At 44.5% G+C, this 1,102,141-nt stretch overlaps 18 protein-coding genes and 3 long non-coding RNA genes across 45 annotated transcripts; 11 read left to right on the forward strand and 10 right to left on the reverse strand.

Moving 5' to 3' along the window:
- The first annotated feature begins 18,657 nt into the window (after nt 1-18,657).
- TANC2 (tetratricopeptide repeat, ankyrin repeat and coiled-coil containing 2) lies at nt 18,658-217,731 on the forward strand. Its single transcript, XM_079949186.1, has 28 exons — nt 18,658-18,759; nt 44,784-44,935; nt 45,206-45,305; nt 88,675-88,746; nt 94,006-94,188; nt 128,128-128,238; nt 151,192-151,340; nt 160,120-160,309; nt 166,057-166,320; nt 172,475-172,600; nt 173,586-173,867; nt 175,210-175,343; nt 176,376-176,607; nt 176,729-176,895; nt 178,837-179,444; nt 183,062-183,170; nt 184,998-185,120; nt 187,012-187,248; nt 188,909-189,094; nt 190,962-191,055; nt 194,952-195,085; nt 197,770-197,893; nt 198,625-198,800; nt 201,504-201,636; nt 203,057-203,148; nt 206,050-206,196; nt 207,764-207,864; nt 209,440-217,731. The coding sequence occupies exons 3-28, from the start codon at nt 45,239-45,241 to the stop codon at nt 211,382-211,384; spliced, it is 6,186 nt and encodes a 2,061-aa protein (XP_079805312.1). The 5' UTR covers nt 18,658-18,759; nt 44,784-44,935; nt 45,206-45,238; the 3' UTR covers nt 211,385-217,731.
- A 48,551-nt stretch (nt 217,732-266,282) lies between these two features.
- Nucleotides 266,283-340,710, forward strand: ACE (angiotensin I converting enzyme). Its single transcript, XM_079949279.1, has 25 exons — nt 266,283-266,551; nt 291,133-291,300; nt 297,940-298,033; nt 298,994-299,137; nt 301,107-301,298; nt 303,804-303,901; nt 304,758-304,930; nt 306,063-306,286; nt 308,377-308,521; nt 312,043-312,141; nt 313,486-313,608; nt 314,715-314,926; nt 321,437-321,573; nt 323,082-323,240; nt 324,146-324,233; nt 326,688-326,831; nt 327,643-327,834; nt 330,624-330,721; nt 332,528-332,700; nt 333,692-333,915; nt 334,778-334,922; nt 336,174-336,272; nt 337,223-337,345; nt 339,123-339,310; nt 339,620-340,710. The coding sequence occupies exons 1-25, from the start codon at nt 266,315-266,317 to the stop codon at nt 339,805-339,807; spliced, it is 3,867 nt and encodes a 1,288-aa protein (XP_079805405.1). The 5' UTR covers nt 266,283-266,314; the 3' UTR covers nt 339,808-340,710.
- Nucleotides 340,711-352,247: 11,537 nt separating this feature from the next.
- KCNH6 (potassium voltage-gated channel subfamily H member 6) lies at nt 352,248-478,399 on the forward strand. Of its 5 annotated transcripts, none has more exons than XM_079949292.1 (16): nt 352,248-352,856; nt 373,224-373,454; nt 411,116-411,271; nt 421,108-421,217; nt 430,450-430,762; nt 432,463-432,671; nt 452,506-452,931; nt 456,502-456,901; nt 458,036-458,235; nt 465,876-466,128; nt 467,749-467,942; nt 468,863-468,962; nt 470,104-470,391; nt 472,773-472,953; nt 475,680-475,869; nt 477,388-478,399. In XM_079949292.1, exons 1-16 carry the CDS (start codon nt 352,781-352,783, stop codon nt 477,670-477,672), a joined length of 3,612 nt encoding a protein of 1,203 aa, XP_079805418.1. In that variant the 5' UTR covers nt 352,248-352,780; the 3' UTR covers nt 477,673-478,399. The 5 variants fall into 5 exon arrangements, with proteins under 5 accessions (XP_079805418.1, XP_079805422.1, XP_079805420.1 ...); XM_079949294.1 differs by lacking the exon at nt 352,248-352,856 and adding an exon at nt 372,432-372,615; XM_079949293.1 differs by lacking the exon at nt 352,248-352,856 and adding an exon at nt 372,447-372,483.
- Nucleotides 477,721-481,493, reverse strand: LOC307201195. The gene is made up of 2 exons (XR_013832636.1): nt 481,094-481,493; nt 477,721-479,067 (listed from the first exon to the last, which is right to left on the reverse strand). It is a non-coding gene; the product is annotated as an uncharacterized lncRNA (long non-coding RNA).
- A 66-nt stretch (nt 481,494-481,559) lies between these two features.
- Nucleotides 481,560-491,078, forward strand: DCAF7 (DDB1 and CUL4 associated factor 7). The gene is made up of 7 exons (XM_079949882.1): nt 481,560-481,825; nt 483,827-483,985; nt 485,168-485,279; nt 488,101-488,219; nt 488,672-488,881; nt 489,682-489,799; nt 490,643-491,078. Exons 1-7 carry the CDS (start codon nt 481,688-481,690, stop codon nt 490,813-490,815), a joined length of 1,029 nt encoding a protein of 342 aa, XP_079806008.1. The 5' UTR covers nt 481,560-481,687; the 3' UTR covers nt 490,816-491,078.
- Nucleotides 491,079-494,768: 3,690 nt separating this feature from the next.
- On the forward strand, nt 494,769-538,254 carry MAP3K3 (mitogen-activated protein kinase kinase kinase 3). Its single transcript, XM_079949572.1, has 17 exons — nt 494,769-495,200; nt 508,417-508,538; nt 510,111-510,185; nt 511,471-511,511; nt 514,689-514,788; nt 516,069-516,182; nt 516,560-516,680; nt 520,763-520,896; nt 521,200-521,273; nt 528,808-528,875; nt 529,554-529,646; nt 530,116-530,307; nt 530,902-531,050; nt 531,669-531,800; nt 531,924-532,053; nt 532,224-532,401; nt 533,597-538,254. The coding sequence occupies exons 1-17, from the start codon at nt 495,197-495,199 to the stop codon at nt 533,823-533,825; spliced, it is 1,956 nt and encodes a 651-aa protein (XP_079805698.1). The 5' UTR covers nt 494,769-495,196; the 3' UTR covers nt 533,826-538,254.
- Nucleotides 538,255-538,831: 577 nt separating this feature from the next.
- On the reverse strand, nt 538,832-557,017 carry LIMD2 (LIM domain containing 2). Of its 4 annotated transcripts, none has more exons than XM_079950174.1 (5): nt 556,994-557,017; nt 545,852-545,989; nt 543,202-543,246; nt 541,187-541,326; nt 538,832-540,190 (listed from the first exon to the last, which is right to left on the reverse strand). In XM_079950174.1, exons 2-5 carry the CDS (start codon nt 545,891-545,893, stop codon nt 540,031-540,033), a joined length of 387 nt encoding a protein of 128 aa, XP_079806300.1. In that variant the 5' UTR covers nt 545,894-545,989; nt 556,994-557,017; the 3' UTR covers nt 538,832-540,030. The 4 variants fall into 4 exon arrangements, with proteins under 4 accessions (XP_079806300.1, XP_079806299.1, XP_079806298.1 ...); XM_079950173.1 differs by lacking the exon at nt 556,994-557,017 and adding an exon at nt 556,233-556,346; XM_079950172.1 differs by lacking the exon at nt 556,994-557,017 and adding an exon at nt 546,527-547,019.
- Nucleotides 557,018-565,788: 8,771 nt separating this feature from the next.
- LOC307200893 (E3 ubiquitin-protein ligase RNF113A-like) lies at nt 565,789-574,113 on the forward strand. Its single transcript, XM_079949940.1, has 10 exons — nt 565,789-565,947; nt 566,804-566,880; nt 566,966-567,070; nt 567,843-567,950; nt 568,389-568,498; nt 569,644-569,750; nt 569,901-569,990; nt 571,692-571,785; nt 572,523-572,629; nt 573,964-574,113. Exons 1-10 carry the CDS (start codon nt 565,848-565,850, stop codon nt 574,095-574,097), a joined length of 1,032 nt encoding a protein of 343 aa, XP_079806066.1. The 5' UTR covers nt 565,789-565,847; the 3' UTR covers nt 574,098-574,113.
- Nucleotides 574,114-574,725: 612 nt separating this feature from the next.
- On the reverse strand, nt 574,726-597,422 carry STRADA (STE20 related adaptor alpha). Of its 7 annotated transcripts, none has more exons than XM_079949715.1 (13): nt 597,230-597,422; nt 595,442-595,505; nt 593,144-593,201; nt 590,287-590,315; nt 587,253-587,355; nt 585,160-585,281; nt 581,729-581,837; nt 580,915-581,038; nt 580,138-580,309; nt 579,095-579,199; nt 578,714-578,955; nt 577,803-577,845; nt 574,726-576,145 (listed from the first exon to the last, which is right to left on the reverse strand). In XM_079949715.1, the coding sequence occupies exons 2-13, from the start codon at nt 595,451-595,453 to the stop codon at nt 575,993-575,995; spliced, it is 1,272 nt and encodes a 423-aa protein (XP_079805841.1). In that variant the 5' UTR covers nt 595,454-595,505; nt 597,230-597,422; the 3' UTR covers nt 574,726-575,992. The 7 variants fall into 7 exon arrangements, with proteins under 7 accessions (XP_079805841.1, XP_079805840.1, XP_079805842.1 ...); XM_079949714.1 differs by having other exon boundaries at nt 595,418-595,505; XM_079949716.1 differs by lacking the exon at nt 597,230-597,422 and adding an exon at nt 597,008-597,031 and having other exon boundaries at nt 595,418-595,505.
- Nucleotides 597,423-599,472: 2,050 nt separating this feature from the next.
- On the reverse strand, nt 599,473-643,237 carry POLR1A (RNA polymerase I subunit A). The gene is made up of 34 exons (XM_079949249.1): nt 643,114-643,237; nt 641,190-641,394; nt 640,347-640,496; nt 640,170-640,277; nt 637,684-637,769; nt 637,441-637,547; nt 635,640-635,726; nt 634,010-634,112; nt 633,732-633,894; nt 633,443-633,622; nt 631,356-631,478; nt 629,721-629,948; nt 628,286-628,540; nt 626,289-626,480; nt 624,888-625,037; nt 624,138-624,321; nt 619,378-619,460; nt 619,123-619,281; nt 617,621-617,719; nt 616,773-616,925; nt 616,482-616,564; nt 615,380-615,545; nt 614,957-615,178; nt 613,700-613,914; nt 611,971-612,138; nt 611,388-611,523; nt 609,622-609,779; nt 609,003-609,138; nt 607,115-607,231; nt 605,059-605,319; nt 603,811-604,011; nt 602,289-602,406; nt 601,568-601,732; nt 599,473-599,791 (listed from the first exon to the last, which is right to left on the reverse strand). The coding sequence occupies exons 1-34, from the start codon at nt 643,188-643,190 to the stop codon at nt 599,691-599,693; spliced, it is 5,139 nt and encodes a 1,712-aa protein (XP_079805375.1). The 5' UTR covers nt 643,191-643,237; the 3' UTR covers nt 599,473-599,690.
- Nucleotides 643,238-643,286: 49 nt separating this feature from the next.
- Nucleotides 643,287-671,301, forward strand: PTCD3 (pentatricopeptide repeat domain 3). Its single transcript, XM_079949552.1, has 24 exons — nt 643,287-643,480; nt 645,743-645,792; nt 646,124-646,163; nt 647,369-647,414; nt 649,434-649,502; nt 651,090-651,194; nt 652,112-652,235; nt 653,396-653,511; nt 655,037-655,104; nt 655,998-656,085; nt 656,208-656,268; nt 658,958-659,040; nt 659,284-659,428; nt 659,974-660,024; nt 660,853-660,942; nt 662,908-662,936; nt 664,673-664,779; nt 665,673-665,751; nt 665,845-665,935; nt 666,744-666,829; nt 667,551-667,699; nt 668,978-669,019; nt 670,563-670,721; nt 670,943-671,301. Exons 1-24 carry the CDS (start codon nt 643,302-643,304, stop codon nt 670,995-670,997), a joined length of 2,112 nt encoding a protein of 703 aa, XP_079805678.1. The 5' UTR covers nt 643,287-643,301; the 3' UTR covers nt 670,998-671,301.
- Nucleotides 671,302-673,062: 1,761 nt separating this feature from the next.
- IMMT (inner membrane mitochondrial protein) lies at nt 673,063-699,518 on the reverse strand. Its single transcript, XM_079949532.1, has 14 exons — nt 699,364-699,518; nt 695,484-695,557; nt 694,576-694,762; nt 693,377-693,500; nt 691,712-691,843; nt 690,234-690,320; nt 688,551-688,687; nt 687,851-687,954; nt 687,404-687,539; nt 682,071-682,200; nt 679,127-679,350; nt 678,031-678,162; nt 676,424-676,553; nt 673,063-674,044 (listed from the first exon to the last, which is right to left on the reverse strand). The coding sequence occupies exons 1-14, from the start codon at nt 699,403-699,405 to the stop codon at nt 673,437-673,439; spliced, it is 2,247 nt and encodes a 748-aa protein (XP_079805658.1). The 5' UTR covers nt 699,406-699,518; the 3' UTR covers nt 673,063-673,436.
- A 2,488-nt stretch (nt 699,519-702,006) lies between these two features.
- On the forward strand, nt 702,007-707,654 carry MRPL35 (mitochondrial ribosomal protein L35). Its single transcript, XM_079950151.1, has 4 exons — nt 702,007-702,134; nt 704,356-704,539; nt 706,948-707,092; nt 707,314-707,654. Exons 1-4 carry the CDS (start codon nt 702,098-702,100, stop codon nt 707,500-707,502), a joined length of 555 nt encoding a protein of 184 aa, XP_079806277.1. The 5' UTR covers nt 702,007-702,097; the 3' UTR covers nt 707,503-707,654.
- A 1,577-nt stretch (nt 707,655-709,231) lies between these two features.
- On the reverse strand, nt 709,232-778,367 carry REEP1 (receptor accessory protein 1). 3 transcript variants are annotated; one of them, XM_079949968.1, is made up of 10 exons: nt 778,141-778,367; nt 746,802-746,874; nt 744,481-744,557; nt 738,364-738,484; nt 736,305-736,418; nt 733,622-733,672; nt 731,221-731,410; nt 727,179-727,214; nt 720,890-721,041; nt 709,232-712,621 (listed from the first exon to the last, which is right to left on the reverse strand). In XM_079949968.1, the coding sequence occupies exons 1-10, from the start codon at nt 778,170-778,172 to the stop codon at nt 712,550-712,552; spliced, it is 918 nt and encodes a 305-aa protein (XP_079806094.1). In that variant the 5' UTR covers nt 778,173-778,367; the 3' UTR covers nt 709,232-712,549. The 3 variants fall into 3 exon arrangements, with proteins under 3 accessions (XP_079806094.1, XP_079806095.1, XP_079806096.1); XM_079949969.1 differs by lacking the exon at nt 727,179-727,214; XM_079949970.1 differs by lacking the exon at nt 733,622-733,672 and having other exon boundaries at nt 778,141-778,363.
- Nucleotides 778,368-785,331: 6,964 nt separating this feature from the next.
- On the reverse strand, nt 785,332-817,598 carry LOC307200726 (charged multivesicular body protein 3). Of its 4 annotated transcripts, XM_079949561.1 has the most exons (8): nt 817,242-817,406; nt 816,421-816,699; nt 810,793-810,932; nt 793,689-793,749; nt 791,009-791,188; nt 788,166-788,287; nt 786,906-787,020; nt 785,332-785,729 (listed from the first exon to the last, which is right to left on the reverse strand). In XM_079949561.1, exons 2-8 carry the CDS (start codon nt 816,644-816,646, stop codon nt 785,587-785,589), a joined length of 987 nt encoding a protein of 328 aa, XP_079805687.1. In that variant the 5' UTR covers nt 816,647-816,699; nt 817,242-817,406; the 3' UTR covers nt 785,332-785,586. The 4 variants fall into 4 exon arrangements, with proteins under 4 accessions (XP_079805687.1, XP_079805686.1, XP_079805685.1 ...); XM_079949560.1 differs by lacking the exons at nt 810,793-810,932; nt 816,421-816,699; nt 817,242-817,406 and adding an exon at nt 797,118-797,274; XM_079949559.1 differs by lacking the exons at nt 785,332-785,729; nt 786,906-787,020; nt 788,166-788,287; ... (1 more) ...; nt 793,689-793,749; nt 817,242-817,406 and adding exons at nt 799,543-801,577; nt 802,384-802,499; nt 817,561-817,598.
- Nucleotides 817,599-821,768: 4,170 nt separating this feature from the next.
- Nucleotides 821,769-852,746, forward strand: RMND5A (required for meiotic nuclear division 5 homolog A). The gene is made up of 9 exons (XM_079949741.1): nt 821,769-821,952; nt 832,532-832,674; nt 839,753-839,887; nt 840,082-840,182; nt 843,408-843,574; nt 844,968-845,133; nt 848,948-849,050; nt 850,003-850,157; nt 851,954-852,746. The coding sequence occupies exons 1-9, from the start codon at nt 821,811-821,813 to the stop codon at nt 852,015-852,017; spliced, it is 1,176 nt and encodes a 391-aa protein (XP_079805867.1). The 5' UTR covers nt 821,769-821,810; the 3' UTR covers nt 852,018-852,746.
- Nucleotides 852,747-860,345: 7,599 nt separating this feature from the next.
- On the reverse strand, nt 860,346-877,966 carry CD8A (CD8 subunit alpha). Its single transcript, XM_079950093.1, has 6 exons — nt 877,603-877,966; nt 875,277-875,624; nt 871,582-871,665; nt 864,583-864,693; nt 861,268-861,304; nt 860,346-860,571 (listed from the first exon to the last, which is right to left on the reverse strand). The coding sequence occupies exons 1-6, from the start codon at nt 877,646-877,648 to the stop codon at nt 860,520-860,522; spliced, it is 678 nt and encodes a 225-aa protein (XP_079806219.1). The 5' UTR covers nt 877,649-877,966; the 3' UTR covers nt 860,346-860,519.
- An 18,736-nt stretch (nt 877,967-896,702) lies between these two features.
- LOC307201059 lies at nt 896,703-908,936 on the forward strand. The gene is made up of 5 exons (XR_013832498.1): nt 896,703-896,923; nt 898,722-898,919; nt 906,633-906,769; nt 908,109-908,474; nt 908,897-908,936. It is a non-coding gene; the product is annotated as an uncharacterized lncRNA (long non-coding RNA).
- Nucleotides 903,785-906,741, reverse strand: LOC307201121. Its single transcript, XR_013832560.1, has 3 exons — nt 906,622-906,741; nt 905,615-906,534; nt 903,785-905,072 (listed from the first exon to the last, which is right to left on the reverse strand). It is a non-coding gene; the product is annotated as an uncharacterized lncRNA (long non-coding RNA).
- A 6,750-nt stretch (nt 908,937-915,686) lies between the features above and the next one.
- On the forward strand, nt 915,687-965,824 carry LOC307200602 (transcription initiation factor TFIID subunit 1). Of its 6 annotated transcripts, none has more exons than XM_079949188.1 (40): nt 915,687-915,893; nt 917,324-917,441; nt 918,590-918,706; nt 919,662-919,784; nt 920,687-920,928; nt 922,560-922,778; nt 923,637-923,846; nt 924,612-924,807; nt 926,487-926,603; nt 928,622-928,789; nt 929,556-929,683; nt 929,779-929,886; nt 931,161-931,334; nt 931,706-931,879; nt 931,969-932,073; nt 933,892-934,092; nt 934,935-935,076; nt 935,394-935,524; nt 938,661-938,741; nt 938,893-939,042; nt 939,893-940,015; nt 940,096-940,271; nt 941,400-941,641; nt 942,846-943,059; nt 943,658-943,823; nt 945,066-945,277; nt 946,624-946,732; nt 946,978-947,076; nt 947,575-947,752; nt 949,606-949,673; nt 949,915-950,037; nt 951,234-951,326; nt 952,353-952,437; nt 954,645-954,712; nt 954,805-954,921; nt 957,637-957,762; nt 958,918-959,016; nt 959,282-959,429; nt 963,987-964,164; nt 965,422-965,824. In XM_079949188.1, exons 1-40 carry the CDS (start codon nt 915,765-915,767, stop codon nt 965,639-965,641), a joined length of 5,877 nt encoding a protein of 1,958 aa, XP_079805314.1. In that variant the 5' UTR covers nt 915,687-915,764; the 3' UTR covers nt 965,642-965,824. The 6 variants fall into 6 exon arrangements, with proteins under 6 accessions (XP_079805314.1, XP_079805316.1, XP_079805315.1 ...); XM_079949190.1 differs by having other exon boundaries at nt 939,896-940,015; XM_079949189.1 differs by having other exon boundaries at nt 923,637-923,843.
- A 1,525-nt stretch (nt 965,825-967,349) lies between these two features.
- Nucleotides 967,350-995,621, reverse strand: LOC307200760 (zinc finger matrin-type protein 1-like). Of its 2 annotated transcripts, none has more exons than XM_079949655.1 (7): nt 995,480-995,621; nt 981,686-981,792; nt 977,817-977,921; nt 976,574-976,742; nt 974,577-974,843; nt 970,366-970,465; nt 967,350-969,219 (listed from the first exon to the last, which is right to left on the reverse strand). In XM_079949655.1, the coding sequence occupies exons 1-7, from the start codon at nt 995,604-995,606 to the stop codon at nt 968,400-968,402; spliced, it is 1,695 nt and encodes a 564-aa protein (XP_079805781.1). In that variant the 5' UTR covers nt 995,607-995,621; the 3' UTR covers nt 967,350-968,399. The 2 variants fall into 2 exon arrangements, with proteins under 2 accessions (XP_079805781.1, XP_079805782.1); XM_079949656.1 differs by lacking the exon at nt 995,480-995,621 and adding an exon at nt 994,492-994,510.
- Between the last annotated feature and the right edge of the window lie 106,520 nt (nt 995,622-1,102,141).

Genomic DNA, 1,102,141 nt, shown 5'->3' on the forward strand with positions numbered 1-1,102,141 from the left:
TCCCAGACCGTCCGCAGGCCGGATTTAGAAAGCGATTGGGCCAGATCCAGCCCCCGGGCCTTAGTTTGCCTACCCATGGATTAGTTGGTAGTTGTTGCTCTGGGCTGTTTTTGTGCAACCCTGTTTATTGCTGGAACAGGTAGCAGAACGTGGAACCTGTGCAGATTTCATGAGTCTGAATGGTTTCCCCCTAGCCCTGTGTGACTTGTGAGCCGGGCGTTTTATCTTCTTCTTTTTGTGAAAAATAGGTTTTGGCTGGGAAAAAGTTAATAACATTTCAAATAATGTACTGATCTCATTGCTCCTATGTGTATCTTGTCTAACATATGCCCCTGCATAATAATCAATTAATTATTTCATTATTGCAGGCGTTTCGGTTCTAAAACATTGTTCTTGGGTATCTCTGACACATCCCACTGTTTTTTGCAACAATTTTATTTATAAAAGGGATGCGCTGGCCTGTTCTCTCTGTTTTTGCACCATCCCTATCCAAAGTGTTTGTTCTCACTTATTCAGTCTCACCATTTGAATTCCTATAGAATCATTGCTTTTTGAACCAATTTGAATCATGATTTGTTTTTCCGATCTACACAAGGTGAATATCTGCCATTCACATATGGAGCACAGCATAACTTTATGAAGACATTATGAAATGTTGTCATACGGTGTATGGCATATTCAAATACCTTAAGAATATGTGTTTGGGTGCCTTGATACGTTTGTGGAATTTAGAAGTTCCTCAGCTTGCTGTGTGAGAGAGCAGCAATTGCAGTCTTTTTTATTTCTTCTTTTTTGTAGGTTTTGTTGTAGAACGCCTTGAGCCATCTGATTGCGAGTTTACAAATGCCTGAAATGTTAAGTTGTGGGTGAACATATCAGACGACACAGCAATTCTTCAAACAGCTCTTGTTTATTCACAGGCCAGGACAGAACTGAACTGAAGGGCTCAGTCAGCCTGCTTATATAGACCTCCAGTACAAAGTTACTGTAGCAACTTTATAAAACTATCCAATCACTGAACGTCACTTTCGATCCTTCATTTGCATACAAACTATCCAATCACTGAACGTCACTTTCGATCCTTCATTTGCATAACTATCTCCAGTATCCCCCTGCTGGCCCAGGGTGAGAACTTCAGTACATAACATGAAACAAAAGCAAAATTAAAGGAAGTAATAAACTGTTGCTTCTAGAAGACAAGCAGAAAGTTGAAGGTCATTAGGATTCAGATAGAATAGTAGGTAATATGGATATGCAGTTCCCCAAAATGGAATGTGCACAGCTAGTTCAGCAACCCACTCTTAGCTGGGTGTCCCAGGACACAGACAGGCCAAGCATTTGAAACTTAGCCTTCATTTGGTTCTGCAGTTGTCTTTGTCATCTGTGCAGGCGCAAGGGGGACTGAAACCTGCTGCCTGTGCTGCGGTAATGTGTCAGATCCCTGAGACCACTTTGGAGCATGGATGGGGAATCTGTGATCGTCCATCTCCTATTACCCCTCACCACTGGCCATGCTGGCTGGTACTCATAGTGGGAGTTAGGAGTCCAACAATATCAGGTTTGCTACCCCTCCATTAGGGGTTGTTTAGTCGTGTCCGACTCTTCATGACCCCATGGACCAGAGCACGCCAGGCACTCCTGTCTTCCACTGCCTCCCGCAGTTCGGTCAAACTCATGCTGGTAGCTTCGAGAACACTGTCCCACCATCTTGTCCTCTGTCGTCCCCTTCTCCTTGTGCCCTCCATCTTTCCCAACATCAGGGTCTTTTCCAGGGAGTCTTCTCTTCTCATGAGGTGGCCAAAGTATTGGAGCCTCAGCTTCAGGATCTGTCCTTCCAGTGAGCACTCAGGGCTGATTTCCTTAAGAATGGATAGGTTTGATCTTCTTGCAGTCCATGGGACTCTCAAGAGTCTCCTCCAGCACCGTAATTCAAAAGCATCAATTCTTCGGTGATCAGCCTTCTTTATGGTCCAGCTCTCACTTCCATACATCACTACTGGGAAAGCCATAGCTTTAACTATACAGACCTTTGTCAGCAAGGTTATGTCTCTGCTTTTTAAGATGCTGTCTAGGCTTGTCATCGCTTTTCTCCCAAGAAGCAGGCGACTGTTAATTTCGTGACTGCTGTCACCATCTGCAGTTAGGGGTACCATGGAAAAAACTGAGGAGCCATGCTGCTTTAGACCAAACAAACATCTAGTTCAACAGCTGTTCTCTCACAGTGTCAAATGAAATGCACCTATGATAAGGTTACCAGATGTCCCCGTTTCCCGGGATTTACAAATCAGTCCCCATACAAAATCCATTGAAGTTGAAAAGTATCACTGGTTTCATTGAAAAAAATCTGGTAACCTTAACCTATGAAGTTCACATGCAGAGCATGAATGGGATAGCTCCCACCCCCTCTGCTGCCATGTACTCTGGCAACACTCTGAAGATGGACAAACGCAGTGCTTTTTGTCTGTGTCTATTTTTGCTCCTCACCAGCCTCACATCTCATCTTATTACAGGGTTCATATGAAACCCTCTTTCTCTTTCAAAACCCGCCATCGGCAGCCTGTAATTTAAGCAACGAGAGACCAGGACTTCTCGTCCCTTTCTTTAAACTTTACATCTACTGTGATGGGGAATTTCCGTCCCTTGTAATCAGTTACTTTGACAGAGGCTTTCAATAAGCCCCCAGCCACAGAGTAGAAATAGGCTTGTCCGTTTACCAGAACAGATAAAGTCAATGCCAGACAAGGGAAATACTGGTAATTCCCCCCCTGAAAGAATATATGATTTGGGGCAACATTTTTATTTTATTTTTAAAGGGGGAACTACCTCTGGAATTCCGTTGTCAAATTCCACATACATGCACATTTTTTAAGTTAGTGAAGTAGCAAAAGACTGATAACACGATCCCCATGCATGTTTTCTAGGTAGAAAGATAGTTTTGTTGTGTTCAATTAAGTTTATTCCCCCAAGCAAGTGTGCCTGAGACGAAAATCCTATGCATTTTACTAGGAAGCAACTCTCATTGCGTTCCATGGATCTTACTTCTAGGTAAGGGGCGTGATCCTGGACAGCATTTGCGTGAGACTAACTTGGGGGGTTTATTTTTGAGTAAGCATCCTTCTGATCATGCTGACGTTGTAAACCAGGAATATCTTGCCTCCGAGTCCCCATTAAGCAATAATACTGGGATATCAACCTACTCTGTTTAAACAGTTGCTGAGACTGGGTTAGTTTCTAGTTATGCATCTCTCGGGATTCTCCCTGAGGGGGGCTAAATATGCAAGTGGGTCATTCAGTTCTGGTTTTTACATGTATGTGTGTGATTGAAGAAGAGAAGAAGAAGAGTTTGGATTTGATATCCCGCTTTATCACTACCCGAAGAAGTCTCAAAGTGGCTAATGTTCTCCTTTCCCTTCTTCCCCCACAACAAACACTCTGTGAGGTGAGTGGGGCTGAGAGACTTTAGAGAAGTGTGACTGGCCCAAGTTCACCCAGCAGCTGCATGTGGAGGAGCGGGGAAGCGAACCCGGTTCACCAGATTACGAGTCCACTGCTCTTAAGCACTACACCACACTGGGAAAGCATGCTACCCATCGCACCTCAATATAGAGGGATATAATCTTGGGTAGACTTGGGATTCCAATCACTGAGTGGGACTGAGAGACTTCAGAGAAGTGTGACTAGCCCAAGGTCACCCAGCAGCTGCATGTGGAGGAGCGGAGACGTGAACCCGGTTCCCCAGATTACGAGTCCACCGCTCTTAACCACTACATCACACTGGCTCTAACATGTTAGGTTCCTAACATTCCAGGTTTTTTAATATATTTCTGCATGCCACCCCAATCTCTGAGTGCTGCAAGACTCCTGGGATTCCAGGCATTTATTCAGGGCCCGGTTTCCTTGGAACAAGGGACAGCAAACATCTCATATGTGCTGTGTAGAGATCCCCAAGGGAACAACTAATCCGAACCAGGTTGTTAAAATTTGGAAAGCCCTCAGCATGTAGGAACTGGTGGAATTAAACATGATTTTCTCATTTGGGTTGCCGGAAACGAAATAAAGAGGTTGCAGTCAGGTGAGTAAAAAACAGAAGCAAAGGAGGAGGGGGGATAGTGGGCAACCACCAAAATGTCACCACACATGACAAATCTCTCACCCACCCCCCAAAAAAACACCAAAGAGCTTTCACGTCAACAGTGTCATGGGTGTATATCACATGTTATTCTTCCTTGTTTAATTTTCCTGGGAATCTGTAAATCCACATTAAATAAATAAAATATAAGGACTCGCATTTTGATGATGACGACATTATGTGGACAAAAAACCAGCAAATTCCACCAGGAGCAGCAATGATTCCACCATAAGCTTCTACCTGGAAGGACCCTAAATGCCATGCAGGAATCTTGGGCAACAAAGTTTGGGACTAGAAGAGTTTGGATTTGGATTTGATATTCCGCTTTATCAATACCCGAAGGAGTCTCAAAGTGGCTAACATTCTCCTTTCCCTTCCTCGCCCACAACAAACACTCTGTGAGGTGAGTGGGGCTGAGAGATTTCAAAGAAGTGTGACTAGCCCAAGGTCACCCAGCAGCTGCATGTGGAGGAGCGGAGACGCGAACCCGGTTCCCCAGATTACGAGTCTATCGCTCTTAACCACTACACCACACTGGCTCTCGCTTGAAACCTGGTATTCTTTTTCAAGCAAAAGGCCACCTTTCAAGTTTCTTTGAATGGGCAGAGACCACAGAAGTTTCCTGAGTTCCCTCATGTTTGCAAATTTCTTATGGTGGCTGTTGTTGTTCAGATTCCCATCTTAGACTTGGATTTTATTGGTACTGTCTAGAATCTTATGATGAATCATGTGAAACTGAAGTTGTTGTGGTGTCTCAGGGATCCAGGGTGGAGTTGTAGAAGCACACGCTCCTTGTCTTGGAGAATGTGAAAATACTTCATTTGAACAGCCACCAGGACTCATCACTTTGGGCTAATGAGAAATGTATTGCAAAAAATCTAAACAAGCCCCCCAATATACTTTACGAACTAAGGAAGATAAAATCTCTCTTAATAAGTAGGGTTGTGTATGAATTTATTCTGGATCGATTGTATAACAAAATTATTTATGGAGATCGGAGTTTCGAGGCATTTAAATTTTGTTTTAAAAAAGGGGTTAAAATATGAGAATATACACTCTTAAATCCTGGTCGTTCCCAATGTGTTTGTGTCAGGAAGCTTTTAGTTCTTGGTGGCAGAAAAAAAGCTTTACATTCACCCAACTTTACTAGAGAGTGTATAAATTTGGGGAAATAACTTTAAAAATCGCAATACATAAGGAGAAACAAAAATTTGCATATTCAACAAAATTGTATATAAAAATGTATATATTAGGCAAAATCTGAACCAAATGCTGGTGAATTTTCATGATGACCTTTAAAAAATAATAAATGCAAACTGATACGGAAATTTGGAGAACAGAACTTAAGATTGAAAAAGTGAGAAATTAGAATTGACAAGTTTGCCTATCCCCATGTTCACCCTATTCTAAGAAAAGAGGGAACACAGTAATATTTTCCACTAGTTTTTCAGTTAATATACTACTTATAATATTACATTACAGTATTGGCAATTAAATTTCTCATTTTAATTCTTCTGGAGATTACATCAATTTAGTTCACTTAGAAATAAATTAATTAATATGTATTTTGTTTCATTTGAATGATTAGTTGAGTTGTTGATCATTTGCTATATTGGGGAAATGAATGAATTTGTATTTATGAATAAATAAATGTCTATCTGTTGGGATGTGGGTGGCGCTGTGGTCTAAACCACAGAGCCTAGAGCTTGCCGATCAGAAGGTCGGCGGTTTGAATCCCCGTGACGGGGTGAGCTCCCGTTGTTCAGTCCCAGCTCCTGCCCACCTAGCAGTTCGAAAGCACGTCAAGTGCAAGTAGATAAATAGGTACCGCTTCGGCGGGAAGGTAAACGGCATTTCCGTGCGCTGCTCTGGTTCGCCAGAAGCGGCTTAGTCATGCTGGCCACATGACCCGGAAGCTGTACGCCGGCTCCCTCAGCCTATAGAGCGAGATGAGCGCCGCAACCCCAGAGTCGTCTGCGACTGGACCTAATGGTCAGGGGTACCTTTAACTAAATGTCTGTCTAATACCTTTTGGAATGAATTGCTTGGGTTGTTGATCAATGGGCACCCTGAGGAAATAAATATTTATTTATTTTGCTGTCTCCTTTGATTTTAGCACATTTGCAAATTTATTTTAAAGTGTTACTCAGTTCATAATAGGGGTTTTTTTGTCATTATGTTTTTCTTAATTAACAGAGTCTAAAACTACAATTAGCATGTGGGCATCTGCAAAAAGAAGAAAAAGAAGAAGTTGTTGTTAGACGGGGTCCTCAAAGGTTCACATTAGGGTAAAATGTTCATAAAAATGCATAAACGAGTGCAAAATAGCATACAAAGTACATTATAGAGGGGGTGATTGCTTTTCAAAAATGAGTATATTATTCAAAATCGCATTCAGTGAAGTGTTTATTGGGATAAATTCACTCTAAAATCCTGCTGAATTTTCATGAGGACTTGTTTCTTGAAAATTCACAAAATGATGAGGAAATGTGGAAAACTGAACCTAAAAATTGGGGGGAAAAGCCTATCCCTGCTTCCAGATCACCTGTTCATCGAGCCTTTATCCTTATGTGCTTGCACAAAGTTTGCAGGGAGAATATACGATGCCAATTGTAGTATTGAGTTTTCATCCTGATTTGTTTCATGGGAGATTATATGATGTCGCATCAAGCAATTGTTATCCCACATTTTCCATTGCATTTTCCTGCCCCTTTCATTACCTCAAAAGGGCTGGTGGTTTGTTTTTTTTCCTGGGGGGGGGGGATCCACTTTAATTGTGTCATCTGAACTTGTTCAGTCCCACCTGTGATATAGTGACAATCCGGAAGCAGCCCAAATGTAAATGTATATATTTATCCTAGCCTACGCTGTGAGTTAAACCACAGAGCCTAGGACTTGCCGATCAGAAGGTTGGCAGTTCGAATCCCTGCGACGGGGTGAGCTCCCGTTGCTCGGTCCCTGCTTCTGCCCACCTAGCAGTTTGAAAGCACGTCAAAGTGCAAGTAGATAAACAGGTACCACTCTGGAGGGAAGGTAAACGGCGTTTCTGTGAGCTGCTCTGGTTCGCCAGAAGCGGCTTAGTCATGCTGGCCACATGACCCGGAAGCTGTACGCCGGCTCCCTCAGCCAATAAAGCGAGATGAGCGCCGCAATCCCAGAGTCGTCCGCGACTGGACCTAATGGTCAGGGGTCCCTTTACCTTTACCTTTACTAGTTTGACAGGTGAATGCAGTTGAGTTGGAAAATATAAATACATTTGAGCTTTGTTGTTTTCTATTTGCCTCTTTGCTTTAGGTCTTTAGGTAGTTTTGGCATTGGAGAAAACTTACCTCTGGAAATAGGTTAGCTAGAAACACCGCCCCACCTCCAATTAATAACATTTCTGGATAAATTAAAACACTGGATAATTGCAGCCTGATGCAAAAGCTTAGCTTCTTAGTATGCCTGGAATTGTTTGTCACTTAGTTTATCACCACTAACTTGCACAATTTGGGGGCAGGAATGAAACCTACCATATGCCAGCTATGATGCTTGGGGAGTGTGGTTTTTTTAAAAAAATAAATAAATAAATAAATAGAAAAACGGGGAGAAATATATTCTTTAGCAGTGCCTCAAAACTTGGGCTCCATTGCTTATGTATGATCACCATGGCAACCAGGAGACTAGAACAAGGGGAAATGCCTTTTATGGCCTATTTCCGTATTGAGCATGGCCAGAAAGGCTGCCTGCAGAATCCACGGTTTCTTAGCAACCTGTTCCTTATGCTGCAGTCGCTAGGATACACTGTCCATTGCAAAGCGAGGTGGGGTTTTGGTTTTTTTGTTGGTCCCCCCCCCCCCCAATTTTAGCAGAGGCTGACATCATGATCATATGTTCCATTCTGCTTACTTTTGTTTCCCCCCTCTCCCTCCCCCCTTTTTTGCTATGAATAATTAGTATGAGAAAAAGCTGTAGAAAAAAACTGCTGTTCCTCCTTTGTCATTGCTGCTGCTGCTACTCCCCCCCCACACAGCCATGATTATTTAATGCATTAGAGAAAGGACAACAAAGGAACTCAGATTTCGTCTTTGAAAATAAATGTTCTCTTTCAATGTGATGCTTATCAGGTAGATTCTCCCCCTTGTTGGTAGTTGGCACTATGTAAACGTGTGTGTGTGTGTGTGTGTGTGTGTGTGTGTGTAAATGACATAGCCCCCTAGTTTTGTGATTATGTAGCGGGTGGTGCTGTGGTCTAAACCGCTGAGCCTCTTGGGCTTGCTGATCAGAAGGTTGGTGGTTCGAATCCCTGTGGTGGGGTGAGCTCCCGTTGCTCTGTCCCAGCTCCTGCCAACCTAGCAGTTCGAAAGCACATCAAAGTACAAGTATATAAATAGGTACCACTCCAGTGGGAAGGTAAACGGCGTTTCCGTGTGCTTCTCTGGTTCGCCAGAAGCGGCCACATGACCCGGAAGCTGTCTGTGGACAAACACTGGCTCCCTCGGCATATAGAGCGAGATGAGCGCGCAACCCCAGAGTCGTCTGCGACTGGACCTAACAGTCAGGGGTACTTTTACCTTTACCTTTAGCCTTGTATATACAGTGATACCTCGGGTTACATATGCTTCAGGTTACATACACTTCACGTTACAGACTCCGCTAACCCTAAGAACTTTGCTTCAGGATGAGAACAGAAATCATGCGGCGGTGGCACAGCAACAGTGGGAGGCGCCATTAGCTAAAGCGATGCTTCAGGTTAAGTTCAAGTTAGTTTTATTGCGGCAAAAGCCAGCGACACAGAACACCACAAGATCAAACAAAAGGAAATCAACAACAACATAAAAAAAAAAATACACAAGGGAACTTCGCAGTGTGCGATTCAACAAAAGAGATTTACGCTTCCTGATTGCTAAAGTGCAAAATTTGGCCACCTCATATGATATTGAGCTTGAGGAATCTTCCAGAATGTATTTTCGTAGAATTTCGGGGGAGGGTTCCAAATAATGTTGTAGGGGTATAAATTTTGATAAAAGCGGCAAAATAGGTTGAACTCGTTCATCACTATAAAATTCGCAAAATAGAAGGATGTGAGTGACAGATTCTACCTTATTAGACATACAGGGGCAGAGACGCGCATGCATTGGTACCCGCGTAAATTTGCCGTACAGCACTGCTGAGGGCATTGTCTCAAAGCGGGCTCTGGAGAAAGCCCATCCATAAGCTTCGTTAGTGATGTTAGTTAAGTAAGGGGCAGCTGCAAAATTAGGCCAAGCTTTTAAACATCTATACGTCTCCGGGAGTAGGGCGTCTTCTTGTTGTAATTCGACATCGTAAAGTCTCTGAGTGATAATTACTTTTGCCTTGTTCAGAGTTCCAATAAGAAGATTTTCAGGGTTTAGGCCAGTTTGTTTGATCTTGTTAGTTATTTGCATAAGCCAAGGAGGATAGGGAACTGCGGCCAGGAAGTAAGGTAACAGTCCCTTGGGATTGTAATGGATTTTCAGCCACTCTGGGCAGTCCTGCCTCTTGCCTTAAGACCCTAGCTTCAGGTTAAGAACAGATTCAGGTTAAGAACGGACCTCCGGAACAAATTAAGTACGTAACCAGAGATACCACTGTACTTAGAGCAATCTTCCTATGTTGTTGTTGTTGTTTAGTCGTTTAGTCGTGTCCGACTCTTCGTGACCCCATGGACCAGAGAACGCCAGGCACTCCTGTCCTCCACTGCCCCCTGCAGCTTGGTCAGACTCATGCTGGTAACCTCGAAAACACTATCCAACCATCTCGTCCTCTGTCGCCCCCTTCTCCTTGTGCCCTCCATCTTTCCCAACATCAGGGTCTTCTCCAGGGAGTCTTCTCTTCTCATGAGGTGGCCAAAGTACTGGAGCCTCAGCTTCACAATCTGTCCTTCCAGTGAGCACTCAGGGCTGATTTCCTTCAGAATGGAGAGGTTTGATCTTCTTGCAGTCCATGGGACTCTCAAGAGTCTCCTCCAGCACCTTCCTATAGTGCTATCCAATATACTATTGAATACAGCATACATATTAAGGGTCCACCGTTATATGCAATATGCTAGCTGGGAGAAAACATTTTAGGATATCGTATAAGACCTGCTGTGCTGCCAGATCCTCCCATTCGCCTCCACCCGTGGAACTATGCTGGTTCAACCCAAGAGGTGTGCAACTCCATTTGAGTGTATCTTAATCGCCAACACAAATTGACCAGTGTTAGCAGAAACAAGGGTGAGAGCAGGGAAGGAACAGATATATTCAAAATCCTAAATTCCCCTTGTCTCTGAAGAGCCCACATCGTTGTATACAATATTATTATTATTATTATTATTATTATTATTATTATTATTATTACTACTACTACTATTATTATGATGATGATGATGATGATGTTGGTGGAAGTCAAAAAGGTACCACTGAACTCAGTAGAGGGCACAAACCAGCCTCCCCAACTCCTGCAACGAAACCCAGCTTACCACAACAAGGACATGATTCAGGCTACATCTGTGAACATTGACGGCACACCAACCCTGGAATCTAGCTCCCCGACAAGAAGCCCACAATTCAGGGGACAGACTTTGTGGCATGGGCCCATATATCTCTGACCACATGTTCAGATACGGAGCACACACAAAAGAGACCTTTTAGTGGTGGGAACCATGTGGAAATGTCACTTTGCAGGAAAGGAGAGCTCTTTGCACAAACAGCTCGGCCCCAGAACACACGCACAAAGAGCACATCCATCCTCAGAACCCCATAGGTACTTTGGCCTCTGATTGTCCTTCACACGTGCACTGCATGCACCATGAGAACACACTCCGCCACTGCGTTTATGGCTACTATGACTAAGCCACTCCTCCATGAACTTTGTCTAACCCCAAAATGGTTGCCATCAGTCAGTGGCGTAGCGTGGGCCGGGCGCACCGGGCGCAACATCTGGGGGTTAGGGTTAGGGGGCGCAAATCCACGGGTTAGGGAGCGCAAATTACTTGCCTTGCCCCGGGTGCTGACAACCCACGCTATGCCACTGCCATCAGTGCTCCCCCCCCCCCCCCCCCCGCCGGGAGTACTCAAGGGGAGCTGCAGGCGATACATTCATCTGCTGCCTCTCTGGATCCTGTGGCCCAAGGCGGTTGCCTCATTTTGCCTCATGGATGGGCCGGCCCTGACTCAAGTCGTATCTATATTTCTTTCTCCCTTTCTTCCTCACAAACACCTGTCATACATCCATGTCTAGACCAAGTGTTGCTTCTTTCTCTCCCTGATCAGAACTTAATGGTAAAGCAAGTTTGCATGCAGAAGGCCTGTGGTTTGGTCACCTTCAAGTTAAAAGAGCTGGATAGTAGATGAAAGGAAGCACCTCTTCCTGAGGCCCCAAGAGAGCCACGGACAGTCTGCAGTAATACCAATCTAGAAATAGTCGGATGTGTCACAGCTGTTTCCTACGTACCGAAGACCAGTGCAAAGATACAGAACAGCAATATCTTCCACTCAAACAGTTGTTCAGTTACACAATTACAACTCACTGTCTTCAAAATTTAATTTCTTGCTGGTGGTCATCAGTGGAATGGTGAGAGCTTCTGTTTTATTTTTAAATCCTTTCCCCACTCAAAGCAAGTAGAATCCACATCAGGAGGATTTTGGTTCAATAAGGCTGTCTGAATGCCTGCCTGCCTGCCTCAAGATTTTTAATTTGGTGCTCTATGGATGTTTTGTCTAAGTTTTAGCAGACCCTCTAAGTGTCCCTATTTTCTAGGGACAGTCCCTGATTCACAGAAGCCATCCTGGTTTCTTATTTGATCCTGGAATGTCCCTCTTTTCTTTAGGATGCCCTTATTTTCATCAGAGAAATGTTGGAGGGTATGGAATAAGGACGTACCCGGGGATTTTTTTCAGCCAGAACTCAACAGGAACTTGGTTCCTGCACCCCTCAGGTGGGTGCCATTGCCATTCTAAGAGGAGGTGTTCATGGTGAGTTCTGGCACCTCTTTTTCTAGAAAAAAAAAATAGCATGGGACATCTATATTTTCATCAGAGAAATGTTGGAGAGTATGTTTTAGTTGGGCCATACGTCATAGCTCACTTCGGACACATTGCTCTCTACTTTGCTTCCATAGTGTGGAGACACAAATGCAGAAGATTCCCAATTGATAACCTGACATATTTTCATTAAACTTCCCAGTGTTAGAAGGCTTCAGATGTTTCTTGAGCACCTTTGCTATTTTATCACACACCTGGGGAATGCAGTGCGCAGCACGCACTGGTGGAAGGCAGAGCATGATGGCTTCATTCCTCTTTGATGATGTTCCAGTATCAGTGGCAGAACACTTGCACTACTAGTATCTTCCACCATGACAGTGAATGTTCATCTGCACCTCAGGTAATATAAAAGCAGTAACAGGAAAATAGGGACGTTGATGCAGATTACACTTTCCATATTCTCATTATATGACATTTCTCTGACCATTATTACACCTGTCTCTTCAAGATGAGTAGCCTTGGGTTCTGCCCTTCACAAGATACCTGGGCACTGTTAACAAATTAATACCTGTCAAGTGTACATTAGGCTGGTGCTGTAATGATTATTCAGTAACACATCCGAGCAACAGGTTCTGTATCATATCTTCTGTGCTGCATGCCAGTGTGTGCTGTTAGTTTAACTTGTAAATCAGTAATAATGTCTGTTAAGTGTCTCAATGTCTTCATTATCTAAACCACTCATTTGTCAACATGATCTTGTATTATAGCATGTGATGGTCAAGGGATAAACTGTGGGAATGTACAGGGAGGCAGGAGAGGATATATTGTTTAATAATACCCTTCCTAACTTGCGTTAGCAAGTCCCTTTACTTAGCAGAGTGCATTCTCCCTTTTAACACACAGCAGTTAGCTTGTTGCAAGCTTGTTTAAGCTTCTCATTTTAGGATTCCTGGTAATCCCCCTTTCTCCCCCTTAAAAAGAATAGACACAACACAATCTTGTGTAAAGTATTATAAAAGAAGTTTACTCACACATTCAGTTCACAAATGGATCCCTGAAGGCAGACTTACCGTATTTTTCGACCTATAGGACGTACTTTTCCCCCTCCAAAAATGAAGGGGAAATGTGTGTGTGTCCTATGGAGCGAATGCAGGCTTTCGCTGAAGCCTGGCGAGCAAGAGGGGTCGGTGCGCACCGACCCCTCTCGCTCTCCAGGCTTCAGGAAGCTCTCCGCTAGCCATGGGAGAGCTGCGCGAAGTTGCGCAGCTGTCCCACGGCTAGCAGGGAGCTTGCCTGCACCCAGAAGCTTGGGGCGCGCTGAGCTCAGCATGCCCCAGGCTTCCGGCTTCGCACAGCTCTCCCACGGCTTGCGGATAGCAGCCTGTTCTGGGGGCGGGGGAAGCTCGGGCTTCCCCCGCCCCAGCCCTGCACCTGGGGGAAAAATAATTCCCCCCCTTTATTTCCCCCCAAAAAACTAGGTGCGTCCTATGGGGCAAAAAATACGGTATGTTACAAAGTATATACATGTGGAACTACCCCATATGGGAGTTAGTCCCAGTGACTGCAGGCAGTCACTTGCTGCTCACTCATAGAAAGCAAGACGGAGAAGAGGAGAGTGTGGTGCCTGCCTTGCCCCTTTTGATACCTGGGCAGGTAAGGTCACACCCACCTCTAGTCACATGCAGAGGAAGTTTGCCCCGGGCCCGGAGGAAACAGGAAGTTTTTTACTGACTGGAGCAAACATCCCCTTTCATGCCCACTCTAGGAATGTTATATTTGACTGCTATCTGTCACATCCCACATAAACCAGGGAACTGCACTGAACATGCTGATATTTAATATTATTCTATATTGTTTTAATGAATGTTGAATGTTATTTTATTTGTATATTGTATACTGTATTATGCATATTGTCTTATTTATATGATGTTAGCCGCTCTGAGCCTGGCTTTGGCTGGGGAGAGCGGGATACAAATAAAATTTATTATTATTATTATTATTATTATTATTATTATTATTATTTATTAATGATGATAACTTGTGAATTTGTGAATGTTCAGCTACACTCCTTTTAAGGCTTGCGTTGCCATTACAACAGCCATATTACCAATGGTGTTCCTATAGGCATAATTCATACATAACAATGTTCAGGAGGTTCACCAGATTACGAGACTACCGCTCTTAACCACTACACCACACTGGCTCTCATGACATGATGGATGACAGGGGGTAGCAGCCCCTCCTCCCATTTTTCTCCTTCTTTCTGATTGATCCATCCTGTCTCTCTGTTAAGAGGAGTACAGATAAGGAAAGGAGTTTGACTGGGCTGAGATCTCAGCCTATCAATAGTTTATTTTCGCTTAATTTATTAATTGGCTTATTTACGTTATCTCAGGTAGACTATTTATTTTCTTTTTTTAAGTTATCACTTCCCTGCTATGCTAGTCCACTGATTATACTGAACAATGGCTTCATCTAATGGAACTTTGCTCCCCAATTAAATAGAAGAGAGCAACGCAATCTTTCTGAAGGAGACACAGTAACTTTCAAAGTCCCAACCTGAGTAAAAACTCACCTGTTTTGTCTTCTGAAGGGAAATTCTGACACGTAAATCCAAATTGCCTAACATATTTGCTCTTGTGGCAATTTTTTTGATGTCTCAGCGAGTAGGGAATCTATTTACCTACCACAGACACATTAGAATTTTATGAAATTGTGCCAGGGTCCAATTAAATTATTTGTTCTTACAGGTGTACTACAAGGAGACACAAACTAACTGTTTGGGATGCTTCTTAACTAATATTACTACTTTTCTTGGTGGAGGCTCAATATCCTGTCTCGTAGATCAGTTGCTTCCTCATCACACTTTAATCGCACTGCGACACGTGCAACCAGGCAGCATAAAAGTCTGAGTTTCTTTCAATGCAATCTAACTTTACCTTAAGTTTACTATGCTTTTTAAAAGCCATTTCCCCCTCCCCATCACAACACAGTGGGATCCATTCAGAATGGCTATTTTGGGGAGACTGATGCATGATCAACCCTGGAATCCCAGATGCTGTTGACAGATCTGTGTTATTTCATGAGCTTATCACATGTTGGATCTCTGAGGGCGGTATAGTTCCATGTTTGGAGCTCAACATGACTTGTACGTATACTAAAACAGCATTGTGCTGCAAAGATTAATTCTAGCATTTGAATGCAAGTGTGGAACAAGCAGGTGGCATCATCATCATCATCACCACCACCATCATCATTATTATTATTTTCAATAACCAGAGTTAAACATACACCATCCAAAATAACACCATTCAGATTTCAAGGGCAAATTTCCTTCTGTCATTGTTGTCATCCAGATGGCGACCTATAAAAACTTAAATTCAGCACGGCAAAAGAATTCAGTAAGATCTGTCAATAGTAAAAAAAAAAGTAGTGTTTAATTCTTGGTGGTATATGGGACAATATTTCAAGGCAGGCTGTGTACAGCATGAGACACTACAGAATGTGTTGCTTCCTGCATGCAGTTTACACAGGGAGTGTCCCGCTTTGCTTAACCAAACAATGTAATTATATAGACTGCACTGTCCTATTCCCCCCCCCCCTTCAGGCCTTGGCTTCTGTTGCAGGCAAGAAATAAAGATGTGTATCTACAATCTGCTGCAGTCTTTTAAAGGCGTGTGGGCACTGCTGGTGAAGAAAAATTATGTGCTATTTTGACATTGTTTTCGTTTTAGTGTAATATACTAGACTAGGTTCATGCTATATATCAGTAGCAAACTTGGTTCTCCAAGGAAGCTTGGGCATAGCTGGTGGGCAGAGGGGCAGCTGCCCCCCTAAATCAAGTAAATAAATAAAAATACTTAACTAAAAGTAGAAATAATCAGAATATTCAAAACTGATTGCTAAGGTCACTTGGTCATGTTTTGGGCATTCTAGCGCAACTGAGGGGGATGTGGGTGGCACTGTGAGTTAAACCACAGAGCCTAGGACTTGCCGATCAGAAGGTCGGTGGTTTGAATCCCCGCAACGGGGTGAGCTCCCGTTGCTCGGTCCCTGCCAACCTAGCAGTTTGAAAGCATGTCAGAGTGCAAGTAGATAAATAGGTACCGCTTTGGAGGGAAGGTAAACGGCGTTTCCGTGCGCTGCTCTGGTTCGCCAGAAACGGCTTAGTCGTTCTGGCCACATGACCCAGAAGCTGTACGCCGGCTCCCCCGGCCAATAAAGCGAGATGAGCGCCACAACCCCAGAGTTGGTCACGACTGGACCTAATGGTCAGGGGTCCCTTTACCTTTACCTAGCGCAACTGAGCAACAGGCTTCTGCAAACAGACCAATCATGTCAGTAACTTCCTAGTATTCAAATGACTGATGATTTTGACAGATTTTTCCTCAGCGTTTGGGGTCAAAAGGAAGTAATTTAAAGCAACTGTTGAGACATTTCATTCTGAATCTGTTGGACAGACCCAGACAGAGGATGGCATGTAAATGTCCTGTCCCCCATAACATAAATCCTAGCTACGCCCATGCAAGGATGGATCCTTATGTAAAAACAAAAAGCCATCACAGCACCATCAGTGCACAAAAGTATTGACAGATTTGGGTGAACACAAATATTTAGGGTGCGCACGCGGGGGGGCAGGGAGCCTAAGAGGGAGAATATTTCCTAAAAGCTCAATGAAGACTGAGCATCCTCAGTGCCCGCAGAATGATGGCTAAATGCTGTAGGATAGAAAGCAAAAACCAGGGATGTAAGAAAGGGAGTGGAATGAAGTATCTTGGAAAAGGACACTGTTGTCCGGCTAGAACCCTGAAAAGGACACACCACACCGCAACCTTCTGTTCAAGTTGTACTTACTAAATGTCATTGGTGTTACCATAGTTATTGAATTAGGTAGAAACAAATGGAATGACCAAAAGCCAATAAGGTGCCAGTTTTAATGGTCTAGTTAATAGCACCTATTGTCGTTCCAGCTTGGGAGTTGAAGCACTGAACTGAGAGGGTTATGCACAGATGTGCCCTTAGAAGTGCATGCAACAAAACTGTATTTCCTTGTTCAGAATCTGCTTAAAACAATGGCTTGTGGTAAGTTGTGCTATCTCTAATTGCCTATTTTCATCACATTTGAATTTATCCTTAGGTGAGGTAAGTGTTTCAGGGCCGTTGTTGTTGTTGTTGTTGTTGTTGTTATTATTATTATTATAAGTGCCCCTTGCCACTGTCCCCAAGTCCTATTGTGTTCAATGGGGCTTACTTCAAGGTAGATCAGCACAGAAGTTAATAACTGTAGTTTTAATTATTTTTGCAAGTCAGTCAATCATTTCTATTGTATACAGTGGTACCTCGGGTTACATATGCTTCAGGTTACATACGGTTCAGGCTAGACTCCGCTAACCCAGAAATAGTGCTTCAGGTTAAGAACTTTGCTTCAGGATGAGAACAGAAATTGTGCTCCGGCGACACAGCGGCAGCAGGAGGCCCCATTAGCTAAAGTGGTGCTTCAGGTTAAGAACAGTTTCAGGTTAAGAACGGACCTCCGGAACGAATTAAGTACTTAACCCGAGGTACCACTGTATAGCCAAAGGCCTTTACAATGGACGGCAGAGAATAAAAGGAAACTTCCATCTAAAATCACACACGTAACCTGTAGCACCCACCTGACCACCCAGAGGTGTACCTGAAACTCTTGGCAACGAGCTGTATCAGTGCCCCCCCCCTGAAAAAAATCACTTTACTGCAATAGCCACATTAGAGATTAGGACATTTCATGTCCCCCAAGTACTTGAAATGTCCCGAATGACGACAAGATGGGGAGTGAGGGTGCAGCGTAAGGAGTAAGGGTTTGATCTTGCCCCATGACAGCAGAGGCGCATCAATACACACACACATACGTCACCGAGGGGCTATTTTTCCGCTCCTGGGGGGGGGGAGGGAGAGAGACTTGGTATCCCCAACCCCCAGGTACGCCTCTTTACCCACCCACCCACTCCCCTATTCATGGCAATGCTTCCTTCCCGCTTCCTTTAGGGAGCATCCCCGGGTCGTGAAGACCCACCCAGCTCTATTTCGAGAGATGGAGACCCTCACTCCTGAAGGGTCAGGGGCGTGCCTTGAAACGTGCAAGGGAGGCGGCGGCGGCGGCTCGCAGACCGGGAAGGGAAGGAAGCCGAGCGGCCACCCCCCCCCCCGCCGCCCGTCCCGCGCGCACCCGCGCCGGCCAGCCCAGGGAGGCGCTTCCTTAACCCCACCCACCACCTGTGCGCTGGCAATCAGCTGCGGCTCCTGCTGTTGCTGTTGCTGCCGCCGCCCCTCCTTCCTCCTTTTCCCCCCGAGGGGGAAAAAACGGAGAGAGTGCGCGCGCACACCAGCCGCCCCTCGCCGCCCGGCCCTGGCAGGCGCGTGGCGCGTGTGCGCGGCAGGCGCATGCGCGCGCGCGGGGGGGGGGGAAGGATAGCCCTGAAGAAGAATAAGGCTCAGGAGAAGCGCGAGGCGGTACCGCCGCCGCCGCCGACCCCCCCCTCCCCTTTTCTATATCCCAAACCCCGCCGCCGTCGCGCGCGCGCGCGCGCGTGTGTGTGTGGAAGAGGGTGGCGCGCGTGCGCGCACTCCCTCCTCCTCCTCCTCCTCCTCACTATCTCGTCATTCGCTTCTCCCTTGATTGGTGAGGTGTGTGTGGTGTTGTGAGGGGGGGGGGGGGAGGGAGAAGGAACCAAAACAAAAGCGGCCGCGCTGACTGACTTGACTGACTGAGGAGGCGGGCGTTGTGAGGGGGGGGGGTCGTCCAGCCGCCATCCCCCTCCACGGCCCCCCCGTCAGCAGCAGCAGCAGCATCGCCTCCCCGCCCCCCTCCTCGCCGCTCCTCCTCCTCCTCCTCGTCGCTTTCGGGATGTGGTGAGGGAGGCAGGGAAGGCTCCCCGCTCCCTCCGCCTCGCAGCCCCTCCCTCACACACCCCCCCCTCACCCCAGAAAAAAAAAAAAAAGAAACCCTCCGGGGCAAGAGGAAGGGAGAAGGAGGTGGAGTTGCCGCGCCCCGGAGGCAGCCGGACGCCCCCACCCCCCGCCCCACTCACACGCCCCCCACCCCGACGGCCCTCAGGAGGTGAGTGTGGGATTGGCGAGAGGGAAAAAAGCGGGGTGGGGGGGTGGGGAGCAGGGTGGGCGCTGGATGGGTGTAACCCAGGCGGGGGAAAGTGGGATTCTGTCACCGTCTCCCCCTCCCCCTCCTCCTCCTCCTCCTCCTCCTCCCAGCTGGCCCTATCGCTCCACAGCCTCGATGTGGAAGGAGGGGATAGGTCGCCCGCGCCGTCTGAAGGAGTGGTTGCGTGACAGCGAGCTCCGTGCACACGCGGGACGTGCGGGCGCGGATGCTGGCTGGGCATCGCTTTTTATGTAGGTACCTTCCCTCCCGGGCGGGCGCACCTTCGCGCTCCGGCCCGACACGCATCCGCGTCCGGCTGCCATTAGCGATGCTCCTGCTTACACGCGTAAAGTTATAGGTGGTATGTTAATAATAATTAATAGTAATCATAATCATCATACCTTGCTCGTTTGGCCGGCCGGGTTTAGTCGTGGCAGGGTCGCATGAGGTGAAAAGCACACGCTCTGAACGTACAGCAGCGGGTCTTAATTCTTAGATCGGGGGAGAAAATGGGGTGGCGTTTGGACTGGGAGGAGGAGGATGTTGCTGTTTGGGAGCATGTTTTGCGAAGAGGAGGATATCCTGGGCTGCTGATATCCTTTCTCTCCTTCGCCTCCCCGCCATCCCAGTTTGCCATGGTCTGAGGTCATCTGGTCTTGCACGGTGTATGTGTTTGTGTGTTTTGGAAGTATGTTATTACAGGAGATGGGGGGGGGGGCATGAATCATCTCAGTGACTCAAAAGGGGAAGGGGTTGTGGTATCTTATGGGGCAGTGGAATTTGCTGACAAACATTAATCTAATGGGGCAGGAGTTTGTGGTACCTTCCTTTTTGTTTTGGGTGACAGATGCGAATGTGGGAGCTGTCGGGAGGCGAACATCTTCCTTCAGTCTGCATATGTAAGAGTTGGGTCACATCAGCCTGGGTGTGGGTGTGTGTTCAGAGTGGGGGTGATGCCTGCACTGCATCATTACTATGGGTTGTGTATAGATTAGGGGCAGGGAGCAGAAAAATCCCATGATGTACCAATGTAGGCATGAAGCCCTTTGAACAACGATGTCAGCCATGTATAGAGAACAGAGGGTATATTGACATGAAGAACATGAGAAATCTTTCCACCATGGGCTGGAAGGTAGAGACATTGAGTCCATATGGGTATTGTAGGGTGAATGGGCATTATAGCCTGGTGATATTGAATTGGCAGTCTGTTGTCGAACTGGAGAGGTCGGTCTCTTTAGGACTTGTTGATATCAGGGTGACAAAAGGTGCTTGTTATACAACATTCATACTCATAAACCTGGATGCGGTATAGCGATTACAGTGGTCCCAGTTGGTGTGTGGAGGGCGGGAAAGTCTGTTTTCAGTATTACTGATGAGGTAGCAATTATATTGGGGAAACTAGTAATTACTTTAAGAAATCTGAATTCAAAACTTGGTGGCCAGTATTTGTATTGGAGTCAAATTATTCACACACAATAACTGAAAGTAGAGACCAGTCTAATATTATTACCTGTTTCAGTCGGAGTAGCACTAAAACTGTGTTAATAGACGTAATATGATATATTGGCTTGTTATGGTTGAAGTGAAGAGTTGCTGTTTAACATTTATTTACTAAAAGTGCTACTATGGATGTATTTACTATTTAACTTTACAAGAATCATGGTCAACTACTCTTCCTCAAACAGTGTGACCTATATACAAAAATGAGGACGGATCCCTTTTTTTAGAAGTAAATTCCACTGAAATGATGCCTAGCTTTGATAGCTTCAGCAATTTCCTCCTTGATTTTATTTTTGTTTGTCTTATTATCAACTTTACATTTTTCTTTTTTCACTTGGAAAATACTTACTCCCCCCCCCCACTAAGGAGTTAGACAGTTGGGAATAAGCCCCATTGAATTCCGTGGGACTTGCTTCTGAGTAAAGATGCACACCCTTTTGGGCCTGTTTGCCTTTCCTGATGGTCTGTGGCACTGAGCCTCCATGATAGTGATTGCTTAATTCTCCAAACTTCAAGAAGGGTTTCTCCCCCTTGTACTGTGTGCCATCTAAAGCTTTAAACAAATAACACAATCGTCTAATTTTGATAGATGCCACTATTTGAAACTGTTTGGGAGCTCTACTGTCCCTTGGGGGAAATGCTGAGAATTTATCTATTTTCTATTAATATGATGCTGGTGCCTAGGAGTTTGAAACATTACTTCCAATTCTGCTTTGGTGGGCTGCACTAGAAAATCTTGTGATGTAGAATTTGTCACTTATTGGGCTATCATTTGTGGCAGGAGTTAGGGAAATAAAGTATAATTCCTTACTTTCATATCATTTTTTAAAAATTTAACTTGCATGTCCTTAAAACTGTTGGAATATAAAGGCCTATTAGAAGGAAATGTATTGGACACCATTCTTATTTACTTTCCCCAGAATTTAATTCTACCTTATGTTTAGCTTGATTTCACTGTCTTGAGAAAGGTGAAGAAAAGTTTAGGTTCTAGTCATACAACTGGCCAATTTTGTGCTAGCCAGCCACTGAATTACTTTCATGTCTGTTCCTGTTGGGATACCAATTTTATGTTGGTGGATCCTTGGGTAATGATATAATTTTAGGACTGCGAGCCTTATTTAACAGTGTTGTTGTTACAAAAACCAGAAGAACCTTTAACTCAATTTTCCCATAGCACTGTGCTATAGGAAATGTCTGAGGTGGTTTGTGAAAAATTGTTTGCTATGCCTTACAGAACATGTACAGAAACATCTCACTGGTTTTCTTTGGTTTGCTGTTTGTCAAATAGTGATTTTTGAAACTTCAGATTTTCGGTACACTTGTTTGGGTGCAAAGGCAACCATTAGAAAAGTTTGGTCTTGAGAGTTTTTTTTAATAGTCTGCTTCTATATAAGCTTTCATTTTGTAAATGGCGCAGTCCTACCCAATTGCATCTTTGTAGAATGTATTGCTAAGGTTTAGAAATTTTAGAAATTAAGCTTTTACATATGAGTAGCTTTTATATCTTACTGCAATATTGGACTACAGAATGTGCATATGCTTCTATTCTGAATGTGAATATTTAGTTCAATGGTACTATTCATGTTGTGTGTCTTGACATATTTAAGGCTTTAGTTCTTCACAGGGAAGGCTTTGTATGAGGACTAATGGGTGGGGAAATTAATCTGTTAGAGTAGTATGCCTTTCAGATTAGCACAAAAAAGAAGGAAAGCAGATGAATCACGCTTGTTGACATTTCATTTCACTTGTTCTCAGTATTTGCCATTTATTCATGCTAAAAACGCATTTTGGAATATCAAAATATGATTTTGCATAGACAACTAGAATTAAAGCAAAAACATCAATATTAAGGTCCAATATTATGTTTTAAGTTTTTGTGAAACATGAAAAGAAGATTTCATAGAAAATGACAACAGGATAAATATACCTTTAAAAAGATCTGACACAGACACCAAAGTTCATATCTATACACGTCCGTTTGAAAGTAAGTCCCATGGAATTCACTGAGGCTTTCTAACAGTCAGATAGAGGGGTTGAAACCTTCCTTTTCTTTGTTGTTCTTTACAGCATTAGGTTTTGACTTTACTCATTTTTCTTCATATGTGAAGTAGGACAATTACTCCTCTTGGATGTCTGTCCCATCCTGTCTTAGAATAATAGGGTGAGTTACTGTTTATTTGGTTAAGGATGAAGGATTCTGATTTGTACTACATTTGGACAAATTTGCAGTATCCAAGGCCTGCCTTCATTCTGTTTGCGTCTTGTGGAGGCATAATTCTCCCAGTTTGCCTAGCACTTGGGAGCAGCCCATGGGACTGCAACCTCCCTCCAGTCCCTGGAGTGTGAATTCCTGTCACAACTTAATTATAATTAAGCATCACATTGGCAGAGATGTACACCATGGTCAGGACTATTCAGCGTTCCAACTTAATGAAGATTTCAAACTGCGGTTTGAACCCAGCTCCAAATTATGGTTAAGGAAAAGCCCTAATTAGGCAGGTGGTGGAAATTTGCACTCCAGAAGGAGGGATTGGGAAGGGAGTGAAAGATCCATTCCTGAGCTAACTGGGAGTGTTACACCTGCATTTATTAAACATATTCATCAAAATGTATTACCCTCACTTTCCATTAAAAAGTCTCAAGGAAGTTTTAAAAAGTTATGAGAGCAGTAAAAGAGTGAAGCAGTAAACAAAAATTCAGATAAAGACTTGAATGCAATTAACAATTCAGCAGATTAAAGTTTAACCATTTTGTGCCAATTGCTCACTGAGATCTTGAGTAGACCCCTTTGCATGTTGTGGCCTCCCCCAAAATACATTTAGTTGGGATTAGAGCTAGGGTGGGGAACCTGATTGTGGCCTTCCAGATGTTGCTGGACAACAGTCACCCATGAACATTGACTCTGCTGGCTGGAGCTGATGAGAGCAATACAGTGGTACCTCGGTTTTCGAACGTCTCTGTTGATGTACATTTCTGTTCCCGAACACTGTAAACCCTGAAGTAAATGCTTCAGTTTTTAAACATGCCTTGAAGTCGAACCTGCCACATGGCTTCCGCTGAGTGCAAGATCCTGAGGCCTAGCTGTCGGCTTTTGAGTTTTCGGTTTTCGAACGTTTCAGAACCTGAATGGTCTTCTAGAACAGATTGCGTTCGAAAACCGAGGCTACAGATTTCCCACCCCTGGACTGGAGAGCGCTTTTGCAGTGGCTGCCCATGGTTCTGGAACCCCCTCCCATGTGAGGTCTGCTTTACTGCCATGTTGATCACCTTTAAAGGTAAAGGTACCCCTGCCCGTACGGGCCAGTTGTGTCTGACTCTAGGGTTGTGCGCCCATCTCACTTAAGAGGCCGTGGGCCAGCGCTGTCCGGAGACACTTCCGGGTCACGTGGCCAGCGTGACGAAGCTGCTCTGGCGAGCCGGCACCAGCGCAGCACACGGAAACGCCGTTTACCTTCCCGCAAGGAAGCGGTACCTATTTATCTACTTGCGCTTAGGGGTGCTTTCGTGATCATCTTTACTTTTTAGTTACAGATAGGTAGCCGTGTTGGTCTGCCATAGTCAAAACAAAATAAAAAAATTCCTTCCAGTAGCACCTTAAAGACCAACTAAGTTAGTTCTTGGTATGAGCTTTCGTGTGCATGCACACTGAAGAAGTATCTTCAGTATCTGAAGAAGTGTGCATGCACACGAAAGCTCATACCAAGAACTAACTTAGTTGGTCTTTAAGGTGCTACTGGAAGGAATTTTTTTATTTTGTTTTTACTTTTTAGGAAAGCTTTTGATCCTTAAGTCAGAGGCGGATTTAGGTGCAGAGCCTTGGGAGCACCACAGGGGGTATCACAACTATGATGTAGAATGAAAGGTAAGAGGCATGGGGCATCAAATTTTGGCATTGTACAAGGCGTCGTTGAAATTTGAGGCCTCAAGGTCTGCTACTGCTTAAGTATATGGAGTTCAGGACAGATAAAAGAAAGTATTTCTTAACACGGTGCATAGTTAAACTATGGAATCTCTTCCCCCAGGAGGCAGTGATTACCACCAACTTGGATGATTTTAAAAGAGGATTCAACAAATTAAAGGAGGGGAGAGCTATTAATGGCTACTAGTCACAATGGCTAAGTGCTGCCACCATGGTTAGAGGCAGCAGTGTTTTTTAAATGCCATTTGCCGAGGGCCACAGGTGTAGAGAATACTCATGTGCTTAAATCCTGCTTCCTGGCTTCCCGCATGCATCTGGTTGGCTGCTGTGAGAATAGGATGCTGGACTAGATGGGCCATTAGCAGCAGCAGGCTCCTCTTATGTTCTTATGTTCTAATTCTACCATATGTTGTTTTAGTAGAAATGGTTTTAGTGGATGTTTTCTATTTCTCCTTTTATATTCTCAGCATTGTTTTTTTACACTTGTATTATAATGCTTTCAGGGACGCGGGTGGCGCTGTGGGTTAAACCACAGAGCCTAGGACTTGCCGATTAGAAGGTCAGCGGTTCAAATCCCCGCCACGGGGTGAGCTCCCGTTGCTCAGTCCCTGCTCCTGCCAACCTAGCACTTCGAAAGCACGTCAAAGTGCAAGTACAGTGGTACCTCGGGTTACATATGCTTCAGGTTACAGACTCTGCTAACCCAGAAATAGTACCTCGGGTTAAGAACTTTGCTTCAGCATGAGAACAGAAATCGTGCTCTGGTGGCGCGGCAGCAGCAGGAGGCCCCATTAGCTAAAGTGGTGCTTCAGGTAAATAACAGTTTCAGGTTAAGAACTGACCGCTGGAACGAATTAAGTACTTAACCCGAGGTACCGCTGTAGATAAATAGGTACCGCTCTGGCGGGAAGGTAAATGGCGTTTACATGACCCAGAAACTGTACGCCGGCTCCCTCGGCCAATAAAGCAAGATGAGCACCACAACCCCAGAGTCGGCTGAATGGTCAGGGGTCCCTTTACCTTTTCCTTTATAATGCTTTAGTTTCTCTGTGTTAACCACCTTAGACTTTGCTTGAGGAAAGGAAGGGCAGAATGTTATTTTTCATTCTTGTTTATTGAGAATGTTTCAATTAAAAATTAAATAGAAAGTGAAAGTGAATGATTAAAATGTTATAAATAAAAAGCTGATGGAGCAAAAAGGGTTTTATACTGAGTTGGAAGGCTGGCAAAGAAAGAACAATACAGGCGTCACTAGGAAATCTTAGGTGGGGCAATCAAAACAACACTTTTCTGTGTTTTAACCAAAGGCAACTCAAATGTTGGTGGAATGCAAAGGAGTGTGTCTCCAGAAGATTATAATCAGCTGGCAGACCTAAAGGTATCGTATTCCCAACTTGTTCAGGGCATTTTGAATTGGAACCAAAAGCAGACCAACAGCCACGGAAATTGGTGTAATAAGAGGCTCTGGTCAACAGATTGGCCACGACATTCTGGACTTCTGAAACTTCCAAATACTTTTAAAAACGTAAGAGGAACTTGCGTCAGGCTGGCAGACCATCTGTTCCAGCATATTGTTCTCACAGTGGCCAACCAGATGCCCACGGGAAACCTGCAAACAGAACCTGAGCACAAGACACTCTCCCCTCCTGCAGTTTCCAGCAACTGGTATTTTCAAAGGTGGAGCACATTGCAATAATACACTTGCAATGTAGCCAAGCCATGGGTTTCTCTAGTAAAATCAGATTTTTTCCAGGAGCAGATACAGCTCATCTACCAGCAAAAAAGGGCAATTTCCAGTGAAAGATACATGGAGAGGGAACCTAAGCAATTTCAATTAGCAGGGCATTGTGACATAGCCACAGCAAAGGCACTATCTCTTTTCTTCACTTGCCAAATCTCCTGAAATGGTATCCAGAACAAGGTTTTTGACATTAATCTTAATTCCTAGGCAGGCTTCTCAAAGAGAGAGGTCTCTAAGGTAACCTGGTCCTAAGCTGTTTAGGGCTTTAAAAAGTATAACCAACACTGCTTGTGCAGCTGTTTTTAAAAATGTTTGAGCAAAACTTTCCATCCCATAACTGGATTTAAAGATGTATTGTAATGTGTCTAGATAATCCATATAATCCTGGAAAATTTGGAGTTGAAACATCTCCCTATGCTTGAGCACGTTGCCCCAAAATAGAATATTAGGTACAGTCAAACCTTGGTTCTTGAACAACTCTGTTTTTGAAAGTTTCAGCTCCCGAACGCCCGAAAACCAGGAAGTAAACGCTCCGGTTTTCGAACGTTTTTTGGAACCTGAACGTCCAATGCGGCTTCTGCTTGAGTGCAAGAAGGTCTTGCAACCAATTGGAAGCCGTGCCCTGGTTATCGAGCGTTTCAGAACCTGAACGGTCTTCCGGAACAGATTATGTTCGGCAACCAAGTTTTGACTGTACTTACTATAAAACCTATCTTAACCCTGATGCTAAGTCTCAACACTGCTTCTTTAAGGCTGGATGGAAAACTCCTTTTCGTTCCTCTTACCAACTTGGCCAGATTAACTATGACTGCTTTTATCAGGAGGCAGAGCAGGAAGAACACATAGATGGTTGGCCTTTCTGCTCCAAGAATCCTGTATACATCCTTAGGTCTGCGCAGGTACTTTGTCCTGCTTACTAGTACTATTGACCAATGGCCTTCTCCAGTTAACTGAAAAGAAATAAAATAAAAAAAATTCCTTCCAGTAGCACCTTAAAGACCAACTAAGTTAGTTCTTGGTATGAGCTTTCGTGTGCATGCACACTTCTTCAGATACACATCTGTAACTGAAAAGAAATAACTTTGGTACTGAGTGAGGAGGGAAAGGCCTGACAAGTCAGCAGTGTTGAATACTTCTTATAAAGGAACATGTTTTTAGAAGACTATGGTGATAATATGGAATAATAATAACAACTTTGCGTATTTCCAGGAGCCTTTTTTGTATTCAGATTTTCTTTCCTAAATTGAAATTGTTCACATTATCCATCAGTTGTGAATAACTGAGATGACTAACTTCTATGTCAGTGACTGCAGGAAAATGTGACTTTATATGGTATATTGGAAAGTTCTGCCTTTCTTTCACATGGCATAGAACATGGGTTGGGAACTTCTGGCCTATGGGTCAAATCTGGCCCACTAGGCTAGGTTCCTAATTTGATTCACAAGTCACAGCACTTTTCCTCCAGCCTTGTCCACCTGTCATTTGCCTGATGTGTCATTGCATTAGTTATTAACATTAGATATGGAACAGGTAAAGCTGTGGATGCAAAGGAACAATTGGGAGCCTTATAGGGCTCTCCCTTCTGTTCATTTGCATTTGCAATTTGCATTGGTGCTGTTTAAATTTGATGCTAAATGCAAAGTTTGCTGCATTTGGCCTGGATTGCATCCATTTGGAAGTTTGAGCAGATCCAACCAAGCAACACAGCTTGCATTCTGCACCAAATTTAAATAGCAGTGAATACAAGCCATGCTTCAAAGGAACAGTTTGTCAGGAAGGCTCCCAGTTCAGTCGTGTTTCACACTGAATAAAAACTGCACTGCTTTGGGCTTGATCTAATTGGAAGGTCCATAGCCCTGTTAAACTGTTAAACATGTGGAGGGTTAATCAGAATTGTATCCAGCCTGCTGTCCGAAGGTGGTTCTTCACTGTGGCATGAAAATAACTTTGGTTGGTTTTGAGATCCCACAGTTCTGTATTTATTTATATTTATAGGTATATGTATCATATATTTTTATTTTTTTATTTATATCCCACATAATTGTTTTGCAAAGAGCAACAGCGTCTCTTGTGCTGGAGATCCATTTTAAACAGCAATTCTTCTTAGCTTAGGATCTTGGTTTGCTTAAAGAAACAATGTAGTTTTGAGACTCATCCATTTTCAGATAATTTAAGGTAAGGCTTTCAAGCTGTCACAGGTTTCTCTCAGTGGCGTAGCGTGGGTTGTCAGCACCCGGGGCAAGGCAAGTAATTTGCGCCCCCTAACCCGTGGATTTGCGCCCCCTAACCCGTGGATTTGCGCCCCCTAACCCCCAGATGTTGCGCCCGGTGCGGCCAGGCCCCCCTGCACCCCCACGCTACGCCACTGGTTTCTCTGAAAGCAAAAGCAATTTTTTCATCATGCATCCTTTAATAGATGTAATAATTTCATCTAGTTACATGTTTACTGTCCTTAATTAAGCTAATCCACATAGTAGTAGCATAAAATAAGAAACTATGATATCTAGATATATATCTATGCTTTTAATTTTATTAGCTTTCTAAGAAACATGATATAAGCATAAGCATAACAATTGGTTTCCCCCCTCCCCCAGAAGACCAATACAGTAAATTTTCCCATAAATCTATTTGCATAGTTGGTCGGTGCCAGTCATTTCAATACTTTATAAAGTGATGCCATATTTTAGCAAAATCATCTGTATCAGTTGCATCATGGCGTGTACTCTTAGTTTCTCAGATAAAGCAATTGTCCATACTTCCTGTGATACGGTGATCTCTTTATTTAAAATATTATTTCACCCTTTTGGTGAGAATAGCCTCCAAAGCCTCTAAGGAATTCCAGCGGTGTGACCATGAATACTTATGGGTATTTTAGCTGGAGAAGATGACCCTGTTGTGGATGGATGCTTCCATACAACCTTGACGGAATAACATAGGAGAAACTTGTTAGAAAATCTAAAAAAGGAATGAATATTCTAAAGGCATGGAGGGGGTCTGGAGGAGTGTTACGTTTAGTTGTCCAGTTATATTTTGTTATACATCTATGAAAACAAATAAAATTACTTTTAAAAAAGTAAACACAATTTTAAAACAAATGAAGATACTAAATAAAGATTAAAAACCATAAAGCAATGAAACCAGATCGGTAGCAGCACATTAAGTATTATTATAAGCATAGGTAAACAGCATGGAATTGACAGTATATCTGAAAAATAGTGAAGATGGCAATAATTGAGCTTTCCTGGGTAGAATTCTTGAAGACAGGATGCCTTTGAAAAGACTCTTCCACCTGCCTAGCCTCAGGACTCGGCTACATTGGCAAAGAAAAAGTGCTTTATATGCGTTGTTTATGTATTATAACACTGTGATACCAGATGGCAGTGTAGAGTTCCATTTTTCCCAACCTGATTTCTCATACAAAGTTTACAACGCATTTAATGAGTACCCAGAGAAAGGCCTCAGAAGAAGATCTTAATTGCTGGGTAGACTCTTGCTTTACACTGCACCTGAACTGAAAAGCATCTTGACTGAATTCGGAGAAAGTGTAAATCTTAAAGACAGAGAAACAATTTTAACTTATAATTAAGAGTCCATGTACCTGTAATATTCTGCATGGTTCAGTTTGCAATGCCAGCTATAGCATAGACTCTGTACCCTGGGCAAGAGTCAGTAAGTACATTATAATTATTGAATGAGGCTTGGTCATGGACTTGGGGTTAAATTTCTTGAGTTTATAAATCTGTGGTCTATACAAATATATTAAAGTATTGACTAGTGTGTCTGTGAATATTTGTGTGTTGTATTGTGGCTTGACTGGTGGATCTGGCAAGCTACTTGCTCAGAAGAAATTGTTACTATTCTGCATTCTAACTGCAAGGATGTCATCTTGGTTAATATTTACGTATTTATTTTATTTATTCCACAATATTTAGAGATTTTAATAAATCTCTAAGCATTTTAATATTTGTCCACCCTCCTTTACTCTCTTCCACCTGATTTCTACATTGGAGATTGCATATAAATTATGTGGGGAATGACAAGTGATTTCTGATAAAGAAATCCGATGCAGGGAAGGAAATAAGAGTGAATAGATAAGAATACGTAACTGACAGTCGAATACATAATTTGACAGTTTTGGCTATCCTCCCTCAAGAATTTTTCTGTCTACTTCAACAGTCACTGTTTAAGGGAGTACCCAAAACTAATTTTGTTATAAAAATATGGGTGTAGCATTAATTTTCATAAGGGTGCCCTGTTAATTCTTTAATATTCTGCTGAGTCTGCCTTCTCCATTCCGCATCAACATCCCTTTCTAACCTTGATGTAGTATATTCCTGTGACCTACTTCCTTTCCACTTATTAACATTCTTGCTTATCATTGGCCCTTAAAACTGGACTTAAATTAATAGAAACAACAGAGCTCACACCTGAGTAATTGTTTCTGGTTGACAGAAGATTGCTTTACTCTGTTTACATTTAGAAATTCCTGTGTACCTCAGTGGAATGGAAGGCTTTTTCAGAAAATCAAGGAAAACCATTTTTTTTATTACTTTGGGTCCAATAAAAATAAAAACATAATGAAAAATTAAAATAAAAAACACATCCATTTAAACTAAGATTCACAACTTTATTACTTTATCTGCAATGGAGTAGATGGTTAATTAACCTACTTCCTTTTTCTTCCTATGTTCATCACCTGCTGCTTAGGTGTGAACCAAAAATACTGTCTGCATTGTTTAGGTCACCCTATCTTGGCACAAAACATCAATTCAGTGCTAAAATTGAACCTTGCGCCTCTCTGCCAGCATCCCTGAAAGGTGTGTCTAGGAGACCATTGACAGCAGCACCAGTCTGCAAGCCTGTGAGCTTGGGGTCAATGAGTCCCAAGGTTTGTTCCCTTTCCATGGTGTCTTGGTGACACGTGAGAAATCATTCCTTCTTTCAAGAAAAGTTGAATTTCATTGTCACTATAGAAATCAGTCAGTAAGTGCTTGATGCCAGGGATGGAGAATGAAAATCTCCAGTGATGTGTCTCTCCCCCCCCCCCCAAAAAAAATTCTGAATTAGAAAATGTCCCAGAAAATTAGTTTAACTTACAACAAGAATGGAAAGAAACCATAAAATAGGCAAAAGCATTAAAGCCATAAATAGTACTAAAAGTATTCATCCGCCAGCAGTCAGTAACAAGGAAATGTAATTTAGCATGCTTATATTACTTTTATTTAGTAGTACTCCAGGGCATATTTTTGAAAATCCAATTTCTAAATAAATTGTGTCCAAGTCCCCTAAACCTTTACATATGCACTCTTGTACGTACTGTAATTTCTATTCTGATTTGAGATGCCATATCATTTATCCTCTTCTGTCTATTTTGCCAGGGCACCCAAATGAAAGATTTGTAATCCCTTGTTTATTGGATGAAGTCTTGTATCACTGGACAGGTGGCTAATGTTTTCAAAATTGCTATACCCATAAGAGGTCAAATGATGGACTGTATTACAGGGACTGCATTAATTGTGTTCTGTATCTAAACTGGATCAGGTCTTATTACTGTAATTAAGGTATTGATTGATTACTTGTATTTAGTAAACAAAACTAAAAACATTGAAATAGCCAGGCTTGCCTAGTTTTTATTTGTAATTGGCATTCATTTGTTGTTGCTAATGAATTTAGGAAACAGATCTTTTGTGTGCAGAAAAATAAAGCAGTGAAGTTTTTTTTAAAAAAACAACTTCCTCTTCACATCACTGACTGTAGCTCTTCCCCTGTCCAAAAAACAAGGGTAAGGACACATTCATTCTGATAGTCTAGTTGTACCTTAACCTCAACTGAAGCTCATAAAGTTTCTGTATGTTGTGTTAAGATACTGTAAAAAGGTAAAGGGTAAAAGGACCCCTGACCGTTAGGTCCAGTCATGGCCGACTTTGGGTTGCGGCACTCATCTCACTTTCTTGGCTGAGGGAGCCGGTGTACAGCTTCCAGGTCATGTGGCCAGCATGACTAAGCCGCTTCTGGCGAACCAGAGCAGCGCACGGAAACACCATTTACCTTCCCGCCAGAGCGGTACCTATTTATCTACTTGCACTTTGACATGCTTTCGAACTGCTAGGTTGGCAGGAGCAGGGACCGAGCAACAGGAGCTCACCCCGTCGCAGGGATTCGAACTGCCGACCTTCTGATCAGCAAGTCCTAGGCTCTGTGGTTAAACCCACAGCGCCACCTGCGTCCCTAAGATACTGTACTTGACCAAAATTGGGTGAATGCTGCAATCCAGTTGACCCAGTTGCAGTCAACCTGCTTGTGATGAATGTTCTCCTGGTCTTTGGCATAGCCTGCCACTCTGATCTTGACTTCATGCTCCTTATTCACTCTCCCTTCCCATTTTTTCCCCTTTTGTTGCTGCAGGCAGGGAGTAGCCCTCTTTCCAAAAGAATATTGTGCAACTCTATTAGAGTAAGCATAGTCATTGCCCACCCATCTGTGGGTTATCCCTGGTTCTTGCAGGATGAAGGCATAATGACCTTGATTCTAGCAGGTTCAAGATCCTGTTTCTAGCAAGTTGATGATATGGCCACACCCAGCCATACTTGTTTATATGCCCTACAAGGAAGGCCAAGCTGCTGGCTTAGGGCCTAGAACACCCCCATCCTGCCCTTTAATGTGATATTGAGAAGAAAGACACAGCATCTATACCTACTGGGGGTTGGTAGGACCCTTATTATCCACTTAAATCAGGGGAGTCAAAACTCCCAAGTCCTCTCCATCTCCCAGATATGTGGAATTAACCTATTTGCACTAGTGCTGTCTTGTAATAATTATTTTTTTGTCTTCATTGGATGACCTAGCTGTTCATTGTTTGCTCATTCACAATCCTGTTAGAAAGTGACTTAAGTTTCTTTCATATTTCCTTCCTTGTATTGGCCTCTGGTTGCCTAGATCAAGCTCTGCTCTATAGGTTGACGTCTGTTTCCCTTTCCTGCTCCAACAGCAGTTGGATTATTATTATTTTTTCCACTCCTTGTCCTCAAATGAAATTAGTTCAGTGTTGGATGAATGCTGTTTCCTGGAGAGCCTTTCTTGGTGGCATGCCTACTGCTGCCATTGATGCCCACTGTCATGAAATACAGTAGGCTGGGTCTCTCCATCGCATGTGTGTCAGAGAGAGGGGGGGGGGTTGGGGGAGTTATTTAGGTATTTCCCCCCCCCCCTTTTTTGGCATAGCCTGCCATGCTGGTGTATGCACCTGCAGGCTTCACTTGTACTACGTGGTCTAAGGGGAAGAGAGAAAAATCATGTTTTTACTGTATGCAGTTTCCTTTAAGGCAGTGTTTCCCAACCTTGTGCCTCCAGCTGTTTTTGAACTACAACTCCCATCATCCCTGACTAGCAAGACCAGTGGCAAGGGATGATGGGAATTGTAGTCCAAAAACAGCTGGAGATACAAGGTTGAGAAACACTGCTTTAAGGTACTGGGGCAGGGCCGGCAGCAGCCCAGTCAATTCACTTTCCCTGGACTGGGAAGAACCAAATATATTCTGGTCCAGTCTAACTTCCTCAATAGCACCCCTTCATCATTAAACAGTTTCCTCTTTGTAGGACTTCTCAGCCATTGCTGTCCTGCTGTGACGGAGGGGAGTCCTGAGCACTCTCCAGTCTTTCCACCACTGCCCTGCCAAACTTCTTTTCAGTCATGCTGGACTGCAAAGCCTGCCAGTGCCAGACAAGCAGCAAAAACAGTGTGATCTTGTTTCTGATACTTCACCTAGAACAGGGTGGCGGATGGACACTGTAAAGCAGTCCTCAAGTATCACCAGCCTTTTGGTGGCTCATCACAGCACTCTTGCCACTGTCAGCTTGATCTGCCTCTGCCTCTCATACCTTTCCAAGGAGTGGAGGTAAAGACGCTGCTCCTTCCACATAGAATTCAGCATTTTTATTTTAAAATGAAAAATTGAAGGGGAAATGTGTGTGCATCCTATGGGGCGAATGCAGGCTTTCGCACCGACCCCTCTCGCTCTCCAGGCTTCAGGAAGCTATCCGCAAGCCTTGGGAGCCCGCGGGAGTTCCCGCCGGTCTCCCAAGGCTTGTGGAGAGCTGCCTGCATCCCGAAGCGCAGGGCGCGCTGAGTAGCGCGCCCCGGGCTTCGGGCAGATATCCGCAAACCTGGGGAGACCGGTGCGACTTCCCGCCGGGCTCCCTAGGCTTGCGGATAGCAGCCTGTTCTGGGGGCTTGGGCTTCCCTCGCCTTCCTGGGGGGAAAATTTTTTTTTCTTTATTCCCCCCCCCAAAAAAAAACTAGGTGCGCCCTATGGGCCGGTGCACCCTATGGGGCAAAAAATACGGTATTTCCTTGGTTTTTGCACAAGTTGTTTCAGACATGCTTCTTGATTAATATTTGCATTCATAGTATGATTACTTTTATGCACTGTTGATTTTTTTCAGCTGTGCTATTCATGTAGTGATGATATATTTCCTCTTCCCTTTAAGTTGCATTCACATAATTGGTGCCATGTTGTTTATCTCCTAAACTATGTTACCTATTTCTGCAGGCTACAACGATATAGCTATGTAAGCAGTCTGAAAGGTGGTATTATTGTCATGGTAAAGGTGCCAATTTGTAGTAGCTTCAAAGTGGGTAAATTCGTAATTGCCATACTAGTTGAAATGATGCCTCAGTGTGTGACAGTGGCCACACCCCAGGAATGGCTTTGACTGGCCAGCTAAACCAGGCAAAGGTAGCTGATTGGTCTCAAACCCTCAGTGAGATAGAGACTTCCCCTGCATGTGAAGGCAGGCTCCAGCGAATTGAGAGGATGAGACCAATAGCAGGTCCAACAGTTAAAAAGTGGTTTCTACACGATCTGTAGAGGGAAGTGAGGGGCAAATGGATGGCTGCCGAATGCTTGAAGCAGGGTTTTGAGCTGCAAGGCCAACTCTAAGGCAAGTTTCTGCTCTATAACCAACCCTTAGCATTTGTTTTTATCCTCGCTTCCATTTTATTTCTTAACTCCTTTTAGTGCTTCGTTTTGTTGTTTTAATTTACTATTTTATCTCATTGTTTTATTATTCTAACTCCCCTAAACTGTGAGGCTGCATGAAACTGGGCTGGGCTGAGCACTCTGCTAGGCAGTGCCAAACGCAAGGCCGAGCCAAATCAATCAACCTGGCAAGGCATCCCATCTTGAAGAAGGAAAACTTAATTCCTAAACCCGCTGCCTTTCGGGTTATCTTTGGGAGAAGAAAAGGCTAAGGAGTAAACTCTACACAAATCCGGAGTGGAGTCCCTAAGGCAGTTGGATGGCATCTTGTATGCCTCCTTCCAGCGACTCCTGCAGCCAAGTTGGTGCCAAATGTATTGCTCTGCTTTCCTTTGGACCACATTAGTGAGGTTGAGAGCAGGATCTTGTCATCTGGGCAGCCCAGGACCTTCATAGACAGTGCCAAGGCTTGTGCCCTAGGAGGGTTGCTTCAGTACTGCTAACATAGCTGTTTGACTTCACCTCTGGAGGCACACTCTATTGTCCCTTGAGACAGACTGATGCCAACAACAACAGCAGCCTTTTAAACAGCTTAGCTTGGATCACTTATACCCTATCCCGAAAAGTGTTTACCCATGATGTAGTTATCAAAACTGACGGGGAAAATAAACTCTATTGATTTATGTTAAGTCCAGACAGAATAGATTTCCTGTGTTCTAGATTAAATTGTCAGTTGACTTGTAGTATAGATAATATTTTTTCTTTGGGGCCTTGGGTTGCTTTGACATGCTGAAATACTGCTTGGATTTCTTCTGGGAAAACACTGAGATGACTCAAGTCCACAAGCTAACCACGGTTTGTCGTCATGTCGGGTATGCAGATTAGTATGGCTTTCAAACCAGGATCTGAAACCCGGCAAAGCACGCACTCACACTAAGGGCACACTTTTAATGTTGCCTAACAAAATGCCTTCATTTTAAGATACAGTAGCTTTAGTATACTAGTAAATACGTATTACATTTATGCAATTTTAGAAGAGATTATCACTGTGAATCTTACGAAGTTAATATAGATTCTGAAACGGGTTGGAGAGAAAATACTGTAGATTATTTGCCAGGAAGCAGCACATTATATCTATTTCTCATTTGAGTTGGCTCTGCTGTCCCCTTTGCCATCTTGTCTTATAAAGAATAAATTTGCATGTTCGGTGGTAATGAGAATATGTCCATTGGATAGAATCCTTGGGATTTTATTATTTATTTATTTTCCTCAATAAAAATGATAGAAAACCTTAGCCTGGTAAATGGATGGTATGAGTGTGTCCCAATGGTTTTTATTTTAATCTTGCACTGATACAGGACTGGATTTAAGCCTATTACTCAGATATGCTTCTGAAACTTTTTGATGTAACTTATTGGAATATCCAGGGACGCGGGTGGCACTGTGGGTAAAAGCCTCAGCGCCTAGGGCTTGCCGATCGAAAGGTCGGTGGTTCGAATCCCTGCGGTGGGGTGCGCTCCCACTGCTCGGTCCCAGCGCCTGCCAACCTAGCAGTTCGAAAGCACCCCTGGGTGCAAGTAGATAAATAGGGACCGCTTACTAGCGGGAAGGTAAATGGCGTTCCGTGTGCTGCGCTGGCTCACCAGATGCAGCTTTGTCACGCTGGCCACGTGACCCGGAAGTGTCTCCGGACAGCGCTGGCCCCCGGCCTCTTGAGTGAGATGGGCGCACAACCCCAGAGTCTGTCAAGACTGGCCCGTACAGGCAGGGGTACCTTTACCTTTACCTTTATTGGAATATCCAGTTGTGATTCTGGTGCAACAAACTGAACACCAGCTTCTACAGTTCATATCTATTCAGTGTAAACGCATCTCAGAAGTAGGTAAAACTGATACTAGATTTAGATTTATCCATTGTTGTAACTTCAGGTCTTGTCTAGTTGAAGGTTGGAGGATGGATGACTGTTCTATGGAAGGATCATACTGCACAATGATATCATTCACATGCTGGAGTGTGTGAAAGGGTTTGGAAAAGCTCTCCAGGGTCCAGGTGGGTTGGTCATCCTGTTCACTATTGCCCTCCTCTTCCATGCTGGAACTTGATCTCACCAGTTCCTCCAGGTCTTCCAGACTCAAGGCCTGTTGCCCCTCAATAAGTTCCTCTTCCTCCTCCTGGATGAAGCCATTGCGACTAACTTCCCTCACCATCTTCATAATGTTCTCAGCCTCATTGGCAATGCCCGGAAATCCCTTGAAGTCGTGAATGCATTCCTTCCACAGTTTGTGCCAGCATATTTTAGGTTAGGACTTGATTGCATCCACTGCCTGCTTGATGTAGGTGACACAGTCGGCAGTGTTGAAGGACTTCCAGAATGCCATGAGGTTGAGATGTAGATCAGCATCCATCATATTGATCAGCGAGGCATAGGTGAGCCTGGTGTAATGGGACTTGAAGCAGTGAATCAGCCCTTGATCCAAAGGTTGGATGAGTGAGGTTGAATTGGAGGGGAGAAAGGCAACAGTGATATCGTCGTGTGCAAATGGCAGCTCCTGCGGGTGACCAGGAGCATTGTCCACCATCAGCAGCACTCGAGCCTTTTCTCCTGCAGGTAACACCTCACCTCCAGAATGAAGCCCATGTGGAACCAGTCTAGAAAGCTTGCAGGCCTTCTTGTTGGCCTGCCAGAAGATAGGCAGCAGATTCTTGTTCTTGCCTTTGAGGACATGGCTTTTTTTAAGCTGTACACCATGTTCAGCTTGATTGAGTGCCTAGCCACATTGCCTTCTCTGCTTTGTCAATATAGTCTTCTCAAGCATCTTCTTCCAGGACAGGCCTGTCTCCTCTGCTCTGAAGACCTGCTCTGGAAGGTATCCTTTCTCCTGCAGCAGCCTCTTCAGTAGGCTCCTGGTCTGTGGATGCAGCTTCACCTGCTGCCTGTACAGTACTTGCCCAGTTAAGTGAAAAAGCAGCTAAATGGAGCCAGACTGGTTGGTACCTGGGAATAATCTGCACCAGGATGGACCTAAAAGAGAACATGACAAAACACTATTTATAATCTAATAAAAGTAAAGGTAAAGGTACCCCTGCCCGTACGGGCCAGTCGTGTCCGACTCTGGGGTTGCGTGCTCATCTCACTCTAGAGGCCGTGAGCCGGCGCCGTCCGAAGACACTTCTGGGTCACGTGGCCAGCGTAACGAAGCTGCAGCTGGCGAGCCAGCACCAGCGTAGCACACGGCCAGCGTAACGAAGCTGCAGCTGGCGAGCCAGCACCAGCGCAGCACACGGAAACGGCGTTTACCTTCCTGCTATAAAGCGGTCCCTATTTATCTACTTGCACTTAAGAGTGCTTTCGAACTGCTAGGTGGGCAGGAGCTGGGACAGAACGATGGGAGCTCACCCCATCGCGGGGATTCGAATCTAATAGTCTATTATAATCTAATAGCTCTCAACTAAAAGTACCAGCCCATCCTGAATAACCACACTTCCCTCTCTCACAGGCCTTGAGTGTTAGGTCTGTACTTGCTTACAGACAGTGCCCAGCCTAAAACAGGCATTTGCTATCAGCAACAGGCCATATATCAAGAGAGAAACACAGAAGCCAGCCTTGCAGCAGGCGGAGATACCAACTTTATCCCTGTATCTTGCAGGCAACACTATTACAGGGCTTAATAATGTCAGCCACATCAGTGGTTTCTGTGTGTGCTCATCTACTTGCCATCATCTCCCAGCAGTGCCTTTCTGCATTCTATAATGCAATCCAATTTCTATGCAAAATAAGAAGTAGACTTCAGCCTAACATTAGAAATAGCAATATGCAGAAACCAACCATTTCATTATACCTGAACACTGATTTTAAGGTGGTCATCCTTGAACAAAGGAACTTCAGAGGTAAACCCTAGTCTGAATTATAATTTATTGGGGAATTAATTTTTGTCACTTGCAGCTTGAATTGAGATTAAGGTTTGTTTGGTTTTTTTTTTTTTTTAATTCTACATGTGCTTGTTTATTAGCTTACCAATGCCAGGATGTTTGTGTTCTCAGCAACAGTGCTGTGGCAATTGGTCATTGCTTTTAGATAACTGTTGCTGTCTGTTACGTTTGCATTTCATTTCCCTCTTACCTCACTCTCTTACATTCCACCTCCCCCGGTCATTACCTGGCAATTTAGGAATACAATTCAAGCATCTGATAAATAATTATTTTAATTTCTATACTACCTTTCTTCTGAAGCTCACATGGTGGTTTACAGTATATTACACAAAAATACACATCATAATAACAAACCAAAACAATGTCTCCTACTGTTTAAAAGGTCATAGATTGTTTAATTAGCCAAAGGCCTGGGAGAAGAGAAATGTTTTTACCTGGCACCTCCCTGGGGAGAGCATTCTGGCTCTGTCATGGAGGGGGCACATGAAGAAGGGCCTCATACGATGATCTCAGGGTCCAGGTTGGTTTATATGGGGAGAGGCAGTTCATGAGGTATTGCGTTCCTGAGCTGAAAGGGACTGTAGTCCACAAATGCTTATTTCATAACATTTTTTTCTTTTTTTTTTAAAGAAATATTTATTAAAGTTTTCAAAGATAAAACAAAAAGGAAAAAAAAACAGAAATACAAAAATACAGAAATAAAAACAATTTAAAAACACATAAAGTTTCCGTTCACTTATTTTCTTTTAACTTATTTTCCCGACCTCCTCACACCTCCCTTTCTTATATTCCAATTCAGATTATTTGTTCAGCAAATCCTCCACTAATTCTTTTAATTATTTCAAAACCTTATATTCCATATCTCTTAAACATTACAGCTGAAAACCACTTAATTTCTCTCCAACATCATTCTAACATTCCTTAATTTTACAATATTTCTGCAAATAGTCTTTAAACTTTTTCCAGTCTTCTTCCGCCGCCTCTTTTCCCTGGTCTCTGATTCTGCCGGTCATTTCTGCCAGTCCCATATAGTCGATCATCTTCATCTGCCATTCTTCCAGAGTGGATAGATCTTGTGTCTTCCAACATAACATTTTTTCTTAGTCTTTAAAATGCCACAGGATTCATTGAGTCTTCTTTTTAAGCCTGACTTGCATGAATCCAGGAAAATCTAATATAAAATAATGCTTGATTTACCACTCCTTTTTAAAGTACCAGGAAGCAATATTCACAATAGCTGTTAAAAGCTTATTCAGCATAGCCGGAGAAGATTTCACAAACCAGATTGGACAGGGATTGAGTGAACAAGTGTGGAGCCTCAGAATTCCAAGAAATGTGTCCACGTATTTGTGCAACAACAGTTGCACCCCTTCTTAGTACTGCATGAACTATGATATATTATTGGAAGCAGGTATAAGTGGTTTAAGCTGCAAAATGTTTAGCAAATTGGTCACAGTGACAGTACTTCCCAGGAGTGGGTACATGTGATAACAGTTTACACACACACACACACACACACACACACACACACACAAATTGACCAATGCTGAACAGAAAGTGGTGGCAGAGTATTGCTATTTTTGCTGTCATCACTGCCACATTGTAGGCTCTGTGAGAATATACCAGATTTTCTGAATTTCTATGAATTCTGGTAATTTTAAGATCTTCAATAAATTTATCACATAGTTTTCATAAATAGGATAACAAAACACACCTACTTTTTCTCCACAAATGCACAAATCTTATTCCGACGAATTTTCCTGTAATTTCTATCTATAAATGTCAAGGGCATTTCTTAGAAGGGCAGTCTGATTCCCCCCCCCCCTTTAAAGATGGAAAAGCATGAATACCTTTGCTGACAGTGATCCATTTTGTAGTAACATTAGAAAGCTCTATTTTATATTCTTTTCAAGTCTAGATCAGGTGCAAAAATCTTCCCTTTACTTGTTTTTTTGACCTTCTACTTAGAAGATGATATTATCTGGTCTTGTGACAAATTATATTCTAGCATTAGCTTCTCACACACCAGTGTCTAATATAGTGTATCTGTTTGTTTTAAAGCACACTTTGAATTATATTGTAAGCATAGATGATTCCACAGATTCTACCAGAAGAGTCGGTTATCACCTTACTTCCATAAAATTTTGAGAAGAGCCTATATTGCTTGAGGTGCAGTGAATCTGCTTATATATTATTTTTTTGAAGACTTTAACTGAACCAAAGGCCCAAACTTTTGAATCTGATATATTATGACCTGTTTCATCATACATTTATGGTATTCCAAAATACCATGACTCTGGATTCTAATTGAGAAAGTGATTCCTGTTGACAATGCAGCCTACATTTTTACAATATTTTCAGTTCTACTTGTGACATTGAGATTAGGGACATACCATGTGTACACGTGACAACTGATTAACATATGTCTGAAAGGTCCGTGATCACACATGTGCACACAGTGCCAAACCTGTAAGTAGAAGAAGAAGAAGAAGAAGAGTTTGGATTTGATATCCCGCCTTTCACTCCCTTTAAGGAGTCTCAAAGCGGCTAACAATCTCCTTTCCCTTCCTCCCCCACAACAAACACTCTGTGAGGTGAGCGGGGCTGAGAGACTTCAAAGAAGTGTGACTGGCCCAAGGTCACCCAGCAGCTGCATGTGGAGGAGCGGAGACGCGAACCCGGTTCCCCAGATTACGAGACTACCGCTCTTAACCACTACACCACACTAATGTCACTAAACACGTCACTAAAAAGGGTGGAATGGGGGCCGGGTCGGGGTAGAATGGGCTCATACGTGCTCTGCTGATGGGCGCGGGGGGGGGATGGAACCCCTGCACAAAATGGTCGTTGATTGTATACTTAAGATCAAAGTGTGTGTGTGTGTGTGTGTGTGTGTGTGTGTGTATGTAAAGGTAAAGGAACCTCTGACCATTAGGTCCAGTCGTGGCTGACTCTGGGGTTGCGGCGCTCATCTTGCTTTATTGGCCGAGGGAGCCGGCGTACAGCTTCCGGTTCATGTGGCCAGCATGACTAAGCCACTTCTGGCGAACCAGAGCAGTACACGGAAACGCCGTTTACCTTCCCGCCGGGAAGTATTTATCTACTTGCACTTTAACGTGCTTTCAAATTGCTAGCTTGGCAGGAGCAGGGACCAAGCAACAGGAGCTCACCCCATCGCAGGGATTCGAACTGCCAACCTTCTGATTGGCAAGCCCAAGAGGCTCAGTGGTTTAACCCACAGCGCCACCCGCGTTGTGTGTGTGTGTGTGTGTGTGTGTGTGTGTGTGTATATATAGAATGAATATGTGACATATGTAAAGAAACTCGTAGAAACATTTACATTCACATCAAAAGTAAACAAGTAGGGGTGGGGTGGGGACATTCATAATGGAAAGAAACAACGTGGTTTATGAAAGTTGATGTTCCAAAATATTTTAAGTAAAGACTACCCTTTGATGAATGCACACCAAATAGGTTTATCAATCTCTTAATTTCGATAAAAGTGCAGTATCCCATATTCTCCCATACAAATCAGACTTCAGTGGGGCCACTCTTTCCAGTTTGTAGCTATGCATGTTTTTGAAGCCATGAGTAAGTTTACAACTTCTTCAAGATCAATATCATTGATTGAAGCTTGAAAATGTAGTGGCTAAACTTTTTGGGGCGAGGGCAGCATTGGCACATGGACAGCTTATTTGGGGCTGCATGTCAAATGTATGTGTCAAAAGTGTAAAAGTGGGCATTTACCGTATTTTTCGCTCTATTGGACGCAGTTTTCCCCCTCCAAAAATTGAGGGGAAATGTGTGTGCGTCCTATGTAGCGAATGCAAGCTTGTGCCATAGCCGCGCGCAACCCCTCCGGCAAGGAGAAGCTGCACGGGGCTATGGCTTCTTTAGCCCCACGCAGCCTCTCCCGGTAGGGAGAGATTGCACGGGGCTAAAGAGGAAGTCAAAACAGCAAGCAGGATCCATCCCACTCGCTGCCTTGGCTTGTGCCTCAGCCGCGCGCAACTCCTCCGGCAGGGAAAGATTGTGCGTAGCGCTGCTCTTTGGGGCTTGGGGGGAAAAATATTTTTTTTCTTGATTCCCCCCCCCCCCCTAAAAACTGGGTGCGCCCTATGGTCCGGTGCGCCCTATGGTGCGAAAAATACGGTACTTTTTTTTTTAAAAGGAAAACTATAACGAGGGGGTGGGTCTTGGAGGGTCATAACAACCTCTTGGCATCACAATTGCAGCAGGGGGAATGGTCAGTAAAAGAATTACTATTGTTTTTTTAAAATAAAAAATGGGTTTACAAAAAAACCTTCTTTGTGGGGTTAGGGTTAGGTTAAGTTAAAAAGTAATAATTAAAAAAGAAGGAAAATGGAGAGGAGCCTATCGCCCCCAACAATCTTTTGGTTTTTCGACATCACAAAGAAACACAATAACAGTAATTTCCTATATTTATTTTTAAAACGGCAGGATTTTTTTGAGTGTGTGTATATTATGTGGCAAAACAGAAACATAACATAACAAAAATTATGCAGAGAGGGATGGATGCTACTTATGGGTTACTCAACCCTGCCTGGATGGGATGAATATCTAGGGGGTTTTTTTTGGGGGGGGGGAATTCACAAGGTAAATGGCAGAGGGGAAAAGGTAACACAGACACTGTGGTCTCAGTTTGAACACTCAAGGCTATCTGAAGAAGTGTGCATGCACACGAAAGCTCATACCAAGTACTAACTTAGTTGGTCTTTAAGGTGCTACTGGAAGGAATTTTTTTATTTTGTTTTGACTATGGCAGACCAACACGGCTATCTATCTGTAACCAGATATTGGAACATTAAACTTTTCTTATATTGACTTGGTTTATGATTAGGTCTGTGGGTACTCTGTTGTTCCAGTTTTTGGCATTCTGTACGTATATGCTTGCTTTGCAAAGTTTATTTTTTCTTGCTATGGAGAGGAGTAAGGACTTAAGCAGGACACCAAATGTGTATTCCCGGCAAGTCTTATTAAGCAAACCCTCTGAGTTTTGCCTAAGTTTTGCCTCTGTGTAACAGTTGTTGGAAATCACAGGTGAAAAGACTGCTGTTGCCCTTAAGTCTTACCTGTGGGATTCTCATAGGCATCTGTTTTCCACTATGAAAACAATGGACTAGATGGGTCCTGATCTAGTTGGGCTCTTCTTATGTTCTTCTGTGATATTGCCTCCATGGTTTTAAACTTACCTTAACATCTAAAAGAGCTGGAAGAATTAAAGGTGAATCCTGCACATGTTCAACATTATTTGAGTTTTCTGAGTTTGTACACAGCCCTAGGTGCAATCTTGTAGAAATCTTTGTACAGTTCAGTATCCTTGGCAAATACTAATAAATAAAGTTGATAATGGGAGGCATTCAAGGTCTGTGTAAATAAATTCACCCTCCAAGTATCCTGAGCCTGTTCCACTAATACAACTTGGTGGATCTTTCATACCTGGTCTGTTTCTTATTTATGTAGGTTTGGTGCTCTCAACTGCCTTTACAAGACATGGCCTCTCTGCAATAAAATTCTGGATTCCACATTGTTACCAACATGGGGGCTACTTTGCAAAGTTTACCCCATTTGCAGAACCCAATCATGGCAGCATTTTGCCCCAAACTATTAAACAGGTGAGGCAGAACAGAATCCTGAAATATGTGCTGACCATGGTTAGTCTCTGGAAGAGAAGAAAAATTACAATAGAAGATTAGCACTTTATTTCATTTACGGGTTTAAGATCTTTTTTTCTGAATGCTTAGTTTCCTACAAAGAGCCAATTCAGATGTTACATTATTAATACAAATAGCAGTTGCAGAGACACAATAAATCTTTACGTTGTTCCTTGCTGCTAATGACCAAAAATTAGTTAATGGATGCCTTTTATTTTTATATTTATACAGCTTTGGGGGCGAGCTGATTAGACCAGAACAGCCATGTTTCGGAACAGTCTCAAGATGCTTCTTACGGGTGGGAAATCAAACCGCAAAAACAGATCCAGTGGTAAGTGAAGGAAGGAGTATTTGAATGCAGCACAATCATCCCAGCCCAGCAAATCATAGAATCATAGAATCATAGAGTTGGAAGAGACCACAAGGGCCATCGAGTCCAACCCCCTGCCAAGCAGGAAACACCATCAGAGCACTCCTGACATATGGTTGTCAAGCCTCTGCAAATGAAATTTGCATGTAGAAACTGGCTGCAAGGTGATGTAGAATATTGCCATGCCAGTAATATAGTGATCCCATTCCTTATTCCGTATCTTTATTGAGACTCAACTAGTGGATAGACTGCTCCCCGCATTGCTAAGATCCCAGACGACTCGAGTTGATGCTGATGATGCTCCTGAGACTTCAGTTATTTTGTCACCCCTTAATATAATGATAACAGTATAACTTTCAAGCCAGTTTCATGCCTGATGAGCTGAATAATACTGAATGAGAAGGGAAGAGGAAATGATTCTGATGATTCATGTGATTGCTGGGCAACCAGAAAAACTTCCTCTATATCTTCTAGATTGTAATCCAGTAAGGCCACATTAAAAATTCATATTTAAATGGGTGTGGCTTCAGGCCTGTGTACCAGCAGTGGGGATCCTCTGGGCCACAAATCTAAATAGGCTTGGCAGGGGTCTTAATTTGTGCCATGTGACATGTTTACTGCAAACCATGCCCACCTGTAGCACACCTGACAACATACGTGACATCAGCTGTGGGGCAAGCAAAGATGCAAAGGAACAATGGAGAGTCTTACAGTGCTCCTTGGCAAGTGGATCTTGCATTCACCACATTTAAAATTTGGTTTCAAATTCAAATCCTGCTGGGATTGGTTGTACTCTGGAGCTCCTAACTGGAGATCCTGAATACAACCAGTTCCTCTGAAAATCAGAATTTGCACTCAGTTCCAAACTTTTTGCAGTGATCTTCATTTGCAGCTGGTTTTAGTTCAAAGTGGACTGAAAAGAAAGAATTGGGAATTATTATTATTTTTTGAAGTTGGGTCTGTCCTGAAATCATGGTTATGTCAGGCTATTGGTGGGTGGCCCCATCCTTCCGTCATAATGACCCATGGTGGTTGGGGGGAACTTGCAACACGCTTATTTAGAAGTTGGACACATTGAACTCAGTATGATTTGATTTTGAGTAAATATGCATAGGACTGGGCTGCAAATGAACTAAACATTTTGTGAATGAGAGCCATTGTGCTTTGAGTTTCAAATGTTTCTGCTATAATATACAATGTTACTTTTGATCTGAATAAAAATGTTTGTTTTGTCATATAGTGCACAAAAGATGAATTATCCACAGACTTCTTTGCAGGATAATTTCTTTTCAATTCTGGCAAGACTTGATGACTTTATTTTACAAAGTGGCAATATGCCTAATGTACAGTGTTTTATTTATTTGCTGTCCAAGTTGTGTACTGGAGTTTCTGGAAAAAATGTTACTGTGATTTCCCCCCTGCTACATAAAAGTCTTTGATGGGGTTGCAGAACTGCCACTGAGTGCAAACCTTGAATCATATGAATTGCACACTTGGATTTGATATTTAGAAGTCAGATGAACTATGTTCATTATGCAGAGTAAGCTTGAAAATAGGAAGCCACTCTATGTTGGATATTTTATAGACAAAACATAGTTTTAAAAAAACCTTGTACCTAACCTGCTGGCTGTGTTTTGCATATCATGGTAAGCCATGACTAATGGCTTACCATGAACACACAGATGGCTCTAACGTCACTCCTTCCTGCTGGTGAGTGGGAGCAACAAACTACTATCATTGGCTTAGCCTTATGTCTAAACTAGGGATCATGGCTTGTTTCACTTAAGCAAATCATGATCAATTTTATTTATTTTTCAAGTTCGGTATAATGCCTTTCAGCTATAGTGAAAGGTATTGTAGCTTCTTTCATTTGGGTTTTATTTGTTTTGATTTTTACAATGAAGACATTGACTTTTATCAAATTACAATTCTTTGCGGTGTTTTCCCAAACTAAGCAGCTAGCACCAGCAGTCAGGATAAGTGGAAGTATGCTGAAGATGTCAGTATTTGGTGATGTGGTCCCGTAATTCTGGCTGACTATTATTTCAGCTTTCTCATTTTTCATCACCCTAGTGGAGTTGTTTTCAGCTTTTTCACTCACAACTTCTTGTTACTTCTTTTAGATTCCATGTTATAGTAACAAATACCATAACAAAAGAAAAAAACAGAAATTGGTGTGTGTCTGCATGTGTGTGATTATATAGATATCAAAAGTTTTATACTTTTACTCAAAAAAAGCACTGCTTTACTATGAAGTATTGGGTTTTTAACTTGCAAGATGAATGTGAAGTGATGAACTCCCAATTATTCTTAAACACAACACTAGGACTATTACAGTTGTACCTTGGTTCCTGAATGGAATCCATTCCAGAAGTCCGTTCAAATTCTGAAAACATTTGAAAACCAAAGCATGGCTTCTGATTGTCTACAGGAGTTTCCTGCACTCAATCAGAAGCTGCAAAAGCAGCGTCGAACGTTTGGGTTCCAAAGAATATTCACAAACTGGAACGCTCACTTCCAGGTTTGTGGTGTTCGGGAGCCAAAACGTTTGAGTCGCAAGGCGTTCAACAACCAAGGTATGACTGTATAGTGTTTAAGGTTAATGCTATCCATCTAATGAAGTAAGGTAAAGGTAAAGGGACCCCTGACTGTTAAGTCCAGTCGTGAATGACTCAGGGGTTGCAGCGCTCATCTTGCTTTACTGTCTGAGGGAGCTGCCATTTGTCCACAGACAGCTTCTGGGTCATGTGACCAGCATGACTAAGCCACTTCTGGCGAACCTGAGCAGCGCATGGAAACACTGCTTACCTTCCTGCCAGAGCGGTACCTATTTATCTACTTGCACTTTGACGTGCTTTCGAACTGCTAGGTTGGCAGAAGCAGGGACCGAACAATGGGAGCTCACCCCATTGTGGGGAACCGCCAACCTTCTGATCGGCAAGCCCTAGGCTTTGTGGTTTAGACTACAGCGCCACCTGCATCCCTGAAGCAGGGGCTTGCAAATGAAAGCTCATGTCAGAAAAGGTTTGCTTGTATTTAAGTGCCAAGGAGTCTTTGATGTGTTTTCTATGATAGACTAATTATCTGCAATTTAAATACAGATCAGGTTTCAGGCAGTATTTAAATTAAGTGGTGCATCAAAGTCAGTGCAGTGAATACTTGTGTAAAACCAGCTTGCGGGGACATCTTGTCTTCTGTGTGTTTCCCTGGTGAGAACTTGTGGAAAGAGTATGAGGCATGGGTTGAGATTCCCTCTCAGTCAAAAGTTGAGCAGGTAGTTTTGGGCGATTTTCGCCTGTAAAGTGAAATAATAGTGACATACCATGCAGGACAGTTGTATCCTTTTCCACGACCTTTGCTTCTCCAACTCTACTACCATCAGACACCCTGTGATATGATGGTCTTTCAGCTTGCTGCCCCTCTTTCTTGCTGCCCCTCTTTACCTGGAAAATGCACAACTCTGATCTGTAATTGGTGCTCCGTTCTCTCCCTTCCTGCCCCTTCAAATCCTTATTTCAACCCAACATTTTATTTGGAAGCCTTTGGTTTAATCTCTTCATCCGCAACCCCATCTATAACCAAACTTAAATATTTGAAGCTATATTTACTCTGATTCAGTTTCCCCCCACTTTGTCTCCTCACTGCCTTCCTTCTGTTATTGTTTCCCAGTGTTGCTTACCAGCAGGGATCTCTTTTTTTGCTGATAGAAATCTTTAATGTACCATAATTTTTAATTATTTACTACCATCAGTGCACACACACACACACAGTAACAAGATGACAGATCCCTACCCCAAGAAGCTTACGAGGTCATGCAGGGCTTTGATGATTAAGGTAAGGAGTTTGTCCTAAATCCAGGCTTGGACGGGAACCCAATGTAGAGCAGTGAATTAGGTGAATGAATTTGGTGGTGGAGTTCTGGATAGTGGTGAATAATGGAAGAGAAATTGGGTGGCAGATGGAGAGTTGGGGATGGGTTGATTTTTTGTTTGATTGATTGTTTGAAGTAGGGAACAATGGAATGCTTTAATAGAGGAGAGGAGGAGCCAGAGGATGATGATAGGACTTCAGCAGCTAGGAGTCTGGAGGGGATAAGATCAAGGGAGCGTTTGGGTGGGGTTAGATGAGGACTAGTCAACTTGTCAAATAATAACACAGAAGACCCACAAAGGTGGGTCTGCCTTCCCAAATATGGAGTGAAGATTCTGAGGATCTTAGTGGAGAATGGGAGAGGCAGTTGGGAGAGGAGAACTATTGCCTTTCATTTCTTCCATTTCTAACTGTAACAACTTTAGTCCACTTGGTAATTGTTTTTTAATTTTTAAATATTCAATAAACTTTTTATAAACAACAACAACATCAACAACAACAGATAGTCAACAATACCTGGTACCCTTAAATGCTTCCTTTGATTTTAGCTGCTATCTTTGCAAACCTCAGAACACTCCAAGGAGGCTTTGGAAGGCACAGTGTATAGAACGATTTCTGCCATTCCCCAGAGGAAGAAGAGACGTCTGGTGGTGGTAGGTAACTCGCTATTGAGGGAGACAGAGGCAGTAGTGTGTGGAGGAAACAGGATGTCCCAGGAGGTGTGCTGACTTCCAGGTGTAAAGATTCACAATGTGACAGAGAAGTTGCCAAGTCTTATAAAGTCCACTGACCACAACCCCTTCCTTCTGATTCATATGGGTACAAACAATACGGCCACACACCGCTTTCAATGTGTAGCTTGGGACTATGAGATTCTGGGCAGGAAGCTGAAGAACCTTGGGGCACAGATGGTCTTTTCATCACTCCTTCCTGTTGAAGGTTGTGGCCCAGGAAGAAAGGATAATACTGCAGGTAAACCACTAGCTGCACAGGTGATGTCATCAGGAAGGGTTTGGCTTCTTGGATCGTGGTATCTACTTTCTTGAGGAAGGACTTCTGGCAAGAGATGGGCTGCACTTCACAGTTGTTGGCAATAGTGTGTTTGCTAAGAGTCTTGCGAACCTGATCAAGAGAGCTTTAAACTAGACCAGGGGTTGTCAACCTGGTTCCTACTGGCCATTAGTGGGTGTTTCAGGATTCTAGGTGGGCGGTAGAGGGTTCTACGGCACAAGCTGAATCCTCCTTCCATTAAGCACTGGTGGGTGGTGAGGAAATTTTACCATCAAGAAAGATGCATTAGTGGGTGGTAGGTATAAAAAGGTTGACTACCCCTGAACTAGAGGGATACAACATTACAGACGATAGAAGAACATCTGGTACTGTGGATAATAGATTCATTACTGCACAGGTAACTGAGGCGGAGCTCCAGAAACCTGCTAAAGGGCAAGAAACTTCAAGAAGGAAGCAGCTGGAGAGAATGACTAATGGTTTCATTTGTCTCTACACAAATGCACAGAATATGGGAAACAAGCAGAACGAATTGGAGCTTTTAATGCAGGATGGGCATGTATGACCTGGTAGGCATTACTGAAACCTGGTGGAATGAGACTATGGAAGGCAGAGTAGAATGCAGGAATTCAAGCATGATGGGAGGAGGAGAAGCATTACAGTGGTACCTTGGGTTAAGTACTTAATTCGTTCCGCAGGTCCGTACTTAACCTGAAACTGTTCTTAACCTGAAGCACCACTTTAGCTAATGGGGCCTCCTGCTGCTGCCGCGCCACCGGAGCACAATTTCTGTTCTCATCCTGAAGCAAAGTTCTTAACCTGAAGCAATATTTCTGGGTTAGCAGAGTCTATAACCTGAAGCGTATGTAACCTGAAGTGTATGTAACCCGAGGTACCACTGTATATGTAAAGGATGTGTGCATTTGTGAAGAAATCCATAACCTGGCAGATTTAGAGTATATGGGTAACATTTTGTAGGGGAGAAAAACCAACATCAGTCTTATGTGGATGCCTGCTTATAGACCGTTAAGCCAGATTGAAGACTTGGATGATGTCTTCCTAGAGCAGATTACCAAACATTCAAAAAGGAGAGATTTAGTAGTCATGGGAGACTTCAGCTTCCCCAGTATGTATTGGAAATCAAACCCTTCCAAGAATGCAAGGTCCAACAAATTCCTCCGTAATCTTGCTGACAGTTTCATTTCCCAGAAGCTGGAAGAAGCAACAAGGGTATTATCTATTGTGAACCTGGTCCTCACCAACAGAGAGGGACTCATTGACTAAGTGAAAGTACTGGGAAATTTGGGAGGAAGTGATCATGTTCTCCTGGGTTTCATGATACAGAGGCAAGGGAAAGTTGAGTGCAATCAGACATGCATTTTGGATTTAAGAAGTCCAGTTTCCAAAACCTTGGATGAGATCCCATGGTCAGAAATACTCAAAGAGAAGGGAATCCAAAATGGATGGGAGCTTCTTAAGGATGAAATATTGAAGGCCCAAATGCAGATGATTCCAACAAGAAAGAAAAGTGGGATGCACCTAAGGAAACTGGCGTGGCTGCATAAGGAGCTTATAGATGAGCTGAGATTTAAGAAAGGCATGTACGTATAAGAAATGGAAGAAAGAGGAAATCACAAAGGAGGCGTATACCTGTGTTGTGAACATTTGCAGGGTAAAAGCAAGAGAGATTATAAATTATAAAAAATAGTTTATTTGGCTATGTTTGAAGCAAGAGAAAGAACAAGCAAGTGATAGGTCCTCTGTGTGGAGAAGATGGGGAATTGCTATTCGGTGACAGAGAGAAGGCGGAACTGCTCAACACCTACTTTGCCCCTGTCTTCTCCCCAAAGGAAAGCAATGCCCAACCTGGTGATAACATAATAAATGATGTAATGAGGGAGCTGCAGCCCAAGATAGATAAGGGCTTAATGAGCTGCACACAAGGGTACTAAAGGAGCTTGCGGATGTAATCTCAGAGTCTCTGTCTATAATCTTTGAGAATTATTGGAGAACAGGGGAGATCCCGGCAGTCTGGAAGTGGGCAAATGTTGTCTCCATCTTCAAAACTGTCAGCTGATCTCTGAATGACTGCCGCAGGATGTTGGCTATTGGGGAGGGCTCCTGGAATATTAAGACAAATTCCACTTCTTGTGGCACTCCTTTCTTTTTAGTGTAAAACTGTAGTTATCCATGAGTGCTGTCAGAGCCTTAGTGATGGAATGAGATATATATCAAGCAACCTCTGCGTAAGAGTGATTTGGTTGTTTTGAATCTACCACTTTGAATGTCCCTGCATAGTGTAAACACCATATAATTGTAAATTTGTATAATATATCACATTTGTACTTATTATCCCCTACCCAGACTGGATCAATAGCTCTCTATATATAGGTAAATTAAATATGTTATTTCTTGTGACTGTGTGGTTCAAATTTTCCAAAGTTTGAAAGGTCAAATAAGCATTTTTATTTATTAAATAAATAAATAAATAAATAAATAACAAATTTATTAAATTTCTATCCTACCCTTCCTTCCAAAGCAGTCCAGGCCACTTGTTAAGCCCTTTTTGGTATACCAGTGAAACGTAACTGCTGCGTTCGCTATTGCTCTGGTAAAGTTATAGTACCAAATTATGTATTGTCGGTGAGGAACCAGTAGAGGGAGTACAAACATGTTCATTCTACTCTTGCACTAACTTGGTTATTGAGTTATTTGTTGCCCTTCTGTTTGCATGCATCTTTCCTGGTCAGTCTAAAGGTTCTTGACCCTTTATCTCACTTGTTCGATATATATTCTGAGCCTGGATAAAAATGTGGCCATTCCATTCTCTTTTGCACAAAAGCTTATAAGGAATGACGTTGCGGCAAGCACCATACCACTTGAACTCTTTATTTCTCCAGAAGACTAGAACATGATGCAGAAAGGATCATGTCACCATTTTAGTAGCCTCTTATAAATGAAAAGTCAGTAAAAGCATTACCAAAATAGTTTTGGAGGTTTTGGGCTTTTTCTAGCGCACTGGAGCGATTTCACATTTCTACTAGGGCTTTTAGGATGCCAATACTGCATTGCAAAGTGATTTTGAAGTTCCATGTGGATTTGAAAGCTTCTTGTGGGGCGCTGTGAGGGCTGGGGGAGATAAAAAGCCTCTTCAGGCTGTTGGCACCAGTTTTCTATGTCTTTCAATTCTTGCCTGTGCTTGCTGTTGCGGATTTTGTTGTTGTTATTATTATTTTTTTACAACACAGGATTAGTTTGGAAACAACATGGTTACATTTTGAGTAAATATTTTGGAAATTGAATTATCTCAGAGGAAGAACTGATGGTTAAATGTCTTTTTTGGAACATACTGGCTGGCTTTATTTAAAAGCAGCTATAAAGGGAAATTGGTCTGTTTCTCCTTGAACACTAGCTTAATAAAACTTACTAGGTGTAAAGCACTCCCGAGTTGCATCTACCGGTATATTCAAACAGATAAGGTTTTCTTCTCATGGAAGGGCTGTTTCTGACGTGGCAGAAGAGCATTATGCAGAAAATAATTAATTGTACTTTTCTTTTTGCAAGCTCTTGCACAAGGCTTTTCACAAGCAATTGTTCAAATACTTTTCAAAAAAAATTTTTTTTTATAGAAAGCCAGTAATCTCCCTCCCTCCTACCTAAATTAAACCATTCAAAAGCCTTACAAATTTGGGGCCCACAAGAAACCATATTCTGGAGTCCGTACGTTGTAATTCATGGCCAAAGTGCCTATGCGTCTAACTTTCTAGGGTAGCACCACAGTCATCCTTTAATTCTTATTTGTTGCAACCACAACATCTACTGTGTATTGAATCTAGAGTAATTGTTTCTTTAAAATAAAATACTAGTTATACAGTAAAATAAAAAATAAAATATTTTAAAGCTCTCTCAAGGCAAGTTACATAAAAAGGAAAAGTTAAAATTGCAGTTAAAACATACCAAAGCCAGCTTCTCAGCACAGAAGGGTTATTACTTTGTAAAACAGAGTGTGCAACATAAAAGCAACTAGCGGAAATGTAAGGCATAATTGAAACTTGGCAACGTCTGTGATTATGCTCTCTGTTCTATCCTAGTTCCTGCTGTACGGAAGCTACTCTGCTTGATAGGACTGTTGCCCCTCCTGTTTAGTCCCATGCAGAGGACAACTAGCATGTCAGTTGTTGAGGCATATTCATATTCAAGGTATTCTTGCAGAATATGGTACATATTTCTGACTATTATTTACATAAGGGGGGAACCCCTTTTGCTGAGTCACTGCACAGTGGTACCTCTGATTACGTACTTAATTCGTTTTGGAGGTCCATTCTTAACCTGAAACTGTTCTTAACCTGAAGACCACTTTAGCTTAATGGGGCCTCCTGCTGCTGCCGCGCCGCCGGAGCACAATTTCTGTTCTCAACCTGAAGCAAAGTTCTTAACCCGAGGTACTATTTCTGGGTTAGCAGAGTCTGTAACCTGAAGCGTATGTAACCCGAGGTAGCGCTGTATATGGATTATAGTTAACAAAATCCCACTCAGTTGCCACAATTAAGTTAGTCGTGTTGATTAACTTCAGTGGCTCTACTCTGAGTAGGACTAGTGTTGAATACTGCCCTTTGTGTGCAGAAGATCTAGCAGCAGTCTGTTGAATGAGTATTAAAAGGATAACTAAACATGGCCTGGTAGAGTTCAGTGCATCAAACCATAGAGACCAACTACCAGTAAGATTAAGCATAATTGTTAAAGCTAATATTCCAGCTTGATTACAGCTATCAATTGCAGGAGCACTGCTGGTCATTCCCTGATATATTGAGGCTCATTTGAAAACAATAAACTGAGCCTTTAGTATCATCAACTCAGTATTGTGGAATATTCTGCCATCAGATATTCAGCAGGTGCCTGCTAAAAACTTCTTTCTTCCATTCATTAAGAATGCCTCTCAACATAATGGTTAGCTGTTTTCTGATTTTTATATGGTTATTACCGTGTGGTTTTGCTATCATTGTTGTAAACCACTGTGATATTTTTCATAAATAGTGGTATGTATATACATATTTTTTAAAACATAGATAAAAATGATGATCTAACATAATATTTTGGCATATTGAACATCATGCCAAACTACTGTTCCATGCAGAACATATAGTGGGGATCGTGCAGTTGTACTCACATTTTGCTTCCAGCATTCCCACAGGCATTTGGTTGGCCACTGTGAGAACAGAATGCCGGACTAGATTGACTGAATTGGCTCCAGGATTGTCTTAGGACCAATAAATTAAAAAAGAGGGTTATTGAGAGAGCACAAACTATAAAATCTGAGGTATGTGAGAGTCTAAAGTATGTAAGGAAACAGCTGGCGTTTTAAAACTGAAATTCCCAAAGAGGAAACAAAAGTTTGATTTTTGACAACAAGAAATGCAGTGGTACCTCTGGTTACAGATGCTTCAGGTTACAGACTCCGCTAACCCAGAAATAGTACCTTGGGTTAAGAACTTTGCTTCAGGATGAGAACAGATATTGTGTGGCGGCAGCGTGGCGGCGGCAGAAGGCCCCATTAGCTAAAGTGGTACCTCGGGTTAAGAACAGTTTCAGGTTAAGAACGGACCTCTGGAGCGAATTAAGTTCTTAACCCGAGGTTGCCACTGTATAAACCTCCTAAACTTTTATCTAGGTTTTTGGCTTATCAGCAAAGGAAGAAATTGGTTCTTCCCATCTAAGCAACAGCAACCATGCAAGGACAGCAAAGCAAATGTCAGGGACTTGCATTTGGTGGGAGGCACCAGCTGAGGAACCCCCTAGGGGAGCCCCCCAAGATGAGGAGGGCTCAGAGCCTGGGGAGTGGTGGTGGGATACTGAGGACAGGTCAGAGGTTGAAGGGGGAGGAATGGTTGGATACTGAAGAAGCAACAGGCTTTAGTGAATAAGAAGAACAGTGTGCAGAAAGCAGTTCAGACTTGTCTGAGGGTGAGGAGGAGAAGTGGCCAGAGGCTGCAGAGGCATCCCAGGAGCTTGCCTTTCCTATTGTGCTAAGTTCTCCATCTCCCTTGTCTCCCAGTAGACGGAGAGCTTTGTTGCAGAACGAAGAGCACAGCTTCCTCCCTGGCGTAGCTTAAGGCAGCTTGAGAAATGTCCAGCTGAGGAGGAGGAGACTTAAAAAGGAGTAGAGGGAGGATTATCATCATTATTCCTGTTCAGGTCCCGCAGTTTTTTGAGTACCTGAGAGCTAACGACAAGCTTGCTTAAATGGGCTTCCCATAGCAGAATACTCTGAATGTATAAAGAAAATCCCTTGGAGTGCCAGAGTATTTTTGTGTAATTTGTCGGTGGGGAGAACCTTTCACATTTTTAATGGAGTATGAAATGCAAATAGAACTGTAAGCTAAACATATTTTCCCATTATTATTATTATTATTATTATTAAAATTCAGAAGGAAATCCAACCATGAGAAATTAGTGTAGTTATTTTACACTAAGAATAGGTATGTCATAGTCAGAACAGCAAAATGCATTGTTTAGCAGCTTTCTAAAAGCACTCTAAATTTAGTGGCCCTAGGTAATGATTTACTTGGTAATTTTTAGCTAGGAATTAATCCTTCTGTACTGTATGTAACTATAGCAAGTATAATCTAGACTGATGTGTTTGTTTTGTGTTTAGTGTTCTGCATAATCCTTTTTTGTTGTTGTATGCGTGCATGATCTCATTTTCTAGATTCATGTTTAATATAAAGCTAAATGGTTAACAGAACATATACCCATCCTCCCCTGGCACGGAAATTGTGTGATACCTAGTATAACCCCCACAATCAAAGATGATTGGCTTGGCTGAAAAGAAGTGTAATGCAACTGATGGGGGAAAATCTCCTGCCTCTCAATTCATTTCTGGAATGGTATGTTAAATTTGCCATTTTATTAATTTTCATTCAAACAACAAACAAATTTAAATTCATTGGAAAATGGTCTGTGATTTGGAAAATGGATGTGAGTCTACTGTGAACATAAAGGATACAACTCTTTATTTGCATTGCTTGGGAATAACAAATTTCAATATTATATCCAGACATAATTCTTTTCATCTTAGTTGTAAAAATTATTTGTAATACTTTATTTTTATTTTTTCTTACTTGCTATATTGATGTATCTATTTTCTGCTTTAATGAAAAAAGAAAGAAAAAGAAAACATTGACTCAGTGTGTGGTAGCTGCAAAAATGACAAATTTCCTGATAGTGTTTATTAGGAAAGGAAAGGAAAGGAAAATAAAACTGCCAGTATTGTAGAGCCTGCATCAGAGATGTAGTATGGCCACATTATAATACAGGCATACCTCGGAGATATTGCAGGTTCGGTTCCAGACCACCACAATAGAGCAAGTACAGTGGTACCTCCGGTTATGAACTTAATTCGTTCTGGAGGTCTGTTCTTAACCCTAAACCATTCTTAATCTGAGGTGCATCATGGGGCCTCCCGCCGCTGCGCCACTTCCGCTCGCATCCTGGGGCAAAGTTCGCTACCAGGAGCACCTATGTCCAGGTTGGCGGAGCTCGTTACCTGAAGTGTTAGTAAGGAGGACGGTATGTAACCCAAGGTTCCACTGTAGTACAATCATGTGAGTCACACTGGCTGCAGGAGTGGGAGGGGAGAAACCTGGCTCCAGCCCTAGCTAGCTCCACTCCTGTGGCCAGAAGAGGGGTGGTGATGGCGGGGTGCTTCCTTCTCCTGGAAGCGGCCGGGCTGCCTGCAGCTGCACCTGCGTCCTTGTAAGGAGCAACGTTTGTGAACCGCAAGAAAAGCAAAGTACATAAAAATCAGGCATGTCTGTACTGTGGACGGTTCTGGTTGTCATATTTCAAAAACAATATTGGAGAACTGGGAATGCTGCAGAAGAAAGCACGAAAATGATCATGGGGCTAGAGCATCTTCTGTTTGAAGTAAGACCACAATGGTAGGCTTTTTTTTTAGTTAGAACACTTTAGACAACTAAAGACAAGGGTAGAGGTGTAGAATACTGTGCATGGTGTAGAGAAAGAGGATGGTGAAGTTACCCCTCTCATAATAAAAAAGGTTTAAAAAAAATACTAAATAATGCTAAAACACAGGCCAGCTAATGAAATTACTTCGTAGGAGATTTAGAATGGACAAAAGACAGTACACTCACATGTTTTTTGGATTTAATTGCCACAAGACCATTAACCTAGATTACGTAAAATGGGTTATGCAAATTGATGGCTTGCAATTCTCTCACTGGCTACTGGTCATAATGGGTGTGTGGAGCCTCCAAGTTTACATTTGGAGAGGTGAGGAAGCAGTGTGGGAAGAATATTGCTTTCATGCCTTACTTATAGGCAACCACCATGGGGAACAGGATGCTGCAGCAGGTAGACCAGAGGTGGGAAATTACTAGCAGTGCCCAGTGCGCCCTAATTAGGCATGTAGCCCTGGACCCTTGTCAGCCCCTCAACGTGCCACACTTCTCCTCTCATGAGCCACTGAGTGCCTCCCCCAATATGTGTGGCTGCTCTGCCCCTCTGGTAGACTTTTGAGCTGTTCACCTTTGCATAGTTCATAAGGTTGTATGTCTCTTTCAGAATGTGCCAGTGGATATCTCAGACTAATGATTAACTAAATGCAGTCTGCAACTCAACTTTTTCAAGGTTTTGAACTGTTGGCCGAACTCTGTTCAGCTTGAAGATTTGCATTCAAACTGTGAAATGTACTTATTCATTGGTCACTAATTAAATGTTAGAGGCAGTTGCTGTACCACATCATTATTTAGAGATAGAAAAATGAGAATTACTAAATGGCTAGTGCATATTGCAAAGTAGCTGTTCTGTTTGTGGAGTGTGAAACCATGCAGTGTGAATGTGACTAATATGTGCTTGTAAGCAATCCCACCTACTTCCCACCCTGTCGCTAATCCCCCTCCCTTTACACCTTGCCCCAACCCAGGCATAGGCAAACTCGCCCCCCCCCCCAGATGTTTTGAGACTACAATTCTCATCATCCCTGACACTGGTCCTGTTAGCTAGGGATCATGGGAGTTGTAGGCCAAAAACATCTGGAGGGCTGAGTTTGCCTATGCCTGCCCCAACCTCTCCTCCCTTGCAGCTTGCCCAACGCCCTCCCTCTTCCCCTCACAGTCAACCCAACCCCTTCCACCATAGCTTCCACAGCTGCTCCTCCCAGCTCGCCCAAATAACTTCATCATATTTCACCCAACTCCTCCATATGCCCTCACAGCTCCCTCAGCCCCCCATCCTTCATTTCCCCTATCGTTATCACTACTGGCTGTGGGGAAGAGAATGAAGGGGAGACTATATCAATGACTGCTAGCCATAATGGCTAGACTTCATCTCTCATTTGTCTTAATATTTTAAGGTCATCCAAGCTGATGACCATAACTACATAGATTGAAAGTAGATTCCATAGTTTCACTATGTGCTGTGTGAAAAAAACAAATTCCAATATTTGGCTTCATTTGTCCTGGATTCTAGTAACAAAAGAGAGGGAGAAAAACTTCTGCCTGTCTACTTTCTCTGCACCATTTATAATATTATACACTTCTATCATGTCTCTCCCACTCTCATTTTAGAAAAACTCCACCTATTTTTACCTTTCCGCTTCTATCATGTCTCCCCAACTCACATTTTAGAAAAACTGCACCTGTTTTAACCTTTCCACATAGGGGAGTTGCTGCAGCCTTCTGATCATTTTGGGTTGCCCTTTTCTGAACCTTTTTCCAGAAGAAGAAATTAGATTTATCTGGCATGACCCAACTCATCTGTAAAGGTTTTAGGTTGCAATTCTATGCATACTTAACTGAGAATTAGTTTCATGGACTGCTGTGGGACATGCATAAACACACATGATTGCACAGCTGGAAACACAGACTTAATGTGGATTTGGCTTTTGGTACTGCAGGATTAGTGATAATATGACAATCTAGTGATCTGTACAAAAAAAACAAAAAACCCCCCACCTGACCACTATCATGCTTCCTGAAGTTAGTTAGGCTTCAACTATGTTTCTTTTAAGCACACAAACTGAATTAGCATTAGCAGTCTAAATTTAAGTATGCTCTACTGAGTGAAAAGCCAGCTTTTTTTATTTTTCTGCCACTGTTGCATCAATAATTCTGACATTTAATTAAATTATTTGATTTCTCCCTCTGCACTTTTCTGACTCATACTTAAGTATACATGACTCATCTGATCATATAACAAATCCTAAATGTATTCTGTAATCTTCACGGTTTATTCTCATACTGATCACCGGTGTGCCAGTGTTGTTATAATTAAAGGTAGGGGAAAGATATAAAGCCTTATATGTGCTACTGCTGCACTGGTGACTTAAATTTATATTCATGGAAGGTTTGTGAGCTCTGTTAAACAGCCTCTTAAGAACCCTTCTTTCCTGTACCTCCACTGATAAAGTCATTTCAAGATTTTCAGTTAAATTCTGCTGTTCAGAGATTTAGTGGATATGTTGAGGTGTGAAGTATAACATGAACTATTAGGTGCCTTAGAACCACTTCTGGCTGCAGTTTCATTGTAGAGATCTCTATTTTATTCACATTAGGAGTAAATAATATTAGGCAGGAACCCTTGCTATACAGTACTGTACTAGATGCCTGCTTAAACCTTTTTCTTATAGCAAGCCATATAACTTAGTTATGTATATCTGCTTTTAAAGTCTGTTGATTTTATCTGTATATTGCTGATAATTATTTTATATCAAAACCTAAAGAAAAGAGCAATCCCAAGTACCTTTTAAAATGCTAGTGAGAGGGGCTGTTAACCAGAATTGAGTTGCCAGGAGCCATGATGTCTTAGACTATACTCATCAAAACTGATGTTCAAAACTAGAGGATACTTTCTCTTGTTTGCCGTTCTAGCCGAGGTGCATTCCAACACCAAGGTAGGACAAGGGTGTGTTTATGTCCAATATTACCACTGTAAACCTCATCAAGTTCAGATGGTGGCGTTAAGATGGTGCTATGGTGAAGGAAGAGCCTAAGTATTTTTCCACTACTCATAAGTCACCTGTGCTTCACAGATTGCTGTTTTATAATCCATCTCTGGTGCGTCCACAATAGGAAGTTCTGATTGCCTTGTCTCTTGAAGGCTTATAGTAGAGCTGGGCAGAGAGTACAGAAAAACTAAAATAATAGAAGCAACGGAGGGTTGTCTTTTGGCATAAAGGCTTGAACAACTGGAATTTCTAGATTAAAGGGGAGAATGATGGGAAGGGCAATTATACAAATTTATAACCTGCTTAGAAGTTTATCAAGTAAGCAGTGTACAAGTTTTGTTAAGTAAAATACTTCAAAGAACAGTGGAGAGTGTAAAACCAACTAGTATTAATCCTTACAGGTTGTAATGGTGAAGTCAGCAACAGATGGAGTGCATTGCTTCCAATATGTTCTCACTGTTCGATATGCTATGCTCATTTGGCTCTCATTTTTAAAAAGCTGGAAACCAGAAGTTCCCCTCCTCAGAGGCAGATTTTTTTTACTTGCTCTCTAGTGGGATTGACAGCCATTCTTCTGTTTAGGTGCTAGTGATAAAGGCAAAAGCTATGGAGTATGTTGCTTCTGTAAGTTCCCAAAGCGCCAGACACTAAGCTTGGGCATTGTTCAGTCTTGAAAAGAGGGAAACTTGAAGTATCCTCCCCCCATGCAACAGATTTTCAGCCTGGCATGTTTCCTTCAAGAATCTGAGCTGCCGTTTCCGGCATGTGGTAGTGGTGCAGGCAGCAGCTAATGCAGGCTCCCTCAACCTCAGCCCTCCAGATGCTTTGAGACTACAGTTCCCATCATCCCTGACCACTGGTCCTGCTAGCTAGGGATCATGGGAGTTGTAGGCCAAAAACACCTGGAGGGCCGAGGTTGAGGAAGCCTGAGCTAATGTAACATACTTCTGCAGCATTCTCCCTGTCCTGCATGCTGTGCTCAACTGAATCCCCGCGACGGGGTGAGCTCCTGTTGCTCGGTCCCTGCTCCTGCCAACCTAGCAGTTTGAAAGCATGTCAAAGTGCAAGTAGATAAATAGGTACTGCTCCGGCGGGAAGGTAAACGGCGTTCCTGTGCGCTGCTCTGGTTCGCCAGAAGCGGCGTAGTCATGCTGGCCACATGACCCGGAAGCTGTACACTGGCTCCCTCGGCCAATAAAGCGAGATGAGCGCCGCAACCCCAGAGTCGGCCACGACTGGACCTAATGGTCAGGGGTCCCTTTACCTTTTTATATTTGTAATGCCCAATAAAGGTTTAGTTAAGTAAGTAAGTAAGTGAGAGCATCTGGAGAACATTCCTAATAAATTTTTGAGAAATGGTTCAGGAGTAAAAAAAATATGACTCTTACTATTTCTAAATGGACATATAACTTGTCTGTTTTCTTTGAGAAGAGAAATGTGTTTGGTAGTATCTTGTGACTAACTTTTCTGAACATAGTTATTGTAAAAAAGCATAAGCTGCGGTTGGCAACAGCCTACTTAATCATATGTAGTATTGGAAGTGGAGACAGCAACATGATACAGTGGTGCCTCCCAAGACGAAAAGAATCTGTTCCACGATTCTCTTCGTCTAGCGGTTTTTTCATCTTGCGAAGCAAGCCCATTGACGGCTTAGCGGATTAGCGCTATTAGCGGCTTAGCGGCTTTTAGCGGCTTAGCGGATAAGTAGATAAGCAGCTTAGCGGCTTAGAAAAAGGGGGGGAAAGGAAAAAAAAGTTGGAAAAACTCTCAAGACATTTCGTCTTGGGAAGCAAGCCCATAGGGAAATTCGTTTTGCGAAGCGCCTCCAAAACGGAAAACCCTTTCGTCTAGCGGGTTTTTCGTCTTGTGAGGCATTCGTCTTGCGGGGCACCACTGTAATGGGATAGATGAAAGACTTTCAGCCTTTCCACCTAGCCTAGTGCTGTGATGTGGATGCAAGTTGTCCCATTGTGAATCATTTGGTAAGCAGGGAAGGGGTGCTAACCTGCGTCTCAGTTGATGTGCACGAATCACTGAGGGTTTTTTTGGGGGGGGGCTTTATGACCTGCATGTGCATATGAGTGTGGGTTAGCCACACCCCTGTGGACCCTGGAGGGTTGTTCAGTAAATGAAAGTGGCCCTTAGACTAAAAGAAATTAGCTGCCCCTCCCGCTCCATGTGTCTACATGATTTGCTGTTCCTCAGAGCTAACTGTTAAGTCCTGTCACACTTTCTCCAGGGAGATTAAAATGATCATTTACTGGTTTCTTAGTGTTGCTCTTTGTACCTGATTTGTGATCATTCAGTCTTTGCCTTAAGGACCATTTAATCTTTGCTCATGGACACATGAAGCATGAAATTAAGTTTACTATATCCTGAGATGTGTAGGTGTAAGGACCATTAATGTGATGGATTTACATATCTACTCGGTTTACATATGGTTGATATTTGCAAGATTTTGTTCATAAACTAGAGAAGATGTGTTTGTCGATGGTAAGTAGTATTCAGGTTATGTGAGCGTTTGTCTGTATGCCAGCAGTGGTGTGCCTCCTGTGGTTTCTTTGAGAACAGGATCATTCCAGAAAATAGGTTGTAGTTTCCTTATGAAGCATTTTAAGACACCCAGCAGTGAGCTGCAGGTAATAATCAACAGGAGGTCTGTCTTTTCGCTTGTGGTGCTTTTATGTTGAAGTAGTTGTCTTCTGAGTATTGAACTGGTCATTGAAATCTGGAGATGTTTAAGAAAGCTTATTTCAAAAGGTTCAGCTGGTTGTCACAACTCGATAGATATGAACAAATGTGGTTGTAGTGTAAGGCTTGGTTGTGTTGTGTGGCGTGTATAAAACAGAACTTACTGTAAAGGCATAGGCCAATGTGTAATGCTCACTTGGCTTCTGATATAAGCAGACTTGAAGCCCCACATACCCCGTTCATCAAATTGTGGTAACAAGGAAATTAATGTTCAAGGTGGAGTAGATAATGCTCAGATTGATGGTGAGATGGAAAGAACTGAAGGTAGGACGGAACATCTTAGGTGACACTTCAAAGTAGGTCCATATTAGTCATGGTTGGTTTATTTATATACCACATTTCCCACAGATTTGTGCCAAAAGTGGTTAATTAGACAAATGTCGTTGATTTAGTTAAGGTATAATAGTGGGGCTGCATAGCAGCTAGCTGGGAATCTTTCTAAATCTGCCATTAAAAAAAGATTAGTGTATTGAGGGGGCATACGTGTACCTATTGCAGTAACTTGCAATAGGTATAATAATGAAGGTATAATTTATCATGCATTTAAAGCAGTATGTATCTTCTGAATTTTGTGGACTTGCAGAACGCCTGTAGACCAGGTGGGTCATTATATTTTATAGTAGTTTCCTGTGCTGTTATTATAAGCGGTTGATACTGTTAACACTTTTTGTCTTTGGATAGACTTCTGTGTCATCTCTATAGAACCTTTGCTTCTTCACACTATTGCATATCAGTAATAATCACTGTGATCCATAAAATATAATCTGCATGTGGAAATCAGCCTTCTTCATGCGTACTTGGTGTACTGGATGTATTAAAAACAGGCATGTGGTGGTATATGCGCATGTATTTTGGGTGGATGGATGTAAATACATTAGACCAGGCTTCCTCAACCTCGGCCCTCCAGATGTTTTTGGCCTACAACTCCCAGGATCCCTAGCTAGCAGGACCAGTGGTCAGGGATGATGGGAATTGTAGTCTCAAAACATCTGGAGGGCCAAGGTTGAGGAAGCCTGCATTAGACACTGGTAGTGCACCCATAGCTATGTGCCATTCTATAGAAATATATTTGTGTGCATACTTGTATGCAAGTTTGTGTACTAGGAATTTTGCTTCTTGTAAACAGACTTCTTTTGCTTCTGCAACTCTCCTATGAAAAAACATATTGCTTATATACCATTGTAGAAGTAAAAAAAAATCAGTTTTTTTTATCCCTTTAAGCTTACTAAATTTCAGCTTATCAAAGAGAACTAGCAATAGTTCTTTTTGAACCAGTTTGAAATTTTGAAAACCGCTAGCCTGTGTAATTTCTAATCTACAGGGAAATGAGAACTGCCTAATTTAATACTATGCAAATGAAGTTTCACAGAGTTACTTACCACAGTCAACTGAAATATTATGTGATTAAAAATGCGTGGGAGGAAAATGGGACTTAATTTTTTTTAATTTAAACCTTGCTTTAGAAGAGAACATCGGATTTTCAAAACTGAAGCTAAATGGGTGTAGGTCTGATTACTGCTTTAGAAGTGAGACTGCCTAGAAATTCCATGTGGACTGCCTTAACTTCCATGGAAGAAGGGCAAAATATAAATGGATTTAAAAGAAAAAGAAAAAGAGAGAAGATATTTTAGCATTCTTTTTCTTTTCTTTTTTCAATTGCATGGAAAGGTTGTGTTTGTTTATAACCTGGCCTTGATTGGCACTGATAACATGGTGGGCTACAATAGTAATTATAAACAACAATTAGCAAAGAAGAAAAATTTAAAACTTCAGAAAAGAGACAACCAAATAGAAGAGGACTTAAAAAGTCACTGATTAAAGACCTAAAACAGTTGGGTAAATGGGTATTGTTTTCACTTGGCGCTGAAATGAGAACATTGTTGCCTCCTGGCATACCTGTAAAGGGGAGGGGGCATTCTAGAAATGAGGCAATATTGACAGTGTTAAGTCCAGTGAGAATATTAGTGACTTTATCCACAAAAAGTGCCTCACAGAGTTGTTGCATCAGGCTTCTTATGGTTATACCACCTCCCTATGCAGGCCTGGAGGTGTTACGCTATTTGGCAGAACTTTGGTGGACTTGAGATGCAATGCTGTCAAAAAAGTGAGCTTGATTTGCTGCAATCTCTGCCGCAAAGTAGGCACAATAAAAAACCCTTGTATTTGATCATCGTTAATCTGAGACTTGTGCCATTTGTGTTCTAGCTGTCATCGTGCTTGCTTTATAGGCCTGCAGTTGCCCAGAAAACCAGAGAGCCAGTCAGGCTCCACCCTACAGGAGAGAATGATTGGGAGTGATAAAGTCAGTAGCCCTTTGAAATGATCAGATGGAACATTCAGACTAAGGCTTTCACAGGCATAACAACCTTGCCAGTTGGAAACTCCTTTATAGCATTCAGGAATCCATGGGATTACATCAGGAATAATCTTGGGTCCCTTTTGTAGGTGTGCTCTGTTCCCTCCCCATATCTTACTGTTAGAAAGTTCTTCCTGATTCTTAGTTGGAATCTCCTTTCTTGCAACTTGATGCCATTGGTTATCGCATCTCCTCTCAGTCTCCTCTTTTCCAGGCTAAACACACCCAACTCCCTCAACTGTTCTTCATCAGGCTTGGTTTCTAGACTCTTGATCATCTTGGTCGTCCTCCTCTGTACACGTTCCAGCAGAATAGAGTGGTACTATTACTTCTCTTGATCATACCCAACTCCCTCAACTGTTCCTCATCAGGCTTGGTTTCTAGACCCTTGATCATCTTGGTCGCCCTCCTCTGCACACGTTCCAGCAGAATAGAGTGGTACTATTACTTCTCCTGATCGGGATGCTATACCTCTGTTGATGCAGCCTAGAATAGCATTAGCTTTTTTGCTGCTGCGTCACACTGTTGACTCTTGTTAAGCTTGTGGTCTACTTAGATGTCTAGATCCTTTTCACATGTACTACTGACAAGGCAGGTGTTCCCCCCAAACCCCACTCATATTTATGCATCTGGTTCATCTTGCCAAAATGTAGAACCTTGCATTTATCCCTATTGAAATTCATTTTGTTAGTTTGGGCCCAGTTCTCCAATCTAGTAAGGTCACTTTAAATCCCAATTCTGCGGCATTGCGTACCCCTCCCAGTTTGGTGTCACCTGCAAATTTGATGAACAACTTAGCTTCATCAATCATCACTGCTCACCCCTAACTCCAAACCATTTATGAACAAGATAAACATTATAGGTGACTTAGGAAACCCAGTCAGATGGGCAGGATATAAATAATAAAATTATTATTATTTATTATTATTAGGTTCAACATAGATCTTTGGGGTGCTTCACTTTCCTTGTTCCTCCATTGTGAGAACTGGCCATTTATTCCTGCTCTCTGCTGCTTTTACCATTTCCTGATCCATAAGAGGATCTGTCCCCTGATTTCATTGTAAGCAAATGGTTCAACAATACTTCCATCTGATTATCATTTAAGCACTCCCAGTTAAGTCCAGTAGAATGGGTGAAATCACCCACTATTAACTATATTCTGCTGCTTATGTCCTTTCCATCATGCTGCTGATATAGTGGGCATATCAGGGTGGAGAACCTGAGGCGTAATGCAGACCTCCAGGTCTCTCTAGCTGGCCGCTGGGACTCTGTCTAGGCCACACCTCTTCCCCAAGTCATATCTCTCACTGGCTCCTCTCAGCACCCTCAAGTGCTTTTTCTTGTAACTTGAATCCATTGGTTCAAGTCCTACCGTCCAGAGCAGCAGAAAAATGAGCTTCCTCCATCTTCCGTGTGACAGCCCTTGAGATATTTGAAGATGCTTATCATATCTCCTCTCAGTCTCCTCTTTTCCAGGCTAAACATACCCAGCTTCCTCAACCGTCCCTCATAAGGCCATGGACACCACCTCAGTATCCATCTGTAGGGCACCCATAGGCTGTGGACACTATTCTTTTGCGAGAGGGTTGCAGTTCCCTCCCTCACATAAAAGTCCAAGCTCTCAGTCCATTGTTATCTTTACTCATCAGCCCTTGGTCTTAACCTGGATTGAGCTGGAGTTTCTTTGGCCTCTAGACAGCTGAACTTGAGACACCTGTTTATATTGATCTCACAGCTAACTTGATTTGATGACAAGGAGATACAGATATATGTTACCAGCTTACTAAAGACACCAGCATCCAAAAAACCAGATGACCTCTCCCAGGTGCTTTGCTGTCTGGTCCTTGGAACTCTGCTCAGGCCACACCCCTCATTGGCCCTGCTCTGCATCCCTCCCCCTTCAACTGGTTTTACCTAACTGGATTGTGTCCTTTCACTGTGATACTACCTTTTGCTTGTCTGGAAGAAGGATGGAGACTGGTGTGTGTGTGACCACATCCACTTTTGCCACATTCATCAGTGGTATGGGCTGTTTGTGAGGTTGCCTGTGAAGGCATCAGACTGGAAACGGCTTCCTACTCTTACCTTACAGACTACTGTCATACTACCAATTCCCAGATATAAAAGGCCTCCCTCACACTAAGGGCCTAACCACATTCATCTCGGACTTTGGCACATTCAGTTGTATAGACTCTAGGTGTAGTAATTTGAGAAAAGACCGATAGTAACTAACAAAGCATGAGGACCCTTATGCTCTCCTGCTCTTGCCACCTTTGAAGTTGCCCTTGCTGGCAATGACTCACTCCGCTCACAATAGGTTACAGAGGAGAATACCCTTGCACCCTGGAAATAGCTGCCAACAAGCCAGGCACCTGTTGTCCTTCATAGGGATGGAGCTTCCTCCTTTGATGTATGTTGGTTCCAGCATGGTCCACCTCCTTTCTAGCGGTAAGCAAATAGACTTGGGGTAGTAGCAGTCATTATGGATGTTAAGTGCCTCTTCCTAGTTCTCAGCTTTTCCAGCTGCTGCTCTTCTGCAGCTTTTCTTTCGATAGATGGATTTTTAATTGAATTTGTAAGTTGGCTTGGGACCATGATATGAAGAAAAATGGGATAGAAATTGAATGAGTGGATGAATGAAATGAAAGTAAGAACAAATGCCTTAACTACCTGATGACCAAAATAGAAGAGCTATCCTGATCTTTCATTTCCCTCTGTTCTTTCAGTGTCCTCTTCTGAAATCACACTTCGGTTAGCTATGATTGGGATTTATTGCACGTCTGATTGCAGCTTTTGAGTCTTCAGGTTGAGGGGAAAAGCAGAATTGCTTCTGTAGTGGACTCTATGTTTTCTGTCCTTGCAAGAACAAATTATGGAAAATCTTGGTAGGAGAGCGAGCACATTTTGTAACTTCAACCATTTTACTGTACCAAGCATTTTGCTAGATAACCTCCCACCACCATACGGTTTTATAGCTTTCACAGATGGTTTTGAACAGTATTATGAAAGATCTTGTGCCAGATTTTAAGAATATCACCCCTGTAGTCTAGGTTTTTTTTTTGTTTGTTTTTTTACGCTTCTTGGTTAAAATTGCTTTTTGAGCATTCAGCAACCTATAAAATGAATGTAACCTGTAACATTTCTGAACAGTTTAGGTTGAGTTTGTTCTTTGTTATTATTGGAGAGTTTTGGATTCAAATCCTACCTCATCCACAAAAGCACACAGGCTGATTTTGTGCCAAACACTATATTTCAGTATATGGTTGTAAGGATAAAATGGAAGAGACCATGCCTAAGGCCCTTGGATGAAAGGGTTGTTATAATTTTATTTTGCCGTTTCTGTAAGAAACTCGGGCTGGTACACATTATCTTTTCCCATTGTATCCTCACAACAAACCTGCAATGTAGCTAAGAGATAGTGACCGACATCTTTCAACTTTTGTGACCTGGGCTGGCATGTTAACACAGGTTGTCTCAGTCTAAAAGTACCTACTACTACTCCATGGCTGTCAAAAATTGTAATGCCTTGGGCCAAAACCTACTAGAAACTGAGAATTGTAGATTTGGAAGGGACCTAAGGGTCATATAGTCCAACCTTCTGTGATGCAGGAATCAGAAGGGCACTGATAATGAGAAGCAACAGGATTAATTCCTTCATGATTCCGGTCATAAGTGAATGACTACCGTTGGCCCCAATGAGGGGGGAAAAAGTGTTGCGACTGAGGCATTGTTCATTTGTATGCAAAATCTATACCTATCAAGCTGTGGGGATTCCATTTATGCATTATATACGTATTCTATTTTCAGAATACCTTGGGATGAATTGTATTATTTTGCAAGTGTCCTTGAAGTATGGGGAGTTCCTCTGCCATCCATCCAGGCATTTTAAACACTGAAGCTGTGTATTTTAAAAACTAAAGCTTTTTAAAAAATGGTCAAAACAAAATAAAAAAATTCCTTCCAGTAGCACCTTAAAGACCAACTAAGTAAGACTTAGCTGGTCTTTAAGGTGCTACTGGAAGGAATTTTTTTATTTTGTTTTGACTATGGCAGACCAACACGGCTACCTATCTGTAACTTAAAAAATGGTGTCATTGTAATGCAAAAAGCTTAGAAGCGTGTGCCTTTAAAGTAACTTAATGCGGTAAGGTAAAATATTCATAATCCATATGCATACACAGCTATAATTGTCTGGCCTTCGCTATTGGTTTAGATGTCAGGACATCCATTGCCCTGATGCTGCTTGATATGCATCCTGTCTCCTTAAGTTGAGATTTTGCCGTGAGCATCCTAAGGGGGGTGCTGATTTACCGTGACGCAATGGGTTAATGAAGAATGAAAGTAGAGCACAGACATTCTACTGAGAAGACGTAACAGCTTGCCTGCAGCTGTAGGGCTCTACGTAGGCACCTGTGGGTCTCAGTGTGTTTAATGCACAGACTGCAGTATGAGGCTAGCACTGACATTTGCTGACTCCAGTATACTCCTTTGCCTGCTGTTCTGCCAGCTTCTGCACCATCCAGAAGACAGGCAAAATGGTGCAGTGTGTGAGAGGCTTCCTTAAGAAACAATAACCTTCAGTATGATGCAGAGGTAGGTTTGCAATGCCGTTTAGCTTCACAGAGAGGGGGAGAACAAGAGGAATTGCTTTAGCAAAAGCATTCTGATTATACTAACCTATTTAATCCTTATTTTAGTTACAAGTATTTAAATATTGCAAATAAAAAATAACATTTGCATGCCAATAGAAATAAAATTGACCATATTACTTACATGCATTATGCAGTATATACTGGTTTTCCTTGTTTTTAAGAAATATATTTATTCTTATACCAAGCTGTATTCTTTAGCTAACATTACAGCAAGCTTCTTTTAGTCACAAATTATTTTCAAGTGAGGGAGGCAGAAGAAAAGAATAAAGTTTTATTTTATAATAGAGTGGAGGATTCTCAGTTGAGATGGCAGAGGAGGAAAACACGCAGTGGAAAATGAATGCTACACTTGCCACTTTATCTTTTATTAATGAATGCAATACCCTGTTAGGTTTGAATTGCAAATGGTCAGCATTAAAAATAGTTCCTTTGTCTGACTGTTGATCAGATTGATCCTGTTGGAGACAGGGAGGGATATAAAAGAACCACAAAGAACCCGAGAAAACAAACATATAAGAACAGTTGGCTTTGCTTTATATTTTTTTGCTCAGAACATTGTATGTCCAAGGTAGCTTTAAGGTTATTAGACTGATATGAAGATACAACAACCGTACAAACATTTTAATAAAACCTGACACAGAATGATACCTCATTGCGACATATTATTTGTTAGGTTTTAAAGATGGATTTTATGTTTCTTTTTGAGCAACCTACTTTGGCATGACTCAAGCTTTGGTTGCTGGATGCTAGTGATTAAGGAGCATGATAAGAAGGTTAAATTAACTGGCCACACCTGGGCATTTGGGGGCATTTAAAACTCTGATATTGTAAGTTTATAATTAAGTTACTCCCACAGAAAGTAGGAGTGAGAAACGTTTTAAGCAGTGCTGTGTTAACTGAAGGGAAAAGGGATAGTACAGATTGCTGTCCTTTGGTTAAAGCAGTTAGAAAACCTTTGCTTAAAGAATTGCTTCTGTCAGTGTACCTCAAGATAAAAACCTCTCATATACATAGAAATGGTGTGGTGCTATGGATTATGATTGTGTGCAAATTACCCAACATGATGATTGCGTTCATGGAATAAAATGGTTACACAGGAGAAGAATGGAAATTTAATGGAAATGTAGTTTTATGCAGTTTTGTATGTTAAGAAGTACAGGCCTGAATGTCACCCATACTGAATACTGGTACTATTTCATTTTCATCCTCTTATTTTGAGGAATGGAAGGCTTTCCCCTTAGGTTTCAGTTGCATGTTGCTGCTGACCGGGTAGTCACTGGTGTGTTTCAATTGTAATCATGTTATTACTTGAAAGCAGCAAATTATTTGCCAGAGTTACATATGCTTGCTCTACCTACTAAGGCTTAACCATGTGATAACTTCTGGACATCTTAATGTCTCTAGAATGTTATATAATGCTGATGGAGTGATTGCAGATGAAATGGAGTAATATGATTGGTTCTGTAATAGGATACAGTAACAGTGGGAAGTGTTATACCTTTCTGATTCAACCTCACCTTCAGCATGCTGGTGAGAAACAATCATTTCTGTTAATTTTTAAAGTAAAAAATAAAGATGAATTGCAGTGAGAGCTGTCTTGAGCTGTTTCCTTTAGAGTGCAGCACGTTTTGTCTGGATCAAGAGGTACTCTGTTCTTTATTGTGTAGTGAATATTCATATATTATGCTATGCTCTTTGAGTTGCTTTCTGTTAGACAAATGTATTTTGACATACAGGCACTTTACAGTTTGCAGGAGGAGGTGTGGGCAATTGCTTAAAAATGGGATGTAAAATTTTACGTTCGTGACAGATTAGCTGAATAAAATCGTGGGCCGTTAGCTTCGAAATTGTTTTAATTTAACTTTAAAAAGGTGTAATTTTGGAGATCATTGACACGCCTTGTAATTGGCATTCCTACAGCAGGCTATTGCAGTCCAAGCAGGTGGAGAATAAGCAGTCTTCCTTCGACTGCTTATTAGGTCAGAATAATGTATGCTGGCCTTGATATATTTATTACTTATTGCAAGCTGATGCAGTGAAACACACTTCTTGCTTTGTTAAATGTATGACCATTTCCTTTTAACCTAAAATTATTTAAAAGGCTAATTGTACTCTGAAGCGTCTTCTTGCAAAAGGTACATGTTCTGAGATAGTAGAATTTAAGCCTTGTTTTTGCTTGTGTTTCAGAGGCTGCAGAATGTAGATGGCTGTGCAGATAAGAGTTGCAGATAAAATGGGATGTAGCAGTGTTAGAAGCAAAATACAATCTGTTATGTAAAATATTTGTTGCTATGTATTGTTTTAGCACTTACATTTCGTGATCATCTGGTATGCTAATAGAGAGGTAGAATAGAGACATCTGCTTGTTAGTCTTTCATGCTCAAAACAAAATGGCTGGTGACTCCCGTTGCTGCAAACTGCAGATGAAAAACTGGCTGCAATTAAAATATATTTCCAGTGAAAGGGGAAAGCACAATGATTTTGACTCAATGTTTGGTGCCAGTTGTTTGCAGAGAAGAAGAGTAAAACAGTAGCTTCTTATTAGAGCAAATTTGCAAGCAAATAGCCTGGGCTGTGATTTCTAAACAAAGTTTTAAATGCGAGATTACATGCCAGATGAATATTTTTAGTTCCGCTTTTGTATGTGATTATTATCTTTTTTAGAGCAACTAATGTTTCCATTTATTTAAAATAAAATATCATTTAATTGCTGCATGTGAAGTGCCTCAAATAAAAGTAAATGAAGTTCAAGTTTCTGAATTCGTAGGCTTAAAAATATATCTTAGGAGGGGAAAAGGCTTTTCATGTGTGTACTCAAAGCATCTTTAGGGGAGCAGCTGTTATGGGTTTAAATGTAGGAAAGTGATGTTACAGAAGATAATTCTCAACTTTCTGGGATACAAGGAATTGTCCTTCTAGCCCTTTTTTTCTAAAGTGACAATTCCAGACATGACTTTTCAATTTCCAGCTGGCTGTTAATTGAATATATAGATCCACTCCTACAGTGGAAGTCACTTGTCTGCTCTGACCCAAGCAAATGCAGTCTCTGTGTGGAAATGATTTGGTCATGCCACACCCAGCAGCCTCTTAAGGCATACATAACTGTGTGGCAGTCTATGCACACACGAACACCATTTATTTCTGGCCACAGCAATATGCGCAGAAGCTTCTGGTGCCCCAGGACTGTCATTCTCAAGATGTAGCATATTTTGACAGTGGGCTAAAGAGATTCCCCGCCCCCGCCCCCAATAGTTATTCTCCTGATGGCTATCAGAAATGTATTGATGATCCAATTGAATTTACATAGCATCAAAGAGCTTCATCATCACATATGTGACTATAGAATCAAAGAATAGTAGAGTTGGAAGGGATCATGAGAGGCCATAACGCAGTGGTAGAGCACACTGCATGCCGAAGGTCACACATTTTATTCCTGGTATCTCCAATGAAAAGGACTGCAGATAAGAGACTTGGGAAAGACCACAGGCAGCTAGTTTTGACTGAAACCGCTCTGAATAGGAGGTGGAGACCAGCTTGTACCCATTTTTCACCCCAGAACAAATATATTTTGATATAGTGCTTACCACGTTTAGTCAAATTTGATTGATTGCTTGATTGGTTGGTTAGTTGGTTGGTTGATTGATTTTTTTTTACAGCCACCCATCAAGAACTATTTCCTGAGCAGCTTACAACAAAACCATATTAAAATACAACATATAACAATTAAATGCAACAGTAACCAGTAACGGACAGAAAAAAACCCTAACCCCCTCTAAAAAAAACAACCTTAAACACAAACAACATAAAACAATTTGTAGTTTGGATTTTAAAAACACAATTGAAAAGCCTGGGTGAATGAAAATGTCTTAATCTTGGTGCAGAAAAGACTAGGAGGCTGAAAAGCAGGGTAAAAATGTAACAAAAAAATAGCTAGACTGCAGGGTGAAGTATGGTCAGAAGCGGCAGGGTACAGGAAGTTGAAGCAAATCCCAGAAACCCTTGGAATTAGTGTGTCCCAGGATACTTTGCACCGTTTTAGAGGACTCTGGACACATTTGAACTTTTCACAGGGCAATGGCTTCAGCCACAACTTGGGTGTACTTCCTTCCAGCATATCTTGTGTGTCCCCTGTTCTCGCTTGTTGTTGTTTAGTCGTGTCCGACTCTTCCCATGGACCAGAGCACGCCAGGCACGCCTGTCTTCCACTGCCTCCCGCAGCTTGGTCAAACTCATGTTCGTAGCTTGTGGGAACACTGTCCAACCACCTCGTCCTCTATCCAGCCACTGGGGAATGGGGGCTGAGATTTGCCACCAGGATTCAACTGCCAGCCCTAGAATAAACAGTACTGGACTGGCTAGACCCAGTAGTCTTAACAATAATAAGACAATTGATGTTCAGAATAATAAAAAAGACAGAACATTGGGGGGGGGGGTACATGCTTATTTATTTGCAGATCTAAATTCAGCAAAGTGGATAATGTGCAGGATAATGTGGTTCCAGTTCGTGTTTTTTTCATATGGGCCTTGCATGCAGAGGGCCCCAGTTCCCTGTCATTTCCAGTTAAAAGGTTTCAGATAGCAGAGCTAAGAAACATCTCTTCCTCTGACTCTGGGAGAGAGCCCTTCCAGTCAGAGTAGACAATCCCTGGCTGGCTAGAATATTGCTCTGACATTATCACGCAGCTTCAAATTATACTGCAAGTGATACTGAATTAGCTATTCCAGGTGGCTGTCTTTCTAAAGAGGAAGAGGTCCCCTCTTCTCATCTCATCTCTTTCATGAGATGCTTTGAACTGTTCTGTAAATGTGCTGTTAAAGTTACTGCTGTTATTACTGTGTAGTTAATACAATTAACTCTGTGATGGCTATAGGTGACTTTTTCTCATCAAGCTCCTGTCATATTAGCTTGTTTACATAATCTGCTTTTCTAGACAATGGAATGGGAATCCACTGAGCAAGGAGCTTATATGAAATCACTGGAATTGTTTACCTTTAAGCATGGTTACCTTCAAACAGCTGACTCCCCTGCCATATCTCAAAAACAATATTTAACTCCCCAGCGTCTCAAAAGCAGTGTGCCTTGCAGCTTCAGAGCTGCTGTTTTGGGCAAAGCATGTCTAAGGCTGCAATCCTATGCACACTAAACGGTGACTAAGCTGAAATGAATACAAAAAACCCCCACCTTCTGAGTTAACGTGCATAGGATTGTGCTGTAAAACACACTTTTGACTATTTGGCAAGTGAAAAAAGATTTTGAGAAGTTCATTTGCAAAACCATTAAGATAAACAGAAGCAGGGAAGCAGCTGGGCCATGAGATAGCAGGTGGGAAAATAAACATTGCAGAGAGCCCAAATAAAATATTATTTCTGTTCATTGAAGCTAACAGGAGCTTTCCCTTCTTGCAAACAGCAGGTGGGTCAGCCAGGTCTGGGACTGCAAAAGGAGTCAGAAGGCTAAACCTCCTCTAGCCTGATGTTGGGGTCCCAATCAGGACTGGAGTCCTGCATGGGCTATTTGTGAAAGCAAAACCCTGCACTAACAGGCAAACCACATGGTTAATGTAACAGGTAGTTTGCCCCTTAGATGACAGGGATAGACTATTGTTTTACTTGTTCAGCTTATTATGGATAACTTGCAGTTTGTGCAGCTTAAGGATGGTATTTTGAGCTTCCCTGGGTGGACCTGTGCTCAGAAAGGCAGTAAATAAATAATTTTACATTGAAGGATGGCGGCTAACTACGTGTACCCTTTACCTCGTTCTTTCTGGTTAATTAAAGCTGCCAGAACTAGCTCCCATACATAGGGTGGAATTCAGTGTTGCACCATTACAAATGTCTTGCCTGTGCAAACATTTTAGCTTGACAGACAGAACAATCTCACCCTCCTCACATTCTCTGTTCTGGGTTTTCTCCTGATACCCTCCTTGAACCATGGGGGAAGGGCAGAAGGGGAGAGGGGGGAAGCTCCTCTGCACAAGTGAAAGTCCTTGTTCATGGCTTCAGCTGAGGAGGCTTCCTTAGGTGAATCCCACTCTTAGACATTGGAGGTAGCCAATCTTCTGCTCAGTTGGTGCCTCTGCATCTCATCTCCGGGTGTTTCTAGATGAAACTAATTATTTTAGACCTTTTATGATCTGAGTTCTAACTTCGTTTGGAGATAGAAAATGACTTCCAGAGAATCCCTGCAGCAGCACCCCAGCACAACCCTAGTGACTTGCACTGAGAGATGGACTGAGAACATGCCAACATATTGATTCTTGTACACTTCTCAGCAGCTTTTGATACCATCAACCACAGTATCTTTCTAGGTCACCTTGTCAGGGTGGGAATTGCTTTATATTGTTTTCTGTACACATTGCACATACTGGACACACCTCTCGCCACTGAAATTGGGCTTGAAAGAACATTTTGTCAAGCCTAATGCCTGGGGGCAGCAGGAAGAATGAGTGTGCATATGCAATGGTTGTCATGTTTCCGTGCATGTGTGTATGGTGCCTACAACAATTTCTCTGGTTTGCAAATGTGCTCATGGGCCCCAAAAGATTGGTGACCCATTTATGGAAGGAGGTTCCCAGAAGGTTGTGCTTTTCTGTGGTTGTCTCTGTCTTGTACCTCATACTGATTCACATCGACATGAAATTTTGGCAGATGTCATCCAGAGGTTAGTCTGAATAGTTATGAGCATATTTTCCTCATCATTGTAGGGAAGTGCTGAAAATTCTGAACTAGCGCTTGGAAGCAGTTCTGGTGTGGATGAGGGCAAACAAACAAACTTATTTCAGAAAATCAGAGATATAGTGTTGATGGTAGACTTCACTGGTCTGGTTGGAAGTGTCTGGTTTGTTTTCTGGCTCAAATTAAAGTACTAGAAATGGCATTGAAAGCTCTAAAAAGCCTAGGATCGTGTATTCATCCATTTGAATCTTAAGATAGGCATCAGAGGTCCTGCCATTTTCCCTTACTGATAGCTGTAAAATGAGGACAGGACTTTTTTTGGTAGTGACACTATAGCTGAGCACTTTCCAGGAAAATCTGATAGCCTTTCTCTTTTTTCCATTTTTAGATGGCAATTATGAATGCTTTTCTTCATTTTTTGCTGCTTTTTAATGCTGCTGCATGCTTTTAACTTACATGATTTTTATATTGCATTGCTTTTCTAGTAATGATACCGCTTCAAAAAATAAATATGAAAAACATTGTGTAAATAATTGAAATAAATTGTATTCCAACTTTGTTTTCTAAGTGGCAATGAGAGGTCAGGAAAGGTCAATATATGGGTTTTAAGTAATAGTTAGGGTTTTTCCAGATGCTTTAAGTATGATTATAGAAGAGAGAGATTATTTTCTTACTGTTATCAGGCTTCTAAACTATCCCAAAAAGTCAAACATGTTGGCAAAAGATTCCTGCATTACAGGGGGTTGAACTTCCCTTCCAACTCTATAATTCTATGATTCTGTGTTGCAGAAAATGCTGAAGAGAACATTTGTGCTCATGTCATGCAAACCAGGCACCCATTAACCTTATAGCATTACAGTTTGCAATATTCATTTTTATTTTTAAAAAAATCTGTCCCACCCTTCTAATGCATACATATTGTTTAGTGTGGTTTGTACAGATTATTTTCTGTTTTGGACACGGTTGCAGTCCCCCTGAAGTGTTTGGTTGGTAGTCTGAGGGTGCTCCTTGATCTTTTTTTGTCACTTGATCACTGGGGGTATAAGTACAGTGGTGCCTCGCAAGACGAAATTAATCCGTTCCGTGAGGCTCTTCGTATAGCGGTTTTTTCGTCTTGCGAAGCAAGCCCATTGACAGCTTAGTGGATTAGCGCTATTAGCGGTTTAGCGGCTTTTAGCGATCAGCTGTTAAGCGGCTTATCAGCGGATCAGCTGATAAGCGGCTTAGCGGCTTAGGAAAAGGGGGGAAAGGGGGAAAAAACTGCAGGAACTCGCAAGACATTTTCGTCTTGCAAAGCAAGCCCATAGGGAAATTCTTTTTTCGAAGCGCCTCCAAAACGGAAAACCCTTTCGTCTAGCGGGTTTTCCGTCTTGCGAGGCGTTCGTCTTGCGGGGCACCATTGTAGCCTCCATACAGACTTCTGCATTTTCACTTGCCACATTCATGATGCCCAATGTGCTGCTACTGCTCTCTGGTGAGCATGGTAGGCAACCAACCTCCCACTCATGTTTGAGTTTGCAGAGGCAGGTGGGGATCATACTAGCAGATCCCCGGTTTGTGGCAGTTTCTGCCTCCCTCTCTAGCTGCAAGGTTAGGAGGAAGGGTGGGGGTTGCTCGGGTGATTATAGAAGAGACACCTGCTGCACCGTCTCTCCAAACAGCCAAGCCAGTGAGGGACAATGGTACTTCCTTAGCTGTTTGGAGGAGAGACATCCAACTGTTCTGGAGGGAAGCATCCAGCCAGCATACCTTACTGCTCTAAGTGGCCAACCTGCCCTGCAGGACTCAAACCACCAAGCTGCTTGGGAAGGCTGGACACAAGAGTGTAGTTCCTGCTCCTAGGGGCCTTTACATGTGAGCTGTGCAGAGGGGAAAGGCACAGCATGGGGAGAAAAGAGAGTGGAAAATTATTTCAAAAGGGGCAGCAAAGGAGTTGAAAGTGGGGCAGCAAAGGAGAAAGGCTAGGGGAAGCAGCAGAGGAGCTGGAGAGAGATGCCATGAAGAAGAGAAAGAAATGATGGAGGGAAAGTGGATGGGCGAGAGAGCATAGAAGTCGACAAGAACCCGGCACAGGAATCCTTTTTAACTGAACAAATTGACGAATTAGAGAAGGAGAAAGTTGCTGTTGTTGAGTACAAAGCAAAACAAGGGGGAACCTTAACCCTAAAGAGGCAAATGGAGGATTACAACTTGAGTCCTTATATGACTGTAATTAGGAGAAGCCAGTTTTTGAAGATGGGTGCCTGGCCTGACCTGGAAAAGGAAAGGTGGAGAGATCCCCTTATGCAGGGATCAAATGAATTTTGGAATATGAATTTGAGCCAGGAGGAGATTGGAGCTTTTGGGGCCTTTGGACTTGGAAGAATTGTGAAACAAGATTCGGGATACTTCATGGGCCCTAGCTTTAACTATGGAAATCTGGCAGATCTGTCAAGAAGGAATATAAGCATTGTTGGGTTGGAGCTCCTGCTTTTTAGCACCAAAGATTATCAAGAAGACCGGCAAAAGGGAAGTGAAGAAGAGTTAAGAGCCTCGGATATAAGATCTCCAGGTTGATGGACGCTGGGAGATTGATGGAACTGACGGCAGGGGCCGAGACTGGGGAGGAGAGACGGTGGAAGGAAATTGGGAATTTAAAGTGTATATATGGAGATTTCAAAAAAAAAAAAAATTAATGAGAGATGGAAAAATCGTGGAATGAGTTTTTTATGACCCTAGGGGAAATGTTTTAAGAGATTAAGTTTAAATTTATTAGTTTTAAGGAGAAATAAGATTAAGCAAAGTAAAAATGAATGATTAATTGGTAAAATAAGAGAATGTTAAATTATAGTATATAAAGATAAATTATTAGGATAAAAACAAAGGTGAAGGATTTGCTGAAATATCTAACTGAACTAGAATACAAAGAGGGGAGGTGTGAGGAGGTCAAGGAAATAAGCTAAAGAAAGAAAGTTATGTAAAGGTTTGATTTGTTCCTTTTTTTTGACTGTATGCATCTTTTTTTTCTTTTTTGTCTGTTTTTTTTTAATTTTTTCCCCTCTTTGATGGGACTTGTTTTTATGTATTGTTATGCTTTCTTTTTTTGGTCTAACTGGGTGTTTTTTCTGCTGTTATTTTTCTTTTTTTATTATTCATGTAACCTTTAAAACTTCTATAAAAATTTATTTTAAAAAAGAGAGAGAGAGAGAGCAGAAAGAAGAGTGGTCTCTCCTAGACTGAAAAGACCTGCGACAGACACTGCTATTCAATTAGCAACAGCTGATGGACTTTGTTTATTTATTTATTCCTCCAATCCACTGTTGCCAAGTAACCAGGAGTGATTTGTGTTGAGTCACTGTGGAGTGTGTTAATTGTTCATTAATTGTTAACAGTTTTTATTCTTATGAGATAAAGAAAGACTGTTATAATTCATTAGACACTTAGAGTGATTGCCAATCTGCCCCTCCTTATCTTCATTACAGAACCCTAAGGCATTAGAGGAGAAATCTGGTGACCACAATTTTTGACTTGGGCAAAAAGTGTAGGCCTTTGCCTCCGTTGAACAGAGTTCCTCTTACCAGCTTAGGCTTGCAGTTGGAATACCAGCCTATCTAGACAGCAGGAGCATGTCCTCAGTTATTCATTATCCAGTAACCAGCAGATTTGGACTACTATAATGCATTATACATGGGGCTTCCATTGCTGATGGTAGCTTACTGGGACTGGGTGTTATGTATGTTCATATGATATTGGTGCTCCATCCATTGCACAGGCTCCTGGTCTATTTCCATACTCAATCCAAAGTGCCAGTTTGAGCTTTAAAGCCCATCACAATTTGAGATCAGGGTACTTTAAGAATCTCTTCTCTTCATATGCATCTGTCCAGACTGTTAGGATCTTCATCTGCCTTCTGTTTCCAGCTGTCCTCCTTAATTAAAGTGTAGTGGGTGGCTTCTGGTGAACATGCCTTTTCTGTAGTGGGGCCCTGATGATAGAACGATCTTTCAAGCAAAGCTCACCTGGTTCCCGGGGATCTTCACTTTGTCGCAAGTGGCTGATAGTCAAAATGCAAAATGCGCCTGGTCTCTGGGGAATTTCAAACACTGTTTCGGGCTATGATTCTACACTGTGGAAAGAGCATGCAAGTTTTAGATGGAAAAAGTGGGGGGAAACAACTATAAAACCCGTAAAGCACAGCTGAGGAATACCAAAGCCTTGTAATAAATAATTAGCTCAGTTTTGGTAAGCTATGGTATGGAATTCTTAAGCACAAACAAGTAACAAATACGTTTCAACATCTAAAGATTTCTTCCTCTCAGCACTGAGCAATTGAAGCCACTTAGAACTAAAATGGGACGACATACCATCAGCTCCTGAAGAGACCATCAATGGCCAGAGATAACTACAGTGGTACCTCAGGTTAAGAACTTAACTCGTTCTGGAGGTCCGTTCTTAACCTGAAACTGTTCTTAACCTGAGGTACCACTTTAGCTGGTGGGGCCTCCTGCGGCTGCCATGCCGCCACACGATTTCTGTTCTCATCCTGAAGCGAAGTTCTTAACCTGAGGTACTATTTCTGGGTTAGCAGAGTCTGTAACATGAAGCATATGTGTCAGGGACTTAGCGGGAGCGCAGGGAGGAGAGGAGATGGAGAGCGAGGGGGAGCAATCCGAGGGCAGCGTAGAAGATGACAGCAGCCCGAGAAATTCCATGAGCCTCTCCAGCGAATCGGAAGATTCACAGAAGGGGGTGCCGATGGGCAGGGCAAGGGGCGACCCAAGGGGGACACCCCAGAAGCAAAGGGCCAGCGGGGACTCCCAGAGCAGCAGTTGGAAATCAGGACCAGCTTCCCCACCAGAGCGTAGTGGGGGGGAGGAGTCCCAGGTGTCAGAGCCCACATATGCACCACCAGCGAGAGAAGAGGAGTCAGGGGTGGCCACGCCTCCATCGGAGAGCGAGGGAACGGTCAAGAGGAAAGTTGCAGGCTGGGCGCGCGCGCCAAGTTCAAATGTACAGGCGAGCGGCACAGAAGGTAGCCCGGATAGGGAACCAGGTCCTAAAGCCCGCCGGAAGGAGGGGGAAGAATCATCAGGGTCAGCGTCAGAGGAGTCCAGGAAGGATGGAACCCTAGCAGGCAGGAGGGCCCAGAGGAGAAAGGAACTTAGGAAGAGGTGGAGCAAAGCGAGAGTCTTAAACTGGTGTGGAAGGGGCGGAGACTCAGACGGGACTTCGCCGGTCTAAGGTCGAGACGTAGAGCTGCGCGCTGCGGCTTTAAAATGGAAACTGAACCTCAATATAGACTTTTGTACATAACTACAGCCTAGCATTGGTCCTCTGTGAGCTGGGACCTGGAGGCAGCTCTGACAATATGTAACCTGAAGCTTCTGTAACCCGAGGTACCACTGTATCGGACACACTTTTCCTCACTTGACCTGAGAATGCTTAAGAAAGACCTGTGTGCCCTGAGGGAATGTGGAAGCTAAGGAAGCCCAGGCCAGGGAGCTTGTGCCACCAGTTCCCGAGCAGACCATTAGTTGGCCTGAGAGGACTCTGTTGCTCTATATTTTATAAAATTTATTTGTCTTAGTATTTTAAGACTAAACTGTGGGAGGCAGTGGAAGACAGGAGTGCCTGGCAGGCTCTGGTCCATGGGGTCATGAAGTGTCAGACACAACTAAATTGTATTTAAATTGCAGATAATTAGTCTATCATAGAAAACACATCAAAGATTCCTTGGCACTTAAATACAAGCAAACCTCTTCTGACATGAGCTTTCATTTGCAAGCCCCTACTTCAGGGACGCGGGTGACACTGTGGTCTAAACAACAGAGCCTAGGGCTTGCTGATCAGAAGGTCGGCGGTTCGAATCCCTGCGACAGGGTGAGCTCCCGTTGTTCGGTCTCTGCTCCTGCCAACCTAGCAGTTCGAAAGCATGTCAAAATGCAAGTAGATAAATAGGTACCGCTCCGGTGGGAAGGTAAATGGCATTCCCGTGCGCTGCTCTGGTTTGCCAGAAGCGGCTTAGTCATGGTGGCCACATGACCCGGAAGCTGTACACCGGCTCCCTTGGCCAATAAAGCAAGATGAGCAGTGCAACCCCAGAGTCGTCCACGACTGGAACTAACGGTTGGGGTCCCTTTACCTTTACCTATGCAGTTTTTTATGGTTCTGACACTGAGATTAATCTTTTGTTGTCATCAGCTGCAGAAGTATATGGGTAGGGAAGTTAAGTTGCTTCCTTAAAACTGAGATAATGGGTTGGTTGTGTTTTCCCTGGGACAGGATTTTGGAAGATGTGGCTGCATCATGCCTGTTAATACGTAAATAATATCGAACTCAGTAAAACTACTACTCATTTCCTCTTTATTCTCTATGTGAATAACTCTTAATCTATTTGTTAAAGTAGTGATACCCATAAAGCTGCTTCTGGCTTAATTTTGTTCTTCTTTCCTTAAGAGCCAAATGAGAAATGGCATTACACCATCTTCACTTAGGTGTGGGACACAGGGGTGCCCTCTCACCCTGAGGACTGTGGGTGCCTGCTACCGCTAGGTGGACATGTGACATCACATGCGTACGCATGTACATAATAAATTAAAACAATTCTATAAAAAGATAGTTAAAAAGACTCTTCTTTAAAAACCTAAAAACTCCCTTAAAAGAATCAAGTCTTCAAAAAAGTTATATGATCTAAGAAATTCTTTAAAAAGAATTAAAAAATTATAATGTAGCACCTTAGAGACCAATTGAGTAGTTTTAGGTATAAGCTTTCATGTGCCTGAACCCCACATTTATATTATAGTGGGTGCCCGAGCACCCACGGCACCCTGCAGTTAGCTCCTTTGGTGGGAGAGATAAGAAATGCCGGGAGCTCTAGAAGGAATTGTGAGACTGAAGTCCCTAATGTAAGGTGTGAGTTGGAAGGGCACCAGATCCATAGCCTGGAGACTGGGTATTACTGTTTTGGTGGGAAGCTCCACTCCCCCATTTCTCCAGCAGGTAGGAGAGCACCACCCTTCCACCAGCAAGGTGAACACAGCCAGAGATTCTTTGCAAACCGATTTCCTTCCAACAACAGGAACAGGCTGAGTTGTCCCAGTTCCTAGAGTTACCCAGATGTGGTTCATCTTTGTTTAATGCAGTTCCATGTTGCAGTGTAGTTCTCATCCATGCTGAAGGAACCTTGCCACAACTATATGCTTGCATTTTACAGATTACTGCTTTGACAGAAAATAAAATAAAATAAAATATATGCAGTAGAAAAGCATCTAAAAGATAGAAACACAATTTCTGTAGCGATTATATAAAAAATACCCAGTATCAAATGAGTGAACTGTTCATTATATTACTATCATGCCCACCTTTCAAGAAACATGAGCATAGGAGGAAGGGAAGCATAATAATAATAATAATAATAATAATAATAATAATAATAATAATAATAATAATAATTTATACCCCGCCCATTTGGCTGGGTTTCCCCAGCCACTCTAGGCAGCTTCCAACAAAATATTAAAAATACATTAAAACATCAGTCATTAAAAACTTCCCTAAACAGGGCTGCTTTCAGATGTTTTCTAAATGTCAGATAGTTGTATATTTCTTTGACATCTGATGGGAGGGCGTTCCACAGGGTGGGCGCCACTACCGAGAAGGCCCTTTGCCTTCAGAGGGAGTGACTATACTTTAGATACTATAAGATCAGAGAAAGCCAAAGGAACTCAGGAATTCAGCATATGTGACTGTAGCAAAGCAGTTGGCTGATAGCTTTTATGATAGCTTAGCTGATTGTGATATTGGACAAACAGCAAGGCAATTGGACACCAGCTCCATGACACACCAGATACGCTTCATATTAGATAAATTTTCAGACTCCTTGGATTATTCATTTCCCGTGGAGGCATTTGCTTCCAAGAGCATAATTGTTAAGGGCTATGGAGAATTTCTGTCATTTGGAGTTTGGATGTGGCATTCTCTAATCCACTGTTTGTACATGCTGTTTGACCTTAGTTTTCCCTTGAGTAATACTTGTCACAAATGAATCATTGACTCATACAACCTGTGCTGAATTTGATTTGATCAGTCTTGTACGTAAGAACTCCTTGCAAGCAAGTGCATGGAATTAATTCTGTGCAGGCAAGTGAGCTGGCTGCCATAGGAAGGAGAGATTTCTCAGTCCCTTCTCTGCTAGCCCACCAGGTAGAAAGCTTTTTTTATTTTTGCTAGTCTTCTAAGAGCTCTTTAAAAAAAACAGGCTAGTAACTTTTCCAGCTTGATATATAAGACTCAATTAGACATGCCACTGTACTAATCTCCATTCTATTATGTGCTGTACCAATAATACCTAGAGAAGTCAGGGAGCAAGGAAGACTTTGACCAGCCAGAGGGAGGAACTGGACAGTGATGGCGCTGGAGGCAGAGGGGAAGGGCACAATCCTGTCACAGAGAGCTAGGCGCCATCTTCATTGGGGCATCAGATGAGTGTGGATGGGTGTGTGCTGCAGATCCGTAGGGAAAGAGAATCTCGTGAACTCGCTCATCTTTAAAAACTTGGCAAGAGGTGTGTGCCAACTATTGGGACATCTTTGTAGCTTTTGTTCAGTTATGACTTCTGGACCTTGTGATGGCTGCTGAGGTTGTACTGCTATGAGCCTGAATGAATATCTCTTCCTTATTCTCAAATAATAGCTGCTCTCATGGCTTTGGACGGGAGCACGACAGTGGAGAACCTCAGGCCTGGAGACCACATATGGTCCTCCAGACCTCTCTATGTGTCCCTTGGGACTCTCATGAGGTGACACCCACTCTGGGGCCATACCTGTCACCAGCCCTGCTTTGCATTCTTTTTGAGCGCTTCATGCTTGCCTCAATGGAGAGTAGAGTGGATTGTGAGTGTGTGAACAAACTAGGCTAATACACAAAGGTAAAAATTTACATTTACTCCTCCCTATTTTTTCTCTGGCCCCGCCTACCAGTTAGCATTTATCCCCTTATTGGCTGCCTGGAAGGGACTGTGGTGTTGAGCTGAAAAAGATTCTTTACCCCAGCTGTCGCAAAATCCCAAAAATCCTAGAGAGACATCAGCAAAACAAATAAGGACTGCCAACCTATTAAATGGTTTTTTGTGTTACTCATATCATATGCCTTTTAAATAATAGATTTTTGATTAATTGATGGTGAAATACATTTATGGGAGTCTTTCTGAAGTATGTGTAAGTGATTTTGCAATTTAATACGCAAACTGCCTTCTCCTAAATTTGTTCAGAGGTCCCACCTTATCCAATGAAACTCACCTAAGTGTGACTAGGATTGCAGCCCAAACTACCATTTGGTATTGATTGTCTTTAATTCCCTATTTTTGTAATATATCCAGGTTAAAGCGGTGTTTGAAACTCCCATTGTTCTAGGCGCATTTTGCGACTGGGAGTTTCATTAGCGTGAGCAGTTGCTGAGCCTAGGATTTCAGATTGAAACTGCAGTGTGGAAGGAAAGGAGGACCTTTTTCTGCCTCCCCACATCCAGCTACTCTCTGAAGACTATAAAAGAGACCCTCTTAAGAATATTTTGGGGTGGGTGCATAGGGGAAAGACTAGACCCATGTGGAAAATGAACATAATATTTTAGCTGCAGTTCATTCATTTTCAGCTTTGTATTCTTGTTATGAAAAAGTGCTCCTATACATTCTGTTGTTGCGCCCATAACCTAGGTTTAAGGTGCCATATAGCTCCTTGCTTTCATATCTCTGTTTCTAACACTGCATCAACGTAGCATTGACAAATAAAGAAGCATGAGCTAAAACTGCTTCCCAGCAATAAGTCTATCGAACAAACTGATTTAAGTTTTGTATTTTATCTTCTTTATTGATCTCCATTTGATGTTCGACTTGACATTAACGTGATTTTCAGAATTTTAAATCTTTACAGTGGTACCTCGGGTTAAGAACTTAATTTGTTCCAGAGTCTGTTCTTAACCTGAGGTACCATTTTAGCGGTGCCGCGCGATTTCTGTTCTCATCCTGAAGCGAAGTTCTTAACCTGAGGTACTATTTCTGGGTTAGCGGAGTCTGTAACCTGAAGCATCTGTAACCCGAGGTACCACTGTACTCCTGTAGACACCTTCTAGACTTGAATGGTGGCAGCAAAGATATTTGGGGAAAGTTTCCAAGGAGAATCTGAGGCCTAACTTTCTTTGTGGAAGTTATTTAGCATTGGAAGTCTCACTCTTAAGTGTGTGTGTGTTTGTGACTATTGCTTGGGTAGGCCTAGATTTTTAAGGCTATGTGGTAGTGAATATAACATTTGGCATGTAATGCTTCAAATGTGTAGCCTGTCCTGCTACTACTCTCTAGTATTGTCTGCCTCCTTCGCTCTTTCATTTGTAATTAAATTTATAGTTCATATAGTTAATATAAGCTTCAGCTAGCTGTTAATGGCTTTACTTCAATGCACATTCTAGTTTAAATACGCCACGCATTCTGGTATATATGTATTGACATGTTTATCTATTGTAACTAATCTGGTAATTTGATCAATGAGAATGACGTGTGGTTAATTGCATAAGATTTCCGTGTCCCCATTTATCCACAAAGGTTTGTTTGCATGTTAGTTTCTGCTGCTGCAACTTTTTTTTCTGAACAGCCGCACAATATAAGAAACACTTGTGTATTATGATTGTTTGGATAATAAATTCAGTGTCAAGGAATATTTCATAGAATAAGCAGCTGGTTTTCAACTACCGGTTTTATTTTTAATATTATCAACTACCGGTATTTCTTTTGATCAGTTTATCTAAATGGTTTAGATCTCTCTTGTAAAATTAAATGATGGGCATTGTGATTTTGTTCAGATATTTGTGGAGGCATTGAAAGACTCTTAAAGTAGATTTTGGGGGCCTTTGGTTCAGGGACTAATGACAAGAACCAAAGAGATTTTGCTCTTGGGTTGCTTTCTTCCCCTTGCAACCAAAAGAAAACCAGCTGGTCTCCTAGCCTGATAGTGATGCTACTGGAAGAGAAGCTGCGTCTGCCAGATCTATCTGCCTTGCTGATTTACTTGTGCTGTTTTGGTTCTCCTGCAGATGGAGGAAGCGAGGAACCATCAGACCGAAGGCAGGCAAGCATAGACTACTGTCAGAGCCATTCTGGGCAAGGTAAGTAAACCATGGATTTCCAGATATTACATATGCCTTGCAGAGCCCATTTGTGATATTATATTTTAATGTATTTCAGTCTGCAGCGATGCACAATCTTTTTAGAAACGCCAAACATTTAAGGATGAAGATAGACTCCTGTGAATAGTTCTATGTATGTACTTCCGTTAAATGTGATTTAGACAAAACAATGTTCTCTTTCCTTGAATTAGTAGCCCCCACTTCTCCTTTTGTAGTGGGCTTTGTTGAGTATACTGTATTGGGAATAGTGAATACAAATATCCATAGCTGTTGGATAATGGGGTTTGATAATGCAGCAGCAGCTTTCTTCAGAGAAAATACCACATCAGAATGCAGTTGGGCTGCTTCAAGAAATCAGTGGAAACATATTCTGAGCACTAACCTGCTTGCTCCACTAAATCAGATCTGTGCCAGCTGTTTGCATACTTCCTCTTTTGCTCCACCTGCAAAAAAATTCCACATTTATTTATTTTGAAGCATTTAAAATCCACTTGATAGTTTTAAGTTCTCTAAGCAGTAGACACTTTAATATTTCTAGGAAGTAATTACTCAAAATATGAAAGATGAACCTTCGTCTCATATCTTGAACAGAAATCTAATTAAATACCTGATAGAAAGTTATCTAATTTTCTGTCAGTAACTTATTAGCTACACAGATTGTGGAATGTCTGTATTACAAGTAAGTTAGCAGACTGTGACATTGGAGATTACTTCATTTTTATTGTAGGTCTTCACTGTTCCAATCCAGAATATGACCACTTGGTCATTCTTGTGGCCCTACTTTGGGAAGAAGGGCAGGATAATAAATTTAATAAATACATTATAACAGTATTAGTGCTAATGCCTCTCTAAGGCGAGATAAGCCAATGGGTTGTACCCAGCAATGTCAGTTTGGTTTGTGCAGAAAATCTCATTGCACAAGGTGACGCTGTAGTGAAACAAGTTCAATGTTAACTCTCTTTAGTTTAGCTGTGCAGTGGTACCTCGGGTTACATACTCTTCAGGTTACATACACTTCAGATTACAGACTCTGCTAACCTCGGGTTAAGAACTTTGCTTCAGGATAAGAACAGAAATTGTGCAGTGGCGGTGCAGCAGCAGCAGGAGGCCCCATTAGCTAAAGTGGTGCTTCAGGTTAAGAACAGTTTCAGGTTAAGTACGGACCTCCAGAACGAATTAAGTTCTTAACCCGAGGTACCACTGTATGTTGGATAGATAGAGCCCATGCCTGTCTCTTGGGGTTTTTTTGTTTTTTGTTTTGTTTTTTACAATTGCTAATAAGTTCTCTAATCTAAATAGTTCTCTAAAATATATACAGGAGGCAATCTCCTCGTTATTGTTTGCATGGCTAAATAAACAGAGTATGGCTTTCCTTGGAGGAGAAGTAAAGAATGGAGAATGAGAGAAGTGGATGAGCAATTGAATCTGCAACACTTAAAAGGAAGGACTTGGAAATATATTTTATTTATTTATATAGGGATTTATATCCTGCCTTTCTAATGCACACAACTTACTCAGGGTGGCTTTCTGTAGTTGAAACCATAAACTCATAATAAAATAACAATATACAAAACCAGGCAATGTGAGATAAGATAGGGACATAATAAATAAAAATAAACATAATTGAATAAAACATTATCTATACTGTAAGGCAAAACCTGCTGGGATAAAAATGAAGAGTCTTCCAGCTGTTGGAAGATGGCAAGAGGCCAGTTCAGCCTCATGGCGCAAAGAGTTCTGCAGTTTCGGCATAGCTACTAAGGAGGCGCTTTCTCTAGTTCCTGTCAATTGTGCTTCCGCCATGAGTGAAACAAAGAAGAAGTCAGTCTGTGTGTGTGTCTGTCTGTTTGTTTAATTTGTATACCACCCTATACCTGCAGGTCTCATGGCGGTTCACAGGATAAAATCAGAATATAAAACCACAAAATAAAAAATAAAAATAAAAACAGAAACAACCCAATACCTCCCCCCAAACACATTTTAGGGAAGTTTTTAATGTTTGATGTTTATTGTATTTTTAATATTGGAAGCTGCCCAGAGTGGCTGGGGAAACCCAGCCAGATGGGCATGGTATAAATTATTATTATTATTAATTATTATTAAAAGGGCATAGGATGTCAGTCAACTAAAGGCCTGGTTATAGAGGAGCGTTTTTGCCTGGCGCCTAAAAGTGTATAATGAAGGTGCCAGGCAAACCTCCCTGGGGAGAGCATTCCACAGACAGGCAGCCACCGCAGAAAAGGCCCATTCTCGTGTTGCCACCTTCCAGAACTCTCGAGGAGGGGACACACGAAGAAGGGTCTTGGAAGATGATCTCAGGGTCCAGGTAGGTTGATATGGAAAGATCTGTGGATGTGGACAGGATGAGATGGGAGAAATGGCCTCTAATGTATCCTTGATTCAAGCTGTTTAGGTCTCTAAAGTAATCACCAACACTTTGCATTGCGCCAAGAAACAGGTTGGCAATCAGTGCAGTTGCTGCAGGAGAGGCATGGCTGTCCACTTACATTCTTGTTGATGCATTCTGGACCAAGTGATGTGTCTGAATACTCTTCAAAGATAGGCTCATCTAGAGTGCATTGTGATAATCCAGTCTGTATATAATTAATGCACGTGTTGGCATGGCCAGGTATGATCTCTGCAGGAATGGGTGCAGTTAGTGGCTCAGCCTAAGCCAGGTATAAGCACTCCTGACTGCAGCTGCCACCTGAACACACAGATCCAGGAGCATCCCCAAACTGAACCTGGTTCTTAAGAGAAGTATTACCCCATACAAAGAACATTTAACCCCAGTTTCAGATTTTGTCCCTCCTGACCCAGAGCCTTGTCTGGATTACGTTTCAATTTATTAGCAGTTTTCCTGATTAAGCTTTTTACTGGTTTCACAAGTTAACCTTATTCCCTGTCCCAGTGGGTTGCTATTTGAACCTTGACTGGGGGATCCAGTTGGTGCATTGACCAGAATTTGGCATGGTATGCCCTGGCCTTAATTGGATGAATTCAGATGCTCAGTATTTCTTACTAATTTGTATCTGTGCCCAGAAGGCATTCATTTGAGGGATTGGGCACTGTTTCAGTTCTTCTGATCAAGACAATCCAGATAAATGACCTACTGTGTGATGTGCTAGTCAGTGCTAAACCCACATTGGCGATGTACCGTATTTTTTGCCCTATAGGGTGCACCGGCCCTTAGGACGCACTTATTTTTTTGGGGGGGAAATAAAGGGGAAAAAATTATTTCCTTCCCCGAGCCCCAAAAAGCAAAGAAGCCATGACAGCGAGCGGGATGGATCCTGCTCGCTGTCCTGGCTTCGTTTTTAGCCTCGGGGCTGGGGGTCCGGGAGTGAAGGCGAGGTTGCGCAACCTCGCCATCACTCTTGGAGCTTGCGGGGCTGGGGGCGGGGGAAGCCGGAGCTTCCCCCGACTCCAGCCCCCAAAACGGGTCCGAGAGCGATGGCGAAGCTGCGCGCAGCTTCGCTATCGCTCCCGAAGCTTGCCGGGCTGGGGGGATAGCTTCCTGAAGCCTGGAGAGCGAGAGGGGTCGGTGCACACCGACCCCTCTTGCTCTCCAGGCTTCAGCGAAAGCCTGCATTCGCCCCATAGGATGCACACACATTTCCCCTTCATTTTTGGAGGGGAAAAATCGAAAGGTCGGCGGTTCGAATCCCTGCGGCGGGGTGCGCTCCCGCTGCTCGGTCCCAGCGCCTGCCAACCTAGCAGTTCGAAAGCACCTCCGGGTGCAAGTAGATAAATAGGGACCGCTTACCAGCGGGAAGGTAAACGGCGTTTCCGTGTGCTGCGCTGGCTCTGGCTCTGGCTCTGGCCAGAGCAGCGATGTCACGTTGGCCACGTGACCCGGAAGTGTCTCCGGACAGCGCTGGCCCCTGGCCTCTTGAGTGAGATGGGCGCACAACCCCAGAGTCTGTCAAGACTGGCCCGTACGGGCAGGGGTACCTTTACCTTTACCTTTACCTTTATAGGGCGAAAAATACGGTAATTTATAAAACTGGCTCCCCAGGCTGAGAACAGGGATGTCCTGAAGGAAAACTGGCTTCTTTTTTATCATAGAGTCCACCTGAGAGCACAAGGCTTTCACTATGGAAATGTAAAGCTTTTCCAGTTTTTGATAGTTTTAGGACATTTCCCCACCTTGTCAAGGACCACCTTTCCTCAGAGGTTATATTTTGGGAGCCACATTAGGGTGAGTAGAGCCAGAGACAAAACTAGAATCATAGGACTGTAGAGTTGGAAGAAACCCCAAAGGACATCTAGTCCAGCCCCCTGCAATGCAGGAATCTCAGCTAAAGCATCCATGACAGATGGCCATCCAACCTCTGCTTAAGAACTTCCAAGGAAGGAGAGTTCAAAACCTCCCAAGGGAGACCGTTCCACTGTTGACCAGCTCTTACTGTCAGAAAGTTCTTCCTAATGTTTAGTTGGAATCTCCTTTCTTGTAACTTGAATCCATTGGTTCAAGTCCTACCCTCCAGAGCAGGAGAAAACAAGCTTGCTCCCTCTTCCATGTCACAGGCATTGAGATATGATTTATGTGGAGATTGTTCAGTTTGGTTGTGTACTTTTGGATGTTTTATTTATTATGATTATTTTTGTTAAGTTTATAATTATGTAATTCCCCCCCCCCCCCATGTTGTAAACCAGTACAGTGGTACCTCGGGTTAAGTACTTAATTCGTTCCAGAGATCCGTTCTTAACCTGAAACTGTTCTTAACCTGAGGCACCACTTTAGCTAATGGGGCCTCCCGCTGCCGCCACGCCGCCAGAGCACGATTTCTGTTCTCATCCTGAAGCAACGTTCTTAACCTGAAGCACTGTTTCTGGGTTAGCGAAGTCTGTAACCTGAAGCGTATGTAACCTGAAGTGTATGTAACCCGAGGTACCACCGTATAGTGGTACCTTTGGTTACGAACTTAATTCGTTCCGGAGGTCCGTTCTTAAGCTGAAACCATTCTTATCCTTTTGCTAATGGGGCCTCCTGCTGTGCGCGCACTTCTGGCGCACAAATTTCCATTCACATCCTAGGGCAAAGTTCACAACCAGGAGCAACTGCTTCCGGGTTAGTGGAGCTCGTAACCTGAAGCGTTCGTAACCAGAAGCATTCGCAACCAGAGGTACCACTGTAATGGAAAGGTGGCATACAAATTTAAGGCTTTATGTATGTATTTTAAACAAGGAGGCAATACTTGGTTAATGATCTTTTATTTGTTATATTTCTCTCAGGTGGCAGCTCCACAGAGAACGACTGTGCTTTTGAACCAGAGTATGCTATCCCAACACTCCCAGTGCCTGAAGGTATGCAGCACATTCGGATTATGGAAGGCATGTCCCGCTCTCTCCCATCCTCCCCATTACTAACACATCAGTCTATCAGTGTTCGGCTCCAGCCCATGAAGAAATTAACTGGTAAGGAACTTACACGAGTTGAGTGAGTTTGAAATGTTGAATAGAGGTTGTTTCCACCATCCCACCGAAAACTTCCATGCAGTTTCTTTCCACAAAGCTCCACTGATAATCCCTCTTGTCTGAAATGGTACAAGTTGAGCAAGTTTGGGCTGCATGCAATATTCATGTTAGAAGTTTTCTACAAACAAAACAAATCATATTAAGTACCTTGCAATATTTATAAAAAGTGGGATAGAAATCGACCTTTTCTTTCTCTGTCCACAGAAGTCTCATGTTCTAGTGTGATCAAAAAAGAGAACACGGATGCCGTTGAGCTCCCATTGAGTTTTCTGGGATAAGTAAATGGCCTATAATCTGGGACATACTTGAGGGTTCAGAAGTTGCTTCTCTCCCCAGGCCCTGGGACTTCCTGGTTCAGATATAGGGCATAGCCCCTTACAAGCCAGCTGTGTCCCTGGTTACAAGTCCTTTTCTCTCTCTCATATAAGCAAGCAGTTGTCATTCCTTTCTGTGATGGAACATAAGGAACTGCAGTTGCAGACAACATGGCTATGGGGCGCAAAACTGTATGCCCTGGCCCTCTGAAGTGGGTATGGCACTTCTCTGCACTCCTGGCTTGTATGAACAAAACAAAATAAGAGCCGAGTTTCTGAGGTGGAAATTTCCCACCCTTTATATAATTTCAGTTAAAGGTAAAGGGACCCCTGACCATTAGGTCCAGTCATGGCCGACTCTGGGGTTGCAGCGCTCATCTCGCTTTATTGGCCGAGGGAGCCAGCGTACAGCTTCCGGGTCATGTGGCCAGCATGACTAAGCCGCTTCTGGCAAACCAGAGCAGTGCATGGAAACGCCGTTTACCTTCCCGCTGGAGCGGTACCTATTTATCTACTTGCACTTTGATGTACTTTCGAACTGCAAGTTGGCAGGAGCAGGGACCGAGCAGCGGGAGCTCACCCCGTTGCGCGGATTCGAACCGCCGACCTTCTGATTGGGAAGCCCTAGGCTCTGTGGTTTAACCCACAGCGCCACCCATGTCCCAGATATACTCAGACTTCACTCAAAAATATAACTCTTTATGTTCTGCTCAGGGCCTGAACCTGAGGTTATATTTGTAGGGAACAGAGGCAAAGGCCAGGTTTGGGAAAGCAGACATGGTCTCATATTTTGCTTCATCTAAAGCAGAGGTGTGGAACATGTGGCCCTCAAGATTTTACTGGACCCTTAGCTCTTTTCAGCCCCAATGAGCACAGCCAGTGGTCAGGGATGATGAGAGCTGTAGTCCAACAGCATCTAGGGGGCCATAGCTCCCCACTTCTGATCTAAGATAATGGCGTCAGTGATGCTGGACAGGAAGTAAGGGCTAGAACTCTCAATTCCTTCCTCAGCTCTACTAGTCATACCTGACAGGGCTTGAATTAGTTGTTAATCAGGGCTGTCATGCAATAAAAGAAAACTTAATTGATTCATTGTTTGAGCTTTAGTTGATTAATCAATTTGCATAAATATGTATATTAATAATGCAGTACTTCTGAAAAAAGCTATCTTTTTAAAGATGATGCACTTATCTTACAGCAGACACCATGAGAGATGCTTCTGCTGCCACATCAGCTACAATATTTGTTAGTAGTTAAATTGATTATTATTTTTTAACCAAAGACACTAAAGTGCAAACAATATAAAAACCATCACAATTCTCATATACTTTATCTTAAATAATGGCAAGTATTTCTTTCTTCACATTTTCATGTGGTTTGGCCTTTTTTTGCAACCGATCTGAGCCAATATTTCAACAATGACAATTGATTAGTTTTTAAACTCACTTGTATTTCTTTATTTCACATTATTTATATACCACTTGATAGTTTAAAAATAACAATCTCAAAGTGGCTTACAAAAAGAATAAAGCAATATAAAATAGCTTCCCAACCATCTCTACATGTGAATAAGAAGCAGCAGTTTATTGTTTCCTTTGTTCTTCCCACCTGGATCCAGAATGGAAAGATGCCACAGTAACCATTAAATCTTTGACACCAGTTTGGCTACCCAACCTTTCATTTTTCTACTCTACCAGCCTATGCATTGTTTTGGCTGAGTCAAATAAAAATGCTTTACTTAATTGCATTTCTGGAAGAATATACATGGCCGTCAGATTATCTGCCAGAGCAGATTATCTATTAGTGTGTTCTGCACTTGATGTGTTTTTGAAACAAAAAGTTATCCGAAGGTGGCAATCAGGATCCTAAAAACTTGTTTAAAAACCCACCACTATTTAAAATGTTAAAAACTAGAAGAGTAGCACATATCATTTCAGACCAATGATTCAAAGAAAACAGTGAAATGTTATCACACATTGAAGCATAAAGCAAGAATGATGTAACCTTGGGTTACAGACGCTTCAGATAGTGTTTTTTCAGGTTGCGGACTGCTGAAACCCGGAAGTACTGGAACGGGTTACTTCCGGGTTTCGGCAGTCGCACATGCACAGAAGCGCTAAATCGCGTTTTGCGTATGTGCAGAAGCGCCGAATCGCAACCCGCGTGTGCACAGACGCGCTGCTGCAGGTTGCGAGCTCTGCGGGTTGCAAACGTGCATCCTGAACGGATCACGTTCGCAAACTGAGTGTCCACTGTAATAGTGTTATTATTCCTGCTGTTCAGCCAGTGATTTCATAGTTATTTACAAATGTCAGTGATAAGGCAGTCACTTTCTTTTGGCTTACATGATGTGACACAAAGGGAAAAGGGGTTGGGAGAGTGGAGGAGGGGAAAGCAGAGGTAGCTCCAAAAGTTGCTGGTTTTTCAGCAGAGTGGATGGAGAGGCGATGCAGTCCCATCTCTCTCTCTCTCTCTCTCCCTCTCTCCCTCTCTCCCTCTCTCCCTCTCCTATACCCTAATGGAATAGCTATTGTACATGACAGTTAAGGGAGGAGCCTGATGGAGCTTGTTTTACAGCAGAGGCTGCCATTCAAAGAATAATTCAAATTCCAGCCCTTCATTTTTAAACAAAGGTGGATTGTAGTAAAAAGGTCTCTAAAACAATGAGGGAGACAAATTGAAATGGAGTTCCACAGTGACAAGGCCACGACTGAAAAAGCCCTGTTTATTATACCTGACAATATGTCCAATATGGTGGACGTATGAACATGGTCACTTGGTGATCTTAATGCCTGGGCATATTTAGGCTCAGGAAACTGTATAGGGTAGCTTCCTCCAGCCTAATGGCCTCCATATATTTTTGATAGCTCTCATCACTCCTGATGAGGCTAGTTTAGGGCATTAAAAAGGTCAAAAGCATTTAGTAGGCTCTGAAAACCCAACGTTCACAAGCGTCCATCAGCTGCATTCTGTACCAGAAGCTGCTGAACTGTCTTTAAAGGCAATTCTATGTAATGTACATCACCATAGTTTAATCGGGACATAACCAGGGTATGAGTAATTGAGATAAAGTACACCATTTCCAAACAGGGTCTTGGACTGGTGTTCCACCCAAAGATGGTAAATGACACTGCAGATGCTGCCTGTGCCTCCCCAGATGGCACTGAGTCCAGGAGGACCTCCAATCTGCAAAACTGAATGGTTCAGAGAGAGTGGAATCCAATCCAGAACCAGTTGCAGACCTCCATCTGCATAGGCTGATCTTTCCTCCCACAGTATCACTGTCTTTTTAGAGTGGAGTTTCAGCAATTTAGCCCTCATCTATCCCAAAACTACCTCCAGATATCTGTTAGTAGGTGGAAATGAGAGGTAGAATTTAATGTTATCAGCATTATTCCAAAACTCCAGATGACTTCCTTTCCCACCAGTGGCTTCATGTAAAAAGCCTGGGGACAAGATGGCGCTCTGAGGCACCCTAAGGTACCATGAGGTAGAACAGAAGTCCTCTTGCGCCAACATCTGGATTCATCTTGCAAGGAAGAACCAGATCCACCACAGCATTCTGCTTCCCAGATTCACTCCAGCTAGATGAGCTAGAAATAGACCATGGTTGAGGCACCTAGGGAGAACCATCAGGACTGCACTCCTCCCATTATCCACCAGTTCACCCAATGCTGCTGTTAGGATATTCCTTCAATCTTCTATTTTCCTGAACTTTCTTAAAAGAGACCAAATCTGTTCTTCCTCTGTAAAAGACCTGGGATGAGAATTATCCCAGTTGAGGCTTTTGGAATGTTGGAGTGTGGAATTGACACAACAGGATATATTTGACAACATTCTTCTTAATTCAGATTTCTCAGGTGTCCTACACTGCATGAGTATCTCTGCAGTTTCAGGAAGTGTACTTAGGCTGGTAATTTTTTAATGATCTTTTTGTAGTTGTAGAAATAAATTAATATTTATAGAAAAAAAGATACTACTACTAAGAAGAGAAGAAATGGGAAAACACCCCCCCCCTTAATCTGACTATAATTGAAATATAATTGAAATGTTGTACCTTTTGTGCTTCTCTGGATTCAGTAATCCTATCTAGCACATTGTAGCTTTTACTTAATTAAAATAAATGGAATTAGTTTATTTTATTTAGTAAATTATAAAGTACTTAAGCCTCATATTGACACTTTCCATTGGAGGTTTTCCCATCATGGTAAGACCATGTCAGACTAGAATTGGTGTAGAATTGCAAATCTTTTGGCTATCAAACAATAAACAAAGGTGTAAATTCATGCAGCCATTTCGATCCAATTTAGCTATTGTGATAGAAATGTTATGATTAATCCTCTCATAAAATGTTGTTTGTTGTTTTTGGAATTAATTTTTTAATCCTGGTGTGGCCTGAAATTAATCAAAATGTGAATTTATAATCCCTACATGTCCTACTTGTCAGATTGGTAACATAACCTTTCTGACACCCCCTCTGTCTGAAAAATAGTTTCGTCACTTGTGGCAACAATTGTCTAGGATAGAAACTTTATTGGCCAATTTATAACCTACTTGGAGAGCTAATCTGGAGTTGTTAGATCACAGGAACCTGGGTCACATCTCGTTCACTGTGGGACCTTGAGCCAGTTACTAGTCCTGTCTTTCCTACAATAAGTGACTATTTTGAGAATCAAATGGGATAACTTATTACAGGCACCCCTGAGTTCCTTAGAGGAAGGTAAGGATACAAATTTGATAATACGAATAAAATATATTTGGTCACCGAATTAACTGTGCCCCTATGGAGAAGTTGTGAATCCAGGTTGCTGTGTTTGACAGAAAAATAAGGCAGGCCTACATGGTGCTTAGATTTTTAATGTTTCCATTTCTGTATTTTGTAACATATCCATAGACAAATTAATGGAGGATATGGCTATCAAGAGCTACAAGTCATGGTGGCCATATTAGCGTCAGTACTGTAGCCAACTGCAGTACGCTTCTGAATGCCTGTTACTGGGGATCATGGATGGGAAAGTGCTACTGCTTGTGGACTTCCTATATCTGGTTGGCCTCTGTGCAAAGAGAACTTTGGTCTGATCCAGCAGGGCTCTTCTTAATATTATTTTTAGGTATTCATAATATTCATACGCTGCTTTTCAGCCAAGTTTGGCATCTAAGCTTGCTTCCAAGACCCACACAAAGATACAATATAAGTAGGATTATGTTCATGTGTGGGGAGGACATTCTGGTACCCTGATAATTGGTAATCCTGTTGGATTCTACACTCTTATTTCAAGAATTAGGGAGCAGAAGAAGCTGCAGATGGACTCAGGGTTGTCTGATGGTTAAGGTGCCAACACAGAGAACTAGCCCATCTGAGAATACTGTACTTAATAGGCCAGAGGGTTAGCAGGCTGTCTTTGCAGGTTGAGCCAGGATGTAATAACGGAGGACAGGTTGGGTACATTTCTCTTCTTCACAGGCAAGATAAACCCATAATGCTATCTTGAATAAAAGGACTGTAGGGTGTCTTAGCTATCCCTGCCGAACCTGGAATGCAGCCAATTCCTTTGCCAAGCAACTCAGAGCCTTCAGAGAATTGTTGGGGGTGGAAACGGAGAGAGGCATAAAACACAAAAATAGTCTGCTGTGGGTGGAGTAATGCTCGATGAACATATAAGGTGTGTGGTTTTATGAAGAAACTGTGAAAGAGACTGCATCATGGCCCAAAGGCACAGGAATAAACCTGTAATTCTTAGCTACTTATCTTCACTTGCATGGTGCAAGAAACTCTTCTATCTTTCCTTCAAGATGTGTTTGTAAGGGTAACATACCATAGACAAATGGTTTGGAAAAATGCAGAATGGTTTGAGAGTCTGATGAGAAAGAGCAATATTGGGGAAAACAGCATTGCTATTGTCACAATTATTTTACAAGTATAGTGATACCTTGGACTCATAATGAAAGAAAATAGTGCAATGTGATTTTGTAGATCAAATGTGAGACTGATATTTTGGAAAGTCAAAAAACATCAAACATCATTTCCAAACACATAATATAGCCAGTTTCTTACCATTGTCTGGTTTGAGCATCTTGCCTATGTTGAGGTTTTGTGGCTCTTGAATGTTGGAGACCTAAAGAAGGTTGCAGGGATATAAGATACCAGCCACTCTAAAACAAACATGGGAGCAAGGAGCTGTCCTACCTTTAAAACAGAAATGTGTATTTTATTAATTCCATTTGGGAGTTTTAATCTGGTGCGTCTGTAATAGTAGGGATAGAGAAACAATATATTGTTGGACTATAGCTCCCATAATTCCTGGAGACTACAGGTTCCCTCAGCCATGATATAAACACACACACAAAAAAATAACTCTATACACACACACACACACACACACACCAAGAATGATATGTTAGAATATTGATGCTATACCTGCTCTACTTGCTATCCTGGCTGTCGCATTCTGTACTACTTAAAGTTTCTGAATTGTCTTCCGAGACAGCTCCTCTTTAAGCTCCTAGCTTGTGTAAAGGTGTATTTAGTTGTAAAGCAACATGTTCTGATTGGTATGGTAACCAGTTAAGGTGTGTACTTGCTTTGGAAATACAGTGGTACCTCGGGTTAAGTACTTAATTCGTTCCGGAGGTCCATTCTTAACCTGAAACTGTTCTTAACCTGAAGCACCACTTTAGCTAATGGGGCCTCCTGCTGCCACCGCGCCACTGGAGCATGATTTCTGTTCTCATCCTGAAGCAAAATTCTTAACCCGAGGTAATATTTCTGGGTTAGTGGAGTCTGTAACCTGAAGCGTATGTAACCCGAGGTACCACTGTATATGAATTTCAAATTGGACAATTTGAGTTAAATTACTTTCAGTTTGTCTTCCCCCTCACATCTGGTGGTTGTGACCTAATGTTTGGAGTAAGCGTTGCTACTCCCCTCCCCTGGCTCCTGCTGAAGAGCCCCAAGGATGGCCGTAGCCTCTGTCACCTCCAGATACACCAAGCAGCTGCTGTGGAGTCATGGGCTATGCAGAGAGCCAGCACAGAACTACAGGGGAGTTTGTGAGGAGGAGACAGAGCAGAGCAGCAGTGGCAGGCTGAAAAGGGAGTTCCAATGAGCTGGAAGGGAGGTGAGGAGATGGCAAGCAGAGGACAAGCAGGTTCCTGTGAGTGGAGGAGTGCAGGAGCCAGATCAAAATCTTGAGTGAGGAGGAAGGCAAAGGAGGAGAGTGGAATGTAGAGGAGAATGGGCAGCTGGAAGAAAGAGACACGGAGGAAGAGGGCAGGACAGGTGGCATTGAGCCAGAGATGCCAGAGGAAGAGGAGAGAGATCAGGTAAGTGGAGGGGGTAAAGAGGATTATTGGTGGAGTGGGGAGTAGCCTCTTGCAGGAGAGAAAATGAATCCCAGGACCAACCTGTGAAAGGGCCAACTGTGAGAAAGCAAGGGATAGTATGGGGCAAAGCAATGTGGTGATGGGAATCCCTTTTGGAGGTGGTCCTCAGCCCTGTTGAGAGGATTGAGGAGAAGCACATCAAAACTTTTCAGAAAAGGTGCTGCAGGCAGAAGCAGGACTTCTCCCCCCCCCCCATTATGAAATAGACGTCAGTGGGCCCCCCCTCCTTTCCCAAGCTGCTTCTTCTTGCCAATCACATTTGGATTAGTATATTTTTATGTTAACAGAAACGGTCAAACTCTCATACTAGTGTCGCATGTGTTGTTTTTTACTGGCATGAGGTTGAGGAGTGGCTGTTTGTGATGCCGCTGTTGCCCAAACACACCATAGTGATTTAAATTAATCATTTAAATCAACCATTTAAATCGTTTGGGTTTCAAGCAACTCATCCTGATCAATTACTAGGATCATTATGTCTTGCCGGTTTCTGATCCCAGCTGTTGCCTTTCGTGTGCGTAAGATCCACTCTGTGCTTGCCATCATTGTAGCAGAGTAGGAACCCAGCAATGGCTCTTGAAGAGGCTTGCAGCTGACACCTGGGGTGGGTTATCCCAGGATTGGAGTTGAGTCTCCAGCCAACCCTCTGACATGCTGAGCTGCTATTAGTCCTGTTTTCTGTTCCAAACATATGATTGATAGAATCCTAATTCTCAGCCAAACGTTTTTCTCCCTTTTCCTTGCCTAACCACTGCAAGAGGAGCCTTTGTGTTATTTCAGTGTTACTGCTGCTACTGCAGTATTCCCAGTGCAAACAGTTTTTCTTTTTGAGGTGATTATGCATGTGACAATTTGTTGTGACTGAAAATGAAGGCTGCACAGACATGCAATAGAGAGAAGGTAAGTGTTAAAGGGTTTATTGCTTTTTAATATAAACCATTCCCGGAATCCATGTCACAGTTCCTTACATGGTAGTGCTTTTTTTCCTGTAAGTTGCCATGACAACAGCAGCACTGCACCATTCATCAGCTCTGGACTGGGTTGCATTGCTAGCCTTCGTGTTACTCCTGAATGTTAAGGAGCATATCAGTGAATCATTCACTTGGTATACTGCGCCATTACCTTCATGTCCCTTCTGTAATTTACTCCGACAAGGGGTAGGACAAATTAAAGTGCGCCATAGAGAGATTCCGTATGAAAATACTTAATTTAACCCCCAGGGAGCTGCAGTGTCTACTACTTGTGTGGTAGTCTAGAGAAGAAGGGTTGTTTTGTGCTAAAGGACTTAATAGCGAGAGAAGCTTAGCATTTATGTCAGCTCTCCTGAAATTGACCTTGAATTGGCTTTCCTTGCTCACCCAGAAAATGCAAGCACTGTAGGGAGGTTGGCTTTTGGGATCAAACCTCACAAGACACGTAACATCACACTGATGCTGTCAGCAGTGATATGGATCTAGCGGCAAACAAACCAAGAGGGTGGATTGCTGGCAACATTGCCTGTGAAAGAGCAGGTTTTTTGTCTTACTGGCAGAAAGATTGCATTCTATCGACTAATGGGGAGGAAGAACTGAACCCTGTAAGTATATGGGGAGGGAAATTTGCATCTTGCATGTACTCTAGCTGAATCTTTTTATTAATATTTTCAGGCCTGCTTCAAACATTAAAAAAAAAATATCATTGCAGCAAAAGGGTTTTTGTCTCTTGAAAACTCTTGTCACAGAAACCATCAAGAGGCTGCTGTTGTGAATCAGAGGTGTTGTTCTGAGATTTCTGATTGCTTGCTTACAGCTCTTATATAATGTATTTAGTATTGCCTTTTAAAATAAGATGTTCGCTTTTACATTGAACTAGTGAAAATCTATGTTATAGAAATATTATTTTCTTTACCTTAATAGAGTATTGCTAGTTGCATTATTTTCTTGCTTTAAGCTGTTGAAGATCCTATTACTTGGAACATGGTATCTAATAGATTGCTGCTGCATTCAAAGATGTTTTTCAGTTCATGTTTTAATATATGGCTGGATTATGAAACCTGCGTCTCCCAAGAGATTTTCACCACCCACAAAGGAAAAAATAGACTTGCCACTTGCAGAAGTTGTTTATGTACTAATAAGCTACTCCAATGTCAAGAAATGCAGCCAAGGTTATGTGTTCTAGATTTTATTGCTAGAAACAGTAAATGATTTCATTTAGCATAACTGTTTACAAATTTTGAGTGCAGTGCAAAACACGAGTAGCAATTTTTGCATTTTCAAACCAATGTATTTAGGTTTTTTTTTTAAAAAAAAATATTTTGTTGAATTGGAATCTTCCTTGTTTGTGAACTAGACAGATAAAAGTATGTATTGAATTTTCAGAAAAAAATTATGAAAATACATAATGTTCCCCTTCTGAGGCTATTCTGGTATATTTGCTTGGAATAATATTTAAATGTGTAAAGTAGCTTGAGAGATAGGTCAGGTCAAGTGAATATAAATTTTATAACTTGTTTAAAGATGGGGGAACCTTGGACTTTAGCCTTAAAACTTAACTATAGAACTAAGCAAAAGCTGTTTGGCTTGCTGCTCATTTGAGCTCGTTAGGTTTGCAGCTTTAAGCCAACTGACATGGAGAGAGAGTCCCTTGAAATCAGTATGGCATTTTCTTATACGTACATTGCTGGAGTGAATTAATTTTATTTCTTGTCTTCACATTAAATAATTTTTCCTCTTTGGGATGTTATGTAAACGTTTTGCCCTTCAAAATTAAGACGGTACCTCTGTGAATTACTAATGATAGAAGTGCAACTTGAGTTGAAGGAATTTGGAATATAACCTCAGTTCAAAATGCAGTGCAACTCCAGTGCAAGGTGAACCGAAATTGTGTCAAATTTGGGCCTAGGCTCATACTGGAGTTCACTCAGAATCATCACCACTCCTGCTAACCAGAAGTAGACATACCTGGCTATGGGGTGGGGGCAGCAGCAGCAGCAAAACCTCTCCTCCTGGCATAGTATGAAAGTGGAAGGCTTGGAAAACTTTTATATATGAGATACTGCTTCCTTCCCTGCCCTTTGGCTCTTTGGCAAGCAGCTCATCCAGACGTCTGCTTTACCTCCAGACCTGGGCAGGTAATCTCCATCACCAATTGATGTATAAAGGTAAAGGGACCCCTGACCATTAGGTCCAGTCGTGGCCGACTCTGAGGTTGTGGCGCTCATCTCGCTTTATTGGCTGAGGGAGCCGGCGTACAGCTTCTGGGTCATGTGGCCAGCATGACTAAGCTGCTTCTGGCGAACCAGAGCAGCGCACAGAAACGGTGTTTACCTTCCCGCCGGAGCGGTACCTATTTATCTACTTGCACTTTGACGTGCTTTCGAACTGCTAGGTTGGCAGGAGCAGGGACCAAACAACGGGAGTTCACCCCGTCGCGGGGATTCGAACCTCCGTCCTTCTGATCTGCAAGTCCTAGGCTCTGTGGTTTAACCCACAGCACCACCCGCGTCCCGCACAATTGATGTATACATTGTGATGTAAATGAGCACCACAATGGCACTACAATGGTAAATGAGGTAGCCACAAAATTGATGGAACAGTGAGGAAATTTTACTGCACAACTGCCGTGTCTATCCAGATGGCCAGTTATTTGGCATGCACATCAGCCTTCTCTGAGGAAAAACTCGTCTTGTTCCTGAACCACCTGCCTCAAGGGAAGGAAGCATTTCAACTTGTGAAACAAGTAAATGCAAAAATCCGTGTCACCGACTGTTGGTCCAAAATGATTGCCAGAGTTGTGTGTCTCCATGGACACTTGTGGCTACTTTCCTAGTCCCAGATACTGGCAGTTTGGTCTCATATCAAGGACCTTCCATTTGATGACAAAGATTGTTTTGTGACAAGTCTGATGGAGTAAGTCCAGAAATATAAGTCAACAGCACTGTCAGTGTGTCTCTTACAAAATTCCAGTAATTCTCTTAAATCCCACTTCTAGTTTCATGGTCTCTGCCCGATGCCAGAGTCTAAAGTCACTTAACAAACCCCCTCATTGCATTGGGCTAACAACTTTGGGTCTTGGAGGTGTATCTGTTCTGGTCTGTTTAGTAATTCTCCTCATCTTGTAGCATCTGAAAGTCTACCACATTTGTTATGGCATAAGCTTTGTGGACTGGAGTTCACTTTTATCAGATGCATATAGCAGTGTCCTCAGTTGGCCATGTGTATACACGGTTGTAGAGGGGGGCGGAAATGTAAATGTTGAAGTTACATGACAATGAAATGTCGAAAAGCAGGTTCCCAGCAATCCAGTTAGAGCTAAACGGGATGCAAAATAAGCACAGTGATCATCCGTTGCATATCATGCTAGTACTGGGCTGAAGTATTTGCCCCAGACTTTTTTCAACATTTTTGAGTGGTGAAATCTCAGAACTTTCAGGTTGAGGTTTGGGCAAATAAGGTAGGTTCCCACCTGAGGGTTCTCCCTTCTTCTTCTCCACCCCCCTTCTTCTGTCTTTCTCTCTCAATAAAGGAAAAAATCCTTATGGTTGCTTCTGATAAATACTAGACTGTCAGCAGCCCTGTAGCATTCCCTTCTAATATGGGACAAAATTCCCCTATGGGGATGATGCTGTATCACTCTTTTGGGGGAAAGGTGGCTGCCACCTGTGGGTCCTGGTGCAGACAGAAATATGCAATAGGTTTCTGGATGAGGCATATAACCTGTTTTTCAGACTTGGCCATGCTGCTGATTATTGATTTTGTAAGAAAGGAATAGACAAGTAAAATGCCTAGCACATGCATGTCAAAAGTAAAGTTCACTCTGTTGTATGTGACAAATCAGCCATGACTTTCAGCCCATCAAGGCTTGATAAGCCCAATTTGATATACTTGTGCTAGACAATTTTAAGAGGGTTGTGTATTTTTACAATATATGTTGAGGACATTGAATGTATCATGTGAGGACTGAGCTTAATTTATATATTATTACAGTTATATCCCACTTTTCCTCCAAGGAGTACATGGTGGTGGATATACTTCACCACCACTCAGTTTCTTGTGATGTAGATGAGGCTAAGAGACAGTGACTGGCTCAAGGTCAGGTCACCCACGGAGCTTCATGATTGCGTGAGGATTTGAATCCTTATCTCCCAGGCCCTGGTTCAATACTTTAACCACTACACTCACACTTCACAGGCCTCATTTAGCCAAATTTATTTAGGAAGAGTTTCTGCTTGGCTCTTTTTATGTATGCTCTGATCCATATGATCTCTACCTCTTGTAAACAAATATTATTATTCTCTCCCCCCCCCCCCCGCAGTAGAAGTGATTTTTATTTACAACACTGGCAAGAAAGCATTCTAGCAAGTTCTGCAACGCAGTGGGAATCCCTGTATCTTTCAGTAGAGTCATAGCTGGTTATGTAAGGCAGGAAGCAATTTGCTCTTGTGTACAAAATTAAAGCACACACACCCCTTGCTTTTCTGTATTGGAGAAACAAAAAAGAAAACAATATTTTTAAGGGATCTGCTTTAACTAGCTTGGCAGGCTTTGTCAATGGTGCATATTTTATTTGTTTTATGTAAATACTCTTTCCCAACTTGTTCTTCTGATGGCTTCAAAGTATTAGTTCCTTAAGAAAAAAGGTCAAGGCAGGCCACTTACATGGGAGAGCACAATATTCGGTGGTGTGCCATAACCCATGTGCTGGATTATTACTTTCTTCAGTAAGTGCAGCTACAGCAGCAGCATCATGTCTTGACCATGAAGGGGACAAGAGGGAGAGAAAAATATCAGCAGACCTAGATGTATGGAACCTACTAATGGCAGCAGTTAGGTGAGATGGTAGGATAGGCTGCAGGTCAGAGGATCAGGGTTGCAGGACCTCCAAAAGCTCTGAGGTTGACAACTTTGTCTAATGAATGTCAGAGTTAGACAGAACTTTGTTGGTATAAGATCTGAATTCCAAGTCAGGCTCTGCTTTCTTGGGTGAGTGAAGAATGCATCCTTACTCTTGTACCCCTGTGGTACTAGTGACACCTTGGTAGATCTTCTGGCATCTCTGTTAAATGGAGATAAGTGTTAGGACAGTCATTCTGGTTGTCTGTCCAGGTAGACAGTGATAGTGGATCCAAGTTTTGTGCCCATATGCATTTTACTGATCCTGCACTGTTCCGTTTTATAGTGGGCACTCTGTACTGGTTCAGGGTGGCTGTGAAGCTACTCTGTGGTGGCCTTGTAGTGGTCAGTACTGAAGCCTTTTGTAGACCCAGACAAAATACTTTCCTCTCCCCTGCAGGATACAAGAGAGGGAAGTGAATAAAAGACTCCAGTAATTGCCATTTTTGTTATAATTGAGTTTTATAATGGAAAACCAAGACGAGCTTTTAAAAGCAGAAAAACATGATATTCTTAAACAATGATTTTGACTACAGTATTTTGCATTGGGCTGTGCTTACAAATATTAAGTATCCAATGATCCATTTCCGATTTCCCCCCAAAGGGGTGAATATATGAGTTTGTCCATGCATGCATGTTCCAGAAATTGTATTTACTGGGTGTGTAACCTAAGAATCACTGGCCTATAAGAAAACAGAAACCAAGAGAGAAGACTTCTTTAAATAGAATTGATCAGCTAGAGGGTCTTGTGGTTAGGTACTGTGAATATATATATATATATAGAGAGAGAGAGGTTGAATCTCATAACTTTAGAGTTAATTTCAACATTTACTTGGTTTCTTTGAATAAATATAGCATGCAGTGGCAGGTTTATTTTCAGCTTGAGTCTTTTAATGGAGTAACTTGCGAAAGCTGTCCATACGCCTGACTTCTGTCTTGTGATATTCCACGTTAGCTGCATATTTTTAGAATCATTTTAGGCTGTAATTTCTGTAGGAGTGAAAGTGTCTCCTCCTTTTGTTCCTACAGAAACAAGAGTACTTTTAATAGCAGGCATGGTGAGTTATGGAACGATTGTGTTTTGTTTAATGCAGTTCCTTTGCAGTAGTCTCTCAGAGTCAAGAAGAATTCTAAGAATATATAGTATAATTTAGCTATGGTCAGTATCTTAAGCTTTGATACATTTGTATTATAGACCTTGACGTATAGATGTTATAGAACAGGATGTGTAGTTTTGTGATACAAATGAGTCAGTGTTTGAGTAGTCCTGGCAGATTCAAAGATTTCTGAGGTTTTAAAAAACATAATGAGCTTGGATGTCATTTGGATTTTATTTTGTGTTTTTCCCGTCAGGCTTTCAGATAATGCCACTTCAATCCCCGAGGGTTACCAAATATATAAAATGAAAGCTGGGATTCTACCAAAGAATTCATTTGTTACATAAATGTGCTTTGTACATATGTAAATGTGCCTCCAGATATGTTAACCAACCCTCATCTCACCAAAAATTCAGAAAAACAGAGGCAGTAAATACCCCAAGTCAAACAAATGCAGTGTTCTGTCTCTTTCCTTGGGAGGTAGAATGGTTCCCTAAACATAGTTTTGTCATGTTGGCATTCAGAACGCAAGTGATATTTTTCAGCATTTAACAGTGTTGTGTAAGTTGGTCCTTAGGGTGGATTGTTAGAAAACTGAGCACACTACAATAGACATGGGTCATTGTGCTGTCTTGGAGATGATATTTTCGGTAGAACATAGTCCTGTTCTTCTATAGCTTAGACCATAGTATTGCTCGATGCTTATGCCCTAAGTAAGGCCTGTCTGTGCCTCTATCTCTCCTTTCCAGAAAATTCAAGGACAGACTTGTTCTCTGTCCAGGATATCCCTTGCAAATAAACCACCAGGACCTGTGGAGGGGCAAATTCTAAGCACCGAAGGTGGAAAGGTTGTATCTGATCCAGTGGAGTTGCATGTCCTCCTGAACATCAAGATGTTGATCTAATTACCATGATAGAATGACCGTGAATCCTCACCCTCCTTGCTGGTGGAAGAATAGGGGACATTAAAACTTCTACTGTTATCATGGAGATCCTAGCTTTCAATATTTGTACTTCAGTTTGTAGGGCTACTTGCTGTACCTGCAGTGTCTGGAGTGTCTGCACCATGCCTGGACCTGCCAAGTCACCCGAAGAGTTATTTGTCTTATTTATGCTCAGGACCAGTTTGCTGCAGCCTGGCAAACTGTCAGAGCTAAACCATATGTAAGTGTCAAATGGGAATCAGTAGCAGGGAACCAGAGTAGTCACTGTGAATTTTTGTCCCCATGAATTTGTCAAAAACCTGTTTGAAAAGCCATCTAGGTAGGATCCTTAATCACAGTCTTTGTAAACCCCACAGTATGCCATACTCAGGGGTATAGAGCATACAGTGGTACCTCGGGTTGAGTACTTAATTCGTTCCAGAGGTCCGTTCTTAACCTGAAACTGTTCTTAACCTGAAGCACCACTTTAGCTAATGGGGTCTCCCGCTGCTGCCGCACCGCCGGAGCACGATTTCTGTTCTCATCCTGAAGCAAAGTTCTTAACCTGAAGCACTATTTCTGGGTTAGCGGAGTCTGTAACCTGAAGCGTATGTAACCTGAAGCGTATGTAACCTGAGGTACCACTGTATAGAGGTTCCATTGAGATACACTAGCTAGTAATCACCAAGAGACCAAATCAGTGGTCCTGGACAGATTGTCAGAGATACACATTTTCTGAAATGGAGATTCCATTAAGTCACCTAAACCATCACTCACTAGAAGCTTGTCAAAGACTGTTCATTCCCGTTTTACAGTATCTTGGAGGCTGGGACAAAGAACCAGTTATCAGCTGAAAGCCATCATCTATATTCCTATCAGAGCCAGCTTAAATGTACTACAAAGACCTACTAAGATTACTGTATTATGCATCAGATGAAGTGTTTTTTGGTCCACAAAAAAACACACCCAAAAGCCTGTGCTGCAATTATTCTGTTAAATGTACTGCAAGACTCTATGCTGTGTTTGTTACAACAGACTTAACAAGAGTTACGCAACATTACATACCCCTGGAATGTATATTGTATGTACGATTAGCAAAAGTTCTTGTTGACTGGGAGATTTTGTGGATTTATTTTGCAAGACTGTCACATATGAATGAACAGTTCTTGGGTATTTATTATTGGGTGTTTATTTCTTCTTTATGCCATAATGTGAAAGTGCAGCTTTTAGCTGAAACTGAAGTATTAAGTGAATTGATTTCTTCAGGGCAGAATACATAAAATGGGTAGGTGTAAGCCGCCCAGAGTGGCTTGGGAAACCCAGCCAGAACGATGGGCTATAAATAATAAAATTACTATTACTATTACTATTACTATTACTATTACTATTACTACTGTGTGTTTCCTTATCTCTGGTGCCTGGTGAACAGCAGTATATCCCCACAAATGAAAAGTAAAACCATGTATAATTAGAATTTTCTAATGGTACACAAAAATGCAGAAATTAAAAGTAGAATCCCAGATATTTGATTTTTGTGTTCATATTTTATAAGCTTAGCCTGGAGTTTATTAGACTACTTCTAGGACTAAAATCATTTGTGAAAAATAGGCAGTTCTCTATTTAAAAGAGCCTAGCCTTTCAATAGTCAAGTTGCTACTTCCTCTAATAGTGGGTGACTTACCATGGAGTTAACATACATACATGCAATAAACATTAAATAAGGTATGTTTAGAATAATTTAAAATTGGAAGTCATTTGAAAAATCTTAACTAGCCAAAGAAACCATCACATGGTGCAGCTAAGCATTCCAGTCTACAAAACTTTTATAATTATCTCTATCTTTTTTGCTTAGCAAAGTGTGTGACATTCAGGAATACATTGACAATCATAAAGTTGAAAATACTCTAAACGGCCCTTAAGTTGTGCAAAATGAACACAAGTACACACCCTTTAAATCCCATAGAGCAAATGGTTCCCATAAGAGTGTCACTGTCTCCACTTTCCAGAAACAGGTGAATACATTTTTGTTCTAACAGGCTTTTCCGGCTGGATAAATGGGTTTTTGCCATGAGTGGCTGTACTGTACTGTATTTTGTATTGTTTTAGTTCTCTTCTAGATGTGTCAGCTTTTTGTGTTTTTAACTTGTTTTGCTGTTTATGTTGTACATCACCCTGAGATGATAGTGCAGAAGGCGATAAATAAATTGATGATGATGATGAAGTTGATGATGATAATAACAGCGTGTGTATATAAAAAAATAACCTGTTCCCCACCCACTGGATCATACCAAAGCTCATATGGTCCAGAATCCTATTCTGACCATGGCCAATCAGATGCCTATGGGAAGTGCTCAGGCGGGACATGAGTGCAACATCACTTTCCTGCTAGTGTTCGCCTTCTACTTGTATCCAGAGGAATGCCCACCTCCCAGTACAGGAAGTGCGCACACAGTCATTGTGACTAGTAGTCATTAATAGACTTATTCTTCATAAGTTTGTCTAAAGGTGAAGGGACCCCTGACCACTAGGTCCAGTTGTGACCGACTCTGGGGTTGTGGCGCTCATCTCACTTTATTGGCCGAGGGAGCCGGCGTACAACTTCTGGGTCATGTGGCCAGCATGACTAAGCCACTTCTGGCGAACCAGAGCGCACGGAAACGCCGTTTACCTTCCTGCCAGAGTGGTACCTGTTTATCTTCTTGCACTTTGACGTGCTTTCGAACTGCTAGGTTGGCAGGAGAGGGACTGAGCAACGGGAGCTCACCCCGTCACGGGGATTCAAACCACCGACCTTCTGATCTGCAAGTCCTAGACTCTGTGGTTTAACCCACAGCGCCACCCGCATTTTTCTAATCCCCCCTTTAAAACCATCACAGTGGTGGCCACCATGACACTGTGCAGTTATGAATTACATAGTTATTAATTACTACTTTTCCGTAGTTCAAAGTAGTACTTGTGTGTGTCTGTCCTTCAGCTTCATTGGATGAATCAAGGTGGCTTTTAGATTGAGTCTAAGCATTTTTGAGTCCCCTAATTTGTTTTCAGGCCCGAGCATCCTTCAATAATTTTGTGTTGTTTTTTTCAGCTTAGATTTTGTACTACGGCAGCCACCACTATTGTTTCATAATTGTGATTTTTAGATGCAATAGAATAAGGCTCATTAAGGCTCGCGGAATAAGCAGGTCTAGAACCTGAGCTATGTTTGGAGTGGTCTTGCTATTTAGAAATGGATCGCTACATGTCTTGAACTATTTGAATCAATAGCACTGCAGCACTTAAAACATTTTAACACCAAAGGCCGCTCATTACAGTATTAGATAGTAACTGGTTAGTGTCCAGCATGTGAGTCAGCTTCTGGCAAGAGAATTCATTATTTAAGTGGAGGGGGGCAGGAACACTTAGCTTAATCTGCAATGGCTGGATGTTTGCTTTATTTAAAATCAATAAAAATTATCCTGCTGTGGTCAGCAATAAAAAGCCTTGTGGTGAAACTTGAGGAGGAGTACAGGATAGTGGGGCAGATTTGCTGCCCCACATCCAAGCAGCCTGCCAGAAAGTCTCATTACCATTGCTATCACTGTCCCCATACCCTTCTTTCACCTTTAGTACAACTAGAGAGCCAGATTTGGCTCAGAGGCCACTCAGTTATTGAGCCTTACACAATGCGGAAACCTTATACTGCAGAAAAGTCAGAAGCAAATATTAGACTGCATGGATACACTGTTGCCCAGCTCCTGTTCAATTCAGCAAATAGGAGAATATTCGCAGAACGTTTTCCCCTGAATGCCTTAATTTGTCCATTTCAGTCACCAGTGCAGATGTAAAGCTGGGGATCCCTTAATCGTGGGATTGCTCACTCCCTCCTCACTCTAGTGTCTGTAAAAATGGTAATATTCTAGTAGACGTTTTTGATAAACTGACTTTTGAAACTGACTTTTACTCTAGGCTGCTGCTTTTAATATTTCGGTGTAACGTTGTTTTCATAATTTTGATTGCATTGTTGATATTTTGATATGGTTTGTAAGGTATATTGTTATAGAAAGAGAGGATGGAATGCCACAGCAATGCCCCCCCCCCCACGAAAAGCAACCTCAAACACATGATAGCTCTCAATTCTATTGTCAGCTGTAGAATTCCATGCAGAGTGAGAAGGTTGAAATCTCATATGTATATTGTGGATTTCAATACTTCTTCTGTTGATATTTGAGGCTTTTCACGTACCTCAGGTATGTGTGTTGTAGATTAGACCATCAAGCTACAAAGCTCTTTTAAAAAATAAATAAAAATACCATAATTAAGCCTATTTCTTTTGAGAGCTGACATGCTATTTTTCAATTGTACTTTATTAATAATGTTTCTAAAAAAGAAGTCTAAATAAATATTTCCTAATTAAATACCAGCTCAATCATAAATGGCATGTCACAACAAAATAATGTAAATAGAAAATGCAATTATATTATTAGCAAGCTAAATGGATTTAAGTATGGAGTAAATCACATAGAATCAAGAGATTAAACTACTTCAGCAACAAAAGCATTAAAATGTGTTTTTGTTCTTGCTTCTTGCATTAGGAATGGTTCCGAAAGTGATCTGCTATTCAGCCAAAAAGGGATGGGTGGATGGAATAATGCAAGCAGTGCCAAGAAATGTTCACTGTTATCGTATTGAGTAAAAGTGCATCCTTCTTGCAGACCTCAGCTTCTTGCTTTTTGCTACACTGCAGGCCTAGATCCTCTCCCGGGCCGTTGTCCTTGATTCTGCCTTGCTCTTGCGTCTTGCCTAGCTGCTCATTCCTGGCTTATCCTGTGGCCTCTGGACTGCTGCCCACGGCCCAGACTGGTCGCTTTTTGCCTTAGCCTGGTGCCCTTTGTTTATTATTAGGCCACAGCAACTATGCTGATTGGAGTGGATGGAAATTGTAGTCAGACAACATTTGGAGGGCGCAAGATAGGCAAAGTAGGGACGCGGGTGGCGCTGTGGGTTAAACCACAGAGCCTAGGACTTGCCGATCAGAAGGTCGGTGGTTCGAATCCCCGCGACGGGGTGAGCTCCCGTTGCTCTGTCCCTGCTCCTGCCAACCTAGCAGTTCGAAAGCACGTCAAAGTGCAAGTAGATAAATAGGTACCGCTCCGGTGGGAAGGTAAACAGCGTCTCCGTGCGCTGCTCTGGTTCGCCAGAAACGGCTTAGTCATGCTCGCCACATGACCCGGAAGCTGTACGCCGGCTCCCTCGGCCAATAAAGCGAGATAAGCGCCACAACCCCAGAGTCGGCCACGACTGGACCTAATGGTCAGGGGTCCCTTTACCTTTACCTTAGATTGGCAAAGGCTGCTTCGCCTCTTATAGCATTGACTCTCTCCTGAGGAAGGACAGAATCCCAACCCAACGGCTAGGAAAGTGCAACTGTTTTGAGGTGGAGGAAGGCCCACCAATCCCATGTTAGTTGAATGGGGTCTCTTTAATTCAAAGCATGGACTCTGTGTCTGAGCTACAGCTCTGTTTTACTAACAAGCTGGGCTTACCCAGTTTCCACAGTGCAAAGCCTAGTTCTCATCTTGCTGATGCTTTTCCTCATGGGAACATGGCTGGACCCTCCCTTAGTGTCATCACTGAGCAAGGCTTTGAGGAAGTATAAGCAAAGGACAAGAAGTATCCCAGCTTTGCTAGTCTCCGTTATACTTTTGTTGGATTTCTGGTAGTGATTGTAATGGATGCATTTTTCAGTGCGGCTTGTCATACCAGAAGGGATTTTTAAAACCATCAACTGTTAACTTTCTCACACTGTCCTATTTAGCCATAATTGGTTGCTGTTAACATATGTTCTCTCACATTTGTACACCATAATGAGGCTTTTTGAGGTTATGGTTTAGGAATGATATTTATAATGATTTATAAAAAAAAGTGCATTTTTAAAAAGGATATTGGTGCTGATATAATGCAAAATGTAAAGGTAAAGGTAAAGGTACCCCTGCCCGTACGGGCCAGTCTTGACAGACTCTGGGGTTGTGCGCCCATCTCACTCAAGAGGCCAGGGGCCAGCGCTGTCCGGAGACACTTCCGGGTCACGTGGCCAGCGTGACATCGCTGCTCTGGCGAGCCAGAGCCGCACATGGAAACGCCGTTTACCTTCCCGCTGGTAAGCGGTCCCTATTTATCTACTTGCACCCGGAGGTGCTTTTGAACTGGTAGGTTGGCCGGCGCTGGGACCGAGCAGCGGGAGCGCACCCCGCCGCAGGGATTCGAACCGCCGACCTTTCGATCGGCAAGTCCTAGGCGCTGAGGCTTTAACCCACAGCGCCACCTGCGTCCCTAATGCAAAATGAAAGCCCACTAATTCTAAGTGAGAGATGCTTCCCATCATTGCTTTTGGGAAGCAAGGTCTCCGAAGTTGTTTCTGTGTATTCTTACTCTATGAAGAATTCTCATTTAGTTGCTTATGGTTATCCTAATGACTTTTACCGACAAGTTTTTGAGAAAAGGAGATAACTATCACCATAACAAATCTCAGAAGCCTGTTGCCTGCAACTCTTGTGTACATAGCTTGTGCAAGGTCTTGCAAATTCAGATGTAGAATACAATATAAAAAGATGAAAGTGTTATTTATGCATTTCTTGTGGACCCCTGATTCCGGTTAAAAAGGACCTGGATTCTAAGAGAGGTCATGCTGGATCATGGGTGGAAATAGATGGGAGCCTCATAAACAGTTTGTGTTGTGCCATTGGGTGGGGGTGGGGTGGGGTTGGAGTTTCCTGTTCAAAAGAAAAAAAGAAAAGAAAAAGCACACAGAAACACACAGATATCCATTGGGCCCACCCAAGGTTTTCAGAAGCCCAGCCATAGTAAAATCATATTGAAAACCTGTTGGGATTTGCCTAATTTTGCACTTTAAAGGAGTCACATTATGCAAATATTTTCATGGGGATTTGTTGCAAAAGGGAAAGTGAGGTAAGAAAAATGTGATCCCCACATATGCTTTGGAAAAGTTTCCAGTCAAAATTAGAATCCATGCTTCATAAAGAAAGGGACATTTTTAGCAACTTTCAGGTGGGGATGGCAGAAATCCATTAATTTTAATTGGTGTCTCTGTGTGTATGTGAATCTTGTTTTCAGTTGAGGTAGCACAAGGCCACCAGCTTCACTGCTCTTTCAAGTGCTGGTGGAATCGCAGTTAAATCAGCCCTGCAAGATTCCTTTTTGCTGCAGAATGGCTCAATCGAATTGACACTGCATTGTGACATTCCTTTGTTGCTGGATGCCCAACTGACATCCATGGTATAAAGTCCCTTTCACTATAAAGTGTACCGGCTAGAACCTCTCCACCCCACCTCCTCCTGACTCCTGGATAGGCCTGCATTATCCATGCTCTGATAATCTCCAAACTGTATGCGGTTCTAAAGGTTATGTCCAGAGCTGTATTTCTTGAACAATCTGTGGGTGAAATTCTTTGTCTGATTGTGGCAGTCGTTTCAGCAGGGTTTACACAGCTTTCTGCTGCTTCCATGGTCTAGAACCAGATAGAGGCATGTGTTATTGCTAGATGCCATCTGCCATTTACTGAAAACGTTTTCTGGAGAGAGCTTATGAAGGCCGTTACCTGCATTGAGTCTAAAAAGAGGGCAGGTAATACATTGAAATAAAACAAATGGTAGAAATAACAACAACAACAACAAAGCCTATCCTCCTCCAGGAGGGGAGGGGTTGTGAGCGGGAGACAATTCCCATGTCATGCAGGGGGCGCTCCGCCCCCTGCTTCAACTCCAGGGCTGCCGCATCACGCCCCTCCCCGGTTGGGCACCCAATAGGGAAGCTCGGCGGGGGCGGGGCTTGCCGCTCAAACGCGGCCGTCTCAGCCATCCCAGCCATTGCACACACATTTTCTTTGAGTCACCCACCCTCCATTCCCTTTAGATTAGCTGTCCCTGAGACTTTGCTATGGACCTCTGGTTGGTCGCCCTGTTTAACCAGGGGGCCTGGTAGGAGTTTTTTTCCAATTGGCTAAATTGGCCCGGCCTCTTGGTTTTTTCGCCTACCTCGTAGCAACCGTCACAACTTTCGTGGTATTTGGCGGTTAGGCATTGGAATGTGTTGTTGGTGTTTCAGGGGGGCAAGGTGTGGCCATCACCTTTCCCAACAATTTTGGGTATTCCGCTAAAGGAATCCGGCGGTCGTGGATCCTGTCCGATGCCTGTGTGGCGGGGGGCCATGGCACGACCCTCGGTGACATCAGGAGAGAGCCTATAGTTGTATTAGCATCAACAGGCTCCCCCTACTGGTGGTTAACCCCTCCTCCGTGGTCCAGTGCCTAAGCCAATACCTTCTCACATGCTGTAATCAAGAAAGTTGTGGCCTTTTCCTTACCCATTAACCTTATATACTGTGTCCACGTGTCTTCATTCCCCAAGTGGGGATCGGGTCCTCAAATCACAACACTTTATTATTTATACCCCGCCCATCTGGCTGAGTTTCTCCAGCCACTCTGGGCGGCTCCCAACAAAACACTAAAATACAATGACCTATTAAACATTAAAAGCTTCCCTAAACAGGGCTGCCTTCAGATGTCTTCTAAAAGTTTGGATCGTTATTTTTCTCTTTGACATCTGGTGGGAGGGTGTTCCACAGGGCGGGTGCCACTACCGAGAAGGCCCTCTGCCTGGTTCCCTGTAACATGGCTTCTCGCAGCGAGGGAACCGCCAGAAGGCCCTCGGCGCTGGACCTCAGTGACCGGCAGAACGATGGAGGTGGAGACGCTCCTTCAGATATACTGGACCGAGGCTGTTTAGGGCTTTAAAGGTCAGCACCAACACTTTGAATTGTGCTCAGAAACGTACTGGGAGCCGGTACATGGCGAAAGGAAAGAATTGGCTGTGCCAAGCAATGCTTTTGTGTTTTCTCCTCTTCCTCTCCCTCCTACCACACAGCATTGTATCGGCTCTCAGGCTGGACAAGAAATTGCAGAAATGCACAGGCCACCCCAGAAACATGTTTTCTGTAGGTGAAGGACAGGTTGGTTGAATTGTATTTCCCAGTACCTGTATGGGAGACCTCTTGGAAATCACATGTATGCCATCTTGGCCTTCATGGTGTAAAGAAGGTGGAACATAAATGTAAGATGATGGATAAATAGTTCAGCACGGGCAAAGAAACTCTCCACTGCAGTACCATGCTGCTGTTCCCTACCTGCATCTGCTGTCTCAATAACTGGTACCAGTGTTTGAAACTCCAATTGTTCTAGGCTCATTTTGCAACAGGAAATTTCATTAGCACAAGCTGTTTCTGAGTTCTGTGTGCACCTAAGATTTCAGATTAAAACTGCACAGTGGAAGGAAAAGAGGACCTTTTTCTGCCTCCCCACTTCTAGCTACTCTCTGAAGACTGGAGAAGAGACCCTCTTAAGAATATTAGGGGGGTGGGCAGGGAAAGGACTAGACCATGTGAAAAATGAACATAATATTTTAGCTGCAGTTCATTTATTCTCAGCTTTGTATTCTTATTATAAAAAGCACACCTGAACATTCCGTTGTTGCACCCATAACTTAGGTTTAAGGTGCCATTTCATATCCCAGTTTCTAACACTGACTGGTACATGGAGCGACATTGATAAGAGCAGTGTGCAAGCAGTGCTAGAAACTCAAGAATATAAACTAATTGCCAAATGGCACCTTAAACCTAGGTTGTGGTTGCCACAACAGAATGTCTAGGCGACATTCCCCGCCCCCTCCGTGGGGGTGGTTGTTCATTTCATTTCTAAACCGCTTTATATTTTAAAGAAAAAAAATATCTCTGTTTACAGCACATTAAAACATCAAAGAAAACAATCCAGAATAAAACAAATTCAAGTTTCAAGGAAAATATTTTAGATCCTTCTCTAAGTGACGTTTTACCTTCCCCATATTTAGCTACTTAATTTATATAGTTGCCCCATAGCAGATGTAGTTTTGGAAGCCAGTGTGGTTTGAAGTCAATTGATTCTCCCCCCCCCCCACTTTCTTTTTTTGTTTTCTCCTCCTGTGATGAGGCTGGATTTTAATGTTTTAATGTTGTATTTTAATCTTGTTTTTAAGTTGTATTCATTCAACTTGTTTTTATTATTGGTTGTTAGCCGCCCTGAGCCCGGCCTTGGCTGGGGAGAGCGGGGTATAAATAAAATTATTATTATTATTATTATTATTATTAGGGGTTAGCTTGTCAGACTAGGACCTGGGAGGCCAGCGTTCAAATCCCCACTGGGTGATGAAGCTCGCTGGGTGACCTTGGGCCAGTCACAGCCTCTTGACCTACCTGACAGAGTTGCTGTAGGGATCAACTGAAGAGGGGGGTAAACTATGTACTCCTTGGAGAAAAAGATTGGATTTAAATGCAACAAATAAGCCCTCCTGCTTACCTCTTTAAGAAGGCTGGAGGGGCCAGCCAGGTGGAGATGTCAGTCGCAGACCTAGCATCCAGAGGTCTCCACTGAACCTGTGCCAATGGACCCGTATCTGGCTAATTTCTAATACTCTGTACAAGTAACTGTTAAAGCTGATGCTTCTCAGTGCTTTGAAGTGGGACCTGCCTGTAAAGTTACTCACTCTTTCAGAACCTGCTTCTAAACTTGTCTATGTTTCAAGTAATGCTCTGTCCAGTGAAATAGAAAAAAACCCTTGGAAAGGAGGAAACCCCTTGTTGTGCAACTGGGCGTTCCCTTTTGATGGTCTTGTACCATATTGAAATAAGGTCAGCAAACGTTTTCAGCAGGGGGGCGGTCTACTGTCCCTTAGAGCTTGTGGGGGGCTGGTCTATATTTTTGGTGAAAAAATGAACGAATTCCCCACAAATAACCCAGAGATGCATTTTAAATAAAAGCACACATTCTACTCATGTAAAAGCACCAGGCAGGTCCCACAAATAACCCAGAGATGCATTTTAAATAAAAGCACACATTCTACTCATGTAAAACCACCAGGCAGGTCCCACAAATAACCCAGAGATGCATTTTAAATAAAAGCACACATTCTACTAATGTAGAAACACGCTGATTCCCAGACCGTCCGCGGCCAGATTTAGAAGGTGATTGGGCCGGATCCGACCCCCGGGCCTTAGTTTGCCTACCCATGGTATACGCTGACACAAGAAAGGGCATTCTTTGTATAGATGGCCTGACTCTGCAAAGCCCTTCCTTTCCAAATCTAAATGATGCTATCTCTTATGAATTTTGGCACCAACTTAAAGACTTGCTTATTTACCTCCTAGGCCTTTGAGTGATTCATTGGTCTCTGCTGCGGTGAAGCTTATTTTATTGTGCTGTTATTTTATATTTTCAGCCTGTTAATGTGTTAATTGGTGCTTTATTTATTGTTGGCAGTTATATTGTTGGCAATTATTTTATTACCAATCAGTTATAATGCACTCTGGGATCTTGAAGAGTAGAATAAAAATATGTTAAATAAACAAGGAAATAAACTTACCCAGGAACATGTCAGGATGCAAAGTTTTAGAAGCACAAAGTTTGAGAAGCTGTATGACAGACCTCTTTACTTAATGATGAAAACTATATTTATTTATAACACTCTTCTTTACCATAAAGCCTATGGTTTATTTTATTTTTAAAATAATCCCTGAGGTGAATGAGGGCAAAAGAGTGAAAAACTAAATTTGGGGGTGAAGATGAGGTAGTCACAAATATGTATCAAGGATATTTGGACACTTTTAATAAAATATTGAAATGCATTCATTTAAACAAGATGCTAAAAATGCTTTTATTGTACCCAAAGATGTAAAATGGGAATAGAGGAGTGCAAAGCAATGTTGGAAAAACGCCCTTAGTTTGTGTTGCTTAATTTAGCCATTCTTCTGCCTAGTGACTAAAGTGAATCATGCAAGGTTTAGCTGTATCATTTGTGAAGCAGTTCTGAATTCAAGAAATATGAACATTTGGTGTGTTTCTACTACTTATAAAATTATAGTCATATTCTTAAAAACAGTTGTGATTCTGTGATCCTTAAATAGTTTGTAAACCTAACTCTTGGCTATAAAGTCAATTAGCAGCAAACTACTAGCTTGAACTGCAAGGGACCAAATACCAAAAATAATTAGAAATAGATTTAAAAGCAAATGTGAGGAAAATAACCCAGCGCAAACTGGAAACTTCTTCTCCTTTCTTTGATGCATTTTCTAATTCAAACTAATAGTTTATATGTTAAAAATATTTGTAAGATTGTTTGCATTTCTAATTAAATGCTAAAGGTTGTATTTCAGCCAGCAGAAAAAGAGCCTTTGAAATCGGTAGTTAGGCAGTATTTTTAATTAATGCAGCAGATTTCTGCCATCCCACTCCCTCTTCTAAACAGATACCTACCTCAGTTTATTTTTAAAATAAAACTTATTTGGCTAATAGAAGTGTTTAGCTCTGAGTTATATATCTTGCCATATTTTGGATTTTCTCACTAGGAATTAAGAGCAATGTGGCATCTGCTTGTGATAGATTCCAAGACTGGAGCAGATCATTCCATAGGCAGTTGAAAAAGGAAATAAATCACCCATTCTTAAGACCTTTAATGAAGGAACATACATACCAACATGTGATTTAATCATGAATTTTGATTTAAAATAATGAAACCCTAGTGAACTTGGGGGGGGGGGGACCTGAATCTGCGAAGTAGACTCTTAGCCTATGTAGACTTGTGCTACGAAAGCATAAATTGATCAAGACAATATCTGTGCTTATAGAGTAAAATAATATTTCTGTGCTATCAAGGTGGGACTGGACTTCATAGCTGGCTAGTAGAAACTAATGCTTGCCTACCAAGGCCAGCCATAACTTAATACACCCCTGTCTTTTATATATAAGCCTACTGAGTTCTGTAAGTAAAGAAATTCCCCAGGAGTTTGGATCTTAATCAGGAGGGTAGGTCTGGGATAAAATTTGAATCTCATGTCCTTAATTTTATTTGTCTCTTAATATTAGAGAATTAGCATTTCGTGTTTTCTTTAGCTGGCATTCCACACCATTACATTTAGGTCACATTAATTTAGATTTTTCTTCTTGGGGGGAGTGCAGATTTATTCCCCTGGAACATTGTTCGGTTGCTGAGAGAACTATCCAAAGATCTGTTCTTTTCTGGTTTCAGGTTGTTCAGTATATCAAGAACATTACAGATTTCAGAGTGCTATTTGAATCTACAGGCATTATATTAGGAAGCTTGATTGCCTTACTCCTTGTTGCAGTCAAATATGTAGTCACAAATCAAGGGATCCCTTAATTAGATACCTGCAGATTATTTCCTGCAATGGCGTTTATCTTTTCTGAGTTATATAGATTCTACCACTTGTCATATGCAAGACCTTAGAGGATTAAAACTATTTTTATTTTGTATGCCCTTATGTACAGTGGTGCCCCGCAAGACGAACGCCTCGCAAGATGGAAAACCCGCTAGACAAAAGGGTTTTCCGTTTTGGAGGCGCTTCGCAAAATGAATTTCCCTATGGGCTTGCTTCGCAAGACGAAAATGTCTTGCGAGTTCCTGCGGGGGTTTTCCCCTTCCCCCCCCTTTTCCTAAGCCGCTAAGCCGCTTATCAGCTGATCCGCTGATAAGCCGCTTAACAGCTGATCGCTAAAAGCCGCTAAACCGCTAATAGCGCTAATCCGCTAAGCTGTCAATGGGCTTGCTTCGCAAGACGAAAAAACCGCTATACGAAGAGCCTCACGGAACGGATTAATTTCGTCTTGCGAGGCACCACTATAATGGTTTGTGATGCTGCTACGTTTTCCTTGTTAATGGTGTTCCTTATTGATGATCATTAGTCCTTTATATTCTGACTTCCTGGTACCTCTATTGCTTACCTGTTATGCTCTATTGCTATTTAGCTCTTCTTCTTTTTTTTAAGTATAGGCACTTCCAATATGTAGCAGAATAAGGATCTTATTGTTTTTTGTTTTGTGTAATTATTGTATGACTTATCGAAATAATGTAAAATTAACAAGTTTGTTTTTTTAAAGGAATGTACTTTTAGCCTCACAATAACCCCAGAGTTAGGTTATGCCACAAGAGGATGTCTTTTCCAAAAACCACAGAGAGATTTGCATGGCTGAGCAAGTCCAGCACTCTGTTCTTTACACCATTCTGACTCACATTGTTTAACGTCTGTAATTGGATCTTACAAGTTGATGATGTGTAACTAGCAATTAATGTGCTGCTTCTCTGCAGTGGATACTAGAGTTCCTTTAAAGCTTTGCTGGGGTCACTCAGGGACTTGTTCTTGATGTTAAGATATTCTCTCTCTACACATCTCTGGGTGACATCATAAGTCTCATAGGTTTCAGTATTGCTTATATGCTGATGACACCGATCTCAGCTGTTCTAACACAGAACTCCCCACCACCGTATCTATTGCTGGCTCTCTTTATATTTTATGTAAACTTTATATTTGTGTGCTTGATTGCTTTTCCCAACTCTTCTGTTTTGTCTCATGCTCATGCTGCAATTTTGAACACAGTTGGGCATAAGTTTGGAACGTAAGTCCCACTAAGGGTAAATATGCTTAGCTGGGTGCTGTTATATATTTGGTTCCTGCAGGTTTTGTCTACAGAGCTGCTCACATATTTTTAGTTATATTTGCTATTTTTTTGTTGGTAATAAGTTCCATGCCTGCCCCTTTCATATTCTGTATGCTTTGACACCTTTCTGTGTGTTCTTAGGTCCAGTAACAAGCTTATCCACTGGGATACATGGGTCAAGTCATCTTGACCACCATCGTTGTAGATCCAATAGTTATAATAATTGCTCGGAAGAGTTTCACTGATTTACAGTCTGGGCTACTAAAATGCCACACTTTTTCTAATAATAAGAGGCTAGGACAGGAAACATGAATGTGATGAGTGCCACTCATGTGCTAATAATAATAATAATTATTATTATTATTATTATTATTATTATTATTATTATTATTTATTATTTGTACCTTGCACATCTGGCTGGGTTTCCCCAGCTCATCTGGGTGGCTTCCACAGAGACCAAAAATACACCAAAATGTCACACATTAAAAACTTCCCTGAACAGGGCTGCCTTAAGATGTCTTCTGAATGCCAGGTATTTGTTTATCGCTTTGACATCTGATGGGAGGGTGTTCCACAGGGCGGGCGCCACTACTGAGAAGGCGCTCTGCCTGGTTCCCTGTAGCTTTGCTTCTCGCAATGAGGGAACGGCCAGAAGGCCCTTGGCGCTGGACCTCAGCGACCGGGCAGAACGATGGGGGTGGAGACGCTCCTTCAGGTATACTGGACCGAGGCCGTTTAGGGCTTTAAAGGTCAACAGCAACACTTTGAATTGTGCTTGGAAACATACTGGGAGCCAATGTAGGTCTTTCAAGACCGGTGTTATGTGGTCTCGGCGGCCTCCCCCAGTTACCAGTCTAGCTGCCGCATTCTGGATTAGTTGTAGTTTCCGAGTCACCTTCAAAGGTAGCCCCACGCAGAGCGCATTGCAGTAGTCCAAGTGGGAGATAACGAGAGCATGCACCACTCTGGCGAGACAGTCTGCGGGCAGGTAGGGTCTCAGCCTGCGTACCAGGTGGAGTTGGTAGACAGCTGCCCTGGATACAGAATTGACCTGCGCCTCCATGGACTGCTGGGACTCCAAAATGACTCCCAGGCTGCGCACCTGGTCCTTCAGGGGCACAGTTACCCCTTAAAGATCTTCACTAGCTTCACGTTTGCTTCTAAGCACAAATCAGAGTGTTTGCTTTGACCTGTAAAGGCCTAAACAGCCTAGGACCTGGGTATCTGATGGAACGCATGCTCCTATTTCCCTGTTTTTGTTTTTGTTTATTACTATAAAGAAACACATGGGAATATACATCAGTGTTGAACATACTAATGTGAACATGTTAGCAAAACACCTCTAGAATTTCTTCAAAATAAAGCAAAAACAAACTCTCTTGGCTTAATCATGCAATATTTGATGAAGCATGGCTACTTTTCTCTGAATTTTATCCTTCTTTCTCTTTGTTCTTTCGGTCCAAGATAATATGGTAATTCTGTCATCATTGCATATTCTGACATTTTGTTTAACCGCTCTTTCACAGAAGGTGTTTATGTTATTTCACATACAAAGCCGCTGTTGTCCTATAAAATACTATTTCTTCATGTCATTGATGGACATACCCATCTATAGAAATTAAAACATTATTTTTGATATCCGTATTCTAATTGGTGTAATTCTTTTTGAAAACATGTATAGTTTTTTCATTGCTTGATCAGATGTCAATTTATTAAATTCCTCCAATTGTTGAGGACTCTGTTAAAGGTCCCACCTGCAGAGTTGAAGTACTTTGCTATAACATGGGCATAGCCTTCTCAGTTGGCACCCTGTTTATGGAATTTCCCCAAAAAACTGTCCATCAGGCTCATATTTGACCATCAATTTGGTGTCAAACAGTTCTGTTTATCTAAGCATTTAGTAGCACTTGATTGAACTCTTGTTTTAATCTGGTTCCCTCCCCACTGTGTTCTGCTTTTTTATTTGTTTAAATGTCTTGACTTTTGAGATTTGTCAAGTTGGTTCAAGTTATTGTTTGTAAGCTGTCATAGGGACTGCATGGTCAAAAGGTGGCATAGAAATTATGAACAATGTTTATCACTTCACCCCAAAGTCTCTTAATTAAGTGCTTTGAAACAGTCACACGATTGCTTTGTCACAAGCTCAGCTCAACCTACAGATTTGTCACACCAACTTTTGTCCTGTGATTTGCAGGGCGAATAAGCAGAAGGCATGCTTTTCTCAAATTTAAGTCCTGGTGCCCTTTAGGTCACTCAGAGGAGCATTTTAGGCTATCGCAAACAGAGGTAGGTTAAGATGAGATTACAAACTTCCCCAAGATCTGCCAGTGGGACTCATGGTGGAAGAGGGCTCACATCCTGAGTATTTCAGTCAAACCTAGTACTCTGGCTTCCCTCCCAATCTAGTTTTTCAGGTCTAACAGATGCTTGCTTTATGAAATAATTTGTGTATTATAAAACAATGGAGTAATTTAGTTATGGTTTTATGTACTATCAACATAGTAACTTAGTTATAAATATCTTTAATCTGAATTCAGCAATCAGCACCATTTCTTTCATGGTTGACGTGTTTTAAACAGTAATTATGAAGCTCTAAAAAATTGTTCTAGAAATCTGTTCACTACCCACACAAATGTGTAAGTCAGCCTTTGGGAGACTTGCGTCTTCAACCTGTGATGAAGTGGAATCTGTTTAAATACTTGAGTTACCTTCTTTGGCGTGCAAGTTCACATGATAGGCTGCCTCCCACATTGCTTCCTTGCTTTAATTCAAAGAAGTGAATAATTTAATTCTACTTTTTTTAGGAAACAAATTTTCCCAAAATTTAATCATAGCAAATTAATCTTCACTAAATGTGAAGATTGTTTATTCTTTCTAAATTGAAATTTGCACGTGCTGTTTTTCCTTTGCATAAACTTTCTCCTGGGAAGGTGGTGTCAGGCTAGGTAGGTGCTGGGTTGCTATAAAGATGGTAATTTTTCAGATGCTTGAAAGCTCTTCAACATTGGTTTTAGAACATTTGTTCAGATACTTTTTTTATCCTAGGGTCTTTGGCCAAGTAGGTTGTGTGGGTTTTTGCATGTCCTACAGGAAGAGATTGCTTTCATTTTACACATTAATGTGACTTGGTTATACTGTCTTCTGTTATCTGAAAAAGCTAAAGTCTGTCCAGAACATCAGTCTCGTAAGTCTCATAAGGCCTCCATTCAGTAAGCAGAAATTGATGGTATTATTTGCACAGTTACATATTTGTGTGCCCTTAGGAGATTGTGCGGAAGCTGTAACTGGAAGGAATCTGGTGCATGGCTCTTTTGTTCAAAGTTGCTTATAGAATGGGCAGTGAAATATAGTTCCTTTAGATTACAATGGAGGGTGAATTAGTCCCATCACTTGTGCATGTGCATAATCTGTCCAGGAGACATAACCTTTAGTATGCAATTCTAACCATACTTATATTGGTGTAAACCCCATGGGACAGAGTGGAATTTGCTCCTGAGTAAATATGTGTAGGGTTGTGCCATTAACTGTTTTTATTTCACCTGGAGGTGGTTTCTTCACTTAAGTTTTCTCAAAAGACAGTGTGGAAATTTGCATTTTTAATATGATCCACCTCTTTTCTGAGAAATGTAGAGTTCCCTTTTTTTGGTTTTACAAAAGGGAACATGATCTGGGCCTAACATAGTTTGTTTAGCTAAATGCTTCCATGTGTTATTTACTGTTCACTTTCTCATGACCTTCCTTTGTGTTTCCCTTCTTCTTAAGCTCCTCTAAGGAAGGCAAAATTTGTTGAGAGCCCTCGAATTCCAGAATCTGAGCTTGGCTCACCAACTCTCACTTCTGCACCAAAACTGGACCTTGATGCCTACTGCCCTGGTAAGCATGCATGCAAAGGCCTCACTGCGTTCGAAGAGAGACACCATTTAGACCTTGATAAATAGCTTGCAGGTTTTGTGTGCTTATCAAATCTGGCAGTTTTAAGTTTTGGCAGCTGTTGCTTACAATACTTGATGCTTGAGTTCTTAGGTGTTAAATTAAGGCTTTCCAGAACTGAAATTACTTTACAGCCAGCATTATATCTCTGCTGGCTCATGTCATGGAGAATGTTTGGAAAAGTTACAGCATTCATTTTTCATAGAATCATAGAACTGAAGAGTTGGAAGGGACCCTGAGGATCATCTAGTCCAACCCCCTGCAATGCAGGAATATGCAGCTGGTCCACACAGGGATCGAACCTGCAACCTTGGTGTTATCAGCACCATGGTCTAACCAACTGAGCTATCCATTGTGTTGCTCATTCCCTGTGTGGCCTTGGGTGTTGGAGGTTGCTACAGGGGCTGCTTGGGTGCTTCTGGGTCAGGCTGCTACAGATGTGAAACACTGGTACTGAAAGCAAAGACAAAACAGTTTTATTTGCCTATTTCCCAGCCAGAGGTGGGGGACATGTTGTGCTCCATCTGGGGTAGCTTGTCCACCTTTGGTCCCCACTTTGCACTTTGCTCTCACCTGTGGCTCCTAGAAGCTCTCAGCGTGTGACAGCAAACACACCACAGGAAACGGCTTCAACTGGCTAGCTAAACCAGGTGGGGATAGTCAATGGATCTCAATCCCTTGGTGAGTTTAGGCATTTCCCCTGCATGTGAAGACAGGCTCTGGTGGATTCAGCAGACAAGACCATTAGTGGGTCCAATGGACAAGAAGATAGTTTCTGCATGTTCTGTAGAGAGAAGTGAGTGGCAGATGGAGCTCGTCAACCTGGGAAGATAGCCCATCTAGGAGAAGGAAAACTCTGGTCCTAAACCTCCACTGCCTTGTGGAATATTGTTGGGAGAAGAAAAGGCTAAGGAGTAAACCCCACACAAATCCAGAGTCGAGTTTCTAAGATGATTGGATGACTCCCTGTACGTCTCCTCCCGGCAATTCCTGCCGCCAAGCTGGTGCCAAACGTATTGCTTTCCTTTGGACCAGCGAGGCCAGGAGAGAGTTGTTGTCTGGGCAGCCCAGGAGCGCCATACACACTACTCCAAACATTTTAATCATCTGTGAAAACACTGGATGAATTGACAAGCTGAAACAGAATCCAAACAAGATGAATGTGCTTGTACTCAAACATACTGGTGATCTAGGTGAAATGTTCAACCTGTCTTGGATGGAGTGGCATTTCTGATGAAGCAGGTTTCTGTCTTGCAGTATTCTTCACTGTGTCATTTTTCCTGGATACTCGGGTGAGGGTGGCCATTAGGGTGCCTTTTATCTACTCCAGTAGATATACTGGCTGTGTGTGATCTTTCCTGGAGAAGTTGAATTTGGCTTTAGTCATCGGTCCTTCAGTTGCCTCAAGAATGGACTAGTGACGTTGGCCTGGAAACTTCATTAGTCCAAAGTGTGATAGCCAGACCTTTGTCTGAAACCTACAGGCAGGAAATTATTACTGTCTGTCATATGTCAGTTTGTTAGCATCTTATCCTCTTCTGGGCTCGATTCAAAATGCACATTGAAGCATTGGCTGTAAAACAGTTTAGGACTAATTTATCTTATGGATCAATTCCTCCTATATAGACTTGCTTGGGAATTAAAGTCAACTTCAGAGGCTTTGCTCTTGGTGCTGTTTTAAGATAGCCACAAGTGCCTGTGAAAGGCTGGGCTTTTTATGTGGTCGTGTCATAGCTCTACAGTGCCCCCCCCCACATCAAAATCCATGAGACTCTTTCTCTGTGCCTTTTCCACCAGAAATTGTAGACACTTTTGTTTCTGTTGGCTTTTAAGGTATAACTGCATTGTTTTAACAATTTTATCTTTATTTTATGATACCGTACTATTTTGATACCTATACAGTAGTACAATAGCAGCATAGAATATTACATTCTATTATAACACAAGAGTGCTCCAAAAGTGCGCCCTCCCCCTCACACAGAAAATTTCCCAATGTTTATGTGAGCAGACTGAGGAGTGGATTTGGGCGATGGCCAGTTGCTAGGACACCCTCTGCACGGGCTTTAGAAAGATACCTGCACCTGACCAATCCCCCGTCCCGCTCTCTGCCATGCTTGATGCTCATGGGGCACTGAGGCTGCCACTCAACTACGTTGCTGAGCTATTGGTCCTTTGTTCCAGCCTATCAGCGGGCAGTGCTGAGGAGCTCTGCCCTACACCGCTGCCCCCTTGCCAGATGGTACTGCTGGCAGCACTGGCAACAACATGTTATGAATAGGAGGACAAGCGGGTTATCAGCTGCAGACCAATCAACAGAGTGGGGTTACAGCTCTCCAATCACCTGGACAAAAATAATTGAAGTTTTTATAAGGTTATGAAAAATAAATATTAGGCATCACATTTGGTTGTGTGGGGACCCCAGTGGAGAGATTAAAGCAAAATACTTTACAATTTGACTGAATAAATGATAAAGAAGTGAATAATTAAGTGTATAGATTGACTATATAATCTCCTAGGAGATACAAGTAAGAATACCTATACTGGTTATTTTAATACATTAATAAATATTTTACAGTGTTGCCCAGATATGTGTGGATTTGTATTTTCCTGCATCATATTATACCAGTAAGACACTCTTCAATTCTATAAGCATATCGGTCAATTTGACCATATATACTATGTGCCATACGCCAGTTAACCAGTAATCCAGTGTCAGAGTCCTTAAATTAGAACAAATAGTTGTTCATTCTGCTGTCAATAAATGTTGGATCAGTTCCCTGTCATCTGCTAATTCCAAATCTTTAATGCACCCAAATAATAAAACTAATGGATCTGTTGGTAAATCTGTTATTTCAGTTTCTTATTTACTATCCAAAGATTTGCTGAATATCAGCATTATGTACTTTATACCCTCAGCATGAACTACTTGCTGTTCTGTAAATACAATTAAGATGTAGTACGGTTAAACACCATTGAAATAGAAATTTATAAAAGCTTCCTTTAAAAGTGATACTGACTATACATTTTGAACAAAGCAGATACTTTCTGTCTCAAACATTTGTAGAACTAGATATGACAACTGGAAGCAGGGGTGACTGTAGGTAAGAGTAACCTCATTCTCCCCTCTACATCTAAGCAGGGTTTTGACTGCTAGCCAACTGAATTGCAAAGATATTTCTTTTCCAGCAACAGGTTACGCCCTTTCAGAGATTTCTGGGTGATAATCCCTTTGGACAAGGGAGTGTTGCCTGGAATTTAAAAGGTCATGTTATAGAGCTTATTCGTGCTCTTTTAGACGTACCTTCTGTGGTTTCAAAAGTTCAACTTCAGTTACAACTTCGACAGGAAATAATGGGGTCTAGTTCAGAAAAGTGCAGTGAAGGTTTTGCTACCCATTTTGTAGGGGAGGATAAAAAAGGAGAAAGAAAAACACCTGTATTGGATACAGTATTGGAACCTTTTTAATAACCCATGACTCTAGGGTTGTGCGCTCATCTCACTCTACAGGCCGGGAGCCAGCGCTGTCCGCAGACACTTCCGGGTCACGTGTCCAGCGTGACGACGCTGCTCCGGCGAACCGGCACCAGAGCAGCACACGGAAACGCCGTTTACCTTCCCGCTGTAAAGCGGTCCCTATTTATCTACTTGCACTTAAGGGTGCTTTTGAACTGCTAGGTGGGCAGGAGCTGGGACCGAACGACGGGAGCTCACCCCGCCGCGGGAATTCGAACCTCTGACCATGCGATCAGCAAGTCCTAGGCGCTGAGGTTTTACCCACAGCGCCACCTGCGTCCCCATGGGTTATTACAAGGGTCAAAACTACAAAACTTGGAACTGCTTTCATAAAGGGAAGTCCTGCTACTATTAGACAGGAATAATGTTTACAATAATGGATTTATAAGATGTTTGTTCTCATGTCTTTTCAATAAACAGTCCAGAAGTTTCCCTTTCAAAGCATTAATTCTATCATGCAACAGCAAGCTATGACTGTTTTTTGGAACACATAAAAAAAAAAGCCTGGCTAGCTTTTAATTGAATAACTTTCTAAAGAAATGCCTGAAGTAACTGATATTATAATTTGAAGTCTTGTTTATTCCATTATATTTTATTCCAAGAAGACCCATTTATCCTAAATAGAATCCAATAAGGCAAACATGTATGTACAAAAAGCAGTGGTACCTTGGTTGTCAAACTTAATCTGTTCCGGGAGTCCATTTGACTCCTGGAACCATTCAGAAACCAAGGTGTGGCTTCCGATTGGCTGCAGGAGCTTCCTGCACTCAATCGGAAGCTGCGTTGGATGTTCGGCTTCTGAAAAACGTTCGCAAACCGGAACGCTCGCTTCCAGGTTTGCAGTGTTCGGGAGCCGATTTGTTCGGGAGCCAAACCGTTCAACAACCAAGGTACCACTGTGGTTTTTTAATGTGATAACTTTTAAAGGCCTGCTGGAAATGTTTCTATTTGACCAGGCCTATGCAGGTGACGCAGGTGGCGCTGTGGGTTAAAGCCTCAGCGCCTAGGGCTTGCCGATCGAAAGGTCGGCGGTTCGAATCCCTGCGGCGGGGTGCGCTCCCGCTGCTCGGTCCCAGCGCCTGCCAACCTAGCAGTTCGAAAGCACCTCCGGGTGCAAGTAGATAAATAGGGACCGCTTACCAGCGGGAAGGTAAACGGCGTTTCCGTGTGCGGCTCTGGCTCGCCAGAGCAGCGATGTCACGCTGGCCACGTGACCCGGAAGTGTCTCCGGACAGCGCTGGCCCCTGGCCTCTTAAGTGAGATGGGCGCACAACCCCAGAGTCTGTCAAGACTGGCCCGTACGGGCAGGGGTACCTTTACCTTCTTTTTATGCAGGCAGTGAAGAAAACATCTTTCAACAATAGTTCTTCAATGTCTAATTTTAATTACTTTTATGGTTTTTATTGTATAGCTTTATGTTATTATTGTAAACTGCTTTGATTGTTTTTAATGAAGTAGCAGTATGTAACTATTTTATAAATAAACAAAAAGGAGCACAAAATTTGGCAAAAGAAATGCAAACAGACAATAAGAGATGCTAGAAAAGAGCCATTGCTCAAAATATAAAGAACAACTACAAAACAATTAAATACATTAATAGCAGGAAACCAGCTAGAAAGGCAGTTGGACCTTTGAAAAACAAGGGATCAAAGGTGTGCTAAAGGCAGATAAGGATTTTGCAGAGAAGCTGAATGAATTATTTGAATCTACCTTTTCAGTGAAGCTATAGGGTAGATCCCTGTGCCTGAACCAACTTTCACAGGAAGGAACAAAAGCAACTAGCTGTGACAAGAGACGACATTTTAGGCCTTGTTGGCAAAATAAAAACTGATATATCACAAGGTCCAGATGCCATCCACCTGAGAGTTCTGAAAGAACTCCCGTGAATATTACTCTGTGCGACCTGCTGTAGCTTCTTATTTTATCTACCGATGGATTTCCTCCAGAGTTCAGAAAGGAACTGGGAAGGAGATGTGGTATTCCTCTACTCTTCAAGATAGGAAAGTGGTCAAAGCCATTAGGGAAGTGTCTCATGTGTAGAAGGGTTCTAGAAGACTCTCTGCAGCCGGCCTGGGTATGCATGACTCCTAGGGCTGAACTGTATGGAAACCTATTTGATAAGCATCAGTTACAGGTAACAGCAGTCCTGGTTTTTCCCTTTCTTTTCTTTCTGTCTTCCACCTTATTTTGGAAAGGCACTATGGGCACTACTGTTTGGGGTCAAATAGCTCCCTTAGCTCATTTCCCCCAGACACGAGATAAAGATTTTGTACTTTAGGGCAGGAGATTGCTTTCTTTAAAATAAAACAACAACAACAACACCCCACCCATCTGGCTGGGTTTCCCCAGCCACTCTAGGCAGCTTAGGTAAAGGTAAAGGGACCCCTGACCATTAGGTCCAGTCGTGACTGACTCTGGGGTTGCGGCGCTCATCTCGCTTTATCGGCCAAGGGAGCCGGCGTACAGCTTCCGGGTCATGTGGCCAGCATGACTAAGCTGCTTCTGGCGAACCAGAGCAGCACACCGAAACGCCATTTACCTTCCCGCTGGAGTGGTACCTATTTATCTACTTGCACTTTGACGTGCTTTCGAACTGCTAGGTTGGCAGGAGCAGGGACCAAGTGACGGGAGCTCACCCCATCACAGGGATTCAAACTGCCGACCTTCTGATCGGCAAGTCCTAGGCTCTGTGGTGTAACCCACAGCGCCACCCGTGTCTCTTTACAACATATCTAAAAACATAATAAAAACATCAATCCTTAAAAACTTCCCTAAGCACTGCACATACTTGTCGATATTTGGAACTTGCATCAAAATAATGGCCTGTATTCTCACCTTTTAGCATGAATATGCCTATTCAAGCTTCCAGCCAACCATCCAAGCATTCTTCAGGATTTCCTAACATGCAAAGAGCTCAAAGGGGACATTCCCCTCCATTTCCCCCATTATTCTCCCCCCCCCCTTTTATGCAATCCGTGATCTTTCAGTGGCTACTGAGCATGATCAATCACCATTGATCTCCTTCCCTCCCGCTTAAGTTTTGGAGGAAAAACACCTCTGTGAATCTTGGGCTCCCCCCAGGTATACTAACACTTCTTTCTTATTTCTCTGTGGCCTCATTTTGGTTCCATTTCTGTCAGCACTCACTTCCCGAATTTACTATTACAGTGGTACCTTGGGTTAAGTACTTAATTCGTTCCGGAGGTCTGTACTTAACCTGAAACTGTTCTTAACCTGAAGCACCACTTTAGCTAATGGGGCCTCCTGCTGCTGCTGCGCCACTGGAGCACGATTTCTGTTCTTATCCTGAAGCAAAGTTCTTAACCCAAAGCACTATTTCTGGGTTAGTGGAGGCTGTAACCTGAAGCGTATGTAACCTGAAGCGTATGTAACCCAAGGTACCACTGTATAAGGAGTGATCAGGGCTTTTTTTCAGCCGGAACGCACCAGAACTGAGTTCTGGCCTCTCTTTGGTGCAATCCGGCAGCTCTTTAGGTTGGGGCTGTGTGCCGGCGGGCGGCACAGCACCTGGGACTGCGCGGTGTGCCAATCTGCCGCGGCGATCGTGTTGGTGCGGCAATTGTGGCTGCACAAGGTGGAGGTCGGCAGCAGCATTGCCGAGAGTGGCGGTGGGGGCGAAGAAGAGAAAGTGGGTGCCCCCCTAAGAAAAGCTCAGCAACTTTGGGCGGGTGCTTAGCAATTTCCACCACCTCTTTTTCTAGAAAAATAAAAAGCCCTGGGAGTGATAATGTTATTATTAATTGCTCTATCTAAATTCTGTGAGCTCCTATGACTGCACTCATGCCATAGGCTAGCAGCCTAAACCACCATCACCCTCCCCACCCTAACCCACTGCGAGCTATTTTCAGCCATCTTTCTCTGTGACTGTGGGGAAACTGTGGAGAGGAAACCAGAGGCTGTTCACCTGATATAGGAGCACTTTCAGTGTTCCTAATCTTCTTCCTCTTTGTAAGAGTCCTCCTTGCTCCTGCTTTAGATGGAAGAAATTTAACAGGTGGCTGCTGACTCTGCTCTTATTTACCATCCTCAAAAGGGAAGGTTCCAGCGTTCTCATAGTGTTTAAGTGTTTCTCAGTTGCTGCCCTGCATTGCTGTAGCATGTATTTTGTGCATCTGCAAAGAGATCCCTTTGACTTACAGATCCAGGTACGTAACATGTAGCTTGGTGGTGGGGTCTGCTTTGAGGTTCTGCTTTTGATTCCCTTCTGTTTTGCTCGAAACCCTAGCACAGCAGAATGCAAACGGACGTGGATTTGCATGTCAAAACGTACGTTTTCCTAACTTGCTAGTTTTGATTCTCTGCAGATTTTGATGAAATGTTTGCATCTCAGTGTAGTCTGCAGAAAATGGCATGGTTAGAAAGAAAGGGCCTCCACGACTTAACCTGATATGTTCCTTGACTCTTCTGTTCATCAGTTGACTTCTTCAGTATCTTGAGGGACTGCAGGCTGTTGCAGATGTGAGAATTCCATTAAATCTTTATTTAGCTGCAGCTCGCTGCTTGGCTGCTTCTGAACTTGGACTAGTTGCTTGGCAACCTCATGTAGGCTGTGCACAAAGGGAGCACAATGCAGGCAGACAAGACTTTTATCTGAAGAGTTGGGGAGGATCTATTTTTAGCTGTTTTCTGAAATTTTGACTGCTGAGTTCTCTTATATGCACAGGTATTACATGGAGATTGTATTCTTGTGATGTGGACACTGACATATGCAATACTTTGATAAGTTGTGGTCACACAGAGTTTTCCAGTTTAAAATGGGTTCTGAGAACAAGATCAGAAAAAGAGGCAATGGCAAACGCCTCGGTTTCCCCTAGGAGAAGGCTGACTTCAATTTAGCTGGTGAAAAAAAATGTTGAAAACCAATTGTCGCAGTTTAGCGCAGGCTATGTGTAAGGATGCATTCCTAATCCCCCCTGAGACCTGGAAGGTTAATATTCCTTAAAGAAGTGTTTTGGAATAAGATAAAAATAAATGGCAAAGTCACAAAGCATATGGGAGAGTCATGGAGAGAGCTGTTTATGTGTCAGCAATGCAGTTCCATATTTTAGGATATCTTTCAGGGGAACTTGACTCCCTCCTTCTCCTCTCACCCCTCCCTTCTCTTCAAAAAGGACTGCAGTTCATTGGAGAGAAGGGAGCAAAGAATCTGACTTGCTGGGGAAGTTTGCAGCATGTTTACATACGCGTGTTTGCAGATGATGAAAGAAAAAAATAGAAGAAAATAGGCGCTTTAAGGTTTCTGTTGAGAATACTGGAAGCCAAAACTCACCAGAGGGAATTACTTTGACATAAAAGGTTTGTTTTTCTTGCTTCCCACCACCTCTCTCCACTCCCTGTTGTGGAACATTCCATATGAGGTATGTGCTATTTTCTCCTGTGATGAAATAGGGTTAGTCCTCAGAAACTTCAGGTAGGAGACGGGCAGAGGAACTTCGTGTTGCCGTTCATACTTAACATTTTGAAGTTAAGGCCAAGGTCTCTTGCCTTAAGTGTTCTTCTTCTTCTTACACACTGTAGTTTCTCATTGCACTCCAGAATAGTTAAGTCCTTTGTTGCAGAGGTAATATTTCAATTATTGTAGTGAAAATGTTGACCCTCGTTTCTTAATTTGAAGATTATTGCTGCATGCTGCCTCCCCTCCCAAAAATAGGATTCTTTTCATAGTGCTGTGTTTTCACAATAAATTTGTACTGTTTTATAGAGAGAATTAATGGAAGAAAATGCCAAATAAGCAGATTATGTTTTACTTATAATCTTACATTTTGCCATTGCTTTCATATCATGAAGATTTTATCTGATCAACAGTGGAACATTTCTCTGTATTATATTTGAAGTAGTCCTGAGATTTTCAAAAAAAGGTCTTTGGAAGCCTATTAATTTGACCCTGGACGATATAATGAACCAAAAGGCCCAAAGTGGCTTGAATACTTCAGTTTACAGTGGAACCTCGTGTTACGGACAGGATCCATTCCAGGGGCCCGTCCGTAACATGGACCTGACGCAAGCCGAAATGCATGCGCGTGGCACGATTTAGTGCTTCTGCCCATGCGTGAGCGGCGAAACCTGGAAGTAACACGTTCTGGTACTTCTGGGTTGCCGCGGGACGTAACATGAAAACATGTAACCTGAAGTGGACGCAATGTGAGGTATGACTGTACTTGGGACACCCCCACAAGATCTCAAGGGGAAGCATCTCAGAGCCCAAGCACTGAGAGGGCCTTGCCCGGTAAGCTATAGCCTTAGCCCTCTTATTTGCCTTGCTGTGGTGGGCTCTTGGTTCCAGTATCCCAGAGAGACTACTACAGTGGAACCTCGGGTTACGGCGGGGATCCGTTCCAGAGGCCCTGCTGCAACCCAAAAATGATGCACATCAAAGCCGTGTGTCTGTGCATGCGCGATTTAGCGATTCTGCACATGTGTGAGCGGTGAACCCGGAAGCAACCTGTTCCAGTACTTCCGGGTTTGCCACAGATATTTTCTGAAGCGGACACAAGCGGAGGCGGATGCAGAACAAGGTTTGACTGTAAATGCTTGGTAGAAGATGTTGCCCTTGTGAAATCTCACATCCTATCTAGAGATTTTAGTATGATAGAGTCTTCCCAAAATAGGCAGCAAAATGTGAGAGAAGAGGTGTGTGCACCATTAAATTGCGACAATTTTTTTTTTTTTTTACAATAGCTACATTTCTAAAAAAAATTAACATTGAGTAGAACATGGTTAAAAAGAACCCTGGAATGCCTTCCCACCAAGATCCAGAGAGTGAACACATCTTTTAAGATGGCTGTCTTTTATTAGCTACCTCCCAGCCAGCATTGTTCCTTTTCCTTGGCGGCTGGTGCGATTCTTCAAATGCTGCTGTTAGCATGGTGCAGCCAGTCACCTTACAGAGTTACTTTAAAGAGCTGCAAACTACTTTGGACTCTTTGAGTCTCTAGAAAGGAGTCAAACATAAGATATGGCACAGAGGCAAAAGGATCTTAAGAAATCCTGCAATCTTAGCACAGTGATGCCTCGCAAGACGAAAGGAAGAAGTTATTAAAAGGAAGTGAGACACAAATAGGTATGTGGAGAACTAGGTAGAACATAAGTGTTCTTGAGAACCTAAAAGTTTATTCAGAAATATGAAATGTATTCAGCATGTATGGATTTTTAGCTTAAAGAGAACAGAAAATAAGCGCCAAGGTAACAGATTATTCCATCGCATTGCTTAATTTGCCAAAGAAAGGAACTGGAATGGTTCAAGCATGATTGAGCACCATGCTCTGCTTCGGATGCCTGGCACCAGTTAATTCTATGCTAACCAGAGTATGTTTGCCCATAAATCCCACTAATTTAAGTGGAGCTTATTTGCTAGAGCATCTGCTTAGGATTACAACCCAACACTCTTGAAACAGGCTGAAGTGGCTTAATATTCCTGGACCCCAAATCTTATTCATACCCCAACTTCCACTCAATACAGTAGGACGTAATTCTGAATAACATGCAGAGAATTGAACCGCAAACTGCAACCAATGATAATACAATTATAACTCATGTTACGTTTGCTTCATGATACGTTTTTTCAGGTTGCGTCCTGCAGCGACCCGGAAGTACCGGAAAGGGTTACTTCCGGGTTTCGGCACTCACGCATGTGCAGAAGCACTAAATTGCGCTTTGTGCATGCGCAGAAGCGCCAAATCGCGCCACACACCTGCACAGATACGGCGCTTCAGGTTGTGGGCTTTTCATGTTGCGAACGGGCCTCTGGAATGGATCCTGTATGCAACCAGAGTTACCACTGTACCAGATGACAGTTATACATTATTTTACATTTGAGAATGCAGTGTGTGATATTCTGTGCTATTCCACTGCAGTGAAAATGTCATGTGCCTGCTCTACTACTCACAAAGTCATTCAGTATATGTTTCTGTGGGGCTTTTTTTTTTTTTTGATGGAGCAAAATGATTTGTCTGTTGCACTGACTATTGCTTCTGTGCTGTGTCTATCTGATCTGAACCGCCTGACTGTAAGGAAGCTGTGTGAATGAAGAATGATTACCCTGTAACTTTAAGAACTGGTGTCTGCTTTCTTCCTCCTCCCTCCCCATCCCTTTCCCCTTTTGTGTTTTGTCTTTTAAACTATAAGTCCGAAGGCTGGGGCTGTCTTTATTTTTTATTCATCAGTAGAACCATTCTAGGAGCGTTTTCAATTGAAGATAAGGAAAATGATTTAAGTAAATAATGGATGCACTGATTGACTTAGGCAAGTCAGTCTTGACTAGCAGTAAAATGGGAAAGTAGGGATGAAGGAAGTGGTGTTTGTGAACAGCCATTGATATGGTAGTCGGTGGTTAGCAAAATTTTTTTTGCTATAGATTCACTCAGTCTTAGGCTTGTCCTCTCAGCTTCAGTGTTTCCCACTTGTAAAATGAGACAGATGCTTTTTACAATGACTTTCACATTATTAATTCCACAATAAAAGTACTCTGTGTGTGTGTTAGAGATTTGTGTAGGTTCTCTGTGCAGCCCAAATTAAAAGAGGCATGATTCGGGTGAGGTTTTTGGTTATCCAGGTCAGATCATGCTGTTAACAAGGCATCTCAAGTCAAATAAGGGACTCCTTTAAAGTCCCAAGTTGCGCTGTTGGCTTGGGTTCCCAAAATTTCAACATTTTGCCATTTAAAATAAAGCAGCTGCTGCATCTTTTTAAAAAAGCAAAGCAAAAGCAATCCATTTATTTTTATTTATTCTGTTGCTTTTCTTTCTCTCTCTTTCTCCCCCCAGGATTATGTTAGTTTTGTTCTTAGCTTGCAAACTTTTTAAAAAGCTTAGGGTCATTCTTCAGTTCGTCTCTATTCAGTTGAAGGGCTCTTAATGTGATTTATTTCTGTGCTTTTTATTCTAATCTCTGTTTTCCAACAGAACATGTTTGATTTCGCTTATTTTTCCTTGGGTTTAGGCTAACTTTTCCGTTACCCCACCCCTGCTGCTTCTGCATGTGTGCTGTTCGTTGTCCAACCTATGTACATTTACATTTGTTGTTTTCCTTCCAATTTTAGTTTGCTGACTTAAAGTTTTATCCTGCTCTCTTTGGTTTCAAGGTACCTGTGATTTCATCACATTGAATTACTGTTGTCCAATATTATTAATAACTGATGTTTTCTCCCTTCCGCTCTGTAGGCCTCATACTTTCCCAACACTAAGATAAGCCTGCTTGTCTCTGAAGTAGTGGTGTTAGGGACAGGCAACTCTGTCTTAGTTTCTCATTTTTCCCGTTGTGTTCTACATATTTCCACATCGTTTGCTGGATTGTTTTTTTAAATGTCCTCATGAAAAGTAATCAGCACTTTGATTTCTCACAATGCACACATTTTTACATGCCGTTCTGCCTAATACAGTTGTACCTTGGATCTCAAACGCCTTGACTCCCGAACAAATTGGCTCCCGAACAATCAAAATCCGGAAATGGGTGTTCCGGTTTTCAAATGATTTTTGGAAGCTGAACATCCGAGGGGGCTTCCGCGGCTTCCAGTTGGCTGCAGGAGCTTCCTGCAGCCAATCAGAAGCCATGCTTTGGTTTTCGAACGTTTTGGAAGTTGAACGGACTTCTAGAACGGATTCTGTTTGACTTCCAAGGTACAACTTTATACTCTTTTTTTATTTTTTGGCAAAGCAGTTTCCCCTGGTAGAATTCAAAGCAATTTCCCTAAAACATTTTTTTACTAATGTATGCATTTATATGCACAGTTTACCCCAGTATACACATTTTTTTCATATTACTTGGCTGGAGGAAATGTTGAAAAGTGCAAATTTTGAAGGTTGGCCATGTTTTGGTTCACATATTCTTTCTAAAAGTGTAATATTTACTTCCCTTCCCTTCAACTTCTCCATTGTCACTAAGAATTGCTGCAGTGAAAGATTTTCTCAAAAACAATAGCAGCCCCCTGCCTACATCTCAGACAGTCATGTCAGGGAGGGGAGGATATCTAGCATAACCATTCAGCTACATTGGATTTTCCTCCCCCCCCCCATCTGACAACTTCATGGCTATGGGGGCTCTAGATGAGGGAACTTTGTCTGTTACAGAACTATTAACATATTGGGAGCCAAAACAATTACGTATTCTGGTTATTGTTTTTCAGACTTTTGAAATAAATACTAACTAGGGCACTTAATCTTCCATTTCCCCCAAAGTGCTACCCTAGACTGCAAACGATAGAGAAAATGTATTGGAAGTTAATTCCTAAATGAGATAAATCAAAAGAAAAACTTTGGATTTTACCATTAGCTTAAATAATAAAGAATGTTACATTTAGCCTTGTTGGCCTCTTAGGAGACTTTGCAAGTTGGGAAATTAATGCATTCTCTGGGTTCTATGATGGGGTGGGAGCAGATATATCAGAAAACAGGATACCAATGTGGTTTCAAAATGTTGAGATAAGGGAATTCCTTTTATCAAAATGTGGTGTGCAGTGTATTGTCACTCATTTGCTAATCTGCAGGAAGTGTACAACATATGGTCAACTTTTATCTTTGTATAGCGTAACCACTCAAAGAGCTTCCTTCTCAAGTAGGAATCTGGTAAAAATGCAGCATACTATCTACTACTTTATTGCACTGGCTCTCTGCAATTTCAGGAATACATTACCAAGCTGGACATGTCAGTGGGGGAGAGATTTTTCAGGAACTTTTTCATATGAGAGCATGCCATTCTATATAATGGCAAGTCTGAGGAGATGGGCATAGAGGTTCCCCAGTACTTATTTGACTCATGTTGATGATATCAGCATTTTTCCTTATTTAGCCATCACCTGAAATGGGACCTTCCATCTGTAGGCAAGGCTACCACTTCTTATAGCTACTGCATATATGGCCCCAAAACTCCTTTATGCATATGGGTAAGAGAGCTATGAGGGACGCGGGTGGCGCTGTGGGTTAAACCACAGAGCCTAGGACTTGCCGATCAGAAGGTTGGTGGTTCGAATCCCCGCAATGGGGTGAGCTCCCGTTGTTCGGTCCCTGCTCCTGCCAACCTAGCAGTTTGAAAGCACGTCAAAGTGCAAGTAGATAAATAGGTACTGCTCCGACGGGAAGGTAAACGACGTTTCCGTGCGCTGCTCTGGTTCGCCAGAAGCGGCTTAGTCATGCTGGCCACATGACTTGGAAGCTGCATGCTGGCTCCCTCGGTCAATAAAGCGAGATGAGCGCCACAACCCCAGAGTCGACCACGACTGGACCTAATGGTCAGGGGTCCCTTTACCTTTACCTTTAAGAGAGCTATGAACTTAAGTTGCCATCTTGACCACTGGGAAACATTGCCCCCCTGCCTTGGTCTGTGTTTCCCTTTCAGTGCTGGATGAAAACCTTTTTATTTGTTCACACTTTTTAGTTGTTTTAGTGTCGATATATGATATTATGCTCGCCTGCTGTGTTTCTGTGATTTATTTATTTTTGTAATTGTATTGCTTGGTGATTTATTTTTGGTAGGCCTCTCTGAACGTTTCAGTTGAAGAGTGACCAATAAGTACTTTTAGTAACACAGATATTGTTGACTAGGGCAACAGAGGCGGTTCGAATCCTGAATAAATTTAGGGCAGAATAACCAAACTATTATGGGAATATAAAGTATCCTGAAGTTGCGGACTCAGTTTGCCAGTCAAGCTAATGCTGGGCATCTTCATACTTAAAATGGCTCAAATATTTTGCGCAACGTGTTTATTCAGTAAAGGAATATAATAAATAATAATAATAATAATAATAATAATAATAATAATAATAATTAATAATAATAATTTATTATTTATACCCCGCCCATCTGGCTGGGCCTCCCCAGCCACTCTGGGCGGCTTCCATATTTAGTCCTAATTGTGCTTACAGTGTCCACGCTTGAACCCCGGGTGTGTAAAGTAATAACGAAGACGTGAGTTCATTGCAGCATGGAGGGCAATTTTCCTTCTTACTCATGAACCATAGTCAGCCCACTCATACTTAATATCTAGGGGAGGACATTCCAAATGAGAGTATGGGATATTTCAACGTCTAGTGGAGGCCTAGCACATCTCCTGCGGGAAATTAAGTATCACAGCAAATGAAAGCAAAACAGTAGTTAAAAGCTCAAATTTGGGAAACTGTTAAATGAAATATGAATTGACTTCAGTGTCTTAGCCAAAGGTTTGTGGCTGGAAGACTGCAACTGTTAACTGAGCTGGAAAAAGGAGGAGTATGTGCCTTCCCCAGCTTTAGAAAGGTCTTCCTCGTATTATGGTAATTATGATTTATCATGCTAGGTTTTTTTCTTTAAAATGTTCCAAATTAAGTTTTAATATTTCTATATTTCCTCCTGTAGTAGTGCTTTCGTGATCTTTTCATTTATTATGCTAAACAAAGATCATTACTCTGTTGTCCCAACAACTGTACAGTGGTACCTCGGGTTACATACGCTTCAGGTTACATACGCTTCAGGTTACAGACTCCGCTAACCCAGAAATAGTGCTTCAGGTTAAGAACTTTGCTTCAGGGTGAGAACAGAAATCGTGCTCCGGCGGCGCAACAGGAGGCCCCATTAGCTAAAGTGGTGCTTCAGGTTAAGAACAGTTTCAGGTTAAGTACGGACCTCCGGAATGAATTAAGTACTTAACCCGAGGTATCACTGTATATGAATAATGTGAGCAACTGTGGACATTCTAGGTTTGCATGATTGCTGACCTTCCACTAAAACTTGCCCCCTCTAATGAAGCCTTGTCCATGTAAAGGCCAAATGAACCAACAGAGCTGGGTGTGAAACGTTGCAAATTATTCTGATGAAAATTACTGATAAGCAAAGTACATAATTTATTGAGCTGGACTTTTATAAGCCGTACCTTCTACAGAGCAGACAAAAGGAGACATTCTGTGTGGGACAGAATTCTTCTGCCAATAGGGAATACAGCTAAAGAAGAGTACTTGTAGAAAATGAAAGAATCTCTTGCACATCCCTTACCCAAATAGGAGATCTTAACTTTTCCCCACACTCCTGTTTTGCTGTGAACTGTTTGAGCACGGATCAGACTTCTTGTAAATCCTTTTTTGCATCTTAACAGAACATAAGTCACTTTCTGGCCATCAGTGAATAGGGGCAACACTGCTGTGTCCTAAATGTTAAGATCGCAGAAAGAAAAGTATATTATTTGTTTGTTTGTTTGTTTGTTTGTTTGTTTGTTTGTTCATTCATTCAAAGGTAAACCGGATGGTATTTTGAATGGATTTTGTTATGTAAGCCCTTTTTCAGAAACCATATATATTAATGCTATGTAGGTATGCATTGTAGTATGAATGAATTGTGTTTTGTATTCTTTGTTTATAGAATATATATAATAATGTTACATTACTAAGCAAATTTAATAAAACAGTTTAAAAACAAAACATGGGGATATTAAAAAAACAACAGCATTCATTCATACCCCACCTTTTTCCCCTGACAGGGACTCATAGTGGCTTACAAATAAAATAGGAATAGCTAAAAATATTTTTTTATTGTTAAAACAATTAAACATTAATAGAAATAATACTGTATTTATGCAAATCTAATGTGCACCTCAATTTTCAAAACCTTGAAACCAAAAAAGTAAATGTGCCATCAAATCTTATGTGCACCCTAATTTTCACAATGTAATTTGGCCAAAAATGGTGTGCATTACATTCAGGTAAATACGGTATATGTCCCCCCCCTCTCTCATACACACACACACACACACACACACACACACACACACAACAAACACGGCATGGCACCAGCCCTCTCATTAAAAGCAGTCAGTTCCCCAATGTCTGTTGAAACAAGAAGATCTTTACCTGCCAGCAGAAGCACAACAAGGAGGGAGCCAGTCTTAACTTTTTATAGGGTGGGAGTTTCAAAGTCTGAGAGCAGCCACAGACAATATGTGTTAATGACCGTAGCCCAGCAATTGCGAGTGGGGATGAGGCAAGTGGGAAGGAGAGCTTCTTTGGGGCAGCATTTGCCCCTCTCTTGAGCTGCCCATGTGAATGAAGTTCATTGAGCTAGTTGCTGGGTGAACTAAAGGTGAATTAAGTTTGTTTTAGGATAGAATTTTAAACGGTTTCTAGTTAATCAATCTTTATGTTCAGTCCCTCCTCACCCCCAGCAGGAGGCCTGAACTTATAGCCTACATTTTTTTTTAAATAAAGAAAAGTAAGTCAATCAGGCATCTTTAAATAATGTTAGAAAGCAAAATGTGGAGGCAATACTCTAAAACTTATTTAGGCAAATATGGAGGCGCTGCTGTTGCTAAGGTTGCTTAGTCACTTAATCACTGTTGCTAAGCAATCCGAAAGAAGCAATGTATTCTTCCTCCTGGGGAGATTCACACTCTTCCAACAAGAGCACTTTGCAGTGAGAAATAAAGGAACAAAGTAAATGATGACTTGTCCTTATCAGATGTGTGGAGGGCAGAAATTAAATAGGGTAATACAATAATTGGGAAAGCCTCACCTTTTCACATTCTGTCAATCACACATTATATTATTTCAGTATAGCAGCTGGTTTACTTTTTTACCCTGTACTTCAGCACAGCAGCCTGTAACATTCTGGATGCTATTTTTGTTGCTGTTGTGGATGAACTGAACTAGCAGTTCACTTTGTAAAGGAAGAGCTTGCTCCTTTTTGGGCAGGATGAACCTGTACTAGAAATAATAGCTGAAAATAGTTGATGTGCTTTGAGTACATTTTGGTTAATAATCCAAAGAAAGCATTATCACAAATGCACCACCTGTTGTTGCATATATATATAGAATGGTTGAGTTAGCTGGAGAAATGGGCAAGAAATCAACGAAATGGAGTTGCTAGAAAAGAATTAAACTCTTGATGAGTAAAAACTTAATTAAAACATACTAGAATGCACTGGAGTCAAATTGAAGAAGCTATAATAACATTATGGAAGAAATACTAAGTTTCAAACCCAAAATATTCTTGTTAAGCATTAACAATATCTGGAGAGAAAGAGGGGGTACTGTTCCCTATAACAGCCAAGCTAATATATGCCAAATATTGGAAGACTCTAGAAATACCTAAATTAAAGGAATTGTATGTAAAGTAATCGAATACATCTGTTTTAAGTCAACTAACAAGGGCACTGTAGAGGAAACAGGAAGCATGTAATTAAAACTTGTTTGAAACAGAATAGAGGGTTGTATTCAGTGTAGCACTAAAGTAAATGTCTTATTAGTGCAAAAACAGATGGGGGGGTGGCATGGAGGGAGGAGAGGGGAAGAAATTACTCTAGTGCCAGAATTTTGTTGCATACCTCCCAGGGTTGCTATCTAGTACAAAGATGGGGTGCAAGGTAAAGTATTCTGCAGTTGGAGCTTTGTATGACACTGGAATCAAAGGTGTGCTAAAGGAAGAAAATTAGATCACAGAGAAGCTGACTACATTGTCTGCATCTGGATTCATCGCAGAAGATGTGGGGCAGGTCCCTGTGCCTGAACAAACTTTTTTGAGAGTTTGAGGAAGTAATGATGCTCTAGGCCTCATTGACATATAAAAAAATGCACAAAGCACTCTTAAGCTCAAATTTGAAATTGCTTATATTCTAACCAAAGTAACTTGTCCCTAAGGTCAGCCTCCATCCCTGAGGATGGGAAAGTGTCCATTGTAACACCAGCTTTTTAAAAAGGAATTGAGAGGGGCTATGGGAACATTAAAGGCCAGTTGACATATGTTATGAGAACACTGGTGAAAACCATTATTGAAGATTAAATTGTCAAGTACATAATAGGGTTGCCATATTCCCAAAAGTGAAAATCTGGACAAAGTTGTTGATATTATATATCTATCATCTATCATCATCTATCATCTATCAATCATCTGTCTTATCTATAATCTATCTATATATCACCCTACTTGCCATACGTCCCGGACATTGTGCTGATTCATCAAATATCCACTGGATATATGGCCGCCCTAATACAGTGGTACCTCGGCCTATATATGCTTCAGGTTACATACACTTCAGGTTACAGACTCCACTAACCCAGAAATATTACCTTGGGTTAAGAACTTTGCTTCAGGATGAGAACAGAAATCACACGCCGGTGGCGCATCGGCAGCAGGAGGGCCCATTAGCTAAAGTGGTGCTTCAGGTTAAGAACAGTTTCAGGTTAAGAACGGACCTCCGGAACGAATTAAGTCCTTAACCCGAGGTACCACTGTATAGATGAACAATCTTGAAGAAGCAGATAAAAAAATACTTTTGCAAGAGTAAGTCTTCACGGATGCTGTGGCACCTATGTGCACTGTAGGTAGTTTGATTCCATTTTTGTTTGACGTGACACATCTTCTTGAGGGAGATCCAGGAGAACATCCAAGCACGTTTCAGTTTTATTAGTGTCCATGTATTGTTTACTCAGTGGGCACCATCCAAATCCTTCCATGAACCCTCTTGAGAGGAGCCAAATGGTTGATGTATGTAACACCTATATTGTTTTAACAAAAAATTCCTTCCAGTAGCACCTTCAGATAGCACCTTCTTCAGATAGGTATCTGAAGAAGTGTGCATGCACACGAAAGCTCATACCTAGAACTAACTTAGTTGGTCTTTAAGGTGCTACTGGAAGGAATTTTTTGTTTTGACTATGGCAGACCAACATGGCTACCTATCTGTAACTGGAACTATATTGTTTTGTTACTTTTAAGCCCTAAACTGTTTGGAGCCAATTTACTTGAAGTAATTGCTGTGCATATAGACCCTAACAGACCCTGTTAGCAGACCCAGCATCAAAATCAGCCAGACCTAGTAGCTAGAAAAGGTTGTGGCCCTCCCACTTGAACTCCCTTCCATGGAGTTGATCTCCCTTCCATGTTGTTGTTGTTGTTGTTTAGTTGTTTAGTCGTGTCCAACTCTTCGTGACCCCATGGACCAGAGCACGCCAGGCACTCCTGTCTTCCACTGCCTCCCGCAGTTTGGTCAAACTCATGCTGGTAGCTTCGAGAACACAATCCAACCATCTTGTCCTCTGTCGTCCGCTTCTCCTTGTGCCCTCCATCTTTCCCAACATCAGGGTCTTTTCCAGGGAGTCTTCTCTTCTCATGAGGTGGCCAAAGTATTGGAGTCTCAGCTTCAGGATCTGCCCTTTCTTTAGTCTCTTTTTAAACAGGCTTTTAAAGACTTTCCTATTTCAGCCTGCTTTCAGTTACTGTTGATCTGGAGTTCTTGTTGCTCTTTCTGGATTGGGAGTGATTGCTGATCTGGACTGGGTTGTTTTCATGTAACTATCTTATTTTAATCTTTTTACATGTGTACTATGTTTTTAAATTGTCTTTGTTTAAGCTGATACTAGTTTTACCTTGCAGAGTCTTTTGCTTGAACTAGCTGGATGTAACTACCTAAATAAATAAATTGCTCTACAGAATTCCATGCAAAGATATACAGAGTTTTAAAAAAGTGCACTTTTTGTTACATTCACCCCTCTTTTGTAACTGCATAATTAGCTGTTTTGGACTTTTCAAAGGAGCACAGGGGAACACAATGGAATGCTTGACTTGACTTGAATACATTGCTATTTCATCCTAGAACTATTAAGGCCTCTTGTGAAATAGTGGCTCAAAATCTGAGCAGGTGTGGTGAAAATTCTTATCTCAGTTTTATTTTGTGTGTATGAAATTGGATGCACAATAAAATGGTCTTCTGCTATGAGTGAATTTCTCCTGAAAACATCTTGAGAGTATGAAAACCCCTTTTGAGGCTCATTTAAAAGACAAGTCACGCTGCATTATTAATATTCCGGTTGTTCGTAAAACGGCACTCTCTGCTTGCACCATATATCATTCCAGGAAACAGCTGCTTCAGCCAACGACTGTTGCTTGTGCTTAGAGCTCTAAGACATTTTCCTTGTGAGTCAAGAAATAGTTTCCCCTCCTCCTGAGTGTAGCTAAGCTGCTGCAGAATCTGGGGCTAGATAGAGAAGATGGTATGTCTATTCAGCACTTACTTGAGAAACTAGAAATGTTCACTCATATGATCTGATCACGCCAAGGCCAAACCTCAGTGGCCCCCTGGAATGGTGCCACTTCTGGACTCATGGCCAGCCCCGACCTGGGCCCCCATTCAGCAGTGATGCTACCTTCATCGGGACCGTCTGGTTCTTCAGCTGTTGTTGCAAGTGCCACCACTACTAATCACTCACCTACCCTCCTCTCCCTGGGCCCAGATGTGTCTCCTTGATGGGCAGGCAGACAGACAGTCATGCTTTGTAGAGCCCTTCTCTGTGTCAAGCCCATCAGCTTGTACCTAACTATGCTTGCCCCTATGCCAGCCCTGGACATCATCATTTATATCATCTATGCTAGATACCATTGAGCGGTTGTTACATGAGATAAACAACAGGATGTGCACAGTCTGCGCCTCTTGCTCATTGTCATATTTTGTACATTGCTGGTGTCTCTTGAGGAAAACCCGTTTGCTTTGCTACAAATATTTGCCTGCTTCACTGAAAACCCTGAGGAAGTTCTGAACTAAGACCTCCAGGAAGATAAAAAAGGAGTGGCCACTGTTTGTGTTAGGATCACGGGGTACAAATATCTGCAGAATGGGGTGAGGTTTGTTTTGTTTGCCTGTGTCACAGTGTAGTGTGATAATACAGTGACAAGACATGCTGCTCTTTGAGCCTTCACCTATCTTAATTCAGAACCATCTCTCAGAACAATCTAGCTAAAAGCAGTTCATCCCCTTGACTGCTGCTTTTATGTTGAACATAAAAAAATGCTATTTATTTGTTTTTTAAATTAACGTAAGCTGCCATGGGCCAGTTTTGATAAGTATATAAAAATTGCACTGTTTAAACATGTAATCCAGGAGCAACTCTCATGAGCATATGTGTGTATAAACATTTCTTGGCTTGAGATTTATGGATGTGTTTCTAAGTTTAAGTTTGTAACACTGAAAACAGTAGCAAGGGCCTACTATAAGAAGAGTTTTCTGTACATACAGACTCAACCAGTTTTGTTCAGAATTGTTCATAGGGGTTATTTATTTGCTTGCTTTGTAATTGTGGACCTGCAAAGTTCTCTCTAGGAAATCGGAATCTTAAGTATTCGGTAACTTTGAAGAACTTTTCTCTTTATCTTTAATTATTTTTAAAAAAGTTTCTGGTCCTTATAACAGGCAGTTGGATTGTTTCTATCCTATAGGTGCAATGAGATAATTTGTTTAGAAGCGAGCAAACACTCTTGGCGGGAGAAAATGGAACTATATATTTGGTATATCATCATAATCTAATTTGAATATTGGGAAGAGATAGTGAGGTGGGAAAGACCTGGGAAACATTGGATAATGATGTTGTGAAGTATAATTTTTACAGTTGACATCCTATCCCCCCCCCCTCTCTGCAGGTGAAGCTGAGCAGGAACTGGGACCCCCTCCATCTGTAGATGAGGCAGCAAACACACTCATGACTCGCCTGGGCTTCCTCCTGGGAGAGAAAGTCACGGAAGTGCAGGCAGGGCAGCAGTACAGTATGGAAGTACAGGAGGACAATCAGGTGGGTTTGTTTTGTGCTGGTTGATAGTGATTTGACTGTGTCTTGTTCCTTGACGTAATGCTTGATTTGCAAAATGAGGGGTTCTGTTAAAAATATAATCCCCGGAAGCCATGGCTCATAATCTAAGATTCATCGGAGATTACTTCATAGGCTCTCTCTTCTCTAGTGGCAGAGGTAGGGGAACCATTTCCCAATGAAATACAAGATGCTGATTTCGAATTGTGCGGCAACCGTAGTACATTGGGACACAGCTGAAGTGGGTGCAAAGCTTGTCCCCTGTGGCCCAACTTGTTCCCGCAAGCTCAGATTAGTGGAGCAGGAGAGCTGAAAATAATGCCACATCTGGCAACCAATGTGCCCCTTTGGTTTCAGAAGTACATTGGTAGGGGAGTCTAAAAAGCTCAGGACACAAATTTTCATGGCCCTCTAGCGGCTATAGTGGTTCGTTTATCAGAAGTAATGTATTTAGTATTAAATCTGTAAGTGTATATGTGATTGTGACCAAATTAAGCTGCCTGGGCCTCCTAGACTGTGGAAATTTGTGCCTTGGGCTTTTTGGTCTGGTCTACCCATGTACTAAGGGGCGCGGGTTGCGCTGTGGGTTAAGCCACAGAGCCTAGGACTTGCCTATCAGAAGGTTGGCAGTTTGAATCCCCACAATGGGGTGAGCTCCCGTTGCTTGGTTCCTTCTCCTGCCAACCTACCAGTTCGAAAGCACATCAGAGTGCAAGTAGATAAATAGGTACCGCTCTGGAGGGAAGGTAAACGGTGTTTCCGTGCACTGCTCTTGTTTGCCAGAAGCGGCTTAGTCATGGTGGCCACATGACCCAGAAGCTGTACGCTGGCTCCCTCAGCCAATAAAGCGAGATGAGCGTCGCAACCCCAGAGTCGGTCACAACTGGACCTAATGGTCAAAGGTCCCTTTACCTTTACTTTACCCATGTACTATCTGAAACCCAAGGGTCACTTTGTTTGCCAGCTGTGATTTTTCCCCCAGCTCTCCTACCCCACTATGAGAGCCAGTGTGGTGTAGTGGTTAAGAGCGGTAGTCTCGTAATCTGGGGAACCGGGTTCGTGTCTCCGCTCCTCCACATGCAGCTGTTGGGTAACCTTGGGCTAGTCACACTTCTTTGAAGTCTCTCAGCCCCACTCACCTCACAGAGTGTTTGTTGTGGGGGAGGAAGGGAAAGGAGAATGTTAGCCGATTTGAGACTCCTGAAGGGAAGTGAAAGGCGGGATATCAAATCCAAACTCTTCTTCTCCTTCTTCTTCCCACTAGAAAAATATTTTTCTATCTGCAGATGGGGGCCTCCCCCATTTACATTTTTAATGGGGGGAGGGGGGATGCTCCCATTTTCAAGCTAGTGATGGCTCTGCTACAGGCAGCAGAGTTCTTGTGGAGCTCCCAGTACCATGATCTACAAACTAATTTTAAAATAGAATGAAAAGAAACCTTTGATTTTTGAATGTTTATTAAATAATCTGAGTTGTACATTCTAATGATGTTAGATAAAACAGGATAACAACTACTTCATTTAATAATTAGTAGCTAGGTTTACATCGAATAACAAAAATTAACAAATATATCCAATCAATATTAAATTACTTAAATTTAAATCAAGTTAACAAGAATCACACACAGTTACTCAGATCATTCCCAAAATAGAACAGAGTTGCTTTGCATCATTCCAATATTGAATAAAAAGGCTTCATTTGTCAATGATATCACTGTGTTGCCTTCCCTCTATAACCTATCAAATTTGTAAGTTTAATTGAGTAAACTGTATCTCATACCCTCAGGCACCCGTTCTCTAAAGACAGTGGATGGATCTTTTTCCATTTATGACTGATAGTCATTCAGGCAGCCGTTAATAAATGAAGTACTATTTCTGTGCCCTCAGTTTAAAACGATGCCCTTGACAAAGCCAAATAAAATTAACAATGCAAATGAAATAATTCCTTCCTTCTGATGGCTCTAGTTAAGGCGCTTGCAAATATCTTAGGATTGCCATATTTCAAGTGGTAAAAATTCAGACACAAAAAGTTTTTGAGCTTTTTTAGGGCAATTGCCTGATAGCCACTCCGCCACCACAGAGCCAAACCCCAGTCACCCGAGCCTGAACCAGAACCGCCTGCGCACAATTATTTTTTATATTGAAAAAAACCCCAAACCCAGGACATTTGCTTTAAAATGTAAAATCCCCCCTGGATGGGCATGTAGGACTCCCAAAAGAGGACATGTCCAGGAATTCCCAGACTTATGGCAACCCTAAAATATCTGCCTGTGGATCAAGCTTTTTCCTCTCCTCACAGTGGCTGCAAATGAGCCCAGCTAGAAGTTTTTCCGCACCAAAGTTTAGGTTGACCTTGCATGGATATCACTATTTCTTATTTCAGCAATGTATATGCTACTTAATCACAACGGTCTCTAAGCAGTGTACAAGAAACTCAGTGCAATAAGAATAAAAATCAGTTAAAATTATAAAACTAGAATTGTTAAAATGCCTTTTGGCATAAAGAAAAAAGTATTCACGGAGCACCAAAAGGTCAACAGGAAAGGGGGCCTGCATGACTTCAGCCAGGAGTTCCTTAATGTTGGGCTCCAGGTTGATATGAGCTGTGCCTGTGAGTCATGGAGCACCATTAACATTGACCCCCAAAGACCTCTGTGATTGGGAAGACCCTCAGAGCAGACTGTTGGTTGCACAGAAATCCACTTCCTCTCCGTTACTCACTCCAGGCTGAGTCGGTATTGAGCAGTATATGAGTGCAAAAGCGGGGCCAATGTTTCTTGCACTCTCAGTACCCTAGCTCTAGATTTGGTAGCTAAAATTCTTCCGTACTGACGGTATTCGTACCCAGTTCAAGTCATGGTACCCGGAGTTCATTCATATTGACAGTACTGCTACCAAACTCAAGCCTTGGGGCATTTCTTGGAAGGGGCATTTCTGATATCTAGCTCAGGCTCCAGTATCTATAGTTCCTTAGTGCTGGCAGAGATTCTGTTTCTGATTCCAGCTGTCAGTACAACAGTTTTTGATACCCAACTCAAACTTTGGTAGATGGCATTTTACCAAGACATTTTTCTGAAGTCCTTTTGCAAGTGGTTTGCTTGCAGACAGACTTCAAATGCGAGCCCCTTTCAAGTTGTCACAGGATGTCATAATGGCACCAAGTGATTGACAGGTAGCGTTGGCCTGCGTGGGGTAGAGTGGGAAGGATCTGGCGTACCATATGGATGCACTTATGCCCTTCAGCTTAAATTGTTTTGAGATTTTAATCGCAAGCTTTTGGGGAGTATATAAACATTCTTATGAATAAATAAAATGCGTTGGGAAGTGGAATTTCATGCAGTCCCACCTTTAAGGTCATTCCATTCCAGCTTGAAAGGTGTCCTCAAGTGACAGCCTCCCAAACTGGGATTGGTTGGTTGGCTGTATTTGAAGGCACAATCCCCATTCACCTCTTTGAGATGCCTTGTAGGTTTGCAAGTGGTAAATGTCTGAACACTTGGCCCATGCAGTCTCTACCTGCAAAGTCACCCTCTAGCTGGCTATTTGGTGGCTCTGCACTGGGTGACGTTTAAGGTGAGAATCACACAGAGCTAGCTGACCTGACTGGAAGAATCCAGGGCCAGAAAGAAGAGGAGTTTCAAGAGGACTGGAGGAAATTCAAGGACTATTTGAATAAATATTGTAATATATATAATAATATATATATTATAATATATTATAATATATATAATATATAAAAATTAGAAATTACTTGAAAGAAAGAAATAGGCCTAGGATTAAATTAAGTTATAATTAAATAAATGGGATTTAGAATGTTAAGAAAAGTGAATAAGATGGACTGTAATTGGAAATTGTTTTAGTTTAATAATGATATTGGAAAGCTGTTACTTTTAATTACAAGGAAACTCAGAAGGGAGGGATTTGAGGAAGTCAGCCAAGATGTTTAAAAGGTCGGATTTGTGAAGAATTAAGTTTGTTGTTATTGTTTATCTGTTTATTCCCCCCCTTCCTTTTTTCTTTTTCTGTTTTTGTGTATCATTTTGCTTTGTGGTTTGTGTTATCACTGTGGAAAATCTAATAAAAAATTATTTTTTAAAAAAAGGAGAATCACACGGGTTGACAACAATCACAATCCCCTCTTATTTTCTGACAGGCAGTTTCTTGTGGGGGCAGCCTGACAGCCAGTGAAGCAGTGTGCCTGGGTAGCGTTGAAGGCAAGGATGTGTACAAACATCCTTTTTCGTTAGTTTATTTTTAATGGGCACTTAATTGAATACATCAAAGCAGAGAGCAGAGACTTCCGTTATAAGTGGTTCCTTGTGTTCAGGGATTAAAAAATAGATTCCATCTTCTTAGAAAAAGCAAATATGCTTCTGGAAGGCAAGGACAAGAAGGTATCTGTGGAGGAATGGTTGCATTCTGTAATAGATTTATATCTCTGAGCTAGTTTTTGCATGAGCAGGTTTCTGATGGGCTTTGAATACTTTCTGTGTATGTAAAGGAAAAATAATACCTGTAAAAGCTGTTTTGTGTGAGTGGTACTTTCGTTAAGGGCAGTGATAAGGCTGTAGTGAGGCATGGGCAAATTGGGGTGGTTTTGTTAAGAATTCCTCTTGTCCCAAATCAGTGAGTGAACGTAATAACTTTGGCCTAGATGCCGTGTGATGCCTTGGAATTATATAGCAACACAACACAAAGGCCCTAACTTCAAATAGCCTGGTAGAAAACTCAGTGAGACTTAAACATGAAAAACAGCACTTAAAATGGGCTGAAGCACTAGAAGGACCTGGTTAATTAATGTCAGATACATAAGATAACATTCATGTTATATTTTGCGGAACTAAAATTTCCTTTGTTTTGCCATTTTGAAATATATTAGCAATTTGGTCCCTATGATGTTCATGGGTTATATGTGCTTGAACAAGAGACTGATAGCTGCTTCGATTTGGGCCTGGTGGAAGAGTTTTCCAGTTGAGATTCCTTCCTCACGCAATGAGCAGTCTGTAGGAGAAGATTATAAAGTATGATGGCGCTCTGAATCAGCTAGCAGGAGGCTGTTATATTAATAGCACTGTTACCCCTTTCCTTCAACCCGCTCAGAGTCTCTTTCCACTCATTGTAGCTTACTGCCACTACACATAGCAGCAAACCTACCTCTGGAACCTGTCTGTCCTGGGATTGATTGCTCAACATAATGAATCATTGTGGGGAAAATTGTTTGGATTACCAACCGTTGTCTTGCTAATCATAGTATCTGGTGTTTGGTTGAGAATCGAGTTATTAATTTGCCCTTAACTTTCAAATCCCATTAAGTAAAGAAAACCACTCTGAGACACAGCAGCTTGCAGACTGTCCCTTTTGCCACTGGGAGTTTCTTACAAAACCAGAACTCCTGAAAAGCCACTTACAATCAATAAAAAAATTAAGAGCCCTGGTGGTTCAGGTGGGTGCTTGGGCTGTTGGCAGTGGTTCTCTTGCCTCCAGTCATTCTGTGTCACTAACAGATTTTGTGTTCTGGTATCTACTGTAAATGCTTGCCTTTCTTTGCTTTATTGTGAAGAGGTGCTCTGCTTCTTGCCACACTTATGTATTTGCTTTCCGAAGAAGTGAGAATTTTCACAAGCAGCAGTAGAATTTCTGCAGCAAATTCTATCGCTTCCCTCACAGATACCCAAGCAAGTGTCCTTCTAAATTAATTCTGGCTATATTTTCATTGCCCTACTTTACAAGAGTCAGTTGCAGACATTTCTCACATCCATAATGCTTAAACAATTTTTTTATATCATTAAAAAAATGATACACCTGATTTAAGATTCATATAACATAAGGGACGTGGGTGGTGCTGTGGTCTAAACCACTGAGCCTCTTGGGCTTGCTGATCAGATGGTTGGCAGTTTGAATCCCCACGACGGGATGAGTTGCTGTTGCTCCATCCCAGCTCCTGGCTAACCTAGCAGTTCGAAGGCACGCCAGTGCAAGTAGATAAATAGGTACCACTGTGGAGGGAGGGTAAACTGCGTTTCTGTGCGCTCTGGCTTCTGTCACGGTGACCGTTGCACCAGAAGCGGTTTAGTCATGTTGGCCACATAACCTGGAAAGCTGTCTATGGACAAACACCGGCTCCCTCAGCCTGAAAGCGAGATGAGCGCCGGAACCCCGTAGTCATCTTTGACTACACACACGTATATTTTGACCACACACACATGACACACATGTATATGAAGAAAACAAATGAAATACCAAAGTATTCCTGATTATTAATAACAGCACTCCCAAAATTGTTGAGTTATGTTTCATTTGGTTCCCAATTTCATTGTTTGTATAATTTTTGTATAGTTACTACCCTGTTTTTCAATGCTATTCTATTTTTCAGTCATAGAAATGTCTTCCGCTTAGTGGCAAGGGTTAATCTGGCCATTGTTATAAAATATAATAGAGCTTCTTATATATTTTCCGCTTTTATATTTGCAGATAATCACACATTCTAGTAGGTTAGGAGCAACACTATTACCGAAAATTTCTTTAACATTTCTGTTAACTGTTTCTGTATATATTGGTGCTCTTTATATTGCCACCACATGTGGTAGAAGTCTGCTGTTATAAGACAAATGTTGGACAGGAAAGGCTTTGAAAGTTTCCCTAGTAAAGAGTTTAACATTCCCAGGGTTTGTTTGCTTGCAATCGACATGTACATCTGGAAGCCTGTGGGAATGGTCTCACAAATACATTAAGCAAGACAAGATCATTGGTGCACTAATGGCTGAGGAGTAGCACACATGCTATTTGATCTGTTTCTCCAATGTTTCAGATTCCTTATGCTTAATCAGGGCTCAGAGCACTGGAGAGCAGTAACAAGTACCAGTACCAATTTTGGTTCTGAGTTGGCATGTGCATTTTGGCAGGAACACTGTCACAGACTGCAATGTGGGTGGCCTATGATGGTTTTTAAAAGTAACTTATTTTAAATGTGCAAAATTAAAGCAGCTGGCTTTTTCAGCACGCTATAAGCTGAGCATACAAACTCTCTTCTTCAATAGAATCAAGATTATTTGTCAAATTAGACATCTTGAAGCCACTCATCTCTGTGCAGGTGAGCTGTACATGGTTTTGCAGACAGTTAAAGTAAAATACCGTATTTTTCGCTCTATAATATGCACCAGACCACAAGACGCACCTAGTTTTTGGAGAAGGAAAACAAGAAGAAAATTTATTCTGAATCTCAGAAGCCAGAACAGCAAGAGGGATCGCTGCGCAGTGAAAGCAGAAATCCCTCTTGCTGTTCTGGCTTCTGGGATAGCTGCGCAGCCTGCATTCGCTCCATAAGACGCACACACATTTCCCCTTACTTTTTAGGAGGGAAAAAGTGAGTCTTATACAGCAAAAAATACGGTAAATCTTCCCTTTTTGATAAAGACCGACCTCATGCGCCTTCAGCTTTGGATTATTCTATTATGTAAAGGAAATACTTTATTGGTTGCTCTTTTTCAAAAAATTGAATTTAGCATGAAAAATGTTCCCTGTGAGAAAAAGGGGAGCTGTTTTGATACATCCTTCTTTATCTGACTACAAAATCATTGTCATATTTCGTGAATGGAAGAAGCACTTACAAAGCAAAATCAGATGCCAAGAGAGCTTCCTGAGCAGAGTCATTGGGGAAAGTGCCAGACTGCAAGTCTTTATTGGATTTCCTGTATATATTGTGCCAGGGATGCTAAAATAGAAGGAAACTCAAATAGTCTTCTCGGCTTTCACAGCTGTCTTGCTTGTGTAGAAAACCATTTTTGCCAATGTTCTGCAAAATGCTACCATTCCGGTACTCGTATCTAGCGCAAATAATGACATTATGCTGGTTAAAATATGTCTTGCTTACTACTGGGGGAAAGCAGAAAATAGAATTATGTGTGCCTTTTCTGTGGCTAGCTCTCAAAATAGCAGGTATGTGGGATACAATCAAAATATAGCATTTTAAATAGGTATTATGTGAGGAGGCTATCAGTCCCAGATACAATGCAACTTTGGGTGTACTTTCAAGTATTACACCAGCAGCCTGTACTAATTTTGCAGGTTTTTGTTGAAAGAATGTGATTTTAGTGTATTCTGCACCAAGAGAAAATGGTAGGACTTAGAATGGCCTGGAAGTGTAAGAGAGGTTACTTTAGAACCATTGTCTTAGCCCAGATGACATTCCAACAGCCAACTACCGTATTTTTCGCTCTATAAGACGCACCTTTCCCCTCCTAAAAAGTAAGGGGAAATGTGTGTGCGTCTTATGGCGTGAATGCAGGCGGGTGGCTCTGCTCAGCACTCCCTTTAAAGAGCTGCGTGGAACGTGTGTGTGGCTCTTGGGGGCTTTTCCCCGAGGAGGGAAAAGGGCTGCCCTTCTCCCTCCTCGGGGAAAAGCCCCCAAGAGCCGCACACACGCTCTGTGCGCTCTTTAAAGGGAGCACGGCTCTTGGGGGAGTCTTCCTCCCGCTGCCCGGGAGAGGCTGCACGCGGCTGTCCCATAAGCCAGGACAGCAAGAGGCTATCCCAGAAGCCAGATCCCTCTTGCTGTTCTGGCTTCTGGGATTCAGAATATTTTTTTCCTTGTTTTCCTCCTCCAAAAACTAGGTGCGTCTTATGGTCTGGTGCATCTTATAGAGCGAAAAATACAGTATATTTGTTGTTATACTATATAGATGCTGAAGTATGAGCCAGAGTTCAGCGTTTGAATTCTATATGAATAGATTGCAACGACTGAATTGTTCCCATTTCCAATTTTGCAGACCTCAGCAGTGTCCCAACGAATAAGTCCTTGTTCCACGCTGACCAGTAGCACTGCTTCACCACCTGCCAGTAGTCCCTGCTCCACCCTCCCTCAAACTAGCACCAAGGATGTTATAGCAAAAGACTGCAGTTATGGAGCTGTCACCAGCCCCACTTCTACTCTTGAGAGCAGAGACAGCGGCATAATAGGTGAGTCATGTTCACGGGCACCAGTAATGCTATGTGTCTTGGAATCATGTTTAATAGAATGTTAGTGACATGAAGAATTGGCATGAAACTGCTGAATTAAAACTTACTGATTCTATTTGCTCAGGCATGAAAAGAAACAATACTTTCCTTTCCTACTACAGGATTAACTCAGTAATGAGAGGATGATTGTATTAATACAAAGTGCTGCTGTTATGAATGGTCACTGTGCTTATTTTGCATACAGCTAAGCGTCAATTTAATAGTTGTAGATTGTACTTTTTGCATTTCATTGCCATTTGATCCCACTATGGACCACTTACACACACCCACACCCACACTCACACACCCACACACATACCCTGAGGATATTATTTCATTCATTGGGTGAAGTGGACTTCGGTCGATTAAAAGCATATGCCATAATAATTCATTATGCAACATTATGCAACAAGACTCTTTGTCATTCTAACCTTTCTTTGGGGTAGAGTATATCCACGGGATGCTCAGTCGATGAGCCCTCCAGTTAACTTGCAGAGCTTGGATCAAGAGAAGCAGTCTCTCAAAATAAATGTATTTCACAGAGTCATGATCAACTGCAGAATCCCTATCACAGTACTGTTTTGTTTCTCCTGTTAGCAACAAAGTGCAAAGCTTCTCCAGGTCCTTGTGCCAAGGTGCAAAGGGGACCTAACTGCTGTTGTCACCTTGGCTCAGAAATTTGCTTCCATCTGCAGTAACCCTGATTCCCAGAGTGTTCAGGAAAATCAGAACTGAGAGAGTAGATATAATCTGTGTTACCTCTCAATAGTACCAGCTAGTGAAGCTATTGATGTGGTACCAGAGAGACTTCCACTGGAGCGCAATCTTATCAACTCAGGGACTGGCAAATGTCTGCCTCTTGGTTATCTGACAGAAATGATCTCAACAGCTTTCTACAACACAGTTTATGAAGTAATGTGGAAGGTGTGTATTTTGTAGTGTTGGAGGAAGAGAGCCATAGCTCTTCTTACTTCTTTCAAGTAGAAGTTAGAATTGCCTTAACTTGTCCTGTCACTCCTCTGTTCCCCTAATCATTAAAATACTTAACCAGCTTTTTAAAAGACATGGGAAAGAGGACAGGTTTATGTGTATCAGTATAGCACTATCTTGTCATATTCAACATTTTCTGTTGCCTTAGTAATAAAAGTTTTAGCTGCCAATTTCTTAGTGTAAGACATTTACCTCTCAGCCCTTACTCTATTCTCTGCAGTAGAAAAGTTATCAAAATAATTCTAATATATACTTCCCCATTATAAATTGTTAGAATTTCTTGTTTGAAACAATGAAAGGCAAAAAGGTTGATACAAGTGTGTCTAGAAAACAGATTAGAGTTACCCTTTTCACGTGTGTGAAAGCCACGTGTGTCCAAAAGTAAATTCTAAAATAGCAAGCAAGTTTGTAGTATATTTGTTTCAAATGAGAAAAAAAAAAGATTTGTGCTCACCCAACACCATTCCTTTGACGAACCACATTTCTTTAACCAGAGGCTGCACTGGAGGAGTCTGTTCTTGCAGAAATATTCACTGCTTGGTTCATTTCCATGAGGATCACGTGAAAATTCTAATCAAATGCTCATTCAGTGTTCTGTTTTGCTTCAGTGGCATCTTGGTAGGTCTGGCTCATAAGTCTCTCCAAATCCGCTGCAACTTCTCTCACAGAGTCCTCCTTGTTCTTTCTTCCTCTTGTCATTCCTGCTCTGGTTTCTGGCCCACTCTGACTGGTGGTTTGATCTAAACCTTTGATCAAAAGCCCTGAAGTCTTCATCTGGGATGAAGTCTTCATCTCTTGCTGGACTTGAGAAGTTGAGCCATTCAGGCTAACTGCCAGTAGTTTCTGTTTCTTTCTGTCATCTCCATTTTCCTGAGCATGGTCTCAATACGAGGCAGATATGCTTCTCAGACTGCCTAGCTTCCACAGGCTTGTGAATTAATCCTACTGTAAGAGATTTGATCCATCCCACCAAGGCCTTTACATGAGGCTTTCACACAAGGTGAAAAAGTTTAAGGGTTTCCCCCTCACCAATGGCTACAACTAAATCTCCTTCAAGCCACTATTAGAATAGGTTGCACTTTCACTAGTCAGCAGCTATTCATATAGCTTTTTGCTCTTGTTTGCATTGGAAGGCCAGAAGGTAGATAAAGCCTGCTTATTTTCAGCATCTGACTGTAGTACTCCAGTCCAAGCTCATTAGATACTCATACATCTTGTGGAATGTCTTAACCAGACTCAGATGGGATCTGTGCAGCTGGGCTTTTAGGTCAGCTTTGATCCCTTTAGCTGCTGAGCAAGCAAGGCTTTCACCTATTCCTGTGCAGCCTTCAGGGTTGCTTTAAGCCATCTTCATCTCCTAGTGGGATACCCTGATTTCTGCTAGAAGTGCTGCGGCAATTTTCTACATATTGGCTAAATCACATCACATCACAGTTTCTCCTGAAAGAAACATTGCTCTACTTCTGATGCTAGGGTTAAGTACTCCATACTTTCTCAAGTATGAGAAATCCAGGGAACTGTACTATGGGATTTAGTTTCCTTTGAATGAAAGTACGCTACATACTTAAGTTGTCACTGAAGTATCTGTTTTATTTACAAGCATAGTAAAAGGAAATAGATTTCAAAAACAGGCAGTAAAACTGGTGACCCAAGGCAGCTCCCCAGTAGAAGCCAGTGCAGTTGAACTCACATCTGCCTGCCTGTCTACCTCCATCTGTGTCCAGATCTGTCTGACCTCAGCATCTCTCTCCCCATCTGCTTCTAGTGTTCATCCTGTCCTTCCTCTAAACTCTGATGGGTGCCTTATTTCAAAGGCATGGAAGGGGAAGTCCCTGGCTACCCATTGGTTTAACAATAGGTTCATTTGTGCTAATCAAGGCAGCCAAACTCATAACAAAGATTACTAATGGAAGCAATAGAAGCCTCAAAGGAAATTTGTTGCAAACTAAGTTTATCGTTCTTACATTTGTCGGTCCATGTTGAGTCTGCATATTATCTCACTTCAATTGCATTTTCTCTCTGCCTCTCTCATAACCCATAAAGCAGAGATTTTCAGCCTGTTTGGATCCACCACTCCCTTGACCAACTACATTCTTTCTGCCTGCCCCCCAGCCCTCACACTTCCTTTCTAAAGCAAAGCTCTGGTAGGGTCCTGGAGTCCTCCTTCCAAAGCATAGTTAGTGCGCTCCCAAATTTGGGAAGTGGTGGGAGGGCTCTAGGACCCTGCCGGAGCCTCTCTTTGGAAAGGGTGGGGCGTGGAGTGTCAAATTGTGCAGCCTGTGGGTTCCATGTCAGAGTACTCTTGCGGCCCACCTGGTATGAAAAGTTGGACTGCCTTTGTTTATAGCTTGCTAAGATAATTTCATACGGTGGTGTATACACTAAAAAGATCTAGAAAAATCTAGTTGACCAGATTTGTGTAGGGTGGGGGAAGTTCCTCTGGTCAAGCTCATAATTGGGCTTAGGTAATTGGTTTGTTTATTCCTTGGCCAGTTGCGAGCCAAACTGGACCTCATCATGCACACTCCACAATGTCTTTGACAGTGCAGTGGGCTCCAATCCCACCTCCATCTGTTCCCCTTCCACCCCACAAACGTCTTCCTCGCTTGCTCTCATTCACCCATGTTTTTCCAAACTCCCTTCCAACGCATGACGGCACCCATGTGCCTGGCTGCTAGATCCAGTGCAGTGGAGGCAATAGCAATAGCAAGCCGCTTCCCACCCTTCACCCCAATCTCCAGCTCTGGTGCCTGCTGCACTGCTATGCAATGTGCTGGATGCAAGCACACAGAGAAGTACAATGTGCTGGGAAGATGGAGAGTCGAGAGAAATGTCTATCACTTATTTCCTCACTCCTTCTTTCAGCCAAGGGACGCAGGTGGCGCTGTGGGTTAAAGCCTCAGCGCCTAGGACTTGCCGATCGAAAGGTCGGCGGTTCGAATCCCTGCGGCGGGGTGCGCTCCCGCTGCTCGGTCCCAGCGCCTGCCAACCTAGCAGTTCGAAAGCACCTCCGGGTGCAAGTAGATAAATAGGGACCGCTTACCAGCGGGAAGGTAAACGGCGTTTCCGTGTGCGGCTCTGGCTCTGGCTCTGGCCAGAGCAGCGATGTCACGCTGGCCACGTGACCCGGAAGTGTCTCCGGACAGCGCTGGCCCCTGGCCTCTTAAGTGAGATGGGCGCACAACCCCAGAGTCTGTCAAGACTGGCCCGTACGGGCAGGGGTACCTTTACCTTTACCTCTTTCAGCCAAAGCAGCAGGAGCAGCCAAGTAAGTGGATGGAAAAGAAAGAGGCTTGGAGGATCATATGCATTGGGGGTGGCAGGGACATAGCTTGAGGGCTGTGAAGTGTAGAATTCTCCTTTGCCTCAGATTGAAATCTAAACAGCAGAGAATAGACTCCAAATTTCATATTTCAGGGCTGGGTGATATAATGCCTGCATACACAGAAGCCCAGAGCCAGTGGCTGGGAGTCAACCAATGAGTCCTGTCAGCGAAATCCCTGTGCAAAGGCTCCTCTTTGCACAATGGGGATTCTCGTTCTTCTCCTGCTTGCCCCCCATAATTGGTTTGGGGGAGTCAGGAGAGTGGGGATCGTTTCATCTGGCAAGCTGAAATGCTTGCCCTGGTGGAACAAATTGCCTTAGTGCAGTGTTGAGTTCCACCCAGTGATAGTGTCCTTTTTGAATGATAGCTAAATTAACCCCGTTGGAGGTAATGTGAGAGAATGACAGAGAAGTGGGAAGTAGCCGTCATCTTGAGTTCACTGTAGCAATGAACAGATTGATGAACAGAACAGCTGAGAAGAAAAGTCAGGGCTCCTGTATATATTATGTTGTAAGAGCAAAACTTCTGCTTAATGATGAACTCCAGCAACTAACAGTTTGGCCTTTGTGACCTTAATGTTTCCTTAAATACCATTTGTGTTGTTATATTTTTCAAACTGCAAATGTATATTTGCATATTCATCTCCCCTGTAATTCCAAAACTTGCATTTATGTGGCAGAATAGTTGCCATATGTCATCTTATATTCTCTTTCTGATTGTCAAGGGAAAATATACATGCTTGCCTAGCCACAGTAGACAAACACTCATGCATAAGAGGAAGGGGCAGGTATCAGCAGACTGAACTTCAAGTTTTGCAGAAAACAAAACAGATAAAACCCGAAAGGTATCAGGAAAGATCCTGGTCTTTTTCATTTAATGGTTTGTTTGTTTTTTTGCAAAATCCAGAGCAAGTACAAATAATTGTCCATATTGCAGGTTGGAAGGGCATATATCTGGGAGAGAGTGGCTTAACTGCAACATTTTGTTGTGCGGACCAATTTGGATTCCATAATCTATGAATGTACAGTTCACTTTTTGGTATCTGAATGCAGTGCAAAATTATCTTAGGGTTGTCAGAATGTTAACTGAGAGACCACACCTAGAAGTTGTGCCTGAAGGTTCTGCAGCACCACCTCCCTGCTCTAGCCTTAACACTGTTGGTCCCATCGCTCACCAGAGATCTAGGCTTGCCCCACAGCAGACAGGAGTGGATAGTATACAGATCAGCAGTGGGGTAGCAGGCCAGAAAGTGCAACGGCTGCATTCATACTCTTATAAGGGTGCTGAAGAAATAGACATGGTTGGACCATGGCAATCCTTTCCTTCATCTGTAGAGTCACACTTGAATTAACTGCCTCCTTTGTTATTCATGTTCTCTGTTTGTTTGTTACAGCAACACTGACAAGCTATTCTGAAAATATGGATCGTGCTAAGTATGGAGGGGAAAGCAGTAAAGAATTAGGATCTGGAGGAAACTTGAAACCTTGGCAGTCTCAAAAATCCAGCATAGACTCTTGTTTATATCGAGTGGATGAAAACATGACGGCCTCTACATACAGTTTGAACAAGATCCCTGAAAGGAACTTAGAGACTGTTTTATCCCAGTCAGTACAATCCATTCCACTCTACCTTATGCCTCGCCCAAACTCCGTAGCAGGTAAGAAATTCTCATTAAGTGCTAAGGTAAATTGTAATTAATGGTGAGCCAGAAACTCGTTACTTACATTTTTATCACCCCTGTAAAAAATTGTGTGAATGCTTCAGGTGTTTAAAATATTATTTCTGAAATAACATCCCACACTAACTTTACATTTCAAGTTATCCAGTGTCTTCTAGTTTTGTGTCCCATGGATCCTGTCTATGTCTACCTCAGTTGTGTCCTTGACCATGAGAAACTTGCTGAAGGATTACACAAAGCAACATCTCCACTCCTAATAGTTTCAGAAGTATTGCACGATGTCACTTGCTCTTTGTTCAATTTAACCCTCGTATTTAATTAAATCACATAAATTTCTAAATGTGCTAATGAGAGATTAATGAAAAGCTGCTAAAGAGTGATGCTGCGTGAACCAAGTAGTGAAATTGGGAGCGGAGGGGAGCCAAAATAAGACTGCACAAGGCCACTACAAACTCTAATATTCTGTCATTTCCCCTACTCCTAGGAACAATTTTAATCCAGTCTGGGTCTGCCTTACTTCCAACTAGTTCTAAGTCAAACATTTCTATTGGGTAGTCGCCAATCCTAAATTGATGAGTGACTCCCTAGAAGAATTTCACATGCAGGCAGCGACCATTTTAGGCGCGTCCATGTTGGGTGATAACGCCGAAACTGGTGCTTCCTCCCTATGAAGCGTTGCCCGGGATTCATCACTCCGGTTCCGTCATGTCCCAAAGACATGAGCACACGACTAGCAGAGTCCAAACAGAAGCTCAGCCTTGAGGAGTAACATCTAAGCCTAATTTATTGCAAATTAAATCAAACGTAGCAGAACAAAGAAAAACATGGCTTCTCTCTCTGCAAAGAGAACTGCAAAAACAATAGCTATACAAGACTCCAATAATCAGTGCTGGAATGTAAACAGACATGTGATATGTAACAATCCCACACATCTGTAGCACAGGAGGAATGGAATTCTCAATAGTCCAATTGATGTATGATTGCTGAGACGTGGGTCCTTTTGGACCCGGAAGAGGTAGAACCGGGGTGGTGGTGCAATGGGGGCAGGGCACACTTATGCGCATTCAGCAGATGCACACGGGAGCCGGGAACAGAACCCACACACAAAATGGTTGGTGCTTGAGTAACAGACCTCAAGTAGTACCCGGAGAACCACAAAAGGTTTATATCAGTGATATTGCAGAAACTAATAGATACTGGTTTGGGACACAGATTTGCTGAGCTTGTATGCTTGGGAGAGATGCCCATCAAATGTTGTTTCCCTCATAATTTGCCTCACCTGAGAAATGAAATTATGCACATGGGTGGGGGACATTTCTGTTGGCTATTTGCAGTATGTTAGCGCTGCAGAGAGCTTGCTGGGGAGACCATGCATTAAAAAGGGACTCAAAAATAACTTAAACAAGGTTTTAATTACAAAAACTCCTTATACACTAAATACATCAACAACAAACCAGACCCAACCACCAACCCAACCCCCAGGGTAATGGGAGAGCTAGGTGCTGCTCCTTATATACTACATGCAAATGCTGACACCCCTTAATCAATGCAACTCAGCAGCACCTGCTATGTTTCACAGCTGTAAAGCTGGGTCTCGTTATCTTGCTCTGGCCCCTTAAAGACATACACATCGGGTGGAACAATGATGAACCTTTACATTTAAAGTAACCATTCAACAATTTCTTCCCAGATGTCTCAGTGCTGGACGCAGAGGCACTGGAGAAAAGTCTTTTGTTTCATTATAAAGGAGAGGTGAAAACATAAGCTAGTGTAGGGGTTCCCAAACTGTGGTCCACGGACTACCAGTGGTCTACAAATTTCATTCAGATGGTCCACAGTGTGTTGATAAAAAGGACAATTAAAGATCATACAGCATCTAAGGTAAAGGTAAAGGGACCCCGACCATTAGGTCCAGTTGTGACCGACTCTGGGGTTGCAGCGCTCATCTTGCTTTATTGGCTGTACAGCTTCCGGGTCATGTGGCCAGCATGACTAAGCCGCTTCTGGTGAACCAGAGCAGCGCATGGAAACGCCGTTTACCTTCCCGCTGGAGTGGTACCTATTTATCTACTTGCACTTGACGTGCTTTCAAACTGCTAGGTTGGCAGGAGCAGGGACCGAGCAACGGGAGCTCACCCCGTCGCGGGGATTCAAACTGCCGACCTTCTGATCGGCAAGTCCTAGGCTCTGTGGTTTAACCCACAGCGCCACCCGCGTCCCTTCATACAGCATCTAGTGCACTACAATTACTAAAACAGGCAGAAAAAACTACTAAATGGTCTGCCAGGACCCTCAGCAATTTTCAAGTGGTCCATGGAGGAAATGTTTGGGAATCACTGAGCTAGGGGAAGTTAGCAAAGCCTGTAATAAAATTATTTGCAAATGCTATTGGTTGCTTGAGTTAGGAAGCTTCCTAGAACTTACTTGGTTAAACAAACCTAAAGGCTGCATAGCTTTTTCCCCCTCGAAGTTTGAGACATCACTAGACTTGCTCACCTTGTCTGTGAGTCTTAAACATCCCCCTTTGGGGCAGGGTGCACTTATTTTGGAGCTGAAATTAATATTCAGGGCTTAGGACAAAAGATAGGTGGGATTTTGAACCAATCTGATATAGTACATTAAAAGTCAATTTAAAATAGCTGGTGACTCATTTCCAAACTGAACTGAGGGAAGTTTGCCCATCCCTAGTTTATATCACAAGGGCTTTATAGAATCATTAAGTACCTTTAATCCTAGTTAAGCTATATTTCCTTCACTCTTGGAAAGTTTTATCACAAGCTCTGCTTCTCTTTTTCTTTTGCAATAACTTGTGATTAAGTGTTACCTGGAAACTAAATCTGACAGCATGACCTGAAGACACATGATCCAGAAGTCTTGCTAGAGTTGAGCAGGCTTGGATATGGTATGATTTCGTGGGGAAAAGTCATGATATCAGTGAAATAAAATGTTTATTTCAGCAGCCCCCCTCCAAACTCCAATGGATCCTAGACCGCAAGGCATTGGCTAATATAAATGGGGGGCGGGCAGTAAAAGGTTTAAGATTGTAGGCTATACAGTGGTGCCTCACAAGACGAAAAGAATCGGTTCCTCGAGTCTCTTCATCTAGCGGTTTTTTCGTCTTGCGAAGCAAGCCCATTGACGGCTTGGCAGATTAGCGCTATTAGCGGCTTATCGTCTTATCGGCTTATTGGATAAGCGGCTTAGCGGCTTAGAAAAAGGGGGGGAGAGGGGGAAAAACCCACAGGAACTCGCAAGACATTTTTGTCTTGCAAAGCAAGCCCATAGGAAATTCGTTTTGCGAAGCACCTCCAAAACGGAAAACTCTTTCGTCTAGCGAGTTTTCCGTCTTGCGAGGCATTCGTCTTGCGGGGCACCACTGTACTGGTATCTAGATCATGATAACTTTCATTTCTCCAGTCTTTGCCACCCTCAGCTGTCTGAAGATCTCCTGCTCCCTTAAACATTTCCAGCCCCCCTTTCCTCTCTTGCTCAACTTCCTCCCAGAGCACCTTACTTCGTTCAATGACCCCCTCAAAATCTACTTTTTTGTGAAGCCTTTGACACAGTAGCCTGGTTTGCATGTAATGCTGAGTTAAACTGGCTTACCTTGAACAAGAAAATTCTGGCCACCTGGCTGATCCCTTCCTCCTCTGCCTCCTTCACTATCAGGAGCTAAGTGATTTGGCTTAGCGTTGTGTCTGAAACGGGGCTTGTGATTTGTCTCACTCCAGACAAGCCATGATCTGTAACGAAGCTCTGTTCATGGCTTGCCATTTGTGGTTTGTTTGGGAGAGACAAGTCCCAAGCCCAGATTTGCTTGTAATGCTAAGCTCCTGGCTTAGCTCTTCGTAGCACAGCAGCAGGGAGAGAGAGGAGCGAAGCAGCTGCCAGTTTCACATTGTGTGATCAAGGCCACTCTCCTAGTTCTTGTGCCTTACTGTACCTAAGCCTAAGTATCTTTAACTGAAGTAGCACATATTCTTTTCCTGTTTTCCCCTGCCTGCGTCCACTTCGCTCTCCTTCCTTTGTTGTCTCCATTGTGTCTAATTATAGATTATATCCCTTTGGCAAAAGGACATTGCCTCTTGTAACTCAGCAAAGCAACATGCACACCAATTATGCTCTATAAATCAGTCATCTTCATTGCCCAAAATAGCCTCATATCTATAGAAATCTTTGACATGCTTCTTAGGACAAAGAGGTCATTTTTCTCTCCTTTGACCATAACTGTTCTCCATATATTCTCCACCTTTCTGCTGAAATAATACTTCAACATTTATTTATTTTTACTGTGGAACTGTTCAAAACAACATTTTAAAAGCATCTAAGCAATTTGTTTATTGTATTTATTCGTTCAATAAAAGCTCAAAAGTATTTTACAAAATGCAAATGCAAGTGACACCTCTTTTGCTTTGTGTGGTTGTATATTATACTTAAAATTACATATACATTCTGTGCAGGTTTTCTTTTTCCTGTTCCACACAATCTGAATGCCTCTCTTGCAGTTCTCTTTTGTGGGCTGAGTAAAAGGAAAATATAGATTGAGTGATTTTTGTGTGCATTGGGCCTTAAGTATTTTGCATTGTTAGTGACTGAAGCCATTCAGCATTCCTTCATTTCAGCTGAGAATATTTACAGTGTACAACATCATTGTTTTCTATGTAAGCCTTCTAAAGAACTAATCAGGCTAAAGGTGCATTACAGTATGCTGCTATATCATTTTATTCTCACAACAGCCCTTTGAAGTTGGCCAGGTGGAGAAATAATTGCTTGCTCCAGGCTGTGGTTTATGGGTGAGAAGCTATTTTTGACCTGTGGTTTCTCTGTAACATATATTTTGGCCTTATGAACAAAGAGCTGCCTCCACCTAGTTATCAGGGTTGAAATGCATCTATTTTCAGGCATTGCATACACCTACCATTAGGTGACATGAAGGCATTTTATAGCCGGATGGAAATATTCATGGCAATGAAGTGTTTGCCTCATCAAACTGCAAAAGGGTCACTGAGAGAGTTGGGAATCTATTTACCGCAAGGTTTCAGGCTCCAATATACTTATAAATAAATCCCAGGAAAGGAAGGTCCAACCCTGTATGAACTCTAGATATAGTACCTGACATGATATATATTCTTTTGGAACTACTCAATCTAGGGCCAAAGAAATAAACAAGTGGCTACTTTTAGGTCATTTTGCTTAGGGAAGTTAACATAATTAATTTAAGGAATCTTTCTCTACAGTCTTTAGAAACCTGCAGGTTTACATTTCTATCTTTTTCTAAATTAATAGATACTAACATTCTAATAGTGGGACGCGGGTGGCGCTGTGGGTAAAACCTCAGTGCCTAGGACTTGCTGATCGTAAGGTCGGCGGTTCGAATCCCCGCGGCGGGGTGAGCTCCCGTCGTTCGGTCCCAGCTCCTGCCCACCTAGCAGTTCGAAAGCACTCCTAAGTGCAAGTAGATAAATAGGTACCACTTTATAGCTGGAAGGTAAACGGTGTTTCCGTGTGCGGCACTGGTGCTGGCTCGCCAGTTGCAGCTTCGTCACACTGGCCACGTCACCCGGAAGTGTCTTCGGACAGCGCCGGCTCCCGGCCTCTTGAGCGAGATGAGCGCGCAACCCTAGAGTCGGTCACAACTGGCCCATACGGGCAGGGGTACCTTTACCTTTAACATTCTAATAAGCATGACCAACATATCTGATGAAGAGTTTTTGTTGACTTTTCTTTGGTCCTGTGTTAAAGAGCATGAATTATTTGCTTTGATCCAATGAGCACAGCTCAGATGCTGTACACCAGGGGTGGAGACCCTCCAACCTGTAGGCCAAATTAAACCTGCCAGGCCCTGGAGGTTGGCCCACCCAACAGTTTTGGGCAAAGCATGCCCACGTTTGTGGGCCTGGCATATATGAAATTCAAACCGCAGGTTAAGGAAGAAGAATCTCCAGCGCACTTTCGGTATGCCTCTGATTCTTCCTTTTGAAGACAAAACACTACACTTTTGAATATGGTGCCTTTTCCCATCACCCTTCAATATGTATTGAATATGTGCTGTATATTTGTGCTGTATATTTACTATAATGTCTTAATACCAATCCCAAAAGTGTGTCTCATCAAGCATTCTATTCATTGGCAGCCACAAGCTCAGCCCATTTAGAAGATCTAGCTTATCTAGATGAACAGAGGCATGCTCCCCTACGAACATCTCTACGGATGCCTCGTCAGAGTATGGCTGGTGCTCGCACACAACAGGACCTAAGAGGTAAGCATTATGTGTGTGCAGCTGTGACATATCCCGGGGTCTTTAGCAGCTACCACCCTAGTACAGATGCCTACTGAAGGTGTCCACATTCTGAGAAGGAGCCTAGTGTAGCCTGGGCTATCTCTGGCTGCACTACAGTAAGTTATCCTGAGCTATCCAAAACATAATTGGAGTTGCTTTAAAGCAAGGTTTCCCAAACTTGAGTCTCCATTTGTTTTTGGACTACAATTCCCATCATTACTGACCTGCTGGCTAGGGATGATGGGAGTTGTAGTCCAAAAAACACACACCAAAAAACAAAACAAATAAAAAACCAGCTGAAGACCCACGTTTGGGAAATCCTACTTTAAAGTAGTAGGATTTAAAAAAAAAAAAATATTTACCGCCCTTTTGGCCACTAAAAGGACAGTATAAATGGTGCTATCCACATACAGTATGAGAGCTTATAAGTACTGGGGGATTCCCCAGCTATGGCAAAAAAGACTCTATATTAAGAAAGATTACTTTATATATTTTTAAAAGAGGCAGGGAGAGAAACCTTTTCAAATGTATGTGGGGTGGTGGGTGGGCCTTTGTATCTGCAATGTCCTTCCATAGTGACAGAATCTTAAAAACAGTTAAAAGCTCCATAACTATTGAAAGACAGATCAGAATATCCAAAATAGAGGAAGGGAAATCCACCCACCCCTGTTTTTATAGTCAGTGTTCAAAAGTGAAGGTGGTATGAGGCCGTTGGGGATCCTCCCCCCCCAAAAAAAAAAAATCCCTTCCCATCGAATTGTATTTCCTTCCGCCTTTTCTGAAATTTTCCAACTTCTCTGCATTTGAACAGAGCAGTGCTGTAGTAGCCAATGATACCTAAATTCAAATGAATCCCTTGAAAAGCTCACCATTGTTCAGGACTAGAAGGTGGCACTCAGCGCTTCCTTAGCCATAACTAATTATAGTTCCTGAATTGTACACGTGTTTTTCCCCCCCTTTGCAGTACGCTTTGCACCTTACAGACCTCCTGACATCTCTCTGAAACCGCTGCTTTTTGAGGTGCCCAGCATCACCACAGAATCTGTATTTGTTGGCCGGGACTGGGTGTTCCAAGAGATAGATGTACAATTGCAGAGTGCTGATGCCAGTGTGAACAGAGGTGTGGTGATCGTTGGAAATATAGGCTTTGGCAAGACAGCAATCATCTCCAGACTGGTTGCGCTGAGCTGCCATGGCACACGGATGAGGCAGATTGCTTCTGACAGCCCCCATGCATCCCCAAAACGTAAGCGAAGAGATGTACTAACTGGATAAATCTGTTGTGTGCTTATATAGGTTACATATTATCTAATGGAGATGTGCTCCTATATCCTGTACACAAGCAGGTTGGGACAGTTCCTTGCATTTGTAGGTGTGAGAAATTATAGGGATTCTGAACTATTCATTTTCCAGTCATATACTATAAGAGCTTGGAATTGCTAGAAATTCAGCTTTTCTTTCCATTGAATCTAGACTTGTCTTTCCACTTACTACAGCTCAGATAAGAGTGCTGGCAGCTATCTGCCTATATACTGAAACATTTGGGTGCCAATCTTTACAATGAGGACAGATACAAAGAGTTCTTAGTGACTTCTCCACAATTAAGACTTCTTCCTCTGGAAATCATACTGTGTTCAAGCCAGAGGATGTTTTGGAAAGCTATTTTTAGTGGCCAGGAATATATGTCAGCTTGGGTTTATTTAATGTACAAAGCTTTGAATAGGTTTGGTAGTACTTATGCATCAAGAGCCTTCAGGGTGACATAAAAAGCCTAATAGAAAAATGCTTTTATTGATGGTGGAGAGGTACTGTGGTAATTTCATTCTGGGGACTGTAGGCTATTCTAGTTTTATATGGTGCCATTTTGGCTGCATTGCCTTAATGTCCAGCTGCCCACTCCTACATTCCTTTATTTGACTCCTGTTTTCCATGACCTGCTGTTTACAAATGTTGGCTTGTGTAAGGGAAATCGAGCTGTCCTTCTAGGGTGCATAATAATAATAATAATTTATTAATTATACCGCGCCCATCTGGCTGGGCCTCCCCAGCCACCCTGGGCAGCCTCCATAGAAACCAAAAATATAGTAAAATATCACACGTTAAAAACTTCCCTGAACAGGGCTGCCTTAAGATGTCTTCTGAATGTCAGGTAGTTGTTTATCGCTTTGACATCTGCTGGAAGGGCGTTCCACAGGGCGGGCACCACTACCGAGAAGGCCCTCTGCCTGGTTCCCTGTAGCTTTGCTTCTCGCAATGAGGGAACCGCCAGAAGGCCCTTGGCACTGTACCTCAGCATCTGGGCAGAACGATGGGGTTGGAGACGCTCCTTCAGGTATACTGGGCTGAGGCCGTTTAGGGCTTTAAAGGTCAGCACCAACACTTTGAATTGTGCTTGGAAACGTACTGGGAGCCAGTGTAGGTCTTTCAAGACCGGTGTTATATGGTCTCCTTCTAGGGTGCATAGATGTGATTTGCTTGCTTCTCAAGACCGGTGTTATATGGTCTCCTTCTAGGGTGCATAGATGTGAATTGTTTGCTTCTCACTCTTTCCAGTCTAAGTCCATCTTTCCGCCTTTTCTCCATTGCAGATGTTGATGCAAACAGAGAGCTCCCCCTCACTCAACCACCTTCTGCTCACTCTTCCATCACAAGTGGAAGCTGCCCTGGAACCCCAGAAATGCGCAGGCGTCAGGAGGAGGCTATGAGGAGGCTTGCTGCCCAGGTATTACTTCCCCACCCAAACTTTTCATTCTGTTTTTCTTTCATATGGATGAAGCAAAGCAAGGGAAAGGAATAGTGTACAGTGGTGCCTCGCAAGACGAAATTAATCCGTTCCGTGAGGCTCTTCGTATAGCGGTTTTTTCGTCCTGCGAAGCAAGCCCATTGACAGCTTAGCGGATTAACGCTATTAGCGGTTTAGTGGCTTTTAGCGATCAGCTGTTAAGCGGCTTATCAGCGGATCAGGTGATAAGCGGCTTAGCGGCTTAGGAAAAGGGGAGAAAAAGGGGGGGGAACCCGCAGGAACTCGCAAGACATTTTCGTCTTGCGAAGCAATCCCATAGGGAAATTCGTTTTGCGAAGCGCCTCCAAAACGGAAAACCCTTTCGTCTAGCGGGTTTTCTGTCTTGCGAGGCGTTCGTCTTGCGGGGCACCACTGTACTTTAAGTCCCGCTACAGATACTTAACAACTATTTATTACACTATAAGGTAAAGGTAAAGGGGCCCCTGACCATTAGGTCCAGTCGTGGCTGTCTCTGGGGTTGTGGCGCTCATCTCGCTTTATTGGCCGAGGGAGCCGGCGCACAGCTTCCGGGTCATGTGGCCAGCATGACTAAGCCGCTTCTGGTGAACCAGAGCAGCGCACGGAAACGCCGTTTACCTTCCCGCTGGAGCGGTACCTATTTATCTGCTTGCACTTTGACGTGCTTTCGAACTGCTAGGTGGGCAGGAGCAGGGACCGAGCAATGGGAGCTCACCGCATCATGGGGATTTGAACTGCCGACCTTCTGATCGGCAAGTCCTAGGCTCTGTGGTTTAACCCACAGCGCCACCTGCGTCCCTTCACAGTTGCTTTAAGGGTGCTTTAAATATATGGTCTAGGTGTGAACCTAGTCACTCTGCCCCTCATGTCAAAGACATTTATGTCAAAGACAGGATCCTCCTTCTTGTTAGAGTGAGGGAAACTAGCAGGCAAATGTGGCTACTTTTTAACGTCTGTCCGCTGAGAAACTGATGTTTGATTCCCCTTTTGCAGGTTGTTGCATACCACTACTGCCAGGCTGATAATGCCTACACCTGCCTTGTGCCAGAATTTGTACACAATGTGGCAGCCTTGCTCTGCCGCTCCCCACAGTTCACTGCCTACAGAGAGCAGCTGTTACGGGAGCCCCATCTACAGAGCATGCTCAGCTTGCGGTCCTGTGTTCAGGATCCCTTAGCTTCATTCCGGAGAGGAGTTCTGGAGCCCTTGGAAAGCCTTCATAAAGGTAGTGAAAAGCATGAGTTTACCTTGATAGCACTACACACGACTGCGACATCATTTTAAAAGCATAAGTTGAACCTTTCTGTCCATATCTTCCTCCCACCTCCCTATTCCCAAACTCTCAGAACGAAAGATCCCCGATGAAGATTTCATCATATTAATTGATGGGTTAAATGAAGCTGAATTTCACAAACCTGACTACGGGGATACAATAGTATCATTCCTCAGCAAAATGATAGGGAAATTTCCATCCTGGCTGAAGCTGATTGTGACAGTCAGAACAAGTCTACAGGTAGGTTGGGAACTAGTTTTTCCACTGTTCTGTATGATAATTGCTTTTCTCTGAATGGGAGCAGACACCTTACGTGGCCTCTGCTGTGATGGGGCTATCTGTTTGGAAGCAGATGATTCATGCACAGTTTGCAAGGCACATGTACTGGTTGGGAGGAAATTTGGGACGCACAAATGTTTATTAACCACTGCAACCTTACGGTATTAAGGTAGCTGTCTTGTTCAATATTACCCTGACAATTTCTAACTAAAAGAGAAGATAGGCAGCCACCTTCATTGTCTACAGCTGCAAATAGAATTAGTTCACTTACTAAAGCTGAATTGTTGACTTCTTAGGAAATGAAAACTGCTACAGTTCAAAGGAAGATGATGTTTCCAACCAGTATTTTAAGAAGGCAAGGCCACAGTTAGGTGCACCCAGCAGGACTTCCGGTCTTTTCACATTGTGCCTCTACATGAACTGCTTTTGAAACTCCTCCAGCTTTCAAGAGTACATTGAATGCAATGGAGAAGATTGATATATTAAAAAGAAGTAAATCCCCCCCCCCTGACATTGTGGTTAATCCTATGATTCTCTGAATTGTTCCCAAGACCAAAACAATAATGGCAGTCAGTCATTTGCAGCTGCTACATTTGGATAATGAAAGTACATCTACCCACCTGCTGGTTTACTGATGAATGGTTTGGCTTCTTTTAAAAAATGACTTTTTCAGCAGCAGCAGATTTTTTTCCCCTCTTCATTTTTTAAAAAGTAGTTTTTAACGAAAGTGCACTTGTCACCTTTGAGGCTAGTAAATTTATAGTGGTGTGAATATTTATAGACAACATAACATGCGTAAATAGGATGGAAAAGGTGATAGAAGAGTTAAAGTACAAAGGAGGATAAAATACCTTCATATGGCTATCAGGGGCATAAAATATTAATAGAACACATTGCTAGAACATCTGCTTGAGTTTTTAAAAAGTGCTGGAGCACTGGACTTGCAAATGGAATGTGTAACTTAGGGGAATACAGTTTTCTCAGTGAGAACCACCTGTAATCTTCAAACTTTGAGAAACAAAAACGTTTATTAGTTGATTCTAACACTGGCTTAGAATAGCTCTGAACACTTGACACCTTTCCTTCCAGCCAAGGTTCTCACATTGTTATGGCAGAAAAACAGGTGAAAGCAAGTGTGGAAGAGTGGAAAACATAAGCACAACCCTATTGCCTTTCACTGTGGTTCCCATACCTTGGACTCCACCCAATGTGTTGCTCCATCTTTACTTTAAAAGTGCTGATTCCAGCCTCGTTCCAAGGAGAAAATCCATTTTTATTTATTATTACTATTTAAATTTATATCCCATCCTTCCTCCCTGAAGGGGATCCTCTTTTCTATCCATTGCTGTGCACATCAAAATCCTGTTCTTTTAAAAAGATGGAAGAGTAGCATTAAAGACATCTACACCTTTGGAGATCATTGCTTCTCTTGGGCTCTTCTGCTGGGGAATCAGACTTCTGGCTTCTGAAAAGAAGACCGATGAACCATGCTGAAAATACAGAATGATAATGATGGCATAACATAGGTGCTCCATAAAAAAGTGAACAAACAAAACACGACAGTTTCACATTAAGCTGCTAGTGTAGAAGCACCCTAGGTAAAGGGCAATGACAGACCAGAAACAAATAGAAACAGCTGATTCCATTGTCCCTTTGCTCTCTTGGTTGTGGTTTTGAAAGGCAGTTTGGAAACTTAGCTTTGTGTTTATTTCAAAGTCAGTTTAACTGTACCACCCAGGTTTAACAAGTGATGTAACCTCATTTGGAGCCAGTATGACAGCATGTTTGGCCTATAACTCATAACTATGTGTGCCAATATTTATACTTCCAGTGGGAGACTGATTGTATTTCTCCCATTTTTAACTTCTCCATTATTTACTTTATTCTTTTTTTTTCTTATAGGAAATAATTAAGTTATTACCCTTCCATAGGATATTCCTGGACAGACTGGAAGAGAATGAAGCTATAGATCAGGATCTCCAAGCCTACATCCTACACCGAATACATAGCAGCTCTGAGATACAGAATAACATCTCTCTTAATGGCAAAATGGACAATACAACCTTTGGCAAACTTAGTTCTCATCTCAAAACCCTGAGTCAAGGATCCTACTTGTACCTTAAGCTCACATTTGATCTAATAGAGAAGGGCTATTTGGTGTTAAAAAGCTCTAGCTATAAGGTAGTCCCCGTCTCCCTTTCGGAGGTGTACCTGCTTCAGTGCAATATGAAGTTTCCAACACAGTCTTCCTTTGACCGGGTGATGCCACTCTTAAACGTGGCTGTGGCATCTCTGCACCCCTTGACCGATGAGCATATTTTCCAGGCCATCAATGCAGGAAGCATTGAAGGTTCCTTGGAATGGGAGGACTTTCAGCAAAGGATGGAGAACCTCTCTATGTTCCTTATCAAGCGCAGAGATATGACCCGAATGTTTGTCCATCCATCTTTTCGAGAGTGGCTGATCTGGAGAGAAGAAGGAGAAAAAACCAAGTTCCTCTGTGACCCTAGGTAAGTAACCCATTACCTTGTGGCAGGAGAAGACAGATATGAGATCACTTCATTTTTCATTAATATGCCTCTGTGTAGTGTTATTGAGATGCGGCTAAAAAAGATGGTCCATTTACAATAGGAAGAGAACCAACCGGGTGTGTGTGTTATTGGGTTGATGTTGTTTTTATTTTGATTATGTGTTTTGTGGTTTTATATTCTGATTTTATTCTGTGAACCGCCCTGAGACCCGCAGGTATAGAGGAGGAGGAGGAGGAGGAGTAACAACAACAACAACAACAACAACAACAACAATTTATTACTTATACCCCACTCATCTGGCTGGGTTTCCCCAGCCACTCTGGGTGGCTTCCAACAAGAGATTAAAAATACATTAAAACATCAGTCATTAAAAACTGATGTCTTCTAACATCAGATAGTTGTTTATTTCTTTGACGTCTCAACTAGGGCAAGGGCCTTTTCAGTACTGGCCCCGACTTAGTGGAACTCTCTGTCACAAGAGACTAGGGCCCCGCGGGACTTGACATCTTTCCGCTGGGCCTGCAAGACATAGCTGTTCCACCTGGCCTTTGGTTTGGACTCAGTCTGACCTTTATATTTCCCTCCCCTTATGGTTTTGATCTATGGGCTACTATTAAAATGAAGCTGCATTTTAAATTGTATTTTAACCTGTATTTTAAATTGGTCCCCCCCCCCAAAAAAAATTATGTTTTTATTGTAATTTTACCGGTGTTAGCTGCCCTGAGCCTGGCTCTGGCCGGGGAGGGCGGGATACAAATAAATTATTATTATTATTAATACTACTACTACTACTGCTACTACTGTTATTGTTATTGTTATTGTTATTATCTGATGGGAGGGCGTGCCACAGGGCGGGTGTCACTACCGAGGAGGCCCTCTGCCTGGTTCCCTGTAACTTTGCTTCTCATAGTGAGGGAACCACCAGAAGGCCCTCGGCACTGGACCTCAGTGTCCGGGCAGAACGATTGAGGTGGAGATGCTCCTTCAGGTATACTGGGCCAAGACCATTTAGGGCTTTAAAGGTCAGCACCAACACTTTGAATTGTGCTTGGAAACATACTGGGAGCCAATGTAGGTCTTTGAAGAGTGGTATCTACATTCAGTAAATAGCAACAACAACACTAAGATAATCATTCTCTGATCACTCTATGTATGGAAGTCTGTGAAGGAGCATCAAAAGGTTGGTGATCTTTGAGGGCATACACCTTTGTGTTTCTTTGGATGCGACTAAGGAAGATAATCACGTGCCAAGATGCTTAGTGATTATTCATTGTATTTATTTTTAGGTCAATACCTCCACATTTAACTTGATGTTAGAATTTACTTTGACTCTGCTTAATAATGATTAAGCCGAGTCAAAGAGTTCAAAGAGTTTTATGTACATTTTGCTGTTGTAATCATTACAGAACAAAAAGGAGAACAGGCTCTGGTATTCGCTCACGCACAACTCTTTATTGTAGCTCAAAACGTTTCAGAATATAAAACTCCTTCAGGAGCTTGAACAAAACTAGAAGGTTCTTAAAATACCCTGTTCTTAAAATCTTGAAAGCTCAAGAACCATCTTGAAAAAATGGTAGAGCCAAATGTTTATTGTCTCGAGATCAGTTGAACGTAAATCTGGAGGGCTTTACAGATGGAAGAAAACTTGTAGGGGGAAGCTAACACTTTGAAAGACAGGAAGAGAATTCAAAATGACCTCCATAGAATGGGAAACTGGGCCAAAATTGGCAAAATGAAATCAACATAGACAAATGCAAAGTTATGCATTTAGCCAAAACAACATAACTAATCGAATGCACAGGTATAAGATGGGGGCCACCTGGCTTGACAGTAGTTGATGTGAAAGGGATCTGGAGAGAGACTGTAGTCAATCGTAAGCCAAATAGGAGTCAGCAGTGAGTTTTCAGCTGCAAAAAAACCCTGAATATGATTTTAGGTTGCATTAATAAAACCATCTTTTGCAGCCTTCCGAAAACTGCTGCCCCTGAACTGGATTCCATGTGTTCTTGGTGACTTCATTCTCTACAGAACCCACTTGCTAATGCAGCAAGGTGTCTACTGAGAAAGAGCAGAAAGGCAATGGAGTGCAAGGCTCTGGGCCAGAGAACTGCATGTCCAAGGGTCAAAACTCCTCAGCGAAGGAACAGAGCTTTGGGGGCGGGTTGGGGGCACAGGGGGTATATAAGGGCTCCATAGGGACTAAGCACTTGTCTGAACAAGTCATCTATGATCTGTCCAGGGTGCTGAAAGTCCTGTCTGTGACTGCCTTTGCTGTCCAGTGGTTCCTGACCTTGAATGGGACATCTGCATGGTTTTTGTGCCTGCATTGACCAGTTTACTGGACAAGCTTCTTCCCAACACTCCCATGGTCTCAGCCACATCTGAAGTGGACATGACTCCTCCGTAGTGAAGTATCTTTAAAGTTCTATCAATAAGATAGATTCATAAGTTTGCTTCCTCTCCCCTTGCAAGAAAAGAAAAATGCTCTGCTTCAACCTCCACCTGCTCTATGACTGCAGAACCAAAGGGAAGCATTCCCTGGCCTTTTACCACCATCGACAACTCCAAGGGCACCTGGGAGGCTGCACCCAGCCTCACTGGAATAACTTTGTGACAAGAATGAGACCAATCTGGCCCCATTCACTGGCTGTTGAAGCAACAGCTGCTGCAATGCTTGCTTTTCTCTTCCATTCCTTTTCCCTTTTGCATCATGTTTGTAAGCCTATATTAAAAGCCTTATGATTATGATTTACAAGGTTTATTGTTATTTAACCATATAATCTCTGATAATCTTAACAGAAATATTAAATTATGAGACTTCTTTGATTTCAGGTAGCCAAAAAGAAGGCATACTGTAAACTGCCCTGTGATCCTCAGATGAAGGGTGGTATAGAAATTTTAATAATAATAATAATATTATAATAATAATAGCCGGTCACTGCAGCTTTAAACGCAAGTCCCAGCCTGGAAGCATGAGTAGTGGTGGTTGATTGATTCTGTCTGCTATCTTAAAAATAGATTCTTGTGGCACTTGCCTTGATTTCATTGGTTGAGCTCTTGAAAGGGGTGAACTAGATGGATTTATAGTGACTAAATTCCCCTTCTTCAATAGGGCACATACAGAAATAAACTGCTACTGCTTCCAGCTCCAGGAAATAGGTATTGCCCACTGCAGTGGGTAAGAATTATTATTATTATTATTATTATTATTATTAGTCTGTTTATATCCTGCTGTTCTCTTAAAAGTACTCACTCAGAATAGAATCCGTCATTAAGTGTAGCTTCCTACAAGAAGGGGTCACCTCAGACTTTGAAAGATCTTTGCTTCTAATATCTTTCCTCTATGTTAGTTCTCCTAGAGAGAGGAATGAGCTACAGTGCTATCTAGTAGTTCAGCAAAGGTTTGATCAAAGCTGATGAACAATTAAGGACAACGGGATCCTGATGTGCATTCGAGTACAACTAACAAGGGTTATCAGGAGGAGGGAGAAAAGGTTTATCTCCTTCATTTCACAATCTGAGTGCTAGCTGTCAAAAGATACATTGGAGTTAGAATTCTAACTTCCACCATGTTTCTTCTTTTCTCTTTTGCCTAGGAGTGGCCATACGTTGCTCGCCTTCTGGTTTTCCCGTCAAGAGGGAAAACTCAACAGACAGCAGACTATTGAGCTGGGCCATCATATTCTCAAAGCACACATCTTTAAGGTAGCAAAAAATTGTGCAGTGATATCTTCACCTTGGATTTGAATGGTGTGGTGCTGGTGTTTTCAGAGTACGTGAAGAATGTTAAGCTTCTGATATCCTCACTAGGACCTAACCTGGTCAGCCACAAATTGTGGTGAAGGCCAAGGCCCTGTCCTCAGGTATCCTTAAAACAGGGGGAATTAGTTATGTGAGGATGCTGCCTCACAACAGCCGTCCATGATTTTCTGCTGCTACCAGACAGCTGATACAGCAGAAGGTGACCAAGTGTGAGCAAGAGGAGGAGAAAGAAAGGTTCTTCATTCAGTTTCATGGACCTCTTCATCCTTTTCTTTCCAGTTTTGGGAGAGAGGAGGGTAAATAAGAAAAAAGCTCTCTCTCTTCCTTAGATCTTAGGGTAAGCAGCTGGCAGGAGGAAGACATTGGTGCCCCCAAAGGGAACTGAATTTGGCCTGGAACTGTTAGTTAGTAACCTCCACCCTCCCTAGATCTGTATCATTATTCCATTCTTCTCATACCAAACATGGCCTATTGATCGGAAATGAATTCCTTTGATCATGAACCCTTTGGCATGAGTAGCTTTAAATCCCTGAACACTAAGGAATGTTTGAGAAGTAATTAATTAGTAGAGGTCTCATTAGCACTCTTGATTTCTGTATGAGAAGTCCTAAGTAGTAATATCAAGTAGAGTATGTTCTACTCTAGTTTAGGATTTTCCATTTTCTGAGTCAAAAGATTGCTCAGTGCTGCAACCAACTTGCTAAGAGCACCTTAGGAACAGTCACTGTTAATTGTAAGCCCCATGTCTTGACATACTGTCCCAAGGAATATGACTTACAGAGTGCAAGTTTTATTTTTGGAGGGGGCTGTAGACAAGAGCTTGGGTGACCTTCCCAAGAAAGGTTCCTGAAAGAATCCTTTGGGGGGAAATGGAGTATTAGATTGCATTGCCTTTTTCAAAAAACATTAGGCTAGTTATGATAATTGATTCTTTCAGAATGTTGCTCCTTGTATCCAAGAGTTCCTACTCATGTGATTTGGTTGGAGTTGTTATTTGAAATGAGGTAGACTTCAGAGCATTTACAAAAGAGCAACTCTTTGGTGCTCTGACGTAACTTGCACTGAGTAGTAGGACTTAATCCTTGGAGTTGCGTCCTCTCCTACACTCCTACTTTCTCTTTAGAATACAATATTCTTGTAAAGTTGACATTGAATCCGACCAAGGAGAAGAGTTGGTAGAAGAAGATTGGAAGAAATTTAAAGTTTATTTACAGAAACATAGTAAAATTAAGGAATGTTAGAAGGATGTTGGAATGAAGTTATGTGGTTTTAGCAGAAATGATATAAAGGATTAAGTAAAAATGGATAGTTAATTGGTGAAAGAAGAGAGTGTAAAATTACAGTATGTTAAGATAAATTATTAGGATAAAAACAAAGATGGAAAGGATTTGCTGAAATACCTAATTGAACTAGAATACAAAAAAGGGAGGTGTGAGGAGGTCAAGGAAACAAGCAAATGAAAAATAGGTTATGGGAAGGTTTGATTTGTTTTTTTTCTTTTTCTTTTTTGTTTTTTTTCTTAATTGTATTTTTCTGGGGTTTTTTTATTTTTCTGCTTGTCTGTATTCATGGTGATGTATTGTCTTGTTTTTTTCTTGCTTAATTTAGTGTTTTCTTTTTGTAATCTTTAAAACTGGAATAAATATTATTTTAAAAAAAGAAGACATTGAATCCTTGCTAATCAATTGGGGTTAAATGAGCCATGTGTTAGTGATGTGTAAAATAAAACCAGTACCTTGAATTATCAAATTTAAAGTGTGTCTTTTGCAGGGACTGAGTAAAAAAGTTGGGGTTTCCTCCTCAATTCTCCAAGGGCTTTGGATTTCCTACAGCTCGGAAGGTCTTTCCATGGCGCTGGCTTCTCTGCGAAATTTGTACACCCCTAACATAAAGGTACGAGAGGGGAATAATTTTTATTGAGACTATGGCAGGCAAGGGAAAGTATTAAGTTTTTCTTCTCTACTCCCTTCTCATGGTGGGGTGGGGCTACAGCTGTTGTTTACATCTTTTATAATGTGCATGTTAATTGATGTAATGTCACATCTAATTCCGCCTTTGGTCAACTTTAACCCTTCTTCACATCTGTACAGCCCCTTGGGCAGCCTCATAAAATGTCTCTCTCCATTCTTCCCATTCAGTAAGAATTTCGACTTCTCTTTCTATCACTGCCTCCTCTTTTCAGCTTTCATTTTATTTCCAAATAATATTTAAAATGCAGAGAAAATGTAACATCTATTCTAAACCTATGCCAACAGCTCCCTAGGCTTGGAGTTCTAAGGCAACATACTTCCAGGTACCAGGTGTTTGGGACAGACAACAGGTTTTCCTTGATTATGGACTTTTGAGACGCATCTGGTTGACACTTGCCTGGTAGATATCAAGTCAGATTGGGTTTTTTGTTTTGCTTTATAACATTTCTGTAGCACTCTTCAGATTAAAATTCAAGTGTTGTTGGTAAAATAGCATTAAAACACATTTAAAAATTAAAGGAATACCGTATTTTTCCATCTGTAAGACACCCCCATGTATATTTTTGGGGATTTAGATTTAAGAAAATGGGGGGAGATGGCCCCATGTATAAGGTGCCCCCTCATTTTTTACATTATTTTTTAGGAAAGAAACCTAGTCTTATACATGGGAAAGTACGGTAATTATTGGTAGCACCATACACTAAAAGAGGTAGCAAAACAAAATATTAGTACTTAGATTGTAATGTCGTATGTTAAAGGAACTTAATATGAATCTTAATATCAAAATTCCTTTCTAGTTCCATAGATAGATGTTTTCATCCTTTTCCCTGCTACAACCATCAAAAATCTGACTCTAACCCAGTAATTTCCAAACAGTGTGCTGGGGCACACTAGTGACATCTGAGCTAATCACAAATGAGTTGTAAAAGTAAATAAAATAATTGAGGATCTGAGTGTGTTTCCTTCTAATCGCTATCCTCAGAGGGCAGGTAATTCTGCACTCTGTCTGCATCTGATTGATTTAGTCATACCTGCTGCAAAGGAACACCAGAATTCCTTAACCTCAAAAAAAGAGCGCCTACTGCATCTCAGCTTGAGTCACAGCTTTGAGAACAATTCCTCCCAGTCAGAAATAGCATCAAGTTACACAGAAACACACTAGTGTGTTGGAAAGCACATTCAGTGGTGATCTCTGGAGAGTGTGTGCTTAGGGAGGCAACATCAGAGCATTATTGGAAGTTCCAGAAAGTAAGAAATTGTTCTGTCAATTGAAATAACCTTGCCCACCATAGAATGTCAGTGAGTTTGGTAAGACTCTGGTGACTTGTAATGCCTGCCTTAAAAGGAAAAAGGAGCATGATGATCACCAAATTTTTATTTGGATTGGAATTTAGCCAACGTACCAACTTACCTTGCTTCTGTCCTACTGATGACAGACAAGAAGCTCTCTTTCTCTCTCCCACACCAGAAAAAAAGATTTTGCAACATTCAAGGTGCTGGAAAGATGACAGGAGAAGTAGAAAGAGAGAGAGAGGAAGAAACATCTACCCCCTTGTCAGTGCCAGAGGTCAGCGGAATGTGGGTAGCGGAGACAGCAGTAGCAAATTTAGAACTCTTATGGGGGAAAACTAACATTTTCCTGTGTATTCTCTGCTTTGGCTAAGAATTGCTAGACAAATCAAGCTTGTGGCAGGGGAGGGAAGCTGCTAATCTCTAGTACACGAAACTCTTTCGCTCTGTTTTTAATTGAGAAAATTGGCTCGTTGAAGTTTAGAGAACGCTGATCTCATCCGTTCCCATTTCTTTCTGTTCAGGTCAGTCGGCTACTGATCTTAGGAGGTGCCAACATCAATTACAGAACCGAAGTGCTAAACAATGCCCCAATTTTATGCGTCCAATCCCACCTTGGTTACACGGAGATGGTAGCTTTGCTGTTGGAATTTGGAGCAAATGTTGATGCCTCTTCGGAAAGTGGCCTAACATCTCTTGGATATGCTGCTGCTGCTGGGTATCTAAGCATTGTTGCCCTCTTGTGCAAGAAGCGAGCGAAGGTGAGGAAGGCGTTGAGCTTCCTGTTCTTAAACCTGAGCAAGCAAGCCACGGGTGGCCTCCCCATGTCCCTTAGGCTGCAGTCCTCATTGTTTGCATGCTTGTAGCTGTGTCTTCTAGCTACTCTCCGTAGCTACGCTAGCAAGAGCACGAGCAACAATTTCATTTTTGTTTCTTCATAAATGTACTCCACAATCTTCACTTGTATTGCGGTCTGCAACTAAAATCCCAGAGCAGTTCATTGGCAACTCAGGTTTGGGTAAGGATGTTGCTGAGCTGTTGAAGGGATAGGGTGCTAATCTTGTTTGTCTCACGTTTATAAGTTCTCCTGTTTTAATTTGCTATCACTCAGATACAGAAAGCAAGGCTATAGTTCATAATCTAGTTTTGCACAAACATGGTAAATGCCAGCTGTTTGGAGAATATGCCTTTTCCCTTTTTACATGACACTTCGCACCAAGTGAGTAGGAGTAGCCAATATCCCTAAGATGGTATTCCAGAATCTAATACATCATGAAGCATATCCTGGCAAAACTGGGAACTTTAATGTAACATGGATTAGGGGTATGATTTAACTATTTGTTTTTAATTGTCATATATATTTTTTAATTGTCATACCTGTCTTCATAATAAAGATGGCTAGAAACTTGTTTTCATTTTAGGTTAAAATTAACTCTTTCAGGCTCCTGAATGTTGTAAAAGTTTCAGACAAAGACTTTTCTCTTTACCTCGGCTTTTGGCCCTTCAAATTGAGGGGGGGCATTTTGGCCTTTTTTAATGGGGCAGGATTTTTTCATCCCACCTTCTAATTGTATAGCTCTGTTTTTAGGAGGTTTTGTTGTTTTTAATGTGAGTTGTTTTTGCTCACTCTGTAAGAATATATCTATAATATAATATAACATAAGTATAAATCAGAACAACAACAATAGTCTTTGGCAGATTCTTCGCTTCTAGTATGGCCCATTTTGGCTAACCAACACCTCTCCAGGAGCCTGCAATTTTACGCTGTCTCACTAACCAGCTCAATGCTTTAGGTGACATTTGTGCTCTATAAGATCACTATGTCATTCTGTCTTGTTGCCGAATGACAGTGTTTGCTTCTAGAGAGCTACTGTGGTTTTCAGTGAACATTTGCTGTTTCCCAAAAGTAACAGCAAAACTTTCACTGAAAACCATAGGTAGCTCTCTAGAAGCAAACACTGTCATTCGGTAACAAGACAGAATGGCATCTAATTCCCAAATTAGATGTAAACAATAGATTTCTTCAGACCAACTTTGCTTATTGGACTGGGACTTGGTAGATTTTACCAAATGGGGGAATGTAGCAAAGAGGTTTGCAGATCACAGCTGGTGCACATAGCAATTGTGTGTTGCACGATTTGTCCTGAGTTTATATTCTAAACTCCATTTTAAATGTCATTGCTCCTTGCAGATGAAATCCGTGAGAGTGGTTTGTGCTACATGTGAATAATGTACTTGTGGACACAGAATACAGTTGTCATTACAAAACAGGCACTAGGTTCTGGCTAGCTCTGCATATATGGCCAGAGAAACATGGAGAATATTTCCCATATGAATGTGGCAGTGTTATGAAAGTAGGAACTGAAACACATAGCAGTTGAGTTAAATTTTAATCAGCCATTTTTTCCTTTTCTTGAAAAGGTGGATCACTTGGACAAGAACGGTCAGTGTGCACTGGTTCATGCAGCTCTCAGAGGCCACCTGGAAGTTGTCAAGTTTTTAATCCAGTGTGACTGGACAATTGCTGGGCAACAGCAGGGAGTGTTTAAAAAGAGTCAAGCCATCCAGCAGGCACTGATTGCTGCTGCCAGCATGGGATACACCGAGGTAAGTTGTCGCTTAGCCTTGTTGAATCCTCACTGGCCAAGTGGCCTTTGTGTTAAGGCAAAATACAGAGTAACTGTTTTTAAAGCTTGAAGTGCGAGGAAGGGTTATGCAGTTGCTACGGGAGCCTAGGTACGCCTTTGTATGCAGCGAACCTTTCTGACCATCAAGTGGCTTGAGGGAAGTCACCACACCTATAGCTCTGCAGCCAAAAGCTGTGGACAATCTACTGACTTCTTGTTGTTTAAAATAATTTGTTTGCCTCTCCTGTACTAGAAATGACATACAAGGTGGCTAACAACAAATCATTAAGCAGCATAAAAACAACTGCAAGAAATGCTAGAAAATCAAAATTACGGTATACCAATAAATTGCAGATAAAACATTTCAGGCAAATTATACAAATTACAGCAGTTCCAGCAGCCCATACCATACAGAAACAATGACCGGGAGAAATTAATGTGAAATAGAACAAGGAAATGAACATAATACGAAAAGCCTGAATAAGTAGGATAGAATTCTCCTATTATCTAAAAGAAAATTAACGTGGCTCTTCTGTGGGCTCAAGTTCCATAGACAGGGTGCAACCACAGAAAAAGTATTCTCTTGGGTACATAAGAGCATAAGAATAGTAATACATAAAAGAGCATAAGAATAGTACGCTGGATCAGGCCAATGGTCCATCTAATCCAGCATCCTAGGCTCACAGTGGCCAACCAGATATAACATGAGCATAAGAGCACCCCATTGCTGCCTCTGACTGTGGAGGCAGACCATAGCCATCATGGTGCATAACCACACATCTAACCTCTGAGGCACCTGGGGAAATGTTATCAGGCAGGCTTAAGTGGGAGCAGGCAGTCCTTAAGAACTGCGTTGTCTCATTAGCTGGGGTGGAGTGGGGGACTTCTTTCCGCCCAAAGGCCACTTTCCCTCACAGCCAACCTTCTAGGGCTTCAAAGGTCAAAGGAAAGCATAGTTGTCCTGTACAGAACTAGCTCAGGTGTCCTAAGAAGTTTCAAAGTCAGCTGGAAACATTATATACTCTATATAATATCCAGTAATTAGTCTGGATGTTCACACATGGATGGTACAGCTAGTATACCGTATTTACTCGAGTCTAACATGCCATCGAATCTAATGCGCACCTCAATTTTCAGAACCTTGAAATCAAAAAAAGGATTTGCTGGCGAATGTAAATGTGCCATTGAATCTAATGCGCACCTTAATTTTCGCAATGTAATTTAGCCAAAAAAGGTGATCATTTGATTCGAGTAAATAGGGTACTAACAATTGTTGAATGTAGGCTAGAGCAGTGTTTCCCAACCTTGGGCTTCCAGCTGTTTTCGGACTACAATTCCCATCATCCCTGACCACTGGTCTTGCTAGCTAAGGATGATGGGAGTTGTAGTCCAAAAACAGCTGGAGGCCCAAGGTTGGGAAACGCTGGGCTAGAGTTTTGAATGTATAGTGGATCCCTTTAGTACACCCTCATGAATCTTCCCATGTGGTTTTTTAAAGGTTATTAAGTGTATTTTTAGAAAAGCAAGAACAAACCATTGTGACTTGTTTGTTTAGTTGGATACTGTTTAAGATTTATGTCCTGATACTGTGTGCTACCTTCTAAAGGTGTTTCCAAATAAATAAATAGATTATGGTGGGGGTGACGGTGTGTGTTTTTGTTGTAAAGGCAAATAATTATTTTAATGGGACTGAGGAGTATATTTCCTTTGTGGGAAAGTGCCAGATAGGGAATTTGTTCACTCCTTTTCCATTTGTTTTGTTCAAAGCAGTTACAGCTTCAGATTATCAGCAGCTTATTTTTAGACACACAGAGAGTTCAGAAACTGACAGATTTCTTTGTTTTTAGATTGTCTCCTACCTGCTTGATCTTCCAGAAAAAGATGAGGAGGAGGTAGAACGAGCACAGATCAACAGCTTTGACAGTCTCTGGGGAGAGACAGGTAAATTCTGTAGACTGTTTGTGGCCCCCCTTGCATCCGTTGAATATATGTGTGATGTGCTGAAAGAGATTGGTTATCCTCTGGGAAATTCACAACAGTGCCAACATAAACCTCTGTCCCTTAATTTTCAGGATGTTGAGTATTGGTTGTTGCTTCTGAGTTCAAGGAGGAAAAGCTTATAAATATTTTATTTATTTCAATATTTATGGGCCGCACTTGAATAACATTACAGCAAGGCAATATGCATAAGAACGTGACGTCCCAGTAAGAGCAGTAAAAACATCAATTAATAAATACTGCTTGCTAAAAGAAATTCACCTCTCAGCAGCTTGTCTAAATAACACAATTTTCAGGAGATGTCTAAAAGAAGGCAGGGACAATTCTTGCTGAACCTCTACCAGCTCAGTCTAGTAAAATCCAGCTGAAGTGGCCCATCAGAGGGTGCCAGTGATCATGGTGGAAAATATGGAGTCAGGAATTAACACAAGAACCTTGAACCTGTCTTGGTAGTGAATTGGCAGCCAGTGCGGCTCTCTTAGCAGAGGAGTAACATGTTGCAAGTAAGCTGCTCCTCTGAAGTGGACCTGCCACTGCAATCTGCCCTAGTTGCCGCTTCAGGACCAGATGCAAGGGCAGCCCCACGTAAAGCATATTACAGTAATCAAGCCCCTTGAGGTTACCAGTGCATGGACCTCTGCGGCCAGACCTTCTCAGGCCAAGAATGGCCGCAACTGGCATATCAGCCAAAGCTCATACAAGTCAGTGAGATGACATGGGCCTCTAATGAAAAACACAGATCAGTGAGTACCCCCAAGCTGTGAACCTGCTTTTCAGAGGGAGTGTGATCCCATTCAGAACTGTCCACCCCATTTTAACTGAATTCTCATTGTATGGTCTTATCTGATTTTTATTTCGTTGTATTGTATTCCTTAAGCACCACTTAGAGACTATTGTAATTAAAGGCATATAAATTGGGGGGGAAATAAGATGAACCACTACAGTTCCTACTCCTGCAGAAGTTATACTCTGTTTTACACTTTGCATGTTTGTGGTCCATTGGCTGCCTTGCTTATTTTCATTATCCTGTTGTCTTCAAACTGTGCTGCTAAGTTGCATCCTAATCCAGGGATGCTGACATGATAACAAAGGTCAGCCCTTGAATTAGCATTTATTTCTTGAAATCAGTGCCTGGGAGAAATGTGAATATGTAGTCATGGGTGGAAATGCAATTGTTGCCTCACTTTGGCTGAATTCATACATAATGCTAAGCCCAAACCATGGCTTTGTGTGAATGAGCAAATGTGAGTTTCTGAAGTAAATATCACAGATGGTGCCCTACTCCCCAGTCCTGCTGCTCCCACATTACCTTGGGGGGGTGTAAATCAGGATCAGACCTTGGTTACAGGTCATGGTTCAGATTTAGAGCTAAGCCAAACCATGGTTTAGTCCCCTGGGTTGTGTAGCAACAGCAGGACTGAGGAAGGAGCACAGTGGCCATTTGCCCTGAGCCATAGTTCGGTTTAGTGTTATGTGTGAACCAGGTCAGTGTGTGCTCTTACTTATCTCTGAACAGTGCTGGGCTGAATACTCAAAAGAACATCCTGATAATCCACTACAGCAGGTGCCTCCTTATTTTTGGCAGAGAAATGTGGCATTATAGAAGACAGTTGCTTTGTGGCTTCTAATTACTCATTTAAAATAGGTTCATTTTGCACAGCTAGCAGATTCACCTATCTCAATGAACTTCTGAGAGATCTAGATCAGGGTTATTTTACAGAAAATGTTCATTTGCATGGAGAGAGGGTTGGTGTGAATGCTTCAAATAGCAGAGAGAGAAGCCAGGCCAGAATATTCAAAGAGGCAAATTTAAGCAGCACAAGACAAAGGGCTTGGTCTGTTAGAGAATGGGAGGGCGAGGTAGTGGTTGGGAAAGAAATTGCTTTGCCGGCAGTTTATTGTGTCAGTCTGGAAAAGAGCAACTTCAAAAAGTGCTTTTGTCTGTTTTTCAGAGTGAAAGTGTCTCCTCTAACCCAGACAGTACACATTATGCCAGGCACAAGGCACTTCCATGTTACACAAAACTCTTGAAGTCTTGAGAATGAATGATCGCTTGGTTGTACAGAAAAGGCTTTTGCTGCTGGGGGGGGGGGGGCTCTGCCTTGACCTAAGAAAGGACCCAAGTTTGCATTTAGATGGAATCGTGTCTGTCTGATGGTTGCATTATAGGCTTTTCCCTGGTGAACTCTCAAAAGTATTGCAGATGGAAATGCAGGGTTTTGTTTTGTCTTCTTAAAAGCTTCTGTCCAAATTGCATTTTGGGGACCAGGGAGTCAAATCATTCAGTGCTTTGGTTCAGTTTCAGTTGAAATTGAAGTTCTTCATGCTCAGCTCAATAATTTTAGAAACACATCCAGCATGCCTAATTTAGTTCGGTTCTAATTCACGTGAGAAAATGTTAATGCCATTCACGTGGTGCACATATGAACAGATGACCCATGTAATTGTACTGTTCTATATGGTTAAACACACTAGACAGAAAAGTCTGCCAATTGTACATAAATTTGAATATGGGGGACATAATAGGTTGATTTGGGATTATTACTTAATATGTAATACCATGAGAAATGTAGCAGTTCAAAAATTTTAAATGTATTCACCCACCCCCTATGCAGACAGATTTTCACTCTCTAATCCTTTGGAACCAGGGCTGGCCCACCCATGAGGCGAGGTGAGGCAGGATCCCCGGGGACAATGGGTGCAGCCTGCAAGGAATGTTTCACTCACTGCTGCTGCCTCGATGGTGTCAGCAGCTGTTGCCCACTCATTGGAGGCCAGATCTTCCGCCTCCCTTGCAGCCCCTGCCCCGCAGTGCTGCCTCTGCAGTGGCCTTTAGAGAATAGGAGGTACTGCTGGTCTCCTCCCACCCATGTTCCTGATGTAGATATCCATCTCCCGTCCCCTTCACTCATCCATTCTTCCCTGGCTGGTTGGGGTAAGGGGTGGGGTGCCATTTTGTTGTTTGCCTCAGGTGTCAAAATGTCTTGGGCTGGCGCTGCTTGGAACTGCCTGCTTAAGAACATGTGCCCTGGGGAATTACCGTGCACAGTACTGCCAGCGATCCTGCACACCTGGCTACTGCAGATGCAGTCTGATGGGATATTTACTTTCTAATAATAATAATAATAATAATAATAGCAATGAATATGTGCGTAGATCTATGTACAGGGGTGGGGGGCGCTACCCCAAACAAAGCATTCTCTCTGATAACTTAACCTGGATGTGGAGAATTGAACTTTCCTCGTCTCGTTACTTAACATATAGCAATTACCATGAATGATGCAGATTAAAAACAACAACAACCCCATTTAATGTGTTTTCTAGTCAGTTAAGCATGTGAAGGGAAGCCGTGGGAGTGAGCACGCTAAATCCATCCCGTCCCCAGTTGAAGGATGATCTTCTGAGTTGGGGAGTTTTCTGTGCTCATAGAGGCTACCCACACATTTTAAAAACTGGGGAAATGCATGGGGAAGAGGAGCCTCCCTGCTTCCGGAGAATACCCTCCAACATGGAATGGTAGCAGGAGGTGGAATTAGTGTGTTCGTTCCCTTGGCCACTGGATAATGCCTGAAGAGGGGTAAATTCTTTCCAGAGTCTATGCTACCCTTTATCTCTTGGGCGAATCTTGGAAATTATAACCTAAAGCCTTTTTTATTTTTGGACCACAATCCTTTTATCATGTTCTTTTTTAAAAAAAAGAAGAAGAAGAAGCCTGTAGGCAGGGATTATTTCCACTTTAGCCATCGCACAGCACTTAGGTGCTTACCATGGCTCGAAGTCATTCAGCAGCAGCGGTGGCAGGCTTTCTTTTATTCTGATTGGTCTTTTCTCTCTTCCAGCCCTGACTGCTGCAGCTGGACGAGGCAAGCTGGATGTTTGCCGTCTGCTTCTGGAGCAGGGAGCAGCTGTAGCCCAGCCCAACCGACGTGGAGTCGTTCCCTTATTCAGTGCTGTTAGACAAGGCCATTGGCAGGTAAGGGGAGTGGGAGGGAGGAAAAAGCTGCCTGTCCTTGTCCTAATAAGGTAACAAGTATGTATACAGCTTGGATTTTTGGAGCTGCTTCCTGTATCATTTACCGTATTTTTCGCTCTATAAGACGCACCAGACCACAAGATGCATCTAGTTTTTGGAGGAGGAAAACAAGAAAAAAAATATTCTGAATCTCAGAAGCCAGAACAGCAAGAGGGATCGCTGCGCAGTGAAAGCAGCAATCCCTCTTGCTGTTCTGGCTTCTGGGATAGCTGCGCAGCCTGCATTCGCTCCATAAGACGCACACACATCTCCCCTTACTTTTTAGGAGGGAAAAAGTGAGTCTTATAGAGCAAAAAATACGGTACATCACATGGGCCTTTTGGTGGGATATCCTCAACAACGTGAGAGAGGTTTCAACATGTGTCTCCCTATGGTGAAGTCCTGGGAGGATCGCTAATCAATTTTCAATACCTTGGTGTTGCCACAGCATCTTAAAAAATAGATAGGTGCCTGTCTGAAGTTTTCTGTATTTTAGTTACGGAGGCTTTTAGATGTATGTGAGTTCTTCAGGGAAGCAAGATGCAAAACAGGGAGCAAGGGAACCGATAACTGCGGCATTCATAGGAATGCAGAAGGAAGGGAGATTGCTTTGACGTACTGCCAAAGAGAGCATTTCATACCAAATGCTCTTCCTCCCTCCTTTAAATGTGTGTGATTCACATGTAAACAGTGCCTAACTCTCATTAGAAGAAAGCTTATGGTTCACAAATGCTGATGGAGATTTATTGTGCTGGAAGGGACATGTTTTACCCCAAAGGTGCCAAATGTTCCAATTCAAAGTTAAGCAATTTTTTCTACATGTGGAAAGCCCCATTAGCCTATTCCAAGATAGGCAATTCACTCTTTATCTTCCATGTAGCCCTTTTGGCTTTCTCCCACACACCTCAATAATGTTCCCCCTGACCCGTCTTTTAGATTCCAGTCTGTTCCCACCTAACATTTGATAAATAAGTGTGTTCCCTGGTTGGCATTGTGTTTTCTGGTTGGTATGACGGTTGGTAACTCAGACGTTCACTGCATTTATTTAGAAATATGGGGTTGCCAGTGTTTTTGCAGCAGAGTTATTCCAAGACAGCCCAGCATGCACAGATATAGATAAAGAAAACATACAGTGGTGCCCCGCAAGACGAACGCCTCACAAGACGGAAAATCCGCTAGACGAAAGGGTTTTCCGTTTTGGAGGCGCTTCGAAAAAAGAATTTCCCTATGGGCTTGCTTCGCAAGATGAAAATGTCTTGCGAGTTCCTGCGGTTTTTTCCCCCTTTCCCCCCCTTTTCCTAAGCTGATAAGCCGCTTATCAGCTGATCCGCTGATAAGCCGCTTAACAGCTGATCGCTAAAAGCCGCTAAACCGCTAATAGCGCTAATCCGCTAAGCTGTCAATGGGCTTGCTTCGCAAGACGAAAAAACCGCTATACGAAGAGCCTCACGGAACAGATTAATTTCGTCTTGCGAGGCACCACTGTACATTATATATGGAAATGAGAGAGTGACCAGATAGCTCAAGGTAAATGAAATGGAGGCAGCAGGATGGGAGCTCAAATCACCCAGAATCTACCCGAGAGTGTACCTTAGTAGCCTATTCCATACATTAGCTTATACCATTGGTGGGGAACCTCCATCCCATGGGCTGGGTGCAGCCCCTGTGAACTCTTAATCTGTTCTGCCACCCCCTCACCAGCTCTGTTCTGCTTCCAGAAACTCACTTAGCAGCCTCTGTTGAGAATCAACATGGAATATGCTGCTACGTCTTTCTTTATTTCTCCACTCTCTCTGCGGTTTTCCCTCTTTCTCCACACTCATCCATGGTGCAGTTGTACACATGATGCCTTGCTTGAGCCCTTCAGCAATCTCTCTCTCTTACTCTCTTTTTCTCTGAGCTTTCCCTGTGCAACCTCCAATAATTTGGGGTGAGCAGATTTAAACAAGTCTGTACGTCTCCTGTTGTATGCTGTCTCTCTGGAGGGAAATGGCAGAGGACCTTTTACAGGGAGGGGCTCTAGAGAGACAGCTTGCTCCAGTAAGTAGGTGATGAAAACATGGATCACTTTGGAGGTGCCCCACCCCACCCTGAGGAAGAGCATTCAGGCTTCACAGGTGTCCTTTCAAGGTGTGCTGAGGGTGAGCCAAAGCTGGGCAGAGCCACAGAACCTATTTTCCAAGGAAGCCCAAAACATTTGAATGTTGCAATTTGAAAATCCTAACTGGCCTCTCCTTCCCCTTCCCCAGCAGTAAAAATAACATAATGTATAGTCACTGTGTGTGTGAATGAGGAGTGAATGTGTGAAGAGAGGCATTTCTGTGAATAGGGTGTGAAGCAGGTGCGGTTGTGAGTGTGATTCTTCACCCCTTATCTAGAGGAAGGGTGTGCAGAACATTCTGAAAACTTCACATCCATTTTAAATAAAAGTATTTCTTAAATGTAAATCCAATGGATATATGAGGAATGTTTGGAGGTGGACGATTTTGAAAGTACTAGACTTAAGTAGGTGTAGCATAGTGACATTTTAATTGCAAACTGAAACTTGTCGTGAGTACAGAGCGTAGGGGCTTATGCATTTTTTTCATGGCTCTCAAACTGTGCACAATTTGTACTCAATGCATCCTTGCTTTGTATGCTTTCAGATTGTTGATCTCTTGCTCACCCATGGTGCAGATGTTAACATGGCAGATAAACAAGGCCGGACTCCTTTGATGATGGCAGCTTCGGAAGGGCATTTGGGCACTGTAGAGTTCTTACTAGCACAAGGTTAGTTTGGAGTCGTGTTGAGATTAAACCCAAGTATGTGTAAGCAGACTCCAAAATTACTGCAAAGATAGACCTTGAGGTTAGATTTCCACAAATTTCATACCGTTGGATGAAATCATGCAAGCTAGACTCACATCAGAATTAGGGTGCTGTATATGAATGTTTCATTTACAGTGGAATAGCCTTACTTAGTTGATTGACTTTTTACAGGGTCGAAACTTTGTGAACAAAATGTCCCATCTCATGATTTCCCAATTCAGGTGCCAATCCCACCCCCACCCCCAGTCTACAGATTCAGAAAATCTCAGCTCAGCAGTATAGCTATTGGCGTAAATGACCAAAATAATCATGCTGCTATTCTGGCTGGCCACAACCTATAGAGATTGCACCAGCCGTGTGTTCCTCTATCCTTTGTTTTTTCTCTCTAGGAATCAGCACTATCACGTCATTCTTTTCCAAATGATATTACCTTTATGGTCTGACAAGTAAGCACTTCAAATGTCAGCAAATTAGCTGGTAGCAATTTTCCTCCAAAGATACCTGCCCAGCCAGTATATGGAATATTGCAGGGGACATAAGAGTCTCTTAAATAAGACACACACTTCCATGGAAGAAAAAAAACAACTTCCAGGAATGAAACTCTTAAAGAGGGGCACTGTGAGTTGCAGGTGGGTTTAGCGTATTTGGAAATACACTTAAGTAGTCTTGCTCTGTGTTTTGTTTTCCCCCAGGATCCTCTATTTCCCTAATGGACAAAGAAGGACTTACTGCCCTCAGCTGGGCTTGCCTAAAGGGACACCTTTCAGTAGTACGAGCTTTGGTGGAGAGTGGAGCTGCTACAGACCATGCCGACAAAAATGGGCGCACTCCGTTGGATCTAGCTGCTTTTTATGGTGATGCAGAAGTGGTAAGTGCTTTTTTTTTGGGGGGGGGAGAATTCAAATCCAAGAGAAGAGGTTCAGGATGATGTCAAGCTTTGGAAAACCCTTGGCAAACTTAGTTTCATTAATTAAATTTGTATACTGCCCTTCACCTGTAGATCTCAGGGCAGTTCACAACATAAAAATACAAAATAAGAAACACAGAATACATCATAAAAATGAGAACAAAAACAAACCAATGATTCCCTCCTCCACAACACATTTAAAAGGGCATCAGATGTTAATCAGCCAAAGGCTTTGATGAAGAGGACATTTTCGCTAAGTGTATAATGAAGACACCAGCTGAACCTCCTTGAAGAGAGCATGTCACAAATGGAGAGCCACTGTAGAAAAGGCCCGTTCTCATGTTGCCACCCTTACAAAAGGGGCACATGAAGAAGGGCCTCAGGTGATGAGGGTCTGAGTAGGTTCATATAGAGAAGCGTGATCCTTGCGGTATTGCGGTCCTGAGCTGTTTAGGGCTTTATAGGTCAAAACCATGAAGTTTTCTTGGCAGGGATACTGGAGTGGCTTGCTAGTTCCTGCTCCAGGTGGATCACGTTTAGTCAAAACTCTCCACTATGACCTGTCCGTCTTGGGTGGCCCTGCACAGCATAGCTCATAGCCTCTCTGAGTTATTCAAGCCCCTTTGCCACAACAAGGCAGTTTGACCAAACTGCGGGAGGCAGTGGAAGACAGGAGTGCTTGGCGTGCTCTGGTCCATGGGGTCACAAAGAGTCAGACACTACTAAATGACCAAACAACAACAAGGTCAAAACCAGCACTTTGAAACTAATTGGCAGCCAATGTAATTGGGCCAGGATCAGTGTAATATGCTCAAACTGAGCAACCTGGCCGCTAAATTCTGCACCAGCTGAAGTTTCCGAACCATCTTCAGAGGCAGCCCTATGTATAACGCGTTGGAATAATCTAACCTTGAGGTTACCAGAGCATAGGCAACAGTAGTTAGTCTGGCCCTGTCCAGATAGGGGTGCAGCTGGGCCACCAGCCGAAGCAGATGGAAGGCACTCTGCACCACTGAGGCCACCTGAGCCTCAAGTGACAACAGAGGCTCCAGAAGTACCCCCAAGCTGCATACCCACTCCTTTGGAGGAACTGTAACCCCATCAAGAGCAGGCAACCTCCCATCCATCTGATCTACAGGGAACCAGGCAGAGAGCCTTCTCGGTAGTGGCACCCTCCCTGTGAAACGCCCTCCCACCAGATGTCAAAGAGAAAAATAACTACCAAACTTTTAGACGACATCTGAAGGCAGCCCTGTTTAGGGAAGCTTTTACTGTTTAATAGGTTACAGTGGTGCCTCGCAAGACGAAATTAATCCGCTCCGCGAGTCTCTTCGTCTAGCGGTTTTTTCGTCTTGCGAAGCAAGCCCATTGACGGCTTAGCGGATTAGCGCTATTAGCGGCTTTTAGCGGCTTAGCGGATCAGCTGATAAACGGCTTAGGGCTTAGGAAAAGGGAAAGGGAAAAAACCCCGCAGGAACTCGCAAGACATTTTCGTCTTGCGAAGCAAGCCCATAGGGAAATTCGTTTTGCGAAGTGCCTCCAAAACGGAAAACCCTTTCGTCTAGCGGGCTTTCCGTCTTGCGAGGCGTTCGTCTTGCGGGGCACCACTGTATTTTATTTTAGTGTTTTGTTGGAAGCTGCCCAGAGTGGCTGGGGAAACCCAGCCAGATGAGCGGGGTATAAATAATAAATTATTATTATTATTATTGTTGTTGTTGTTGTTGTTGTTGTTGTTGTTGTTGTTGTTATTATCATCATCATCATCATCATCATCTAGGGAACCGCCCACTAACAGTGCCTCAGTCTTATCTGGATGGAGTTTCAGTTTGTTGGCTCTCATCCAGTCCATTACCGAGGCACGACAAAGATCCAGCACATCTACTGTCTCACCTGCAGATGTAAAGAGGAAGTAGAGCTGTGTGTCATCGGCATATTGCTGACAGCGTACTCCAAACCTCTAGATAACTCCACTCAGTGGTTTCATGTAGATGGTATAGGAGATAAAACTGAACCCTGAGGATCCCCACATTGGAGGCTGCATGGGGCTGAAAAACACTCCCCAAGCATCACCTTTTGGAAATGTCCAGCCAAGTAGGACCGGAACCACCGCAAAGCGGTGTCGCTCACCCATAACTCGTACAGCTGCTCCAGGAGGATACTGTGGTTGATTTACTGAGCTAATTGAGGAATGTGGCCACAAACCACCTTCAAATTCTTATCCTACAGTAGTGGTCAACTTTTTTGGAAAGCACGCCGAAGGAGTTTTGCTTCTAATGTACTGAGCTGAAAGAAAAAGAAAGAACAGGCCTTAGCCCAACAGTATAGTGTCAGGCAAAAGTAGACATCACACTTCAACGCAATGAAGTCTGCAGCTATTTGCTGTGTGGCATATATGCACTCTCTGGTATGGCCTGGAGTGTGTGGTTGGCATATGTGGGTGGTTTTACCTTTGAGCCGGAGGTTGGATCTGGTGGCTTTTTGATTCGTTCCAACTCTTAAGTGCCTTCAGGAGTCAAATGAGGTGAAGGAATAAAAATAGTTGCCATTTTAGCTCAGCATCCCACTCTCAGTTCTTTTGAGGTCAAAAACCTGCACTTAATTGCATGATCATAATGCCTATGACTTCCAGGGCGATGCTGATTTCAATTGATTGCTTATTTGTAGGTTCAGTTCCTGGTGGATCACGGTGCCATGATTGAGCATGTGGATTACAGTGGGATGCGCCCCCTCGACCGGGCAGTGGGTTGCCGCAATACTTCTGTTGTTGTCACACTACTGAAGAAAGGAGCCAAGATAGGTAGGGAACAGTCAAAGAAAAGAAAACCCACTTTTGTGAATCTCTCAAGAGCCCTATTTCCTCCCAGGTTGTGCAGACATGCAGCACTCCCATGAAAAAGGCATGTCCGGTTTTGAAAGAATGCTGCCAGCGTTCCTGTGTGCTTTGGCTGCTGTGTTGTGTTAATCGAACATTGGATTTCCCCCCTGCCTAGCTCTTGGCAAACTGGGGGAGTAACTCTTAATGAGGTTTTTCCTCTGAGAATGACCACCACTTCGACGGTTCTCCTGTGCTGCTGTGCTGATATGCTGCTGTCAGCTCTTGCTTTCCTTGCTCTGTAGATGCTTCCAGGTTTGGGTATTGCCTGCACTGCTCTACTCCCCTACAACCCCTCGCGTCACAAGGGAATTTGCTGGTGCCTTGGCTGCTATGCTGCCTGCCTCTCACTGCTGCTTTTTCTTTTTTTTTAAATTCACCGTCATCCATTTTTTTCTCCCTCTTCTACAACTTTTTTGTTTTCTCCTTTTCTTCAAAGGCTGTCAGACGCTACCGAGTCGACCACGAGGTATACATCACTGCTGTCGTCATCCAGCTTGGTGGTCTGACAGCTCTGCTTTCTCTTCTATGGTTTTGCCTGCCTGCATTCTCTCCCTCTGTTTTCATTTTTTCTCACCTTCAAACAATTATTTTTTCCCCTTACTGTTGCAGAGAATAACTTGACCTCAAGACCTAATTCACTTTTAAAATGCTGCCAATTTATTTTTTTTACTCTAAGCCTTCTGAAATGCTTCCCCATGCCTTTCTGGCTGTTTGAGAACTCCCCTATTTGACAATTAGCTTGCCAAGTGAGACCATGAAGGCTTGGTGGATTTGTAAAAGCCTACATAAAACAGCTGTAGAATTGGGCTCTTGGACTGCAATAGAAGGGGAGTGTATCCAAAGTACTTCGCAGGTATATGCCCTGTTTGAAGTGAGCCTTGTTCTGAAACACCGAATATTTTTAAAACTCTGTTCACAAATATACCACAAATAAACTTTCAGCCCCAAATACATCCAGGTTGCTGTAGCATACCATATTTAAAGCTTACATGGACTGATCTATATTGTTTGTTAAACCCTTTGATTTCTTCACTAATCACATTTTCCAGAACGTAACTGTCTTTACTTCCCACCAATGCTAATTGGTGGATATTGATGCCTTCTTCTCCAACATTTGCGAATCATTTCAAATGAGCTGAAAGAAAAGATTGCAAGGGAAAGGCGTTTTTAGTCTGAAGCATTCTTGTGAGAACCCCTACGCTCCTTGGGTTGGCTGCACCAAGTTGTTCTCTCCAGCAGAAATTTCTTCCCCCCCAGGATGTTTATCCACCTTAGCTTTCCTCCCTTACCACCTTTTGCATTGTATGAGTTTTTTACCCATCATGCATCCTGTACACTACAGGTCCAGCAACCTGGGCGATGGCTACCTCCAAGCCAGACATCATGGTCATCCTGTTGAGCAAGTTGATGGAGGAAGGAGACATGTTTTACAAGGTGAGAGATGGAAAACTGAGCTTTTCACCAAGTATCAGTAAACGACCTTGTATCTAGTTATCTATCTTTATTTCTTTGCTGCTGCAATTGCATCAAAACAGTTCCTGAGCTTTCACATTTTTAAAAAAGCATTTCCCCCCCCCCCCCTTGCTCTTCTGACTATGCCACAGGGTGACTGAGTGGGTGTCAAGTCTATGATGTTTCTTTATTCTGCAGAGTACCTTCACTCTCTCAGTGGCTAAAAGAACCTAATTCGAATAATTTGAATTCAAATGAGCAAGTATATATAAAAGTGCTTAATTTGCACAATTCATGTGCAACAGTTAATTTGTAATTTTTAGCACAAGCAGTCCTGACAGTAGCTTGAATTGCTGAATGAATAAAAATCCCCTAGTCTCAGAATCCCCTGGCAGCAGGTGCCCATTACTCCAAAACACAGCAGTACATCTAAGTTAATGGTTGCCACTGTAGAACATCTCTTTATTTTTGATGTTTTGATCTTGTTGCTCTTGGCACTGCCCATGGCCACTGGGATTAAATGCATACAGTCAGCATGTCCAAAGAACTTCAGACCCCATTGAGCCCTGTGTCTGACAGGATTGTCCGTAGCATCACTGCTTGACTAAATTGCTGGGCTTTGTGAAGCAAAACAGCAGCAGTAGCAACGACCACAAAACACTTTTATGTTCTCCAATATCTGGAATAGCTTTCTTAGAATCAAGGTGGTTCTGTTAATTCAGAATCTTGAGCTACTGCTTGGCTACAGTTTATACCTTGCACTAAAACATAAAATTCTGCACCACATTGCTACTTGCCTTGGGGGGAAAGCCTCTGCTGGTACCAATGGGATGCTGCCATCCAATGTAGATATTATGATGATATGAGCAGAAGACACAAAAAGATGCACTAAGCTTATGGAATGCCTTGCTCCATGAAAGTTGTATAGTGGTACCTTGGTTTTTGAACAGCATGCATTCTGGGTGTCCGTTTGACTCCCAGAACCATTCAAAAACCAAAGTGCCGCTTCTGACTGGCTTCAGAAGTGTCTTGCAGCCACTCGGAAGCTGTGCTGGACGTTGGGCTTCCAAAAATTGTTCGAAAACTGGAACACTCATTTCCAGGTTTTGATCGCTCGGGAGCCGATTTGTTCAGGAGCGAAGGCTTTCGGCTTCCAAGGTATGACTGTAGTTGGTTTCCTCCCTTGCTATTTTCTGCTGGTTGTTAACCATTATATCTTGGCAGGGTTTTGCTGCATCTGACAGATAAACCAAACAAACCTACAAAATTAACTAATTCTCATGTGTTTTTGATTGATAAGTATATTGTTGTTTTTATAAAATTGTAATTTGTAGATATTGTAAGGTGTGTCTCCTTTTGCAACAGCAAGGGGTGGGATATAAATGGTTTCATAAAGTGAATGAATAAATAAATAGATGAGTAAAAGGAGATGTATTGGAGGCAATAGGCCTGAGATACAGAAACTAGAGGTAATGGGGGAAAGACAGGTAATTTAAAAGTATGTGCCAGCGGGTGCAGAATGCTGCAGCGAGACTCCTTACAGGGTCTTCGCTGCGAGATCACATTCATCCGGTGCTATACCAGCTGCACTGGCTCCCGGTGGAGTACAGGATCAGGTTTAAGGTGCTGGTTTTAACCTTCAAAGCCCTATACGGCCTAGGGCCCTCGTACCTACAGGACCGCCTCTCCTGGTATGCCCCACAGAGGAACTTACGGTCTTCAAATAAAAACACCTTGAAGGTCCCAGGCCACAGAGAGGTTAGGCTGGCCTCAACTAGAGCCAGGGCTTTTTCGGCTGCGGCTCCAACCTGGTGGAATGCCCTGTCACAAGAGACAAGGGCCCTGCAGGACTTGACATCTTTCTGCAGGGCCTGCAAGACAGAACTGTTCCACCAGGCCTTTGGTCAGGGCGCAGCCTGACTCCCTCCTTTGGCAATCTTTACAAAACTTTAGTTTATGGTTGCCATCAATTTTGATTTTAATTAATTTTTATAATGTTTTTATAATGTTGCACTGTTTTAGTGTTGTTAGCCGCCCTGAGCCGGCTTCGGCTGGGGAGGGCGGGATATAAATAAAATTTATTATTATTATTATTACGATATTATGGAGGTCTCTTGGCACTGACCCCTCCATTTCCAGGACTGGATGTGGTATTGTGGGCAAGAGGCTCTTTCCTGCCAAATCCATCCTTGAAATCCTTCTGCTTCTATAGTGGGGAGGCCATTAATAGTTCAATATTTCCTTCAGCTGGGAAATCAGCCGTCTGTGTGTGTGGGGAGGGGGGGACAGCCACTCTTTTCTAAGCCTTATGTCAAAGTAGTACAGGAAGAGGTTCTGTTTGGCAGGAACCTTTGGGCAGTTTATATTACTGTCAGGCACATGTTGTTAGTCAGTCACTTGTGTTCTCGTTGGTCCCCTGTCCATGGTGAGACGGACAAGTAATTGACCAGGTCACTTCAGACGAGTACCAATGTGTGCAATACTTTTGGACATACTTCCACGATGTGCCCAATCATTCTTTGAGCTAACCTTAACCCGGTGTATTTAGTATTTACAGTCAATTCAGTGGCATCTTAAGAAAACCCACCTAACCATTCTCTAGGGTCTGAGCTTTTCAGCTGTGCTAAGCTTTCTCCCTCCAGTATCAGAACAAGAAACCTAGAAATTAATTTACAATCTACAGAGGAAAGCTTTTCTCTTAAAAGACTTCCATGCAGCCAAATTGCATTTGGCAAGGAACGACAGCTGCCATGCTTATTTCTAGATCCCTCTGATGCAACTGTGTAGGCACATTCAGCTGTCTTCGGTGATTGTCTTATAACTGCTACAATGCGGAAATAGAAAACTGAGTGGTGCATTTTGACCTGTTTGCCGTTCTGCTAGAAAGGGAAAGTGAAGGAGGCTGCCCAGCGCTACCAGTATGCTCTGAAGAAGTTCCCCCGAGAAGGGTTTGGAGAGGACCTGAAAACCTTCCGGGAACTGAAGGTGTCACTCCTTCTCAACCTCTCCAGATGCCGGAGGAAAATGAATGTAAGTGGCCTCCTTCTCAAAGCCCCTTCCTGGCAATGATCCTTTCCCAGCTCCCTTTCCTATTCCTAAACCACTCCCTAACCAGACTCTTTCCCAGACTCCTGGAATGGCCTTGAAAACCTCCACCTTTTTGTAACCTGGTTGTCCTTCACAGAGCACTGGCGTTTTACAGTTCTGAAACAGCCAAGCCAATGGTTTGAGATTAATTTCAAGCAATTAAAAATTCATCGCTATATAAAAACAGCTGTTATAGCTCTCTTTGGTTTTTTTTCTTCTCAATGTCTGTATGTGTGCAGATTGGAGGATGCTGTCGGACTTGAAATGCTGTCATAGCCTTCTGAAGCTCTTGCTTTCTCTTAGAGCAGTGACTCAGAATCAGAAACACATACCCCACACCCTCCCATCCTCCTCCTGGAGTTGGGCAACAACTTGTGTTAGCTGCAATCTGTTCCTGTGTCTAAAAACATAGCATGGGAAGTGTTTTTACAAGTGGGTGAAAGAGAAACAATACTGTTTATGCTAGGAATCCAGTCAATGTCTCAGCAATATAGAAGCCAACATATATAATAAAGCTTTACACGTTTGGATTTAAAGTCAAGGATTTGGCATGCAAACATTTTAAAGAATAGACATGTTTTAATCATATATGTTAAGTGTGGCCACAGAGCTAAGAAACAGAGTTAACTTACATTAGCACTTTGCAGAAATTGTTTAAGGAGTGCTTTAATAGGGAGAAGAGAAGTAAGAAACTAAAAATGTATGTATAAAACCAAACATACCCATTGAGCATATCCAGACCATTTTGAAGGGTTTTCTTAACCTTTCCAAGGTTTGCCCCTTCCTTTTTATTGGTTAGCATAAAAAATTCAGAGTTACTGTATAAGAAGAGGCTTACTTGAATGCCCTCATCGCACGGTTGTGTTGCATAGCTTCACTGCAGCCATTCACTCCAGCCAGAGTCAGCAGCCGTGTTAAGGTGCCCTACACCGAAACATTTGGCCTAATCACAGTTTGCAGGGCGAGTAGCCAGCATTGAAACTGGCAAGGGGCAAAGCTGTGCCGCTGTGAACCCCTTCACGTGTTCCTTTAGCACACAGTTCAAGAGAAACTCCCCCCCCCCCCAAAAAAAAAGGTCATGAGAAGAGCAGATTGATGGAAAGTTCTGTTTCCAACAGTGCCCAATGTAAAGGTCCAGGCTGCACTTTTAGATTAGCGGTGCAGGGAGAAGATTAACAATAAGTACATACACTAAAGACCTGTCGAATTGACAGAATCATATATCCAGCAAGGTTTCCAGGGCAGACACAAGTGACAGCAGACCGATTGAAGAGACACACAAGGAACGAACTGAGTCCCTATAGGCTCAGCTTGGGAGTGGATAACCTCGTAACTTCACAAAACAGGGTTGGATCTTTCGATACCAGCTATCTGTGACATGACGTCAGTGTTGGAAAATACCAAGTCCACATATAAAAATATTTCCATGTCATATTATTATTTTTTCTTCCCAAATTCTCTGTGTGTGTATATATTCAATGACTTATCTACGCACCTATTGTGATGGCAGGATTTTGGAATGGCGGAGGAATTTGCTACTAAAGCACTGGAGCTGAAACCGAAATCTTATGAAGCTTACTATGCAAGAGCAAGGGCCAAACGCAGCAGCAGGTGAGAGGAGAGCCAGAGAGAAATGAAAGGTTCTGTTCTCCTGAGGTTTGGGTGTGACACATTCCAAAAACGCCCCCATTCCACACAAGTGAATCGACAGCAAGGGATTGCCCAAGGGAGACTATAATTCTAACCCTCGGAAATACCAGGTTAAGAAACTCGCCCTCTTCCATTAAGCTGAGCACCTTCCACAGTTCCAAATATAGTAATTCTGTAAGTTGGACCATAGTGTCCTCAAAAGCATTCTGTCAGTGCTAGATTTATTCACATCACTGAAGCATGCAGCAGCTGAGCAACTGGAGGGCATGTTTGGGGGTTAACTAGTGATTGCTCTGCTCTGTGCTCGAAATTAGTTGTTGCTATGAAAGCAGTGGGATCCAGTTGTATCTCATCTGTGTTCTGGTTGGTGCTTAAAGGGGCCTGGCTCATCTGCTGCAGATGGGATCACATTTCAGAATCCTGAACTGACTGGAGAGCTTTGCCTTTCAGCCACTGCTAGCCTCTTTGCTCAGCTCATGGAGTAGGATACCTGCTGTGACTGTTTGGAGCTTTGTTTTGTTCCAGAGTTTCTTTTGTACCTACCCATTTGATCATCACTGCTGAGCTGGAGGCCCTGCAGTTCAACCTCTCAGCTCAAGAACGACCCACTGAAGTGGCAATAAACCCTCGTCTGGGTCTCTCACTGCTATAATTAAACTTCCATTCCAGAAACAGAGCTCTATGAATTGAGCCACACTTTCCCTTCTTTTATGCATTCATATTCGGCTCCCCACTGTTTGCAATAAATTGGCAACCAATTTCCTTTCTGGAACTTTCCCACATTTCTTCACTCATGATCCATTATACCACTTTAAAAAAAGAAAGAAAAAGCCTTCCCTTGCCATACCATGCCTTGCCTCCTAGCATCAGCAGTCAGGGGAGGTCAAAGTTTTGGGGCTTGGGGAAATTGTTGTGTTTTAAAAACCAAACAATAAAACGAAATGCATGAAGGGCGTAGAGGATATTCTCTACCAATCGCAATCACATTCGAGTAGATGACTGTTTTGTTGAAAAGCTACCAGTGTCCCTGTAAATGACAACCCACCTCCCCCCAAACTCCCCACCCTTCTGTTCCTCAAAAGATAGCCAAAGGCATTGTGGGCTTGTGTCAGGCACTCTCTCCCTTCCTTGTTCCCTTCATTCCCAAGAGAACAATTCTCAGAGCAGAATGCATTGGCTGCAGGAAGGCCAGAGCTTGCCACTTGCCCGGAGCATTGTAAGGGCTTAAGCTCAGACCTTAAATAGTTGGAGGGGCACAGCTAAACCTACCCTGCATACCATAAAGTTGCCTTCCTTGTTCCCTTCATTTCCAAGAGAGCAATCTTGGGAAAACTGGCTTGCGTCCTCTGCTGTGGAAATGGAAGAAACAGCCAAAGGCTGAAGAATCTGGTTCTTACAGGACACGGAATATCCTCCCCACCATGGCTAGCAATGCTTTTCTTCGCAAGAAACTTGTTGCTTAAGTCTTCCCAAATCCGTTCCGATCCAGAGTAACTTTGCTTCTTCTTTTTTTGTCCCCTGTCTTGGGTCGAGCAGGCAGTTTTCAGCAGCGCTGGAGGACCTGAACGAGGCCATCAAGCTCTGTCCGAACAACCGTGAGATCCAGCGGCTGCTGATGAGGGTGGAGGAAGAGTGCAGACAGACGCAGGCTCAACTACAGCAAGAGCCTCTTGCGGCATCTGAACCTGAAACGCAGCACGAAGAGTTGTATGCAGTGCAGGACATCTTGGAAGAGGAGTACCTTGAGCAAGATGTAGAAGAAAACATTTCTGTTGGCTTGCAGACGGAGTCACGGCCGAGCCAAACTCTGCCCATCATCCAGAGCCCACCTTCTTCTCCTGCCCACCGAGACTCTGCCTACATCTCCAGCTCACCACTTAGCTCACATCAGGTGTTTGACTTTAGGTCAAATAGTTCTGTGGGGTCACCAACAAGGCAAGGGTACCAGCCCACCTCCCCAGCACTCTCCCCAACGCACCAGAACTCCCATTATAGGCCAAGCCCAGCACACACATCTCCTGCTCACCAAGCCTCGTCTTACCGCTTTAGCCCACCTCCAGTAGGTAGCCAAGGGAAAGAGTATCAAAGCCCACCTCCTTCTCCCCTTCGTAGAGGCCCTCAGTACCGAGCCAGCCCTCCAGCAGATAGCATGAGTGTCTACAGGGCTCAGTCCGGCTCACCCGTACGATATCAGCAGGAACCCAGCATCAGTCAACTTCCCAGTCGGCCAAAGTCTCCACTCTCCAAAATGACACAGAGGTCCTTCCAGATGCTTCCGCTGCCTGTTGCAGTCCCCCAGCAAGGGCTCAGGTTGCAGCCTGCCAAGGCACAGATTGTCAGAAGCAACCAGCCAAGTTCGGCTGTGCACTGCAGTACTGTGATCCCGACGGGCACTTACGGCCAGGTGGCCCATTCAGTGACCAGCAAATACCAGTCAGCGTCAACGGAAATGGCTGCCGGCCAAAATCGGCTGGTCTACCAGAGCTCCATTGGGGGGATAGTGGGGGATGGGCGGCCCATGCAGCACGTTCAGGCCAGTCTCAGTGCAGGGGCCATCTGTCAGCATGGAGGGCTGGCTAAAGAGGATCTTCCACAAAGGCCTTCCTCTGCCTATCGCGGTGGGATGAGATATAACCAGACCCCGCAGATCGGGCGCAGCCAGTCAGCTTCCTATTACCCAGTCTGTCACACAAAGCTTGATCTTGAACGTTCCTCCCTACCCACTAGCCAGCTTGGTTCGCCAGATATCTCTCACTTGATACGAAGGCCCATGGCAGTAAACCCCAATGAAATAAAACCTCACCCCCCGACCCCAAGGCCTCTGCTTCATTCTCAGAGTGTTGGCCTCCGATTTTCCCCTTCCAGCAATAGCATCTCGTCCACTCCCAATCTGAACCCCCCCTTCCGCCCTTCTGCTTCTATTCAGCAGATGGAGATCCCCCTTAAGCCAGCCTATGACAGGTCATGTGATGAGCTTTCCCCAGTCTCTCCAACGCAGGGCGGTTACCCCAGCGAGCCTGCCCGCTCCAGGACCACACCTTTCATGGGAATCATTGATAAAACGGCCCGGACTCAGCAGTATCCCCACCTGCACCAACAGAACAGAACCTGGGCTGTGTCTTCAGTGGATACCGTCATAAGCCCCACGTCCCCAGGAAACCTCCCCCAGCCAGAAACCTTCAGCCCACCTTCCTCAATCAGCAGCATTGCCTTTTATAACAAAACCAACAATGCACAGAATGGCCACTTGCTGGAAGACGACTATTACAGCCCACATGGGATATTGGCCAATGGCTCCCGAGGAGACCTCCTAGAGAGAGTTAGCCAAACCTCTTCGTATCCCGATGTCAAGGTGGCCAGGACACTGCCTGTTGCACAGGCGTATCAGGACAACCTCTATAGGCAACTCTCCAGAGACTCCAGGCAAGGACAGACATCCCCTATCAAACCAAAGAGACCATTTGTGGAGTCTAATGTGTGAAACGGACGTGTCTTGGAGTAAGAGCCTTGTTTTCAGCACACTTTTCCCGGCTGAATTCCCACATTACACTGCTGTTTTTCCTTCCTCCCTTTTTCAATTTTTCATTCACCTAGCAGGCCACCAACTAGGGTTTTTTTCCTGTGTGATGATGAGGCAGTCCAAGACATGCTCCAAACCCTTTGCTGCACACAGCTGACCTCAGATAAAGCCAGCACTGTACATGTCTTCAGCTGTCAATTAGGCAATGTTCGTACATGGTGTTGGGGCTGACCTAGAAGGAATCGCTCGAGAGAGGTAACCAGCTCTTTGAAAAAACAAAATGCAAATTCCGAAATTCAGATTGGTTTGAATATAGGCTTTAAAACACTTACTAAATTTTCCTCCAGAGTACTGAGCCCTTTTGACTTGGAAATTGCACTCTTTCAGTCAGCACAGTGCTGTCCACATTGTTTTGTTGTGTCCAAAGAGCTTGTTGACCTGCACAGAATGGGGCTTTTATTTTGTTCGTAATACAGTGAGGAGCTATGCATAAAACCCATCCTGCTTTATCTGGTGTGATAGGCTTGAACATTAGTATTAAGGGTTCATGGTTGTGAATTTTTCAAAATCCTTTCCAGCCAATCTGTTGGTATGGACTTCCACGGGTAACATTGCTTTGAAAGGCATGTTCGGAATGATACTGTTTTGATTTCCTCTGAGGCAGTTGAACAAATATTCAGGGAGAAATCAAAGTTCTCTCCACTTCAGCCAATCAGTGGGCGGCTACCTCGGTCTGTATATCGAACTTCCTGTCCATTATTAGTGGGCTTGTCCTCCTAATGGAACAGCACCTTACCGATTCACACTCCAGGTATTGTTCCCAAATCAAGAAAGCTCATTATAAACTGTGAGGTGTCCTATCATTTGAAAGCGTGATGGGGGAAACTGAGAAAGAGAAGCAGAATTTGTACAGGCACTCCCATTGTGACGGTTAATGCCCTCCCCCTAGAAGTCAGTATTAGTACACTCCTAGCAATGCTTTCTGAGTTAAGAGACCCATTGAGCCATCTCGGCATTCCTTTTCCGGCTGACACTTTTGGAGTGAAGCACTTTCTTCCACTCTTCTTCTCTGGTTGTGGGGCGCTGCGACTTGGGTCATTTAGACCAATACGATACCGATGTTTGAGGAATATGCTCTTAAGTGTTAGAAGCTGGAGCTGTTTTTCCAGGCCAAATACAGAAGGCAGAGCTGGGTGGGAGAAGATCAGATGTTGACAAAAATGATGGCGAGGAGTTCTGAGGGCAATTAAAGGTCATTCCTGAGTAGCAAGGGCTTTTCAGATTCATGCCGCTGTAGGTAATCCGTGAATGTATGCAGGTGCTCAAAAGGTCATCAGAGGTACAGTGAAATGGCAGGGACACAAAGGAATGCAAAATCACACCTTGCCCTTTCTTCATTTTGGTTGGACAAAGGATAAAGCTGGCTTCCTGTTAATTAAGCAGGGTTGTTTTTTTTCTCCACGCTGTGATTGCACCAGCCCTGGACGGCTAGTCTTTTGTCCCAGCTGAAGCGGAGTTCCTCATTTCTATTATCAGGATGTGCAAAACGATACAATGATTTCTGAAACATAAATCAGGTATATACATACCCGTTGCTTCCTATGATTTAATTTCAGTACTTGGCTTCTTTCTGAAGTCCGTTTGCTGTCCTCAGGAGTCCCTTCTCTATAAATAGAAAAGTGATTAGAAAAGGCATTTCCATTAAACAGCACCTTCAGGTGAGGTTGGCGGGTTCCATACCTGGAAGTGTTACTGACAATATGTTTATGCTTTAAGGTCCTGGAATTCAGAGACACAAAAGAGATTAACGTAACAGTTTCAGGAAATCTTTTCATTCTCAGAACGAGTAGTCCTTGTTTGAGTGCGAAGGGGATGTTTTCAAGGGTTTGTTTTACTTTGGTTTTTACTTTGATCTTTCCTTAGGACTCTTTTTGTACATCTTTTTTCCAGCTCTTAACTGTTGTATTCCAGAACCTGCAGTAATAGAAAACACTTAGCAAAAGAGGTGTTAGCATAATTTCTTCTGCTGCTATGGGGCTTGCCAAGGTGAACTGGTGCCCAGCAAGTCCAGAGGTTGGCAGCTACATTTTTCGGGAATATGCTTTTCCGCTGTTTCAACTTGCATGTTGAAAGGGACAGTGCTGTACCCTCTTGTGAGCGTGTGTATGAGAGAGGGGGGAGGGAGCTTCCGTACATAACCCAAGATATAAAGAAGGTGCAAATTTGCTTTCCTTTATTTTGGGGGTGGATAAAGCTACTTCCTGCTTTCCCCACACGTTACTTTTGTTGTCCTGGGGAAGTAAAAAAGGGTTGATAACCTCCCCCCTGCACTTGCTATATGTAGGGAATCATCCTTATGATTTTAGTGTTGTCTTAGACATTTTTCCTGCTTTATAAAGACAGATTACTTTAAACTCTTAAAAACTGGAATACACACCACCAAACAAGAATATGTTTGCATGTGTTTATCGGTGATTTTCCTTTCCTTAAGAGATTTGTGGCAACTACTTTGGAACTGCTTGTATCATGCAGAAGATAGAACCCATTTTACTGCAGCAGACGGTGGAAGGTCAAATTAATCGTTTCCGTTGTTGTTTGCCTTTAAGGCTACGATAAAAGATCCTCGCACCAAATTGTTTGGTATGGCTGGAGTGCACTGAGGCATTAACCTGCTGTCTTTCCCGATAAAGCAAGTAGAGAAACGCAACCAAATTTAGCTGTCTCCACCATGCGGGAGGCGGAGGAACAATGTTGCTATCATGCCGATCCGATCACCTTTGCAGTTCCAACATACGAATCTTCTTGATGGCATAATGCTGTAGTTCTTGAATTTGGCTGCTTTGCTCTGCTCTTCACTGCCATGGGGTTCCCAGTACCATATCTGTTTACATTTAGTGTTTAGTGAAAGAAATGGCATGCACATCCAAAACGAGGTTTTAATACTTCCATTGGGTAGGGTTTCCCCCTCTTCTTCTTCTCTCCTCTCCGCCCCCCCCCCCCGTACTGTGTTGTGATTTCACAGGATTTTTGCACTGATGGGTTTGTCACCTGCTCTCTTTGTAAATGGGGGGGGGGTGCACTTTACAGTTTCATTTGTCACTATGATAAGTGCTGGTTATTTAAGTGTGATCAGTGTCTTCATTAGAAATACAACAGAACAGCTCTCGTCTTTCAGTGTATTAAAACAGAAGCAATGACTCAAAATATATAGCACAAGTATTAGCTGTTGTACATAAGCATCAAAAGGCGAAGTACTTTTTTCAATATAAAGAGAAACATTTGCTGTGACTTAATCAAACTGATCTCCTAGCAATTCTCTTTAGGAGCACCTGAGGCTTAATTGTGACTGCTTTTAGTTACCAGGTAACACACATCTCAGCTGAAATAGGAGCCGTTTTTTGTCTTAGAATTTGGCAGGAGGCAGTTCCTTCTGGTTTTGCTCTTGGCTTAGACCTCGGTTGCTCATTGTGTCCTCTCCTGAAATACAATGTGATAGAGCACAAAGTAATTTCTTTCGCTGTCCTTTCTGCAATTCAAATGCCTTTCCAAGTGAGGCTTTTTCTACTCAGGAAAGTGTGATAGAATGGCTTAACACTCACCCACCAACCCTGAAGGCTCCCAGATGCTTTTTCTTTTTTTTAAGGGCCATGTAAAAATAACTGCACCTGTCTCCCTCTCTAAGCTGGAGTTTTAGAACTCTCTTTATCCGCACAAACACACCCAATAGTCCAGTGGCATTTCTGCTTTGAATGTATGCCTGTGTATGCCACCACTTCATGTCATTCTAACACTGCAGAAAGCTTCTAGGCTGAGTGGAAGGCTTATTCTAGAGCTAGAATCTAGATGCAAGTTTATGGTACATGTGTTATGGCTCTCGAAGCAGTACCAGCTACTTCTCTCTGAAGACCCAGGTAGACCTGTCCTTAATTGCGTGAATGCAGTGAAGAAGCACGTTTTTGTTTGTTATGTTAATAACTGCCATATCTGAGCAGCCTCAGAACCATAGGGACCAGGAGGGGGAGTTCCACTTTGGTCCCAGCAACAAATTCTAGAAAGGTGCCAATGGAGTCTTTCTTTGAAATGTAAAGAGCACCTTCTGGACTTTGGCACACTTAGAGACTTCTCTCCACCCTCTGCCACAGTCTCAAGGTTTTGCAGGCTTCACTATGGCTGCTGTTTACATACCAAAGAAATTTGTGTGCTGTACTTTAATTGCATTCAAGCAATTAACTTGACCCTGGTTTGAGTCTGCCTCCCGGGGTCTCGCCACATGGGTGCCTATAAACTGATGCTGGCACCTGGGAATTTGAAACAGGGTGGAATTCAACACTCGGCCTACTCAGAATAGGCTCACTGAAATTAAAGAACATGACTCCATTAGGTCTTTTCATTTCAGAGGGTCTACTCTTGAGTAAAAGTTGGCTGAATTCCACCCAACTAGTCTGAGCTGGCTCTTTAAAATAGGATGGGAGTCTGAATACATTGCAAGATCTGCTTTGCTCCAGGGAAAGAGAGCTATCAGCTTGGAACATGGCTCTACTGCTAGCTGTAAGAAATGTACTTGGAGGTAAAGAGTTTATTTGAGAGTGGCTGAAAATGTGCCTGCTGTTGCAGTTTCCAAGAGGCAGAGGCTGTCCACATATGCAGAACATTTGGGAAAGAGAACATTTCCTTTCAGATACTAAGCCTGAAGGCTGTTTTTCTTTTATTACATAGCATTAGACTGCGGAGAAAGAGGGGAGGGCGAAGCCTGCACATATTTTGAAAGCCCAAGTCACTGGCCTGGCCTTTTGCAGCAGTTAACAAAATTGCTACTGTTCCAGATCCACACAGAAAGTCATCTAGTAAAAACCAAAGTGCCAGCTTCTCCACGCCTTACATAAAGCAACGAACATCACTGCGTGCCTAGAAATTATTCTCCTTCTCTGCTTAAGGTGGCCCCTTGCAAACTTGGGTGGCAGGCGACATCTCTCCCCATTTCCCTCTTCTTAAATACGCTGGGAGTCCCAGGGCCTTCATCTACCAGAATTCAGCTTATAAAAAGGGCTTAGAAGGGGACGAGAAATAATGTACCTCCTTTGACATGTTAGATGCCTTCACTAAATGTATGGTTGCTGTGGAAAGCGAAGGAAGAACTTGGGGCACAAGCACAAAGGGGTGGAAAACCTGAACTGCTCTCCCCCCCCCCCCCGAATTACTTGAACTCAATTGCTGGATGATTTTTCTCCCCTAACAAAAACATATTAAGGGCTGAAATTACATAGCAGGCTATTACATTTGCAGTTCTTGATTATAATCCACCTGCTATACCAGACTAGGCCCCTCCTGGCAAATAAAACCCTGTAATCCTTCTTGAGAATTCCTTGGGATCTTCTCCACAGAACTGCTTTCCCCACAGAAAGGCAGACACCGCTGGCTTGGGGCTGCTTCTGATTCTGAGGCTACTGGGAAAACGGAACGAGGTTTTTGCACTTTTACGCTTGCTTAGAAAGGGAAAGAGAGAGATGATGCTTTTTCTTCTGGCTGCCGTCACACTGAGTCCGTGAGCAAGGTGGGACAGTTCAAATCTGTTCTGCCTGGACATACACCAGACCCTGAGTCCATTTCCTAGGAGTACCCACTGTTGTTTACCGATACTGACATTTCCACAGAGTGCAAGGCACTGATCTGTATAGGTCCAGGGTTTGGGGTATTTTTGGAGGGAATGAATGTTTTGCACCAGTTCAAATGTGTTTTCCATTCCGATGGTGTTCTTTCATTTTGCATTTTCTTCCCTATGAGCATTGCAGCATTTTGCCTGCCTTGTCTGCCTCTGTACAGTAACACAGCACTCCTTTGTATTAAAGAGAGAAAAAAAACCTTTAAGGTTTGCCATCCTTCAAGACACTTGCTGGGAAGACACTGAGTTCTTTTTTCCTTTTAGCTTTTCTATAATTCTGATGTAAAGGATTTTCTCTGTACAGTATAATAATATTCAATTGCATGTTCTGTTCTCTTACTGATATATTGAATCACCAACACAGTTGTGATCTTTTGCAGCAGGGCAGCCGCACAAACCCCTGCGCTCAGCTAAGACTCTTGGCCACTCCTGTATAAAAGGAAAGAAATGTGTTTCTTTCCCTTCACTGTACTTGCTTGAGCAGAGTTTTATTGTCTGTACATGTGAGCTGTCAGATAGACGTGGAAAAAGTTCAAAAAGAATGCATTCTCCCCCGCCCCTCCCTAATGTATACAGATTGTAACCTGTACAATGAACTGTATGTATGAAAAAAAAATGTACTTATTTATAAATGGTTAACACTTGGAAATATTGGGTTGACTACTGTGTTCAGCATGTCTGCTTCAAATATCTAGCTGGTGGAATGGGGGGGACGGGACACATGGTTTCCAGGAGCAGTTGGAATTTTCCAGTTTTAGTTTACACCTTGACTTACGAGTTGATAACACAGCATGTATCTTGGCTCCTTGCAAACTACACTTCTTGGCTTCATCAGCTCCCATTTCAAATACTTAAAAAGGTAAAGGTACCCCTGCCCGTACGGGCCAGTCTTGACAGACTCTGGGGTTGTGCGCCCATCTCACTTAAGAGGCCAGGGGCCAGCGCTGTCCGGAGACACTTCCGGGTCACGTGGCCAGCGTGACATCGCTGCTCTGGCCAGAGCCAGAGCCAGAGCCACACACGGAAACGCTGTTTACCTTCCCGCTAGTAAGCGGTCCCTATTTATCTACTTGCACCCGAGGGTGCTTTCGAACTGCTAGGTTGGCAGGCGCTGGGACCGAATGACTGGAGCGTACCCCGCCGCAGGGATTCGAACCGCCGACCTTTCGATCGGTAAGCCCTAGGCGCTGAGGCTTTTACCCACAGCGCTACCTGCGTCCCTTATTACTTATTACTTAATACTTAGCCATTGGCATATTTGTGCTCAAGGGAGCAGTTGGCAATACATGATTTGTTTTCTGATTGTGAGTTTTTATGTGGCCAGGGGGACTGGGGTAGTAGTGCTTCAGTTTCCATTGGTAAAAGACGGCACAGTTTGTTTAAGCTAGTCTTACAGACACCTCTGGTTATTGGCTCTCTGTGTTGGAGTCGTAGAGCTGGAAGGGACCCTGAGGATCATCTAGTCCACACACACACACACACACACACCCGCGATGCAGGAATATGCAGCTGCCCTGTATGGAAGTTGTGACTTCTGCATTACAGTGGTGCCTCGCAAGACGAAATTAATCCGTTCCGTGAGGCTCTTCGTATAGCGGTTTTTTCATCTTGCGAAGCAAGCCCATTGACAGCTTAGCGGATTAGCGCTATTAGCGGTTTAGCGGCTTTTAGCAGATCAGCTGATAAGCGGCTTAGGGCTTAGGAAAAGGGGGAAAAAGGGGGGGGAACCGCAGGAACTTGCAAGACATTTTCGTCTTGCGAAGCAAGCCCATAGGGAAATTTGTTTTGCGAAGTGCCTCCAAAACGGAAAACCCTTTCGTCTAGCGGGTTTTCCGTCTTGCGAGGCGTTTGTCTTGCAGGGCACCACTGTATCTCCACCACACTCTTAACAAACTGAGCTATCCATTATCTAGATAAGAATCTCATACACATACAAATGAAAACCATTTTACCTTTGTGTTTGGGAGGCAGCTAAAGAAAGGAACCTTGACAGAAAAACTTCCAAGTAAAGATGTACTGTAATTAAATGAGGGGTTGCATCTTGGTGGATATGATTTTAGACCTCGCTGTGGGAGTTTAGTCACTGCATTTGTGCTAACACATCATCTTCCCAGGATCTGAGGTAATCTCTAGTCCTGGTCTTCAGTAGAATCTGGATTTGTGTAGCACTGATTAGCTAGCCCTTGCGTAAGTCACAAACCTACATGCATACCACTGTTGGGACAGAGGTGGGAAATAACTACACTGAAACTTTTAGTACTGTAAAAACCTGAATGGATGAATATGCAAATACTGAAAGAATACAAGAGCAAGTGTAAAGCACGGGTAGGGTAATGAACCACAAGAAGCAATCACATGTTCAAATTGGAGGTTGTATGTGTGTCTTTACAGGAGCAAAGCCAAAGTGAAGCTGAGATCACCCCACAGCAAAATGAACCTCACATCTGTTCCTGCTTACAAGTATGGCCATACAGAGGATGACTGCTATGTCCACAACACATTTCAGACAGGATTATAGTAATCATAGTTGCCGTAGGGTGGAGATTGTAGAGAGGTTTGTCTCTGGAGGCGCACTACAGACACACAGTCCGATGCACCCACTCTTCAAACTTGATCTGAATCCATGCTCTCGCTCTGGCATAGGCAAACTCAGCCCTCCAGATGTTTTGGGACTACAACTCCCTTCATCCCTGACCACTGGTCCTGTTAGCTAGGGATGATGGGAGTTGTAGTCCCAAAAAACATCTGGAGGGCCGAGTTTGCCTACGCCTGCTTTAGCTGCATTGCAGTATATAGTTAACATGCCAGACTATGTTCTTAAGCATTTTCAATATGCTTGGCGACTTGTGAAATTCAGACTGTAAGTACTATGCAGCCTAGCTTTTTGTATGTTTGGAAGCAAGACCCATTTAGTTCAGTGAAGCATTCTTCTAAGAAAACATTAGGAGTGCATTCTTATGTAATCCCAACCGCTCAGGAGCCTGGGTCTTGCTGCAAATGCTGACTGAAATCAAACTCATCCACCAAACACAAAATGTATGGCCGATACGAAAACAAGTTGGCCTGTGCTGAGACAACGATTAGGTTAATGCTTTTGTTACAGGGACTGGATTGTTTTCATTTTCATTCTGTTACACAATCTTCCAATGGAGAATTTGTGGTGCTTGCAAAGAAAGGTAGCATCTTAATCAATTTCAGTGAGTTTCCAGAAAAATGAATATATATGTGTGTGATGCAGATACTTAGCATTTTCAAGCACCTTTCAAATACCTAGAGCTATAACAAAATCATCCTCAAAATGGCCCTGCAAAAGTTGGTCAATAGTATCCCCTTATTACAACTGATGTATTGAAACTCAAGTCAGTAACCTGCAAAGCAAAGACCTCCATTACATAAGAGACTGAAATGAAACTTAAATGTCATATCTAACATTGGCTTTTCAAATCCTATAAATGGGTATCTATAGCAATTTGAACCATTGGAAGACTAAATGAGGAATTCCACCACCACCAAAAGCTCCCAGAATAGTTCATTTTCTGCATGCAATTGCCAACATCAGAGGAAAGGCCTCCATCAAAAATCCTTGAAAGATAATGGATTGTCAGATTCTGGATTTCTATAAAAACTCGGTGAAATAAGATAGGTTAGATTTTTAAGTCAAATCTCTACTGATTGAGTAAGAGGAGAGAATTGCAAAGCAACACTGTTGACTCGGTCTTCCCACATGCTGTGTTTGGTCATTGAAAAGAAATGGAAAAACTTATCAAGTCTTACTTAAAGGCCCTTATTATTGGGGGTGTCAGAAGGTAACTTGCTGCCTTCCCAAAACCCAACAACTTTTGGATCCCATCCAAGCTGGGATCAAGCCCAGAAATCTCTTGTCCATCAGCCATTGATTATTTTTTGCCCATTGCGGCAAAAGCCTGAGTGTGAAGAAAAGCAACTTCCGGGGGGTGGGTGGGAATGGGGGCTCAATTGTCACCGTGGCTTTTAGCCACAGGTAGCAGGGCACAATCCCCATTTGCACTAGGTATTCTGACGACACCCTCCTGTACAGTTTTGGAATGGGAGCGCTGCTCACAGTGCTGTATTTTGAGGGGCCAGTGAACATATCTGTACAAAAACCAGATGTACTGTGGTTGTGCAACAGTGAAATAAGGATTGCTTACCTGTGTGCATGCTGCAACACAAAGCACACTGTCAGCACCACCTGCTGGCTCCGCTGTTGGTCAAGATGTAGCTCTCGGCTGTTCCAAAGGCGACCTACCAGGAGGGGAACCAAGATATTGACAAGCATGTTCTTACAGAAAGAACTGTAGGTTCCCTTTAAAAAGTGTTTGCAAAGGAAGCGTGTTAAAATTCGCATGGGTTCTGCAAATGTTGACATGGCAAATATTTCCTATTATACTTTTGTCACGGCCGCAGTCCTGTCCCACCCCCTCGCTCCTTCCCATAAAATGATACTGGATCTGGAGCATAGTAAAGGTAAAGGGACCCCTGACCATTAGGTCCAGTCATGGCCGACTCTGGGGTTGCGGCGCTCATCTCGCTTTATTGGCTGAGGGAGCCGGTGTACAGCTTCCTGGTCATGTGGCCAGCATGACTAAACCGCTTCTGGCAAACCAGAGCAGCGCACGGAAACACCGTTTACCTTCCCACCAGAGCGGTACCTATTTATCTACTTGCACTTCTGGGTGTGCTTTTGAACTGCTAGGCATGCAGGAGCTGGGACCGAGCAATGGGAGCTCACCCTGTCACGGGGATTCGAACCGCTGACCTTCTGATCGGCAAGCCCTAGGCTCTGTGGTTTAACCCACAGTGCCACCTGTATAGGGTAGGGTACAAAATAGTGGCTAGCATTTAAAAAAACAGCAACTTGAGAGAAGCTGTGCTCCAAGTCACTGCTGATAGCGAGTCTCACCCTTGGGGAAACTCAGACCACCCCGCCTGGAGAAATTTGGTGAAATTGTCGCCACCCTGAATTTCTTAGCCCACAAATAGGATGGAGAATTGTAAGAGGTACACAACTCTACATTGCTGGGCAAGGCAGAGAAAGAGCTGCAATATGGAGAAGGAATGGGATAAAAAACGCTGGTTGTTTTTATGTGTGCCCAAATTCGCCTCTTCATTCTTATGCTACGAAGATTCCTTTCCCAAGCCTGATGATCTTTAGAGAAACTCTTTAGCAGCTTTTGCGCTCCTCTTGCATCAATAGCTCTCATGTCTACGTTTGTAGAAACCTGGGGGTGTTTCAGCAAGGGCTGAGGTGGTTTTGCAGCAGAGATCGGCAAGCTCCCTGCAGACTGAATTGAAATTAGCTTCCTGGGGGCAAAAGCTCATCTGTACTGAGAGAGTCCTCTGCCTGCTTTGTAATGCTTTGTGTGTGGCCGTTAATTGGTACTGGGCACATATACCATACTGCAATCCCCCACCCCCACCCAATATTCTGAATTTAGCTAGAAGTGAAATAAAAATGACCGTCCTACATGGTACTTAATACTGTGCAATATTATCCTGCAGTGCCCACCCCATGGCAGGATCCTGGCTTCCTCTTTGAAGCCAGAGCAATTTGCTCGTCGTCATCCCTCTCCCAAATGATGAGCACAATTTTGTAATTTCATAACTTCGTAATTGCACTCATAAAAATTAATGAGAGTTTGCTCTGGTTGAGATGAAAGCCCCTCTCCCTGAACTGGGGCATAAGAAGCAGAGAGGAAGCCTTTAATTAAAGCAGCCCGTAGCCTTGAAAGGCTTCCATTGAGCTTTTCCAGTCCACACTGGGCAGGCTAGCGCTGCAATAGTGTTTCATGGCCAAAAATACCGCCCAGAATTGGTTCAAGAAAAAGGCAACAGCACAGCTCAACAACTGGGTGGCAACAAGAAAAATCCGTGTTCCAATTCCAGACTAAACAGCTAGTTTGGCTTCACCTGCCTTGCACTCGCCCCAACAGCATCATCCATGGCAGGTAGCTGATTGGAAAATTTGCCCCAAATCTCCAAACACACAAACAGTACGTTTCCAAGCACAATTCAAAGTGTTGGTGCTGAACTTGAAAGCCCGAAATGGCTTTGGCCTTGTATACCTGAAGGAGCGTCTCCACCCCTAGTGTTCATCCCAAATACTGAGGTCCAGCTCCGAGGGCCTTCTGGCAGTTCCCTCCCTGTGAGAAGTGAGGTTACAGGGAGCCAAGCAGAGGGCCTTCTTGGCAGTGACATGCTGTGAAACATGCCCCCCCCATCAGACGTCAAGGAGATGAGTACCTATATAACCCTTAAAAGACATCTGAAGGCAGCCCTGTATAGCGAAGCCATTTAAGGTTTAATGTTTTATTATGTTTTATATATGTTGGAAGCTGCCCAGAGTGGCTGGGGCAACCCATTTAGATGTGCGGGGTACAAATAAATTATTATTATTATTATTATTATTATTAGGAACTAAAGAGGGCATTAGATCTAGATGGGAGATAATAGTTCCTTGAAAACATTTTATGTTATTAAGTGAATTAGCCTAAACAGAGAAAGTTGTCAGCAAGTTGCTTGGTCTGGTCAGGTGGTCTTGGCATGTATAGCGCAATCAGCAAGAATTTCATTAATGGTTAAAATTAATGACTTTCTGCACACATTGACTCTGCATGTGCAGGATCTCATTCAACATTCTCAGCCAAACAAATGAAATGGGGTTTGGTTCATAAGGCAGTTGAGCATTATGAGCTTGACAAATACATAGAATGAACAAGGTACATCTATATTGTATTAAATCAGTCTGAGTTTAATTAAATGGCTAAAGGCTATACTAAGTGACCTTTACTACGTAAAAGTATAAGAGCCCTATTGGATTGAACTAAAGGTCCATTTATGCCAATATTCTGCTCCTACTGTAGCCAACAAGATGCTTCTCAGAAGCCAACAAGCAGGAAATCAACACAATATTGTATTTATTTAATTTGTTAGTTGTTTTAACTTGCCCAGGGCAACCCAAAGCAACTTACAACCAACCACCAAACAAACAACCCCACACAGATACAGTAAAACCGGGGGGCGGGGGGAGATACATTAAACACATCCAACCCACTTCTAAAAGGCCACATATAGTTAAAGGTCAAAGGCCTGGGTATCTAGGAATGTTTTTGCCTGGCCCCTAAAGATATACAGTGATATCTCAGGTTACAGACGCTTCAGGTTATGCATTTTCAGGTCCAGACCGCAAGAAACCCAGAAGTACCGGAAAGGGTTACTGCCGGGTTTTGCCACTTGCACATGCACAGAAGCGCAAAACCGCGCTTCGTGCATGCACAGAAGTGCCAAATCGCGTCTTGCACGTGTGCAGACGCGGCACTGCAGATTATGAACGCTGCGGGTTGCGGACGTGCCTCCGTCAAGGATTACGTCCGCAACCCGAGGTTCCACAGTATAAGGAAGATGCAAGGCAAGCGTCCCTGGGGAGAGCAGTCCACAAACAGAATAGTCCTTTCCCAGCAACCAGACAGGGGGTATAATACAACCGCTATGGCTAGTAGCTATTGATAACTTTATCTTCCATGAATTTGTCTCACCCCTTCACTTTAACAACCTATTGCTTGCTTCTACTGACAGAATTTTGGATTTACCCAAAGTCAGAAAGAGACATGAATGTAATTAGATGTAGATAAACACTGAAAAACATGAAAATAATGTTTTATTAAGCAGCACAACACCCAGATCCCATGCCTTCCCATAACTCATTTTACTTGTAACCCTTTCTTTAAGAAATCGGGATGACTCCCAATCTCAGGGAGGTTCATTAAACTTTCTTGAGGCAGCAGCCCTGTCCTAAGCATTACTGAGGAAGAACTAGATCAGGCATAGGCAAACTCGGCCCTCCAGATGTTTTGGGACTACAACTCCCATCATCCCTCGCTAACAGGACCAGTGGTCGAGAATGATGGGAATTGTAGTCTCAAAACATCTGGAGGGCTGAGTTTTGCCTGACCTAGATGTAGGGCCTCGATAGCCAGTAATTCACTCCCCCAGCCCCACATCCTCACACCTCTCCCCCAATCAAGAGCTGTAGAGCAATCCCAGAAGTTATTGCTAGAAGTGTGGGGGGAGGGTTGCCCCCAAAGTCCAGCGCAGAAATGGAGAGATCAGAAATCTTACTTGTGTGTACCCTTGCTGCAACTTTCCTGCTCTGAATGGGGCTGACTCTCTACTGCTGCAATTTTATATTATGTATTGAAAACTGCATGGCTGGGGAAGATGATGATGAAGAGTTTGGATTTGATATCCCGCTTTATCACTACCCATAGGAGTCTCAAAGCGGCTAACATTCTCCTTTCCCTTCCTCCCCCACAACAAACACTCTGTGAGGTGAGTAGGGCTGAGAGACTTCAGAGAAGTGTGACTGGCCCAAGGTCACCCAGCAGCTGCATGTGGAGGAGCGGAGACGCGAACCCGGTTCACCAGATTACGAGTCTACCGCTCTTAACCACTACACCACACTGGCTCTCAGGCTTCTGTGACACTTAAGGTGCTCCCAAAAGAAACAGTGTGGCTTGGTTCACTTTTCTGACAATTGTGTATGGCAGACGCTGTCTTCCTTGTTCACTCGCCATTCCCTGGACAGTCACTGAGGCAGAGTGCTCAGTCATAGATGATGCATTGACTACAAGAGCCACAAATCAAGTTCAAGAAAGAAAGAAAGAAAGAAAGAAAGAAAGAAAGAAAGAACCCCTACCCCCCCCCCAAATACAGATCTTGGTGAATCACATAAACCTGATGTATGTTGTACACACTCTGCAAGATTGCTTTTTTAAAAAATCATTTGGGTGAGCGAGTCTCATGGAACACGGTTTACAGCTCAAGTGCTTTTGGTTCACCGAAAAATGGCAAGCAACTTTTTGTGTGAAAGACACAGCTACTTCAGAATCCACGAGGAAAAACTGGTCATGCCTGGAGGTAAACGGAAGGCCTTCCTTCCACCCATTTTTCTTAGTTGTTTGTGTCATTTGACCACTAGGTGTCAGGGAAGGCTTACAAAATTGGATTAAAGTTCCTCAGATTTGGTGGCATTTGAAGGAAGTTCAAAACTTTGCAGTTGGGGGGAGGCCTAGATTCACCAAAAAAATTGCAGGTGGTTTGTGTGCGAGGAGGATGATTAGAAGCCTGACAGTTGGGATTAGATAAGCCAAACATATCAGACATGTTCTTTATGCATCAGAATGCAAAGTTCCTATGAAAAACCACTAAAATACAATGATAAGCATGGATTCCAGGCACACAAAATCTGCTTGCAGCTATCGCCTCTCAGGTCAGCTACGTCAGCTCTTAGATCAGCTATGCAGCCAATGTCCATATACTCTTAAATTCCAACATTTCAAATTAAAATTGCCATACACATGTCAGCCAAACAGTCCTTTTCAACTAGTAGTTTACATCTATTTTAAACAGTCGCAATTGTAGACCCAATTAAAGGAGATCCATTTCACACTCGGAATACCTATATAAAAAGATGTGTCTCTTTCAAGAGTTGCCTTAACAACTTACCTATGCAGTTTAGGACATCAGCCCTTACAGCCAGGTGACTTAAAAATAAATAATACTGATGAGCTAAAATACACGGTCATTAGTGTTTTGTGCAATTTATTTAAAATGTTTATAACTTGTCTTTCTGCCTACCAGCAAGCCTGCAAAGAGGCTGACAATGTGAAAATTAACACATAATAAACATATGGTCCTTTTTTAAAGGCCAGTGATAACTGTTGAAGGCTTGGGGAGTGAGGGACTGTGAAGGAAAACGTTCACTCCCCAGCCTCCAGATTTTATTGGACTCCCAACTCCCACCAGTGCAGCCAGTGGTGAGGGATGGTGGAGTCGTTGTGCAGCAACATCTGGACTAGGGGGTCCCTCACCCCTGCCTTAGATGTTGCCTCTGAGGCTGTTGCACAAACTAAATGTATAAATTTAGTTAGGTTGTATGCTCCCTGCCTTGGGTTGCTATGAACTGTGCTCCGTGCAATTCAGTTCCTATCTGCAGTATAGTGGACAATCGGGTTGCGAACGTGATCCGTGTGGGAGGCACGTTCGCAACCCGCAGCGCCGCGTCTGTGCATGCGTGGGTCGCGATTCGGTGCTTCTGCGCATGCACAAAGCGCGATTTAGCGCTCCTGCGCATGTGCGAGTGTCAAAACCCGGAAGTAACACGTTCTGGTACTTCTGGGTTCAGCACAGTGTGCAACCTGAAAACGGCAACCTGAAGCATATGTAACCCGAGGTATGACTGTATACGTATTTGTTTATGTTATTAAAATATTTCCATCCCACTTTTCCATTCAAAAACCCACAAAGCTTTTTGAATTCTTTAAAATACATAATGCCAGTTGTCAGGGAACTGACATCAGAGCGAGAGGTGGAGGCAAGGCTCCAGAGCGATGCCGGAGAGGGGACCAGCAGGGGGGAAGGAATTCAGCGTAACACCAGTAGAGAAGAGAGGGAGATGGAGGAATTGGAGACAGGGCTCCGAGACCCTTCACCAGAAACTAGTGGAGAGAGCACTGGCACGCCCCAGCCTTCCCCTTACTTGCGCAGACGAGTTCCGCGCAGGGAACATAGGCAGAGACTTGGCGTCAAACAGCTTTTATGCTGGAAGAGGTTCAAGAAACGCCCACTGACGGATTCTGCAAGTGACTAACAGGTCACGGAGGGCGAGCTGTGAGCCTAAGCATGGTTGGGCAAGCAACCAAACTAAACCGAAGGCAATTTACACACAAGTAACCCCCTTACAACCATTACACCAGTGTTTAAATGGAAGAGGCAGCTCCCTACCCCTTTCCCCATTGCTACCAAAGACTTTTGACTTGGCTCTGCGTTGCGCCTACCCTTTTCTTACTACAATTCTGCAAGGTAAAATCTGCCAGCTTCTAAGCTGACAACAGAAGAACTTGCCATTCTTAAGAGATTCTGCACTCCCTCCTCTACTGAAAGGACACTGCACTAGGCTTGATGCACTGCTTGCTTGCTGCAGTCAGCGTTATGTTTTGCTGTCAAAATCCACTTGACACATGAGAGGAAATGCAAGAGGTTGGAAAGCAAGAATTATCAAAGAGAAAGCCAAGCCCATCACTTGGCAGATGCTGCGAGTTACATGGTTCTTCCAGGTTGGGCTTGCTTGTGTGGATTTAGGCTTGGCAGACCAAGGCCATGCAAGCTGCTGCTTCTCTTTCAAGCCCGCAAATCAACAGCATGGAAATGCTTGCTGCTTAAAATGAGACCCAGCACCCGTTTCATCATACATTCTTCAAGCGGAGCAAGGCACAGAGAGCCCTGACAGTTGTTATTTCGGATGACAGCAATTTTGGCACAAGAAATATTTCAAGCAAAAAAAAAAGCATTAAGAAGTAATATTTGGGCTTTCAGGTCTGAAATAGCCATTTTGATCCTTTGCTGCAAACACAGCAATCCTTTTCATTTTTTAAAAAAAGTGTAGACATAAACATGCTGATCCAGTAGGGGGCATCTTATGGGGCTGGCTGGCTGGGTAGTCTCAGGCCTTGCTCTGCATATCCTTAGCCAGCACTGTTGTTGTTGTTTAGTTGTTTAGTCGTGTCCGACTCTTTGTGACCCCATGGACCAGAGCACGCCAGGCACTCCTGTCTTCCACTGCCTTCCGCAGTTTGGTCAAACTCATGCTGGTAGCTTCGAGAACACTGTCCAACCACCTCGTCCTCTGCCATCCCCTTCTCCTTGTGCCCTCCATCTTTTCCAGGGAGTTTTCTCTTCTCATGAGGTGGCCAAAGTACTGGAGCCTCAGCTTCAGGATCTGTCCTTCCAGTGAGCACTCAGGGCTGATTTCCTTCAGAATGGATAGGTTTGATCTTCTTGCAGTCCATCCAGCACCATAATTCAAAAGCATCAATTCTTCGGTGATCAGCCTTCTTGATGGTCCAGCTCTCACTTCCATACATCACTACTGGGAAAACCATAGCTTTTACTATACGGACCTTTGTTGGCAAGGTGGTGTCTCTGCTTTTTAAGATGCTGTCTAGGCTTGTCATTGCTTTTCTCCCAAGAAGCAGGCGTCTTTTAATTTCGTGACTGCTGATTGGTGACAGTAGCCAGCACTAGGACAATGTTAACATTTTCCAATGGCCATTCACTTTAGTATGTCCCCAGTTCCCTTCTGACTGCGCATGCTGCTGAGCCCCTCTTCAAAAAGCTGTAATGACACCTATCAGCTCTTCAATGATGTGTGTAGAACGGGAGAGGTTGGATTTAGCTACCTTCCTGACACAATTACTGCTTTTTGAAGAAGTATTCATGGTGCAACTACATGTGTTTTTTCAAAGGCCGTCTCCCATGGAGCATGGGAATAGGTTTTGTGTTCTGCCACAGCCTCCCTGGGTAGATATGGGACACAATATTTGGAAGCGATCATGAAATCTGTCCTTTTGAATATCTCTCCTATGAGGTGTTTGTTTAGTTTCTTTGCCTGCGTTTTTTGCACTTGTGCTCACAGGTTCTCTGCAACTGTACCGGCTGGGTGTTGCATGTGTTGCATGTGATTTATCTTGATTTCAAGCTGAACATTGTAATTAGGTTCCCCCCTTAATATTCTAGTGGATGCAGTTGAGATATGTGCCTGTATGTACATCACAATCATGCTTGTTTGTTTTTTTAAGAAAATGGACTGCAAAAATTTGCATGGACAATCCAAAATGGCCCACAGTAGATTGTTTCACAGACTTAACCGCAAAACAACAGATACCTGCATTGCATCTCTACAATTCTATGATTCTGTTCTGTGATTCTATGGCTTGGAAGGCTGAAATGTAAGGGCATTTATTTATTTTTCATTTGAGAAAGAGAATAACTCCCAAGAGAGGAGAACATGTTTTACTGACCCATTTGAAACAATATGATTACAGTGGTACCTCGGGTTACAGACGCTTCAGGTTACAGATGCTTCAGGTTACAGACTCCACTAACCCAGAAATAGTACCTTGGGTTAAGAACTTTGCTTCAGGATGAGAACAGAAATCGTGCTCTGGCGGCGCGGCGGCAGCGGGAGGCTCCATTAGCTAAAGTGGTGCTTCAGGTTAAGAACAGTTTCAGGTTAAGAGCAGACCTCCAGAACGAATTAAGTTCTTAACCCGAGATACCACTGTATTAGTATGGATAATGATAACAATCTTCTTCCCCAAACAGAAGTTCATGAAGAACTAAGATATATTATCAGCTAGTGGGATATGAGCAGAAGAACTATTAGATAGAGACAGAGGATTCGGCAACATTCAGGCAATTATATCGTTATAATTGTGTTATAAACATGCGACACCAGATGAGTTTGAACCTTGGGCAATCCGATTTTCCATTATGAGCTTTAGAATGCGTTTTCCTGTAACACTTTTTTAGATGTCTTGTTGTTGTTTAGTCGTTTAGTCGTGCCCGACTCTTCGTGACCCCATGGACCAGAGCACGCCAGGCACTCCTGTCTTCCACTGCCTCCCGCAGTTTGGTCAAACTCATGCTGGTAGCTTTGAGAACACTGTCCAACCATCTCGTCCTCTTTCGTCCCCTTCTCCTTGTGCCCTCCACCTTTCCCAACATCAGGGTCTTTTTCAGGGAGTCTTCTCTTCTCATGAGGTGGCCAAAGTATTGGAGCCTCAGCTTCAGGATCTGTCCTTCCAGTGAGCACTCAGGGCTGATTTCCTTAAGAATGGAAAGGTTTGATCTTGCAGTCCATGGGACTCTCAAGAGTCTCCTCCAGCAACATAATTCAAAAGCATGAATTCTTCGGCGATCAGCCTTCTTTATGGTCCAGCTTTCACTTCCATACATTATTTAGATGTCTAGATCCAGCCAAAGTTACTGGGGATAGAGTTTAAAGAACCACAGTATACTACAAAGCTACACCTTATCATACTGTGGCACACATTTTAAAAATTGGCAAACTTTCCTGTATTACCCATGCGGTAGGTTAGCTGCCTGTATTCACCCATTGTCTTAAACTCAGCCAACCTTACTAATGGACTCTTTTTAGTCTTCAACACCTAATCAACGCTAATGGGTAGCATCTGGCTTCCAGTGTAGCTCATTGCTGCAAGCGTTACATAAAAGCCTACCAGTTTCTTTCTGCTGAGCAGCTCGCATGTTGGGAGGGGGCGCGGTTCTTTCGAATCTTTTTATATTATTATTATTTCATTTCTTTTTAATCTATCCCTAATGAGCAGCCTGCACATAGCTCTTTCATTTAAAGTAGGCCTGATTTTATTAAATCTGTCTTGGCTCTTTAGCGTATGAACTTCCAACAGCCCGTAACAAAATTCTCACTGAGCTGATTCCTCCCTGTCTTTTTGCTGTTTCTGACTGGAATTGTCTAAAGCTTCTGAACTGGAGATGATCCTGGAAGCAGCCAGATCAGGGAGATCAATCTGAGGAAAATGCGGCTGGACACCGAGCTTTTCCTAGCTGATTAAATCCCGCAAATTTTGACCTCCTTGTTCGATGAACTGAGATGTTGTGGACCTTTTTTTGTTCAGGGAGCAAATATTTTGGGCCCATTAAATCTAGCATGGTGTTGTGCAGTATTCAAGAAAGTGATATGAAAGATTTTTATTGCACATCCAAGTGGGCATAACAAGTATCTTTGTTGATATTTCCTTTGGATTTTTGAAACTCTTTCCAGTTTGCACATAGAAAAGTCCAGACTCAAGGAATCATCATCCCTGCATAAAAAAGCATTTAACATGTCACTGTGGTCTCTAAGAAAGGAAGCATGTCATTGTCGAAACTGCTCAGACCAGTGATCTTCCCTGCTTACTCTCTGAAAAGCATCTGCCAGCCCCTCAGCCTTCTCCGCATGCCCTAAAGACAGCACCCCACCTTAGCAAGTAAAGCTGGAGTCTCCTTCAGTTGATACTGAATATTCTTCATTTTCCTCATCTGCCTAGACACCAATGCTACCAGAATATCCATATTGACCTAAGACACCAAAAAATTTGCTCCTAACTTCTTCTTTTAGCCCTCCTGAGTGCCCTTTTATTTTTATTTTTCACCAATAATTTTTTATTATTTTCTTTACACAGTCATTCTTACAATACATTAATCAACATATAAACCTTTCTGCTCTGCCGAGCTTGCGACTTCCCTTCTTCCCTTCAGCTGGTAAAGGTAGAGGTAAAGGTAAAGGGACCCCTGACCATTAGGTGCAGTCATGGCTGACTCTGGGGTTGCGGCGCTCATCTCGCTTTATTGGCCGAGGGAGGACAGAGTACAGCTTCCAGCATGACTAAGCTGCTTCTGGCGAACCAGAGCAGCGCACGGAAATGCCGTTTACCTTCCCGCTGGAGCGGTACCTATTTATCTACTTGCACTTTGATGTGCTTTCGAACTGCTAGGTTGGCAGGAGCAGGGACAGAGCAACGGGAGCTCACCCCGTCGCGGGGATTCGAACCGCCAGCCTTCTCATCGGCAAGTCCAAGGCCTGTGGTTTAACCCACAGCACCACCCGCGTCCCATCCTTCAGCTTGTATCCCTTATCAAATCCAATTGCGTATTTTAACTTTTTACATCTTATCTACATTGTAGGAACTACTTCAATCCTGCTAGTGTCTTTAAATTTTTACAGTTATATTTTAAGTATACAATAAATTTACTCCAATTATCCTGGAATTTATGATTGTCCTGATCCTGAATCCTGCTGGTCATCTTGGCTAACTCCGCATAATCCATCATTTTTGCCTGCCACTCTGCATTAGTAGGAATTTCTTGTGATTTCCAGTTTGGGGCCTGAGTGCCCCTTTAAGCACTGCCTTTTAATATTTCCATTGCAGTAAGTCCTCTCCAGCCAGGATATGTCTAACTGTTTGAAAAACCATATTATTTTCCTTAACCTCCTCACTACATTCATCCGACCACCATGGGGACGTATTCTAACCGCTTCTCGTTTTGTTCCACTTAGGAATAGCTGGAGTGGCTGCCCCAGTATACTTTGCACCCACTATTCATAAAACTCCACATCATCGCAGCCGCCATAATCCTCAATAACAGCCAGGCGTATAAACAATTCCCAATTAGCCTTCTTAAAGTTCATTAGACCTTTGAGCCACATCTATGTCATTTCTGATTCCCCAGCCCTCATATGAGACCTGGGCATCACTGTCCATACTACTCTCCTCAATAACTTCTTACTCACCCTGAGCTTGCAAGACTTTCGGACAGGGCGACAGTCCAGCAAATGAGTCAAACCAAGTGGGAATTCCATCACTCTAAACCACTAGTACATAAGCTTCACGTAGCTTTTCCAGGAATTGCTCATTTTTTTGTCAGCCTTCCAACTTTCCCAGAGGGAACTGTGACTGAAAATCACCACACAATATACAAGGACCCAACACCACCTCCAGGAGACAATTTAAACCACCGGTGTCTAGAGGGAGACAGAGATTATATGAATTAAATGCCCTTAAAATATCAACACTTAACTAAAGGGGTATCTAAAGCAAGATATTCAAGAGAGGTCTCCAAACCCCACCCCCAGCTCAGCATAATTCAAACCTTCTTTAACAAAAATTGCAACACCTGCTGCCCCTATCTTTCCAAAAAGCCATGTAAGTCTGAACTCCAGAGACATGTTTCTTGTGCTCGGAACAAGTCTGGGAACACCCGCAAATTACTCAGCAAATGTTTCAGTTCCTGGCCATCAGCCACTAAACTATGAACCTCCCAACTCAGTAGCTCCAGGCCAACCATGCTCTGATTTTAAGCACCCTAAGATCTCATAAACACGCTCACTTCCAAATACTTCTAAGGGGTCCTTAATATCATCATCTTTTTTCTTGGTCTGCAGTTGCTAACTTCAGCTATAAATGCAACAAACTTTTCTTTCCTCACAAGTCATACCTCAGGTTGCGAACGTGATCCATGCAGGAGGCACGTTCACAACCCGTAGTGCTGTGTCTGTGCACGCACGTGACGCGATTCGGTGGTTCTGCGTATGCGTATGATGTCATTTTGTGGTTTTGCGCATGCACGAGCGCCAAAACTCCAAAGTAACCTGTTCCGGTACTTCCAGGTTCGGCGCGGTCCGCAACCCGCAGCGTTCGCAACCTGAGGTATGACTGTATAGACTTTCGGCTCCCCCACAATCAACTCCACCTGCACTGAAAGATAAGGAGGAGCATCAGAAACCACAGCATTGGGCTCAACCCTCCTCTGCTCCCTGGACTACGCAGCTTTGGGTGTCAGAGGCAATCCCTTCATTCACTTGCAAAGTTTGGATGTCCCAGGCTTTTTTAGCCACTGGACAATTCCTAGACCAGGTGTCGGGAGCAGGCCAGCAATAAATCACACAGAGTAAACGGAGTTAACTCTTTATTAGAAGAAACAAAGTCAGCTCAGGAATGCCAGGCCAATGAGCACAGCAACTCTTCCTGGTTGTGATGGCCTGGGAATCTGATTCAGAGACTGAATCGGAGGAGTCCCAGCCTGCACAGGAATCCCCGCCTCCAGGGCCGGCTGAGCTGGGGCAGGGGCTTGAATCTGAAGGGCCCCCACCTGTGCTGGATCCTCAGGAGCAGACACCAGCTGAATCCACTCTGGCTCCAGAGGTGATTGAGGACCCATTGCCTGCAGGTGCTCCTCTCCCAGCCCTGTCAGGGGAAGGTGAGGTTGCCTTTGGGTCCAGTAACCCTCCAGCCTCTCCTGAGCTGCAGAGGCTCAGGGCAGAGAGGCAGAGGGAACTAAGTTCTCGCAGGAGGAGTGCTCGCCTTAAGGCCAGGCGAGGCGAGTCACCTGTGGGCCGGGACCACCCTAGGCCTCAGAGGAGATAAAGGCCAGTCAGCCCAGTCCCAGGTTGCGGGAGCAACATCGTTGGAAACCTGTTCCTGCCAGCACCCTGACCTGCTCTTCTGAAGTTCCTGACCACACCCGGCTCCTTGCCTTGGACCCCGCTTTGCCCTTGATGGACAGCCTCCAGACCCTTGACCCAGGACCGGACTCAGACCACGCTGCACGGTAACCTCCCCGGGACCAGCACACTGGTAGGTCTTGCCCCTATGTGGCTGTTGTGGAGACTGAAGGTCCCTGCCTTCCCACAGCTGCCTGTCACCCCCTCTCCCAGGTCCTTCCCAAGCAACCTGAGTCTATGCCAAGTGCCTCTCTTTGCTCCTCCCTCTTCATACCTCTCCTGGGCCTGGGAGACTGGGGAGCTTGTTGCAGCAGAAGGGGGGGACGCCCTGGCTTCTTCACCAGTCTGTCATCTCTACTTCTTGGCCTCCCTCCTCTCCTGCTTCAGCTTCTGCTTCTGAGTCTGGAATTCTCTCTGCCACAGAATCTCCCAGTTCACTGAGCCCTGTTGCCCCTTCAGCTTCCAACACCTCTTCTTCCCAGTCTTCTCCCTGTGACCACTCATTGTTGTCCCACCACCACTCCCCGGGCTCTGAGACTTCTTCCCCTGTAGTTCCCCCAACTGGTTCCTCCCATCATTCCTCTGTGTCCAACCAGTTTGTGACACGTATGTTCTTATTTCTCTTTCTCGCCCACCTAGAAATATAGTTTGCCCCTTCTGTGCCCTCCCAGAATTATTTTTTTTCTGGTGCCACCACTGACCATATCTAACTATGCCGGTCCTAGCTGAATGTGATGGCCTGGGATTCAGACTCAGAGGTTGAACCTGAGGAATCCCAGCCTGCACAGGAGTTTCCTCCTCCAGAAACAGCTGAGCCGGGGCTGGGACTTGAGCCTGAAGGGTCCTCACCTGTGCTGGATCCTCAGGTGCAGGCACCAGCTGAGTCTGCTCTGGCTCCTGAGGTGATGGAGGACCCATTGCCTGCAGTCTCAGCCTTGTCAGAGGAAGCTGAGGTTTTCTCTGGGTCCGGTAACCCTCCAGCCTCTCCAGAGCTGCAGAGGCTCAGGGCAGAGAGGCGGAGGGAACTAAGTTCCTGCAGGAGGAGTGCTCGCCTCCAGGCCAGGAGAGGCGAGTCACCTGCGGACCGGGACCGCCCTGTGCCTCGGGGCAGATAAAAGCCAGCCAGCCCCAATCCCAGGTTGCGGGAGCAACATTGTTGGTAGCCTGTTCCTGCCTGCACCCTGACCTGCTCTTCTGCCAGAGTTCCTGACCTCACCCGACTCCCTGCCTTGGTCCCTGCTTCAGCTTTGACAAACAGCCTCCATACCGCACCCTCGACATTGGACCTCGCCACACGGTGAACCCTTGGGACCAGCACACTGAATGGTGGGGATCCAACAACTTCTTGTTGATTCCTATGAACAATAAAACAATAAAATCATACCAAACATGAGGGGGAGGGAGGTATCTATTGCCTTTTGATTAGTTGCCAATTTTCACTTCTCTAACCATTTTTCCACCAAGGCCACCTGCCATATTTGGTTGTACCATATATTTTAAACTAAGTCCCTCTATGTTCTTCCATGTCTGCAAGATCACTGTCTTTGCAACAGTTAACAGATAACTAATCAAGTCTTCCTGCAGGCTTTTGTTTTCTCCAATGAATAAGGAGAGAAAGTGTATTTATAATGGGACAGGACATGGGGGAATCACAACAGAACATGGGGCGGGTTTTTCATTTGTCTGGTGAGGCTCATGTGCCAGTAACAGCTGTGCTAAAGCCTTTCTCAGTATAAAGATGTAATGGCAAGGATACTTTTCTTCGTGAATCCTAGCTATTAATCCAGCTATGGGAAAAGGACTTAAGCGCCACAGCCTGGAATAGATTGTGTTTGGGATTTAATGCACTATGACGCAACCTCTCAAATTTGTTCCTATATAGTTGAAGCTTGATTACATAGTTTTTCCAACTCAAGCAGGAATAAGCTTTGTGTTTAAAATACACAAGCCCAAACAAAAACACCCCTAGGCTTTCACCCAATCTATGTGTGTTTGTGTGTGTGCAAGAATTGTGTATCTTTATCATAGTGCTAGGGACGTGGGTGGCGCTGTGGATTAAACCACAGAGCCTAGGACTTGCTGATCAGAAGGTCGGTGGTTCGAATCCCCACGACCAGGTGAGCTCCCTGCTCCTGCCAACCTAGCAGTTCGAAAGCACGAAGTGCAAGTAGATAAGTAGGTACCGCTCCGGCGGGAAGGTAAACGGCGTTTCCGTGTGCTGCTCTGGTTCTCCAGAAGCGGCTTAGTCATGCTGGCCACATGACCTGGAAGCTGTACGCTGGCTCCCTCGGCCAATAAAGCGAGATGAGCACCACAACCCCAGAGTTGGTTACGTCTGGACCTAATGGTCAGGGGTCCCTTTACCTTTACCTTATTTTTCTAGAAAAAGAGGTGTCAGAGCTCCAACGAACGTCTCCCTTGTTCTCTTACAATGGCAATGAGAGGCGCCAGAACTGAATTTTGGCCACATGACCCGGAAGCTGTACGCCGGCTCCCTTGGCCAGTAAAGCGAGATGAGCGCCGCAACCCCAGAGTTGTCCACAACTGGGAGTTGATGGGAGTTGTAGTCCCAAAACAGCTGGAGGGCCAAGTTTGGCCATGCCTGCTCTAAACAAACCAGTTCAACTTAGATTTTGGCTTGTCTATGATGCCCCTCCCCAGAGGACATTCTCCTCCTCCAGCTTGTGTAGCAATTCCTGCTGTTGTTCTACGTGGTAAGTCAGCAAGACCCTACCTCCTGCAACGACACCACACCATCTAACTAATTCACCAGTTCAACTGCTTTGCTAGCGAATTTCTGCTTGCAAACTCTTGCAATTGCTGCCATCCTTACAGCAGAAACATATTGCTGCATGGGCTGCGCAGCTTCTTGAACTCTGCATTCTACAACCCTGTCTGCAGAGAGCAGGTGTAGGTGACTGAAACATTCTGTTAACCGCTGCCTGAGCTTTATGTCTGCTGATCTTCTTCACCCCAAAGTTTTGCTGCTTTAATTCTGCTGCTTCTTGGCATAACTGCACAACTCTATTCAACGTCAACTCAAGCTCCTCCAACAAATGTCATTGCAACCCAGAATGGTTTACGCTCTGCACAATCAGATCTCTTGTGAAAGCTTCTCAGCTCTTTGAAAGTTAAGAGGGAAAGGATTGGACTCATAATTTGAGAGAAACGTTCCAAAAGTTTCTCCGTCTTGCTGAAACCTTTATCTAAATTTATACCTTTCCACTGTCAGTTTTAGGAAGACAGTGCTTCCCACCAGTGCCTTATAGCTGTTTTTCTCGTCAGCAGTCAGCTCAGAGGAATAATACAAGTTTCACGCATCAGTGCCTGCCACATTAAGAAAAACAGCAATTTTCTGAACATCTGTCTTATAATCTATGTAGCAAATAAGAAATGTCTTCCATTCCTCAGCTCCCCAGTGTGAGAAAGATAAAGGACTCAGAGCCCCCAAGTATTCCACTGTACTTTCACACAATATAAGTCACTCCTGGTACCGTGTGTTGTTTTCTGGATGAAGTTCTAAATTCAATGTAGTAATTCAGAGCGGTTACTTTATTAATGAATGAGCAGACACGTATGTGCAAATTCCACCAATCGAACCTAAGCTAGTGGGGAGGCTTGCTCTTAAGAAACATTATCAACATGTTCAAAGGTCTGACAAGACAAAGAAAGCTGGTGGATGGTTATAGCCAAGGCAGAGTGAAATGTGATTACACACACACACACACACACACACACACACACACGTGTTAGATGCAGTCTAGGTTATTGAGTCTTAGCTGGCCATACTAGGAACATAGGAAGTTACCTTATATGGAAGTCCGGCCACTGCTCAGGCTTGCACCCTGGAGAGGTCATTTTGGTGTTAATGCAGCAAAAACAGCACGGGAGGCAGCAGTTATGAGTTACTGGCCTCTGCAGCCACATCAGGCGCTGAGATTCCCCAGCAATTTGACTTCACCCCTGGAATGCACTCTGTTGTCTCAAGGCAGATGGACACCAACAACCGTTGGTCCATCTAGGTCAGTACTGTCTACACGGATTGGCAGCCTCTCTCCAGGGTTACAGGCAGCTGTACCTAGAGATGTCATTGGGCAGGCTTCCTCAAACTCAGCCCTCCAGATGTTTTGAGACTACAGTTCCCATCATCCCTGACCACTGGTCCTGCTAGCTAGGGATCATGGGAGTTGTAGGCCAAAAACATCTGGAGGGCTGAGTTTGAGGAAGCCTGTTGTTGGAGATTGAACCAGAGACCTCAAATCAGATGCTCTACCACTGAGCTATGGCCCTTCCTACAGAAGGCAAATTATGCACCCAAAAGCACTACTTCAGCCTGTGAGCATTTCCAGCGGCTAGAACCAAACAGGAGCCCTCCAACGTTGTCACGACCAGAAAACAGCAAAGCCCCTCTCTCTCTCTCTCTCTCTCTCTCTCTCTCCCTGGCCACTGGCATTCCCTCCCCAGAGTGTTCCTTTCGGCAGAGTTAACAGAAACAACTGCGTTGCTGACAGTTCAGTAATCGCAAAAAGCATTTCAGCACACTCCAGTGCTGTTAACTTAGCTATCACATGGCTCATCGTGGAGAGAGAGAGAGGGAGAGGCAGAGAACAGCAGCTTTTAGGGGTTTGCTTTAGTGGCTAATGCACAAGACTTGCGTTGTGGCCGCGGGGGGGGGGGGAGCAGTCACAAAACATTCCTTCAACCAAAAGCGGCAGGCCATTATATAACCATATAAATGACTGCCCTACTGCCAATGAGAGAAGCTTGTAGTTTCTCAGTGAGAAGCCGCTTGCTTTTCTTTTACTCCTAGAGTAAAAGAATCTCACTTCTGGAAGAAAATGGAAGTTTTCCGTGTGTTTTCAAGGGGAGACAGGGTGTCATAAAGAAGAACCAAAAGTCTAACCTTTAGAATGCCTGGCTCAAAGGATGTGGGAGGGTATTTCAAAGGACAAATCATTCAGAATCGCCCCATCCCCCCCCCCAGTTCACCACCTAAAACTGGACATTGGACATTGAATTTGAGAGGACTGTTTTTGTTCAGCCCTCCCTGCACGACTTGCATTAAGTTAGGACTCTGTCCTGGAATTGGCTGAGTGCTGGAGTATCTCACATAATAAGAAAGAAGAGCATGCACAGAGTACCTTTTCATCACCAAGAGGCTTGAACTCCATGTATGCTATTTTTAAGCACTAAAAGTCAAGTGTCAGATCTTAACCACCAGCCTCTGTTCTCTGGAACAAAGGAAGCATCAAAGTCTGCCATGTAGCAGATGTGAAGAGGAATGTTAGATGTATCTCCAGAAGTCCCTTTCTCTGGCTCTCAGGACTCTCCCCCACATCATGACCCTTTCACAGCCACATCTCTCACTGACTATGTTTGCCCATTCGACAAAGGTTTTTGTCTCCCTGGTAATGCCTTTTGTTGGAGGACTAACCCATTGCACCAAGGTAAACTCTGCATTTGTCCATTGTGCTAAAAAACTTCACCCACCCGCAGACCCTCCAAGTGTCCCTATTTTCCAGGGAAGGTCCTGGATTTACAGAAACCGTCCTGGTTGCTGGCTTGATCCTGGAAATCCCGCTTTTCCTTTGTTGTTGTTTAGTCGTTTAGTTGTGTCCGACTCTTCGTCACCCCATGGACCAGAGCATGCCAGGCACTCCTGTCTTCCACTGTCCCCCGCAGTTTGGTCAAACTCATGTTCATAGCTTCAAGAACACTGTCCAACTATCTCGTCCTCTGTCATCCCCTTGTCTTTGTGCCCTCCATCTTTCCCAACATCAGGGTCTTTTCCAGGGAGTCTTCTCTTCTCATGAGGTGGCCAGAGTATTGGAGCCTCAGCTTCACGATCTGTCCTTCCAGTGAGCACTCAGGGCTGATTTCCTTAAGAATGGAACGGTTTGATCTTCTTGCAGCCCATGGGACTCTTAAGAGTCTTCTCCAGCACCATAATTCAAAAGCATTAATTCTTCGGCGATCAGCCTTCTTTATGGTCCAGTTCTCACTTCCATGCTTCACTACTGGGAAAGCCATAGCTTTAACTATACGGACCTTTGTCAGCAAGGTGATGTCTTTGCTTTTTAAGATGCTGTCTTAGGACCTCCCTATTTTCATTGGAGAAATGTTGGGGAGCACATCACCTCTTTCATCAGGAATGGAGACTCACTGACTCCCCAGATGTTACACTCCCCATCAGCCCTAGCATGAATGGTGAAGGAAGCAACTTCACAGCAACTGCTGGAGGGCCAAGCATTCCCCACACCTGCCTTTCACCTTTGTCCCACAGACTCCTGTGGTTCCCCACTGTGAGTTATGATGCACTGATTATGGTTAAGAAATGTGCCTCTTAGGGAATAGCAAAAGCTCTGCAAGGAAAGCAATATTTAATCTGTTTCAAAACAGGAGCGCATTTTGCATTTGTGGCCATTCTGATAAGCAGCATTGATAGCCACACGGTAATTAAACTTGATGACTGCAACTCTGAGAACAGGCATGCTAATCAGCCCTCTGGGTGATATTTTTAATCTTCTCTTTAAGAGAAAATAATGAACTTTGGCACATTATATGGACTCATAAAAGCTGGCAGCTTCTAAGAAATACATGGGCTTCCAGAGATATCACCTCTGCTTCTTTTGCATTGCCCATGGTTCAAGAAGAGAGCCAAGGGAAAACAAATGCTTGCATATATACATGGTGCACGTTTCTTATGGGCTTCTTTTGCCTCCCAAATGCACTTGTCAGAGCCTTGTTTGGTTCTTTTCCCCCTGCTTCAAGAAGCACAGGTGTGGATTTAGAAACCACCAACAAACCATGCCTTTGGCTCAGTTTGAGCCCCAGTTTGTTCATTCTCATAGCCGCACCTGGCTCTGAAGAGAAGGAGCAACAGAACTGTGTGCCATATTGATGACGACACACTCCAAACCCCATTAAGGAACTCACTCAGTGGTTCCATGGAGATCAGGGGTGGGAATCAGACAGATTCCCCAAACATCATAGGGAATCTCACATTGCGGACGGCCCCTGTAGAACTGAGCTGAGTACTGGGATTCTTTGATGGAATACATGGGCTTTAAATATATGGGGTGGATCATCTACTACCTGATCTTTCTGACTGGAGATACTGGTAGATCGAACTGAGGACTTTCTGCATGCCAACCAGGTGATTTGCCACTGATCTGCCCCAGTTGTACCTGCCAGGTCAACCTCTTCATCCATAATCAAGTCATGAGTGAGTGATGTTCTGTTGTGAGCTAGCCTGAGCTTCTTCCATTCAGTTTGCCTTATTTTCTAACTCAGTCCAATGTAAGTCTGGGGGATGCTGTCCATCTCTATTAATTAGTGGGATGGTGTTGGTGGAGGCAGTGACAGTGTCAAGGGTGAGAAAAGGGGACGTCACAGAAAGCAAGGCCACAAGTAAGCAAGATGCCAGAGGAGGAAGGAAGATGTGGGTTTTTCACCCTGGCATTCCTGGGAAGGTTGGTGGCAGAAAATGCCTTCCATACATTGCACACCACAATCTGAGTTTTGTTTCGCTCCTACTGCTGCCTTCTGTAGAGGCATGGGTGTCTGCAAGGGAGGCTACTTGTCCCCTCCTGGAATCCTAAAGGTATTTGTTTATTTACACCCAGTTAGTCTGTGTGCAGAAGGCTGATCGCCGAAGAATTGATGCTTTTGAATTATGGTGCTGGAGGAGACTCTTGAGAGTCCCATGGACTGCAAGAAGATCAAACCTCTCCATTCTGAAGGAAATCAGCCCTGAGTACTCACTGGAAGGACAGATCCTGAAGCTGAGGCTCCAGTACTTTGGCCACCTCATGAGAAGAGAAGACTCCCTGGAAAAGACCCTGATGTTGGGAAAGATGGAGGGCACAATGAGAAGGGGACGGCAGAGGACGAGATGGCTGGACAGTGTTCTCGAAGCTACCAGCCTGAGTTTGACCAAACTGTGGGAGGCAGTGGAAGACAGAAGTGCCTGGCGTGCTCTGGTCCATGGGGTCACAAAGAGTCGGACACAACTAAACAACTAAACAACAACAAAAGTCTGTGTGCTTGCAGAAAATTACACAAGTGCTGTCCTGCAACTGAAGCAATTAGCAGGATCAAAGCAACACCACTTTTGCACCAGTTATTGTGTGCGTGTCACCGGCAACATCTTTCATGGCCTTATCTTTTGATCCTAAGCAGATATTCATCAGTGCTGGCGTCAGTCACCCAAGTTCTGCAGTCTGTGAAGTTAGATGTAATGGAAATGAAAGTGTTTGTACACCAAGAGTTGCTGGAAGTAATGGAACAACACAGAAAAACTAGTGGGGAGACCTTTAGCGCAATAACAGAGAACAACAAGAAACTGGCAGGTGACGTGGAGGAAGAACATAAAGCACCTAGAGAAACATTGCAACAAAAAACTCCTGCCAATCATCTCAACCGGTCCATCTCAACCACAGTGGTCCATCTACATTCCCTACCTATATTCACTTATTACCTCTCCAACGACTTGCTTTGGTGATAAAAACCAAAATGGCATACAGTTTGTTGGAAACTACATCCATCTCAGATATACCACACTGAAGAAAAAGACCTTTAAGCTCTTTAGAAATTTGAAAACCTTGGGGATGAGTTGTGGGCCAAAAAAAAGAAAGTACCAAAGAAATATATCCGTGATCATATGACATATGCAACCTGAACCTTGTTGAGCCATTGCACCACACAAAACTGTTCCCTACTATTAAAATGGTCACCCTTACAGCACTTTCTATCCCAGTCACAACATGCACCATTGAACAATTCTTTAGCACTTTGAGCAGGGTGAGGCCATTCAATAGACCGATTGGCTTGTGTTTGATGATTGCCCATAGAGAAAAGCTGAAGGAGAAATCTATGGAAGAAGCTACTGGCCGTTTTGGTCAAGATCCTGTCATGGGCCAGGAGTTGGCTTCACCTGCTGAGCAGCAGCCTGAAGGAGCAGAAGGTGTGGTGACTCCACCTGATGCTGATCAGCCTTCTTGCTCCTGATGAGACCCAGCTGGCTCCAGATTTCTTAAGCAAGGTTTCCAGCCTCAGTCAGTTGCTAGAAACAACATTTGTCGTTCTTGGCCAGACCTTACTGCTTTCTTGACCCCTGGATGTCTGACTACTCCTGACCTTAGGACTGGACTGAACCTTGTATATGGACTCTGCCTCCAGTCAAGTACCCCCCGAGACTTGGCTGGTTGGCTGTCTTCTCCCTCCACAGAGCTCTGCCATGGCTGGCAGTACAGGGTTACGACAGATCCTCAGAGACTCCAGTTAAGAACACAAGAAGAGCGGGTGAGATCTTATCAGTCAGTCTAATTTCTCATTCTCCCAGCCAACCAGATTTTGTTTTTGTTTCAGGAACGATCCACTTTCTAGTAACATATGTCTTCCTTTATGTTATGGACTGGCAAGCATTTACAAAAGTAAAGAAAGGAAAAGTCTGAATGGTTCTAGCCCTTCTGTCTTGCATTCACTGCAGCCGAGGCAGATTCTATGAAAAGCTGTGAGTCCTACAGCTTTATTGTGCAATGGGCAAATGGAACCTGTGTGTCTTGCTCTGGGGTTGCCAATGTGGTTTCCACCAAGTGTTGAAGACTACAGCTCCCATCAGTCCCAGCCAGCATGGCCAATGGCTAGGAGTTGGTGAGCGGAGGACAAGTACAAGTAGATTCAGAGCTGATGAAGCAGCTGGGCCAAAGCCGAAAGGTTGCTCAGTTGTGGATATGCCTGGAAGCGAAAGGAAAGTCCAATGCTGTAAAGACAAGATGGTTGGACAGTGTTCTCAAAGCTACCAGCATGAGCTTGACCAAACTGCGGGAGGCAGTGGAAGACAGGAGTGCCTGGCGTGCTCTGGTCCATGGGGTCACAAAGAGTCGGACACGACTAAACGACTAAACAACAACAACAACATGGTGTTACGGGACTCCAAGTTGGCTACCACTGTCCTAGATTCATCCCGCTGAATGTAGATAAAGTAAATGTGATGTGGTCCCTGGCCAGGACAACAGCAGTTTCTGTGTATCCTGTGGGTGAAATAGAGAACAGGGACTGAGACATGGGCAAGTGATTTGATTAGCAGACATAGGCAGAAGGCATGATGATGTGAGAAGGCAGGGGTTTGATAGCAAACGAGCTGTGCCCCAAGGATCCAATCCTCTGAAAATAGTAAGTGCTGTCCATTTTACCCTTTGGGGACGTGATATTTCAACACTAAAGAACTGTAAATGACTTGCGAGTGCTACTTTGAAACTGCCTCTCTTCAAAGAGAATCTTTCTCTTCATAGTCTATTTGCTCCACTTATTGGTGGACTTTAATTTGAGAGGGAAGTATTGGGAGGAGCATGGCCGCCTAGGGTTGGGAGAAAAGATGGGGCAGGCCTGCCTATCCAAATTCAGCCAGGTTTGCTATCAGATGAAGATGACTTTGCAGGCTGTGCCAACTCCATTCTGGGATAACTGCTTTTGCATTCATTTCACCTCAAGATTCTGGTGCTACAAGCAAAGTCAGTTGTTCAGTCTTATTCCTGTAGTAATGGTGAGTGTCGTAGGGCTGGGCATGACCAACACTGGATTTAGGGTGACTTGGGTGCCCAATACAGGACGCTGGTGGCGCTGTGGGTTAAACCGCAGAGCCTAGGAATTGCCGATCAGAAGGTAGGCAGTTCGAATCCCTGCGACGGGGTGAGCTCCCGTTGCTCGGTCCCTGTTCCTGCCAACCTAGCAGTTCGAAAGCACGTCAAAGTGCAAGTAGATAAATAGGTACCACTCCAGCGGGAAGGTAAATGGCGTTTCCCTGCGCTGCTCTGGTTTGCCAGAAGCAGCTTAGTCATGCTGGCCACATGACCTGGAAGCTGTACGCCGGCTCCCTCGGCCAGTAAAGTGAGATGAGTGCCGCAACCCCAGAGTTTGTCACAACTGGACCTAATGGCCAGGGGTCCCTTTGCCTTTGCCTTGGGTGCCCAATGGGGTGCAAAATTGAGAAGATCCATAATTGAGAAGATCCATTTGGGGGCACCAAATTTTGGCCTCGCACAGGGCGCCATATTATAGAAGATTACCAGAATCCACCTCTGGCATGACCCCACCATCTTAAGGTGTTTAAGAGGAACATGCAGTGTGAAGGGAAGGAGATAGTAAGTCTTTTTTTCTTTTTCTTTGATGAGTCCTGCTACCCCCAAATAATTGTCTTCCGCACAAGACACCAGTTGCTTCAGGAAAGCTGTTCAGTGTCTCTCACTTGTTTTCCCTGCAATCAAGAACTGGAGAAAAAAGGGGAGGATTCCATATTCAGGGAGTCACTTCTGCTTAGCTCAGCCTGTGCTGAGTGTGCAGGTTTTAACAACAAGTCAGCAATTCCCATATCTTCAGCTAATTATCTCTTCTGATCAGCTACTGGCGTTGCTTGTTTTTCTCAGGCACAGCCTAAAATATGAACATGGTTGTTCTAACGAGGGATCCGTGTTGTGGACTGGCAAGCGGTACGTTAAACTGCTCAGGAGACAAACCCAGTTATATGCTGATAAGGTGGTGAGCCTAAACATAGGAAGTTGTGGTTTAAGGCTGTTCTTGGAGATCTAGCAAAGTTGAGAGAAACAGGGGGTTGGTGTCTTTGCCGACAACTGTTTGGAATACAGGGTGTGAATTCATCTTGTCCGATGCTAAATCGAGGAAATGTTTCTGTACCAAGGCAAGATCTTCACACGACCTTCTTGTGGGCTCTGGAGACATCCTCTGTCCCAGGAGGGAGGGAGGGAGAGCAGAAACATTATCAGATAACAGACAGGCTGTGAAAACAAGGCTGCAGGGATGATACCTGGTTGTACATTTTGTTATGGTGTACTAGAAGCACCTTTGCCTATTATGATGGCACTGGAAGAATACAAAACTGAAAAAGTAAGCCCCTTCTGTAGCTTTGTGGGACACAGAAATGAAACACAATATGAAGTGGGGAAAATGGTTTCTCCAGTGCCTCAGGCATCGGGAATCTCTGACCTGTGGACCAAATCAGTTTTCCAAGGCCATTTCCCCTCAGCCATGCCCACTTGCCTCATGCCAGGGCAGGTAAAGGCATAGCTGAAAAGGAACAATTGAGGGTGTTACAGTGCACTCCAAATTGTTGTTCTGAAAGCAGGGCTTTCATTGGACGCCTTTTAAATTTGGCACCAAATGTAAAAGCCCTCCTGATTGGAGGCCCGAAGCAGAGCTTCTATTCCATGCTGGATTTAAAGGGACTTCCCCTCCTCCTTTGCAGCCCAACTTGAAATTGACCCAAGCTGGAAAGGAAAAGTATTGGGAAGCGGGGTTTGAATCCAGAGAAAACATCTGAGATTTTTCTTCTTCTCACTCCCCGAAAGAAAAGGAAAGCCTCTTTGCAGAATTCTTCTCAAATATTCTCCACATTATTTTTGCTGCAGCCATTATTTCTCTCCTCACCCCCGCCAAGATTCCTCTGGAATGATGAGGGTCTTTCAACTCCTTCCTGATTTGTTGGCACTCCACCCAGCACTGATTGGCTTCTAGGTCTCAAGGGGGGTGACCCAAGATCTGTCCATCACAACTGCCTCCTTTGGGAGTGAGTTCCATAGTTTATGTTCTAGGCAAATAACTTTATTTTATCTGTCCTGAATGTCCCAACATTCAGCTTCATCGAGTGTCATAAGAGAGGGAGAAAAATCTTTTCCTTATCCACTTCTCCATGCATAGTTCTGTAAACTTATACCTTGTTGCCTCTTACTTGATATCAATGACGTCCAAGTTTCTCTAAACTTTAAACTCCCAAAAACTGTGAACTTTCCTCATAGGGGAGTTTATCTTGTCCCTTGGTCATTTTGGCTGTCCCCCTCTGAACCTTTTCCGACACTACAATATCCTTTTTGAGGTGACGCAACCAGAACTATACACAATATTCCAAATGCAGTCACACCATAGATCTGTATAATGGCATTATAGTCTTGGCAGGTGGTTGTTGTTGCTGCTTTAATTCCTTTCCAGATAATCCCTTGCATGGAATTTGGCTTTTTCACAGCTGCCACTCACTGGATCAACATCTTCCTTGAGCCATCCACTGCAACCTCAAAATCTCATTCCTGGTCCATGACCTCCACTTCAGACCCCATGAGTGTGTATATGAAATATGATGATTTTTTCATACTGAGCCCAAGGCTTGATGTGGCTAAGTCTCCTCATGTTAAACTAGGATTTAGCATGACCTCAACTGCACCTATGATTAGCCCAAGGTCAGCTGTTGTGCTTCATGGGTGAGTGCGGCATTGAATCCCACACTCTAACCAATCCCACACTCTAACCATTACATGCTTTGTTGTTGTTTAGTCGTTCAGTAGTGTCCGACTCTTCGTGACCTCATGGACCAGAGCATGCCAGGCACTCCTGTCTTCCACTGCCTCCCACAGTTTGGTCAAACTCATGCTGGTAGCTTTGAGAACACCGTGGCTCTTATTTCTGATGTCTGAGCATTTGATTGATTGATTGATTGATTGATTGCTGCGCCTATGCACGGATGGGGTACGATATGAAGTTAATTAAAACAACCATGAATAAAAACAAGTGATTCATGTTTTTTTAAAAAAAAGGAAAGGGAAAAAAAATCTAAATAGAGAAGGCTAAAACAGCCACATTAAAAACCTTTAAAAAACCTGAGTAAATGAACATGCCTTCACCTGGCACCAAAATGACAACATTATCACTGCCTTATGTTTCTCTAAGTGGAGGAGATTCCCCAAACAGGGAACAGTTGCTGAGAAAGCTCTCTCCTACATCATCACCAATTGTTGTTGTTGGCATCAGTCTGTCTTGAGAGACAATGGAGCGTGCCTTGGGAAGGGGCTGAAGTCAAACTGCTGTGTTAGGAGCACCGAAGTGACCTCCCTGGGGCGCAAGCTTGGGAAGTGCACATGGAGGTCGTGGGCTGCCCAGGTAGCAAAACAACATCCCCCTTTCTGCCTTGCTGATGTGGTCCAAAGGAAAGCAGAGCAATAGGTTTGGCACCAACTTGGCTGCAGGAGTTGCCAGAAGGAGGCGTACAAGACGCCATCCAACTGTTTCAGGGACTCCCTGAGCCTCTCCTAACTCTAGAAAATGCAGAAGAGCCCCCCACTCTTTCCTCTGATGTAAAGAAAGCTGATAACAGGAAGTATAGCTATCATATATCCCTAAAAAAAGAACAAAGATGGAAGATTTTGGGGGAAACTTGTTATTTCCACTAAATGAATCATCATCTTCTTTGGCGATCACTTGTAGCCGAGTAAGAGTGTCTTCCATGAACACTGTCGTAACAGTGAGCCCGTAAGTGGCTGTGGAGGCCAGTTCTGGATGCACACGTCCTTCCACAGTGGGGACATAGGTTTCTGGGTGGGAGTTGATCACGGTGAGGGTTTGCCAAGTGTGCCTTCCTCTTAGCACGTTTCTCCCTTTCGTCCTGAGTTCGAGCATCTTCAAAGTCCATGACACCTTTGGTAAAGTCTGTTTTCCAATAGGAGCAGTCACAAGCCAATGTTTCCCAATTGTTGGTGTTTATACTACATTTTTAAAGATTTGCCTTGAGAGAGTCTTTAAACCGCTTTTGTTGACCACTAGCATTATGCTTTCCATTTTTAAGTTTGCAATAGAATAATTGCTTTGGAAGACGATAATCGGGCATCTGAACCACATGACCAGTCCAACAAAGCTGATGTTGAAGAATCATTGCTTCGACACTGGTCATCTTTGCTTCTTCCAGTACAGTGGCGTTAGTTTGCCTGTCTTCCCAAGTGATGTGTAAAAAAATTTTGGAGACACCATTGATGGAATCTTTCAAGGAGTTGGAGATGGGGTTTATAAGTGGTCCATGTTTCACAAGCGTACAGTAAGGTTGGTAGTACAATAGCTTTGTAAACAAGCATTTTGGTTTCCCTGTAAATGTCATACAGCGTGCTTTGCTCCTTATCCTCCATAACATTACAAATGCTGCACGTGCCAGCCCAGACTTCTCATAAGAAGTTTAACTCTCCCCAACATTTGCAATGCCGTCATTATTGCCTCTGTTATTTCTAATGCCATTCTCATCTAGTGCCATTAAGCATTTCTTCGCACCACTTGCCAGCTACTAATTAAGCCAGGCTATTAGTTGGACGCTAGCTCAATAGCTTAGTGAGATTTGATACAATAAGATTTGTGAACCTTTTTTTGTGCCTTTTTTGGTGGGTCAGGTTGGGGGCTGGTAATTGCAGTTTGCACGAGACTCCATGGAGTGAGTTCTGGGCATATAATGTACCTCTTTGAGCAGCATACAGCTGCTTACTTCCCCCACTTTCGGCTTATCAGAAAGCTGTGTTTTATACTTGCGTTTAGCAATGAGTTATTTGTAACTCCTGAACAGGAGGCAATTCAGTTCAAAATAAGGAGAATTCTAGACAACTGGCAATAGCCGAAGAAAAGCATATCTCTGTAGTGGACCCACCACTTAATACCACCAATTAATAATGTGGTGGATCCACTCCTGCTATCTGCCCCTTATTAAATATAGTGCACCCACCTCACTGTGCACCAATTAGACAGATTTCTACAATTTACCAAAGGCTATTGTATGGGGGACTTGTGTGAGGGAAAACTTAGTGATTAGAGTCTCAGGCTGGAGTTGATTAAACAAACGAAAAGTTTTTATTAAAAGAGGTTTATGAAACCAAGTGGGTCATGAAATGTGTTCTTTCGGTTCATGAGCAAGGGGCACTTTCCCTCAGTTACCCACTCTCTTAACAATCCCACACCTGAGGTATACTAACAGATCACCAGGGGATCACTGCACCCCTTGTTACTGGGTTGGGAGTCTTCTGTCCCTAGAAGAACTCTCCCCTCCTGGCTATACCGAGATACAGGTAGCCTGAATTCCCACAGGCTCAGACTCAGATCTCCCAGGACACTCCTGTCTGTATACCTTCCCCAGACCCTCAACCTGGTCTCCCTATTCAAGCTGTGAGCCTCTGTCCTCTCGCTACAGATAGTCTCCTCAGTGTGGATGTTTAACTCAGAACTAGTTCTCCCTATCTCCCTCCCTAACTCCCAACTCCCAATAAAACCCTAGCTCTTAACCTGAACCATGGCCCCATCTCTCATCTTAAATCCAGCCCCATCTAACTCTCTCCCTCAGAAACTGCTCCTTTTATTCTCTTCCCCACCTACCCCCCAAGGTGCTGTTTGTCCCCCTTCTGTGGCTAGTTGACTTTGAAGCCCATCAGAGAGAGGCTCCAGCACTCTGGTAGAATTCCAGGGGGGCTGTCTCACCAGACACTGGTCTGGCTCTGCTGTCCATCACAATAACATAAGGGGCTTAGGGGGAAAGGCAAGTAAGGGGAGATATGATTGAGACTTAGCCTATGTCACTCCCCCGCACAGAGCACATAGTTAAACTATGCAATCCACTCTCACAAGATACAGCGATGGCTACCAACTTGGATGGCTTTGAAAGAGGACCAATGGCTGTCAATGGCTACTTGCCAGGGTGACTATGTTCTACGTCTGTGGTCAGAAACAGAAAGTCTCTGAATACAGTGGTACCTCTGGATGCAAACGTGATCAGTTGTGGAGCTCCATTCGCATCCTGAAGCGAACGCAACCCGCATGTGCACGGGTCGAGATTCGCCGCTTCTGTGCATGCGTGTGACATCATTTTGAGCGTCTGCGCATGTGCGAGCTGCGAAACCTGGAAGTAATGCGTTCCATTGCTTCCGGGTCGCCGCAGAGCGCAACCTGAAAACTCTCAACCTGAAGCAACTTCAACCCGAGGTATGACTGTACTAGTTACTAGGAGCAGTTTGTCCACCTTTGGGCCCCACTCAGCTCTCACCTGTGGCTCCTGGAAGCTGCTGGCATGCTGTCAACTTGGGAAGGTGGCTCATCTAGGAGAAGGAAAACTCTGATCCTAAACCTTCACTGCCTTGTGAAGGCAGTGAAGAAAAGGCTAAGGAGTAAACCCTACACAAATTCGGAGTGGAGTCCCTAAGATGGTTGGATGGAGCCTTGTATGCCTCCTTCCAGCAACTGCTGCAGCCAAACTGGTGCCAAACATCTTGCTCTGCTTTCCTTTGTCAGTGAGGCTGAGAGAGGGGTCTTGTCATCTGGGCAACCCAGGACCTCCATGCACACTGCCCAGGCTTGCACCCAGAAGAAGTCACTTCAGTGCTGCAAATGCAGTGATTTGATTTCACCCCCAGAGGCACACTCCATTGTCACCCGAGATAGACAGAGGCCAACAACAACAACAACAAGAATTGAAGTATTCATACCCAACCGGCTAACCGAAGTTTTCAAGGCAGCTTGCAATATATGTAATAGACAATAAAAAACACACAAGAATTACTATGCTGGGGAGAAAGTATATATAAGTCTGTCTGTTCCCAGTTCTCAGATGTTCCCGCTGCCGCCCGGCCTCTGAATCAACCAGATGTGAAACTTTGATCTGTTCGCACATTGAAGGGTTGCAGTAAAAGTTAAGTAAGCAAAAGGGAAATCAACAACCCTAAGTCACCGTCCTTTCACCCTGGATAAAGCCATTCCTGTAAACAGAAGCAGATATTTGCTCCTCGCGGGTGGAGGCAACTTTTCCGTAGATAAACTTGTTGCCAACTGTCGGTCAATAAAGGGGAATGTAGCTGAAGATAGACCCTATATTGTTTTTGTGCGGAAGGCTGGGGATGATAACAGCCTCTGGGTCTTGAGGGTGAAAACAAGCCTTTTTCTGCCCTGCCCTGCTTCCAACAAGATTGATGGATGAGGGGGAAAGGCCTTTCCTTGCCTCTTAAAACAGGCAGCCAGTGAATTGGGTTGGGGGAGAGATTTACTATATTTTTTGCTCTATAAGACTCACTTTTTCCCTCCTAAAAAGTAAGGGGAAATGTGTGTGCGTCTTATGGAGCGATTGCAGGCTGCGCAGCTATCCCAGAAGCCAGAACAGCAAGGGGGATTGCTGCTTTCACTGTGCAGCGATCCCTCTTGCTGTTCTGGCTTCTGAGATTCAGAATATTTTTTTTCTTGTTTTCCTCCTCCAAAAACGTCTTGTGGTCTGGTGCATCTTATAGAGCGAAAAATACGGTACTCTAATCTGACATCTGGAAGTGGCTGTAGTTCATTATTGCCAACGTACTCCATGCAAGGGAGACAAGAGGCAGCAGTAGGCTTTGCAGAATCCTAGGCTTGCCCAAAGGCAGAATAGCTCAATCGGTGGAGTATTATACTCTTAATCTCAGGCTCTCTTCCACACACTGGAGTGAAAACTTTCCTGTCACCCATTGACAGCAATGATAGAAGTAATGGGGCTTAGAACAACATTGAGTCTGATGCTTTACTACCAGAGCCGAATTTATCTTAAAAGTAGGCATATGATTTGGGATTTAAGTATTACATACACTGTTGTAGGCGTTGGCAGTGTTATAGGAATTTGAAGGTCTCAAATATAGAATAAATGCTGATAATTGCACAAGGTAAACGCACATACATAAGTATATAATTCCAGTGCTTTTTTTTTTCTTTTAAAAATGTTTAGGGGTTCTCTCATTTTCCTACTCATATTGAAATATTGTTGTTGTTTAGTCGTTTAGTCGCGTCCGACTCTTCGTGACCCCATGAACCAGAGCACGCCAGGCACTTCTGTCTTCCACTGCCTCCCACAGTTTGGTCAAACTCATGTTGGTAGCTTCGAGAACACTGTCCAACCATCTCGTTCTCTGTCGTCCCCTTCTCCTTGTGCCCTCCATCTTTCCCAACATCAGGGTCTTTTCCAGGGAGTCTTCTCTTCTCATGAGGTGGCCAAAGTATTGGAGCCTCAGCTTCACAATCTGTCCTTCCAGTGAGCACTCAGGGCTGATTTCCTCAGGGCTGATTTCCATATTGAAATACATTTAGAAAATGTTTAGGGGTTTTCGTACCACTGCGTTCCTCCAGAAAAAAGCACTGTATAATTCTATAACAGCAGTATGCAGTAAAATGGGATTGGAAGCACCTTTTTTTTTTTTGCCTTGCCAGATTCACTTCTGACAGGCTATGAATGATGAGATATTTTTTACATACTAGTCTTTTGAAATCGCTGGAAGGGTGCTTTTTAAGCATGCAGAATTCTGCTTCAGTCTCAGATGCTCAGAGTAAAAATAAAAGTCAACAAGCAAGCAAGCAAGCAAACACACACACACACACACACACACACACACCAAATAAACAAACAAAAACACACAGCCTTTTCACTGTGCATTGACCCCTCCCCCCCTCCAATCTGATTTGGCACTTCAGAGTGGCCCTAATTTGACTCAAGTTGATCCGACCTCCAATCTGATTTGGGAATCTGGTATGGACATGTGGTCAGAAGCAGGGGTGAGGTGGAGAAAAAGGCACCTGAAGGCTGCCAGTACTCTTCCTCCTGCCCATCTCACCACCAGACCTCCATCCTTTTGACAGCCCTGCGTTGCCATATGTCTGGAATTTCCTGGACATATCAACAATACCGCAGTCGGCAGTAGTGTCTCCGGGCAGAAATCAGCATTAAAAGTCTGGGGAAATCCAGGCGCGTGGCAGCCCATGCCTGCAGTGTTGATTTTCCATAAGAATAGCTCAAAACGGCATTTATTATTATTATTATTTGCAATTTTGCCAAGAAAGCCCCTCCCCAAATAAAAAAAAGCTCAACAACTTTTCTATCTGGATTTTCGCTGTCTGAAACATGGCAACCCTGCTACGGGTGCATCAGTTCCGAACCGGCGTCATTCAGAACTATCTCATCCCCAAAACAATGATATCTCAGGTTGACCTGAATCTTCACAGGCTAGCCAAATCTGCCGTTTCTATGAAGAAACAAAACTACAGTGGTACCTCTGGATGCGAACGGGATCCATTCCAGAACCCTGTTCGCATCCTGAAGCGAACGTAAGACGTGACTGTGCGTCTGCGCGTGTGCAGGTCGCGTTTCGCCGCTTCTGTGCATGATGTCATTTTGAGCGTCTGAGCATGCGCGAGCGGCGAAACCCAGAAGTAACACGCTCCATTACTTCCGGGTCGCGACGGAGCGCAAGCTGAAAATATTCATCCCCAAGCTATTTCAACCCAAGGTATGACTGTAAATCTACAAAGAAACATGAGACCAGAACAGAACCTGGTACTCAGATGGCCAACAGACCTTGCTGATAGAACTTGGGTTACAAAATTTCTCCCCTAAAATTAAAATAAGCAGGAGGAGCACCTTTTAGCTCCAAGCGAAACCATCCACAATGGCAATAAGGACCTTGTTCCTAGAGCAGTGCAGGCTCAAATAAACACAAACTAAGTCGCAGGCAGTTGTTTCCAAATCTCTGCCCACTCTCACAGCTTCAAAATACAGCTGCAATAAGGAATAACTGTCAAATAAGTTTATAGAATGATGGATTTTATTTACTGTGTTCTTCAGTGATGTATTTCAGGTCAATACCCAGCTCTATATCTCTTTTGCCTTACATTGTAATTGTCTATTTTCCTTTTACTATTTAGCATAAGTTTTGTATCCAGAAACTGAGAAATAAAATCTAATGATAAATAATGTTTTAAAAATGAAATAAAATTCAGCAGCAGAGACTGTAATCTACCATAGATGCTTTATTCGGCTTTAAAAATATCTCTTCCTCTCTCTCTCTCTGGCAAGATCCACACTATACATTTAAAGCACATTCAAGCACCACACATGCAAAGCATGTGATGTGACTTCCTCCAGAGGATCCTGGGAAACTAACCCCCCCCCAATGCAACAATTCCCAACACCCTTAACAAACTACAGTTCCCCAGGTTGGGAGGATACCATGAGCATTTGAATGTGCTTTAAATGTAAGGTATGAAGTTACCCCATCCCTCTCCCTTCTTCACATGCATAACGCACCTGTTTTTCACACTGCTTCCGTTGCCTTGGATTTCGCCCCACCTCCTAGCAAGCATAGGTGAACAGGTGGTGAATACCTACAGCTAAAGAAAAAAGAACATGTGAGGCTACATGTTTGAAGAACAGCAAGGGAAAAAAATACAAAGGCTGTAAAATTATTTATTTACTGGGAGGTTCACAAGTTCACAATGCGACATGCGAGTTATATAAAATTCTTTACTTTGATTGGATGCAGTGAAAAAAGGGGGAAATAGATGTTTTTAGGAAGGGACATAGCATTTAGTGCATAGGTAGGCAAACTAAGGCCCGGGGGCTGGATCCGGCCCAATTGCCTTCTAAATCCGGCCTGTGGACGGTCCGGGAATCAGCATGTTTTTGCATGAATAGAATTTGTATTTTTATTTAAAATGCATCTCTGGGTTATTCATGGGGCATAGGAATTTGTTCATTTTTATTTCCCCCCCAAAATATAGTCTGGCCCCCCACAAGGACTGAGGGACAGTGGACCGGCCCCCTCCCGAAAAGGTTTGCTGACCCCTGATTTAGTGTGTGTCATCCTTTAAGGTAATAATAAATAAGCCTTTGCGGACTAATTAAGAACTGTGCCTTACTTATTTATTGAAAGCATTTATGTGCAGCCATTTGTCAGGGCAGCTCTCTAAAGCTGGTTATGTAAGACATCAATAAACATCATTAAAAATGATAAAATAGTGCAATATTCACTGGTATTAAAGGTCTCAGATAATGATTACATTGAGGCATGCTAGGCTAGGGGAACATATTATGAGCGTGAGCATGTCTACTCAAAAGCAAGTTCTGTTAATTTCAATAGGACTTCCAGGTACAGTGGTACCTCGCAAGACGAAATTAATTCGTTCTGCGAGCTTTTTCGTCCTGCGATTTTTTTCGTCTTGCAAGACGAACTGCTAGGTTGGCAGGAGCAGGATTCCTGGAAAACAGTTGCAAAACTGCTCCTTCGAACTGCTAGGTTGGCAGGAGCAGGGACCGAGCAATGGGAGCTCACCCCGTTGCGGGGATTCAAACGCCGACCTTCTGATTGGCAAGTCGTAGGCTCTGTGGTTTAACCCACAGCGCCACCCGTGTCCTTGGGCTTACTAGTAGTACATGTGAAAAGGATCTTGGGGTCTTGGTAGACCACAAGCTTAACATGAGCCAACAGTATGATGATGCAGCAACAGCAAGAAAGCTAACGCTGTTCTAGGTTTCATCAACAGAAGTATCATGTCCAGATCAAGGGAAGTAATAGTACCTCTCACATGCCGCACTGCTTTTTGCAGGACACAGACCCTTCTGTAACTCTGCAGGTGGCGAGATTCCTGAATGCGGTTATTTCACACACAAAGACCACTAAAAAACAACAACAACAACAAAAACTAATCGGACAGTTATGATGAGAGTGCATGACGGATCTCGCCTCCAGTTTTCCTTTCTGTGAACCGTCCTTTCTGTGAACCGTCCCTCGGATCTTTCCGGGCCCCAAGCTGTTATTTGTCACTGCTCAATGACCCACCCTTGCATCGTGGTGTTTCCCTTCTGTTGTTAGATGTATTGGTTTTTTATGCTTCTGTGCTTTTATGTTTGTACATATTTTATGGGCTAATAGCCGTAATAATAATAATAAAGTAAAGTAACCCCTCAGTTCTACCTTGGCCAGGCCACATCCAGAATACTGTGTCCAGTTCTGGGCATCACAATTTAAGAAGGATGTTGAAAAGCTGAAACAAGTGCAGAGGAGGGCAACCAAGATGTTAAAGGGTTTGGAAACCAAGCCTTATGAGGGACAGGGTGAAAGAGCCAGGTATGTTTAGCCTAGAAAAGAGGAGACTGAAAGGAGACTGATATTACAGGTCAGAATATTAATAGGCAGAATGCCAAATTGTTTTCATATGCAACAACAGCGGCAAGAGTATTGTTAGAAATGGAAGCAAGAAGAAATTCTGACGAAAGAAGAATGGCAGATAAAATTAATGGACTATGCAGAATTAGATAAAATGACAGGAAGGATTCGAAACCTGCAGGACCAGAGATTTACAGAAGATTGGAAGAAGTACATGAACTATTTGAAGAGCAACTGTAATCAACAAATTACGCTAGTAGGACTAGAAGAAGTTTTGTAAGGAGAAATATATGAAACATTACAAAGAAGAAAAAGAATAGAGATGTTAGTTATGAGATTTAAATGTAATAGGGAAAGTAAGAAATGTACAGTGGTGCCTCGCAAGACGAAAAGAATCCGTTCCGTGATTCTTTTCGTCTAGCGGTTTTTTCGTCTTGCGAAGCAACCCTATTAGCGGCTTAGCGGATTAGCGCTATTAGCGGTTATTAGCGGCTAAGCGGCTATTAGTGGCTTAGCGGCTTAGAAAAAGGGAGAAAAAAGCGAAAAAAAATCGCAAGACTCGCGAGACGTTTTCGTCTTGCGAAGCAAGCCCATAGGGAAATTCGTCTTGCGAAGCGCCTCGAAAAACGGAAAACCCTTTCGTCTAGCGGGTTTTCCGTCTTGCGAGGCATTCGTCTTGCGGGGGCACCACTGTATACTAAGAGATTAGATTGGGAAATTTTCAGACAGGATTGATGGAAGTCAAAAAATTGTGTAAGATGTAAAAGTATGTTTAATTACTGTTGAAAATGATATGTTAAAAAACTAATATCTATCTATCTGTCTGTCTATCTATCTATCTATCTATCTATCATCTATCTATCTCTATAAAAGAGATATGATAGCCGCCTTCAAATATCTGAAGGGCTGTCACATGACAGATGGAGCAAGCTTGTTTTCTCCCGCTCTGGGGGGGTTGGACAAGTTACAAGGAAGGATATTCCATCTAAAACATCGGGAAGAACTTTCTGACAGTAAAAGCTTCTTCAATAGTGGAATGGACTCCCTCAGGAGGTTGTGGACTCCCCTTCCCTGGGGATTTTTAAGCAGAGGTTGGGTGGCCATCTGTCATGGATGCTTTAGTTGACATTCCTACATTGCAGGGGTTTGGACTAGTTGACCTTTGGGATCCCTTCCAACTCTATCATTCTTTGATCCTATGATGATATCCCACGGGGGCATGTATATGTAGGGGACCTATAAACCTTTTTTATTTTCTTGCCTGGGCCCAGTTATTATATGGACAGTGTTTACTGCAGTTGGGATAAAATTATGAAGAACTGTATTCTGGGGCTTTGGGTTAGCGGGAGGAAGAAAAGGAATTCCACTGTCACACACCCTTCTCTCTCCCCCCCCCCCCATACTTGCACTGAAGAATACTTGGAAAGAGACTAAATAAGAAAGCTGAAGAGGGAGAAGATACTTGATGTGAAGAAGTGAGAAACTTAAATTGTATACACTGTGTATACTACATTACACAACAACAGGGGGGAACTTTGAAAGGCAAGGTAGTGTGTGGAAAAAAAATTGTTGTTTAGTCGTGTCCGACTCTTCGTGACCCCACGGGCCAGAGCACGCCAGGCACTTCTGTCTTCCACTGCCTCCCACAGTTTAGTCAAATTCATGCTGGTAGCTGCGAGAACACTGTCTAACCATCTCATCCTCTGTCGTCCCCTTCTCCTTGTGCCCTCCATCTTTCCCAACATCAGGGTCTTTTCCAGGGAGTCTTCTCTTCTCATGAGGTGGCCAAAATATTGGAGTCTCAGCTTCCAGTGAGCACTCAGGGCTGATTTCCTTAAGAATGGACATGTTTGATCTTCTTGCAGTCCATGAGACTCTCAAGAGTCTCTTCCAGCACCATAATTCAAAAGCATCAATTCTTTGGCGATCAGCCTTCTTTATGGTCCAGCTCTCACTTCCGTACATCACTACTGGGAAAAAATAGCTTAACCTAATCTAGTTTGGAGGAAATATAAGGGTTGTTGATAAGAACAACGATGATAAACCTAATGAATTAATAAAACTACGTGGAACACAAATAGAAGCACTTACAGGAGCTAACAGAGCTAAACAAACTGAGGAGCTGAACAAAAAATGGTTTTCAGAAAATGCAGGTATCAGATCAAGAGGTCTTCTTGAAGGAGGGTTGAAGGTCAGACTTGTTTTCGATTTGGAAGGGAAGCTTCATGTTTTATTTTAACTGAGAAATGGCAAAACAGTAGGAATAGAGCATGTTTTCTGGATTACTCATGTGGCTGCAAAAAATATTAAGCTTGCCAGGAGGTGGTGTTAGAGAAGAAGCTGAAAAATTAGTTTAGAGTGGAAAGATGTTCAATTGTTTATATCCATCCAGGGATATTAAGAAGAAGAGTGCATAAGTTTCTAACTACATGCTTGGGGGGGGGGGGGGAACAGGGATGGTAGATATTGGTGGTGGTGCTCTTTTAGTTAATAATACGTTTAAGAATGAAGAAGCACATCTACTAAAAAGACAACCTTCCAGAATCAAAGGCAAACTGTTTACAGGGGTTTTCTGTGTGTTTAATATCATCCTTTGATCTCCCCCATGAGAGATTATGGAATAAGTTGAATCAGACTACTATGGATAGTGTTTTTCTTGATCTAGGGTTTATATCAAATCTCATCGGGCCAGGCATATTGTAGTAATAGCAGTCATTTCTCAGTAGTAGTCTTCCATCTCTGAATTTGGGCAAGTATGTACCATTGCTCCCATCTTATTTAACTGATACCCCCCTCAAATTTGCGTTCAGCATCTTCTCACACTTTTAATTATCACCAAAGCTTACACTTTAGTATATTCATATAGTGCTGTTTTTGATTTTGCAAAGCTATTTGGGTTTTCTACAATGTCTTATTTGATTTTGCAGATTATTGTAGAAATGAAATTCTAGCTATTAAATATGATAAGTCAAAGGTCATGGTATTTTTTTTTAAAAAAGGAAGGTCAGGTAATCCTGGACTGTGGCTGACCATATACTAGAAGAAGTCCATTCTTCTAAGAATATCAGGATTTGCTTTCGTGAGTCTACCTATCTGGAACATGCAGGATAAATGAACAACGCCGTCATAGTGCATACGGTAAGAGCATTGCTTTTATTTTTATTCATAAAAAGAAGTCAACTTGTCCCAGCAGTGATTTCAGTATGCATTGCAAAAGTTGTGACTGGTTTTGTTTGGAACATTTTTTAAGAGCTCTTTTGGGCATACTCAGTCGTTCTGGTACTACTTTTAATTTATGAGCTCCTCTTAGCTCATTAGTTTGGCATAGATATATTCTATTCATTATTGGCTTCAAATTTTACATTACCTGATGAAATGTTATTACGTATATTTCTAATAACAGCTTACAGAGCCATTGAACAGCAGCAATTGGAGTTGTTTGGCAAATTTGATAATAATATTACATAATCCTGAATTTTTAACCATTATCTACAGTTGTCTGTATGACTCAGTGGAACTGTGTGTCCTTTTGTCAAATTTTATTTCTTGCATTCCTTGTTCTTTTTCGTGAATTAAATAAACTCGAAAAACCTTTTTTTTATGGCTTCAAATCTTCCCCTCTGCCTTTCTTCTCTTGGCAAATCAGGTGCTGGTTCACTATTTTGTCCTGATGTAGGAGAATGAATCAATGGATTCATTCTTTTCTGCTGCCACTGGAACTAGTGCAGGCCAAATCTATGGTTAAGCAGAGAACAAGAGACATAGATGTTCAAGAGTGACATGCACTAGTCAGTGGACCATTTGCAGTCATTGGCCCTGACCTGTTCTGCTTTCAATAACTGCAAACTATATATTTAATATTTAATAAGACTCTTGAGAGTCTTGAGATCAAACCTCTCCATTCTGAAGGAAATCAGCCCTGAGTGCTCACTGGAAGGACAGATCGTGAAGCTGAGGCTCCAATACTTTGGCCACCTCATGAGAAGAGAAGACTCCCTGGAAAAGACCCTGATGTTGGGAAAGATGGAGGGCACAAGGAGAAGGGGACGACAGAGGACGAGATGGTTGGACAGTGTTCTGGAAACTACAAACATGAGTCTGACCAAACTGCGGGAGGCAGTGGAAGACAGGAGTGCCTGGCGTGCTCTGGTCCATGGGGTCACGAAGAGTCGGACACAACTAAATGACTAAACAACAACAACAATATTTAATATTTTAAACAATAACCAAATACAGAAGAGCTATTTTCCTCACTCTGGTTAAATGCTTTACCTTCAAAGATTTTCGATAGCAGATTTGCTAGGGTTCCCTTTAAACATAAATGCTGCTGGTGCAACCACTCAGAGGCTGAAATGGCTTCCCATGTGTTATTTCATCCTTGTTTTTATTAACCATCTTGTGAGATGATTTCCTGATTGATCTTTAGAGACTCTTTTGAGTATTTTTCTTGACGGGGCCAATACACTTCATTACTGAACTGGAGGTAAAATATCTGTATGTTACCAGTGCTCTTGGATGTGCTACGATTGATCATTCTCAGCTTGCCAATTAAATAATAATAATTGGTTTCACTGAGGCTGGGACTGGTGTATTTTATACTTTGAATTTTCTCTTGTTTTCCAGTTGACTGATTAATTTTTCGGAACATAGGGATACCTTCTTGCCAGAAGAAGGTAATTAAACTCAACTGCCTCCTTTAGAATTCTTCATCACTTTCATCAAGGACACCCGCCTAAACTGTATGCGAGGGATGGTGGTTCAGAATTTATTGATTGATTAAGTGGACATTAAAAGAGCATTTATCACAATCACTTTTAAAGGGCTTTATAATTTGAAGAAAAAGTGGCAGACTGCTGAAATGGGAAAAACCAGGAGTGCCTTTCTTTCAGGAGACACAATTAGGGAAAGGGACATCCATCTTCTGCAACAGAGGTTCTCATACTGTGCCTATGGACCACTGGTTGTCCACACTCCATTCATGAGAGGTCCATGGAGAGGTTGCAGAACAGTCAATAATATCTGTATGCAATCCTGAACACACACACACACACACTCTCTCTCTCTCTATATATATATATATATTTGACCCATATGAAATTATTGAACAGGCCTAGGATCCATATTTTTTATAATGATGTTAAAACACAGGCTGCGTATATACTTTGATTTGCAAAACAAAAAACCAAGTTTATTAAGTGGCCCACCAAGACTCCCACACCAAGTTTCAGGGTGAAAAACCATTGAGAACCATTGTTCTAGAACCCATGATTCCATAGGCAAAGTGTACACTGCTTTACCCAACACAAAACAAAAACAAAAAGAATGGGAACAATAATAATCAAGACCTAGACTGCATAGTGTTAGACTCCAGAGGAGATCCAGAAGGGTATGTCATCCTAGTTCAGATAGTATTTAATGGGACAATTGTTTTATTCAGAAGCATTTGTGTCCCCCAAATATCAGAAATGTGTGATAATCCAGCCAAGCGAGGGAGCTGTCCAACAGTCTGAGAGTTTTATGTGCAGGAGAAGAGCTGTGCAGAGGTTTGTAGGACTAGGAGCCAATCTGTGAGGCTGTTATACTAGCAGCAACTGAACAATCTGGCTACACCTCCCTTCCTGGTCCATGGTTCTTCCTCTCAAGTAGGAATCAGCCTTTGGATGCCTCTTGTTGCACCATTGAGACTGAAAGATGCTCTGGATTTACTGTCATCTCCTTTGTTGAGAACCTGGCTCCATCCAGCTGGCAGCAGGCGGCAGCAGGCGGCAGTGACAGAGGCAAGGCAGCCACAGAAAAATTTGTGTGTGTGCTCGGACCCCCAGGAGTTGACCTCAGTGGTGCATAGTTGGTACTTCACAGGTAGAGAGCTTCTCAACGAGCTTCGTGCTTCGCAATGGGCATTCATCTTTTCCCATTTTCATGGTCTGACATCCCTGGCAAGACATTAATTTTTTCTTTCTCTTTTGGCACCTTGTTCCCCTCTCTCATTTCCTTTTAAGACAGTTTAGCCAGTGCTATTTTTCTAGAAAAAAGAGTTGTTGGAGCTCCAATGAACATCTTCCTTGTTCTCTTACAATGGCAATGAGAGGTGCCAGAACTGAATTTTGGCGAGTTCCGGCTGAAAAAAAGCCATGCACTGCCCACCGTGCTCTGCAAGCTGGTGGTGGCTACCGCCTTACCTCTGGTGCTCTGACACCGCGGTGGCAACTGGGCCAGAGCCTGCGCCTCCACCGTGGGGCCTCTGTTGAGGCCTGCTACAGCCATGGATGTACTTCAACAGAGGCCCCAACAGCAGAGGTGCAGGCCCTAGCCCAGCCGCCACCACAGCACCGGAGCATACAAGCGTGTCACGTGTCATGGTGTGGTGCGGTGACCTCATAACATCGTGTTGCAGCGATATCATGGCAAGTGTGGTGTGACACGCATGTACTGGGCACCCACATTGTGGGGCCCCAGTTGATGTACCTGTTATGCACACCAGGCACCTTTTGGGGAAGTGTGTTTGAACAAAGCCACCCAAAACCATCTTTGGACGGCTTGCAAAGGTGAGGTTCTCAGTGACTACTACTGAAGATGGCTAAATCACCTACAGCATTAGAAGCAGTTGCTTCCAGTCACTGGGGAACATAAGCAGGAGAGGGTTGTTATGTTCTTGTCCTGATTGTGAGCTTCTTGGGGGCATTGGATGTTTTGTTGTGTTTTCAATATTTTGTTGGGAGCCACCTAGAGCGGCTGTGGCAACCCAGCCAGATGGGTGGGGTACAAATAATAAAATTATCATCTTCATCTGGTTGGCCACAGTCAGAACAGAATGCTAGACGAGATGGTTCTTTGCTTGATCCAGGAGGGCTTTTCAAAGGTACTTGACAGGGCCGTCTTAAGCATATCCGGCGCCGTGGTGCAAAGCTCCCTCCAGCGCCCCACCCCATTTCCCAGAGTTTTTTAGGGAGAACGGCGCTGCTGGCGGGGCTGGAGGAGGTGGGCAGCGGCTGGAGGGTGGCTCTGGTGTGGAAGAGGCGGAAACTGGACGCGGCACTTCATGCCAAGGTGGCCATGGCAGGAGTCTCCGGGTGCGGCACGGCATGGTGGAGGCAGGCGAGGGCGGTGAGCTGATGCCGGGAGGCGCCACATCCAGCCTCCGCCTCTTCTCTGGTGCCCTCCAGAACTTGGCGCCCTGCGCCTCTATTGGTAAGACTAGAATATGGGATGGTGCCTCTGAGGAAACCCTGGAGGGAGGAAAGTGCTCTCCCAAAGGGAAAGGTGAAGGGGAAATGATTGTGAGAGACAGGTAGATGAGGCACCGACAATACTGACTGAACACCTAGGTGCACACATGGTGACCACACTTCGCTTTCCTTCCAGCAAAGATGGGAAAACCTGTGGCCTTCCGGATGTTACTGGACCAGAATTCTCTTCAGCCTCAGTCATAGGAGCCCAACTCCTAGGAGCTGAGGTCCCTTTTCCCCCTCCATAAAATATTTGAGCACACCCCCCCCCCCCCCAGTTAACGGATACTGCCATTCAAATGGTGTCCCCATGCACCATGTCTTGCGATCAATTATGTGCGGTGGGACTTACCTCCCTCTTCCAATATCTTATTCAAGTTGGCACCCCTGGCCTCAGCCATCGCTTAAAGTCCTGGTACTCAAGTGCCATGGGGACCACCACAAAATGGCTGCCATGGGCAGGAGGTGGGGAAGAGGTGCTGGTACTGGATCCTGTCAGAAAAGAAGCCCTGGTCCCAGCCAACATGGCCAGTGCTGGTGCTGGCAGTCGTTCTGGGGCAACACCTGGAGAGCCACAAAGGTTCCCCACATCACCTTTTCCCCATCTGACCCAATCAGTGGACGATTCCATGCGGTGCCGGAGGGGGGAGGCAAGGGTACCTCACCTCACTCCTTACTGTCCCTGGACCCTTGTGGCTTTCTGAGGAGAAAGCGCCTCTCCCCCGCTGCTCCTTTGGTGCCTGCCTTGCCTCAGGATGTTTTGGTGTGTGGGTTTCCCGCCCTCTGGCGTCGCCCCCCAGGAGCGGGGTCTCGAGAAACCCCGAGCGCGGGCTAGAGGCCGGAGCCCAGACCTGGCGGCGACTTGGAGGCCAATTGGCGAGCCGAGGAAGGCAGCGCTCGCTCGCTCGCTCGCTCCCTCCACTGGAATGCTTTCCTCTGAGCTGGGTCCGGCTTGCCGCCGCTCTCCTCCGGCCGGAGAGCAGCGGGCTCTTCGAGGCGCCTCTTCCCGCCCTGAAGTCCCTTCTCTTCCTCCGGACTCCCACCCCACCCCACCGACTTCCCATCTCCCGGCCATTCCTGAGGACGGGCGCCCAAGCTTCTCCTCCAGCTCTCCGCGCCTCGCGCGCCCTCTTCGCCTGGGCGCGCGTTTGTTTTGCCCGTGACGGCGGCGAGGCACCGGAGCGGACTTTGGCAAGGCGAGGGGCCGCCCTTGCGGCGAGTGCTCGGCGGCGGCGGCGGCGAGCCCCCGAGGGCAGCCTTGGCGCTTATCTGCTCCGAGGAGCGAGGCAGGCGCGGGCGTGGGCAGGGTCTCCGGGGAGCCGGCGGCAGCTTTATAAGCCGGCGCTCTTCGCGGGGACGGCCTCGTCTGGCGCCAAGATGCCTCCTGTCACCACCTTCCTGCTGCTGCTGCTCTTCCTCGGCGGCGGCGGCGGCGGCGGAGGGGCGCTCGCCCTGGAGGACCCTCTCATGCCCGGAGAATACAACCACACCGAAGAGGGAGCCGTGCAGTTCGCCCAGGACTACAACAGCACCGGCGAGACGGTCTTCTTCGAGAGTGTCTCCGCCAGCTGGAATTACAGCACCAACCTGACAGACTTCAACTCCCAGCAGCAGGTAAGCTCCGGCCGCCCAAGCAGACACCTGAGGCGAAGCCCCCGCCCAGCCTCAGCCGCAAAACCAGACTTTTCTTTTGGGTGCATCTTTCTCACTTTTCTGCGTCCTTCCTTTGGCCCTCCTTCTGTAACTTTGACACCTGAGCCAAGCTGAAAGGTCACAGCACCAGCCTGGGCAAACAGGGGTGCCAACTTGAATAAAATATTGCGGGGCCCCCCAGGTAAGCATAGGCAACCACATGACACAGTGCACACTATTTGAATGGCAACGCCCATCAACTTTGTGGGGGTCAGCCAGCCCCCTCAAATGTTTTATTGTGGGGGGAACAGAAGCCCCCACAGCCCTTAGGAGTTGGCTCCTATGGGGCAAAATATCCACCTTCAGTTGGGCCTAAAGCTCTCCTTCTGCCCCATAGGAGCCAAATCCTAGGGGCCGAGGCCCCTTTGGTCACCCCCCAATAAAATATTTGAGGGGATCGCCTCTCCAAAGTTGATGGGTGTTGCTGTTCAAATGGTACACATGCGCCATGTCATGTGATCAGTTCTGCGGGCGGAGCTTACCTGTGTGTGTCCCCCACCCCCAATATTTTATTCAAGTTGACATCCCTGTTCTACCCTGCCACAGTGAACGCAACAGTTTATCTCATCAGTTGCCTCTGATGCCAAAGTGCCAACATATGTGTGTGTAAATTAAATATAATTTACAGTATATTATTGTCACGGAATAATATCTGTTGCTTCTAACTTCAGGACCCTGGAGCAAATTCTGGATCTTGAGCAAAGCCTAGACTACCCTGGGGTTTCCCTGTCTTGATGCTTTTTCCCGTTGCCTCCCGATCTGACCCTGTCTTGTTCATTTTAACATAGAGTCAGATGTTTCCTGCAGTGGGCTTTTCTGGTAGCCTTTTATATCCTGTATACAGTACCTGTCGGGAGTACTGCCATGACATTAAAGATAATCAGCTGTGGTAGTCAACATTTATTTTTGCATGCCCTGCCTTTGTATGCCATTTATCCTCCTCGTGATGCTGTTGGTGTTCCATTTTGCAGATGGAGAAACTGAGAAAGGTTTCCCTGAGGGTCCTTGTTGTTGTTGTTTAGTCGTTTAGTGGTGTCCGACTCTTCGTGACCCCATGGACCAGAGCACGCCAGGCACTCCTGTCTTCCACTGCCTCCCACAGTTTGGTCAAACTCATGCTGGTAGCTTCGAGAACACTGTCCAACCATCTCGTCCTCTGTCGTCCCCTTCTCCTTGTGCCCTCCATCTTTCCCAACATCAGGGTCTTTTCCAGGGAGTCTTGTCTTCTCATGAGGTGGCTAAAGTATTGGAGCCTCAGCTTCAGGATCTGTCCTTCCAGTGAGCACTCAGAGCTGATTTCCTTAATGACCCCCAAACTGAGGAGTCAGAAAATGCAGCGATGGAGAGCTGTGGACACAGTTACACCTTCAAAGCCCATTCGGAGCTCATTGTTTCCCTCAAAGAATTATGGGTGCTGTAGTTTCTCCCTCACAGAGTTACAGTTCCCAGCAGTGCTTAACAAACTACATCACCCAGAATTATTTGAGGGGGTGGCTGTACTTCAAGCACCATTTAACGGTATCGTGCGTTCTTGGTGCGCAGCTATTGTTCCCCCCCCTCGCTGCCTGAAGTCCCACGCAGAACCTGATTCCTCCTACTGAGGCATTGATCTCTTGTGGCTTCTTCTGTTCCTGGGCTGAGCCTGCATTGGAATGAGGCGGTGAGGGATTGTGGGGGATAGTGTAAAAACCAGTAAGCCAGGTAATTTGGCTAGAATACCTCTCTATCAATTGGAGAACTAATTACTGATATTCATTACTATAAAATAATGTTGAGAGGGGAGGATGTCCCACAAGTTTAGACAGAAGTTTGGGTGCTGAGGGGAGATGATAAGGGCTGGTGGTTAAATGGAACCTGCATGAACTGGGGCGTGCTCTGGTTCATGGGGTCATGAAGACGACTAAACAACAACAATCCCTGTTCATTTCCTGCATCTCAAAAAAGGACATTGTAGGGCTGGAAAAGGTGCAGATTAGAGGAACCAGAATGATTGGTTGCGGTTCACTTCTCCAATGAAGAAAGCTTGCAAGAGTTGGTGACTTCCTTCCGTTTAGGAAGCAGGAGATTTAAGGATGGGCATATATAGAGGGTTCCATAAGTCTGCGTGGTGTGGAGAAAATGGACGGAGATAGGATTTCCTCCCTCTCTCATAATGCTAGAACAGTCCAGTGAAGCTGCATGGTGGGAGATTTAAGAGAAAGAAGAGGAGTCTGCCTAGCTGAACTGCGGAACTCATTGCCACAAGATGTGCTGGCTGTCAGCTTTAGGTTAGCCAAAGTCACAGGTGATAAGGCTATCTATGACTGCCTCCTCCAGGACCCAAGGCAGCAGGGCCATAATTTGTATCTTGGCACCTGGAGCAAACAATGTGACATACTTATTTATTTATTACATTTCTATCCAGTGTTTCCTCCAAGGAGCTCAAGTTGGTGTACATAATTCTCCTCCCCATAATTTTCTGCTTACAACAACCCTGTGAGGTAGGTTAGGCTGAGAGTGAGTGAGTGGCCCAAGGTCATTCAATGACCTTCATGGCTTGGGGTGTGTGGGTGCAGATTTGAATCCTGGTGTTCCAGGTCCTAGTCTGATGCTTTAACTCAGGCATGTCCAAAGTCCTACCACAGTGGCCTAATCCAGCTCACTGGTTGGTTTAATCTGGCCCCTGTGGCGGTTTATTTTCTGTGGTAAAATCTTTAAAAAAAACCCTGAACAACATCAAGCCTAAAAAAAGGTCAACAACTTTTGTTGGCCCTCACGGCCCTTCACTTCATCAAATCTGGCCCTCTTTGGAAAAAGTTTGGACACCACTGCTTTAACTACTACATTATACCAGCTCTTCTGTCCCTAAGCCAACCACATATTTTACGACATAAAAAATTAACAGCAGCTGCGACAAAATGATAAACAAGTAAATTCATGTAATGTAGACTATTTAATAATATATGGCAGTATTACTAGAATAAATCAGAAAATGGAAAATGGAAGATATACTTATTAGATCTCACAGAACATAAAAAAGAATATGGAAAAAAATCACAATATTATACAGATTTATTTAGGATGTAACCCTCCAAGGTTTAATGGCAGGAAAAAAATGTTTTTCACTTGGCTGAAATTTATTTGTTCTGCAATTTAGCAGTTCGAAAGCACCTCCGGGTGCAAGTAGATAAATAGGGACCGCTTACCAGCGGGAAGGTAAACGGCGTTTCCGTGTGCGGCTCTGGCTCGCCAGAGCAGCGATGTCACGCTGGCCACGTGACCCGGAAGTGTCTCCGGACAGCGCTGGCCCCTGGCCTCTTGAGTGAGATGGGCGCACAACCCCAGAGTCTGTCAAGACTGGCCCGTATGGGCAGGGGTACCTTTACCTTTACCTTCATGTTCAACTGAAAAGATTGTCATATTTGATCTCAGGTAAAGGTAAAGGGACCCCTGACCATTAGGTCCAGTCGTGGCCGACTCTGGGGTTGCGGCGCTCATCTCGCTTCATTGGCCGAGGGAGCTGGCAGTGCACGGAAATGCTGTTTACCTTCCCACCGGAGCAGTACCTATTTATCTACTTACACTTCGTGCTTTCGAATGGCTAGGTTGGCAGGAGTAGGGACCAAGCAACGGGAGCTCACCCCGTTGCAGGGATTTGAACTGCCGACCTTCTGATTGGCAAGCCCTAGGCTCTGTGGTTTAATCCACAGCACGACCCGCATCTCTTTGATCTCTGGTAGGTTTTAATTAATTCTCGCTTGCTGAAGCTTCATTCACAGGATGCTACCATAATGTTTACACAGCTGCCACTAACTTGAGTAGTACACATTATTATTTTTCTTGCAGCGACACGTCACCCCCAACCACAATAATATTTAGTACTGCCCATTACCAATGATTTCGACTAACACATTATTAAAAGAAACAAATGCTATTTTTGTTAACGTATGTGTGTACACTGTTGAATTACTTTGCAGAGTTAGCACACCTTTTATTTATATAATAAAATTTATATACTGCTTGATTGTAAGGAAAAAAGAAAAAACTAAAGACCTCAGAGCAGTTTATAAAAAAAGAAAAGCTGGCTGCGTGTCAAATAGTTGTTGCCTTAATTCAAAGCAACCACACTCAGACTTTAAGACTGAAAGATAAGAAAGTTTATTATAAGTAATACATAATTGGATAATGAAGACTTCCTGTTCTAACTAAGTTGGAGATGCAGAGGAGCCGTGCTTGCCCTTTGACCTCTGCAGGAGAAAGTGTTCCTTCACGCAGCACACAGTTCAGCTCAACTCCCACGGGAGGCAATGATTGTCACCAACCTGGGCAGCTTTGAAAGAGAAGCTCTGGAGCCAAGTGAGGATTAACAAGTAAGATCCACCCTCTATTGTGTGGGCAGGTAATCCCTCCCCTTACCTGGCCTGGTTTCCCTGGCAACGCTTCCCCCAGGTGGGATTGGACAACTCACTGGGGTAGGCGGGGACCTCCAGGTATCCCACCTGAGGGAAGGCAAAGCCTATGCTGATGGGGCCACTCCAGATCCAGGGCTGCACGCGTCCACGCAAAAGGCGCCCCCCGTTTTAAGTGGGGAGCGGTCATTGTCACCAACCTGGGCAGCTTTGAAAGAGAACTGGAGGAATTCATGGAGGAAGAAGAAGAGGAGTTTGGATTTGATATCCCGCTTTATCACTACCCGAAGGAGTCTCAAAGCGGCTAACATTCTCCTTTCCCTTCCTCCCCCACAACAAACACTCTGTGAGGTGAGTGGGGCTGAGAGACTTCAGAGAAGTGTGACTAGCCCAAGGTCACCCAGCAGCTGCATGTGGAGGAGTGGAGACGCGAACCTGGTTCCCCAGATTACGAGACTCTTAACCATTACACCACACTGGCTATCAGTTGGTGCTAGCTTTGGCAGCTATGCCGTGCGTCCGCTGTCAAAGGTAGTATGCTTCAGAAATGAACGCCAGTTGCTAGAAACCGCACAAAGGGAAAGTTCTCTTGTGCTCTTGGTTTCCCACAGGCATGTGTTTGGCCACTGTGAGAACAGGATGCTGTGGTCTTTGGGCTGATCCAGCAGGCTCGTCTTAGGTTCTTATGAGAGAGGCACAAGAAGATATCTCCTCCTCTTTTTTGACTTCAGAAGTACAAGCGGGGAAGCAAGAAGTTAGGGCAGCAACCCTAAAAACACCAGTCTAGGATCAAAAGAGAGGTCAGCACTGGCAAAGGGCAGTGAGCTCAAAGGTCTAGGGAGCTGGGAGGTACGCCCCTCTATCTCCTTTCTCCCCATGCAAACCCCACCAGCATTAGGTACAAGCTGAGTTGCATCCCAACCGTTTCAACATAGACACCTTACAGTTATCATGGTTATGGTGCCCCCATGAATCAAGGGCCACATTCACCCCATCTTTTCCTTCCAACCCTGCAAAACAGAACGTGATTCTGGGATGGTGTTACTTCTCAGGGTGGACCCTGATTCCGAATACAAGCTTCTGGAAAACAACAGCAGGAGGAAGCTGTTCCTCTTGTGTCCTGTTTGTGAGCTTCCTGTGGGCATCTGCTTGGCCACCTTGTAGAAGGAACAAGTTGGGTGAGATCAAGAAGGGTTCTTGTTATGCTCTCTAGTGTGCTGTTTTTGGGCTGCATAGACAGATCTGTCTGACCACTGTGGAATAAGGTAAAGGTAAAGGGACCCCTGACCAATTAGGTCCGGTCGTGGCTGACTTGGGTTGCGGCGCTCATCTCGCTTTATTGGCTGAGGGAGCTTCCGAGTCATGTGGCCAGCATGACTAAGCCGCTTCTGGCGAACCAGAGCAGCGCACGGAAATGCTGTTAACTTTCCTGCGGGAACGGTACCTATTTATCTACGTGCACTTTGACATGCTTTCGAACTGCTAGGTTGGCAGGAGCAGGGACCGAGCAACGGGAGCTCACCCCGTCACGGGGATTCGAACTGCAGACCTTCTGATCAGCAAGCCCTAGGCTCAGTGGTTTAACCCACACAAGATACTAAATAAGAAGGACTCTTACATTTGGTCTGCAAGGTTTAGCCCTATGTTCTTACTCAAGTGAGCATGCCAGCCAGGCAAGCTGGTGCAAGCAAAGGGCATGTAGTGTGAAGTCAAATGGTATGGAATCACTGGGCTGTATTTTCCACCCTGTGCTTCTTCTCCAAGCTGTGGCTGGAAGGTCTGTGTCCAAGGGGAGCAGGTCATGAGTGAAGAGGAAGTTTTGCCACATACTAAAAGCAGATTTCTGTTTTTGATATCTTAGCCTTCTGTTCCAGGTTAAGTAATCCAGAGTGCCCCCACAAGTCAAATTTAGTTCTCATGGTTGGTAATGCAGATTTGAAAGTGCACTCTGTGCAAAAAGCAAAGATGTCCTCAGAAAAGATTAAACATTAAACAGCAGCAGCAGCCTGCTTTGTGGGGTGTTGCAGTTGATTGCCAGCATGGAGGTGGCAGTCTGAGAATTACTGCAAATGTCTGGCTCCTAGCCTACCTCTTCTGAACTCTTTGCAGCCTCCTCTCTTGATGTACAAGCATAGGAAGGGAACTTCCTTCAATGTTAGCGCTCACAATGAAGAACGAACTGTTTCCAGCTTGCATACAGGATCTAGGAGCTAACAGAGGAAGAGAGTGTGTAATTGTGTGTTTTAACGGGACAGCAAAGTGACATGGCTTGCCAAAGAACAAATAGAAGTGAGGGCTGGTGGCGTATACATTTTCCAGGCATGCGCTTCCAACAAGTCTAGGTAGTCTAGGCCTGTTTCTTGCACAGTGACTGCATTTCCACTTCTGGGCTTTTAATCCACATTCCCACAATGATATTTAAAGTGCATATGTATTTTGTTCTTTGTTGTAAGGTACTACTGTTTGATGCATAGTTTGTTGTGTCTCAGAACAGCTTCGTCCTGTCTGCAGTCCATAAGCCATTCCTAATTTGTCTCTTGGATGCGGGTGGCGCTGTGAGTTAAACCACAGAGCCTAGAACTTGCTGATCAGAAGGTCAGCGGTTCGAATCCCCGCGACGGGATGAGCTCCCGTTGCTTGGTCCCTGCTCCTGCCAACCTAGCAGTTCGAAAGCACATCAAAGTGCAAGTAGATAAATAGGCGGGAAGGTAAACGGCGTTTCTGTGTGCTGCTTGGTTCGCCAGAAGTGGCTTAGTCATGCTGGCCACATGACCCGGAAGCTGTACGCCGGCTCCCTCAGCCAATAAAGGGAGATGAGCGCTGCAACCCCAGAGTTGGTCATGACTGGACCTAATGGTCAGGGGTCCCTTTACCTTTACCTTTAATTTCTCTCTAGCCAAGATGTGAACAACTTTGTACAGGGCAAAGACATCCCTGCACATCAAACCCTTCGGTGTGTTCACTGTGCTCTAAAGTTGTAACGTGAACACATGCCTTTTGACTGCTTTGTGCAGTGGGCAGAAGATGAGGTGGACTTTTCCTTCCCTGTATGTCTTTTGGGGATATTTTCTTCTCACACAAAGGGCAAAGGAATTGATGTTGCAGGGGAGCTAGGAGAAGCCAGGTGGCATGCAAAGGGGCTAGCCAAGAAGAGAGAGGCTAAGCAAGAATGGAAGGTGTTGGAAACATGGAGAAGGTTTAAATGTTGAATCCTGGTACAGTAGAGTATCGTCAATAGTGTTAGCTGGGAAACTGACATGCCAACCCAAAACTGCCAGAGGAAATACTAGTCCCTTATTATTTTATAATAATTTTGTAAAGAAACAAGAAAGTGACTGTTATGTACTGAAGTTCTCACCCTGAGCCAGCAGCGGGATATTGTAGATAGTTTTCACTCAGGTCCACATATGCAAATAAGGGATTGAAAGTGACGTTCAGTGATTGGATAGTTACAGAAAGTGGTTACTGTTGCGTTGTAGTGAAGCTCTATATAAGCAGACTGGCTGAACCCTTCAGTTCAGTTCTGTTCTGGCCTGTGAATAAACAAGAGCTGTTTGAAGAATCGCTGTGTCGTCTGATATGTTCACCCACAACTTAACAGTGACAGAAATCCTCCCTCGGCGTACATAAGAATGTGACAAGACCTTTTGGAATTATATTTTCAAATGTTTATCACAAGATAGTGTACATGCTGGTACACTGATCAGGATGTGTTTTGTAATTTGTTGTTATATGAGTTCCTTAGTTTATTCTTCTTTTATTCGAAAAATAAGGGGGGGGGAACCCCTAATTTAAAAAGAAGAGAGATGCTAGAAGACTGGATGATTTGAGATGGGGCCAGGGGTATTAGTAGTGCTATTTTTCTTGAAAAAGAAGTGCCAGAACTCACCACCAGAATGCCTGCCTTGTTCTCTTATAATGGCAATGGCGCCCACCTGAGAGGTGCCAGAACTGAGTTCTGGCGAGTTCCAGCTGAAAAAAAACCCCTGGGTATTTGTCTATGAAAAGGTTGTCATGGACCCCAGCAGAGACTGACGGCCAGTGTGGATGTGTCGTGGAGTCCAATGGCAAGACCGTGTGTGTGTGTGTGTGTGTGTGTGTGTGTGTTTGACTGAGCAACAGTTTTTGTCTTGTTCTTCTTGCAGGGTGTCGGAGGAAGGCACAACAAGAAGTAGTGCAGAAAAGAGACCCCTCAGATTTTTGAGATGACATCTCATATTTGAGGTCAGGAACTAGTTTCCTCCCCAGACAGGATAAATATTTTGCCTCCCCACTCCAACCCTCAGCTTTATCTGTGGCACTTGTGTGCGGCACACAGGACACAACACTCTCAGCTAAAGCTGCACAGATTCCTGCAATGGGAAAACGTTTTCTCGTTGAAATCAGTGAGACCTGAAAGTAACTAACAACAGGTGCGTTGTGACAGATGAGGTTAAATAGCATCCTCTTCCCCCTCCCTCTGTCTGGCAGGACACCTATTTTATACACTAAACAAGCTGCAGTCAGATGGGGCCAAAATATTTCTGACCATTGTGTGACCTTCTACCATATTGCTCAACAAAGTACTAAGGGCCCCAATAAACATCTTTATGTGGCTTTTGTGAACTTTAGCTATGGCATGTGATTCAGCTGATAGAAACCACTTATGGTGCAAGTTAGGTAACACTAATACAGTATAGATAACTGCCTACTGGCAGAAGCTTGGATAGTTATATGTCAAGAGTAGAAAAAGCCAATTCCTCGCTATCACGAGACTCTTGGAGAGACAAAGATATGGAATGCTGATCTATTTAAATATTTATAAGCCATACTTCCATGAAAGTACAGCAAAAAAATCAATAAATGCTGGTTGGTTAAAAAAGGGAACGGGGAATTCACATTGTGATGGTTAGTCTAAGGGTACCAGACGTCCCCGTATCCCAGATTTACAAATCAGTCCCCATACAAAATCTATTGAAGTTGAAAAGTGTCCCCAGATTCATTGAAAAAAATCTGGTAACCTTAGGTTAATCATAGCTCATATGGTTAAACGAACTAATATAATAAGGGTCAGAGAAGGCAGGCAACAGAATAATAATTTTGTTCATTTTATTCTGGAATAACAAAATACAGGATGCAGTTAACGCACACCTTGAAATATAGATTAACTTACTTTAAACATAGCAAGTTACACACATTTTTTTTGGGGGGGGTATGTTTGATGTGATTTTAGTAGAATCATTTTGTATAACCAATTTATAACTGTTATGCAAATTTGGGGAAGTAATGAAAATTTCAGTATATCACTTCCAGCCTTTAATGGAACTTAATGGAAAAAATATAGATGGAAGCAAAATAAACGGTTCAGGTTTTGTTTGGGGCAGGAAAATGGGCCGGGATGATTTTTTGCATATTATGAATTTGGAATCTCTACAGAATTTTTTTTTAACACAGTTTCCTCTCTTAGTCCTTCATCAACTCTTATTTATGCAGAAGTTGCACTTTAACTGTGGTCCAAGTCCAGAATGCTATAATTAACTCTTTTTAAAATTCTGAAACTCTTCCAATAGATATCTTTCTAAATGTTATCTTTAGACACAATAAGAGACTTGCTCTATTTCCCCAAAGTCTTTGGTCACCCTTAATGTAGATGTTAAACTCAAAGATAAAATTTCTTTTTAAAGAAAGCACGTTGTCTGTTAGAGCAATAATTTCAAGTTCAAAAATTTCCTGGTGACTTTTGATGTATATAAATGACGATATTTGTTTCATATTTGTTTCATCTTTTCCTATTTTTTATAATAATTTTTATTAGTTTTCAATTACAGTGGTACCTTGGTTTTCGAACAGAATGCGTTTTGGGAGCCCGTTCGTCTCCTGGAACCGTTTGAAAACCAAAGCGCGGCTTCTGATTGGCTGCAGGAGTATCCTGCAGCAAATTGGAAGCACGCTGGACGTTCAGCTTCTGGAAATCGTTCGAAAACTGGAACACTCACTTCCAGGTTTTGATTGTTCAGGAGCTGATTTGTTCGAGAACCAAGGCATTCGGCTTCCAAGGTACGACTGTACAGTCCAATAATAGCCTAATTATAACAATACCAATTTATAATACCCATTATTAATACCCATTCAGAACCCATCCTAGGTTTTCCCTAGGAAAGGAGCAGAGCAAGGGGAAAACCATTTGGACCTGGGCCTAGAAAGCATGGGTCAAACGCAAACCGCTTGGACCCACGCTTTCTAGGCGTGGGTCAAGTGAAAGTGTAGGTGAGCTCTTGTCTTGACTACCAATTGCAGGACGTGGTTTGACTCATTTTATGGAGCCATCTGAAGCTGTTTGTCTGCAATCTGCATTCTGCTGGGTTCATGCTCTCTGCTTATGGTGAATTGTGGTGTGGATTGCCAGTAAGCAAATCTGTGGGGTGGATGAGCTGGTCAGATCTGGTGCTGCCCCCCAAGACCTTTCCAGCCCTGCCAGTCAACTCTAGATCACCTATTTATGAATCCAGATTTCTCTCCTCAGTTTAAGTGGCTACAGTTTGTGACTGTGATCATGTTTTATTTATTTTGCTCTCAGGCACCGAAGACAGTTTACATTGATTGGGGATTTAGACTGTTTTGAGGAAGTGTAGCCAGTTTTATACTAACTACAGAGCGAGCTGATGGCCTCATGCTGTACCAGTGCTCCCATTGGGGATTAAAATAAGGCAAGGTGGCCCTGTCAGAGATTGGTGGAGAAGCTGTAAATAAAGGCTAATGAGGTATAAGATTAGGCATCGCCATTGTGAAGTCTATATTTCTAGCCCATCAGCTGGTTGCAGGCAAAGTAACTCTACAGATAACAAAGGCAACTGAGATTGGCTTTATTAAATATATTTCAAGACAAGAGTCTGGATGAATAAAGAATTAATAAACCATTTATTATAAGAGGTGAGATACAACACAACCAGACACGGGGAAGCCCTTTCTGGCACAAAGGTAGGCCAGTCTGGGAAACCGCCATCCTTGAGAGAATAACAAATAAGCTATGGTTGACACATAGATGGATCAAGAAAGATCTATGTGTGGGTTAATTTCACAACATATGCCAATACTTCAGGAAATGAACAATCCATGCATCAGTGTTTTGCTCAACATGGTTGATCTACGTTTATATTCAAACATATATATATATATAGTGTTGTTCTACTAATGAACACAGAAAGTGGGTCACTTTGAACCCACTTCCTGTGTTCGTTAGTAGAACAACACTTTATTTTGTTTCATTGGTAACCTAACAGAAAAAATGACTCATACTTAACCTAAGCACAACCATAAGTTCTCCTGATGAGGCATTCAGCTATGCAATGTTTAATGTTATCTGTTAACTGTGTTCTATCCTGCTTCCCCTTTGTTTTGTTTTTTGTTTAAACCAATTCATGAACCAAAAACGTCTGTGCTGGCCACTGATGATGAACCATATGTTGTAGATATTACTGACATTTTATTGTGCTGTTTTTGCAATACGCAGACGACATGAGAGGACTTGGGACTATTGAGGGGGTATACAGTTGCACGCACAATCTTGATAAAGGCCGCAACCAGGAGCAAAGGGCTAAAGCCCTCTGCCCTCAAAGCTAGGGTCCTAATCCAGATTATCTTGGACCATTTGTGTCCTAGCACCCAAAAAATAAATATATTTTTAAGGCACAGCTACACGGCCCAGATACAGTGGTACCTCGGGTTAAGTACTTAATTCGTTCCGGAGGTCCGTACTTAACCTGAAACTGTTCTTAACCTGAAGCATCACTTTAGCTAATGGGGCCTCCTGCTGCTGCTGCTGCTGCTGCCGCGCCGCTGGAGCACGATTTCTGTTCTCATCCTGAAGCAAAGTTCTTAACCTGAAGCACTATTTCTGGGTTAGTGGAGTCTGTAACCTGAAGCGTATGTAACCTGAAGCTTATGTAACCCGAGGTACCTCTGTAATGTGTGCTGTATGGACTGTTGGCTGGCTTTGGCTGGGAATAAAAAATTTTCAGGGGTGGAGGTCTGGCTGGGCAAGATGGCGAATTGACAACAGGATTGTTTAGGTTTATGAAGCAAGCTGCTGAAATATGGCTGTTAATTCCACCCCCAGCTGATTTTGTTGTTGTTGTTTAGTCGTGTCCAACTCTTCGTCACCCCATGGACCAGAGCGCGCCAGGCACTCCTGTCTTCCACTGCCTCCCGCAGTTTGGTCAAACTCATGTTGGTCCCTTCTATAACACTGTCCAACCATCTCGCCCTCTGTCGTCCCCTTCTCCTTGTGCCCTCCATCTTTCCCAACATCAGGGTCTTTTCCAGGGAGTCTTCTCATGAGGTGGCCAAAGTAGATTTTAATATTGTGTTATTTTTATTTTGTGTAACACACCCTGGAACCTTATGGCAAAATGGCAGGTTAGAAATGCGATGGAACAAATAAATAGATGGAAATGTGGTCATAGGCTCAGTAATTAAGTGTGGTTGCAGACTGCAGCTCTGCCACAAATCCCTATTTTCTTGGAATCTTTCAGTTCTGTCACCCTAGCCTTTCAAAGCTGTGGTGGAGGAGGGGACACTCTTATCTTAAGCAAAAAACGATGTACTGTAACTGATGGATTTCTGCATGCAAATAGGCTTGGTACACAGGATTTCCTTTCTATTTATTTTTGGCACAGTTTGCCCATATTTCTGTTCAGGCTTTCTATTTGTTGTTTCATAACTCTCAATTACCTGCTACATTGGGAGTTTGTTTTCCCTACAAAGTGGCATGTTATTTTTGGAAATTGCCTTCTAATCTGCAAGGAAGCACATTTCCTGGTAACAAACTTCGCACCCATCCACCACCTTCTGATTTGGTAGCATATTTTTCCTGGACCTCAGTTTACTCTAGCATGCAGTTTTTGTATGAGGTTGGGAACTCTTACACTTGCGGACTTCTTGTTACATTTCGAGGACCTATTCTTTCATATCCTTGAGGTATCCAGACCCAGAGGTTACAGCTGAGGGGATTCCTTTTCTGTCATCAGCTAGAAGTGGAATTTAAAAGGGTGATCCTTTTATCCTGTTTACTCAGAAGTAGGGATGGGTGAAATTGGCAGTTCTGGGTTCTCTTTATTTTTCATTGTTCCAGCCTTAAGTTCACATTTCCACATTAGTTTGCCATTCAAACAAACAAACTCTCATGAAAGTTCACCCACATTTAATAACTGTACTGATTAACTTTGTAACTTTACAACCTCTTACAACCCTTTTGGCGCTGGAATAGGACTTGGAAAGCTTGAATATTGGATCCCCTCCCACTGACCTTTAATGCCACAGCCCTAAAAATAATAATAATAATAATAATAATACTAGTAAACTTTGATTGAAGGAGCTGGAGCTGGATATTTCTACAACTTTTTTACAACATTTTTTTTTTTTTGAGACCTCTTCCTTTTAGGCTGCACCGGTTTTTTTTTATATATATGTTACCTAGGCTGGATTAGGCCATCAAGTGGCTGAAAAATCTAGGGCTACGACCAGAATAATTAATGTAAAAAAGAGTGGGCAACACTTTTGGTTCCCTCTCTGCGCTCTTTAAAAAAGACTGCTGACTTGATTCAACCCAGCTAATTACTCTGCATTGAAGAGGGACTTCTTTGTAGGGTCTTTCTCCTCAATACTGTTGGAAAATATCTAATTTGTGTACTTTCTCTTTCCCCCTCCTAGTTTTGTGAGACAGGGCCTCTGCCCTCTGGTTTAAAAAAAGATTAATAAGTAATTTGGAAACGTGGTGAATTAGATTTAAAAATTACACCTACAGATTAAGACCAGATATTGGAGGGAGATCTTCTATAAAATTGTGGATATTTCAGATACTCTTGGAGATGGTGGGGAAGTAGAACTCTATAATCTCTGTATAAGAAGGAGAAGAGATTGTGAGCCCTTTAAGGGAGAGATTTAGTTACAAAACACAAAACGTGAAAACAGGGATACAATGTTGGGAAAGAATGGAAAAAAGGGGGGGGGACCCCAGCTGAAAGAAAGTCATCCCTACAGGAAGAAATTAAAGATTTAGATATTCTTTGGTTGAAGATTAAGGAGTTTAAACAAAATGAAATCTACATGGAAAATAAACTAGGAGAAGTGCAAGAGTTGATAGAAAGATAGAAGGGGCAGTAGGAGAACTCTCCACTAAAATCCAAGAATTATCTGTCAAGTCAAAATTATGTGAAGAAACCAGTAAAAAAATTCAAAAAGAGATGAGAGAACAGAAAAAAGAGACAGAAAAGATAAAGGAAGAAGTGAGAGAAGTGAACAAAATGCAGGAGCAAATATGGGACAATTTAGCGGTGACAGAAATGCGACAGAAACAACTTCATTTAAAATTCAGAGGAATAGGAGAGGGGACAAAAGAGAACATAAAAGAGAAAATGATTAAGGAGCTAACTAAATGGCTGGAGTTAAAAGAGGAAGAGGTGGCACATACGATAGAGAATGCCTTTAGAATAAGAATGAGAACCCAGCAAAATAAATCAAAAAAACTCCTCGGGGATTGTTTAGTAATCTTCAACTCAATTGAGATGAAGAATTTATTACTAAAAAATAGTTATCATAGAAAATTAATAATCGATGGGAGACCAATTATCGTCCTTAAAGAAATACCAGTTAGACTTCTCCGCAAAAGGGAAGGATACAGGCAGATAACAGGTGTCTTGAGGAGAAATGACATACAATATAGATGGGAATTCCCTAAAGGGATTGCCTTCTTTTTTAAAGACAAAAGATTTAAACTGACAGACTCCCAAGAGGTGGAAAAATTTCTGAGAAGGTATGAGAAAGAGCTTGGTAAGGTGGAAGACAGGTTAAGAGGCAGAGAGGGAAGTAGGAAGGTGAATAAAGAAAAGAAGGAGAAGAGAGAGAGACGGGAAGAGAAAGAAGCCGGAGAAGAAGAAACAGAAGAAGAGGAGGGAGACGTGAGAGGCGAGGAGGCAGAAGAGGAAGAGTACATAGAGAAAGGAAGCCCCAAAACATAAGTTTAAAAATTTAAATTGAACAAATAGAAACTAATTTTAGTAATGTCTTTGCATTTTTTGACTTGGAATGTTAATGGTTTGAACGAAAAATCAAAAAGGAATAAAGTAGAAAAAGTCTCGAGGAATAAAAATTATGACGTGATTTGCTGGCAAGAGACACATGTGGCTAAAAAACACAAACATATTTTGATAAACAAAAAGTTAGGAGCAGAGTTCATTAACTCAGATGTAAATAAAAAAAGAGGGCTGGTGATTTACGTTAAAGAAAAATTGGAACCTGTACTAATTTGTAAAGATGATGAGGGAAGAATTCTGGGAGTTCAAATTAACCACCAAGGGGAAAAACTTAACGTAGTAACTGTCTATGCCGCTAATACGAACAAAGCAGAGTTTTTTAAAAAACTGGAACAAGTATTATTAGAATTGGAAAATCATAAATTAATTCTGCTTGGAGACCTGAATGGAGTACCCATACCAGAATTAGATAGAAATGAAAAAAAAAAGGAAATTGAATCAAGGGAAACTCCCAAAATCATTTAATAACCTTCAAGAAAATTTAGATTTGATCGACATTTGGAGACACAAAAACCCAACAACGAAACAATTCACGTATTTTTCAGAGCCACATCAGAGTTGGGGTAGAATTGATCAGATATGGGTCTCGAGAGAGTTATTGATAAGAACAACGAAATGTGAAATACTACCCAGAACCCTCTCTGACCATAACCCAATTGTTTTGGAAATAAAATGTAAATCTTCAGGCCCATATAGATGGAGAATGAATGATTATTTACTTGAAAATGAAGAGACGATCGAAAAGGCTAAAACCACCCTGAAAGAATACTTTGATATGAACTTGAACAAGGAAACAAAAATTGACATAGTCTGGGACGCCAGTAAGGCGATTCTAAGAGGTTTTTTAATCCAACAGAATAATTACAGAAAGAAATTAAGAGAATTAAAAAAAGAAGAGATAATTAAGCAATTAAGAGACTAATTCGTTCGAGATTTCGAAAGGTACAAGACAGGGCTGCCCCCTATCCCCTCTCTTATTTATTATGGTGTTAGAAGTAATCACAAACAAAATAAGGGAAACCTCGGAAATAAGAGGAATCAGAATAGGAACAAAGGAATATAAATTAAAGGCCTACGCCGATGATTTGGTAATAACGCTAGAGGAACCAGTAGAGAGTATCGGTAAAGTTATAGATATACTGGAAGAATTTGGAAAACTGTCCGGTTTTAGACTAAACAAAGTCAAAACCAAGATGTTGACGAAGGACCTAACTGAAGACTTAAGAAATCAGTTAGAGCTGCAAACAGGAATCAAGGTGGTAAGAAAGGTAAAATATTTGGGCATCTGGGTTTCTGCCAAAAATATAAACCTAGCAGAAGATAATTATATAAGGACCTGGAGAGAGATTAAAAAAGACTTAGACACATGGAGTAGGATAAAACTCTCCTGGTCGGGTAGAATGGCAGCAATTAAGATGAGCACTCTTCCAAAGTTGTTGTTTTTATTTCAAAACATCCCGGTGATTAGGGGTATGACAATGTTTAAAGATTGGCAGAAAACCCTGTCCAGATTTATCTGGCAGGGTAAAAGAGCAAGAATCAAATTTAAACTACTTACAGATCGTAGAGATAGGGGAGGGTTCGCCGTTCCGAATTTGAAACTATATTATGAGGCCTCGTGTTTGTGTTGGGTCAAGGAATGGATTACTCTGAAAAACACTGATTTGTTGGACTTAGAGGGATTAATCAATTATTAGAGTGGGACACCAAGGATGAAGAGATAAAGGAGGTCATGATTAAATGGGCCATGGACCTTGGATACAATTTAAATTATGACAGGTGGGTGAAACTTTGGAACAAGGACATGAAATTCACAGCATGTGTTGGGCTCCGAGAAAATTTACAAAAAATGATGTACAGGTGGTATATCACCCCTGTGAAATTGGAAAAAATGTATAAGACCGGGGACAAAACTTGCTGGAAATGCAAATCAAAAGAGGGTGATTTCCACCATATGTGGTGGGCATGCGAAGAAGTGAAAAGGTTTTGGGGACTTATTTATGATGAATTAAAAAAAATTCTGAAATATACCTTCCCTAAAAAACCTGAAGCCTTCTTACTAGGAATGGTTGGAGACGAGATTAGGCAAGAAGACCAAACTATGTTCCAATACGCAACGGTAGCTGCCAGGATATTGCTAGCGCAAAACTGGAAAACCTCTAACATCCCAACTATCAGAGAATGGCAATCTAAGTTAATGGAGTATATAGAACTAGCAAGGATGACACAGAAGATCAGGCACCAAAAAAATGTAAAATTTATTAATGACTGGAGCAAATTTATTGCATATATAGAATCAAATTTAGGAAATATCAAAATTACAGTAGGCGTAACATAGACCCTGAGATGTACAGATAAAGGTGGTAAAAAGATACCGCAGGAAGATAAAGCGGAGATATAGCTCAAACCGTGATGGAGGGAAGTCAATTAATGTTGTGTTATAATTTGATGTATTTTTTTCTTTGTTGTATGTTTAGTTGCTCTTGTTGATATGCTGTTGATTTTGTTTGTTTTATGTCTTTTTTTCTTTTTTTTGTTTTGTATCTGTTTTTTCCTTTTTCTTAATAAAAAAAAAAAAGTTCACCCACATTTTAGTGCAAATCTCTCAAAATGTACATATTTTCTATGCAATTTTGTCTAATATACATATTTCTGCAGACCATTTTTCCGTAATATAATGGGTTGTTGTATGTCATTTTCACTAATACAGTGGTACCTCGGGTTACATACGCTTCAGGTTACATATGCTTCAGATTACAGACTCTGTTAACCCAGAAATAGTGCTTCAGGTTAAGAACTTTGCTTCAGGATAAGAACAGAAATTGTGCTCCGGCGGCGCAGCAGCAGCAGGAGGCCCCATTAGCTAAAGTGATGCTTCAGGTTAAGAACAGTTTCAGGTTAAGAACAGACCTCCAGAATGAATTAAGTATTTAACCCAAGGTACCACTGTATATGCCTTTTTGTACACGTTACTTGACTGGAGATTTCAAAGGACGGCTGTGGTTTGTTTTCTCTTCCTGTTTTGGAAAATGCAATTCATCTTTAAATGCAGATTGAATCACATTTCTACACCATCCCTAGTCAAAAGCAAATAGCATTCAGCAGCACCCTGCAACTTTGATTAAACACTTCTTCCTTGCAGCTTTTGCCTCCAATTGCTTCCTGTTAAAGTGGCATGGCATTAGTGATGAGCTGCCCCTTAATTAGCAAGATCTCATTCCTTGGGGTGGGGGTGGAGAGCTTCACACAGTCTTTCCCTCTCATTGTTTTTTTTCCTTTTTTATTTTATGGCGAAATACTGTCATTTCACACTTTAATAAAGGAAAAGGAAAACCTCAGTAAATCAAGCCACTTTCCTTCAGGGAACAGGAACTAACCAGTTAATGGTCAACGGCACTAATGCAACACCGTGCTGAACAGGAAGCAATTAGAGACAGAAGCTACAAAGCGCAAGTTTCTGATTGAGACACAGAAGCCCTAAAAAACCCAAAAACAAAACTCTAATTCAAGCTGGTGCCGCAATTGCATGGGCGGGGTGGGGGCAGGTAGGAATCATCCCCATAGGCCTGAAAATGATGGGAGGACAACAGCAGCCACAGCAATTTAAATGCAGTAAGTTGGCCGTAACATTGCCTGGATTCTGCATAACAAGCAAGTGGTTGCAGACTAAATCACTAGTGTGGAATCAACTAGGAAAGCTATAGGGGTAGTAAGACTTTTTTTTATTTTTTATAATCATATTTTATTAGGTTTTACAAAATTAACAGTAATAAAATTAACTAAAATCACAAAACAAACATACACATCAAAATACAAACAGAAAAATGAAAAAGAAAATAAAAACATAAAAAAAGAAATTTAGCATTAAAAAAAGAAACTCTCTTTCAAGTTAATACCATTTCAAATCTTATTTTCCTTACTTCCGCCCGCCTACCTTTCTTGTATTCCACTTTAAAAATTTATTCAGCAATATCATGTTATTCAAATTCATCCTTTGTCCTTCCCTTTATACACTTATTCATCTTAATCGCTAGAACCCCTTCATTTCATTTACAATGCCCTTAACATTCATAGATTTTGCAATGTTTTTGTAGATAAACTTTGAACTTCTTCCAATCTTCTTCCACCTGCTCTTCTCCTTGATCTCGGATTCTGCCAGTCATTTCTGCCAATTCCATATAGTCTGTTACTTGCATCTGCCATTCTTCCAAGGTGGGTAGGTCTTGTGTCTTCCAGTGCTTTGCGATAAGTATTCTTGCTGCTGCTGTAGCATACATAAAAAAAATTCTATCCTTCTTTAACACCAATTGACCGACCATGCCCAGGAGAAAGGCCTCTGGTTTTTTTAGGAAAGTATACTTAAATACTTTTTTCAGTTCATTATAGATCATTTCCCAGAAAGCCTTGATCCTTGGGCTGGCCCACCAAAGGTGAAAGAATGTTCCTTCCGTTTCGTTACATTTCCAACATTTATTATCGGGCAAATGGTAGATTTTTGCTAGCTTGACTGGGGTCATGTACCACCTATATATCATTTTCATAATATTCTCTCTTAAGGCATTACATGCCGTAAATTTCATACCGGTGGTCCACAACTGCTCCCAGTCAGCAAACATAATGTTATGAGCAACATCTTGTGCCCATTTTATCATAGCAGATTTTACCGTTTCATCCTCAGTATTCCATTTCAACAGCAGATTGTACATTCTTGACAATATCTTAGCCCTGGGCTCTAACAATTCTGTTTCCAATTTTGATTTTTCCACCTGGAAACCATTTTTCCTGTCTATATTGTAGGCCTCTCTTACTTGAAAGTAATGTAACCAATCTCGCACCTTATCTTTAAGTTTCTCATAGCTCTGCAATTTCAATTTATCACCCTCCTGTTCCAAAATTTCACAATATTTTGGCCAGTTAGTTTCCATATTAAGTTTTTTCAAAGCCTTTGCTTCCATAGGTGAGAGCCACCTTGGGGTTTTGTTCTCCAAAAGATCTTTATATCTGACCCATACATTAAGCAATGCTTTCCTGACAATATGGTTTTTGAACGCCTTGTATATTTTGTCCTTACCGTACCACAAGTATGCATGCCATCCAAAAACATTATCATATCCTTCCAAATCAAGAATGTCTGTGTTCTCAAGAAGTAGCCATTCCTTCAGCCAGCAAAAAGCTGCTGCCTCATAATATAGTCTAAGGTCCGGCAGGGCAAACCCCCCTCTATCCTTTGCGTCAGTAAGAATTTTATATTTTATTCTGGGTTTTTTACCCTGCCAGACAAATCTAGAAATTTCTTTTTGCCACTTCTTGAAACAGTCCATCTTGTCAATTATCTGTAACGTTTGAAACAAAAACAACAATCTTGGCAACACATTCATTTTAATAACTGCTATTCTACCCAGTAAGGAAAGCTTTAAGTTTGTCCATGTTTCAAGATCTTTTTTCACTTCAGACCAACACTTTTCGTAATTATCTTTAAATAAATTAACATTCTTCGAAGTCATATTCACCCCTAGATATTTTACTTTTTTCACCACTGTTAGTCCTGTTTCTCCCTGAAACCTTTCCTTCTCAATTGGTGTTAAATTCTTCTCTAAAACCATAGTTTTTGATTTATTGAGTTTAAACCCCGCCACCTGACCAAATTCTTGTATTATTTCCAAAGCTCTTCTAGTACTAGGGATTGGCTCCTGTAGTGTCAAAACTAGGTCATCTGCATAAGCTTTCAATTTATATTGTTTGGCTCCGACCTGTATACCCTGAATCTGTTGGTCCCTTCTAATCATGTTCAGCAAGACCTCCAGGACTGAAATAAAAAGCAGAGAGGAAATTGGGCAGCCTTGTCGTGTCCCTTTCTCTATCTTAACTTCTTCTGTAACTGCGTTGTTCACTATTAATTTTGCCTTTTGTTCGGAATAAATCGCCCCTATACTGTTTCCAAACCTTTCTCCCACCCCCATCCCTTGCAAGTTTTTCTTCATAAAACTCCAAGAAATATTATCAAAGGCTTTCTCTGCATCGATGAATATCAATACAGCTTTCGTGTTGATATGAACTTGTAGTTTTTCCAAAATGTCAATTAAGTTCCTTGTATTATTTAACATGTGTCTACCTGGGAGAAAGCCTGCTTGGTCTTTATGTATAATTCCTGCTAAAACTTTTTTTAATCTTTTAGCTAAAATATCCGCAAAAAATTTGTAATCCACATTAAGCAGGGATATGGGGCGGTAGTTCTTAAGTTGTGTCTTTTCTTGTTCATTTTTCGGTATAAGCGTGATGTAAGCATCTTTCCACGACTCCGGCGCTCTTTTCCCCTCCATAATTTCATTACAAACCTCCATTAATGGTTGAATTAGATAGTCTTTCATTAGGGGTAGTAAGACTTTTGGATTATCACTTTGATCCAGGGCTCTGTCCTAGACCCTCCTGCTACAAAACACCTAAAGAGTTCCCCTATACAGTGATACCTTTGGTTACGTACTTAATTTGTTCCAGTGGTCCGTTCTTAACCTGAAACTGTTCTTAACCTGAAGCACCACTTTAGCTAATGGGGCCTCCTGCTACCGCCACGCTGCTGGAGCACGATTTCTGTTCTCATCCTGAGCATAGCTGTTAAGTGTCCCTTATTTGGCGGGACAGTCCCTTATCCCAGCGCTGTGTCCTGCTGCTGTCCCTTATTGATGATATCCCTTAAATTTCTCGGGTTTCAAAGGAAGCAGCTCCTCTCCCTCCCTCCCTGCCAGCCAGGGAGGAGGGAAGCTCCAACTGGGTTGCTTGGCTGCGTTGCTCACCCAATAAGGAGTCTAAGAATGACTGGAGGGTGGAGCTTGCATGCCTTGTGCCAATCAAATCGGCCGCGTTGCCTGGGGACTCGCCTTTGCTCAGCGCTTCCCAGCAGAGAGGTGACGGTGGTTTTCCCTACTGCATCCCCTTTGCCGGGTTGCTGCGCTATGGGAACCACCACTTGAGGCTTTGTTTGGCTGCCGGTTGACTAAAATCCCTTATTTTGGCTGCTGATCCCTTATTTTCGAGGCTGCTGGTCCCTTATTTTCAAATCTGTAAGTTGACAGCTATGATCCTGAGGTAAAGTTCTTAACCCGAGGTACTATTTCTCGGTTAGCGGAGTCTGTAACCTGAAGGGTATGTAACCCGAGGTACCACTATACTAGAAATAGAGCCCTCATTTATTCATTTCAGTGGGTGGGGGTGTGGAATGGGAAGCTGCCCACATTTCTACCTTGGCTATCTTCAGTGAAATGTACATTTAGAACTGAGTGTACAATATTTTTTTTAATGTGTTTGCATCTGTACAATTACCCACACCACCTGTTTTGATCTGATCTGCTTCTTTCCAGTTCCATTATGATAAGGGTTTTCTCCATCTGTAGGTTCCGGGTTATTTTGGGCAGTCCCTGGGGAAGTGGGCGTACTTCTGATCTTCCTACTCCCTAACTCCTTGATCTGTGATGAGAACTGTATCTGGCAGATTATGCTGCTACTGCTCTCTTTTTAGCTTCTTAAAAATATATATTTAAAAGTATTACAGGGGAAAAGAAGGAAGGATTTCGGTGATAACGGATTCACCCCCTATTATAGAAAATAAAAAGAACAATCAACCGTTTTGCTGTTATATTTCAAAATTTCAGTAAAGATACTGACAGAAGGGTACAGTCTCAGTTAAATGTGAGAAAGCTTTTACTTATTACATTGTAAATTACAGTGGTACCTTAGGTTAAGTACTTAATTCGTTCCGGAGGTCCGTTCTTAACCTGAAACTGTTCTTAACCTGAAGCACCACTTTAGCTAACACGGCCTCCCGCTGCTACCGCGCCGCTGGAGCCCGATTTCTGTTCTTATCCTGAAGCAGAGTTCTTAATCTGAAGCACTATTTCTGGGTTAGTGGAGTATGTAACCTGGAGCGTATGTAACCTGAAGCGTATGTAACCCGAGGTACCACTGTGTTGCTTATTGTTGGATGGAAAGGCCTTCTTGCAAAATTCAAAAATGTAATGTTGATAATAAATATTGTGGAAGATCCATGTCTAAAAAGTGTGCTGTTGGTTTAAATCTGAGACTGCAATAATCGTGGAGAGGATGAAATTCCCCAACTCCACTGCCAGCGCCCATAGGTGCTTCAAAGCCAGCCAAAACTAATCATTTAGCTCAGTTGGTTACAGTGTGGTGCTGATAACGCCAAGGTTGCAGGTTCGAATCCCTGCATGGGACAGCTGCATATTCCTGCATTGCCGGGGGTTGGGCTAGATGATCCTCAGGGCCCCTTCCAACTCTACAGTTCTATGATTCTGTCACTGTGCTTTTGCTATCCTCAGGAAAGAGCACAATGGAGCTACCACAATCTCCTTTCCTGATTTTTAAGGGCTGAAAAATGCAGCAATGGCAGGCAGTGGTGTGCTGAACACACACACACACACACACACACACACACACACACACACACAGAGTTACTTAATGAGACAATAAAGTGCAATTAAAATTTTTCAGAAGGGGGAGAAAATTTTAGTGAAATTCTCATGAGCCAGGTGCAGTGCTTTTGTTGCGCTTACTTTACTTTTGGGGTGGCAGAGGGGTGCTCTTGAGCACCCTTTCGCCCACCCTACAAATCAGCTCGCCAGTGGTCTGCACCCTGCAGCCCTCCCAGGTGCACATACTTCATGAGGTCGCTCCTTCCCGTGTGGCGTTTTCAGATGAGAACGACTGGGCAGCCAGGGAAGCAGCAGAGTACAAATGCACCTGCCACGCTTGACCTCCTTGCAATAATAATAAGGTACGCTCAAAACCCCGCTTCTATCAGAAGTCTGAAGAAATTCTAAAATGTATTGAGGATGAGACCAAAACAACCCCCTAAAAAGGAAACTGCTGCTTTGCAAGACCTTTCAGAAACTGCAGGGCAGATTTCAGAACAGCACTAGTGCCAAGGTTTTGGTGGCTGCCAGTCTGTCTGGGACCAACCAAGATGGACCGTTGAAGGTACCCAGAAACTGTGTGCTTACCTGTATCTATGTATTCCACCACCACCCCTTTGCAGGTAGCAGCCTCTTTGAAGGAGCAAGAATTCACAGAGGTTTGGGGGAAGAAAGCAAAGGAGAGCTTTGGCAACATCTGGCAGAACTTCACTGATCCTCAGCTGAAGGAAATCGTCAGATCAATCCAGACCCTGGGGCCCTCCAACCTACCCATGGATAAGCGGCAACGGGTAAGGACACAACTCCAGACAAAGGGAGTCTACACCTGCGCAGTGGGTATGGATGATTCAGGCTTACATACTAAGCAGTATATGTAAGGTAAAGGTAAAGGGGCCCCTGATCATTAGGTCCAGTCGTGGCCAACTCTGGGGTTGCAGCGCTCATCTCGGTTTATTGGCCGAGGGAGCCGGCATACAGCTTCCGGGTCATGTGGCCAGCATGACAAAGCCGCTTCTGGCGAACCAGAGCAACGCATGGAAACGCTGTTTCTCTTCCCGCCGGAGTGGTACCTATTTATGTACTTGCACTTTGACGTGCTTTCGAACTGCTAGGTTGGCAGGAGCAGGGACCGAGCAACGGGAGCTCACCCCATTGCGGGGATTTGAACCACCGACCTTCTGATCGGCAAGTCCTAGGCTTTATGGTTTAACCCACAGCGCCACCCGCGTCCCTTAAGCAGTATATATATTGTTAAAATAAAATACAAATACATAAATAAATTCCTAGTGACATCTCTGAGGAAACTGATTATCTGCTGGGGTAAGGTAAAGTATGTTCCAGCTCCAGCCTTTTGGGATTCCACAAACTACATTAACGGTGCAATTTTATATAGGCTTACTCAAGAAGTCCCATTAGGCTCAACAGGGCTTACTCCCAAGTCAGAGGATATAGCATTTGCAGCCTGATGTTGAAGTCTCCACCAAAGGAGCCATTTGCGTTATTCTTCGTATTAGTTCATATGCAGCGTCCAAAGGTTATGATAAGGTTGGAGGGAGAGACCAAAGAATGTATGTAAGCTACTGCAGGGCTGTCCCACGAGGACTACCGTCTTGTGTCAGAGAGACTGGCCATGGAGGCTAAAATCCTGCTAGGTTTTCCAAATATGCCATGAAGCTAAGTGAAGCATTTAGCAGCAAAATCTGCCAAGCCAGAGAGCGAGAGAGAGAGCTCAAAGGAGTTCTTATCCCCTCCTGTTAGTAATCCATCCTCTTTGCCTGTTCTTAGTGTTCTGCAGCTAATTCTTTCCAACTAGTCTAGTGGAGCATGTAAAGCAATTTCACAGTGATGTTGCTTCAAACTGGAAAGAGAGTCCCTCAGTCCCTTTTTTTCAGTTCTGTGGATAGAATGATCTGACCATCATCCCCGTATGGGAATCCCTATTGTTTTAATCCAAGGTCAAACTAGGTGGTCCCTCGTTTCTAAATTATAGCGGTTGTGGCAGCATAGCAGTGGTTAACATATCCCCCCAATGGGCAAACAGCAGCTTTGAGGAGTGATTTTCAGTGGGAAAATAGCTGCGGCGTTTATGCATCATTTCCTCAGCCCCAGGGTTCCGATCCAAATGGAATGCTGTTGCCGGAAATTTATCACTATGTACCAGCTGAACATGGGAACATAAAACGGACTAGATTTCTTTTCATTTTTAAAAAAATCATTTTTATTAAACGAAAAAAGAAAACTTTTTTTAAAAAAGAATGTTATTATTAACTGTTTGGTTTGTTGCAAAATTCCCCACTGTTAAATAAAAGTTTGAAAGTTTGAAAAATGTAATTTATAGCACAGGAAAGAAAAGAGAGAAGGGAAAAGGGGGCATTATCCTTTGCATGCCAACATGTTATAGATGCCTAAAAAGGTAAAGGACTCCTGACAGTTAAGCCCAGTCATGCACGACTCTAGGGTTGCAGCACTCATCTTGCTTTATAGGCCGAGGGAGCCAGTGTATGTCCACAGACAGTTTTTCCGGGTCATGTGGCCAGCATGACTAAGCTGCTTCTGGCAAAACCAGAGCAGTGCACAGAAACGCCGTTTACCTTCCCGCCAGAGTGGTACCTATTTATCTACTTGCACTTTGATGTGCTTTTGAACTGCTAGGTTGGCGGGAGCTGGGACAGAGCAACGGGAGCTCACCCCGTCGCGGGGATTCGAACCACCGACCTTCTGATCGGCAAGCCCTAAGCTCAGTGGTTTAGAGCACAGCACCACCCGCGTCCCTACTTTCCCATAAATCCGTCAGTCTACATTCCTAAGAAACATGTTTCTTTCCCATAGATGCCTACTTTCCCATAAATCCATCAGTCTACATTCCTAAGAAACATGTTGTATTATCAAGGTGATCCAGTGCACAGCCTGAGGGCCACATTTCACCCGCAAGGCCTTTTCTTGGTGGCCCCGGGCAACATTTGATGGCCCCCTCAAGCCCTTGCGCTGCCTTCCCAAGCCGTGAGGCTTTGACAGGTCCTAGAGTCCACCCGTCTCCTTCCCAAAGCCTAGTTAGTGCTTTCCAAGCTTTGGGAAGGAGGTGGGAGGGCTCTAGGACCCTGCAGAGCTTCGTGCCTCCTTGCCAAAGCCCAGGTTCCCACTTCTCCAGCTTTGGGAAGGCAGAACAAGGGCTGGGGGGCATCAGATATCAGCCTTGCTCCCCCTCCCACATGTCTGTATGCATAATAACTACAAAGCAATGCAAGCTTAAATAAGGGAGCAAACAAGTGTGTGAAGATAGCACATTCTATCATACGTTAAAGGAAAACATATTATTATTCCTCTTTTTTATATCTTTACCTAGAAAAACTTTCATTATAAGGGTTTGGGGGGGGGAGGAAAAGAATTGTCTGCTATTCCAGATACGACTAGCATATTTCATGGGGGCTGTTATTATTGATGTTGTTTTTATTTTCAAACAAGATAAAGCTCTGCCATTTACTCGAAAAGGGCTGCATTTGAATATTATCTTCCTGCTGTTCCTATATGGGTAATGGTACAGCTAAGATGCTTAGTTGTAGCCAAGAAAGAACAAATTAACCCCCCCAAAAAAAACCCCCCTACTCCTCATTCTCCTGCTTGATAAGGAAGAATACGTGAGCTTAATTTACTCCTGCCAGTCTGGTTCCCAGGGCAAGAAGCCAGTTTGTGGAATTGATTTTTTTAAAAAAGACAAAAACAAAACTTAAAAAAACATGGGAACTGTAGCTGAGACTGTAGTTGCAATGATGACAAATATTTCATTTTGCCTCCCCCCCCCCCCCCGCCAAAGAAACTGTCATAAAGTTGTTCCTTCTACTTTCAGGGTAAACCTATCCCAACCCATCTAAAGCTTGTTTTGTGAATGGAAAACCAATATGAACTTTGTTTATTTTTAAGTTGATATAAGGAAAGATTAAAAATAAAACAAACAGCTGCATAGCAGAGTACATCTGCAAGCTAGGAATTCTACCCAAGTGGCTTTTGTTTGGTGTCTTTTATATAAATAGTCTTTTACTAACTTTAACTCAGTGGTAGAGGAGCATCGGAAGTTGCCTTTAAAGTGAGTCGGACCACTGAGCTACACATTGTTGGTGTTGAATGGCAGCAGCCTTCCAGGGGTTCAAGGAGGGTTCCTTCCCAGCCGTAATTGGGGATCCCAGGGATTGAACCTGCGACCTTCTGCATGCAAAGCTTTGCTGCCGAGCTTTTCTGGGGACTAGCTCAGCTTTGTTAGCACACCATCAGCCAGTGGTACCAAATACGCATTCTGGCCACCTGGGATTCTGCACTGAAAAGGCACAAAGAGTGTGGCAGAATGGGAGCTCACAGCCCCAGATCCTGGCGAGTTGGCTCTTCACTACCTATTAATGAAAGACACAGCCAACAAGAAGGCCCACATGTCCCAGATGATTGGCTGCAATGCACCTTATGAACCCTTCTGCTCTAATTGACCTCTTTTCCGAGCACAATGCAAAGTGTTGGTGCTGACCTTTAAAGCCCTAAATGGCCTCAGTCCAGTATACCTGAAGGAGCATCTCCATCCCCATCATTCAGCCCGGACAATGAGGTCCAGTGCCAAGGGCCTTCTGGCGGTTCCCTCGCTGCGAGAAGCCAAGTTACAGGGAACCAGGCAGAAGGCCTTCTTGGTAGTGGCACCCACCCTGTGGAACGCCCTCCCACCAAAGAGAAAAACAACTACCAGACTTTTAGAAGACATCTGAAGGCAGCCCTGTTTAGAGAAGCTTTTAATGTTTAATAGGTCATTGTATTTTAGTGTTTTGTTGGAAGCCGCCCAGAGTGGCTGGGGAAGCCTATTATACCTACTGGTGAGGCATCTGATCATAAGCTTGCATTTTTATTAAAGCTTATATATTTTTGATCAGGGCCTGTATCTTGAAGAGCTTAAAGATTTTCAAATCTTAGGCAGCTGCCTAAGAACCTTGGCGGGGTGTTTTTCTCCTGGACAGGGGGCCCCCCTGGTTTGTAGCGGAGGACAGTTCTCGGGGTCGTGGGGGGGGAGTTGCAGGCTGACAGCCAGGGTTGCACTGACCCTACAAATTAAGGGTGGATAAATAGTAAAATGAGCCATATCTTCTTCCTAAGGTTAAAAAGGTCAAGAGCAGTGAAAAAGTAACTGGTCTGGCTGGCAGAAACAGAACATTTTTGGGAAGTCTTTTCTAAAGCTGTTTCTTTCTTAAACTAAGATCCTTTTAAGATTTATTTTCCTTTTAAAAGGTTATTTATGTATTAAATATATTAGCTTAAATATAATTATGCAAAGGATTTAAGAAATGCTAGATTCTTATTTCATATAGTTGTAAGAGTTGTAACTATCCTGAAATTAAGTCAGCCACCAGCCCCGCCCCCCCTTGCCAGACAGGAGACGCCATCGAGCACTCCTGATATATGGTTGTCAGGCCTTTTGTTTAGAAACCTTCAGATGAAGGAGATCTCTCAATGTTGATGTGAACTTAAAATCCTTGACATATGTTTAAGATAAAAATTCAAGATTAATCATCTGTTTTGGAAGGCAATAGGGCAAGGAGGGCAAGAGGTGAGCTGGTAATTAAGATTCCTTGTTGAGACACATGTAAGATATATTACTACTTATTTGTCATTTATAGATAGAAGAATATATAGCTTTTTGATTTCCATAAAAGGGCGAGAGGAAATGGGTGTATCTTTTGTGATTGGTTCTAGCAAATAGCCAATAGAAATTTCGACCAGGCTGATTGGACAGAGGCAGCCACAGGAGGAGCAAGGGGGCTGGATTAAGGAAATATAAGTGCTGGCCAGAATGGCAAGAGGCCAGGCCAGAGCTTGGTAACCATATACCACTGTGCCTCATATTTATTTGTCTGACAAATAAATTACTATTTTAATTTCTCTATTGCTGCGTTGAATATTTCATTCCAGCTAAGCGTTAACCACAAGCAGGGTGCTACACTGGAGATGGTTATCTAACATCAAAGCACTTGTTAACTCCTTTTGCTCTCTTTCACATTCACATGTGTCCTGAATGCAGGTACGCTTCACAATCTCTTCTTCCAGCAATCAGCCCTCATCCTAACACAATTCCCTTCCCCCACCACTGTGCCATATTTTTTTTCCAGAGCTCCTTTCTTCTCTTATATAAAGGTAAAGGTACCCCTGACCATTAGGTCCAGTTGCGGATGACTCTGGGGTTGCGGCGCTCATCTCGCTTTATTGGCTGAGGGAGCCGGCGTTTGTCCGCAGACAGCTTCTGGGTCATGTGGCCAGCATGACTAAGCTGCTTCTGGCGAACCAGAGCAGCACACGGAAATGCCATTTACCTTCCCGCTGGAGCAGTACCTATTTATCTACTTGCACTTTGACGTGCTTTCAATTGCTAGGTTGGCAGGAGCTGGGACCGAACAACGGGAGCTCACCCCATCACGGGGATTCGAACCGCCGACCTTCTGATTGGCAAGCCCTAGGCTCTGTGGTTTATACCACAGCGCCACCCACGTCCCTTATATACCTTCTCTTATATACCTCTTACATATATACCTCTTCTCTTATATACCTTACCCTAAACAGAGGCAGACTTTGGCCTGTCAGATTTCAGAGACTCCAAAATTGAGCACCCCCTGTGCTCTTCCATTCTGCTCAATTCACTATGTCATAGTTGCAGCGCCCAGTGTGGTGGAACTGGTCACGCTGCCCAAAATCCACCTCTGCCCTAAAGGCCGATGCAATGCTGGCCTCCTCCTTTCCAAATTCCGCCATTATCTGTCCTTGCTCGCCACCCTCCCCTCCCATCGCTTTTTAAGCTGTGAAGGGTTGATTCTGTACACCTCTACTGCCCCCTGCCACCCACTTTGCATTTCCCATTTTCTCCCAGCCCACTTTGAATTTCAGACCTGCCTCCTCTTGTTCCTTTGACCTTCATGCCTTGGCCAGGTTATGGTGGTGAGAACACCAGAGTCCTGACTTCCGCTCCATGGTGTGTAGCGTGGCCTGATCAGGGTCTTGATGGTGCAGGCCACATCAAAGTCATGTGAGAACAGCAGGCTTTTATGCTGAAACAAAAGGGACTCGCCCAATAGTTTTGTACTTTCAGTAATGCAAGATTACAGGGAAAACGAAGGCGTTTTTGGTCCCCTTCCTAACTTGGCTGGCTACAGACACCTAAGTTTCAAGTTCATCATAAAATAAATAAATTTGAACACTACTCAGGAAGCCTGTGTTTGAGGCAGCCTCCCTGGGTGTTCTTGCTATTACCACCAGGCAGCCATTCTTTGTTGAAACTGTAATAGATTATAGGGTGCAAAGCAGACCTGAGGTGTGGAACAGGTGACACTGTGGCTGGGCTGAAAAGGAGTAACTAGAACTAGCAGGTATGGAACTATCACACTAACCTGGACTATTTCTTTTTCCTTTCTAAGTATAACACTATTCTGAGTGAGATGGACAATATCTACTCCACTTCCAAAGTATGTCTGCCAAATCAGAATTCCAGCTGTTGGGCTCTAGAACCAGGTGTGTATCTTCCTGTTCTCATTAGCGTAACCCTCCCACACCCCAATCTACGTGACTGCTTTCAACACGGGAGCACCTCAAGGGGGGGGGGTGATTTCTTTAGATCTGAGGGCTGTGTCAGAAATACCACAAGTCCCATGGTCACAGATAACTGTGACATTGTAGTGGCGTAAAATGTCACATGCTTGCTTTGATGTTTACAAATATTTACGTGGTGCTTATCATGCCACAGATTGTCTTGGTTCATATTCTACAGCACTTGTGGAACATGTGGCCATCCAGTTGTTGTTGTTGTTGGTTGTTGTTGGTTATTGTTGTTGTATTCCAACTCCTAGCCACTCTAGGAAGCTAACATAGCCAATGGTGAGGGATAGTGTGAGCTGTAGTCTAAAAACACTCAAAGACCCACAGGTTCTCAACTCCTGTTCAACAGTATGCTTATTTTTCAAGTGTGAAACCATCTTGCTCCCACAACTCTTGACACGGCAAGAGTTGAAGAGCCTGATTGATTTGGAGCCCTTAAAAATGATGTCTTCCTTTAATGTGTTTCAGCCATTTATTTGGCCACCAAATGTATCTTTGTACATTGATAAGGGCTAGAATAGAAATTATGTGTAGCAGCTGTGTCCAAAGATTTACATATTTCAAAAACTAGGTCACTTTTGAGAGAAGTTACAAGCGCTCAGCTGCCAGCAAACCCGGAATTAGTGTTTCCCAATTTGAAAGACAGAAACTAGTGCTGTTGAGATGCTTCTGAATCTACCACCAAATCAAAAATAGGCCCAAACTTGAGGGGAGGGGACTCCTTTGTCCCTGAACAATAACACTGAATAAATAGCACTGCCCTTGTGATGAGGCACATCACCCACAAAATGGGTTCTTTTCAACCTGTGACCATTTTCCTGTGTTTTTTGTTTTTGTTTTTTGTTTCTGGTCTCTTCTCCTGCACTCACTTCTCAGAGATAACGGACATCATGGCCACCTCTCGCAATTACAGGAAACTGCTCTATGCCTGGGAAGGGTGGCACAACGCAGCTGGCAATCCTCAGCGGCCCAAGTATGAGGAATTTGTTGTGCTAAGCAACGAGGCCTACAAAATGGATGGTGAGATGCTTTAAATATGGACTGGGGGGTGGAAATCGGAAATGGACCACTCATGGGATCGAAAGACTGCCTTGTGAAGAAAGCTGCATGCAGCTGGGGCATTTTAGGCAAAAAAGGTGATTGAAAGCTTCAGAGAAGGCTTGAATATTTTTTTAAAATAATATTTTTTATTAACAGGCCAATCAAATCACATTAATTCCAAATCACATTAGTTCCAAATTATACAGCCAAATTTTTAAAATTTTGTTGGGGGTACCCATACTTCGAGCTCCGAAAGGGATCCAAACATCACTCTTGCTGCTGCTTTAATTACACAGTTCTGTCCAGGTAGTCTCTTTGTTATTTTCTTCATCTTCTTGTTGTTATCATATATTCTTTTCTTTGTGATCTCTGATAATCTTCACAAGTGGGTTGAAAACAAACATATCCTGTGTGGATTTTACACTCTCCAAGAGCCATATCACATAAAGGACAGATGCCATTTCCACACCTCCGTAAAGGACATTCCCACAGTCTGTCCGCTGATTTCCACAGGCCTGCCAGTCTGTATCTCAGGGGGCCCTGCCAGGTCAAATTCACATTCCGATAACCATAAATTCACATTCCGATGACCATGGTCCTCCTCCCCCTCGTCCTCCTGTGGGCAGGCCTGTCTTAACGAATCTCCATTTGTAACTGCGTCACAAAGCTTTCTTTCCATTCCCGATGTTCCCACCAGTCCTCTCTTTGATCAGTAATTCATTTCCACACAGTTCTTAATCTCCTGCTTGTGATTAGTAATTTGCAACGATTCTTTCTCCCTGGGGGGGAGGGTTATTGGGTACTCACATAAGACAAAAAAAGAAAAGTTTTTTCCTCCCCCCCCTTTCCGTTTCGCTCTGACATACCGATCTTTTAATGATGAGTCTTCACTTGATTTATTGTCCAGCCCGTCGCTCCGCATCACAGAGATCCCATTAATCAGCAGTCTTTACTCCCGATCTTCACTTGAAGTTTGAGCATTTGCTTCTTTTCCAATTATATATTTTGAGCTGATGCAAACCAGTGCACGATCAGAGACAGCGTCCGGGAGAGCCGACCCCATCCGAGGGCTTCATGCCTAGTGCCCTCACCCCCTTCTTTCCGGGGGTGAATTATGGACACAGCAGGCAAGGCAGTGCCCCCCATTCCCTTGGTGGGCAAGGGAGGCTGCATACTCCCATATCAGCCTCTTAATTACCTCGTGTGGGTCGGAGAGATGTTATTGTCGGCCATCTTCCAATGCACCCCCTGGTGGACCCCGAGAAGGCTTGAATATTGTAGCTCTCCCTACTGCCCTCCTTTCCTAAGAGAGGACCCATTTGGAGAATGGTTCTGCAATGCCAGAGTGAAGCCACTGTGATCTGATGATTTATGGTGCGTTACCTCAGCACGTCCATTCTCAACTGATTTACATCCCATTTTGAAAATATTTGAGGGAATGCTGAGCATGTGTCAACGTGTTTATGAGAGGGTCATCACTGCAACAATGAATTTTGACTTACCCCGCCACACAACTGTTATGTATTGAAGTTCTCACCCTGGGCCAGCAGGGGGATACTGTAGATAGTTATGCAAATAAGGGATTGAAAGTGACGTTCAGTGATTGGATAGTTACAGAAAGTGGTTACTGTTGCGTTGTAGTGGAGCGCTATATAAGCAGGCTGGCTGAACCCTTCAGTTCAGTTCTGTTCTGGCCTGTGAATAAACAAGAGCTGTTTGAAGAATCGCTGTGTTGTCTGATATGTTCACCCACAACTTAACAACAACCATGCCAAAAATGGTCATGTGAATTGGCTTTCAGTTTGTGGTTGTGTGCTCTGTGCCTTTAGAACAGACAGACATTGAACAACATGGATATATGATGTGGTGGGGGAATGATTCTCCAACCTTGTGTTGAGATTATGCATGTGTGACTTCCTTTGGGTTCTGTGCTCTTGTTGGCGTCCAGGCTTCAAGGATACCGGTGACTATTGGCGTTCCTGGTATGATTCACCAACTTTTGAGGATGACCTGGAGCAACTCTATCACCAGCTGGAGCCCCTTTACCTAAACCTGCATGCTTTTGTCAGGAGGAAACTGTATGAGCGCTACGGCCCTACGTACGTCAACCTGAAGGGCCCCATTCCAGCTCACTTACTGGGTAAGATGGCAATAAAAAGGGGATGAAGTGGAGGTCATGCTAGAGAAAATCATGATGGCTCATTTCTGAAGGCATGAAGTGTCCTGCCACACTCTACACAGGCTGACCAGTTGGGTTGCTTGAAGCTGCCATGCCTAAGAGTGAACAGGGTCCATTTCAATTGAGTCTCATCAATGCTAGAGATCACAGAATCATAGAATCATAGAGTTGGAAGAGACCACAAGGGCCATCGAGTCCAACCCCCTGCCAAGCAGGAAACACCATCAGAGCACTCCTGAGGTTGTCAAGCCTCTGCTTAAAGACCTCCAAAGAAGGAGACTCCACCACACTCCTTGGCAGCAAATTCCACTGTCAAACAGCTCTTACTGTCAGACAGTGGAATTTGCTGATGATGCACAGATGATGATGATGATCTAGTCACTTTTCTCACAAATGTGACCCAAAGCGATTTACAGTGGACACTTGGGTTGCGAACGTGATCCATGCAGGAGGCACGTTCGCAACCCGCAGCGCTGCGTCTGCGCACGTGTGGGTTGCGATTCAGTGCTTCTGCACATGTGCAAAGCGTGATTTAGTTTTTCTGCACATGCGTGAGCGCCGAAACCCGGAAGTAACCCGTTCCGGTACTTCTGAGTTTGGCGTGGTGCACAGTCTGAAAACACGCAACCTGTAGCGTCTGTGGTCAATAAAACTGAAGCGTCTGTAGCAATAAAACTGTGGTCTTAAAGATCCTATTCCACTACAAGAAGCCACAAATGCTTTAAAAAACAATACACCATCACATCAAGGGCTAAAAGTCCAGGTAAAAAGGGGGTGGGGAAATGCATGGCACCTAAAAACAGGTAAAGATTACGGGATCATAGCTCGGTCAGTAGTCAGCAGAGCCTCCGTATGGGGAGAACATTCCACAAGGGGAGAGCCATCACTGAAAAGGCCTATTCTCACATTGCCACCCTCCAGACCTGTGCACACAGGGGAACACAGTGAAGGGCCTCAGATGACGATCAAAGGGTTGGACTTGTATGAGGAGATGTGGTCCTTGATGTATTGGGGTCCTGCACAGCTCCCCTGCACTTTGAATGGAGCCTGGAAACTAATTCGTAGCCAGTGCAGTTGTGGAAGAATTGGTGTAAGTTTCGCCTGTCCTGGTCAACAATCTGGACAGCAAATTCTACACCAGTTGCAGTTTCTGAACCATCTTCAAAGGTAGCCCCATTTATAATGTGTTGCAGTAACCCAACCTAGAGGTTGCCAGAGCCTAGGCCAGAGGTTTCCCACCTTTTTGAGTCCACCGCTCTCTTGACCCATCTACATTATTTCTGTGGCACCCCTATGAGTTTGAGGCAGAGCTTCCAAAATGCATCTTCCAAAGGGTAGGAGAACAATGTCCACAAGAATCATAATCTCTCACTCTCATAAAAGCCTTGGAGTAGGTGCTGCCAGTCTTTCTGGATCTTTGGGCAGCCTGGGTTTCTTAGTTGTGTAGAGCAGTGTCCCCCAACCTTGGGCCTCCAGCTGTTTTTGGACTACAATTCCCATCATCCTTGACCACTGGTCTTGCTAGCGAGGGATGATGGGAGTTGTAGTCCAAAAACAGCTGGAGGCCCAAGGTTGGGGAACACTGGTTTAGAGCATGGTGCTGATAGTGCCAAGGTTGCAGGTTTGATCCCCATAAGGGGCTGCTGCATATTTCTGCATTGCAGGGGGTTGGACTAGATCAGGCTTCCTCAAATATGGCCCTCCAGATGTTTTTGGCCTACAACTCCCATGATCCCTAGTTAGCAGGACCAGTGGTCAGGGATTATGGGAATTATAGTCTCAAAACATCTGGAGGGCCGAGTTTGAGGAAGCCTGGATTACATGATCCTTGGGGTCCCTTCTAATTCTACAATTCTATGATCTGCAAACCAGGGAAACTATCATGGTTGCCCCATAGTCCTGAAGCTGTTCAGACTACCCACCTTCAGCTACTAATAACATACCATATTTTTTGCTCTATAAGACGCACAAGACCACAAGACGCACCTAGTTTTTGGAGGAGAAAAACAAGGAAAAAAAATATTCTGAATCTCAGAAGCCAGAACAGCAAGAGGGATCGCTGCGCAGTGAAAGCAGCAATCCCTCTTGCTGTTCTGGCTTCTGTGATAGCTGCGCAGCCTGCATTTGTTCCATAAGACGCACACACATTTCCCCTTACTTTTTAGGAGGGAAAAAAGTGAGTCTTATAGAGCAAAAAATACGGTAACTAAAAAAGTGCACACTGCTTGCCTCCACATAATTAATGTGATATCTTCAATGGCCCTATTGGATCTAACAAGACTTGGGAAGAAAACCACAGTTGTTATTTTTTTCCTTCCATGCCCCAAATGTGGAAAATTGACAAATATAGCTTCCTGGTGATATTGCATCATAAGCTTCTTCTTCTTGCTATTACTCCTTATGGTAGGAAAAGGCTGAAACTAACTGTTCGTCTCAAGCTAAGCTGTGCTGCTTTGCCCCCTGCAGGTAACATGTGGGCCCAGCAATGGAACAACATTTACGATATGATGATCCCTTACCCAAATAAGCCCAACCTTGATGTCACCAATACTATGAGGCAGCAAGTAAGGTCATCCGTGTTGTTATTACATACGATTTTCTTCTTACACTTTTGCTGCTTTGACTGCAGCCTTCATATAGACAGCAGGGATTGCGAGTGAAAACAGCTACCATATTTTTTGCTCTATAAGATGCACCAGACCACAAGACGCACCTAGTTTTTGGAGGAGAAAAACAAGGAAAAAAATATTCTGAATCTCAGAAGCCATAACAGCAAGAGGGATCACTGCGCAGTGAAAGCAGCAATCCCTCTTGCTGTTCTGGCTTCTGGGACAACTGCACAGCCTGCATTCACTCCATAAGACGCACACACATTTCCCTTTACTTTTCAGTAGGGAAAAAGTGAGTCTTATAGAGCAAAAATACGGTACATACCTAAACATCACTGAGGGTGGGGTGGTATTGCTGCCATTCTGCAGTGAGATGCTGCAGAATAAGTGCACACATTAGGGGAACAATGAGTACTCCCAACAAGAGAACGCCTGTATTGTTATCTATTACGGGTTGAATCTCAACTTACCATGCTTAGAATAGTAGATCCATTGAAATCAGTGGGGCTTGAATTATCAGCAGCTGAAGCCCCTGATGTTGGGAAAGATGGAGGGCACAAGGAGAAGGGGACGACAGAGGACGAGATGGTTGGACAGTGTTCTCGAAGCTACTAACATGAGCTTGACCAAACTGCGGGAGGCAGTGGAAGACAGGAGTGCCTGGCGTGCTCTGGTCCATGGGGTCACAAAGAGTTGGACACAACTAAACAACTAAACAGTAACTTAAGCCCTGCTGATTTCATTAAGCATGGCTATGTCTGGATCCAAGAAAATGCATGCTATCTCATTCTGCGGGTGGGTCCTTTCCTAGAATTGGAACGTAACGCGCATGTTCCGGGAGGCGGACGCATTCTTCACCTCACTTGGCATGATTGAGATGCCACCTGAATTCTGGAAGGATTCTATGCTGGAGAAGCCAACAGATGGCCGAGAGGTGGTGTGCCATGCGTCGGCCTGGGACTTCTACAACCGCAAAGATTTCAGGTGCCTACTGCATGTGAAAGGGCCTTGTCTTGGAAAGGGGGAACTAAATGCCTTCTTGGAAGAGAACCACAGAATGCGTTTATGCAGGTCCTTTTAAAGAAGCATAGGTCTTGGGGAAAATATCAACGTCCAGTTTTAGTAACAACATGTGGTTCAATTTAAGCGGTATAGAAATGAAATGAATAATGATAATAGGTACTAGTTTCCTCCTCTCAGAGCTACAGATCTCAGTACCCCTTAACTGAAGTTGACAGGAGTCTTAGGAGGAAGTCATGTGCCTTCGATGTGCTTTAAATTTATAGTGTGTATCAGTGATAAATCTACTAAACGTATAAACCAGTTCTGAAAACCTTTTCCGTGTGCTAAATCTTTCCTGGAGAACGCTGGGAACTATAGTGTATGGGAGCACTTAATATGTTAAGACGTCTTTGAATCCCTTGCAAATCTACCGAGAAGGACTGGTGTTCCAAGGATTACATCTGTGAGAGCTTTAAGCAATTTAAATTCTATATTGACAAGACGGCAGGGGCAGACCTTGGTAATAAGGTGCCCTGAGTGAGGACAAGATTTGCTGAGGACAAATACTTCTTATTCTCACAATACAGTGGTACCTCTGGATACGAACAGGATCCGTTCTGGAGCCCCGTTCGCATCCTGAAGTAAACGCAACCCGCGTCTGCGCATGCGTGGGTTGCGATTCGCCGCTTCAGTGCATGCGTGTTACATCATTTTGACCATATGCGTATGCGCGAGCAGTGAAACCCGGAAGTAACGTGTTCCGTTACTTCCGGATCGCTGCGGAGAGCAACCCGAAAGCACTCAACCTGAAGCAACTTCAACCCAAGGTATGACTGTATTTCCTTTTGGTGCAGTTGCTATTTTTAATGGATCTTCTAAATAGGTACCTGTATGAATATAGGGTGATGATGATAGCTTAGCACCCCCTTGGCTCAGTGCCCTGTGCAGGGAAACTGAAGAGGGACTTCCTTTTCAACTCTTCTGAGGACTCCGTGTATAAAAGGGAAGCAGGAACAACCCTTCCAGTCTGTCAAGCAGGTGCCCTATTAGCTCAACTGGTGCATTTTAACAGAACCAATGCTGCATCTTCACCTTTCTGCTCCATACTTTGCAGGATAAAGCAGTGCACAACCATCACCATGGAGCAGCTCTTCACAATACACCATGAGATGGGGCATATTGAATACTACCTGCAGTACAAGGACCAACCCATCTCCTTCCGCAGTGGGGCCAACCCTGGCTTTCATGAAGCCATTGGCGATGTCATGGGCTTGTCCGTCTCCACCCCCACCCACCTCAAGAAAATTGGGCTGCTTGACGAAGCCACTGAGGATATAGGTAACTGTTGAGCACTGTGGGTGATGTAGGAGAACTGTGGTGAATAAGTAATTGATAGAGTTGATGGGACATTTCTCAAGGGTCAGGTTTCCAGCTGAGATTAGTTGCTTTTGGGACGTGGAGACAGACTTGTATCACTCCAGGGCTTCCCAGCTGCTGAAGAAGAAAGAGAAGATCCTAGACCAGGCATGGCCAAACTTGCCCTCCAGATGTTTTTGGGACTACAACTCCCATCATCCCTAGCTAACAGGACCAGTGATCAGGGATGATGGGAATTGTAGTCCCAGGGAGTGGATTAAGTTAAAGGACACTGATGTGTTAGATCTGGAGGGAGTAGGCGCTCAATTTAGATGGCATGCATACCTAATAGATGAAAAGGTGAGAGTCCACAAGGCTTTTATGGACCATATTATAAGGAATTCATTGTATAAAATATGGATGAAATATAAAGGGATCCTAGAACCCAAAACACCTTGGTGGACCTCACCCTTAGAAATCATGACTGTAAAGAGAAAGAATACGAATAACAATTGGGCAACATATAAGGTATTATTGGAAGAGGAATATAACAAACTTAAATTGAAAGAATATAAGGAAGTTAAAAAAATATTTGAACGATTGGCTGCAATATTTTCAAATTAATCAGAGATTGGCAAAAGATAAAAAGGATTTGAGAAAGAAATTTCAAGACTGGATGAGTACTTAATCCAATCTAAAAGTAAACATAGTTCCAAATTATATGTTTTGCTCCTAGAATGGGAGCTAAAGGAGGAGCAAGTGAAGACAGTGATGGTAAGGTGGGCCCAGGATTTAGGAGAAAATATTATGATGAGCCAATGGGAACGGCTGTGGAAAAGAGATATCAAATTTACAGCATGCTATAATTTAAGAGAGAATGTAATGAAAATGCAATACAGATGGTACCTGACCCCGGTCAGACTGGCAAAAATGTATAAAAACTGTAGTGATGTCTGTTGGAGATGCAACAACAGGGCAGGAACCTTTCTACATATGTGGTAGGAGTACAAAGAGATAGTGGGATTCTGGGAAAATATCTATAACGAACTGAAAAAGATGTTTAGATTTTCATTTGGAAAAAACCCAGAATCCTTTCTCCTAGGTATCATGTCAGAGGAAATAAAAAGAATGGTCAGACCAATATTTATGTATGCAACTAGGGCAGCAAGGTTATTGATTGCCAAAAATTGGAAAAGCAGCAGCGTCCCAACTAAAACAGACTGGTTATCCAAAATGATGGAATACTTCCATATTGCCGAACTAACAGGGAGGATAAGAGGAGATATGGTACAAAAAGTGAATACTATAAGGAGTGGGCTATCTTTAAGGAATACATCAAAATTTATGTGGAAAAAGTAGAATTTCTGGCAAATACTGAGTAAATCTAGAAAACGATTAGAGTAAAAGGAGAGTAAAGTCAAGAGAGAAGAAGAGATTACAGAAATAATTAAATGCGTTTAAGCTAGTTGGAAAAATAAAGTAGCATAACAAGAACAGCTGGAAGTCAAGTCACTTGGTGGGTGTCCGTGTGGGGTAGGTGTGTAGGTATGTTGATATGTACAGTATAGGTAGGTATTATATAGAGTAATGTAGGTATGTTTTATATTATGAAAATAAGGTAGTGTGTTGTGTATATGTATTGTGTAAATGTATATGTATGTGTTTTATATGTTAATAAAATTTAAATAGAAAAAAAGGGAATTGTAGTCCCAAAACATCTGGAGGGCCAAGTTCGGCCATGCCAGACCTAGACTGAAACCCAAAATTTGCTCTCCACTCTTTATTGCTGTTAGGGATTGGGGAGCCCTTCATATACACACCTGTTCCCCTTGGGCAACCCAGAGGGCAGCTTTGTGCATGCTCAGGGTCTGACTGCTGCCATCCGTTGGGTTGGAAAGGAATTTCCTATAAAGTCAGGTAGGTCTTTGTGCCCCAAGGCTTGTGGGTCACTTGCCCAGGTCATCTCAAGCTGCTTACTCTGCTCTTGACTTGTGGCACAAGATCTACAGAGTACTTATTCTGCTCTTATTCCACCTCTGAGTCTTATTTCCCCTTTCCCTTCTTCTTTGCAGAGAGCGACATCAACTACCTATTCAAAATGGCCCTGGAGAAGATCGCCTTCCTGCCCTTTGGCTACTTGATAGACCAGTGGCGATGGAATGTCTTCAATGGGCGCACCCCTCCCAACCGCTACAACTATGACTGGTGGTACTTGAGGTAAAGGCCCCCCCCCCCCTCAGCAATGCAACTGTGGCGGTGGAGGGCTGCCATAATGTCTGAGCAAGGGAAGCCATTGTTTCAAGAAACTGTGTGAGGGGAGCTGATTTCGGGTGATAGGACTGAATTTCAAAATTGGGAAGGAGGAAGTCCATATTTGCTTGAGGGACCCATATATCTTTTCAACAACTGTGTGTGTGTGTGTGTGTGTGAGAGAGAGAGAGAGAGAGAGAGAGAGAGAGAGAGACAGACAGACAGACAGAGACAGGAGAAAGAGAAAGAAAGAGAGACAGAAAGAGAAAGAAATGTATGAGTATGTGTGAGTATACGCAAAGTTAAGAAGGAAACATATTCAGGAATTTATTCAGTTTATTGGCCAAGGGACCCATCAGTTATATTGCTTATACAGTGGTACCTCGGCTTACATATGCTTCAGGTTACATACGCTTCAGGTTACAGACTCCGCTAACCCAGAAATAGTGCTTCAGGTTAAGAACTTTGCTTCAGGATGAGAACAGAAATCGTGCTCTGGCGGCGCGGCAGCAGCAGGAGGCCCCATTAGCTAAAGTGGTGCTTCAGGTTAAGAACAGTTTCAGGTTAAGTACGGACCTTCGGAACGAATTAAGTACTTAACCTGAGGTACCACTGTATTCCACTTTATAACCCCGAGAGGTTTTCAAAGCAGTTTCCCAAAGAATCCTCAAACCTACAGAGGTAGGTAAAGGTAAAGGACCCCTGGACAGTTGAGTCCAGTCATCTTGACTATGGGGTGCAGCACTCATCTCACTTCAGGCCGAAGGAGCTGGCATTTGTGTGCAGACAGCTTTCCGGGTCATGTGGCCAGCATGACTAAACCACTTCTGGCACAACAGGACACCGTGATGAGTGCCACAGCGCATGGAAACGCTGTTTACCTTCCCTCCACAGTGGTACCTATTTATCTACTTGCACTGGCGTGCTTTCGAACTACTAGGTTGGCAGGAACTGGAAGAGAGCAACGGGAGCTCACCCCATCACACAGACTTGAACTGCTGACCTTCCGATCGGCACGCCCAGGAGACTCAGTGGTTTAGACCACAGCGCCACCTGCTCCCTATAAAAGTCATATTCAAGTCAGGAACAGACTACTAGGCAGCAGTCCACTGATGATCTCTTGAGGCAAGGAAGTGGGGCTGAGCAGCTGGTCCTCCCTCACTAGCAGATAGGAAGATGGTCTGAGAAAAATATAAATTACTGGAGGAAGAGAGAAATGCATGCACCTGTATACATGTTGATCGGACATTGATTGACATGAGTTTCAGTTCATAAACTGCAGTGCTTAGTAAGGAAAATGGGCGGCATGATGTCATCACATCAATCACTCCCAAACAGCCAGCCATGTGGGGTGGAGGCAGAGTAATCCATGATGCGGTGACAGAGGAAGAAGGGGCAACTGGGTGCAAGGCAAGAGAGCCAGTGCGGCATAATGGTTAGACAAGAGCTTTCCAAACTTTACAAGTTGGTGACACACTTTTTGCACATACATCATTTTGCGACACAGTTACAGTGGTACCTCTGGTTGCAAACGGGATCCGTTCCAGAGGCCCGTTTGCAACACGAAAAGAGCGCAACCTGCAGTGGCGCATCTGCGCACACGCAGGTTGCGGTTTGCCGCTTCTGCGCTTGCGCGCGACGTCATTTTGCGCTTCTGCGCATGCGCGAGCGGCGAAACCCGGAAGTAACCCTTTCCGGTACTTCTGGGTCGCCGCGGGATGTTACCTGAAAGAACGTCACATGAAGTGGACGTAACATGAGGTATGACTGTAATTCAGTTTTGCATCATTTCGCGACACAGTAATTCAGTTTGACTAGCAAGCTGGAGGTTAAGCTAACCCTTTCCAGCCTCAGGAGGAGCACGGGGAGTGTTTGTGTAACACAGCTACACACTGAAGCTGACACACTAACGTGTCGCAACACACAGTTCAGAAAGCTCTGGGTTAGAGTGTTGGACTATAACCAGGGAGGGCAGGGTTCGAATCCCCACTCAGCCATGAGGTCACTCAGGTCAGGTCCCTCACTCAGGTCACTGGGTGACCTTGGGCCAGTCGCCATCTCTTTGTTAGGATTTTTATCCATCCGTGCTTCTCCAGCAGTAGCACTATGTTTGGTTATATCATGTTAGTGTCTAAGAGAGCGTGAGACAGGAAGTCTCAGTACTGTTGGAAGTTACTTTAACTTCTGATTGTGATGCAGGTTCTGTAAAGGTAAAGGTAAAGGTACCCCTGCCCGTAGGGGCCAGTCTTGACAGACTCTGGGGTTGTGCGCCCATCTCACTTAAGAGGCCAGGGGCCAGCACTGTCCGGAGACACTTCCGGGTCACGTGGCCAGCGTGACATCGCTGCTCTGGCAAGCTAGAGCCGCACACGGAAACGCCGTTTACCTTCCCGCTGGTAAGCGGTCCCTATTTATCTACTTGCACCCGGAGGTGCTTTCAAACTGCTAGGTTGGCAGGCGCTGGGACCGAGCAGCGGGAGCGCACCCCGCCGCAGGGATTCGAACCGCCGACCTTTCGATCGGCAAGTCCTAGGCGCTGAGGCTTTAACCCACAGCGCCACCTGCGTCCCTGCGTGCATATCCTATGGAGCGAATGCAGGCTCCTTGGCTTCAGCGATAGCAACCGAAGCTTCTGAAGCACAGAGGGAGCGCTCCCTCCACGCTCCGGAGGCTTCGCGTTGCTTTTGCTGAAGCCTGGAGAGCGAGAGGGGTCGGTGCGCACCAACCCCTCTCACTCTCCAAGCTTCAGGGATAGCCGCCTGAAGCCTTTGTAGTGCAGTGGGAACTTGCGCTGTGCTCCGCAGGCTTTGGGTTCCTTTTGCTGAAGCTGGGAGAGCAAGACTCTCCTGGCTTCAGGAGAGAGGGAGAGCTGCGCAGCGCCCCTTCAGCAAAGTGGGAGGAGAAATGGAAGGGGCTCTGTTTCTCCTGCCGCTTCGCTGAAGGGGCGCTGAGCAGAGAGGGGGATAATTTTTTTTTCTTGTTCTCCCCCTGTAAAACAAGGTGCATCCTATGGTCAGGTGCGTCCTATAGAGCGAAAAGTACAGTAGTTTAGAACTGCAATTGACTTTTCTGCTATGACATGCAAGAAGACAAGTGTGCTTCTCTCAGGAGGCAGGGGTCGCTTATCCCGGTCTCTCTGGACTGAAGGAGATTTATAGCCAGGGAGGACCACTGGGGAGAGGCCCCAGAGTCTTGGGAAGTTGGCAGCCTTCCCGGGTGTGTTTCCAACACTCTTGGCTTACCTCACAAGGTTGTTGTGAGGATGAAATGGGGTGGGGGGAGAACAAAGTACACCACCTTGAGCTCCTTGGAAGATAAACGTGGTATAGACATGCAACGAATAAATAAATATAAATAATAAACGGCATACCCATGATCAGCATCAAATCTAGATTAAGAACAAACAACCTGGAATCTTCTTCATTTCTAGAGACCTGTGCTAATGCTGTTCCATTTCTTCTCTGCCCACATGGCTGACTTTTCTCCAGAACAAAATACCAGGGAATTTGCCCTCCTATTGCAAGAGATGAAACCAACTTCGACCCTGGTGCTAAATATCATATACCTGGCAACACACCTTATATCAGGTACTGGGAGCTGAAAGAGTTGGGGAATGTGGAATGTGTAAATGAAACATGGTGAGCTTCACTCATGTTCTTGAGTGAGGCTGGTGTATATGCCTTCATTAATCATGGAACGTTGAGTACGTTGCAATGTTCTTCCGTGTTGAACTACCTGAAGGTTCTGACAAGCAGATCTAAGGTGGTAGAGAAGGACGTGTTGAATTTTTCAACTTTCGAATTCCCAAAATGAGCGGGGCTAAAAAGTTGTAATATGACATGGGAATTCAATATATATATTGGTAAAATTAATATAATTTAGTTTTGCCTGGAAAGTAAAACGTGTGTAAAATTGCATAGAGAGCATTAAAATTTTGCAGTTATCTTATTATTATTAGTAATCATTATCTGACATTTTCAGAATGTAAAATTGAAATCTTTGGTTTTCCAAAAGCAGTTGATGTGCTTTTCCATCAAACCTAGACTTACCAAGCTAAATGTTGCTCAATCACAAAAAATAAATAGCAGATTTGAATTCCTCACACCCAAAAACATATTTTCAAGACTCCACACTGAAGAAATTTGCAGAAATTAAGTTTCACCCCCTAAAATGACACACCCTAGTGGCAGAGGAAGGCTGCATGGAGTTAGGTCCCCGCAAATCAATTCTGAACTCCATACTCTTTAGTATAGGAACGAGGAGCCTTTGACCCTCCAGTTCCTGTTGGGCTTCTGCTTCCCCCAAGACAGAATGACCCACAGCTGAGGATCGTGGGAGTTGGAGTCCAATAACATTTGTAGATCCAAAGACTACTCCTCGCCCAGCTGCTTTAGAAATGCAGAACTTGCGGAGAGTTCTTGACTAGCATATTCTTTTTAAGGCTGGGTGAGAAATTGTATGAAGTTGTTCACATTTAAAGGTGACTATCAAAGTCATACTTTCTGAAACAATATCAGAAACTACGCAAGGTCTTCCTTTGAAATTTACACTTATCTGAATTTTGTGGTGCAAACTTTGTTTGCAGAACTGCTTATATTAGTGGGAATTGCTCGTGGAATTGTGCATATTTAGGAGAAATTTGCCCTAAAACGTTGATAATCCTACAAGAGAACTTTTTTTAAAAAAAATAAATCACCAATTTGCTGCAGAAATTTGAAAAATGAAAAACTAAGAACCAAACTGGCAGATCCTTCCATGCTTCATTTTTTTTAACGTTATGCCTTCAAAAATTGACTCTTGTTCAGTATGACAATTTGCTGTGGTATTAGTAGTAGTAGTAGTAGTAGTGGGCGGTGGGGGTGGGAGTGGGTTTCCTACTGAAGAACTGATGGGTACCAGAAGTATATGGATTTTTGTTTTGTCTGGGGCAGGTACTTTGTCAGTTTCATCCTGCAGTTCCAGTTCCACAAGGCGCTCTGCCAAGCTGCCAACCACACTGGCAATCTTCATACCTGTGACATCTACCAATCCAAAGAAGCCGGACAGAAGCTCAGGTGACAGCAGGGAGAGATGGGGAAACAGCAAGGCGTGGTCTCCTACCTAAACGGCGTTAGAAGCGGGTGGGAAGACCTAGGCTAACAATTCTCTGCGTTGGGGCATTTCCCCCTTCCTGGCACCCTGATGTAACAAGAAGGGGTCCAGCTGTGTTGGAAAAAGCAAGAAGGCTGTGACATGCAGACCTGAGGACTGCGATCACACAGGTGTGACCAAACTCAGCTTGCAGAAGTGATCCCCTGGCATAATCTTGGCGTAGCTTGAATGCCACTGGGCACTTACCCATTAGCGGGAACCAGATGTTCAAACACCCTGGGAAAGGTGACTGTACAAGCATACAGTTTTGGAGAGAGACCTTAAGAATAGCATCACCAACACTCTTCAATGGAAGGGTATCTCCGACACCTATCGTGCTTGTGGGGTGGCCACCTAGGCACCTAGGGAAGCAGATTCCATGAGTTCCAAGGGCTGAACTCACCCCTACCACTCCCACTGACCATATAATGCAAAGCACCTTGCAAGCAAAGAGCAGCAGGAATTGAAGTGCTTGCAGAGCAAGGAGTTGCAAAAGTCTGCAGGACATAAAAGTTCAACTATTCATGGCTGGTCACCATGTGGGGAGGGGCTGGGCAAAGCAGACCCTGGCCAGCTTACCTGGCAGTGGTGATGCTCCAAGCAACACTGGGTGGCTAGGACCTGCCATTTTATTTTCCCAAAATGTCCCAGTCATGCTTCTTCTGGGAGCGTAGTGGGAAATTTAAATGCTAACGGGACCCAGCCATCCAGGGCACCAGGCAAAACAAACACAAAAACTCACACTTTTAAAATAAAATAAAAAGGGGGGGTGTTGGGTCACTGGCAGCTGACCACAGGTGCTGGCACTGGCTTCAGTTCACACTGCCTAGTTGCTGGCTGCTTCAGAAGATGTGGCAAGAAAATAAACCCAAACTGCAAGGTCTCCTCAAATCCCTTGTGTGGTGGAGGAGTCCACAGCAGGCGGAGACTGGAGTCGCCTGGTCTTGTAGGTCTTCCACAGTGGCTATCAACATGTGTACAGTAGCTGCTTCATCACTACCCATTCCTCTCTTTGTTTTCTTCGCTGCAGTGAGGCGCTGAGGGTTGGCTCTTCCCAGTCCTGGCAGAATATTCTCCAACAACTCACTGGCACAAATAAGATGGATGCGTCAGCACTGCTGGAGTATTTCAGTCCTGTGACTCAGTGGCTAGAAGAACAGAATAAGCGAACCAATGAAACGCTGGGCTGGCCGGACTTTGAGTGGCGTCCCCCTGTCCCAGAGGGCTACCCAGAAGGGCTTGGTAAAGTTCATGGAACTTTGAAGAGTCAGGCATAGCTCTAATGGCTTTAGTCCAAACGTAGAAGAGTTTTCCTGCACAGCGAAGAAGCTAGTTGAGGTGGAAATGACTAGTCAGCTAGACTCAGAATAACTATTTACAGGATTTATTAAAAGGAAAAAGAAACCAGCAGAGTCTCTGCATACAAAACAAAGTAAAATAAATCCTCTCTCTCTCTCTCTCTCTCTCTCTCTCTCTCTCTCTACCATACACAGCACTCCTACTCCTAACACACCTAACACAAACTGTGCTAGCATTCCTAGATAACAGAGTTGAGTGCTGGTCGTTAACCAATCAGAGTAAGTAGTTTCTAGGTCAAGCAGACCTTGGCTTTCTGCCAAGAGTAAATTGACACTGCCTTGAGTTAATTGTGTGAAGCCAGAATCTGTAAGTTTTCATGAGAATCAATTAACAGAAACTGAACACCCCCTCACAGATTCTGCTGGACAATTAACATCAAATAACACCTATGTAGGAGATTATTTTTCCAGCAAACCTAAACCCTTGCAGATTTGCTTGTTCTTTATCTTTGCCAATGGTTTAGTTAATACATCTGCTACATTTTCTTCACTTGATACATAAGTACATGTGATTATATTGTCTTGTACACAGCAACGTACATTTTGGTATTTTACAGAGATATGTTTGGAACGTGATTTGAAACCCTCTGTTTTACTTAAGGTTATACAAGCCTGATTATCAATGTAAACTCGTACTGGTTCTCCACAATTTACATTTAAATCTGCTAACAAATGCTTGAAATAAATCACCTCGTTGCACAATTCACTCAATGCGGCGTACTCGGATTCCGTTGATGACACACTTACAACGTCTTGCTTGCGTGACCGCCAGCTGATTAAAGCTCCACCGACCATTATGACTAGTCCTGTGACAGATTTTCTATCTGGCAAATTTCCCCAGTCACTATCACAGTAGCAACTCAACATTTCATCCTCTGAAGAATTTAATTGTAACATATAACCAATTGTCTGTTTGAGGTATCTCAGAACTTGTTTTACCCCTTTCCAGGCATTTAGTGTGGGTTTTGAGACCAATCTACTCAATATGCCTACTGCGTAGCTAATATCAGGTCTGGACCACTGTGCTAGATACAATAAACTTCCAATTACAGAATGATATATATCAGGATGTTCAAATTCAGGACTCTCATCTATATTAAGTGTTTTTATGAAACCTGGATCCATAGGCACCACTGCCCCTTTGCAATCCTGCATCCTGTATGTAGTCAGTAGTTGTTTAACTTTGTTCTGCTGACTAATTAGGCAGCTGCCATCTTGGGCCCAGCACACTTCCAACCCTAGATATGTCCTAACTGGGCCTAAGTCCTTCATTTTGAACTTACTGGACAATTGCTTGGCAAACCTTTTAGTTTATCTGTTTTGCAAGCATACAATACATCATCTACATAAATCAGACAAAACTCTTGATCACTGCCTGTACCACGTACATAAACACAATTGTCAGCTGTACTCTGCTTGAAACCAAATGACACTAAGGCCTCATGGAAACATTTGTTCCAAGATCTTGCTGCCTGTTTGAGACCATATAAAGCTTTGTTTAATTTCAACACTCTATTGGAACCTGTCTCATAACCAGGCGGTTTGGCTAGATACAGGTCTTCTGATATTGATGCATGTAAATATGCAGTCTGGATATCAAAATGGTTTAACAGGAGTTTTCTCTTTGCTCCAAGCATTAGAATCAGCCTTACACTGTCCCCCTTAGCAGTAGGGGAAAAAGTCTCGTCATAATCTTTTCCAGGCCTCTGAGAGTATCCTTGAGCCACTAAACGAGCTTTGTATTTGTACTTTCCTGTCACCAGAGGTTTAAGTTTGTACACCCACCTGCAGCCTACAATCTTTGCCCTCTCAGGCGCTGCTACTGGTTTAAAGACCCTGTGCTCATTCAGAGAGGACATCTCTTCTTCCATTGCCTGTTTCCAGAGCTCTGCCTCCTCTTTTGGTAACTTTATCACCTCCTGAAAACTCTTGGGCTCTGCAATTACACTAAACACATTTGCAGTATCTGGAGAAAAACGCACCGGAGGCACTCCTTTGTTTTGTCTTTTAGATCTTCTGGGAGAAAATTTTTCTTCTGACCCACTTTCCTCCTCAGAACTACGACCTCTCTTTTGTTGCTTAGCAACTGGTCTCTGGCTAATTCCACTTTCTTGAGAGCTCTTATCTGAACTTTCCTCCCCCTCAGACTCTGATTCTCTATGTTTACCTTCAGAGTCATGAAGCTCCTGAGAAGGTTCAAACCAAACCTCAGTATTGGCATGTAGTCTCTCCCAGCCACTATGTTCACAAAAATTGGCATTCCTGGAGATCACAATGCCATTTGTCCCTTCAGCAAAGCGGAAACCTTTTCCCAGCTCCTGGTAACCCACAAAAACTAACTGGTCTTAGGATCTCCCTTCTTTCTCATTTGTTTTGGAATTAATACCCAGGCTTTTGATCCAAACACATGCAAATGGTCAATTTTGGGTTTTTTCTGAAACAATTTAAAGTACGGAGTTGTACCTATTGTTTGATGAAAGAGCCTATTTTGGAGATAACAAGCGGTGAGCATGCTCTCCCCCCAATAAGACATGGGCAAATCAGCATCATCAAGCATGGCAGACATCATATTTTGTAAAGATCTGTGTTTTCGCTCTGCAACATCATTCTCCTCTGGGGAAAAAGCGTTCGTTTTTCTATGCCCAATGCCACGCTTTTGTAACCAATCACTAAAAGCATTTGACATAAATTCGCCACCTCTGTCCGTCTGAATCCTTTTGAGTTTAATGGACAGAAATCTTTCCACAGATGCCACCCAGCCTTTAAACTTAGTGAACATGTCACCCTTATTCTTCATGGGAAAAACCCAAGAGTAACGCGTGGCGTCATCCACAATTGTTAATGAAAAACGCGGTCCACCCCTGCTTACAGCAAATGGACAAATTACGTCCATGTGAACCAGTTGTAGCGGTGACTCACTAACTCTGTCACTTCTGGGGTAAGAGACTCTGTGGGTTTTAACCTTTTTACAAACATTACAATCAAGGTACTTGTTACAACTCTTTAAATTACCCCCATCAGCCAATTCAGACATTTTTAGTACACTTTTCCAGCCAGCATGCCCCATTTTCCTATGCAATAAGTGCACACAGTTGTCATGTATAGCTTTGTTATTCACTGCAGGCTGAGATTTACTGACTACTGCTGCAACTTGAGATCCTGCTTTAAGCCAAAACAAGCCTCCCTCTGACTTAGCAGTGCCTAAAATCTCACCAGCCTTCTTAATAATGCAACTGTCTCCTTCAAAATACACTTTAAACCCAGCTTTTAGCAAACAATCTACAGACATCAGATTGCTCCTTAATGAAGGCACACAAAGTACATTTTGCAGGCATTCACGAAAACAAGGAACAAAAACTGCACCCCCCCCCCGAAATCACTTCGGAAGTACTTCCGTCTGCTAGGGCCACCTGGCTGCGAAGTGCTGAGTTCTTGGAAACAAACAATTCATCTGAATTTACGATGTGCCGAGACGCTCCCGAATCGACCACCCAGACAGCTTGTTTCTCATCAGCAATCTTGACCTCGGCGGTCACCAGCTGAGCTGACTGTTTTCGTTTGAAGAATTTCTTTTTTCGCTGCTGCTGCTGCTGCTGATCTCGTCTCTGCTCTTGCACCGGCCACTGAGACTTGACCAACTCCAGACATTGTCGTTTTAGATGCGCTGAAGACCCACATCGGAAACAACGCCTAACAGCAAACACTGACTCCTCACCGGTACGCTGCTTTTGCTTCACCTCTGGCACGGCATAAGAACTCCTTCCAAACCGCCCACCTGTAGAAGCCTCTGCAGCAAACGACCTTTCTTGCCTCTTCTGCCATTCTTCAATCAAACGTCCAGTAACGTAACTGACTGATAAATCATGCTCCTGTATGCCTTCTAGAGACAAAACTAAATTATCCCAGCTTTCCGGGAGAGAACTCAAAATAATAGCCACCTTCTCCTGCTGGTCTAACACACCGTCTCTTTCCTGTAGCGCAGCAAACTTTAACTGTAAACTGTGTAGGTGTTCCTGCATTGTAACCCCAGGCTGTAACATTGCCTTGTACAATGCCTTGTGAATGAACAGCTTGGAAACCGCTGTCTCACGCACATGAAGTTCTTTAAGTGCTTGCCACACACCTCTAGCTGTCTGGATTCCCCTCACATACGGCAACTGGGAATCTTCCAGCCCCAAAACAATTGTGGCCCTTGCTCTTTGGTCTTTATCGAGGTCTTCATCATCAGGCTTCGCAGGAAACTTACTCACCACTTGCCAGAGACGATCCCTCTGCAGCACTGCCTGCATGCGTTCCGACCACAGCAAGTAATTGGAGTCATTCAGACGCTCAAAAGCCATCTGAACTGGTTGTGAGGCCATCTTGAGAGCAATGCCCCTGGAACCCGGAACCAGCTACTCACGACCACCGAGAGAGAAAACAGGAACCACAGCACCCAGCACTCACACGCTGCAGCTGTTGTCCTTGTGTCCACTGCGCCACCAGCTCACAACAGTTAGGAACCAGCCAGTGTCCATCTGCTGCACCAACAGGAACAACTTCTGGAACTACTGGAACCAACACCGTTGATGCTGACACCACCACAACTCAGGCTGGCAGCACAATACCCATAACCTCATGGAACTTTGAAGTGTCAGGCATAGCTCTAATGGCTTTAGCCCAAACATAGAATAGTTTTCCTGCACAGCGAAGAAGCTAGTTGAGGTGGAAATGACTAGTCAGCTAGACTCAGAATAACTATTTACAGGATTTATTAAAAGGAAAAAGAAACCAGCAGAGTCTCTGCATACAAAACAAAGTAAAATAAATCCTCTCTCTCTCTCTCTCTCTCTCTCTCTCTCTCTCTACCATACACAGCACTCCTACTCCTAACACACCTAACACAAACTGTGCTAGCATTCCTAGATAACAGAGTTGAGTGCTGGTCGTTAACCAATCAGAGTAAGTAGTTTCTAGGTCAAGCAGACCTTGGCTTTCTGCCAAGAGTAAATTGACACTGCCTTGAGTTAATTGTGTGAAGCCAGAATCTGTAAGTTTTCATGAGAATCAATTAACAGAAACTGAACAAAAGTTTCCAAGGCACAAAGTCACGGGGGGGGGGGGAGGCCTGTAGGAGGGTGGTTTCACTATGACCCTGGTGCTTGGGCATAACGGTAGCAGGTGTCCAAAGAAAAAAGAGGTGGTACTAGATGACCACCTCATTGCTTGGCTTTGCCATTGGACCAGGGCAATTATAATCCACAAGGGGGCACTCAGCTTGTTTTATATTTTGCAGCGGAACATAGGAATGGAAGTGGCAATCTCTTACATAAACAGGGGGACAACACAGGACATCTGACTGGGAAGAAATGGCTGATGCAACTGGAATACGGAGTGGTTTTTGTCTTGTTTGTCTATGGGAGGAGGAGGACTGTGAGAGCCCTGGTGAACAACTGACTTCACTGCAGGATGGCTTTTAGGGAGACCAGGAATAGGGAGATAGCAGGCTGTACTTTCCTTCTAGCATTGATAAACCACAAGTATTGATCCTTAAAGCACCTGCTGTTTTGCCTCTGGGCTGGCACTTGGTAGGGCAGGAGCCAGGCAGCAGCCTTTTTGAGGTTGAGATTTGGCTAGCGAACTGCTGACTTCACTTTTGCTGTTAAGGGGTATCGACCCCCTTCGTCAAGACCGGGTGATACGTCTACTGATAAGGGGGAGTGCATCCCTTATCAAAGCAGTGGGAGGCCAGCTGTTATGTCTCTCTGCTGATGAGGAGTGCAACCCTTGTCAGCATCGTGAGATGGCTCTCCAACCAATGGAGTTCCATGCTCCTGATGTAACAGATGAATTGGAAGGTGGGATGAGTTGCCGCCTGGTGAATTGGCTGAGCAGCGGATTCTAGAATGCGGGCATCTCCACCTGTGTGCTCATTTTAACTTCCCAATGAGCAAAGGTAGATGCTCAGCTAGTACTTACCTACCACTCACCTGCTGGCTTCTCCTAACATTTCTCTTTAAGGGGACGGGGACGCCAGGGAATGAAAATGCCTCAGGTGAGTCTTCAGAATTAACAGGTCTCAGCCCTGGAGTGTGTTTTAAGTGATAGGGTTTGTCCTAGAAGTGTGAACTATAATATTAAGAAGGATAGGTCCCCTGAGCATGTTCAGAATGCCTTGTCTTCATCCATGAGTAATCATAGCCAATAAATGCACATCATAGGTAGGGAAAGGTGTTCTGATTCCATCAGAGAATGTAAAATTTCTGCAGGAACCTGGGACTTGTCTCTTTAGAAATTAGGTACTGGGAGTTAACATGCTAGACTAAAAGAAAGAAAGACAGACAGGGAGGTGAGTTAATTTCCCTACTTTCCCCAGCTTTTTGTTTCTCCCTCCCCTCCCTTTAACCTTTTCCAGATAAAATAACTGATGAAAACGAGGCTAAAACATTCCTGGCGGACTACAACAGCACAGCCGAAGTGGTATGGAATTCTTACACAGAGGCTTCTTGGACATACAACACCAACATCACGGAGCCCAACAGACAGATGATGGTAGGAAAACCAGCAGAGTGTGGTAGGGTCAGTGGTGGTGGTGGGGAACTCAGTTCAATTCACATTTAAAGGGGAAGCTACCCAATGTCCTATATACCTGAAGGAGCGTCTCCACCCCCATCATTCAGCCCGGACACTGAGATCCAGCGCCGAGGGCCTTCTGGTGGTTCCCTCACTGTGAGAAGCCAAGTTACAGGGAACCAGGCAGAGGGCCTTCTTGGTAGTGGCGCCCGCCCTGTGGAACGCCCTCCCTTCAAATGTGAAGGAAATAAGAAGCTATCTTCTCTTTAAAAGACATCCCTGTTTAGGGAAGTTTTTAATGTTTGATGCTGTATTGTTTTTAACACTCGATTGGAAGCCGCCCAGAGTGGCTGGGGAAACTCAGCTAGATGGGTGGGGTATAAATAATAAATTATTATTATTACTATTATTACTATTATTACTATTATATATTATTAATTCACGCTTTCTGAAATGATATGTGAACCGAAACACAGCCACCTTTCGAAATGCAGCCACCTCCGAATTTTGCAACAGAGTTCTGTAGCTAAGTAGTATGCATTATGTGCATATGAAGATGCATATAAATTAGTGAAATGGCTTTGAAAAACATGTATGTGTTAGGGGAAATTGCATACAATTTATCCTGTTTATAACAGGATAAATTTGAACAAAAATGCTGATGAGTTTTCATGAGGACTTCTTTTCTAATAAAAAATAAAACATCAGAAACGGATGTGCAAACATAGAGAAATAAACAGAAACTGACAGATCTGTGAAACCCTAAATTGTGGAGTTAGTGTTGTTTGCCCTGAGCCCAAGGGAATGCTGCCTTGGGTTCCTTCACGAGGAAGGGTGGGAAATAAATTTTATCATCATCAATAATCCAGAATGTGGCAGCTAGACTGGTGACTGGAGGCAGCCACAGAGACTGTATAACTCCGGTCCTGAAAGACCTACATTGGCTCCCGGTACGTTTCTGAGCACAATTCAAAGTGCTGGTGCTGACCTTGAAAGCCCTAAATGGCCTCGGCCCAGTATACCTGAAGGAGCGTCTCCACCTCCATTGTTCTACTCCAACACTGAGGTCCAATGCCAAGGGCCTTTGCGAGAAGCAAAGCTAAAGCGAACCAGGCAGAGGACCTTTTCAGTAGCGGCGCCCGCCCTGTGGAACACCCTCCCATCAGATGTTAAAGACATAAACAACCACCTGACATTTAGAAGACATCTGAAGGCAGCCCTGTTCAGGGAAGTTTTTAACGTGTGACATTTTAATGTATTTTTAATCTTTGTTGGAAGCCGCCCAGAGTGGCTGGGGAAGCCCAGCCAGATGGGCGGTGTACAAATAATAAATTGTTGTTGTTGTTGTTGTTGTTGTTGTTGTTAATAGGGGCGACTAGACAGTTGTGGGAGTGCTGGAGTTAGAGAATGAGCTTGTCCTTTCCCCCTCTGTGATACAAGTGTGCTGGCTAATGCCCCTCCCTCTCTCTCCCATATGTGCCTTGCAGTTGCAAAAGAACATGGAAATGTCAAACCACACCCTGCAGTATGGCCTTCGGGCTCGGATGTTTGACCCCACTGATTTCCAAGACCCCACTATAAAACGTATCCTGAAGAAACTGAGTGACATAGAGCGGGCAGCCCTACCTGACGCACAGCTGAGGGAGGTGAGAGCGAACCATAGAGTTGTAGAATTGCAGAGTTGGAAGGGGCCTCATGGATCATCTGGTCCAACCCCCCGCAATGCAGGAATCTCAGCTCGACAGATGACTGCTCAACCTCTGCTTTAAAACCTTCATTCCAGCCTTGTTCCTGATGTAGATCTTCACTCACCCCTTCTTCCCTGGCGGGGAGATAGGGGTGCCATCTTGTGGTTCACACCAGGTGCCGAAATGTATTGGGCCCAGGACATAGCAGATCAGTTATGGAACTTCCTGTCCATGGAGACCTACAGAATTGCCCTGTTCTTCGCTTTCAGGGAAGCTCTTGGGGGTTTCCATCTGGTAGAGGTTTAAGGTGGAAGGAGTGGTGTTATTATCCTGACTTGGGTGCTCTTCATGTATTTCCTTAATGATGATGTTTGTATGGGACGTTTTATGGGTGTTTTTTAATTGCAGGCTGTTTGGGGACTTGTTGAAAACAGAACTTGAAAACCTGGAATAAATAAATAATGTGTAGTTAAGTCCCCAAGGGACAGTTCTGTAATGAGGCCCTAGATCCTTGGAATTGAATGTGTTGAAAATTAAGCTGGAGACATAAATAAAGACCATTCTAAGAGGCAGGCAAGCACAGGGCACCAGAATATGAGCACACTTGTGTTTGATTGCTTGCACAAATTCAGCATAGCAGAGCTCATCCAGCATGTTGGCACAAGTATTTGTCTGGGGAATGAAAGCAGGAAGCAGATGCATGATCAAGCCATAACAATAAAATATTTCTGTTCAATTCAAATGCATATAATAATACAGTTTCCTCCAATAGTCCTTGGATCTTGTTGTCAGGCAAATGATGGCGAGGCGACGAGCCCATATTTTACCTCCTAAGCAAATGAATCCTTTTTTTTTTCTTTCAGTATAATCAGCTCCTCTCAGACATGGAGACAATTTACAGCGTAGCCAAAGCCTGTACTGGAAACACAAGTTGCAAGTCCCTGGATCCTGGTAAGCCATTTATACATCTCCTGGCTGAGAGGAATCATCATCATCAATCTTTATTACGGTCCAGAGACCCAACAAATCATTACAAAGCAATACACAATTCATGCAGCTTACCTCCAGGTTAAACAAGCATTTTGTTTAGAATATAGGGCTCATTTGATCTTGCAACCACCAATAAAAACTTTGCCACTGCTAATGTTCTAACATTTGTCCAGTCTTCCAGTAGGAACCTGACATAGTGAGCCTCTGATTTTCCCGGGAAAGGGACCAGCAAGGGTAATATCAGTTCAGCCCTGGCTTGCTCATATTTTGCACAGTGCAACAAAATGTTTTATGAAATCGATGTCTTGAGCACACGAGCAAAGTCTGTCCTGGTAGGGAACTCCTCTCAACCTGCCATCCAACACTGCAGAAGGAAAGACATCTAGTCTGGCTTTGGTGAAAAGCCTTCGGTAGTTTGGTACTGTCAGGTTTTTAATGTAAGATGTTAACTTAAAGACATACCCATATTGAACTCCTACTGCCAGCGGACTACAGACTGCGTGTGATCGTGATCGCAAGTCACTGTGTGCATTATCCCATAATCTTTGCTTTAGCATCTTTTGGGCGCCTTCATAACCCAGGTAATACAGTTGGGAGGGAGACAGACCAATAGAGGTGGCTTTTTGAGCCATAGGAACCATCTCCCACCACATTTCCCAGCGGCCATGAAAACATACCGGACAAGATAACTTTGTCAGCCTGAGAAGTAGAGCTGGGCAAATTCTATCAGGACTTAGTTTTCGTAGAAAAATAAGAAGAAGGTGCTTTTGAGTATGCACGGAGTGGCTTTCCCACACCATCGTGTAATCAACAACCAACCTCCACATATCTGGGGGAAAATATGTTGCAACTTCTGAGTAGTTTTGATAGCCCCATAATGTTTTGACGTAGAAGTCAATACCTACTAAGAAGTCATAATGATGTAAGAGGAGCCGTGCTGGATCAGACTCATGGTCCGTCTAGCCTAGCATCCTGTTCCCACAGTGGCCAACTAGGTGCCTATGAGAAACCTATGAGAAACTCGGAGTCCAGTGTGAATTTCATGCTCTTTATTCAGCTCATAGTAGCAATGAATGAAACTTTCTCCAAAACGTCTAGCTATATATACATTATTTACACAATGGGCCCCATGTGATTGGCTAATTCTGGGCTGCTGCTGTAGGCCAATCAGGTTGTAGATTCACCTCCTCCAGAAGCCTGATTGACTGCTCCTGCAGGCCAATCTGGTTGCTGATTCACTTAATCCAGGAGCCTGATTGGCTGCTCCTGCAGCCAATCAGGTCACTGATTCACTTCTACCTGGAGCTGGATTGGGTGGCTCCTGTTGACCAATCAGACTGCTGCATTCTGGGTCCTATTATTCTAGGATTTAGCTCAGTACATAACATAGTATTCCAAGGCACATTGCCTCTGATACATCATTGGAGAAGACTCTCTTGATGCTTTAGTTGAGATTCCTGCATTGCAGAGGGGTTGGACAAGATGACCCTCAGGGTCCCTTTCGATGGTACAATTCTGTGATACACATCGTGACAAGTAGCCAATGGTAGTTTTATCCTCCATGGTTTTGTCTAATCCCCTTTTAAAGATAACCAGGTTGGTGGTCATCACCACATTTCTGTGGAAGCAAATTCCATTGTTTTATTATATAATGTGTGGTCTGTCTTGAATATCTCAGCCATGAGCTTCATTCAAGTCCTGTGGATTTTAGCAAAGCATGAGAAGTAGTGGGGCGAAACAGCCTTGTTCCTGCCATTAAACTATATGAGGCACATGAAGTTCATGAGAGCAGCCTGGGTGTGATGAACATAGATAAAAGAGAGGGGGACGTGGTTTGATAAAGAGTAGAACCAGGGCTTTTTTTTCAGCCAGAACTCACCGGAATTCAGTTCCGGCACCTCTCAGGTGGGTGCCATTTCCATCATAAGAGAACAAGTGAGGCGTTCATTCATGGTGAACTCCAACACCTCTTTTTCTAGAAAAATAGCACTGAGTAGAACAGGCTATGAAACACGTTATGTCGGAAGGAAAATCTCTGTGGCGCAGGTGGGCTTTGAGAAAAGATATGAAGGGAGGTAGAGGGTGTGGCTCCACAGTTAAAGAAGTGTACCATGTTTGTTTGGAGAGAACATAATGGAAGCTCAATAGGTAAGCCTGCACACAGTGCTGGGTTTAGGGCAGTGCGGGCCAAGGGGGCGCAAAACTGAGAAGATCCATAACTGAGAAAATCCATCAGGGCCGCTGAGTTTTGGCCTTGCTCAGAGGCGCCATATTACCAGAGTATTACCAAAGTCCACCCCTGCTGCACAGTGCAGAGGGAGCAAAGGCTGGCCAAAGGAGAGAGATATACACATTACAGCACGTATGGTGCATAGTCTCATACCTAATTCTCGCTTGTCTTGGCTCTTTGTTTAGAACTCACGGACATCATGGCTCACTCAAGAGACTACAACGAGCTCCTCAATGCCTGGAAAGGCTGGCGGGATGTATCAGGGAAGAAAATCCGAACCATGTACCAGAAATACGTAGAGCTGAGCAATACGGCTGCCATATTGAACGGTAAGCGTGTTTTGCGGTGCTGACTGCTCCAACAAAGGGAAAAGTGGGTTGTAAGGGCAGAGGATGACTCTTACGAATGCGGAACCCAGACTGTTTGAGGTGAGCCTCAAAAGTCAATGCAGACTTGGAAGCATTGTAGTCTTTTCTTTGTAAGTTGCTCTGAGTTGCCCGTGGCAAAAAAAAGCGACTAATAAGAATAATAGCAGAAAGTGTCCCTCAGTGGAAAGCCTACCTTGCCATCAGTAACTGAAGCTTTCTAGCAAAGTCCACTGGTCTAACCACCAGAACAAAGGCATGCACTGTTTTGCTTCATTGTTGTTGTTGTTGTTTAAACTACAGAGCACTCAAGAGCAAGGCAGATAGATGCAGATGTCCACAAAGTTTACGTACTCTGTTCCCATGGCAGAATGTCAGACTTGGGAAGGGGGAGCTGGAGCCTTGTAATACTTCAAATGAGGAACTTAGAAAGGATATTCCCTGCTATAGGCTTGCAACATTGTGGTTTGGGGCACCTGGCCAAACCTACCATCAAGCAGCATGAAACATCTGCCTTAGACAAGCAGATTTTTTGGTTTCATGGTGAAAGAGTAGCAAGCTATTCATGATTTCATTTATTATGGTTGTATTTTCACTGCCAGGCAGGGGAGAAGGGCTTTTAAGATGTTCTGCCTCAGATGCCCAAATAACTAGGTCTGCCTTGGCTTTGGGGGAGGGTGTCACTTGGTGCTCCACCGCAGGCAGTAACACCAGCCCTGGGGACACAACTGGAGAAGATGAAGAAGGGCTTCTATGTTCTCATGTTCATGTGCAGGTCATTCTGACAATGGTGCTTTCTGGAGATCCCTGTATGAAACACCGGATTTGGAAGATGTTCTGGAGAAAATCTGGGAAGAGCTTCAACCATTGTACCTCAATCTGCATGCTTATGTGCGCCGGGCTCTCTACAAGAAGTATGGTGAAGGTCACATCAACCTCAGGGGCCCTATCCCAGCTCATTTGCTAGGTAAGCCTTTCCACGCCAAACTCCTGAGCCAGAAGACAATATTGGGCAACTCCCCATTGTCTCTGTGGTTCTGGAGGCCTACTCCATGGTTGCTTTTCCTTGTATCAGGCCATGTCTAGTGTCTAGGTTTTTAGGATTAAGGATTTTGTAGGCGGTCTGCAGCATATTTTGCCAAATGCACATTTGTTGAGCATAGCATATAGTGGCTCTTAGGTCAAGAAAAATAATATGTTCCTTACACATGGAGAAAAGTTATGAAGAGAGGGAAAATATAATCAATGAATGCTGTGATGCTATTAATTCACCTAACCTAGTAGTCAGCTTGTCTGGCTATTATAAGGTTGCCTTAAAATGCTTACAGTGTTAAAATGCTTCTTCTTCTCCTCCTCCTCCTTCTCCTTCTCCTTCTTCTTCTCCTTCTTCTTCTTCTTTAATATTTATACCCCCCACATCTGGATGGGGGAAAGGCTGAGTTGCAAATAAATTCAGGGGAATTAGGAGGAAAGAAGAAATAGTGACGTTTTCCAAAAGTCAGACACTGTAGGCCAGGTGTTGGAATGAGCAATCTGGAACTAGGTGTATAGGACATAAAGTGGCAATGAAGGATTACCAAAATTGTTAAGAGCTGCTATCTATAGCATCACAGAAGTTCAGGAAGAATTGAGAAACTGTCAGGTATCAAAACTGCAAAGGCTATCAAGAAATTGGGTTCAGGATGGGACATGACTAAAAGCTGCGGCCTTAGAGAAGACATGGAGACAGGAGATGGAAAAAATACTTTGAGTGACCAAAATTGGGGTCTTTAACAGACATGCTAAGACATAAAAAGGGAGAAGTTGACTAGTTTTGGACCCTCAGCAAGACTCCAGGGGGCATGGGCTAAGGTGAGATCATGAAAGGAGGTTTTATATGACATCAAAAATAAGGATTGTCCAGTCATAATGCCTAAAATTCAGATGTCATAATGACTTATCTCGTTTTTGAAACTATAAGAGGTATGCCTCAACCTCATGAAAGGTCTTCTCTTCTCTTCTGACTGAGAGGTCCCACTTTCAGAGGTGACAAATGTCTATTCTGCTTTAATATCGTGATCGTTTAAGCTCTGGCAGTGTGTGGGAAGGTTCATTTTTCTTGCTAAATAATAAACTAAACAATATAATAAACTAAATCATTTCTTGCTAAATAATAAATGCCTTTACAGTGGTACCTCGGGTTAAGTACTTAATTCGTTCCGGAGGTCCGTTCTTAACCTGAAACTGTTCTTAACCTGAAGCACCACTTTAGCTAATGGGGCCTCCTGCTGCTGCCGTGCCACCGGAGCACAATTTCTGTTCTCATCCTGAAGCAAAGTTCTTAACCTGAAGCACTATTTCTGGGTTAGCGGAATCTGTAACCTGAAGCATATGTAACCTGAGGTACCACTGTATATACATTTGTCTGTGTTCCGTATTTACCCTGGTCCAGTTGATGTGCCTGCTATTCCACTCACCTCCAGCTTGCAGGAGTTGCTGGGTCTGCTTTTTTAAGCGCTATAGCCTCTTTGCAGTTCTTGAATAATCAGTAAACAAAACAGACAGGTTCTTTCAGTGGAAGCAGACAAAACTAACACTTCAATGCTATTCACTGGCCTCTAATTCTCTGTAGATGTCACCACCGAGACAGCCAATGATGCATTTAGTAGCTCTTTAGGAAGCATAAGACGGCGCCTTGAAGGCTGCTGCATAATGACTCTTGAAGAAGATATGCAGAAATGGAGTTAGAGCTGTTCTGCACAGCTAGACAAAATATGACCTGGTTTCACTACTTTTCCTTTACTTCTGTAAGCTCTGATGGAGTATGATCGCCAACCCGCATTGTGGATGGAGGGGGAAGTCTTGTTTAGCGTGGACAGAGTGATGACCCACTGTTCCCATTTGCACTCTCCCCGCCCCCCACAAAAAAAACCCTTGATGGTTTGTGTGCTCGAGCACAGGAATGGGGAACAAGTAGCCTCTAAGGGTTTTTGTATTTTTATTTTATTTTTAAAAAATGAACGAAACAATTGCTGGGGGGAAAGAGTGAGTTGTCTTGCTACTGCTAACACTTTCATGAATATTCAAGAGATGTCTGTAACATTTCCAGAAGCACTTTCTATATGGCAACGGTAATAAGCACTGGGTGCACTTTCTGGGATGACACCTTATCACATTTCTCCCAGGTGCAAAACATAGCACTCTGAGCGGTTCACAGAATGTGATATTCCTCTAACTGAAGCCCAACTTTGAGAGAAGACATGGGAAGCAAAAAATGCACTTCTCGATCAAGTGGAAAGACCATTATTATACACATTGTACCTCTAATATAGTGGGAGCCTGTGTGGTGTAGTGGTTAAGAGCGACAGACTCGTGATCTGGTGAACCGGGTTTGGGTCTCCGCTCCTCCACATGCAGCTGCTGGGTGACCTCGGGCTAGTCGCACTTCTCTGAAGTCTCTCAGCCCCACTCACCTCACAGAGTGTTTGTTGTGGAGGAGGAAGGGAAAGGAGAATGTTGGCCACTTTGAGACTCCTTCGGGTAGTGATAAAGCGGGATATCAAATCCAAACTCTTCTTCTTTAGAAAAGGGAAGGAAGATATTGGAGAACAAAGTTATTGATTGTCTAGTGGGGGCTCCATCCATATGAATTCAAATTGAAGCACCCAGCCCTTCTTCCCTCAGAAAGTGGATGTTGGATCTAGTTGTTGTGCTATCCTTGGGTGGGGGGCTCCATTGTCCCCTACCTACGCATTAACTCTATTTTCTGTTTCCTAGGAAACATGTGGGCACAATCATGGTCAAACATCTTTGAACTCGTCATGCCCTACCCCAACGCGATCAAAGTAGATGCAACACCTGCCATGAAAAGCCAGGTTGGTGCAGCTAGGTTTTATTCAATTATTATTTGAAACGGTTTCTCTTGTGGTCTAGCCTGAACCTTCATCCTGTTTAGAAGCTCCCCAGGGCAAAAATCTGAGGGAATTATTTAGCAGCTTTTTAAGGTGGGGCTCAAGGTTGTTGAGTTGTTGAAGTAGCATCCAGTTCCCATTAACTGTACTGAAACTTTTAGCTCTCAAGGAGGGTACTTCGGAGAGCATGTAGAATGCCTTTTCTTGATATCTACCCAGCCTAGTATCCACAGTTCCAGGCCAGGAAAGGAGATTCCAGATGGGCCAGAAACGAACCACTAGTTTGCTGCCCTTAGTTTCTGCTTCTCTCTGTACAATCATACCTTGGTTTTTGAGCAGCTTAGTTCTCAAACGTTTTGGCTCCTGAACACCCCAAACCCAGAAGTGACTGTTCCAGTTTGCGAATGCTCTTTCAGAAGCTGAACGTCCTATAGGGCTTCTGCGGCTTCCGATTGGTTGCAGGAGCTTCCTGCAGCCAATCAGAAGCTGTGGTTTGGTTTCCGAATGTTTTGGAAGTCGAACGGATTTCCACAACGGATTCCGTTCAACTTCCAAGGTATGACTATATTTTGTTGTGTATCTGACATATAGCATTGTGAATTCTTGGTGCATGTAACAGCCCAGCCAGACCTGTAGGAACCCCAAATCTGCTCACCTGCAGCTATCGAGAGGAAGGTCTTTTAGACTTTGCAAAACCTTTATGGAAATGAGATTCCGCAGAAGTAGGGCAGGTCCCAAGGATGACTTCCTTTGTGCTTTTGTACTGTATTTGACACATGGGTGTTTTTAGATTATGGGAATGTTTAGGGAAAGGACAGAGAACCTTTTCCAGCTCAATAGCTGCATCCCCTTCTGTGCAACCTTCAGGGGACCAAATGTCATTGGTGAGCAGGCCCAGAGGCAAAAGGGGGTGGAGCAATTTGTACAATAGGCTTGTTTCCACACACACACCCACACACCCACACACACCCTTCTCTGTCCTTCATTCAGGCAAGCAAGAGGCATTATCAGAGTTCAATGACACATTCCAGCCAGTGGGGAGAAACACCCAAGGATGCTACAAAGCAGGGGCATGTTAGGGATACACCTGAGGAAAGGGTGTCCTAGCAAGAATATTGGGGGCCAGATGGAGAAGTGTGGAGGGCTGTATTCCGCCCTTGATTTAGGGTTCAGCTCTACACCCCATCAGTCTGATACCTCATCTGTCAACATATCACAGTCCTGATTTTCCATGCCAAATACAGTGGTACCTCAGGTTAAGTACTTAATTTGTTCCGGAGGTCCGTTCTTAACCTGAAACTGTTCTTAACCTGAAGCACCACTTTAGCTAATGGGGCCTCCTGCTGCTGCCATGCTGCTGGAGCACAATTTCTGTTCTCATCCCGAAGCAAAGTTCTTAACCCGAGGTACTATTTCTGGGTTAGCGGAGTCTGTAACCTGAAGCGTATGTAACCTGAAGCGTATGTAACCCAAGGTACCACTGTATTTTGCAGATCTTTTTTCCTGTTTTCAGCTAGCATGTAACATTACGCTGCAGCAGAAGCAGGAAGAATCCAGCCAGAAGGGGCGAGCCTTTCACAATGACCTTGCAGGTTCCATGCGACTATTAATTTCAGGGTCATGCGTTCGAGCCCCACATTCAGCAAAAGACCCCTGCATTGCATTGGGTTGGGTTGGATGACCCTCACGGTCCCGATTCTATGTGCTCTTCGTTCATCTCTCTGCTGGTTTTTCAGCTTGCCTCTTCTACACTCGCTCTCCTTTCTGCAGGGCTGGACACCAAAGAAGATGTTTGAACAATCTGACAGCTTTTTCCAATCCCTGGGTCTCATCCCTATGCCACCTGAGTTTTGGGAAAAGTCCATGCTGGAGAAGCCAACAGATGGGAGGGACGTGGTGTGCCATGCCTCAGCCTGGGACTTCTTCAACCGCAAGGACTTCAGGTGCTTCCATGGTGACTGGGTGGAGAAGGGCTGGAGGCAGTAGAGTCTTCTTTGCCCCTCCACTGCCATGGGCCTGTGGTCATGCGGTTCACCACCATCTTGACCCTTGGGTAGATCCATAAAGGGGAGACTTTCCTCTTACCCTCCTGTGCTTTGGCTGCCAGTGTGGTGTAGGGGTTAAGAGCGGTGGACTCGTAATCTGGTGAACCGGGTTCGCTTCCCCGCTCCTCCACATGCAGCTGCTGGGTGACCTTGGGCTAGTCACACTTCTCTGAAGTCGCTCAGCCCCACTCAGCTCACAGAGTGTTTGTTGTGGGGGAGGAAGGGAAAGGAGATTGTTAGCCGCTTTGAGACTCCTTTGGGTACTGATAAAGCGGGATATCAAATCCAAACTCCTCTTCTTCTTCTGCCACGTAACAATCTCCTTCCCCCCCCCCCCTGAAGAGATATTGCCTTCTCTTTTCCTGAAGTTGGTTGTTTGCTTCTCCAGGTCACCACATAGGTGGACCATGGGACTTGCTATGCACCACTCTGCATAGGCCTCCCCCCAAAATCAGGGTGTACATGTCCCCCCCCCCACATTTCCACCTGCACCAGTGCCACATCTTTTCTGGGTTTAGATACAGCTCTGTTTCCCACCCTTGTCTGCTGGCTGTTTGCTGTAGTGCTCCAGAAAGATCCAGGGTTCAGGTGGGTTGTTCAGCTTTGGGTCAGGTAAGCGAGAGAGAGGGAGGCAGACGTCTTCATTGCAATTTGTCGCTCAGTTCACTTGCATAAATCGTCTGGCTGCATAAACCATCTGGAGCCACTGCTCTATTTAAAAAAATCTTTCAGCAATCTGCCTGCTCTCATGCCTGACTCTCGGTTGGCTGGTGAGTGAACTAAATTGGCTGGTCCTCTTTTCCAGCTCTAAATTTCCCTTCCATTTCACTTTCCCTTCTATTATTTTACATGGACGTGACACCTTTCCCCCATCTTTCTCTTGCTTCAGGATTAAGCAATGCACCTCTGTGAATATGGATGACTTAATAACAGTTCATCACGAGATGGGCCATGTCCAGTACTTCCTGCAATACAAGGACCAACCCATCTCGTTACGTGATGGGGCCAACCCAGGATTTCATGAAGCCATTGGAGATGTCATGGCCTTGTCGGTGTCTACCCCAAAGCACCTGTACAGCATCAAGCTGCTTAATCAGGTGGAAGACAACCCAGGTAAGCAGGAGGGGACCACATGGGGACACTTAGTTGCAAAGTGCTCTCAGCAGCAATTCTTTAGAATTTTTGAGCATTGTAAAACACCAGTGTTCATGATATCTATAATCTGCCAAAGCGGTGATTGAAATGGACATATGCTTCCCAGAACCAAGTCTCAACACACTTTGCCCCAGATCCCACAGACTCAAAAGCAGGGATGCACTTAACCATTGTTGTGTTGCCTTTTGACCCAGATTGGCTTTTCAAATTTGCTCGGAATAAACTGAATTATAGAGGGACGCAGGTGGCGCTGTGGGTTAAACCACAGAGCTTAGGGCTTGCCGATCAGAAGGTCGGCGGTTCGAATCCCCGCGATGGGGTGAGCTCCCGTTGCTCGGTCCCTGCTCCTGCCAAGCTAGCAGTTCAAAAGCACGTCAAAGTGCAAGTAGATAAATAGGTACCGCTCCGGCGGGAAGGTAAACGGCGTTTCCATGCGCTGCTCTGGTTCGCCAGAAGCGGCTTAGTCATGCTGGCCACATGACCCGGAAGCTGTACGCCGGCTCCCTCAGCCAATAAAGTGAGATGAGTACAGCAACCCCAGAGTCGGCCACAACTGGACCTAATGGTCAGGGGTCCCTTTCCCTTTACCTTAAACTGAAGTAGACATCATAAATGTTGACTGACTAGCCCTTGTTTAAGCATGTGATGTAGGCATAAGATTGGTTGTGGGAGCTTGTGGGATTTAGGAATTTGATAAATAAGGTGTTGGTAGGTAAAGGGTGGGATACATGGAATGTAGAAAGACCACCAGGAGAGATGGGGCAGAAGGTTAAGAACTGAGGTCTAAGACTCTACTTGTTACTTTCTTTCTCCTGGCCAGAGAGTAACATCAACTACCTGATGAGCATCGCACTAGATAAGATAGCCTTCCTACCCTTTGGCTACTTGATGGACCAGTGGAGATGGAAAGTGTTTGATGGGCGCATCCCATATGAGGAGTACAATCAACAATGGTGGAATCTTAGGTGGGTACTGGGTAGCTGCCCGGAGAAGGAAACTATCTGAAAATTTGGTTGTGCTTCATGATGGATGAGTTCTGCCCATATGTTTATGCTGGGAGCAAGCTTGACTCAGAATTGAGTGAAGGGTGAAGAGCAAACATGGCCTGGTTTCTGAAAATGTGGGTAGAACATTGCTGACTTTCCCCAGGTGGTGTCCAAGGTCAAAATGGAGCCTACCTTACTGGGGGTTGCCCAGGGTGCTACTTTGGAAGTTATTCCCCTTCCAGACATGCCCATGGTGTGTATATTTTGGCCACAGATAATCTAGGGTAGGAATGGAAAATCTGTGGCCATCCAGATGTTGGATTCCATTTCCCTTCTGCTCCAGCCAATGTTGGAGGAGATGGAAGTTGTAATCCAGTCACCCCAGAGGTGCCACATCCCTGCTCTATGGGATGAAGAAAGTATTGAAAGTAGGGCTCTTTCTAGGGCAAATAAAACCAAGCCAGTAATTGTGGAAATAGGTTGGTGACGATTCCCAGGGGGATCTGAAGAAAAGCAAGCTACACAATGGCCCTATCCTGTTCCAAAGCAAGACATCTGCTCCTCCGGAGCAAGGGTAGAGCAAGGAACCTTTTTTACCTTGTGGGTCATAGGCCAGGGGTGAGCAGGGTCAGAGGCATATGTGGGTGGAACAATGAATTTGACTTTTACCATAAAGTAGACTACTTTATGGGCACGCAAAAGCCAGAGGTTCCTAGACACAGAGACACAAACAGGCAGCAATTAAGCATGATTCAAGGGAATATTCCAGCAACACAAAAGCACTCAAGAGAGGTGTGTCCCGGAAAGAGCCCAAGAAGCCATAGAGAAGGGCTTGGAAGGGCTGTGTTTGGTCCCTAGACTTCAGGTTCTCCCATCCTTGTTCTAGGTTGGATACCCTGTGAGATCAGCACTCAGTGTTGGTTTTTGGCTGGTGATTTCTCTCTCTGGAGAGCCAGTGTGGTGTGGCGGTTAAGGGCGGTGGACTTGTAATCTGGTGAACCGGGTTCGCGTCTCCGCTCCTCCACATGCAGCTGCTGGGTGACCTTGGGCTAGTCACACTTCTCTGAAGTCTCTCAGCCTCATTCACCTCACAGAGTGTTTGTTGTGGGGGAGGAAGGGAAAGGAGAATGTTAGCCACTTTGAGACTCCCTCGGGTAGTGATAAAGCGGGAAATCAAATCCAAACTCTTCTTCTTCTTCTCCCTCTTCTCCTTTTATCCCTACCGCATAGGCTGAAGTATCAAGGTTTATGTCCTCCTGTGCCAAGATCAGAAGAAGATTTTGACCCAGGGGCAAAATTCCACATTCCTGCAAATGTCCCATATGTCAGGTAAGGAGGTGATTTCCTGCTTAGCCTGAGTTATTTAGAAAAGGTTAGGCCAGAGTGTCCCGTCTTAAGGGCTGTTTCATTTGAATACGGTCCAAGAGATGATGAAGAGTACAGATAAAATAAAAACGGATAAATATAAAGAATTAAGTAGGAAATTCCTATTGAAATGGTATAGAACCCCGGCGCAACTGGCACACATAGTTAAAGGATTGAGTCCTAAGTGCTGGCACTGCGGTCAAGAGTTAGGGGTATATGCACATATGTGGTGGGAGTGTATTTGTGTGAAGGAATATTGGCAAAAGATTATAACGGTTATTTCTGATGTATTTCAGGGAAAGATAGAAGTCAATAGAGAAATGCTTATCTTAGGAATAGTGGGGAATAGTAAAATAGAAAGAAAAGAGCAAGATTGGTATAAAATTATGATCTTAGCTGGTATGCTTGTTATTGCATCAGGATTGAAAGAAAAGGATAAATGGAAAAATGGAATGTCTATGTTTTTGAATATATACAGTCTGATATATTTGAACAGGTAATGACGGAAGATACATGGGAAAACAAATGTCAAAAGATTTTGAATAAATGGACAAGTTATAGGAATTGGATAGCACGGGGGGAAGGCAACCCAAGCATCCAAATTAGAATGCATAATATGTGCACATGGTTAAAGATTTGAAGAGAGAACAATTTGAGGGGGGGAGGGGTTAAAGGGGAGGGAGGAAGGGGGGAAAATTAGGATAAATGAGTAGGGACAAAAGAATATACTGGTTATGCATAAGTAATAAGAGGATGATTTTGATGTATGTTATAGTTAGATTTTCGACCAAAGGATTTTTTTGTAAGTTATTTGACGTCCCTGGAAGTAAGTATGATTATAAAGAAGAAGAGGGGGTGCCGGGAGCACAGTGTGACCTTGGACCTCCCATTCACCTGTTCCATCTCTCTTCCAGATACTTTGTCAGTTTCATTATCCAGTTCCAGTTCCACCAGGCCCTGTGCAATGCTGCTGGCCACACAGGACCCCTGCACAAATGTGACATCTACCAGTCTAAGAAAGCTGGGACAATCCTAGCGTGAGTAACAAGCCACATCTGCTGGGTGGGGCTACACTGTAAGACTCTACCGTAGAGCTTTCCAAACTGCGTCGCGACACATTAAGAGTGTCAGCTGCTGCAGTGTGGAGGTGTGTCACGCAAATGCTACCTGCGCGGCTCCCAGGGCTGAGAAGGGGTTAGTTTGACACCTCTGGTTTGCTAGTAAAAAGTGAATTACTGTGTCCCGAAATGATGTGTGTCTGAAATGTGTGCCGCCGACATGAAAAGTCTGGAAAGCTCTGCTCTGACCCTTTGGTTAGAAGCTTCAGGTATCAGTCCCCTGGGGCCGTCTCAGTCCTTTGGGTGTTCCTGTTTTGACTCACAACGCCCCTTTAAAAAAAGAAAGAAAGAAAACCGATGTGGAAATATGGAGAATTGAAAAATGAGAAACGGAGTGAAACTGAAATTGACATATCCACAGCCCATCCTGACTTGGGTGTAGTAGGACCTGTTACAATTCTAGGTCTTGCAATCCTGCATAAAGACCCGCAACTTGGCAGCACTGCAAAATTGAATTCTGCTGGGGGGGCTGTCAGGATGCTGTCAGCGGCTCCCAGCTGGTTGCCCAGGGAAGTATAAAGACAAGGAAAAGCTTCTTACAGTCCTTTTTTATTTCAAACTGTACAGAGAGAGGCTATAGAACCCAGCCTCTTGGATAATGGCGTTGTCCTGAGTGAACCCCCCACCCCCATCTCTCCCACTTCCTCATTGTCGTCATCATCACCTCCTCTATGGGTACAGCTAAGTGCCCTCTGTCTTTGAGCTCTTTGCTCTCCTACTTTTAAGGCTCTCCGGGTTCTGGGAGATGGTGGGTCTGGAATGTTTTCTAATGACAACGTGTCATCTGGGTGTTGTTCTGTCTCTCCCATTATTTCCCAGCTTTACCCCTCATCTGCTTCTGAGCTGCAACTTCCCTCAAACCCCTGTTGTAAATCTATACTGTCTTCCACTTTCTCCTCCCCGGAAGGGTCAGTCCCTGACATCTGCTAAAGGAGCTGAAATATTCTCTGAGTCAAGTGTGGATTTCATACTCTTTATTCAGCTCATAGTAGTGCGGAATGAAAGTTCCCCCAAAATATCTGCTTTATATACATTATTTACACAATGGGCCGCACGTGATTGGCTAATTCTGGGATTCACCTGTAGGCCAATCAGGTTGCAACTCAGTACATGTGGCGCTGTGGGTTAAAGCCTCAGCGCCTAGGGCTTGCCGATCGAAAGGTCGGCGGTTCGAATCCCTGCGGCGGGGTGCGCTCCCGCTGCTCGGTCCCAGCGCCTGCCAACCTAGCAGTTCGAAAGCACCTCCGGGTGCAAGTAGATAAATAGGGACCGCTTACCAGCGGGAAGGTAAACGGCGTTTCCGTGTGCGGCTCTGGCTCACCAGAGCAGCGATGTCACACTGGCCACGTGACCCGGAAGTGTCTCCGGACAGCGCTGGCCCCTGGCCTCTTAAGTGAGATGGGCGCACAACCCCAGAGTCTGTCAAGACTGGCCCGTACGGGCAGGGGTACCTTTACCTTTTTACCTTTACATAACAGGAGCCCAGGGCTGTCCTATCAGATGCTGGGAACAAAACAATACGAGATAACATTACACCCTGCCTGTTACATTCTCAGAGGGATCGATCTCACTGCAGTGAAAGACAGGGAGGCAGTTCTTAAGTTGTTGCAGCACGTCATCCACCCACTTCATGTCCTGTGTGTCAATGTGCACACCCACCCCACACACCTTTGTGTCGCTGTTTTGCTTTCCGCAGGAACGCCATGAAGCTGGGCTACAGCAAACCCTGGCCCGACGCCATGGAACTTATCACAGGGCAACGCAACATGTCAGCTGCGGCCTTGCTGACCTACTTCCAACCGCTGACAGAGTGGCTCGCTAACGAGAACAAGCGAAACGGAGAGACTTTGGGCTGGCCAGAATATACCTGGATGCCCTCTGCGGGTACTGAAAGGCTCTGAAACGAGTCTTCCTCTCAAAAATCCCTATAATATGGAAATGGTGGGGGGGGAGGGGAGGGGAGCAGGAGGCTCCCTCTCTTAATTTTATTAGCTCAAGGAACTGGCCCATGGAGGCCGTTCCTATACTCAAAGAATCACTAGACTGGACCACAGGTTTTGAAATAATTTAACTGCATTGCAACTTACCCCCTTCTGGCTGAGGGCAAAGAGCTGTTGAGTCCTTTGCCATCCAAGCCATATTCCATTTGAGCTGCCCCCTTCCTTTTTTCTGTTTTTCTTGGTTCTCACCCAGGCCAGATGCAAGGGGATAACAGAGTCAATTTCCTCGGGATGTCATTGAGCAGCAGTGACGCCGCAGCAGGCCAGTGGACCTTGCTCATCATCGGGCTCTTCCTCTTCGTTACGACAATAGTTTTGGTGGCCAAATGCGTCATGAGCAGGCGAGGGGGCAAAGACGGCTTCGAAATGGAGCTGAAATGAGCTGGGGTGCTTCCAAACTGCTGTGCCTCCGCGTGTGAGTGTGCACGAAAAGACTGTGTGTGAGAGAGGAGTGCGCTGGTCCTAATGAGAGTGTGAATGCGAAGTGTGCGTATGTGTATTCATAATGTGTTCAATGGACATGAACAGAAATGCAGATGAGCTGTGTGTTTGTGAAAGGTGCAGAGGCTGTCTTTATTTTACCCACAGGTCTGGAGAGAGTGTGAATGCGTGTTTGTGTGCATATATACACAATGCATGCCTGCATACAAGGGTTCCATGACTAATGTGTGTATGCACATGTATGTAGATGGGTTGTGAGTACATGTACATGCATGTATCTGGTGTGTGTGTGTGTGGCCCAAGGCCTACTTCAGGTGTGGACAATTTACTCTGCACATGTACTGACGGATCTGGCTTGTGTGAGCTGCTGGGAGGGACAGCCTCCCGGAAGCAGGCAGTTGTGTCAACAGAGGCATGAGAGGACTCTTCCTTCTAATTACTTCATCAAACCTTTTGATTATGCAAGAGCCAAAGCATTAAACAAAATCCCCACACAATTTTTTATTGTAAATATTTGGATTCTTGAAAGAAGAAAAAGGAAGAAGAGGAATGAAGAATCGGGCAAGGTGATCCAATTTGCTCATGGAACTGACTGGACTTCATAAATCAACATGGACTCAGTGGGTTTCCTCGAGATTGGAATATATGCATTTGGGGAGCAGGTGAATTATATATGGACTATGGCCATTCTAGCAGGTTAAATGTTATGCAGCATTAAGCTGTGTTGGGCTTCTCCGAAAGCTGGAAGGACATTGTGTACGTTTTGCATCAGGCAGTTTAAAAAAAAAAAAAAATCTGTTTGGTTCCTGGGTGACAATTAAAATGAATCACAGTCTCCACAAATTTAGTGGCTCTGCCGTTTTATGATAAAGGGGAAGGGAACAGCACGAAATAGACTGCAAGCCAGCCATTGGCTCCTCAGAGAAGGTCTATGTATGAGGAAAGAAAACAAAAATGTTGCTCCCTGGTTAAGTACACACACACACACACACCAGAAACTGGCAGCTTTCAGGAAATCTAGAACCCAAACACATTTTACAAAGGGTGTCTAGTTATGTTTTGCCTTGTGGCATCAGAAGCAGACACACCAAAAAGAGCCAGATTATTAGCTTAAAATCAGAAATATCTACAATCTCAAAGGGTAAATTTTATCTCAGTCTAGTTGTGTTTTTGTGGTAGGGTGTTTTTGGTTTTTTTAAAAGTGAAGTCTGCTGTTCCTGAGTGTGTGGTTGGACGGGGCGATGCATTCATTGTTTGCTGTTCCACAGACATTACTGATGGGAAACATTGCTTTAGGCGCTGTGTTTTGAGTCTGTCCCTTGCAAGAAAGTGAATTTGCTCTTAATCCTGACAGCCTGGACTTGAGAGTCAGGAAGAGGATTAAGTAAATGATTCCCTCCCCCCCCCCCCGAGTCTGTTGATTAAAAACATCATTGGGGCAGAGCTGCAGAGTTGCCACCATAAGGCTGCTTGTAATTCTTTCTATGGCCATGAGATGTCCCCATCTGATTCTCCCCCTCTGCTGTACCACATTTGCTGCTAAAGGGAAGCATGACAGCTGTGAACTGAAACTGATAGAAGGGGAAGCTAGTTGGATGTTGGAGTGGGGGAAATAACACCATCATTATTCCTCAAGGCACAGACTACAGGCAGTAAAAGAGAATTGCCTTTGTCCTTTGCTCCCTACACCTGCCCGATGTTCCACAAGACTTGTGTCTATCCTACAAGTTTGAGACCTGGCTTCTGGCGGGGAACTCATTCCAGAAAGGTTCATAACTGTTCCCAAAGCAAGCTGCCCAGCAGCTTTCAACAGCACTGCAAGATAATGCCAATGCACCGAGAGAAATAATGAACTTTGAAAACAGATTGCAGGGCTGAGTTGGAACTGTAAATTATGCAGGGGAAATCCTCAGGTGGAAGCTGGCAGGAGTTTAGTATTTCCTAGCTCATTTGGTAGAGCCTGAGACTCTTAATCTCGGGGTTGTGAGTTCAAGACCTGCATTGCAGGGGTTGGACTAGATGGCCCTCATGGTCCCTTCCAACTCTACAAGTCTATGATTCTATTAAATCGACAGGGTGTGTGCTGGATATTTTCCTGCCCTGCCACCCAAAAATGTAGCAAACATTTAAGCCAGCTGATTTATTGGAGAAAACTGCTTTATCTTTAAAACTGAGAAGTTGGAACCAAATTCCTTCTGGAGGAAAATAAAGTAAAATTTGGATAGTCAGGAGATTGAATATTTTCTGGACTGCAGGTGTTGGAGGAGGCAGGCAAGATGGAGATGGACATGATGAAATAATCTGTTTTTCGGATGGTCTGCCTTTTCTCTTTACTCAGATTGAAATGAGGAATAACACCAGTGTGCTTTTTGGACTACATAAACACTGACTTGGGTTCGATGGTGGAAGAAAGATGGAATCTAAATGTAAGATATCTGCAAAAGTAGATTCTGGTTTCTGTTTCAAGCAGGAAGTCACAGGGCATAAAACGAACCAGCAATATTTCTTAAGCAGCCTTCCCTTCTTTTCACAAACCTTGATTTTGCAGACTTACAGGAGAATGAACCGAAACCACAGCTCCTGATAAATTACTTCAGTCCACAGAAAGTACTGCAAATACATTCACAACCCTGAGTACAACTGGCAGATACTAGACCTTTTTTTTTTTTTGCGTCTAATTGGACTGCTAAATAAACATATTATCTGAACATACTGGGGGGGGGGGGCTGCTCCTCTAAATGCTTCTCAGTCTGGTAAGACGGTTTGGATTCGTTTACTACAGAGTTTACAACCTTGAACTTCTAGCCTTTCATTTATATTTTATAAGATGCTTCCATCCTATCACCAAGTAACGGAAGAGAGAGAAAATTGCTCTAGACTGAAAAGCAATTCAGTGTTTAGTGCTTGATGATGAAACACAAACGGCTGCTCCCTTTAAAGGCTCCCTCTTGGCAGTGCCCCACCCCCACCTCTGCAAAGTGCAACGCTATTTCCAAGTCAAGATTAATTTAAGGGATCAGATGAGATATTCTGACCCTGGCCTCAGGTGGTGGTGGTGGGAGGAAACCCTCTCTGTTAAAATGCGGGCAACGTCTGAACTTCTAAAAACTGCCAACAAAAACTGTGTGGCATTATGGATGATAAGATTCTCTAGTTGCTGCAATTATCTTGCTGTTCATTCAAATGACCCCTTTGCAGTATCCCTGTTCAATATCTGCTGTGTTTGGATTTGATATCCCGCCTTTCACTCCCTTTAAGGAGTCTCAAAGCGGCTAACATTCTCCTTTCCCTTCCTCCCCCACAACAAACACTCTGTGAGGTGAGTGGGGCTGAAAGACTTCAAAGAAGTGTGACTGGCCCAAGGTCACCCAGCAGCTGCATGTGGAGGAGCGGGGACGCGAACCCGGTTCCCCAGATTACAAATCTACCACTCTTAACCACTACACCACACTGGCTCTCTCCATAATATGGCTCAACATCATACTACAACAATAGATTCCTTCCATTCTTCCAGTGCATAAAGAGGCAGGACTGATAGGCTGTTAATGATAATGCTTGAGTTAATTCATCTAGACTGAAAGCCACCAGTGCTGGATTTAGGGCAGTGTGTGCGCGTGCACACACACACACACACACAATGTGCCGAGTCGAAGGGGCGCAAAATTAAAAAACAAACAAACTACAACTGTACCAAAAGGAATTACTGCGAAAATAAGAAATATTGGGTGGAAGGGTGCCAAATTTTGGCCTCACACAGGGCACCATATTACCAAAGCCTATCCCTAGAGTCACACCCAAGGACGCTTGGAAAATTAAAGACAAGTGAAGGTTGACATAACCTTAGCATAGATACCATTATTTCTCTTTCAAAAATCTATTATGTTTATTTAAGATCATCACACACACACCCCATACACTTTTCTACTTCTGCCCCCCTCCCACCCCACATCACTGCACATTAATAACTGGAAAAGTAAGCATTGTTTTGAAAGTTGTCTCCAGTACCGAGAGAGAGAACAACAGGTTGTGTCAAGGTGTGTTGGCATTTTCAGCTGCCATTTCTAGATTGCATTTTGCTTGTACCAAGATGTTTTTCAGCCCTACTGTGCTGAGCTATTTTCCCCAGGAATTACAATTTGGCTTGTAAGCTCCTTTTAGAAATGCAAAGATTTGCCCAAACCACTCCACTTACGGAAGGAGTGGCTTTGATTTCAGCTTGCTGATTTACTTTGCTGACAGTAATGGGGTCTGTTGGGTTCACTGTGTAAACAGGATGCTTTCTCAAACATCCTGCCTTTTTCAACAGAAAAAAAGAAGGGGGAGGCTTTCAAGAGAAAGGGGGTAGTGAATGAAAAGAAGCAAAGAGGGAAATCAAAGGATTTGGTGTGAGCGATGTATTGATCATGAATTTTCTCCAGATTCTGCACACATCAGTTGTCTCTGCAGGCCCAGAAGACATGTAATATAACCGCAGCAATAGAAAATCCGAAGAGACACAGAGAGTCAGTCATTTTGCCCATGGTTGCAATCCCTTGTGTTACCAGTTTGTATGTATCCAAAGAAGATGTTGCGGGGGAGAACCAGTTTTTGAATTCCTGATTAGATTTTTCCAGGAAGGCAAGCAATTGAAAATGAAACTTCACATTTTACTGGAAATCTGTGACCTGTAAAATCCATGCCCTTTGTGAATACAAATAGTTGTTTGGCTCAGTTATACAGTGGTACCTCAGGTTACATATGCTTCAGGTTACATACGCTTCAGGTTACAGACTCCGCTAACCCAGAAATAGTGCTTCAGGTTAAGAACTTTGCTTTAGGTTGGAGTCTCCTTCTTTGGAGGTCTTGGAGTCTCCTTCTTTGGAGGTCTTGGCAGGGGGTTGGACTCGATGGCCCTTGTGGTCTCTTCCAACTCTATGATTCTATGATTCTAGGTTGAGAACAGAAATCATGCTCTGGCGGCGCGGCAGTAGTGGGAGGCCCCATTAGCTAAAGTGGTGCTTCAGGTTAAGAACAGTTTCAGGTTAAGTATGGACCTCCGGAACGAATTAAGTACTTAACTTGAGGTACCACTGTAATATGTTTCGATATCAGGCATCTGTTTGACTAATTAGAAATATGCTTAGAGGTTAGTTCCACCTCCCTGATGATTTGGAGCTTACATTAGAAATGTGCTAGTTGGTTTGGGCCAAAATTTAGACTTGGGTAGGGGAGAATTAACCTGAGGCTGTATATTCAGAAGCAAAACACTGGATAGTTGTCTGTTCAGGATTTGCTGCAGGGGTGAAAAATCCCAGACACGCTAGGTGGCAGTATTGAGTTACTGGGGTTCATCACTGCCATAGTCAAGAATTCCAGCAGCAATAGGAAAGTGAGGCAAATAATTCTGGTATTTGTATTATTTTGCAAAAGGCAGCATGCCTAAAACTGTACTTGGGCTACCCCCAAATGCATACCTGCCCACCCCCACCCCTCCTCAAGCAATGCAGCAGAGGAATAAAAAGTTCCATGAGATAAAAAGCCAAAGCTACACTCTGACTGAAACGTGGCACTTGCTGTGGCCTCTGCTTCTGTGTTGAAGGCTAACATCAGAAGGAATTTGCCCCTCTTTTGTGTTTGTGAAGTGCCCTGGAATATTAATTGAAAGGATCCCTGGAAAACTGTAATGCAGAGATGGTAATGGACTGTAATTCGCGTAGACCAATTTCATGCCTGAAAAATTATGTAGTACAACAACCGAGAAAAGAAAGCATACCCTTAGAATGGCCATTCTTCTTCTGGCCTTTGGGCAAGGCAGAGAGGGGAGGAGTACTCTGTAGAGTTTTCTCTCTTTCTATTGAAGGTCATTCTGAAGGAGAACCTCAGGAAGGACATTTTGGCAAGGAGGAGACTGCAGTGGCAGCGGCCTATTGGATCTGGTGTTGCAGGAGCTCCAGAAGGGGCAAGGAATGGAAGGGGTGAGTTAAATAAGGAGAAGTCATAAAACCTGGATCTGATGCCAAGGGAAGATGATTCTAATTGACCAGTGGGGACCTGCAACAAAGCATTGCAACACATCTCCAGCCCCTAACAGGAGTGCTTCTCAGGAAGTTGGGAACTGGTCCCTTATAGCACTATTAGAAATTCACAGAAGACATTTTCCTTTCCTTTCCCACCCTCCTAGAAACTTACCCAACAGTGTTATAAAATCCTAAAGGGCTCAAGAGTCATGCTTGAGGGGAAGGGGATAGCATGGGCAGTAGGCTGGTGGTCCACTTGCACACCACCTGCAAAGAGGATCTACACCACTTTTCAAAGGATGTTGATACAAATTTGCATACAATTTGCATAAGCTAGTTCAAATGCATGGAGGCAAATTTATAAACCATTGCAAGTAGGTAAATTTTTCCAGTAGGCAAGGCAATTAATTTCCCAGCCAAATCACGCCGAATAATTAAAAAAAAACTTTAATTAATTTGCACCCCAGCCCATCAGTTCCTCTACAGTTAATTTGCTCCCAATTAATTCCCCTATCCAGATCCTGCTCCAAAATCATTTCCCTTCCAATTAACTGCCCCAGATCATCAGTAACAGCTACCCACTTCCAATTAAGTAAATAAACAGGGTGCCTGGGTTTGCAAATCCATGGCAGGAGGTCTTACTGTGAGATGAGCTGGCTGGTAGGTGGTGGCCTTCCATCGACTAAAAACTGAAATAATTCAAAGGCAAGCCAGCTGCTCCAACGCCATGCTGCAAATTGAGTCTTCAAACGCCTTTGGAAAAACGATGGTGCTTCCATTTCCAGGTGCAATGGATGGGAAAGAAATCCCTGCTCCTATGGGCTCAGCAAGGTAAACTTTTCTTCTATATCATGTCTCTGGAAATGGAAATTATATTGTATCCCCAGGGGCTTCTGATGATTTTATTCATAGTGCAGCAGCTGAGCTGCCAGCATCCTGATTAATTAGCTTAAGACAAACAAACAGAAAACACCAGCCACCTCATCTTGCTCAGAGCATCCCAGCTCGCCAGATTTTTTTACCAGACATGAAGGGAAAGAGGGCATCAACCTTGACTGTGCAGGAAATGGCCATAGCTGAGTGGCAGAACATATGCCTTGTATGCAGGTTCAACCCTGCCTGAAACTCTGGAGAGCTGCTGGCAGCCAGTGTACAATTTGGAGCTACAGAGCTGTTCGACAGTGGAATTTGCTGCCAAGGAGTGTGGTGGAGTCTCCTTCTTTGGAGGTCTTTAAGCAGAGGCTTGACAACCATATGTCAGGAGTGCTTTAATCGTGTTTCCTGCTTGGCAGGGGGTTGGACTTGATGGCCCTTGTGGTCTCTTCCAACTCTATGATTCTATGATTCTAAGATGGACCACTGTGACTCAGTCTAAGGTAGCTTCCTATGGATGCAGGACTTTGTTGCATCTATGGCAGGACTGCACCAGCACCTCTGGATTCTGACATCTGATCTTTCAAGTCATCTCAGTTAGCACTGGTGAGCAACTAAACCCTGACCCAAAGCTGGCCCTGTTAACTTTAGAGAATCCCTCAAATCCTTTGATGACCCACAAAGACCTGGTCACCCTATTGCTAGCTGTGGTATGGATGGAAGTTGCTCAGCATTGCGAGGACCAAATGGGATAGATGGGAAAGGCTTGGCATATAGAGCTCTCTGAGCATTTAATACAACGTAGACATGTGGTGCAAGGGCAGGTTAGGCATGACTCATTTGGTACCATTTGGTTCCCCTTTATCAGAAAACTAATTCAGATAGTAAGATCTGGGAGCAGCTGCCAGGACCATATAATACCAGTCCTAATGGATCTACGCTGGGTCCCGGTGTGTTTCTGAGCACAATTCAAAGTGTTGATGCTGAGCTTTAAAGCCCTAAATGGCCTCGGCCCAGTATAATAATAATAATAATAATAATAATAATAATAATAATAATGTTATTTATACCCCGCCCATCTGGCTGGGTTTCCCCAGCCACTCTGGGCGGCTTCCAACAGAATATTAAAATACAATAGTCTATTAAACATTAAAAGCTTCCCTAAACAGGGCTGCCTTCAGATGTCTTCTAATAGTCTGGTAGTTGTTTTTCTCTTTGACAGCTGGTGGGAGGGTGTTCCACAGTGTAGGTGCCACTACCGAGAAGGCCCTTTGCCTGGTTCCCTGTAACTTGGCTTCTCACAGCGAGGGAACTGCCAGAAGGCCCTCGGCACTGGACCTCAGTATACCTGAAGGAGTGTCTCCACCCCCATTGTTGAGTCCGGACACTGAGGTCCAACTACGAGGGCCTTCTGGTGGTTCCCTCATTGTAAGAAGTGAAGTTACAGGGAACCAGGCAGAGGGCCTTCTTGGTAGTCATGCCTGCACTGTGGAAAACCCTCCCTTCAGATATCAAGGTGATGAGTAACTATACAACATTCACAAGACATCTGAAGGCAGCCCTGTATCGGGAAGTTTTTAATGTTTGATGTTTTTATCTGTGTTGGAAGTCGCCCAAAGTGGCTGGGGCAACCCAGCCAGAAGGGCAGGGTATAAATAATCTAATTATTGTTGTTGTTTATTGCTTGCTTGTAGTAATAGTAGCAGCAGCAGTTCCTGTTATCAGACCCCCTCCCCCCCCCAGCTGCACAGCTGCTTAGTCCTTGTTTTCATGGCTAGAGTCGTCACAGCTATCCATAGTTAAAAGTAGAAGTTGGCTAATGTGTCCTCTTTTTTTGCTCTCCAAAATATGGCAACCCTAACTATGGAGGGATAATGCACTGAGTAAAAGAGATTAAAACTAATGTCTATTTCTCTTCTCTATACAGAACTTTTTGTTTCTATCTCCTGCCCCTCCACCGTTGTACTGGTTTGTTGCCTTATGAAACACCAATGAAATTATCTTGCAGAATATTAAAACAATCTACAGGTAGCAGTTACCCAAGAAGAATCAGTAAGGGAAGAACAGGCTGCTGGTCTGCGTATCGCCTTCCCACTGGCTCAGGTAATTTATTGCAAGCACTGTTGCTTGACTCACAACAGTGCATGTATTCGTGTTTGCTCCAGCTCCAGCATGTTCCCACCACTGAGTACGCATAACATTAGCCACAACCCATTGGTAGCCTGTACCTTCTTGAGAAATACGCCTGTGCTTTGCCTAAAACCATGTTTCATCTGAATAGAAAACAGAAGCTGCAGTTAAGCTGAAGGGTGTCTGTTTCAGGCAGCCATATGTGAATTGGACGGCCTCACCCCACCCCACCCCATCTCTGATGTGTACAGCAATGTAAGAAAGGGATTTGAAATGCAGTGAGGGACGGGAATCGACCTCGTCGCGTTTCAAGCTACACATAGCCTGAGTCAGGAAGGGGTTATATCAGCAAATGCATCCCTCTTTTCTCTCAAAGAAGAATAGTAAACACAGTCCAGCTCACACACATCTGGACTCTATGACTGCAGTGCTACAGAAGGAGAAGGCATGATGGAAAGGAAATTGGGTAATAAGTTTTACTGGTCAAAGCCTGTTGCTGTTGAACGGGGTCTATTGTACCATGTCAGATGCAATGAAAAACATTTCTGGCTTCAATGAAGTAAAGGCTCTTTGACAAGCTGTTTTTCTCCCCACCCCCCCATCATGCTTGTTTACTAGCTTATCTCAGTCAGCGATGATGAAACTAAGTGGAATCTAGTTAGTAGGTTGCATATTTTGCCCCAGCTCCCACAATATGTACACCCAGCAGTGAAAGAATAAAATCCTTCCCTCCATAATTTAGTACTGCCATTCTGGACCTGTCTGTTCCTGCCCTCTTTCAACACTGTTGGCAAGACACTGTGCAGAAAACAACATAAATCTTGGACTGAAAGAAAAGAGAAGTGAAGATAATATTAGAAAGGAAGGCCGAAGGAGAATTCTTTTGCGAGAATCCGCAAATGGATTTGAATTTGAACCAACAAAGCTCCAATTCCAGAGGTGATTGGTATACCAAGGTCCTAAGTAAATGTTCCAGCCAAAACTAGCCAGGGTTTATTTGAAGAGAAACTGAGTCAGAGACACAGGAAGGAAGAAAAGCAAGAGAGCAAAATGAAGTGAAATGAAGGATGGAGAGAAAAAGCTTTTTCCGGATGTTGTCTGTCTCTTTGTTTTCTTTTTCTTTAACATACAAACTATTGTTTCTATGTATGTAGAAGTCTCCTAAGTATGGAGACAAACTCGTTGATTTTTCCTGTAAGTGACCTGCACACCTACTATTGGGTGTATACAGAATTGGAAGCACACCACAAAATTTTGCAGCATATCCCCAGACACTAACAGACCCTCCAAGTGTCCCTATTTACCTGGGACAGTCCCGGATTTACAGAACCCATCCCAGTTTCTGATTTGATCCTGGAATGTGATGCTTTTCTTTAGGACGTCCCTATTTTCATTGGAGAAATCATGGAGGGTATGGAATTATGCGACCTCCGAGCCAAGGAGATAAGTAACTTGAGAACCTTTAGAAGACATCTGAAGGCAGCCCTGTATAGGGAAGTTTTGTAATGTTTAATGTTTTATTAAATCTGAGGGAGGATGTTTTCATATTTAGGGGAAAGGAAAAGTTGTTCCTTTTCCTTTTCTTCCACCCCTTACAGTGCAGAGAAGAGTTTATAAGCTTCATGACACACAGGTGGTGTAGTGACAATAAAGGTTTATTATTATTATTATTATTATTATTATTATTATTATTATACTGACTCTGATCTGCCTCACCCAGGATACTAAAAATGACTAGGGACTCATGTTAGCCAATGCCTGCCCCTGCCCACAACTCACCTTCACTATTCTATAGCAGTGTTTCCCAACCTTGGCCCTCCAGCTGTTTTTGAACTACAATTCCCATCATCCCTGACCACTGGTCTTGCTAGCTAGGGATGATGGGAGTTGTAGTCCAAAAACAGCGGGAGGCCCAAGGTTGGGAAACACTGTTCTATAGGGCTTGAAGTTGCTGAGGTCAGATGTTTGTCTGGCTGTTTGGGAAATGAGGGTAACTTGTTTTCTTTATGATTTACAAACTAACACCATTCTTTGTATCTGGGGAGTCCCCAAGATATGCAGAGACTGCTACCCTGTTACATTCAAGATGTGCGGATCCAGAATGGGCTTCCACAGTCACCTACCGACACATTGTTAAGACCATAGTCTGGAGCACAATCTTACTTGGCTATGAGTGATCGCCAAAGATAAAGATGACGTGGAAGACAATTAAGAAGGATATTGACAAGCTGGAAGGTGTGCAGAGGAGAGCAACCAACATGATGAAGTCTCTGCAAACCAAGCCTGATGAGGAACAGTTGAGGGAGTTGGGTATGTTTAGCCTGGATAAGAGGAGACTGAGAGGAGATATGATAGCCACCTTCAAATATCTAAAAGGCTGTCACATAGAAGATGGAACAGGCTTGCTTTCTCCTGCTCCAGAGGGTAGGACCCAAACCAGACCAATGGCAGAGCACAAGACTCTTCATCTCAGGATGAATATTGGGTGAAAGATTCACCCATATTGGGTGAAAGTTTCCTGCGTTGCAGGGGATTGGACTAGATGACCCTCGGGGTCCCTTCCAACTAGACAATTCTGTGGTTTTTGAACGTTTCTGTTTCACTGTGGAAGTGATAGTCATAGGACCACCAAAGTTGAGGTTTGGATGGGTGGAAGAATATGATGTCCTTCTATTAATATAAGGTTATGAAGGTTGAGAGCAAACATGTTTTATCATCTTTTTAAACAAATACAGCTCTTTTTCAAATCCCATAAGCTCCACTGCACAAAAACTTAGTTCTCATTGCAGTTTCCCCGCACTGCACAAAATGCTTTTAGCAGCATGTTTAGAACAAACCCTGAATCTTGTTACAGCTTTATTACTATAGCTATCTACCATGGATGCCAAGTGCTAGACGGCGAGGTGTCTGCTGAGGAGCGGGGGTGAGATCTCCATCTCTTCTTGAGTGATGGGGGCAGGAATCCTTTGTTTCCTCCACGTCTCCTTCCCTGGACACCCCCCCCCCCAGCAAAAGACTTGAGAGCGCAGTGCCAAAAAAGCATGCTGAACAAAGCGGTCTAAGCAAAATGTCATCTCCCAAGTTTCTTCTGCTGGGAGTCAGCCGCTGCTTCCCTGCCCCCTTTTTTCCCCCGCTGCCCCCGCCCCGCCCCACCGGCTCTTCCTTCCGCCCCCGGATTACCAGCCGGCAACCCGGGCGGCATCCTCCCTTGGACGGGCGCTTCAGCACCACAGCTTGCGAACAGCTCCCGCTCTCATCTGGGTCGTGAAGCATTGCCTTGCCTCTGGCTGTGTGAAGGAGGCGAAACGGGTGGGGTGGGGTGGGGTGGGGAGAGGAGAGGAGAGGAGAGGAGACCCCTCCCACGCACCCGCACCCTCCTCCCAGGCAGCCCCAAGCCTCCCCTCCAGCACCCACTGTGCTGAGCTGTTAGAGCAGAGAGGCAGCGAGTTCTTTATGGTCCTTGCCTATTTAGCATCCCAAAGAAGAGGGATGGGAGGTGGCTGCTGGCTATTGTCAGATTAACAGCTGTTGCTGCTGACAACTCTCTTCGGGAGACATATATGGAATGGGACACTGATGACTAAGCATCATCATCGTTTTCTTTTTAAGGGAGGGGGGGACCCAATCAAACGTGGTGCCTCCCATCCCATCTCTTTCCCTTTGGCGCTCATCTTTTCCCCTTGATTCACAGCGACCCACCCCCGCCCTTGATGGAATGGCATTGGCCACAAACTAAGGGAACTTAGAGGAGGGGGCGGGAGGGCTTCCCCCTTCTCCAGGACAGATCTACGTCTTCTTCTCCCACCCAGGAGAGAGAGAGAGAGAGAAATTGCGTGGACATACCAAGCCAGCTCATCTTCTTGTGCAGAGCGGAACTTTCTTTTTAGCCATTGGATGTGAACGACAATTCGACAATGCCTGTCAGGAGGGGGCACGTTGCCCCCCAGAACACCTACTTGGATACAATCATCAGGAAATTTGAAGGACAAAGTGAGTAGCGCGTCTCTGTTTCCATTTCCTTCTCTGTGTTTGCTTTGCTTGAAGGTCAGAACTAGCAAGTGCGAGGAAGCTCCATCTTTTGACTGCCGATATTGATGTGGAATGTGGGGCAGGCAGTAACGGGGGGGGGGGCTTGATGCCTGGGTATATTTCAGAGCATTCCTCATTCTAGTTTGGGTACTGCTGCTTAAAACTTCCAGGATATTAAGGTAGCCTGCTTCCCTGGGCATTGCCCAACACGCACCTGTGTTGTGACAGATTGTTGCAAAGGGACTGTCTCGGGTTTTTTATTGTAAACCTGGAATCAATCCCACTGGTTTTAAAAGCACAGACTTTGGGTAATGTATCCAATTAAACAAAAATAACAAAAATGTCTGTTTCGTTAAAAATCTATCTCTGGGCAATGAGGCTTCTCTTCTGGCCTTTTGGGTGGTGGTGGAATGCTATTCAATGAATTTACTGGATCTTAGTTTTGTGGGGAGTGGGAAAGGTTAGCCATGTAACTCATGTTATCAGTATTTTCAGTATTTTCCTTTCATAATATTGCTGCTTGCTAGAAATAATCCCATAAGTCAGAACTTTCCATTAAAACAATGGCACCGCTAAAGTTTTGCAGCTTGACACTACAGCAGAAAGCCCTGCCCCTTAGCCCAAACATTAGAACTGTCTAATTTCACTGAACACCACCACTATAAAGCCACAGGCAATCAGCCTGCCACTTGCGTGCATGCCTGCTTATGGCACATTTTTTGAACATTTTTGTACATACACAACTCCAAACTTTTTCTTTCTTTCTTTCTTTCTTTCTTTCTTTCTTTCTTTCTTTCTTTCTTTCTTTTGGTATTGTGCACAATATCTGAATTTCCTGTATTCTGGCTGGATAAGTGCAGGATCAGCAGAAGGCTACCTATATGTTGCCAGATCTGCAGTGCATGGGCGTACAGACTAAGCCTTGGGTTTTCCTACATACGTTAGTGGACTGTAGGATGTGGCAGCATGCTTCTGTGGAGACTGGCCTGAGGAAATCTGTGTCTTCTATGTTAATTTCATTTGCTGTATTGGGCCTACCACATAAAACCCAAATCTCCTAAAGAGCCTATGCTGATGTCACAATGTGGTCCAAGAGCTCAAATCCCAGCATGGTTGCCAAAAGTCTTAGGTTCCCATCTCAAAAAAAAAAATCAGATTTGTAATAACCTAATTCACAGGGATATTGGGAGGCTAATAAAGATGCAAGCTACCAATACTGTATAAATGTTAAATGTAGTCCTATTATTTATCTGAACCACAGGGGTGTCTGCTGGCATCAGAATAAAGCCTAGCATCCAGCTACGTTCAGTAGACCTATTGAAATTAATGTACTTAAGTGAGTCACATCCATTAATTTCAATGGGCTTGCTCTGAGCAGGACTAACATTGGATAGAGCCCAAAATATTTGTACACATCCTCAAGTGAAATAAATAGTGAAGTCGCCAGCTAGTGAAAGGGAGCTCGCTCTTTTTCAACCTGAACACAGTTAAACATGTGGAACACATGGCTACTGGAAGCCATGAAATGCCAGGGGAAAAGGAAAGGAAAAAGAATTAGATCAGCAATGGAAGCTGAATTTATTTTATGATTCCCAGAAGTGTAATTTTCAGGCACTTATTGCCAATAACTAAGGGTAGATATCATCCTGCCCAACTTGTGACTTACAGGCTGCTTACACACCAGACGTATAAAGCACATTTAAAGTGTATTGCTCCACACCCCAAGCCCTAAAGAGAAAAGATTCCCAGGAGCTGTTGTTTACTCCTCACAGAGTTACAGTTCCCATGATTCTTTGGGAAGGCTTATATGTGGTTTAAATATCATGTGTGTGCACACCTGTGCTGTGTGTGTGTGTGTGTGTGTGTGTGTGTGTGTGTGTCAGACACATTTCAAGTCAATGGGAGTTTTCATTTGTCCACTGAGGTGAATCACAGCCTTACTCTACATTCATTTTTATATAAGCTTTTAAGTTGATCAATACACATCAGTTTCCCTTAGGTGCTTTGCCTAGATGAATCCTGATGGCTTAAGAAAAAGCAGCTGCCCCTGTAAACATGTTAGAGAATGTGAATGTTCTCTTTATGTAATGCTTATAACTCTGAGCCACTGAAGAAGACGCTTTGGGTTGAAATGACTGGAAGTTGTTGAATAATATTATAAAGAACTTACTGACTTGTTTGTGTGTCAAACATTGGTGCATGCGAAGCTGTACCCATCTGCTCTTGATATTGAGTTTAGAGCCATTAAATAAACTGTAAACAAAGAAAATGTATCTCATTTTGGAAGTTTATACACCTTTATTTGTTTTATTGGAGCTAGTCTTTATGAGTGGGCTTTTATTTTATATGCTGGTCACATTTATGACCATTAGAGGTGGAACAAGATGTTTTTGTTGCAGGGTATGTAATGCCAAGGTAGTGTAGATGGAATAACTTTCTGGATAAGACAACGGTCAGGCAGACTCTGAAATCTAATTCAGAAAAAAAGACCTCATGATTTATTTTGGTCTTTTGATATTGCCCTGTAGCTCAGAAATCCATCTAGGCTGCCCCCTGAGAATCATCTGTTCAATGTTTCTCTTGAGGGCTCCGAGCAAATGATAGACTTACCTTAAAGAATCTCCAGTCAAGCCATTTGCCATGAAGCAGAATCTCATAATATCCATGGAACCAAAATATATTGCTTAGTCTCTCATTAGTACCCCAGCAACCGCCACTCACATCTTCAGGGCTTTACAACCTGGTGTCTATGTGTGAAGCTGTTTTGGAGGTCTTTTAAGTAGTTCCCCAGATGTGGAGGATGGGCTTCAAAAAGGAAAAGGCACCAATCCTGCAAAGTCTGTTTTGGCTTCTCTAGTCTTCCATTCATGACTCAAGGGCCACATTCACAAGGGCCACATACCAGCAGTTGATATGTCTACAAGAGTGTAGATGCTACACCAGGGTCAGAGGAAGGTGTGCCTTTCAGAGGTTGTTGTACTAAAGTTCCCACCACAGAGAAGAGAGTGCTTCTATTCAGCCTTAAGATCACTGTTGTTCCATTTAATATTTAATTTGTACAAGCAACCCCCAATTTGCACGCAACAGAGCCTACCTTGCCCCATTAAGCCCTGTTACGCCCCCTTTCCCTGCCACTTCCAGGTTTGTGGCTAATGCACGCACGCATGGTTGCAAATGCTTTGAATGCATGCAAAATGGCCGTTGCCTGTTCACTGTCTTTCCACGTTACCATACTGAAGCCACCTTTCTGGATCCCACTATGTTGGATAATTTCTAGCAAGTCTACAGCATTCGCTTTCTGAAGAGGATACCAGAACATGTGATGGCAGCTCAGTTTCAGAGTTTCTTGGACCGAACGGATTCTCTAGGCTCATTCCAGTCTAGGCCTGGCTTTAGACCCAAGACCACTTTTGCCATCCTGTTGGATGATCTTCTTCTTCTTTAGTGATCACTCGTAGCCGAGTAAGATTGTCTTCCATGAACACGGTTTAAAAAGTGAGTCCATAAGTGACTGTGAAGGCCAATTCTGGATCCACATGTCCTTCCACAGTGGGGACATAGGTTTCCAGGTGAGAGTTGATCATGGTGAGGGTTTGCCAAGTGTGCCTTCCTCTTAGCACGTTTCTCCCTTTTGTCCTGAGTTCAAGCATCTTCAAAACCCCTGACACCTTTGGCAAAGGCTGTTCTCCAATTGGAGCACTCGCAGGCCAGTGTTTCCCAGTTGTCGGTGTTTATACTACATTTTTAAAAGATTTGCCTTGAGAGAGTCTTTAAACCTCTTTTGTTGACCACCAGCACCATGCTTTCCAGTTTTAAGTTTGGAAGAGAGTACTATACTAGTGTTGGTTCTGCTGCACCTCTCTGCAGCACCCAGTACCATTAGCCATGATATCATTCTGCATGACCTGGACAGGATGGGAGGCACTGTTTTATGTTTGTCTTAGTCTTTCCTGAATGGGAATTTCTATTAGTGAGTGTTGTGGGACTCCTGCTCATTTATTTGCATTTGACCTAGGATGACCTGGGAATTCCATCCTCCCTTCTATTTTAACGTATGCATGGAATTGCTGAAAGAGGTTTCCAGGGATTTAGCGTGTGTTGTTATCAATATGCAGGTGACACACAGCTCTACCTCTCATTCCCATTGGATTCCAAGGACACTGTTGATGTTTTGAATCAGTGCCTGGAGGTGGTAATGGAATAGACGAGAGCCAAGAAATTGAAGCTTGCTCCAGACACCACAGAGTTGCTCCTGGACGGGAAAGCGGCCAATTCAAAGGACAGGTGTCGCAGTCTGCTTTGTGTAAAGCAGCACCTCCTTTGCGGGGGGAGGGGGATCATATTTGTAATCTAGGAAGAACACTACTGGGCCTGGGTTTGCTCCTGAATATTCAGGTAGTAGCTGTGGCGAGGGATGCTTTTGCATAGCTAGTGTGCCCAGCTAGGCACACTGTTGTTGTTTAGTCATTTAGATGTGTCCAACTCTTCATGAGCCCAATGCCCAGGGCACGCCAGGCACTCCTGTCTTCCACCGCCTCCCGCAGTTTGGTCAAACTCATCCTGGTAGCTTCGAGAACACTGTCCAACCATCTCATCCTCTTTCGTCCCCTTCTCCTTGTGCCCTCCATCTTTCCCAACATCAGGGTCTTTTCCAGGGAGTCTTCTCTTCTCATGAGGTGGCCAAAGTATTGGAGCCTCAGCTTCAGGATCTGTCCTTCCAGTGAGCACTCAGGGCTGATTTCCTTCAGAATGGAGAGGTTTGATCTTCCTGCAGTCCACGGGACTCTCAAGAGTCTCCTCCAGCACCAGAATTCACTAACTACATAAATTCCTGATGTCTGACCTGACCATCCAGATCAGCTTCCTGCAATACAATGCTTTGAAAAGCCTCTGAAAATCTCGGTTGGCGCAGTGAGGGTCTTGATGAGTTCTTGCCTATCAGATCATATTGCACCCATTTGGACTGGTTGCATGTTTGTGGCTGTGCCAATATTGTGCCATTTGGCTCCACCTTTTCCTTAACTTTCTCTGATCTACCTAGAAAAAGTCTAGCATGCACTTGACCTGCCAGGTTGATACGTGGTCTTTAATGGCTGTTTTTACCGGTAATGCCTGTCTCTCTCTGTTTCCGTTCCTAATTGTGCTGTTAATTTTTGTTTCATTTTATTGTTATAAATGTTTTGCGAGGTGCTGTGAATACGAAGGAAGGACATGATATAATGCGCCCCGCCCCAATAAATAAAGAAGCATTTAGGAGCATGCATTGCAGACGCTTTGCATTGCCTGTGGTTTCCAGTCCAGGACTTTTAATTCAATTTCTCTGTAAACAGAATTGTGCTGCCAACCTCAAAATCAACATCCCTTTCCCCCACCCACCCCTACACACACACACACACACACACACACACACACACACACACACACACACAGCTGCCCACTCTCTTACCCACCCTGCTTTAAGCTCTAATTCACTGAAATATTGGTAGGCACCCTAATCCGCTCCTGGTGCCTTTGCCAAGATACGTGGAGCAGAGCCCAGCTGGCTTCTTAGCAGTAATGCATTTGGATGGGCAGAGGGATAACATTCTGCAATTGCCCTTTGAGAAAGGGGACTGGCTGCAAAATGAGTGTGCTCAAGCAAGCACAGCTGTGGCCATGCCCCAAAGGGAAGAGGGGCAGGAATACCCTCCTCTCAGCCTCTGGCATGTTGCACTTCTGGAAGCCATGCTAAGCAAACGTGGCCATAACATTTGGCTGTGCTCTGCTTCAGCACAGAGCTTTTACCTGGACACTCTCTAAGGTCCAATTTATCTGTAAAAGTTGCTTATTGACCCAGCTGCATGCGGAAACAGGTTTCCGCGGGTTGTACAAGCGGTGCAATAACCTTCTCTGGCACGGGGGGCAGAACCTATCCAGCAATGTGCAAGATGCACACATAATCCCAAAGGAATCCCCATACTTTATTTCATTTTTCTTTTAATTTGACATGCTCATACCTTGCCTTTTCCACAAAGTTCAAGGTGGCTTACCTTACATCATAGCATCAAATTCAACCATCAGTTACTGAGGTAAACATCACTAAGGGCTAGTCCACACTTCTCCCGTGTCTAGAAAGCATGGGTCCAAGCAGTTTTCACTTTGTCTCATGCATTATAGGCATGAGTCCAAGTGGCTTTGCCTTTGCCCCAACGCCTTCCCCTGGAAAACCTGCTCTTTGTCACTAAATCGGAACAAACAGCAATCTGCAGATAACCCGAGTGCCATTTGTTCTGATTCATTGCTAAATATTGGATTTCCACAGGGGGAAGTGGTGGGGCAAAAAGGTGTAGATAAGCCCTAAAACAGCAAGGAACAACTATATCTAAAACAGTAAAGCTTTGGGGCCACTAATGAAAAGACTCTGCGCCTAGTAGTTGACCACCATGAAGCAGAATCTGGAGAACATCCTCCTCAGCATGAGGGAGAAGAAAGTATGGGAAAAGGCAGCCTTTAAGGTCCTGTAGATCACCATCTTATGCTCTGGGTGCTGTTCTCCATACTCTAGAGGACACAGTAACCGAAGGGGGATATAGAGAAATTATATTATGTTGCAATACTATGTCCTTATATATAATCTTGTAAATAGATGTATAAACGTAAATTCACTGAGTAATGATTCCCTCCAGTAAGTGATAACCTCTAAAACAGTGGAGGGGGACATTTGGTCCTCCAGATTTTGCTGGATTCCATCATCACTGATGTCACAAAGCAAGCCGGTCAGTAAATAACACAGTTCCAAGCTGGAGCTAACTCTTCATTAGCAAAACACAATCTTGGCTAAGTTTCACCTGCCCTGTAGGTCTTGCTCCATGAAATCAGTTGCCAAGAACAAAAGTCCCTGCCTCCCCACAGCCGACTATGTATTCTCCTCTCCAGGGTTTCTTGCAAACTGCTAGGTTGGCAGGAGCTGGGACCGAGCAACGGGAGCTCACCCCGTCGCAGGGATTTGAACCACCGACCTAGGCAAGTCCTAGGCTGACAGCCATTAAATCCTATTGAACTCTGAAGACTTGCTTCTCTGAGTCAACCTTGTTGGGGGGTTGGGACTGGGTTATGACCACCAAAAACGTGCCAATAATAAGAGTATGCCCAGTCTAAGTTTGAAATGCTATTGGTTGGAAAGCATGAGTTCACCTCAAGCCACCATCTGCCTTGCATGCATGTGTTTAGAAAGGTCTTTGTCATTGGCAATGGCTCTGGAGTCACAGGCATCAGCTGGTAGGTTGTTGTGCTCAATCTGGGATCTGGGAACATCTGCTCTGAATTTGAGTTCACAATCACCAGGGCTCGCTCCCAGAAACTCTCTGCAGTGCCAGCACTCAACTTTTGAATGTGTGAAGTGTTCAAAAAGAGGAGAGTGCCTCTCAGCAGTGGCAAGACCGCCTTTCCCACAAGACCCAGTAGTCAGGGTCAGCCTTCAACACATCTGGGTGGAAAGGCTTTGAGGGTGTGACCTCCAAGAAGCATGAACACAGCACCCCTTAAATGCTGGTAGTTTTACATGACTCTCTGGGTTGCAATGCTTACTTACTTTTGAGTTAAGGTGACCATTTAATGCAAAAGGGAAAAACAGGGTCAAAACCCAACATAGGAGAAGACACATGTCTGCATATGCAAATTTGAAATACGTGTTATAACAGCTTTCCCCAGTGGTGAAACCTTCAAAAAAAATTTGGGACTACAACTCCCATCATCCCTAACTAATGGCCATACTGGCTGGGGCTGATAGGAGTTGCAGGCTCGAAACCTCTGGAGGGGCACCAGGTTGTGGAAAGCTGTAACAAGTCTCATTGGACAGCTCAGACGGCAGAGTATGAGACTCTTAAGTTCAAGGTTGTGGGTTCAAGCCCCACGTTGGGCAAAAGATTCCTGCATTGCAGGGGTTTGGACTAGATGACCCTTGTGGTCTCTTCCAACTCTACATTTCTTGGTTCTTTATCTTTTAAACCGGACTTGGGCTGGGCAGGACAGCCCCTTCAAACAAAGGCATGTCCTTTGTAAAGTAGGGCATGCAGCCGCTCCATCCTGAGTTGTCCCATTAGCAGCGTCTGCATAGGAGTTTTGAGAAAGACAAATAACTCAGCTCCTAATGTTACGCAGAAGCAGAGTGCATGGAAGCTGGAAGGAATTGCACTGCGGATGGATAAATTCAGTACGTGTAATCAGAAATTAATTAAGGATTGTGCTAAGAGCCATCCTCCAAATGGCCTCTCGGTACTGAATAATTTTCTACGGCTCCAGCCAAAGCAGATGCTAACATATAAGAGGCACTCAGGCATGGAGAGGGAAAATGGCTATTGTTAATGGTAAGCCATTAGCTTCCTATTTGTTAGATTTATGGTGTCACACCCTTCCTCCAAGGAGCTCTGGCCATGGTTCATGGTTCTTCCCCCTTTTAAGCTTACAACAACCCTGTGATGTGGGTTAAGGCTGAGAGCTAGTGTAACTGGCCCAATACGCTTCATGGTCCAATACACTGCACCCAATACATCTCCTGGTCCAATACACTGTTGAACTGCACCATGCTGCTGGGCGCACAACATTCATTTTGATTTTATGGCTGACAAAATCAGTGGGGAGGGGGAAAAATTTGCTTTGGTCCAGATGAGTATCCCAGGCTGAGAATTCAAGTCATACCCCACCCCCCACCCCCGGTGCCTGTACAGAGTTTCCCCACATCCTTCCCCCCATCTTGATTTTATGTTCATTTATTATTGCAGCCGTATCCCACCTTTACTCCAAGGAGTCCAAGGTGGTACATTTCCATTACACTTTTATTACATCAGAAATCATGTTCAAAAACATCCAGCTTCTTTTAAGTAGAGAATAGGCCTTTGAATACCTATGGTGTTGGCCTGGTATAGGTGATTTGTTGCCATAGCAGCTAATGGTCAGAAATGTTGTTTGGAAGCAGTGCTGCCAGCATAACATACACAACATTGTTATGTAGTGTAATGATTTGAAAATCCCTCTTGCATGGAGCCAAAAACCACTCATTAATTTGCTGCAAAAACTGGTGGAACCTATGAAATAGACCATAAAGAAGAAATGGACCATAAAGAAATGGACCATAAACAAGGCTGGTCGCCAAAGAATTGATGCTTTTGAATTATGGTGCTGGAGGAGACTCTTGAGAGTCCCATGGACTGCAAGAAAATCAAACCTCTCCATTTTTAAGAAAATCAGCCCTGAGTGCTCACTGGAAGGACAGATCCTGAAGCTGAGACTCCAATACTTTGGCCAGCTCATGAGAAGAGAAGACTCCCTGGAAAAGATCCTGATGTTGGGAAAGATGGAGGTCACAAGGAGAAGGGGACGACAGAGGACGAGATGGTTGGATAATGTTCTTGAAGCTACCAGCATGAGTTTGACTAAACTGCGGGAGGCAGTGGAAGACAGAAGTGCCTGGCGTGCTCTGGTCCATGGGGTCACGAAGAGTCGGACACCACTAAACGATAAAACAACAACAACAACATGAAATAGAAGGGGAGGATCATTCCACTGTAGACTTCAGAATGCCAGGATACCCACATTTGTGCATAAATGAGTCTCTTTAGCATCCCTTTCCATAGGTCTCTTCTTAAGTTAGGAAAGACTTTAGCTAGCTGTTTGCTGCTTCAGCAGAGTCCTCCCATTGTACAAAGTACCCTTTCACCACCATTTCCATCACTCAAGTTCTCAGTTGTGTGCTATAGTTTTATAAGCTGGGGGAAAGTGAAATGATGTGGTCACATGCTGTCTGGAGTCTTAATATTGTTATAGATGGGGAGGGGAAGGATTTTGATTAATTGGGATATGGATGAAAGTACAAGCGGCAGAACTGTGCCAGACAAGGAATCCCTGTGCCAGACTGTTGTAGTGTTAAGAAATATAGTCCATTCAACTGTTTACACTTCCAGTCTGCTTGGAGGGAGTCCAGATCTTACAGCATGGTCTTTTCAAGAGGGGCTTGTACCCCACAGCAGTGTAGCCAGCCTTCAGCCAGCATGCCCAAGATGGATGCCAGTCTTTCTTCTTCCTTCTTCTTCCCAGAACATTCTGCTTAAAAACCCTCTTTTCCTGTCGCCTCACACCCAGCTACCCTGGCAACCTTTCAAACCCCATCCTCGGTTCACACCTCAGGGCAAGTGGGGGGGGGGGGAGAGAACAGTTATTTTGCATTGTCAGTGGCTCTCGATGTATTGTTTCTTAATGGCCCTAGACTGGCCAGGTCCTTTTGCATAGGCTAGCTTTTCCCAGCAGTGATGTATGGAAGTGAGAGCTGGACCATAAAAAAGGCTCATCGCCGAAGAATTGATGCTTTTGAATTACGGTGCTGGAGGAGACTCTTGAGAGTCCCATGGACTGCAAGAAGATCAAACCTCTCCATTCTGAAGGAAATCAGCCCTGAGTGCTCATTGGAAGGACAGATTGTGAAGCTGATGCTCCAATACTTGGGCCACCTCATGAGAAGAGAAGACTCCCTGGAAAAGACCCTGATGTTGGGAAAGATGGAGGGCACAAGGAGAAGGGGACGACAGAGGACGAGATGGTTGGACAGTGTTCTCAAAGCTGCCAGCATGAGTTTGACCAAACTGCGGGAGGCAGTGGAAGACAGAAGTGCCTGGCGTGCTCTGGTCCATGGGGTCACAAAGAGTTGGACACGACTAAACGACTAAACAACAACAAAGCTCAGGAATTCCTCTTCAGCTTGTATTTCCCCCATCACACCCCCAAATCCTACTATTTATTCATTTATAGGGGAAAGGGCAGCTCCCCCCTCCATCTATAATAATATGCTTTGTATGCATAAGTACTTTTGCCTGTTTGTCCCGAATCTACTGCCATCCTGCTCCCTTGAGGTTCATGGAGAGAGCTCAAGTTCCAGGACTATCGGAGAAGGGTTCTTACTTTCCACTCCCCTCACACAATACAGTGGTACCTCGGGTTAAGAACTTAATTCGTTCTGGAGGTCCATTCTTAACTTGAAACTGTTCTTAACCTGAAGCACCATTTTAGCTAATGGGGCCTCCTGCTGCTGCGCGATTTCTGTTCTCAGCCTGAAGCAAAGTTCTTAACCCAAGGTACTATTTCTGGGTTAGCAGAGTCTGTAACCTGAAGTTTCTGTAACCTGAAGCGTCTGTAACCCGAGGTACCACTGTACAGAACTTTATAAGTCAGAGTTTTGTAACCTTTTTGAGTCCACGGCTCCCTTGACCAACAACATTCTTTCTGTGGCACCCCTGTGAGGCTCAGGAGTCCAGTTATGTCACCCCTTGCCTGCAGAGCTGGCAGCCCCTCACCCTTTTTTGAAAACCCCTCCTTGTGGAGTGTTCCCTCAGCCTCCTCTCCTCTCCCCTCTCCTTGGGAATCCTCCTGGCAGCCTCTGCTGCAACAAACAACTGTGCAAATCTTTGGGAGGCAGACGCTAGAGGCCATCAGAGGAGGGAGCAAAGGGAAGAGGGACAGAGGCCAGTATTGCCCACGGCACCCCTGACCATCATTCAAGGCACCCCAGGGTGCCACGGCACACGGGTTGAGAACCACTGGCATAAACAAAACAAAATAAAAAAATTCCTTCCAGTAGCACCTTAAAGACCAACTAAGTTAGTTCTTGGTATGAGCTTTCGTGTGCAGCCGCATCTGCTCCAATTCTACAGACAGAGACTCTCACCTAAGAGATCTACAGCAAACCTTTTTAGAACTAAAATACCCAGCAGATGAAGTTAGACAACAGATCAACAGAGCCAGACTGATACCCAGAGAGAACTTGCTGCAAGACAGACCCAAAAAAGAAAATAACAGAACACCTCTAGTCATCACATACAGCTCCCAAGTTAAAACAGTACAACGCATCATCAGAGATCTACAACCTCTCCTGGACAATAACAGTTCTCTTTCTCAAGCTCTGGGAGGAAGACCTTTCATTGCCTACAGACAGCCACCCAATCTTAAACAACTCCTAACCCACAATAATACTACAACCAGACTTAACACGGACACTGGCACCAGAGCCTGCAATAAACCCAGATGCCAACTTTGCTGCCACATACACCCGGACAACACCATTACTGGCCCCAACAACATCACACATACCATCTTGGGACTATTTAATTGCTCATCGTCTAACATTGTGTATGCCATCAAATGCCAACAGTGTCCTTCAGCTCTCTATATTGGACAAACAGGCCAAACCTTACGCCAAAGAATAAACGGACATAAATCCGACATCAGGAACCACAAGACAGAGAAACCAGTAGGAGAACACTTCAATCTCCCAGGACATTCTATACAAGATCTCAAAGTAGCTGTTCTATTACAAAGGAATTTCAGAAATAGGCTGGAAAGAGAAGCTGCTGAATTGCAACTTATCACCAAACTTAAAACCATGGAGAGACCTTGTCTGAACAAAGACATTGGATTCTTATCTCATTATACATGACAAAGCCATTTTTCACCTTCTCACCCCTTGCTTTTTCCTGTAAGACCTACTGCAGTCGTTAAGAGTCGTCAACAGGCTCATCACAGCTATCTGCCAATCACCCAATCCCACCACCCTTCTGAGTAATACCCCTCCCCACCTTCTCACTATATAGAAGGGTCTGGTGACTTCTGTTTCAGTGTATCTGAAGAAGTGTGCATGCACACTAACTTAGTTGGTCTTTAAGGTGCTACTGGAAGGATTTTTTTTATTTTGTTTTGACTATGGCAGACCAACACGGCTGCCTATCTGTCACTGGCATAAAGTTCTCCATGTCCCCACCGCCTCTACCCACACAATAGTTATCTTATTTTTTATTTTTATTTTTTAAAAACCCAAATGATTACACCTTCCTTCACAGGGAAGATGCTCCACCTGCACCACTTGGATGGTCTAGTTGCTCTTATCTGTGCCTTTCCCAACTTTCTCATGATTGAGACAAGGAGAGCAAAACTGAACATAATCTGTGTCGATATTCTCCATCTTGGTGGTTGGGCGAATGGTACCATCCACATTATTGGTGTTATGTACTGAGTTGAATAGGATCCAAAATGCAGCAGTCTGATTGGTCCTAGAACAATAGGATCCAAAATGCAGCAGTCTGATTGGTCCTAGAACAATAGGATCCAAAATGCAGCAGTCTGATTGGTCCTAGAACAATGCAGCAGTATGATTGGTCTGCAGGAGCCACCCAATCCAGCTCCAGAGGGAAGTGAATCCACAACCTGATTGGCCTACAGGAGAATTCCGGAATTAGCCAATCACGTGCAGCCCATTGTGTAAATAATGTATATAAAGCAGATACTTGGGGAAACTTTCATTCCTCCTCCCACTATGAGCTGAATAAAGAGCATGAAATCCACTCTCGACTCTGAGTATATTTCAATTGGCTTCCTTGCTGGTCTTGGCAGATGATTTACGAATAACATTGATTGAAATGGCACTTGTTTCAGTACAGATCCTTGGGGACCCCGCTGCTTATTTGCCTCCGTTGCATTCCTACATTTATCCCATTTCCTGTTCTTTAACCAGTTCCTGATCCATAAGTGGACCTGTCTTCTTATTTCATGGCTGTTACTCAGGAGGACTTTGCCAAATGATTTTTGGAAGTTTGGGTTTACTGTTGTTTAATGCATCACCCTTTCCCACATGCCTATTGACATTCTCAAGGAACGACACAAGATTGGTGAAGCTTCCCTCTGGCGAACTCATTGATTCCTCCTTGGGCGAAGCTATTCTTCTAAAATGCTAAATATTTTCCACCTCTTTACCCCCAAACAGACATTGAGCTAGCTGACTGCCTTTTTTAAAAAAAGACTGGCGTTGTGTTGGCTTTCTTCCAACGCTCTAGAAAGGAAGGACAATCTTAGTGACATGCTTCATATTTTTGTTAGGAGAGGAGCAATTTCACATTTTAGTTCTCTGAGAACTGCTGCGTGTATATGCCATCGGGAGCTGGTGATTTGTTTGTTTTAATTTGGCAGTTAGCCCTAGAACTTTATCTCCCATCGCCTCTTTTTGGTTCAGTTCTCTGAACACCCTTCTGGAAAAAGTGATTTAGAAATGGGAATCTGTCCAATATTTTTCACAGTAAAGATGGATGGGAACTTCTCTGCAATCGCTGTATCCTCCTTTCTTTGCCTGGTGCTCTGACACATTCTCTGTCTTCTTATGTATTGAAATAGCTACTTATTCTTCATCTTAATTTTTTACCAATCAAAGAACATATTGCTAAAGGCCAACAATTATTTCAATATATCAGAAACAGGCTTCTTTCCACTTGCAAACTTCTTCTTGTCCTTCTTGCCCATTTTTAAGGGTATCTCCCTTTCAACTTCACTTTAATCAAGAGCTTTCCAAACGGTGTGTCGTGACACGTTAGTGTGTCAGTTGCCATGTGTTGGTGTGTTGCACAAATGCTCCCCGCACTCTTAAAGGAGGTTAGTTTAACTTCCGGTTTGCTAGTAAAACTGAATTACTGTGTCACGAAATGATGCATATCTAAAAAGTGTGTCACCAGCATGAAAAGTTTGGGAAGCCCTGCTTTTAACCACTGCTGCTGCTGCAAGAAGGGAGAAAATTCAGAGGCTGAAACAGGGAGCAAGGGAAGACTTCAAGCTCTACCTCTCTTTCAAATCAGAACCAGTGAAGGCGGTGAAGGTCCTGTGTGAGTGTCTGGAGGCAGTTGGAGGATGGATGGCGGCTAACAGATTGAGGTTGAATCCTGACAAGACAGAAGTACTGTTTTTTGGGGGGCAGGGGGTGGACAGGTGTGGGGGACTCTCTGGACCTGAATGGGGTAACTGTGCCCCTGAAAGACCAGGTGCGCAGCCTGGGAGTCATTTTGGACTCACAGCTGTCCATGGAGGCACAGGTCAATTCTGTGTCCAGGGCAGCTGTCTACCAGCTCCACCTGGTACGCAGGCTGAGACCCTACCTGCCCGCAGACTGTCTCGCCAGAGTGGTGCATGCTCTGGTTATCTCCCGTTTGGACTACTGCAATGCGCTCTACGTGGAGCTACCTTTGAAGGTGACCCGGAAACTACAACTAATCCAGAACGCGGCAGCCAGAGCGGCCCCTGAGACCATATAACACCGGTCTTGAAAGACCTACATTGGCTCCCAGTACGTTTCCGAGCACAATTCAAAGTGTTGGTGCTGACCTTTAAAGCCCTAAACGGCCTTGGTCCAGTATACCTGAAGGAGCGTCTCCACCTCCATTGTTCTACCTGGACACTGAGGTCCAGCACCGAGGGCCTTCTGGTGGTACCCTCGCTGCGAGAAGCCAAGTTACAGGGAACCAGGCAGAGGACCTTCTCGGTAGTGGCGCCCGCCCTGTGGAACGCCCTCCCACCAGATGTCAAAGAGAACAACAACTACCAGACTTTTAGAAGACATCTGAAGGCAGCCCTGTTTAGGGAAGCTTTTAATGTTTGATGTATTACAGTATTTTAATATTTTTTTTGGAAGCCGCCCAGAGTGGCTGGGGAAGCCCAGCCAGATGGGCGGGATATAAATAAATTATTATTATTATTATTATTATTATTATTATTATTATTACTTGCGAGATCCACCCAGGGGCAGATCTACTATGAAATGAATAAAGCTTAAGCTTCAGGGCTCCTAATCCCAGAGGGGGCCTAGAAGTGACTTCATTCCACATTGCTTAAAATATTTGGGTCTAGGAGACCCAATTTGAGTCACATGAGGCAAAATTTATTAATTTTTTGTTGGATATATTTCAACAATCCCAAAGTTTGAGAGTCAGCAGCGCAGATGAAGAAGAAGAAGAAGAGTTTGGATTTGATATCCCGCTTTATCACTCCCCTTCAGGAGTCTCAAAGTGGCTAACATTCTCCTTTCCCTTCCTCCCCCACAACAAACACTCTGTGAGGTGAGTGAGGCTGAGAGACTTCAGAGAAGTGTGACTAGCCCAAGGTCACCCAGCAGCTGCATGTGGAGGAGCGGAGACGCGAACCCGGTTCACCAGATTACGAGTCCACCGCTCTTAACCACTACACCACACTGGCTCTCATGCTGTAAAGGTTGAGTGTTGCGGCAGTGGCAGAGCTACATGCTGCAGCACCCATGGTGGTGAACATGCGGGGGTGGGGCTGGTGCACGTCCTAGGAGGTATGCCGCCCACAGGGGGCGTGGTGCATGTCGCAGGGGGTGCGGCGGGCAGCTCGTGTCCCAAGGGGGCAGCCGCAATGTAACCCCTCTGGATGGCACCCAGGGCGGACTGCTCCCCCTGCCCCCACCTTCATCCACCAGTGTGTTGCGGTATGTTGGCTGCTCTGCTGTGGCTAATGTCAACCCCTCCACCCTTTTATCAGAGCTCAGGACCCTAGAGGAATAACAGTGAATTCACGAAAGTACTTAAGTGGATACCCAAAAACTCAAACTTGCGTAAAATTTGCAGTGATCCCCATTGATAACAGCCTCATTGCTGGCTGTGAAGGGGCACCCAAAACAGTTCAAGCTCCAGGGGCCCCCAAATCAGAGCTTGAAAGGATCTGCAGGAGGTGGCTTCAAGCAGCTGGACTCGGAGCAAGAAGTTTCCATCAAATGCAAACTGCTTCCTCCTCCTTTCGCAAGATGCATCCCTACCACCTGTCAGCTGATGGGCATTTGCGAGTGCACCTGGTTCCAGTAAAAGAGTAACTGGGAGCACCTGTTAAACTCCTGGTAATTCCTTGGAGCCACATACTTACCTGTTCCACATCTGACATCATGTATGGCGTCAGGTGGGTGGGAAGGGCCTCACCAAAACAGCCTGGGGGAACATATGTACCTCTGCATAAGCTGATCCCTTCATTCTTTAGAAGCTAGGATTCTTATTTTTGTGACCTAGAAATCTGATCTGACCTAAGTAACAATCTATTGGTGTATGTGCTGCATTTCATAGCACCGTGGTCACTGTTCTAATTTGGTTTGGCAACATTGACGTGTCCCACCAGGTTTAGGGCATCGTTTAGGATTAAGTCTAGGGTTGCCTCTCCTCTGGCAAGTTCCATGACCTAATAATCTAAAGCAAAGTCATTGATTGTACCAAAAATAAAACGTTGCCTCTTTGTTGAGACCTGGCTGTACCTTAAAAGCAAAGCGAGCAGGAAACAGAAAAGCAGCTTTTCCTGTAAAGATCAAAATGATGAGGCTATTCAAGACATGCAACACAAATATGATGAAAAGCACATGGTCACGGTGGAGAGCTAAATTTCACTTCAGCAATACAAATGTTAAAAACTATTTCTTTTCCCAGTTCCCAAGGCAAGGCTGTGTGTTAAAACAATATTAAGAGATCTAGCCTTTTGGGTGTTCTTCCATTTATTTGAAGTCTTTTGTCAGCTGCTGCAGCAGAGCTACCCTTGTTTAGCCTGAAAGAATTGTCTTTGGTTTCAATGTTTAGGGAAGTTTTTAATGTATGGTGTTTTATCGTGTTTTAATCTTCTGTTGGGAGCTGCCCAGAGTGGCTGGGGAAACCCAGCCAGATGGGTGGGAAATACATACATACATACATACATACATACATACATACATAACCTTGGTCCACTGCAGATTGGTGGTACCACACAGTCACATGTTTACTTCACTTGACATCTCCTTAGGTAAAAGTAAAGGGACCCCTGACCTTTAGGTCCAGTCGTGGCCACCTCTGGGGTTGCGCGCTCATCTTGCTTTATTGGCCGAGGGAGCTGGCATACAGCTTCCAGGTCATGTGGCCAGCATGACTAAGCCGCTTCTGGCGAACCAGAGCAGCACACAGAAACACCGTTTACCTTCCTGCCGGAGCGGTAGCTATTTATCTACTTGCACTTTGACGTGCTTTCGAACTGCTAGGTTGGCAGGAGCTGGGACCGAGCAACGGGAGCTCACCCCGTCGCAGGGATTCGAACCGCCGACCTTCTGATCGGCAAGCCCTAGGCTCTGTGGTTTTAACCCACAGTGCCACCTGCGTCCCTGACATCTCCTTAGCTGATCCTTATGAATAATTGTCCACGAGGATAACAGAGCCCATTGCTATAACACTTTGGCTGCACACACATCCCAGGCATTTAAAGCAAACAGGCACCCCTAGAACCCTGGGAACTGTAGCTCTGATGGGGTGAACTACAATTCCCATGATTCTTTGGGCTGGGGGATGTGCCTCTCCTTTGTCACCGTTCCTGGTTTCTTTCTACATCTCAAGATCACCTTCAGAGTGTTTGCTCAGGGGCGCTAAAAACATTCTTATTTTGACAGATGCTTAGAGAGTTGTGATAGTTTTAATCTGCTTTAGCATTTTCACTTTTCATATGATTTATTCTACTGTTGTAAATTGTTCTTGGTTTTCTTGTTTTATATTTTCATAAAGCGCTTTGATCTGTGTGTGCCTGTCAAGTGGGGTATAAATTTGTAAAGTAAATAAATATGCCCATGTCTCCAGTATTAAATTGCTTATTAGGCAATTATCACCCACGGTAAATCTGTGGAGTTTACATTATGTTATGCTACACCTAAGTTACCTGTACCAGGGTGTGTGGGTGTCTATGTACCCCTGTTCCCTGGCTACTCTCCGCACGGCGTTGGTCATCTGCAAGCTTCTTCTCAGCTGGGATAGCTCAATTGGTAGAGCAGCCTCATAAAAATGAGAGTCACTGTGAGTTAAAAGCTAGATGCAGGCATTGATTTGATGCTGAGCTGATTTGTTACATGGTATGCCATTGCCTCACTAAAAGGATTGACATCTTCTTTTACGGGACACGGGTGGCGCTGTGTTCTAAACCACAGAGCCTAGGGCTTGCCAATCAGAAGGTCGGTGGTTCGAATCCCTGTTAGCTCCTGTTGCTCTGTCCCTGCTCCTGCCAACCTAGCAGTTCAAAAGCACATCAAAAGTGCAAGCAGATAAATAGGTACAGCTCTGGCGGGAAGGTAAACGGCGTTTCCGTGCGCTGCTCTGGTTCGCCAGAAGCGGCTTAGTCATGCTGGCCGCATGACCTGGAAAAACAAACGCCGGCTCCCTCAGCCTATAGAATGAGATGAGCGCGCAACCCCAGAGTCATCTGCGACTGGACCTAACAGTCAGGGGAACCTTTACCTTTACTTTATGCCATTGCCTCACTAAAAGGATTCACATCTTCTTTAAAAATACATCTTATATAGAAAGAAAGCCATATACCACATGCCATTTTGAATTTATTTTTTTGGAGTACTCCCTACCATTGCAACGAAAACAACACTAAACAAACACATAAAAACTTTTAACATGTGAGGAACACTTTCTCCCCCCAATCACATGCATCTACCACCAGAGCAGGTAAATCTGAGTAATACAATGAGAAGATGGGCACAGGAAAGAGATGGCTGGTGCTTATTGCTACCATTCTTGCCTTAAGTTCAGAAAATCATGAGGAAACCTGTCTGTCTAACAACATGGGTCAAGCTCTACACAATCTGCTTCCTGTATGCAGCTTGCCTCTCTGTTGTCTGTCATAGAATCATAGAGTTGGGAGGGAATCACCACCTGAGGCCCTTCTTTGTGTGCCTCTTTGTGTGTCTCCTCCATGAGAGGTCCAAAGGGTGACAACATGAGAACAGGCCTTTTCTATGGTGGCTCCCAATTTGTGGACTGCTCTCCAGAGGGAGACTCGCCTGAACCACCAATATATATCTTTAAGCACCAGGCAAAAAGCTTTCCTCTATAACTAGGCCTTGGACACTTAATTAACTCTGGCCTTTTAGGTGCGATGTTTTTAATGTATTTCTTTCCCCCTTCATTTTATTTTATACATGTGGGGTTTTTGGTTTTTGTTTGTTTGCATGTGTCTCTTTGTGTTGTCCTGGGCAAGAGAAAGTGACCGATAAATGTAATAAATACTTAAGAAAATAAAAGAGAAACTTCCATGCTCTGAATTGACACCAGCAGCCTCTAGATCCATCTTTTGCATTGCCCAGTTGATGGCTTCATGGTAACTGAAATATACTCAGAGTCCTGTAGTGATTTCATGCTCTTTATTGGAGTTTGTAAAACAGCGATTGAATTGCCCCCCCAAAACCTCATAATGTAATAATGTAAATATACATTATTTACACAATGAGTCCCATCTGATTGGCTGATTCTGCTTCCCTCCTGGAGCCTGCTTGGTCTTTTTCCTGCAGGCCAATCAGTTGTTGCAGTCTATGATCCTACCAGCCTAATAGGCTGATTAACTTCCTCCTGGAGCCTGTTGGTCTTTTCCTGCAAGCCAATCAGTTGTTGCATTCTAGGATCCTACTTGCCTATTGTTCTAGGAGCCAAGCTTAGTACATAACAGTAACCCTTGGCATGTCTCTCTTATTTCTACCCCAAGACCGCAAGTTCCTTATTGCCAATGCTCAGATGGAGAACTGTGCCATCATTTACTGCAACGATGGTTTCTGCGAGATGTTTGGCTACTCCCGGGTGGAGGTGATGCAGCGCCCCTGCACCTGCGACTTCCTCACCGGGCCGGACACAACGCACAACTCCATTGCGCAGCTGGGGCAGGCATTGCTGGGAACCGATGAGTGTAAGCTGGAGATCCTCTACTACAGGAAAGACAGTAAGCAACTATTTTATTTATGCATTTATTTGCCAGCCAAGCAGCTGGACCTACTTCTGCCTTGTGACCCCAAGTCATCTGATTATACTAAAGTCAGATTTAAAGGTTGCTTCTCCTGACATCCCTGTGTGTTCTTCACCTGGCATGTTGGTTGGATGAAGCAGATGGGTCTCCACCCCCATCGTTCTGCCTGGACACTGAGGACCAGCTCCGAGGGCCTTCTGGCGGTTACCTCCCTGCAAGAAGCGAGGTTACAGGGAACCAGGCAGAGGGCCTTCTCGGTAGTGGCACCTGCCCTGCGGAAAACCCTCCCATCAGATGTCAAGGAAATAAACAACTATCTGACTTTTAGAAAACATCTGAAGGCAACCCTGTTTAGGGAAGTTTTTAATGTTTGATGTTTTATTGTGTTTTTAAGATTCTATTGGGAGCTGCCCAGGGTGGCTGGGAAAACCCAGCCAGATGGGTGGGATATAAATAATAAATTATTTTTATTATATTATTATTATCTGCTTTCTACTGTGGCAAGCAATATGGATTCCTTCTGGCACTATTTCCTGCCATCATCCAGGAAGGTGACACCTTCGCGTGCCTGTTCAATGACCCCAGGCAGATGATGGATTGTTGCATTTCCTCAAAGATAGAAGTTCTGCTGTACAAAGGACAATGGGATGAAATAATGTGTGGATAGGCAAAAAGTGAGGAGGAAGTCAGGATTTCAGGTTCCTAATGTACGTACCTTGCTGGTATAGTGGGTCCTACTCTATGCCAAAAGGGACGCGGGTGGCGCTGTGGGTTAAACCACAGAGCCTAGGACTCGCTGATCAGAAGGTCGGCGGTTCAAATCCCCGCGACAGGGTGAGCTCCCATTGCTTGGTCCCTGCCAACCTAGCAGTTCAAAAGCAGGTCAAAGTGCAAGTAGATAAATAGGTACTGCTCCAGCGGGAAGGTAAACGGTGTTTCCGTGTGCTGCTCTTAGTCATGCTGGCCACATGACCCGGAAGCTGTACACCGGCTCCCTCGGCCAATAAAGCGAGATGAGCGCCGCAACCCCAGAGTCAGCCATGACTGGACCTAACAGTAAGGGGTCCCTTTACTTTTGCTCTATGCCAAAGGGCAGTTTGTTGCAGTCAGCTACTATGAATAAACTGTGCACAGTTCCTTAGGGGCAATCTGGTCTCCAGACTCCCATCTCATTCTCCCTTTATCAACTAGGAGAAATCCTTTGCAGGCTTTTGCTAGGAACCCTGTGAGGGAACTGTATGTAAACCCTTGTAAATAAAGGCTGGCAGAACAACCATCTTGAACAGGAGTGCTGGCATCAGTATGGAGCCCACAGAAGCCCGTTTCTCTGTCTTCATCCCATATCAGAGAATTTTAGAGCTGGAAAGGATCACGAGGGTCCAACTTCCTGCAATGCAGAAATCTTTTGCCAATGAAGTAAAGTACCTAGGGGTAAATATAACAGCAAAGAATCTGAGTCTATTTAAGGATAACTATGAAAAATGTTGGGACGCAGGTGGCGCTGTGGGTTAAAGCCTCAGCGCCTAGGACTTGCCGATCGAAAGGTCGACGGTTCGAATCCCTGCGGCGGGGTGCGCTCCCGCTGCTCGGTCCCAGCGCCTGCCAACCTAGCAGTTCGAAAGCACCTCCGGGTGCAAGTAGATAAATAGGAACCGCTTACCAGCGGGAAGGTAAACGGCGTTTCCGTGTGCGGCTCTGGCTCGCCAGAGCAGCGATGTCACGCTGGCCACGTGACCCGGAAGTGTCTCCGGACAGCGCTGGCCCCTGGCCTCTTAAGTGAGATGGGCGCACAACCCCAGAGTCTGTCAAGACTGGCCCGTACGGGCAGGGGTACCTTTACCTTTACCTTTATGAAAAATGTTAGGGACGCAGGTGGCGCTGTGGGTTAAAGCCTCAGCGCCTAGGACTTGCCGATCGAAAGGTCGGCGGTTCGAATCCCTGCGGCGGGGTGCGCTCCCGCTGCTCGGTCCCAGCGCCTGCCAACCTAGCAGTTCGAAAGCACCCCCAGGTGCAAGTAGATAAATAGGGACCGCTTACCAGCGGGAAGGTAAACGGCGTTTCCGTGTGCGGCTCTGGCTCTGGCTCTGGCCAGAGCAGCGATGTCACGCTGGCCACGTGACCCGGAAGTGTCTCCGGACAGCGCTGGCCCCTGGCCTCTTAAGTGAGATGGGCGCACAACCCCAGAGTCTGTCAAGACTGGCCCGTACGGGCAGGGGTACCTTTACCTTTACCTTTTATGAAAAATGTTGGTCTGAAATTAAGAGAGACTTGGATAGTTGGACAAAATTGAAGCTTTCCTTGTTAGGCCGAATTGCTGCTGTTAAGATGAATGTATTGCCAAGGATGTTGTTTTTGTTCCAAACATTGCAGATTGTGGACAAGACGGAGTGCTTCCGGAAGTGGCAGAGAGATATATCTAAATTTGTCTGGCAGGGCAAAAAGCCCAGAATTAAGTTTAAGATACTAACTGATGCGAAAGAAAGAGGGGGCTTTGCCCTGCCGGACTTAAAGCTGTACTATGAAGCCGCAGCTTTCTGCTGGCTAAAAGACTGGCTACTTCTCGAAGACACTGATGTACTGGACCTGGAAGGTTTTAATAACGCTTTTGGTTGGCATGCATACTTATGGTATGACAAGGTTAAGATCAATAAGGTCTTTAAGAACCATATTGTCAGGAAAGCAGTATTTAATGTCTGGACAAAGTACAAAGACTTATTGGAAAACAAAACTCCGAGGTGGCTTTCACCTCTGGAAGCTAAGGCCCGAAAAAGACCCAACATGGAGGCCAAATGGCCAAAATATTGGGAAATATTAGAAAAAGATGGAGACAATTGGAAATTGCAGAGTTTGGAGAAAATGAAGGATAAAGTGCGAGACTGGTTACATTACGCTCAGATTAAAGAAGTCTTTAAAAACGATAAAAAGGTAGGGTTCCAGGTGGAGAAATCGAAGTTGGAAACAGAATTGTTAGAACCAAAGACTAAGGTATTATCAAGAATGTATAACTTGCTGTTAAAATGGAATACACAAGACGAAATGGTTAAATCGGTTATGATAAAGTGGGCTCAGGACATTGGGTATAATATTATGTTTGAGGACTGGGAAAGGTTGTGGACCACTGGGCTGAACTTCACTGCATGTAATGCTCTGAAGGAAAATGTAATGAAAATGATATATAGATGGTACATGACCCCAGTTAAACTTGCCAAAATATACCATTTGTCTGATAATAAATGTTGGAAATGTAAAGAACATGAAGGAACATTCTTTCACCTCTGGTGGACCTGCCCTAAAGTGAAGGCCTTCTGGGAAATGATATATAATGAGTTGAAAAAGGTATTTAAGTATACCTTCACTAAGAAACCAGAGGCCTTCCTTCTGGGTATTGTCGGCCAGAAGGTGTTAAAGGAGGACCGAACATTTTTATGTATGCAACAACGGCAGCAAGGATACTCATCGCCAAGAGCTGGAAAACTCAAGATCTACCCACACTGGAAGAGTGGCAGAAGCAGCTGATGGACTATATGCAACTGGCCGAGATGACTGGTAGAATCCGAGACCTGGGACAGGAGAGGGTTGAGGAAGACTGGAGGAAATTCAAGATTTACTTACAAAAATATTGTAATTTGGTTGAATGTTAAGAAGGATGCTAGATCATAAATAATTGCCCACCACTGAATTAGATCTGAATTTGACGATAAGTGAGATTAAGGAAAATACAAACTTTTTGGAGAATTGCTAGGTTTTTATTTAAATGAGCGGAGATAAGATTGCAAACAAGAGGGTAACTTGCTTGGAAATTTTTTTTTGTAATGATGTAAGTGCGAGCAGGAGACGTGAGGGAGTCCAAAGAAGTGACGAAATTATGTTATGATATAAGTAATGTTGTTTATTGTTTATGCATTTGTACTCAAAAAACTTTAATAAATATGTATATATATATAAAAAAGGAATCTTTTGCCAATGAGAGTGGACAGTTTCTCATGACACGAAGGCAGAAACTGTACAACTGAAAATAGGATGATCCCTCTGAGATGGTTTAATCCAACCCATATGCAGGATCTACAACGATGAAACTACAACTTATATTTTTTTTATTAAAAAAAATTCCACAAAAGAAAGATTTTGGGGTGCCCTTTACAGAAGGGAAATTCATTTTTAAATTTTACTTGGTATGGATTTTACTTTAAAAACAACAACAACAGGAAAAAGAGAGTGGAACTCTTTTGCTCTCTGTCAGGCAGAATTCTGCAAACGTACCTCCGGAATGATTGATCTGTGCACCCCATCCTCTCTCAAAAAAAATTTTTTTTTAATTGGCTCCAAGAAAATGGGGGAAAGTGGGGGCTTTTGTGGTAATAGCAACAGGAGGAAGGTATGGAGCCGGTTTTGACCTATAGAGGAGGAGTTCGGATTTGATATCCCGCCTTTCACTTCCCTTCAGGAGTCTCAAAGCGGCTAACATTCTCCTTTCCCTTCCTCCCCTACAACAAACACTCTGTGAGGTGAGTGGGGCTGAGAGAAGTGTGACTGGCCCAAGGTCACCCAGCAGCTGCATGTGGAGGAGCGGAGACGCGAACCCGGTTCCCCAGATTAGGAGACTACCGCTCTTAACCACTACACCACACTGGCTCTCTTAAAGACTCTTAAATAGAGTCTTAAATGGCTCAGGACCGCAATACCTAAAGGACCGCCTCTTCCCATATGAACCTACCCGGACCCTGAGATCATATTCTGAGGCCCTCCTTCATGTGCTTCCTCCTCGAGAGGTCCGGAGGGTGGCAACACAAGGATAGACCTTCTCTGCAGTGGCTCCCCGTCTGTGGAATGCTCTCCCCAGGGAAGTTCGCCTGGTGCCTTCATTATACACCTTTAGGCGCCAGGCAAAAATGTTCCTTTCTAACCAGGCCTTTGGTTGATCTTATTGACATCCAGCACCCTTTTAGAACCTGGTTCTTTTTTTTTGGGGGGGGGGTTATTGGGTTATTGTTTTTGGTTTGATTTTATATGTTGTGGTCTTGTTTTTCAACCGCCCTGAGACCTCCGGGTATAGGGCGGTGTATAAATTGAATTAATAATAATAATAATAATAATAATAATAATAATAATAATAATAATAATAATTGTTATGTACTGAAGTTCTCATCCTGGGCCAGCAGGGGGATACTGTAGATAGTTTTCACTCAGGTCCACATATGCAAATAAGGAATTGAAAGTGACGTTCAGTGATTGGATAGTTACAGAAAGTTGTTACTGTTGCGTTGTAGTGGAGCTCTATATAAGCAGGCTGGCTGAACCCTTCAGTTCAGTTCTGTTCTGGCCTGTGAATAAACAAGAGCTGTTTGGAGAATTGCTGTGTCGTCTGATATGTTCACCCACAACTTAATAAGAATAAGAATAATAAGAATAATGGAGCTAGTGGAGGATGAGCCTCAGCAGAGAACACCAAAAGAAAAGCCTGGGTAGCCTGATCCACCTCCTTTCTTGTATGTGTGTGCGGCTGCTCGTCTTCCTTCCTGGCTTGGAACGATGAAAGGCAGACCCATATCCTTGCCTCTTGCCCACCTAAGCGTCTGAGATCTGCACATGGTCAAAAGTGCACTTGTGATGTAGGAACTAACCAATGGGGATTATGCCCACTTGGACACCTGCCCCACAAAGGCACCAGGACCCCCATCAAAAGGAGAATAAGCAATGTCTTTATTAGACTGCACTGCCATAGACACAATATAAGACACACTATGGTGTTTAAATCCCACCCCCAAATGTGGAAGGACTTTGATTTAACTGAATGCCATCATGGCCTTAGGCATTGCCAGCAGTGACACAATACTTCTGTTTTCTTTCTGTATGTTGCATTTGGGTGCAGTGAATTAATGGTGAACTTTCCCCTTGAGTATGGCCAAGTATTCAGACTCTGAACTTTTGCTTCTGAGCAGCCCTGAGTTACGAACCTTGCAAATAAGGCAGTTCAGTTACCAACACTTTCTGCGGAGCCTGAATTCAACCATCAGGGCTCAGAAGACAACCCAGGAAGCGCTGTTCATATTCCGTTCAAATGTGGAGCAGGTGGCCGTCAGACGCCTTCTATCTGCTTTCTTAAGGCTGTCTATCCTGCACACTTTCATGCTCCAAATCATCACTAGGCTAGCCCGCCACGTTTGCGTGTGTAAATGGGACTGCAGCAGCGGAAGAGAGCACAGAGAAAGTAGCACAGAGAAAAAGAAAGGAGGAGGAGGTATGCTAGGTCAAACAGTGTCAAATCCAATCATACTCAGCAAAAGAATCCAGGGATCAGAGGATGTAGCTGCAATTTTTTTAAAAAAATATATGCTTCCTATCAGGGGAGTCACTGACAGTTAAGGCATGTGTGCCTTTTCTTTTATGGATTTGCTGAAGACAAGCAGGTGAGATTCTCCCCTCCCAGGTACGGTGCGGCAAGCTCTTCCCAGATCCGATGCTGGCCTGCTTTTCTTTGAGATGCTTCTGGCTGCGAAAGAAGAGCAACAGGTTCATCATTCAAATCGCGAAGCTCTCTCTCCTTCCTCTTTTTTCTTTGCCAGACCAGAGGAGGCCTTCATGTCTATTTTTAAAACCCTTGCTCTGCTAGCATGCAGAATATAATTGTCTCCGCTCGACCCTCTGCCTGTGATTGCCCGCTCTACTGTTATAAAGTAGTGTTATTGGCAGGGGAAAGACCCTGTGTTGTTGGCAGCCAAGGTTTAATTAGACAGCCGGACCTTCAGTCCGGCTGGTCTGTGTTTCATAACGCTACCAGACCCCGTTCGGCAGTTTATTGCTCTGCGGCTTGCAAGGTTGTTTCCTTGCTTTTGCAGCCCACCAGAGACAAAACAGCGAGTGGCAGCGGCTGTTCAGAGGCAGCAGCTCGTTCCAGTGGCAAAGGAAAAACAGTCGGCAGGTTGCCAAACATATCCAGAAGAGACAGGGACATGGATAATGAGGGGTTTGGAGCAGCAGGAGGTAGCAGAGCAAGAGAGGCAAATGTAGATCTACCTTCCTATGTGTGAGCGCATATATGGTACCTTGGGCTGTGGGTGGGAAGGAAGGAATGAGGTTAGGATGGGGGATGCAGGGCCAAATGAATGTAAGGAATGGAAAGTAGGCAGTGAAGGCTAGTTGTGCTGGTCCTGGGGGGGTTACCATGCGGCGTGGTCTAAGTCCGGTCCTAGGTCGAGGGTAAGGAGGCTGTCTGTCAGGGGTGAAGCGAGGTCCAAAGCAAGGAGTCGGGCGTGGTCAGGAGAGCAGGTCAGGGTGAAGGCAGGAACAGGATACCAACGATGTTGCTCCCACAACCTGGGACTGGGCTGACTGGCCTTTATCTCCTCTGAGGCCTAGGGTGGTCCCGGCCCACAGGTGACTCGCCTCTCCTGGCCTTAAGGCGAGCACTCCTCCTGAGAGAACTTAGTTCCCTCCGCCTCTCTGCCCTGAGCCTCTGCAGCTCAGGAGAGGCTGGAGGGTTACTGGACCCAGAGGCAGCCTCACCTTCCCCTGACAGGGCTGGGAGAGGAGCACCCGCAGGCAATGGGTCCTCAATCACCTCAGGAGCCAGAGCGGATTCAGCTGGTGTCTGCTCCTGAGGATCTGGCACAGGTGAGGGCCCTTCTGATTCAAGCCCCTGCCCTGGTTCAGCCAGCCCTGGAGGCGGGGATTCCTGTGCAGGCTGGGATTCCTCAGGTTCAGCCTCTGAATCAGATTCGCAGGCCATCACACTAGTCCTCAGTGGGGATGGTAGGGCAAAAAGGTAGGGAGATCCAAAGAAAACACCTTACAGAATGAGAAGCCAATGGGAGGCAGAGACACAAATTCTACTTTTGCCCTCCCACTCTCCCTCCTGAGTTTTACAATGGCAACATTAAGACTGAGGAGGCTGAGAGCAGGGGCAGATTTAGGGCTGTGCGAGTGATATGTACACACTGGGCGCTGAGCTTAGAGGGGTCGCCATCTCAAAGCCCAGAAAGTGAGATGCCTGGCTTTGGGAAGGAGGCATGTGGGTTCTGACAGGGTCCTGGAATCCTCCCACCTCCTTGCCAAGGCCTAGTTAGTGCTTCCCCAGTTCTGGGAAAAAGGAGGAAGGAGGGCTCTAGGACTGTGCCAGAGCCTCACGGATCCTTCCTAAAGTTGGGTGCCTCCTTACCCACCTTTGGGAAGGTAGCTCAAGGGCTGGAGAGGGGGCAAATTGTTGCCTTGCGCAGGGCGCATTGTTGTTGTTGTTGTTGTTGTTTTGAGTGATATACCGCCCTTTATCCAAAGATCCCAGGGTGGTGTACAACATTAAGAACACATTTTACAGAGCCTGATAATAAAAGCATAATACAAAGCATGATATCAGACAGCATAATAATAAAATAATGTAGCAAAGGCAGCAAGGTCCTTGGGCTGGTCCGTGGGTGTTTATCCTTCCGATTTTTATATTTCTGCTTGCTAGATCTGCTGAGCCATTTAGGTTCGTCGAACTGACAGAACATCTTCTTAGCATTGTGATGCTAAAACAGTGGCAATAGTTTGTTGGTAGAGAGAGAGAAGCCTGCAGCCTCCTTTGGCTACAAGTTGCCCAGACTGAGGATCTGTGAACTTTATATAGTACCCAAGTCCGCCACTGCTAAGAGACCCAGTTCTGCCCCTCAGATTGGTTGGAAGCAAGGAAGTGGGCAAGCAGAAGCTGGCAGAGGGCAGGTCAAGCGTGGTGGCACAGTGCTCCACTTGCTGTAATGGACTAGCTACCACTGGGAATAGGTATCACTGAGGCAGATGTTGATCATTTCAGCCCCAAGCAGGGAACAATGTGCTCTAATCTGAATTCCAGGCAGCTAGTCCTTAACCAGCTAGTCCTGCTTATTTAACTTATATGCAGAATTCATCATGCGAAAGGCTGGGCTGGATGAATCCCTAGCCGGAATTAAGATTGCCGGAAGAAATATCAACAACCTCAGATATGCAGATGACGCAACATTGATGGCAGAAAGTGAGGAGGAATTAAATAACCTTTTATCAAGGGTGAAAGAGGAGAGCGCAAAATATGGTCTGAAGCTCAACATCAAAAAAACGAAGATCATGGCCACTGGTCCCATCACCTCCTGGCAAATAGAAGGGGAAGAAATGGAGGCAGTGAGAGATTTTACTTTCTTGGGCTCCATGATCACTGCAGATGGTGACAGCAGCCACGAAATTAAAAGATGCCTGCTTATTGGGAGAAAAGCAATGACAAACCTAGACAGCATCTTAAAAAGTAGAGACATCACCTTGCCAACAAAGGTCCGAATACCATAGTTAAAGCTATGGTTTTCCCAGTAGTGATGTATGGAAGTGAGAGCTGGACCATAAAGGCTGATCGCCGAAGAATGGATGCTTTTGAATTATGGTGCTGGAGGAGACTCTTGAGAGTCCCATGGACTGCAAGAAGATCAAATGCATCCATTCTTTAGGAAATCAGCCCTGAGTGCTCACTGGAAGGACAGATCGTGAAGCTGAGGCTCCAATACTTTGGCCACCTCTTGAGAAGAGAAGACTCCCTGGAAAAGACCCTGATGTTGGGAAAGATGGAGGGCACAAGGAGAAGGGGACGACAGAGGACAAGATGGTTGGACAGTGTTCTCAAAGCTACCAGCATGAGTTTGACCAAGCTGTGGGAGGCAGTGGAAGACAGGAGTGCCTGGTGTGCTCTGGTCCATGGGGTCAGGAAGAGTCGGACACTACTAAACGATGAAACAACAAAGTCCTCAACCTGCTAACACCCACTGCCACTGGATGTGGGTGTCCACGGCAGCTCTTTTAGGCTTGGCCACCCAGCATATGCCTTCCTAAATCTGAGAGCACAGAAGAAAACCACTGCTTCCTGCGTGCAGCTGAAACAGAAGTGCTAATCCAGACTTCACGGGGATCAGTCAAAAGTTAATTTCCTTACAAGAGGCTTGACAGCTGGGCTTGACAATGACAGAGCATAGCAGCTCTGAGGTTAATTACAAGCTAAGTCACTTCAGCCAGAGAGCATGGAAGAGCAATGCGGCTGAGAGGAACGGCTGCTTCTGCTCCCCCAGAAAACACTAGAATAGTCGTCCCTAAACTCTTGTAGGTCTTATTTTATCATCTGACCCCCAAATACCACCACCACCCTCCCAGTTGTCAAGAGACACAAGAATGCAACTCCCTCCCCCCCCCCCCGCTGCTAATGCAAGCTCGTCCCAAGCTGTTTCTGCAGTCCTTCAGTGGGCCTGAAAAAAGCTAAGGTGGAACCAACAAGCACTCCAGAGGCAGACGGCAACAGGCTCTCTTCACTGTGAGATGAGAGTCACGGAAATGGGCGACATTTCTGCTATAACTGTTTTTGTTTTGTTTACAGACGTATCTGTTGAGCATGGAATGGGGAGATGGTGACACTGCTAGTCTGTGAAATGGCACCCGTTCCCCCAAAGCACAACAACATGCATTTCCTTCTTCCTTCCAGCGTAACCCAGACTTCTGTATCGTTTGCTAGCTACGCTACGAGTTGCATATCCCAGCCAACTGACATAACCTGGTGAACACGATGATGTCATGGCACCACATAGCCAATTAGATTTGGCCCCGTGGGGATGTCACTGGTGGCAACTGAAGCCTTTACATTTCCCTCACTCTTATTGGGGCCAGGGAAAAGGGGAGACAAGGCAACAGGCTGATACTACCTGTCTTGCATCACTGCATTGTTTTCATTGCCCACTATCCCTGTAGCTGGGGAAGCTGGAGAATTCCAATGCAAGCAAAAATGGGAGCAGAAAATGCTGCTCTCTGCAATTTACGTCAGTGGTGATGTCCCTCCCTCCCCCCCAATTTGTATTGTGTTTCTTTGCATTGACTGAATCGTGTAGAATAATGTAATGATAACATAATTAATTGTGTAATTGATTACATAAGGTTTTACCGTAGCAGACAACAAGACAAATAATGTATATTTTGTTGGGAAACAAACTGCAGTGGAATGGAAACAGCGCTGGAAACCAATGCCTTCTTACAGCCCTTACTGTAGTGCAGCAAAAATTCCCCCCAGATACGCATGACTAATTGTGGCAGAATAGGGACCTAAGGAGGACGCAAGATTTATCGGAGTGTTAATGCTGTGAACCCCTCCAGCCTATGCCCAGGTTCTATCTATGTGTAAATAAGTATAACCTAAAAACACCACAAAAAATGAAGATCATGGCCACTGGGCCCATCACCTCCTGGCAAATAGAAGGGGAAGAAATGGAGGCAGTGAGAGATTTTACTTTCTTGGGCTCCATGATCACTGCAGATGGTGACAGCAGCCACGAAATTAAAAGACGCCTGCTTCTTGGGAGAAAAGCAATGACAAACCTAGACAGCATCGTAAAAAGTAGAGACATCACCTTGCCAACAAAGGTCCGTATAGTAAAAGCTATGGTTTTCCCAGTAGTGATGTATGGAAGTGAAAGCTGGACCATAAAGAAGGCTGATCACCGAAGAATGGATGCTTTTGAATTATGGTGCTGGAGGAGACTCTTGAGAGTCCCATGGACTGCAAGAAGATCAAACCTCTCCATTCTGAAGGAAATCAGCCCTGAGTGCTCCCTGGAAGGACAGATCGTGAAGCTGAGGCTCCAGTACTTGGGCCACCTCATGAGAAGAGAAGACTCCCTGGAAAAGACCCTGATGTTGGGAAAGATGGAGGGCACAAGGAGAAGGGGACGACAGAGGACGAGATGGTTGGACAGTGTTCTCAAAGCTACCAGCATGAGTTTGACCAAACTGCGGGAGGCAGTGGAAGACAGGAGTGCCTGGCGTGCTCTGGTCCATGGGGTCACGAAGAGTCGGACACTACTAAACGACTAAACAACAACAACAAAAAACACCACAGTCTCCGTTGCCCTTCATTCCAAGGAAACTAACCCCCGGGTGCATGGTCTGGAGTCTCTTGCCCCTCAGAGATAGGACTGTGCACAACATAACATTTTGGGCAGTTGACATTCTGCAGGAAAGCCCTTCTTCTTTCATTCATTGTCACTGGGATCTGGGGCTCATAGCTCTCAGCAAGTTAACTCCAATAGTACTGTAATGCTCTTCCAGTGAGAACTGGAATCTGTTTAATAAAAGGTTCCCTTTGCTACTTATCTTTTTTTCTTTCGTCTGACAGCCTAATCATTAAGCAAAAGAGGCAGCTCTGACATTTTAAAGGCAGGCCCATGGGAACAATTTCTGAACTGATCTATCTATCCATTAACACGAAACAGTGTTTGCATTCTGGGCTTTCAGTCCTGCTCCACTTGGGGATTCTGTCAGAGAAAACACACTCCAGACCCTGGTGAAGATTCCTCCAGCACAGCAAACTGTTCTTTTGCACACATCCATACACACAGAGAGAGAGAAGCAAGCAAAAATCAGCTGATGGATGTCTGGAGTAAAGCTGATCATAGCCTATATAAATCAGACAGGCAAGTGGCTATGTAATGAAAATCCCCAACATTTCGAGACCAGTGAAAACCAATTTCTGCAAATGCACTATGAACAAAACAGATCACACAGATTATGCAAAATGTTGCATGAGTATAAATACTGATTTCATTTGGCACCAGCAGTTAATAGTTTGAAACAGTGCCACCTATGCTAGGTCAGATGGTCTAAAATAATTGCAAAATAATGGAGAGGATAGAGGAATGGAACACTGTTAAACAGTAAGTGGGTACAGTAGGATTCACAAGGAGGGAGAGTTGCAAAATGAGGAACCTAAGACAGTTGAGCCATGGGAACTCTCAGGCTCCCTGGTCTGAGTTGTTGTTGTTGTTGTTGTTGTTGTTGTTCGTGTTGCTTTCAGAACATTCAGCTTGTATTTGTGATCAAACACACTAGAATGCTTTAATTATAAAAACTGGGGTTCTGGAAATAAGGGGAATATTGGCAGAAACCAAAATCCAAGTGCAATTGCAATCATTTGTTAAAGACCTGAAAAAGGGAGTACAGTACTGTATTAGCCCTGAAAGTTTTACTCCTATGGATATTCCTGGTCAGCAGCTATCAACAGATGGAGTGCCCCACGCAAGAAGCAGGCTAGGTAAACGTAAAGGGACCCCTGACCATTAGGTCCAGTTGCGGACGACTCTGGGGTTGCAGCGCTCATCTCGCTTTATTGGCCGCCGGAGCCGGCGTACAGCTTCCGGGTCATGTGGCCAGCATGACTAAGCCGCTTCTGGTGAACCAGAGCAGCGCATGGAAACGCTGTTTACCTTCCCACCGAAGTGGTACCTATTTTTCTACTTGCACTTTGACGTGCTTTCGAACTGCTAGGTTGGCAGGAGCAGGGACCGAGCAACGGGAGCTCACCCTGTTGCGGGGATCTGAACCGCCGACCTTCTGATCGGCAAGTCCTAGGCTCTGTGGTTTAACCCACAGCGCCACCCAGAAAGAGAATCAGTGCTTATAAAGATGTTCCACTAAAGATGTTTAGGGCTCCTTTCAAAATCTACAGCCAATCATGGCTTCCTGACAAGTGTGCTTGCAAGAAAGGAGTTGGTTTTGTTTCCATTTTTATGTGTGCATTTAAAGCATCGTAGCTCATCTTCATCATGTGAAGTTATGGAATGTAGAGAGGGAACTTGTGAGGATGGTGTAAGGAATGATCATGTTCAAAATATGTATCACCGATAACACAGCTGTTTTGCCAGTGACCCGAGTTTGCAGAGAAGCTGCCACATTCCTGCTCCACACATTTTGAATGATATCTTTGGCTGCTTCCAGATAGGCGGCTCTCAACACTGCCCAATCTTCTGCTGTTTGCCACAAGCGGAATTCCCACACTGCAGGGCGGACTGTGCTAATCTGCTTGTTCTGTTAACTTGTTGCTCCGTGGCTTGGGAAACAGAAAAAGTACAATTCACCTGAGCAGCCAACATGAGTACCCGCTTTTAAAAAATCACCTCTCCTCCATGTCTTCTCCTTTTTCGGAAGCAATTTAGTTAGCATGTTAGCATGTGTTTACTGAAGGGTAATTGCTGGTTACAAAGCTTTTGAAATAAATAAATTGATTTAGTTGCACTCCAAAATATTTTAAAAAGGGGGGGTATTCCTTCTTTCTCCCTATCTGTTGGCAGCAGTTCTTTTCTGCATCTGTACAGCAAATATGAGAAAGGGAAGAGCATGGATTCTCAGAATCCCATTTAATTCAGTGGTATTTACTGCAGCGTTAGTGTTTGTCAGGGTTGCAGCAGGCTAGAGAGGTACACAATTCCCCCCCCCTCTCTCTCTCTCTCTCTCTCTCTGTGTGTGTGTGTGTGTGTGTGTGTGTAAGCCCCTCTGGGTGAGTGAAAACTGTACTGGGAAGCAAGTGACCTTGAGCTTGAGTTTAATTCAGCCTATCCCTCTATCACTTCCAAGTCAAATGAATAAGCAGAGGCAGTATCACTGAAGATGACAAGCTGTGTGTCAATTCTAACCCCACCCCACCTCTCCTCTCTCTCACCCCCTCTCCTGGGATTAAAATCAGTTTTAACAAGCTGCTTCCTTCTTCCCCATTTCTCCCAAAGAATCCACTGATTAGTTCCATAAGTTGTTGCAAGAAGTTGCTCTCTCACCCCTTCCCTTCATTTCCTTTCCTCTGTGTTTTTTAATTTTAATTTGTTGCAATCTCACTTTTGTGTAACAGCACCCATTTAATTATTATTATTTTTTAAGGAGGAGAAGGGGGAAAAACTAGGATGCTAAAAATGGCACTTGCCAGAACCACAGCCTTGACACAGCAGGCAGGCGGCAGGATAGAAATGGAGTCATCAGCTGAAAGCAGCCAAAGGGAAGGGCTTAAACCAACAATTATGTTCCTGAAAGATTGCACCACTGCCTGGTGAAAATTCTTCCTTTTTCTCTTTCTCCCTCTCTCACCTAAATAGGAGGAGGAGGGAGAAAGAAAGGGGCATATTGACTAATTTGTTAAAAAGTCTCTAGGGCTAAATGGCATTGAGGAAACTGGTTCAATGTCCCCAAACATTGCTGCACACGTAAAACGGCCTCTTTGAAAAAAGACTGAAGGGTAGCATTGGGGCTAACAGCCCCTGTGAGTAAGTTACTGTTTGGTTCTTGTAAACACAACGGCAATGATTCGGTGGTGAAGAGTACAGGCACTATCTTGGCCACGTAACTTATTTTTATGAAACTGCTTGTTCCCTGAGTTGGTGAGGCTCATTTGATAACAAGAAAGAGAGACTGTAGTGTCATCGGCCTAGTAGTCTTGTGGGATAGAGATTTGGCAAGTGCCTTCTTGTTTCAGCTTTTAAACTGTGGGATAACTGTTATGTACTGAAGTTCTGACACTGGGCCAGCAGGGGGATACTGTAGATAGTTTTCACTCTGGTCCACATATGCAAATAAGAGATTGAAAGCGACGTTCAGTGATTGGATAGTTACAGAAAATGGTTACTGTTGCGTTGTAGTGGAGCTCTATATAAGCAGGCTGGCTGAACCCTTCACTTCAGTTCTGTTCTGGCCTGTGAATAAACAAGAGCTGTCTGAAGAATTGCTGTGTCGTCACCCACAACTTAACAATAACCAGCCTCATATAGGCAATATGCTTAAGTCACATTAACACATGAAGGGGTTAATACCATAGAGGAAGCTGTCCAGCTAGGCTTAGCTATGTCACTTCCCCTCACTTCCTTGGGAGGAAATAGATAATCAAGCCTACCTCAGAAGCTCAGCATGTGAAGAGGTCCAAGCTGGTTGCTCCAGCTCAGCTGCATGGCCTTCGCAAGCTACTCTTGAGTTCCTATACCAATAATCTAGGAACTTTCACCACTTTGTAACGACGCTAAGTTTTACTGCCTGTGCAACATTTCTGAAGCATGCGAACCTGACCTTTGGAGAGTTTGTAAGTAAACCATTTTTAAGATTCCCAAATGTGTGGTCTTTTCCTAGGCTAGGAGGAAAGGGAAATGTTGGAACTCACTTAGAAGGCCACATTTTAAAGGTCTCACAGCTTATATTGCCACAGTTTATTTTGCTGCGTATTTTGTGACTTTAAATCTCTTCTGGGGTCCTAAGCAGGCATTTATGTTGGTGATATATATAGACATAAGCCTAGTGCATGGGTAGGCAAACTAAGGACCTGGGGCTGGATACGGCCCAATCACCTTCTCAGTCCAGCCCGCCGATGGTCTGGGAATCAGCATGTTTTTACATGAGTAGAATGTGTCCTTTTATTTAAAATGCATCTCTGGGTTATTTGTGGGGCCTGTCTGGTGTTTTTACATGAGTAGAATGTGTGCTTTTATTTAAAATGCATCTCTGGGTTATTCGTGGGGCATAGGAATTGGTTCAGTATTTTTTTTCATAATATATTCTGGCCCCCCACAAGGTCTGAGGGACAGTGGACTGGCCCCCTGCTGAAAAAGTTTGCTGATCCCTGGCCTAGTGGCATGAAAAGTTTTCAGCAGGCATTTATGTTGGTGAGACACACACACACACACACACACACACACACACACCCCACCAACATAAATGCCTTCTGAAAACTTTTCCATGCCTCTAGTCACAGGAATAAGGTGGGGTCTTGAAAACACCTATCTTGGGTCAGGGCAAAGAGGGATATCTTCAGTACAGTGGTACCTCTGGTTACGAACTTAAATGGTTCCGGAGGTCCATTCGTAACCGGAAACCACTTGTAACATGAGGCGCACTTTCACTAATGGTGAATCCTGCTGCACACACACCACTAGAGTGCATCTTCCGCTCACATCCCAGGGCAAAGTTCGCAACAAGAAGCACCTACTTTTGGGTTAGCGGAGCGCGTAACCCAAAGTGTTCACAAGGGGGACAGTACGTAACACGAGGTACCACTGTATTCACCAAATGCTGTTTAGTGAAGATGCTAGATGCACCTCTGTGAAGAGGGAATTCCACAGCTTAGGGCCTCTCCTGAGCCACTGCTGAACTTCTGAGAGTAGTACAACTACCAAGACGGCCCCCTCTTCTGAACTTAACATCTGAAAGGGCCTGTGGAGAAGGAGGTGATCTCTCAGAATGACCTCCTTGGCCCTTTCTTAGAGAGAGGAAGCCAGAAGCGGGGAGGAGAAGAGTTTCCTGCCACCGCCAGTATGTGCTTACCTTGAGCCCTTCAGGTCTGCCTCAGTAGAGAGCCGGTGACCTGGAAGTAAGTCAGTAAATAGTTCAGCACCATCCTGTGCTCCCACAAGCCTGTCACTTGAGACAAATGGTCTCAGTTCATCCCACGATTGGGCCAGCCAATTGCATGCAAAAGGCCTAGTGAGAAAGCACCCTTTGAAGACTAGCAATGTCTACAAAACTCTCAAGAGCAAAAGGATCTATAAATGAATGGAGCCATTCCATAAGAAAGTCTTTTCATCTCCTGCTTGGCAATTTCAAAGCAGGAGAATAGTAACTGCCCCTTCAGATTCCCATCTCTAACAACTGCCATTGCTTCAAGGCAAGCACCATGTACTGAACGCACATTTTTAATGCCTCTGTGTTACAGGGGAAGGACGGTTGACCATGCAGCGAGCTCTTGAGCTGGTTCAACGTTCCAGGGATATTTTTATAAAGCCATGAACCTTCCATGTCACCCCCATTCAGAGAAGTCATTGTGGCATTAATAAATAAAGTCGCTTTGCCACAAACACAGTTAACGCAGCCGCCAAGTTGGGAAAGTGTCAGCTGTTCTGAAAGATTGGTTTTGATTTGGGTTCCTGCTCAGCTGAGTGTTTGCAGGCCTACTTTCAGGTTCTAGAACATGGGATTGCAAACCTGTAGATGTGGGATAGTTTCCTGAGAACAAGCTGGGCTAATCAATCCGGTTATTGTAGAATTCTTCACTAGAGCCCGGGATTTTAGTCTATGGCTATCTCCCCTTCGTATCCAGTAAATGAAGGTTGCCACCACCTTCAATTTCCAACTGCTTCACCTAAATTTCTGTCCTAGGTGGCCACTAGAGGTCACCTATTGATAAGCCTGCAACTTCTCAATAATATTTATTAGTTTTCCATTTCAGTACAGAAAACATTTCTTATCCTTCCATATATTCTCTCTCAAATCCACTTCTTCCTTCCCTCTAGATAGCTTTCTAATTACTTTTCCTGTCTTCTTCACATTTCTATTTCCTCTTATTTACTTTATCTTGCTTAATTCAGCAAACTATGTAGTTGTAAATAAGTTACAGAGCCTATTTGCAAAAACCTTTAAATTAATCCTGCTAGCGTTGTCAAATTTTTACAATGTTCTTTTAAGTATATTATAAATTTACTCCAGTCTCTTTCGAACAATTGGTCTCGCTAGTCTCGGATCCTCCGGGACAGTCTTGCCAGTTCTGTGTATTCCATCATCTTAATCTGCCATTCAGAAATATGTTACTGTCTTTTTTGGGATTTCATTCCCAATAATGCCTAGGAAGAAGGCCTCTGGTCTTTTCGGAAATGTACTTTTAAGCATTTTTTTTAGTTCATTGTATATCATATCCCAATAAGCTTTAACTTTAGTACAAGTCCACCACATATGATAGAATAACTCCTCATGTTCCCTACATTTCCAACATAAGATAAGCCTGCAACTTCTCAATAGCAACTGATAATTACTTGCAGTCTTATAGGAATGAAAGGAGAAAATGCATACTTCATCCTATCTCTTTGAGGCCCACTGGTATAATGGTGAGATAAGGTCAGACCTTGACTTTCAGAGTGATGTTACTTGCACCGGCTATGAAACCGAGCGAGTGGGGTTGGTTTATGGTGTGTGTGTGTGTGTGTGTGTGAGCCCTGAGAAGATATTCAGTGCATCATTATTGCCAGGATATCCTGGGAAACCAAGTAGCTGATTGACTGAGCCCTCTGATAATCAAGTAGGAAACGCATGGTGCACATTAAAATGAACAGATGTCTAGGTGCAAAAAAATGTATGATTGTACACCTGCCACATTTCCTGTGGAGGAGATGGGTCATTAGCTAATCTGTGACAACACAAATTTCCACCCTCCTCATCTGCCTTGGTCACCAAGACTCCTTGCAGTATTTATATACCCAGCAGCCCTTTGAGATAAAGTGAGTTTTATTATACAAGCAAATATTTCTGCAGGGGGGAAATACCAGGCATTGAAAACGTTCATAAGGGAATGAGCACATTTAATACATTCTAAATATGCAATTTGGTTTGTTTTTCTGGGACTACCCCCGCTGCTAATGGCATTGTTGTAAACCACTACTGCCTCTTGAGTTTTGTTTAAGATTTACAGCCCAATCAATCACTTGTGAATGAGAGAACCAGCGGCTCTGCCAACACAACCTTACAAAATGTGACAATATTTTCTAATGTCATTATCACCATAGGTGTTCAGTAGGAATGTGCCAAGCCAAATCCTGAACCCAAGTGAGCTGCTTTAAGGCATATTTGGAACATCTCCAAGCTGAAGCAAGATCTCTGAAGCAATTAATGGTGCTTTGGAGATTTGGACACTGAAAGAACATTACAGAGTGTCTGCAAAAACTGAAACATTTCTCCCCAAACTTGGCCGATACGGAATACACCAGAGGGAGAAGAGAGAGCTATTTTGTAATTTACGGGTCTGGCTTCTAATCAGAGGGCATTGTTTTACCAGGGATTTCCCATCACAGTGTTTGGGGGAAGGAATGTTGAAGAAAAGCAAACAGTTCTGTGTTCTTTGCTAGTTTAGGTAGTGGTGATAGTTGGAAAATACTGGATGTTAAAATCTGTCTTTCTCTGCTGCATAGTAGTTTCTGCTACTTTTGGTGCCAAAAACTTGAAGCTGGTTGCTGTTTTTCTTACATTACACTCCTAGCCCCTATATCTACCTCTTTGCAATTTTACAGGTTACTTGCCTAAGAGCATCTCTACAATGTATGCCATTTTCATACTAAAATAAATGCCCACCAAGAGAGAGCGAAATGAATCCAGACCTCACCCCTCAATCAAATTGAAATGCAGCTAGCACAAAGAATGTCCATCAATGCTTCTGAAATATAGCAAATTTCTTACCTATGGGCACCTGTATGATCTCTGCCATTTTCATATAAATTGCTCACAAAACAATAGGGCTGATTAAATTAATCTTTTTAAATCATCCCAACACTGTATAGGTTGGTCTTGCAGGAAAACCACTACAGCTTTCCATCTGAAATGTGGTAGCTATGATCCCTTTGGAAGGAGCTACCTTGCCTGCAAAGTCCATGAATTTCTGCCTAAAAGTTAAAAGCAGTTCCTTTTAAAAAGAAAAAAAAAGAAAATCTGTCCAGCGCACACACAAAAATCTGGATCTATTGTCATTTCATAGTATCCTTGCTTAGGTGCACCTGTATGTTGTGTGCTATTTTCATATAAACTGATCACAAAACAAAAGGAGAGATTAAGTGAATCCTTTTTTAACCACCCCAAAACTATAAAGAATGCTCTATTTGCCTATAATTTGACAAGCTTTGCCTATGGGGAATGAAAAAGTAAATGCCAATGCCTTTGCTTTTGTATGCCTAGCTAGCAACAGTCATCTCTGTGACAAAATAGAGAAAGCAGGCAGAACTAGGACCCCTCACTTTACTCTCCAGCAAGAAATTATTTCCACAGCAGTAGACAGAAAAATGACACATCACAAGATATTTATCACCCCCTAACCAGCAGCGCTGTGGGTTAAACCACAGAGCCTAGGGCCTGCCGATCAGAAGGTCGGCAGTTAGAATCCCCGCAATGGGGTGAGCTCCCGTTGCTCAGGTCCCTGCTCCTGCCAACCTAGCAGTTCGAAAGCACGTCAAAGGGCAAGTAGATAAATAGGTACCGCTCCGGAGAGAAGGTAAACGGCGTTTCCGTGCGCTGCTCTGGTTCGCCAGAAGTGGCTTAGTCATGCTGGCCACATGACCCGGAAGCTGTACGCCGGCTCCCTTGGCCAATAAAGCGAGATGAGCGCCGCAACCCCAGAGTCGTTCACGACTGGACCTAATGGCCAGGGGTCCCTTTACCTTTAACCAGCAGCCAGGCAGCACCAGGGGCTAAACTTCATGAAATAGCAATTCACAATAATGTACTTGTTGCCTTGGTCAGTTATTCCTCTGAAACCCAGAGACATGCAAAGCGGGCAAGAACTTTCACCTGTTTTGAGTGGCGTGCCTTGGAAAGTGGGCATGTCCATAAAAATCCATTTTAGGACTGAAGGGACAGAATACCCAAATCCTGTCTGTGAAATCACCCCAAGCTTCAATAATCAACCAGGCCTCAAAACTGTCCAAAACTCCTTTTGACTTCTAAAAATCCAAAACAGCTTTTCTCTGCTCTTCTCTGCTTTTCTCACAAGATGCTGTGGCGAAAGGTAAAATGTTACTTTTAAAGGCTAATGAATAGGCTCTGTCACTGCCAAGAATACTCAGGCCTGAGAAACGAATCTTATCTCATTCTAGTTGCAACACATCTGAACAAGCTGAACGCAAGGCTTCTCACCCCTCCCCTTTCCTGGGAAGAGTCCAATAGTCCCAAAACAGCTTTCTGTTCATGCTCAGAGGAGCTCATGGGGCAGGACTCTGGAAGGAGGAGGAGAAATGGGGAGGGAACTGGAAAGGGGTATATATGCTTGTGCACAGGACTGTGAACTTCGTGCATGCTTTTTGTGACTTAGAATCATAGAATCATAGAGTTGGAAGAGACCACAAGGGCCATCGAGTCCAACCCCCTGCCAAGCAGGAAACACCATCAGAGCACTCCTGACATATGGTTGTCAAGCCTCTGCTTAAAGACCTCCAAAGAAGGAGACTCTACCACACTCCTTGGCAGCAAATTCCACTGTCGAACAGCTCTTACTGTCAGGAAGTTCTTCCTAATGTTTAGGTGGAATCTTCTTTCTTGTAGTTTGGAACCATTGCTCCGTGTCCGCGTCTCTGGAGCAGCAGAAAACAACCTTTCTCCCTCCTCTATGTGACATCCTTTTATATATTTGAACATGGCTATCATATCACCCCTTAACCTCCTCTTCTCCAGGCTAAACATGCCCAGCTCCCTTAGCCGTTCCTCATAAGGCATCGTTTCCAGGCCTTTGACCATTTTGGTTGCCCTCCTCTGGACACATTCCAGTTTGTCAGTGTCCTTCTTGAACTGTGGTGCCCAGAACTGGACACAGTACTCCAGGTGAGGTCTGAACAGAGCAGAATACAGTGGCACTATTACTTCCCTTGATCTAGATGCTATACTCCTATTGATGCAGCCCAGAATTGCATTGGCTTTTTTAGCTGCCGCGTCACACTGTTGGCCCATGTCAAGTTTGTGGTCAACCAAGACTCCTAGATCCTTTTCACATGTACTGCTCTCAAGCCAGGTGTCACCCATCTTGTATTTGTGCCTCTCATTTTTTTAGCCCAAGTGCAATACTTTACATTTCTCCCTGTTAAAATTCATCTTGTTTGTTTTGGCCCAGTTCTCTAATCTGTCAAGGTCGTTTTGAAGTGTGATCCTGTCCTCTGGGGTGTTAGCCACCCCTCCCAGTTTGGTGTCATCTGCAAATTTGATCAGGATGCCCTTGAGTTCATCATCTTGCTCCTTCTACCAGTTCATGCATGGTAGAAATAAAAGCCTTTTCTCCGAAACTATTCCTTGAGTGTCTGTTGACTCCCACTTCCCTTTCCCAGGCGCAATATTTTTCCCACCCGAGGGCAAAGCTTCATAAGGCTACAGGACTGTACCCAGCTGGTTTTTGATGAGCCACTGGGTATGCTTAATCACATCTGGGAAATGCTATCCTTCCCTCTAACTACCAGGGCCTCTACAAGCATCCTTCTCTGCTGCTTCCATTATGTAACGCTGGTATAGATTTAGCTTTAGTCTTGCTATGAAGCCTTTGAGATTAAATCCTCTAGCAGGCCAATAGACGTTCGGAATGAATGAATGGAGGGGAAGATTTCAAAATAGCTCACAGGGAAAGATTAATAGCTCCCTTTTTAATTTGCATATTCTCATGTCCAGCCTCTGGAAACTCCCCTGTTTCCCTGATTAGTTTAATACCGATGATACGGATAAATACATTGGAAGAATCCTGATCCTGCTGAGCAAGTGGGGGATGAAGGGGGGCACACAAAAGCTCTACTGTGATGATATTTTATGTTATTAAATGCTAAGTGCTTGTCCTTTTATCAAGGTCAAGTGGTAAAGGAGGGTTGGATGGAAACAGAATCCACCTATTTATCGCCAGTGGAGTAAACAGGATGCAAACCCAGCTGACACAGTGGATGTGGAATAGATGGTAAAATACTTGTTCCGAGGCCACTGAATGAATTGAAGTTGTTGAGTGGATCGTTATTCAAAGCCCTGATTTTTGATTGATTGGTGTTATCGTTTGGCCAAACCCTTTTTGGGCAAGGCACCCTGTGTTCATTTACATCTGCATGAGCTGAGGCAGTGTTGTTATGGCAGATAACATACCCTCCAACATTTCTCCGATGAAAATAGGGACATCCTATTCCATCATAATTTTTTTACTATTTATATCCTGCCCATCTGACTGGTTTGCTCCAGCCACTCTGAGCGGCTTCCAACATATAATAAAACATAATAAAACATTAAACATTATCTGAAGGAGTGTCTCCACCCCCATCGTTCTACCCAGACACTGAGGTCCAGTGCTGAGGGCCTTCTGGTGGTTCCCTCACTGTGAGAAGCCAAGTTACAGAGAACCAGGCAGAGGGCCTTCTTGGTAGTGGCACACGCCCTATGGAACGCCCTCCCACCAGATGTCAAAGAGAACAACAGCTACCAAACTTTTAGAAGACATCTGAAGGCAGCCCTGTTCAGGGGAGCTTTTAATGTTTGATGTATTACTGTATTTTAATATTTGGTCGGAAGCCGCCCAGAGTGGCTGGGAAAGCCCAGCCAGATGGGCGGGTTATAAATAATAAATTATTATTATTATTATTATTATTATTATTATTATTATTATTTATTATTTATTATTAACATTAAAAGCCTTCCCTATACAGGGCTGCCTTCAGATGGCTTGGAGGTTGGACGACTCCATACCTTCCAACATTTCTCAGATGAAAATAGGGACATCCTACAATACCCTCTCATGAAAATAGAGATGTCCAAAGGAAAAATGGGACATTCCAGGATCAAATCAGAAACTGGGACAGCTTCTGTAAATCCGGGACTGTCCCTGGAAAATAGGGACACTTGGAGGGGTCTGAGATAAGATCATGGACACAATTTAGGAGATGTTTTAAGGGAGGAAGATTGAATGAAAGTGCATTAAAATGTAAATGTGTTGTGAATGAGCAAAAGATCCAGCAATAACCCTATTATGGTTCAGCTGTAGATCTTATTATCCTAAGCAAGGCCGGCCTTCTGTTAGGCAAAGTGAGGCAGCTGCCTCAGTAGGCGAATGCCAGGGGGTGGCAGCAGTCCCACTACTTTTGCCCTAAGCTAGCCCTGTACATATCCTAAACTAGCTCTCTGCCCTCAAGTATGGTGGATGATGTTATCCCATTAAGAGTCAGCTCCCTATCTGATTCGATTCTGTGTATGGAATGGCAGGATGCCATCTTGCCCTTTGCTTCAGGCAGCAAAATGTCTTGGGCTAACACCAACCCTAAACAGCAGCTGATTGTAGCTAGTTAGCTTTTAGTGTCAAAAAGATGAATATAATGGATTTGCGTGGGAATTCCTGTTGGTGGCTGATAACTTGTCCTCGTGGAACAGGTTTCCCAGGAAAAAAGAAAAACCTCCCATTAAGACATCAGAGGTGCAGCGATATCAAAGGGCCGCTTTGGGGAGTTTGATGTCTCACAAAGTAATAATAATAATAATAATAATAATAATAATAATAATTAGCTCAGAGCGGCTAACAACAATAAAAGTAACACAGCATTCTAAAATCAATTCATTTTAAAATCAATTCAAAATCAAATTAATGGCAACCATTGGGCTAGAGTTCTGTGAGGATTACCAAAGGAGGGGGTCAGAGTGTGCCTTGGCCAAAGGCCTGGTGGAACAGCTCTGTCTTGCAGGCCCTGCGGAAAGATGTCAAGTCCCGCAGGGCCCTAGTCTCTTGTGACAGAGCGTTCCACCAGATTGGGGCCACAGCTGAAAAAGCCCTGGCTCTGGTTGAGGCCAGCCTAACCTCCCTGTGGCCCGGGACCTCCAAGATGTTTTTGTTTGAAGACCATAAAGTCCTCCGTGGGACATACCAGGAGAGGCGGTCCCATAGGTAATGCACACAGAAAGGGGAATATACTAGCAAATACTCCCTTGGGTTTGAGGTCAAGGTATCCGATGGGCATGCTATTGCCAGCTTGGAATTAATCAGCAAGCATAAATATGGACTAACACACTTTATCCAGTTTACCCTACAAAGCTGTAGAATATTGATCCAAACTCATAAAATAGATTCTGAATGAGGAAACTGTAATTAATAAACATGTGTATCCATCACTAAGAATAATTTATAATGTAGAATTATAACCCCTTATGGAATTGCTGTATGTATGTCATCACTGTTGCTTATTCTTCCATACTAGCTGGTTTTCCCCCCGAAGCTGAACTTAATTTGTTCTGGAGGTCCGTTCTTAACCTGAAAATGTTCTTAACCTGAGGTACCGCTTTAGCTAATGGGGCCTCCCACTGCTGCCACACGATTTCTGTTCTCATCCTGAGGTAAAGTTCTTAACCCGAGGTACTACTTCTGGGTTAGCGGAGTCTGTAACCTGAAGTGTCTGTAAACTGAAGCGTCTGTAACTCGAGGTACCACTGTATTCTATGTGGCAGAAGGGGTGGTCAGTGAGACAGCTGCCAGTGTGTTTGCTGATGAATTCTATACCATTGCCATTTCCTGCTTTCTATACCACTGCACATCGCTGCAGCCGTTTCCTTCATTGCTTGTAAACAGCCAGAGTTTATGCTCCCTTTTTTTCCCTTTTCTGTATCCCCTTCTCACAAGTGACGCAATTAACAATACTTTTTTCTGCTACTAAAAAACGAAAGCATTTTCCTAGGTTTAAAAAAAAAATATGGCAAATTAATCTTGCCCTGTGACACCACCCTCTTCTGTGATTTTGAACCGTTTCTCTGACAGAGGAGCAGTTTAAAAATCTGGCTGGCTGGCTGGCTGGCTGGGGTTGCATTGCTGCTGGAGCTGATCTGCAGTGTGGGTGGAAGTAAAGCACAGAGCTGGCCAGTGAAAAACTACCATAGCTGCCTTGGATCTGCTTGTTTTAAAGGAGGGGAGATTTTTTCCTCTTTCTCCCCTGTCCCCACCCACCCACCAACACAATTGATAAATCACACACACACACACACACACACACACACACACACACGCTAAAATAACCAAACCCATTTAAATAATAATAATCAAAATTATTGTTTTATTTTCCCGACCCTTGTATAGTCCCACTGATCAACCTCTCGCATGGGAAAGAGAGATTTCACAAAAATGTTAACCATGGAAGCAGATCAAGGAGCGTTTTCAATATTTTTTACCAAAGGAGGTATGAACGCCTGTAAGATTTTAATTTACTCTGGGGGTTTTCAGATTGCGGCCATGGCAAGTTTGTTGATGGACCAATCAGGAGGGCTGTTATAGAACACAGGAGCAATAACTTACATTTTCCCTAGATGCACTGTTGTGGTGTATATATTTGGCCACATTGTACTTTAAAAAATCCATCATTTCGCACAGTTTTTAAAAGTGGGAAACAACAGCTACGTTTTACAACGAAGAATACCTGTATTAATGCAGAATCTGCGGATCTGGGAAAGCACGAGGTGTGAGGACAGAGAAATTGTGTAATAGCATTAAATGCTTTAAAATGTGGGTAATGAAGACCTCTTCTCTTCCAACATTTCCAAGTAAGGTATTTCCTGATTAATATTCAGTACAGTATGCAATACATAGGAGACTTGCCTCTATATGCAAAACCCATGAGTAAAATAAAAAAGAGAAATATGTTTGCTATCCAAGTTCTAAGATATATTAATTTAGCTTGAGGGGAAAGTAGAAAAGGAAAGCTTCAGACGCTTCTGTGGAAATGGGTGGTAGATATTTTTTCCCTAGAAGAGGTGCACTTCTTTTTCCCCTTAATGAGGTTAAATACACTGTTGATACAAATTAAAAGCGGAAACATTTCAGGGTCATTAGACACGACTCTGCTTTTTGCATTATGTCACCTTTAAGTTCTCCCTGCGGTTATGCAGCAGATTAGTGCACAGTAAACAAAAGGAGGTGATTAATAATTTAATTATAACTGCATGAATTGGGATTGCAAAGCATATATGTGGAAGAACAATTTAGGAATGGATGTAGAAGATGGGTTTCAGTGTTCATGGAAAACACTTTACCTGATTAAATTGACACATTTAGGTCAGTCCATAATAAAATATCTACCATCCATTTAATCACGGATGAAGAGCCCAACCTGATTTGCATTATTGAAAACTGGGTAAATGAGCTTGGAAGAGCTGGTGTCTCTCAGCTGTGTCCACCTGGGCTTTCAGCCCAGTACCAAGACAGGCTTGAGGGTTGGGGAGAGGGAATAGCTGCTGGTCCAACTCTCTCTCCCTCTCCAGGATTCCTGTCCAGCAAGAATCTGGTTTTTAGTGTTCACACCTGGTCTTGGTCACAGGGGACAGATGGTTTTGCAATGCATAGGAGAAGAATGGAGAGAACTGGTGGGACAACGGTTATCCCTGAATATAAACTCTATAGGAAGGATAGAGTTTATTACTTATCCCTTTCTTCTCTCGAAGATGTCCCCACCAGAGTGGAGTCCCTAAGATGGATAGCACCTCATGTCCCTCCTTCCAGCAACTCCTACAGCCTAACTGTTGTCAAATCTTTTGCTCCACTTTCCTTTGGACACATCAGTGAGGCTTAGAGTGGCGTCTTGTCGTCTGGGCAGCCCAGAACTTCCAGCCACACTGCTGCCAGGCTTCAGGGAATCTGACCCCCCTCCCTCATAGCAGGCTGCCAGTACAGTGGTACCTCGGGTTAAGTACTTAATTCGTTCCGGAGGTCCGTACTTAACCTGAAACTGTTCTTAACCTGAAGCACCACTTTAGCTAATGGGGCCTCCTGCTGCCGCCATGCTGCCAGAGCACAATTTCTGTTCTCATCCTGAAGCAAAGTTCTTAACCTGAAGCACTATTTCTGGGTTAGCGGGGTGTAAACTGAAGCATGTGTAACCTGAAGCGTATGTAACCTGAGGTACCACTGTAATGGAAAGACAAGAAGCTCTAAAAGGTAAAGGTAAAGGGACCCCTGACCATTAGGTCCAGTCGCGGACGACTCTGGGGTTGCGGCGCTCATCTCGCTTTATTGGCCAAGGGAGCCGGCGTACAGCTTCCGGGTCATGTGGCCAGCATGACTAAGCCACTTCTGGCAAACCAGAGCAGCACACGGAAACGCCGTTTACCTTCCTGATGGAGTGGTACCTATTTATCTACTTGCACTTCGACATGCTTTCAAACTGCTAGGTTGGCAGGAGCAGGGACCGAGCAACGGGAGCTCACCCCGTCACGGGGATTCGAACCGCCGACCTTCTGACTGGCAAGACCTAGACTCTGTGCTTTAACCCACACAAGAAGCTGTTACCAATGTCTTTATTCAATATTCACAGAGAGAGGAGTAGAAATGCAGCCTCTTTGGTAATGCCGTTGCTCCAAGTAATCTCCTCCCCCCTCCCCTTCCCAGTCGTCAACAGCTCCACCCCCCTTACGGTGGCTGCCTAGGGCCAATTGTCTCTTAGCTCTCTGCTCTCCTACTTTCTTTTTTTTCCAATAGATTTTTATTAAGATTTTAAAGGTTACAAAAAGAAAAAATAAAGAACATATTTAAACAGAAAAAAACAAAGGGGGGAAAAAACAGAAAAAAGATGCAGATAATTTTAAAATAAATCAATCCTTTACATAACTTTCTTTCCTTTGCTTATTTCCTTGACCTCCTCACACCTCCCTTTTTTGTATTCTAATTCAATTAGATATTTCAGCAAATCCTTTCCATCTTTATTTCTATCCTAATGATTTATCTTAATATACTATAATTTAACGTTCTGTTCTTTCACCAATTAACAATCCATTTTTTACTTAATCCTTTATATCATTTCTGCTAAAACCACATTACTTCATTCCAACATCCTTCTAACATTCCTTAATTTTGCAATGTTTCTGTAGATAAACTTTAAATTTCTTCCAATCTTCTTCCACCAACTCTTCTCCTTGGTCTCGGATTCTGCCAGTCATTTCCGCCAGTTCCATATAGTCCATCACCTTCATCTGCCATTCTTCCCGGGTGGGTAAATCTTGTGTCTTCCTCTGCTCTCCTACTTTCAACGCTCGCTGGGTTTGGGGAGAAGGGAGTGGGGTCTGGAATGCTCTCTAGTGATAACGTGTCAGCCAGCTGTTTCTGCTCTGCTTCTCCCATTATTTCCCAGCTTTGCCCCTCTTCTATCTCTGAGCTGTGACCCTCTGCAAACCAGGCTTGTGTCCGGGGAGGTCACTTTGGTGCTGCAAACGTAGCAGTTTGACTTCACTCCTGGATACAGGAGACAAGAAAGGACAGGGAAGGAGGTGGTGTCACTCTGTATGTCAAAGCGAGCACAAATCCAGCAAGCTGGAAATCCCCAAAGGGGCAGATTCCTTCACAGAATCACTCTGGGTGGTGACACTGGGCCCCAAAGGTAATTTACTATTGGGGATATTCTATTGTTCCCCTGAACAAAATGCTCAGGGAGATCTTGAGATGAAAGCAAGAAAGCAACCAAAAGAGAAAATGTAGTTATGGATGACTTTTAACTAACCTCACATAGACTGGCTGTATACATGGTAAAATTTCTAGATGCCCCAAATGATCGTGCCCCAGAACAGTTGTGTTTTTGTCTTTTTATATTGTGCTTTTATGTTGTGAACTGCCCTGAGACCTGCGGGTATAAGGCGGTATACAGATTTTAAAAACAATAACAACTCATTAGCTGTGCACAATATTTTGACGTTCCTACATTAGCTGAACATAAGTGAATTCTGTCTTGAAGAATTATAAAGGTAAAAGTAAAGGTACCCCTGCCCGTACGGACCAGTCTTGACAGACTCTAGGGTTGTGCGCTCATCTCACTCTAGAGGCCGGGAGCCAGCGCTGTCCACAGTCACTTCTGGGTCACGTGGCCAACGTGACGAAGCTGCTCTGGTGAACCGGCACCAGAGCAGCACACGGAAACACCGTTTACCTTCCCGCTATAAAGCGGTACCTATTTATCTACTTGCACTTAAGGGTGCTTTCGAACTGCTAGGTGGGCAGGAGCTGGACCGAACAACGGGAGCTCACCCCGCCGCGGGGATTCAAACCGCCGACCATGCGATCGGCAAGTCCTAGGCACTGAGGTTTTACCCACAGCGCCACCTGCGTCCCCTTATAGACCACACTAAAAAGTAAAAGTAAAACCTGAAGCAAATGTCTTGTGTGTGTCTATGTTTTCATGCAGACAACAGAAGTCCGCCCATAACAGACACAGGGGGACAATGTAGTATTGCAATAGGCAACATACTGCTATAATTAAGTGCTTATGGAACTACCGTTTTAATTCTGCTTCCAGCTGACTGTGGAATAGCAATGACTCCACAGCATAAAGAACCCTGGTGTGGAAAGAATCTGTGTCTACCGATTAATTGCAATTTATCTGGCATTCATGATAACAGTTCATTCAACCTCAAAAACATGGGATTGGACACCATAGTCTCTCTTCTATTTCATGAGGTTCAGAACATCCAAAACCAAATTTTATGATTCCTCCTGAATCTCCAGTCTGTTGTGGGAATTGCGTGTGCATGTGCTGCTTGTTCTATGAGGACGACCAACTTGCCAGAGACGATCCAGCCACTGGAGTCCCTACACGAAACAGTTTGCCTTTGTCTTTTGGCTGTAAGTCAAAAATGATAAAAACAGGAATAACATTTTTAATTGCAGTGAAGGAGAGATCTAGCACCTTTGCCCCCAGGTGGTGTGATATGCCAGACACCAGGGAGGCTTGATTGTGTGGGTAGAAAACTGTGATGTTGGGAACATCAAAAACAATGCAAATACCGTCCAAAAACGGAAAAGAGAAGATGCAAATGAGCTTTCAGCAAGTGTTTGTAGATGTGTTTGTACTGAAACAAACCTGCAGATTGTGTACTCTAATGTGCCCCTGGGTAACCCTTTTAGAAGCTGTGGCTGGTACACAAGACGGTGTGTCATTTCACCTCCTACGATGTGAGGCTTTTTGGAAACAAGCATGTTACATCAGAACTCCAGCATCCGGCTTGTATTTCATCTGAGTATGTTTTGAACTGACTAGTTTTAGAGCCTACATACTTGCCCAAAGGAATGCCTCATTTCCTTTGCCCTTCCATTGGAGTCCTGATTTCTAGGCACAGATTTCTAGTTCTGTGTCTGAGAGGTTTATGTGTTTCTTCATCCCGCTGCTTTCCCCAGGAATACCTACTGTTTATCGCTGAATTGGAACAAACGTCAGTCGGGTTGACGTTAGTTCCAATTCAGCAGTAAACAGTGACTTTTCCTGGGGAAAGCGGTGGGACAAATCACATGCACTCTGTAAATCACGGACCTGTGCTTAGAAATCGCTGTGCAAACAGATGTCTGAATGAGTCCTGAGATTCCTGCTCTGCCTCTTATGATTTCCTCCTGGGTCTGAAGGTGGCAAGAGCAAAAAACAATCTTGCTTTGGTTGTCATTTGGAGGATGTTTTTTAAGAACTTAAGAAAGTCCTGCTGGATCTTTTTATCTTTCCAAAATCCTCTCCTCCAACATTCAGCTTCATTGGACGCCTGTGGGTTCTAGAGTTATGGGAGAGAGAGAGAAACTTTTCTTTATTTCCTTTCTCCATGCCAAAAGTGCGGACTGGTCTGGGGGGCCTTGAGAGGTACAGCCAGGGGGGCTGCCGCAGGTACCTCCTAGCATCTGCTTCCTGAAGCTGTTGCCTCAATTTGCCTAACAGTAGGTGAACTGATCCTTCATGGATCACTGCCTTGCCGTGGCGAAGGGGCTTGAATAACTCAGAGAAGCTATGAGCTATGCCGTGCAGGGCCACCCAAGATGGACAGGTCATTGTGGAGAGTTTTGACCAAACGTGATCCACCTGGGGCAGGAACCGGCAAGCCACTCCAGTATCCCTGCCAAGAAAACTCCATGGACAAAGCCAGCCCTGAGTGCTCACTGGAAGGACAGACCGTGAAGCTGAGGCTCCAATACTTTGGCCACCTCATGAGAAGAGAAGACTCCCTGGAAAAGACCCTGATGTTGGGAAAGATGGAGGGCACAAGGAGAAGGGGATGACAGAGGACGAGATGGTTGGACAGTGTTCTCGTAGCTACCAGCATGAGTTTGACAAAACTGCGGGAGGTAGTGGAAGACAGAAGTGCCTGGCGTGCTCTGGTCCATGGGGTCACAAAGAGTCGGACACGACTAAACAACTAAACAACAACAACTCGGCTACATAGCAAGGCTTTCTCAGAAGACACAGTTGCAGCTGGAAGAAGTACTGGTGTCCGAAGGAGCCTTTGCAATGCTGGAAACTGAGGATGGCGAAAAAGCTGTCTAGTGGGCTGTACTTGGACCCTGCACCAATTTCTGCATGCTCTTGCCTGCTGCGCTCCTTTCCAGTCCATCATTACAATCTTTTGCTCTCTTGTCCTAAGGAAAATAGCCCCCCAAGGGCTACATTTTAAGTTTCTCAGGGGTGGAGTAGATGGGGAAGCAGAACACAAGAGAGATGACTTAGCCTTCTTGCCCCTTTCTCTAACTTTCTGTCAACCCTGAGACCTCTGGTTGTGTGGTTTTGTCTTGAGATCTAATTCCATTTCCTAAATTTAAGTGCCAGATTTCTATTAATCCCTACCATCCCATATCAGGCACCACTCAGAATCAGAACAGGGGCTCCGTAAATCTAGGGTTGCCATATTTCAAAAAATGAAAGTCCAGACACAAAAGTTGTTGAGCTTTTCTGGCAAAATTGCTTTTAAACAATGACGTTTTTGAGCTATTTTTCAGAGAAATTGGCAAAAACGACACTGCTGACATGGGTTGCCATACATCCAGATTTCCGCCTGAACACTGCTTTCGAATGCAGTATTCCAGGTATGACCTGGAAATTTTGAACATATGGCTACCATACGTAAATCAGACCCTGCCTGAGCCAGTAGGTGGTCAGAGAATGAAACCAGAAAAAGTTCTAGCTGAGACACCTGTGCCACCCAAAGCCATTTTGCCTTAACCCCTAGTTTGCCTTATTTGGTCTGGAATAGTTCAGTTTCTGCACATGTATGTGTCCCTCAGCTCAGGAAACAATTGTTAGTGTAATAATGCTGCCGCCAGTGTTAGTCCTACTCAAGAATAGACCCAGTGAGATGACGCAATTAATATAGATTCATTCATTTCCGTGGGTGTTCACTGAGTATACCTTAGTTCATGGGTTGGCAAATTAAGGCCCGCGGGCCAGATCAGGCCCAATTGCCTTCTGGATCCGGCCCACAGACGGTCCGGGAATCGCTGCGTAGATCGCCAGCGTGCACGTTCTCTCCCTCACTCGGAAGCACCTCCTCCCTCCCTCCTCCTGGCTTCTCCCTGCCCTGCCTAGAGGAGGAAGGGGGCTGGGCTTTGTTGGTGCCAGCAGCAGCAGCAGCCGGCATTTTAAGCAGACCATCTCTGGAACCCTTTTGCGCGTCGCTCATCTTCCCTCCGCCGCCACCAGGCCCTGCTGCTCGCAAGACACAGGTAAACAGCCACCGAGGCTCGTGGTGCCCTTGCATAATTCCCCCCCCCCCTCAAAATATAGTCCGGCTCCCCACAAGGTCTGAGGGACAGTGTAGTGGCCCTTCTGAAAAAGTTTGCTGACCCCTGCCTCAGTTGAATTCACAACCCATAATGAACATGTCGGGAAGATGGAGGCATTGATATGCTATTTCTAGGGTAGAGGGTCTACCAAGTTACAGTGCCCAAAAGGGGAAGTGGCCCCAGAACTACACCTCCAGCAAATACAGTATCACCCAGGGCCAATTATCCCATTTGCCCAACATGCAGCTAAGATCTCTCCTGTTAATGCTGTCTACCTGAACATTACTGGCGTCACTCCTTTCATTTCACTTCTCCCTCAATTTGGAGGTACTTTAAACAGAGCACTACTGCAGACTTGTACACCTTGGTACTCAGCAATGCTGCAGATATTAACAACTACTGATAAAAACCTTTCCTATGACTAATTCCACCACTTTTCCCCCTGGAGATAGTGCCCTCTGCTGGCAGCATATGTTTCCCCCCCCCCTAATAAATCCTGTAAAAAGTAACTAGAACTTCAATATTTTGAGCCTTTTGTAGACTGCTAATTTTTTCCCATTACAATCTTCAGCTAAAACAATAAATCAAAACAAGAATGCCACTGTGATTGAGGCTGCTATGTGTTCCTCGCTTATGATGTGCTAATGCCCGTTCCCTAAATACTGGTAATTTCATCGTTGAAAACCCCCCCCCCTCCCCCTGGCTTCTAAACCACCTGGTTCTTAAATAGATTTTAAAATCACAGAGCCTGGATTTAAATGGATACAACCCCCCCGCCTTCCTCTCTCCCTCCCCTTCCAGCAGCAACTTGCATTGTGTTTAGCTGACGTCACTGTAGATTTTGAAGTTCTGAGACGCTAGCCATCTGCTCCTGGCTATGGGAACCTGAGCTCTTTAAAACTGCATGGGCAAAAGCAATCTCATCCGCTCTCCTCCCGCTGCAGCGGCGACAGATGAAGAGGGAGCGCTGCCAGGGCAAGCATAGAATCAGCGCTACGTAGGGCCGGGTGCTGTGTTAAGCCTTGTCCCCTGTGCAATTGCTTGAGCTGTTGAGATAAGAAATATGTGCCTTACACAACCCGGGGACTAACTGTGTCACTGGAAGATGTATTGAGGAGGGAAAGACTGGGCAGAGAAGGGCAGAAGCAATATCCTGTCTAGTCTTGATTTCTTCATTTGCTCCCATTTGCTCCCCACTTGGTCCAGTAAGCATAGCAGCTCTTTCTTGCCAGGTCAAAGGGCAAGTTGTCCTCTGCCAGTGCAGATCATTGACCCATGTAGCTCCTGCAGCCAATCTGAAGCCGCATCTTGGTTTTCAAACAGTTCTAGGACTCAAACGGGCTCCCTGAACAGCACAGGTTAAGATTGCCCTCTGTACTCCAACCCCCCCCCCCACTGCCGCCCAAGCACTCACGTGTTGTGTGGAGGGGCGCATGATGTCACACGACGCTGGGCCCCCTCAATGTGGGAGGCATGTTGGTGTCTCTGGGTTGCAACTATAGTGAGGTCTTCGATCCATTGAATAAATGGGGCCGTACATTTAACTTTCCAAGGCAGCAATATCAGTCTTTTGTCCATAGTAAGGGCACAGAAAGTCCATTTACATTGTCCACTTGTCCAATTCCATATAGTAGGTATGCAGTTCAAAATAATATTTGCCTCTGAAAATTTTGGCATTTTTCGTGCCTTCATGCAATATAATACAATCTGCATTTAAAAAAAAAAAAAAAGAACACACACACTAGGTACAAAGACACATCTAAGCATCACATGTTGTTTGGCCCTGAGACAGCATTTTGTTCGATTGTGTGTAGTAGTGTAGCATCTGTTACTACCATCACTGCAGCCGTAGTGGCACAAATGAACAGGCAAATCATTGTCATGTGGGAAAGACAACATGCCAAAGAAAGGACTATTTCACATGTTACTTTTTTCGTCAGAGAGAGACTACAATCAGTGAGCTAAATCCAGACTGTTTTGTGCTGTGTTGTGGTTCAAGCTGCTTAGAAGATACCATATTTTAGCATTGTTTTGGTTGTAAGCCAAAATACTGCTACTATGACTACTCTTACTTCTACTTTTCTTGGTTACTAGAGAGCCGTAACAAGAAGCTGCTTTCTTTGGTTTTGAAATCTAAACCCTGCATTAGAAGTAGCTCTCATTGCCTCCTTGTTATTTTTTTAAAAAATAATCAGACATAACTTTCATTAACTCCAGTGAGTAATTGGCTGGCTATGTTCCCATGGCAAAGCTCATTGGTCCTGGGGTTCAGAGAACTTCGTGAAGCTACCACAACAGACCCCTTAATAGAGCAAGGATAGGGAACCTGCAGCCATCCAGATGTTGTTGGTCTACAGCAGGCATAGGCAAACTCCGGCCCTCCAGATGTTTAGGACTACAATTCCCATCCTCCTTAGCTAACAGGACGAGTGGTCAGGGATGATGACAGAAGCTGTAGACCAGGCACAGACAAACTCCGGCCCTCCAGATGTTTGGGACTACAATTCCCATCCTCCCTAGCTAACAGGACCAGTTGTCAGGGATGATGGGAATTGTAGTCCCAAACATCTGGAGGGCTGGAGTTTGCCTGTGCCTGGTCTACAGTTTCTGTCATCCCTGGTCATCCATCCAGGATGGATAGGAGTTGGAGTCTAGTGGCATCCAGAGTGCCAGAGGTTCTCAATCCCTGTGCTGCATATGGCTGACTTTTAAATGAGGTGGTGCTTTTCAGAATGTAAGGCTCTGCTGAATTCACCACATGATAATACGTTTTTGGGTGGGGACTTTGCAAGAGAATGCTAGGGGAGAGTCATCCTTCTGTTGTCCTTCTCCTGTCTACACATGATCATACATGATCATAAAGGTAAAGGTACCCCTGACCATTAGGTCCAGTCGCAGATGACTCGGGGGTTGCAGCGCTCATCTCGCTTTATTGGCCGAGGGAGCCGGCGTACAGCTTCCAGGTCATGTGGCCAGCATGACTAAGCCGCTTCTGGCGAACCAGAGCAGCGCACGGAAACGCTGTTTACCTTCCCGCTGGAGTGGTACCTATTTATCTACTTGCACTTCGACGTACTTTTGAATTGCTAGGTTGGCAGGAGCAGGGACCGAGCAACGGGAGCTCACCCCTTTGCGGGGATTCGAACCGCCGACCTTCTGATCGGCAAGCCCTAGGCTCTGTGGTTTAACCCACAGCGCCACCCGCGTCCTGTACATGATCATACACAAAGATTAATTTACCAAAAGGTCTTGGTTCCAATACCCATCCTCTCAGACAGCATCACTGCCACAGCACCATCCATAGGGACATATAACTTGTAACTCTGATGCAAAACAGCACCAGTTCCTCCCTTTAGCTAATTTACTGGGTTTGTTTCTTGTAACATCAGTGCAGCTAGTTTTCTGTAGGCTGCAAGTTTGTGCTTTTTCCAAACTATTGGTACTGGGATATTTCACCAGAACACAGCAACGCTGTCTCATATACAGCTTCTTGAACATTGAGGGCATCCAGGGACAGTGTGGAATTGAATTACATATTTAAATAAAATGTGCATGGATTATTATTATTATTATTGATATTATTGTTTCTAATTGTTTCTAATATGCTTTTCTTAAATAAAAAAAAAACATTGATCCCATGAGATGTTGTGAGCCACTTTGGGCACAATTTTGCGGGAAAGTGGCATACAAATAAACAGATGGTGATGATACAATGACATCATTAAAAACAGTTTTGAGCTGAGTGTAGTCTAACACTGGCGATGGCTGGGTGATGCATTCCTTGCTGGCTGAGCTGCTTCTCCATCTTGTCTTCACTTGTTGTGTCATGTTTTTTTCATGGCAGCATCGTGTATCCGGTGTTTGGTGGATGTGGTCCCGGTCAAGAATGAAGAAGGAGTCGTCATCATGTTCATCTTGAACTTTGAAGACCTGGCAGCCCTCATTGCCAAAAGTGCCCGGCAGAGCCTACACCAGCGCTTGTCCCAAGGATGGCGAACAGGTGAGAAGCCCAAAGTGGCTCAGAATCCTTTACCTTGGGCAAAGGCACATGCTAGTTTGAGGTGGGTGGGCGGAGTCTACGGAGCTGAGGGGGTGGAATTTCAGCAAGTGGGTGGTAAATGGAATCTCTGAATTTTCTCTGGAACTTGGCATGAACATGGCTGATAGTGTGGCATGCAGATACCTCTTTGTATGTGGCCGCGTTGAGTGAGTTGTGACCACACTGGCAACTGTGGAAGAATGTTTTGTCAGAGGAAGATCTTCAAAACTCTACGGCCGTAGGAAGTGAATTCTCTAAGATGGTGTATTGGGAAGGAAGGGTATCCTTAGGTGAGGAGGCAACAAATCAAATCAAATCAAATCAAAACTTTATTGCGGTCCACAGATCCACAAAACAATTTCAAAACTAGATACAGTTAAAACTGCCAGAAAGACAGATGGAAGAAACCAAAGAAACCAAAGCAGTCATTTTGTTTCACCTAGGGCATAATGATCTTTGTTTCTTATATCCTCCGAAAGAAACTTTGCCACGGCCAGTGTAATATCATTTGACCTGTCTTCCAAAAGGTATTTAATATGGGAGGCTTCAGATTTTCCCGGCAAATTTCCCAGTAAGGGTTTGATAAGTTGATCCCTTGCTTGCAGTAGGATATGCTTCATACAATCGACGTCCTGAGAACATAAACAAAGCCTATTCTGATAGGGGATGCCTCTCAGTCTGCCATTTAGAGCTTCCAAAGGAAATACATTTAGTCTGGCTTTGGTAAATAAACGCTGATAGGTAGGTACAGACAAATTCATAAGGTAGGATATCTGAAAGTCGTACCCGTATTGGATTCCAGCTGCGACTGGGCTACAAATTACATAAGATCGGGATCGCGGGTCGCTATGTGAGCTGTCCCAAAGCCTTTGGAGGAGGCAACAAGAAAACCAATCCCTCATAGAAAGGAAGAAAGAGAGAACAAGAGGATAGAGTATCAAATCACGGACAAGGTTCTTAACATGAACATCAGAATTCTTTGAGCTGGCCATACAAATTTCGTCAAGCATGGATTGCCAAGGTGCCTATAGTCAGGAGGGCTCTATTAGCAACTCCCTGAAGCCGTAACTAGACATATCATCAAGCTCATCCTTCTCAACCCAGAAGTGTGAGCTCCAGAGAGCTCACGATATTGTCTCATCTACTCAGTGCATGTAAGTCTAGGTTTTTCCACATATGCTAGGAATGACTGGTAAAATGGGGAGAAGTAGCAGGTGGCAGTCTACAGCGATCCAGTAAGAATCAGAATTACTTTCAACCGGGCCAAGACTGCTGTTGATTCCAGATGTTGTGCGCAACTTGGAGAATTGAGCAACTCAACAGCATTTGTAGAAGGGGGGTGGGTGGGTTTGGATCTTTGTGAAAGAACTAGGAATTATTTGACAGAATTCCCCACACCTTCTCAAAACAATTTCCAGGGTTCCTCATAGAGGAAGATGACAGCCAGTATAAAACCAGTTCAGGTTTCCAGTGCAGATGTACCCTTAGATTCAGGGACAAAGTAATAAATTGCCTTAAAAGGTAAAGGTAAAGGGACCCCTGACCATTAGGTCCAGTCGTGACCAACTCTGGGGTTGCGGCGCTCATCTCGCTTTACTGGCCGAGGGAGCTGGTGTACAGCTTCCGGGTCATGTGGCCAGCATGACTAAGCTGCTTCTGGCGAACCAGAGCAGCGCATGGAAACGCCGTTTACCTTCCCGCCGGAGTGGTACCTATTTATCTACTTGCACTTTGACGTGCTTTCGAACTGCTAGGTTGGCAGGAGCAGGGACCGAACAATGGGAGCTCACCCCGTCGTGGCGATCCGAACCGCCGACCTTCTGATTGGCAAGTCCTAGGCTCTGTGGTTCAACCCACAGCGCCACCCGCGTCCAGCATTAATTCAGCAGGCAGCAGCTTTAAATTCTACTAGGAGGCGTTATGTGTAAAATTACTTCAGCCCTTGGGGTTTTCAAAAGAACTCAGTAAATTAAGGAAATGAATGGAACATAGTGATCCTATTTTGCTGTGCAGGCTGGCCTTGGAAGTTCTTGTTCTAAGGTTAGGAAGTGTATGATCTGATGCATTTGTGATAAGGCTGCAGTATAAATTAGCAGTAGACTTAATGAGTGTTGGTACCTGTGGAAGAAGCATTTCCCACCTCTGTGCATTTCCAAACATGTTCAACAAATATGTAGCAGATGTTAAGATTAGGAAAAGCTAGTGCTTTTTTCCTGGAGGGTTGCAGGGGTACGCATACCCCTAAGCATTTTGTGAATCTTTGTACTTTTGTCCACTTACTGTATTTATTTTCCCCGATTTGAACTATAAAATGGTTATTTTCTTTTGTCAAAATGAGGGTACCCCTGAACATTTTTTTTTAGGGGGGGGGAAGCACTGGGAAAAGCTAACTTGATTCAGTCAAAAGCTAGAAATTGTACTATAAGCCTTTTATGAAAAAGAACTTAAATTACTAAGGTTGTAATCCCAGGCATACTTCCCTGGGAGTAAGCCCCACTGAAGTCAATGGGACTTACTTTGGAGTAGACATGTATATCTTGTGTTTAGCACAGTTACAGAGATCTTTGCAGGCTCCCTTCCACTTTGCCTGTCAAGTTGTAGAAATGTTTTAGGCATCTGTATCTATACATATACACTAAACAAATTGAAGAATTTTAGGGGTTTGGAGTTTTTAAATCTGGGTTTCTCACAAACTATTTTTGTTTGTTGGTGCTTTCTTAAAAGCGAAAGTACAAACTATTACATCACGAATCAAGATAATACTATAACACCTACACTCTAAAATATACAACAACAAAAACGTTATTATAAGGAGGAGCTGAGCATATAGCATAGGCATTGATATAACCTGAAAACAACTTGTCTGTTTTGGGTTAGATTCTCAAAGGAAGCTGGTAGACAATTCAAAAGAATCACACTTAAAACATAATATGGAATCCTTTTGGTTTTAATTTTGCAGTCTGTTGCAAAAGGTTACGGGTAAACACATAAATGCAGCAAGCACCCCAACTTTGCTTAATGTATACGTCAATCAGAATACAGTCATACCTCGGGTTGAAGTAGCTTCGGGATAAGTATTTTCGGATTGTGCGCTGTGGCGACCCGGAAGTAACGGAGCGCGTTACTTCCGGGTTTCGCTGCTCACGCATGCGCAGAGGGTCAAAATGACATCACGCGCATGTGCAGAAGTGGCGAATTGCGACCCGTGTTCGCGGGTTGTGTTCGCTTCTGGATGCAAACGGGGCTCTGGAACGGATCCTGTTCTCATCCAGAGGTACCACTGTAAAGAGAAATAGATTAATGAATTGATTCCACAGTCCTCTAATGGCCAGAGCTCAGTGGTGGAGCAACAGCTGTGGATGCAGATGTTTCAAGGTTCAACCCCCAACATCTCCAGGGAGGGTTAGGGTTAGGGTTAGGGTTAGGGATGTCTCCTGTCTGAAGTCTGGAATGATGCTGCCATTCAGTGTAGACAACACTGAACTAGATGAGCCACTGGTCTGACTCGACATAAGGCAGGTTCCAATGCCTCTGTTTCAGAACATGCATTTGTACAGAAGTGCTGCTCATATACTTGCAGCCCAGAAGCCTCGCTGCGTCCGTGGCCAGAAATTTTGAGGCCAGTGGGAAGTAACTGCTGCACTAGGTCAACCTTATAAAGCAGAACAGCATAATGTCAGTGTTGCAAGAAAATTGCGTTGGTGCAATGAATGCAAGCGGTGCTTTGCAACTTGGACCCACAATGCTGAAGCATTCCAAAAGAAGCAAGATCATAGAATGATAGAATTGTAGAGCTGGAATGAACCTCAAGAGTCATCTAGTCCAACCCCTTGTCTTACGCTGGCTACTAAAGGTAAAGGTAAAGGGACCCCTGACCGTTAGGTCCAGTCGGGGACGACTCTGGGGTTGCGGCACTCATCTCGCTTTATTGGCCGAGGGAGCCGGCGTACAGCTTCCGGGTCATGTGGCCAGCATGACTAAGCCGCTTCTGGTGAACCAGAGCAGCGCACGGAAATGCCATTTACCTTCCCACTGGAGAGGTACCTATTTATCTACTTGCACTTTGACGTGCTTTCGAACTGCTAGGTTGGCAGGAGCTGGGACTGAGCAAGGGGAGCTCATCCCATTGTGGGGATTCGAACTGCCAACCTCCTGATTGGCAAGCCCTAGGCTCTGTCGTTTAGACCACAGTGCCACCCGCGTCCCTATGCTGGCTACTAGGCAGCATCAATAAACCTGTTCCATGTAGTGCAGAGCAATGGTGCATGAACAGGGTCACTCCCATGGGGGTAATGGGAGGAGAGAGCTTTCTCCTCAACGGTATGTGAATCACAGACTCTGCCCCCTACTTCTAGGTTACACTACTTAACAACAGATCACAAGGTGGTAAAGCAGGTATACATTACCTATAATATTTCTGTGATCCACCCAATAGGTGCAACTCAGCGTCCATCATAGTTTCAGTGAAGAGAGCTATTTGAATATATTGTTTAACATACACTATAAGAATAAATCAAAGCTAAGCATAAAAGGAACGGGGATGTTACTGTGTTAAGATGAGAGCTCTATGCCCCTCCACCAAATATTCGGCCAGCTACTTACGCATATAATTTGGCAACCAAAATATTAATTTATATTTGGTGTGTGATGCCTCGAGGACCTCCCCTACAGCTTAAAATCATATTTTAGAGCACCTTTGTCACTCCTAGCAAGTGTAATATTTGCAGATGAGGGTGAAGTCCCCGAATAAGTGCCTAAAAACCCTCGGCCACAGGTAAGAGAACCTGTGGTCTTCCCAGTGTTTTGGACTCCCATTAGATTCCCCAGCTGGCCTGGCCAGGGTTCAAGGATGATGGGAACCGTTTGTCAACAGCATCTGCTGCTACCAGTTCCCCATCCATGGTCTGCACCATGGTGTTGGCAGGGATGTGGAAGGAAAAGCACACTGGCCCCATGTGGTTGGGACTGCAAGGTTGCCAGGTGTGTTTACGCTGAGCTATCCAGAATTACAATACAAATGATGACTGCACGCCACAGGCTGTTACTTTTATCAACAACAACACTCTTTATTACCGTCCAGAGACCCAACAAATCGTTACAAAGCAATACACAATTCATACAGCCTACCTCCAGGTTAAACAAGCATTTTGTTCAGAATATAGGGATCGTTGGTTCTTGCAACCACCGATAAAAACTTTGCCACTGCTAATGTTCTAGCATTTGTCCGGTCTTCTAATAGGAACCTGACATAGTGAACCTCTGATTTTTCCCAGGAAAGGTACCAGCAAGGGTAATATCAGTTCAGCCCTGGCTTGCTCATATTTTGCACAGTGCAACAAAATATGTTTTATGGAATCGATGTCTTGTGCACACGAGCAAAGTCTGTCCTGGTAGGGAACTCCTCTCAACCTGCCATCCAACACTGCAGAAGGAAAGACGTTTAGTCTGGCTTTCGTGAAAAGCCTTCGATAGTTTGGTACTGTCAGGTTTTTAATGTAAGATGTTAACTTAAAGACATGCACATATTGTACTACTACTGCCAGCGGACTACAGACTGCGTGTGATCGAGATCGCAAGTCACTGTGTGCATTATCCCATAATCTTTGCTTTAACATCTTTTGGGCACCTTCATATAGGCTATTACCGTATTTTTCGCCCTATAGGACGCACCGTCCCATAAGGCGCACCTAGGTTTTTTGGGGGGGAAATAAAGGGAAAAAAATTATTTCCCCCCCAGGCGCGGGGCTGGGGCGGGGGAGGCCTGCCCGAGCTTCCCCCGACCCCAGCCCCCAAACAGGCAGCTCTCTTCAAGCTGTGGGAGCCCAGCGCTGGCTCCCGCTGCTTGCTGAGAGGTCCGCGAAGCCTGGACGCGCTGAGCTCAGCGCGCGCAGGCTTCAGCACGCAGGCAACTCTCCGCAAGCAGCGGGAGCGCTCCCGCTGCTTGCGGAGAGGGCCGCGAAGCCTGGAGAAGCCTGGAGAGCCCCTCTCGCTCTCTAGGCTTCACCGAAAGCCTGCATTCGCCCCATAGGATGCACACACATTTCCCCTTCATTTTTGGAGGGGAAAAAGTGTGTCCTATAGGGCGAAAAATACGGTACTTTTATCAATTTTTCATAGGGTTCAAAAGGACCTTTCACGTAAGGAACTGGGTTATTTTTCTTGATAATAGCCACCAGGTTTGAAATAGCCCAGCAATGGAAAACTCCAGGCATAGGAACCAACTCTTAGGGGCCAATGTCCCTTCGCCCGTCACCCCCAATAAAATATTTGAGGGAGTTGATGGGCATTACCATTCAAATGGTGTTTGTGTGTGTGCTACATTATGTGATCAGTTATGGGGGGCAGGGCTTACCTGCCTCTCCCCCCCCCCCAATTTTTATTCAATTTTTTTATTCCACTGGCTCCAGGAAATGATTCCGAAGAAATTTGGTAGCAGAGAGTTTGACATCTCAGTTGGGAAGAAAAACTAAACCGCAGACCCATCTCTCTAAAGGCCTAGTCAAACCGCAAAGCAGACTCAGTATACTACCTGAAATAGCATTATGTTTTGTATGCCAATAGCAGAAACTTGTGCATAAAACGGCCCTCTTCATTTAGATCACTTGGGAAGAGTCTTCTTGGGATAATATATGTGACTTTTTGTTGTTGTCTTGGATACCTTACATGTTTTGATCCTTGCTTGTGCTAACACAACTTTCTGTAATGACCTCTTCTTCTTTGTTGTTGTTTATTTGTATTGTTTGTACTTAACTATTTTAAAAAAAGAAACCCGAGGTATAATACAGCAATTGTTCCAATTAAAAAGTATAACTTTATCTACTCTAGTATTTTGTGGGTGAATGCAGAGGAAGGGTGAGGATCCTGTTACACCAATAAGTACAAAATCACCAGATTTGGTCATCCCAGTGGCCACTCTGGCCGGGGATCCTGTCTACTGACAGCAGCAAGACAGATATCCCAAGACCCTACAACAGAAGGAAGGCATAATCACATAATAATAATAATAATAATAATAATAATAATAATAATAATAATTTATTATTTATACCCCGCCCATCTGGCTGAGTTTCCTGGGCGGCTTCCAATCGAGTGTTAAAAACAATACAGCATTAAATATTAAAAACTTCCCTAAACAGGGCTGCCTTCAGATGTGGTTTAAAGATAAGATAGCTACTTATTGCCTTCACATCTGAAGGGAGGGCGTTCCACAGGGTGGGTGCCACCACCAAGAAGGCCCTCTGCCTGGTTCCCTGTAACCTCACTTCTCGCAGTGAGGGAACCGCCAGAAGGCCCTCGGCCCTGGATCTCAGTGTCCGGGCTGGACGATGGGGGTGCAGACGCTCCTTCAGGTATGCAGGACCGAGGCCATTTATATGTTCACATCCTTGGTCTCTCTACGCCCTCCTCACCTTGTAGTCAGAAGCAGGGGTTTTTTTTTATGATGTTCTGATGTTTTATTAAAATTGCTGTTAGGGAAAATGAGACCTAGTGCAACCAGACCGGTCATGCTCCCCTAAATCTGCCTCTGCTTGGAGGCAGCAGTGGTTGTGCCTAGCTGCCACTGCGACTGTGAACAGAATGAGGAGGAGGAGCCATCTTGTCCTTTGCCCCTAGGCACACAAATGTCATAGGCTGGCCCTGGGTTAACCCTTTCTCCTCATGTACCCCCCCCAAAAAATTCCTCCTCTCCCCCATTAATCTTTCACCAGAAAATGCTATTTGCTGCACTTGGCATCTGGGGAGGATTTTTGGTAGGAAAACAGCACAGGGTGGAGCAGGATTAACCTCGCTTTCCCCCACACTGTGGTCCCAATTCATTTTATACCTGGAATTTACAATCTGTAAACCACTGAGGAAAAGCAGGGAAGACCAGCTGTTCCTTAAAAGGCAGCTCAAGCCATGAGATTCCATAACACAGATGGGAAATCTTGCAACCTATGAGGTGCATGTACGGATAGGTAAATATGTCAGTCCCACGTTCTCTCAGCTTTTAATTTTTCAGTCTTAAATTCAACTCTTCACATTTCCAAATCAGTTTGCATTTTGTTTTGCTTTGTTTTCCTTTTTTTTTTTAAAAAAAAAGTTATTGTGAAAATTCACCAGCATTGTTGTGCAGAACACATTTTTTATACACAATGTTGCCAAGCAACTTTCCCTACTATAAGGCATTTTGGTGCATTATTTTCACCAAAATATATGCCCTTCTATGCATACTTTACACTAGTATGTGTATTACTTGGCTGAAGAACTGCACTGCCAGTTTTGAAGGATGGCTGTGTTTCATTTCTCAAGTGGTTTCAGAAAAATATGAATTAGGTAAGTTCAGCGAGAACTGAATTGATCTCCTATCCTGAGCTGCATGTGACCTTCTGCTGCTCTAGGTGTGGGCCTCTAAGCCCTGAAGAGCCCTGCCCACTTTCCCCCACAGCCAAGATTTCAGCCATCAGCTGAATGGTGGGGAAACAATTATTGCTCTCATGCCATTAAGCAGCACAGGAAGGGCAATTTGGAATTTGTGTGGAGTGCTAGGGGAGACTTTGAGCTCCCCCACTATCACTTCCAATGCAGCCAAGATCGCTGTCCTCAAAGCTGCTGCTATTTAGTAGTAGCTGTAGTCCTGGACCTCCATACACGCTGCCCAGGCTTGCACCCTACAGAGGTCACTATGGTGCCTCTAACACAGCAAGAACAATGCAGGAGGCAGCAGCTACAAGTTACACATCTCTGCAGCCACAGCAGGCACTGCGATTGTCCAGTGTTTTGACTTTACCCCCTGAGACACACTCGGTTGTCTCTCAAGGCAAGAGTTAGGAAATCATGCCGCGTTTTCATAAATGCATAACCAAGCAACCGCATAGTAAAAGGCAAATTCCCAATGGATAACTTGTTTGCTTGTATTCACCCAATATCCAGAAGAGGTAATTGTGTTGTTATATGTATATTAAGTTATTAAGGTATTGTTGCTGGATTTGCAGGACTGTTACTGTCCACCCATTTCCCTCCTCCTCCTCCTCCTCCTTTTGTCAATCCTGTTAATTTGTTTGGACTAGCCGCTGCCCTGTAAAGGAACTGGCACAGTTGATGTCTAGATAGCAGCTGCCTGGCAAGCCAGCAAGCTCATCACCCAGAAAAATGCAGTGATCACTGGAGAAAGCCATTGTTTGAAAGCTGTAATGGAAAGGCGGGAATTTCCTCCCACAACAGTTTTGTCAAGAAATGGTACCATAACTTGGATCTAAAGATCCCCTTCCGTACATGAAGCCACTATTCTCCTTGTACAAGCAAGGCACCAGATAAAATTAAGCCACAGCTAGAGATTCTGTCCTGCATATTCTGTAGCATGGAAAAGGGGTTGCTCTTCTGTCTTCCAGAGCAACACAGGAAGTATTTTTAGCTCCCAATTCTGGACGCCTCTTTAGTTTGGCATGTCTATGAATTCAGTTGCCTTGAGAATCCAGCAAAGGAATACAAAGTCTATGTGGAGACTTGGAAGGAAAAGTCTCTAAGTGGACAACATTGCTTCCTCTCTAGAATTTGCCTTGTTTCCCAGAGACTTGGGGAGACTTTCCTAAGCTTTTTGCCAGATGCGGCAAAACTAGCTGGTAGAACACAATGCAACTGTGCCAGCTGCGCATGTCTGTAGGTGTGCTTTTCAATCTTTGAACCTGACTGTCCTTTCCCCAGCCCCCCCCCCACTGCCTTGCCTGTTGCATGTTGCAGATAGGTTACATTTGGGGTTTTTTTGTGTCTTTTTGTTTCGTGTGTGTGTGTGTTTTTCTTTTTCTTTTCTTAACAAGGTCAAAATACGAACTTGAAGTTTAGTCTCCCGCCCCTACAACGTCTCACACTGCGGCGGAAATCTCTGACTGCCACTGAGTTTGATGGAGTAGCCATTGACTATGGAAAGGTAATCATTCACCGTAGACTTTGTATGATAATGATAAGCCCACCTATTTGGTTAGCCCCCCACCCCACCACCCCACCCTGTTCCTCGGCTCTCCTGCTACACCTTCCGTATGCAAATTAGGGAAAAGAGCCAAGGTCTCCTTGCGGCTAGGCCAGGACAATGCGACAGGAGCAGTCAAAATCCCGGGAAGACAGGGCTTGAAAACATTTGATCCTGTCCGGCACATCCCACAAGGGCATGACACCACCTGTACCATACCAGGCTGCAAATAGACGTGTGGCTTCTAGTGCTACCCATTCATTGCTCTCCTCTGGCAAACTTGAAGCAAAATTGCAATTGACTGTCCCCCTATGAGACTATTGTGCTTTCTCAGTGTTGACACATGTTCCATCCACACCACTGGGCATGGCATAGGTGCTGTGGGCAAGCCCATTTGAAACTCAGCAAGCGCCCACCAGAATTTAAATCTGCAAATAAAAATTAGTAATTGAGTGCTGATTTTTAAAATGTTTCAAAAAAATAAAAATGGTGCTATCGAATGACACCCGTCGCGAAGGTTATAGTGAATGTGTGAAGAGCAGATTCCCTTTCCTGATAAGGTCCCTGCCCATGTCAAAAGGACAGAAGAGTAGCTCTGAAGTAATTTTTAAACATCATAGTGCCAGATTTCCCCAGTGGGTTTCCTGCGGAGATTGCACTGCTCTTTCATTCTTCTGGGGGGAAAGCTGGCGTTTTGGGCATCTGAGAAAAGCTGGAAGAAGCACGGGGAAGACAATGATTGGTTGATGGCAATTCCGCACTAAGTACCGTATTTTTCGCTCTATAAGACCACCAGACCACAAGACGCACCTAGTTTTTTGAGGAGGAAAACAAGAAAAAAAATATTCTGAATCTCAGAAGCCAGAACAGCAAGAGGGATCGCTGCGCAGTGAAAGCAGCAATCCCTCTTGCTGTTCTGGCTTCTGTGATAGCTGCGCAGCCTGCATTGGCTCCATAAGATGCGCACACATTTCCCCTTACTTTTTAGGAGGGAAAAAGTGAGTCTTATAGAGGAAAAAATACGGTATCTAGTGTAGAAGCACTCTCAGGACTCATCCACACTACTGCTTGTCTCATACCTAGAAATTACAGATCTGAGCAGTTTCCCCCTTGCTCTGCTCCTTTCCCAGGGAAAACCCGCTCTTTGGCGATAAATCAATACGAAAGGCAGTCCACAGAGAACTCGAATTGCCGTTTGCTCTGACCAAGCTTTGGGGAGCGGTTTACTTTGGGGAAAAGTAGCAGAACCAGGGGGACGCATGGATGAGCCCTCAGTCTCTGGCCTGTGGATGCTGAGGCATGTTGTAATCCCTGAAGCTCCCAGTCTTTGGGGCATGCTCTTGCTGTTCCTGCGCAAAGGGAATCTGTAGGAGCTTCTCCCCTAAGGCTCCTTGCCCTGTGGCAGCGCAGTTTTCATTGTGACGGCAGCTGAGGAGGGAAAACACGCTCCCCCAACATTTCTCCGATGAAAATAGGGATGTCCTATTATTATTATTATTATTATTATTATTATTATTTTATTTATACCCTGCCCCTCTGACTGGGATACCCCAGCTGGGTGCGGTGGCTTCCAACAGATATAAAAACATTTTTTTTAAAAAAAAACATTATACATAAAAAAATCCCCATACAGGGCTGCCTTCAGGTGTCTTCTAAAGGAGATACCGTATTTTTCGCTCTATAAGACACACCAGACCACAAGACGCACCTAGTTTTTGGAGGAGGAAAACAAGAAAAAAATATATTCTGAATCTCAGAAGCCAGAACAGCAAGAGGAATCGCTGTGCAGTGAAAGCAGCAATCCCTCTTGCTGTTTTGGCTTCTGGGATAGCTGCGCAGCCTGCATTCGCTCCATAAGACGCACACACATTTCCCCTTACTTTTTAGGAGGGAAAAAGTGAGTCTTATAGAGCAAAAAATACGGTAGTTACCTATCTCCTCAAGGGTCACATAACTCCATACCCCCCAACATTTCTCCAATGAAAACAGGGACGTCCTAAGGAAAAGCGGGACATTCCGGGATCAAGTTAGAAAGCTGGAAAGCTTCTATAAATCTGGGACTATCCCTGGAAAATAGGGACGCTTGGAGGCTGTAGGGAAGAGTTAGACCTCCCCTTCTCAATAGTGACAATCTAGATGAAACATCAGCCCGTTCCTTTGCCCACTGGTACCTAGTATTTAATGCTTTCCAACAACCAGATGTGTTTGGAATCCATAATGCTAAAGATGTCTGGTTTGAGCCTAAGCAAGCGCAGGCATTGAGGTTGATATGCTTTTAATTTAAGCCATTCTAAATCAGGCCATTAGAGGGCAGAGGCTACTGCCAAGAATGTCGCCAGAGCTGTTGTAGATGGGAAATGGGGGGGGGGAGAGAGAGAGAGAGATGCAAAAAGGCATGGGGAAGGATGGACTCTTGAACCTTTAATTTCTCTGCAGAGGAAGGAATGGTCAAGCTGCACCTGCCAAAATACCCTAGTCTGCACAACTATTAAAGAACCGGGAGCCCAGTCCCATTTTCATAGAATCATAGAAATGTAGAGCTGGAAGGGACCCCGCGGGGTCATCTAGTCCAACCCCATGCTATGCAGGAATCAGTTTTGTATCTGTCCACCCTAACTCTGTGATCGGGTTCTCCTGCATTTTTTATATACAGTGGTGCCTCGCAAGACGAAAAGAATCCGTTCCGCGAGTCTCTTCGTCTAGCGGTTTTTTCGTCTTGCGAAGCAAGCCCATTGACGGCTTAGCGGATTAGCGCTATTAGCGGCTTTTAGCGGCTTAGCGGATAAGCGGCTTAGCGGCTTAGAAAAAGGGGGGGGAGGAAAAAAAACCCACAGGAACTCGCAAGACATTTTCGTCTTGCAAAGCAAGCCCATAGGAAATTCGTTTTGCGAAGCACCTCCAAAACGGAAAACTCTTTCGTCTAGCGAGTTTTCCGTCTTGCGAGGCATTCGTCTTGTGGGGCACCACTGTGTATATATATATATATATATATATATATATATATATATATACAGCAGTGGGTGGGAATTTGGAACATGGAACTGTGGGAAGAGGCTTTCTCGTCCTCTCTGTGCCATATTCACAGTACACACACACACACACACACACACACCTGCTGCTGCTTCTTGCTCCATGGGGTAAAATAACAGCTTTGGCGTGTGTGTGATTTTAATTGAGAAAATGGTCTGTGACGGAAGCGGATTTAGAGGTGGGAGGGAGGAGACCCTCTCTTAGCACTGTGATCTTGATCTAATTCAGACTCCCTGCTGGCTGCTGTTATCTCTGTTTAGGAAAAAGAAAAAAACAAGGGCAATCTGAATCATAGATTTCCTGAGGATATAACACAAAGCGCAGCAGTCACAGAATCTTAAAAGACAAAGAGAACTGTGTAAACGGAATGGGGGACAAATTGTGCTGGTTGATTAGAAAGGAGTTGTGGTGATGAAACTGCATCCCTTTTACCCAGGCAACTTATTATAATCACATTTAAAGGTAAAGGTAAAGGTACCCCTGCCCATACGGGCCAGTCTTGACAGACTCTGGGGTTGTGCGCCCATCTCACTTAAGAGGCCAGGGGCCAGCGCTGTCCGGAGACACTTCCGGGTCACGTGGCCAGCGTGACATCGCTGCTCTGGCGAGCCAGAGCCGCACACGGAAACGCCGTTTACCTTCCCGCTGGTAAGCGGTCCCTATTTATCTACTTGCACCCGGAGGTGCTTTCGAACTGCTAGGTTGGCAGGCGCTGGGACCGAGCAGCGGGAGCGCACCCCGCCGCAGGGATTCGAACCGCCGACCTTTCGATCGGCAAGCCCTAGGCGCTGAGGCTTTAACCCACAGCGCCACCTGCGTCCCGTATAATCACATTTAGGCACGCACAAAAAAGAACTAGAATCCAAACGCTGGCGAACCTATGGCAAACGTCTGCATGGCAGCGACGAGGCTCATGCGGCGTCTTGTTACTCTTCTCTGCACTCTGAGTAAAAATATTAATTAATTAAAAATTAATGGTGCATTCGAAGTGAAAACAATTGTGCCCAGAATAGTTGCTAGAGAAAGAAGCAAGCCTCTTTTTCACTCGTCATCAGTTGCTTGTTGAGAGAATGCTGTTCTTCTGATCCTCCCGGCTGAAAACGTTCCAGGTAACACCAGACGGGAGGTTTCAGCTGCACTGCCAAGGGTTTTAGGTTTTGTTTTTTAACCAGGATAAAGAAACGCAGAGGATCGCTGCATTTTCTAGAGAGTAACTGGGCAGCTCTGGCGTTGCTTGAGACGTTAGCTTCGGCTATTTGGAATACTATGCTCTCAAGGTATCTAGGACGTAGATTTCCCATAGGTATGTAGAAGTCCCTATCTCTGCATCTCGAGGGTTATAGACATGGGTAGAAGGCTGCTCCCTGCCATTAAATGCTCAAGGCATGTTGAAAACAAAAGCACATGGTATTAGGAACAGCACACCAAGGGAGAGGCTGGCAGATTGCATGGCATTATACTGAGCTGCGAAGATCCCATATCAGGGATGGGGAGCCTGTGGCCTTGCAAATCCTGCTGGACTGCAGCTCCCATCATTCCTGACCATTGGCCATGTTGGCTAAGGCTTATGGGAGTTGGAGTCCAACAGCACCTAGAGGGCCACATATTCTCTACCCCTGCCCAGTGCTAATAGTACATGTCTTCTTTCTTCTTTCTTCTTTCTTCTTCCTTCTTTCTTCTTTCTTCTTTCTTCTTCCTTCTTTCCTTTTGGCTTGCTACGGTATGGGGGGTCAAACAAATTTTGCAGGCTTTCTTATAGGTTCAGGTCATTCTAAGTCACCACCAAAACTAGTCCCCAGTACTTTTACCAGCATTGCTGTGATAGATTTGTGTAAGTTTGATGTGACTGCCGCAGGAACGTATTGGCTGGTGTCAATTCCCCCAACTACCTGTTTTAAAATTATTTTTAGTGCATAATATCTTTTCTTGTCTTTTTTAAAGGTTCCTTAGGCTTGAAACTAACAAAACCAGAAACTTCCCATCCAGTATACTTAATTCAACCAAGGAGAATTCCATGGGAAGTAGGGAGCTAGCAGGCTTTTCACCTTACCTGGGGTAGTAGAGAACGGTATTGGAGAAACAGGGAGGTTAGGCTGTTGTTGCTGGGTTTGTTTGTTTTTTATTGAAAATATCAATAAAGGTGCTTGGTATCAGTATTTTCATAAACTCAGCAAGGTGTCCGTTCGTGCAAACAGACTTATTTCATTTCATTTTATCCAGCCCACCCTCCAATGGGATGAGGGTGGCATACATGGTTCTTTGCCACCCCCCATTTTATATTTACAACAACCCTGTGAGATCGATTAGGCCAATGTCTCCCAGGGAGCATCATGGCTGAGTGAGGATCTGAACCCAGGTTGCCCTGGTCTGACACTGTGATAATCACTCCACCTCATTGGCTTGCTTATGTGATGATGTAATTTGGATAGCTATATTATTTGGTTAAAGAGATCAGGTAATCATTTAACTTCAGCAGCAGCAGTGCAGTTAGGTAATTTTAGATTTTAATGGTCTTGCATCAGGAACCCCTCTTTAGGTGGTAATGTTCAGCGTGCCCTGCTCTGTTTGGGGGAACATTTCTGATCCTTCTGCAGAGTGTGACCCTAGATCTCTGGCCCCAAGTCTTGCCCTGACAGCCCCACTGAACCATAGCTGTCAACCTTCCCATTTTTTGCGGCAAATTCCCTTATTCCAGCGCTGTTTCCCGCTGCTTCCCTCTGCTATCCCGGATTGTTAGATATCCCGTAGACTGTCCCTGGGACAGGTGAGGTTGCTGATCCCTTATTTTCGAGGCTGCTGATCCCTTATTTTCAAATCTGAAAGTTGACAGCTATGCACTGAACTTAAAAACAAATATATGAAATTTGTGTATGGAATGACAAGTGGCAGTACTTCTCTGGAGAACAACAATTCTAATGTGGAGGAATCATCTGAGTTTACACATCTTTTCAGGACCAGGAAAAGGGACAGGGAGAGCCCAGTAACGGTAGGAAGAGGATATATCAGTTGCAGTTTATCCCTCCACGTGCCCATGTGTGTGGGTTGAATACAGTTTAACAATCTCACCTTTGGCAGCAAAAATTAAAAGCATGGGAATTTGGCTGTTTTGAGCAACTCCAACTATGAAGTAAGCTGGCTTCTCTTTCCTACCCTGCTTTGCAAAGAATCAGGCAACAACTTGTAAAGTTTAAAAATAAGAAGCATTGGTTCACAGCAACAGTAGCAGTCAACACGATGCAGGCAAAATACTTATATTTACTGTATTACCAGCTTCGGGCATATGCCAAAAGCTGGAGCAAGCAGAGGTATGTCTGTACCCAACACTGGTGAAATGAAAAGGAGGGAGGGAGGAAGAAGAAGCAGGTAAACACTACATGCTCCTTCCTCTCCAGGAGCGGAGGGGAAATGACATCACACAGAGCCCTCTCTACCAATTGTATTTCTATGGTCTCGGTATCTGCCTATCGGCAGTGCAGCTCTGTGGACATAGCCCCTTCTCATGCTAACTAGTAAGAAGATGCATTTGTTAGGTTTGACTGCTAATCTCCCACAAGTTCCTCCGGTGATATTCCAAGGGGTGTGCATGTGTATGAGTGGAAGCAGATTATCGTTTTCTGCATGGTCACTGCGTTAAAATTGTCCACGGTGCCCGGAAACCTGATTGTGGACTCTACCCGGGTTATGAGCAGATTGCTACCGCCATGACTGTCCCCATATATTGCCGTGTTCCTGCTGCATCTCCAGATAATGGGCTCCCTTTGGAAAGGCTCCATTCTGCTGCTAGGACAACATGATAGGGAAAGTTGCAACATGTCTCGCTGATGCATAACTGTTTTGGCACAGGTGGCGCTTCCGTTGTCTGCAGATCTCGGTGCATTCCAGTGGCGTAGCGTGGGGGGTGCGGGGGGGGGGGGGCCGGCCGCACCGGGCGCAACATCTGGGGGTTAGGGTTAGGGGGCATAAATCCATGGGTTAGGGGACGCAAATTACTTGCCTTGCCCTGGGTGCTGACAACCCACGCTACGCCACTGGTGCATTCTGTCTGTCCACCACATGCACACATACCCCAGAGATCTTGGGGTGGGGGTGGGGGTTCTCTTGCATAGATATTGCAGCCTGGGGGTGGGGGTGGGAACCCAGATGTCTTAATTTATTTAAAGCAAATCCCTTGGCTCATCTCAAGGCACGGGCTTTTGCATAAGCCCCAGAACTGAACCTTCCGTGAGCCAGGTCTTTCGCCCACCTGACTTATCTGCTTTACTGACTCAGATTTAGTAGGGGAGGCTATTGGCTTTTACTTCCTAAAGAATCTGTGCTAGCTGCAAACACCTTTATTAGGAGCAAGCATACATTTTCTTTCCCCTCCCCTCCCTATAATGATAATGAATTGATGCCTTCTGTAGCATTCCTTGCAACAAGCCAATATTAATCACACTACCTGTACATTAGCAACAACTGCTAGAGAGTTGCTTTCTTTACGGTAATGAAGGCACTACAGTGGTGCCCCGCAAGACGAATGCCTCGCAAGACGGAAAACCTGCTAGACGAAAGGGTTTTCTGTTTTGGAGGTGCTTTGCAAAACGAATTTCCTATGGGCTTGCTTCGCAAGACGAAAATGTCTTGCGAGTTCCTGCGGGTTCCCCCCCCCTTTTTCTAAGCCGCTAAGCCGCTTAACAGCTGATCCGCTAAGCCGCTAAGCCGCTTAACAGCTGATCCGCTAAGCCGCTTATCAGCTGATCCGCTAAGCCCCTAAGCTGCTAATAGCGCTAATCCGCTAAGCCGCTAATGGGCTTGTTTCGCAAGACGAAAAAACCGCTAGACGAAGAGACTCGCGGAACGGATTCTTTTCGTCTTGCGAGGCACCACTGTATAAGCAGTGTAAAGATGCCAGGCCCTGGTAGTAGTGAATCTCATAAATGAACAGCATTTCAGTAGGAGGGAGACACCTTTTTTCACCCTTATTCCAGTCCCCCCCCTTTTTTAAACTCTCGTAGAGACTGCATATGGCTAGTGTTTACGGACAAATGTGGCCACATACAGGCAGACACCATGGGCATAAAAAAGCCATCTTCTTGAAATACTTGCAGGTTGCCAGGATAAAACTGAAATTTAGCCATAGAAAATGCCGTGCTAGTTTCAATGATTGCATTCCCTGTGGTCATATCGTGATTTCACCTATGGGAATATGTCTTAAAGAACAGGTAACTGTAGGAGAATTGCAGGGAATATTGACTTCTACTGACATTTTCTCAGTGGGGTGGGGGACTTGGTTATATAAATTCACCATTAGTGAAAAAAGTGAATAAGAACTAGAGATGTATTGTTCCTTTAAAGTAGTGGTGGCATGCAGTGTACTGATTATCAGAGTATTGTGTAGCGATTAATTCTCCCTGGGTCCGAGACCTTTTCTTGTTGTTCCGTGGCTGTGCCTTGAGGACAGATGATCTTACCCACTGACTCAGATCTTATCAAACGTACAGAAAAATCCAAAGACAGATTTTATTTAATCAAGCTTCAATTCATCAGGTAATATCAGATTTTCCCAGGCGACAGTGGTGGAACAACAACAAAAAAGACATTGGATTAGGAGGAATTACTCAGTACATGAATATGGTCAAAATGTGGGTCAAGCGAAAGTGTGGATGAGCCTTGAGCTAAAAGACCCAACCGATCCTGGTTCAAATCACTTCTGACACTAAATCATTAGGTAGGCTTTAGGTAAGGCACTGATCTCACAGTCTTATTTTCCCTATCTGTAATATGGGGTTGATAGTACTGACCTACCTAGAGAGCAGTTGGGAGGAGATTACTGAGATAATGCATGTGAAATGCTTTGAGTATGTGTAAATGTGAAGCACCAGTATCACATGGAACGATGCAAATTTATGTATATATTGCCTTGCATTCCTATCCTGCCTTTCTTCCATCATGGAACCAAAGGCATGGCCATGCATGAGGCTCCCAGGCAGTCAGTCACCCATCCAAATATTTGCAACCAGGCAGTGGAATGACTTGCGCTGAGAAGATACTCCAATGTGGAGATCAGCCCATTGCCCAGGACCTCCCATTCCTTTCTCCTTCCTTTGTTCCTCCCCTCTTCTGTTGCTTTTAAACATTCAAGAGCTCCTCTTAATGAAACACTTTCTTCCTGGCTTTCTTAAAGCCTGGAGGGGACTCCTTAAAGCTGAGGGAGTTGAAGACTGTGGAGAACTGTGTCCAATCTGAGACCGAAGCACTGCTGGGGAAGGAGAGGCGATCGAGCCTGGAGACGGCATCTGACACTGAAGTGCGACACTCCGCCCCAGCGCAAGAGCTGCCTTCTCTAGGGCTCCGAGGGTCGCGCCCTGCCAGGGGTTTGGGCCGGTTCCATCTTGGGGGCAGCTTCCATAGCCTCCGCCAGGTCTCCTCCTTGGAGAGTTTGGAGGCTGCAAGGTCTGAGTTCCAGAGAAAATTCAGGGAAAGGAGGGCAAACTCAGGTAGGGGGAAAGCATGCATGCCCAAGTACTCATTCTAACTACTATGTGCCATTAGGCTGTTGTTGATTGTGTTCCCTTTTGGGGCCTGATAATCCTTGCAGAAGGTGGCTAGGCATGGGGCTCCCCAATTTAGTAAGCTGACGACAGCGTTGTTATCTGCACACATGACAATGTCTAAACATTTCTTCCTTGGCTTTTAGAAAGCCCCCTTTTTATAGGGAAACAAACCCACTTAAAGAAGTTCTTGCGTATCAAGGGTCCAGTTCATTGCATGGTAGATCTCTCAATTGAATGTTGGGATTTCTGAAGGAAACTGGAGTTCAGTTCCCTGCCCCTTCTCCCTGTGCCCTACATACAGAAGAAGATGAGAAATGGAGAGGGGAAAGGCACATTCATTCCTGTGCGAGGGCAGGAGCAAATGGGAAACAGCTTCTGGCTGTCTTCCGATTTTGCTCCATGCCCCCAAACATATACAACTCATGGTTTCAAGACACTGCAAATTAGCCAGGCCAGACCTACATCTTGGATAGGCCTTATTTTTAATCTGGCCCCTCACAGGTCTCTTTTTAATATTCATAAAAATACTCAGTGAGCAGCCACCCCGCCACTGCCAAAAGCGATGGACCAAATAACCTCTGTGATTATAAAGGTAAAGGGACCCCTGACCATTAGGTCCAGTTGTGGCCGACTCTGGGGTTGCAGCGCTCATCTCGCTTTATTGGCCGAGGGAGCCGGCGTACAGCTTCCGGGTCATGTGGCCAGCATGACTAAGCCGCTTCTGGCGAACCAGAGCAGCGCACAAAACCGCCGTTTACCTTCCCGCCGGAGCGGTACCTATTTATCTACTTGCACTTTGACGTGCTTTCGAACTGCTAGGTTGGCAGGAGCAGGGACCGAGCAACGGGAGCTCAGCCCGTAGCAGGAATTCGAACTGCCAACCTTCTGATCGGCAAGTCCTAGGCTCTGTGGTTTAACCCACAGCGCCACCCGCATCCCTTTCTGTGATTATAGCTGGCACCATAATATTCTCCAGCTTGTGAGGAAGCCAGAATTATTTAATTTAGAAGGGGAAGTGACCAGCCCCTTGACATTAACAGTACAGCAGGCAGCATTAAACTGGGAGGGAGCGGAAAGGGACAGAAGTTTGAAGAATATCTGCTCCTGGGTTGATTCCACAAAATTATGTATTTTATGACCCTTATCAGTTGTGTAACGTATTTTCAACTCTTCTTGCATCTGTTAGGGATTTGAGCAAGATGCCCACTACCATCTATTTATACTAAACTAGATAGGGAGGACTTTACAACAGGGATAGGGCCAATGTGACCCTCTGGATGTTTGACTAGACATCCAAGCCATCCTTGACCAGAGTTGAATTTTGCTATATTGTCACTCGTTTCACAGTGCTGTTTCCCTAATTCAAAGTATCCCTACCTCACAGAATAGAATATAGGTCCCTTATCTCAAAACTTTATATTTCTGGTAAATACCACCAAAGCAAAACCGCAGTGTCCCATATGTTGGGGGGCAAGAATGATCTCTTGATCCTGTTCTCCTATCTCCTTGGCAGTAGGAAGTGAGTTGTTCTGACTTCCTGCATACAGTATGTGGAGTTCTAGGCACTGATGCCATCAGTTGTGAATTTTATTGACAAACTGGCGATGAAATGTTAATTCCCTTCCTCCCTGTTTCCCCTTCAGAGGCGTCCCATGTCAAGCCCAACCAGAATTCCACCTCAGACTCCGACCTTATGAGATACAGGACAATCAGTCAGATCCCCCAGTTCACCCTCAACTTTGTGGAGTTCAACCTAGAGAAACATCGCTCAGGCTCTACTACAGAGATTGAAATCATCGCACCCCACAAGGTGACAGAGCGCACGCAGAACGTCACAGAAAAGGTCACTCAGGTATGTGGATCCCTCAGTGTTCCAACCACCAGGTTTAGAGTGTGGGAGCCAAAGGTGAATTGATGCCAGGACAAGAAGTAGGCCAAAATGATACAAAATAAAATGAAACAAGGAAGAATGGAGAAGACGTATCCTTAACCACTTCAGCTATTAACCTAGTCTTTAGATATCTGGATTATCACCTACTTGGATGTACAGGAACATAGGAGGGAAATGTGAGAGCACACGAGGGCCACAAGCTTAGATGGTGTTGGGTGCGTTTATTATTACTATTACTATTATTATTATTATTATTATGGATTAGACAGCAGTAGAAAGATCCATAATTTTGTTTAATCCAGGGGTGGGTGACCCTCCAGGCTTTGCTGGATTACAACTCCCATCAGCTCCACCATGCATGGTCAGGGTTGGTGGCAGTTGTACTCCAACAACATCTGGAGGAATGAAGACAGAGAAACCAGTAGGAGAACACTTCAATCTCCCAGGGCATTCTATACAAGATCTCAAAGTAGCTGTTTTATTACAAAAGAATTTCAGAAATAGACTGGAAAGAGAAGTTGCTGAATTGCAACTTATTACCAAACTTAAAACCATGGAGAGACCTGATCTGAATAGAGACATTGGATTCTTATCTCATTATATAAAGCTATTTTTAGCCATCTCACCCCTTGCTTTTTCCTGTAAGACCAATTGCAGTCGTTAACAGTCGTCAACCACCCATTCCCACCGCCCATCTGAGTAATACCCCTCCCCACCCTCTCACTATATATAAGGGTCTGGGGACTTCTGTTTCGGTGTATCTGAAGAAATGTGCATGCACACAAAAGCTCATACCAATAACAAACTTAGTTGGTCTCCAAGGTGCTACTGGAAGGATTTTTTTTTTATTTTGTTTCGACTACAGCAGACCAACATGGCTACCTACCTGTAACTAGAACATCTGGAGGGTCAAAGGTTTCCTCACCCAGCTCCTCACCCAACTGGATTAAACAAAGTCATGGATCTTTGTACTGCTGTAGTTGCTCAAGAGAAACTCCCATGTTCAGGGACAGTGTATCCCTGAGTATTAGATGCTACGTACAAAAAGCATGGGCAGGGCCAACTTCATACTCACCTGCTTTGGGGCTTCCTGGAGGCACCTGGCCAGCTACTGAGTTTTAGTTTGGTCCAGGAGGGCATATCTTACACTTTTAATAGCAATGGCAGCCTAGTGGACTTCTCACCCATTTGACCTCATGAGGTTGGTCTTAAGCTTTGCTGGGCACATAGCTCCCCCTAAACTCTTTAAAGCAACCTCTAGGGCATGGTGCTTTCTCAGTGCATTGACTTAGACTTTGTATGGGTTGGTGCCAGGGAGCAGGGAGGACAGGAACAGTTGCAGCCCAGGAGCTGCTGCTAGGCAACAGGATTGATGCCTGATCAGTAGCGACACCAACTTGTCAATACTGGGTCATTAGCTGGCTGGAGGTGACAGGATTAGAGCTGACAGGACATTGCTGAAGGCTGGACAGAAAGGGCAGAGTCTATGAACGCTCTGCTGTCGTGGATCTACCACAGTCATCATCATGCCAGTAAACATCAGCCATTAGTTCTGCAGGCGAAAAAGGTTCTAGGAAGATGCCCCAAGATCCTTAGGTAAAGGCACAGGATCTTGATAGCATGTGGGTCACATAAACTAATATTCAGTTCATATGGAGAGTCTTAGAGAATGCTCCCATCCCCAAGCATTTGTGGGCTAATAAGCATACATGCAGTTTCGCTAGACAGCTTTTCTCAAAGCTGTGGGGGTTGCTATGATATCACAGTGTGTAGCTCGCCAGTCTGCTGATTAAGGTAAAGGTAAAGGGACCCCTGACCATTGGGTCCAGTCGTGACCGACTCTGGGGTTGCGACACTCATCTTGCTTTACTGGCCGAGGGAGCCGGCGTACAGCTTCCGGGTCATGTGGCCAGCATGACTAAGCCGCTTCTAGCGAACCGGAGCAGTGCATGGAAATGCTGTTTACCTTCCCGCCGGAGCGGTACCTATTTATCTACTTGCACTTTGACGTGCTTTCAAACTGCTAGGTTGGCAGGAGCAGGGACCGAGCAACAGGAGCTCACCCTGTTGCAGGGATTCGAACCGCTGACCTTCTGATCAGCAAGTCCTAGGCTCTGTGGTTTAACCCACAGTGCCACCCACCACCCACGTCTGCTAATTAACAAGGAGCATAAAGAGCTGTTTGACAGTGGAATGGACTCCCTTGGAATGTGTTGGACTATCCATTGGCGTTTTTTAAGAGGTTGGATGGCCACCTGTCATGGACGAATTAGTTGAGATTCCTGCATTGCAGTGGTTTGGACTAGATGGCCCTCAGAGGTACTTTCCAACAATACAATCATGTGATTCTATGAAAGAAACAGGGACGCAGGTGGCGCTGTGGTCTAAACCACAGAGCCTAGGGCTTCCCAATCAGAAGGTTGGTGGTTTGAATCCCTGCGACGGGGTGAGCTCCCGTTATTCAGTCCCTGCTCCTGCCCACCTAGCAGTTCGAAAGCACGTCAAAGTGCAAGTAGATAAATAGGTACCGCTCCGGCGGGAAGATAAACGGTGTTTCCGTGCGCTGCTCTGGTTCGCCAGAAGCGGCTTAGTCATGCTGGCCACATGATCCGGAAGCTGTCTGCGGACAAATGCCAGCTCCCTCGGCCTATAGAGCGAGATGAGCGCCACAACCCCAGAGTCGTCCGCGACTGGACCTAACAGTCTGGGGTACCTTTACCATTTTATAAAAGAAAGAGGAAAGAATAGAAACCCTGTAGGGTCCTCACCATTTCACCAGTGTCTCAGTCTTTGATTTTTAAAGGGCGTGGGAGGAAGGAGCCTGTTCACACAATCATAGGATGTTGCTGCTCAACCTATGATGAGTCAGCTGGGTGCATCAGACACCATGTTATAGAATTATGCTTCTGATACACTTTCCTGCTGGTATGCCAAAGGCCAAATTCTGCTCATGCTGGTGGATGCATAAAACTGGCAAAACTCTAGACTTCTTGCATGCGGAGATAGGTTTGAGAAGGTCTGCAATTGTAACTGACAGAAAGTAAGAAGGTTTGGGGTTCATCCTGAAATGGAGCTGAAGAGTGTAGACAGGAGTAGCATTGGTAGCGCTTTCCTCAAACGTGGCCCTGGCTTGTTCCCCATTTGAAGAGGCTTTTTGCTGTGCCCTCCCAAAGCATGTGAGCAAAAAATATTTAATGTTGTGATGATTCTGCAAGGAGGTGTTGGCAGCTGGTAGATCAAACTGTGGGTCTTCCCTGCAAAATGTGTGTGGCATTTGTTCTGTGTGTTTTGTATTTCATTCCATCCTGGCCACGTTTCACCAGGTGAATACCTCTTAAGAGGAAAAAGATCACACCGGATCCAGCCTTGCACTGAAAGTTGGGATCTAGGGTAAATGTATGTCTGGGAGTGGCCGCTGAGACGATATAACACCGGTCTTGAAAGACCTTCATTGGCTCCCAGTATGTTTCCGAGCACAATTCAGAGTGTTGGTGCGGATCTTTAAAGCCCTAAACAGCCTCTGCCCTGTATACCTGAAGGAGCGTCTCCACCCCCATTGTTCAGCCCAGACACTGAGGTCCCGCTCTGAGGGCCTTCCGGTGGTTCTCTCACTGCTAGAAGTAAGGTTACAGGGAACTAGGCAGAGGACCTTTTCGGTAGTGGCGCCCGCCCTGTGGAACGCCCTCCCATCAGATGTCAAGGAAATAAACAACTATCTGACTTTTAGAAGACAACTGAAGGCAGCCCTGTGTAGGGAAGCTTTTAATGTTTGATGTTTTATCATGTTTTTAATAATCTGTTGGGAGCTGCCCAGAGTGGCTGGGGAGGCCTGCCCAGATGGGCGGGGTACAAGTATTGTTGTTGTTGTTGTTGTTGTTGTTGTTATATGTGATGGAAAGCAGGAGAGAGGGTCGTGGTACTTGAAGAGTTTCCAAAAGTACTACTAGCTAACCCCTGCTTACCACATGCATGCAAGTCAGGAAATGTGTGTGCCTGTGTAGTGTATTTCTGAGTGTGATCACAGCTCTTTCCCACCATTCTGGGGAGTGATGTAAGCAACCCAGTGTCTAGGCTAGGGAGCACAGCACCACTCCCCTCTCCCCTCCCTGAGTCTCGCTCCCCGGCTCACACAGGCAGCACTTACTTCCAACACAGAGAGAGAAATGAGTCTGAAACTCAAGCTGAAGCCGGTGAGTGATGAGAGAAAACGGTTTGGAGGGGCTGGGGGCGTATGTATCGGGGCTTAAGCGTTGTTCTTTACACAGGGAGGACAAAAAAAAAAACTTATAATGGAAGCTGGTCATAAGTCAGATTTTCAGGGGGGCAAGCATCCTTCATTTTCCATGCAAACCTCACTGCTGTTCTGGGCCCCCTTCTGCACAGGTAGGATAATGAGTTGTCGCTATGCCAAGGCTCAGGTAGGCATCAGAATATCATCAAGAATTCATTGGTGATGATGCCTTCCTGCAGGGTGAGACTCAGTGCAAAAGGACAAGGGACTAAAGTCCTACCCCACCATTTGCCAAAACCCACAGTTATTAGATTTGCGGGGCTCCTCTCAAACCCCCGCTACTTATTTCTCTGTGGCACGGCTCTCGGATTTTTCTAAACCTTTGAGCGCTTGAATGAAGACACTTGGTGGGCAAAATAACACTCGGTGCACACTTCCTGCGGCATTTGCTGCAAACTCCTATAACTCTTTCGCTCATTTTTATAGCGCTGTGTGGATAATGATATGGATGAGGGAGAACTTCGAGGCTGTTCACATTTAAAGGCAAATTTGTTCATGAAACAATATGAGAGCCGAAACAGCCATCCTTCAAAATTCGCACTTCTCTGAATTTTGCTGCGCAAACTGCCAGCAAAGTAATGTGTACAAACATGCATATAAATTGGGTAAAGTGTGCATGTGCATGTACATGTACCGGTGAAAGATAAGATGCGGAGATGATTCGTTTTGGGGAAAATTGCTTTGCAACGTTGCGTATATCAGGCAAAATTGCATGCAGAAATTTGCACTAACATGCTGGTGAATTTTCACGAGGGCTTTGATAGAAAAAGAAATCTACAAACTGATTTGGAAATGTGGGGACCTGAACTTAAGGGTGGAAAAATGAGAAGCTGAGAGACACATTCACTCATCCCTATACTGCAACACACATTTGCCCCCATTACATAGGAAATTGCTTGTCGCGGGGTCAACACTCTGAACATTATTCAGGTGTAAAGAGAGTTTATCCATGGTAAACTGAGAAAAAGAAGAAGAATCCTTTTTTAGAAACTACACATACTGATCAGGAAGTTCTGCTTATTTCTGGAGGTGATTGAGGAAGAGGGTTTGGGAGAGGAATATAATCATCTTATTCATAGTATCCATGTAGGTAATGCCGTACAAACCTCAGGAATGCCTTCCTTTTTCATGTGCTTCTAGAAGGATAATATTAGGTAGTAAAGGGGCATAGAGAAGTTGCGCAAGTTCTTTATGTTTCTGAAAGATTTAACTTGTTAAGAATGTTAGGACTAGTACTCCATAAATGAAAAAAGAGCATTTGCTAAGAGGGCAAGGCAAGCTGAGCACTTCGGTGAAACTGTGTGCATTTGCAAAGGAGTGGGGCAAGGGTAAGTAGGAAGTCAAAAAGCAAAGACAAACCACTGATGAAATAATGCAATATGAAAACATTAAGAGAATGGAATTATGCAGCCTGGGTGTTTACTTACTGCTGGAGATGTTGAACATGCTGGTTACAGGCATCTGACTGATATATACCTGTACAAAGAAAAGTCAGTAAAGAATAGAGTTTATTTTAAAGGAAAATGCAAAACCATCCATTATTTTATTTTATTTTTTAAGTCAGTGTGGGGAAAAGGAAGCCATAGAGTTGGCAGGCAATTTAATGGGCAGCGGGGACCTTTGTGATGGCAGTAAGTTTCACAAGTTGTGCCATGGTTATTTTATGGAAATTTTTTTATAGCTGCAGGTTGAAGTGGAAGACAAGCCCATCTTTCTTGCACCATTCTTCTCCTGAATCCCAAACTTACTTTTACCCCCCACCGGGTAAAGGGTTTATAAGTCTCTTTTCCTGCTGCATTAGTCTTGCACATCAAATACAGAATTGTAATTAAAAGAGAGAGAGAGAATCTTCCAAAACATCATGGTATCATAGTGCTTTAAATGTGCAAGGTGAATGTGGCCTAAATCTGGCAGGCTGCCTCATTGGTGCATGTGTGCTTTTGCAGTCCTTCTGCAGCAGTTAAACTGATGCAATGGTTCTATACCATAGTACTTCACCCTTGCAGTCCCATATCAAGATCAGGGACTCTCATGTGTGCGTGTATTCCAATTCCAGGGAGCATGGGTGAAACAGTCAGGGTCTGTCTCTGTTACAGTGTGTCATGATGTAATTTCTCGGGCACCGCAGATATACAAGGCACGAGGCAAACCTCGCCGAAATCAATATGAGCCTTTCAGCCTGCTTCAGTGAGGTTTTTGTGTTCAGAATTTGGCTAACTCGTTATGAACACCTTGGATCTGTTGCCCAGCTTCCCAGACCTCCATGACTCCCATCTCCAGGGTTTGTCGCAGCACTTACGCACTCAACCTTCCCACTGCCTCTTGGAACAATTGGATTTTGGTCACTTTTTCCTATTCCCTGGCCCCTCCCTCAAGAGCCACGTAGCTGGCCTCTTGTCCCTTGATTGGTGCTTTCCTCTCAATCCAGAGACCAGTGATTGATTGGTTTTGATTAGTCTCTACCAGGCTACCAAATGCCCTTTGCAGTCCGATGTCTCCTGCATATGCATGTATGCTTGTATGAGAGACTGAGAGAGGAGCCATCTCATTGCCATGGATGGGATCTGAACTTGACTGCAGACCCAACAGGGAGAAGTTATTTTATTCTTGCTGTATACCGGAGGAAAAAGCTACCTGCAAAATGCAGTGCAATGCTGTTGCTTTAGCCATTGCAGTGACACAACCTGCTTCTTAACATCCAGCAAGCTTTGTCACTCAGTATTTTTGTGTTTTCTTAAATTAATACTCATCAGAGCATGTTGCCACTGCAAGGAGGGCTCATGTTCATGTGGAGAAGGATAGGATTTTTCCTAGTGCTCTGCACCCCCCTGGTTTGTTGCATAGGTTGAGCAAAATGGGTCTCAGGTGCCGGGGTCCAGTGGCATAGTGTGGGTTGCCGACACCCGCAGCAGGTAAGCTGCTGATGCTGCTGGAGGACCTCCACCAGAGCAAAGCGGGGCTGTGGTGCACTGCCTGCCTGCCCGCACAGAGGGGAGCTCGGCCGGCCAATGTGGCCCTTGGCAGGCAAATCCCCCCGATGCCTGCAAGGAAGAGTTCTGGGCCAAGCCACACTGGGATCAACTCTTGCCTGCCTACTTCCATCTATGGGCTTGAGCTGCTCTACCACCTTCGCCAGAGCGGGGCTCCCCTTGGAAGCTGGGGCCTGCATGGGGGTGCCTGGTTGTACCCCCTCAGAATTTTGCACCCAGGGCCACGGCCCCCTGCCCCTCCCCACTACGCTACGCCACTGCAGGGGTCACTCAACCATGAGTTGTAGTTTTGCACCAGCATATCAAAATACCCAACACGTGCAACAAATCAAGATGGCCTTGCACAAGTAAGATGTGTACAAAAATAGGTCAGGATTGGGGGGGTAGAGGTAGTCATAGAGGATATTCTAGGTTGTTGGTAATCTTGAGTAACTAATCGTAAGCAGACCACCCCTCTTGTACTCATGCATGAATGTAAGTTCTTTCATTCTGAAATAAGAGGAAGGCAGTATTAAAAAGTAAAGGTTAGCTATGTTGGCCCATAAGAAAAATCTGTATGAAGGCAAGGTGCCTCTGATTCATCTAGGGATGCAGGCAAACCTGGGTAGTAACTGGTATTCCCCCAGTGATGGGGAATCAGACATAGTTATGTTTCTTCTTCCCAGTAAGCCTTTGTCCAATTCAATAACTGCACAGCACTAAAGGAGCCTCTCCTGATTGTCTGCTACCTCCTCTTGCCTTCTGCCTTAAGACTCTTACAGGAGCCAGATTCTTGGCATTGTGATACTAGTCAGGCCCCCTCTTGAAATGACCATGCTGTAAGATGCTGGATTCCCTCCAGGCAGACTGAAGGTGTAAATAGGCGAATAAACCATATTTATTAAAGCTATGACAGTCTCTGCCGCGTCTCAGTTCTCCAAAGGAACCCAGACCCTGGGCCATTGCCGCCATCCGGCATAAAGAGGGGAAAGCACCCAACTTTTGTAATGGTATTCATGGTCAGAACAGCCTGGGGTTTGAACAGTTGGAGATGGAGAACGTTCTTGTGTGTTCCTTGTGAACTTCCTGTGTTGTTCCCAAGCAGGTTGCTTTTCTTCGAATCAGACTCCAAGCACTTCAAGTAAATTCAAACAGGAATAACTTTATTTAGGTCCACACTGCCTTCCTCCTCTCACTCACCTCTACGGAAACTTCCTTCCCCAAGTACTTCCCTGGACCCAGGGACTATGTGCACACGTCTATAGGATACAGACTGTGATGGGCAAACCTGTGGGATATTTCAGAAAGATTTGCCATATGTGCTCGAATAGCAGCAATAGCTAGGTTAAATGATGTTTGCTATATACCAGTTTCTTGGCGCTTGGTATTTACCCTCTCCCCCATCTCCTGAGCAATAAGAGGCCACAAATTAAGCCTTAAAAATAAATGGAAAACATGGCTTTTTTAATAGTATTATAATTTGGTATTGTACTAATGTGGCTTTTACTGGATTGTTATAAATGAAAATTAATTTTAAAAAATATCAAACAAAAATAAATGGAAAACAAATGTTATTTCACAAATACACCTTGGACTACTGCATGACTCGCTGCCCCAGCTGTTGTTAGCACCTTAAAAAATAGTGTAATTGCCATGAAAAATGAATCTACAATTAGGTCTGCTTTTAAAGGTTAACGGGAGTTTTGCAAAGGGTCTATGAAATTCACTTTTGAGCTCTTGAGAATTTGGAGCCTTGTGATGATTGGCAGAGCTTATAAACTTGCTCGCTGTTGCAGGAAGGTAGGTGCAATCTCTTAAACTAAGGAGAATGCTTACATTTTAGGAACTTGGTGACAGAGGGCCCATCCAAGCGGTTTCCCTCTCATCCCATGCTTTCTAGGCGTGGGTCCAAGTAGTTTTGTCTTTGCCCCACTGCTTTCCCCTGGAAAACATGGATTATTTCTAAATTGGAACAAATGGCCATCCGCGGAAAAACGGATTGCTGTTTGTTCCAATTCAGCGCTGAACCCCAGGTTTTCCCTGGGGGGATGCAGAAGAGCAAAAACAAGGGTGGATGAGACCTTAGATGAAAGGTTTGTTTTCACATGGGAGACTTAAGTCCGGTTTGCTGGGATTCTAACGGGAATGATAAATCTATACTGACAGACATGTTGTGGTGTTAAAAGAAGACCCACCCTTTTCTATGTCCTTCCTGGGCTTATGTGCCGAACTGGACTGTTGGAGCAATGGGTGGCCATGCCTCCACCCAAAACTTAAGTACCTTCTTCCAATAGCACAAGTGCACTGTCAGGCTTCTGGGAATCGGATCCCTCCCCCGGTGGCAGTAAATAAGCAAATCAAATGAAAGGAGTGTTCTTACCAGTTTGTCTCTTGCTGTGATTATTAAAGAAACTAAGGAATGCATTTCTCTCTAGAAATGGCGTTGCTCCCAGTAAGGGTTTACTCCCTCCGTCCCCATTAATCTACGTCACTCCTACGTCGGGTAATCTGAGCTTGTTGCCGCTGCGCTCTCTGTTCTATCACTCTCAAAGCCCGTCTAGTCTTAGGTGAAGGGGGTCGGGAATGCTTTCCAAGGACACTGAATCTGCCAGCTGTCTCTCTCCTGGTGTTTCCTCTTCTAGCTGTTCGTCACCCAGTATTTCCCAGCTTTTCCCCTTTGGACTATGCCCTTCTGCAAACCACTGTTCTAAATCAATACTGTCCTCCTGCCCTTGGGAAGGTTCAGGACAAGGAGGGGGGCTGCTCCCACCATTCCTCCTCAGTCCTGTCCCTGACACGCACACAAGCTGCTACTCCTTCAACACAGAAGTTGTGCTGTTCCTGCCTCTTCAAGTCCCTCTTGTTCCTGGGGGACAATGGGGGTGGGGATGAAGGGGATTCCGCTGCCCCCTCCTGCAGGCGCCATCTCTTCCTCCTAGTGCACCCTGTTCTCCCTCCCCTCTCTCCAACGGCTCAGACCCCTCCCCATCCTCCAGATCCGGTTCCTGCCTCACAGGAGGCACAAAACCCCATAAATTGCTACCTCTTCCACCCACTCGGCCGAGCCCTGCCAGTCCCTGGCACTTTTGTATGAGAGTCAAGCTCTGTGCATTCCCTGCCTTGCTTGCAAGAAGCACCAGCCCTGCCATTAGGCAGAGGGGGGCCGTTGCCTCAGGCAGCAGGTGCTGGGAAACATGGAGCAGCAGCGAGATTTGGGAGGTTAGCAGTGTGCATGCCTTGCATCTCCTTAGCTAGCCTGTTGCTCCTAGATGCAGTAAAAGGTGCTGGTTCAACGCCACTTCTTAAAATTCAGCTGTTAGTCCCGTTGGTTTTTGTACAAGGAATTGGAGCGGCACCGTCTTGTCCACCTTCGGCATCAAAATGTCTTTGAGCTGGCCCTGCGTGCAAGTAGGCATTGGCTCACAAGGAAGCCATGTTCCCAGTGGTGTAGCGTGGGTTGTCAGCACCCGGGGTAAGGCTAATAATTTGTGCCCCCTAAGCCGTGGATTTGCGCCCCCTAACCCCCAGATGTTGCGCCCGGTGCGGCTGGCCCCCCTGCACCCCCCACGCTACGCCACTGCATGTTCCAGAACTGTTTGGTCCTCCGAAGGGGAGGAGGAGGAGGAAGAGGAAGGAGTGGTACTGTGACATCAGATGCATTATGATGTTCCTGGTTGGATGCAGAGCTCCCCTGAGAAAACATCCTGTCTTATGTTTGGGTTCTTAAATACCCATAGAATTATAGAGTTGGAAGGGACCCTGGGGGTCATCTCATCCAACCCCCTGCAATGCAAGAATCTCAATGCAAGTCCCCCATCCAATTCAAATCAAATCAAATCAAGTATCTTTATTGTGGTCCATAGACCCACAAAACAGTTTCAAAACAAGATACAGTTAAAACAACCAAGCAACAGGCGAAAGAGACCGAGGTAGTCATTTTATTATGTCTAGAGCAGGGGTTGGCAAAATTTTTGTGGCTTGGGCTGGTTCACAGTCCCGCAGATGCCGCGGTGGGCTGGAATGTGTACATATGCACACGCAAATGCTATTTCCGGCGCTTCTTCTGGCGCGGAGGAGGTGTGTGCAGCTTCCCATTGGCTGAAGGAGCTTCCTGCAGCCAATGGGAAGCTGGCCAGTGTTGCAGAAGGCGGTCCCCACTCTGCTCTGTGCCAGTTTAGTGCGGCGCATGGGAGCCGACTGAGCGGGCAGCAGGGGTCCCCGAGTGGACAGTGGGGGTCCATGGGGCGGTTAGACCACCTCCATGGGCCACTTGTGGCCCATGGGCCTTAGGTTGCTGACTTCTGGTCTAGAGCATGGTGGTCTTTGTTTCTTGCGACCTCCGAAAGAAACTTTGCCCTGGTCAGTGTAATATCATTTAACCTATCCTCCAGAAGGTATTCAATATGGGAGGCTTTGGATTTCCCCGGCAAATTTGCTAGTAAGGGTTTGATCAGTTGATCCCTTGCTTGCTCATGCTGCCCACAATGCAGTAGGACATGGTTCATGCTGAGCTATCCACAGGGAAAGAGTATAAGAAAAGCAGGGTCTGGTATGGTTTCAAATTGGATCGATTGCATGAACCCATCCAATTTGAAAACATACCAGACCCTGCTTCTCTTATACTCTTTCCCTGTGGATAGCTCAGTTGGTAGAGCTTGAGACTGTAATCTGAGGATCGTGGGTCCAAAGGATTCCTGCATCACAGGCAGTTGGGCTAGATGACCCTCATGGTCCCTTCCAACTCTACAATTCTATTATTCAGCTATCAGGAAGTCTGCTGCTGAAACCTCCTTATTTCACACACAGGCAGTTGGGCTAGATGACCCTCATGGTCCCTTCCAACTCTACAATTCTATTATTCAGCTATCAGGAAGTCTGCTGCTGAAACCTCCTTATTTCACACACTTTGTTATCCTGACCATAGGCTGTCAGCAGAGTGTCCTGTAAAACCCATGACCTTCCAGACTAAGATCACACTTTGCAGGGACCAGGCTGGACATCCTTGGCCAACTTCATTTTGAAAGGTTGGAATACCGCACTTTGGGATTAAGCTAACATTGCCTGTTGCTTCCTAGCAGCATGTTCTGTTCTGAGCTGCGCATTAACTCCCCGCTCATGCCATTTGCCGTTGATTCATATTACACATAGCACATTATTTGAGGATAGTTCAGTAGAAATCTAACAGCGGCTTATAAAATATTGTTGCATGCTGCCCCAGTCTTCAAATGGTGTGAGAGTCCTGGGTTCCAGGCACTTACCCAGGGTTCGTGTTTCCTTTTGGAAATGAGGCACAGCAGAGACTGTGGTGTCTTTATGATATATGGTTTATTTACATACGCCAGCTCCCTCGGCCAATAAAGCGAGATGAGCGCCGCAACCCCAGAGTCGGCCACAACTGGACCTAATGGTCAGGGGTCCCTTTACCTTTACCTTTACACACACGCAACCTGAGCCTATGATGGAGGGGTTTGCAGCATCAACCCCTCAAAATGGTCTTGTTTCTCCCATAGCCACAGCCTTGGATTCAAGCAGAGGTCAGCCATGGCTTGCTCTCTGCCTTTCCAGCTTGCTGCTTTCCCCCCCTCCAGTTTCTAGCTCTCATAACTGCAAACTCTGCTCTAAACCCCAGCTTTTGCCCTGCCCACTAACTGAGCACAGAGCCCTCTTTCCTTTTGTTCTCTGAATGGCCCATCACCCAGGCAATTGCCTCAACAGGAAGCTAGCCTGGCTTATATATTAACACTTGCTGGATCCAGGGGTTCAGGAAGCTAGCCTGGCTTGGTTAGCTTCAAACACTTACTAGATCCAGGGATCTGAGGGGTTTGGCACCTACAAATTTATAACAGTATATAGGGTGTTGATGCAGGCATTATAGGCCTACGGTAAAGTAACAACCTGCATAATTACTTACATAGGTACATACACCATAAAAGCACATTTAAGTTATTAAAATGAGTAAGACCCTTTTTTCTTGATTGGAGTGTTCTGTCTTGACACCCCCACTTGTCAGAGCAGAGATGGACTTGCAAGGCAAGGTACCCGATAGGTAGTAGCAGCTGTATAGGATGTGGAGGCAGTGGCGTAGCTTGGAGAGGGGCAAAAGGGTGGTTGCCCTGGATGCAAAATTGTTAGAGGTGCAGAATTTCAACACCCAGTGCTGCCTTAATACAGCTCCTCCATGTGAACCAGAAAGTAACCTATCCAAACAATGAAACAACTCTTTATTTTCATCTCTGTGGCTGTTGATCTCCTGGGTGACGCAGACGCCGTTAGGCATACTCCAACTGTTTTCTTCCCTCCCTCCCACCCACCCCACTTCACACAGCCCCGGGCATTGGCAATCCATGCTATGTCACTGTGTGGATGTGTGTACAAAGTCCTCTGCCTACCTCAGCCAAGGGATTCCTCACCATAAGAGGGCCAGGAGGAGCATGTCTTACATCAAGCCTGGGTCAGGCTACACATTGGGACAAGGGTCCTGCAACAACACTGCAACAAGGAGGGGCTGTTCACACCCAAGGTGAATTCTGCCTCTGACTTTGAGGCTGAATGGGTGCCCAGCCCGAGGGACAGGTCATGTGTTAGATGGAAACCAGTCTCATCTGAAGATGTACCCAATTACAGGCAAGGACCCATCCAGATTAATGGTTTCCTCGGGAGTAAGTGTCGGAACTCCGCTCGGCCAAGCCAATAAGGCCTCATCTTCCTCTGAGCCGAGCCTTTGAAAACGCCTCCGACGTGTTTAATGACCTGAGCCTTTGATAAGGCCTTAAGCTCATTCTATCCAGCAGGGTTCCCAGCGCAGGGAAGAGACGAGAGGTTTGGCTACATTGTAAAGAGTTTTATTTCTAAACTACGCAGAACAGAAAAGACATCCTCTCTCTATGAAAGTAGAGAGCAGCTGAAACAAAGGAAACCACGAAACCACTAACGTCACATCCCGTCTCCTTTTCCCGTAAGACAGGAAGGTCCCTGGAATGTAAACAGAGTCCTGTGACTCCACGCAGCTGCTCAGTGATAAGAAGAGAAACTAACAGTAAGGCCCTTCTCTCAAGGAGACATTTGGAAGGAAGGGAGCTGATAGTAGTCAGCTGAAGATGGGGATGTGGTTGCAGCAGCTCCAGTTCAGAAACTCCAGGGCTGGACAAGCTGCGGAAGTGATGGCTGCGTATTAGCTCTGTCTGTGCCTGGCCTGACTTTGGACTGCTCAGTGATGCAGGTTGAGTGTGCTGGGGCTGTGTGTCCCCATCATGAGTTCACTGGCTCCCACCATGTGGCACCTGCCTATGAGTGCCCTCAATGGTTCCCCCCCCCCAGAATGATTGACACAGCAGCAGATGTGACAAGAGCCAGCTGTGTGGGAGTCATGTTCCACACAAGCAAGCACTCTGAACTTCCTGGATAAGAAAAAGGAAAGTTTTCACAAAGTTAGTTTACTCCTTGACCTCACTCTTGTGTGTCTTCAAGCATTCATCAGTTTATTTCACTTGAAAGGGATGCAGGAGAAATATGGGCAAGTGAGGAGAAAGGGAGAGCCAATGGCTGCGTGGCAAAAAGGGCATTATCCTTTCAGTTACGTTATTGATTTTTCAACATTTATAAACTGCCTTCTGTACCGATTCCAAGGCAGCTTGCCGCCTTAAAAGACCATCAGTAAACACAACGCAGAACCAATAAAAACAAATTACAAGAAGGGCAGATTAAAATACAGCCATGAAGTCAGTAAGCAGAACAGTTCTCAAGGCCAGGTATCAATAACTCTCAGTGGCCTAGGTGAATAAATATGCTTTGAAGAGTTGGCAAACAAAGTTCGTGCCCTCTTTATTCCCAGGCTTGGCAAACCCCCAGATTGCACCAAATACCTGGAGAAGTTCTGTGTTCTGCAACTTTTGAACGTGCTTTTTTGACAGAAAATGCCCTTGCTGGTATAAAGGCAGTGAGTGTGAAACTAGTAGACATGAAGTTAAATGCATGATTGTATTTGAGAAGTCTAGATTTTTGCAGTGCAAGAGAAGATGATCAGGATCAGGACCACAGTTCATGGTGAGAGGATTGAATACTTTCTCTTCCTGTTGTGGTCCCCATGAAAATCTACCCCACCCCACCCCAGTGACTTACTAGTCCTGGAAAGCAACTTTCCATTGGCACTTGTGGGAAAACCCATTGCTTCCCCTAGCCCCCATCTGGGCATCGGACAGGATGCACTAATCCTGGATCCTTTCAACAGGATACCCTTAACCATGGAGGGGCAGGCAGAAGCTGCAACCTCCCTTCCAACCAAGAGTAGGCTTACCCAGTGCCTATCTGCCTTACAAAGTTGTGACGATTGCTTTGAGGTAGGCGAAAACCCAAATGGCGGTGCCAATTTTCCAGATGGGAAAAATTCCTGCCTGGCCCCTAAAACAAACGTTAAATAAGGTGGAGTTCTTGTTATTAAATATACCAAGGAAAAAGCACACCATCGAATTCATGGAAACAGGGCCCTGTCCTGGTTTCTAATCCATAATTGATTTCTGACTTCTGCTCAATGATTGAAACTAAGACCTCCATGTCGAATCTGACTATGGACTAACATGAACTTATCTCTACTTATAAACTCGTATCTCTAATTCTGTAATGAATTCTTGTGTTATACATATCTTTATGAGTTTGTAATCTCTGTTAGAGTTTGTAATCTCTGTTTGAGTTTGTAATCCTTGTCAGGCTACATACTTTTGAATGGATTAGTTTTTGTTACTATTGACTATTGATTTGCGAGTATGGACCACTCCCACTATTGAAACTTGAGTTCTTGGAGTGCTTTTTTCTCTTTTGGTGTGCTGAGTTCTTGGTGTGCTTTTTTCTCGGCCCCTAGAACAGGCGACTGGCTTTGTCCCTAGCAAGGTCGTACCATCCGCAAAAAAAACAACCCTAATCTGCAGGAAGGTGGGTGGAAGAACTGGCACGGCAAGAGAGAAGGTGAAAGGCCCCACAGGCCAGGGATTTATCCCATTATTGGTCAGTTGTTCCTGTGCCCAGGCCAGCACCCCAAAATTCATGCCGCCATTGACTGATTTGGCGGCAGGAGGATGATCTGGCCTGCAAAAGACCAGTTCACAGTGAAGGCCCCGGGCCCACCTGCAAAGCCACTTACCTAAGGAGGGGCAAACGGACTTGCAGTCAATCAAACGCCTGTCAGGGAGATGTGGTAAAATGGAAGCCATTTTGAGGCATGCCTGAGTCAATCACCTGGCTGTTGGTCCAGGCTACAGACCTACAAATTCTCAGGCGTGTTTTCATGTTTCCCCTCAACTTTGTCTCATGAGAGACCATGGCTACCTTTTGTCTGCTGCGTCTTTGTTGTTCCGCATTGCTAAGCTTTGGTTCTGTGCATGTGGTTAGATGGTACAGAAGAGTTCATATTGGTGGCTAGGACACAAATAACCCATGGTGTGTTTTTCTTCTGCCTGCTATCTTAACTGTAGGCCCTTGAGGCTGTATATGGACAGGGTGCTTGTCACGGGAGAGAGATCTGGGTTCAATTTCCGATTATCATTCTGCTTTTCCATCTAGGGGAGGTTTTGCTTTCCAGAGAGGACTTTAAAAAAATGTATTTTATTGGTTTTCCCACAGTAAAACAGTAAACACAAACAAATCAAAACAAATAAAACAAAAGCATGTCAATTTGTCAGTTACATCCAGAGAGAAAATTCCCATCTTCCAGGAGTCAGATTTTAAACCAGATTGGGTTGGTCTTCCCTAGTGAGCTACCAATGTGATCACTGGAGCCAACTCCTAGGGGCCAAGGTCCCTTCGGCACCATAAAATATTTGAGGGGGCCACCACCAAAAGTTGATGGGAATTGCCATTCAAATGTTGTGTGTGTGCCTCGTCTTGTGATTGATTATGTGGGGCAGGGTTTACCTGGGCCCCACCAATGTTTTATTCAAGTTTTATTCAGCAAACTTTTCCAGCAGGGGGCCAGTCCATTGTCCCTCAGACCTTTTGGGGGGCCGGACTATATTTTTTTTTTTGGGGGGGGGGGAAATGATTGAATTCCTATGCCCCACAAATAACCCAGAGATGCATTTTAAATAAAAGGGCACATTCTACTCATGTAAAAATCGCTGATTCCTGGACTGTCTGTGGGCTGGATTTAGAAGGCGATTGGGCTGGATCCGGCCCCCGGGCCTTAGTTTACCTACCCATGACTATCCTTTCCCGCTTTGTTCACCAGGACTCCCATCTCTTTTCCTTGCAAATGGTTTATTCCCTTCACACAGATACTTGTGTGTGTACTTGTGCAGGGGGTGGGAAAAAGGAAGAGGCTAACTAAATCCCACTACCTGAAACAAGATGGAACCAAAATGCATCTGTCTTTCAATATTTACCCTTTTCCAAATTTCGGTACCCAGTTCTCCAACCACATACAAAAAACGTGCATATTTTGTTCATAAAATATGAACATACCAAAGTGCGTGTTGTTAGGGGAAAAAGGTTTGCAGACATGTGCATACGTGGCAAATTTGTGTACAAAACTGTGTATATTAGGGGAAACTCACATGCTGGTGGACTTTCATGAGGAGTTCTTGTTGTTTTTAATTGCAAACTGATGTAGAAATGTAGCAAACTGAACCAGAGATTGGAAAAAAGAGAAATTAACAGAGCCATCCATCCCTAGCAGAGGGTGTGGACTGGCTTCCATAGTTCCATTCAGGTGAATTTCCTGAGCAGTGATATTTGGGGTCATAGCCGGCAAAAGTCCTGAGGACTGGTATATGGCAGAAAGTTGCTGGGGAAGCTGCAGGGGTGACTGTTGGTGTCGCTGTGTTAGCTTTTGTGACTAATGACGTCTTTGTGCCTTTGAGTTTGCTACTGGAAGAAAGTAGGTCAGATCACAACCGCCATGTGGTTGTAGAAGCAGCTGTAGTAAGGTAAAGGTAAAGGTAAAGGTACCCCTGCCCGTACGGGCCAGTCTTGACAGACTCTGGGGTTGTGCGCCCATCTCACTTAAGAGGCCAGGGGCCAGCGCTGTCCGGAGACACTTCCGGGTCACGTGGCCAGCGTGACATCGCTGCTCTGGCCAGAGCCAGAGCCGCACACGGAAACGCCGTTTACCTTCCCGCTGGTAAGCGGTCCCTATTTATCTACTTGCACCCGGAGGTGCTTTCGAACTGCTAGGTTGGCAGGCGCTGGGACCGAGCAGCAGGAGCGCACCCCGCCGCAGGGATTCGAACCGCCGACCTTTCGATCGGCAAGCCCTAGGCGCTGAGGCTTTAACCCACAGCACCACCTGTGTGGTTGTAGAAGCAGCTGTAGTACTGGGACCAAAAGATGGATCTACTAATCTGGCTTGGGGTGGATGGCTGCAGGAACATACCCAGGGGTTGGCTAGGTTGACCCCCACCAAAGGCGCAGGCCAAGGGGGGCAAAAATACATTTCTGGGTGGCTGTTTTTCTAATAGAGAAAAAGGTAAAGGACCCCTGGACGGTTAAGTCCCGTCAAAGGCGACAATGGGGTTGCGGCGCTCATCTCGCTTTCAGGCCAAGGGAGCCAGCGTCTGTCCACAGAAAGCTTTCCAGGTCATGTGGCCAGCATAACTAAACCACTTCTGGTGCAATGGGACACCGTGACAGAAACCAGAGTGCATTCCAGCTGCAGCGGTACCTATTTATCTACTCTCACTGGCATGCTTTTGAACTGCTAGGTTGGCAGGAGCTGGGACAGAGTAACGGGAGCTCACCCCGTTGCGGGGATTTGAACCGCCAACCTTCCAAACAGCAAGCCCAAGAGCCTCAGTGGTTTAGACCACAGCGCCACCCGCTCCCCTTGAGTTCTTTCAATATATATTGAAATAAAGGAGTCAGTATTCGGTAGGCAAGTTTTAGAAGCTGGAGAGGCTATTTGGTAGGACTTCCAGAGGGATGGGAATGGAGACTTCTTTTCTTTATATTATTTTTTACCTCATGCTTTCTCGGGTGAGACTAGGTTGTGTGTGTGTGTGTATGCATGTGTATATTTATATGTTTGTGTGTGTGTGTGTGTGTGTGTGTGTGTGTGTGTGGTCTAAATGTTTAGCATGGAAAATAAGATTTTTTCTTATTTTTAAGAAAATGGTGAAGAAGCATTCCATTCTTATGGCCCTCACAGACATTCTTATGGCCCTTTTCTACACACAGACACATATTTTGCTGCTCTTTTCCAGTGTTTACTCTTGATCTACAAGTGTATGTCAAGATTCCAAAGACTGGAACACACTCACACACCCAGTGCAGGACACACAAACTGTACTACGGTGCAAATGTGCCTGTTTTATATGTATCCTCACAGCTGCCATCTATAGTTCACATCACTCACTGATGAGCATTCAACAGTGGAACAGTCTCCCTCAGGAGGTTGTGGGCTCTCCTTCCTTGGAGGTTTTTAAGCAGAAGTTGAATGACCACCTGTCATGGATGCCGTAGCTGAGATTCCTGCATTTCAGGAGGTTGGAATCAATGACCCTCAGGGTCCCTCCCAATCCTACAATTCTGTGATGTCTGTTTTTCCTGGCAGGTCCTGTCCCTGGGAGCCGATGTCCTCCCAGAGTACAAGCTGCAGGCACCCCGAATCCACCGATGGACCATCCTGCACTACAGCCCCTTCAAGGCCGTGTGGGACTGGCTGATCCTCCTGCTGGTCATCTACACGGCCGTTTTCACACCCTACTCTGCCGCCTTCCTGCTGAACGAAGAACAGGAGGAGAGTCGCTCGGACTGCGGCTACTCATGCGACCCGCTCTACATCATTGACCTCATTGTAGACATCATGTTTATCGTTGACATCATCATCAACTTCCGCACCACTTATGTCAATATCAACGATGAGGTAGTAAGCCACCCAGCAAAGATTGCCATCCACTACTTCAAGGGATGGTTTCTCATCGACATGGTGGCTGCCATCCCCTTCGACTTGCTCATCTTCCGCTCTGGATCAGATGAGGTAAGGCGGACAGTGGTTTTATTCGTCCGCACTATTTTGCCTTCACATTTTGGAGAAATGTTGGGTGCACACACTGGAACTGTGAAGGAGTGTTGTTCTGAGAGAGATGTCCCTATACTTATGGGGTGGGGACAGGGGTGGGACAGAGCTGGGCATACAAATGTCCCCCACAGATCTTTATGGGAATCACAGAAATCTCATGAGGAAAGGAGCTCTTGTTTGTCAAGAGTTCTCTAGGCTTCAGCGTGAAGGGCACCTAACACACTTACAGTGGTACCTCAGGTTACATACGCTTCAGGTTACAGACTCCGCTAACCCAGGAATAGTGCTTCAGGTTAAGAACTTTGCTTCAGGATGAGAACAGAAATCGTGTTCCGGCGGCGCAGTGGCAGCGGGAGGCCCCATTAGCTAAAGTGGTACCTCAGGTTAAGAACAGTTTCACGTTAAGAATGGACCTCTGGAACGAATTAAGTACTTAACCCGAGGTACCACTGTACTTTACTTTTTAAAATAAATTTTGTAAAAATTATAATTATTTACAAAGATTATTATCAAATATCTTTTTTGTCCAGACTAAAACAATAATATAGATAAAACATAGATCCAGGGGAAAAGAAAGAAAAAAGAAGGGGGGAGAGAGAGATAGAGATAGAGATAGAGATAGAGATAGAGATAGAGATAGAGATAGAAGAAGGATTTAAAGAGAGAAAGAAAGAAAGAAACTATAGATTCTTTCTCTGTCAGCTGTATATAAACATTATTCAATGCATCCACTCCAATATAACACCCAGCAAGACTGCTTTCTATAAACCAACATTATCTTCAGCCTTCAAACCCAAATGCCATTATTTCTTTTTCTTTTTCACGCAAAAAATCTATGAGAGGTTTCCAATCTTTAGTAAATGTTGACAATGACTTTTCTCTGATTAAACATGCCATTCTTGCCATCTCAGCTAAGCCTAATAATTTCAGTAACCATTCCTCCATGGTTGGTAACGATGAGTCTTTCTATCTTTGTGCATATAAAACTCTTACCACCGTAATCACATATTGTAAAGGTAAAGGTAAAGGGACCCCTGACCGTTAGGTCCAGTCGTGGCCAACTCTGGGGTTGCGGCGCTCATCTCGCTTTATTGGCCGAGGGAGCTGGCCTACAGCTTCCGGGTCATGTGGGCAGCATGACTAAGCCGCTTCTGGCGAACCAGAGCAGCCATTTACCTTCCTGCCGGAGTGGTACCTATTTATCTACTTGCACTTTGACGTGTTTTCAAACTTCTAGGTTGGCAGGAGCAGGGACCAAGCAACGGGAACTCACCCCGTCGCGGGGATTTGAACCGCTGACCTTCTGATCGGCAAGCCTAGGCTCTGTGGTTTAGACCACAGCACCACCCGTGTCCTTAAATACATATTGTACAGCAATCCAAATTCCCAGATCCATTGGCTGGAGGGGAATAGGATGTGGCAGAAGTGCCTCTCTTCCAATGGAGAAGAGCTTCACAAGTGAGGAGACACATGGAGGTTCCTGATATCCTCATACAAATAACATTGTGCAGCCTCCACATATTGTGTCTTTATCAGCAAGAGCTGGCATTAGATGCTGGAACAAGGCATTCTGGGGATGGGGCAGAGACAGGACCAAACTGCCTTCATTCATCTGAGAGGCCACAGTTTGGTCTCATCACCAGCAATTCCAACTTGGAGATGGTAGAGTTAATCCCTCATCCCCCAGTGGTTTCAAGGGGGAAATTTTACAAAGCAGAGATCCATTGGGACAAAAAAATGACAGGTCCCCATTTCCTGCCCTGGCCAGCATGGGAAAATAGGGCTTTGGAAGTGATGGGCAATGCACAAGTTCACTTGCCGCTGCCACGATGCTGAGGAATGCTCTGCTGCCAACTAGCTATATTTATATAAGGCCATCCAATGACATTTTTTCCTCTAAGGGGCTCAAAAACATAAAATGACATGATAAAATTAATAGCTGGTCCAATAGCTGAATATCAACACCATAACTTGCAGCCTAAATATTTGCAATAGAGAGGAGAGCAAAACCAGATGAGAAAATAATTACAAAATGGCAAAAACAGGTACAGTGGTACCTTGGGTTACATTTGCTTCAGGTTACATACGCTTCAGGTTACAGACTCCGCTAACCTGGAACGTTAGCTGACTGCCGCAGGAACGTATTGGCTGGTGCCAATTCCCCCAACTACCTGTTTTAAATTTATTTTTATTGCATATTTAAGAATCTTTTATTGTCTTTTTTAAAGGTCCCTTAGGCTTGAAACTAACAAAACCAGAAACTTCCCATCCAGTATACAGTGGTACCTCAGGTTACATATGCTTCAGGTTACATACGCTTCAGGTTACAGACTCCACTAACCCAGAAATAGTACCTCGGGTTAAGAACTTTGCTTCAGGATGAGAACAGAAATCGTGCTCCAGTGGCGTGGCGGCAGTGGGAGGCCCCATTAGCTAAAGTGGTGCTTCAGGTTAAGAACAGTTTCATGTTAAGAACGGATGAATTAAGTACTTAACCTGAGGTACCACTGTGTGTCTGTTTTTAAAGGCCCTGAGAGAATGACAGAAGTTTCCCCCTGGTGCCAGAATGGCCAGAGAGGCATTCCACAAGTGTGGGGGGGGACCCACCACTGAGAAAGAAGGCACTTATCCTGTTAGCCACCTACTTCATTTCACTTAGGTGGGGGGATCTGACACAGACCCTCTGAAAAGAGTTTGGGGGCAAGGTTTGGGCAGCCATATTTGCAGGAGAATCCATATTTTCAGGTATCCTGTTCCCAAAGTTACATGCCAGTTATATCAGTAGAACAAAGCAGCTTCCAATCATCCACACTGCTGTGCTTACCTGGAGGAAGAGGGGAAGGGGCTAAAATGCAGGGAGGTCAGCATGGTGTGGGCACAGCAGCAGGAGTACTGGATTGCCCCCCCCCCCGCTTTGCCCTTCCCCAACTCCCTCCAGGTAAACATGGCAGTGTGTCCGGCAGGAGGTCAGGAGTGTGGTCCTATGGTCTATGGATAGGACTAGCAAAGCCTTTGGGGACCTCTGGAACCTGTAAATGGTTTCAGGCAGAATGTGCCAAGTAAGATCAGAATTCTGTGAAAATCTGGCACCGTTTTTAAAAAATGTAAGTTTATCCATGGTTGTTGTGTGTGGTTTTTCCCCTGTTGGAAAGAGCCCTAAAACTCCCAAAAGCGTAGGTTTGGGGCTCAAGAAGTGGTTGCAGGAGTATCATAATAAAGTCTGCACACGGGTGCATTAAGAAATGGAGGGGAAATAAATGAAGTGGGGCTTATAATACACTTCACTTTAGGAGAAATAAAACACCACGGTGACTGTAGAGTAATGGTTTCTGTTTTGGTGTAGTCATGGTGCTTACTGCATTACAGTTTTCAGATTCAGCACCATCCTATCACTCTTACACATTTTTTTAAAAATTGCAAATAGTATTCAAATGTCTTGTTACTCTTCTTTCTTCCTTTCTTCCTTTCTTTCTTCCTTTCTTTCTTTCTTTCTTTCTTTCTTTCTTTCTTTCTTCATCCCCTCTCCAGACAACCACCTTGATAGGGTTGCTGAAGACAGCACGGCTCTTGCGCCTGGTGAGAGTTGCCCGCAAGCTGGACCGCTATTCCGAGTACGGGGCCGCTGTGCTCTTCCTGCTCATGTGCACTTTTGCCCTCATCGCCCACTGGCTGGCCTGCATCTGGTACGCCATTGGCAATGTGGAGCGGCCCTACATGGAGCATAAGATTGGGTGGCTGGACAACCTCGGCGACCAGATCGGCAAGCGCTACAACGACAGCGACCTCTCTTCTGGCCCCTCCATCAAGGACAAATATGTGACAGCCCTATACTTCACCTTCAGTAGCCTCACCAGCGTGGGCTTTGGCAATGTCTCCCCCAACACCAACTCTGAGAAGATCTTCTCCATCTGTGTCATGCTGATTGGGTGTAAGTTCTTCTGAGCGCTCACCTTGACCCAGGGGTGACGGAGGATTTTCCTGCCTGTGTCACATTCCTTTCTGAATATAAATTTACCTGCTCCCAGTAGACTTTCCATCTGGGAAATCAAGAGTCCCTGTAAGAAGTTAAGGACTTATCCCTGCCAGGTCAAAAAAGATTTCTGAATTAGCATATGCATATATCTACACATGGGACACGGGTGGCGCTGTGGGTTAAATCACAGAGCCTAGGGCTTGCCGATCAGAAGGTCGGTGGTTCAAATCCCCGCGACGGGGTGAGCTCCCGTTGCTCGGTCCCTGCTCCTGCCAACCTAGCAGTTCGAAAGCGCGTCAAGTGCAAGTAGATAAATAGGTACCGCTCCGGCGGGAAGGTAAACGGCGTTGCCGTGTGCTGCTCTGGTTCGCCAGAAGCGGCTTAGTCATGCTGGCCACATGATCTGGAAGCTGTACGCCGGCTCCCTTGGCCAATAAAGCGAGATGAGCGCTGAAACCCCAGAGTCGGTCACGACTGGACCTAATGGTCAGGGGTCCCTTTACCTTTATCTTTATATCTACACATAGCAATTGTTATGCAAATCTGTGCCCTTTCCCCCCTCCCCGTTCCCTTTTGGTGATGAACAAGGGACCAAGAACTCTCTCCAAACATCTGTGATGAAGCTTTGGTGCAGAAGTAGCCAGTCTTGTACTCTCCAGATGTTATTGGACTACAGGGTCCATCATCCCTGACCATTGGTTATGCTGGACGTGGCTTCGACAACATCTGGAGGGGAACAGGTTTTCCAGCTCTGCCTTACATTAATAGTAGACATGTTTGTATCGAGATGGTGGAAGTTGGTTACCCTTGGTTTAGGCTTCCAGATCAGGCAACATGGCTCCCAAACAAACATGAACACTGAGCACTTCAATCTTTAAAAAAATGATCCACCATCTCTCTTAGTGTTCACAAGTGATCTCCTGATGAATCTGTGAGCGCTCAGGGCAGGGTCATCATAAAATATTGTAGGCCATATCTGTGCCTACAATGCATGTTGAGGTGGGGCTCAAACACTTCACACTCGGGTACCGCCATCCCAGACAATGGTCCCTTCGCCCCTTAATGCTTACCCATGTCCTCTTGTTTCAGCTCTCATGTACGCCAGCATTTTTGGCAATGTCTCTGCCATCATACAGCGCCTGTACTCAGGCACGGCTCGCTACCATACCCAGATGCTGAGGGTGAAGGAATTCATCCGCTTCCACCAAATCCCGAACCCACTGCGCCAGCGGCTTGAGGAGTATTTCCAGCATGCTTGGTCCTACACCAATGGAATCGACATGAATGCGGTGAGTCAGAGATGATGTAGGTCGTGTAGCAAAGACCTGGCCTTGGAGATGAGAGATGGTTAGCTATGTAACTGGACAGCTCGATAGACAGCCTAAGATAGCTAGGTAGATAGGTTTCTGCAAATTTCAGAATACACCTGGATTTTACCCAGGTTCCTCCCTTCACAAGATTGGCCGGAACTCCTTGGCTGTCCAGTCTGCCTCCCAAAGATCTCATAAAGTACCGTATTTTTCGTTCCATAAGACACACTTTTTTCTTCCTAAAAAGTAAGGGGAAATGTCTGTGTGTCTTATGGAGCGAATGCATGGTCCCTGGAGCCGAATTGCTCAGGGGCAAAAAGCAGATCATGCAATGGCGCAAAAACGTGGTTACAAAGCACGGATCCACATGGATTCTCAGGATTTTTGCATTGGGCTACCCCAAACTCACCGTCAAATCACATGTCTGTGGCCACAGCATGAACCACAAAAATCATACATCCACTGTTTCGTTCCGAATATTTCTTTTCTCTTGTTTTCCTCCTCTAAAAACTAATTGCATCTTATGGTCAGGTGCATCTTATGGAGCGAAAAATATGGTATATTCTCATAAAGTGTAATACTTGACAGCCAGGGCAGAAAATCCTCACAAGATTGACAGCAAAAAAAGAAAGCAATATTTATTTATCAGTCAAAAACAGAAGACTGTTTGTGGTGGGGTGTCCTCTGTGATTTGGTGTTGAGAAGAGGAATTTTTTACATTTCCTTTTTTTTTTAATTGATATTTTATTAAGATTTTTTAGCAGAAAAAAACAAAAAGTTACAATACAATAAAAAAAGAAAAACACAAGAAAAATACAAAAACCAATATCCAACACAAAACAAATAAAAATAAAAAAGTAAAAATCCCTCTTTTTAATTTCTCACCGTTCATTAACTTATTTTCCTGACTTCCTCACACCTCCCTTTTTTGTATTCCATTTAGAAATTGGTTCAGCAAATTCATACCCTCTTAATTTACCCTTAATTATTTATCCTCATATATTATAGCTTCAAATTTTCATCTAATATCAATCCATTCTTGCATGTTCTTATTAGGAATTTTTTACATTTCCACCCTGCTTTTTCACTTCAGAGAAAGCACGCCAAGGCAGCTTAAGGGGCTTGGTCTCAGAGATTGCCACTTGAAGGACTGTGTTGTAAATTGTACATTTATGCATGCAAACCAGATACATTTGTTGACCCTTAAAAGATGAAGAAGTCTGGCAGCAGCATCTAAAGTACAATCCTACGTGTGTCTCTAAAAAGTAAGCCACGTTGTGTTTGCTTATTTGCTTTAAGCATTTTTATGCTGTTCTTCAATCAAAAAAGACCCCCAGGGCAGCTTACAGACCAATGAACAAAAAAGAAAGAAAATGAAAGAAGGACAGTCCCTACCCTGAGGCCTAGAATAAAAAGGCACGGGGCAAAATTTAAAAAGAGAGGAGGAAAGAAGAGGAAGAACGCAAACTCCGTAACACTAGTTCTTAAAGCTCCAAAGTTGTTACAATGGCCAGCTGGCATGAAAACTGATCCAATGGCCAACTCAGTTAGAATTCTTTCCAGCTTTTGTAGGACAGAAGATTTAAAATACTGTATATGATATATTATACATTTTTTAATACAAAAATTTATAAAAAGTGCATACGACAAGCACCACCTTAGAAAGCGTTCACCCTTCCCTGCTACAGGTATGCGTCTTACAACATAAATCTTGTGTGCAAAATTGGCAGATCAGTTAATCAACCAAAACTCGTGTACTCAATCCGTTAAAAATCATTTCATCGAACTGCAGCTCTCCCATTTTTTAATAAATAAAATAAAATTAAGTTACAAAGGAAAGGCTTATTAAACTGTTTTTCTATCGGATGTAAATTGGAAGTTTAAAAACAATGGAATCTGCACGTGTCCTAAAACCTTTAAAAGGTTGTGTTTGTACTCATTGTAGGGACAAGTCTATGTTGTAGTTCATATGTGTTTTGTATGGATCGAGGCTGAATTCGGAGGCCGTTTGCCTACAAAACTGCCTTGATACCTGGTCAGCCTTTATTGTGTAAGCATTGTGTTTGGCAGCCACATAGTAATGTCTGAAATCGTGTGTGAAGTAAGATGCAAAATGGTTTCAGTATGTGTGGAACTCAGCCCAGATCATAGCTGTCAACCGTCCCTTATTTGGCGGGAAACTCCCTTACCCAGCGCTGTGTCCCGCTGCTGTCCCTTATTGATGATGTCCCTAAAATTCCCGGGTTTCATGCTCACCCGGCTCGGGAGGGAAGCAGCGGATCGGGGTCCGCCGCTGCAAGAGAGAGAGCGCCCACGAGTTGCCGCGTCTCCGTCTCTCCTTTTCCCCCCTCAGGGGTGCATCGTGAGGAGACGGGTGGCGGCAGGCGGGCAGGCAGCCCCTCTCTTGCGAGACTTCCGCCATGCTGCCAGGGGAAGCCGGAGGCGGCGGCGGCTGAGGAGGTGGCATGAGGGAGGAGGAAGAGGAGGGGATGGGGAGGGACGCAGAAGGGCGGTGCTTCAGCGGCCGCAGCAGCGCTGCAACCGCCTCATGCCAGGCTCGCGGGTGGCGTGGGCAAGAGTCTCCCTCCCTCCCTCTCTCTCGGGCGGGGAAGACCCAATGGAACTCCTCGCGCCAGGACAACGGCAGCCCCGACATGCTGCTTAGCATACCCTCCAACCAGTGCGGCATCTTTATGTAGTGATTTCCCCCTCTGCATCCCTTTCATAACTCTATTTTTATAAATCATTTGTCCATCCATAGTTCAAATTTTTACTATAAGTTTTCTGTCAATCCTACCAATGTATGTAACTCTTGACAATAGCTTTTCAAATAAATTATAAACTTTCCCCAATCTTTATTAAAAGGGTCCTTTTCCTGGTTTCTAATTCTGCCTGTAAGTTTTGCCGTCTGGACGTCGTTCATCAGTTTTGTCTGCCACTCTTCTTTGGTCGGAGTTGTAGACCCTTAGGATCATGTAGCCCAGCCCCCTGCAAAACACAGTCAGTGGCAGCAAAAGCAGCATGGCTCCATCAGTGGTGGAATGATGTATAAGCTAAGCAAAATCCCTTATTTTGGCTGCTGATCCCTTATTTTCGAGGCTGCTGGTCCCTTATTTTCAAATCTGTAAATTGACAGCTATGGCCCAGATCTATTCAGTCTATATGCTAACTACGTACACATTGATTGTGTGAATTGGCTTGAAACGTAACAAGATGGATATTGGCAACAAACAAAATAAATAGTGCTGGAAGCAAACTAAGGACTAAGTCGGCATCTTCATCCTCCCATTGTGGCTGCAAATCCTAGCCAGAGAAGCGTAATTTGAGGGGACCTTAAAGTGATGTTAAGAGTCCCCCGGTCAAGCAGACATGCCTTGTTGAGCCATTTCGCAAGGAATGACATTGAGGTGGAAACCTAGAAGCTATAATTCTAAGCTGGGTCTGCTTTTTCCTGGGTGTGAGGAAGAGGCTCCAAAGCCATATTGATCCAGCTTTTCCTCCACATGGCTGGTTGCTAAGCAAAAACGGAATAGGATGGTGCCTAAATAAACTTCAATCCATTTTAATTAGTCTGTTGGGAAAGGGAGTGAAGGGGATCAATAGCAAAGCGCAAAGTAGCGTTTGAAGAGGAAGCCCTCACTATACATCCCTTGAAGGAAGGCAGAGCAGTTCTCACTTGGTGGTGGTGGTGACTTTCCACATTACAACCTAAGGCAGCCTTCCCCAACTCGGTGCCCCCACTTCAAATGTTTAGGGCTACAAATCCCAGCAGATCCAGATACCACAATCTTGCTAGTTGGGGTGGCTGTCTAGAACTGTAGTCCAGAACATCTGGAGGGAACAAGGAGTGCATTCATTACTAATATGGAGCAAAGGAGATCCCCTGTAATAATGCCAACTGCATTAAAAAAAAAAAAATTATTAGCAATTTCAACATAACAAATTATCAAACCATATAATCACATACATTATCTCCCCCCCTTCCCCCCCACCCTCCCTCCTCCCCCCACCAGAGACTTCCCTCAGCTACTCTTTGATTTCTCAGCACATATTATTCTCTGCATGTTATAAAATTGTACATATCCTTACATTATCTATCTAACATAGATAATAAATTCGTGTGTGTTTATTCAAACACTGCCAAGGAATCCAGTTCATTTTGTTGTCTTTTTAGGTAATTTGTAAAAAGCTCCCATTTTTCCTTAAAGTCACAGTTGTCCTTGTTCTGCAATTTATATGTCAATTTAGCCAACTCTGCATAGCTCATCAATTTTTCTTGCTGCTGTTCTTTTGTTGGGATTTCCTCATTCTTCCATCCTTGTGCTATCAAGACTCTTGCCTCTGTTGTAGCATACATAAATAAGTTCTTTGTTTTCCTTGGCAGGTCTTGTCCTGCAATCCCTAACAGAAATGCTTCTGGTTTTTTTTACAAATGTCATTTTAAACATTTTTTTTCAATTCATTATATATCATTTCCCTTTTTTTTTTTTTAACTTCTCTACATTCCCACCACATTCCCATAAAGCTGTGGGATAAAACTTGAGTTATGACTTCCAAATGTATGATTTAAGTGGGGGAAAGCAGCAATGTTTAAATTTGCCAGAATAACTCTGCACTTTATTTTGCAGCATTTTTTGAATGAACTAATCTGGATTGTTTTGTGTGTGTTTGTTGCAGTTGTTTTCAGGTGTGTGTGTGTGTGTGTGTGTGTGTGTGTGTGTGTACACACCTAGAAGGCACCAGGTTGGGAAGGACTGCTTTAAAGCAAACTCTTGGAAAACTGACTAAACCGAAAACCTTAATTCCAGTTTGCTACTCAATTATGCCCCTCCCCCTGCAATCCACGGATTGTCAAGATGAACCATATGCATCCATCTTTGTCAATATTGCTCAGAGATCTCTATCAGAATTAAATAATTTGTAAAACTGTAGCTGCCGGGCCCTTTCCATATACTGCAGAAACTGGTTTGCTGAAATAGCGAGTGATAGCACAGATTTGGAAGGTGCGTGGAATTTGTTTGCGACAATTAAAATTGAAACCACAAAAAGAATTTCATGCAGTGCATTCTTGGTCTGAGGGAACTCATTGCAACAAGACATAGCAATGAGCAAGAAATATAACTTGGCACAGAAGAGGACAAGACAAAAATAATTATTAGCAGAAAACTAAGGCAGACAGCCCTTTCCCCTTTGTTACTGTGATCCTTAATAAAAAATAAAAAATAAAAACCACTCCGGAATGGCTACCTATTGATATAGACTCCATTCCTCAATTACATTTTGCTGCCCTTGGGTTCCAGGCTCAAGGAAGTTTTGAAGGCAGCCCTGTATCAGGAAGTTTTTAATGTCTGATGTTTTACGGTGGTGCCCCGCAAGACGAATGCCTCGCAAGATGGAAAACTCACTAGACGAAAGAGTTTTCCGTTTTGGAGGTGCTTCGCAAAACGAATTTCCTATGGGCTTGCTTCGCAAGACGAAAATGTATTGCGAGTTCCTGCAGGTTTTTTTCCCTTCCCCCCCCCCCCTTTTTCTAAGCCGCTTATCCGCTAAGCCGCTAAGCCGCTAAAAACCGCTAATAGCGCTAATCCGCTAAGCCGTCAATGGGCTTGCTTCGCAAGACGAAAAAACCGCTAGACGAAGAGACTCGCGGAACGGATTCTTTTCGTCTTGCGAGGCACCACTGTATTATGTTTTTATATTCTGATGGAAGCTGCCCAGAGTGTCTGAGGAAACCCAGCCAGATGGGCGGTATAAATGATAACATCATCATCATCATCATCATCATTATTATTATTATTATTATTATTACTACTACTACTTTTAGTTTTCCAGCCTTTAGGCAAGACATGTGCCATTTCTAACATCCACAATGGATAGTTGAACCTTGGCAGTCAGTGCTAGTTAGAATCATATATCTGTAGAGTTGGAAAAGACCATGCAATGCAGGTATCCTTTGCCCGATGTGGGGCTCAAACTGACAACCCTGATATTAAGAGTCTGATGCTCTACCTGCTGAACAAGTCCTATAATCCCCAATGGACAGAAAGATATGCAACAGACAGGGGAAATATGCATGCCCATATATAATACACAACAACCAATAAAAAACAGCCCACTTTTAAAAGCCCATAAAAATTGATGTTCCCGTATAATATGTACCTATCCTTTCAAGCAAGATCCGTACAAATACTCCAGGGCAGCTGTTATGAGAATTATAAGGTCTAAGATATAAAATAAATGTTAATAAATGTACCAGGCAAACACATACATAAATATATAAACCACATGTCTGAAACAGTACAGGAACAGTCCTAAAGCCATTTTGACTCTTTCAGTGACCTCTAACATTCCTCTGCAGTTTGGATGGAAATGGGAAAAGCCTCTCCATTGTCTCTGTGCTCACAAATCCTGCCTTAAGGGCACATTTGGGTATGAATAGGGTGAGCCTGTGACCTGGACTCAGGAATTAAATATTTATCATCACAATAGAATGGGCAGGCTGACCAGGTAAACTCATTAATAGGTTTGCTGCCAGACAGGATTCTGCTATAGACTGCCCCTTCTATGATGTATGTATGATGTATTGGGGGTGGTCTTGAGCTACAGGGTGGCAATTTCAAGTCTATATAAGGGCTTGCGCACTGTTGTTCTGGGTTCCTCCTATCTCTTGCAAGGGGGGATGAGCACCCTGTTGCAACAGTTTAATAAAGACCATGCTTACTAGCTGTTTTGCTTCTCAATATTCTCTGGTTGGCCTCTGTTATTTTCTCCTACCGATAATCTACATAAGGACTCTATATGGGCTCTTCACTACCCCATAAGGGAAAAGGAGCAGTTTTTTCTTTTAACAGCAGCTAAGTCAAATTCCTTCATAATGGCTATCAGGTAACCCACCTTTGCTTCATTTATTTCTTCTCTGAAGAAACATTTTGATCAAAAGCTGGAAATCTAGGGGTGTAGGAAGAGAATATAAAAAGACAGATGATTGACAAGCAAACAACATTTGGCCTGTGCCTCAACAGAACAGTTTGGGAACGTCTCTGTGAGCTCATGAAAAGCCTTTGCCTTAGTTCATTAAAGGTAAAGGGACCCCTGACCATTAGGTCCAGTCATGGCCGACTCTGGGGTTGTGGCGCTCATCTCGCTCTATAGGCCGAGGGAGCCGGCGTACAGCTTCCAGGTCATGTGGCCAGCATGACTAAGCCGCTTCTGGCGAACCAGAGCAGCTCACGGAAACACCGTTTACCTTCCCGCCCGAGCGGTACCTATTTATCTACTTGCCCTTTGACGTGCTTTCGAACAGCTAGGTTGGCAGGAGCAGGGACCGAGCAATGGGAGCTCATCCCGTTGTGGGGATTCGAACCGCTGACCTTCTGATCAGCAAGTCCTAGGCTCTGTGGTTTAACCCACAGCGCCACTCGCATACCTTCTGCCTTAGTTCATTACAGATCAGCATTTCAAAAACAGGCTTCCACCTTAATTTTATCCGTTTATATACTGCAAGTTGAATCAGTTCCTGCACAGGGCATGGTTGTGGGATAAGAAGTGAGAAGAGAGAGACAGCATCCCCTTTCATAGATCCCACCCACTCACATAGGCCTGCTTTCATTCCCACTCAGGTGCTGAAAGGCTTCCCCGACTGCCTGCAAGCTGATATCTGCCTCCATCTCAACCGCACCCTGCTCCAAAACTGCAAGGCCTTCCGAGGAGCTAGCAAAGGCTGCCTGCGGGCCTTGGCCATGAAGTTCAAGACAACCCACGCGCCACCTGGGGATACACTGGTACATTATGGAGATGTCCTCACCACTCTCTATTTCATCTCGCGAGGCTCCATCGAGATCCTCAAGGAGGACATTGTGGTGGCCATCCTAGGTAAAAGAATTCTCTCTGGGAAGGGTGGGCTGGAAGGCCTGTTCTTTTGTAGGAAGCAGCAGTTGCCCTCGGGCAGCCGTGGCAAATTGTGTACAATCATAGAACGGTAGAATTGTTTTGTAAATAGTCTTTATTGCATAGAATCATAGAACTGTAGAATTGTTTTGTAAATAGTCTTTATTATACATCAATTTACATAGAACTTAAACAATACACTTCAATATACCATACATACAGTACATACACTACCTACATACATACCCAACGTAGACACACCATAAAAATTAGACTTTTTCCCATTGTGCTGTATTACAGTTTGTGAATCTGTACACATTTCATTTTTGTTATTCTACTCCCCCCTTTTTTTTAATGCAGACAAAATTTGCTATACATTTTCTTTGTTTTCAAGGTTCTATATCTGTCAGGAGATTTACATTCTCCGTGTGATTTTTAAGATATTCTTAAGAAAAAATTACTTAAAAACTTGGAATTGTGGTTCGAGGACCCGACCTCCGCAATGTGAAATGAATACACAAGGACACGTGATATAAGGTTAATGGGCAAGAATAAGGTCACAACTTTATTGATTACAGCAGTGATAAGGTATTGGCTTAGGCATTGGATGACTAAAACAAGGGGGTTTATTAACCACCAGGTGGAGCCTGTTGATGCTAATCCAACTATAGGCTCTCCCCTGATGTCACCGAGGTTCGTGCCATGGCCTCCCGCCAAGCAGGCATCGGACAGAGTACACGACCGCCGGATTCCTTTAACGGAATACCCCTAAAAATTGAAGGCATAGGCGATGGCCACACCTAGCTCTTCGACACACCACAACACATTATTCCAATGCCTAACCTACCCACCAATACCACAAATGTTGTGACGATTGCTACGAGATAGGCGAAAAAACCAAAAAGCCTAATGCCAAATGGAAAAATTCCTACCAGGCCCCCTGGACAACCAGGGCGACCAACCTAAGGTCTATAGCAAGGCCAAAGAACTAAGACCCTGAACTTGAGGGAGTGGAGGATGGGTGACTCACGGCGAGACGACGGAGCGAAGAATGAGGCCGAGGAGAGGCTGGCGCCGCAGCACATAGGCTGCTGAACACGCCCCCTCGGCGGCACCTGGTTGGCTGCCTGCCGGGGGGCGTGGACGCCAGCCAGGTGAGTGGGGGAAAGGCAGGGGGCTACCGCCCCCTGCTAGGGCCGGAGCTCGGGCTCCCGCCCACAACCACTCCCCTCTCTTTCAGGGAGGAGAGTCCCCGTAGAATTGGAAGGGTCATGAGGGCGATCTAATCCAACCTCCTGCAGCGCAGGATCTCTGAGTGTTTCCCAGCAGGGACTTAATATTGGACATTGAAACCAGAAGAGGCAGCTGGTATATTCCCCATTTCCACCCAGAGGAAAGAATAGCTCTGCTGTGGAGGTTCTGCTCCCCCTGTAAAATCCAGAGGTGCAGCTAGGGCTAGACCTCAGAGCCAAAATCTATGGGCCCCGCAGCCCATTTTTGTAACACTTCCATCATCGCTAACACACTTGCAAGTGGACTGTTGGTCTCTCTCCCAGAATAGCAGGAAAGTTGTTGCATTCTAACAGGATTTCCTACATTGTGCAGGGAAGAACGACATATTTGGGGAACCTATCAGCCTCTACGCCAGGCCTGGGAAATCCAATGCAGATGTCCGAGCCCTCACCTACTGCGACTTGCATAAAATCCAGCGCGAGGACCTCCTGGAAGTCTTGGATATGTATCCAGCCTTCTCAGATAATTTCTGGAGCAATCTGGAGATAACTTTCAACCTGAGAGATGTGAGTACCTGGTGGGCGTGGTGGTAGAAGATGGAAGGTTGGTGAGGAAGAGAGAGAGGGAGGTCTGGGGAAGGCAGAAGGGAAAGGAAAGCTAGCTGAGGCTAGGAGACAGCTAAAAGTCTCTGCACGTCAAATTGCTTAGGAGAAGCAGAATATTTAGGCAGGAAGAATGAAGTGAGTGGTATGAAGCAAGATGTAGGGAAACCATGATCCTCCAAGGGTCCCTATTTTCCAGAGACAGTCCTGGATTTACAGAAGCCATCCCAGTTTCTGACTGATCCCGGCATATCCCGCTTTTCCTTAGGTTGTCCCTATTTTTTATCTGAGAAATGTTGGAGGGTATGGAGTTATGCGACCCAATGAGATAAGTAATTATGCAACCTTTAGAAGACACCTGAAAGGGATGTGGGTTAAACCACAGAGCCTAGGACTTGCTGATCAGAAGGTCGGCGGTTCGAATCCCTGCGACAGGGCGAGCTCCCATTGCTCGGTCCCTTCTCCTGCCAACCTAGCAGTTCGAAAGCATGTCAAAGGGCAAGTAGATAAATAGGTACCGCTCGGGCGGGAAGGTAAACGGCGTATTCGTGTGCTGCTCTGGTTTGCCAGAAGCGGCTTAGTCATGCTGGCCATGTGACCCGGAAGCAGTACGCCAGCTCCCTCGGCCAGTAAAGCGAGATGAGCACCGCAACCCCAGAGTCGGTCACAACTGGACCTAATGGTCAGGGGTCCCTTTACCTTTTAGAAGACCTGGAGGCAGCCTTTTATAGTTTTACCATGATTTATATATGTTGGACGCCACCCAGAGTGGCTAGGGCAACTCCGTCAGATGGGCGGGGTATGATGATGATGATGGAATAGGACATCCCTATTTTCATCGGAGAAATGCTGGAGGGTTTGTGACTATTACTTTTCTCTCTCAGGCAGACAGTGTTCCTCGGTCCCCCCTCAGTGAGGAATATGCATGCAACTATCGTCGAGCCCGGCGCCGTAAGCATTCCCTCTGCAAAGCGAACAAAATAGGTGAGTCAATCTCTCAGGAAACATTACAGGATTGCTCTGTTCAGAGTGGAGCAAGGGAGCGAGGAAGATAGAAGGCCCACTGCTGCCACCTCTTGACCGTTCCCATTACTAAAACTTAAGAGATGTTGTCCTGCCTCTGATAGTGGCAGGACGGTTGCTCTGGGAAAATTAACAGTGCAGGTCAAGATGGAGTTGGGTTCTACCTCTGCTGTTCCTTCCTCTAGAGATCAAAAGTATGTGTCTCTTAACATGGAGAGCCATGCAGCTTTCTTAGCTTCTGACAAACCCATATGAGCTTATCTAACTCACTTTAAAGGTTTCTTATATCTGTGCCCATCACAGCAATTCTCTCCACAGGCCTTGTGAGGTTGGTTTTTTTTGAAATGTGATGGTTAAAGAAGGAGAAAGTCAGAGAGGGGGAGAAATACACCTTTAGGGGCCAGGCAAAAATGTTCCTTTTTAACCAGGCCTTTTGTTGATCTGATTGACATCTTATGCCCTTTTAGAATGTGGCTCTTTCTTGGAGGGATGTTACTGGGTTGTTGTTTTTATTTTGATTATATATATTATGGGTTTTATGTTGATCTTTTCTGCGAACCGCCCTGAAGCTTCTAGGTTTAGGGCAGTATATAAATTCAATAAATAATCATAATAACTCAGTTCAGCACACAGGTAAAGCCAAACCTATCAAATTTGCACCTGCTGAAACAACGTGCAAAGAGAAACACAGCTACCTTTCAAAATTCACATCTACCCTTGTGACCCTGTTGTTCAACCAAACAGTATTTACCCCGCCCCCCAAATGCATACATTAGGTTGAAGTGTGCATGAAAATGAAGATATTGGTGAAAATAACATACACATATGCATTATATTAGGGAAAATCGCTTACAGAAATGTGCACTTTAGTCAAAGCTGTCCCATTAGGAGAAATTAGCACTAAAGCGCTAATGGATCTTCATGAGGTGTTTCTCATTATTATTTTTTGCTGTAAAATGTGGAGAACTGTATTTAATACAGGGGAAATGAGGAAGTGGACTTGACGTGAGCATTTTGTTGCTGTATAGATTCTGCAAGCAGCTAGGTCACAGCTATTGGCTCCTCATATTAAGCTTATCTGCATTCTTTGCTGCTTCTGCAGACTCGGATAACTTGGACGCAGGCATCTCGGATCCTGAGCAGTACCACGCGTACTCGGAGCTCACACAGTTGCAGCGTCCGCACAGCAAGGACCATTGGGATGATATGTGCAGCACTACGACACCCTGCTCCCAGACCAGTGAAGAGGAGGCCAAGATGCCTAGCCCCACGAAGAACGAATCTTTCACAAACGGTGAAAAGGCCAAATACGCCCCAGCTGTGGTAAACCTGGTCCCTGATGCCATTGACGTGGACAAACTGGTGACTGATGACAGCCTGTCCTATGCAGGTACGGGTAACTGGGGGCTCCGGTTGGGTAAATTATAGTAAGATAATCTGCTTGGCCTGAATTACATGATTATCTGATAGTCTGCCTCAAAAGTCCTGCCCTGTTTGTTTGGCCGCTGCAGGAATGGATATGGGATCGTGCCAGCAGGGCACGATGCCACAGAGGATTACTGTTGTACTGCTGAGTGTTAATTAGACATTCCTGCTGCTTTCCATCTGTGAGAGGCTGATGAAATATAATTTTAGGCTCAAAAACATTAAGCTTAAGAGAAGGGTTAAGGAGCTTACAGATTCACTGATAGGCCCAAAATCCTGGAAATTGTAATTTAAGGTGCCCTCTGACGATACAGCTCGATGGTCATTGCCCTACAGCAGTGGTTCTCAAAGGGAGAGGGCGGCTAATGCGGCAGGAAGATTCAAGGGCAATCAAAGAAACATTTAAACATTTCAGTGTAGTAAAGGTAAAGGATCCCTGGACAGTTAAGTCCAGTCAAAGGCAACTATGGGGTGCGGTGCTCATCTCACTTCAGCTGGCGTTTGTCCACAGACAGCTTTCCGGGTCATGTGGCCAGCGTGACTCAACCGCTTCTGGTGCAATGGACACTGTGACGGAAACCAGAGCGTACAGAAATATCATTTACCTTCCCACTGCAGCGGTACCTAATTATCTACTTGCACTGGTGTGCTTTTGAACTGCTAGGTTGGCAGGAGATAGGACAGTGCAACAGGAGCTCACCCTGCCACACAGATTCGAACCAACGACCTTCTGATCAGCAAGCCCAAGAGGCTCAGAGGTTTAGACCACAGCGCCACCCACTTCCCTAGTGCAGTTAGGATACACAACCATAAACAGTATCTATGGCTCTTTTCATTGGCTATTCTACAGTTCTCCACGACATATTGTTGTGAACAGAGATTTTCAACTCGTGACAAATATGAAAAATCAGAAAAGAGAAAGGCTTCTTTGAGTTGATGAGGAGATGAGAGTTTGTTTCAAATTAGACCTAACATAAATGAGATTACCAGGCAAAAGCAAACTCACACCTCCCTTTGGGTTTGTATATGTACCTAAGGTACGTATGTAAGAGGCTCATTTATCATTATATTTTGGGAATGATTCATGTTCTTATGTAGCTGCCTTTGGATGTCTCGTGGTTATATTATAAAGTAGTTGTGTTCTGTGTTCTAAATCAAGCACTGCTAAGAGGTGTTCCATTTTTGTTTTCTGATGTTTCTTATCAATTAAAAAAAAGTGGTGTGGTGTGAGCAAATTTTTATTCTGGAAGCGTAGCCCAGAGAAGAAAGTTTGAGAAAGGCTGCCCTACAAGGTCCTAGAATCATAGAATAATAGAATCATAAACTTGACATGAGCCAACAGTGTGACGCGGCAGCTAAAAAAGCCAATGCAATTCTGGGCTGCATCAATAGGAGTATTGCATCTAGATCAAGGGAAGTAATAGTGCCACTGTATTCTGCTCTGGTCAGACCTCACCTGGAGTACTGTGTCCAGTTCTGGGCCCCACAGTTCAAGAAGGACACTGACAAACTGGAACGTGTCCAGAGGAGGGCAACCAAAATGGTCAAAGGCCTGGAAACGATGCCTTATGAGGAACGGCTAAGGGAGCTGGGCATGTTTAGCCTGGAGAAGAGGAGGTTAAGGGGTGATATGATAGCCATGTTCAAATATATAAAAGGATGTCCCATAGAGGAGGGAGAAAGGTTGTTTTCTGCTGCTCCAGAGAAGCGGACACGGAACAATGGTTCCAAACTACGAGAAAGAAGATTCCACCTAAACATTAGGAAGAACTTCCTGACAGTAAGAGCTGTTCGACAGTGGAATTTGCTGCCAAGGAGTGTGGTGGAGTCTCCTTCTTTGGAGGTCTTTAAGCAGAGGCTTGACAACCATATGTCAGGAGTGCTCTGATGGTGTTTCCTGCTTGGCAGGGGGTTGGACTCGATGGCCCTTGTGGTCTCTTCCAACTCTATGATTTTATGATTCTAAAGTAAAAATATTTGTTTAGTGTGATTGTGCCACCTCAGATGCTGCTTACCACTGTTTCCATCATCAGCTGCTGTCTGGGCAGTCATTCCCAATTTGACCCCGACTGTTTCCTTCACCATATAAATTCTCTTTGCCATATTCATACCAATAGGACACTGTCTTGATTTTATAATGTGTAATGTACTGCTTCTGTCTGTTTTACAGTATCTTTGTATTTTAACTTGCAAGTTGCTTTACAAATTTTTTTTAAACAAATAAATTTAATAAACAGTAATAATTATTATTATTATTATCATCAGGTGTTATAATGGTAGTTGGCTGAAAACCCCAGCTGACTAAGACAGGCGCTTATTTCATCCATCTCCTTTTCTGTCCCCCAGCAACGCCATTGGATGTTTCCAACCTGTTCACATTCTGGGAAGACAAGAGGCCTAATTCCCTTACGGAGCCTCTCCAGCACATGTCATTGGTTCACAGCCCTTTGGACACGCCTCTCAACTCTGATGACAGACCGCGGCAGATTGAATCCAAGCTGGAGTGCCTGCAGGCACAGCTTGGCAGGTAAACGCCATTGCTTGGAGGTTCCAATAGGGCATGAATTCTATGGAGCACCCCAAGTTGCAGGAACTTAAATAAAACTGCAAGGTAGATGGTGTGTTCCAACCTCCTATCTAAAGCCAATTAAAATCATACCTCGGGTTACAGACGCTTCAGGTTACGCGTTTTCGGGTTACGGACACGCCAAACCCCAGAAGTACCAGAACGGGTTACCGTATTTTTCGCTCCATAGGGCGCACCGGACCATAGGGCGCATCTAGTTTTTAGGGGGGGAAATAAAGGGGGAAAAAATTATTCCCCCCCCCCAGCCCCCAGAACAGGCTGCTATCCGCAAGCCTTCGGAGCCCGACAGGAACTCCCACCGCGCTCCGAAGGCTTGCGGATTGCTGCCTGAAGCAGCGAAAGCCTGCATTCGCTCCACAGGACACACACACATTTCCCCTTCATTTTTGAAGGGGGGAAAGTGCGTCCTATAGAGCGAAAAATACGGTACTTCCGGGTTTCGGCGCTCGCGCAGACGCAGCACTCCAGGTTGCGAACGTGCCTCCCGCATGGATCACGTTCGCAACCCGAGTGTCCACTGTACCTGTTCCTAAAGCATCCGTGATACAGTCACCTGTACTCAGAGATCTACACTGATTGCCAATCTGCTACCGAGCCACGTTCAAAGTGTTAGTACATAAAGCCCAACTTGGGTCCAGCTGCAACAGACTACTCATTCTACATTTTTAAGAACTTGATTGTTTAGTGTGGCAGTGCCTCCTGCAAGCACTTGCATTGCACTCTGTTTGGCGCCTGCTAAAAACATTAATCTCTTTTAATCTTTTAACTTTTGTATATTTTAAAGTAGGGTTGTGAATTTTTCTAGATTTTACCGTTTTTTCTTTTGCAGACCGCTTTGAGTTTTATTTTTATTTTATTTTTTTACAATCAAGCAGTACAGTGGTACCTCTACTTACGTTCACCTCTGGAAATGTATCCTTTGGGATATGTGTGCGGCAAACCCAGAAATATTTTTCCAGGTTTTGCCATGCGCAGAAGCCGCACCTCCGGATACACACATCTTGGGATCCAACCGGAGCTCCGGAATGGATCCTGTGCACAGCCGGAGGTCCCACTGTATATAAATTATATCAAATGAATAAAATTAACTTTTTCTTGCAAACTTCAAAGGCAAAGACATTTCCTTAGATATCTTATTCTGTTTCTGAGTCACTTATACTGAATCACAGAGTCATGGCTTCCCCCAGAGGATCCTGGGAAGTATAGTTTGTTAGCTATATATAGCACGTGAGTTTGTGGACTGCAGCTGCGAGGGGTTTTCGAATCAGGGAAGTATATTTTCCTGCTTCAGAAATGCTACAGGTTTCTGGAACCCGTGTTATATGCTACTCATCCAAGCTGACTGTACTTATATGAACAGTATGTGGCCCAAGTTACTGGACGAACCAGCTTCTGGTAATCTGAAATAAAACCCTTTTTTAAAAAGAGAGCCCTCAGTGTCGCACAAATTCACCCTGCTGGTTATGTCAGGGACTAACACCTTGCTCAAACTAGACTTAGACAGTCTTTGGGATAGTCTTGCACACACCTTCCTCGCTCGCTCAGTGTGCTTCAGGCTAAAATACCCTTACCTTTCCCGCCCCGACCTGGCCACAGTGATCCATGCGACGGGCACCTCCAGGCTTGACTACTGTAATTTGCTCTACATGGGGCTGCAATTGAAGCTGTCCCAGAAACTCCAGCGGGTGCAGAATGCTGCAGTGAGGCTCCTCACGGGGTCTCTGCCATGGGAGCATATTCACCCAGTGCTTTTCCAGCTGCACTGGCTCCTGGTGGAGTACAGGGTCAGATTTAAGGTTCTGGTTTTGACCTTTAAAGCCCTTCACGGCCTAGGACCCTCGTACCAACGGGACCGCCTCTCCCGGTATGCCCCACGGAGAGCCTCAAGGTCCATAAATAGCAACACCCTAGTGGTCCCGGGCCCTAAGGAAGTTAGATTAGCTTCAACCAGAGCCAGGGCCTTTTCAACTCGGGCTCCAGTCTGGTGGAACGCTCTGCCTCATGAGACCAGGGCCCTGCAGGATCTGATTTCTTTCCGCAGGGCCTGTAAGACAGAGTTGTTCCGCCTGGCCTTTGGCTTGGAGCCAATTTGATTCCCTCCCTCTCTTTCTTTTTTCCTTTCCTTCTCATCCTGCGATGAGGCTACATTTTAATATTTCAATATTTTAATGTATTTTAATTTTGTTTTTAAGTTGCAATCATTCAACTTGTTTTTATTATTGCTTGTAAGCCGCCCTGAGCCCGGCCTTGGCTGGGGAGAGCGGGGTATAAATAAAAATTATTATTATTATTATTATTATTATTATTATTATTATTATTACAGTGGTGCCCCGTAAGACGAATGCCTCGCAAGACGAAAAACCCGCTAGATGAAAGGGTTTTCCATTTTTCGAGGCGCTTTGCAAGATGAATTTCCCTATGGGCTTGCTTCGCAAGACAAAAACGTCTTGTGAGTCTTGCGAGTTTTTCCCCTTTCCCCCCCCCCTTTTTCTAAGCCGCTAATAGCCGCTAAGCCGCTAATAGCGCTAATCCGCTAATCCGCTAATAGGGATGCTTCGCAAGATGAAAAAACCGCTAGACGAAGAGACTCGCGGAACGGATTATTTTCGTTTTGTGTGGCACCACTGTATTATTATTATTAAAATGTCATGATCTCTCTCTTGTAGGCTGGAGTCCAGGATGTCTTCTGACCTGAACCTCATCCTGCAGCTGCTGCAGCGACAGCTGTCTCAAGTGCCACCTGCGTATAGCACTATCTCACCATCCTCCCACAACCTGGCTTTGTATAGCATGAGCCTGAGGAGCACAGAACCTGAAACTCCGCTAGGGGAAGAGGAACTGACTCCCACAAAGGAGGTGAGTTTCAGGCACTAGGAATCAAAGTCCTTCATTTGCCGTGAGGCTGGTGAGAGAAAGCGCCTGGCTTCAAAACCAGGCCGGAAAAGTACAGTGGTACCTCAGGTTACAGACGCTTCAGATTACAGACTTCTCTAACCCAGAAAGAGTACCTCAGGTTAAGAACTTTACTTCAGGATGAGAACAGAAATCGTACTCCGGCGGTGCGGCAACAGCAGGAGGCCCCATTAGCTAAAGTGGTGCTTCAGGTTAAGAACAGTTTCAGGTTAAGAATGGACCTCCGGAACGAATTAAGTTCTTAACCCGAGGTACCACTGTATTTGGGGGTACATCACGGGGGATGGAAGGACCAGGCTAGGACAGCAATGTGCATGGAACTAAGGGACTACATCAGGGGTCGGCAAACTAGGGCCCAGGGTCCAGATGCGGCCCACCAGGCTCGTAAATCTAGCCCATGGACCTTCCGCCCGCTTGGTCAGTCCCCGAGCTAAACCGGCGCAGTGCAGAGGCCTCAGCGCGTGGAGACTGGCTTCCGCAATGCTGGCATGGCTTCAGATTAGCTGCAGGAAGCCACAAGGTTTGAGGGACAGTGGACCAGCCCCCCCCCCCCCCGAAAAAGTTTGCGGACCCCTGGACTACATATACTGCAGCAAAGAACTTTAAATTCTGTAGGGGGGGGTGGGACTTGTGGAAAAGTAAGTAGGCATGTATGTTCAGTTATGTACAGAAAACAGAGACAAATGTTGTGCTGTGCTCTTCAAAATATACACGTTGCTGTGTAAACAAGGAGATCTGATAGAATAGTGAAAGTTTTGTATTGAACTTGCCTCCTTGTTACTAAGCAGTTAGTGTTTCTTGTGTATCATGCTTTTATGCATATTTCTGTAGTCAAGAGTAGGGGTGGAAAGATCTGTCAGTTTCAGTTCTCAGAGTTTCGCATTTTTCCAATTTTAAATTCAGATTACCACATTTCTGTGGCAATTTGCGAATCCCCCCAAAATAATAATAAGTATTATTATTATTATTATTATTATTATTATCATCATGGAAATTCTTAAGCATTTCAGTGCAATGTCTCTCATTTTCGTATGCAGTTTTTAAACTAATGTACACATTTTGCAAGCAGCATCTCCTAATATATTTTGTACATAATTCTCACAAATATATGCATTTTAAGGCACATTTTCCTCTAATATATGCATTTTTGTTGAAACCAGATGAGAAAACTGCATTGGAATAAGTTGGATCCCTGTGGATTTTTAAGGGTGGCGATATATTTTGGTTTTCATATCGTTTTGGAAAGTCAGTATTTGATAAATTTGTCTCTAAATGTGAACTGAATCCACTTACTCCCCCCTTCCCAAGTCACTCATGAGGCATGTAACCCCCCCCCCTTTTTTTTTCCAACTGCAACTTGAAATTCTCAGATTCCTACAGGGGGACTTTGAGCCAGCCCAAACACATGCCACTAAATGGCGAAGGAGTTTTAACTTTGTTCCCTTTCCCCTCCCTCACCAGACTCCGAGCGACTCAGAAATCGAAAAGCTGCAGCTGAAATCCAGGGACTCGTTGTCAAGTGGCGTACACCTGACTGTGGCTTCTGACGAGACCATGACAATCAGCTCTGAGCAAGAGCATTGCTCACAGACCCTGCCCAACCTAGAGCCTCACCGGAGGGCACCGGGCAACCAGGGACTTTTCCAAGGATCCCGTTTCCCTTCCCTTCCTGAGCACCTTGAGGCACCTTCTGAGCACTTGGACATTCAGAGACACCTCTCTGACCCTTTGCTTCCTGGGAGTTAGGAATCCAGTTGAGCCCAAAGCCAAGTCAAGAAGACCCTGAACTGAGAAGTTGCTTTAGCTGTTTTTAATTGTTGCACTTGGAGGACAGTACTCATGGCTCAAGGAGATGAGACTTGTTGCCATTTCCTGTCCTCTCTGAAACGGGGGCAGTTTAATAGTGGGTTGGCTTCCAAGGTGATTGATTTCAGAAATGGTACTCCATAGAGTAGACTTCAGGTGCATATTTCTCTTACCCCACCCGACTCCAAGAAGAATGGCTGGTTGACTTTTTCCTCCACATCCCCAATCTTGCATCTGTTAACTGTTGGGGTCTGCCTCTGTCAGTGTTTGAATGGTAACCAGTATGGTGGGACATTGGAGCACTTCCATAATGTAATAAAGTAATAATAGGAAATTTTGTCTGGAGGAAGACGAGGAGACTACTAAGAACTTAACCTTTTCTTGGGTTGTAGGAGACCAAGAATGATTGTGTCTTTCTTTGATACTTACAACTCGTGTCTGAAGATTCTAGTCATTGTGCAGGAGGATCCTGTGAAGTAAGGAAGGAAGAGTAAAATGATGCTGCAACTTTGTACATGGGAATATAACGAACCATTTAATGATCTGCCCTAGTGCATATTAAGGGCAACTTCATATATTACATTTTTTCTTGCATGGACATAAATCTCTGTTGAGGAAAAAAAAGAGAGAGTGTACACCTTGACAGATGAAGTGCAGGATAAAAGGGGGGAAATGTGTAGCACAATTTCATACAGGGCTGCCAACAAGATTTTTGGCTTGCTGTTTGTACGCAGGCTCGCTTCTGAAGGACGCAGTCCCTGGCCTTCTGACAGCCCCTCTGAGCCCTGTCCCAAATTCTACAGCCAACCCCAACATATTAATATGTTGTCTGTAGCCCTGATTGTATTTGTTTACTCAGAGCTATGTTTTGCAGAGTCTGGTGGGGCTTACTCCCAGAAAAGCATGCATACAACTGTATCTTCATTGTATGAAATAAGCTGGTAAAGTCAGGTGTAGAATCCCTAGCGCAACGCAACAAACACATTTGGGTCTGTGTTAACAGGGTGAATTGTGTCATGTGTTGCCTACCAATTTGTAAGGGAGGGCTGAGTGACACTATTCTAACAAACTGGGGTGGAGGGAACCTGTTCTGAAAATATATTTCCCCGACTTTTGCAACATTCCAGATTTACCTGGCTTTGGAAAACATTCCAGGAACAGCCAGTTTTGTGGTTAGCTCATCAACTTAGCGTAAAAGGTTATTCTGGACAGTACCTTGACGTTCTTTGTGTGGGCCACTATGCAAAATGCAGGTATGTGCAAGTGAGCTGTATTATTATTATTATTATTTTGTACAGATCTGCAAGGCTGGTTTAAGCACAATTTCAGAAAACCCTGGAAAGAAGGAAACAAACCAAACAGATCACTTTTTGTATGTGTGTATTCACCTTTCCCAATTGAATCCCCGTACCATAGCATTGCATAGAATCATTGTAACTGACCCCTCAAACCCACCTCATTTTCACCCCTCAGTTAGATGCTGCCATGGCCCTAGGCCACCTATCCAAAATAACATATTAATCTCCCAGTGAGAGTAGCAGGGGAAAAAATAATAACTGTGAGCATTTTCTTTTTTTTTTCTCAGGAGTGTTAGTGTACACTTTGTTAATAAAGATTATTTTGACACCTACTCTGGCCTGATGGCTCCCTACGTCTGGGCTCTGTGGGTGGGGGCAAACACTGAGAAGGGTTGGTGTTTTTTCTTAAGAGAAGGGGAAGACCAAAGCAGAATCATGTCCTGTAGTTTCCTGCTGAAATCCTGTAGTTTTTCACACCACAAACGTCCCAGGGTGGTGGTTTTGTCTCATTTTTGTTGTGCTCCAGTATAAATCCACCACTGATGCGCTGTTATTGCATCAGTGACATGCTAAAGAACACAACCATTAAAAGCCCTCGTTAGTGGAGCATGATGCTTCTGCAAGTGGTGGGCTTTGGTTCAGACAATTTAAATATAGTGGTACCTTGGTTTTCAAACGTAATCCATTCCGGAAGACCGTTCCAAGTTCTGAAATGTTCGAAAACCAAAAACTGAATATGGAAAACTCAATACAGAAGCTGTGTGGCATGTTCGACTTCTGGGGCATGTTCGAAAACTGAAGCATTTACGGCATTCGAAAACCAAAATGTTCATCAATGGAGACGTTCAAAAACCGAGGTACCACTGTAGTTTTACTTTTATTGTGAATATCAGGAAGGAATGCTTCTGTGGAAACCTTTATTTACCTTCAAGGCCCATATAAAAATGAGCTTCCTGAAAAGGAGATCCACCAACAGCCATTACCCAAACTAAATTCTGTCTGGCAATGCTATCCATTTTACTACCAAAGCTCTGCCAAATTAAGCATTTCAGTCTTACACAGATCAGGATCCACTTCATTCCAGTCAAAGGATGTCAATGGTGTTTATAACAGAAATGGTGTTTATAACAGAAAGCTTTATAATTTTTTCTGCAGGATTTTAAAGCACTGTTAACCATTAAGGCTCAAACTATGGCTGTGTGGTGATGATGATGATGATACACTATTAATAATAGTTTATAATGTATACCCCGCCCATCTGGCTGGGTTTCCCCAGCCACTCTGGGCAGCTCCCAATAGGATATTAAAAACACAATAAAACAACATGATAAAACATGTTTGGAGGTGGGGTACAGTATCTGAGTGGGGGGGGGAAGGGCTATAGGTTTTATAGCAGTAGTGCTGGGAAAGGGAGTGATTAACATTTTCCAGATGGACCATTTTTATGGATTCACAGCTATTTCTTTCAGAAGTGGAAAGCAGAGATCCCATAGGTGGGAAAGCAGATGGAGAGAAATCTCCCTGCAAGGTAAAGGCTGCAATCAGCTATTCAATACTCTTCCTAAACTAAGGTTATCAGATGTCCCCGTTTCCCGGGGACAGTCCCTGGATTTACAAATCAGTCCCCATACAAAATCCACTGAAGTTGAAAAGTGTCCCTGGATTAATTTCAAAATATCTGGTAACCTTATCCTAAACAGCATTTCACATTAAAAAGAAAAAAAATCAACTAAATAATACGACTGAACTATACTTCTCAGCCCCAGATCCTGCTTCTAACTTGCAAAATTAATAGTGGGCCGCATTTCAGTGCTGTCATAAATCACTCCAATGTGGGGACAAGGTCTGTTGCAACATTGCAGTGCTATTGTTAAGACTCTTTTCTCAGTCACAGCCGCCTAAACTGCAGTATGCGGACAATGAGCTGCATTCGTATTTACATATGCAAAGCACTTTTTTTTTTTTAAAAAAGAAGATATTTAAAAACCAAGAGAATTATCAAATAAAAACTCAATTTTCCACAAGAAACGAGGCAGTACTTAGAGACAGCACTGAACTTCCACCTTTGAGGCTACTTTTTGTTTTTGCCGGATAGGCTCCTACTCAATCACAGGTTTTCAAAACCTCTAGATTCTACATTTCCTCCGTTTCTTCATATGGGCAGCTGGGGAAACAAAAACGACGCCGAAAGAACCCGCAAGCTCCCATTCCAGACACCCGAGATGCGACTCTACATTTTCCACGTCTACTGCTTTCCTCCCGATCTGGCTGCTGCTAAACCGTCCCCTCGCACAGGCTGAAATTTTTGCCGGAGAGGCGGGCTTAGGAAAAGAGCGACACCTCTCCTCGCTAATGGCCATCTTTCATCGTGGCCAGTACGGGGCGGGGAAAGAAATCTCATTGGGCCGCTGGGCTTGGAAGGGAGGAGGGTGTTTGAGCGAGCCGACGCTTACGGGAAGCCAATGAGGAGCGGGCAGCCGGCGGAGTGGCGTGGCGGGCAGCCAACGAGAGCCCGGAGTTTGAATCGACCCCCCCCCGATGGAGGAGCGGGGTGGGGGCGGCTTCGCCGTAGTCGTTTGTGTGAGGTGAAGAACGACGGTCGGCGGGGGGAGGTCGCTGGTTGCCGTGAGGGGCTGACGGAGCGAGCCTCGCCCGCCATGTCGCTGCACGGGAAGCGCAAGGAGATCTACAAGTACGAGGCGCCATGGACCGTCTACGCCATGAACTGGAGCGTCAGGCCCGACAAGCGCTTCAGGCTGGCGCTCGGCAGCTTCGTGGAGGAATACAACAACAAGGTGGGCGGGTGAGCGGGGTCCGAAGAGGCCTCGTCAGCCCGGGGGTGGTCGGGGGTTCGGGGCCGCCTCGGGCCTTCGCGCCTCATTCGGACCCCGGCGGCCTTTCCCTGCTCCGCAGCGGGCTTGCGAAGAGGCCAAGAGCCGCCTGGGGCAGTTGAGGGGCGCCCGGCCTCCCTCGCAGGCTTGGCCGCGCTCTCCGTTGCCAGGCGCCGGCTGAGGTAACTCGAGAGGGGGTTTGGTTGTCCCCCGAAGGTGTTGCGGGGCGGTGCAGCACCTGCAGATGTTTCGAGGAAGGTATAGGGCGGCCTTGGGGTCCCCGAAGTTATTGGGGTTGGGGGGGGGAGTTGGGCCTCAGGGTCCCTTCCGACTCTGTTCTTCTAGGGCAAACTCGGCCCTCCAGATGTTTTTGAGACTACAACTCCCATCATCCCTAGCTAACAGGACCAGTGGTTAGGGATGATGGGAATTGTAGTCTCAAAACTGTAGCTCAAGAGCACAGAACCCTAGAATAGGCATAGGCAAACTCGGCGCTCCAGATGTTTCGGAACTACAGCTCCCGTCATCCCTAGCTAACAGGACCAGCACTCCAGATGTTTCGGAATTACAGCTCCCGTCATCCCTAGCTAACAGGACCAGTGGTCAGGGATGATGGGAATTGTAATCTCAGAACTAGCTCAAGAGCACAGACCCCTAGAACAGGCATAGGCAAACTCGGCGCTCCAGGTGTTTTGGGACTACAACTCCCATCATCCCTAGCTAACAGGACCAGTGGTCAGGGATGATGGGAATTGTAGTCTCAAAACAGCTGGAGGGCCGAATTTGCCTATGCCTGTTCTAGGGGTCTGTATTCTTGAGCTACAGTCCCACCCCCCCACCCCATCCCTGTCTACTGGCCATGCTGGCTAAAGAGGGTGAAAGTTGCAGCCCAGCAGCATCGAGGGACTCCAGGGTTCATAGATATAATTCATAGGAGAGTTGGAAAGGGACCCAGTAAGGGTCATCTAGTCCCACCCCTGCATTGCAGCAATTTGCGGCTGCCCCATGGGGGGATCAAACCTGCGGCCTCGGTGCACACACTAACCAGCTGTGAAAGGCTTTGAGACCTTGGTGTCATCATCGGCACCACACTGTGAAAGGCTTGGTGTAGGGACTCTGACCATTTGGGGAGGTGGGTGGATTTGGGGGCGGGGAAGAGAATAGGCTAGGCCACCTGCATCTCAATACATGCGTGGAAGCGGCGAATCGCAACACACACAAGTGCGGGTTGCGTTCGCTTCAGGGTACGAACAGTGCTCTGGAACAGATCCTGTTCGCATCCAAAGGTAACACTGTAGTTGGCTATTTTACTTTTGCCCTCTGGGAGAAAAAACCCAAGGCAGGCATGGACACTCCCAAATTATTGCTGTTTATTGAAATGGGAGCGGGCTTTATTTTGCCCAAGGCAACTCAAAGCAACTTACACCCCCCCCCCAAAAAAAACCAGACCAAAAAAACAGCAACAACCCTTTCCACAGAGATACATTAAAACCAAGGGGGGAATTAATATGTTTAAAACATCCCACCCCCTTCTTAGAGTTAAAGGCGAAAGGTCTGCTTATAGAGGAAAGCTTTCGTCTGACACCTAAAGATAGGTAATGAACATGCCAGGTGAGTGTCCCCACGAGCATTCCACAAGCGAGGAGCCACTGCAGAAAAGGCCCTTTCTCGTGTTTCCATCCTTTTGGCCTCTCATGGAGGGGGCACACAAAGAAGGGCCTCAGATGATGACCGTAGGTTCATACAGGGCGAGGTGGTTCTTGAGGTATTGTAGCAGAGTATGAAGGGTTGGGCATCTGTGGTCCTCCAGATATTGCTGAACTGCAACTCTGCATCATCCTTGACCATGCAGGCTGGAGCTGATGAGACTTGTAGTCTAATAACTTCTAGAGGCCATCAGTTCTCTACCCTGAGCTTAATGTTATAGTTTAGTTGATAACTTGCTTGAAATATTTTTGCTTATAGGTCCAACTTGTTGGGTTGGATGAGGAAAGCTCTGAGTTCATTTGCCGGAATACCTTTGATCACCCATATCCTACTACCAAGCTCATGTGGATCCCAGATACCAAAGGGGTATATCCAGACCTTTTGGCAACAAGTGGTGACTACTTGCGTGTCTGGAGAGTAAGTTGACTTGTTTTTAGAAGATGTTTTCCTGGGGCTAGGATAACCAGTGGGCCCTGAGAATGTTGTGTGAGTAGTCTGACCAGCTGCTATAAGTAGTAGACAAACATAGTACTTGGTCTGCTTTTCTATTTGTAAATGTTTATTAACAACTTCTAAATTCAGTGTTCTACAACTGGAGCTGCAGTCTACTCTAATGTGTTATGTCGATGGGCAGAATATAAATTGGGATCTAGTGGTAAATTGCTGGGTGATTTGCTGTAGATTGGCAAAAGTGTCTGACTCAGTTGTTTTAAAAATAGCAAAACCCATGAGGCTTTCTCTCTTCACTTTGCCCTATCCTACCCCAGACCTAAATTAGACTGCTGGAATTAAGAAAACTGAGAAGGGAAACCTTATTGTAGTATTTTATGTGAAAAGACTGAGCTCATTTCTGGTACTACAAACAAATTCATGGGAATATGCTTGAAGACAGACTATTGCTTAATTCTAAATTTATATCTGCCCCCCTGGCTACAATTTTTCACCTACCTGTCATTGGTGAACTTTGCTGTTACTAAAACAACAACACCCAGAGTAGATTCCACAAGCTTAAAGTCTTCCCACTCCTTGTGTATGGAAAATGAAAATGAAAAATAAAGCTCCATATCACACAAGTTACAGAGTTGGAAGGAGCCTCTATTCCTGCTGACTTAATTATAATCTGACAATCATGATAACACATCTCTTGGTTTCCTTGACCTTGAAAACATGACGTTTGACATTGTTCTTGTTCTGTTTGCCATGTTTTATGAGATATAGAACTTTAAAACAATGCCATATGATCTTGCGTTGCCAGTGTGTTGCATGAGTTATAAATTGTCCCAACAATGAAAATTTCCGCATATAGCCATGGTATTTATCACACTGAGAATGAATGGGAGCTGACTGTAGTTCAGAACAAAACAGTAACTAGGCTTCCTTTTTAGGTTTAATGTTCTGTAGCCAAGAAGTAGGTCTTAGTCAAACCTAATTTGATTTACACGTGTCTTAACAAAAATAATAGAATCCATGATTTGAACATAATGCATAACCTATTTAAATCACAATGAATAGCTGCACTGTCTCTTCTCTTGCACTTTTGCTGCAGTGAAGTACTATGAAGATTTGGAATGATGACCAATATTTGTAATTTTTGTGCAGGTGGGTGAAACAGAGACCAGGCTAGAGTGTTTGCTGAACAACAACAAGAATTCTGATTTCTGTGCTCCATTGACATCCTTTGACTGGAATGAAGTGGATCCTTATCTGCTGGGTAAGTCTGGAATGCTTAATTTGGCAGAGCTTTGGTAGTAAAATGGATAGCATTGCCAGACAGAATTTAGTTTGGGTAATGGCTGTTGGTGGATCTCCTTTTCAGGAAGCTCATTTTTATATGGGCCTTGAAGGTAAATAAAGGTTTCCACAGAAGCATTCCTTCCTGATATAAGTGTTTTTAATCTAACAAATATTAGGATTACGGTATATGCCAAAGTTTTTGAAAGGCTGTTGTCGAGTTAATGTCTACATCAGATAAGTTTTAATATTAGTTGAATTGGCCAGGAATTGTCTTTGCTATTGTGCAGATGATCTAAGCTGTCAATCTAACACTTTTAGTAAAGGTAAAGGTACCCCTGCCCGTACAGGCCAGTCTTGACAGACTCTAGGGTTGTGCGCTCATCTTACTCTAGAGGCCGGTAGTCAGCGCTGTCCGCAGACACTTCCGGGTCACATGGCCAGCGTGACGAAGCTGCTCCAGCGAACCGGCACCAGAGCAGCACACGGAAACACCGTTTACCTTCCCGCTAGTAAGCGGTCCCTATTTATCTACTTGCACCCGGGGGTGCTTTCGAACTGCTAGGTTGGCAGGCGCTGGGACCGAGCAGCGGGAGCGCACCCCGACGCAGGGATTTGAACCGCTGACCATGCGATCGGCAAGTCCTAGGCGCTGAGGTTTACCCACAGCGCCACCCGCGTCCCACTTACACTTTTAATGGTACATTTATAAACCAAAAGACTAGAAGCATTCACATGTTAGGTTTTCTAGATGATGATGATGATGATGATAATGATAATAATAATAATAATAATAATAATAATAATAATAATAATTTATTATTTATACCCCGCCCATCTGGCTGAGTTTCCCCAGCCACTCTGGGTGGCTCCCAATCAAGTGTTAAAAACAGTACAGCGTCATAGATGAACTATGTTGTCCAAGAGACAAGCTTCTGTGTTGGCCTACCTTGTATTTAATGGCTATCCCATACTTCCCTAAAGAGCCTTTTCAGTGGTTTTGCTCCAGTTGTCGAATGCCCTGTCCAGAGAGCCTCGCTTAGTACCTGTTCAGTGGTCTCTTCACCACCAGGCGAAGACCCTTAAAAAATTATTCTCCTAGAATTTTTAGAAAGTGTTCTAGCATTCTTTGGATCTTTTACACAGCTGTTATCCCTTAGTGATTTTATTCATATTGTACTGTTTTATGGGCTTAACCTTTATAGTAAGCCACACAGGGAATTTCAGTTATTGGGCAGTATAATTAGTAACTTTAATAAATGCACTTCCCAGTTACATAAAGAATTGGGCAGAGCAATCAAAACCCTCAATTCACTGTACTGGAAGGGATCTGGGGCAAGTGGTTGTGTGTCTCCCCCATCCCACTAGCCCAACCCTTTCCAGCACCCACAGCCTCTATTAGCAAAGGAACACCATTGCAAAGGAGTGCTCCAATATGCCATTGTCAAAATGGCTGGTGGAAGCTATCATTGGCAGTATTTCCACTACAGGGAACTCCCTGGGTGGGGTCTACGCACAGGTAACACTGGATCTCAAGCTGGCCCTGCTGCTGGCACGTAACAGCAGTGAGCCCAATCCAGGCCACTTTACTGTACCAGTCAGAGAGCTGGCACAATGATGGGGCATTTTCCCCCTCTTTTCCCCCATTGAAATATTCGTTGAAACCAAGAAAACTAATTAACACTTGAAAAATAACTGAAGATTAAACCTGTATTTTAAAAGGGAATATATTAACTATATCAAGCACATCCAGTTCGTTTGCTTTATATATAAAAGGAGAATGAAGAAGGCAAGTCATCAAATGTAAAGTATTGCACTTGGGCAAAAAAAATGAGAGGCACAAATACAAGATGGGTGACACCTGGCTTGAGAGCAGTACATGTGAAAAGGATCTAGGAGTCTTGGTTGACCACAAACTTGACATGAGCCAACAGTGTGACGCGGCAGCTAAAAAAGCCAATGCAATTCTGGGCTGCATCAATAGGAGTATAACATCTAGATCAAGGGAAGTAATAGTGCCACTGTATTCTGCTCTGGTCAGACCTCACCTGGAGTACTGTGTCCAGTTCTGGGCACCACAGTTCAAGAAGGACACTGACAAACTGGAACGTGTCCAGAGGAGGGCAACCAAAATGGTCAAAGGCCTGGAAACGATGCCTTATGAGGAACGGCTAAGGGAGCTGGGCATGTTTAGCCTGGAGAAGAGGAGGTTAAGGGGTGATATGATAGCCATGTTCAAATATATAAAAGGATGTCACATAGAGGAGGGAGAAAGGTTGTTTTCTGCTGCTCCAGAGAAGCGGACACGGAGCAATGGTTCCAAACTACAAGAAAGGAAGCAGGAAACACCATCAGAGCACTCCTGACATATGGTTGTCAAGCCTCTGCTTAAAGACCTCCAAAGAAGGAGACTCCACCACACTCCTTGGCAGCAAATTCCACTGTCAAACAGCTCTTACTGTCAGGAAGTTCTTCCTAATCTTTAGGTGGAAAGATTAGGAAGAACTTCCTGACAGTAAGAGCTGTTCGACAGTGGAATTTGCTGCCAAGGAGTGTGGTGGAGTCTCCTTCTTTGGAGGTCTTTAAGCAGAGGCTTGACAACCATATGTCAGGAGTGCTCTGATGGTGTTTCCTGCTTGGCAGGGGGTTGGACTCGATGGCCCTTGTGGTCTCTTCCAACTCTATGATTCTATCATCTTTTAGGTCAAGCATTATGAATAGCATAAGGTGTTGTGTATTGTTGTTTATTCATTGCACCAAAGGAGAGTTATTAACATTGGTGTTTTTCCTCCCCACCCCAGGTACCTCTAGTATTGACACAACTTGCACTATCTGGGGTTTGGAGACTGGCCAGGTCTTGGGAAGAGTGAATTTGGTGTCAGGCCATGTCAAGACCCAGTTGATTGCCCATGATAAAGAGGTGATGGTGCACTTTTTCCCTTTGTTTCTCCATTGTGGGATTTCAGACTTGTGCAATTAGTAAAAATTTGTTCCAGTCTATAAAATGGGAATAATTGCTTACCTGACAAGTGAGTGTATTTGTGTGTGTGTATGCTGTTAGTTCTCCAGAACCAAATTAATATTTCCCCCTCAAAGTAATTTAGCGGTTCAGGGGGATGTATACAACAGAATTAAGTATTTTGCAAAAGAAGTAGACAAAGCTCACTTTCACGGGAAGAGAGGTGGCAGTGACCTAGCTTCTGATTGTGTGCTCAACCCCTTTTTTATCTACTTTTAGGGATTTCTGTGACATGGCTGCTGTACATCTGGGTTTGCATGATAAAACTTTGTTCGGTGTGAAGCAAAAATCTTGGTATTGGAGGCAATATCATTGTATTTTGTCATTTTTCTCTACCTTTGGTCTATGAGCAGGTCTATGATATTGCGTTCAGCCGTGCAGGTGGTGGGAGAGACATGTTTGCTTCTGTTGGTGCTGATGGCTCAGTGAGAATGTTTGATCTGCGGCACCTGGAACATAGTACAATTATATATGAGGATCCTCAACACCATCCTTTGCTTCGCCTTTGCTGGAATAAACAGGACCCTAATTATCTTGCAACAATGGCAATGGATGGCATGGAGGTGAGCCAGTGTTCTGTGAGGGTGGCCAGTACACTTCTTGGAATTGCACCTGGATGGTATTGGCATGCAACTACTTAGACTCTTGGTCTTGATTGGCACTTTTTCTGGATACCTGTATAAAGCCATGGGGCATTTTTGTTTCTGGGATTCCTTGAAGCCTTGGCACACAGTAGCATGGAGGAAAGCAGTCAGGCATGTGTCCTTATGTTAAAAAGGAGATAGAAGCCATACTGAGGTGCTGGTAGCTACCATGAACAACTTGAGTCTAGAAGAAGTAATAATCCCCATGTTGACATGTCAATATGAGATACCCTGTTCTTGGCCACACAATTCTTTTGTGGGGTGGACAGGCTGACTTAGCTAAATTAATGGGGCATAGTGTCCTGATTAGTTACTTCAGAAACAGGAGTCTGTATTGGAAATAGCTTTTGTGTTAGTTTCTCAATTTTTTAAAATTTATAATATGTGAACTGGACATAACAATACATAAAATGCTGATTGATCTCAGTTCCCCTTTGTAACATGTGGCTCATCAGGCACTACTAATAGATAGATAGATAGATAGATAGATAGATAGATAGATAGATGTTTCACTATTAGAGGAGTATAAAAACACTGTGTTCGTTTGCAATGAAAATGGTATACTTACTTGACAAGATAGGGGTACAGCATATATGTATTGTGCTCTGAAGATAGTATAGTAGGTAATGAAATACCATTTATAAAAAGTCTTTGTGGCTTCATCAGAGGTAGTATAAAACTTCACTTCACTATTCTTTGTATTTGTTTTCTCCACTAAGGTGGTGATTTTAGATGTCAGAGTTCCTTGTACCCCTGTTGCCAGACTGAACAACCACAGAGCATGTGTCAATGGCATTGCTTGGGCACCACACTCTTCTTGTCATATCTGCACAGCTGGTAAGGATGAATGATTCTTGTCACTCCTTTTCATATGGGTGTTTCAAGTTCCCTTCAAAGTATGTGTATGAACTTAAAATAGTAATCTGCTTTGTTTGCTATAGCTGGTTTAACTATTATTATTTCTCTGTTCACCCATAATGGTTGGCGTTTGTGCTCTTCTCTAATTCAGAGTATCTTGTTAGTATACTTTGTCTTGACCATTACAGCTACTTTTTTATGAATAATTTTCATGAAAAGTAAAGTCCATTATACTCAGGCTTACCTCAAGTTATGGGAGCTTTAAAACAACCCTAAAATGTAAGTGGTAGAAACAAAATATTATGAAGCAAGTTAATTCACTTGCTTTCATTTAATTTTTTAAAAAACCATATTGGGTACCAGCCATACGTTGCAAATGTTTACAAATATGGAAGGAGTGGCATATATAACTCTTCTTGCTCTGAATTTAATCAACTAATGAATATAAATCCTTATGCAGCAAAAAGCTTAGTAAATTTCTAGGTTTTGAAACATTTCCATAAGGAAAGGTGTAAGAATTTTTTGATTTTTTTTAAACCCTTTTTGATTACTTTCCCTTAGCAGTTCAGTCTTACTGTCCATTACAAGAATTAAGTAACAAAAATGTTTAGATAACAGATGGCCCACATTTGAGAAACTAAGATATATGTAAAACTTGTCAGGAGTCAAAACCCAATAATAGATAAAAGTCAAATTATGCTCTTTAAACTTTTGTTTATGTGGTTTTGTGTCCATTTCATTCCTGAGTACATGGATCACTGAATATTTGTGCGAATATTTGTGGTTTCTTTTACCTCTGATTCTACATTTCATCTTTGTCAGCGGATGACCATCAAGCACTTATCTGGGATATCCAGCAAATGCCTCGTGCCATTGAGGATCCAATCTTGGCCTACACAGCAGAAGGCGAAATCAACAATGTACAGTGGGCATCAACTCAGCCGGACTGGATAGCAATCTGTTACAACAACTGCCTGGAAATCTTGAGAGTGTAAAAACAGTTGGGCACTGAGGGAAAAAATGGAACTGGATGGTGGTCTTTGCTCTCCTATAAAATTTTAAGAACAAAACTCCATCTAGAAAGTGCCACTGGCTATTCTAGGAAGACTCAGAACTGGCATTGATGGGTAAATGTTGCTGTCGTCTCCCTCTTTCCCCACCCCACCCCCACCCTGTGATTTAAATGCAGGGATATGCTGAGCCTTTCAGACCCTCTGGGAATTATATTACTTTCAATTAAAGTTATGTATATATGTCAGCCATTTGTGTTGAGTATTTGTATTGAATGAGTAATGACACCAACTGGCAGAATGACACCCTAGCAGAAATAATATGTTGCTGCTGCAGATGCCTAAAAACTGTTCAGAGTTACAGTAATGGGATGTGAAGTTAACTTTCTGTTAAGTAATTTTTCACACATATCTTCTCTACCCCTTCCCCTGCCCATGGCAAGTCAAATTTCTCTTGATACCAGTGCTGAATCTTGTAAGGTCTCTGCAACTAAAAGTCTATTACCATTAAAAATGTTCTTCAACTATAAGGGAGCAGGAGCAGTCACAAAGTCTAGCTGGCTCTTGCAGAAACTTCCTGAAGCGAAGCTTTAATTTTGTGAACCACTGGTTATTAGATTTGTTTCTCTCTCTCTCCTCTGTATGACAAAGGCCTCTAAAATAAAACTGTCAACAGTGTTGATGCCAACATAGCATCTAGTTGGATAAGTACAGTTCCTAGCTTTGCACTGTGTGTGTTGCCTGGCCCTCACAAAAATGTAAGGACTTCAGCCACAGGTGATCTTACTCGACTCCAAGAGGCAACAAGCATTTTCCCTAGAGTACGGTTGCTTCCCACCTTCTAAGAGCAGCTTTTATCCCAGCACTATCCAGAAAAATGCAAAAATCCTTCTTAAGGTAGTGTGGAAAACGTGATGTTTCAGGAGCAGTGACAGGATACAGCTGGCTCTTGCAGAAACTTTCTGGAGTGAAGCTTTAACTTGTATATGATGTTAAAATAGGATGGCATTGTTTTTCTTGGAACATTACTATGACCAGACATATGTAATTCATTATGAAACACACAAGCTTCTGTTACATAGCTGTGGTGGGATGTTGCCTCTTATTCCCATATCAAGGCACATTGAGGCTTATGGTAGGTCTTTTCTGATACATTAAAAAAGAATGTATTTGTGATTGTTTCCACCCCCTTCTCAGAAGCTCTTGTAGGCTGGCCAAGCTGGCTCTTGCAGAATTCAGAGGGGAGCCCCAAAATGGTGTATCAAACCATTTTTCCAGTTACATGAGGCACTGGAGAAAGGGAAGTGTGTTGAGAAGACTTTCAGATGTTAACCACCAGTGATGTACATAATGAAATGTGACAAACCTATTGGTTATTTGTTTTATAGTACTTGAGTACATTAGTGGGGAAATGTGGTAACTGGTGTATAAATGTCTTTGTTTCAACAGTACTGGTTGTTCTTGCCCGAAGACGAACATGAAGTATGAGAGAGAATTAAATGCCTGACTTTCTCATCTTTTCTCCTCTCCCCTCCCTCAGCCAACTTAACTAGCTAGTACATAGAAAGTAGATTCTCGTGGTGGTAGTTTTTTTAGTCCCGCGGAAATCAAGGGACTAGATTAAATCCAAATGTTAATTTTAATCTGTTAATAGGAGTTGGAGAGTACTGGTTAAAGGCACTTGACCATGGGCTGCATAGCACTGGTCCTAAGGCACTTCAAACATGGGCACATGGGAGACTTAAGGATGTCCTCAGTAAAGAAACAGGTCTGTAATTCACTAGCAGAGTGGTGCTGGGAGGGGCTGGGTTATTGGTTATGTGATGGAGTATGAACTCGTGGTATCTGTTTTTTGAAAGGAACAAAGATGTTTTTAGTGTACAGAATATGAATATGAGCTGAATTTTTTTACTAATCAATACTAAACAGTAAGATGTTAGCTTATGTACTGTACTCCCCAGTGTGATTTCTGAAAGATGTCAACTTTGTAGCATGACTGTATAAAGTTCCAGACTCATTTTTGCTTTCTTTTGTTCTTTTCAAATAAGCAATAGCACTGACTCTACTTGTGTTAATCTTTTTCTTTCTCCCATCCCACTCTTAGAGTGTTACATATACTGTATATATATTCTTACCCAGTGTTATTGGGGAAAGTTGTTACTGAACTAGACTTAATCTTACCTTATGTGGCGGACAATAGTTAACTTGTTGCAATATTCCCAGTTGATTTTTATGGAGAAATTATAATGAGATGGACTTATCTTGATCTTTGAACACCTGCTTTCTGGAATTATATTAAACACTGTAAAAATTTAAGACAGTTTTTTAAAAGGTTTGAAGTAGAATGCTGGAATTTTAAAGATACTGATCTTCCTTTCTCTGTATACTTTTGTTTGTTCCATTCCTAGTTTTTGTGTGTATTCTGCCTTTCTTACGTTTTAATAAAATGAAACATTTCTAAAATGCATGGTGATGTAAGGGGGAAGGCATGAATAAGACCCAGACAGTTCTTTTTATCTTGTTAAACATTCACTTAACAAGAGAGCAGTCTTAAAAATGTATTTTTCCATGGTTCCAGAAATATGAAAGAGTGCCACTTATAAAATAATCCATCATACAAGTCTATAAAGGAAAGTGGCCAGAAGCTTTTATTTTGGGGGTAGAAAATCTAGCCTTACAAATGAATGCTAATGTGCAGGAATTGCATTTTCAGTTCCTGTCTTGCAACAACACATTGCTAAACAAGAAAGAGGCTTATAAAGGTTGTTTATGGTGTGACCCCCAGTAGAAGCCATTCTGAACTTTCCGTCAACTTGAAATGCTGATGTAGAAAGGAGCAGGATCTTTTGCATTGTTAAAAACTTTTTAAAACACACCAGAAAGGTACTAGTAAGTTTATTATCATTCAGGTAGTATACAGTATTACATCTCTTGCACACCCAAAAGAAGTCCTACAACAATTTACAGTACCTTAAAAGGCAAAGACACAATATGCAATGGGAAGTTCATTAAAACAATACAAAAACAGAGTAAAAAAACGGTAATAATAAAAAAGACACACATGAAATATCCACCAGCTTCCAGCATGAGGATGAGCAAATGATCTGGAGAATAAAGGCTTTGCTGTCACTGAAAAGATGGCAAAGTGAAAGTGATGGCATGAAAACATTCCATAAATCAGTTAACTGATGTATCTTAAAATAACAACCTGTTCTACAAGAGTCTTATAAAAGCTAAATGCTTTTGAAGAAATGTATAATAGGAGTTTACCTATTTAGGAATAAGACAATGAATTCAATAGGGCTGACGCTGAGTTGGTGTGGTTAGGATTGCAAGGTAACTAGTTCTACCAAATAGATTATAATTATTATTAGTCGTCGCTGGGTCTTGCCCAAGGCAACCCAAAAAACTCACAAACCAAACAGCAAACTGATTGCATTTGTATAGGGTGTGGAGGCCTCTATGAATTTTATTGGTGGTGAAGGGAGTTGCTCCTTCAAATATGTACGGATCTTCACTGGCTTAGCGGGCCCCCCTAGATCAAGTAAAACAATAGAAATTGACCAATCACATCGGTTCTGCCCTCCCCCCAACAAAAGCCCTGTCCCCTCCAACCAAGTCCTGCCCTCCCCACCCCCAACAAAAATCCTGGCTAGGCTGATCTTGTAGTTGTTCACGAGGATAAATGCCCCTTTCGAGACTTGGGACCAGACTGCCCACGTGCGTTTGGGAGGGTGAAAGAGGAGGTGGGTGGGGCGCAAAGGAAATACCCTGATTGGCCAAGATCTTCCTCCTATTACCCGCTTCTCTCGTTACAATTGACAGTTGCGGCTGAGGCTCCGCCTTACTCCGCCAATGCGCACGCGCGCTTTCCGCCTTCTCTGAGGGACGCGGGGGGGGGGGGCGGAGGAACCGTTTCGCGGGGTGGGCGGTTTTGTGAGTGCGCGCGCGCGTGTGTTTCAAGCCAAGGCAGCGCGCATGCGCGAGCGGTTACGAGGCTTTGCCTCAGAACCTCCGCGCCGAGAGGGGAGTCTTTGCGTCGCCGAAGGAAGGAGTCGAACAGACCGACGGAAGGCGGGCGCGGGAGGAGGAGGAGGAGGAGGAGCCGCTGCCTTGCCTGCCCGTCCGCCCGCCCGCCCGCGGCCTTCGGAAGGACTTGGCCGAAGTGGGCACCTGAGGCCCAAGCCTTGGAATGAGGCGGCGGAGGCGGAGGCGGAGGCGGCTGCTGTGAGGGGAGGAAAAGGAAGGAAGCGGCGCGGAGGGGAAAGACGGAGCGAAAGAAGAGCGGGCGGCGGGGGGCGACCGGCTGACGGCGCCCACATCCCCAGAGGCGCTTCCCCCGCCCCCGCCCCAACCGGCCGCCAAGATGGGTGAGGGAACTCGGCCGGTGGCCGTCGTGAGGGGAGCTGCGGGCGTCAGGCCGACGACGTATTGACGTCAGGGCGGCGTTGGGGGGGGGGAGTCGTCAAGGAAGCCCTGATGGAGGGGGCTGCCTTTAATAGGGATGGGAGGGGGGCTGCTGAGGGATGTGAGGGGTTAAATATGCTTTGCTGAGGGTGCGCGCGCTTTCCTGTTGAGGGCAGCTCGGGGGGAGGTAATACCGTGGAAGGAAGTCGGTCAAACTCGAATAATAATAATAATAATAATAATAGTAATAAACTATTTATACCCCGCCCATCTGGCTGGGTTTCCCAAGCCACTCTGGGCAGCTTCCAACAAAACACTAAAATACAATAACCCATTAAACATTAAAAGCTTCCCTAAACAGTGCTGCCTTCAGATGTCTTCTAAAAGTTTGGTAATTATTTTTCTCTTTGACATCTGGTGGGAGGGCGTTCTACAGGGCGGGCGCCACTACTGAGAAGGCTCTCTGCCTGGTTCCCTGTAACTTGGCTTCTCGCAGGGAGGGAAGTGCCAGAAGGCCCTCGGCGCTGGACCTCAGTGTCCGGGCAGAACGATGGAGGTGGAGACGCTTCTTCAGGTATACTGAGCCGAGGCTGTTTAGGGCTTTAAAGGTCAGCACCAACACTTTGAATTGTGCTTGGAAACGTACTGGGAGCCAGTGTAGGTCTTTCAAGACCAGTGTTATATGGTCTTGGCGGCTGTTCCCAGTCACCAGTCTAGCTGCTGCATTCTGGATTAGTTGTAGTTTCCGCGTAACCTTCAAAGGTAGCCCCACATGGAGTGCATTGCAGTAGTCCAAGCGAGCGATAACTAGAGCATGCACCACTCTGGTGAGACAGTCTGTGGGCAGATAGGGTCTCAGCCTGCGTACCAGATGGAGCTGGTAAACAGCTGCCCTGGACACAGAATTGACCTGCGCCTCCATGGACAGCTGTGAGTCTAGAATGACTCCCAGGCTGTGCACCTGGTCCTTCAGGGGCACAGTTACCCCATTCAGGACCAGGGAGTCCTCCACACCTGCCCGTCTCCTGTCCCCCAAAAACAGTACTTCTGTCTTGTCAGGATTCAACCTCAATCTGTTAGCCGCCATCCATCATCTCCAGATGAGTAGCATCATCTCCAGAGTAACAAGGAGGCCAGGCAGTTTGTTTGGTTTTCCCTGGTGGGAGGGGGGAATCGTAGAGTGGGAAGTAATCCCCGAGGGTCATCTAGTCCAACCCCCTTGCAAAGCAGGCATCCTGCCCACAGCCATCCCTGAGTGGGCTCAAACCACCAACCTTACAGCCAGAGGCACTGACCTTATGTTTAGCGCTGCTATTTGGCGGGGTCTGGTTGTGTTAATGGCCATATGATACGGGGTTAAACTGTCGCCAGAACAGCAGTGGGCGACGGGACCTGTGGCTCTGTGGATGCTGAAGGGCAACAGGTGATCTCCATCCTTGAACTAGCTAAACTTTTGGTTTGCAAGCACCCGTTGTTGAAATGCTTTGAGGAGACAATCACAGGCAAAGTATAATAGTGTTCTCTTTTCTCTGTTTGTCCTGGCAAGGATCGGGTAGCTTAGTATGTCTTGTTATGTTTTTGCTGTTTTATTTATTTATTCATTATTTCACTTTATTTGTTTCGTAAAATCTACACACCACTTGATTGTAAGGAGAAGGAGCTTCAAGGAGATGAAACAGTAAAGTTGAGAAAAATCTAGACAGTACTTTTAAAATGTTGGTAGCTCAGCAGGTCTTGAGTTCTGAAGAGGTTGCGGATGTGCTGTTCATTTTGTTAAAGGAGTTGCCTAAGGCATATAACACTTTCAGTCCGATTGGGGTGGCTTGCAGGATGGATGAAACTTGAATTTTGGTCTTGCAAAAATCATGTATGTATTAACCTCCCTATGCTACAGTTTGAAACACACTAAATGTGTTTGTGTGAATGAGGGAGAGGAGATTGTATTTGAACAAGTACTCCAAAGGCTCCAAAGTCCACTTTGTTCACATTTTAGGTGAAGTTGTATATGATTAAAGGGGGTAATAGCGCAAAAGTTATTAATTTTTGTTCCTTTGTAGATGAATAGGCTGGAAGTGTTATACTTTTAAGTGAGATACTCCTCAGAGGTTGGCATAATGTAATTTGTTGTGGTTCGTGTGAATTAGCTGAATTCTGAGCTTTGGCTGTTTTGCATACTACCTGTCCTGAAAATATTAAAATATGCAAACTGAATCTGTTGGCTAATGCTACAGTGACCCAAAAGTGGGATGCACTCTGAACTCAAATGAACTGGTGGGAGTTATGTGCTATGAGAGAGTGACACATGCTCTCTGTTTTTAAAGTCTAGGGAACCTTCAGAAAATCAGTTCTTTGTGATATGAGGAAGCATGCATTTTCCAACGAAGTTGGCATTGCCCTAAAATTACTTCATCAGGTATAACACAAGGTGTTTGTTCAGATTCAGCCACATGTTATAGATGACACCACCACTAATTGAAAAATACATTGAAGATAATAAATCATGTAGTGTTGGTCCTGTGCCTATTAGCTGGGCATAGAAATGGATCCACTCACTGATAAGAAGTGTGTAGAAAAGTGGAAGCTCACCTAAAATACAGTATGAAGAGGACTTACCATGCTTTTTAGTGTGTGAGTAAATCTGTAAGCAAGTACTTTTGTCAACTGAAGGGATTTTAAAATCTACAGTGAATATGCCTTCAATATGGAAAACCTGAATTAAGATCATTCAGAGCTCCTGTGATGACACCTGGTTATATTGGTGCCTTGATCATTTGGAGCTTGCATGTTGGGCTTTCCTCTCGCAAACATTCAACTAATGCAAAATTTTGTGTCTGCATAGTTGGAGACAAAAACCTGATCTAGGTTATGGATGTAGTTACATTTTCATAGCTGTTAGGTGGTTTTGCAATATTTTAATTTAAGAGGCAAACTATTGTGCTTATTTGGGAAACAGTTGGGCATAGATGTGGGCTTTTTGTTCAGTTCATAAACTGTGTGGTCTTGTAGGTGCTACTTAGTCTTTCTGTTAATCATCGTAAATAAAACAATAAATGATTAAGGATGCAAGGGAGGCCTTGCTAAATTGAGACCAAAGGTTCATTCTACCTCCCATAGAGTGCAACAGAACTTCAGTTTGTTGGTAAATTTATATCCTGCCCTTCAAAAAAAGTGCAGGGCAGCTTACAAAACTCCAAACTAATGTAACAGCATACAAAATTATAGCAAGGGGGGGGGGAACAGTAGAGAAGAAGTAGAAAACCAGATCAGATTGCAAGCTGAAGTATGTATGTGTGTTAAAAAACAACAAATGGGAAGATAAAGGGCTTCAGTTGGTTCACCTGTTGTGCCTATTCCTGGACAGGGCTAGCCTAGCCCAGGGGTCAGCAGACTTTTTCAGCAGGGGGCCAGTCCACTGTCCCTCAGACCTTGTGGGGGGCCGGACTATATTTTTTTTTGGGGGGGAATGAACGAATTCCTATGCCCCACAAATAACCCAGAGATGCATTTTGAATAAAAGCACACATTCTACTCATGTAAAAACACCAGGCAGGCCCCACGAACAACCCAGAGATGCATTTGAAATAAAAGCACACATTCTACTCATGTAAAAACACGCTGATTCCTGGACCGTCTGTGGGCCGGATTTAGAAAAGTGATTGGGCCGGATCTGGGCCCCAGGCCTTAGTTTGCCTACCCATGGTCTAGCCACAGTGATCTGGTAACTTCATGCCTGATGTTTATTACGAGTTGAATCTATGTATATTTACTTAGAAATGAGCACCATTGAGTTTATTCTCAAGTATTGGAATCAAAATATGGAGTTGGAAGCTGTTAGAAGTTTGGCTGTGTTCTATAATTGGAATACTGCAGTTTTCTCCCATTCATGCTCCCCCTTTGAACAGAGAGAGACTTTTACTCAGTTTTTTTTTTAAAAAAAAACCAACATAAAACCTTCTGGGTTTATGGAAGGGGTAATCAACTCTGACAGGCCATATGCATTTTTTATGTTGACAGATTTTGGATTTTTGGACTGTGGGCTGTATACAACAAAGCTGCTCAGTTAGTACAAAGATTTCCACCTTTGCAACAGGACTTTTCTGCCCATGCACTGTTGGAGGGGGGGGGGTTCCCCTCTAGAGCAGATTTGGAGGGGATGCAAGGAGAGTAAGTCCTTGCACTAATGAGATAACTTCATTGGATACAACCATGTCTATTAATAAGAAAGTGGCACCTGTATATTATAATTGAATGTTGTATTGGATCATTTCTCATGCATGCTGTTGAATGAGGAAACAAATAATCATTCCGAGTTCTTTATGAAGAAGCCTAGATGCCAAAAATCTGGTTTCATTATGAATTCCAGTTAAAAGTAAATAAAACCCAGTTTAGCTTTTCTCAACCCCAAATGATTGATATGATTGAGTGACCCTGTTGAGGGGCGGGGGGAATGGCTTGGAAGAAGATGGTGGATAGTGACATTTTAGGCCAATCTCTCCAGCAGCCCTATGATCCCCTTATAAAGAAAATATTTAATAAAAACAATTTAACAAAACCTTTCCTGAGGGCTGTGATATCCTCCTGAATTTGGTGGGCTGTTGCATAGAGTTGAAGAAGGAGAGGGGATCACCTCAAATTGGGGGACGCAGGTGGCGCTGTGGGTTAAAGCCTCAGCGCCTAGGACTTGCCGATCGAAAGGTCGGCGGTTCGAATCCCTGCGGCGGGGTGCGCTCCCGCTGCTCAGTCCCAGCGCCTGCCAACCTAGCAGTTCGAAAGCACCTCCGGGTGCAAGTAGATAAATAGGGACCGCTTACCAGCGGGAAGGTAAACGGCGTTTCCGTGTGCGGCTCTGGCTCGCCAGAGCAGCGATGTCACGCTGGCCACGTGACCCGGAAGTGTCTCAGGACAGCGCTGGCCCCTGGCCTCTTAAGTGAGATGGGCGCACAACCCCAGAGTCTGTCAAGACTGGCCCGTACGGGCAGGGGTACCTTTACCTTTACCTTTTACCTTCCACGAACAGAGTACCCAAGAATGTTATTTGGTCATTGACAATGCTATAGACATAGCAAAAAAGAGTAATGAAAAAGCTTAAATAATACAACACATGGTTGGAGTACTCATTCATGCAAGTAAAACACATCAGTGTTCCAATAATAAAGTTGCTGAAATAGAAAGATATTTCCATGGCAACCATTTTGCTTACCTTCGCTGAAGAAAGCAGGAGGGCCAAACTAATTTTCCCCAAAGGTGACTAATGTTCAAAAGACTACAACCTAATTCCAATATATAATTTTTTTTTATTTAACTATTTGTGAAGAAAATCATGATAAAATAGATGGAAACCTCTCAGCCAAAGTATTCAACATTGGCCTGGAGAGAAATGTAGAAAATACGCTCAGTATGCAGAACTTATTTCTACAGCCTGAAGTAGACAAACTGCATTGCCAGTGCTGAAATTTAGAAATAACTTTTAGATCTTGAAAAAAATACCTACATAGTTAAATTACAGGAAGTAAAGTGAGTCAAGCACTAAATTGTATTTTCTTGCCTGTTAACAACTCTAAAGACAAAGTTACTTGTCTAGCTATGACAGGCGTCAGTTTTTAATTTCAACAGCTGAGTTTCCTCTTTCAACATTTCAGCCATTTTCAGGGATTTCCATGATATCATTTCTTTATAAACTACTTTTGCAGCCTCGTACTTGGTGTTGCTTTGAAATTAGAAGAAAACAAAACATCAGTGGAATTTAAAACCAGTGCAGTTTGAAAGTTTCAGTCCACCATTTTGATTCAGAATGGTGCCAAACATAGATGAAAACCTGCTTCTTAATCTCAGAAACCATCTTAAGGATATCTTACAAGGTCCAAAAGCATAGTAGACAAACAGCTTTCCAAAATATATAGTAGATCTGGCTATCTTCCACTTTAGACTGAGTTGTTGAATCCATTAACATTAAGATAAATGATATTAAGCTATATTCACAAAAATTAGCAAACAGGATTTTTAATTACTTTCATTAGCTTTACAGTTAATCCTATAATTGATTTAGATTTATAATTATTCCAAGATCCAAAGCTAGATTCCAGTATTTCTTAGTTTTCCTCTAATGTCTCTCACCCTCCTTCAGTATTACATTTTTAACAGTCTATTTCTGCCAGTAAATTGGAATTTAGTGCACTTTCTGTAATGCCTTAAATGTTTAAAAACATAGTATACATTGCAAGGTCAGAAGCATTTATTTCCATGGATAAAGCCAAGTTTGGAAACATGGGTTTGAGAATGTCATTCTTTATTACATAAAAGGGGTCAGCAGCACCTCAAATGCATTCCTTTTTCTGCAAGAAAGAAATTTAACTTTCCACTACAGTGTTGAGATTCAGGTCACAATCATAAGCATACTGACTGCAGAAAAAGTTCCTTGATATTTACTTCTGAGTAGATATACTAAGGATTGTGCAGTTACTCATCTACTTTTCCAATCTGTCTTTTTAACTTACAGTCTACAGTAATACCTCTGGTTACGAACCATCTTCCTTGTGAACGCTTTGGGTAACGAGCTCCGCAAACCCAGAAGTAGATGCTCCTGGAAGCAAACTTTGCCCCAGGATGTGAGCGGAAGTTGCACACCAGAGGCCCAGGCCTCATGTTAAGATGGTTTCAGGATAAGAACAGACCTCCAGAACGAATTAAGTTCGTAACCGGAGGTACCACTGTACAGTGGTGCCTCGCAAGGTGAAATTAATCCGTTCTGTGAGTCTCTTCGTATAGCGGTTTTTTCGTCTTGCAAAGCAAGCCCATTGACAGCTTAGCGGATTAGCGCTATTAGCGGTTTAGCGGCTTATAGCGGCTTATCAGCTTAGCGGATCAGCTGATAAGCGGCTTAGCTGCTTAGAAAAAGGGGGGGAAGGGGGAAAAACCCGCAGGAACTCGCAAGACATTTTCGTCTTGCGAAGCAAGCCCATAGGGAAATTCGTTTTGCGAAGCGCCTCCAAAACGGAAAACCCTTTCGTCTAGCGGGTTTTCCCCCTTGCGAGGCGTTTGGCTTGCGGGGCACCACTGTATAAAGATTAGTCTATTATAGAGCAACAGCTTGTTTACAAATAGCACAGTATGATTTTAAAGTACAGTGGTGCCCCGCAAGACGAATGCCTCACAAGACGAAAAACTCGCTAGACGAAAAAGTTTTCCGTTTTTGAGGTGCTTCGCAAGACGAATTCCCCTATGGGCTTGCTTCGCAAGATGAAAACGTCTTGCGAGTTCTTGCGAGTTTCCCCCCTTTTCCCCCCTTTTTCATAGCCGCTAATAGCGCTAATCGGCTAAGCCGCTAATGGCCGTGCTTCACAAGACGAAAAAACCGCAAGACGAAGAGACTCGCGGAACGAATTAATTTCGTCTTGCAAGGCACCACTGTAATGCTTGTTGTCATGAATGTGATTCACTTTCGCGTAAAGATGTGACAGTTGTTTGACATAGTTGAGTAGTTCTAGTTCTGTTTGGTTTATGTCATTCAACTTCTCACTTACACAGGATTTGTGATGATGAAGAAGATGATTTATTAAATTTATATACTGCCCTTCATCTGAAGATTTCAGAGTGGTTCACAAGATAATTAGGGCAGTTCACAAGATAAAGATCCCATCCCATAAGCATTTACACTTCAAATAACATCATAAAAGCTTGTCCCTACTTTGCTATATCATGGAATAAGCCCTATTGAACACAGGGAACTTGCATCTGTATAAGCATGAATTGGAGCATAGAGTTAATGTATCTGTGGATTTTATTCATTTGAAACTACATCTGTCTATTTTGCAGGAGGTTCCCAGGTGCCTTAAAGCTTGACTTTTCTGTGCCAGAATTCTTGTAAGACAAATAAATGAATATTGCTCAGTTTTCCTTTCTTGCACAAGCATATTGGTCTCCAGCAGGCTTCCGGTATTTACAAAAGTTCTGGAAGTGTTTCTACTCTTGTTAGTTTATAGTTTTGTTAGTTTGCATCCTTGTTGAAGAAGAAATGTTGAGTTCTAAATGTTAACCAAAATAAACATTTGACACAACACAGTAGCTTTCCTTGTATGTACCAGTTCCTTTTTATCAATGATATAAAGTGGAGTGTGGATTTTAAAACATGAAAAGCATTTCCTGAACAACATCATTCCAGCACAAAGCTGAACTGTTTCTCCCAGACCTACTGGAGACCTTGCAAAATTCTGCCTCTACACTGTTCAACAACTGCCAAACCTTCATTTATAGTGATTTCTGCATTATCTGTTCATTGTCACAAACATGAAAATGAATCCATAACATTTGTAAGGTTACATGTAATATTTCCCTAATGACCTACTAGAAAAAGCAAACACAACTTCCTTGGAAGGTATACTTTGATTTCTATGCAGGCCTTAATTGTAGCTGTACACGAAACAGAGGAGTGGACGAGTATAGCTTTTCATGGGTCAGAAAGTTAATATTGTAGACCAGCAATTATAAGGAAAGCAAGAAGAAGCATTTGTGTCCATCACTTTCTTAACAAGATACTGTTTTAAATGTTCCTTCCCCCACCCCAGAAAGTCAGTTCAGCCATATTACCTTGTGTTCTAGGTTTCTTGCAATACTTTGCTTTTTTGTAAATAATGATTTTTTGCATTGGAGTGCAAAGTTTATGTTGGCCATAAAGGAGGCGGGTGGTAGAGGAGCATAAGATTACGGGTAATATATAGTATAGAGCAGAGGTCGGCAACCTAAGGCCCATGGGCCGGAAGCAGCCCGTGAGAGTTGCTTAACTGGCCCATGAGCTACCCCCGAACCGAGCTGCCTGCTTGGCGAATCCCCGTGTGTGTGTGCATCTGCGCTTGTCCACGGTGCCGGAAATTGCTTCTGCGCATGCCCAGACGCCGAAAATAGCTTCTGCACAGGCACGATTTTCAGTGTCTTGGAATGCACAGAAGCAATTTCTGGCGTTGCACTGTGCTGGTCCAGCCCACAGGATCTCCGCAGGAGTGATCCAGCCAAGGCTTGCCGACCCCTGGTACACAGGGATCTTGTCTCAGCAGTGCTTAGTCTTGTCCTAAAAACAAAGATTTTCTTCTTTACATAGTTTCAGTCTTAGGATGACTGTGTTTTATTAAGATTATATAGTATACAAAGAAACTCACTTTAAAAATACAAAATCCTGCAGTTGGTCATGTCAGTTTCTAATAGTATATTGATGGGAACATTCAGGTCCTTTGTATAGTAGAAAATTGCTTTACTGACAAAACTGTGTATGATGAAATGCATTTTACTTCATAGATGATGGATTTTTTGCAGTATAGAAGCTCAGAAATCTAATTTGTTCTCTGTCTGTGATCTAAAGCTAATCTGGCTGAAAGTACATTACAGGTTCCAATTCATTGAGGTCATCTGAGCAAGAGTAGACATGGAGAACAACTTCAAATGTCTCACACTAACTGCCTTGGAGACACAAACACAACGGTAAACGCCCCAAAATCCTGTGGTACATAATCTTCCCAGGAAACTGGGAGTCCAGCTCCCATGCTTTCTGGTGTGCTCTACCAACACATCATCTCCTGTGAAGGACTAGAGACACCTGGAAGGCATGAAGGTAGCCGATTAGGCATCTTCATCTTCCACCTGAGAGATAAATCAAGGGAGCCATTAGAGGTAATAAGGATTCCTTCAGAAAATATCAGTCTTGTTCAAATGATAACAAGAAGGAACACAAACTTAGCTAAAAGAAATACAAGCTGACAACAAGGAATGAAGAAAAATTGAAGAGCACATTGCTAAAAACGTTAAGCTCTCTGGCCTGTTGGACAGCTCCCCAGTCTAGTTGGTAACAGAAAAATCAAAGCTACACATGAGTGGTGGCAGGAATGGGATAACATGAAATTTGATACTAGATACGTAACTAATTGCAGATTAAGCAATTCACTTTTTAACTGGAATTCAGTTTGAGCCCTCCCTTTATAACAAGTGGGTCTAGAATCTCAGCCATTGAGCAATTGACAGCCCTATAGGAGTATAAAAAGAGATGGTCCTTTTTCAACACGTGCTGGGGCAGACTAATTTGTTTTCTGTGGAGGAGGATGGTCCTGAATACATTTTTGAGTTAATACTCATGGTTTGTGACCACAGATCTGCATCTCTGCAGCAGTGAAAACCTTGGGCCTAGTTGATATAATTGAGATTGCATTAAGTGTTGCCACTCCTTTGGCATGTCTCTAATATATTACTTCACTTCCCCACTTCTGATTTATGCAGCACCTGGCATAGTGCATCTTCGGTGGTACATCATCACATATTCTGATGATATACTTTTGCAAGACCTCTTACAATAACCCTGCCTTTTGCCCTGAACCGCAGGAACCACTTTGATGTAGTATTTAGAATGTTGGACTAGGGCTGGGCATACTTAGGTTCACATCCCCACTTGACCCTAAAGTTCACTGTGTGATCTTATTGGCCTAATGTACCCTTTATTAATTTACATAGTTATAAGGCCTATAAGCAGCTTCCAAATGTAAAAACCAATTGCGCAACATTGTTAAAATGCACCATAAAAATGCAAAATTGTTAAAATACACAGTGAAACAGTTCCATTAAAATATGCAGTAAAACAATCACATGAAAACAGCATAGCAATTTAAATAGGACTGGTTGAGAGATCAAGGGAATGCCTGGGTAAAAAGTGTTTTTTCAATACAATGGGACCTCTCATTTTTAATCTGGGCATATATTTCACAACACCAGTGCCAGCATTGAAAAAGCGCACCACAAACCAATAACTAACCAGGTTACTCTTCTTGATCTTAATGTCTTATTGGACAGTGAAGAGGAATCCAATCCGAACATGAAAATGGGATCTGGGAACCTGCCTTGTTTTTGCAGCATTATTTATGTAATTGCCAGCACAGCTTCACTGTAACCATACTGTAACACACCACCCAATAAACTTTCTAACTTTCCAATTACTTTTTGGCAAAACAAAACCAAAACCCCTTAATTTATATTCAATCCTGCAGATGTGAGATGTTTACTTGAACAACTGGATTTGCAAAACAATTATTTTGACACTGGGCTGCTAATATGATTGCTTATATAACCGTTATTCTAGTACCTGCTGGCAGACAAACAAGCAGTCTAACACACAATCCTATATGTGATTATTCAGATATAAGTTGCATTGGGTTTGGTGGGACTTGTATCATCGCTATTGTTAATAGGGATCATTGAATGCATAAGAGACACAGACTATGTAATTAACTATATGACTGTAGTGCCTCTGTATATTCTTTGATAATGGATGAGCAGGCCATTGAATAAGTATTTTGAAGGGTTTCCTGTAATTAGTGAAACAAGATATTGACACAGTGGCTGTAGAACTCTAGTGGAATAAACATATAGAATACAGTTGTACCTTGGTTCTGGAATGCCTTGCAACTTGAATGTTTTGGCTCCCAAACGCCGCAAACCCAGAAGTGAGTATTCTGGTTTGCAAATGTTTTTTGGAAGCTGAATGTCTGACGCAGCTTTCACTGCTTCCAGTTGAGTGCAGGAAGCTTCTGCAGCCAATCGGAAGCTGCGCCTTGGTTTTTGTCCATTTTCGGAAGTCGAGTAGACTTCCGGAATGAATTCTGTTCGAGGACCAAAGTATGACTGTACAATAAAAATGATGGATGTGGCAAATAAAAAGACATGTAAAAGTAGAAAAACAAAATACAGAGGCAGAGGCAGGGTAAAAACCCCAATAAGCTACAGAAAATAGCCAATTCAATCCCAGTAAACTACAGAAAATACAGTGCCACATTCAGTTGTTGCATATGAGAAGAAAAAGGTGGGCCAATTTAGTTCTCAGTAAAACCTCTCCACATACTTGTCTGTAGAGCAGGGAGTTTAGTGGGCTGTTCAGTTGAGTTAGCATAGGAGAGAAATCTATACCACATCGAGTAAAAAGGATCCATTTTCATTGAACCATTAAGGACTCTCCATTTATATGTCAGGTGTTCTGAGAATGCAAAGCAAAGACTGTCTAGCTTAAAAGCAAAATGCAGCCATGTGCTCTTATCGAGAAGATGCTCAGACTATTTAATATACATGGCCAACTGTTTACTGCAGATTGCATGGAACTAAGATGTGACCTTGTTACCATTCTTTAGCATTTAATGCCTCTAAAAAGTCAGTGGAAGGCAGCGTTTGATAAAATGTTCTGACAGCGAGTCATAATATCACATCAAAAGGTTTTGAAAAGGCGGTAATATGATGGTATTGGAAAGGCTTTACAAAGAAAAGACCTTAGCTTGATGTGTAGAGAAGTGGGAGAACTGTTCCAGGCTTTGGAAGTAGACTTGCCAGAAGGTGCAAAAGCCACAAATAGATTAACTGAGTGGAGGGGTGGAAATACAATAAGGGAAGATAGGGGCAAGAATGGAGAGGTGAAAAGCTTTAAGACATCAGTGTTTTTGTGAAAAGCAAGAGGAAACCTGAGCTGAAAGTTAAAGAGGTTAGTTTCGTGCGTACCTGCTGAACTGATCAAAAGGAGAAAGTGCCAAAGGAAGGCCGACTAGGTAGTGTTTTCCAGGGAAAGCACAACAAAGTGGTTCTCTCCCCACCCCAGTAGATAGTTAGGAAAAGGCAAATTTTGACAGTACTGAAGAGGAGGAAGCAGAGACAGGCTAGGATAGATGCACAAGCATAAGAAATGGAAAATGACCCTAACTAGTGTTGGGTAATATTGAATCAGACTAGCTATTTTTTAGATCCAAATGTTTAAAGGCAAATGGAGTTTAGTGTACAGTCATACCTTGGGTTAAATATGCTTCAGGTTGAGCGTTTTCAGGTTACGCTCCACGGCGACCTGGAAGTAACTGAGCGCGTTACTTCTGGGTTTTGCTGCATGCGCAGACGCTCAAAATGACATCACGCGCATGCACAGAAGCGGTGAAACGCGACCTACACACAGTCGCGTGTTACGTTTTACTGAGGATGCGAACAGGGCTACGGAACGGATCCCGTTCGCATCCAGAGGTACCACTGTATTTGCAAGGAATGTAAAACATCTTTATGTGATGTGTATTGGACTGAGAGCAAAAAGAAAGAAAGAAAGAAAGAAAGAAAGAAAGAAAGAAAGATCCCTCTCCATCCAAAAGTTGTCTGCTCAAAAGAATTCCTCATTTATTGTTACAGATGAACAGGAGGCCTTGAAATCTATCATGAAGGATTTGGTTGCACTCAAGATGAGCCGGCGCCCCAGATTGTCTGGTTTTGAAAGTATGAAAACCAAAGACTCTCCACATTCAAACAGACAGGTAGGTAGTATGTTCCTGAAAGCTGCTGCGTTGCCTGCCTTGTAATTGGCTGTTACTAACATAATGCCTGCTGAGCCAAATGGATTTCACAATTTTATCCTAATAAAAACTAAGGCAGGTCAGAAGGTGGTGCCTTATGTTTGCCGTTTGTTGGGTGGTCTTGTTATTTAGAAATTAGAATGTTTGCTTTGGATTTTCTTCTCCTTTTCCCTGCCTCTGTTTTTAGCCTTCCAACTGCTTTTCTTATTATTGCACAGGTAATTTTAATTTTTCCTTCATCAGCAAGCGGGAGACCAGGGCAGCAAAGAATTATCTCCTACTCCCACAGATGGCAGTGCCAGCTACTGCTCCTGTGTTTTTATTAAGGTTTTGTTTTTCTTATTTAAATTGTATACCACCCTGGGAGTCTCACACTAAAGTGTATCTTATAAATAAGCAAACACACACAGAGAAAAAGTGCTTTCTCCTTTTGCCTTCAGAGAAACATTCCTGATTATTGCAATAATAAATGCTCCAAGCCTTCATGGTTAAACTCCTCTTTCATTGCTAAGCCCTTTGCTCAAAATGTAATCAGTGGCAGGAAAACTCATCTGCCCAACTCTTCTGAGATTTTTTGACCATAGTGAAAGTTCAACATAGCTATTCAAACTTAATTCCTTGGCCACTGCAGATGCCTTCTTTCATGGAGAGTCCTTCAGCTAATACTGTAAACCAGGGCTGACTAATGTGTGCCTCCAGATGTTGCTGAACCACAACTCCCATCAGCCCCAGCCAACATGATTACCGTATTTTTCGCTCTATAAGAAGCACCAGACCACAAGACGCACATAGTTTTTAGAGGAGGAAAACAAGAAAAAAAATATTCTGGATCTCAGAAGCCAGAACAGCAAGAGGGATCGCTTCACAGTGAAAGCAGCAATCCCTCTTGGTGTTCTGGCTTCTGGGATAGCTGTGCAGCCTGCATTTGCTCCATAAGACGCACACACATTTCCCCTTACTTTTTAGGATGGAAAAAGTGAGTCTTAATAGAGCAAAAAATACGGTAATGGCTAGGAGTGCTGGGAATTTTAGTTCAGCAGCATCTGGAGGCACACAGATGAACCACCTGTGCTACAGCAACTATAATTCCTCTTATCCTAACTTGAGCGCTAAGCCTTATTTTGGACATTCTTTTGCTGCCTGCTTTTCTTGCTTCCAGACAGAGAACATGAGATTCTCTGGTCAGCAGGCTGGAGAGCAGGCAGTCCCAACCTCACCTAGGGACTAATTTGGATGCCTTTCTGTCCAAAGAGTTCTGTCTTTTTCATGTTTCACTCCTGTTTGTCATGGTGGGTTATGTAGCTTTCCAGATGGCTTGAATTATTAGTAACATTGATTCTGCTGAAATTTAGATGGGTCTCTTCCTTGGAAATGAGGTCAAGTTTTTTTCTGCAGCTCCATCTTTTGGACGGGGTGCAGTTAATGCTTGCTGCCTCCTCTCCTGCTTGCTGACCAGAGGGGGACATAATTATAAGTCCAGCTTTCCCTTTTTCATTTACAAATGTAACATTGTATTTTTTCTTCCCATTTAAGAAAAAGCACAGTACCAGCAACTCAGCTGTCCTGAGCAAACAGTGTGTGTGTGCAGCAGAGGACAAAAAGGCTCAGGTAAGCAAACCTTTTCTCTGTCCTGTACTGTTAGAAATTGAGGAGACATTTATATTTTTAGGTGTGTGTAAAATATGTTAAGGTACACGGGTGGCGCTGTGGGTTAAACCACAGAGCCTAGGACTTGCTGATCAGAAGGTCAGCAGTTCGAATCCCCGCGACGGGGTGAGCTCCCGTTCCTCAGTCCCTGCTCCTGCCAACCTAGCAGTTCGAAAGCTCGTCAAAGTGCAAGTAGATAAATAGGTACCGCTCCAGTGGGAAGGTAAACGGCGTTTCCGTGCGCTGCTCTGGTTCGCCAGAAGCGGCTTAGTCATGCTGGCCACATGACCCGGAAGCTGTATGCCGGCTCCCTCGTCCAATAAAGCCAGATGAGCGCCGCAACCCCAGAGTCAGCCATGACTGGACCTAACGGTCAGGGGTCCCTTTACCTTTAAAGAATGTTAACAAAACAAGCAAACCTCCTACCATACCCAACATGAGGAGGCATGCATGAGATATACATTGAAAGGAACCTTGGGGCACTTTGTTCAGTGGGGCTATAGGTTATGAGGAAGCTGTGGAGTTCATAATCCTTACTCACATGTGACCTCTGGCCAAGACAGTCCCAAGACTAGTTGCATGGCTGAGATGCATGGCTCCCCTGTTGTGCTGCATTTCAGCTACAATTTTTCAGAGCAATCTTTCCATGATACCAAAGAGGCCAAATGAATTTCCTCCACATTTATTCCAGTCCTCCTTGGAATGGAAGCCTTATTAGCACACTCTCCAAAAGCCCCAAAGGTTTGAACATTCTGGGGTCTAGCCAGCAGCCACCTTGAGAACCCCCTTCTCCTTCCTTACAGGACAACACAGAAGAAGGTCTGGTGCTCCTCCTTCAAAAACATTGGCCTCTGATTTCACCCCAATAAAACCATCCATATTCTGAAGATGTGGATGATATTTTTATTTTTTTAAAAAGCATGGTACACTTAGCATCAGATTTAGTTTGACCCACAATCTGGAGCGACATGCCTTTTCCCCCTTCAAAATCCCAAAGTGCCCAAGACTTAACCTCAGTTTTGCCATATAGTCTTAAGGCCTGTGTTGGAAATTACATTACAGCTTACCAAACAGGGTTCATGAAAGGGAAGAAATTAAAATTAACTGCACAGAGTAGTTACAGCAAATCCAAACAAATCCACAACTTCTGCTCTGTAGTTAACTCACTAATATATATTATTGTTTTATGGAAGGAAGGAAATGCCCAAACATGTAGCTGGTGAACTAACAATCTCTTCTTTGGCAGAATGACATCCGGATAAAGTTTGAATATAATGGGGAAAAGCGGTAAGTTTTTGTCTTCTTTTCACATACTTAACTATATTTTGGGCACATTTTGTGTGCTTAGTATAATTTGAATCTGGTTTTAATGAAGGGATTAGTTGCTTGCTAAAGAATCTTGATAACCGGTGATAAATTAGATAGGGATAAATTAGAGGAATCAACATGCTGACTAATACAAGAAAGATCCTGTTGCATTCTTTATAAGGTAGTTGTATTTGGAATCCAGTAGAAATTGCAAATGTTTACGATACCCATTAGATAACCTGACTCAGTTTGTTAGGAGAGCAATGAAAAATAATACAGAATGTACTGTTTGTTTGTGTGTATTTGATTTGTATTAAGTAACCATTTTTATTAACAATTAATAAGTAAAAATACATAAGTAGGGTACATTAGCTGGGGTAGTGCTGAACAGTAGCTTTTCTATGGACTTCCAACTCCTAGAATTTCTCTCCTGCGTTACAATATGTTACCGAGTTTGGCTCCTACACGCAGTGACCTTAATGTATCCTTATTAGCCTGAGCTGTTTTAGTTGTTATTATTCATTGAATTTATATACCACCCTAATTAAATAAACAGGTGTCACTTACCCTCCCCTAAAATGTCACCTTAACTCACCTTGTCATTACAACACCAGATGTGGCTCCCTGTACCTCCCTGTCATACATAGTTACAATTAAGCGATATTCGGAGAAGACACCTTGAAATCTGTGGCTGTCCATTGATTTCAGTAGGCCTTCTCTAAGGAAGAAACATTGGGTGGTATCCAGTCTTAAAGTTCTAACTAAGCAAGAAAAGGGTCGAAAAAGATCTTCCCACATTTTACATAAGAAATCAGGGTAGCTCACGCATTAATCCACAATCTTGAATATATGGCCCAAATGTGGATCCCTGTTCTTCTGTGGGGTTATGCGAGGGGAGTACAGAGTAACTGGTATGCAGACTGTTTACCTCCTGATCTGTGAACGCCAGCATTATAGCTTTAAGATGTTGGTTGTGCAGAGCCAGCTTCACTTCCTAGGCACAAACATTTTATGTGTGAGTCCTGTGCAGAAATATTCCAGATTTCTGGGGGCATTTGATATTCTTGACATAGGATGCCAGTAGACATTTCTGTTCAGAAGTAAGTCCCTGTGAATTCAATACGTGTTTATTTGTCTTACCTTCTGAGCTCAATACAGCTTATTCCCAAATATGGTGACCTCCAGGGGTTAGTCCAGTTCTCATCAGCCCCAGTCCACATGGCTAGTGGTCACAGATAATGGGAAATGTCGTCCAACCATATCTGGAGGGCACCATGTTGGTTTACAGTCAAATGTTTTGCAGGGATTATACATTTTGGGGCAGATGCTTTCTGTTTCAACCTTTAAACACTTGGTGAGGACTTTTCTATACTGCCAGGCTTATGCAGCCAATTAATAAAATACGTTTACATAATAGTTGATGGAGTCTGATTTTAAATGTTAACGTGTTTTCATTAAATATAAATAAACTGTAAACTGCTTGGTGTTTTTTTAAAGATATGGTGGTACATAAATATTTTTAGGAATCAAAATAAGAGGCCAAATGAAATGAACATAACACAGTCAACACAGTAAAAAAAACCCTTCCAAACCCTTTCCGTACTATAAATATAATTTTTAAGTTAAGTGGGATGGTGGTGGTATTCAAAGAGATAATACAAAGATTGTGTGATTAAAAAAAGAGTTTGAGTTGTATCTAGGGTTGGTGATACTATGATTATAGCCACTGAAATGATTGGGTGTGAATAGCTTAGGTAAATTAATTTCAGTGGATCTTGAAGTAAAACCTAGCTGAATGCAACCTTCACTTTGAAATTCAAAATCACAAATATGTACAAGCAGCCACACCCAGGAGATGCTACATTTCCAGTAATGTGGGGGCACTGGAAGTTCATCCTTGTCAACAACAGGAGCAGCCTGATCCACAATGCAACACAGCACAGTGCTGCAACTAACTTGGGAGTGAAACCCCAGCCCCCTTAGTGACCATCTTGTATGTTTTCCTGGTCAAGCAGGTGTCTTTGAAATGGCATGGGGGACTTGGTAGGGTATGGCTTGTCTTACATACCCACTGAAAAGAAAAGCTCAATTGTATGCAAGCAGTAATTATGCAGCTATGTAAGACTTGCTCTCAAAATGCATTTCTATGTGTTTGATTTCAGCAAAGCTGCCAGATCTGACCACAAATATTTAAGTCGGGAATGGTCTGCCTAAAATTACCCCAATCCATCATGACTTTGCTGCTCTAAAAAAACCCAGTGGCGGGGTGGGGAAGCTCAAATGCTTATGCGTGTTTAATGAGCTATTTGCCTTTCATAAGGAGTTTCAGTGCAGATGTGAGCCAAGCTATGTGCACAGTGTCCAAGTATTATAATTTCAGTTTATTATTGGATTGGTTTCTCATTACTGTATAAAAAATGTTGTAGACTACTGAGTTGTGTGTGGGGTTTTTTTTTAATAATGAAGACAGCATTTTTAGATGGTTGAACATAGTAGGTTTTTAAGTTAACTTTGCTTTCCAACATGCATGTTATGGAGAGCTCAAGCAATATTCTTCGAATGCTTGGAAGATCAAGTACAAAGCGTAGATCTCAAAATAATAGTTAACTTACCAAAATCTGCAGTGCCAAAAATGGAGAGCTGGAGGTTCCACAAAAATAGTAAACTGGTTTGGAAAAATCTGGACAATTATAAATATGATCAAACTAACATACGATCAAAGAACCCAAAATGAACAATAAAATAGATTTTTTGAACTGTGGTGACTATTTATTAGGCTTTAGAAAGTCAAATTTCACAATTAGTATACTGTACAGCCATATAATATTTTTGCATTACTGCAAGGGTATCACACACATGCTGTATAGAGTAGCATATGTTTATTTTTCTTAATTCTGTTTGCTTGCTTTTTCGTGTTTGTAGGACTATATATTAATTTATATACTGTTTATATGCCAGAATATCTTCTAAATTGATATTTTGTCAATTCTCATGCACAATTCTCATGTGTGTGAAGCTGATGAGCACCTAAGAATTTCAGCACATGGTTGGTTAACAGTTTAGGGAAAACACTGCTGCTTATGTAATTGCTTTTGTTGCATGGATTGTTTAGAGCTCATTCTGTTTGTATTATCAGTATCTTTCTATCTCATTCAGAATTATCGCTTTTGCCCGGCCTGTCCACTATGAAGATGTGCAGCAGAAAGTGAAAACGGTTTTTGGGCAGCCGCTAGATCTCCATTACATGAATAACGAGGTACCAAAATACGCCCACATTTTGTTCTCAAACAGTGCTATTCAGATCCAAGGAGAAATTCCACCACACTGAAAAATCCAAACACCTTGGCAAGGGTGGGGGCATGAAAAGAGGCAGAAGTAGCTTTTCACATGGACAACTAACACACTTGCCCAGATAAATGTAGTCCCATGAGGGGACAATATTACCAAAGAGTATTGGCAGTTTGCAAGTGTATTTGTGGGCTGAAGATATGAGCCCTTTATTGGCTCCCTTTTTAGGTGGCAGAGCAGATGGAAACCTTGCCCGTTCATTTGAACTACTGCAGTCTGCAATGTGGCAAATAGTTGTACTGTGTTGTATCCAAACTTAGTCATGCTTACAGAATTGAGTTCATTGAGCCAACTCCAAGCATGACTAAGTCTGGATACAACCCACTGACTTACCCTTAACAGGAATGTTTTTTAAGGATTAGAACGAGATAATACATAGCATTTGAAACACTTGAAATCACTAAACAGATATTAAGTACGGTCATACCTCGGGTTGAAGTAGCTTTGGGATAAGTATTTTCGGGTTGCGTGCTGTGGTGACCTGGAAGTAACAGCACATTACTTCCGGGTTCCGCCACTCGCGCAGACGGTCAGAATGAGGTCATGCGCAAAAGCGGCGAATCACGGGTTGCATTTGCTTCTGGATGCGAACGGGGCTCCGGAACGGATCCCATTCGCGTCCAGAGGTACCACTGTATTGTATCTGCCTCAGGAGAGTCAGCCGCACCAACAGGTTAACACCCGTGGGCTGTTGGGCTGCTGAATGAAAAAAAAAAATTAGTGGTTCAATTGACTTCCAACAAGCACACAGAGTGCTAACAAGACTGAGTGTATGTGGGGGGGGGGGGCTCGTTTAAATGCACTGCACACAGGTGGTGTAGTGACAATAAAAGTCTGTTCTATGCTCTCTCTGACTCCCACTCCACCCCTTCTGAGACGGTTTTGAGTTTTTTGCAGTCTGTATCAAGAAGATTGTGTGGGTGGAATATTACCTGCCCGCAAAAATAACACAACCAGAAATATATCCGGATATTCAGGGGGACTATAACTTGTTTACAGCCTTGAGCCTTTGTAAGTTTAATTCAGAGTAAGTCTCTTAGTTCATTGGGCTTACTCTCAAGTACGTATACATAATTCAACCTAAGAGCATTTAAAATTCTATCTTGCTGTCTCACTATTTCATCCCTTTGTTGCCTGGAGGATTTAAAATTTTTTTACTAACTGAGTGCCTGTTTTCTTGCATTGTAGTTATCTATTCCTTTGAAAAGTCAAGATGACCTTGATAAGGCAATAGATCTGTTAGACCGAAGTGCAAATGTGAAACGCCTTAGAATATTACTGCTGTCTCAGGACAGAAACCATGTAAGTAAAAATAACATAATGTGCTGCAGTCTCATTTTTGCTATAAGCCCTTACCAATCATTAAGCAAAACAGTGGTGCCCAGTCCACAAGGTGGGTTTGGTCCCCTGTTCCACTCAGAGCCTTGTTGCCATAAATCGAAAACCGAACAACTGAAAGCAAAGGAAACATCTGTGGAACCCACTGTTTTGTATAGACCACCAAAATACATGATCTGACCCCCCCCCCCCCCAGAGCAAATGGGAATATATTTCAGATTGCATTTCTAGTTGCAACGATCCTTTTTTCCTTCCTGGGCTGCTTGTCCTTGGAATTAAAATATTAAGTCCCTCCAAACTCAAATTGCTTATTTATTTTTTTCTCCCTCCCTCCCTAACAGACCAGTTCATCATCCCATTCTGGAATGCCAAAGCAAGTCAGAATCAAAACCTCTCAATCCATGGGAGATGTGAACACTGCCTTCCAGCCACCTGAAACCAGAAGCAGGCACTTGTCCATCAGTGAGTACTAGATTTTTGACATTAATTTCAGTCTATACTAGCAACAATTCTGTTCTTCCAAACACTTTAGGCTGTGACTTACAGCCTCTAAAGTTTCCCTTTTTTATCAGATATTTGAACCGTCATTTTCAGTTGAGCACACGCACACATATACATGTGGAGAGAAACATTAAGAAATCATGAGAGGACAATTCAGTCTTCTAGGACAGTCTCTTGCTGCTGACTTGAAAGTCAACATTATTGGAACAAAAAACTTGAGGTTTTAGGTGTCGGGCCCCCATCCCCAAACCCAGTGACAGCAACTATTATTTGAAAGTAAGGAAGAGGTCTTTATTCAGTCTAATAGCAGTACATGTCCACAAGCAAACATATGGTCCAGGAGTCAAGGTTCTAAGTTACATGAGCAGGGCAAGTGGTTCATATCCTTAAAGGAAGCTGTGATGTTGTACCAGCAGTTGATATGCCCTTCCTGCCAAGCTTTTAAAGATGGGAGTGGTGCAAGCTCACTCGCAAGACTCTCTCTGCCTGTGGTTTTGCTATGCACACATATACGTGCTCTGTCAGAGTGGGTACATCTGATTCGCCTTCATAAGTGGCACCTGTCTCTCAGTGACACTACTATGTTGTCCAGCTCTGCCAGCACTTCTTCCTGTTCAGCCTCTCCCTCTGGCTAGCCAAAGTCCTTCCTTCTCCCGGATAAGGTTCTGCAGCAGCAGCATGGGAGAGAACCAGCAGATCTTCTTCCTTCTCTCTTGAAACCACAAGGGGACCTTCCAGCCCCCCATCTGCTGCTTCTCCTTCCTCTTGAGCTTGGAGCTGTGTGTGCCGGATCCTGACCGAGCCAAGCGGCCCATGACATTGGGCTCTGATTCCAGTTTTTGTTCCAAATCAGTTTTATTCATCCATATTGGATTACTGCACTGTTCTCTGTGTTGCTGCCTTCAAATATGGTCCAGAGTCTACAGTTGTTCCCAAATGTGGCTACTAGAATGTTCTGGAAGCCAACAGTTGTACCATATGACACCAATATAATATTAACTACATTGGTTACCTGTTTGTTTCTGGGCTCAATTTAAAGCACAGGTGCTTATTTTTGAAATCTTTAATAGATTATTGATTTTATTGATTATTTTATTTCTATATAACTTAATATATTCAAAATATCTAAGCAGTGTACAAAATGCTGAAGCAACAGCAGTCAAACAAAATATTACAAAAAACAGTTACATATAAAATTATTACATTAAAACAAAGTTGCATATATATATATATATATATATATTCATTTTCCTTCTGATGCACCCTCCCCTCACAGCCTCCGGGTACTCATCCAGGCTCCAACAAACTCTCAGCTCACTCACAAAAGTCTCACAATGAGAAAGGTTCCGGAAAACAGCTGGTGTCACCTTAGTCTCTCACTCTAGACTTGCTTTTTATGGGCAGGCCCAAGGTGGCTGGTACTTCCTTAGGCTGCCCACAGCTGTGTCCCATTCAGCTGCACTCTGCGCACCGAGTTCCAGATGCAGCAGGTTTATTGAGTTTCCCACGGGGTCACATCTCTTCTGTCCTCTCCTGCTCCTCCAGTTGCTTAATAGCATCGAACCTGGTAGTTTCAAGGGCACCTGTCAGGTGGCTGTTGCGGTTGCTCGAAAGTAACCAGGCAGGACTCCGACCTGTGTTTTACAGGCTTTATTTTGGTGCAAAACTATTTACAGTGAAGAGCCCAATACTCATGTCTGGCTCAATCACTAGCAGAATCCGGGAGTGGTCTTTTTTTGGACTTCCCTCAACATAAGAGTTTCGTTACCCCCAAACGTCCCCTCCCCTCTCTGCACCCCAAACTACTGCGCAGGATGGGCAATGGCAAGGGCGTGTTTCCCTCCTGTCCAGCTTGCCCAGGAGCAGTGTTAAGGCTCCTACCAGCATCCTCTGGTCCTTGCACCTCTTCCCCACTGGAGGTGGGGCTTTCCTCCTCCCCGGAAGAGGAACTGCTTCGCAAAATTTTTGGAGGCTCCCTGTAACACAACTGCCCTTCTATTTCTCGCCTCTGAGCCGATGACAGTTCCCTGACAGCACCTTTGTTGATATGACTCTGCCTGTCTATCCCCTGAGTCCATCCCCAAAGGCACACTCCTCCATTGCCTCCTAAGACAGATGGATGCCAGGAACCTAAGACTGGCTTGGAGAACTTGCTCTCTAACCCCTTACCATTGGAAGTACGTTAGGCAAGTACAAGTAGCAGACCTTTTTAATGGTGACCCCAAGGGAGAAATGCGGTATTTAGGTAGATTTAGAAGACCTATTCACTCAGACAGGCTAATACTGCTCTGCTATTTTTAAAGTTTTCTTGGTTTCATGCTGCTGCTTAGTTGTTAATGTAAGGAATATTTGTGTGTGTTTGTTTTAACATTTTATTTGTTTTAAGTGCAGGCTGTTATAGAAAAACAGGATAGAAGTAATAATGGATTTACAAGCACAGTTTTAAAGGGCATGGGGAACTAACCCTTAAGCAGATAACGTGTCTGCCTTCAAACAATTTGTAAAGAAAAAAATACTTATAAAATAATTTGATACACTCCTATCTCGGTGATCTTCAGGAGAATGAGGGATGGTGCTATGACAGGTCATCTTGACCACTGTGATGAAAGTGCTCCATGGAAAAAAGAGAATCCACTCTCGACCTGAAAGAGGGCTTAATTCCTTATTTGAAAACCTTATTTCATGGTTTGAAAAGGAGCTTACCCTTGACTCACAACACAATATGATAGCCTCCTGCTTCCTCCATTAGCCAGAAGATGGTGCTAGTGTATCACAAGTTTTCATTGTAAGGAACAAAAAGAATTATTTTCGAATACAGTGGTACCTCGGTTTACAAACTTAATCCGTTCCGGAAGTCCGTTCTTAAACCAAAGCCATTCTTAAACTGAAGTGCGCTTTCCCTAATGAGGCCTCCTGCCACCGGTGCCCTTTCACTGTTCCGTTTGTAAACCGAGGTAAAGTTCACTAACTGGAACACTACTTCCAGTTTTGTGGAGTTTTTTACTGAATAGTTCATAAACAGGGCTGTTCTTAAACTGAGGTACCACTGTACATGCTAAATATATACTATCCTTTAAAATTTGGTAATCTGGAACTCTTTAAACCCAAAATTTTAAGAGAAATCTGCAGGCTTATTTTAAAATTTGAAACAGTCATACAGAGGCAGCTCTGCTTGAGGTTGGGTATTTCAGCATACTGACAATATAAAGTCCGAAGATTCTCAGAACCAGCAAGGCATAGGTGATTTCTCACACAAAGTATGAGGTTGTCTCGGGTAGGGTGGAGAAGCTAGTGATGGCTCTAATCTCTTTAATTTTGAGTTACATTGTGCCCTCATGGCAGCCATTTTGTGACAGGCACCCCCAGCACACTCTTAAAATTCAAAATGTGCCTGCTGGTCCGAGAAGGTTGGCAATTCGTTACTTAAATTAATAGTTTCATCTAACTGCTTCCATGTGAATCAAGCAGAACTAAAGAAAAGAAGCCAGAAGGGTTAAATTTGATCAGAGTCAATAGTCAAATGTGAGAACGGGGGGGGGGGGGGGGGGAGAGAGAGACTACTTTTAAACATCCAAAACACACCCTGTAACAGAGAAAATACTTCTAAGGGATTTAGACGGCACGACTTCTAGTGTTCCTATGTTGACAACAGCCCACATTTGAATTTCCATAAAATGATTGAACTAAGCATCAAGTGCAGCAGGTATAAAGTGATGGCCTTGTGTTTAGAAGAAATGCACACTAAAGAATAGCCTTTTCTCTCTTCCAGGGGTGGGGAAGTGAATCCAGCCAATGGACTGGACGCAGAACTGCCCCACCCTCCACAAACAAGCCACTTTTGACAGGTGGATGGGGCTGCCAACATGTCAATTATCTAATATCATAGGATACACTCCGAGGCTCTCGGTTGTCTCTTTGCAGTTACTCTGAATAACATTGTCCCTGAGTCTTTCAAAAATGCAGGAGAGAACAATTCTGTCCCTCCTCCGCTCAGGTGCTCTTGACCTTGTGCATCCTTTTAATAAGCGTTTCAAAATCTTCAGGTTCTCAGACCACAGGTCGAAGTTCACCACCTCCAGGGTATGTTCCAGAGAGGCAGCAACGAATCGCTCGTCAGGGGTCCTACACCAGCATCAACAGTGAAGGAGAATTCATTCCAGAGACCAATGAACAATGTGTGAGTTCAGTAAAGTGCTCCTCAGCTTTGAGAAGCTGCCTTTATACCATGTCATGCCTCTGGTCCACCTAGCTCAGTATTTTCTACCCTGTCAGCAGTTTCTTGTGGTATCAAACAAGAGTCTCTTCCAGCTTTATCAGGAAATGCCATGGATTGAACCTGAGACCATCTGCATGTGTAGCACATGCTCTGTCTGAGCCACAGCCCTTTCCCAACTTTCTTGGTAGAGTTCTCCATTCTGCCTTTTCGTATTGTATTGTGTCTTAGATTATATTCAATTTGACTTTCTGTGACCTCTCATAGATGCTGGATCCTTTAAGCAGTGCTGAAAACTCTATATCTGGCAGTTGTCAGTCGTTGGGCCAGTCAGGAGACAGGTATGGACCTTAATGGGTTTGGAATTGATTTTGCTGTCGTCCAATTTCTCCTCCGCATGTTTGGGTTGCTAATGAATTTTCCTTCATGTGAGATTGACAGGGAACCTTGGGGTGTTTCTCTCTCCAGCATTATTTGTCTTGTCTCATTTGTGTTAGCTCTTTTCTTCATAGAATCGTAGAGTTGGAAGGGGCCACAAGGGTCATCTAGTCCAACCCCCGGCAATGCAGGAATCATTTGCCCAACGTGGGGCTCAAACTCACGATCCTAAGATTAAGAGTCTCATGCTCTACCGACTGAGCTATCCAGATGAATTCAGTTAAATCTATTTCTTTGCTTCTGGCATTTGTGGGTGAATTGTAGATACTCAAGGACCCTTAGGGGGTACAGATATTGTTAGTCTATTCCTGGCATAGACCCTGTAGTAAATGATGATGATGATGATGATGATGATGATAATAATTTATACCCCGCCCATCTGGCTAGGTTTCCCCAGCCACTCTGGGCAGCTTCCAACAGAACACTAAAATGCAATAACCTATTAAACATTAAAAGCTTCCCTAAACAGGGCTGCCTTCAGATGTCTTCTAAAAGTTTGGTAGTCAAAGTCAAAACGGATTTAGTTTACCACTAAATTCATTTTATTGGCCTCCATACAGCCCCTTACTGTTGCAAGCATGGGTTCAGCACCTCTACTGCTTCCCTTGAATATGATGAGAGAAATACTAGTCATTGGTATACTGATGACACCTTACTTCAGAGCCCTAGATGACCTGGCCGGCAGTTTCATGTAGATGTTAACAAGTCTGGGAGATGAGATGGAACCCTGCAGGACCCTATAATCACAGGTGCCATGAGGACAAGCAGTATTCTTCCAGCACTACCTTCTGGAATTTAAGTAGGAATGGAACCACATTGCCCCTTGTGGTGATCACACAGGGTCCCCGGACATTTGACGGTCTATTGATCTCTGTGCCACCACTGTGATTGCTTACTTCGCTGCCACCACCCCGCTTTTCACGGGGACACACGGAGTCAAGATGGAGTCCAGACAGTTGTTAACATTAACAAATAATTAAGTTTATTTTATAGGCATGAACAAGTTTATGGTTTCAGTTAATTTTCTTGGCAGTTTCTTAATCTTAGTTCCTTAACTGTCCTATACGTTCCTAACAACTTCAAACTGATTATCCCAATTATCTATCTGATTCCACCTAACAGTTCCTCTCACTCTCTCACCACACAACTTGACCAACCTCCAGTCTTATCCTCCCTCTTCCTTCTCCAACTCCCAACTCTCAACTGACTTCCACACAACTCCGACTCTAACACTGACTCCTCCCCTAGGTTTCCCACAGGCCAATCACTTCCCACTCATTTAACCCTTTCCTTATGACCCACCTAGGAGGCAAACGCCACACCCCTAAACCTGTAGTGCCTCAGAATCCAATTCTGATTCCAGAGGAGATAGCTTTCCCCTCTCTTTGGTGCTCGATAACTCTTCCCCATAACTACTAGCAGTCCAAGAGGGGAGCCAGTCTTCCACTTTTCCATTTTTAGGGGACACAGGAAACATTCCACCCTTCTGCAGCACATGCCTATGTCATAGAATACAGCCTCTTTAAAGCACGATCAGGTTTTCTTCTAGGAAACAGGGCTTCACCACTCTCTGCCATACTATATAAAAGACCAGTGCTGAAGCAACACTTGCTGATCTTTGTTTCCAGTATCCAGCTTAGGTGAATCTGATATCCAGCCACATCCCAAAGCTTGCTCCATATGAGCTCTCCGTGTTCCTGACTCTTGGCTACCTGCCCTGTACCTTGCCACACCTGAACAGAATGCCTCCGCTCTATGGTATCTGATATTGAAAGCTGCCAAGAGGTCCAGGATTGTTGATTTGTAGCATCCAAGTGCACAGCGGAATGATGAGGAATACGTGCCAACATGCTCTATATTGCTTTATTTACATTTCAAAGCTGGTAGATTACAGAAAACCATCTTGTCTCTGCCGGAGCAGAAAACTGCATCCTCTCTCCTCTGAAGCTCAGAGAGAAACACACTGAACAGTGAAAAACAGGAAACCAGTGTACGTCACATCCAGTCTCCTTTTCCCGTGGGAAAAACTCCAACAGTAACTCTGTGGAATGTAAACATTGTCTTGTGACAAGCCTTTCGCTGCACAGTGAAGAGAGCAGAAACCAACATCCTCCCCCTTTCTGTGAACACCACTGGGCAGCGTGTTCGTACAATATCAGTACAAACCCAACTTCTGCACATAGGTACAGTGTTGATCCCTTGATACAATCCTGGACAATACATCAGCAGGAATTTCATTACCTGGCATATAGGACACCGTTACGAGTCCCTTCTGAATACATTCCCTAGCATGTTGCAACTTCAATTGCAAGTGCTTCGTGCTTTGCTTACAACCTTCAGAATTCAGCAAAGCCAAACATGCTTTGTTGTCCTGGTAAACCTGGATTGGACATTTGACAGGAATTTTCATGTCTTTGCACAATTGTAACAACCATTCACAATCCTTAAGTGAATAAGACAGTGCATTCAGTTCAGCTTCACAAGTACTTAAGCTAACTGTTGTTTGCTTCTTGCATGACCAATCAAAAAGACCCTGATTGTACATGTAGCAAACTCCAGACGTGCTTTTCCTGTCTGTAGTGTCACTTCCAAAACTTGCATCTGCAAATATCTCAAGACCACCAGACTTCTGATTGTTAAATCTCAGCCTGTAATGCATAGTGCCTTTCAAATACCGCGCTATGCGTTTCAGAGCTTTCCAATCCTTAACAGTAGGATTGTTGACTTGTCTGCTTAGCAAATTACAGCTAACAGCAATGTCTGGTCTTGAACATCTGGCAATGAAGTTTAGCTTGCCTAGCACACTTCTGTACAGTGTAGTGTCAGAAAATGCTTCTTCAGTGTCATCTACCTGATAACCTGTTATCATCGGTGTGTCTACAGGGTTAGCATCCATCAGGTTTAGTTTGCCTAACACATCAGCAATTTTCCGTGACTGGTGTACTAGAATGTTACCATTTTGATCTCTCTCTATTTCCAGAGATAGGTAGTTGTTTACCTCACCAAGATCTTTCATGTCAAAGTGTTCTTTCAGTTGGGCTAGGGCGTTATTGTACATTGTGACATCATCCCAAAAGAATAAAAGATCATCAGCATAAAACAAACAATACAGTTTCTTTTGCCCTTCCTCTTTGACAAATACACATGGATCAGCTTTCCCTTGCTTAAAACCTAGAGAAAACAATACTTCAGTGAGTTTTGTGTGCCAACACCGTGCACTTTGTTTGAGACCATAAAGGGACTTTTTCAGAGCACAAACAAATCCCTGTTTTACCTGTACGCCATCAGGTGGAAGCATATAAAGTGATTCATCTAGAGATCCGTACAGAAAAGCTGTATTCACATCATGGTGACTAATGTGTAGATTCTCCTCTGCAGCTAGCTTGAGCATAAGCCTAATGCTCTCATACCTCACTGTGGGTGAGTAGGTCTCGTGATAGTCTTCACCTGGTACCTGTGCAAAACCTCTGGCTACCAATCTGGCTTTGTGTCTGACTATCTTGCCATTTTGATCAGTCTTCGCTTTGAAGACCCATTTGCTTCCAAGCAGTTTCATTCCTGGAACTACTGGAACAAGTTCCCATGTTTTGTTCCTTTCCAAGGAATCAAGCTCAGCCTTCATGGCATTTAACCATGGCTCAGCTTCCTTTGAATCCAAATCCTGGATTTCTTGGAAACTTGAAGGTTCAAATACCTTCTTGGAGCTTTTAACAGCTGTTACTGCTATCTTAGCAAACTCATCAGCAAATCTCTTTGGAGGTCTGCCTTTTGTGGCTCTTTGTGACCTGCGAATTAGCCTTAGGTCTTCAACACTCTCCTCTTCCTTCTTAGGAGAAAAGTGACCTATTGTGAACAATGGTTCCTCCAATTCTTGATCAGAGCTTTCAGAGGGTCGCATAGAGGCTTTCGCACTCTTGAAATCCTCTGAATCACCTGATTCAGTTTCAGACTCAGAATCAGAACTTTCATCAGTGGGAGTGGGTTGCTGTGGTTGCTTTTGACTATCCTCAGTCTCATCACTGTCATCAGGATAACATTGGAAAATTCCCACATTCTCCCCCCACTTGGCATTGTACTCAACACTTCTTGTGAGCTTAATAGTCTTAGAGTCAGTCATCCTTATTCTGTAAGAACCTTTCTCATAACCTAGAAAGATACCATGCAATCCACGCTTGTCTAACTTGGAGTTTTGTGGTGAGTGAACCCACATGTCAGAACCAAAAATTCTCATGTGTTTGATGTATGGCTTTTTGCCAAACATCTTCTCATAGGGGTACAACCAATCGCTGAAGATAACCTGCGATTATAACTGTAAGTGAAACATGAGAGAGCTTCAGCCCAATAACTCTCTGGTAGATTTGCATCATGCAGCAAGGTTTTTAACCCTTGAAGCAATGTCTGATTTGCTCGTTCTGCAAGTCCATTCTGCCATGGCGAGCGAGGACTAGACAAATCGTGTTGAATTCCTTTCTCAGTCAGAAAAGCTTCAAACTGCCGAGAAGTGAATTCCCCTCCGCGATCACTGAAAAGAGTTTTTACCTTCTTACCATGCACATTTTCCAACCAAGCACAGAATTCCTTGAACCTAGGAAAAGCCTCTGATTTCTGCTTGAGATTGTACACATAAATATACCTGGAAAATGCATCAATGAGAACCATGAAGTACCTATTTCCACCCAAAGAGGGCGCTAGTGGTCCAACCAAATCAGCATGAACAATTTGGTATGGTTCTGTAGCTTGCCTACTAGACACCTTACCTTTTGCAGCCATTTTCACCTTGTTTGCTGCGCATGCCTTGCACTTCATGTGGTACCTGCAGGGTTTAATAGTCATACCTTCAACCAAGGCAGGCATTTTAGATACTGCCTCAAAACCCAAATGACCAAATTTTCGATGAAAATCATGAATACATTCTGCATGCAAACTTTTGTTAGAACCTGCAATGCAACAAGTATCATCCTGCACAACATCATCATAATACAAAACATATAAACGATCAACATATTCAGCATACAATACATAATCATTTTTCTTTGTGATGATGCACCTTTTGTTCTTAAAGGAAACGTCAATGTTCCGCTCATTCAGCTGTCCAACGCTGAGCAAATTATGTTTGGCATCTGGCACATAAAGTACATTCTGTATCGATAAGTCCAAACTGTGAAGAACAACAGTTCCGTAGCCTTTACTGGGAATTGTGTGGTCATCCGCCTGGTGAATCGCACCTTCCTGCGGTGTAAAAGACACGAACAGTCGCTTATCGTTGCACATGTGGTGGGTTGCCGCTGAATCAACAACGAAGAAAGATCTAGACATCTTCTGGACCTCTGCAACTTTTGGAGTGAAGCGTGAGACCATTGCTTTGGGCTGCGTTGTCCTGGACACCAGACCTTTGCCTCTGCTTTGGCCTTTTCCACGCGATGAGCTTTCGCTGCGCTGCTCTGTCTTGGCCCTGGGATATTTGCATTCCCTCTTCATATGGCCTAGACGTCCACAGGAGTAGCATTTCACTGCCTTCAAAGCTTTGGCGCCATCTGGTGGTTCCACTGCACTCTGGGATGACGTCTGTGAAGACTCCCCCTTTCCCATGCAGCCAGCACCCCGGCGATCTGCTTCATTTTGAATCACGGCAGTAACATAATCCACTGTCAGCTGAGCGGTAGGCTGTACAGCAATCTGAGTCGCAACAGACTCCCAACCTGAACCCAAAGATTGTAGTATCATGAAGGAATACACAGCCTCTGGAAAGTTGAGTCCTCTCTGTTGCAGCTCATGTCTCAGATTCTGCATCTCCATCAGATGTGTACGCACATCTCCACCTTCAGCAAGAGCCATATTATGCAGCTTGTTAAAATAAAACATAGTAGATCCAGCTTCTGTCCTCAAGTGTGCCTCCCTCAAAGCGCCCCAAATTTCTCTGGCTGAGGTCTTATCACGCAATAGACAGAGCTCTTCTGGGGATACTATCAATGTAAGAGTTCCCCTTGCTTTGGAATCTTTAGCTTTCCATGCATCTGTAACTGGAGCTGGGGGGTTGTCTGTAATAACTTCAAACAGACCCTCTTTCCGCAGAATAGCCTCTGCATAGATAACCCAGTCCGTATAATTTTTCTTATTGAGCTTGGGAATCCCACAAGCATCCTGAAGGGCCATCATGACTCTGGCATTAGCCTTCTGCGTCATCTCTGCTGCTTTAAAGCAAGCTGCTTTATACAAGCTGCGTCTGTGCTGCTTCAAGCCTCATTCCAAAGGCAAGTTCAAAAGTGCCTCCCTCTGCTTCCCTAAAATCATGCTGCGTCACTGTTATCAGCAGCTGCTTCAGCCCAAAAGTTACTTTCGATTTCCCCAGCATAGGCATAGCCGCTGCCTGGTCCCGGCAAACGGACATAAAAGTTCAAAGTCCAGCCATAAAGCCATTAATTAGTTGCTGGCAGGCTGCCCGGAGCAGTAGCACATACCTCATCAATCATCTTGATGCGCAGATACCGTCCGATCCGTCCCTTTGCATTCCGATCCCTTTGCCGGCACTCCGAAGTCCATCCGTCACTTTGACTGCGTCTTCTGGGCCATAACCAAAATGTTGATTTGTAGCATCCAAGTGCACAGCGGAATGATGAGGAATACGTGCCAACATGCTCTATATTGCTTTATTTACATTTCAAAGCTGGTAGATTACAGAAAACCATCTTGTCTCTGCCGGAGCAGAAAACTGCATCCTCTCTCCTCTGAAGCTCAGAGAGAAACACACTGAACAGTGAAAAACAGGAAACCAGTGTACGTCACATCCAGTCTCCTTTTCCCGTGGGAAAAACTCCAACAGTAACTCTGTGGAATGTAAACATTGTCTTGTGACAAGCCTTTCGCTGCACAGTGAAGAGAGCAGAAACCAACCAACTAGTAGAGTTTCAGTCCCCTTGTCATAGGTTATAGCATTGCATCAGGGTAACCAAATCAGGTTCTTTGATGACAAAAATCAAATGGGAATAGATCCAGATTGTTTAGCTTGATAACTTGCATTACTATAATGAGGAAAGCTGTATTTTGCCCAACGAGGGAGGAAACTGGTTCGTATATTTTTAAAAATGTAAAAGATACATTAAAATTTAAAATATATGCTAAAAAAGTGATTGCATCTTTGGGGTGGGAATTTTACAGTTAGCTATGTGCCCTGGCTGAATTTTTCTGAAAGTGATACCCAGTTTGTAGATGGGGGAACCCAACAGATTGTGTAAATTCTCTGTTCAGTTATGCATATGTTTATATACAGAAATCCCACAATACTGCACTGGATGTGAATAAATTATTGTAATTTATTCAGGTTTAGGCTATCCAGCTTCTTCCTAAGTCGTGAGAGGGGGCATCACATTAACTTGTAACACAGGCCATTCTTAGCCCAGTTTATAGGTACAAATCTTAATTCTTTCTCCCTCCAAACAGTCTTTCCTACAGAAAATCCTGCATGTCCAGGGCCCAGAGTTTCCCAGACAACAGGCAGGATTTTTCAGGTATGTCTGTATAGTTCTTAAAATAATTATTTGAGCTGATGGTTGTTAACAGATAACAGGAGAAAGAAACTCCTACCTTGTTGTTTCTCTGTTGTGTGTTTGCTGCTCCTAGTCAAGATTCTATATTCTCTTTTCTGATTGCAGAAAGACATTTTGAAAAGTGCAGACCACTTCTCTGTCACTTGCCAGCAGTTACCTGGCTTCCAGTCTAATCTAGGGTGGAAGATACTGATGTGGAGCCACATCTCGTTTGCCTCTCCTATTCCTTTGCCACTGATCGGTTGAATGTTGCTGGGTCAGGGAGAGAATTAACAGTTTTCAGGATACGTGCTTATGCATTGGTTTCTCTTCCCTCCTGAAACCACCTGTAAGGAGGAGGTTGACTGACACTAAGAAGCTTTAACTACTAGGAGGGCAAATATGAAAATAAGCTAATAAGTTATTCTGTGGGCTGCATTTTTCAGACAAAGTGCTGTGTGCCAACTGCCCTGCCATCTCAGTGGAAAGGGAGCTGGATTTCAGTGATCTGCATAGTTCAATGGGTTCTAGAATTTAAGATTTAAACATATTTAGCGAACCTTTTCTTCCAGTCATGAGACTTGTGGATTTCCCTCCACTTTGGGTCATTCATCTGTGCATATTCCATAAGTTAACTTGTTTTGCTTTGTCTCTATCCAGATCGTGAGAATCAAATCTATGACAAAGCAGAGAAAGGAGGGACCTACCCTCGGCGTTACCATGTCTCCATGCAGCACAAAGATTATAATGACGGTGGGTGTGCTTGCACTGCAAGAAAGCATCCTGCTTTTTATCTTAATGATAGGGTTGCCGTTAGACATCTCTCCCAAGGGGAACTATCTGCTTTTCCCTGGTGGCTAGGCCTCTCTCTGCTTCTCTGACTCACTTTTCTTGAAATTGCTTGGGGGGAACTCAATGGAAGCAGGAGGAGTGACAAATACAAGTGAGAATATGACTTTCCTTCCTTCTCTTTTCCTGTAGTTGAATAGCTCAAGAAGAACAAAGCGAAACTCTGTTTCTTGCATGCGAACCACTGGTGAAGCAAGTTGTTGGCCTGTGCACTACAAGATTAATCCAGAGCAGAGTTGTCCAGAGCTTAGGTTTTTGCTAACTCAGAAGTCATGCCTACAAAGGCTTCTTGCTCTGTCCCCAGCCCTGATTCCCCACCCTGTATCCAGGCAGTTTTATTTGCAAACTTTTCTTTCATAACGTTTTCTAACAGGACGGAGGACCTTCCCACGTATTCGACGTCACCAGGGTAACCTCTTCACACTAGTGCCATCAAGCCGCTCCTTGAGCACCAATGGGGAGAACCTTGGCCTAGCAGTGCAGTATCTGGACCCCCGGGGGCGCCTGCGGAGTGCAGACAGTGAGAATGCCCTCACCGTGCAAGAGAGGAACATTCCAACCAAATGTAAGCAGGCTGTTCCAGATAGCGAAATGCAGCACTATTGTGCTTTCCAGTGCATTCAAGATGGACAAATGGAAGCACTTGTTCAAATTGATACAGGGTTTTGTGGTGGCCACTAACACAGGTGGCTTTTTAACAGATAAAATTGACTGTCAGTGGCTCTACACCCTGAGGGTTTGGAATAAAGCTTCTGTTTACCAGGTACTAAGAATGAACAATAATATGAGATGCTGTGTCTTGTCATGCTTATGAATTTTCCTGGGGCTACTGATGAGATAGGGCGCGACGCTACATCGAACTGTTTGATGTTTAGTATCAGTTCTTATAAACTGCAAAAGGATGAAGAGAAATGTGTTAAAAGCTGGTGTTGTGGTCCTAAAGGCCCATCGAGCAGAAGTCAAGTTTTAAAAACTCATATCAGAGCCAAACATTATATGCCACACCTTGAATCTTTGATAGGTGGCATCTCTAGCTTGGAGACTGGAATTATCCCCCCTGCATTTCGTAATGCAGGTATAAATAGCGTCTGTTGACGGGTGTAGGAGACTATTCTTGAGGATGACATTATAAACTGAGAATTCCTTCTGTATTTGGCAGCTCCAAGTGCCCCAGTTAATTGGCGGCGAGGGAAGCTCCTGGGTCAAGGTGCATTTGGCCGTGTGTACTTGTGCTACGATGTGGATACAGCCAGAGAACTTGCAGCGAAACAGGTCCAGTTTGACCCAGACAGTCCTGAAACAAGCAAGGTACTTGAACGATAGCAGAGGGAACACTGTCTAAAGTAAATATTCGTATTTGGAAATACCATGCTAAGTAACAGACATTCAACGAAGCATGGTTTGTAAAGAGATATCATGGTTGGTTCTTTCCCTTAGAATCCCCAAATACAATCCCACTGCGCTCAAGGATGCCAAATTATTTACAAAACTTCACCACGTCACCTTTCCCCTTACCATTGGCTGGCACAAGTAACCAACACCTTTCCCCAAGTAGGCTGGAGAAGCTAAGCACCTGCCTCTTTGCTGGTCTTTGACCCTTAGTAATCAGCTAATAGTAACCATTTTGTTAATCTGGTTGCCACCCTAATAGAAATAATTCAGAGTGGAAATTGTTAATAACTTCAAATAGTGGGAAAACTAATTTCTAGGCAAGTTCTTGCTGAGAACTTGTCACTGCTGCCAAGTTCAAATGTGGTTCAGTAGTCAGCTGTCTGGTATGAAAAAGTGCTTTATCCTACAGTTTTTCCCAGTTTGGACATAATGGGAAACTGATTTAACAAACCACAACATCTTCCTCAGTGGGGTAGCATGCAGGCACACACATTCTTAGCACAATGAACTAACTGGCTCTCTTCATGCCTGCAGGAAGTGAGTGCTTTGGAGTGTGAAATTCAGCTGTTGAAGAACCTTCAGCATGAGCGCATTGTCCAGTATTATGGGTGCTTGAGGGACCGAGCAGAGAAGACCCTGAGCATATTCATGGAGTACATGCCAGGGGTAAGAATTGAGCTAGTCCTCTAGAAAGTGATTGCCGTCTGCTTCTGACCTGCAGTGGATTTGCAAGATTATTTCCTTGTTGTTGAAGTCCTCTTCAATTCCTTTCCTGCTTTTCCTGTGAAGGGTTCTGTCAAAGACCAGCTGAAGGCCTATGGTGCACTGACGGAAAATGTGACCCGGAAGTACACTCGGCAGATTCTTGAAGGAGTCTGTTACCTTCACAGCAACATGATTGTACATAGGGATATAAAGGGTAAGAGATGTCCATGTGACTTGAGCCAGTTCCCTCAACCTGGTCTCTCTTCCTCTTCTTGGCTCCCCTCTTCATGTATTGACTGCTAATACCCTGCAAGGTAGAGTTAGTGACAGACTTTGAATCACTGCTGCTTCCCTCTTCCTCTCCCTCCCCATCTCCCTTCTCAGGAGCCAATATTCTCCGGGACTCTGCTGGCAATGTGAAGCTTGGGGACTTTGGGGCCAGTAAACGGCTGCAGACAATCTGCATGTCTGGGACCGGCATCCGTTCTGTCACTGGCACGCCCTATTGGATGAGTCCAGAGGTGATCAGCGGCGAGGGTTACGGAAGAAAAGCCGACGTCTGGTGAGAAGTTGCTTTGTTCTGTTTGCTTGGTGCATAGTTCTAGCCAGGATTTCTGTGTACCTGAAGTCCATAAGCTTTTAACCTTCTTATTAGGAGTACAAGGAACATTTCTGGAAAAGGAAAGTGACATTTTTGTCTAGAATACCCCTGACTCAAATGACATACTTCATTAGTCTTGCAGCTGCTTGTATCTGCTCTGTGTTTGGGCAGGGAACTGAGTTCACTTCCTATCAAGGATTAATTTTATGTTGTAAAAGGTGGCTGACCCTCTGACCACTAGCTAGGCGTGTAAGGGTAGCTTTTCAGTGATAAGGGGCTGAACTTTTAGAACCAAGAGCAGTTTTTCCATCATTATCATTATGTATAAGCCATCCTTTCTTCAATTAATTCTGCCTTGAGAAGTGTTCTCCATGCTCAATTCTTGTCTCTCCTCCTAAGAAGCCAAACACTTGAGTGTCTACAAATGTGTCCTTGACACATTTCTGAGTGTGTCCTTTATTGCATATCTGCCAGGCTGGCATTTGGGCTGCCTCTTACATTTTTTTAATAAAAGAAATTAAAGCTCCTGCCGAGGCCACATCTGGAAGAGCTTCAAGCCATTCTTCTGTGGCCTTTTCTTTGAATTTCCAGGGCTGAACTCTGATGATAATAATATATCCTTTATTAGGCATAGCAAGCCACACATTATCAAACTCTAATAGAATTAACTTCTGTACATGTGTACTGTAAGAATAAAATGAGTTGTGTGAGTTCAGTGGATCTCCAGACAAAGCTATTTCTCCAGTTGAGTTATGTTGTAAGAACATTTGTCATTTTCTCTAGCTTCGTTCAGAATTGAAAGTTGTATCTGGCGTAGTTTGACTTGGCCAAAGAGATGAAGAATTTTAAAATAATCTGGCTTCTGAGTCACTTTCATTTTCAGCTTTGTTTGATATTGGTTATCTATTCAGTCCTCTATGTCCTGATCCTCATAAATGATCCACAAAAGCTTATGCCCCAATATATTTGTTAGTAAGGTGCCACACGCTTCCTTGCTGTTGTTTTTAGGTTGCAACAGGCTAATTCCACTTCTCCTCCTTAATTTATCTCGATTGTGCCCATTGTGTGGGTGTCACGGGAACTGCCACAAGAAACTCCAGCACTGCCTTTCGTTTTCTAATACAGATAACTGAATTCTATGTTCTCCCATTCCCAGGAGCCTTGCCTGTACTGTTGTGGAGATGCTAACAGAGAAGCCACCCTGGGCAGAGTATGAAGCCATGGCAGCCATTTTCAAGATTGCCACACAGCCAACTAACCCCCAGCTGCCTTCCCACATTTCAGAAACTTGCCGGGACTTTATAAAACGGATCTTTGTCGAAGCCCGGCAGAGACCCTCAGCTGAAGAGCTGCTCCAGCATCCCTTTGCACAGCTCCCATACTGAATTGCCCTCCCCAGAAACAGTACTTCTTCCTTGGCTTTTAGCATTTTCTCCTTGGGAGGATGCTGTGCTGTGGCCCTTATCCGAGCAGCAGCGCCAAATAAATGCTGGCACAGCTGTCTTATTTGCCTAGAGAGGCGGTCGGTGTTTGAGGAGCAAGGCAGGGACGTCAGTTGCTTTTATTTGGATAGATTCTTCTTTGGATTGATGCTTCTAGTAGCTGTGCAACCTACATCTGCATCTCTGTCCTTACCTGTGCTGCCGCCATGGAATGTTTGGTGGCACGCTTCCCACAAGCACATGAGCTGGGAGCGGCTTAGGAACCACCTCACTTGAATGTAGCTGTGTATCAGAAGCTGGTCCAAAGTGGAAGGGGGCTTGTGGTGTCAGAACTTGTGATAGCTTCTAAAAGCTACAAAAATGTGTGTTGGCTAGCATTCTGTGTTTCGCAGTTCCCCAGGACTATTGTCAAGTGCCACAGAGAACATGGACTCAGTTATTATATATAATAATTATTATATATTTTATTAAGTATTCAGCATCTGAAAGTGTTCAGAAAATATTGATTTAGAAGAATATGTGAATAGTGTTGTTTTTTTATATAATGACAAACCCAAGGAGCTGGAGGCAGAGTTGTACTTTCTTTCTGTTTGCCTTTTAACTCTCTCCTATCCACATTTCTGGATGATGAGATGGGGGTTACAGTGGAACACAAGCACAACGAGGCCTACACAACAGTGGCCCCTGAATGAAACGAGGGAATCGAGCTTCATTTTGACAGGGCTGTCTGAAGGTGCAATTCAGGACTGTGTCTATGCAATAACTGTGCTAACGCAGGATTTATTATCTGGCACAAAAATCCGCATCCTAAGATTCAGTATTTCTAACTTTTATTTATTTTAATTTAATTCTTTTCAAAACAAGTTTCTGGTCTTCATGGCTGCAGAGAAACTCTAATAAACGTGGAGGGTTTGAGAGGTGCCTAGTGACTTCTTAGAAGTGACAGGGGGCTGAGCAGGATACAGCAGTTGTGGCATGTGCTTAGTGCCCTTGCACAAAGAGCAAAAGCCAAATAAATCATCAAAAACAAGAATATATACAGATTTTTACTTTATTAGCATAATTTATTGAGATCATGGAATGTGACATTTTTATGGATTGTTTTAGCACAGAGTATCACATGCTGGGTGTAGACAGGGGTTGCTGTAGGATAGCTATTGCTTGCAGCTGATGAGATAGAGCCCCGCATTGGGAGTTTCATACAGCTGGCCTATCATGCAGCAGTTAATAGCTTTCCTATGAAAATGCTGTTCCTTTGAAACTTCAGGCTCTTCTATATCTGTTAGATGTCTTCTTCCACCCAGGTATTTTCTGCAGAACAGCCGCCGGTGCCATACTCAGTTTTTTGCCAGTCCTTCAAACCAAAGACATTTCCAGTGCTGCCAAGGTCTTATTTCAGGGAAAGGTGAAAGACTGCTGCTAAGCCTAATAAAGACATTTGTTTTGAGGTTTTCATGTGATCTTGGATAAAAATAGTTTTATAAATGGAAGACACGTGCCTGAGCAGCAGAGGCGAGGGAGATATTTATGCAAAAGCTGTACTTGTGATTGTGTTTTCATAGAGTCATCTAATCTAGCAGTTGTGTGAAACAAAGGGAGAAGGCCTGATTTCAAATGCTGCATTATCTTTTGGCTAGGAATCCTGGGGATTTTTTAAAGGGGAAGTCATGACAAGTCATATCAGGCAATCTAAGCAGTATCCTCTTTCAACTAACTGTTTAGCGGCGAAGGGAAATTTGCTTGTTTTGCCGTATAAAACCTCGGACTGGGAACCAGATGCAGTCAGACAGGGCCCGTGTAATGTAAGGACCTGCTCACATTCCAGAAATGTTCGCTTCAAAAAATGCACTTCCTAGGATAGCTGAACAATTTGACCAATGTGTTGTGCTGCAAAAAGAATGTGTACTTCTGTTGTGTCATGCTTCCAATCACCTGTTCTTAGCCTTTAAAAGAGGTAAAATTTATCCCTCCTCTTTCCAGCCAAGAGTCATTTACGACAGGCACATTGGCACCGTCTTAGGGTAGCCAGCTGTTTTCGTCTCTGCAGAGTTAAAGATTGCTACCATCCCTCAGCTTTTTACAGGCCTACAGATGTTGACTTAAATCACAAGCTGGCAGCCTACCAGCTTGACATGTTGGTTAACAGTCAGTACTAGGCAATGCTTCCAGTGGACCTGCAGCAGTATATTTGAAGCAGAATGCAGTCATCATGTGAATAAAATGTAGCAAAGGTAAGAATTCTTTCCTTGTAGCAGTGATAAGGTGTAAATGTAGCTTCTCTGCTCTGTTTAAGGCAGGCATGACCCTGACCACTGGTCCTGTTAGCTAGGGATGATGGGAGTTGTTGTCCCAAAACAGCTGAAGGGCCAAGTTTGGCCATGCCTGGTTTAAGGCTTCCACAATGCTACTTTTAAGACTGGATGCTGTTTTCTGAGGGGAGAATCCAGGATTTAAGGAAGTACGTAGTGTGAGTTGTTCCTTTCAGGTAACAGAGGCTCAAAAAACCTGCAGTGATTCTCTCCCCCACCCCCTTTATCTCACCTGCCAACATGTTTGAAGGACTTGAAGAGAGGCCTGAAATGTTTGTTGTCCTGAAACATGCCCACCCTCAGCCCAAACTGTGGTCTGTGTTGCCCGGCAGCAGGCTTTCCCTCCACCTGTCTCCAATAATGTGATTATGTTGGCTGGGCTCCCCCTTTGTATGATACACTCCAGAACCCAGACCCAGAGCCTCTGATTAAGCCTAAGAAATAAGCCAAAGCATTACTTGTATGGTCAGCAATGCACTTTTACAAATGTGTGTATATCATTACCTATTTGTTATGCTTTTTACATCATGTAAACAAATGATGGTGCCTCTTATCTTTTTTATTTATGCTGTATTTGTTGATTTTTATAGATATGTATAGCAACTGTTATGGGATGGGAAAGAAATTGACACCTTCATGAATTTTAAAAGTGGGGAGAGAAGCAGCTGGTTTTGCAGAAAATTTGAATATAGTTTTATAACAAAATGTGTTAAGCCAAAATACCTCTTTGTTTCCTCATGCACCCATTGGGGCAGTGGAAATGTTGAATTCGTTTCATAGAAATAGCATAGATCCCAATAATAAAATATCTGGAATGGGTTGTTTTATGAGCAATCTATCCATAGGCTTTGTCCAGGCGTCCTGGTTAGGTTTATTACAAATCTGATTAAATTGTTGCAGCGCACAGTATCACCAGTGTAAATCTTACTTAAGTTACTGGATGGGCACATCCATTTGCATAACCTTTATTGGATGTCTTCAACCTGGATTTGACATTGACTTGTTGCATATGGATTGATTTACTACTCAAAACAATTTAGAAGGATTGATTTGTCCCTAAAATTGCAGCTAAATCAATTACCAAAAAATGGCCAGTAACTTACCCCCCCTTCAACCATTTCCAGTAAGAAAGTACCATAAATTCCTTCTGTAGTATAAAGCCCCATTAATCTGTTCATACTCATTTTCAAGCACTTTGTGGCCCCCTGATACTTTCATTTGCACTTTTGCTTTCAGTAAGTTTCTTGTCCCCATGGGTGCAGATGAGAAAACAGGTTGCTGAAGGATAAACTGCAAATTTTCCCAGATGGAACTGTAACCATATGTGAGGAAAGAAAATAACGGTGTTTTGGGCTTGGCGTGACGATTCTGTATCCTCCAGGTTCACCCTCTTAATGTTCTGCTAAACAGGATTATTCTGTCTTGGTTACTGTGGGTGTGAATGATTCAAACAAATCTTAAAATAGCTTTTTGCATTGGAGAAAGCTACCCTTGCCAGACAGCCTTTATTTCTTCTCTTATTGGCCTTTAGAAGAACAGCTGCATTCCTGGATGTGTGATATGGGGGCTGTTCTAATATCTGATTTCAGGGTAAAGTTTTAGAGAAGAATATACCTTTATTACATTATAGTCCAAAGCAGTTGAAAGGAAGTCCCACTGACTATTGCAGTTTGCTTCTACCAAGATTGCTGCCTCTACAGCACAGCAGCATGATTATGAAATTGCTATGTGGAAACTAGAAGATTGCACATTTTGCTTCTCAATCTGCTGATCTGTAATCCAGAGTATTACCTATAGATTTAAATTGTCTGTATTGGAATAAGTGGTTTGATTTATTGAAACCTAAATGGGGGGAACTTAAGTATTTTTAACAAGACCATGTGTGCCTCATAAGCCAGCAGTAGCATTGTGAAGTTTATCAACTGAACCTGGAGTGTACAGAAGACCTTGAACCACTTGTGTCTTTCTGTTTTTATAAATATCTATACTGACCGGGGCTTGCAGTGCAAAGCCGGGCCAAAGTATAACTTTTATTTACAATAAAATAACATTTTTGGCTAGTACTGTTTTGTAAGTACCTCTGTTGTTTGGATGCTTGGGTTATTTAGAGGCAGCTAAAAGGTCTCTGCTCTTGTCAATATGGCAAGGAGTTCCCTCCACCATCAACCTTCCTCACACCTCCCAACTTTATCATGGTATATGCTATTCCCTTTCTGCAAAGTGGAGTGGACTGCAATTTATGAGTGTCTCAACACCAGAAGTCTCTAATATCTGATGCCTTATAGACTAACTGGATTGTGGTGGCAGCTCTTGTGGGCGTCTACCTTTCTGTCTGCTGTGGAATGCAGACACAGTTAAGTTACTTCATCTACCTTATATCTTCCCCTCTCTGCTCCAGCAGCCGCTGCAAAATTTGTCAATGCTGGGTCACCTCCATATTGCAGTCTGTGTTGCATCATAGCTATCCTTACAACAGGAAACAACTGAGTTGTTTTTTTAAATATATATAAAACAAAATGGCTGCTTTGTTCTCCTGTGCATAATTCATGTCAGTATTTGAATAGGGAAACTTGCATGTAATCGGGATAAGTTGTAAATTTCACCACCTCAAACTGTTTCACAGAACAACATGAAGCAAGAAAAGGTTCAGAAAACTTATATTACAAAAATAAGACAGCAGACAGCGCAACTCTGGACACAACACCACGAGTTTGTGCTTCAGCTTAACCACGTACCACTGAAAAAGGCAAATATAAAAGATAGACATTGAATGCTTCCCCAGGATTTAAGGCTAAATGTTTGGGCAGAACCGAGCTGATGAAAATGAAGGTGCAAGGTTTGGAATCCCATCCAGTTCCTGTTTTGTGTTCAAAACTGGATCGGTATGCACATTTCAGTCATTGTTGCATTATCTCCACACTCGCCCTCTGTTTCTCCAGGATTGCTTCTCCCGCCCTTTCGTCACAATAGAAAACTAGTTGCTCTGGAACGCAGCATGTTCTCTTTCCATGCTTTCTTAGCAGGACTATCTATGAGTGTGATCTCTGCACACAGTCTCCCAGCAGGAAAAGAAGTACAGGCTAATCTGGGAATGTTTTAAATAAAGGGAGAGGTAGAAATGAATTCTGGCCAAATTAATATTCAGCATTTACTGTGTGCCCTGCCCCATCATAAAATTTCCTTTAAAAGCAGGATTTGTGTTTATCCAGACAACCAGATATTTTAATAGAGCCATTCTCCTTTGCCACTCCATAACTGGATGGGATGGGATTGGATTGTAAACATAAGGTGTAGTAGGCATTAACTAAAGCCTGCTGGAAAAGTTTCTCTGGCCCAAGGTTCTATGACAAAGGAAATTGTAACCTGGCAATTTCCCCAATCTAGGCTGTTTCATGGGATCTGTAGTTGAGTTTGCAAGATGTGTGACAAGCGAGGGGAGAGTTTGCATTCCACATGGTAGTGCACAGGAGAAGGTGTGGTAAACATGGATCTCTCCTGCTCGGGAGCTTATATCACAGATGCAATCACATTAAAGAAGTGTGGAAATACAAGCCCCAATATCTGTTGCTTCATTCATGCAACCCCTGTCCCCCACCAGCATGCTGGTGTGCCTGCTCTTACATGATTTGTTCAAGATCCTCCACTCTCACCCCTCCATGGGCACAGTGTCGAGTTCCCAGATACGCAGGTAGCATTGCTCCCACAACACTGGAACCATCCTCTTGTTTCTGCCTGGCTTTCCCTGCTCCCAGCAACCCTTGCAAGCTCCACTGCTTTCCATCAGCTCAGTTCATCCCCATACCAGGGCTCTCAAAGTGGGGAAATTGGGGCCTGCTTCGTCATGCTGTATCGGTCCCGTTCTCCACCTCTTTCTGCAGCCAGAGTTGCTTGTGTTGTTTGCGCCCAAAGCCCTCGTCATAGTTGCCTTTGCTCTTGAATAGCTGCTGGAAGTGTGGCTTGCAGTAGAATTCCCCGTGTAGAGCTGCATAACTACCCAAACTGGAAGGAAGGGAAAGCACATGTTAAAGCCCACCTAGGAAAAAGACTGAAGAAACACAACAGAAGAGAACATAAGGGAATGAGGCATGAAGGCTAGTTTGTCCCTGCTACTGCCCCTTCTTTGTTAAAAGGCTGAGCTTACACCAGCCTTTTTGTTTTACATGGAACTCTCCTCAGAATGAGAGCTCCCCTTAACTCTTAAGGTTACCAGCTCTTTAAAATGTGGGCAAAATGAATTGGTCCAAGCAAGTCACATTTGCAAGAACAGGCAACCTCAGAAGAATTTATAGAAATTGATTGCATTGAGGCAAGGTTTTCATAATTTAAAAAGATTCCTTCCAACTAATCTCAAAGTGATGACTTCCGTTCTCCTAACTGTAATAAAGAGTGTCTAGCTGCATAAACTTGGCATTTAGTCTACAATCCTATATCTACATACCTGAGAGTAAACCCTACTGGACTGAATGGTACTTTTCAACAGACAGGTATGTTTAATCCCTTAATTTGCCCTCATCACCTTGGCAGAGCAGGAAAGGGAGGGGTAGTGCCCTCTCACCCTACTCTTTAAATCTGTGTCAATATTCACAACTGCATAAAGCTGAAAGAAAAAAGTGTGGTCTTATGTATGTGCCTTTCGGACCAAACCTCTCGCCCTCTTCTGATTAAAGATCAAACTTCAGAGCAGTTGTCACGGCCGAAAGAAAAACTCCTCTACCTCAATCCCACATTGTGGGCAGACTGCTGTGTACCTCAGTACAGAATCTGGAGAACATGAAATTTCATAAAGGAACTAAATGGGTTTCTTATTCAACATTTCTGGTTCGTCTTGTGCTTGTCCCCAGTTCCTCATTGGTTTTCTGGGGTGCGAGTAGGCCTACCATAAAGATAAGATTGGTAGGGGAGAGTGTGACATGAACCCAACCACCTAGCCTCCCATCCCCCAAATCCTCTTCACCTTCCCCAATAGCAAAGTTTTGCTTCCCCTGCCCTTCTCACCTGAGCTTGGTGTGGCAGTGCTTGCAACAGAAACAGCTGTTGTGGAAGACAAATTTATCGGCCACGAGGCGCTCCATGGGATAGACAGTTTTCTGGCAGGCACTGCATGTCTCCTTCACCTGGGCCTTCAAGCTGAAAGACTGAGTGACAGCAGCAAAAGCACAATGTAATCTCACAGTATATCCAAATATATAAAGAGAGTTAAAACAACAACTGCTAAAATAAGTTTTAAATCCAATACAAATACCAGCCAGGATAACAAACTCCACTTAGAAGGCTTGTTGAGAGAGGAAAGTCTTCAATCCTAACCTAAATGTCAATAGAGATGATCCGCGAGTGATATATAATGGGAGGGAGTTCTGCCAAACTGAAGGCTTGCTTCCAAAGTAATGTGAAGCAGACCTCCTAAGAAGATGTATCCTTTTATGTATCCTGGTTCCATGCTGTAAAGGGTTCTGTATACCAGTACTTGCACCATCAATTTAGCCCAGTAGCTAATAGACAGCTGGTGTAATTCTTTCAGCACTGGTGTAATATGGTAATTTCTGCCCCATCCAGCAGCTGAGTCATCACATTTTGCACTAGCTTCTGGGTCAGCCTCGAGGACAGCCCCACACAGAATGCACTGCAGCAATCCAGTGTGGAAGGGACCAGCACATAGAGATCGCTGGTCAGGCTATACCAGTCCAGGAATGGCTGTAGCATCTCTCACTTAACCAAAGCTGGTAAGCTCTCCTAGTCAATGAGATCACCAAATGCTCTAGCAACAGAGATGGATCCAGAGCATCCCCAGACTGAATCTGCTCCTTCAGAGGAATATGACCCCCTCCAAAGCAGTCATTTGGCCAATTATCAGCAGATAAGAAATAATGAAAAGGAGAAAAAGTCACAAAAACCTAATATATGAATGCACACTAAAAATCAAAGACGGTTCGGCTGGTTCTTTCCACCTTGTCAGTTGTTTATCTATTGCTGCCACACTGCAGCTCAAACAGTATTAGAAGCTGCCTTATGCAGGGTGAGGCCATTGGTCCACTACATCAAGGCAGCGGCTCTCTTAAGGTGTCAGGCAGGAGTCCCACGCAGCCCTGCCTGGAGATAGTGGGGATTGAACCTGGCGCCTTCTGCATACCTAGAGCAACAGCCCTTCCCTCTCTGTTATAACTGAAGTTCTGTGTTTCTATTGAGGGGGGAGGAGCTTCAAACCCAAAGCAGCCTGCGCCAGCGGAAGCTTCCTGGGATCAACTTTGGAAAGAGGGATGAGCTTTAATTGGGAGTGCAGCATGCAAGGGAATGGTTAGACCTCTCCTCCCACCCCTATATGGCATGGTTTTGATGCCAATCTCCACCAGTGGTAGCTGTATGTCAAATTCATTTACGCGTTTCACATATCCTCTCTAGTTTGTCCCTGAGGGGGTGCAATTACAATCTGAGCAAGGACCAGAGAGGAAAGGCAAAGGCAGCCCCTTTCTCCATGCACCCTCCCCTTCCCTCCCTAGAGCTGCCTTACATTCTCAGCAGACTACATAATGTGTAATTTGAGCCTGGAGCTGAATTATTTTGCATATGGTGTGCATCCTTTGAAGATCCATAAACAAAGTTACCCCAACAACAGGATGCAGGAACATGAGCTACAGCGATGGAGCCGTTTGCCTTTAAAGAGAACTATGAGGTGATGGGAAAGCTTTAAAGATCCAACTGAGTCAGCAGCTGAGATAAGAACTATAAAGCAATTTATATACTAATAAGTGCCTTAGAAGCCTCTGAAAAGGATAATCAATAACAGGTTTTTTTTTGCTTCTTTAAAGCAAGTTCAAAAAGAATTGCATATTCACTTAACAAGTTCCAAGGATGCTGAGGCCAGTAAAATTGTCATTTTCTACAGCGATGGTACAAGGCTGCTTCTGAAGCAAAGAGGAGTTGCAGGGGTTGTTGTGCTGTGTTTTTATTTGACTGTCCCCACGCCTTCTGGGGAAACATTCATGCCCAAAGGTAAAAACTGGGGTGGTAATTACCTTGGATCTCTGCACGGTGGATGCCCCTGAGTTGCTCTTTGCCTCCTAAAGAAAGAGGAGAGGGAAAATGCAATTGATAATTGTATACAGAGTAGAGAGCATAATGTTATGATCTGCATTAAGAAACAATGGGGAATAGAAAGAGATCGCAGATCGCACAGAATCACAATTGTAAGCTTTGATACTGCAACTTTTTAAGCAGTTTTAGAATTTCATATTTATGTCCCATTTCACACTTTCTTCCTAGACCATTATGTAATGCACTGTTTGGGCAGACAACTACCATAAGCAAGTTCTCAATAACCCCCTTAAAGGGAGATTATTTCTTAGAGTTGGAACGTAACCATGTGAGTCCTGTTTAACTCACATTGATTTTCCAAAGAATACAAGAATTTAAGAACAGATAATTGCTTCCACGGGATTCACTGGAAGGATAAGTGAACATAAATTTTGAAAACAATAGTGTCTTCTGGCACCTTAAAGGCTGACAGTGCAATATTCTACATGTCTACTCAGAAGTAAGTCCCACTGAGTTTGAATTCAATGGGTTGACTCCCCAGTAAAAGATACAGGATTTCAGCCTGATGAATTTATTATGACATCAACTTTTGTGTAAAAACAACCACAGATCTTGGATAGTATCACTAACTGGCAAAGGAAGAAAAGTGGAGCCGGGAGGACTCCAGGGGGAACAGAAATGCAATTTATTGTAAGGGCAGTGCATTTCAGAAAATTCCTTTTTCAAGGGGACTACAAGTATATGAACAGAATGAATAAGATAGTTTTAAGACGTTAATAGCCATATTAAGGTAGTTTTCTGTTTCTAGGATAAATTTTAATTGTTATCATTATTTGTATCTTTTTTAAATGGTTTAGAAATAGAATAAATACAATAAAATATATCAAATTCACATTAAGTAAAACTTATTTCTTTTTGTAATGTTTGCTGCAATATTTTAACATTAATAAAAATGTCAAACATGGCGAATGAGAAACAGACTCCTTAGAAAGAGAGGAAAATATTGATGTAAATATTGATGTAACACAAAAATATTGATGTAACAAAAATCAGTTTTTCTGATTAGTAAAACATAAAAAAAATACAGTGGTACCTCGGGTTAAGTACTTAATTCGTTCTGGAGGTCTGTTCTTAACCTGAAACTGTTCTTAACCTGAAGCACCACTTTAGCTAATGGGGCCTCCTGCTGCTGCTGCGCTGCCGGAGCACAATTTTTGTTCTCATCTTGAAGCAAAGTTCTTAATCCGAGGTACTATTTCTGAGTTAGCGGAGTCTGTAACCTGAAGCGTATGTAACCTGAAGTGTATGTAACCCGAGGTACCACTGTACTAAAACTAAAATATGGTGAACAGACATGAGAAAGTGAACTAATAATTTTTAACAATTCTCACATCCAAGGTATACTATTCCTATTGCAACAGGCATCCAAAATGGAACATTACATCAACTTGAGCCAAGTGTCTATGCAGTCAAGTGCTACAAATAAAGCAGAATTCTAAAATGAAAAACTTTCACCAGGTGCAATGCTTAAGGTTAATCAACTGGAATGAAAAGAGGAAATGACCATAAAATGTAAAAAGAACAGTCTGAGGCTTAAATGAATTCAAAATATGCATAATGACCGTTCACAACAGCAGTTATCCTAGTACTGCTAACATGCCCAATTAGCTAAAAACTGCAATTTGACACTTCTGCGCATGCGCAAAGCACGATTTAGCGCTTCTGCGCAGGCGCAGAAACCCAGAAGTAACCTGTTCCGGTACTTCCGGGTTCGGCACGGTGCGTAACCCGAAATCACATAACATGAAGTTCTGTAACCTGAGGTACCACTGTAGTGAGTTCCTGTCCCAAGCAAATGTTCATTAAGCAAGCAATGCATAGCTTGTGCTATTATCAATTAACACTGCTGCTGCTACTGCAAATGGTCACTGTGATTGTTTTGCATACGTTTAAGTTTTAATAACATTGTCCCAGACATATAGCCCTTGCGTGGGAGTCTACAACTGCTATCTGTGAGAAACTTTCCATTTGTTCTGATGAAGTGAGAAACAGGATGCAAAGCAAGCAATCTCATTATTGTAACTTGAAGTGTTTGGAGAAATTGTTACGCAACAGTGGCTTTGTCTGCTTATATTTGTATATGGCTTTATCTGCTTATATTTGTATATGTTCACTTTGCATGTTGCTTTGTTTTGTCAATTTGTAAATCACTTTTATACCTTTTTACGGTTCTTCTGATTTTGTTTGTTTTTACTTATATCCTTGGGGCCCTTCTCCTTTGTTCTGGTTAAATATTATTTCCAACGGAAGATTACTTTCCATGCATCTGATGAAGTAAGATTCTAGTCTGTGAATGCTTATGCCATAATAATTTGCTAGACTTTAAAGTGCCATCTTTTGGGTGCTTTTGCTGCAACAGACTGGCATGTCAGTTTTATATTTGAGTAACTAAAGGTGCAGTCCCTTACACACTTACCTGGGAGTAAATCTCATGGAACTCAGGGGTACCTACTTCGAAGCAGACATGCATAGGATTGGACTGTGGGGCACATGTTATCTCCCCTCAATCCACCCCCCCCCCAGGAAGTAGCAGCAACCTCTTCAATCTGAAATCTTGATTACAATACATACATTAGCGGAGGCTGTACTGGCTGGTCCCTTGGCTTGGAACATAACTCTACGTTTCTCCCACACAGGTCTGCAGCTTCACTCCCTTGAGTTGGCCAATTCTATCCTGCTGGTATGGCTTAAGTTGGCGCCTCACGATACCTAGGAGGGGGGGAGGGAAACAGCTAATGAGGCCTCTTGCATTGGAACAATACTTCTGATCCTGAGCTGCAAAACCCAGGAATCTGGTTCACCTTGACATTCCTACGAAAGCTCTGCAGTTCACACACTGCCATTTATTTATTTTCCAAGCTTTAATGCATTTTGTCTGAAATAGAGCAATAGAATACATAAAGCAGAGTCATCAGTATCTATGCAAACATATGAGCATTCAAATACATATCTATCAATATGTAAGTAATCTAATTTTAGTTCATTCATTAATAAATTACTCCTACAAAAACATATCATAAAATAGTAACCATCCAAACATGAGCAGTAAAATTTCCTAAACTGAATTATCACGCCTATTAATGAGCAAAGTTGGATGGTATCGTGTACTTCATTATTCAGAAACAGCATTTCCCAAAATCCCATTTCTACGCCTTCAACCACATAAACAGAACAGAGCTCCTCTCTGTCTCCTCATTTTGTTAAGCTTCTTCCCTTTCCAGTAAAACTGTTGCTGAAACATCCTACCTAGTTTCACTTTGCCTTCATCTTACTTGCCATTTGACTCTCTACTATTGACTGGTCCATCACAGGTACATGTAAGGAGGTATACTGTCATACCTGATGACACTCCAGTCTTCACAAGCAGATTATCAAGGCCTCCTTTCTTTGCCACCTGGGCCTCACAATATAGCACTGTTCTGCAAGACTTTCAGGCTGCTTGAGAAATCTGATTCATTTCCGCTCCCTTCTGTGGTTGGCTTGTTGTTTCCTGCTCTCTCTGCTGAGCCGCATGGCTCAAACGTCACACAATAAGTCATGACAAGATCAAAGGTCTCAAGGTTAGACACCACATGGGCAAAAGAGAGGCCAAACCAAAGTCCCCTGCATTTCGCCAATCAAGTAAGGTCCGGAGCAAAAGAGGCTCATAACAAGGCCAGTGACTACTGCCACCACAATTAAAGCTTTCTTAAGGATTAGCGACAGACCACCATGTACAGCTGTACCTCTACTTACGTATCCCTCTGGATACGGAATCTTCGAGTTGCAGCCATGTACCGCGCGCACATGCGCAGAAGCGCTCAATCACGCCGCATGCATGCGCAGAAGTGTTCAAGCGCACTGTGCATGTGCAAAGAAGCGCGCCTCTTACGTAATTTTTGGGGTGCGAACAGACCCCCAGAATGAATTAAGTTTGTATCCAAACTTAGAGGGTCCACTGTACTAATTTAGAAAGGATAGAGGCAGTACTAAGACTGTGTCAGAGGACCAATCCACATTCAAAATGAAGGATGCAAACTTTCAAGCTACACCAACCCTCTCTGTTAAGAACTTCCATTTTTTCTCAAACAGACATATCCGAAACCTTCCTCTCCGCACAGCTGTTCCATTCTCACACATGTGCCGCATTAGCTTATCTTTCACACATCCTAGCATCTCCACATATGGCAGCATATCCTCTTAAATATTGTAGAGATGCAAAAAAGCAAGAAAACATTGGAAGAGGAGGTGGAGCAATTGGTGAAATGTTTCAGACAAGCATTTATTTAGATCCTATATTTAAATTGTTGAATTGTGTTAAGAAAAACATTTCTACTGAGAAGCAAGAGCCAGTATTATATATTCTAACTGTCTTCGCTAAATCTTGGGAAAAGACGACTGAAAAGAACACATTTATGGCCATACATAACAGAGTTTTTATTTTTATGTTGCTTTTCCACAGCTCAAACCATGCTCAAGGCAGCTTACACCATGAAAAAACACACTTTGCAACATAACAAAAGTAATCATAAACAAAAAATAAAACATTAAAACACACACAAACAGAAGTATTTTCACATAAATCACAAGATTTAAAATATGCAAAACAACAGCTACACCTCCCAAAAAAAATAACTATCTCTCTATAAATATTCTTATTGTATAGCTCTCAAACTGTCCTCTGACTGTCCCTGCAATACACAAATGGTTCTCTTCCACATGATTAAATACCCCTGACACTTCTGGGATTTCCTCTTATTGCATAGTCAGAATAACCTGCTTTGGGGGGGGGGGAATCCAAGAGTATCAGCAGGGAGCATGCAGAGATGCTGGTAAAGAAGCGCAAGGGCAGCAATGGTCGCTCTAGGAGTGACTGACCAGGAGAAAGATGCAGTCCACCCAGGCAGAGGAGGTGGTGGGGGCAGGCAGGCGAACCGAGCCTGAGTAAGTTCTGGGCGAGCGCCTTCTCAGGTTCTGTCTGCCTGCGCCTTTGCCATCTGCAAGCAATTTGAGCTGGCAATACATTGCAGCTCCCCAGCTGCCCCCAGCACAGCGCAGGTAGGCAGTCGGATGGGAGTGAGGTGTGCTGTGCTGTCAGCAGCTGGGGAGCCAGCCGCGATGTATTGCCAGCTCAAAAAGTCTGAAACCTGTATCACAATCTGATCATCACACTGGTTTCAGACAATTTATCAATATATCGCCCTGCTATAGACACGGCATACAATCTATTGTATTCTTACAGAGATTCTGACAGCTTCAACAATATAATTCCCTGTTTGGTTTCCTATATGATATATACAGTATCAACAAAAAAAAATCTACTGAAGATGTACTTAAGGCCTGCAAGAATTTGGAAAAATCATTGCTACACAATGGAAACAAAGATATTAATGCTGAAGATCTGTGCTGTGAACTTATAGCAATAGCTCAAAGATTTCCACAAGAAGTATTTCTTTTCATATTACAACAAAAACTCCTGGATAATGTGTCTAACATTTCTGTTGTTCTAAGGATCCTTCTCACACTTCCAGTGTCGGTGGCAAGTGTTGTACAGTGGTACCTCGGTTTACGTACTTAATTCGTTCCTGAAGTCCGTTCTTAAACCGAATCCATTCTAAAACCAAGGCCCGCTTTCCCTAATGAGGCCTCCCACTGCCGGTGCCCTTCCACCATTCGGTTTCCGTTTGTAGACCAAGGTAAAGTTTGAAAACCGGAACACTACTTCCGGTTTTGTGGAGTTTGTAAATCGAATCGTTCGTAAACAGGACTGTTCTTAAACCGAGGTACCACTGTACACTCTTTCTCAAAGCTCAAACTTGTATCAGTTGAACATGCCCAGGCATCAGCACTTGACCTGAAGGAACTGATGACAAAATCCTCAAAGGAAAAGTATGCAAAGTGAGATTCTGATGTGCTTGAAACTGAAACTTTAAAGAGACTTAACTTTTAATGTCACAATTCACAAGGCTATTCACAAGGATTTGTGTGCTAAAACATTTTCTTTTGTATTGGAGAAAGATAATCAAAGGTTGCTGTTATTACTAATTCTTGCAATTTAAAATAAATGTAGCAGTTTCAAGTTTTGTGCTTTTCATTTTTTCTACAATACATCTGTTTTTGAAAATTGAAGTTAGCATTTGGGGGGGGGGTGCAAGTAGTAAGCCTTGCCTGGGGCGCAAAATAACCTGGCGCAACCACTGCTCATAGCCCATTAACTGTTAGCTTAAAAGAAAAAATGCGTTCCCCCTCCGGTTCATGCAAGGGTGATAGCAATCAAAGGCTGTTCAACATTCTTAATTCTTATGAAACAAAAGACATACCTGCTATTCAGGTCAAGTTTTCCTTAACTCATTTTCTGTTGCACTTCACTTTCATAGAGGCTGCTTATCCTTTTTAACACAAGGGGTTTATTACAAGTAAAAGCTTCTGAACGTTCACTGTTCTTTTCCAGGTTACCGGTATAGATTTCTTATATATTTAACCATTAATAGGCACTAAAGTTCAAATCCTGCATGACAGTAACAGTACTGTGTTTAAAGGAGTATATGGGGCAAAGGAATACGCCTGATTTACCTCTCTACAGCCTGTTCCCTAACAGTACAAGAAGAGTCTAGCTGAATAAGGTGCCTAAGACAGAGGTTCTGCAGAGTTAAGTAGCAGTTAGAGGATTGCACCTCACTCTTCACTCCTTTTGGCTCCTTTTGTTCTTCAAAACAAACTCTCCACTTTATACATGATTAGTGCAGACCTTAAGAACTAACTGGTAAGGAGGTTTGGGTTTAAAGCAAGGGGTGAGGAACCTGCGGTTTTCCAGATGTTGTTGGACTCCCACTACCCCTGAATATTAGTCATGCTGGCTGGGTCTAGGAAAATAGGAACCTGCCTTATACGGAGTCAAACTATTGACCCATCTAGTTCACAATTTTCTTCTCTGACTGGTAATGGCTTTCCAAGGTTTCGGACAAGGGTGTCTCCCAGCCATGCCTGGAGATACTGAGAACTAAACTGGGACCTTCTGTATGTAAAGCATATGCTCTTCCACTAAGACACAGCTCTTCCATTCTTAAACAGAATTAGACTCCAACAAGGCCTAGGGAACCATAAGTTAACCATCTCTAGTTTAAAGGCTGTATTGCAGTTTGGGTCCTAAAGACACAAAGGCATTTAGTCTTGGCAACCCTGTTATAAAGCAACTGTATACAAGCATATAATACTGATTTAGATAAGATGCACTCAAGTTTCTTGAAAAGTATCCTGGGGCTCCAAGTGCAATCAAGTACGAGACGATGTGTGCATAACTAAGTATGCACACGAAGGAATACTGGGTGTGGGCCAGCAATATATTTATCATAATATTTAAATCAGATTAAGGAACATTGAAAAGCAATACATTGAGTCAGCTGTAAATAAATTTTGCTCCCCCAAGTTTTATGGTTTAAATGCAACAGATAACAGGGTCACTTATATTTCAAAATTAATAATTCCAGTCCAATGCAGGGCCTTTATGTTAGCCCGACTGAAGCTTTTCCCCTCAGCTTTTGTCATGGGCAGGTATTTAAACATCCCCAGAAACTATAGACATTGCAGATGTTTTTGAATGTGTCGGACACAGTAAAACATATTATTTTCTACTGTCTATTGTACACCAGCTACACAAACGTGTACTATCCCCGTTTTTTGGGTAGTTTAACATCATGGCACAATGAAAATATCAGATTCTATCTGTCTGACATTAACCCGGAAGTAATTGCAAGGGTGGCTAAGTTTTTATCAATAAATAGTATCTCTCAGAGTGGTGAATGGCACTATGTAGCAGGAGATAAAAAGGTAAAGGTAAAGGTACCCCTGCCCGTACGGGCCAGTCTTGACAGACTCTGGGGTTGTGCGCCCATCTCACTTAAGAGGCCGAGGGCCAGCGCTGTCCGGAGACACTTCCGGGTCACGTGGCCAGCGTGACATCGCTGCTCTGGCGAGCCAGAGCCGCACACGGAAACGCCGTTTACCTTCCCGCTAGTAAGCGGTCCCTATTTATCTACTTGCACCCAGGGGTGCTTTCGAACTGCTAGGTTGGCAGGCGCTGGGACCGAGCAGCGGGAGCGCACCCCGCCGCGGGGATTCGAACCGCCGACCTTTCGATCGGCAAGCCCTAGGCGCTGAGGCTTTTACCCACAGCGCCATCCGCGTCCCTCGTAGCAGGAGATACTCCAATGAAAATCCTTGTTATTACATATTTTTATATGGCTGCTTATTTGTATATATTTTAAATTTTTATATATGGATGTTTCATGATGGCCTATATTTGTAATACCTGATAAAGGTTTGGTGAAGAAAGTAAGTTATAAAACAACAAAGAGTCCCGTGGAAGCTTAAAGACTTGACACATTTATTATGGCATTATCAGTGTTAGAAACTGAGATATGAAAGCTAGGAGCTAAATGACACCTTAAACCTAGGTTATGGGCGCAACAACAGAATGTCTAGGAGCACTTTTTTTATAACAAGAACACAAAGCTGAAAATGAATGAATTGTAGCTAAAATATTATGTTCATTTTTCACATGGTTTAGTCCTTCCTCTGCCCACGCCCCTAATATTCTTCAGAAAGTAGCCAGAAGTGGGGAGGCAGAAAAAGATCTTCCTTTCCTTCCTGAAATCTGAAATCTTAGGTGCAGTACTGTACCCAGAGCTCAGAAACTGCTTGTGCTAATAAAATTCCCTGTCGCAAAATGCGCCTAGAACAATGGGAATTTGAACACCGGGCATTATCTTTTGTGAACTACAGTCCATTTCATCAAATGCATGACATGTTATTCGGAGTGTGTGTCTGTGAATAGGGTGATGGTTTCAATGAGGTCAGAAGGAAATGTAGAAAATCACAGAGGGTGATAACTGCATTTTAGCAGTGCCATTAACAAACAAACAAAAAAAAAACTGTTGTGTTGATAACACAGATACCCTGCCATTGGTAAGCCAATTAACCCACACAGAATCCTAGAATCGTACACCTGTAAGGTACCCCAATGGTCATCTAGTCCAGCCCCAGTACTGTATAATAAAAATTTGTTGCATCAGTTTAGTCCATGTGAAAGCATTTAACCTCTTGATGAACTATAATTCAGCAGCTTCCCTTTGATTTTCCATTATGGCCACCTGGAGGTCCATTGCAGTGTCCTGTCAAGTTGAAATGTTTCCTCCCTGACTCAACTTAAGAAAGTGAACTGTAATTGCTTGAGGTCCAAATGGCACCTAGAAGCCCAAAGGCAAAGCTGCTCTCGGAAAGACCTGCCACTTAATAAGTCTCAAAGTGTAGCCATTTGTAAGTAAGACACAACTATTGTGTCTGAGAGCTACTGGGAAAGCCACAAAGTTTGATGAAGTGACACAGCTAGACTGGGATTTGCTCAATAATTAGTATACTAACTCACCAACTACTGAGCTACAGTAGCAAGACCCAAACACATTCAACTAAATGGATTTCGTTCCAAGCAAGGTGTACAAAATGAATGGTTTAGAGGCAAAGGAAGATGGGACTATTTGCCACATAAAGAGAACAGAAGAAAGCATTTCATTATGTACTTAAAAGGAAACGAGATGTTGCTACACATCCTCCTTTCTGGCAGAGGAAAGGGTGTGCTGAAGAGAGAAGAAACCATGCATGCAAAGAGGATCAGAAACCAAGAAGGTTCTTCTTAAGAACTGCCCTGCTATCGGTAAACTAGTTTAGCATTTTGTTCCCAAAGTAGCCAGCCAGTTGCCTACGGAATCCCACAAACAGGGCATGAAGGTGATGGAGATACCTGCTGTTTGTCTCCAGCATCTAGTATGCTGAGATGTACTATGCTCTATGAGGGCTCTTTGACTCTAGTTCCCAGCCAACGTGGTCCAGAATGAGTGGAAGTGTAGTTCAACAAGCAACTGGAGAGCCACGGGTTTCCCATTCCTGCAGTAGGCTATCACGACTAATAATTCCATCCATTCTGCAAACAGGGTGATAGTTATTGATAGACCAAATCTCCTTCACCACAGCTTTATCAATACAGTTTCATAAGCCAGCATGGTAACAAGATAGCCACCGATAGATTCAGCAAACGTTGCAGAGAAATGCTGGTCAATTTCCAAAACTCTTTAAGAAACCATTCTCGGCGTCTGCAATGCAAGTGTTCCACATTGCACATTATCTAGACAAAGATGATAGTTTTGTTAAGTATGGGCAGAGTGCCCTTTGACCATAGTCATTGCTCACAGTCTGCCTATATTTTCTGAGAGCTTTTTAAGAGATCTGTGTCTTTTAGAACATACCGTCATACCTCCGTTCCACTTCCAAAACATTGGGAAACCAAGGTACGGCTTCCAATTGGCTGCAGGAGCAATTGCAAGCCGCATAAGCCACGTCGGACGTTCAGGTTCCAAAGAACGATAGCAAACCGGAACATTCACTTCTGGGCTTGCGGCGTTCGGAAGCCAAAACCTTCGACTTGCAAGGTGTTCGGGATCCAAGGTACAACTGTGTAAGGATAGCTCCCTGTTGGTGCATAAAGGTAAAGGGACCGCTGACCATTAGGTCCAGTCATGACCAACTCTGGGGTTGCGGCGCTCATCTCGCTTTATTGGCCAAGGGAGCCGGTGCACAGCTTCCGGGTCATTGTGACCAGCATGACTAAGCCACTTCTGGCAAACCAGAGCAGCGCACAGAAACGCCATTTAACTTCCCGCCGGAGCGGTACCTATTTATCTACTTGCACTTTGACGTGCTTTCGAACTGCTAGGTTGGCAGGAGCAGGGACCGAGCAACGGGAGCTCACCCCGTCGCGGCGATTCGAACCGCTGACCTTCTGATCGGCAAGTCCTAGGCTCTGGTTTAACCCACAGTGCCACCCACATAGCAGCACTGAAAACAAAGAGTTGGATACCAAGATACCTGCAGCCCAACCCTTCAACATCAAAATAGTATTACTGACAGGTACCTGTCCAACCTTGTGTTAAACCCTCCAAGGAAGAAGATCTTGTTACCTCCTTGTCTATGAAGTTTCTTACACTACATTTTTTTCTATTACTGAACCAAGATCAAAGCCACTTCTTCTTGCCTAAAGTTAGGCTGGAAACTTAAATATTTGAAAACTGTTAGCATATTGTTTTTGTCAGTTTTTCTCTATATTCTACTCTTTCAGCCTCTCCTCATCATATCTGCCCTTTAAAATCAAATTGTGTGCAAGCTTTTTCTGACCTGCAATATCCAGAACTGAACACTCCAAATAAGGTCTTGCCAGGACTCATTCCTCAACTCTTAGAACGGTTTACCATGTTGATAGAAGCTTGAGAACATGTCCAAGTATATTTGCAAATTGCATTCCACTTTCCAGCTGGAATCCCCAAAGCTGCCCACAACATTCATAAAATCTAAGTCAGGCTTCCTCAACCTCAGCCCTCCAGATGTTTTTGGCCTGTAACTCCCATGATCCCTAGCTAGCAGGACCAGTGGTCAGGGATGATGGGAATTGTAGTCTCAAAACATCTGGAGGGCCAAGGTTGAGGAAGCCTGATCTAAGTCAACTGTTAAATTAGGATACCATCCCTGGGTTACTCCCCCTCCGATCAGTTTGTTTTCAATCTCTGTTTTGCAGAAGCAAAAAAGCAACTCTTAGAGGAGTTTGTGCACTAAAATTCATCTAACCTGGTGCTAGTGGTCTTCACCACCCAGGTTCCATCATGCACTTGCAAATAAGTTGCAGCTTTGCATATTTGTGCCTTTAAAAATGGGTGCGAGACAGTCCTAATTAATTCAACTTTTGAACCAGCTTCCACCGCTGGAGCATGTGATGATAAAGAACCACGCTCCTCTTTGCATATACAAACGTGTCTTCCTCCTCTCACTCAAAATTCACCAGACAGAGGCTCGAGGAGCTACTTCCTCAAGCAATATGGAAAACAGAAACAGAAGGAGCATTGCTGATGCTGCGTCTGTAGCGAGCATCAAAGACCGAAGGTCAAAGGCTAAACCCACCCAAAGGAGACCAGTGGTTTCTCTCTGAATCATTACCCTGCTCCCTTTTATCTTCGACGCCTCCATCCTCTCCTTGCAGTGGGCAATTCCCCGGGATCCCAGGTGCAGCACCCAGCACTTTCCTGTGGCACTCAGTGCACAGACAGGTGCAGCAGGGATACCCTCCCAAAAAACACCATCTCTTTGCGTTCAGGCGCAGAGGAGCCACCTCCCCATCTTTTGCAAGGGGGAGGCAAAGCACCCCACCCTACCTGCATACACAAGCCATCTCAGGTGTACCAACTTGGGGGGGGGACACCAGGTAAGCCCCACCCCGCATCATCAATCCCATGACGTAGCGCACCCATGCCATTTGGATGGGAATTCCCCCTCAACTTTTTTTTTGGGGGGGGAACCCCCTCGAATATTTTATCGAGGTGGTCGACGGTGGACCTCATTCCCTAGGAGCTGGATCCTCTCTGCCCCATCCTCATCCCAGAAATAACAGTGATATTATGGGCAGGCGGTCCTCTCCCATGAAAAGCCCCCTCCAGCCGAGGCTGGGCAGGGCCGGCCCTGCTGTGAGGCAGGAGTGAGGCGGCGGCCAACGTCCCTTCATCTCGTTGAAACCGTTGAGATTTTTCCACAGAAGGGGAGAAGCGCCTGTGGTGGGGAGGGGTGCTTTGTTTCCCTCCCCCCCCCTTCCCTTTGAGGTGCCGAAATGGGCGCTGGCTTCGGGGAGAGGAGAGAAAGGCGCCCTTTGGCCGCTCCGCCTCAGGCGGCCAAAGCTCTCGGTCGGCCCGCCGCCGACCCCGGAGGAGCGGCCTCCGCCCGCCGTGAGGGGGAAAGACGAGGGACTCACGGACTCACCCACCCAGGGGGCTCCCCGAGGAGAAGCTTCTCTCTCTCACGCCCGCCGAGGAGGAGGAAGGTAGGCGCAGCGCGGCCCAAGCCGGGTACGGGTGTCCGTGTGAATGCGCGCGCGCGTGTCTGCCTGTGGCGGCTTCCCCTCCAGAGGTCTCCGGCGCACAAAGCGCGGCGCTCCTCCTCCTCCTCCTCCTCTCGGCGTCTCCTTTGTGTTCCGCGTGCGCGCGCAGCAGCGAAACCCCCCCCCAACTCCTCACTTTCTCCGCCCCCGACGCCCACCCCCCCTTTCATCTCCCTTCTTGCAGCCGCCTCCATCAACGCGGGGGGGGGGGTTGGGGGCTGCTGCTCTTGCTCTGTGGGGTAGGACTAGCCATGGGGAGGGGGAGCAAAGTCTCTCTCTCTCCCCCCCTTCTATGGGTACAAAAGGTGGCCCCCAAAGGATGCCCCCGCCCCCCAGCACGAAGAGAAGGTCTGTCTTCCTCCCTCCCACACTGCATCCATGGGTTGGTTGGGTGGCTGGGTGCCTGCAAGCAAACCTTTCTATTTGGGGGTTGCAATATATATATATATTGGTTGGGTGGCTGGGTGCCTGCAAGCAAACCTTTCTATTTGGGGGTTGCAATATATATATATATTGGTTGGGTGGCTGGGTGCCTGCAAGCAAACCTTTCTATTCTGGGGTTGCAATATATATATATATATATTGCAATCCCCAAATAGAAAGGTTTGCTTGCAGGCACCCAGCCACCCAACCAATATATATATATATATATAGGGTGTGACAGGCGGGGTGATTTGCAAACCGCCTCCCGCGCCGTAAAGGTTCGCGAGGCGGCGCGCGCAAATTGAAACGCCGAGCGAAAGATTAGCAAGCCCTAATGAGATTACCCTCCGTCTAGACGCGCGGGTGCTCTGGCTCCTTTCTCCAGCCCACAGATGCCCCTTTGCAACCGATTTCTCTCCAACGCTGGGTGCGGAGTGTGGCCATCGCGACACCCAGCGGCGATTCCGTTGTTCCATGTGCGGATAAGCCTCCTTTACCACCCCCCCCCCCCCCAGTCCTAAGCATTTGTTTAGCCAACTTTCTGGGTGAGACTGAATTCTCCATGTTTTTCGAAAAGGCAGGAAATGTTGGCTTTTTGCATATTCGCCTCACTTTTATTTTTTTATTTTTTATCTTCTTTTTATTAAGTTCTTTTTCAAAAAAGGAAAAAAAAAACGAAAGGAAAAAAAAACAAATAAGCAAAAAGTAACATACCAAAAAAGGGAAACAAAAACAGCAACATCAACAAAACATGTCAAAGAAAAAACACACACACATATCAATTTACACCATAACATTAATTGACTTCCCTCCATCGCAGTTTCAGCTCTATTCCCACGTTATCTTCCTGCGGTATCTTTTTACCACCTTTATCTATACCTCTCAGGCTTTATGTGACACCCACTGTAATTTTAATATTTCCTAAGTTTGTTTCTATGTATGTAATAAATTTGCTCCAATCATTAATAAATTTTCCGTTTTTCTGATGCCTGATCTTCTGTTTCATCCTTGCTAGCTCTATATTCTCAAATAACTTGGATTGCCATTCTCTAATAGTTGGAATGTTAGAGGTTTTCCAGTTTTGCGCTAGCAGTATCCTGGCAGCTACCGTTGCGTATTGGAATATAATTTGGTCTTCTTGCCTGATCTCCTCCCCGACCATTCCTAAAAGAAAGGTTTCAGGTTTTTTAGGGAAAGTATATTTCAAAAATTTTTTTAGTTCATCGTAGATATGATTTTTATTATACTGGATTATACTCAGTGGCGTAGCGTGGGGGGTGCAGGGGGGGCCGGCTGCACCGGGCGCAACATCTGGGGGTTAGGGTTAGGGGGCGCAAATCCACGGGTTAGGGGGTGCAAATTACTTGCCTTGCCCCGGGTGCTGACAACCCACGCTACGCCACTGATTATACTGGACTAGATGAATCTCAGGATCCCTTGCAACTCTGCAACGCAATAGTAACAAAACAACAACAACAACAACAACAACAACAACAACAATTATATATCCACCCATCTGGCTGGGTTTCCCTAGCCACTCTGGCTGGCTTACAGCATATATAAAAACACAACAAAACATCAAACATTAAAAAACAGGATATCCCCATACAGGCAACAAACCAACCAACCAAATTAATCAATAGAAACCAAAAATAATGATGAGTATGATAATAATAATAACAACAAACAGCTTACACTTATACCCAAATTAAAATAACTGCCAAACCCAACCAAACATTTAAACAACCCCCACCCAACAAAAACAGAGGAACCAAAATTAGAACCATTTAGAACATTGTAAAACTTTTTAGCCAGTTGCCCCAACCCAAGAGTTGTTCCATCAATGTCCCTCCGGCCTCCCAGGAGCCTCTTTTATCACCATCCCGTTAAAAGTACACCTTTTAAAAGTCACTATTGTTGTGCAGTGAAATGGAATTTTTGCATTTTGTCGCCTTCAACGATTGGAGAGCATCGGAGGAGAAATCTGCAAGACTTCCAAATATCTCTGAAATGCAAGAGAATACTACAGAAGGCAGGCTCATTAAATACCATCATCATTACTGTATTTATTTAGTGACATCATTGATTATGGCACTTTGCAGAGTACAAAAGGGCAGGTCCTTGCCCTGAGGAGCTTACAATCATTATAAGTCATGGAAGGAAAAGGGTGTGTGTGTCAGAGTTAATAGGAAAGTATTTGTGGATGTTTCCGTTTAAATTGTGTAGCCTTAGATATTGGCTGAAGTTACAATAAGGCATGGAAACAATATCACATGGAACAAGGCTGCAGCCCAGTTGTGATGTTATTGAGCTGTTCTACTGTGCTTTTTTTCTGGGGTGACGCAGGGGTACGCATACCCCTAAACATTTTGTGAATCAAAGTTTGGCCTCATTGAGGGGCAGTATTTCAATATGAGTCGGAAAATGAGAGTACCCCTAAACATTTTTTTAGAAAAAAAGCACTGGCTGATGGGATATAATATCCACTAACATGCAAGATATTTAGAGCAATTTCGCAAACAGGACACCGTGAGTTTTCTCTTGCAGGAACCCAACACCCCTTGCTTTCCTCCCCTTGGGTTAGTAACAAACGGATATAGTTACTACTGCTGCACACTTTCGTTGGCATAATCAGTTGCAACTTTTAATTTATTTATGAACAGAAGCAAAGGTGAATAAGGGGAACTGAGTTAGCTGTGGCACACAGATTTAGGCTATTATTGTGTTCTAGTATACTGTATTACTTTTGAATTCTGGTGCTGGAGGAGACTCTTGAGAGTCCCATGGACTGCAAGAAGATCAAACCTATCCATTCTGAAGGAAATCAGCCCTGAGTGCTCACTGGAAGGACAGATCCTGAAGCTGAGGCTCCAATACTTTGGCCACCTCATGAGAAGAGAAGACTCCCTGGAAAAGACCCTGATGTTGGGAAAGATGGAGGGCACAAGGAGAAGGGGACAACAGAGGACGAGATGGTTGGACAGTGTTCTCGAAGCTACCAGCATGAGTTTGACCAAAATGCGGGAGACAGTGGAAGACAGGAGTGCCTGGCCTGCTCTGGTCCATGGGGTCACGAAGAGTCGGACACGACTAAACGACTAAACAACAACAACAATACTGTATTACCATAACAGGGTGTTGTTATTTTTAAGATGGCCTTCTAACGCTGCATGTAAATCTTTGTTTAATGGATTTATGTTATCTAAAGCTTCCATCAGTATCACAAAAAGCTATGTTGAGGTTTTGGTATTGTGCAGATTTATTTAAATTCAGTTCAGTTAACGAATTTCCTTCCAGATAGGTAGCCGTGTTGGTCTGCCATAGTCAAAACAAAAAAATTCCTTCCAGTAGCACCTTAAAGACCAACTAAGTCAGTTCTTGGTATGAGCTTTCGTGTGCATGCACACTTCTTCAGATACACTGAAACAGAAGTTTCCAGACCCTTCTATATAGTGAGAAGGTGGGGAGGGGTATTACTCAGAAGGGTGGTGGGAATGGGTGATTGGCAGATAGCTGTCAACAGGCTCATCACAGCTATCTGCCAATCACCCATTCCCACCACCCTTCTGAGTAATACCCCTCCCCACCTTCTCACTATATAGAAGGGTCTGGAAACTTCTGTTTCAGTGTATCTGAAGAAGTGTGCATGCACACGAAAGCTCATACCAAGAACTGACTTAGTTGGTCTTTAAGGTGCTACTGGAAGGAATTTTTTTGTTTTGAATTTCCTTCCACTTCACCATGCAGTTCTGTCAGGGAGTTAACCTGCATCAAAACAGGATTACGACAGCAGGGCAAACCTATTCGCCAACGTGCTCCATTTCCTTGCAATGTTATGGAGAGAGCCTGGTGGTGCAAAGTGCCCTTTCTCCATAGTTCTGCTTGAAGAATCCATTGTGTGTGTTGCGTGCACAACCTAAGACCATCCATGAAAATATAGACCAATGCTGTAGTACATCCTATCACCAAAGTTGAAGACTTCCTGTGTGGAAGTTTATACCCTGGTGGTGTGCTGTGATTACCTTCTAATTTATACTATATCCTATTCTCTGTCATGGTGATGTAGATAGGGCAGTCATTGGAAGACAGCAACACTTCTTAAAATTTGCTTTTCCTCTCGTTGAACTCAATGGTGCCAGCTCTGAGGTCAGTGCAGTGGTACCTCTGGTTGTGCACAGGATCCTTTCCAGAGCTCCGGTTGGATACCAAGGAATTCACAACCGGAGGTGCCTATTCTGCGCATGCGCACGGCACGGTAGAGCGCTTCTGCGCATGTGTGTGCGGCGAAACCTGGAAAAATACTTCTGGATTTGCCGCATTCGCACCCTGAGGATATGCAACCAGAGATGTGCGTATCCAGGGGTACCACTGTATAGCATTGCACTATCAATGGGGGCATGATTGTAGCCTGGATGAATACAGGATAGGTGTGTTCTTTACCTTTCTAGCTGTTCCACCAGCATAGCTTCACTGGTGCAGCACAGTGGAGTATTTGACAGGCCCATAGGGGGAGTTGCACCAGCACATCCTTTGAGGCAGCAGTGTATCTGATACTGATGCGCTAGGAGGACAGCAGATCTCTTCCACATCCTAATGGCAGCTGGTGCAATAAGGACTGCACCCTAAATCTTCCATGCACATCACCATGGGGAGTTAGGATATTGTAGTGACTTAGTAGGGTATAACAGCAACATCATAACAGTCAAGATGTTAAGGCTGTGTAACAACTACAGTGTCAACACAAGGGCTTTGGAAAGAGGCAGATTTGTGGCTGTGGTGGGAAGGGTTGGAGAGCCTATTCAGAATCTTATCCTCCCCTGCCACTGAAAAGTTATTACAACGATGGGAGAGATGTTGTAAGTAGCTACATCCCATAGGAGTCAATACAAGCCCAAGTTGACTTCCCAGTATTACCACCCAGCCACACACAGACTAGACTATCAGCTTAGGAGCCAATCATGGCACAGCAAGGACACATTGATCATTTTGCAATGTCCATCTGCTTTCATATTTTATTTTATTTTAAAGACCAATAACAATCATTGAAAAAAAGTGCAAGTACAGTGGTACCTCGGGTTAAGAACTTAATTTGTTCCGGAGGTCCGTTCTTAACCTGAAACTGTTCTTAACCTGAGGTACCTTTTAGCTAATGGGGCCTCCCACTGCTGCCACGCTGCCACCGCGCGATTTCTGTTCTCATCCTGAAGCAAAGTTCTTAACCTGAGGTACTATTTCTGGGTTAGCGGAGTCTGTAACCTGAATCGTCTGTAACCTAAGGTACCACTGTAATCACTGGACACAAGATCAACCTGTTGTTTAATACAGTGGTACCTCGTGTTAAGAACTTAATGCATTCTGGAGGTCCGTTCTTAACCTGAAACTGTTCTTAACCTGAGGTACTACTTTAGCTAATGGGGCCTCCTGCTGCCACTGCACCGCCGCCACACGATTTCTGTTCTCATCCTGAAGCAAAGTTTTTAACCCATTCCATGCGCTGCTCTGGTTCGCCAGAAGCGGCTTAGTCATGCTGGCCACATGACCCGGAAGCTGTACGCCGGCTCCCTTGGCCAATAAAGCAAAGATGAGTGACGCAACCCCAGAGTCGGCCATGACTGGACCTAATGGTCAGGGGTCCCCTTACCTTTACTATTTCTGGGTTAGCGGAGTCTGTAACCTGAAGCGTCTGCAACCTGAAGCGTCTGTAACCTGAGGTACCCCTGTAATCCAAACTGTGTCCCGAGCTTCTCAACTAGGTCTATGCAGGTAGTTAGAAATAAAATTAAGGCACATGTCAATTTTACTAACACCATAAATACAGGAAGTAGCTGAGAAGGAAAACATCAGGAGTACCAGATGGTTTATAGCAAACCATTTTCTATATTAATAAGTTCCTTGGTCTGTAAATAGCAAACACTTTTGACACTTTAATAGGAACATGCTGCACTATTTAAACTGTGAAGGCAGGGGTCTGATTCATACAGCAGTCTTCCACATTTTGCTGCATGGAATAAGCCTCCCCCGACAGGCAGAGGAGTACAGTATTCCATCCCGTGACAAGCCTATGAGTTCCTGAATTCAGACCTTCACGAATTCTGCCCTCAAATATTCCACCCCTTGCACTTACATCTGCTTTCCTATTCCGCACAGCCATTGGTTCCAATTTGTGAAATATACTGGCATTGTCTTCAGCTCTCCTACTCCACCATTAAGCAGAGGTTGGACGGCCATCTATCATGGATGCCTTGGTTGAGCTCCCTGCAGTGGCATAGCGTGGGGGGTGCAGGGGGGGCCGGCCGCACCGGGCGCAACATCTGGGGGTTAGGGAAATCCACGGGTTAGGGGGCGCAAATCCACGGGTTAGGGGGCGCAAATCCACGGGTTAGGGGGCGCAAATCCATGGGTTAGGGGGCACAAATTACTTGCCTTGCCCCGGGTGCTGATAACCCACGCTACGCCACTGGCTCCCTGCATTGCAGGGGTTTGGCAGAGATGTCTCTGCAGGTCCCTTCCAAGTCTATAATGCTTATTAAAGAAGAGAGCAGGCACTATACAAATCTTCTTGAGGACTTGTAAGTGTTCCACAAAAGAGTCACATATAGAGTTAGATATGGGAATATTGTCATGGAAACAGTTTATCTGAGCTAGTGAGGTGGGGAGAGGAGTGTTAAAAAGTGCAAATTTCAAATGTCTCCTTTCATCTTTATCTGTTCTTGCTCTTCTTTGTAGGATATATTTGCTTTCTCGGCAGTTAGTGCCGCTCCTAGGTAATGTTAAGACTCTGGGACTTAACATTCAAATGCCCCTGCCCCGCCACTTTTAGATGATAACATTAATTCATTGATATACTTAATTCAAAATGTGATCAGCCAGTGCTGCCATGCTTTGGAGATGCTGCTGCGGCTCATTCGGTTTATTACATATTGCTGTATTTGGTATAAGTTGTTTATTTTAAAGTTATTATGACTTTTTATATAGGATCTTATTGTTACTATTAATGTATGATGATGATGATGATGATGATGATGATGATGTGTGTGTTGGAAGCCGCCTAGAGTGGCTGGGGCAACCCAGCCTGATGGGCGGGGTAATAGTAATAATAATAATAATAATAATAATAATAATAATAATAATAATAATAAGTGGGGCCCTTACCAGCCCCAATATCTGTCCTGAGGGCACTAGTGTCTGCAATCCTACTTTCAAAGGCAGATCCGTCGCTCAATTCTTCGTTTACAAAACCAGAGGGTGAATGCTGAAGAAAAGTTAGGAATGGTACCATACCTGCTTCCCCATGTTTCTGTTATTTGTCCACTTTGCGTTTCAGAGGTTTCATAGAGTTTTCACTAAAGGTGTTGTATCTGTTCTCAGAATTGCAAAGACATTTATTCTCCTGTGGTACCGGTTGGGATGGGTGATTCTAGGAAAGAGGGAAATGGGCCTGCACTCCTGTTATGCTAAATCTGCCCAAACAATAACTTTTGCCTTCTTTTCTTTGAGGCATGGCTCATCTTTTATTTTTGAAGCAGGCCGATGAGATGGTTGGAAAGGCAAGTGAGCTTTTAACTAGGAGGTTGTCTCAAAAAGTGAATCCAGATAACTTCCAGCCTAAATCTAGCATTCAACTGCATTCAGAAGCCCCATGTTCCATTAATGTGCATGCAGCCAAATTGTGTTTTTTTAAAGTTTTTTTAAAAACACATATTAAAACAAATCAAATATTTCATATAACATAAGATCTAAGTTAGAAAAAGCTGGAACACCTGTGTTTATGCTGCAGCCTGCATCTACAGGGAAGTACATGCTGGTGTCCACACTGGTTTAAAATCCGACATTCCTCCACTGATTCCTATGGACAACTCTCATTTCTGCCCCAGTGGCCGGAAAAAAGAGAGAGTAATATAGATCTATTGAAACTGGTTCCACAAAGTCTCCTTATTATAAGTCCAGAGTTTATTGCAACAGCGTATTCCCCCAAGGTAAGCATCAAAGATAGGAGTTCATGTCCATTCTTCATACAGAAATCTGAAAATATTTAAATGGTTGAAATATAATTTGAGAAAATGAAAAATTGTGCTCTGGGAACCAAAACAGTCAGTCACTACCATAGTTTGCACATATATAATATACAACCTTTCTGAGCTTGCCCCCACATTCAGAATTGTCTTACATGCCATCCGAACTCCAAGTGGGGCAAATTTCCAGGGAATTCAGGCACTTACCCAGGGTTCAATTTCCTTTGGAATGCGGCACAGCAGAAACTGTTGTGTCTAGGATATATGGTTTATTGACACATCTATACAACCTGAGCCTAAGATGGAGGGGTTCACAGCATTAACATGCAAAGAGGTTCTTGCTTCTCGCATAGACACAGGCTTGGATTCTAGAAGAAATCAGGCATGACTCTGACCCCCAGCTTCTGTCTGCAGCCTGTTCTCACCTCTCTCACACTCTAGATTATTTCCTTTCTCACTACCAGACGGGCAGGGAAGGGAGACCCACCCATTTGTCAGAGGGCGCCATCACTTATTTTGTTATACTAATGGTCGTCTTCTTCTTCTTTGGCAATCACTCGTAGCCGAGTAAGATTGTCTTTCATGAACACGGTTTTAACAGTGCGTCTGTAAGTGAAAGTAGAGGCCAATTCTGGATCCACACATCCTTCCACAGTGGGGACGTAAGTTTCCAGGTGGGAGTTGATCACAGTGAGGGTTTGCCAAGCGTGCCTTCCACTTAGTACATTTCTCCCTTTCGTTCTGAGTTGTAACAGTGGTCCTTAATTCTAACGGTGACTCTTTTATTGGCAACTTCCTGCAGTTTAAAGGAGCAGGGAATCATGTATTTATTGCTATATTCTTCTCTCTTTTCCTTTTCAAGTGAGGGGTAAAGAAGGAACATCCCCCTCCCCGCCCCCCATCGCGGCAAGCCTTGAAATCCGGGGACAAAACGGAGGAGAAGCGGGAAGGATCCCGAAGCGAACTCGGAAGCTCTCAGTTACGTGCGAGTCTACTTAAAAAATCATAACAATCACATTCCACCACGTCACAACGATAGAGCTGACGAACAGTAGAGCGCCGCCTCACTGTCCGTACGCCCAGGTAGAATTTGTTCCGATTGGCCGCTGTCCGGGAGAGAGGTGGATAGAGAAGGGATAGAGAGGTATATCAGCTCTTCCGCTTCCGGTGAGACTTCGTACTTGCCATGGCGGCCCCTCAGCCCGTTTGCAGCTTCCTCTTCAAGAAGCGTCGCCCCGCGCCCGGGAGGGGCCAGCGCAAAAGGCCGGGCAGCGACCAGGAGCCCGGTGAGAGACCCAGCCGGTCGGAGCTGGGGGTGGGTGGACCAAAGGGCGGCAGTTAGGCTACGTTTCCTTGTTGTCATGATGGGGCTGGCATTGAAAAGCGCTCGGAAAACGGTTTTTATTGCAATTATTTGCATGGTTTATACGTGTGTCACACACGCACACAATTTTTGTCAGTGTTTGCCTTTTTAATGACTCCCTTGTTTTTTTACTTGTTGAATTCTTTTATCTTGCCCAGGGCAGCCCAAAGCGACTTAACAACCGACCAAAACAAAGGGACAAACACCCCCTCAAACACATATACTGTACAAATACATTAAAAACCAAGTGGGAAATGTACTATGTTAAGAAAAACACCTGGCCAGCTTCTAAATAGTGTTTTGTAGGTTGTAATTGTCTTGTTTAACCATTATGTCCATGTTAAAAATAGTTCTAGTCCCTGCCTTCCACACATGCATGTACCTGTGGTTCATTTATTTTGGTTTTATTTTATGTCTCTTGTTTGTTCAACAGTGATCTATAATTGAATATGGACTATGTATATTGTCACCAGATCCTGTTGGATAACATTGCTATTTACATAATCTCCTATTACCTTTTTTTTTTTTTAATGAAAAATATATATAGCCATAGGAAAGAGAGCTAGCAGGCTTCTTCTGAACCTGTTGTTTAGGAAGAAAAGTAAGCCATTGTCTCTTGAATAAAGCAGCTGGCTACCTTTGTTCATAGGCACATAAACTTATTGCAGTGGGAGGAGGACTGTGTAGCCAAACAATGGATGTCTTTCATGGGAGATGCAGCCTGCCAGTATTCATCTGTTTTAGTACTTTGATAATGCTTTTGTCCATCCACCCAACAGGGAGCAGCAGTGATGAAGGCAGCACGGTGGTCAGGAAGGAGAGACGCAAGGAAGTTTCCAACCCCATGATTCAGAAGGTGATGTAGTTTCCCCGAGTGCCCATGAATATGCCCCCTCTTGAATGTTTCTTAGTTAACTCCCACTGATTTTTCCATCTTCTAGACCAAGAAAAGTGTGAAAGACCACACTTCATACGCGTCAAGCAGTAGCGATGACGAGGGCAAGTCTAAAAGAATTGGAGTTGCATATAAGTCTACAAGATCTGCGGTACGAGTGTTTAAAGTGTGAGAAACCAACATTAGGTGATGCACATCTTATTGGCAAGAGCTTCTGACGCCAAGCACTTGAATAATAGCAAGTAAAATTGCGAGGGTGTCTGTGTGAATCTCTGCCATGGCTTCCCTGCTGGCATTTGTCCTTTTTGACAGTGGAGTGTCTCTTTGGGAGTGAGGTCAAGCTCTTGGAAGGTTGCAGCACCTGTTGTGGCTGTAGAGACTGATGCGGGAGAGACATGTTTTGTTGCAGCTGTGGCAGATGAAGGTGTCCAATTATGCTGCTACAGATGCACCATGGCATTTCTTCTCTCTGCGCTTTTCCCAGCGGTCATTCGTCCTGTGCCAGTAGCTGATTTCACAGCTTCCATGTTCCTTAACTGCAATATATAGCTATTAACTGGTGGCCTTTGTACACATCTGCGGACCATTTTTATAGTTCTGTGAAGTAACCCAGGGATGGTATGTACTTGCCTTTGTAGGTTATCCCATTAAGTTGCAGCAGCAGTTGGCTCCACCCTCTCCCAGGCACTACTTTACTCTGGTTAGAGGTGCTTGGGATGGTGATGATGATGATAATAATAATAATAATAATAATAATTGCATGTCCTCCAAGTCTGAAGTCTGGCAACCCCTGCATTAGAGAGAGCATGCATCTGTTTGAATGAATCACTAGAATAACTGCTAATTCCAGTAACAGTCTAATGCTAGTTTAATAATGTTCACTTCCCATGCTGCCCTACTGACAACATTCTTTTGTATCTTAGAAACCTGTGGGTCCGGAAGACATGGGCGCAACAGCTATATATGAGCTGGACACAGAGAAAGAGAAAGATGCACAAGCCATTTTTGAACGCAGCCAGCAAATACAGAAGGTGAATATATTTACCATTTAAAGGTTCCTTCCTTTACTACAAGTTTTCATACACCTTCAAGAAATGGACAAGAGTTTCTTAGTGGCATTTCTCATTTTTATTTGCACCTCTTCCTTATTCCCCCCCAAGAGACTGCTGCTAGCATAATCTTTCTGGCCACTTGTATCACAGCCATCCTCTTCCTATTCCCTTCACAGATTTCCTCCTCCAGGTACATCACATTTTTATTTTTGCAATATTCAGTACTATTCTTGTTTCTGTTTTCTGCTGCTGTCTGGCCTCATCTCTGTTGTTCTGTATTTCACCAGTGCTCTTCTTAGCCGCTGCTTCATTGTACCATTATGTGGGAATTGAGCTGGTTTCATGTGAGCAAGCTGCTGCTCTGGTGTCAACCAAGCTGTTTTGCTGATGTGGTTTTTCCTCCCTGTTTCTGTTCAGGAACTTGAAGGGAAGGAAGACGATAAGATTTACCGTGGGATCAATAATTACCAAAAGTATGTGAAGCCAAAGGATACGTCCATGGGGAATGCTTCCTCAGGCATGGTAAGGTAAGGCAGGAAAGCATGAAACTTATCCTCAAAGAAAAACATTTTGCAGCACGGTGGCTCTATGTGAATTTTGTGCCTCAGAAAAATCCAGCTGGCTGATTTTTCTAACATTGCATTTTTTCAATTACAAACCCTGCTCCTATTTCTAAGTTGCTTACGGTGTTGAGAAGTTCTCAGCTTACATTGCACATACATGATTTAATTTGTATGGCATTTTTCCATTGTTAAAATGATGCTCAGGGCAGCTTACAACATGAAAAAATTACTTAATTACAAATAACAAAAACGGTCATAATAAATAAAATACAGAAAAAAGTACGCAACCAAATTGAAGTGTTTCCACATTGAGTCATAAGATCTAAAAATAGAGATACAAAAAATAATAACAGCAACAACCCCGCTCCCATCAAAGCCCAACTAAACAGTTCCTCAACCCAAGAATCTGATCAACACCTCAGCTTATGTAGCTGAAGTCAATCAGGGCCCCACCCTCCCAGGCCAGGTGGGAAAAGGTATGCAAGGCAGGGAGCAGGTCTCCCAGGACTCACAGCCAAGATGTATACAGTGGTATCTCGGGTTAAGTACTTAATTCGTTCCGGAGGTCCGTTCTTAACCTGAAACTGTTCTTAACCTGAAGCACCACTTTAACTAATGGGGCCTCCTGCTGCTGCCGCGCTGCTGTAGCACGATTTCTGTTCTCATCCTGAAGCAAAGTTCTTAACCTGAGGTACTATTTCTGGGTTAGCGGAGTCTGTAACCTGAAGCGTATGTAACCCGAGGTACCACTGTAGTTGTTCTTCATAGATTTACAATATTGTGGTGAGTCAACATGCATATCTCTATGCATCCCAGAATGCTCTCTTTGTTCTAAGAAGTACATGCAGTTGACATGCCAGCAATAAATACCACCAAAATATAGCAGGGTGACCGAAACAGATTTCCTGAAAATTCCAGATTTTTTAAAAACAGGTTTTGAAATATCATGTGAAGCCACCTTTCTCTTTATCAGATTTGTTCTTCAAATCTTCCTACTTAAAAAAAACCTCTCCATTCCCCATCTAACTACCACTTGAACCTCTCCTTGCTCCTTCATCACAACTTATTATCTCCTTCTGCTGTTTTAAAGCTTTTCTTCTTCATTTCAGGAAGGGACCCATACGAGCCCCAGAGCATCTCAGGGCCACTGTGCGATGGGACTACCAACCTGACATCTGCAAGGATTACAAGGAAACTGGGTTTTGTGGATTTGGAGGTGAATGGCTGTTTCATATACTTTCCTAATAGCGGATCTGTGTGATATCTGCTTAAGAGTGTGCATCTCCATAAACGTAGGGGAAGTTGGCAGCAAGACAGAAATCACTGACAAATGCTCACACGTTGTATTGGTTTGCTTTTCCGATAGACAGCTGCAAATTCCTCCATGACCGATCGGACTACAAGCATGGCTGGCAGATTGAACGAGAATTGGATGAGGGACGCTATGGAGTTAATGGTATGTTGAGCAGTCCTTATTCTCTTGCCTGCAGTTGTTCAGCTTAAGATGTTTGAATGAGGGACTAGGAAATAGGCCTTTCAGATTTGCATGGCACAAAATTTATAGGTGTAGAGGGCAAGATCGATACTACCTTTGGGCTGCGTTGGAGAATAAACTGGGTGCATGACTTAGAGACAAATTTTGAAGCTTTATCATTAAATGCTATCAAGTATGCTTACGTGTTTTGTCTAACTTCGATACTGATTTTGAGGACATCGGGAAAATTATCCCTCGGGGATCAGCCTTCCTGACTTGCTTTGTCCTCAGCACCTGCTTGCTTTCCTCCTAGAACTTTGGTATAAAACAAGGCTGGGGAACCTGATGGCTGGCCATGGTGCCTGGGTTTGATGGGAAGTTGGGTACCATTCCAGGTCACCCAAGCACTGCCACAGTGTCCTTTCTCTTGGCAGTTCAAGATGAGCAGATGACAGCAAAGGTTGCAAAGTTTTTAGCTGGGGCAATCGGAATAAGATCCACTATTTGACTATTGATTCAAAACCCTAAAATGTATTTTATATAATTCACTTTTTATTCCTTTTCTTTGTATATGGTATTGTTGTTTTATTGCTATGGCTGATGGCTGATGTAAATATTCATTCATTCAAGTTGGGTGCCCAACACCAGGAGAAAGCATAACAGAATAGCCCCTTCTAGTTCAAAAGCTCCTCAAAAGATTAAAAAGTAAATGGATAATTGAGGGTCAGGCAGCCTTTTAACTTGTTTGGGTGATTTAGCATACGTTAAGTGTTGCTATGCAGAGAGGTGGATAAATCACTTTGAAGGAGTGTTTAGGGGTATCTGTGACAAGTGATATTTGCTAATCAGAATTAGCAAGCAATACCAGACTACAAACAAAGTATGATATAAGTATTTGTTTTTCTCCTTTTGATCTGCAAGCTTTTCAGTCACCGCTCAAGTTTTAACTAATGCTTTTCTGATGTTTCAAACTGCATGTGAGAGATTAAATCGGAAAAAGTGAGGAACAATCCATGTATTGTAGTAGCAGCTATTTTTCTTCTTTGAATGAAAAGATTATAGCAGTTGTTTTGAGCTGGTGTGAGTTTCTTGTAAGATCATTTAGTTGATTAAAAATGCAAAGACTGCAATACAAGCTGGCTTCCTTTCTGTGTTGCCTTCCTGCTACTTGTTGGTAATTACATCATGGCAGTGGTGCTGTTCAGATGGGCAATTTGCAGAGTTCTCCTTAAGATTTCATGCATTAAGGCTCATGGGTCACGGGTTGCCTTCTCTTTGTACAACCCCCACTTAGATCTTTGTGGGGCCTCTTCTGTTGTAAAAACTTGGAAGATATTCAGTAGCATTGTGCTTTTACGATAGCCTGTGAGAGTACTGAGAACCAGGCATCTGTCTAGTTAAACGGCTGGAGCAAAGGCACCCCTCCTTTCTCTGTCTGTTAATAGAAAAGGGTGGGCGGGAGGCAGGGAGGAGAACAGGAGCAGATGGTTTGAGTGGGCAGTTTAATAAGCTCATTAAACCTAATATTTTCATCCTATGTGCTGGTGGCTTCAAAGGAGCCTAGATGTTGAAGGCTTGCCTATTCTTGGCAATACAGCTTCCTACACAGGGTGGGCAGGAGTTAAGTCACATCCCGTTATAGTTAGCAGCAGAACCAAGCAAATACTTCTTTCTTTTGAGCAGATGATGAAAACTACGAGGTGAGCAGTGACGACGAAGAACTGCCTTTCAAATGCTTCATTTGCAGAAGCTCCTTCAAGAATCCTGTGGTGACCAAGTAAGATGGCTGGAGGATCCAGACACTGTCTTTGTTTAAACTTGGAAGCTTTCCACATAGATCTATGCGGGGGTCTTTAAAAATAAAATGAGAAATGTGGCGATGATGCACAGTGAGGATCTTGGCTGGAGTGCCAGCATTCTGCAATTCTATAAAAGTGCGGGGAAAAACACACTTCTTTGTATTGGGGCATGGAGTGAAAAGGTAAAGGGACCCCTGACCATTAGGTCCAGTCGTGACCGACTCTGGGGTTGCGGCGCTCATCTCACTTTATTGGCCGAGGGAGCCGGCGTACAGCTTCCGAGTCATGTGGCCAGCATGACTAAGCCGCTTCTGGTGAACCAGAGCAGTGCACAGAAATGCCGTTTACCTTCCCGCCGGAGCGGTACCTATTTATCTACTTGCACTTTGACGTGCTTTCGAACTGCTAGGTTGGCAGGAGCTGGGACCGAGCAACGGGAGCTCACCCCATCACGGGGATTCGAACTGCTGACCTTCTGATTGGCAAGTCCTAGGCTGTGTGGTTTAACCCACAGCGCCACCCACGTCCCTAGGGGCATGGAGTTAACATCCTGCAAACTCTGTTGGCATCAACCAGTCACAATAGCGGTGTTCTCAGTGTACGGCTGTTTGAAGTTGAGACAAAATCAACCTCAAAAAGTGGGGCAAAAATATAAAATAAGACATTCTGCTAGAAAGCTACTGGAGCTGACTATCTTTGTTTTATGCTTTTTCAGGTGTAAACATTACTTCTGTGAGAGATGTGCCCTGCAGCATTATCGGAAGTCTCAGCGATGTTACGTATGTGACAAGCAAACAAATGGTGTCTTCAACCCAGCCAAAGGTACTCTAGCGTGTGCTGGATTATGTCACATTGTGGGTGCGTGCAGGGTAGAAAGGTGTATTATTCTGACCGTGCTACAGCGAAATTACATGTTGGATGAATAGAGGCCATTTAGAAGTTTTGTAATGGATAGGCATTATGCAAAATTTCCCAGGTAATGGCAGAGGCGTCCACATTAATCCCTCAACAGAAAATATACAGGTTAGTAACCCCTCAGGTTCCCTGTTTCTAAGCCGAAAGTCTGACTGCAGGGCCAGATTTCAAAGGGGCCACCCTTCTGTGATCCACTTTGATAGATGGGTGGCCTCCCCCATCTTTCAGTCCCTTGGCATCAGGGGTTTTCAACTTCAAGCTGCACTTTGCAAAGAAAAAAAAATCAGGAATGCATTCCTGAGTCATGCTTTGCAACCATGGCTTTAATTTGGCACATTTCAAATTTGGGGCCATACTCTGCTGCCATGCAGGGTGCCAGATTCAAAAAGCATCAAATTTCGGCTGCAAAGCATGATTATTCCTTTGCAGCCATGACTTAAGGTTCTCTGCACTTTGTGTGATTTGCCCAAAAGTGTGATTTGGGAAAAGTGTGATTTGCCTAAAACAGAATTGTGGGCCTAATTAGGTTCTCTAGCACCGCCATGAGTTATCCCTTTAAATGTTGTTGCAACTAAAGTGAGACGTTTTTCAACATTGCTGCCACCTGCCTCACACTTAAATGATCTTTCCTGATCCAGAGGGAATTGATGACAGAACTGGGAAGGTCAGATGAAAATTCTCTAAAAAACCAATCTGTCCTGAGCAAGTAACCTTTGAGGCAGACCAGTGTTCCAAGTGGGGTGGTGCATGTACTGGCCTTGGCTATTTGTCCACTTCAAAGGGGAACTTTATCCCAAAGTAGGATTTCATAATATGCTCTTCCCTTTAGAAGGAAGTTGTTTCTCAACAAGTTTTACAAACTTCTTAAGAGGTAGCTCCCCCACCACAGTAGTTTGTCTTGGCACTAAGTGTTTTTCAACAGATGCCTCACCCTGAAGGGTGGAGGTGAAAAGAAACCAGAGGCTCTTACTGTAAATTTTACCCTTAACTCAAATGAATTTAAATATTTGTAACTAATTAAAATAAGGCCTCTAGGGCTAAGGAAAAGTTGCCTATCCTGTTGGAAGCAAAAGAGCACTTTAGTTAGTGTTGCTTCTCCCGTCTGTCTTGTCATCCTGTGGGCTGGAATTATTTATATTCAGTGTGTGAACACCAAAGAAAGGGGTTTTCCACTCATTTTTTGTGACTTGGACCTTTTGTGTTATGAATCTTCACCCATATTTGGTCTTTTGTTTTTTTAGAGCTGATAACAAAGCTGGAAAAACGCAAGACTGAAGAGGGACTCCCAGATGATGTGGAAGAGCCAGTGACATTGCTCAGCCCTCATTCTCCACCCCCCTCCCTGCCTTCAGAAACTAGTTCTGTGGCTGAATAAATAACTTATACACAAATGAGTTAGCTTATCAGGCATTGTTCTTCCAGGTAAACTGAATCTGTGTGATAGCGACTAGCTTGCTTCTCTACACACGGCTCCTGGCAATTTGTTAAACAAAACAATTCGGGGGGGGCACTGTTTCTATACCAGCAGCCTTCACATTTTGAAATCATTTTATAGCTAGCAAAGAATGTATTCCATTATTCTGCTTTTGTAGTCTGGAGAGTTTTAGCCTCCAATATTGGGCTTCTCCTGTACCGCACAACATCCAGCCTAAGTTCATGATACTCTAGTTGGTCCTAATAAATGTATTATCTTTAAAAAGCCAGTTTATACTTTATAGGACCTATTTATTATAATAAAAAGCAAGGTCATTGCTTTAGTGAATCACCTTTTACATCTTACCTCCATTCTGCTTCAATAACTGAGCTTTGTCTCAGCAGAAACAAGAAGGAAAAGTTCACTGGTTAAGTTAGCAAGACCAGGCTTTAGAATTCATCGGTTTAGTTTGCTAGGCATGACACCCATTCTATATATCCCCAGAAGCTGTGCTTCCAATTACAGGTGCATAAATCTCCTTTGCAGAGCAAAAATAGGATGACAGCTATGTTACACAAAAGCTCTACCATTTAAGAGTGCATAAAATTTTAATTGGCAACAAAACTAGAAGAGCAAACATGGACTGGGGTTCAAGTACAGTGTAAGACACACAGGCATACATAAAAGTCCTGCATCAGCTCCAACCAGACAGATGCAGCATTGGCTCAGTGCTTGATTGAGTGAAAATGATTAAGAAGAAAACAGCTCCCCTGGGGGTGGGAGAGAAATGGAAAGAAAAGGCTTCACTACACCATTTGGGGAAACTTCAGAACAGCAAGGTGTGTAGTAGACAGGAATACAGGGGGAAAGTGTTCAAGGTTCTGCAAGTTTTGTCATCAACCAGCACTTGTCCTAGGTGGAAACTAAAACTGGAGTGGCAAAGCATTTTTAGAATGAAAAGCTACAGTGAACAATGAACACTCGTGCCCCTAAGAAAAAGAGGGTAGAATTTTGGCAGAGATACAGAGGAGTTTTTTAAATACGTTCAATCTGTGTTGGAGAGACAGCTAGGAGCAACATCCCTTAAACTCCTTACCCATCTCTTCCAGCAGAGTACATTTTAAGTGTTTCTTTTTTTAAAAAAACAGGAGTGCACAGCACTCAGATCCACAGATGGAGGTGAGCCATTACAGCAATACTTACACTAGGGGAAAATGCTGGCTTTGCTAGAAAGTGACTTGAGTCCTGCCTTTCTGGTTTGCTGTTGGAAACTTTTAGCACCATAGAGTTAAGTCTACCATTCCCATCATACTTTGATTATCCAGTGGGAAGGGAAAGGGGGGAATACATTCAGCATGGAATGCAGCTGTTGCAAATGCTACCTTCACTTTTGTCTTGCAAAGCCGAGTTTTCCATTGGGTAAGAATGCTTTGCAAGTAATATATGAACATCCAAGCTGATTCCCAGCTCTCTCAAAGGCAACCCTTGACTAGGAAGCTACAGCAAGGAACACCCAAACATCCTCCCTAAACCTGGAGCTCTTGCAACAGCACAGATATGGCAGGGGGAAACTGGTTCAATGGGCCATCATTTTGAATGCAAACCTACCAAAAGCTGAGCTAGAAGTCACTAGCACCACATCCTTACTGCACTCACTGCACTCCCACAGTCTATACTCCCTGGGTCTGGCTCCAGTGTGTCATCTAGACCACCTTCCTATGGAAGACGTAAACTGCAGTATAACATCACGACTCGGTGAGAAAGGGAAGTGGTGTTACATAAGTAAACCATGCCTGAAGAAAGCTTGCTTTCTCTCAAGAACTTCTACACTTTATATGCTTCCTTCTGTTGGAGGTCTAGAACTCCCAGTCATCCATCTCAAGCTGCTCCAGATGGGAAACCAGTCCAAAAATAAGACTAGGGTCTTGTGCCTGCATGCCTTCAAAGCTGGTGATAGGTGTGACAGGATACAGCAGTTCAGGAAGCGCTTCAGAGGCACGGCGTTTGATCTGGAAGACATGGGAGAAGGGGAAATGCTAAATTGAGCAGAATTAAGAATTCCAAGCCAGAGTGAAGAGGTGAAGTGTAACTTACACCCGTCTTACTATAGTCATGGGGTAGGGTATACAACTGCACTTTGAATATTTGGACATTCTCTGCACGTGCTGTTAATTTAGTTTCATTGACTATTGTGGTCTCCACTGAAATAATGAAATAGAATTCTGGATTTCATTAGTTTCATAGCTGCTGGGAACAAACAGAGCTTGGCTGTTGCCTTCATGCCCTGTTTGTAAGTGTCTCTGGGGCATTTGACTGCCCACTGTTGGAAATAGGACAGTGGACTAGATAGATCACCCAGGGCCCTCTTCTGTTAGGGGACGAGGAGGTGGCATTTGTGGAAAAGTCAAGCCAGGTTGAATTTTGTATTGGGTGTTCTATCCAAACACAACTGGTCTTGTTTCCTCCAATATACCCTCATATTCATACATTTCCCACCTTTTGCAGCATTTCTGAATGACAACCTCACTGGGGGGGATCCCAACAGTTCCCTGACTTCCTGGTAATCTGGTTTCACAGTGTAATCCAAAATAAATCCAACAAGTCATTAGTATACGGGGTGGCTAATGTCTGGGCTGGAGCCAAGCAAATTTCTCCCCTCCCCTCCCCAAAATGTCGGCAGTGTCAGCAAAAATTAAAACCAGTGCTGTGGTGTGCAGGGTGGTTTAAACCCATCCACTCCTTCCAGAAGCCTGATGGGGATGCAAATCACCCTCTTCTCATTCATCAGATTAAACATCTGATGAGTGGGGAGAAAGCAGTAGAACACCCCTTCCTAGCGGATCAACACAGATGTGTGCAAATGAAGAGAGTGGGGTGGTCACATACATCACTAAGGGCTGACCAATGTAGCCCTTGAGCCAAAGAATTGGTTAACCACGCCTGCATTAGAAAAATGGGGAAAATTACCAAATTTTGTATAGCTACAGGCTCAGCACAATACAACAAAATAAACTCAAAAAAAAAAAACCCCAACCCACCCACCCCCATCATGCATTGGTATCACTGATAAATTGTATACAGCCTGAGTGATATAACTGGCAAGGGATATTACCAAAGGACACTGCTATTTGTTTCAGGCTAGTGGCCAGCAGCAAGGCCATTGCAATCACATAAGCAGGATTGCATGCATTTTCTCAACAGGCAGACAAAACTTGAAAAACAAAAATTTCCTAACCTTCAGAGTAGGATTGGGCCAGTGCTTTTACTAAGGGGTAGATACTTTAGCCTCAGCAAGGCTGGGGGAGAGACAGAATAGTGTTGGAGCAACTCACAGCCAGTGAGGAAGGGAGAAAAAAGCCCCAAAAATCCTGAGTTGCAGGAACAATCTCCTTGGCTCACTGGACATATGTAGCAAGGTGTGCTTTGTGTTCCTTGCAATCCCTTGGCCCTCTTGCCCACCACCAGATCAAAGTGCCCTCATTCACCCAAGGGTTGTAATAAAAACCAAGAGCAGCTTCCGAGTTTCAAAACCCTAGAAAAGTCCCATTATCACAGGAGAAAGTTTCAATAGCAACGGGGTCCCCCCACCCCCGGTTTCTGGAGGCCTACTTTCTGCTACAGCATGATGGGAAAAAAGGAAGAATATTACTGGGGCAAAAGTGTTACCTGTTTGAAAAAGGAATGGTTGAGCAGTGTACTTGCGCTTGGCCTGTTCAAGAGAATAACAAGAAGGGGTGGCGTATCAGTACAAGAAGGAACAAGGATGGAGAGAGAGCAGTGAATATTATATTTTATAGCTTCAGGATGGTGAAGCTATAAGAAACACTCGCCCACTGTTTGTGGCTTTCCTATCTGCCCCAAGCGAGAAAAAGCTTTGGAACGTCCATATCCAGGTTAATGAAAGAACAGTGGGGAATAGGAACTGCAAGGGACATACAATCCCTGTTCCAACTACATTTGATAACACCTGAAAGCCACCATCCTCTCTATCAACCTGGGCTAGTAGTTCATCTAAGAAGTTTCTTGCTGTGGCTACATCAACGGCTATCCTGACTGTATCAGCACTGATCACAAAAGCCATTCTACGTCTGCACATTTGGAACAGGTGAATACATTCAAGCAGAGAGGACAATTGCATACTTTGTTATTGCTTTGCACCTTCTGAGAGCAGATCTGTTTGATAAAGACTTTGAATGTCCCCCTTTTACCAGCCAACACCATGAGAATCTGCTTTATAGGGATACGCAAACAGCTGCTTTGATATATCTATTCATCAAGCCCTGCGGGATGTTTTAGCTCAGTCTCCCCCACCAGACACTTTACAATTATCAAGTGTATCCCCTGTGCACCCTAATTAGGGAGTTTCCAGGCCTTCCACCTTCTGGTGACAGAACCTAGGTTAGAGAACATGGATCCTACCAAGTGATGTTCTTCCTTCTTCTACCATCCCACTAGCATACTATTAGAAAAAAGGCTTCAATGTATACCAAGCATAACATAGGTCTCCCACATCACCAGAGGGGATGCACCTTTTCAAACCTTCCTTACTCAGTGAGATTTCTTTGTTTTTGCTATACCTCAGGTCTGGGTTCCTTTGTAGGCATTGCTCCACAAAGTGGTGGAAGGAGGGTGAGAAGGTACGGTGGTATGGATGTGGTGCTGCCTCGCCATTAGAGGCCCTGGCACTGCTGGCTGCCATGCCTTCCCCCAGCCCAGTGCTAACCCCTGAGCGTGATGGCTTCATGGTCAGCTCCTCTGGAGGAATAGTAGTTGTGTCCAGCAGGCAAGGGACAGTGCCATTTAGCTTCTCCAAAAGCATCTGAAGTACAAGAGGGGGAAAGCAGGTGCATTTGGTTTACCAGAAAAGCTCGCCCTACAGTAACACGGCTAGTGCTGCAATACTTTTAGCTCTGATAATAGTACAGGCGGGGGCTGAAGCAGAGCAGAAAATTCCCTACCTGAGTTGCAGGCATATCCTTGAAAGGGACATGGCCATTTGCCAGCTCACAGGCTGTTATTCCTACACTGTAGATGTCAGATTTTGCATCATAGCCTTGGAGATTCTAAAAGGATAAAATGAAAACAATGTGCTTAATCCATTGTGATGTGACTCCTGTTTAAATTGTGGTGGAAATTAATTAAACAAAGAATCTATCACTGCTACCTACAAAAAGACAGCATTTTAGGAACAGAGGAAGCTGCCTCATACTGAGTCAGATCACTGGGTCCTTCTAGCTTAGTCCTGTTTACACCAGGGGTTGTCAACCTGGTCCCTACCGCCCACTAGTGGGCGTTTCAGGATTCTAGGTGGGCGGAAGGGGGTTCTGCAGCACAAGCTGAATCCTCCTTTCATCAAGCACTGGTGGGCGGTAAGGAAATTTTACCATCAAGAAAGATGTATTAGTAGGCGGTAGACTATCCCTGGTCTACACTGACTGGCAGCCGCTCTCCAGGGTTTCAGATACAAGTTCTCTCCCTGGAGACATGGGTGTAGCCAGGACGTTTGTTGGGCGGGGGCAGAACTGACATGATTGGTCAGTTAGTTAAGTATTTCTATTGTTTTACATGATCTAGGGGGGCAGCTGCCCCCCACCCTGGCTACACCCATTCCTAGAGAGGCCAGGGATTGAATCTGTCACCTTCTGCAAGCAAAGCAGATGCTCTACCCCCGAGGTGTGGCCCTTGTGCCAATTTTATATGTGCTTTCAGTGCTACTTCCACGTTACACAAAAAGACCCCCCAGGATCTGCTCAACAGGGGAGGAGGAGGTGACACCCCTAATCTGTGGCTTAAGCTCAAGCCCCTCAGAGTAAGAGTTCACTTTTTTTTTTAGAAAAGTAGAGTCAGTGAGGTGGGAGGTTTACCTGAACAGCTACCTTAAGACTACATAGTTGGGGTATTACACAGAACAATTCGTTTTATCAATGAGGCACATTTGGCAAAAGTTGGTCCTGTACACTCGAGGGCTAAGTAAACGAGACTAAGAAAGACTCTAACATACCTGCTGCAAGACCTCTGGGCTTAGCCATGGCAGAACCTTGATGCTATACTTGGGGAAATCATGAACTACTTTGAGACGCTGACCATGACTGATCATGCTTAGGTTACTGCGCAGGCCAGAGAGGTACACCTTCCCATCTGCAGAAATCAGGACATGACTGGCCTTCACGCTCCTGCATACAAAGAGGATAGAGAGAAAGCAGCAAACACACAGTAAACCCCAGTGGTAGTTTGCGTTGTGCCCTCCGACAAGAAGCAGGAGCAAGACAACTTCAATTCTCCTTTTGCCTAATTATGTTTCCAGTCCCATGACATTTTAACATTTCTTATTGTTGTTTACACCATAAACTCAAACCAGCTTCAACTCCATTTGACTGTACTGTGGTACCTCGGGTTAAGTACTTAATTTGTTGTGGAGGTCTGTTCTTAACCTGAAACTGTTCTTAACCTGGAGCACCACTTTAGCTAATGGGGCCTTCCTCTGCTGCTGCGCCGCTGCTGCAGGATTTCTGTTCTTATCCTGAAGCAAAGTTCTTAACCCAAGGTAAAATTTCTGGGTTAGTGGAGTCTGTAACCTGAAGCGTATGTAACCCGAGGTACCACTGTAATGCCTACCAAACAAGCAGTCCAGGAAACTACAGCTCTACCAATGGACTATGGTTTTTTTAAGAAATTACACTCAAATGACTACAACTTCCTAAATCTTTGTGGGAAGCTGAGATACTAGGCCTCATTTCAGAAGAGTTAACTTTTGCTTTCTATTGCTTAAAGGGCTTACCTGTGAACATATCCCATATGGTGAATGTAATCAAGGGCCTTCAAAACACCTTGGAGGATATAAGCCATAGCTAGCTCACTCATCCCATCCATAAAATGTGTACAGATTAAATCTTTAGCAGAACCTACAAAAAGGAGAAAAAACACAAGGTGCTTCAACGGTTCCAGAAAAACTAAACCCAGTTGTTTTAACAATTGCTCCTCTCATTGTTTGTAGAAGACGGACACATGCATAGACCTGCCTTCAGATGCCAGAGGGAATAAGTTTAAGCACATATAACTACACTTGAGAAGACTAAAGTAATTTCTGGTCCAATTGTCTCTAATAGTACCCCACCCCAAACAAAACTTCCTCCCTTGTAGAGATGACATTAGCAGAGAGAAAGGTTAAATTTGATTGAACCAAAAGCTGGTTACAAGTACAAAAGCTAAATTCTATCATTAGAAAATTCTCTTTTTCCTCAAACAGGGAATTTTTATCGCAGAAGATGCTTTGAAACCTTCATTTGCTTTTAAAAGGCTTTCAAGTTTCCCTTCCTGAGGGTTATGCTTACCTCAAAATGACTGAGAGACAGAGAGGGAAGGGCCTCACTTGGAATTTCACCATCCACAGCCTAACAGAATACTCTGTCTCTGAGGTTAACATAAAACTTTCCTGGAAAGAGCACATGCAGAGCAAATACTGAAAAAAAGGAAGCTGCCTCACCTCATTTACAGCACCATAAGTGCATAGGATCATTGTGGGTGTCTGAATGTGTCCTCACATCAAACCTATATCCTGTCTAATGATGGAGGAAGGTTCAAGTTTTACTTACCATAGGCCATGAAAGATGTAACAACCCACAGTTCATTGTCGGCTATGAAGGCTGCTTTATATGGCACAAGATTTGGGTGGCTGAAGAACTTTGAGACATGAAGCTCACCCTGAAAGCAAAAAATGATAAGACAACAATTATTTTTTTTAACAAATGAGTAAAGGAAACTTGAAGAGGTATGATACTCTAGGGGAAAAACAATTGGCCAATTGGCACCCTTTCACAACTTATATCATGGCTTATTGCTTCTTTTGCCAGTTAAGGGTACAATCAGAATTTGGATACTTAATCCGCATGAATTACTGAGACAAATAAAATAATAAAAACACCATTGCACTGTAACAGGAGTAAACCAAACCAAAGGGTCAGCAATAAAACAGCATTTTGCTAGTAATTTTATTTGCTTAGCTATTTATACAGCAGGTAATATTTGGAAACAAGCTAATCAAGGTTTCTTATTGTTTAATCTTGTAAATTGCTTGACAGCTTTGACTGTTTTTAAATAGCTAGCTCTGCTGGCCAGGTGTTTTCTAAATTTGGGGTACAGCTCAGCAAAATATATTATGTGAATCAAAAGATACCAGCTTCAAATGAAGGTGCCCTCTCTTTTTACAGGAAAATACATACATACACACATACACTATATACTTTGGCAAGTTTCTTGCTCGACTGTTCACTATGCATTTGGACACTTGTTAAGATATTGTAACCCAATTCTTCATAATGGATCTTAAAGATTAAACAGTGGGTTTTCATCTATGTTTGGATACAACTGGACACCATTTTGAATCAAGATGGCGGACTGAACCTTTCAAAATCGTCCTCATTCTAACCACTTCTTTCAAAACTATCAAATTGGGTATGAGGCTACTAGCAGATAATAATTGGGAGGGGGGTTTGTTTCCTCGTAATTTATTCAGACTTGCAGCCTGTATTACTTTTGAGTGCTCAAAGATAACGTTTACAGGCACTTAAAAAACCCCAAACTTCAGTGGGTAAGACTTACACTGGCTATCACCTTTAAACATTTTAAAGTAATAAAATTCTATTCCAAACCAGTGCTTATGAACAATCTGAAACTAAATCCATGTAAGTCATAGTTGTCAATGATGGATTATCTATGTGTTCTCAGCATTAACAGGATCCCAGTATATTGAAAGAACATATTTGCAGTCCGTGGTGTCTTCGTGACCCAATTTTGCTCCTGGATTGTCATGAAAGTTTTTCTTATCAGCTACAACTAGCAAATGCCCCTACTTGTTAGATAGGTCACTGTTAATCTCAAAGATTAATTACTGTAATATACTATCCATGGAGTTGCCCTTGAAGACCACTTGACATTTCAGATGACAGAGAATACAGTGAAATTCATAATGCATTACTACATTATAAGCAACCAATAAACTACAATATAAAATGAACAAAAATATTGAGTCTTTCTGTGGTGCTTAGGACCTAATGATTCATTCTACTAACTCTTCCCCTCTACATCATGAAGTTGTTTTTATCTTACCAGGGACTTATGTCTGAGCAGACATGCATAGGAGCCATTTAAAGCTCCAAATCTTCCAACTGTAAAAGCAATTTAGCAGTGGAAGATGTTATGGAAATGCCTTTCTTGTAAGTTCAGGAGGACAGGAATTTGTTGTCTATCTCTGTTTCCCAACTGGGAGTCTTAGGCAGGATATTCCAAGGGGGCCAGAGGTGAAAATCACATAAATGGGGGGCCACAGCACGAGGCTAGGGAGCCATAGAGGGTCATGAGAAGTGAAGGGGGGAAAGCATTAAAAAAACCCTGATCGGCTGGCTATCACAAGAGCGTAAGGGGGCAACCTACCAGGGCCTAGCGCTTCTTTTTGCCACATGTGGTTTCTTGGAGCTGCCCTGGTTTGTTTCTGGCGGGAGGGGGCGATCACTGAGGCTCCAGTTTGGCCAGCAGAGCCTGTGATCCAGTACCTCCAGGTCAGGTAAGTCTGGGCGAGCCAGAGTTGCTTGTTGCTGCCGCCAGTGCTGGTCCTGGGGGCAGCCTGGGCCTGACTCTGCAAGGTGCAGGGTGCAATCCACTGCAGCACCTAGAGGATCAGGGCCTTCAGATGTTGTCGAGGGGCGTAGGGCCCGTCAGCAGCGTCTGTCCAGCTCTGCAAGGCGTGGGGTGAAATTCACCCCAGAGCCTAGCTGAGTGGGACATCTGGTGCTGCTGACTTGCATCTAGTAAATAACTATCTACTCACAAGAACGCTGCACTGAGTTCAGTAGGCCTTACTCCCAGGTAAAGGTGTGTGGAGCTACAGTGTTTTATCTAAGCAGTCAGGTTCCTCCAGATGACAAGATCTTTTTGCAGCAGGTCAGTCAGGACCACTTGCTTTTTAAAATTTTCCCATATATACCAAACTCCCTGTGTGCCTTTGGGACTGTATCTACTGTAGGTTTCCCCTACTGTATCAAATAACTCGGGTTAAATAAGTGTTGTTTACTTTTTATAATACATGGAAGATGGATCTCCCTCAGAAGGTTCTAGACTCTCCTTCCTTGGAGATTTCTAAGCAGAGGTTGGATGGCCATCTGTCATGGATGCTTCAGCTGAGATTCCTACCTTACAGGGAGTTGCACTAGAAAGATGATCCTTGGGATCCCTTCCAGCTCCATGAGTCTATGTTTTTGTGCTTCAACAATATTTCATTACAGTGGTACCTCGGGTTACATACGCTTCATGTTACACACGCTTCAGGTCACAGACTCCGCTAACCCAGAAATACTACCTCGGGTTAAGAACTTTGCTTCAGGATGAGAACAGAAATCGTGCTCCGGCGGCGTGGCAGCAGCAGGAGGCCCCATTAGCTAAAGTGGTGCTTCAGGTTAAGAACAGTTTCAGGTTAAGAATGGACCTCCGGAACAAATTAAGTACTTAACCCAAAGTACCACTGTATGTTTTTATCATTTTATGCAATTGTATTTTGTATGAATTATAAAAATTATAAAAATGTTCTATTTACAAACAAAACCTTTAAATAGCTGCCTTTCTACCGGTAGGACGGGGGTGGGGGCATGAGTGTAGCCAGGATTTTTGTTAGGGGGGCAGAATCTCAGATTTGTATTGATTTTCACTTAGTGGGGGGGGGGCAGTTGCCCCCCTCCCCCATCTAGGCTACGCCCATGGGGGGCATAGAAAGGAAACAAGTTTGGAAGGGGGCTACGGGGATAAAGGTTGGGCACACTGGTCTATCTAGTCTTAAGACAGAGACTTTGTCAGTTGTTCAGTTCTACAACCCAGCCACTAACAGATGAAACAACACTATATAGAATCATAGGGGCCTAAGAAAGTGGAATGTCAGCAAAGGAGTGCCATTTGCCACAGTAATTCAGACTGAATCAAGGTAAGCATCTCCAACTAAGGACAAAGCAAAGTAACAGCACAAGATTGCTACCTCTACCTGCAAAAATGCCACCATCTCATTGGTGCAGGCCTCTAAGTTGATCCTCCGTACAGTGACAAACTCTCCTGTTGGTTTATACCGTGCAAGATTCACTATCATTAGCTCCTCAAAGCCCTTGCCTGAAAAGATAAGAGGCATTTTTGTCACAATAACACTTTCCACAAAATCTTAACTGAAGCATTTTCCTGCTGGGAGTTATCTATTTTTGAAATTATGGTAGAATTCAGATAAAACCTATCTTAATCTAGGTTCTAAAGCTGAATTTATCAGTTTTCTTCCTACTTATTTCATTTTGTTAATATGTTATAGTGTTCATTTATATACAGCTTACTCATTTTCTTTTTGACTCTTGTTATATTATAAATCAAACCAAGAAACAGCTAGCAGAAAACAAAGCAAATGACCAGCTTGTTATAACTTCCCTCCGTTAAATGAAATGGAAATGCTAAACTTCTACAACACAAATTTTCAAACAAACAAAATGCGTACCACAGTGGAATACCTGCCAGTAAACAATGTCTGGAAACAATAAAAATCATTCATTCTATCACAATGTTCTTTTATCAATGGAACTTAAGTCCTGGCAAACTTTTCACACTGATTTTAATGGATTCTATGTGTGACTAACTTAGCCCTGCTCTAGCTCACTTTTTTATGATTTAGACTGCATGATAAATCATCATTAGATAAAAAACAATCATGAAGGATGTTACCCATCACAAGGTATGATCTGAATATTCAGGAGGCCATCTCCTTGCTAAAGCTTAGTAGGTCTGGATACAACAACAACAACAACAAACAACAACAACAACAACAATAATAATACTCCACCCATCTGGCTGGGTTTCCCCAGCCATTCCAGGCAGCTAGTCAGTGACTGAATGAGTGATCACCTGGGAAATAGATGGGCACTGTCTTGAGTTTCACGATGGAAAAAAGGCAGGATATAAATGTAATAAAATAAATACAAATACACTTTTTTTTAAAAAAAAAATTGTTTAAATTGCTATGACAAGTTACTTTTTCTATGTGATTTATCTGAAATTAAGACAACTCTCCATAGTAAATTTCATGGTGATACAATATTTGTACAAAGTTAATAACTGCAGAATGTTAAGAAGTAGTCACACTTCTAAATCCCATTTATTATACTCCTGCAGCTGTATGATGCATAAAATTAAGGAGTAGGGTAAGTGAAGCAACCACCTTGAAAAACAGTGGGTTGGAAAATCAGCTCAGAATTTTTTTTAAAAGCAAGTCTTCAGAAGAAGTCTGAATTTGCCATCTCAGGACATGACAAGTTTGGGGAGAGGGAAGAGGTGTCTGGACAATTATCAGTGTCTACAACAGCAGGGCAGGTTTCACAAATGGATCTTGAATACAATAAATACCTTGCAATATCCCTTGCCTGAAAATGGAACCTGTTCTTCTCAACACGCAAGGAATGCAAGACAGATATAAAACCTTATCCATTTCAAAGTGACTAGAGGGAATTTAGGAAGTAGCACAGGTGGAAAGAGCATTGGGCGTTGCTGTACTGCATCAGAAATGGCAAGGGAATGGAAGGTGAACAACAGCAACTGATTAGGACTAACCCCACATGTATGAGTGACCTGACAGATGTCCAATTCTGCATTTTTGAGATTCTGTATTCACCCCAGAACACACTGACTCCTAATCCCAGCTTCACCTGAAATAGCATGGGGAGGGCAGCATTTGATTGCCCAAGAACCAAAACAATTTCCTCCAGACTCAGCAAAAACGCTGAAGCTGGAATGAGAGAGGTGACAATGATGATGGGTGGCCTGGCACCTCCTTCCCAATACCCACCCACCCAGAAGTGTCCCAGTTTCCCTAATGTCTCAGTACTGCATTACAAGAGGATGTTTCTAATTATTTGTCATTTTGTGGCTTAACAGTACAGTATATGCCTAGAAAGAAAACAGCAGCCAATATCAGTGCTGTTAAAAGTAACAGAACCTCAAGAAAGGATAACGTTATTCAACTCATAAACAAAGTCAACTAAGGAAATGAGGAGAACTTCAGTACTATGAAAAGTGAAATACCCAAAACTAAAATCAAAACATTACCTATTATGGTCAGTAACTCATAACAATTGCTGTCGGGCAAATAACAGTTCATGGTGTCCCTTTTCGGGGAGGATGCTATAGATTCTGAGCTTGCTTCATTGGTCTGGAAAAGAAAAGAGTAAGATGCAAGAGACTAACAGGACAGGGTTAGCTTTTCTGTATGACAGTTTTGAATACACAGTACTCAAATTGCAAGGATGTGGTTTGTATGCTGGAGAATCTCTCCAAAATATCATTTATAGCCTTTTGTAACCTTAGGATACAATCCTATACACAAGTCCCAATGAACTCAGTGGAACTTACTTTTGAGGGGGCATGTATAGGATCATGCTCAGAGTTCAAAAATCTCACTGCTCTCACAGCTTATGATGTATGGTCTCCTTTGCTACCTCATATAATCAAATTCCCTCCCAGAACACTCTTGTGGCCTGCCTTCTCAAAACCAGCACACAAAAAATCAAAATCCAAGAAATTTACAATTTTCAGATGCAAACATTTCCACATGTAGATTTGAAATCTGGGTTTAGAAGTGCCATGCAACTTTAAAACCTCCTGTCACCACTTTCCGTCCTACAGGAGGTACCATAATATCTCAAGTTCAATCTTCATCTCCTCTAACTAAAAGAAGAAATAAACAGGGCTAGGAAAGACTTATGACTGAAATGTGGAGAGCCACTGTCAGTCAAATAAGGCTCTTAAACTAGATGGATTAATGGTTCATATGTTCCTACCACAGCTTTCAAAAGGACAGTCATTGTATTTCCTTTGTAATCTTACTGAGAAACCCTTGTTTTTTATTCACTTCCCTTATTTGTGCTTCAATTGTCTGAAAAACACAATGCACACTGAATGCACTTCATAAATGGGAAAATGCCTGTAATAATAAAAACAGAGAACCTGCAAAGAAACTCAGATACTGGAAATGAAAAATGAACAGGAAAAGTCAGACTTCAGCATAATAGCAGCTGTGTGTCTAACAGTGCAACCTTAATTATGTTTACTCAGAAGGAAGTCCTACAGAATTCAGTGGGGCTTACTCTCAGGCAAGTGTGCTTATGACTGCAGCCTAAAACTCTTTTAAGATGAAGGCAGTTATGTTAGTAAAGCATAAAGTTTTGTATTGTAAAAAATAGCTAATCTGCTATTTTTACACATCAAGATTCCCTCCCCCAGTACAGTTTATTATGACATTTCCTCCCCCTCTTCCAAAACTTTTTAAGGTATTTTCTACATCTCCACGCAGAAACAGCAACTGGTTGAAAAATTCTATCCATGCAGAGGAACTCTACTGAACTTGGTATTTTATAAACAAGTAAAAAAGCTTAAATTAAAATGCTACTTGTGAAGTACAGCACACAAAAAGCCCCTGCAAGAAAAACAAATACAGCTGCCCGCAAGGGTTTCAACACAGGACCTCTTTTGGTGTAAATGGCAAAAATTTAGAAAGCAGGAAAGAAAAAACCCTTCTCCTTCTGATTTTATAAAATACTCTAGCCTCTAAACAGATGGCTTTTGGGACACTTAAATTTAGCTGGACCTATATTTTAATAAAATGTGTTTGGAAAAATTAGATGTACTTTTACTAGTGTGACTGGAAAGAACAGAGCCAAGACTGGAAAAAGAATCTTGTGTACAAATTAGCAACTCAAGATTTAACCACCAACTCCAGTCTCTTCTCCCAATTAATCTCTTTAGCATCCTTGGCCCACAACCCCCCCAAATACTACCTTGTTCATTCTCTCCATACCAATATAACACAAGCACCCCATCCCTAGACTCCCATGTGAGATCTTCCCAGCTTCACTTTCTCTAGTTCTTAGTCTTCACTAACCTTCATATGCTCAGATTCTACCATTTTTCCCCACTGCCCAGTCTGCCTTGCCTACTTCAGCCAATATCGCTCTCTGCTGTCTCCTCACTCAGCTTTCAGCCTGCCTGACTGCTTTATCTTTCCTTCTCTCCCTATCAACAGTATATATATATAGCCCCTTCTACTGCTAGATCATGTAAAATACATCCCTCATTCCACTTTTCTCATTGGCCCTTCCTTACCTTAACTTCCTGTCAACTCTTGTCTTATTTTCCTCAAACCTACACCACCTATGATTTTGTTTCTCAGCTCACTGCCTACTCTGCTCCAATTCATTAGCTACTCTGGCTACCAATTACCTGTGTCATAACTTCCCAACTTTCTGGGCCCTTTTCACAGGCCTTGGATTCCCTTCCTACTCAATAGCTCCTCTTGTTCCTACATGGCATGATTTCCCCCAGTGAAAATGACCTTTCATATTTCTCGCAGAAGCTGCACGTTGTCGCAAGGTTGTAAATGATGATGTATTTACCCTGAAGAGCTAGAAAATTTATGAACATTCCATGACATCACAACAGTTCAATAAATGGTATGTGTGTGTTGCAGTCAGACAGGCAATTATTAGTTTTACACTGTAATCCTATATGTGTCTACTCAGTGGGGCTTTCGTCTAGGTAACTAGGGATAGGACAGTAGCTGTGGACTACCAGATGTTCCACATATTCACATTGATTTGGAAAAGTAATAATCCTAGGTGTCAGCAAGTTGGCCAGGTCCCTGGGATTTTTCCAGCTCTGGCCACAATTGTGATAAGATAGTGCAAATTGATTTTGGCAGGCCATTAACTCTTGAATTTGAGCATAGGCTGAGAAAAAGGATGGTTTCGAATATTTTAAAATAGCTGTTCAACTATCTCACTTCCAGATTTTCTTTTTTAAACAGGAATTTTATCGTTTTGTTTTTTTAAAAATACAAGATCAGCTGAACAGCCATATAATTTTACATTACTAGTGTAAACAACCATTTAAAATCCAGGATTTAAGGCTAAAATAAATCTACATGCCACACACCAAAATCTTATTTCCAGGTTGAAACCTTGTTCCCACAAATGTAGAGCTGAAAATATTAGATGTATAAATAAGGCAAAATGGAAAAAAAATGTCATAATGTCCACAAATCTCCATGCAATAGGCCACAGCACCACAGCCTACAAAGGTCACTTACTTTTCTCCGAGAGTCACCCGGAGGCTGCTCTGGAGTAAAGAAATCAATCATTCATTCAACTGTGTTTTCTTAAATAGATACCCATTAAGAACAAAACCAGAATCAGTTCATTTACAAGAGATATTCAAATAACCTCAAAAGGCCATCATAATCTACACTAGCGTCATTCTGACCACTGCTACTGGACAAAAATAGTAATTCCTTGCTGGTTTGGGGGATCTGATTTATGCTATTTTGTTCCCCTAAAACTTATCCACATAAACAGCTTTAAACTGAGAGAGACTTCAAGCTACACTTCCCTTCCCTCAAAAGGCATAACGCCATTTGTATAGTGTCCAATTCTCCATCACAGGGAAAAAAAGAAATAGTTTGAGATCCTTGCTTTGAGGCTTTAACATTGTGAGTTGGAGCCTCAACAACCCAACCACAGCCAAGCAAGAGGGAAATATGAGGACTGCAAAACTGGAGCCAGGAGCCAGTTCTGAACTAGCTTATACAGGCTTACTCACAGTTGGCATATGGAAATCAATGGATTTTTCAAGCTCATCCATTTCAATGAGTCTACTTTAAATTTGAGGATTTTACAATCCACAAGCACTTCTGAATCTGCTTTTTGTAGATAAATCACTTTAAATAGTCAGTGCTAAAAGATATGGGAAGGGAAAGAACCTACTAAACCAGTGATAAGAACACTGGAGAAAAATTAAGTTTGGATGGCCGAATTCAGAAGTCAGGGCAGATTAAGTGCAAATAGATGTTTTGTACTGATATCTAAAAAAACCCCCCCAAAGCTCATTATGCAGATAAGCCATCTGCCCTAAAGTCAAATTATGACTAGCTTAAAGGAGGGCAGCTCAAAAGATGGCCTTCAAATCAGACCTGGGTGCAAAAAAAAAAAAAAAAAGAGGAAAAAGGGAGAGGGTTCACATGAGGCTCAAAACCCATGAAAGAAGCAACATGACATAGTAGACAACTTGTCACCCTAAAATTTCAGAGACCTGGGACAGATTCAGACAATGACTCACTAGGGCTCCCTTGTCAAGCCATTACTATTTAGAGACTTTTTGTAAGTTGCAATGAGATGCAATTCAAAATACTTTCCAATCACCTGGCATGAAGGCAGCTTTTAGAGGCGTTATGTATTTTTTGTTTAAAGTTCAGCAATTTCACAGTTGAGTACTTTTAGATTTATTTGACGGATGCTCTCCAGACCCAGTGATGTTAATGTTTACCGTATTTTTCGCTCTATAGGACGCACTTTTCCCCCTCCAAAAATGAAGGGGAAATCTGTGTGCGTACTATGGGGCGAATGCAGGCTTTCCCTGAAGCTTGGAGAGTGATAGGGGTCGGTGCGCACCGACCCCTCTCGCTCTCCAGGTTTCAGGAAGCTATCAGCAAGGCTGGGGAGCCCGCGGGAGTTCCTGCAGGGCTCCCTAGGCTGCGGATAGCAGCCTGCCGCCCAGAGCGCTGGGCGCTCTGAAGCAGAGCGCCCCGCGCTTCGGGAAGATATCCTTTTCTCCTCTAAAAACTACGGTAGGTGCGTTGTTAAAAGCTCGGGCTTCCCCTGCGGCTGGGGGGGGGTTTAATTTCCCCCCCTTTATCCCCCACCCCAAAAAATTAGGTGCGTCCTATGAGCCGGTGCGTCCTATAGGGCAAAAAATACGGTAATTTGTTGATAAGTCTGGGAACAAGCAATTGCTACTTTGAAAGTGTCCCTATGTTTAAATTCTGCCTGCATGGGCAAAGCTTACATATCAAGAAGACTTCTACTCCAGCCTTTCCCTTGATATGTTAGCTTTCCAAACAAGCAATCTGGCACATTCATTCTGAAAGGGTATTTGTTTGGCTTGGGAGATCTCTAATCTCATGCTCATGGAACACTGGAATTGGCTCAAAGAATACATTTTAATTTCTAATCCAGAATTTTGTTACTGCAGAATGGAATAAGGGTCATATCTGGTTAATTATAGCCACTTAAGGCTTGAGTAAAAGGGATGCGGGTCGCACTGTGGGTTAAACCACAGAGCCTAGGGCTTGCCGATCAGAAGGTCAGCGGTTTGAATCCCCGTGACGGGGTGAGCTCCCGTTGCTCGGTCCCAGCTCCTGCCAACCTAGCAGTTCGAAAGCACATCAAAGTGCAAGTAGCTAAATAGGTACCACTTCAGCGGGAAGGTAAACAGCATTTATGTGCGCTACTCTGGTTTGCCAGAAGCAGCTTAGTCATGCTGGCCACATGACCCAGAAGCTGTACGCTGGCTCCCTCGGCCAATAAAGCAAGATGAGCGCCGCAACCCCAGAGTCAGCCACAACTGGACCTAACGGTCAGGGCTTGCTTTACCTTTAAGGCTTGAGTATTTAAGCAGAATTTGTGGTGGAAATCTCTTAATGGTCCTATAAACAGGTACAGTTTCAAACCAATGTATTAGAGTGACTGGAAATGTCTCTCATTGAAATCCAGTCAAAATAAATGGTAAGAGCACAATCCACATTAGAGAAGCTCCTGGTACTGCAACTCATGAAACAGTGGACAGATTTTGTAAACTAGGAGCAGAGAATCTTTGTCCTATTGTCTTTGCCCCATGGGAAAACTCAATTGTGAGCCAAAGCCAACTGAGCAGCATTTCTATCACAGTAGGATTATATAGCTCTCTCTCTGTACAACCCTGTCTCTGTGGGTCACATGAAATTAAGCCAAGAGCCACATCTTCCCCAACACCATTTGTCTTTTTGAGGTTCCTCCAGGATCAGAACTGAAATTACATCTACAGATGTGCTGTCAAGTATTTAACTTACTTTCACAGCACTGAGAAACATGGAGCACAGCTAAGGAAATAATTGATTCATTTAAAGCACTTACCTCCAAACAGTTCCAACTCTCTCAAGCCCTCAAAAATGAACTTCTCGGACATCCACCGCTAGAAAAATAAACCCCACAAAGGCATAACTTAATGTGGCACCATTTATTTTAATTGCACTTAACCAATGAAAAAACCTCTGTTGACGTAAAATGCAGCAACAAAGAGATTGTTCAGACATAATGCCTTGATATTACACCTAAGGCTCCCATGCAATCCCCCATGAGGCCTGCTGTTTTATCTGAACCAACGCACTATGGTATGCAGTGTAAGCAAAAGTTCTAGTGTGCCATTTCAGACAAACAGTAAAACACGGTTTGCCTCAAATCAGGATCAGAGGAGGGAACTGCTATGTGAAAGGGGAGAGTGATTTCTTACTGCTCATTCATGGTTTGCGATTTGCAAAAATCTTCCCTCAGTAACAACATCCTGCCCTCTCCCCAGCTTACCTAATTTCAGACACTTTTCTCCCACCCTAGCTTCAATATAGAAAGCCAAGATAGAAAGAACAGCACCTGAATGAAGCAAAGGAGATAAAGTGTTCATTCCCCCCACCCACATTTTTCTCTTGATGTTAAAAGTGTGTATGTGATAGAAATATGTGAACAAGCCTGGCTGGCCCACGTTGCATCTATTTTGTTCATGAGTTGTGTCTAACTTGTTCCACTGGCTTCAATGAGGCAAAGTCATGACTAAGTTTAACTGAATCAGCAAAATCGTTTTGTGGCAACTTGGAACAATCTTACTAAAAATATAAAAATCCCCATGCCTATAAAAAGAAACTGTAGTGTGGAGTTGAAGTTTTTTCACTGTTAGAAATGCATTGCTTCTTAAGATTAATTAGTAACATAATGAATGAGCACAACACAAGTTAAATCTGGAAACTGAGATTGTTAAAATTCTAGTCCAATCTAAAATCAAACTTGTAATTAACTTTCCTCAGGTGATTTCTAAGAAGCACATACATATATATGTGTACAACTCTTCAGGCAAGCTAAAATTACTATGGTAACAGTTTTCAGTGCTTTAATCCCCTCCCCAATCGAAATAACATAAAGTTAAGTGTATGCTATTGAGTTACCATGTCTTAAAATATCTATAAGTGCTCCAACAAAACTAATGTCCTGTATACATGAAGGAGCGTCTCCACCCCCATCGTTCAGCCCGGACACTTAGATCCAGTGCCGAGGGCCTTCTGGCAGTTCCCTCATTGTGAGAAGTAAGGTTACAGGGAACCAGGCAGAGGGCCTTCTCAGTAGTGGCGCCTGCCCTGTGGAACGCCCTCCCAGCAGATGTCAAAGCAATAAACAACTATTTTACTTTTAAAAGACAACTGAAGGCAGCCCTCTTTAGGGAAGTTTTTAATGTTTGATGCTGTACTGTTTTTAATATTCAGTTGGAAGCCGCCCAGAGTGGCTGGGGAAATCCAGCCAGATGGGCGGGGTATAAATAATAAATAATAAATTATTATTATTATTATTATTATTATTATTATTATTATTATTATTATTATTAATGCTAAGTAAATGTCTGGATTTGTTTAAAAATAACATTTAACCCATGCTAAGTGTATGTTGTTGAATTGTTCCTCAAGTCAAATATTTCACAGCTACTTTTCAGAAAAAACAACTTTCATATATTTATATAGCATGTAAAAATTAAGATGGCACACATTTAGGAAAGAAAAAAAAAGTTAAACAAACATGTTAAATCAGCACTGAGTCTAGCTGCTTAAACTGCATGACATTGTGTTTACTACTATGGATCTTCTTTAAGATAGCAGTGGCCAGTTTTGTCAAAAATGGTCCACCTAAAAAGAACCACTTCACACCCAAATCATAATTTTGAACCGAGTGAACTTATCAGTTCCAGCTTGAAACTAACTGTATCTTTCCTCAAGAACATTGTTTCTTTCCCAGAAAGTACACTTAGGATTGCAATCAATGTGTGCTGTTCCTAACTTCTGTCATCACCCTCACAGGATGAGATGCTTTCTGAAAAGGAAACGTGAGCAGGGTGGAATCTAGACAGATATTTAAAACGTTGTGAAAATGCTTTTTAAAAAAAAACATTTTGAAAAAATATGGGATTTGCCATAGCTCGCCATCAAGTGTCACATTCGTATATTGCACTTTACAACACACTTAAAACATTTTATTTGCAGCTGTATAGCTGAGTCCCAAGTCAACACAGCTCTGTCTCATAAAGCAAGCCCTATACCTTGAAAGGACGTGCAGAGAAATGCTAATTAAATCGTGAAAGTGTTTGACACTCACCCTAATTCGTTCGGGTTTACTTACAAGGAAAGACATGGAATCCAGACTTGGTAATGCTACTCCAAAGGCATGAAATGTTAAAATAGGCCTGATAATAACAAAACAAAACAAAAAAAAAAGGCAGAAAGTGATTCACAAGGCTGTAAAACAAATGGGCTCCTTCTACCTTAATTCCAACCAACAGTACTTTTATTTGGTAAAGGAAAACTCTTAGTAGGGGATGAACCAAATAAGCAGGGCTCCAAAAGGTGGTGGGAACTGTGCAATGGCTTAAGTACTGGGCTTAGATCCAGGAGCACCAGACACAAATGCCTCTGCAGTTGTCATGTAGTAATAAAAATCAGATCAGCCAAATCTAATTACTTAAAGAGCACAATGTGAATGCTGGTGATAGGAACTATGCAGAGAGGGCACGGGCGCAAACAAAACACATACAGGAAGGGTGTTTTGCTAACGCTAGCCTTCTCGTTATTTCTATGGGTATGCCATCTTAGGACTCCAAACCGAAATGCCCAACAGTAACTTTTACGGCGCCCCTACAACTGGAGATGCAGGAACAAAGCACCTTACGTAGGTATGCAAGGAGAGGGGGGAAATCAAGACTTTTAATGCACAAACGTTGCAAATGTCTTGCACACCCCACTCCCCAAATTCAAATGCATCTTTTTCATCTTATTTGTTCCAGGTAGGGATCCTGCACAACAGAGCTGGCGAAGGAATACCCAGCACGAGGCTGCAACTGGGGCAAGCTCTGCCATGCAACTGTCTAAAGCACAGGAGCTCTGCAGGAGCAAAAAAAGGTTGGCAAACCCCAACTATCTACCTTTTTTCAGAACCCACTTCGCTGCTGAGGTTGCTGATGCTTCTCTGTTACCAGGGGTGAAGCTAAGGGTTCCTTCCCACCCCTCACAGCTTATGTACAGTGGTACCTTGGGTTAAGTACAGTGGTACCTGGGGTTACATACGCTTCAGGTTACATACGCTTCAGACCCAGAAATAGTGCTTCGGGTTAAGAACTTTGCTTCAGGATGAGAACAGAAATCGTGCTCCTGCGGCAGCAGGAGGCCCCATTAGCTAAAGTGGTGCTTCAGGTTAAGAACAGCTTCAGGTTAAGTATGGACCTCCAGAACGAATTAAGTACTTAACGTGAGGTACCACTGTACTTAATTCGTTCCGGAGGTCTGTTCTTAACCTGAAACTGTTCTTAAGCTAAGGTACCACTTTAGCTAATGGGGCGTCCTGCTGCTGCCGCGCTACCAGAGCACGATTTCTGTTCTCATCCTGAAGCAAAGTTCTTAACCCGAGGTACTATTTCTGGGTTAGCGGAGTCCGTAACCTGAAGCGTATGTAACCCGAGGTACCACTGTATTCTATAGCATTTTATTCCCTAGTTTTCTCCCTCCTACTGACACAGGGCCTGCCCAAGACATTTGGGTGCCTGAGGCGAACCCCCCAAAACGGGGCGCCCCCTTCTTCCCTGCCAAGGGAAAGCAGCATGAGAGAAGGAACCTGGGGGACGGAGAGAAAGAAAAGATGGACTCCGGGAGCTGCCGATTCTGAGGACCCTGCCGCCTGAGGCGGTCGCCTCACCTGGCCTCACGGGTGGGCCGGCCCTGCTGCGCGCGCATGCGCAGACGAGAGACCCTTTCTTCTCCCAACGGTCTCCCTGACCGGGGTCGATACGGAGCAGGGAGGGAACGCGTTTGAAAAGGAACCGTTGAGAGGGAGGGGGGCGGCACGCGCGGCCTCCTCTTCCTCCTCACGGCCCTCTCCCGCCCTCACTCAGCCTCCTGAGGGCCGCTCCTCACTCACCTCAACACCTCTCGACTGGTTCCCCTCAGCGGCCCAGCGAGATAAAGAAACAGTGTCCGGTGTGTGTGAGGGGGAGGCGGGGCCAACGACGCCACTGGCGCAGCGCTACGCAGCTCACGTCGCAGCCCGGCGCCTTCTCCGCAAGGTAACCCGCTGCCGCTTTGAAGCTGGGGAAGGGAGGGGGCGGAGAAAAGCCCTGCGCCGTCCATAGAGAAAGGGTTGGAAATGGTAGAGTGACAACGCTCGGCTATGCAGATGCAACTTCCGGGTTCCTTTCAGTCCTTCCCCACCACCACCGTTTTTTGGGCTTTGCCCTTTCTGCGGCCGGGCGGAAGTGGCGACTGCCCGGGGTAAACGGCGAGGAATCCATGGCTCTTGGGAGGCAAGGGTTCGAATCCCCACGAAGCCATGACGTTGGGCCACTGGACCATATCTTAGCCTTACCTACATCACAGGGTGGTTGTTGTGAGAATAATGTACTGCCTCAAGCTCCTTGTAAGATAGAGATGTTATAGAAATGCAATAAATGAATTTTTTATTGTTATTAATAGTGTGACGGTTGAAATTGGGCTGTAGGATATGTAACGGCAAAGAACACAGGGACCATAGCTGTCAACTTTCAGATTTGAAAATAAGGGATCAGCAGCCTCGAAAATAAGGGAACAGCAGCCTCACCTGTCCCGGGGACAGTCTACGGGATATCTAACAATCCAGGATAGCAGCGGGAAACGGCGCTGGAATAATGGAATTTCCCACAAAAAAAGGGAAGGTTGACAGCTATGCACAGGAATATATAGTTCATGTTCTTTCTCTTATTTCTTGCTCGGGGCAGGTGAAAGGAAAGGGAAATCTGCACATGTATACACATAATTATAGCGGTATTATTATTATTACTACCCACTTTTTCCCTTGACAGAGACTCAAGGCAGTTTACAGATAAAATAGATATAAAAAAAAATCTGACTGTAGGAACAAACATGCAGTCAATTGGCAGTTCCTGCCCCATTGCATAGCAACCACAGTTGCATTCAGTTGTATTAGTAATAATAATAATAAATTCAATAGCTGCCCATTTTAAAACATTGTCGTTCCACAGGTTTCATGTGTCTTGGGGAGCTTTATAAGCATTTTCTTTCCTCGCTGCAAATGAAGCACTTTTTGTAAAAGATTTGGTAGATTCTTACGTTGTCTTCTTCCTTGTACCCTTTCTGGTAAGCTTTTCCATCAAGGTTAAGTCCCAAACATAAGCATACCAAATTTTACATACAAGGGATTTTTTTTTTATATATGTAAGAAAATTGCCCTACCAATGCAAACTATGTTGTAGGTTGGAGGAGATACACCAGTTAGGCTGCAGTGTGGTTTAAATCCCAGTCCTAATGAAATGCCCAGCTGCATGTGCTCTATTGACCTGCATACAGTGGTGCCTCGCAAGACGAAATTAATCCGTTCCGTGAGGCTCTTCATATAGCGGTTTTTCGTCTTGTGAAGCAAGCCCATTGACAGCTTAGCGGATTAGCGCTATTAGCGGTTTAGCGGCTTTTAGCGGATCAGCTGATAAGCGGCTTAGCTGCTTAGGAAAAGGGGGAAAAAGGGGGGGGGACCCGCAGGAACTCGCAAGACATTTCGTCTTGCGAAGCAAGCCCATAGGGAAATTCGTTTTGCGAAGCACCTCCAAAACGGAAAACCCTTTCGTCTAGCGGGGCACCACCGTATCAATATTGAGCCAATTTTTTTGCAGAAAGTAAGATCCAAATTAAAAAGGGGCTGCTTTTTCAGAGCCGGCCTGGCCCATTCATGAAGCAAGGTGAGGCGACTGCCTTGGGCAGCAGGATCATAGAGCTGGAAGAGACCACAATGCAGGAGTCTTTTGCTCAATTTGGTGCTTGAACTTACAAACCTGAGATTAGGAGTTGTGCTCAACAAACTGAGCAACAGGGGCAGCAGATCCTGATGTAGATCTTTATTCTCCCATTGTTCCTAATGTAGATCTTCACTTCTTCCTTGGTGGTGAATTAAAAATGGGGGTTTAAGTCAAGGTGCCAGGAAATACTAAAAAAACTGCAGAGGAAGGTTCTTTCTTGGCAACCAGAAACAGGCATGCAAGGCTTGGGACCAGGAACACATTGGGGCCTTTACTTCCGGCTGGAAAAGCATCATGCCAGACTCTGGTAACATATCTCAAACCCGGAACATATTGCCTATTCTGATTAATGAACCCACAGGTAAATAAAAACACAAACTGAGGGAATAGCACAAGACCTTTATTATTATTAAATATAATTCCTGAAGATCCGAAGGCACAAGTAGTTATCAACTCAATAAGGTCAGCAGTAGTATTTACATTCAATGGCAGCTGGAAAAAAAAATCCAAAATCAAACAAAGAAAAATAGCAGCATGTTTCTTTCTAGGGAAAAAATCCACCTTTAACAGTCTTTAAGATAAGCAAAAGCAGGCACACTATTTTAGAGGCTGTTTCAGATCAAACAAGCCTGTTCCTCCTTTGACAACTTTTCCTACCACGAGGCAAGCAGAAGGAGACTGAAGTTCATCATGGGAGCCTAGAGAAAGAAAAAAAGAAATCAAAACCAGATCATTTATATTTTGGGACTTGGAAGTCTGACATAAGAAAGATAAGTTGCTTGGCTTGCTTTATGTGTGTAGGAGTAGCATAGCCACTTGCTGTTGGATGTGAAATGAGGATGATCTTTTAGCTGATCATCTTTTATCAAATCAATTAAGTGGAAGCTTAAACAGTATTAGAAGATGCTATTACTTTTTTTTTTTAATTTCTATATCTCAAAGATGACACAGGAGGCTACAACCATTCTGGTCTCCAAAAGGAATTCTTCTGAGATCCTCTTACATCATTTGACTAGATCTGGAGACTACAAAGGCCATTTCACACTGCAGATACTGCAGGGACCAATGATCCTTTGATAGCAAATGACATGTTCACATGGCATGGTAAGCCAAACTATGACATGGTAAGCCAATTATAGCTTAGTGAGACTCTGTGAATGTGTGGGCTCTTGCAGCAAATTTGGTCCTTCCCAGTCATGACTAGTTAGGAGAGATCTTAACTATGAGTCCTAATTCTGATGACAAAGCTTTATTTCCAGGTGTCTGCATGTTCACGTAGCTTTGCTAAGCTGTAGTTTGGGTTACCATGTTGTGCAGACCGGCTCTTAGAGAACCTAAAGAAACAAGCACACCGCCTGAATGGAATTGTCTTTAAATAAGAAGTCCGGCTTTGACACCTGTTTCGGTTGAGTGGCAAAACTGTCCCCCAGAATTCTCATTCATGCTAAATCACAAATGTGATTATCACCAGCAATGCAAATTTAGACAGCTAGTGTTCAGCAGAAATTGTGAGCACTTGAGGGACAATTGCTTTCGAAATAAAATGTGGAAATGAACCAATAACCAAAAAAATTTTGCTCCCCTACCCCTATCTGGGCTTAAACCACAGAGCCTAGGACTTGCCAATCAGAAGGTCGGCAGTTCGAATCCCCGTGACAGGGTGAGCTCCCGTTGCTCGGTCCCTGCTCCTGCCCACCTAGCAGTTCGTAAGCACGTCAAAGTACAAGTAGATAAATAGGTACCGCTCCGGCGGGAAGGTAAACGGTGTTTCCGTGCGCTGCTCTGGTTCGCCAGAAGCGGTTAGTCATGCTGGCCACATGACGTGGAAGCTGTACGCCAGCTCCCTCGGCCAATAAAACGAGATGAGCGCTGCAACCCCAGAGTCGGTCACGACTGGACCTAATGGTCAGGGGTTCCTTTACCTTTACCTTACCCCCACCTTGAAATTCATGAGAAAGACAGGTAAATCCTAATTATTTCAAGATATGCCAATGTCAGTGTTGATGGGGGCAGGCACCAGATATGACCATTGAGTAGCTGGACTTGGGGTAAAAGGTAAATAGCTCCATGCAAAATGTTCATAAGGGTGACCAGGCTCATAATTTGAGGGACTGATCTTGCACATCATCTATGCCTGCATACATACTTTTTCTCTAGTGTAACAGAATTGCCTATAGCAGAGAACGGGAACTTCTGACCCCCCAGTGCTGCTGGACTCCTCTTTCCATCTTCCCTAGGCAACATGGCCAAGGGTCATGAATGACAGAAATTGCAGTTCAACACCTGGAAGGCCACATATCCCCCATCGCTTCTAATTAGGCGGATAACAACTATTCTATTTGCGGCAAAGGTGGCAGAGAGGGTAGTGGCCATGTAGCTTTGGGTATGCTTGGACAGAGTGGATTATCTGGGCCCATCAGGCAATCTGGTTTGGATACGGTACTGAAATAGCACTGATTGCCCTGATTATTTACCCTGCATTGTGGCTTCCTTCAGAAACTTGTAGCTCGTCTCAAATGTCATTTGCTGCAAGGGGGACGAATTGGACTGTATCCCAAACCGATTGAGTGGCTTGTAAACACCTTCAAAGCACATGTAGTCCGACACCAGAGAGAGATGCCGAGGATCAACCACAATCCCTGTCAAAGAAAGGAATGTTAGAGCGTTGCCTCTTTAAAAAGTTAAGAGGGAGGTGAAAGGGGGACTTCAATGGAGCCTGTCCTCCAATATCTTCCTTTATGCTCATCATCTCTTTGGCCTGTAAGAGCACACTGTTTATGAGAGAATGGGAAATACAGCCAATACAAGCAGAATGGGGTTTTTTCCTCCCCAAAGCTTGATCAGATAGGCTATGTTTTGCATCTACAGTTAGGATCAACTGACAATCAAAAACCATCTTACTGTTGCAGCATTCAAGGAACTTCAGTAATAGTTGCAAGGTAGATATAAGAAATTAGATATATTAAGAAAAAGTTTAATTATGATAAAAGTGTGTATTGGCAATAAGTAATATGAAATCAAAATATGAAATAAGACGGGAGGTTGGGTCTTTAGTTAAGACCAATATATGTTTTATTGTTTGTTAAGAAAATGATGTGTCTATGGTTATTCCTGTGTGTAATTTGGTATTTGTGTTTTTTCTTTTTTTCTTGCTGTATCAATAAAAATAAATAAAACTTTTAAACCCCATCTTACCATATGCAGCAAACACATCTTTAATCTCTTTCTCAAGGACTTTCAAGGCAGCCTCAATGCCATAGGTATTGGCCATCGCATGAATATCATTGCAATAAAGCCGGTTCACGTCAAAAATCTAAAAGAGAGGGGACAGTTGACAGGTGAGCTACTTTTTGAAGTTAATCAAGAAATGTGTATGTAGCTTGCTGGAAAGCAAATAAAAATGCAGCAGCTTAACAGACCAAGGGGAAGGGGGATTTATTCTAAACATGCCCATTAAAAACCACACAAACACAGACTGCATGTGACTCAATTTCTTAGGGCAGAGGTGTGCATGATGCAGACTGCATGACTGATCATGACCACACCTACTTGCTGCAATTATCATTTGCATATTCCATTTCAGAAACCGTTACAAGCAGTTTAAGTTCTTCACAGCAAGAATCAGGAAATACTGTATTTTTCACCCTATAGGACGCACTTTTCCCCCTCCAAAAATGAAGGGGAAATGTGTGTGGGTCCTATGGGGCGAATGCAGGCTTTCGCTGAAGCCTGGAGAGCGAGAGGCGTCGGTGCGCACCGACCCCTCTCGCTCTCCAGGCTTCAGGAAGCTATCCACAAGCCTTGTGCACCCGGCGGGAGTTCCGCGGGCTCGCAAGGCTTGCAGGCGGCAGCCTGCAGCCCGGAGCGCCCTTCAGAGGACGCCCCGTGCTTCGCGCAGGTGTCCGCAAGCCTTGAGCGCCCGGGGGGAGTTTCCACGGGCTCACAAGGCTTGCGGGCGGCAGTCTGCAGCCCAGAGCACGGGGCGCCCTCTGGAGGATGCCCAGTGCTTCGCGCAGGTGTCCACAAGCCTTGCAAGCCCGGCGGCAACTCCCCCCGGGCGTGCAAGGCTTGCGGATAGCAGCCTGTTCTGGGGGCTGGGGTCGGGGGAAGCTCGGGCTTCCCCTGCCCCAGCCCCGCGGCTGGGGGGGGGAATAATTTTTTTTTATTCATTCCCCCCCCCAAAGAGGTGCATCCTATGGGCCAGTGCGCCCTATAGGGCGAAAAATGCGGTATATGTTAACACATATTGGTTGAACCCCTTATGGACAGCGCTGTTCCCCTTCTCCACTAGTGTGAGCCACTTTCCACTGAATTTCTGTGGCTTCTTACTATCCTTTGACGGTAGCTTTTGCAAATATCAGGCATTAGAAATGCAACCTCAATTTCCAGGGCACTTTGCCCAAACACGAAAGGAAACGTTTCCTCAAATCTGCTCACAGCTACTGAAGCCATAGGTCAAAAGCAGTTTTATTTTGACAATGGCAAAATCACAACGCTCTACTCAAAAGCAAAAGCTGGGACTTCTCACTGAAATCAGCGGCACTATTATCAGCTTCGCTTTGGTGTGACCGAGATCTGAATAAGCTTCTCAAGCCACCAGGAAAACGCTGCAAGGTGAGCTTAAAAAAAATATCAGGCCATTCTCATGACAGGCTCCCCCATTGCCTTCCTTCTTTGACACCCTATAGGAAACACAGAACAGCTCCTCGTTACATACGTCAGCATATCGGAAAAGCTCAGGGAGGTTTATTCCTTCAGTCTGCAAAGTGAGCACCATCTCTCCTTTCTTATTGCTGGTTTCGTTTAAGAGACACCGTGTGATCCCTTTTGTCTCCTGGACAACAGTGTTGTTTGCCAGAGTTGTCACAAGTGAGGCAAGGTCAAAGTACTGCTTCGTTAAAGGAAGTTTCAGTGAGACCTAGAAGGGGACACAATATAATCCAGTGTTAAAAGGCAGCCTTTTCGATCCACTGAGAAGAGCAAACCTAACACCCACTTTAGTGATGTATGGAAGTGAGAGCTGGACCATAAAGAAGGCTGGTCGCCAAAGAATGGATACTTTTGAATTATGGTGCTGGAGGAGACTCTTGAGAGTCCCATGGACTGCAAGAAGATCAAACCTCTCCATTCTGAAGGAAATCAGCCCTGAGTGCTCACTGGAAGGACAGATCCTGAAGCTGAGGCTCCAATACTTTGGCCACCTCATGAGAAGAGAAGACTCCCTGGAAAAGACCCTGATGTTGGGAAAGATGGAGGGCACAAGGAGAAGGGGACGACAGAGGACGAGATGGTTGGGCAGTGTTCTTGAAGCTACCAGCATGAGTTTGACCAAACTGCAGGAGGCAGTGGAAGACGGGAGTGCCTGGCGTGCTCTGGTCCATGGGGTCACGAAGAGTCGGACACGACTAAACGACTAAACAACAACAACACCCACTTCTTAATACAGTGATTTAAAAACAAACCTCCCAATGAGCTAGAACAGTCGGTGAGCAGAGCTTTGGGACCCGCTGTCCTTTAGGCTTCCACTCCTGAAACATCTCAGAGCAAATAGGTCTGGAGATTCACCCTCTTTTGGAATCGTGACAAATGTAGGCACATACCTCTGACCGAGCCTGAATTCCAACAGTAGGTCCCCACAAATTGATGTGGGAACACTGTATTGCACAAAGCAAATGGTCACTTCCCCTCCTATTATTTTATCATATTGTGTAGGTATTTTACTATAAGATTTCTACTAGCTAGTCATTTTCTTTTAGAGCTTTATCCGCTGCTTTTATGCCTGTATCTGTTTGTATCTGATAAATAATGTTTTCCTTTTCTTATCTGCAAGCCACTTTAAAGCCTCTGCAATAAAGTGGGCTAAAATGCTAAATAACTAAATAAATAGGTCAACTGCAACATTATGGTTTGTGTTCCGCAGCTTGAACACATCAGTTTTTGGACGCACACACTTCCACCACCTTACCTTACACCACAGTTCATTTTTTATGTCATAGGCATAACTCTCTATGGAATCGCTGCTCTCCTGCACAGCATTAATTCTCTGCTGTGCTAATTCATCCAAGTTCTTCCTCTTGTTTCGAGTTTGTTGACTACAGGAAGGAGCATAAGGCTCATCCTGAGATTCTGTTCCCTCTGGGCTCCTCTCATCCAACCCTTGTGTCTCTTCCTCATCCGGAATATCATCATCATCTACCTCGTTGTCCTCATCGCTCTCATAATCAACCTGCAAGAAAGATACACTTCAGTCAGAGGCGAACCATAACCAAGAAAAAAAGAGAGGGGGAAATGTACAAGGATAATTTCAAATTTCACTTTCAATTGGGCCATAGAAAAGAATCTTCCATTGATCTTAGTGTCCTGATCCCAACCGGCACCCCACACTAGTTTTCTGCTTAAAAACCAACAAACAGCACCTTCGGGGGGTGATTTTCAGAAGGAAAAAAACTGTGAGACCCCTGGAGCAATAGCAGGTTCTGGATCAGGGCCCTATGGATGCTTTCCCTCCAAAGTAAAAGCAGGCAGGTGAAGCATGTTTGTTTAAAAACATGATGTCAGAGCTGCCCGAGGTCCCAGCTCACAAAGGACCAACGCCAGTTCGTTGTTATATACAAAAGTCTTTATTGACGTTCAGTTTCGATTTCAAAGCCGCGGCGCGCAGCTCTACGTCTCAAACTCTAGACTGCTGAAGCTTCGTCTGAATCTCCTCCCCCCAGACACCAGTTTAAGACTCTAGCCTTGCTCCACCTCTTCCTTTGCTCTTTCCTCCTCTGGGTCCGCCTGTCCGCTGGGGTCTTGCCCTTTCTAGACTCTTCTGACGCTGAGTCCCCTGAGTCTTCCCCCTGCCTCCGGCGGGCTTTAGGACCTGGTTCCCAATCCGGGTTTTCTGCTGTCCCGCGCGCCTGTACATTTGAACTTGGCGCGCGCGCCCAGCCGGCAACCTTCCTCCTGACCGTTACACTGCTCCTGTCACTGCTTCCCCCTTCGGGGAGGCTAGCTGGACCTGACTTCCCCTCCGTTCCCTCACTCTCTGATAGAGGCGTGGTCAGTCCTGACTCATCTTCTCTCCCTGCTGGAGGAGATGCTGGCCCTGATACATGGGACTCTTCCCCCCCACTACGCTCTGGTGGGGGAGCTGGTCCTGATCTCCCGCTGCTGCTTTGGGAGTCCCCGCTGGCCCCTTGCTTCTGGTGCATCCCCCCGGGACCCCCTTTGCCCTGGCCCTCGGCGCCCCCCTCTGGGAATCTTCTGATTCGCTGGAGAAGCTCATGGAATCTCTCGTGCCACTGTCATACTCCCCTACGCTGCCCTCAGATTCTTCCCCTTCGCTCTCCATTTCCTCTCTCCCCTGTGCCTCTGCTCCTGAGCCCCTGACACATGACTTACACAGGCTGTCATTTGGCAACCAGTATAAAGGTGCTTTGAGTCATATACTTCTCTAGAAAACATATACTCATTACAGAACACTGCAAACCAAATGTTTAATGAAGCAGATTTATTACTTGGACAAAATACTGCTTCTTAAGTATTTCGACCCTTCCCTTTATCCCACCTCCCTTTCCTTCTGCTTCAGAAACTGACCTGAGCAGAAGGCCTTTCTAAGTTGGCTCTTACTGAAACAAGCAGAACCTACAGGGACCTAAGAGGGACGCGGTTGGCACTGTGGGTTAAACCACAGAGCCTAGGACTTGCCGATCAGAAGGTCGGCGGTTCGAATCCCTGCGACAGGGTGAGCTCCCGTTGCTCGGTCCCTGCTCCTGCCAACCTAGCAGTTCGAAAGCACGTCAAGTGCAAGTAGATAAATAGGTACCACTCCAGCAGGAAGGTAAACGGCGTTTCCGTGCGCTGCTCTGGTTCGCCAGAAGCGGCTTAGTCATGCTGGCCACATGACCCGGAAGCTGTATGCCGGCTCCCTCGGCCAATAAAGCGAGATGAGCGCCACAATCCCAGAGTCGGCCACGACTGGACCTAATGGTCAGGGGTCCCCTTACCTTTACTGGGACCTAACAATATATCATTACCTCCTCCTCCTGCTTTGCTCTTCTTTTTGCATCTGTAGCATCATCATCCCCTTCACCTGTTTCAGCATCAGGAGCACCTCCACCTCCTCCTTCCTCACCTACAGCTTCATCGTCACCCTAAGCAAAGAGAAAAGCTGCAAGGGGGAATGGCCTCGAGATTCACACCTTTACATGGGTTATTTGCGTCATGTTGCTGAGAGGCTTGAAAGAAATACTAGGCATAAGGACACTCTGCATCCACAGAGAACTAAGCTTCCACTGGGCAAGGCTTCCTTAATTTCACACTTGATAGTGCTGTTAAGGTCTAGAAGGTAGATTACTGTATTTTTCACTCCATAAGACGCACCCGGCCATAAGACGCACTTTAGTTTTTAGAGGGGAAATGCAAGAAAAAAAATATTTTAAAAGGGAGTGCTGAGCAGAGCCTTTATGCTCAGCGCTTCCTTTCACAAGCCGCGTGGAGCGTGTGAGCGGTGTGCGGCTCTTGGGGGCTTTTCCCCGAGGAGGGAGAAAGGCAGCCCGTCACCCTCCCTTGGGGAAAAGCCCCCAAGAGCCACACACACGCTCAGCGTGGCTCTTGGGGGCTTTTCCAGGAGGTGGGGGAAGGGACTGAGGGGCTGCCCTCTGTCCCTTCCCCCACCTCCTGGAAAAGCCAGCAAGAGCCACACGCTCTTTAAAGGGTGCGCGACTCTTGCGGGCTTTTCTACGAGGTGGGAGAAGGGCAGCCTGTCAGTGACAGGCTTTTCCCGCCTGCACTCGCTCCATAAGACGCACACACATTTCCCCTTACTTTTTAGGAGGGAAAAAGTGTGTCTTACAGAGCGAAAAATACAGTATTTCAACAGTCTAATGACTTAACAGAATCATACAGGAAGCAATTGAGAGCCTTTCTAGCAGTAACTATTGCTTTGTAGAATATCCTGAAGAAGCTGACCCGCAAGGAGAATCTTAGGGCAGTAAAGCTAAGATCCTTCGAAGGTCTGGAAAACAATCTTAAATCCACAACAATTCAACTGGTCATTCTCATCAATTGCAATGCCGAGACCAGCATTTTGTTAAATCGGTTTTTACCTTGGGTACAACATATGTGCCTGTATGAATGCTAAAAGCAGCATGAAACCTTTCCAAGGGGGAAAAGCTCAAGAAAAAAAAGACTTTGATTCAAGGTCAGAAGGAACTATTCTTATACTGTATAACATGTCTACACAAATGATTCCTGGACACTTCAAATGACTCCTGCGTACTTAAGAGAGCAGTTTACCACTGTAATACGTGAAAGAATGAACTGCAGGAGCAAAACTATGCAAATAAAAATGAGTTGATTTTTTTACAAAGCCTACCAACAGGGGTCTGCAACCTTTAAGACAAAAAGAGCCACTTGGACCCGTTTCTGAAGAAAAAAAAACTGGGAGCCGCAAAACTCGTCATTATAAAAATAACTTTTTTGTCACTTTTTATTATTTCTTTGTTTGACCCCTCAGAATTACTCCTCCTCATAGAAATAAACGTTAAATTAACAAGTTACCTTTTTGTGTGTGTGTGTGTTCTTCACTCCCCTTCAAAACAGTGACCAGCGTACATGCCCCCTTTCAATGCAGTGACCAGCGTACATGCCCCTTACAATATAGCGGGCGGGTGGGAAGGTGACGTCGGGACAGTGCGTGACTAATGCACGCACCGCCCCCCATGTGACGTCACAGCCAGTACAGCGCCTGCCACAGTGGGGAGTGTCGGAGCGCACAATGCGCCTCCTCCCCTCACTAGTATCCGCCCCGGAGCCGCGGCAAAGGTGTAAAAGAGCCACATGCGGCTCCGGAGCCGTGGGTTGCTGACCCCTGCCTACCAAGAATTCACAGTATTAGTAGACTCAAGAGGACTAGACGTTTACCTGGTTTTCTTGGGATACGCCATCTTCCCCATCACCTTCTAAGTCCCTCTGCATTGCTCTTCGAGTGCTCACAGTATTGTAAGATGCCAACTTAGAACTCTTCCTCTTAATTGTTTCAAGCAAGATTTTAAAGAATCTGGGGTAAGGAGTGATACATTCACAATTAAAGCCTCAAATTGGATTCCAGACTGTGCATCACTGCAACCAATGCTAGACATTCTTCCTTTCTGGAACCAGACAAGTCAGAGGACAAATTCAAAGGGAATTTCCCTGCCAAGTTGTTTTTATAATTAAAATTAATAAAGCTATTGTAATTCTGAAACCTATAGTTTTCATTTCATAAGTAGGAGGGTAGCCTCAAATAATGCAGAATCTGGTTATAGGGCTAGTGAAAAATTCCTGAACTAGGGGTAGCCAGTGTGTGGGGAAATATGAAAATCCAGTTCAAGTGAGAGTGTACAGACGATGCCTGGTCTAAAATTGGAATGAAGGAAAGCAATCTCCTTCTCATTGATGCCTAATCATGTTTAAACAATTAGCAAAGTACAGCTTTGAGGTTTAAGATCTCTGCAGTCCAAAGATAAAAGTCTTGAGAAGGAAAGAACACAAAAGGACTAACCTCGACTCCATAAAATGCAGTATGTCCCTGGGCTTCACACATTTCTCTTCCTGGTAGCATTCATATGGTAAGAAACTAAATTTGATGGTGTAGATACGGTGCTTGCTTACCATCCCCTCCAAACACAAAGACTCTTCAATGTCAAATTTTTGCAAAACCTGAAACAGTAAGAAGAATGTCTAAATTCTAACGCCATATTAGGAAGCTATCTGTACCTATGGAAGCAATCATGCTGCCAGTACAATTGAAGTTTCCCTTCTTTTAAACTGAAGTTTTTTTCTAAATAATTTTAGCCTGCTCCATTTTCAAGAATGTGAACGTTCCATTAGGAAAACACACACACGAAAAAAAGCTGACTTTCAAATCTGAAGCACCATTGGGATTCTGAACTTCCACATAGCACAGAAAGCAGTTGTCTTGAGAATTTAGAAAGTGCCCTACAGCTGCAGTTAAGGGACGCGGGTGGCGCTGTGGGTTAAACCACTGAGCCTAGGACTTGTCGATCAGAAGGTCGGCGGTTCGAATCCCCGCGACGGGGTAAGCTCCCGTTGCTCGGTCCCTGCTCCTGCCAACCTAGCATTTTGAAAGCACGTCAAAGTACAAGTAGATAAATAGGTACCGCTCTGGCGGGAAGGTAAACGGCATTTCCGTGCGCTGCTCTGCTTCGCCAGAAGGGGCTTAAGTCATGCTGGCCACATGACCCAGAAGCTCCCTCGGCCAATAAAGCGAGATGAGCGCCGCAACCCCAGAGTCGGCCACGACTGGACCTAATGGTCAGACGTCCCTTTACCTTTACCTTTACAGCTGCAGTTAGTGGGTTGCACACCATGAAACCTCCCTCCCTGCCCTTTACAAGATGGCTTCAGGAGGAAGGAAAAAGTAACTATTTTCACTTTCCTGCTCTCCAAAAACCTCCTCTACAGTCCACTGGAGAAGGATATGTGCCATGATGATGTTGTTGTTTTAAAATCCAAAACACATTCTGAGTTTTCAAAACGGGGTGGAGGAAGAGAAAAAACCACACCACTTCTCTTGCTGCACTATATAGTAATCAAGTGCTCATGCTCAGGTCTGCAACCAGCTCCAAATCTGATCCCTTTGTTACTTTAAAATACAGTGGTACCTCGGGTTAAGTACTTAATTCGTTCCGGAGGTCCGTTCTTAACCTGAAACTGTTCTTAACCTGAAGCACCAGTTTAGCTAATGGGGCCTCCCGCTGCCACACGATTTCTGTTCTCATCCTGAAGCAAAGTTCTTAACCTGAGGTACTACAGTGGTGCCTCGCAAGACGAAAAGAATCTGTTCCGCGAGTCTCTTCGTCTTGCTGTTTTTTCCTCTTGCGAAGCAACCCTATTAGCGGCTTAGCGGCTATTAGCGGCTTAGAAAAGGGGGGGGGGAGCGAAAAAAATCGCAAGACTCGCAAGACATTTTCGTCTTGCGCAGCAAGCCCATAGGGAAATTCATTTTGCGAAGCGCCTCGAAAAACGGAAAACCCTTTCGTCTAGCGGGTTTTTCGTCTTGCGAGGCATTCGTCTTGCGGGGCACCACTGTATTTCTGGGTTAGCGGAGTCTGTAACCTGAAGCGCCTGTAACCTGAAGCGTCTGTAACCCCAGGTACCGCTGTACCAGAAAGGAAAGGCTTCAGGAAGGGAGAGGGGAGGTCTAAGACTCAGATGCAAAGATACACACTGCTCACCCCATCTACCAAAGTCTCTGCTCATGACAGTGTCTCCACGACCAATCAGTGCATATACAGAATGACTTGCCTCGCCTAAGCATACTCTGGTAAGCTGCTTCTTCAGCCTCTTCACCTTCTTGTGAGCTTTATTGGTATTAAGTACAGGAACACTCATCATCGGGGTTTTAATGTTAGCAGTAGCCACCATCAGGATCTCCCGCAACCTATAGCAAAGAATTATTGAACGTTTAGACACACGGATATTAAAGAGACTTTTTTTAAAAAAGAGAGTTATTACCTGCTGAAAGTCTACTCTCTTTGTAAGTGGGATAGACATTCAGCATTGTGCTAGGTCCTATCCTCTGGGGACTGAAGGGAAGGGCTGAAATTTCCCCAGAAGGCAGAAACTACTCAAGATGGCAGAGCAGTGAAAAAAATATGAAAGCAATTATTTTCATTTCCCAGTGAAAACAAAAGTTATGGGGGGGGGACTAAAATGGCAAGAATAAAAAAATTAACATATTCAATTTTTCATGATAAGGCAAGTCTCTGCCTTTTTCTATCTGTATTCAGTGCAGCATAGCTTAAAGAGAGAAGAGGTTAGGAGAAGCTCATTCTGGAGGAGGGTCTTAAGCGATAGTACAAAACAAGACAACACAACATTCTCTTACCTTGGGATACCAAGTGTGACATTCATTTCACCTCTTCCAGCAAAGTGAAAGGTGTTCAGAGTCATCTGCGTGGAGGGCTCTCCAATACTCTGAGCAGCAAGGAGACCAACAGCTTCTCCTGGGTCACAGAGCGATTGCTGCCACTTCAAATGCAGCAAGTCTTTTAACCTGAGGACACCCAAGTAAGGAGCCGGTTTATGAATTTGGTATCCTGCCTTTCTGTATAAGATGTGCTCAGAAGTTACTTACAATAAAACAGAAATGTCAAAACGACAAATTGCACCAGACTAACCTTTCAAGGAGGCAACCAATTCTAACAAAACTCCCTGGAAAAGCATAGCCTTCACTGTCCTCTATTTCATAATCTGGGTGCTGTGATTTTGATGCCTAAAGCAGTCTCAAAATGACACCCAACCACATCCTGTGCTGGCGTAAAGGCTTTAAAAGGCCTTGGGGCATCATTCAAATAGCAATTCCTGTCTTCATCTATCCCACCTCCTTCCTTAGACTACAACTCCTATGCACAATTACCAAGGACTAAGTGCAATTGACCAGTAGTGATGTATGGAAGTGAAAGCTGGACCATAAAGAAGGCTGGTCGCCAAAGAATGGATGCTTTTGAATTATGGTGCTGGAGGAGACTCTTGAGAGTCCCGTGGACTGCAAGAAGATCAAACCTATCCATTCTGAAGGAAATCAGCCCTGAGTGCTCACTGGAAGGACAGATCCTGAAGCTGAGGCTCCGATACTTTGGCCACCTCATGAGAAGAGAAGACTCCCTGGAAAAGACCCTGATGTTGGGAAAGATGGAGGGCACAAGGAGAAGGGGACGACAGAGTACAAGATGGTTGGACAGTATTCTCGTAGCTACCAGCATGAGTTTGACCAAACTGCGGGAGGCAGTGGAAGACAGAAGTGCCTGGCGTGCTCTGGTCCATGGGGTCACGAAGAGTCGGACACGACTAAACAACAACAAAGTGCAATTGAATCTGGGAGGACTTACTTCTGAGCAGGCCTACAGAGTATCATGCTGCACATTCCTCTATCCCTCTTTGCCTCTCTCAAATACGCACAAATTCTCCAGCTCCACATCAGATTCAGTGCCAGCGTCTTAACTCTCTCTGCACCTGTTACCTAGCAAGTGTAGTATTAATGATTCCTAAAGCCTCCTCTGTTACTATTACAGAAGTAATTCTTGGAAGATAAAAAGCCAGTTGTACAAGTAAAAACAGCAAAGAGAGAACCCTAAACCAGAGATAGGAAACCTGTCACTCTCCAGATGTGGCTGGACTACAACTCCCATCATCCCCAATTGCCAACCATGCTGGTTGGGACTGATGGGAGTTGGAGTCCAGAAACATCCAGAGGGCCATACGCATTCCTCACTCCTGTCCTAGACCACTGGTTTGTGTTGGATGGCAAGTAAGCAACACAACAATGTATTAGAATTATTTGTGAATTAGAACACTGTTAATCTTGAAGATTTGGGCTCTCTTTTTCAGGATTATAAAGACATTTCAGCTCCACACGGGGAAACTATTGTAGCGTGCCACATGTTGACAACCTGTTCAGAATCTGCAGCAACTTTGTGATGCAATCAATTGTCTCTTCACAATAAGAAGAGACCTAAGATGTTGCTTAACAGATACTTAAATACATAGACGAGGCATTCTGGACCCTAAGACAGAAGCAGCAGTGCTTGCATATGCCTTAAAATAAAAATTGCTACCTCTGAGAAGAAAGTTCAGATTTGCTGTAGCTCGTGTTGTTCCGAGCGTCCCACTCTCTGAGGAAATTCTCAACTTCGCTTTCAAATGTTTCCGATACTGATGCGAAATGGATGTCTGGCCGCCAGACAGCAAGGCTAGGATCAGGACACTTCGCTGCCTTCTTTTGATACTTCCTCCGCTTCTTCTCACTCAATTCATACCACATCTTTAACAACTGAAATGGGTAGCAGAATTAAAGGCAGCATAAGTCTCTCCCCCCCCCCCCCAGTATTGTACGCAGATTTCCTGCACTTGAAAGAACACTTTTTTAAAAAAACATGGCACAGAGGCAAATTACCGTATTTTTCGCTCTATAAGACGCACCAGGCCACAAGACGCACCTAGTTTTTGGAGGCGGAAAACAAGAAAAAAGATATTCTGAATCTCAGAAGCCAGAACAGCAAGAGGGATCGCTGCGCAATGAAAGCTAGAACAGCAAGAGGGATTGCTGCTTTCATTGCGCAGCGATCCCTCTTGCTGTTCTGGCTTCTGTGATAGCTGTGCAGCCTGCATTCGCTCCATAAGACGCACACACATTTCCCCTTACTTTTTAGAAGGGAAAAAGTGAGTCTTATAGAGCAAAAAATACGGTATTTCCCTTATAACTACAAACACCATAAACCACACAAACCTTTGCATTCACGAATCATTACAATCAACTGCAAACCACCCAGACAACTGGACAATAGAGTGCACCTCTGGGGGTGAAGTCAAACCGCCACATTAGCAGCACAGAAGCGACCTCCCTGGGGTGCAAGCCTGGGCAGTGTGTATGGAGGTCTTGGGCTGCTCAGATGACAAGACCTCCCTCTCGGCCTTGCAGATGTGGTCCAATGGAAAGCAGAGCAATACATTTGGCACCAGCTTGGCTGCAGGAGTTGCCATAAGGAGGCATACAAGACGCCATCCAACCACCTTAGGGATTCCACTGTGGATTTGTGTAGGGTTTACTCCTTAGCCTTTTTCTTCTTCCAAAGATATCCTGCAAGGCCCTGGAGCAGGCTTCCTCAGCCTCGGCCCTCCAGATGTTTTGAGACTACAATCCCCATCATCCCTGACCACTGGTCCTGCTAGCTAGGGATCATGGGATTTGTAGGCCAAAAACATCTGGAGGACCGAGGTTGAGGAAGCCTGCACTGGAGGTTTAAGATCAATTTTCCTTCTCCTAGATGAACTACCTTCCTAGGCTGACAAGCCCCACCTGTATTGAAAATTACCTGCAGAGTTGCAGGATCTCGCCCATTCACAAGTTCTCCTGTAGGGATCTGTGCTTTTACACTAGCCAACATTTCCTGAGAAAACAGCAAAAAGCCTCCTTCCCTTCTCAAAGACTGCTGATGCTTGCTCTGCCATCTCTTGATGGATCTGAACTGACTGTCTGCTTGCTGGGGGTCCATTTTCGGCAACACTTCATCCAAATGCTTTGATTTCTCTATCACCTGTAAGATATATACAAAAGCAGTTGATGGGGATGGAACACTGGTCATTTACCATGAAAGGGCCTTTTCTGACAGACAGCGCTATGCAGCCATTGCACATATTTTTCATTTCTCCCGAAAACTCTGCAACATGCCATTTTCAGAACAAGTCCTTTTTAGAAGAAGATACACTCCAAAGTGTTCGGAAATAAACGAAGGCACCTTGTGATTATCCATGATGAAAGGGAACTGCTTTGAATGCAAGAACTGTGTCTTGGGGATGTCTAGCCCATCTTCTCCATACAGAAACTGGACTAGGCTGCCATCGCTGTCTCGCACAGTCAGGTCATAGTGAACTATCAGCCCTTCCAAATGTTTTATGATACACCTGCACAAAGATTAGCATGACAAGAGGAGGAGAATGTTAGGGTACCCTGGAAGTCAGTGTCTTTAAAAGATCAACCAAGAAAGTTTAGAAATGCAGTAGCTGGATCCAGCACACCACAATGCCTGCTCACTAACGATCAATCCGACATGAAAGAGGCTATATTTAAGACGGCTAAATAGTTTGCTCCTTGCTTATTAGAAATAGGCAGTACAGTGGTGGACTAGGGGGACTAGTCCACTAAATGTTCCCGGTAAAGGTAAAAGATAAAGGACCCCTGGATGGTTAAGTCCAGTCAAAGGCAACTCTGGGGTTGCGGCGCTCATCTCGCTTTCAGGCCAAGGGAGCCGGCGTTTGTCCACAGACAGCTTTCCGGGTCATATGGCCAGCATCCTTGCACAAGGGAACACCATGACGGGAGCCAGAGCACACGGAAATGCCATTTGCCTTCCCGCCGCAGTGGTACCTATTTATCTACTTGCACTGGTGTGCTTTCGAACTGCTAGGTAGGCAGGAGCTGGGACCGAGCAATGGGCGCTCACCCCATCGCAGGGATTCAAACCCAGTAAATTAGAGTATTAAAGTCTGGTGCCACCTTCCCAAAGCCCAGGAAGCTTCTGCCCGGTTTAGGGAGGGAGGCACGATGCTCTGACAGGGTCCAAGAGCCCTCCTGGACCTTCCCTAAGCCAAGTGGACTTTGGGAAGGAAGAAGCAGGATTCCAGCATCCTGTCAGAGGCCTGGTGCCTTCTTCCCAAAGCCTTAGGGAGGGAGGTGTGATGCTCATGTTTGCAATGTTGCCCCCCGCTCCAATCGCCCTTGCAAGCTGGCACCCCTGGCCCTAACTGATCCCCTATGAAAAATTTCACTGCACGCCACTCACTGAGGCAGTAACATCGGTAAGTGTAAAAACAGAAACACTGTAATAAAGCAGCTTTTACCTTTGAAGGTATCCAGACCGACTGGTTTTGACAGCTGTGTCCACTAGACCCTCCCTACCAGCCATACAATGGAAGAAGTACTCCTAAAGCACAAATATAACCTCTGTGAGAAAAGGACTCTTGCCCCGTGTAACCAGGCAGCAGCACGCTAAGTAAGGCTCTGCTTAAAACTGGCCTTTCAGAAAGCAATATCCAACAGAACAGAATTAGATTATGCCAGCTTGAAGGCACATTTAAATCACATGAGAGAAATGTAGCCCAGAGAAAAAGAGTCAAGGCGGAAGAACTTACGGGCGGTTTAATGCCAGTGAGGAATCTGCCAGCCACAAACCCCCCTGATCTGGGGGGAAAGTCATAAGGTTGGAAACATGGCAACGATTTGCCAGATGGCATCAAGGGAGGCCTTCGACCTTCCAACTCAATCTGGCCCAGCAAGCAAGAAATCTTTAAGAAGCCAAGAGAGACACAATGAGATACAAACACAAGATCAGATCAGAATTAACTAGCTTACTTCTTTGACTTCTTCAAATAAAAGTATAGCTCTTTAAAATTATGTTGAGTTAAAGCATTGTTATTATTTTCCTTATATTCAAGTTCTGTCACGTAACCTGCAGTTTTCATCCTACTAGAATACAGTGGTACCTCGGGTTACAGATGCTTCAGGTTACAGACTCCGCTAACCCAAAAATAGTACCTCGGGTTAAGAACTTTGCTTCAGGATGAGAACAGAAATCGTGCTCTGGCGGCGCAGCGGCAGCAGGAGGCCCCATTAGCTAAAGTGATGCTTCAGTTAAGAACAGTTTCAGGTTAAGAACAGACCTCCAGAACGAATTAAGTACTTAACTCGAGGTACCACTGTAATCTAAAAAGATCCCCGTTATTTCTCTCTGATATTTATGCATTTAAATACCAACAAGAGAAACTGAAAACATCTAGACAGGAGTGGTGGCTAGCTAATCTTCACTGGCGTCCTAAAATAAGAATGTTCAGAGCAGAACAATTTGTAGTAATGAATGGTCACAAAATGAATCACTGCTATCACTTGGCTACACACAGCGCTCCTGGTTCAGAAGTCTGGACAATGTGGAAGGTATATTGATCTCACTTTACAGCTAAATTGCACTGTCTGAAAATACTACCTGCATAGTATTCACAGTAGAACCTTTGGCACCTGACTGCACCATCAGCTGCAAGTTATTCTCTGGGAAACGGCGGTGAAGTCCAAGAGGCATGCACACCTACAGTTTTGGGGGAATAATAGAAGAAACAAAGTCACTGTGTAAGCCAGGACGACACTACCAAGAAATTTCTGCGTATTGTTACTGGAACTACAATTTCTTTAGTGAAAAAGCAGTATGAATTACTCTGTCAAGAGCTAGTGTAGTGAAGTGGGCAGGAATCTGGACTAGGACCAGGAAAGGTTGAGTCCCTAATGAATGTTAGAATGATGTTGGAATGAAGTTAAGTGGTTTTAGCAGCAATGTTATAAAGGAGTATGTAAAAATGGATTGTTATTAGGTGAGAATGCAAAGTTATAATACATCAAGGTAAAGGATTAAGATAAAAATAAGGAGGGAAAGGATTTGCTGAATTAACTAACTGAACTGGAATACAAAAAAAGGGAGGCGTGAGGAGGTCAGGGAAACAAGCAAATGAAAGACAAGACATGAAAAGATTGATTTGTTTTTAACTGTTTTTATTTTTCTGTATTCTGCATTTTTTTCCTTCTTTTTCTTATTCTGTAATCTTTTTTTTTTGAAACTTTAATAAATATCTTTTTTTTTTTAAAAAAAAAGGAAAGGTTGAGTCCCCCACTCCCCTTGCTATCTATAAGGCCCACTGGGCAGCCAAGGGCCTAACCCACTTCACTTACCGTATTTTTCGCTCTACAGGACGCACCGGACTATAGGACGAACCCGACCACAGGAGGGGGAGAACAGGGGGGATTTTTTTTTCTTGTTCTCCCCCTCTAAACAAGGTGCGTTCTGTGCGTTCACCCGAAGCCTCCGGAGCCCAGCGAGAGTTCCCACTGGACTCCGGAGGCTTTGGATTCCTTTTGACCTGCTCTTTGGGGCTGGCGTGAGGAAGCGCTGCTTTCCCCCACCGCCAGCCTCAAAACCAGGTCGGGGAGCAGCGCAGAGGCAGCGTGCCGCCTTCCCACTGCACCCCGAGCTTGTGGGGCTGGCGATGGGGGGAAGCGTTGCAGCCTCCCCCCACCTTCATACAGCATTCGTAGCCTCCGCAGGGCAGCAAGGTGAAGGCACCCCGCTGCCCTGCGGAGGCTTTGCGAAGGTAACCCCAAGCTAGAACAGCGAGACGGAGCACTGCGCAGCGCTCCGTCTCCCTGTTCTGGCTTTGGGCTTAGCCACGCAGCCTACATTTGCTCTATAGGATGCACACACATTTCCCCTTAATTTTTGGAGGGGGGAAAAGTGTGTCCGATAGAGCGAGAAATACGGTAATTGCTCCAATCATAAAATGGGAGAACTTGTATATTACGTGCCCCTGAGTTCCTCAAACAAATATATAGATACATTTAAGCATCTATATCTATATTTCTGTGGACTGCACAGGAACGACAAGAAGTCCAATACATGAACCAACATTATGTTAGGATGACCTCAAATTGCTTGATGCAAACCTTGTTAATCTCATTGCTGTAATGGTTGACTTCCTCTTTGAATTTCAGATCAACCATGTTAAAATCTCTCTGGTCTTTGTGAAGATGGGCGTCTTGCCACTTCCCTCGGACTTCCTCATCCAATGAGGTTTGAGGCAAGTTAAATGCAGCTTGAACAGCCTGAAAAGAACAAGGCGGTGTTAAGGGCCAAGGCAGGTATAACAATGCAAGGCGGTTGGGGAAGTGAGACCCCCCCCCAAAAAAGTATCAGCTTACCTTTGTACCACACCGGGTGCTTTCTTTAATGATCTTGCGCCTCTTGTGGTCTGCCCGGTGTTTGACCAAGATATCTTCAACTCCTAGAATGAGAAAATAGAACTGAGAGCTTACCCTCTCCCACTTGAGATTCAGCAACAGTTTCTTCAGGGGGTTTTTCCCCTGAAAGGAAGCTCTTCTCTGCTAAACCCAGACAGACTTTCTGCTCTGCTTCGCTTAAGGTAAAGGTAAAGGGACCCCTGACCATTAGGTCCAGTCGTGACCGACTCTGGGTTTGCGGCGCTCATCTCACTTTATTGGCCGAGGGAGCCGGTGTATAGCTTCCGGGTCATGTGGCCAGCATGACTAAGCCGCTTCTGGAGAGGCAGAGCAGCACATGGAAACACCTTTTACCTTCCTGCTGGAGCGGTACCTATTTATCGACTTGCACTTGACGTGCTTTCGAACTGCTAGGTGGGCAGGAGCAGGGACCGAGCAACGGGAGCTCACCCCATCATGGGGATTTGAACCGCCGACCTTCTGATCGGCAAGTCCTAGGCTCTGTGGTTTAACTCACAGTGCCACCCGCGTCCCTGCTTGGCTTACCAATTGCTTTATTTAAGCAACTACCTTTTTATGAATTTTGCAAAATATGTTCAAAGAGCAGAATCTTCCAAAAGACTTAAACAGCAGAAGAACTGTAAATACGACTACGCTGCAAATAATGAATGAAGTCGTTATTGGAAGCCTTTTTTATATAGTGTAACCCTCTAAACCAGGGATGACACAGCCTGAAAGCTGCGTTTCTTCAGGGGCAATATTAGGGGGAGGGACATGTCACTGGTGGGCGGGGGGCAAAAGCAGAAGAAGCAATGAACGTACCGTATGCTACGTTCCACTCATGCTGAAAGTCAAGAGGTTTCAATATACAGCGCTCTCCACCCAATTAAAAAAGAGGCATGTCCAAGGACACGCTCCGAGGCTAAAGCACTCGAGCTGAGTGCAAAGCTGGGAGGGTAAATATAATATAATAATTTATAATAATTTTATTTACGGCCATAGGCCCATACAGGTAAAAACGACACATAAGTAACAACTTGTGCACGTGGGGAAAACAGCCGCCAAAGCACCACTATAACAACAAAATACTATAAGATAGAATGGCATACTACGCCTTAGTTAGCTTGTAGTGCTCCTTGGCGTCACTTTTGGGTAAGGACAGCGACCAAGAACCTTGCCACTTTCAGGGTCGTATGAGTGTCCTTATCCTGCAAGATTTGGGCAAGGTGGAATTTTGGTGGGGTGCCCTCTAGTTTCTGTATGGTTGATCCCAACAAATTTGCCCGTGGCACATTGAACAGGGGGCAAGTGAACATAATGTGCTGGAGCGACTCCGGTGTCTCCTTATCACATTCGCACATGGCGGGGGCTTGGCCCTTTGAGAATCTATGTCTCAGGACGTTGGAGGGAAAAACGTTGAATCTCGCTTTGGTGAAGGCCAGTCTATGGGCAACAGTCGAAAGGGAGGAGAGGTATGATGGAACGCAGTAAGTTAATGTGATACCAATGTTCTGAGGCGAACAAACACCTCCCCCCAGCATATAATTTCGCTGTAGATCAATGTCATCCAGTCTTTGGCGGATCAGTCTTTGAGCAGTAATTTGGTCTAGTTTTAGGGAATCTGAAGGGGAGATTCCATAACTCAGGAGTTTGGCATGAATTCTACTAGTCCAAAGGCTAGAGAATTCATCTCGCCATAAGCATTGGACAAGGTAGTGGTTTGGTAGTCTATGCCACAATGATAACCAATAATTGAAGACTTGCTTCCACAGGCAAGTTTCTAAGGATGCGATCTTCAATTCTAGCCGCATGGCTGCGTTGCTTACGCACAGGGGGAGCATTAGGAGCCGACGTAGGAATTGATTTTGCAGTGTCTCGAGAGGAGCAAGATCTGTCATCACAGCCCAAAGCGGGGCAGCATAAGCAAGCACGGCAACCACTTTTGCCTTGAACACCTTTAGGGCCGAGGGAACATGCAAAGCTCCATCCGAAAAAAAGAATCGGAGGAGCGCATATGACAGAGTTTTGGCCTTGTTAAGTAGGTGTTGAATTTGAGCTTTCCACCCCAAATTGTATTGGAAAATAACTCCTAGGTATTGAAATTTTAGAACTTGCTCTATTTTTGCTCCACCAAGCTTCCATTCGTATAATCTCCGGCTTCTGGAGAAAATCAGAATCTTGGATTTAACATGGTTGATGGTTAATTGGTTGAGTTGACAATACGTGGCAAAGATCTTCAGAGCTCTGGTTAGTCCAACACGTGTATAAGATAGAATTACTGCGTCGTCCGCATATAAAAGGAGTGGGCAGCGGTAGTCCGCTAGTCTAGGCGCGTGTGTACTTAGAGAAGAGTTAACTAGGGGTGCTCGCATGTCGCTGATGAATAGGTTGAATAGACAGGGAGCCAATATACATCCTTGGCGCACTCCCTTGTTTATTGGTATCGAATTTGTGAGGTCGCCCGCAGGAGTAAGTCTCACTCTGGCAAGGGTATCTTCGTGGAGCTGACTTATAAGCCATAAGAGTCTTCTATCAATGCCCTGTTTCGCAAGTTTCTCCCATAGGATATTTCTAGGAACGCTGTCAAAGGCTGCCTTTAGGTCTAAGAAGGCAGCACAGAGGTAGCGCCGGGGAGGAGAGGAGTACTTCCGTGCAAGATGATAAAGAACTATCGCATGATCGGTTGTAGAGCGTTTAGTTCTGAACCCTGCTTGTTCGTGGCCAATCTGATTAGTCTCATCTACCCATCGCAATAGTTTAGTCAGCAAAAAGCTGGCATAAATTTTCCCTACGATCGAAAGGAGGCTGATGTTACGGTAGTTTTCCGGCTCCGTTGGAGAGCCTTTTTTATGAATTGGTACTATAATGGCCTCCTTCCATATTTTGGGGATGAGGCCAGAAGCGTTGATTGCATCGAAGGTTTTGGCCAAGAGGGTAAAGGGTAAAGATGAAGCCTGGGGAGTAATTGTCCCAAGGTTTGGATAGAGAGGCCTGGAGGGTCTTAGGTTCACCACCTTTGCCTTAAACCACAGATTAAAACAAATCCTCCATTGTCTATTTCAGTGTTTCCCAACCTTGGGCCTCCAGCTGTTTTTGAACTACAATTCCCATCATCCCTGACCACTGGTCTTGCTAGCTAGGGATGATGGGAGTTGTAGTCCAAAAACAGCTGGAGGCCCAAGGTTGGGAAACACTGGTCTATTCTATATGCACACAGGTGTCGCTTCCCGAATGCTTGCTAGACAAACATTCACTGATCCGAATATGAGGAATTAGTACCCAAACCTCACTATACAGTGGTACCTCGGGTTACAGACACTTCAGGTTACAGACTCCGCTAACCCAGAAATAGCACCTCAGGTTAAGAACTTTGCTTCAGGATGAGAACAGAAATCGCGCAGCGGCGGCGCGGAATGCCCCATTAGCTAAAGTGGTACCTCAGGTTAAGAGCAATTTCAGGTTGATGATGGACTATATGGAACTTGCTGAACTGACCGGGAGACTCCGAGACCAGAGAGAAGGGATGGTGGAAGAAGATTGGAAGAAGTTTAAGGAATATTTGAAAAAAATATGTTAATATTTAAATCTTAGAATAGCTTTGGAAGTGGATATAGGCGGTAGGGTTAGAAGAAGACAGTGTATTTTATAAGTGATAAAATGTGAAGTTTTTATGGTTAAAGTAAGTGTGGGGGAAAAGGGGAAAAAAGATGGTTAGAAATTATTATATATGTAAACTGCTAAAGATGAAGTAAAATGAAAATCAGATAGGTGGGACTTATGGAAGCTCACTTAACGATGTTCAGAAAAATAAGGATATGACAATAATTTGTTTGTATTGTTTGTCTTTTCTGTTTGTGTTTTTTATTTGTGTTATAAAATGAATATATATATATTTTTTAAAAGAACAGTTTCAGGTTAAGAACGGACCTCTGGAACGAATTAAGTTCTTAACCCAAGGAACCACTGTACACACGACAGATTCAGACAGCTGAACAGACAGAATTTTTACTTCTTTACCTGCCTTTTGTAGGTTGGCTGGGGAACTGTAGCGATCTGTACTTTACTAAGGTTTCAGAGGGTTTCTTTGGGGGGGGGGGAGTCAAAATTCCATGGTCGGGAACACATTGGAAAATTCCTCATAGGAATCAATCAATGGGAACCGTTATTTGTCAATAAAGTTCAGAAAGAAAAGATACACACTTAACCAAGAGAGAACCATCCAAATGCAGATTAAAGGTAAAGGAACCCCTGACCATTAGGTCCAGTCGTGACCGACTCTGGAGTTGCTGCGCTCATCTCGCTTTATTGGCCGAGGGAGCCGGCGTACAGCTTCCGGGTCATTGTGGCCAGCATGACTAAGCCGCTTCTGGCGAACCAGAGCAGCGCACGGAAACGTCATTTACCTTCCCGCCGGAGCGGTTCCTATTTATCTACTTGCACTTTGACGTGCTTTTGAACTGCTAGGTTGGCAGGAGCAGGGACCGAGCAATGGGAGCTCACCCCATCGCGGGGATTCGAACCGCCGACCTTCTGATCGGCAAGCCCTAGGCTCTGTGGTTTAACCCACAGCGCCACCCGCGTCCCTTAAATGCAGATTACTTTCAAATAAAGGATCAGAGCAGAAGTGTCATTTTAGGAGATGTTTTCATTAATATTTTGGGTGCTGAAACAACTGTGTAATTCTTTTTAAGAGAAACAGTAAAGAGAACTGGATTACTCACCCATTGTAAAACCTCTGTAGAACTGCAGGTAGGCAGTGAAGAGCCGAGCCAGAGCTGTGAGCACCTTTCCACCGGTCTCACCACCATAGACCTCATGGCAGCAGTGGACCAGCCCATAGGCAGAGCTACCATAATGTGCCTTATCCAACACCCCACAGAGCAGTTCTCCATTTCTGATGACAACCTGGCAGATATAAAAGACTTCCAAGTCAAGACTTGACTACACCCACACCGAAACTTCCTCTTTTAGTGCACTTTTAGATGCCCATTTTGGTTTTGCGAAAATAGCACAGATCCTTGACCTGCATTTATACTGTAAACTGCTCTGTGATCTTCAGATTAAGAATGGTATAGAAATTTAATTAATTATAGTAATAATAATGCCAGGGTGGACAGACAGGGCCTGGAGCCTCAGAGCCCCATCTGCTCATGTTCAATGTGTGTGCAACTGCACATATGTGCATCGCGCTGAACCCAGAAGTGACCCAAAAACGTCACAAAAAGGGGCAGCACAGGGCAGAGGTGAGGTGGGATTTGCAGGCTATTTCTGTTTCAATGATGTTTCAAATATGCGCAATGTCACTTAAACATGCAGTGCTTCGGAATATAACCCCTGCATAAATAGGGAGTTGCCTGTATTGATCATGTTATGCTCATATGTCAATAAGGACTGTTCTGTCTGGCCAGCAAGGCCAGCCAAAACTCTGGGACCCTTTTCGACCCTGTACATTATTAAACATCGAACCATACCTGCGATTCGCACATAAAGGCAAGACCCGATCCATGAATTCTACTGGCAGAGCCTGTCATCCAGGCTTTCCCATCAATCTTGGCTTTCCCTAGCAAGTTCAGTGGAATGTGATCCTCTGGAATTACATTTATTAACAATGTAGAAACAACCTGCGATGGAATACAAGGTTTGATTACAAATGGAAAAGGAATTCGTTCTGATGTGCAGTTGGTCCCTTCAAAGCATTTACCTACTCCTACCTGTTGGCAAGTGGTGTATTCACCTGTGTGGATAGAACAGCAGGAAGCACATACATACAATGATGAACTGCACAAACACAACAAGGCCTTGGATGCAGGCAACCTATCAAAAGGATCTCTGTGTTTTAGCCATCTTCACCCATCTTTTTGTTTGTTTGTGGGAGGGGGGGTATTGTTGTGTTTTCACTTTTTCATTGTATCCTTTTGCCCTGTATTTTTATTTTGTGAACCACTCTGAGATCTTCAGATGAAGCGCGGTTTATAAAAGAAAACAGTTAAAAATATATTTAGTAAGCACCTATTATGAACTAACGGGAGGTGCTGCATAAAAAACAACAACAAACAATCCCCTGCTCACAGAATTGCATTCTAGGGGGGAAAGGCGAGGGGAGCTGGAGGAAAATGGGGGAAAACATGATGGGCGGGAAAGAGAAGAAAAGAATGAAAAATATGGAAAGAAGCTGAACATAATGGGGGCAGGTGGGGGAAAACATATTGGAAAAGTCCAGCATGTTAAAAGGAAAACTGGGGAGTCTCCAGTCCTGTTTCAGCAGGCAGCAACACAGCCAAGAGCAGCAGGAGGGATAGGGCATATTCTTAACCAGCTAGACTCATTCCTCTTGTTTCTATCCAGGTCTATCAGGTGTATAGCTACAGACTGCTCCTTCACACTATCAAGGGGAAACTGCATTATACAAACAAACAAAAACCACAATCTAATAACTCCAGAGATATAGATATATAGATGTGTGTGTACACACACACACACACACACACACACACACACACAGTGGTACCTCTACTTACGAGCACCTCTGGTTACGTACCCTTCGGGATACGCATGCAGCAAACCCGGAAGTATATGCACCATGCGCATGAGTAGAAGAGCTCTGCTGCACCATGTGCATGCGCAGAACAGGCACCTCTGGTTGCAAAAACCTCGGGACCCAACCAGAGCTCCGGAATTGATCCCGTCCGCAACCAGAGGTACCACTGTATATATGTGTGTGTGTGTGTGTGTGCGTGCACGCACGCGCGCGCACACACACACACACACAAACACCAAATATGTGCCCATTATTTCAGTGAAAGGGCAAGCCTTCAATCATACTGTTCAACTCTGAATAGACTATTTTATTTAAGGTGTACTGGTTAACCTACCTGCTTCCCTGTCCACAAGTGTTGCGGCTTTATAATGGCCGGAGGGAGAAGCTTCACCATTCCTTTTTTGTCTACCAGCCCTTGATACACAAGTTCCACATACTGTTCTCTAGTGAAGAAGGAGCCCCGTGTGGTCATACTGGTACCAGAGATCATGTGATCTTGGATCAAACCTGCGAGCGGCTGCCCATCCTGAGAAATAAACCAGACAGAAAAGGAAGCGTCAAGCGCTATGTTAGCAGGTCCAGTGGGAAATTCTGTAGCTCCTTTAAACACTGCACTTAAAGGATTAAATTACAAATTAACTTGGAAAAGACCTTGGACAAAATCAGCAGCCCACTGTTATTATCACCACACTACAGGCTGGGAGACTGTGGCTCAGAGGGGCTTACAACTGTGAGGCAACGCAACCATCCTGGGGCTGCGAAGCATGAAGGTACTTTAAGGAAGTAAGCGTTAGGGGACGCTGCAAAGTTAATGGCAGGGAGGCTGAGGAAAAGCTCTTTCCCCACAGGCTGCTTCTGCAATAAACACCACCACCCACTTTCTCTCCCTCCCCCCCCCAACGTGGAAAAGGGTGAAAGGCCTCTCCAGACTGCAACGCATCTTGGAGAGGGAATTTTGCTGCTCAAAATGTCATGCAGCAAAAGGCTAACTCAGGCTTCCTCAACCTCGGCCCTCCAGATGTTCTGAGACTACAATTCACATCATCCCTGACCACTGGTCCTGCTAGCTAGGGATCATGGGAGTTGTAGGCCAAAAACATCTGGAGGGCCGAGGCTGAGGAAGCCTGGGCTAACTGCTCTTCTTCCCACCGCCACCCCACACAATGCCACTGCAATCAACTTTGCCATCCCCTCCCTTCAAGACATTACATATACCCTCTGGATTTTTACAATTGCTAAACCATGCTTTCCCCTTCATGGATCACTGCCTTGCCGTGGCGAAGGGGCTTGAATAACTCAGAGAAGCTATGAACTATGCCGAGCAGGGCACCCAAGATGGACAGGTCATAGTGGAGAGTTTTGACCAAACATGATCCACCTGGAGCAGGAACCGGCAAGCCACTCCAGTATCCCTGCCAAGAAAACTCCATGGACAAAGACAGGAGTGCCTGGCATGCTCTGGTCCATGGGGTCACGAAGAGTCGGACACGACTAAACAACAACAACAAAAACCATGCTTTAAAATACCACGGTGGACATTATCATCAGACCCCCATCCCAAAGTTGGTCACTTTGCCAGTGGCTGCCTTAGATTTTCAATTTTCAAAAGCTCCACCCCCCCACCCCCAAAAACACCCCACCTCGAGTTGTACCACAGCTCAGTTATAAAATTATACCACCCTGGCTCCCTCCCAGTGCATAGCCAGCGCTGAATTGACATTGAAATGAAATGAAGGGGTTCTAGTAACAAAGTAAAAGACTATGTAAGAATGGGCTGATGGTAATTGAAAGCTTGAAGTTAATGAATTTGCTGAATTAAATTTTAAGTGGAATACAAAAAAAGGGAGGCGTGAGGAAGTCAGGAAAATAAGTTAACTAAAGAGGAGAAGATAAAAAAGAGGGACTTTTGTTTTTCTGTTTTTTTTTGTTTGTATGTTAATTGTCTGTATTTTTTGTATTTTGTGTTTTTGTATTTTTTCTTGTGTTTTCTTTACTGCTTGTTTTATAACTTTTTATTGTTAAAATTCAATAAAATATCATTAAAAAAAAAATATGAATTCAGAGGCCTTGTGCTCCATTGATTGGCATGCAAATCGATGGCAGCTGGACCCTCCCAGAGCATCCACTGGCAATTCCAAAGCCTGGCAATCTATGCCCACCAATACTTTTTGTAAGTTCACAATCCTGTTTCCTCTGCTGGCAGATAAAGAGTCGTGCAGCACCTATCTTTCCTACCACCACACGGCTGAAAAACAGAGAAGCAAAATGCAAAGGAAGCGGGGGGGGGGGGGGAATCAAGCAACGTCCAACACAATTTGCTCCCCGGTTCACCTTGGGGACAAGATACTGTTCATCAGTACACGCCAGGACGTAGGCTTCAGCTCTGCCCAGTTCGTTCTGAGGGAAGTGGGCGTTCATTTCGTCGCCGTCAAAATCAGCGTTGTAGGCTTTGCAGTTGGCATAGTGAAGCCTCAGGACCTTCTCTTCGGGCAGGATCCTGGCTCGGTGAGCTTGGATGGAGGGTCTGTGAAGGGTAGGCTGCCGATTCAGCAAAAGGACATCTCCGTTTTTAATATGGCGGCACACCTGCAAGAGGTTCAAGTTCAGCCACATATTAAGAAATCTTTCCAAGGGAGTTAGGATAATTTCTCAATACACAGTAGGAGACACAGAGCCTTTCTTCCCTCCTAAAGGCTAAGAAACTGCAACCTGTGTCTCTCCCCTCTTCTTCCTTGATGGTGGAATCCATTGACTGAAACTAATGGGGCACAGGACTCTCATGGAATCCATTGCAGGCCTGAGCAGTTACGTGAGATTGGAGCCAGGTGAAGAGGAGGAAGGAGTCTTGTTACAACACCCTCCTAGGAATTTTTCTTTTTATTCATGGTCCGTTACTTGTTTCGTTTGTTTAATCTGTATACAGTGGTACCTCAGGTTAAGTACTTAATTCATTCCGGAGGTCCGTACTTAAGCTGAAACTGTTCTTAACCTGAAGCACTACTTTAGCTAATGGGGCCTCCCGCTGCCGCTGCGCCACAGGAGCACAATTTCTGTTCTCATCCTGAAGCAAAGTTCTTAACCCGAGGTACTATTTCTGGGTTAGCAGAGTCTGTAACCTGAAGCATATGTAACCTGAAGCGGATGTAACCCGAGGTACCACAGGGTAGTTCACAACAAGATGAGAACTCAAAATACACTATTAAAATGAAAACAAAACAACAAAGCCCCCCCCCAAAAAAAGCATGTTTAAAAGGACACAGCTAGCCAAAGTGGAAGGAGAATTCACAGAGAAGTAAGGAGAACCCAGAATCTGCTTTTCACCTAGTGGTCCAGTACCATCTGGTCAGAATATCAGATACTGAGGCTTCAGAAAGCAATGTTCCATTTGCCTAAGGAGGGAAATGTGTTCCCTTGACTGGGGAAGGTGTTGAGAGGGGACCAGGTTATCCTGCACCCCTTGCTCTAAGTTTTGGACCTGATGGAGCCAGCTTGGTGGTGGACTGCTAGAAGTCCTGTAATCTTCAATGATGCAAGTTGAGTCATCTAGCCAGGGAGGGTTGTGGGGTTTTTTTGTTTTAAGTCTTTAATCTCATCCTCCTAACTTCTAGGTCAGGGGCATTATCCAATATGATGCCCTCCACCTACAACGGTCAGGGATGATGGGACTACAACTCCCATCATCCCTGACCACTGGACCTCCAACCATTTGGAGAGCACTATGTTGGCTGCCCTGAAGTGCCCTTATATGTGAAGCAACTCTACTCACAATTTTTATCCCTGGTTTCGGTGCCCCTGTGGAAGGAGTCAGAAGTTGCTTGGCTATGGCTTCCCTCTGGGTCTGACTGGCTGTGCTCAGTATCGTGCGAGACCCATCTTCGTTGATAACCATGGAAGCACCTGGGTGCTCATTGGGACCATTGATGACCGCCTGCCTCAATTCTTGGACATTCCAGGGAGTTACAGGCTGAGGATAAGTCAGCTTGGTAGCAAACACCTACAAGGAAGAAAAAGCAAAGGCAAGGATCAAGTTCTTGTCCGTGGTATCACAAGAGCAGAGATTCACTTCCATTCTCCTTACTCTTGTCACCCGATTCCAGAAGACTAAGTAATCAGTGTACTAGCGAGATAAATATTATTCGCTGTCATGGGCCTTTAACTCTCACCCACAACTGTAGCAAGGTCAAAATAAGCTGGCCCTGCCTTTTATCATTCCTTCTTCTTCCTCTTTTGGTCCGTCCTTCTCTGTACATTTAGTTTGTTGGCTCCATGTGGGTCCTTTTTTTGGCTGATGTTACTTTGCAAAGTGCTATGTATATTGGTGGTGATACACACATAGTCATTATGTGTTCCCAATGAAGCCTGCCTGACCAATCATCACTGCAAGATGTTTCAGAGGAAATACAGTGGTGCCTCACAAGACGAAATTAATCCGTTCCGTGAGGCTCTTCGTCTAGCGGTTTTTTCGTCTTGCGAAGCAAGCCCATTGACAGCTTAGCGGATTAGCGCTATTAGCGGCTTATCAGCGGATCAGCTGATAAGCAGCTTATCAGCGAATCAGCTGATAAGTGGCTTAGGGCTTAGGAAAAGGGGGGGGGGGGAAGGGGAAAAAACCCCGCAGGAACTCGCAAGACATTTTCGTCTTGCGAAGCAAGCCCATAGGGAAATTCGTTTTGCGAAGCACCTCCAAAATGGAAAACCCTTTGGTCTAGCGGGTTTTCTGTCTTGCGGGGCACCACTGTATATTAGAAGACACAAATTCCCAGCTTTAGAAGTAAGGTCCAGCTCCAAGGGCCTTCTGGCGGTTCCCTTACTGCAAGAAGTGAAGTTACAGGGAACCAGGCAGAAGGCCTTCTTGGTAGTTACATGCACCTTGTAGAACACCCTCCCATCAGATGTCAAAGAGCAAATCAATTATATGACTTTTCATAGACATCTGAAGGCAACCCTGTTTCAGGAAGCTTTGAATGCTAAATGTTTTCTTGTGTTCTATTACGGTGGTACCTTGGTTTAAGAACAGCTTAGTTTATGAACAACTTGGATGAAGAATGCTGCAAAGTTTGTGAACTTTGCCTTGGAAGCAGAACATGTTCTGCTTCCTGTTGAGTGTAAATCGAGTCCCCCGCTGCTATGGGAAAGAACGCCTTGGTTTAAGAATGGACTTCCGGAACGGATTAAGTTAGTAAACCAACATACCACTGTATATTCTGTTGCAAGCCACCAAAGTGGCTGGGGCAACCCAATAAGATGGGTGGGGTACAAGAACGACTACTACTACTACTACTACTACTATTATTATTATTAAAGACAACATCTTCTAAAATTATGGAAAGGTATAAAAATGCCAACCCCCAAAATCTCCACAATGATAAACCACCTTCTGCACTAAGTAGGCTTCTCTTACCATAGGAATGCCAATTTCATTGGTCCGAATGTACATGTCAGGGCAAATGACTGACCGAGCTGCATAATCCACTCGCTTTCCCATCATATGCTTGCGGAACAGGCCATCTTTTTTCTCCAGAAACTTTATCACAAATGGGGAGGGGGAGGGGGGAGGGAGAGGGAGAGAGAGAGACGGACAGACATTTTCACTATTTTGACCTATTTAGGTTTTCAAGAAACAACAACAAACCTCTGGTTATGTGAAACATATTCAATAAACACACAAGATGTAACCGGCTGTACGTTTGAAAAAATAAGATATACTTATTCATTGTATTGAATTGTAGGTTTCAACAGAAGCAGCTCATAAAGGAGAAGACCCAGTGGATCAGTTCATTCTTGTCTATTTAGGTTTTCAGCATCAAAGTTCAAGGAAATCTACATGAAACTGCTGGGGAAGGTCATCTGGTGAGGTGCCCTCAATATACGAATGACACCTAACTCAACTTCTCATTTACATTCAAGTCAGGTGAGATGGCGCAGGTTCTGAACTGTTGGATGAGGGCCAATAATCTAAAACTCAGTCCTTACAAAATGGACATTTGGTGGATTATGTGGTTTGTCTGCTCAAGGAAATGGTGTTCAGCAGATGAGGATTTACTCCCCCTAAAGCAGACATAGGGGGAACTCTGGCCTCTCAAATCTTGGACTCCAGCCAGCATAGCCAGCAGTCAGGGATTGTGCGAGTTGGAGCCCAACAATATCCGAAGGCATCGTATTGGCTACTTCCATGCCCTTAAAGATCAGGCTTAAGGTCTGGGGTTGCTCCTAAACCCAACTTTGTCACTAGAGATTCAGGTGGCCTGTATATCATTGTGTGACTTGCATCAGCCAAGATTGGTTATGGTAATCCATGCTCTGGAAAAATCCAGAATTGGATATCACAATGCATTATTTTCAAAAGCTGCTTGCAAATTAGTTTTAAGCCTAGCAGCTGTATTCTAAACGAACTGGGACTGAAAGTTGGAAGCCTATCATGCCAGCACTTACAAGAACTGCACTGGCTTCTTGTTCGTTTTAGAGCACATTTTGAAACGTCGCTGCGTACCTTCAAAGCCTTAACATGGCTTGGGACCTGGATACCTGAAGGAAGTCTGGTCCCGTATCAGCCAGCCCACCTGAAGTCACTGGTGGAGAACTCTCATCTGGGTGGGCTCCCCAATATATTTGAGACGAGATGGGTAGTGACTTGACAGACCTATTTTTGGTGCTGGTACCTCATTTATGACAATCCCTCACCACTCCTTAGGCCCTCCTAGTTAGGCCTTCTCTGCTATCTTTTTTGGCTCCAAATGAATGTTTTCTTTCATTCTCCCAGACTTTTAAACTTCTGTCTCTTAACTTAGCTTAAGTGCTGCTTGATTGCTGGCTTTATTACAACTGGTTTGTTTTGCTACAGTGTCTTGGTATTCTGTTCTTTATATTTCACTGTGACCTGTGCTGGGAGCAGTTTTGCTGAAGAGCATTTTTAAAATACAGTGGTACCTCGGGTTAAGAACTTAATTCGTTCTGGAGGTCTGTTCTTAATCTGAAACTGTTCTTAACCTGAAGCACCACTTTAGCTAATGGGGCCTCCTGCTGCCTCTGTGCCGCTGCCGCTGCATGATTTCTGTTCTCATCCTGAAGCAAAGTTCTTAACCTGAGGTAATATTTCTGGGTTAGCGGAGTCTGTAACCTGAAGCGTCTGTAAACCGAGGTACCACTGTATGCAAAATAAGTGTCAGGAATACAGTCGTACTTTGGAAGTCGAACGGAATCCATTCCGGAAGTCTGTTCGACTTCCAAAACTTCTGATTGGCTTCTGATTGGCTGCAGGATGCTCCTACAGCCAATTAGAAGCCGTGGAAGCCCCATTGGGAGTTCGGCTTTCAAAAATAGTTCACAAACAGGAACAGTCACTTCCAAGTTTGCGGCATTCGGGAGCCAAAACATTCGAGGACTAAGCCATTTGAAAACCAAGGTACGACTGTAGTTCACAATGTATCAAACTCCTTCCAACAACTTCAGAATACTCAACCAAACACTGAATATTTCTGCAGCTCTCACCTGACGTACACCAGGGTACTTTTCAGACATTAACTTATCCATGTCGCTGTCGAACACAATATTTACATGGCTCTGAAGACGAATCCAAATGTTGTAAAGCTTATCTGCAGTAGTCTGCCCTGGGATTGTCACTAGGACAGAACGGTCCAGGGGCTCCACAGGTTGTTTATCTGTGTTTATCTGTGAAACATAAAAATAAAACTACTGAGGTCAAAAAGCCTCATTGGGTTTTAACCGCATGCATTTTCCACTGATACGACAGACACTGAACAGGTCCTCCTGACCTTACCGTCTTCAGGTCTCCTTCTTCAATTTGCAACGACTGACACTGTTCCTGAGCTATGAAAGCCAGAAGTTTCCGAGTCAGAAGAGCATCCTTCATCACAGCTTGCAAGTTCACTGTCTGACCGTTTGCAAACATCTGGTCTGCAATGCGATTCACGGGACGATATCTATAACCAGAGATAAGCAATACCCTCTTTCTAGAGCTGATACAAATCACAACTGTAAATCAGTAAAAACTTTCAGGATAGCATTGTGAAATAAAGTCCAAAAGTGCTTCATTACCTGGAAGGTGGAACAACAAGTTTATCGAGGAAGAACATATCAGGATTGAAACTTGAATCACCAATGGCTGTCATGCCAGAGAGAAGCTTGCAAAGGAAAAAACCTAAAAACAGAAAAAAGAAGCATTAGCACCTTGCTACATTTAGGTCAAAGCTGTAACACACAAAAACAGGTGTTAATACAAATAGTTCGCAGAGCACACACCTACAACGTATGTTTTCCAACAAATCCATTTGATAGTTTCCTGTGTATTCATGGCTGTGAGCATGGACATAATTTATATCCTCCTAAAACCTTTGAAGGGATGCAGGTGGTGCTGTGGGTTAAACCACAGAGCTGATCAGAAGGTCGGTGGTTTGAATCCCCATGAGGGGGTGAGCTCCCGTTGCTCGGTCCCTGCTCCTGCCAACCTAGCAGTTCGAAAGCACGTCAAAGTGCAAGTAGATAAATAGGTACCGCTCCGGCGGGAAGGTAAACGGCGTTTCCGTGCGCTGCTCTGGTTTGCCAGAAGCGGCTTAGTCATGCTGGCCACATGACCCGGAAGCTGTACGCTGGCTCCCTCGGCCAATAAAGCGAGAAGAGCGCCGCAACCCCAGAGTCGGCCACGACTAGACCTAATGGTCCGGGGTCCCTTTACCTTTACAACCTTTGAAACAGCCATTATAAATCTTCTAGTGCCACCCAAAAACCCACAACCAAAAGGCAACCAGCTCAGATGCAACTGTGAAATAAGATGACGGGTGGCAGACTGGGGAACACCGAAATCTGGCACACAAGACAAAATCCATTGGGGTTGAAATAAATGGCAGCTGCATGGAACACAACTTTTGCACAGCTCCCAACTATTTTAATGAAGCCTGTTCAGGAAAGCATCCTGTTGGACTGTGCGCCATGTTAATTAGCAGCAGTTCTTGAACTTTCTACTCTGGGCACGATGACATCTGGGCTGAGCCCTGGTGTACACTGTAAATAATTTAGATATAGCACAAGTTCCTCAACTTGAGAAGTGAGACACGTTTTCAGTTCTTTCTGTTGAATGGTCACTGTAAAATGTGAAGGTTCATTATTGTTTCACAAGTTGTGTATGTCTTTAAGGGCCAGGGCAAATAACGAGACCCAGTCTTGCAGCTGTGAAACACAGCAGGTGCTGCTAGGTTGTGTTAATTAAGCTGTGTCAGCATTTGGGCATAGTATATAAGGAGCAGCACCTAGGTCTCTCATTACCCTGGGGGATGGGTTGGTGGTTGGGTCATGTTTGTTGTCATTATCTTTAGTGTAAAAGGAGTTTCTGTTTTGTTATTAAAACCTTGTTAAAGTTATTTTTGAGTTCCTTGTCATGCATGGTCTCCCCAGCAAGCTCTCTGCAGTGCTACTAAACTGCAAATAGCCAACACTTTCTACCCACAGAAAAGACCAGATACCGATGTCACAGGATACCCCCTTTCGCAGTATTTGGAAGAGGCAAACGTAGCACCTCTCAACCATCTGAGATGTGTCGATGCCAAGAGCAAGGAATTCTCAAAACATAGCAAAAATCAAACCCACAACAGGAATGGTTCTATATGCTGTATCCATAAATATGGACAGACACAACACACACCCCAATTATAAATAAGGACCAATCACTTACCTTCATTATTCCACAAGGCTTCAACATGCTTTTTGGCAATAGCAGGTGTCATATAGCCACGTTTTCCCAGCTGGGTTTCATCTATGGCTAAGGAGTTAAAGTTTATGGATTAGGAAAAAAAACCATTAAAATTCCATAAGAAGTTATTTTTAGAATTTCATACAAATAAAACACAAATTAATAAAAACGGCACTTGTTCAATACCAGCAGCAGTCAGCTACAGCCAATCCCAGTGGAAAGCTGCACACACAAATGGTAAGCTAAACTTCTAAATATTCTAGCTACACATCCACCCACTGGGTCTTTGATATAGCCAGTGACAAAGGAACAGCTCCAAGTAAATAAAAATAAGTACAGTGGTGCCTCGCAAGACGAAATTAATCCGTTCCGTGAGGCTCTTCGTATAGCGGTTTTTTCGTCTTGCGAAGCAAGCCCATTGACAGCTTAGCAGATTAGCGCTATTAGCGGTTTAGCGGCTTTTAGCGATCAGCTGTTAAGCGGCTTATCAGCAGATCAGCTGATAAGCGGCTTAGCGCCTTAGGAAAAGGGGGGGGAAAGGGGGGAAAACCCGCAGGAACTCGCAATACATTTTCGTCTTGCGAAGCAAGCCCATAGGGAAATTCATTTTGCGAAGCGCCTCCAAAACGGAAAACCCTTTCGTCTAGCGGGTTTTCCGTCTTGCGAGGCGTTCGTCTTGCGGGGCACCACTGTAATTGGGAAGCTGTTGAAGAAAGCATATAGTATTCTGCTAGAATGGGAAACAAAAGACGAGGAGGTCAAATCAGTTATGATCAAATGGGCACAGGACATAATATACAATTTGAGGAATGGGAAAAATTGTAGAAAGTAAATTTGAATTTTACAGATTGTTCTCTTTTGAAAGAAAATTATATGAAAATTATGTATAGATGGTATATCACACCAGTACAGATAGCAAAAAAGTACAAAAGCGGGTCAAACATATGTTGGACATGTAAAGAAAAAGAAGGGACTTTTTATCATATGTGGTGGGAATGTAGAGAAGTTAAAAAAAGGGGGGAAATGATATACACTGAATTGAAAAAAATGTTTAAAATGACATTTGTAAAAAAACCAGAAGCATTTCTGTTAGGGATTGTAGGACAAGACCTGCCAAGGAAAACAAAGCACTTATTTATGTATGCTACAACAGAGGCAAGAGTCTTGAGAGCACAAGGATGGAAAAACAAAATAAAAGAAAAAAAAGAGAAAAATTCCTTCCAGTAGCACCTTAAAGACCAACTAAGTTAGTTCTAGGTATGAGCTTTTGTGTGCATGCACACTTCTTCAGATACAAGAATGAGGAAATCACAACGAAAGAACAGTGGCAGGAAAAATTGATGAGCTACGCAGAGCTTGCTAAACTGATATACAAATTGCGGGACAAGGACAACTGTGACTTTAAGGAAGAATGGGAGCTTTATACAAATTATCTAAAAATACAACAAAATGAACTGGACACCTTGGCAGGTTTTGAATAAACATACACAAATTTATTGGTTCATAACATGGTAGATAGATAATGTAAGGATATGTGTAATTTTATAACATGCAGAGAATAATATGTGCTGATAAATCAGAGAGAGGAGCTGAGGGAAGTCTCGGGGGGGAGGGTTTGATGGGGGGGAAAGGGGAAAAAATAATGAATATGAAATGTTTTGAAATTTTGTTATGCTGAAATTGCTAATAAAAATATTTTTTAAAAAAATAAACGAAGGCTTTTAAAGTAAATGAGAAGTTATACTTTCTCTGAAAATACATTTCAATGCAATGACATACGTACTTGCTGCTTCCTCCACTACCATCTGTTTGCCTGACTTGATTACTGTGGTAGGGTAAGTCACAGTGAGCTTGCTATTGTGCTCTTTTCGGACAAGTGATCTTCCAGCTCTTGAAGAAAGAGTAAAAAAGGACAACATTGCAATTATTAAAAGCAGTATACAGAATTCTAGCAGTTATTGCTGGGGAGAGGAAAGAAACAGCCCTTATAAGGTTAATTGGCTTCCGATCAAATGGATATACTTACTTGCAGTTTGGACATCTCTTTGAACCCATGTGCAATTTCCAAAACTGGGAGATAAGTTTACTTCTATACTCGCATACGTTTTTTACCTAAAAGGGAAGAAATAACAGCTACATAATTCACTGTTGGCTTGCACAACTCCCAGTAGCCTACATATTAATCACTTTCAATTCAAACATTCATCATTCACGTAGGTGGTGGCAGTCTTCCACAAACATAACGTAGAATTTGACCATCATGGTCCCAGCCATTTAGTGCAATTGCAACAATGATTCTAACCATCGTAACAGAATGGTTACTGACCATACCTGTGATCACCTGGTTCACACATTATATTTGGCTGGACAAGTTTCCTTATTTCATTGCACTTAAAAGTTTCAAAACACATAAAATACATCCCATTACAGTGGTACCTCGGGTTAAGTACTTAATTCGTTCCGGAGGTCCATTCTTAACCTGAAACTGTTCTTAACCTGAAGCACCACTTTAGCTAATGGGGCGTCCTGCTGCCACCGCGCTGCCGGAGCACGATTTCTGTTCTCATCCTGAAGCAAAGTACTTAAAGCAAGGTTTTATTTCTGGGTTACCTGAAAAGTCTGTAACCTGAAGCGTCTGTAACCCGAGGTACCACTGTACTAAACACTTTTGTTCTTGGGTTTAAAAAAGTTTCGACATTTCATAGTCACTACACTCAAATACATTGATCCAAATCATTTTTATGCAGACTCTTTTCATTGTTTGAAATGCTGAGCCCAGAATATACCGTATTTTTCCGTGAATAAGACTATTTTTGGAAGAAAATTAAGAAAACACCCCTCAGCACTACCCGTGTATAAGACGAGCCCCAATTTTAAACCTATTTTTTTAGTAAAAAAAAAAAACCACCCTAGTCTTATATGGTAATACAAGACTAGGATGGATAAAAATGTATTGCACTGATGCATACTCAGACTAGCCACATAGTACACTTAGTATATACTAAATTCTCTTTGATGCACTGGTCTGTCAATGGACCCAAGGTGCCTTTTTTCCTGTTGTCAACATTTTGTCTCCCAGGTATATCATTTTTGCAGAGTTCATGCCTGATCTAGGCTGTCCAGATTGGGAGGTCAACATCTTCTCAATTTGACTACAGATATATTACAAAAAAATCAGCCCTGAGTGCTCACTGGAAGAACAGATCATGAAGCTGAGGCTCCAATACTTTGGCCACCTCATGAGAAGAGAAGACTCCCTGGAAAAGACCCTGATGTTGGGAAAGATGGAGGGCACAAGGAGAAGGGGACAACAGAGGACGAGATGGTTGGACAGTGTTCTTGAAGCTACAAACATGAGTCTGACCAAACTGCGGGAGGCAGTGGAAGACAGGAGTGCCTGGCGTGCTCTGGTCCATGGGGTCATGAAGAGTCGGACACGACTAAACGACTAAACAACAAAATATTACAAAAACAGTAGCTCTTGTGTTCATTATCCCCTTCCTCATCATTTTATCCAAGGATACCATTTGATTGATTGTTAGCTAAGCAACTCAGCCCCTGCAACATCAAATTTGTATATCCTTACCTGTAGGTTTGTAGTGATTTAGCCCAAGCGTCTGTTCACCTGCCCTACTAACAATGAAATCCTTTGCAAGTGCCAGGTAAGTGTGCATAAGAATTCAGATGAACTATATTTCACTTTAATATGTTGTGATCTTATGGTCTGAAAGTTATTCAAGAGATAATGGTATGGAAAACCATACCTGAGTTAATAGGAGGAACAGATATAGTAATCCAAAATTCACTTTGGCTTCTACTAAAAGCTAATTTTCTTTAAACAAGCAACAAGATATGTTCTCCTACAGTTGTTAGCCGGCTATTATGTTGCATTACTATGTGATGTAGGAATTTGGAAAAAAAAGCAATGCTTTCATTAATTTCATTTCATATTTAACATAATGTGAGTAAATCTGCCACTGCAAATTTTTCAAGAACTAGTCCAGAAAAGTGTTTACTCTAAGATAACCTCAAAACGGTAGGCACTTTAATAAAGAGGAATTGCAAGCTTGTCTCAAACATGGAAAGGGACGCGGGTGGCATTGTGGGTTAAACCACAGAGCCTAGGACTTGCTGATCAAAAGGTCGGCGGTTCGAATCCCCGCGACGGGGTGAGCTCCCGTTGCTTGGTCCCTGCTCCTGCCAACCTCGCAGTTCGAAAGCATGTCAAAGTGCAAGTAGATAAATAGGTACCGCTCCGGCGGGAAGGTAAACGGCGTTTCTGTGCACTGCTCTGGTTCGCCAGAAGCGGCTTAGTCATGCTGGCCACATGACCCGGAAGCTGCACACCGGCTCCCTCGGCCAATAAAGCGAGATGAGCGCCGCAACCCCAGAGCCGGCCACAACTGGACCTAATGGTTAGGGGTTCCTTTACCTCAGACATGGAAGCAAGAGCAGATTGCTTATTCAAAGCACCATAAATAGTGGTCTATAATACGGTTTCGTCTTACTTACATGTGCACCATGTTCTCTGCATTGGTTATTTTGGAGCAATTCCTTTGTGTGCAAACTCAGCACTTCTTCCACATCTGCACCTGGTGCGTCTGCATTGTCATCTAAAAACTAAAATAAAGATTGAATTAGGAACATGCTGAATGCTCTCAGACAAAAACCAAGAGGAGCCAAACTTACCCTGCTTAGGATGGCCTCAAGATCATGGGCTGCTTGAAGCAACCCTACTTCCAGAAGCTTCAGCTGGTTAAGCAGTAAATGAATCACAGCCCGTGGACAGGTCAGGTGGCCACAGCTCAAGCACGAACCTCGTATCAAAAGGAATAATTTCTGAAGAAGATAAAATAGTTTATTATCACACTACTAAATATTTCATTAACGTTTCAAAGCGCTTTTCATATTTAATCTTGTTAAAATCCTTCCAAAAAACTGGAAAGGTAGAACACTACACCGTATTTTTCGCTCTATAGGACGCACCTGACCATAGGACACACCTTGTTTTAGAGGGGGAGAACAAGGGGAAAAAATCTCCCCCTCTCTGCACAGCGCCCCTTCAGCGAAGCGGCAGGAGAAATGGAGCCCCTTCCATTTCTCCTCCCGCTTAGCTGAAGGGGCACTGTGCCTTAGCTGAAGGGGCACCTACTCTTCAGTGAAAGGAACCCGAAGCCTCCGGAGCGCAGCGGGAGCTCTGGAGGCAGCTATCTTTGAAGCCTGGAGAGTGAGAGGGGTCGGTGCGCACCGACCCCTCTCGCTCTCCAGGCTTCAGCAAAAGGAACGCAAAGCCTCCGGAGCACAGCAGGAGCTCCCGCCACGTTCCTGAGGCGTCAGTGAAGGCAACCCTTAATTTTTGGAGGGGAAAATGTGCGTCTTATAGAGCGAAAAATACGGTAATTAACCAATGTGAAGTGTTCACACCATACATTTATTCTCCACACTGCGGTAACTACAACACTGAAGCAGCACAACCACCCACCCCATAAGATCTAGAATATGAGAAATCAGGAATGTCATGAATATACTTACATCAAAAAAGAGAGGATTGTAGACAGTGAGGGGCAGTTCTATGTGACCCAGATGACCTGGGCAGTTGTTGAAGTCCTGCGTGCAAGTAGCACACACTTCTTTGTTGTCAGTTGGCCCCAAAGACAAATCATACAGTCCATTTGGTGACGGAGTACCCGCATTATCCAGAAAAAGTGGGTTGGTTATAGATTTTACACTCAGATTCCTATGCACAAAAACAAAGTTAGATATGTAGCATCAAAGCCATTTTTGGATTGCATTTCCCTGAACTCCATGAGATAACAAGTAACTTTTTTTAATCGTGAAGTTAGGAGAGAGGGGAAAGAGTTCTCACTACATGTTTGTGGTTTTGCAAATGGTACTAGTTTTGCCTCGTATCAAACCTTTTTACCCATAAGAACAGCTATCAAATATTTTGGGTTGTATCACACATTGCTGTCCCCCAACTCTCTGGAGCAGATTTTGAGGGTACAGGGGGTAGGAGAGGAAGGAGAAGACCCATTGCACTAGTGGAATTCTGCTTGCACAGAGAAGATTGTTCATTCAATACAATAGCCTTTTTTTACTGGAGCACTCCCAGCTGGAAGACCACAACAAAATATGTGACACAGAACTATTCTTCAATTGCCTCAATGCAGGCAACATTCCCGGAACAACTTTTTACTGTTTGCTGCTGCAACAAACTCTGACACCTAGAAAGGAGGTCCAAGATGTAAACGGAGCAGGGGAATTTTAACAGCCCATTTTTACATCCTTGTATATATATATATACATGTTGTTAACAGCAGCACAACTGTATAGGCGAGAATTTTTTTAACAGGTACCTCTCCCATAGCTGAGTAGTATTGTACACAAATTATATTACACATTTTCCCCAACTGAATTGGCTTGCACTACATTCAGAGATGGTGACAGCAGTCACAAAATTAAAAAACGCCTGCTTCTTGGGAGAAAGGCAATGACAAACCTAGACAGCATCTTAAAAAGCAGAGACATCACTTTGCCAACAAAGGTCTGTATAGTTAAGGCTATGGTTTTCCCAGTAGTGATGTATGGAAGCGAGAGCTGGACCATAAAGGAGGTTGGTCACCAAAGAATGGATGCTTTTGAATTATGGTGCTGGAGGAGACTCTTGAGAGTCCCATGGACTGCAAAAAGATCAAACCTCTCCATTCTGAAGGAAATCAGCCCTGAGTGCTCACTGGAAGGACAGATCCTGAAGCTGAGGCTCCAATACTTTGGCCACCTCATGAGAAGAGAAGACTCCCTGGGAAAGATTGAGGGCACAAGGAGAAGGGGATGACAGAGGACAAGATGGTTGGACAGTGTTCCCGAAGCTACCAACATGAGTTTGAGCAAACTGCAGGTGCAGTGGAAGACAGGAGTGCCTGGCGTGCTCTGGTCCATGGGGTCACGAAGAGTTGGACACGACTAAACAACAACACATTCAGAGAATGCCTATATCTCCACCAACAGCTCTGTTGGCACATCTGCAGTGGCACAAAGTGATCTAGAATAAGCAAAGGGGGAGCGGGGTCCCCAAAAGCACAAAGAGTCAGATATGCTACTAAGCACCCCATAGTTGAGCATGTTGTTGGGCACACGATTCCTGCATCGCAGGGGGATTGGAGTAGATCTTGGCTGGGAGGGTGGGGTATAAATAAAATATTATTATTATTATTATTTATTAGATGACCCTCGTGGTCCCCTCCAATCCTCGCTTCTCGGCCTTTCGGCTAAGATCACGCGTAGCACGTGTGCATCTACAACCCTTGACTCTCAATCTCAGGCTCGCAGGTTCGAGACCCACGTTGGGCAAAAAAAGTATCCTGCCTCGCAGGGCGTCGGCCTAGATGACCCTCGGGGGTCCCTTTCCCTCGGGGGTCCCTTTCCAACAGTCTTGCTACCCAGCCGCGGGGCGTACCGTATCTCCTCCTCCGTGTACATCCCGAACGACAGGCCCGTCAGCCGCCGCCACGGCGCCTCCTTCGCCGCCGCCATGGCCCCGGGAAGAGGGGTCGCCGCCCGCCGCCCCTGCCAGGAGCAGGAGGAGGAGAGACACGGGAAAGAGCCTGAGGGCGAGGGCCGCACGTGTGAAGAGGGGAGGAGGAGATGGAGGAGGAGCAGGAGCGAAGCGCCACTTCCTCCCCGGCTTCTCCTCCCTTTCCGCCCCGCGAAGGGCGGCGCAGCGTGGACATGGCGGCGCGGTGCCTGAGGCGGCTGGCCTTTCCGCGCCGTAGGCCGGTGCCGCACGCGGGCCAGCCGGGCTCGGGGGCGGGAAGGGGCGCCAGGTGAGGCGAGGGCGCGGAGGGCGGGAAGCAAACGCGCAGCGGGTGGGAGTGGAGGCGGGCAGGCCTCCTTGGCAACGGACAGGCCGCCCTAGCAACGGCGAGGACGAAGCGCCCGGGGAGGCTGGAGAGGCCGGAGCGCCCCCTCATAGAATTGTAGAGTCTGAAGGGACCCTGGTGGTCATCTAGCCCAACCCCCTGCGATGCAGGAAGCCTTTTGCCTAACGTGACGCTCGAACCCGCGACCTTGAGGTTAAGACAGGCACCCCCAAACTCGGCCCTCCCGCTGTTTTGGGACTACAGTTCCCATCATCCCTGACCACTGGTCCTGTTAGCTAGGGATGATGGGAGTTGTAGTCCCAAAACAGCTGGAGGGCCGAGTTTGGGGGTGCCTGGGTTAAGAGTCTCAGGCGGAAGGGACCCTGATGGTCACCTAGCCCATCTCACTGAGATGCAGGATTCTTCTTGCCCAAAGTGATGCTCGAACCCGCGACCTTGAGGTTAAGAGTCTCATGCTCCAGAAGCATAGAGTCAGAAGGGACCCTAATGGTCATCTAGCCCAACCCGCCGTGATGCAGGATTTTTTTGTCCAATGTGGGGCTCAAGCCCACAATCCCATAGGAGCACAGGAAGCTGTTTTATTATTCTGAATCGGACCACTGGCCCGCGCAGCTCAGCGTTGCCTACTACTCCGATAGGCAGCGGCTCTCCATGGGTTTCAGGCAGGAGTCTGTCCTTGCCCCCCTAAAGGTAAAGGGGCCCCTGACCATTAGGTCCAGTCATGACCGACTCTGGGGTTGTGGCGCTCATCTCACTTTATTGGCCGAGGGAGCCGGCGTACAGCTTCCGGGTCATGTGGCCAGCATGACTAAGCCGTTCTGGCGAACCAGAACAGTGCACGGAAACGCCGTTTATCTTCCCGTCAGAGCGGTACCTATTTATCTACTTGCACTTTGACATGCTTTCGAACTGCTAGGTTGGCAGGAGCAGGGACCGAGCAACGGGAGCTCACCCCGTCGCGGGGATTCGAACCGCTGACCTTCCAATCGGCAAGCCCTAGGCTCTGTGGTTTAACCCACAGTGCCACCTGTGTCCCTTTAGCCCCCCTAGTGACCCATTAATAAAACTGCTACTAGGCTAGGGCATTTGCAAACCTGAGCAGGGTCTGGTGTGGTTTCACATTGGCTGCAGGACTGTGTGTTGGGATTTCCTGTATCGCAAGTGGGTTGGACTAGATGACCCTTGGGGTCCCTTCCGATTCTATGATTCTGTCTGGAGATGACCTGGATTGACACCCCTGGGACCTTGCTGCGTGCAAGGCAGACGCTCTGATGTTGAAATAATAAGGCCACCCCCACCCTAAGTGTCTGGATGCAGGGAGAAGGTGCGTCTATATCTAGCTGGCTTTGGGGTTGAGAAGGGGCGGAGGAAGTGGGCAGTTGAACGATATTTTATTTCTTTGCTGCAACTTCAAAGGTGTGGGTATTTTCTGTGGTGGGGTCTCTTTCTTTGTACAGTGGTACCTCGGGTTACATACGCTTCAGGTTACAGACTCCGCTAACCCAGAAATATTACGCCTGGTTAAGAACTTTGCTTCAGGATGAGAACAGAAATCGTGCTTCGGCGGCGCGGCAGCAACAGGAGGCCCCGTTAGCTAAAGTGGTGCTTCAGGTTAAGAACAGTTTCAAGTTAAGAACGGACCTCCGAAACGAATTAAGTACTTAACCTGAGGTACCACTGTATTAGAATAATAGAATTGCAGAGTTGGAAGGAGCCCTGAGGTTAATATAGTCCAACTCTGCAATATCCAATACACTTTTGCCGATACAAAAATTGATGTCGGTAAGAACTTCGAACCAAGTCTCTAGCCCTCCTGCAAAGAAAGTTATGGGGCATAAGGTGCAGGTACTTCACCAGTGATTTCTGAAATGAGAAAAATATATCTTGTATATTTTTCTGGGTGCTGAGGAATGCTCCCTGTTGCTAGGATCATTGTGTGTGTCTCTGTGTTTCGGAGAGAGAGAGAGTCATCTCCATAATAAAGACCAACAAGACATTGCTGACTTCCCATAGTAAGCATGAGGTTTGGGGTGGTTGTCTCTGTAGTTTTGTGTTATGCCACACACCCTTCATGATAGTCTTTTTGTGCCTGGTACCTCCAGCACTCTCTGAAGATTTGAAATGTGCCTACTTGTCCAAAAATGTTAGTGACTCTGTGTGTGGTTTTAAGAATCCATGTTTCATGGATGCATTTGATTTCCATAGGCCCTGCTCAGGAAATGCAGCCCTTCAGAAAAAATCACCTAATCTTGAAGGTACAAATATTTTTGTCACTAATTTTGAGCTCATAAAAACAACGCTTCACGATAGCGAAAAGTTTACTGTGCTTCCTTGAGAAAAGTGCGTGATTTAAAGCTTATTTCTGTGGGGAAATGTCTTCACTAAAAAAAAATTGGACTTCTATCTGAGTAAATGCAATTAGGATAAGGCTATTTGTAGAAAGTTTGATTTTGTTACAGGCAGTGTTTCAGCTAAAGTGGCTATGCATATGAATAACTGTTTGCCGAATTAAAGCTTTCATAGTTGCAGTCTATTCAAATATGCGTATCCTTTACTAATGTAGTTGTAATAATGTTCTTTTCAAAGTTGACGAAGGAATTATTTCTCTTCCAAGAAAGAAAACCTGGTGAGTAGTTTCGTTTAATGCTTTATTTGAGAAATTTAGAGAAATTTAAAGAAGGGATGAGGAATCTTCAGATGCTGTTGGACCCCGGCTCCATTTTCCCCAGCCACATGGCCAGAAAATGATGGAAGTTGCAGTCCTTCAATATCTGGAGAGCCACAGATTCCCATCCCTGTCTTAACAAGTTGGGAACATTGTATGGGAGGAGACAATCTCTTGGGTATCCTGTTCCCAAACCATTTAAGGAGTCAAAGGTAATAAGCAGCGCTTATTATTGGAGGTTAAGAGGAAACAAGTATAGCTATTGTAAAATGAATTGATTTATTTTGGTCACTGACCAGAGTGTGCTATTGTAAAACGGATGGGGACCATCTTGGCCTGCCAGGGGTTCCCAATTTGGCCTGCAAGACCATTTGCCCCCTGCAAACCATGACCATCTGCCCTTCAGCTGACATCACTGTCTTAAAAGAGGAGCGGAAGGAGACTTGCAAAACCTTTCCCAAGTCTGCCCCCTACTCGCTTTTAGTTTGTGATTTCAGAGGCTAAAAAAGGAAAGCACAAGGTGCCTTGGAAAAGGTTTTGTGAGCCTCCTCCAGTTCTTCTTTTAAGCCACTTGAGATTGGGGACTGGAGGAAGGGGAAGATTCACAGAGTCATGCCTATCTCTTGCATTTGGTTCACAAAGCAGAGTCTGTAAAGGTTGTGGCCGGTGGAGTCAGAAAAATTCCCCAACCCTGACATAGATAGAGTGGTGCCCTGCAAGACGAATGCCTCGCAAGACGAAAAACCCGCTAGACGAAAGGGTTTTCCGTTTTTCGAGGCGCTTCGCAAGACGAATTTCCCTATGGGCTTGCTTCGCAAGACGAAAACGTCTTGCGAGTCTTGTGAGTTTTCCCCTTTTCCCCCTTTTTTCTAAGCCACTAATAGCCACTTAGCTGCTAATAGCGCTAAGCCGCTAATAGGGATGCTTCGCAAGACGAAAAAACTGCTAGACGAAGAGACTCGCGGAACGGATTATTTTCGTCTTGCGAGGCACCACTGTAAGATACTAAGAAGCAGGGGGGACAAGATAATATGGGGCAGAAGCCAAGGAGGCACCACCTTCTGGAACTGCAGAACATATACTGTGCTTCACTACTACATAGTGGAAACACTTTAGTATGATAAGTTATATACTGAAAACTGAATATTTAATTTTCTTAAATTTAGGGATAAGTTAGCAGTTCTTCAAGCTCTTGCATCAACTGTAAAGAGGGTAAGTGCTTTTTTGAAATGATACAATGCTTGCCCCCCCCCATGTAAAACTCTCCCAACAGTGCAAAATCACTCCCCACCACCCACCAAGTTTTCAAATATTGATGTAATGCTCCTGTCTGATAGAGGGCATGATGTGTGCATATTATTCTATCCAAACTGAAGTAAGCATATTATTCCAACAAAGTAATTTCGAGATCAAGAGTGCAAAAGTGATCTCAAATGGACCTTTGCACCAGTTTAGAATGATGTGCTTGGAGCACACAAGAGCTCATGCAGTGGTACCTCTGGTTACGTACAGTGGTGCCCCGCAAGATGAACGCGTTGCAAGACGGAAAACCCGCTAGACGAAAGGGTTTTCCGTTTTGGAGGCGCTTCGCAAAACGAATTTCCCTATGGGCTTGCTTTGCAAGACGAAAATGTCTTGCGAGTTCCTGCGGGGTTTTTTCCCTTTCCCCCCCCTTTTCCTAAGCCCTAAGCCGCTTATCAGCTGATCCGCTAAAAGCCGCTAAACCGCTAATAGTGCTAATCCGCTAAACTGTCAGTGGGCTTGCTTCGCAAGACGAAAAAACCGCTAGACGAAGAGAATCACGGAACGGATTAATTTCGTCTTGCGAGGCACCACTGTACTTAATTTGTTCCGGAGGTCCATTCTTAACCTGAAACTGTTCTTAACCTGAAGCACCACTTTAGCTAATGGGGCCTCCCGCTGCCGCCACACAATTTCTGTTCTCATCCTGAAGCAAAGTTCTTAATCCGAGGTACTATTTCTGGATTAGCAGAGTCTGTAACCTGAAGCATATTTAACCCGAGGTGCCACTGTATTTTCTGCTCTCCTGCAAAAATCAGTAACAGAGCAGCATACAAGGATAATCCTTGAATAGTGCCAACTGGAAAAATTCATGGTGCATTTTTTATGGATGAATAAGGCACCCTAAATAGTGTAATGCAGTGGTTTTCAAACAGTGTGCTATGGCACCCTGGGGTGCCTTGAATGATGGTCAGGGGTGCCGTGGGCAATACTCGCTTCTGTCCCTCTTTCCTTCCCTCCCTCCTCTGATTTTCTATTGCGTCTCTGCCTCCCGAAGGCTTTTCACATCTGTTTGTTGCAGCAGCCCTGGCTACAAGCTCCGCAGGCGAACGGTGCCTCTGGGACTGGCCAGGGGGTGCTTCCCAGGCCCCTATGGGGCAGTATGAGGAGGCATCTTTACAGTGGTGCCTCGCAAGACGAAATTAATTCGTTCCGCAAGTTTTTTCTTCTTGCGAGTTTTTCGTCTTGCGAAGCACGGTTTCCCATAGGAATGCATTGAAAATCAATCAATGCGTTCCTATGGAGACCGTCCGGGGACAGAGGGGAAGGCGTGCGCCTTCCCCTCTGTCCCCGGACCCCTTTTGAACCAAGGGGCGGCAACGGGGATAAGCGATCTTCTCCCCGTTGCCGCCCCTCGCTTCAAAAGAGGTCCGGGGACAGCAGGGAAGACGCGCTTGCGAAGCAAGCCCATAGGGAGATGCGTCTTGCGAAGCGGCTAAGAAAACGAAAAACTCCTTCGTCTAGTGAGTTTTTCGTCTTCCGAGGCGTTCGTCTTGCGGGGCACCACTGTATTTGGGGCAGGGAGGCAGCTCAGAGACCGGGGGCAGCAGAAGCAGCTGCCCAGAGGACTCCTAAGGAGAGGGGAGGAGGCGGAGGGAACACTCCACAGGATGTTCAGAAAAGGGTGAGAGGTTGCGAGCTCTGCAGGCAAGGGGTGACATAACTGGGCTCCCGAGTCCCACAGGGGTGCCGCAGAAAGAATAGTTGGTCAAGGGAGCTGTGGACTCAAAAAGGTTGAAAACCTCTGGTGTAATGAATGTATGGTTAATGCATAGTAAAAGTAGTCCTTTCTTATTGAAGAGGTTTTTGGTGTGTGTTAAAGCAAAATGTTTAGACACGATTTTTAACCTCAGCAATGCAGGAAGATGAATCTGTCACGTATCTTGTCGGTGCAAAAGCTACAATTTAAACGCTTCCTCCTTTATTCAGGATCCCACAGCTCCTAACTACATGTTTCAAGACGACCCGTATCTTATTCCTAGAACCACTACTGAGTTTGTAAGTAACTCTCTTAAAAATGATTTTGCTAGAAAAAAATGTTTAGTAGGCTGGTCCACAGTTACAAGCACTTTTGTATGCATGGAAGGTTCCGTTGCTACTTAAATTCTTGTAAGTGTGTTTTTAGGGTTGGGACTTCCCGTTTTGTCACCCAAACTGACAGTAAGGGGACTGTTAGGACTGTGTCTGAAGATGAAATGCTGGTTTTGTGTTGAATTCTGTGACAGTTCACTTCTTAGATTACTCCCCCACTCCAAAATACTCTTCATGTGACAAAACACAGCAGCACAAGTTGTTTTGGGGCCTCAGGTGCATGGAGTAGACAGCCTGTCTGCCTGTCCTGCACATTCTATATAATATTTGTGTATTAAGACATACTCCTTAAACATCTGTGATATATTTTCAGAGGCTTATATCCACCAAAGTCACCCCATTAATACAAGAACTTCTGCCTGTACAATAGGACTTTCTCCACGTTCCTCCCAACCTGTTCTGGGTTTTCCCTCAACTGTCTGGAGCAGATTTGGGAAGAGAAGAGGGAGATAAAGTCTCATTGTGCATGTAGAAGCCCATGAACGTAACAGGACAGCTTCACTGGGTGTTGTTGTTGTTGTTTAGTCGTGTCCGACTCTTCGTGACCCCATGGACCAGAGCACGCCAGGCACTCCTGTCTTCCACTGCCTCCTGCAGTTTGGTCAAACTCATGCTGGTAGCTTCAATAACACTATCCGACCATCTCGTCCTCTGTCATCCCCTTCTCCTTGTGCCCTCAATCTTTCCCAACATCAGGGTCTTTTCCAGGGAGTCTTCTCTTCTCATGAGGTGGCCAAAGTATTGGAGTCTCAGCTTCAGGATCTGTCCTTCCATTGAGCACTCAGGGCTGATTTCCTTCAGAATGGAGAGGTTTGATCTTCTTGCAGTCCATGGGACTCTCAAGAGTCTCCTCCAGCACCATAATTCAAAAGCGTCAATTCTTCGGCGATCAGTCTTCTTTATGGTCCACTCTCACTTCCATACATCACTACTAGCTTCACTGGGTACAGAACCAGAATTACTGCTTTTGTGTTGCAGCAGTGGGGAGGTAGCTCTCTTTAAATTCCCTACCTAGAAATATTTATCACTTCTCTCCCCCCTGCACCCAACCCATTTCTCATACGGACTCTTTCTTAACATTATTGTCAAATGTAAAAGAAATTCCCTGACATAGGGTTCAAGACCTAGTGGCAAGCGCCCCCCCCCATAAATAAATTGAGCAACACCACTTGTTTTCATCAAAAGCCCTGCTCATATTAAACTGACTGTCCCTGGTTTCTAGGGAGAAAAAGAGAGGTGCTTTCTTTTGCTTTTGCAAAAAACACCAGCAGGACCTCATTGCTGCTTCCTAAAAAAACAATATATGTAATGATTGAAATGTGATAGTAAAAGCTTTAAAATGGAAAACTGACTTGATGGTAGTAAGAATATGAGAGAAAAAGGACTAAATATTTGATTCAGAGGCCCTTTGGTAGGTTTTATGAAACTTCAGTATCGTGAATGGTAACTTCTACTTTTAGTAAAGAAAATAATATGGATACATTCTTTTTCTAGCGTTTATTTTCCTTATCAAAAGAATCTGGGGAAAATGCAGCCAGATATATTCTTGACAAACATCCTAATCTTTTTGAGAATGACATAGCTGAACCTCATGTACCGGTAAGCTTTGTGTTTTTGTTATCATACACATTAATTCTTTGTTGCTAAGAAAAACGTCTGTGTCCTCTGAGCATTTCGTAAAATTATTCCATTGTCTTGAACACAGTTAGCAGAACTGAACTTGAATCTGCTGTAGAAGCATCCTGCGTAGACAAACCTTTTTCTATGAGTTGTGACAGGAGTACGATAGAGAGCATCATGCACACACTTGCCCTGGACTTTGCCTCATCAAGTGCAGTGGTACCTCTGGATACGCACACCTCTGGTTGCATATCCTTCAGGATGCGAACGCAGCAAACCCGGAAGTATTTTTCCGGGTTTCGCTGTGCACACATGCGCAGAAGCGCTCTACACGGTAGATTCATAATCTGGTGAACCGGGTTCGCGTCCCCGCTCCTCCACATGCAGCTGCTGGGTGACCTTGGGCTGGTCACACTTCTCTGAAGTCTCTCAGCCCCACTCACCTCACAGAGTGTTTGTTGTGGGGGAGGAAGGGAAAGGAGATTGTTAGCGGCTTTGAGACTCCTTAGGGTCGTGATAAAGCGGGATATCAAATCCAAACTCCTCTTCTTCTCTACCGTGCTGCATGCATGTGCAAAACAGGAACCTCTGGTTGCGAATTCCTCAGGATCCGACTGGAGCTCCAGAGGTACCACTGTATTGCTGTGTTGGCTATAAATGCTAATCTGGACTTAAATGGAAAACAAAGCAAATTAAAAGGCAATAAAGGGCACAATCATTCCTCCATTTTTTTCAAGACAGACCAGGGGCTGGTGTTTGTGGAAGGTGGAGTGGATTTGTCGCAGATTTTGTTGTAGATCCAAAGAAATGCTTATTAGACGCTAGAGGAAACACTTATGAATTCCCTTTTCTTTAGATCATCTGAAAACAATTGCCTTCTTTCCCCCTTATTTTAGTGTCTCATGCCAGAAAAATTGCCGTTGCAACTTGAAGAAGTGGGTGAGGATGCACTTAAGTATCAGATCCATTTAAGAAAACTAAAAGCTTCGGTGGACATGTATGATCAACTCATCCAAGCAGGTACTAGCCAAAGCTACAATCCTGCACACCCTTCTTGGCAGAAGGGCCTACTGAACTCCATAGGATTGCACTGTGAAATTACTTAGAGCACTTGGCTGAAGCTGTTATGAAATGTGGTTGGTGTTTCCTATACTGAGGTGTAGAACTATTCTCTGCTAAAAATTCTCCAAAACACTAGGTTTGACAAAAAGGCGAATTCATTTGTTACACCATCTGAGAACTGAGGAGGAAGGGAGGCAGCTTGTTCAGATCTTCACAGTTTCTCCATCAGCCACCAGAGCTGAAACCTACGAGAGTCAGCTCCAACAGCCCAGGGAGGAAGCTCTGACTCATAGAAGATTCTGCAGCAGAGATGCAGTTCCATCTGATAATTAGGTGGAAATGCATGTTTCTCTGTTTTATAAACAAAGATTATACTGCTTAATATAATAAGTGGTACCTCGGGTTAAGTACTTAATTCGTTCCGGAGGTCTGTTCTTAACCTGAAGGACCACTTTAGCTAATGGGGCCTCCCGCTGCTGCCGCGCTGCCGGAGCACAATTTCTGTTCTCATCCTGAAGCAAAGTTCTTAACCCGAGGTACTATTTCTGGGTTAGCGGAGTCTGTAACCTGAAGCGTATGTAACCCGAGGTACCACTGTAATCTCTTAAGTGGTTTACATAAACAGTAAAAACTTAACAATATTCGATAAAATTTCCTAACAGCTAGATTTAACATGAGATAAAAACGCAACACGACTGGATGTCACAAATAAAACTGAGCACTGTACAAGGCAAAAAAAAGTTAAGAGTCCAGGAAATCTTGGGTAGATTCATAAGAGGCATTTAAAAGTGATTACTGATTTAGGGCATTTTTTGAACGTTGCTGTACTTTTATTCTTACATAAACTGCTTAGATTTTATATTGAGCATTATTACCAAAATCACGCTCTGAAGAATAGTTCACATACACGTCCATATATTGATAACTGCATCGTATTTGCAGCTGTTACATCACAGGACATTATATAGCCTGATACAAAAAAAATTTGATACTTGTCCATAAAGACAGTTCACACGTTCTGCTCAAAGACATTGAGCGCCAAGTGATGTAAATGCACATGTGAGCTAGCTAGAAACTTGGCTTCCACTTTACTTCCTCCCCCCCCCCCCAATCTGCAGGAACTTCTGTATCTCTGGAGACATCAAACAGCCTTCTTGATCTCCTATGTTTTTATGGTGATAGAGAACCTGATCAGCTGAACTCTACTGAAAATAACAGCAAATTGGAACAACAGGTAAGCAAGCATGGTAGAGGGTGGATGTTGTTTCACCCAGATAGTATCGTATTTTTCGATCCATAAGATGCACCTAGTTTTTAGAGGGGGAAAGGGGGAAAGCCCCGTTTTTGGAGGGATCAGCTCACAGTTGTGCAGCTTCTTTTGCAAAGGAGAAAAGCCCCGTTTTTTTGAGGATCAGCTCCAAGTTTTTATGGGGTTCAACTCACAGTTCTGCAGCTTTTTAAGGAAAGGGAGCCGTTTCTACAGTTTCCACACGGTTAATCTAATCAGCCAGTCACATGTCGCTGGGGAACATTCAGCAATGGAGGCCTGGGCAAGGGGGCTGGGCCGGAAAGGGAACCAGCGATCGACCACACATTCGCTCCATAAGACACACAGACATTTCCCCTTACTTTTTAGGAGGGAAAAAGTGTGTCTTATGGAGTGAAAAATACGGTATATAACATTACAGTAAATAGGACTTGAAATAAGATCAAGGTATTTCTAAATTACTGTGATGTGTCTGTAATCTCAGAGATGGAGTGCTTGAGAGGGAAGAAAGCGCCCACCTTTTCACACATTTCCATAGGAACTCCTGCCAACTTTCACTTGAGGGGGGAATATTAAAACTGCTGTCAAGATATGTAGCTGTCTGATTTGTGCCAGTCCTGCATGTTAACTTAGATAAAATGCTTTCTAAGCTTTTGGTTAGGGACGCGGGTGGCGCTGTGGGTTAAACCACAGAGCCTAGGGCTTGCCGATCAGAAGGTTGGTGGTTCGAATCCCCGCGACGGGGTGCGCTCCCGTTGGTCGGTCCCAGCTCCTGCCCACCTAGTAGTTCGAAAGCACATCAAAGTGCAAGTAGATAAATAGGTACCGCTCCGGCGGGAAGGTAAACAGCGTTTCTGTGCGCTGCTCTGGTTCGCCAGAAGCGGCTTAGTCATGCTGGCCACATGACCTGGAAGCTGTACGGCAGCTCCCTCGGCCAATAAAGCAAGATGAGCGCCGCAACCCCAGAGTTGGCCATGACTGGACCTAATGGTCAGGGGTCCCTTTACCTTTACTGTAATGGTATAGTGTGGTTACTCGTGCGTAAACTGCCTCCACTTCGATTAGATGGTTTGCTCAAACATGTTCAGGGTTAGAGCTCGCCCTCCGTGACCTGTTAGTCACTTGCAGAATCTGCCAGTGGGCGTTTCTTGAATCTCTTCCAGCATAAAAGCTGCTTGACCCCAAGTCTCCGCCTATGTTCCCTGCGCGGAACGTGTCTGCGCAAGTAAGGGGATGGCAAGGGCGTGCCAGCGCTCTCTCCGCTGGTTTCGGTTGAAGGGTCTTGGAGCCCTGACACCGATTCCTCCATCTCCTCTCTATTGGTGTCACGCTGAATTCCTTCCCCCCGACTGGTTCCCTCTCCGGCATCGCTCTGGAGCCCTGCCTCCGCTTTTCGCTCTGATGTCAGTTCCCTGACATTTACCTTTAAGCTTTTGGTTGCAGAGGTGATTCTGGCATGCTAGTAAGACTGATCCTGGAAATCATGTTGCAGGAGGAAGCTTCAGAAGAAAGGAAAAAAAGGAGAAACTGGCAGAATGGGAACCGTGGGCTTAAGTGGCGGTATGAAAAATGACACCAGTTCCTTGTTATATTTTCATCTGTACTCTTATTAGGTAGTCCAGAATATGTTTTCTATGCTGTTTAGCCCTTTTAAAAAAAGATTAATTGTGGGGCAAGGAATATTCAGACCACATAGTGGTAGGTAGCTGAGTATAAGCATGGTGTACTGCTTAATCCTCAGAGTAAATTCTCAATTTTATTTATTTAAAATGTTTATAGTCTTCCCTTTATCCAAAGATCTCATGGCGTGGGAACAATACAACTTCATTTAAATTGGAAAATCCATAGCAAGTAAAAACTACAAAATTCATGCTACGATTCATCAAGTTTCCAAACGTCTTTTTGATTTCCAAGCAATCAGATGCAATTCTGATGCACGGAACTGTGACCAAAATGTGAGCAGACTTTTAAAAAGAACATGTATAACATTCCTGAAATGCCCTAGAGGTGCAGATGTGATAGCTGAATGTTAAGGATACTTTTCTGGGGGAATTGTGAAAGACTGTTTGGCATATACTCAAAAAATGTGTATACTGAGTGTACAGCAGGACAGCCATTTCATGTCCTCAGGTACATGGTAGAGCAGCAGAAACATGTCTATACTCATACTTGATTGACCATCTGTGCCATGGTGTCTAAATTTGCAGATTTGGTGCCATGTATTTGCAGATTTTTACCCATGTTGCCTGAAATGTATAGTCTTTGCAGTTCCTGATTTTAAGGTCATATTGTATGTTGCGCAACAATGGGTGCAATCCAACTAAGTTTGGATTTTAATAAAAAACTGATATGGCTTACAAAAAAAATAAATCGCAGTGTGCATTCTTTTGAGTAGGTGCAAAAGTATATTGATATACATCATGTTGATACAAGTAATGTTTTCCAATTAACAGGGAGAACAATAACGCTGAAAGAATATTTAACCTAATGCCAGAGAAAAATGCTCATTCGTATTGTACAATGATCAGAGGAATGGTGAAGGTACAGTTGTAACATTATTGATTCCGCACTTGCTTATGTTATTTCTCCAGATTAATAGATTGGTTTTCCTAAATTTATTCTAATTCTAAAAATCTAACTCCTTCCCCTCCATATCTTTCCAGCATAGAGCAGCTGCAAAAGCTTTTGACATGTACACTGACTTATTGAATAACAGGCTTAAGGGTAAGTTCTAGGATTTTTAAATATACATATATTCCACGCATCGCATTGTTGAAACTGTACACCTAATGACTCGGTCCTGCCTTTGTAGTACATGCGGTGCAAGATAAGGCATGGTGTGGAGAAATCAGGCAGAGAGAAGCTTTCTCTGTCTCGCTTTTCCATCTCATGCTGGAATCCAGTGCCATCCACTGAAGCTGAACACTGGAAGATTCAGGGCAGACAAAAGTACGTCACATAATGGACTTCGTTCCTAAAAGATGTAGTGACGGCCACCAGCTTGGAGGGCTTTAAAAGGATCGTTTAGCTGAGATTCCTGCATTGCAGGGGGCTGGGCTAGATGACCCTTGGGGGTCCCTTCCAACTATGATTCCATGAAAAGAAGATTGGACAAATTCATGGACTTTCAGAAGGCAGTATTCTTCCTACATGGTGAGAATGGCATGTGGGGAGAATGCCTTTGGGGGGCTTTCCATGGTTGGCTTCAGGATGCCCAACAGTGTCATCTATACTAGAACTTTCAGTGGTGCTTTCAGCGTCACTCTCAATGTCAGAATCTACATCTGTGTTGGCATTGATGGGGAAACTGTGGAGAACCTCTCTCTCCTGTCGTGTAGTGCATTCTGCATTCCTAGTAAGAATCACTGTGTCAGAATCAGGCAATGAAACTCTGTGCTGACCTTCCTCATAGCCCATGAAAATGCCCTGTGCACCTTTTGCAACTTGTGGTGTTTCTACCCACATGTGAGACCCGAAAACCTGTGCTTGACAGAAGATTTTCTCTGAAACAGTTTCTCAAAAGGAGAACTTTCCATACCTGTTGAAACCTTTCTTACCCATGTCTCACGCTCTCAGACACTCAAATGATATAAGCAAATGTTGTGCCACTGCTGGAGCAGCACGGGTGGTTAAAAATCCTAACAAGATAGGCCTTTGTTCTGATCCAGCAGGACCCCATATTAAGTCAATAATAATAATAATAATAATGTCGGGGTCTGCTTTCAGGGGAGCGGGGAGAGACAGGTAACGTACGGACAGCTTCTCAGTTGAGCAGCTGCACTTTGTCAGAGTCCGGGGAGGGGGAGCTTTCAGGAGACACGGACGACGAGAGAAGGGGGTGGGGGATGAGGCAAAGGCTCGGTTAGGCTGAGGGGAGCCAAGACACCACTCCCAGGGAAGTGGATGTGCCTCTTCTGTCGCATAGCTTTCACCAGGGAATTTCACGTAAGGAAAAGAGGAGGAGAGGGGGTTTTCCCGGGCTTTTATGCTGGAGGGCAAACAGGAAGAAGGCACTTCCGGAATCTGCTAGCGATTAAGGCAGACATGGTTTTTGGACTTCTAGACTGTACATAAGTTTTGCACTCAATAAAACCTGTAAAGAGAGGCAGAAGTCCTGGCTGTTGTCTTCGTGAGCAACCACACTCCCACATTACAAATAATAATAATAATAATTTATTATTTATACCCCGTCCATCTGGCTGAGTTTTCCCAGCCAGTCTGGGCGGCTCCCAGCAGAATATTAAAAACACGATAAAACATCAAACATGAAAAACGTCCCTAAACAGGGCTGCCTTCAGATGTCTTCTAAAAGTCAGATAGTAGTTTATCTCCTTGACATCTGACAGGAGGGCACTCCACAGGGCAGGCGCCACTACCGAGAAGGCCCTCTGTCTCGTTCCCTGTATCTTCACTTCTCGCAGGGAGGGAACCGCCAGAAGGCCCTCAGAGCTGGACCTCAGTGTCCAGCTTACTATGCTTTGGTATGCCCCATGAAGGACCTTAAGGTCTGCAAATAATAACACCCTGAAGATCCCAGGCCCCAGGGAGATTAGATTGGCCTTGACCAGAGCCAGGGGCTTATCGGCCCTGGCCCTGGCCTGGTAGAACACTCTCCCACAAGAGACCAGGGCCCTGCGGGATTTGACATCTTTCCGCATGGCCTGCAAGACGGAGCTGTTCCGCCAGGCCTTTGGTCAGGGTTCAGTCTGATTCTTTTCTTTCTGTATAAGAACAAGCATTAAGGAGGCCTCCTGGCCCGCTCACAGGTCCTTTCTTTATAAGACCAGTGGTAACAGTTGGCCCTGGAGAATATTAACCACTCTCAATTTTACCCATGGACTGCCACCTGTCCAGATTTTAATTTACTCTGAACTAATTTTAAGATGTATTATAATTAATTGATTGCCTGTTCTTATGTTCTTTGTATACTGTGTTAGTTTTATGATGTTAGCTGCCCTGAGCCTGGCTCCGACCGGGAAGGGCAGGGTACAAATATTTTTTTTTATTTTTTAAATTATGAGTAGGACTTTCCTTCTCATTCCCTTCCCCCTGTGTGTCGTGGCATGTTACCCGAAATATATGGCCATATTTCATGCACATACATTTTTCTCCCTTTGGGTGGTGCTTGGATCGGTGGTGCCTGCCTTTCTGACACACTGGGTTTCCTTTTGCAGCAATGATGATTGGCGCAGGGGTACGGACCTCAGCTAGATCATGGGAGCTGATTGTGAGCTATCTGCGTTCCGGTGTCGCTGGCGTGTGGCTGGCTTCCTGGAAACGGGCTTGCAAGAGAATTTCGCCTTACACTGAGCTGCTTTACAAATAATCGGGGGGTGGGGTCTAAAGCCAAATACGAAGAAAGCACACGCTGTTCAGTACAGTTGCTTAAAACACAACTTTTCATTTCTTCCAGCTGATGTGCACACCTTCAATGCATTAATTGTAGCAGCTTCAGAAGTACGGGAAAAGTATACTGAAAGATGGGAACTTGTTGAAGTAAGGAGTAATAACTAATTTTTATGTATCTTTGCCATGCCAAATATTTATTTCAGTGAATTTGTATCCCGCCCTTTCGTTATTGGGCAATATTCAGGGTGGTCGAGGGACTCAGGGTGGGTTATAAAGAGGCCTAAATTTCAACTCTTGGTTTGTGTGTGTGCGGGTGGCAGTGGAGAGAAATCCCTGCATCTTTATAAAAGCTTCAGTCCAGTGCTTGCTTTGTTTCATCTTGGTTAATAGGATTTGCTGAACCAAATGGCTCAACAGAAGATACAGCCAAATCTGCTCACTTTTAATTCTGTCCTGAAGACTCTACGGTGGTGTGGTGCCTTTGGCAAGAGTATGGCCCTTCGCACACTAAATGAGATGAAGGCACTAAATATAGGTAGGTTCTCAGCTGTCTGTTAAGATTGTCCCAACAAAGCTTCTCAAGTGGTGAATATGTAGGGCACGGGTCTCCAAGCTTTCCTTGCCTCGGGCCAGTGTCTCGAGCAACGATCACACGGAGGGCAGCGGAGTGCGCGTCCATATGCGTGCGCACACGCTATTTCCGGCGCACATCCAGGTCAGAGGAGGCCCATGTGCACAAGCTATTTCCGGTGTTCCTCTGACCCAGATGTGGGTCCCTGTGCCGCGCCAGTAAGAGTGGGCAGCGGCGGGGCTTGCCACGGGCTGGATAAACGAGTCCCTCAGGCCTTATCCGGTCCCTGGGCCATAGGTTGGTGAACCCTGATGTAGGGACTGCATACGCGAGATTCATGTAGTTCCCCCAAATGCACTACCTGCTCAACAAAACTGGAATTCTGGGAGCAGTTTCTGTTTCTATTAGGGGGTACTCAAGTGAGTAGAATATGAATTAATGGATTTTTGTATCTTGGCCACAACATCAGAATTGGCTGGTTCAGTATATGCCTCTCTCTTTGTTTTTAGAGCCTAGCCTTGCAACCTTTGACCATCTTCTTGGCATCTTTTATAAACCAGGTACGTGATTCCTAAATTAGAACAATATCTAGTCAATTTGTTTCTGTAGTCTTTTGACGTTTGAACCGCACCCTCCAAAGTGCTGCACTGGAAGCTCCTTCTGGCTTTGCGCTAAACACAGGAATCTTCCCCCACATGACTCCTGCATTCTGACCCTTCTTCCTAAGCTACAGCATAGATCTGTTTGACCGAAAAGGCATCTGAGTGATGCTGCCCTGCCGCAAGGCTGAATTTTTTAAATAAAAATATTGCATCCAAAATGTATGGTGTTTGTACCACTTATTGGAGAAATTGGAGTCTTATTGGAGTCTTCTTGAAGACTAGTTTCTCTAGAGGATTTGGCCAATACTGTTAATTAAGGCAGTGTTTCCCAACCTTGTGCCTCCAGCTGTTTTTGAACTACAACTCCCATCATCCCTGACTAGCAAGACCAGTGGCAAGGGATGATGGGAATTGTAGTCCAAAAACAGCTGGAGGCACAAGGTTGGGAAACACTGAATTAAGGTATAAAACTATTATGTGTGTTACTAGCGTGTAGTGGGAAAGCTGTTGATAATTCGGCCCCTCTTATTAACAGGAGATTGCCGGGCACTTTGGCAGTTCTTAGGGCTTTCTTGGCATTTGACTGTCCCAAAACCTTGTGAGGTGGAATGACTGGTTGCTACGGCAGTCACATTCTCATTCGGCATTTTGAAAGTGTAGTATTGCATTCTTGGCCAGCTGGGCTCCGCAGCAACCCTCAGCACCAAATGTGGATTACGTGTTGTAGAATCTGTCTACTGAATGTGTGTTCTTAATGGCGCCATGGCGTGTCTTGTTATTCTACAGCGGCATCTTCTCGAGGCGAAACAGAAATGATCTATGAAATAATGGATGAGATTAAGGGAAAGCGTTTATACCCACAGGACCCAGATGATGGTATGAATTCCCTCCTGTATTCTGTGGTGATCTTGCATTATGTGGGACTAACGTGAATGGGGGGAAATGGCCTTTAAAACTTTATGTGAGAAGTGGGCTAAATGATCGATTTTCCTTGCAAAATAAAATATTAGGTCCGTGTTCTTCACAATTTGTTGTGGGTGTATAAAAATAGCAATCTAGTCCACACACGCACACACACCACAATAATTCTTGGGCTCCATGATCACTGCTGATGGTGAAAGCAGTCACGAAATTAAAAGATGCCTGCTTCTTGGGAGAAAAGCAATGACAAACCTAGACAGCATCTTAAAAAGCAGAGACATCACCTTGCCAACAAAGGTCCGTATAGCTAAAGCTATGGTTTTCCCAGTAGTGATGTATGGAAGCGAGAGCTGGACCATAAAGAAGGCTGATCGCCGAAGAATGGATGCTTTTGAATTATGGTGCTGGAGGAGACTCTTGAGAGTCCCATGGACTGCAAGAAGATCAAACCGATCCATTCTGAAGGAAATCAGCCCTGAGTGGTCACTGGAAGGACAGATCGTGAAGCTGAGGCTCCAATACTTTGGCCACCTCATGAGAAGAGAAGACTCCCTGGAAAAGACCCTGATGTTGGGAAAGATTGAGGGCACAAGGAGAAGGGGACGACGAAGGACAAGATGGTTGGACAGTGTTCTTGAAGCTACCAGCATGAATTTGACCAAACTGCAGGAGGCAGTGGAAGACAGAAGTGCCTGGCGTGCTCTGGTCCATGGGGTCACAAAGAGTCGGACACGACTAAACGACTAAATAACAACAACAACAAAAACATGCAATGATTTTTTGGTGGGCTTGTGCTGCCCTCATCTGGGTCATCTTGCCTGCTTTACTTTGCATAGTATCTGTCCTGGACTGGCTGGACCCAGAAGAATTGTGGGTGGCACCAGCTGAGGAACCCCCAAGGGAAGAAGGCTCAGAGCCCGGAAAGTGGCGGGTGGGATGAGTGAGTGGTCAGGGGGAGAAAACTAGGAAAAAGAGATGTGGAAGCTGAAGGGGTAACAGGGTTTAGTGAGCGGGGAGAGTCTGTGGCAGAGAGAAGTTCAGAAGCTGAAGCAGGAAAGGAGGGAGGACAAGAGGCAGAAGAGCCGGGCCAGTGAAGAAGCCAGGGTCTCCCTCTCCTACTTTGACAAGCTCCTCTCCCCCCAGTCTCCCAGGACCAGAAGAGGTAAGAAGAGGGAGGAGCAGGAACAGGCGATGTAGTCTCAGGTTTCTTGCAAAGGACCCGGGAGAGGAGGAGACTTGGACAGCTGTGGGAATGCAGGGATCTTTAGACTCCACAACTGCTGCCCCATAGGGGCAAGACCTATCAAGAAGAGTTGCTGTGCTCATTAGGCCTGGCTCCCCTGAGCAGGCCTTGTTTCTCCTCAACTTCACATACCCCATGTGATTTATTGCTGGCTTGGCTCCCTGACCGTATCTCACCCAGCTTAGTTGAAGGCTGCTCATTTTGAAAGTGCCATCATGGTGGGTAGCAGTTGCATATGTACTGCGCCTTTGTTACTCTGTTAAGCGTTAACAGGTTGTCGTATATCTCATGGCGGGGGGGGGGGGGCGGTGTCTACGCTAGGATCAAATTAGTTTTAAGTTGTCTCCACTTCTCAGGAAAACCTGGGAGTAGTAGTTGGGAGCGAGGACTAGGATTCTTTTACACTGAATTCTCAGCACTTGGCCAAGCTACGATGGACAGTATTCTGTGGTCAAAGCCGTTAAATAGTATAAAGCTTGTATGTTTGCATTGTAGATATGATCTTAGATATTACCTTGGCTTAAAGAACAGTTTTACCAGACTTCTATTGGTTTAGACAGTGGTTTGTTTAGCTGTTCAATTTTATTTCAGTAATGCTAGGAAGCCTGACAGATGTGCTTATCTTCTGCACTGCTAGATGTTGAAGATTAACATTGTTTGCTATTTCTTCTTTTTAGGCAACTTTTTTCCAAGTGCCATGAAAATAGTAAGTGGATTTGGTTCCTGCTTTCTAACACTTAATTGGCTATTATAATGGCTTTCTAGCTACCTGTGAATTCCCTTGAATAGTTTATAGTAAAAAAACAAAACCTCTAAATCTGTTCTGCTACTCAGATTCCTCTTTATCCACAGCTGCACAATTCTTCCGCATATACCTCCTTCTGTTCCTTCAAGTTTTTGGTTTGATTTTACAAACCATTATTCCTTGGGATGCTCCATCATGCCCTTTAACTTACCGTATTGGAACAAATAACCTAAATTGACATGGAGCAGCAGATTCAGCTTACAAACGTTGGATGGAGGAGCGTTGTAGCAGAGTTGATTATACGGGGATGGTGGGAATTGGGATCAAACTGGCCTAAAGCAGGTTTCATATTTTACTCATATTCGTAAAACCTTTTATTGGCATCACATACAACATCCAAAAGGGACACGGGTGGTGCTGTGGGTTAAACCACAGAGCCTAGGACTTGCTGATCAGAAGGTCAGCTGTTCGAATCCCCGCGACGGGGTGAGCTCCTTCTCCTGCCAACCTAGCAGTTCAAAAGCACATCAAAGTGCAAGTAGATAAATAGGTACCGCCCTGGCGGGAAGATACCGTATTTTTTCGCTCTATAAGGCGCTCCAGACCACAAGACGCACCTAGTTTTTGGAGGCGGAAAACAAGAAAAAAAAATATTCTGAATCTCAGAAGCCAGAACAGCAAGAGTGATCACTGTGCAGTGAAAGCAGCAATCCCTCTTGCTGTTCTGGCTTCTGTGATAGCTGCACAGCCTGCATTCACTCCATAAGATGCACACACATTTCCCCTTACTTTTCAGGAGGGAAAAAGTGAGTCTGATAGAGCAAAAAATATGATAAATGGCGTTTCTGTGCGCTGCTCTGGTTTTCCAGAAGCGGCTTAGTCATGCTGGCCACATGAGCGCCACAACCCCAGAGTCGGCCACGACTGGACCTAATGGTCAGGGGTCCCTTTACCTTTATCCTTTTACAACATCCAAAACAAAACAAATCAGTACAGAATTACCACTTCCCCAGTGGCACAAAACATTTGCTAAAAGAAAGGAGACAGAGCAGTCTATCATCACAACTCTTGGTCTCCAGGGAGATGAGACGTCTGCAGTGTATTTTGACGACAAAAAACCAAATAGAGATATTTAGCCACTAACTTGGTGAGCTCCTGATCATTCCCCAGCAATAGAAATTGTATGACGTCTGACTCTGGTTTCCATTTGGGGATATAGAGTTGATCTAGAAATTGCTGGCGGAGATTAGCATATAGTTTACAGCTGACAAATATTCTGATGTTCCACATTTGATGTGGGAGCACAATTGCTTTTCAAACACAATCATTTGCCCTTAACTGCAAGGCACTTGGGAACCAAATATAAATATATACGGCTTCCTACCCCTTTGATGTACGACGTTAAGATTGGGAAATGGATGGTAATATACCCTCCAAATTCCTGTTAGACTATTGGTGCTCTGCTGAGCCAAAGAAATAAAAAGATAGCTCCTTGTAGCTCATCTGAATCTTCTTTCTTACCCTAGCAGTTTGGGGCGGCTGTTACGTCTTGCGGTTTCATGATCATTTGCAAAACTTTGCTTTGGGAATTCCCTTCTCTGCTTGCTGAGGAAAGTGCGGGGAGCTTTTATGTGGTGCACTGTGTGACAGGGTGCTGCATGTCTTTAATATGAGTGCTCATGCTGTCTTGATTGCAGTGCCTGGACCTCAAGGATATTCAGCTTGCCTATGAGCTACACAAAGTGCTGGAGACAGGAGAGAACAGGAAAATGTTGGGAGACATGGGCCAGCAGACTACTTACTGGTATTTATTGTTTGGTGCTCCCTGGGGTACTTGGGACGCGGGTGGTGCTGTCGGTAAAACCACAGAGCCTAGGACTTGCCGACCAGAGGGTCGGCGGTTCGAATCCCCGCAACAGGGTGAGCTCCCGTTGCTCGGTCCCTGCTCCTGCAAACCTAGCAGTTCAAAAGCACATCAAAGTGCAAGTAGATAAATAGGTACCGCTCTGGCGGGAAGGTAAACGGCGTTTCCGTGCACTGCTCTGGTTCGCCAGAAGCTGCTTAGTCATGCTGGCCACATGACCCGGAAGCTGCACACCGGCTCCCTCGGCCAATAAAGCGAGATGAGCGGCGCAACCCCAGAGTCGGTCATGACTGGACCTAATGGTCAGGAGTCCCTTTACCTTTACCTTTACTTACTCCCAGGGGTTACAGGAGCAGGAAGATGAGAATATGTGCTGTCAGTTTGGATGCAGCTGTACTTCTAGGCTCAGCTGAAGATGTTCGCTTTTGCAATGAAAGCATTTTATGTGGGCAGAATACATTGGGGGACATAATAGGAACCAGTTCATCTCCAAAGTGTATGGGGAGAGGCCATACTTTTGAGTCAGTGAAATTGTAACAGGGAAGAAGAAATGTTGAAAAGTGTTGTCTTTTGAACCCCCTTTCTCATGGAACACTCTTCTGATCACAACTGACTTGATCTGCCAGTTTCAAGGACGTAAAGCAAGCCTTCCTGGTTCCACCAAGCCAGTTGAATAGTTCAGGTTATATGAGCTGCCCGTTATAACTTGGATAGGCAAACCACATAAGCTGAATATTAAGTGTTGAGGTTGTTACATATCCTGTATTATAAGCTTTTGAAATCTCAAGTTGTGCTGGGTTTTTGCTTATTTTATTTTTCTCCTCTCGCTACAGTGGAAGGTTTTTTACCTTGCTGTGCATGATGGAACAGCTTGACGTTGTAATGAAGTGGTATAAAGAAATGGTCCCATCAGTAAGTATTAGTGTGTTAACTTTACAGCTTTTTTTTTTAAAAAAAGTTACGTTGAAACTGCAGTGGACCAAAATATTTTGCTTGTTTCATCAGATGTTTTACCCAAACTCTCAAGGGATGCTGGATCTTCTTTATGCATTGGACACAGCGAACCATTTGGAAATGATTCCCCAGATTTGGAAAGGTTAATACTTTTTTGTGTTCTATTTATTTCAATATACATTAGTTGGTTTTAACTTTTCTAGAGTCACCAAACTTTGAAGATCTGATCTGATGAGAGCCACTGTTTGGTGTCACCAGCCTGATGAGGCTTCTCCTTAAGATAATTCCAATCACATTTTTTGCAGTGAAAAGGATTACTTCTACATTTCTATCCACACTGTACATAGTAATGTAAAAGAAAAGAAAAATCCCTGCTCCCAGATGCTGCTGCACTTTCAGATGAGTTGGGTGGTAGTTTCAAAATTTCCCATTATGGGACGCGTGTGGCGCTGTGGGTTAAGCCATAGAGCCTAGGACTTGCTGATCAGAAGGTTGGCAGTTTGAATCCCCGCGATGGGGTGAGCTCCCGTTGCTCGGTCCCTGCTCCTGCCAACCTAGCAGTTCAAAAGCACGTCCCCCGCTCCGGGGGGAAGGTAAACGGCGTTTCCGTGTGCTGCTTTGGTTCGCCAGAAGCGGCTTAGTCATGCTGGCCACATGACCCGGAAGCTGTACGCTGGCTACCTCGGCCAATAAAGCGAGATGAGCGCTGCAACCCCAGAGTCGGTCACGACTAGACCTAATGGTCAGGGGTCCCTTTACCTTTCCCTTCAAAATTTCCCATTAGTTTAGTGCTAAAGTTCATCTGTTCTCTGTTAATAGAGCGGGATGCAAATAGTGCTAGAATAATAGGAGTTTAAAAATGTGGCCTACAGCAAAACCACTGGGATGGATGGGCAGGAATCCGCTTTGCATGGCTCCTTTTCTGATTGCCTTTTACCCTACCCCTGCAGATATCAAGCAGCTGGGACATGGCCACAGACCTGCTATGACAGAAGAGGTTCTGGCCCTCATGGCCAGAGATACGCAGCCCCCAGAGGTGAGTCTAGGTGAGACTCTTGCGGTGTGAAGAGTTGGTTCATCTGGACCAACAATAGTCACAGCGTAATTTACAATAGCATATTTTAATACAGTGGTACCTCGGGTTAAGTACTTAATTCGTTCTGGAGGTCCGTTCTTAACCTGAAACTGTTCTTAACCTGAAGCACCACTTTAGCTAATGGGGCCTCCTGCTACCGCCGGAGCACAATTTCTGTTCTCATCCTGAAGCAAAGTTCTTAACCTGAGGTACTATTTCTGGGTTAGCGGAGTCTGTAACCTGAAGCATATGTAACCCGAGGTACCACTGTATTGAAACATACTACAAAATAAAAGCATTAAAACAGTTCTCATAAATTGGGTAAGCAGCTTGAGTAAAAACGGTGAAGTTACTCAGCCAATCAGCTACTAAAAGCCCAGCAAAAAAGGTGGGTTTTTACCACAGAGTCTGGGAGAAATGCAACTCTGGATATATTTCAATATACCATTGGTATTTTTCAGTAGCTTCTCTCGGTGAGTTGCTAGTCACTGTTGCTAAAAGCTTAATGGGAAGATGTTTTCTACAGTATTCCTAGTACTTTTGGAACTTTCCCCCTACTTATTCATTTGGTAAAAAGTGAATTTTCTTGGATGAGTCGGTTTCTAAAAGCTACAGTATAAAAAGATGCTTGTATAGCTTCCTCTGTGAGCTTAAACATTTTGGTTTGTCCAATATTTTTCAGACTCGAGTAGCATTTGCTGACTGTGCTGCAGATATAAAATCTTTCTGTGAGGCACAGGAAAGGAGACAAACAACCCTAGAATGGACAGCCACTTCACTGGGTAATTGTACTATATTGTTTGCCAGGGCTGGGCGAATGCAGGAAGCCTGGTAAGTAAAGCAAGGGTAATTCACTGGTGACCAATGTAACATTTGTAAGCTTATTTGTATCATATTTCAGGTTTCAGTTAATATTTAACTCCAGTGACATTCATGTGATAACTGCCTTGATCTTCCCTACAAAAATTAATCAAGAAGTATGTCACAGGTAGTTTAAATGCTTTTTGTTTTGGTTTAGAAATATATGACTAATGTAACAGCTTTGCAAGCTCGAGAATTTGTCTGTAACTTGGATTTTGCCACCTCCCAAAATCTGCAGAGCAGTAAAAAGATACCAGGGAGTTTGAGGGGCTTGTGTTTCCTTTTGAACAATTAGGCACAGTGGGGACTGCAGTGTCTTTATGACATAAAAAGGTAAAGGTACCCCTGCCCGTACGGGCCAGTCTTGCCAGACTCTAGGGTTGTGCGCTCATCTCACTCTAGAGGCCGGGAGCCAGCGCTGTCCGCAGACACTTCCGGGTCACGTGGCCAGCGTGACGAAGCTGCTCCGGCGAGCCAGCACCAGAGCAGCACACGGAAACGCCGTTTACCTTCCCGCTATAAAGCGGTACCTATTTATCTACTTGCACTTAGGGTTGCTTTCGAACTGTTTAGGTGGGCAGGAGCTGGGACCGAACGACGGGAGCTCACCCCGCCGCGGGGATTCGAACCGCCGACCATGCAATCAGCAAGTCCTAGGCGCTGAGGTTTTACCCACAGCGCCACCTGCGTCCCCTTTATGACATACATATGGTTTATTTACACATATTAGGCCATTTTGGGAAAGCCATAGCCACCCATGTGATTCAATACTTAAAAGGATGTTGGATACATTGAAGGGACCTTCAATGCATCATGTTTACTTTAGTAACATGACTTTTGCATTCTTTTGACTTGAGTGCTAAATTCAAGATGTACAATTGAAAAGGGCGTTAGTACCTTCCTAGGTTCAGAACTTGTGTTTCACAGGCATAGTTCCTTTTTGACCGAATGCATTTTTTGCAGAAGGGGTTGATGAGAAATGGGCAGTGGCGTAGCGTGGGTTGTCAGCACTCGGGGCAAGGCAAGTAATTTGCGCCCCCTAACCCGTGGATTTGCACCCCCTAACCCTAACCCCCAGATGTTGCGCCCGGTGTGGCCGGCACCCCCTGCACCCCCCACGCTACGCCACTGGAAATGGGTTAAGTCTGATCTAAGGACTGAAACAGTTCATATCCCCTCCTTAATTAAGAACAGAACTTTTTAAAAAATAAAAAATCAGTGCAATTCAGAACTTTTCTCTCCAAATAGGAATATGCTGCAGCTGTTTAAGAAACAGAATCGAATTCCCAGGTAAGCTCATCTACTGCCCAAATGCCCCAATGCTACTATTGTTTACCGTATAAAAGAGATAGGGGATACTTTAAATCTGTCCCCCTTCTTCCCTTTCATTAAAAACCCCAGCCCCTTTTATCTCTTTGTTAACTCTTACCACAACTCCGAATGGTCCTTTTTGCTGGGCTCCGCCACATGTGGAGGACAAACCCCACATCAAGGGCTCTCCTGACTTGGGTTATGTTCACAAGCATACTATAATGAGGTGTTTGCAGCTGCTGCAGCCATCACATTTCCTTATTTCTTTACACGTTGCTTGTGTTACGTTGACTGCCTGGTATGCTTGTGATGCAAAGTGAAAACAGCAATTGACATGTCTACTTAAGAGTATGAAGAATTGTATGTTGCACCTTGATTACCATCTGCCCCTAAATACCTTGAAACCTGATAGGCAGAGACTTTTGCATCTTGAATGCTTTGCAGAGACATATTTGGATCTGAAACAGTACACGTTTGGTGAGCCCTCCTTTCCAGTACTTAACTGTAAAAGAATTTAAGAACCCCTGTACATAGGGGAGTGAAAGCTGGAGTAGACTCCTGTCCCAAAACTTTCTGCACCAAGAGCTAAATTCCATTATGTACTGTTGCTGCTCTTCTAAACCACAACCACAGCCACTTCCTCATGCCTAGGGTTTTTGTAGCCTTGATCTTGGCTTTCTCTAAATCTGGTGCCTTCAAGTCCTGCCGGACTACCAGCTCCCATTAGCTCCAGCCAGTAGTATAGTCCAAAACATCTGAGCGCTGAAGCTAGAATGTCTTAGCACTGTATGAGCGAGCTTTTCATGCAGGGGTAGCGTAGCTCAAGCTGGGAGTTCCTGCCAGCAGATCTGCTGTATAATCTTTGTCCCAGCTTTCATACAGAGCTTCTTAAGAAAGGAAGGTATCGTTTTGGTTGGCTGGATTGACCAAACCTCTGCTTGCATATGGGGCTTAGCTTGTCTTTGGGGTGAAAGCAAAGGGTAAAGGGACCCCAGACCATTAGGTCCAGTCGTGGCCGACTCTGGGGTTGCGGCGCTCATCTCGCTTTATTGGCCGAGGGAGCCGGCGTACAGCTTCCGGGTCATGTGGCCAGCATGACTAAGCCGCTTCTGGCGAACCAGAGCAGCGCACGGAAACGCCGTTTACCTTCCCCCCGGAGCGGTACCTATTTATCTACTTGCACTTTTTGGTGTGTTTTCGAACTGCTAGGTTGGCAGGAGCTGGGACCGAGCAACGGGAGCTCACCCCGTCTCAGGGATTCAAACCGCTAACCTTCTGATTGGCAAGCCCTAGGCTCAGTGGTTTAACCCACATCGCCACCCGCACTTCCATATAAATATGTCAAGAAATACCGGTAAATGAAAGAAACTTGGCTGAAGTCCCTGGGTCAGAAACAATTGTGAAATTTTTATTCCCCGCCCCCACTAGTTAAGATTGTTGTTCTGGGAATAGAATAGTGTGTTAAATGCAGCCTTACCATAAATACCATCGGAGCATCCATACTTCTTTCTCTCTCATGCAGTGATTTGGTGATGGATGAAGTCTTGAATTGTATTAAGCAAAGCAAAGAGCCAAGTCAGGCCCTTGACCTGGTAAAGTTTGCTGCAGACTTCAGCTTACAATCAACTTCAAAGCTTGCCAGGAGAGCACTGGAAGAATTTCAGCTCTCTGAAGAGCAAAGGTGAGCTTCGGGAAATGGGTGAACCGTGGATGAACACTTTTGAGTCCAAAGCAATGTCCAGTCTTCACTCCCAACTGCCTCTTATATTGCTCCTGCCTCTAACCGTTTTTAATCAGACACGGCTCTGCCAGCAACAGGAGGGTTGTGCCAGTAATTTGATGGGGCTTTATAATACCCACTTAACAATTTTATCTCTGAGCTCTGTACTTTTTTCCTTACAGGAAAGCTCTGGCTGATATGACAGCAGAAAGCAGTGACAACAGTGATGGTGAATAGATGCCAGGAAGGGACCTCTTTCTCTTTCCTGAACATGGGATGCCTCTGATCTGGCATGTGGCAGTCAAAATGGCTATACTGGATTTGCCTGGTTGCTAGTTTTACATTCACTGTCCTGATTGCTGACTAATCTGTACTGGGCATCTGTACTCAGGCATGTCCTGTGTTGGAGAGACTTGTCCCCTTTGCATGTCACCTCACTCTGTAAAGCTAGAATTTCCTACCTGCAACAGAGGAGCAGAGCAAAAAGACAGTAATTCCATTGCCTCCACAAAAATGGTTAAAAATAAAGTGTAATACAGTTTTCTTGCTTCCTATTTGTGATTATGATCTTGACAGAATATGCAGCAATGTGTTCCTGGTGGGGATTCTCAGACTGGTGTATGAGACATCCAGGGTTTTGTGCTCCAGTTTACTCAAGATGGGGACACCGTCTTGGAAATCTGTATAGGCTTCCTCCTGCTTCTTTAGTCACCTGCCCAAAGGAGATGTGAATGTTGCTGTCTTTGATCTGACTTGTGCTCTGGTTTTAATTTGCTATTTTCCCCGCCTTTTCCACTACTTTTATTCTAGCATTTCCCCCTTGTTCTTTCTCTGTCCCTTTTTTTTTTGGGGGGGGGGGGGAGTGTCCCTCGGTGTTTTTCCAGCCCCTACGTTCTAATGTTCAATTCATGAAGCATCTCCCTGCAGGCCCTGGCCATTGTTGGGAAGGGGATAGCTCCTGGGCCATGCTGAAGAATCGTGCCGCATCTGACCAAATATAGTCCCAATTTCTCGGTGGCCAGTCTGTTGCTTATGGAAAGTCACAAACAAGAATAGGAGCACCTCCCTGCTTGCGTGTTCCAAGAACTGGATTTCAGAGGCACGTGGTCTCTGCTAAAGGAGGTAGTGCATAGCCATTAATAGCCTTATCCTTAATGAATCTGTCTAATTTGATAACTTATGTGCTGTGTGAAATAGTACATGTGTTCTCAATTTCCCACCGTTCAGCTTCATAAGATGAAGAGGGTGGGGTAAAAATAAACTAGTCGACTTGCAACTTATGTGCATTTAACTTGCATGATCTTTACAAGCTTGGTGGCCAGCCACCAGCTGAAATCGCACAAAGTAAACACTTGCAAGGTGCAAAAGCACTTTCCGCATTGGGATCTCAAAGGAGTCTCCCAGCGCCCAGTAAGCAAGATCTTGGGGGGGTGAGGTCTGCTCAGTGCATCAGCTTCAAAAATGTAGAGATGCTCAAATGGGGGCAGTTCCAGGGTTGCTTTGACTATGTGATTTTGGTTATACACATAGTTCCTGGAGTGTAACCCCTGTGCACTCTGCAAGTCAACTGTATTTTTTCTACACCCAGTATAACCTCTATCATGCCTGTTTAAACAAAAAAAGAGCCTCAAATGTAAACTTTCCTTATTGGGGAGGTGCTCAAGAGCATCATTTGCACCATGCTCTGGCATGCTACCCTTAAAAGATGTATCTCACAAGTTATCCAAGAGCAATATTTACATTAGGTAGAAAAGAAATCAAAAGTTGCCGACCTTATCAGGAATCTTAATCCTTTCAACAAGGATTGACTACACACTTCAAAGTACAGTGGTGCCTCGCAAGACGAAAATAATCCGTTCCGCGATTCTCTTCGTCTAGCGGTTTTTTCGTCTTGCGAAGCATCCCTATTGGCAGATTAGCGCTATTAGCGGCTATTAGCGGCTTAGAAAAAGGGGGGGAAAGGGAAAAGACTCGCAAGACGTTTTCGTCTTGTGAAGCAAGCCCATAGGGAAATTCGTCTTGCGAAGCGCCTCGAAAAACAGAAAACCCTTTTGTCTAGCGGGTTTTTCGTCTTGCGAGGCATTCGTCTTGCGGGGCACCACTGTATCTATTCGCAGTACTTTGTCGAGAAGTTGACATTTCCTGCACCCCTGAGAACTTCAGAATTCACAGTCCCATTATCACATTCCATCTTATTAGGGTTATAAGGAGAAGACCAACCCAGTAAACATCCTAAGAGCAACTATTTTCTTTCAGGATATTACTTATCTAAGCAGAAATGGGGGGAGGAAAAGCAAGTTGGTGGGTTTAACACCATTTATTTAAGTGCACCAAGTGGGTGAATCAGTAATAGAGGTTATAAACATTATTTTGGTTGGCTCACAAGCCTGATCAGTTACCTGGAAACTTAAAATTTTGTTATGCAAGTTGCAAAAAAACATTCCAGACATGATAAATGGCTGAGGGGGGGGGGCGTAGGGGAGATACAAATGCAACTGGTGCTAAGTGAGAAGAAAACTAGAGACAGAACACCACGTCTTGCCAAGTGACATCACAACTCTGGTACGGTTTCCAAACCTCCTAGATCTAAACCTTTGGTTTCCTCCCCGGCACTGTTAACGAATCTTGCATTTGTGTGGTTCTGAAGACACGGTAGCCTTGCATAGCTCATCTGCATCAGTCCACCTGAGTTGTTCCTAAACCCACAGCAGTGGCATAGGCAGTCAGGATATCCACCACTTGTTTTGCCTCTAGCGTCATCCGAGCTTCATTCAGCCAGTCCTGAGCCACTCTCCTGGATTCCCCTTTCAACTGATTGACAAACTTAGCTGCCAGCTCCAGGTCTCCATGTTCGATGCAATAGGATGCGTAAGAGAGCAACTTAAATGTGTCCAGGTCTTCGGGGCCTAGCTCAGAAGGCGGCTTCAGCTGCTGAGGGTGCATGAGGAGAAGGGATTGAAGGTAAGAGAGGAAGTATTGATACAAGCTGTTTCTCGTTTCGTCTATCAAGGCCACCCTCTTCGCCAGCTTTTGGACAGTGTGGAAGCGTGCCCTTAGTGCCTCTTCCGTGTACACTCCTCGACTGAGCGATTCCCGCGGAAGCGCAGCTGTTAAGGCCTGGGTGAACGTGTTGTCAGAACAGCTGGCCTGGATGGCTTCTACTGCACTCTCCAGGGGCTCGGTGGGGCTGTCTCCAGAAGCAGTTTTCATACTTTGCTTCAGAGCTTCAACCGAAAGCCACAGCTGATGGGCCTTCCTGGCTTCCTCCTCAGCAACAGCATGGCCTGTAACATAAAATCCCACAGTGGCTTAACAGCAAGTCCACTTTAAAACAGTGATTAAGTGGCTCATACATTAGCTCAAGAACCCCAACAGAAGTAACTTTGTAGGGTGAGATCAGTACAGTGGTACCTCGGGTTAAGAACTTAATTTGTTCTGGAGGTCCGTTCTTAACCTGAAGCAGCACTTTAGCTAATGGGGCCTCCTGCTGCCGCCACACCGCCGGAGCACAATTTCTGTTCTCATCCTGAAGCAAAGTTCTTAACCTGAAGCACTATTTCTGGGTTAGCGGAGTATGTAACCTGAAGCGTATGTAACCTGAAGCGTATGTAACCCGAGGTACCACTGTACTTCAGTGCATGGCTCGGACAGAATGATGGCTTGCAACAGGATACACCTGAGCCAGTGACATCACAACTCAAATTTCATATCCCATGTGCTGCACCAGCTCTCAAATTAAGGTGGGCCTTAGTTTGCTTAAAGCTGTTTATGTATAGCAGGCTACGCCAACCTGTCTGTGGCTGATGGGAGTTCTAGTCCAAAGCCTGGGGGAACCAGGCTGGCAAATCCTGCTGTGCAGACTGGTCATTTGGCAGCCTGCAGGAGCAAGCAAAGCATCTATTGAGATCTGGCCTTTCCAAGTTGACCTATGGATGTTATCTACAAAAGGGAAGCACCTTCCCACCACATTCTGTCATAGAGAAGAGGAGGAAAGTGTGCCTGAGCATTTGCTGATTTGGTCTGGCAATTCTCTCTTTAGTGGCTGGAGATTACTGTATTTTTCACCCTATAGGACGCACTTTTCCCCCTCCAAAAATGAAGTGGAAATGTGTGTGCGTCCTATGGGGCGAATGCAGGCTTTCGCTGAAGCCTGGAGAATGATAGGGGTCGGTGCACACCGACCCCTCTCGCTCTCCAGGCTTCAGGAAGCTATCCGCAAGCCTGGGGAGACCGCGGGAGTTCCCGCCGGGCTCCCAAGGCTTGCGGATAGCAGCCTGTTCTGGGGGCTGGGGCCGGGGGAAGCTCGGGCTTCTCCAGCCCCGCGCCTGGGGGGGAAATAATTTTTTTTTCTTTATCCCCCCCCAAAAAAAACCCCTAGGTGTGCCCTATGGGCCGGTGCACCCTATAGGGCGAAAAATACGGTAACTCTTGAGGCCTCCCCTAAATACATCACATACGATGAAAAAGAACCAGAGTTATCCAGGTCTAGCATTTTCAGCTTGAGTGTATCACATCGTTGCAAAGTCCTTCAGCCCGCTCCCAATTCACAAAGGGTCATGCCAGAATTTTGGTGTGGAGCAGACCCTCTGAAATTAGCAAGTTAGGTCCAATAAGGTCAGTGGTGTATTCAGTAAAATTCGTTCTGGAGGTCCATTCTTAACCTGAAACTGTTCTTAACCTGAGGTACCACTTTAGCTAATGGGGGCCTCCTGCTGCTGCACCGCCGCACGATTTCTGTTCTCATCATCTGTAACCTGAAGCATATGTAACCCGAGGTACCACTGTATATATTCTGATTTAAATAATTAAATGGTACTACCGTACCTCGGGTTACAGACGCTTGTGGTTACAGACCCCACTAACCCAGAAATAGTATCTCGGGTTAAGAACTTTGCTTCGGGATAAGAAAAGAAATTGCATGGCGGCGGCGCGGCGGGAGGCCCCATTAGCTAAAGTGGTGCTTCAGGTTAAGAACACTTTCAGGTTAAGAACGGACCTCCAGAACGAATTAAGTTCTTAACCTGAGGTACCACTGTAGTTGAATACCATCAGAGAGCTGCACATGAAGCAGAGGGAGATCATAATTTGTTCCCACAATCAGTGCAAGCGGTTGCATCTGCCTCTTTGTGTACAACAAAGGGATCAGCTACAGGGACTGCCTCTCACCATTCCAACCAACCATCCAGGTTCCAGGGCTTTGGCATGCTTGGAGCTGGTATGATAGATCAGGGGTAAAGGTAAAGGTAAAGGGACCCCTGACCATTAGGTCCAGTCGTGGCCGACTCTGGGGTTGCGGCGCTCATCTTGCTTCATTGGCCGAGGGAGCCGGCGTACAGCTTCCGGGTCATGTGGCCAGCATGACTAAGCCGCTTCTGGCGAGCCAGAGCAGCACACAGAAATACCGTTTACCTTCCCACCGGAGTGGTACCTATTTATCTACTTGCACTTTGACGTGCTTTCGAACTGCTAGGTTGGCAGGAGCAGGGACCGAGCAACGGGAGCTCACCCCGTCTTGGGGATTTGAACCGGTGACCTTCTGATCGGCAAGTCCTAGGCTCTGTGGTTTAACCCACAGCGCCACCCGCGTCCCTAGACCAGGGTTACTCAATCAGAAAACGAAATTAGCCAGACAGCAACACTCCTGTCAGATTTCCCATACTCACTTTCAACGGCCTGCTCAATTCCTCTCAGCCTGGCATAGGCTGTGTTGATGTCCAGAGTGAAATTGTCAAGCTGTTCCTGAGTAAGGCGTTTATACTGCATTTCTTGTTCACTGAGTTTTTCCGACAAGTCCTGAAACCAAACACAGTATCAAAAGAAGATTTCATGAACACTATCATCTTCCCAAGGTGAGTACACCACAATGTTAGAAACTGAGATATGAAAGCTAGGAGCTAAACAGCACCTTAAACCTAGGTTATGGGCGCCACAAGGGAGTGTCTAGGTGCACTCTTTTATAACAGTACAAAGCTGAAAATGAATGAACTGCAGCTAAAATCTTATGTTCATTTTTCACATCGTCTAGTTCTCATTGTAAGACTGCAAAAAAAAAAAAAACCTTCCACTGCCCACCCCCTTAATATTCTTATGAGGGTCCCTTCTCCAGTCTTCAGAAAAAGGTCCTCTTTACTTCCATCAGTGGCAGTTTTCTAAAATTTTAAGTGCAGTACTGTGCCCAGAGCTCAGAAACTGCTCACATTAATGAAATTCCCTGTCGCAAAACACGCCTGGGAGCTTCGAATGCTGCTACACCAGCGATCACCATTTCTAAAGATGTCAGATTTTTAGTGCCTATTTGAGGGGGGCAGTGTACTTTGTAGCATCAAAAAAACACGTCTTTTTCCCATTAATATTTAAAATGATTTATGATAGAGCCTGTCCTGATGGAGAAAAGAAAAAGCCACACTACAACAAAGAATTATTGCCACCTTTGTGCCTAGAATCGGATTTTGAACATTGAGTATGTAATAAAACATATTGTCCCACATATACTTGGAATTAAATCATGTGTTTGCTGAGGTCAGCGGAAATAAATCTACAAATGCACAATCTTATGCACTTACATAGAAACAACTTCAGCTTAGATCAATGGCACTTCTGCATTATCATGGCTGGGATCAAGATTTTAAGAAGGCAATAACAACAACAACAACAACAACAACAACAACAACAACAACAACAACAACAACAACAATTATTTAATCTTTATACCCCACCCATCTGGCTGGGTTTCCCCAATCACTAATAATAATAATAATAATTTAATCTTTATACCCCACCCATCTGGCTGGGTTTCCCCAATCACTCTGGGCAGCTTCCAACAAAAGATTAAAAATGCATTAAAAATACAGTGGTGCCTCGCAAGACGAAATTAATCCGTTCCGTGAGGCTCTTCGTCTAGCGGTTTTTTCGTCTTGTGAAGCAAGCCCATTGACAGCTTAGCGGATTAGCGCTATTAGCGGTTTAGCGGCTTTTAGCGGATCAGCTGATAAGCGGCTTAGGGCTTAGGAAAAGGGGGTGGGAGGGAAAAAACCCGCAGGAACTCGCAAGACATTTTCGTCTTGCGAAGCAAGCCCATAGGGAAATTCGTTTTGCGAAGCGCCTCCAAAACGGAAAACCCTTTCATCTAGCGGGTTTTCCGTCTTGCGAGGCGTTCGTCTTGCGAGGCGTACCACTGTACATTAAAAAGGCAAGTCTTTTGAGACTATAGTGAAGCAAAACGCTACACTCAAAGCCAACGGACCCTTCACAATCATATCACAAATCCCACCTGGTCAAATTGCAGCTTGAGTTCTTGCTCTTGGATTTTGAGCACATCTCTCAAGTGATCAGCATGTGCAGCAGCCTGCCGGCGGAGCTGAGTCCTCATTTCAGTCTCCATTACTTCTCTGGCTTCTTCAACCTGCCAAAAAGTCACTAGCAGTCACCACTTTGTAGCCTATTTGGGGCTAATGTAATTAGCTGATTTTACAGGAACAGATACCCACACCTGAGCCACTGGACAAAGAGCAATTTTATCTAAGAAATGGGACCTATCCCCTAAGAGATCTACAAAACCCGGTAAACAGTGCTGTGTCACGTGAACTAATACACTGCTGAACTTGTCGCTACAACAACCATTTTGAAATTTCTGACTATCTTTTCCATCTTTAAAAAGAGCTAAGATTGCTTTTGAAAGCGAAACAGGCTTAAAATGAATCTGTCCCCCGAAGTCTAATTGAAAAAGTCACAAAAGCGAAAAAAGGTGTCTCACTGCAAATACGCTGGGGAGGTTAAAGGGAGTGTATACAAGAAAACAAGAAAACTTGTTGAACACTTTCTTATGTTTCCTTCTTTTACAATAAAATGCAGGTACATTATTTTCTTAAAGTAGCAGCTTTTTCAGGATTTTTACAAGACTTATTAGTGACTGAAGAAGACAGTTAAAAAAGAGTTTTTAGATGGGTGCATGATCATACTGGTTTGATGGTGCAGAGTATGGCCTTCCCCCATAAATTTGCCAGGAACTGCACCTTATTTCTGAACAACCCACATCACAGCAACTGCTTAGCTATCTCGGTTGCTGCAGCCAGCTCCACTTATTAATTGGTCCAAATGCTTCCCTTGACTGTGTATGCTGGTAGATGGATCTTGTGTCTAAGGTGGGTCCCTGGGCAGCGCAACCGAGTAACTGAATGTACTAAAAACCTATCGAGAACCAGATCCGCAGTGTACAAAGCTGTACGGAGATCTGCTCATATTACTCAGCAGAATTAACGTTCTGTGTTCTTCCCTTTCAAACGACTAAAAACGTTGTGTGTTCAGCTGCATGCATACACGCACAGAGAATGATCATGACAAGACTGAAAAATAAGAACAGTGCTTACCTTCTTTTCCTGTTCAGTTTGGATTTCACTCTTATGACGTTCTAGTGCCTTTGCCACTGCTGACTCAAAAGCTTTTTTATCTTCCAGTTTCTGCTTTTCCAGGGCTGTCTCAATGTGCTGCTGTTCTCGGACTCTCAACTCCACCAGCTCCTTATTGAGTTGGTCTATACGTCGGTGAGCATGAGCAATGAGAGAGTTCAAGTCGTCTGTTGTCAGCTTGCCAGCTGAAGAGAGAAGACGGTTAGATACAGCAAACTGTAAAAAGGACATCAGACCTTTATAATCTAATTATTTGCATGAGCAAAGCAGGTAATAGATAATATTTTAAACTGATGTGACTGGTCAAATAGGACTGCATATTCCCCTTGGTTCAGAACACAGGATAATGCTGTTCATTCAAAAGAAAGCTGCCAGGAATGAAACCCAAGAGGGGTTTCTGTGCTTTTCAAAGAAAATGTTCACCAAATTAAGCTTCTCTCATTATAGTTCTCATATATATATATATATATATATATATATATAGTACAGTGTCGTACAGGGAACCAGACAGAGGGCCTTCTCAGTAGTAGTGCCCACCCTGTGGAACACCCTCGCCTCAGATGTGAAGGAAATAAGCAGCTATCCTATCTTCAAAAGACATTTGAAGGCAGCCCTGTTCAGGGAAGTTTTTAATATTTAATGCTGTATTGTTTTTAACACTTGATTGGGAGCTGCCCAGTGTGGCTGGGGAAACTCAGCCAGATGGGCGGGGTATAAATAATAAATTATTATTATTATTATTATTATTATTATTATTATTATTATTATTATTATTCCTAGAAGCAGGACGTCATCTGTATTGAGTCTAAAATTTCAGGATACCTTTTGGGGCCTGGGACTAGTATTAAATGAAAGGAGGAAAAAAGTGATGCCCACTGACCTAATCAGATAAAAGCAAAAATATACTTTACAAGTGTATTTTCTTACCCAAAGATCATCTCAAGCAAAACAAAACAAAAAAACATAGCATATACTGTGGGCTTTGTGAATTCATGTGAAAAAGAAAGGACAAAAACTGCATTAGTGGAGGGAGCTTAAATCAGGGATTTCTGAATGGTCTCATGGAGTCAACCAACTACCGTTAAAACAATAATGTTAAGAAGTAAAAAGAGCTAAATGAAACACTGGAATAGCTGAAAAGAATATTGCAGCAAATATTTTGGGCTGAATATAAAGGATGAAGTCTGCCGGCAAAGGCATTCATGTTAAAACTGGTTTGATATTGGAGGTTCTTACAGCACACAAGTATCTAGTTTATCCTAAGCAAGCCTCTCTCCAGTGTCAGCTATAACTTAACTTTGAGAAGCATTTGTGTAGTATGTGCATGAGTGATATACAAGATGGGTATTTACTGCAACATGCTCCCCACTGGTCAATTTGCCTAGTCTACAGAGGGGTTGGTGTAAGCAGAAACAGATGTTTTGGGCTTTAATAGCTGACTCTTCTGCTATAGTAGATTTTCTCAAAGGGAATGAAGGTTGGTGGCATTGGTCTAACAGTGACCGTTTTTTACGTTCAGTCCTACATTCCAGCCATCTGTAAAACAGTCATCTGCAGACAGCTTAGGGATATGTTTTTACTCAGGCCACCATCACATATAGCTAGAGGAAAACAGATCATCTTCTTTTTAGTAACACACCAAACTAGAGCCTCTAGTTACTCTTAGAAGTAAAAAGCCAAACAATTGAAGCAACTTGGATACTTGCCATCCCATTCCCAAGAAGAAATGCACAAGGCACACAGCGTTTACAGAAAGCAGAAATGAGAAAAGAACTCACCGATATCTGTTATCTCTGCAAGAGAAAATGAAGGTTTAGAAAAATTAAAGCATGTCCACAGAAGCAGATCAACGAGCCGTTAGAAGCATGCAGGAGTGGAAGAGCACAGATGCAAGCAGACAATTCAATCATTAATAAAGAGTATACTTGAAAGTACAGCACGGAATGGTTCATTTCATAAAACCATCTGGGCCATGCTGAAGTGTGGAGGCTTACAATGATCTAAGTTAATTACAGCCATTAATTGGAGAGGGTGAAGGGCGCCTGGTGTTTCCCCCCCTCAAAAGGTCTTCTGTCCTTTAGAAAAGCTTTATCAGACCCCACCAAACTCAAAAAGCCCAGGTTTCATGCCCTTTTTTAAAAGTGCAAACAGTGCTAGAGTGTGCATGCTGATATCCACCTTAAGAATATTATTGTACTCCCTTCTGAGAGGGTACAACTTAGTGTCCCCAATTCAGATAAACTGAGAGCACAGGCACACGCTCCCTTCAAATGTGTTATTCAGCCATTGATTATCTGTTATTCCTTTACTCTCTTTCTATTAAATACTTAGATGAGAGCAGAGTGAAGGAAACAAACTCTCATAACTACTGTTCCAACAGTAATGCGTTCTATTTATTAAGGAAATGTACATCCTGCCTCTATTGTTTTTTCTGTATAACAATCAGACTTTATCTTGGTTAACGAACACACTTTTTCTTTTACTTCTAATTTATGCTTTTTAAATGCTTTTAGCTTTTCCCCATTTTAATTTTTGACCCTAACCCCCTCTGCTTATTAAAAGCTCAAATATATAAGGCAGCAAACGTTTTAGCCATGCCCAATATATGTGTGACTGTGCACCAAACCCATAAGTTCCCAAACAAGGACCACTATAATATAGTTGATCAAAGTGACAAGAGAGCCCTGCTTGCAAAGGAACAATCAAGAGCTCCCTTTAAGTTCCTAATTGTTCCTTTGTAACTGTCTGTACCTACCCCCAACACCTGACATCATTATGTTAGGTGTGTTTTGTGAGGAATGGGCTCCTGGGCCAAATTGGGAAATCGATGAAAGTTTTATTTAGTGCTCTAAACTTTGGCGTACCAGTAGAGCTGGTCAGGACCACAACTAAACATATTACTTACTTAGTCCCTTCCAACCAGACTGAACTTCTGGAGTAACACTATCAAGCTCTTTCTGAAATTCTTCTCTTGCTTTGGTTACAAGTTCATGGTACTGAGTTACTATTTTAGCTTCTGACTGGGCTGCTTGCACCTAAGGAATAAATAGAGAAAAGGAAAAAATTCTTAAGGCAGGCACTGCAAATATTTCTAGCTGGCAAGACAATGAAGATTAAAAATGAAATACAGTGGTACCTCGGGTTACATATGCTTCAGGTTACAGACTCCACTAACCCAAAAATAGTACCTCAGGTTAAGAACTTTGCTTCAGGATGAGAACAGAAATCGTGCTCTGGTGGTGCGGTGGCAGCAGGAGGCCCCATTAGCTAAAGTGGTGCTTCAGGTTAAGAACAGTTTCAGGTTAAGAACGGACCTCCAGAACGAATTAAGTACTTAACCCGAGGTACCACTGTAATAATCTAATATTCAAATTCATTAACCACTCTTTGCAGACACCAGAAGTCACTGCATTACATACACAGCTGGAAATTAGGGCAAAGGTCTAATTGTAAAAGCATGTAGTTAAAGCAGGGAGGAGTAGTTGCTTTTATACAATATACTCATCTGTTTTTTTAAAAAATGATATTTATTAAAGTTTAACAATAAAAACATACACAAACAAAAAACAAAAAGAAACAAGTATAATTTCCATCCTTATTTTCTTGAACCTAATTTCCCCGACCTCCTCACACCTCCCCCTTCTGTATTCCAATTTCATTATCAAATCAGCAAATCCATTCCCTTACTTCCCATATTTTTTAATAATTTTATTCTTTTTCCATAATCAACACCCCTGAAAACCACATAGTTTTTAAACCCATGTCAATTCTAACCTTCATTAATTTTATAATATTTATTAAGATAGTCTTTAAATTTCTTCCAATCTTCTTCCACTGTCTCTTTCTCCTGGTCTCGGATTCTGCCAGTCATCTCTGCCAGTCCCATGTAGTCTGTCATCTTCATCTGCCATTCTTCCAGAGTGGGTAGATCTGGTGTCTTCCAATACTTTGCAATAAGTATCCTTGCTGCTGTTGTAGCATACATAAAAAACGTTCTGTCCTTCTTTAGCACCACATGGCTAACCATACCCAGGAGAAAGGCCTCTGGTTTCTTCAAGAAGGTATATTTAAATACCTTTTTCATTTCATTATATATCATTTCCCAGAAAGCCTTAATCCTTGGGCATGTCCACCAGAGGTGAAAGAATGTACCTTCATTTTCTTTACATTTCCAACATTTGTTATCTGATAAGTGGTAAATTTTTGCAAGCTTGACTGGGGTCATGTACCACCTATAGATCATTTTCATAATATTCTCTCTCAAGGCGTTACACGCCGTAAATTTCATACCGGTGGTCCACAACCTTTCCCAGTCAGCAAACATAATGTTATGACCAATATCTTGTGCCCACTTAATCATAGCTGACTTAACCGTTTCATCCTGTGTATTCCATTTCAACAGCAAGTTATACATTTTTGACAAATTCTTAGTATTGGGTTCTAACAGTTCTGTTTCTAATTTTGATTTTTCCACCTGAAAACCAATTTTTCTGTCCAAGTTATAAACCTCCATTATTTGATAATAGTGAAGCCAATCTCGCACTTTATCTTTTAGATTCTGCAATTTCCACTTGTTATCCTCCTGTTCCAAGATTTCACAATATTTTGGCCATTTAGACTCCGTATTGAGCTTTTTCAATGCCTTTGCCTCCATTGGTGACAGCCACCTTGGAGTTTTGTTCTCCAACAAATCTTTGTATTTAATCCAAACATTATACAATGCTTTCCTAACAATATGGTTTTTAAAACCTTTATGAACCTTAACTTTGTCGTACCACAGATATGCATGCCACCCAAAAAAATTATTAAAACCTTCCAAATCTAAAATGTCTGTGTTCTCAAGAAGCAGCCAATCTTTTAACCAGCAGAAAGCTGCTGATTCATAATAAAGTTTCAAATCTGGCAGGGCAAATCCCCCCCTTTCCTTTGCATCAGTTAAAATCTTAAATTTTATTCTGGGCTTTTTGCCCTGCCAGATAAACTTAGAAATGTCTTGCTGCCAACCCTTGAAACATTCCATCTTATCCACAATTTGCAATGTTTGGAACAAAAACAACATTCTAGGCAATACATTCATCTTTATAGCTGCTATTCGACAGACAAAGAAAGCTTCAAATTTGACCAAGTTTCTAGATCTTTTTTCACTTGTTTCCAACATTTCTCATAGTTGTCTTTAAATAAATTCATATTTTTAGCTGTCATATTAATCCCCAAGTATTTTACACTCTTAACCACAGTTAAACCTGTCTCATTCTGAAACCTCTCTTTCTCAATAACTGTTAAATTTTTCTCTAATACCTTAGTTTTTGACTTGTTCAGTTTGAATCCTGCCACTTGACCAAATTCTTGAATTATTTCCAAAACCCTTTTAGAACTAGATTCTGGCTCTTGTAGTGTAAGTACCAAATCATCTGCAAATGCTCTCAGTTTATAATGTTTCGCTCCGACCTGAACCCCTTTAACCAGCTGGTCCTTTCTTATCATGTTCAGCAAAACCTCCAGGACCGAGATAAAAAGTCATGGGGAAATTGGGCACCCCTGATGTGTCCCTTTTTCTATCTTAAGTTCTTCCGTAATGACATTGTTCACTATAAGTTTAGCCTTTTGTTCAGAATATATTGCGCCTATACCGTTTTCAAACCCTTGACCTACCCCCATCCCCTGGAGATTCTTCTTCATAAAAGTCCAAGAAATATTATCAAAGGCTTTCTCCGCGTCAACAAATATCAAAACAGCTTTTGTATTTATATTAACTTCTAACATTTCCAAAATGTCTATTATGTTCCTTAAATTATCTGATAAATGTCTCCTCGGGAGAAATTACAATATACTCATCTGAATGTACTTAATGTTCAGAGCAGAAACAAAATATTTGATATTTTTTAACTTGAAAGACCTAAACTAGGACAACTACATTTGCATTGTGTATGGCATCTAATAAAAGAAAGGCAGAGGAATCACATTTCAACAGAAAGCCTATACAGGCAGACATTTTATCTCTCTTAAAGACAGAGGAGATAAGGAACAGGGACACTGAATTACTGCACAGCCACTAACTGGTTCATTGGTTTAAACATTTTTACTCTGTTTGGTACATTACAAAAATCAGAACCAAAACACATTTTTTAAAAGTTACAAAATAAGAGCAGCTAAAGCAAAATTGGCAGAAGTCTTGCCTGCATATATTTGGCAGTGAAAAAACCAGGAAATTCAAAATTAGCCACATTTTTCCATTTCATCCAAACCAGGAAACAATGATTACTGGCTTCTGAACAAGCCAGGATATTCAACTAAGGTTTACTATTAGCTTCTTCCAAAGTTGGTAACCATGGTTTTTCCAATTTGGGTGAATGGGGGGTTACAGTTAATTAGAGGCTTCCTACTTGTTTGGTGCAGAGGAAGGAGCAAAGCGGCTCCATGCACAGGCAAAAGGCTTGTGCTGTTCTCAGCTCAATAAACAGATTACCTGAACAAGCTTACTAAGTTAAATCACAAAGAGCAGTTCTAAAAAGAGATGTAGTCTCTCCTGTTTCCAGAAGCTTAAGAGACACATGCACTGAGAGCTACTGTGCCTGATCACAAGTGGTCACTAATACTTCATTAGCAAGCAGCCGTAAAAACCACAGCCTACAACATTGGTTTTTGAAATATCTTAAGGAGAGTGACAAAGAGCTGAGCAAATACAGGTAACTCCCAATTCACCCAGAAGTTAAATTCCAAGGCACCACACATTCAAGTGAAATTGCGTATATATGAAATATAATTGAAAAATTCTGCAAACACCCTGTTCTGCCCCCACCACGCCCCTTTTGGGGTCGCTTCCAAATTCGGCGCTATACGTATGTGCAGTTGCGCACATATTGAACATGCATAAATGAGAGGTTGCCTGTACACAAAAAGGTTCCCTGAATCTTAGGCTTGAGGCCAAGAAAAATCAGCATAGTGCCATCTCTGAGTATAGGTAAAAGTAAAGGTACCCCTGCCCGTACGGGCCAGTCTTGACAGACTCTGGGGTTGTGCGCCCATCTCACTTAAGAGGCCAGGGGCCAGCGCTGTCCGGAGACACTTCCGGGTCACGTGGCCAGCGTGACATCGCTGCTCTGGCGAGCCAGAGCCGCACACGGAAACGCCATTTACCTTCCCGCTGGTAAGCGGTCCCTATTTATCTACTTGCACCCGGAGGTGCTTTCGAACTGCTAGGTTGGCAGGCGCTGGGACCGAGCAGCGGGAGCGCACCCCGCCGCAGGGATTCGAACCGCCGACCTTTCGATCGGCAAGCCCTAGGCGCTGAGGCTTTAACCCACAGCGCCACCTGCGTCCCATCTCTGAGTATAGCTGTACCTTTATGAGCTGTACCCAGTGATTTTTTTTTTCTGGGAGGACACATAGCCCTAAACATTTTGTGAATCTAAGTTTGGCCTCATTGAGGGGCAGTATTTCAACATGAGTAGGAAAATGAGAGTACCCCAAACATTTTTTTAGGAGGGGGGGGGGAGCACTGGCTGTACCCAATGACTATCATTGCCTAAAGCCCTGTACAACTCATATCACAGATTCTGCCAACGTAAAAAAGTCATAAGACTTTTTCGCCACTCTCTACTTCCTTATGGTTCAAATACAGTGGTGCCTCGCAAGATGAAAATAATCCGTTCCGCGAGTCTCTTCGTCTTGCGGTTTCTTCGTCTTACGAAGCAAGCCCATTAGCGGCTTAGCGGATTAGCGCTATTAGCGGCTTAGGGGCTTAGCGGATCAGCTGATAAGCGGCTTAGCTGGTAAGCGGGTTAGCGGATCAGCTGATAAGCGGCTTAGCGGATCAGCTGTTAAGCGGCTTAGCGGATCAACTGATAAGCGGCTTAGCGGATCAGCTGATAAGCGGCTTAGGAAAAGGGAAAGGGAAAAAACCCCGCAGGAACTCGCAAGACATTTTCGTCTTGCGAAGCAAGCCCATAGGAAATTCGTTTTGCGAAGCACCTCCAAAACGGGAAACCCTTTCTTCTAGCGGCTTTTCCGTCTTGCGAGACATTCGTCTTGCGGGGCACCATTGTACAACAGTTTAGAAGATGGGGTTAGTTCTCAGATGCTCTGATATCCCAAAGACTATCTCACAAGTACTCAAGTGCTCTGTTATATTCATAATGTGAATAAATATCCAACTGGAAATCATATTCATAAGCATCCAACTGGATATTAATAAGCATTCAATTGGAAATCATTAAAGCTAATTTGGCCAAAGTTTACCTTTTTGACGACATTGTCCAGATCAACAATCATATGACGAAGGTTCTCTTCTGCAGCTTGGATGTGAGGCTTTGCCCCAGGAATCTGAGACTTCTTGGCACCATCAATCACTTCCTTCGTTTTCTCCAATTCTTCTCTAAACAGAATCAGAAGCCACCAATTAGCTATATTAATATTCACTGTCTGTTAAAAGAAAAATGTGAAATATAAAATCTGTCAGTCCATGGCATGTTTGGGAGTGCTTTTGGGGTGAGGGCTGAGCCTACCATTCCTAACTACTGAACATCAAGCTTGATGTCTGCATAAAAAGCTATTTTACGTGCATAGCCCCATATTAGGCACTACTAGTCACATTTAAACATTTCATTATTATTATTATCTTCTTAATTTCATAAAATCCCATTGTTTGCTTTCTACCGGATTCCTGCTGAAGCTAAGAAATCTTACTTGGCTTTTAAAAGGACGTCAGCAGCTTCATCCACAGCTCTTCTACGATCCTTCAATGCTTCCTCCAACGTCCTCCACTGAGTCGCCTTTTTATCACTTGGAACCTAGCAAAATGCACAATCATCCTCAATTTCTTAGGTTTCTAACTGCTTGTTAGAAATCAGCACACACTTACACAAACTGCCAAAAATCTATCAGATGCCTCCTCCTATAATAAATTCTACACGTTTACAAAGAACATGGAAAAATGATTATAGTTTGCCATCAAATTTGTTGTGCAACATGTATTTTTACAAACGTTTCTCTACACAAGCAGAAAATAAGTCTGCACGATGTAACACAAGCAGCAGAAAAGGAAGATCAGACCTACATCATGCTCTGATGAAGCAGTATATACAGAAACAGGTAACTCCATCCATCCATCAGTGAGTAAAAATTTCCAGGTATCATGAGAGTCACCTTCTCAGATATAGTTGAAGAAACCAAGTACAGTGGTACCTTGTTTTGCAACCACTTTGGATTACAACCATTTTGGATTACAACCATTTTGGATTACAACCACGTCAAACCCGGAAGTGTGTGTCCCTTTTTTTTTATTACAACCCATTTTTTTTGGATTACAACCCATTTCTGGGGGGGAGGCCCCATTGGTGAAAGCGCAGTAATTAAAGTAATTAAGCAAACACACACACACACACACCTCAGAATTATCCATAGCCTCTCTTAACTTCTGGGCATGAAGATTGACAGCCTGCACGGCAGCCTCCTGGAGTGTAATCGCATGCACGGTTGCACGAGCAGTGCCATTCAAAGCACTTTCCAAGGTCGCTGCAAGAGCTGGTGAGAGAAGAAGTAAAACAATTTGGCTTGTCCACTTCTCATCTTGCATAGCACGGTTTTGTATTTCCTTCTTCCCATACGCGTCTGGTCCATGCCGCTGGCTCAGATTATGGCAGCTAGGCTGCTTCTGGGGGAAAACTACCGCCAGCTTGTAGGATTTGCACTGGCTGCCCAATATGCTACTAAGCCAAGTTCAAGATGCTGGAGCTAACATATAATTTACTGTATTTTCTTGATTAAATCTATATACAACCCTTCATCTGAAGATCACAGGGCAGCTTACAGCATAAAAATGCAGAATCAAAATTAAAGAAACAAACTCCCACACTTTGAAAAAGGCCACAGATTTTTTAATCAGACAAAGGCCTGGTTATAGAGGAACATTTCTGCCTAGCGCCTAAAGATATGTAATGAAACCAGTAGGCAAACCTCCCTGGCGAGAGCATTGTACGAATGGGGAGCCAGCACAGGAAAGGCCCGTTCACATGTTACCACCCTCCAGACCTCTCATGGAGCAGGCCCATGAAGAAGGGGCTGAGATTATGATCACAGGATCTGGGTTGGTTCATATGGGGAAAGGTAGTTTATGTATTACAGTGGGACCTCAGTTCCCAAACAAAACCTGTTCGGGAAGACCGCTTGGCTTCTGAAATGTTCGAAAAATGAAGCACGGCTTCTCACTGGTTGCAAGAGGTTCTTGCACTCAGCAGAACCTGCATTGCACGTTCAGGTTCCGAAAAGCATTTGAAAACGGAAGCATTTACTTCTGGGTTTTTTGGTGTTTGAGAACCAAAACGTATGACAATGGAGGCGTTCAGGAACCGAGCCACACATATAACCATGTACAGCTAAGGACTAGGTTACTTAAGAGACCAGGTTATTCCTATATACCCAGGTCATTGCAGTCTGCAGGAGAACTTCTCCCACAAGTTCCAGAAATACAATAAACCCACTCCACAACAATCTGGATAAGAGCTTTCAGTGCAGCTGCTCCTAATCTGTGGAACAGCATTCCTGTTGAGATATGACATGTGCCCACTATCTGCACTTTCCAGAAACAATTGAAGACATTTTTTGCTTTGATTGGCTTTCAACTGAAAGACCTGGGGGAAAGCATTACTGCACGGAGCCTAAGCTGCAAGTGAATGTAAGGTGTGAAACTGTAAAACAGGTTCCACTGCTTACATGACATAGCAGTTAAGGGCAGGAATTGAACAATTTGTAAATCTATACACCAAAATAAGTTTCAGTTACATTCCGGGAGGGCAGAAGAGTGGTTAGAGACGCTTCCACTCCAAAGCAAACTGCTTAAATTACTGCAACTCAGACATTCTTCATAGGATTTTTCTGAAAACGTGGGTAAAGTATACCCCTCCCCAGGTAGATCATTTTCATGCCAAGATGAAGCTGACAGGGCAAAGTGAAATTTTATGAAAACAGCTTTCAGCTTCAAAAAACTAGCCACCTTTATTACACAGCTACTCTTGCAGCTGAAAAGCAAGCCGAACTTGAAACTGCCAAGGTATACTGTTTGCCTACATACCAGAAACCTTCGCTTGTTCCTCTTTATCTTGCTTTGCAAGACGAGCTGCAACCTCATCAGCTGGCCTCTCTTTTACACGTTTTTCACCTAGGTATAAAGGTTTGCATTTTAATAAAACACTGAAAACCAAGATTGATAGAAGTTTGTTCACGAGGCAGCTATTTCCCTGTTAAGAAACAGCCGAGAGGTCAGTGTTCTAGAAGTGTATTTTGCCAACAAACTGATCTCATGGAGCTGGTCATGCTCCATGATTAAACCAATCCACCTACCGTATTTTTCGCTCTGTAAGACGCACTTTTTCCCTCCTAAAAAGTAAGGAGAAATGTTGTGTGCGTCTTATAGAGCAAATGCAGATGGGAGGCTCTGCTCAGCACTCCCTTTAAAGAGCCGCGTGGAGGAAAAGCCTCCAAGAACCGCACACATGCTCCGTGCGCTCTTTAAAGGGAGCGTGGCTCTTGGGGGAGCCTTCATCCTCCTGCCCGGGAGAGGCTGCGCGCAGCTATCCCATAAGCCAGGACAGCAAGCAGGATGGCTGCGCTGCAATCCCGCTCGCTGTTCTGGCTTCTGGGATTCTGGATTTTTTTTTTTTCTTGTTTTCTTCCTCCAAAAACTAGGTGCGTCTTATGGTCTGGTGCATCTTATAGAGCGAAAAATACGGTAGCAATAATAAATTCAGCAAGGTGACAATGTGCTCGGCCAGGACATTACAGTCAGAAATCAGCGAGAACTTAACACTATAACGTAACCACCCATGTTCCATATTTCTGTTTGCCTTCTGACAAGTGTAATACAAAGAGCCCCAGCCTTCCTCTCTTGCTTCGAAACTGGGGTCATCTCTGCACCAATTCAGAACTTTGAAGGGCTTAGTGAAACAAAAGAGAAAACCCCTGCCCACTTCAAGGTAGAGGAGTATGCTGAGACAGCCCATTCTGGTGGTGCGTTTTCCTCTGGCCCCAGAAGGCAAACTGGACCTGACTGTTGTGGGAAGCCAAGATGCTGAGGACACCTTGGTTAGTTAATGGCCAAAATGATTGCCTGTTCCCATCTCCAAGATATGGACCTGAGAAGAAACTGTCTTCAATATCTCATGGAGTTACAGCATGAGGTTTCAACTCTACAGTCACTTCCTGACCTGGGAGTAAGCTTTATTGGGCAAAGAAAAATGACTTTCTTCCAGAGAAACATGTACTGTATTAAGATTGTTTGAAGGGCAGGAGAAAGGTCCTTATAACAGAGATTCTGGCTAAGCTATTGAAGCCAGTCAAAATGTGTTGACCGCTGGTGAATTCTATCATCACTTACAAATATATTCTCTTTTCCTTCATGTATCTTGATTAAAATTTGATACGGCCACAGAGGGAACAATGGAACAAACAAAGGGATTCATCAGAATGTAATTCTAGTTTTGCAAAGTTCTTTTCTTTCAGAATTTCAAAAGTAAAAGAGGCCAGGAGTTTGCAAAAAGAACCAAACAATACCTAGGTCAGGAGGTTTGTGTTTTCCTTCAAGAGGCGCATGACTTTTGCTCTGTTCTGTCTCCTGCATGCCTGGAGCTGGAACAGAAACAGCTTCACCTGTTGCTGAAATTATCTGAGCCGCTTCTGAAGATGCTGTAATTATCCACATGCAAACATAAATTAAAACCATGGCAAAAAATTTATAAACTGACATACCATCTGAATGGAGTAACTTTTGAAAAAAGAAAATAATTTGAAGATTCTGAGCCTCTTTTACTGCTTTTATTTGGTCCTTACTCTTCTTTCTTGAGGTTTTTGAAAAACTTTATTCAGAACCACAATTGTTTGCATGAGTCAAACGGCAACACCAATGAACAAAAAACAACAGCAAGAACTATATGACAGCCAAAGGAACGTAATATTCTCTGCCAGTGCATAAATTGTATAATATAGAAAAAGGAAACCATCAGTGTCGTATTCATCAGACAGAGGTGTTTAAGGAATATGCAAACAACATGAGATGATTGTACCTTCCTGGACACCCCAATCATTAATTACTTTTCCAAAATGTGTCATGTAGTGCTAGTATCATCCTTATACTATCAGGCTTATTAGCATGAAAAATAAAAAACTTCATTCTGCAAAAAAGACATCCCATTCTACTTGCCCTTCAAACATGTGGATTTGATGTCTAAGCTTCCCAGTGTCTATTTTCCAAAGTTCACTATAACCCAAGAACTACAGTAGGGGTTCTATTTCACTTCCACAGTTATGTTATCACAAGTCTGGCTGCGACAGGTATGAATATCAAATCTGTAAGTACTATAATCACACACCCACAGATAAAACAATGAAAAAGCATTCTTTTTCCTGTTTCAACAGTTGTTTGTCCAGTTACAATGCTGATCTCTTTAGTATCTCATCGCGAAATCTTTCTACCTGTGGGCATTCCCACCTCAAATGAAGATAAATGCCATGCTGACCACAACCCTTCCAATTTTGCCAAGCACATGTCAATCTCACCAGGCTATAAGCAGATCAGCTGGGCATAAATTAAAAGTGAATGTCCAAATTAACTGGCTTATTTCTCTCTCAATTGTTCCATAAATGGATGGTGGTGATATAGGAGTCTTTACACCAGTACAGGCCTCATTTTCTATACTGAGTCAATACTGTAGAAGGATGAATTATTTAATACAGGTGTCAAGAAGAACCACCTGCTGAAAACGTTTTTGTTTCAGTGTGCTTATCTAGACTGATGATTTGGTTACATGTTTCATTGTGTTTTTAGAAGTTTTTACAATGCTTTTACTATGTTTTACGTGGTTTTTTTAAATTGTATTTTTATTGCAGATGTCTGCCTTCTTGGCTTCTTTCGGCGGAAGGGTGAGATATAAAATTTAGTAAATTAGATTGCCATGCTTTCTGCAGCATATGAACACAACGCAGAATTTTGCAACTGTATGTGAGTTTTTGGAAGGAAAGTTTGCAAAGGAACATTCTTTAATCCTGCAGCCAATCAGAAGCTGCACTTTGGTTTTCAAACGTTTTGGAAGTTGAACGGACTTCCGAAACGGATTCCATTTGACTTCCAAGGTATGACTGTAGTTTCAAGTTCCAAATCATAAATTGCTCATAAACAAGTCAGCCCCCTCCTGCATATTTTTATAAGGTATCATATCTTACCTTCTTTTTTCTCACTAGCAGCTGAGGGTTCCTCTGTTTTACTCTTTGCAATTTTGGCAGCAGGCTGTTTAGATTCTTTCATTACCTCTGTTACAGAGGAGATTTTCAATGGACCCGACTGTATCTGTGAGTAGGGGGGAGAATCTCAGTGAATTGCATACTATGAAGAACGCATGTAAGACAGATATACAGTGGTGCCTCGCAAGACGAAAAGAATCTGTTCCGCAATTCTCTTCGTCTAGCGGTTTTTTCGTCTTGCGAAGCAAGCCCATTGACGGCTTAGCGGATTAGCGCTATTAGCGGTTTAGCGGCTTAGAAAAAGGGGGGGGAAGGGGGGGACGCAGGAACTCGCAATACATTTTCGCCTTGCGAAGCAAGCCCATAGGAAATATGTTTTGCGAAGCACCTCCAAAACGGAAAACTCTTTCGTCTAGCGAGTTTTCCGTCTTGCGAGGCACCACTGTACCACTTAAATATGCAAAACTCCTAGACTGGGGTGGATAACATGTGGCCTTCCAGATGTTGCAGAATTACAACTCCCATCAATCCCACCCTGCGCAAGATGGAAGAAGCAGTTTGGGGCAGTGTAAGAAAAGCAGCAGAAGAGAAACAACATTTCAAAGTGACAGCATATCCCAAGGCTAGATTATCTCTTTCAATGCGCAGCATGTCAACACACTGAAAGGTCGTTTCCACATGTGAAGGCACTCACAAAGGGCACTCATTGTCAACACGAGACTACAAGGGGAACAGAAGGCACCTGTCTTCTCTGAAACGAATAAGCAAGCACTCTCTCAGAACTGGAATCTGACAATTCGAGGACCAGTTTATCCCAATGAAAAGGTGTATAATGCTATAAAAGTGTGGCAGTTAACCAACATATTTTGATAGGAGTAAAAGAATTAGGAAAAGAAGTGTGCAAAAGCAGCTTTAAACAGCATACATTTTAAGTAAGATGGCAGTATATCTTCATAACCCATGAAATCACAGCCTCTTTTAGTACACCCATGAAAAGCTTACAACAAGAACTCTGACCCCAGCAGTTGAATCAAGGTTATGAAGCCTGAGGACACTGAATAGGATATCCAGCTTTCTAATCAATTAGGTTTCTCAGTGGCATAAAGTGTGCAAAATCTAAAGCACAACTTAAGAATTGGAAAAATGACAGGTGTGTTATTAAAGCAAGGATAGAAACTTACTGGCTTCTTTGGTGTTGGAATACTAAAAGAAGGACCCAGTACCATGTCAAAGACGTTGCTGGAATAAGGGATGGTCTTCTCTACATTTTCTCGGAAGCGTGGATCATACTTAGCATATAAAATAGTTCCGCCTACTCCTCCACCAACAAACAAAACACTGGCTCCTATGATTTTGCCTGCAGAGACACTGTTTAAAAAGAAAATCCATGCTGATATACAACAATAAATTTATAGTACAAGTCAGAAAGCATCAAGGATTACAGATGTTCAGTACCTAGAGCTACAGCTGTCTAATATTTTCTAGGCCAATTAAAATAATGTTGGCCCTTTAATTAAGGAGGCTGAAGCAGGATATGCAGAAAGGGATTTAATACAAGACACTTAGATAGACAGGACAGTTGTAAATAAGATGAAGATCCTATTACAGTTTCTATTACACTACACCACCCAGAGATCCTTTGATAAAGGGTGGTATATAAATTGAATAAATAAATAAAATGTTTAGCCTTGTACATTTAATAAGCCCAAGGACTTTCTCTAACACCTTGGGCTCCTTTGGGAGGAAGAGCAGGATATAAATAAATGTAATTAAAATAATAACGGTATAGTATCCAGCCACTGTCAAAGCACCATCAGGGCAGAAGCCACACAGCTCCACAATCTAGCTACCACACATAAATTCCTTTCACACATCTACACCAGCTGGTGACATGATGTGCAGAATGGCCTTGGCTGATCTATGTGGAGGGGGCACGAACTTGTGGCAAAAGACTGTCTCACACTTTATTTATTGTTCACTTTTTTGACTCAATGAACAAAAAATGCTTTGCTAGGCACTGGTTTATCTAGCAAAAGGAATACCCCACTGAGGATTTAATTTTTTTAAAAAAGATGATGGATCTACCTACCCAGATTCTCCAGATGTAGCATATCCACGACCGAGACGTAATGGACGGACTGAACTTCTGCCACACAGACAAGTCTAAAGGAAAAAGAAGAAACTTGTGATTAACAATGGCTCCATTCAAACCCATTCAAATTCCACGTAGCTCAAAAAGAATCACAGAATCATTGTTCTGTTGCTGCGGCTTTGCTTTTTGTTAAGAGGAGACTTGCAAATAACATTATCTCATTATCCCTTCTGCCAACACATACCCATACAGAAAATTGTGGCCCACTCTGAAGGAACACCAACCATTAATGTTCTTGTTATTTAATAAAACTACCTTGTCTGGTCATCTGGAAGCCATTTTTATTTGCCACAGGTAACCAAGCAAGTGACTACTGATACAGTTGCATTAATACACTTAAACAAACTGAATAGTGTATTTATCTAACTAACTCCATTCCAAGATCATGAAATATTGTAACCTCAGATCCAGACATGCTAACTGAAAATTATACAAAGCAGATTACCTTTTATCCCTCATTTCACGATCTTAAAAAGCTTACGAACCTTATTTACTATTGAGAGGAAGTCTTGCAATCATGATATAACATTAACTCATTTCAAGAGATCTTTCAAAACGATTGATAAATCGAGTCACTCTGAACAGTACTGATATCAGTTTACAGAACCTAAATTGACACACACAAAAAAAGCTTGCAGGGTTGTGGGTTGTAAATATTGGCATCTAAATATTAATAGCAATATTAAATTCAGTCAGACACAGGTTAGTTTTAAAACTTAATTAGCTAAAAACTGCAACAACTTACTGAAATTACAATTCCCTTCACTGAGCTACTGCAATGTTATATAGAATATTCACACATGCCTGTGATATTCTGGCAATCACTTTTAATATACCAATTAAAAAAGTTTGACACTAACAAGCAAATATCTTTCTGTGGAAAAAAACTTTTTTTAAAAAAAACACCCCACAGTACTGTAATACTGCTTTAAATGTGTTGGCATAACTCTGTTTTTCCACAGGAAGAACAGATGCCCAAAACCTTCATTAAAACCATATGTGAAGTTAGGAAATAGAAAACTCTGGAAGTCTGTGTTCCATGACACACCCTAGCTCAGGAGTTTCCATCAATTGAAAACATAATTTTGAAAATGCCAGACAGATTGGCATCCAGAATTTGAACACCCACGCTCAAAAGGTCAGAATTGGCATATAGTTGTGAGACTTCGATGGCTTCAAAATAGTCACACAATAAAGTATTTGGTGAATTTGCGTGAAGGCATGTTTTACTCTGCATGCTAAGCTCTGTTGTTTAATAGCTTGTATTTTCCAGCCTAATGTACCCCAAGGGTGCCCCAGAAACCTAGAATAGAGAAATGCAATAATCTCACTTTACAATTCATTCAGTTATATGCAACTTTATAGTGCACAGGCCTGAACTTCTCTCTCTGCTGAACTGTACAAATGATTATAGACCAGATGGTAAGATTGTCTTGTCATTGAACAGCAAGATCAAAACATATGAAAGTTACTTACAGTGTTTAAAAACATATTTTGAGTACTTTCTAGAGAAGATCAGAAAATTCAACAAAATGACATATGCAGCCACATGCACATTTACAGGAGTCCCACTAACATTTAACATGAGTTACACCAAAGTATGTCTAAACTGGCTATGTTTTACAGTACAATCCTATGCATATTTATTCAGACGTACGACCCATTATGCTGAATGGGGCTCACTGCTATTAAGCGCGTATAGGATTACAGCCTTGGTCATAGTCCCAGACATTTTCACAGCTGTCTCTTTGAATTTCTCTTTTTGCCTTCTTTCTAAATAAATAAAAAAGAACAACTCTGCAATAAGCAATCTGGGGCTCCATTCCAACTTCATCTTCGAGTCCCTTTTCTAACAAGATTCACAAAAAGAACTCATTAAGAACACCCATCAAAGCTCTTGCTCCACTAATCTAAACATCAGAATTCAGTGGGCAGGAATAAGCAAGCAAGTGGGGCTCTTCAATTGTGGCACCCCGACTGCTTGATGGAGCACCACATTGTCCATTTTTAGAATGTTAAAAACAGGGCTGATTTCAGTGGGTGTTCTTATGGCAAGGTCTTCATCGGCATAATCCTACATGTGCTTACTCAGCAGTTAATGACACTATATTCAGCAGAGCTTACATCTTGGAAAGTTTTAAGTATGCTATTGTGTCTTTTTTCACTACCACTTTAAGGTGTTCTTTTGGATGCATTTTTTTCATGTGTTTTTCCCCCTTTTAATACAGGTACACTGTTTTATTGTTCACCATTATCTTAAAGCTTATAAGGTGCTCTGAATTCACATTACCGCAGAAAGTGTGTGTGTGTGTGTGTGTGATATTACAATGATCCAGTGTCATCTTTACTGGTTACCAATTTGTCTCCGGGCTCAATTCAAAGTGCAATTATCATTGTTAACTTTTGAAGGCATAAGTCTAGGACCAGTTTATTTCAATAATAACCCATCAGCAAGGAAACTTCCCAGGCATTAAGATCTACCTCTGAGGCTCTGCTCTGAGTCCCCCACAAACATTAGAAATGTGGTGGGTGTGCACAAGAAAATTTTGGGTTTTTGTTTTGTTTTTGCCGTTATGCTGTCCAGAATCTAGAACCTACCCTGACAGAAGTTTATCTGGCCCAACTGCTGCACGCTTTCCAGCAAGACTTTGTTTCAAGAGGCATTTTTGGATGCTGCTTCTTAAATGATAAACACGGGCTGTTTGCATTGTATATTTTATCATTGAAAGCCACCTTGAGTTCCATGATAGAAATGGCAGGTATACCTGATTGCAAAAAAATAATTTTAAGCTTTGAAGAAAAACCCAGCAAGTACGAAGCTTCAAAGCCACTACGCTTTCCAAAACTGTTACTAGTTAATTAGAATAGTTGTTTCAAGGTCTCTAAATGGATAATGACAGAAGAAGGTGGGGTAACCAGGCCTTGCTCTGCGACCAGGCTCAGCCCTAGAATCTCTTTTTGACACTGTGGCCTGCAAAACAAACATACATCCATACATCTCAAGAGTAAGTGGATAATGTTTTCTGCCACCAAAGCCTGCTTAATAAGTATGAGGAAGCAGACTTTCCAGCACACTTCTCGCCGCAGATATTAAACGGTGTAATCTTTAGGACACAGAATAATTAAAGCAAGGTCATGTCCTTCTACCAGCTATGAGAAGGGACTTGCCGGCTTTAAAAAAAATAAAATGGATCAGCGCTGCTTGCCAAAGGACACACCCCTGGAAGCCAGTTCGCTGCTTCACGTGAAAACCCCAAGAAGTAGTGAGGAAAACCCGTGGAGGCCCTGTTTCTGGGTTTAGAGGTGACATCCAAGGAGCCTACAAGACCCAGCAGCCCTCTCTCCGGTGGCGACCCTACGGCAACTGGGAGCGCCCATCCACAGCACCGCCTCTGCACGCGAGCACGCGTTCTCACGAGCGTTTCACGGACTCCGGTTTCGCTCTCTTCCGCCCGCCTCTGAGGCAATGAAGAACTACGAAAGCCCCGGTTAGACTTGTATCCACGTACCTAGCTAGAGATACGGATAGAAATATAGATATAGAGACAAGACCCAGGCGTCCCGCAGTGCATGATGGGAAATGTAGTCTTGGATGTATTCATGAAAAGAAGACAAACCACGCGAGTCGTACCGGCTGCCGACGCCCCCGGCTGCCCCCCCACCCCCAATATGGGCAGCCAATGGGCTCCTTCGCGGGTCTTCCCTCCTCCTCACGGGCCAGGCGCGGGCTCACGGGCGCCCTTCGCCTCCGTCACGCGCGCGAAAAGGCTCCCGCCGCCCGTTCGTTCCCCCCTCACGCCTTTCTCCTTCCCCTCACCTGAGCCGCTGTGCTCCCCGCGCGGCGACAGGCCCGCAGCATGACGCCGGTTCGCTGAGGGAGGCGCTCGACGGAAAGCGGCGGCAAAGCGAGCCTCGGGCCTTAACGCTGCGTGCGTGCTTGCGCGCATGCGCGTCTTGTCTCCGCCCCTCCCCGCTTTGCGCGCAATCGCTCTGAGGCCGAGCGCCTGAAGAGGCGGGGGCTTGCTGCTCGCAAATCCGGACGGAGGGGGCGGGCGGTGCCCGAGGGAGCGCTTCTGTGCCGCGGCGGCCAATCGGAAGGGGAGCCGCCGTCAGCCCGCCTACCTAGGCAGCATATAGAGCAACAATATAGAGTAGGCGCAGCCTTTCGTTGTCTGTATGTTTCTGGGTCCTTAGGAAAAAGAGGCTGTGTTCTTTCTTTCTCCTGCTGCTGGACTGGGGCGGTGGCTGCTGGTTATGGGGAAGTTTGGCAGTATTTTAAGAAAGACGCTTGATAGCTCAGTCGGTAGAGCATGGGAATCTTAATATCAGGGTCGTGGGTTCGATGCTGCATTGCAGGGTTTGGGCTATACATGTCCCTTGTGGTCTTTTTCCAACTTTGCAACTAGTGAAGTGCCCTTTGAGGATGTGTATTTTTCTGCAATCGAGCGGTATAACATCAAATACCTAAATACATAAACATCAAATACATAAATACATAAACATCAAATCGCCAGCCCAGACACAGTGTGGGGAAAAGTTGCCCCATCTCACAACAAATTTGTATTTCTTGTATTTCATAAAATGTATAAAGGTAAAGGTAAAGGGACCATTAGGTCCAGTCGTGGCGGACTCTCGGGTTGCGGCGCTCATCTCACTTTATTGGCCGAGGGAGCCGGCATACAGCTTCCGGGTCATGTGGCCAGCATGACTAAGCCGCTTCTGGCGAACCAGAGCAGCGCCCGGAAACGCCGTTTACCTTCCTGCCGGAGCGCTACCTATTTATCTACTTGCACTTGACATGCTTTTGAAATGCTAGGTGGGCAGGAGCAGGGACCAAATAATGGGAGCTCACCCCGTTGCAGGGATTCGAACCACAGACCTTCCGATCGGCAACCCCTAGGCTCTGTGGTTTAGACCACGGCGCCACCCACGTCTCTGCAAGAAAATATATATCTCCCCTATCGGCTGCTACGAACACAGGTTGTGCTGTGGGTTAAACCACAGAGCCTAGGACTTGCCAATCAGAAGGTTGGCGGTTCGAATCCCCGCGAGAGGGTGAGCTCCCGTTGCTCGGTCCCTGTTCCTGCCCACCTAGCAGTTCGAAAGCACGTCAAAGCGCAAGTAGATAAATAGGTACCACTCCGGCGGGAAGGTAAACGGCATTTCTGTGTGCTGCTCTGGTTCGCCAGAAGCGGCTTAGTCATGCTGGCCACATGACCCGGAAGCTGTACGCCGGCTCCCTCGGCCAGTAAAGCGAGATGAGCGCTGAAACCCCAGCGTCGGCCACGACTGGACCTAATGGTCAGGGGTCCCTTTACCTTTTATCGGCTGCTACAGCCACAGCAGGCACTGTAATTCTCCAACTGATTGATTCCCGCCCCCGCCCCCGCCAGGTGCACTCTTCCTTGACTCCCAAGACAGATGCCAACCTTCAGCAGTACAGATATTTGTCGCTTTTGCGTCAGTAGCAGTTATTGGAAATATTGATGGAAACAACACATCATGTAACAATAGAGCAAATAACTATTTATCACCACCACCCCGACCCCTGCCCCCCAATTTTTTTTTTATTTTTTTTTGTTAGCAATCCACACACTTTGCATATTCCAGAATAAAAATTCAGCAAAACTGTATTACAAGCGGGAGATAAAGAAGATAAATAAGGCCAGGAAAACTGTTCATGTGACATGCTATAAAAGGATGAGGTCCTCGCCCATAAACGCAATGATGAATGTGGGAAGAACGCAGTGCTGAAACATCAGTACAGATTTAGTTAAGCGTGCCAGATTCATGAGGGGAAGATGCCGTGAGAATGGCCTATTTTTAAAAAATTATTATTGCATTTTCAAAAACAGTAACAGAGCATATTTAGGGAAGGGGGGTGGTTGAATAATTTCCTAATTCTTAACGAAAAATAGCTCCGAACTGAAGCAAATTTGCCATGTTAAGTTAAATTAATTGACAACAGCTCGCAGATACTTAATTGGTTTAGGATTTTATTTATGTTAAGGGGTGCATTAATATGTTTAATTTCATAATGTGAAGATCTAAGGATGTTAATGTTTAAGTTAAATTTTATAAAAACTGTGATTTGGAAAACCGTTAAAAGGATATGCAATGAAATTCAACCAAGGGGACGCGAGGAAGTCACCTAACAATGTTAATAAGTGTAATTTTCAATAAGGCTATGATTTATGTTTGTTTGCCTTTTTTGTGTTTTTGTTTATAATGTTGTGAAAACCAATAAAAAAAAATGAAGGAAAAAAAAGAAGAAGCAGCAAATTTGCCACGCGCAAAAATCGATTTCGGGGTCTATCGTTTCCCAAACTAAAACCGCAAAAAAACCAGCATTTCTGAACTGAGCCGGGAACGCTTCCCTTCAGCGGGCGACAGCTGCGCGCTTGCGAAGAGGCGTAGCTGCAGATCCGGCCGATCCTCCCTTCATAAGGCAGCCAAGGGGGCGGGGCCAGGGGCGGGGCGCTCCGCGCGCGCCTTTGCTTTCCGCTTCGCATTGACCCTCCGTGGATGCCGTAGCGGGCTGAGGAGACGACATGGCGGCGCTCGCTGCTGCGGCGCGGAGGCTCCCAGGTCGGTGATGGAGGGCGGGGGAAGCAACGTTGACTGAGGGTCGCACGAGGGGGGGGGGCGTCGTTTAACGGTTGCCTCGCTTTAGCACCGAGCGAGGAACACGCAGGAAGAGAGAGAGCGAGCCTATAATAAATCGTTGGCCCTATTTGATTATTCGGATTATTTATTTTGTTGCAGGTGATGCTTGGCAGTGGGACTTGGAGCTCCTGGTTAGGAAATTATTATTATTATTATTATTATTATTATTATTATTATTATTATAATAAACAACTACCTGACATTCAGAAGACATCTTAAGGCAGCCCTGTTCAGGGAAGTTTTTAACGTGTGATATTTTACTATATTTTTGGTTTCTATGGAAGCCGCCCAGAGTGGCTGGGGAGGCCCAGCCAGATGGGCGGGGTATAAATAATAATAATAATAATAATAATAATAATAATAAATTTATTTATATATATATATATATATATATATATATATATATACCCCGCCCATCTGGCTGGGTTTCCCCAGCCACTCTGAGCGGCTTCCAACAGAATATTAAAGTACAATAACCTATTAAACATTAAGAGCTTCCCTAAACAGGGCTGCCTTCAGATGTCTTCTAAAAAGTCTGGTACAGTGGTACCTCGGGTTACATACGCTTCAGGTTACAGACTCCGCTAACCCAGAAATAGTACCTCAGGTTAAGTACTTTGCTTCAGGATGAGAACAGAAATCGTACTCCGGCGGTGCGGCAGCAGCAGGAGTACCCATTAGCTAAAGTGGTGCTTCAGGTTAAGAACAGTTTCAGGTTAAGAACGGACCTCCAGAATGAATTAAGTACTTAACCCAAGGTACCACTGTAGTTGTTTTTCTCTTTGACATCTGGTGGGAGGGCATTCCACAGGGCGGGTGCCACCCCCGAGAAGGCCCTCTGCATGGTCCCCTGTAACTTGGCTTCTCACAACCAGAAGGCCCTCGGTGTTGGACCTCAGTGTCTGGGCAGAACGATGGGAGTGGAGATGCTCCTTCAGGTATACTGGACCGAGGCCATTTAGGGCTTTAAAGGGTGGTATGGGGGACTTGCTGGTTTGACCTTGCTCGGACCACACAGTTGCCAACCGATTTTGGAGCTACCTCCACGGGTCCAAATTTGGAAGAAAGGCTGGCTGTCACTAGATCACCCTAAACTAGCTATTGCAAAAAGAAAGAAATAACAAGAAATGGGGGCCATAGGTATAATAGCATTGGCTCCCAGTAGAGGCTGAAGTAGGTTAAAATGATGAGCAGGAATAAAAGTAGGACCTGAAGACTTTCATCTTAAGGTTGCTGCTGTTTCAAGCAGGAATGGGGGTTGTGATGAAATCTTGCAGGATAATTGCGATACAATGCTGCTTTTGGAAATTGACCATCACTTTCCTTGTGTCTGAGTGATAGTCCTTTGACTAATCATAGCAGTTCACTTAATGTGAAATGCTATAAGCAAGAAATCTCACCAACTTTAAGTCATGTTATTAACGATTACAAAAGAAAACGGGCATTGATCTGATAAAGTCTTATAGTGGGTTTATTATTATTTAAATAATAAAGTCCTATTAGCACACACTCATTTGGTTGATTGCCCTTCCACATTAACTCTTCACCCCCAATATACCGGTATATTTATTATTATTATTTTGATCAATTTATTTATAGTCTGCCTTCCATGATTCTAATCCTTCCAAGGCAATTTATAAGAAACATTAAACTACATTAAAGAAAAACCCCACAATGAGCAATTAAAAGCCATTGGGATCCTTTCCACAGGACAGTTGACAGCCCCAGACCATCCTTTCTCCATCTTGGGTCCCCAGGTGTTATTGAACTCCCCAGATGTTATTGAACTGCCACTTCCATCATCCCCGACCATGCTGTCTAGGAATGATGGGAGTTGTAGCCCAACATCTGGGGACCCAAGATTGCCCTAGACAATCTTCTAGGGTGGCAGGGTAGGAGAAGCAGGTTATGAGGTCTGACTTCTGAGGTAATCTTTGCCTGTCTCCTGCTCTCTCTTGGTGAGAGGAAAATTAAGCTGGTGAGATCTGAAATGGGTCTTCACCTGGCTCCATCAGTCTCATAATAGTCAACACTCACTGTGAGAAGTCCAGAACAGGGCGAAGCCAGATGAAGGCAGTTCCTGGTTCCATTTCTTGATACATGGTCTTCTTGCTTTTCATAATGTTTTCTCTTATTTCTCTAGGGGTTTTAAGATCGTTCTGCCCTTTGGTCCCTTTGGCCAGTAATAGTTCTTACAGCATCCGCCCAATTTCTTGGTTGTCTTCACTTCACATCAGCCACAGGAAGATATCAACAATCTCCACCAGAAAACCTCTTCTCTCCATTGGAAGTGGGTCTTATGGGCATTCAGTCTCAATATTGAACAGGTAGACACAATTTAACAAAATTATCCTCCATAAAGATTTTGTTTTAAAGGTGCTGGTTTTAACCTTTGAAGCCCTATACAGCCTAGGACCCTCGTACCTACGGGACCGCCTCTCCTGGTATGTCCCACAGAGAAACTTACGGTCTTCAAATAAAAACATCTTGAAGGTCCCAGGCCACAGAGATGTTAGGCTGGCCTCAACTAGAGCCAGGGCTTTTTCGGCTGTGGCTCCGACCTGGTGGAACACTCTGTCACAAGAGACTAGGGCCCTGCGGGACTTGACATCTTTCCGCAGGGCCTGCAAGACAGAGCTGTTCCGCCAGGCCTTTGGCCAGGGCACAGCCTGACTCCCTCCCTTGGCAATCTTCGCGGAGCTCTGGCCCAATGGTGGCCAGTGGCTTGAATTTAATTAATTTTATAATGAATGATTTTAGAGTGTTGTTTGTGCTGTACATTTGTACTGTTTTATTGTTGTTAGCCGCCCTGAGCCCGGCTTCGGCTGGGGAGGGCGGGATATAAATAAAATTTATTTATTATTATTATTACTATTATTCTACCTGGTCCCTAACCATAAAAAGTCAAAGTATGTGTAACTGTATCCTGCATGTTCTCCCCTCTTCACTGTTGAAATTTAGATTTTTACAGATTTTGAGCTGGAGCTAATATTTGCTTGATTGTTCATAAAAGCACCATGTGTTCCATTATATAGGCATGATAATAGTGTAAAATGTTGGGAAAGGTCCCTATTGCCCCAGTTTCCTTACTAATACAATGGTACCTCGGGTTACATACACTTCAGGTTACAGACTCCATTAACCCAGAAAAAGTACCTCGGGTTAAGAACTTTGCTTCAGGATGAGAACAGAAATCGCGCGGCAGCAGCGCAGCAGCAGCAGCGGGAGGCCCCATTAGCTAAAGTGGTACCTCAGGTTAAGAACGGACCTCCGGAACGAATTAAGTATGTAACCAGAGGTACCACTGTAGTAGTAAGAGGATTCCTAGTGTATTGCTGGTGTGTTTAACAATGTATTAGGTTATACGCGTACTTTGGCTAAGATGTCAAAATATCAACAGTAGTTAGAGGTGATTCCTCTGAGCTTGATTCAGTTTGGGACTAGTAATTTGCATGAAACTACAACACACTGAAGAAAAAATATTTTCCTCTTACGAGTTCTAAGTGTACTTGCAAGTCTTCAAACCTCCTGCCTAAGAGGCCCTGGTGGTTGCTAAGCTTGTGACTGCAGTTCCTCAGTCGTTTGGGGGTAGGGCTAATGCTGTTTCCCCAGGATGCCTCTCTCTCCCCCCCCCCCCACCTTCATCTCTGCTTTCTGGAGCTTGGGAAAAGTACATTTTCCAATATTGTTTATACTGCAGCTGCCAAAGCCACATAAACAAGGAAGGACGCATTAGGCCATTTTCTTTCTTCTTTTCCCTCCTATTTGCTCATTGGATTGTTATTTGTGCCAGAAGCCAATTATGGGGGTAGCACTGGCCCGTTGGTAGGCATGTATTAGTGCACCAAATTTGCATTCTGAAGCAGGTATTGATGAGGCTTAGTGTGAGTATTAACAAAGTAAGATCCCAGTTCCTTCTCCCCTATGTGCATAATAGAGCCGTTATGGGGATGCATGCTCCCACCTCCCATATATAATGCAGTTTCCCCCATTTCTACTGTTCAAGGAACATGGGATAGAATTGGGTTTGATCACAGAGAAGTGGGCAAATTTTGGCTTTGCACAGGGTACCAAAGTCTGCCACTTTGGTAAGGTCAGGGTGGGAATTAATGGGAGCAACAACAATATTGTGGTGTGATCATACAAACAGACTTCGGAGGTGAGCGTGTATTAGATCCTCTTCATCCACGGTGCACTAGTTTGAATTCTTGTATAACAGAAATAATTTTAAGGAGATACAGTGGTGCCTCGCAAGACGAAAAGAATCCGTTCCGCGATTCTCTTCGTCTAGCGGTTTTTTTCGTCTTGCGAAGCAAGCCCATTGACGGCTTAGCGGATTAGCGCTATTAGCAGCTTAACGGCTTAACGGATAAGCGGCTTAGAAAAAGGGGGGGGGGAGGAGAAAAACCCCGCAGGAACTCGCAAGACATTTTCGTCTTGTGAAGCAAGCCCATAGGAAATTCGTTTTGCGAAGCACCTCCAAAACGGAAAACCCTTTCGTCTAGCGGGTTTTCCATCTTGCGAGGCATTCGTCTTGCGGGGCACCACTGTATTTGAACATTTTTGTGACTTCTGCTATTCATGGAGCATTGCTGAGATGTTTAGTTTTTGTCTTTCAAGGATTTTGGGATAATGTTTCTGTGCTATTGAGACACTGATTAGTCAAATGCTAAATTAAACAGGTCACAGCTATTAGATCTAACTTTCTATTTTCTTGATTTCATACAAATTTCAGTGTAACACCACTGCTCCCAAGTATCCTTCATCAGCAAGTAAGGACCCTCATCAAATTCGGCTGGCGAAAAGGAAAAAGGAAAACTGTAAAACCTGTGATTCACAGATTTCTCAGATTGCACTGTGGCCTTTGGCTAAGGAGAAGGGTAATATTTTCTTCATTGAATGCTATTGTCTTGACAGCATGATATGCCGGTGTGTGGGAGAGATGTTGCTTTTCTAATTGTAGCTTGGAAATGTGCAAGAATTAAAAAATGAAGGACAAAACAGGCTATATGAAAATCTACTTGCGTGATGATTATGTATTTATTTTGTGGATAGCCATTCATACGTTTGAAGAATTAAATCTTTTACTCTTTGATGACAGGCTGGTTACAAGAAACGGCTGTGGAAAAAAAATTATAGGCGGAGGAGGCGCTTGAGGGAACATGTGTTCTGCAATAAAACACAGTCTAAGCTCCTTGATAAAATGACATCTTCCTTCTGGAAAAGAAGAAACTGGTACATTGATGACCCCTACCAAAAATACCATGATCGTACAAACTTGAAGTTATAAATTGTCAAATGCACACCTGCAGATCTTTGTATGCCAGTCCAAATATTAATGGTTCAAGTTGATTGCTTTTCCATACACCTGTCTAACAAGCAAATGAACAGTTTATGTTAAATTACTGGTGCAAAATAAACCATTGATCTGATTACTCTAAAGGTTGATTGTATAATTCTTTTGTTTTATTAGCAAAGGGTGATAGCTGCAGAATGTATAAATATACTTTCCTTGATTGTGGAATATAAATTATATGCCTCAAAACTGTTTTAAATAGTTATAGCTACGGTTTTAAATCTTGGGACTGTATAAAATAAGCATTTAGTCTTGCTCAGCCATGGTCCATTTATTCTTTCCGCTGAATAGAAGTGCAGAATTTTAGCACATGGATTGTCTTAAAGAAAGCAAGCTGACAAAATCTTTGATGAGTAATTAATAGCTGGCTTATAAAAAATTTCAGCTTTGCAGTAATTACTACTTTTAAATGACAAGAGAGATGCTATAAGTCCTTGGGCAGTCTTGGAAATGATGATGATGAAACTTCCACTACTGATGGTTGTCTCGTTTTATAATTTTCTGTTTACTGTAATTGTTGATTTATTTATATGTGAGAACACAAATAGACACACACATAAAAATGTGTGAATGTATGTACTTGATACCTGTTTCAAATGATGTATCAGAATCATTCAAGATACTAGGTTTATCTACCACAGTAGAAATCTTCCGTCATCTTACCAACTTGAGGCTCTTACTGATTAATGAAGTCTTCCTTCTTTCTATCAAGACAAACAAATCCCAGCCATTTCCTCAAGTTTCCTTGCAATTATTCACAAGGCACATTTAACACACATGATTTTCCTCTCCCCACAACAACAAATGGAATAGGCTAGGTTGAGAGAGAATGACTGGTGCAGAATCACTCAGTGAACCTTGTTGGCTTGAGGTGGGGAACCAAAATCTCACACTGTCGCAGTAGTAGACCATCAGTTTGCTAATCTATTAAGATTCCCCTTACAACAGGGGTCAGCAAACTTTTTCGGCAGGGGGCCGTTCCACTGTCCCTCAGATCTTGGGGGCAGCGGACTATATTTGGGGGGAGGGTGAATGAATTCCTATGTCCCACAAATAACCCAGAGATGCATTTTAAATAAAAGGACACATTCTACTCATGTAAAAACACGCTGATTCCCAGACCGTCCACAGGCCAGATTCAGAAGGCATTTGGGCCAGCCTTGGCCCCTGGGCCTTAGTTTGCCTACCCATGCATTACAACGATAGCATATAGTGGAGATAAACAATTACAGAAATTAGAACACTACAATAATATTATAATACTACAATATTAGAAGTGTGATTATAACAGTTTCGCCTCCTTTGAACAGAAGACCCATTCCTTTTTTTAAAAGAAAAATTTAAGACTTTATTTTCAAGATGTATATCAAGCATTATAACAAAACATTGACCTTTGGAATACTGTTGTAGTATGTGATCTTACAATGCATTTTTCAACGTTCTAGCCTAGCATGTCTTTGCTATGGATCAGTGGAAACAAACAATATTAAGTGCCCCGTTACCAGCCTCAGATATTGGCCACTTGCGTTACTTTCTAAAATACAATGCTCTTGACAATTTCAAATAGTGTGCCAAGTGCAAAGCAGGTACTCGCAAAAAAAAACACAAACTGCAAAAGAGACTAATTAACAAGCATTTAGGCACAAGTACATGTATCAGCTACTTAAAGAGTACAATTAGCTTGCAGAGTACAGCTTGAAGGTAGCAGGTTGTTTACAACTGGCTAGAGAGCATCCCAACTTTATGTTCAGCATTTTCTCCCCAGTGTTGTAGTTTTAAAACTGACTGGTGAAGTTCTTTGATTTACATTGAAATAAAATATTTTTCCTGCTGCCACCAGCCATTGGCTAGATAGGCCAATGTCTGACTTCACAAAATTGTAGAGTTGAAAGGGACCCTGAGCGTCATCTAGTCGGACCCTGTACCTCATACTAGAGTAGACTCAGTACTGTCTACACTGGCAGGCAGAGTCTGTGGCAGAGGTATGTCGCATGAACATAAACTGGAGGGGCCAGGAATTGGAACGGGATCCTTCTGCAGGTAGAAGGTGGAACCAAAGCATGTGCTCAACCATTGAGCTGTGGTCTATCCCCATGAATAGTGAAGGGTGAGAAACTTTGGTAATTAGATCAGTACTGATACGTGGGCATACGCAACTAAGCCATAATAGCCCGTTCTCTTGTGAAGTTGGCTATTTTCCCTACAATCAAGAACATTTTACAGTTACATGTTTGGGAGCCCTCCCCATAGTTTTACAATACTAGAATTGTAGCAACAGAAGCAGTACTGTACTGGAGAGCCACAGTCCTTGTGTGGTTCACTGTTCTCTCCCTGGGGTCCCTTCTAACTTTATGATTCTATGTAGCACTGGATTTGGGGTGATGCAGGCAGTTCCCCAACATAGGGCAATGAGCTGAGTGGGTACGAAATTGAGAAGAACCACTTGGGGGCACCAAATTTGTGGGCTCTCGCAGGACGCCCTGTTACCAAAGAGTACCAAAGTCCGCCTCTGTTCTATGGTTTTACATCTGTAATGCAAAAACAGAAACAGAGCATTGTGGAAGCTAAAGTTGGCTATGCAAAGCTGACCCCCAGTATTGGTCCGAGGAGGTAAGACTAGAGAACCAGAGCAAGACTGTAGAGCGTGTTAATCCCCAATGTGTACATGAAATTAAATTATACAGGAGCTGCCTTCTACTGAAAATAAAATGGATAGCCCTAGTAAATTGGTAGAGAGTACAAGTCTTGAGTGTTCAAAATGCTAGAAGCTGATATGTTTTGGTGCACATGTCTCAGCCAAGGCTGTGAACAACCTGCTTCCATTGTATTGCAGATTTAAAAAATGTATGGAACGTAAGTGCTACACTTATTTAGCCATTCATGTTTCTCACTGATCTATATACAGATAACACAGTTCAACTGATTGATTAGCACAACTACCAGTGATTATTATTTTTCTTACAGTGAATTTAATTTGAGAGATAAGGCAATTCAGAGAGTTTCACCTTAGCACTAAACAACAGGAACTCCAGAACAGTCATACTTGTCAGTAAAACAGCAGGTCAGATAGACATCGGTTTGCTTTAGGTAGAATGAGCATACAAGGAGAAATTTACAAATGTGTCTTTTTGGCATAATTAAATACAAAATTGCCACTTTCTCTTTTATTCTGTCACACATAGCGGTATATATTGGCAAAAGTTACCTGCTTGTAAGATGATGTCATTTTGCTGATGTCGCAGACAACTTTGAATTCTGTGCGTGAATGTATACAGACTTCAAAAAACTGCTCAACAAATATGCTAGCCGAACTCCCCCAAAATTGAGCTTTTGTGCTACAGCTGAATATTTTCTAGCTGCCATCTAAATTATTCATTTGTTGACTGAAATGGCAACGGATCCAAATATGGTAACTGTTGGAGGCATCTGTTTTTTGTTTTCTTGCACAGCAGTAACCATGCTGATACATGCTTATGCAATGGTTGGATTTTTTAAGGCTTTTCAAAAAAATTAAGAAGTTCCAAATTAACATTTAAGAAGCATGAAGGGAGGCTAGGATATGGATTCTTAAACCCCAAACAAAAATATTCAACAGACATTTCATAGTGCTAATCTTGGAACCTGAAACACAGCCACCTAAATCCCTGCTACACATTTAGGAGGTCAGTAGTATCATTTGCAATCTACCCATCTGATCTCAGTGGCAAGATCTTTTATATTCTACAATATTAAATATTCTAATTAACACATACAATTGTCTACAGAATTAGATTTTACATGCTCAACACTTACAAGAGACACCAATCTGAAGCACGAATACACAAATCCTAGTACGGTTTCCTCATTTTGTACCTCTCTAAAATTACAAACGCACCGAGGGATCTACAGACTATTGTGAACTCTACCAGAAGCTAACTACAGCCAAAATCTTTGCATTACGTGAGGGAGTTTGCTTACAGTCTTCCACTATCTTTCTCTGAAAGAAATGCCTACATACCTGGTGGGGAAATGTTAGGATTAAAATCCCATGTGCAGACATGGCTGACTTTCACATAGGCCAACCCACACTTTGCTAATGTGATTCTGATTTACCTCCTAGCATTTATTATGACTCCATGCTGCAGGCATGTTCATTAAGTTGGCCAAGAGTTACAACGTTAGTTTCTTTTATGCATAATATACTTAACAATGCAATCCTAATTCTGTTTACAAAGTCTGACTGATTTCAGCATGACTTTCATCCGGGTAAATATGCTTAGGATGTCAGCCTCAGCCAATCACTGTCGTCAAAACCAAAGTGCCTCTGCTCCCATATCTTGTGATAATACGTATATGTGTGTATGTGTGCGCACGCATCTGTGAGTTCCTCCTTCTCTAAAATCCTCTGGCTCTATTTTTTCAGGAGTACACACAGTATCTGAGTTACAATAAATAAAATTTACAGGGGGCGGGGAGGGCGATTAAGCTCATGTCTAACACCTGTACAGTGAAAAGAATTCATGATTTGTCAGATCATTCACAGTCTTGTAATAAAGATATGATGGAGAACGATTGGGTAGAAAAATCTGTGGCCCCTGCCACTCTATACATTATGAAGCCCAAAATAAATAGGATGGATCCAAGTATTTAGAACAGGTGAATAATTATTTTCCTGGTTGCACTCACAGAGCTAAAAACTAAGCTGATGTAAGGAGTAATTAAAAATGTACAGCCTCACTAGCATAGCTGAAAGAACTGCTACTCTGCAAAGAAATCCAGGGGGGTTGTTTTTGCCTTCTGGCTTTTTGCGATGCCACAGAAACGGTCAGGGAACCCACAGCAAATGGAAAGGGAAGCGAGAAAGGCCATGTTTATAACGTGCAATATCAAAAGCACATCCATCTCACCACTGTTTTCCCCCCAACATTATTAACGGAGTAGATCTTTTAAGGCAGAAGAGAGACATTCCGTGGATTTCGGTGCTAATGGCTCATCACGCTCATCACATGGTTTCAGTGGTCGAGGATGAGGTACTTTTTTTCCTGAAACGAGGTCTAAGGCTCCTAGGCGGTGCCTGTCGAAAACAAAATGCAGCGTTGGTTAGTCTTTCCATTCATTTAGCCACCAGAGATGCAAGTCAATTTGTGCAGGAATTTAGCAAGTGAAGATCTTCAGCTCCAGAATAGGGGCAAGGCTGCCTCCACCTCCCAGAACGGTCGTGGTCCCTTCCAATTCTACAGCTCTACGATTCTAATGTTTAGCACCAAAATAATGTCCTCTGCGCTGGTATAAATCCAAGGCATCACAAAAGATGGAGGTGGAGTACTTTATTGGATCTTGTCAGACTGATAAACATAGAGCTACAGAATAATAATAATAATAATAATAATAATAATAATAATAATACAGTCATACCTTGGGATAAATGTGCTTCAAGTTAAGTATTTTCGGGTTGCGCTCCATGGTTTTGTCACGCGCATGCGCGGAAGCGGCAAAACGCGACCCGTGACGCCCGGACACGGGTTGAGTTTGCTTCAGGATGCAAACGGGGCTCCGGAATGGATCCCGTTCGCATCCCGAGGTACCACTGTAATAATAATAGTAATATTTTTATTATTTATACCCCGCCCATCTGGCTGGGTTTCCCCAACCACTCTGGGCAGCTTACAGCACATTAAAAATGGTAAAACATTAGACATTAAAAATTTCCCGATACAAGGTTGCCTTCAGATGTCTTCTAAAAGTCAGATAGTTGTTTATTTCCTTGACATCTGATGGGAGGGCACCACTACCAAGAAGGCCCTCTGCTGGGTTCTCTGTCACCTCACCTCTCGCAGTGAGGGAACTGCCAGAAGGCCCTTGGAGCTAGATCTCAGTGTCCGGGCTGAACGATGGGAGTGGAGATGCTCCTTCAGGTATACTGGGCCAAGGCCATTTAGAGCTTTAAAGGTCAGCACCAACACTTTGAATTGTGCTCATAAACATACTGGGAGCCAATGTAGATCTTTCAGGACCGGTGTTATATGCCGTTCCCAGTCACCAGTCTGGCTGCCGCATTCTGGATTAATTGTAGTTTCCGGGTCACCTTCAAAGGTAGGCCCACGTAGAGCACATTGAAGTAGTCCAAGCAGGAGATAACTAGAGCATGCACCACTTTGGCGAGACAGTCTGTGGGCAGGTAGGGTCTCAGCCTACGTACCAGATGTAGCTGGTAGACAGCTGCCCTGGACACAGAATTGACCTGTGCCTCCATGGACAGCTGTGAGTCCAGAATGACTCCCAGGCTGCGCACCTGGTCTTTCAGGGGCACAGTTACCCCATTCAGGTCCAGAGAGTCACCCACACCTGTCCACCCCCTGCCCCCCCCCAAACACTACTTCTGTCTTGTCAGCATTCAACCTCAATCTGTTAGCCACCATCCATCCTCCAATTGCCTCCAGACACTCACATAGAACATTCACCGCCTTCACTAGTTCTGATTTAAAAGAGAGGTAGAGCTTGGTATCATCCACGTACTGATGAACACCCATTTCAACCCCCCTAATGATCTCTCCCAGTGGCAGAAGGAAGAAAGGATGAGAGTGGACTTAACAGCTTGTTGATTATCTAACAAATTTGCTCCTTTGAGCACCATATTGGCAGAGAATCCAACACAGTGAGCCTCAGCATCATCGCATAACATGGAAAGGAACACAGAACTTTACCCCTATTGCTATTTTGCTTTATTCTCCCCGGTACCTCAGTCCATGTATACAGAACATCTCCATGCACTTGATAAATAAGCAGGTGCTTTTAAGAGTGAAAGCCATAATAAACTAGTTGGGGTTATTGATTTCTCAGGCCAAAGAAATGAATTCCCTGCCATTGACTGCTTTCGCTTCCTTCCAGAACTGCAGTATGTATTTTTTAAAGTGGGACGCAGGTGGCCCTGTGGGTTAAAGCCTCAGCGCCTAGGACTTGCCGATCGAAAGGTCGGCGGTTCGAATCCCTGCGGCGGGGTGCGCTCCCGCTGCTCGGTCCCAGCGCCTGCCAACCTAGCAGTTCGAAAGCACCTCCGGGTGCAAGTAGATAAATAGGGACCGCTTACCAGCGGGAAGGTAAACGGCGTTTCCGTGTGTGGCTCTGGCTCGCCAGAGCAGCGATGTCACGCTGGCCACGTGACCCGGAAGTGTCTCCGGACAGCGCTGGCCCCTGGCCTCTTAAGTGAGATGGGCGCACAACCCCAGAGTCTGTCAAGACTGGCCCGTACGGGCAGGGGTACCTTTACCTTTACCTTTACCACTGTAAAAGGGACTCGGGTGGCGCTGTGATTAAACCACAGAGCCTAGGGCTTGCCGATCAGAAGGTCGGTGGTTTGAATCCCCGCAACGGGGTGAGCTTTCGTTGCTCGGTCCCTGCTCCTGCCAACCTAGCAGTTCGAAAGCACGTCAAAAGTGCAAGTAGATAAATAGGTACCGCTCTGGCGGGAAGGTAAATGGCATTTCCGTGCACTGCTCTGGTTTGCCAGAAGCGGCTTAGTCATGCTGGCCACATGACCCGGAAGCTGTATGCCAGCTCCCTCGGCCAGTAAAGCAAGATGAGCGCCGCAACCCCAGAGTATTGGTTTCCTCCAAAAGGCAGGACTGTGATTGCCTGATATTGTTCCCTCCAAAATGTATCCTTTCTAGCTAGTTCCCTGTCCCTATAAATGCAGCTCTCCCCTCCTCAGGTCTCAGTCTTGTTGCTTTAATAAAGAAGTGTTACTAGAGAACTGTCTCCAGCATATTATGTCAAGAGAGCTGAAATCACAAACCCCATGTCACAACAATTGTAGAGGCCATCCTATCAATGGTCTGCTGAAAATCTTATATACAGTCATACCTTGGGTTGCAGACGCTTCAAGTTGTGTGTTTTCGGGTTGCGCACTGCGCCGAACCCAGAAGTACCGGAACGGGTTACTTCCAGGTTTCGGCACTTGCGCATATGCACTAAATCGCACTTTGCGCATGTGCAGAAGCACCGAATTGCGACCCACGCATGTGCAGATGCGGTGCTTTGGGCTGCGAAATTGCCTCCCGCACGGATTACATTCGCAACCCAAGCGTCTACTGTACAGTGGTACCTCGGGTTACATATGCTTCAGGTTACATACGCTTCAGGTTACAAACTCTGCTAACCCAAAAATAGTACCTCAGGTTAAGAACTTTGCTTCAGGATGAGAACAGAAATCGCGCAGCGGCAGCAGGAGGCCCCATTAGCTAAGGTGGTGCTTCAGATTAAGAACAGTTTCAGAACAGACCTCCGGAACGAATTAAGTACTTAACCCGAGGTACCACTGTATTACAAAAACATGTGAGGAGCAGAGACCAAGATGGCTGCCGAGTGCTTGGAGCAGGGTTTAGAGCTCTAAGGTCAACTCTAAGGCAAATCTCTGCTATATAACCAATTCTTGGCACCTGTTTTTATTCCCTCTTCCTTTTTACTTTTTAATTCCTTTCAGTGCTCTTTTTTGTTGTTTTAATTTATTGTTTTATTGTTCTAACTCCCCTTAAACTGCGAGACTGCATGAAGCTGGTCTGGGCTGAGTACTTTGCGTATGAGGTTTCTTCTTCTTCTTCTATTATTATTATTATTATTATTATTATTATTATTATTATTATTTGCAAACTGATCCGCTGTACGAGCAAGTAATGCAGCAGGCGTGATTGCCAAACGGAAGCTGCGTGGAGCCTGCTTCCTAAAATAAAACTATTTGTCCTGAAGAAACTGCAGCAGCGGAAGCCAGTAGGCGGGGAAGGCGGCAGCATCCCGTTTGAGCTACAGCTCAACAAAGGGAAGGAGGGTAGCAGCCAGGCTTGGCATCAGCTCCTGACACCCTTGGGCAGCTGCCAAGGCCACAAGCTCTCAGGCAGGGCCCGCCAACACCTGACACTTGCCCTGATGTCTGAGTCTGTGAGTCACCGTTTTAATTTATTGCAATGCCCTGCATATATAGTGTCACTCCAGAGGAATTTGAGGGAACTCAATGGCTACCTGCTGCTCTCACCCTCGCTGCCAGGTAAGCCCACCCATGAAGGGAGGAACGACTGCTAAGCACTTTGCTGACTGCCTCCACAAACATAGGTAAAGGTAAAGGTACCCCTGCCCGTACGGGCCAGTCTTGACAGACTCTGGGGTTGTGCGCCCATCTCACTTAAGAGGCCAGGGGCCAGCGCTGTCCGGAGACACTTCCGGGTCACTTGGCCAGCGTGACATCGCTGCTCTGGCAAGCCAGAGCCGCACACGGAAACACCGTTTACCTTCCCGCTGGTAAGCGGTCCCTATTTATCTACTTGCACCCGGAGGTGCTTTCGAACTGCTAGGTTGGCAGGCGCTGGGACCGAGCAGCGGGAGCGCACCCCGCCGCAGGGATTCGAACCGCCGACCTTTCGATCGGCAAGTCCTAGGCGCTGAGGCTTTAACCCACAGCGCCACCTGCGTCCCCTTCCACAAACATAGAGCTGGGTATAAAGGGGAGTTGTGAGAATTCATACTGATCAATTCATCTCTCTGTGTTTATTCCCCACCTTTAAAATGTATATATCAGGGGTAGGCAACCTAAGGCCCGGGGGCCAATCGCCTTCTCAATTCAGCCTGCAGACAGTCCGGGAATCAGCGTGTTTTTACACGAGTAGAATGTGTGCTTTTATTTAAAATGCATCTCTGGGTTATTTGTGGGGCATAGGAATTCGTTCATCTTTTTCTCTCCAAAATATAGTCCGGCCCACCACATGGTCTAAGGGACGGTGGACCAGCCCACGGCTGAAAAAGGTTGCTGACCCCTGGTATATATGTTTCCTAAAGGTAAAGGTAAAGGGACCCCTGACCATTAGGTCCAGTCGTAGCCGACTCTGGGGTTGCGGCGCTCATCTCGCTTTACTGGCCGAGGGAGACAGCGTACAGCTTCCAGGTCATGTGGCCAGCATGACTAAGCTGCTTCTGGCGAACCAGAGCAGCGCACGGAAACGCTGTTTACCTTTCCGCTGCATTTATCTATTTGCACTTTGATGTGCTTTCGAACTGCTAGGTTGGCAGGAGCAGGGACCGAGCAACGGGAGCTCACCCCGTCACAGGGATTCGAACCGCCAACCTTCTGATCGGCAAGCCCTAGACTCTGTGGTTTAACCCACAGCATCACCCGCGTCCCTATATGTTTCCTACAGCGTTGTTATTTGACTTTTATAACCCATAATGTGACTTCAGTGGCAGTCCATAGTTTGGTTCATTTCCTCAAAGGGCGGTGAACACATTCTGTTCTGAGATCCATCAGTAAGTTATCATAGGCTGCAAACCAAGACAAGAACGGGTATTATGGGGAAAACAGTGGTCTACATTGTATGCACAGCACACCTCTTGAACGTTTTAGACAAACTTAATGTAATAATAAAAACATGGATGATGATGAAGAAGAAGAAGAAGAAGAAGAAGAAGACAGCCTAACCAACAGGGTTGATAGAATGTTTATTGTGATAATGTATGTGAACTTCTTTTAACACCTTCAGGATAAATGTGAAGAATTACAAAGCCAGAGTGAAGTTCACATTTGCTGTCACCTACCTCTCCTGCAGGTGGCGCTGTGAGTTAAACCACAGAGCCTAGGGCTTGCCGATCAGAAGGTCGGCAGTTCAAATCCCCGCGACAGGGTGAGCTCCCATTGCTCTGTCCCAGCTCCTGCCAACCTAGCAGTTCGAAAGCACGTCAAAGTGCAAGTAGATAAATAGATACTGCTCCAGCGGGAAGGTAAACGGCAATTCCGTGTGCTGCTCTGGTTCGCCAGAAGAGGCTTAGTTATGCTGGCCACATGACCCAGAAGCTGTACGCTGGCTCCCTCAGCCAATAAAGCGAGATGAGCGCCGCAACCCCAGAGTCAGTCACGACTGGACCTAATGGTCAGGGGTCCCTTTACCTTTACCTCTCCTAATCTCTGAAAATGCTCATTTAGTGCAGGGAATCCCTTTTCAAAATGAAGGAAATTCCATGATTTTTTAAACTGTTTTTAAGAAACCCTTCAATGTACAAGAAAAGGCTACTGCATATTCACCCATGTACCCCAACCATGAAAGCTGCCCAATTATTATTATTATTATTATTATTATTATTATTATTATTATTCCCTGCCCATCTAACAGGGTTGCCCCAGCCACTCTCGGCAGCTTCCAACAAATATAATAGCATAATAAAACATGTGTACAATCAGGGTCTTATACAGGATCAACTATTGTGCTCATTTACATTTGAGGCTCTAGGCACCTATACTTTCCCCCCTTGTTCTTTCAGCCCCAGTCCTCTGCCTCTGCAGTCTAGATAAAGCACTGAGCAATGACACTACTATAGGACTGAACTGTGTACCTTAAGATAATCTTTATAAAGTTTTGGCTGGCACTTAAAAAGGACTACGGACAGAGCAAATCCACAAGCTTGCTGCTCTTGATAATACTTCAACAGCAGCTATGCTACTTTTACTTCTGCCTAATAGTGAACAGAACTGAACTGTTAACATCTTGGTGGCTTTTGCATATGCTTCCCCTATATATTTCCATAGGAAGCAGACAGGGCCGACTGAAGACAATTAGGCACCCGAGGCGAACCACAAAATTGTCTTCCTGTGACAGGGAAGAAGGGAAGGGGGAATGTAGAAATAAATTGGGGACAGGGGAGGCGGGAATGAAGATATGCATCAGGAACAAGGCGGGGAAAATCAAATCAACCTTACCCAACAGTTGAAGTGGGGGGAAAATGGCTGTTGGGGGGTGGGGGGAGGTACCCAAGAGACCCCAATGGGCACCACCATTTCCTCCCTTGAGGTGGGGCAACACCAGCAGTACCTCCTATTCACTAAGAAGCCATCGCGGAAGAGGCACTGGTGGGACTGCCAAGAAGTTGGCAGATCTGGCCTCCAGAAAGCATGTTACAGCGGGCGAGGGTTCCTTGGAGGCCAGATATGTTGCCCCTCTAGATCCCGTGGCCTGAGGCGGTCACCTCACTTTGCCTCATGAGAGGCCCTGTCCTGGAAGCAGCTGTAGCTTGCTACCGTGGTACCTTGGTTCTTAATCCGTTCTGGAAGTCCGTTCAACTCCCAAAACCGTTCAAAAACCAAGGCGCGCCTTCCGATTGGCTGCAGGAGCTTCTTGCACTCAAGCGGAAGCTGCGTCGGACCTTCAGCTTCCAAAAAACCTTCGCAAACACTTACTTCCGGGTTTGCGGCATTTGGGAGCCGATTTGTTCGGCAACTAAGCCATTCGAGAACCAAGGTACCACTGTATTTTTAAAAAGGTTGCTTGTCAGACATAGAACTTTTAAAAAGAGAGGTGCTTGTACATTTCAACCATTTATATGTCTGTGACCCCAACGTCATTATTACTGTGCTTGCAGGCAGAGACTGGAGCTAAAAGAGCAAGGCAAAACCTAAGTGCATGAAGGCTAAATTGCTGCCAAGCATAATATGTGACAGGACGTGGGTGGCACTGTGGGTTAAACCACAGAGCCTAGGACTTGCCAATCAGATGGTCAGCGGTTTGAATCCCCGCCACGGGGTGAGCTCCCGTTGCTCGGTCCCTGCTCCTGCCAACCTAGCAGTTCGAAAGCACATCAAAGTGCAAGTAGATAAATAGGTATCCCAGCGGGAAGGTAAACAGCGTTTCCGTGCGCTGCTCTGGTTCGCCAAAAGGGGTTAGTCATGCTGGCCACATGACCCGGAAGCTGTACGCCGGCTCCCTCGGCCAGTAAAGCGAGATGAGCGCCGCAACCCCAGAGTCGGCTACGACTGGACCTAATGATCAGGGGTCCCTTTACTTTTATAATATGTGACACTGAACAGTTTCTTTGCTGCTTACATGGCACAGAAGATACTTCCCACACCTTTTGGTGGTGGCGAGAGTGGATTTGAAATAGGGTTCTCCCTTAAAATGAAGGTTTTCCAATCCTAGAACACTGGTAGATTGAGAAATAAATATGCACCTTTTTAAAACATCACTATGCTATTTAAATGTAAGGACATTCCACTCCCATTATTCAAAGGACACATTCCAGTTCTGGATAGATGTGTCTAGGACAGGGGTGGGGAATCTTGTGGTCCTCCATATGTTACCGGACTCCAACTCCCATCAGCCTCGGTCAGCATGCTTGCTGGGGGTGATGGGAGTTGTAGTTCTTCATCATCCGGAGGGCCACAGGTTCCTCACTCTTAGCCTAAGATGACCTACATGCAGTTTTATAATTCTATTGGATTCAGGGCCAGCCTCAACAACCGTTCCATCGCAAAAGAAAATAGCATTTGTAGAAGTCAGGCCCTGTATTCTTAATCCCATTTCCAATGTGAAAATACCTCAATGACGGGATCCTTCTTTTTAGGTGTTTTAGCCTTGGATGTGCTATCCAATGAGTCGTTCTCTTCATCATCTGAGAACACAACTTCCGTTGGTTCACAGTTTGCCTCAGGTGGCCTTTCACTCTCTGCCTCAACCTCTAGTTCAACCACTTAGAACAGCCATTTAAGATCTAAATGGTGAAGAGAAAGAGGAGATGGAAAGGTCAGAGATGGTTGTCAGCTAATGGACTAACGCCAACAGTTGCCCCATCCATGCATTTGCCGGGGTTAATAATATAAGCGGGGTTAAAAGGCACACACCAGGAACAATTTTTAGTTGTCAGCTTGAGTTGCTTAAGAAGATTTCAATGCAACACCCATGATTATTATGAATTTAGGCTGTCACCCTGTGCTAATTTGGGAGTAAGTTCCATTGGACTCAATGGGCTTACTTCTGAGCAGGTATGTTTAGGATTTAACTGCTAGATGCCTTCATTTATTTGTGGATTTAAAAGGGGGTAATATGGATGACTAGATCAGAATAATTTTAGTTCCTGTATAACAAAACCAAATGGAGCATAGTTTACTGAACTGAGAAAGTTAATCAGGAATAATTGCCTAATCTAGTGTAGTGGAACAAAAAGTGCCACTGGGCATATTTACGCCATCACTACCTGCCAAATGAATTATCAGTGCTCAATTATAGTCCAAGCAAACACTGTTGACAAACACAGAGTGCTATAAAATGTTCCTGATGCCATGAACAAATTCTGAATAGTGTGTTCTGCGTACAATGTAAAGATTAACCTCTCATAGCAATGGGTATTGAGAATAATGCTGTGAGTTTGGCTGTCTTGAAGACAGCCATTGGGTGGTCAGAGTCTTCAACAAAGAAACATTGATGTTCCTTGATTGGCTTTTCACTCCTAACTTTGGAGGGTGTTACCTTTCTGCTGATAGGAACCAAAGAAACACTTCATTGAAATTTGAGTCGGGGAATGCAGAGAAAGCTGAGCGTTATTACATACTTAGGGTGGAGTTACGTTCATCAGGAACCTGATGTGAGTTTAGATACAAGCTGTTTTCCTATTTAGAAATCTGCTTGCTTCCGGTTGTGAAGACACCTTAAATTTATGAAGAAGCTGTAGGTGTCCAACGCTTCCTCTTATCCAAAGGAAACTAAACACTGAAGCACTGTCCCTAGACTGATCAGGGAGGTGGGAAGCACCCAGGGTGGCCCTGAGCCATACTTTTCAGTCCTCTATTTGTACGTCCAGTTTAATTAGAAAGAGCTGTAAGGAGAGCAGGGGCTTTGAATGTGCCCATCAACAAACAGCTGAACAGCAGACTGAGTGAACACACAGACCACCTAGCCACAAGTTTATCCAGTTATGGTGGAATGCATTGCATTCCTACTGAAATAACAAGTAATAATTGCTTAAATTTGCATATAAACACACACATGCAAATGTCCTTTTTTGTGATGCTGTTCCTGTTTTTTGGCAATATGCAAGTAACCTTCTTGGCATCAGCCCATCTTTGTTATGTCTAGACCCACTGAACTGGCACGAAATTGGCCTATATAGCAACATAGACAACTAAATAATCCAATGAAAAACACAAACATTACAAAGATAAAATCTGATTTGCATATTATTTCTAAAAGGTGAACAATATTAATGTCCACTCTCTTCCTATCCTTCAACACAGCAATGTTCTGTATGTTCTGCATTAATTTCAGTTTCTAGCAAGTCATATTTCACAACCACAGCTGTACAAAACTGGTTTAGGCAGACTTATAATAAACAAATAAACCACAATGTACATGAACCACAGTGTCTGTTTACAAAGCAGAATCCAATATATTGCTTGGGGACATGAATCCACAAACTGCCTGAATGCACATTTGCATTATCGTAAGTCTGGTAAGCAGAATTTGGTTGCCAATGCTCTCTGCCGTGTAAAAGCTGTGAAAACAGAAGGAGCATAGCCCTGGGAGAACATTTGCCAGGAACACCAAGACTGGGGCTGTGTGTGTTGTGTCAATTCAGGGGGAAACATCATTTCATTCCACTTCAAACGTCAATAAATTGCAAATGAGATTCAGTGCAAGTATAAGAAATGCACATTGGGTGAATAAGGGCAACCAAAATTATACTGTTATTGGAAGAAAGGCTAAAGTGTTTGGGGCTTTTGCTTTAGAAAACCAAAGGCAATTGAAGTGAGGTCTTGATAGAGGTTTTTTAAATTATGCATTGGGTGGAGAAAGCAGACAGGTATATTTTTTCCTTCTTTAAAACTAGATCTCAGAATCACCCATGAAACTGACATAAAGTTCTTTTACCACACAAAGCAGAAACTAAGTTATGGAGATTGCCAGTGACTTTAAAAAGGGCTTGGGCAAATTAATGGAGGACAGGTGTATGGCCAGTTATTATCTATGATTTTTAATTAAAATAAACCCCATGTAAACAATATGCCTAGCCACTGTTAAGAATAAGCTGCTGGAACAACTTTGATTTGACAGCAAAGCTCTTCTTAGGGATTTACTGTAATATAAGATTGTCACTTGTGTGTGGTGGAAGGACTTACTTTGCTTTATATGTCACCAGTCTCTAATCTCTAATGAATGTAGGTAAGTTCAAGGAGCTAAAGGTCTGTAAAGGGATCAGGTACTATAAACAGGCGTTATATTTGGATTTCTATGCAGCAGTAAGTCACATTTGAAAGCCTCATGCTTTCTGCTCCTCAAGTCGCCAAGAAAAACAAAATCTAGGCAGATTTTCACACTTCAGTTAGGCTACAACAAGCATCAATTGCTACACAAACATTGCTGGTTCACATAGCGTAATATATGCTTTGATCAGAAGAAAACTACATAAGCCGTTTGCCTACAACCACTTTGCTGGTAAGCAAAAAAGCCAGCACAGAGCAGTCTGATGAAATGAGGCCCATCTATTAGAACAAAATAAAATCTACAAAGTCAGTGATTAGAGAAGGATTTCCGGGCACACTGCACACAATTAGGAACAACCTATATACTACTAAAAAATTTAAGGGTGAGAAAGAAGCAATTCTTAGTTGAGCAGTGCAAACTCTATGACTATTTACTTGGAAGTCTGTCCAAGCCATGCAAACCAGTAACACTTACATCCATATCCCAAAATATTTACATAAGGAAAGAAAGAAAAAACAGTAAATAGAAAGTACTTGGCAGCAGAAATAGCATCATCAACTGAACTCAATAGTATTTTTCTTTTCTTTTCTTTTTTGGAGATGGCCACAAATAGCATTCATTTTTAAACTATTCAAGTCAGCTCAATTTTACTATTTTAGCCACTGCCTTATCAGTAGGATTTCTCACCAGCTCATTCTACAGTATAATAGAAAATATAGAGGATTAATTAAACAGCTAAAACATTTAAGTTAGGAGTCACCAGTACAGTCAATAGCATTACTTTAAACAAAATAGTGTCTGTATTTTGTGCAAAGAAAGCAAATGGAACCACTCTTCATGCCTTGTAGAGATCAGCATCTTCTAACAAACAGTTTACTTAACAAACAGAGATGGTACTGTTTTTTTTAAAAAAAAATCTGTTACCCTTTTATGTAATTATCAACAATATCTTTTCTCTTTACTAGATTCTAGACAAAACAAACTAAGCAAACACTAAAGTATTTTAAGGCTAAAGAGGTTTGGAAATGATGTCATCATGTTTCTATTTGCTTCCCCATAAATGAATCTTGTCTAAGTTTTGTCTCAAATATAAAGGCTTTTAACAACAATGGATGGGATCCAGATTTACCATTGGGCTTATAGCTGCTCATTCTTATATTGTAATCTGGTGGTGTCCGTTTGGACATTGCTGGGCCATTTTCTTACTATCTACTACAAGTGAACTCTGAAAAATGGATTCCTAAACTGAATATTCATTCAGATTATATCCAGAAGTACGGTAATCATCAGCTATAATGTGCAATGGTTTCCTATACTTTCCCACTGGAACAGCTCTTCCTAAAAGCACTACTGATGTGGGCTAAATCCCAGATTCACTTTCCAGCCCTTATTTAATCTAATCATTCCTCCTGAAGCCTTTGCAGCGCTTCTCATTTATAATAATGGCATTGCTGAATTAGACTAAGGTCCAGCGCATTTAGCATTTTGTTTCAAACAGCAAGAGCTAGGATGGCAAAATTCTAGTATTCAGGTGAGCTTCAGGGGCAGAGCCTAGCAATGTCAAAGTGTGCAGCTCAGCAACAAACTCTTTAATGCCACTCCCGACATCAGGAGGGTTTTTTTTTTGCAGTCTCACGCCCCATTCACACTGTCGGGGGGCTGGCTGCAGCCCCGCGGGATCAAGGGAATCCCGGGATCATTACGATGCATTATTCATCGGTCAGCCAATCGGCTGGCGGCGGGGGCGGGGCGAGTATGGGGCATTTTAAGGTCAGGGAAGCCCATGCTCGCCCCTTTCTTTTCCTCCCAGCAGCTTCCGGTTATACCAGTTAGTCTGATAGGGCCAATGCCTAAAGCCAATACCGCTCTTACCTGTAATCAATAAAGTTGTGGCCATTTTTCACCCATTAACCTAAATTCCGTGTCTTGGGTCGTGATTTTATTCCATTCAGTGGGAGGGGGCGGAAATAGACACGCAAATCACACATCTGCTTGCACAAGTCCCTTGATACCATTTTACAGGTGGGTCCCACTGAGACCAAGAGCTTCTATTCCAAAGAACAGGTAGTGAATCCATGGCAAAGAACTCAAACTCATGCAAAGCAAGGCATGCAAGGCAGTGAACCAAGACGCAGACCAAGAGGATACATGGAAGGGAACTCAACATCAATGCAAAGTAGAACACTAAGGGAAATTATGTGTATTATGACAACCAATTTAGCTCATTTCAAGGAATCAAGTGCCTAGGATATTTACCACCTACTTGCAGGCACAAACACAAACACAAAAACCCACACTTTTATACCAACACCAAGAAACACACGCTTACCCATTCCATTCAAACACACAGAGCTCTCACATAGCTTAGCCAAATGCCTCCAGTGAGGAGTCGCCCAATGTGCCCACCCAAATGGTAGTCAGACAAAAATAGGAATTCCAACCACAACAAAAAAGGAAGCAGAAATTTCTGTGGTCTGTGTATTCATCTGTGGTCAGGAACAGAAATCAGTCAGGCAAATGCAACTGGCATTCATTCACATCGTTGTTCTTTTTAAGTCTGCCAACAGTACATTACTAGAGACTGGGGTGTTTTTTTGTTTTGTTTTTAAACGGTTTCAGTGCTTCCTTTACATTGAAATGAACGTATGTTAAGCAAGTTACGTAAATAGTTACACAACATATCATGCAAGTCACGCAACTTATATCAGTGGACAGCGAGATGAATAACACAGTGTTTGGCAGAAACTGAACTGCAGCAGAACAGAAGCAGGGCTGATTGTGATGATTACTTTGGAACAGGAATCATCACTGCCTTCTTTCTTCCTTACTTAGAAGCTACTGGCGCCAGTATCATCGCCAACAGTAGCCAGCAGAAACCCCTCAAACTGGAGGATTGATTCCAATCCTTGATGCCAACAGGCCTAATCCAGGCCCCTTCACTGTGCCAGTAAACTATGGTGCCCAGAATTCTTTGAGGGGAAGGCTGTGCTTTAAAAGGTATTGTGTGTACGCAGCTGCAGATGTATGACTTTAACAGCAAGACAGCCTCCCTCCTTACATACACAATTTGTTTAACATCCAGCTCGAGGAAGAGTTCTGGAGAAGATGAAAGCTTGTTCACTATTTTGTGACATCTTGTTTCATCCCAATAAAGGTTCTGCCCTACGGAAACCTTTGCAAACAAGTGCCTTAATGCACATGTTGCACATGCTATCAGGGGCCGTTTTTGTGACTGGATCAATTTGAAAGAGGCTGCAAAATCTAAAGCTAATATTGAACCGTCCAAATTCAAGCCAGCCATGACTTTGTGATGGCACCTGTTAATCTGAGTAATCCTTACTTCAGCGGGAATTAAAGCAAAACACATACTAAACATCAGTGTTAAAATACCTTATGAAACAATCCCATTTTTCTGTACAATGCTCACACAAAAACAACACTCCGAAGTCTCGCCAAGGCACACAGCTCATTGCGAAGGGCACCTATTAAAACCACATGCATTAAGGTGCATACATTTGATATTTGGTTGTCAGTAATAAAACCCCCAGTTAGGGCACAGCAAATGCAAGGAACGGGAACTAAGGTTTCACAAAGGGCGCATGGATTTCCGAAGAGGAATCCAGTACTCACCTTGGACAATGCGGCAAACTGAACAACATGCACACGCTGGAAAAGGAGCCATATATTAAGAGCTTATCATGCCGAGATGGGAGGGGTGGTAAAGCACTTAAGTTCATTTTCCCCCAAGCCATTTTGGAGGCCGAATAACAGATAAGGTTAAGCTATGCTCCATTTATATACTCAACTACCTAAGAGACGGATACGTAGCATTTGCCCCTTGTAATTAACAGTGGAAATAGTTAAGTGCACACACATAGGACGCTATTTGTCAGAAGGCAACGCAGTACTCATACAATTATTATCTCATTAATTATCAAAGTGGGGCAGGCCAATGGATATTATTGCTACCAAATCACAAATAAAACAAACTGGAGAAGGAGCGACTTGCAGAAGGCTGATTGAAGAGTCCCTGGCAAATTCTATCATCCATTCGGCCACAAAAATAAAACACACCCAGAAATTCATTCTGCAAACCTCTATAAAGCTCATTGACCCCCCTGAGTAACGCACTGCACACCTAATTGATAAAACTATAATTGTGTTTTCACAAACTGCAAGGCTTGCTTGAGTATCTATTTTACCCAACATTATAACCATTTGATAATGCTGAAGGCATCGACAAGCAGTCTTTGTGTATGGTATCTCACACACAGGGTTTTGTTTTTTTTTACATCACCGAATACTTCAGAGAAATCTGCTCAGGATACCAGAAAAAAATGCAGTTGGGTGTTAAAACCATCTTTCTTTCTTTTTTTACAGCAAGTAACAAAACTGAGGCATTAAAGAATCAGATTTTGGGGGCTGGGGGAGGGGGCAAAAAGAAACTGAAAGTCCCACTGTGCAAGCAAACTGATACCACCCATTCATATGCTTCAATCAGCCAATTCTTTTGATACGGGCTTCTGGTTATTATCTATTTACTCTTATGGAGAATGTGAGATAATATGGAGAGATAACCTGTTTTTTATGTATGTGATGGGAACAATGCATGTGCCTCTAATATGAATTGCTTATAGTGCAATGTGCTGCGCACAGGCTGTGTGTGCTCATCTTTGCCTGCCCATACGGACAATAAAACGTGGCATGCGTTGATATGTGAAGATTGATATCATCGCGCAATACTTCACAGCCCACTGCATCTATTCCTTCTGAATGTTAACCTGGGCTGCATATAAAGAGTGCATTAGCTGAGCAGTCAGGCTGCTGTAGAACAGCCATAGGCAAACTCGGCCCTCCAGATGTTTTGGGACTACAACTCCCATTATCCCCAGCTAAGAGGACCAGTGGTCAGGGATGATGGGAATTGTAGTCTCAAAACATCTGGAGGGCCACGTTTGCCTGTGCCTGCTGTAGAAGAATATCCACCACAGGACCCAGAAGGACAAACCATTTCATCAGTAGGGATGAGCTGACTGGCTGGCCCCAGCAATGTCACAAACCCTCCACCTCTGCTCATTCCACATGTTGTTTGGCAATTTAAAAAAAAATGGATTTCCCTTTTCTTTCTTTTCTTTAAGAAAACAAAACCGACAGCTGAACATTCAAATGAATAAACGTTCAGGGGATGCAGAGAGCATGGCAGGAGCAAAAAAGCAAAACAGAATGACTGAATCAGCATTCAAAGCCCTGATAAGTACACACGGCCAACGCACTGTTAAGGTGGGGTTCACTCCACAGAGTTCAGAAACACAGTATTCAACCAAGTATAGGGGAAGTTCTTTTAATGTTTAACATTTTATCACGTTTTTATATATGCTGGAAACCACCCAGAGTGGCTGGGGCAAGCCAGTCAGATGGGCAGGGCATAAATAATAAAATTATTATTATTATAAATTTACTCAGGGCAAATCCAATGTAATTAATGGACCTAACAGTCATGTCCATTAATTGCAGTGGGTTTGCTCTGAGTGAAACTTAGCAGTGTGTCTTGTTTACAGATGTACTTGAATGCACCCTGTATGCAGTTGCTTTGTACATTTAACACTCCCTTTAAAGGCAGAAAGACAGCTGCAATGAGCCTGGTCAGCAAATCATTGTGGCTTCAGATAGATTACTATACAGGGAAGGGAAGGGGAGTGATAGTGACTTTTAAAATCTACTTCTGGATTTCAGGGAGCTTGTCACTACTGCACTGGTTTGAGTATATTCTACTTGTCTGTGTTTTTTTCAGCATTTTTGTCACATTCTGAGTGCCTAAAATTACTAGGTGCTTCACCGTAAATTTGGTTTTGCAACTCAGGTCACCTTTAGACTTGCAGCTATACTGGATTTAGCAAATCAAGTCCCATTTACATGTAGTTTTGCCCAATGCAACTTGCATTACAAACACAAAACCATCTGCTCCTTTTCTTCCAGGGACAGAGAAAGCAACCCTTATCCCCAAGTTCTTCAGTCCACAGCAACTGGAGTTCTTCAACTGAGATGTCTCTGGGCAAAAAGTAACTTCTGAACCACACTAAGCACAACGTGGGCACTATATGGATCTTTATATTATTATTATTTTTAAAATTTGTATACCGCCCTTCACCTGCAGAGCTCAGGGCAGCTCTGCTGCAGCAGAAGCCCTAACCGACCCAGAACAACAGTGATAACATTTTAGAAAGAGCAGGTAAGCATGTTGTTTATTGGACCAGATTAAATTTAATACTTTGGTAGTTCTCCTGAATGTGATAAATATAGAAGAGGAGGCAGAACCCCGACACTGCATCCCTTAGCCCTTACAGATCTACTAAGTGCATATTGAGATAGATGGCTGCAAGCCCATAGAGTGAAATTTTGTGATAAGACAGGGTAAGTCAATGTGCAACAGCAAACATCTAAATATCAAAGTCTAAAGTTACTTTGTATTAATTCTAATTGAATTAGATTTTAAGTGGCAGGCGCTCAAATGGTCGCCTCAGTCCTATAACCATGCCCTAGATTCTAGGGTGACGATTGACAGATTCAGTTTCCTTATTTCTCTCCAATACAATGTTACCCAACTAAACAATTTTTGCATTTTGCAAGCATAAAAATCCCAACATCGTTTGTGGCAGCAGTAATATTGTATCCAACTATGTAGTAGGTAACATCGAGGCCCCACTCCCCCCCCCAAAAAAAAACCCCAATTGGATGAATGACAATGGAAACATGTTATTTGGACTTCCTTACTACAAATGTTAATATCTGAGAACAGTTTAGGTCTTCAGTTAATGGGTAGGAAAGGGGGAGGATGGCAGGGCTAGAGGTGAATATGGTAGGAGATTGGAATTATTCAGTCTGCAAATTCTGTCAAAAACATCACAATTCAGCTAAAACATCCCTGAAAACCAGGGGAAACCATTGAAAAATGGCAGGTGTATCAATGGAAAGCTGGTTGGCAAAGAATCTCAGGTTTGAAAGGCCTGTCTGAAAAACAGAGGGTGTGTGTGTGTATAGGTATAGGTATAGGTATAGGTGGGATGCGGGTGGCGCTGTGGGTTAAACCACAGAGCCTTGGACTTGCCGATCAGAAGGTTGGTGGTTCAAATCCCCGTGACGGGGTGAGCTCCCGTTGCTCGGTCCCTGCTCCTGTCAACCTAGCAGTTCGAAAGCATGTCAAAGTGCAAGTAGATAAATAGGTACCACTCCAGCGGGAAGGTAAATGGCGTTTCCGTGCGCTGCTCTGGTTTGCCAGAAGCGGCTTAGTCATGCTGGCCACATGACCTGGAAGCTGTACACCAGCTCCCTTGGCCAGTAAAGTGAGTTGAGCGCCACAACCCCAGAGTCGGCCACAACTGGACCTAATGGTCAGGGGTCCCTTTACCTTTACCTATAGGTATAGGCATAGGTGTGTTGCGTGTGGTGTGTGTGTGGGGGGGGACATCTAAATACGAACAGGGATGACTCTTGTGGAACCTCTATTGACAAGCAGCTCTATGGGGAAGGGGCTGCCACGCAAAAAGTTCAACCCCTTGGTAAAGACCAGAGGTATGTGGGAACTACCCCATAAGTCTGCTACAGTTCTCACGCTTAATTCTTGCTCCTTTTAGGTAACCGATGCAGAGAGGAAAATATTAACTCTTGCACTGACCTGAGCGTCCAATACTTTCTGATGCACTTTTGGACGTTTTGGGGTGACTCTGCTTGCTACTTGTTCGTGCTGAAACTGAGGGGGCAGGAGGAGGCGGACTCACAGTGCTGCTGCTGCTGCTCTCTCCCCTAATTGTGGTGAGATCTTGCATGCTGAAGCTGCGGAGCCTCTCCGACAGAGCGCCCTGGCCCTATGAAAATGGACAAAGAGACACGGGGTACCTTAAGTGATTAATTTATTGCATTTCTGCACAACTTCAGAACATGAAGAGGACAATAAATCTAGTAGCAACATACAGTGGTACCTCGGGGTACATACGCTTCAGGTTACATACGCTTCAGGTTACAGACTCCGCTAACCCAGAAATACTACCTCGGGTTAAGAACTTTGCTTCAGGATGAGAACAGAAATTGTGCTCTGGCAGCGCGGCAGCAGCAGGAGGCCCCATTAGCTAAAGTGGTGCTTCAGGTTAAGAACAGTTTCAGCTTAAGTACGGATCTCCAGAACGAATGAAGTACTTAACCCAAGGTACCACTGTACAGACTTACACTGAGACAGACCATTTTTTCCCTGGATTAAAATTACATAAGGTAACATAAAACAGGTTCAATGAATCCCTCTTTATTATTCCAACAGGAACAGATGCCTTCTGAATCTTTTTCTTATCTTATCAGGCCGTTCCTGAAAAACAGCATGTTTTCAAGGTGTGCAAAACTCTTTGTCATCTGAAATAGGTGTCTGAAATTTCTTTAGTTTCGGTTCTGAGATAGTTGCTGTACAAAGCAATGTCAGCTTTCTCAGAACTTATTTTTCCTTATTCCTGGGATAGTACTTAACTCTTTGCCATATTAGTGCTGGGTTAAAGTATTCAGCCCAAACTTTGTGCAGCATTTGGAGGTGTGGTGTTTTTTTTGGGGGGGAGGGTACCTCTAAATATGGTTGTTTTCCAATATATGATTACAGCAGCGAGATTTTAATATGCACAAAGATTGAAAGACTAATTATCAACTATGGAGGAATGGTTATCAAAACTACTGGGCTTAGCCGATATAGTGAGTTTACTCAGAGAAAAGCCATTGTTAATATTTACTAAAGATTGGAAGCCTCTCATAGAATTTTGCGTGTAAAAAAAAATGAATTAATGACATTTGGGTTTCAAGGATGAAGATAATGTTGGTTTACAGAAAGTAGTATTGCTGGGTGTTATATTGGAGTGAATGAGTTGAATAACGTTTATATATAGCTGCCAGATGAAGAATCGGAAGTTCTTCAGTTTCTTAACTTTATTTTTTAAAAATCTCTTTCAATTCTTTTTCTATCTCTCTCTACCTCCTTCTTTTCTCTCTCTTCTTTTCCTCTGGATTTGTGTTTTTATCTAGATTAACATTTTAGTTTGAATTAAAAAAGATATTTGATGTTAAACAAAGATCATTGAGGGTACCGTGATTAAAACCAGATACAAAACACAAAAGGCACTATATATACACACACACACACACACATATATATATGGTATATTTCTATGCAAGCTCCTATAAAACAGGCACTGCACTGAATGGGGCTTCTGCAAAAGAACTTGCTGGTGGATTGTGCTCAGAGGCTCCAACCAAAAATGCAATGTGTAGCACAAGGTGAAGTAAGGGCTTCCTTCCTTGCTGAGTTTAATCCATGCTTGAATCTCCCAGCACTGAAGTCACTTCAGTAGGGAAACCTTCATGTAACTTGAATTTCTTCTTAAGCCACATGTGCTCCTGGGAAATCTAATACAGAACAGCTTAGTTTATGCACAACTTGGATTAAGAATGCTGCAAATCCGGAAGTAGGTGTTTTGGTTTGTGAACTTTGCCTTGGAAGCAGAACATGTTCCGCTTCCTGTTGAGTGCGTTCCATTTGTAAATTGAGTCCCCTGCTGCTATGGGAAAGCACGCTTTGGTTTAAGAATGCTTTGGTTTAAGAACGCTTTGGTTTAAGAACGCTTTGGTTTAAGAATGGACTTCCGGAACGGATTAAGTTTGTAAACCAAGGTACCACTGTATGTGGAATGCACCCTTGGCTGGGTTGAAGAATGAACATTCCCATCTTTGACAACAGACAATTAAATGTAAGCTAATATTTCTAATGGATCTTCTTGCCATACATTGAAAGCTGTCCCAGGCTCTGTATTTTGGATCAGAATAGAAGTAATGGTTTGCTTTTGCTAGTAAAACCCAAGTTAGACTTTAAAGCTGAATACACAAAAGCCACAGAAGGGAAACTAAGCCAAAATCAGTACTCTGTTAGTCCCAATAGTGACCACAACACTTGTTGTTGTTGTTGTTGTTGTTGTTTTGTAATAAATGCTACAACATTTTCCAATCATGGTGGTTAGTTTAGCAGTTAACAGAAACACTGACAGGGTTACCTGCCCTTCTTTCAGGTCCAAATACAAGAGAAACTGAAGGAGCTGGGAGATCTGGCAGGTGAAAAAGAGACCCCATTGTGGCAACACATGACGACACAGACTATTTTTGAGAATACTCCACAGCAAAGGTGAACAAAGTCACAGATGGACTTTGGTACTAAGAGACTGTGGGTGACCTTGCTGCTATCATTCCAGGTTCTGTTGCTCGTGTGGCAATGGCGTAGCTCTGCACTCGGATTTTCTTGGCCTAATATTATCTGTAGTCCATTAGAATGTTTAGAGCAGGCATAGGCAAGCTCGGCCCTCCAGATGTTTTGGGACTACAATTCCGATCATCCCTGACCACCGGTCCTGTTAGCTAGGGATGATGGGAGTTGTAGGCCAAAAACATCTGGAGGGCCGAGTTTGCCTACGCCTGGTTTAAAGTAATGCAGAACGTAATACACTGGAGGTGCCCCCTCTTTATATCTACTTACAGTACTTAAGGACCTTCAGGCATTTTGCAAACACTGACCGACTCAGGTCACTTCCAGGTGACCTGTTTATTGAGAAGTCACTCTGGTTTATTTACAGGCAAGGCCGCCACAGCCATTAGGTTGGGTGAGGCCACTGCCTCCAGCGGAGGAAGCCCTCGAGGTGGTGCCACCGTGGACATCCTGCCGCCTCCACATCTGGCAGAGAAGCGGCGCTGGCACCACCACCAATTTCAGGCAAAATCTCACTGAAATCACCCGATTTCATGAGACCTCACCCAAAATCGGTGCAAATGTCTATGCAGCTTCTCTGGCGGCGGCATTGGGGTGACACAGGCAGCAAGGGAGGGAAGCACCTTGTTCGCAGGGATGTTGTAAGATGTCACATCAAACAAGTATCACCACAGAATTTTTGGTGCATTTTCCTCTCCCATTCTTTACTACAAGAAGTCACATTTTGGGGGAGGGAGAGGGCCAAATCCACTTTAACTGTGCAACCTGAATTTGCCAGTGTGCAACTGAATCCCACCCGCAAAATAATGGCAACCTGGAAGTGGCCAGAATTTCAAACTGTTTCCCTATAGGAAAGCATAATTCCACTTCGTAACAATTCACGAAAAGCTTAAACACAGTGTCAAGGGGGGAATCTATTAACAGGGATGGGGGGGAGGGTCTCAAGCTCAGGTGCCAAAAGCAGCCCTCAAGACCTACTATATGTGGCTCTCAAGACTCTCCCTATGCCACACTCTTCATTGGCTAGCCTACTAGTCAAAGTTTACATTTGTTGATCCTCTCACTGTCAACTATGGCTCCACCCACCACTGCCATGTGGCCTCCAGAAGGTTGCCCAGAAAGGAATGTGGCCCTCTGCCTGAAAAAATGCTCCCCACCCTGATATATATTAAACCCTTATGCCCTCTACCTCATATCATAAATTCTTCAGTGTCTGCAAATAAAATGACAAAAGCAACCTTTCCTAGAATGCTTGTTCGGTGTGACAATGTCTCTCTGTTTTACATTGACAATACAATGGTACCTCAGGTTACATACGCTTCAGGTTACAGACTCCGCTAACCCAGAAATAGTACCTCGGGTTAAGAACTTTGCTTCAGGATGAGAACAGAAATCGTGCTGCGGCAGCAGCGGGAGGCCCCATTAGCTAAAGTGGTGCTTCAGGTTAAGAACAGTTTCAGGTTAAGAACGGACCTCCGGAACGAATTAAGTACTTAACCCGAGATACCACTGTACTGACTAGTAATAGCACCACATCTCAGGCTAAAACTAATGTTTCCTGAGGTTTCTTAACTTGAAGCGTGAACACCCTTTGCCAAAGGGACAACGTGGCCATATTAAAGAGGAGACTCTTCTTTATGCCAGCAAGTGACCATTTTAATGGACCACAGTTGTATCATATTTAATTGCAATAATTGTAAGAAGTCATTACTAATAAATATGTGCAATAAGTGCAGTTTAATAAAATAATTCAGATGTATCAATTAACTAATACTCCAGTATTGTTAGACAAGAGTTCATATGATCGATTCCAGTTTCTGAAAGAACCAAGTGTTTCCTGGTTAGATTTGTGTACCATTTGGGCTACATTCTATAAAATCTCTCTATAATTTCTGAGCCCAGTAAACTCATTGTAAGTGTTTTTAACCCTAAAGCCGAATTTTTCTGCCAGTTATCCAAAAGGACAAGTCAGTAGAAGTCTGAATGAGACTCTGGGATGTTTGTAAATAGCCATCGCTTCCCTCAAAGAATCTTGTGAAATGTAGTTTCTGAAGGGTACTGATAATTGTTAGAAGACTTCTGTTCACTTCACAGAGCTACAATTCCCAGTATGGTTTAACAATAAAACCCTCTTCCCAGGTAATTTTGGGAGCTGTAGCACTGTGAGGGGAAAAGGGGCCTCCTCTCAGCGCCCTTAACAAACTGAATTTCCCAGGATTCCTTTGGGGGAAGCCATGACTGATTATAAAGTGGTTAATCCTGCTTGAAATAGTGCGGGTGGTGCCAAGATTGTGCAATGCCAGATTTCTATAGTCTTGCTCTGTTTATAAATCACAAGAGGTCTGTACATAAAAAGTTAAAGAATTAAGAGCATTCTGCCCTGAGCGTTATGTCTCAGGCACTGATTGCCACTGGCTAGGAACATAGACTTGTGATGTTAACACAACCACTGTATCCTTCGTTATCCCACTGGTTACCTTGGAAGCTGCCATCACAGCAGCTGTGGCTGCAACATTTAGCCCCCGCTTCCCAAAATGCACCAGGGCATCATAGCTTCGATCTTTTGCTTGGACTAGGCAGTCATCTATTTCCTATCATGGAAGACAAAAAAATAGATAAATAAAATAAAAACACAGTCAAAAGGGATTTCGCCTCCAGGCTCCTCCAAAGTACTTTTGCATTCTTTCTCTGTCCTCAGACACCTTTAGAGACAATTCTGGGTCGAAACACTTACAAGAAGGGCAGCCATGCTTGTTTATTCATGTGTCTCCCCAGTTACTACATGAAGTGTTGAAGGATTTTTATATTCAAAAGGGTGTGCAGGTGAGGGGAGCCGAATCTACCTTCTTTTCTCCCTCTCTGCTCTTGAAGTAACAGAGTGTGGGAAAGGTAAGATTAGAAAGAATTCAGCTCTCCTCATTCATGTTTTCCATATATTGTAAGAATTAGAACCAACACACTTTAAATGCAGCTTTAAAAAAATAAGAATCACAAGTTTGCCAATAATCTGACCATGAGGGAGAGCCTGGGGCCTGCGTAGGTAAAGGTAAAGGGACCCCTGACCATTAGGTCCAGTCATGGCCGACTCTGGGGTTGCGGTGCTCATCTCGCTTTACTGGCCAAGGGAGCCGGCGTACAGCTTCCGGGTCATGTGGCGAGCATGACTAAGCCACTTCTGGCCAACCAGAGCAGCACACGGAAACGCCGTTTACCTTCCCACCAGAGCGGTACCTATTTATCTACTTGCACTTTGACGTGCTTTCGAACTGCTAGGTTGGCAGGAGCAGGGACCGAGCAACGGGAGCTCACTCCGTTGCGGGGATTCGAACCCCCGACCTTCTGATCGGCAAGTCCTGGGCTCTGCGGTTTAGACCACAGTACCACCCGCGTCCCTGGGGCCTGTATAGATACAGGTAAATCAGAAGGCTACCTCTGGGGCTTTGCATTCTCCCAAGCCTTGCTGAGGCCCAGTCTGAGAAGGGGCAATCTTATAGCCTATCTTGAGGAAGAGGTTTTGGCACCTGCCCTGGAGGCGAAGCTGATACTCACATCTACCAAGCTGTTTGCTTATTTATAAATAAATAAAAAATTAAGGGCCCAGAGCGGTTTACATAAAAGAATAAAGCCAAACCAAACACCTTCAGGTGACAAAAACTATGACTAAGCCATCAAAATAAACAAAAGCTGAATTGAAAATCTCCAATCATACTGAAAGCCACAAGGAATAATGATGTTTTTACCGCCTGCCTTGCATGTCACTAGCTGCACCTCCTTTGGGAGGGAAGTCCGTAGCCAAGGCAAAGCCAGCCAGATTCCCACCAAATGAACCTCTTTTGGTGGTGGAACATATAACAAGACTTTGAAAGAGAATTTCAGTCTATGGGTTGGTTCATAGGAAATGAGCTGGTCTTTGAGCTATCCTAGCCTTAAGCTCTTTACAGCTTTACCGGTTGGCTGTGATATATCAAAACTAATTAATGATATACAAGGATCTGAAATATGTTATTACTGTTATTATGATTATAATTATGTTATTTTATGTGGTTTTTAATTCTATTAAATGGCTGCCTTGGAGAAATTTTGAATGGTGGCCTGTACATTTGTTAAACTAATAAAACAATCTGTGGATACTTTATTTTTATTAGAAACCAAGCTACCAGACCACCCAAAAGTGTTTAAGTCTAATAGCTCCAGGTACATTTGACCATCATTTCCTCATCTCAGTAGGGACAATTTGTTCAGTAATGATGTTTAAAGTAATTTGTGAGAAATGAGTAGTTTTGGATTCAGCAGCTCTGAGCTTTGCAAAGTAACACAAACAGATGAAAAAAACTGGCTGAGGTGAAAAAACCACCTTATCAAGAGAGAATAGCAGAACATTGAAATATTACATGAAAATGACATATGCCCTAGACGTATCTACTCAGAAACAAGCCCAACTGAGCTTACTCCAAGATAAGTATGGATGGGATTGCAGCCTAAATTGTTCTTCTGCCATAATCACTACCCCCAACTGTGAGAAACAGTTGCAATTACCTTTTCTTTTGAGGACAGTGTAGGGTGCACAAATTTCCTATACAGGAGACTGGAGCCCTTTGTGTAAGGAGACAACAGCCAAGCTACAAAAGCTATTTTGAGTTCGTAATAAAATGGAAACCTGCAGGAAAAGAAAAGAGCATATTTACTCACAGAAATTTGTACATTTAGGCCTCCTCCAACATTTAAGAATCAACACTCTTGACAATCAGAGTATAATCCAGGATGAAAATCTGGCACATCAGATATAGAGATATAGATATACAAAATAATAATAATAATAAATTTTATTTATACCCCGCCCTCCCCAACTAAGACTGGGCTCAGGGCAGCTAACAACCAATAATAAAACAAGTTGATTGAAATACAACTTAAAAACAAGATTAAAATGCAACATTAAAACATTTAAATGCAGCCTCATCACAGGAGGAGAAAGGAAAAAAGAAAAAAGAGGGGGAGGGTGTCAAATTGATTCTAAGCCCAAGGCCAGGTGGAACAACTCTGTCTTACAGGGCCTGCGGAAAAAATCAGATCCCACAGGGCCATGGACCGAGCGTTCCACCAGGCCGGAGCCAGTGTTGAAAAGGCCCTGGCTCTGGTTGAGGCTAATCTAACTTCCTTAGGGCCCGGGACCTCTAGGGTGTTGCTATTTATGGACCTTAAGGTCCTCCGTGGGGCATACCGGGAGAGGCGGTCCCGTAGGTACGAGGGTCCTAGGCTGTGAAGGTCTTTAAAGGTCAAAAATAGGAGTATATTACATTGGTTTTGAAATATGGTAGCATTACTTTAAAAACAATAATCTTGGAGTGCCAAGTTACATTTTGGTGCAATCATCCTTCCACTTAAGAGAGAGAGAGAAAGCCAGGAACTAGAGGAGGATATACTGCCAGTGAGTTTCTTGGATAGCTGCATTGAAACTTGTTGAAAAATTGCTGACCTGTTCCTTTTCAAAGGCAGCGTTACGGTTGCTGTTTTATGTGGCCAATTGCTGATGCGACCAAATGCATTTATAGCGGGGGTGGGACTAACCCACGAATTTAGTGACGGATACCCAAAAAGGATTTAAAATAGTGTAAAACAGCTTATAAGAAATGTTATGTACTGAAGTTCTCACCCTAGGCCAGCAGGTGGATACTGTAGATAGTTATGCAAATGAAGGATCGAAAGTGACGTTCAGTGATTGGATAGTTTGTATGCAAATGAAGGATCGAAAGTGACGTTCAGTGATTGGATAGTTTTAAAAAGTTGCAACAGTTATGCTGTTCTGGAGCTCTATATAAGCAGGCTGACTGAGCTCCTCAGTTCAGTTCTGTTCTGGCATCTGAATAAAGAAGAGGTGTTTGAAGAATTGCTGTGTCGTCTGATACGTTCACCCACAACTTAAAAAGAAAGCCTTTCGGAAGGCAGCTTTGAGAACTATGGTTTCCACATTGCCTATTTTGGCTGCACCCACTTTCATGCTTCAGCCATGCCCACGTGGTTGATGGAGGGTTGGTCATGCCTGTTTTAGAAGTTTCTCCCCTTTGCTGATATCTTTAACTCTGTTAGACAAATCAAGAATCCCTTAAAGGTAAAGGGTAAAGGGACCCCTGACCATTAGATCCAGTCGTGGCCGACTCAGGGGTTGCGGCGCTCATCTCGCTTTATTGGCCGAGGGAGCCGGTGTACAGCTTCTGGGTCATGTGGCCAGCATGACAAAGTCGCTTCTGGCAAACCAGAGCAGCACACGGAAACACCGTTTACCTTCCCACTGGAGCGGTACCTATTTATCTACTTGCACTTTGACGTGCTTTCGAACTGCTAGGTTGGCAGGAGCAGGGACCGAGCAAGGGGAGCTTACCCAGTCGCAGGGATTCGAACCGCCGATCTTCTGATCAGCAAGTCCTAGGCTCTGTGGTTTAACCCACAGCGCCACCCGCTTCCCGACAAGAATCCCTTAACTGATCTCAAAAGTTCAGTCCCCACTCAAATAACAAAACGAGGTTCCTCACAGCACCATTTTTCTTTTTCTAAGCAATTCAGGCCTTCTTGGCTGATGATGCAACTGCAGAGTCTCATAACACATCTCATAACACATCTAAATTATAGCTCTCTCCTCTGCGAGCGCAAGACTGACTTTGCAGACCTGCCATACATTTTTTATTTTATTTCTAAAAGGTCTAGGAAGCCAACAAACCAACAAATCATTTCCATACATCCTAATGTACAGCCAAAGCACTAAATCAAATATATCAGATTCGGCAGGGTTGTTATGTTCTTCCTCTAGGCCAGGGGTGGGTAACATGTGGCCCTGCAGCTGATGTCGGACTCTCACCAAACCCAGCCAGCATGGCCAATGGTCACAGTCGGGTTGATGGATATTATAATCCAGCAGCATCTGGGAGGCCTTCAGTTCATGCTTGAAAGAGAAGGCAAACAGGAAGCTCCAGTTTGTTCAGCTGGTGGTGGTTTGACGGACTGTTTCCACCACCACACCAATAAACTCAAACGTCTATCGCAACAGGGAAATGGGTGGGAGAACAAACTAACTCAATAGGTACAGGCAAACAAGGAATGAAAAACAGGGCACACAGACAAAAAGCACAATATATTTATCCTTGTTTGTGCCTTTTCTCCCTCCTCTCTGCTTCCTTCTTCAAGAGCCCTATCCTAATAATAATAATAATAATAATAAAGGTAAAGGTAAAGGTAAAGGTACCCCTGCCCGTACGGGCCAGTCTTGACAGACTCTGGGGTTGTGCGCCCATCTCACTTAAGAGGCCAGGGGCCAGCGCTGTCCGGAGACACTTCCGGGTCACGTGGCCAGCGTGACATTGCTGCCCTGGCGAGCCAGAGCTGCACACAGAAACGCCGTTTACCTTCCCGCTGGTAAGCTGTCCCTATTTATCTACTTGCACCCGGAGGTGCTTTCGAACTGCTAGGTTGGCAGGCGCTGGGACCGAGCAGCGGGAGCGCACCCCGCCGCAGGGATTCGAACCGCCGACCTTTCGATCGGCAAGTCCTAGGCGCTGAGGCTTTAACCCACAGCGCCACCTGCGTCCCCAATAATAATAATAATAATAATAATTTATTACAGTGGTACCTCAGGTTACATATGCTTCAGGTTGCATACACTTCATGTAATAATTTATTACAGTGGTACCTCAGGTTACATATGCTTCAGGTTGCATACGCTTCATGTACAGACTCCGCTAACCCAGAAATAGTGCTTCAAGTTAAGAACTTTGCTTCAGGATAAGAACAGAAATCGGGCTCCGGTGGCACGGCAGCAGCAGGAGGCCCCATTAGCTAAAGTGGTGCTTCAGGTTAAGAACAGTTTCAGGTTAAGAACGGACCTCCGGAACGAATTAAGTACTTAACCTGAGGTACCACTGTATTTGTACCCCACCCATCTGGCTGGGTTTCCCCAGCCACTCTGGGCGGCTTCCAACAAAGATTAAAAATACATTAAAATGTCACACATTAAAAACTTCCCTGAATCTTTCCTTCTACCAGCTCAACCTGGGAAGGTAGCCCATCTAGGAGAAGGAAAGCTCTGGCCCTAAACCTCGGCTGCCTTGCAGGATATCTTTGGCAGAAGAAAAGGCTAGGGAGTAAACCCTTCAGAAATCCAGAGTGGAGTCCCTAAGATGGTTGGATGGCGCCTTGTATTCCTCCCTCCGACAACTCCTGCAGCCAAATGAGTGCCAGCAACCTGCCTGCTCTCCACTTCAGATTCTTCATGTTCTCTTCCCACTTTCCTCCGCCCCAAGCACCTCCTCTTCCACCACAACCTGCCATGACTTTCCCAAGGCCAATTAATACTATAAGCTTGGGGCATGAAAGGTCAAGGGTCGCTCTCCATGGCCTGTTTCCTTGACACTTTTAGCACGTACAGTGGTACCTCTGGTTAAGTACTTAATTCGTTCCAGAGGTCCGTACTAAACTGAAACTGTTCTTAACCTGAAGCACCACTTTAGCTAATGGGGCCTCCCGCTGCCGCCGCACCGCCGCTGCACAATTTCTGTTCTCATCCTGAAGCAAAGTTCTTAACCCGGGGTACTATTTCTAGGTTAGCGGAGTCTGTAACCTGAAGCGTATGTAACCTGAAGTGTATGTAACCCGAGGTACCACTATATTCATGCAAGCAAGCACACACAAGTTAAGTGTACTGCAGCTATGTCGGAAGGGGAACTCTGATCACCACATGAGCCTAGTTTGAATAGTTTCTAAGGCCCACCCGACTTCTTCGTCCTTCTGGCTCTCTTCCAACTTCCCTTGTCACTGCCAGCCCACCCACCTGGGAGGTCAATGGATCGAGAAGAACGAAGGGTGGCTGTGAAGAGAGCACCTTGTCTGTTTACTGATTCTGGCCACAGGTGGGATGCAATAAGGTGGTGGGCATCTCCTTCCCAGTAGCTGGGCTTGGGCTGGTTCGGCTATTTCTCCCCCCAGTTTGATTTGAGTTCTTTGTTCTACTACAATCATCACTGAAGGATGGTAAGATGCAACAGTGGACCATTATTGGGCAACGGTAGTGAGTTTGCAGATGGCAGAGAGGAGGTTCTATCTTCTGTGTCTACTCTGCATCCTCTCTGTTCCATTCTCATTTATTCTTATCATAGATCTTATCTCCTTGAAACTACAGTGGTGCCCCGCAAGACGGAAAACCCGCTAGACGAAAGGGTTTTCCGTTTTGGAGGCGCTTCGCAAAACGAATTTCCCTATGGGCTTCCTTCGCAAGACGAAAGCCCATAGGGAAATCTCCGGGACAGCGGGGAAGCGCAGCGCATCTTCCCCACTGTCCTCGGACCTCCTCCGAAGGCTGCTGGCGGGGCGGAGAGACCTCCCGCCGCCAGCCTTCGGAAGGCACCTCCAAAGGCTGGCGGTGGGGCGGAGAGACCTCCTCCCGCCGCCAGCCTTCGGATGGCTGCTCCGAAGGCTGGCAGTGGGGCGGAGAGACCTGCTCCGGCCGCCAGCCTTCGGATGGCTGTCCTGAAGACTTGCGGTGGGAAGAGGGTTTTCCTTCCCACCGCCAACTTTCAGAATGCTGTTCTGAATGTTGGCGTGGGGAGGAAAAACCCTCCTCCCACCGCAAGCCCCGGGAACAGAGGAGAAGCGCTGTGCGCCTTCCCCTCTGTTCCCGTACCTGTCCTGAAGGCTTGCGGTGGGGAGAAAAGCCCTTCTCCGCACCGCCAGCCTGGCAAGCGGTTTCCATAGGAACGCATTAATTGATTTTCAATGCATTCCTATGGGAAACCGTGCTTCGCAAGACGAAAAACTCGCAAGAAGAAAAAACTTGCGGAACGAATTAATTTCGTCTTGCAAGGCACCACTGTAGATTCAGCCTCAAGACAAATGTTATGCTCTCCCACATATGACTACACTCAGAGTGGGGCATTTTTACTTTGCCTGCTATGCCCTTTTTAAAAAACTAATCCTCCACAACCCACTTTGTTGGGTGCTCTCCAGTACCAGTAAAGGTAAAGGTAAAGAGACCCCTGACCATTAAGTCCAGTTGTGACCGACTCCGGGGTTGCGGTGCTCATCTCGCTTTATTGGCCGAGGGAGCCGGAGTACAGCTTCCGGGTCATGTGGCCAGCATGACCAAGCCGCTTCTGGCAAACCAGAGCAGCGCACGGAAATGCCATTTACCTTCCCGCTGCAGTGGTACCTATTTATCTACTTGCACTGGCGTGCTTTCGAACTGCTAGGTTGGCAGGAGTAGGGACCGAGCAACGGGAGCTCATCCCGTTGCGGGGATTCGAACTGCCAACCTTCTGATCGGCAAGTCCTAGGCTCTGTGGTTTAACCCACTCAGAGCCAAATGTGGCAGCAGGATTCGCAGCTTCCCATTCACTGCAGCAGACCCATCACATTAAACACTTTGAAGCCATTTCCCTGCACAGCATTTCCCATCCAATTTATTACACACACCCCCAACCCCTCTTGTACCACACTAATATGGCGTTTCTGACAGGAAGTGTCCAGCTTCTAAGATAAGCACCTGATGTGCCTGGTGATATTGAGAAACTTCTAGTATTATCTTGCACTTTTGCTCCTTTCAAAAACATTTGTTTTTCCCTGCTTTTGTTTTTTTGGGAGGGAGGGAAGGAAGCATCTCGGCGGGATACTAACCAGCAAAGAAAAATGTCCGTGAATGTCTCTGCTGTTGTGAAGAGTGCAAATATGATCCAATACATCATCCATTTTACCTAGGAATAAAGCACAAGAATGGTTATAAGCAAATGTTCATTTGGCACGATTGTGGGTATTTCTTCTTTCCCCCAGGCCTCATTCCCTCAGGGCCAGGGCCAGTCCTACCATTGGGCCAAGTCATGTTGGTTTACCTCAGGCGGCAGATTTTGAGGTACCCGTATTATTGATTTTATTACTATATACTCTGTAAGCACGAGGCACAGGTACCTTCAGATTTTCTGCCTTTGGCACCAAAATGGTCTAATCTTAGGAATAAATGAAAAGGAGTGATTTGAACAAGGGTCATTTGGCACAATAAACTATGGTCATATCCACAGCACACATTTAGAGCGCTCTCATACCTTTAACAGACATGCAGAATCTTGAGAATTCTGTGGGTGGTATCCAGCTAAGTATTATGTAAGGACGACCCATTGAAATTTATGGAGCTTGGTCATGTTCATTAACTTCAGTGGGTCTACTTGTGAGCAACACTTAGCTGAATACCACACTGTAGTTTAAGGGTGCTGAGAATTGTACCTCCGTGAGGGCCCTTAACTTCAGCTCGCAGAATCCTTTGGGGGAAGCTATGACTGTTACAGTGGTATAACACTGCTTTAATTATATGATATGAATGTGTCCTAAGACCCAAGAAAGTGACAGGAAATGAAATAGAGACTCTGAACTTGTTTTCAAATTGCACTGAATTGTATTTAGATTTATAAATCATATTTCAACGTTCTTGTGGAGGAGAGGTCAAACTCACACCATTCACCAAATTTCAATGTAGGTTACTTGTACAAATCAATGCTTCATTTTGTAATGCATTATTAAGCTTAATAGTTAGTTCACACTGTTCAAAAATTAAGAACTTGAGTTTTCATTATTAGCCTAGAACTGTATCTAAAAACTGTAAGCAGTGCCTGTATAACAAATACATCAGTTCAAGTGAATCACTAAGTGCAGGCATTCTTGGCCATTCTTGTAATTCAAGAGATGTACAAGAGTCTTGAATTATCTTTAGATTTATTCCTAAGTGACGAAATGGGAAGAGGGCACTAGGAGCTATCTCCAGTTACAAATGTGGGCCTAACAGAACACAGTTTATGCCTCCAAGAAGGAGCAAACTATAGGCAATTCATCTCCAAAAGAAGTGTTCACAGAGTAAGGCTCCTGGCCACAGCATTTGTTGGTGCCACAAGCGATCGCGTCTGCGATTCTGAATATTCTCTGTGCACTCTTATGCTGAAATGGATATGATAATCCTAATTAACCCCAAACCTCTCCAATGACAGCTATGCAAAAGTTACAAGGATAAGTCCTTATATTACATAACACCTGCTATTTATATACCTCCATATTGCACAATATTTCTATGATCCCCTCTCTTGTAAACTACTGAGAATATTTAGCTATTCATTCATTTCAGCTTAGCTACTTAGCCTCAATATAGCCCTGCCTTGTAAATATCACAATTTCAGTGAATTCCCATATCTGTTTTGTATCACTGCACCCAGTATTCGCAAACTTTTTTTACTGTACCCCAGAACCTGTTTACTACAAAATTAGCTACTGAATACCTAATTCCTGCTATCTGAAGGTTAGAGTTGGTTATACCAGCCTAAATGTATGCTAAGAGGTACAGTTAAGTTCACTGTAGTTGGGAAGGGCCATGCTAATAACATTTTATTAACATTAACAGGCAATAACTGTTCATGAACTCTGTATGGACGGTTCTTGTTTTTTAACTAATGACAAAATGGCTGCCCACATTGTGTTCAGCACTGGTGTTAACATCCAATACACCTCTATAAATTACCTAAACCACCATGATGACCCTATTTAAATTGAATTTGGGAATACAGAATTTAACCATTTAAGTAGGGAATTGAAGGCATACAAGAAAGATGTATTTCATGCAGGCTTCCCACTACTTTTTTTTTTAATGGGATTTTATGCAAGAGCTACACAAAAGCATCATTCAATGGGACTTTATACCTAGCATATGTGTTTTTAAATAGTCTCCAGGTTAGCTAATATAGAATTTGCTTTTACAAAAATTTATTCTTTTCTCAGGTGAGGCAAAATGGTGGAAGATGTGCGCTGATTATTTAGCACCAAATAAATAGGGAAATCAAATCTGAAACTCTGAAGCATGTTAAGTTCTTCCTTCTGCCTAAAGAGCCAGGTAAAATCCACTGGGAGGCATTTTGCGAACAGAAACCTAGGTTTACCTTGATAATCCCAGAAGTGATACTTACATATTCTTTAATATCCTTTGATTTTACAGCTTTGTATGAGTAATATGCAGGATAAAGAGTGCCAAACACAAGCCTGGAAGAGGGGGGAAAGAGCAAAAATCATTTTCTGCCACCGGGAAATGTATCTTTTTGAGAAGTAATGGCCACTTCAGGGACATTTTCTCTGAAATATTTTACTCTTAATTCCTGCCTCAGTTTAACTCCTTTCAGTGAGAACAAAACTACATATGTGTAGAATCCAGATTAAATTATTCATCTTTTAAAAGTCCATCCCACTCTTCCTCCCAGGAGTCCAGGGCAGCAAACAAGTGTGAAAAGGATAAAATTATCTTAAAAACAATTCAAATGCAGATGCAAACTGGGAAAGATCTCGGCTGAAATGGCTTGTTGAAAGATGGTCTTCAGTAGGTGCCAAAAAGAAAACAAAGATGGCTCCTGTCTAATTTTCAAGGGCAGGGAATTCCGAAGACCAGGTACTACTATACTAAAGGCTTGGTTCTTACATTATGCAGAATGGACCTCCAAATAAAGATGGTGTCTGCAGGCGGCCCTCATGATATATATGGGGTGAGATGATCTATTGGTCCCAAATTGTACAGGACAACATACACCATATTGTCAGGGGTTCGGGAGCAGAGGCACAGGGGAGAGAGGAGGCAGAGAGCGAAGGGGAACAATCCGAGGGCAGCGTAGGAGAATATGACAGTGGGCCGAGAGATTCCATGAGCTTCTCCAGCGATTCGGAAGATTCCCAGAAGGGGGCACCGATGGCCAGGGCAAGGGGGGTCCCGGGAGGGACGCACCAGAAGCAAGGGGCCAGCGGCGACTCCCAAAGCAGCAGCTGGAGATCGGGACCAGCTTCCCCACCAGAGCGTAGCGGGGGGGAAGAGTCCCACGTGTCAGGGCCGGCTTCCCCTCCAGTGGGGAGAGAAGATGAGTCAGGGCTGACCACGCCCCTATCGCTGAGTGAGGAAACGGGGGGGAAGTCAGACCCAGCTAGCCCCCCCGAAGGGGGAAGCAGTGACAGGAGCAGTGTAACGGTCAGGAGGAAGGTTGCCGGCTGGGCACGTGCGCCAAGTTCAAAGGTACAAGCGTGTGGGACAGCAGGGAGGTCGGATTGGGAGCCAGGTCCTAAAGCACGCCGGAAGCAGGGGGAAGAATCCGGGGAATCAGCATCAGAAGAGTCCAGAAAGGGCGACACCCCAGAGGGCAGAAGGACCCAGAGGAGAAAGGAGCAGAGGAGGAGGTGGAGCAAGGCTAGGGTCTTGAACTGGTGTCGAGGGGGAGGAGATTCAGATGGAGCTTCAGCAGTCTAGGGTTGGGACGTAGAGCTGCACGCCGCGGCTTTGAAATGGAAACTGAACCTTAATAAAGACTTTTGTATATAGCAAGAACTGGCGTTGGTCCTTTGTGAGATGGAACCTTGGGCAGCTCTGACATATATATATATATATATATATATATATACACACACACACACACACACACAGTGGTGCCTCGCAAGACGAAATTAATCCGTTCTGTGAGTCTCTTCGTCTTGTGGTTTTTTCGTCTTGCGAAGCACCCCTATTAGCGGCTTAGCGGCTAAGCGGCTTAGCGGCTTAGAAAAAGGGGGGGGGAAGGGAAAAAACTCGCAAGACTCGCAAGACGTTTTCGTCTTGCGAAGCAAGCCCATAGGGAAATTCATTTTGCGAAGCGCCTCGAAAAATGGAAAATCCTTTCATCTAGCGAGTTTTTCGTCTTGCGAGGCATTCGTCTTGCGGGGCACCACTGTATAATTTTTATTAAGTACAAATTAGAAAACATACATATTTACAACACAAGAAGATACAAAAGAAAAAGAAAATACATATAACCAAGGGAAAAAAATAGAGAATATTTTGTCTCTTTTCATATTTACAGTTATTTATACCTCTATAAAATGCTATTCACAATAAAGCAGTGAAATGAAAGATATCAGAAAAAAGGAAAAAAGAACAAAGAAAAAATAAAGAAGTAAAAGAAAAATATCATAGTTGAATTTATTTAAAGTAGATAAGATGAAATTATACAATTGAATATAAATATAGATGGGAAATGGCTATGTATTGTGAGTACTTATCTACAGTTCAATTATTTCGACTGCGGGGTAATGTGTTGACAATATCCTGCTCCAGTGAGCAGCCACACCACTGCATTTCACAACAACCACAGCTTTCAGACCCTCCACAAGGGCAGCCCCATATAGAGTACATTGCAGCAATCCAGACTGTAGGCTTCCAGTGAATAGACAACAGCAGTAAGGCTACCCTGGAACTGCATAGTTGTCTTACTAGCTGAAGTGGATAGAAGATATTCCTGGCCACTGAGGTCACCTGGGCCTTCAGGAGCATCCTCAGATTATGAACCTGCTCTTTCCGGGACAGTGCAACCCCATGCAAATAAGTAATTGGCTCAGTAACCACCCACTCACAGTGCTTCTGCCTTGCCAGGATACTGGTCCTCATCCAGTTCTCTGTTGAGCCCAAGCATTGGTTCAGGCCTTGCATAGCCTCACCTGATTCAAATGTTGCAGAGAAGTAGAGCTGGGGATCATCAGCATACTGGTGACACCTTGCTTGACATCTCTCCCAATGACCACTCCCAATGGCTTCATATAGATGTTAAATAGCACTGGAGAGAAAACTACCGTACAGCACAGCTACCAGGAGGCTGAAAGACCATCACCCAATGCTATTATCTGAAGCTAATCCTGGATATAGCATCAGAACCACTGTAGACCAGTGTGTCCAATACCCATCCCACTACGTTGGCTCAGAAGGATACCATGGTATCAAAAGCCACTGAGAGATCAAATAAGGATAACACACAAAGCTGCACTTATCAGGAGAAGAGCACTACTATACCAAGCTGTCCTGGCAAGCTGCCAACACTCCTTTTCTACAGATATATATTAGATGTACAGATGTTCTGCTTGACCCTGTTCATCTTGGTTTCTGAAGGCTTACCAAGGCAATCAGTCAACTTCTAACTTGACTTTCATTAATGCATTGCACCAGGAAGACCAGCTGTTCTTCAAGGAGGAGTCATAATCCCACTAAAGAAGGCATTCTCACATCCCCATGGTATTAGGGAATTATAGGCCAGCTTTTAAGTAATCATTCCCGGCCAAGTTGCTGAAGCCTGACATGGCAAATCAGCTCCAAGTGCTTTCAGCTGAAAGTGATTGTCTAGATTCATTTCCGTCTGGCTTCCAGCCAGGATTCACAACTGAATCTGCCTTGATCAATCTGGTAGAGTACCTGAAATGGCAAGGGATGGTGTGACTGGGTGGAGTCTCCTGGATCTCTATCTAGGTGGCTTTCAGGATTGGGTCAGCATACTGATGACACACAGTTAGATTTCTTCTTTCTCTTTGTGTCAGGTAAGGCAGCGTCACTCTGAATGACTGCTTGAGGTCACCAACAGACTGTGTAAATTTAAGCTTAGTCCAGGAAAATGGAGACACTAATAGTGGCTGAGTAGTACACAGCTCTGGCTATAATGGACATGCCTTTTCTTAATGGGGTCAAACTCCACACCAAGACACTGGCTCCGTGCCAACTAATGAGTGTTCTAGAATGCGACTGCTTTCAGCAAGCCAGCTGATGGCCATGATCAAGAGTACCGGTATTTGTTTTTCTGTATCTGCTGTTCTACTGATAGAAGAACACTTAAGAACAGAACATATAACAAAGTAAGTGAATTAAAACTGTTCAGTAAGTGCAATAAAGCAGCATCCCAATGCCCAAATATGACCAAACTCCGGTAAATAAAGCAGAAAGCCATATATTATCCTGGTACTAACCATTCCAGGATGTTTAAAATGTCCTTGTTGATGCATCCCTCAGAGGTTTATATTAATGAAGTTCTTTTCAACGTGAGGCAAGCAAAAAAAAACTGCAGAAATTTAATTCAAGAAATCTATGAAAAATTCTAAAATTTTGACTTTAGAAAAATTATGGCCATGGGTTGCCCAGTCCTACAGTTCAGTAATGCTGGCTCAAGTGCTTTAGGATTTGATGTAAGTACCCTTACTAGTGTCTTAGCAGAAGCATATAATCAGGGATACATTAGTGCAATGCTATCCCAGATTATTCCCATTTCCAGTCCACACTGTGATCAACTCCCGCCCGGGAACCAATGTCCCCACTGTGGAAGGATGTTTGGGTCCAGAATTGGCCTCCACAGCCACTTACGGGCTCATTGTTAAAACCGTGTTTATGGAAGACAATCTTACTTGGCTACAAGTGATCGCCGAAGAAGAAGCAGCTACCGAAGAGCCATGCTGGATGTCTAAACTCCCTCAGATCTTGCTCTTGACACCATGTCAGTGTAATGTTCACCAATAAAAGGGCTGAATACGTGAAAATGAAAATGATCCCATTGAAGTTGACAGCAAGCTAAAAACAACAACGTAAAAGGTAAAGGACCCCTGGACGGTTAAGTCCAGTCAAAGGCGATTATGGGGTTGTGGCGCTCATCTCACTTTCAGGCCAAGGGAGCCGGGTTTTGTCCACAGACAGCTTTCTGGGTCATGTGGCCAGCATAACTAAACCGCTTCTGGCGCAACGGAACACCATGACAGAAACCAGAGCGCACGGAAACACCGCCACAGCAGTACCTATTTATCTACTTGCACTGGTATGCTTTCGAACTGCTAGTTTGGCAGGAGCTGGGACAGAGAAATAGGAGCTCGCTCCGTTGCGGGGATTCGAACCGCCAACCTTCCGATCAGCAAGCCCAAGAGGCTCAGTGGTTTAGACCACAGCGCTGAATTCAACAGCAAGCTAAAAACAACAACACCCACTGCTCTGCCCCTTCATGCCATCATGATGAAAGACAGGATTCAGACTAACTCTGCAGCCAATCACAACACAGCTATAGCATTGTGAAAACTCTTTCCAGGGAGCCCATTATGCAGATGACAAGATGGAGAGTGTGGGGCTATTTCTCTGTTGCCTCATAGTGCGCACACAAGGGGGAATTTTTATAATAGGAACCAGGAAGAAAGGGGAATTTTGCACAAATAACCCGTCCAAACACATATGTATAATGAAAGCAGGTTGCTAATACTTGGAATGCGCCCTAAGCATTGTGGAGCAAGATGCAAATCACAGTACAGACTTTACCAAAAGCAGTCACTCACTTAAAGTGCTCAATGAGCATTGTTTAGATGTTACAGCAAGTACAGTGGTACCTCTGGTTATGTACTTAATTCGTTCCGGAGGTCCGTTCTTAACCTGAAGCACCACTTTAGCTAATGGGGCCTCCCGCCGCCACCCCGCGATTTCTGTTCTCATCCACAACCTGAGGTACTATTTCTGGGTTAGCGGAGTCTGTAACCTGAAGCGTATGTAACCTGAGGTAGGTAAAGATAAAGGTACCCCTGCCCGTACGGGCCAGTCGTGTCCGACTCTAGGGTTGTGCACCCATCTCACTTAAGAGGCCAGGGGCCAGCGCTGTCCGGAGACACTTCCGGGTCACGTGGCCAGCGTGACGAAGCTGCTCTGGCGAGCCAGCACCAGGGCAGCACACGGAAACGCCGTTTACCTTCCCGCTATAAAGCGGTACCTATTTATCTATTTGCACTTAAGAGTGCTTTCGAACTGCTAGGTGGGCAGGAGCTGGGACCGAACGACGGGAGCTCACCCCGCCGCGGGGATTCGAACCGCCGACCATACGATCGGCAAGTCCTAGGCGCTGAGGTTTTACCCACAGCGCCACCCGCATCCCTGTACAAGGTACGAGATACCACTGTACAATGAATATGCACTCCGGGTGGGAAGAAGGTAGAAAGGGGTGGAAGTGAAGCACTCTGTCAGCTGCTGCTGCCATCACTCCGCAGCTACAGAATAAGTAAAACCCACAGTCCCCAGCAGGACAGAGCCAGTCGGAAGAGTGGAAACATAGGACTTGCGTTTCCAGGTCCTCCGTTCCTTAAAGAGCAGGCAGAAACTGATTATTATCATTATTTATTGAATTTATATACCACTCTATACCCAGAGGTCTCAAGGAGGTACACAGAACAAAATATAAAACCACAAAATATATAATCAAAATAAAAACAACAACCCAATAACCACTCCCCATAAAAAAACCTACATTTAAAAAGGGCATAGGATGTCAATCAGATCAGCCAAAGGCCTAGTTAAAAAAAGAATGTTTTTGCCTGGTGCCTCAAGGTGCATAATGAAGGTGTCAGGCGAATTTCTCTGGGGAGATCATTCCACAGATGGGGAGTCACTGCACAGAAGGCCCTGTTCTCGTGTTGCCACCCTCTGGACCTCTTGAGAAGGCACATGTAGAAGGGCCTCAGAGGATGATTTCAGGGTCCAGGAAGGTTCATATGGGAAGAGGCGGTCCTTGAGGTATTGTGGTCCTGAGCTGTTAAGGCTTTATAGGTCAAAACCAGCACTTTGAATTGGACCCGGAAACTAATCGGTAGCCAGTGCAGTCGGTCCAGGATCGGTGTAATATACTCAAACCGTCTTGTTCCAGTCACCAGCCAGGCCGCTGAATTCTGCATTAGCTGAAGTTTCCGAACCTTCTTCAGAGGCAGCCCTATGTATAACACATTGCAGTAATCTATCCTTGGGGTTACCATGTTCCCACAACTGATGTGGCTGATGTTGCAATTTGGCAGCCACACCAATTGTAGGCACTGTGAAGGTATTGACCTGACCTCCCCGCACTCCATCGTTTCAGGCACTTTCCCGCCAGCCTGGCTTCAATACCGAAATTGATCCAGGAAGGGAGGCAGGAGAAAAGCTATTAAACAGAATGGACCGAGGTAAAGGGATCAGCCCCTCCTTACTTCCTGCACACTCCTTTCCTCACTTGGTATGTGAAGAAGCACATCTGACCAAACAAATGTGGCAGTTCTGTCACATCCAGTTTGCCCTAAGGGTGCATGTTCAAAACGGCTTAACACGGATTAACTATCCTTGCTGTACAATCAATCTGGTACACGTTCAGCAAAAAGATATCTTTCTCTCCCACCCTGGTTGTCAGTAACGTTCAGAATTCAATCAGAGTCAGTTACTGTCAGTAGACGCATGGCGGTGGTAAAATATTTATACTGCATTCATTTATATAAAATAAAGAACGTTTTATCAAATGTTCTACTTATTCAAAGTTACACAAGAGGGTTTGTGGAATAGCAGAGACATTGCTCAGAATGGTTAGCCTCGCTGTGGTCTAAACCACTGAGCCTAGGGCTTGCCAACTGGAAGGTCGGCAGTTCGAATCCCTGCAATGCGGTGAGCTCCCATTGCTCAGTACCAGCTCCTGCCAACCTAGCAGTTCGAAAGCATGCCGGTGCAAGTAGATAAATAGGTACTGCTTCAGCGGGAAGGTAAACAGTGTTTCCGTGCGTTGCTCTGGTTTCGCCAGAAGCGGCTTAGTCATGCTGGCCACATGACCCGGAAAAACTGTCCGTGGACAAACATCGGCTCCCTCGGCCAGTAAAGCGAAATGAGCCCAACTTAACTGTCAGAGGTCCTTTACCTTTACCTTTTTTTTAATAGTGAAATATCTATCCCAAACATTTGTTTAAATAAAATCTTACACCCCAAAGAAGCATACAAGGCCTCTAAAAAGCCTGACCAGATTTCTATCTCTCTCTCTCTCTCCCTCTCTCCTTATTTATAACTGTACCACACTTTTTTCCAGTTCATTTTTCTCCTTCATGAGCTTGGCTTGTTGCTATCTCATGTTCTTGTTTCCTGCAAAATAAGACTCCAGCGTTTGACAACTAACATTTGCTTCTTTCGTTTATCCTAACAACAGAAACTAACTTGGCCTTACGGAGACAGCTGGATTTATAGGCCCTGTGGAAAATGGTTATATATGGCAAAGCCCTGGACTGTTTCCCATTGAAGAAGTGTGAGGAGTGCTTCCTACTGTGTTTACATATGTCTCTAAGAGTTAGACTACATGCTACATTGGAATTCTGTGACTGGAACTCCAATGCGATTTTCTTTTCCTTTCCCAACAGTAACAATGGCTCAAAAGCGACTTCTCTCACATACAGCACCCTCAGGAGGGAGTTATTTGTACTGGTCTTTCAGAGGAAAAATGTTCCCCACCCCTATATCGGTGTATGCGGTTTGTGCATACTGTTTGTGACAGGGAGAAAATATAGCATGTGAGGGAAAGTGCAAAGGAGTGTAGCTGGTAAAAGGGGACAGCACTCAAGTAAGGGGGACTTGAGGTAAGTCGCCATGCAAAGGAGTTAAATCAGGGGGCATTTTGCTTTGTGGGCATTTCCACACACACCCTGGCAATCTGTTTCAGGGCACCGTGAAAGGAGGTGAAAGGATTTGGCTACTTAATTGTTGTAAAGTATATCAAAGTTTTGTGGGGTTAAAAAATACAGTGGAACCTTGGTTGTCGAACACCTCAGAAGCCGAACAATTTGGTACCCAAATGCCGACAAGCTGGAAGTGAATGCTTCCGTTTTTGAACACGCCTCAGAAGTCAAACAGCTTTCAAGGCGTGTTTCTCCATTTTTTAAAAGGAATTTGCTGACCAGCAATTGTGCCTCAATTGTCAAACGGTCTTCTGGAACAGATTACGTTTGATAACCGAGGTTCCACTGTATGTGGCATGCAAGTGTTTAAAGTAAACAAAGGGTACACTTTTTGAACTAGGCCGTGCCCAATCCTGGTGAGGCTGAGTACATGGAAAAATTTGGAGAAAGCAGCTCCAAAAAGTGGTCTAGTCATTGAGACCAAAGGCAGTTACCGTAATAATGCACAGGCTAGGTCAGGAAGTATGAACTAGAGCCAGGGGTCAGCAAACTTTTTCAGCAGGGGGCCGGTCCACTATCCCTCAGACTTTGTCGGGGGCCGGACTATATTTTTTGGGGGGGAATGAACAAATTCCTATGCCCCACAAATAACCCAGAGATGCATTTTAAATAAAAGGACACATTCTACTCATGTAAAAACATGCTGATTCCCAGACCGTCCGTGGGCCAGCTTTAGAAGGCGTTTGGACTGGATCCGGCCCCCGGGCCTTAGTTTGCCTACCCAGGAACTACAGTCATACCTCGGGTTAAATATGCTTCAGGTTGAGCGTTTTCGGGTTGCGCTCCGCGGCGACCCGGAAGTAACAGAATGCGTTACTTCCGGGTTTTGCCACTCGCACATGCGCAGACACTCAAAAAGACGTCACACGCATGCGCGGAAGCATCAAACCATGTGCAGATGCTCCAGAACGGATCCCGTTCGCATCCAGAGGTACCACTGTACTAGACAAACAATGTCAACCAGAGACAGGTTCTTCAGTACCGTGGACAGTTCACAGTAAGCAGACAACTTGTTCCAAGGAGACCCACTCAACTGAGAGCTTACACAGTGGTACCTCGGATTACAGACGCTTCAGGTTACATACGCTTCAGGTTACAGACTCCGCTAACCCTGAAATAGTGCTTCAGGTTAGGAACTTTGCTTTAGGATGAGAACAGAAATCGTACTCTGGCGGTGCGGCGGCAGCAAGAGGCCCCATTAGCTAAAGTGGTGCTTCAGGTTAAGTACAGTTTCAGGTTAAGTGCGGACCTCTGAGGTACCACTGTATTATCTCTCCTATGTTCCTCTCCTTCCTGAGGATGGAAAGGGGTAGCCTTGTCTCCTGGAGCCTACCACACCATCTCCTATTTCCCGCAAAGTACAATGCCTGCTTTGGTGAGCAGGGCCTGAGGTGAACTCTTTGGCAGTGAAGGTGTTGGCCTCTCGGGGGAATATGACTGGAAGGTTCAAGTCTGGCATTGGGGCCTGGGTGCAGCACCTCTGCAATCCGCATCAATGGCTTTCACAACCTAGCTTGGACCACTAGCTATGTGTCAGTGTCCAAGTCACTTTTGGCAGGGTCACAAGAGACTGTTAAAACAACTAGGCCAATGCTCCCTCTTGTTCTGTTGGATGCTAAACTGCAAATACAGTATGGCAAGACCCAAAAGTGTCACGGCAACCGGCATTCATTCCCTCTTCCATTCTGAGGGATGGCAAGGTGAAGGTTTTGTTCTCCGTGATGTTGTCTCATAGACGTATCTGAATGGTTATGCGGCCCCATTATGTCAACACATTTACACTATCCCCGACTGCCTGGGATCACCTTGTAAGGAAAACAATTAAAAATGGGCCAAAGGAGAATAAAGAGAAGCTGTAAACAAAATTTAAACGATTTGGGTACATTTCAGGTTTTCCTGGGTGTGTGTGTGTGTCTGTTTTGTGCCTCCTCAAAGAGCTTTATCAAATGTGAAAGAGCTACACCACTTGCTCTAGCTGCAAGCTTAATGCTGAGATTGTCTCCTTCTTGAACAGAGATGTCGATTACTACTATGGCTCACAACACCAATCTAGAGTGCCTGCTAATATGCATTCATCATCCAATTAAACATTCCTCAATTATTAAATTATTCACTATTTAATTACGTTTTGCTTTAAACAAATTACTGGAATGTTTCTGAAACACACTGAATAGGCATTCATACAAGTCCACTCCCTGTTTGTGGAAGCATCTGTGATGCTGTGCTAAGAGGAACACCAGTTCCTTTTCCCTTAGCACTTTAAATCAGAAAGTATCCAAAGGGGTGTTAACCAAAATACAGAAGCACAATGTATGCAAAAGGATTTGTTGAAGAGAAACCAAATAATCTGAAATGATAAGCTTTAGCAGAACAATTCCTGTTCTTAAAAACCACCATTCACACAGACTCTCCAGCAATAATACGCAATATTATTTTACCTTTGCCAACCTAAGAACAAGCAAGGCTACTGCCCTGCAATCTCATGAGGAAAGTTCAACCAAAAGATAGTTAGCAAAAATATAGTTAACAAAAAGAAAAGAAAAAAGCCATGGTCAATGCCAGCACTCTTTCCACATTGAGAAATTCTAAATAATTGTGTCATAACATGGTTTTGAATTTGACTGGGACTCTACACTTTAGCTTAATTCGCTTATACAGTGGTACCTCGGGTTAAGTACTTAATTTGTTCCGGAGTAACCTGAAACTGTTCTTAACCTGAAGCACCACTTTAGCTAATGGGGCCTCCTGCTGCTACCGCGCTGCCAAAGCACTTTTTCTGTTCTCATCCTGAAGCAAAGTTCTTAACCTGAGGTAAAATTTCTGGGTTAGCGGAGTCTGTAACCTGAAGTGTATGTAACCTGAAGCATACGTAACCCGAGGTACCACTGTAGTTAATTCTGGACTGCATAGCCACTGCGGTGGAAACCGGCCTACTAAACCGAGTAAATTCTATAAAAGAAATGTTTCATGGCTTTCCTAATGACACCGCAACCCATCTGAGCTTTGCTTCCCTGGTTGCCATGGTGGTAGAACCTCTTGGTAGTTGAGCTTGAGAGCCTCCTAAGTTTACAGCACTGCTGGGATAACAAATTCTTCATAGGTTCCTAGCAAAACAAAATTGTGCTTCCCCAAAACCAGCACAGAGAAGCTGTAAGCTTCTCATCTAAACAAATGCTGCTGCAATATTTCAGTTTGTGTTCTGGGGGGCATGTGCTAGCTGCAGCCTTTAGCAATAGCTGCAGCTAAGCTATGAGTCCCTGTTTCCTATTACCAGTACCATTTAAATTTGTTTGTTTGTATCTCGCCTCTCCCCTAAAACTGGGACTCAACACGGCTCACAAAAATTAAGACAAATGCAGATAAAACGCACACAGCTAACCATGTATACAAGATTGTTGTTAAGAAGTAATTAATCTATCAGGGACGCGGGTGGCGCTGTGGGTAAAACCTCAGTGCCTAGGACTTGCCGATCGCATGGTCGGCGGTTTGAATCCCCGCGGCGGGGTGCGCTCCCGTCGTTCGGTCCCAGCGCCTGCCAACCTAGCAGTTCGAAAGCACCCCCGGGTGCAAGTAGATAAATAGGGACCGCTTACCAGCGGGAAGGTAAACGGCGTTCCGTGTGCTGCGCTGGCTCACCAGATGCAGCTTGTCACGCTGGCCACGTGACCCGGAAGTTCTGCGGACAGCGCTGGCTCCCGGCCTATAGAGTGAGATGAGCGCACAACCCTAGAGTCTGGCAAGACTGGCCCGTACGGGCAGGGGTACCTTTACCTTTACCTAATTAATCTATCTATGGAATCAAAACAGTGTAGAAAGCCATATCTACTAAAATGCAGATAATAATAATAATTTTAGAAATGGTACAGTGAAGCCTTGGCTCCTGAACGCCTTGGGAGCCAAATGAACGAACGAATGAAAACCGGAAGTAATTGTTTCGGTATTTGAACTTTCTTTGGAAGCTGAACGCCCGGTACGGCTTCTGATTGGCTGCAGGAAGCTGCTGCACTTGGTTCCCGAACTGTTTCGGGAATCGAACAGACTCCCAGAACGGACTCCCGGAGCGGATTAAGTTCGGGTACCAAGTTTCCACTGTACCGCACACTGTTAAAGAGTTCTTTTCTTAAAAGCAGTCAGTTCCCAGAAGCCTGCCAGAACAAAAGGACAACAAGAAGGGAGTTAGTCTAGCTCAGAAGTCGGGAACCTAAGGCCCATGGGCAGGTTCCGGCCCATGAGCTTTCTGGAACCAACCCACGGCCGTTCTGTGGATCGGCGTGGGGATTCCGTGCTTTTTTCCCCATGGCACCATTTTTTTCTCGCCGCGGGGACTGACTTCCAGGTCGGAAGAGTGCTGGAAATAGCGTGTGCGCATGTGCACGAGCGCTTCTCCATCCCAGAAGTGTGCCGGAAATAGCGTAATACGCATGCGTACAGGCGCATATGCACACACTACTTCAGGCGCACTTCAGCGACACGGGAGCGCCAGTGCGCATGCGCACACACTATTTCCAGTGCTTTTCCGACCCAGAAGAGCACCGGAAATAGCTTGAGCGCACACACAGGTGCACATGGATGCGCACGCTCCGGCCCACCGAGAGGTCAGCTGGGGAGTGGACCGGCTCAGCCTCAAAAAATGTTGCCGAGCCCTGGTCTAGCTGCTCAAGGAAAGGAGTTTTAAAGCCAGGGAGCAGCCACTGGGAAGGCCCTCTCTCACATTTTCATCAGATGTGCCTGTGAAGGTGACAGAACTGAGAGAATGGCCTCACCTGGATATCTCAGAACTTGGGCAAGTTTGGGAGAGAGACGGTTCCTCTGATACCATTCTTAAGTTCGTAGCAGAAGTAGTTGTTTTTGGAATGTGTGTGCAGTGGAGGCTCCTCCAATAAGAATACAGTGGTACCTCGGGTTACATACACTTCAGGTTACATATGCTTCAGGTTACAGACTCCGCTAACCCAAAAATATTACCTCGGGTTAAGAACTTTGCTTCAAGATGAGAATAGAAATCGTGCAGCAGCGACGCAGCGGCAGCAGGAGGCCCCATTAGCTAAAGTGCTGCTTCAGGTTAAGAACAGTTTCAGGTTAAGAACAGACCTCCAGAACGAATTAAGTTCTTAACCCGAGGTACCACTGTACAGCACTCTAAATGAGAATGTCAAAAATAAAATAAAATAAAATCTCCTCCCCACAAATCTCAAAGCCACACACTTTCCTGTCCCACCCACATTTTATAGGAAATCAAAACAAGATCAGAATAAAATTAGCAGCAGAGAACATAGTGTTCAAAAAGCACTGAAACAGGATGCTAACCTTACAAAAACCAAGTTTTCATCCTTTGATCTTTTGCATTAGCTTTGGAATGTGAATATTCAGATTAAGTTTTTGCTTTAAAATATGTGTGTGTGTATGTCTGTGTGAGTGAATGATGTTCCAAGATATGCACACGTGAGCTATTTAAAGGGGGGAGGGGATTACCTGTTTAGTGAATGTGTGAATATCTGCAAATATAAATAGATCAATCATTTGACTAACATTATGGTGACTAATATTTCATAAATCAGCATGCAACCCTAACAGAATGTAAAAGAAAACAAATATGAAATGGTTTGTAAAGCAATGTGGACATGGGAGAAAGCTGTGTCATTTAATTAATTACAGCATTTAAAAAATTGAAGTAATTCCTCATGGCAGTCACAATAAAAATCTCTGGAGGAAGTTCAGAGAAGATGTGATGATAAATAAGGGGGGGGGGTGTATATTTATTGCAAATAAAACCAATACTCTAAAGCAGTTCTAAAGCAGTTGTTCTACATGAAAAGTTACCCCTATTGAATTTTATTTCTTTTTTCTAAAAATAATTAAGAAATCTGCCTTTACTTTTCACAATCTTTAGCTGCTTTAGACACCTAGCCCCTAGAAGCTCAGACACCTAGAGCTGAAAGGGAAACCTGTTTCTAATTTAAGCAGCCACGGCTGTCTTGAAGCAAGACCTGTCTTTTAGAAGGAGTCTCTGCATCATTCTGACTTGAGTGACTGGACAGCAGTTGCTGGACACTGGCGAACAGGTGAGATTGTCCATTCAGAGGTTATAGACACTGAAATGACCTTAGCCCACCCCGTTCTTCCCAGTCCAGCTGAGAGCTAAGCTTCTCGTCTTAGCTTCCACCCATCCCAACGCCTTTTATGAGGCGCAGAGAATTGAATTACCCTTCCCCAGAATTCACATATGGTTAAAAGTAAGCTGATGAAGAGCCTCTTTCCTGGAAAGGGCTGCTTCTAGCAAATCTGAAACAAGACTTATCTTCTTTCTCACCCAAGCCTTTTTTACAAAAAAAACCAGCCTCCTTTAAATGTTTCAGGAAAGCAACAGTCACACATAAATTAATGATGTTTAGCTTTCTCTGAAAGAAACAGCAACTCTATTTCATTACTATTATTATTATGATTAATTAATTAAAACTGTATACTACCTTTCATCCGAAGACCACAGGGTGGTTCATAACATAAAAATACAAAATGAGAACGCGTAGTAAAAATCGTAATAGGAATATAAATCCAATTATATGACAAAAAAAACGTAGGAGAGAATCCTGACAACAAGATTTGCATTTCAGTCATTTAGAAAACCTGAAAGTTCCTTCCTAGGAGATAGGAGATGAAATCAGCAGATCAGAGACTATTTATGTACGCTACGACTGCCGCCAGAATCTTAGTAGCCCCAAAATGGACAACTCAGGAAATACCAACACTAATGGAGTAGCAGACAAAAATGGCTGAATATGTAGAATTAGCAAAACTGACCCACAGGATCCGTAACCAAGAGGAAACAAAGTTCAAAAATGGAGTAAATTTGTTGAGTATATAGGCAATAACCATAGAAGCTTAAAGACTGTAGTAGGATTAAAATTAATTTTGTGGTGTGTATAGGATGCTACTAAGAACCTGCAAAAAAGAGAGGAAATTCAATATGAAAGCCTGTTGAAGGGAGGGAGGGAAGTCTGTGCACAACAGAGTGTTTAGAAAATAAGTAGACATATGATTGTTGAATTTTAGAATATTTATTTTGTTTGTGTATGTTAAAGAAAACTCAATAAAAAGCATTTTTTTAAAAAAGAAAACCTGAAAGTTAAATAAGATGAAGGGTTAAAAAAAAAAAGCATTTTGTGAACAGAATTTCCAAATAATGTTGAGCTTCCCATAAGTGCTCTCCTTCCTCAGAAGTCTGTATCTTCAGTCTTCAGGAGACTAGTAAACATTCTTTGTTTTTAACCAGGCAACTCCTTTCCTTTTTTGGCTATGCCCCACCTCCTAAGCATCTCTAAAATCCTGACCCCCCCCCCCCCCGTGACATACAATTCTTATTATTCAAAAACTGAACTCTTATTCACGTGGAGGAAGCCTAAAAGGCCATTAACTGTTAATAACTCATTCTCGAATTACTCCCCCCCCCCTCAAAAATCAAATTGCCCCACACTGGAAACCATGGGGTTCGAGGGTCTTCATCAGTTTCTGCTTTTTGTTCCAAGGACCCTAGGCATAACTTTCAAGAGAGCCAACATTTAAGCAAAATGAATCTCACGATCAAAATGTCTCGGAGTGCATTATCGTTGCTACCACATTTATTGCTGTTGTTGTGTTCGCTGTGCTTCCAGACATTAGCAACAGAGACCACAACTGGAAGCAAACTGGGGGAAAACCCGGCAGTCCAGCAGCTCTCCCTTCTGACGGTTCCCTCACTGCGAGAAGTGAGGTTACAGGGAACCAGGCAGAGGGCCTTTTCGGTGGTGGCGCCCGCCCTGTGGAACGCCCTCCCACTAGATACTAAGGCATGGGTTGGCAACCTAAGGCCCAGGGGCCGAATCCAGCCCAATCGCCTTCTAAATCCGGCCCACAGAAGATCTGGGAATCAGCATGTTTTTACATGAGTGGAATGTGTCCTTTTATTTAAAATGCATCTCTGGGTTATTTGTGGGGCCTGCCTGGTGTTCTTACACGAGTAGAATGTGTGCTTTTATTTAAAATGCATCTCTGGGTTATTTGTGGGCCATAAGAATTCGTTCATCCCCCTCCCCCAAAAAAGAATACAGTCCGGTCCCCCCCCACAAGGTCTGAGGGACAGTGGGCCGGCCTCCTGCTTAAAAAGGTTGTTGACCTCTGTGCTTAGGAAATAAACAAGTACAGTGGTACCTCGGGTTAAATACTTAATTCGTTCCGGAGGTCTGTTCTTAACCTGAAACTGTTCTTAACCTGAAGCACTTTCCAATGAGCCTAGTTTAGTTTGTGCTAAAGAAGCCATATGCCACCGCATTCATTTTTGTGTGGTATCCTTCAGAATACATTTAATCAATAGCAGGCCTGCACAACTTGTTATTCAGTCAATGCAGCCCTACAGCAGCAATGTGGCTTGTCAGGTGCCTAACAACTGCTGTCTTTTCCTTATCCAAGGTTGGCAGCAAAATCAAGAGGTTTTAACAGCTCAGTAGGTCAAAGCAGTGCAGGCGTGATATACACAGACGGCTTTGGCCTGGCTGCCAGTCTGCTCTCTTCTTTTTCTTTTTTTATATTTCTCAGTGGCGTAGCGTGGGGGGTGCAGGGGGGCCAGCTGCACCGGGCGCAACATTTGGGGGGGCGTGCTCGCACTCGCAGCTCTCTGCCCCTACCTGGCTCACTCAGTCTCTCTCACTGCAGTGCTGGCTGTGCGAATCCGATCCGAGCTGCCGGGTCGCCGCCCACTGTGGAGGGGGAGGGTGCCAGGCGTGTGTTGCGGTGCGGTGCGGAGCGGAGCGGAGCGGAGAGAGGGAGGGAGGGACTATCTGGGGGAGGGACAGTGCAGCGGCCGCCCAGAGCACGGGAGAGAACCACACCTGACCAGCCCAGGCAGCAGCAAGAAGAAGCTGGCAGCGGTGGCAGGTATGGGGTTAGGGGCGCAAATTACTTGCCTTGCCCCGGGATAGGGGGCACAAATTACTTGCCTTGCCCCGGGTGCTGACAACCCACGCTACGCCGCTGATATTTCTTTTTACTTATTCAATCGAAAGCATACAGTTCAACAACATACCGAAACAAAAAGCAAAGAGAAGGCAATACAATTGCATGAAAATTGAAATGAAACATACACACTCTCAAGATACAAAATTAAGTTGTTGAATTTGCAACCCCTGGGAAAATTAAGAATACTGTTGACATTGGAGGGTGGTAACATGTGCTTAAAAAAAAAAAATGCTTTGTTTACCCCTGCACTCATAATGCATTTCTGAGTGTCTGGGTGTTATCCTCTAACGATAACTGTGAAAAACTGAAGTCTAGAAGCTATGTACTCAGGACTGACAATGCACTTTTGAAAAGCCTTGTAATTTTGCACTGATAATTTGTGATCTGTATCAGATATATCTTTACTCCCCATATATTCTATTGCAAAACTTCTTTTAAAATTGCTTCCATATTTCCTCAACAGATTTATTTACATCACTTGTAGCTTTCATAACATAGCTATCCTGTTCGTGTGCAGAGCTTCTCAAGACTTACTCAACAAACGGTTAATTGTGAAAACATCAACTGGTTTCTATATCCTTTTGATATTAAATTTCACAGTTATTAAATTTGCTACCAATTCTGTATAAAATGCTTTCAGCAGAGTCATAAGATGCGGAAAGAAGAGCCTATACAGAACATACAAGTTCTCTTCAGGAACACTAGTAATCTGCAATAGTGATTACTAGTTTATTTTACTCCATGTAAGAATAACCCTAGGATTCCAGTCTTAGATCTTCTTCATAGATGGGAACCTGGCCTTACGGTTTGACTTTGAACTTACAGTGGTACCTTGGTTCTCAAACTTAATCCATTCTGGAAGTCTGTTCCAAAACCAAAACATTCCAAAACCAAGGCGCGCTTTCCCATAGAAAGCAATGCAAAATGGATTAATCCGTTCCAGACTTTTAAAAACAACCCCGAAAACAGCAATTTAACATGAATTTTACTATCTAACAAGACCATTGATCCATAAAATGAAAGCAATAAACAATGTACTGTAGTCACACCATCAGTCAGTAGCTGAACTGGGTTCCACAAAGTCACAAAAACAAAACAAAAAAGCCGCAAAAACAAAAATGCAAAATAAATAGAAAAAACAGACAGACCTCAGCGTAACACTCGAATCGGAAGTGTAACATTCAAAACGGAGCATGTTCAGCTTCCGAAAAAGGTTCGCAAACCGGAACACTTGCTTTCAGGTTTGCAGTGTTTGGGTTCCAAGTTGTTTGAGTACCAGGGCGTTTGAGAACCAAGGTACCACTGTATCTCCTTGTACTGTATTTGACCATTGGACTGTTCAACTCCTCTCTAGTGTTGCCCTTGGGACTATGTGCAATATTGGAATTTACCTTAGAGTAAAACACTGGTCACAGGTACCTACTGATTTAGTGTTCCTGACCCTCTCAGGCAGTCCAAAAACACCCTCTTCCCTACCATGCTCATACCATCTTGAGAACTTTCTACAAAGGCTATAATTTATCACTTCATTTCATTTTTAGGAAGCGGACCGCTCCCCACTATACCTTTCCAGTAAGGGAAGTCATCATGTGTTACTAGTTTGAAGGAAAAACAATGGCAAACACCAGAAAAGCTACCCCCAGGACAAATGTTTGTGAACTTAAACAAAAAGACACCATTGTAGATCTCCCCCTCTGGTGCTAAAATGTACATTTACCTGGTGTTTCTAGGGCTTTTCTGGGTAGCAGAAAATTACAGACAATTTCTTCCTTCCTTGCAGTTTCCTGTAACGCTTTTAAAAAAAGCAGCATCACTAAGATGAGATCATAAGCAATCAATTAAGCTCCGTCACCTTTACATAAATATTCAATCTCTTTCCTAAGCTATCTCTGCAGCACTGAAATTAGAGTACCGGTAATGTACCGTAATCACTCTGGAGGGGAAGAGAGGTTAAAGCTGCAATCCTGTGCGCATTTACTTCGGAGTAAGCCTTAATTTGCATAGGACTTCAGAGCAAGGTAGCATGGGCCTTGCACTGCAAAAAAGTAAAGTAACAGACAGTTCTTCTGCTTCATTGGCAAAAGGGAATGTTTTAGTGAATAAAATCTAGCATGCACAATCTTGCACATGGACTAGGATCTGCTTCTTAGGGAGATGGGTGCAGAGCCCCAAAACAACCCCGAGGCAACAGATATTGTTTTGTGCATGGCACAGAGAGACATCTGCCACCTGGGAAGAAGGCAGCTCATACAAACATTGGAAGGCAGTAATTGTTATGATGTTCCCTCTAATGCTTCACTAAAAAAAAACTTGTGGAGCTGCCAAGAATACATTTCTCAGTTATTCTGGTTATTTCAGTTGCAGCAGTTAGCGACTCAAGCCTGTTGGCTTAATCTGATGGAAAGCAACCTCTCCCCTCCCCACGTTCCTTATTTTTCTGAAAGAAAACTTTTTAAAAAAAATATTAAATGCTTTATTATTCATTTTCCACACATAATCATCTTCATTTCAGTCAGTCCAATAAAGATATCACAAAAAATATATACAGTTTCAACTATGTGCTTTCTACACAAACCTGTGACTTCCCAACCTCTCCATATTTTCCTTTATATTAAACATCTTGCTTTAATTTATCATGACTATTTTGTAAAAATTCTCTTTTCTATTTCGATATCATATTACATCATATATATTGTTTACAGAAATCATTGAAAGGCAACTAACGTGTTTAGATTACAACTGCTTTTCAAATAATTTTTGAAAATCTAGAATGAACTCCTGTCTGGGCTTGTCTCTGATTCTTTCCGAAAGAGAGGCTAATTCCGCATACTCTGTCAATTTGGATAACTATTCAACTCTGGTAGGTAGTTTGTCATTTTTCCAATTTGTCGCAATAAGCACGCTCGTGGCCACGGTTGTGTACAAAAAATTTTTCCATGGGGATGAATGAAAACTTAGGAAACATAGCTGTGTTTTTAAAACAACCCTGCTTCTTCCTCGCCTACACAATAGCCACTTAAAAAAAAAAATCTAACCCATGGCTCTCTCAGAACACAGAGATCATTGCTGAGCCTTATGTTCTCCCTACAGATGGTACTTTGGGTGAGATTTCTTAGGGTGACACACACACACACAAAATAAAGCTTCTCAGTCAGCATATAAATGTCAATTGCACAGCTGAAATTCTATTCAAAGGTAAAGAGAAGACAAAAACGGATGCTCTCATTATCCACATCATGGAAGGGTAATATTTCTTTCTGTCAGGTGAGATGCAGAATTGGAACTACAGCTGGGACGGTCACAATAATATCTAAATCACCATAGAGCGGAGCAACCCTATCCTTAAAATGGTGGACCAGGCAATGACAGCAGGCCTCAACTCACCTCCTACCAGCCGGTGAGACCAATTTCTGGACAAACTACAAAAGTTATGTTGGACCAATACTTGGCCTCAGTGGAGTTGGCAAAGGAGGACTTCTTCACTGCCCTTATTACCGTATGTTAGGCGCAATTATGGCCTCTAACCAATGCTCAGTCAGCCATGGAGTGAGATCTATACCACTGGCACTCTTGGCAGTCACACAACCTGTTTCAACACCCACAGTTCCCTTGGACACAATTTGGATTGCAGGCCCCCTTGGCATCAGAGAGGGCACTCAGGACTGATCAAGAACCCTCTGCATCTCACCGTTTTGTAACGAGACAAGATCCTCAACAACATCATTTGCACTTCCTAAGAGGAGATGCCCCAGAACATTCAGGAATTTCTCAAGATCTGTAAATCCCAACAGAAGGCATAATTTTAAAAAACCAATTTTACAGGCTTGTAACAAGAGGTCAGAAGAACCTCTTTTGGGAACTGACTTCCTCAGGCATGGGGCTACCACTGAAAAGGTACCCAAACCGTATTTTTCGCTCTATAAGATGCACTTCCCCCCCTTCAAAAATTAAGGGGAAATGTGTGTGCGTCTTATGGAGCGAATGCAGGCTCCTTGGCTTCAGCGATAGCAACACGAAGCCTCCAAAGCGCAGAAGGAGAGCTCCCCCCATGCTCCGGAGGCTTCGCGTTGCTTTCGCTGAAGCCGCCTGAAGCCTGGAGAACGAGAGGGGTCGGTGCACACCAATCCCTCTTGCTCTCCAGGCTTCGCTTCGCTGGAAAGGTGCTGCACAGTTTTACCTCTCTGCGCAGCGCCCCTTCAGCAAAGCGGGAGGAGAAATGGAAGGGGCTCCGTTTCTCCTGCTGCTTCACTGAAGGGGCGCTGAGCAGAGAGGGGGAGAATTTTTTTCCCCCTGTTCTCCCCCTCCTATGGTCCGGTGTGTCCTATAGAGCGAAAAATACAGTAATTAGGTCTCATGGGCAAGTACAGGCGCAGGTTTTCTGAAAATAATCTCCAAGTGAGGAAAAGTTGATAATGGGTGAAGGTACTCCTCCTTTCCTGGGAACAGTGACACAAAAAGAAAAGGTTGGCCCAAAATAATTTTTAAGAAATCTACATTAGGGAGCTACCATCACTTGGCCAACCAAAACACTTTGCCCTGATGTGGATTTGCAGGGCATTTGGTTTTCCAAAAGAGCAGGGGAGACCTTCTTTTCCTTCCTACCCTCCTGAACCAACAGCACAAACTCCAATTGTGCTACATAACACTGAAGGATTCTGGCTTGCAGCTGACAGTCGGATCCAAATGTGAGCACTTTATTACCGGGGGGAAGGGAAGAGGAGCAAAAGGATTTCAGGAGGGGTGAAGAGGCACACTCTCCTGAAACCTTCCTCAGAAAGCTATATAGTGCTACAGAGCTCAGGCTATGCAATATTTATAAAGCTAATTCCCAGCATTCCCTTGCTCCAGCCACAGCGATGACTTCAGTGATGGATGGCAGCAAGGACAGGAGCGATGGCGGGGGATACAGATGGTCCGACCAGAGCAGATGGGTATGGAGCTGCGTAAATGGTGGGTGGTCCCATCCCTTCTTCCCCTCTCCCCTGTCCATCAAATTAACTAGATTATAAATAAATAATACATAGACACACAAACCATCCCCATCAACATTTTTGCTCTGTCACCCTCGGGGCTTTTGAAGTCATTGCATGAAAGCGAAACCTACAAAGAGATGGAAAACAGGCTTATACTGTTGGCCTACCTGGCTCAGTACTGTCAACTGACTGGCAGCGGCCATCCCACGGTTTCAGGCAGGGAATATTCCTTTTCCTAGCTGGAGAAGCCAGGGGTTTAACCTAGAAGCTTCTGCATGTAAATCATGGGCTCTACCACGAAGCTACGGCCTGTTCCCAATTTAATATACTTCCGTTCCATGATCTTCGTTGGCAAGGAAGACATTTATGTGAGACGCATTAGTCCCGACCCATGGGATGCGGGTGGCGCTGTGGGTTAAACCACTGAGCCTCTTGGGCTTGCCAATCAGAAGGTTGGCGGTTTGCATCCCCGTGACGGGGTGAGCTCCCGTTGCTCAGTCCCTGCTCCTGCCAACCTAGCAGTTCGAAAGCATGTCAAAGTGCAAGTAGATAAATAGGTACCGCTCTGGCGGGAAGATAAACGGCGTTTCTGTGCACTGTTCTGGTTCGCCAGAACGGCTTAGTCATGCTGGCCACATGACCCGGAAGCTGTACGCCGGCTCCCTCGGCCAATAAAGCGAGATGAGCGCCACAACCCCAGAGTCGGCCACGACTGGACCTAATGGTCAGGGGTCCCTTTACCTTTAGTCCCAACCCTATCCTGGGTTTGGGAGAATAAGGAACCACAGCATTTCCAATAGTTCAACTGGAAGGTCAGACAGTCAGTCCTTCCTGAACACAATGCCAACGTTGTGAGGGCAAATGTTTCAGGTATTTCACTTCCCCCAAACAAGGAGGTGTCTTTGCCCCAACCCATTCCCATCATTGATGCAGCTGTTGAGTTGGGGAGGGAAACAGGCAGGAGAAGTTTGTTGAGCGTGCAGCAAAGCTGAGAATACAAAGGAAAGCGCCACCCCTTTCTCCTTCCACCTTCTGGTCCTCCCATCCATCACTGAGCAATTAAATTAACAAAAGACTAGGATTTTGACAAGCGTGTATGAAGAATGAGGAAATTCCCAAAAGGGACAAAAGATGATACCCCTACCCTTCCTAGTTCCTATCATCTGGTTCTCGAATGATATGAAAACTCAGATCCAAGATCAATCAAAGCCTTTGGTTGAAATGGAAGAAATTTGTATCCTTTTAACATCTATAAGGTAAAGGTAAAGGTACCCCTGCCCGTACGGGCCAGTCTTGACAGACTCTGGGGTTGTGCGCCCATCTCACTTAAGAGGCCAGGGGCCAGCGCTGTCCGGAGACACTTCGGGTCACGTGGCCAGCGTGACATCGCTGCTCTGGCCAGAGCCAGAACCAGAGCCAGAGCCGCACACGGAAACGCCGTTTACCTTCCCGCTGGTAAGCGGTCCCTATTTATCTACTTGCACCCGGAGGTGCTTTCGAACTGCTAGGTTGGCAGGCGCTGGGACCGAGCAGCGGGAGCGCACCCCGCCGCAGGGATTCGAACCGCCGACCTTTCGATCGGCAAGCCCTAGGCGCTGAGGCTTTAACCCACAGCGCCACCTGCGTCCCCTTTAACATCTATACTAGGATAGTAATGTAATGAACATAATCTGTTAGAATTAAAAGCAATGGAACTGCTGCGAGTGAAATTATCTACAGCAGCTTGACATAAGAGGGTAGGTTTGATTAAATTTACTATTACGTGGTGCTGGAATGTGCTGTGTCAACATAATATGGCATGATGGGGACTGCCTTGTCTTATCAACTTCCAATCTAAAGATGCTTCAGGGAAACCTAACGTAATCCATCGCTCAGTGAAAAGGATAGCAATTGCCATAAGCTCCACAAGCAATCTGCAGTCCTCAGAAAGATAGAACAAAGACTTCCAACAAAGCAAACATAATTTTTTAGCCATAGTTCCGAAATCAGTTTCTCGTTCATCAGTCAGCTGATCTGTTTTATTAAGGGTGCAGCTACAGGATGGAAGAGACCAGAAATCCGTGTAGGTTAAGACCAGAGCTCAGCACACATGGAACACATTAAAAATTAAATCACACAAAGAAAGACAGAGGCAGTTTAACTGAACGGGGCTCAGATTGCCCTACATTTCCTTACGGCGTCTCCACAATATTTGAATAGACCAACGATGCAGCGGAACCCAGACAAGGATACAGATTTGAAAAGCTAGCTTTCATTTGCAGAAAGCAGATATAGAGGAACGTGATTAAGTGCAAAAATGATTGTGCTGGAACTAATGGAAAATCGGTGTGGGGAGGGGCTCACTATGGTGCACATCACACAGCCTCTGTGAGCGCATTTCATCGCATTAAAGGAGGCTCCTGTTAGGAGACCATCATTCTTCCCAGTGAACACAGAGCAGAGGTTGCCAATATGGTGTCTGGGGGCCCCAGTATACTCACCAGTACCTCCTATGTACCTCCACGAAATTAAAAGACGCCTGCTTTTTGGGAGAAAAGCAATGACAAACCTAGACAGCATCTTAAAAAGCAGAGACATCACCTTGCCAACAAAGGTCCATATAGTTAAAGCTATGGTTTTCCCAGTAGTGATGTATGGAAGGGAGAGCTGGACCATAAAGAAGGCTGATCGCCAAAGAATTGATGCTTTTGAATTATGGTGCTGGAGGAGACTCTTGAGAGTCCCATGGACTGCAAGAAGATCAAACCAATCCATTCTTAAGGAAATCAGCCCTGAGTGCTCACTGGAAGGACAGATCGTGAAGCTGAGGCTCCAATACTTTGGCCACCTCATGAGAAGAGAAGACCCCCTGGAAAAGTCCCTGATGTTGGGAAAGATGGATGGCACAAGGAGAAGGGGACAAAAGAGGACGAGATGGTTGGATAGTGTTCTCAAAGCTACCAGCATGAGTTTGACCAAACTGCGGGAGGCAGTGGAAGACAGGAGTGCCTGGCGTGCTCTGGTCCATGGGGTCACGAAGAGTCGGACACGACTAAACAACAACAACCTCCTATGACACCTGCAAGTAGTCTCAATGAACTTCCCCTCAAAAAGCCGCCATTTGCAATGGTTGACACTGCCTCGCATTGACACATTCCCTTAAACAGGTTCACATGACATTGGATTCCAGGACTGGACCCTCCTCCCTTTCTTCTGTTCTGAAAAAAGAGTATCTCTCTCTGAGTAAGGGCAGCAATAGGTGCCTTTTTGCCCCTTTTCTGAGAATATGCGGCTGTCTCTTGTCTGCTTGTAGATGAGGCAGCCATTTTGTGTGACGCCACACTTCCATAGCAGCCATTTTGTGACCGGCGCCCACGCCACTTAATAAAATAATAATAATAATAATAATAATAATTTATTTATATCCCGCCCTCCCCAGCCAAAGCTGGCTAACAACAGTAAAATAATACAGCATTCTAAAATCAATTCATTATAAAATCAGTTCAAATCAAATTAATGGCAACCATAATGAAAATTCCAAGTGTGCCCACTAACTCGGATAGGTTGGCCACATACAGCCTCACTCCTAAAACATGTAAAGCCCCCCCCCAAGGGTCTGGATAGGTTGAATGGGGTAGGTTGAATGGGGCTACATCAGCCTTCCCTCACCGGCTGCCCTTCAGCCCCAGACAGCCTGGCCAATGACCAAACCATCTGGAGGATACCAGGTTGAGGGAGGCTGGACAAGACGCTCCCAAAATCAACTGGTGGGTGGCATAAATGGTCTTTCCTCCCTTCAGAACTTCCTACTTTGGCCCAGGGCTGCTGCTAGATATTTAAAGGATTTATATGGCCCGTGATTCAAATTTGTCCAAAATTTGCTTCTTCTACTCATCGAGACAGGATGAGGCCTGTTCACAAATTCAGATGATGGCTGGAGGGCTCCCTGGCAATACACATTGCAGCAAGTTCAGCTGTTCTGTTAGCAATAGACAGACAGTTAGCAATAGACAGGCAATATGGTGCCCAGAGCCAAAGATCAGGGCTCATAACAACTCTCCTACCGTGGGTGGGGGTGTAATATTGTTTTTGTTTGTTACTATGCTATGCATTTTTGCGTTTTTGTATTGTAAACTGCTCTGTGATCCTCAAATGAAGGGTGGCCAGGGAGGGCGGGGTATAAATATTCTTATTCTTATTCTTATTCTTATTACAGTGGTACCTTGGGTTAAGTACTTAATTCGTTCCGGAGGTCTGTTCTTAACCTGAAACTGTTCTTAACTTGAAGTACCACTTTAGCTAATGGGGCATCCCGCTGCCACCGCGTGATTTCTGTTCTCATCCTGAAGCAAAGTTCTTAACCCGAGGTACTATTTCTGGGTTAGCAGAGTCTGTAACCTGAAGCGTATGTAACCTGAAGCGTATGTAACCCAAGGTTATTATTTATTATTTGTTTATTATTTGTTTATTATAATTTATTATTTAATAAATAATAATAACAACAATACTTCCAGTTTGTCTGACGTTGGCCATTGTTGCTCCTAGCTCCCAATGTAGGAGTTCAGCTTTGTGTCCATCCGGCGTTGCCAAATTCCTGTTCCTTCCAGTTACAGTACCTGGGGATTCTGTGGCCATTGTGAATGTCCATGGGGGGGGGGGGGACACAGTCGCTCTGCTCCATCAGATGAACTGTGATTCCCCAGATTCCCATTTTTTAATTTAAAAAAATAGCTAAGCTTTTAGCATTTGTATAACCTGAGATCTGAGGCAAAATGTCCAGGCACTTTCCCCCCTCGTTTATTTTGCAAGAAACCAGCCTGCTTCCACCTTTCAGTGTTTTTAGCCAATGAATGAAGCCATAGCAATGACTAAGATTTAGGAAAGCAGATCTAGCCAATTAGGGAAGGCTGAAGAGGAAAGCCCAATATAGACCCTTGCTTTGCTTTTAAGCATACATTGGTACCTCAGTTTAAGAACAGTCCTGTTTATGAACGATTTGGTTTACAAACTCCGCAAAACTGGAAATAGTGTCTTGGTTTGAGAACTTTACCTCGGTCTAAGAACGGAATCCGAACGGTGGAAGGGCAACGGCAGCGGAAGGCCTCATTAGGGAAAGCGCACCTCGGTTTAAGAACGGTTTTGGTTTAAGAACTGACATCCAGAATGGATTAAGTTTGTAAACCAAGGTACCACTGTATTCTGCTGGTCTTCCCTACTAAAGAAGTGATAGCTGCTCCATAGAAAACAAGTCAAATATCTAGGGTTTTATTGTAGCTATGACAGGGAAGCAGTGTGTCCACTCCAAACAAAAAAGTAGCAGCAAAGTCAGGAACTCGTGTTCTTTCTAGCTAAGGCCTTATTTCCAACCCCCTAAAAATGTGATTTCCTTTTGTCTTGATAAACATTTTACAAATTACTCTGTTAATGCCAATGCAGATAAACGTCCACTGCTACTATACCCATTTCGCAGAGAACAGGACAGTGGCTGAGAGGGTATGTGTTACGCCAGCCCAGAAAAGTAACCCAGTGTTGCTTTTGCTGAAGATGGGGAGGAAACAGTGTATGCCAGTCCTGAAGCGTAGTATGGCATTATTAACATGGCACTTTGGGGTTTTGTTTTTATGGGAAATGCAGTGGAGACAGAGCTGTGAAGCTGACTGTAGCAGCAGTCCAATGAATTAAGGGATGGAGAAGGCGAAGGGAGCCTGGGAAATAGCTGAAGGTTTCAGCAATGAGTGGGAAGATGTTGTCCTGATGCCAGGTCTGCCAACATATGGACCACAGGTTTAGCCATTGAGAAGCAACAGAGGGATAGACCTGAAATACAAGTTTCTCAAAGGCCAGGACTACCCAGGTCCCACCATGGCTACATCACCAGGTCAATCAGTGTCAGGAATGAGCCAGCTCCTAGCAAAGGTTTGCAGCCAACTGCAAAAGGCAGCCAAGAACAGAGAGGCTTAGGTGTTAGACAGGCAGGGGAGAGCCGGCAGCTGCAGACTTCGGCTCTTCCTGACCTTGAAGGGCAGGCTAATAAGGCAGTAGCTGAGAGCAGAGTAGAATACGGTCAAAGCTTGCCGGAAGCTCAAACAGGCGCGAACAAACACACAGATAGCATGTTCAGAACAGGAAGAGATTGGAGCTAAACCAATAAGTCCAAAGAGTTGGCAAATGGGAGGGCTACTAGACAGGAAGCAAAACAAGAGACATAAGAGTCATAAGTTCAGTATCTTCTGTCAACACCAGAAGAAATCTTCAGAAGGGTCATCTTGAGTGATGATGGCGGAGGCTTTGTTAGAGCCGTCCGGAGCTATCTGTTTGTTTTTGCAATAAATCCTCCTTTTTAATCACCTACACTTACTGTGTTATCAAGCTGGGAACCTGGACTCCTGACAACCAGAAATGGTAGATGCCTGTTCTCTGATGCTAGTTATGCTGATTGTCTGTTTAAGAGTTTTTTTTTTTCTAGTGGGGCAACTCAGATATGCTTTAGCTGAGATTCCTGCATTACAGGGGGATTGGACGAGATGACCCTCAGGTCTACAATTCTATAATTCTACAGTTTCCTTTGATTTTTGCATTTCTCCCAACTGCCGCTTTAAGAATATTCCCAACTTCAGAGCCAACAGACCCTGGCTGGGACTCAACCAGCACTTTAAACTTTTAGCATTCTTGTGCATTCCTCCCTTGCAACTTTCCACATTTGCTTCAAATGGCCATGCTCTGAATTAGCCATATGTTCATTGCAGTGGGGTAATGGGGAGTAGGCTTTGGAGGCTACTTCGATCAAATGCTTATATTTTGGAACAATTCCATTTAAACCCTAACCCAAATTTGCATGACCTGAAGACTGCCTTCACACCCCATTAACACACAAACTAGCACATTCAGAAAGGGAATCTAGGGGTGATTTTTTCTGTAAGAAATTGTTTCCTCTATGTCATGGGTAGGCAAACTAAGGCCCAGGGGCCAGATCCGGCCCAATCGCCTTCTCAATCCGGCCCACAGACGGTCTGGGAATCAGCGTGTTTTTACATGAGTAGAATGTATCCTTTTATTTAAAATGCATCTCTGGGTTATTTGTGGGGCATAGGAATTCATTCATTCCCCCCCCAATTATAGTCCGCCCCCCCCACAAGGTCTGAGGGACAGTGGACCGGCCCCCTACTGAAAAAGTTTGCTGACCCCTGCTCTATGTAGTATTTAATTAGGGCTATTCTGCACCATCAAGCAACTTTGTGTTTTATTCCTTCAAGTCCTGATGTCGCTTTTTCTGCTTGCGGACCATGTGCAACAAAGATCTGTAGGTGCATTGATGCTGTTCTCTTCCTCACCCCACCCAACGCCTTTCAAACTGTGTGATGTATGACCTCACTCATAATACGGCCGTTCCTTGGGCTGCCTTTGTTTCCCAGAACTACACACCAATCGACACTATTTCAACAAAGCTTCACAAGATGGGAGGAGGCAAATACTGTAAACAGATTAATACTAGACGTTTAAAAATGAGTCTGAGTTTAAAAGTCAGATGAGAGACTATATTCAAAATTATGCCAAAAACACAGAAGAGTGGAACAGCATCTTTAAACACGAGCTTAGAAATACTATGTCAATCACACACTTGGAAATACTATGTAAATTATGTGGAGAGAGAAAGAGAGAACACAGCTTTGCAGAACAAAACCTTAAAAGTGCCATCTTATTTTTAAAAAAGATCAGCAAAAGACTTATCTTGTTTGCAAAATACCCATCTGATATTTAACATGGTCCACCCTAGCAAAGTACAAGCTCAACCACAGAAAATGACAGCTGCAGATTGATCAGGGTCATATAACTTGCCGGTTTCTGTTCTTACAACCTTTGCCATGATCCGCCATCAAAAGGCTCTTGATTGTCACAGAGAGGAAACTCAAAAATCAATCCCACCCTCTTCCCATCTTTCAGACTAGTGGGCAGAGACAGAAGCCAGGTGGATGAACTGGGCGTTATCCTAGCACATCTCTCCAGACAAAGGTGTCGCTGGGCCTCCAACAACAAATTGCCTTCAGCATCCTAGAAGAGGAAGCCCAAGGAAAATCCACATTCGGGTTCATTCTGTTGCTCTCCTAACTTTGGCAAGCTTTCACAAAAGCAGCATCTATGAGAATAACCAGCTTCATGTTGCGGGCACATGTTGTAGGCCGACTCCCTTCCCTTTCTGGATGCAAATGGTCATGGAAACAGACTCCATTGTTTGCTTCCTGGGGAGAATTTCCCAGGGATTCCTGTACGGCATGCCTGGACACCCCATGACATGTGAAGATCACCATCGACGCCTATGTTGAAGCAGGAGAATCCACCACTTTTCCAGAAAGGCTTTTCCAGAAAAGCTATGGGTTTCTCTTTTGTTTTGGTTTCAAAGAGAGGGGAGCCCCACAGATGGTTCCCCCCACCCATTTTAATCCTGTAAGGTAAACAGCGCTTAACCAAAAAATAAATTAGGACCCCTCTCTCTCTGCTCCCACCTCCCATGGGATGGCTCCAGACAGCGCCCTCTAGCGAGCCCCCACCCCACAGAAATAGGTATTGCCAGCAACAAAGCGTCAATTTCCCTGCCGCCCTTCCCAATATTCGATTTTTGTCCCTATTTGCAGAGGGGAAACGCTGCAAAAAGCAACCCCGCTTTCGCGTGCATCCGTCCTGACTTTACCCCTACCAGGGAGCGCCAAGCCAATATAGGATTTTGCGGGGTGTTTTTTAAAAAGCAACCCAAAAATGCACATCTTCCCTTTGCTGTATTAAAAAAAAAAACAACAACAACCCAAACCCACGCCGATCTCCTGCTGCTGAGCGCAAGAAAGAAAAGGGGGGGGGGGAACCCCAAGCACCGGCGGCAGCCTGTGAAGGAAAGGCTATAATTAGATGGGCAGAAGATATTCTTAGCCCGGGGCGCGTTGGGTGGAAAGCTGCGTTGCGCACGGGAGACAGAGACGGAGACCCACAACCCCATGCAATCCTATGGCCCACCACGCTTGCAAAAAGGCTGGGGGTGTCCCCAAAAGCGCAGGGCACCCCCGCGCGGGCTACTCACACCACTAGCCTGGAGATAATCCAGGAGACCATGGCGCTGAGCGGCTCCGGTGACAGCAGCAGCAGCAGCAGCAGCAGGGAGTGGGTCCGCTTTCCCCCGCCCGGCTCGGAGCTGCCCGTCTGCCGTCGCGGGAAGAAGGAGCAGCAGCAGCAGCAGCAGCAGCGCCAGGCGCCTCAGCCATTCGGCATGCCAGCGCCAGCGCGCAGCCTCACTGGGGAGCGGCCGGAAGCGGCCGAGGGCCGCACGAGCGCGGCTGGGAGGGCCGGGCGCGCGAGGGACCTCGCACCTGCCCTGGTGCTGTGCGGAGCCTCTTTCATCATCTTTTTTTTTTTTAAATAATTTTTTTTATTAATTTTCCAATTTTTAACAAACACAACAAAAACAACATAGAAACAAACACATAAAATCATAATTTCTTAACCTTATTTCCATAAGCCTCTTTTCTCGGACTTCCCCATACCTTCCCCTTTTTGAATCCTTTTATTTTTAACAATTATTCAACAACCCTTTTAGCCAATTAAATATAAATTCATTCTCCCTTTCAATTTCACCCTAAATCAAACAAAATTTACCGCTGTAATTCTACGTCTTCCTCTCCCTTAGCATTTTAGCACTCCTCAATTTTATAGTAGCTCTTAAGATATATTCTAAACTTCTTCCAGTCTTCTTCCACAGTCTCTTTCTCTTGGTCGCGGATTCTGCCGGTCATTTCTGCCAGCCTCTTTCATCATCAACCAGGCCTTTGGTTGACCTGATCAACATCCCATACACTTTTAAAATGCGGCTCTTTTGTAGGGGATATTACTGAGCTTTTGCTTTTATTTTCATTTTATATACTGTGATCTCCGGGTATAGGGCGGTATATAAATTCAGTAAATAATAATTAATAATAATATGCATCATAAACCATATAGAGTAATTAACAAATCCTCAGTGAAACAATTACAACCTTTAAGCAAAAAATAAGCTAAACATCACAATTATATAATCTATTCAACGATATTAACGGCATTAAAACATCAGCCAGAAAAATAAGCTGAGCAATTTTTTGTTTGCAAACTCTCTATCCATCCCATGACCAGTGTTTTTCCTTTCTTTCTGGGGTACTCAATGGTACACAGTACCGACATATTTTTTTTTCCCCTAAAAGAAAAGCACTGGTTAAAAATGTGGCACTTACTGTAACAACTTAATGGTGAGAACCGGCATCTCTTTTTTTCTAGAATAAAAACACTGCCCATGACTCATAATCTTTCACACTACAGTGGTACCTTGGTTTACAGATGCTTCAGGTTACAGACTCCACTAACCCAGAAATAGTACCTCAGGTTAAGAATTTTGCTTCAGGATGAGGACAGAAATCGTGCTCCGGCGGCGCGGCAGCAGCGGGAGGCCCCATTAGCTAAAGTGGTGCTTCAGGTTAAGAACAGTTTCAGATTAAGAACAGACCTCCGGAACAAATTAAGTACTTAACCTGAGGTACCACTGTATTCATCTCATTAAAATATGTGTATGAATGATACCCCCAGGCAGCAACTTCCTCTGGCTGGAGGTGGGGCAGCACAGGTAAACCAAGCGTCCCTTGATGGCAAACAGTCTCTCTACCTCTCAGTGCTTCCTCTGAAAACAGTCCATTGAAGTTGACAAGCTGGGACATGTGCAGAGGAGGACCACTGAAGATGATTAAGGGTCTGGAAACCAAACCTTATGAGGAACGGTTGAAGGAGCTGGGTATGTTTAGCTGGGGGGGAGGAGACCGAGAGGATATATTATTATTGTTGTTATTGTTGTTGTTGTTTAGTCGTTTAGTCGTTTAGTCGAGTCCGACTCTTCGTGACCCCATGGACCAGAGCACGCCAGGCACTTCTGTCTTCCACTGCCTCCCGCAGTTTGGTCAAACTCATGCTGGTAGCTTCAAGAACAGTGTCCAACCATCTCGTCCTCTGTCGTGCCCTTCTCCTTGTGCCCTCCATCTTTCCCAACATCAGGGTCTTTTCCAGGGCTGATTTCCTTCAGAATGGATAGGTTTGATCTTCTTGCACTCCATGGGACTGTCAAGAGTCTCCTCCATGGAGGAGGAGGAGATATGATAGCTAAATATTGTGATATACCAATATATCACGATGTTTGAAATAATGATGAAACTACATAAAGGGGAACAGTAGGGCTGGGTGATGGCTGGTTTTCAACTTCACAATATAAGGTAAAGGTAAAGGGACCCCTGACCATTAGGTCCAGTCGTGACCAACTCTGGGGTTGCGGTGTTCATCTTGCTTTATTAGCCGACGGAGCCGGCGTACAGCTTCCGGGTCATGTGGCCAGCATGACTAAGCTGCTTCTGACGAACCAGAGCAGCGCACAGAAACACCGTTTACCTTCCCGCCAGAGCGGTACCTGTTTATCTACTTGCACTGGCGTGCTTTTGAACTGCTAGGTTGGCAGGAGCAGGGACCGAGCAACGGGAGCTCACCCCGTCGTGGGGATTCGAACCGCCGACCTTCTGATCGGCAAGCCCTAGGTTCTGTGGTTTAACCCACAGCGCCACATGCGCCCCTATCGTCAGCTAAATATTGTGATATACCGCTATATCACGATGTTTGAAATAACGATGGAACTACGTCAGTACAGTGGTACCTCGGGTTACATACACTTCAGGTTACAGACTCCGCTAACCCAGAAATTTTACCTCGGGTTAAGAACTTTGCTTCAGGATGAGAACAGAAATCGTGTGGCGGCAGCGGGAGGCCCCATTAGCTAAAGTAGTACCTCAGGTTAAGAACAGTTTCAGGTTAAGAACAGACCTCTGGAATGAATTAAGTACTTAACCTGAGGTACCACTGTAGAGCCATAAGCTGACTTCACGGTTTTCCCCACCTTGTGATTTTTGCCGGTGCCTGCTCTTGTGATGATGAAGCAGGGGAGAGCTGCGCTGGCAGAGTTAACAGGGGCTTGCAGGAATCGAGAGAGGTGTTGGCTGGCTTCACGATTTCCCCCACATTGTGATTTTTGCCGGTGCCTGCTCTTGTGATGATGAAGCAGGGGAGAGCTGCGCTGGCAGAGTTAACAGGGGCTTGCAGGAAACGAGAGAGGTGTTGGCTGGCTTCACGATTTCCCCCACATTGTGATTTTTGCACAGCACCTCCCCCATCACCATTCGCGATATATTGCCACGTCAAAAATCACGATACTGAAAAACCGTGAAGCCAGCCAATGACTCTACATAGCTCCATCCTTATGTCAGACATTGCGATTACATCGGTATATGTCAGGCAGCAGAGGACAAAACTCCCACGGCAGGCTGCCAGAAACAGAAACAAGGGGAAAGTCCTTACCGATGTCTTTTATTCAATATTCAAAGGCATGGAAGAAAGAGGGAACAAGCTTGTTTTCTCCTGCTCTGGAGGGTAGGACCCAAACCAATGGCTTCAAGTTACAAGAAAGAAGATTCTGACTAAAATTCAGGAAGAACTTTGTGACAGAGCTGTTCCTTCCTTGGAGGTTTTTCACCAGAGGTTGGATGGGCACCTGTCATGGATGCTTTAGCTGAGATTCCTGGGGTCCCTTCCATCTCTACTATTCTGTGATTCTATAAAGCTTTGATGGCAGAACTAGGAGCAAAGATCTAGAGGAAAGTAGAGTAGACTTTGCTTTCTTCCCTGGCAGCAGACTGACACACACAAAAATGATGTTTCTTAGGATGCAATTCATGAAGCAGAGTCCCTTTTATGTTTGTTTGTTTGTATGAATGCATGTTTGCATAACAGACCGGGGATATTTGTGGAAACAGAAAATAAGTGACATTCACACAATGACGACGTTCTTTGTTCCCCAGGACTCAGATCTGATGTATTTTGTATCTGACTTGCGTTGTCCGAGCAGATATGAGCCCAAATATGGAAATGCCCACATTCTACTTAAATATATATGCTGAATTTAATGAATGTATTGCTTTATTATAGCAGTCAGCTGACCTCTTTATCAACCAGGAGCACATTTGAGAGATATGCTTGTAGCACTTGCAGCAGAAAGTACAAGGCTTTGTAGAAGACCAAAGGTGATTTCGTTTTTCCCCACTAGGGGGAAACTTTGTCACAGACCTTTCGTATGGGAACAAATAGCACTAGACAGGAAAGCGGGGGAATCTCCCAACTACAGTACTTGGATGACATGGACAGCAAAAAATGCATTTGATGATACGTATTATTAGCATGGTGAATGCTGGTAATACCATACCAATACTGTACAACCCTGCAGCCGAATCAAATTACAACTGACTGCAGAAACTGGATTATGTCGGCTGCATGCATAAAAATAAGGGCATGCATAAAAATACCCTTTATTAATGTACACATAATAGTGCATACATTGGTATGCACACATTAAAACAAGCTACTGATTTACAAAGAGGATAAACTTGAGAAACTTAACTCATTTTTGTTAGGTTGATTAATAATAATAATAATAATAATAATAATAATAATTTATTTATACCCCGCCCATCTGGCTGGGTTTCCCCAGCCACTCTGGGCGGCTTCCAACTGAATATAAAAAGCAATACAGCATTAGACATTAAAAACTTCCCTAAAGAGGGCTGCCTTCAGTTGTCTTTTAAAAGTAAAATAGTTGTTTATTGCCTTGACATCTGCTGGGAGGGCATTCCACAGGGCAGGTGCCACTACCGAGAAGGCCCTCTGCCTGGTTCCCTGTAACCTTACTTCTCGCAATGAGGGAACCGCCAGAAGGCCCTTGGCACTGGATCTCAGATACAGAGGGAGGAGAGCAGTATTGTGGCATTCATTACAACGGGGTGAATGTCCTGCAGGCCTGTGGGAATCTACTGTATTTTTTGCTCTATTAGATGCACCAGACCATAAAACGCACCTAGTTTTTAGGGGAGGAAAACAAGAAATAAAAAAGCAATGCAAAGCATGCTGAGCTAAGAGGGAGCGCTCTTCCATCTTCCCTCAGGAGGCCTTGCGGGGATATCCCTGAAGCCAGGAGAGCAAGCGGGATTGGTGTGCACCGATCCCTCTTGCCCTCCTGGCTTCAGTGAAAGCAAGCCTACTGGCTTTCCCCCCACCTCCCACAAGAGCTCCCTCTTTAAAGGGAGTGCGGCTCTTGGGGGGCTTTTCTGGGAGGTGGGGGAAGGGACAGAGCCGCACGCAGCTAAGCCAGAAGCTAGAACAGCTAGAGGGAGCGCTAGCTGTTCTGGCTTTTGGATAGCCCCACGAAGCCTCTGCAGGGCACGGGGATGAAGGCTCCACGTGCCTTGCGGGGCTTTGCGCGGCTAGGCCAGAAGCCAGGACGACGAGCGGGACCGCAACGCAGCGATCCAGCTCACTGCCCTGGCTTCATCCCCTGCCCGCGAGAGGCTGCGTGCGGCTAAGGCTCCCCCAAAAGCCGCGCTCCCTTTAAAGAGTGCACGGAGTGTGTGTCCAGCTCTTGGGGGCTTTCCCCCTGGGAGAGCCATAATACTCACACACATTTCCCTACTTTTTAGGAAGGGAAAGGTGCGTCTTATAGAGCGAAAAATATACTGTATTTTTCGCCCTATAGGACGCACTTTTTCCCCTCCAAAAATGAAGGGGAAATCTGTGTGCGTCCTATGGGGCGAATGCAGGCTTTCGCTGAAGCGTGGAGAGCGAGAGGGGTCGGTGCGCACCGACCCATCTCGCTCTCCAGGCTTCAGGAAGCTATCAGCAAGCCTGGGGAGCCCACGGGAGTTCCCGCAGGGCTCCCTAGGCTGCGGATAGCAGCCTGCTGCCTGGAGCGAGGGGCACGCCGAAGCAGAGCGCCCCGCGCTTCGGGCAGATATCCGCAGCTGGGGGGGGGGAGAAATTTTTTCCCCTTATTTCCCCACCAAAAAACTAGGTGCGTCCTATGGGCCGGTTCATCCTATGGGCTGGTGCGTCCTATAGGGCGAAAAATACGGTACTTTGTTTTTTAATAGATCCCCAAGGCTCACCACCAGAAACCAAGTGCAAAATAGTGATCCGAGGGAGGAACAACTTAAAATCTGGCATATCTGAGCCACATGCTTAAGCCCAGGAGTGATTTCAGTATTAGTAATCACTGCATTCCTTTGACACATAAATCCATTTCCTTTTCCCTCAAGCTTCCTTCATGTTGGCAGCCTGGCCTTTTCATTATTGCTAATGTTAAAACAATTGTGAGTCGGAAACCATTATGGATCTACTGGAAATCATCTGGAAATCTTCCGGGAGATTCAGATCTACCTTCTGTTCACCTGTGGCTACGCCCCTCAAATTTGTCACTTTGCGGTACGATTCATGTTACTTTTGTGAATTCCAATCCTTCTGTTGATTACTTTTCCATGCAATGTAAATCTTGATGTATTTATGACTTTTTGCTGTACCTGCATATTGATTTCCTGTCATCTGAGCTACTCGAGCGTGATTTGGAAAACTGGATGGTGGATCATGACAGTGGTACCTCAGGTTACAAACACTTCACGTTACAGACTCCGCTAACCCGGAAGTAGTGCCTCGGGTTAAGAACTTTACCTCAGGATGAAAACAGAAATCGTGTGCTGGCAGTGCGGTGGCAACGGGAGGCCCCATTAGCTAAAATGGTACCTCAGGTTAAAAACAGTTTCAGGTTAAGAAGGGACCTCTGGAACGAATTAAGTTCTTAACCAGAGGTACCATTGTAATTTAATTGCGATATAAAGGCTTTCTGGAAATGCATCCTTTGTTATTTAAAACTGCACTGTGCCTATGGCTTATTGTAATGTGACATCTCCATTTTGATGAGCTTTTGACTGGATTACCTGACAAGCTTCTTTACAAAATCTTTAAGAATATAAACAAAAAACAGGTTTTATGTACCTAAAACTGCTTAGTGACACAGAGTTTTATTTTACTTGTACCATTTTTGGATCCCCCCCCCCCCCGCACTTTGCTGCCAGGCATATAACTTTTACTTGCAGGAGATCAACTGTATTAAGCTAATCAGAACTGCACTTTGTGGCTGAAGAGTTTAGTTAGTTTTTAATAACTGGCAAGAGGTTTGTGTGTTCAGTCCACATACTTGAAAGAAACTACCAGCTCACCAGGGACTGCAGGAAAGTGTTAAAAACTGTTTATTAAAATCTAGTCATACTGTTTCAGAAATGTACATAATGCTGTTGTTGCAGGTACAGCCCGCAGAAGACAGTACGTAAAGCACAAGCTCGTTCAAATAGGTTTTTATTTTATTTTTTGTTTGAGAATACATATGCCATTCCTTCTCCATTCCCCAAGAGCGGTTTAGTGTTGGGCATAGGTTGACAGAAAAGTTAAAAATAATATCTCTGAAGGCAAACCCACAAAAAAATAGATATAGGAATATATACAGGAAAGACTTTTGCATGAAGTTTTGCACTGTTAAAAGGCATGACAGGGCAGCCTGTGGAAAAATGCACCAAACTGCAAAGCCAGCCTACATTTAGCTACGGAGAGTCGCTAACCGCGACTGCATTGCTTCAATATCTTCTTCTTCATCTTCATCAACAACAGCTGCTGTAGCCCCTTCAGGCTCATGTTCTGGCAGGGCGTCGGTGACCTTACTGGGTGCTTTACCCAAGGCTCCTGCAAGAAAAGGCAAAGCACACTTGCAGTTGAAAAAGCAGCGCCAAAATATAAAGGCTCAATCCAGAACAATCCCAGAATTCTAAGCAGGGTGGGATCACCGTATTTTTCGCCCTATAGGACGCACTTTTTCCCTTCCAAAAATGAAGGGGAAATGTGTGTGTGTCCTATGGGGCGAATGCAGGCTTTCGGTGAAGCCTGGAGAGCGAGAGGGGTCGGTGCGCACTGACCCCTCTCGCTCTCCAGGCTTCAAGAAGCTCTCCGCAAGCCTTGGGAGCTCCGCGCGAGTTCCCGTCGGGCTCCCAAGGCTTGCGGATAGCAGCCTGCATCCTGAAGCAACCCTGCGCCCCGGGCTTCGTGCAGATATCGGGCAGCCCCACAAGCTTGGGGGACAGCGGGGAGGCGCAGCCCGTCGCGGGGAGGCGCAGCCCGTCGCGGGGATTCACCCCGTCGCGGGGATTCGAACCGCCGAACTTCTGATCAGCAAGTCCTAGGCTCTGTGGTTTAACCGACAGCGCCACCCGCATCCCCTCTGGTAGGGTCCTAGGGCCCTCCCATCTCCTTCCGAAAGCTGGGAAAGTGCTAACTAGGGTTTGGGAAGGAGACAGGAGGACTCTAGGACCCTGTCATAGCCCCCATATCTCCTTCCCGGCTTTGGGAAGGCAGTACAAATACAAGCAAATACAAGACATGCTGGCCAAGGAACAATTGGGAGTGCACTTCAAGACTCCCAATTGTTTATTTGCTGCCAGGTCATTATCTACCCTACATACACATATATGATGTCTGGAAAACAGCCTTGCGAGCTAAATTTTGACTGCTGTCTAGCCTAGTTAAGCTCATGGTTTGGAGGTTCCCCACCACTGGACTAGGTGGGAGAACTGGAAGATGAAACAGCCATTTAACTTCACTTCCTGAAACAGCCATTTAACAGCCATTTAACTTCACTTCCTGAAACATAACACAGTCTCAAGAGAATGCTTAAAAGCTGTGGCATATAACCCTTATAGACTCCAGGGTCTCATTTGCTCAGCAACACCTGTTCAGGGTCAAGCTTCCATTTAATATTACGGGAGAGCTGGCGCTGCAAATGAAGGTGGCCAGTTTTGCCAACAATAAAAAGTAGGATATGGCACATACGTTTATCTATAGACACTCGTGCACACTTCCACTCACCAGCTGTAAGGTCAAACAAAATTTTGTCAATCTCCATTTCTGCTTCCTCTTCCATCTCTTCTTGGTCTTCCATACCTTCAAAAGTATCCTCCAGCATGTCTTCGATAATACCTGCCTAAAGAAAATGTAGATGCTGGAAGATTAAGTTATTTGTATATACAGACCAGGATCATACACTTGCAGACCTGGAAATTGGGCTCTAGTTTTCAGCCACAGCTTGGACTGTCCCAACAAACCATTGCAAGCAGCTAAAAAAATTAATGGGACGTGGGTGGCCCTGTGGGTTAAAGCCTCAGCGCCTAGGACTTGCTGATCGAAAGGTCGGCGGTTCGAATCCCCGCGGCGGGGTACGCTCCCGTCGCTCGGTCCCAGCGCCTGCCAACCTAGCAGTTCGAAAGCACCCTTGGGTGCAAGTAGATAAATAGGGACCGCTTAATAGCGGGAAGGTAAACGGTGTTCCATGTGCTGCGCTGGCTCGCCAGATGCAGCTTGTCACGCTGGCCACGTGTAATGGTTCTAGGGGTTGCTTGTGCGTAAATCGGGTGAACCCTTTCTGTCCGGACAGCCACCCATCCGTGGCTGTCTCAATCGCTGGCAGAATCCGTCAGTGGGCGTTTCTTGAACTTCTTCTAGCAAAGCTCTTTGACGCCTAGTCTCCACCTACTCTCCCTGCGCGGAAGCCTTCTGCACAGGGAGGGTGTGGGCAGTGGAGGACCCATGCTATCCCCGCTAGTCTCCGGCGAGGAGTCATGGAGCCACCTCGCCGATTCCCCCATCTGCCCCCCTTCTCCACTGGTGCTACGCTGATTTACTTCCCCAGAAGATGGGCTGCCTCTCTCCCTCCTGGGATACTCTCCGGAATCCCTCTGGAGCCCTCCCTCCTCCTCTGGCTCCGATGGCAGTTCCCTGACACCACGTGACCTGGAAGTGTCTGTGGACAGCGCTGGCTCCCGGCCTCTAGAGTGAGATGAGCGCACAACCCTAGAGTCTGTCAAGACTGGCCCGAACGGGCAGGGGTACCTTTTTAAAAAAAACTAATAAATCCAGAGAGACAAGGGAAGTTTGACAGCTGATCTCCTTTGGACTGATGTTCAAGTGGCCTCATCTGGCAAAGGGAAGGCAGAAGGAGCCAGGATATCAGCAAACAAGGCAACAATGATCTGAAGCAGGTACTATATCTCTTGCATGCTAGACTGCTTTCCTTGCTACCATTTTACACAGCCAGATCATACAAAAAAAGAATTAAGGGAGTACTCTTACCTTCATCATTTCTTTGGACAACTCCCGCATTGTAGCCTGGATTTCAGGGATCTTTACTAAGTTTTGCATGGCTTTCATTACTTCTGAGCTCTTCTGTAATGAGCCAGCCACTCTCAGGACAGCTGCCAAGAGAAGGCATGGAAGACTTTAGATCAAATTCAGGCCAGCAGAACATCAGATTGGGCTGTTCCCAGCCACCAGATCAAGGTTCCTATTCAATTCAGAGGGGAGTTGAGGGTACCTAAGATTACAAGATGTCCACCTTTTCTCTCAACTTGATAACTTATAAAAAGCCAACAATAAGAGTGTTCATAAAGAACAGGGTATTATTTTCCTTTCCGCTTCTGAAAAAGACCCCCAAAGATTTTCTAGGATAAGGATGTGATCAGAGGCCTGCAATGTTACATCAAGGATTATCTGGTCCAGCATCTTGCTTGTGACGCTTTCAAGTACAGTGGTACCTTGGGTTAAGTACCGTATTTTTTGCTCTATGACTCACTTTTTCCCTCCTAAAAAGTAAGGGGAAATGTATGTGCATCTTATGGAGCGAATGTAGGCTGCGCAGCTATCACAGAAGCCAGAACAGCAAGAGGGATCGTTGCGCAGTGAAAGCAGCTTCTGAGATTGAGAATATTTTTTTTCTTGTTTTCCTCCTCCAAAAACTAGGTGCGTCTTGTGGTCTGGTGAGTCTTATAGAGCGAAAAACACGGAACTTAATTCGTTCCGGAGGTCTGTTCTTAACCTGAAACTGTTCTTAACCTGAAGAACCACTTTAGCTAATGGGGCCTCCTGCTTGCCGCCGCGCCGCCAGAGCACGATTTCTGTTCTCATCCTGAAGCACTATTTCTGGGTTAGCGGAGTTTGTAACCTGAAGCGTATGTAACCTGAAGCGTATGTAACCTGAGGTACCACTGTATACAAATCCTTCCAAGGCCGCTTGATTTTTTGTTAAAAAAACAAACCAACCTGTGATGATTAAACCACAAGAAGGCAATATCACATGACACTGTATCCAATGGTGGCCTTATTTGTACATAACACTGCAAGAATGAGGAAGCAGGTGTGTGCCTGGAGCAAATGATTGCAGCCACATTGCTCCACCCTGGTCCTGCTGCCGCCAGAGCCAAGCCATGTATGGTCCAGCATTGCATGCAAACCTGACCTCGTGGTTTGCCTCCCCAGCTCTTCGTTTATTTGGAGTGACATAAGCTACAAGTTGAGGTTCATGCAGAATGCCACCAAACTGCAAGGAAAAGTGCTCATCTTCTACAATACCTTAGTTACCTTCCAAAGCTCTGCAGACCTCAAATGTGTAGCAAGGTGGAAGGAAACCAAGCCCTTTTGAAGAGCACTTTTCTAAAGGGGAAGTCCTGGGTTGCATACTGCTATCATGTGGAAAGAAGAGGTATACTTTGCTACAACTTGCTTCTTTATTCAAACATTACTGACCTTTGCTACCTTTGTGGGGCTACCTTTGAAGGTGACCCGGAAACTACAACTAATCCAGAATGCAGCAGCTAGACTGGTGACTGGGGGCAGCCGCCAAGACCACATAACACTGTCTTGAAAGACCTACATTGGCTCCCAGTACGTTTCCGAGCACAATTCAAAGGGTTGGTGCTGACCTTTAAAGCCCCAAACGGCCTCGGCCCAGTATACCTGAAGGAGCGTCTCCATCCCCATCGTTCTGCCCGGACACTGAGGTCCAGCGCCGAGGGCCTTCTGACGGTTCCCTCACTGCGAGAAGCCAAGTTACAGAGAACCAGGCACTTGCCCTGTGGAACACCCTCCCACCAGATGTCAAAGAGAATAACAACTACCAGACTTTTAGAAGGCATCTGAAGGCAGCCCTGTTTAGGGAAGATTTTAATGTTTGATGCATTATTGTATTTTAATATTTTGTTGAAAGCCACCCAGAGTGGCTGGGGAAGCCCAGCCAGATGGGCGGGGTATAAATAATAAATTATTATTATTATTATTATTACTACTACTACTATTGCTACAGCACAGCATAAAAATAAATCTATGGTGTGAACTGTTTAGTCCTACAGTCTTCACAACAGTCTTCTATTTCTTTCTGTATTTTTGACCCTTGATCATTTTATGCTCATTTGGTCTAATGAGGTTCAAAGCCTCTATTACCAAGCGTCATTTTATTCCAGAGTTTTCTACGGGAGAGAAAGACTGTTGCAGCATTGCACCCAGCTCAGCTTCAGCACGGATTGCTTGAGGTGGGAAAATTCTGGATAAGTGTTCGTCCAAGGCCCCCTTTGCACATGCACCTGGCACTGTGAGAAGAACTTCTGCAAGGTACGAGCCTATGCTGCAGTGGAATATAGCTGAATAACACAGCTTGGTGGACAAAGCCTATTGCATGGGTATTTCCTAACCCACTGCTAGCTACCCTTTCATGTGGTTAGAGCAGTACTAAAAGAATAAGATGATGATAGATAGATAGATAGATAGATAGATATAGATAGATGATAGCTTTCTTTTGTATTCAGTTGCCTGTGTGATTTGGTGGAAGAGAAATTTAAGTACCGTATTTTTTGCTCTATAAGACTCACCTTTTCCCTCCTAAAAAGTAAGGGAAAATGTGTGTGCGTCTTATGGAGTGAATGCAGGCTGCACAGCTATCACAGAAGCCAGAACAGCAAGAGGGATTGCTGCTTTCACTGCGCAGCGATCCCTCTTGCTGTTCTGGCTTCTGAGATACAGAATACTTTTTTTCTTGTTTTCCTCCTCCAAAAACTAGGTGCGTCTTGTGGTCTTATAGAGCGAAAAATACGGTAACCATTTTGTTCCATCATGACAGGTGCTGCCATGGAAGCCCAGCTCCTTACCCAGCTGATTCTTCATCCCCATCAGCACTGAATTCATGTGGGCTTTGGAGGCGTAGAGTTTGCTCACAGCTTTCCGCGAACGAATCATCTCCTTTGCCAGGACCACGCAAACGTCTTTCTGACCCTTTTTGGCAGCATCTTTGATGGATCTTTTTACCTTTTCCTCTTCTCGCTGAATATCTACAATGCAAACAACAGTAAATGTGATGGCGGAAGCTCGGGGCTTTAAAAATGAGCCATGATTTTCCTTGGCGTGTGAATACTACATAGGAGAGAAGGAGTGGGACTCACCTGTCACCTCAGTCTCCCTATACTAGCGGCCACGGACTTAAGAAGACATACAGTGGTGCCCCGCAAGACGAACGCCTCGCAAGACAGAAAACCCGCTAGACGAAAGGGTTTTCCGTTTTGGAGGCGCTTCGCAAAACGAATTTCCCTACGGGCTTGCTTCGCAAGACGAAAATGTCTTGCGAGTTCCTGCGGGTTTCCCCCCCCCTTTTCCCCCTTTTCCTAAGCCCTAAGCCACTTATCAGCTGATCCGCTAAAAGCCGCTAAACCGCTAATAGCGCTAATCCGCTAAGCTGTCAATGGGCTTGCTTCGCAAGACGAAAAAACCGCTATACGAAGAGCCTCACGGAACGGATTAATTTCGTCTTGCGAGGCACCACTGTATCTGAATGAAAGACAATGTTTGGGGGGCTCTGGGAACATGCATATATTGGCTGCTGTCATCTGGGGCAGATTATAGAAGCCAACTGAAATTTGGTACCTGTTAAGGTTCTACCTTACTTCCCAAGAAGTGAGGTCTTGTCCTTGACCTCAAATGACAGCTCCAAACCTCTGAGTGAACTGTGTCTTGGATCAGGCACAGGCAAACTCGGCCTGCCAGATGTTTTGGGACTACAATTCCCATCATCCCTGACCACTGGTCCTGTTAGCTAGGGATGATGGGAGTTGTAGTCCAAAAACATCTTGCAGGCTGAGTTTGCCTATGCCTGTCTTGGATTGTAAGTCAATCAGGATTTCCAACTTGCCAGATGTAAGTTCCAATCTTAGTATAATATACTCAGCATCAGTTGCTGACAAATATTCCTGCCAATGAACAGCTTGGGGTAGAAAATGACATTTTTATATTTTATTTTATTACAAATCTCAAACAATAAATAAACTACAGTACACTTGCTCGCACTGAGTGATGGGAGGAATTCAACTGAAGAGGAAGTGCTCTTAGAGAAGTGATTTGTGGGTAGAGCATCATCCAAGTAACCACAGTCGTACCTTGGCTCTTGGACGAAATCCATTCTGGAAGTCCGTTCGACTTCCGAAACGTTCGAAAACCAAGGCGCGGCTTCCGATCGGCTGCAGGAGCTTCCTGCACTCAAGCGGAAGCCGTTGTGGATGAAAAAGTTGGAAAACCGGAACACTTACTCCCGGGTTTTTGGTGTTCAGGAGCCAAAGCGTACAAGTACCAAGGCGTTCAAGAACCAAGCGATGACTGTACTAGTAAACCATGCTAATGATGTGTTTGCAACCATTGGGGGGAAAGTTATGACAACTTCGTATACATTTCCTTATTGAAAGGCTAGGATAACTTGTTATACGTGTAGCTGTGTGTAAAGGTTCCTTCTGGCAGCTGCTTCCATTTTAAATATTTCAAGCCCAGTTAACTAAAAACTTTCTATACAAAGGGCCACCAGGAAATTCGCCTGCAAAAGTGTCACTCCAATGAATGGGAGCTAAGTTATGGCACAGCCTGCATTCATTTCAAAGGGGCTTGCACAGGAGAACTTTCTAGAGGATGGCGCCCCGAGTATTTCTGGCAAGGGGTGCCTTGACTGAAATCTCGAAGCTTGCTTCCTCTGTGCCTTCATTTCCAGTTCCAAGGAAATGTAACGGAATCACCAAGAAAGCAATTAGGGTCCACGTGAGGTCAAAACAACAGCCGCATAAGGCCTATCCCACATGAACTTTAAACTGATATTCAGATCCCGCATACAAACACTGCTTTGACTGATATTTTCTCTTGATATAAGCCCCCCCCTCCCTCATATTTCCCAAGCAAAGAACAAGCATCTTCTAATCCCTTGCAGATGAATTTAGTGGTCACTGCAGAAGCCAGCATGGGCTGCCTGACAAATTGCCAGCACAGCTTGGGTGCTGATTTTTGCATTACTGGGTCCAGGAGTGCCAACTTGAATAAAATAGGGGGGGGGGAGGTAAGCCCCACTCCACACAATCAATTGCATGATGCGGCACATGAACACAATTTGAATGGCAATGCCCATCAATTTTGGGGGCCCCAGCCCCTCAAATATTTTTTGGGGGGAGAGGGGACGAAGGGACTTCAGTCCCTTGGAGATGGCTCCTTTAGCTGGGTCGCAGGTTGCACTGGGAACATTCGAATCAGGGAGCCATCTGTTAAAGGTAGTGTGCTGGTGTATGGAATAATAAATAGCTACGCAGCATAGTTGCCCACTGCTATGTTAACCATTTGCTGTGGGATCGAACCATACAATGTCGTCGGAGCTGTATCTGGACATAAAGCTATACAGTGCACCGTTTAATCAAGTTCTATATGTTGAAGTTTTTTTAAAAATTAAAAACTTTTAAAATCTTACTGGTGTTTACTTGGGGTATCTGAAAGAAGAGCAATTCAGAGAAAACCCAAGAGAATACAGACCTCTAATCTGTCTATCAATCACTCTCATTTCTTTTCGTATCTTCAATGACCACTCATTGACCTGAAAAAGAAAGATAGGAGATTTGAAACTGTGCCCTGCCCAGAGGTTGCAGATGTGGCCCAGCTAGTTGGGTAGCACCAACTGAATGATCAGTGCTGTTTGGATAGGGGTCATTGAACCCAGGGCAACTGATAGTATTGATCATGCCCATAGATCCTGATATAAAGCTGTGAACATGTAGCTGGTTCCTGAGAACAAGTATCTGTGGGTTAGGGCTTTCGATTATTAGTCCGTTAGTCAAACTGACTGACACGTACACATTAATGACGGACAACTTGAGAGAGGATTTTAATAAAGGCAAATGAGCAGCTCTGTATATGATGAGCCTAATGTAAACAAATGTGAAACATTACTTGAAGAAATTTGGAATTATCAACACATTTGTGGCTGTAATCAACTAACGTTTATTCAGAGTAAGGTAAAGTTAAAGGGATCCCTAACCATTAGGTCCAGTCATGGCTGACTCTGGGGTTGCGGCGTTCATCTCGCTTTACTGGCCGAGGGAGCTTCCAGTACAGCTTCCAGGTCATGTGGCCAGCATGACTAAGCCGCTTCTGGTGAACCACAGCAGCACATGGAAACATCGTTTACCTTCCCGCTAGAGCGGTACCTATTTATCTACTTGCATTCTGACGTGCTTTCGAATTGCTAGGTTGGCAGGAGCAGGAACCGAGCAACGGGAGCTCACCCCATTGCGGGGATTCGAACCACTGACCTTCTGATTGGCAAGTCCTAGGCTCTGTGGTTTAACCCACAGCGCCACCCGCGTCCCTTTACTCAGAGTAGACCCACTGCAATTAATGGACCCCTGTTAGTCATGCCCATTAATTTCAATAGGTTCACTTATTATGTTAGAAGACAACCAGGGATATGTATGCTTTCCAATCTCTCGAGTTGACCTGGAATGTGGGGTGGGGTGATTGAGGATCCTTCAAGCTTTTCCACTGTTGCATGGATTTTGCCATTTAAAAAAAAATAAAAATTTATTGCTTTTAAACACAATGAAAAAGAAAGAGAAGAGAAGAAAAAAAGGGATTTTGCCATTTATCCTGCACACCTTATTATTATCATTATATGTTTATTTGCACCCTGCCTTTTTCCTTGACACAGGCTCAAGATGGTTTATAGATAAGAATGCTATAAAACACACGTGAAAAACAATTAAACACCCACACACATATGTTTGTACCGACTACTGAGAAGCATTAATGGAAGAGAGGTATTGCCTTCAAAAAGGATGCTGCACTAGATAGACCTTTGTTCTGTCCCAGCAGGGCTCTTATATTCCAATCTGGGATGCTCCAACTTTCACATTCTGTAAGTACCGAACCTACTTCAGTGCCAAGTGATGAGAAGCTGAATCTGTTGCTTTTAGCATCTGGGAACAGCAGCCAGTCATTCTTAGAGAAGACCCGTTGAAATCAATGGGACTTCAGTTGAAAATGACTTAACAGTGACATCCTAACCACATCTAAAGGTAAAGGAAAAGGGACCCCTGACCATTAGGTCCAGTCATGGCCGACTCTGGCATTGCGGCGCTCATCTCGCTTTATTGGCCGAGGGAGCCGGCATACAGCTTCCGGGTCATGTGGCCAGCATGACTAAGCCGCTTCTGGCAAACCAGAGCAGCGAACGGAAACGCTGTTTACCTTCCTGCCAGAGAGGTGCTTATTTATCTACTTGCACTTTGCTGTGCTTTTGAACTGCTAGGTTGGCAGGAGCAGAGACCAAGCAACGGGAGCTCACCCCGTCGCGGGGATTCGAACCGCCGACCTTCTAATCAGCAAGTCCTAGGCTCTGTGGTTTAACCCACAGCGCCACCAGTGTCCCAACCATATCTACTTAAGACTAAATGAAGCCCCTTTGATTTCAGTGGGGCTCGCCCTGTGTTTTCTAACATGTGGGACTGGAAATTAGCTGAGATTCCTGCACTGCAAGGGGGTTGGGCTAGATGTCAACCCCCTCCTGCCAGGATCCCTTCCAATTCTGCAGTTCTGTGAATCATGCAAGCCCTTCCTCGACATGGGGCTGGATGCCCAGCCCTGCAGGAGGCGTGTCAGCTACTCAACCGACCCCTGTCAGGCAGGTGCAAACCCTACGCCCATCCTCATCCCAGCCTCCCCCCCCCCCCCCCGCAGTGTGGTGTAATGGTTAAAAGCATCGTCAGGCAAGGACCTGGGAGAGCAGAGTTTGAATCCCCACCCGACCCATGAAGCTCCTTGGAAGCCGGTCACCACCTCTTAGCAAACTTTTTCAGCAGGGGGCCGGTCCACTGTCCCTCAGACCTTGTGGGGAGCTGTACTATATTTTCAAAAAGAAAGAACGAATTCCTCTGCCCCACAAATAACCCAGAGATGCATTTTAACACATTCTACTCATGTAAAAACACGCTGATGTAAAAATCCGTCCATGGGCTGGATTTAGAAGGCGATTGGGCCAGATCCAGCCCCCGGGTCTTAGTTTGCCTACCCATGTCTTAGCCTGACCTACTTCACAGTGTTGTTGTGGGGGTGAAATGGGGAGGAGAACCACGTACACCACACCTTCAGCTCGTTTGAAGATAAAGGTGGCATGTGAACGTAATAAATGAATACAGTGGTACCTCTAGTTACATACTTAATTCGTTCTGGAGGTCTGTTCTTAACTTGAACATGTACTTAAGCTGAAACACCACTTTAGCTAAAGGGGCCTCCTGCTACTGCCGCGCAATTTCTGTTCTCATCCTGAAGCAAAGTTCTTAACTCGAAGTACTATTTCTGGGTTAGTGGAGTCTGTAACCTGAAGCGTATGTAACCTGAAGCGTCTGTAACCCGAGGGATCACTGTAATGGCTGAGGAAACCCAGCCAGATGGGCGGGGTCTAAATAATAAATTATTATTATTAAAAAATAAACTCCTGCCTTGGCTCATCCCAGCAGCGCCGGATTTCGAGAGTGTGCGGCGGGCGGCTCCCTCACAAGGCGCTGAGAGGCCAAATAATAATAATAATAATAATAGTAATAGTAATAATGCCCATACAGTGGTACCTCGGGTTAAGTACTTAATTCGTTCCGGAGGTCCGTTCTTAACCTGAAGCTGTTCTTAACCTGAAGCACCACCTTCGCTAATGGGGCCTCCTGCTGCTGCCACGCCGCTGGAGCACAATTTCTGTTCTCATCCTGAAGCAAAGTTCTTAACCTGAAGCACTATTTACGGGTTAGTGGAGTCTGTAACCTGAAGCGTATGTAACCCGAGGTACCACTGTATTTATAAAGGAATTATTGTGGAAATAATAAATATTTAGTAGGATAGATGCCAAACTTTGTCCTCGCTCAGGGCGCCCTATTCCCAAAGCCTCTCCCTCCCTCCCTCCCTCCAAGCGGCCTTTACCAGCTCCTTGGGCGGCTTCTCCTGGGTCTTCCCGAACAGCCCCATCTCCGGCCAGCGGCACCTAGTCCTCCCATCCACGCGCTACTTCCTGCTTCCGGCCCTCTCCCAGGGAAACAAGGAAGTGGCGCGCACCATAGAGACGACGTGGGTAGAAGGTGTGATTAGCCGCCACTCTGATTAGTCCAAGGCGGCCCACGCCGCTGGCCTACAACTCCCATCATCCCTTGCTAGCCGTTGGGGGATGATGGGAGTTGTAGGCCAACAACATCCGGGGACCCGAAGTCAGGAAAGGCTGGCTTCAGGGAGGGAGGAGCTTAGGGACGCGGAATCCCCGATCTGCTTCTTGGTTGGTTGCCCGCAAGTGACAGACAGGTGATGGAAGCCGCTCCCCGCAGCCGGAGGCAGCCAATGCCATAGAACAGAATCATACTCATGGAGTCGGAAGAGACCCCAAGGGTGATCTAGTCCAACCCCGAGCGATGCAGGACTCTGAGTTCGATCATCTCTGACAGGTGGCCATCCAGCCTCTGCTTAAAAAGCTCCAAAGGGGGGAGAGCGCACCACCCGCAGTTCAGACCTCATTAAACACCTATGTGACACTAACACGTGTACTCAGATATAAGCCCCAGTGTGTGCCGTGGGACTTGGTCCCGGATGAATGGAGGCAGTATTGTAGTTTCAGGTTCACAAGCCGGTGCAAGACACATAAGGAATCAGAAAAAATAAAATGTCACTTGTTATTAAAATAAAGGTAAAGGTAAAGGTAAAGGTACCCCTGCCCGTACGGGCCAGTCTTGACAGACTCTGGGGTTGTGCGCCCATCTCACTCAAGAGGCCAGGGGCCAGCGCTGTCCGGAGACACTTCCGGGTCACGTGGCCAGCGTGACATCGCTGCTCTGGCGAGCCAGAGCCGCACACGGAAACGCCGTTTACCTTCCCGCTGGTAAGCGGTCCCTATTTATCTACTTGCACCCGGAGGTGCTTTCGAACTGCTAGGTTGGCAGGCGCTGGGACCGAGCAGCGGGAGCGCACCCCGCCGCAGGGATTCGAACCGCCGACCTTTCGATCGGCAAGCCCTAGGTGCTGAGGCTTTAACCCACAGCGCCACCTGCGTCCCCTGTTATTAAAATAGGGACAGGCAATTGATTATTTTAGAATTTTGCTTTTGAGGATAATATAGGCACTTGGATAACTCTGAATTAGATTCACCAGATTTGACTCGGGTTTTGTTGTTGTTGTTCTTGGTCAACTGTGGACCCCCCCCCCCCGCTTCAACTGTTTAACCAATACAGCGGTACCTCGGGTTAAGTACTTAATTCGTTCCGGAGGTCTGTATTTAACCTGAAACTGTTCTTAACCTGAAGCACCACTTTAGCCAATGGGGCCTACTGCTGCTGCTGCGCCATCGGAGCACGATTTCTGTTCTCATCCTGAAGCAAAGTTCCTGGGTTAGCGGAGCCTGTAACCTGAAGCGTATGTAACCTGAAGCGTATGTAACCCAAGGTACCGCTGTAGTCCATTTGAAATTTGCACACAATGAACTCCCATTGAAATGAATAGACACCCATATACATTAGCCTTTGAATTCTTCTAGCCCCGTGCTAGACAGACGGTGTTCACACGACAGATTGGAGCCTTTCATAAGGACAGTAAATGAAAAGAGAGCTCTAACCTATTCTGATTTGTTTTACATGGCATAATATGACATGACTCAGCACTGACCACTGATCAATATCCTGCATAACGAGAAAATGGTGGATTGTTCAGAGACATTTTTGCCTTGAACCTGCACAGTGGAGATAGAACAAGCATACCTTAAGAAATATAAGTAAGTTGTGTAGGCAACAACCTTCTTGCCCGGGGTCTAACTGCCCAGGCTTGCACCCTAGGAAGATCACTTCAGTGCTGCTAATACAGTGGTTTGACTTCACCCATAGAGACAAACTTCATTGTCTCTCAAGACAGATGGATGTCAATAAGAACTAAGAGCCCAATTGACTAATTAGGTAGGACAGAAATGTATAAATAGATATAAGTGGCTGATGAAGTTTTATATTTCATATTTGAAATTAATAAAGCACTATTAATGTACATGAAAGTCAAATCGAGAGATAGGTCTGGAAGCATTCAGGAAATGGATATATTCTGCCTGAGAAACCTCAATAAGTTAAGGTTACCAGATTTTTTTCAATGAATCCAGGGACCCTTTTCAGCTTCAATGGATTTTGTATGGGGACTGCTGTGTAAATCTGGGGACTGTCCCCGGGGAAACGGGGACGATTGGTAACCTTACAATAAGTTCCAATTTCTTATACAAAGGGTAGGATGAAAGCCTAAGAAGTAAAATTATATTTTGAGTGGAAGACAAAGTGAACCACAGGTACAAAAACGCCATTGGAACGATTGATAGGACAAATTATTAACCTTCTTTTAAAATAATTTATTTTCATGGATTTGTTTTTAAATGTATTCTCACAGACCATACATTATTCAACAAAGGTGTGCTGAACAAACTCTAAAAGAAGAAACATTTAAATAAAACAATTATTGTATGTTAAAATTTCCATGTTCACCCATATCCTATCCTGCTCTGTTAAAACATTTCCTGAAATATACTTTTGTTGACAAATATATATGATTTTTGTGCTTACAAAAAAAAGCAAACGAAAAATGTTAACTTTTTAAAACTTCCAAATGCTGTAAAAGGAAAGGTGTCATTGTACAATACGTATTCATTATTTCAACATACAAGGCAACCAAATGATTCTGTCATCGACATTAGCATCATGTTTATTTTTTACTTCACTGCACTAACATTTAAACTAAAACTTTTAAACCACAAGGTCTGTTTTGTGACTAACATTTAAATGGCAAGCAGTAAATATGTAGGAAGGTTACAAAGGACGTTATCAGCACACACCTAAGACGGGCTATGGTTTGACAACAGCTGCTGACGCGGATATGGCTTCTTTTTCTTGTAAGAGGCCCATCGACAAACCGGGCAGCAGTGCTGACCTCCGGCCAGCCACACCACAATGCAATTCTGGTGAAAGACGTGGCCGCACGGTAAACCCATTAACAAGCATCCGTTTCTGAAATTCTCTAGACACACGACACATTCCGTACAGTGCAACATACCAGCAGGCCAGACGGACCAGTCGGGCTCCATATCTTCCGCGGAGCTTTGTGAGCCATATGACCTGGCTTTGGCACACGAACAGGTCTCGCCATTGCAAGAGGGCTCACCTTCGCAAGGGCTCTGAAGGGCGCTTTGCTCGTCCTCGGCTACCGCCCGGCCGCTTCTCAAGGCATCTTTGCATTCGCTATCCGACTCGCTTTCGCTTTGAGAGAGCTCCATCATCTCCTCTTCGGAATGCCCGCCGGCGCATTTAAATCGCCACATGGGCAAGTTTTTAATGTAATCGGTTGGTATCAGGGGGTGGAGCCACAAATCGGGGAAAGCTAAGCGCTCAAGGAACAGGTCTGGGTCTTCATCCCAATCAGATTCAAAGGGGAAGCGCTGAAATGAAGTGATAGGGTGGAACAGATAGCTAGTGTACCAGTCCCAAAGGCTAGATAACCACTCTAGGTTGTTGGCATTTACTTCGTCGCTGTTGTTATTGTGCCGTCTCTTTTTCTCAAAGTAATCTATTAATAACCCATGGCCTAGGTACGTGCTGAGGAACAAGGCAGGGTGAGATGAGTAAAATATCCAGTCAGCTCTCACCCATGAGGCTAGGGCTGTTGTATTTGAATACCGGAAGAGTTTTAAACTGTATTCATAGAAACTGTCTAAATAAGGTAACTGCAAAAACCCCAAGACTGGTAGCCAAGAAATAATTAGTAGAGAATTATAGGTCCCTAAAGTGCTTATGAGAACAACGAAGCGCTTGATAGTAGCACCCTGAGTGATAAATAGGTCCATCCAAGCCATTAAGTTAACTAATACCAGGCTTAAAACAAATAAATCATTAACTTCTGGCTGTAAGGAACGCAAGAAGGAGTCCATGGCACGGAGGGAAATAAATTCACCAGTATTATTCCCATACCTGTAAATTCCTTCGGGAGTTCTAAGTATGTAGGATGGTGTCTTATAGATGCCCATCTCTGCTATGTGACTCTTGTTGTCCCAGTTTTCTACATTCACAAAAATAAACTCAACTCTGCCAGTAAACTTTACACTTAGTGCAGAGAAGAAAGCTGGAGGCTGGTCTAACTTTGCAAACAGGTATATTTTCACCCTATACTGATAACTTTTGTTCCATTCTTCTTTCAAGTGTTCCGATTTGAAGATGGTTTTGATCCGGGAAGCTGCATGGGCTGTTATCCATTTGAAAATATGCTCCGTCTCGATTTTACGTCCACCGTATTCCTTAAGCATCACTTTCCCTTTGGACGTACTAGTTTGTGGAACAGACATGATTAATGTGGATCTCACCCAGCCTCTTCTCCTGCAGTATCTACAATGAAAACATTGGGTAAAATCAAGGAATGTTTGAAAAAGAAACAGTTTTCACTCTCATTTGCCGCACTGAACTTAAGCACTCCAGAGTTAAAGAGGTCTTGCAAACATTTGCAGATGTGATGAACATCTACACAGAAGCATTTTGTCTGCAGTATCTGTAGAAGCAGCAAACATCCAGCAACTTGAACAGGGATCACAATCTTCTTTGTGTATTGTGAAATGGAGAAATTTGTATTCCGTAGCAGGCAATTAGGAATTTCAGCACGGTCTTTTAACCACTGCGAGTGAAACTGTCTGAAATCGAATACAGTAGCGGACCTGCTCATGAAATTGCTCATGAAATTATAATTAGGGCTGCTCTTCTACCAATTCACGACATGAATTTATACACAGAGTAAACATACAACCCCGATTCCATTGAGGTCTAGAAGCAAGGAAGAGGAGCATGTGAGTCATTCAGGAATTTTCTGGTGCCATTGCTGGCTAATGAGCAAAGCCAGTGAACAGAGAGATTATTTCTGTATTAACAATATTTTAATATTGCCTAATCTATAGGAATTGTCTTTGTAAGTTTATGGAAACTGTGAATATTTTATTTGTGGATATGTACCGATATATTATGACCTACTATCACATACTGTCGTTTCGTCAGTTTTCTTCTCCTTTTTCTGTATTGCTTATGTCAGAAAATAAATGATATTTCTACACTGCTTTTCAACAGGGTGTTCAGGAAGCAGTCAACATTACAGGTGGTACCACGTTATAGAGGCAAAACCCACTACAACAACTTCAAGAACATACCTGGGGTCACTGGAGCAGTTAAAAGTGCCTGTTCGTATACCAAACCGCGAGACTTTCTTCACCATTTTCTCCCAGTGGACTCTTCCCATTAGAGGGCTTCTATCGTTTGCTATGACCTGTTTTTCAAACAGTAATAAAAAAACTTTGTATGAGCAGCTACACATTTAAAGAGCACCATGTAGCAAACTGGTTTGTGCATGACTTTTCATTATTTATTTTTATCTTTATACTTCTATTCAAGTTTTTTACTTTTAGACATCACCACAGTGGCTTCTGATAATGCTTCCATTTGTGAAAAACCAAACCCATATGTTCCCGCTGTAAAAATGCTTATCACCAACGTTACTAGAGTTTACCCAAGAAAGTTCTAAGTTTAACTCTGCCGGGGGTGGGGTGGGGTGAATAACCAGGGAAACGCAATTACTGTGGAACAAAAGCCAGAGTCCATGGGTACTTGTGTAAGGTTACCAGATTTTTTTTCAATGAATCCGGGGACACTTTTCAAATTCCTACTAAATACAGCGGTACCTCGAGTTACGAACTTAATTTGTTCCAGAGGTCCGTTCTTAACCCGAAACCGTTCTTAACCTGAGGTGCGATTTTGCTAATGGGGGCTCCTGCTGCCGCTGCACAATTTCCGTTCTCATGCTGGGGCAAAGTTCGCAACCCGAGGTACTACTTCTGGGTTAGCAGAGTTTGTCACCCGAAGCGTTTGTAACCCGAGGTGCCACTGTAGATAGATTTTGTCAGAGGACTGATTTGTAAATCAGTAAATTTGTAAATCAGGATTGGACATGTAACATCTAATTCCTTAAAAAATCAGCACTGGCACACCATAGGGATGTGTGCTAAGTCCCTACCTGTATTCATTGTATACATACGATTGTATATCATCTGGCACGTCTACTGCAAATATTATGTTTGCAGATGACACCACCATAATTGGTTTAATAACAGGTGGAGACGAATCAGCGTATAGAGGGGAGGTCCAAAAAATATCTACATGGTGCCTAGGGAGCAACTTGCACCTTAATATCAGCAAGACAAAGGAGATGGTGTTGGACTTTCGGAGGAAGAGAGGAGAACTAGCCCCACTGTACATCAGGGAGGGCTGTGTGGAGAGAGTCTCTTCCTTTAAATTCCTAGGAGTTTATCTCAGGGAAGACCTTACTTGGAAAATCAATACAACCCAGGTGGTTAAGAAAGCCCAACAGAGACTCCATCTCCTCAGAGTATTGCGGAAGAACAATGTCAATCAACATTTGATGATCTCCTTCTACTGGTCAACAATAGAAAGTGCCCTTTCATACTGCATCATGGTGTGGTACGTTGGTTTGACATCATCTGATAGGAAGTGCCTACAGAGGGTGGTGAATACAGCACAAGATATTATGGGCTGTCCCGTGAATCCACTGGATGAAATAGCAAAAGAGCGTTGCCTCAAGAAGAGTGAGGGAAATTCTCAGGGATGATTCACACCCTGGCCAGCACTTTCTTGATCTCCTGCCCTCAGGCAGAAGATATAGAAGCATGATTAGTCGCACCAACAGGGTAAAGAACAGCTTCTATCCGTGGGCTGTTAGGCTGCTGAATGAAAAGATAACAACAGGGCAACTGACTTTTGGGTTTGGTGGGTGTGCGTCAGTAAACGAGGGGAATTAAGACTAAGAGATCTGAGTGGGGGGTGCTTGTGTAATCTCACTGTATACAAGTTGTACAAGTGACAATAGAGTATTTCAAATTTCAAATAAATCCGGGGACTGTTCCCGGGAAACGGGGACATCTGGGAACCTTATCTTTGTGCCCAATGGAGACATTGCCACACATGTTTCCAAACAACTGCTTCACATTTCTTGTTTTTTAAAGAAGCCAATCAGTCAGCACGCACACTTTGTGATCTTAGCAATCAGCAATAAATCTCTATCATGTCAAAAACCCTGGGAAGCACTGAAAAGCAGAGTTCTGCAAATCTTTCACAAGGCACATTCAGAACCAATTTGGAAAATCTTTAATGTTTTGTAGCCACAGAATAATTCCCAGCGCAATTCTTGCACACACACACACACATACATTTGAACACGACTTGTACAAACAAGTTATCCATGCAGGTTTCTCTTGAATGGCCATGTGGCCATCTATTAAATCTAGCTACGTCTCACAGAATCCTCCATAAGCCCACTGCAGGAATGCTCCATGGATATGAGCAGTGTGAGAAAGTGAGATATGAAAGCTAGGAGCTAAATGGCATCTTAAATCTAGGTTATGGGCGCTACCGTGGAGTGTCTATGTACGCTTTTTTAATAACAAGAATACAAAGCTGAAAATGAATGAACTGCAGCTAAAATATGATGTTCATTTTTCACATGGTCTAGTCCTTTCCCTGCCCACCCCCCTAATATTCTTAAGAGGGTCTCTTCTCCAGTCTTCAGAGAGTAGCTGGAAGTGGGGAGGCAGAAAAAGGTCCTCCTTTCCTTCCACTCTGAACTTTTAATCTGAAATCTTAGGCACGGTACTGTGCCCAGAGCTCAGAAACTGCTTGCGCTAATGAAATTCCTGTTGCAAAATGTATGCAAATGTGAAGGTCCGGAAAAACTGGGGAAACCTAGAATATCTGCGATAGGCCATGCATTAAATTGCCTGCTATTGCAAGTATAATCTGTTACATAAACTGTTTCACACTAGGATTTTAGAATTTCACTGTCAATTTTGTTGGTAGGGTGTTCAAAGTTTCAACGGAACTGTGAAATAATAACACCACATAGCCATAGCTGGCAACTTTCCCCTTTTCTTGCGAGGAATCGTATTCAGAATAAGGGAATTTCCCTTTAAAAAAGGGAAACGTTGACAGCTATGCACATAGCTAAAACATTGAAAAAAAAAATACTGCTGCAGGAAACCAACAGAAAAGCTGGGGAAATTGTTTTTCTAATCAGTTTATAGACTGCTTAACATTACTAAATCACTAAACAGCTTACAAGGTAAATAAGAAAAGAGCAGCAATAATATTTAATAACCCTGTGTGACAAATACAGGAATACCATCTAAGATGTCCTGATGGAACAATTTACTGCAGGATAAATAAGAGCCACTTCAGATGTTAATACTAAAACATAGCTTAGCATTATGTTCACAAACCAAAGTGAGCCTGAGCCTTGGTCTCACGTGCTCTTGCCATTTACATGTAAGGAGCAGATCAAAAGCTTCCAATGAAAATGACTTGACAAACTCAGGAAGTCTGGTTATTTTACACCAGCTATCCTTAACCTGCTGCCCACCAGATGTTATGGACACTGACTCCCATTATCCTTGACCATTGGATATGATCAAGATGGTGCTGGTGGGAGTTGGAGTCCCTGGGTAGAGAAGTCTGGTTTTGAACTCTCAAACTCTCTTGAGCTCTGGCCTCGGCCCAGTATACCTGAAGGAGCGTCTCCACCCCCATTGTTCTGCCCGGACGCTGAGGTCCAGCACCGAGGGCCTTCTGGCGGTTCCCTCATTGCAAGAAGCAAAGCTACAGGGAACCAGGCAGAGGGCCTTCTCGGTAGTGGTGCCCGCCCTGTGGAACGCCCTCCCATCAGATGTCAAAGAGATAAACAACTACCTGACATTCAGAAGACATCTGAAGGCAGCCCTGTTCAGGGAAGTTTTTAATGTGTGACATTTTAGTGTATTTTTGGTCTTTGTTGGAAGCAGCCCAGAGTGGCTGGGGAATCCCAGCCAGATGGGTGGGGAACAAATAATAATAATAATAATAATAATAATAATAATAATAATTTTGTTTCAAACAAACCAGGATCAAACACTGATTTATAATTCTGGCCTTCTTTGGTGCTTCTGGGATGAACCATAAACCTCAAATTCTTGCTTTTCTTTTTTTTTTAATTAAGCACCTAGTATTTTTAGAAAACAATAATGCGTTATCTCTGCAACCAGGACCAGCAGGACATAGCCGACATCCCTTGGTAAGCCTGAGGCTGTTTGAGATGCGTGGGGAGCAGCGATGACAGTATTTTCTTTAATTTTGTGCAATGCCACACCCCATGGCAGCCGTGTTATGCCATGCTCCCCACGGAAGTCAATTTGCGACTGCTGCTCGCGGCACTTTCTCAAAACTCAAAATGTGCTCGCCAGTCCGAATAGCCTGACGAGCCCTGGCTAAGGCACCAGCTAACCAACCGCAGCTTCCCAACTTTGGGCGTAATGGGGAATTCAGGCTGCTTTAAAACCAAAAGTGGGTATTTCTGGCATGTGCCAGAGGAAACCAGGAGTGTGCAAGCCCAAGGCTTGCTGTAATGGCTTGTTCACACAGCGATAAACTGCAGTTTCTGCCTAAATTGTCCCTTAGTATAATATTAATACAGATTATCATTCACTTGGGAATGTGGATTGATAAAAGCAGAAGAGTAGGGAGGATGAAAGGAAGGCGTTTGCTCTGCCTTACAGGCAATTTAAATGACATGACTGATCATGCATGAGTCACTGTGCCCTGCAGTTTCCACATACTTTTTGATTATTTTAGGAATGTGTCACGTGATTGAAAGCTGATTGGTCGAGTAACGATTTTAAGACTTCCTTTTAGAGCTCTCATTTGATGCAGAGTGAAATGTGTTCCGACCTCACAAAGAGTTCTTCTGGATGAATTGCCGCCGCTGCTAAAATGGCCTAGCAGGAATGGAGAACGCAAACCAGAACACAGAGAAACCAACAATACGTCCAGAAAGTTCAACATCCCGAAAAGCCATGATTACATCTCTCTCCAGGATAGAAAAAAACAGCAACACATGGCTGTTAAGAGGACAATGTGTTTTAACATATAAAAAGAATCAACAAATGTTTGCCTCTTCTGTCCACCATTCCAAAGGCTACACTAGGTGTCAGTCAATTGTCATTGTGTCAGTTGAATACCACTGCAGTTTTATTCTTTGCACTGAATGAAGTTTCCCAACAGAAATGCATCATTTATAAATGGGAGGAAAACAGATCTACTGTTACAGCCAGTTGGTTATTTGCAGAACTTTTTCTTTTCAGCTTGCTACACAGTGTTCTAGTTGCACACTATTGCGAAGTGAAGTTTTCAGAATGCTTATCACTTCTCTGGTTTTTAAACTTGGGAAGATTTCATCCCGATCCCTCAGAAGCAAGTCCCACTGCTGTGTAAAGGGAAATGCTTCTAAGGTATTTAGAACTAAAAGAAAGCTAGCAGCTGCTGCTATCCCAGTTCTAAGCATCTCAAAAGTTATACTATCCTGATGGCAATGAGCTGCCACATTAAAATATAGGGAGCATCAATGAGGTTTTGCTCATTAGAAAGGGATGCGGGTGACGCTGCGGGGTTAAACCACAGAGCCTAGGACTTGCCGGTCAGAAGGTCGGCAGTTTGAATCCCCGCAATGGGATGAGCTCCCGTTGCTCGGTCCCTGCTTCTGCCAACCTAGCAGTTCAAAAGCACAGCAAAGTGCAAGTAGATAAATAGGTACCACTCCGGCAGGAAGGTAAACGGCATTTCTGTGTGCTGCTCTGGTTTGCCAGAAGCAGCTTAGTCATGCTGGCTACATGACCTGGAAGCTGTACGCCGGCTCCCTCGGCCAGTAAAGCAAGATGAGCGCCGCAACCCCAGAGTTGGCCACTATTGGACCTAATGGTCAGGGGTCCCTTTACCTTTACCTTACACAGTAGAAATGATTTCAGGTATAGGCCCACAAAACACGACTATGCACACAGGTATCATTATTAAAAAAAAAGGTGGGACCTGCAATAAAATGTTGCAGTGTATCCCCATCCCCTAAGAAGAGTGTTCTGGGCTTCAGTCCACCTTGCTGTCTCCTGAGGGGCTGTTGGCATGCTGACAGCTTGGCAGCAAATGCATGATGGCACCAATTTTATGAATGCAATGGTGGGGAACTCAGTGCTATTTCCATTACTGTTTGAACACTGGGGACTGTGTTAACAGCATTAAGAACACAAGGCAACCCCTGCTGGATTGGATGAAAGGCTTATGTAGCCCAGAATCTTGTTTCCTACAGTGGCCAACCAGATGGGAAGCCCACAAACAAGACATGCATTTTAGAGTCATGCCACCAGGTCTCTCGACCATTGCAACTCAGAGCCACAGATAACTTATCCTACACAAATTTGCCTAATCTCCTTTCAAAACTGCCTTAAATTGGTGGCCACTGCCAAATCTTGTGATAGTACGTTCCATGGGCTTGTGCAAAGATGTTTGTCCAGTCCTGAATCTCCCAGATTTCCAAAACTTCCCAACTTTTTTCCTAGCAACCTGCTTCTGAGAAGGCCTTTTGTGAAGGAATGCGCTACAGAAGGAAATGGAGCAATAAAAAATGGGTTTATAAGACTATGAACAAAGATGCCCTCAAGTACAGTGTAAATTAAAGTTATCTGCAGAGGAGATACACTGAAAAGAAAAATTGAAATGTGCCATAACAACACTAAAGAGTCTCTCTAAGCATGAAAATTACGAAAGGACCGTAAGAACACGGGAAGCCCTCTCCTAATTTCAGCTGCTTCATCTTCATGAAAGACAAGATAGAAACAAAACTGGGAAAATCATGCCTTGCCAGCATTCCATCTTGAGCGTTCCGGGTGCCCTGTGACTTCTGCTGCTGCAATTTTCTTACATTGAAAAGCAGGAAAAGGCAATGAGCCACAAACCTTTCCTACACTGTTATAGCCAGAATGACATCATGCAGCAGAATCTTAAAATAACACTGCTCAGGTGTTGGGAAGGCTGTGGTGGTTATTTTATAAGCATCACCTGAAGTACAGAGAGGAGGCAATGTAGATGGAAGAAGTCTGGTTTAGGGTGGAGGTACGCGGGGCGCTGTGGGTTAAACCACAGAGCCTAGGACTTGCTGATCAGAAGGTTGGTGGTTTGAATCCCCGCGATGGGGTGAGCTCCCGTTGCTCGGTCCCTGCTCCTGCCAACCTAGCAGTTCGAAAGCACGTCAAAGTGCAAGTAGATAAATAGGTACCGCTCCGGCGGGAAGGTAAACGGCATTTCCATGTGCTGCTCTGGTTGGCCAGAAGTGGCTTAGTCATGCTAGCCACATGACCCGGAAGCTGTACACCGGCTCCCTCGGCCAATAAAGCGAGATGAGTGCCGCAACCCCAGAGTCGGCCACGACTGGACCTAATGGTCAGGGGTCCCTTTACCTTTACCTTTAGGAAGGAGTAAAGTGTGCATTATATACCACAGGGTGCTGGTGTTTGCATTATTACCATCAGAAACATCTTGTAAAAGTTTGTGACCAAACATCTCTTCGAAGCATCTTGAGTAAAATATGGCGCTTGGATGCTTTTAGGTAATACTGATTTTGTGTGACCCAGCTGCCCCCCTAGAAAAAGGCAACTGAAAGCCAGGAGCTAAAAAAACCTTGCGCTAATACCTATTTACAGGGACAGAACAGAATTCCAGAACAAACATATCTCCAACTCAGTGGATGTGGGAGGAGGAGGAAAAGTTCACTGTAATGTGAATTCACACTGGCTCATTTGTGCTATATAAACCCTTGCACTTCATTAAAAAGGGGAAACCGATTGTGAAGAATAATCCAGAGGAAAAGCTTGGACTGAGGCAGGATGCACAGGGAAATGCAAAACAGCACAAGCAAACAGTGTAATAAAAATGCAAGGCCTTGAATGATTGACTGGAGTCAACACACACCATGTCAGCGATTTTATGTACGTTTACCTGGGAGCAAAACTCACTGAATTCAATGGGGCTTACTCCCTAGTAAATGCGCACAGGATCAAGCAGCTACCCTCTTTTCATGTGCAACAACTTAGTGGAAAATAAAGAATGGCATCTCTTTGATCCTGGAGGAGTAGTACAGATTCTACTTACTCAAAGCAAAGCCATGACATTTGCAGGCCAACTTTAAGTACAGTGGTGCCTCGGGTTACATACGCTTCAGGTTACATATGCTTCAGGTTACAGACTCTGCTAACCCAGAAATAGTACCTCGGGTTAAGAACTTTGCTTCAGGATGAGAACAGAAATTGTGCTCCAGTGGCGCGGCAGCAGTAGGAGGCCCCATTAGCTAAAGTGGTGCTTCAGGTTAAGAACAGTTTCAGGTTAAGAACGGACCTCCAGAACGAATTAATTACTTAACCCGAGGTACCCCTGTATGTCTATTTTGAAGCAAGTCTTGCTTCAAGAGGGCAGGCTTTCCAGAAAATGTGTTTTGGATTGCAGCTTTAGTTGTGTAATAAAAATAATAATAATAATAATAATAATAATAATAATAATTATTTTACTGCCCATCAGACTGGGCAGCAATGTAGCAACATCTTCATGTATATCACACACTGCGCCTTCAGGCTAAGTACACTACTTTAAATGTGAACCGACTCAGGGGCTCGTTTCACTGTTAAAAATAATGTATTTCATACCTGCACTAGCCAGATACCATCCTTCGTATCTTCTACCAGCTCATAGAAGTGCATTTCCCCACTGAAGTTTGTGCTGGAAACAGACTCAGAGGCTTCCTCTTCCTTGAGAGCAGAATAAAGTTCGCCTTCCATCAGGTCTCCTATGTAAACAAACAAAGGAACACTCATTACAGTAAATGCCAAAGGTCGCAACTGCCGAAAGGATTCTGGAACAGCAGCAGAATAGATATTGTTGGGAGATGGCTGACTACTTTTTAAGACGGAAATCTACGCACATAAAGCAAACTCCAAAGTGATAAAGATTGCTAATACTTTCAATTTGAGTTAAAATGTCACTCAGTTGCATAGTGGGGGAAGGTCATGTAAAATACAATTAGTTGGAACACCTGCTCAGAAATATTTACAGTGGTGCCTCACAAGACGAAAAGAATCCGTTCCGCGAGTCTCTTCGTCTGGCAGTTTTTTCGTCTTGCGAAGCAAGCCCATCGACGGCTTAGCGGAATTAGCGGCTTTTAGTGGCTTAAGGAAAAAAGGGGGGGAGGGGGAAAAAAACCCCGCAGGAACTCGCAAGACATTTTTGTCCTTGCGAAGCAAGCCATAGGAATTCGTTTTGCGAAGCACCTCCAAAATGAAAACTCTTTCGTCTAATGAGTTTTCCGTCTTGCGAGGCATTCGTCTTGCGGGGCACCACTGTATTTTAACTTTAATTAAAGCAGACCAGGAACGCGGGTGGCACTGTGGGTTAAACCACAGAACCTAGGACTTGCTGTTCAGAAGGTCGGCGGTTTGAATCCCCGCGACGGGGTGGCTCCCGTTGCTTTGGTCCCAGCTCCTGCCCACCTAGCAGTTCGAAAGCACATCAAAGTGCAAGTAGATAAATAGGTACCACTCTGGCGGGAAGGTAAACTGCGTTTCCGTGCGCTGCTCTGGTTCACCAGAAGTTCATGCTGGCCACATGACCCGGAAACTGTATGCCGGCTCCCTCGGCCAATAAAGCGAGATGAGCGCTGCAACCCAAGTCGTCCGCAACTGGGCCTAATGGTCAGGGGTCCCTTTACCTTTACTTAGCAATGATTAGCGATATAATATACCCAAAGTGCACTCAAACTTGAATATTATTATGTGGAAGCCCCATGTGGGTACTGGCCCATTAAAAAGCTTGCCATCCCAAATTCTCCCACTTCTCTAGCTACACCACCTCTCTTTTGAGCTGGTGTGCTTGGATCTGCAAGGTCATGACACAATTTACCCATTTGCAGCAAAGGCTGCCCAGAGTCGGAGAAGGCAACACGGGGTTTGGATTCCCCGAGCATGTTATGCAAAATTCCCTCATTAGCCTGAAAGCTACACAAACACAGCGGGAAAAGAAAGAATCTGCATGCATGTCCTTGGAAGGGGTTGAATCTTATGGCCAAGCTGAAATAAGGGCAGTGCGAGCATTCTGCAAAAAAACCTTTCTCCCGGAAAAATTTACCCCACCTAATTTTGGTGATTCTTTGCAGGAAGCCCTGCAAAATGATGCAAACAGGTTCACTCATTGAGAGTAAGTTGAGGAAGCACTGCAACATTTAACAACTGACCATTTTCTCAATATGAAGCACCTGTGCTTCTCTGTTTTAAGCAAGGATTTACAGTGGTGCCTCGCAGACGAAAAGAATCCGTTCCGCGATTCTCTTCGTCTAGCGGTTTTTTTGTCTTGTGAAGCAAGCCCATTGACGTCTTAGCGGCTTAGCGCTATTAGCGGCTTAGCGGCTTTTAGCGGCTTAGCAGCTTTTAGCGGCTTATCGGCTTAGTGGATCAGCTGATAAGCGGCTTAGCGGCTTAGAAAAAGGGGGGGGGGAGAAGGGAAAAAAAAACTCGTAGGAACTCGCAAGACATTTTCATCTTGCGAAGCAAGCCCATAGGGAAATTCGTTTTGCGAAGCGCCTCCAAAACGGAAAACCCTTTCGTCTAGCGGGTTTTCCGTCTTGCAAGGCGTTTGTCTTGCGGGGCACCACTGTATTTCCAAGGCAATCATGTAATCCAATCTGATAATCAAAGGTGAGAGCATCATATCACTGGGACAATGTAACTGCTAGCTGGTTAGGAACACTTAAGCTCCCCCCCCCCTTTTAAAAATGGCAGCAAACTGTTCGGGGAAGAGTGTTTTTTAAAAAAAGCCAAGAGAGGAGGTGTTCATTAAACTTCTCCCAAACCCTGCTTTCTGCCTTAAAAATGTATGGGGTGAAAATTCAGCATAGCTCCAGTTGGTTATTTTATTGCAGAGATAGGTGCCTGAGCCAAAGCCAAATATGCTTACAGATAAGTAGCCGTGTTGGTCTGCCATAGTCAAAACAAAATAAAAAAAAATTCCTTCCAGTAGCACCTTAAAGACCAACTAAGTTAGTTCTTGGTATGATCTTTTGTGTGTATGCACTTCTGTGTATCTGAAGAAGTGTGCATACTCACGAAAGCTCATACCAAGAACTAACTTAGTTGGTCTTTAAGGTGCTACTGGAAGGAATTTTTTTATTTTGTTCCAAATATGCTTATAAAAGTATAAAAGTATTGCACACCTATCAATCCCAGCTGTTCCATGACACTTTTACAAACGTTGGTGGATAAATTCCAGAAGAGAAACCAACCTGTAGGAGCAAAAACTACTATGGTGCTTAAGTGCTGAAATATCTTAATTTTCATGATATGGGATGTTCTGCTTTTTTAAAATTTATTTTTTGACAATAGCCCACCTTTTATAAGATGCAAACGCTTAAACTAAGTCAAAGGAGAAAAATGCACAACCAGAGCTTTGCTTGTTTTCACCAAAGCAATTCCTATTCAGTTTGGTTAAAAACTGGCTCTCCGTTCCATAGAAGGAACCGTGTTGCTCTTTTCTGTTCACACGGGCAACTTCTTCCAGCTCAATACTCTGTTTTACTTGGAAATAAGTCTCACTCAGTCCCGTGGGGGATAGCCACATGCAAGTATGGTGTTTCAAGAGCTCAATGTGCACTAAAAAGATTTCCTTCTAGTCTCATTTAACTTAAGTCTGCAAATATGAACATTAAATTTCTCTCTCTCTTTACTTTTCTAATCTACTTCATATCTTAGCCATTTCTACAAAGGAGCCATTTCTTTTAAATGACCAAATTAGTTTCATTCCAGTAGTCTTCTGAGAGCTTCCCTGCAAATCAATACATTACTAACAGTGCAATTCCATACATGCCCACTCAGAACTATGCCCCATTGAGTTCAATGGGTTTTACTCTCAGCTGAGTATGGGATTGCAACCGAAATGCTTACTAACCTCAGGATGACTGTGTATGCATTGACATTTCGGCTCTTAAAGGAAGATGTGAGGTTGGGGTACAGAACGAAGGTGCTATTATACTGAGAATTACGGGGAGCAAGAGTAGGGCCATAGTTGCAAGACAAGTCAAAACAGAAGACTGTCAGCTAGATAACTTTTCATTTTCTTCCCAAGCAAGGATGCATTTCAACTGGTTGAAGATGTTTTCTTAAAGCTCAGCGTGCTTTACCAAGTTGAATGTATGGAGACAGAAGGGGAAGCACCACTGAAATCAACGGAGCTTACTCCCAGGAAAAGAAGCAATCGGGATTGCAGTCAATCTAATCCTAATTAACTGGGCATTATGCTACGTACCAGGGACGCGGGTGGCGCTGTGGGTTAAACCACAGAGCCTAGGAGTTGCCGATCAGAAGGTCGGCGGTTCGAATCCCCGCGATGGGGTGAGATCCCGTTGTTCGGTCCCAGCTCCTGCCAACCTAGCAGTTCGAAAGCACGTCAAAGTGCAAGTAGATAAATAGGCACCGCTCCGGCGGGAAGGTAAGCTCTGGTTTGTCAGAAGTGGCTTAGTCATGCTGGCCACATGACCTGGAAGCTGTACGCCGGCTCCCTCGGCCAATAAAGTGAGATGAGCGCCGCAACCCCAGAGTCAACCACGACTGGACCTAATGGTCAGGGGTCCTTTTACCTTATGCTACGTACCACAGCTCGTGGGTGTATATTCATTTTATTATACATGGATCAACACAGCTTCCTGCACGTTCTGAGTCTCTGTGGAGGCACAGCTATGGATTCTCTTTGGGGTGTGTGGCTGTCATGCTGAGCTTCAGCACTTTGAATCTGGTAGAGTGGATTTATGAGAACCCCAAACCTCTACTATTCACTTTCAGCAGATTCAGATGAACCAAAACAGATTCAGATGAACCATCGCCTGGGATTAGTAATGGACTGGATGAGGGCCAATAAACTGAATTGTAGAGTTGGAAGAACCCCCAAGGATCATCTAGTCCAACCCCCTTGCAATAGGGCAGGGATAGGCATAGGCAAACTCGGCCTATGATGTTTTTGGACTACAATTTCCATCATCCCTAGCTAACAGGACCAGTGGTCAGGGATGATGGGAACTGTAGTCTCAAAACTTCTGGAGGGCCGAGTTTGCCTATGCCTGGTGCTAATCATAGATCAGATACAATTTCCTTGAGATGATCTCAAAAGGCTGAGGATTTCGATGGTTGCACACTGGTTAGCATAAAATAAAGAGTTGTACAAGCAGGTACACAAAGCAATTAGCCAGTCTTACTCATTTATCTCACCTGGCTGCACTTATTACTGTTTGGTGGACCAAAGCATTTATTCAACCAAAGCGCACCACTGTTATTATATTTATAGACATATGACTTTCTGAAGGTGTTGTCAGGTCAGAAATATGCTTACAATAAGGTATTTTTTATAAGATGTTTGTTCTGAAGCAGCCAAACCTTCAACTTCTCACTCGGCAAACAAAAGCTAACACTGAGGCAAACCTTTGCCATGCATTTCTCTGACATTATTTTACTTCCTTGAATACATAACAAGGCCTTGCTACTTGTCTGAAGCATATAATAAATTAATCAACAAAACAGCAATCCTTTCTTTTCTGAACAATGTGTTGCACGAAAGATACAATCTTAATACACACCTACAAGAGAGTAAATCTCATTAAGCTCAATGAGGCTTACTTCTGAACAAACATGCTTAGAATTGCGCTGTTTTAAATTACTTACGCACACCTGCTTGCATCAAGGCCAGTAAGATTTACAACCAAGGAAACATGCAGAAAATCTGATAGCCAGTATCTTAATAAACTTGTGACCTAACTTGTTACCCGGCTTAACAAAATGCCAGGCAGGCTGCACTTTCTGATCAATGTAGAAGATCTTTCATGCTAGTTTTGGGTGCACGTCAAAACACCACATGCCACATTTCAAATTCTGATTCTTACCGGCATGTCTTAGATAAAGCCAGATATTACATCATGGTTCCTGATGATTTTCATCCGGACAACTCCCCCCGCCCCCCCAATCTCTCTGTTCTGTTGTATATTCCATGATAGCCTGCTGCTGCCCTGTGCTTCTTCAAACATTGCCACACTTTAGCAATTCTCCATAAAAAGTTGGAAGGCATTCAAAGCGTGAAGTCACATCTGAGATTATTAAGCACGTTTATTTAGTATTACTCCTTACTAAGCTTTCCCTGCACACTCTGTACACGATAGAAGTTATTGTGATATAGATGCTTAATAAAGGGGGGAAGGACCTATTCCAAAAGTTAAAATGCCAGTGAACTGACATTTTTTTTCTTACCTGATTTCTCAACCAGCTCCCTGACATCCTTCTTTTCCAGAAGCCCCGAGTAGCCGAGCCCCCTGCACTCCAAAATGGTCTTCAGCTTCTTGAAGCTGAGCGCCACCGGGTCCACCAACTGGGTGGCGAAGAAGCCCGTCTCGTACCACACAATGGCCTCGAAAAACCTGGCAAGGATGAACAGGACCAGAAAATAAAGAAGCAAGAAAAACAGCTTCAGCCACATCTTTCCTCCGTGCTGGGGGCTCCTGACTCTCTCCCGAGAGAGTCAAATCAGTCCTACAAAAAGAAAAGAGAGAGAGAAATGTCTGGAGGGAAGGAAAAAAAGGGGGAGCAGATATCCACATACACAAACAACAACACAACCCCCAGTTTGGTTGCTACTGTCAAAGAGTCCCTTTCCCATTATCCCCTCATTCTTATGAAAAAGACACAATGGCGGTGGGGTGGGGTGGGGTGGGGTGGGGGGAGACAGGATAACACCCACTCGCCTAGAGGGAACCCGGATATGGGGTGGGGATGTGGGGAAGAAGAAGAAGCACCCCTTCAATCTAGGGCACCCCATCATTTTAGGGAGGCAGTGTGTAAGGTGGGAGCTGGGTATTTGTGGGGTGCTGATGAGAACCAAGTGAGAAAGGTCTCTAGGAGGCGGCTGGGGGTGGAAATAATTTGGGGGGGGGCCTCGCCCCCCAACCAGGAAACCATTTCCTTCGGGGGCACCAGGCGGGGTGGCGCTGGTTTGGGGGGTGGGGGAAGCCTTCAGGGGGTCGGGCAAGGACGGGGCTCGGCCGGCCAAGGCGCCTCCTCCTCGCTTGTTTTACCCCGTCCCGGGCAGGCAGGCAGGCAGGCAGGCAGGCAGGCGGCGGCCCTACTGGTGTCGGGGCCGCCGCGGGCGGTGCTCCTGCTCCGGCTGCTGCGCTCGGGCTTCTCGGCGCGCCGTCGTCGTCGTCGCCTCTCCGCGGCGGAGCAGAGCCCGGGCCGGAGGAGACATAACAAGTGACGTCGCGCAGCCGCGGCCGGCAGCCCAGGGAGGAGGAGGAGGAGGAGGAGAGGGAGGCGCGACGGTTCCGCCAGGCCGGGGTGGGGTGCGAGAGGAATCCGGCCCAGGCTCCCCCCAAGGCGGGCTCAGCGCTCGTTTACCTTGGGAAGGTCCATTGCAGGCGCGCGCGCGCGCGCGCAAAGGCCCAGGCTGGGCTTTCCCCTCTCTTCCCCCCCCCCAAAAAAAAGGATGCTGCCTGCCTGGGTTGGCTTTCGCCGCCGCCTCTTTTCTTTTTCGGAGGCGCAGGTTTTGGCTCCTCGGGAGAGAAAGTGGCGCTGGGTTAGGTCTGGTTGAAACGGGGTCCCCCGGGGTAGACTCTGGAGCCGCTCTTGGGAAAGACACTGGCAAAGGAGGATTTGTGTTAGGGTTGTTTTTTTTCCTCCCCCCCCCCCAAACACTTTGGGATACTTCGCCGAAATTTGGACCACCCGTTGAGAAGAAAGGTGCGCCTTCTGTTTGTCAAGCGGCCCTTGGGGGTCCTCGAGGTGAAGACAGCACCGTATAAGCCAAATAAGCTATAGCTTGGGGCCCCACTCTCTTGGGGGCCCCCAAAAAAATTAAATGAAAATTTTAATATTAATATTTGTTGTTGTTTAGCTGTTTAGTCGTGTCCGACTCTTCGTGACCCCCTGGACCAGAGCACGCCAGGCACTTCTGTCTTCCACTGTCTCCCACAGTTTGGTCAAACTCATGCTAGTAGCTTTGAGAACACTGTCCAACCATCTCGTCCTCTGTCGTCCCCTTCTTGTGCCCTCCATCTTTCCCAACATCAGGGTCTTTTCCAGGGAGTCTTCTCTTCTCATGAGGTGGCCAAAGGATTGGAGCCTCAGCTTCAGGATCTGTTCTTCCACTCAGGGCTGATTTCCTTAAGAATGGAGAGGTTTGATCTTCTTGTAGTCCATGGGACTCTCAAGAGTCTTCTCCAACACCATAATTCAAAAGCATCAATTCTTCGGTGATCAGCCTTCTTTATGGTCTAGCTCTACTGGGAAAACCATAGCTTTAACTATACCGGCCTTTGTTGGCAAGGTGATGTCTCAACTTTTTAAGATGCGATCTAGGTTTGTCATCACTTTTCTCCCAAGAAGCAGGCGTCTTTTAATTTCGTGACTGCTGTCACCATCTGCAGTGATCATGGAGCCCATGAAAGTAAAATCTCTCACTGCCTCCATTTCTTCCCCTTCTATTTGCCAGGAGGTGATGGGCCCAGTGGCCATGATCTTCGTTTGTTTTTTTTATGTTGAGCTTCAGACCATAATTTGCGCTCTCCTCTTTCACCCTCATTAAAAGGTTCTTTAATTCCTCCTCACTTTCTGCCATCAAGGTTGTGTCATCTGCATAACTGAGGTTTTTCTTAATTGTATTTCAGTCGAACAATTACTTCGATAAAATACATGTTTTGTTATGTGCAAATGGCTTTGGATGCTTATTTGGTCCATAAATTACCATATAGCATATATTCAACACAAAAAATAGCGACAATTTGTTGTTGACACAGGACAGTTGGACATATAAAGGGCCCCATTACCTTCAGTAGCTTAGGGCCTCATCAAACCTAAATCCGGCCCTGGGTGAAGGGTGGTATACAGATTGAATAAGTAATCCTTCTTGTTCCTTTTTAACCAGGGCTTTGGTTGATCAGATTTACATCCTATGCCCTTTTAAAATGTGTGTTTGGGGGGGGGGCTATTGGGTTATTGTTTTTATTTTTATTACATATTTTGTGGTTTTACATCTTGCTTTTATTCTGTGAACCGCCCTGAAACCCCCCCCCCCCAGCTCCTTCTGATTGCAGAAGGCACTTTGATTTTGTAGTGCAGCTAAGTGGATGAGACTTTGCATGTTGTAGGCATTTAGGTCAACTGCCCTCGGGTCTTCAGGTGAAGGGTGGTATACACATTTAATAAATATAACAACAACAAGAAAAATAAGTCTTCCCACTGTCTTTAAAAACCTACCATATTTTTCGCTCTATAAGACGCACCAGACCACAAGGTGCATCTAGTTTTTGGAGGAGGAAAACAAGAAAAAAAATATTCTGAATCTCAGAAGCCAGAACAGCAAGAGAGATCGCTGCGCAGTGAAAGCAGCAATCCCTCTTGCTGTTCTGGCTTCTGGGATAGCCGCGCAGCCTGCATTCGCTCCATAAGATGCACACACATTTCTCCTTACCTTTTAGGAGGGAAAAAGTGAGTCTTATAGAGCAAAAAAATACGGTAGTTACAGAAGGTGTGAAATTTTGTAGTGCAGCTTAGTGAATAAGACTATGCACATCAGTACACATAAACCTGTGGTTTAGAAGTGGAGGTTGGTTTATGCAGCCCAGCTCCCCATAAAGATCCCTTGAGGTCCTCTATCTTCGATAGTCAGAGAAATAAACAGAGCCAACAATCAAGTATAAGAACTATTACACTTGTCGTTTAAATTCTATTGAATCTAAACAGGGTGTCCTGCAGAGCAGACACACCCCATACTCATTTATTTTCAGTATGACATCACAAATTATTTGATATACCGGTACACACTTCTGAGTAGACTTGGTTAGCTATGAACCAAGAAGTCCAGAATTCAATTTCCTCTCCAAGTCGCCTTAGGCCAGAGTTGGGAAAACCTGTGATCCTTCAGATGTTGTATTTCAACTTGGCCGTGGCCAGTGAGAAAAGGTGATGGAAACTGAAGGACAACAATGTCAACAGGTTCTTTAGCTGAATGAACATTTTGTGGGCCCTTGGATGTGTTTTTGGGAAGGATGCTAATAGTTTGTTGGTTATTTTATTATGTATTTTGTATTTTCATTTTGTATTTTTATGCTGTGATGCGCGCTGTGATCTTATGAAGGGCAGTATACTAATTTAAGAAATAATAAAAATATTAACAGTCCCCTTCTGCGTATTTTCTAAAGAGTCATGACAGCATGTAAAGAATAACAAGAAGATACAATCTTTGCAAGCATTTATACATTTGTAAAAACGACAACAACGGTCTTTAACTGAATGAACATTTTGTGGGCCCTTGGATGTGTTTTTGGGAAGGATGCTAAGAGTTTGTTGGTTATTTTATTATGTATTTTGTATTTTCATTTTGTATTTTTATGCTGTGATGCGCGCTGTGATCTTATGAAGGGCAGTATACTAATTTAAGAAATAATAAAAATATTAACAGTCCCCTTCTGAGTATTTTCTAAAGAGTCATGACAGCATGTAAAGAATAACAAGAAGATACAATCTTTGCAAACATTTATACATTTGTAAAAACGACAACAACGAAATTAGGAGCTCGTTGGGCAGCTAAGAGTCCCAGACGCAGAACCAGCAGGTTTAACAACTCACAGAAAAACAAATAATCACGTGATGACCTTACGTAGCCGACGCGCGACGGAAGTCGGAGCCATGGCAGGAGGACCCCCAAAACGCTACTTCCGCTTTCCCTATCTGTTTACCTATGACATCTCTTGGTAAACAAACCCGCCCCCTCCTCTCCCCACCCTCAAAAAGGGCGCTGCCTGATTCGCCTGTTCAAAGAGGCTGCTTTCATACAGGCCCTGCCCAACCTGTGTTTATGCAGAAACGACATAATGCTTGTTTAGAAGTCTCAAGAAGGCTTCTGAGAGGAAACGACAGTCTGAGGCGTCTAAGTTGCTGCCTGAACGCATCTCGACTGCTTTCAAACGGTAAAAATATAGACATAATAATGTAGACTTACACAGACCGTCTAATTCCGAGTTCCCTCTAGCGCCTTTTTTTTTGTCTCGCTGAGTCCGAAGTGACAGTTGTCGATAAAACAGCGGAGAACGCTTAATACACACACAGCGTTCTATAAGTATAGACTCGTTCAAACCGACATAGCCCTTCCGCACCCGCAACTTGGAATAAGACCTACATTAGAAAGCGCGAATTCCTGTCTTCCCGGGCTGCGCTTTGAAGGAGCGAGGGGGAGCCTGGCGACTCATTTCCCTTCGCTTGAGCTCTTGTGCTGAGCTGCCACTTCCTTCCTCGGGGAAAACCAAGCAAAGGAACCCAGCAAGTTTCACCCTGGTCTGCGTCGGCGCATGCGAGCTCCTCTGCACCATTTTCCTACATCTACGCGCGCGCAAGCCTTGCCCAATCACGCGGGCGCTCCTCGAGGACCCCTCCTTGGCTGCCCCGAGCAGTCGCCTGCGCCGCACCTCCAACCTTCCGCCGGGGAGGACCCCCTCCTCCTCCTCCTCCTGACCCGGTCCGTCCGGCGCGCTGCCTGCAAAAACAACAAGCCAGCCTCCCTCACACGGCGCAGGTTCTCCTCGGCCCGGTCCGGTGGGGCCAAGGCCGGGCAGCAGGGGCCTGGGGTGGCCGGGCGTCGGGCGGAAGAGGCGATGGACCAGTGCGTGACGGTGGAGCGCGAGCTGGAGAAGGTGCTGCAGAAGTTCTCGGGCTACGGGCAGCTGTGCGAGCGGAGCCTGGAGGAGCTGATCCAGTACGTGGCGGGGCTGCGCCGGGAGATCCTCCAGAGCGAGAGTATGTCCGTAAGAACCAGGCGCTTGCCTTTTCTCTAAGCAGCAGGCAGGCAGGAATCCGGCAGGTGAAGCTTTCCTTACCCCATCCCACTGAAACTGAATTTTTAAATATAATTTTTTTATTAGGTGTTTTTTTTTTAACATATCATTTTCAACAGTAATTAAACACGCTTTTACATCTTCTTCAAATTTTTGACTTTCACCAATCCTGTCTGAAAACTGAATTTCGACTCCCTTTGAGGAAAGTGCCTGCCGCACAGGGTTTTCCAACACCGCTTTGGGCGCTTTGTTGTTGTTATTTGGGGGGAAATGCAGTGGTACCTCGGGTTAAGTGCTTAATTCGTTCCGGAGGTCCATACTTAACCTGAAACTGTTCTTAACCTGAAGCACCACTTTAGCTAATGGGGCCTCCTGCTGCTGCCGGGCCGCCGGAGCACAATTTCTGTTCTCATCCTGAAGCAAAGTTCTTAATCTGAAGCACTATTTCTGGGTTAGCGGAGTCTGTAACCTGAAGCGTATGTTACCTGAAGCGTATGTAACCCGAGGTACCACTGTATTACATTACAGTGCCGGATTTACGTACGTACAAGTTAAAGAAGCTATAGTTTAGGGCACCACTCTCTTGGCGGCCTGCCCCAAAATTAAAGGATAAACAACAGCCTGGATGCGGGTGGCGCTGTGGGTTAAACCTGGGACTTGCTGATCAGAAGGTCGGTGGTTCAAATCCCCACAACAGGGTGAACTCCCATTGTTCGGTCCCTGCTCCTGCCAACCTAGCAGTTCGAAAGCACATCAAAGTGCAAGTAGATAAATAGGTACTGCTCTGGCAGGAAGGTAAACGGCGTTTCTATGAGCGCCACAACCCCAGAGTCAGTCACGACTGGACTAATGATCAGGGGACCCTTTACCTTTTATTACATTACAGTGCCAGATTTACGTACGTATAAGTTAAAGAAGCTGTAGTTTAGGGCCCCACTCTCTTGGAGCCCCCCCCCCCCAAATTAAAGGATAAACAACAACCTGGACGTACATTTCCTAAATACAAGATAAAAAGCAAATAAAATAAAACCTACATACAGCAACAGTGTTTTGTGTTGCGTATGGACCTATTAGGTCCATAAATTTCCATACAGCATATATTCAACACAAAATAACACTGTAATATTACATTACAGTGCCGGATTTATGTATAAGCTAAAGAAGCTGTAGCTTAGGGCCACACTCTCTTGGAGCCCCCCCCCCCCAAATTAAAGGATAAACAACAACCTGGATGTACATTTCCTAAATACAAGATAAAAAGCAAATAAAATAAAACCTACATACAGCAACAGTGTTTTGTGTTGCGTATGGACCTATTAGGTCCATAAATTTCCATACAGCATATATTCAACACAAAATAACACTGTAATATTACATTACAGTGCCGGATTTATGTATAAGCTAAAGAAGCTGTAGCTTAGGGCCACACTCTCTTGGAGCCCCCCCCCCCCCAAATTAAAGGATAAACAACAACCTGGATGTACATTTCCTAAATACAAGATAAAAAGCAAATAAAATAAAACCTACATACAGCAACAGTGTTTTGTGTTGTGTATGGACCCATTAGGTCCATAAATTACCATACAGCATATATTCAACACAAAACAACAGTGACAATTTGTTGTTGACAAAGGACAGCTGGTTATATAAAGGGCCCCATTAGCTTCAGAAGCTTAGGGCCTCATCAAACCTGAATCGGGCCCAGCGCACATATCAGGCAAGGGGAAAGAAACCCTGTAAGTCTACTTGAAGGAAAGCTTCCAACTGCCGGATTTCTGGGTGTATTTGTTTTTTTGGGAAAATATGTGTCAAATTGTTTTTTGGGGGAGGGGGGATACCCTACGACTCTACGTGAAGGAAAACTTCCAACTCCCAGGCTGTTGTTAAGAAAACTGGTAACTCTGTGCCTGTCTCAGTTTCCCTTCCCACCACCTCACAATATCACTTTTATCCTTGTCTGGTCAGCTCTCGCGTAGTCTGCCTCTTGTTTTGAGACACCATTCAGTTCCCTATGATCCGACTTGTTTCCTGGATGGGTATGTGGGGTGTTTGGGGAGGGGTGGTACGTCTGGTGGGGCAGACGTTGTGCTCCCTCTGGGGTAGTTTGTTCACCTTTGGTCGCTACCCTGCACTCAGCTCTCACCTGTGGCTCCTAGAAAATGTCAGCATTTGACAGTGATCACACTCCGGGAGCAGCTTCGACTGGTCAACTAAACCAGGTGAGGGTAGCTCATGGGTCTCGAACCCTTGGTGAGTTAGGGACTTCCCCAACATGCGAAGACAGGCACCTGCAGATTGAGTGGACAAGACCAATAGTCGGTCCAACGGTCAAGAAAGTGGTTTCTGCACATGAGGGGCAGATGGCTTGTCAACCTATGAAAGTAGCCCTTCTAGGAGAAGGAAAACTCCTTACCCAGGTGTGAGCAAACTTTTTCAGCAGGGGGCCGGTCCACTGTCCCTCAGACCTTGGGGGTCGGGACTATATTGGGGGGGGGGATGAACGAATTCCTATGCCCCACAAATAACCCAGAGATGCATTTTAAATAAAAGGACACATTCTACTCATGTAAAAAGACCCTGATTCCCGGACCGTCCGCGGGCCGGATTGAGAAGGCGATGGGGCCAGATCCAGCCCCCGGGCCCTAGTTTGCCTGCACATGCTCTTACCCTAAACCTCCACTGCCTTGCGGGACATCTTTGGGAGAAGAAAAGGCTAAGGAGTAAACCCTACACAAATCTGGAGTGGAATCCCTAAGGCAGTTGGATGGTGACTTGTATGCTTCCTTCCGTCAACTCCTGCAGCCAAGCTGGTGCCAAATGTATTGCTCTGCTTTTCTTTGGACTACGGTGGTGCCCCGCAAGACGAATGCCTCGCAAGACGGAAAACTCGCTAGACGAAAGAGTTTTCCGTTTTGGAAGTGCTTCGCAAAACGAATTTCCTATGGGCTTGCTTCGCAAGACGAAAATGTCTTGCGAGTTCCTGCGGTTTTTTCCCCTCCCCCCCTTTTTCTAAGCCGCTAAGCCGATTATCCAATAAGCCGCTAAAAGCCACTAAACCGCTAATAGCGCAAATCCGCTAAGCCGTCAATGGGCTTGCTTCGCAAGATGAAAAAACCGCTAGACGAAGAGACTCGCGGAACGGATTCTTTTCATCTTGCGAGGCACCACTGTACATCAGTGAGGCCAAGAGGAGGGTCTTGTCGTCTGAGCAAAGCAGTTTGACTTCACCACTTGAGGCACACTCCATTGTTTCTTGAGAGAGACAAATACCAGCAACAGCAACAACTGATTGTAGACACAATATTTTTTTTTGTCCCTTGAGAACGGTATGCTCAATGTGGCCTTCGTTTCCCTGGGGTCTGTTACAGAGGGTGTTTTTATGTTCTCTCCCCATAGCTCTTCTCTTCCTGCTGGGCTGGCTTGCTTGCTTGGTTGTGTGGAACATACACTTTGTCACATTATTTAACTAGAGAGGAAGGATCTCTTTCTCCCTTCTCTGCGCCCCCTCCCCAAAGGTTGCAAGAGAGAGGGAGGTTCAAAAACAGACTTGACAAACCCTGTAGTATTAATTTGCCAGGATGTGATTCATGGATCTGATGAGCATTGTCTGACAAATTCTGCACTCTTGGCATCAGCTACCTTACCTGAAGCGATTATGGGGTGGTGTCCCTTCACCTCAACTTCCAGTTGCTTGTTTGCAGTTTGTAATTTTTCTCATATGCATCTCTTGTTGAGTGTTTCTCCTTCAGTCTGTCTGCTGGAAGGCCTCTCGGCTACCAGCCCCTATTCTGCCTAAAGATTTAGATGAATTTGAAAAAGGCAGTGGCGAGACTGACCTTCCTCCTTTGGCTACGGTTGTTCATCTTTATTTATTTATAAGAAATATTTATATACAACTAGTTCATAAAAATGAACCCCTGCGGCGGGGTGCGCTCCCGCTGCTCGGTCCCAGCGCCTGCCAACCTAGCAGCTCGAAAGCACCTCCGGGTGCAAGTAGATAAATAGGGACCGCTTACCAGCGGGAAGGTAAACGGCGTTTCCGTGTGCGGCTCTGGCTCTGGCTCTGGCCAGAGCAGCGATGTCACGCTGGCCACGTGACCCGGAAGTGTCTCCGGACAGCGCTGGCCCCTGGCCTCTTAAGTGAGATGGGCGCACAACCCCAGAGTCTGTCAAGACTGGCCCGTACGGGCAGGGGTACCTTTACCTTTACCTAGTTCATAAAAATATACCACAGTTCAGAACATTATGAAAAAACCAAACCAAACAATAACATGACAAGTTAGAAATAAGTTAAAAACAAAAAGAAATTAATATCAAGCACAAGTAGACCATTGTAGGGAATGTACTCTTAATTGCCTGGTGGAATAGTTTTCCGTAGGCATTTAAAAGTTGGCATAGAAGGCACCCACTGACTCCCTGTTCTCATTGTGTTCCACAAGACTTGGGCCAGTGACACTGAAATCTTGATTTCTCATTGTTGTCAAACGAGCCTCACCAACCTGGGGAATTGAAAGAGATGATGTGGACAAAACTACTGCTGCTGTATTTTGGGAAATGATTTTCTAACAACTATAATTAAGTAACTAACTATCAGCATGGCTTTCTTATATTATTATATGGAGGAGGAGTTTTCCTTCTTCCCAGACGCAAGTGCTTGGCTTTGTTATTGACTGAGCAAAAAGAGCTAAGTTAATTTGCTTACATGGTTTTGAAAGATAAAGGGCTTTAGTTTTGAGATGCAGGAGACGATGTTTTGTTTTGACATCTCAGGAGTGGGCAGTGATTAATCTATCCTGCCCTCCATGGCCTCTTGTAATGAGTAAAAAGAAAAAAAAAAAGGAAGGCTTAATCTGTTTCCACACCGGCAGGTACCGTATTTTTCGCCCTACAGGACGCACTTTTCCCCCTCCAAAAATGAAGGGGAAATGTGTGTGTGTCCTATGGGGCGAATGCAGGCTTTCGCTGAAGCCTGGAGGGCGAGAGGCGTCGGTGCGCACCGACGTCTCTCGCTCTCCAGGCTCCAGGAAGCTATCCGCAAGCCTTGCACGCCCGGGGGAAGTTCTCCGGAGGATAACCCTCCGGAGGATGCCCTGTGCTTCGCGCAGGTGTTGTCAAGCCTTGCGCACCGGGGGGGGGGGGGGGGCGCGTGGGGTGCCCTGAAACAGAGCGCCCCTGGCGCCCGGCAGACATCCGCAGCGTGGGGAGCCCTGCGGGAGTTCCCGCAGGGCTCCCCATGCTGTGGACAGTAGCCTGCCGCCCAACGCGCGGGGTGCCCTGAAGCAGAGCGCCCCTCGCGCCAGGCAGACATCGGCCAGCCCCACAAGCTCGGGGGACAGCGGGGAGGCGCAGCACCGCCATCCCACTGTTCCCCGACCTGGTTGGGGGGGGGGAAATAAAGGAAAAAAAAATTCCTTTATTCCCCCCCCCCAAGTAGGTGCGTCCTATGGGGCGGAGCGTCCTATGGGACGAAAAATACGGTAAGTTTACTCTTTCCCACTGAGTAATAATGGCATTAGTCATTGGTGGCTCCTAAATGAACATCCCATAGAGCAAATGTAAACAAAGTTTACAATAACAGGTTTGCTGACTTTCCTATAACTGCGGTCTAATGTGCAACTGATATGTACACACACACACACACACACACACACACACAGTCTGTTGAAATGATGAGTCCATATGTGTAATTCTGTTCCAGATTTCAGTGAGGCCATTTAGGAGTAAGCATTTTATTTGGAAATACTGTTTTTATTGGCACTTCCTCCCAAGTAAATATGTTTAGACTGGGATTAAGCTGGGTGTTTATTTAAAAAGGAACGTCTAGAAATTATTATTGAAGGCTGACAAAAGAGACCTCGCAACTTGGAACTGGGTCATAATGCGACTGTCTCAAATGTTGGAGCATGGGTAGGCAAACTAAGGCCTGGGGGCCGGATCCAGCTCAGTCGCATTCTAAATCTGGCCCGTGGAACGGTCCGGGAATCAGCTTGTTTTTACATGAGTAGAATGTGTGCTTTTATTTAAAGTGCATCTCTGGGTTATTTGTGGGGCATAGGAATTCGTTCATCCCCCCCCCAAAAAAAATATAGTCCGCCCCCCCCCCAAGGTCTGAGGGACAGTGGACCAGCCCGCTGCTGAAAAAGTTTGCTGACCCCTGTGTTAGAGAGTACAACTTGATGACATTCTCACGGGGGCAGGAATTGCATGGTGGCACCAGTTTTATGAATGGCCAGTTCCATGTTGGGCCTGTTGACGTAACCTGTGCTATTTTCATTGTTGAAAGCTGAGAGCCGCGGTCATTTGACACAAAGAGACTAGTGAGTCACAGGGCATTTAGACATCTGAACAAAGGATAAATCTCCTTGAGGCTTGTAGATTTTTGTAGCTAAATGAGAAGATAGAGGGAATTATTTACCCAGTATCCCAGTAAATTTAAAGGCAGATACACCGCTGCGTCTTGATTGGACAGTGAAACATAGTTCTGCGTGTATGTGGCAGAGAAAACAGTTAATGGGAATGGTTTGCTGCAGCATGGAAGTGGCTCTTCTGAAGCGGTGCTTGAGGAACTGGACACTACAGATAAACATGGAGATAAATAAGATCTGGTGGACCAGTTTCTCCTTCCCTTTTTTCAAATACCAGACTGGATGCTAGCACTTGAGATTTTTCTAGCTTCTGTAGTACTCTGACTAGCTTAGCTCCATGTTGTTGTTTAGTCGTTTAGTCATGTCCAACTCTTCGTGACCCCATGGACCAGAGCACGCCAGACACTCCTGTCTTCCACTGCCTCCCGCAGTTTGGTCAAACTCATGCTGGTAGCCCTGAGAACACTGTCCAACCATCTCATCCTCTGTCGTCCCCTTCTCCTTGTGCCCTCCATCTTTCCCAACATCAGGGTCTTTTCCCGGGAGTCTTCTCTTCTCATGAGGTGGCCAAAGTATTGGAGCCTCAGCTTCAGGATCTGTCCTTCCAGTGAGCACTCAGGGCAGATTTCTTTCAGAATGGATAGGTTGGATCTTCTTGCAGTCCATGGGACTCAAGAGTCTCCTCCAGCACTATAATTCAAAAGCATCAATTCTTTGGCAATCAGCCTTCTTTATCGTCCAGCTCTCACTTCCATACATCACTATTGGGAAAACCATAGCTTTAACTATACAGACCTTTGTTGGCAAGGTGATGTCTCTGCTTTTTAAGATGCTGTCTAGGTTTGTCATTGCTTTTCTCCCAAGAAGCAGGCGTCTTTTAATTTTCGTGACTGATGTCACCATCTGCAGTGATCACGGAGCCCAAGAAAGTAAAATCTCTCGCTGCCTCCATTTCTTCATTTCTTTTTTACTAATGTCACTCGTTATTAAAATTGTTGTTGTTTACTTGTTTAGTCGTGTCCATGGGACTCTCAAGAGTCTCCTCCAGCACCATAATTCAAAAGCACCAATTCTTCGGCGATCAGCCTTCTTTATGGTCCAACTCTCACTTCCATACATCACTACTGGGAAAACCATAGCAGCTTAGCTCCATAGTTTTCCACAATTACATTTAGTTTTTTATTTCTTGCAAGTTTCAGAAACTATTGTGCCTTGAGGTTTTAAAACGGAGGGTAGCGTTCAAGAAGTGAATGCTGTTCTTTATTTTAGAGAGGAGGTAAACAAAGTCTGCCTTCTCCTGGAACGCACCATAAGCCAGGGGACTGCTCGGTTTGACACAGCTTCAGCAGATACTTGAGCTTGCAGCGCTTCTACTTGCCTCGCTAGAGAGAAGAGACCAGGGGATTAATAAAGGGGTGAAGTCTCTGATTCTTCCCTCCTATTCATCAATGCAAGTGGCAGCTGTTCTTCTGAACTGAGCCTGCGTGTTTCTCTGTAGAAGGACTTCCTGGACCTTGGTTGGGGAGCGAGTGTGTGCCTTGCTGTGCAGGCAAATGGAAGTTGGTAGCATAGTGCCACACTTGTTTTGTATATGCAGTGGTACCTTGGTTCTCAAACAGCCTAGTTCACGAACAACTTAGAACCCAAACATCGCAAACCGAGAAGTGAGCGTTCCGGTTCTTGGATTTTTTTGGGAAGTCGAACGTGTCCTGAGTCCTGAGCTTCCATTTTTAGTGTTGCGCTTCCGTTTTTAGAGACATCGCGCTGATTGGGCCGGTGAGGAGAAGCGTTTTAGGGGTAGTTTTTCAACAGCCTGGAACGGATTAATCCATTTTGCATTACTTTCTATGGGAAAGCGTGCCTTAGTTTGGAATGTTTAGGTTTTGGAAAGGACTTCCAGAATGGATTAAGTTCGAGAACCAAGGTAAAAAGGTAAAGGGACCCTTGACCATTAGGTCCATTCGTGACCGACTCTGGGGTTGCAGTGCTCATCTCGCTCTATAGGCCGAGGGAGCCGGTGTACAGCTTCCGGGACATGTGGCCAGCATGACTAAGCCGCTTCTGGCAAACCAGAACAGCGCATGGAAACGCCGTTTACCTTCCCGCTGGAGTGGTACCTATTTATCTACTTGCACTTTGACGTGCTTTCGAACTGCTAGGTTGGCAGGAGCAGGGACCAAGCAACGGGAGCTCACCCCGTTGTGGGGATTCGAACCGCCGACCTTCTGATAGTCTTAGGCTCTGTGGTTTAACCCACAGTGCCACCCGCTGTATATATAAAAGCAGCAGTTGCCTCAAAAGACAATACATATGGGATAAATTGGTTTTCATAGACCCCTATCTCTGATTTTCAGAGGATGCCGCCGGTATTTCCACCACAAAACATTGTGTGGCTTCCTTCTCCCTCTGAGTTAGGCCTTTTTAAATGTCCTATTAGCTTAAGATTTCCAAATTCAGTTTAACCCCGGTTTTCAAATGCCTTGGCTGCTGAACGATTCGGAAGCCGAACGCTGAAAACCCGGAAGTGAATGCTTCTATTTTCGAATAAGCCTTGGAAATTGAACAGCTTCCATGGTGCATTTTTCCATTTTAACCATTCACTTCGCCGACAGCCCTTTAATTTTCGGTTTTCAAATGGACTTTTGGAACGGATTACGTTCGAAAACCGAGGTTCCACTATATTCACTCTTGTTTTAGCTGCCCCCCCCCCCCCAGTATGGTCCTGTTAAATGTAATTTTCCTAATTAAAGGCAGAATTGCCATTGAATTTTTGTGCTATATCCGGGTAAATCTGTCAGAATTACAGGTAACTGAATGCTGTGTGGAATACTTCCTGGCCAGGAGAAAAGACTGGTGCCTTGTTCTTTGTTAGACCACCGCTAAGCTATCCCGAATTGCAAATAGTCCGTCATTACAAAAAATACCTCTGCTTTGTTTCCATGAAGAAACACAACTGATCTAGGGGTCTGCATGTGGTCTTCTGCACCCACCTTCACAAGGCTCTGTTTTTTCTCGTCATCAGATGTGATGGGTATTTGGGAACGAGTAACACTGATGGAAGGGACGCGGGTGGCGCAGTGGGTTAAACCACAGAGCCTAGGACTTGCCGATCAGAAGGTCGGTGGTTCGAATCTCCGCGATGGGATGAGCTCCCATTGCTCTATCCCAGCTCCTACCAACCTAGCAGTTCGAAAGCATGTCAAAGTGCAAGTAGATAAATAGGAACCGCTCCGGCAGGAAGGTAAACGGCGTTTCTGTGCACTGCTCTGGTTTGTCAGAAGTGGCTTAGTCATGCTGGCCACATGACCCGGAAGCTGAACGCCGGCTCCCTTGGCCAATAAAGCGAGATGAGCGCCGCAACCCCAGAGTTGGTCACGACTGGACCTAATGGTCAGGGGTCCCTTTACCTTTACCTTTTAACCCTGATGGATATTTCTCAGTTAGTGAAAACCGGGCAGGACCTCTCCGAGATGAAACAGAGGTTTCTTAACTGTCCACAAAGTCATTACAGAGTGACCCAGCCCAGTTTGCATCTCTCTTTGGTTTTTCCAAGTCTTGAGAGGGTTGAAACGAACAGAGGGAATGTAAGAGAGGTCTGCGGAAGCAAGACTTTTGCCTCTATAAAGATTCAGATGCTGGATAGAATCTCATGACATTGTGCGTAGCTGCTGTGCCTTGTTACAGTGTACACTTGACAAGGCCACTTTGCAAGAACTGCTTTTCCAGGTAAGCAACCAACCATTTAACGATAATCTGAAATAATACACTGAGTACAAGGCTGCGATGAAGCTGGCTTCGAGTTATGATTGTATATAACTTGCTGTGCATGCTATAAATTATGCCGGCCAATCCCACAGGATTAACATTTCCTGACACCAGAGGTGGGGGTGTATGGCCTCTCAGGTGCTGTTGGACCCTCAACTCCATTCAGCACCAGCCAATGTGGCTAATGATCAGGGATGATTGGAGCTATAGACCAGCAACATCTGAAGGGTTACAGATTTTTCACCCCACCAGTGTTTCCTGTAATCCATTTTGAAACTACTTATGACTTTTCAGAAGTGAAATGAAATGATGGCGCTTGGGCCCTTTGTTTGCAGAAATTCCATTTCTTGGGAATTAGTGTTTCTTGCTCATACTGCAATTAATTATTTGCTTTTCTTCTCTTCCGCCTAGATCAAGATGGAGATCTATCGGGGACGATATCACTTGTTATGACCCAGTGTTGCAAGCGAATAAAGGACACCGTTCAGAAATTGGCCTCAGATCACAAAGACATTCACAGTAGTGTTTCCCGTGTTGGGAAAGCTATTGACAAGGTATTTAGAGCATTCATTTGGTTGTGTCTCAAGGCTTAGTTGTTGTTTTTAAAAACTTTGGATGTTTAAAATTTAATGTGAGTCAGCACTGCAGACTCCCCAGAGTTTTGCAACTAGCTTTTACAGAGATGAAGGATCTCTGGCCTTCCAGATGTTGTGAGACTCCCAACTCTTATCAGCTGCAGCTACGTAGCCCAGGGTCAGGGACGATATTTAACAGCATCTGAAAGGCCACAGTTTCCCCATCCCTGCTGTAGGTTGTTTTCAAGAAAGCTCAGTGGATGTGTCTATATTTCTGTATGCAAAACCATATCCCCCAGTTTGGACCCCATCAGAAACCAAGTGAAATAAAGAACCCAGAGGTAAAATGTAGCCTTCAACTTGAAAACCGGCCTTCTGTGAAATAGATTGCCACTTTAGATAATTAGATTAAGACTAATGCAGCAAAATATTTAGTCCTGGGTACATTGAAACCAAGGGACACGGGTGGTGCTGTGGGTTAAACCACAGAGCCTAGGACTTGCCAATCAGAAGGTCGTGTTTCGAATCCCCGTGACGGGGTGAGCTCCCGTTGTTCGGTCCCAGCTCCTGCCAACCTAGCAGTTTGAAAGCACGACAAAGTACAAGTACATAAATAGGTACCGCTCCGGGGGGAAGGTAAACGGCGTTTCCGTGCGCTGCTCTTGTTCGCCAGAAGCGGCTTAGTCATGCTGGCCACATGACCCGGAAGCTGTACGCCGGCTCCCTCGGCCAATAAAGCGAGATGAGCACCGCAACCCCAGAGTTGGCCACGGCTGGACCTAATGGTCAGGGGTCCCTTTACCTTTTACATTGAAACCAGAGTGTTTAAAATTTATCTAGAACCATATACTAACTTGGATCTCCTTCCAAAAGGTGCAGCTGCTGGGCCTTTGCCAAAGGAGATGTGTTAGATCTGCTTGGGGCTCCATACCCCTCCCGCAAACCACCCACAGATAATATGCCTAACAGCTTTTTTGGAAGGTCCAAGTTAGAATTAATATGGTCCTAGATAAATTTCTGGTGACAGATGATGTGAATGTCTTAATAGGCCATGTTACCTGTAAAGGAGAAGCTAGAGGAAGAACAGGGGAGAGAGTACTATTGAGCTTTGTTGATTGCCAGGGAAGATTATTCATTTTACTATCTTGGAACCCATCAAACACGGACGAATATGTGCAAAACCTACATTTGGCAACTCATGAGCAGATTCTAACATGGGGAGATAACAGCAAAGACCTGATGAAGAGAGCCCAGCAGAGGATATATTTCCTGAGAATACTCCGGAAAAATAATCTCTCAAAGGACCTGTTGATGGCATTTTACCATTGTACTGTTGAGAGTGTATTAACTTATGGTCTGTGTGTGTGTTTTGGGAGCTGCACGGCCAAGGAAAAAACAATGCTATCCAGGGTTGTAAAGACTGCAGAGAGAATAATTGGGTGCACTCTTCCCACCTTGGATCAAATCTATGTTTCCAGATGCCATAAGAAAGCTGCAGAGATAGTGCAGGATAGTGCACACCCTGGAAATGATCTCTTTCAGCCTCTGCCTTCTGGAAGAAGGTACATGGTTATAAAGACTAGGACTAGCCGCCTGAGAAACAGTTTCTATCCAAATGCGATTTTGGTTTTAAACGCAGTGTGAGGTAGTCTCTATGGGAGTATATTGTATTTAATTATGGGGTGCCAGAGTTTTTAGGGGGCTAACCTAGCTGGGATAGCAGGCTTGTTGGTTTTTGAATGTCTGATGTAGATTTTTTCAATTTTGTTGTTCTGTATGGGACAACGGCAATAAAGATTATCGTATCGTATTCTAATAAGCAGAAAACGTTAAGAGGAATTTCACAGTTTTGAAGCTCTTTCTAGAATAATGTATCGTGCCCAATAGAATTGGCATCGTGCATAATGGAATATTGCCCTTTGGTTTGTTATAAAGGGTTCAATTCAAAATGCTGGTTATGTCCTTTAAAGCCCTAAACTGGGTTGGGATCAGGCTACCTCTGAGAGCACCTTCTCCCATATGACCATGTCTGCTTACTAAGCTCTTCTGGAGAGCCTCTCTATTTTACCCTGCCAGCCTCTGAACTGCATTTGTTCAGGATACAGGACAGGGTCTTCTCTGTAGCTGCAGCAAAGTTTCAGAACTTCTTTCCTAGAGAGGTCCATCTTACTTCCCCATTTCTAGCCTTCTGATGTCTTTCAATCTGAAAATTCAGCCATCTCCTAGTTTTTCTCTTATCTTTGTTCCCTGACTTTTTACCGTCTTACTTTATTTTTACTGTGCGAGTTGAGCATTTTTTATGGAAAAGCTGGATAGCATTGTTTTAAAAGTGATATAAAACCCTTCCTGTTTTTAATCTTTAGCACAGTGACTGGATTTTAGGGAGTTTCCTAAACCGATAAGCTCTTGAGAGGCAGTGGCTGGGTTACTGCCTTTAATTATGAGTTGTCAATGGAAGCAAATTTTGCAACAGAAGAAGCTGCCTGAGTCAGGGGATTGGCCCATCTAGGCCAGGATTGCCTACACTGACTGGCAGTCCCTTTCCAAGCTTTCAGGCCAAGGGTCTTTACCTGGAAACACCAGGGATTGAATTTGGGACAGTAAGCTATCACCCTTCTCCAATTTCCCCTGATTTTCACATGATAAGGCGGGAACAACCCCTGGGATAATCTTGCATCGCATATCTCTTGAGATGATGTGCACACCTTGCTTACTGTCCCCCCATTTGCACAAAGCAGCAAGCAGGTTATGTCATTCACAGCATGAATGTTAATGCCACCTTACCTTTAGCCAGTACTAAACAGGACAGTTCACAGGATCAGACTAGAAGAGAGACTAGAAGAGATGGGAGTCTTTGTTATCATGTGAATGCGGATGATACCCAGCTCTACCTCTCTTTTAAATCAGAACCAGTGAAGGCGGTGAAGGTCCTGTGTCTGGAGCCGGTTGGAGGATGGATGGCAGCTAACAGATAGAGGTTCAATCCTGACAGGACAGAAGTACTGTTTTTGGGGGACAGGAGGCAGGCAGGTATGGAGGACTCCCTGGTCCTGAATGGGATAACTCTGCCCCTGAAGGACCAGGTGCGTAGCCTGGGAGTCATTACGGACTCACAGCTGTCCATGGAGGCGCAGGTCAATTCTGTGTCCAGGGCAGCTGTTTATCAGCTCCATCCGGTACGCAGGCTGAGACCCTACCTGCCCGCAGACTGTCTCACCAGAGTGGTACATGCTCTGGTTATCTCTTGCTTGGACTACTTCAATGTGCTCTATGTGGGGCTACCTTTGAAAGTGGCCCAGAAACTACAACTAATCCAGAATGCGGCAGGTAGACTGGTGACTGGGAGCGGCCGCCAAGACCACATAACACCGGTCTTGAAAGACCTACACTGGCTCCCAGTATGTTTCCGAGCACAATTCAAAGTGTTGATGCTGACCTTTAAAGCCCTAAACGGCCTCGGCCCAGTATACCTGAAGGAGCATCTCCACCCCCATTGTTCTGCCCGGACATTGAGGTCCAGCTCCGAGGGGCTTCTGGCGGTTCCCTCGCTACGAGAAGCCAAGTTACAGGGAACCAGGCAGAGGGCCTTCTCGGTAGTGGCACCCGCCCTGTGGAATGCCCTCCCACCAGATGTCAAAGAGAAAAACAACTACCAGACTTTTAGAAGACATCTGATGGCAGCCCTGTTTAGGGAAGCTTTTAATGTTTAATAGATTATTGTATTTTAATATTTTGTTGGAAGCCGCCCAGAGTGGCTGGGGAAACCCAGCCAGATGGGCGGGGTATAAATAATAAATTACTATTACTATTATTATTATTATTATTATTATTATTGAAGAAATTTAAGCTCATAAACCTGTTTTGGCAAGACATAGCCCCCCCAACCCCCCACTTCTGCCTTCATAAGAGCAGACCATTCCCAGCGTGTTCAGAGAGGTAATTTAACCTAGTTTTGATTCCTTGGGACCCCCCCCCCCCCCCGTTTTTAAAGAAATTGTCAGGGAACTGCCATCGGAAGAACAGGTGGTGGAAAGGCTCCCGGAGAATACCAGAGACACTGCAGCAGAAGAGGGAACCAGTAGGGGGGGAGCAGGAGCTCCAAGGGAAAGGGAGTCAGAGGGGAGGCTCTGGGATACTTCCAGTGAGAACAGTGAGGAGGTATCAGGACCCCCTTTAGGGACCCCCATCCCTCGCCGGAAACTGTCACGGAGAGAATCCAGGAGACGCGTTTCCGTTAAACAGCTTTTATGTTGGAAACGTTTCCGCAAACGCCCACTGTCAGATTCTACCAGCGACTGACGGAGCCATGCCAAAGGGCTCCGCTCAAGGCAGAGATTTACTACACTGAGTAATCTCTGAGGGATCAAGCTTTTACGCACAAGCAGCTCATTATCCCATCACAGAAATTAATGTCGATAAATAGGGGTTTTCCTTTGTGGTCCATTATTCAGGCTATAAATACACATTGTGTAACTGAAACGTTTCTTGGCCTTACATGTAACTCACCTGTTAAGCTGCACTTGTCTATTATCCTAGTTCCTGTGTCCTACAGAGTGGTCTTCTGGTCCTACTGTGCCAGCAGCTGCTTTATTGGTTAAGCTAGCGTAACGTAATCAAGATCCCATGCACTTTCAGCAGCAAGGCAGGCAGTAAAACAAAACCACTTTCTGCAAGAAATAATATCTTTTTTTTATAAAAGGAAGGAACCAGCCAATGCACACAACAGTTGAATGCGCCCCAAATGCAATCATATCCAAGCACATCTACGAAGCACAGTTTAGCAGTCAAGGGACACAGCACTCTCCCTAGTGCACGTGAGCCCAGCAACTGTCACCCAGAGCTCCCTCCAGACAAGAGTCTGCTTGTAGCACAAACATAGGCAAGCCTGAAAAGAACCGCTCTTTTTGCAGACAAATAAGTAGAGCCAAACAGCAAGGAGAGGACAGACATTATTGTCTGTCAGATGCTGATGGTGGTTGCTCGTGAGTAACCAGGCAGGATTCAGACCTGTCTTTTACAGGTTTTATTGTGCAAACTATTTACAGTGCAGATCTACAAAGTTCATGTCCATCTAGTCACTTGTAGAATCCGGGAGTGGCCCCTTCCGGCTTCTCCCCCAACATAAGAACTTCGGCACCCCAAACCTCCTCCTCCCCTCCTTGCATTTCACCCCTCTGCGCAAGGTGGGCGACGGAAGTGGCTTGTGTCCCTCCTGGCCAGCCCGGCGAGGTGAGGTGCTGGGGCTCTGAGCAGCATCCTCGAGTCCTTCCCTCTCTTCTCCACTGGAGGTGTGGCTTTTCCCACCGCTGGAAGAGGAACTGCTCCTCAGGAGTTTCGGAGGCTCTCTGTATCCCCATGGCCCCCCTGCCTCCCTCCCCTGTTCCGATGGCTAGTCCCCTGACATTGTCGCAGCGTCCAGTTCATTCCAGCACTCATGGCTAGAGTAGAGCATGGGCTCCCAAGGGGTATCAAAGTCCTGCAGCAAAAGTGCACTTGGTAGAACGCTCCTGTTGATGCCTATGGGAAGAGAAAAAGAGGCCTTTTTTGCCAGGGAGCCAGACTCATGTACAGTGGTGCCTCGCAAGACGAAAAGAATCCGTTCCGCGAGTCTCTTCGTCTTGCGGTTTTTTCATCTTGCGAAGCAAGCCCATTAGCGGCTTAGCGGATTAGCGCTATTAGCGGCTTAGAAAAAGGGGGGGGGAGGGAAAAAAACCCGCAGGAACTCGCAAGACATTTTCGTCTTGTGAAGCAAGCCCATAGGAAATTCGTTTTGCGAAGCACCTCCAAAATGGAAAACCCTTTCGTCTAGCGGATTTTCCGTCTTGCGAGGCATTCGTCTTGCGGGGCACCACTGTACAAGGAAGAGCAGGAATCACAACGGTTATTACATAGGCTCCAGCACCAGGACACAGTGAGGGGAAGACACTCTATGGGAGGCTGGTTCAAGCCCTGCCATGGGGAAACGTTGACACAAATCACCGTTTGGCTGGCAAAAATGATAGAATCCCCTCAATTCCTCAAATATGCCAAACGTGTTTAAAAAATAAAAAGTAGAGCGAGCAGTGGCCATACCTCCTGCTACAAGGAGCAGATCCTGAGCCACAGTCACGGAGAAGAGAATACGACTTGCCAGGCGTTTTGCAATCCCAGTTCAGAGCCCTGATAGGGTGTGTGTGTGTGTGTGCGCACGCGCAAATTGCCCTCTCTGACCTCATCCGATCAGTCACCTGATCAGCAAGTCATCTGACTGGAATCCCTGTCAGCTGATAGTCAATCTCCTACCATGCTACAAGGCCGCTTTTATCTGATTTGCTGGATGTTAATGTCATTGCTCTGCTCCGGTGGCTTATATGTGGTTTTATAGATTAGATTTGTGTTTTGGGGGACTTACTGTACACCACTCTGATACCTTAGCTGAAGGACAGCCTAGAAAAACATTTAAAGCAACCTTCTAAAAGCCGACATGACTTCCAACCTTATGCACAATAACTTCATATTCTGATTGAATATGTATTGCATTACTTTCTGGTAATGAACTACACCCTTTCCTATCTTTAATTTCTTAAAATTTGTAAATATAGAATGTATTAATGGTTACCAGAAAGAAACAAAATATTGTCTTCTTTTTCTATAAAGGACGTAATGAATCATGTGACAGAAATACAGTGGTACCTCGGGTTAAGTACTTAATTCGTCCCGGAGGTCCGTTCTTAACCTGAAACTGTACTTAACCTGAAGCACCACTTTAGCTAATGGGGCCTCCTGCTGCCGCCGTGCCGCCAAAGAATGATTTCTGTTCTCATCCTGAAGCAAAGTTCTTAACCCGAGGTACTATTTCTGGGTTAGCGGAGTCTGTAACCTGAAACGTATGTAACCTGAAGCGTATATAACCCGAGGTACCACTGTATCTTAAAAGACAAGATGAAGCGAAGCAAGGCAGTTCAGAAATAGACAAAAGCACTTCTGTGTGGAGATTTATATAATTTGCCTAATGCAAAAATAAAAACGTAAGAGCTTGGTTATTTTCTGGAACTGATTGTCACTTTTTCCTTCACAGAATTTTGACTCTGACATCAGCAGCGTGGGGATAGATGGATGCTGGCAGGCTGATAGCCAGCGGATTCTGAATGAGGTGATGGTAGAACACTTTTTCCGGCAAGGAATGCTAGATGTAGCTGAGGAACTTTGCCAGGTAATTGCAGCTAGAATTCCTCGTTCCTGGGAAGCAAAATAATTTTTTCACCTATTGTTTTAGTTTTGTTTTAGTTGAATTTCCGGGCAACTGTGGAGTCTATCCCACGTTCTAATGGTCCGCGGACATGAAAACACTGTTTTGCCCATCTGTAAAAATGACTAAAGAATGTGTGATATGATCTTGTTTTTCAGGAGTCTGGGCTTTCGATAGACCAAAGTCAAAAGCAGCCATTTGTGGAGCTCAACCGAATATTGGAAGCACTTAAAGTTAGAGTTTTGAGACCTGCGTTAGAGTGAGTTACTCACCTGTTTTGGAAATATTCAGATAAAACGCCATCTAAAGTCTCTCATTTTTTAACATATTCACTAATGCTGGGGATTCTCAAGTGAATAGATGTTCACTAAATGTGTTCCAGCTGGGCTGAAATCCCAAAACTCAAATGGGTCTTGCCTGCAGCAGGAATTGTCCAATATCAGGGTGGGTCCATGTTCCACAGGAAGTGGCAGCACTCAGGTGAGGCAGATGTTGTGCCCACAATGACGAGGAACCAACAGAGTTCCCAAATGGTGTGATCAGCTTGTTAGGTGCCTAAGCTGAACCCATCATCTGAGAGCTAGTGTAGCGTTCCCAAAGCAATGAAGGATTGGACTCTGATTAATAAAATACACACGAGGCTTGACCAGCAAGACTCTGGGAGGAGGTTCCAATAATAATAATTCTGTCCACCCCTTGACCCAGGTCGTTTTATTCACAAAAGAACCTTTTACACAGTGTTCGTAAGCACCAATCAGATTTCCTCTGAGGATTTTTTTTAAAAAACACCCCATGTGGGACAAAGTCAGAACAGAAGAAATTCTCTTAACTACAAAGAAACTATTTCCTACTTGAGCATGCATACATTCTGGGGTAAATAAAACAGGCCTAGAGGAATGCATTCAGCAAACCTGAAGGTCATAAACAAGCGGTAAACAGGAGAGGAAGGATGGCTAGGGAAAATCAGGAATCTTTATCACCTCCATGTGAAACTATTTCCTGGCCCTAAGATTAACAAAACCAAGGAAAGGTACATTAAAGCTAACTATCATCTTTATGACCCAGGATGCCTGATGAAGCAAGAATGCTTATACATGCCTGTCAGGCATAGAGAAAGCAAATGGCAGAGGTGCAGAGGCTCATGGGATTCAATAAGAAATTATTGTCAATGAACCAAACCCCATCAACGCCATGCTTTCATTGCGGACACAATGGCTTGCTCCATATTTCATAATTCCTCATAGCAAACCCACCTGACCCCCACACTCTGCATATTTGCACCCTTACAAGCTAACACTAATTTAAAGTGACAGAGCCCGCTTTAGACTTGTGTCCTTGTATTTTTTTTTATAGCATCTTGGGAACTGCAGTTTGTTAAGGGAAGTTGAGAGTTGTTAGGAGACCCCTATTCCTCTCACAGGGCTACAATTCAGAGTTGTAGTTGTTGTAGTAGTAGTTGTTATTATTTATTGAACTTGTATACCGCCCTATACCCAGAGGTCTTGGGGCGGTTCACAGAGTTCCCTGGAAAGAGGGATTGATTGCAAATGTGCAGATTTAATGGGTGATATGCCACTAATTCATCGAGTAGTCCCATTGAAATCTATGAACCTAAGTTCTGTGGTTTCAGTAGGCCTGTTCTGAGAATGACTAACACCGAATATCGCCAATTAACTCTGTGCATTTGCCTTTTAAGCAAAATGCAGCTTGATTTGAACACCTATTTGCATCAAACTAAGTTACTGAAAAATTGATAAAATACAAGCAGAGTGATTTTAGGTTTTAACCTCTGATTAATCAGCTGATGAGTTGCCCTTCATAACTTTATGTCAGCTTTGTTATATTGTTTTGAACTGCCACGCTCATGTAAAGTTAAACTGCCCTGATATAAGAGACCCATCTATCTGTCTGTCTCTCCATCTTGCACACACACAAAAAGTTTGAAAATAGGATACATGGATTTATCAATCCTTATGCTTTTTCATTTGTTTGTGATACTGTTTCTCTCTGGCCAGAGTGGTTTTTCTTTTTAATTACCTAGGTCAGTGGTAGCCAAAATTGTGGATGTTGCTAGACAACAACTCCCATCATCCTTGAGCATACGCCATGCTGGCTGGGGCTGATGGAAATTGGAGTCCAAGAAAATCTGGAGGGTACTATCTGATCTAGGTATTTGCCAGATTCTAGGGTTTTCATTTCTCCAAAGTTTCCAGGAGAATGAAATGTCTGAATAAATATACATTATTGAAGGAAGGTGGTAGCCTGCCCACATTCAGGGCTGTTAATACAGACAAGGAAAATTATTGTGTTCATTTGTATATGTTTAATAAAAATGTAAACATCAGCAATAATGAAAACGTATACCAGGAAATCTCCTGTTTCTCGAGCATTAAACAAAAGAGTGAAGTCGAAATATTTGTTTGTGTGCAAGTGTTAACTATATCTGTCTTTTCCGTTATTGATCAGCAAATATAGGATGGTATATAAATTCAATAAGTAATAATAGTAATATTTCTTCACCCACAACTTCATTTTTCAGAGTTGGTTGTGGTCCACAGCCCATGCTCTCACGCACATATATGGAAATAAGTTCCCTTGAAATTTGTATAACTTGCCTTCAAATCCCGAATGTAATTCTAGGAAGTCACTGCAATCCAATCTCTGCAGTCCCTGGCCTTTAACCACTGCTCCAAAGAAAGAGCATTGAAAACAGTCTTCAGGATGTGTGACAAACAGTATTAATGTTTACTCAATAAGCTGAATGGAACGTTTAGAATGGCTAATTGCGGGTTATTAGCCAGCATAATTTTCCATTGGTTCACAAAATACAAGTGGGAAATATTTATTTGTAACCATTGCAAATAAATCTACATAAGTTACTAGTCCATAAAATGTTTTTCTGACTCCTTTTCCCACATGCAAGTCACTTTGGCACATCAGTAGCCGAGAGGTGGGGACCTCATATTCTTCCAGTTTATGGGAACCTCCCTGCCTGGTTGCCTAGAGATAATTCATACCTGGTATGGGAATGTAGGTGAGTGGCTGTTTACAAGCCAGAGGTGGTTCTTTACAATTCTGATCCCAATTGCAAGTGATGATGCTCAGCTGCCCTCAGGGTCACTTCCTTCCAGGACCTGTTAAGCCACAACTCCTCTGTAATGATCTGCCAATTTTTAAACCGCAAATTTCAGCGCAAGACAATGAATGACTTCTGTGACCAGAGACGAAAAAGTAGTGCTGAAGCCAACCAAACTGAAAAGAAACTGGTGGTTATTAAAAGAACAGTCGTGGTATTCTGTCTCCAGGTTGAACCCCCCCCCCTGCCCTCCCCCCATTGGTAGTATGTTAAAAGTTCCTACAGGGAAAATGTTGTGAATGTACATTGAAACACCCAGAGGGAAAAGGTTGAATTGATAAACCAGTGTTCCTATTAAGGTAAATCTGCTTTTTCCCCCTTTCCCCCTTTTTGTTCCATTATATTTAGGTGGGCTGTATCAAACAGAGAAATGCTTATGGCACAGAACAGCTCTTTAGAATTTAAGCTACACAGATTATATTTTATTAGTTTATTAATGGGCGGAACTACAAACCAGAGAGAAGCACTGCAATACGCTAAAAACTTTCAGCCATTTGCTCTAAACCATCAGAAAGGTAAGCTGCATTAAATTCACCCCAGAGTCCCGAGTTCGTATTTGTATGCTAAGAATGGTGATTGTACTGAATTTACGATGTGCATTTCTTATTTTCATATATTTTGATTATCCTTTTGGGGGGTTTTATCTACTAGCTATAGGCACACTTGGGACGCGGGTGGCACTGTGGGTTAAACCACAGAGCCTAGGACTTGCCAATCAGAAGGTTGGCGGTTCGAATCCCCAAGATGGGGTGAGCTCCCGTTCCTCGGTCCCTGCTCCTGCCAGCCTAGCAGTTCGAAAGCACGCCAAAGTGCAAGTAGATAAATAGGTACCGCTCCGGCGGGAAGGTAAATGGCGTTTCCGTGCGCTGCTCTGGTTTGTCAGAAGCGGCTTAGTCATGCTGGCCACATGACCCGGAAGCTATACGCAGGCTCCCTCGGCCAATAAAGCGAGATGACCACCACAACCCCAGAGTCAGCCACGACTGGACCTAATGATCAGGGGTCCCTTTACCTTTATAGGCACACTTGTCCATCCCTTCAAAAAGGCAAAAATGAGATACAAAAAGCCCTTCCTCAACAGTCTGTATTGTTTATAATATCCTCCCACTGAAATATTTCTGAGGGTCTGAAGAGCTGCTTTAAGCAAGCCAAGAACCACTGGGAATGTCCCCCTGCTCCCCACAAGTTTATTATTGGAATCATTTTTCCATGCAACAAGACAGGAAGGTGCTGATCAAGAAACACAAGTACAAACGACACTTTGGCACACGGATGTTAAGTGGTTGTTTAGATCCCAACCCGGAGGCTCATGTTCTTGTGATGTTCTTTTGTACAAACTTGATCACCGCCACCAGGCTATTCAGGCTTAAAAATATGAAAATAATCTTGAAATCCATTTTACAAGCACACATGGGTAGGCAAACTAAAGCCCGGGGGCTGGATCCAGCCCAATCGCCTTCTCAATCCAGCCCAGGAATCTGCGTGTTTTTACATGAGTAGAATGTGTGCTTTTATTTAAAATGCATCTCTGGGTTATTTGTGGGGCATAGGAATTGTTCTGTCCCCCCCTCCAAAATATAGTCTGGCCCCCCACAAGGTCTGAGGGACAGTGGACCGGCACCCTGCTGAAAAAGTTTGCTGACCCCTGTATAGGCACAGAATCAGCACCCTTACAAATCAATGGCTTCATTCAAATGCCATGATAAACTACGGCTGGTTATTTACAGTTGTAAATAATGTGACTTCTTTTCTGAATTGCCAGTTATTATGTTTTTTATTCATATATTCTTTCCCTCTCTGTATGTATCTTCAGGTTGTGCATATATGTGCTAAGCATACGTTTATTTTTCCTCGACACATATATAAATAATGGAATACATGAACTACAGCTCCTCTGACTTTCCACAGATATTCAAGTTTTGATGGGAAGCTTAGTGTACCTGAGGCAAGGAATTGAAAATTCTCCATACGTCCATTTGTTGGATGCAAATCAGTGGGCGGACATCTGCGACATCTTTACAAGGGATGCCTGTGCTCTGCTGGGACTCTCGGTTGAATCGCCTCTTAGCGTTAGGTATGACTGCTTTCATGCTAGATACATTTTAAGGATTTGGCTATCTAAACCTCACCTAGTCGTTGGCATCTTAGGAATACAGATTTCACTAAAGTCCTTCCATGGAGATAGAACTGGAAATATACTTAAACATAATGTGGCACCAGGAAATGGTTTGTTCCAGCAGTGATTCACAGTATGGTGCACTTTTCATTCAGACAGACTGCAGCATTGAATACAGAGATTTCTTCCACGTGCCGTATTTTTCCGTGTATAAGACGCCCCCATGTATAAGACGCCGCCTGTTTTGGGGGACTCAAATTTAAGAAAATGGGGGGAGATGGCACAGAGTTGTTGAGCTTTCTGTGGGGGGATTACCCAGGGGTGCTGAGCTATTTTTAGGAGGGATTGCAAAAAATCGCTCACCTGCACGTGTCGCAAAACCCGTCTCTCGTCTGTCCCTTCATCAGCAGAAGCTGCCAGTCGCCCACCAAATTGCCGCAGCGTCAGCCAATCAACACCTGCCATCGAGGCAGCAACCAATAACACACACAATAGCCGCTCACAGCCGCGGGCGCAACCAATCAAACGTCCATCCTATGCACTACCCATGTCTAAGATGACCCCCACTTTTTAGCATAAGTTTTCAAGAAAAACACATTGTCTTATACACAGAAAAGTACAGTGTTTCCTTCAATGCTGCTTTCCTTCTCCTTGTATTAGGATAAGAATGCAAACCCTCTTCTACAAATTAGCAACTGTAAATCTATAGGTAGCCTTGGGGAAGCCAATATCCCACCCCCCTTGGCCCTCTATCTCCAGTGCTGGGAAGAGAATGGTGATGGCTGATCTACCTTACGGGGTTGTTGTAAGGTTTGCTTAAATTATAGAATCCTAGGATTGTGAAGTCGAAAGGGACCCCGAGGTTCATCCAGTCCAACCCCCTGAAATGCAGGGATAATGGCTAAAGCATCCACAACAGAAGGCCATACAACCTCTGCTTAAAAACCTCCAAGGTGAAGGTTAAAAACCTATAAGTAAATGCTAAAGGTCAGGGGATGGTGACAGCAGTCACAAAATTAAAAGACGCCTGCTTCTTGGAAGAAAAGCAATGACAAACTTAGACAGCATCTTAAAAAGCAGAGACATCACCTTGCCAACAAAGGTCCGTATAGTTAAAGCTATGGCTTTCCCAGTCGTGATGTATGGAAGTGAGAGCTGGACCATAAAGAAGGCTGATCGCTGAAGAATTGATGCTTTTGACTTATGGTGCTGGAGGAGACTCTTGAGAGTCCCGTGGACTGCAAGAAGATCAAACCTATCCATTCTGAAGCAAATCAGCCCTGAGTGTTCAGTGGAAGGACAGATCCTGAAGCTGAGGCTCCAATACTTTGTCCACCTCATGAGAAGAGAAGACTCCCTGGAAAAGACCCTGATGTTGGGAAAGATGGAGGGCACAAGGAGAAGGGGATGACAGAGGACGATATGGTTGGACAGTGTTCTTGAAGCTACCAGCATGAGTTTGACCAAACTACGGGAGGCAGGGGAAGACAGGAGTGCCTGGCGTGCTCTGGTCCAGGGGGTCACGAAGAGTCGGACACGACTAAATGACTAAACAACAACATAGGTCAGGGGTGGCCAACTTCCAAGAGACTGCGATCTACTCACAGAATTAAAAACTGGCAGTGATCTACCTCCGTTTTATTGGGGGTCAGGTCAAAGTTATTGAGCTTTTAAATTATTTTGGGGTCAAAGAGAAACAGCAACTACTCACCGAAGGTTGGGAGGAAAAACAGCCTCGGTTAGTAAACTCCGTCTTCCGTTCTCCAATAACCAAAACCTCACAGGGATCGACCAGTATATTGCGATCGCCCCGTTGAACATCCCTGCTATAGTTAAAGCCACTTTGAGAGTTTAGAAGGGGAAATGCTACATAATTGTTAATAGAAAGAGTTGTGGGAGTAAGCCCAGTTTAACTCTGCTTCTGAGCAGACATGCCTGGGATTACTCTATAAAGCTCTCTTGGGCTCAGAGAAGCACCTTTGTGGTTCTTTAGTTCCTGAGTATAGTTAAGCTGCCCTGATAGCTTGACTGAATGGGAAGGCCATAAAATACAGTGGTACCTTGGGTAAAGAACTTGATTTGTTCTTGAGGTCTGTTCTTAACCTGAAACTGTTTTTAACCTGAAGCACAACTTTAGCTAATGGGGCCTCCCGCTGCCACCACGCCGCTGGAGCACAATTTCTGTTCTCATCCTGAAGCAAAGGTCTTAACCCAAGGTACTATTTCTGGGTTAGCAGAGTCTGTAACCTGAAGCGTCTGTAACCTCAAGCGTATGTAACCCGAGGTACCACTGTACACGAATAAACCAAGTGACGCAATACTGAAAGGTTATCTGTAGAGTCTTCACTTTTTTTCTGAACAAAAGTTACATTTTACTAAACAAGTACTGTATAGAGAGATCAGTACAGTATACCCCAAAATAAGAACCAGCACCACCGGGGGGAGTTGTTGCATTTCGCATGGAAAAAAATCAGCACTTTTAGAAGTTCATTTTCTCAGTTCAGGAGGAAAACGGCAGCAAGATACGTGGGCCGGTGATGCCTTTTAATGTTAAGCATGTCAAATTAACAGAAATAGTATTGGGGTCCATTGCTCCCCATCATGCTCAGAGTTAATCGCTGGGCTAAACGAAAACAAGTTGTAACGTGTTTTTCCAGTGGTTTCTAACCAATGCTATTCTCTGTCTTTCGTATACTTCTGGACTATTTCAAAGGCCAGTTTATGGCTTGAGAGGGCTGCCGGCAATCCATATAGGTCTGCCTTCACCAGAGGGACGCAGGTGGCGCTGTGGGTTAGAGCCTCAGCGCCTAGGGCTTGCCGATCGAAAGGTCGGCGGTTCGAATCCCTGCGGCGGGGTGCGCTCCCGCTGCTCGGTCCCAGCGCCTGCCAACCTAGCAGTTCGAAAGCACCTCCGGGTGCAAGTAGATAAATAGGGACCGCTTACCAGCGGGAAGGTAAACGGCGTTTCCGTGTGCGGCTCTGGCTCGCCAGAGCAGCAATGTCACGCTGGCCACGTGACCCGGAAGTGTCTCCAGACAGCGCTGGCCCCTGGCCTCTTAAGTGAGATGGGCGCACAACCCCAGAGTCTGTCAAGACTGGCCCGTACGGGCAGGGGTACCTTTACCTTTACCTTTACCTTCACCAGTACTCTTTGCCTAGAAGTGCGAGTTTTTGTGATGCCCAAATAGTCAGCTTACGCAAAGGGAGCTGAAAACCATTGTCACAGAAGTGAATTCCATGACGTTTTCTGACCCCATCCTTGGCCATCTGCATATACAGTACCATGCGCTCTCTCTGAGGTTATTGGCACTAAAAAGTTGCCCATGTTTCTACATACATGAACTATTGTACATACATAGTTCATGTGTCTAGATTCAGGTAGGTAGCCGTGTTGGTCTGACGCAGTCGAAATAAATTTAAAAAATTAAAAAATTGTCCAGTAGCACCTTAGAGACCAGCGAATTTTGTTCTGGGTATAAGCTTTCATGTGCATGCATGAAATTTGTGTGCATGTGTATCTGAAGAAGTGTGGATGCACACAAAAGCTTATACCAATAACAAACTTAGTTGGTCTCTAAGGTGCTACTGGACATTTTTTTAAAAAAAAATATATATTTATGTGTGTAAATAAGGCACATGTGCTAGGCCTTGACACTTTATTTTTCAAAACATGAGCCTATTCCCACCCCCACCCCATTACTGTTGAAACAGAAATGTGAAAGTATTCTTCTTTAAGGCAATGTTTGACATTAAAATATTGTTCTGTCCCCAGCTTTTCAGCAGGTTGTGTTGCGTTGCCAGCTCTAATTAATATAAAAGCTGTGATTGAACAGAGACAGTGCACTGGGGTTTGGAATCAGAAAGATGAACTACCGGTGAGTAGCTTTGTGTATCCAGAGTATCATCCAATTATTGCAACAACTTTGTTCACCGACAAAAGCAAGCGACGCATTTCTTTCATTATGCAGTGCGGTGATGTTAATTTACTTGTAATGAATGTTTTGAGCTCCTGGGAGTAACTTGCTGATTAATAAATAATAATAATAAAATATTCCTGTGATAAGAAGTTTTTCTAAGTTGTTTCTAACCGTGTGATGGAGTCCTTGTAATTTATTTATTTATATCATGAAATTTATATACTGCTTGATTGTTAAAAAAACACACCCCAAAAAAGCCCCCAGCCCTCAAAAGTGGAACTCTCTGCTACTGCCATGCATCTATGACAGTGATGGCCAAACTTGGCCCTCTAGCTGTTTTGGGACTACAGTTCCCATCATCCCTGACCACTGGTCCTGTTAGCGAGGGATGGTGGGAGTTGTAGTCCCAAAACAGCTGGAGGGCCAAGTTTGGCCATCACGGACTATGATGAAGAACTCTTTTTATACTACTGCGAGACTTCCCTCCAATACTTTATTGGGATTTTAATTGTGGCAGGGCAACATAGAACAGCTATGGATATTTCCCAGTGAAGATGCTCATAGGTATTGAGTGTAAGCCATTGATATAAATGAAATTAGAAAAGCTGGTGTGGATTTTAATCTGTTTTAGTATTTTAACTTTTTGTAAATAATAATAGTAATAATAATAATAGTAATAATAATAGTAATAATAATAATAATAATAATAATAATAATAATAATAATTTATTATTTATACCCCGCCCATTTGGTTGAGTTTCCCCAGCCACTCTTTTAAAGTATTGTATTTTTTCCTTGATTTTCCTTGTTTTTATCCACTTTTGAGGTTTCTTTCTTTCTTTTTGCGGTCACGCAGTGTATAAATGTTATTGAATAAACTAGGCGGTGACAATGTTTTGCTTTCGTACAGATTGAAGTGGACCTTGGTAAAAAGTGTTGGTATCATTCAATATTTGCCTGCCCCATCCTTCGTCAGCAAACGACAGACAATAACCCACCCATGAAGTTGGTTTGCGGTCATATTATATCGAGAGATGCTCTAAATAAAATGTTTAACGGCAGCAAGTAAGTACTGTTCTTACTTATTTGAGACTGAATATGCAGTTTGGGAGATGAAGTACGGAATCTGGTTTTCAACTTCACAATATATAACCAGCTAAACATTGCAATACAGCAGTACCTCAGGTTACATACGCTTCAGGTTACATATGCTTCAGGTTACAGACTCCGCTAACCCAGAAATAGTACCTCAGGTTAAGAACTTTGCTTCAGGATGAGAACAGAAATCGTGCTCTGGCGGCGCAGCGGCAGCAGGAGGCCCCATTAGCTAAAATGGTGCTTCAGGTTAAGAACAGTTTCAGGGTAAGAACGGACCTCTGGAATGAATTACAGTGGTACCTCGGTTACGTACTTAATTCGTTCCGGAGGTCCGTTCTTAACCTGAAGCACCACTTTAGCTAATGGGGCCTCCCGGTGCCGCCGTGCCGCCAGAGCACGATTTTTGTTCTCATCCTGAAGCAAAGTTCTTAACCCGAGGTACTGTTTCTGGGTTAGCGGAGTCTGTAACCTGAAGCATATGTAACCCAAGGTACCACTGTAAGTACTTAACCCAAGGTACCACTGTATACCGACATATCATCATGTCTGAAATCGGAATGGAACTATGTAGAGGGGAACATGGAATATGATAAAAGTTAAATTTCCTACTGAACTTTCATATTTATAATTGCAAGATGGTTGGAAGCAAGTTTTACCTCTGGCATCTTTATAAGGTTACGTTGCCTGGTTTTTGTAGACCATGAAGGAGACCTTAGATATTGGATAGCTTGAGGAAGATGGCGACCCACATCTGTGCGACAGCTGTGAGCAAAGCAAATTCCACGCTAGGGACAAATACCACAACAGGGATATTCAAACCTGACATGCAACTGTGCTTGGGATGCTTTCTACATTTCTGGATGCCTCAACCTCAAAAAGGATATTCTAGAGCTAGGAGGTTCAGAAAAGGGCAACCAAAGTTATCAAAGGGCAACACCCCAACAAGGAAAGGTTACAACATTTGGAGGTTTTTTAAGTTCAGAATAAAGCGGGGCATTATAGAAATGTGTAAGACTATGCAGGGAAATTGACTCCCACAAGAAGTAACAATGTCCACCTGCTTGGACCCTCGTACCTACGGGACCGCCTCTCCCGGTATGCCCCACGGAGGACCTTAAGGTCCATAAATAGCAACACCCTAGAGGTCCTGGGCCCTAAGGAAGTTAGATTAGCCTCAACCAGAGCCAGGGCCTTTTCAACACTGGCTCCAGCCTGGTGGAAAGCTCTGCCTCATGAGACCAGGGCCCTGCAGGATCTGATCTCTTTCCGCAGGGCCTGTAAGACAGAGTTGTTCCGCCTGGCCTTTGGCTTGGAGTCAATTTGATTCCCTCCCCCTCTTTCTTTTTTTCCTTTCTCCTGCCATGATGAGGCTGCATTTTAATGTTTTAATGTTGTATTTTAATCTCATTTTTAAAGTTGTATTTCAATCAACTTGCTTTTTTTATTGGTTGTTAGCCGCCCTGAGCCCGGCCTTAGCTGGGGAGGGTGGGGTATAAATAAAATTTATTATTATTAAAGAGAGGAATAGACAAATCCATGACGATCATGTTCTGTCTCCATTGTCAGTCACAGAATACCTCCGAACACCAGGTGCTGGGAGTTACTGAATGTTGCATTTAGGGGTTTTTTGTGAATTTCCCGCGGGCAACCGGTTGGCTATTGTGACGACAGGATACTGAAGCTGGTGGGCCTTTAGCCTGAACCAGCAGGACTTTTCTCTGCTCTTACATTCTGCAACAAATTAACGTTTTCTTTGTTTTCAGATTAAAATGTCCCTATTGTCCCATGGAACAGAGTCCTGGAGATGCCAAACAGATATTCTTCTGAGGACATAATTCGCTATGTAGTTTTATCTGTGTGTTTTGGAAGACGGAAGCAGACAAAGGCTCCATTTTATGCTGTACAGGCCGAAGAGGACTCCTGTGTTTTGTATAAGCCTCATGCTCCAGAAATTTTTGCCACATTTAGTGCAGACATACAGATTGGGAAAAAATCTGCAGAAGTAATATCTGTTATAGGGCTTCTACTCTTAACCTTGGTCTGCATATCTGATCAAGATACGACACCAGCAGTTGTCATTCAATGCAGGTTTTTGTACTTAATTGTTTGGTGACTTCTCTTTTTAAAAGCAGACACCAACCACAAGCATCATATAGGCCTAATATTTGCCCTGCTTTTATCACCCTGTTAGATGAACGTCGCCATAAGGAATGTGTGGGGAAAGTTTTTATTTCCTTAGTGTGTAAATAATTCAAAGAGAACTTTGGAAAAAGGTTTGATAAATTGAATAGTGGTTATAGACATACCTGTATTTCTGTTCTTACTGGTTTATCCCAACCCAAAGCTGTGATATTTTTTTGTTGAGCGTTTTTTTCCCTTTCAGCTTTTAAACAGAACTCCAAATGAATGTGCTTATATATATATATATATAAACTACATGAATATATAACAGAGTTCAAAACCATTTCTGATTTAGAAATCACTTCTGATTTCCTGACTGAGAGCTCTTTGTGTAGCTGCGAGTATTCAATAAATGTAACTCTGGACTGGAAAGAAGTCTTTGTCAATGGATACTTGCTCTCCAGCTTTTTTTAGTCTTATAACCTAAGCTTTGTACTTAACGTCCGTGTCATGTTGCTGTACAGTTTACTAGACATGATAAGCTACATTATTTATAAAGTTATCAGAACCAAATAAACTGTTGACAATGTTCATAGTTGAGACGGGGGGGGAAAGAACATCTTCCAGTAATCATAGATAACCCTGTGGCCTGTTGTTCACAGGATTGGGCCTCCATCCTTTTAGTAACTAATATGTCTTCTGCAGTAAAGAGCATTGTGCTTGTGACTGTGCCCTGACAGCTAATATTACTTTTCTTCTTAAATTCGTTGCGACAAAGGGTAAATCTAGGCGAGACACTTGACTTAGTTTGACTTTCATCCCTAGAGAATCCTGAGAATTGTAGTCTGGGAGGGGAGCCATCAGGAGGAATGTCTAATGTTTGGAATATTGTTGCCGGCTTACATTGCTTTGGATTCTCCTGGGAAAGCTACACTAGATTAACCAATACACATTTCTACAGATACAGATTATATCCGAAGTGAATATGCACTTCTAAGCTGGATGCACACTGTGACAAATTTCACGTGTGCATTTGTTACATTGTCCTGCAAAAGGACAAAGGAGCTCCCTGACAGTAGATGAAATAATAGATTTATTTGCTGTGTGGCTTAAAAGCAGTCAAGGCCCACCCATTAGTCAAGGCGAGCCCTTTGCCTCGGGTCCTAGATTGGGAGAGGCAGGGGAACAGTGCTCTGCAACCCATCCATCACTGCTTCCACCCACCTTCAGAGCTGTCTGGCAGGCTGACCACGGCTGCCACTACTACCATTGGCAAGCCAGCTACCATCTCTGGCCCTGTGGCTGATGCCTAGGGCATCCAGGAGAGCTCTGCCACTTTGCCAATATTTAACAGTGGGGCTATTTGGGTTGCCTATGCATTGATGCGAGGGTCCTGAAAGCGAGTGCTTTGTGGGTGAGGTAACCCCAGAGAACACCTGCTTCAAGTGTCAGAATTATTACGGTAAAATTTCAGGCAGAATCGCCGCTGCAAAAGCAGTAGCGTTTACAGGTGATCTCCAGGGCTCACTCCAAGGAAGGGTCTTCTGTTCCTCAGAAGAAGGCATAGGCAAGGTGACCCCAAAGGGAATTAGGAGTCCCCATATCAAATACTAAGTAGTAGGTGGAGGCAGAGGAGGCCGGTATATGAAGAGGTGGTGGTGCTATATCATCTGCTTTGCTTAGGCGGCACAATGCTTTGTGCTCGGTCCGTTTCAAAGCACCAACAAAGCACCAAACTTTGGTTGGCTACTAAGATACGAGAAATGCACTAGCGCAATGCACTACACAGAAGAATGTTGAAAAAGATTTTTTATGTGCTTTTGGCTTTGGGCCCTAGTGAAGGGCCAATACCATTGCAGATACATTAAGGCATGCTCATTTTACTCACGCAGAAAAACCAGAGGAAGGAAAAGATGCCACTGTGTTACCTTTTAATAAGCGGCTTCTATCCATATTGCACTTCTAAGGGAAACTGATGAAAATAACGATAGCGGTAATATTTTCTGTGCAGGTTTATAGTCTCAGTGAAATTGCTTTTAACATGGAAGGGAATTGCGTATTTGTGAACCTCAGCATACTAAACGCATATGTGTACTCAAAGCGATGTAAGACAACTTTGAAAACGGCAGCGTACGGTCTATCCAAGTTGAATTGTGTAATGCAAGAATATTTGCGGACCTACGCACATGTGTATGGTCCATCAATTTCAGTGGAATTTGGGTGTACCTAAGTTGTGCTTACAGCCATCAATGTCTGCTTCATCCTTTCCTCCCCAAAGCCCATGTTGGTAGCTTGCCATATACCTAAGACTATAACGACTGACGTCTTCATACCAAAATGTAATGACTGACATGATTTTAGTGGACCCCAGGTGATGGTGAGGTTTGCTCTCCCTCAAATCAGCAAAGAGCATGGGTTGTGTGAGATGCTATTGTTCTATGTGATTGCAATAGCTCTTTGCCATTTCTTAAGGTGGTCCATTTTGCCCAGTATTGGGATCGATTGGAATAGAAAAAATAGTTTTGGCAGAACGCTCATTTTTATGACCGAGATTCTTCCTGTAAAGGATAGTTTAAGTCTGGCCCAACTATCCAAATTTCTTTTCATCTCCTCCCAGGTTCTTACATAATTATCATGAAATAGGTTAATATTTTTTGAAGTTAACCAGACGGCCAAGTATTTTGCTTTTGGGCAGATTTTCAAACCAAACATTTCCCCCCAGTTCTTCTTTTTCTTGGTTTGATACATTCTTAACCAGTGGTTTTGTTTTTATTTTATTTTATTTGAATTCAGCTACTTCAGTGTGATTGCTTTCATACGTTTCTAATAATTCATGGAAACTCATGAATGAGATGTTTTGGGTTTCCTGCACAGCGTACACAAATAACCCCTCGTCTACTTGCTCTGTTGTATCCAGTGAGGAGGAGGAGGACATGAGCCTTTTTCTCCTTTCAAGGGTAGCAAATGGCTTCACTTTCGGCGTTTTTGAAAATGAGACTATACAATCGCATCCTGTTAACTGTAGAAGAAGCAGAAGTGGCCTTTCACAACCACAACCCTTGCTGGTTTGTGAGAGCTGTAATTTCAGGGCACCATAGTGCAGTTCCTACACCTTTAGTTTTGCCAGCCCAGCCCAGCCCACCCCCCAAATATTCCCAAGAATAGTAGACTTTACACATAAAGGTTTTATTTTGCAAACATTTCCTCCTTAACTTTGAGGGAGAGCAAAGCCTGAGGGCGTTCATTAGAACTGACAGCATATAGAGCAACATGGAGCTGGTAGACTCAAGAAAGCCATCGTGAAAATGATGCAAATGGACATGTTAAATGTGTGCAACATGTTCCAGCGAATTGTTGCGTGCTTTTCTAGACACTGTATCACAGATAAAATTCTTTTCTGTGTTCAGCATGGATAACTGAGACTCTCTTACGGCAGCTCCCTGCTTATCGTGGGAAAGATGTAAAGCATACCCAAATGAATGCATGGGGGTGAGAAATGGGTAGAGCCTTCTAGGCTTAACTATATTTACAGATGATGTATATTGTTACACTGTTACTGGTAATGAGTAAAAAAAAAAAAGTTTGCTAAATTGGGTTTGTTTGATTTCATTGCTTGCACCATATTTTGTATGAAACAAACGCATTTCCAACCTTGCAGTGTATTTCCCCAACTGCTTTAAGGCCTTTTATGCAACCATGGTGGAGTCTACACACATATAAAAAATGTTATGAAATTGCTTTTTTAAAAAAAGCGTTCCTAAAAATACATTGAATTTTCCATAAGGCTCACCATCGCCATCTAGTGTCACATTGTATATTGCACTTAAAACACTTAAAACATTTTATTTGCAGCTGTATAGCTGAGCATAGCTGTCAAATGTTCCTTATTTGGCGGGACAGTCCCTTATCCCAGCACCATGTCCCGCTGCTGTCCCTTATTAATGATGTCCCTTAAATAAGCTACTGAAGGTAATGGGGCCCTTTCTATGTCCAGCTGTCCTTTGTCAACAACAAATTGTTGCTTTTTTGTGTTGAATATATGCTATATGGTAATTTATGGACCTAATAGGTATCTAAAGCCATTTGCACGCAACCGAATATGTATTTTATCAAAGTACCGTATTTTTCTCTCCATAACACTCACTTTTTTCCTCCTAGAAAGTAAGGGGAAATGTCTGTGCGTGTTATGGAGCGAATGCCTATGGATGGCGGGGGGATCTGCTGCAGTCGTGAGCAGAGGATCCATGGTTCCCCTTCCTTCCCTCCTCCGTGGCTCGCTTTGAAACAGCAAAGCGGGAGAAGAGCCGCTGAGTGGGGAGGAGAGAGGGACAGAGAGCCTGCTTGCTTTAAAGGAGCAAAGCGGGAGAGGAGAGGAGCTGCTTACACGAGTGTAAGCGGCTCCTGTCTGGTTGGCCCCTTTAAAGCAAGCAGGCTCTCTGTCCCTCTCTCCTCCCCACTCAGCTTGCTAAATAGCAGCAAAGTTTTTCAGTGAGCCGGGGAGGAGGGAGAGAAGCAGAGCCTGCTTGCTTTAAAGGAGCAAAGCGGGAGAGGAGAGGAGCCTTCTCCTCTTATACCCCTCTTCTGCATTATTAGCATCATCCTTCTCCACCCACCCTACGCGTACTTCTTGTCCCTTGAGTGCTTTTCCTTCTCTCCCCACTTAAAACGTGGTTACAAAGCACGGATCCACATGGATCCTCAGGATTTTTGAACTGGGTCACCCCAAATTCACCATCAGATCACATAGCATGTCCATGGTTACAGCTTGCACCAAAAAAATCACGCACCCACTGTTGCCTGGGGCCGCAGTGGTGCAAAAATGTGGTTACAAAGCATGGATCCACATGGATCCTCAGGATTTTTGCATTGGGCTACCCCAAACTCACCATCAGATCACATGTCTGTGGCCACAGCATGAACCACAAAAATCATACATCCACTGTTTCGTTTAGAATATTTTTTTTCTTGTTTTCCTCCTCTAAAAACTATGTGTGTGTTATGGTCGGGTGCGTGTTATAGAGCGAAAAATATGGTAATTGTTGATCCCTTATTTTGGCTGCTGATCCCTTATTTTCAAGGCTGCTGGTCCCTTATTTTCAAATCTGTAAGTTGACAGCTATGTAGCTGAGTCTCCTGTGTGGTTGGGGGAATGGTCCCTAAAATCATGTCCCGTTGCCTAATTTATGTGTTAGGATTGCATGCCACATACAATGACCTTAGTTTTAGCCATAACTAAGACTGAGATCCAGCACCGAGGGCCTTCTGGCGGTTCCCTCATTGCGAGAAGCGAGGTTACAGGGAACCAGGCAGAGGGCCTTCTTGGTAGTGGCGCCCGCCCTGTGGAACTCCCTCCCATCAGATGTCAAGGAAATAAGCCGCTATCCTATTTTTAAAAGACATCTGAAGGCAGCCCTGTTTAGGGAGGTTTTTAATATTTAATGCTGTATTGTTTTTAACACTCGATTGGGAGCCGCCCAGAGTGGCTGGGGAAACTTAGCCAGATGGGCAGGGTATAAATAATAAATTATTATTATTATTATTATTATTATTATTATTATTATTATTATTATTACCTGAAGATGAAACTAGCATTGCTGGTGGGGGAGGGGAGGCGCAAAGGACGGTTGAGGCAATCTGTTTTTTTTTTTTTTATGAATATTTATTGAGATTTTTTAGATACAAAATGCAGAAATAGTAAACAATATAGCATGTATCATAACACATTTTTCAGAACTTCTTTGGACTCCCTCACGTCTCCCACTCCCACTTACATCATTGTAAATTTTTCCCCAGCAATTTATCATCTTATGCAATCTGATTTTGATAAGGCCTGCTGAAATCATGACAGTTCCTGACTGGAAAGCTTAAAGCCTGCCACTGCTACACGGGAGACGGATTAAAGAAAAGGAGCTGCTAGGAGCTAGGTGGAGTCCTAGATCTAAAAAAAAAAGTATAGACTTCGCACACTGGCCAGCATCCGTTTTGACATGAAATATTCGTTTCGGGCTTCTCAGAAGTACAGTATTTTTTGCTCTCTAAGACTCACTTTTTCCCAAATAAAAAGCAAGGGGAAATGTGTGTGCATCTTATGGAGCGAATGCAGGCTGCGCAGCTATCCCAGAAGCCAGAACAGCAAGAGGGATTGCTGCTTTCGCTGTGCAGCGATCCCTCTTGTTCTGGCTTCTGAGATTCAGAATATTTTTTTTCTTGTTTGCCTACTCCAAAAACTAGGTGCGTCTTGTGGTCTGGTGCGTCTTATAGAGCGAAAAGTACGGTATGTAAAGGCAAGAAACGGGCAGGGGAGGGGGAGTGCTGGCCTGCAATGGTGCTTAACTGAGTTGCCGGAACTGCTCTCTGGCTGTGGACCCCCCCCCCCGCGGATAGACCTAAAGAGAGCCTGCATTCTCAGACCAGTGACTCACCTAGTCCAGCCCCCTGCTCCCACAGCGACCAACTCTATGTCCATGAGACGCCCACAAGCGGAATAAACACCACTTATTCTTTCTTCCCTCTGCCCAAAGTTTTGCTTGTTTTTAGTTATGGTTGTGGTTCTGAAGCAGTTACATTAAGTAGAGGCCACTTGATTTTATGATGAAAAGAAATTCTCAGGCTTTATTTTTAATGTTGTAGAACAAAGGGATGCGGGAAACGTTGCACACCTTAACCATAGCGATGTTCCTGCGGTTTGCTTATAGATGGCAAAGCACAAAAGAGGAGGACAGGAAATGTCACGTGGTTTCGCTTGTACTGCACAGACTCCGGCTGTCCCTATTTGCCAGGTATAGTTCCTATTTTCTGGTGCCCAGCGGTGCTAACACATGTAAATTTAATAGGCCGTATAGTAACAAACGCTGGGACGCAGGTGGCGCTGTGGGTTAAACCACAGAGCCTAGGGCTTGCCGATCAGAAGGTTGGCGGTTTGAATCCCCGCGACAGGGTGAGCTCCCGTTGCTCAGTCCCTGTTCCTGCCAACCTAGCAGTTCGAAAGCACGTCAAAGTGCAAGTAGATAAATAGGTACCGCTCCGGCGGGAAGGTAAACGGTGTTTCCGTGCGCTGCTCTGGTTCGCCAGAAGCGGCTTAGTCATGCTGGCCACATGACCCGGAAGCTCTATGCTGGCTCCCCAGGCCAGTAAAGCAAGATGAGCGCCACAACCCCAGAGCCGGCCACGACTGGACCTAATGGCCAGGGGTCTCTTTACCTTTATAGTAACAAACACAAAGTTTTTTACTAGAACTACTTCTCAAAAATTACATACCACTTGAGAAGTGTCTAATTTTTGAGAAGTAGTTCTAGAAAATAACTTTGTGTTTGTTACTATATGGACTATTACGTTTACGTGCGTTTTCAATTGGATTTGCGAAATATAGGCATTTTGGTGGTTTACAGCAGTGCTAACACACTGTCTGGACTTAGTCTTTGGGAGTGATGTTTGGGGAGAGGGGGATTTCAACATTTTCTTAGTATACACAGGCATGCGTCCGAGTTCTTTGGGTTTCAACCCTCCCTCCCAAGTTGCTAGGCATCAAAAGATCTAAGGGGACAGCTGCAAAAAGTCTAGTATGAAAATGTACATAAATGCACCTGCACAGATCCTAAGCAGCAGTCCGTTGCTCCATTTTCCTTCCCTTAAATGCTGCCTATTCAGGCAGTAAATTTGGCTGAACATCTTTGCAGCTTTTCTATAACGAGGACAGCCAAAGTTTGTGAGATGAAGATCTATTTAAGAACTCCACCTTAAACTGTTGCAGCGTCCTAGTGCAAGATAGGTCAAGGCAAAGTAAATTAACCCAACATACCGTATTTTTTGCTCTATAAGACTCACTTTTTTCCTCCTAAAAGGTAAGGGGAAATGTGTATGCGTCTTATGGAGCGAATGCAGGCTGCACAGGTATCACAGAAGCCAGAACAGCAAGAGGGATTGCTGCTTTCACTGTGCAGTGATCCCTCTTGCTTTTCTGGCTTCTGAGATTCAGAATATTTTTTTTCTTGTTTGCCTACTCCAAAAACTAGATGCGTCTTGTGGTCTAGAGCAAAAAATACGGTACATAACAGCAGGCGGATAAGATTTTCCTGCAAAGCTGTAAGGCAAAGGCATTCGTCCTTGCTATGGGAGCACAGAGCCATTATGAGCATTCAAGAGTCTTTCTGGCAAGGTCGGAAGGTATGATGCAGTGAGAATGCAATGGGAAAATCTGGCTGAAATGTCCTATTTGATCAAGCGTGACGTAGCGACTGTCCCATTGGTTCCATTCAGAGGCCTAGAAAGAAGAGGGAGCAAAGACGTCAGTAAGCATATGACAAAGTCTTGACACGATTTGGCAAACGAGTTTGGTGAAAGGGCAGCATTAGTTTCCATACATTGGCCTAACAAGCCTCGTACTGTATCTGGGTCTTTATCTTGCCAGTGCCAAAAGTTAGCATCCAGTCACTGAAAATTTAGGAGCTGCAATTCCTGTCAAGGTATGCAATGATTTATCTACTTATTTGTAGTACAGTGGTACCTTGGGTTAAGTACTTAATTCGTTCTGGAGGTCCATTCTTAACCTGAAACTGTTCTTAACCTGAAGCACCACTTTAGCTAATGGAGCCTCCTGCTGCCACTGCGCTGCCGGAGCACGATTTCTGTTCTTATCCTGAAGCAAAGTTCTTAACCTGAAGCACTATTTCTGGGTTAGCGGAGTCTGTAACCTGAAGCAAATGTAACCTGAGGAACCACTGTATATGCATTTTTTGTGCAGAATACCTAGCTGAAGAGCTGCATCGCAAAATTCAGGTAAGTGTGACTTTCAAAGAGGAACAGTGCTTCACTTTGCATATCGCTTCAGAAAATGTGAATTTGGTAAGTTCCCCTTTAAGTGCGAAGTGAACCAAGCTTCTCACACATCCATCGCAAGTGTGCTTAGGATTGCATTGTGGATTTAATGTGACAGGATGCCTGATTGGAGAGGACTCACTTTTTACATCTGCAACGCCGTCGCCGCCTCCTTGGGTCTTCAATTCATTTGCGAGAGGGAGAGAAACGTGCAAGTTATTTTATTCATATAATAATAATAATAATAATTTATTATTTATACCCCAGCCACTCTGGGCGGCTTCCAATCGAATATTAAAAACAATACAGCATCAGACATTAAAAACTTCCCTAAACAGGGCCGCCTTCAGTTTTCCTTTAAAAGTAAAATAGTTGTTTATCTCCTTGACATTTGATGGGAGGGCATTCCACAGGGCGGGCGCCACTACCAAGAAGGCCCTCTGCCTGGTTCCCTGTAACCTCACTTCTTGCAGGGAGGGAACCGCCAGAAGGCTCTCAGAGCTGGACCTCAGTGTCCAGGCAGAACGATGGGGGTGGAGACGCTCCTTCACGTATACTAGGCCAAGGCCGTTTAGAGCTTCAAAGGTCAGCACCAACACTTTGAATTGTGCCCAGAAATGTACTGGGAGCCAATGTAGGTCTTTCAGGACCGGTGTTATATGGTCTTGGCGGCCGCTCCCAGTCATCAGTCTAACTGCCGCATTCTGGATTAATTGCACTTTCCGAGTTGCCTTCAAAGGTAGCCCCACGTACAGCGCATTGCAGTAGTCCATATTTTAAATATTAGTATATTTAAAATGATGCAGCGCTTTGTGACCTCTTAATTTTGTATTTTTGAGCCATATGTACCATATTTTTCGCCCTATAGGGCACACTGGCCCATAGGGCGCACCTCATTTTTTGGGGGGGAAATAAATTTTAAAAAATTATCCCCCCCCCCCCAGCCGCGGGGCTGGAGCAGGGGAAGCCCGAGCTTCCCCCGACCCCAGCCCCCAGAACAGGCTGCTATCCGCAAGCCTTGCGAGCCTGGCGGCAACTCCCACCGGACTCCCAAGGCTTGCGGATAGCTTCCTGAAGCCTGGAGAGCGAGAGGGGTCGGTGCGCACCAACGCCTCTCGCTCTCCAGGCTTCAGCAAAAGCCTGCATTTGCCCCATAGGATGCACACACATTTCCCCTTCATTTTTGGAGGGGAAAAAGTGCGTCCTATGGGGCGAAAAATACGGTATATATAAAATCACTTTTTTCAGCTGTGAATGAGGGAGGTAGAAGAGGGCTTTCTGCTGCTGAATTTCCTCATGCAAGAGATTCTAGGTGCCTCAGCTCGTATCATTATGACAGGGATTTCTATCATTCTAAGGCAGTGGCTTTCAACCAGTGTGCCGTGGCACCCTGGGGTGCCTTGAATGATGGTCAGGGGTGCTGCAGGCAACTCTGGCCTCTGTCTCTCTTATTTTCCCTTCCTCCTCTGATTCCTCCTTGCATCTGCCTCCCAAAGTCTTGCCCAGCTGTTTGTTGTAGCAGCCCTAGCTACAAGCTCCTCAGGCGAATGGTGCCTCTGGGGCTGGCCCAGGGGGTGCTGGTTGCCAGGAGCTGAGGTGGCCTTGGAGTAAGCAAGCAAGTGGGCGAGGGAGCCCAGCCAGCTAGTCTGCCCGCCCTTGCTGTTGGGAATGGACAGACAAGTCCCAGGCCCCTGTGGGGCAGTGTGAGGAGACACCTCTCTTTGGGGTGGGGTGGGGCAGCTCAGAGACCAGGGGCAGCAGAAGCAGCTGTCCAGAGGACTCCCAAGGAGAGGGGAGAGGAGAGGAGGAGGAGAAGGAGGAGTTTGGATTTGATATCCCGCTTTATCACTACCCGAAGGAGTCTCAAAGCAGCTAACATTCTCCTTTCCCTTCCTCCCCCACAACAAACACTCTGTGAGGTGAGTGGGGCTGAGAGATTTCAAAGAAGTGTGACGGGCCCAAGGTCACCCAGCAGCTGCATGTGGAGGAGCGGGGACGTGAACCCGGTTCACCAGATTACGAGTCCACCGCTCTTAACCACTACACCACACTGTGGAGGCTGAGGAAACACTCCACAGGATGTTTGAAAAAGGGTGAGAAGTTGCGAGCTATGCAGGCAAGGGGTGACATAACTGGGCTCCCAAGCCCCACAGGGGTGCCGCAGAAATAATGTAGTTGGTCAAAGGAGCCGTGGACTCAAAAAGGTTGAAAATCTCTAAGAGATTCACTGAAGGTTTGAAAACTTTGCTCAACTTTGCCCATTTTATACTGTATATGTAGTTAGTGAGATAGACAGAAAGATGGTGTCCACTTCATGTGTTCCATCTAGCCTTTTTAAAGGCAAATTTTGGTGCTGTGAAAAACAGGTCTCGAAGTAGGCTTTTTCACCAAATTTTGCACCACAAAATTTGTTCTATCTCTGCTGCTGCTTGACTCCTTTACCCAACTCTCGACCAGCGTTTTAAAAATGCTTATAATTAGTCTGTAACCCATTTGTGGACACCTCTGCTAATTCACCAGAATTCTGAAAAAGGTGTGTGTGTGTGTGTGTGTGGAGAAATAGAGTGAGATTTGTTTTCTAGGCTGCCTCCCTTTGCAGAGCCCTACAAATCCAGCAATGTATGAGAGAGCTATAGTTATTAAGAGAGAAAGCAGGCATGTTCTGTAAAAAAAAAAAAGGTACCCTGGTTATTATGAAACAAAATGCCTAGGAGATTATGTTGCTGTTTAGTCGTTTAGTCGTGTCCGACTCTTCGTGACCCCATGGACCAGAGAACGCCAGGCACTCCTGTCCTCCACTGCCCCCCGCAGCTTGGTCAGACTCATGCTGGTAACCTCGAAAACACTATCCAACCATCTCGTCCTCTGTCGCCCCCTTCTCCTTGTGCCCTCCATCTTTCCCAACATCAGGGTCTTTTCCAGGGAGTCTTCTCTTCTCATGAGGTGGCCAAAGTACTGGAGCCTCAGCTTCACGATCTGTCCTTCCAGTGAGCACTCAGGGCTGATTTCCTTCAGAATGGAGAGGTTTGATCTTCTTGCAGTCCATGGGACTCTCAAGAGTCTCCTCCAGCACCATAATTCAAAAGCATCCATTCTTCGGTGATCAGCCTTCTTTATGGTCCAGCTCTCACTTCCATACATCACTACTGGGAAAACCATAGCTTTAACTATACGGACCTTTGTTGGCAAGGTGATGTCTCTACTTCTCAAGATGCTGTCTAGGCCTGTCATTGCCCTTCTCCCAAGAAGCAGGCGTCTTTTAATTTCGTGGCTGCTGTCACCATCTGCAGTGATCATGGAGCCCAAGAAAGTAAAATCTCTCACTTTATAATCTAGGAGATTATAAAGGGCTGCTATGGTAAACAAGGTCTTTGAATTAGTTAGTTCCCAGCTAGTTTTAAATGAACCTACTACCCCAGTACTGCCATCCAATAGAGTTTAAAGGAAATTATCTTACCACAGCACACTGACAGGGTGATCACCAACATTACCAGCAGAAGGAGGCAACCACCTGCTAAGGGGGCCCAAATGTACAGCTCACAGGGGAACAGCATGTCGTCATCTGGATCTGCCAAGCAGAAACAAGAGCACACCAGAAATGAATCCTAAAGCAACAGCTAGTAACAAACCTGTGATTTACAGCTGTCCAGTTTTTGACCCGGGCCTTTCATTCCCTGGTGCTATTCTGTGATCCATTTGCCAGCATGGTGCCCAACCTTCGCTTAGCCCTTCTGCAATGGAGGAGGACCACTGTCTTTCTTGAATGCCACAGTAAGGGACATTCTAGCACTACAGTTTTCAGTACATTTTTACATCTGCAGGTATAAAAAGGGTAAAGGGACCCAGTAAAAGGTCCAGTAGTGACCAACTCTGGGGTTGCGGCGCTCATCTCGCTTTACTGGCCAAGGGAGCCGGTGTACAGCTTCCGGGTCATGTGGCCAGCATGACTAAGCCACTTCTGGCCAACCAGAGCAGCGCACGGAAACGCCGTTTACCTTCCCGTCTGAGTGGTACCTATTTATCTACTTGCACTTTGACGTGCTTTCGAACTGCTAGGTTGGCAGGAGCAGGGACCGAGCAAGGGGAGCTCACCCCATTGCGGGGATTCGAACCGCCGACCTTCTGATCTGCAAGTCCTTCTGCAATGGAGGTGGACCACTGTCCTTCTTGAATGCCACAGTAAGGGACATTCTAGCACTCCAGCTTTAAGTACATTCATCAAAACTGTCTCCAAAAATTTTACACATCACTTGGGAAGACAGGCGGACTAATGCCAGTGTACTGGAAGAAGCAAAGATCACCAGTGTCGAAGTAATGATTCTTCAACTTCATTGGACTAGTCATGTTGTTTGGATGCCTGATTATCGTCTTCCAAAGCAACTACTCTATTCCGAACTTAAAAATGGAAAGCGTAATGCTGGTGGTCAACAAAAGAGGTTTAAAGACTCTCTCAAGGCAAATCTAAATAAATGTAGTCTAAACACCGACAACTGGGAAACACTGGCCTGCAAGCGCTCCAGTTCGAGAACAGCCTTTGCCAAAGGTGTCATGGGCTTTGAAGACACTCAAACTCAGGGCGAAAGGGAGAAAGGTGCTAAGAGGGTTTTGCAAACCCTCAACATGATCAACTCCTGCCCGGAAACCTATGTCCCCACTGTGGAAGGATGTGTGGATCCAGAACTGGCCTCCACAGTCACTTACGGACTCATGGTTAAGACCATGTTTATGGAAGACAATCTTACTTGGCTACGAGTGATCGCCAAAGAAGATACTTCTAATCAATATTTGCAATTGAGTTCACAAGAAAGCGAGCATTTAAGTGGCTATTCTTGCTGGACTCGGATGTGTGTAGACATGGAAAGATATAATGATCTAAGTTTGGTCACTGACTGTTTATCAATGCTGTGCACTTTTTCCTACAAAGAAACTATACCTGCACGAGAAAATCACTGCAATAACATGCCTTGCTGGATCAAGCCAAGGTCCATCAACTCTCCCATTTCCAACCACTAAGTGGCTAACCTCAAGTCTCTGATAGTGGCCAGTCTCATGCCTCATGCTCACTCACTTGGACAGTAGCAGTGAGGAGCAGAGCAGCAGGGTTGCTATAGTTGGCCATCATCCATCCATCAATCCATGATTTATTTACATGCTGTTTTCCCACTAAATAAATAACTGTGCTCAAAGCAGTGTTCAACAAAGAAAACAGGGAGGCATCTCAAAATCCAACAGTGCAAATGCAATTTCATAACAATGTAATACAACAACACGGCAGAAAATAAAGTAACGTACCAAAACAAACAAACAAAACCAACCCACGGCTAAGCTGTGAGCCTTGAAGGCAGTGCCCATTGAGCTGACCCCCTCGTGATGGTCCTTAAAAAATAGCTTTTGTGTTGCCAAATTAGAGGCATCACTGTGCTGAGATCATTTCTAGCCAATACTGCAGGAAAACAGCGTTTTGTTTTTATTTCCACTCACTTCATTGGCGGGATGTGGGGAGCGCTGACTTGCCCCAATGCTTTTACTGAAATTCTCACATTAAAAGCAGCGAGGGAGAAGATTCAAAGCACTGCAGAACAATTTGTGTGTTTATTGCTGAGATTGGCTATTTACTTTAAGTTGGATTCGGACTAAATTAGGTCCCACTGAAATATATGAAACCTGAGTTGTTTTTTTGTTGGGGATTGCTGTAAAACAAGGTCATTTGTTCTCAGAAAATGGTTATCTATCTTAATTATCTACATGAGGCGAGTTCTTGGGAATTGCCCGCCACCTGCAAGGTCAAAGAAATGATGTCATTTGACCTACACAGTTTATACCGAAATGGCTAAAATGACTGGAAGAATCAGAAATCAGGAAGACCAACATTTTAATAAGGAATGGGGGAAATCTTAAAAACCATTGTAAAACAGTTAGTAGAATTGGAATATCACTTGTAGCTTAAGGGTGAATTTTGGACACAATGGAGATGTAAAAGATTTGGATTATCATAAAAGATGCAGAAGGAAATGATTAACAATAGGACCCACAAAGGGGAGGAGGGAAGTCCAGGAGATTCCTAGGAATCTTGTTTTTATGTTGTATGTTCTATATGTGACTGTAAAAATGTAATCTGAAAAACCAAATAAATAAATTTATGTAGTTCCCACTGAAATATATGAAACCTGAGTTGTTTTTTTGTTCGGGATTGCTGTAAAATTAGGTCACTGGTTCTCAGAAAACAGTTATCTATCTTAATTATCTACATGAGGCGAGTTCTTGGAAGTTGCCCACCACCTGCAAGGTCAAAGAAATGATTTCATTTGACCTACACAGTTTCCATGGGAAACGGGAAGAGGTGAAACTGAATTTAAGAGGAGAGTCTGTGGACTGTGACTCTTATCACTCTCTCAGTCACACTTTCCATCTGGACTAAGACTGTTTCAGGACTGAGAGCGAAAGATTCTCGATCAAATTGATGGATTATACCGAAATGGCTAAAATGACTGGAAGAATCAAGAAATCAGGAAGACCAACGTTTTAATAAGGAATGGGGGAAATCTTAAAAACCATTGTAAAAAGCGAAATTAGAAACAGAATTGTTAGAACCTAAAACTAAGATACATTCGAGAATGTACAACTTGCTGTTAAAATGGAACACTCAGGATGAAACAGTTAAATCGGCTATGATTAAATGGGCACAGGACATTGGTCATAATATTACGTTTGCTGACTGGGAAAAGTTGTGGACCACCGATATGAAGTTTACGGCATGTAATGCCTTAAGAGAAAATATTATGAAAATGATCTATAGGTAGTACATGACCCCAGTCAAGCTTGCAAAAATTTATCACCTGCCTGATAATAAGTGCTGGAAATGTAAAGAAACTGAGGGAACATTCTTTCACCTTTGGTGGACATGCCCAAAGGTTAAGGCTTTCTGGGAAATGATCTATAATGAACTAAAAAAGGTATTTAAATATACCTTTCCTAAGAAACCAGAGGCCTTCCTTCTGGGCATTGTCGGCCAATTGGTGCCAAAGAAAGATAGAACACTCTTTATGTATGTAACAACCGCAGCAAGAATACTCATCACAAAGTATTGGAAGACACAAGATTTGCCCACTCTGGAAGAATGGTAGATGCAAGTGATAGACTATATGGAATTGGCAGAAATGACTGGCAGAATCCGCGACCTGGGAGAAGAGTCGGTGGAAGAGGACTGGAAGAAGTTCAAAGAATATCTCCAAAAACATTGCAAAATGTTTGAATGTTAAAATGATGTTGGATATAAAGAAAATATGGCATCAGTGACATAGTAAAAAGAAATATGTAAAAATGTTTTAAGAAAAAAAGGGTAAGACCAGAGTAAAATTATGTCAAAACTAAACAAAGGATATAAGGTGTTAAGTTGTGGGTTGACATAGCAGACGACACAGCGATTTCTCCAAGTAGCTCTTTATTTTGTAAGCTGGAATAGAACTGACTGCAAACAGCTCAGCCGGCCTGCTTTTATAGGCAGCCGGCTGTCAACATTGTAGCAACAACAGCCCAGCGTTTCCCGCCTAAAATAACTGACGTGGACCTGAGTGAAAACTATCTACAGACCTGAGTGAAAACTATATACAGTATCCCCCTGCTGGCCCAGGGTGAAACTTCACTACATAACTTAAGGGATTAAGTTACAAAGAATATGTAAGAATGTATTTAAAAGGAAAGGGAAAATAGAAGACATAATAGGTTGGAATATATAATATTGACTAAGATTTGAAAAAGGGTAAGGAGCTGCTAAATTTGATTGAGTAAAGGGGAATGCAGGAAAGGGAGATGTGAGGAAGTCAGGAAAGAGGGTTATAAAGATAAGAATCAAAAAACTAATTTTTCTTTAATTTTTGTTCTTTTTTACTTTTTCTGTTATATGTTTTTATACTGTGTTTTTTATGCTGTTTCTTATTGTATTTCTCTGTTGTTTTGTTCGATTGTAATATCTGTTTTATTACACAAAACCAAAATAAATATTTATAAATAATAAAAAAAAACCATTGTAAAAAGTTAAAATTGTTAGTAGAATTGGAATATCACATGCAGCTTAAGGGTGAATTCTGGGTGCAATGGAGATGTAAAAGATTTGGATTATCATAAAAGATGCAGGAGGAAATGATTAACAATAGGACCCACAAAGGGGAGGAGGGAAGTCCAGGAGATCTTCTTTTTATGTTGTATGTTCCATACATGACTGTAAAAATGTAATCTGAAAAACCAAATAAATAAATTTATGTATATTTAAAAAGGAGAGTGAAAGATTCACTCTAAGGATTGCCTTCACCAGGGCTCTAGTGGACGTTTATGGACTCAGTGCTCATTTGCAACCTTAAGCTTCAATTTGCCAGTAGTAAACCATTGCCAACAAAGGTCCGTATAGTTAAAGCTATGGTTTTCCCAGTAGTGATGTATGGAAGTGAGAGTTGGACCATCAAGAAGGCGGATCGCCAAAGAATTGATGCTTTGAATTCTGGTGCTGGAGGAGACTCTTGAGAGTCCCATGGACTGCAAGAAGATCCAACCTATCCATTCTGAAGGAAATCAGCCCTGAGTGCTCACTGGAAAGACAGATCGTGAAGCTGAGGCTCCAATATTTCGGCCACCTCATGAGAAGAGAAGACTCCCTGGAAAAGACCCTGATGTTGGGAAAGATGGAGGGCACAAGGAGAAGGGGATGACAGAGGATGAGGTGGTTGGACAGTGTTCTCGAAGCTACCAGTTTGACCAAACTGCGGGAGGCAGTGGAAGAGTGCTCTGGTCAATGGGGTAACGAAGAGTCGGACACGACTAAATGACTAAACAACAACAACAAACCATTCTACTTGACGTCTGGAATGCTGTGTGGATTTATTGCTCTTCTTTGTGCTTTGGTTTCCTACACGCTGAAAGCTGCTGCTGTGCGTGTTGACTCTGCTGAGAGGCCAGTTTGGAGAAACAATACTGGGCCTAAGCTGTCAATGAATTATGAGCAAAATACCATAATTCCTCACAATTTTATCAGTACCTAAGATCTGTTAACGTGGTCTGGATCCAAGCCTTCATTTGCATCCCACCCACCTTTCTTCCTTTTTAAAAACAAAACTATTTAGTTTTTCAGTTTAAAGTTTTACAGTCAATTATCCAACAACCAGCATAACAACAATATTCCAAAGCAACTCCTGAACTTCCCTCCTCCCCTTTGTGGGTCCATTTCCTCCCGCATCTTTTATAATAATCCAAATCTTTTACATCTCCATTATATTCAAAATTCAACATTAAACTACTAGTGTCATTCCAATCCTACTAATGATTTTAGCTGTTTACGATTTTTTTTTTTAAAAGATAAATTATAAATTTTCCCCATTCCTTATTAAAATTTTGGGTCTTCCTGGTTTCCGATTCTTCCGGCCATTTTTGCCATTTCGGCATAATCCATCAACTTAATCTGCCATTCTCTTCTGGTAGGGTCTTTGTCTTCTTCCTCTGGGCCATTAACACCTGAGCAGCTGTGGTTGCATACATAAATATTCTTTTCTGATCCGTTGGAATTTTCGGCATCTCCACCCACATTTCTCCCACAGGGGACCTCAAGGATCACTAGATGGTCTCTCGCATCTGGGGAATCTAACCAGACCTGCTTAGTTACCATATTTTTCGCTCTATAGGATGCACTTTTTCCCCTCCAAAAATTAAGGGGAAATGTGTGTGCGTCCTATGGAGCGAATGCAGGCTCCTTGGCTTCAGCGATAGCAACCGAAGCTTCCGAAGCACAGAGGGAGCACTCCCTCAGCGCTCCGGAGGCTTCGCGTTGCTTTCGCTGAAGCCTGGAGAGCGAGAGGGTTCGGTGCGCACCAACCCCTCTCACTCTCCAGCCTTCAGGGATAGCCGCCTGAAGCCTTTGGAGTGCAGTGGGAACTCGCGCTGCACTCTGAAGGCTTTGGGTTCCTTTTGCTGAAGCCGGGAGAGCAAGACTCTCCTGGCTTCAGAAGAGGGAGAGCTGCGCATTGCCCCTTCAGCGAAGTGGGAGGAGAAATGGAAGGGGCTCTGTTTCTCCTGCCACTTCGCTGAAGGGGCGCTCAGCAGATAGAGGGAGATCCCCCCCCCCCGTTCTCCCCCTCCTATGGTCCGGTGCATCTGGTCCGGTACGTCCTATAGAGCGAAAAATACGGTAGCTTCAGCAATCTCCCTGCTTCCTTCACTTTTTGGACCATGCCCCAAGCGGTACATGGCACTGGTTGTAAAAGTGGCTTTATATCTTTTTACATACCAGGGTAGCCAAAATGGCGGTGCCCTGTTGGACTTCCCCTCCCATCAGCCCCTGCCAGTATGGCCAGTTCGGATTGATGATGGAAGTTGGTGGTCCAGCAACATCTCGGGGCCTCACTCTCAATCACTTCTTCTTGTTTTGGGGCCAGTTATGACCCAAATGAGTAGCAGGGAGAAGGAAACATACCTGAGGCTGTGGAATGTGGAAGTCCCATGGTTGTTGTAAGTCCTTCACGGGGAGTTGAAACCTGGGGTGCGATGGTGGTAGCCTCTGTAAAGAAAACAAAGATGAAGACTTTTCCTGCATGCTTACAATGGCTCAGGGCTTGGTTGGGAAGGGGGCTGCACAATCCCTGCCTAATAGCGTTGCCACCTTTGTTCTGGCAAAATACTGGGTGGTTGGGGGGTGATTATTATTATTTTAATCTGGTGCCAAAGTGACTTCAGAGCAATCCATTATGGTCCAATGCAGCCTGACAGGATTGAAATCTGTTGCACCCAAACACACACACACACAAGAATTTGTAAATCTGTCTGTGCTTGGCTTCGCAGAGCTTAAATACATGACCTTTCTACTCCATTTCAAACACATGCATTTGGACCGGGGGGGGAGGGGGACCTGAAATACAGGACAAAACTGCGTCAATACAGGATGTAGCATTTTACATTCAAATATGAGACAATCTTAAAGCGGACAGGTGGCAACTCTACTGCCTAAGGACTATAGATGGACGAATCTGTCAATTTCAGTTTCTCTCAGTTTCTCATTTTTCCACTCTTAAGTTCTTTCCTCCTCGTTTCCACATCTGTTGCTGGTGTGTATTTTTAAAAGGTGTGCATGAAAATTCACCAGCATTGTAGTACAAACCTCTCCCAATATACACATTCATGTAAATCCGTTTCCCCTAGTCTAACACATGTACAGTGGTACCTCGGGTTAAGTACTTAATTCGTTCCGGAGGTCCGTACTTAACCTGAAACTGTTCTTAACCTGAAGCACCACTTTAGCTAATGGGGCCTCCTGCTGCTGCTGCGCCGCCGGAGCATGATTTCTGTTCTCATCCTGAAGCAAAGTACTTAACCTGAGGTAATATTTCTGGGTTAGCGGAGTCTGTAACCTGAAGCGTCTGTAACCTGAGGTACCACTGTACAGTGGTACCTCGGTTTAAGAACAGCCCTGTTTATGAACTATTCGGTTTCCGAACTCTGCAAAACTGGAAGTAGTGTCCCGGTTTGTGAGCTCTACCTCGGTCTAAGAACGGAAGCTAAACGGTGGAAGGGCACTGGTGGCGGGAGGCCTCTTTAGGGAAAGCGCACCTCGGTTTAAGAATGGTTTTGGTTTAAGAATGGACTTCCGGAATGGATTAAGTTCATAAACCGAGGTACCACTGTATGTTATTTTCACCAATATATGCATTTTTATGCACATTTTGTTGAATTGTCTCTTTAAATTTGAAGGTTCATTATTGTTCCACAAGATGTGTATTTCTTTAAAGGCCAGAGCAAATAACGTGACCTAGTTTTACAGCTGTGAAGCAGTATAGCAGGTGCTGTTAAGTTGTGGTAATTAAGCTGTTGGGTATGGTATATAAAGAGCAGCATGTAGCTCTCTCAGTACCCTGGTGGATGGGTTATGCTTATTGATATATTGTAATTTAGTGTAAAAGGAGTTTTTGTTTTTGTTATTAAAACCTAGCAAAAGTTACTTTGCGTTTCTTGAATGTGTGGTCTCCCCAGCACGCCTTCTGCAGCCCAACTAATCTGCAAATATTCAACACATTTCATCCTAGTACATGCATTTTCATTGTTCAGAGAATTGAATTGCAAAATTCAGAGAAGTGTGAATTTCACACGATGACTGTCCATGGAGGCACAGGTTAATTCTATGCCCATGGCAGCTGTCTACCTGCTCCATCTGGCACACTGGTTGAAACCCTACCTGCCCACAGACTGTCTTGCCAGAGTGGTGCATGCTCTGGTTATCTCCCGCTTGGACTACTGCAATGAGCTCTATGTGGGGCTGCCTTTGAAGGTGACTCAGAAACTACAACTAATCCAGAACGCAGTTGCTAGAAAGGTAACTGGGAGAGGCCTCCGGGACCACATAACACCGGTCCTAAAAGATCTACATTGGCTCCCAGTACGTTTCTGAGCACAATGCAAAGTGTCGGTGCTGACCTTTATAGACCCAAACGGTCTTGGCCCTCCACCCGCATTGTTTAGCCCGGACAGTGAGGTTCAGCTCTGAGGGACTTCTGGTGGTTCATTCACTGTGAGAAGTGAAGTGTCAGGGAACCAGGCAGAGGGTCTTCTTGGTAGTGGCGCCAGCCCTGTGGAATGCCCTCCCATCAGATGTTAAACTGATAAATAACTACACAACTTTCCAAAGACATTTGAAGGCAGCCCTGTACAAGGAAGTTTTCGATGTTTGACGTTTTGCTGTGCTTTTATTGTGCTGGAAGCTCCTCAGAGTGGTTGGGGTGAGCAGAATATAAGTGGTAAATTATTATTAATAATATTAGACCAGACTAGAACTTTTTTTGAAGCAAGGAGGGGGACCTATCTTTGCTGCCCACCTTACCAAATTCAGAAATCAGACAGAAATGGCTCGATTCTGTAGTATCAGGTGGAAAGGAAAGCAACCCTGGGAGCAGGGCTGTAAGAAACGGGAAAACTCTTCAAGATTATCCAGATGAAGAGCGATAAATAGCCAAGGGCGAGAAGATTAGAGAGGCAAGGCTTTCTAAAACAGGAGACAACCTGGATTCTGATGTAGAGAGATTAGGTGACATTGGCTATTTAATGGGTCTTCGGTCTGATTTATTTGCAGGAAGGCTAATTAGAAAGGTTGTCTCCCAGCTCCTGTAACCCCATTGTCATTTGTCAGAATATTTAGAGGACTTAGCCCTACCATAGGAGATCAGGGCCCTGTGGGATTTGACATCTTTCCGCAGGGCCTGCAAGACAGAGCTGTTCCGCTTGGTCTTTGGGCTGGACTCAGTCTAACCCCACCCCCCCATTTCTTTATTTTGATGGAACCCCTTATATGGGATTTGTATATAAATTTTCCCTCGGCTCTTTTTGCTGGCCCATGTAGGACCAGCATGGATAATTGGCCCTGGTGAATACAGTGGTACCTCAGGTTACATACGCTTCAGGTTACATACGCTTCAGGTGACAGACTCCGCTAACCCAGAAATAGTGCTTCAGGTTAAGAACTTTGCTTCAGGATGAGAACAGAAATTGTGCTCCAGCGGCGTGGCAGCAGCAGGAGGCCCCATTAGCTAAAGTGGTGCTTCAGGTTAAGAACAGTTTCAGGTTAAGTATGGACCTCCGGAACAAATTAAGTACTTAACCTGAGGTACCACTGTATTTGACATTTTCTCACCTTATGGCTTTGATCTATAGGCTACCACTAAAACGAGGCTACATTTTAAGCTGCATTTTAAACTGTATTCTAACTTACATTTTAATCAACTCTTCTTTTGTTTGTTTTTTGGCTTTGTTTATTTTTTAAAATGTTTTTTTACTGTATTTCTATTCAGTGTTAGCTGCCCTGAGCCCAGTCTTGGCCGGGGGGTATAAATAAAAATGTATTATTATTATTTATTATTATCGTCATCATTTTCCTGACATTTTCCTTATCACATAAAGCACGATTTTTTGGCGAAGCGAGTTTGTTGCACAAAACCTCCCAGCCGACTATAACCGCACACCTTGAAATGTGATGTGATTGAATCCCACCCACCCCCTCCCCAAAATAGCAACGTTCTGGAAAACGCCTCTCAAAAGGGGGCAGGGGAAACAGCTGGTGTGGCAGGGAATGTGTATCAAACTCACACCACTGACCGTGGGCGTTTAAACACTTGGAATGAGACTTACTTGGCAGGTAGACTTTGAGTCCTGAACTGAAGAAGACCGCCTGGTTGTAGAACAAAAAGCAAAAGTAGATGCCCTCATACTCCTTCCCGAAGCTGACAATTGTTAGCAGGTAATGGCCAGAAAATTTTGATGCTGTGTAGCCTCTGACCGTTTCTTGTGGGCTTCTAGACCTTGAAGACATATATAGGATGACGTGAGTGCTGAGGTCCGAGTTTTGACGGACCCAGTACACCCCAACATCCATTTTGCTGGCCTCACATTTCAGTTCCACTGGAGTTTTGGAGGCATGGGGAACGTCACCGGTCAACTTCATTTGTACCATACTGTTGGCTTGGGGCCACCAGCAGCCTGGAGAGCAAAGAAACTGCTTTGTTATTTACTGTTTACGGAATGACAGCAAAGGCTGTGAAGCATAGATTTTTTTAAAAATGTATATATTTTTATTAATTTAAAATAAATACATTTCTGAAAAACAGACGTACACACAAGTAAACAAACATACAATCAATCAAACAAATAACAGAAAAATCGAACAAACCCACCACACTATAAGATATAAGAAGATTAATATAATTATCATCATATGCACTCCTGAAAAACAACAACACTGTCTTCTTAATTTATTGTGCATATGGCAAAGGGGCTGATGGTTGTCATTAAGCCAGGGATTTTCTTCTGTTGGTTTTCTTTTATTAACTGTATTTGCTCTTTAATGCACCCGGTCTATTTGGTTCTCCTTTCTGATTAATCAGTTCCCTTTTTTGCAAATTCCTGTGCTTGGGCTTCTGTTTTATTTCGGGTTGCATATTAGATTCGCATTGGTAAAATGAAATATTGTCATTTTGGGAAATGTTCGGGCAAGCCACGTGGCCCTTTCCGAACAATGTAGTTATGGATCCTTTTGCTTCTCTTCTAAACTTTATACCAAAGAGCAGTAATATCAAACACACTTTTGGTTATGTGTGTCACTGGAAACATAAGAAGATACCTTTGAAACAAGAATATTTGCAAAAAAATCATGGGATGCCCTTTCCTTGGTAAAATTAACAGAATTCCTTACATTTCAAAGTAGCTTTGATTGTGTTAATTCATGTACAGTGGTACCTTGGGTTACATACACTTCAGGTTACAGACTCCGCTAACCCAGAAATAATACCTCGGGTTAAGAACTTTGCTTCAGGATGAGAACAGAAATTGCATGGCAGCAGCGCAGCAGCAGCGGGAGGCCCCATTAGCTAAAGTGGTACCTCAGGTTAAGAACAGTTTCTGGTTAAGAACGGACCTCTGGAACGAATTAAGTACTTAACCCGAGGTACCACTGTACTGTATATAAATAACTCCTTGTAATCCTTGGTCATGATTGATTTTAATGGTTGAGCACCATATAAAGGATAACTTTCAGGCCTAAAATACATATATTTTATCTCACAAACATGTGCTAAATCCTCTAAATATTCTGACAAATGGCAATGGGATTACAGGAGCATGGAGACGGCCTTTCTAATTAAGCTCACATTATAAATGGAGTGTGGAAGGATGTGCACCAAATACATTTTTGAGAGATGAAGCCAATTTAATAAACCATTGGAATACAACATTTCAAAATGTGTTATGTGCTATGCGTTATTCTCATTTATATGGCCCTGTTGGCAAGCTACGGCAATCCTTTTTCTGATTATTACCTTTTCTTATTATTCAAGGATTATTCCCCAGAGTGGCTGGGGAAACTCAGCCAGATGGGCGGGGTATAAATAAATAAATTATTATTATTATTATTATTATTATTATTATTCATACATTATGATGCATAATCATTTTATTTTCTGCTTTTTCTCTCATGTCTAGTTAAGAATGTATCATCTGATATCTGATTTGGTTTTTTTGTTTTATACTGCACTTTTTTTTGCAATGTTCTAAATAAGAAAAGTGTTTTCTATACGGAGTCTGTGTTTTCACATAGGTGTTTTGATACTTCTATCAAATAAAAGGTGTGGGTTTTTTATTTTTTTAAAAAAGTTCTTTTTCCTAACTTCAAAAATTAAAAGAACCATGCAACAAACTCCACATGACGGTAGATTTATTTTTCTCAACAGCAGCCTCCTCCTTCACCATCCCATAACATACTGCATAGATATAGCGGGCTGCTTTGGAAAGTTACAGTAATTCTGGGCAATTTTTGCTATACAGCATGGAAACCGTGTAGTCACAGAAAACAAATCCAAAAGTCTTGCTGGACAAACTGCAGCCCCGAATCACATCCAAAGTCTACCCCTCTCACCAGTTGTGGCTTAGTAAAGAAGACCCACAGTTGTGGTATCATACTCACATAGTATCAGGCCGACGGGCCACAGGAGAGAAAAAAATCTGGCCATTTTCTCTTTTCTTCAGTGAAAGCAGAAGTGAACAGAGGCGAGTTTGATGGCTGCAAGTCCTGCTGAGTGGAAAGGATGTGATGTCAGTATCACCCCTGAAGAGGTTTCTCAGCTTCTTCTTTCAAGCTGACTATAAGCAAACAAAAAAGACCCGTGAAGAATGCCCAGTATGGATGATATTTTTGCCCATCATCTGTCTTCCACTGTGTAATGAGCAAGCCTTACATATACATATATATGCCAGAATCATGTCGCTTATAATCTAGGTTGGATGGGCAGGATGTGGTGGCAGAGTAACACTCTTTGGCAGAGCAAAATAAAAATAAAAGTACCTGATTCTAAAGGGAAGGAACACACAAGCTGGCAGAGTAGAAAGGATCTTAACAGGATGGAACAGAGAGCTAACCAAAGGAAGAACTGTAAGGTGATCTGGAGGTCATCTTCTAAGTTTCCAGGAGTGGCTCAGTGGAGCAGAGCTCAGCCTTTTCCTTCCAGTTCCCCACACCTCTCTGACATCTTCGTGAGAAACACATGTGCTGTTGCCTGCAGGGAATACTCTAGGCCTGGCTGGTAGCGGAAGTTTGCAGTTCAAAACATCCTTTGACCATGCATGTTAAACATGAAGACTGGCACAGCAAACCTCTTGGTGTGAGGCCTTGCAAAGGGAGCAATCTGTGATGGTGTGCGCCTGGTACTGAGACCATTTCAGACGCTATGTACACATTAAAGGTAAAGGTAAAGGTAAAGGGACCCCTGACCATTCGGTCCAGTCGTGGCCGACTCTGGGGTTGCAGCGCTCATCTCACTTTATTGGCCAAGGGAGCCGGCGTGCAGCTTCCAGGTCATGTGGTCAGCATGACTAAGCCGCTTCTTCATGACTAAACGCCATTTACCTTCCTGCCGGAGCGGTACCTATTTATCTACTTGCACTTTGACATGCTTTCAAACTGCTAGGTTGGCAGGAGCAGGGACTGAGCAACGGGAGCTCACCCCTTTGCGGGGATTCGAACCACCAACCTTCTGATCGGCAAGTCCTAGGCTTGTGGTTTAACCCACAGCGCCACCCGCGTCCTGATGTACACATTAGTGGCTGGAATTCAGCAAGGTTGTGAGTGTGTCGTTGCCGCCCCCCCCCAACTTGTCCCACTTTTCAAGTCACATTTGCAGGTTGCTGTACAAACCAGAGTGGGAAGTCTTCACCTGATGTGCACGACCCATACCCTCCAACATTTCACTGATGAAAATAGGGACATCCTATTCCATAATAATAATAATAATAAATGATTTTATTATTTATACCTCGCCCACCTGACTGGATTGCCCCAGCAACTCTAGGCAGCTTCCAACATATATAAAAACATAATAAAACATTAAACATTTTGAAAAAACATTTGCTATACAGGGCTGCCCTCAGATGTCTTCTAAAGGTTGTCTAGTTACTTATCTCCTTGGCTCAGGGGTCGCATAACTCCATACCCTCCAACATTTCTCCGATGAAAATATGGACGTCCTAAGGAAAAGAGGGACATTCTGGGATCAAATCAGAAACTGGGACAGCTTCTTTAAATCCAGGAATGCTCTCCAAAAATAGGGACACTTGGAGGGTCTGCAACAGTGTTGAACTGATTCCCTGGTTCTTTCTATTTAGTCACATCCGCATCGCACATTTAAAGTATATGGTTCCCCCTAGCAAGGATCTTGGGATTTGTAGTTTGTTAAGGGTGCTAGGAGCAATGACAAACCTAGACAGCATCATAAATAGCAGAGACATCATCTTGCCAACAAAGGTCCGTATAGTTAAAGCTATAGTTTTCCCAGTAGTGATGTATGGAAGTGAGAGCTGGACCATAAAGAAGGCTGATCGCCAAAGAATTGATGCTTTTGAATTATGGTGCTGGAGGAGACTCTTGAGAGTCCCATGGACTGCAAGAAGATCCAACCTATCCATTCTGAAGTGCTCACTGGAAGGACAGATCCTGAAGCTGAGGCTCCAATACTTTGGCCACCTCATGAGAAGAGAAAACTCCCTGGAAAAGACCCTGATGTTGGGAAAGATGGAGGGCACAAGGAGAAGGGGACGACAGAGGACGAGATGGTTGGGCAGTGTTCTCGAAGCTACCAGCATGAGTTTGACCAAACTGTGGGAGGCGGTGGAAGACAGGAGTGCCTGGTGTGCTCTGGTCCATGGGGTCACAACTAAACGACTAAACAACAACAACAACAAGGGTGCTAGGAATTGCATCTGTGTGTGTGCATTTATAAAGAACATAAGATTAGACCTAAGGCCCATCAAGTCCAGCTTTCTGCTCTCACAGTAGCCAGTCAGATGCCTACAGAAAGCCCATGGGCAGGACATGATGAGTGCATCTGAGAAGCTTAAAATAGATTATTTCCATTGCCAGTGGCAAACTAACTCAAGGGTGAAATAAAAACAGGCTCTCGTTTCTAGCGAGCAAACCACCACATTTATTGTGAGGAAAAATACTAAGCACTTTATAGCACTGTGGTCAATCATTTCATAATGAAACTGATAACCGACATACATGTTTAACATTCACTCTTTATATGTGTTTTATCTCCTGTCACTGACATCCATCTGTCTCGGGAGACTAAGGAGGAGTGCGCCTTTGGGGGTGAAGTCAAACTGTTGGAAGGTTACAGTGCCTGCTATGGCTGTAGAGACCAATATGGGAGAGACATGTTTTGTTGCAGCTGGGGCAGATGAAGGCGACCGGTTGTGCTCATGCAGATGCACCATGGCATTTATTCTTTCTGTGCTCCTCCCAGCGGTCTTTCTTCCTCTGGTCACTGCTGTGGATACACAACCTTAGCTAAAGGTAAAGGTAAAGGGACCCCTGACCATTAGGTCCAGTCATGGCCGACTCTGGGGTTGCGGTGCTCATCTCGCTTTATTGGCCGAGGGAGCCGGCATACAGCTTCTGGATCATGTGGCCAGCATGACTAAGCCGCTTCTGGCGAACCAGAGCAGCTCATGGAAACGCCGTTTACCTTCCCGCTGGTACCTATTTATCTACTTGCACTTTGACATGCTTTTGAACTGCTAGGTTGGCAGGAGCAGGGACCGAGCAATGGGAGCTCACCCCCTCACGGGGATTCGAACTGCCGACCTTCTGATTGGCAAGTCCTAGGCTCTGTGGTTTAACCCACGGTGCCACCCGCAGCGTTGCAAAGCTGCCCATACAGGTAGCTGAAGCTTCCTTCAATTTGGGCAACAGGACAGTGTCCTTTCCCACACCTGGTGGCTGCAGGTTATCTCAGGGACTGTAGGGCAGGCCACATGGGGCACATAGCTCCAACTCCTCTTTGCTGTTGTTCTTGCCCTCCATCCCCCAGCCTCTTCCATTTAAGGAGGCTGCTTCCCTTTGCCTAATGGTAGGACAAATTCTGTAGCAGGTGTATTAGTTTAATCATAGGACGCGGGTGGCGCTGTGGTCTAAACCACTGAACCTCTTGGGCTTGCCGATCAGAAGGTTGGCGGTTCGAATCCCTGCGGCGGTGTGAGATCCCGTTGCTCGGTCTCTGCTCCTGCCAACCTAGCAGTTCGAAAGCATGCCAGTGCAAGTAGACAAATAGGTACCGCTGCGGCAGGAAGGTAAATGGCGTTTCCGTGCGATCTGGTTTCCATTACAGTGTCCCATGCGCTTGAAGCGGTTTAGTCATGCTGGCCACATGATCCGGAAAGCTGTCTGTGGACAAACACTGGCTCCCTTGGCTTGAAAGCGAGATGAGCGCTGCAACCCCACCTTTGACTGGACTTAACCGTCCAGCGGTCCTTTAACTTTACCTTTTACCTCAGTTTAATCATGGTAAAAATATTCCATATCCAATCTGTTATCCTTGGTTCCTTCATAACTTTCCAATTCTTGAGCACCTCCCTTCTTGCTGCCACCTGCAAATTCACTACAATTTCATGAGGTTTTCTTGGCACAATGTTTATCCTCAAAGAAGGTTAATTGGTCCTCAGAATATTGCAACTGACGATAAAATGGAACTGCCTGGAGACCTTGAAGGGGAGAGTTGCATGCCAGAGGGAGGTTTTCCCGAAAATCCCCTAGCAATGTTATCTGGTCTTCACATTTTTGTGGTGTTGCAGGAATTTATGTATAGGTTGGGGGGGGGGGTTGCCCCTCCAGCAGATATCATGCACATGCATCCCACTACCAGAACCAGCACAATCACTTTTGCAGCTTTTCACAGTTTCTTCCTATCTATTCAAAGGGCCTTTGCTGCACGATACCAAATGTAACAATTCACTGATAAATGTATCTATGTTCTGACTCACTGGGAAAACTTCAAAAATTCATATACAGTGGTACCTCGGGTTACATACGCTTCAGATTACATATGCTTCAGGTTACAGACTCCACTAACCCAGAAATAGTGCTTCAGGTTAAGAACTTTGCTTCAGGATGGGAACAGAAATCGTGCTCCGGCGGCGTGGCGGCAGCAGGAGGCCCCATTAGCTAAAGTGGTGCTTCAGGTTAAGAACAGTTTCAGGTTAAGAACAGACGTCCGGAATGAATTAAGTACTTAACCCGAGGTACCACTGTAGACATGTGAGCTCAGCTACTCAGCAGCCCCTCTGCCTGAGTGATAATTCCTGGCATCCTGATACCTGAGTGCCAAACAGGTAGCCATTCCAGAAATAACAAACCCTGATGAAGACAAAAGGGTGTGATTAACTTGGCTGGGAAACAGGGAAATGTAAAGATCTCTTTTGTTACACTTGATGGGTGTTTGGTGGAGGGCAAGGAGAACCATGGGGCAGGGTCCAGGATGCTCAGATTACTGCCACCAGACCTCCCCTTTCATGATGTAACCATGATGTATGAGTGATGTAGATTGGAGGGGTGTAACATGGGGATTAGCAGCTAATAAAAGTTTGGGGGCTCTTTTGTTCGTGGCTTCCATCTTGTTCCACCTTGTGGCAGGTGGGAGTCCTGTCACGACAGTCTTCAATAAAGACGAAGCCTACTGGCTGCTGTTTTGCTCTGGTATTCCTGGCTGGTGTCCTTGTTTTTTGTCCAAGGGAGCCCTCAGACTTCTCCATTAACAGTGGTTCACAAATTCTAAAGCAGGCAGTTTTTTTACAGAAGCAAAATGGCATCAGTTAGGCTAGCCAAAAGAGAGCACTATTGACTCATTATGTGAAGCATCTTTTGAACATCACAACACCCACGTAAACTAGCTGTAAAGTAACATAACATGATATGTCATAAAACTGTAATTTTAGTCGTCATATCAAAAAGCACATTCCTGATGGCAACATATCATATCTTCTATATGTATTGGTATCGTAACGTCCAAGGATTGTCAAGTCCAAAGATTACAATGCACAGTTCCTGTTGGCAATGCCATTCCATGCTGATATCTTCCTTCTGCATCGTCCTACGTCTTAAACGTGTAACAAGCAAAACTACCTTCTGCATCGTCCTGTGTCTGAAAGTGTGACAAAGCGGGTTCTCCTTCATGGAGAGCACATGTTGCGGTGGGAGCAACCATGACATTATCGGTTGCTGGGTGGGTTAGTTTGCATGACCACGGATTTGATTGGGCACCTCCAATGTTGCTGGGGAAAATTGATTGTTGCAATTTTATTTGATTGATGGGAGTGCTATATACCGTATTTTTTGCACCATAACACTCACTTTTTTCCTCCTAGAAAGTAAGGGGAAATGTCTGTGCGTGTTATGGAGGGAATGCCTACGGGTGGCAGGGGGGATCTGCTGCAGTCGTGAGCAGAGGATCCATGGTTCCCCTTCTTTCCCTCCTCCGTGGCTTGCTTTGAAACAGCAAAGCGGGAGAAGAGCCGCTGAGTGGGGAGGAGAGAGGGACAGAGAGCCTGCTTCTTTAAAGGAGCAAAGTGGGAGAGGAGAGGAGCCTTCTCCCCTTATACCCCTCTTCTGCATTATTAGCAGCATCCCTCTCCACACACCCCACGCATGCTCCTTGTCCCTTGAGTGCTTTTCCTCCCCTCCCCACTTAAAACGTGGTTACAAAGCACGGATCCACATGGATCCTCAGGATTTTTGCACTGGGTCACCCCAAATTCACCATCAGATCACATAGCATGCCCATGACTACATCTTGCACCAAAAAAATCGCGCACCCACTGTTGTCTGGGGCCGCAGTGGTGCAAAAACGTGGTTACAAAGCATGGATCCACATGGATCCTCAGGATTTTTGCATTGGGCTACTCCAAACTCACTGTCAGATCACATGTCTGTGGCCACAGCATGAACCACAAAAATCATACATCCACTGTTTCGTTTAGAATATTTTTTTTCTTGTTTTCCTCCTCTAAAAACTACATGCGTGTTATGGTCGGGTGCGTGTTATAGAGCGAAAAATACGGGTAGTTCCCTGTGCGCAGCGTTGAGCTTCTTCTTTTTGCTGCGCACATCCGATTACCCTCCCACCCTCCCTTTATTTAGGGTTTGTTTGCGCTGACCTTGCTATGCCTGTCATGGGGTTGTCTGCTTTGGAGCAGGGGCCTGGTAGGAATTTTACCATTTGGCTGATTGGCTGGGGCCATTTGGGTTTTGCCTACTGCGTAGCAAATCGTCACAACTTGTAAGTTGCGGTTAGGCATTGGTGAATTTTTTGGTTGGTGGAGGGGATGAGGTTGGCTGTGCCTGCCCCTTCAATGCTGCTGCTGCAAGGGAATTCCATTAAAGGAATCCAGGGGCTCCCCATGCTTTTGTCCATATCCCTGACAAAGGGCTAGAGCCATGCAAGAGCCATGGGGAGCTGTGTGAGGCTGGCACCCAGCTTTCTCTCTCCCCAAAATTGCTTACCCTTACTGACTTCCACACGGGTGTGGTTGTCAGTTCTGTTCCTTTTTATATATATATATATATATATATATATATATATTAAGATTTCAAAAAAGTTACAATAATAAAAAAGAAAAGAAAAAGAAGAGAAAAATACAAAACACAAAAAGATAAAAAACAATTAAAAACAAATCAACCTTTCCATATCTTAACTTTCATTTACTTGTTTCCCTGACCTCCTCGCACCTCCCTTTTTTGTATTCTAGTTCAATTAATTATTTCAGCAAATCCTTTCCATTTTTGCTTTTATCCTAATAGTTTATCTTAATTTATTATAACTTTACATTCTCACCTGTTAACAATCCATCTTTAAATACTCCTTTATAACGTTACTGCTAAAGCCACATAACTTCATTCCAGCATCCTTCTAACATTCCTTAATTTTACAATATTTCTGTAAATAGTCTTTAAATTTCTTCCAATCTTCTTCTACCAACTCTTCTCCCAGGTCTCGGATTCTGCCATGTCAGTTCTGTTCCTACCTCCAAGTGGGAACAGATAGTCGCTAACCAATGCCTATGCAACCACTCACTTACTGTAACTCAATAAAGTTGTGGCCAAAATTATGCCAAAAACCAAAACAAAAATGATGTGTGAACGTGTTTTTATTCAGGGGTGTCTTGGGGGTACTTGACACGCAAACGGAATTAATTAGTAACAAAAGGCAGCTAATGGTAGAATTGCTCTCAGGATACACCATTGTTTCACCCACCGGGCTTCTTTAGCAACAAGGTTTCCAGGAAATTCCTCAGTGGGGTTTTTCCAGCCGAAAGTAGAAAGTAGTCCTCAGGGATGCAGATATCAAAATAAAACATTACAAAGGAGGTCAACTACAGAATACATATTTAACATAGCAGGGCTGGGTAAGTCTGGGCCCAGCCCCCTAGGCCAGGTGGAAAGGGCCTTGCGGGGAGCGGTCCTCACACCTCACAGCCGTTTTAAAAATGTTTTTAAAGTGTGCGGAGAGAGTTGTTTTTCCTAATCTCTTGGAGAGACATTTACTTTTAAGGGAGCTACAGAAAATAAAGAAGAAAGTGGATAAAAATTCCTTAGCCACCTTTCATTACTTTAAGTTTACAAAGACTTCGCAACACACATGTAGACTGCACAGGTGCAAGAAAACACAGATTAACTCATCATCAATCTGAGTCTGAATTATGAGAATCGTAAGTTTGTTGGGTCAACGTTTGTTGGGTCAAAGTCGGGGTTTATACATGCTACATTCCAATTATGAACTGGCTTATTTTTCAGCGGCAACGCTACAAATAAAATAAAATAAAATAAAAACACCACCCATTGCATCTCCGCCGAAAACCACAGCCTTTTGAAGTTGCTTTGGAACATTGCTACAAGAGTTGGTGTATAAGTTACAGTCGGCAGGCTTCCCACTTTTCAAAAAACAGTATTGCCACATGAAAGCATTAAACGACAGGTGTGTGCACGAGCACACACTCCTGAAACTGCTATGTATTGCCTTGTCTTGTAAGAACTGTGGAAATGGTCTATTTTGTTTTACTCAGATGTGCCTTTTTTCACAGCATGAATTTGTAGAAGAGTTGTGCATTTGTAAAAGAAAAGAAAAGAAAATGCATCTATAAACAATTCTGTCTTCTGCAGCTGATCTGTAGGTCCAGCCTGTGACACCGTGGGAGAACCACCTGCTTTGCTGCCTCTGCAGTCAACTGTCTGAAAACCCCAAACAAAAGAGGTGGGTGGTTGTGGTTGGGTTGCGGTTCCTTTGTGCTCCTGAGCGCAACAAATATGAGAAAGTGAAACAAATGGAGGACTAGAAAATCCTAGGCCTAATCCACGCAGTATGCCTGGGAGCTGAAAGCTGGAGGAAGACACAAATCCCATTTGGGAAAGGTATACCAGCATCCATTCTTAAGGAAATTAGCCCTGAGTGCTCACTGGAAGGACAGATCCTGAAGCTGAGGCTCCAATACTTTGGCCACCTCATGAGAAGAGAAGACTCCCTGGAAAAGACCCTGATGTTGGGAAAGATGGAGGGCACAAGGAGAAGGGGACGACAGAGGACGAGATGGTTGGACAGTGTTCTGGAAGCTACCAGCATGAGTCTGACCAAACTGCGGGAGGCGGTGGAAGACAGGAGTGCCTGGCGTGCTCTGGTCCATGGGGTCACGAAGAGTCGGACACGACTAAATGACTAAACAACAACAACAATACCAGGATGAGTGTGTCCTTCACTGAGAATCTACACAGAGAGTGTTGGGTGAATCTGTCCATTTCAGTTTCACTCAGTTTCATCATTTCTCCAATTTTAGATTCATCTCTTTACTTTCCACCTTGGTTGCAATTTTAAAAAAAGAAGTCCACCAGCATTTTCTGCTAATTTCTCCTAATATACAAATTCCCATATGCAATTACCAGGAGGATACAGTGGTACCTCAGGTTAAGTACTTAATTCGTTCCGGAGGTCCGTACTTAACCTGAAACTGTTCTTAACCTGAAGCACCACTTTAGCTAATGGGGCCTCCCGCTGCCGCCACGCCGCCGGAGCACAATTTCTGTTCTCATCCTGAAGCCAAGTTCTTAACCCGAGGTACTATTTCAGTCTGTAACCTGAAGCATATGTAACCTGAGGTACCACTGTACTTAAGAACATGGAACAAATGTTCTAGCTTTACTGGATCAAGCCAGGAACCATCTAGTTGAAGCATTCTGGGTGATATTCAATTTAAGTTTTACTCAGAGCAGACTTACTGAAATTAATGGACCTAACTTAGTCAGGTTCATTAATTTCATAGTATGACTATGAGCTGTGTGAAAAGGCACATTCATTTGTCCGTCCCAAATCTTCCAACTTCAATGGATGGCCCTGAGTTCCAGTATTTTGTGAGGGAGAAAACTTCTTCCTATCTGCTTTCTCAATATTTATACACCTCTTTCATGCCTCCCTTTACTCTTCTCTATATTTAGGGATGCAGGTGCTCTAAACCACTGAGCCCCTTGGGCTTGCTGGTTCGAACCCCCAAGATAGGGTGAGCTCCCGTTGCTCTGTCCCAGCTCCTGCCAGCCTAGCAGTTCAAAAGCACACCAGTGCAAGTAGATAAATAGATACCACTGTGGCGGGAAGGTAAATGGTGTTTCCATGTGCTCTGGCTTCTGTAACGGTGTCTCGTTGCACCAGAAGTGGTTTAGTCATGCTGGTCGCATGACCCGGGAAGCTGTCTGTGGACAAACGCCGGCTCCCTTAGCCTGAAAGCGAGATGAGCGTCGCAACCCCATAGTTGCCTTTGACTGGACTTAACCGGCCCTGGGTCCTTTACCTTTACCTTCCCCCCTCTATTAAAAAGCCCCAACTATTGTAGCATTGGTTGTATATTCTATTTCCTCAGGCCACAACTGGAAGCTCTATGGCCTGTCTGACCTGCACTTGGCTTCTGCGCAGTGACATCCACCCAGACCCCTCTAACAGGGTACCCTGAATGTGCCACTGGTTTGGCTCCGCTTGATGGCTAGGATTCCACCCAATGCCTTTTACCACCAATGTAAAGGTAAAGGGACCCCTGACCATTAGGTCCAGTTGCGGATGACTCCGGGGTTGCGACACTCATCTCACTTTATTGGCCAAGGGAGCCGGCATACAGCTTCCGGGTCATGTGGCCAGCATGACTAAGCCGCTTCTGGTGAACCAGAGTAGTGCACGGAAACGCCGTTTACCTTCCCTTACCTATTTATCTACTTGCACTCTGACATGCTTTCGAACTGCTAGGTTGGCAGGAGCAGGGACCGAGCAATGGGAGCTCACCCCGTCGCGGGGATTCGAACCACCGACATTCTGATCGGCAAGTCCTAGGCTCTGTGGTTTAACCCACAGCACCACACACGTCCCTAAATATTATGTTAAAGTAAAGGTAAAGGTACCCCTGCCCGTACGGGCCAGTCTTGACAGACTCTGGGGTTGTGTGCCCATCTCACTTAAGAGGCCAGGGGCCAGCGCTGTCCGGAGACACTTCCGGGTCATGTGGCCAGCGTGACATCGCTGCTCTGGCCAGAGCCAGAGCCAGAGCCGCACACGGAAACGCCGTTTACCTTCCCGCTGGTAAGCGGTCCCTATTTATCTACTTGCACCCGGAGGTGCTTTTGAACTGCTAGGTTGGCAGGCGCTGGGACCGAGCAGCGGGAGCGCACCCCGCCGCAGGGATTCGAACCGCCGACCTTTCGATCGGCAAGTCCTAGGCGCTGAGGCTTTAACCCACAGCGCCACCTGCGTCCCTTTTAAAAATATTATGTTACGTGTTACCAAATAAAGCTGTCTAATAGCAGTTGAATGTGTTTCTTAGATGCATAGTCATATTTTTATTAATTAATAGCAATCTATCCTGGACATAATTTAGTCTTGAGTGCAAAGAGTTTTAGTCCTTCACAGCGAGATGTTTAATAGTCATCAGGGCGTTTGGTTTTTGTAATGTAGATTAGAAAAGGCAGTAAAAGAAAGACAGGAAGTTTTCAGAACAACAGGAAACCTCAGTCACATTTAGGGGGTCTAACGAACCCACCAGCATAGAGAAATGCAGCCAAGTTCTATCTCACGGTACCCAGGTGTTGCTATGTTGGATGTCAGGCCTCACCACAAGCTTTGCAAACCGAGCTGACACAAAAAATCAGCACTTACACATTGGTTATGAACAAGAATGTCTCAAACTAGAAAAAAGCAACAAGGGATCCTGTGTTAAAGATAAAGGCTAAAGATGAGGTATGGACCATGGACACTGAGGGCAATGGTTTATTATTTTATGATGCTTACTATACCATCTAAATATGTTTCAGCAACCATGAGCATATATATCACATCACCACCATGACAATATCCTGCTTCCCTCTCTCTGTTCCCTTTTGTATCATGTCTTTTTAGATTGTAAAACTGTGGACAGGGATTGTCTTGTTTTTATTGGTCATTAAGACATGCCAAGAGTCTTTTTGACTGAAGACAGAGTAAGGTACAGATGCCTTGATTTAACACTTAAATGAATAACTATAGGAAAAACAGGGACGCAGGTGGTGCTGTGGGTTAAACCACAGAGCCTAGGACTCGCTGATCAGAAGGTCGGTGGTTTGAATTCCCTTTACCTTTACCTATAGGAAAAACAATAGCTCACATTTTCACAATAGGAGAAAGCAGGCAGCAGGATCATGCACGGCTTATTGGCTTTTTTTCTTTCTTTCTTATTCGAAGCAATAACTGTGTATATAGGCAGTGAATGTGACGTCAGTCACAGAAAAAGAGAGCACAAAAAGCTGTATGTGCTGTTAGTACAACATCTGAACTAGCAGGGTCTAGTTTAGCATGACTCTGCCTGTCTCCAGAGGGTCTCCCTAGCTGCTTTACTCTGTGCCCCTCTCTTTGTAGCTAGCATATCTTCTGTACAGTGGTACCTCGGGTTAAGTACTTAATTCATTCCGGAAATCCGTTCTTAACATGAAACTGTTCTTAACCGGAAGCACCACTTTAGCTAATGGGGCCTCCTGCTGCCACCGTGCCGCCGGAGCACAATTTTTGTTCTCATCCTGAAGCAAAGTTCTTAACCCGAGGTACTATTTCTGGGTTAGTGGAGTCTGTAACCTGAAGCATCTGTAACCTGAAGCGTCTGTAACCCGAGGTGCCACTGTATATGGAATCTTCCATTATATGCAGCATCCGCAAGTCAATGCAGCTGGTTTGATGAAAGATACACGGCATGCCAAGGTGGCTGTCACCAATGGAGGCAAAAGCTTTGAAAAAACTTAATATGGAGTCTAAATGGCCAAAATATTGTGAAATTTTAGAACAGGAAGGTAATAAGTGGAAATTGCAGAGTTTTGAGAATCTAAAAGACAAAGTGCGAGACTGGCTTCACTATTATCAAATACTGGAGGTCTATAAGTTGGATAGGAAAATTGGCTTTCAGGTGGAAAAATCAAAATTGGAAACAGAGTTGTTAGAATCCAAAACTAAGAATCTGTCAAAAATGTATAACTTGCTGTTGAAATGGAATACACAGGATGAAACGGTTAAGTCAGCTATGATTAAGTGGGCACAAGATATTGGTCATAATATTATGTTCGCTGACTGGGAAAGGTTGTGGACCACCGGTATGAAATTCACGGCATGTAATGCCTTGAGAGAGAATATTATGAAAATGATCTATAGGTGGTACATGACCCCAGTCAAGCTTGCAAAAATTTACCACTTATCAGATAACAAATGTTGGAAATGTAAAGAAAATGAAGGTACATTCTTTCACCTCTGGTGGACATGCCCAAGGATTAAGGCTTTCTGGGAAATGATATATAATGAAATGAAAAAGGTATTTAAATATACCTTCTTAAAGAAACCAGAGGCCTTTCTCCTGGGTATGGTTAGCCATGTGGTGTTAAAGAAGGATAGAACTTTTTTTATGTACGCTACAACAGCAGCAAGGATACTTATTGCAAAGTATTGGAAGACACCAGATCTACCCACCCTGGAAGAATGGCAGATGAAGATGACAGACTACATGGGACTGGCAGAGATGACCGGCAGAATCCGAGACCAGGAGAAAGAGACAGTGGAAGAAGATTGGAAGAAATTTAAAGACTATCTAAATAAACACTATAAAATTAATGAAGGCTAGAATCGACATGGGTTTAAAAATTATGTGGTTTTCAGGGGTGTTGATCAAGGAAAAAGAACAGAATTACTAAAAACTATGGGAAATAAGGGAATGGATTTGCTGATTAGATAAATGGAATTAGAATACAGAAGGGTGAGGTGCGAGGAGGTCGGGGAAATTAGGTTTAAGAAAATAAGGTTGGTTTGAAATTATACATGTTTTAGGTCTTGTGTTTGTGTATGTTTTTATCGTTGTCTGTGTTTATATGTTTTTATTGGAAACCTTAATAAATATTATTTTAAAAAAAAAAGAAAGATACACGGCATGACCCACCCCTTCCCATGTGCCCGGAGTTGGGCATGGAGAAGGGAATTCTCACGGGACTCAGTGGAGCCTTTCAATGTGCCCGGTCTTACCTGGGTGCAGACAGGTGCTAGTAAAGCGTGATGTGCGTCTGATCGTTACTGATAGCAGGCGGTCTGTCAATATTCCTGGCAAAGAGGCCGCTCGTTTTCAGAGCACAAGCTGCCTAGAGGGGAGGTGTGTTTATACACACAAAATATATTCGGAATACCTGCCTCCCCCCCCCCTTTTCTGGTGTTTAAAAGAAAACCGTTGCAGAAATTGATTCCACAATCCTTTCCATCTTTGAGATTGTAATTATCTGTTTGGGAATAAATAAAATAAACAAAATACGGGCCATAATGAACGTGACATGTGAGACCTGTGGTGGATATTTTGGCTTTAAAGAAAGCCCAAACCAAATACCCTGAACATGTAAAGCAGTGAGAGGAGGGAAAGCTCTCGACTTTTGATGAAAACAGCAACTTGTGCAAGAGGGTGCTTAATATGATATCTGCACCTTTTTTTTCTTTCCTTTTTTTTGGAGCCCATCATTCCTTCAAGCTACTATGTACCCTGCAGCAGGCAAAAAAGAAATTGTTATTTAGGGGATTTGAATTTAATTCTAAATTATATACCAGAAACGTGGGAGATTACAAGGGGTCAAAAAAATGGATGTACCGTGCCATATTAGAAGCAAAAAAATTTGTTCTGATGAATTGGAAGAGCCGCAGAAAGATTCCATTGAGCACATGGATTGACAATATGGACAGACTAGCCACATATGAACAAATTGCATGTCAACACAAATTAAGAATGGATAAATATGAAGAAATCTGGAAGGAATATTTAAGCGATAAGACGGACGGTGGTGGGAAGTAGGGGGAGGAGAGGTGGGGAAATATTGTTTAAAAGGTGTAGTCATAGGTATATCAATACTCAAATCTGTAATGTTAAATTGTATTATTAGTGATACTGCGGTTTTTGTTGTATGTGTTGTTATTATTGAAAAAATGATTAAATAAATTTTTAAAAAGGGGAAAAAAGACCCCACACATCACACTCAGTACCACAATGGTGCCTGTATTTTTCCACTACCCAATTCATAGCATTGGGTGGAGGTGGTGAATCTAGAAAATGGCATGGACCTAGCGTGGGAAAGGTTATCCTTGCTCTCTGATAACAACGTGTGGGATCCTACCCCCACCCCCCCACCCCGGCATGGCTGCTTTAACTCCCCTCCTCCAAAGATGGATCTCCTGCATTTCTCATGGACCCAAAGTCCCATTGAACTCTGCAAGATTCAATTTTGAGTAAACATGCACAGGATTGAGGGTAAAAAAAAAAAGTTTACTGCCATCTGTGGGCATGAAGCAGTAGTGCGCAGGGACATAAATCACATGTAAGGGGTTCTCAAAGTGCTGCCCATTTTGTAGAGGATTATCGTGGATCTTGAAGAGGGCAGTGCCTCTCTCCCATCCCTGGTCATAGTGCTATAAAGGGCAGTCCATAGCTTATTTTGCAGTGCAAGGTCATAGAAACTTCAGTTTCTTCTTTATTATTGTTGTTGTTGTTTAGTCATTTAGTCGTGTCCGACTCTTCATGACCCCATGGACCAGAGCACGCCAGGCACTCCTGTCTTCCACTGCCTCCCGCAGTTTGGTCAAACTCATGCTGGTAGCTTCAAGAACACTGTCCAACCATCTCGTCCTCTGTGGTCCCCTTCTCCTTGTGCCCTCCATCTTTCCCAACATCAGGGTCTTTTCCAGGGAGTCTTCTCTTCTCATGAGGTGGCCAAAGTATTGGAGCCTCAGCTTCAGGATCTGTCCTTCCAGTGAGCACTCAGAGCCGATTTCCTTAAAAATGGAGAGGTTTGATCTTCTTGCAGTCCATGGGACTCTCAAGAGTCTCCTCCAGCATTATCATCATCATCATCATCATCATCATCATCATCATTGTCTTATTTATGATTTTCAGTTTTATACATTTCAATAATTTTACAATCATTTTAACATTTCAAAACTTGACTTCCTTCCCCCTCTTTCTGCGGTTCCTTAAATTTATCTTTTATATTTACTGCATATTCCAAATCAACTGCATTTACTCATTTATCCGTCTACTTTAAATATATACTCTTATAAAACTGCAGGTTATCACAATAATCCTGCCAATGTTCTTATCTGTTTACAGTTTATTTGTAAATATTCAATAAACCATTTTCATTCTTTTATCTTGATTTCTGATTTTTCCGGTAAGTTTCACCATTTCTGCATATTCCATAAGTTTTTGTATTCATTGTTCCTTTGCTGGGACTTCTTCTTTCCATTTTTGGACAAGTAATGCCTAGAAATTTCAGTTTCTTGTTGAGGTTCCTCATTCTGCTGTTTTGAGCTTTCCTGGGAAAGAGGAACTGGGAGCTAACCATCGCCTTTGGGTACATCTGGGGCATTGATAGTGATGTAAAAATTGGGGTTTGGCTTTTGCTGTCCAACTCCCCATAGGACTCTGAGTCCCCTAAGTCCATGATAGGTCAGAGAAAAATGGATGAAGGAAGGTTCCAGTGGAAAGCACGGCAGATCTTTATTTTTCTGTTGCAAAAGAGTTCCCTATCCTCCTTCCAAGGAGCGAGAGACCTTGAACCAAAGTGTGCGGGAACCTTTAAAGACTTCTGGCATTGTCCAACCCCCTTAGCCAAAGACCACCCCGAAATCATCATACATACATCTTAGGAGGCAATCTACAGCAGAAATCCTGCCTGCCAGGATACCTGATCGCTGATTGCATTCCCTGGGCAGCCTAGCCATTCTTTTTTTTTTTTTTTTAAGCGTTTATTGATTTTCCAATAAGAACATCCAATTAACATATCAAATCCAATCCAATAAAAAACTAAAATTAAAAAAGTCCAATTGTCTTCCAAATTGTAATCTTAATTTTTTTGACTTCCCACGGTCTGAATTCCAAAGCATTTTCCACATCATAGTCCCGCGTCTTATCATAGATGTTTTCATAATTCCATATCATGATTTTATCCTCCACGTTTGTCTCTGGCTCTGTGACCCTCAATCATGTCAGAAGGCGAATGCTTTTTTCCCATGGAGTGCAGATTTGCCAGTGTGTTGTACTTTTTCAACTGTTTTTGTTTTTCGATCACGCCGCTTCATCTAATTGCCTCCATTCCAGGCTTCTGTCCAGCTCTTTAAAGATTATTATTTTGGCAACTCCCAAATCGTTAGTCTTTCCCATCCAGCTGTTATCAGAGAAACAGAAGAAAACCTTCTTCAAAGCTTGTTGATTTATTCTTAAGCAAACTGCTTGTTATGTAGCCATATATCAGACATGATGATCAATTAGCCTTTGGAATCCACCAAGTCCCTCCTCTGGGCCCTGGAGGGGAGCTGCCAGACATCCATTTAGCCTTTTCTCTCGCTCATAATGAAAAAATTCTTTTTGCAAGCAGTTGCATATTTAATATTGTCTCCAATCTTTATAACTAGCCATCGGTTAGCTCCTGTTTCTCTTAATCAGGGAGGTATTTCAGATATTCCGCAACTGCGTAGTGGGTAGGTGTCATTTTGTTCTTTGTTTTTGTCTTTAACAGGCATTTCAAATCTTAAAAGAAAAGCGGCTGCGAATAAGTCCCAATTATATATAAAGTCCATCTGTGTCCACTTTTTAAAGAGCAATTTGGGTTCTTAATGAGGCTTGGCATGCAAAACCAATTGTTAGAAGAAGAAAAAACATACCAAGCCCCTCCGGATTCCAAACATCATAATGAGGATCTCTTTGAAGTTTGATCTTTTACACCAGAGACTGTACATCGTGCAGGTTTTTTTCCAGCTTTGTCAGTTCAGAGCGTGTCTGTTTGTTTTTCAAATCTTTATATTTTCCCAAACAGATGCGTCCGGCTATGGGGTGGCATCGCAGGAGTGTCAGTTGTCCCTTGCTCCGTGACCCAGTGCCCCTGCCGTCTGCCACATCGGCAATCTGGGGCAAACCGTGGGTCGTCAAGACAGCCCTCCCCTGCCCTGGGGAGGCTGCCAGGGCCAATTACCCCCATATCAGCCCTGAATTATCAGAACGGCTGGAGTCCAATTGTGTGGGATCCGCCATTTTCCACCGCTGGAAAAAGGAAGAGCAGCCTAGCCTTTGTTTTTATGGTTAATACTTTAGTGTTCCTGAGTCCAGGTGACAGGCTCACCCTAAAGGTACCCCTGCCCGTACGGGCCAGTCATGTACGACTCTGGGGTTGCGCGCCCATCTCGCTTAAGAGGCCGGGGGCCAGCGCTGTCTGGAGACACTTCCGGGTCACATGGCCAGCGTGACGAAGCTGCTCTGGCGAGCCTGCACCAGGGCAGCACACGGAAATGCCGTTTACCTTCCCGCTATAAAGCGGTACCTATTTATCTACTTGCACTTAAGGGTGCTTTCGAACTGCTAGGTGGGCAGGAGCTGGGACCGAACGACGGGAGCTCACCCCACCGCGGGGATTCGAACCACCGACTATACGATCGGCAAGTCCTAGGCACTGAGGTTTTACCCACAGCGCCAACCGCGTCCCCTTCATACACAAATACGCCCTTAAGACAGGATTTGTAAGTGAAAAGACAATGGGAAGGCTTTCCCCATTTGCCTCCCTTACTGCAGAGGAATATTTGAGGTCATTGGGAAAGTCCAAATGGCTTCAGGATTGCTCTCCCGTACTATTTCAGATACATGTGTGTATTTGTAAATATTTCAGATATGTGTGCATTTGTAAATATTTATTCTATATTTGAGACCTTAAAATTCTTATAATACCCACCGATTCCCCTCACATATTTTGCAGCCCTCGTTATATTTGGAAGGTCACACGCAAAAAGGAGCCTTGTCTCCTTCCCCTTCACTTTAAGATGGGATCGAAGACGTGGGGCTATCCATCATTCCTGACCACTGGCTAGGTTGACTGTGGCTGATGGTTTGAGTGCTGGAACTGATTAAAGAATTTGGAGAAGTGGCAGGCTTTAAGCTGAATATAACAAAAACAAAAATGCTTGTTAAAAATGTAACCACAGAAGAAAAGGACGACTTAGAAAAAATATTGGGCCTGAAAATCTCTTCAAAAGCGAAATACTTGGGTATTTGGATCACCCCCAAGAACATAAACTTATTTCAGGATAATTACACCAAAACTTGGCTAGAGATTAGAAAAAACTTGGTAACCTGGAGTAAACTAAAATTAACATTTCTGGGTAGGATTTCCATTATAAAGAAGTGTATGGAATTAAATTTGCTCTAACCACTAGGCAACATGGAATTTCCTAGAATTTTGGCACTGTGGCTGTGCATTCCATGTTCTCAAGGACCGTTGGCCAGCAACGGAGCTTGTGACCATTTGAACTGAGGTTCTGGCATCTTCAGCGTTTTGCGGTTTGCAGAGGTTGGCTGTAGTGACCTTCACTCAGTCACTACATTAGAAGATGGCATCCAAAAGACTTCTGGAGGTAAGTGGACATTGCCATGTCCGAGCACAATCCAAAGTGTTGGTGCTGACCTTTGAAGCGTTAAACGGCCTCAGTCCAGTATACCTAAAGGAGTGTCTCCAACCCCATCGATAGTTCGGACACTGAGGTCCAGCTCCGAGGACCTTCTGGCAGTTCCCTCACTGTGAGAAGCAAAGTTGCAGGGAACCATGCAGAGGGCCTTCTCAGTTGTGGCACCTGCCCTGTGGAACCCTCTTCCATAAAATGTCAAGGAAATAAACAACTATCTGGCCTTGAGCCCCCCCAGCTCCCCTGAATTTGGGCATGGCAGGCTACAGGGTCAGTTCCTGTATCTCTGTCCAAGAAGGTCAGCTTAGCCCCAGCAGGTCATGGCTTGCTGGTGGACATCTCAGGCCTCTCCTTGGGCCTTGGGAAAGTGGTTCTTCCTCTGCCTTGTTCCTCTACATCCCTTCCATTGGGTGTCTTGTCTTTTGGAGTTTCCAAACCTCAGAACAGGACTTGTCTCACCTTTTTTCAAATTGGTGTCAGCTGCTTTAGGAGACAACATCTGTCTGAAAAGCAGGATAAAAAGAATACAAAAAGTATTAAACTAATACTTTGAATAGCAAAGAGAACCTGCGCAAACGACGCTGACACAAAAACCCACAAATACATTAAGCAAAATAGAAATATTGCTGTGGCGATCACACAGGGTCCCCGGACGTTTAACGGTCTATTGATCCCTGTGCCACCACTATGCTCACTTCCCCGCTGCCACCATCCAGTTAAGGTAATGGTAAAGGGACCCCTGACCATTAGGTCAGGGTCGTGACCTACTCTGGGATTGCGGCGTTCATCTTGCTTTACTGGCCGAGGGAGCCGGCGTACAGCTTCCGGGTCATGTGGCCAGCATGACTAAGCCACTTCTGGTGAACCAGAGCAGTGCACGGAATCGCCGTTTACCTTCCCGCCGGAGCGGTACCTATTTATCTACTTGCATTTTTGGGCGTGCTTTCGAATAGCTAGGTTGGCAGGAGCAGGGACCAAGCAACGGGAGCTCACCCTGTCGCGGGGATTCGAACCGCCGACCTTCTGATCAGCAAGTCCTAGGCTCTGTGGTTTAACCCACAGCGCCGCCAGTTACTCTGGTAAAACACTGAGTCCAGTCAGTTGTTAAAAGTGAACAAAACACGCAAGTTTATTTTACAAACATTAGCAAGTTTATGGTTTCCCAGATAATATTCCTGTCAGTATCTTAACTTTAGTTTCTTTACTGGTCTATACCTTCCTAATACCTTCTGATTGATTATCTCAACTGTTTGACTGATTCCTCTTAACAAATTCTCTCCCTCTCTCACACCAGAATTGCCCAACCCACAGACTTGTCTGTCTCCCTAACTCCAGACTGTCTTCTCAACAACTCTAACTCATTAAAAACCTCTGTGCTTAAATCTTATACACCCTAACTCTGCCCCCGGGTTCCCAGTGGTTAGTCATTTTACAATCAGTTAACCCTTTCCCTATGAACCCAGTACGATGTCACACACATAGGAAGGCAAATGCCACAATTGCCTCCCAACCCAACCCCCCCCACCATGGCCCCCTCCACCTCCCCCACCTTTTCTTCCTAATTTAACCCTAATGTCTCAACATGGAAAATGTACCTATGGAAAATGTAACTTGAAAAAATAGACATTGCGCATTCCTTTGTAAACAAAGAAAACTTTAATAAATTTTTTTTTTAAGTATTAAACTGTACATTTCAAAGGATATATACCACCCTTGAAGTGTATGGAATTAAATTTGCTCTAACCACTAGGTCACACGGAATCTCCTAGAATCTTGGCCGTGTGGCTGTGCATTCCATGTTGTCAAGGACCATTGGCCAGCAACGGAGCTTGTGACCATTTGAACTGAGGTTCTGGCATCCTCAGCGTTTTGCGGTTTGCAGAGATTGGCTGTAGTGACCTTCGCTCAGTCACTACGTTAGAAGATGGCGTCCAAAAGACTCCTGGAGGTAAGTGGACATTGCCATGTCCAGTGGACTTAACTCTAAAAGGTAAAGGGACCCCTGACCATTAAGTCCAGTCGTGTCCGACTTTGGGGTTGCGGCGCTCATCTCGCTTTATTGGCCGAGGGAGCCGGCGTACAGCTTCCGGGTCATGTGTGAAATCAATGCTTGTTCATTTAACACAAGGTTTTTGCACTGTCCACAGGACATAAAGATAAAGGTAAAGGGACCCCTGACTGTTAGGTCCAGTCGCAGATGACTCTGGGATTGTGGTGCTCATCTCGCTTTACTGGTGGAGCTTCCAGGACATGTGGTCAGCATGACTAAGCCGCTTCTGGCGAACCAGAACAGCGCACGGAAACGCCGTTTACCTTCCCGCCGGAGCGGTACCTATTTATCTACTTGCACTTTGACGTGCTTTCGAACTGCTAGGTTGGCAGGAGCAGGGACCGAGCAACGGGAGCTCACCCTGTCGCAGGGATTCGAACCATCAACCTTCTGATCGGCAAGTCCTAGGCTCTGTGGTTTAACCCACAGCGCCACCTGCGTCCCGGACCTAACTCTAGAACATAGATTAATGGTGTCACCAAGTTTGGCAAAGAGCTATCCAATTTCACAGACAGTGTGGAGCTCTGGGCAAGTTTTTGGAAGGGAAAGGACTCTTGACTACTCGCTGTGTTTTGAACTCCTGTTGCTGTGTGAGTATGGTTTTAGCTAGTCATATTTTACAATGTTTTCATTTTTTTGTTTGTAACCTTCTAAGAAATGTGCAACTTTTCAAGTGGCTTTTTCAATAAACTTGGAAGAGGACTTTTTGTCTTTTGTACTCTGTGCCTTTACTCAGGGAAGCTAAACTGGTGCTTACAATTTGGACATCTACCTGTTGAATTTCTGTCTGAGTCACGGTAAAGTGACTCAGGGCTGGGCAAACCCAGTAAATATTGAGGCGGGGGTGTGTGTGTTCTCCTCCTTGAACCCCATTCGAGGGTGATCCGGGAAAGGAGATGGTGGAAGCTTTACTGTTTGACTTGTGATTTGCAACAGCTAGAGATCTCTCCTTCCTTCCTGGCCAAGTCCTGCTGGTGTCTAGGAGGAATGGTTGGGGTGTGTGTGGATCGTCCCACTTACTACAGGTCCTATTTCATTTTAGGGATGGATGGATCAGCCTACAGACAGCCCCTCTTCCTTGTAGCATCTAAGTATCCCTCTCGTTTTTCTCTGACACGTGGAGGTGGCCTCGCTTTGGTTACAGAGGGGCTAAGGAGCTTCTCCATCTCCTTCTCGGCACCACTGGAGAGCAACCAGAGATGGCCATCGTAGACCAGCTTTTCAGACCAGAGACCTTCAGCCGGGGGTTTTCTGCCATGGTGAAGTAAGAGGAAGAACACTGTGAGCTCCCAATGGTATGGCAAACGGAGCTCAAGGCACGGGATAGGACTCCCATAATTCTTTTACTGCTTTACAAGTCCACCACATATGATAAAAGGTGTCTTCTTTTTCCTTACGTTTCCAGCATGTATTTGACCATGTGTTTTTTTAAATAGATTTTATTAAAGTTTTAAAGATTACAAAAAGAAAAGTAAAAAAAGTTAAACAAACAAAGCACAAAAACAAACAAAAAGAGAAAAAAAGGGAAAAAAACGAAAAACAAACACAAACCCAACCTTTACATAACTTTCTTTCCTTTGCTTATTTCCTTGACCTCCTCACACCTCCCTTTTTTGTATTCTAGTTCAATTAGATATTTCAGCAAATCCTTTCCATCTTTGTTTTTATCCTAAAAAATTATCTTAATATACTGTAATTTTGCATTCTCCTCTTTCACTAATTACCAATCCATTTTTACTTAATCCTTTATAACATTTCTGCTAAAACCACATAGCTTCATTCCAACCTTGTTTTATACTTTCAGCTAGTTCACTAATGATACAGTGGTACCTTGGGTTACATATGCTTCAGGTTACAGACGCTTCAGGTTACAGACTTTGCTAACCCAGAAATATTACCTTGGGTTAAGAACTTTGCTTCAGGATGAGAACAGAAATTGTGCGGTGGCAGCGGGAGGCCCCATTAGCTAAAGTGGTGCTTCCGGTTAAGAACAGTTTCAGGTTAAGAACGGACCTCCGGAACGAATTAAGTACTTAACCTGAGGTACCACTGTACATCATTTTCATATACAGTGGTACTTTGGTTTTTGAACCGCTTAGTTTTTGAACAGCTTAGTTCTCAAACAACTTTGGACCCGAATGCTGCAAACCCGGAAGTGAATGTGAACTTTTTTTTTTGGAAGCCGAACATGGTCTGGTTTGAGTCCTACACTTCCAATTAGAGTGTTCCACTTCCGGTTTGAGTGTTCCGCATCGGATTTGAGTGTAACGCATCCGTTTTGGGTACTACACTGAAGTCTGCCGGCTATTGAGTCCCTAGCATCCACGCAACACGGAACTGATATTTGGAGCTCATATTTGGTGCTCTTGTTTTTGCTATTTTTAACGTTTTTGTTTGTGTGGCTTTTTCGGTTAATTTAATTTTGTAACTGTGTGGAACCCAGTTTAGCTACTGACTGATTGATTGTGTGACTGCCGAAATGAATAAAAGCAGCAAAGGCAAGGGAACCATTAACAGAACAACTGTAGAGGTAAAGAAGCAAATTATTTCCAAGCATGAAAGTTGTGTCCGTGTAAGTGATCTGGCAACACAGCTTGGTATGGCCAAATCTCCAAATTGTACCATCTTAAAAAAACAAGGATGCTATCAAAGGAGCCAGTGTCGCAAAAGGTGTTAAAACACTCACAAAGCATATGAACACAGACAATTGAAGAAGTGGAAAGATTGCTTTTAATATCGATAACTGAAAAGCAGTTGGTCGGTGACAGCATTTCTGAGAGCATAATTTGTGAAAAAGCTTTACATTTGCATGCCAACCTCATGAGAAAACCCCCTGGAACAAGTGCTGAGGGTGAGAGTTTCAAGGCAAGTAGAGGGTGGTTTGATAATTTTAAGAGAAGTGGTTTAAAGATTATGTTGAGTCACAAGGTTTCTGTTATGTATTGAGCTGAATAGGATCCAAAATGCAGCAGTCTGATTGGTTCTAGAACAATAGGATTCAGAATGCAGCAGTCTGATTGGTCTTAGAACAATGCAGCAGTATGATTGGTCCGCAGGAGCCACCCAATCCAGCTCCAGGTGGAAGTGAATCCACAACCTGATTGGCCTACAGGAGAATCCCGGAATTAGCCGAGAACCACATGCAGCCCATTGTGTAAATAATGTATATAAAGCAGATATTGTGGGGGAACTTCCATTTCTCCTCACCACTATGAGCTGAATAAAGAGCATGAAATCCACTCCCGACTCCGAGTATATTTCAGTTTCATTCCCAAACAAGTTTTCAGCTGTGATGAGACAGGCATATTTTGAAAGAAAATGCCAAAAAGGACTTACATAACAAAGGAAGAGGAAGCATCGCCAGGACACAAGCCCATAAAAGACAGGCTGACTCTTTTATTTTGTGTGAGCGCAAGTGGAGATTTTAAGTTGAAGCCTTTGCTAGTCTACCATTCTGAGAACCCCAGGGTACTTAAGAAAAACAAAGTTATAAAAAGCAAAATGCATGTGATGTCGATGGCAAACAGCAGAGCTTGGGTAACCAGGCAATTATTTAATTGAGTGGGTTCATGAAGTGTTCGGGCCAAGTGTGAAAAAATACCTCCAAGACAAAAATATTCCAATGAAGTGCCTGCTTCTTGCGGTGGCCCTGGGGTAACCCGAGAACCACGGTCCAGGTCCGGTCCAGAATCTGAAGGTTCCGCTAGGAGTCAGACCGACATGGTCAAGGCAGGACACGAGGCCGGAAGAAGAAGAATAATTTAGATTTGATATCCCGCTTTATCACTACCCGAAGGAGTCTCAAAGCGGCTAACATTCTCCTTTCCCTTCTTCCCCCACAGCAACACTCTGTGAGGTGAGTGGGGCTGAGAGACTTCAAAAAAGTGTGACTGGCCCAAGGTCACCCATCAGCTGCATGTGGAGGAGCGGAGACGTGAACCCGGTTCTCCAGATTACGAGTCTATCGCTCTTAACCACTACGCCACACTGGCTCTCCAGGCAAGGACAGGTACAGGATCTCAGGCAGGATCTGGCATACAGCACTGTTGCTCCCGCAACCTGGGGCAGGGTCCGACAGCCTTTTTGATGGGGTAACGGCCAGTCCTGATCCCCCAGCGACTCACCCCCCTGTTTCGCCCAAAGGCGAGCACTCCTCCTGCGAGTACTCAGGTCTCTCCTTAGTCTCTGCAGCTCGGGAGACGTCGGTGGGTTACTAGACCCAGGGGCTGCCTCAGCCTCCCCTGACCAAACCGGTAGTGGAGCAGCTGTAAGTGATGGCCCAGCTGGAGGCAACGAGGTAATCCCTACATCTGGAGCCAGGGCAGGCTCAGGCCCCTGACTTGGCCCAGCTGGTGTTTGTTGCAGGGGAACCTGTGCAGACTGGGACTCTTCAGGATCAGGCCCCAGATTTGGTTCAGATGGTGCCTGAGGCAAAGGATCCGGTGCAGACTGAGACTCCTCTGGTTCCAAGTCCGAGCCAGAGTCCCAGGCCATCACACTTCTTATGGATAATGCTCCAGGTCACCCTCCAGGCATGGAAGACGAGTTGATGGAAGAGTTCAGCTTCATCAGTGTAAAGTTCTTGCCCCTACAACATGACTTCTCTCATCCAGCCCATAGACCAGCAGGTCATATCTAATTTTAATAAGCTTCTGGTTTCCGGTTGCCTTAATGGCACAGCTCCCACGATAGCGGAGATTGTTGGCAAAGCAATAAACAAAGCTGATAGGTAATTATCGCCTCATTACCTGGCTTTTGGATGCAGGTGGTGCTGTGGGTTAAACTACGGAGCCTAGGATTTGCTGATCAGAAGGTTGGCGGTTCGAATCCCCACGATGGGGTGAGCTCCCATTGCTCAGTCCCTGCTCCTGCCAACCTAGCAGTTCTAAAGCACTTCAAAGTGCAAGTAGATAAATAGGTACTGCTCCAGTGGGAAGGTAAACAGCGTTTCCGTGTGCTGCTCTGGTTCACCAGAAGCGGCTTAGTCATGCTGGCCACTTGACCCGGAAGCTGTATGCCGGTTCCCTTGGCCAATAAAGCGAGATGAGCGCCGCAACCCCAGAGTCGGTCACGACTGGATCTAATGGTTAGGGGTCCCTTTACCTTTACCTGGCTTTTGCTCCAACATGGATGTGAGAGGCAGGGAGACGCTGGGTGCAAAAGCACTTCACCTCTCTATAACCCTCCAATGCCGCCATTAAGAGCAGCGGTTCTTCTGCTCGTTAAGAGATTAATTCTGATTAATGCACAGACCCATGCTGGTAATGATGGGACAAGATTATGGACTGCCAAATCAAAACAGCTACAAGGTCGTACAGATTTAAATTGGAAAGATGACTTCATTCAAGTAACAAGATGGTATGTGTTGTGGGGGGGGCGGGAGCCAATCACTTCATTATAAATCCTTACTTACATAAATGACTTGGCAAACCCCTCAAGAATGCTGAAAACTTTGTTCTTTAAAGCAAGTGAAGAAGAAAGGAGATGGGAGTACAGATATGGATTATAATAAACTGGACTGTGTGAGGAAAATATTGTTTGGAATAATTATAAAAATGACTTGGAGCCTCTGCGGAGTTAATTTCTCACTTGCTTCTTGATTGAGGGGAGGAGGGACTGAACTTTGAAGACATGCCATGGCTCTGGTAGGACACTAGATCATTCTTCTAAAGATAATTATAATTGTTTTGATGGGACGTGGAGGGGAGAATTTGGAGGCCTGCCAGGGCTTTGGCAGGGTGTTGGGTGACTCCCTGCCTGAAATCAAAAGTGGAATTTTACAGCTGCAATCAGAAGAGTTGAGAACAAAGACAGAGATTTCTCCCGAGGAACTTCAAGTCAAGAAAGCTGTAAGGCACAAAAGAATCAGGAATAACTGATAGGAACATAATATTTGATAAAGAATTAGAGGAACAATTGATGGAAATTAAAACCTCACACAGGAAGAAGAAAGGAGAACTTCACTTGCGAATTTACAAATCTTTATATGTGTTAATGCGAATTGAAGTTAATTATTGTAGCTGTGGTATAAGGTATGTGGCAATGACAAACCTAGACAGCATCTTAAAAAGCAGGGACATCACCTTGCCAACAAAGGTCCGTATAGTTAAAGCCATGGTTTTCCCAGTAGTGATGTATGGAAGTGAGAGCTGGACCATAAAGAAGGCTGATCGCCGAAGAATTGATGCTTTTGAATTATGGTGCTGGAGGAGACTCTTGAGAGTCCCATGGACTGCAAGAAGATCCAACCTATCAGGACTGAAGGAAATCAGCCCTGAGTGCTCACTGGAAGGACAGATCCTGAAGCTGAGGCTCCAATACTTGGGCCACCTCATGAGAAGAGAAGACTCTCTGGAAAAGACCCTGATGTTGGGAAAGATGGAGGGCACAAGGAGAAGGGGACAACAGAGGACGAGATGGTTGTACAGTGTTCTCAGGGCTACTAGCATGAGTTTGACCAGACTGCGGGAGGCAGTGGAGGACAGAAGTGCCTGGCGTGCTCTGGTCCATGGGGTCACAAAGAGTCGGACCTGACTAAACGACTAAACAACAACAACATAAGGTATGTGAGACTATATGTGGGGCTGTTGAACAGGATGCGCCTATGGTGGAGGATTTTATGTCTCTGGGAAATTCCATAGGCTTGGAAGTGAGTGGTGATGATGTGAAGGAGTTAGTGGAGGAGCACAGAAGAACTTCAAAACATTCTGATGGAGCAGCAACAGGTGGCAACTGAGGAAATATCTTCAGAGGAGGAGAGCAGCAGAGAGAGTGTATCTACTGTAGTGATCAAAGAAATGTTTGCAAAATGGGCCGAAGTGCAAACTTTTGTTGAAAAATATCACCCCGATAAAGCTGCTGTAAGTCATGCCGCTAACACTTTCAGTGATAACGCTATGTCTCACTTCAGACAAATTTTAAAACATTGGCAGAAGCAAGTCTCAATTGAAAAAACTTTGGCGAGGAAAAGATCCAGTGAGTCTGAACCAGGTGTCAGTGGTATAAAAAAAGCAAGGGAAGGAATGGCAGGAGAGGAGGCACCGACTGAGATTCTGGAAAAGGACCCCGACCCCCCCCCATCCAAACAGTGACTATCATCAGTGCAGGTAAGAAAAAAGCACATTTTCAATTTTTTAAATCAACAAAAATACTGTTTTATTGATTTTACAGTATAGTAAATTGTTCATTGCTTTCATTTTATGGCTCAACGGTCTTGTTAGATGCTAAAATTTATGTTAAATTTCTGTTTTAAGGGTTGTTTTTAATAGTCTGGAACGGATTAATCCATTTTACATTACTTTCTATGGGAAAGTGCACCTTGGTTTTGGAACGCTTTGGTTTTGGAACGGACTTCTGGAACGGATTAAGTTTGAGAACCAAGGCACCACTGTAATTTTCTTGGCTTACCTATCTTGGGTTACTTGGACTGATCCCGGACTGCGTTTCCTGATCTTTGGACTTGGGACTTCGTTGTGTGTATTGGCTTCTGGACTTGGAGATTTGTCTTGGCACACTATCTTACCTGGTAGGCCAGCGGAGCAGGGCAGAAGTGTGTGGCATCCTAGTTCAGGGCAAAGAAATGCAGGGAAGTCACTTGTACCTCTCTTCCAGCAACATCTGACCAGCCTGTTGCACACGATCCTTGGGATGGAGGGATACAAGGCAGCTGTGCACCATCACTTCCCACAGCTGCTGATAGCTCTCCTGGAGATGATTTCCACCTTCCTCTATGACCAGGAATTCCTCAAGTGAGTAGTGTGTCGCAAAGGGGCCAATGGAATCCTTTCTCCTTCAGCCCCTGGGGGTTTCCAATCCAGCCTGGTTTTCCAAAGGAGACTGTCAGGTGGCTACTAGGGAGCAAGGATGGGGACGGAATTTGATCCTGTTTGCATGTCAAGGCAGATCTGCATAATTCACCATTTCTGGAAAAGTTACCGTATTTTTTGCTCTATAAGACGCACCTTTTCCCTCCAAAAAAGTAAGGGAAAATGTGTGTGCGTCTTATGGAGCGAATGCAGGCTGCGCGGCTAAGCCCGAAGCTAGAACAGCGAGACGGAGCACTGCGCAGCGCTCCTTCTAGCTATTCTGGCTTTTGGATAGCCCCCGCGAAACCTCTGTAGGGCAACGGGACGAAGGCTCCCTGCTGCCCTGCGGAGGCTTCGCAGTGGGAAGTGGGGGGAAGGGACAGAGTGTGCGGCTCTGTCCCTTCCCCCACCTCCCAGAAAAGCCCCCAAGAACTGCACTCCCTTTAAAGAGTGCACAGTTCTTGCGGGAGATGGGGGAAGGTACAGAGGGCAGCTTACCCACGCGCAGCCTCTTCCAGGAGGGGGAGCCTTCATCCCGCTGCCCAGGAGAGGCTTCAGCGGCTATCCCAGAAGCCAGAACAGCAAGAGGGATCTGGCTTCTGGGATTCAGAATCCCCCCCCCTTGTTTCCTCCCTCCCCCAAACTAGGTGCATCTTATCGTCTGGTGCGTCCTATAGAGCGAAAAATACGGTAACTTCTGGGGTAGCCTCATAAATGTGGTTTTCCAGTTTGGTTCTTGGTTTTCTGGCTTACGATAATCAAATACCAAACAGTACAGAAAACAAGGATCTTTTGATGCTATCCTGCTCAGAGCAGCTGTTGGGTCCCCCCCCCCCAAAAAGATACCTGATCCCCAAAACCTGTGTGAAATATACTCAGAGTCGCAAAGTGATTTCATGCTCTTTATTCAGCTCATAGTGGTGAGGAGGAATGAATGAAAGTCCCCTCAAGGTATCTGCTTTATATACATTATTTACACAATGGGCTGCACATGATTGGCTAATTCCGGAATTCTACTGTAAGCCAATCAGGTTGTGGATTCACTTCTATCTGGAGCATGATTGGGTAGTTCCTGCCAACCAATCATACTGCTGCATTGTTCTAGGACCAATCAGACTGCTGCATTCTGAATCCTATTGTTCTAGGACCAATCAGGCTGCTGCCTTTTGGATCCTATTGTTCTAGGGCCAATCAGACTGCTGCAGTTTGGATCCTATTCAACCCAGTACATAACACTGTGGCAATGCCATTCCTGGTAATACTGGCCTTGCTTTGGTTACAGAGGGGCTAAGGAACTTCTGCATCTCCTTCTCAGCACCAATGGAAAGCAACCAGAGACGGCCATCGTGGACCAGCTTTTCAGACCAGAGACCTTCAGCTAGAGGTTGTCATGGTGAAGTAAGAGGAAGAACACCGTGAACTCCCAATGGTATGTCAAAAGAAGCTCAAGGCACGGGATAGAACTGTGCCCCTGTTTGCTTTCTGTGGTTGTCTTCCCCTTCCTTGGCAAGATCTGGTTCTCCATTTTGGTGCTCTCGGAAAGCGATGCTGGCTATGGATCCCTCCCAAGGTGGAAAACATCACCGCTGCTCTCAACAACAAAGATGTTGCCAGAATGCCACAAGAAGAAGCAGCCATCTGCAGCGAGGTTTGGCACAGGAGGAAATGGGTGGAGCAAGGAGACCCCGGCTTGGTTTCTGCTTAGTGTTTGGCTTTGTGTCCTCCACAGAGGGAAGTGTCCTCCTACTGATAGCATCTCTTCTGCCACAGTCATGTCCTGAAGGCAGGCTTTAGGCTTAAAGTTACAAATAGGTACAAACAGGTTTACCCCATATGGGAGATAACCTAGTTACTGCTGACTGACAGCCAGCAATCCAGTCCAGGTGAACCAGGTAGCAGGCAGGATGAAAAGGAAGGGAGGTGGCTATGTGACTTGGCCTTTTACCAGGCCTTGGTCTGGAAAGGTCACGCCCACCTGCTAGTCACATGCAAAAGGAAGGATGCTCCAGACCAGGTGTAACAGGAAGTTCAATTGGCTGGACCAACATTCCCCATGAATGTTTACTCTAGGCAAACAGGAAATGTTGTACTTGACTGCTCCAGAGGATTAGTGAGTACCATCACTCTCTCCCACACACAAAGAGGTTAGGAATTTTGCATTGTGCCTTATTTTAAGGTGGCTTTTAATTGATTTTACCTGATTTTGCTAAAAAGCTTGTTGTCCCAATGGATGCCTTTGAGGTAGGGCTAGGGAGCCTCCCTCTCAAACACTCAGTTCTTACTCCTGCTGTGAGTTCAGAAGGGAACAAAGGCATCTGGTGGGCTAATTGGAAACCCAGCCAGATGGGAGGGGTATAAATAATATATTATATATCAGCGGCCACAGGATCAACCAAGTGGAGTGGTGCTGTCCTCATAACCATCAGTACACAGTAGTAGGAAACCTTGTTGTGTTTCATGTTGATGTTGTTTGTTGATTGTAGGTGTTATTTATTGAATTTGAATCCCAGGTCGGTTCACAACACAAAGTTACAATATACAAAGCGCAAAATACATAATTTAAAAAGTCAAAACGTAATAAAAATTAAAATAGAAAAACGTTGTTTGCTTAAAATGGAAAATTATAAACATAGATTAAAAATTATAAACATAGATTAAAACATGTGAAATATACTCTGAGTCAAGAGTGGATTTCATGCTCTTTATTCAGCTTATAGTGGTGAGGAGGAATGGAAGTTCCCCCAGAATGTCTGCTTTATATACATTATTTACACAATGGGCCCATGTGATTGGTTAATTCCGTTATTCAGCTGCAGGCCAATCTGGTTGCGGATTCACTTCCACCTGGAGTTGGATTGGGTGGCTCCTGTGGACCAATCAGACTGCTGCATTCTGGACCCTATTGTTCTAGGACCAATCAGACGGCTGTATTCTGAATCCTATTGTTCTAGGACCAATCAGACTGCTGCATTCTGGACCCTATTGTTCTAGGACCAATCAGACGGCTGTATTCTGAATCCTATTGTTCTAGGACCAATCAGACTGCTGCATTCTGAATCCTATTGTTCTAGGACCAATCAGACTACAGCCTTTTGGATCCTGTTCAACTCAGTACATAACATGTATACACACTAATATACTATACAAAAGCCCTTAAAAATACTCTAGCCCACAAATAAAAACATCCAAATTAACATACCACATTTAACAACTATTTAAAACAAACCCACCCTCCAAATCAAACAGCACCCACCCAAGTTAAAACACCATCCCTGTTAAAACAGTAATGTTAAGACAAGGGGTCAGGTCCACGCTCTCCTCCCACCCCCGAGCAGTGCCACCCCCGCAGGAACGATCTTTGCTGTTTCCCCTTCCTTGGGGGTCCCACCCCCAGGACAGGGAGGCGTTATAGAGCTGCCCCAGTCACAGGTGTACGCCTAGCTGGGGCAGCAGGTATTGCCAATGCTGCCTGCCCACTCGGGGATCCTGGTCCTTGCAGGACTCTCTGCAGCCCTTTGGAGTGGGGGGAGCGGGCAATTCCCTAGCAGCACTTCTGTTGCATTTTTTGTTATAAAAAGCTCCTCCTTTCTAAATTATTTATTCACCAACAGCAGGGATTACTGTATTTTTTCGTGTATTGTTGAGTTTTTTTGGGGGAGGATTGCCCTGCCTTGGTGAGCTTTTTTTGGGGGGATGATTACCCAGAATTAGGGACGCGGGTGGTGCTGTGGGTTAAACCACAGAGCCTAGGACTTGCCGATCAGAAGGTCTATGGTTCGAATCCCCACGACAGGGTGACCTCCCGTTGCTCAGTCCCTGCTCCTGCCAACCTAGCAGTTCGAAAGCACGTCAAAGTGCAAGTAGATAAATAGGTACCACTCTGGCGGGAAGATAAACGGCGTTTCCGTGCGCTGCTCTGGTTCGCCAGAAGCGGCTTAGTCATGCTGGCCACATGACCTGGAAACTATACACTAGCTCCCTTGGCCAGTAAAGCGAGATGAGCACTGCAACCCCAGTGTCGGTCACGACTGGACCTAATGGAGTCCCTTTACCTTTACCTTTTTACCCGTTGTTGAGGTTTCTTTAGGGGGAACTGTTGCCGAATATCGCTCACCCACAGGACCAATGAGCGTGTACAAGAAGCCAAAAATAACACGGCCAATAGCCAGTGACAATCTCCAGCTAGCAGCAGCAACCGATCCCACATGTCGTCCCCCCCGGACTACCCATGTATAAGACAACCCCCAGTTTTTAACTATATTTTACAATAAAGAAAACCTCGTCTAATACATGGGAAAGTACGGTATTTATGGGGTAACAAGAGGGTCTAATGCTAATGATATTTAGTACCCTCCTAACAAAGGGGCACGGGTGGCTCTGTGGTCTAAACCACAGAGCCTAGGACTTGCTGATCTGAAGGTTGGCAGTTCAAATCCCCACGACGGGGTGAGCTCCCGTTGCTCGGTCCCTGCTCCTGCCCACCTAGCAGTTCGAAAGCACATCAAGTGCAAGTAGATAAATAGGTACCACTCCGGCGGGAAGGTAAATGGCATTTCTGTGCACTGCTCTGGTTTGCCAGAAGTGGCTTAGTTATGTTGGCCACATGACCCGGAAGCTGTACACCGGCTCCCGCAGCCAATAAAGCGAGATGAGCGACCCAACCCCAGAGTCGTTCACGACTGGACCTAAGGTCAGGGGTCCCTTTACCTTTGCCCTCCTAACAAAATCTCCTTTCTGTCTTTCCTGCATGAAACTATGAAACCACAATGAAAAACGGCGGCCTATCAGCTGGAGCAGGAGAGGCAGCCTCCGAAAACAGGAAGACGCAAGGAGAATGTCATCTGCTGGGAAAGGAGCCTCACTGAAGATGACACCAGCAATATCGACCCACAACATCCCAGTGACTTTGGGGACTGGGAACTTTTAACTGACCAAAACAGCAAGATGAAAATGCGAGAAATAAGAGCAACACTGTTTAATTATTAAGATAGGTTAAAATGGATGTGTTGAATAGCACAGGAGAAATATGCAGCGTTCAAAGTTAAACAATACTTTATAAATTTATGTAGGAATATTTGGGAGTATATTACATTGCATTTTTATATATTATTTGCTTTCTTTCTTTATATGCATCTTTGTTCTCCCCCCTCACCTCCCCTCTCCCCCCCCCTTTGCATCACTTTATTTCTTTATAATTGCAATTATTTTGATAAAAATATATTTTTTAAAGAGGGTAAGTATGGAAACCATAGGAGGGGAGGCCAGGAAGTCAACAGATAAAGTAACATTTGTAATTTTTTTGTGAAAAATAAATAAGGTTTTTGTTTTTTAAAAAAGAAAAATAGACCCAAAGTTTGGACTTGGCCATCTTGGGGAAACTAATGGGGAAGCAAGGTTGGTTGGAGGGTTAATGCAGTGAAAGCTTCTATCCTAGTATCTAGGTGCAAACAAAGCCTAATACAGTGGCACCTCGGGTTAAGTACTTAATTCGTTCTGGAGGTCCATTCTTAACCTGAAACTGTTCTTAACCTGAAGCACCACTTTAGCTAATGGGGCCTCCTGCTGCTGCTGCGCCGCCAGAACACGAATTCTGTTCTCATCCTGAAGCAAAGTTCTTAACCTGAAGCACTATTTCTGGGTTAGCTGAGTCTGTAACCTGAAGCATCTGTAACCTGAAGCGTCTGTAACCCGAGGTACCACTGTATCTAGGTGCAAACAAAGCCTAATATCCTGAAGACATCACAGTCTTCATTCCAAGGAAAGTGAACCCGGGGTAAGCACAGGTACCCCTAGAATTTGGGATGTTCACAAGAGTCCTTTTTCACCATACTGCCCCATTTCCTCATATGACGAACAGCAGGTGCTCCATCTGTTTATCTCCAAATGGCTCTTGCCTGCAACCTCTTATTGTGGGGTCTCAGCAAAAGCCGCAGAGGCCTGTTCTCCTGTTTTTTGCTTAGCCTTGATGCCATTTTGCTTCTGTACAAAGAACTGCCTGCTTTAGAATTTGTGAGCCACAAATATGTGAAGACCAGATAACGTTGCTAGGCGATTTTCAAGGAAACCTCCCTCTGCCAGGCAACTCTCCCCTTCAAGGTCTCTGGGGAGGGTGTCCTGTTTTGATCAGTGCAAGGAACCTTGAAAGGGGGAAAGGGAGGGGGGTGGCTATAAAAAGTATGAAAAAAAGCCCGCTCTGTTTTACTCAGCTGAATAAACAAGTGATTATGGGAATCTCCTCTGTCTACGGCATTTATTTGATTTTCAGTGACCCAGGCAGCTTGGGCCCGATTAACGGACCCCAACAATATGGACAAGACAAGATCCCGGGTATAGGGACTCATGAGCCAATGTAAATTATAAGAGAGTGGTCTCAGCCAAAGCCTCCCGTTTTGTTAAGGTGGATCGAAAAGGTTGGATCACCCCATCAATTTGCATTTCTTAGTGCAGAAAGTATTGATCTGATGTGTAGAGATCTTTCCTATTCTAATTAATTCAAGAGAGTTCTGAACACCTGACTTGCTAAACTGCCTCTGCGGATGTCTATTCTTGCCCCCTTGGTTACTCCCTGGGTGGGGTGCCGTGTATGTGTTCTCACGCTTGGAGAATTATGGTGGGATGCCCTGTTCCTGCTGCCTATGTGATTTCCTGCTTCTTGGTTCATGGAGGTGGAGCTCAATTATTATTCCTTCAGAGAAGCTGAGTACAGCTGGCTTAAAATGGTTCTCTTATCTCTTCTTCAAGGTTATGCTGACTATACTGTAATAAGAGGCCAGAAGGAGCCTGGGTTTCTCTTTCTATGTCTTTCTCCTTCTTTTCCTTCTGGTGCAGTGTTCTGTACATTGTATGCAAGTTATTGTAAGTTTAAGTTAAGTCTGCTGCAACTGGATTTCTTATGGGCAGGGCCAATCCTGAATGTGGGTTGGATTTGTGACCATTATGCTCATTTGCCTTCAGTAGCAGTAAAGCTCTGCTGGATGAAATATTAATTGCCTCTGGTCTATTTTTTGGGAATTCTGCAACGTGTTTAAGTTTTTACTCTGCTAACTATACATTGGGATTCTACTCTGGATCACTACTGAGTAGAATTCCATGACACACCCTGCCCCACAAAAATATATGGCAGAGCTAGGAAGATCATACACAATAACTCCAGTAAGATGTGCACCCCCCTTCATGGATCACTGCCTTGCCGTGGCGAAGGGGCTTGAAGAACTCAGAGAAGCTATGAACTATGCAGAGCAGGGCACCCAAGATGAACAGGTCATAGTGGAGAGTTTTGACCAAACGTGATCCACCTGGAGGAGGAACTGGCAAGCCACTCCAGTATCCCTGCCAAGAAAACTCCATGGACGCCTGCTTCTTGGGAGAAGGGCAATGACAGGCCTAGACAGCATCTTGAGAAGTAGAGACATCACCTTGCCAACAAAGGTCCGTATAGTTAAAGCTATGGTTTTCCCAGTAGTGATGTATGGAAGTGAGAGCTGGACCATAAAGAAGGCTGATCGCCGAAGAATTGATGCTTTTGAATTATGGTGCTGGAGGAGACTCTTGAGAGTCCCATGGACTGCAAGAAGATCAAACCTCTCCATTCTGAAGGAAATCAGCCCTGAGTGCTCACTGGAAGGACAGATTGTGAAGCTGAGGCTCCAGTACTTTGGCCACCTCATGAGAAGAGAAGACTCCCTGGAGAAGACCCTGATGTTGGGAAAGATGGAGGGCACAAGGAGAAGGGGGCGACAGAGGACGAGATGGTTGGATAGTGTTTTCGAGGTTACCAGCATGAGTCTGACCAAGCTGCGGGGGGCAGTGGAGGACAGGAGTGCCTGGCGTTCTCTGGTCCATGGGGTCACAAAGAGTCGGACACGACTAAACGACTAAACAACAAAAGATGTGCACCAGCAGTTAGTACTTGCAGGAGACTGGGGAAAGAGAATTACCATCCTTGTCCTCCCTGATAGTCGCCTTTTGCTGCTGCCAGCCTCCTCTGGGAGTACTATTTTTATTGATTGATTGGTTTCTTGAATTTATATACCGCCCTATACCTGGAGGCAGTGGAAGACAGGAGCGCCTGGTGTGCTCTGGTCCATGGGGTCACAAAGAATCGGACACAACCAAACAACAATAACATACCAGAGGTCTCAGGCGGTTCACAGAAAAGATCAACATAAAAACCACAACATATATAATAATAATAAAACCCCCAATAACAACCCCCCCCCGGGAGCCAGCTGTATGCCATCTACCACCCCTCCCCTCTGAACTATATTTAAGCCAGGAGCGGAGCAAGGACAATTGCCAGAAACTGCATTGGCCCTTGAACTCTTGTTTTGCTATACATATTTAATATGCTATACATAAGAAATATGTTGTACATACTTCATACTTCAGCCTAGATTGTTCGTTTATACCCAGTGCATTTTTTCTAAAAAAAAATGTTTAGGGGGTACTCTCATTTTGATTCAAGAAAACCACCATTTTATAGTTCAAATCGGGGAAAATAAATATAATAATTGTACAAAAGTACAAAGATTCACAAAATGTTAGAGGTAAAAAGAACACAGTTTATATTCATGCTGCGTTTGCAAAATCGTTAATTTTTGCCGGGTTGTGTGTTGTTGTTGTTTTGGAACTTCATCTTCTGCATGTTGATATATTTCCAACGTATTCCAATGTTTTCGGGGCACAGCAGATCGCGAGGAAAGCGGCGGATAAGTCAAGCGACCCATCGACAGAGAAGCCGACCCATGGAATCCTAGAGGCGCCGCTGTAGCGGATGATGCGGAACTCGCCCACGGGGCCTCCCAGCGCCGCTCTACCCTTCCGGCGTGCTTTTTATGGTCGCGGCGGCTTCCGCTTCCGGCGTAAACACTTAAAGGCAGGCGGCTGAGGCGGCGGCGCTCTTAGGAACGGAGTCGGCGGCTCCCGCTGCGTCGTGGAGATGTCGGACTCGGACAGTGAGGAGGACGAGGGCGGCGAGAGCCGGGCGGCGCCCTTCTCCCTGGCCGGCTTCCTCTTCGGCAACATCAACGAGCAGGGCCAGCTCGAGGGCGAGGGGCTCCTCGACCAGGTGGGCGCTTCTCGGGGGTGGGGGCTTACTGGCCCGGGGGGGGGGCAGGGGACGAAGGGGGGGCTGGCTAGCTAGCCGTGTCAAGGTAACGGGGGAGTGGGGCGGGGCGCGGGGCACAGTGGGAGGGGCCGGGTTGAAAGGGGGAGGGGGACACCTGTCAAGCTGGGTCGAATTGGAATGGGGGCGGGACAAGGGGGGCACGGGGGAAAGGTAGGGGCGGGGGACTGGCTAGTCGGGTCGAGCTGAACGGGGGAGGGGGGCTGGGAATGGTGGGGGCTGGCCAGCCGGGTGGAGTTGGGGGGGGGGTGCAGGACAGCACGCAGGAGGAGAGACGGGAAGGGAGGGGGAGCGGGGGGGGTGCCAAGCCATGGGGACTGTGGGGAGCCCGAGGGCTGGCCAGACGGGGGAGCAGGGGGCTGCCAAGCCATGGGGGGGGGGGCTAGGCTTGTGTGGGCGGGGTTTGCCCAGCCATGGGGAGGGTGGTGAGGGCTGTACAAACGGGGAGTGAGGGGCTGCCCAGCCATGGGGACGGGGCCCGAGGGCTGCCCAGACGGTGGAGTACGGGGCTGCCCAGCCATGGGGAGGAGGGGTGAGGGCTGCCCAGGCGGGGTGGTGGCTGCCCAGCCACGGGGGTTGGGGCGAGGGCTGCCCAGGCGGGTTGGGGGCTTCCCAGCCATGGGGATGGGGGGGCAGGGCTGCGCAGCTGTTGGGACCGGGGAGAGTTCTGGGTCAAGCTGGAGCAGGGAAGAGAAGATGGTGGGAGGGAGGAGGGGAAGGGACGCAGCAGGGAAGGGACGGGGGAGTCGGTACACGTGGGGCATAGTGACCTTTAGATAAACTGGTCTCAAACTAATTCAGGGCTTTATGCCAACAGAGTAACACTTTGAACCTGTTCAGATGCTTCAAAGGGAATGGGGGCAACTTGCAAGCCCCCAGCTGGCTCCAGCCCACTGGCCAGTAGCCAGGTGATCTCCTGTCCTTGGCTCAGAATGAAACAGCGACCCACTGTTTCAGAAGCCTCTAATCAGCAATATAGTAACAGACCCTGGCTTGATAGCAAATGAGCAACTGGTGCAGATCTCTGAGCAAGGCACAGTGAAAACAAAAAAAATCCTTCCAGTAGCACCTTAAAGACCAACTAAGTCAGTTCTTGGTATGAGCTTTCATGTGCATGCACACTTCTTCAGATACACACGAAAGCTCATACCAAGAACTGACTTAGTTGGTCTTTAAGGTGCTACTGGAAGGAATTTTTTTGTTTTGACTATGGCAGACCCCATAGTTACAGATAGGTAGCTACCTATCTGTAACAAGGCACAGTGGTTTGAGTTAGAGCATCTACTTTGTATGAGGAAGGTCACAGTATGGTCTTAAGGTTCTTTCCCTCCGCTTCCAGCCAGATCCTATTTTCTTTCTGTCCCCCCCCCCAGGAGTCAAAAAAACATTTGGCCGGACTTGGGGCATTGGGTCTGGGGAGCCTTATAACAGAAATCACAGCCAGCGAAGATGATGCTTCTGAGTCAGACGGAGCCCAGTTGGATGAGGAAGGTAGGAGAACGTTTTTGTCTTAGGACTGGGACAGAATAGCTTTCTCTAGGCTGGTGCCTTTCGTATGTTGTTGGGAGCCCCATCAGCTCCAGCTGATGGCCAGTGGTCAAGGATGATGGTACTTGTGGTGCAACAACTTACTGAGGGCACTAGGTTGGGAAAGGCTAGGATATAAGGGCTTTGCTCTCTCAGGGATCAAGGGTGACTCCTGTTTCTGCATTTAAAAAGAGGTGCAGCTGGTTAATTCAGTGTTCTGGCATTGCTTACTCAGGGTTCGCAAGTAATGGCTGAACTTAGTAGCAAAGCAGTAGCCTCTACAAGCCGCCTGTAAAGTCCAGCACCACCATGATAGCACAATATTTTATTTTAATTTGGATACCACTCTTCATCCATAGATCTCAGGGTGGTTCAAACATAAAAATACAAAATAAAAACACAACATACACAATAAAACAAGAACAAAAAAAACCCACAAACCAATGAACCCCCCTCACCCTCTCCCACAACCCTGTGTAAAAGTTGTATAAGATGTTAATCTGCCAAAGGCCTGGTTGAAGAACGCTTTCACGTGGTGCCTAAAGGTGTATAATGAAGGCACCAGGTAAGCCTCCCTGGGGAGAGTATTCTACAGGTAGAGACCCACTGCAGACACTGCAGAAGAAAGGCTTGTTCTTGTGTTGCTACCCACCTGACCTTGTGTGGAGGAGGCATACCTAGAAGGGCCTCCATCAGTTGTCTCAAGGTCTGGGTACGTTCATATGGAGACAGATCGTCCTTGAGGTATTGTGGCCCTGAGCCATTTTTTAAAAGATGATCTTTATTGGTTTTTTAGAATTACATGCTATACATACACATATAATATTACATTTTAGAAGCAAATATTACATTTGAGAGCAAGAATAAATCTAAAAAGGTCCTGAGCCATTTAAGGCTTTATAGATCAAAACCAGCACTTTGAATTGGGCCTGGAAACTAACTGGCAGTCAGTGGAGTGGGGCCAGAATTGGCATTATACGTTGAAACCCGTATTGCCCTGGTGAGCAATATTATTCTTGAATGTGGGTGCGGAAGCTGGGATAGAAAAACGGTGTGGCCTGTTGGGTTTGTAATTTTTCTGTGTTCTTCCCTGTTCCTCTCCCTGCTGCCAGGCTGGGTTAAGAGCACCGAGGATGCTGTCGATTATTCTGACATCACCGAAGTGGCCGAAGATGAGAGCCGCAGGTACCGGCAGGCAATGGGCAACCTTCAGCCAGTTCAGAGGGCAGGTAGGTGGTGGCAACAGCTGCTTTCCTTTGTCACAACTGATCTTTCACCTCTTCAACTGGTCCTTGCTAACCTGACACTCGCCCTGGCTCCCTGTTGCTCTTTTTGTTTAGCATCCTGTGTATGGGGTGTTAGGGGAAGGATAGTACCTCTGGTAGATGGGCTACTAGGATGACCAGCCCCATCTGCTCCTCACCTCCGTCTTCAGCATGTGCAGAAACCATTGGGCCCACTATTGTTCTTGTCCTCTCAATCCGCTGGAGCTTGTTTTTGCATGCATGGGAAGTCCCTAACTAACCAGGGGTTTGAGACCTGTCGGCTACCCTTGACTGGTTTAGCTGGCCAGTTGAAACCAATTCCAGGGTGTGGCTGCTGTCACATTCCCTTTGTTTTTGAATTTGCTGTGCACCCATCTGGGAGTTTTATATTAAAAGAACATAGGAAGCTGCCTTATATTGATTCAGATCCCTGGTACATCTGGTTCAAATGGTACGCGGGTGGCACTGTGATCTAAACCATCAAGCCTCTTGGGCTTGCTGATCTTGAGGTCAACAGTTCAAATCCACATGTCGGGGTGAGCTCCTGTCACTTTGTCCCAGCTCCTGCCAACCTATCAGTTCGAAAGCATACCAGTGCAAGTAGATAAATAGGTACCTGCTGCGGTGGAAAGATAAATGGCGTTTCCATGCACTTGTCATGGTGTCCTGTTGCGCCACACAAGATGAGTGCTGCACCCCATAGTTGAATTTGACTGGACTTAAGCGTCCAAGGTAAACCTTTACCTTTTTTTACCATCTATTCAGATGGTGGGAATAGAAGATCTGTTTTGGATGATGGAGGGTGCCTGGATCTTCTTGGAATGTTTAATCCTGGTGGTTTTTAACGAGGACAATAAACTGAAGTTGTGATGTGATGGAAGGGCTGCCCACCACTCCGTTCTTCTCTTCCTTTCTTTAGATGATGACGATGATGATGATTATGATGCTGACTCCGAAGATATTGACTCCAAGCTGATGCCTCCCCCACCACCACCTCCAGGGCCAATGAGAAAAGAGGACGAAAAGGATGCGACTGCTTCTGGTGAGTATGTACTCCTGGGAAGTGTCTGTGAGCCCTGCAGGGCCCAGGGGGGAGCAGTATCATAGGCTTGTAGAATTGGAAGGGAACCCGAGGGTCATCTAGTCCAACCCCCTGCAATGCAGAAATCTTTGGCCCAACTCGGGCTCAAACCCATGACCCCGAGATTAAGAGTCTCATGCTCTACCCACTGAGCTATCCCAGGTCTGAAACAAAACACAATGAAAAATAGTGGGTGGAATCCAGTGTAGCAATACCTCTTGTTCTGTTAGCATAAGGATTTTTGCTTGTGTCATGTAACTCCCCCCATGTGCACCCCACACCCAGTCTGTTCTGGAGGGGCTACATCGGCAGAGGAGAGGGGTAGGATGTTCCATTGCACAAGCAGAAATCCTTGCGCTGGCAGAACATTCACACAGTGCCACTTTGGATACAACCCTCATCTGGGATTTCCCTTTTGCCTTGCTGCCTCAGCTGAAATGTGGTTTTGTTTTTGATGTACTTTTTTTCTGGCTTGCAGTTTTTCACTTTAAAGTGCTTTCAGCTTTGTGAAAAGGCAGTATGCAAATGTGCTTCATTTATTCAATAACCGTACAATCTACCGGAAGCAGGAGAATTGGATCTTGGAATTTAAAACTCCCTGAGTGCGGAGTCCATGGAGTTTTTGATGTGTCCAGGAGGATTTGCTTGGCGTCTCTTCCCCTCCCACTCACTTGACCCTTTTTAAAATGCAAGTTGAGAATTTCAAGAAATACTGCACTTTTGTCTTTGATGCCTGGAATAAGGCATGTGACCCATAAAGCTTTCTGTCATGTTGAGGTTAGGAAGTAGAGTTTCTTTCTTTCTTTCTTTCTTTCTTTCTTTCTTTCTTTCTTTCTTTCTTTCTGAGAGGTACTCTCTTCCAGGGTCTGAAGACAATGATGGTATCATCCTTCCATCCATCATTGCACCTTCATCCGCTGCCTTGGAGAAGAATGACTTCAGCAGCTCTTCAGATTCTGAATCGGAGTCGGGGTCCCAGGACTCGAGGAAGGCAGAGTCCAGCGACAGAAGTCTTACGCTGCCACTTGCAGGGATAATGCAGCAGGATACCACCAAGCAGCTGCCAAGTGTCACGGATCTGTTCCCCGAGTTCAGACCAGGCAAGGTAGGGCTTGAAGGTTGACCCTCTGCAGAAAGGGGGGCGGGGAGGACTGAGTGAAAGGCCATGCTTTGTGCTAAAAGGATGGAGGGCTCCCCCTGTGCTTTCTTTCCTTTATTTTATGTCATATAAGTTAGCAGAACAGATGGGCTATCTTCTCGGGTTGATGAGCCCCATGTAGGAGAAAGAAAACTCTGATCCTAAACCTCCACTGCCCTACACAATTCTGGGGTGGATTTGCTAACATGGTTGGATGGAACGTTGTACACTTCCTTCCAGCAACTCCTGCAGCCAAACTGGTGCCAGATGTATTGCTCTGCATTCCTTTGGCACACATCAGTGAGGCTTGTTGTCTGGGCAAAAAGGTAAAATAACAAAATTGAGGAAAAAATCACAGCCATACTTAAAAGCATAAATGTAAAGGGATCCCTGACCATTAGGTCCAGAGCTCACCCCGTCGCGGGGATTCGAACCGCCGACCTTCTGATCAGCAAGTCCTAGGTTCTGTGGTTTAACTCACAGCGCCACCCACATCCCTACTTAAAAACATGCAGAGGATAAAATGCTAAAACAAATGAATTGTGATGTTTGATACAGCTTCACTAGGTGAGGACAACATTGGTCGCTGGGAACCCACAAAAGCGGAGTTCACAGGCATATGTTACCCAGGCTTCTGTCGAGGCATAGCCTCATCTGAGATTTTCACATGTGTAAGAATCAAGTCTTATAATCAGCAGGATTGCAATCTGGAAACCAACCAATGGCCTTATCAGAAGAGCAAACATAACATCATAGGAGCAGGCTTGAATAGCAAATTCAAATATTTATCTGTCAGTTTCAGCAGATTCCTTCACACCTCATTACAGACATTTCTGCTCTTTTACAACACCCTTTCACTCAATATTTTCTTCGGACTTGCTTTTACTGCCAGTAAGCTATCTTTCAGAAGGTGCATCAAGGTATTTATCCACCACAGGGGCACTTTTTTGTTGAGGGGATTGCAGCTCTTCCCACCCCACCAAAAAACTGCCCTTCCCTGCTACTGAAAATGCTGCCCCACTGCAGTTAGGCTTGGAAAAAGCCTCCTATTTTATAGCGGTTTTTCATGCCTGGCTGTGGCAGGGGCAAAGGTTACATTGACAGAATGGATGTTTGTGTCCGTGAGTGTAGAGGAGCTATCTGAATAAATAACACTGCCTGTGTCCCCCAAGCTGAGGAGGCTCCCCCACTCGTCGTTCTGATCTAGCATCCCCATCTGCAGAGGGCTGCCTCTCCAGTGAGCCAGAGATGTGAACTTGCCTTTGACACAGCTGAGTGACCAGAGGCCAGTCGCTTGCGCCTCCCAACCTTTCCTCCACTCTGCCTGTGTGGTGTAGTGGTTAAGAGCAGTAGACTCGTAATCTGGTGAACCGGGTTCGCGTCTCCACTCTTCCACCTGCAGCTGCTGGGTGACCTTGGGCCAGTCACACTTCTTTGAAGTCTCTCAGCCTCATTCACCTCAGAGTGTTTGTTGTGGGGGAGGAAGGGAAAGGAGAATGTTAGCCGCTTTGAGACTCCTTTGGGTAGTGATATATCGGGATATCAAATCCAAACTCCTCCTCCTCCTCCTCTTCTTCTTCTTCTTCGTCTCCCCTTAGGTGCTGCGCTTCCTGCGCCTCTTTGGCCCTGGGAAAAACATCCCATCGGTCTGGCGCAGCGCCCGCAGGAAGCGCAAGAAGAAGCACCGGGAAGTCACTCCGGAAGTGCAGATCCTGGATGGAGAAGCTGCGGTCGAGACAATTGTGGAAGAGAAATCTCCCTGGGAGTACGAATATGCCCCGCCTCCTCCTCCGGAGCAGTGCCTTTCAGACGACGAGGTGAGTCTTCAGGAGCAGAGAGGATGATAGAACTGGGGTTGGGTGTCACGTCACATGGCTTTGTTGCTACTCCAAGGGAGAGGGCGGGGCTTCCTCTCTGCCTTGCAGTAGGACTGTCTCCCTGCCGACAACAGCTGAATCTATTCCAGTAACAAGGCAGGCAGGGAAATGGCAGTCTCCCTAAGGCAGATGCCAAGCATGAATCTGCGTGGCTGGAGTCTTTGGTCATGGATTGGCTGGAGGCAGAGGAGTGGTGAGAGGCAACAGCTGGGGGGACCCCCAAGGGAAGAAGGCTCAGAGCCAGGGTAGTGGTGGTGGGAAGACAGTGAGTGGTCAGAGGGAGTAGATTGGTAGGAGGAGATGTTGGAAGCTGAAGAGGCAACAGGGTTTAGTGAGCAGGAAGAGTCTGTGGCAGAGAGCAGCCCAGAATCGGAGGCAGAGGTGGAGGCTGGAGAGGATAGGGTTAAGACGCAGAGATGAGGCAGGCTGCTGAAGAAGCCAAGGGGGGGGGTCCTCCCCCTCCTGCTGTGACCAGCCCCCGCCCCCGGTCTCCCAGAACCCAGAGAACTATGAATAAGGTGAAGCAGAGATAAGTTGGAGAAGTATCAGGTTGCTTAGAAAGGACCCGGGGTAGGAGGGGCCTTAGAGAGCAGTGGGAAGGCTGGAACCTTCAGTCTTCACAACTGCCTCATTGGAGCAAGACCTACTGTGCTCACTGGGTCTGAGCTGCTTAAAGAGTTAACTTCCCTGGCACCTTGTTAGTTATTTCTGACCTGCACCTGACCCCTGCCTTGACATCATCTCAGGATGATCCCAGTTCTGTCTCCCTTGACCCTCCAACACCCTCTTGTCCTCCAGATCACCATGATGGCACCGGTGGAGTCCAAGTTCTCCCAGTCTACAGGAGATGCGGACAAGGTGGCCGACACCAGGCCCAAGGTGGCTGAATGGCGCTATGGGCCTGCCCAGCTCTGGTATGACATGTTGGGCGTTCCTGAGGATGGCAGCGGCTTCGACTATGGCTTCAAGATGAAAGAGCGCAAAGAGGAGGAGGAGAAGGAGGAGGTAGTGAGTTGGGGGAAATTTGTATCTCCTGAGGCAGGAGGACGGGGCCTTCCTGCCAGTGCCTTGGCAGTTTTAAAAATTTCTTTCTGTAAAGTTTTATTATTATCATTTCATATTATAATGCATATAAAACAGAGAACAATTATAACCATGAAATAAAAGATGGAAAAACAGAACTACGAAACAAACTTACAATGACCACATGAGTTAAAACAACAAAATTCAAGTAAAGACTTATCAACGTTCTCAGATAATGAAGTTTTGTCAGGCTTATGACAAGGGTCGACTTGAAAATGACAGTTCCGCTCAGTGCTATTTTTCTGTAAAAAGAGGAGCTGGAACTCATCATTTATACCTCCCTCATTCTCTTTAGAATGGCAGTGGCACCCACCTGAGAGGTGCTGGAATTGAGTTGAAAAAAAGGTTTGATTCTGCTCTGTATGTCATAAAAGAACGCCAAATATATTAAAAGTGCCTGGAGGTTCTAGTCCTTGTGGAAATCTCAAATTATGCACAGTTTTCTCCATTACTGCTGTATTGCAGAATGTGTGGTACCAGGTGTCCAGTGCAAGGTTTGTGGCAGTTTCCCATTGAGTTGCAATTTGTGCTGCCAGGATCGTATACAAGACCAATTCTTTGGGCCATATATCTGCATTGGCATCGTCTAATGTATTCAGCGACATTCATTTTGGACAGCAGGCTAGTTTCCATAGTAGTAATCATCATTTCGTTCGAAACCCTTGACACTTTTCTGTTCTGCCCTTGCAGAATGCTGTGGTGGAGAAGGATGCGCTGCTGGCAGACGAGCACTTCCTCATGGTGACCCAGCTGCAGTGGGAGGACGACGTGATCTGGAACGGGGAGGACATCAAGCACAAGGGGACCAAGACGCAGCGGGCCAGTCTGGCTGGCTGGCTGCCCTCCAGCATGACCAGGAATGCTACTGCTTACAATGCCCAGCAAGGTGAGCTCAGCAGGCAGCTGGGCCAACACGGGCCATAGTTCAGTGTCAGAGCATTTGCCTTGCATGCAAAAGGTCCCAGGTTCTGTCCCTGGGCAGGTGTGAAGGACTCCCTGGTCCTGAATGGGGTAACTGTGCCCCTGAAGAACCAGGTGCGCAGCCTGGGAGCCATTTTGGACTCACAGCTGTCCATGGAAATGCAGGTCAATTCTGTGTCCAGGGCGGCTGTCTACCAGCTCCATCAGGTACGCAGGCTGAGACCCTACCTGCCCACAGACTGTCTCGCCAGAGTGGTGCATGCTCTAGTTATCTCCCGCTTGGACTACTGCAATGCGCTCTACGTGGGGCAACCTTTGAAGGTGACCCAGAAACTACAACTAATCCAGAATGCGGCAGCTTGACTGGTGACTGGAAGTGGCCACCGAGACCATATAACACTGGTCCTGAAAGACCTACCATTGGCTCCCAGTACTCCATCCCCATCGTTCAGCCCAGACACTGAGGTCCAGGTTTGAGGACCTTCTGGTGGTTCCCTCACTGCAAGGTGAAGGTACAGGGAACCAGGCAGAGGGCCTACTCGGTAGTGGCACCCTCCCTTTGGAATGCCCTCCCATCAGAAATAAACAACTATCTGATTTTTAGAAGACATCTGAAGGCAGCCCTGTTTAGGAAAGTTTTTAATGTTTGATGTACTATTGTGTTTTTAATATCATGTTGGGAGCCGCCCAGAGTGGCTGGGGAAACCCAGCCAGATGGGCGCGGTATAAATAATATTTTTTATTATCCCTGGCATCTCCAGGTATGGCCAGGAAATGCTGCCAGAAAGCCCAGAATACTGCTGCCAGTCAGTTTACTCAATCTTGAGCTTGATGGACCAGTGGTCTGACTCAAGATATGGCAACTTCCAGATAATTATGTGTCTCCAAATGCTGCTGACTTTTTTTGTTACTCTCTTGATAATGGAATTATTATTATTACTGTTACTCCTTTTACATATGCCTCAAGGTGATCTGCAGGCATACAATAAGAACGGCTAAAAATGGTTTTAAAAATACTACAGCTTTAAAAGCAATGCCAAATGAATACAGCAGAGACCCTTCATCTTGCTGCAAAAGTTTATTGAAACGAAAATGTCAGCAGGTTGTTTTTAATGCCTGGTTTTATTGAGACGCAGGTGGCGCTGTGGGTTAAACCATAGAGCCTAGGACTTTCCGATCAGAAGGTCGGTGGTTTGAATCGCCGCGATGGGGTGAGCTCCCGTTGCTCGGTCCCTGCTCCTGCCAACCTAGCAGTTTGAAAGCACGTCAAAGTGCAAGTAGATAAATAGGTACCACTGCGGCGGGGAAGGTAAACGGCGTTTCCGTGCGCTGCTCTGGTTCGCCAGAAGTGGCTTAGTCATGCTGGCCACATGACCCGGAAGCTGTACGCCGGCTCCCTCAGCCAGTAAAGCGAAATGAGCGCCGCAACCCCAGAGTCGGTCACGACTGGACCCTAATTGGTATATTTAACAAATATGCTGTGTTACATGAATGGCTCAGAGGTTTTGGTTGATTTACTTGGCATTTAAAGATCTTGTCGAGGAAATAAATGAGAATCGCCCTGGAACCTTTCTTAGCCAGCTGCCGCTTGGTTTCAGCAGAGGCTCTGTGACATTACCAACGCCCTCTTGCTTCTATCTCCAGGGCTGAACCGCAGTGGGTCCCTGCTCAATTTGCCTGTCCCTATGATGCAGAAGCCCAGCATGTCCGGAGTCATGGGCCTTGCCAAGTGCAAAGAGAAGCAGCTCCCGGAGCAGCAAGGTAAGGAGGAGAGGAGGCTTGCGGCTCACAGTGAGGAGATGGTATGTGTAGGTCAGCAAAAAGGGAACTGGTGATAATTACCTGAAGGCTCTGGGTCTGATGTATCGGCTGCAGCCCTGCCCAAACATTAAACTTAAGGTTTCTTCAGAGGAGAAGCGGCACCCCACAACAGATCTCTACACCACCCGTGACCCTGAAGAGCTGTTGAATCCTGGCATCCCTGCCCCAGGACCAGAGATCCCCACACCTGGGTTCCTAGCTGACTTTCTGATTCCACCCTCAGCCATCTCTCCCAGCAGCACGGGAGAGTAGTGAGCCCAGGCAGGAGCTTCAGAGCACACAAGACTACTCAGATGGCTTTAAAAAGGGATAATGATGGTGATGATGAATTTTGTATACTGCCCTTCATCCCTATGTCTCAGGGCGGTTCACAATTTAAAACATAAGCACAAACGGTGCGAAACATTCTCCGGCCAAATTCAGGCACTTGCTTCTGCTTTCGCTCAGAGCATGCAAGTCTTTCTTAAGTAGCCCCAGCGAAGGTGGGGATGTGACGACCCCAATTCTTAACAGAAATCCGTGAAATCCCAAATAATATTGGGAGCCGAGGAGCACGCATTGCAGCAACATAATCCTATGTATGTCTAATTAGCAGCATGTTCTGTTAAATTCTGTGGGACTTAACTCCAAGGTAAGAATGTATAGAATCGTAACCTCAATCTCTCTTGTTACTGCGTTCACCCACTAGTGGCTGCATGACCTACTTTCATCAATTACTTAGTTAAGTATAATAATTTTATTGACCATTAAGGTAAATGTGCACAGGATTCGACAAATCTATGGAGGGTTAGATTGTCAAAGGCTCCTAACCCAGATGGCTATGTTCACCATTGGAGGCAGTATTCTTCTGAATACCCGTTGCTGGAAACAGCAGCAGAGGGGCTTGCTGCCGTGCTCATGTCTAGCTTGTGGACTTCTGGTTGGCCACTGTGAGAATGCAATATGGGACTAGATGAGCCATTGGCCTGGTCTAGAAGGGCTTTTCATAGGAGGCCTTGAGAGAGCAGCGCCTTGGCATTGAGTGGCTTAAAGTCCAGCGTGCCTTAAGTTAGCAGGTGGCAAGGTCGGTGCAAATGGGAGCACTTGAGCCCTATGGGTTTCCAGGAACAAGACAGCGAGGGTGTGCTCTGGTGAGGAACAAGCAGAAGTAGGGAATTCTACTCATATATGGAATTCTATTCATATATTGATCCAGAGTTGAATCCCAATGTATAGTTAACAAACTTTAACACGTTGCAGGATCCCCACAAAATAGACCCAGAGGCAATTGTATTTCATCCAGCAGAGCTTTACTGCTACTGAATGGGGAGGGGTATACAAGGGTTAAGGAGGGACGCGGGTGGCGCTGTGGGTTAAACCACAGAGCCTAGGACTTGCCGATCAGAAGGTTGGCGGTTCAAATCCCTGCAATGGGGTGAGCTCCTGTTGCTCGGTCCCTGCTCCTGCCAACCTAGCAGTTCGAAAGCACGTCAAAGTGCAAGTAGATAAATAGGTACCGCTCTGGCAGGGAAGGTAAACGGCGTTTCCGTGCGCTGCTCTGGTTCGCCAGAAGTGGCTTAGTCATGCTGGCCACGTGACCCGGAAGCTGTACGGCGGCTCCCTCAGCCAGTAAAGCGAGATGAGTGCCGCAACCCCAGAATCGTCCGCGACTGGATCTAACGGTCAGGGGTCCCTTTACCTTTACCTATGTCTTGTTGACGGTGCAAAAACCTTGTGTTCAACGAGCAGCATTGATTCCACACAAGATCTCCACCTGGAGCCATTCTCCATTGACAACGTGCTCTTCCTCCTTGTCTCGTAATGGCAGAGTCTGGAGTTGGTCTCTTCTGGTGGTACTCTGTGGGGTGGGGTCTGCCTTTCTGAGAGGGTGGCAGGCCTCGTTTGGGAGAAGAGGAACTTGACGGTATCCTAATACTCTGGAAATCTTGAGAGATATGTCGTTTGTTGTGTTGTTGCAGCATCTCTGGATGAAGACAAGCCGTGGTATTCTATTTTCCCCATTGACAACGAAGAGCTGGTTTATGGCCGCTGGGAGGACAACATCATCTGGGATGACGAGGCAATGGAAAAAGTCTTGACCCCACCCGTTCTGACCCTTGACCCAAATGATGAAAATATAATCCTGGGTATGTCCACAGAACCGTAGTGCTTTCCCTTTGGGCCTACTAGTGGTTGATGAGAAAAGATCTCTGGCTTTCTGAAGCATGGTGATTTTGTAACTGGGCTTGAAGGTGAAAAATTCAGGTGGGCTGGGGGAAATTTTTTCCTAAGCAACCACCTGTCCAAGGGTGGTGAAGCTCGTGCTTTTTCTATCTCCCAGGAAACTACCTCGCCTAATGAATTCTGGGAATTGTAGTTAATATGAGGAGCCTGAGGATCTCTTACAGAACTTTCAGTAAACTGTAATTGCCAAGGTTCTTTTGCAGCAACCATGACAGTTAACTGCCCCCCTCCCCTTATTTAAATTTGCATTGTAGCTATTTCTATACTGAAATGAGCAGTGGGGCTTAAATTGCAGAAGTAGGGAGTGAGGTAACCTGTTATGTAAAAGATCCCATAGGGAGGAACCATTTCCTCAGGTTTAAAAATCCCCATAATCTCTGACTGTTTTAAGTTTAATGGCTATTTTTAAAAAATCAGTCAGGCCATTTAAAAAATAATAATTTTGCAAATGTAACAGAATAAAAATATTGTTAGCTGGTATTAAAAGAGAGAATATTCCATCAGTCCCGGCTTAAAATTATAGCTTACTATAAATAGTTTCATGTCCAAATAGGTACCTAAAAGAGATTGATGATTATAAGCCCTGCATTCAAATGGGCTTCTTTTATGTATTTGAAGTGGTGCTGGGGATATCTGCTGGCAAGCATTCTCTTGTATGTTCCTTCCTAGAAATTCCTGATGAGAAGGAAGAGATGACGTTGAACTCTCCTTCCAAAGAGAGCAAGAAAGAGTCTTCTCTAAAGAAGAGCCGGATTCTCCTGGGCAAGACAGGAGTCATTAAGGAAGAGACTCAGCAGGTTTGTGGGAATGGCTCAGGTCCCCCTCCCCCACACATAAGAACGATGAACAGAAGGCAAATTCTGACTCTTGCTTCCCTGTCTTGCAACTCTAGAATATGTCTCAACCGGAGGTGAAGGATCCATGGAACCTCTCAAATGACGAATTTTACTATCCAAAGCAGCAGGGGCTTCGTGGAACCTTTGGAGGCAACATCATCCAGGTTAGAAACCAGTAGGGGCAACTCTCTCCAGCTCTGTGTGTGCATTTAAGTACGCAAAATGCAATCTCCTGTAGAATTCCATCATTCTGAGAACCACGTGCCATTGAATGGTGTTCCTTGCCTTCGTCATAGGACAAGGTATAACTGGTGACCCAGCTTTTGGTTGGAAGTTTGCAGGCCCTCTTCCCAAAGCTCTGCATGCTATAGAAAGCAGCAGGTCCGTGGTACCTAACACCAAGAAAACTAGCGCTAATACGCCCAGGAACCTCACCAAAAAGCTGGCGAGGGTGCACCTCCACAGGCACATACCTCCACATGTGGTGGGAGTGCCCCAAAACCCAACTATTCTGGACAACCATACGAGAAATAAGTAAAATAAATAAAATAAGTAAAATAACCAAGCAAGTACTAGAAATCACCCCAGAATTGACCTTACTAAACATCTTCCAAGACAATAATGCCCACTTTCACCACAAAGAACTCACAACCCACCTACTTTCACCAGCCAGAAGCATCATAGCCAGACACTGGAGAGACCTGTCAGGAGTAAGCATGGACCAATGGTACCAAATAGTATGGGAAACAGCCCTACTAGAAAAATTAACCAATAAACTGAACCTGACACGGGGACAAATAGAAGAAGATGACTTCACCCCGGTATGGCTCCCCTTTATCACATACACAGCCCAACAAGACAATGACAAAAATCCACCAACAGCATACAAATCAATATGGCTAACCTGAACCAAAGCACCCACCCACCCCACTCACACATGAAAACAAAGACCACCACAGCCAACCACAAATGAATAACCACAACCTAGGCCAACCCCAACCTCTCTCACCACCAAAGGAACACAAGTGAACAGCACAATCAACGCTGACACCAAACCCTACATATAGTAAGTAAAATAGAAACATTGCCACCTGACCCCAACCCTGCCCATCTCCCCCCCCCCACCTCTTTCCCTCTTTTCTTCCTAATGTCTCAACAAATGAAACTGATTTGTAAAAATGTTACATGGGGGAAAAATACGAGAGAGAGACATTGCAAACACTTTTGTAAATCAAGAAAATCTTTAAGAATAATAATAATAAAAAGATAGCAGCAGGTCCTTTGGGCGGACACATCCCTCAGCCCCTTCTCTTCCTGTAACCCAGGATTTCCCTGTTCTGGGATGGGGAGGTGTCCCTGTGGATGGCGGTAATGTGCGTTCTGATTTTTGTGCCGCTCGAGTAACGGCGCACATGTGCTTTTTCTTGTCTTGGTGCAGCACTCAATCCCTGCAGTGGAGCTCCGGCAGCCCTTCTTCCCCACCCACATGGGCCCCATGAAGTTGCGCCAGGCTCACCGGCCTCCCCTGAAGAAATACTCCTTTGGGACCCTTTCCCAGCCCGGCCCTCATCCGGTGCAGCCGCTGCTGAAGCACATAAAGAAGAAAGCCAAGGTGAGGCCCTCTCACTTCCTGGTTCTGCTTTGACAGCTGCCACCTTGGCTGCGCTTCAGCTTTGAGGGGCTTCCCTGCTCTTCCTGGGATCCGTTGGGGTTTCCGTTGTCTTTTACTCTCTTGATAACCACCTCCTTTTCTCTGCGCCCTTGGGCTGCTCTTCACTTTGAGGGGCTTCCCTGCTCTTCCTGGGATCCGTTGGGGTTTCCATTGTCTTTTACTCTCTTGATAACCACCTCCTTTTCTCTGCGCCCTTGGGCTGCTCTTCACTTTGAGGGGCTTCCCTGCTCCTCCTGGGATCCGCCGCTTGGCGTGTGGGTTTCTGTTGTCTTTTGCTCCCTTGACAAACCTCCTCCTTGCTCTGCGCCCAGATGAGAGAACAGGAGCGGCAGGCCTCTGGCGGCGGGGAGATGTTCTTCATGCGCACCCCAGCCGACCTCACTGGCAAGGACGGCGACCTCATCCTGGCCGAGTACAGTGAGGAGAACGCCCCCTTGATGATGCAGGTCGGCATGGCAACCAAGATCAAGAACTACTACAAGCGGGTGAGTGCGCTGGGGTTCGGCTGCCAGGGTTTTCAGCTTCTGCAGTCTGAACCTGCCCTTCTGACTAACCCTGTCTTCCTTCCTGGCAGAAACCGGGCAAAGATCCTGGTGCCCCAGACTGTAAATACGGAGAGACGGTGTACTGCCACACCTCCCCATTCTTGGGCTCTCTTCATCCGGGCCAGCTGCTCCAGGTGAGAGATCTGACTTTTACAGGGGGGATGAGGATGGAGTTGGTGTGTGCTTCGAATTACCACCAGCTGCAATTGCTTGAGCAGGTGGCCTTTCTAAGGTCTGCCCATCTCTCTTTCCCAATGAAGGCATTTTGTGTGCAGCAGCAATATTAATTCATAGAATCATAGGGCTGTAGAGTTGGAAGGGACCACAAGGGTCAGCTAGTCCAAACTCCTGCAATGCAGGAATCTCATAAAAATAAAAACAAAAATATAAATGAAAAAAAAATATTTAAATTTAATTTAATTTAAATTAATTAAATTTAAATAAATTATTATTATTATTATTTATACCCTGCCCATCTGGCTGGGTTTTCCCAGCCACTTGGGGCAGCTCCCAACAGAATATTAAAAACACAATAAAACATCAAACATTGAAAACTTCCCTAAACAGGGCTGCCTTCAGATGTCTTCTAAAAGTCAGATAGTTGTTTATTTCCTTGACATCTGATGGGAGGGCATTCCACAGGGCGGGTGCCACTACTGAGAAGGCCCTCTGCCTGGTTCCCTGTAGCTTCACTTCTCGCAGGGAGAGAATTGCCAGAAGGCCCTCAGAGCTGGAGATTGGTGAATGATGGGGGTGGAGATGTTCCTTTATACTGGGCTGAGACTGTTTTGCCCAGTGTGGGGCTTGAACCCACAACCTTGCGATTTAAGAGCCTCATGCAGTACCAACGAAGCTATCCCAAATTCATTTGCTTATTTATTGCAATATTAATAACCCACATTTCCTGAAAGTATAATGAGAGCAGTATGCAACATACAAGTTTATAATAAAATCAGGGAAAGTGCCAGGCAAAAACTTCATTTTAAAAAATAAATAAATTGGCAAATACTGATAGGTTAAAAATAAATACAGTGGTGCCTCGCAAGACGAAATTAATCTGTTCCGCAAGTCTTTTCGTCTAGCGGTTTTTTTGTCTTGCGAAGCAAGCCCATTGACGGCTTAGCGGATTAGCGCTATTAGTGCTATTGGCGGCTTTTAGCGGTTTATCGTCTTAGCAGATAAGCGGATAAGCAGATAAGCGGCTTAGCGGCTTAGAAAAAGGAGGGGAAAAGGAAAAAAAACCCGCAGGAACTCGAAGCAAGCCCATAGGAAATTCGTTTTGCGAAGCACCTCCAAAACGGAAAACCCTTTCGTCTAGTGGGTTTTCCGTCTTGCGAGGCGTTCGTCTTGCGGGGCACCACTGTAAATGTAAAGTCCTGTCTAAACAATGCAGCTTTCGGAAGACCCTGAAATGAAGCAGGGGTGTTTACTGCCAGGTCGCTCAGATGCTTTCACGAAGCCTTGGCCCTGGCAAGTAAAGTTGTGATGGACACTCCGTTATGGCTAGGGAGTTTGTGTCTTGTGCATGGGTGCTTCTTACCCAAGGTGCCAGCAGAGGATGGAGGGTGGGGGTGGGAAAACAACTTGATTAAGGCATTTCAGTTCATGGCAGACTCGTCCTTGGGCTGCATCCAGTACCCCACCTGCCAAACATATGCAGGCAAGCAACCAGTTCTTCCGCTTTCTATTTTTTTTGGACACCAGTCACCTTTGGGGAATGGAAAATGACTTGCTGTGTGTGTTGCAAGCTTCAGACTCTGACGTATAAATATTTTTGTGGTGCTTGCCCATCTCGGAGCCTGTTGTGTTATCTCGACTGACTCTTGGGCTTGGTGGATAATCCCAATGCATCTCAAGGACTAAAACTGGCCTGTAAGGTTATGCCAGATTTCTTTTCTTCCTCTGACTGCTTTTGCAGTTGACCAAAAGGTGGCCCCTTTTTCTTTCGCTAGGCATTTGAAAACAACCTCTTCCGGGCTCCGATCTACCTTCACAAGATGCCTGAAACAGACTTCTTAGTTATCCGGACGCGACAAGCTTATTACATCCGGGAGCTGGTGGATATATTTGTGGTTGGACAAGAATGTCCTCTCTTTGAAGTTCCTGGACCCAACTCTAAACGGGCCAATACTCACATCCGAGACTTTCTACAGGTTTGTTTTTTGTGGTTTGTGTAAATTATCTCTGCGGCAAGCTCAGGGAAGAGGAAAAAAATATTTTTAGCAAGTTGCTTAGCACATACAACTGGTGTTGTCTCAGCTGCGACACATGGGCCTGTGCAAGAGGGTACCTTAAAAAAAGGTCTTCATATTTGAGATCAGAAAGGGATCAGCTCAGGTTGGCTAGTAACCTCAGAGTTCTTGTCCTCTCTTGCAGTTTGGCTCACTTGTTAGAGACTACTGTTGTTGTCTTAAAAAAGTCATTAGGTAAAGGTAAAGGGACCCCTGATCATTAGGTCCAGTTGTGACCGACTCTAGGGTTGTGGCGCTCATCTCATTTTACTGGCAGAGGGAGCCGGCGTACAGCTTCTGGGTCATGTGGTCAGCATGACTAAGCTGCTTCTGGCGAACCAGAGCAGCGCACAAAAACGCCGTTTACCTTCCCGCCGGAGTGGTACCTATTTATCTACTTGCACTTTGACGTGCTTTCGAACTGCTAGGTGGGCAGGAGCAGGGACCAAGCAATGGGAGCTCACCCCATCGCAGGGATTCGAACTGCTGATCTTCTGATCAGCAAGTCCTAGGCTCTGTGGTTTAACCCACAGCGCCACCCACGTCCCTTAAAAAAAAAAAAAATCATTAGTATTTTCCAAAAAAACCAACAACAATAAAATTGAGCAAATCAAATCAAAAGGTCCTGCACAACATAGAGAAACCCCAGCTGGCCAGTTTGGGCCTTGGTGGGCAGAGCTGGGCCTTCCGCTCCTGCTCCTCCCTCTCCCGTGGCAGCTCGCCCCTGCTTGTAACTCATACTGTTCCTTGGGCTTCCTTGCCAGGTCTTCATATATCGCCTGTTCTGGAAGAGCAGAGACCGGCCCCGAAGGATCCGCATGGAGGATATTAAGAAGGCCTTTCCTTCCCACTCGGAGAGCAGCATCCGCAAGCGGCTGAAGCTCTGCGCCGACTTCAAGCGCACAGGTAGGCTTTGCTCACTTCACGGCGTCATGCAGGTGCCCCGTTTTGCCGAGGTGGCCAGTCGCTGAGCCTAGCATCGTTTTTCTGAGAATGGGCCACAGCTCGACGTTAGAGCACCCTCGTTGCCAGCAGAAGGTCCTGTGTTTTATCTCTGCCATCTCCAGTTAAAAGGGTCGGGCCACGAGTGCTGTAACTGGAATGCCTTCCGACACTTCCCACGTCTGAAATGTCGTCTGCTTGCTGGTCTTGCTCTTGGGACTATGAGAGGAGGGAGGGAATATTTCCTAGCCTGGCTTATTTGGGACCCCTGCTTGTTTCAGGGATGGACTCAAACTGGTGGGTTCTAAAGCCAGATTTCCGACTACCCACCGAAGAGGAGATCAGAGCGATGGTGTCTCCGGAGCAGTGCTGCGCCTATTACAGCATGATCTCTGCTGAGCAGCGCTTGAAGGTGAGCCTATGCCTTTTGTGAATATCCCCAGTCCTTGTTGGTTGTTTGCTTTTGCGCTTTGCGAAGTATTTTGAGAACTGCAAGGCCATCTTCCTCCTGGCAGTCTCCACCAGTGGGACAATCATAAAGGCAAAGTACTGTACTTTTTTGTGTATAAGACTAGGTTTTTTCCTTTTAAAAATTATGCTAAAAAGTGGGGGTCGACTTATACATGGATAACGCATAGAGTTGACGTTTGATTGGTCGCTGCGTCAAGGACTGATGTTGACTGGGTGACGCTGTGGCAATTGGGTGGGGATTGGCAGCTTCTGTTGGCAAGGGGACAGATGAGAGGCGGATTTTGCGCCGCATGCAGGTGAGCGATTTTTGGCAACCCCCCCTTAAAAAAGCTCAACAACTCAGAGCCATCTCCCCCCATTTTCTTAAATTTGACTCCCTCAATATAGGGCCGTCTTATACACAGAAAAGTACAGTATATGTTGCAGAACCTGGTCAGTGGTGGTGGTGTGGTCAGAATTCAGACTAGGACCTGGGAGACGGGGGTTCAAATCCCCATCTCTTTTTTTTATTTTATTTTTTAAAAAATATTTTTTATTAACCGGCTAATCAAATCAAATCAAATCACATCACATCACATCACATAAATTCCGAATTACAAAGCCGAATTTTAAATTTTGTTGAGGGAACCCATATTTCAAGATCCGAAGGGGGATTCTGATCATCTTCTTGCCACTGCGTTAATGTCCAAATCAGTCCAAACAAAGTTCATAATTCTATCCAGTCTTATCTTGCTGTTTCCACATCACATCTTGTTCATATATTTTCTCTTTTTTCTTTATGATCTCTTCTGATAGTCTCCTTAAGCCGATAAACACCAATAATAATCCTGTGTGAATTTTCCTGTTCCTCCAATCCTCAAATTGAGATGCTTTCCATATATCATCGCCTTCATAGATAACAGCACACTTTCCATCATTAATTACAGAACTGTCGTTCTTAAGTCCCACTGAGGAGTTTCACCCACAATATAAAAACAGCTCTATTTCTCTATTTCTCCTCTCAGACTTAAGTCCTCCGACAGAAATTCCCAATATGGCGACGGAATTTTTAACTGCGTCATTCCAAAGCCCTTATACATTCCACGCTCTTCTTCTTTTTTTTTTTAAAAATAATTTTTACTTACCTGGCAGGGGAGACACCTTGATCATTCCACGCACTTCTTAAAACATGCTTTGGTTCGAAAGTTTATCTCCACACAGCCTTAAATCCACAGCTTAAGTCCTTAAAACAGCATTTCTGACTTGTGAGTGGGGGGGAGATTCTTGTTTAATCACATAAAGGAAAGAAGGGAAAGTTCCCCCCCTCCCCCATCAGTCCCTTTGCCATACCGAGTCTTGGCGTATCTTCTCATGATTTATACTTGTTCCTCCGACTCGTCTTGTTTTATCAGAGATCTCTTCTGTTAGCAGTCTTTACTCCCCCTTCTTCCTTGAGATATGTGCATTCGCTTCATCCAAATTGTTTCTTTTGAAGTTCTTGCAGCTAGTGGCGCGGATCAGAGACGGCGTCCAGGAGCGCCGAAATCCCACAGGAGGTGCCTAGTGCCCCCATCCCCACAAATTCGGGGGTGGTATAGGGCACAGCAGGCAAGGGCAGTCCCCCACCACAATCCGGGGGGGGGGGTAGGGAGGCTATTTACTCCCATCACAGCCTCCAATTTACCTCGTGTGGGTCGGAGAGGTGTTATTGTCAGCCATCTTCTGATGCGCCCCCTAGTGTTCCCTCCCTCAAATCCCCATCTCAGCCATGCAGCTCGCTAAGGTGACCTTGGGCCAGTCACTGCCTCTTAACCTAACCTTCCTCACAGGGCTGTTGTGAGCTCCTTGGGGGGGAAAACTGGGATATAAATGCAGTAAACAAATAAACCTTAAACGCATCCTAAATAAACAATACTGTATTGGCCTGAATATAAGCTGCACCCGTAAGTAAGCCACACCCTTAAAATTTGGAGGCTTGGGAGCGGCGGGTGGGTGGGCTGGGCGCCGTTGCCTTATGCTCCTGGACTGCTTCCTGGGGGGTGGGAGTCGCGAATATAAGCCGCACTTGAACGTTTCATGATCGGAGTTTGGGGGAAAAGTGTGGCTTATATGCAGGCCAATACGGTAAATAAATTTCTTGTTAAGTTGACCAAACAGCAGGAGGCAGTGGAAGACAGGAGTGCCTGGCGTGCTCTGGTCCATGGGGTCACGAAGAGTCGGACACGACTAAACGGCTAAACGACAGCAACAGACTAGCCCAAGGGAGTAGATGATCCTGTGGCCTCAACTGTCCGCCCTGGAGTGTCATGGACTGACTAGATGCAAGGGGGTTGGCACTAGTTTGTGAGCCCCCAAAGGAAAGAGGGCTCAGAACTAGGGGAATGGTGGTGGGGTGACAATAAGTGGTCAGGGAGGAGGAGGTGTTGGAAACTTGAAGAGGCAAGCGAGTTTAGTGAGAAGAAAGGTGGGGCAGAGAGCAGGTCAGAGACAGTTTGTTGAGGAGCGGGGCGAGAAGCAAAGTAGAGGCAAGCTGCTGAAGAAGCCAGGAAGTCTCCCCCTCCTGCTGCAACCAGCTCCTTTTCCTCCAGGTTTCCAAAACATGTAGAGAAATGAAAAGAACAGAGCAGAAATTGGTTGTACGCAGAGGCAGTTTGGGAAAGACGCTGGAGAGGAGGAGCCTTAGAGAGTGGTGGGAAGGCAGGGACTTTTAAGTCCTTGCGACTGCCTCATTGGATTAAGACCTGGGACTCAGCTAGATTGGCAAAGAAAAAGCGTTCTATATGCATTGTATATGTGATATAACACTGTGACACCAGATGGCGCTGTGGAGTCCCGCCTTTCCCTCCTGGATTTCCCTGTATGAGTTTACAACGCGTTTAACCAAATCGCCTCTTTGACGTGTCTGGATCCAGCCTTACTGGGAAGAGTTGCTGGGATCACTGCACTGTTTTGGTTACTTTGAATGAAGAGTTAACTGCACCAACAGGGTGGGTTTTTAAAAGTGCTGGACCTACGCTTGACTCCAACTCCTGACATTCATCTGGCATATGGGGCTGTCCCACGTGACTCTGAAAATGGCTTCCTAACTCTTTCCTCAGGATGCAGGTTATGGAGAGAAATCCTTCTTTGCCCCAGAAGAAGAAAACGAGGAGGACTTCCAGATGAAGATAGATGATGAGGTACAACTGGCAATATCCAGGGTGCAATAGGGGCCTGCGGGTGCTAGGCCACTGGGGAAGTCGTAAATGTTCTCAGGTGGAGATAATATCTTCTCACGGCCTCGGCTGCCCAGGCATGGAGTGACATGGCTTCCCCTCGTCTTCCTCTCAGGTTCGCACAGCTCCCTGGAACACCACACGGGCCTTCATTGCAGCCATGAAGGGGAAGTGTCTCTTGGAAGTGACGGGAGTGGCAGACCCTACGGGATGTGGAGAAGGCTTCTCCTACGTGAAGATCCCAAACAAGCCAACGCAACAGAAAGTAAGTGGAAGGGCCAGGTTAGAAAAATGTGGAGTAAGGGCCCATGGTTGTGAGGCAGGTGCTTAGGAGACTCCTCTTTCTGTTGCTTCCTCCTCTTATTTGCGGTAAGGAAGGGAGAAGAAGATGAGCTTTCCTATTCTGCCCCCTGAGGTAGTTAGGGGTTAGATAAGGTTATGAGAGATGCGGGTGGCGCTGTGGGTTAAACCACAGAGCCTAGGACTTGCCGATCAGAAGGTCGGCAGTTCGAATCCCCACGACGGGGTGAGCTCCTGTTGCTCGGTCCCTGCTCCTGCCAACCTAGCAGTTTGAAAGCACGTCAAAAGTACAAGTAGATAAATAGGTACCACTCCGGCGGGAAGGTAAACGGCATTTCCGTGCACTGCTCTGGTTTGCCAGAAGCAGCTTAGTCATGCTGGCCACATGACCCGGAAGCTGTACGCTGGCTCCCTCGGCCGATAAAGCGAGATGAGCGCCACAACCCCAGAGCCGGCCACAACTGGACCTAATGGTCAGGGGTCCCTTTACCTTTAAGGTGAAGGAGGTGGCTAGTTTCCATTGAAGGTGGCTGAGTTTCCATTGAAACGAGGCTGCATTTTAATTTTAATGTTTTAATGTTGTATTTCAATCTTGTTTTTAAGTTGTATTTCAATCAATTCGTTTTTATATCGGTTGTTAGCCGCCCTGAGCCTGGTCTTGGCTGGGGAGGGTGGGGTATAAATAAAATTTATTATTATTATTATTAGGCCTGAAGCACGTTTCCTTCCCCAAGCTCTTTGCCCAGACCTGGGAAGTGGGAGGGTAACTGTATGGGACTCTGACAGGAAGAGTCCTGCTCTCCTTCTTCTTCAAGCAGGACGACAAGGAGCCCCAGCCAGTGAAGAAGACGGTGACCGGGACGGACGCGGACCTGCGGCGCCTGTCGCTCAAAAACGCCAAGCAGCTTCTGCGCAAGTTTGGCGTTCCTGAGGAGGAGGTGAGTAGGCGCTGTCTCAGGCTTGTGCCCGCAGCCCTCCCCTCTGTGGCCTCTTGCACTCAGCCAATCTCTCTCTGCAGATCAAGAAGCTCTCCCGCTGGGAGGTGATCGACGTCGTGCGCACCATGTCCACGGAGCAGGCTCGCTCGGGTGAAACCCCGATGAGCAAATTTGCCCGCGGGTCTCGCTTCTCCGTGGCGGAGCACCAGGAGAGATACAAGGAGGAGTGCCAGCGCATCTTTGACCTGCAGAACAAGTGAGTTTCTTTGGCCTGTACCACGGGCATGGGACCTTTTCTGCCATGCTTCCCCCGCCCATCCCTCTACCAGTCAGTGGTTGTTAGTTCTGAGATAGATGGACCAGTGTCCTGACTATGAATCAAAAGAACCTTTATTTGCACCAATCACTAGCCACAGCAATAAAATAAAATGTACTGAAGATAGAGGTAAGAACTTAACTATGCGAAATACATTTTGGAGGTTTATATCAATAATCCAATAATAGATCTTATTCTAATTGCCGCCGCTAAAAACCTTGCAGTTTTTGCTGACGCCTGATCATCATCATCTTATTTGTATGCCGCCTTTCCACAGTTAAAAACAATGCTCAAGGCGGCTTACAACATGACAAGATTTAGTTAATTACAAAAGTCATAAACAATAAAAAAAACCACATTAAAAAAATACACAACCAAATGGAAAACAATTTCTACATGAATAAAAATCTAAAACTAAGATTGCAGCATTAGTATCACAGTTTAAAATGACGTAGGGAAAAAATAACAGCAATTAAAAAACAAAATGGAGCCCTCTCTGTCCAGCAGCAGTGGCAGCAGTCCTTTATGGAGCCCATCAGGCTCCGCCCTAGGCCAGGTGGTGAGTGGCAGGACTGGGGCCCTCAGGCGCTGAGCAGGCGAGTCCTCTCTTGGTCTGCTAAAGGAAAGGACACAGTGGCAATGTTCAAGTGAACCGGCATGGACAATAATAGAGGGGTGATAACCCCACTCCTCAAATCTTTATGAAGTGTCCAGACCAGAAGCACATGAGCCACTGACTCAATACTGCCATGTCCACATGGATATAACTGTTTTTCCAGTGGATTTTTTTGAAATCGACCCTCAAGTACAGCCGAAGGCAGTATATTCATTCTTGCAAAAGTGAAGGCGCGCCTGTATTTTGGAATTGTTAAATTTTGCAAATAGGGTGCCAAAGTGTCTGTCCTGGCTATGCTTTAGGCAGCTTTTGCAGTTTTTTGCAGCTTTTGCAGGGTTGACTCCTTGAAAGCCGCTGTGATGTTTGTGCTTCCACCCTCCTGTTTGTGGCTCAGCGCCTTAACATGCTACAAACCCAAAGAGGTTGACCCCGGTGGTGGTTTTCTGCTTCAGGGTCCTCGAGTCTACGGAGATCTTATCCACGGACACCGACAGCAGCTCTGCGGAGGACAGCGACTTTGAGGAGATGGGGAAGAACATTGAGAACATGCTCCAGAACAAGAAGACCAGCTCTCAGCTGTCGCGGGAGAGGGAGGAGCAGGAGCGGAAGGAACTGCAGAGGATGCTGATGGGGGAGGACAGCATCAACGAGAAGGAGAGGGGAAAGAAAGACAGGAAGGACAAGAAAGGGCTCTGTGAGTGCCTGGCAGGGGCAGGAAGGTCCCCAGATAGGGGACAGCTCTGGGATCCAGCTATAGCCTTAATGCAGCAGCAGCTGTGGCATTCCTGGTGTTCTTGGACTCCAACTCCCAGCATCATTTGCCAGTATGGCCCAACAGTCATTGATGATGGGAGTTGTGGTCCAGATATAAAGTAAAGGTAAAGGACCCCTGACAGTTAAGTCCAGTCACGAACGACTCTGGGGTTGCGGCGCTCATCTCGCTTTACTGGCTGAGGAAGCTGACGTTTGTCCACAGACAGTTTTTCCGGGTCATGTGGCCAGCATGACTAAGCCGCTTCTGGTGAACCAGAGCAGTGCACGGAGATGCCGTTTACCTTCCCGCCGGGGCGGTACCTAATTATCTACTTTGCACTTTGACGAGCTTTCGAACTGCTAGGTTGGCAGGAGCAGGGACCGAGCAATGGGAGCTCACCCTGTCGCGGGGATTCGAACCGCCAACCTTCCGATCGGCAAGCCCTAGGTTCAGTGGTTTAGACCACAGCTCCACCCATGTCCAGATATAGCTATAGCTAGATATAGCGGTACCTCGGGTTAAGTACTTAATTCGTTCCAGAGGTCCGTTCTTAACCTGAAACTGTTCTTAACCTGAAGCACCACTTTAGCTAATGGGGCCTCCTGATGCCGCTGCACCGTCGGAGCACAATTTCTGTTCCCACCCTGAAGCAAAGTTCTTAACCTGAGGTACTATTTCTGGGTTAGCGGAGTCTGTAACCTGAAGCGTATGTAACCCGAGGTACCACTGTATAGCGCGCGCTCTCTCTCTCTTTTGTGCATGTGTGTGTACACAGAGAAAGTAAACAAATGCCACATAACACTGGGATAGTCCAGAGGGCTTCTTCAGATGGTGGGCAGTGTATGAGGGACATAGCATTTAGGTCTTTGGGCATTTAAGGCTTGCAGAGAAAGGGAACTTGGAAAGTGGGCACGTGAACTTGCTGAAGGTGCTCTCCTAGGGTGCACCTTGCTTAAAATGTGCATGGTTTAATGGGGGTGGGGGTGGCAGTTCCTATGTGCTCTCTCCTAAACGTCCAGTCCCGAGACCTGCCTTTGCCCCTTCCCGTTGGATATTGGAGGCACTAGGCATTTCGGTTTCCGCATGGAGAGCTCACCGCCTTGGCTTGTCCCCTCGGCAACGCAGGACGTGTTTTTCCTTGCAGCCTCCACTCCTGGCAGCCTGGGAGGCTCTCACAGAGATGACGACACGGCTTCTGTGACCAGCCTGAACTCCTCCGCCACGGGCCGCCGCTTGAAAATCTACCGAACTTTCCGCGACGAGGACGGGAAGGAGTACGTGAGGTGCGAGACGGTCCGCAAGCCCGCAGTCATCGATGCCTACAGCAGGATACGGACAACCAAGGACGACGAGTTCATGTAAGGGCATTCCAGAGACGCTGCTTTCCTCTTGGGAGTGACATGTTGGTAGGGTGGGAATCGCCTTGCCAATGGAGAGCGGCGAGAGGCCAGAAAACATGTGGTGCGTTTATATTTGTTCCTTAAAAAAAAGTTGCATCCTGCCTTCGTGCCTTTTTCTACGTGGAAATTTTTTTTAAAAAATACACATGGGTCGGATATAGCAAATAAGAAAATATGGAACTAGCACAAGGAGTCAGGCAGAGTGAATCAAATCGGGCAGCAGCCAGCGTTGTAGTCCAGAGGTGAGGAACCTGTGGCCCCATCAGATGTTGTTGGACTCCAAATCCCATCAGCCATAGCTGGCATAGCCAGTGGTCAAGAATGATGGGAGCTGTAGTCCAGCAACATCTGAAAAGCCATATGCCTAGTTTTTGTTTATCTGTGTGGTTTAATGCTTAGTTGCCAGCCCTACCGTTAGGCCAGGGGAACCTGTGGTCATCTGGAAGTTGCTGGCTATACACAGCTCCCATCAGGGCTTGCCAGCAGAGCCAATTGTCTGGGATGATGGGAGTTTAGAGTCCCGCAACATCAAAGTCCCTCGCCTTTGTGTTTCCAGCCGGAAGTTTGCCCTCTTTGACGAGCAGCACCGGGAGGAGATGCGGAAAGAGAGGCGCCGGATCCAGGAGCAGCTGCGGCGTCTCAAACGAAACCAAGAGAAGGAGAAGCTGAAGGGTCCTCCTGAGAAGAAGCCCAAGAAGATGAAGGAGCGGACGGACCTTAAGGTAAGCTGTCTCTCTGGAAAACTTTGGCTGCCTCCGGCTCCTTCTCCTGTGGTCTTTAAATTTTAAAGTAATAGTCCAGCTGTTGTAGGGACGCAGGTGGTGCTGTGGGTTAAACCACAGAGCCTAGGCCTTGCCAATCAGAAGGTTGGCGGTTCGAATCCCCACAACGGGGTGAGCTCCCGTTGCTCGGTCCCTGCTCCTGCCAACCTAGCAGTTCGAAAGCACGTCAAAGTGCAAGTAGATAAATAGGTACCTTCTCTGGCGGGAAGGTAAACGGCATTTCTGTGCGCTGCTCTGGTTCGCCAGAAGCAGCTTAATCATGCTGGCCACATGACCCGGAAGCTGTACGCCGGCTCCCTCGGCCAATAAAGCGAGATGAGCGCCGCAACCCCAGAGTCGGCCACGACTGGACCTAATGGTCAGGGGTCCCTTTACCTTAACCAGGTGTTGTGTTTGTGGAGGAAAAATAAGCATGCTTGGCATCATCTCAGAAACCAGAGTGCGGGCCTTGGCAGGTGGTGCTATCCTGTTCTTGTCCCCTCCTCCAAGTCTCGTAGAAGCAGCATAAATTCTGCAAGGCGGGAAATGTGTAGCCCAGCTTAACTCAGCCGTTGTTGAGAAACTTTGCTGAATTTAGATTGCATAGCTGCAGAATCCATATATTTTTTAAAAAAATCCCAGAGTGGTAGCCATGCAGCTAAAAAAAAAAAAAATTAGAGGCCTGTGGCACCTTAAAGACTAACACATTTTATTAAGGCATAAAATTTTGTGGGCTCAAACCCCCTTTGTCAGAAGCATTAGGTGAAAGTTGGCAGTAAGAAAGCAGAAAATTTAATAAGTTTCAACTCTAGTTTAACACAGACTAGTTTTTTGCATCTCCTTGCCATTCGGCTCCCACCTTAAAAGTCTCTCCTTTATCTACCTTCCAGCTAAGAACTCTATGCCACTCACAGGGTGAGCTTGAATCCACGAAAGATGACAGCATAATAAATTTGTTAGTCTTTAAGCGTGCCACAAGACTTTAATTTTTTTTAGCCACATGGCTACCTATCTGGGATTTCCTCCCCCTAAATCTGGATTCTGCAGCTATGCAACTTAGTATTTACACAATTTAGCTTTAAGCTGCTTCTGTGTTGCTGGTGGTGCAGTTAATGAAAGCCCTTCCTGTGTCCCTTGAGAACTTGCCCCCCCCTTTTTTTTGCTTCTGGAGTCAAGGCTTCACCCCTTTGCTTTTGCTTGCAGTTAAAGTGTGGCGCTTGCGGTGCCATTGGCCACATGCGGACCAACAAATTCTGCCCCCTCTACTACCAAACCAACGCTCCGCCCTCCAACCCCGTTGCCATGACGGAGGAGCAGGAGGAGGAGCTGGAGAAGACCGTCATCCCCAACGATAACGAGGAGCTGATCAAAGTGGAGGGGACCAAGATCGTCTTGGGGAAGCAGCTCATCGAGAGGTGAGAGGCGTTTGACATCATCTCATAGACAGGGGAGCTCAGCATCATCTCACAGATAGGGGAGTCTGCCGGATCAGGGCCATGGCCCATCTGGTCCAGCATCCTAATCTCACAGTGGGGACCCAAAAGTCTGTGGGAAGCCCCCAAGAGCACTTCTCTCCTCCTCTGATCTTTAGCAACTAGCATTCAGAAGCATTACTGGTCATAGCCATTGTGGTTGGTAGCCATTGACTGTCATATGGTCTCCTGTGTGAGCAAGTTCCATAGTTTAACTATGCGTTGCAGGAATAAGTGCCGAATCTTCCAACATTCAGCTTCATTGAATGGCCACAATTTCTAGTGTTACCAGAGAGGGAGAATTTTTTTCCTCTGTGCCAGTGGTTTTCAACCTTTTTGAGTCCACATCTCCCTTGACCAATCACATTCTTTCTGCGGCTCCCCTGTGGAAGCCACTTACCCTGGGGTTCCTTTGCAGTAAGTGGGGATTTCCCCGTTCTGCTTCTGCCCTGCTCCTTTCTGGCACCCTTTTGGGCACGCAGGTAACCACCCTAAATAGAATAACAGGGTTGTGTCCTGTGTTCATCATAATCCAGAGCAGACCCAAAGAATGAATATGCCTAACTTAGGCTTGTTAATTTTAGTGGATCTGCTCCAAGTAGTACTTAGTCAGAAGAGGTCTTTTAGATCATCCAGCTCAGGCATAGGCAAACTCAGCCCTCTGGATGTTTTGGGACTACAGTTCCCATCATCCCTGACCACGGGTCCTGTTAGCTAGAATGAATCCGTAAACGCTAAAACCATGAAATGCTGTGACGCGCCATTCAGGAGCTTTGCAGAAAAGAAATGCCGTTGCCCAAAGATCATCAGCGAAGATGCCTCATGGGTCTGTTTGGCAAGGCTGTTCTCAAAAAGAGAAGGCCATTGGATTATTGAAGAGATGGCTTGCATTGCACAGGGTGCAAGGCAGTTAAACAGCAAGGTCAAGTAAAAAGCGTCCGAAACGCCCATAAAAATAACATAATCCTTTAAAAATAACCATGCAGCAGCTCATAGCAAGTCACTAAATGTCAATTACTAAGAGCAGCCGGAGCAGCAACTGACGCACAAGGTAGAATTGGTAGCACCTTAAGGATACAGCGGGCTTCTTTGTGAGCTGGCCCATGGTGGGGTTACAGGTCTTCAACTTACAGCTCCTTTGGCCCCAGACAAGACCCGCTGAAAGTGTAAACGGGCTTTTTGCTGTGCTCTTTGTGGTCGACTCAGTCCCTCCCAGAGTGGCGGCTAGACGCACCAAAGGAAGAGGGGCTGCAAGCTACAGCTCACGTCTCTCTCCTCTCTCCCTGCAGCGCGGATGAGGTTCGCAGGAAGTCTTTAGTGCTGAAGTTCCCGAAACAGCAGCTCCCACCGAAGAAGAAACGGCGCGTCGGGACCACAGTTCATTGCGACTACTTGAACGTGAGCCCTTCCCTGAGACTCGTGCTCCTTCCCCCTGCCCACGGTCTGCCTGGGAGACGGTTGCAGGGACAAGGACTTACTTCAAGCCTCGGTCAGAGGGCCAGTAGGCTGCAAGCTGGCCGCAGCTAGAGGGTCATCCATCCCCTAAAAAGCAGAGACCAGCTGAATGCTTGGCGATGCTCTTTGTCAAGATCTTTGTGCAAACCTTGGAAGGGTCTTTAATGCGTCGCTTCTGTCTCTTTCAGCGGCCTCACAAATCGATCCACCGGCGCCGCACTGACCCCATGGTGACTCTGTCCTCTATCCTGGAAAGCATTATCAATGAGATGCGAGATCTTCCCAATGTAAGATCTCTTTCCCTGCGGGGTTTGATTTTGGCCTCTCCTGGTTGTATGAGAGACAAGGCGGCTCTTTGCTTCCAGATATCAGGAGGACCAGCTCCTTGGTTGGATGGGAACAACAGAAAACCTGATTTATGAGATTTTTTTGTACAGGGGTTTGTAGGAGATTTTCTACAGGGTGTCCTTTTCCAAACTGCCCTTTGTCCAAAGATTGTAGGGTGGTTCACAACGTAAAAGTAGAAAATGAGAACACAAAATACGTAAGAAAAAAAACCCCCCTCGAAGGTGAAATGTGTAAAACGTTTCTCATGGGGTGGATGCTTGCTTGTAATGGCTCAGGTAGCCTTTTGGGGGCAGGTGGGCTGTTTTCTGCCCTCTGCCTGGTGAGCAGTGCTTTTAGTGGTTTTTTAATGCTTTTATGTTGCTGTACCCAGAAAGTGGTGTGCAAAGATGCAAAAGGGAAGCTCACCTTCCTTTCGGGTTTTCCTCTGCTTCTCCCAGACATATCCCTTCCACCAGCCTGTTAACGGGAAGGTCGTCAAAGATTATTACAAGATCATCACTAAGCCAATGGACCTGCAGACCCTGCGAGAAAACGTCCGCAAACGCCTTTACCCATCCCGCGAAGAATTCCGGGAGCAGGTGGAGCTGATCGTGAAGAACAGTGCCACATACAATGGTGATGGTTAATTAGTTTTCATTTTTTAAAAAATGAAATAAACACTTCTCTTCTCCTGAGCTCCTTGCATGAAGTGTCCCAACCTTAAAATACCAGTCATGGCAACTGGGGCAGTGACCTGGTGCTCTTCCTGAGGAGGCGAAGGGTGGCTTTTAATTTTCTAAGGCTGTCTGGTACCAAGGAAATTCCTTCTGATGCTCACCTGCTTTACGTTATAACCCATTTTATGCTTTAAAGTGCTTGTCCTAGCTTCATTAGGTGTCCAGCTATTTCCTTGACTGACAGCCTTACATATTTGTAGCTTGCCAGCATATTTCCTTCCTGCAATTTCCCGATTTTCCTCTTCTCTCGGTGTGGCTGATTCCCTTTCCTCTCCTTGTCCGATTTATCAGCAGGACCGGCGCCTACCTTGCCTCAGGTGATTTTCAGTTAGAACTGAACTAGTCCTTCTGGACTGCTTAGGAAGAGCGGTGATACCTGCTCCTTTTCTCTGGTTCTGTGATCTCCCAGCAGTTTGCTTTGCCTGTTGCTTCTTCGTCTCCCTCCCACCAAAGGGCAGCCTTTGCCAATCTGATGCCCTCCCAGATCTTTTGGACTACAACTCCCATCAGTCCCAGACCTTACTGGCTTGGGCTGATGGGAGTTGCAGTTCCAAAACACCTGGGGGACACCAGCTGGTTGCAAAAGGGGAGAGTCTGCTCCCTGAGACTCTTGATGAGTCTGAGTTAGCTCTCCGTGCCGCTGGGAGATGCGACTAACCTAGCCATATGGAATCTTAAACTTGTGATTCTCCTTTCAACCTAGCAAGACTCTCAAGGCAGCTCGCAACAGCGGCACCCCACAATAAATGTTTCTGTTGTGTGTGTAATAAACAGAAATCTTCCCTTATGGGGGACACAAGAGCCCTTATAGAGTCCTTTGCAGGTTCTCCATCGGTCAGAGAAAATAAGAGGCCAACCATTGAGGCCAACCATCAACTATTGAGAAGCAAAGCAGCTTGTAAGCCTGATCTTTATTGAACTGTTGCAACAGGGTGCTCCCCTCACGTTCAGGAGAAGGAGGAGGACCCACAACCAAGGTGTGCCTGCCCCTTATATAGATATTTTAAATTCCCTGCCCTGGAGCTCAAGACCACCCCTCCATACAACATACATACATCACAGAAGGGGGGTAACCATAGACCACCCCCCACAAACATCATATCTACATCACAGAAAAGGCGGTCTACAACAGAAATTTGAATGTTGTTGTTTTTCCCTGTCTGCCAGGTTATCTGATAATGACTTATCTGATTGCCTTTCCTGGTAGTCTGCCCATTCCTTTGAGATGGTGATTTCCCAATTCCTGAGACAATGGGAAGGCTCCCCCACCCCCTCCCTCCTTGCAGAGAAAACATTTGGTCAGTATGGGAGTCAAAATGGTTTCAGGGCGGTCCTCCTGTGCTGCTCCAGACCTGTGGTCCACACATCTATGTATGCGCTTGGTTGGTACATTTATGAACGTTTATTATATATGTTGTTGTTGTTGTTTAGTCATTTAGTCGTGTCTGACTCTTCGTGACCCCATGGACCAGAGCACACCAGGCACTCCTGTCTTCCACTGCCTCCTGCAGTTTGGTCAAACTCATGCTGGTAGCTTCAAGAACACTGTCCAACCATCTCGTCCTCTGTCGTCCCCTTCTCCTTCTGCCCTCCATCTTTCCCAACATCAGGGTCTTTTCCAGGGAGTCTTCTCTTCTCATGAGGTGGACAAAGTATTGGAGCCTCAGCTTCAGGATCTGTCCTTCCAGTGAGCACTCAGGGCTGATTATATATATATGTGGCCTTAAATTTTTTTATTCCATGTGTTTGCAGGCCCAAAGCACTCCTTGACCCAGATCTCTCAGTCAATGCTGGACCTCTGTGACCAAAAATTAAAAGAGGCAAGTCAGGGTGTGGAGGGAGGGAGGGATTGCTTGTGGCTTTGCAACCAACGCAGGACTGCTCACAGTGAAAGCCACTTTCCAGAGGGAGACATTTCCGGTTCTACCTGGAAATGTCAAGGATTGAACTCTTCCAGTGAGCTGTGGTCCTTTCTAGTGTACAGCCGATTTTTTGAGGGGGGGGGCTATAAAGGAGTTGCTGTGAATCTGTGCACATTTCTGTACCTTTGTGCCCTTTCAGAAGGAAGATAAACTGGCTCGTTTGGAAAAGGCAATTAACCCCCTGCTGGATGATGACGACCAAGTGGCCTTCTCCTTCATTCTGGACAACATTGTCACCCAGAAGATGATGGCTGTACCTGATGTAGGTCTGCCCCTGGCATATTGTGGTGGTCCCCTTCTGTGGTTTCTAGCCACAGAATGCATTGGTGCCTCCAGCTCTGGAAGGCAGATCATAGCCATTCTGGCTAGCGGCCATCGCTAGACCTCCCCCCTATGAATTTGTCTAATTCTTTTTGAAGGCCTGGTGGCCATCTGTCTCCTGTGAGAGCAAGTTCCAACTACATGCTTCCTGTAGAAGTACTTTCATGCAATGGTGTTTTCATGCGCTCTGCTTTCTGCTGTGGTGTCCCATTGTGCCAGAAGCGGTTTAGTCCTGCCGGCCACTTGACCTGGGAAGCTGTCTGTGGATAAACGTTGGCTCCCTCGGCCTGAAAGTGAGATGAGCGCCGCAACCCCAGAGTCACCTTTGACTGGACTTAACTGTCCCGGGGTCCTTTACCTTTTGCCTTTTCTTCCAACATTCAGCTTCACCCAACACCCTAGAGCTATGAGAGAGGGAGAAAGCCCTTTTTCTATCCACATTTCTACACGCTGTGCAAATTTTTATTTCAGGCTTCCTCAACCTCAGCCCTCCAGATGTTTTGAGACTACAATCCCCATCATCCCTGACCACTGGTCCTGCTAGCTAGGGATCATGGGAGTTGTAGGCCAAAAACAGCTGGAAGGCCAAGGTTGAGGAAGCCTGTTTTATTTCCTTTCATTATATATAAAAATTTCTATCATGCTACCTCTTACTTGCCTTTTTCTCTAAGCCAAAAAGTCTGGAGTATTCTTATCCCTGTATTTACTTGGGTTTGGCTAAAATGGTGTAGCAGACTGCAAGCAAACCACCACAGGATTTGGGATTTGCTGGCAGGTGCAGGAAATGGTACGATTCCTTTAGGTTCATCTAGGTGTTCTGCAAAAGCCTTCCAGTGTCTCTTGAAGATGCATGAAGCCCACAGCTTGTGCCTATTTAATTTCTGTTCATTTGACTTTATGCGCTTGTCAATTTAAAAAAATCCCATAAAATAAAAGGGGATGGGCATTCAGGAAAAAAGGCTTGTGTAGTTCTACTCACCATTGCATCCAGTGTTTCTAACTGTATGTGATTTTGGCTTTGGGCGTGATTCCTGTAACACAGATCCCGCGTAAATTGCGGGCTTCCAGAACTGAATGCAGTTCACTCTGCAAATAGCGGCTTGCTCATCATCTCTCTTGCCCTCTTGCCGCTTGCAGTCTTGGCCTTTCCACCATCCTGTAAACAAGAAATTCGTGCCAGATTATTACAAAGTCATTGTCAGCCCGATGGACTTAGAGACAATCCGGAAGGTGCGTACTGTGCTTTTATGTTTTACTGCCTTTTGTAAACCACTTAAGAGGTTCTCTTACGACTGAGCATCAGATAAGTTTTGTCAAATAAGATAAACAAACCCTTAGCAGCGAAGCAAAAGCCCAGGATGGCTGGCTGGCTGTATTTTAAATCTTAAAGTACCGAGAATAGAAACTCAGTATGGAAATATATGGGCTGAGGGCGAAGTACAGTGGTACCTTGGTTCTCAAAATCCGTTCCGGAAGTCCGCTCCAAAACCAAAGCGTTCCAAAACCAAGGTGCGCTTTCCCATAGAAAGTAATGCAAAATGGATTAATCCGTTCCAGACTTTTAAAAACAACCCCTAAAACAGCAACTTAACATGAATTTTACTATCTAATGAGACCATTGATCCATAAAATGAAAGCAATGAACAATGTACTGCAGTCACACAATCAGTCACTCAGTAGCTGAACTGGGTTCCACACAGCCACAAAAACAAAAAAAGAGCCACAAAAACGCAAAATATATAACAAAAACAGACAGACCCCAGTGTAACACTCAAAACGGAAGTGTGGTACTCAGATTGGAAGCGTAACACTCACAACGGAGCACATTCTGCTTCCGAAAAAAGTTTGCAAACCAGAACACTTATTTCCGAGTTTGCAGTGTTTGGGTTCCAGGTTGTTTGAGTACCAAGGCACCACTGTAATTCTGTTTCCTTAGCCTCAGCCACCAGCTGCTGATTTGGGGGCCAAAAAGTCATGAGGAGAAATAAATAACCCAGAGGCATGTGCTGCCTTTGGATATCTCTGGCTTGGGTCCTGTTGAGCGCGGGGGTGGGGGGTGGGGAGTGATGGGGAGTAGCAGCTTCACATTTGAAAGGACCCCCATAACGCTGAGATCCTACAACGGGGCGTGAGGAAAGAAGTGGCCCCTAGTTGGTCCGGAGGGGTAAAGGACATCTTGCAGGCCAGAATCGGAGACTTCACACGGACTCCTTAAAGTGCTACACTCCCGCCTTGCCTCCTCTCTGTTCATTCTAGAATATTTCCAAACACAAATACCAGAACCGAGAAGTCTTTCTGGATGACGTGAACCTGATCCTTGCCAACAGCATCAGATACAACGGTGAGCGACCCCTTTAGCTCTGTGCCGCATCTGTAGCCCGTTGACGCATGTTTGTGGAGAGTTTTCAGGGCGAGAGTTGAGCCTGACACCACATCTGCTCATGAAGACATGAATAAGTCTCTTTTCCTAAAACGTGGCTGGGTCCCTTGATGAAAGTTGCTTCTTCCTTCTGGGCACTTTCCTGTTACTCTTCTTTAGCTCCTGGGGCCCAATCCTATTCTGTGAGTAGGCACAAACAGGACAGAGGAGGGATAATTTTTTTTTTTTTAATATCAATTTTTATTCATATTGCACATATACACAGAAAAAACATAAACAAAAAAAGAAAATCCACCACATATTGTATACAAATTATATCCACTTCACAAATCATAAATAAAATACATAACTGAGTTAGTCTCCTTGGACTTCCCTCCACTCCTTTGGTAAGTATCGAATAAATTATATAGTCGTGTACTTTTTAACTCTTTTACATAGGCCTTTCCCACTGTTAGAGTTATTTCAACCCCACCAGTGTCACCTGAGATTTAGATTCCATATACATTAAATATTTCTTCCAATTATCATGAAATTTCTGTTCGTCTTGGTCCCTTAATCTTCCTGATATTCTATCAAGCTCAGCATAATTTATCATTTTAACCTGCCAATCACTTATGTTGGGTATTACTTCTAATTTCCAATTTTGAGCTAACGTAATTCTTGCAGCTGTCGTAGCATATAAAAACAAGATCTTATCTTCTTTTTTAATTTCTTTACTGACCATTCCTAACAAAAAAGCTTCTGGCTTTTTAGGGAATGTGTATTTCAAGATTTTTTTAAGTTCATTATAAACCGATTCCCAAAAGCCTCTCACTTTATAACACGACCACCACATATGGTAATTTAATTTAAAGCCTCGGGGCTCTAATCTGTCTCCCCCAAAGCAATGTATTTTTCTGTCCTCCAAGATCCCACCAATTTTGGTGACAGTAGCAAAAGCTGGGGAGGTGGAAAGCTTTAACTCCCTCCACTCAGCCTAGTGTCCTGGTGGGGATGTAATTTACTCTCCCCGCGCCCCATCATCAGATTGATAAATTGATGCATGTGAAGGGGGGGTTAACCCCTTCCAGCCAGCTGTTGGCAGCAGCTGCATGCCTGATGTGTGTGCAAGAGTGTGCAAAAGACCACATCCACTTAGCAAGAAAGCCAAGAAACCTTAGCTGCCCCTGGAAGAGGGGACTGGTTTTACTTAAATCCCAAGGGCTATTTAAGCATGCCGTGGGGCAGGGCAGATTCAGGAGTCCTGCAGGGCCCAGAGCTCAAGGAGAGGTTGTAAATTTTGGGTGGCTGGCTGGCTGAGACAAGTAGCTTCCCAGGAAAAGAGTCCTTGAGAGATATCACTCTCAGTTGCCACAGTTGTATACTGGCAAAGCTTTGGAAAGCTCTGGGTGTGTACAGTGGTACCTCTGGATACGGATGGGATCCGTTCCGGAGCCCCGTTCGCATCCTGAAGCGAACGCAACCCGCGTCTGCACGGGTCACGATTCGCCGCGTCTGTGCATGCGCGTGATGTCATTTTGAGCTTCTGCGCATGCGCGATCAGCGAAACCCAGAAGCAACACGTTCTGTTACTTCCGGGTTGCTGCAGAGCACAACTCGAAAACGCTCAACCTGAAGCTACTTTAACCCGAGGTATGACTGTATCTCAAAAGCAGTACTTACCTGGATCTCTGCTTCCTTGAAATGAAGAGGGCCAAGAAGATTGGAAGAAATTTAAAGATTACTTACAGAAATACTGTTAAATTAATGAATGCTAGAATGATGTTGGATAGAATTTAAGTGGTTTCCAGCTGTAATGTTTAAGAGATATGGAAAAAAAGGATTAGAAATTAGTAATAACTAATGGTGAGGATTTGCTGAACTAACATTATGAATTAGAATACAAGAAAGGAAGGTATGAGGAGGTCTGGAAAATAAGTTAAAAGAAAATAAGTAAGGAAAACGCTATCTGTTTTTAATCATTTTTGTATTTTTGTATTTTTGTTGTTGTTTTTTCTGTTTTGTTTTACATTGTATTATTTTTTGAAAACTTTAATAAATATTCTATAAAAAAAAAAAAGAAATGAAGAGGGCCACATGGAACTAGTGGCTTTCTCCTGAGCTCAGGTATCAGCGGGTCAGCACTAAGGAGATGTGGTTTGTTCCTTTGTTTTTTTTCCCCATTTCAGGGCCTGACAGCCAATACACAAAAACAGCTCAGGAGATTGTGAACATCTGCTACCAGACGCTGGCAGAGGTAAGTGGCCCAGCAAGCTCAGCCTGCCAAGGACCGCTTTGAATTCTCGACAGCCTCCGCAAATGCTTCTCTCTCTCTGTTCGCTCCTTCAGTATGATGAGCACCTGACCCAGCTCGAGAGGGATATCTGCACTGCCAAAGAAGCAGCCTTAGAGGAGGCAGATCTGGAAAGCCTTGACCCGATGACCCCTGGGCCTTACACTCCCCAGGTGAGGCTCCCCACCAAAGCTTTTTCCCAGCACCTCCTTCTGTTCTCAAATGCTATGGCCCTAGCATGGGGTGGGGCTGCAGCAGAAGATTGCACACGCTTGTGGAAAGGGTTTGTTTTATTAGATTTCTGAGCCACAGGCTTGGCCTAGTAGCACCAGGAGGCGTCTGGTTGGGAAGGAGCCTTTGGGAGAGACTCTTGTTCAGGTAGACCAGTTCTCTCCAGCAGCTTAGACAGGGAGGAGTTTCTCCTATCACCTGCTCCTTTTTTAAACTGGAGAGGCCAGAGATTGAATCTGGAACTGGTGGCATGCAAAGCATGCTAAAGGTAAAGGGACCCCTGACCATTAGGTCCACTCGTGGCCGATTCTGGGATTGGGGTGCTCATCTCGCTTTATTGGCCGAGGGAGCCGGCGTACAGGTTCCGGGTCATGTGGCCAGCATGACTAAGCCGCTTCTGGAAAACCAGAGCAGTGCGCGGAAACGGCGTTTACCTTCCCACCTGAGTGGTACCTATTTATCTACTTGCACTTTGACGTGCTTTTGAACTGCTAGGTGGGCAGGAGCAGGGACCGAGCAATGGGAGCTCACACCGTTGCGGGGATTCGAACCGCCGACCTTCCGATCGGCAAGTCCTAGGCTCTGTGATTTAACCCACAGCGCCACCCGCATCCTGCAAAGCATGCTAGTGAGCTGCTATTCCTTTCACATTGCTCAATCCCTTTCCAATTGTTCAGTCTCTGGAATCCCACATTTTTAAAAAAGTGGGGGTGGGGCTCAGATAGCAGCTGATGGGAAATATCTCGGCAGTAGGCCTGGGCGATATATAGATATATCACATATACAGTGGTACCTATGTTTACAAACTTAATCCGTTCCTGAAGTCCCTTCTTAAACCAAAACCTTTCATAAACCGAGGTGTGCTTTCCCTAATGAGGCCTCCCGCTGCCGGTGCCCTTCCACCGTTCAGATTCCTTTCTTAGACTGAGGTAAAGTTCTCAAACCGGGATGCCATTTCTGGTTTTGCGGTGTTCTTAAACAGGACTGTTAAACTGAGGTACCACTGTATTGCCCAGGACCGGAATGAGGGACTAACCTCGATGGTGGTTTCACTCAGCGGTATATCATTAGTGAAACCGCCGCCGCTCCTGAGTCCCTCCAGCGCTCAGTGGGCTGAGGGAGAAACAAACTGCAGCCAGGTGCTGGAGGCAGAGGGACTCGGGAGCCACGGCGGTTTCACCAGCGATATGCCACTGAGTGAAACTGCCACTGCAGGTCCCTCATGCCAGCTGAGAGAGAGAAACAGGGTGCCAATCCAGCTTGTTTCTCCCTCCGCGTCTTTAAACTGTTTGGCTGAGGAGAGCGCAGCCGCCCTCGCCTCAGCCAAGCAGTTTCACGGAGCCGCTGCCAGTTCGCACGAGCCATCGGCTGGGAGGGCCACCATTAAACTGCTCCCGCTCCCTCAGCTGTGCAAGCAGAAGGAGGATTTGGGCTCCCTCAGCTGCCGGGGGGGGGGGGGGGGGCTTGGCAAGCAAGTGGCTTCTTTCTTCAAGGAGGAGGAGGTTGCTTGCCTGCCCCCTTCCTCTTGCCAGTGAAAGAGCTCTGCCGACCGAGCCTGTCAGGGCGCCCTCCATCTTGGGGAGTGGTCTGGCTTGCTCAGCTGTTGGGCGGGAGCCTCCCCTCACAGCTGAGCAGCGCGCTTGGGCCTGCTGCATTGCCCCCAACCTGCAAGGCACTGAGGTAAAAGAGCCTCAGCTCCTGCAGTGAGAGCTGCAACAGTTTCACTCGGCGCCGGAAGGACTGGGGCCAATACAGCTCTTCTCAACACCAGTTTTTTGGCTGGTGATACACCACGATGTTGAAAGCGTAATATTGCCCTGCCCTACTCTGCAACTAAGACCAGCTGGACGCAGTGGTCTTGTACAGTGTTTCCCAAGTTAGGGTCTCCAGTTGTTTTTGGACTACAGTTCTCTCGCTAGCAAGACCCAGTGGTCAGGGATGATGGGAATTGTAGTCTGAAAACAGCTGGACACCTGAGGTTGGGAAACACTTGTCTAGATGGACAAATATTCTGACCTATTATTGTAAGCCTGGTGTTATCCTGATGGGACTTTGAAGGTGGCTGGATCTCATGGGATTGGATTCAGCTAAACATTATGCTTGCAGGAGCTGGCACAGTACTCGCAAGCACCCTTGCACAAGGTCCATTTCTGTATCTTGGCCAAGCACAATAGAGGCTCTAATTTGCAATGGCCTAGCAGTCCTCCTGCTTCCTTGCAGCATGGTCGAATTGGGTGTTGGGTTGACCAACAGACAGTGCATTGCAGGTTGAGTCGATTGAGCCCCATCCTCCTTTTGACCTCTCTATTCTGCCCTCTTTTCCTCCTGACAAAGGTTGCTGCTATCTCTTTCCTTCTACTGAACTCCATATAAGCTTTTTGTATCTGGAGCCAGATAGCATACAATCCCACAATACCTGCTTCCATAGCAGTAGGCTCCTATTTCATCCCCTGCCTGACCTTTGGACACTTCCCCTGTGCATGTCGCATATTGGAATCTGTTACCCGTTTCCCTATTGCTTCTGGGTTTTTCCCCGTGAGAAAGGGATGAAATCTCCAGCCAGTTACTAGAGAGAGAACCATAGTCAGTAAAGGAGGGCAGGAGCCATTACCAAACAGCTAAGAAATTCTGATTTCTTCTTTTCAAATGTACTCCAGCCGCCAGATCTGTATGACACCAACACTTCTCTCAGCATGTCCCACGATGCCTCGGTCTACCAAGATGAGAGCATTCTATCTGCTTTGGATATTCCCACAACCACCCCTGAGAAGCAGGGAATACAGGTCAGAAAAGTCTGGAAGCAAAGAGGGCAATATATATATATATATTGGGAAAGGCAGGGGAGAGAGGGGTTATAGCTTTCCCTGTGGCAGAAGCCGCACGAAAAGTATGCAACAGGGCATGCGGTATCAAGATGGATATAATTTGGCATCATCGTTAATTCCTGGTCAAAGAAATGGGGACAGAGATGTGGGAGGCGGCTTTGTTGTAAAGACTTTCAGTAAAAACCAGAATAGCTGGGACTTGTGGAGGAGGGAAGCCCATTAGCTCCAAGATGCCTTGGGAAAAGGGCTTGGTATTCTTTCTTATTTTATGAATGGACACAGAGAGTGGATAAAATAAAAGCCAATGGTTCACATGGCGTAGAAGGGCCACTGTTTAGCCCTTATCCTTTTCAAGCGGAAACTGTGTCAAAGCAGTTCATAAAGCCAACAGCCCTTCTGGGCTGAGCTACAGCAATACCAGGTGGCCAGTCCTCCTCTAGTTTTAGTGGAGTGTAAGAACTCGGCATGCCACAAATCTGGAGGAGGGTTCCTATCGCACGATTCCTGTATTGTAGGCAAATAGGGGAAGAGGCATTTATTGGAGATAAGGGATGGGACACATGCTCTGGGCCATTTAACTGGGGATAAATACGTTTCGTGCAGGTTTTTGAATGCGTTGGGCCTAAACGTGGTGTGATTTGTAGCAGGAGGGAAAAGAAAAGGGCAAGGAGCATACGTTGCAGAAAGTACAGGGCTGTGACAGAACTGTCTTCACCCATTTACCAGAGGATGTGCCGGTATGGCAGAAGTGGGGTATCAAGTTTGCAGCTGTGGGTTTTGAACCCCGGTTGCCCTGCGAAATGGGTTTCTGTCATTGCCGGAAGGTGGCTCTCTGCTCTTGGGGGAGAGAGAGGGCAGTGGACCTGGAGGACAGGACATGCTGTCCGTCAGCATCTTAAGAGGCCCTTTGCGCTTGTAGGCTTTTGTGACTTGGCTTGATACCCTGAGCAAGTCCTGGAGATGCGAAGCCGTGGGGGAAGCGTAGGAAGGCATTTCAGAAGCAAGAGCTTAGGGAAGTGCTGCAAGTCCCGGGCGGGTCTTTCCCCTCGGCTGCGGCCTGCTTCCGAGTGCCTGTTCCCTTCCTCAACCGTGTTGTCTCTGTTCCCCACTCAGATGCGGCAGGGCCGAGGTAGGCTGGGCGAGGAAGACTCTGACGTAGATATTGAAGGGTTTGATGAGGATGAGGATGGGAAACCTAAGACTCCAGCCCCAGTGAGTATCTCTGATCCCATCCCTAGTTTGTGGGTTGAACTTCTGCCCTCGCGGCAGAAGCTGCGGCAGCTCAGGGCCCCTTCTGAGGGACGTCGGTAGCAGTGCCTGGAAACACAAGCCAGGGCCCAGCGTTGTTCTTTAGAAAGAGACGGCCTTGCCGGTGAGGGACGTCCGCGGGTAGAGAGATGCCACACTCGGCAGGCGCCGGCAGCTGCCCTCCCATCTCTCTCTCTCTTTTTAACCACCGGCTGTTCTGCCCTGACAGGAAGTGGAAGATGGCGATGGAGACCTGGCCGACGAGGAAGAAGGCTCGGCACAGCAGCCTCAGGCCAGCGTTCTTTACGAGGACTTGCTCATGTCAGACGGAGAGGACGATGACGGCAGCGACGAGGAAGGCGACAACCCTTTCATGTGTAAGTTGTCCCTCTTTACACAGCAGGGCCAAGTCAGGTGATGGGTCCATCTCGCTATATAAAGGTAAAGGGACTGCTGACCGTTAGGTCCAGTCGTGACCGACTCTGGGGTTGCGGCGCTCCTCTCGCTTTATTGGCCGAGGGAGCTGGCGTACAGCTTCCGGGTCATGTGGCCAGCAGGACCAAGCCACTTCTGGCGAAACCAGAGCAGCGCATGGAAACGGCGTTTACCTTCCCGCCGGAGCAGTACCTATTTATCTACTTGCACTTTGACATGCTTTCGAACTGCTAGGTGGGCAGGAGCAGGGACTGAGCAACGGGAGCTCACCCCATCGTGGGGATTCGAACCAGCGACCTTCTGATAGGCAAGCCCAAGAGGCTCTGTGGTTTAACCCACAGCGCCACCCGCGTCCCTATCTCTCTATATATCCTGAGCCTAATTGCTGTGCTGGTTGGGGGGCTTTTGGGGGGGGCAGAAAGGAGAGGAGGGATAACACTCCCTGAAAATTGTCCTCGCTACACGACAACTAGGTTTGGGGGGGGGAGTAGAAAAGGGGGCCAACAGTTATGCAGTGGGGGCTGGGGAAGAGCTCCGAGGAAAGGTGACTGAAATGAATTGTGGAGGGATGGAAACGCCCCCCCCCCCCAAAAAAACCTTTCAGCTTTGGCTCTGCCTGTTTGCCAATACAGTGGTACCTCAGGTTACATACGCTTCAGGTTACAGACTCCGCAAACCCAGAAATAGTACCTCGGGTTAAGAACTTTGCTTCAAGATGAGAACAGAAATCGCACGGTGGCAGCGCGGCAGCAGGAGGAGGCCCCATTAGCTAAAGTGTTACTTTAGGTTAAGAACAGTTTCGGGTTAAGAACGGACCTCCAGAACGAATTAAGTTCTTAACCCGAGGTACCACTGTACACTCCCGCCGCCGGTGCCCTTCCACCATTTGGCTTCTGTTCGTAAACCAAGGTAAAGTTTGCAAACCTGGACACTGCTTCCGGTTTTGCGGAGTTCGTAAACCAAATAGTTCGTAAACAGGGCTGTTCTTAAACGGAGGTACCACTGTATCTGCTTCCCCACCACTTTCCTTCACTGGAATATAGCCTTTGTCTTATTAATAAATTTGTATACCACCCTATACCCACATGTCTTGGGGCAACTCACAATATAAAAACGCAAAATACACAATAAAAACAAAACCCACCTCAATAACCCCACCCTCCCCTCCCCAAGACATTTTAAAAGGGCTTTGGATTTCAATCTTCCAAAGGCCTGGCTGAAGAGGAATGTTTTTGCCAGGTGCCTAAAGGTGTATAATAAAGCTGTTTCCTTCCCCTGCCGAGGAGCTTGCATTTTGGGAAAGCCTTAGGATGCAAATGACATAACGTGGCAAAAAGTTAGTATGCTTGAAGATTCATGCTGGCACGTGGACCACAGAAGACTGGTTACAAGTGAGTGTGGCTTCCAGGCTGGGGGAAAAAAAACTTTGCCACTCCCGGTTTACCATATGACACTAACTCTGCCAGTGGTCGACTTTAGGGCTGGGCGATGTCTGGTTTTCGACATTGTGATATATCACTAGCTAAACATCACAATGTATCATGGTATCTGAAATAAGGATGGAACTATGTGGAGGCAAATGGAGTCATGTCCCAGCAACTGCTTCTACTTAACGTATTGTTACAACTGTTACTTTATAGTATTTTTTTTTAATTGGCACATTTCCTCTAAAATATGGAGGGAAGCTGTTTTGGGGAAGACACCAAACACTGACAGTGGTACCTTGGTTTACAAACTTAATCCGTTCCCGGAAGTCCATTCTTAAACGAAAGTGTTCTTAAACCAAGGCATGCTTTCCCATAGCAGTGAGGGACTCAATTTACAAATGGAACACACTCAACAGGAAGCGGAACACATTTTGCTTCCAAGGCAAAGTTCACAAACCAAAACACCTACTTCTGGGTTTGTAGCATTCTTAATCCAAGTTGTTCATACACTAAGCTGTTCTTAAACCAAGGTACTGTATTTTCTTCTGCCACTGGAGCTGGGTGGCAGGGAAGAGAAAGGAAGAAGACACAGACACTCGCATGCACACACACAGAAGGGGAGATGGGAGGAAAGAAGCTTCACGGTTCCCCCCCCCCCCCAGTGTGATTCTTCTACATAGCGCAAACACACATTGTGATTTGTGATATGTTGCTGTGTCAAATCTTAGGAAACCAGTACCATGATGTGGACTTTGAACCAGTTTGGGGTGATATAGTGATGCATCATCGCCCAGCCCTAGTTGCCTTGTTGAACTGCAGAGTGTTTTTGAACTGCGGCTTAGCCAGAATGCTAAACTACTACTTTCGGGTTAGCGCCTCCGGCAATGGCGGAATTCCTCTGATCGGGAGGAACTTGCTCCGTGGAATTCAGGGTCTGGCCGCCACGGCGAAGGCGGAGACCCACTAAAAATCGCAGGCGGGAGAAGCCTGTGAACGTGGGATTCGGCTGGCACCTTTTGCGCCTCCCCTACTCGTGGGGAGACCCGGTTTCGGGGATCCGGAGCGATGTGGGGTGAGCGGCACGGTGCTTCGAATTGACTGCTTCTTTCACGGAGTGAAGCCGCATTGCTGTTGCTGGAGAGCGCTGACTTTTTCCTGTGGACAATTTGATTCTAAACAACTACCCGTGAGTAGAACGGAAAATTGGATTTTTAAACGTCTTAATTTGGCACCGAAATGGAGAGGTTTCAAACAGGAAGTCCGCCTTCCCCTTTTGTAAATAGATTGAAGCAAAGAATTTGCAAGCTAAAGTCTTGGAAAGTCCTATGTAAAGGATTAAACTTCCATCGGCTAAAATCATTAAACTCCCCTTGGAGGCAGGAGAAGAGGGGGGAAATTTTGGATCGCGTAAGCCTGCAGGAGAGAGTGAAAAAAGTTGGATCACCACCGCTCTGAACCTGGAAATGGACTGCTAGTAAGACTAACGTTTTTGGGAAAGTTCATTGACTGTGACAGTTAGTTAAATAAGAGAAATACATTGCTTTCATTGTCTCCTGCGTTTAAAAAGGAGTAAAAGTAGCTGAAAATTGAAACTAATTTTACTGCTTGAATTGTGCTTAAAAGGATTGATACAAACAGAAATTGTTTCCCTCTAGAGGGAGCCTTTGAAATTGTTACAAGAGTTGGGCTGGTGGAATCTCCAGCTGCAAGAGAAAACCGTGAGATTGACCTTGGATTGCTTGAGAATGTCGACAGAAGAAGCCTTAGTGATTGCACTATGCAAGATAAGTGAGTCATTGGAACAGCTCCACAAGAAGATGGATGTGATGAATATTAAAATTGATATTTTGGGACAAAAGGTGACTAATTTGGGACAAAAGGTGAACATCTACACAGAAACTATTCAGGAACCGATACAGGAATCTACTTTGACATGCCAAATGGTGGAGAAAGCGAGGGAGAAAGTTGTGGTTGTTGAACCTAAAGTAATACAAGTGGAGAGGGAGAGAGCCCCAGCCTTACAGAGGCAATTTGATGATTACAAGTTGTTGCCCTCTATGATTGAATTCAGAGAAAGTCAGATTGGAACCCTGTTTGGACTGGAGAAGGAAAGTTGGATAGATCACCTCATGCAGGGATTTATTGACCTTTGGGATCTGGACCTGGGTCAGGAGGAAAGGAGTTGTGGGGACCTGCAGGTTTGGAGGGACTTTGAAACACGTCTTGAAATATCTTTTGGATTTTAGTTTTAACCACGGAGATGTGGATGACATGTCGAGAAGGAATAAAAACATTGTTAGGTTGGAGCTCCCCCGAGACCTACTCTTCAGCATCAAAGAAAGGAAATTAAGAACAAGATCAGCAGAAGACAAAGTAAAGTGTATGTATAAATACGAAGAAGATTTGCAGAAGGGACCTGGAAAAGAGTTAAGAGCCTCGGACAGATTGATGGACTATATGGAATTGACGGAAATGACTGGCAGAATCCGAGACCAGGGAGAAGAGACGGTGGAAGATTGGAAAAAGTTTAAAGTTTATTTATAGAAATAGGGTAAAAAGTTAATGAGTGTTGGAAAAATGTTGGAATGAAATTATATGGCCTTAGTAGAAGTGTTATAAGGAGTTAAGCATAAATAAGTATTATAGTATTAATGGAAATAAGGTTAAAATAAGTTAAGATATTTATATGACAGAAAATAGTGAAAGATGGAAAGGATTTGCTGAAACAATTAATAGAAGTGGAATACAAAAAGGGAGGTGAGAGGAAGTCGATGAAACAAGGGAATGAAAGATAAGGCATTGAAATGGTATGATGTATGTTTTAAAATTGTTTTTGTTCTGTTTTGTTTAGTTTAATGCGTTAATGTTGTGTGGTGTATTGTTTATATATTGTATTGTATTGTTTTTTCTTTCTTTTGTTTTCTTTTTTCTCCTTTTCTTTTTCTTCTTGTTTGTAAGGTTTAAAAGTAATAAATATATATTTTTTTTTAAAAAAAAGAATGCTAAACTACTGAGAAATTCAGGAAATCAGGCTTGGGTAACTGCAATGTGGCTACTCTTTTCTCTGCCCAGCTATTCAGCTCAGTGAAAGCGGGAGCGATTCCGACGTGGAGTCCAGTGCCGTGAGACCCAAGCAGCCTCACGTTCTTCAGGAGAACACGCGAATGGGCATGGATAACGAAGAGAGCATGATGTCCTACGAGGGAGCTGGAGGAGAGACATCGCATGCCCTGGAAGACAGCAATGCCAGGTATCCTTAGACAAGCGTGCTGTTGGAGGCAGTAAGCAAGTGCTTTGCTCTCACGGATGCAGGGTGCCAGTGCCCAGTTCAAACGACTCTTGTGCAAATGCTTGTGCAAGGCCTGGGTGTCTCTGCTCTTTACTGCTCCTCTGTTGACTAATTCATTGCACTTCTGTGCCGGCCGTCCATCCAACCAAGTTCTCTGGGCCGGCTGCTCAAACAAGAAAATGCTGAATGCAATTCACAGTTAAAATTCTAAAATCCAGGCAGGGGTTGGGGAGGGAAATCCAACATAGCGGGAGAAAGCCCAGCAAAAACCCCAACCAGAACCATCAGAAAACACAGCAGCTAAAACAATGAGAGCAATTCCTTTTTTTCAATTGCTGTGATGCCGGAAGCAGATAAGCAACATCACCAAATGCTATCAGAACAATCCTTTAGTAGTAACTCTGGGGTGCCATTCCATGGCTTCTTTTGTAGATGTGATTCATAGGCCTAGTTATGGGCAGGATCGCAGCCTTGCCTTGCCTTTTAAAATGTATTTGGAATAGTTATTAAATGTACGTAAAATTACGAAGCGTGGAGCATTAAATCTATGCATTGCTGTTTCAGCTGCCTTTGAAAAGTTTGTTCTGTCTCTAAAAGGCTTTTTAAAGCAGAGTTCAGTCTCTGGGCTTCTGCCTGGAACACATACATAACCACATCTAGCACAGCAACCCAAATGTTGCAGTCTCGAGTGCTAGTTATGGCGGTATTGCTTGCAACAGAGCAGTGTTTCCCAAACTCACGTCTCCAACTGTTTTTGGACTACAGTTCCCATCATCCCTGCTAGCTAGGGATGATGGGAGTTGTAGTCCAACATCAGCTGGAGACCAAAGTTTGGGAAACCCTGCACCAGAGGAGATGGCCACCAGCTTAGATGCTTTACAAAAAACAGGAAAAGTCTATGTTCTCCTGCCAGAGGCAGTCTGTTTCTGGATACCTGTTTAGAATTACAGGTGGTGAGGGGGCTATTATCCTCAAGCCCCACTTACGGGCTTCTCATGGGCATCTGACAGGCCACTCAAAACGGGATGCTGCACTAGACGGACCCTTGGCCTGATCCTGTGGCACTCCTGACGCTAAAAACATGCAGAAAAGCACCAAGTAAACGATAATCTGCCAACTTTCGTGTTTCCCTTCACCGCATGGTTTCTCTTCTGTAATGCGCTCAGCATGCACAATCAGTAACAAAAGCATCACCGCGAAATTTCTCTCTTTCTCCAGTTACGGTAGCTACGAGGAACCAGACCCCAAATCCAACACCCGAGATACTAGCTTCAGCAGCATTGGGGGTTATGAGGTCTCGGAAGAGGAAGAGGAAGAGGAGGAGGACCAGAGGCGTGGCCCTAGTGTGTTAAGTCAGGTTCATCTGTCGGAGGATGAGGAAGATAGTGAAGACTTCCATTCCATCGCAGGAGACAGTGACCTGGACTCAGATGAATGAGCCCCTTTCCTGGGGATTGATAATTTGCACCCTGGACTCAAATGTAAAGATTTTTTGTTTGCATCCAAATGTGTCTCGTACTAAACTGGAGACACCTGTTTTGTTCCTTTTTTTATATGATTTGTTATTGTGTATAAAGGGGTGTGTGTACATATATAATAAAAAAAATTACTAGCAACTGAATGAGGGCTGTTCTTTGTTCACACAAGCACTTATGACAAAAGTCTCCTTTTGCCAGCAAATGTTTGTATATTTGCCGATAAGTGTTTTTTCCCCAGCCAGAACTCAGTTCTGACACCTCTCAAGTGGGCGCCATTGCCATTCTAAGAGAACAAGGGGAAGAGTTCATGTTCAGTTCAGACACCCTTTCCCCCCGCTAGAAAAATAGCACTGGAGATAGTTTGTATTAATTTGTCCATTCCTGGCATTTTTGAAGAAAAATGTTGTAAGCTTTGGAGTTTAAAATGGCTGACTTGCACAACCCTTTTGTCCCACATGCTTTACCCCAAAATACCCTTTTGCTTCCAAGCAAAGATGTTATTGCTCACAGGCTTTGTTTATAGCTGAGCATATATAGCTGAATAACCTCATTTCTTGAAAGCATGGTCTGGGGTGTGTGTGTCACCCCTCCTCTCCCCCTGCTCCAACCTTCCAAGTGCTCATCTGGTTGGAATGTGCCAGTGAAATGTTAAAATTGCACATGTTTAGACGATGGGGAGAGGGGCTGTGCATATACCGTATTTTTTGTTCCATAAGACGCACCTAGTTTTTAGAGGAGGAAAACAAGAAAAAAATATTCTGAACGAAACAGTGGATGTATGATTTTTGTGGTTCATGCTGTGGCCACAGACATGATATGTGATTTGACGGTGAGTTTGGAGTAGCCCAGTGCAAAAATCCTTAGAATCCATGTGGATCCGTGCTTTGTAACCACATTTTCGCGCCATTGTGGCCCCATGAAACACTGGATGTGATTTTTTTGGTGCAGACTGTAGCCATGGACATGCTATGTGATCTGATGGTGAATTTGGGGTGACCCAATGCAAAAATCCTGAGGATCCATGGGCTTTTACCTCCCCCCTCCCAGGCAGCCTCCTTTATCTCCCCTCCCAATCCCTTGCCGATCAGCTGCTCAGCAGCTTTGTTTCAACACCCCCTTCCCTCTTTCTTAAAAAAAAAACAACACAATCTGCTTTTTGCCCCTGGACAATTCGGCTCCAGGGACCATGTATTCGCTCCATAAGACGCACAGACACTTCCCCTTACTTTTTAGGAGGAAACAGGTGCGTCTTATGGAGCGAAAAATACGGTACGTGGTTTTATGTGGTTGGGACATAGCTGCACAAACAAAAGTTAAGCGTTCATAAAAGTTGCACCCACTGCAGCTGCCCTCTTGATTTAAGGAAGTTAATTCAGGGTGAAAAAAGGACACAGGACTAGTTAATGAGGAATAGGTCGTCTCTAAGATGACGGGATTTTAAAAGATGGAACGAAAATATCCATCCATGTTGCTTTGGAGAATACTAGAGATGTGCTGTTCGGGAGTTTTCTTCTCCATTCAGCAGAAATCCAACTCGTAGCTGACTATTAAACATTTCTATTGCAGTGACCCCAGGGTCAGTGCTTGGCCTGACCTGCAGAGCAGGTGAAACATCAGGTGGAATTGTGGGAACAGGGACCTAATATTCATGGGAGCAAAACAGGAGACCGCTTTTCAGAAATCATCTTTACTGTCTACACGACATACAAGTAAAGGCAAACATTGCTTCAACCATTTCCATGCCTTTAAAGCAGGCATGAATTTCTGGGCATCTTAATTCTCATTTTAAACTGACAGCCTTTATCCCCAATCCTTGAACACTCTTAAATAGTGTTTCGTTTTCAGAAAAACCATCCTTGAACTTTACAAGCACCTCTTACCTGTTGGAGATGGTGACCATCTGAACCCAGAGATAGGGATTTTTTTTGGTTCCATGGTCCAGATCCCTATCAGGATCTGGCTTGTGGGCCAAATTTAAAAGGTGGGCAATCACTTGAGTTTACAAACCGCGTCAGGGGATGTGGTGCTTTGAAGTCCTGAAATTGGGGCTTCAAAGCACCAGTGGGCAGTGAGGCACTGCAGAAAGCAAGGTCCTCACCCCAGTTTTAACAGTGAAACCTGTTGTAGTCAAATAAACCTTTATGAGAGATTTGGATGAGGTGGTGTTAGGGCTAGGATTAAGAACTATACCTAAATTAAATGTACCTGAGATGTAAATGGTGTGTGTGTGTGTGTGTGTGTGTGTATACATTCAACTAGTTTCCTCTTCTTGGTTTAATGTGTTATTTTATACTTTCAGAACTGGAAGGGGAAAACAATTATAAAGAAGAAATGGAATAAACCCTCTCCCCGTCCCTATACTTTCATATTAAAGCTTTCAACAACACAGATATCGCTGCAACCGTAGACAATGCATAGCTTTTGGGGTTTTTTTAAACCTGCATTTAAATGCTACCGGAAAGAGTATTGCACACTAAATTCATAACGCATTAAATGCCGCTTCAGGATAAGTACTGAAAATTGCTAATTCTGTTTTGTAGAGTACAACAAAATTTCAGTTCCACTTCTTCCCTAGTGCTTTGCTAAGAGATCTTGTGCCCATCATTCATTATTTCCGAACAAGCAATTAAAAGGGGGGCAGGGAAAGTAACCTGTAATTGAAACATAAAAGTGCACAACGGTTCAAATGAACGCAAAAATTCATTAATTAGGAGAAGCTCAGAATCCCAGGATGGATTCATCCCAGAGCATCTCCTCCTCTGTTGGTCCACCGGCTTCCACCTTCTTTTTTTCCTTCTTGTGCTTCCTGCTCTCCTTCTCAGAAGATCCCTCTGTATTTCCTCTGTCTTTACCGTGCTTCGATTTCGACTCGGCACTTGAGTCGACGTCATCTTTCTTTCTCTTTCTCTTCTCTCCGCCCTTTCCAAAGTTTGCGTCTCCTTCGCAGCGCTGTTTTCTCTTAAACTTAGCAAGGGGTGGGCGGGGGTCGCCGTCTTCTTCTCCTGAACATTCTTTCTCCTTTCTGAGTGTCTTTGGCGACTTCTGGCTTCTCCTATGAAAGGTAGAGCTACTATCAGAAGACAGATGTTTGTAGCCATCAATGGATTCGGATGATGGGTTGCAATTGTCACTTTTGTAGGTTGCCAATGGAGATGCCTGCTTTTCTAGGGAACCACCTGTGCTGTGCTGAGAAACGGGTGCATTTTCTAGTTTCGGCAGGTCTCTGTACCCTGGTGGCCAGTGGGACAATCTGCTTCTAGCAGAATACAAAGGTGGACATGTTTCTGAGAAAATACTAGAATACTGCTCTGGTGTGTTAGCGTCGCCGGAAAGTTGATCCTGGTCAAATCCAAAGCCCCGTTCATGGCCATTCATGGCACCATACTCTTCCATTTGAAACTCTTCTTCTGGCTTTCTGAAGTGGGTCTTTGGTTCCAGCCCCCTTGCTTTTTGCACTTTAATATAATCTTCCAATTCATCTTGGAAGGAGCCGTATGTTTTCTTGGAGTTCGTTATTAGATTGGAAATCATGGTTTCTCTACAAGAATAAAAGGGAGAAGAGATACAATTGTGGTGGGAATGAGCAAAAATGACAACATGCTTTTTAACCAAACAAATTGGCTGAAGTCAGAAAGAAAAAGTGCCTGTGCACCAAAATGTCAGCTGAATTTTATATATATATATATATATATATATATATATATATAAAATATTTATTAAAATTTCAATAAGAAAAAGGTTACAAAAATGATAAAAGGAAAAAACAAAAAATTCAAATTACAGAAAAGATAAAAACAGTTAAAAATAAATCCCTCTTTCTATATCTTAGAATTCATTTACTTATTTTCATGACTTCATCACACCTCCCTTTTTTGTATTCCAATTCAAATAGTTAATTCAGCAAATCCTTACCCTCTTTGTTTTATCTTAGTTCTTTGTCTTCACATATTATAACTTTATATTTTCATCTAATATCAATCCATTTTTACATATTCCTGTTTAACCTTGTTACTAAAACCGCTTCATTTCATTCCAACATCATTTTAACATTCATTAATTTTACAGTGTTTCTGTAAATAATCTTTAAAATTCTTCCAATCTTCTTCCACCAACTCTTCTCCCTGGTCTCGGATTCTGCCAGTCATTTCCGCCAATTCCATATAGTCCATTACTTTCATCTGCCATTCTTCCAGGGTGGGTAAATCTTGTGTCTTCCAATACTTTGCAATAAGTATTCTTGCTGCTGTTGTGGCGTACATAAAGAAAGTTCTATCCTTCTTTGGCACCAATTGGCCGACCATGCCCAGGAGAAAGGCCTCTGGTTTCTTCAAAAAGGTATACTTAAATACCTTTTTCAATTCGTTATAGATCATCTCCCAGAAAGCCTTGATCCTTGGGCACGTCCACCAAAGGTGAAAGAATGTACCTTCAGTCTCTTTACATTTCCAGCATTTATTATCGGGCAAATGATAGATTTTTGCAAGCTTGACTGGGGTCATGTACCACCTGTATATCATTTTCATAATATTTCAGCTGAATGATTTATAGGACTGCACAGAAATCACCACCCAGCCTTTGTGAGGCTCCACTGAAAACATTAGCACACACTTCCCACACTGAACTGTCAGTCTCGTTTGCGTGGGGGAAGAGGGAGAGAAAAATGCACAGCTGGGAAAACACTTACTTTATCTGATGCTTATTTCCTTGCATGTGTGACTGGTACATTTCTATGGACGTGAGACTGACGCTGCATATGGGGCATATATACTTGCCCACTCCAACTGCTAAAAGAACAGAGGGCTGCAGATTAAACAGATTGCAGTGGTGACAAGATAATTCTCATCTCATAAACTTTACTGCACTAGCCAAAGGCCATGGCATCATTCACGAAGGGAACGAAAAGAAAAGCAACAATAACCATAAAAACATAAGGAACTGTAAATACAATAGACCACGGTCGCGTCTCCTAGAAATTATTTGTTGCGTACGATGGAATAGCAGGGGGTAGATGGAATAGCAGATAGAATGTGCCAGCTTAAATGTCCGAATCACCTTTGCAACTGACCGCTATTTTATCTACAGTGGTGCCTCGCAAGACAAAAAGAATCCGTTCTGCGATTCTCTTCGTATAGCGGTTTTTTCGTCTTGCGAAGCAAGCCCATTGACAGCTTAGCGGATTAGCGCTATTAGCGGTCTAGCGGCTTTTAGCGATCAGCTTTTTAGCGATCAGCTGTTAAGCGGCTTATCAGCGGATCAGCTGATAAGCGGCTTAGGAAAAGGGCGAAAAAAGCGAAAAAAACCCGCGGGAACTCACAAGATTTTTTTCGTCTTGCGAAGCAACCCCATACAGAAATTCGTTTAGCAAAGCGCCTCCAAAACGGAAAACCCTTTCGTCTAGCGGGTTTTCCGTCTTGTGAGGCGTTCGTCTTGCGGGGCACCACTGTAGTTCTTTTCTCCTGATCTTCTTAGCTGCCAACACATATATAGTGCTACTTTATTAAGTTACAAAGTCATCAGTATCACTCAGCAGCCATTTCACCCTTTCCACCCTGTTCAAGTGTGTTCCATTCGTAAGCAGGGGTTTTATAAATCAGTCCCTTGTTTCTACTGTATTTTTCGCTCTATAAGATGCACCAGACCACAAGACGCACCTAGTTTTTGGAGGAGGAAAACAAGAAAAAAAATATTCTGAATCTCAGAAGCCAGAACAGCAAGAGGGATCGCTGCGCAGAGAAAGCAGCAATCCCTCTTGCTGTTCTGGCTTCTGGGATAGCTGCGCAGCCTGTATTCGCTTCACAAGACGCACACACATTTCCCCTTACTTTTTAGGAGGGAAAAAGTGAGTCTTATAGAGCAAAAAAATATGGTATATATAGTGGGCATTGCAGTAAATAGTGGTACAGGTCCTCTATGCAAGGTTGCCCACACAGACAAAGCCTCTCCTTGTACTGTACTTTGCCGTACCGACCATCCACCACCACCGAGGGCATCGATTGGAATCGTAATTCTGTAAAAGCGATTCTTAGTATGGCAAGTGGGAGCTTTGTCAGATAGATTGCAGTGAAAATGAGTCCCAAGGCATGCCCAAAATGTGTCCGAATTCCTTGTGCCATCTTTCTCTGCCTATCAGTTCCGGGGGGGGGGGGGCTTCCACTATCTGTGTGTAGAATTACAAAATTCACAATGCTCTGAAACGCTTCTTGAGCTAGGGTCTTCCCCTGCTGCCAAGACAGGCTCCGGCTGACTGAGTGGACGAGACCAATCATGGACCCAACAGTCAAGATGGCGGTTTCTGCATGTGCTGCAGAGGGAAGTGAGGGGCAAATGGGGCTTCTCAACCTGGGAAGGTAACCCATCTAGGAGAAGGAAAATTCTGATCCGAAACCTCCGTTGCCTTGTGAGATATCTTCAGGAGAAGAAAAGGCTAAGGAGTAAATCATGGGTAGGCAAACCAAGGCCTGGGGGCTGAATCTGGCCCAATCGCCTTTTCAATCTGGCCCACGGACGGTCCGGGAATCAGCATGTTTTTACATGAGTAGAATGTGTGCTTTTATTTAAAATGCATCTCTGGGTTATTTGTGGGGCATAGGAATTCGTTCATCCCCCCAAAAAAAATAGTCCGGCCCCCCACAAGGTCTGAGGGACAGTGGACCGGCCCCCTGCTGAAAAAGTTTGCTGACCCCTGGTCAGTAAACCCCACACAAATCTGGAGCGGAGTTTGTAAGGTGGTTAAGACGGCACCTGGTATGTCTCCTTCCGGCAACTCCTGCAGCCAAACTGGTGCCAAATGTATTGGTGGGTCTTGTCATCTTTCATGCTGCTAACAGAGTGACTGACTTCACCCTAGAGATGCACTAATGATTGTCAAAGCAAAAGTTGTGGAGGGAAATCACCCATTTCTCAAGTGCCTGGCACCATACAGCTGAAAATGTTGATAAACGAGCACACAATTACATCATGGAGCTTTTTCTGGAATGGGTAATTTCTGACTGCAGGTAAGGGGAGGGCATTTCCGACTGGTAAATTTCTATGGATGTGAGACTGATGCTGCATATGGGGCATATATACTTGCCCACTCCAACTGCTAAAAGAACAGAGGGCTGCAGGTTAAACAGATTGCAATGAAAATGGCCCTAGGGCACGCCCAAAACGTGTCCGAATTCCTTGTGCCATATCTCTCTGCCCGCCAGTTCCAGGAAAAAGTCTTCCGCTAACTGACAGCTGGATACGGTGCCGCGTGTTCAGAGAATATTTTTTTTAATACAGTGGTACGTCTGGTTACGTACAGTGGTGCCCCGCAAGACGAACGCCTTGCAAGACGGAAAAGCCGCTAGACGAAAGGGTTTTCCGTTTTGGAGGCGCTTCGCAAAACGAATTTCCCTATGGGCTTGCTTTGCAAGACGAAAATGTCTTGCGAGTTCCTGCGGGTTTCCCCCCCTTTTTTCCCCCTTTTCCTAAGCCGCTAAGCAGCTGATCCGCTGATAAGCCGCTTAACAGCTGATCGCTAAAAGCCGCTAAACCGCTAATAGCGCTGTCAGGGGCTCAGGAGCAGAGGCACAGGGAAGAGAGGAGATGGAGAGCGAAGGGGAAGAATCCAAGGGGAGCGTAGGAGAAGAGGACAGTGGACCGAGGGATTCCATGAGCCTCTCCAGCGAATCGGAAGATTCACAGAAGGGGGCGCCAGTGGCCAGGGGTAGGGGGTTCCCAAGGGGAATGCCCCAGGAGCAAGGGGGCAGCAGGGACTCCCAGAGCAGTAGCTGGAAATCAGGACCAGCTTCCCCACCAGAGCAGAGTGGGGGGGAAGAGTCCCAAGGATCGGGGCCAGTGCATTCCCCACCAGGGAGAGAAGATAAGGCAGGGCTGACCACGCCTCCATCAGAAAGTCGGACAACGGAGGAGAGGTCAGATCCGGCCAGTGTCCCGGAAGAGGGAAGCAGTGACCGAAGTAGTGTAACGGTTAGGAGAAAGGTCACTGGGCTGTCGCGAGAGGCAAGTTCAAATGTACAGGAGCGCGGGACAGCAGAGAATGAAGATTGGGAACCGGGTCCTAAAGCCCGCCGGAGGGAGGGGGAGGAGCTAAGCGACTCAGCGTCGGAAGAGTCCAGAAAGGGCAATGCCCCAGCGGGCAGGAGGACCCAGAGGAGGAGAGAGCAGCGTAAAAGGTGGAGCAGGGCTAGGATCTTAAACTGGTGTCATAGGGGAGGAGACTCAGACGGGACTTCGCCGATCTAGGGTTTAAGACGTAGGGCTGCACGCTGTGGCTTTGAAATGGAAACTGAACTTCAATAAAGACTTTTGTACATTACTACAGCCTAGCGTTGGTCCTCTGTGAGCTGGGACCTAGAGGCAGCTCTGATCCGCTGATAAGCCGCTTAACAGCTAATCGCTAAAAGCCGCTAAACCGCTAATAGCGCTAATCCGCTAAGCTGTCAATGGGCTTGCTTCGCAAGACGAAAAAACTGCTATACGAAGAGCCTCACGGAACGGATTAATTTCGTCTTGCGAGGCACCACTGTACTTAATTCATTCTGGAGGTCCGTACTTAACCTGAAACTGATCTTAACCTGAAGCACCACTTTAGCTAATGCGGCCTCCTGTTGCTGCTGTGCCGCTGGAGCCCGATTTCTGTTCTCATCCTGAAGCAAAGTTCTTAACTTGAAGCACTATTTCTGGGTTAGCGGAGTCTGTAACCTGAAGCGTATGCAACATGAAGCGTATGTAACCTGAGGTACCACTGTACAGGGAAGCATTCCAAGAAAACATGGAATCCCCTCTGCCTCAAATGCTACAGCAACAGCCACGAAGTCCCACGAGTCTGCTGACCACGCAGCTTGGTTCTGAGCCACGCTCAGCTGATACAAAAATGGACGGCGTCTCCCTGTGTCACCTGCTTACCATTGGCCTGGGATTCCACGGGAACGGCCTCAGATCCCATCTCGCTCATCAGCTTCTTGCGCGCTTCGTTCCTTTTGTGCTTCTTGCCCACGTAGTGTTGGTGTGCCATAAGCGGGTTGTTGAAGGGCGCCGAGCAAAGCTTACAGAATTTATCCGGATCGTCTAGATCCAACGTGGTTTTACAGGATGGCGACGGGTCTTTCACATCAGTGTCCTGCGAGGCGTTTTCAATAGATGGCTCCGGCAGAGATGGAACCACAGAGGGACCTGGGAAATAAGTGCAAGGAAGGAAGGTCAGCTCTCCCAACAAAGCAGCCAGAGAAGATACATATTGGCCCTGTAAGTCTTTTGGTTACGCTGATAGAATATATTCCGTGCAGCTCTTATATATCAAGAAGGAATGCCCGACGTACAAATACCGTATTTTTCTCTCCATAAGACGCACCTGACTATAAGACACACCTAGTTTTTAGAGGGGGAAAGCAAGAAAAAAAATATTCTGTGCAGAGCATGTAAGCGGTTCTTGCTTTTCTTGCTTTAAACCCTTCTGTCCCTCCTCCTGCTTTGCTGAGAAGCCAGCAGAGCAAGAGTGATAGCTGCACAGTGCCTCTTCTGCTGGCTTCCCAGCAAAAAATGAGGGACGAAAGGGAGCCCTTACAAGGGAGCGCGGAGCAGAGTTTAGCAGCGGCTCTTGCTGGCTTTTCTGGGAGGTGGGGGAAGGGACAGAGGGCAGCCTTTAAAGAGCACGCGGCTCCAGCAAGAGCCTCCCGCCTGCATTCACTCTATAAGATGCACACACATTTTCCCTTACTTTTTAGGAGGAAAAAAGTGTGTCTTATGGAGTGAAAAATACGGTATGCCTCATCCCATGTGCATCTATCTTTCTGGATGACAAATACACGGTGGTGAGCTGCAATAGGTGTAGCCTCCTGCAAGCGGCTGGTTGGCAGGCCTAAGTCCATACTTTCTCCCTTCCCTTTCCTGCACTGTGTGGAAAGACCAGGGGACAGGCAGAAGTGAACAAGGGAGCAAAGAAGAAGGGAAATTTTGCTTTCCTTGTTCCTGTCAGGGACTGGACTGAGGAGGAATGGTGGAGACCCACCCCCCTTCCCCGCTGCACTTCCCAGAGAAGAGGGAGACAGTATAGATTTAGAACAGTGGTTTGCAGAAGGTCACAGTTCAGAGGCTGCAGAGGGGAGAAGCTGGGAAATGTTGGGAGAGGAGCAGGAGGGAGAAGAAGAACCAGGGGAGAGACAGCTGACAGACTCAGTGTCTTTGGAAAGCATGCCAAATCCTACCCCACCCTCTCCCAGTTCCTGGCGAGCATTGTGAATAGGAGAGCAGAAAGCTCAGATCAGCCGGTGCAGAAGAAGAAGAAGAGGAGGAGGAGGAGGAGGAGGAGGAGGAGGAGGAGGAGGAGGAGGAGTTTGGATTTCATATCCCGCTTTCTCACTACCCAAAGGAGTCTCGAAGCAGCTAACATTCTCCTTTCCCTTCCTCCCCCGCAACAAACACTCTGTGAGGTGAGTGGGGCTGAGAGACTTCAGAGAAGTGTGACTGGCCCAAGGTCACCCAGCAGCTGCATGTGGAGGAGCGGGGAAGCGAACCCGGTTCCCCAGATTACGAGTCTACTGCTCTTAACCACTACACCACACTGGCTCTGCAAGGTTTAGGTATGATAGGAGAGACGGAGGGTGTGGGACTTTACTCGGAGCAACGCCATCAGTGGAATGGAGAGGCACTTCTCAAAGCCTCTCTCTGGGAATACTGAATAAAGGGCTTGGTAAGAACTCTTCTTGTTATCTACTTCTTGGCTACCCACAGTGGGAGGAACTGGATTCTCTGAAGCCTGACAGTTCCTTGGATTCAGCTAAAATGTTGCACCACTTTGCCCTGACAGAGGACAGAGTGGCCAGGGCAACCCAGCCAGATACTTGGGGTATAACTAATAAAATTATTATTATTATTATTATTATTAAAAACCACTGCGTCTTCACCAGGTTCTGGTTGAGCGTTCTGCACAGGCTGTTGTGCCTGATCTTCCGACAGCCGTTTCAGCTTCTTGGTGTGAATCTTTCCCAGGTAGTGTGATTGAGCAACTATTGGGGACGTGAAGACCATGTTGCAAAGCCTGCAGTAGGTGTTTTCGTCCACATTTGGGTCCATCTGAAATCAAAGCGCGAAGACATTTAATCCACCAGTGCTAAACCGATGGGAAATTTCTGAGAGGAGAATGAGCGGGACAGAGAAAGGGAAAGGGAAAAGGAGAAAAACCGGCATATATGGTACAACAACAACAACAACAACAGGGTTTATGTCGCAGTTTGGGATTAAAAACATATTCCAGGTCTGAAAAGGTTTTGTTCTTAATCAGCAACTAGCCATATAGAGCAGGGTAGAAAAGAAGATCTAACTCCAGGCTGGATCCTGAGCTCCCCCACCTGGCTGGGCCATTCTGATAGGTGGCTAGGGACAACCACTTGCCAATCACCTGATTCCACCATGACGTCAGGTGAGAAACAAACTCCCTTTGGGCGGCAGATGCCACCCTAGGCAAGGATTATTTGCACTGCGAAGCTCCCTGAAATCCAAGCTTTTGATTCAAAGGAATAACCAGGAATGCACTCTCTAAGTATGTTCTTGATTCTTTCTTTGCACCAAAAACATTGGCACTTCCTGAATTTGGTAAAAAGGTAAAGGTAAAGGGACCCCTGACCATTAGGTCCAGTTGTGGGCGACTCTGGGGTTGTGGCGCTCATCTCACTTTACTGGCCAAGGGAGCTGGCGTACAGTTTCCGGGTCATGTGGCCAGCATGACTAAGCCGCTTCTGGCGAACCAGAGCAGCGCACGGAAACGCCGTTTACCTTCCTGCCGGAGCGGTACCTATTTATCTACTTGCACTCTGACATGCTTTCAAACTGCTAGGTGGGCAGGAGCAGGGAGCAAGCAATGGGAGCTCACCCCGTCGTGGGGATTCGAACCGGCGACCTTCTGATCGGCAAGTCCTAGGCTCTGTGCTTTAACCCACAGCACCACCCGTGTCCCTCTTGAATTTGGTACCTTTGCCTTTCTGCCATGCACGGCATGCTCCTGGCTCTTCTTCACTTTAACCACAGCTTGAAATTTCCCATTTCTGATGGCGACAGGCATAGGAAAAGTGGTCACAGTTTCCCCAAAACTGGCTGTTGGCCCAATCTCTGATGCCTGCCAGGCTTATGCTGAGGATGAGATAACATTACCTGGAAATTCACATACTGTAACTTCTGTTTGCTGGGCTCCTGCCCATCCTTCTGTTCACTATGCATGTGTAAATAAAGCCGGACTTTCTGAGCGTGTCTTTTGCCCTGGAAAACAGAAGGACTGGTTTTATATCAGGATGCACCTTGGGGTTCTCTTTCGAGATAAAATGAGTAAGGCCTGGAATATACCGTTGAAAAAGACTTGGGGAACTGCAATGTTTACTAGAGAATTCCATAGCCAGAAGAATAACAAGAAGAATAAAATCCCTCTTGCATGCCAACATAATATGGACTTGTTAAGTATGATGGAAAAGTCCCATACAGGTGACTGTGATGATAAGAAGGGGTTAAGATCAGAACTATGATATTAGGAGAAAACGCAGGAACAAAAGCAAATGATTTTCTCTGGAGCAGCCAGAACATGGGAAGTCCCATTAAATTATTTAATTCACAATATATACAGTGGTACCTCGGGTTACATACGCTTCAGGTTACAGACTCTGCTAACCCAGAAATATTACCTCAGGTTAAGAACTTTGCTTCAGGATGAGAACAGAAATCATGTAGCAGCAGCGCGGCAGGAGTGGGAGGCCCCATTAGCTAAAGTGGTGCTTCAAGTTAAGAACAGTTTCAGGTTAAGAACAGACCTCCAGAACGAATTGAGTTCTTAACCCGAGGTACCACTGTACTTGGCCTTTTTATTTTTTATGTGACGTAGCATGATTTGATATGTTATTAATTGCAATGTTATTAATGAAAAATTAATAAACACTATTTTTTTTTTTTAAGGGACGCAGGTGGCGCTGTGGGTTAAAGCCTCAGCGCCTAGGACTTGCCGATCGAAAGGTCGGCGGTTCGAATCCCTGCGGCGGGGTGCGCTCCCGCTGCTCGGTCCCAGCGCCTGCCAACCTAGCAGTTCGAAAGCACCTCCGGGTGCAAGTAGATAAATAGGGACCGCTTACCAGCGGGAAGGTAAACGGCGTTTCCGTGTGCGGCTCTGGCTCGCCAGAGCAGCGATGTCACGCTGGCCACGTGACCCGGAAGTGTCTCCGGACAGCGCTGGCCCCTGGCCTCTTAAGTGAGATGGGCGCACAACCCCAGAGTCTGTCAAGACTGGCCCCTACGGGCAGGGGTACCTTTACCTTTACCTTTTATTTTTTTTAAAAAAAAGAGAGAGAGAATTCCTTAGCAGTGAGAGAATATTGTCCCCATTTCACAACAGCAGCAGCAATTGCTTGCCAGCTTAACGTGCTTGCGGTTAGCTCTAAAGCATTAAATAGCTTGACCCCAGATACTTACGAAACCGTCTCCTCCTCTGCCAGCCTGACCACTACCTAAGCTCTGCTAGAGAGTTTCTTCTTTGCATCCCAACTGTGGCCAAGGCATGGCTGGCTGGGATGCAGGACGGCTCGCGACTCTCATTACAGAAGCTATTCCGTATGAGCCCCATCAGAATGAATGGGAGCCACGGAAGAGCTCTTTGGTGGCCTAGCACAGCTCCCGCACCTTTCTTGTCTTGTTTGGTGTAGCGCTTCCCCAGGCAATGTGACTGCAGAGGCTCAAGTGTCCCGGCAGGAGAAGGAGAAGGGAGAGAAGAAAGCATGGCAACACATGTTCAGAGGCTACTTGTCTTAGAACGCCCACAGCAGCTGATGCTAAAATGCTCAGGGGAAAACTTTAACAAGCTGTCTTAGAGAAGAGATTAAATCAAAGTGGCACGGGATAAAGAAAAATGGATCCCATGCCTTTAATATGTTGGTTCACTGGCCAAAACAATGTTATTAGCAATAGGTAAAGGTACCCCTGACCATTAGGTCCAGTCGCAGACGACTCTGGGGTTGCAGCGTTCATCTCGCTTTATTGGCCAAGGGAGCCAGCATACAGCTTCCGGGTCATGTGGCCAGCATGACTAAGCCGCTTCTGGCGAACCAGAGCAGCGCACGGAAACACCGTTTACCTTCCCGCCAGAGCGACACCTATTTATCTACTTGCACTTTGACGTGCTTTCAAACTGCTAGGTTGGCAGGAGCAGGGACCGAGCAACGGGAGCTCACCCCGTCGCAGGGATTCGAACCGCCGACCTTCTGATCGGCAAGTCCTAGGCTCTGTGGTTTAACCCACAGCGCCACCTGCGTCCCAGTTATTAGCAATAAATCAAGACAAATATTTTACTTGGGTTGGGGTGTGCGTCTCAGGAAAATTAATAACTGTGGCCCTATATTAACATGTGTTCAGGACTAGAAGCGACTGTTGCAGGACAGCACAAATATGCATCTTACATGGGATAATATTGTTACGGCCGTCAGGCGACGATGTAACCTGTTACTTGATCTTTTCCCAATGGGTAAAGGTATGTCTTCAAAGGGCACAGATGGCTAGAACAGGTTTCTTCAGTGAACAATTTTGGCTGGTGTCAGGGGTTCAGGAGCAGAGGCACAGGGAGGAGAGGAGATGGAGAGCGAGGGGGAGGAATCCGAGGGGAGCGTAGGAGAAGAGGACAGTGGACCGAGGGATTCCACGAGCCTCTCCAGCGAATCGGAAGATTCACAGAAGGGGGCGCCAGTGGCCAGGGGTAGGGGGTTCCCAAGGGGAACGCCCCAGGAGCAAGGGGGGAGCAGAGACTCCCAGAGCAGTAGTTGGAAATCAGGACCAGCTTCCCCACCAGAGCAGAGTGGGGGGGAAGAGTCCCAAGGATCGGGGCCAGTGCATTCCCCACCAGGGAGAGAAGATAAGGCAGGGCTGACCACACCTCCATCGGGGAGTCAGACAACGGAGGAGAGGTCAGATCCGACCAGTACTCCGGAAGAGGGAAGCAGTGACAGAAGCAGTGTAACGGTCAGGAGGAAGGTCACTGGGTTGGCGCGAGAGGCAAGTTCAAATGTACAGGAGCGCGGGACAGCAGAGAGTGAGGATTGGGAACCGGGTCCTAAAGCCCGCCGGAGGGAGGGGGAGGAGCTAAGCGACTCAGCGTCGGAAGAGTCCAGAAAGGGCAATGCCCCAGTGGGCAGGAGGACCCAGAGGAGGAGAGAGCAGCGTAAAAGGTGGAGCAGAGCTAGGATCTTAAACTGGTGTCATAGGGGAGGAGACTCAGACGGTACTTCGCCGGTCTAGGCTTTAAGACGTAGAGCTGCGCGCTACGGCTTTGAAATGGAAACTGAACCTCAATAAAGACTTTTGTACATAACTACAGCCTAGCGTTGGTCCTCTGTGAGCTGGGACCTAGAGGCAGCTTTGACAGTTGGTGATTACAAGCTCATGGGGATTCTTAAGACTTACCAGCCAAGGGTGAAGTAGGGTGTTTGTGGGCAAGACTTAGATTGCAACCTACAGAGACAGGTCTGAGGTTTTGCAGGTGGCTTTGAGGAGACAGCCCCCCCCCCCATTATGCTGCCTATTTTTGGAGAAAACCCCTTGGTTTTACTCTGCCTATATCTATCTATCTATCTATCTATCTATCTATCTATCTATCTATCTATCTATCTATCATCTATCTATCTATCTATCTATCTATCATCTATCTATCTATCTATCTATCTATCTATCTATCTATCTATCTATCTATCTTTGTTTGTTGTTTGTTTGTAAGTTGCTTTGGGCTGCCCTGGGCAAGATAAAAGCAACCAACAAATTTAATAAACAAATAAAATAAATGAACTGTTTCAAAGTGCAATACTCTATGTCTAGGTGTCTGCCTACTCAGTTTGAATATTTATAAACGAACAGATATTCTAAAAATGCTACAATTCTCTAGTGAACTTTCCTCCCAAGGAAATTGATCCTGTACTGGCAAACACTGAACCGTCCTTTGCTAGAGGTTAAGGGTGGGGGTGCTGGAAACACAACTGAAATATTCTGCTCCCAAAGCTTACCTCATAGTGTGCAGCCCTTTGCGATTCGAACTGCAGTACAGCTCCACAAACTTTGCAGAAAGTGTCTGTGCACAGTTCTTTCCTTGTCACTTCATCCAAAGTATCATCTAAATGAATGATTAAGGATATAGCAGTCAATAAGCTGAGTAGTGATCTGATTACCTTTTGCGTTTAGCAGAGACTAATTCAGCCCATAATTTTGATCTTGGAACTGAGGGACCTTTTTACTGAGCATCCATCACGATTTGTTTGCACAAAGCTTGCAGGGAGGTTATATAACATCCTTCTGATTACTGAACACTCATCTTGATTTGCAGAGATGTCAGTGCTGGATTTACGTATAAGCTAAAGCTATAGCTTAGGGCCCCATTCTCTTGGGGGCCCCCAAAAACAAAATTAAAGAAAAAAACCTGGATGTACATTTCCAAAATATAAGATAGAAAACAAATAAAATAAAACCTACATACAGCAACAGTATTTTGTGTTGTGTAGGCTCTTATGATGTAAGTAATGGGCCCCGCCTGCTAGTCTGCTCCCTAAAATATCACTGGTCTGCTCATTTCTATATATGCTTCTTCTTAATTGTATTTCAGTTCAACAATTACAGTACTTTGATAAAATACATATTTATTTTGTTACATGCAAATAGCTTTAGATACCTATTAGGTCCATAAATTACCATATAGCATATATTCAACACAAAAACAGTGACAATTTGTTGTTGACAAAGGACAGCTGGACATATAAAGGGCCCCATTACCTTCAGTAGCTTAGGGCCTCATCAAACCTAAATCCGGCCCTGAGAGAAATTAAGTCTTATCAAGGAATTGTTATCCCTCACTTTTCTTCCTACAAAGTCTGGGTTGTTTTTGTTGTTCTTTTGAGGGTGTGTGTGCACAAGTGACAAATCCACTTTAACCAAATCTGTTGGTCTGCGTGTTAATCCAACTGGCAAAATAGTGTGCATCTCGAAGAAGCCCTGTCTAATTCCCTATAACACCAGGACTATAACATCCACCCTATTTTTTTGTTTTTCTATTTTTCTACTTACCGTATTTTTCGCCCTATAAGACGCACACTCTCCCCTCCAAAAATGAAGGGGAAATGTGTGTGCGTCCTATGGGGCGAATGCAGGCTTTCGCTGAAGCCTGGAGAGCGAGAGGGGTCGGTGCGCACTGACCCCTCTCGCTCTCCAGGCTTCAGGAAGCTCTGCGCAACCCTCAGGAGACCGGCTTCGAGGGTTGCGCAGAGCTGCCTGCAGTCCTGGGCTCAGCGCAGCTCTGCGCGGCCATCGGGAGCAGGGTGCAAAGTCCCGCCCGGCTCCCGGTGGCTGCGCAGAGCTGCCTGCAGTCCCGGGCTCAGCGCAGCTCTGCACGGCCATCGGGAGCAGGGTGCGAAGTCCCGCCCGGCTCCCTGTGGCTGCGCAGAGCTGCCTGCAGTCCCGGGCTCAGCACAATTCTGCGCGGTCATCGGGAGCGGGGCGCGAAGTCCCGCCCGGCTCCCGATGGCTGCGCAGAGCTGCCTGCAGTCCCGGGCTCAGCACACTTCTCCCCATCGCCAGCCCCACAAGCTTGGGGGACAGCGGGGAGGCGGAGCGCGCCTTCCCGCTGTTCCCCGACCTGGTTCTTCCAGCCCCGCACCTGGGGGGAAAAGAATTTTTTTTCTTTATTTCCCCCCCAAAAAAACTAGGTGCGTCCTATGGGGCACAAAATACGGTACGCCTCCAACCCCTGTTCTGCGTAGCATCTAGCTCAATTAAGAGACACACAGAACTCAAAAGTTTGGACAGTTTTATGAGAGTTTGGTGTGTCTTATTAAAGGTATTGTCCGGTTATGGGTTTTGTAGGTTCTACTTTCCTTACAGGCCAGCACAGCCTCAGGGGTTAATAAAGGCAGGCAGCTGCAGAGAGGACAAACCTTATGCTACAAAACCCATCACTTTTGGCATTTAGGAAATTGTAATGAATTTTAGGTGGTCCTTGGGCATTGTGGACAAAGTTCAAGCACGGTAAGGATTCCTGCTTCTCAAGGGCCATCTGAACTGGTCCTTGGAGATTTGTGGCAAATTTTGCAATACAGGCAAAAACTTGTCCCAATGGAGGAGATTGAATTAAACCAGCTGCTAGGGGTGGGGAAAAGGTGCTTCTTAGATATGTGAAAAGTGATGTAAAGAAGCATGTACACTTATCTGCAATGCTTACATGTTAGGTGTTTGCTCTGGAAAACACTGGTGTGCTACTGGTATTTCCCAAAGCAATCATAAGGGATTGCATACAACTAAGAGTAGACCCAGTGAAATTAATGGGTGGACGTTTAGTCATAATACAGGTGGTGACCATTTTGTCCTTTCCTGGTCCTCAGACCCCACACATGTTGGCAGAGTGCATATAAGCACACATGCCCGTTTTGCCTTCTTCTGGGTCCAAAAGGACCCATGCGTTGGTGGCCGCGAGTTAATTGGGCATGCCTAAAATGGGACGCAGGTGGCGCTGTGGGTAAAAGCCTCAGCGCCTAGGGCTTGCCGATCGAAAGGTCGGCGGTTCGAATCCCTGCGGCGGGGTGCGCTCCCGTCGTTCGGTCCCAGCGCCTGCCAACCTAGCAGTTCGAAAGCACCCCTGGGTGCAAGTAGATAAATAGGGACCGCTTACCAGCGGGAAGGTAAACGGCGTTTCTGTGTGCGGCTCTGGCTCTGGCTCTGGCCAGAGCAGCGATGTCACGCTGGCCACGTGACCCGGAAGTGTCTCCGGACAGCGCTGGCCCCCGGCCTCTTGAGTGAGATGGGCGCACCAACCCCAGAGTCTGGCAAGACTGGCCCGTACGGGCAGGGGTACCTTTACCTTTACCTAAAATGGTCCCCGCTTGTAATGCGGACTGTGGTGGCACAAGGGGAAAGGATTTGTTATCTGACAGTGGACTCCCTTCCACCTCGTACTATGAGAAGATCAGGCTATGATGTGTACAAAGTGGTCCATTTTCAAAGCACTGGGGAAAGGATGAACAATTAAGACACACGGGAAGACAGAATTAGTGGGGAATGTGGAGGAATGTTGGAAGAAAACTTGATTTCATGTTTGGACACTTAACCGTAGACACTAAGAGCTCAGCAGCCAGAATGAAGTCAAGATCGTGTGAAAATGGGGCATTGTCAAGGCAATCCATTTGTGTTTTTGGTGGGGTTTTCTGTCTAACCATTCAGCAAATCCTAAGTCAGAAGATGCTGCTGATTAACAGAATGGCCACTTCTGGCAGCCATCTTTGTGTTGCCTGCCCCAACTCCTCTCCTGCATGCTGTACCACGCAGAACTCTTTTATATAAAAAAAGAAAAAACCACAGTAAGTGGAGGAAGAGAATGAACATGGGAACCAGTGTGTTTATGTGGGTTTCTGTCTTTCCCCCCCTTTTTTAAAATAAATTTTATTCATATTTTCCACACAGCAACACAAAAGATATCAAAAAATAACAATACACAACACACAAAAATCAACATTTGAAAACGAAAGCAACAACAAAAAAACAAAAAACAACAACAAATCCATATCTTACAAGTTAATATTATAAACACTAAAGACATTGACTTCCACCAATCCCACAGCACCTCCTTTATCTCTCATTGTGTCTTCCTGTTTTCTTTATCATCTCTATCCTAACATCTAGATATAAATCCCTCTTTCATATCCTTTCATTTCACGAGGTTATTCAGCCAGATTTCTGTCCTCGAACCTTGACTTTTGAGGTATTCATTTAGGTACTCCCATTCTTTTTTTACTTTTTGGTTTTTGTCTTATTATGTCTGTCAATCTGGCTAATTCTAAGTATCTAAGTTTATGTGGGTTTCTGTGCACATGCTTCGAGGCAACATGTGACGATATCCAGCTGAAGCCCAAAATCCATTTACATGGATAAAGATTCAATGGGAGTCAATGGCTTTCTGTAAATGAACATAAATAAAAATTTAAGTTTCAAATTTAAAATAATGTACCCGAATGTGAGGACTTGCTTGTAAAAACATGTTCTAAATCGTTATCCAGAATATAGTTTGTTTTCAAGATTGGCCAGGTATGAACGCTAGTAGCTGCTCAAATCTACTTCTGCAAAGTCTATTCAGAAGTAAGCCCCACTAAATTTAAAATTATAGAATTGCAGTGTCGTCAGGGACCCTGAGGATCATCTAGTTCAACCCCCTGCAATGCAGGAATCTTTTGTCCAGCGTAGGGCTTGAACCCCCAACCCTGAGATTGCCATGCTCTGTCAACTAAGCCTTCTCAGTCCAACCAAGTAGGTACTTATTCTGCAAGACAAAATAAAAAAATTCCTTCCAGTAGCACCTTAAAGACCAGCTAAGTTAGTTCTTGGTATGAGCTTTCGTGTGCATGCACACTTCTTCAGATACACTGAAACAGAAGTCACCAGACCCTTCTATATAGTGAGAAGGTGGGCAGGGGTATTACTCAGAAGGGTGGTGGGATTGGGTGATTGGCAGATAGCTGTGATGAGCTTGCTGACAACTCTTAACAGGCTCATCACAGCTATCTGCCAATCACCCAATCCCACCACCCTTCTGAGTAATACCCCTCCCCACCTTCTCACTATATAGAAGGGTCTGGAAACTTCTGTTTCAGTGTATCTGAAGAAGTGTGCATGCACACGAAAGCTCATACCAAGAACTAACTTAGTTGGTCTTTAAGGTGCTACTGGAAGGAATTTTTTTATTTTGTTTTGACTATGGCAGACCAACACGGCTACCTATCTGTAACTTATTCTGCAAGGTTACGTATGAACAGCCAAACACAGGGCAGAGTTGCAAAGTGGAATATTCAGGTGCCAATCTACAAATGCATATTCGCATCAGATTAATTAAAAACTTTTTGATCGGTTGACAAGTTGGCCCTAACTAATTGGGCACTTAGGAAACAAAAACATTTCAATGAATTAAACAGGGATCATCATTCCCTTCTCACACAAGGGGCACATGTGGTGACATCTGGTATGCCTCATTTTAAAACAAAAATGCTTTAAGATTACTTTATTATTTGTATGCAAATTTATGCAGATTTTGTAAATACTCATGCCATGCTTCTGAGGCAATGGCCATGTTTAATTCTTTTAATTATTAAAACTTTAATTCAGCTTAGCATATTCTTCTTCACATCCACATTGGTCTGGTTTGAATACCATGGCAAACCATGGTTCAGCATTATGAACAAGGTATTGGGAGCTTTGGTCTCATGTGGCCCTGTTCCCTTTCCAAAGCAACAAGATCAGAAACTTTTGCTTCCATTGGCGATTAACCACATTTTTAACATTACAGTGGTACCTCGGGTTACATACACTTCAGATTACAGACTCGTGCTCTGGCGGCAGCGGGAGGCCCCATTAGCTAAAGTGGTGCTTCAGGTTAAGAACAGTTTCAGGTTAAGAACGGACCTCCGGAACGAATTAAGTATGTAACCAGAGGTACCTCTGTATGTCCAAACCCTAAATGTTGCTTATAAACATACACATACGGATATGGATAATCTGCTTCACTAGGCAGCTTTGACATTTAATGGATTTAAACTGGAGGTGGATGCGCAGGCCCAAGCTTGCCTCTGATTAATTTCGAAAATACTGTATCCGAGATCTTTTTGCCAACCGGTCCCTGCACCCCTTGTGTTACATGCGGCAGTGGAACCAAGATGGAAGGGTTGGGGGTTCTGAATACCAGTTACAGGGAGGACTACTGCCCTCAGACTTCTAGGCTTCTTGTAGACAGGATGCTGAACTCGAAGGGTCTTTGGTCTGATTCAGAAGGGCTCTCATTCTATACAATGCCCTGGTTGCTTTGAGTTAGCAGAAGATTACAAGACATTACTGCAATTGCAGGAGTCCTCACAAAAACTACGTCTCCCCAAATCCCCTAAACTTTGCACCCTAATGCTGTTACCTAGATTATGAAGACAACCTCAGGAAGCTCTCCCCCCTCAGTCCTCCTTATGGCATGGCTGTTGCTTCTCCTGCTGCTTGAAGAGTAAGAGGTAGGAGGAATGTGTGTTTTGGGGGTCTGGGGAACAGCAGGTGCCAGGAAAACGAGCCCCTAATTCTTCCGCAGCTCAGATTCTCATATGGGATGGAGATTACACCCTGCAGCTCCAAAAACTCATCTCTCATTTGTGGTGGCCTTTTAAGAGCCTCTGAATTTAGTTTTCGAGCTTGGTTTGGAAAATCTTTGTCAACAACTCTAATGTAAGATCAAAAATGCTTTCCGTGCTTGGAGTGGATCCTGCTTTCGGCCATGTTGTTTCCCTTTTACAGTGGTACCTCAGCTTAAGTACTTATTTCGTTCCGGAGGTCCGTACTTAACCTGAAACTGTTCTTAACCTGAAGCACCACTTTAGCTTATGGGGCCTCCTGCTGCTGCCGCGCCGCCGGAGCACGATTTCTGTTCTCATCCTGAAGCAAAGTTCTTAACCTGAAGCACTATTTCTGGGTTAGCGGAGTCTGTAACCTGAAGTGTATGTAACCTGAAGCTTATGTAACCCGAGGTACCACTGTATTTGGGTTGCAATCCATTTCATTTTGCTTAGCTCCCGCTAGCTTTCGTCTAGTCTATATTTCTTATGAATGTACCCCATGCGGTGAGAGCAGTTATTTACCACATCAGGGGGCCTTGCATATTTTTTCCCATACATGGGAAATGCCAGCTCTAGAAACACGGATGAAAAAGATTCGCTGTGTGAAATTGGTGCAAGAAAATAGTATTGGAGTGATTTTGCCATGACATAAGGCCTCAAATTCTTTCTCGTCCTGCTTCCATATACTCATGTCCCACTATCTGTTCACAAAAAATTCCAGTCCAACATGTTAGCCAGCCATTTATTGTTGGTCCCGAGTAGAGACGGCAGGGTCTGCCTCCCACTTTTTGCCACGCTTTGCGCAAGTTCAGCAGCACACTAGCACCACTGCTGCAAGTTTCCTGGTGTCTAATGCGGAGTGCTTCATATTAGGCATTCCTGCATTCCGTTTCATAATTTGAGCTTATGTTTATTGCCTGTCAAACTGGCACAGTGGCATTTTGCTCAGGGCTTTGAGCCTATGAGTTGTCTCATATGTCGCCACATATATAATTTGTGCACTGTAAGCATTTCAACTTGTTTTGAGCGGAGAATTGGTGGAGAGAGGAACTTGCGCAAGATAATGACTCCTCGACTCACTGTACAGGAAAATAAATTTTCCTGCTCAAGAAGGGGCTTAAACCCTGTGGAAGAGCACATATTTTCCATGAATAAGTTCCCAGGCTCAATACATGCCACTCCCAGCTAAACAATCTGAGTTAGAAGGTCTGGGAATCCCATTTGCTGGAGAAGCTTGGAGAGTCACCACAGATCAGTGGGGTGACAATTTGTGGTGTGTATGAACCCGGACTCCTGCCAACCTAGCAGTTCGAAAGCACGTCAAAGTGCAAGTAGATAAATAGGTACCACTCCGGCGGGAAGGTAAACGGCATTTCCGTGCGCTGCTCTGGTTTGCCAGAAGCGGCTTAGTCATGCTGGCCACATGACCCGGAAGCTGTATGCCGGCTCCCTTGACCAATAAAGCGAGATGAGCGCCGCAACCCCAGAGTCGGTCAGGATTGGACCTAATGGTCAGGGGTCCCTTTACCTTTACTATGAACCTGGAAGAACGGCACACGACTCAGCTCTTAAAGCACAATCGTTCCCCTAGTATGCCGCTTTGTGCAGTTTAAACACAGTCTCTTAAGGATTAGAGAAAGAGAGAAATCGCCTGCTTACTAACCCCAAACAGAAGATTGTTCTGTTGGGACATAACACATGGTTGGAATGAAACTTCAGGAAAGAACAGGCCTCCTCCTGCCTCCATTTAACCTTACAACCACCTACAAGAAGGAATAATAGTGTTGTAGAGTAGGAAGGGACCCTGAGGGTCATCTAATTCAACCCCCTACAATGCAGGAATACTCAGAAAGAAAGACTCTTTCTACCACAAATCAGAGCCTATATCAGAGTGGTCCGACATGTGGCCTGGGGGCTGTAAGCAGCTCTCGAGGTGGTTTTTGTCGGCAACATTCAGGACTTCTTAAAGTGGCTTGAATAGCCGGCTTTTGTTGTTTTGTGTGAGGAACACACAAAAACAAGCAGTAGATGTGCTTGTTGTGTCTCTCTCATTCTCTGCAATGCCAAATGGACCAACCCATAGCTGTCAAGTGTCCCTTATTTGAAGGGACAGTCCCTTATTCCAGCGCCATGTCCCGCTGCTGTCCCTTATTGATGGATGTCCCTTAAATGATATCCCTTAAATTTCAAAGGAAGCAGCTCCTCTCCCTCCCTCCCTCCCTGCCGGCCAGGGAGGAGGGAAGCTCCAACTGTGTTGCTTGGCTGTGTTGCTCACCCAATAAGAAGTCTAAGAACGACTGGAGGGTGGAGCTTGCATGCCTTGTGTGTGGCTAGTTAATGCAAGCTGAGGGGTTTTTTGAATGCTGGACGCCATTTTGGTGCACGTGCTGCTGCAAACTTTGCAGTGCAAAGCCAGGCCGGGGAGCCATCTTAACGTGAGGATGCATAGGCCTTGTGGTGCATGTGATTCAGATTCTATTCAGTTGAACCTCTGGCTACAAAGTTGGTTGGACAGTGTTCTCGAAGCTACCAGCATGAGTTTGACCAGACTGCAGGAGGACAGGAAGACTGGAGTGCCTGGAACAGGTGAGGCTGCAGGTCCCTTATTTTGGCTGCTGGTCCCTTATTTTCAAGGCTGCTGGTCCCTTATTTTCAGATCTGTAAGTTGACAGCTATGGACCAACCCCCCCCCCAACCTCGCCCTGGGCTGCTCCGTGCAACAAAGTAATCATAACAATAATAATGTATTTAATGCGAGAGAGGTATTTCCCCTACACTGATATTGGGCAACTGGATAACTCTAGCCCTGTACATTATGCATTTACCCGGGAGTAAGTCTCAGTGAACTTAAAGGCATTTGCTTTTGAGTAGGAGCGCATGAGGCTTGCCCTGCATTTTGACCTGAGCAGGGCTTCATCCCAGGTCAGTGTGCACAGAGTTGTAGCCCTGTTCTATGGATTGTAGTGCAGCAACCTGATTCAGCGCATACTTACTCGGAAGTAGGTCTCATTATGCTTGGGAGTCCTTATCCTTAAATATATTAATTGCCTGTATTAAATAGTATTAACTACAGTGGTACCTTGGGTTACAGACGCTTTAGGTTACAGACTCCGCTAACCCAGAAAGAGTACCTCAGGTTAAGAACTTTGCTTCAGGATGAGAACAGAAATCGTGCTGCGGCAGCGTGGTGGCAGCAGGAGGCCCCATTAGCTAAAGTGGTGCTTCAGGTTAAGAATGGACCTCTGGAATGAATTAAGTTTTTAACCCGAGGTACCACTGTACTCGGATTAACCATAAAGGCAAAACACAGAGGCTCAAGCACACTGGATCCTGATGATACGTAAGCAGGAAGACTTGTTCAAGGAGAGCCAGCTTTGTCTTCTCTAGATGTCATGGACTCCAGCACCTAACCATATGTCAGGAGTGCTCTGATGGTGTTTCCTGCTTGGCAGGGGGTTGGACTCGATGGCCCTTGTGGTCTCTTCCAACTCTATGATTCTATGACCTATCAGTCTCAGGTCAGGAATAACATTCACAACATCTCACCACACTGGCTATCCCAGGACTAGCTCCATGTGCTCAAGCAAACATTAAGAATTTCTTCCCTACACAGCCAACAACTTCCACTGCATGGCAAACTGCAGGGAGTCTCAAAACCAGTTTGTAATACAGTGTGTATGTGAGATGGTTTAAAGGGGGAAAGCCAAAAATCCCTTGGTGCATGCAAACTCCCGGGGATGTTTAAAATTGCTCTCTGGAGCAAGTTACTTCATGAGAGAACTGTATTTGTTTAAATATGAATCTACTTGCAGCACAATCCTATGCAGGCCGACTCAAAACCCCCAGAATTCAATGGGGCGTGCCTGTTGCTAAGTGTGAATAGCATAAGCCTTGCTCATCACTTCTCATTCCTCTTTAGCAGGGGTCAGAAACCTTTTGCAGCCGTAGGCCGGTCCACCATCCCGCAAACCATGTGGAGGGCCGGACTATTATTATTATTTTTTTGGGGGGGGGGAATGAACGAATTCCTATGCCCCACAAATAACCCAGAGATGCATTTTAAATAAAAGCACACATTCTACTAATGTAAAAACACGCTGATTCCCGGACCGTCCGCGGGCCAGAATGAGAAGGCGATTGGGCCGCAATCGGCCCTTAGATTGCCTACCCCTGCTCCAGGGCCAGATGGATTAACCTCCAGATACTACAAAGCTTTGAAAGACTGGATAATACAGCCGCTTAAGGAGGTTTGTAACGAGATATTAGAGGGGAAAAGGGCACCTGAGACGTGGAAAGAAGCCTTCATCACACTTATACCAAAGACTGAGGTTGATAAAAAAACAGATCAAGAACTACCGCCCTATATCATTACTCAATGTGGATTATAAAATTTTTGCAGACATTTTGGCAAAAAGATTAAAGAAGGTCCTGGTGGAGGAGATTCATAAAGATCAGGCAGGCTTTCTCCCGGGTAGGCATATATCTACCAATGTAAGGAATATAATTGACATTGTAGAAATGTTGACAGTGAACATTAATACAAAGGCAGTTTTAATTTTTGTGGACGCGGAGAAAGCCTTTGACGATTTTAAATGTCTCAATGAAGCACACACAAGTCCAATCACTCGAAGGGAGAGGTACAAATTCTGACAATTATTTGGAATCTACACAAAACCTCTCTTGCCGTAAGTGGCATACATGTTTTCTGTAAGGCATCACACGTGTGATACAAATTAAGGTCCATCCATCTTCAAAGACCACATGAATAATGTAATGCCGTAGATCAGTTGTTAAGGTGGCAGAGACATACCTCAGTGGCAGGGCATATGCCCTGCATGAAATTTTTTCCCAAAGTTAATTCCAACTTGGATAGCAGGACGGGATATCAGAACCACTCCAAGCCAAAGCAGACACCACAAGGCTTTGATGAACCAAGTGTCTGATGTAGTATGAAGCAACATTATATGAAGACATTGAGGGGAGGCTAATCAAATCTGCAGATGACACCAAACTGGGAGGGGCAGCCATTGCCACTGAAGACAGAATGGGGATTCAAAATGACCTGAACAGATTGGAGAACTGGGCCCAAACTAACAGAATGAATTTCAGTAGGGACAAATGTCAGGCTCAACACACAGGCAGGAAGAACCAGCTGCACAAATGTAAGACTGGGGACACCTGGGCTGCCGGCAGTACATGTGTAAAGGATCTACGGGTCTTAGTAGACCAGAAGCTTAACATGAGTCAACAGTGTAATGCAATAGCAGAAAAAAAAGGCTAATGCTATTCTAGGCTACATCGACAGAAGTCTAGTGTCCAAATCAAGGGAATTAATAGCACCACTCTATCCTGCCTCGGTCAGACCGCACCTGGAATACTGTGTCCAGTTCTGGGTGCCATAATTTAAGTAGGATATTGACAAGCTGGAATGAGTGCAGAAGAGGGAGACCAAGATGATCAAGAGTCCAGAAACCAAGCCTCATGAGGAACGATTGAGGAAGTTAGCTATATTTAGCCTGGATAAGAGGAGACTGAGAGGAGATATGATAGCCATCTTCTAATATCTAAAGGGCAGATGGAGCAAGCTTGTTTTCTCCTACATGGGAGGGCACGACCTGAACCAATTTATTCAGGTTATAAGAAAGGAGATTCTGATTAAATATCAGGAAGAACTTTCAGGTGGTAAGGGCTGCTCAACACTCAAAAGGGAGGTGGTGGACTCTCCTTGCAAGGTGGTTTCTAAGCAGAGGTTGGATGGCCATCTGCCATGGATGCTTTAGTTGAGATTCCTGCATTGCAAGGGGTTGGAGTACATGACCCTCAGGATCCTTTTCAACTCTACAATTTTATGATTGTATATAGACCGAATTTTTTTTCTAACTCAAAGTGATGTGTTTTAAGATATTTTTCAAATGTTTGCTTTCTGAAGAGTTGGAGGTTTTTTTAGTTGGGGTTTTTTGTATGAGATTTAAGATTTTACTCACTGTTGCTGCCTATTTTTCAGAGCCAGTAAAATGTTGTAGGGAGGAAATCTCTTGCCACTCATTCCTGGGAGGTGTTGCAAGTCTGATTCTCTATGAGGTGGTCTGCAAGTCTGGTTGTTAATGGATTTTTGGACAGTTTGCCTGCAATGTGCTTTGACTACTGTAGCCACCCTGTGGTATGAAGCGAGCAAGTTTTGGCTGCACAAAGGATTCTTAAAACATGGTGGTCTGTGTGGTCAATACTTATGGGGGGAAAGTTATATTTCCCCATCTTTTCCATGTGTGTTGTCCATGAAGCCCATTGTGCCATTAGACCCCTGCCACACCACTGCATTCCTACAACATCACAATTGCTTGTTTTCAAACTGATGACTGCTGTTTGTCATTTATTATGGTGGGGTTTTTTTGCCATAGAAGTCGCTTTCAAGTGCTTACCAGAACTGTGTGATACAAAGTCCAAACCAATAAATCCAACACAACGCCGCAGCAACTCTATATGCAAGAATGACACTAGAGCTGGCGCAGACCTTATTTTTTCCAAGTTCACCTAAGCAATATACTACTTATCTGAGCAGATGATGTGCATGTGCAGCATAATATAACAGCAGTACACCTGAGCAGGACACACCTAACCCTTATTTTCCTTGTGTTCTCCCTTTAAAGTTTTTGTTTTGTTTGTAACACTACACCACCCACCAGGAGGCGGCTCACCTATTGGGTTGGTTCCCTGTCAACGTACCCCCATCCTGCCGCCCTTTCAGCACCTGGCGCTGTGCTGGTTTTTACTCTAATTCAGCATGAGACTCTTACTAATCTTGGGGGTCACGGGCTCGAACCCCACAATGGGCAAAAGATTCCTGCATGGAAGGTGGCTGGACTAAGATGACTCTTGCCGTCCCAACACTTCGATTCTATGCATGTTTGAAATAGAAACTGCGTATAAACTCTACCAGGGACGCGGGTGGCGCTGTGGGTTAAACCACAGAGCCTAGGACTTGCTGATCAGAAGGTTGGTGGTTCGAATCGCTGCGATGGGGTGAGCTCCTGTTGCTCGGTCCCTGCTCCTGCCAACCTAGCAGTTCGAAAGCACGTCAAAGTGCAAGTAGATAAATAGGTACCGCTCCGGCGGGAAGGTAAACGGCGTTTCCGTGCGCTGCTCTGGTTCGCCAGAAGCGGCCTAGTCATGCTGGCCACATGACCCGGAAGCTGTACGCCGGCTTCCTCGGCCAATAAAGCGAGATGAGTGCTGCAACAGCCAGAGTCGGCCACGACGGGACCTAATGGTCAGGGGTCCCTTTACCTTATAAACTCTACCAAAGTTTAATTGTGTGTGTGTTTTCAAGTATTCTCCCCCATTTTTAGTTTTTCTTATTTTTTTTTAATAAGCTGCCTTGAGTCCCTGTCAGGGGCAAAAGGCAGGGTATAAATAAATAATAATAATAGTATTTTTCTTAAAATAATAAGGTTCCTCTTCTAGCTGCTTCCTTTTCCCCAGAGACTCACCACACCATTATCAGCCACTTTTGCTCTACCCCCCCCCACTAAACCCTACAAAGCCCCCAATTTACCTGAAACACCCCCCCCCCAGTCCCTGCCAGCTTCCTGTGCGTCACTTCCTCCTCCTTCCGCGCCCCTTCCTCTACCTAAGAGACGGCGTGGGAAGGGCCTTTCTCTGCCGGCCACTCAGCTCACCACTCACCTGCTCTCTGGCCGCGGGGGGGTGGCGGCAGCGGGGGGGAGGGGGCGCCCCCTCCCCCCTCTGCCCTCTCCCGCCCCACAGCAGCAGTAGCAGCAGGTGCCGCCGCCGCCGCCGCCGCCGCCGCCATGGCTGGGGAAGCGCGCCCCGCCCACCCTCGGCGGCAAAGCCCTCGCGGGGGGAAGCGGTGAAGAGATGGCAGCCGCGACCCGGAAGCAGAAAGCGGCAGCGTCGGAAGCCGGAACTTCACGTCCGTAGCAGGCGTCTCCTTTCGAACGGTTTTTTTTTTAAAAGTAGCTTAGCTCCGCCCTGCCAGCCGCGCGCTTTCCTGGTTGGCCTCCGAGGCCCTGTCAATCACTGCTCCGGTCCAATCAGGTGCTCTCTATCGAATGGGATGTAAAAACAGTCGGGATTGATTTGCAGTTGCGCTGAGGGGAGAGAGGGGGCGGGGTGCGCTAATGTATTTATTTATTATTATTTCTCTATTAAAATATATAGTCAGCTGTGTATTATAAAGATTTATCACAGCCAGCTTACAACAGTGTGTATATATATATATATATATATATATATATATATATAATCTTAAAACATTTGAATACTACCCAGTGTCTGTGCGCTATTGTACCAAAATGTGGGCTTCTTTATAAAAATATAAAAATCATCTGACTAGGTGAATGAAACACAAGACCTCTGTGGTGGTGTTGTTATTAGTTACAACTGTTATAGGAATTCTAAGGTCTCAAATAGAGAAGAAATGTTGATAATTGCACAAGGTAAACACACATACATATACCTAAGTATATATACACATACATAAGTATATAAACCACATGTCCAAAAGAGTACAGGAGAGCAATCCAAAAGCCATCTTGCTCTCCTAAAGACTCAATATTTCCTCTGCCTCCTTAATCCCCCTTGCCTGATAGCAATTGGGAAATTCCTGAAGGGATTCCTCTCCTATATCTATGAGCCTCCTTTGTATTAATTGTCATTGTTTGCCCAGATACTCTGCATTGAGGGATCCTGATTGTCTTATCAAATGCAAATGTTTTGTGTAAACTGTTTCTGGAAGTATGCAAAACTTGCTAAATACTCAGGAACATCACCCCTTGGCCTGCCTGAGCCACATTAACCCCACCTTATGTGTGATGAAATTTCTGACTTCTTGTAGCACAGATGTCCTTCTCCACGCCAAAATAAAAACCCTTAAAAGAGAGGTTTTCTTCTGGTTTCGGGGTCTCTCTTGCCTCCTTGCCAGGAGGGGAGGGAACTCTGTTGCAACAGAAAAATAAAGATCTGCTTTGCTTTCACTTCATCCTGCCCTCCATCCATTCATCTCTGACCCATCATGGACTTAGAGGACTCACTCCCTTGGGGAGCTGGGCAGCAAAAGCCAACCACCCCTATTTTTCTATATCACATCCAACTAACCAAAACCTCATAGATACTCAGAAGTAGCTCAAGCTGGAGTGGAAAACATCCCATCCAGGTAGAAAAGGTTCAAGTGGCAATTTAAGTGGGGTGTACCTTTGCTGCAACCCCCCCCCCCGGTTGGGTTTTTGGGAGGGGGCTGCAAAAGCAATTCTAAAATACCAACTTTATGAACAATGTGCATGCACACAAACTTTGCTTTAAAATTCCACCAATGCATTTTTTAAGTGGCATTTAAAAAATCTCGATTGTTGTATGTGGAAAGGATCCTGTGATATATTTCAGGTTTAGAGGACCATTTGCCCACCCCCCCAGGTTGCTGAAGTACACTTCCTATAATCTCTGGAAACTGGTTGTTGGACGTTTGTTGGGGCTGGCGAGAGCAATGCTGTTTGGCAATGTATGGACGATGACCAAAGGTTCCTCCACACTTGGTCTGCTGCTGCTAAGCATAACATTGCAGGGGTGTTGCAAATTGTTCCACCTTGTCCCAGTTCCAACATGCAGTGTTAACAGCGGACCACATTCCAGAGGTGCCCTAAGGACACAAGCCATTAATTTATCAGCTCCCTTGCCTGCACCTACAATAAATGGACTATATAGGAGGACTCTCCTAAGCAGGCATAGGCAAACTCGGCCTTCCAGATGTTTTGGGACTACAACTCCCATCATCCCTGACCACTGGTCCTGTTAGCTAGGGATGATGGGAGTTGTAGTCCCAAAACATCTGGAGGGCCGAGTTTGCCTATGCCTGCTCCTAAGTCTCTGTTTTGGTCACAGCCACAGCTCCTAAGTCTCTGTTTTGGTCACAGCCACACAAACCACACTTCAGTGTGCCAATAAGAACTGCATATCTGCATTTGTGCTTTATTGGGGACTTGGGTGGCGCTGTGGTCTAAACCAATGAACCTCTTGGGCTTGCCAATCAGAATATTAGTGGTTCGAATGCCCATGACAGGGTGAGCTGCCGTAGCTCTGTCCCAGCTCCTTCCAACCAAGCTTTTCAAAAGCATACCAGTGCAAGTAGATAAATAGGTACTGCTGCGGCAGGAAGGTAAATGGAATTTCTGTGCACTCTGGTTTCTGTCACGGTGTTCCGTTGCGCCAGAAGCAGTTTAATCATGCTGGCCACATGACCAGGAAAGCTGTTTGTGGACAAATGCTGGCTCCCCCGGTCTGAAAGCGATATGAGCACCGCAACCCTATAGCCACCTTTGACTGGACTTAACCACCCAGGGGTCTTTTCCTTTTTTAAAAAAACACTTTTGTGGTTCATTAAATATATATATATATATTTAAAGACCAATGTTCTTAATTAGAGTTAGAAAGAACATATTTTCTTCTCCCCTATCTTACGTTTTTTGGGTGGAGTGGAGGTTTCTCCAATGTTTCATATGAATGCCTGGTATTTTTACTTTACAGGAAAGAAAAGGAGAGATTATATTGATTGCCAGATACTCTGCTCATCCAGGATGCCACTGATCTTTAGTGTGCTTGCGTTGGGTGTTTCCCAAATGTTCTGTATATGGCCGCTCCAGCACTTGAACTTCCCAATCAATATACTGATTTTCAGTCATCCTGATTTTCTTGCAGGGTGCCATTGACACTTCTTACCATTACAGTGGTACCTCGGGTTACATATGATTCAGGTTACAGACGCTTCAGGTTACAGACTCCACTAATCCAGAAATAGTGCTTCAGGTTAAGAACTTTGCTTCAGGATGAGAACAGAAATTGTGCTCTGGTGGCGTGGCAGGAGCAGCAGGCCACCCCATTAGCTAAAGTGGTGCTTCAGGTTAAGAACAGTTTCAGGTTAAGAACGGACCTCTGGAACAAATTAAATACTTAACCCGAGGTACCACTGTATTTGATGGCACATTGCACACTTTTCAATTCATTTCTCCGTCACTTTAAAGGTAAAGGTAAAGGTAAAGGTAAAGGTACCCCTGCCCGTACGGGCCAGTCTTGACAGACTCTGGGGTTGTGCGCCCATCTCACTTAAGAGGCCAGGGGCCAGCGCTGTCCGGAGACACTTCCGGGTCACGTGGCCAGCGTGACATCGCTGCTCTGGCGAGCCAGAGCCGCACACAGAAACGCCGTTTACCTTCCCGCTGGTAAGCGGTCCCTATTTATCTACTTGCACCCGGAGGTGCTTTCGAACTGCTAGGTTGGCGGGCGCTGGGACCGAGCAGCGGGAGCGCACCCCGCCGCAGGGATTCGAACCGCCGACCTTTCGATTGGCAAGTCCTAGGCGCTGAGGCTTTAACCCACAGCGCCACCTGCGTCCCATCTCCGTCACTTTACTTAACTGCAAAAGATCCATTTCGAAAAGATTGTGGATTTGTTCTGCTAGGGCAACAGAGCGTTTTAATGTAACCTATGGTTGCAGTATGCTCTGAATCCCTCCTCTAAAGTAGGGATAGTCTGGAAGCACCCTGGATTTACGGGAAAAGAAATTTGAATCTGGCATTTTACCTCAAGATGGCACTACACCCTAACGGATGAATTGATTACCCTAGTTGCCATCACGATGTTACTTTAAAACTTGTTTGATGCCGAAATCCGTAGTAGAACAATACTTTTACTAAGGGCAATCAAAGCGTTACAAAATAGCTTGCAAGATGTTTAACATAAACCTTGCTGAAGAGATCTCGATAACTTGAAAAAGCTTGCCTTCTATTTTATGACATTTTGGTTGGCCTCGTAAAAGCACTGCCCTTCTTACTGGCCAACATGTACCTTTTGCTTTTTCTAAGTACCGGTAATTCTATAGAGTAGACTGACAGTGCAATCATGTGCATCTTTACTGTTGGAGAGGACCTGTGGGATTTCTGTTAAAAGGTAAAGGTAAAGGTACCCCTGCCCATACGGGCCAGTCTTGACAGACTCTAGGGTTGTGCGCTCATCTCACTCTAGAGGCTGGGAGCCAGCGCTGTGCAGACACTTCCGGGTCACGTGGCCAGCGTGACAAGCTGCATCTGGCGAGCCAGCACAGCACATGGAACACCGTTTACCTTCCCGCTAGTAAGCGGTCCCTATTTATCTACTTGCACCCAGGGGTGCTTTCGAACTGCTAGGTTGGCAGGCGTTGGGACCGAGCGACGGGAGCGCACCCCGCCACGGGGATTTGAACCGCCGACCTTTCGATAGGCAAGTCCTAGGCGCTGAGGCTTTTACCCACAGCGCCACCCGCGTCCCAGATGGGATTTCTGTTACCACCTCACATTTTGTAACTGAATATATTTTTTTCCACCCCCCTGCCCCCAATAACACCAGTTTCCCCAAAACAGCCATTACAGGCATAGCAATAAGAAGGGGAAAATTGGCAGCACAACTCATTTGGCAGGTTAAGAACACTGTGAATGTGAAACCTTTTAAATAATTTTTTTAAAAAAACAACAACAGCTCCAAAGTCAGTAACAAGAAAGAGCACAGCAGATGCAGAGGTAATTTGGCGTGCTTCACCTGTGCACACAAATTGCCCATTTCCCAAATATGAAAATAAGATTGCAACTGGCAGACTTGGTTGTTCTAGAGGAATTTGCACGTCACTTTGCGCTCAAGTCTACGGGAAATCCGTGGCCCTTTAATCTTCCAGACTGATTTTATCAGAGCTCTCCTTACCTAATGTGCACCTGGATGACTCAAAAGGTCAGGGGCTGAGGATCTGACGTGAGGAAGCTTCACTGCAGAACATCCTCTGCTTCAGAGACTTGCAACATCCCCACCCCCTTCAATGTACAGACATGCTCTAAGGTCTCAGGCATCCGGGCATGAGCAGGCAAAGAAGGCAAAGAACCAGGGCTGAGGCCAATTCTTTTTTACCTGCATGATGGGGTTACTCACGAACAAGATGCAGTAAATTATCATCTTCTTCTTGTTGTTGTTTAGTCGTTTAGTCGTGTCTGACTCTTTGTGACCCCATGGACCAGAGCACGCCAGGCACTCCTGCCTTCCACTGCCTCCCGCAGTTTGGTCAAATTCATGCTGGTAGCTTCGGGAACACCATCCAACCATCTCGTCCTCTATCGTCCCCTTCTCCTTGTGCCCTCCATCTTTCCCAACATCAGGGTCTTTTCCAGGGAGTCTTCTCTTCTCATGAGGTGGCCAAAGTATAGGAGTCTCAGCTTCAGGATCTGTCCTTCCAGAGAGCACTCAGGGTTGATTTCCTTCAGAATGGATAGGTTTGATCTTCTTACAGTCCATGGGACTCTCAAGAGTCTCCTCCAGCACCATAATTCAAAAGCATCAGCCTTCTTTATGGTCCAGCTCTCACTTCCATACATCACTACTGGGAAAACCATAGCTTTAACTATACGGACCTTAACTATCATCTTAGCAGAGCAAATTAGATGGCATTTCTGTCTGAAATTTCAGTAGCAAGTAAGGAAGCCAATCTATGAGGATACTGTGGTCAATGAGATCGAAAGCTGAAGAGGGATCAAGAAGCAAGAACACGGATGCTCTCTGCCTGTCTCACACTCTGCAAACGTCACCCATCAGGGCGACCAAGGTCAACTCAGTACCATGGCCAGCCCTGAACCTGGATCGAAATGGATGTAAATAATCTATCTCATCTTGTAGCTGTCCCAGCACCACAATCTCCACCACCCTCTCCCCAAAGCAGGTACCATATTTTTCGCTCTATAAGACGCAGCAGACCAGAAGACGCACCTAGTTTTTGGAGGAGGAAAACAAGAAAAAAAAATTCTGAATACCAGAAGCCAGAACAGCAAGAGGGATCTGGCTTCTGGGATAGCCTCTTGCTGTTTTGGCTTATGGGATATGTTAAGTTGTGGGTTGACATAGCAGACGACACAGCGATTTCTCCAAGTAGCTCTTTATTTTGTAAGCTGGAATAGAACTGACTGCAAACAGCTCAGCTGGCCTGCTTTTATAGGCAGCTGGCTGTCAACATTGTAGCAACAACAGCCCAGAGTTCCCGCCTAAAATAACTGACATGGACCTGAGTGAAAACTATCTACAGACCTGAGTGAAAACTATATACAGTATCCCCCTGCTGGCCCAGGGTGAAACTTCACTACATAACACCCCTCCCCACCGAGATAAGGCGTTAGTTACAATCGTAATGGTTTCCTTATATACAGCATTACGCGTAATGGTTCAATTAGGCACAAAAGCATATCGGTTACATTTCCCATACTTAGACCAACAGTGATACATGTCCAACAACATAGTCCTTTAAATAAGTTGGGCGCTTGGGAACTCTGCCAGACCGCCGGGGACTGGTAGCCAAGTCCAGAGGGCCACACAGTTCTTGCTGAGGCTGTGGTGCGACCCTAGGTGGCGTTGGAACCAACTCCCCTGGATCCGCTGCTGTGGATGGAGCCTCCGCAAGTGGAGTGGTCTGAGTCTGTGGTAAGTCTGGCAGACCCTCTGAAGCGGCTTGGTTCGGCTCCACGCTGGCAGTTTGCGAGGGAGGTGTAGGTGGGGCCTCGCCATCTGTACGTGTCTCTTCTGGAGCCGCAAGCGCAGTTGGGGGCACCTCGGTAGTGTCCAAGTCCCCAACCCTGCGCCTAAGCTGGTCTATGTGCCGTCGCCACAAGCGTCCGTCTTCGAGTGCCACCTGGTACGAGCGAGGTCCAGTGACTCCCACTACTATGGCTGGCACCCAAGGAATGTCCCCCACATAGTTCCGGGCAAAGACCTGGTTTCCTGGGACAAATGACCGTGGCGCGTTGGCACAGCCTGGGGGTTCAGCCACAGCAAAGTCCGGGTGTAGCCGGTCGAGTGGTGACCTGAGGCGGCGGCCCATAAGCAGTTCAGCAGGACTTCTCCCTGTGGCCGCATGAGGGGTGATGTGTTGCACGAACAAGTATTCGGCGACCCGCTCATGCCAGTCTCCCCGGTCCAGGCGCGCCAGTGCCTCTTTTGCCGAGCGCACCATTCTTTCCGCTTGCCCGTTGCTGGATGGATGGAAGGGTGCCGTTAGGGCATGGCGGATGCCCAGTCCCAAAAGATACCGCTCAAACGTGCCTGACGTGAACTGCGGTCCTTTGTCAGAGACAAGGACATCAGGACACCCATGCGTTGCAAACAGGCCTCGCAGCACCCGGATGACAGCTTCGGTAGTGGTGGAGGGCATCAGGGCGACCTCCAGCCATTTGGAATAGGCGTCCACCACTACCATAAAGGTCCGGCCGTGAAAGGGGCCAGCCAGATCGATGTGCACCCTCGACCAGGGTGTCTTTGGCGTCTCCCAGGTGTGTCCCTTAGCTGCCGGTGGTGCAGGCCTCGACTCTTGGCACACTTGACAGGAGGACACCCAGGCAGTGATGGCATCGTCCATATTAGGCCACCAGACGTAACACCGAGCCAACGCCTTCATTTTGACAATTCCCGGGTGGCCAACGTGCAGAGCCTCCAGGACGCGCTGACGGAGTCCCTGGGGAATCACGACGCGGTCTCCCCATAGCAGACAGCCGCGATGAGCTGAGAGTTCATGTTGTCTGGTTGCGAAGGGCTGGAACTCCGATGCAAAAGGCCCTTGTGGCCACCCCCTCCACACCCAGTTGAGCACCCGGCTGATGGTGAGATCCTGGGCAGACGCGGAGGCCACAGTGGGAGCCGATATAGGCGCTGCCGGAAGATCCTCAATCAGAAGGAGCGATGAAGCTGGAGCCGGGTCTTCCACAAATGCTGGAAGAGGGCAACGGCTGAGGGCGTCGGCATGGCCCATCGATTTCCCGGGGCGATGGATGAGCCGGTAGTGGTAGGCAGCCAGGAAAACAGTCCATCGCAGCATGCGTGGCGAGAGGACCGGTGGAGTTGGACGATCACCGGCGAGGAGGCCCAGGAGTGGCTTGTGGTCAGTGATGAGGTCAAAAGTCCTGCCATAGAGGTATTCATGGAACCTCTTCACTCCAGCCACAAGTGCCAGTGCCTCCTTGTCGAGCTGGCTGTAATTCCGTTCCGTCGGAGATAGCGTCCTGGAAAAGTAGGCGAGTGGTGCTTCTCTTCCGTCTGGAAAACGGTGACTAAGGACAGCACCGATGCCAAAAGGTGAGGCGTCGCAGGCAAGGACCAGCGGCCTGGATTCACTGTACTGTACCAGCACACTGTCTGATGAAAGGAGAGCCTTGACCGCGTTGAAGGCCGCCGTCTCCCTATGACCCCAGGCCCAAGGCGTCTTAATGCTAAGGAGTCAGTGAAGAGGCTCAGCCACTGTGGCTTTGTGGGGCAGGAACATGTTATAAAAGTTCAGCAGCCCCAGGAACGCCTGCAACTCCGTCTTGTTCTTTGGGGTGGGGGCCTGCTGGATAGCGTGGATCTTGGATGTGGTCGGGTGAAGGCCGGAGGCATCGATAAGATAGCCCAGGAACTCTACCTGTGGAACGGCGATCTGGCACTTCTCCCTCTTTACCTTGAGCCCGGCCTCTTGGAACCTGGTCAGCACGGCACGGAGGCGCTCGAACAGCTGCTGGTGTGAGTCTGCAGACACCAAGACGTCATCAAAATATGGTACCACGCCCGGAAGCCCTTGCAGGAGACGCTTCATAAGGCTTTGGAAGATGCCAGGAGCCACACTCACCCCGAACTGCAACCGGCGGCAACGGAATGCCCCCCGGTGGGTGACGATCGTCTGGGCTTCAGCAGTGGCATCATCGACTGGCAGTTGTTGATAGGCTTGGGCAAGGTCCAGCTTAGCGAAGACCTTACCCTCACCCAGGGAATGCAGCAGGTGTTGGACAACAGGAACCGGATAAGCGTGCTGCTGAAGTGCCTTGTTGATCGTGCACTTGTAGTCAGCGCAGATTCTCACCGACCCATCTGGCTTGACAGGCGTGACGATGGGGGTTTCCCACTTGGCGTGGTCAACCGGCTCCAAAACTCCTTGGGCGATCAGTTTGTCCAGTTGTTCGTCCACCTTAGCCTTGAGAGCAAAGGGAACCCGGCGTGGCTTTAGCTTGATGGGGGCGACTTGTGGATCAAGGCTAAAGGAGATGGGCGTACCTGTATATTGCCCCAAGGTGCCGTCAAAAACCTCGGCAAAGTCTTTGACCAGACCCTCAGTCTCTGCGTTCAGCTTGCGTCGCGTAGGTGAGTCGGTTTGGCCAATCGTGGTTCCAGACGGGCAGCGGCAGTTGGTGAGAGCGAAACAACTTTCCTTGGCAGACTGGAGTGAAGACTTGGACTTGCGAGTCGATGAAGGGGGGTGTCAGACGGAGCCGATCGGCAGACCTTAGCGATGTGGCCCCTTCTGGAACACTTCCTACAGATGGCGTCTCTGAATCGACACTTGGCACGGGAATGGTTGCTTCCGCAGCCGGCACATTCCGGTTGGCCCTTGGACTTCTGTTGGAACTTCCTGCGCTCCCGCTTTGTCTGGTGCACGTCATCGTCTTCACTGGAGGATGCCTCATCACTGCTGGCCTCTTCATGATGCACCGGAACTGGCTCCCTAGCAAGACGCGGGCTGCTGGACTTGTGGATCTCCTGGGCGGAGCGTTCAGCAGCTTCTGAGGCCACAGCCTCCTCAATGGCTTTCTGTAGCGTGAGGTCTGGCTTGGCGAGGAGACGCCGTTGCAGATGGATGTCCCGGATCCCGCAGACGATTCGATCCATCAGGGCATCGTCTAAGTCTCGGAACTCACAGTGCATTGCAGCCTGTCACAGGGCGGTGGTGTAGTTGTTGTTTGACTCCCCCTCTGCCTGGTTCTGGTGGTAGAACGCATGGCGGGCAGCAATCTTGGACGGCTTTGGTGCGTAGTGGTTGCGGAGCTTCTCTTGGATCGTGTCCCATGGTGTTGCCTGGACTGCTTCAGGCGCAACCAATGCTCGGGCCGTCTCAAACACCTCAGGCCCACAGAGGCTGAGGAATAGGCCCCGCTTCCGATCCTTTGATACTGCTGTCAGCTCATTGGCTTGGAGGTAGCAGTCGAACCGAGCGACGTAGGAGTCCCATGATTCAGAGGCTGGCGCAAACGGCGGTAGAGGCACAAGTGAAGCCATGATTCCGATGCCGGCGTGAAGGGCGATGGATGGAACACAGTGCTCTTAGCCAGAACAGTCAGCTCTGAATTGGTTCTGTCCAGTGATTCGCTCAGTGATTTCGCTCTGTGATTCAGCTCAGTGATTCAGCTCAGTTCAGAGGCTGGCCGCATCTGGCTGTGCTCTGATGTCCATCGATCCCACCTTCGTCGCCAGTGTTAAGTTGTGGGTTGACATAGCAGACGACACAGCGATTTCTCCAAGTAGCTCTTTATTTTGTAAGCTGGAATAGAACTGACTGCAAACAGCTCAGCCGGCCTGCTTTTATAGGCAGCCGGCTGTCAACATTGTAGCAACAACAGCCCAGAGTTCCCGCCTAAAATAACTGAAGTGGACCTGAGTGAAAACTATCTACAGACCTGAGTGAAAACTATATACAGTATCCCCCTGCTGGCCCAGGGTGAAACTTCACTACATAACAGGATAGCCACACACAGCCTCTCCTGGGTAGGGGGATAAAAGCTCCCTCTGCCCAGAAGAGGCTGTGCTCGGCTAAGGCAGAAGCCAGGACAGCAAGCCGGATTGCTGCGCGGCGATCCCGCTTGCTGTCCTGGCTTATGGGATAGCCGCGCGCAGCCTCTCCCGGGCAGCGGGAGGAAGGCTCCCCCAAGAGCTCCTCCCGCGCTCCATTTAAAGAGCCCTTCTCCCTCCTTGGGTAAAAGCCCCCACGCGGCTCTTTAAAGGGAGTGCTGAGCAGAGCCTCCCACCTGCATTCGCGCCATAAGACGCACACACATTTCCCCTTACTTTTTAGGAGGGGAAAAGTGCGTCTTATAGAGCGAAAAATACGGTGTTTGTAACTGGTTGATAATTTTTCCAGTCTAAGGAGTCCAGAACCAGTTTCTTTAGGGGGACTACGCCTCTTTTAAGGCAGCTGGGACCACCCCCTCTTGCATTGAAACATTAAGCATATTCTGGATGCAGCCATCAAGACCCCCCTCTGCTAGATTTAATAAGCCACATGGGACAGGGCTCAAGAAGACACATGGTTAAATGTCCTGCTGCCTGCACCTTGTCCATATCCAGTCCTCACAGAAGAACTCTCATTTGCCCCTTGGAGAGAAGCAGATGCCTCTCTTTGGTCTAATCCTTCTTCCTCTCCTTGCATCGCTTGCGGGAATCATTTCACAATATACAGGAAGCGGACTCCGCTCCCCTCGCCACACACAAGCCCACACAAACAAACCTACACTGAGAGCAACCTGATATCCATTCACCAAATCACACACTGTCAGCTAAAGGATTGGAAGAAAACCATGGTCACCCGTTCAAGCGTTGCGTCATTGTTGGACCTGGAAATCTCAGATTCTCACGGGGGGGGGGGGGGGAGTCTGCTTGTTAAGACCTTCAGTGCCTTCTGAGCTAGGCTTCAATTTTAAGAAATACTTTGAGACAGCCATTTGCTATTTTATTCTTCTCTGTTGTTGTTTAGTCGTTTAGTCGTTTAGTCGTTTAGTCGTTTAGTCGTTTAGTCGTGTCCGACTCTTTGTGACTCCATGGACCAGAGCACACCAGGCACTCCTGTCTTCCACTGCCTCCCGCAGTTTGGTCAAACTCATGCTGGTAGCTTCGAGAACACTGTCCAACCATCTCGTCTTCTGCCGTCCCCTTCTCCTTGTGCCCTCCATCTTTCCCAACATCAGGGTCTTTTTCAGGGAGTCTTCTCTTCTCATGAGGTGGCCAAAGTATTGGCACCTCAGCTTCAGGATCTGTCCTTCCAGTGAGCACTCAGGGCTGATTTCCTTAAGAATGGATACGTTTGATCTTCTTGCAATCCATGGGACTCTCAAGAGTCTCCTCCAACACCATAATTCAAAAGCATCAACTCTTTGGCGATCAGCCTTCTTTATGGTCCAGCTCTCCCTTCCATACATCACTACTGGGAAAACCATAGCTTTAACTATACGGGCCTTTGTTGACAAGGTGATGTCTCTGCTTTTTAAGATGCTGTCTAGGTTTGTTGTTATATTCTTCTCTAAGCCTACCCAAAACTCAGGGCAAGCACCAGAATTGGGGAGGCGCTGGACAAAATATCTGCATGGAGGGATGGTGGGTCTGTCAATCATGGTTTTTCATTTTTCCACTCTTAACTTTGCAATTTTTTTTAAAAATAAAAAAGGTCATCATGAAAACCCATCAATATTTAAGTGCTAATTTCTCCCAATATACACACATTTTAATGCCATTTTCTCCCCAAATTTAGGCCATTTCACCTAATGTAATTCAGTTCTGTAGGTTCCTTTTCACCAATATATATGCATTTTAATGCATATTTCCCACCCTAGTACATGCATTTTTGAACACATTACATGGTTGGAGAACTGCATTGCAAAATTTGGAGAAGTGTGGTTTTGGAAGGATAGCCGCATTTCAGTTTGCATGTGGGGTGGAAATTCTGCAAAACCCATTATCAGTAAGGTCAGCTTCACATACATAAGGGTACGACCTGGTCACAAAACTGGCAAGAACCAATTTAGGAGGAATCGGTGAAAAACAGTTCCAGTGGTGCAGCGATAAAGACTTTAAAGCTGCCAGCGTATTTGCAATGCTAAGCAGGGGTCAGTATGGTTTCAAACTGGATGGGGGACTGTTGAGATTCCTGCATTGCGAGAGGTTGGACTAGATCATGTGAAGTGAAGGACACGAGACAGGAGTTGATAATGCAGGTGAGCTGTGCATAAGCAAGCTGCCAGCTAGCTTTGCAGAGGCTCTTTTTATTAGCACAACCAGTCAGATACATTTTGGACTGTGCCCTTTACAACATCTTCCAATCACGTGATTGTGGGGTGGTACAAAGTTATTTTGGCACCTGTTTCCACCGCATCACTTTCCTTCTGAAAAATGTTTAAACAAAGGAAACAAAGGTCACAGACGGCATGGCAAACCACTAAGAGAGCAAAAGGTTAGATAGAGGGCATGATGTTCAGACAGCTGTGGCTTGTCTGCAGGCGGAAGTGTGCTTCACACCCGGCGGTCATTCCTTCAATTGTGTATAGGCAAACTTGGCCCTCCAGATGTTTTGGGACTACAACTCCCATGATCCCTAGCTAACAGGACCAGTGGTCAGGGATGATGGGAATTGTAGTCCCAAAACATCTGGACGGCTGAGTTTGCCTATGCCTGGACTAGATGAACCTTGGGGTGCCTTCCAACTCGCTGATTCTATGATTCTAGATCAGATGCAAGAAGGCCACTGCACATACAGGAAAAAACGAAGTGTTTTCAAGTACTATGCTTGGATGAGGAGATGATGAGGTGCCCGGGTGGCAGCAGGTGGTTGGCTAAGAGGTTGAAACAGCCAAGAAGTCTTATTTTTCCTAGACAGGGAGTGTTTTACTGGACTGCTCTCACAGACTCTTTTAGGCTGCCATGTATTACCAAATAAAATTCTGAGTAATTGGGAATCTGGTTTGAGTCTCTGTATTGAACCCCCCCCCCCAAAAAAGGAATTTTCTCCCAGACACGTAATTTCAGGAAGTATGAATTAAGTAAGTTCACATTCAAATGAGAACCGAAGCAAATTTCTCCTCCATCTCTATCCCCAGGGCCTGTCCAATGTGAGCATATGAGGGGGTGGAGCATTACTGATCTGTTGCATGTCCATGCCTGCACTCCTTCGCTCTCAAGTGAGATGTCTGCAGGACCGTTTCCTTGCATTTGAACTCTCCCTACCTCATGCCAGAGTCGCTGCCCAAATCAGTTGCAGCAGCGCTGACAATGTAGTCGTTTCAAAGTTAGGCACTAAAACTTAGTATTTTGTTCCACATCTAATTTTGTTGTAGGAAAGGGTTGACGTGTTCGAGGGAGAGTGGCCATCCTTACTTCATTCTTTGCGTAAAATGAATTTCTTCCTTTCACAGCCTGGTCGTGCCATTCTCTCTCTTTTTAATATATATATATAAATATTTATTTGGTTTTTCAGATTAAGCTTGGGCAGTGTGTATGGAGGCGCTGGGCTGCCCAGATAACAAGACTCAATGTTGTGGCCCAAAGGAAAGGAGATTAATACAGTACATTTGCCACCAGTTTGGCTGCAGGAAATGCTGGAAGGCGCCATCTAACCACCTTAGGGATTAACCCTCCGAATTTGGGTAGGGTTTACTCCTTAGCCCTCTCTTCTTCCAAATATGTCTTGCAAGACAAGATTTGCCCTAAATTACAAATATGACGCTCTGTGATGCTTGTATGTTTTACTCCACTCCAGCACCAGATTCCCAGTCCAAACCAGTCTTTCATTCGCCACTGCTGCTGCTTTTATGGTTTCAATGCTGAGAGATCATGCTTTCAAATCAGGAGCCCAATTCTCCAAGTTTAATGCATACAGTGGTACCTCAGGTTAAGTACTTAATTTGTTCCAGAGGTCCGTTCTTAACCTGAAACTGTTCTTAACCTGAAGCACCACTTTAGCTAATGGGGCCTCCTGCTGCTGCCACACCGCCAGAGCACGATTTCTGTTCTCATCCTGAAGCAAAGTTCTTAACCCAAGGTACTATTTCTGGGTTAGCGGAGTCTGTAACCTGAAGCGTATCTAACCTGAAGCGTATGTAACCCGAGGTAAAGGTAAAGGGACCCCTGACCATTAGGTCCAGTCGTGGCCGACTCTGGGGTTGCGGCGCTCATCTCGCTTTATTGGCCAAGGGAGCCGGCGTACAGCTCATGAGGTCATGAGGCCAGCATGACTAAGCCGCTTCTGGTGAACCAGAGCAGCGCATGGAAACGCCATTTACCTTCCCGCCAGAGCGGTACCTATTTATCTACTTGCACTTTGACGTGCTTTCGAACTGCTAGGTTGGCAGGAGCAGGGACCGTGCAACGGGAGCTCACCCCGTCGCAGGGATTTGAACTGCTGACCTTCTGATCAGCAAGTCCTGGGCTCTGTGGTTTAACCCACAGCGCCACCCGCGTCCCGAGGTACCACTGTACAATTTAACACAACAACTTAGGTGCAAAAACGGTAGGGAAACCAGCCGTCAAATGACACTTCTGTTTCTCTCCCCCCCGATAGCACAAAGCACGTGCCATCTCTATTACAAAATCAGCATTATAGTTAAATATCCTGCAGCAACAACGACATGGCCACCTTCCAAAGCAAACCACAAGCTCTGAGACAGGTACATATTTAAACACTTGACAATGAGGAAGGAACCTCCTCGCATCACAACTTGGAGGCTGCCGAGGTCTGACTCATTTTTACCTATAATTTCCTAGGAAATGACTTCTTGACACCACACCTGCCTGTGCCTATTCAGATACGCAGCTCGGGGGCAGGGGGCAACATTCCCAGTTTTGAAAAAGTGTTTACTCATTCCTTTTTGTCTCTTCAGAGTCACTTGGCCTGTGCTGGACTGTGCCAGTGAATCTTACATTTAATTTTGGGTCTGTGCCAGTGCTTGTTGTTGTTGTTGTTTAGTCGTTTAGTCATGTCAGACTCTTCGTGACCCCATGGACCAGAGCACGCCAGGCTCTCCTGTCTTCCACTGCCTCCCGCAGTTTGGTCAAACTCATGCTGGTAGCTTCAAGAACACTGTCCAACCATCTCATCCTTTGTCGTCCCCTTCTCCTTGTGCAATCCATCTTTCCCAACATCAGGGTCTTTTCCAGGGAGTCTTCTCTTCTCATGAGGTGTCCAAAGTATTGGCACCTCAGCTTCAGGATCTGTTCTTCCAGTGAGCACTCAGGGCTGATTTCCTTCAGAATGGAGAGGTTTGATCTTCTTGCAGTCCATGGGACTCTCAAGAGTCTCCTCCAGCACCAGAATTCAAAAGCATCAATTCTTCGGCCAGTGCTATTTTTCTAGAAAAACATTTTCCTAGAAAAAAAAAGGGTGCCGGAACTCACCACAAACGCCTCCCTTGTCCTCTTATCATGGCAATGGCGTCCACCTGAGAGGTGCCGTAACTGTGTTCCAGTGAGTTCTGACTGGAAAAAAAAAGCCCTGGTTCTGTCCCTCCCAACGGGCAGAGTGAGGTGTTTGCCTCAGGTAGCTGGTACTTTCGAGCAAAGCGCAACAGTGAGGTGTTTGGAGGCCAGCTTGCCCTGTGCCCTCTTATGCAAGTTGTGTTGTCCCATTGCCAGTGTTCAAACTGAGATTCGGCTGGCCAGCTTCTGTAAGTGGGGGACCAGCTGCTGGCTAGCTTCTAAACACAGGGCAGAAAAACATATTGGGTTGGCCCTGACTTAAGGATGGGCAAATCTGTCACTTTTGGTTTCTCTCAATTTCTATCCCCCCCGCCCCCAGTCTTAAGTTCTCCACGTCAATTTGTGGTTTTTCTATAAAATCCCCATGAAAATTCACCTCTGCGCAATTTTCTCAAAAAACCTTAAAGTACATATTTTTAGTGGTATTGACTACTAGACACAGTTTTGCACAGGATATTTATACAGTGGTACCTCGGGTTACATACGCTTCAGGTTACATACGCTTCAGGTTCCAGACTCCGCTAACCCAGAAAAGTACCTCGGGTTAAGAACTTTGCTTCAGGATGAGAACAGAAATCGTGCTCCGGCGGCGCGGCAGCAGCAGGGGGCCCCATTAGCTAAAGTGGTGCTTCAGGTTAAGAACAGTTTCAGGTTAAGAACGGACCTCCAGAACGAATTAAGTACTTAACCCGAGGTACCACTGTACTTCTCTTAATGTAATGAACTTCTGTATGCCATTTTTCAATAATATATGCATTTTAATGCACACTTTACCCTAATATCTGCAATTTTGTACACAGCACTTGTCCGGAGAACGGCATTGCAAATTTCAGAGAATCGTGAATTTAGAAGGGCAACCGTGTTTCAGTTTACACATTGTTTCAGAAACCTCATTGCGAGAAGTGAGGTTACAGGGAACCAGACAGAGGGCCTTCTCGGTAGTGGCGCCCACCCTGTGAAATGCCCTCCCTTCGGATGTGAAGGAAATAAGCAGTTATCCTATCTTTAAAATACATCTGAAGGCAGCCCTGTTCAGGGAAGTTTTTAATGCTGTATTGTTTTTAACACTTGATTGGGAGCCACCCAGAGTGGCTGGGGAAACTCAGCCAGATGGGCGGGCTATAAATAATAAATTATTATTATTATTATTATAAAGTTCAAATTCGGTTGCTTTGCCTTTAAATGTGAAGTGAGCCTAATTTTCTCCCCGCCATCTTAGGACCCTGCCAGAGCCCTCACACCTCCTTCCCAAAGCTGGGCACCTCCTTACCCACAATGGCAAAGGCAGCGTGAGAGCTGGGCTGGAGGAACGCCAAATTTTGGCCTCACACAGGGCGCCATGGTACCCAAGACTGCCACGGATGTGATGCTAGGGTAGTGGTGTTCAAACTTCTTTCAAAGAGGGCCAGATTTGATGAAGTGAAGGGTTGTGAGGGCCAACCAAAGTTGTTGACCTTTTTTTAGGATTGAGGTTGTTGAGCTTTTTGATTAAACTGACTGGCAGGCCGGATTAGGCCCCCGGAACGGACTTTGGACATGCCTGTGCTAGGTCAACAGCGCTGTGGATAATCTTAAATGGCTCCAGGACCCAGCTAACAAGAACATTGGGGTGGGCAGGGCAAGGATCAGTACTGGTGGGGCAGGCATATCATGGCTCTGAGATCCTGGCACTGCCTGAAGATTGCCAGGATAGCCTTTGTGCGTTGCCAGGTGTGGACTGCCTATAAACAGGGCGGCAGTGAGAGGAATGTTTGTGGGTGTTATGCGGCAAAGCAAACAGGAACGGCTGCCAATTTTTGCTAACAAAGGCTCCCCGTGACACCTGGGAATCTGGCTTCCTTATCTCGCTGTCTATATATTGTGGCAGTTTAATTATTTGCTCAAGGAAACTATTCCTTTGTAGTCCTCATTAGTTCCTTCACGGTGCCAGTGTCACGGCCAAGTCAGAAAGGTCTCTAGGTAAACATGCAAGGAGGATTAACTTATTAAAACAGAATGGAAAAAGGAAGTATTCTGTATGTATTCAGCATGCTTAGAATGTCTCAACATGATCAGTGTAGGCTTTCCAGAGGCACCTGGTTAGCCACTAGGTGTCCTCAGGAGATTGTGGACTCTCCTTCCTTGGATGTTTTTAAGCAGAGATTGGATGGCCAACTGTCATGGCTGCTTTAGCTGAGATTCCTGCATTTCAGGGGGTTGGTCTAGATGACCCTCAGGTCCCTTCCAACGCTAGAATTCTATGATTCTGTGATTCTATGACCTTTGATTGGATCCAACAGTAGTCCGAGCGGGAGATAACCAGTGCATATACCATTCTGGAGAGACAGTGAACAGGCATGTAGGGTCTCAGGTGGCGCTCTGCCCCGGACACAGAATTGACCCATGCCCCCATGGATGTTACATGCCCAGAAATTGAGTGATACCGACAAAAGAGGAATGACAAATGAAACTGTGGGAATATGCTGAACTGGAAGAGTTAGGAAGCAGAATTCGAGACCTAGAGAAGGAGATTTTTAAGAAAGAATGGGGGAAATGTGTGGAGCACATGAAGAATTATTGTAAACACCTTAGAATGCGAGCAGGAATTTATCAATTATCAATTTATCAATATATCAATTTATCAATTAAACAAGTTGTGTCTGTCATTTAAATTCTACTCAGTTTTGATCCAGATTAGATTCCAATGTTTGGTTAGCAGAGTAAAAACTTAAACATGTTGCAGGATTCCCAAAAATAGACCAGAGGCAAGTTTAATAAAATGAAATAAGACTGAAGGTGAAAATAAAAGGGTAAAGGAGTATTTTGGATACGCAGTCGAATAGGGGAAATTTTAACAAACCATGGAAGGTGGGGAAGGGAAGTCGTTGAAAAAGGGATGATTTCAAAAATTATGTATTTGTCGTAAAATCGGAAACTAAAACAAAAATGTTTTTAAAAAGACTTGTGCCTCCATGGACAGCTGTGAATCCAAAACGACTCGCGGGCTGCACACCTGGTCTTTATGGGTACAGTTATCCCATTGGCTGCACTGCACTGGCTCCCGGTGGAGTACAGGGTCAGGTTTAAGGTGCTGGTTTTGACCTTTAAAGCCCTATGTGGCCTAGGACCCTCGTACCTACGGGACCACCTCTCCTGGTATGCCCCATGGAGGACCTTAAGGTCCACAAATGAGAACACCTTGGAGGTCCCAAGTCGCAAGGTGGTTAAATTGGTCTCAACTAGGGCCAGGGCCTTTTCAGTACTGGCCCCGACTTGGTGGAACACTCTGTCACACTCTGTCTGCGGGACTTGACATCTTTCTGCAGGGCCTGCAAGACAGAACTGTTCCACCTGGCCTTTGGTTTGGACTCAGTCTGACCCTTATGTCTTCCCTCCCCTTCTGGTTTTGATCTGTGTTGGCTACTTTTAAAATGAGGCTGCATTTTAAATTGCATTTTAATTTTTTTTCCTCTCCCCCCCCCCATTATGTTTCTATTGTAATTTTACTGCTGTTAGTTTCCCTGAGCCAGGGAGGGCGGGGTATAAATAAAAATTATTATTATTAATAATAACTGTGGAGTCCCCCACAGTTGCCTGGCCCCTGTCCCCCAGAAACAGTACTTCTGTCTTGTCAGGATTGAACCCAACCGTGCAGGACTGTTTTAGAGTTTTGGGATCGGCCTCATAAACATCAGCCATTGGGGATAGCCAACTCAGCGTAGTCGGCAGTCAAGAAACAATTAGCTGTGTAGCTGCGACAACAGTCAGAGCACCCAGGAAGCAGGTGTGGTACAATAACCCTGTGAGCCAAGCCCATGCTTCTTGCATCACTGCCGCTCAACTTTGTATCACCACCATGCTTACAAATGCATTGGTCACACACCTCCCCAACGCACCTTTCCTAGCATACAGAGAGGGCTGGTCTCAGCAAGTCCCATCCCTGTAATAAAACTGGGTGTCATGAGGCCAGGAATTCTGCAAATGACTAAGCTCACCAGAATGTGCTTGTAAGGCAAGAGTATTGACAGATGAGAGGGAGAGAGAGTCATTTCCTTAGGCAAACTGCACTTTTCACACCATTTCTTTGAAATCAGTCATCAAAAGCCGTTTATTACACATATCTTATGTCAACGTCGGCTGGAGAAAGCTTTCCATTTGAAAAGTGTGCCGCAGCTTCTGCAAGAATCAGGCTTCATCGAGGTGCTGTGGCATACAAATTTATTCAAAACAAAATTAAAAAATTCCTTCCAGTAGCACCTTAAAGACCAACGAAGTTTGTTATTGGTATGAGCTTTCGTGTGCATGCACACTTCTTCAGATACATGAGCACATAAAAACTCATGCCAATAACAAACTTAGTTGGTCTAACGCGGGTGGCGCTGTGGGTTAAACCACAGAGTCTACGACTTGCCGATCAGAAGGTCAGTGGTTCGAATCCCTGTGACGGGGTGAGCTCCCGTTGCTCGATCCCTGCTCCTGCCAACCTAGCAGTTCGAGAGCATGCCAGTGCAAGTAGATAAATAGGTACCGCTCCGGCGGGAAGGTAAACGTCGTTTCCGTGCGCTGCTCTGGTTCGCCAGAAGTGTCTTATTCATGCTGGCCATATGACCCGGAAGTTGTATGCCGGCTCCCTCGGCCAATAAAGCGAGATGAGCGCCGCAACCCCAGAGTCGGCCATGACTGGACCTAATGGTCAGGGGTCCCTTTACCTTTAAGGTGCTACTGGAAGGATTTTTTTTATTTTGTTTCGACTACAGCAGACTAACATGGCTACCTACCTGTAATACAAGTTGTTGTTGTTATTGTTATTATTATTATTATTAGTGTTTCCCCCCTAAAAACAATGTTTAGGGGTACTCTCATTTTGACAGGAAAATCACTGGGAAAGGGAAGGAAGCTGCCATTGCAGGTGGTAACAACAAAACTTACCAATTACCATGCTAGATTCCAACTCCTACTTCACACATTAAATGCTCGCTTCTGTCTGAGACTCAGGGAACACCATGATAGGAAATGAGGCCGCCATCAGGGGTAGCAACGGAACTGACAATTCACCATGCTAGAAAAGAAACTACCGTATTTTTCCGTGTATAAGATGTCCCCATGTATAAGATGACCCCTATTTTTTTTTAACCCAAAATTAAGAAATAAAGTTATTTAGCTTTTTTTTGGGGGTGGTGGTGGGAGATATCACTTCCGCCAATCGCTCATCCGCTTGGCTGCCACTGCTGATTGCTTGCCACAGCCACTGCCGATTGCACACCTCGCCGCAGCCGCCAATCGCCTGCCCAATTGCCACAGCCGCAGCCAATCTCCAGCAGGCCTTGCTGCAGCCACCAATCACCTGCCCAATCAGCACTGCCAATCTCCTGCTTGCTGCTGCCATTAATCGCACGTCCCCCGTCTTCATTCACTATCTGTGTATTGTTGGGTAGCTGCTGGGGAGACAGGGGCATTTGACAGGCCCCCAGCTGGCTCCAGCCACCGGCTGGCGGCTGGGCGAACTCCCATTCCCCGAACAGCATCAATCAGCGACTTGAGCCTCCGAAATGTTCAGAAGCTGTGCACGCTCTTATCAGCAGAGTGAATAAATCCTCACAACGGAAGTGGCGGACAGAGACCTGTGTAAGCATTATTTACAGGCGTTTATTCAGCATAGTTCAGGAACAAAGGGAAAACATGTCTGCTTCCCTTCGTCTCCAGCAAAACAGCCAAAAGCAAAAGCAATATACAAAACGGAAGTTCCCAGCAGACTGTGCTGGAAGTAAACAGGCATGTGACACACAACAGTCATGCCTGTTCCTTCTAAGGTGGAACGGAACTATATCCTAACATGTATAAGACAACACCCAATTTTTGCCTAATTTTATTTTAGCAAAAAGCATCGTCTTATACATGGAAAAATATGGTGTGTTGTTTTTTTAAAAAAAATTAGTTTCTTCTCCCGTTAGATTCACAAAACTTTTAGGGGTATGTGTACCCCTGAGTCCCCCCCAGAAAAAAGCACTGATTATTATTATTAATGTAGTTTTAATTCTACCAATGTTTTTTAAAAGATTGTTTTTAGCCGTTCTTGGTTTATCTGTAAGCTGCCTTGAGTCCCATTAGGGGGAAAAGCAAGATACACACTCAGTCACTCAGCAGCGGTTATGAAAGTGTCAGTGTCAGCAGAATCCTCACCCTTGGGATTAGTTGCTCTTTGTGGGCCCTTCAAGCACGATCAGCCATTGGGGTCGTTTGACGACACTCAGGCCAGCAGATGGAGCCCTTGAACCACAGAGTTGTGCTCACCAGACTGGCTGAACCCTGTGGGTTCAGGAAGTCTCATTCTGGAACCTAGCTACTGGGAGACTGGGTCTGAGACTCCCAAGCTCTCGACAACAAGATTCCAACCCCCCCATGCACTATACTGACTAAATTTACTTCAGTTACACTGTTGGTTGCAAAACATGTCTTAACTTTCTTATGAGTGTTTTGTTTTGGAAGGTTATTTATTTATTTATTCAAGTTAAACGCCGCCCTTTAGCCGAAAATCCCAGGGCGGTGCACAACATTAACAACATAATTTACATAGCATCGTAATAAAGGACAATAAACGATCACGGAAAATATCGCAATGATAGCCCCACCTCCACATTTAAAAAGCCATAGGTTGTTTAATGGCCAAAGGCCTAGGTAAAGAGGACTGTTTTCACCTGGTACCTGAAGACAGGTAGCAATGTGTTGATGGGAGCGGCCGGGACAGAGAAGGGTCTCAGAGAACAAGTGCAGGGTACAGGCTGGTTTATATGGGGAGAGAAATTCATTCATTCAGCCTTTACTGGCATAATTTAGACCATAAAATCATCAGCAAAGAAAGAGGGGGGGGGGGAACCCCATCCGTAAAACATTGGTAATCCACACAGCAAGACGATGGAGAAGAATGAGCCCTGAGACCCAGGTGGGTGGAAGCAATCTCTTGAGAGACAGTCCTTAAGGTACTGAGGTTTTAAGCCATGTAAGGTGTTAAGTTGTGGGTGAACATATCAGACGACACAGCGATTCTTCAAACAGCTCTTGTTTATTCACAGGCCAGAACAGAACTGAACTGAAGTGTTCAGCCAGCCTGCTTATTTAGAGCTCCACTAGAACACAACAGTAACCATTTTCTGTAACTATCCAATCACTGAATGTCACTTTCAATCCCTTATTTGCATATGTGGACCTTAGTGAAAACTATCTACAGTACCCCCTGCTGGCCCAGGGTGAGAACTTCAGTACATAACATAAGGCTTTATGGATTGGCACCAATACTTTGAATTTGTCCCGGAAACTAATTGGCAGCCAGTGCAGTCATGCCAGGATTGGTGTTATATGCTCAACTTGTCTTGCCCTGGTGAACAACCTGGCCACTGAATTCTGCACGAGCTGAGTTTCTGAACCATCTTGAAAGGTGGCCTCACATATAACACCTTGCAGTAATCTAACCTAAAAGGTAAAGGGACCCCTGACCATTAGGTCCAGTCGTGGGTAGACCTTGGCTCAGGCATTGGGCGTTTATCCCTCCCCAGTCCCCAGCTGGGGATCTGGTGAACATCAGGATTATCCAGTGTGTGTGTGGGGGATGGGCCAGCTCTGGAGAACATATGTTCAAGCAGAGAGGGCCGACCCTGGTACGCCGCCGTTGCAGGGGAGGGCAATGACGACCTCTCGGTGTACGGTCAAAGCCTCCCCTCAAAAACCCCTTTAACGGGGAACCCTGGTATCGCCGCCGCAAAGAGGAAGGGGGCGTGGCTCATCGCTGCACACCGCCCCCCCATTCAGGAAGATAGACTAAAGGATTCCGCCCAAGGCCTGATACCGCCAAAGTTGTGACGTTTTGCTACGGGAAAAGCGAAACCTGCCAATGCAGGGGAATTCCTTTCCGGCCCTTCAACAGCGACCTTGACATAGCAGCGCCCGCATACCTGTGAAGAAAAGGTTAACCTGCAAAATAAGTCTTAACTGAGGGTGGGTAGAGTGGGAGAAGCGCTGGAGCCAACTGAGGAGTCCCAGGTAAGATCCTCCCTCTATTGTGTGGACAGGTAGTCCCTCCCCTACCTGGCCTGGTCACCTTGACAACGCTTCCTCAGGCGGGATTGGGCAACTGGCTGAGGTAGGTGGAGACCTCCTGGTATTCCACCTGGGGGAAGGCGAAGCCAAGTATGTGCTAATGGAGCCGCACATGGTCCAGGGGCTGCTTGCGTCCATGCAAAGGGTGCCCCCTGTTTAATGTGGGGAGCGGTCATTATGTAAGGTGACCAGGGGCGTAGGAAGGGGTGTGTGGGGCTTGCGGTCCGCCCCAGGTGTCATACCTGAGGAGGTGACAAAAGGGCACACCGCGGGGGGTGGCACTTACTGCGGGGCCTGGCCTGCAGCGCGCCCAAGCCACACGTCTCTCCTGGGAGTGATGCAGTGGCTTGGGGCTCTGCGCTGCCTGAAACGGCAGTGTGGGGCCTGTGTCTGCCAGGGGGACTACGTGGGCAGCTCGCCGCGCCAGCCCCCTGTGCGGATCACCACGCCACCCCTCTGGGTGGATCACTGCGGCACCCCCGTGCACGGCTCGCACCGCGCACGCTGCTCCAGGTGCCGGAGCAATTGGCTACGCCCGTGAAGTGACCAGGGCAGTTTCTGTGCCAACACAAGACCAAAACCCCAATTGAAATACAGTGGTACCTCTGGTTGTGAACGGGATCCATTCCGGAGGCCCGTTTGCAACATGAGCAGAACGCAACCCACGTCTGTGTGTGCCCGGGTCGCGATTCGTCGCTTCTGCTCATGCTCGTGACGTCACTTTGCCCATCTGTGCGTGTGCGAGCGGCGAAACCCGGAAGTAACCCTTTCCGGTACTTCCGGGTTGCTGCGGGACGCAACCTGAAATTACTCAACCTGAAGCAAACGTAACATGAGGTATGAGTGTAGATTTAGAAAAACAGTCTCCTCCAAGGGTGCCTGGATCTGGTCAGTGAATACCCACTCAAGAACCTTGACCCCCAAAAGGGAGGTTGGCAACTGGCTGGTGGTTGCTTAGGCTCTCAGAATCTAGGAATGGTTTCTTAAAGAGTGGTTTTATCAGCACTATAGCACATAAATAGTAATGGCTTCCCTGGAAGCTGTAGTACATAAAGGGTCCTGAGAGCTGTTATGAGACGCTCTTTGCCTCACAGAGCTGGAAACCTCAGAGTTCATTTATAGGTGGTACATGACCCCAGTCAAGCTCACTAAAATTTATCACCTGCCTGATAATAAATGTTGGAAATGTAAAGAAACTGAGGGTACATTCTTTCACCTTTGGTGGACGTGCCCGAAGATTAAGGCTTTCTGGGAGATGATATATAATGAACTGAAAAAGGTATTTAAATATACCTTCCCTAAGAAACCAGAGGCCTTTCTCTTGGGCATAGTCGGCCAATTGGTGTTAAAGAAAGATAGAACGTTTTTTATGTATGCGACAACAGCAGCAAGAATACTCATTGCAAAGTACTGGAAGACACAAGATTTGCCCAACTTGGAAGAATGGCAGATGCAAGTAATAGACTACATGGAATTGGCAGAAATGACTGGCAGAATCCAAGACCTGGGAGAAGAAGCGTTGGAAGACTACTGGAAGAAGTTTAAGAACTATTTGTAGAAACACTGCAAAGTTTATGAATGCTAAAATGATGTTGGATAGAAAAACAATATGGCATTAGCGACACAGTGTTAAAAAAGTACGCAAAAATGTAATAGAAAAAGGGTGAAAGAACAAGGTTATATTATGTCAAAAGTAAACAATATGTTAAAGGTGTTTAATTATAAGGAAAGATTGGAGACATATTAGAAGTGATTACAATAATTAGAAATAAGTTTTGAAAGAGGGTAAGGATTTGCTGTATCTGACTGGACAAAGAGGAACACGAAAAAGGGAGGCGTGAGGAAGTCAAGAAAGAAAGTTTTGTAAACATGAATTTAAAAATTGGAGTTTTTATTTCTAATTTGTTTTTTCTTTTTTGATGTATACTGGTGATTGTTTTTGTTGTTTTGTATTTTTTTTGATGTGTCTTCTTTTTCTGTAAAAGCAAATAAATATATTTTTTTTAAAAAATGAAAACCTCAGAGTTCAACGGGGAGAGGAATTGATTGTTAAACCACCCTGGGAATTGTAGCTCTGTGAGGGGAATAGGGTTTTCTGAACAACTCCCAGCACCCTTAAGAAGCTACAGTTCCCAGGATTCTTTTGGGGGGAACCATGACTGTTAAAAGTGGCATCATAGTGCTTTAATTGTATGGTGCAAATTCCTCTTTTCAGGACTACTTTGAGGACAAAGGGAGTCCAAATTTCACCTCAGCACTGAAGCTACATTGGTACCTTGGTTCTTGAACGGCTTAGTTGTCGAACAAATTGGCTCCCAAACGCTGCAAACCTGGAAGTAAGTGTTCTGGTTTGTGAACATTTTTCAGAAGCTGAACGTCAGACACAGCTTCTGCTTCAGTAACAGACTCCCGTAATGGATTACCGTATTTTTCACTCTATAAGACGCACCAGACCAGAAGACGCACCTAGTTTTTGGAGGAGGAAAACAAGAAAAAAAAATATGCTGAATCTCAGAAGCCAGAACAGCAAGAGGGATTGCTGCGCAGCGAAAGCAGCAATCCCTCTTGCTGTTCTGGCTTCTGGGATAGCCGCGCAGCCTGCATTCGCTCCATAAGACACACACACATTTCCCCTTAATTTTTAGGAGGGAAAAAGTGAGTCTTTTAGAGCAAAAAATACGGTAAGTTTGAGAACCAAGGTACCACTGTATTGTGGGAGTGGGTTGGGATGAGGTGAAAAGAAAGGATTAGAATTCAGGGCTCCCACTGGTTCTCTGAATCCAAATTCGTTCCCTCAAAGCTTTGTAGGCTTTCCCTGCCAATAAATGCTCACAATACATCAGAGAAATGTTTGGTTTTAGAATAATCTCCAGGAGGTTGCCTAAATTTCTTTAAGGTGACATTGGTTGGATCTATACACATCAAAGAAGTGTTTCAGTTAAACGCGTTGTAAACTTCATAAAGGGAAATCATGCTGATGACAGACAGGACTCCACAGTGTCCTGTGGTGTCACAGTGTTATAACACATATAAAACATATTTTTCTTTACTAATGTAGCTGAGTCCATAGTTAGCTGTCAGGGAACTGCCATCGGAGCCAGAGGGAGAGGGAGGGCTCCAGAGGGATTACGGAGAGCGTCCCGGGAGGGAGAGAAGCAGCCTATCTTTTGGGGAGGGAAATCAGCGTAGCACCAGTGGAGAAGGGGGGCAGATGGGGGAATCGGCGAGGTGGCTCCATGACTCCTCGCCGGAGACCAGCGGGGAGAGCACGGGTCCTCCGCTGCCCACACCCTCCCTGCGCAGAAGGCTTCCGCGCAGGGAGAGTAGGCGGAGACTAGGCATCAAAGAGCTTCTTTGCTGGAAGAAGTTCAAGAAACGCCCACTGACGGATTCTGCCAGCGACTGAGACAGCCACGGGTGAGTGGTTGTCCGGACAGAATAGGGTTCACCCAGGTAACTCAGCCAGGTGTGGCGACGACTTACGCACGAGCAACCCCTAGAACCATTACATTAGCGTTTATTTTATATATTTATTTCATAAAATGGATACACTGCTTGAGTGTAAAAAAATTGAAAAACCCTCAAAGCAGTTTACAAAAAGATAAAACAATCACATCAAGAAAAAATTACGGCCGTACTTTAAAACATATGAAAGTTAAAATACTAAAAGAGATTAAAATTCCCTCAACGCCCTAAGCATCTGGGTAGACTTGTCTAAGCAAGAATGTTATGTGCCGAAAAGAGTACATTGAAGGCAGCTGCTTGGTCTCAATAGGCAGGGAGTTCCATTGCTAAACGATCAAGTTCTTACAAATGCAGAATGCCTATTTATATGGAACTTCTATTAGCGTCATTTCCGCTGATTGAAATGGTTGAGTGTGGTAAGGTGATCTCGTAGGTAAACCAGTCGTAAGTTATTAAAAGCTCCATGAAAACAGCATTTTAAAAAGTTACCAGTGTTTGGGCAATATCTTCTCTGTGCTTAATTGGTGGCCTTGTAACCTAAATATGTTTCCCTTGCACCAATGCACAGCCATGTTTGAGGCACTGATGGTGATGAAATTATATGACTAAGTCATCTCTGACATAATGCTGCACGCTGCCCATCGTTAGCGGGCATTTTTTTCCTTCTTCTTGACTCAATCGACCGCTTTGTGCAATGATAACAGCCCCACCAGTTTCAGTCTTTGGTCAAAACTAGGCATGGCAAATAAATACCCTTCGGTGTCCTGTGTTGCATCATTAGAAATCCGATAGCCATGTGATGCAATGTCATGTGATCCTAGTAGTAATTTTCCAGCTCCACTTGTTGTTTTGGAACTGGGGGTGAGGTTGGGGTGACCTAGCATACCATGCCTTAATGAGAACAACGCAGTCAGAGGTCAAGGCATTGCATTAGCATTTTATGTGACAATTGCAGATAAGTAATGCGAATCTGCCGGTAGGTAAGTCTAATCACGAGATCAAACTAATGCACATCCGCAACCCACCTAAATTGAGGTTCTTCACTGCAATGGGCACGCCCACAAGATTGCAGTGTGCTGCCACAGAGGTACAGGAAGGCAGGAGAGTATTTGACTACTGTTGTGGCAACTGCCGTGGTTATTACCGATGTGACAACTGGTGTAATTTCCATGCTCAAAAGCAGCACATCTTAGATGGTGAGGGTAATAACAGGGAAAGGCAAGCACCCTCATGACTTGCTCAAAAGCTTCTAGAAGTGTCTAAATGGGCACAAGATGTAGGTCATAACATTATGATGGAAGATTGGGAAAAATTATGGAAAACTGATTTAAAATTTACAGATTGTTCCCTATTGAAGGAGAATTACATGAAGATGATGTACAGATTGACTCATGGTGCTGGAGGAGACTCTTGAGAGTCCCATGGAGTGCAAGAAGATCAAACCTCTCCATTCTGAAGGAAATCAGCCCTGAGTGCTCACTGGAAGGACAGATCCTGAAGCTGAGGCTCCAATACTCTGGCCACCTCATGAGAAGAGAAGACTCCCTGGAAAAGACCCTGATGTTGGGAAAGATGGAGGGCACAAGGAGAAGGGGACGACAGAGGACGAGATGGTTGGACAGTGTTCTCGAAGCTACCAGCATGAGTTTGAAAATTAGGCTCTGGGGGAAAGTTCCATCCTTTCTTCACCCCATCCTGGCATTTCCCCTGTGGTTAGAGAGTGATAGTTTTTCTCCAATAAAGCATAGTATTTCTGCAGCTTTCAAAAAACATCCAAGTGCCACAAAATGCTCTGAGTGGTCTGTGGACAGACTCCCACTTTTCCATGAAATTGTTGTCATGCAATCTATCTTGCCTCACCCTCATTATATTTGCCACTTTGACCATTTGTGCAATGCCCCAGTTTTCGATCAGCCAATCAGTCTTCAAGCTTAGCTGTCTGTGACTTTTCCCAAACTTGTGCTTATAGTCAAATGAGCCACTGTTCGTAGGTGGATAACTATTTCTTTGTCTTCTCGGACCACACCTTCTTCCACACACCCAAATAGCACTGTTAGTTTGTAGTTCACATCCCATGATTTTATTAATGTTTCTCCTAACCTTTGTTCCCAGTATGCCTTCATTCTAGGACCACAAAATATGTGATCAACACACCTGGATTTATTTCCAAATTGTAATAATTTGAATCAACCGCATAGTTAGTTGATGCTGGAATGTGACAGAATCTTGGGCATCCCACTAAACAGAAAAGGACTTTAGGATGCCCAAAGGAACCTCCCCTCGTTCTCTTCCTGCACCCACCATTCTGTTCTGGGTTCCCCCCAACGCTTTCAATGAGATTTGGGTAGGGTGTGGGCTGTGTGTAGGGAGAGGAGCATGAGGGGAAAATCCATTGCACAATGCCCCTTCCGATCTTCAGGAGGAGGGGGGGGTTGTGGGATCACGACCCTGCCCACACTCACTCTCGCGAGGCTGGCGTCAGCCTCGCAGGAGACAGGGATTCACCCAATTAGCATACCCTGTGGCGCCAGCCAATTGGCTGGCGGCAGGGGCGGGCCTTCCTAGGGCCACTTAAGGTCAGGGCAGCCCCTGGCTCGCCCCCTTTCTTCCCTGGAGACGACGCCTAGGGATATGCATCTCGGGTGGCTCCCCCTGTTGGTGTTTAACCCTTCCCGGTCAGACCGGATAGTCGGTTAGGGCCAATGCCTAAAGCCAATACCCTTCTTTCCTGTAATCAATAAAGTTGTGGCCATTTTCGCCCATTAACCTAAAACTCTGTGTCCGTTGTCTTCATTTATTCCACCTGTGGGGGGGAGGGAATAGCCACACAACCATATATCCTTGTACTAGAGGATTTATAGAATTGGATTCCACCTAGAATGTTTGCAACTGACTCTTGTATACATTGACTATTAGGTTATTTGTTTTGAAGGTGACTCTCCTATGTCTCTGTAAAGAGAGTAATCCCTAAACTATTTAGACTTCTCCTACCTGGGCAGTTAAGGGATGCGGGTGGCGCTGTGGGTAAAACCACAGAGCCTAGGGCTTGCTGATCAGAAGGTTGGCGGTTTGAATCCCCACAATGGGGTGAGCTCCCGTTGCTCAGTCCCTGCTCCTGCCAACCTAGCAGTTCGAAAGCTTGTCAAAGTGCAAGTAGATAAATAGGTACCGCTCCGGTGGGAAGGTAAATGGCATTTCTGTGCGCTGCTCTGGTTTGCCAGAAGCGGCTTAGTCATGCTGGCCACATGACCTGGAAGCTGTACGCCGGCTCCCTTGGCCAATAAAGCGAGATGAGCGCCGCAACCCCAGAGTCGGCCACGACTGGACCTAATGGTCAGGGGTCCCTTTACCTTTACCTGGGCAGTTATCTTTCCACAAAGGCCGACATTGATGACAGCATCACCTGAGCCCTGTGAGTGCGGCTTTCTCCTGATTGAAGTGCAGAGGGTTTGAGGACCAGGACATTTGCAGGGAAACCAAAATGCTTGTTTACAAATCTATTGTACTACCAACCTTGCTGGATGCTTGTGAAACATGGACCACTTATAAACGCCATCTCCAACTCCTCGAAAGATTCCATCAACGGTGTCTCCAGAAATTTTTATGCATCACTTGGGAAGACAGGCGAATTAATACCAGTGTACTGGAAGAAGCAAAAATCACTAGTGTTGAGGTGATGATTCTCCAACATCTGCTTCGTTGGATTTGTCATGTTGTGTGGATGCCTGATGATCGTCTTCCAAAGCAACTACTCTATTCAGAACTTAAAAATGGAAAGCGTAATGCTGGTGGTCAACAAAAGAGGTTTAAAGACTGTCTCAAGGCAAATTTTAAAAAATGTAGTATAAACACCAACAATTGGGAAACACTTGCCTGCGAGCGCTCCAATTGGAGAATAGCCTTTACCAAAGGTGTCATGGGCTTTGAAGACACTCGAACTCAGGACGCAAGGGAGAAACATGCTAAGAGGAAGGCACACTTGACAAATCCACACCATGATCAACTCCCACCCAGAAACCAATGTCCCCACTGCGGAAGGACGTGTGGATCCAGAATTGGCCTCCACAATCACTTACAATCACTTACAGAGTCATTGTTAAAACCATGTTTATGGAAGATGATTGAAATATACTCAGAGTCGCAAAGTGATTTCATGCTCTTTATTCAGCTCATAGTGGTGAGGAGGAATGAATGAAAGTCCCCTCAAGGTATCTGCTTTATATACATTATTTACACAATGGGCTGCACATGATTGGCTAATTCCGGAATTCTACTGTAAGCCAATCAGGTTGTGGATTCACTTCTATCTGGAGCATGATTGGGTAGTTCCTGCCAACCAATCATACTGCTGCATTGTTCTAGGACCAATCAGACTGCTGCATTCTGAATCCTATTGTTCTAGGACCAATCAGGCTGCTGCCTTTTGGATCCTATTGTTCTAGGGCCAATCAGACTGCTGCAGTTTGGATCCTATTCAACCCAGTACATAACAATGATCTTACTCGGCTATGAGTGATAGCCAAAGAGAAGAAAGAGAGACTATTTATGTTTCATCTTCAGTGAATGGCACAGTGTGGGCTCCTAATGGCTTGGCTGCATTAAATAAAATAGGAAATGGAACATGACAGAGTAGTAGTCGTGGAGCATTCCTCAGTGTCATCCCACTCGCAGTGCAGTAATGCAATGGGTGCTTAGTCACTGTGGAACAGTTATCCCCACTTACCTTTTGCTCTGCTCTTTCCAGGCAGAGAACAGTGCTTTAAGGTTCCTTGTCTGTGTGGGATTGTGTGTGTGTGTGTGTGTGTGTGTGTGTGTTTGTGTTTCGCCCCAAGCTTCACTTCACTTTGCCAAACCTTTATTAGGCATTGCAAGTATGTGTCATCATAAAAGATCAATATAGAGAATTTTAAAATATATACAAATAAACATATACAATAAGAGAACAAGAGAACCACATGTTTAAAGAAGATTGGAAAACGTTTATTGAATATATGGGAAATAATATATACAGTGGTACCTCGGGTTAGGTACTTAATTTGTTCCGGAGGTCCGTTCTTTTTTTTTTTTTTTAAATAATATTTATTACTTTTAAAGCTTACAAAAAAGAAAAGGAAGAAAGAAGACAAAAGAAAAAAAAAGAACAAAAAAGAGAAAAAACAATACAATACATAAACAATACAAAACACAACCTTAACACTTTAAACTAACACAATAAACTAAACCAAATAAAACAAAAACAATTTAAAAACATACATCATACCTTTTCCATATTCTATCTTTCATTCCCTTGTATCATTGACCTCCTCTCACCTCCCTTTTGTATTCCACTTCCATTAATTGTTTCAGCAATTCCTTTCCATCTTTCTCTATTTTCTATCATATAAATGTCTTAACATATTTTTAATCTTATTTCCATTAAAATTAGTATACTTATTTAAACTTAACTCCTTATAGCATTTCAGCTAAAGCCATAAAATTTCCTTCCAACATTTTTCTATCACTCATTAATTTTACGATATTTCTATATATAGACTTTAAATTTCCAATCTTCTTCCACCATCTCCTCTCCCCAGTCTCGGACTCTACCAGCCACTTCCGTCAACTCCATACAGTCCATCAACCTGGAGATCTTATGTCCGAGGCTCTTAACTCTTTTCCACGTCCCTTCTGCCAGTCTTCTTCATATTCTTTGATGCTGAAGAGCAGATCTCGGGGAAACTCCAATCCAACAATACTTTTATTCCTTCTCGACAGGTGAGCCAGATTTCCATAATTAAAACTAGGATCTATAAAGTATTTCCGAGCATGTTTCAAAATTCCTCCAAATCCAAAGGCCCCCAGAACTCCAATCTCTTCCTGACTCAAGTCCATATTCCAAAAGTCAGTTAATCCCTGCATAGAGGGATCTTTCCAACTTTCCTTTTCTAGTCCAGGCCAGGCTCCGATCTTCAAAATCTGACTTTTTCTAGTCTCAATCATAAAGGGCCTCAACTTGTAGTCCTCAATTTGCCTCTGCAAAGCTAAGGCTCCCCCTTGTATTACTTTAGGTTCGACAACAGCAACTTTCTCCTTCTCCTTTTCAGCAATTTGTCCTGTTGAAATAGATTCCTGTGCCAAATCCTGAATAATTTCTGTATTGGTGCTCACTTTTGGTTCCAAAATGTCAATTTTAATAGTCATAGCATCCATCTTTTTATGAAGCTGTTCCAACAAGTGGCTTATCTTAGAAAATGCAGTCCATAAGGCTTCTCCTGTCAACATTCTTGAATATCCAAGGTCAATCTCTAGTTCTCACAGTTCTTATCAAGCAGCTGGAGATTTCCCAGCTCCACTCTTGTAACAGTTTCAAAAGCTCCCTCTAGAGGGGAACAGTCTCCACTTGTATCAATCTTTTCCAACACAGATCAAAAAGTAAAGGTAGTTTCAATTTTCAGATACTTTTCCTCCCTTTTAAACGCAGAAGCAGACAATGGAAACAATATATTTCTCTTATTTAACTGATTGTCAACATCCGTTCTCTTCGCTGTCAATAAACTCTCCCGAAACGTCAATCACTGGGAGCCCGTTCCCAGGTTCAGAGCAGTGGTAATTTAATTTTAATCACTCTCTCCTGCAGGATACACAGTCCAAAATTTCCCCCCTCTTCTCCTGCTTCCAAGGGGGGTCTAATAATTTCAATCGATGGAAGTTTAATCCTTTACATAAGGGTTTCCGAGACCTTAACTTGTAAGCTCTTTGCTTCAGTCTATTTACAAAAGGGGAAGGCGGACTTCCTGTTTTGAACCTTCCCCGTTCGATGCCAAATTAAGATATTTAAAGATCCAATTTTCCGTTTTACTCACGGGTTGTTGTTTAAAATCCAATTGTCCACAAGAAAAAGTCAGCGCTCTCCGGCAACAGCAATGCGGCTTCACTCCGTGAAAGAAGCGGTCAATTCAAAGCACCGCACCGCTCACCCCACATCGCTCCGGATCCCCAAAACAGGGTTTCCCCGCGAGTAGGGGAGGCACAAAAGGTGCCAGCCGAATCCCAGGTTCACAAGCTTCTTCCGCCTGTGATTTCAATGGGTCTCCGCCTTTGCCGTGGCGGTTCAGACCCAACTTTCCACGGAGCAAGTTCCTCCCGATCGGAGGAGCTCCGCCATTGCCGGGGGCGCCAACCCGGAAGTCCGGAGGTCCGTTCTTAACCTGAAACTGTTCTTAACCTGAAGCACCACTTTAGCAAATGGGGCCTCCTGCTGCCGCCGCGCCACCAAAGCCCGATTTCTGTTCTTATCCTGAAGCAAAGTTCTTAACCTGAAGCACTATTTCTGGGTTAGTGGAGTGTGTAACCTGAAGCATATGTAACCTGAAGCGTATGTAACCCAAGGTATCACTGTACAGCTGAAAACGCTGGCAGCATTGAGATAAATTCAACAGTGTAAACAAGTTTTGATGGATGCAATAATGGAATCCTGAATGGTATAGGTTGCCTACCCCTGTAATGTGTTCTTAACCTGTGACCTGATTCCTCTACTTATTGCAACTGGTTGCTATATTTATTTTAGAGGCGTTGGCCAGTCGCTACAGAGCTCAGAGGATCACATGCAGACATTTAATATCCAACAGGGGGGAAAAGAGAGAACTTTCCTTACTTCTTCAAACAAGAAGGGACACAATGTTTGCCAACACCTAGCGAGAAATGAAACTCCTTGTGGCCTTGGAATGTGGCTGATTTCAACACGACAGCCTGAGCTTGTAGGAACTTGCTGGTTCTCTCCCCCCCCCCCGCCGCCATGCCCTGAAATCTGGAAATGTTTATGTCTAAGAGTAGCATCTTCCACCTGTTGACTCAGAAGTCAGTTCCGCTGTGTCCAGTGGGGCTTACTCCCAGGAAAACCTCCCCCCTCAAAGGCCTTGGGAACCACTGGGGAAAATGTGATGATGATGCCACTTGGAGCCATGTGGGGAAAGTTGGTACTAATGATGCCTCACCACTGGGCTACTCTCCAACAAATTTAGACCAACCTCTAAATGTGGTGTGACAGAAGAAACAAGAAAGGGTTGCTATATCCTTCTATCATCATCATCATCATCATCATCATCATCATCATCATCATCATTATTTGTACCCCTCCCATCTGGCTGGGTTTCCACAGCCATACTGGGCGGCCCCCAACCGAATATTAAAAACATGATAAAACATCAAACATTAAAAACTTCCCTAAACAGGGCTGCCTTCAGATGTCTTCTAAAAGTCAGATAGTTGTTTATTTCCTTGACATCTGACGGGAGGGCGTTCCACAGGGCGGGCGCCACTACCAAGAAGGCCCTCTGCCTGGTTCCCTGTCACCTCTCAGTGAGGGAACCGCCAGAAGGTCCTTGGAGCTGGATCTCAGTGTCCGGGCTGAGCAATGGGGGTGGAGACGCTCCTTCAGGTATACTGGGCCAAGGCCGTTTAGGGCTTTAAAGTTCAGCACCAACACTTTGAATTGTTCTTGGAAATGTACTGGGAGCCAATGGAGGTCTTTCAAAACCGGTGTTATGTGGTATATATAGGCTCCTCTCGGATAGCTGCTCCAACTACCAGCAGACCACAGCCAGTGGTGGTAGCAGAGCTTCAAAAACCAGCAGCTTCTCAGCAGTGTTCCTTAATGAGAACAGCCTTATCATACCTTCCAAGTGTCCTGATTTTCCAGGGGACAGTCCTGGAATTAAGAAAGCCATCCTGGCTTCTGATTTGATCCTGGAATGACCCTAGCTCCGCTGCCAGCGCCGCCACAAGCTATGGGAGGAGGATGAGCTGGCGTTTGTCCTGAGAGGCGGCAGCAGCTGCAAGGGAGCAGCCCATTGCCTCGCCATGGCCATTGCTTCTCGCTTCCACCCTTGGGCAGGTGAGGATGAGGAGGGGAGGGGAGGCTGCTGCCGAGACCCAGCCCCACATGATGCACTGGCTCTGAGAGGCAGGCAAAGGGCAGGGGCACCCTGGGTGGGAAGAAAGAGGGAGTGGAGCTCAAGGAGTCTTGATTCTTAAAAAAATAAATAAATAGTGACTCAGGGCAAGAGATGTAGGGCACAATATAATGTTGCAAGATTGGGAAAGGCTGTGGAAGAAAGGGGTTAAGTTTACTGCATGTACTGTATTAAAAGAAAATATGATGAAAATGATGTATAGATGGTACTTAACCCCGGTGAAACTAGCAAAGATCTATCATACTAAAGATCATCTATGTTGGAAATGTAAAGAAAAAGAAGGTACTTTTTTCATATGTGGTGGACATGTCCCAAGGTGAAAGACTTCTGGGAAAAGATTTATAATGAACTGAAAAAAATGTTGAAAAATACATTTATTAAGAAACCAGAGGCCTTTCTACTTGGAATATTAGGACTGGAATTGCCCAAAAAAGATGCTAGACTGTTTTGGTATGTTACTGCAGCGGCAAGAGTTTTATTAGCCCAAAATTGGAAATCGCAAGAAATACCAACAATAGAAGAATGGTTGGACTTTTTGGAGCTGGCCGACCCGACTGGAAGAATCCGCGACCAGAAAGAAGAGGAGACACAAGAGGACTGGAAGAAATTTAAATAATATTTAGCTAAATATTGTAATATAAGATAAATAGAAAATCCTTGAAAGTAACCAATAGGCTTAGGGGTAGAATAAGGATATGGGGTAGTAAATATTAAGGATTAGAATATTAATAAAGGAAAAGAGGTTAGTAAATGAAAGGAGTTAATATTATTAGAAATATGAACTTGGATAACTGTTATAAAGGTGATATAATGAAATTCAGTTAGAGGGGATTCAAGGAAGTCAGTTATCAATGTTAAGAGAATTAGGTATTTGAAGAAATACTTTTTCTATGTGTTTAATTTTATTGCATTGTAGTGTGTTTTTCTTTGTTGTGTGTTTTGTTATTTCATTTTGTGATAAAAGTGGAAAATCAATAAAACATTTTTGAAAAAAAGAAAAAAAAATACTTTGTGTGTCCATGTCTAATCTTGCTCCTTTATTTATTGGTGTGTGCTTTTCATTTTGTCAATCTACCAAAGAACAAAATCAAATCAAATCAGGATTAAGGGTTTTCTTGGGATTGGAGGGTGTTTGTGCAACCGTTGGTGTCATGGTGGTGGCACTCGCCCTTTTTCTGAAAGGAAATGCTCCGCAGGGGAGCGGGCAGCAAAAATGGGGGGGTAGAGGAGGGTCAGTTGAGGGCGGGGGGAGAATGAGAAATGTCCCATTTTCATCTGAGGAGTGTTGGGACATATGGACATGGTGACATGGTTCACACAATGCCATTCGCGTCATTCCCAAGGGCAGTAGGGTGGACTGGTGACCACTTCAGCTACACCCACTGAAGTTCTCTATTTTATGCACCTATTAAAAGTGTCAGAGTCCTGCCTTCTTTCTCATATGACCTAAGACTCACTGCCTCATCTAGTCCAGCATCCTCTTTGCATAGCTGTCAACTTACAGACTTGATAATAAGGGACCAGCAGCCTCAAAAATAAGGGATCAGCAGCCAAAATAAGGGATTTTTCTTGGCTTATACATAAATCCGGCACTGATGGAGCCATGCTGCTTTTGCTGTGACTGACTGTGTTTTGCAGGGGGTTGGACTAGATGATCCTAAGGGTCTACAACTCCGACCAAAGAAGGGTGGCAGACAAAACTGATGAACGGCGTCGAGATGACAAAGCTTACAGGCAGAATTAGAAACCAGGAAGAGGACTTCTTTAACAAAGAATGGGGAAAGTTTATAATTTATTTGAAAAGCTATTGTAAAGAGTTACATACATTGGTAGGATTGCCAGAAAACTTGTAGTAAAAATGTGAACTATGGATGGACAAATGATTTATAACAATAGAGTTATGAAAGGGATGCAGAGGGGGAAATCACTACATTAAGATGCTGCACTGGTTGGAGGGTATGCTAAGCAGCACGTCGGGGCTGCTGCCGTCCTGGCGCGAGAAGTTCGATACGATACGATATATTTATTGTCATTGTCCCTTGTGGAACAATGACATTGAAAAACTACATAAAACTACATAAAAACTACATAAAACTACCACAAAACTACATAAAACTACATAAAAACTACATAAAACTACCACAAAACTACATAAAACATTCAGAAACCCCTAAAAAACTCTAAAACCCCATTTTAAAATACACTATACTACAGAGCCCCCTTATGCTGCGTTTAGAACCAGAATTGCATTAGCGTAGAAACTGTTCTTCAGGTGGCGAGTCCTGGCCTTTATAATCCTATACCTTCTTCCAGAAGGCAGAAGCTGAAAGAGATCATTTCCGGGGTGCGTACTATCATGTGCTATCTCTGCCGCTTTCTTATGGCACCTGGCAGCATAGATTTGATCTAAGGTGGGAAGAGTGCACCCAATAATTCCATTGGCTCTTCCCCGCCCGAGAGAGAGGGAGGGAGGGAGAGAGACTCTCGCCCACGCCGCCCGCGAGCCCGGCATGAAGCGGTTGCAGCGCTGCCACAGCCGCTGAAGCACCGCCCTTCTGCGTCCCTCCCCATCCCCTCCTCTTCCTCCTCCCTCTGGCCACCTCCTCAGCCACCGCCGCCACCTCCAGCTTCCCCTGGCAGCGCGGCGGAAGCCCACCGCCACCCGTCTCCTCACAACGCACCCCTGAGGGGAAAAAGGGAGAGACAGAAACGCAGCAGTTTGTGCGCGCACTCTCTCGAGGCGGAGGACCCCGAGCTGCTGCTTCCCTCCCAAGCCGGGTGAGCATGAAACCCAGGAAATTTAAGGGACATCATCAATATGGGACAGCAGCGGGACACAGCACTGGGATAAGGGAGTTTCCCACCAAATAAGGGACGGTTGACAGCTATGCCTCTTTGTGGGCTCCCTGTAAGTATCTGATTAGCCACTGTGAGAGTCGGTTCCTGATGAGACTTGGGCCTGATGCAGCCAGGCTTGTCTTGTGTTTATATGGGGGAAAAGATGGCTGCCTATCACAACAGAGGCATATACTGTATATATATAATTATGTTAACTTTTGCTGCCTTCCAGATGTTTTGGACTACAACTCCGATCAGGCCCGGCCAGTAATACACCTAAAACATCTGGAGGGCACCGGTTTGGCGAAGGTTGCACTGCATGTAGTCTCAGTAACACTTGGAAATCAGATTGTTTGGCCAACCTCAAGAGTTTCCCAGAAACAATTCCCAAAAGAAAGGGAAAAACCCTCCCACAGCCTCAAGACAATCTCAGTTTTTGGAATGGCATCCCATTGTTTAATTTCCGGTTATGCAGATTTGAGAGGCTACCCTGGCAACACCCTCTCGGCTGCAATAGAAAAGGGTGTGAGAATTAAGCTCATAGAAAACACATGACTGACCCTTTTCCCATGCCAAATATCTCCCAAGCAAATTGAGGGTGGTGTAGGTCTATAGATAGATATAAAAAAGGTAAAGGTACGCCTGCCCGTACGGGCCAGTCGTGTCCGACTCTAGCGTTGTGTGCCCATCTCACGTGGCCAGCGTGACGAAGCTGCTCTGGCGAGCCAGCACCAGCGCAACACATGGAAACGCCGTTTACCTTCCCGCTATAAAGCGGTACCTATTTATCTACTTGCACTTAGGGGTGCTTTCGAACTGCTAGGTGGGCAGGAGCTGGGACCGAACGACGGGAGCTCATCCCGCCGCAGGGATTCGAACCGCCGACCATGTGATCGGCAAGCCCTAGGCACTGAGGTTTTACCCACAGCGCCACCCACGTCCCTATAGATAGATATATACATGCCCAAATAAGCTCTCGAAGCAGAATAAGCCGGAATGCCTCCTCTGACTTTGCCACTCCTTTTCATGATGTGGGGATGGAGGCTGCGAACAGGGACAAAGCGTACGACAAAATTAGTGTGGACACAAATTGGGAGGAGGGTGGTTTATGCACCATCAGGTTCGGTTGTTTGTTGAGCATGCAGCTCAACCCAATGTGCAAGATAAACGTGATGCAATAGAAACCACTACAAAGAAATGATTGTGCAGTATATTGGGGACGTCAAGCAACTTTGGGATATATCTTCATCATCTTCTTCTTCTTCTTCTTCTTCTTCCTCTTCCTCTTCCTCTTCCTCTTCTAATGTGTGTACAGTGGTACCTCGGGTTACGTACGCTTCAGGTTACATACGCTTCAGGTTACAGACTCCGCTAACCCAGAAATAGTGCTTCAGGTTAAGAACTTTGCTTCAGGATGAGAACAGAAATCGTTCTCCGGCGGTGTGGCAGCAGCAGGAGGCCCCATTAGCTAAAGTGGTGCTTCAGGTTAAAAACAGTTTCAGGTTAAGAATGGACCTCCGGAACGAATTAAATACTTAACCAGAGGCACCACTGTTTTGTCCATCATCTGAATATCCCAGGGTGGTTCACCGTAGAAAAATACAAAATGAGAACATAAAATATGTCATAAAACAAAAACAAACCAATAACCCCTCCTCCATTTTAAAAGCCACAGAAAAGTCTTATCGACAGACCCGATGGTTACCCCGTGGTAGGAATGTGCTATTTTAGATTTGAAGGGCTCGTGACAGCTTCTAGAATCAGCTGGGGAGACAGCATGGGATTTCCACACATCTGGGGGAAGGTTTAAACCTTCTCTTCCTCATGTAATGAGGTGGTGGCAGGTGCCAATGGTCACATGTGCCCCCCAAGGGATCCCCTGTTCTAAAGCCGGGGGGGGGGGAGTTATAGTCAAGGTGTCAGCATCAGCAGCTAAGAGTGGTGGACTCGTAATCTGGTGAACCGGATTCGCGTCTCTGCTCCTCCACATGCAGCTGCTGGGTGACTTTGGGCTAGTCACACTTCTCTGAAGTCTCTCAGCCTTCAGAGTGCTTGTTGTGGTGGAGGAAGGGAAAGGAGATTGTTAGCTGCTTTGAGACTCCTTCAGGGGAGTGAAAGGCGGGATATCGTCCAAACTCCTCCTCCTCCTCCTCCTCTTCTTCTTCAAAGAAAAAGGACAACTTGCAGATTTGTTTCGATCCCAGTACTGTTAATAATAACATACATTGTCTAATTTAAGAGAGTCTGTGTACTGGCCCAGTAAACGCTTCCGCTGCGCAACCAGCAACAGTTCTCTTTGCAGAGCATTGATTAAGTCCAGTGCAGAGATTCTTGTTGCAGTACATGCTTTAGAGTCTCAGCAGCAAGGAAATAACGACACAGGGAAGCCTGTCTTTCCAAAGACAGGTTTATTGCAGAAAGATAACAGAAACACCTCCGGAGCTTTCAGACATTTTTGCTTCACGCCCCCGAGGCAGAGAAAACAAACACTCTTTATATACTGAGCAACTTAACAACATAACAAGCTTCACTACTTAAAGTGACATGACATTGCTAACTTGCCAGCGCCTTAGGTTTCACACCCTAACATAATTAAGGGGACACAGATGACACTGTGGTCTAAACCACTGAGCCTCTTGGGCTTGCTGATCAGAAGGCTGGCAGTTCAAATCCCCACAACGGAGTGAGATATCGTTGCTCTGTCCCAGCTCCTGCCATCCTAGCAGTTTGAAAGCACACCAGTGCAAGTAGATAAATAGGTGCCGCTTTGGAAGGAAGGTAAATGGTGTTTCCATGCATTCTGGCTTCCATCATGGTGTTCCATTGCGCCAAAAGCGGTTTAGTCATGCTGGCCACATGACCCAAAAAACTGTCCGTGGACAAATGCCGGCTCCCTCAGCCTGAAAGCGAGATGAGTGCCGCAACCCCATAGTCGCCTTTTTATTTTATTTTACATTGTCTAATTCCATTCCAACCCCTTCATGGATCACTGCCTTGCCGTGGCGAAGGGGCTTGAAGAACTCAGAGAAGCTATGAACTATGCCGAGCAGGGCACCCAAGATGAACAGGTCATAGTGGAGAGTTTTGACCAAACGTGATCCACCTGGAGGAGGAATCGGCAAGCCACTCCAGTATCCCTGCCAAGAAAACTCCATGGACAAAGACAACAGGCATATAAAAGTTATGACGCTGGAAGATGAGCCCCTCAGGTCGGAAGGCGTCCAACATGCTACTGGGGAAGAGCGGAGGGCAAGTACAAGTAGATCCAGAGCTGATGAAGCGGCTGGGCCAAAGCCGAAAGGACGCTCAGTTGCGGATATGCCTGGAAGCGAAAGGAAAGTCCAATGCTGTAAAGAAAAATATTGCATAGGAACCTGGAATGTAAGAACCATGAACATGGGTAAGTTGGAGGTGGTCAAAAATGAGATGGCAAGAATAAATATTGACATCCTGGGCATCAGTGAACTAAAATGGACGGGAATGGGTGAATTCAGTTCGGATGACCATCATATCTACTACTGTGGGCAAGAAACCCGTAAAAGAAATGGAGTGGCCCTCATAGTCAACAAAAGAGTGGCAAAAGCTGTACTGGGTTGCAATCTCAAAAATGATAGAATGATCTCGATACGAATCCAAGGCAGACCTTTTAACATCACAGTAATCCAAGTTTATGCACCAACTACTGGTGCTGAAGAAACTGAAATTGACCAATTCTATGAAGACTTACAACACCTTATAGAAGTGACACCAAAGAAGGATGTTCTTCTCATTATAGGGGATTGGAATGCTAAAGTAGGGAGTCAAGAGATAAAAGGAACAACTGGCAAGTTTGGCCTTGGAGATCAAAACGAAGCAGGGCAAAGGCTAATAGAGTTCTGTCAAGAGAACAAGCTGGTCATCACAAACACGCTTTTCCAACAACACAAGAGACGACTCTACACATGGACATCACCAGATGGGCAGCATAGAAATCAGATTGATTATATTCTCTGCAGCCAAAGATGGAGAAGCTCTATACAGTCAGCAAAAACAAGACCTGGAGCTGACTGTGGCTCAGATCATCAGCTTCTTATAGCAAAATTCAAGCTTAAACTGAAGAAAGTAGGAAAAACCACTGGGCCGGTAAGATACAATCTAAGTCAAATCCCTTATGAATACACAGTGGAAGTGAGGAACAGGTTTAAGGATTTAGATTTGGTGGACAGAGTGCCTGAAGAACTATGGATGGAGGCTCGTAACATTATACAGGAGGCAGCAACGAAAACCATCCCAATGAAAAGGAAATGCAAGAAAGCAAAATGGCTGTCCAATGAGGCCTTACAAATAGCGGGGGAGAGAAGGCAAGCAAAATGCAAGGGAGATCGTGAAACATACAGGAAATTGAATGCAGATTTCCAAAGAATAGCAAGGAGAGACAAGAAGACCTTCTTAAACAAGCAATGCAAAGAAATAGAGGAAAGCAATAGAATGGGAAGAACCAGAGATCTGTTCAAGAAAATTGGAGATATGAAAGGAACATTTCGCACAAAGATTTCCATAATAAAGGACAAAAGTGGAAAGGACCTAACAGAAGCAGAAGACATCAAGAAGAGGTGGCAAGAATACACAGAGGAATTATACCAGAAAGAAACGGATGTCTCATATACCCCAGGTAGTGTGGTTGCTGACCTTGAGCCAGACATCCTGGAGAGTGAAGTCAAATGGGCCTTAGAAAGCACTGCAAATAACAAGGCCAGTGGAAGTGATGGTATTCCAGCTGAACTATTTAAAATTTTAAAAGATGATGCTGTTAAGGTGCTACACTCAATATGCCAGCAAGTTTGGAAAACTCAGCAGTGGCCAGAAGATTGGAGAAGATCAGTCTACATCCCAATCCCAAAGAAGGGCAGTGCCAAAGAATGCTCCAACTATCGCACAATTGCACTAATTTCTCACGCTAGCAAGGTTATGCTTAAAATTCTACAAGGAAGGCTCAAGCAGTATGTGGACCGAGAACTCCCAGAAGTGCAAGCTGGATTTAGAAGAGGCAGAGGAACCAGAGACCAAATTGCAAACATGCGCTGGATTATGGAGAAAGCTAGAGAGTTCCAGAAAGACATTTACTTCTGCTTCATTGACTATGCAAAAGCCTTTGACTGTGTCGACCATGGCAAACTATGGCAAGTTCTTAAAGAAATGGGAGTGCCTGATCACCTCATCTGTCTCCTGAGAAATCTCTATGTGGGACAAGAAGCTACAGTTAGAACTGGATATGGAACAACTGACTGGTTCAAAATTGGGAAAGGAGTACGACAAGGCTGCATTTTGTCTCCCTGCTTATTTAACTTATATGCAGAATTCATCATGCGAAAGGCTGGGCTGGATGAATCCCTAGCCGGAATTAAGATTGCCGGAAGAAATATCAACAACCTCAGATATGCAGATGACACAACCTTGATGGCAGAAAGTGAGGAGGAATTAAAGAACCTTTTATTGAGGGTGAAAGAGGAGAGTGCAAAATATGGTCTGAAGCTCAACATCAAAAAACGAAGATCATGGCTACTGGTCCCATCACCTCCTGGCAAATAGAAGGGGAAGAAATGGAGGCAGTGAGAGATTTTACTTTCTTGGGCTCCATGATCACTGCAGATGGTGACAGCAGCCACGAAATTAAAAGACGCCTGCTTCTTGGGAGAAGGGCAATGACAGGCCTAGACAGCATCTTGAGAAGTAGAGACATAACCTTGCCAACAAAGGTCCGTATAGTTAAAGCTATGGTTTTCCCAGTAGTGATGTATGGAAGTGAGAGCTGGACCATAAAGAAGGCTGATCGCCGAAGAATTGATGCTTTTGAATTATGGTGCTGGAGGAGACTCTTGAGAGTCCCATGGACTGCAAGAAGATCAAACCTCTCCATTCTGAAGGAAATCAGCCCTGAGTGCTCACTGGAAGGACAGATTGTGAAGCTGAGGCTCCAATACTTTGGCCACCTCATGAGAAGAGAAGACTCCCTGGAGAAGACCCTGATGTTGGGAAAGATGGAGGGCGCAAGGAGAAGGGGGCGACAGAGGATGAGATGGTTGGATAGTGTTTTCGAGGTTACCAGCATGAGTCTGACCAAGCTGCGGGGGGCAGTGGAGGACAGGAGTGCCTGGCGTTCTCTGGTCCATGGGGTCACGAAGAGTCGGACACGACTAAACGACTAAACAACAACAATTCCATTCCAAAACACTTCGATGAATGCTATTATCTATGTTTTAATACTCCGTTGCTCCTAGCAGGTGTAGGTTGCCCACGATTCACTTCCATAAAGCAGTGTGCTCAGCACGCAAGCCTGGCAGACCTTCTTAGGGTTGCCATATTTTGTAGAGCAGAAAAGAGGACACATTTGCCAACTACTGCTTTTAACGCTTTGACGACTCTCATCTTAAATACCGCCCCCCCGCTATATGTAAGCTGTAGAAGCTGTGATATGTTGCTAGTAGCAATATTCTTAACTTTCAACAACAACAACAACAACAACAACAACAACAACAACAACAACATAATAATACATACACCATACATACAGTGGTACCTCAGGTTAAGTACTTAATTCATTCCGGAGGTCCATTTTTAACCTGAAACTGTTCTTAACCTGAAGCACCACTTTAGCTAATGGGGCCTCCTGCTGCTGCCACGCCGCCAGAGCACGATTTCTGTTCTCATCCTGAAGCAAAGTTCTTAACTTGAAGCACTATTTCTGGGTTAGCGGAGTCTGTAACCTGAAGCATATGTAACCTGAGGTACCACTGTACATACATACATATTGCTCCCTCACTTGCCACATGAAAGTATTTGGGCTCATGTTCACATCTTTGTGAACATAGGTGTGCACAGAACACATTATTAAACTGTTTAACATGTACATATGAACTCTCCTTAAAGGCAGGGGGATATTAACTCCTGCCCTCCCAGACTCCTTCTCCAAGATCTTGTAGCTGAGCCAGGGTCCTTTGTGTTCAGCCACAAGAGAAGGGATTTATACAGTATGTAGTTAGTTTAAGATGCTGCTCTGTTGTGATTCTCTGATACAGACTAGCTTAGCCGGGTGCCTTAGATCTGAGTCTAATGCACAAGAAAAAAATTCTTGGGTTACTGTAAACCAGGAAATCAAACAAAAAAACCCCCAACATTTTGCCAGTTTTAAAAAATCCACCTTGATATAAATTTTAATCCTGAAAAAGAGTACATGTTCGGGGGGAAAGAGGAAATATGGTAACCAGACCTGAAAAAGAAGGTGCGTCCTGGAAAAAGAGGACCTATGGCAACCCTACTCCTGGTATAGGACTTTTGCGTCACATTCTCCCATAATGCAATCTGGAAAATGTACAACATTGCAAAAGATGCCATGAAACTCAGAGTCTGGCTCTTTCCCCTTTTCCCAGGTGTTTTACTCCATTGGCTATCTCCCTCTGGACTCCAGAACTTGAGGACTGAAAAGCAAATGTTACAGAATTCATTTGGCAACAACACTAAGGAGAGCTTAAGGGTCCAAGCTCTCAAATTCTACAGTCTCCTAAGTCTACTTTCCTGTAATGCTTACAGGTGGCCATAAGATGGCAGCATTCCAAAATGGCACTGAGATAAGAAAACAAGGAAGGTGGTGTCTTAATTTTACTCTTTCAGCGTCTTACGTTTTTGTTTTAATGTGATGTCGGCAATGTTAAGTCGTTATCAAGAGGAATGACTCAAAAAGAAAAGAAAAAGAAGAAGTTCTCTTCCCCTCATTCACTTGTAGAATTTGCTCACCGTTCCTCTAAATCATGGGTCAGCAACCTTTTCCAGTCATGGGTTGGTCCACCGTCCTTCAGACCATGTGTGGGGCCGGACTATATTTTGAAAAAAATAATAACGAACAAATTCCTATGCCCCACAAATAACCCAGAGATGCATTGTGAATAAAAGCACACATTCTACTCGTGTAAAAACACCAGGCAGGCCCCACAAGGAACCCAGAGATGCATTTTAAATAAAAGCACACATTCTACTCATGTAAAAACACGCTGATTCCTGGACCGTCCACGGCCAGATTTAGAAGGTGATTGGGCCGGATCCGACCCCCGGGCCTTAGGTAGCCTACCCCTGCTGTAAATTATGAAATTGCTGGTGCATCTTGTATTTGGGGAACTGTGGCTTCAGTTACTATATAATGCAGAAAAGGTAAAGGTAAAGGTAAAGTCGTGGCCGACTCTGGGGTTGCAGCGCTCATCTCGCTTTATTGGCCGAGGGAGCCGGCGTACAGCTTCTGGGTCATGTGGCCAGCATGACTAAGCCGCTTCTGGCGAACCAGAGCAGCGCACGGAAACACCGTTTATCTTCCCGCCGGAGTGGTACCTATTTATCTACTTGCACTTTGACGTGCTTTTGAACTGCTAGGTTGGCAGGAGCAGGGACCGAGTAATAGGAGCTCACCCTGTCGCGGGGTTTCGAACTGCCGACCTTCTGATCGGCAAGTCCTAGGCTCTGTGGTTTAACCCACAGCGCCACCCGTGTCCCATATCATGCAGAAAACCCGCCACAAACAGATTGCTTAGGAAGACTGCCGTTAATGTTCTAGCAGGGCCGGCCCAAGACAATTTGGCACCTGAGGCAAACCACAAAATGGTGCCCACCAGGGAAGGAGGAGAAAATGTAGATCTACATTGGGAACAAGGGTAGACCAGCAGAGCCTCCTATTCACCAAGATGCTGCTATAGAGGTGGCTTGAGGAATGGCTGCCAAGCAGGAGGCAGCAGACCCAGCCTTTGAGGAGCATATCACAGCCACCACTGTCACCATTGTAGTGGTAGCAAGTGATGCATTCTTTGGAGACTGGATCTGCTTCTTCTGTGGATCTTGCTGCCCAAGGCGGTCGCCTCACCTGGCCTCCTGGGTGAGTTGGCCTGCAGGTCCAGTGTCCTTTCTACAACGAGATACACAACAAAGTGCATGGGACACGGGTGGCGCTGTGGTCTAAACCACTGAACCTCTTGGGCTTGCCGATCGGCAGGTCAGCGGTTCGAATCCCCACGATGGAGTGATCTCCCCTTGCTCTGTCCCAGCTCCTGCCAACCTAGCAGCTCGAAAGCACACCAGTGCAAGTAGATAAATAGGTACCACTGTGGCGGGAAGGTAAACGCCGTTTCCGTGCGCTCTTGTTCCGTTGCGCCAGAAGTGGTTTAGTCATGCTGGCCACACGATCCGGGAAACTATCTGTGGACAAACGCTGGCTGCCTCGGCTTGAAAGCGAGATGAGCACCACAACCCCAGAGTCGCCTTTGGCTCGACTTAACCATCCACAGGTCCTTTGCCTTTACCCTTTTTTTTACACAACGAAGTACAAAATGGCAGGACTCCCGTTCACTTTCTTGAATCAGGCTGGGCTAGACTGCTATAGTGAAACATTTGCCTGCTGGGAACTGGTTGGGCTGATTCAGGATATTAGTGAGCAAGAGGGGATACGGGGTCAGCTAGGTCATCTCAGGAGACTCAGCTACATTAGTCAAAAAAAGAGTATTAAACACGTTATAACACCAGATGGTGCTGTAGAGTTTGATCCTTCAGCAACGTGATATGCCATTATAGTCATACCTCAGCTCCCAAACGCCTTGGGAGTCGAATGTTCTGGCTCCTGAACAATTGAAAATTGGAAGTGAATGTTCCAGTTTTTGAATGTTCTTTCGGAAGCTGAACGTCCAGCAGGGCTTCTGTGGCTTCTGATTGGCTGCGGGAGGTTCCGGCAGCCAATCAGAAGCTGCGCTTTGGAAGTCGAACGTTTCGGAAATCAAACGGACGTTCGACTTCCAAGGTACGACTGTATGAGCTTTACAACACGTTTTCCTGAAACATTTTTTTAATATGCGTTTTATCCAGCCAGGGAAATATTTGCTTTTGGGTTGGTGAAGATGGCATCTGCTAGGTTTTCTGTGGGGACAGGAGAATGAATTTGACAGGATGCAGAGACGACCACAAGACTTGAGGAAACGATTATACGGTCTGTCTAACACCACAAGGAAACTAGGAATGGGGGAAAGTTTGCTCTAGCTTGCATCTTAATGAGCCTCCCTAATGATTTATGATTATGATAATTGTTATATATTTGTTTATACTCCACCCTTTCCCCTTGACAGGAACTTGCAATTAGAATAAGAACAGCTAAAAACATAGGAAAACACACACATCCATGATTAAAAAACAATTAAACCTTCATAGAATTAAAGCGTTCACGCTCTCTCATCTTTTAAAACTATACTGATAATTGCCATAATACAGCATGACACTTTCATTAAAACAGTTGGTTCTCAAAAGCTCCTGGAATAAGAAGGTCTTCACTTGCCAACAGGAAGACAACTAGGAGGGAACCAGTCAAACTTCTCTAGGGATGGAGTTCCAAAGAAATGCAGCTAGCATTTGAAATTCACACTTCTCTGAACTGGGTGGTGCAGTTTTCCCCTGCCCCCCCCACTGAAGTGTACAAAAATGCACCTATTATGGGACATAGCTGTCAACCGTCCCTTATTTGGTGGGAAAGTCCCTTATCCCAACGCTGTGTCCCGCTGCTGTCCCTTATTGATGATGTCCCTTAAATTTCCCGGGTTTCAAAGGAAGCAGCTCCTCTCCCTCCCTCCCTGCCAGCCAGGGAGGAGGGAGGCTCCAACTGTGTTGCTTGGCTGCGTTGCTCACCCAATAAGGAGTCTAAGAACGACTGGGGGGGTGGAGCTTGCATGCCTTGTGCCAATCAAATCGGCTGCATTGCCTGGGGACTCGCCTTTGCTCAGCGCTTCCCAGCGGAGAGGTGACGGTGGTTTTCCTTGCTGCATCCCCTTTGCCGGGTTGCTGCGCTGTAGGAACCACCGCTTGAAGCTTCGTTCGGCTGCTGGCTGGGCTTTCTGCATTTGGCTCGGAGGGGCTCAGAAGTCGAACATACCTGTGCTCTGAAAATCCCTTATTTTGGCTGCTGATCCCTTATTTTCGAGGCTGCTGGACTCTTATTTTCAAATCTGTAAGTTGACAGCTATGTTAGGGGAAAGTGTGCAGAACAATGCATATGCAAGTGAAAACAGCATGCAAAAATGCATTAATGTTAGGGAGCACTGCTTGCAAAAATGTGCATTAGGGGAAATTGCAAACTGGTGCAGAAATGTGTCAAACCAAACCTCAGCTTGGAAAACCGACATATCCACCTACCCTCAGAGGTAACACAGAAGAGAGCAGGATAAAGGAGGAGACCTGCATATATGAATAAACATGCATACATATTTAAAACAAATTAATTGTTTTCTTTTGGAACTGACAGATGGAGCCAAGCAGCTCTGCAAGTCTGATGTCCTGAGAACCCTGAATAGTTACTCTGCACTATTTGTTTAGGTATAAGCATGTACAAGATTGCCCTCAGAACCTTAAGATAAGCTTTACAAGAAGCTGGCTTTTTGTACATATTTGTATTTGCTTTTTTTTTTTAATTAAAGGTTTAGAACGTCAATCCATAGCATACCAAGTTGACATTACACTTGGATAGGGTTGGGCCCTGCAAATTAAGACGAGATAAGCAATCAGTAGTGTGACATAATATTAAAAGTTTGACATTAACACTGATCCAGGCTTCAGCGTTGCTCCCAACCTGCTGAGAAAGAGATGGGTTTTTGTTGGGTGTGTGCACTTGGTGTACAGAGGCTGCATTGGGAGAAAACACAACATGTGAGATTGTAGAATGCATTTACTGTTTATTCAGGCATAGGCAAACTCCGGTCCTCCAGATGTTTGGGACTATATTTCCCATCATCCCTGACCTTCAGTCCTTCACCTGCTTCATGGGGGAAAGACCTACCGGAGATGGGTCGCTGTCCTCATTAGGCCTGACACTCCTCTACACATTGTAAGGTAAAGGTAAAGGGACCCCTGACCATTAGGTCCAGTTGTGACTGACTCTGGGGTTGCGGGGCTCATCTCGCTTTATTGGCCGAGGGAGCCGGCGTACAGCTTCCAGGGCATGTGGCCAGCATGACTAAGCCGCTTCTGGCAAACCAGAGCAGCGCACGGAAATGCCGTTTACCTTCCCGCCAGAGCGGTACCTATTTATCTACTTGCACTTTGACGTGCTTTCGAACTGCTAGGTTGGCAGGAGCAGGGCCAGAGCAACGGGAGCTCACCCCATCATTGGGGGGATTCGAACCGCTGACCTTCTGATCGGCAAGTCCTAGGCTCTGTGGTTTAACCCACAGTGCCACCCGCGTACAGATTGTGTTTTTGCTAATGAAAAGTTAACTCCAACTTGCATGGTGTGATTTATTGCTGGCTCGCTCCTGACACAGGAATATCTTTGAAAGACCGTCCCCACCCTGCCCTGACCTCCTGCCGCCATTAAACCCTCTCACCCTCTAACATGCTCAATATGTTGTTGGATTACAGCTCCCATCGGACCAATTTAGTACAGTGAGGAGTTATGCGAGTTGTAATCCTGCAAAAAGCTATGGTTTTCCCAGTAGTGATGTATGGAAGTGAGAGCTGGACCATAAAGAAGGCTGATCGCCGAAGAATTGATGCTTTTGAATTGTGGTGCTGGAGGAGACTCTTGAGAGTCCCATGGACTGCAAGAAGATCAAACCAATCCATTCTGAAGGAAGTGCTCACATTCTTAAGGAGTGCTCATTGGAAGGACAGATCCTGAAGCTGAGACTCCAATACTTCATGAGAAGAGAAGACTCCCTGGAAAAGACCCTGATGTTGGGAAGGAGAAGGGTACGACAGAGGACGAGATGTTTGGACAGTGTTCTCTAAGCTACCAGCATGAGTTTGACCAAACTGCGGGAGGCAATGGAAGACAGGAGTGCCTGGCGTTCTTTGGTCCATGGGGTCACGAAGAGTCGGACACGACTAAACGACTAAACAACAACAACAATCCTGCAGCATCTCAAAGACTCTCCATCTCTGCTGTAGATCTTACACTTTGTGTGGCACAGCGCGTTGGAATGACTTCGCTGGGCGTTTCCTGCCTTGCATCCTGGGAGACTTCTTTTCATGTGTACTCCAATTATCTGGGTATATCAGGAAACATTGTTCCAGGGGGAGGAGGAAAAAAACCAGCCGTGGGATGAAACCTTCATTGTGTGACATCATGCCTGTGAACTGAAGATGAACCTGTTCGGCCAGAATAACAGGAGGATATTAGTTCCCTGGAAGAAGCTGTATCTCAGTTTGCAGGCTGAAAAAGGATGCCAAGTTTCACTTTGTGAAAGTGCTGAAGTTCAGCGCGTTTCCACTTCTCAGATGAAAAGATCAAGCTCATGGAATTCTGCAGATAACTTCATCCTCAGACCTGTGTGCCCAGGAGGAAGGGACAGGATTAATGCTTTTATACTTTCATGTTGATTGGGACACAGGTGGCACTGTGGTCTAAACCACTGAGCCTAGGACTTGCCGATCAGAAGGTCGGCGGTTCGAATCCCCGTAACGGGGTGAGCTTTCGTTGCTCGGTCCCTGCTCCTGCCGACCTAGCAGTTTGAAAGCACGTCAAAGTGCAAGTAGATAAATAGGCACCGCTCCGGCAGGAAGGTAAACAGCGTTTCCGTGCGCTGCTCTGGTTCGCCAGAAGTGGCTTAGTCATGCTGGCCACATGACCCGGAAGCTGTCTGTGGACAAACGCCAGCTCCCTTGGCCAGTAAAGTGAGATGAGCGCCACAACCCCAGAGTCGTCCACAACTGGACCTAATGGTCAGGGGTCCCTTTACCTTTATTTTCATGTTGACACTTTTTCCTTTGTGGTACCTTGGGTTAAGTACTTAATTCGTTCCAGAGGTCCATTCTTAACCTGAAACTGTTCTTAACCTGAAGCACCACTTTAGCTAATGGGGCCTCCTGCTGCTGCTGCGCCGCCGGAGTACGATTTCTGTTCTCATCCTGAAGCAAAGTTCTTAACCCAAGGTACTATTTCTGGGTTAGCGGAGTCTGTAACCTGAAGCGTATGGAACCTGAAGCATATGTAACCTGAGGTACCACTGTAAAGATAAAACTTGCTTCCGTGAAGAATGTCTGCAAGAAGCTTGGGGGTTCTATAGGTGCCTTTAAAAGGCGGTGGGATGAGGCGGGGGGGGGGGAGAAGAGGGCATTTTTGTTTTAATAAGGGTTCAAATACCAGTCTTTGCATCACAGGGCCTTTTCACCTGTTGTTTTATTGTTGGTATATTCATAGAATCACAGAATTGTAGAGTTGGAAGGGACAACAAGGATCAAGCCCCTGTAATACAGGAATCTTTGGCCCGCCATGGGGCTTGAAGCTATGACTCAGATTATTCTGCAGCATGTTCTTGGCACAGTATCAGTGCACCAACAGCAGATTTATTCTGCCTTAGTTCTGTGATGCCTCTGCGATGATACCACGTTATTGCTGTCTGCAACGGCTATAGTGTAACAAAAGCAGGGTGTCGCAGGACCCCCCCCAATCATTCAGTTTGTACAAACTACACACACACACACACACACACACACACACACACACACACACACACACACACCATACGCTACGCTTCTGTTATAAATTCATAGAAAATCAACCATACATCGGATCTGCACTGTTCCAATTTTATTTTACTCCATGAAGGAAGGACTACAAAATGGGGAAGGTTTCATACAGGCCAGCCATAATCCCTTGAGCATACCAGCACATACACAGAAGGCCCTGCCCAGTTGCTATGCCAACCCTGATGTTCCTAGACAGAAGACCATCAAGATCACAAAGAACTTGCATATGGGAGTGGATTCAGCACGGACTGGAACAAAGGACAATGGTCAGCTCTTCCCTCTGGAGACAGGAAACTGCAAACTCACCTTTGTCACCTGGAAAGTACTCATGGGGAGGGGGAAAAGGGGGAACCAGCCAGGTGACAAGATGCTCGGGTTACCTCCACAACTCCTCCCTCAACCCCTCCTTTTTGTGATGTAGTTGTGATGTAGTCTTAGGGGTGTACTTTGGGGGATTAGTAACTGTCAGGGAACTGCCATCGGAGCCAGAGGCGGAGGGAAGGCTCCAGAGCGATGCCGGAGAGGGTCCCAGCAGGGAGAGAGGCAGCCCATCTGCTGGGGAAGGAAATCAGCGTAACACCAGGAGTGAAGAGGGGCAGATGGGGGAATCGGAGAAAAGGCTCCAGGACTCTTCACCGGAGACTAGTGGGGAGAGCACGGGTACTCCGCTGCCCACACCCTCCCTGCGCAGAAGACTTCCGCGCAGGGAGAGTAGGAGGAGACTTGGTGTCAAAGAACTTCTGTGCTGGAAGAAGTTTAAGAAACGCCCACTGACGGATTCTGCCAGCGACTGAGACAGCCACGAAGTGAAGGGCTGTCCAGACAGAAAGGGTTCAACCAGGCAACCAAGCCAAGAGTGGTGGCAACTTACGCACGAGCAACCCCTAGAACCATTACAGTAACTAATAAAAGTTGGGGTCTTCTTTTGTTCTGGGCTTCCATTTTGCTTCATCTTGTTGCGGGTGGGAGTCCTGTTGCGACAGTATCCCATAAAGGCCAAGCCTACAGGCTGCTGTTTTGCTCCAAGTTATCCTGGTTGGTGTCTTTGTTTTTGCCCAAGGGAGCCCTCGGATTTTTCCGTTAACAAGGGCAAAAACGAACCAGAACATTTCTGATATTAAAAGTTGTGGATTTCAGCAGTTATGGGATGTGCACTGACTGGATACAAAGCAGCGTGACCAGTATTGAAAGCAGGACTGCATACAACCGCCCTGAACAAGTCTTTGGGGGTTGCCTTTTTTTGTTTCTGTAGTACATCCTTATACATTTTTTAAAATCCACATGTACCAAATAAAAATCCCCTCCCTGGAATTTCAAGATTGAAAACGCTTTTGCATGGAATGGCAAACAATTTGCAGGCATTATATTTTGGAATACTGCTTTTCAAATAAAAGATCCTGGGTGGGGAATGAAAGATGGGGAAATGTCATGAAAGGATAGGTCTTGCCACAACAGAAGCTAAAAATCCCTTGTTGGGAAAACTGGGATTAGGTAAGGCAGACAAAGAGAGGAATCAGCTGTTGTGAACAACAGGAGCGCATGGTTCACAGAACTGGTGAGAAAATCCTCCTCCTTCTGTTTCCTAGAAGTTTCTTCAGGAGTCAGGTTACATCATGGCCAGCCAATCGGGAGCCAATGTGATGCTCCACAAAGGAATCTTCTTCTGAGACAAGCTGGGCATTGAGACAAGCAAGAGGCAAGGTGAGGGAAACAATCAATACATCAGCCTCTATGGAGCCATCCAGTTTACTTACCCAGGCAAATGGGATGGCTCCACAGAGGCTTACATCATGTATTGCATACATCTTGGCCACATTAACTGTGAAACAGACAGACTAAAAAAAAATTGCAGGATACAGAGGTCAGTTAGAAAAGAGAACAGACAAACTCTGCTGCCCTGGTTCTCTTAGGACTGTCTCAGGAAAATAACTTTGAGCTCAAATGTACCGTATTTTTCGCTCCATAAGGCACACCTAGTTTTTAGAGGGGGAATTCAAGAAAAAATATATTATTTAAAGGGAGCGCTGAGCAGAGCCTGTATGCATCCCAGGCTCTGCTCAGCGCTCCCTTTCATGAGCCGTGTGGAGCGTGTGTGTGGCTCTTGGGGGCTTTTCTACGAGGAGGAGAAGGGACTGACGTGGCCGCCAAAGGACCCGGATGAGATGGCTAGCCTGGCGTGGCCTATGAATTGCTGAGGAGCCTTGAGAGGAGAGCGAGGGCAACCATCGAGAAAGCAGTTCAGAGAGAGGCGGAGGCAGAGGCATGGGCAGGTGTTCCAAGGGCTAACCGTAGAGGGGGAAAGCGGAGGAAGGACCACAAGTGCTTCTCCCATAGATTTGTAGTGGTAGACTAGCATACATGGTCTGATCTGTGGGTTTACTTCGGGCGCTATTTCCCCCTCCCTTCCTCCTGCCCCGCCTGATGGAACTGAGAGCTGCAGATGGAGCACGAGAGAAAAGATACAGAACTGCAGCAGCATCTTCGTAGCTTGGACTTGGTTTTGCTCGAAAAGTAGTTGCTGCTTGTAGTTATTTACAATTGCAGTGTTTCATCAGCTGGTGTCTTGAGCAGCAACCTCTGGAAACGAAGGGCTAAAAACCGGCGCTGCTCTCCCAAATTATCTGGTCCCTTTTAACTTCGTATTTCAGCTGGTTGACTAAAATCCCTTATTTTGGCTGCTGATCCCTTATTTTCGAGGCTGCTGGTCCCTTATTTTCAAATCTGTAAGTTGACAGCTATGGCTCCATGCCCTCCTTGAGTGCTTTGGCCTGGCTGAACTGTGTCCTTGAACCGTGATAATGCCTCTTGCATGCATGTATGGAGGGAGGAGATGCATGTCTGACATTTCCAATGCTGCAGTGGATCCAATTGTGCAAGGCGTTGAGACGCGCCCTTTGCTCCGCCCCCTTTTCCTTGGAAAAGTTGTCCATGAGGTAATGTGGGCCTTGGATTGGAAAAAAAAGTTCTCCACCCCTGGTCTTGGCAATAAAGGCATGTTTCCCCAAAGTCCTGACTCAGGTTTGGTTCTAGAGATGAAAGATTTGCATACAATGAAACGGCAAGGATCCCCAGAGATGTCTCTGTTTTGTGATGGAATTATAAGCCGGTGACTCGTTTGTCTAGCCAGGTAATAACTGTAATTAGTGCAAGAGGTAACAAGGCGGACCTTAGGTATTAGATATTTCATGAGCATGAAGGACATTTTATGGGGAGACAATTATGAAGAAAATGCTGGCTCCCTGGAAGGAATTCTGGGTTAGACATGATAGACTCTAAAACTATCCTGAATGTTGTTATTCTGTTCTTCAACCAAGAATGAGTGGCTAATAGGAATGCAAAAACAGCAAAGGAACAATAAGATCATTAATTAAGAACAACTAGAGCAGTGTTATTTTTTACTGTTGGTAGCCGCTCTGAGCCCAGCTTCGGCTGGGGAGGGTGGGATATAAATAAATTATTATTATTATTATTATTATTAATTAAGATTGCCGTAAGAAATCAACAATCAGATATGCAGATGGCACAACCTTGATGGCAGAAAGTGAGGAGGAATTAAAGAACCTGTTAATGAGGGTGAAAGAGGAGAGCGCAAAATATGGTCAACATCAAAAAAACGAAGATCATGCCACTGGGCCCATCACCTCCTGGCAAATAGAAGGGGAAGAAATAGAGGCAGTGAGAGATTTTACTTTCTTGGGCTCCATGATCACTGCAGATGGTGACAGTAGTCACGAAATTAAAAGACGCCTGCTTCTTGGGAGAAAAGCAATGACAAACCTAGACAGCATCTTAAAAAGCAGAGACATTACCTTGCCAACAAAGGTCCGTATAGTTAAAGCTATGGTTTTCCCAGTCGTGATGTATGGAAGTGAGAGCTGGACCATAAAGAAGGCTGATTGCTGAAGAATTGATGCTTTTGAATTATGGTGTTGGAGGAGACTCTTGAGAGTCCCATGGACTGCAAGAAGATCAAACTTCTCCATTCTGAAGGAAATCAGCCCTGAGTGCTCACTGGAAGACAGATCCTGAAGCTGAGGCTCCAATACTTTGTCCACCTCATGAGAAGAGAAGACTCCCTGGAAAAGACCCTGATGTTGGGAAAGACTGAGGACACAAGGAGAAGGGGACGACAGAAGACGAGATGGTTGGGCAGTGTTCTCAAAGCTACCAGCATGAGTTTGACCAAACTGTGGGAGGCAGTGGAAGACAGGAGTGCCTGGTGTGCTCTGGTCCAGGGGGTCATGAAGAGTTGGACACGACTAAACGACTAAACACCAACATTTATAGGGCTGGGTGTTTGATGGGAAGGTGGGGAATTGGACTACGGAAGATTGGAGAGGAAGAAAGGTACCACCGCTACAATAAAATAAGAGCCTACTGGATCAGGCCAATGGCCCTTGTAGTCTAGCATCCTGTTCTCACAGTGGCCAACTGCTAACCAAAGAGTGGCAGCGGTCCACCACCTTTTTACCATGTGGCAAAAAGTTTGACGTTCGTGTACAGTTGTGCGTTGATGTGCCAACAGACAGTGCTTCGAACTTTTGTGCCAAAGCAACAAAAGCAACTTCTAAAAAAAGGCAAAGGGCAGCTGAGGACTGGCAGCAGGGGGCCCACACTTCAGGAAAGGGAACGTCAGAGGTGTGATCAGGTCAGGCAAGAAGGGAGCAGAAAAATGCGAAGTGATACGTCATCCGCCATGCCACTGCCTGTGTCACAGAGCACTCCACCGAAGGGAAGACAATAGAGCTACACCACAGAGGAGGGGTGGGATATAAATAAATTATTATTATTATTATTAATTAAGATTGCCGTAAGAAATCAACAATCAGTGTTGGAGGAGACTCTTGAGAGTCCCATGGACTGCAAGAAGATCAAACTTCTCCATTCTGAAGGAAATCAGCCCTGAGTGCTCACTGGAAGGACAGATCCTGAAGCTGAGGCTCCAATACTTTGTCCACCTCATGAGAAGAGAAGACTCCCTGGAAAAGACCCTGATGTTGGGAAAGATGGAGGGCACAAGGAGAAGGGGACGACAGAGGATGAGATGGTTGGGCAGTGTTCTCGAAGCTACCAGCATGAGTTTGACCAAACTGCGGGAGGCAGTGGAAGACAGGAGTGCCTGGCGTGCTCTGGTCCACGGGGTCACGAAGAGTCGGACACGACTAAACGACTAAACAACAACAACAACAATGCAATAACAACAGCCTAAAAACATAGAATTTCAAAGAGAGTCTTTTCAGTGTTTTGGCAATGTCCTTTTCAAGGAAATGACATCTTAGTGAAACAGGGTGCACATCCTCTTTTATCTGGTGAGGAAAATCTGAGAGAGGTTGAAATTTCATGTGGCTAGATCTCAGTGAGGAGGATTTCCCTCCCTGCTGTCAAAAGACTTGTGCTTCACATTCACAACCACCCAAAGGATTATGTAAGACCAAGAGCTAAATGTTTCTGGTTGGTTAGCACACCTTCCCTCACCACTGTTCTCAGACTGCAAAACTTTCTTCAATTCCCAGAAGCTACTCCCTTTGGCATGACTTCCTCAATTATACCATGGGCAAAGACTCAGTTCCTAGAAGTCTGCTGAGCTGACTACAAAAATCCTGCATCGTGTAAGGCCTTTCTCTCATGATCTTTTCTCTAGTGAGCATGAATGCAAGCAGATTTCTAGAAAGCCCATATTAAGCAGATCTGGTGTTTGGATGGTATAGGTATAATTCAGAAATCAAAAGCAGCATGGGGGGAAAAGATGTTTGATGGTTTAGCATCTGTGAATGACGTAACTAAAGATGATGCAATAATGTAACTTCACACCTGAACTTGCTCCCTATGATGGTTCACAAAGGAGATCCTAACAATCTGTCTAAATTACAGGGGTCAGCAACTTTTTTCAGCCATGGGCCGTTCCACTGTCCCTCAGACCATGTGGTGGGTCGGACTATATATATATATATATATATATATATATATATGGGGGGGGGGGGAATGAACGAATTCCTATGCCTTACAAATAAACCAGAAATGCATTTTCAATAAAAGCACACATTCTACTCATGTAAAAAACACCATGCAGGCCCCACAAATAACCCAGAGATGCATTTTAAATAAAAGCACACATTCTACTCATGTAAAAACACGCTGATTCCCGGACCGTCCACGAGCTGGATTTAGAAGGCAGTTGGGCTGCATCTGGCCCACGGGCCTTAGGTTGCCTAAAGGTAAAGGTAAAGGTACCCCTGCCCGTACGGGCCAGTCTTGACAGACTCTGGGGTTGTGCGCCCATCTCACTTAAGAGGCCAGGGGCCAGCGCTGTCCGGAGACACTTCCGGGTCACGTGGCCAGCGTGACATCGCTGCTCTGGCCAGAGCCAGAGCCGCACACGGAAACGCCGTTTACCTTCCCGCTGGTAAGCGGTCCCTATTTATCTACTTGCACCCGGAGGTGCTTTCGAACTGCTAGGTTGGCAGGCGCTGGGACCGAGCAGCGGGAGCGCACCCCGCCGCAGGGATTCGAACCGCTGACCTTTCGATCGGCAAGCCCTAGGCGCTGAGGCTTTAACCCACAGCGCCACCTGCGTCCCCCTGGTCTAAAAGCAAACTCTGGAAGTATGTGGGCTTTCCTGGAGAAAGCAGAGGACCAAAAGAGAGAAAAGAGGAAAGAATGGATGAACCCTGTGTCAAGAGAAATTGAGGCCATTGATAAATAAGAGGTAGGTATCAGCAAGTTTAGGTGAACCCCAACATTTGCAGAAGTACAATTTAAATAGAACTTAAGGGAACATCCCCCCAAACACAGCCTAATGAAGACTAGGCATGCTTAGTCCTAGGGAATGTTGAAAATAAACAAATGAGGGTGGAGGAATGCAATCAGTGGTGTAGCGTGGGGGGTGCAGGGGGGGCCGGCCGCACCGGGCGCAACATCTGGGGGGGGGGGCCCTCCGGAGTCGCTGAAGAGCCTCGGGCGCAGGCTGTAGCAGAGCCCCATGTCTCGTGGAACCGACGAGCTGTGCGCGCGTCTGGGCTGAAGGCGTCTGGCAGGCAGCAGCTCTCAGCAGTTGCCGCGGTCCCCGCGCATCAGGGCCGCGGAGGGCGCGCCAGGCAGCCCCTCCTCACAGCCCCGCCGCCGCCATTGCTGCTGCAGCTGCTGGGCCATGTTGCATTTTCCTCGCCGCTCTGCCCTCCTCCTCCTCCGGGCAAGCGGCATTGTTTGGGCGGCAGCGCCAGCGGCAACTCGCCTCAGATCACCTGATACGGACCCGCCGCCGCCGCCGTGGCTACCTTACCATAAATACCCCAGCCCAGGCAGCAGCAAGAAGAAGCTGGCAGTGGCGGCAGGTTAGGGGTTAGGGGCGCAAATTACTTGCCTTGCCCCGGGTTAGGGGGCGCAAATTACTTGCCTTGCCCCGGGTGCTGACAACCCACGCTACGCCGCTGAATGCAATGGAGTAGCCTGAAGCAGGACATAACCAGTTGCCTGAAACCCTGAACAAAAGTATGTGAGGATATGCTGCAACATTTTGTTGCAGGTCCCACTTGTTGCCTTGAATTACGCCTTTTCCATCATTAGGTCCATGGAGTGGGATCTCAGTGTGACTTGGACACTTCATGTCCTCCATGCAAAACAAAAATCGCTGCCCATCACTGGCAACTCTCTTGCACAAATGTGTCATATAGCAGGGGTCAGCAAACTTTTTCAGCAGGGGGCCGGTCCACTGTCCTTCAGACCTTGTGGAGGGCCAGACTATATTTTGAAAGAAAAGAAAAGAACGAAATCCTGTGCCCCATAAATAACCCAGAAATGCATTTTAAAGAAAAGCACACATTCCACTCATGTAAAAACATGCTGATTCCCGTACTGTCCATGGGCCGGACTGAGAAGGAGATTGGGCTGGATCCGGCCCCTGGGCCTTAGTTTGCTAACCCCTGTCATACAGCATTGAGAACTGGCTTATATAAATAGACATTGAATCCATTTTATATTATTTGTCCACTGACCCACTGCCTTGAGGGACATCTTCCAGAGAAGAAAAAGCTAAACCCTACACAAACTACCCAAAGGAGTCTCGAAGCGGCTAACATTCTCCTTTCCCTTCCTCCCCCACAACAAACACTCTGTGAGGTGAGTGAGGCTGAGAGACTTCAGAGAAGTGTGACTAGCCCAAGGTCACCCAGCAGCTGCATGTGGAGGAGCAGGGAAGCAAACCCGGTTCACCAGATTACGAGTCCACTGCTCTTAACCACTACACCACACTGGGGAGGTTACTTCAGTGATGCTAATGCATCAGTTTGACTTCACCCCGGGAGATACACTCCATTGTCTCTCGAGACAGACAGATGCCAACAACAACAATGCGATCTTAGTTTCACTTGTCAATGCTATCTAATTAAGTTTCTTCAGTTTACTGATGCAAGCTCTTTGTAATACGACTGGGGATGTCTTCTGGATAATCCGTTTCACTGTTTATTCAGCAAAACATGAGGCCAATACATCTGGCGGGATCCAGCTAAAAGGGTGTTCTAGAGTCAAGGACAAAAGTGCCGTTGTGAGATGTGCTGCTCTGTGCAGTTGGAAAAAGAAAAAAGAACAACAACACACCCAGAGCCTGAGAACCTTATTGAAATGTGAATTGTGACCCAATTGACTTTTGCTCTGATTCAGTGGCAGACAGTGGCATAGCGCAGGTTGCCAGCTCTCCAGGCCCCACAGAGGGAGGGGAGGGCAGGAAACGGATGGATTCAACTGCCTAACAGCGTCCACATCACCCAGGAGATCACAGTCACAGAGATAATAAAAGAAGGGTCATTCCATTGTGTGGAGAGGTCACTTCCTGGTTCGCATGGAGAAGCCAATTTTAATGGAGACCAGTGATGGAAGCAAGCAGCTGTATTGAGGCAGTACCGGGTGTTGAATTTTTCCACCCCTAACAATTTTGCGCCTGGAGCAACCGCCCCCTTGCCCCCCATGCTACTCCACTGGTGGTAAAGATTGGGTTTCCCTGGGGGAAAGTGGAGGGACAAACAGAAGCCTGGCTGATACCGGAAGTGAGAGCTGGACCATCAAGAAGGCTGATCGCCAAAGAATTGATGCTTTTGAATTATGGTGCTGGAGGAGACTCTTGAGAGTCCCATGGACTGCAAGAAGATCACACCTCTCCATTCTGAAGGAAATCAGCCCTGAGTGCTCACTGGAAGGACAGATCCTGAAGCTGAGGCTCCAATACTTTGGCCACCTCATGAGAAAAGAAGACTCCCTGGAAAAGACCCTGATGTTGGGAAAGGCTGAGGACACAAGGAGAAGGGGACGACAGAAGACGAGATGGTTGGGCAGTGTTCTCAAAGCTACCAGCATGAGTTTGACCAAACTGTGGGAGGCAGTGGAAGACAGGAGTGCCTGGTGTGCTCTGGTCCAGGGGGTCATGAAGAGTTGGACACGACTAAACGACTAAACACCAACATTTATAGGGCTGGGTGTTTGATGGGAAGGTGGGGAATTGGACTACGGAAGATTGGAGAGGAAGAAAGGTACCACCGCTACAATAAAATAAGAGCCTACTGGATCAGGCCAATGGCCCTTGTAGTCTAGCATCCTGTTCTCACAGTGGCCAACTGCTAACCAAAGAGTGGCAGCGGTCCACCACCTTTTTACCATGTGGCAAAAAGTTTGACGTTCGTGTACAGTTGTGCGTTGATGTGCCAACAGACAGTGCTTCGAACTTTTGTGCCAAAGCAACAAAAGCAACTTCTAAAAAAAGGCAAAGGGCAGCTGAGGACTGGCAGCAGGGGGCCCACACTTCAGGAAAGGGAACGTCAGAGGTGTGAGCAGGTCAGGCAAGAAGGGAGCAGAAAAATGCGAAGTGATACGTCATCCGCCATGCCACTGCCTGTGTCACAGAGCACTCCACCGAAGGGAAGACAATAGAGCTACGCCACAGAGCCAAGGGTTGTGCTACAATCCCGTTGGAATCCCAAACATCCGCCTCTCCACCCCTCAAAAAGGAGCGTTTGGAAAATACCAAAGTTAATTGGATTGAAGTCAGGGTTTGCAAATACGTTTGAGAATTATGAACCTAGTAGATTTGATTCCAGAACCAAATGATTTTGGATTTTGGCGACATTACTAGCCATCATTTGTTATAAGCTGTTCAGGGTTGCTTCCCCCCCCCCCAAGAAAGTAATGAAGCAATATAGTCAATTAATTAAAATACTACAGAGGATTGGTTAAAGGCAAACCTCTAATAATATACCCCAGACAGGGATGGATATTTATTTTGAGAAACTTTCAGGATTTCCACATTTTTAGATTTTTCAGTACAGTGGTACCTCCAGTTGGGAACGGGATCCGTTCCAGAGGTCTGGCTGGATCCCGAGGTTTCCTTAACCCGAAGATCACTGCTCTGTGCATGCGTGCGGCGGTACACTGCTTCTGCGCATGCGCACGTGACGAAACCTGGTCCGATACTTCCGGGTTTGCCGCTTTCATTACATGAAGTTTACGTAACCAGAGGGTTACATAAGCCGAGGTGCTACTGTAATTGCCATTATGGCTTTAAAATTTAAATCTACTGCGCCTCATACATTTCTAGACGTAAAGATCCTAACAATTTAACGAGTGTCAAATACCTACTCAGAAGTGAGTCCCATTGATTTAAATGGACCTGATCCATAGCTAATTGTGCATCCTAGGATTGCTGGATCCACTCTTGGTCTCGCCCCTAAATCTGCAGGAGCCTGTCTTCAAATGCAGGGAAAGTCCTTAACTCATGGAAGGGCTTGAACCCCATCGGCTACCCTCACCTAGTTTAGCTGGCCAGTCGAAACCATTCCCAGGGTGTGGCCGCATGCTGACAGCTTCTAGGAGTCACAGGTGAGAGCTGAGTGCAGGGTAGGGGCCAAGGATGGAAAAACTACTCCATAAGGAGCACAATGTGTTCCTGACCAGAGGCATTGCCCCTCTCCTAATACGCCATGTACCCTAGTCATTATGACTATGTATTTTATATAACAACAACAGCAACAACTTTTTATTATTTACACCCTGCCCGTCAGGCTGGGTTTCCCCAGCCACTCTGGGCTACTCTCAACAGAATAGTAGTAGTAGTCGTAGTAGTAGTAGTAGTAGTAGTAGTAGTAATAATAATAATAATAATAATAATAATAATAATAATAATAAAAGTGATAAAATATCAAACATTAAAAACTTCTCTAAACAGGGCTGCCTTCAGATGTCTTCTAAAAGTCAGATAGTTGTTTCTTTCCTTGACATCTGATGGGAGGGCGTTCCACAGGGCGGGTGCCACTACCGAGAAGGCCCTATGCCTGGTTCCCTGTAACCTCACTTCTCGCAGGCAGGGAACCGCCAGAAGGCCCTGGGAGATCGACTTCAGTGTCCGGGCTGAACGATAGGGGTGGAGATGCTCCTTCAGGTATACTGGGCTGAGGCCGTTTAGGGCTTTAAAGGTCAGCATCAACACTTTGAATTGTGCTCAGAAACATACTGGGAGCCAACGTAGGTCTTTCAGGTCCGGTGTTATGTGGTCTCGGCGGCCAGTCCCAGTCACCAGTCAAGCTGCTGCATTCTGGATTAGTTGTAGTTTCCAGGTCACCTTCAAAGGTAGCCCCACGTAGAGAGCATTGCAGTAGTCCAAGCGGGAGATAACCAGAGCATGCACCACCCTGGGGAGACAGTCTGCGGGCAGGTAGGGTCTCAGCCTGTGTACCAGATGGAGCTGGTAGATAGCTGCCCTGGACACAGAATTAACCTGCGCCTGGTCCTTCAGGGGCACAGTTACCCCATTCAGGACCAGCCAACACTCGTCACGATGGAAGAACAGTGGGAGAGAACTATTGCCCTGCTTGCGGGTTTCGGGTTGTTCTAGGTAAGCCTTTGCTCTGATCCCGCAGGTCTCTTCTTATGACCCTCCCAACACAAAGAAGAACTTCAAAGGGAACCACTTTGGGCAGCAGCGGAAAGGGTTAAATTCCCACCCCTGCCTGCTGTGGTGTAATTATCAGCCCACCTTTCCCTGAGGCTGCTATTTGCATTAAAAAAAAAACCAAACACCAAGCAGGTTAAGTACAAAGAGGCATTTGACATCGCATCTAATTTAGCCCTAAAGCTGCGTGTCTATACACTCTACCCAGAAGGAAGTTGACAGTTCAGTATCAAGTGGGAAAGCGCTTGGAGGGAGTGTAGCCATCTTGGATGTATGAAGAGGTTGGCAAAGGGGGTGTGGAAAGTCATTTGAGTCCATGGGAGGCGATAGCATGAGTCACTGAGGGGGGAAGTTTGTTCTGGGTGGTTTGCGAAGATGAGCGAGGGGAGGCAGAGGTGGGCTTACAGTGGTGCCTCGCAAGACGAAAATAATCCGTTCTGTGAGTCTCTTCGTCTAGCAGTTTTTTCGTCTTGTGAAGCATCCCTATTAGCGGTTTAGCGGATTAGCGCTATTAGCGGCTTAGCTGCTTAGAAAAAGGGGGGGGGAAAGGGAAAAAACTCGCAAGACTCGCAAGACGTTTTCGTCTTGCGAAGCGCCTCGAAAAATGGAAAACCCTTTCTTCTAGCGGGCTTTTCGTCTTGCGAGGCATTCGTCTTGCGGGGCACCACTGTATTTATGGTGTGGACTGTTTGTTTCTTTTCGCAGCTGTCAATGAGGTGCAGCAGCAATGGCCAGGCTTCAAAGTGGGGGGCGGGGGGGGGGGATGAGGAAGCTTTGGGGAACTGCTGTTACATGACTCCACACATGGCCAGATTTAGGTTTGATGAGGCCCTAAGCTACTGAAGTAATGGGGCCCCTTTATATGTCCAGCTGTCCTTTGTCAACAACAAATTGTCACTGTTTTTTTGCGTTGAATATATGCTATATGGACGTGGGTGGCGCTGTGGTCTAAACCACTGAGCCTCTTGGGCTTGCCGATCAGAAGGTTGGCGGTTCGAATCCCCGCGATGGGGTGAGCTCCCGTTGCTCGGTCCCAGCTCTGGACAACCTAACAGTTCGAAAGTACACCTAAATGTACAAGTAGATAAATAGGTACCGCTCCAGCGGGAAGGTAAACGGTGTTTCCGTGCCCTGTTTTGGTTCGCCAGAAGCGGCTTAGTCATGCTGGCCATATGACCCGGAAAAACTGTCTGTGGACAAACGCCAGCTGTCTTGGCCTGTAAAGCAAGATGAGCGCCACAACCCCAGAGTTGTCTGTGACTGGGCTTAACTGTCAGGGGTCCTTTACCTTTAATTTATGGACCTAGTAGGTATCTAAAGCTATTTGCACATAACAAAATACGTATTTTATCAAAGTAATTGTTGAACTGAAATACAATTAAGAAGAAGTCTATTAATAGTGAAATACAATTGAGAAGAAGGAACGCAGGTGGTGCTGTGGGTTAAAAAACAGAGCCTAGGACTTGCCAAGCTCTAACTTAAAATGATTTTTTTTATTCATAACAAACTTAATAATGCAAACACATTGGCATTTGGCAATAACAAAAGTTCCTTTAGAAACACAATTTACAAAGACTCATAATTTTTTTGGGGCCCCCAAGAGAGTGGGGCTCTAAGCTATAGCTTGTTTAGCTTATACGTAAATCCGGCACTGAGTCCCCACACCACATGGGCGCCCTTTGAAATTCATACTTACGACCCATCCTGCAATGTAATTCTCCAGCCACCAGATGTGTGCAAAAATGCGCAGGCCGAGCTAGAGTACGCACAAAACGCATATATCGGTGAAGAAATAAATGGAAAATGCACTTTGCAAAAGGAAAATATGCTTTGCAAAAATGTGTACTTTGGGCAACATTGCATACAAAAAATGTGTGCTCTCTGAGAAATTTGCAGTAAAAGCCTGGTGTATTTTAGGAAATAATAATAATAATAATAATAATAATAATAATAGCAGCAAACTGATGTGGAAATATGGAGAAGGGAATTGGTTTGGAAAATCAATCAAAATTGACAGTTTCACACATCGCTAGGCCCAAGTGCCCAGCTCAGAATTGTTCAAAGTGAATTGTTGAGGACGGATGGTGGGGTGGCACATGCATGCACAGTTTTCAGCAACTAATTTCTGGGTGGTTTTTTCCCATTTGGGGGGCCTTATTTTGAAGGACCTCTACTTCTGCGGACCTCTTTATTTGTAGGTGTTCTCCAAGATGATAGGCACGGTACCACCGTAGCTCAATATTAGAGGGAACGATGGTGAGAATCACCATATTTTTTGCTCTATAAGACGCACCAGACCACAAGACGCACCTAGTTTTTGGAGGAGGAAAACAAGAAAAAAAAAATTCTGAATCTCAGAAGCCAGAACAGCAAGAGGGATCACTGCACAGTGAAAGCAGCAATCCCTCTTGTTGTTCTGGCTTCTGGGATAGCTGCGCAGCCTGCATTCGCTCCATAAGACGCACACACATTTCCCCTTACTTTTTAGGAGGGAAAAAGTGAGTCTTATAGAGCAAAAAATACGGTAAATGTTGATTCTGATTACTTGGCAATGATGTATCTAAAATAACCTTGGATGCATGCATTCAGAATGAAGAGAAGTTAGATATTTGCTTTCCTTAAATAATCCTTTTGTTGGCTCAAAGCACTAAACGCAACTGTTACAACAGAACACCTCGACAAGCTTTTTTAGGCTGCTTATTAGAGGAATGCGAGAACAAAGGGAGTGCTCGCAAGAACAGCCTGTTCAAAATGTTGTAATGGAAGCAGCACCCAATGTTATATCGAAAGAAGGGAAAGGGCGATTATATGATTTACCTGGGGAAAGAACAAATATAAGACATGAATCAAGCTGGAATGAGGAATGTGAGTGGCGTTGGCAACCAAACCTGTAACTATGTACTCGCACAGGAAAATAAAGCCATCATTTCTCCAGAAGAAAAGGTCTGTGCTGAGCTTGAGTGATGGAGATGAGATCAAAAGGATTAAGGCTGAAACCTATACACGCCTATTTGGGAGTAAGTAGTGTTGTTGAACTTAATGAGGCTGTATGAGGAATGAGAATCCAGGCAGCAGAGGAAACTTCATATTAATATGCAAACAAAGCAGGTGGTGGAAAATCACTTGCAAGGCTTAAGCTGCTTCCAGACTAGGGCTGGGCGATATCTGTTTTTCAACATTGCGATACAGCACTAGCTAAACATTGCGATAGAACGATATCTCATGATGTCTGAGCTATGTAGAGGCACTGGCTGGCTTCACAGTTTCCCCCTCACTGTGATTTTTGCACACACACACATCATGATTCGCGATATATCGCTGGGTCAAAACTTATGAAACCAATACCACGGTATGGACTGGTTTTGGATGATATACAGTGGTGTCTTGGTTCTCAAATGCCTTGGTACTCAAACAACTTGGAACCCAAACACTGCAAACCCAGAAGTAAGTGTTCCAGTTTGCGAACATTTTTGGAAGCCGAAGACGCTCTGTTTTGAGTGTTATGCTTCCATTTTGAGTGCTACACTTCCATTTTGAGTGTTCGCTGAGGTCTGTTTTTTCTATTTATTTTGCGTTTTTGTTTTTGCAGCTTTTTTGTTTAGTTTTTGGGACTGTGTGGAACCCAGTTCAGCTACTGATTGATTGATTGTGTGACTGCAGTACCTTGTTTCTTGCTTTCATTTTATGGATCAATGGTCCCATTAGATAGTAAAATTCATGTTAAATGGCTGTTTTAGGGGTTGTTTTTAAAAGTCTGGAACGGATTGATCCATTTTGCATTAGTTTCAATGGGAAAGTGTGCCTTGGTTTTGGAACGCTTTGGTTTTGGAACGGACTTCCGGAATGGATTAAGTTTGAGAACAAAGGTACCACTGTATCAATATATCACCCAGCCCTATTCCAGATGGAGGGTTTTCGCACTGCCCACTCATTGCTCTCCTACAGTGAGCTATATGGGCTGCGTTCACACGGCGGTTTATTCCGTTTCCCTAACTGCTAGCTTCTGCATTATATTTGAGGCTTCCACACAATGTTAAAAGCTGCTTCTTGAAATCTAACAGAGTAACTAGACAGCATCTTAAAAAGCAGAGACATCACCTTGCCAACAAAGGTCTGTATAGTTCAAGCTATGGTTTTCCCAGTAGTGATGTATGGATGTGAGAGCTGGACCATAAAGAAGGCTGATCGCCGAAGAATTGATGCTTTTGAATTCTGGTGCTGGAGGAGACTCTTGAGAGTCCCATGGACTGCAAGAAGATCCAACCTATCCATTCTGAAGGAAATCAGCCCTGAGTGCTCACTGGAAGGACAGATCCTGAAGCTGAGGCTCCAGTACTTTGGCCACCTCATGAGAAGAGAAGACTCTCTGGAAAAGACCCTGATGTTGGGAAAGATGGAGGGCACAAGGAGAAGGGGATGACGGAGTACGAGATGGTTGGACAATGTTCTCGAAGCTACTAGCATGAGTTTGACCAAACTGCGAGAGGCAGTGGAAGACGGGAGTGCCTGGTGTGCTCTGGTCCATGGGGTCACGAAGAGTCGGACATGACTAAACGACTAAACAACAACAACATAATGCAAGTTTAGTGTTCATTTCCCCGTTACTTGCTTCCAGGAAAAATTCATCTGCAAGCCAGGAAACCAAGAAAATCTCAGGAGTTTTGTGTAGGGCTGTGCACCAGATTTGGCTAAGGCCCTGCAGGTTGTGGGGCACCCCCCGCCGCATCCCAGGCTCTCTTGCTCCCCTGCTGTTGAGGGGAGATGAAAATCCTGCAGGGTCTGAGTGAGGTTCTGTCAATGGCATCACCCCCAACAACAGGTAGACACTATTTCAGGCTTAAGCAGTTTCAAATCCACATTAAACTCCAGAGTGGGTGAGCTCAGACTGAGCAAAAGGCAGCCAGCTCTCTTTCACTTGAGGGATTATCTTAAATGACAGACCTAGGCTGGATAGGATAGTGGAAATTATTGAAGTCTGAGTAGAAGTTCTCAAAAGCCTCCAGCCTGTGGAGCCTAAATGATAAATACTGTATTTTTCACTCTATAAGACACACTTTTTCCCTCCTAAAAAGTAAGGGGGAATGTGTGTGCGTTTTATGGAGCGAATACAGGCTGCGCGGCTATCCCAGAAGTCAGAACAGCGAGAGGGATCGCTGTGCAGCGCTCCCTCTTGCAGTTCTAGCTTCTGGCTTAGCTCCTGGAAAAGCCCCCAAGAGCCGCGCTCCCTTTAAAGAGCTGCGCGGAGTGTGTGCGCGGCTCTTGGGGGCTTTTCCCCGAGGAGGGAGAAGGGCAGCCCATCAGGGGCAGGCTCATCTGCCTCTGAGCTGCGACCTCCCTCAAACTCCTGTTGTAAATCTAAACTGCCTTCCTCTTCCTCTTCCCTGCAGGGGTCAGGCTGGGTAGGCAGTCTCCCCCGTTCCTCTCTCTTTTTTTTTTTTTAAAAAAAGAGATATTTATTAAAGTTTCGAAAAAAAGATTACAGAATAAGAAAAAGAAGAAAGAAAAAAGAAGGAAAAAAGAAAAATACAAAGTACCAAAAAAATAAAAACAGTTAAAAACAAATCAATCTCTTCATATCTTGTCTTTCATTTGCTTGTTTCCCTGACCTCCTCACACCTCCCTTTTTTTGTATTCCAGTTCAGTTAGTTAATTCAGCAAATCCTCTCCCTCCTTGTTTTTATCTTAATCCTTTACCTTGATGTATTATAACTTTACATTCTCACCTAATAACAATCCATTTTTACATACTCCTTTATAACATTGCTGCTAAAACCACTTAACTTCATTCCGACATCATTCTAACATTCATTAATTTTGCAGTATTTATGTAAGTAGTCTTTAAATTTCTTCCAATCTTCTTCCACCGACTCTTCTCCCTGGTCTCGGATTCTGCCAGTCATTTCTGCCAGTTCCATATAGTCCATGACCTTCATCTGCCATTCTTCCAATTCCTCCTCTGCCCAGACCCTGACATTAAGGCTCTTCCTCTTTAAGGAGAAAGAACTTCCACCGCTGAAATAGCTTAATCCCTTTATACCATCACTGGGCACCATCATAGTCACCTGCAGTCCCTTAGGTGAGCTGATCTCTGGTTGGTAGGATGCAGAGGGCCTAGGAGCCAACTCCTAGGGGCTGATGTTCTTTGGTCCGCTCCAATAAAATATTTGAGGGGGCCATCCCCCGCCAAAGTTGCCGTTCATTGCTATTCAAATGGGGTGTGTTCCCTGTGTCTTGTGATCAGTTATGTGGGGCATCCCCAATATTTTATTCAAGTTGGCACTCCTGGCAGAGTGGGAGGCTTATCTATTATTAGCTAATTCCTTTGAGAAGATGGCTGCTTTATGTAACCTTCATGTGTAAATACATTTGTGTATATAGGTGTGTGTCTTTGTCTTATCTCCCTGCACCCAGCAACCTCCTGCCTTGTTAATCACGTTTAATTATACGCCTTGTTTCCATAATTAAATTGCATTCAAAGGCATTAATAGGCTGAATAAAGCAACAGTCATAGAATCACAGAATTGTAGAGTTGGAAGGAACCATGAGGGGAACCATAGGTTTTTTTATTAACAATTTATTGATTTTCCAAAGTTAATAAAAAATAAAAACAAAACAAACAACAATACAAAAACAAAACAAAACAAATTGACTTCCCTCTAGTCCCTTCCTTGGTTCCATTATTTATCAACGTACTGCGTGTCCATTGCTCAGTTTAAAATCTTATTTAAATTACTTATTATCCATTCATAACAAAATTACAAGGAATTCTAAAACCCTGCTAATGTATTAACCTGTGTACAATGCTTCTGTATATATGCAATAAACATCTTCCATTCTTCCTTAAATTTGTTGTCGTCTCTTCCTCTTAATTTCATTGTCAGTTTTGCCATTTCAGCATATTCCATTAGTTTAATTTTCCAATCTTCTTTCTCTGGGACACCTTCTTTCCAGTATTTTGCTAATAATGTCTGTGCAGTTGTAGTCACATACATAAATAAATTCTTTTTTGAGTTTGGTAGATCCACTCCTATAATATCTAATAGGAAAGCTTCTGGGGTTTTTTTTTAACAAAGGTTATTTTAAACATCTTCTTCATTTCATTATAAATCATTTCCCAATATTTCTTTATGATTTTGCAATCCCACCACATATGGAAAAATGTCCCTTCTGTAATTTTACATTTCCAACAGTAAAATAACACAACAATTGTTTAATAGAACACTCACTCATTCAGTAAAAACTTGAACAGTACCAATGCTACAGCAATACACAATATAACTACATTTCAAAAGGCTGATGATTGTGTTGATTGGAATTGTCTGACGTATTCATTAGATAATTTTGGATTCGGCTCTCATCTTGTTTGATGGGTTAATCTGATATATACAAAGCCACAAACTCTACGCATGATAAATGATAGTTCCTTAAGGAACAGTGGAAGTTGTAGTCTGGGAACCTAAAGTTGAATAACACATTTAGAGATACTACGCAAGGATGTCCCTTCTCCTTTTGTTTGCTTAACTTACACCTAGAACCGTTGCAATAGCAGTTAGGGAAAACAGGATTACAGTTGTAATCCTATAACCTATTTACTGGGAATAAACTCCGTGAAACTCAGTGGGACATAATTCTGAATATACATCCATAAGATTGTGCAGTTAAGGAGTTACGTACAAATATGTGATGGTAGGGATGTGGATGGTGCTGTGGGTTAAACCGCAAGAGCCTAGGACTTGCTGATCAGAAGGTTGGCGGTTCGAATCCCCGTGACGGGGTGAGCTCCCGTTGCTCGGTCCCAGCTCCTGCCAACCTAGCAGTTCGAAAGCACGTCAAAGTGCAAGTAGATAAATAGGTACCGCTCTGGCGGGAAGGTAAACAGCGTTTCCGTGCGCTGCTCTAGTTCGCCAGAAGCGGCTTAGTCATGCTGGCCACATGACCCGGAAGCTGCACGCCAGCTCCCTCGGTCAGTAAAGCGAGATGAGCGCCGCAACCCCAGAGTTGGTCACGACTGGACCTAATGGTCAGGGGTCCCTTTACCTTTACCTTTACCTTTTTATGTGATGCTAAGACAAGATGGTTTGCAAATCACATTGCGCTAACAGTTTCAGAATCTCAGAGTCATTAACCGAAGTCCCTAAAATCACTGAAGGTTTTAGCAAGGTATCTTGGTTACAAGATTTATCCTGTGATAACCAAACCTTTAGCTATCTCCTGCAGCAAAATGTGTTCAAAATGCATATGTTAGGAGGGAAATTGACCGAGAAGCATACCAAAATGAAAATGTGAGGGGAAGAATGCAGACAAAACACACATTAAAATGTGCATTTAAAAAAAAAAAAATCCACCAAAAATGGGACAGGACAGACCTGTGACTGAACTCATGTGAAACTGATATGAAACAAAAATGATCCATCCATCCAAAGCGAGGTGCTAAGTACCCTCTGCAACTTTAAGAAGAGAATCCATGTTTCCTTTGTAAGGCCTTATTTTTGCTTAGAGAGAAGGGTTGCATTGTTGCTTGTCTCTTCAGCTCCTATATCAGGTGCTAAGCATCTTGTTGGTTGAGTGAAGAAAGCACCTTAACCTTGTTCCAGTTACAGGTGGCCAAGTGAGATTCTTCCCAAGTTAAACCTCTGTAGTGCTGACTGTATCCCATTTTCTTTGATAAAGGGTTAATGGTTGGGCGTGTATTCATATCCTAGGGAACAACAGTGCCTAAAAGGAGTTACCTTATTTTGTTCTCTTTAATGATTCACTCCTTTGGAGTGCGTTGATGCCTCTGCATTTTGGCTAGCAAGGAGAAGCAACTGTATCCTGTCAGTGGCATAGTGTGGGGGATACAGGGGGGGGCCGGCCGCACCGGGTGCAACATCTGGGGGGGGGGGGCGCTCGCTCGCACTTGCAGCTCTCTGCCCCTACTAAAATCCACGGGTTAGGGGGCGCAAATTACTTGCCTTGCCCCGGGTGCTGACAACCCACGCTACGCCACTGTATCCTGTAACTGTGGGGTTGATAGAGACCTGTGAAATATTATCTGCACTTGTCTTGCTGTGGAGAGAGAGAGAGAGAGAGGAACCAAAATAGGAAGCACAATTCCAAAAACCGACCAAAGACCATCTCAGTCATGCCACCATGCTGCACACCAGCCTTTTTGGGCCTTCCAGGTGTTTGGGACTACATCTGTGTTTCTTTAACATCCACCCTAGCAACCTGAATCTTGCTTTGAGGACGCACAACCACTTTTCCAGGGATTTGGCCCAAAATGGGGAGCAGAACTCTGTTGGAGCAATTGCAAAGCCCAGAGTCTTCTGCAGGCATTGCTGCACATTCACAAGTTCCAGCCCCCCAGTGTCACCTGCCCCATCCTGAAGAACTTCAGGGAGCTGAGTGGCAGTGATGGAGGTGATATGAGATGTTTCTTTCCTTGTGGTCCTGCCCCCAAATATTCTTGTACCTTCGGTCACTTGTGCCCTTGGCAAGCAGCTGTATTGGCGTCCCTCTCCTAGAAAAAAATCACTTTGCCTCAGTAGCCACATTAGAAATTACTATATGTTATGTACTGAGTTGAATAGGATCCAAAATACGGCAGTCTGATTGGTCCTAGAACAATAGGATCCAAAATGCAGCAGTCTGATTGGTCCTAGGACAATGCAGCAGTATGATTGGTCTGCAGGAGCCACCCAATCCAGCTCCAAGTGGATGTGAATCCACAACCTGATTGGCCTACAGGAGAATTCCGGAATTAGCCAATCATGTGCAGCCCATTGTGTAAACAATGTATATAAAGCAGATACTTTGGGGGAACTTTCATTCCTCCTCCCACTATGAGCTGAATAAAGAGCATGAAATCCACTCTCTTTTTTCCCCCCAATAGATTTTTATTGAGATTTTAAAGGTTACAAAAAGAAAAAATAAAGAACATATTTAAACAGAAAAATAAAAATAAAAATACAGAACAATACAAGAACAAAGAAAAAAACACGAAAAAAAGATACAGATAATTAAAAAAACAAATCAATCCTTTACATAGCTTTCTTTCCTTTGCTTATTTCCTTGACCTCCTCACACCTCCCTTTTTTGTATTCTAATTCAATTAGATATTTCAGCAAATTCTTTCCATCTTTATTTTTATCCTAATGATTTATCTTAATATACTATAATTTTACATTCTGTTCTTTCACCAATTAACAATCCATTTTTACTTAATCCTTTATATCATTTCTGCTTAATCCTTTATATCATTTCTTTTAGCAGAAAGAGCATGAAATCCACTCTCGACTCCGAGTATATTTCACTATATTTTTAACAGCCCAAGTACTCCAAGCATCCAGAGTGAGGGCAAAGCGAGGAGGAAGGGTGAAAAAATCCACATGCCTTTTTGCGGTGTGAGAAGGAGGAGAAGCTTCCCTCACATTTTATCTCTCTATAACATATAAGTCATACACTCCATAGTCTGATAGGTGGGGTGGCTCCACCTTTTTTTTTGACAGTTCCAGGGAATCTTCATCCAGTATCAACCCTCAGTCAGGGCCAGGCTGCCGATACAATACGATACAATACGATAATCTTTATTGTCATTGTCCCATACAGAACAACAAACCGAAAAAAATCTACATCAGACATTCGAAAACCAACAAGCCTGCTATCCCAGCCTGGTTAACCCCCTAAAAACTCTGATATCCCATAATTAAATACAATATACTCCCGCAGAGACTACCTTAAAGGTAAAGGTACCCCTGCCCGTACGGGCCAGTCTTGACAGACTCTGGGGTTGTGCGCCCATCTCACTTAAGAGGCCAGGGGCCAGCGCTGTCCGGAGACACTTCCGGGTCACGTGGCCAGCGTGACATCGCTGCTCTGGCCAGAGCCAGAGCCAGAGCCAGAGCCGCACACGGAAACGCCGTTTACCTTCCCGCTAGTAAGCGCTCCCTATTTATCTACTTGCACCCGGAGGTGCTTTCGAACTGCTAGGTTGGCAGGCGCTGGGACCGAGCAGCGGGAGCGCACCCCGCCGCAGGGATTCGAACCGCCGACCTTTCGATCGGCAAGCCCTAGGCGCTGAGGCTTTAACCCACAGCGCCACCTGCGTCCCTTCAGAGACTACCTTACACTGCGTTTAAAACCAAAATCGCATTTGGATAAAAACTGTTTCTCAGGCGGCTAATCCTAGTCTTTATAACCCTGTACCAAAGAACGGTAACGGAAATTGATAATATTTTTATGTTATGTTTAGGTATTTTTGCTTTATTTTTTCTTTCTTTGTAATGGTTTATTTGTTTTCCTTTGTGGTTACTTATATGAAATTTAATAAAAATAAATGGAAATAAAAATAAAAATATAACCCTGTACCAGAAGGCAGAAGCCGAAAGAGATCAATTCCGGGTTGGGCACTATCCTGCACTATCTCTGCAGCTTTCTTATGGCACTTGGAAGCGTAGATTTGATCCAAGGTGGGAAGACTGCACCCAATTATTCTCTCCACAGTCTTTACAACCATGGACAGCGTTGCTTTTCCCCTGGCCGTGCAGGTGAGGCAGCCGCCTCAGGGGGCAGATCCAGCCTCTGAGGAGTGGGCGGGTTGCTGTCATAGCTGTTGCAGTCTCCTGCCTGCCCACCACCTCTCTGGTCTCCATTTAGCGGGTTGTGGGAGGGGCGGAGAACTTCAGAAGAGGTGGAAGAGGCAGAGGTGACATTGTCCATTTTGCCTCGAGCGGCAAAATGTCCCAGGGGGCCTTGCCTTCTCTTCCTTGACCTGTGTGTGGTCCAGTTTGTCCTCCGAGGACTCTGGTGCAAGGTCAAGGCTAGGCAGAACAGAACAGAACGTGTATCTGAGTTTGCTCATTTCCTACTCCCTCCCAAACCATTTCCCTTTTGTGTCCTTTCAGTCTGTTAGCCTAAGGGCAGGGACTGTGCTGTTTGGACTGACCTTTCAGCTGCTGTGGGAGGTTTTAAATAGGTAAATAAACAAATTCCTACAGAGAAATTGTAACTCTCAACATCTGGATATCTTAGATGTTGGGTTTCATGCAGCTCTTGTTTTTCTTTTAAGTGATCGTGAGTTATGTGGTCAAATGCAAGACCTAATTGCTGAGCTGTATTTGGATTTTAAAAATAGTTTTATGGTGGGCTATGTTTATGCTTCACAGCTATGTGGTGATACTGATCTTTATTGGTTTCCAAAAGAATCAAGCTAAAGTAGACAGAATGGTACCTGGCTGGCAGGTAGATAGACTTTTCACATACTTTTCTCTTTACTAGTTATCTGAACTCTGTCTTAGAAGAAAACAATGACAAACATTTTGGAGGCGCAAAATGCAGTGTGTTTTGTAGGGATGTGAAAAACATGCAGCAAAAATTGTGTGGAAATATAGGCCATCAAACCTATAAAAGGTTCCATTCCATTGAGTTCTAAAAGCTCTCTCCGAACTCTCCCACTTCTCTAGCATAGAGACAGGTCACATGTTTGGCTGGTCGTAAGATGATTTACTTACAAAAGTCTTCAAAGGTTATATTCATGTGCTTTTCCATACAGCAGTCAGAAACGATGCACAGGCAGTCAACATGTTGCTTAGTTCCAAAAGCAAAAGTTCCTAAGCTATTGGTGTGTGTGTGTGTGTGGGAACGCTCATTTCAGACCCCATTCTGGCCTGAAACCAAAGAGGCTGGTAAAAGCCATGCTCAGAGCTCCTTATATACCAAAGTATATAAGGAGGCTTGTGGGTCCATTTCCTCTCAAGGCGGGAAGTGATGACATAGGTTAAGTCTGACAAGACAGCTTACTGTATGGCTTCACTGCTTCATGCATGAATTAGATCTCAAACATGTAGAGTTATACGAGGTTGGTACCCTAGAGAAGTTAGGCCTGAATTCTGTTCCAGGTTAATGGGCTGTCAGTTATGTTCTTGGCCCAATTAAAAATAGATGTTGACCCAAAAGTACTTCTGGTAGTACAGTCAAAAAGTAAAGAACCCCATGGCGGTTAAGTCCAGTCAAAGGCGACTATGGGGTGTGGTGCTCATCTCACTTTTCAAGCCAAGGGAGCTGGCGTTTGTCCGCAGACAGCTTTCCGGGTCATGTGGCCAGCAGGACTAAACCGCTACTGATGCACGGAAGACCGTGATGAGTGCCAGAGCGCACGGAAATGCCATTTACTTTCCTGCCGCAGTGGTACCTATTTATCTTCTTGCACTGGCTTGCTTTTGGACTGCTAGGTTGGCAGGAGCAGAGACAGAGCAACGAGAGCTCATCCCCTCACACGGATTCAAATCGCTGACCTTCAGATTGGCAAGCCCAAGAGGCTCAGTGGTTTAGTTGTACAGTGGTACCTCGGGTTAATTCGTTCTGGAGGTCTGTACTTAACCTGAAACTGTTCTTAACCTGAAGCACCACTTTAGCTAATGGGGCCTCCTGGTGCCGCTGCACCGCCGGAGCACGATTTCTGTTCTCATCCTGAAGCAAAGTTCTTAACCTGAAGCACTATTTCTGGGTTAGTGGAGTCTGTAACCTGAAGCGTATGTAACCTGAAGCGTATGTAACCTGAGGTACCACTGTACTTCAGACACATGGAAGCGGAGCAGAAAGATGTTACTTTTTAGCCACCAGACGGCAGTGCAGAGCACTCTGCGAAGACAGCAGTTGGCTTGGATGTGACACAAGACTCGTCATTGTTTTTCTACCTCCGTAGAAGTCACTTGTCTGAAGGAGCGTCTCCACCCCCATCATTTTGCCCGGACACTGAGGTCCAGCGCCGAGGGCCTTCTGGCGGTTCCTTCACTGTGAGAAGCCAAGTTACAGAGAACCAGGCAGAGGGCCTTCTCGGTAGTGGCACCCGCCCTGTGGAACATCCTCCCACCAGATGTCAAGGAAATAAACAACTACCAGACTTTTAGAAGACATCTGAAGGCAGCCCTGTTTAGGGAAGCTTTTAATGTTTGATGCATTACTGTATTTTAATATTTTGTTGGAAGCCGCCCAGAGTGGATGGGTGGGGTATAATTAATTAATTAATTAATTAATTAATAATAATAATAATAATTGTCATGACATACATTCTGATGCGTATCTCTGTAGCTAAAGCAGCATTCAATATGTTCAAGACTGATGTGGCATGTCTGGCTCAAATCTGCTCATCAGGGGAGTGGGGGGGGGGAAATGAAGGTACAAGACTGTGCCACCAAATTGTCCTTGCTGCTGAAATGCAATTGAGAATTGCATGATTATGATTATGATTATGCTTGATTATGATTATCATAGAATCATAGAATCATAGAGTTGGAAGAGACCACAAGGGCCATCGAGTCCAACCCCCTGTCAAGCAGGAAACACCATCAGAGCACTCCTGACATATGGTTGTCAAGCCTCTGCTTAAAGACCTCCAAAGAAGGAGACTCCACCACACTCCTTGGCAGCAAATTCCACTGTCAAACAGCTCTTACTGTCAGGAAGTTCTTCCTAATGTTTAGGTGGAATCTTCTTTCTTGTAGTTTGGATCCATTGCTCCGTGTCCGCTTCTCTGGGGCAGCAGAAAACAACCTTTCTCCCTCCTCTATGTGACATCCTTTTATATATTTGAACATGGCTATCATATCACCCCTTAACCTCCTCTTCTCCAGGCTAAACATGCCCAGCTCCCTTAGCCGTTCCTCATAAGGCATCGTTTCCAGGCCTTTGACCATTTTGGTTGCCCTCCTCTGGTCACGTTCCAGTTTGTCAGTGTCCTTCTTGAACTGTGGTGCCCAGAACTGGACACAGTACTCCAGGTGAGGTCTGACCAGAGCAGAATACAGTGGCACTATTACTTCCCTTGATCTAGATGCAAATTATGATTATGATTACACCACCTTTTGCCCTGATGGGGCTCAAGGCAGTTTACAGATTAAAATTGCTAAAAACAAAAGAAGAAACAATCATAGAAAAGCAATGACACTGACATAGAATTAGAACTATATACAGTGGTACCTCGGGTTACAGACGCTTCAGGTTACAGACACTTCAGTTTACAGACTCCGCTAACCCAGAAATAGTACCTCGGGTTAAGAACTTTGATTCAGGATGAGAACAGAAATCACGTGACAGTGGTGCGGCAGCAGCGGGAGGCCCTGTTAGCTAAAGTGTTACCTTAGGTTAAGAACAGTTTCAGGTAAAGAACGGACCTCCAGAACGAATTAAGTTCTTAACCCGAGGTACCACTGTACATATATAAAATCTGTTTAAAACATACAAATAATGACAATTTTTAAAAAATATGCATGGCATCAGCCCTTTCGCTAAAAGCAGTCAGTTACCAGAAGCCTGTTGGAACAAGGTCTTCAGCTGCTGGCGGAAAGACAATAAGGAGGGAGCCATTCTGGCTTCTCTAGGGAGGGAGTTCCAGAGTCTGGGAGCAGCCACCACCAAGAAGGCCCTGTTCCGTGTTCCCACCATGGCTGAGGTTGTTGCCCACTTGCTGGTGCCCTTGGTGGTGGGAGCAGCCACCACCAAGAAGGCCCTGTTCCGTGTTCCCACCATGGCTGAGGTTGTTGCCCACTTGCTGGTGCCTGCTGAACGTCAGGCACAGAGCATGGAGTAGCTTGTCATTGCTCAATGGCTGCTCCTGATGCCATTGATGAAGCATGGTGAGCTGTTCACTGAGAAGGCTTCTTGGGGTGACAGCCACCATGGTGTTTTCCTTTCAAATCACTCTTTATATCTCGTCCAAACTTCATATAATGGTCTTTTTATAATATGGTTTAAAAGTCTCAATGTACTCCTATCTTGTCATACCAAAGGTATGCATGCCACCCATGTCTGTTTCCGAACCCCTCCAGATCTAGTATATGTGTGTTCTCCAAGCTAAACCATTCTTTCAGCCATATTATACATGCAGCTTCATAATATATTTTAAGATCGGGTAATGAGAAGCCTCCTCTTTCCTTTTTATCAGTTAAGAGTTTAAATTTTATTCTAGGCTTCTTCCCCTGCCATACAAACCTAGAAATCATTTTTTGCCACTCAACAATCTGATTGCCTGTAACAATCAGAATGATTTGAAATAAAAGAGCATCTTAGGTAAGACACTCATTTTAATAGCTGCTATCCTGAGGGGACCACAGTCTTATGGCAAGTCTTTGAACAACTGTACCCACTGACAAGGAGGGCTGTGGACCAGATTGGTTCAAATCCCAAACTGAATTGGGCTCATTGGAGGGGATCTGGGCACTGGGCACTCCAGGTGGTCACCTGGAGCGATCTGGGGCTGTTATGGGCTGCAGGGTGGGTTGGGAAGAAGGAGAGGCAGGCAACCCCGATGTTCTCACCAGAAGGTGAAGTTGAACCCAGCAGGACTGAATCCTCTGATCACCAGAGGATGATCAGAGCAGGAGCCAAACTTGCAGGAGCCAATCTTTTTTTTTTTTTTAAAAAATATTTTTATTAATTTTTACAAAACAAAATTATAAAGAAGACATCCACTTTATCACCAATACAAGCTTTTTGGACTTCCACCAGCTCCTCTGAGTGGAGGAGTCAATCTTGCAGGCTGGCAAACACTGCTTAATTTTTTTTCTATTTGGAGTTCAGTATTTTGGAGAAGATGACAGGGTTTTTGTTTTGTTTTTTAAAGTGAAGGATTAATATGAGAGAGAGAGAGAGAGAGAGAGAGAGAGAGAGAGAGAGAGAGAGAGAGAAGTTACTGGGCAGGTTCCTCAGGAATTCCTTATGGGACCCGACTTATAAATATTTTAATTAATAGCCTTGGCATCAAAGCCATGAGTGTGTTAATGAAATTTCCTGATGCCACAAAGTTGGCAGCTATCATCAAAACAGATGAAGATCCCAATACAGGAGGAACTGGATAACCTTGTTGCCTTGCCCGCTCGGAAAGGAAGTGAAACTGAAGAAACATGAGATGACGATGCATTTCAGGACTAAAACTTCAAAAATTGCCACGAGTTGAAGGATCGCGGGAATGATGGAGGAGGGGGAGAGGGAAGAAGACTGGAAGCAGGTTCGATTGGAGAGACTTAGTGCATGTAAAGGTAAAGGTAAAGGGACCCCTGACCATTAGGTCCAGTTGCGGACGACTCTGGGCTTGTGGCGCTCATCTCGCTTTATTGGCCAAGGGAGCCGGCCTACAGCTTCCGGGTCATGTGGCCAGCATGACTAAGCTGCTTCTGGCAAACCAGAGCAGCGCACGGAAACACCATTTACCTTCCTGCTGGAGCGGTACCTATTTATCTGCTTGCACTTTGATGTGCTTTCGAACTGCTAGGTTGGCAGGAGCAGGGACCGAGCAACAGGAGCTCACCCTGTTGCAGGGATTCGAACCGCCGACCTTCTGATTGGCAAGTCCTAGGCTCTGTGGTTTAACCCACAGCGCCACCTGCATCACTTAGTGTATGTACGCATTGCCAATTATTCTGTGACCAGGGCACTCCCACTGTTTGTTTTTGGAGCTGCACACACATTTTGGGGAAATGGGGTGGGAAGAAAAGATTGTTGTGTTCATCATTGCTTCTATTGATCTTCTGTAGGATACTCTGGAAGTCCTTTTGGCTGGAGCGTGAGGTAAAAAAATTATGCACACAAAGAGCTAGCTTCATACAATGGAACAACAGTGGTGCCCCGCAAGATGAATGCCTCGCAAGACGGAAAACCCGCTAGACGAAAGGGTTTTCCGTTTTGGAGGTGCTTCACAAAACGAATTTCCTATGGGCTTGCTTCGCAAGACGAAAATGTCTTGTGAGTTACTGCGATTTTTTCCCCCTTCCCCCCCTTTTTCTAAGCCGCTAAGCCGCTTATCTGCTTATCCGCTAAGCTGATAAGCCGCTAAAAGCCGCTAATAGCGCTAATCCACTAAGCTGTCAATGGGCTTGCTTCGCAAGACGAAAAAACCGCTAGACGAAGAGACGGATTAATTTCGTCTTGCGAGGCACCACTGAACAGGATTGTAAAATTCCAGCCTGCGTAAGCACCAAACATTTAAAGCAACCCCCCTCCCCAAGAATATTGGGAGCTGTTGTTTACCCCTCACAGAGCTGCAATTCCCAGTACCCTTAGCAAACTACGTTTCCCTTTGATAGGAAAATGTGCTGTACGCAACTTTTTTCTCAATACAAAGAAGCCTGAGAAAACACATGCACACACACATTAGCAGGAGGAGAGAAAGGAAAGATACAACAAATAGGGGAAAAAAACCTGAGGGTTGGTACCTTCTCAGAAGAGCAGGCAGAAGGATCTTTTATTTCGGAACCTAGTGCAAAGCACCATGGTCCTGAGATTAAAGATGAAGCTTCTTCCCATTCCATAAGAGTTTTTGGCATCTGTCTGTCTCAAGAGACAATGGAGTGCACCTCCAGGGGTGAAGTGAAAACATTACAGAATCATAGCAACTGCTGTGGCTTCAGAGACCCATAACTCGTAATTGCTGTATTTCCACATTGGTTTTCTGTGACCTTCCCAGGGTGCAAGCCTGGGTGGGGTGTATGGAGATCCTGGGCTACCCAGACGACTAGACCCCAACTCTTGGCCTCGCTGGTGTGGTCCAAAGGAAAGCAGAGCAATACAGTGGTATCTCGGGTTAAGAACTTAATTCGTTCCGGAGATCCGTTCTTAACCTGAAAATGCTTTTAACCTGAAGCACCACTTTAGCCAATGGGGCCTCCTGCTGCTGCCACGCCGCCAGAGCACAATTTCTGTTCTCATCCTGAAGCAAAGTTCTTAACCCGAGGTACTATTTCTGGGTTAGCGGAGTCTGTAACCTGAAGCATATGTAACCTGAGGTACCACTGTAATACCCAAAACCACCTTTTTTTGTGTATGGCCATGTTCCCATGGAGCATTTAAACCTCAGGTAGATCCTGTAGCTGCCATATGTTGATGGACTCGAAATCCCACCATCCCAGACCTCTGGCTGAAGCTGATGGGAACTGGAGCCCAACAAAACCTACAGCAGTGGTGGGGAACCTGTGGCTCTAATTGGGGCCCTAAGGCCTCTCCATTTGACCCAGGCAGGGGCAGAGGAAGAGGGGGGGCAGGGGGCGGTCAGCCTCGGATTGCACCACTGAGGGGGGTGACAAAATGCCAGGTGGCCCTCACCGTGGGGCCTGCAGCGCCCAAGCCACGCATCTCTCTTGTGAGTGCTGTGGTGGCTTGGGTACCCACAGAGCATCCTGCCCTGGCTCACCCTGCCCCACAGGCGGCTGGCCCTGCCCCTGGGCGCAGGGCACACACACCACCCCAGGAGCCTGATCCGCTTGCTCCACCGCTGGACCCAGGAAGCCATTTGGTGCAAACTATGCCCACAGGCCAATCACCTTGATATCCCATGGCATCATATGATGTCAGGCATAGGACAGTTAAAGGGATCTCTTACTCTTATTGGTGCTAAACGTACAGTGGTACCTCGGGTTACAGATGCTTCAGGTTACACTCTTCAAGTTACAGACTCTGCTAACCCAGAAATAGTACCTCGGGTTAAGAACAGATGAGAACAGAAATTGTGCTCTGTCGGCGTGGCAGCAGCGGGAAGCCCCATTAGCTAAAGTCATGCTTCAGGTTAAGAACAGTTTTAGGTTAAGAACGGACCTCTGGAATGAATTAAGTACTTAACCCAAGGTACTACTGTACTAGGAAGCAGCGTAAAAGTTTATGTAAGAAATGGACATGGTTTATTTGGGCTAGATGTTCACTCATACTAAGTCCCTAAATGAACTCACTCAGGCAATAAATATCGCACATGTAATCCAATACAATTTTTGTTCTTCTAGTTCTTTACATCAAGAGTTTATGAGCTATGATCTCACATATGTACAGTCTGTATCCTCCAACTCAGGGCTTAAAGACAGCTGTGCTCCCGAAGGTTCTTGCCGCTTACAGACTGACCTGAGTTGAACTCAAATTATACGTGGAGAAATCTTCTCTCACCTGCCTCAGGGAATGTGACCTCAGGACAGAGCAGCGAGTCCCACAGTAAAGCACGTATGTACACACAGAGAGACACATACACAACACACATAAAAAGCATGAACACGGGACAAAATAACCTCTGAAGAAAAAACACTCCGGTATGAATTTTGTGAAAACAAAGGTTATTCAGAATGCTGTCTGATGAACTACCACCAGCTAGGTTTAACATTCTCTAGAATAGCTGCATGCAATTTTTTCAGCAATTCAATGCAAATTTCTTCTAATAAACACAGTTTCCATGCAGTTTTTACGTGTGTGTATGTGGGGGGGGGGGAATAGAATTGCTGTGACCCACACGTGTGGGGTGAATAACAAAAGAATCGGCTGGTTGTCTGGATTAAAAAATGGGGCTTAAAACTCCCACAAGAGAGAGTCCCCGGTAGCAGAGTTTAAACTCACGAAGTCAAGCAGCACAGTGAAGCATTAGGAATCCAGGCTGTTAAACCTTCTGCATATCCCATTTAGTCTGCTTGCCAAACTCTCCCCTCTTCCTATCCCTCTTGCAATGAACAGACCACACACAGTTAAGGCAGTTCAAAATGATTTACTTACAAAATGTTCCAAAGGTTAGGTTCATGCATTTATCCAAGCAGCAGCAAGGCAAACACAGACAGAATATTCTTGGGTAGAAAATACAGAAAGATAGCTTCAAACATGGGCTGTAAGCTTACTTAGGCATCCCTTCCTTGGACAGTTACATGGCACAGAGAGAAAGAGAGAGAGAGGGAAAGGGAGAGGGAAAGTGGAAAGCTTCCCTTCCCTTCTCTCTGGAGCAGAGTGGGGTGACCTAGCTGAGTCTATGAACACAGCTCTATTGTTTTAACCCCTTCACGCACTAACTATGCCTACTGGTTGTGTTTGATTTCAATCTCCCACAGTTTTGACTACTGTACTCTTTTTTGCACTTTATTCTAATATACTTCATATTTATTTATCTTTACATAAAGGTAAAGGTACCCCTGCCCGTACAGGCCAGTCTTGACAGACTCTGGGGTTGTGCGCCCATCTCACTTAAGAGGCCAGGGGCCAGCGCTGTCCGGAGACACTTCCGGGTCACGTGGCCAGCGTGACATCGCTGCTCTGGCCAGAGCCAGAGCCAGAGCCAGAGCCGCACACGGAAACGCTGTTTACCTTCCCGCTGGTAAGTGGTCCCTATTTATCTACTTGCACCCGGAGGTGCTTTCGAACTGCTAGGTTGGCAGGCGCTGGGACCGAGCAGCGGGAGCGCACCCCGCCGCGGGGATTCGAACCGCCGACCTTTCGATCGGCAAGCCCTAGGCGCTGAGGCTTTAACCCACAGCGCCACCTGCGTCCCTATATTTATCTTTACATACATACATGCTAATTATTATGCAGAATTTTCCTGAATTTTTGAATTTTTTTGTGGGAGAACTGCATCACAAAATTTGGCTAAGTGTGAATTTCAAAAGATGGCTGTATTCAGTTCTTGTGTCTCAGAATGTGTGGATTTGATTGATTCACCATCAAATGAGAACTGAATTGAATTCCCTCCCCCACAACCCTATGCACAAGTATCCCATTGCTTACCTGGTAAGCTGAGCTTTTGCAACGTTCTACGCGAACACCTGTAAAGGCTCCAGCATTTATGCATTGCCAATGTTTGAGGGTGCTTGCGAGCAACTCTCAGCACTTGCTCCTCCTTTTCCTGTACCAAGGCTCTAAAATATTAAATTTTGGGTAGAACAAGAATGTGATGGAGACCTGGCAGAGTGTCTTTTCCTGCTATGGAGTCTGGGTTTTGCAATACAGTGATGATGATAATAATGATGATGATGATAATAATAATAATAATAATAATAATAATAATAATAATAATTTTTATTTATACCTCACCCTCCCCAGCCAAGGCTGGGCTCAGGGCAGCTAACTAGCAATAATAAAAACAAGTTGAATGAATATAACTTAAAAACAAGATTAAAATACAATTAAAATATTGAAACATTAAAATATTAAAATGCAGCCTCTTCACAGGAGGAGAAAGGAAAAAGAAAAAAGAAAGAGGGGGAGGGAATCAAATTGGCTCCAAGCCAAAGGCCAGGCAGAACAACTCTGTCTTACAGGCCCTGAGGAAAGAAATCAGATCCTGCAGGGCCCTGGTCTCATGAGGCAGAGCATTCCACCAGACCGGAGCCCGAGTTGAAAAGGCCCTGGCTCTGGTTGAAGCTAATCTAACTTCCTTAGGGCCCGGGACCACTAGGGTGTTGCTATTTATGGACCTTGAGGCTCTCCGTGGGGCATACCAGGAGAGGCAGTCCCATAGGTACGAGGGTCCTAGGCTGTGAAGGGCTTTAAAGGTCAAAACCAGCACCTTAAATCTCACCCTGTACTCCACCAGGAGCCAGCACAGCTGGAAAAGCACTGGGTGGACTTCCGGCGGATCGCGAAGTGAAAGCAAGTGGGATCTCTTGCTCGCAGGAGTATCCAGCTATCGGGAGAGAAAAAGGGGGTTTGCAAGGGCGCCGCAGCCCCCCAAACACTCTTGGAAGGGGATCCAAGAGGCAGGGATTCCAGCTCTGCCATTAAAATTCTCCTCCGGCCACCAAGTAACCCCTTTTTGGAGGTGACGAGTGTGGCGGGGTTGAGACGTCGGCAGCGGGATGCCATTTCTATCTCTCCTTAGCGAAGCCCCGGGCTTGCGCACAAAGCGATCCGTTCTCAAACAAGAAGAAAACGAATTGGGATTTTTAAGTTTGGATTCGGACAAATTTGGATTAATTTGGACTAATTCGTGGTGGCAGGTTGTTAAAAAGGAGGTCAGCCTTGCCGGGAATCTGATTTTAACACAAGAAGAATTTGCGGAGCGGAGAGACTGTAAGTTACGACAAGCGGCAAAGTTTCTTTAAGGATATCACGAGATATTTTTGGGGGGAAGCCTCTCCTAAAGATTGACTTTGTAATAAGTAGAAGGGAGAGGAGTGTGGAGTGTGGAGAAGCATTTATAAACAGTACCGGAGAATTCTCTGTGAGTGGGGGAAGGAGAAAGGAAGACAGCGAGATTACTTTCACTTTTAAAAAAACTGCGTAGTTAAGCTACGGACCCGGAGGCATTGATGTGGAACGATATAAATAAGTGCAACTCAAGTAATATAAGAGATTTAAGACGATAGATACCTAACCTCTTTATTTTTTGGTTTTTTCTGTTGGGATATTTAAGGACTTTGAGACTGTAAAACCTTTATTTTTTATATAAAGCAGACTCTCCCCCCCTCGTGTGTTTGAAGTTATACGCAAGGGATACAAAGCGCCATTTTGTTGCCAAAGAAGAACACTCTGATGGCTATTTAGTTACCAGGGAAAAGAACTTTATCTACCCCAGAACTGTGGATACATTCGGGCTCGCTCTTCTTTGTTTTTGCTCCCTCTTCATTTTTTTGCTTTTTTGCCTTTTTGCTTTTTCTCTTTTTTGTCGGGTTTTGGGGGGGTTCCCATTCTACATTCTCTACTCGGAATTTGGACTTTGGATTTGGGATTTTGGAACTTTAAAACTTGGATTACTGGATTAAAAGGATATGATTTGTGAAAGAGACTGTTGGAAAGATTGAAGAAAGATTTTGGTTACTGTTTTAATTTAAAATTCGCAACAAATCCCTGGGATTTAGCCAAGCAAGTGGCAAGAAGATATTGGAGGGCCTCTCAATTTATTCTGCTTCTGTTTATCAACAAATCGATTAACTCTTCTCTCTACCAGAATTCAATGTACTTTGATTTCATCTAGGGGGTGATAGATAGATATGAAAACTATATGATTGATATTAAGTTTAAGGATTTTATTTTGGTTTTATATTGAACAAAAACAGTGTAAGAAATTAGATGTTTGGAGGAAGTTGATTTATTTGTTGAACTGTTGATATCTACCAGGTGGGGGGAAAACAAATTATTGGCTGCTTTTTGTTTGTCTTAATTTTTGCTATTTCCGAGAAAGTTACAAAGGAGAGGAGAGGGTAAAAATGTCGCACACTCAGAAAAAGACTGAAGGAGCAACACCAGGAGAGAGAAAGAGTTCGAAACAAGAACCTGATTGGAAAGCAGATATTGTAAGGATGTTTTCAGAACTTAAGACGGATATAAAAAGTAGTGAGAAAAACCTTGAAAGTAAACTGGGTCAGATGGAAACTAAATTAGAACAAATGGACAATAAAATTGACTTAACAGTGAATGAATTGAAAGATCAGATGAAAGAAATTGTTAAAAAAAATACTGAAATTGTTAAAAGAACACAGAATTTGGAAGAAGGAATGAAAAGGACAAAATTAGAGATGAGAGAGGTCCGAAAAGAAGAGGAAAAAATCAGGGCAGAAATGTCGGAAGTGAATAGAACGCAGGAAGAGATCTGGGATGCGGTTGCGATGAATGAACTTCGGCAACGGGAATCTAATTTGAGATTAAGATCTGTGCCAGAAACCCAAGGAGAAAAGATTAAAGAAAAATTGACAGCAGAAATTGCCCAATGGTTGGACATGGAAATTGGAGAAGTGGAGAAAACGATACAAAATGCCTTCAGGATAAAAATAAGAACGACCAAAGCTAAAAAATTCCCTGGTGATTGTTTGATTATTTTTAAAGATAAGGAAATGAGAGACCTGATTTTACAAAAAAACAGAGAAAAACGTCTAAACATTGATGGGAATTATATAATTATTTTTAAAGATGTGCCAGTGAGGTTGTTGAAAAAGAGAGATCGATACAGACAATTAGTACAAACATTGAAGAAAAATGGTATAGAATTCAAGTGGGAATTTCCAGAAGGAGTGACATTTACATACAAAGGGAAGAGGCACAGATTGACAAAATCAGAAGATGTGGAAAAATTTTTCAGAAGATATAGAGAACTGACCAGAGAAGAAGTTGCAGAAGGGGCAGGAGCGCGAGGTGATGAGGGAGATTCATTGGAGTTGGAGGAGGAGGAAGAACGAAGTAGCAAGGAAAAAAGAAGAGGAAGAGGAGAGAAAAAGGATGAAGACGAGGAATGTGAAGAAGATAAAGAAGAGAAAGAGAAGTCATAAGAGGGGGAAAATATATAATTTAATTGGCAGACATCATGGCTTTAAAATTATGGACATGGAATACAAATGGACTGAATGAAAGGAAAAAAAGGAATAAAGTGGTACAACATTTAAAACAGAAGAATTTGGATATCATTTGTTTACAAGAGACTCACGTTAAAAGAGCACATAGAAAAATTTTGGTTAATAAGAAATTGGGAAATGAATTTATTTCATTGGATAAAAGCAAGAAGAGAGGGGTGGTATTGTATATCAAAAGCAAATTAGAGGCACAACAATTATTCAAAGACGAAGAAGGAAGGATGATAGCAGTTCAAGTCAATTGGCAAGGAGAAAAATTAATAATCATTGGAGTTTATGCACCAAATGGAAGTAAAGCTGAATTCTTTAAAGGATTGGAGGAGAAGCTATTTGAATACCTGGACCAGAAAATAATAATAATGGGAGATCTGAATGGGGTGGTTTCAATGGAAATGGATAGACTGCGGGCTAAAGGCAAATCGAAAGAAGGGAAGCTACCAAAAACCTTTTTTGATATGGCGGAAAACTGCAATTTGGTGGACATTTGGAGATTGAGGCACCCGTTAGAAAAACAATTTACTTTTTATTCAGAGGTAAACCAAGCGATGTCCCGAATTGACCAGATTTGGGTTTCTGGTGAATTAACTACAAGAATATTGAAGATTGAGATTCAACCCAAAGTGTTATCAGACCACAATGCGGTTAAAGCCATTTTAAAAGGGAATGAAGAAAGATCTTTCAGGTGGAGACTAAACGAAAACCTTCTGGATGATCAAAATATTGTGGATAGGGCTAAGAAATGTTTGACGGACTATTTTGTGAATAACTCTAACAAAGGAACGAAAACGAGTATGGTTTGGGATGCCAGCAAAGCTGTAATGAGGGGATTTTTTATTCAACAAAATTCAATCAAAAATAGAATGAGAGAAAAAGGGAAGAATGAAATTTTAAAACAAATAATGGAAAATGAAAAGAAACTGACTATAAGACCAAACGACGAGAGGGCTAAACAGAGTATAAAAATGCTTCAGACACAATTTGCAATGATAATAAAGAAGTGGAATGGAACATAAAAAGGATGAAGCAAAAGAATTTTGAATTCGCAAATAAATCTGGAAAATGGCTTGCGTGGCAAATTAAAAAAAGGAAGGAGCAAAGTACGATTAATAAAATTAAAATAGAAGAACAAGAGATAGAGAATCCGAAGGGAATAAGGAAAGGATTTGTGGACTTTTACAAAGATCTATATAAAAGAAAAGAGAAGCTCAACATTAAGACAATAGAAGAATATTTGAAGAAGAAAAAGGTGCAAAAAATATCAGAAAGTAACAAAAACAAATTGAATGAACCAATAGGATTGGAAGAGATTTTAAGGGCAATAAAGGATTTAAAAAGTGGAAAGGCACCAGGACCAGATGGATTCAGTGCAAGATATTATAAAGAATTGAAACACATCCTACTTGTACCGCTGAAAGAAGTAATGAATAAGATATTGGAAAAAGGAGAAATACCTGAAACATGGAAAGAAGCATACATAACGTTAATTCCCAAACAAGATTCAGATCTAATGCAAGTCAAAAACTATAGGCCAATCTCATTATTGAATAATGATTATAAAATGTTCGCAAATATTCTAGCAAACAGGTTGAAAAAGGTACTAAATGAAATGATACATAAGGATCAAGCAGGATTCCTTCCTGGCAGACAAATGAAAGACAACATAAGAAATGTAATTAATATAATTGAATATTTATCTAGCGGGAAGGAAAAACAAGCTATGTTAATTTTTGTGGACGCTGAGAAGGCCTTTGATAATATCTTTTGGGAATTTATGTTAAAGAATTTAGAACATATGGATGTGGGCCAATCTTTTTTGAGTGGTATATAGGCGATATATTCAGAACAGAGAGCAAAACTAATTGTAAACAATGTTATAACAGAAAATATTGCCATCACGAAGGGTACAAGACAAGAATGTCCGTTGTCACCGCTGTTATTCATATCGGTTCTGGAGGTTTTTCTAAGAACAATAAGAAACAACGAAAAGATAAAAGGTGTAACAGTGGGTGGTAATCAATATAAGGTTAAGGCCTTTGCTGATGACTTAGTCATACAGAGTGTTCAAGAGGTGTTAGAAGAAATTGAGCATTTTGGTCAGGTGTCAGGCTTTAAATTAAATAGAAAAAAAACCAAAATAATGGTTAAAAAATTAGATCAAGAAGTGATAGAAGAAATACAGCAACAAACAGAAATGAAAGTGGTCAAAAAAGTAAAATATTTAGGGATTACGTTAACTCCCAGGAATATTGACCTATTTCAAAACAACTATGTACCTACTTGGAACAAAATCAAATGTGATTTAGATGTATGGACAAGGATGAGACTATCGTTATGGGGAAGAATTGCAACGATAAAAATGAGTGTGCTACCGAAAATGTTGTTTTTGTTTAAAACAATACCAATAATCAAAGGTGTGAAAATATTTAAAGAATATTTAAAGAACAGTATCAAGATATATCTGGCAGGGCAAAAAGCCCAGAATTAAATTTAAGATATTGACAGATGTAAAAGAAAGAGGAGGCTTTGCCCTGCCAGATTTAAAGTTATATTATGAAGCTTCTTGTCTTTGCTGGTTAAAAGAATGGATAAAATTAGAGAACACAGAATTGTTGGACTTAGAAGGATATGACAATAGATTTGGGTGGCATGCGTATTTATGGTGTGATAAGAACAGAGTGCATAAAGGTTTTGGAAATCATATTTTTAGAGGAACGTTAATTGAAGTGTGGAATACAAAAATCTATTAGAGCCTAAAACTCCAATGTGGCTATCGCCATTGGAAATAATGAGTACGAAAAAGGTCAATATGACAGGGAATTGGGCCACATATGAAAATTTGATAATCAAAGAAGGAGATAAGTGGAATCTGAAACCATATGAAGAGGTTAAAGAAAAGGTGAATGTTTGGTTGCAATATTTCCATTTGAATGCAATGTTTAAAAAAGAGATGCGAGAAAAAGGTTTCTTAGGGAAAAAATCGAGGTTTCAGCAAGAAATCTTGGATAGTGATGTAAAAATATTGTCAAAAATGTATAAATTATTACTTGAATGGCACACAAAAGATGAAGAAGTAAAAACGGTTATGATTCAATGGGCCAAAGATTTTGGTTACAATATACAATTAGAGGAGTGGATTAAACTTTGGAAAGAGGGAATGAAATTCACCGCATGTACTACGATAAAGGAAAATGTTATGAAAATGATATACAGATGGTATATAACTCCTGTGAAACTTGGAAAGATGTTTAAAGTTAGTAATAAATGTTGGAAGTGTCAAGAGAAAGAAGGGACATTTTATCACATGTGGTGGGAATGTAAGAAAGTGAAATGCTTTTGGGAAATGATTTATAATGAGATGAAAAAAATGTTGAGATATACTTTTGTAAAGAAACCAGAAGCATTTTTACTTGGTATAGTAGGGAATGATGTTGAAAAGAAAGATGTGAAGTTATTTAGATATGCAGTAACAGCAGCCAGAATTTTGCTGGCCCAAAGGTGGAAACAGGAAGAAATGCCAACGAGGGAAGAATGGAGAATGAAACTGATGGAGTATGCAGAAATGGACAAATTAACTGGGAAAATTCGAAACCAACGTGATCAGAGATTCACCGAGGACTGGAACAAATTTACAGAGTATATGAAAACTGTGTGTGATCAGGAAATAACGCTTGTTGGATTTCAAGAAGCTCTGTGAAAAAATAAACTGGAATGTCGCTTAAAAGAGAAGATAAAATAGGGATTGTCAAAGTGCAACATAAATGTATGAAATGTGAGAAGTTGTGATAAATATGAAAATTGTCAGATAGGCTGATGGAAGTCAAAAAGAATGTATAAGTTAAATTGGATGTTTAATTATAAATGGATTGGTTATTGGAAATTTGAATAAAAATTAATTTCAAAAAAAAAAAAAAAAAAAAGGAAAAGCACTGGGTGAATATGCTCCCATGGCAGAGACCCCTTGAGGAGCCTCGCTGCAGCATTCTGCACCCGCTGGAGTTTCTGGGACAGCTTCAAGGGCAGCCCCTCGTAGAGCGAACTACAGTAGTCAAGCCTGGAGGTGACCGTCGCATGGATCACTGTGGCCAGATATGACTGGACACCCAACTCCCATCAGTCCCAGCCAGCATGGCTAAAGGCCAGTGATGACAGGAATAATCGTCTGGCAACATCTGGGCAACCTCCCTGTTTCCACCCAGAAATAGATCAAGGGTTTGGTTCTCCAGCCCTGCATAGGGGTTGATAAGTAAAGAGGAATGACAGGAGAAATTGTTTGAATATCTTGAATTTGCAAAGATGACAGAGACAATTAGGAGACAGTGAACTCAAAGGTATAAAAAAAGAAGGGGGAATTTATAAAGAATATTTAATTAAACATTGTCCACAAATGAAAACCTGGACATGCTTTGACTAAACTCTGCAATCTGTAACTTAGATAACAAATACATGAGATAGAATAAAGAAAGAAATGGAGATAAGAAATATTGAAGCAGTGATGATGATGATGATGATAATAATAATAATAATAATAATAAAAAGATGACCTCTCCATGAGGAGGTTGGGTTATATGGAGAAATTAAGTACAGTGGTACCTCGGGTTAAGTGTTTAATTCGTTCTGGAGGTCCGTTCTTAACCTGAAACTGTTCTTAACCTGAGGTACCACTTTAGCTAATGGGGCCTCCCGCTGCCACCACGTGATTTCTGTTCTCATCCTGAAGCAAATAGTACCCGGGGTACTATTTCCGGGTTAGCGGAGTCTGTAACCTGAAGCGTATGTAACCTGAGGTACCACTGTAATTGTGAATTAAGAAAAATACTTGAATAATACAACTCTTCTTTGGGAATTTAAGGATTTATATATATTTGTTTAATTGGTAACCTTTTGTTGCTTCTGCATCTTATTTGGAATGTATAATTTTTACCATATTAAAAAAATCAATAAAAAGCATTTTTTTTAAAAAAAGACTGCTCACTTTTCACAGTGAGCGGTGTTGCGGCCAGGCATACTGGTCCCTATAGTGACCCGGCTCAGGGGATTGCTAACCCCGGCCGCATTACCCTCACCTGGCCAGCGGGAGGCGTGGCTGCAAGTAATTTAAACCGCATTGGGTAAGCCTTTGTTTAAGGGAGGGGAGGTTGTAGTCTCTGCCTGCCCCTCCTCAATAAGGGTATACTGTTAAAGGGATCTGGGGGTGTGGATCCTGTCTGATGTGGGCTAGGGCAATGCCACTACCCCAACGGCAACCCCTCAGGGTGCCCCTATTTGATGTAAGGCGCTGTGGGTTAAACCACAGAGCCTGGGACTTGCTGATCAGAAGTTTGGCGGTTCGAATCCCCGCAACGGGGTGAGCTCCCGTTGCTCGGTCCCTGCTCCTGCCAACCTACCAGTTCGAAAGCACGTCAAAGTGCAAGTAGATAAATAGGTACTGCTCCGGCAGGAAGGTAAACGGCGTTTCCATGCGCTACTCTGGTTCGCCAGAAGTGGCTTAGTCATGCTGGCCACATGACCCGGAAGCTAGTCACGACTGGACCTAATGGGCAGGAGTCAAGATATAGTCTGGTTTCACGCAATGCCTAAGCCAAAACGCTCACATCTGTAACCAATACAGTTGTGGCCTGTTTCAGCCCATAATCCTAAATACTTGTGTCAGTGTTTTTATTAATCAATGGGGAACTGGGGGGCACGATGCCTTGACATGCATTAAACAGAACTATATACAGTGGTACCTTGGGTTAAGAGCTTAACTCGTTCTGGAGGTCTGTTCTTAACCTGAAACTGTTATTAACCTGAAGCACCACTTTAGCTAATGGGGCCTCCTGCTGCCGCCGTGCCGCTGGAGCACGATTTCTGTTCTCATCCTGAAGCAAAGTTCTTAACCCGAGGTACTATTTCTGGGTTAGCGGAGTCTGTAACCTGAAGTGTATGTAACCTGAAGCGTACGTAACACGAGGTACCACTGTACTCCTGATCTCTCTGGTGGAATCTTCTGTTGGTTTGGCCTGCAGACCTCTAGAAGCCTTGGTCAACCTCTGGGATGTAGAAAATGGTCTATGGAGTGAGGAAACATGTGTCCATCTAGATGTTGCTGGACTCCAACATCCATCATCTCTAATGGCTCTGCTGCCTGGGGGCTAGTGAGAGTTGCCGTCCGACAACACCTAGAGGACTACAGACACTCTACCCAAAGCCTGGAGTCTGTTGACACAACAGAATGATTTCTCCTAGACATTCTCACCTGCTAGGAAGAGTTTAACCAGAGTCCTTAGTTTATCAAAGGATTGACGCCGATGAAACAGCTCAGAAAGAAGGGCAGAGGCAGTTTTAGGGTAGGGCAACTGGTTCAGCCGCGCTGGGCTCTGTGCTGCAGGGGGGACCACAACAATGCTGTAGATTGGGGCATGAGAAGCCAGGGGTGCCAAATGTTAGCATCGCACAGGGTGCTGCTGAAATTTGAGAGCCCAAGTCCTCCATTGTTAAGGGTGCCGCTGATGAAAGCTTCATGTTGAAATTGAATAAATGTTGCGTACACGAATAGTTTGTAATCTTCCTTTTTTAATTCATCCCCTGTTATCCCTAGCAAAAATGCTTCAGGTTTCTTTGGGAAAGTGTATTTAAATAGTTTTTTCATTTCGTTATATATCATGTCCCAATATTTTTTCATTTTTTCACACGTCCACCATATGGATGATTACAGGAAGGAAGATTACAAACTATTCATGTACGCAACGACCACCGCTAGAATCTTAGTGGCTCAGAAATGGAAATCCCAAGAAATCCCAACTTTAATGGAGTAGCAGACAAAAACGTTTGAATACATAGAATTGGTGAAATTGACTTATAAGATTCGGAACCAAAAAGAAGCAAAGTTCGAAAAGGATTGGAGTAAATTTATTGAATATATACGGAGTAATTGTAAGAATTTAAAAACTGTAGCAAGATTAATGTAAATCTTGTGATGTGGATGGAGTGTAAATAAGAAACTGTAAGAAAAGATTTGAGATATGAAAACCGTTGAAGGGATGGAAGGAAGTCCGGGCACAATAAGGCGCAGGGTAAATAAGAAGACATACAATTTTTTGAATGTAAGAGTATTTGTTTTATTTGTTGTTGTTACAAAAAAACAATAAAAAGTATTTTTTTGGGGGGGGAATTGAATAAACGTGGGCTACAAGCTCGTTTTGCGGCATCTGTAAACCTTGCCTCTCATCCTGTAGTCATCCCCTTTCTCAACCGGGTCTTAAACTTGAACATTACTGGCCTCCACAGTCATTTGCCGACTCACCGTTAAGACCGTGTTCATGAAAGACAATCTTTCTTGGCTATGAGTGCTCGCCAAAGAAGTAGAGAACCGCTGCCCATTTCCAACCAGGGATCTCCTCTTTTCTGCCCCCAATCCAATTTTATGCTCATACCCCGCCCCCCCCAGAAGGATAGAGTGATAATACTGAGTTTACCCTGGGGGGCATTTCAGCAAAGTTGTCCCAGATTTGCTAGAAAGCATGTGAGCTTGTGGTATGTTGCACCTGTGCGGTCAAAATTATAGGCTTTAGCCAGAAAGACATTTCCGAGACCCTAATTTTTTATTAATTTTTTTCCAATTTTTTTTATTGGTTTTCCAAATTTATAGCAAACAAAACAAGAACATCAAAAGCAAACTAACATACAAACAAACAAACAAACAAACAAACATTTATCTTAACTATAATAATTCCACTTTTGTTAACATTGTTAAGTGACTTCCTCAAATCCCCCTGGCTGAGTTGCCATAGAAATCATTGTAGCAGTTTTCCAAAACTATTTTCACATAAAATTTACTGAGTCAATTCACATCTTTCTTTCTTTTCATTTTAACTTTAAACTTAATATTCTACAACATCACATATTTAAATCCTATGCCTATCTGTTATTCGCAAGTAATTCTATTTAGATTATCTTAACATATTTAACTACCGTATTTTTCGCTCTATATAAGACGCACCAGACCACAAGACCCACCTAGTTTTTGGAGGAGGAAAACAAGAAAAAAAATATTCTGAATCTCAGAAGCCAGAACAGCAAGAGGGATCGCTGCGCAGTGAAAGAAGCAATCCCTCTTGCTGTTCTGGCTTCTGGGATAGCTGCGCAGCTTGCATTCACTCCATAAGATGCACACACATTTCCCCTTACTTTTTAGGAGGGAAAAAGTGAGTCTTATAGAGCAAAAAATATGGTAGATAGTCTTTGAATTTTTTTCAATCCTCTTGATACACCTCTTCCTTCTGGTCGCGGACTCTTCCGGTCAAGTCAGCTAGCTCCGAAAAATCCATCATCTTCATCTACCATTCCTCCCCTGTTGAGACCCTATTTTTTTTTTAACTGACAAATTGAAACAGGCTTCCTGAACCATGAAACGAGAAACCTGCGCATAAGGGTGTGTGTATTAAGATTCACCTCCCCCCACCCCAAGGCACATTAATTACAAAAGCAATTTGGGGTGCGACTGTTCAAAAACACAAAATAAGGCTGTGTGCACATTAGCGTTGACCTCAACTGCTGTGTGCTCCCACGGATGGTGTTTGAAGCAACATGGCATTAGCCACATTCCCTCTGTTTCCTTGGTTTCTTGAGAAATACCTCGGCTTGATGGACTTTCCCTCAAACTGGTTTCTATCCAATTAGAAAACCGGAAGCCGCGGTTAAGCTGGGTGTATATTTGAAGAAAGGTGCCGCAGAGTTTTGGCGCATTGGAGTTGGGCACAGGGAAACAAATCAGGCCGTGGGCATCAGGTGAAGACATCCCTGCCCTCTCTCTGGTGTGCGTAAGAAAGGGACTTGAAACCCCACATTTGTATAGGGGTATGTAACCTTGCTGTTGTCTTTGTCCATGGAGTTTTCTTGGCAGGGATACTGGAGTGGCTTGCCGGTTCCTACTCCAGGTGGATCACGTTTGGTCAAAACTCTCCACTATGACCTGTCCATCTTGGGTGCCCTGAGAGTCCCATGGACTGCAAGAAGATCAAACCTATCCATTCTTAAGGAAATCAGCCCTGAGTGCTCACTGGAAGGACAGATCCTGAAGCTGAGGTTCCAATACTTTGGCCACCTCATGAGAAGAGAAGACTCCCTGGAAAAGACCCTGATGTTGGGAAAGATTGAAGGCACAAGGAGAAGGGGACGACAGAGGACAAGATGGTTGGACAGTGTTCTCGAAGCTACCAGCATGAGTTTGACCAAACTGCGGGAGGCAGTGGAAGACAGGAGTGCCTGGCGTGCTCTGGTCCAGGGGGTCACGAAGAGTCAAACACGACTAAATGACTAAACAACAACAATGTAACCTCGCTGCATTTCAAGCTGCTAATTTTTAGATTGCTGAAAAATCCTATCGCAGTATTATTCTATTATTCATTGAATTTATATCCCACCATATTTTCCTTCAAGGAACTCAAGTTGTCATACATTCCTGTCCCCATTTTACCTCACAACCTGTGAGATAGTACTGCTTTTTTCTTATGCTGCGTACACACTGTACATATAAAGCACCCCCCCATGAGGAATCCTGGGAATTGTAGTTCTGTGAGGGTTAAATCACAATGCCCAGGATATTTGGGGGGGGGGGGAAGGGAGAGAAATAAGGTGCTTTAAATGTAGGTCTGTATGCCGTGTTACAGGAACGCGGGTGGTGCTGTGGGTTAAACCACAAAGCCTAGGACTTGCTGATCAGAAGGTCAGCGGTTCGAATCCCTGCGATGGGGTGAGCTCCCGTTGCTCGGTCCCTGCTCCTGCCAACCTAGCAGTTCGAAAACACGTCAAAGTGCAAGTAGATAAATAGGTACTGCTCCAGTGGGAAGGTAAACGGCATTTCCGTGTGCTGCTCTGGTTTGCCAGAAGCAGCTTAGTCATGCTGGCTGCATGACCCGGAAGCTGTACGCCGGCTCCCTCGGCCAATAAAGTGAGATGAGCGCCGCAACCCCAGAGTCGGCCACGACTGGACCTAATGGTCAAGGGTCCCTTTACCTTTACCTTATGCCATGTTACAAGAGCCCTGTCGACCTGACTTTATGCATGGACCCTGGTCAATATTTCTCTATGGCTCTTGCCTGTAGAATGTCATTAATGTGGAATGCTACCATTTCCCCCCTTACAGAAAACTGTCATTTAGGGGCAAGCTGAATAGTAAAATGCACACCACACAGAATTGTAGTTCAGTAGTGGGGTTGGTTTAGGAGGCAAACACACCGCCCCCCTCACCCTGCAATAAAGGTCAATGCAAACAACCAATTTTCCTCCCTGCTCTGGGAAACAGCAACAACAACACACACACCTGGTTCTGCAAGTTTGCAATGTGGTTTAGTTTCGACCAGCAGAAAGGCAGCCTTGGAGGCTGAATGATGACTGGCTACTGCCTCAAAGCATCACCAACAACCTTCTTCCCGCCCCCTTCCTAGGGGAGTTTTGATTTTTTTCTTTAACCTTTTTAAGAAAATAAGGTGAAGGGGAATATATGTGTCATAAAAACCGAACCACCAGGCAAACAGGCTGGAGAGGTGGAAGAATGATGGCTGATCTTGTGTTGGCTATACAGTGGTACCTCGGGTTAAGTACTTAATTCGTACCGGAGGTCTGTTCTTAACCTGAAACTGTTCTTAACCTGAAGCACCACTTTAGCCAATGGGGCTCCTGCTGCTGCCATGCCGCTGGCGCACGATTTCTGTTCTCATCCTGAAGCAAAGTTCTTAACCCGAGGTACTATTTCTGGGTTAGTGGAGTCTGTAACCTGAAGCGTATGTAACCTGAAGCGTATGTAACCTGAGGTACCACTGTACAGCAAAATGTATATTGCATATTTCATCTGTCAAGCAAGAGGTGAGAGCAGGTGGGCCTACACCATGGGAGAAGCAGTTGCTGTAATTGATCTTGAAAGGTTATGTCTACCTGGTTATCAAAACTGCATTGCTGGCTCAGACCAAGGTCCGTTGGTGCTGTGTGCTTTATTGGACACTTGCCAGTGACTCGCTGCCTTTGAGATGTTGCCGGACTACAACTCCCATCAGCCTCAGCAGAAATAGCTAACAGTTGGGGATGTTGGGACTTGTAGTCCAGCCAACATCTTGAAGACCACACATCCCCTTTGATGCTTTAGAAAGAAAATGGCAGTGGGAACTTTGGTGCAATCCACTGTGGGTCAGTTGACCAGTTTGGAAGATGTAACCAATGATGAATTTAAGAAAAAGCAAACATACATCTTCAGAGGGTCGCCATGAATAATTCAGGCTACAATCCACAAGTATGAATCCATTCTATTAGAATAACTGAGTGTCATGGAGAGCAGCAACCTTAAAAGGTCGACTTCCCCACGAAGGCTACCACCCTCTATAAAAAGGAGACGACCTCAAGCCAGTATGACCAAAACAGGCAAGAGGATGACAACCATTAATTCTAGATGCTATTTGTGGCTTCCTTGAGACAACCCTGTTGACACATTATAATAGGCAGCCCACATTCTGCTTTTCCTGTTCTACTTGCTCTTTCAAGAGAGGGAGGGCTGGTGTACCATTGTACAGTGTCATTCTCATGAGACGCAGGGCGGGACTAGAAGCAGTGTCAGAATAATGGCTCTGGGGAAGTTTCGCTCCGCAACGATAAAAGTCAAAATCGAGAGATGGGTTAGGTGCGATTCCTCCTCCCTAAATTGCTTCGCAATGGCGGACTGGCTGCCAGTCATGTTCTTGAGTTTATAGTGGACGTTCTCTCTCTTGCACAAAATGAACCTGAGCTTTGCAAGGGCACCAAGAGGGCTTCTGCAGGACCCCCCCCCCCACTCATTTCCTCTGGGGCTTGCAAATCAGAACCTCTCGGGTGAATTCTGCTTTGAGTGATCTTTACATGATTTGCGAACCTACAGCTCCTCCTCCTCCGGAGTGGATTCAGCATGGTGATCAGGAGAGGCAATCTAATTGCACAGAAATTGGCAAACCGGTGGGATCTTTAAGGAAGCGGAAACGTTATGGTGATTTGCTTGCGTCTGTTCGAAAGCTTTAGCAAAAGGTAAAGGGACCCCTGACAGATAGGTCCAGTCGTGAACGACTCTGGGATTTCGGCGCTCATCTCGCTTTACAGGCCGACGGAGCCGGCGTTTGTCCGCAGACAGTTTTTCCAGGTCATGTGGCCAGCATGACTAAGCTGCTTCTGGCGCAACGGAACACAGACACCAGAGCAGTGCATGAAAACACTGTTTACTTTCCCACCGGAGTGGTACCTAATAATCTACTTGCACTTTTGGGCGTTCTTTCGACTGCTAGGTTGGCAGGAGCAGGGACCGAGCAATGGGAGCTCACCCCGTCACGGGGATTCGAACTGCCGAACTTTTGATCAGCAAGCCCAAGGCTCAGTGGTTTAGACCACAGCGCCACCCATGTCCCGATAGCTTTAGGGTTTGCTAAAGCCTGAACAAGTTGGGAAGTCTCTCCGTGGCTCCCAGGTCAGGGCTTCCACGCTTCCTCAGGCACACTGAATTAAGGGCATATCTGTACACTACAATCTGGTTTATTGACTCTGAGATCTACACCATACATTCATACCACATTTATACCACTTTAAGAGGCATGGCTCCCCCCCTCCCCAAGAACCTTGGGAACTGTGGGTACCACACATAGTTACAATTCCCAGCACTCTTAAACTACAGTTCTAAGGATTCTTGGAGGGAGCTATGTGCTTTAAATGGAAGATGTGGGTAGTTGCCTCTCTGGCCCCAGGAAACCGGGAAAGGCAAGGGAAAAGAGGAGCAGTAGGCATCTAACACGGTGGCGCTGTGGTCTAAACCACAGAGCCTAGGGCTTGCCAATCAGAAGGCCGGCGGTTCGAATCCCTGTGACGGGGTGAGCTCCTGTTGCTCGGTCCCTGCTCCTGCCAACCTAGCAGTTCAAAAGCATGTCAAAGTGCAAGTAGATCAATAGGTACCACTCCGGCGGGAAGGTAAACGGCATTTCCGTGCGCTGCTCTGGTTCGCCAGAAGTGGCTTAGTCATGCTGGCCACATGACCCGGAAGCTGTACGCCGGCTCCCTCGGCCAGTAAAGCGAGATGAGCGCTGCAATCCCAGAGTCGTCTGTGACTGGACCCAATGGTCAGGGGTCCCTTTATCTTTAGGCATCTAGCACTCTCACCAAATCAGAGTCTCTAAAATTCTCTGGGAAAAGCCATGAAGAAATGAAACCAATGAAGAATTGTAGAGCATTATAATAGCCTGATTGTTATCGTGCCAGCCAGTAATTTAGGCAATCGTAATCATTCAGAATCTAGTGCCAAGTAGTATGCAAATTTGTTATGACTCAACTCGCTTATTATCCATTTATGTAAAAAAGTTTAATAAAATAAATAGGTCATGTCAAGTTGTGCGAACATATTAAATACAGGAACACATTATTTACAATATTAAAAAACAAAACTTCTCCACGTATACATATTTACACTAATGTAAAATCAAACCGTGTCGCTCAAGTTCTCCTTTTCGGTCACAACAATCTTATACACACGCCAGTGTAATTTAAGGGTACAGTCCCTTGCAGAAGCAAATCCCAGAATGTTCAGTGGGGCTTACAGGAAATAATATATAGGACTGTAGCTTGAGTCAATTAAGGTGTAGCTTAGCAGGAAGTCCTACATAACTTTACAGGAAGCATAAAGTACAGTGGTGCCCTGCAAGACGAATGCCTCGCAAGATGAAAAACCCACTAGACGAAAGGGTTTTCCGTTTTTCGAGGTGCTTCGCAAGACGAATTTCTCTATGGGCTTGCTTCGCAAGACGAAAATGTCTTGCGAGTCTTGCGATTTTTTCCACTCCCCCCCTTTTTCTAAGCCGCTAATAGCCGCTTAGCCGCTTAGCCGCTTTGCCGCCAATAGCCGCTAAGCCGCTAATAGCGCTAATCCGCTAATCCGCTAATAGGGTTGCTTCGCAAGACGAAAAAACCGCAAGACGAAGAGACTCGCGGAACGGATTCTTTTCGTCTTGCGAGACACCACTGTAATAGCATGTGGTTGCAGGTTTACACACAATTAGACTGCTTAAGATATGCCATGCCACTGTTCAATGCAGGAAGATTTACATTTCTAAAAACAAAACAAAGAACTCCACTGAAGGTGGCGAGCGTTGATAAGTCTGTGTGCCAAAGCAATCCATTTCCCCCACAATTGTTGCATCAAAATATTATAAGTTGCCTTATATGATTGCTCATCATTCACTTTTGCCATAAATGGGCATATTCTAGCATGCATTTGCCCCCATATTCCAAAGGGTACTGAGAAGGGGATGCTGTTACTGCATTGGCACAAGTATTTATTCTTTACTTGAGGTGGGAGAAGGATCTAGGGCAGCGGTGGGGAACCTGTTTTCCTCCAGATGTTGATGGAATCTAACTTGCATTATTCCTGACCTTGGGCCAAGTTGGCGAGAGCTGATGAAGAGCTCCAGAAACATCAGGAGAGCCACAGGAACCCCAGACCTGATCCAGGCTTCAAGGGAGAAGCAGCCAGACAACAGGACTGACAAAACAGACTCATTTTATGACCTCTCTCATGGCAAGCTCTCCAAGGATTACGGGAACCACCAGACTGCTGATTTAGAATTCACTTCCCAACCTACTTAAATCCAGAACAATCTGTGCTTTGAGGAGAACTTCAGTAGGTGGCCTTCAGTGTTATTTCCACATCTCAGCCGTCTCAATTGTTACACAGCACAGGTTGCGAAAACAGCAGCCCTGGGCTTCTGAACACTAAAGGGACAGTTCAGCGATACTCTAGTTTTGTCACACTGCAGCTGACTGGGATTTAGTGGCATAGCATGCGTTGCCAGAGCCCGGGGCAAAGCAAGTATCCTCAGCACCGCCCACCAATAGGCTGGACTGAAGGGGCAATAGCTCGGCAACTTACACAAGTGGTGCCTTGCGAGTGTCGAGCATGGCAGAGGGTGGGACAGGGGATTGGTTAGGAATGGGTCTCTTTCTAAAGCCCATGCAGAGGGCACCCTAGCGATTGGCCGTCGCCCAAATCCACTCTTCAGTCTGCCCACACAAACATTGGGAGATCTTCTGTGTGAGGGGGAGGGCACCCTATTTTTTATTTATGATGACTACTTCATTCCCCCCCCTTTTGAAATTTTGTGCCCCAAAGAATTTTGACCCCCAGTTGCCCCGCCCATGCTATGCCACTGCTGGGATTAGACAAACCCCGAGACAGCAGCAACAAGCAACTCTTAGGTGAGAGTTTTGCCGTGAGATGTCGGTCTTTAAAAACGTGCATTTATCAAAGAAAGAAAGAAAGAAAGAAAGAAAGAAAGAAAGAAAGAAAGAAAGAAAGAAAGAAGCAGCAAACTTGGAAACAGCTCGTGCACCTCCACGGCAAGACATCCAGAACAGAAAGCAGACAGCAGTGACATTTCTGGTCTGCCACCTTTTCAGGCAGCAAGCAGGAGCCCTCAAGTTGACAACAGGTGGAGGTGGAGGAGAAGAG

This window comes from Podarcis cretensis (genome assembly GCF_951804945.1).
Source record: "Podarcis cretensis genome assembly, chromosome: 13".
NCBI classification, from domain to species: Eukaryota; Metazoa; Chordata; class Lepidosauria; order Squamata; family Lacertidae; genus Podarcis; species Podarcis cretensis.

Excerpts from the sequence above, each read along its gene's own strand:
- STRADA (XM_079949714.1), bottom strand. The coding sequence starts at position 595,453 with ATGTCTTTCCTTGTAAGTAAACCCGAACGAATTAGG. Across the intron at positions 581,838-585,159 it reads AGATGGTGGCATTTTTGCAG|GGTGAGCTTCATGTCTCAAA; the intron begins GTAGAGGTAGCA and ends TTTTGCTTTCAG. Across the intron at positions 581,039-581,728 it reads TACATCTTTCATGGCCTATG|GTTCTGCTAAAGATTTAATC; the intron begins GTAAGTAAAACT and ends TCCTTTTTGTAG.
- DCAF7 (XM_079949882.1), top strand. The coding sequence starts at position 481,688 with ATGTCGCTGCACGGGAAGCGCAAGGAGATCTACAAGTACGAGGCGCCA. Across the intron at positions 485,280-488,100 it reads AGTGGATCCTTATCTGCTGG|GTACCTCTAGTATTGACACA; the intron begins GTAAGTCTGGAA and ends TCCCCACCCCAG. Across the intron at positions 488,882-489,681 it reads TGGCAATGGATGGCATGGAG|GTGGTGATTTTAGATGTCAG; the intron begins GTGAGCCAGTGT and ends TTCTCCACTAAG.
- IMMT (XM_079949532.1), bottom strand. The coding sequence starts at position 699,405 with ATGCTGCGGGCCTGTCGCCGCGCGGGGAGCACAGCGGCTCAG. Across the intron at positions 693,501-694,575 it reads TTCCAACACCAAAGAAGCCA|ATACAGTCGGGTCCATTGAA; the intron begins GTAAGTTTCTAT and ends CCCTACTCACAG. Across the intron at positions 682,201-687,403 it reads TGGACAATGTCGTCAAAAAG|GTGCAAGCAGCCCAGTCAGA; the intron begins GTAAACTTTGGC and ends TTTATTCCTTAG.
- RMND5A (XM_079949741.1), top strand. The coding sequence starts at position 821,811 with ATGGACCAGTGCGTGACGGTGGAGCGCGAGCTGGAGAAGGTGCTGCAG. Across the intron at positions 821,953-832,531 it reads GGAGATCCTCCAGAGCGAGA|ATCAAGATGGAGATCTATCG; the intron begins GTATGTCCGTAA and ends TCTTCCGCCTAG. Across the intron at positions 839,888-840,081 it reads TAGCTGAGGAACTTTGCCAG|GAGTCTGGGCTTTCGATAGA; the intron begins GTAATTGCAGCT and ends CTTGTTTTTCAG.
- LOC307200760 (XM_079949655.1), bottom strand. The coding sequence starts at position 995,606 with ATGGCGGCGGCGGCGGCGGCGGCGGCGGCACCTGCTGCTACTGCTGCT. Across the intron at positions 981,793-995,479 it reads CCCCCGCGGCCAGAGAGCAG|ATGATACTTTGGATGAAGTG; the intron begins GTGAGTGGTGAG and ends TCATTCATTTAG. Across the intron at positions 970,466-974,576 it reads CGTGGAATCCCAGGCCAATG|CAGTTGGAGTGGGCAAGTAT; the intron begins GTAAGCAGGTGA and ends CTGTTCTTTTAG.
- LOC307200893 (XM_079949940.1), top strand. The coding sequence starts at position 565,848 with ATGGCGGCCCCTCAGCCCGTTTGCAGCTTCCTCTTCAAGAAGCGTCGC. Across the intron at positions 565,948-566,803 it reads GGGCAGCGACCAGGAGCCCG|GGAGCAGCAGTGATGAAGGC; the intron begins GTGAGAGACCCA and ends TCCACCCAACAG. Across the intron at positions 569,751-569,900 it reads TGGGTTTTGTGGATTTGGAG|ACAGCTGCAAATTCCTCCAT; the intron begins GTGAATGGCTGT and ends CTTTTCCGATAG.
- CD8A (XM_079950093.1), bottom strand. The coding sequence starts at position 877,648 with ATGGCCAGATTTTTTTCTCTCCTGTGGCCCGTCGGCCTGATACTAT. Across the intron at positions 875,625-877,602 it reads GCCCGTCGGCCTGATACTAT|GCTGCTGGTGGCCCCAAGCC; the intron begins GTGAGTATGATA and ends TTTGCTCTCCAG. Across the intron at positions 861,305-864,582 it reads CACCCTGTCAGTGTGCTGTG|ACCCAAGGAGGCGGCGACGG; the intron begins GTAAGATAATTT and ends AATGAATTGAAG.
- REEP1 (XM_079949968.1), bottom strand. The coding sequence starts at position 778,172 with ATGGTCTCCTGGATTATCTCCAGGCTAGTGGT. Across the intron at positions 746,875-778,140 it reads ATTATCTCCAGGCTAGTGGT|GCTTGTGTTTGGCACTCTTT; the intron begins GTGAGTAGCCCG and ends CCCCTCTTCCAG. Across the intron at positions 744,558-746,801 it reads CAAAGGATATTAAAGAATAT|GTAAAATGGATGATGTATTG; the intron begins GTAAGTATCACT and ends CTTTATTCCTAG.
- PTCD3 (XM_079949552.1), top strand. The coding sequence starts at position 643,302 with ATGGAGGAGGAGCAGGAGCGAAGCGCCACTTCCTCCCCGGCTTCTCCT. Across the intron at positions 662,937-664,672 it reads TTCCAAGTGCCATGAAAATA|TGCCTGGACCTCAAGGATAT; the intron begins GTAAGTGGATTT and ends TCTTGATTGCAG. Across the intron at positions 665,752-665,844 it reads ATAAAGAAATGGTCCCATCA|ATGTTTTACCCAAACTCTCA; the intron begins GTAAGTATTAGT and ends TTGTTTCATCAG.
- POLR1A (XM_079949249.1), bottom strand. The coding sequence starts at position 643,190 with ATGGCGGCGGCGAAGGAGGCGCCGTGGCGGCGGCTGACGGGCCTGTCG. Across the intron at positions 637,770-640,169 it reads GCAGAGAACATGGTGCACAT|GTAAAAAACGTATGCGAGTA; the intron begins GTAAGTAAGACG and ends CTTCCCTTTTAG. Across the intron at positions 629,949-631,355 it reads ATGAAATTGGCATTCCTATG|GTGTTTGCTACCAAGCTGAC; the intron begins GTAAGAGAAGCC and ends TCTTCCTTGTAG.
- KCNH6 (XM_079949292.1), top strand. The coding sequence starts at position 352,781 with ATGCCTGTCAGGAGGGGGCACGTTGCCCCCCAGAACACCTACTTGGAT. Across the intron at positions 466,129-467,748 it reads CATTGTGGTGGCCATCCTAG|GGAAGAACGACATATTTGGG; the intron begins GTAAAAGAATTC and ends TACATTGTGCAG. Across the intron at positions 468,963-470,103 it reads CTGCAAAGCGAACAAAATAG|ACTCGGATAACTTGGACGCA; the intron begins GTGAGTCAATCT and ends CTGCTTCTGCAG.
- ACE (XM_079949279.1), top strand. The coding sequence starts at position 266,315 with ATGCCTCCTGTCACCACCTTCCTGCTGCTGCTGCTCTTCCTCGGCGGC. Across the intron at positions 266,552-291,132 it reads ACTTCAACTCCCAGCAGCAG|GTAGCAGCCTCTTTGAAGGA; the intron begins GTAAGCTCCGGC and ends ACCCCTTTGCAG. Across the intron at positions 303,902-304,757 it reads CCAATACTATGAGGCAGCAA|AATTGGAACGTAACGCGCAT; the intron begins GTAAGGTCATCC and ends GTCCTTTCCTAG.
- TANC2 (XM_079949186.1), top strand. The coding sequence starts at position 45,239 with ATGTTTCGGAACAGTCTCAAGATGCTTCTTACGGGTGGGAAATCAAAC. Across the intron at positions 189,095-190,961 it reads CCAGCATGGGATACACCGAG|ATTGTCTCCTACCTGCTTGA; the intron begins GTAAGTTGTCGC and ends CTTTGTTTTTAG. Across the intron at positions 201,637-203,056 it reads GAAGAAAGGAGCCAAGATAG|GTCCAGCAACCTGGGCGATG; the intron begins GTAGGGAACAGT and ends TGTACACTACAG.
- LOC307200726 (XM_079949559.1), bottom strand. The coding sequence starts at position 816,646 with ATGTGGCTGAAGCTGTTTTTCTTGCTTCTTTATTTTCTGGTCCTGTTC. Across the intron at positions 810,933-816,420 it reads GGAGCTGGTTGAGAAATCAG|GAGACCTGATGGAAGGCGAA; the intron begins GTAAGAAAAAAA and ends TTGTTTACATAG. Across the intron at positions 802,500-810,792 it reads ATGGTATCTGGCTAGTGCAG|GTCATAGCAAACGATAGAAG; the intron begins GTATGAAATACA and ends TTTGAAAAACAG.
- MAP3K3 (XM_079949572.1), top strand. Across the intron at positions 531,801-531,923 it reads TCATGGAGTACATGCCAGGG|GGTTCTGTCAAAGACCAGCT; the intron begins GTAAGAATTGAG and ends TTTCCTGTGAAG. Across the intron at positions 532,402-533,596 it reads GGAAGAAAAGCCGACGTCTG|GAGCCTTGCCTGTACTGTTG; the intron begins GTGAGAAGTTGC and ends TCCCATTCCCAG.
- LOC307200602 (XM_079949188.1), top strand. The coding sequence starts at position 915,765 with ATGTCGGACTCGGACAGTGAGGAGGACGAGGGCGGCGAGAGCCGGGCG. Across the intron at positions 932,074-933,891 it reads ATCCGGGCCAGCTGCTCCAG|GCATTTGAAAACAACCTCTT; the intron begins GTGAGAGATCTG and ends TTCTTTCGCTAG. Across the intron at positions 934,093-934,934 it reads ACATCCGAGACTTTCTACAG|GTCTTCATATATCGCCTGTT; the intron begins GTTTGTTTTTTG and ends CTTCCTTGCCAG.
- LIMD2 (XM_079950174.1), bottom strand. The coding sequence starts at position 545,893 with ATGTTCCAAGCCAAGGGACCAGCCAGTACAGCCTCCGCTAAT. Across the intron at positions 543,247-545,851 it reads CCAGTACAGCCTCCGCTAAT|GAGGCAAAGAGCAACTCAGG; the intron begins GTATGTATTGTA and ends CTCTTTCTTTAG. Across the intron at positions 540,191-541,186 it reads CACTGCCACACCAAGCTCAG|TTTGGGTAGTTATGCAGCTC; the intron begins GTGAGAAGGGCA and ends CCTTCCTTCCAG.
- MRPL35 (XM_079950151.1), top strand. The coding sequence starts at position 702,098 with ATGGCGGCGCTCGCTGCTGCGGCGCGGAGGCTCCCAG. Across the intron at positions 702,135-704,355 it reads TGCGGCGCGGAGGCTCCCAG|GGGTTTTAAGATCGTTCTGC; the intron begins GTCGGTGATGGA and ends TTATTTCTCTAG. Across the intron at positions 707,093-707,313 it reads GCCTTTGGCTAAGGAGAAGG|GCTGGTTACAAGAAACGGCT; the intron begins GTAATATTTTCT and ends CTTTGATGACAG.